This window comes from Phyllosticta citriasiana (genome assembly GCF_038021145.1).
Source record: "Phyllosticta citriasiana strain CBS 120426 chromosome Unknown IWZ02scaffold_1, whole genome shotgun sequence".
Taxonomy (NCBI): domain Eukaryota; kingdom Fungi; phylum Ascomycota; class Dothideomycetes; order Botryosphaeriales; family Phyllostictaceae; genus Phyllosticta; species Phyllosticta citriasiana.
Genome location: NW_027117278.1, coordinates 724867 through 1755213, shown reverse-complemented (window position 1 = coordinate 1755213; position 1030347 = coordinate 724867). Strand labels below are relative to the sequence as shown.

Sequence of the window (1030347 nt, the reverse complement as noted above, 5' to 3'; positions counted from 1 at the left end):
CCAGATCCGCGCGTCGCAGCTCGTCTCGGAATTGCATCGCAAGTGCCATTGGAAAGCGAATCGACGACTGCTGCGCGCGCATCGAGACAGGCTTCCGAGCGGCCTGCCACCGCTGCAGCTGCGTCCAACGACATCGTCGACCCCGGTGAGGACGAGGAAGAGGCTTTGCTCGAGGCTCAATATGGTGTGGCGCCCAAGCCAAGCGCTCCAACTACCAAGCCTAGCGCCCCAAGCAACATGGCTGTCCCTAGCAACGGCGGCAGACCCAACAACAAGAGAAAGGCGGACGAGCCGCTCAGCGAAGGCATTGAGGCCGCGCTGGCCAAGCTGAGAAATCAGTGATGAGATGCATTGAATTCGCAAAATGCCAATAACCTACAAAACCTTGCCCGCCCTGGGATATCAAATAATGACGCCGCCAACGCAAACGCTCAAGCCTGGAATTCCAATCAAAATTGAATGAAGGAGGTCTGGAAGCAAAAGTCGTGGCACGTCTAGTGCCAATTTGAAGGGCAGATGGGGAGCATGAGCACTCTTCAACAAACAGCTGACAGGAAGCAATTTGAGGTACCCTTGGGTAGAATACTCGGGAGCATTCATGAGCATCCAGGCATATATAGGAGCATTTGAGTCTCAATCCGCGGAAGCTCATGGACCTGTGTGCCCATCAAGGCTTACACGCTCAGACACTTAGCGCCAGGTTATCAATCGCCAGTCGGAGCTGCTCGACACTCTTGACACAGAGCCTGCTCTCCGGCTGCATCTGGTCTATGTGGGCCGCGTGTTCCCCAAACATCTTTTGCCGCATCCGATGCAACTCGGGATCTTCATGCCACCTGCGCTGCCTATTCTCGAGGCTCACCACGGCACCGTATAACGTCCGTTCTCCTGGGTATTGCGGCGATCCCACGATCTGGTCTCTGAGCGCCTTGCGCACGAAAGTCCGCCAGTCCGGCCCGCTCAGCTCCATGTTGAAGCGTGCAGGACAGTCGGGCGTGCCTGTGTGCATGTGCATTGGCATCTCGGCATCTGCCATTGCCAACGCTTTTGTTGCACCAATGGCTTCGACGCGGGCTGCCTCGGCGTCGATGGCAGCTAGTGCTGCGCGTAGGCTTTCGACGACGCTGAGGAGGAGGCTGATGAGCATGTGGAGGTTCTGAGTTGCGGTGACGGGCCGCTTTGGACATTGCGGGCACGGAATGACTGCAGCGATGGTGTTGATGGCAGAGCGAAGCGTGGGCAGGACGAATGGGAACTCGTGGCTAGAGAGCGAGTGCAGCGATGTCAGAGCGAGGTACATGCTGGACAGGCAAGCGCACTGCGGCTGCAGCGGCGGCGCAATGAGAGGCTGTTCGTGATGTAGCGCGGGCAAGGGCGGCGTGTGGTATGAAGAACCGTCTATCGACAAGTCTGTCGTCGCACGCCCTGTCAGCAAGACGTCTCCAATCCATCAAGAAAATGTACTCACTTCTCGAACATGTCCCAGATCCACCAGCGCTTGTGCCTTCGTGCGAAAACTGCCCGCTGTGACTATGGCTCAGACTCTGCTCGAACGGCGTCCCCCGGCGGCCCCCCTCGGCTGTCCCCCCTCCAGCGTCATCGTCGCCAAAGACCCCAAGAATCGGATCTAGCGAGAAGCTGGGCTCCAGCTCGAACACGTTGCCGAACCCAGTCATGCCTTCTCCTCCCCCGGCTGCTTCTGCTGCTACCGCCGCGTCCGTGTTGAAGCTGAAGCCCTCAAATCCAGAGTACATCATAGCGCCGGCGCTGCTGCTTGCCTGGACGCCGCTGTCAAAGCCTCCACCCGCTGACAGCACCTCAAGATCCTGCTGGCTGACTGCGGATGGTGTTGACGTATAGGAGGAGCCATGATAACCGTTGCCGAGGGTGGCCATGTGCCCCATGGCGTTGGGCGAGGCAGTGACGGCGGCAGCAGCGGCATCGTTGACCATGAGGTGATTGTTACTACTGCTGGCGCTGCCGCCGTAATGGTGATGCGCGGTTGATGGAAGCTGGATTGAGGAAGGCTCGTCTCTTCGCCGTTTGCGCGGCCGGCCCATCTGCTTCTGTGGCGAGTAGATGCAGGTGATGTTTTCGCGGACGCAGCGCCCGCAGCGCGGCTTGTCGCCCGAGCATTTGAGCTTGCGATTACCTGGGTATTGGGCGTCAGCGAGGAAAAACAAAGGTGTTGAGGGCAGATGTGACGAGGAAAAGAGTAGGTTTGATGGTGGAGGCGGGGGTTCTCAGAACTGCCGTCACAAGCATACCCAAAGCAGAAGGTATGACCGAAAAGGTAGCGATCAACTCCGAGGGTCAATGAAATGGAAATGGTGAAGGTGGGAAAAGCGAGACGTAGATGATATCCCATAGTCTCTCGGAGAATTAAGAGGGGATCAGCATCGGAATCCTTGGAGATGCTTTCCGTCGCGAAACACCTCGGACTACCATTCAACCCGACGCTCTAGATCGTTGCAGAATGCTCATGTTCCACTGGCAGACAGACACAGCCTCGAAATTGCGTGCAGAACTGGGATGGTGGTAGAAGAAAAGGGTCAACACTTACGGCACTCGTCGCAGGCAGCATGCCGCTTGACGTCTGGCTGCTGGAGGCTGTTGGGCTGGCTGATAGCGAGCTGCCGTGCTTCTTCGACCTGCATCCTGCCCGTTGTCTGTCCCTTGCTCTTGCTGGCTGCGCGCTAGCTGGGCTGATTCCTCGTGCTCGCGTCCTTCTCAGCTCGCCAAAAACTTCCGGAGATTTGAACGCTACGCACAGCCAAAGTGACTGAATGACAGTCTCAAAGAAGGATCCTGGTCGGTTGTTGTCCGCTTGTCCGTCTGGGTTGGTTGGTTTACCCAGCGGCCTCCTGCTACTGCTGGTCTCGGTTCGGTCCTTGCTCGCGGCTACTACCACCCCAGTCGATTCCCCAAAAGCAAAAACCACGTCACCTCGTCCTGATGGGGCGTCTCCTATCGCCTGACCTCCCACTCCCTCGAAACAAAAAAGAACTCTAAACGCCGAAGACGGGCTCTCGGAAGTCTTGCTTAGCGGACCTGGCACCTCGCAAGTGATAAAAGATATGGTCACTGCTCAGGAAAAAAAAGCAAAGATGGGTGATCCTTGGTCGAGATGATGGCGCAGATCTCTGTCGATCAACAAGGCCCAGGGGCGTCTGATCGCAGCTCCGATATTACCGAAAAAGGAAAGAGGCCCACAGGACAGAAGAACAAAACGGGCGGGGATTCAAGGTGTGACACGGTATTTGTCGAGTTCTGAAGCCAGGGAAGAGGGACAAAGACTATGCAAGCAAACCCAGGCCGAACAAGCGAGCACCTGACTTTGGCCTCGGCAATAGAAAGCAAAAAATTTGGAAAGAAATGAAATTAAGAGGGAAACAGCAGCGAGAAACCCAAAAAAAAAAAATAGAAGACGCCCGCAGATCAGTAGAGAATGCGGGATATGGCGGGAGAAGGAATCGGGCAGAGTAGGGTCAGATAGGATAAGGATGATGGATGGGATGTGGTGGTGCTAATGTGGTTCTAGAAGTACGACCCTCCCTGCTGACCTGGAGCTAACTAGGACCAAAGCGGCAACGGGCTTCTCAGGGACTGAGAACAATCAACAAGGTAAAACCAAACAACACAGGCGCCCGCGCGCCCGGCCGCCCGTTGACAGTCGCGCGCGCGCGCGCGCGTGTGTGTGTGCGCGTCGTGTGGCGCCGGCCAGCGGCTCAAGGCAAGGCAAAGCGAGGCAGGGTCTGGCTCAGAGATGAACCGAAGGGGGAGGCGGTCGTCGTGGCGGGCTTGTTGTTGGCTTGAAGTGCCACAGCTTGTGCGTGCATCGTCTACAGTCTTGTAACAACGATGGCGCAACACCAGAAGTCGCTCGTGCTTGTTGACGACGACGACGATGATGAGGATGAGGTGAGGGCAGTGATTCAGCCCCCGATCTAGCCAGCCTCTTCTACCTACCTGCTGAAAACCTCCCTGCTCACGTCGTTGGCCCCAAGCACGCAAAGCGTAAGCCCGTCTATCCGCCCTTGATTCCGCCGCGGAGCTTGGCCTGAAGGGTTTCTGACATGTTGGCGCCCTGCCACGATCCGTCGTCTTTCGCCTGCCTCTGTGACCCTTGACCTGGCTCCGCTGCGGTCCCTGTTGGCTGGTCGTCCGGTGAAAAAGAAGCCGCCCATCTCTCCCGCTGCTCGACGCCTAGAACCAGGTCACGGGCGGGACGAGACTAGTGTTTTCAGCGCGCAGCCGGATTAGCTTGCTGTTGGTTGTGGTTGACGTGCGGGATGGGCATAAGCTGCGGTCGACGCTAGACGCAATAGGGCTTGATATGCTGTTAATCTTAGCTGTACACCATGCGGGTGGGATGCGGACCCCGCCGCGCACCTGGCTGGGTAATCAAGAGCCATCGTGGTGTTTCAATCAGGGGCAAGTTTTTGGTTCGAAACATCTCCATGCTCTCTGTTGAGCATTAGTCTATCCACTTGTAACCGCCCAACCGTGCCTTTGTCTGTAGAGTCTCCCGACCATTGCCATCGATCACCAAGGCGATATATTTTTGGCCCCAGTCTGGGGGCATCGAAGCCACCAGGACCAAAAACTTTCGACGACAGCCTCACATGTGCTGCTGACCGTTGTCCTTCGCTACTTGAGCGAACCAAACCTGCATCTGGCCCTTGAGTTGCTCGCCTTTGGCCCTGCCCAATTCCAGCATCGCCTGATACGCCTCCCTGCGACGTTTCTCCTGGAACTCCTCCTCTCTCTTCTTCAATGCAGCATGGTACTTCTCAGGATCAAACACCGTGACCGGCTGGACCCATCGCCATTGCTGGAAAACGCGAACTTCTCCGTTGGGCAGCTGGTACGGCGTGGGGACCTCAGTAAAGATGGGCATGCCTTCTAGTCGCGCTCCATCGAGAGGAGGAAACGCCTCATTGCGAAATCGGGCTACGCCCCCCATGTTGCGAAGCATGAAGCTCTTTTCACGATGTTTGCGAGGGCTCCACTCGTACTCATCAACGATCTGATTCTTGAACTCATTGGCCTTTTCGATGTCGATGGGAGGTGGGCGTGAAAGAGCAGAAACAGTGGATGATCGTGGTAAAGTGGCGTTTGGGTGGCTTTCAGGAACTGCAGTGAGAGCGGAGGACTGTGGAATCGTGCCGCCGGTCTTGCGAGTGCGGAAGCTTTTATGATCATAATGATCCAAATTCGTAGCGCTGCATTCGCTGTCCAGATCAGACAGGAGAGGGTCGGGTTCGTCGAGCGGATCGTCGGCTTGCTCGGGACCGTGTGGGTGCGTAAACCTCAGGTTGCTTGTCAGGGACGCGTCGTTCTCGTTTCGGACCTGCTGCACCTGTGTATTCATCGGCATGCGTCTTTTGAGACAGCGTTGATGCTGGATAGTAGTGGGCTTACGAAGATGCTCATCAAGGTACGCAAAGCCGCGTAGACCCCCACCTGCTTTCTCGTACTCCTGCTCAACAAAACTTTCCTGGGTCGGGAGATGCTTCGGAAGCTCAATGGAAGGAGGTGAGACTTGAGCCGAGAGCTCCTCTTCAATCAATGGCTCTTGAGACACGACGAACTGCTTTTGCGTCGAAGGCACCTCTTGGGCTTTTCCTGGAACACCCTCTCGTATCGGCCGGGTAGCACCATCCCAGCTGCGACGCTTCATTATCTTGCCTAGGTGGTCGACCATCTTGGCCGCTTCTTCAAAGTCGTCATCATCCATTCCTTCCTTGGCATGGTAAACTGCACGAATAGTCTGACGAGCAAGGCGACGCGCGTATTGAAAGTCGTGGAGGCAGTCCCAGATAAAGGCGCAATGCTCGATCGCAACCGAAAGACGCAATGGGTGGGATCCAGGTAATAGAGTCGTTGCTGCTTTATCGGCACTGACAAAGTGGCTCTCTGTCATAGGTAGGAAATTCATTGGAGGAAACAAAAAGGCGGATGGCTGGGGCGGGATGGTAGGACCTCCTAGTCCGGGTGGTGGTGCTGGGCTACTGACGGCGCTGCCCGGCCTATTGTTAGCATATGGGTTGGTGATGAAGGATGCATCGGAAGTAGCAGAGGCTACTGGATCGCGAAGTGTGGGAGTCCGAGCTCGACTGCCGTTCTTGGATTTTCCCTGATTTGCTTTGGGCGAAAACTTCTCGCTCACGATGGAGCTTTTGCTGTTGTTGTGCCGGTGACTTGGACCCAATACACCAGCGGTGGTGTCTCCCCGGGACGCGGTAGATGACCTGGGTGGAGGAACTTGTGAGACGGGCGGCTGGTTGTGGAATAGAGACAGCAGATGGTAGAGGGAAGCGCGCAACTTGGCCGTCAGCACAGTCGCCTCTGCTCCGAGCTGTCCGTTCATGGTATGCGGCAAAATCTTGTTTTCGAGAATTTCGAGACCTTCGCGAACCAGCCAGATAATGTGCTGGTAGTAGGTCAATGACGGTGTGTCCCTGGTGAGGTCTAGGCGTCGCATCTTCCTAGCTTTGAGCACACGGGCAGAGAGCATCTGTGAAAGCCCGAGGACCTGAAAGAAAGGGCCAGACACGGTCGGATGCGTCGCAGAGGTCAAGTGCGCAATGTGCGCTAGATATTTCTGATCAATGTCGGAGGCTGCCATTATGAGGCTGTGAAGTTTAGCACGAATGCGCTCAATGCCATGGAGACTCAAGGAAAACGTACGGTTCGAGGCTTTTTCAAGTGAAAAGTACAGAGGACAGTTCCCGATCTCGTATTGCCAAGTAAATAGTCAAGGGAATCGCCCTTGCGTCCTTGAAGCAGCGAATCTCTTTGCAGTCTTCTACTCAAGGCAAATCAGTAGTTGATTAGCGAGAGGAGCGCGAGATACTGACCTTTGGCGATAGCAACAGCAGCCGGTCCAAAGTCTTCTGAGGTTGTGAGCAGGCGTGCTCGACTTGAATCTTTCAAGTCAGTGAAAGGCCTTGAGAGCCCCCTGGGGCCCTGTTGCTGATTTTGGTACACAATCCGCGCGCTCTCTTCGTGAACGAATGGGTCAATAAAGTCCCGTAGACGTGGAGGTCATGTGGTGGTTTGTTCAGACGCGTCTCTCTCGAAGACGTAGGAAAAACCCGAGATGGTCCGAGCGCCTTTCACAACAATGGGGTGTGAAGTGTGAAGCCGCCGCGTACGTAATCTCTTTTTCTTCCCACTGCTTCCAAGGAACAAGATTATTTGGCTTGCCACGTGCGAGCAGGGAAAATTTGAAAGGGGAAGAGGAAGCGCAACACAAAAGAGCTTCTCACAAGATGAAGGTTGCCCACTGCAACGAAGTACAAGCGGAAGAAGAGATGCTGACAATGACCAGTAAAGCGAAACTCGGACGAAGACGAGACGGCGAAGCTGTTGACAAAAATACTGTCCCTCTCACCACTGGCAAGGGGCCCTGAGCACAGGGAACGGTAATTTGACGGTGGCCTTTACTCGGGTGTAACCACGCCAGGATGATGCAACAGAGTGATTTCGGATGTCACCCAGTCGCGAATTTCTTATGATCCTGTGTACGAAGAAGATTACAAGATGCTGTACGCAAGACAAAGGACCAAGTGGTGGAGGCTCTTGACAGTCGACGGTGGGTATCTTGTAAAAAGCAAAAACAATCCAGGTCGCCCGGAAAATCTGGAAACGGTCAGCGTACAAAGGTATGACAGACAAGCGAGCAAGTCAATGGTCGAAGAGACTACGCAATGCATATAAGATAGTTTTTCTACCTCTAAGACATGAGAAAAATGCGCTGGTAGGTGCCTGATCCAATTCCCTGGGCCTTTGTCGAAGAGCAGGACCAATCAAAGGCAGAGTCTGGCCAAGGCGGACGGGCTCTACAGATCAACCAAGACGTCACTCATAGGGCTCGGTGGCTTGTTCTTCGGATATCGAGGCTCCAGACAACGCACATTGCGCCTTGTGGCAGGGTTTGAGCGCGCGCGCGGTAACGACGTGATCGATTATATATGGCAGATGACGGCAGGCGGTGTGGCTGCCTGTCAATGCGCCGCAAAAGAGGACTTTGCCTATGTCTCGGCGTACAAAAAGAACGGGGAAACGCAAAGAGGATTTCAGATGACAGGCACTGCCGCCTCGCGGCGAAAAGGAAACAACAATGCCGTGGGGGTCAAGTGGATTGACCCGGAAAAACAAAAGGAGAGCAAGCGACGACGCCACGGACGAGCACTGAAAATCTGAAATATCAAAGGTCAAAAAGGCTATTGCAAGCGGCGGACGGCACGAAGCCTTCTGGGCGATAACCATGACGGGCGGCGGTAGCTCCCGAAAGCGCAGTCGATGGCAACCGTTGGTGAGGGGAGCCTGCAGCTGACGGCTACGTGTTCAAAGCTTCGTTCCTCCTACCAGGCGAGGCGCGTGGACAGCGATCAATGCCAGCTGGCCGCGAAGGAGATGGGGCGTTGGGATCGGCAGATCTGACCGTGAGTCGGTTTGGTTTGGTGCTCCTTGCGTCACGGGCGTGTGTCTTTGGTTTGCAAATTGCAAGACATGGCCCAGCGCCCTGTACGCCGTTGGACGGACGTGGCTCTGAGTCTGGGCGAGTCGAGGTGGAGACTCGTGAGAGAGTGGAGTCCACAATGACAGGGCGACAAGTGCAGCTGCGCCGCTCGCGCTGCTGGTCGTTTTCTTCTTCACGCCCCGTCAGCGCAGATGCAGACAACAACAGAGGCATCATGATTCGCGATGGGCCGGGGTGCCAGCCATTTGCGCGTAGATCCTGGGGCTGGGGCTGGGGCTGGGGTGCAGTGGTGCAGTGGTGCAGTGGTGCAGTGGTGCAGTGGTGGCACATAAGAAGAGAAGAAGCGGTCAACCCCTCGCCTGCCCGGGCCACGGCCACCACCACCACCACCACCTCAGAGCCTCTCTAGGTCCAGTCTCTTCCTCTCTGCAACTGCCGTCCATTCCGTCCCGTCGGCCTCCTTCTTCCCCGCCCGCCGCCTTCACAAACTCTGATCTTTGTGAAATGTCGGATCCCTGCGACCTCGCCCGAGTCTCTCCACGCCCCGATGCTCATACATCTAGTGATTCCACGCCAAGGGCAAAAAGAAACCAAAACGAGACAAAAATCATGGCATGTACTCTCCCATCCTTGCATCCCTTTTGTCAAGTCACTGGCAAACATTCCATGGTTTGCTTGTTCTATTTTGTCACCTTGCTCCTCCGGCACAGCTCGAAACCCGGAACCAATGCCTGGAGGCACGCGCTCCTGTCGCCTCCGCCTTCCTCCATTCACCCTCTCATGCGCCTGCCACCGTGCAACGGTTGTAATACTGTCTCTTTTGTAAACACCGTCAGCCCCCTGCCTTCTATCAGCGCTATCAGGCTGCCTCTCTTTCCTGACAGCCTCGTTGGCTTGCTTTCATGCTGATTGCTGAACCTATTTGCATAAGACGCACCGACATCTGTTTTGGTCTTGACGACGGTCATGGCATGGCCGCAATCTGTCACACTCGGCACCCACAGCGCCCTACAACAAGGCTGGAGCGCCGAAATTAGGCCCCTTGTGTCCGAAATCTGTCATGCTCAACCACAGTAGGATGGGCCTTGATGCTACGCTCTCAGAGAATGTCTGCATACGACCGGTAGAGGCCGCCGGCACGGCGCGCCCACCAATCTGTTCTGCGGCTCTTGGAAGACTGTCAAATCATTCGGCAATCAAACACCATGATGCAGGTTGACTGATATACCACCAGAAATGGAAACAGAAATATCATTTTGCTTCAACTGCAAAGAGTATAAGAGCACACGACATGTGAGCCAAATCTTACTCGACATCAAGCATCTCCAAGTCAAGTCTCTTCTACAAGCTTTCTGCTAGCGGTTCCAATTCGGCCGCCTTTCCGCAAGTTAGGATCTTTATCTCTTGTGCCTCGAACAAGCTCCAGCTCCGGTATCACTGCATTTCAATCCTCCTCGAACCACTTGCCAAGTTTTAGGCAAGACCTCTTGCGCGATCAAGCCATCTTGCGACGGGTCCCACCACTTTTGAGTGCCAGAAAAGATCATCATTGGACTCTAAGCCATCGAGGCAACTACCACCAAGCAACCGGTCAATCAGCATCCCGTCAACGAATTAAAAGAAGTCAACATGTGCCGCTACTACGCCCACACGCACTCTTGCGGTCACACCACAACCGTCTTTGCCGCCTACTGCCCCTCCGCCGCCATGCGCCAACGCGCTTGCTCTGCCCAAGGCGCCAGCGAGATATGGCAAACGCTGAAGATGGAGACTTCTTGTGCATCATGCGGTGGCGACGAAGTTAGCGGCGGTGTGAGCGCTAAGCGGGTCAAAGGAAGGGGAAAGCGCTGAAGTTGGTGGAGGCAAAAAGGGTGGAGGGGCTGACAAGAATTTCTTTCCCTTACTCATGGGAGCGCTGGCGCAGGTCCTTTGGCTGACGGGTTCAGCGAGAGTGTACTCGGATTTTGGCAGTTGAGGAGTCGGGTGTTTGTACAGAGTTTTGGTTCCCTGTTTACAGAGAGACTAGAAACTCTACTTTGACAACTGCTTGAGTGTTGACGGATTTCGCCAGGGGAAGATACCAATTGACGACATTCACATGAGATTATGGCATTCATAGACAAATAATACTCTCTGGGTCTACATGTGGTAGTCAATGACAGTGCAGTTGTAGTTCAGGTCAACATCTTTTCTTTTGACAACTACTTTGGAATCAACACCGTGACACACAACGTGTTTTCTTTACCAATGTTTCTCAATAACCAGATTCAGCCCGTGACTCGAAGAAGCGGGGCTTCTTTGATTCTCGAAAAAAAATAAAATCAAAAAATTAAAATCCATTTCGAGCACCTGGTGACTCCAAGGCCGTTTTTCCGATGCATTCACCGAAAGAATCCTGGCTGATGGAGACACAGTTGCAACTCTGCACTGTTAAGTTGAGAGAACTAAGCGCAGGGACGACAAGGCATCCTCGCTTCAAGAGGAATGCAAACTAAACGGTTTTGCCAACTTGAAGCACAGATGACGTTGAAGTGGTCCGAACGCCTGCCACATGGCGATTCCTATGGGCCAAACATGTCTTAACGCCCTGTCCTCGTGGCCTCTCTCGTCAAACGCCTCGCCTGATTTGAAGCTCGAGCTCAAAAGAGGGCAGCTCGGCAGCTCAGTGTGAGCTCTCTCGTCATCCCTTTCTGTCAGCACTTCCAAAACGTTGAAAGACGGATCATATATGCCTGCGTACCTACACAGCAGCTGTAAGGGGAAATGATGCAGCCTCTCTTCAACCATTCCGGCCTTTTTGAAAGTCATGCAATGGCTGAAGTATTCCAATCTAATCAAACCAACGCAGGTATTGGAAACTTTCTTTTCTCAAATCGTTGCTGGCAAACTCAGACGGTAAGAATACAAACAAGACTGAAGAGGTTCAAATCCAGTGTGGTGTCACCGAAATAGATTCTTGGATGCGCCTCGAGCTAGATGCTTCCTGTGTGTTGGGACATAGGTCCGTACTGCTGTGGTGCCCATCCTGCAGCTACCAAATCATTGCTACACAACCCAACGTTGAGTTAGCCGATTTTATTCACGAGGGACCAAAGATCCGGCGGCAGGTCCTTCTTAACCGCCGACCATCAATCTCACGATCCAGGCGATTTCTCCCACAAGTCACTCCACTTCAATACATTAGCCGCCCTCATTTTTACGTACGTTTGTACCACCAGCCACGTCAAAGACGAACGTTCCATGACATACCTAAACAGTACACCCAACGCCACCGGCTCGGCGAAGAGGAGCACAAACAGACCGAGCTCGAGCATACCTAACCGGCGAAGACGACCACATGGCCGGCTGGCCGGCCGGGCGTTCGGGCACGGGGGGCGCCAGTCGCCGAAGCGGGTTCAACGCCGCTCCACACTTTTCCAACCCCAGGTTCCACGATGCACGATGCACGCTCTCTCTCGCTCGCTCAGCAGGGCGCGCCCGGGGCCCCACAACCAACCCCACAGTCATCGACCTGATACCCCATGCGCTCAAGTGTGGGAAATGGTTCGCTGGGGCCGTGCGGAACGGCCTGCCCCGAATGTGCGTTGCAGACGCCAGTGTAGGACCTAGCCAGGTCTTCGGGGGAGAAAGTGTGGGGACTGCAGCAGCTTTACTATTATTAGTCCGACTACCGTCGCGCGCCCTCTTGCCTGCATCGTGAGCTCTGCTTCCATTCTCCTGCTGCTGTCCTTTCTCGTCGCTCCTGTTTTTCTTTGCTTGGCAGATTGTGCTGCTTACGAGCTTACGAGCTCGTTTACCCTTTTTGTCGTCTATCCATCCCGCTCTTTCGCTGTAGCTTGCTTCTGCAGGCTGGAACGGTAGGTATTGCATGCAGGAGTCGAGCCAGCGCTGGTTGGGCGTCTGCATGGCTTAGCGGGTTCCCTCATGCCCTTGGCATTACTTGACCTCACGACGGCTTCTTGCCGGTCCGTGTTCTCTTGCTTATGCCTCCCCTTTTCTGGTTGGACTCTGTCCTCTTGACCAAGAATCGTTTCCTTGGCCTTTGACCCAACCCCTCACGTTGTCCTCCAAAGATTTCTCGCCTCTTCTCCTTTGTGCTCTGCATCACCATCTCTTCCAAATGTAAACTCTTGTTGCATCGTCTCGCTGACATAGCTTCCCCTCATTTCTACCGTCAGGCTTTTATCTTCTACCCCTTCTTCTTTCACCCAAACATTTATAGCCGCGTCTTGCATCATCTCCTCATTTCTTCCTCTTAAACTTCCAACATTTTCCCTCTACCTGGCAGATGCACCGGCGTTTTTGTAATCCCGTGGCGGCATACGCTCTTCCCCAAGCTCGCTCGTGAACACAAGCGATGCTGATTCACAACGAGCAGCTCTAGTCTGCCCGCCAGATCGCCTGCTTGGGTCGTTGATTGGGCGGCGAGAAAAGTCCAGAGACTTCTGACATGTCGTACAAGGAATGATCCCGTGAAATGGAAGAGAAGACCACTGCAGATGGTGCATCAAGTAAGAGATGGAAGTATGACGAGGAAGAAAGACAGGAATTTGCGAAACAGACGAGGCCAAAGGAAGTTGAGTTGAGCTGAGCTCCCGCGACGTCATGTCAGCCATCGACAACCGAACGGATGCCACACGCCGAGAGGGGAGACACAGTGGGCGTTGAGTGGAAGTTCATCTCCAGACAGACATGGTGGCTCCACCCAAGGAGCTATCGTTCACTGCCACGACTGCGCCCAGGGAGCTGCCAGAACACACGCTGTGCAGAGAAAGAAGAGGAGAGAGGGCATTGGCAAAATCAAAAGAAACAAAAGACGCAACGACTCAGGCAGATCGAAAAGACAAACAGGCGGAGGATGAAGAAGACGGAAAAACGACATGCTACGGCGCCAGCGTATCCAACCACACCACAGCGCGAGAATCTACCTCCTCATCGACACTCACCTCATCCGCCTGCCTTGTCACTTGCTCGACCCTACCCGTCCGCTCACTATCGAAGAAATCCGCGTAGAGGCGAGTCAAGCCAACACCCAACGAGGCCAAGCCAAGCAAGCCATCTTGTTTTCTCCCGTCGGCTCCTCCCCTGGCTCCAACTCTATCTCGAACCTTGACTCCGCCCAATGAAACGCGACGAAAACAAGCTCGACAGAAGGCCAAGCTCTTTTATTCGCTGCGGGGACTTTTCTTTTCCCCTTATTTCACGTCGTTCGTCGCGCGCATTTCATATGCACCTCTACCTTCACCTGTTTTTGTTTTTGTCACTTCGCTGCTTTCTTCCTCGCATATTATACTTTCTGGAGATTTCAGTCTTTTGTGCGCGCGCACTGGGAGAAGAGAGCGATGGAATGAGATGGAGAGGAAAAAGGCGACACGGATGGGAATGATCAGAGACCAGACGCGATGCAGAGCGACATGGCACCTCCATCCGCTCCACACAGAAGAACAGCACTCAACAGCCGACTCGCTGGAACGAAGACGGCTGCAACGGTGCAAGAGCAAGGGAATAAGAAAGCAGAAAGGAATTAAATACCAAAGGTGTGGAGCGCAGCGCGTCCGAAGAAAGGTCGAGCGATGATGTCGAGTCGAGTCGAGTCGAGTTGCGGGGTTAAGGTAGGTCGGCTCGATGTTCCATGCGGGGGTGGGTGCCTAAGTGGTGGGAGCGTGTGTGTTGGGTGCACTCCAACAACCGAGTCGCGATGAAGGGAGCGAGCGTGCCGAACACGAAAACGAGTACTATCTGTGTAACTGTACGTGAGTGGAGATGGAGACAGACGACGCGCCGCGGCCACCAACAAGATACATACATACGTCAGAGTCAGTCCGGGCGCTCCCGTCCTCTTGCACGGTTTCTTTCTCTCCACTGGATGGCCCACTTTTTGGAAGAAGGACGCTGACAGACACCCGACGGGCGGTGCACGACACGGCCTCACTCACAAACCCTGGGCCCATTGGATTGATTGGTGGTGATGAATGACGGCGGACAGCTCAGGTCTCGAGGTGTCGCCGCTTTGGAATAGAACGACAAAGGCCCGAACTTCATCCGCAGCCAGGGACGAATTTTCCATCCATTTCGATGCCATTACAGCTGGAGTGCCAGACGACATCACTTACAGGAAAGCCAGCAACTGTGCGACGGCAATCGTGTTCAAAGTTTTGATTCAACCGGCGTAGACTACTGACGCGACGCCAAAAGAAAAAAAAAAAAAAAAAAAAAAAACCCCCCCTACAGAAAACAGAAGACCATCAGAAGACCAAGGCAGAATGACCGCATCGCGGCGAGCCGCGTCTTTCCAACCCAACAACAAAAAGACAAGATTTGTCCAATCCATCGACTAACAAGCGACCTTCTATTCTTTCGAATCTTTGTGTCTCTGTGTCTCTGCGCATTTCTGATGCCTACCACCACCCAAAATTCCATCCAAAAAGAAAAGAGAGAAGAAGAAACAATGATCCAAACAAAACGCCTTGATCCAACAGGACAGGATCCCCGGGTATCAACATTCGCTCTCTCTCTCTCTCTCTCTCCTCTCCTCATCCTCCAAGTCGCACAATGGCTGGCGACTCTCCGACTGCACAACGCTCTCGTTTCGCCGTCGAATCTCATCTCCATCTAAAGAAAAACCACAGAAAAAGGAAAGGAACATTCGTCATTTCGATCGATCGAAACAAAGTCTTTTTTATTCTGAATTCGCCTCTCGTCGCCCACCTATGCCTCGGCGGTGGCGGAACCGGGTACGGATGTATTCCGCTGGACTTGGTGCTTGGCCTTCTCCTCGCCAATCTCTTGAGCGAAGGGAGACTTGGACCGGATAATGGGTCCGTACCAGTAAAAGATGTAGATGGGGATTGTGACGAGGATGGCCAGACAACCCAGGATGGTGGAGGCGTAAGCGAGCTTCTTGGAACCAGAGCCGATGTTGCTGTACACTTTGATGAGTTAGTGAGAGGCTTTCAAGATGATGGAGAGCGGAAATGTGCTTACGTGGCGTAGCGTACAAGGCTGCGATACCAGCGAGGAAGTCACGGGCAAAGCCGTTGCCACCCGTCGCGGACGCAGAGTACGGACCGTACGCGGCCACCATGTAGTCAATGGTGGCCATGTAAATGGCGTAGTTGGCAATACCGACGAGCGCAGAGAAGATCAGGGGCACAATCCAGGGGATGGGCGGGCCGGTGCTGGTCCAGGCAAAACCAAAGAGACCAATCGTCAAAAGAGGACCAGTGTAAAGAAGCCAGTAGAGACGGTACTCGGGCTTCAAGGTGCCCTCTCTCAGCTTTCTCCGCTGCTTGACGAAGAAAGGCATGAAGGAGAAGTAGGCGATGAAGTATCCGATGAGCAGTGGGATGAAAGCAAGGCCAATGGTGACGGTTGAGAAGCCCCACTGCTTGAACACAGGCGAGTACGACTCCAAAAAGGTGAAGATGAGGGCGTCGGAGAAACCGCTGAGAAGAGACAGGAACAGGACGATGGGCTCGGTAACGAACATCCTGAAGGGACGAATCCAGATGGTGATGATCTCCTTGATTGGCATGCCACCGATGTTGTAGGTGCCAGACTCCTTGATGGCGGCCTTTTCGATCTCATCCTTGGTCCAGGCGTTGGAGTCGCCGTTCTTGCGGCGCTTGGCGGCAACGCGCCTCAGGAGGACCGTGGCACACGTCTCCTTGACGGTGAAGAGGTGCAAGATCTGGGTGACGCCGCCGAAGATGAGGGATAGCCAAAAGACCCAGGTCCAGTGAAGGTTTTTCTGGACGAAGCCGCCGACGATGGGACCAATGACACTACCACCAACGGACGAGAAGACGACGTAGGCGACGGCGAATTGCTGGTCGTCAGCTTCCCACATGTCGGCAACCATTCCGAGGGTGACGGAGCCACCAGCAGAGGAAATTCCACCGAGGAAGCGACCGACCATGATGGTGCCAAAGTTCTTGGCCAGGGCGCATGGAATCTGCCAGATGTTGACGAGGAAGAGCGAGAGCTGCAGGATGGGGCGACGACCAAATTCCTCGGACCACGGAGCCCAGAGCTCGCAGCCAAAGGCGTAGGCGACGAGGAAAATCATCTGACCGCAGCGAGCACCCTGGGAACTGAGGCCAAACTCTTCGGCGAGACCATCAACGGCATTGGCGTAGATGCTGGCGTTGAAGTTCATCGAACACTGGATGATGAAGATGACGGTGAGGATGTACCACTTGTACCAGTTCTTGTAACAGAAACCCAGTTGAGAGTAGACGTCGGGGTCCTCCTCGGTGACGGTGGCCTCTCTCTTTTCGGGGTCGGTGCCGACGACTTCTTTGCGTTGGGCGCCGCTGGACGAGTCTGTGTCCCTGCTGGGAGCCTTTTCCATCTTGGGATTCATGTTTGTCGAGTCGTTTCGTGGGGTGACGTCCAAGGACGACATGGTGAGGACGGATTTGGCGTGAGCTGCGTGGAGAATTGTTGGCTTGTGGGGGGTGGGGGGTGGGGCAGCTTTGGTGAAGGAGGAAGGATCGTGAATGTGAAAGAGACGTGCAAGCGGAGACTTTAAACAATGGCCTCGAGCGTGGGCCGGTGGGGAAAACGTGGTGGTGGGACTGGGAGGAGCGACTGGGGGTCGAAGTTTGGAACAGGAGTGGAGCGGTGTTTCCTTGCGAGCCGTGGTTGACGACGGCACCGCAGTCCGAGGTACATTAGCGCGTCATCGGGGCGGCCGCCGCTCTACAGTGACGTATGCAGGTAGGTAGGTAGGTAGGTAGGTAGGATCGTTTCATTTGTTATTTCTGACCACCCACCAACATAGTCAGCTATCCGGGACTCCGATGCTACATGCAATCTGCCAGTGTCCACCTGGCCCTAATCCGACTACTGACCCTGCCATTACGCTTGGTCCGCACGACTGCGAGCCCCTCGTTCTCTGAGGCCAACACTCAGTATGTCTCAGCTGCTCAGTCGAATCTCGCACATTGGTCAATTCATGGCATTGGTCCAATCTGCCATCTCAGTGGATGCGCATTGGCGACGCAGCCTGGCCTGGGCACGCCTCGGCGGCGAGCTCGCTCATTGATGCAGAAGAACAGAGAAGACACGAGTACGACGGATCCTGGGCGAGCGCGGTGTCTTTGCATCGGTTTACCTGTTGGGTGTTGGTGTCCGGGGCACGTCGTTTGTCCATTGGGGCTCCGCGAGCAGAGACCAGTCCCCGCCGTGCTCCACAATCTCTCCGGATCCTGCTCCCCGGCCTGCACTCCACCCTCTGTCCTCCGCGCACGTCGACTTGCGACAAGGGAAAGCAAGCAGCGCGATGGCTTGTCTGCCGTGTGGTGGCGTCGATCGGAATCGGTGGCGCACTCAAGCCTTGTTGCCCAGGCCCCGCGAGTCGTGCGCCCAAGAGCCTCACGCACCTCAAACTGCTCACGCCATCGGTGCAACCCAACCTTCTGACTGCAATCATGATGATGACGGCAGATTCTTCCCTGTCCGCTGCCGTTGCACTCGTTCCCTGCCTGAAGTCGAGAGCTTTGACCGCCTGACCCACTGTTGGCCTTCGGATTGTCCTTCTTGGCCACCACCATTGACCCGGTTTGCCATCGACACATGACCGCACCACAATACCTATTGACTTGAGCCGTGGACCCGCCTTCGGCTGCCTCGACGCTTACGCCATGTCCTGCAAATTCCGCTGTCTTCGGCCATGGTTGTCATCGCCGCGACCGGTCTCGGTTGTTCCCCCCGGCCCGCTCTCGGCACTTCACCTCTGCAACACCTTCTAACCCCAGGTTGCTTGTTTGTCCTCTGCCCATGGTTGCGACCCCTGACATAAGCTGTGGGCGCCCATGCAGCGTTCCTCTCGGGGAATCACCCCCTTGGTTGCAGCATTCTGGACTCAGTATTTGACACTTGGCCAGGCTCTCTCCAACCCTCTTTGAATGTCGTAGAAACGAGGTGGTGTGAGGGACGGCCCGTATGCTGTTAGTGTTCCACTGACCGAGTCTCTCTACATTGACATACCCAATCCCCAGTCTCGCCTGCTGCCCCGGCACCGACTAAACTGTTGGGCTCCCACTATCGTAACACCATTGACTGACCCTCGACGTTTCACACCCCTCGCTGAGGCCTTCTCCAGCTTTTCTCCGCGACCCCCGCATGTCCAGATATCCCTGGCGTCTAGTGGAGCAACTGACAAGCGCTCAAGGTGCAGTCATGCGCTCAACTAGAAGCTCATCTTTGTCTTCAAAAAGTCGTTTTGACGGCCAATTCCGAGATTTGCATCACTTCTATTATGGATAGTGAGTAGATGAGGTGCAAAGGTTGTTGTATTTAGGTGGTGCAGCGGCGCGCGAGTAGAGAGGTCGCGCGCCGCGGCTCGCTAGCGAGCCGCACGTGACTAGTCTAGCTTACATAAGCCTATTCCTACTCCCAAATCCTCTCTCCCTGCCGAAACCGTAACAACTTCCCAGTACGAGCGCTGCGCTGCTTTCAATTTCGCTGAGCTTCTTGGCCAGAATAGCTTGATTCAAACCTCGCCAAGGCTTACTTGGATTCTAGCCCTCTCGCCCTCCGTACGAGGTAGCTACCAAGAGCACGCCAGCGTTTCCTGATTCTTGACATGGAAGCCGTCCAAACTCAATGCCACCGCCAAATCACCTGACCGCGGATTTCACGCCTTTGGTCGGCTCGGCTTTCTGAAGTAGCAACCATTGACCTGGCTTTTGCTCTGCCGAAACAATGCTTCACGCTGCGCTCGAAGCTTGGGGACAATCCTAACGACAACGATGGTTGTGACTCCTTCCTCGGAGCGGGAGGTTGGATGATCCTCAGAAGCTGAACCCTCCCTATGACTGTAGGCAAGTCCTGGGATTTTGAGGACTTTCGCCCCGCCTGTCAAAACGTTTGACTGCTCCCTGGTACTGTCCAACCATTCCCACTGTCAGATGCGAATTTTTTTAACAGTCTCTCGCTACTCAACCGGTACGCTAGTCGGTAATTTGGTAGGAATCATCCGAACACTCAACATAACCATTTACCGACACAAGTTGTTGCCGGTAAATGTCCCGGGGATAGCCGCCTTCTTCAACATTGGGTACTATTATGTAAATATCACAGGCTAACCCATCAAGCTAACCATCAGGAGCAGGTTCTACCACACCACTGCCGCCTCGACCCAATCAATCCTATTCTGTGCAGGGATTACTTAACTACCCAGCCACAAACTTCCCGTGATTGTGACCGTCTTTCTCCTAGCTTCATTTATTTACTCTTGGTACAGAACAACGTAAAGAAAGGGAGTCTCTTGTGCATCAAGGGCTCGCTTGCTCAGGTGGAGTGATGTCATGAGGGGGAACACTCGCGACCTCCCCATCCTCTACAAACACCTCTCTTCCTGCTGCTTGTCGAAAATGACATCCGCTTTGCGTTTCCCAATTTTCATGCATCATTTCATTCTTCGTCACTGACTGATCAAAGGCAGTTGGACTTTTGATTTGACTTAGCAATGCACCGTCACTCTTGCTTCGCTACGCCTGCGATCAATTGACTCTTCAACCAATCGCAAGGACGCAAACAAAAAACGTGGATCGCTCAGGGCCTCCACGTTTTTGGAAACTCCCTGCCCGTGACCCCGCGCGTTTGGCATGCAAATAGTGCGCGGAGATGACGAATGACTGTCGCTAACGCTCCGCTCCACAGATTCTTAGACGGCAGATAAGAGTTGGCAAAACGACTGCTTGTGCTAAGAGTTGGTGTCAGGGGCTTATCAGGGGACTCTCAATCCCTGAGCTTCTCCACAATCGAGGAATGCGCTACGCGATAGGCGGAGGAGGTTACGCCGCAGAAGATCGAAAGCGGTCAATTGAGCTTCCAGGTTCTCAGAGATGGAGTCGCGTCTCTGTTGAGCGGTGGCAAATGACGACTCGCTGGCTTCATCCGCAGTAGTGAAGGAACGCTCGTAGGATGCAGCCCCTGGTAGCAGATGCAACGACGCGGGATTGTTAATGAGGGCAGGGAGGTTGAGATGCAGCCACAAGGGACAACTACGTCTGTTGCAATGACCAAGCCGTGACAGCAAGCTAGAGAATCAAAGCATGCGAGCGTGTCAGTGTGCGGAATGCTTTCTGTATATAGCAGTTTGTCGTAGCATGCGGGTCAAAAGGGGTCTGTGACAGCCAGATAGGTTTTCAGGACTACCACCACCCAGCAATCCATGCCTAAAATTGCCTTCTATGGACGTGCCACCTCACTCCTCCACGACTTACACCTATCGGCTCTGACCACAGATGAAGACGTCGTGACGATAGATAGACGTATCCCTTTGAACAACACAAACAGAGCTTGCCCGAGACACAAGCCCTCGTGCCTATAGATATCTATGCCGGCCTCGGGTTTCAAATTTTCCCGGCAATCAGCTAATTCTAGAGAATGAGATTCCACGCTTGCAGGTTCCATATTTACATAGAACAACCCCTTGCCCCTACACAGCGACTGTCACAAGATTCGACACAACGACTCAGATCGCCTTCTCTGATTGTCCCAGAATACTAGTGCTACAATCGCGGCACACACAACGAGCCAGCGCTTTGATGGCCAGCGAAACCGTCGCCACGTTGAGTGTTGCGTAGCGATTGCTTTGCGATGTCTTTGCGAGGGATGAGCTTGCAAAACGGGACGGCCATAAGTTGAAAGGATTCGTATATCAAGGACATGTGTGCGCACTCCATGAACAAAGCTTCGAAAGCAATAACTTCTGCAATTACCAGAGGGTATCAAAAAGAAACGAGACCCCCCGATACTGCCACTGCGCCTGGGGTATATTTGGCTTCACTACTGTAGGCAAGCAAGAGACTGTCGTCTGCTACCACAGTACGCATAGGGAGCTGTCATTCACCACGCAGCTAGACCCAAGGCGTATGCAATTGTCGCCCGATCCATCTCAGAAGACTGCTCTTCTATGACTTGGATATAGCAATGCTGTGAGACATCAGGTGATTGCGCGCTGGAGGGTGGTTTGGATGCGTCGCGAGCAGAGGGATGACGTGTGGGAGTGGTGTCGAGGGGAAGCGGGAGAAGTGAACTCCCGACGCACGACCGCTCCGGCTGTTGGTTCAAAGCGCAGCCTCAGCGTCAGGCCTACGGTTTCTCACCTTCGACCCATCGGCGTAACTCCACTCCTTCTGCAGAGGCTCTTGTTCTTGTACAGATGATTGATGACCTTTGCGCGTGAATTCTGATCTCGAGTCTGATTGCGCGTCAGCTTCGGTCCTTTGCCCGCACCGGCGCACACCACCTATTGCCTCGCACGTAATCCAAGCTCCCTCCTCCGCCGGAGCAGCCACGCCACCTCACAATGCCGCAACCACTGAGCTCCAAGGAGAATTCCCTTTTCCGCCAGCTCGTCAAGAACTACGAGACCAAACAATACAAGAAAGGTGCTCCTGCTTGTCCGCGCCTCCCTCCGCGCCGCTGACACACGATAGGAATCAAGGCAGCAGACCAGATCCTGAAGAAAGTACCCAACCATGGCGATACGCAGGCTATGAAGGCCCTGATCCTCAATTCACAAGGACAGACGGATGAGGCCTTTGCTCTTGCCAAAACCGCGCTCAAGAACGATGTCAAGTCGCACATTTGCTGGCACGTCTACGGCATCCTCTATCGGTCCGCCAAAAATTACGACGAAGCCATCAAGGCATACAAGTTTGCGCTGCGTCTGGAGCCCGAGTCGATACAGATCCAGCGCGACCTGGCTACCCTGCAAATACAAGTGCGCGATTACAATGGCTACATCGAGAGCCGCAAGACAATGGTCAAGTCCAGACCTCAGATTCGCCAGAACTGGACCGCCCTCGCCGTTGCATATCACCTGGCCGGAGACTACACTGCCGCGATTGACACGCTCGAGAGGTTCGAGGGCACGCTCAAGCAGCCTCCGCCCCGCTCCGACCTCGAGCACTCGGAAGCCAGCATCTACAAAAACACCGTCATTGCCGAAAAGGGTGATATCGAAGCCGCATTGAAGCACCTGGACACGATCTACAAGACCAATGCAGATAGGACAGCTGTGATGGAGCTCCGCGCACAGTACTTGCTGCAGCTGGACAAGAGCAAAGAGGCGGAGGAGGCCTACAGGGACCTGTTGGAACGTAACAACGAATACCGGTTGTACTACAACGGCCTGGAGAAGTCTCTTGGCCTGGAGAGATCAAACCCGGAGCATGTGCCCAAGCTTCTAGAGCTGTACGAATCTTATGCGGAAAAGTTTCCCCGCTTGGACGCTGCCAGACGGATACCGCTGGACTTTTTGTCGGGTAAGCAAAGAGTGCAATTTGAGAGGAAGCTTGTGACTGATGGATAGTAGGTGACAAGTTCCGCACCGCTGCCGATAGCTACTTGCGGCGGCAGCTGAATCGGGGCGTGCCATCCACTTTTGCCAACGTCAAGGCGCTCTACCAAGATTCCGAAAAGAAACAGATCATTCAGGAGCTGGTCCTTGGTTATGAGAACGAGAAGCAGGCAAATGGCGACAAGCCTGCAAACGGCGACTCTTCAAACCAGTTCCACGAAGTCGTACTCTATTTCCTTGCCCAGAATTACAACTACCACCTCAGCCGCGACCTTCCCAAGGCTCTACAATACATTGAACGTACAATCGAGCTCAACCCCAAGTTCGTCGATTACACCATGACCAAGGCGCGGATATGGAAGCACCTCGGAAACACGCCTAAGGCCGCAGAGATTATGAACCAGGCCCGTGAACTGGACGGAAAGGATCGCTATATCAACACCAAGTGCGCCAAATACCAGCTCCGCAACAACCAAAACGAGGACGCCATTGCCACCATGAGCAAGTTCACCCGTAACGAGGCCGTTGGCGGCGCGCTTGGTGACTTGCACGACATGCAGTGCATGTGGTACATCACCGAGGACGGCGAGGCGTACCTGAGGCGCGGCGAGATTGGCCTCGCGCTGAAGCGCTTCCAGGCCATTTTCGACATCTTTGGCGTTTGGGAAGAGGATCAATTCGACTTCCATACCTTTTCGCTGCGCAAGGGCCAGGTTCGCGCATACGTCGACATGATTCGCTGGGAAGACCACCTCCGCGAGCACCCCTTTTACACCCGCGCCGCTCTTTCCGCCATCAAGACATACGTGCTGCTGCACGACAAGCCGGAGCTGAAGAAGCCGATCACAAACGGTGACGAGTCTCAGAGCGCCAAGGCAAAGAAGAAGGCGCAACAAGAGAAGGAAGCCCAAAAAGCTCTCAAGAAGCCTGCATTGGACGCGAACGGAGAGCCAAAGAAGGAGGACACTGACCCCGAAGGCGTGAAGTTGCGGGAGACAGAGACGCCGCTCGACGATGCAATGAAGTGGCTTGGCCCACTGCTTTCAAGCAGCCCGAAGAGCATTGAAGCGCAGAATGCTGGATTTGAGGTGTTTATCAGGAGAAGTGCGTTTCCAAAGATCTGGTCTGTCATTGTTTTACTTTTGCTAACGTTTCTGCAGAAAAGCACCTCCTGGCTCTCAAGTGCCTCCTTTCGGCTCACGCGATTGATCCCGAGAACCCCACCCTGCACCACCAGATCATCCGCTTCCAACAAGAGCGTAAGTCATGTCATCCATCTCTCTCCATATCCGCAAGACGACAAGCTGACACAGTCCCAGTCGAGGCTTTCGCCAAAGCCGCCTCGGACGCCGACAAGCCCGTCCTCGAGGTCCTCAAGTCCCAATTCACCCTCATCCCCGCCGGCACCTCTGCCGCAGCCTTCAACACGGCGTTCCTCGAGCGCCACGCCAAGAGCGCGCCGCACGTCGTCGAGGGCCTGCGCGCCCGCGTGCTGCTCGACCCGTCGACCAAGGCCAAGAGCGAGGACGAGGCCGTCAAGGCGGTAGCAGGATTGGAAACGGCGCAGCTGGCCGACGCTCTGGCCGTCAGGGACGCGCTGAGGGAGTGGGGCAGCGCGGCCGAGGCGCTGCAGAGGTGGGAGAAGGAGGTCAAGGCGAGGTGGAACGAGGCTGCGTTGTAAAGTGCTGTCGTTGCTAGGACAAAAAGCAATCGTTGGTTTGTGGTGGTAGTAGTGGCGGTCAAGTATGGGCGCGGAAGAGGTGGACAGATGGAGTGGAGTCAGGAGTTGAAAAGTGAACCAACCACCTACCTAACCTACTACCCATTTAACCAACCAACCAACCAACCAACCAACCAACCACATGAGCCGCGTCGCCGAGGGTTCGATTTGAACAAAAATGTGTAGAAAGAGACAGAGAGACGAAAAAGAGGACATCTTTGAGCGAGAAAGCTTTTCTACTTTGCATCACATCATACGACATCAAACACTGCATGCGGGACAGAAGGGGAGGTGAGTGGACGTGTGTGGGTAAACGAGTAGTTGGAGAGTGCTAGGAAGGTGTAATCAGAATCGACTACCTACATGTCCTGCTCGCTTCCTGCGAATGTTCTGTTGGGATTTGACGTTGACATTTTGACAAGTCTACCACGCATCTAGAGAGGTGTTTGAAAAGATGACGTTCGACTAGAAAGCTGTGCGAGACTATCCCAAGTGCTCAAAACGATCTAGGAACAATGTACCTGTGCTGAAGGAGCATTTGCTTTGCGCCGGCTACACCCAGAGAGGGGCTGCCATGGCTTCAGACACCGGAGACAAAAGGCATATCGAACATTATCTTGTATTTGGGTTGTGGATTTGAGAGGGCGGTTTTGTAAGGTACGTAGATGGGGTAGTAAGTACGGTAGGCCCATATAAACGTGTGCCCATGAGAACAGCACTTTGTCTGTCTGGCCCCCAATGGTATCGGCCAATCCGGCCCCAAGAACCCACCCCCCCCCCCCTCCTAGTTTTTAGTCCTTTTCAATACGTCCGTCCACCCGCTCTCAGGCAACCTCCTCGACCTTCTTCGCCGGAGTGTCCGCCTTGGCAGCAGCAGCAGCAGTAGCAGCAGCCGCGTCGCCCTCCTTCTCCTCGCCCTCGAGCTCGGGCATGTCGTCATCGTCGTCGTCGTCGCCGTCGTCGTCGGCACCGGCCGCTCCACCCATGGCGCCGCCCATGCCAGGCATTCCGCCCATGCCTCCCATGCCGCCCATCAGGCCAGACAGGTCGGCGCCGTCGCCGCCAGCGGCCGCGCCCAGCTTGCTGAAGTCGATGCCGCCAAAGTCGCCGCCGCCGGGCATGCCACCGCCGGGCATGCCGCCCATTTGGCTCAGGTAGTCGTCTTCGACGTTCTCGTCTTGCTCGTCCTCGTCGACCCACTGTCAGGCGGAGAAAGAAAGTGGTCAGCACATGATATTTTTCCAAGGAATTTTTTTTTTTTTTTTCCATAGGGTCCCATACCTTGTCAAAGTCGGTCTTGAGGAAGTGCTGCCTCTTGCTCTCCTTGAGCAGGCGCGGCCAGTACTCGGCTGCGAGCTCCGCCTTGCGCAGAACAAGCTCGACGTTCTTGCCCGTGTGGTTGACCCTGGACTCCTTGGGGTCCACCTCGGCGTACAGTTCCAGCTCGACGGCGTAGTCGACGTTCTTGGTGTCCGAGTGGCCGCTGAAGATAATCTTGGTCGGTTGGATGTCGAGCTTCATCTTGTCCTTAGGGACGTCGGGTGCGGAGATTGCCACGTAGACGATGTTGCGTGCCGCGTCAGTCGTCGACGAGCGCTGCGCCCAGAGCACTGTAAAGACGCAATGATTAGCACAAAAGCTCCGACAGCGATTGACGCGCATAGTGTTGAGCTCAGTCGACCACGAAGCTGGAGTAGTCCCTGGAAACGAGCACCGTAAAGTGGGAATGCGAGAATCGCAGAGTGGCAGCGGGAGCAGTCATTCGCAGCGACGGGATCCTGGCGGCGGGGTTGATGTGGAGTGGTTACCTTCGGGAGTCAGAGTTTGGGACATGGTGGCGAGAATGGGCGTCGGCGTGGAGGTCGCAAAAGTGTTGATCAAAGAGTCGCGACAATGGAATTGGAGATGTCGTGGGATGCAGCAGTGGCTGTTGGAAAAGGTGCGGTGGCAGTGGTTGGGCAGGGAAGCTTTCAGTTGTTGTACTAGCGCACGCGCAAGGCTGAGACTGCGGTAGAAGGCAGTAGAAACAGAGACGCTGTGCGCGCGACAAGAGCTGCTGCCCGCCGTGCTGCTCACCTCTGCCTCTACATGGGGTCACCCGCCGACGGCTGTTTGCCTCTGTCCATCGCATCCGAAGCTCTCCATCTTGCCTCAAGCTGTGCCGTCGTGGTGGTGAAGGCCCCGCCCTGCCAGAGCTGCTGGCGAAAAACGTCACAGCCTCTGGTCCGGGCTGTTGACCGATCCCAGCCCATCAACTAACTACCACCCTTCACCGTGACACTTCTCCCGACTGCACTTCTTCTCGTCTGTCTCAACTCTACCGCCTCGACGCGTCCCGCTGGCGCACACATATCTGCCATGGAGACGATCAAATCCTTTCTCTGGAAGCCCTCCCCAGAGGAGCAAGTTCGTCCCCCGCCTATCCGCAATCTCAGCAGCTGACTCGACCGCCCCAGAAACGCAAATGCAACGCTCTCGTGCGTTCCAACGTCCGCAAGCTCGACCGCGACATTGTCAACCTCAAAACCGCCGAGCAAAAGGCCAAGGGCTCTATCCTGCAGGCCTCGCGGCGTGCGCAACGCAACCCGTCCATGGCCAAACTCGCCGCCGACGAGACGCGAATCTTTGCCCGCGAACTCATCCGCATCCGAAAGCAAAACGCTCGCCTGCAAACCTCCAAGGCCCAGCTGCAGAGCGTCCAGATGCAGGTCAACGAGGCCTTCTCCGTCCGCAAGATCGAGGGCAGCATCCGCGCCAGCACAGGCATCATGAAGGACGTGAATACCTTGGTGCGCCTGCCTGAGCTGACTGGCACCATGCGCGAGTTGAGCCAGGAGCTGGTCAAGGCCGGAATCATCGAAGAAATGATTGGTGACACGCTGCCGGATAGTGAGCTGTTGGAAGGCGAGGACGACGAGGCCGAAACCGAGGTCGACAAGGTCCTGAATGAGGTGCTCAAGGACCGTCTGCCCCAGGCTGCGGAACCCAAGCCGGAAGTCGAGATGCCAACCCCGGCGGCCCAAGAGGAAGAGGAGGAGGATCAAGAGGAGATGCTGAGCCAGATGAGAGGCAGGCTGGAGGCTCTGAAGAGCTAAGTCGACTTTGGCGCGATGAGGTCGACATTGTCATTTTGGGTCTTGGTCGGCGCGCGGCGTTCTGGTGCATTCACTGGTCCTTCCCCTATTTTGCGTCATCTTTGGGCGATGTTTACTTCATCATAGACGTGCGACGCGACATTATGAACGACCTGCATTCTTCCAGGCACACGCTCAACTTGTGCAACTTTCGTCCGACCGGTCACTGCCATCAGCCGTGTCAGCAATCTCTCAGTGGCCTTTGGACTTGCTTTGTCCCATTCAATTGCATTGTTTGCCAACAAGGCGATGCATATTCATGCAGCTACCAGCGCATCACACGGACTGGTCGCGTCTGGTGGATGCGGATTTCCAGCAGCTCCAGGGACGTTGTGCCGTGCACAACCAGTGACAGTATTGGAAAATATAGCCGCGAGACGGCTTCCAGCATGTTGGCCTGTGTTTTTGCAGCGACCAGAATGTCGGGCTTGAAACCTGTCATGGAGTTGGAAATGAGATTTTGGGTAAAAATTAGACCGTCTCTTTCCCTAATTCTTTGCCACACCTGCGAGTCCGACGTGATAGTCCTTGGGCCGCCGATGCGTAGTGGGACCCAGACCGCCTGCGGTCGTCTTGCTTTTAAGCCGAATTGTGAAGCAAAGGGCCTGCCAGGCGTCAGTTTCCATTTCGACCACTGTCAACAACACAAGTAATTGAAGAATCCTGCTTGTTGCCTCAGAAGCGATTTCTGCGCTCCAAAATCAAAGTACCGACAAAGGGCCACGCACCCGTCCGCTTGTTTCCGGACTTCAAGAATCGACGAAAAATAGCAAAGGGTCTTCAAATATGGTCAAAAGAACATCCATCTAGAAGTCCTCTGTTCAACACTCGTCTTCCTCTAACATTCTCATATCTCTCTCGCTTCGTCTACGCAATTTGAAGAGTTCTTCTCTACTGAATAAAGGCCCCAATGTGTCAACCTGAAAATTCTGGCTTATGCCGCCGACGGCACTACCTAAAATCTTCGCTGGCACTCGTGACCATTTCCTCATCGCCCAAGCAAATCTTTTCGGAGGGCACTCCGTCATAGCGTCCAGCATCTTCTAGAGTGTACGGATAGTCCCGCTCTGCGCTCCATCTGCTGAACTCCTTTTTTGTCGAATATGCCACAACCTTCGTCACCAAGCCTCAGACCACCATCACACCGCGCCTGCTACCACATTGATCTTAGTGTGGTTGAGAAAGGCAAGAGCGTCTGTAGCAAAGTCCTGCCCGACGACATCCGCCCTCATCACGATAAAACAACCATCAAACCGCATTACTAGGTACCATATGAGAATAGCTCCCGCTTATCTGTTCGTTCTCGGTGCTTTTGCCTGCTTGACCTCGCGTCTATCGCTCAGCGACTCTACCAAATTTGTGGTCAGCTCGTCGGCTCGGCCTAAAATTTGAAGTTCAGTTTCAACGCTCTGGTTTCTCCCTCACGAACCAAAAATGCCTTCGAAAGGGCCAGCCAGACATCACGCAAAGTGAGTCTTGGAATCAGAAAGCGTGTCCTCCAAGCTGAAAAATGGTGTAGCGTGACCCCCGAGTTGATGGCCCGGGCCTACGAGTGTGTTGAGGGCATCTCGCCAAACTACGATGCCATGAAAGCGGCTCTCAAGAAGAAATGGCCCGAGTTTTTCCAGCTCCATAGACCTATTCGGAGACAAATCTTCCACAGAATCTGCACAGGCGACAAGGCGAAGGGCGAGAGCGAGACCATTCCACACGGCGATATCGAAAATGGCAGCAGCGTTGGCCCTCAAAATCATCAAAATCATCAACCAATGCACGGGATGAATACGCCGGCCCAATGGCTGCGCGATATAACGGGATCCGAGCAGGAGGTCTGGTTGGTCGAGACGAAATTCCACATCCCCTTTAGTCGCCCATCCATCGCTCCCCTGATTTAGCACATCTCTTTTCTCGAAATGGAGACTGGACAGCTCATACTTTCAACACCAATCGACTACAATCATGCCACCATCGCGGAGTTGTGGACCGAGCTGTACAACGAAGATCCCGCAGAAACAGAGCTTTTCCTGTCGTTCGCAGATCAGTTCCGCGCCCATCACGACGGCGAAAGAACGACCGGTATGCGGCCTAGTGATGTCGAAAGCGCTCTGCGTCGAGCAGGATTCAGCCTGCAAACTCATTGCCTTCTCTCGTACCGCAGCCGCGTGGACATGACGGCCGTCATCAAGATTCTGGAAAAGGATGACCGGGTTGTATCGCCGCGATATGAACTTGCCGATCTCAACAATGAGAACTTTCAGCCCGGCTCGGTCCACTGCCTCCTTCAAAGTGACCGTGGCGGCGCAGGTGCGAGGCTGAGCGCCGCGCCGCTCCAGCTGTTTCCGTGGTGGATGAACCATGCGTACTATGCCGAGATGTTCGATGCGCAGGCGATGTGGCGGTTTCTCATGTGTTGGTGTGAGGCTTCAAAGGAATAATGATGACACTGTCAGCATTCTTTTCCTGCGAAATTCAGAGACAGACAAACACATTCTTAGGAGGACTTCGAATGGAGTGCTACTGTTGGTGGTCTCATGTGTCAGTCTTGGTAGAAGCAGCCCGACGTCAAAATTCAAAGCACACGCAATTGCTGTATCAGTCAGCAGGGTGATGATTGTTGAATGCTCCTTGTCCGACTTTCTCTCTCTCTTGACTTGCAGCAACCCAATGCCTGCTTCCTTCGCGCACGCTAGACACGCATGATCGTTCCCAACCTCACCCCGCGCATTCATAAATACTTTTGGAAGCAAACTTAAGACGACTGGACAGAGCGTCTCTAGCCATCATGCATCCTGTGGGCGATGCACCGCGCACAAAGTTTACTCATTGGGCAGGAGGCTGGACGGGTGAAGGGGTGGCTGGGGAACGTGAGAACGAGCCACCTTTTGAGCTCAGAGCCACACCAAATACTAACTTTCGGACACTTTGAGAGCAGAAAAAAAAAAAAACCCCCCAGCTAACTGATCATTGGAGAAAGAGAGGGGAGAACTATCTGCTGCTGCTGCTGCTGCTGAGCCATCACAGCCATCACCACCACCACCACCACCACCACCACCATTGTGGCCCGACCACCTACATACCGAAGTAGAAGCAAGAAAAGCAACTGCAACAACCCTGCAAGCAACACCCCTGTTCAACCCCGCTATGCGACATCTCCCGAGCAATCCGCGAAAGGGTATCTCTGGTCTGAAGAAAGTCTCTGTTGGTACACACGCGCACACACGTTGGAAGCCTCCCGAGGTGCGGCAAAAAATTTCACCTTGCTGCCATCTGCTATCCTGACGTTGGGAGCCTCCTTGGTGCGGAGTTTGGTCACATCTGCTGGTCCAGCGTCAGGAGCCTCCTTGGTACGGTCAAAAAGTTTGCCATGGTCTCACCTGATAGTCCAGCGCCAGGAGCCTCCGAAAGCGCGGCGGTCACTCGAACTCGTCCAGGTTCCACTCCGCCAGGCCGATGACCGCGTCGGGAGCCTCCCAGTACGTGGCGCCGTACCGGTAGGTGCAGTCACCGCCACGCACCCAGTCAACCATCCTCGGGTCGACGATGGTGTAGTCGGTGAAGCCGCTCTGCATGTCGCGGTAGAAGTAGGCACGGCCGCCGGGGCAGTGCGCGCAGCTCCACGCGGAGTTACCAAGGAGCATTCGCGCGTGATACGCCAGCCAGCCGGGGTCGGAGTTGCCGGTCCAGCAGTCCTCACGCATCACGGCCGGTGGGGTGAAGGTGTGTGCGGGCCATCCCTCGCGGCGGTCTCTCGCGACGCTCGGTGGTAGGTACACGATGATGTAGGGGAGCTTGTCTTCAGGAGCATCGAAGTCCTGACACTCCATGCCTCCGCGGACTGGAACACGCGGGTTGCGGAGGTCGTGCTCGTGGAATCGGACGCAGACCAGATCGTGGTAGTAGGGGCTTCTGAGGTTGAGCTCGTTGACGCAGCTTTCGCCACGCCAGTCGTTCGCGTGGCTGAAGTACCAATTAGGGTACAGCGTCTTCTTCGACGCGTCAAGTTGCGCATCCAAGGTGCGCTCGTGGACCTCATTCGCAAGGTCGATTTCCAGCTGGACGCGGACGTGGTCGGGCAAGGTTGGAAAGTTGACCGGAGTGTTGGTGGGATGGGTGATGATCCATCCGGCCAGGAACTTGCGCAGAAGCGAGCCGGGCTGCGTCTTCTGGTAGGCGAGCACAATGTCGCCGTCGGACGGGACGAGTGCGTAGCGACTGCACCAAGATACGATGGCGGATATGACAGCGTTCTTGAAGTGGGAGGAGTGGTTGTGTCCAGGGAGGTCAAGGCAGTACGCGAGAATCAGGTCCGTCAGGTTGTCCGTCCTGTCGCAACGTCAGCGTCCTTACTCTTGCACCGAAAAGGCTGAATACAGAGGCAGGCAACTTACTTCCAGCAGGCTCTGCCATGGTACAGCCATTGTAGGTAGATGATGACTGCTCCACGCCATCCACGCTCATAGCGAACCTCGCGCGGACCACTGGCGCGCAGAGCCTCGGTGTCCCATTCACTGCTGAGGCTTTCGTGAATCAACAAGGGCGCCTTTCCATCGTCAATGCAAATGCGCTTGACGCGGAGAAGGGAGTTGGTGCCGATCATGGGGCCGGAGTGGGTTTTCTTGGCCGGGACCATCGATGGGTGGAGAGGCAAAGGGGAGCGCGGAAAGTATTGGACCAAAGTCCATTTTGACGGCATTGGTCGGCCGATCTGCCTGGAGATGGACCATCGCTCTCTCCTGAGCTGGCACTTGTGAGAGTACTCGTCCCAAAAGGAAGTTCTCTTGAGGGCGATGCTACCCGAAAGAGGGTCGAGGGCTCGGTGGGATCCGTACGCGTAGAAGTCGGCATAGAGGTGGCGTAAAAAGAACGTTTCGTCGGTGTACTCCTCACTGTAAGCCTTCAGAAGGGCACTGAGGTTAGGACAGACCCTGGTGGGTCCAGTGACCCGTGCCTCTTCGAAGATGATCCCAGCGATGTGGTGTTGCAGACTGAGCGTGCCCAGGTCATTCGCAAGAATCGCAAGCTCGGTCAATTCAAGTTGGTGCACCGGCTCCTTCCACTCGCGGTTCAGGTCTTCACCATGGAGGAAAGTAACGAGCAGGGCGAAAACCGTTGGACGTACGAGTGGCACCGTGATTGGCTCAGGGCTTTGCAGACTGCGGTCTCGCTGAAAGCGCGTGGAGGTGCGTACGAGGAGGTCGGTGTGGATGCGGAACTCGTGCGGCAGATCGCCGACGAGAAATGTCGTGATTCTCGTAAAGGGTGTAAGCGCCATGGTAATGGGGCTGGATGATCAGGGTGGAAGGAAAATATTAGAGGTGTGCCGAAGGGAAGCATTCGACACCGAGGCGCGTATCATGGACAGCTCGACGCGTCGGATTAACATGTTGACCCGGGGTTGTTTACACCTGGATTCTAGCTGTGTGGTGAACGAATGCTCCCTAGGCGTCACTGTGGTGGTAGATGACAGCTCCCTAGGCGCGACAGTGGTAATGAACGAATGCTCCCTAGGCATGACGACAATAGCGAACGAATGCTCCCTATGCAGCTACGGTAACGAAAGCTCCCTCTGTGTGGCTGTAACAGCAGATGACTGCTCCCTAGACGTCACTGTTGTGGTAGACGACAGCTCCACAAGCGCGAACACAACGGCGAACGAATGCTCCCTAGATGTTACTAAACCGGTAGATGACAGCTCCCTGGATGTGCCTACAGTGCAGAGCGGATGCTCCCTGGCTTCGCCTGTAGTAGTAAAGCGATGATGCACTCAACTTTCTTTCGGTCATGGTGTTGACCTACCTAATAGGGCCGATACCCATCACGTGCATCCGTTTTTGGCCTGTCACTTCCATGAACATGGAGCCAGACCTTCTGACAGACACAGGCTGAACAGAAACACCCGCTGACCTACTCTTGACAGCAGTGGCATGCGACGCGCCTTTGGAGCCACGGAAAGAAAGAGACTCGCCACCTTGGATACCACAAACTTGGACGAGATTCAGAAATCAAGAGGCTGAGACGCAAAAAAAAAAAAAAAAAAAAAAAAAAAAGACGCTGCAGACTCGAGACACGAGCATAATCGGAGCGCCTAATCGCCCAGGGTGAAGAACGAGCAGAGTCGACGGCATCTCCGGTAAAAGGACCGTATCACATCCCTTGCTCTTCCAGTAAAACTGGCCTAGATTTTGGTAACACACCACCGACTCGGACGATGATTCGGCACTGGAATACTGGAGGTTGGACATTTGACTTTCTTGTGCGGCAAGAAGGAATTCGTCGTGGAAACGCCAACAGCGGATCTGCAGGATACTTATCACTGCAGAGACAGCAGAGGGCCTTGAACCAGGACGGATATTGCTGCAGCGAGAAGTCTGAACTTGATAAGAGCCGACCGCCCGTGAGTATAGATCTCCACGACAACACTGCTCTGGGTTCTGGGCCAAACGCTTAGCGAGCGCAGCGAGCCAATGGACGAGAGCATTGTTAGCCGCAAAACTTTTGCTCGGGAAGCCAAAGTAAACAATGACAAGTGACGGAATCGCAAGCCAAGACTTTGGTCACGACTGTGTCATGATCCACGAGAGCCGTCCAAGATCGACCGATCAGTAAAGAAAAGCGACAAGCAAAGCGGAAAAAGTTTGCAAGCTACCCAACGAATGGGAGAGGCCTGGATGGACGTGCCCAACGTCTGTTTGGAGTTGTGGTAACGTCACGCGTGTCAGGACCGTGGCACGCAGGCGGGATTGCCGTGCGGTGGCTGGGAAGAGGATGGGAGATGGACAGGCCGTACCCGCTTTGAGAATACCGCCCATGGCCATTGCCCGGCTGCTCTCAACGTGGTGTACAGGACCGTCGTAACTGCCACCCCTGCTGTGCGGGACGGGTGGAGTTATGGGACGGCACAGTCCCGCAACTGGCAAGTCCTCGTTTCGCCGCAAGACAAGAAGAACCTCGTCAACTAGCGTTGACACTAGGGAGGGGCCGCTCTAGGAAAAGAAAAAATAACAGCACAGTGACGTGCAGTCTTGGCAAATACACATACAGTCCGTCTTGGTCAACAGTTGTTGTGCTGTGCGGGTTGCAGAGCGAGCTCGATTGCAGAGTCTGGGGGCTCCCCGGCGGCGATGATGCGATGATCGCAGGTGATGATTCTTAATGGCTCTAAGCTTGAAATCTTGCGAGCACGAAACAGTCATGACAGCCGTGTGGTTGGAGTCGCCTACAGCGGGTTCGTAAACGGGAAGGTCGTGATGGAAAGCTTAAAAGTCATTGTCGAGAACAACGCACACGGCCAGTTCGCTGTCAAGTCCATCGGATGGGCCGCCATGCGGCCGAGGTTTCAGTCGGCATCGACAACCACAGACGATGATGGAGGAGCCCCCGATGGCAGCAGGCAGAGGTTTTTGCTTGCTATGCCGCGTTTTATTTATGGCAACCAGGCGGTGCAGCAAGCCGAAGCCCCGTCTCGGTCCCGGTCCCGGTCCGGACCTGGAGGTCGGACGGGCCGGGATGCTCCCCGTGGCCGACATCTCTGCTGTCAGGTCGCTGGCCCTCACCTCATGCATGGCTGCTGATGGCATGCAGTCTCGGAGGTCGAACGAGCAACCAAGCTTCATCGACGGCCTTGGGGCACCCGCTGCGGGGAGGGAGGACGCACCCGTTCGAATTGTTTTTGACTTTGATGCCAAGTGTGAGTTCCCTGTTACGAGGCTCCCAACCTGCTCCCCGTACTCACATCCATGGTACCTGCGCTAGACGACAACCCAACCCAAACCAACGTGATGCCGCTAGGATACGACGTCGCTGTCACCACCTCTTCTGTTGTTCCCTAGTCCTGAAACCCTCTTCCCGCGCGACCTTTGAAACTCAATTCTCACTTGTTTTCGACTTTCTCCCTGTTTCTTCTGCCAAAATATTTATAGTACTTGCCGGTATATCAAGAGCTCATGATGCCCAGCTCGCAGCTCAATCGTCTGCCCCTTCGCTGTTCTCCCAGAGTTCCTGATCTTTCCCCACACCTGCCTGAACTCTTTCACTCCTCCCCACTCGAATTCTTTCTCCCCTTTACCTTTGCTTGCCTGCGATGGTAAAGCAAGGCCTTGTGTCACTGGGGCTTCTGGCCCCCGTGGTCCTCGCTGCGCCCAATTTTGGCTTGTTCGGCGGCGGTGGACATGACCAACAAGGAGGTTGCGAAGGTGGTGGCGATTGCGGTGGTGGAATGGGTCACGGTCTGCCTTCCTTGCCCAAGCCTGACTTTTTGGAAGGCGAGAAGAAGGGCGGTTTCGAACTGCCAAAGCCAGAAAAGTTTGTTGCAGGCGAAGAAGAGAAGAAGGCTGGTATTGGGTTTGGCGCTCCCGCACTCCCCCCGCTCCCGATGCCCGTGAAAGAGGAGGAAAACAAGGGCAGTTTTGGAATCAGCAGCGAGGCGAAGGGCGGCGCTGAAGTTGCCGGTGGTCTGCAGTCCCCGCCTCTTCCCGCCCCAGTGCCTGCACCTTTGCCCGAGAAGAGCGGTGCAGAAGTCGAGAGCAAGGGAGGTCTCGAAGTCGGTGGTTTCTTTGGAGGTCTCTCCAAGATTCTCTTCGGAGCGAGCGGCAGTGCCTCTCTCAACATCCCTGACTACTGGAACACTTGCTACGGTCAACAATCGCTTCCTTGCGATCTCAGCGACATTGAGTGTACGTCGACCCCCTAACGTCGTTTTGTGGCATCACTGACCCCCTCACAGGCTGCTGCGGGAACTCGCATGGTGACGTGCTCCCCAAGGTCGCCAACTGCGCCAAGGAGGCACACGGTGGTGCGGATTTTGACGTGTCGGTCTTCATCACGCCGTTCAGCAATGCTTGCCAGAAAGTGAGCAAGCCCCTCCCCGAGGAGTGTATCTCCAGCGCCAAGGAGGTCCAATCCAAGGAGTCCGTCAACGTTCAGCCCGCTCCCCCGCCCCCTCCGCCTGAAGTTCTTCCTCCTCCCCCTGTTGAGGAGAAACAGCCTCCTCCGGTTGTTAACGTTCCTCCGCCGCCGCCTCCTATTGTTGAGAAGCAGCCTCCTCCGGTTGTTAACGTTCCTCCGCCGCCTCCTCCCATTATTGAGAAGCAGCCTCCTCCGGTTGTTAACGTTCCTCCGCCGCCGCCTCCTATTGTTGAGAAGCAGCCTCCTCCGGTTGTTAACGTTCCTCCGCCGCCTCCTCCCATTATTGAGAAGCAGCCTCCTCCGGTTGTTAACGTTCCTCCGCCGCCGCCTCCAGTTGTTGAGAAGCAGCCTCCTCCGGTTGTTAACGTTACCCCGCCGCCTCCCCCTGAGCAGAAACCGCCGATTATCAATGTCACTCCGCCGCCGCCTCCCGTTCAGGAGAAACAACCGCCCCCGATTATCAACGTTCCGCCTCCTCCTCCTCAGGAGAAGCAACCGCCCCCGATTGTCAATGTCACTCCTCCCCCTCCCCCTGAGGAGAAACCTCCAGTCGTTATTGAAAAACCGGCGCCGCCGCCACCACCTCCAATTGTTGAAAAACCCGCGCCTCCCGTTGTCGTCCCGGCTCCTCCGATTAACAACAACAACCAGAACAATAACACTCAGAACCAGAACGTCAACGTCAATGTTCCCGCGCCTCCGCCGCCAGCTCCACCGGTCATTGTTGAGAAAGAAAAGGAAAGGCCCGCGCCGCCGCCGCCGCCGCCGCCAACCGTTATTGAAAAACCGGCTCCTCCTCCGCCACCTCCAGTTATCATCAACAACACAATTGAGACGCCTCCGCCCACGCCCCCTGTCGTTGTTCCTGCTCCCGCTCCTGAGGTCAAGCAGCCGCCGCCTGTGATCATCGAGAAGGAGACGCAAGCTCCTCCTCCGCCCGCTCCAGCGCCAGTCGTGATCGAGAAGGAGAAACAAGTTCCTCCTCCTCCTCCTCCAGTCGTCGTCCCAGCTCCCGCGCCAGAGATCAAACAACCTCCGCCCCCGCCTGCCGTTGTCCCTGCTGTTGCTGGTGGCCAGGCTGCCCCTCCGCCGGTCGAGGTTCAAAAGACTTGCCACGAGCTCAACACCTGTCCTCCTCCTCAGCCTCCGCCAGTTCCAGTAGTTGTCCCCAACGTTGCTGGTGGTCAGGCTGCTCCTCCGCCGGTCGAGGCTCAAAAGACTTGCCACGAGCTCAACACCTGTCCTCCCCCTCAGCCTCCGCCAGTTCCAGCAGTTGTTCCCAACGTTGCTGGTGGCCAGGCTGCTCCGTCCGTTCCTCCCGTCGTTCCAGCCGTAGCCCCTGTTCCCCCTGTCGCGCCTGTGGCTCCAGTCGCCCCAGTTGGCACTCCTGGCCCCGCTCCTCCACCAGCGCCTTTGACTCCCGTCATCCCCATCGTTCCGGGCGTGACGGGCACGGCTCCTCCTCCCATCAGCACTCCCATCAACATCACGACCCCTGTGCAGACGCCTACGGCCACGCCGCCCGTGCAGAACACGCCTGCGCCCACTCCCACCGAGTTCAAGGGCGCTGGCTCAGCCCCGAAGGCTCCTTGGACGCTTGTCCTGTTCGGCTTCGTCATCGCTCTCTTGTAATGAGCATAATTGTTTCTTTAGCTTCCGTCTGTCAACAAGAAGAATTTGTTTTCGTCGACACAGACATACCACCTACTCTTTACTTAACGCACACACAACACACTCCTCGACCACATTTTTCCTACCATCTCTCTCACGCACTTTTCTTCTTTTCTGATTTTGCTGTTATCATCGGCAGGGTGTTTCCAGGTTTTCCTACCATACCTGTCCTTAATGACTAATGGTTCCTGCCCATGATGGAATGTCGTCTCTCTACTACATTACACTACACTACACTACCACACTGACCCAACTGGTTACTGCTCTTTTGTCAAAGGTTGGCGGATGAACAGAAGGAATGGAACGGATTGGATTGGATATCATACCCCCTTACCCCTTTCCCTTATTGATGATGGAAGGACGGAGGAATTGACGCAAGAAGGGAAGGGAGAAGCGAGAGAGTCTGAAAAAGTTTGGAAAGCAAGACGCCGCCTCGGGTCAGGCACACAACACTACCACCACCACAATCACCACCAACGTCATGTCTATATAATCGGATGATTCAGATTTCCTACTCTTGTCATTTGTCGAAGCTACATTTTTGTTGTGGGAGCAGTCAGATAGCTCACAGTCAATAAATAATAATGTTCTTAATGTACCCATGGTTTACTTTCTCACGTATTTCCACCTCCTTGATTCGAAATCAAGGGCGTGAGTCGGTAGTGTGACATGAGGAAGGACTGACCGCGGCGCATACAACAGCGAAGTTGGAGCGAACAAGGAGAATCCGGTCTCCATCTCATAGTATGGCGGGGAATCAGACGACTGCGTGTGGAAGTGTTTGAGGAGCATTCGACTACTTAGCCGGACGCGCACGAGGAGCATCCCACAGATGGACCCTCGCACAAGTAGGGGCAGTGAAGTAGTCAGGCAGTGCAAAGCCCGCCACCGGCTAGCAAAGCCGCGTCGACGTACGAAGAACAACGGCGCGGTTTTGGATCAAAAAGGGCATTTCCGTGGTGGGATCGGTCTCCATCGATAAGGTAACGATCTCGATCCTGACAGCAAAGAGGAGCTGCGACTGCGGGTCATCCCGTCCGCTTCTGCATCACCAGGCAAGCAAGCGCCGATCAGATCTGCGACCAGGTCAGCGGCGTTACATACAACCGCGCAACCAAGCAAACGCAACGGCCCGCCAAAATTCAAAGGGTTTCGGATCGACTTTTGTGTCTGGTAATAAGCTTGCATTCCCGTTGGAGGGTCTATACAACAATTTCGCTTTTCTATGCAATCGTCAAATCTAAAAACATCAGGTCCCTTTCTTAGACGTTGATCAAGCGCTTCTCCTGCAGGTATTTGGTGATTTGAGCAACGGCCTGTTCGACTGGAGTCTCGACGCTCTTGATCAAAATCTCCGGGTTCTCGGGCTCCTCGTAAGGGGCCGAGATGCCGGTGAATTCGGGAATGACGCCGGCGCGGGCCTTCTTGTACAGGCCCTTGGGGTCGCGCTTCTCGGCGTCCTCGACCGCAATCTGGACGTAGACCTCGATGAAGGGGAGGGTCTCGTCGTCGGCGGACTGCGAGGCGGCGTGCAGGTCGCGCGCGGATTGGCGGTCGGCCTTGTAGGGGGAGATGAAAGAAGTGATGGCAATGGTGGACGAGTCGGCAAAGAGCTTGGCAACCTGCGAAGAATCAATCTTTGCCAGTCTTGATCTTGAAAAGGATGATCTGGCGGCGTTGCGGGTGCCATCCTTCCTCAAGCATTGGTGTCCGTACCTCTCCTATCCTGCGGATGTTCTCATTCCTGTCCTTCTCCGAAAAGCCGAGGTCCTTGTTCAGACCGAAGCGAACATTGTCGCCGTCGAGGCGGTAGGCGGCGAGGCCGAGGTGGAGCAGGTGCTGCTCGAGAGCGGTAGCAATGGTTGACTTGCCAGAGGCAGAGAGACCGGTGAACCAGATGGTGAAGCCCTTTTGCTTGCGGAACTCGTTGCGCTCCTTGCGCGTAAGGCCGGGGTGCCAAGTGATGTTGCTGCAGATGAAGTAGCTCAGTCTCAAATCCAGAATTGAAAGACGGTGGGGGGATGACTGGTGAAAAGCAGAGCGGAACTGAAAGGGAAGCGCGCCTACGTTGCCATGGTGTTTGATGTAGGTAGTGGGAAGGGAATGGAGGACAAAGGACAAGGTGGTGGGGAAGGACAATTGATGTAGTCTCAGGAGTCAATGCCTGAAAGAGGGTCGGTCCGGGGCGCTGGAGATTTTGTTAGCGTCGACGTGGTGCCCTCGCACGCCTTGTTCCAACGCGCGGCACGACACACGGCTGAAACACAACACTTTTCTTTTCCATGCACTGCATCATCGCGACTTTGAATATTTGCCTTCCCTGCCACCTATTCTCATGATAAAGAAGCTTCTACAACGGCTCACACATCTCAGAGCAGTTTCTTCTTTCTCCATCGCCAACGAGCAGAGGCGGGGAACGCTCTATCGATAACACAAGGCCTGTGTAGATCGCAACTTGGAGTTGGTCGACCTCCTGTCTATCCCAGGCTCTTCCCCACTGATTCTTAATTCCACTGCCCGAGAATTTCCAAAAGCAAAGTGCTATCTTTGCCTTGCACGAGGAAACAAGTCTTGGGCCAATTCAAAAGCATATCCAGTGACATCTGAGATCTCTAGAGCTCCGTTATGTCTGTCTGCCTCCATCATTCAATCCCTCGACAGTGATGCAGATCCAGTGTACAGTACATATCCATATTCAAATAAGACCTTGGCTGCGCCGACTAAAGCTCCCACGGTTCGTCAATGTAAAGCCGAAGCATGTTGATGCGGGCCCGGCTCGCAAAAATTAGGTCGAGACCATTCCACTGATGCTGCTGCCCCTGCCTGTGGCCTTTTTCAAAAACCAGATCTTCAAGTCCGACCGTGGTATACTACGGGAATTTGGATGCTCAAATGTAACGAAACATATTGTTGCGGACACTCCTCTTCATCGCAGTCGGCTGTCCATCCTCGTACTCAACTCCAGCCTCACCGCCGTCGCCTGCGATGCCAGCCATCTTCCTCTTCAACTCTTCATCCTTCTCCGTTTGAGTCTGGCCTGTATTTTGTTTGAGCTGTGGCTCATCCTGTCAACGGAACAAGGTTAGGCAGGCAGGCAGCGTCAAAAAAAGCCGTCATGAGATACCTTTACAGATTTGGCAGTTTCTGATTCTTGAGGCTTCGACTTTGTGTCCGAAGAGGCAAGTCGCAGCGTTTGATAGCGTACAATGGGCGTTTTACCAATTTTCTCCGCCGTCTTCGGCAATGACAGTCTGGGTAGCATGCTGGACACAAAGGGAAGTATCGGATGGATAGTACATCAACCCTCTGCGCAGATTGATGTTATGTATCCTACTGGCACTTGGACTGTGATGTCAGACCAGGTCCGTGCAAGGGTCTCGTCGCGCTAAATCGGATCAAGATTAGCGTGCCAAGCCACCCACCGACCACTTTGGAAGTTGAAGCTCCGTTTCGACACTCCGATCCTCACCACCGAAATCCTCATCCCACGCGAAATCACGCGTCAAAATGCCTGTTGTCAAAGGAGGAGTCTGGACCAATATCGAGGATGAGATTGTCAAAGTCGCCGTATCCAAATACGGCCTGAACCAATGGGCGCGCGTTTCCTCCCTGCTTGCGCGCAAGACACCCAAGCAGTGCAAGGCAAGATGGAGCGAGTGGCTGGACCCCAGTATTCGCAAAGTCGAGTGGTCGAAAGAGGAAGATGAGAAGCTTTTGCATCTGGCAAAGTTGATGCCCACCCAGTGGAGGTATGTTGATCCTCAAGAGCGGCGGAGGCGATTCTAACTCGTCGGCCTAGGACCATTGCGCCTATTGTCGGACGGACTGCAACCCAGTGCCTTGAGCGGTATCAAAAGCTACTCGACGAGGCAGAAGCCAAGGAAAACGACGAACTCGGCCTTGGTGGCCCAGACGGAGGAGAAACCGCTGCGCCGAGCGCAGACGATGTGAGAAGGCTCAGACCCGGCGAAGTCGACCCAGACCCAGAATCGAAACCCGCTCGACCCGATACCATCGACCTCGATGAAGATGAAAAGGAAATGCTGAGTGAGGCCAGAGCCCGCCTTGCCAACACACAGGGTAAAAAGGCCAAGAGAAAAGCCCGCGAACGGCAGCTGGAGGAATCACGCCGCCTCGCAGTTCTGCAGAAACGCAGGGAGCTCAAGAATGCCGGAATCAACATCAAGGTTACGACGGTCAAGAAGGGTCAGATGGACTACAATGCGGACATTCCCTTTGAAAAGGCACCGGCGCCAGGTTTCTACGACACTCAGGAAGAATCAGTCATCAACGAAAAGGAAAGAGAGGCCTTTGATCCTAGGAAACAGCAGCTGGCCAACAAGCGGAAGGCCGACGAGATGGAGCAAAACAGCGAAGAGCGCAAGAAGAGGAAGAATGACAAGGGTGGCTCGGCTGCAGTCTCCGCAGCTGCCCAAAGAGCGGCGCAGATGCAAAAAATTCGAGAGGCCGAAAGAAGCAGTAAAAGAAAATCTCTGGTGCTGCCTGCGCCTCAAGTGGGCGAAAGCGAACTCGACGACATTGTGAAGATGGGCATGGCAGGCGAGAGAGCGAGCCAAATCGCGGGGAGCAGTGAAAATGAGGCAACGAGGGGCTTGATTGGCAATTACTCCAATTTGGTGGGCAACACACCATTGCGGACTCCTCGGGCCGCTCCCGAAGAGGACCGCATTGCCAACGAGATTCGAAATGCACGCGCAAGAACCGATACACAGTCTGCGCTTCTCGGTGGGGAAAATACACCACTTCATGAGACGGGAACGACTGGCTACGGCGGAGCTGCTCCCAGTGAACAGACGGTGTCGACCCCAAATCCAATGGCAACTCCTTTCCGTCAAGGTGGCGTGGGTGCCACTCCTATGCGCGGTCCTGGCTCCACGCCTATGCAGACACCGCGCGACACTTTCAATCTCAACCGGGAAAACGGCATGCAGCTGGTCGGACAGACGCCAAGAGACATGAAGCTGCGGGAGAAGGCAATGCGCTCTGACATGAAGAGCAAATTTGCGGCGTTGCCTAAGCCAAAGGAGACGGATTGGGAACTCGAGCTGCCGGAGGAGCAACAAGAAGTCTTGCGGGCCGAGACGAGTGAGGAGGATGCAGCGATCAGGGACGCGAGGGACAGGGCAATCCGAGAAGCAGCAGATCGTGCCGAATTTGCGCGTCAAACGCAAGCCTACCAAAGAGGACTGCCTCGACCCTCGGTCGTCGACGTCAATGCCATGGTGGAAAGAGCCTCGGCAGTCCAGGACCCGGCTGAGAGAGCCGTCTTGGAAGAAGCTGCTCTTCTCATTGCTAATGATGCAAGAAGGTTCGGCCATGCCAAGGTCAATGGAAGTCCAAAACCAGTCAAATCTCTGGACGAACGTCATCTGCAGAAAGCGCGGATGGAGCTGGCTCTGGAGCTTTCTGCAGACGAGGCGAGGAAAAACACGGAGGGATTCAGCAGGGCCTGGGACGAGCTGCACCAGGATTCCATTCTGCCTGGTCTTGCTGGATATGGCGAGGATGAGATGGATGAGCAGCAGCTCATGGTCGAAGCATTTGACGTATGTTGATTTCAACTGGGGTGGTGTCTTGAATTGAGCTAACGATAAATCAGAACATCCAAGATACCATTATGGCTACCGCTGAAAAGGGCAACAAAATCGAAAAGAAGCTTGCACTTCACCTTGGTGGATATCAACAGCGTGCCAAGACGCTCAGGCAAAAAATTGTGGACGCGGCCGAAGCTTTCGACAAGACGCGGGTGGAGCTTGATTCCCTTCGCACCTTGCAAATCTCGGAGGAGGCAGCGATCCCGAGGCGGCTAGAATCGCTGAGAGACGAAGTGGCCTTTGTGAGCCGGCGGGAGCGGGAGGCTCAAGAATTGTATAGAAAAAGCAAGGAGGAACTGGATATCTTGCAAGAAGGCACCAACGGCTTCCTTTGAGCCTCCGCCCATTTACAAATCACGAGATGCCTTTTTGGCAGAGGATCAGCGTAATTAGCAATTGCAAAGGTGGTATCGGGCCAACATTTTCGCTTGGAATTAATTCAGCGAGTGCTTTTTCAGATCCTAGGTAACCGGCTGGCAGGCATGAGCAATGATGGCCACAACCTGTAGCTGACAGCGTCGCCCAATCGGAGCAGATTACAACAAGCTGGCGCGGAGCCGTCCAAAGTGCTTCCAGGGCTTGGCGATCTACAGGCCACCATTCACCGTCGTAGTCTCGGTCTTGGACAAAGTGTCGTTGACAGTTATTCCGGTCGACAGCCATCGACATGAACACGGCATCCCCGGTCATCAAGCGCGCCGGCGGCACGAACAGGCGGCCGCTAGCTGTTCACGGATCATGCAATGGTTTTGGTTGGCTGCAGGTGGCCTTTTGGGCATTTTTTCCATTCCTCTCTCTGTGTTCCTTGAGTGGTACGCAGTCAGCCAAGTCCTGGACGCATGCGGCAAGCTACCAGGCGCACGGATGGGGGAAAAGCGGTTGGACTCGAGGAATGCAACATCCTGACATGTACGAGATACGTCCGCGGCTTGGGAAACGTTTTCAGCCACTTTTTCGAGACGGGCAGTCAGCTGCGAGGCGGCGGCCGTTGACTGGCAGGACTCGTTTTCTGGCCTGTCTCGGCGGCGAACGCTGAGCACTTGGCGCGGGCTTGGAGTCGGATAAGACCGATAAGAAGCACTTGCCGTGCCGGTTGGCGCAAGCTGCTTCAATTCCACATGTGTGTGTGCTCGAAAAGATGATGCTGCGCAAGTAGACGTCAAGTGGACTGAGAAGTGGGGAATATTGGTTGTGGTTGCGGGGAGAGGAACAACCTTTGGTCGTGGGAAACCAACCAAGGTACATACTTCCTAATTGCGTCCCTGGTATTGTACCGGTAGCCAGCCTTGTCTCCAGACAATCAGCCACTCCGTCTTTTTTCTTTTCTCTCTCTCTCTCTCTCTCTCACCCTCTCTCTCTCTCTCTCTCCCTCTCTCTCCCTCTCTCTCCCTCTCTCACCTCACGCGTGCAGAGCCTCGGCCAAGATCGCGCCATTCCTTGTTTAGACATCGGCGCCTTCCGCTCTTCTCTTGGCATCGCTGTTGTCGTCCATCTGTCTATTCCTACCCACATATCCATTCACAAACAGCCTATAAGAGCCCAGTCGCGGCGGGACAGACGAATTTACTTGGGCCGGTGAAGTTTACGACGGCCTTACAGCCAGGCTATCAGCCCACCCGTTCAAAGCCTGCCAGCTCAACCCCTCTTGCACACTCATCTCACCCTCGACGCATATCTAGCAACCAACCCATTCACAGACAGTCTGTACGCCGTGGGCGCACGCCCAGAAAAGCACGCCATCCAACCAGCCTCAGCGTGGCGTCGCAGATAGAAAGAGCAGAAGAGCCGGGCCTTTTATTCTCGAGTAGTCGGTCGATCGTACATTATTCCCTGCTCCTTCCTGTCCTGCACTGCCCTGCGCACCCCCAGATGGAGTTCGTGCCTCAATTTTTTTGCCTGCTCCTCAAAGCCATCCGTTTAGGATAGATACGCGAACCGACAACCACCACTTCCGAAAACTACGCCGTTGACGCGCGGGGGGTGGGAATCTCCAGTTCCGAGTGTGAGATACCATCTCGCTTCTCCACATATCCACATACGCACACGCATCCGACCCATCACCTCTAGGCAGATCGGCAGCCTTACGCCTCTCCGAACTGACGACGGGACGGACCTCCTCCACAAAGCTTAAAGCAATCGACATTCTCCACGGTACCTCGCCTGCCATAGCGTTATCGCTCGCTTCATATTGCGGTATCACTATCGTCCGCTTACCACTTGTCGCGACACTCACCACGACTCGCACCAAACCCATCACCCATCATGGCATCGACGGGCGTCGATCTACCGCCCAAGCTGTCGCCGTCCTTAGGAGGCATCCCGGACGACGAGAAGAAAATTGGCGGCGGTCTCGATGTGTCGCCAGAAAGCGCGTCGCTGCAGATTGGCGGCTCTGGTGACCATACGCAGCGCAGGCTCAAGCCCAGACACATCCAATTAATTGGGTAAGTCGCATTGTGTCCCGGAGCTCCCCATCTCATATGAAAATGAGAGATAGAGAGGAAAATGTTGCCACAAAGGTGCCAAAAGAAATGCCTCATCCTGGTACTGCGCTTGGAGGATTCAGGTGGCAGGCATTCCACACTGAGGCTGCAACTCGGGAACAGTCATCGCCCATGCAGCTGAGATTTCTTTTGTGTTCATTATGACGTCTTTGAGGGGTCAGGAGTTACAGAGATAAGGAGAAGATACAGAAGGATTTATTTTGCTTACGCTTTTGCAGTATCGGTGGAACCATTGGCACAGCGCTGTACGTCCAAATCGGCAAAGGACTCCTGAACGGAGGTCCCGCGAGCCTGTTCCTCGCCTTCACCATATGGTACGTCCTTGACTCGAATGACCTATCACCAACGATAGAGTCCCAACAAAACTCACCACATTTCCACAGGTGTTCGTTCATATTCAGCGTAACCCTCTGCATGGCAGAACTGGTGACGTACCTGCCCATCTCGTCGCCCTTTATCCGCTTCGCCGGTCGCTACGTCGACGATGCATTCGGCTTCGCGGCTGGTTGGAATTTCTTCATTTTTGAGGCTTTCCTGGTTCCCTTTGAGATAGTGGCTTGCAACCTGATCATCCACTACTGGTCCGATGCCGTGCCGGCCGGAGGTGTCATTGCTATCGTCATTGTTCTGTATGGGTACGTACTTGATCCAGTTTTTCTCTCCTTTGTTTGTTGTTGTCTTGACAGTGGAAACTAACTCGAGGCAGACTCACCAATATTCTGGCTGTCCAGTGGTACGGAGAGACCGAGTTCTTCTCGGCACTTGGCAAGGTGCTTTTGGCCGTTGGATTGATCTTCTTCACCTTTATTGCGATGCTGGGCGGTAATCCTCAGGGAGACCGCTATGGCTTTAGGTAAGTGGCATACACCGAGGCTGGAATGAAAAAGTCGCGGCACATCGAAATTCTAGAGCTGATGGGAGCCTTTCGTTACCGTCCCTTACACTCTTGAAATCTCCTGGGCATCGTGGGCACAGAAAGAAATGAGACGTACCGAATACTCTTCAAAACAACAAATAGCTGACGTTTCTGTTCCAGGTACTGGCGCGACCCCGGCTCATTTGCAACCCTTTACTATGAGGGCAATTTGGGACGATTCCTCGGCTTCCTCCAATGTCTGATCCAAGCCTCCTTTGCCATTTCCGGACCAGACTACGTGAGTATGGCAGCGGGCGAGGCCATGAACCCACGCGCCGTCATGCCGCGCGCGTACAACGCCGTCTTCTACCGGCTGACGGCCTTCTTCGTGCTGGGCGCGCTCTGCGTCGGCATCAACGTGCCGTACGACGACCCGACCATGGCGGCGGCTTTTGCCAACAGCGAGCCCGGTGCCGCCGCATCGCCCTACGTCGTCGCCATGAACCGCCTCGGCATCAAGGTGTTTCCGGACATTGTCAACGCCATGGTGCTGACGGCGGCGTTTTCGGCCGGTCAGAGCTACGTCTACTGCGCGTCGCGCTCGCTGTACGGCATGGCGCTCGAGGGCAAGGCGCCCAAGTTCCTGCGCAAGTGCACGCGCAAGGGCGTTCCGATTTACTGCGTCTTGGTCGTGCTGGCCATTGCGCTACTCTCCTTCCTCCAGGTGTCGGAGAACACGGCGGAGGTCCTGCAGTAAGTACAGTGTGAACAGGATACCATTGGAGGTGGCGCTAACGATGATGATTCAGATGGTTCGTCAACCTCATCACTGCTAGCCAGCTCATCAACTTTTGCGTCATGTGCTTCACGTTTCTCCGCTTCAAGAAGGCATGCGAAGCCCAAGGCCTCAGCAGAGACAGTCTCCCGTACAAGGGATTCGGCCAGCCGTACGCCGCTTACTACGGCCTGGTCGGCACCTTCATCATGACTTTTGTGGGGGGCTACACGGTCTTCTTGCCCGGCCAGTGGGACACGACGTCCTTCTTCTTCTCGTAAGTGGTGGCGGCTTCGGATCTCCAAATCAGTGGTACAGTGCAGTGCCGCCTTTGAACCGACCGACGACTGACGACGACGACGATGTGGCCAGGTACACCATGGTTGGCGTTTTTCCCCTGCTCTACATTGGCTGGAAACTGTTCCACAGGACGAGCTTCAAGAAGGGCGAAGACGTCGATCTGTACGAGAATCTGGACGAGATTGAGGAGTACCAGCGGAACTACGTCGAGACGCCTCCAAAGTAAGTTTCTTGCCCCAGCAGTTCGATGCACCCAGTGCCTTGATGCGCGCATCGTCAAGGGTGCAACTGCCAAACAAAACATACCTGGTGCTGACCCGTTTTTGGTCTAGGAATGCGGTCGAAAAGTGGTTCAACTGGCTCTTCAGCTGAAACGACTCGCTAGAAAGCGGGGACGTTATAGACGCTTGGTTTAGAGGCATGCATGGGAGACGACGGGCCGCCCGCGAGCGCACGCAAGCCTCCACTTGCCTCTCTTTCATTTAGGTTGCCATGCGGCAGCGGCAGCGGCAGCGGCAGCAGGCATCCCTTGAGCTTTTCTGTTGGCAACGCTCGTAGGGATGCCCATAACGCCACCGCCGCCGCCGCCGCCGCAGTGACTTGGCGGAGACAGACTTTCGGCGGGGGGAGCTTTTTGGGTTAGGCGAGCACAAGCATTGGCGGTAGAGGATGCAAGTGTGCACCGGTTGGCGTCTCCTGGGATGAGCAACGAAAAAAAAGATGACTTTGCCCATGGTGCCTATGATGGCTTCACAGTGAGTGTTGCAACAAACGACATATCCCCGAGCGCACCCAGCTGGGCAGACAGGAACGACGTAGGTAGCCGTGGTGTGGTGCATGCGCATGAAGGCTCCTCAGGCGTGACTGTCTTGGTGAATGACAGCTTCCTGGGCGTGGCTGCTGCGGTGCTCAAAGATGGCTCGCTATCTCCAACTGCAGTGGTACCTGTAGCAGGTAGCAATTTCCATGGCATCCGCGTCATGGTTCAGCTCCCGCATTTAGAGAGGAGCAGTGAGAAGCAAGCAAGCAAGCAAGCAAGCAAGCATTGAGCAGGACCAGTTACCAAAGTGGATGGTGGAGTCTGGAGTCTGGCGTGCCATGGAGTCTCCCATAGACATGCATGCGATGACTGCGTTCGAAAACAGCACGTCAAAACCTTCCTGCATCCACTTCTGCAGATTCGCAACTCGTCTCCTCAGCACCCCTCTCACTGCCCGTGTATGCTCAACCTTCTCTCACACCGCGCACCTCGTTTGCACCAGTACCCTGTTTTATTATCTACGATCCCCAATCTTGTCGCATATTGTGCGCATCAATAGGCAAGGCACTCTGACGACGCGAGGCAGCGCAGCGAGAGAGGGCTATGCTTCTGCCACTCTTCTTGGGTATGTATGCAGGATAGGGCTTTCCAGCTCTCTGACACGTCCTCTCGCCGCCGCTATGCGGATCGCAACGTCCGTCATACTCCTGATCAGCCATGCAATGCAATTTGTGAGCTCCCGCCGCACTCGCTGCAGCGCGATGAAGAGCTTTGAAAGCGATTCGGCTCTTCAAGTAGGGGCAAGCGTGGCAATTGGACGAACGCTCCGCTCCCTAGACGCAAGCGTGGTGAGGTAGTGAAGGAATGGGCCCCCCGAGTTGACGGTACCTAGCGACGACGCGCTTCGTCCTTCGGGCAGACCCACGGCGAAGCCCTCACTGATGGCCCGTTCTGACTTTTGACGGACGCACGGCGTCAGTGCGAGCAAGCACGGTGGACGGCCAGGGTCGAGGAGACGGACGGCAAGCAGCAGCAGCAGCAGCAGCAGCAGAGTAGCTCGTGTGTGGCGCTCAAAGCGGACCGGCCGAGCGAGGGAGAGAGGCGGCGCACGGAGGAGGGGAACCGGCAGGCGGAAGAGAGAGAGCGAATGGCCGGGCGGAGGTGGGTTTGTGAGCAGCGAGAGTCATTAAAGAAGGAAAAAGAAAAAAAAAAAAAAAATCACTTTTTGAGTGAGCCAGCAGATGACGATTTTCAAATCTCGAGGGCAAGGCAGGGCAGGGCAAGGCGCAACGACGGCGAGAGGAAGGGCGAAGGGGAGAAAAAAAAAAAGGACCGCTGCGACGATCCGCAACTTCAAACGTCTGCCAAAAGTGTGGCTGCTGGGCGACAGCCATGGGGGGTGGGGGGGGGGGGGGGGGGGGGGGGACAAAGGCGCGGGTGCCAGGGCTGCAGCAGTGTGTTTGACATCCCAGCGGGCCGGCGTCGCTGACGACGGTGGTGGTGGTGGTGGTGGTGGTGGTGGTGGTGGTGTTTGGTCGAGGTACATGTACCTAGGAGCAAGTAAGTCTGAGTTGCATGAGCCAAGGCAGGTAATAATGTATGCATCTATGTATGTATCTATGTAGCTTGCGCGCCGCCGCCGCGTTGAGAGACGCGCTGTGCTGTGCCATGTACCCTTGGTCGTCTGCCACCATAAGCGTCACCTCACCTCATGGCTGCTGAGACGGAACTCCATCGGCGCCCGCTTCCTGTTCCTCTCTCTCTCTCTCTCTCTCTCTCTCTCTCGTTCCTCGTTGCGCACTCCCTCGCAACAATTCCATCTCGAACCCCTGGCGCACCCCCTCCCCCGGTTGCTCCGCTAAGCCTGTTCAAGCCCCGTGGCAGCGGCAGGTCGCCTTCTTCGTCTTTTCGCTCGCCCCCGCTGCTCAACTCAGTTTGGTGGCTCTGACGTACTGCTGAACTATCGCGGGCAACATGAACTCAGCAGCCAACGGCCGTGGGCGGGGGACGGGCCAAGGTAGCCAAAAAAGCTAACGCGAATGCCACAATGCGGTAGTCACAGGCGATACTTGTCAGACTTCATATGAGGCACTCGATGCCCTGGCCCTGCCGGCCAAGATGCCCAACTATGTATGTGATGCGCGCGCAGCACCCTCATTTTTTGTTCTCCACCAGACGGCCAGGGATGGGCGGTGCTGTTTTTTGGCATCAGCGGGCCCCGTGCAAGGGCTTGCTGTCGTCATGGGCGGCGAACGGGTCAGGCTTGGTGCCAATCAAATCAACAAGCCCAGCGCGGCTCGCCTGCAGTCTGTCTAGCGCACGCACGCACGCACGCACGTACATATATTTGCCGACGGCGGTCGTGGGAGATTGACGTGCCACGAGAGAGATTCAGAGGTCATGCCTTTTGACAGGACGGCTACCTTTGGGTGTGGTGAGATGCTACCGCGTTGTTGCCGTCACGCTGTGTGCCACACCTCACGCATCCCGCGTTTTGCACCACCTACGTCTCGCAACGTCAAGCAGTAGCCAGGCAGTCGGTCGGTAATTTAGGCCTGTCTGCTAATGTACCAACTCTCTCTCTCTCTCTCTCTCTCTCTCTCTCTCTCTCTCTCTCTCCCCCACGTCAAACAGCGGGACTGAAGCAGTCGAGTCTGCAAGGGGGCAGAGGGGGCCACGGCGACGGGAATGGTAATGTCATCAGACATGCAAATGAAGGAAGCCAAGCGAGAGCCAGTGTCGAGGACGGTCAAACCCCGCCGCCCCATCCTCTGCAGGCGACGGTCAGTCCAACAAGTTCAAACGTCGTCGGGTCGTGGGATGCACTTCCGGTTTGCTGCGCGGAAGGCGGGATGAATGAACGGGGTGGAGTTCGGGACGCCGTCCCGCCATCGCCGCCCTTCGACGACTGGACTACCGAACCCCCCAAACCTTGGAAGCACCTCTGCTCCTGCACTGCTGCTTGGACCTTTCTGGCGACGCGACGGGCCACGGCTGGCTGGCTGGCTGCTGCACGGCGGCCCGGCTCTGTCCTGCTGCTTTGCTGGCTGGCCGTCTTCCTGCCTCCCGCGCCTGGGCAAATTGGCCTCTGCTGCGCTTTGCATTGTGCGCCATGCTGCTTTGCGTCCGCGGAGCAAGAGGTTTTGGTCCATGATTTGCGAGCCGCACGCCTCCCTTTCCAGTCACGGCCTCTCCGTCGTGTTTGAACCGTGTGCGCTCGGCGGAACTTGCGCCGTCGGCTATGAGCTGTGATGGGCCGGCCTTGTTGGTGTTGTCGTCGTTGTGAGCTGCCATGGGAGAGAGGCAAAGGGAGGGGGCCATTATCTGTTCGCATGCACACACCCGTTCCGATCGTGATCCCCGCAGGTTGGTGCAGTCAGATACGCGAGCAGAAAAAAGCAAAGAAAGGTGGGTGCGGGTGGGTTGTTGCAAATTCCTTTGCTTTTTCCCGCCCTCTCACTACTCTATTTCGACCACATCACTTCTTCTCGCCTTATCTACAGCTTGAACGCGGAATGCTAGTAGCACCATGAAAATGACGAGAGAGAGAGCAGGTCTACGACAACATCACCATGTGCTTCCATGCCGTCAACTGCTGTCGGCATTTCATGTGCTTCCATTTCTTTCCTCGTTGTCTTGAAAATCTCATGGAGCTTTGTTTTAGAGCTTCCATGACCATAATTCAAATAATTCCATGTGCTCTGTCTCTCTGTCCATTTCTCTTCTTTGTCGTCGAATTCTCCACTTTCTCCAAAAGTCTCCCTCGGTCCAGAAAGAGAAGAGAAAATGTCTGTCTTGGGTTGTCAAAGGATAGTCGAGAGGACAAACATGATCTCGCCATAAATACATGGGCTTCTCTGGCCGACAGAGAGATCCTCCCAAGCATCGGCGTACCTACTTCAGCGACCCATCTGTGCGCATAATCTGAAAGCTGCCACTTTGGCAACTTGCCTCGCACATTGTCCTTCGACATTTCAGAACTATTTGCGCACACCTCCGCATCGCCATGTGGCCACACTATATTCAAACAACTACCGGCGCGACAATGGCCTTGTTCGCTCTACTTCTCATTATAAATTTTGGCAGCCTCACCTCCAATGGCCAATTGCCTCACCACAACACAAAAACCATGGCTCCCCACAACACCACCACCGAGAACGAAACCAACGACTTCGAAGTCATCACGGCCAACGAAGTCAGCGAGATCCAGCAGCAGCAGGCCTCCCGCGCGGTCCTGGGAATCCGTCCCGCCGCCGGCGCATCGAGCAAAGGGCGCCGCTTCTTCAAAGGCGCTCTCCGCACTGCCACCGCCGCCGTCGCCACCGGTGCCGCAAAGGTGGCCCAGAAGGTGGCTGAGAAGACCAAAGTCCCAAAGGAGCCGACCCCCGACCAGGCTCTCTGCCCGTGCTTGGCCGATCCGGTCAACGGGTGGATGTCGTGCAAGATCTACGGGCACGTCCGCGCCAAGCTCAAGGAAAAGGGCATCGTCGCGGCTTAAGTGTCTGGTACCGGCTACGGGTGGTGGTATATAGTCGCCAGTGGGGAGCTGTTGGGTCAGACTCTGAGTGAGTGGCTCGAAATGGTCTTCGACCCGATCGATTGGGTCAACAGAGATCACCAGGTAAGTTAAACAGTCTAGTTTTCTTCAAAGAATAACCAAGTGCCAACCTCTTTTGCGCAAGTGATGAGCTTGTACTGACAAAATATGTGATTTCAGGATGAGTGACCAAACTGCCCACCGCGACGACGGTTCAGCCAGCCGACTACTTGCTCACCCCAAAACATGGATGGGCCTGATTGGGTTTCTGGTCGGGTCCGAGGATACAACCAAGGAGCTGGTGACTTGGCAGTTCGTTCAAAGACACGGCGAGTACGCGACTAATTAGTCAACCAAGACGTCCCCTAGGTACCATGTGGTCACAGCATGAGCTCCTCGGGTTGCTCGGCCACCGCTCTGCGACCCCAGCACGCCACCATGCTCCCGTACACACAGCGACGTGGAGCTCGAGTGCTTCCTGTCCGCGCCAGCTGAACGACATATATGCTTCGATCCACAGAAGCAGGCCGTGCTCGCGGCTCCAAGCATCTTACGGAAATATAGCTTTTATCTGACGGCTAGTTTCACCACAGACGACCTGCATTATATACTCCCTTCGCCAAGAGATGGCCAGGTTGGCCCACACATCCACTTCCTGGTGTACATGATCGAGGCCTCCACCACATATACCATCGGTCAAACGTCGCGAAGTTGGCTCTACATATAGAAAAGATCCTCACAAACAATGAGCAACCTTTCAAAGCCGAACCGAATGCCATTGACATTTGCTCTGGACACTCGAGAACAGCAATCGAGTGTGGGTCCACGGGAGCAATCCCACCGCCAGACGTTCCGGTAGTCTCTTCATGTTCAACCTCGTTTTCGAAAGCTCAAGGGCCAGGACCCGACTTCACTCCTGCGGCAGCCAACAGCCTCAACTAAGATTTTTGCATTTGGTCGTGACGGCGCAGATGAGTGCGGCTCGGGGGAGAGAACAGTCGAGAATCTCAGCCTGGTCGCGTCGTGAGTGGCTTACTTTGGTCTCTCTCTCTAGAAGACAAGGTAAGTCAAATCAGCCCCGGATCACTCTGTCCCTTGATATCTATCATTAATTGAACTTTAGACTCAGCGCATTGGCTAGAATTCAAAGTTTAGGAATTTAATAAACCCATGCATATACGTATGTCCATGCGGACACAAGCAGGCAAGCAAACAAGGTGATTGTCTTCTCCGCTTTCCAGTTCAACTCAGAGGCTGAGAAGTCATATGCAGCCATTTTAGTATATCTGTAAAGAGATGACGGCGGAACAATCACCTTGTCCGCTCGTTTTCCTAGTAATCAACCTCGAGGGCTCCCCCTTTGGTTCTGTCTGTCAGACACCGCGAAAAATGACTCCACCAGTGATGAAGATCCCTCACGATAACAAGGAGCGTCTGCAGGTGGATCACGACACGTACGTTGTCGTTGTGAATGAGGACTCCCAGGAAACTCGGGACAGGAAGTCGAAAAAGGCCAACCACTGGAGTTGGTTCTTGGCGGCTGCTCGTATTTGACCTGAAAGTCAAAAGTAAGAAGATTCTGCGCGCGCTGGGAAAGCCGTAGAAAGCTCATTTGACAAGGAGCCAATCGTATGGCAGGATCTCATACATAAGCGACTTGATGGTCGCAATGTATTTGCCGCGTAGGGGAGGTCCAAGGTAAGTCTCTTTTCCCTAGAAATCTGAGCCTCTTCCAGTGCATTTGATCAGCAAGTTGAAGTAAACTAATGGCGTGGTCACAAATTTAGGGACCTGTCTATGTAAGCTGTATAAACACCACTAAATGGTGTCCGAGAACACGAAGACGCTTCTCAACAACAAGCAACTACTCAAAGTCGACCATAACACATATGTGGTTGTTATGAACGAGGACTTGGGCGACCAGAAACAGAAAGACTGAGGAGCCAACTGCAGGTGCCAGTTCATGGGAACTTCTCATGTTTGACCTGAAGGTCAAGAGCAAGAAACTTGAGAGACCGATGAGTTGGATTCGCCCGTATACAGCTTCATACCCCTGCGAAACTGTATCTGGATCAGAGTAATTGTCCCAACACGATTGAGCTACCCTTGAGAGCAAGAGCTTCAACCTCCTTCGCAATCCCACGGCCAAATCATACAGCGCAAAATCGGCACATTGGCACCTGTACGACCGCCGTTTCAGTCAGAAAGGGCACCAATGCTCCCTGTCGTTGTCATCCTCGTCATCGTCATCGTTCTGCTTCTCCTCGCATCAATTGGGTTACAAGTTGTCGTCCATTCCCGGGATATAATTCTGAAATGCCGACCTCGTGGATTCCAGAGACTTCTATCCCCTAAGACTTCGGCGTCAAGCGGCATCTGCATTGTTCGACCAGAAAAACATCGTTGAACGACATGTATACAGTCAAGCCGCGCACAATGGACTTGTTTGATGTGCAAGTTTGCCATATAGTCCGTCGCTATCGAGCCTCTTAGTGTCCCTTTTCCAGCAAGACCAACATGGCACCTAAAAGTTCCCGCAAGATCTCCCAGCAAGAGAAGGAGGCAGAGGATCTCGAAGAGTCGTTCGAGAAGATCGACGAGCTCGAAGTGCAGGAGATCCGGCGCCAGGAGGAATGCGAGCCATTCGAGACCATCTCCGACGCCGAGGCCCAACAAGTGCGAGCCGAAGAGCGCAGTGACAAGTACTACAAGAAGATCACAGACGAATCCATGGCCTCGTTTGGCATGGATGTCCTGCGCGCCTCTGCAACAACGGCCGGGTCCTTGGCCAAGTCCCTGGGGAAAGCGGCGAAGGATGCGCTGACCCCCAAGCAAGACCCCACTCCGGAGGAGTTGCACTGCCCCTGCTGGAGCGTGCCGGAGGATGGCTGGAGATTTTGCTTCGTCGAGTCCCACGTGCGGGCGGCGATCAAGCGGATCGACGAAGGCCAGAAGAAGAAGAAGAAGAAGAAGAAGTAGTAGTAGTAGTCCGTAGGTACGGTAGGAGAAGGGTCGGACCGAAAGAGTTAACAATGTAAAATCAAACAATTTTCCTGAGATCATGCATAGATTGGTGTTTTGAAGGTGAAGGTGACAGTGTATGGCTATAAGACGTGAATCGACCTGTGCTGTATGCTTTCTTGATTTTCTTCCGACGTCAGCAGGATTAAACTGCATTCAAAAGTTTCCTGGAAGGAAGTAATCATCGTTGTGTTTTACCCCTGAATTTGGGGACACCAACAAATGTCTAAGTCTTGATGCGAGTATTACCACAGATGCGGGGACCAAGTTCAAAAGCAATAGGGAGCACTTGCGCTGCTCTATCGACTGTAGACAACATCCAAGCTTCTTCGGGCCATGACAGGAGAGTGCCGAGAAGTCCAACATGCCAGAAACAAGGAGCATTCAGTCACCTGCGACATACCGATCTCAAGTTTATTCTCATTGGGGGCAAAGCTTACCTGTGAGCCCACCATTATCATTGAACAATGCTGCATAGCTTGGTATCCGCCACATTCTGTTAAGTCAATTGACATTGTACACACAAGTCAAATCCTTTGTGTTGACCCCTGACCACGCGATTGGAGCAGTCATCTTCCACAACACTACAGTTTCTCTCGGTAGACAGCGACTAATCTTCTCAATGCCTCGTACCTATACTGAAGTGTCTTATTTTTGTGGGTCGGCGTACCCAACAGCCCGCTTGCCTGTCGAGGAAAGAAGTCACCTGGGAAGGGGACGACGGCCGCCGAGACACCAAGTCGTGGACGTTGCGCGAGCACCTCCACCATGTCTACCTTACGCCTTTTGCAAGCACTGATTTTACTTCACGCATCCCATCCACATCGCTACCACGTCCACTCATTAAGTTAGCAAGCGCATGAGCATTTCGTATCGACCACTCATCCGCTAAAGGGGAAAGCCTTCAGCAAGCGTTTGAAAGCTTCCAAACCACTTCAAAGCGCCCAGACTCTCTTTCACGCAAAGGAAATGGCAAAAAACAGTGAGACAGGTGCGTACGAACGCTCTGTCGACATACAAAGCGCAGTCAGCTAAAAAGAAGACAGCAGCCGCGGAGCCACGCTCCTCGAGCTCGTTCGGCGAGTCCAGCTCGTCGCTGAGCTCGTCCAGCGTTCCCTCGGAAATGATGCATAGTATCATCCTCGACCCCGCCACGCATCCAGACCCCGAAAACGAGGAGTACGACTGGGTCGACGTGACGGACAGCGAGACGCTCGTTGACTCGACCTCCGTTGACAACGACGACGACGACGACGACGACGACGACGACGAAAAACCTGGCAAAGACGGCGATGACAAGAAGAAGCGGCAGCGGAAACGCACGCGCGGTTCCAAGACGCAGATGACCAGCTCCGGCGCTCAGGACGACGACCACGTCCGTCACGCAGCCACAGACACCAAACCCAGCAACCGCAAACACAAGTCCTTCTCCCCCTCGTCCTCGTCATGGACAACCACGACCACCCAGTCGGACCCCATCGCCGACACTAAGAGGACGGAATCTAAGTGGGCCAGCCTCTTCAATCTCGGCAAAGTCGTTTCGGAAGAAGAAGAACAAGGAAACGAAGAAGAACGCGAAGACTACGAGCACATCGAAGAATCCGAGGCCGACGCGGGCGCCAGGGGCAGCAGCGAACGCGAGGCGCGGATGGAGAAGGCCAGGGCGCTGCTGCGACGCAAAGAGGAGCTGCGCAGGAGTGCGCCGGCGCCGGGGATGGTCAACTGTCCTTGTGTCACGGGGGGTGAGGATGGCTGGGAGAAGTGCCGAGATCCAGCGCACAGGGAGTTGGGCAGGCTGACGAATATGTCCTGAGAAGGGGCAGATTCCGACGGTTGAAGGGCGTTGAGGAAGGATTTTGGACGTCTGTTTTTCGGTCTCGCCAGTCAGTCTGCGCGGGAGTTCGTCTTTCATTTGATGCTGGCTTAGCATGGCTTTTGATACCACGGGAGAGCGCATTTAGAAAGGGAATGAAAGATTCAACCACGCAATGTCGACCCACTTGCTCTTCAGTCAACACCTGTAATATGCTGCTGCTCTTGGTAACTAATGTCATTTGGCCGCTGAATATCTGACTCTCCCATGTAGGTTGTATTATAACCTTCGAAACAGTGTGGCCAAAATCATGGCTTATACATTACCACATAGGGAATAGACAGGGCGTGTTCATGCACTTCAACGGGCAGCAAACAGGGAGAAATCAAGCTCCTGTGTCGTAGGATTTTAAGAGCCCTTCGACAACTTTGAGCAGTAGAAACAGGGAGCATTCGTGCGGTCCAACTCGCGGAAGCTCGCTCCCTCAATCAATCAATCAATCCTCCTCATCCTCGTCGTCGCTTCCGAAAATGGCCTTGAACACCTCGTCTCCCGCCCTCCGCGCCTCCAGCGCCTCGTTCTTCTCGACATCAACCGGCGCCTGAGTCGGCAAGAAGCTTGCTCCGGCGGGCTCTTCCTCGTGGGCAGATACAGAAGAGGTGGTGGTGGTGGCCTGCGCCATCCGAAACGCATCGGGAGCATCCCGCAGCATGGCGTGGATGGCCGAGTCCGGGACGAGGGTGAGGTCGCGCGGGGGAGGGGCCGACGATGTGGCAGCGTCTGCATGCTGCTGCTGCTGCGTCGATTGGTCCGGCTGCACGTTTGACGGTGGCTTGACATTGAAGCGCTTGCAGACCAAGCGGGTCGGAAAGAAGGGCTTGACCTGCCGTGTCAGAGGGCCGTACATGCCGAGGCGGGCGGCCTGCTCGGCCGGGTCCGCAGGAGGCGTCGCCGGTTTGCGGATGAGGTTGTCCTTTTCCTTCTGCGACTCGCCCGAGCTCGAGGCTGGTTGTGACGATGACGACACGAAGCGCGCAGCCATGAGGCCGCTGATGGGCTTGAAGACGTTGGCGGCCTGGGCAAACTCGTTGAGCTCGCGAACCCAGTCGTCAACCGTCATGCCCGCGGGGCGTTCGGGCAGGGCGTCGGCCTGTCCTGCCTTGAGCTCAAGAAAGGCGCGGTAACGAGCGCGCTTCTGCACATCTTCGGCATAAGGCATCCACCCGCTCGTACCGCGATTCAAGGCCGCAGCTGCAATTGATGCATCCAATGCAGGTACAAGGTTCCACAGCGTTTTGCGCTTCTCGGCATCCGTTTGCTGGGGTCCCTCGAAGAACTCGCCGCGCGCGGCTGGTAGGTTTATTTTGCCGGTGGCGGCGGCTATGCGCTCTCGCGCGGCGGGACTGAGGTAATCAAATACGGATTTTCCGGGTAGTGCTTGCTCACCCAAGATGGCGGCTCGAGATTTGGCGTCCAGCGTGGAGGATTTGGCAGCATCGGCGGTTGATCGATATGGTGCGTCTTCGCTTGTTGAAGCCAATGTCTTTGAGCTACTCCAGCCTGGTGGTGGTTGTGGTGGAGCATATTTGCCATCGTCGGAAAGAGAGAGTGATTGAGTTGCCAAGACGAATCCATCGAGCGGGAGGCGGCCGTCGTGGCATTTCCGAAAGCCATCCGCTTTTTTACTCTGTGCCTTTTTTGAGATGAAAACAGGCTTCGTGCCAAGAAGGGGGTTGGCAGAGGCTCCTGATGACTTAACCTTCTTTTTGGGCTTCTTGTCCCCGCCTATGACCCGATTGTAGGAAATTTTGGGGCCCATTTCGTAGGGATCCTCCTCATCCGAACCAGTATCATTCAATATGCCAACACCAAAACCACCCCGCTTTGCAGCCTTTGGGGGCTTTGTTTTGGCCCTCAAAGAGACATTGAAGCCGCTGTCCTCTTCATGTTCGTCGTCTTTGTTGTTGTCGGCCGGGTTGTCGACATTGGACAAGCGCGCTTCGCCTTCGTAACCCAATCCTCTGTGATCATTTTTGCGGACAAAGGCAATCATGGGCGAGTTTTCAGGCGCAAAAAGATGGATTCCACGGTCCGCATCGGCACTGGCGTCATCACCAGGGTCCAGGCGAGCTTTCCGGCGCACTTTGGGGCCAACTCCTTGGCCCATTTTCCAGCCCATCTTTTGCAAAAGTTTGACACCCATAGTCTCGCCTGTTGTTTTAACCAACCCGAGGAGGGCATCGCGTTGCGACAGGTCGTCTCCAGTGGAACCCAGTCCTGAAAAGGCTCCAGCAGTCTGGATTTTGCGCGCTTCTTCGGCGTCGGCCAAATCCTCGTCGTCCATGTAATCCTCTGGTCTTTGTTGCTGAGCATTCTTTTGGTCTTTGTGCCTGTTTGTCCGCGAAGATACAAAGGTGGCAGGCTTCCATCCCTCTTTGGAGCCTACAGTATTAAAGTAGCTAGACTAGATGGTAGTTACTGCTCTGACCTTTCAAGACGGGATGGAGACGAGCTTACCCTGCGCTGAAGCCACCGGTAAAGGCACCATGAAGACGCTTGCGGCCGCGTTCATCAGTAACCTCTTGTTTCCAAAGCGGAACGTATGATCCATCATCACGGGTGTTTTCATCGAGAGGCGGTAATGGGGTGCCAAATAGGGCGTAGGGCGACTCCTGCTTCTGCAAATCGGCCTCGAAAGTGGCGCGCGAGCGTTTGTAGTAGGACATGGAGGGCGACGGCTAGGTATAGCTGGCGATGATGTGCAAGGGCGCATTGACCGTGGGGGGATGGCGGAGTGTGGGCGTGAGCGTGAGCAGAGAGGTGAGCAGTGACATGGCGTGGAGGTGTCGTCCAAGATGGCGGCTGCCGGCACTCGGCGCCCTGGCAGGCAGCGGCAGAAAGGCGCCGCGTCCGAAACAAGTGGAACACTTGAACGGATGGGCAACGGGAAACACAATGATGAGCGAGGAGCTACCAAGCAATTTGCCAAGTGGGTGGACGAGGTGACGGAGTTTCGAGACCCCTGCAAGACTCGCCGTCAGTTAATGGCGGACAGGGATGGCAAGGCGAACACGACGTTGACAGTAACTTTTATGGCTGCAATGTCACTGACAGTCAATGAGCTGGTGGCTGTTCTGGCTCTGGCTCTGGCTCTGGCTCTGGCTCTGGCTCTGCATTGGCACAGGAACAGGTGGGCGGTGGACATCAGCGCGCGCTCACATCTCATCTCATCCTGCTCCCGTTCATCGTTCATCCATCCATCCATCCATCCATCCATCCATCCATCCATTCATCCACCCACTCACGGCGGTACATGTCTGCATCTCCGCTGTCCTAATTTCCCATTTTCACTTCAGTGCTGTCGAAACATTGTTGCCTCTGTCTCGCTCGCGTCGCCCCGTCCCGTGTTTGGTCCTCCGGCTCCGTCTCTCCAGCCTCCGTCTTCTTCCACTCTCTCGCACTCTTCAGCTCCGCGCCCTTCCTTTGCACCCCGCAACATCATCAACACCGTCACCTCTCAACGCTTACGCTCCATCTCTTCCTCCTCGTATCGCGTTCGGCACCTTCTTGTCGCCGCCTTGCCGCCGCCGCCGCTACCGCCGCTGGTCCGCTGCACCGCTGCCACCTGGCGCCGGCCTTGTACGTAAGCACGGCATTGCGCATGACAGCTTCCGACGCCTAAACAGCTTCGGGCCTCCTCTCCACGTTCCAGGTCGCAAGCAAACAGACGCGCCCCTCCGTCTCCCCTACACGCTCCGTCTGCGTCCCGGTCCCCGTTTCGCCGTTGGCTCCAAACATCCCATGTAAGCCGTGCCTCTGAAATACTACATCATTCGCAAACGGCCTGCCATCCGCCGAGCGTCAATCGGCGCGTCACGGCCCACTTCCTGTGCCGCTGATCTACCTCCCCCCATAGTGGTTCATGCACAGTCCTCCAACCCTGCGTTAAGCCTTCATTCCGCCCTCATCGCCTGCTCCTCCTTGGCCCCAACATCATGTCCTCGCCGGCCGTCGTCCACAACTCTTCCGCCGCCCGCCCGACGCGTACCCAGTCCACCGCGGTCCGCTCCACCGCCGCTCCCCCGGCCGCTTCTCCCCATCGCTCCCTATCCCAATCACACGGCCATGCTCGCCTGAGTCACTCATCGCAGCAAGCCGCGTTGGCGAATCCGGTCAAGAGGGACTATGATCAGAAGCTTCCCCCGCGTCGGAGCGAGTCGAGAGATCGCGCCGTTACCCAGCCCGACCAGCGCAGCAATTCCCACAACAGACATGCTCGCTACGGGCCCGACTCTTTGGCGGCGGCAACTGCTGCAACCAACGGAACCACTGCTGAACCGCCTCGCCATGCACCGCCAACCAATTCCTCGGGCCGGCGGAGGACCACCATATCAGCTCAAACTGGACAATGGGCGCTGGGCAAAACAATAGGTGCTGGCAGCATGGGAAAAGTCAAGTTGGCGAGGAATCTTGAAACTGGGGAACAGGTACATACAGCCACCGCGCGCGTGTGTGTGTGAGAGAACAATAGTACAAAGCTGACACTCTGCAGGTGGCGGTCAAAATCGTCCCCCGACAGTCTACCGACGAGCATCGCAACCAAGCGGATCGAGAGAGGGCCGACCACTCGAAGGAAGTGCGCACTGCAAGGGAAGCGGCTATCATGACTCTGGTGAACCATCCTTACATCTGTGGCATGCGGGACGTGGTCCGGACCAACTATCATTGGTACATGCTCTGCGAGTATGTCAATGGCGGGCAGATGCTGGACTACATTATTTCCCACGGGCGCCTAAAGGAGAAGCAAGCGCGCAAGTTCGCCCGCCAGATTGCTAGCGCACTCGATTATTGTCACCGGAACAGCATCGTCCACCGGGACCTAAAGATCGAAAACATTCTAATCAGCAAGACGGGAGACATCAAGATAATTGACTTTGGGCTCAGCAACCTCTTCTCCCCCCGGAGTCAGCTCAAGACTTTTTGTGGCAGTCTGTACTTTGCTGCGCCGGAGCTGCTCCAGGCCAAGCAGTATACGGGGCCCGAGGTAGACATTTGGAGTTTTGGCATTGTGTTATATGTCCTTGTCTGCGGCAAAGTTCCATTCGACGATCAAAGTATGCCTCAGCTGCATGCCAAAATCAAAAAGGGACACGTAGAGTACCCACCTTGGCTTACAGCAGGTAAGATGCCTAATACGAAGATACGCGAGTATTGCTGACAATGATTGTAGAGTGCAAAAACCTCATCTCGAGAATGCTTGTGACCGATCCCAAGCAACGAGCTGCTCTGACTGAAATCATGTCTCACCCATGGATAACCAAGGGCTTCAACTCGTCGCCAGAGAATTTTCTTCCTCCAAGAGAACCACTACAGCTTCCTCTCGACTCTCAGGTCATTGACAAGATGACTGGATTCGATTTTGGAACTCCGGAGTATATCACGTCGCAGCTTACCAAAATCATCCAATCAGAAGAATACCAAGCCGCAGTCCGCATGGCCGCACAAAGGGCCCAGGACAAGAATCCCGAAACCGAGAAGAAGCGAGGTGTCTTTGACTTTTACAAGCGCCGAAATTCCATGAGTCGGGACACCCTCACAAACTCTTCGTCGGAGCAGCTCGCCGTTGGGGCAGACCCGGTCAATGCCTTTAGTCCGCTGATTTCCGTGTACTACCTCGTTCGAGAGAAGCAGGATCGCGAACGGAAGGAAGAAAACCCTGGTGGTATGAGCATGCCAAAGATGGCGGGAGAGAAGCCTTTCAAAGTCCCCGACCTGGCGCCCCCCGAGGCAGCACACACCAATGCTTCGTCGTACGAGATGGCTGGTGAAAAGCCAACTGGCGGGCGGTCACGGCCAAGGGCACGAACTCATGGTGAAGATGAGGTCGCAGACGATCTCAAAAAGATGAACTTGAATGTTCCCAACCCGGCGAACAACACTCCTCCCGCAGTCATAACTCCTCCCAACGATCCTGCGCCCCTCAAAAAGGAGAGCACAGCAGCTGGACTACTCCGGCGATTCAGCACACGGCGCCACCGCGACCACATCCCTCGCGACAGGTCCCAACCGCCACAAGCGCCCCCCGAGATCAACGAACAGCCAGCCAAGGAGGGCCTAGGTTTCCCATTGCGGAGCTTTTCAGTGCGCAAGGCACGCGACAGGGCCGCCCAGTCTCCATCTCTGCCACAGGGCGTCAATGACAACTCGGAGCACCCAGGCCTGCTTGCACCGCCCAGCCCTAGCATCCATGCCACTCAGAGACTCAAGGGACTTGGTAGATCGACCAGCGTCAACTCGGCTGACATGCGCCGCAAAACTATGCGACGAGGTGTGTCTGAAGGACATCAAGAGCCGCCGCCCACCAGCGGCTCGGACAAGTCGAGTGTAAGTGGAGCGCGGTCGAGGCCGGTGCCGGACACGGCGTCTGAGGAGGTTGCGCTCGGGGCGCCACCGAGAAGCGCTCCCGCTGTCAGGACTAAATCTCTCGGTCACGCACGCAGAGAGAGTATTCAAGCTCGTCGTGCGAGGCGAGAGCAGGCCATTGAGACGAACGTTCCCGAGGAGACGGATCAAGAAGTTGCCGAGGCAAACGATTCTGCTGGAGAAGGTCGCAACTCCGAGACGATAAAGCCCGTATACCTCAAAGGACTGTTCAGCGTGTCTACGACTAGCAGCAAGCCTCTTCCAGTCATTCGTGCGGATTTGATCCGCGTTCTCAAGCAGCTAGGCGTCGAGTATTGGGAAAGCAAGAGCGGATTCCAATGCCGCCACGTGCCGAGCATTGATGTGCCTGTTGGAAGCGACAACACGCCGAACCCTCCGACGAGTCCGAATCAAACTCCAAGTGGCAGCCTCAGTCACAGAAGGAAAATCAGCTTTGGGTTAAGAGGTCCCGAGCAACGCGAGCGCGACGAATTCCGCGACGCACACAAGACTCCACAGACTCCCAAGTCGGCACGGCAGCCGCGTCGAGCAGACCCCAGTTACACGAGCGCAGAGGAGGAGTCGGAGGAGAGCGAGCCAGGCGAGGCAAAGGGCGCGAACCGGTCGCGTCCCGTAGGCGAGACAACAACACACGTGCAGAGCGACATGGGTGGAAGCATGGTGCTCAAGTTTGAGATTTACATTGTCAAGGTGCCTCTGCTCTCGCTGCACGGGATCCAGTTCAAGAAAGTAGACGGAGGCACCTGGCAGTATAAGAGTTTGGCGCAAAAGATTTTGGATGAGCTGCGGCTGTAATTGTGGCCGCGAGACGTTCGCTGTACTGCTGAATTTTACATGGACACGAGTCCAAAGACAGCAGAAACCGGTCCCGTGTGTATTTGAAACTGGGCGCTCAGCTCAGCTCGGAGTTGCCACCTGTCACGAATTTCTTTCGTTGGAAATAGGGTAGTTTGTTGTTCGGTTCTGAGAGGGCATGGTTGGGGCAAAATGGGTCGGCCTCTAATATGGATAGGCAACAGCAGTATGTAGCAGCAATTGCGGCAGAGAGGGGAGGCAGTGCTGGCGGGGGACATGTAGACACAATTGAGGGCAGCAGATGGATAGACGAAGACGAATTACCAACCACTCGTGTGACGGGGTATGTGTTCTGGGTGCGCGTGGTCCGCCGTAGAATAGAGGTAGCCGACGCACGCTTGGACCCGGTCGGCAGTGAAGTGAATCTGCTGGCGGGCGGCCGGGCGTCCATCGGGTATTGCAACACCTACATGTACCTAATTACCTAGGCACCTCTAGGCTCGGCATCTACCAAGTCCTCGCCCGTGTCCCGCTAGTTACCCTACCTTGCCTACCTTGCCTTGCCCTTACCAACCGACTAACCCACACCAACCCACTCACTCACTCATCCACCTCTCGCCCGCACCTCGACCTCCCCAATTCCAGACCTCGTCACCGCTCCGCCACAACTCCTTTGAGCGCGACGCAGCAGTCATCAACCTCACCCCATCACCTATCCAGCAACCCTCCGCTAGCCTTGACCATGCTGGGCCAACACGTCTTCTCTCACCAATACCAGCATCCGCCGACAGACTGGCCCCAGACCCACCATTCCTCGCACACCCACCACGCTGCTCAGCAGCACGCTCAAGCTCAAGCCGCCGCTGCCGCCGCCGCCGCCGCCCAGCAGCAGCACTACAACCGCATCGCCGCCAGCAACAATGCCTCTGCTGCCGCTGGTATGGGTGGAATGGCCGCAGCAGCCCACGACCAGGGCATGACGGTCGACCAGGGTGTCAGTGAAGAGAACCGGCGCGTGCTTGAGTGGATCGCGCAGTTGCTGAACCCCGCGACTCGTGAAACCGCCTTGCTCGAACTTAGCAAGAAGCGCGAGCAGGTACCCGAGTTGGCCTTGATTCTGTGGCATTCGTTCGGTATGTGCATGTTGGACGCAAAGCGCGCCTCCATGACCCCGCTAACAGGCCTCCTCACAGGCGTCATGACCTCTCTACTCCAGGAAATCATCTCCGTCTACCCTCTGCTCAACCCTTCGCAGCTCACAGCGGCCGCTTCCAACCGCGTATGCAATGCCCTCGCTCTACTTCAGTGCGTTGCTTCGCACACTGACACTCGTGGTCTCTTCCTGAGCGGTAAGTCTCAGCCTGACAAGGTCCAAGAAAGTTGCTCACACTCGAACAGCGCATATTCCGCTATTCCTCTACCCATTCCTGAACACGACTTCCAAGTCCCGTCCCTTTGAGTACCTCCGCCTTACCTCGCTCGGCGTCATTGGCGCACTTGTCAAGAACGACTCGTCCGACGTCATCAACTTCCTCTTGACAACTGAGATCATCCCCCTCTGCCTTCGTATAATGGAGACGGGTTCTGAGCTGAGCAAGACAGTGGCCATCTTCATTGTTCAAAAGATTCTGCTGGATGATCTGGGACTTGCGTACATTTGCCAGACGTACGAGCGCTTCTATGCGGTTGGAACAGTTCTCTCGAACATGGTCAATCAGCTGGTTGAGCAGCAGACTGTCCGTCTGCTGAAGCACGTTGTTCGTTGCTTTCTCAGGTATTTTCTTCTGTCGTGACCGTGCGACTGCCAAAGCTGACAAGCCCAAGGTTGAGTGACAATGCCCGCGCACGCGAAGCGTTGCGCCAATGTCTACCAGAGCCTCTGCGAGACGCAACCTTTTCCTCCGTCCTGCGCGATGATGCCGCTACGAAGCGTTGCCTCGCGCAACTTCTCATCAATCTCTCCGACAACGTCGTCGAGGCTACCAACAACCAAGGGCTGCTTCATTGAGATTGTGGGGTGGAACCGATCGCTTCACTTTTGATGACATCCTCGGCGATTGATTCGCTGCTGTTGTGCTTCTACGCAGGAAACCATAGACTTGCTTCCATTCTGCTGCCCTGACGACATTTGCTCCGTTTTTCCCGCAGCGCCTGGGCGAACAGTCGTCACGCACACCCCTCGTTCAACATGACGTGAACGATGGCCGATTACGACCAAGGATCCCCAAGGCCGTTGAGCCATGGAGTCATCTCACAGCCAACGAGGCTTCGAATCTTGCAGCGGGGTATGTTGATGCCTGCTTTAATCTACGGACTACCATTTTTATCGAGAGCATTCGTCGGACCTTATTACCCTGACGATATTCGTCACCGGAGCCGCTCTTTTCAACCCATTCTCGAAGATTCGACATTTCTTCTTGTGGCATATCGCAAGCTTCTGTCCTTGGATCATCCAGGGAAAGAGGGCCGGCCCATTTTCATCTGATGCCAAACGAGCCCCGAGTTCTTTTTTTTTCTTTTCTACCTCACCAACACAAAAAGCATGGGATGGTGGACTCGGCGAATGTGCGTGTACTTGCAAGCATCGGGACAAGGAGTTTTTTTTTTTTTTTTTTTTTTTTTTAGGGCGCGGAACGGGCAACAGGAAAGTCTCTGGTAACTTTTCAAAGGCGTTTTGCACGGAACAAGGCACGAAACGGGCGGCGTGGCTACTGAGCGGTTGCTGTCAGTTGGATATTTTCGTGGTTCATGGAAGGACGAGTATACAATGACTCGTTTCATCCCTTTTTCATCTCTCCGACTTTCCCTACCATACCCGTTTGATGAGGAGGGAGCGATTAGCGAGACATCCTTTTGCCCATACATATACCATTTTCTTGAAGTGCGTTGATGGCATGCATAAGGGTACCTGGCTTCAAGTTGCTTTCTTCACCAAAAATGATCATCTCCCCCTTCTTCCTTCCCTTCACAGTGAGATCCAAAATGAACGGTAACTGCTAGCACCGCGGCTGACCCAGGAAGCTGTCACTCTCAACTCCATCGGGATTCAAATTAGGAGCAGCAATTTGACGACACGAGTATAGCCAGGGAGCAGTCCAATGGCATGGGAGCACCCAGAGAGATGTCATGTCTCCCGACACCAGTTGGTTGAGCTTCATGTCAAATAGTGAACCCTACATACATCCAGCAATCATCTGAATGCACCACGTCCAGCCATTGGGAAATCAGCGAAGCCAGGAGCTAGTTGTCATGTTTGATTAATCGTTCATTTACTGACTCCAGAACCCGCTTGAACGCTTACAATCTACAACACAGCAATGCACCCAGACGCCAAAGACAGCCCATCCTTGAGTAGAGATTCGTAGCCATTTTCCCAATGTAGTCTGAAGATGTGGTGTACATGAGGGATATTCGTCGATCCAAGCGTAGAGCGACAAGCGAGCATTCACAGTCAACATGCCTCATCGACGTTGCTGCGGTTGGGCTTTATCTTGCTGTCTCCTCCACTGATCAAAGGCCTCTTCGAAATTCCTGCTTTCGTCTCCACATCGTTCCGAGACTAGCTGCCACGTTCGTGTTCTGATGATATTCTCCACTCCTCTCTCATTCCGCAACACATTGGCCAGCATTTCCGTCCGAGCCTCGCGCGGGAAATATCTCGAGCTGTAGGGATCTAACCGCTCGTCGACTATCGTCTCCCTCGCCTTGGCACTCTCCACCTCGCGCAGGATGGCGTCCGGGTCGTCGGGGTCGGGCGATGTGGCGACGCTGACGCAGTAGTTGATGACGTCGGAGCGGACCTGCCACGACGGGAACAGCACCTTGTCCTTGAAGTAGCGGCAGCTTGACGGCGGTATCTGGCGCTTGGTGCCGGGTGGGAGAGTCGAGCGGACCTGTGTTGACGAGGGATCGAAGCCGGCGGAGGCGGGTGTCAGGAGCGAGTTTAAATTCTGGGTGATGGAGTCGTCGATGGTCGCGCGGGATAAACGAAGGAAGTCTGGTCAGAGCAACCGTGGTTAGAATTTGCTTTGCACTTGTGAGTGCAGTGACGAGAGTTTGTCTTTCCAGGTGACAGGAGGCCATCTCTCGAATCCACCATTCACGTACCGCGTAATGCCGTTTGGTTGAAGCAGAATTGCGGCGTCAACGTCGGACGATCCGAAGCCTTGGTCATTGGAGTGTCTTCAGCGACGGTTGTGGGGGACTGGTTTTGATCGGATCGCTTTTTCCATACCATCGAAGCCATTGCGATAATGACGAGAAAAAGTACACAGGCAACCAAGTGCAGTCAATGAAGCGGCGGTTGTAGGTGGTTATGTCAACTGTCAAGGAAGCTAGCTGGGGCGTCAGCGCTAGCGAGTCATGACATCTTGGCGCGAATCAGCACGACGCGTCTCGTCGCCTGCCGTCGCGTTGCCTGAACTGGCGCCTGCCATTCGTACTCACCCGACTTGTACAGCACCTTTCCTTCTTGCCATGCGACTGCGCCAACAACTATATGAACCACGACGCCTCTTCTCCCTGCGTTGCTTGCTGAGCTCCATATCCCGCGGTCCTTCGGTTTCACCTCGCGGCTCTCAATTGCGCACCTCCATCGCTCGAGTCCCGCTTCGGCACGACTTCACTTCCGTCGCTATGCCTCCGAAACAGCAGGCTACCTTGGGGTATGTCAAGCCAAATCAAAAGACGTTAGGGCACGCTTTCCCACGACTAGCAACATCAATACTTCCAGCAAGCTCCTCTGACGCTGTGCAGATCGTTCTTCAATAAGCCTGCCGGTGCCAAGGCTGAGCCCCGCCAATCCAGGCTCGCATTCTCGACCAAAACCAAAGGCAAATCCACCGAGACCAGCGATGCTCCTGTCGATGAATCCACAAAGGACAATGTCGATTTGAACGGACAAGAAGGAAAACATGAGGCTGTGGAAGAAGATGCTGAGATGAGTGGCGAGAACGGAGCACAACTGGACTCGAAGAAGAGGACACGAGAAGAGAGTGAAGAAGACGAAGAGCCTGTCACGACCAAGCGCAGAACAAGGAGGAAGAAAGATGACGACTCAGCTTCGGAGGCAACCGCCACGCCACAATCGCCCGGGAAGAAGCGCAAGTCGACAGCTAAGAAGAACAGAGACGAAAGCCTTGACGAGCCAAAGGCATCGCCTAGGAAGTCCAAAGCAAAGGCCAAACTGGAGAAAGTGGAGGATGGCCTCGAGGAAGAGCGAGAGGCTCCGAAGGCTGCGTCGACCAAAAAGTCCAAGGCAAAATCCAAAACGGAAAATCAAAACGACCATCCCGAAGACGAGCAGGAGGCTACAAAGCCTGCGTCACCCAAACAGCCAAAGACCAAAGCCAAGTCCACAGCGGCAAGGAAGAAGGCGGCTGTTGAAGAAGATGAGCTTTCCGAGCCTCCATCCTCAAAACACTCCAATGCGAGTTCTGCCGAAAAGGAATCTGATAGGCAATCGGCTTCGCCCCCTCCTAAGGCTGCGCCGACCAAGACCAAAAAGGCTTCCAGCAAGAAGGCAAATACATGGGAAAAAACATTCAACCATGGAATGTGCGAAGACTGGAAGGCCGGCGAACCCGTTCCCTTTGCCGCCCTCTGCCAGGTCATGTCCAAAATCGAAAACACGAGTGGGCGACTCGAGATGCAAAACTATGCTACAAGGTTCTTCTGCCAGGTTCTCCGCTTGACACCCGACGACTTGCTGCACATCGTTCTCCTTTTGGTGAACAAGCTGGCTGCTGACTACAAGGGCATTGAACTTGGCGTGGGTGAGGCTCTCATTCAGCAGACTATTGCAGAAGCGACTGGTCGTGAGAAAAAGAAGATTGTGGAGCAGCACAACAAAGTGGGAGATTGGGGTCTGGTCGCAGCTCAAAGCAGAGCGAACCAGCCCACAATGTTCAAACCAAAGCCCCTCAGCGTCCGGAGTGTCCGCGAGGACTTGATCAAGATTTCCAGGATTTCCGGTTCTGGAACGAACAAGAGCAAGCTTGGTATCATGACGAAGCTCCTTTGCGCCGCTGACGCCCATGGAAAAGTGGACACTTCCGACGAGAAGGGGGGCCCGAGCGAGGCCAAATTCATCACCAGATTTTTTGAAGGAAAGCTGCGTCTAGGATTGGCCGAGCAAAGTGTGCTCCTCTGCCTCGCGCACGCTTTGGCTGCATATAAGCTTGATGCCACCTTTGAAACGATGCCTACTCCCGAAGAACTTCAAAAGAGCGAGCAGCTTTTGAAGGATGTTTACAGGTATGAGTCTGGCATGGCTTCAGGTCTGAGGGGCCTACGAGCTGACCGATTCCCAGCGAACTTCCCAGCTACGAGGACATCATTCCTGTTGTGCTCAAGCATGGCCTTGACAAGGCACCCAAATACTGCACTCTCCACCCAGGCGTTCCAATCAAGCCCATGCTTGCGAATCCGACCAAATCCATCGCCGAAGTCTTGCAGAGATTCGAGAACAAGAGCTTTACGTGTGAATACAAATACGACGGCGAACGTGCCCAGATCCACTTTGTCGCCCACGGAGCGAAACAGACCTATGATGGCACTGAAGCACCAGCAGCAGGCAAGACGGAAAGAGGAGTTGCCAACATCTTCTCTCGCAACTCGGAGGATCTGTCTGGCAAATATCCAGACATTCTGTCCAAACTTCCGACGTGGGTCAAGGAGGATACACAGAGCTTCGTGCTTGACTGCGAGACAGTCGCTTGGGACATGGTGGAAAAGAAGGTCTTGCCCTTCCAGAAGTTGATGACACGCAAGAGGAAGGACGTCAAGGTTGAGGATGTCAAGGTCAAAGTCTGCGTGTTTGCTTTTGACTTGTTGTATCTCAACGGCGAGGTATGATCTGTTCGCCAATATCCCATCGAATCTCCACTGACAGTACCTCAGCGTCTCACCAGAAAATCCTTCCGCGAGCGACGAGAGCTTCTCCACAACTCGTTTGTTCCCGTCGAAGGAGAATTCAGCTTCGCGGAGCATGGAGACGCCTCTGATGTTGTTGAGATTCAGGAGCTCCTCGATCATTCTATCAAGGCCTCTTGCGAAGGTCTGATGGTCAAGATGCTCGATGGCTCCGAGTCAAACTACCTTCCCTCGAAGCGCTCCCAGAATTGGCTCAAAGTCAAGAAAGACTATCTCAATAATCTGGGAGACTCGCTTGACCTCGTTGTGCTGGGTGCCTACTATGGCAAAGGCAAGCGCACCAGTGTCTATGGCGCGTTCCTGCTCGCTTGCTACGACCCAAACTCGGAGACATACCAAACCGTATGCAACATTGGCACAGGCTTCAGCGATGAAGCTCTCGCCTCGCTCCACGCCGCCCTCTCCGAGCACGTCATCGAGAAGCCCAAGCCCTTCTACTCGCATTCGTCTGGCAACACTGACCAGCCCGACGTGTGGTTCGAACCGCGCTTTGTGTGGGAAGTCAAGAGCGCCGACCTCACCGTGTCTCCCCGGTACCGCGCAGCGATTGAGGAGCTGGGCGTGGGCAAGGGCATCAGTCTGCGCTTCCCCCGCTTCATCCGCGTTCGCGACGACAAGAAACCGGAGGAGGCAACGAGCAGTGACCGTGTTGCCGACATGTACCGCGCGCAGGAAGTCAACAAGAAGAGCAAGGGTCCGAGTGCGGATGATGGATGGGATTACTGAGATGTGTCCTTGCTCGTTGACTGATGTGCAGAGTGTGGTGCCGGTGTTGCAGGCTGGGCTGGCAATTTGTTGACGGTGTTTGGGCTCCGATCAGATGGCACCGGTCGTTATGCTATGCTATACCAAACATGTTCAAATTTGCTAGTTAGACAGACAATCCTCGAATGATTCGCGTTTGCTTCTATTCGGCCTTAGGTTTGTCGCCATCGGCTACACGACCTGAGCTACAGTACCTAGGTACCGTACATGTACCTACCTAGACCGGGAGAGACGACAGGGATGGCAGCAAACGCGAATCGTGGTAAGATGGATACATACAGCACCTCTCTTGCTGCGTCTCTCCGCATCAATGCCGTGCCCCTATCGCCATCGCACTACTCGCCCACTCTTGACTGGCTGCAGATGTGCGCATTCAAAATGCATCCACCGGCCACTGCCCACCATGTGCTACTCGTGCCCCCGCCACCCAAGAAGGCTCCCAAAAAGCGATCTATCGCTCTAGTCGCCGCTCTCACGACTGCTGCTTGCTTTTGGAGCTTCCCAGCCCTCGCCCGCGTCCCCCATGGCATCATAGGTGGGGGCGGCAGCCTTCGCATCCAGCACGACAAAGTCGACTCTTGGTGCCCTCTCGCCAAGGAGCCTCCTACAGCTCAAGATGGGCTCGAGAAATCGTCCAAGTTCCTGGACGACAGCCCCATTGCCAAACAAATCGAGCGACTTTCTGCTGCCATTAGAGTTCCCACTGAGAGCTACGACGACAATGGTGATGTCGACGAGGATCCTCGATACAAGACTTTTGATGATTTTCATGCTACCCTGGCTCAATTGTTCCCGTTGGTGTTAGTTTCGACCTTCATTGTACCTATCCTTCAAGAGTCAATGGGCACTATTCTGATATGAGCAGGCATGAGAAGCTCAAACTCGAGAAAATCAACAAATATGGCCTTCTCTACACTTTCCCTGGCTCTTTCGAGAAGCTGAAGCCGGCCCTTTTCATGGCACACCAAGACGTAGTGCCGGCGACCTCCCCTGACAAATGGACGTATCCTCCCTATGAGGCACACTATGACGGACAGTACCTCTGGGGACGTGGGTCGGTGGACTGCAAGAACCACTTGATTGGTATCTTGTCTGCAGTCGAAGATCTTCTCGAGCAAGACTTCCAGCCCAAGCGGACAATCATCCTGTCTTTTGGCTTTGACGAAGAAGTGGGCGGAGATCGGGGAGCAGCCTTCCTCGCGGCCGAATTGAACAAGAGATATGAGCCAGAAAGCATTTCTTCCATCATCGATGAGGGTGGCATGGGCCTCACTGCACTTGGTGACCACATCTACGCTCTCCCCGGAGTAGGCGAAAAAGGCTACGCCGACTTGCTTCTCGCTGTCGACGTCGAAGGCGGCCATAGCTCGCGCCCCACCACCACCACACACTGGCATCGGCATCATGGCTGAGCTAATCACAGAGCTCGAGGCGAACCCCTACACCCCGCGTCTGACGCAAGACAATCCGTTCCGTGGCCTCCTCGAATGCCAGGTCAAATACTCGCCCAAAGACGTCGAGCCCTGGCTGCGCCATGCCCTCTCGAACAGACACCCCAACGAGAAGGGTCTAGGCACGCGTCTCGCAAAGGGTCGAGAAGACGACAGGTTCATCCTGCAAACCTCGCAAGCCGTCGACACTATCCGCGGCGGCGAAAAGGTCAACGCGCTGCCCGAGAGCGTCACGGCCGCCGTCAACTACCGGATCGCGTCGCACGACTCGGTCGACAAGGTCGAGAACAACGCGGCCAAGCTGCTGCGGCCGATTGCACACAAGCACCACCTCAGCCTAGACGCCTTTGGCTTCAGCGATGCCCCGAGTGAGAAGCGCAGCGCCGGCAGCGTCACAATCAACACGACCCTGTACATGCCGCCTGCCCCCATCAGCCCGACCTCGCTCGACAACCCCGTGTGGAGCCTGTTCAGCGGCACCGTCCGCCAGGTTTTCGAAGACGTCCCCGCGTACAAGGGCAAGACTGTCATCCCAGTCGGTGACATTATGACTGTAAGCCAGAACCCCTCTTTCTCCCGCTCCCCCCGGGATATCGTCCACGCATCAGTAAGCTGACCTTCTCCGTCTAGGGAAACACCGACACGCGTCATTACTGGGACCTGACCAAGAACATTTACCGCTTTGGCCCTGCGCGCGACGGCACGCGCTTCAACGCGCACACGGTCGATGAGCGCGTCGACATCGTGTCCCACGCCGAGGGCGTGCGTTTCTACTACGACTTGATCCGCAACTTTGACGCTGCTGAAGGATTCTGATCCAGTGTAGCTGTATCCAAAATTTGACATAGGGAAGGCGGAGAGACGAAAAAAAGGAGAAATGGGGGTAAGGTGCAAATAGTGGAGCAGATGCGCAAGAGCAGTAGTAAGCTACAGAGCAAACACTGGACCACACCAGCTCGTATACGATGGAGAACTAGAAGCACTTATAAGGGCTGCAGAGCTAGCTGCCTAGAAATGGCCAGGATAACAGATCATAGTATACGCAGATAACTAAGCTGTACTATACCGCCTCTAGACCCCGTCTAACCTACTAGGTTAAGGACTATAACTTTAAGCCATAGATGTAGGCTACTTAATTATAGCTAGATAAGGTAGTCTTACCTTCTTATAGGCCCCTAGCTATATAGGGATTAGAGGAAACCTATAAGTAGATACCCTTATAAAGGAGGCTACTAGGTTAACCCTAGAGAATAATAACTTAAGTACTACCCTACTTAGGATGTGCGTATAATAAAGAACTATAGTAGAATAGATAGTATATACTATATAATACTAGGAAGTATAGATAATACTATCTTAGGGGTTATATATATATAACTTTCTATCTATACTAAGGATATCTATCTAACTCCCTAAGTATAGATAACTAGAAGTATTAGCCTACTTCTAACTAAAACTAAACTATAGCTACTTTAGAGCCTACCTATTACGGTTTAGTAAGATAGACTAGGATAATTATAGCTATAATAATACTACCTAATAAATACTATAACATCTTATTAGTAACTACCTACTCTATAGCTCTACTAGGAGAGAAGCTATATAGGAAGTACTTAAGGCGTACGATAATAATAGAGGGAAAATAGCCTCTATACCCTATAGAGAGCTATTCTAAGGAGAAGTTAGTTAATAGTTTATACTTAAATTCGTATGTTAGATGAAGGTATCTACTAGGGTATAGTATATATAAACATATTAGCTAACTATACTAGCTAGCTAGAAGATTACTATTAGGGATAGTACTAGAACGCTATAGTAGAGCGTATATATAATCTACCTTACCTACTACCCTATACTATATTTACTATTCTACGTACGCCTTCTTTCTATCCCCCTTCCTATCTACTTAGATAACGGTAGGAAGGCTAGTTCTTAGCCCCCCCTTACCTAAAAAGAGCCTAGATAAACTATCTATCTATAATAACTCTATACCGACATTATACTAAGAATTATACTTTATTATATAAGATTCTTTAGCCGGGCATCTCTACTTACCTTATAAACGTACGCGGTATCCCCTATAGATAGCTCCGTCTTAGATAGCCTATAGCTCTAGTAAGACGTAAAATAATTAATTAATTAATTAATTAATTAATTCCCGTCCCCCTTCCTTTTATTACTCTTACTTCATGCTACCTATCTACTTAGATAACGGTAGGAAGGCTAGTTCTTAGCCCCCCCTTACCTAAAAAGAGCCTAGATAAACTATCTATCTATAATAACCCTATACCGACATTATACTAAGAATTATACTTCGTTATACGAGATTCTTTAGCCGGGCATCCCTACTTACTTTATAAACGTACGCGGTATCCCCTATAGATAGCTCTATCTTAGATAGCCTATAGCTCTAGTAAGACGTAAAATAATTAATTAATCCTATAAGTTAACCTTAATAAAAGCCTCCTACCTATAGAGACGGCCCTTTAACTTATAGTAGAGATAGGGGTCTACCTAATCCTTATATAAGAACTATAGATAGTAACGTAAGATAGAAGTCTATAATTAGTTAACTACCTATCTTTCTACTAGATCCTCCCCTTATACGGGTAGAAACGCCCCTATACGCTAGTATACTAGTTAAGATTTATATAGGGAGTCTAGATTAACTTTTATCTAGATATCCTCCCTAGTAAGGACACCCTCGTACTAGAGATAGAAGGACTAACTATATAAACTCGCCTTATTAACGTGTATAATGAAGCTAGGTAAACCTAAGCTAATAAAAACCTTCCTCGTACGATAGAGAGGGTCCTAAAATATAATAAGGTAGAAACCCCCTCTCTCTTTATAGGGGATTTTAACGAACATTATCTATTCTAGGACCCCCTAGCCGTATAATTACTAGGAGCTAAGAAGCTAATAGACTAGATTAAAGATAATAACCTTAAGATTATAAATACCCTAGGGGAAGGCATATACTTCTACTACGGTATAGCTAATAAGACTATTATAGATCTTATAGTAGCCTTCTTATCTATAGCTAACCTTATACGAGACTAGTAAATAGTTAAGGTAGGCTTAGACTATAAGGGAATACTATTTACTCTTACTATTTAGTCCTAGCCTAGAGGCCCTAGATAAGCTTAGTATAACATAAAGGAAGCTAAATAGCTAGAATTTTAGAAACTATATTAGATAAGACTTACTATAGCTATATAGGCTATATAACCTAAGATTACTAATCTTCTAGCCTAAGCCCCTAATAAGGTCCTTACCTAGAAGATTAATATCCTAATACTTAACTAACTAGGGGAGGCACTTTAAATAGCTATTAGTAACTCTATAGCTATATATATCCCTACCTACGCTCCTAAATCTAGGGTAAAGCCCTAGTAGATAAGAGATCTATCTAACCTTTATACGAATATAGTAAGAGCTAGACGTACGAAGAACGGAGAAGAGTATAAGGTAGCTTAGAATAAATATACTATAGCTCTAAAATTAGTAAAGTCTAACTACTAGGAATCCTTCCTTATAGAAGAAACACCCTATACGATTTTCTAAGCTATAGCTTATACCTACCTATCTACTATTAGAGGCCTAAGAATAAGTCTAGACTATTCTAGACTCTTCTAGACCTCTTCTATTACTAAGAACTTATTCCTATAGGTTCTTTTAGATTCTAGCCCTTATTCTAGATTGTCTTATTACTAAGGCCTAGAATCTTCTAGTCTAGATTAATTAGAAATCGTCTTCTATTAATAGAAGAACCTATTACTAATTACCTAGAGATAGAACTCTCTAGAATCTATAGGTTCTTCTATATAAACACCCTTAGGTAGCCTACTAGTTAGTCCTTTAAGGAAGTTCTCTTATAGTAAAGAATCTACTATATTCTCTACTATAAACTATCTACCATACGGTATATAATAAAGATATTACTTATCTTTATAGAATACCGCTAACAGGTTATAAGCCTAGCTAATAGTAATCTATAGATTACTATATAGCTTGCCTTATAATTTATAAGTAGGATTTTACTTCCTTTCCTACTTATAAGAAAGAATATACTATTCTTTCTATACTAGACCGCTCTTATAAGTAAGGCTTAGTAAGACTATCTTAGTAGATAGCTATTAAGCTAAACTTATAAAGAAGTCTAGGGAAAGCCTACTTATTTATATAAGTAAGGCATTTTTTAGGGTAAGGACTAGTATCCTAAGCCCTATCCTTAGGCTCTTAGCCTATCGAATTTTTCCTAGGACTGTCGGGCCTATATCTACCTAGGATTTTATTCTAGAACCTTCTAGTAGTCTAGAATAGCCTTATTTACTACCTATTCTTTACCTTTCTCTACCTTTCTCTAGATTTCCTTACATTTCTATTAACTACATTGATATAAGGTGTAACTGCGCGGCCTCTATACCATATTAGGCCTAAGCGTTACCCGTTTACACTAGTTCCCGCTAGTGTCTTGGCACGAGGAACACTAAAACTTCACGATACTTCAAAACGTTTTCGACCCGCATCAACCCGAATACTTTGCTTAGTAAGCAAAGTAGTATACCATTTTAAAGAGAAGAACTCGGCGGATAAGGATCTAAAATTAGATTCTTTATATCTCTACTCCCGGCTAAGTTATTAGAGAAAACATCGAAACTCTAATAAACTCCCTACTTTCTATTAGGTGTATCAGGCCCATTAGCACCTAATAAACTTCGAGACTTCATACACTTATAGTTTCCGCTTAAAACTATAAGTACATAGAGTTTTATACTCTAAAGACCTCTATAAGGTATAAAATCTTTAATATACCTTAAGAAAGGAACATCTTCTACTAGGAAATATGGGAAAAGAATTCCCTAGCATTCCTAAACTTAAAGGCCCTAAGAACTAGGAGTCTTAGCGATCTACTATAAATGATATAGTGATTATAGAAGGGCTAAAAGCCTATCTAGACTCTAAATCTTAACCTAAAGTAGAAGATCCTACCTAGGAGGTTAATGATACTAGAATAAGGACTTTCATTAGGACCTCTATAGATCCTAAACTTTATTCTAGCATTGCCCATTATAGAACTATAAGTTCTATGGGAGAAGCCCTTAGAAAAAGATGTGAATCTAAGGGACTTTTATGGGAAGTCTCACACTTTATAAGGCTACTAAGCCTTAAAGATACGGGAGATATTAATACCTAGGTAGCTAATCTATTAGATGAGATAACCCTATTATCTTAGACTAAGATGGCCTTAACGGAGAGGCAGAAACTAGGTGTATTCTTTAGTAATATACCTAGTAGCTATTCTTCATGGAGCGCCGTAGCCCAGCTAGGGCTAAAAGAAGAGACTACTCTAGACTACCTAATAGAGCATCTAGTAGAAGAGTCTCAGCGCCGAGAACTAGAAGAAGAAAGTAATACTGCCCTTATTACTACAACTAGTAATAAAGGGAAATCTTCTTCTAAAAATAACGCCTCTACTTATAATAATAAGAGTACTAAGAAGTGCTCTTATTATAAAAAGAATGGCCATCTAGAAAAGGACTGCTATAAAAGAGCTAGGAATTTAAAGGGTAAAGAAAATAATAGTAGTCCTACGGATTTAGAGGATACCCTATACATTACGGGTTATACCTCTTATTTTACCGCGGGTCCCAGCCTAAATGACTAGATTCTAGACACCGGTGCTATAGCCTATATGTCTAGACATAAAGATCTCTTTACTTCTTTAAAAGAAGTAAATTTACCTATAAAACTAGGTAAAGGAGAGATCTATGCTAAAGGAATAGGTACTATACCTATTACCTTTAAGTACGCTAATAGAAGGATAAATCTAACCCTTCTAGACGCTCTCTATATCCCTAATTTATCTATAAATCTTATCTCTATATCTAGGCTATATATACATAGTATATATCTAGATATAAAGAACTTAAGACTTATAGATAAAAGAGAGCAGATATATGCCGAAGTTTTACTTTAGAATAACCTATTTATACTACCTAAGGTAGAATCTACTATAAATCACTCATATATAGTAGATTTAAACCTATAGCATAATAGGTTAGGGCATATAAACTTAGAAGCTCTTAGGGCACTACTACCTATTAAGGGTAGTAAAATAGACTGTTCTATATGCCCTTTAGCTAAATCTAAGCGTACTATATCTACTATACTAGTAGCGGTCTCTAAACCTTATAAGAAAATAGGTCTAGATGTTATAGGACCTATTACTCCTAAGGGAATAGGGGGATACACCTACTATATAGCCTTTATAGACTATTATAGTAGGTTTACATGGGTATTCCCCCTATTTACTAAAGGAGAAGCCTATAATAAGATAGTTTACTATCTTAAACTTATAGAGCCGCATGGTAAAGTCTAGTCTTTAAGGCTAGATAATGGCCTAGAATATAGGGGAACTCAGCTAGATTTACTAGCTGAAAATAAAGGAATAACTCTAGAAAAGAGTTCTCCTTATAGCCTAGAGCAAAACGGGCTTATAGAGAGGACACATGGGTTAATAGATACTATTACCCGTTACCTTCTCTTAAATTCTAAGGTCCCCCTTACCTTCTAGCTAGAGGCTATTAAAACTACCACTTATATTCTAAACCGGACCCCTAAGAAGTCCCTAGAGGGTATTTCGCCTCTAGCCCAGCTAAATTTAGCTAAGGGTAGGTCTCCTACTATAAATCTCTCTTATATAAAGACTTTCGGAAGTAAAGTCTTTATAAACATCCCTAGAGAAAAGCGTACTATATCCTCTAAGTATTCTCCACGCTCTATGCCTGGTATATTATTAGGCTTTAAGGGGGAGCATATTTAAAGATGCTAGGATATAGAAAAACAAGCTATTATACGCACTAGGGATGTTACCTTTAAAGAGGATGAATTTCCTTCTCCCTATACTAAAACTATAGAAGATAAGGAAGATATAGACTATACTAAGCCTATATTTCCTTCTTCTATAACTAGCCCTCCTAATAGACTAAGATCTAGGTCTATAACTACTATAGATACTAGTAGGGAGGAGCCTAGGAGAAGTAAGCGCCTTAGAGAAAAATCCTCTAAGGAATCTACTACTATAGAGGCTACTATTAATAGCCCTATAGAAGAAGTACCTCATCCTCTTAGAGAGACCTTTAAAGAGGTTAGAATCCCTAGTAGTAGCAGCTATGTTACTATAGAAGGCCTAAGTAATATAGAGGAAGATATCTCTTATTACTTACTCTATAGTAATAGGGAACCTACTACTTATAGTTAGGCTATTAATTCTCCTAATAGCCTAGACTAGCAGAGAGCTATGCGGGAAGAATATAATTCCCTTATTAAGAATTAAACCTGGATCTTAGTAGACCCGCCTAAGGATAATAAAATTCTTAGAGGTAAATAGGTCTATAAGATTAAAACTAATAATAAGGGAAATATTACCCGCTATAAGGCTAGATGGGTAGTATAAGGCTAAAATCAGGAGTATGGTATAAACTATAAAGAGACTTTTAGTCCTATAGTCTTACCTATAGTTTTACGCCTACTACTAAGCCTTTCTGCCTATTTAGACCTAGAAATCATACATATAGACGTCGAAACCGCCTTCCTAAATGGGAAAATAAATGAAGACGTCTATGTACATTAACCTATAGGCTTTAAGCTTAATAATAAAGTCTATAAATTAAAGAAAGCTCTCTATGGCCTAAAATAAGCCCCTAGGGCATGGGCAGCCTGTTTTAGCTACTTCTTAGAAGAGAACGGCTATAAACAGCTTCTATCTAAGGCCTGCTTATATACTAAGACCTTTAAAGAAGGCTTATTTATATAGGTCTTAGTATACGTAGATGATATCCTACTTTTCAGTAAGGATATGTCAATTATTAATTCTTTTAAAGAATTAATAAGGTCTAGGTTTACTATTAAGGACCTAGGACCTATTTCCTATTATTTAGGAATTTAAGTCACCCGGGATAGGTCTAAAACGACTATATCTTTATCATAGGAAGGCTATCTTTCTAAAGTCTTAGAGACTTTCTCTCTAAGCTCTATTACGCCTTCTAAGACTCCTTATTTATATAAGGAGCTTCCTAGACCACCCGCGGACTATTAGGCTAATGAAGACCTTATTAAAGAGTATAGATCTTTAATAGGCTCTCTTCTATATGCTATAGTCTATACTAGGCCTGATATAGCTTATATACTAGCTTCTTTAAGCTAGTATTTAAGCTGCCCTCTAGTAGAGCACCTTAGAGCTACTAAAAGAGTCTTATCCTATCTAAAAGGAACTAAAGATTATACTATTACCTATAAGGGTACTAGTTTTAATCTAGAATCCTACTCCGACTCTAACTTAGGGAATAAGCTTAATAGACATTCTCTAGCAGCTTATATTATTTACTCTACTAATAGGCCTATAGCCTAGAAGGCTAGTAGACTAACCTATGTCTCTATTTCTACTATAGAGGCAGAATACATAGGTTATAGTATACTAGCTAAGGTTATCCTTTATATTAAAGGATTTTTAGTAGAGTTAGGTTATAAAGACCTTATACCTACTCCTATAGTCCTTAAAGGGGATAACATACCGGCTATAGCTACTACGGAAGATGCTACTAAAAAGTCTAAGAATATAGACATAAGGTATCACTTCTTAAGGTAGCTAGTTAAGGAAAATCTTATAAGATTCTCCTATATCTCTACTAAAGAGATGCCTATAGACGCCTTAACTAAGGTACTTACTAAGGCTCTCTTTACTAAATTCCTCTCTATTACCCTGCGTAATAAGTTAGGGGGAGTGTTAGAGGCCTAAGAATAAGTCTAGACTATTCTAGACTCTTCTAGACCTCTTCTATTACTAAGAACTTATTCCTACGGGTTCTTTTAGATTCTAGCCCTTATCCTAGATTGTCTCATTACTAAGGCCTAGAATCTTCTAGTCTAGATTAATTAGAAATCGTCTTCTATTAATAGAAGAACCTATTACTAATTACCTAGAGATAGAACTCTCTAGAATCTATAGGTTCTTCTATATAAACACCCTTAGGTAGCCTGCTAGTTAGTCCTTTAAGGAAGTTCTCTTATAGTAAAGAATCTACTACATTCTCTACTATAAACCATCTACCATACGGTATATAATAAAGATATTACTTATCTTTATAGAATACCGCTAACATCTACCTCTAGTCTTATCCTATAAATTTAAGATATAAGAGGGACCTTATACTCTTCTTTCCCTAGTAAATACTAAGCCCTCTAGGAGAAATTATTCCCCTTACCCCCTTAGGCTTAGTCGTACGACTAGGCATCCTATTAGCCGGACCTAGACTAGGAATAGCTATTACTTACTAAAGAAGAGCTAGCTAACGCATACTCCTCCTAGATAAAGGGTAAGTCCCCTAGCCTAGATATAATTACGTAAGAAATTATTATTAAAGTATATAAGACTACCCTAGAGTAACTCCTTTACATCTATCGTATACTATTTAACTAGGGCTACTAACTACTTCTCTAGAGAGAGGCATGTAGAGTGATCCTATAAAAGCTAAGTAAACTAGACTACTCCTAACCTAAGGCGTATAGGGTTATCTCTCTTCTTAACTACCTAGGGAAGGTACTAGAGAGACTTTTCATAAAACGGCTTAGGGTACTTACTAAAATAACTAACCTACTCCACTCCTCCTAAATTAGGGGTAGGCTAAAGAAGTCCGTAATAGATATAGCTCTCCTCCTAACTTATTAGGTCTAGGGAGCTAGATAGTAGAATAAGAAAGCGTCTACCCTCTTTCTTAACATATAAGGGGCATTTAACTATGTAGCCTATAACTAACTCCTTACGGTTATAGCTAGACTTTAGCTTCTAGCACGCCTTCTATACTAGGTTAAATCCTTCCTATAGGATCGTACGACCTAGCTATTATTTAATAGCTAGATAGAAAACCTTACCCTAGTCTAAATAGGAATCCCCTAGGGAAGTCTAGTCTTACCTATCCTATTTCTCATCTATATACGAGAGATCTTTTAAATAGGGGCCGTTAGCCCTCTCTTATATATAGATAACATCTCCCTTACCGCTATCTCCTCCTTATAGAAACGTAACGTAACCCTCCTATAAAGAGCTACGTCGTACGTTTTTTAGAAAGGGAAAGAATATATAGTAGACTTTAACCTTAATAAGATAGAGCTTATCTACTTCTCTACTAGGAAAATAGACCTAGTCCTAGTCTACCTATATCACGTAGTAGTAAAATAACTTATAAGCGGGGGGTATAGCCGAAGTAGATCTACTAAGAAGCGCTTAATTATACGTAATTCTAAGAATGCTCCTTAATCTACCCTAGGCTATACTACCTTTTATATATCTTTATCGGACGATAATAAGATTACCTTTATCTATAAGCTAACTGCTATCTAGCCTTATATCGTAGTCTACTACTCTATATACATATCTAAAGTAGTATACGTAGTTAAAGGATTTATCTAGAGTAGCGACTATTTCGTACGAGCCTCGTACGACGAGTTTAGTCGTTATAGTATATGCCTAGGTAGTTAGATAGACCGTAGTCTACTTAGGCGGGCCGAGTTAGTTCATATATTAGTTCTACTAAGTTAGTTTATTAGGAAGCATATTAGGCTATATCTATTATCTAGGGTATAGGCCGTAACATCACCCCCCCCTAAAAGTAGGCATAATAATAATAGTTAGAGTGGCTTCGTATAAAAGAGTATAAGGGAAATACTAAACTTAAAAAAAAAAAAATCTATTAGATAATAAGGAGTAGAGAGGTAATTTTAAGGTTAAGGAGCGTTAGATTATCCGCTATAACGGTAGTAGGTAATAGAAGTAGAGGCGCGCGTTATCTAGCGTACTAGGTTACTAAGCCTAGTATAGGGGTTTATATACCGGAATAGGAGGATGATAAAAGCTATTTAGTATAACTACTTTATATAGCGGCGTATTTTTCTTTATGCGTTCTCCTAGATAGCTAGGATGTTATCTATATTAGTTCTAACATAGTCCTTTTTCTATATAAAAGCATCTATCTAGGTATAGAGTTATACTAGTAGTCCTAGGGCATTTAGGTTCCTTTAATAATAGTCCGTAATAAGGAAAGAAATTCCTATAAAGTTCTATACTGGGTACTATATATCATCCTAGTCGTACGCTTTCTATTATACTTAGTACTTAAGCTTACCTTAGACGATTTAACTACTACGTATAAAGTCTACTTCGTACTCTTCCTCATTTATGTAAATAGTAGGAGGTTCTAGCTCTAGTTACTAGCCTAGAATAGGGCTATAGGCCTTATAAAGGCGATCCGTATAGAATAGGTTATTAACTTTAATATAGTATAGAAGGTCTAAAACGTACGAGTAGCCTTTCATGCTAGTAATCCGATAGGGGCCGCTATTAGGTTAGTCTAACTTCGTACTAGGCTAATTAGTCGTCTAACCTATTTTATAGACGTATACCTTATTACTAATACTAAAATCTAGCTTACGCCTAGACTAATTTACCTAATAGACTATGCGCTCCGAAGTTTTACTTAGGTGTTCCTTAGCCTATTCTACGGTGTTATACGCCTAGTATGTAAAGGCCTAGGCTACCTTATAACTAATTTTCTTACTTAGTTTTACTAACTTTATACGGCGCTCCTAATTAAATTCTAGCCGGGGGAGATATCTAAGTACTATTTCATATAGGGATACTCCTATTAATTCGTATAGTAAGATAGCTTACATAAAGTCTAGTACTAGTAGGCGTACTACCTAATCATCTTAAAAATAACTAATAAACGGATATAGTCTTAGATTAATTAATTAGTTTATAATTTCCGTACTACTGTTTATCTACGAGTAATATACTAAGGTAAGTCTTACTTATATACTAGTTAGCCTACATAACTCGTCCTAGAAAGCTAAGATGAATTATAGCCCTTAGTTAGAAACTATTATCTTTAGAGCTCCGTACGTACGCTAAATTCGCTTATAGAATAGTTTAGCTACTCCCTAAGCTATAATACTCTTATAGTAGGGTAGGCTGAATACTTATTTACTTAGGCGGTTAATAATAATAAGTATAGCGTTATACCCCGTACGGTCCTTTAGTATTTCCTTAAAATCCATTCTAATATACTACTATACTCGGTCTAGTATTAGTAGTAGTTTTAGTAGTCCTAGGGTCTTATCCCTAAAGTTTTTCGAACGTTAGCATGTCGTATATCCTTAGATAAATTCTTTAATAGTCCGGCCTATACTAGGCTAGTAGTAAAGTCACGTTAATATCTTCTTTATCTTCGTTTATCTAGGATGTACGAGAATAGGGGAAGAGTAGATAGACTTAATTAGTTTCGTACGAAGGTCGCCTTATACGGGCACTAATAGTTAGCTAAAATAAGTAAGTAGACTATTCTTTAACTCCTAGTTATCGTAATTTATCTTTACCTTATTTCTCTAGTCCTATAGTAGCGGGTCCGTCTAGTTAGCCTAGAGTATTTAGTTAATTAGGTCTAGTTTATGCCCTTAGTTAAAGCTTATAATGTTAATATCTACGTCTAAAATAGTGTTAGGGGGAATTAGATACATCGTATAAGATGCCTTAGTCTTCACCTTCTAGGTTTATAACTCCTTATGCTTACGAGTTAGAATATCTACTATAATATTCTCCTTTTCCGGCTAGTAGGCGAATTATATAGCGAACTTAGTAATTTTTTCTAACTAATAAGCTTATCTAGTATAACGCGTTCGCCTTTTACGGCGTACCGCTATAAGTAGGGGCATAGGCCCCTTAAGTAGCTAGGGGATATAGTTATAGTAGGGGCCTTAGGCCTAGTAGATAGACCCCTACTAGTAAGGGGGAGGATTATTAATTAATAGACATTTAGCTTACATATAAGAGTTACGAACTCATAATAGTAGTAGCTAAAAGTAGTTACTAAACCCTATTTCTACGCTATAGTATATATAGACTAGTAAGGTTACCTATAAAACACTACTAGACCTAAGATACTATAAAGTCACTTCCGCTCCTTAATAACGATGGTCCCTAATCTAGCTAATAACGCGGTATTATGTAGTATAGTAGAATAGTACCCTTTTCCTTTAAAGAAAGACTAGTGGCCCGCTATAGGCTTAGGGAGTTTAAATCCTAAACTATAATCCTAACCGCTAATCTTTCCTAGGGACGTCCGAATAAACGCCCTAATAACTTTAAGAAAGCCTAATATAGCTAATCTACCTACTAATAATAAGATACTTATAGCCTAGTAACTAAAGGCCTTTTAGGTAGAGGGTAAACATAGGCCCTAGTTAGAGCGTATTACCCCTAAAGTCTAGGAATATATTAACTTAGTAACGGCCTTATATGACCCCCTAATAGTAAGGGGGCTATCTATAAGATAAGTAGCATCTTCCTAGCGTTACCTAGTATATCCTACCTACTAGGATATAAGTAGCGCTTAGAAGTAGGGGTCTTTTAAGACCGCTTTAGCCTAACTTAATATAGGCTATGTGAAAGTAATAGAACTACATGCCGTCTAACCTAAAGAACTAGCTACCTAGGCCCCTAAAGTTAAGGGGTATCTTAAGTAGTAAGCCCTTAAGCATGATAACCCTTTAGGACTACTATTAGAACTCCCTAACCTAGAGGCTACCCCCTATATAATAGTTATACCTAGGGCTTTAAGCGTAATAGCTCTAGGGGGTAGTCTAGGTAAAGAGGCAGGAACTAGCCCCTAAATGCTATAACCTAGAGTATCTATACTAATAATATTAGAGGAGCCTAGTAGCCCTATAGAACCTAAAATGCCCCATCCTAGAACATTCTAGAGGAGGACGCTATAGGCGCTACTAGGAGTAAGATTCCGCTCCCTAAATATAGGGGGTAGGGAGTATAGCTCTATAAGGGCCCTTTTTAAATTTAGGAGGCCTAGGGAGGACTCCCCTCTATAAGTAGAGACTACCTAATCCTTTAATAATATGCGTAATCTCCTTAGTTAGATATATACTCCCTAATCTATAGTAGATAGTAAGAGCTATAAGCGTGCTAAAAGTAGTAACCTAAATCCTAGTTAGAGGCGGGCTAAAATAACTACTTTTATAAAAAGAGGAAGCGCTAATATATACTTAGTAGCCCCTCCCTCCTCTTAGGCATATATACCTATTACTACTCTTCGCGGATAACCTACACCTTAGTATAAATAATAATCTACATTACCCCGCACTTTATGTAGATAGGGTTACGGCTTACCTAATTTCACTAAACCTAAATCTTAGTATCGCGTTAACTTAAGGGACCGGCTTTCCTATTAACCTAGTAGTTAATAATCTATTAGTAGCCGTTACTAAGTCACTATAAAAGGTAGTAGGAACATTAATAACGTGTCCCTAATATTTAGTGCGTTTAGTTCTTATAGCCCCTATAGTTAAGAGGTATAAGGCCCTCTAAGGCCTAGCCTCCTAATAGTAGGCCTCTTAATGCTAGGTCCCTTAATTCTAGGCCCCTTAGCGTAAGGCTTTAGTGTAGATAAAGGTAAGGGACGTTAGGTCTCCCCTATAGATAATAGTTTTAATAATCCTAAGAACCCTAATCCTTAATTTAATCCATAGAGGAGTAATTAGGAGTGTTATAATAATAATCTTTATAATCTAGAAGAGGACCCGTATATACGCGGTAACTAGCTACTCCGTAACTAACTATCCTATTAAAACCTATAGTAATACTCTAGTAAGTTAGGAGAGGATAGAGTCCTATATAACCTATAGTATCTAGAGTATATACGGACTAGCCCTAATAAGTACGTAAGGCGGGCTTCTACTAGGTAGAGAATAGGTACTACTAGTATATAGGAGTAAGGACGTAGAGACCCTACTAATTAAATAGTAGAAATTCTACATAACGGTAGGGATGACTAACTTATAGCCTTAACTAACTAACTTACTAAACTATAGGGATATATTTAAGACTAGTAAAAGGCCTAAGTTAAAAGCTTAGTTAATATAAATAAAGGGGTAAATAGGCTCTACGCTAGGCTTAGTAAAAGGTTAGACTAGTTAGAAACCTATAACTAATAGGTAGACACCCCTAACTATTATAGTACCTAAGCTACCGCGTAACGCTATTAAGATTATTATATATAGTATAGGTTTACGGTACTAGGGGATATAGCTAAGGATGGTAGGCGTTATAAGGTACCCCCTTATTTATAGGAGGTACCCCTATTAGTCTTATAAGTACTATATTTTTACTATACCTACCCGGAAGAGCTAGTAGAAGAAAACTAAGCTCCTAAGTAGGCTATAGGACATTAAGGCCTAGTACTAGAGGAGCATCTATTTATATATAAGTTCTATCCTAATAATATAGGATACTTTAACCCTAACTTAGATGAGGATAAAGTTAGCCGTAGTAGAAGTACTACTAAGTATAGGAAGGTCCTATATAGGGCCGTTAAGTAGTTTATTAATAGTACTTAGACCGCGTACGCTACCTATAGAGTAGACCTAGTTTATATTAACCTATAGAAGTGCCTAAAAGGCACTACTAATATGTAGTATACCTTATAGATTACTAAAAATAATCACGCCTACGTTTAAGGCGGGGCTAGGATTAACTATTAGGCCTTACTTTTATAAGAGGACTTTAGTATAACTTACTATAAGGCTATTAAAGCCCTTAATAACATTTACTTTAGGCTCCTAGAAGTTTACGGTAAGGGGACCTAGGATTTTATTATTACCTACGTTAGGCTAGGACGTACTACTAGCTTTATAACGGTTTATAACTAGCTAGCTAATATATATACTAAGATTAATCCCTTCTACTAATAATAGCTAGACGAGCTAACTAAAATGATAATAATCTAATCTTTTATTAAAATGTTAGAAAGTTACTACTAGATATAGGATCGGCTTACCTAGTAGTATAAGGTAGGTAAGGGAACCTTCCCCTAGTAGGCCCTAGGGCGGGCTACTATAGCTTATCCTATAGGCTAAAGCGGTAGAGCTAGGACTAATAACGGCTAGGCAGCCCTATAGTATAATATAAGCGCTAAGGGACTAAATAATAAGTAGATTACATATCTAAAGCGTCCTACTCTACCGGCCCCTATAAATACTAAAAAAGAGTTAGGTTTAACCTCCTAGTTATAGCCGTAAGCTAACCCTAAGATAGGAAGGAAATAGACTACTAAAGGTTAATATTATATATAGGGGGATTTAGGTAAAGGTAAGGTGTAGGATGCTATATTAAGCGAGTTAGAGGGAGAGATAGCCCTAGAGAATTAGGAAACGCTTAATTTAAAGAGTAATAGTAAGAAGGAGGTAATAGTACCTAATATAGCAGCGTATAACTATGCTTAATACTATTATTTAATAGTATTAGAGTAATCTCTAGACTAGCCTACTACTAATCTAGAACTATTAGTAGCTTATAAGTCTATCTATAACGGATACTAGGAACGGTTCTAGTCTAGGCATTAACTACATTAGCACCTAAGGAATACGGGATATAGGTATTACTTATTATAAGTAGATAGAGTTAGATAGACGGTAGATGAAATTAATGTATTCTTAGCCTAAGGTAAAGGCGGAGTTAGCCCCCTAAAAGTTATAGGAGTCGCGTAAAGGAATAGTATACTACTCCCTCTTTACTATAACTTATTCTAGTAATTTATGTAATGATTTAGGCGTTACTTTTCCTATTCGGCTTAGTAGTATAGGCCATAATGTAATAGGCTCTACGCTAATATTATACTAACTAGGGTAGAAATACTACCTATTTAATAGCGGTAGACGCTACTATAATTACTAAGATAATAGATAGGCCTAAGAATAAGGGGCATGAAAAGGAACCCCCTATCTTATTATCTAAAATGTTACTACCGGGCATATAAGGAGGTAAAGACTCCCCTAGTTTTCCTAGGTATCGCTCTTTAGAATATAGTTTTAGACTTACCCCTACCGGACTTACGGATATTACATGCCTTAATACTAGGGCATCCTTATCTATAATTAGTTAAAAGTTTCTTAAGGACTAGCTACCTAATATTAACATCCTTATACTACTAAAACTAGCGTGTATTAATAGTATAGGCAATACTATTTCTTATACGGACTACGTTTTACTACCCCTATATTTACTAGGACGCATAAAGAATAGCGTAGTAGTAGCTTATATACCCTATTACGTAAGAGTATTTAATTATAATATAGCGGTACCCTTACTAATTAGAAATAACCTTTTACATCCTAAAGGGGTCATTATAGATCTAGGAAAAGATAGAGCTATTTAGCCTTATATTAGTAACGGAGGCTTCGGAATCTCTATTACTATAAAAACATATATAACTCTAGTATACCGCTATGTTATAGTAAAGAAACACGTAGTAATTCCCCCCTATAGTATAATAAAGATACCTATTTATATCCTAGGGCCGTAGCTCCTAGTATAATGTTATAAGTTCTACCCTAACTAAAGCGCGAAACCTATACTATTCTTATAGAGAGGTAGTATATTATACTCTATAATTACGAATGCTAACATAATGTAGGTACTAGCCTAGAATAATTTAGAGTAGACCCTTACTATTTTAAAGAATGCTTAGTTAGGTAGTATAGTTACTATAGAGATTAACGGGAGCTATTAGCTTATAAGTAAGGATTATAGGATGGCTAGGATGAACCCTTACCTACTAATAATAGAGGAAGGGAAACTTAATAATAGCATCCTAGTATTTAGTCCCCTAGAATCCCGGAGCTACTATTAAGCCCTTATTAATCACTTTAAAGACCTATTTACGGATTATAAGGGGTTTATTAACGTCCCTAAAGAGGAATAGATACGCATACCTCTAGTCCCTAATTAGAGAGAAAAGTTCTATTAGATATACCCCTACGCTGCTTCCTAACACGATAAAGAATTCTAAGATGCTACTCTTAACCCTATATATAAGTAAGGTAAGGTTAAGTAGGCTAGGGGTAATATAAGCCTTAGATTCCCTATCTTTATAGTATAGTAGTAAGTTTTTAATAAAATAGGGGAGTAGGAATAGAAGGGCCGGGTTATTATAGATATCTAGGCCCTTAATGCGATAATAGAGAAAGATAGCTACCTACTTCCCTTAGCATCTAACATCATTACTAAAATATAGGGGTACATGTTTATCTTAGTTATTAACATAATCACGTTCTTCTACTAATAGTAAGTGCACCTAGAGGATCATTATAAACTAGTAATACTTACCTACCATAGTATAGAGTAGAGTAATATTACTCTTATAGGATACTATAATAGTATCTAGTACATATAGCGATAATATAACACCCTACTCCGTAAATGCTAGGGGTTTACCTACCCCTACATTAATAATATTATTATCTTCTTACGTACTCTTAATGAACACCTAGCCTACCTAGAAGCTGTATTTACTATTCTAGATAGTATTAACATGAGCCTATCCGCTAAGAAGACCTAACTAGGATACCCTTTAATTACGCTCCTTAGGTAGTAGGTATTAGGAGCGGGGATTACTACTATAGAAGCTAAAATCTAGGCCCTCTAAGATATAGAATTTCCCCGTACCCTATAGGAGCTAGAAACCTTTATTAGCCTTACCGGATAGCTCTAAGATAATTACCCCTACTACGCCTAGTTAGCGGAGCCCTTAGAAGCTATTAAAACCCTATAATTAAGAAAAGCCCCTATAGGAAAGTAAGTATAGTGCTAATATACTACGGGGTAGGTAATACCTCCTAACTTATTATTAGTAGTAGCATTTAAGGCTATCTATAACACCTTATATAAGATGTAGTAGAGATTCTACTATAACCTAAGGCGTCTATTATATATTAACGTAGATACATCTAAGGAGCTAGGTTTTAGCGTAATAGCCTACTATATTAGTAGGGACCTAGAGCTAGAAATAGAAACTAATAGCCCTAAGGACATAGAAAAGCTAACCCTATAGCTAAAAAGAGCTAAGGACTTCCTATAGTAGTCTATAGAGCTAATTACTTTCCTATCCCGGCACTTATCTAACGCGGAGATAAGGTATTAGATAACTAAACTTAAAATAATAGGGGTGTATTAGGCCGTTAAGAAGCTATATACCCTAGTATAAGTAGTAGTATAAACTATCCTCTTTATAGACTATACGGTAGTAATAGCCCTTACTTAGTAAAGGACCTTTACTACCTCCTAATCTAATAAGTAACTTAACTTATATTTAATATAAGCCTCCTAGTACTTATCCTAGTTTCCTCTAGAAGTAAAATACTAGCTAGGATAAAATTATATAGTCCTAGATACCTTAAGTAGGCTACTATTAAAAGTAACTAATAAAGGGGAGGATGTTATAGATAAAGTAGAATTCCCTAATAACATAGATCTAGTTTAGTTCGCGGCTACCTATAATCTAGACCCCTTAGGTAGCTAGACTTACTTCTACGCTATATTAGTAGAAATGTTAGAAGAGTTTAAGAATAATGTACGGAGTAGATATACCGCTAACCTATAATAGGCGCGCACCCTATAAGTATTAGAATAGGTAATAGCACTTATATAGGAGGATTAAGCGTAAGATAGGGGATATAAAAATATAGAAGCGGAGGCTCCTACTTATATTAGTACTAATAGAGCGAATAGTAAAAGACCCTACTAGCATGCCTCTATAAGACCTAGAGAGGATGACCCTCTACTAGGGTTACACTTTATACTATAGAAAGGCTTAATCTACTTCATTAACCGCGCTAAGCGGAACTAGGAGTAACTATGTATTCCTCTATCTTATAAAAAGGAGATCTTTTACTATATATATAACGCGCGGTGTTACTAAGGATATAAACGGGTAATAGATTATATCTATACCTCCTTTTACGTACGCTAGTTATGAAAGTAACTAGTAACCTATATTAAGCATTACCCTAATTATAGCCCTATTACTATTAGGAGGTACCGCCCCTACGGAAGCCTAATACCTATTACGGTAGTAAAGATTCTATTCTTTACTTTATGTATAGATTTCGTTACTAAACTCCCTACCGCTACTAATAGAGGTTTTAATATATTATTAACTATAACTTATAAGTTCTCTAAAGTGATCCTATTAACGCTAGGACTTAAAACCTAGTCTATAGGGGACTAGGCTTTAGTCTAGTTTAAAGACCTTTACGGGTATAGTTAGGGTTTACCCTTAGTTCTCATCTTAGATTAAGATGCGCGATGGCTTTTAAAATTTATTATATAAGTGTTCGTAATGCTTAAGGTACGTTTTTATGCTACTACTACATACTACCCGTAAGTAGACGGCTAGTTAGAGCGAACTAATTAAACTATAGAACATGCTATACGCTACTATATAATCGTAAACCCTAAATAAGCGTAGGTAGACGCGCTCCCTTATATCTAAGGGACTATGAACTATTCCCGGAATGCCTCTATAGGCTGTACCCCCTATAAAGTATTATATAGGTTTAATCCTTAAACCGCTATGTTTAAGGACCTAGAAAGTACCTAAGATGTAGATCTAAAGGTTTTACGTACCTAGTATCATGAAGAGGTATATAAGGCGCTAGCTTTTACTACTATTACCTAAAAGGAATAATATAACTTAAGGTATACGCTAATCCGGTTTAAGCTAGGGGATAAAGTCTACTTATAACTACATTTTAGGTATAAAGTCTATAGTAATCTGCCCTAGAAGTTATAGTATTAGTAATCTAGCCCTTATACTATTATGAAGGCGGTAAGCCCCTTAGCCTATAAATTAAGCCTCCTAGAGATAATATATATTTACCTAGTAGTCTTAGTAGCGTAGCTTAAACTAGTAGCCTAGGGTGCTTACCCCTATAATTAATAGGCCCTACTAGACCTAGAACTAGTTATTAATAATGATGATCTAGCCCTAGTATATGAAATTAAGTGTTTACTAGACCGCCGCCGTAACTAATTCACTAAAAGATTATAATACCTCATGTAGTAGAAGGGCTACAGCCCTTAATACTAAGTATAGTATAACGTAGATAATTTAAACGACGCTATAGATTTAGTTAAAGAGTGTAATAAACGATTAAAGGAGGGTATACACTCTTATATAATAAGGAGGTAACCCCTTTAGCGGCCGAAATTACCGCATTATACTATAGTTATACACTTAGCTAAAACTAATAAAATAGCCTTAGGCGGGGCGGATGACCTAGTTACCTAAGCTTAAAGGGATAGGGTAAATGTAAGTTAATAAGAGTTAGCCTATTTAAGAGCTTAGTACCCTAGTCCGATAGTAGAGATCCTAACCTTATAAAGAGGTAGGAGTGCTACTTATATTCTTATCTAGTAAGAAGCGTAGGCGGTAAAGGATTATATAAGTAATATAGAAGACTAGTAAGACGTAGGATAAGTTTTATTTAATGTCTTCCTATACCCTATATTATTAGAGTAAGACTAGCGTAGAGTTTATTTTTATTATACATTATTACCCCCGGTTACCTAGAAAGAGGCTAGTAGTATAGAGGAGTTTCTTTACTATTTATTTAGGGCCCCTTACTATATAGAAGCGGATTAGCGTAAGGATGGACCCTAGTTATTTTAAAATTCGGCCCTACTTTTTATTTTACACCTATACTATTACTACCTAATAAGGGAGTTAGTTCTACTCTTATATATCCTTATCTTCCCTATTATTATGCCTCCTAAATCTAAGCCTAAGGATATAGGTAGTAGTTCTAGCCGTATAACACGCTAGATAATAAAGGATGCTACCGCTAAATCCTAAGCTAAGACCCTAGTAAAGGGTAAAACTAATCCTATAAAGACTACTAAAGACCTAAAACTAAGCACGCTTAAAGTTAAGCCCTATTATATTAAGAAAGCCTAGCGTACTAGAAAAGAGGAGAATAAAGGAAGGACTTATACTATAGAGTTACTAGCTATAACTCTAATAAAGGCTACGCCCCCGCCTAAAGTTACTAGCTTACCTAAAGTTACTATACCTAGTAGAGCGGTAAGTAGCATTACCCTAGAAATACTAGGAGCTAAACTAACCTTTAAAACTATAGAATCCCTCCGTCTTAAAAAGACTGCGAATATACCTAGTACTAGCTCTCCGAAAAGGGTAAACACCCCTAAAATTACTAAAGAACCTACTATTAAGCGCACGTACATCTAAAGGGGTAATAAAAAGCCTACCCCTAAGTTAGTAGTTAAACCTAAGGTAAAGCGCGCTATTAGCCTAGAAGAAGAATTCCTATTACCTAAAAAGCCACGCTCCGTACTATTATAGTAAATCCTAGAGGATACTAATAATAAGGATGATAGCTATTAATATATTAACGACATAGCCCCTATAGAGGAAGATAATAGCGATAGTAAGGAAGATAACCCTAATAATAAGGAGGATGCTATTAAAGGCCCCGATAATAATAAGGATAAAGTCTAAGCTAGCTTAAACTCCTATGCTATTACTATAGTAGGGGACTAAACCTTCTTAAAAGAAAGCTAGACCCTAGCTCCCTACGACGTAGATAAGTTTCACGAAAGTGACTATAATAAGGAATATAAACTTTATAAAACCTATAACTTACTATTATTTAATTCCGCGGGGCCTACATTCTTTATTTTATATAATAACGCCCTACTACTATACTACTATATGAGCAGCCTTATAGTTATACTACTTTACATAGTGCTTTAGCTTGCTAAAAACTAAGACCTAGTAGATTAGAACGTTAAGAAGCTCTATCCGTGTTTCCGTCTTAAGGGAGGACTAAACCCCTTCTATCACCCTATAGGCTTCCTATTACTCATTATAGACTATAAAGGTAAGGTTTACTTCGCCGCTTTCCCTAAAGGAGGTTATCTATTCTATAGGGACTAGGGCTATAATAAGTTCCTTAAGTATAAGAAGCCTAGAGATCCTAACATTAATAAGACGCACCCCTAGTATAGGAAGGGTATTAATCTCTATTTATACTAGGGTCCTCTATTCATCCCTAACTATATATTTAAGGTGCCTAACTTCTTAGTTAATTATAGCCGTATCCTATTCCCGGATAAGTAAGGTTTCTACCCCCTAATACTAGGCCCTAACGTGTTCTACTCCTTTTCTACCTAGGCTATATAGAAGTTCACTAAGTATCTTAAGGAAGTAAACGGCTAATAGGTAGTTAGAAATAAATACTATACCCTAAAGGCAGGAAGGGGTAGGTACTACTTTAACCTAGTTATTAAGGACTACTAGTAGGACTTTATTATCCTACTCCGTAGGCTACCTAATATTAATAAGGATAATATCTAGACCATTATACTTAACCCTAGCTTTATTAATACGCGCGCTAAGGCGCTCCTAGGACCGCCCCTATGCCTACTATAGGTAGTTCTAAATATAAAAGGTAAGTTCATCATAAAATTAGGAGAAGATAAGAAAGAAAATACTACTAAGGAAGACATTAAGGTATTAGATAAGGAGGACGCGAATCCTAATAATTCTAGTAACCCCGTTTACTTTAATAATAGAGAGGGCCCTAGCTATAAAGTTTATAATAAGGGTAAGGGCTAAGTAGCCGTATATAATAATCTATAACCTTCCTATACTAATAATACCTTTATATCCTAGGCTAACTAAGCTATTAAAGATGAAAACCTTAAGCTTATAGTTTACTACGCCCGTAACTACCTTATCTAGTATTATTAAGACCTTATAGGCCCTAGTTCTTTAGAGGGCTAAATTAATTACGACATCCCTACTACGTTAAGTATCATAAACGGTTATATTATTAGCTATCTCATTATAGGAGATATCCTAGTATATAGCTACTATAATAGGGATATAGTCCTTATAATATAGTTTAAGACCTATACTTACTACTATATTACACCCCGCTATAACTATAACCCCGCTTCTAAAGCTAATAAGTAGCTTACGCGCCTTAAGTATATACCCCCTCTATAGTACTACGCTCTTACTAAAGCCGGAGCCCTTCACGATAAGTTCTTATTCTATAACTATAATAGTATAGCTTCTTAGGTTACCGCTATAGTGCCTACCTTACTATTACTAGAGGAGTTTAATATAACTCATAGCGTTAGATTAGCGTACTATAACATCGTAGGACTACTAGCCTATAACTATATAGAGTCTTAGAAGGAATTACTTAAGGAGCTTTTAAACTATAAGGAGGAATGAACATAACATTTAGTAGAATAACTACTAGGAGGATGGAGGATTTCGTAGTAAGGATACTACTACTAGGTAGCTACTATTTTATAATACATTTACCTTTTATAGTATACCGCTATAAGTAGGGGCATAGGCCCCTTAAGTAGCTAGGGGATATAGTTATAGTAGGGGCCTTAGGCCTAGTAGATAGACCCCTACTAGTAAGGGGGAGGATCATTAATTAATAGACATTTAGCTTATATATAAGAGTTATGAACTCGTAACATCTAGCCGTAAGGGCCTTTTTCGTTAAGAAATACTATAGCGCTAAATAGTCTATAAGAGCTAGGAAGGGATTTCGTAGGCTAAGTAGTATACTCTACTACTCTTATAGTCCTTAGATAATAGCTAAAAGCTCTTTATTATGAATCTTATACTATATCTTAGGGTCGGACATTACCTTAGAGTAGAAAGTAACTAGTTACTACTCTTTTATAGGTTATCTCTATAAGAGGACTCTAGCTACTACTCCGTTACTTACGTTAGTCTCGATCTAGGTTTTATATAAAGGGTCGTAGTATGTAAGTACTAGGTTACTAGCTATTATCTCGCGTAGCTAAAAGAAAGACTCTTTTTTAACTTCGCCTAGGAGGCGCTACTTCTACTTAGAACTAAGTTTCTTAAGCGAATAAGCGACTTATCTATATTCTAGTATAAAGTTACGGTAAAAGTTATAAAACCTAAGGAAAGATTAAAGTCCCTTTAAGGTAGTAGGTATCTCCTATATTCATACGGCCTAGGCCTTCTCTAGGTCTATAGTAATTCCCTTAGTTAAAATAATATATCCTAGAAACTTTATACGAGTAATAGAAAACTTAGACTTTCTAATATCCGCTTAAAGGTCTACGTTACGTAGAATTATAAGCACTATCCGGACGTGTTTTTCGTGTTCTTCTAGTTTCTCCGAAATAATTAATAAATCATTAATAAAGCTAATAATGAAGTCATCTAAATAGGGGAGTAGGATTAAGTTAATAAATTACTAGAAGGCGGCTAGTCTATTACTTAATCTAAAAGGTAAGACTTAATACTTATACATCCTATATCTCGTACGAAAAGTAGTAAACTCTTTAGACGCTTTATCTATTTAGATTTAATAAAATGCTTATTAGATGTTAAGCTTTATAAATACCTTACCCTTTCCTATACGCTATAGTAATTTAGAGATAAGGGGGAGAGGGTATACGTTCTTTTTCGTTAGCTTATTAAGCCTATAGTAGTCTACGTAAAATCTCTATCCTCCTCTAGGTTTCTTTACTATAAGTACCGGAGATCCGTACGGAGAATAGCTAGGCATAATGAATCCCTTCTATAAATTTTCGCGAATGTATTCCTTTACGGCCTAGAGTTACTTATATATTATACCGTATAACGGGCTTAGGGGTAAACGAAAATCCTAGCCTAGGTTAAATTTAATCCGGTAGTCTATACCTAGATAGTATAGTAGTAGGGTATCTAAATCTTATTTTAAAAATATATCGGCGAAGTCCTTATATACTAGGGGAAGCTTCTCTTAGATAAGTATTTTAGTATCCTTATCTTCGTCTAATACTTCTTTTTAGGCTCTTTTAATATCATTAATAGTAAGGACGTATATATCTACCTAATATTCTCTAGTAGTATCTATAAGTGATTTAAAATCGACTTCTTTTCTAAAAGCGTAAATTAAAGTATAGAGCTTATTATGAGATTTAGCATCGTAGGGAGTCGAATTAAGGGTGAATAATAATAATATATTTAGTATAGATATTAGATGAAACCTTAGTTTATTAGGTTTCGTCTCTTAGGGCGTTTATATATCCTTACTAATACGCACGGCCCTCTTTAGGTCCTAGTATAGCCCCCTTTAGGTCCTAGTTAGAGTTCTCTAGGCCCCGCCTTAGTTATAGCATCATACTATCCCCCCTCTAAAAGGGCTATTCTTAGACCGTTAGTAAGTAGCCGTCTTAGGGGCGCTAAGTTAGAGTTAAGTAGTAGTATTACCTATTAGGTCATTATATTATCCGGCCTAAGGGTGTAGTTATACTATTAGGCGTGTTCTAGCCTATAATTAGCGTTATTATGGCCCTAAGCATCATTATATAGTAATAGGGTTTTCTTTATTTAAGCCTATAGAGTTATCTACTTTATTATTAGCCTTATAGCTTATATATAAGCGCCTAGGTATTAGCTTATAGGTACGGAGTTAGTAGCTAGTAGTAGTAGCGTATAAATAGGGTTACTTATCTTACCTACTATCTATCTTTTTTAACTATTACCTTTATATGACTTTTACTATAGCCCCCCCCCGTCTTATGTATAACGAGGTTTATAGCTACCCGGTTTATTTCTAGCCTTAGCCGCTATTAGATCGCCCTACTTATGCGCGATATATTTACTACTAGTCTAGGGTGCTACTAGGCGACCCTTTAGCCCCTATTACGAAGCTATAGACCTCTCCTTATAAGCGTAAGGCGCCTAGCGGCTCTCCTAGGGGCGATACTAGTACATTATTATCCGGTAGTTATAAGCCGTAGGCTTACTTATAGTAAGTTATTAGGGCCGATTTTACGGCCGTAGCTAACTATTCTAGGGACCCTTTAATTATTTAGGCCTAGATCTACATGTTATTTATTAGTTATAAGGCGCTAATAGGTAGGAGTAGTAAGTATGCGTACTATACTACTATAGCTAATTAGTGCGAATAGGTATACTATTTAGGTACTACTTAGGCGCGTTACTAACCGGTTATTAGTAGATTAATAAGCATTTTCACCGCGCGGTTAACATTACGCTAGAGGAGCGTAAGTACTTAATTAACTACGCTTACTATACTATAGCATATAATAAGTTAGAGTCTTATTACTAGACCTAGTCTTAGACTTAGGCGTCTTATTTATCTCCTATTCCCGTATCCGCTAGCGGTATAGCTACTATTCCTCTACTAGCGGCCTATTCTAAGGCTAAGCTAGATCATGCTTATAGGCTTTTAGATAAGGATACGTACGACGCTACTACTCTAGCCTAGTAAGACATATTTATGCGTCCCTTAGCTTCGTGGTTCGGCTATTTAAACACGCTAGAGCGTATAGCTTAGAACTATACTAAGGCTATAGGTAATAGCACGAAGAGTAAAGGGGTTATGCTAGTAGAGTTAGGTTATTATTATTAGGTGAGTTACTGTTAGAGGCCTAAGAATAAGTCTAGACTATTCTAGACTCTTCTAGACCTCTTCTATTACTAAGAACTTATTCCTTCGGGTTCTTTTAGATTCTAGCCCTTATTCTAGATTGTCTTATTACTAAGGCCTAGAATCTTCTAGTCTAGATTAATTAGAAATCGTCTTCTATTAATAGAAGAACCTATTACTAATTACCTAGAGATAGAACTCTCTAGAATCTATAGGTTCTTCTATATAAACACCCTTAGGTAGCCTACTAGTTAGTCCTTTAAGGAAGTTCTCTTATAGTAAAGAATCTACTATATTCTCTACTATAAACCATCTACCATACGGTATATAATAAAGATATTACTTATCTTTATAGAATACCGCTAACAGGTTATGAGCCCGGCTAATAGTAATCTATAGATTACTATATAGCTTGCCTTATAATTTATAAGTAGGATTTTACTTCCTTCCCTACTTATAAGAAAGAATATACTATTCTTTCTATACTAGACCGCTCTTATAAGTAAGGCTTAGTAAGACTATCTTAGTAGATAGCTATTAAGCTAAACTTATAAAGAAGTCTAGGAAAAGCCTACTTATTTATATAAGTAAGGCATTTTTAGGGTAAGGACTAGTATCCTAAGCCCTATCCTTAGGCTCTTAGCCTATCGAATTTTTCCTAGGACCGTTAGGCCTATATCTACCTAGGATTTTATTCTAGAACCTTCTAGTAGTCTAGAATAACCTTATTTACTACCTATTCTTTACCTTTCTCCACCTTTCCCCGGATTTCCTTACATTTCTATCAACTATGTTGATATAAGGTGTGGCTACGCGGCCTCTATACCATATTAGGCCTAAGCGTTACCCGTTTACACTAGTTCCCGCTAGTGTCTTAGCACGAGGAACACTAAAACTTCACGATACTTCGAAACGTTTTCGACCCACATCGACCCGAATACTTTGCTTAGTAAGCAAAGTAGTATACCGTTTTAAAGAGAAGAACTCAGCGGACAAGGATCTGAAATTAGATTCTTTATATCTCTACTCCCGGCTAAGTTATTAGAGAAAACATCGATACTCTAATAATCTCCCTACTTTCTATTAGGTGCATCAGGCCCATTAGCACCTAATAAACTTCGAGACTTCATATACTTATAGTTTCCGCTTAAAACTATAAGTACATAGAGTTTTATACTCTAAAGACCTCTATAAGGTATAAAATCTTTAATATACCTTAAGAAAGAAACATCTTCTACTAGGAAATATGGGAAAAGAATTCCCTAGCATTCCTAAACTTAAAGGCCCTGAGAACTAGGAGTCTTAGCGATCTACTATAAATGATATAGTGATTATAGAAGGGCTAAAAGCCTATCTAGACTCTAAATCTTAACCTAAAGTAGAAGATCCTACCTAGGAGGTTAATGATGCTAGAATAAGGACTTTCATTAGGACCTCTATAGATCCTAAACTTTATTCTAGCATTACCCATTATAGAACTATAAGTTCTATGGGAGAAGCCCTTAGAAAAAGATGCGAATCTAAGGGACTTTTATAGGAAGTCTCATACTTTATAAGGCTACTAAGCCTTAAAGATACGGGAGATATTAATACCTAGGTGGCTAATCTATTAGATGAGATAACCCTATTATCTTAGACTAAGATGGCCTTAACGGAGAGGCAGAAACTAGGTGTATTCTTTAGTAATATACCTAGTAGCTATTCTTTATGGAGCGCCGTAGCCTAGCTAGGGCTAAAAGAAGAGACTACTCTAGACCACCTAATAGAGCATCTAGTAGAAGAGTCTCAGCGCCGAGAACTAGAAGAAGAAAGTAATACTACCCTTATTACTATAACTAGTAATAAAGGGAAATCTTCTTCTAAAAATAACGCCTCTACTTATAATAATAAGAGTACTAAGAAGTGCTCTTATTATAAAAAGAATGGCCATCTAGAAAAGGACTGCTATAAAAGAGCTAGGAATTTAAAGGGTAAAGAAAATAATAGTAGTCCTACGGATTTAGAGGATACCCTATACATTACGGGTTATACCTCTTATTTTACCGCGGGTCCCAGCCTAAATGACTAGATTCTAGACACCGGTGCTATAGCCTATATGTCTAGACATAAAGATCTCTTTACTTCTTTAAAAGAAGTAAATTTACCTATAAAACTAGGTAAAGGAGAGATCTATACTAAAGGAATAGGTACTATACCTATTACCTTTAAGTACACTAATAGAAGGATAAATCTAACCCTTCTAGACGCTCTCTATATCCCTAATTTATCTATAAATCTTATCTCTATATCTAGGCTATATATACATGGTATATATCTAGATATAAAGAACTTAAGACTTATAGATAAAAGAGAGCAGATATATGCCGAAGTTTTACTTCAGAATAACCTATTTATACTACCTAAGGTAGAATCTACTATAAATCACTCATATATAGTAGATTTAAACCTATAGCATAATAGGTTAGGGCATATAAACTTAGAAGCTCTTAGGGCACTACTACCTATTAAGGGTAGTAAAATAGACTATTCTATATGCCCTTTAGCTAAATCTAAGCGTACTATATCTACTATACTAGTAGCGGTCTCTAAACCTTATAAGAAAATAGGTCTAGATGTTATAGGACCTATTACTCCTAAGGGAATAGGGGGATACACCTACTATATAGCCTTTATAGACTATTATAGTAGGTTTACATGGGTATTCCCCCTATTTACTAAAGGAGAAGCCTATAATAAGATAGTTTACTATCTTAAACTTATAGAGCCGCATAGTAAAGTCTAGTCTTTAAGGCTAGATAATGGCCTAGAATATAGGGGAACTTAGCTAGATTTACTAGCTGAAAATAAAGGAATAACTCTAGAAAAGAGTTCTCCTTATAGCCTAGAGTAAAACGGGCTTATAGAGAGGACATATAGGTTAATAGATACTATTACCTGTTGCCTTCTCTTAAATTCTAAGGTCCCCCTTACCTTCTAGCTAGAGGCTATTAAAACCGCCACTTATATTCTAAACCGGACCCCTAAGAAGTCCCTAGAGGGTATTTCACCTCTAGCCCGGCTAAATATAGCTAAGGGCAGGTCTCCTACTATAAATCTCTCTTATATAAAGACTTTCGGAAGTAAAGTCTTTATAAACATCCCTAGAGAAAAGCGTACTATATCCTCTAAGTATTCTCCACGCTCTAGGCCTAGTATATTATTAGGCTTTAAGGGGGAGCATATTTATAGATGCTGGGATATAGAAAAATAAGCTATTATACGCACTAGGGATATTACCTTTAAAGAGGATGAATTTCCTTCTCCCTATACTAAAAGTATAGAAGATAATGAAGATATAGACTATACTAAGCCTATATTTCCTTCTTCTATAACTAGCCCTCCTAATAGACTAAGATCTAGGTCTATAACTACTATAGATACTAGTAGGGAGGAGCCTAGGAGAAGTGAGCGCCTTAGAGAAAAATCCTCTAAGGAATCGACTACTATAGAGGCTACTATTAATAGCCCTATAGAAGAAGTACCTCATCCTCTTAGAGAGACCTTTAAAGAGGTTAGAATCCCTAGTAGTAGCAGCTATGTTACTATAGAAGGCCTAAGTAATATAGAGGAAGATATCTCTTATTACTTACTCTATAGTAATGGGGAACCTACTACTTATAGTTAGGCTATTAATTCTCCTAATAGCCTAGACTGGCAGAGAGCTATGCGGGAAGAATATAATTCCCTTATTAAGAATTAAACCTGGATCTTAGTAGACCCCCCTAAGGATAATAAAATTCTTAGAGGCAAATAGGTCTATAAGATTAAAACTAATAATAAGGGAAATATTACCCGCTATAAGGCTAGATGGGTAGTATAAGGCTAAAATTAGGAGTATAGTATAAACTATAAAGAGACTTTTAGCCCTATAGTCTCACCTATAGTTTTACGCCTACTACTAAGCCTTTCTACCTATTTAGACCTAGAAATCGTACATATAGACGTCGAACCCGCCTTCCTAAATGGGAAAATAAATGAAGATGTCTATGTACATTAACCTATAGGCTTTAAGCTTAATAATAAAGTCTATAAATTAAAGAAAGCTCTCTACGGCCTAAAATAAGCCCCTAGGGCATGGGCAGCCTGTTTTAGCTACTTCTTAGAAGAGAACGGCTATAAACAGCTTCTATCTAAGGCCTGCTTATATACTAAGACCTTTAAAGAAGGCTTATTTATATAGGTCTTAGTATACGTAGACGATATCCTACTTTTTAGTAAGGATATGTCTATTATTAATTCTTTTAAAGAATTAATAAGGTCTAGGTTTACTATTAAGGACCTAGGACCTATTTCCTATTATTTAGGAATTTAAGTCACCCGGGATAGGTCTAAAACGACTATATCTTTATCATAGGAAGGCTATCTTTCTAAAGTCTTAGAGACTTTCTCTCTAAGCTCTATTACGCCTTCTAAGACTCCTTATTTATATAAGGAGCTTCCTAGACCACCCGCGGACTATTAGGCTAATGAAGACCTTATTAAAGAGTATAGATCTTTAATAGGCTCTCTTCTATATGCTATAGTCTATACTAGGCCTGATATAGCTTATATACTAGCTTCTTTAAGCTAGTATTTAAGCTGCCCTCTAGTAGAGCACCTTAGAGCTACTAAAAGAGTCTTATCCTATCTAAAAGGAACTAAAGATTATACTATTACCTATAAGGGTACTAGTTTTAATCTAGAATCCTACTCCGACTCTAACTTAGGGAATAAGCTTAATAGACATTCTCTAGCAGCTTATATTATTTACTCTACTAATAGGCCTATAGCCTAGAAGGCTAGTAGACTAACCTATATCTCTATTTCTACTATAGAGGCAGAATATATAGGTTATAGTATACTAGCTAAGGTTATCCTTTATATTAAAGGATTTTTAGAAGAGTTAGGTTATAAAGACCTTATACCTACTCCTATAGTCCTTAAAGGGGATAACATACCGGCTATAGCTACTACGGAAGATGCTACTAAAAAGTCTAAGAATATAGACATAAGGTATCACTTCTTAAGGTAGCTAGTTAAGGAAAATCTTATAAGATTCTCCTATATCTCTACTAAAGAGATGCCTATAGACGCCTTAACTAAGGTACTTACTAAGGCTCTCTTTACTAAATTCCTCTCTATTACCCTACGTAATAAGTTAGGGGGAGTATTAGAGGCCTAAGAATAAGTCTAGACTATTCTAGACTCTTCTAGACCTCTTCTATTACTAAGAACTTATTCCTTCGGGTTCTTTTAGATTCTAGCCCTTATTCTAGATTGTCTTATTACTAAGGCCTAGAATCTTCTAGTCTAGATTAATTAGAAATCGTCTTCTATTAATAGAAGAACCTATTACTAATTACCTAGAGATAGAACTCTCTAGAATCTATAGGTTCTTCTATATAAACACCCTTAGGTAGCCTGCTAGTTAGTCCTTTAAGGAAGTTCTCTTATAGTAAAGAATCTACTACATTCTCTACTATAAACTATCTACTATACGGTATATAATAAAGATATTACTTATCTTTATAGAATACCGCTAATAGTTACCGCGCTACGTAGGAGTATTAGAAGGTAAGTTATTACCATTTATAACCCTATTTAGGTTCCTATTAGCTAACCTATAGTAGAATACCGGCGGTCTCTTTAGCCCTAATAAGCCCGCTAATATTATCGTAAATGAGGAGTTAGAGTAGTTATAGCTATCGCGTATATATATTACGCCTACCCGCTATAATACCCTTTACTATAGTAGCTAAACTAGGTTTTCTTTTCTACGGGATCTATTTATACTAGTTAGGCATTCCCGTTATTCCTAGTTTCTATGCGGGGTCTAGTTAGTAGAGTTATTAGGTCTTTTTCGATACCCTTACGGTAATTAAGGTCTTTTATGGGTATAGTTAGTAGAATAGTCTACTTATATTAGGCTAAGTCTATAGGATAGTTTCTAAGACATGCTTATTCCTATCTAGCGCTTACTCTTACCTATTACTACCTATAATCCTTTCTATACTCCTCTTTAAGTTAATATATCTATGTTATTACTTAGGCTATTACCTAAGTTATCTCCTAGTTTCTATAGGGTGTTATTAGGGTCTATTAGGGTCCTAAGGGGGCTCCCTACTACCGCTATTACCTCTTTAGATTTATTTTAGGACCCTAGGGGTTATCCTTATCCTTACTTTATAGGGCCTACTAGGGCTAGCCTATTAGTTACCCCTTTAGGCGCTACCTACTTATGTTTAGCCGGGTTTTTTAAAACGTCGTAGGTAGACTTATACGCGTCTATCGTTTCTTAGTAGTTATCTAGGCCGTCCTTATATATCTATTTATTAAATTCATTCCCGTAGCCTACCTACTTAACGTAGTACTACACCCCTCTAGGGGTAAGTTTATGGTTAATAATAGTTTCTACTTCCTAGTACTCGTCGCCCTCGTTATTAATCTCGACGGGGTAGGGTTTAGCATCTACTAGGCCCCGATAGGGTTCTAGTAGAGAGATATAGAATGTTAGGTAGACCCTTACTATTAGCGGTATTCTATAAAGATAAGTAATATCTTTATTATATACCGTATGGTAGATAGTTTATAGTAGAGAATGTAGTAGATTCTTTACTATAAGAGAACTTCCTTAAAGGACTAACTAGTAGGCTACCTAAGGGTGTTTATATAGAAGAACCTATAGATTCTAGAGAGTTCTATCTCTAGGTAATTAGTAATAGGTTCTTCTATTAATAGAAGATGATTTCTAATTAATCTAGACTAGAAGATTCTAGGCCTTAGTAATAAGACAATCTAGAATAAGGGCTAGAATCTAAAAGAACCCGTAGGAATAAGTTCTTAGTAATAGAGGAGGTCTAGAAGAGTCTAGAATAGTCTAGACTTATTCTTAGGCCTCTAACACTTACTATGCTTAGTAGGAGGTCTAATTTATATGTTAGCCTACCGTATTATTAGATAATAGGGAAAGGGCCTAGATAGTAGGCGTCTAACTTCTTTATTAGTTATTTAGTACGGATGTTCTTTAATGAAAGAAGTACTCTTTCTCCTACATCGAATTATTTATCTAATCGGTAACGGTTAGCGTACTTAGCCTAGAGTACTTAGGCGCGCTCTATACGCTCCTCGGCCTCCTTACGTGTTTTAGTTAGCTAGTAGAGGTAGCTCTCCGCCTACTAAGCTTACTTAGAGTCTATTATCGCTATAATATTAGGGTCTATAGTAACCCCTTCGTTATTAATTAGGTGCCCTATAGTAGCCCTATTAGTTCCCCCCCCGTCTAGGGTATAGCGTCTAGCATGCCGTTAGGGAGATTAGGTACCTAGCTATAGGCTAGGTATATTAGAGCGAACTTAGTTATTAAGTAGACTTTACTATTATAGGTGAAGGCTACCTCCTATAGGTATAAGGCCTAGTCTAATTATTCGTAGTTAACGTATATACGTAAGTACGCCTCTAGCTCCTAGTTTTAGTACTTAGTTTACCTATTAGTCTATAGGTAGAACGCTATACTTACCTTTTAGATGATTCCTAAGTAGTAGTAGAATGCGCTCTAGTAGTTACTTATAAAGAGGCTACCCTAGTCTAAGATAATATTAATTAGGCACCTAGTTACTATAATAACCTTACGCTAGATAAGAGTACCTAAGCTATCTATATCGCGATAGCTATTAGACGCTAGTAACGCGAGCATATATTAGATACTAGTAATATGAGTACATTATAACTACGCCCTTACATGATTACTTAATAAGCCGAAGCTAATTATAACTAAGCCGCGTAAACTAGCTAAGCCGTATAAGCCGGTAGTACTAATAGATAATAAATACTACTAAGGATATATAGCCTACTTAACGGCTAACGAAACTTTACGCGGTAATAAGAAGATTAATTTCTTATCTATTTTAATAACGTAACTAAAGTAGTAATTCGCATAGTAAAGAGAGAGTTTAGTTCTCATTTCACTTCTTATATAAATATATATAGAAGATAGAAGAGTATATAGCATCTTCTATATTTATAATAATTAAGAAGACTTTACTTAACTTCATCTTTTAACTACTTAACTTTAATTAAGTTCTTTTTAATTTTATATACGTCTAACTAAGTAGATAGCCTCTAGGTAAAAGCCTACATATTAGCCGCTTAATAATTCATAATAGATATAGAAGATTATTCTAGGTATTATCCCCGTCCTACTTTTTTATTACCTAAGGGAGGTGTTAGAATACCTAAACTAGGTATACTATATATATAGCCTAAGCCTTACACATAACCGTCTATTATTTAAGAAGGAAATTTAAGTCATCTTAGTAAGGCGCATTAGTATTATCTAAGGACTAAAGAGTGTTAAGTATATATTAACTATAGAAGTCTTTATAAGGCTATAGTATAGTATATAAATATTAAGGAGGTATCCTCTCCGTACCTACTTATAAGAAAGTAGAAGACTATTCCATGCGTAGATAGTATAACTAATAATTAAGCCTACGTAACTAGTACTTAAGAGGAGTCTAGTAGTTAATAGTAAATACCCTCGCGCGGAGGTACTAAATTACCTTATAAATTAGAGGAAGGAAGAGGATAGGTACTCCCCTTCTTATTATAATCTTTTTACTCCCTATTACCGGTTAAGCTTAATATATAAGTATAAGAGAAAGGTCTTTTTTATACGATATAATTTTAGGTTAAAGAAGCTTTTAGGTATATTCTACTAGAAGAAGCTAATAACTATTAATCTAAGATTACTCCTCTTATAAAGGGATAAACCTAGGATATTACTATTCACGTAAAGATATAAATTAAGACTCTTAAATAAGTTATCCTTAACTTAGTAGAAAGGATTATAAGTTATTAAACTTCATCACGTAAAGATACTATTAAGTTAATAAGTTCATAGTATTTAGAAGAGAACGGATCCTAGAAGAAGAAGAAATATATACTAAGAGTACCTAACCTACCTAAATTAATGAACGGCTAAAACCCTATATATAAGTATTAGCGGCTCCTTATAAATAATAAAATCCGTAGTAATAAGGACTACTTTAAAAGAGGTACTACTATAGATACTAAGGAAGCTATTATAAGTTATATCCTCTCTAGGATATAGGGTAAGGTAGTATAGTATTTAGTACTATTTCTTTATGCCCGTATAAAGATAGATAATCTAGTCCTTAATACTAACTTATATTACTAGCTTAAGTAAGTATTTAAGAATCCATACTAGTGAAAGGATGTAAAGAAGAAGCTAAAGGACCTTTATTATAAAATTCCTATAGATCTTTAGAAGTTCTAGTTAGAGTTTATATACCTAGCTTTAGAAGCTAACCTTCTACACGAATAATAGAAAGAGGATTTTTACTCTTTATTAGATCCCCTACTATAAACTTATTTAGTAGGAATTAAATAAGACGACTCTATTTCATTTAAAGAATACCTTTAAAAGGTATACCCTATTATATAAAGTATAATTAAGTACTAAAATGGTTAAAACGTATCTTTATCATCCTAGGAAGACTATATAAAGAAATAATAATAGGAATAAGTAGGTAAATCTACTCTTTTAATAGGTAGAAGTTTAAGAGAATAGCCTTTTTTAAGGTTATTATAGAGATCTACTCCTTACGTAATAACGGAAAATCTAATACTTAAAGGAAAAGTAGAACTCTAAGGTGATATTAGACCCTACTATTAATGCGGAAAGTTTAGATACCTTATCTAATAGTACCTAGAAACTAAAGTAAAGATAGTTAATACTATAATAGAAGAAGAAGGAGAAGAGCGTATAATATTAGAACTATACTCTTCTTTATTAGAAAATAATGAGTCTTAGGGGAAGTCTCCTCCCTAAGATATAAGCTTAGAGCTCTATAAATTACTAATTTATAGGTGAATATTTATGACCTTATTAGAGGATACCCGTTTACTATATGAACTATAATTATAGCTAGCGGTTATACTATACCCGTTTATACCCTAGTTAATACTAGCGTAAATAGATCTAGCTTTATCTATCCTTAACTCCTTCTATAACTTAGGGAATTAGGGATTAAGAAAAGAAAGATTACTAGTAGGAACCTTAAAGTCTCTAGGTTTAACTAACGCATAAATAAGTAACTTAATTTCATTTATTAATTATAATTCCATTTCTAACATTAGCTAGTTATAATATACGCCTTTATACTAGATATTAGGCGCTATAATATTATTCTAGGCTACTAGTTCCTTACATATTATTATGTTCTTCCGGATTACCGTAACTAATAACTTATTTAGTTAGATCCTCTAGACCGAATTTCTTTTTTAAATCTTTTAAACATTCTAAAATTATCCGCATAAAGTAAAGTTTTATGGATAAACTAATTAATTTCTTTAATATACACCTCCGACGATATTAAAGTTAATAATTAAGAAACCTTTTTCACTTCTCTTATAGAAATTAACCTACCTGTAAAAATACTAACGGAAGTAGTAGATCTTTATTCTATTATACTAGATGATATTAATGAAGCCGATAAAGATGAAGCTTTTAATGAATACCTTAATGATTATTTACCCTCTAAGTATAAGAACTACCGCGACGTCTTTTTAAAATAAGAGTCTAACTAGCTACTACCTTCTTATGCGGGAGTTAATTATTAAATTTCTCTTACGCATAAGGATTCTCTACGCCTACTAATAAGTCCCCTCTATAGAATGTCTCTAGAATAGCTTACTATAGTAAAGGAATACGTCTAAGAGAATTTAAAGAAAGGATTTATTACTAAGAGCTACGTACCCTATACCTCTCTAGTATTAGTAGTAAAAAAACCCGGAGGTGGTTAGCGAATTTATATTAACTACTAATAGTTAAACGATTAGATAAAGAAGGACTTAAATCCTTTACCTCTTATCTTAGAACTCTTATAGAGAGTAGGTAAAGGAAAGGTCTATATAAAACTAGATATTTAATAAGCTTTCTATTAAATCTAACTTTAAGAATAGTCTAAAGAATATACTACCTTCCGTATGAGATATAGACTATTTAAATACTGCGTTTTACCTTTTAGGCTAAGTAACGGGCCCGCTACTTTTTAATGTTTTATTAACTAAGTTCTCTTTAACTATTTAGATGATTTCGTTATCACTTTTATAGATGATATTCTTATTATTTCTAAAAACCCGTACGATTATACTTAATACGTCATTAAAGTTCTTTAATGATTACGTAAAGCGGGATTATAAGCCGATATAAAAAAGAGTAAGTTTTTAACTACTCGTACGAAATTCTTAGGATATATTATCTCTACTAAGGGTATATTAATAGACCCGTAAAAAATTAAACCTATTCGTACCTAGTAATTACCTATAACCCTCTAATCTCTTTAGTCTTTCTTAGGATTCTATAACTTCTATTAGAGATTCCTTTCTAACTACGGACGAATTAGCCAGCTACTAGAAAAACTATATTTAAAAGTAAAGTAGTAATAACTTAGGCTAGTTAAGGAAGAATCTTTTAGGAATCTTAGGAAACTAATATATAGTGAATTACTACTTATAAACTATAATCTAACTTTAGATACTTATATAGAAATAGACGTAAGTAATAGAGTAGTTACGGGAGTTCTATCATAATATTAAGAAAATTATAAATGGAAACCGGTATTCTTTTATTCTAAGGTAATATTAGATACTGAACTCTACTACGGAATACCTAATAAAGAACTCCTAGCTATTATATAAGGACTAGAGGAATAGAGATCTATACTTATAGGCCTTTATAAACCTTTTCTTATAATTACGGACTATTAAGCATTAGAACACTTCACTTCTAAGTGCTAATTATCTACATGATAAGTAAGATAGGCTAAGTAACTTACTAAGTACTAAGTCCGGTTTACCTACTAACTAGGAAAGGAAAACATTATTATAGATGTTCTTATAAGAAAGTAAGAGTAACTTAAGACTTAAAAAGAGAAAGTAAAGGCCGTATAAGAGTAGTATCTTATTCCTACTTCCTAGGTAGTCCTACTTATAATAATAGAGCCGGAAGTTTCTCTACTAATAATTTCCCTTAACGAACTTCTCCGCGTAAATAGAGAAAACCTAGATCTTAAACTATAGAGAGAAATAGCTAGTCTTTAACCGGAAAATGAATCATATTAGAAGCTATAGGATAGATTACTTCTTTACTATAGCACATTAGTTATTCCTAACTAGGATAACCTTCGCGTAAGAATAATTAAAGTAATATATACTACTTACGTTACTACCTATCCTAGAATTAATAAAATATAAAAGCTATTATAGTAATACTATTACTAGCCTAGCTAGACTTATATAATTAAGAGATATAGCTGAAACTACTATATTTACCGCTAGAACTATAAATTTACTAATAAGATACCTAGCCTTCTATATCCTCTACTAATTCCTAACCGTCCCTAGTAATACCTAGCTATAGATTTTAAAGAGATACCGTAAGACTAAAAGGGATTTAATTATATCCTTATTATTATAGACTAGTTATCCTAAAGAACCTTTAGTTTACCTTATATAAAGAAAATTAATGCTAAAGGAGTATCTTAACTTTTTTATAATTACGTCTACTAAATTTTTAGAAATCCTAAAAGTATACTATTAGATTAAGGTCCTTAGTTCATTTTAGCCTTCGCGTAGGAGCTATATAAGTTAACTAGTATTAAATAACACTTTAATTTAGCCTATCACTCTTAGATAAATAGAATTACTAAGATAGTAAATTAGGTCCTTATATACTAACTATAACCCTTTATTAATTACTACTAAAATAACTAGTCTAATCTTCTACTATTAATAGACTTAGCTTAGGCTACCCTCCTATATAAGGCTATAGGTCTTATACTAGTAGAAGTAGACCTTAGCTTTATGCTACGTATATATTATAACTAGACTACTTATATAATAATAACTACTTTACCTAAAGGCAGAACATAGTCTATAGCTTAGTCTCTCTAAAAAAGAAGATAAGAGGCCTATAAGTACGCCTATAAATTAATTCACTAATCGTAAGAAAAGAACTACTAATAAGCTAATAAATACCGTTATATACCTAACTTCGACATTAGAGACTTTATTTACATTAAGAAGACTAGCTAGATAATAGACCGGCTAAATCTAAAATTAGACGCTCCTAACGTAGGACCATTTAAGATTACTAGAATAAAAGGATATTCGTACGAATTAGATCTTCTAAAAAGCATGAAGGTTATAAACCTTTTCTATACTAATCGCCTACGTAAAGTAGCTATAGACCTATTACTATAATAGAGATATACCGAGCTAGAACCCGAGGTTATTAATAACTAGTAAGAATAGGAAGTTAACTTTATCTACGTAAGTAAGGTTACTTATAGAATTTTAAGGTATTAGGTCTAATAGGTAGGATACGATTAAGATAATAAGTAGTATATAGTAAGTTCTTTTATTAGGGCCCTCTAAAAAGTAGAGGACTTCTATACTACTAATCCTTCTACCCCTAGACTACTAAAGAACCTAGAAAAGTAGAAAAGAGCCTTCCTCTAATAAGAATTATAGGAAGAAACGTAATCGGATAACTAACCCGCCTATACTCTAGTAAAGAGAATCCTCTAATACTATAGTAAATAACCCTTATCCGTATAAACTAATTTATCCTTATCTATCCTATTTTCCTATTTTAATTTTATTCCTTATCTTTTATACCCTTACTCCTCTTCCTCCTCTTTAGTAGGAACTAGAGCCGACTTCTTAAGTTTAGGCCTTATTACACCTTTAATAGAGTCCTAGAGAAAGTTATTAACCTAGTTATCTATTACGCGGCGAAGAGTAAAGTACTCTCTAGGCTATATCTTATCCTTACGCCTTTTATATTAATTAGGAGGATGAGTACTAGTAAGGTCGCTTATAGTATAGTTAAGGTTACTAGTACCCTAGATATAGTTCGCGTATTAACTCTATAAGAAACCTAGTAACTTATAGTAACCGTAGAAGATGTAAGTAGAGAGATTATCCTAGTACTTAGTATAACTAGTAGCCTAATTAATACCTACGTATTAGATTAAATAAGTATCGCGCGAAGAACTACGAGATTCTATAGATATAATATTAAAACGATCCTTAGAAACTAGGATAATAGCATAATAAGCTAAGTTACTAAGGCCTAAAATACATATTATATGTTAGCTAGTTTCGTTACCGCTAAGGGATTTCTATAATAAGTTAGCCATCACGCGAGGACTTATAAGTAGTAATATATACCTTAGTAAGTTTTTTAAAGGCCTTATATAGGACGAAGACTATAATCTTATTAGAAGCATCTACCTCTAAGTCCTAATCTAAAGGTTCTACTAGTAATTCCGTAGGTAAAGTAGCTAGATAAATAATGCTACTATTACTACTTTTATATAAAGGTATACTTAGTAGTACGCCGACGTAACGGCTACTAGAATACGTACGCGAAGGTAAGGTAGGCGAATTAGCTTACGTAACGTTCGCGCGAGGATTTATAGGTAGAATAGTAACATACGCTAGCTCTTAAGAGCTAGGTACTATACCTAGACTAGTTAGCTTTACTTTACCTTTTTAAAACTCTAAATATATAGATGATTAGCTAATTATGCGCGACGTCTTATATAACGGTTCTAAGTTGCCTTAGCATCCTCTTAAGGCATCGTATTACCTTTAGGGTGCTTAGAGTAATAAAGTTAATTAGATACTATCGCGTAATAACTAGTTAAGCGTTTTTAGACCTACCATAAATGGGAGGACTTACTATTATTACTAGAGCTAGTTACTTAAGTAAGAGATAGGCTAAGAGTAATAGGAAGATATAATAATAGAAGTAAGGTCTATTATTATTATTAAGATAGTAGTAAAGAAGGTTAGTTAAACTATAAACCTAATAATAAGATATACCTAGTAGTCCTATACTTTACACCCTTACCGAAATAGCGCTAGTTAGTTATCCGCGTAAGTACCTAATAAGCTAACTCGGGCTTCCTATTAGGGGGGGAATGTCATAATAGCTATTAGACGCTAGTAACGCGAGTATATACTAGATACTAGTAACGTAAGCACATTATAACTACGCCCTTACGCGATTACTTAATAAGCCGAAGCTAATTATAACTAAGCTACGTAAACCGGCTAAGCTATATAAGCTAGTAGTGCTAATAGATAATAAATACTACTAAGGATATATAGCCTACTTAACGGCTAACGAAACTTTACGCGGTAATAAGAAGATTAATTTCTTATCTATTTTAATAACGTAACTAAAGTAGTAATTCGCGTAGTAAAGAGAGAGTTTAGTTCTTATTTTACTTCTTATATAAATATATATAGAAGATAGAAGAGTATATAGCATCTTCTATATTTATAATAATTAAGAAGACTTTACTTAACTTCATCTTTTAACTACTTAACTTTAATTAAGTTCTTTTTAATTTTATATACGTCCGACTAAGTAGATAGCCTCTAGGCGAAAGCCTATATATTAGCCGCCTAACGATTCGTGATAACGGCCCGCGTCTTTAGGAGTACTTAAAATAGCATTTAGCCTTAGAAATCTATTCTAGGCTAAGGATGAGTTTAAACGCCGCATCTTAGCTCTCCTAGAATAGTTAGGGGCCTACGGCTTAGCTCCGACCTTAATTATCTTATATAGTCGTAGTAAGCTAATAGGCTAGTCCTAAAGTAAGAGGAGACCTATTAGCTAAGGTAGCGTTTAGGTAGCGACTAGGTAGCTCTTAGGTAGGAACTAGGCCCTTATCCTAAGCTACTAACCTCTAAACTAGGTTTAGGGTAGCGCTATTATTAATAAGAGCTATTAGGGAGTGCGTCCTAGTAGCCGTATTATATACGATATAAACTACTAATAAGTTATATATTACTTAATAGTCTCCTTATTAATTCTCCTACCCTAGTTACTAAGACGCTCTTAGGTATGTAACTAGGGCACGCCTTTTTCTAACTTTTTATTAGTTAGTAGCGGTTAGTCTCTCCTTAGCTAGGGAGTACTACCCTTTTAGTACTAATTACTAGTCTAATAGTTCTTTAGCCTACTCCCCTATTAGGTCGCTTTATTAGCTGCGTCCCTAGATAGGGAGCTCTAGTATTTCTTCTTAGGCCTTAGCCCCTAGGGGGGTACTAAGCCGGGTTTAAACCGGCCCCTTTTAGGCGCCCCTTTAGGGTTACCCTTTAGGGATGCCTACCCTAGGAGCTCCTCTACCTTCTTAACTTCGGTAAATACATTATGCTTAGTCTTTATATGACTCTTAGCACTCATCTTAGTTAGCTTAGTGCGTAAGATTAGGTGTACCCGCAAGAACTAGTATATAACGCGGTGCTCCTTATTAATAATCTTAAACTTAAGACGTTACTCCTTAGCTTCTAGTATAGACTATAGGCTTTTAAACTCTTACCCCTTTATTTAGGTCGTATTAAAGAACTTCATATATATCTTAAACCTCTATATGTTAGGGTCCCGGATCTAGTCCGTAATAAACGTGCGGAAGTCTTTAAAGTAGACTAGGGGGTTTATTTTTAAGTTAAGGGCGTTAAATACCTTATCGCGTAGGTTTACCTTACTAATAGCTAACCCCTAGGTAGCCTATTATAACTAACACCCTAAATCTTTAGAGGTACTATGTATCTTAAATGTATTATTTAGGGCCTAAAACTAGGAGTCTATATCCTTTACCTCTAAGCTTATAAGCTTAGGTATAGGGGCCTTAATAAGGGAGCTAAGGGGGTTATAATAGGGAGCTTATAAATTAGGTTACGAGTTAGGCCCGACTAGGGTCATAATAGGTAGCCCTAAGAGACTTCATTTAATCTCCTAAAGCCCCTAAACCTATTAGTATAAGTTAGTAAGCTCCTCCGCGTTCGCGGAATTAAGCGTTACTAAAAGCGCCGTGATTTTATTATTAACGGTCGTAACATGCGGATTTAGTATTAGAGTAGCTAAGAGCTAGCTCTTACCATCGTTTAGGGACTAGATTTTAATATAAGCATCTTTATTAACTAGGGGGAGGACTATCCTCTAGTTAGTAGCCTCTTAGCCTCTAACTAGCTAGTTTATAGCTAGAGAGCCGGCCTCTAGGTTAATACTTCCTAAACGAGTTATGGGAGCCATTTTAGATTTAACTAGCCGCGGTAGTTAAAGGTTTTAAATGTAAGATTTAGCACCGTAGGGAGTCGAATCGAGGGTGAATAATAATAATATATTTAGTATAGATATTAGACGAAACCTTAGTTTATTAGGTTTCGTCTCTTAGGGCGTTTATATGTCCTTACTAATACGTACGGCCCTCTTTAGGTCCTAGTATAGCCCCCTTTAGGTCCTAGTTAGAGTTCTCTAGGCCCTACCTTAGTTATAGCATTATACTTATCCCCTCCTCCTAGGTCTACTTAGTCTGTTAGACGAAGGTTTTTCTTTTTTATAAAGGTATATAGAACTATAAGTAATTTCTAAAAGGAAGGAGTAGTTTTCTCGTTATACTAAATAAGCGTGTTCGTCTAGTAGTCTAAAAGAACTTCGTTCTATTTAAAGAACTATCGTCTAAGGATAAGAGAATAGCTACCTATATTATAGATAAAAGCCTACGTACGGATAATTCTCTTATTAATTTCTAGGTTTAGGTAGTATACGAAATGAATATTCGCCCTAGTCTTATCATTAAATCCTAAGGCTCGTAGGATTCTACTAGTAATCCTCTATCTTTAGACACCCCTCTATTAGAGAAAGGTAACTACTTAAGGGTAGACGAGGCACGTTACGCTTACGCCTAAATTAGCTAGTATAGTTACGTTCATTACTACTCTATTTATATATACCTTAACGCGTATAGTAAACCTAGGTCCTCTAATAATTTCCTATAGGTCTAAGCTAGGTTAGCTAGTAATATATACTATACTAAGCTACGCGCTAGATATAAGATTATTATCCGACTTACTACTATCGTACGGCGGGTCTTTAAGCTTAATTAAGTTAACCTCTTTAACCTTAACTTTACTTAGATAGTCCTTTACTAAATGCCCGTACTAACTATACTTATAGTAGCGAATATAGGAGAGGTCTAAACTTCCCTCTAAGGTTTTATCGCGGCTTATTATCTAGTCCTTAAGTGTAGATGTCGTCTAATCTACTATTATTATAGCGGACGATTACTTTTACCGTTCTATATTACGTTTCTTCGCTTATAGTTCCTTTTATAGGTCTAGGTTTTATTAATGCGTTTTTATTATACGAGCGACTAATAGACCCTTATTAATATAGTCGCGGAAAGTAATTTTTAGGTCTTCTTTATATATAATCATCTACGTCTAGAAAGAGGGATTAAGGGATATATAGAAATCCTCTTTCTACTAGGCCTAGGAAATATCCGCGTCTAATATAAGGTAAGAAAAGCAGGCCTAGTATGCCTTAAAATCATTACTAATTTTAAAGAAGAGCTTCTAGAGCGCGTCCTAAGCTTCCTTTCTCTTATACGGATTCTTAAAAATAGAATCTAATAGTTTATAGATGTTATTATTATATATTACTTCCCTATTCTTCTCCTAAGAATTAAGAAAAGAATATAAATAGTCTATAGTATTACTACTCATACGACTAAAGATGTACTATATAATAGTAGTCTCTTTTTCTATCGCGGTTTAGCCTTTAAAGTAGTTATTATTATAGGAAATCTTAGCCTTCATCTATATTAACTAGAAACGGTACTTAGGGTCCTTTCTATCTATTAGGAGAGGTAGGTCTAGAAAGTAGGCTAATTACTTAGTTTTTCTAATACTACTTAAGGTAACTATATAAGTAGTATTAGTTATTAGTTCTTACCTCCTAGATTAATTATTAGGGGGTAGAGAGACCGTGTTAGGGGGAAGTAGAAAAGAAGCATTCTTATATAGGCTAAGGGTTTTTACTAATACCTCTATATATCGTCGTACGTACTAGTAGTTCTTAATTAAGGTGTCCTTAGTTATGTTCCTTACCTAAATAAGGCGCTCTTTCTCCACTTAAGTAAGCTAGGGGGTGTAATCCTATACCTATTATATACTAGCGTTAAGCGTAGTATTAGGATCCCCTAAGTACTCTATAAGTACTTAACTAAGGGTAACGGTAACGTTATCTAAGTAGAGCTATTCCTAGATAAGAGTATTAAAATGCTCTACGTCTATTTCGGGTAAGGTTAGCGTAGTTCCCTTAGCTTTAGACGGGTTCGTACTAGCGCGAAAGTCTAGTCTTAAAAATAGATTAGGTAATAGTAGAGCCTCTACTCTAGGTTTAGTAGCCTAAAAGGCCATATCATTATACGCTTAGGTACGACCTTCTACTTAAGAAAAAACGGTTCTTAGTAGGATACGGTTAGGAAGAACTCCTTACTTAACCTAAATTCTTCGTACGCCGTCTTATAACCTCGCGCGGTTAATAATCTACTACGTATATAGGGGTCCCTCCTAATTTAGGGATACTATAGTTGCCCTAAAAAATAAGGACTTAGGACTAGAAAAATTAGCTAGAGATAGTTATATATGCGGTAAGCGTTACTCTACCGTTACTTAATAGCAGGTTAGATATTAGGAGACCTTTCTAGGTCGTACGATTCCTCTAATAAAGAAAAGGATTCTTAGAATTATATTACGTAGTAGTAAAATAACTTATAAGTAGGGGGTATAGCTAAAGTAGATCCGCTAAGAAGCGCTTAATTATATATAATTCTAAGAATACTCCTTAATCTACCCTAGGCTATACTACCTTTTATATATCTTTATTAGACGATGATAAGATTGCCTTTATCTATAAGCTAACCGCTATCTAGCCTTATATCGTAGTCTACTACTCTATATACGTATCTAAAGTAGTATACGTAGTTAAAGGATTTATCTAGAGTAGCGACTATTTCGTACGAGCCTCGTACGACGAGTTTAGTCGTTATAGTGTATGCCTAGGCAGTTAGATAGACCGTAGTCTACTTAGGCGGGCCGAGTTAGTTCATATATTAGTTCTACTAAGTCGGTTTATTAGGAAGCATATTAGGCTATATCTATTATCTAGGGTATAGGCTATAATAACCTACTAAATAGGGAAAAGATATAGCTAAAACCCCTTATATAATAGCTAGGTGTTCTATTTAATGAAGGTCTTACCTTTAAATAATACCTAGCTACCCGTATTACGTAAGCTAAGGGGGCCTTCTCTAGGCTTACCTAGCTAGTAAATACGGAATGAGGCCTTTCTCCCTAAGCCGTACGATAAATCTACCTAGCATACGTGCTAAGTATAGTAGACTATAGTAGCTAAATCTACTAGAAGAACTAGGCTAGCTTTATAAGGAGCTACTAATCCCTATAGGGAGTAGTACTTTAAAGGATTCTTAGAGCCTTCTAGATAACCCCTACCTAGCTAATAGAGCTAGAAGCGGCTCTTCTCCCCCTAGCCCTACGCCTTAATAAGGAAATTAGGTCTTATACCCTCCGGGTAAGGAAACTTATACTAGTATACCCTATCCGTAAAGCCCTTAAGTAAATCCCCGCTCTAATAGAAGGGGACCCCGTACGAAAGCGGCTAACTTAGCTTAAGAGAGTAAAAGCTAGCATTATACATCTTAAGAGTAATAGCTAGGAGAGAATTACGTACTTCTACTTTCCCCTATAGAAGAGATCTCTTCCGTACGAGGTGTATATTAGTACTAATTCTAAAGAGGAGGAGGCTATAGCCTATTAGTAGATAGTAAATGAAGCCCCCTCCTTAGACGTTTATATCTATATAGATGCTTCATGTATTCCTAGTAGAAAAGGAATTAGTACGGCTTTTTACGCATAGAACCCATCTAGAGATATACTATATACTAGTAAGGAAGCTAACCTTAGCCTACTACTAATAGTATATAATAGGGAACTAGATGCTATTCCTACTATACTTAAGTAGGCTATCTTATACGGCCTAAAGAATAACTATATTAAGGTCTTTATAGATAACTAAGCCGCCCTCTAGAGGCTTAAGGTCCCCTCTAATAACTCCGGCTAGGAATGCTAAATATAAATAGTTTAAGCTATAAATACCCTTATATGAATAGGATATAGGGTTTCCCTATACTAGGTACTAGGGCATACTAGTATCTATAGGAATAAATAAGCTAATTATATTATAAAGGAGGCCGTATTAGATACCTTACTCTCTAGGAATAGGACTAGCTTTACTTACGTCTAGTAATAGCTATAAGCATAGATACGTATAGAATAGGTAATATATATTACTAAAATAGCTAAGAAAGCTATTATACGAAACCCTAATACCTACTATACTAACCTATAGTAGAAGCCTAGAGGATGCATTAAAATCCCCTATACGGAACGGTAATACGCCTTAGCCTTCTACTAACTAACTTTTAGGTATAGCTACTTTAAAGCCTACCTATACTACTTTAGAAAGATGGATATACTATACTACCCCTACTATAGCACCGTAACATAAAACCTAAAATACCTACTTCTTAGTTACCTAAGATATAGTAGTATATAAGAGAAGCTACTAGCTAGCCTCTTAATATAGCTAGCTAAGCTAGTATATAGGAGTAATCTCTTAATAGAGCTCCTCCTAAATACTTATCTAGGAATCTCCTACATAATAGAATTCCTCTAGTTAATAAAGGTATCTACCTATAAGTAGTACCTTAGTCTTATGCCTAAGGAGGCCTAAAACCCTTACTAACCCCCTACCTAAGGAGGCTATAAACCCTTACCTTAGTATACTTCCCTATATTTCCCTTCTATATGACCCCTTTCTCTATTCTTACGCGTAGCTACCTACGGTTATATGAGTAAAATCTATATATAATGGCTAACTATTCCCTAAAAACCTACCTATATACCCTATAGTAAATTATTATATAATAATAAACTAGATAGTCTAGGCACCCCTTACGCGGTCCCTTAGCTATTTATATATAGGGTAGCCCCGTCCTAAATAGCTAATCGGCTCTACTAGGACGTAAAATTAAATTAATTAATTAGTAGAGTAGAACCGCTCGCTTCTCTTCTATATACTCTTCTTTAGTTTAGCTACTACTTCTTAAAAAAAGCCTATACATTAATAAGTTATTACTATATATAAAATTTTTAAAAAATTAAAAATTACTATACCCGCTATAACTCTATAGCGTAGGCTTATACGTATATAACTAAAGTTAGAAAGTAAAAACCTACCCTCTAAAGTATCGTACTATGAGTATACCTATACCTACCTCCTAGAGGGAGGCCCTACCTAACCTAGTTCTACCGGATAGCTATAACTATAAACCTAAGAAAATAGACTAAGATACCCCTATACTACCTAGCCTACTACCTACTTAACTAGCTAATAAACCTAAGGAAATAGACTAGGACTTCCCTATAAGCCCTATCCCCCTATCATCCCTACTAATTATCGTACTAGGCCTAATTAAGAAATAGTATACTATACTAAAGAGAACTATCCTAGTAGACGCCTCTAAACCTAACCCTACCTACTAAGGAAAAAGGACTAGGTTCGGATTTCATCTAAACGTTAATACTACCTAGGAGGTAATTAATATAGCACTCTCTTACATCCTATACGTAATAAACCTTACGTATAATATAAGTAAAAAGTAAAGACTCTATAACCTTAGTAACGTCCTACGGGATTATACTAAGATAGGTCGCGTAGGTAATACGTTATTAGTTCTTACTATATAAGTTTACTCCCTTAAAAATACTACTCGTACGCTAGGAGTAAAGGTTTACTAGCTATAAAAGCCGGTTATCCTTCCTATAAACCTAGCTAAACTATCGTACGTAACCTAAGCCTAGAAAGTAACTACTACTAGAAAACTATACATAATAACTCCTTACCTAAAGATAACTATAAAGCTAGCTACTACTCCCCTAAAGACCCTACGGGATATGTAGGTTATTATCTAGTAGTAAAGTCCCTTCCTAGACTTTAACCCTCTCTCTATATGAAATAATATTAATAACGCCTTTAAGAACGTAGGTATATCTAGCCCTATTATGTTAATAGTAATATATACGGAGAAGGGTAACATCCTACTTACTAGCTCACCCTAGTATAACTCTAAATTCCTTACCTCCTATAAGGACCTCTTTACTTACCTATTCCTAGACGCTATAGTCTAGGAGAACTAAACCTAGTATAAGGTTATTACCTATAGCATCCCTCTTAAAGACCTATACTTACTTAATATTAGATAATTTATTATATAAGAGGTCTATACCTTTAATCCTAGCCTTTCTATTATTAGAACTCTATACTAGCTTACTTTAGCCGAAAGGAGGGCTACCTAAAAAGTAGGGTTAGTTATTATAGCCTTCTATATAGTAAAAGAGGTAGAGATAGCTATCTTAAAGCTATTCTATCTTATAGGAGTAAGTATAAGGGTTATAAAACTCCTTAGGATTACTCTAGATGTATAGTATACGAAGTATTAAGAATTTAGCTATAGCTCCTCTTATCGCGATAGCTATTAGACGCTAGTAACGTGAGTATATATTAGATACTAGTAATATAAGCACATTATAACTACGCCCTTACGCGATTACTTAATAAGCCGAAGCTAATTATAACTAAGCTATATAAACCGGCTAAGCCGTATAAGCTAGTAGTACTAATAGATAATAAATACTACTAAGGATATATAGCCTACTTAATAGCTAATGAAACTTTACGCGGTAATAAGAAGATTAATTTCTTATCTATTTTAATAACGTAACTAAAGTAGTAATTCGCGTAGTAAAGAGAGAGTTTAGTTCTCATTTTACTTCTTATATAAATATATATAGAAGATAGAAGAGTATATAGCATCTTCTATATTTATAATAATTAAGAAGACTTCACTTAACTTTATCTTTTAACTACTTAACTTTAATTAAGTTCTTTTTAATTTTATATACATCCGACTAAGTAGATAGCCTCTAGGTAAAAAGCCTACATATTAGCTACTTAATAATTCATAATAGATATAGAAGATTATTCTAGATATTATCCCCATTCTACTTTTTTATTACCTAAGGGAGGTATTAGAATACCTAAACTAGGCATACTATATATATAGCCTAAGCCTTATATACGACTATCTATTATTTAAGAAGGAAATTTAAGTCGTCTTAGTAAGGCGTATTAGTATTATCTAAGGACTAAAGAGTATTAAGTATGTATTAACTATATAAGTCTTTATAAGGCTATAGTATAGCATATAAATATTAAGGAGGTATCCTCTCCGTACCTACTTATAAGAAAGTAGAAGACTATTCCATGCATGGATAGTATAGCTAAGAATTAAGCCTACGCGACTAGTACTTAAGAGGAGTCTAGTAGTTAATAATAAATACCCTTATGCGGAGGTACTAAATTACCTTACGAATTAGAGGAAGGAAGAGGATAGGTACTCCCCTTCTTATTATAATCTTTTTACTCCCTAGTACTAGTTAAGCTTAATATGTAAGTATAAGAGAAAGGTCTTTTTTATGCGATATAATTTTAGGTTAAAGAAGCTTTTAGGCATATTCTACTAGAAGAAGCTAATAACTATTAATCTAAGATTACTCCTCTTATAAAGGGATAAACCTAGGATATTACTATTTACGCGAAGATATAAATTAAGACTCTTAAATAAGTAGTCCTTAACTTAGCGGAAAGGATTATAAGTTATTAAACTTTATCGCGTAAAGATACTATTAAGTTAATAAGTTCATAGTACTTAGAAGAGAATAGATCCTAGAAGAAGAAGAAATATATACTAAGAGTGCCTAACCTACCCGAATTAATAAATAGCTAAAACCCTACGTATAAGTATTAGCGGCTCCTTATAAATAATAAAATCCGTAGTAATAAGGACTACTTTAAAAGAGGTACTACTATAGATACTAAGAAAGCCATTATAAGTTACATCCTCTCTAGGATATAGGGTAAGGTAGCATAGTATTTAGTACTATTTCTTTATGCCTATATGAAGATAGACGATCTAGTCCTTAATACTAACTTATATTACTAGCTTAAGTAAGTATTTAAGAATCCGCACTAGTGAAAGGATATAAAGAAGAAGCTAAAGAATCTTTATTATAAAATTCCTACGGATCCTTAGAAGTTCTAGTTAGAGTTTATATACCTAGCTTTAGAAGCTAACCTTCCGCATAAATAATAGAAAGAGGATTTTCACTCTTTATTAGATCCCCTACTATAAACTTATTTAGTAGGAATTAAATAAGATGACTCTATTTCATTTAAAGAATACCTTTAAAAGGCGTACCCTATTATATAAAGTATAATTAAGTACTAAAATGGTTAAAACGTATCTTTATCGTCCTAGGAAGACTATATAAAGAAATAATAATAGGAATAAGTAGGTAAATCTACTCTTTTAATAGGTAGAAGTTTAAGAGAGTAGCCTTTTTTAAGGTTATTATAGAGATCTACTCCTCACGTAATAATGGAAAATCTAATATGTGAAGGAAAAGCGGAACTCTAAGGTAATATTAGACCCTACTATTAATGCGGAAAGTTTAGATACCTTATCTAATAGTGCCTAGAAACTAAAGTAAAGATAGTTAATACTATAATAGAAGAAGAAGGAGAAGAGCGTATAATATTAGAACCGTACTCTTCTTTATTAGAAAATAATGAGTCTTAGGAGAAGTCTCCTCCCTAAGATATAAGCTCGGAGCTCTATAAATTACTAATTTATAGGTGAATGTTTATAACCTTATTAGAGGATACCCGTTTACTATATAAACTATAATTATAGCTAGTAGTTACGCTATACCTATTCATGCCCTAGTTAATACTAGTATAAATAGATCTAGCTTTATCTATCCTTAACTTCTTCTATAACTTAGGGAATTAGGGATTTAGAAAAGAAAGATTACTAGTAGGAACCTTAAAGTCTCTAGGTTTAACTAACGCATAAATAAGTAACTTAATTTTATTTATTAATTATAATTCCGTTTCTAATATTAGCTAGTTATAATATACGCCTTCGTACTAGATATTAGGTGCTATGATATTATTCTAGGCCGCTAGTTCCTTATATATTATCATGTTCTTCCGGATTACCGTAACTAATAACTCGTTTAGTTAGATCCTCTAGACTGAATTTCTTTTTTAAATCTTTTAAACGTTCTAAAATTATCCGCATAAAGTAAAGTTTTACGGATAAACCGATTAATTTCTTTAATATACATCTCTAACGATATCGAAGTTAATAACTAAGAAACCTTTTTCACTTCTCTTATAGAAATTAACCTACCTATAAAAACACTAACGGAAGTAGTAGATCTTTATTCTATTATACTAGATGATATTAACGAAGCCGATAAAGATGAAGCTTTTAACGAATACCTCGATGATCGTTTACCCTCTAAGTTAACTACTAACGGTTAAACGATTAGATAAAGAAAGACTTATATCCTTTACCTCTTATCTTAGAACTCTTATAGAGATTAGGTAAAGGAAAGGTCTATATAAAACTAGATATTTAATAAGCTTTCTATTAAATCCGACTTTAAGAATAGTCTAAAGAATATACTACCTTCCGTACGAGATACGGACTATTTAAATAGCGCGTTTTACCTTTTAGGCTAAGTAATAGGCCCGCTACTTTTTAACGTTTTATTAACTAAGTTCTCTTTAACTATTTAGATGACTTCGTTATCGCTTTTATGGATAATATTCTTATTATTTCTAAAAACCTATATGATTATACTTAATACGTCCTTAAAGTTCTTTAATAATTACGAAAAGCGGGACTATAAGCTAACATAAAAAAGAGTAAGTTTTTAACTACTCGCACGAAACTCTTAGGATACATTATCTCTACTAAGGGTATATTAATAGACCCGTAAAAAATTAAACCTATTTATACCTAGTAATTACCTATAACCCTTTAATCCCTTTAATCTTTCTTAGGATTCTATAACTTCTATTAGAGATTCCTTCCTAACTATAGACGAATTAGCCGGCTACTAGAAAAACTATATTTAAAAGTAAAGTAGTAATAACTCGGGCTAGTTAAGAAAGAATCTTTTAGGAATCTTAGGAAACTAATATATAGTGAATTACTATTAGTAAACTATAATCTAACTTTAGATACTTATACGGAAATAGATGTAAGTAATAGAGTAGTTATGAGAGTTCTATCATAATATTAAGAAAATTATGAATAGAAACCGGTATCCTTTTATTCTAAGGTAATGTTAGACGCTAAACTCCGCTATAGAATACCTAATAAAGAACTCCTAGCTATTATATAAGGACTAGAGGAATAGAGATCTATGCTTATAGGCCTTTATAAACCTTTTCTTATAATTATAGACTATTAAGCATTAGAACACTTTACTTCTAAGCGCTAATTATCCGTACGATAAGTAAGATAGGCTAAGTAACTTACTAAGTACTAAGTCCGGTTTACCTACTAACTAGGAAAGGAAAACATTATTATAGATATTCTTATAAGAAATTAAGAGTAACTTAAGACTTAAAAAGAGAAAGTAAGGGCCGTATAAGAGTAGTATCTTATTCCTACTTCCTAGGTAGTCCTACTTACGATGATAGAGCTAGAAGTTTCTCTACTAATAATTTTCCTTAACGAACTTCTCCGCGTAAATAGAGAAAACCTAGATCTTAAACTATAGAGAGAAATAGCCCGTCTTTAACCGGAAAATGAATTATATTAGAAGCTATAGGATGGATTACTTCTTTACTATAGCACATTAGTTATTCCTAACTAGGATAACCTTTACGTAAGAATAATTAAAGTAATATATACTACTTATATTACTACCCATCCTAGAATTAATAAAATGTAAAAGCTATTATAGTAATACTATTACTAGCCTAGCTAGACTTACATAATTAAGAGATATAGCCGAAACTACTATATTTACCGCCGGAACTATGAATTTACTAATAAGATACCTAGCCTTCTATATCCTCTACTAATTCCTAACCGTCCCTAGTAATACCTAGCTATAGATTTTAAAGAGATGCCGTAAGACTAAAAGGAATTTAATTATATCCTTATTATTATAGACTAGTTATCCTAAAGAACCTTTAGTTTACCTTATATAAAGAAAATTAACGCTAAAGGAGTATCTTAACTTTTTTATAATTACGTCTACCGAATTTTCGGAAATCCTAAAAGTATACTATTAGATTAAGGTCCTTAGTTCATTTTAGCCTTCGCGTAGGAGCTATATAAGTTAACTAGTATTAAATAACACTTTAATTTAGCCTATTACTCTTAGATAAACGGAATTACTAAGATAGTAAATTAGGTCCTTATATACTAACTATAACCCTTTATTAATTACTACTAAAATAACTAGTCTAATCTTCTACTATTAATGGACTTAGCTTAGGCTACCCTCCTATATAAGGCTATAGGTCTTATACTAGTAGAAGTAGACCTTAGCTTCGTGCTATGTATATATTATAACTAGACTACTCATATAATAATAACTACTTCGCCTAAAGGCAGAATATAGTCTATAGCTTAGTCTCTCTAAAAAAGAAGATAAGAGGCCTATGAGTACGCCTATAAATTAATTTACTAATCGTAAGAAAAGAACTACTAATAAGCTAATAAATACTATTATATACCTAACTTTAATATTAGAGACTTTATTTACATTAAGAAGACTAGCTAGATAACGGACCGGCTAAATCTAAAATTAGACGCTCCTAACGCAGGACCATTTAAGATTACTAGAATAAAAGGATATTCGTACGAATTAGATCTTCTAAAAAGCATGAAGGTTATAAACCTTTTCTATACTAATCGCCTACGTAAAGTAGCTATAGACCTATTACTATAATAGGGATATACTAAGCTAGAACCTAAGGTTATTAATAACTAGTAAGAATAGGAAGTTAACTTTATCTATATAAGTAAGGTTACTTACGGAATTTTAAGGTATTAGGTCTAATAGGTAGGATATAATTAAGATAATAAGTAGTATGTAGTAAGTTCTTTTATTAGAGCCCCCTAAAAAGTAGAGGACTTCTATACTACTAATCCTTCTACTCCTAGACTACTAAAGAACCTAGAAAAATAGAAAAGAGGCTTCCTCTAATAAGAATTATAGGAAGAAACGTAATCTAATAACTAGCCCGCCTATACTCTAGTAAAGAGAATCCTTCGACGCCGTAGTAAATAACTCTTATCTATATGAACTAATTTATCCTTATCTATCCTATTTTCCTATTTTAATTTTATTCCTTATCTTTTATACCCTTACTCCTCTTCCTTCTCTTTAGTAGGAACTAGAGCTAACTTCTTAAGTTTAGGCCTTATTATACCTTTAATAGAGTCCTAGAGAAAGTTATTAACCTAGTTATCTATCGCGCGACGAAGAGTAAAGTACTCTCTAGGCTATATCTTATCCTTACGCCTTTCGCGTTAATTAGGAGGATGAGTACTAGTAAGGTTACTTACGGTATAGTTAAGGTTACTAGTGCCCTAGATATAGTTCGCGTATTAACCCTATAAGAAACCTAGTAACTTATAGTAACTATAGAAGACGTAAGTAGAGAGATTATCCTAGTACTTAGTATAACTAGTAGCCTAATTAATACCTACGTATTAGATTAAATAAGTATCGCGCGAAGAACTATAAGATTCCGTAGACATAATGTTAAAATGATCCTTAGAAACTAGGATGATAGCATAATAAGCTAAGTCGCTAAGGCCTAATATACGCATCGCGTATTAGCTAGTTTTATTACTGCTAAGGGATTTCTATAATAAGTTAGCTATTACGTAAGGATAAGTAAGTAGTAATATATACCTTAGTAAGTTTTTTAAAGGCCTTACGCGGGATAAAGACTATAATCTTATTAGAAGTATCTACCTCTAAGTCCTAATCTAAAGGTTCTACTAGTAATTCTATAGGTAAAGTAGCTAGATAAATAATGCTACTATTATTACTTTCGCGCGAAGGTATACTTAGTAGTACGCCGATATAATGGCTACTAGAATATATACGCGAAGGTAAGGTAGGTAAATTAGCTTACATAACATTCGTACGAGGATTTATAGGTAGAATAGCGACGTACGCTAGCTCTTAAGAGCTAGGTACTATACCTAGACTAGTTAGCTTTACTTTACCTTTTTAAAACTCTAAATATATAGATAATTAGCTAATTACGTATAACGTCTTACGCGACGGTCCTAAGTTACCTTAGTATCCTCTTAAGGCATTATATTACCTTTAGGGCGCTTAGAGTAATGAAGTTAATTAGATACTATTACGTAATAATTAGTTAAGCGTTTTTAGACCTACTATAAACGGGAGGACTTACTATTATTACTAGAGCTAGTTACTTAAGTAAGAGATAGGCTAAGAGTAATAGGAAGATATAATAATAGAAGTAAGGTCTATTATTATTATTAAGGTAGTAGTAAAGAAGGTTAGTTAAACTATAAACCTAATAATAAGATATACCTAGTAGTCCTATACTTTACGCCCTTACTAAAATAGTGCCGGTTAGTTATCTATATAAGTACCTAATAAGCTAACTTAGGCTTCCTATTAGGGGGGAATGTTATAATAGCTATTAGATGCTAGTAACGTGAGTATATATTAGATACTAGTAACGTAAGCACATTATAACTACGCCCTTACGTGATTACTTAATAAGCCGAAGCTAATTATAACTAAGCTACGTAAACCGGCTAAGCCGTATAAGCTAGTAGTACTAATAGATAATAAATACTACTAAGGATATATAGCCTACTTAATAGCTAACGAAACTTCGCGCGGTAATAAGAAGATTAATTTCTCATCTATTTTAATAACGTAACTAAAGTAGTAATTCGCGTAGTAAAGAGAGAGTTTAGTTCTCATTTTACTTCTTATATAAATATATATAGAAGATAGAAGAGTATATAGCATCTTCTATATTTATAATAATTAAGAAGACTTTACTTAACTTCATCTTTTAACTACTTAACTTTAATTAAGTTCTTTTTAATTTTATATACGTCCGACTAAGTAGATAGCCTCTAGGCGAAAAGCCTACATATTAGCCGCTTAACGATTCGTGATACCTCTAGGTATCGTAATAGGACTAAATACTTACTATATACTAGCCCCTATACTATAGAAAAGCATAACTATAACTACTATATAAAGAGAGGTATAAAATATGCCTATATAGCGTTAAAGTATAGTAACTATAACGGTACTTATTACTCCTAGGACCTAAACTATCTCTATTATCTAATAAAGCTATCCCCCTAGTATAAATGTTAGGTTACCCTAAAATTATACTATTAGGGATAGTACTAGAACGCTATAGTAGAGCATATATATAATCTACCTTACCTACTACCCTATACTATATTTACTTTTCTATATACGCCTTCTTCCCGCCCCCCTTCCTTTTATTACTCTTACTTCATGCTACCCGTCTACTTAGATAACGGTAGAAAGGCTAGTTCTTAGTCCCCCCTTACCTAAAAAGAGCCTAGATAAACTATCTATCTATAATAACCCTATACTAATACTATACTAAGAATTATACTTCGTCGTATAAGACTCTTTAGCTAGGCATCCCTACTTACCTTATAAACGTATATGGTATCCCCTATAGATAGCTCCGTCTTAGATAGCCTATAGCTCTAGTAAGACGTAAAATAATTAATTAATTAATTAGTAGAGTAGATAATTAATTAATCCGACTATATACTCTTCTTTAGTTTAGCTACTACTTCTTAAAAAAAAGCCTATGTATTAATAAGTTATTACTATATATAAAATTTTTAAAAAATCGAAAATTACTATACCCGCTATAACTCTATAGCGCGGGCTTATACATATATAACTAAAGTTAGAAAGTAAAAACCTACCCTCTAAAGTATCGTACTATAAGTATACCCGTACCTACCCCCTAGGGGAAGGCCCTACCTAAACTAGTTTCCCTTCTACTAGATGACCGTAACTATGAAATCTAGGATACCCCTATACTACCTAGCCTACCGCCTACTTAACTCGCTAATAAACCCGAGGAAATAGACTAGGATACCCCTATACTATCTAACCTACTACCTACTTAACTAGCTAATAAACCTAAGGAAATAGACTAGGATTTCCCTATAAGCCCTCTCCCCCTATTATCCCTACTACTTATCGTACTAGGCCTAATTAAGAAATAGTATACTATACTAAAGAGAACTATCCTAGTAGATGCCTCTAAACCTAACCCTACCTACTAAGGAAAAAGGACTAGGTTTAGATTTTATCTAAACTTTAATACTACCTAGAAGGTAATTAATATAGTACTCTCTTACATCCTATACATAATAAACCTTATATATAATATAAGTAAAAAGTAAAGACTCTATAACCTTAGTAACGTCCTATAGGATTATACTAAGATAGGTTACGTAGGTAATACATTATTAGTTCTTACTATATAAGTTTACTCCCTTAAAAATACTACTTATACGCTAGAAGTAAAGGTTTACTAGCTATAAAAGCCGGTTATCCTTCCTATAAACCTAGCTAAACCATCGTATATAACCTAAGCCTAGAAAGTAACTACTACTAGAAAACTATACATAATAACTCCTTACCTAAAGATAACTATAAAGCTAGCTACTACTCCCCTAAAGGCCCTATAGGACATATAGGTTATTATCTAGTAGTAAAGTCCCTTCCTAGACTTTAACCCTCTCTCCATATAAAATAATATTAATAACGCCTTTAAGAATATAGGCATATCTAGCCCTATTATGTTAATAGTAATATGTACGGAGAAGGGTAACATCCTACTTACTAGCTTACCCTAGTACGACTCTAAATTCCTTACCTCCTATAAGGACCTCTTTACTTACCTATTTCTAGATGCTATAGTCTAGGAGAACTAAACCTAGTATAAGGTTATTACCTATAGCATCCCTCTTAAAGACCTACGCTTACTTAATATTAGATAATTTATTATAGAAGAGGTCTATACCTTTAATCCTAGCCTTTCGGTTATTAGAACTCTATACTAGCTTACTTCGGCCGAAAGGAGGGCTATCTAAAAAGTAGGGTTAGTTATTATAGCCTTCCGTATAGTAAAAGAGGTAGAGATAGCTATCTTAAAGCCATTCTATCTTATAGGAGTAAGTATAAGGGTTATAAAACTCCTTAGGATTACTCTAGATATATAGTATATAAAGTATTAAGAATTTAGCTATAGCTCCTCTAGGTGTTATAATAGGACTAAATACTTACTATATACTAGCCCCTATACTATAGAAAAGCACGACTATAACTACTATATAAAGAGAGGTACGAAATGTACCTATATAGCGTTAAAGTATAGTAACTATAATGGTACTTATTACTCCTAGGACCTAAACTATCCCTATTATCTAATAAAGCTATCCCCCTAGCATAAATATTAGGTTATCCTAAAATTATACTATTAGGAATAGTACTAGAACGCTATAGTAGAGCATATATATAATCTACCTTACCTACTACCCTATACTATATTTACTTTTCTACGTACGCCTTCTTCCCGCCCCCCTTTCTTTTATTACTCTTACTTTATACTACCTATCTACTTAGATAACGGTAGGAAGGCTAGTTCTTAGCCCCCTCTTACCTAAAAAGAGCCTAGATAAACTATCTATCTATAATAACCCTATACTAATACTATACTAAGAATTATACTTTATTATATGAGACTCTTTAGCTAGGCATCCCTACTTACCTTATAAACGTATACGGTATCCCCTATAGATAGCTCCGTCTTAGATAGCCTATAGCTCTAGTAAGACGTAAAATAATTAATTAATTAATTAATTAATTAGTAGAGCTATAAAGCCCTTAAGTAAATCCCTACTCTAATAGAAGGGGACCCTATACGAAAGCGGCTAACTTAGCTTAAGAGAGTAAAAGCTAGTATTATACATCTTAAGAGTAATGGCTAGGAGAGAATTATATACTTCTTATATACTCTTTTTTAGTTTAGCTACTACTTCTTAGAAAAAGCCTATGCGTTAATAAGTTATTACTATATATAAAATTTTTAAAAAATTAAAAATCACTATACCCGCTATAACTCTATAGTATAGGATTATATATATATGACTAAAGTTAGAAAGTGAAAACCTACCCTCTAAAGTATCGTACTATAAGTATACCTATGCCTACCCCCTAGGGGGAGGCCCTACCTAAACTAGTTTCCCTTCTACTAGACGGCTATAACTATAAAATCTAGGATACCCCTATACTGCCTAGCCTACCGCCTACTTAACTTACTAATAAACCTAAGGAAATAGACTAGGATATCCCTATACTATCTAACTTACTACTAACTTAACTAGCTAATAAACCTAAGGAAATAGATTAGGACGCTCCTATAAGCCCTATCCCCCTATTATCCCTACTACTTATTATACTAGGCCTAGTCTAGAAATAGTATACTAGGCTAAAGAGAACTATCCTAGTAGATACTTCTAAACCTAACCCTACCTACTAAGAAAAAAGGACTAGGGTTAGATTTCGTCCGAACTTTAATACTACCTAGGAGGTAATTAATATAGCCCTCTCTTACATCCTATACGTAATAAACCTTACGTATAACATAAGTAAAAAGTAAAGACTCTATAACCTTAGTAATGTCCTACGGGATTATACTAAGATAGGTCGCGTAGGTAATATATTATTAGTTCTTACTACTTAAGTTTACTCCCTTAAAAATACTACCTATATACTAGGAGTAAAAGTTTACTAGCTATAAAAGCTAGTTATCCTTCCTATAACCCTAGCTAACCCTTCATATATAACCTAAGCCTAGAAAGTAACTACTACTAGGAAACTATACACGATAACTCCCTATCTAAAGATAACTATAAAGCTAGCTACTACTCCCTAAAAGACCCTACGGGATATATAGGTTATTATCTAGAAGTAGAGTTCCTTCCTAGACTTTAACCCTCTTTCTATATGAAATAACATTAATAATACTTTTAAGAACGTAGGTATATCTAGCCCTATTATGTTAATAGTAATATATATAGAGAAGGGTAATATCCTACTTACTAGCTCACCCTAGTATAACTCTAAATTCCTTATCTCCTATAAGGACCTCTTTACTTACCTATTCCTAGATGCTATAGTCTAGGAGAACTAAACCTAGTATAAGGTTATTACCTATAGTATCCCTCTAGAAGACCTACGCCTACTTAATATTAGATAATTCATTATAGAAGAGGTCCATACCTTTAACCCTAGCCTTTCTATTATTAGAACACTATACTAGCTCACTTCGGCCGAAAGGAGGGCTACCTAGAAAGTAGGGTTAGTTATTATAGCCTTTCGTATAGTAAAAGAAGTAGAGATAGCTATCTTAAAGCTATTCTACCTTATAGGAGTAAGTGTAAGGGTTATAAAACTCCTTAGGATTACTCCTAACGTGTAGTATATAAAGTATTAAGAATTTAGCTATAGCTCCTTAAGGTATTATAATAGGACTAAATACTTACTATATACTAGCCCCTACGTAATAGAGAAGCATAACTATAAACACTATATAAAGAGAGGTATAACATATACCTATATAGCGCTAAAGTATAGTAACTATAATAGTACTTATTACTCCTAGGACCTAAACTATCCCTACTATCTAATAAAGACATCCCCCTAGCGTATATATTAGGTAACCTTAAAGTTATGTAAGTTAACTTAAACCGGAATGCCTAGGCTATAGAAGCGGCACTCTAGGATGCTCTCTAATTAGGTATCTACCTAATATTTATCTAGGAACTATAGATAACACTATAAGATGATATAGCTAACATATAATTAATCTCCTACCCCTCTATAATATAAATTCTTCTAACCTTCCTATAGGGCTTACGTCCTTAGATAATACTCTACCTAAATAAATCCCTTACCTACATCTAGGTGAATCCTTACCTAGATATCTTCCCTAGCCCTAACTGCCTTACTATAGATTTAACCTATAGAGAAGATACTATCTACGTAGTTAACATCTATAATAAGGTAGAATAAGGCACCCTATCCTCCCTATATATAATAGAAAGAGTTATTAAGTATAGCCCCCCTACCATGCTAATAATCTATATAGGGGACTTTAATGAACACCATCTAATATAGGACCTACTCTCCCCCTAATCTCATAAAGTAGAAGCTCTATATAAATAGATTAAGGAAAACCGCCTTAAACTCTAAAACTAACCTAGAGCAGGTACCTTCTTTTATATAGGGATAGAAAGGGAAACGGTTATTAACCTCTTCCTATATACTCTAATAGTTACTACTTAAGTGATTAACTAGTAGGTATAAGAGAACCCTCTATCTAACTATAACACTATTCTCTTTACTATTACGTATAATAAGTTTTAAGACATACTAATGCTACTACTATAGTTTAATATTAAAAAGGCTAACTAGGCCTAGTATAGGTAAATCATCTAAGAAGAGTTAAATAAGATTATAAGTCTACTTATCTAAGCCCTTCCTAATAGGGTATAATATATACTCTCTAGTAGGACCTTATAAGAGGACCTAGACTAACTTAGATAACGCCTTATAAAGGTAATAGAGATAGTAGCTAAACGTAGCATCCTATAGGTAACCCCTAGATAGTAATAAAAACTATAGTAGTCCCTACTCCTTATAGCCTTAAGGATAACCGCTATATAAGTAAGGTGTAGGGTATATTATAACTAAGTCACATATATATAAGCATAGAATATATATAACATAGCTATTAAGTAGGTAAAATAAGAGTACTAGAATAACTTCCTCATAAAAGAAACACCCTAGTCTATCTATAAGGTAATAGCGTACATGAAAGTAACCTAATCTAAGTGAATCCCCTAGATACGTAACCTTTAAGATTAACTCTAATCATTATATAATAGTAAGTATGCTACCTTCCATTAGAAACTCTTCCCCCTACTACTACACGTTCCCCTATATAACTAGATAAACTATAAGGAAGGGCTATAGGACTAGCCCTCCCTTATAGATAAGGAAGTATAGTATGCCTACTCTTATAAGATTAAAGGCACTACCCCTAGGCTAGACTAGATCTACTAGAAGATGATTACTAAGGTATATAACGCTCATCCTAAAAAATTTACCTAGATATACTAAACCTTCTTTACGTACGGATATTACCTAGAATGCTAGAGAGAAGCGGTAGGTATAATACTTAAGAAGCTAGGGAAACCTAATTACGTAGACCTAAAAGTATATAGAGTTATCTCCCTACTTAACTACCTAGGAAAAGTCCTTAAACGCATTATAGTAAAACATCTTAGAGTGCTTATAGAAGCTACCTACCTCCTATACCTATCCTAAATAGGCGGACGACTATAGAAGTTAGTAATTAATGTAGTAATAATCCTTATATATATTATCTAAGATGAGAGGAGGGTACGGTATAAGATATTAACCCTATTCCTTAATGTATAAGGTGCCTTTAATTATGTAGCCTATAACTAGCTCTTATATATAATAGGGGAAATTAGGCTCCCTACCTCCCTCCTAGCATGGGTAAAGATATTTACTAGTAGGTAATAACTCTAGATCTCCTTTAATAGCTAATAAGAGGACCTTTATCTAATAGTTTTAGGAATCCCCTAGGGAAGCCTAGTCTTACTAATCCTATTTCTTATTTATATATGAAAACTCTTTTCCTCTTACTTAGTCCGATTCCTCTTATATATTAATAATGTTTTAATCATAATCTCCTTAATAAGCTAGAAGAAAAATGCGTAGATCCTCTAGCGGGAAGCTAACTAGCTTTTCTTACTTAGAACCTAATATGCTATTAATTTTAATAAAGATAAAATAGACCTTATCTATTTTATAAGCTTAGATAAGGCTAAGTAAGCTATAATTATACTCCTAGAAGACCGTATAGTATAGCTAAAGTAACTCATCTAATAGCTTAGGATATAGTTTAATATACGCCTATTATTCTAGTAGTATATAATAATTTAGAATGCCTAAGTAAAGTAATTACTTAGTAGGCTTATACGGCTAGCTAATATATAATATAGACTATCCCCTACTACTATCTAATAACTATACCTAGCTTATATATAAAGTGTAGTAGATTATAGGTTCCTAGTTTTCTAGTAAGTTAGTAGCTCTAAGATACTTAGACGAACACTTTAAAATAATAGACTATGCTAAATCCTAGGAGCCTTTTAGACCTCCCTAATTACCCCTATAGAAATTAAAGTAGGACTTCTCCCCCCCTACCTAAGGCGTAATATGTTACTTTAAGTATATACTATATAACTCTTTAAGCTTAGTTACTAATACCTAGTACGTATAATTATTAATAAGTTTAAATAAGAGAATATACTAGGATGATAGACATAACTTAAACATGTCTAGAGTATAATTTTAGACCTAGTAATAGGTACTAAAAGCCTAATTAAACATGGTTCCTTTTCCCTATAGAAAAAGACTACTCCGTATAAAGTTAAGATTAGCTACCTCCTAAAGGAATAAGAAGCCTAAGCATATATTAGATACATAGGATATATAACTTAGGTAGTTATTCTATACTCTAACGCTTTATCTATCCTAAAAGAAAATAGAGTAGGCATAGGAATTATAGTATATAACACCTAATAAGATAGTATAAGAGTAGTAGTAAGATATAGAGGAAACACTAGACTATACTAGCTTATATATAATAGAGAACTAGAGGTACTTATAAGGGCTATAGAGTTAGCTACCTAGAAATAGCTAGGATGATAGATTATAGTATATATAGATAACTAAGCTATACTATACTACCTCTAAACCCTATCTAACCTACTAGGTTAAGGACTATAACTTTAAGCTATAGATATAGGCTACTTAATTATGGCTAGATAAGGTAGTCTTACCTTCTTATAGGCCCTAGGCTATGCTATATAGGGATTAGAGGAAACCTATAAGTAGATACCCTTATAAAGGAGGCTACTAAGCTAACCCTAGAGAATAACTACTTAAGCACTACCCTCCTTAGGATACGCGTATAATAAAGAACTATAGTAGAATAGATAGTATATACTATATAATACTAGGAAGCATAGATAACACTACCCTAGGGGTTATATATATATAACTTCCTATCTATACTAAGGATGTCTATCTAACTCCCTAAGTATAGATAACTAGAAGCATTAGCCTACTTCTAATTAAAACTAAACTATAGCTACTTTAAAGCCTACCTATTACGGTTTAGTAAGATAGCCTAGGATAACTATAGCTATAATAATACTACCTAATAAATACTATAACATCTTATTAGTAACTACCTACTCTATAGCTCTACTAGGAAAGAAGTGATATAGGAAGCGCTTTAGATATATAATAATAATAGTAGGAATATAGCCTCTATACCCTATAGAGAGCTATTCTAAGGAGACATTAGTTAATAATTCATACTTAAATTCATATATTAGATGAAGGTTTCTACTAGGGCATAGCACATATAAAGAGTAGACTAAGGGAAAAGAAGAGTAAAAAGAAGAAGAGAGAATCTATTCTAAGCTCTATTAGTAGAGTAAATAATAAGCTCTATAATCCCTCTACTTATAGTTCCCGTAGGTACTACCCTAGAACCCCTCTAACTAAAGATAATCTAGGAAGGGACCCCTTTATCTATAATCTACCTAACACCCTCTAGGCTTATATCCCTCCTCTACCTTATATAGAGCCTCTACTAAGACCCTAGCCCTCTAGATTAGGAAGGCGTTAATATAACTTAGATGACTACTCTATAACTACTCCGGCTAAACCCTCCTACTCCTAATAATAATTAGATAACTGTTTAGCGGTAAGGTAAGGGCTTAATGCTATTCATCTATATAGTATACCTAGGCTAGGGCGGCGTATAGAGCCCTATTATTAGTAATAATATTAATATACGGTCGTCTAATAGCGGCGACTAGGCTAGATTAAATTATAAGTAACATTAATATAGATTAAACCTAGGTTCTTAAGCGTTCTTTATTTTCTATAATAAGTGTTAGCTAACTATGCTAGTTAGCTAGAAGATAGACACTACTAGTTAAAAACCTTACCTACTTTTTTTACCTTTATAGGTGCTAAGAAAGGTGTTATATAACACTAACTAAGAATAGTACTATTAGGGATAGTACTAGAATACTATAGTAGAGTATATATATAATCTGCCTTACCTACCACCCTATACTATAGTTACTTTTCTATATATACCTTCTCCCTATCCCCCTTCCTTTCCTTACTCTTACTCTATACCACCTATCTACTTAGATAATAGTAGGAAGGCTAGTCCTTAGCCCCCCCTTACCTAAAAAGAGCCTAGATAAACTATCCGTCTATACCTACCCTATACCGACATTATACCGAGAATTACGCCTTATTATATAAGATTCTTTAGCCGGGCATTCCTACTTACCTTATAAACGTATATAGGATCCCCTATAGATAGCTCCATCTTAGATAGCCTATAGCTCTAGTAAGACGTAAAATAATTAATTAATTAATTACATACTTCTACTTTCCCCTATAGAAGAGATCTCTCCCGTACGAGGTATATATTAGTACTAATTCTAAAGAGAAGGAGGCTATAGCCTATTAGTAGATAGTAAATAAAGCCCCCTCCTTAGACATTTATATCTATATAGATGCTTTATACATCCCTAGTAGAAAAGGAATTAGTATAGCTTTTTACGCATAGAACCTATCTAGAGATGTACTATATACTAGTAAGGGAGCTAACCTTAGCCTACTACTAATAGTATATAATAGGGAACTAGATGCTATTCCTACTATACTTAAGTAGGCTATCTCGTACAGCCTAAAGAATAACTATATTAAGGTCTTCGTAGATAACTAAGCCGCCCTCTAGAGGCTTAAGGTCCCCTCTAATAATGCTAGCTAGGAATGCTAAATATAAATAGTTTAAGCTATAAACACCCTTATATAAATAGGATGTAGGGTTTCCCTATACTAGGTACTAGGGTATACTAGTATCTATAGGAACGAATAAGCTAATTATATTATAAAGGAGGCCGTATTAGATACCTTACCCTCTAGGGATAGGACTAGCTTTACTTATATCTAGTAATAGCTATAAGTATAGATATATATAGAATAGGTAATATATATTACTAAAATAGCTAAGAAAGCTATTATATAAAACCCTAATACCTACTATACTAACCTATAGTAGAAGCCTAGAGAATACATTAAAATCCCCTATATAGAATAGTAATATGCCTTAGCCTTCTACTAACTAACTTTTAGGCATAGCTACTTTAAAGCCTACCTATACTACTTTAGAAAGATAGATATACTATACTACTTCTACTATAGTACCGTAACATAAAACCTAAAATACCTACTTCTTAGTTACCTAAGATATAGTAGTATATAAGAGAAGCTACTAGCTAGCCTCTTAATATAGCTAGCTAAGCTAGTATATAGGAGTAATCTCTTAATAGAGCTCCTCCTAAATACTTATCTAGGAATCTCCTATATAATAGAGTTCCTCTAGTTAATAAAGGTATCTACCTATAAGTAGTACCTTAGTCTTATACCTAAGGAGGCCTAAAACCCTTACTAACCCCCTATCTAAGAAGGCTATAAACCCTTACCTTAGTATACTTCCCTATATTTCCCTTCTATATAACCTATTTCTCTATTCTTATACATAGCTACCTATAGTTATATAAGTAAAATCCGTACATAATAGCTAACTATTCCCTAAAAACCTACCTATATACCCTATAGTAAATTATTATATAATAATAAACTAGATAGTCTAGATACCCCTTATATAGTCCCTTAGCTATTTACGTATAGGGTAGCCCCATCCTAAATAGCTAATCGGCTCTACTAGGACGTAAAATTAAATTAATTAATCAATCAATTAGTGGAGCAGATGCTGTGCTAGTAGAAGAGGTCATTAACTATGCTTTCCGCTTTATGTTACACGTACGACCATAGCAGGTAGAAAACTCGGAACCCCGTCCGCTCTTCCATAGATAAGCTACCTTGCGGCCGATTAGTAGTTGCGTGGGTGACCAGCAGCGAATCCCGGCTGTTGTACGTTTTGTCCTTTTTTTTGCGTGGTGGTGGAGACTGAAAATTTTCGAGAGGTGGTTTTGATCAGGGACTGGCCCCGCCGCCGAACTCGAGACACACGCAGGCGCTGCTGGCCCGGGCCGCGCCGCTGCGAGAGAGGTCTGGCTTTGATCGCTCCTTGACAACAACGACGCCACTGGTCATGCATTTCTCTTTTATCGGATGAAAGTGATGGGACTTGCGTGCTGTCGCCTCTCCAGTTCCGGATGCTCTCTGACTTCTTCCGTGTGAACGCTTGAACGATCTCAAATGTCCTTGCCCTAGGCGGTTTTGGATATCCTCGAGCAAACTTCTTAGCTGCTAACTAGTAATAGCAAGGGAGGTCACTGGCTGGATCTTGTTGACTGTCAGTTTCAAGCGTGCAATCATCTCTCCCCTTTTTGTCTTGTTGAGGCTTACCTTAGTGACGATAATTGTGGCACACGGTACTAAGTTGGTGCATATGGGGAGCATTCATAAGCCTCAACAAGTTCTTAATGGGTGGTACACATTTAAATCATTTTTGGCTTCGTACTTGGAAGCATTCATGGGCATCTTCAAATCTGTAAAAGAAGGCCATAACGAGCGTTCGTGAGCTTCCATTTGCGGAATCCATGTTTGCGCAAGCCACAACTTTTGCGACTAAACCTAGATTGGTAGTCAGCTTGTGTGGCCAGTGACGTCAACCCCACATAGTCCCTCCCGTCTGGTCCCTTTCATTGTTGATAGACCCCCGCGAACTACCTGTCTACCTTACCTCTTCCATCCACCATCCCTGGCTCTACTCTCCCTCTCCTCACTAGCAAGCGCCGTCTTGTCGAAAACCCTCAACGACCCAATTCTTCTAGACCACCGCAACCCGAGAGCCGCCATGGACGTAAGTCGCGTCGCCGCGACACCGCACCGCCGCAGCTAGCTCCAGCTAACCGCGAATGCTCGCTCCCTCCAGGTCTTCTACTCGTACACGTACGGCACAGCAGCATGGCTAGGCCTACAGGCAACGCCATTGATCCTCTCGCCGACCCTCATAGTCGCCATGCTCTCGCCCACCGTCCGCGAAGCCACCCGTACGTGCGATTGATTGACCCCACCGAGTCCTCCTCCTCCTCCAAGGCGCGTTGCTTACACAAAGGGAAACGATGCTAGCACTTGAAGTCTACTTTTCGCGCTCCGTCGGCCTCGCCCTCATCACGCTCGCCGTCCTCACGCTCCTGCTCAGCGGCTCCGTGCCGCTGTCCTCGCGCCTCTCGGACGAGGGTACGTACAACCCCCCCCCCCCCCCCCCCCCCCCTCTCTCTTACCGCACAATACAAAAACAACAAGCAACATGCAACTAACGCCACCACCACCGCGCACCTACATAGTCGCCCCCACAACGACAAACCCCCACGACCCAAAAGCACCCTACGCGCTACCGACGCTCACCATCACGGCCGCGCACCACGCCGCGACTGCGTTCTACGCCTACGCCATGTGGACGCAGACGGGCGCGGCGGCCTTCTCGCTCGGCATGCTGGGCAGCAGCGCCCTCGCCGCCGTCGGCCTCTGGTGCGTTCTGTTCGCCAGCAGCGACGGCCGCATCAGTCGCAAGACGGGCGCCGATAAGCGCACGAGCGGGTGGCCATTTGGGAATAGGGAGGCGGATAGGCGCAAGGGGAGGAAGAGGACTTGATTGGCGTTGGTGTGGTGATTTGTGTACGCTGGATGAGAGAGGGCGGGCATGGTGTTGAGAGCATCCAAAACGGTTTTCATGGGGCCTTTCAACGGATGGGATGCAACAGGTCTTCATCACAACGAGGCAAAGGAAGAGTAGATCCGGCGAAGAAGACAGCCCGTTTCCTACGAGCCATCCATGATATATCCATTTCCTGCGGTCAAGGAGTAGAGCCAAGCAAGTGTAGCGTCCTTGTTAAGCGCGTGCCTGCTCCAACCCTCCCCAACCCCCCCCCCAAAAAAAAAAAAAAAAAAACTATGACTATTCGGCCTTATCCTCAGCGTTAAGAAGTCTTTCCTTCCCTTGCGGTTCTTTACTCGAGAAAAGAGACGAGCGAGCAACGGGGAGAAGGTGCCCTGAAAGTTGAAGAAGACGAAGAAGAAGAAAAGTCCCGTTCCATCCATCCATCCATCCATTTATCCCATGAAAGCAGCGTCGCTGAAAGTGTACACGGCTGTGGTCGGTATCCTAGATAGGTACCCACGAGCCACATGCGCAGAGTGGTTGGTTGGTTGGTTGGTTGGTTTATGTTTTCCAAATCAAAAGCGCCCGGTAGTAGAAAGACGGCGGGGGGGGGAGAAAGAAGAAAAAACGCCCGCGTCGATGCCATCATGCCCATGAACGAACCTCAATTCCAACCTGATTCATCCCCTTCTCCCGATATGATGAGTGCCGGCCGTGACACCCTCCCTGATTGCCACCAACCAGGAATGCTGTGTGGGCCTCATCTCGTCGATGTGGCACATGTCGTCCATTTGGTGCGTCCTGGGAAAATTGTGTGATCCGACTGTGTTGCCGTGGCTCATCGCAACGCAATCATGTACGACTTCTTCATCTCCTCCACGTGCGGCGCCAGAGCCTTAGCCGCGACGTGGTCGTGGCCCTGAGGAAATTCGACCAAGCCCTTGCGCAGGGCGGCCCAGCCAGCGCGGCCAAACGCGTCGATGAACTTGCCGGCAAACTCGCCGTCCGTCATGGCGCGCAACACGTTGAAATGCGTGGGTTGCGCCTCGGTCGCCGGCGTGTCGACGATGCGCGCAAACGACGTCCAGTACTGTGCGGGTGTAAAGGGCGGGATGAGGGCCGTCGACGCCCGGTACTTGCGCAGGCTCAGCGACGCCCAACCGCCGCCAATGCCCGTCATGCGCTCACGGTGGCCCTGCTCCGTCTCCCAGTCGCCGTGCAGGCAGCGCCAGCCCAGGCGCTTGCGGCCACTCGGGGTGTTTTCGGGGCCATGGATGCCAAAAAGGACGCCGCACGAGTGGTGGAACTTGGCCAGCAGGATATCCGACAGTGGGACTTGGTTCAAGAGGCACAGGTCGCGATGCCCAAGGACGGAAACGCCTAGAATGCCGAGAGAATCCGCATGGCTTGCATTTATGCCGGCATCGCTGATGAACTGGTTGAAGAGGGATTTGCAAAAGTGGTGAAGCTCAAAGAGGAAAAGGACTGAGATTTCAAAGGGACCCTGAGGCAGGCGGGCCTGCGTACTGCGGGCGAGGTAGGGCTTGATGTCGGTTGTAGGCGATGGGATGGATTGCGCTTCTAGAAGCAGCTCGCGGACTTCGCGGAGTTTTTCCTTGTTTCCCTTGGCCTGCTCGGAATTTGCCGGCGTTGCTGCAACTCCTGCAAGTCCTTTGGGTTTGGCGACGTGCGTCACTTGGCCAATCTTCATGCGGATGCTGCGGCGAATCCTGCTGGCATTGTCCTTGATCTGAGGGTGTGCAGCAGACAGCTTCTTGAAGTCGTTGCGCAGTGTCTTGAGCCGTTGGTGTATCGCAAGGTATTCTGCGTGTATGGCGTCTCGCTCTTGCTGTGACGATATGATGCCTGGTCGGGGAGCTAGTTGCGATGCTGCGCTCGAGGGTTTTGCGGCTATCACATTTGTGATGGGAGGCTGTGCAGGGGCGGATGGTTGTGCGGGTTTTGCCTGCGCTGGTGCTTGCGCTCTTGCAGCAGCCTCAGCAGCTTCTCTTGCAGCAGTCTCTTTTGCAGCAGCCTCCTTGCGTTCTTGTTCCTCCCTTTCAGCCTTTCTCCTGGCGGCTTCTGCCTCCTCGGCAGCCCTTTGTTTGCGCAGCCTCTCTTCAGCTTCTTGGACCTGTCGAGCATGCTCGGCTGCTCTTCTCTGCTCCTCCTCTCTGCGCTTCACCTCGTCGAGCTCGCGTTGCCGCTTCTCGGCTTCGATGCGCGCATTCTCCTGGCGTATTCTTTCCAGCTCGCGCTTTTGTTCATCCTCCCTTTTCTTTCGTCTTTGTTCTTCCTCGAGTTGAACCCTCTCGGCGACGCGTTCGGCGCTGCGTCGAATCTGCTCATGGCGCTCTGCGGCCTCGGCTAGCAGCAGACGGTACTTTTCTAGTTCGGCAGCCTCGTGTTGCTCAAGACGGTCGTGAAAGCGACGGTCACCATCAATCAGCATGCAGCTGAACTCGCGCCAGAGCTGGCGAGACGGGCTGTCGAGGTCGGCGGGCTGCGACTCGGCATGGCGTTTAGCTTCAGTGAAGAGCTGGTGCGAAGGACTGTCGTTCTTTAAAGGCGAAGATGCGTGGGGCGGTTGTGGTGAATTTGCCATGGCGAGGGATGGGTGTAAACAACGGGACGACGACGTCGCAGCAGGACGCGTACAGGGGCGGGAGCAGACGCGGTGCAGTGGAAAGGTAACGCGTGCAGGGCGGTGGGCGGGGACGGAGAGGGCGGAAGAGGGCCCTGGTCAGCCAGAGGTGGTGCAGATCACTTTCCTTCCCTTTTTTTTTCTTTTCTTTTTTTTTTTTTTTTCGCGTCGGGTGGGTGGGTGGGTGAGGTGGATGGCTGGATGGGTGCGGTGAAGAAAGGGCAGCGGCATCTATCACGGCGAAACAATTGGTGGCCGCCGGGGGGGGGGGGGGGCGCCAAGGCGGGGCAGCATGGCCGCGAGTTAATCAACAAGAAGCAGCAGAGCACCACTGACCAGCCTGAAGCAAGTGCAAAAGCATGCTGGCCGTTTGCAGCAGGGGACGAAACACGACCGGAGCTGCTTGCGTCGTTGGGCGCACAAAGGAGTCACGACGCAGAAAAGCAAAGTGTTGCAATCAGCGAGCGTGGCCCGGGCCGGAGCTGTGCGTGCGGTGTGTGGAGGGACTGCCAGCGTCCTCGAGCTCGTGGGGTCGGGCAGGCAGGTCTACGGGAGGGCAAGGTGGTCGTGGTGGTCGTGGTGGTCGTGGTGGTCGTGGTGGTCGTGGTGGTCGTGGTGGTCGTGGTGGTGGGTGTTCGTCAGGTCCCGAGGCCACCTCACATTACTTGCATACATACGATGGTGATAATATCAAACACTTGGGCAGCCAAGGTAGGTCCTCGAGGACTACCTTATGTGTGTACATCATGTACTTCCAAGAACTTGAGCTGATGAGTGATGGCTGCTGCTCTGCCCTTCCGCCCGCCCGCCCGCCCGCTGCTCGCTCGCTCGCTCGCTCGCTTGACGTACTCACTGGCTCCCAGTCCCAGTCCCAGGCATTGACCCTTTCGCGCCTGCCCATCATCCACACCCACCCGGATCTCTCTCACTTTCTCTCTCTCTCTCTCTCTCTCTCTCTGCTCGTCACTTTCTTTCTACTCCGTCCGTCACCATCACCTTCCTTTCATCAACCCCCCTCCTCCTCCTCCCCCGCTCCCATCTATCGCCCTTTCTGCCACAACTCCCCTCCCTTCGACGCACTTTCTCGAAACGCATTCTCTCACCGGCGTTGCGTGCACTCCGCCCTGCTCGCTGTGGAAGCTGCCCTGCAACCCGCTCCTGACGTGCCAGTCTCTGCCATCCCGGCCCGGCCCAATCCTTTGCCCCTCGTCGACCTTCAGCTTCTCCGTCAATCACTTGCGAAGAGACGTTTTGCCCTCGACTTGGCTCCCTCAAGAAGGCATCTCTCCCTCAACAACTCAACTCTGTCCAAGCGCTTTTGCCGACCGGCATCTGCCAACTTCGACATCCGAGCTCCCTCCACGCGAGCCACTCCCCCAACACCGCCTGCCATTTCGCCATAGCTCGCTCGCCCTGCGCGACCCATCTCCAGCTTCAATCCACCTGCCAGCCGTAAGTCCCGCCCTTGTCGCATGCTGCCGCTAGTTCCGGTCCACCCCTCTGACACTTGGCCTAGGTTACCACTGTCCGTCCCTCCGTCCTGTCCTCGACACCTGGAACTAGAGCCTCGAGCTGCTCTGCCCCACCACCTGCACACCTTTGACAGTCTTTGGCCATGGATCCTCAGGGAAACAATGGCCCCATGGGTCCAGCAGGCCGCCGCTTGCACATTGCGCATCGGCGTAGCCCCTCCGAGTTGACGCCCCTCATGAGTACGACCCCTCACAAGCTTCCCTGACGTGTTTCATTCGCCTTTCTTGAAGTACACCATTGGCTGACTTTTATTTCCTCCTTCTTCTCCTCGCAGTGGAACAACTCGCCATCGCACAGCAGATTGAAGCTCTCCAGCAACAGCAACAGCAAATAGCCGCAACCCACCAGCAATATGTTAACATGGGCATGATTCCAGCCCAGCAACACCTCGCAAGCCAGCAGTTCCAGATGCAGGGCCAGATGCAAGGCCAGCTCGGCAACTTTCAGTTTCCTCAGCAGCAGCAGCAGCAGCAGCAGCAGGGGCAGCATCTGGGCGTCCCCATGAATGCGCCTGCGCAAAACAACACCCATCGCCGTAATCAGTCGGCCATGCCCAACATGACCATGGGCCCCCCTCCCGCACCCTCGGCTGGTAGCTCCGGCTTTGGTGAATTCCAGCAAAATCAGGGTCGTGAAAACGTCAACCCTCGTGGAGGTCGCCAGGGTTCTGTGGGAGGCGGTCACACTAGACGCCACTCGCTAGCACTCCCAGAAGCCAAAAAGGCTGCTGAGCTGGCCGAGCAAAAAAGAAAGACTTCGGGCTTCCAGTTCCCCATCCCTGGCGCTTCCGGTGCGTCCAGCACTGAACGCTCGTCAAGCCCCTCGAGCGTGCAAGGCTCTGAACAGTACAAGCCTGCCGGCCGGGGAGCTTCTCATGGCCGCAGTCAGAGCATGGCCGTTGGCAATGGGCGCGGCGGCTCTCGAGGCGGAAGCTTCCAGTTCCCGCCGCCGTCCAATGACACCGGCTCCATGGACTTTCAGCGCCGGGGATCTACTGGCCACAACCGCTCGTCCTCCCGCAATTTCGATGGCAACTGGAGGCAGCCCCAAAACCAACAGCAAAATGTGCAGGACCAGCAGTCGAACAACATGGGTAGCTTCAACATGAACCAGGCTACGGGAGCGGCTCCGTTCCAACCGGGTCACCGTTCTCGGGGTTCGCTCAGTAGCCAGTCGGTGAGCTCCATTGGCAACTTCCAGTACAATGCCCAGCCTCAACTTCTGCATCTGTCCCAGGGTCAGGTCTTTGTCCCTCCTCAAATGCTGGGCCAGGTACAAGGTCTCAACCCTCTCCAGCTTGCGCAATTCCAGGCGCTCCAGGCGGCTCAAATCAATGGACAAGGCCTTGGTGGGCTCCAGGGGAGCCAACACGCGCCTCAAATGTCCATGCAGCAGCAGAACTCGCAACAGCAGCGCAAGACGCTGTTCACTCCCTATCTGCCACAGGCCAGTCTGCCTGCTCTGCTTAGCGATGGCCAGCTCGTCGCCGGCATTCTTCGCGTCAACAAGAAGAACCGCAGCGACGCGTACGTCACTAGCTCCGATCTCGATGCTGACATCTTCATTTGCGGAAGTAAGGACAGAAACCGTGCTTTGGAAGGCGACTACGTTGCTGTCGAGCTGCTCGACGTGGACGAAGTCTGGAGCCAGAAGCGCGAAAAGGAAGAAAAGAAGAAGCGCAAGGACAACACCGACCGTGGCAGCAGCATTGCGGTCAATGACGCCACGACACAGCCCGAGACTGGCGGTTCGGAGGGCGGCATCCGCAGACGCGGCAGCCTGAGGCAGCGTCCGACCCAGAAGAAGAATGACGACGTCGAAGTCGAGGGACAGAGCCTTCTTCTGATGGAGGAGGAAGAAATCAACGACGATCAGAAGCCTCTTTACGCTGGTCACGTCGTCGCCGTCATTGAGCGTGTTGCCGGCCAGATGTTCTCTGGTACACTCGGACTTTTGCGCCCGAGCAGCCAGGCAACCAAGGAGAAACAGGAGGCCGAGCGCGCTGCTCGCGAGGGCAGCCACGGTCGTTCGCAGCCTGAGCGCCATCAGGAGAAACCCAAGATTGTCTGGTTCAAGCCTACCGACAAGCGCGTTCCCTTGATTGCCATCCCGACGGAGCAGGCCCCCCGCGACTTTGTGGAGCGTCACCAGGACTATGCCAACCGCATCTTTGTGGCCTGCATCAAGCGCTGGCCCATCACCTCCCTGCATCCTTTTGGAACCCTTGTTGAGCAGTTGGGTGAGATGGGTGACCTGAAGGTCGAGACCGACGCTCTGCTTCGCGACAACAACTTTGGACCGGATGACTTTTCCGAGGCCGTTATTCGGAATGTCGGATTTGACGACTGGTCCGTTGCCAATGACGGCGAGTCTGTTTTCGAGACCCGGCGCGACTTCCGCGAGGAACAGACATTTACCATCGACCCCAACGGCAGCAAGGAGCTTGATGATGCCATTCACTTCAAGTCGCTCCCTGATGGCAACGTGGAAATTGGCATTCACGTAGCCGACGTGGCCCACTTCGTCAAGTCCAACTCGCTTGTCGACCGTGAGGCCAAGAAGCGAGGAACTGCAGTCTACTTGACCAACCGCGCCGTCAACATGCTTCCTCAAAGGCTCTCGGCTGAGATTCTCTGCCTCAGTCCCGGTGAGGAACGTTACACTGTCAGTGTGGTCTTCAAGGCCGACCCAAAGACCGGCAAGGTCTTTGAAGAGGAGACCTGGATGGGCAAGGGTGTCATTCGCAGCTCTGGAAAGCTCTCGTATGAACAGGTCGACAGCATCATCAGCGGTCACGGAGCTGGCCTCGGAGACAGGGAACACGATGTCAAGATGCTGCATCAGCTCGCCACAAAGTTCCGCGACTCTCGTTTTGGCAACCGTTCATCGAACGTTCCTTCGCTCAGGCTGCTTTACCAGCTTGACGACGAGAACGTGCCTGTCGAAGAGAACATCTTCCACTCTTCGCCTGCTCATGAGCTGATTGAGGAGCTGAGCCACAAGGCCAATGCCTATGTCGCGCAGCAGCTCAACTCGAGACTCGGCGAAAAGGCCCTTCTCCGTCGCCATGCTGGACCCAACCCCCGACGTCTGCGCACGTTTGTGGACAGAATGGGTGCCATTGGTTTCGACATCGACTCTACCAGCAGCGGCACTTTGCAGAGCAGTTTGTTCAAGATCGAAGACAGCAACATTCGCCAGGGCATGGAGACTCTTATTGTCAAGACCATGTCCAGGGCCAAGTACTTTGTTGCTGGCAAGCAGACGGATGACCAGTGGTCCCACTACGCCCTCAACCTACCTTTGTACACTCATTTCACTAACCCCTCTCGTCGCTACGCCGACATCATCGTGCACCGCCAACTCGACTCCATCCTGTCCGACGGCAAGGTTGAGTTCACCGAGGACATTGAGTCGCTCAACAAGACGACGGAAATGTGCAACACCAAGAAGGACTCGGCTCACAACGCCCAGGAGCAGAGCGTCCACATTGAATCTTGCCGGAAGATGGACAAGATGCGCCAGGACATTGGTGGCGACCTCATCTCGGAAGGCATCGTCTTGTGTGTCTACGAGTCTGCCTTTGACGTCCTCATGCCCGAATTCGGATTTGAGAAGCGCGTGCACTGCGACCAGTTGCCTCTGAAAAAGGCAGAGTTTGACAAGAAGAAGCGTCTGCTGGAGCTTTACTGGGAGAAGGGCGTGCCCTCTTCGACTTACATTCCGGAGGATGAGCGCCCCAAGACTGGTTCTGTCCGTGGCGCCAACGCCCTGGCAGCAGCCCGCGAGGCTGAGGCCGCCAAGCAAGCGGCAAAGGAGAAGGAGGAGGCACAACGCCGCAACATGGACACGAACACCATGTCGGCTGATGACGTCGACGCTCTGTTCGATGATGACGACGATGCCGTGTCTGACCTGGTCGAAGGCACCTCTGGCGTCTCTCTCAACCAGCCTGGAGCAGACCGCCCGACACAAAGCATGCCACCCTCGCCCACGAGGACAGGCCTCATGGCGTCTGAGCACGCCCCTCACCGCACCCAGTCTGACCCCAAGATCTCCCAGAGTGCTGCGGACAACGTCATCGAGGCCAAGCTGAGCAACAAGGACAAGTACCTGAAGCTCTTTGCTCTAAGAGAGGAGAATGGCGACCACATTCAGGACGTCAGGGAGATGACTCGCGTTCCCGTCATTTTGAAGACGGATCTTACCAAGAGCCCTCCGTAAGTCATTCCGGCACGGGATCATGTCACAACAGCTAATTTGAATTGCAGATGCTTGACCATCCGCTCGCTGAACCCTTATGCTCTCTAAAAACGACGAGATAGATCAATCGACTATGAAGCGGCCTCGCTGACCATCACAACGAACGACATATTCGAATTCCATTTCTATTGGTCCATCTTAACTTAAGAATTGACGGGGCGTCCAGTACCATCAGATTGTCATCAACTGCTTTGTACACATTCTTTATGCTGTACATAGCAGCTGTGCAGGCACATCGTCCGTTCCTTGATTCGCAGTGGTCTTTGCACACTGCCCGGCTCGGATACTTCACGAATCCCATAGCCTCACGGCGAGGTCTGCCAGCCAGAGAAATCGGCATTTCTCTGGTCGGAATTGTCATGCAGAGCAGGAAGGCGGGATCGATAAAAAGAGAACAGGGCTTCGAAATTGGGAGTTGAAAGCTGGAATGGAGGCATCAAAGTTGCAGTAGAGATTACGGTTAGGGGCTCAGCGCTGGTGAATTTTGGGAAAGGAGTGGCGGACATTTTAACGAGTTTCCTTTTGCGGAGACGTCAAATAAGTAGTTGTGAGCAGTGATAATAGCTAGAGTTGATTTTGCGCATGCGTTTCCAAGCTGAGTCGATGAGACAACGTCGCATGACAAGTGAACCCTTCTGCGCCACAAGCAGGATCATCTGGAGGTCCGAGGGGCCGCGTGGTCGTCTCATGTTTTGGAATCGCTACTGGTTGACAGCACTGTTCACGGCGGGGAAAGTCTTTGGAGTCCGGGGAGTGAAGCTCCTGGTCAGGACACTTGCTGGCTGCTGCTGCTTTGGGGGATCACAACGTACGCAATGCTCCCCGAGAGCTTCTGCAGTCTCTTTCGGATCCAAGTCGCATTTCCCAACGCTACTGCGGAAATTCCTTCGGATTCCGATCTGCATCCAATTTCGACCATCCTCCACGTGGGACCTCAAGCGCTCAAAGTCGCACCGCCAGTCCCCGAGTCGCAGAACCGTCTCAACACTGCGCTGCCAATATCGGTAGCTTGTACTTATCTCCCATTGGCTTCCCTTTTCCCACATCCTGGCAAGACTAACTGTCACTGTCTCGACAGAAATGCGCTTCGTTCTTGATACTGGCTCAAATCAACCAAGTGCTAGGCAACCAGCCACACCATGGTTCGTTCGGCACCTCAAGCATGCCCAATCGTGGCAATTTGGGAGATGCCTGCGTGGGATCGGAATGCTCTATCGCCGTGAAACCAAGTTGAGGTTAGGTATAAGGTCGCACTGCCATGCCAATATCTTTGGTCCACGCCGAGACTTTCTCGCAGAGCGACCGGTCTGTCGCTTGATTTCTTCTCAATTGACAATCTCTTTCCTTTTTCTGCTTTTCTGTTTCCTTTGAGGCTCGAATTGCTGCTTGACTGCGCGGCAGAGCTCCGGTAGCTGTGACCTTCTTTCGTCGAGTCTTCGCTCCCTACTACAACTTGTCCCTGGTCGGACTCTTAATCACTCATTGACAGTTGAACTGGACCATCGCCGGACGAACCTTTAATCTCTCTCCGCTCCCACCATGGCACCTATTGGAGGTTTGATCAAGACACTTCTCATATTGGGTCCCATCTTTGCAAGTGCCTCACCAGTAAGCTCAGTTGTGCTTCCGCCTGTTTGGCAGCTTTCTCACAACATGTACAGGTCATTGTACCCAGGCAGGCGAATCCCGCTGCTCCAGCTCCTCAGACGGTCACCGTTCTTCCGATAGGAGCAACTCCTGCAGCGCCAGCTCCTCAAGCGCCACCGCCAGAAGGCTCGTCTCCTCAAGGGAATTCGCCTCAAGGGACTTCGCCCCAAGGCGCCGCTCCGCAAGGTTCGAGTCCCCAAGGCACCTCACCTCAGGGGGCTTCACCTCAGGCTCAAGGGACAGCTCCTCCAGCAACCGCTCCTCAAGGATCATCTCAAGGGGCCTCGCCTCAGGGAGTATCTCCTCAAGGAGTTTCCCCTCAAGCAACTAGCCCGCAGGGCGCTTCTCCTCAAGGGCCAGCTCCTCAAGGAGCCGCCCCTCAGGGGACTGCTCCACAACCCGCCGCACCGCCTACAAATGGACTTTCGGACATTGATATACTCCAGTTGTAAGTAGTCTGCTTGACAACATGTCATCAGCAGGTGCCAAATTAATCCTCAACAGCGCCCTGACCGCCGAACACCTCGAATCTGCCTTTTACGCCCAAGGCTTCGCCAAGTTTCCTGCTGCGCAATTCAAGGCCGCCGGGCTCACTGACGGCGACGTTCAAGCTCTGCAGTCAATCGGACAGTCGGAAAGCACTCACGTCTCGACCTTGCTCTCCGCCATTGCGAGCCAAGGCGCCGAACCAGTCCAGCCATGCACCTACCAGTTCAACTTTACCGACCCCAAGGCCATGATCACCACAGCCAGAACCCTCGAAGCCGTCGGACTATCAGCGTAAGTCACATCCTCCAATGATTCACCTCTCGTCCCTGGACTCCCGGAATTCCCCCGTTGCTGACCTCGCCACGCCGCGCTCCGCAGCTACCTGGGCGCCGCGCCCCTAATCCAGTCCCGCGACGTGCTGTCGACGGCCACGACCATCGCGACCATCGAGGCGCGTCACCAGACGCTGGTGCGCGTGGCATCGGGCGCCGTGCCCGTGCCCGCCTCGTTCGACACGCCGCTGGGCCCGCGCGCCGTCTTCTCGCTCGCCAGCAGCTTCATCCAGGCCTGCCCCCAGGGCTCCAACCTCAACATCCAGCCCTTCCCCGCCATCCAGTTCGCGGCGCCCGCGCCCGGCGCCGGCGCCGGCGCCGGCACGCAGCAGGGCAACTTTGTCAAGGCTGGCGACACGCTCTCGCTGGCTGCCGGCATGCCGAATGGTGGGCAGTTTTGCGCGTTTAGTAGCTCGTGAGTCCTTTCTCCTGTGATGACTGCCTACGGCCGAGCCGTGGCTTTGAGGCAGGAGGATCTATGTGGAAGAGATGCGTCTGCTAACACGTCATGGCCAGCGGTGGCAATCAATTCTCGACCCTCGCCAACGGCAACTGCCAGGTGCCGCAGAACCTCGTCGGCGAAGTCTTTGTGCTCGTGACGAACCAGCAGTCGGTGGCCGACGGCGCCGTCATCGCCGGGTAAGTTCATTCATTCATGCTTTCCCTTCCTTCCTCCTCCAAAAAAAAATATGTGGCTGACACTTTGCTTCATAACAAGTCCCTCCGTCCTCCAAGCTTCTTGATGGAGAGTGAGTGAACATGAACAGAGGGAAATGTAATTCGAGCGAAGAAAAAAATCTAGTTGATGATAACTGAGTGAGATGTCATACTTTTCGCTTGCAAATTAGCCGTTAACTACTAGTTTTCCGTTGCCTGCGTGCAGAGCAGCCAGGCACATGTTGATCCCCCTCCCGCTCACGCAATTTTCCTGCCCTTCCTCTCGAGGACGCGAAGATGGGAGTATAATGAGTACCCCAATCACAATTTTTTTCCGTTCCATTCATTTTCACCCCCCCCCCCTTTTTGGACCTTCCTCGTCAGCAGGCACCTTTTGTGATTTTACGTCTTTTTCGTTTTGCATAGTCTTCTTTTCTCAAACCAAGTCCGAACTCGTCCGATGCATGAAGTAGAAGGTAGACAGGGCGTGCCATGCGGCGGAGCTGGTCAACCGAATGACTGCACCTATTCTGCTCCAAAAGATTTTTGTAATCACTTTTCTTAAATCCAATTTGTCACACTCCCCTACGCCTTGCCACAATCCGCATCGTGTTCGGGAGCCAGCCACCGAGCAAGCGAGGAACCAACCAAAATGGTTTGCAGAGTGAGGCAAACCTTGGCCGATCTTAGCCCGGCTGACAGGACTGGACCCTTTCTTTATTCCCACGCGTGTCGAAGGAAGACTATCTGTCATCCCATCATCCACTCGCTCCTTGCGCCTTGCCTACTCGCGCGCACGCACGCACGCGTTCGGAACGGACCGGCATCCGACCAACCGGTCGTCCGCCTCCTTTCGGCATTTGTAAGTGCGCGCGTCGGAACTCATGCGACATGTGCTTTCCTTAGGAGAGCCAACTGTTGCGGACGGACCCGCGGGACGATGTCGTTTTGTCTGTCTTTCTGTCGGTTCAGGTCGGTCATCGGTCGGTAATGATTGCGCCTCTTGTCTGAGTGTCGAAGGTGACTGTTCTGTCATGTGTCACACTGTCCTGTCCTGTCCTTCCCAGCTTTTGCCTATTCGGAGGTTTTCGCCTCGTTGTTCGCTGAAGTCGGCTAACCTGACTCCCTCGATGTGTCTGTTTGCTCGCTTGCTTACAAGCGTCACTAGGAAGACTCAGGGGAGGAAGAAAAAGGGCGTGTTCGACTGAACAATCGGGGGTCTGAGGTGGAATTCTGGTCTTTGTGACCTTCTCCATTGATGAAATCCACTTGTTGAAGTGACAAGTGCGATGCCCATGACAAGCTGCCAATCGGTTTGGGATAAGTTGATCAATAGTGGACTGCTTCCCGCAGAGCCGCCATATGGCGGACTTCGTGTCTCGCTGCGGAGCACCTCGAGCCCGGTATGTGGGAAGATGGAGGTGGGACGCAGCCCTGCAGTTTTTGCATAACCGCAGGCTGCCTTTGCGACTTGTGGCGCAGACGTGTGCCAAGCGCAGGAAGGTCAATGTGATGCGACCCGACATTTCGAGGCGTCCCAATCCATCAGTGACACAGTGCCAAACTAATTGGCGTGACGAGAATAAAGTGGATGCAGAGAAGACTCAGTAGAAGTGCGCGATGTCGACTACTTTTCAAGGCCCCTAGCCTTGATGAATCGGTTAATTTGGTCTTTGCAGAGTTTCTCGTTGTACGTCTCCCACACTTCGTACAAGGATATAAATTCTTGCACACAATCCGCCACAGCGTCAATGTCGATGGTCGTCTCGGCAAGCCAGTTCATGAAGTGCTGGACACGGGCCGGCGAGCCACCGCCGCCACCGCCGCCACTTGCGGCCGCAGTTCCTCCGCCCGCTGCGCTGCCCGCATTGGCTAGGTTGGCCATGGCTGACTGCATGTTTGCAGCGGAGAGCATGTTTAGGCCGGCTTGAGCCTGGGGCGGGCCGAGCGTGACTGCAAGCACCATGGCAGTGACGGCAATGACGTGCGGCGGATGCAGCAGCGGCATGTCTGTTAGATAATGGTCGTTGATCAGGTACTCGGCGACGGAGTGCTCCTCATGCGTCAACTTCCAGCTGTTCTCCAAGTCGGCGAGGCTACGGTATGGGTGGTGGATGATGAGTTGAGAGTTGAGCTCCGAGATGATGTGGAATTCGCATTCGCCTAGTTTGGACGTATCTGGGAGGACAATGTCTACACAGTAACGGTTAGCCGAAGTGGAAATTGAGAGGGAAGAAAACGTTCCTTGCCAGGCCTGTTTGGCTTCACCCAGGATCATCCGGATGTGTTGCGGACTTTCTTCCATCTTGCAGGCCAGATATAGTGCCGTCACAAGAACGAGATTTGGATTGGTCCTTCTTATCTCGACCTTGGTGTACACACGACGAACGTACACTTGAGCAGTTGCCACTGCTTGCTGGCTCAGTTTCAATCGTCGCACGAGCTTGTTCAATTCTGGGCTGGTCAGCAAACACACGGGGAGACCACAGGGCCACGCACGGGAAGAAAAATAGACGCTCAAAAGACGCCGGTCTGGCAGAGCAAACTTTTGCACAAGGTCCTTGTTCTCATCTTCCAGGCTGCGCCGCATGAGAGCGAGCTTTGGCTTTGAAAATGTCCAAAACCGGGACTGAGTTGAGTTCCAGTAGTTGGCCGCCATGGTGTGTGGGGCGTCCGCTTTCGAGAAGTAAACAATTTCGCCTAGGGCCTCTCGGCATTTCGAAGTAAAAGAAGAGTCAAGACGAGCAGGTGTAAGGCATCGGGGAGCATGAAACCAAGACGGCGGAGAAGCGTCGAACCCAAAAAGCTCGCTAGGCACGAAAACGAAGGCGTGAAACAAAAGCGCGAAACGGCTGGTTTCCTCTCGCGCGACGCGACGGCTCAGCACAAAGGCCGCGCTATGTTGAGATGGTATGGTGTTGATGTTGTCGAGAGTTGTCCTCGGCTGACCGCCCTCGGCTGTGTGGGTGGGCGAGCATGGATGACAAAGGCCGGCGCATCAGTGGCCTCCGGTTCCCAGGTAACTTCACTTGTCCAGCACAGAGCCCCGCCAGCCCACTGCGTGTGTCCCTATGCCCTCCCTTTGCGCCGACCACCGCTCGCTCGACCTCGACCTCATCCTGTAGTCCGGCCTCTCTTCGCTCCGTCGAGTGACATGGACCTGGAACAGCTCAGATAGAGCGGCGCCCAGTTTTTCGCGGTCTCGGTGACACTATGGATTCCGGGTCCGCAGACGCTCAAGAAGCCCAAGATGCGCGAGTCCAGGCACTGTGGGAGCAGCTCGACACCAAGAAACAGGGCCAACTCGACCTGAATGCTCTGAAGAGGGGGCTGAGGAAGATTGATCACCGTACGTGGGGCTGCCCGCTCCCCTCCTCCGACAGCCCGTGTGCGAATCCGCGCTGACCCTCTCTGCAGCCCTGAAAAATGCCGACGACCTCCTGAAGGATGTCCTCAGGAGTGTGGACACCGATGGCAACGGCAAGATATCCTACGATGGTTAGCCAGCTTCTCGACTCGAACACGCCTCTCGTCGCGATACCCATGGCTGACTTCCAAGCGAAGAATTCCGCGTCTTTGTCAAGCAGACCGAGCATGAGCTGTGGCTATTGTTCAAGAGCATTGATCACAATCACGATGGGAAGCTGGACAAGGACGAATTGCATAGCGCTTTCTACCGCGCAGGCTTGATTGTGCCCAACTCTAAGCTGAATCGCTTCTTTACCGAAGTTGACGCGAACAATGACGGAGCAATTAGTTTTGAAGAATGGCGGTAGGTCAAGCGCCAAGTTCTAAAGTGAATTCGACTCTGAACTGTGCCCGTAGAAACTTTTTGCTTTTCATGCCCGCAGAGCATCCCAGCCTCAAGGCTGTCCTCTCGTACTACTCCTCAACAATTCTCATGACACCCGAAGGTGACGTTGCCGTCACCGAAGAGAAGATCTCCAATGGCCTAGGTACTCTTACACACCTCTTGTTTGGTTCGCTTATAAGAATCTTCGAATCTTCCAAACCTGCCCGTCGACTCCCCCACCCTTCAGCACAGCTCGAGAGCGAGACGTCACCAGCTCCGATGCTGCCTCTTCCTCAGGCAAACGCTCAGCAAGGCCTCCCGCCTGAATTAGAAGCCGTCGAATTGGCGACCGACGTCTGCGCCGACGCGACCTATTGGCGAAAGCATGTGGAGCCGGTGCTGATTGCTTGTGTCCCAAATCCAGGATACTTCGTGGCGGGAGGCCTTGCTGGCATCATCTCGCGCACAACGACCGCTCCTCTCGATCGACTCAAGGTCTACCTTATCGCCCAAACCCGAAACACGGATACGGCCGTCAAGGCTGCAAAATCTGGCGCTGCCCTGACTGCTCTGAGGCAAGGCGCTCATTCTTTGGTCAACGCGACAAAAGAACTCTGGGCCACAGGTGGAATCCGCAGTCTTTATGCAGGTGAGCTCAAAATCTGGTCAAGACGTGAGGTATAACCGTCTGACGCTCCCAGGAAATGGCTTGAATGTGGTCAAGGTCATGCCAGAATCAGCTGTCAAATTCGGCGCATTCGAGGTAAGCAGAATTTGTACGGAGCTTGCCTGGACACGACTAAGATTCCAAGGCCTCAAAACGACTGTTTGCCAAAATAGAGGGCCACAACAATCCGAGGGAGATTCACACCTGGTCAAAATTTATGGCCGGTGGGTTTGGAGGAATGGTTTCACAGTCAGCATGCCCCTGTCTAGAAACCAAACAGTTCTACTAACATCGTTTAGGTTTTGCGTATATCCACTTGATACACTCAAGTTGTGAGTAGATATGATCTCATGGCTACGTGTAGCGCTAATGAGCTCCTAGTCGCATGCAGTGCGAAACAGTATCAGGTGGTCTTCACGGGAACGCCCTTATCATCGCCACAGCCAAGAAGATGTGGGCCAAAGACGGCATGAGAGCATTCTACCGCGGGTTGCCAATGGGTCTCCTGGGCATCTTCCCATACGCGGCCATCGACCTTGGCACGTTTGAGTATCTCAAGCGCTTTGTGACGGCACGCAAGGCAAAGAGACTCCACTGCCACGAGGAACAGGCCGAACCGGGGAGCTTCATGACGGCTTTCATCGGCGGTTTCAGTGGCGCCTTTGGAGCAAGCTTGGTTTACCCGCTCAACCTCCTTCGCACCCGACTTCAGAGCCAGGGCACGGTTCTCCACCCCAGGACCTACACCGGCATCGCAGACGTCACGCGCCAGACCATCAAGGGCGAGGGAGTCCGCGGCCTCTTCAAGGGCTTGACACCCAACCTACTGAAAGTGGTACCTGCCGTGTCTATCACCTACGTGGTGTATGAGCAGTCCAAGAAGGCTCTCCACCTGCACTGAGGATGACTGCTCCCCAAGCCCACGCGAATATGCAGTCGAGTCCTCCCTGTACGCCTCAGTGTATTGCGCTGCATGCTCCCTGCGCGCTCGTCGGCATAGTAGGACGCTCCTCACGCCTGTTGCCAGATGCAGCAGGAGCCTTCCAGCCGCGTCACTTTACATAGGCGAATGTTCCCCACGCCTGCTACATACCACAGGGCCGAATGCTCCTCGCGCGCCCTCTTTCACGCGGTCGACAGCTCCCTGTGGGCCGCCTTTTATGAGATACCCTACGCTTTTACTGTACTATATACACACACGCAGCTGCTCCTGCCCTTGGACCCACAGCGTTGTGCGGAAGCATGATTCTCTTTTTGAAATCCAGTAGGCATGGCGTATAGGACCACCAATGATGAATGACACATTCTATGAGCGGAGAGGTACCGAGGGATGGATGGATGGATGGTTGGGAGGTGGTGGTAGTTGGGAAAGCCAGACAGGCTCGCCCAGACAGACAGGGGCCCAGCCAGTCAAAGTCTGGGAACGAGGAGTGGATTTCTTCGGGATTTTTGAGGTGTCATTTTTCTTTCTTCCTCTGCGTCGTCGTTGCCATCATCATTACATTAGAGATCTGCCACGGCCGACCCGACATATCCAAGGTACTCAATGCCCCTTTTCGGTCCTCTTTTCCGCCTGCCTTTTCACCTCTGTGTACGTACATACTTCTCCGCTGCTTCTGTACGATTTTGCCCCCTGGACTCAGCGATACGGGCGGGCGGGAGGGCGGACGGAAGGATCCATGGGTAGGTAGGCAGGGGCGCCAGACAGCAGCAGCGGCAGCGTACAGGCTGGGATGAATCGGGCGAGACATGCATACAGCGAGACGCGTGAGGAGGCGGATGAGGCGCCAGACAGGGCCCGCCAGCGTTGCACGGAACTAAGGGAAAGCGAGACTTGGATTCAATCAGGACCCAACCTTTGTGACTCAGTCCAGGACCAGCGTCAACGGTCGCCCGCAGCCCGTCCAATCGTTGGTTTTGTGTTGTGGGGGAAGTCAGAACAGCCAAAGCTGTTTGTCCAACTGCCTACATGGCCAAACCAACCATAAAGATTTCCGCTCACATGTCTTGATCAGCCAGGTCAGTCATCGCCGGTAAAACGCCCGTTCCAACGCCCTGCCCATGCCTAAACGCCTACGTGTCTATCGTCTGTACCACAAAGTATATGAAACAGCTTCTACAACGTACACTTAGAGTACCAACTTTTTTTTGTCTTCTGTGTCTTCGTCACTTGGTAATGACGATCAACAAGACCAGAATCACTATCAGCACAATGATGATGGTCATGCTCCAATTCTCGCGGGCTCGCCGGCCCACCCGCGCCAGCCGCCTGCCCGCGCGATCGAGCTGCGACTGGTTCCTGTCAACGCCCTCCTCGACGTCTTCGAGCATCATGACGTGACTGTCAAGCTCGTCGCCAATTTGCATGCTCAGCTCCCGTTGCCGACCAATGCTTTCGCCCAGTCGGTCCAGCTGATCATCTTGCTCGCGCAACACGTTCTTGTGGTAGGCGTGAATCTGTTGGTTTGAATATTGCGATTGATCCGCGGTCTCTTCTTCGGACGGATCGTCGCGGTAAGGGAAGAGAATGGCGCGGTTGGGGTCAATCTCTTGAGCATCGGGGTCCGTATCATCGTCGGTGAAGCGGACGGCCTTGTTCTTGCTAGTGCGCGAGGCGGACGTGGAGGAGCGACTTTGGGCAGCGGCAAAATCAGATGCCAGCGCAGGGTTGTTCGGGGATGAGACGGTGTTGGAGGGAGGTGCGGCATTGGAGGCGGGCGAGTCGAACTGGGCGGAAAGGTCCGAGCATTGCGAGCGCAGGCGAGAGACTTGGTCCTGGAGTGATCTGTAGTGGCAAGGAGGTTGGTGGTCAGCAGAGCAAGGCGGGTGATGGAGTGGGAGTGATTGGAACGTAAGGGCAGAGGTTGCGGGCTGCGATCCAAGGTAATGGGTTGTGGATGGGTGTGGAGGGTGGGGTGACGGACTCGTCCGGGTTCTGGGAAAGCTGGGCTTCGAGGGCTCGGATGCCCGAGTCGAGCGACTCGAGCGAGCGCAAAATCTGGCCGTCGTGCGAGTTGGGGGCAAGATTCAGAGACACGGCGCGTTGGCGCTCCAGCAGCGACAGCTTGACGTGGTCTGCAAGGAGAAACAGCTGGGCCGGGTTGGCGGCCATGATGGTGGCTGTGAGAGGGCGGGACAGCGACGGCGACGGCGACGGCGACGGCGACGGGCGAGGCGGTGGGCGGGCTCAGCGGTCGGACAGGGAGAGGAGGAGAAGAGGCGGTTGTCAAGATAGGGGCGGCAAGCAGCGGTCAGGAGCGGTCGAGGGAGGAGAATTTGCAATGATGGAGCGTTGGATGTTCAGGAATGCAAGGTAAGGTGCTGGGCCCGTGGTGTCGCACGTCAAGTCGGCACTTCGGCTGTTGCCCGTCCCCGGATCATCCCGGACGGGCGCTAGTCTGCATGCGGCATGGGCACGGTCCCTGGGTCTGCTGCAGCCGATTCTACCGCAACCTCAGTCCCAAACTTCACACCTTGAAGCATTCCCTTTTGCTCTCTGTGCAACGCTTCCGACACGCAGCTTTATAATGCCTGCCCGTTCAGCTCATGTCGACTTGCCAACTTGACCTCCGTTCCATCGCCTCCGCTCGCTCAGCCATCCATCATGGCCGACGACCATAGCTCTCGCAGCTCCAGCGCCTCGAGCCGTGCAGACACTCCACTGCTGCAGGCCAGCACCGCCGTTTCCATTGAAAACACCGACGACCTGCACGAGCTGATCGGCGACGAGCCCCCGCAGCTTATCGTCGGCGCTCCACCCAGTGCCCCGTCTCCTCTCGAACTCCGCGCCTTGACGTCACAGGCTGGTAGGGCCCAGTCCTTGACGCCTGCAGACTACCGCCAGCTCGACCTGGTCCACCCACCAAACGACAACCTCATTTGCCGCATTTGTCTGTCACCCTATGTCAAGCCAAGGGTCCTCACTTGCGAGCACACCTTCTGCGAGGACTGTCTCGATCAGCACATCCAAACCTCCATCCGCCAAAATGACAACGGCAACCGCGCAAAGTGCCCTACATGTCGCCGCAACCTCGATCTTACCACCGAGCCGTATGACGTCTCCAGAATCATTACAAACATGCTGGACGAGATGATGATCAAGTGCCCCAACGGCTCGCTGGGCTGCTCATGGTCTGGCGAGCGGGGCGACGTGCAAGATCACCTTCACTATTCTTGCCACTACCGAATGGTTGACTGCTCTGCTCGCCACTGCCAGCACCCAGTCATGGCCAAGGATGTTGAAAAGGGATGTATGCACACCGATGTCTCTTGTGAGCATTGCGGGGAGCGTATGATGGAGATTGAACTTGAGGTAAGTGCCAAGTCCTTTTTGGATGACTCCCGGCTAACTCGACTCCCTCAAGAATCACCAGCTGAGGCTCTGCACCAACCTCGTTGAAAAGTGCCACTTGTGCGACGCTGATGTCGTCCGCCGCCTTATCCAACCCCATGTTCAGAATGAGTGCCTCAAAGCCACGATTGCTTGTCCCGGCCAGGAGCTAGGCTGCGACGTCAAGGCAGCTAGGGAGCATATGGCTGGTCATGAAAAGACTTGCACCATGGTCAAGATGCTTCCTGTTTTCCAAAAAATGAAGAATAGGCAGGAAACTCTTGAATCAGAAAATTCAAAGCTTCATCGCACCGTGGAGCACCTTCGCAGTAGCCAAAACGCCTTCGAGAATACAATCAACGACATGCAGACCATGGTCGCTCTTCCTCTTGGGGGTGCAGGCCATGAAAACGCCGATGAGCTGGGCAATCCCGACTCCGAAACAGTCCATCAGATGATTGAACAGCATGAAGCGTTGCGCAACGAAGTTTCTCGTCTGCATGTCGCCATTGCCGAGGCTGAGGCGCGCACCAGCATGCAACTTCAAAATGAAATATTACGATTCAACACAGAAATGGCTCGCTCTGAAGCTGCTATTGTCGCCATGCGAACACAGCAGCAATGGCTCATCAACACGCGTCGCCAAGCAATTGCAAGTCAAATTCGCAGCAACTCGACTACATCCAGTCCGACTTCGGGCGCTTCTCGTAGCTCAGATGCTGCAAGTAGCTCGCGTACTGGCAACGTCAGTGCTGTCGGCAGCTCTTCCGCCTCGAGTTCTAGCGCTCCTTCTACAGCTCGTCGATTGAGCGACACGCTTCGCCAGGAGACCAAGCTTTGAAAGTCATCTCCGAGACGTCTCGTCGCACGGGAGAGCTCCCTGGAAATTCGCGAGCATAGCTTCTCTTTTACTCATCTTTCTATCGATCACGTTGGGCTTCCTTCAGACACCCCTACGGATTTCAAACACTCCGAGCACAGCTTCCCGGGGACTTTGTCATATTATTCCCAACATCTTCTTTTCAATTTCAGGCGCATAAAACGGAAACGAATGGTACATGAGGCCCAGAATTACCGCTGGACGGAAATTGGACATCGCAACTGAACAAGCAGCATGACCATGGGACAAACTGGACTATTTGGCGAATCAGCGGTAGTTTTTCTAGTTACGTTTCTTCTTTTCATATGGCTACCATACGCCGCTTAGACTTGATTGGCCCTCGCGGGCTACGTTTTCCTTTTGTATTCTCCCCTTGCTCTGTAGGGAACGAACGGGACAAGGACGACTTTACAATTTGCTTATGACTGAATGAATGAACATTTCAACAAGAATCATCTGCCTCTTCTGAAGCGTGAAACTCGGACTGCGCAGGCGACAGAACACCCATTTACTCACCCCCGCGGCTCCCTTCGAGTCGAGTCGAGTCGATGTGCAATCGCATTGAGGGGTGAAAGGATATGCGTCATTTGTCTCGGTGGGTCGGTCGGCTGCTCCTTCCGACCATCTATCTACCCAACTCCAGGTTCACTCACCATCCCTTGAGTCGAATAGACCGGTCGCGTCCATTCCACGCTCGCCCTACTCTCTAACTTTTTTTTTTTTTTTTTTTCTTCTTTTCCCTCACAAATTCGAAATTGCATGTTTCATTTCCCCAATGTCCCCCTCCCCCACCCGTGTCAGTAGGTACGTGTGTGGTGTGTAAGGTAGGTAGGTAGGTAGGTAGGTATGGAGATGCGAGATGCGAGATGATGCTGAAAACCCCCTTTCGCGCGCGCGTGGCGTGGCATGCGTCGTTTCTTTGTTATTCCAGTCGGTAACTCCCTGTGGTATGGACGCATGTATGGGATGTGGGATGCTCCGTCCATTTCCCCGCAATGATGCGAGGACTGGCTGGCTGACTGGGTTACCGGCGTTTTGGAAAAGGTGGAGGTGGAGATGAGGTACGTGTGCATATGATGGAGGGGAGTTGGGTGGTTCTGAATGCATATTATCGTTTGGGATCTTGTGATATGTTTGTCCATTGATGATGATCATGCTGCTGCTGCTGCCGCCCGCCTGTCTATCTGTGATGAGAAGATACCGTGGAATCAGAAGAAAGAAAATGAGAAAAATCGAGAAAATGTAGCATCCAAGAAACCCATCGTCTGACTTTTGGTGTTGCGCGTTCCCCCGAGTTGAACCGCCGCATCTTCAACGTACTCCAGGAGATGGTCATCAGGTCCAGCCAACCGCCCCCTTTTTGCCTTGACCCATCGTCATCACAATCATCACCGTCATCATCCCCGAAAACCGAATGAATAAAGAGAAGAAAAGCCATACGTGCTTCTACTGTGTCGGCTCCTTCCTCTTCCTCGACTCCTCCTTCTCCTTCTCGCCCTCGTGCATCTCCACGTCGTTCTCGTAGCCCTCGACCTTGATGTCCTTGAGACCGAGGTCCTCCTCTTCTTCGTCAGTGCGCTGGTAGTCCTCGACCGTCATCTGGGCATCGGGCTCGGGCGCGGCAAAGCTTTGCACGTAGCTGCTAGCGAGCGGGTCCTCGAGGACAATGGTAAATGTAGCGCTGCCGCCAATTGCGCTGTCAAGTTGCGCGAAGAAGGCGTCCCAGCGCGCCTTGGTTGTTGCGTCGATTGAGTCGTGGTTCGATTCGCTGTCGCCGTAGATGTTGCTGTGTAGGTCGTCGCGGATGTTGGTCAGCAGGCCCTCGACTGTGGTGAAGCGGCCTCCTAGCGTTCCCGGCTCGACTTGCAGGTTGAGTTCTGGGCAGCGCATGGCGCAAGACTCGGCCTTGAGAATGTCGCGCGAAAGGTCCTCCTTGCTCGAAACCTTGAGGGTGATACGCCGACCCTTGTCCGGCACTTCGCCGCCCGTCTTGACTTCGTTGCTTCGGTAGCCGCAGTGGTCACAAACAGTACTCATGAGCACGACTTGCTTGAAGTACGGAATGTTGACCATCTTCATGTTGGTTGTGCAGGACTTGGTGCAGCCGGGGCAGCTGGCCGGGAACGAGTAGACTTGGTTCTCGACAATATCGTCTTCATCGACGTTGTTGACCATGGGCCGCTCAGGTGCCTGGGGGTACATTTGTGTGGCTTGGTACTCGGGGCGGATCGTGGGCGCTGGAGCAGCAGTGGTGGACTCAGCACCACCTTCGGTATTGGCAGCCAGGCCAAGCGCTTCGTTTTGATCGGGTGTTCTGGCATAGTCGTTCTTGATGAGCTTTCCGGCCATGTCGTTGACCGACGGTTGGATCCATGAGTTGCCAGCGGGGTCGTCCACGAAGACAGTGAAGGGGAATCTTTGGCCCTCGAACATTTTTTGAAGCGTGTCCAGAATTTCTTGGATTTTGGCAGCCACCTCGGGCACCAGTTGTCTCCGCTCCTCCTGCTTCTGTTCCAAATCGCCGTGGATCATGCGCAAGATACCCTCGACATTGGTCAATTGGCCACGACCCGGTGGAATCTCGAGGTCAATATCCTCGACCCTGAACACGGAAGTATCGCTCTTGATGACCTGGCGGTTGAGGTCTTCTGCCGTCTCAAGCTTGAAGGTGTACTTTGCGCCGCGCGGCTGGATTTCGCCAGCAGGTTGGATCTCGGAGTTTTTGAAGCCACAGCTGGGGCATTCGAAGGACATGATGACAATCTCGCGGAAATAGGGAATCCTGGTGAGCAGGAGCTTCGTAGTGCCCTGTCGCAAAGTCAGTATACTCTTTTTGCAAATTCTCAGCGGAACGTACATCCTCGTGGCAGTTCATGCACAGACTCTCAATTTCCTCGACGAGTTTTGAGGGCTCGCCGTCAGCTGTCATGTTTGCGCTGGCCTCCTGGACCTTGCGGCCCATATCCTCGAAGAGGTCCTGCGCGAGGCTCTTTCCAGGGACCGACATGATGAGGTTGTGTTGCGCGGTCCGATTTCGAAGTGTTTGTTTTGCGCAGAATTGATCCAGAGGGTATGTGTTGAGTGTCGCTTCTATGCGCAAGGGTGTGTGGCGAGAGAACAGTGGTGGGATTGAAAGATGAGTCTTGGGCTTAGCAAGCTGCTTGGAGTCAACAGAAGATTCCAGTGCGAAAAGTTCCATTATGACGCTGCAGCCGAGCCCCGCGTTGGGCCGTGCGTCGAGGACCCTTTGATGTTGATACCTGAGATCATACCTGGTCGCTCAAATCAAGCGCTGCGCATAAGATCCATCAGGTCGAGGCCGAAGCCTTGCGATGTTGGCTTGCTTTCTTTCTTGCTGTTTGCCAGCATCGCTTGAAGCCCTCCCCTCCGCGCCTTCGCCCGCTTCTTGCTGCTGACATTGGCCGTACTCGACAGCTTTTCTTCTGCGACAGCTGCGCTTGGCCCTGCCGTGGTGCTCGTCTCAGAAGAGGATGCTTGGGCCTCCGGCAACGGTGCTTGAATCCCCTTTTTGACCTTGTTCATCCTTGCCCTTGCTGCTGGCAGTGGGACACGGGTTGCGCTGTGACAATTGGAGCAGAGGTAGACCTTTTCCTTGCAATCATCGCAGTTTGAGACTTCCCGGGCGTCTTTCTGCTTCGCAATCCGTCCCTCTAGCCCTTTCCTCTGGGCCGCAGCAGGTCGCTTCCGCTCATGCAAGACTTTGCAAGAGTAGCCTGGAATCAAGATGGTCCCACAAGCGCTGCACACCTCCCTTCTCCGCGTCTCAGGGACAGTCATGCCATGCTCCAATAGGAGTCGGTCATGCTGTGCTTCGAGAAATGAAGAAGTTTCTGGCGCTCCAAAAGACAGCAGGCGGGCAGATTCGTCAAGAAATCTGAGTCGCGCTGCAAAGTCCTTCGTCTCCATTGCTTGTATCTTCAGCGCCTTGGGCGATCATGCACTGTTGAGTGACGGTAGATGTTTGCGATTCAGCCTGGTGAGAGGTTTGTGGTGGTGAGGAAGGCGGACGCCTGCGAGGTGGAAGATTGTTTGGCCTGGTCCCTGCCCTGGCGGCGATCTCCCGAGATGAAAAACCTCCACCGACGCGACCCGCACGTCCCCACGTCGCGTCAACCAAGATTTCGCATCTCGCTCTGACATGGACCCCAACATCGAGTACCATGAAATGGAGGCCTTGCGCGTCGCTGTAGAAGGCTGTGTAAGTTTTGTCCAAAAGCTGGCAATGTAGACCAAGGCTCACAGTTTTCCAGGGTCACGGCACCCTCCATTCAATTTATGCTTCAATCGCGCAGACTTGCAAGCAGAAGGGATGGCATGACGGTGTAGACCTGCTCATCATAGGCGGTGATTTCCAAGTACGCGTCCCATCAAATCCATACCAAATGGCATCTCTGACCTCTTCAGGCAGTCCGCAATAGTCGAGACCTGAAATGCATGGCCGTCCCGCCCAAGTACCGACAACTCGGAGACTTTCACGAATACTACTCGGGCAAACGCACAGCACCCTACCTCACCATATTCGTCGGCGGCAACCATGAAGCAAGCAACCATCTCTCGGAGCTATTCTACGGCGGCTGGGCTGCGCCCAACATATACTACATGGGAACAGCCAACGTTGTTCGGCTAGGCCCTTTGAGGATAGCTGGGCTTTCTGGTATCTTCAAGGGGTACCAATACAGGAAGCCGCACTATGAGCGACTGCCCTATTCCGAAGACGACATCAGGAGCGTCTACCACGTCCGCGAATGGGACGCCCGAAAACTGTTGCAGATAAGAACGCAGGTTGACATTGGCATAAGTCACGATTGGCCAAGGGGGATTGAGTGGTTAGGAAACCATCGGTCGCTGTTCGGTCAGAAACCATTCTTCCGCGCCGACGCTGAATCGGGTCGGCTTGGAAGCGTGGCCGCAAAGCTTGTAATGGAGCGACTGCGGCCTTCGCATTGGTTCAGCGCTCATTTGCACTGTAAATATACAGCCATTGTCGACCATGACAAAACTGCGCAGGCTGGCGAACAGGGCACTCGGTCCACTGCGACCGAAGCACCACAGAAGAATGTCGACGAGATTGATCTAGACATGGAATTGGATGCAGAAGCTCCATCAGCACAGGAGAAACCGACTGAACAAGCGCAAGTGAATAACACGGACGAGATCGAAATAAATATGGAGAGAGGTGGCGGAATTGGACAAGATAAAGCCAAGACGGGGGCTCCGGTCAACAACACAGAGGAAATCGAGCTAGACATGGACGAAGACACAGCTGCACAGGAGCATACTCAAACCAACACCACCGAAAAGCAAAGCAATGGGACGGGCACGAGCGCAGACGAAGTAGCGGAGGAGCTCCGAGCGCAACTACCGGCATCATTTGCACGTCCCGAAGAACCAAGCAGACCAGAGCCTCTGCCCTTCCCCGACACCATCCACAACAAGCAGACCAAATTCCTCGCACTCGACAAGTGCCTCCCCCGCCGCGACTTCCTCCAATTCGTCGAAATCCCGACCATCTCCACGATGGAGCGCACTTTTACAAAGCCGCTGCGCCTCTGCTACGACAAGGAATGGCTGGCCATCACGCGTGCCTTTGCGCCCGACCTCGTTGTTGGCGACCCCAACTACCGCGTCCCCGCCGACAGGGGCGAGGCGTACTACCGCCCGCTTATTGAGCGACACGAGGCCTGGGTCGAGGAGAACGTAGTCCAAAAGGGCAAGATGGAGATTCCGACAAACTTTGAGTGGACGGCGGAGCCCGAGGCGCCCGGCCTCGACACGTCGGGGCTCCCGCTCGAGTACACGAATCCGCATACCAAGGCGTTCTGTGACATGCTCGAGATCCCGGTGCCATTTGATTCGACTCCTGAGGAGAGGTTGGCGCGAAAGGAGAGGGGTGATGCGGAGCTGGAGCAGCATGAACGTGATGGGGGCCGAGGACGTGATCATCACCGGGGTGGTCGTGGTAGGAGCAGGGGAAGAATCAGGGGCAGAGGTAGGGGCGGCAGATAGCCATTGTGAGAATCAAGATTCGTAGGCCATTGGCTTGACCACTAGGTGCTTGTGAGCCAGTGCGACTGAACTACCCTTTATCGCACTTTTGTCGTTACTGACTCTTTACTAGCACGTATTCTGGAGACACGAAGATGGCCTATGCTGACGACACTGGAATTTTCGCATGCTCAATCGAATAGTGCAAATTGTCTTCAGGCCAATAATCTAAGCACTCGCCTGCACTTCGCTGACCCTCTCCCTCTCCTCTCCACCACCCTTGCCCTCCCTCGTCGTCGTCTCCTCAACCTCCATCTCCCTCCTCGCCTTTGCGGCACCAACCAAACCGGCGCCCCGCTCAACGTGGTTGCTGCCGCCAAAGAGGACATCAATCTCCTCGAGGGCGACCTTCTTGGTCTCGGGGATGCACCACCAGGTAAAGACGGCCAGCAGCGCGTTGATGCCGGCAAACATGTAAAAGGCGTAGAAGCCGCAGTTGTTGAGGAACGTGGGGAAGAATTGCTGCACGATGGCGTTGGCCACGTTTTGCGTCTGCGATGCCATGCCCACGGCTTGCGCGCGCACGTTCATGCTGAAGACTTCGCTGGTCCAGATCCATACTGTGGCGCCCCATGACGGTTTGTCTGCGAGAGCGTGTTAGCTTGGTGGATTTTTGGGTGAGGAAGGATGCAGTGAGTGTCAAGCGAAGTGGCAGCTTCTGATGCCGCGTCTGGGCATAGAGAGTGGCTATGCACTACTCCCTTTTCTTATAGGGAGCTGCCATCTCTTCGGACACCTTGATTGAGGGAATGTGGTAGGACTTACAGAAAAATGCGAATAAGAACATGAGAAAGACGATGGCTATGCCGACAGGATGGCTCTTGGTGCCATCTGCACCCGTCGGAGTCTGCGTCTCAACGCTGGCGACTATAATCATGCACGCAGACATGCCCAGCGCGCCGACAATGAGCAAAAACTTGCGGCCGAAGCGGTCGACGGTCCACGCGGCGTTGAGGGTAAACAGAATGCCAAAGGTGGCGTTGAGCGCATTGATGAGGGCAATCTGCGAACTCTCCTTGCCAAATATCTTCTGGTAAACGAGCGTCGAGTATGAGTTGAGCGAGCCTTGACCCGTGATTTGCTGTCCGGCGTTGAGCACCAGCGCAAGCAGCAGCCGTTTGCGCACGCTGCGGTCGCGCCACAGCGCTGCGTAGCCGCTCGAAATGGCCTCGCGCTCAAACTCGATGGCCTCGCGGATGGCGAAGATTTCGTCCTCGACAGCCTGATCCGTGTCGCGGACTCTGCTCAGACTGGCGCGCGCCTGCTCTACCTTGTCGCCGTGTTGGATGTACCATCGAGGCGTCTCAGGGATGAAGTATAGCTGTACGATGATGAGCACCGGCACCAGCAGCTGGAAGAGGACGACCATGCGCCAGTCCCAATGGCCCAGCCGCTCGGCGTGCTCCTGGCATGCGTAGTTGACCCAGTAGGCGATGAAGGAACCAACGCTGTAGAACATTTGCCAAAAGGCCATGATGGTACCACGAATCTCGGACGGACAGAGCTCGCCAATGTAGATGGGACCAGCCGCTGAGTGGTAGCTGCGTCAGGGAAGGTCTTGTTTGGAAGCATTCGTGACTTGGACTTACTCAATGCGAGACCTTGGCCTAGACCAATGAGCACTCGACCTCCAATAAAGGCTCCAATGTCACCCTTGGGTGCAAACGCCTGGATAAAGGTCGCAACAACGACGAGAAAAGATCCAGCAGCCATGCCTACCCGCCGGCCGAAGTAATCCGCCAGGGGGCCGCCGAAGAAGAAGCCCCCCACGATGGCGCCGACTGTGTAGGCCGTGTTGACAGCTCCTTGGGTTTGCGAGTCCTTGAAGTCATGTTAGGAAGTGTTCGTGCGAGAGCCGAGACAGTCTGTACACACGGGGTGATTGAACCATTCCAACCAATTGTCAGAACCCAGGACGGCATTGAAGACGGAAGCATCGTAGCCATAGAGCACCATGCACGATGCTGCGACAAGAGATATGTACCTTTCCAATGGTTAGCCATTTTCTTGAAAGACGGTTATTGGAAGTATTACCAATTGTACGCTCTCTTTGCTGTCATGAGCCCCATCTTGAATGGCTGATCTTGTCTTCTCCCTTGCGAGACAGGATGTTGACAATCTTGAAAGGGGAATTGGACGCTTAGGAGGAGACAACAACGACGAGCGCCTTGGACGACTTTCCGTTGGAGAAGAGAAAGCCAAGCTTGTGCCGACCAAGGGCTTCTATATAGCCGCATGGTTGCACCCCAAACATGGGGCTATCAAGACAATGCGCCATTTTGGTCAGCGTCCCATTCCGCACACAGATGCAGACTGCAGGGCATCCATCCGGCCGCAATCTTTCCTTGAAATGGCAGGCTGGGAACGTGTCGGCTGCCAATGAGGGGCAGACGACTTGTTGGGTGGAGCGACAGACCACCTGTGTGGGTGGGTCTGCTACGCCGAGATGCGAAATCCGGGGCCCCAGGAGGCGTGGAACGGGTGTGGTGGAACCTGGTCTATCTTACTCCGCATTTTGGCTTTTCGTTCCTCCACACGAGGTGGTCATGGTCGACGGTCCACACGAAGGATGGCTGGAAGGCTTCGAGGCGAGAGAGGCGATCAGAGGATGAATACAGTTTTGTAGATACGAAACACGATTGGCGTGGCAAGTTGACAACTGCATTCAATAGAAGCGAAGCTGAGCGCGGGTGGTGTAAACCAATCTACTCGTGTGGATACCGGAGATGTTGCTGTCACCGGCTAGGGTCTGATGCACGTAGACTAGTTTGGAACATGCTTTTCGTTTCTTTTCTTACCCATCTTGTTTCCTGATTTTCCATCTGATACACCTAAGCAATCATCAGTCAATACTGTTCAGAAACCATGATTAACGTCGTGAAGGCGCGTGGCCAGCAGCAACCGAAGCGGACAAACATCCTGGCGCCGTAAGAATAAATCCACCAATTATCCGTATCGACATTTGCCAGATTGGAGAAGCTTGGGCGCGTCTCGACTTTGTTGCACGGCAGCGGGCTCGATTTTGGTGTGGACACGCATTGTGATTGCTGATTGAAAACAGCCAGTCGTTGGAATCTACAACGCCACCCGCGGCCAAGTATGACGGGCGAAGGGCTGAAAAGCTTGGTGTTTTGCAAGCGTACTCCTAAGGCTGGTAGAAGCGATGAAATCGCAGCCAATGACGCGGAGACTTCAGACCCAGGAAATGTCGCAACTGTGGAGAATCCATTCTCCAGAATCTGCCAATTCAGTACTTACTTCTCAATCGTCGGGCGTCAATGGCCAAAGAGATGGATCGATGTAAACGGGGAAGAAGCTGGAGTGTTGGTAGTTGTTGTTGGAGCGAAGAGAACCTCATCCCCGCGGAGCACTGAAGGGGTTCCCTTTTAGGCTTAGCGCTTCTCCCCGCCACGACGACAACAGCGCCGGCGCCGAAGTAAATCTTTGGTTACCGGCTGGTCAAGGCTTTGCAACGCCATGACCGTTGACGTTTCCACTCAAGGAGCAATCTTTCAACTGCACTCATGCTTGTGGCCCCCATGAATCAATCCCAATCCGAACTGGTTTGAGATTTGGCGCTCACCAGTGACTCAGACCTGTTGACCACAACACAAGACAAAAAAAGCCATCACCAAACTCGAACTACCCATTTCTCTTAGCTCCAGAACTCAACCAAGCATTCGTTGACACGCCATGGCGCATACGACAGAAGACGAAGAGATGGCCGACTTCATACCGTTCGAGCCCGAAACTTCCGTGCGTGCGCATTGGGATCAGCAGACCAATCGAGCCCAGAGCATTTCAGCCAAATCTCAGTTCCATGAGATGCACCCAGATATCACCCTTTACACTGACAAATGCGTCTGTGGCCGCTACTTCAACTCAAAAAAAGCTCAAAGAGCCCACCAAAATGCCACTGGCCATGGAGCTTGCGTTTGTGGAGAGGCTTTCACAACGTACCAGGACCTTAACAGACATCGATACGAAGCTGTCCATTTTCTCCGGTGCATTTGTAGTAGATTATGGGGCTCCACTCAGCATTTGCTGTCGCATCAAAGATTAGAACACCATTCGGGATACTGGGACACCAAAAAGGGCAGCCTCAAGACCACGGCACTCGAAAGCAACACTCTTGACGAAGTTCTGTGCGTCTGTGGCGGCCAGATGAAAGATGATGGCTCGAATGCTCCCCTTCAGTGCATTTGTGGCCGCGTCTTCGTCGATGGTTATACCCCAGCGAGGGCAGAATGGCCTCCAGATACCACCATCTTCCCGTGCTCAAACTGCAGCCGGCCTTTTGACACATGGGAAGAAATGTGGAGCCACCAACTGTTTATACACCACCCTTGTATCTCCTGCTACACCATATTCATCTGTGAAAGTCGACTGATCGAACACCAAAGAGCGACCGGCCACTGCCATTGCGGAGTCTGCAATGAGCAATTCATGACACCTGATCGCCTGCGCCAGCACCTACTCGACACACACGGCGTTAGCCGCAGCGAAATATTTCAAGATGCCGCCACTGAAGAGCGTCCACTGAGCTACCACGTTCGTACTCCTCCAGCATCCCACAGCAACGACGCCACAAGACCGGGAGCCTCCATACCCGTCTACAAAGGCGGTTTCAAGTCAGGCGCCAACTTCATGCACATCAACCTGCGCTGCCGTATCTGTGCCCAGGAATTCACATCACCAAAGACGCTGCACGACCACCGCACTCGCGGCTGGCACGACCCATTCACCAGCATCAGCTGCCCATTCAACACCAGCGCCGGCGGTGCCAGCCTTTGCTCTGACGACCGCAAGTACCCTTCCGTCTCTGGCCTATTACACCATCTCGAGACGGGCCAGTGCGGCTCGGGCATCGCGCTGGCGGACCTGAACACCGCGCTGCGCGGCGGCACGCTCGAGCAGTACATTTTGCCATCTTACCAGCAATCCACGCCCGTCAGCACCACGGCCGACCTCTCGCCGCGCCGAATCACAGAATTATGCAATCGAGCCGAAGCGAGCGCACTGCTCACAGCTAACGGCGGGATCAAACTAGCCTGTCCATTCTGCCAGGCCGCCGCGGCAGATGCGGCTGCTCCTATCAGTGATGGCGATCAACAACAATACATCAGAAAACCAAGACCCAAAACTTTCCCCACAAAAGCGCAGCTCAAGGCGCACCTGGAGCTCTTCAACCACACGCCGCGCTTCCTGACTTACCCGGCATTTGTGGCGCTGCCGCCGACCAAGTCGACGCGCAAGGCAGACTTCGGCTCGTGGAGTGGGCTGGCGCACTCGCTTGAGACGCTGTTGTGCGCCGGTGAGGTGGGCGGCGTGCAGGAAGCGCTGGATTGTGTTGAGCAGAGGTTGAAGATCCTGGCGGTAGATCAGGGGGAAGATGCAGATAGGATGGTTGATTGAGTGGGCAAGGTAAAATAAGGTAGGATCTTGCTCAAAAGGGAATATGTGGTTGAAGAGAAAATTCAGGCAACCAGTCTTGAGTTCTGAGACCGACAGCCCTTAAGGTGGGTGTTGTGGGCATCAAAACATATGGATAGAAGAAGGAGAAATTAGAACCGTCTTCCTGTTTTGAAATCTGTCTACCTGCGAGGACAATCCTCTCCTACACCCAAGCTCCGTGCATCCATCCGGGTATCAAATCATCGACGCGTCCCCGCTCCAATCTCCCCAGCTGCCAAACCGCGACCTCAGCCGCCAGCCCTGCTCTTCCCCTTACTCTTCGCCACATCTTCCTTCTCGATGGCCTCGACTTGCTTCATGATCTTAGCCCTCCACACCTTGTAGTCTCTCCTCTTCTCCTCGCTCAGATAGTCGACGCTCTCCTGCATCATAGTGCCCAAGCCACCGCGGAGAGACGACGAGTCGGCTCTGCTCTGCTTCAACGGCGTCGACGCGTTCTTGTCGCCACCACCTGCAGCTGCCGAGCTGCGTCGCCGCTGTCTTTTGCGTTCAGCCGACAGCACCGCGGCCGGCGCGTCCGTCATCTCGACGTCGCCGTCTTCGTCCCCGGCAGCATCCGCGTCGTCTCCCGAGTCGTCGCCATCATCGTCGCCAATTCCCACGCCCACGCCCTCTCCAACGTTCCTCCACCACTCCTGCGTCTCGTCGACCCACTTCTGCTCACCTGCCCGCGCCACCATGTCGTCGATTTGCTTAGCCAGTGCCTTGTCGTCGACGCCATTCGCATATCCACAGTCCATGAGCACTGCGGCTGCCTTGTTGCGGCGTGCGTCGTGCTCAGCCTTCCCCGTCGCGCGGCCTGCCATGCGCACCGAGACGAAAAACACCAGCGCAACAACGAGCGCAGCAATGTCGCCCTCAGCGACGCCGCCGCCGCCGCCGCTCTTCGCGCGCGCCGCTTCTCGCGTCGGCCGACCGCGCGTCCCCGACGACGGTAGCGAAGACGAAGAGCTCGTCAGACGGAGGACAGAGCGCAGCCCGGCGTAGACGTGCGGCACCGCGGCGGGCGCGTCGAGTGTCTTGCACAGCGTGCGTATCAGCGGCATGATCCATTCCGGAGGCTCGCCGCCGAAGTCCTTTGCGCCTGTTGCGCCTGTTGCGCCTGTCGCTGCGGCTCGGGAGCGCGGCGTCGCTCGCCCTCTCCCCGCTGCGTCTTCGTCTGCTTCCACGACGGCCCGGCGCCGTCTCCCCGCGCTCGCCGGCGTGTTCGCCGCGCTGCCTCCTCCTGCGCGGCTGTATCCTTGTTGTTGTTGTTGTTGTTGTTGCTGTTGTTGTTTGCGCGGCGTCCCAGTGCCACTGAGCGCATTCTCAAAGTAGTCGTAGACCTTCCTGTACGTGCGCGGCGCGACGGGCGGTCGTGGTTGTATCGCAGGCAGGTTGAGCCGTTGCTTGAGCCTGTCGTACCAATTTCCCCCGTGTTAGTCCAAGCATCCGTGTCTCGTTGTTCGCAGGGATTGATGGAGCCGATTGTTTGCATACCGTTCGCACGCCAGATGCGCACATGCATACGTCCGCGCAATCTCCTCCTCCGGCTTCAGACTCGACGCTTTGCTGCGCGACTGAGCGAGGAGCGATGAGGCCATTGTGGTGAGTTCGGGTGGAAGTGGGCCATTGTGTGAAGGAATGAGGCCAGCGAGGGCCTGCTCGAGGGGTCTGCTCATAGTTGCAGGTCGGGTTGTGGGGTGGAGGTGTGAAGGTGTCAATGTCCAGGATTATAATAGACGTGGGGAAAGCTTTGGCGCGGGAGCAACAACGCGCTCGCGCGAAGTCAGGTGTGTGCATATGTCTCACCTAGGTAGGTAAGTAGTCTATCTCGGCCAAAGCCAAAGTTCTGATATCTGGACAATTCATATGCCGTGTATAATTATGTGAGTTGTTCTTCTGGTACTATTAGTGAGTGAATTGAAGCAAGCAGACAGGGCCAGGCATCAACTGGGGGGGGGGTATCTCTTCGCCCGGAATGAGAGACGGAGCAAACGAGCCAAAAGCAGACAGACTAACAACACATGGACACACAAAGAGCGACAACCTAACATGACAGCCTTGTCCAGCGAGTGATTTCTAAATTTGGCAAGTGATGGGGGTGGGGCACGTCAAGCAAAGACTGACGCAAATCAACAAGGGGAGACTCGCGCCGACAAATGCTTTCCAACCAGCCTGTAAGCCAAATCCATTTGGGCCAAGCCCTTCGTGATCCCCGAAGCACCAAGAGCCCTCCCTTTGTGCGGGCATGCAAAAAACACAAGAAAAAATTTCATAAAGAATGTCGTCAGTCTCCTCCTATGCACGCCACAAGACTTCTTCATCTATGGGCATTGGAGTGAGACTCCTGGTCTCGTCATCGTCGTAATCTTCGTCTTCTGTATCTTTTGAAGAGGTAAAGGAAACGGATGATGCCATGGTTTCCGGCGTGGTCGGAGTTGGTGGCGTAATGTTGACACCTTGAGGCACAACCATATCAGTAAGCTGTGTTTCTTGTGGTAGCTGCTCGAGGCCTGTTTGCTCCTGCTCCTGTGATGTCGTGTCGGTAATCGCGTTGTCGTTTCTGGCTTCGTCGGCTTTCTTCAGTCTACCAGCTCTCAACTCCTCTCGCTGCTTCATGATTTCTCGTTCCCTCTCCATGGCTTTTGCCCTGCGCTCTTCGACATCCTTTCTTTTGACCACCTTCTTCAGCGCCTCGCTGGCTTGAATCAGACCGTCAATGCTGATAGCGTGGTTAGTCATCTGCTGATTGATGTAGTGATAGACAGCGCCCGGGTTGTCGCATTCGATTAGCGACTTTTCGTTGAGCTTGAGAAGAGCCAAAGCGACTTGGAACAAAAAGGTACTGCCATCGTGCATGCACAGGACAACATCCCAGACACGGAACAAAGCCTCTGCTGACAGGCAATCGGTAAAGACGGAAAGGAACCATTGGAACGTCAAAGCTTCAAGCTCAATGCCCAGCGCGTCAAAGTGCTGTGAAAGCTTGGGAAGCAATTCTGCGACATACTGCCTCAACACAACCTGGTCGGCGCGTGAGGCAAGTAACGAGTGGTCGTAGTAGGACTCGGGAAGAATGTTTTCAATAATCGTGGCAAGCACCCAGAAAGCTTCTTCGGCAGTCGGCATGATGAGCAGTAGACAGGCGGTGATCAAGTTCATGCCCTGGCAATAGCCAACAGAAGGGTTGCGACGCGAGTAGGCGACAAGGACCTCGTTGAGCTTGTGGACGCCAGGGCCTTTGCGGAAAAAGATGTTGTCGGTGAGGGTGCGGTTGATGTCCATTTGGATTTGAGAAACCACTGTTGGATCATCAACTTCGTTGGCGACCAGGTCCTCATAGTAACCAGGTACCCTCATGGCAGCAGCGCCGCTGCATTCCGCCCAGATCTTTGCGCGGTACGCAACAGGGATGCCACTCAGGACCAGATTCCTAAACTCCTTCCATTTGGCACGTCCTACTTTGCCTTTATTGCCAGCTCCTGCAATGCCAACAATCTCTCCATCAGTGAGTAATGTCTCCGGCATGGCAAGTTTGGAACGTCCCTCGTTGGCTGCCACCGCATCTCCATCACGCTTACGCTCTGCGCGGACTTTGCGGAGAAAGTCATTCCACTTCACCGTCTTCTCCCGCTGAAGTGAGTCGTGCAGCTCTGTAAGCTGTTCGAGTAAAACTTTGACAGGATCAGGCTGAGGGCTCCCGAGAATTCTCGATGGGCTTGTTGGTCCACTGATAGAGGGCCGCGCAAGCTCAGCGTGGGCAGATGTCTCGTGGGACGGCGATGGTTCAGGATTGCAGCTCAAAGCTGGATAGGATCCGGACTTGGAGACCACTACCTGTGATGACGCCTTTGGAATATCATTCGCATCTATCACGGTAATCGGTGCGGCCGATGGGGTGTGAGACAACAACTCGGTCGGAAAGGTTGCAGTCTTGAGATAGTCTTGCCAGCCCTTGGTTTTGAGTGTCTCTTCATCCAAAGAGCGAATGCTTGGCGGACGTGCCTCTGAAGCTCCTTGGACTGCCTGTTCACCTTCCAAGTGCATCTTTAGGCTCTCTCGTGCTTTACCAACCACTTCAGATTTGGCGTGAGGGCGAGTCCCTTGGATAGCAGCCCCCGCAGCTTCGGCTTGTCTCTTTTTTCGCTTTTGATCGTAGATGAATCCAAATCTGTCCGTCAAAAATTCTGCGCTTTCACTCATGTTGTGCAATGGCATCAAAGTCGGCGGCCTGGACTCCTCGGGCAGAATCATGTCCATCTCCACAGGCCCAATATTACTGGGCGTTCTCTGCATCGGAGCCGGACTGCCCAGACTCGAAGCCTTGCTACGTGCAGAATCTGAAGGTAGGTTTTTGATTGTACCGTTAGGTCCAAGCGAAGCTCTCGAAGGTCTGGCACGTGGACCGCCAGATATTGGCGTGGATCCGGTGGTCTTGGATGACTCCATCGAAGTGTTGCGCGTGAAACGGTTGGAATTCTGACCATTTGCAGTGGGCCTTCCTCTCAGGCTGGCCAATTTGTCTCCTTCACGAGTTTGATTGTTGCCAGCCACCAGCCGCAGAGCCCATGAGGCCACAGAACCCGAGGATCTGCGAGAGGATGCTGAAGGCTCTTCCTCGCTATCAATTCGCTTGATCCCGGTTTTCCCCTTGGTCTGCGGTGGCGGCATGAACGTCTCGCCACTGAGCGCCTTCCTGGACCCACTTGACGCCCTTGACCGCGGTTGAGACGTTGGCTCTTCATCATGGTTGCTAGCAATGCTCGGAGTCGTGCTCGGCAGCTTGCTTGTGGACCCGCTCCATACATAGCTCTTCCAGCTTTTGGAGTCCTTTTGCTTCGTCGTCCCAAAGTCTCCCGAGGTGACCGACAGATTGTCCCCCAGCGTTGGAAAAGCAGTCACGGAGGAATCATCCTCAACTTGCGGCATCGACTCCCTCTCCCCATCGTGTTGCTCGGCTAGTGCCTGGGCGACGTGAGCATCGATGGCGTCCTCTGGGTGCACCCCGTCTACTTCACTTATGCTTTGCCTTTTCCGGCCAGCATCGCCAGATTCGCCAGCCACGTTGTGCGGGCCACGGTCAAGATCGCGGAGCCGTTTTTCAATATCCAAGTTCGAAACCTCGCACTCTTGGAGCATCTTCCTCAGCAGCCTCTCCCGCTCTTCTGCCTTTCGCCGCAACGCCGTCATCTGAGCGTCGCGCTGTGCCAGGTCGGTGGCCAGTTGCTTGATCAGATCGACGGCGCCATGCCGAGCGACCATGCGCTCAATGGAGTCATGGCTCGCATGATGCAGATTCCCCGGCACGCTTGCAGCATCGCGCGGGGTATCATCGAAAAGGGCGGAGCGGCCATTTGAGGTCGGTGTCGCTGCCAACAAGCTCCCAACTATCGACTTTGGCGGCTTGGATATTTTCCGCAGTGTGGGAGGGTCTGGCAGACCGGGTGTGTGTAGCGAGGCAGGTGAGGGCGTCTGCGGATCTTCTTGGTCGTTTGCAAGCGTGGCGATGGGAGAGACTTCGGGCGAGGGAGAAAGCGAGGGAAACGAGGTCAAGCTCTTGTCGTCGGATGGCGTGCCTGCTGCCTTGGCCAACGAGGCATTGGAGGCAGCTTTTCGAGGTCGCGTGCGTCTAGCGGTGGAGGATTTGCGGCTGCTCGAAGAAGCGGAGTTGGTCGAGGAGGTGCGGCGGAGGCGTTCGTCGCTCAAAGTATCCATCGGCGACCATGGGCAGGTGAGTTTCGTGGAGATGGCGTCAAATAATCGTTGGCGTTGGGGTACAGGGCATGCAGGGTGAGTTCAGCGCCGCAGTCTCTGCGTCATTTGTGCTGGGATGAGTTGCGGAGGCGGAGGAGGAGGAGGAGAGGTGAGGATCTGGATGAGACGCAGGACAGACGGAGGGGGAGAAAAAAAAAGAAAAAGAAAATCGGCAAGGGAGCATTCGAGGGAGCGACAGACAAATAAGGGCGGGAATGTCGCGACGATAAACAAGCAACAGCCGACGGCTTGTTGGGTCGATGGTGGTTTTGGTTTAGGGTATGCTGGAGGAGTGTGGTGGCCACCTCATGGTCCCGTCCAGTGGCAGTGGCAGTGGCAGTGGCAGTGGCAGTGGCAGTGGCCGTGGCCGTGGCAGTGGCTCCTCCGCCAGTTGCCCCGTTCCCGACCGGCGTCTCGACACAACTCAATCTGAGCCCTACCTATGGACCTGCTGTGCCCTACCACACCCATCGACAATAGCGAACACGACACGACACGACACGACACGACACGACACGACAGCCTTGAAACTTTTTGTTTTCTTTTCTCTTCTTTTCTTTCCTTTTCTCTTCTTTCCGCCTCTCTCTTTCCCATGTCTCTCAGCGACGACGATGCCGCAGCCTTGGCCATCGCCCAGCTCGAACGCCTCACCAAGCCTCAGCTTTCGGCCGCAGACTCAATCGCGCGCCTCTTGGGCAACCAGGCCGATCCCTTTGCCGACATCCACCAGCTCTTCGCCCTTTTCGACTCGCTCTACTTTCGTGACCTGCTCCTTCCGCGCGTCGAGGTCTCATGGTCGCCGCGATTGACGCTGTAGGTTCACCCTCTGGTCCCGTCTGTCCTGTTGCTCTGCCCTTCACTACCCACCTATTCTTAGCCCCTGCCCACCTGTCTGCCCGGTGATCATTGCGCGCAATCCCCAGTCCATCGTGTGTTGGCTTTGACGTGCGCCTGACCTGCTCCCGTCTCATCACCACCGACGCGTCCCGCCGGCCCGGCAGTGTTTCGAATGTCAATTTTGCAAAACACGCGACGCTCCAAACCGCATGCTGCCAAGGCTTCACCCAAACTCTAGCAGACCGTCTGGCTGTAAGGCTTGCTGCAGAAAGTCATGGAACACGATTGCAGTCTACGCGAGCAGGACATGAATGCTCCTTGTTCCTATCCTTGCAGGAATTCGAATGCTCCTTGTTACACCAAGCCAAGGAAGCATGAATGCCTTTTCAGCGGGATGGAGGTTTTCCTTTCTTTTGTCGTGTGCCACAACTTTTGCTACCAAGCCTCCGGACGGCCACATGTCAACATCCACATGAGGAAACTCTTGGCTTCCTCGCTATTTTAGCGAGTCACGCCTTGACCAATAACAAACCATCTTGCGCGTTCTCCAGCTAACCAACATGCCTCTTCAATAGTTGCGCCGGAATTTGTGAACTCATCAAAGATTCAAACGGCCACTACACACGCATCCGGCTCAAGCTGTCCGAGCCTTTGTTGAAGTTTCGCCCTCGCTCCGACACGGTAAACACGCTGCTGCATGAATCGATACACGCCTACTTCTTCGTCACCTCTTCCTGGCGTCATTCTAGAAACGACGACCCTTCAGGCCATGGCACCGGCTTTCAGATGCTGGCCTCCGCCATCAATGTCCATGGCGGCTATGACATTTCAATTTACCACACTTTCCACGAGGAGGTCGACAGCTATCGAACCCACGTCTGGAAATGCAATGGTCCATGCCGTGACAAGCCGCCTTTTTTTGGCCTCGTCAAACGAAGCATGAACCGGCCTCCTGGCAAGAGTGACTACTGGTGGGCACGGCATCAATCTCAATGTGGCGGAACCTACACCAAGATTGCCGAACCAGAGTTGAATGCTAAGCAGCTCAAGGCACTCAGCGCCAAGGCTAGGGCTGGAAAGCAGAACAACAAGATCGACAACTGGGTCAAACAAGACTCGGAATCCGCCGACTCGAGATCAAACGGAGCCCCGTCTGAAGCTGGACCTGCAGGAATCTCCAAGCAAAAGAGACGGCTCAGTGACGCCGAAGAAGCTCCTCAGGAACACAAGAAGATGATCTTAGAATGCCCAATTTGCAATGCGCCCGTCACAGAGCAAGATGTCAATGACCATCTCGATTCTGTGCACGGTACATGATGATCTGCACGGTCCGCCGACAGGATCAACCTCTGAGGACCGAGGTTTGGCAGTCACGACATGGTGTTCCGCGATCGCCATCGGGGACCAAACTTTGACTGGCAGGTGGATGTGCGCAATCTGCGCTGATTCTGAGCAAGGCAGCTCGGCGCGTGAAGGGCAAGCACGCCATGTGAGTCCTCTCGTTGCCCAGACTGATCATTTTCAAAGCCCTCTGCAAGTTCTGGAAGAAAACAAGACAATTGCTAGAATAGATCAATTCTGGGAAAACTTCCTGCATGAGAGCGGTCCATGGGGCAGAGAGCCATGTGGTTATACGGCAACCACGAGATTTGCCAGAACGTCCTGGTCAATCGAATCTTTCTCAAACATTTAGACTTGAATACGCCCTTAGAAAAAGTACGACTTTCCAGATCTGAATTGGTGCAAAAGAAAGGCCGATGCGGCTCTCACGTTGTCCAACCCTTCGTATCTCTGAAGCTGCAAGCAGGAGCTTGTTGGCATGGAGAGATATCGTCCTATTGTTTTTCATTTTCTCTTTTGGAGAATATCTCTCATGTACAAGGGCCAGGGTTAACGGATGGTAAATTTGAACAGTTCGTCAGTGGTGCGGATTTGACGATATGAGTCATTGGATGGACAAATGGTGTTTCCCTCTGTTGTCGGGGCCTAAGCGAGGTCGTCTCATGCGTCTCGGTCGGCACCGTCAACGGCTCCACACTTGAACAACCGACCGACAGTCAAACTACGGCAGCCAGCATGAGAAGACACCATGAAAGTAGCATCGACGGCTATTGAGTCGACACTCGGCAGCTACTCAGTCATTGCAATACCATTTATCCAAGGATCCATTTTTGCGGACGCGTCCCGTCTTACGCGTTGGATATATAAGCTTATCTGGACGGTTCCTGGCGGCTGCTATCCGCCGTGCAAGATTTCGACATGGGTTTGTAGGAGAATGCGAGTACGGCCGCCGGTGTGCAGATCCCGCTGATAGCAACGCAGGACTACTATACAAGCCAGCATGTTAGGGACTCGCCGAACTACCTGCCAGATGAGGAAAGCGCGGCGCTCTCGTGTGGCTTCTGTCGAGGATGGCTAAGCTTCTCTAAGCTTTGCTGAGCATCGCCTTGTCCTTCGCGTGACTGAACCCTGTGATTGCGGCGTTCCCAATGACAGAGCTTCGAGCGACGGGCATGCGACCAAGATTGAGTCCATGACTGCCGCCCGCATCGGTCCGTTGCATTTACCGACCTGCTCGTCCTGGGATGACTCGCCGTTATCACCCTTTAAACCACCGAACTCTATCCGCATTCCATCTTGGCAGCGCTACGGCCCGCTCGTACCGTCTTTGATTATGGGCACTGACCTTGTAAAATGCTGCCTCGCAAAAGTCGACTTGAATGGTATGCTCGAGCTCGCATTCTGGTCGACATTGCACCTACGGCCGGGTTTTCTCCATTCAGAAGCTGCCAACAGGCCTTTGAAAGCCACTTTTATGCCGATCTATCACAAAGGCACCTGTCCACACGTCTCCCACAAAGCCACTGGCTGTGTATCAAGACCAGTACTTGCTGATAGTGCATGTACCGCGGAATTTCATCCCAAAACAGCAGCTTCTAAATCATGCGCCTGCTTTCGATGCCGGCACTGCTGTATTCTTCGTCTAATCGGAAAAAAGATGGCTCACAATGGAAGCTACTCTACCCCTCAAGCCTCCCACTTATCACGCAGTAGATGAATTTCACTTCGCTTGGCGCTATGGCGAAAGTGGCCGATGTGTGGATACCAAATGGGTTGCCGCCGCCGACACGGAGGGCTTGAGGGATTGCAAACCCTCGATCCCAAGACTATAAAATCGAGAGACTCGAACACATTGTCAATCCATCGCAGCATCCAGCTCTGTCCTCAGCAAGTCCTCGGTCAGCAATCCCACGAGCGCCTCAGCCAGTCCAATCTCAGGTCCAACGCCTCCAAATCAATCTTCAAGATGCAATTCACCGCCGCCTTTGCTCTCGCCGTTCTCTCGGCCACCACTGTCCTGGCTGCTCCCCAGCCGATGGGCCATGGTCTCGAGGCTCGCATGGCTGCTCGTCGTGGCCTGAGCCGCTCTTCGCAGCCCATCAAGAAGAACGGCAAGACCGTTGAGATTGCTGGCGTCAACGCCACGGTCAACGCGCCCACCAAGACCGAGGTTGAGTACAGCTCCAACTGGGCTGGTGCTGTGATCGAGGAGCCTCCCTCTGGCACCTTCACTGCCGTCTCGGGCAAGTTCACTGTCCCGACTCCCAGCGTCCCCAGCGGCAGCATCGGCGCTGGCGAGTATGCGTACGTCTATCACTCCTGTTCATCGGAATATGGCATTTACTAACATGAATAGTGCCTCGGCCTGGGTCGGCATTGACGGCGACACTTACGGCAACGCCATTCTCCAGACTGGTGTCGACTTTTATGCTACCAGCAGTGGCTCGTACAGCTTCGACGCCTGGTACGAGGTAAGCAATGAAACCGACCATTGTACAGTGAGCAAAGACACTGACAATTATACTACAGTGGTACCCCGACTACGCCTACAACTTCAACGGCATCGACATCAGCGCCGGCGACGTCATCACGGTAAGCGTCGAGTCGTCGAGCAGCAGCGCGGGCACGGCCATCGTCGAAAACGAAACCACGGGCCAGCGCGTCAGCAAGTCGCTGACGGCGCCCGAGAGCTCGGCCACGCTGGGCGGCCAGAACGCCGAGTGGATCGTCGAGGACTTCGAGTCCAACGGCTCGCTCGTCTCGTTTGCCGACTTTGGCTCCGTCACCTTCACCGACGCCACGGCCTCGACCAGCTCCGGCGGCTCCTACGGCCCCTCGGACGGCTCCATCATCGACATTGAGCAGGGCAGCACCGTCCTCACCTCCGTCTCTGTCGGCTCACACGAGGTCACCGTCACGTACACTGGTTAAGTGGCTGCTGCCCTCCCGTCAAAAAAAAAAGCAAAGCTCGCCCGAGTGGCTTCTTGGCTCATGCGTGGGCGGACAAGCTGAACTGAGCAGCTGTATTGCACCATGAGGCAATGCTGGACGCAGAAAGCAAACAAGAGCACAAGCGGCGAAAAGGAGACAAGGGAGGAGAGATTTGGTAAGACGGGAAAAAGCAGCGTAGAGCGAGCGCAACAAGGTTTTTGTGGACAGAAACTTGGTCCTCCAGCCTTGACTTCTTTCTCAATGTCTTTCCATCGCTCCCCTTTTTATTTATTTATTTAAATTTTAATTTTTTTGTCTTCGTTTTCTCGTTCATGTACATACATGATTTTTGCTTTCTTGAACATACATACGTACATTTACTTTTGAGGCCCCTCACACAACGCATCTACTCAAGAGGTCTGCTACCGCTACATGCACATGTTTTGCTTGCTTTTTTTTTTTTTTTTTTTTTTTTCAGGACATGATGACCGAACAGATTTCCCCTCTCCAGCAACGGCAACCATGAAAGCAGCAGATGACGAAGCGGCAGTGAGGAACACCCCCCTCTGGCCTCTGACGGTCCTACCCAATATAAACCCACACAAAATAATCCATCTCCACCGAGCAAAAAAAAAAAAAAAAAAAAAAAGGGGGGGGGGGGGGGGGGGGGACAAAACGTACAACAGTCGAGACTCGCTGCTGATCACCCACGCAACTACTAATCAGCCGCAAAGTAGCTAATCTATGAAAGAGCGGACGGGGTTCCGAGTTTTTCTACCTGCTGTGGTCGTACGTGATGTCAAATCGATTGCAAAAATATACACACATTGCAGAAAGAGGCAGGGGCAGGCAGGCAGGAAAACAGTGACGACGGCGACGAGGGCCACAGTACGTAGGTACGTGTAGAAAGAAGTGGTGCTGCGTGCATGCGTCTGGCTGCAGGAGTGAGTGACGAAAACACCTCAAGCATGGTCGTGATGGTGGACGCATGACTGGCTTCTTCTCCCTGGCGGTCTCCATGCTTTCAACAACACCCACCAACGTGAGGCGAAGAAGACGATGAGGATCAAGTCGCCGTTTTGGACGACGGACTAGCATGCAGACCATCACAACATCCGACGACGAGGGAACTACCAGATGCAGAGCAAGGAAGAGAAGTACGTCATTCGTGTCGAATTACCTATCCACGGCCGTTGTTCTGGCCCCTCACTCACCCACCCACCTCTCATTCATCCAGACCATCCATTCAGCAACTCATGCGTCCGTCTGATTGCAAAATGGTGCCGATTCGCCATCTCTTCAATGAAGCAGAAGTCCTCTCAGTCCTATGCCACTGTTTGCTTAGCCCATGTGGGCTTTTGATCATCCGCTGCAAATGCGCATTCCATCCCCCACGGGTCGCGATTCGAGTCGGGCGACACACGGTCGTGTTACTCGATCATGAATAGCTATGTTGACATCTGGAGCCCACAGCAAGTCATTCTTCGGCAAAGCCCTTCGACTCATTAGTTCGTACATCATTCCTCTTGCTCCATCAGATTGATTAGAAAAGAGGCCTAGAAAAGAGAGGCTTCAAGGCACCAACCCGCCTGTACCCTCGACGATGCCATGGTGCACCAGCACCTTGCTCACAAACAGGCCCTCCCATTCGCGAGGATCTTCGCCGCCCCAAACACCACTGGCATTCCGCCTCTCTGCCAACCACATGGGTGTAATGCGCACAGCCGCGAACCATTCCTTGGCGAGCTCTTCCGACCGTGGGTTGATGGTCGCGTTGGACGTGACATTGTTCGTCATGTTGTCTATGGGCACGACGACGTTTGTGATGGGCTCCGTTGTAGTCTTGGGCGGCACACCCCGCATTTTGAGCAGCATGTGAAGGATGTCGCTGAAGCGCTCGCCCTGCTGCGAGTAACTGGCCGGCGGCTTGTCAAGCGGCCACCGATTAGGCCGTGGCGAGGTAAGCACAGTGTCTTCGGAGCGGTCAACACTGGCGTCCGGAGCAGGTTGTTGGTGCTGCGACAATGATGGATCCTGGTTTGGCTGGAGATCTTGCCCTTGCGATGGGGCTTGAGACTCAGAGCCAGGTGCTTCTGAGTTGCCAGCAGCAGCAGCGTTGTGCATTGCAATGCTACGCTCGAGCTCTGTCTTGAGATCTGATCCAGGAGGAGGTGGCACGCTGTACTGGCGGATAGCTGGACTCGGGTTTTCCCATCTCTTGAAAAGCCAGCACATTCGCTCTACACACGCGAGGAGTATCATTGATACGAGGAAGGTTTCAAATGGATTTGCCTGTTGCCGCTGGAGCAGTCGCCGCTCAAGGTCGTTCATAACGTGTTTGCTGAGTTGTGCAGCACGCTTCTCCAGCGCCCCGAGAATCTGAGCATCCACCAGCTTGTAGGACTCGGGATGAGTACTGGGTTCGATCGGGAAGCGAGACGAAGGAGGAATTGACTCGAGTTCCGGAGGACTCATGATTACCGGATCCTTGAATGGAGGCTGCATATGGTTGAAAAACAGTTGAAATTTGAGGGACGGCTCCGAGAGAATGCGAGTTGCGACCCACAACTCGAGGACTTTGGTGAGCAGCCCCTCCTTATTTTCAAAGCCCTCCTTGTTTTCGACGCTTTGACGATGGGCCATAACCAGGGTGGGCTTCATAAAGGGTGACGCTTCTGATTCGTACACGGCCGGGCCTATCCTCTTCAAGAAAAGTTCAAGCTTTCCTCCCACGTCTTCCACATCGGGGTCGATGATTTCCATATATTGCATGCGCTCCGCCTGCAAGCCAGATCCGTATATTGCTGGGTCGATTGGGGCGCCGGCCGGCCTCATGCCCTTGAGGGTTGTAAATGTCGCGTACATCGACGGGTCGAGGTCGAGTCTGGCTTCGATCCTTCCGTGAACATGCTCGAAATGGAATTGAGCCTTGGCCGAGCTGATTGAGTGGAATGCTAGAACCGCATGCAAGCCTGCTGCATAAAGGCCGAACTCTTCAGCAATTCGAGTTCTGATGCAGGGGTGTTTCCACAAACGCGCGCTCTCCACATTTTGACACGTGCTGCATGGACTCTCTCCGGAACACTACGCCATTGTGAGCGAGGCCGCCACTTCCAAAAACGCGTCAACTTACAGGTTTCTTCAGCATGCGGCACCTGATGCAAGCGCCGCGCTTCCTGACCTCTTGAACCTCCTTCCGCCTGACGTCGGAGAACCGACCTCGGACTTTGGGCTTGTTCGGCTTTGGGCTCATGCTAAAGTCCGTGGTGAAATGTGCCTGTTGAGCGGGGTTGATGGCCAACGGCCTGTAGTTGGCAGAACCATTGTTTCCGGCCGCAGAATTATCGCTCTCAGTGTTTCCCGCGTCTTGCAAATGCTGCAGTATTGGATCGATTGCCTGAGGCCAATTCGTTCCGGACTGGCCTTGGTGGTATCCCGCCTCGTTTGGCTGGTTGGGCATGCTGGCGCGGAGCTCTTCCGCAGCTGAGGCCGTCATCACCAGGGGGGAAGGGTGCGGGTGTAATGATGGAGCTGAGGGTGTGGAAGTCGTGGGGGCCGATACGGTTGGCGGCGTCGTAGAGGGTGGAGGCGCAGCCATGGCAGGCGGATGTGGTGAGGCCGGTGCTGGACCATCAACCTGCATTGCTTGCTGCTGTTGACCCGCATTGTTTTCTGTCGACTGCACTACATTGTGAGGGCTGTTAGCAGCTGTCACAGGCGACTGAGGTGGTTTTGATTTTCCAAGCTCTTGCAGCAAGTGGTCGCGGAGAGTTCCGGTAGATGTTGGTTGTAAATGCTGAGGAGGAGACACACTTCCAGGCTCTGCTGCCCCACTGCCGTTGGCGTCGGTCGCGGGCTTGTGTTCGTGGTCTTGGACCAAGAAGTCCTCGTAGACGGGCTGGCCAACATTCTGCCCATCGTCACGTAGAGACCCTCGTCTCTCCGAGTGCTCTGCGTCTGGTGTGGGTATGCGCTGGCCGGAGAGGTCCAGACGTTGGCGCGACACTTCGGCGAGGGCTTCGAGACGCGACATGCCCGCCTTTGGGGCGGCGTAGGGGAGGGTCATGGGTTGTTTGCCGTTCTGCGCGCCATTATTTTGTCCGCCAGATGGAGCAGACGCGGAGGAAGAGGCGGACGCAGGAACAGAAGACCCCTGGGCGGAGGAGGACGAGGGCGGGAGATCGGGGACGGGGAGGTCGTGGAACTGCAGAATAGCGCGCTGGCGATCTTGGGCCGTGAGGGCTGGACACTTCTTGACAAGGTGCGCGGTGAGAGTGTCTATGCGGCCTTTGGGAAACTGCGGTGAAGGTCAGCGCCCCTGCTCTGGCTCTGTGGAGAGGTCAAGAGCGAAGAGCGGGTCGGAGCGGTGTAGGAGGCGCGGGCAGGGCAGGGCAGAGCAGAGCAGAGCAGAGCAGGGCAGGGCAGGGCAGAACTGGAACTCACCCTCTCTCCGCAAGAGCGGCAGGTGTGCTGATATCGGTTGCTTGCATCCTCGAGCTTGGGGCCACGTTCAAAGAACTCGAGGATAAGCGCATTGGGCTTTCTCCCCATTGTGTGAAATGGGAGAGGAATATAGAGGAACAGAGGTAGCAAAGCGGGCGGTGAGGCAGAGGATGGCGGCGACCGAGGCGGTGTTGTTTTCTGACGGTCAAGAAGACACGGCGGATGCTGGGGGAGCCTCGAAACGGCTCCGGTCGCTGACTAAGCCTCGGACTTGCGGAGTGGGACGGGACGGGACGGGACGGGACGGGACTCGACTCATGTGGTACTCGGCGCCGAATCAGGTCTGGACTGCTTGACTCAACACCAATGCCACGACTTCCGTCCGTCTACCCTTGTACTTACCTTTTCACCGGCTACCCGCACCCCACTGCATGTGTGTTGGCGCTGGCAGCCCCTCATGACGCACGGCGTCTGCTTGTCTCACTCCGAGGCTTGTTGCAGCTATCACAGACAGAGTACACATTGTTTGAATTTCGCATTCCGCCACTGAAACCTGGCACTTTTGGAACCCTTCGTCACAGTAGTCATTGTCGTTTGGCACGGCCGTCTGTCTCTTTGGCCGACATGGATGCGCACACCCCGTCCTTCATGGGTAGTCCATCCATCCGCCACTAAATTCCCCCCAAGTATCCAAAACAAAAAGACGCCGATTCGCCGCCGCCGCCGCCGCCGTTCTCATTGATGAGAGGAAATCATTCGCGCTGCGTATTGGTATTTGTGACCCAAGTGTCCCGATCCTGTGGTCCAGTCCGGTCCAGTCCAGTTCCAGTAGCTCCAACCTGCCCAATTCGGCCACCACCACCACCACCACCACCATCATCATCATCATCATCATCATCATCATCATCATCATCATCATCATCGACAAGGCGCCGAATCCCAATTCGGCCTGCTTGCAACTGTAATTCCACAGCCCAGCGAATCGGCAAACTGTCGACGCGATTCACCGAGGCTCAATCCATGACCAAGTGCTGGTTTTGCTGTTGCTGATGTTGATGTTGATGCTGCTGATGTTGCTGCTGCTGCTGCTGCTGCTGCAACTGCTTCTCAGCATTCAGCTTCTCCCCTCGTCGCTGAATGGCCTTTTTCCTCCAGCTCAGACTCGCCGTGGCCGGATCGTCGGGCGGGTCCTCGTCAAACTTCTCCTGGCCCAGCGTAATGATTTTGAGCGAATTGCCAAAGCCGACGGCCATTCTGCGCTTGCCCACGCGCACCATCGGGCCCGGATTCGCCACAAACAGCTGGTCTTCTTGCGATTCCTCGGAACCGTCCATCTCGTCGCCCACCGAGTCTCTCCTCGGCCGCGGAAACAGCGGCGTGGTGTGGAGCACCCCCATTGCCGAGAGGGTCCAGGCCTCCCAGTCTTCCGTCTCGGTGCTACTGCTGCTGCTGCTCTCGCGCCTGGGGCGCGGGGGCCGGCGGTGGCAGCCGTTGACCGCGAGCGACTGATTCAGTCGGCTGAAGCTATTTTGATGGCGTCGCTTTAACACTCCATTCTGATACGGACGTAAAGAGGAACCGACTGACATGTTGAAGTAGCTCGCGTCGCATGATGACGTCTTGACATCGGGTGCGTCTGTCGACTGGCGTTTGCGGATCCCAACGATGGCTGGCACGCAGGTGACCTCCCATGAGCCTGGATTGGAAATCTCATGCACAGTCTCGACTGCTCCTTCGAGGCCTGAGCATGGCACCCGTTCTTGCGGCGAGGACGGCGGTCTCAGGCAGATAAGGCCGTTCGTACCGTCTGGTGCCGCAAGGTATGTCTGCACCAGGCAACTTAGCGTGTCCGCATCTGTGTACGCCACGGAAAAGTGTTGCACAGAGGGAGAGTGGCATCCACATATCCTCCGGTGAGCGTGGAAAATTCTGAGAGACTGCCCTTTGATTTGCCCAGTTTGAAACGTGAAGACGACGGAGCGCGTGGGTATATCAATTAGGTCAACTTCGCACGACTTCACTGCGGCCACCATGCAAAGAGAAGGTATTGGTACAGCATACCTCACCTTGGAAGGTGAACCGAAAGCGTTTGGCACGTGTGCGTTTGCCTTGATATTTTTGGCGTCAAGGTTTTCTGTCACCCAATCGCCCGAAAGGCGAAAAGTAAGGGTAATGGTGCCTGTCTTGGCCACGCTGACGACAGTCGGCTGGCTTTTGATGCAAAAGGAGAGAGAAGCGTGTGCCAACGGCCCATCGGACACTTGATGGCCCCAGAGCTGACCAGTCCGGAAGTCGAGATTCGTAAGCCGGCCATCCGGTGTGACGACGACAAGACTCAGTCTTTCCACGTCTTCAATTTGGTGGAATGAAAAAGTGAAGATGCTGGGCGCTTGGCCCCGCAGGTCAAGCACTCGTGACTTGACAAAGCGCGTTTCTGATAAGCTCCACAAGGCTACCCTGCCCAAGTCGGTCAAGATGGCTACCCAGTGGCCGGAGTCGTCGATGGTCGCAGCTACGATGGGCCACAGTGGAGGCTGCAAATTGGCAGTATGGAGAACCACGTTCGAATACGTATGTGTCCGCTGGTCGAGGAACCAAATTGACGTAAGTCGATCCAAGCTGACTGAAATAAAGTGGCCTTCGCCGCAAGGTGTAATCTTGACAATGTCGAGCTTGTGGGATTTTGGCAAGCTTTGCACCGACAAAGGAAGCTCTTCTCCCGGGCCAGAATCCACGTCGTCGTCGGGCAATTCGTTCCACAACAAATAGTTCATGAGTAGGGTGACGGCGGCGATTGCAAAGACAATCGCCAAAGCGAAAGGGAAGAAATGTGTCTCGGCCATTTCCCGAAATGCGCGCAGGACCGAGGGAGCCTGATTCGATGCTCTCCTCCGATCCGCGCCCTTCATGACCACCGTGAGAGGCTCGTAGACGCGTGCTATGAAGCTTGGGTGACCGGGCTTGACAAACTTTATGAGCTCTCTGGACGCAGTATGATCCTGCATCTTTAACCATGCCTCTGGAGTCCGTGCTTGGTTGATCGGCGGAGGTGGCACTGGGTCGATGGAAGGGTGCCTGGGGCTACGCAGATTTTGGAGCCAGGTGACAAGTGAGACGTTCCGTCGGTCATGGTCGAAAAAATGCCAGTTGAGCGCGAGGATGAAAGATACCATGGCAACAGTCCCGGCAATGCGAGTGCTCGGCCGGAGAGTGCCATGCACAAATGCGCCGCCCCATGTTCGACGCTCCGGTCTAGTCGTCGAAACCGACTTGCGATGAGTTGCTAGATTGATCCTATCCAGCGAGTCTTGCAGCTCCATTCTCCGGACATCGACACTGAGGACCGCAACGAAAAAGGTAAGGTGGAAGACGAAGTCGAAAACGAGAGCGACTGCTGCAAATGTACAAGCCGAGGCAACGCTCGGCGAAACAACGTTTGAAAGGAGATACAGGATGAATAGGTTTTGAGCTGCTGCTGCGAGTGATAGATGGCCGACATCGCCCAGCGCATTAGCCACCCTCGAAACAGTCGGCACATGCGCTGGGCTTTCAAGCACGGCGTTGATCAGACGAAACCTGTTGAAAATGAGCTGTGACTTTTAAAACACAGGTGAAGATATCTCGCCACCTTGTCGCTTGGCAATGTAATACTCACATGTTTTCCAGTCCAATCACCAGAACCACAAACGGATACGCCTCTCCAGGAACTTGCGCCAGATTGATTTTCAGAATACCACAAATCGTAAAACTGGAACAAATGGATATGAACATCTGCGACGAGTCAGCTTCCAAGCTATCCAATTAGTCATGGTGTTGAAATCTCACCTGAGCCAAGACCGTGCAAAACAAGCCGAAGACACTTTTGACGGCTTTGAGCTTCCTGAGGCTATACAGTACATAGAACAACATTAGGGAGTAAGCCGAGATTAGAGTCCATGTGTCGTTGGTGCTCAGCGGCTGGTAGCGGAATTCGTAGAGCCGATTCCTGTACGTTGACCCGGCTTTGGGATAGAACAACCAGTCTTCGGACGGCTCGCGCGCCAAAGACCTAGAACGGCGGTCAAACTCCTCGGCAATCTTCCCGCCAGACCTGTCGAAGATGGTGATGACGAGCGCATCGGCGGCAAGCAAGCTGGTACCGTTGAAAGACTTTCCCGCGAAAACCGACACGGGTTGTAGGGTGAAGTTGTAGGAGGAGCGGCGGCCGCGCTGTGTGTTGATTGTGTGCAAAATATCCGAGTCGGCGTCCATGGCGTCCAGGGAGCAATTCCAGTACATCAGAGGAGAATGGCAACCCCAAGACGTGTCGTTCGATACGAATGATGAGCAGCATCCGGCCGAGGTTTGCGCCGCGCGCAAGCGGCCAAGGTCAGCGCCAAAGCCAGGGCCAATGAGCCTGTTCTGGATGTCCAAAGCCTTGCGCAAGATCACGAGGTCTAGCGCCTTCATGTAGCTCCCGTGAACCCATAGCTGTCTCATCTCCACGTCTGGCGGGGTGTTGGGGTTGCCGTCATAGGTCCTGACTGAGGTCCAGGCATGGTGGGGCAGAGTGCTCGCGGCGGGGCTTTCGTAGAGGAAGACGACGGGATAGCAGAGGAAGACGGCGACTGCGACGGAGAGTAGGAGCGAGAAGAGCCAATGGCGGGCGGTGGCGGTTCCATAGCTGGCAAAGGCTTTACGTATGGGATGGTCTGGCGATAACTTGGGAGGCTCGGTTGTACTGTAGGCCGTGGGTCAGCGGAATGAGGTGTGTGTAGAGAGAGAGTGAGAGTGAGAGATTTGCAGATGGGGCGTGGAGAGGGTGGACTAACCCGCGAAACGCGTACAACAAGTACCATATCATTGGCGCGCATTAGTAGAGAGGGAGAAGGGGGGCAGAAGTAAGGGAGGATGGGGTCGAGTCTGACGGCCATGCGAGGAGAGAGCACGCGGTGTGGGGATGTTGAGGAGGAGGAGGACTGGACTGTCGGATCAGCAACCAGGTTGGCCGTGATCAGAGATTCGTCGCTTACCTTAGCCAAAGAAGCAAATGCAATGCAGCCCGCGCGCCACCGACGTACCAAAAGTTGCTGTCAGTTGTTTCCCTGGCGCTTCTGACATGCTTCCATGCGTCAGACCTGGTGGCCATGCATGCCGCCCGTGCCGGGAGCCCATGTTTCTTTTCTCCCTCGCTCGCGCTGTGCCGAGGGACCAACTGAGGCTCCTTGGTACCTAGACATATAGATGCTCATTGCTGTCCGCCATAGACACATAGATGATGATCCGTTCGCATGTACGAATGCTCCCAGTCAGCGCTGTGAGTGCCATGACTTCTTTTGTCACCAAGCCTCGGACCTTGTGTGTGTGTCTGCGTGCCTGACTCGACCAACCTCGACTCCTCCATCACAACATGAACCTAACTCGTCGTCCTCCAGTCTCAATACTTCCGGCATCAACATTAAAGGCCGAATCACGATGCGAACCACCAGAGCTCCCGTCGATAAATCTAATGCAACGCCAGGACAAAAGCATAACCACCACCATGACCACCCATTACACTTTACTAGCCTTGGGTTGGTAGGCAGTTGCGCTCACCTACCGGACCTTGACAATCCTTCAACACCGCTAGACTGGTCGTTGCTAGGTGCCGCTGCTGGCCACGAGGGCCCCACGTGTGGCCAAGGTCCTAGAAAGCGGCACTGCTGACGTCCCTCGGTTTGGTTAGGGCCGAGTCGAGTCGCCCGGCACCAATGTTTGACCACCTCCGTTCCCAAAGGAGGTCATCGAGCGATGAAGAAGTCTATCTTGCGTCGAGTCCCGTCCGCATTGCCTGGAATGACCACATCGGATTGCTGCCCGCAAAACTTTTCCATGGCCGAATATGCCAGAAACTACGACACGCGCGTGAACTACCGCTGCTGCCCACCCTCCAAACATGCCCATTCTTCTTGGCGACACGCGCGCCGTGGGGGTTACACCCGCGCCTTAATGCTGTTCGTAATTCTACACAGCCTAGCTTAGTTTGACTCTGTCTAAGATAGCCATGGCATTCACTCGTGTTCGGCATGAGATGACCCATTCCCGTCTTGGCCGCCGTCCTTGGGAAATCTCTATCTTGGCCATGTTTTTCATCGCAGATTGTTCACTCCTTTGTTAATCACAGCAGCGAACAGCAGTGCCAATCCTCCACACGAGGCTGTGCCATGGCTCCACGGGGAACCTAGGAGGAGCGTTTAGTTCTATGCGCGCCCCAGAGCCTCGATGCCCTTAGTCTATAAACCCAATCGCCGTGACATCCTTCAAAACACTCAATGGGAGAAGTTAAGACTTTTGAATTCCAGGCCGTGGCGGTTAACATCAATTGGTATCTCAAAAAAGCCGCTTTCCCAGGCAGTCATGAATCCCTACCCCCAAGTCGTTTTCATTATGTCCCCTCGCGCGGCTGATTTATTTAAGCACAAAATCTCTCGCGTCAGATGCCATCAAAACACCCTGGTATCTTCACCACTCAAGATTGGTATCTTTCCGCCTACTCATGGATCAAAATGAATGTCAGAAGAAATGAAAACTTCCTGGGTGTAGCCACGGTGATGAGCCACTGCTCCCTAAGCGCAGCTGTTATGGCGGATGACTGGTCCCTCGGCGCAGCTGTGATGGCGGACTGCTACTCCACAGGCGCGACTATAATAATGAACGAATGTTCCCCGTGCAGCTACAGTGACAGCTGACGACCGCTACCTCTGCGCGACTGTAGCAGCGGATGACTGTTCCCTAGATGCAGCCATTCTGGTGAACGACGGCTTCCTAGGTCTTTGGCACTCCCAGCAACACACGCCTATGTCCTGGTTATTTTCGATTTCCGGAGAGCCGGAGAGGTCGATGAACCCGTTTAGAGACCCATCAAGCCCATCATTCCAATGGCACCAGCAACGCCAGCGCCAATGGCAGCCGTCGGCAGAGGCAGAGGAATCGCTCCGGCAGTCGTCGTCTGGTTGCTGGCCGGCGTCGTTTCCGGCCTGTTCTCCAGAGACGTAGTTCCGAGTTCGGACGTGGTCAAGGTGCTTGTCATGGGTATGGTGGTGTTCATTGTCGGGCGAATCGTCACTCTCGGAGTGGTTGCACCCGGAGTAGAGACGTTGGTAAAAGGAGCCCCGGGAGTGGTAGGCGACGGCCCGGTTCCTGTCGGAACGGCAGGGGCGCCCTGTTTGCCTTGGTCTGCCAGGTATGTTTGCACGGGCGGAGGGAGGGATTTGAACCAAGGCTCGGTGATGCCCGCGTTGAATTCGGATGCGATGATGGACGACACGGCTGGCTGGTTGGTCAAAGCGATATTGAGGATCGAAGGTGGGAGAGCAGTGAGCAAGATTTGCAGGATATCTCCCCTACGTCAAGTTAGCAACGAGACTTCAATCTGATGCTGGTAGAATCGGCAGACTGACTGATTGGCTTTAGGTGGAGGAGTCGCAGCGGGTGGACCTGGCGGCGGAGGAGGAGCCACCGGCGGACTGTTCATATCCTTCATGTCCATGCCTGGCATGTTTTCCATGGCTGCTGCCATTGCCTCAGCGGCAAAAGCAAGCAGAGCGATCAACTTGACTTGCATCGTTTTGTTGGCGATTCTGTATCAATGAGCGGAAAGTATCCTGCGGTCGAGACGGAAACCAAGAGAAAGGTGATCCGCCATGTGGGAGACGTGGAGTTTCGCAAGCTTGATATTTATGTCTTGCCGAGGGGCAAGTCGTGTCGGCTCCGCGATCAAGGCCAAGGGACGAAGCTTGACGGGAGAAGCTAAGGGCGGATGAACAAAGTCAATTTGAGCACACGACTGCCCGTCTGGGACTTTTTGGACGGGGTTTGCCTCGATACCCTCCACCTCTGGCGCGTCAATCAATGCATGTCGTCGACATGCTTTTGGAGCGTTCGTGAGTGGAGAGCTCCAGTGGCAAGACGCAGCAAGTCCTCATGATCTGGTATCGATACACGGCATGACGAGGTCTCTTCATCATCGGTGTACTGGATGGACAAGACCTTGCTTGAAGTGCGGCCAGCAGTGGCTCTGGCGAATGACGGGCGGCTACTTTTTTAAACTCTGGCCAGTCATTGCCAAGGCTCGCAATCATCCTGGCAGCACTTGTATCACTTGCTACCAAGAATGTCCTCATTCCTCGGTTTCGCCGGCCTCTTCTCCTTGAGATGGCCCCAATTGTCATACGTGGTGTTTGTGAGGCATTGCGGCTGGAGACGCATCAAAAGCAACGCGCTTGGTCCAGCCAAGGGTCTTCAAATCGTCCTGGCTAAAGCAGTTGGTGGTCTTCTGGTGACATCGGCCCTGTCGGCATTTTGCTTATCGGCACAAGTCTTCCGTGATTTTCCTGCTCGCTAATTACCTATGCTGCGTCGCAAACAGCCTATTGCGCGCCTGATGATTTCTCGAGGTACTGTCGGCTGCGAGAATGCTCCCCAAACTGTGTTGCCAGCCGTCTGTCTGGCCGCTCTGGCACCTCATTCGGCGCCACACCTCAGAACTAGCTCTTTTCCTGTTTAACAATGCGCATTGTTTAATTCGCAGCTGCCGCAGCGTGTCACCATGTACCCATGATGACGATGAGCAGTTACCACTCTTAGCGATACCGATTTTGCAAGCGTTGAAAGCTGGCTGGAGAGGAAAAAGTGCAACTGAGTTTTTGCTTGCGCAAGAGGCACAGTTTTGAAATTCATCACCGTTGGGCCGGAAGCGCGTCGGCGCGTTGCGCAGGGCGCCGTTGGAGAAAACGCGACGTTTGTCCTGGTGGTCAAAAGCTGAAAATGGGATCGTGAGTTAGTAGTCAAAAGTCGAAGATGGAGTTGTACTTAAGGAGGCATCTCTCGCGGTCTCGGCCGCTTACCTACAACTGCCCTGTACGGTACCAGGTATTTAGGGTCGGGCGAAATTCGGCACGGCGAGCAGCGTGTAGGAACCCCCAGCGGCCGTCTATCTTTAAACACTACCTTACTCCTACTTTACGCATACTTTCCTTGCACCTACTCCTCCTACTGCTGCGACTCTCAACCCTCACTCGCCTTCTCATCCTCTACACTTCACCTACTCATGGCGATCGGGGAGGTACTCTCTCAGCCTACCCAACTGCCCGCCGTCGACCGTCCCGCTCCAGACACCGCGCTATCCTCCGAGGTGCACGCCACGAACGCGTCCGACGACCAGTCTGCCGGCATGTCTGCCGAGAGCGAAGATAGCTACGAAGTCGAAGACAGACAGTCTCTCTTTGAAGAGTCTCTCTTGGATGAAATAGATCCAGACGATCTTGTTGCTGGTATGCTCTCCCCAAGTCTCCAAGCTGTTTGTTCCCAACGGACGTCGGCTGATCGTCGCAGGCCCCGACACATGTACCCCTCAAGAAGCCAAGGCCTATCGCAACCGCCTTCACGAAGTCGGCGCCCACGTCTTCATTCGTGAGACCATCACCGACGGCACTGTAAAGGCAAAGAAGCTATGCACTGCCTTCGGCGTGAAGCCGCCGTTCTGGCTAGAAGGCCATCCGGATGTCGCATACTATCAGTTGCTGGGCTTGGCCATAGCACGCGCGCTCTCCAACAGGCGTCGCCTGCCTAACTACAGCACCATAGGCGATGCTGCGCGTCTAATCAAAAATTCCAAGAATATCTTGGTCATTACAGGCGCAGGTGTAAGTTGGTGGATTCTTGCCAACGATTTCGTGGACAAAATGTCCGCAAACAGGTCATTTTTTTTAACTAATTTGAAATTGTAGATTTCCACCAGTCTGGGGATTCCCGACTTCCGTTCCAAAAACACTGGCTTCTATACACGTCTCCGGGAAATGGGATATGACGAACCTGAGCAAGTGTTTGACATCGCCAACTTTGACGAGGATCCAAAGTAGGTGCTAGCATTTGGTCTTTTGAGCCCAGGCTAATATTTCCGGCAGTATATTTTACAGTTTGGCCGGTGACATCCTCCCAGACTTGTTCAACTGGACGCCCACCCATCAGTTTATCCGCCTGCTGCAGGACAAGGGGAAACTGTTGACCAACTATACTCAAAACATCGACAATCTCGAGAGCCATGCTGGAATCGATCCCGAAAAGCTGGTGCAGTGTCATGGCTCATGGGCAACAGCGACTTGCCGCAAATGCGGTTTCAAGATTCCTGGGGAGCAGATTTTTGAAAAGATCAAGCAGCAGTCACCGGCTGAATGTCCTGAGTGCGTCCGACAGCTTGATGTACCTAGGCCTGGCATGAAAAGAAAAAGGAGCTCCAACGAATCGGGCGGAGGCAAAGGCAAGAAACGGCGCTCAAGTGACAGCGACGACGATGACGGACAGTACGACATTCCTCAACCAGGAATCATGAAGCCGGACATCACCTTCTTTGGCGAACCACTCCCACGGCTTTTCTTTGAACGCCTGAATGAGCACAAAGACCTCGTCGACTTGGTTATTGTAATCGGAACCTCGATGAAGGTGGCTCCAGTCTCAGAAGTGCCGCACGTCGTTGGCACCGAAGTCCCGCAAATTTACATATCACGCGATGTGAGTATCACACCCTTATTGCTGCCTACTGATGCTGACTTCCACAGCCCATTCGTCACATTGAATTCGACGTCAATCTCCTTGGTGATAGCGATGCTATTGTCACTGAACTTTCTCGACTTGCTGGCTGGGATCTGAAACACAAGATGGTCCCGGAGGGCCAGAAGATAATCGTGGAGCCCTTCGAGACAGGAGACGAGGAGCAACATAGCTGGAAGGTCTTCTACGACCCGACTACCAGCAAGCCTCCCGAATTCGTTGGCACAGCTGGCGTTGACAACCCGGCAATGAATGGCAAGCCCGGCCCCAGCTCTTCATTCTAAGCACTTGCGGCCGCTGGGAATTGCACAAGGTTTGGAAAAGACCTCATGCATACGTCCATTTCGTCATACCTATCACTCGGCTTGACACAGCCTTGAAGCGCATACTGGCTGTAGCGCTGGCCTCTCTGCACGTTTTCTCTTTTCCTCATTGCACAAGGATGGTTTGCTCGATATACATAAATGGCGCCTCGGGCGGTTTCGAAAAGGCGCGAGGGGATCTGCCTTTGCTTCGGCCTCTTGTTTCCTGTGGCTTTAACTGTGCGTGGGCATCTGATTGCGCTGTGGGATTTTGTTTTCTGTCGATACCTGAAGGCATTGCCTTTCTTCTTTTCACTGGTGGGTTAGCGACGATGGCGTACAACGGTTTGCGGTCTGATTTTCCTATGCAAAGACGAGAAATCGAAGAGCACCGATGAGTGCGATACAGCTGATGCAAGAGTTTGCATAATAGATTTTCATGATTGCTACTTGGCTCAAGATTTGGCGACAAGTTTGCTCGTGCTGACAACGCCGTCCAGATATGCCCCTCTGTCACTTCGCTTCCCCCAATGCTACAACTCGTCTCTTTCCGCCTCTGCTTCGGCCTCCGCCTTGCCATTATCGACCAAGCCCCTCTTGACCATACTAGTCACAATCTCATATGCCACCTGCGCCGCGGCCAGGGCCGTCGTCTCACCGGCACCGTCATAGCTGGGGCTCACCTCGACAATATCAGCACCCACAACGTTGAGCCCCTCGACGCCCCTCAGGATGCGTATCAGTTCGCGCGTGGTCCAACCGCCAGGCTCAGCCGTGCCAGTGCCGGGCGCCAGACCGGGGTCAATGACGTCGATGTCAACGGACAGGTAGACGGGAACCTCAGTACCAATCTTCGCCATGACGCGGTCAATGACGCCGGCAGTGCCGATATCGTCAATGTCGTCGGCCTGGATGCGGGACCAGCCCTGGGCCGAGTCGTCGTCCCAGTCGGCCTCGTCGTCGCCGGCGAGGCGCGTGCGCAGGCCGGCGTGCACGCTGCTGCCGTTGGCCACGAGCCCCTCGACGCACGCCAGCCAGAACATGGAGCCGTGCGTGAAGTACGACTGCGGGAAGCCCTCGGTCTGCTTGACCGCGGCGAAGTCTTCGGCCGGCGGCACCCACGCCGAGGGGTACTTGGCCGGGTGCCACGTGTCGAGGTGCGCGTCGAAGTGCAGCACGGCGATGGGCTGCCCGTAGGCGGCTTTGAGCGCGCGCAGCGCCGGCAGCGCGATGCTGTGGTCGCCGCCGAGCGTGAGGAGCTTGGGCTTTTGCCGGTACGGGTGCGAGGAGGCGCTGCCCCCCGCGACGCTGCTGTACGTCCCCAGCATCGTGAAGGCTTCGCTCATTTGCCGAAGCGCCAGCGCGTTGTCGAAGGGCGTCACTGGTATGTCGCCGCAGTCGAGAATCTTGGCCCATGACGAGTACGGGTTGATGCGTGCCCGTGGGTTATAGCCGCGGAATGACGTCTGCCGCGCGCTTCCTGCGCGTATGGCTCGTGGACCGAAGCGTGCACCTGGTGGGACCTAGTGGTCAGAAATCTCACTGTAATTTGTGATTTGAGATGGTGGGAAAGGGTGTTGGGTAGGTGTAGAAAGCTTTCCACGTCAGAGATATCGTATTGCAGTCAGTGACGCTGCAAAAAGTGACATATCTCTATTCGCAGCTGATCATGGAATCTTCAGGGCATGCCAGATGCCCCCAAAACAATTTGTGGACAAATGATAGGGAAGAATAGGAATTGAAGCTGAAGAGAAGTGGAACGAAAAAGAATCGAAAGCATCCAAGAATTGAAATGCTAAGCAAAAAATTGTTCCAACTTACCAGGGCGATAGCTAACAGACGTGTCAAACGGCGCACCCAGAATGGCAATGTCAAACTCGGTCTGCGGCTCCGTCAAACACCTGACATGAGGCAGATGTGCAAAAGTCGAAATGCCGGTGAAGCCGTACTGCATCGCATCAGTCCCACAAACACAACTGGAAGATTCGGGAAAGAAGCTCACATCTGTACCCCATTTCTCCTTCAGGACCTCCGGGTCAAATGAAATTTCGGGATGCGCATGGGAGCCATGAGCAAGAGCCGAAAGCGGCAATGGCGCTGCTACGCTCAGAGCAAGCAGTGCAGTGTGCATGGCTGCTGCAGGGCTCGAATCACGAATGGCGTGGCAAAGGTGGCGGCAACCAAGGAAGAATTCTTGAGAAAGAAAAGAGATTCTTTTTGAAAAGGTGCACTTGGGACTGTCAGTCCGAGGACGCCGCCAGACGACGCGATGATGCACGCGATCGATTAGTCAATGGCCTTCCTTATCAACTGCGGACAATCGGTCTACTGCAGAGCCCCGCCGAAGCAGCCGTCGGCGACTGAGAGGAGTCAAATAGGATTTGGTCTATCATGCTCAATTGACCGCCAAAATCGTGCCATTTTGTCAAATTTTGTGAGGATGCAGGATGAGGCTCTGAGATTGCGACGCCCTGCAATTGACAGCGCGGGGCAAACGGGCCACAACCCGATTCGGCAAGCAATGCGTACCACACCAGCTTCGCTGACCTTTTGCCCTGCTATCTCTCTCCTCGTTCCAGCATTTCAATGTCGCAAGATCTTGTGCTGCTGAAGCTGTGACCGCCTTTTACAGACAATTTGACGTAGTGTATGTACCCTTACTTCGTTGAGTAGGTTGAAGCCTGAGTTCCACGCTCTTGGATGTTATGTTGCTAGTCGTTTTGGCTACAACGAGGGAGTCGCTGCCAGTGTCCGAAATGTCGACTGCCCGTCCCGTGCGTTAGATTACCTTTTGCACTCTCACAGCATGGGCAGAAAAATTGCCAACTTTGGAGAGCTTCAAGCGGTCCCGAGCTTGTTCTAAGTTTGTCATTTGAGTAGCGGCCAAACGGCTGCCTCTAAGAGCATGTAGGCAGTGAACGTCAACCCGGCCAGTCAGATTCCATTGACGGTCGTTACGATGCCCTGTACCACGCCGAGACTTTTCAAGAAGGTGGCAGCACTGCTTTCGACTCGACAATCCCTTTGGACACTGAAGAATCTGCGCACTTAGCTACCACGTGAATATGAAAGATCCCAGGCAGCATGCCAGACCAGCCCAAAAAGAGCCTGGGATTTGGCGATTGCGTGAATAAAGTGCCAAGACAATTTTTGCGTTGGGGAAATATTTGTTGAAGTGGCCTCGAAATTCTCCTGTTGATCGTGTGGTAGGATGGGATTACAGTCGGAAGATTGACGATTGGTATTTTGGCCTATCCGCATTTTCATGGCTTGCCTAACACACGTCAGTCACGCCAAGCTTCCTCAGGATACCTGTCAGATCAATGTAGCTCGTGGTTGAACGTTTCCTGCTCTTTCTTTTTCCCGAGGATTGAGCGGCCGGTCACCGAAGTGCAAGGTATCTTTCCCAAGCCAGATTGATCCTCAAAACTCTGTATGAAAAGCGAGCAATACCTTGGTTTTTTCAGAGCGGTTCTTTGATGACCCAAATGATGGCCTATCTTGTATCGACAATCGAGGACACAGGAAGGAGGCAGGTTGGAGAATCAGCAGCAGCAAGAGTCAGAGACCTCGAAAACTTTCGGCGTATGCATACGGCAAAATTCATCAGGAGCATTGGAGGAGTGATGCTTGCATTTCGAAGCCTTACATAGGACGCTCAAAAATACATTGCGGCTGACTTTCATCAGAGGGTGGGGTCCATTTCTTCGACTTGTAAGCATTGAACACCGAATCGGAGCCAGTCCTTGTTGTGGAACGCAGAGGCAAAAGTCCGGCGGCCATCCCAAGCCAAACATCAGCTGTCCCTTCGCGCAACTCCCTCTTCGAAAAGACGTAAGCAGCCTTGCACTTTGAAGACACCCTGAGTAGGGTGATGCATCGAGTGGGTGAGCGAGTGCGAATTGCAAACGCGCGGTAGCGCTGAAGACGGGATGATTTAGGAAAAAGCACTGCACAGACTTGTCCATTGACTGGTGAGGTGATCGAGTTGTGTCGCTGTGTCGAAGCTGTGAAGGGTGAGTGTTCCAGTTTGAAATTGTACCAAGGAGAAGAAGTAAGTGAGGAGATGTGGTGGTCCGTGTGCGGCTCGGCTCGTGACTCCGTGCCGCCGCGATTTCCCTCACGCGTCATCGACTCCCCTCCACCAGCAAACCTACCTCTACATTCACCTAACCATACCAGAGTCCGCCGACTGCTTTGCTTGATCACTTTCAATTGCCAAACCTCGCTCCGTGATAGCGTCACCTCATTGCGACCTTATTAACGTCTGCTTAGCACTTTTCGGCGGTCGCGAGTGAGCCAGCGGTCCCTCTGTTTCAATTCTCCGATCGGGCTTACGATCCACCTATGATCCACCATTCTAATTGACGAGCGAGCCAACTTTGAACTTCAAAATCCTTGGATTCCGTCCGTCCTCTCGCTCCCATATCTTTCAAACCCAACCGTCGCCCACAATGCCCGAGATTGGCGAGGTTGCTCGCATTGTACATTTCCTCCGCCGCCATCTCGTCGGCCGCAGCATCCGCAACGTGTTAACGCAGGAAGATGACATAGTGTACGGGAAAGTTGGAACCAGTGCATCCGCCTTTAGATCCGCCTTGACCGGGAAAAAGGTCGTTGGTGCCGGCCAGCAAGGGAAATACTTTTGGCTAGTAATGTCGTCTCCGCCGCATCCGTTGATGCATTTCGGCATGAGCGGTTGGATGAAGTTTTCCAATGACGACACTGCATATTACAAGCCTGTTTCCAAAGAAGATGAGCCGGAATGGCCGCCGCGTTTCTGGAAGTTTGTCTTCGAGATGGACGGAGATCCGGAGTGCAAGGCGTCATTTGTGGATGCTAGGAGATTGGGCAGAATCCGCCTGCTCGATGGGCCTGGGGAGGAGCTGAGGAATATGAGTCCATTGAAAGAGAACGGGCCGGATCCCGTCATCGACAAGGACATAGTCACGGTGGAGTGGTTGGCACAGAAGTTGAGAAGCAAGAGAGTGCCTGTCAAGGCGCTGCTTCTCGACCAAGCCAATCTCTCTGGAGTCGGAAACTGGGTAGCGTAAGTCCCCTCTTTTCCTTACATTACAAGTGTCGAAAGAGACAATACTACCTGGGCCTGGCTGCAGTGATGGACGATAACTCCCTTGGCGTGACCGAATGCTCCCTGGATGCATCTGAGGCGCCAGAAGTTATCATTTCCCTTGACGAATACGGTGTGCTCATGCCAGGATGAAGCTGATTTTGGAAACAGCGACGAAGTCCTCTATCAAGCACGTCTCCACCCAGAGCAGTACTCCAATACCTTCTCCGATTCCCAGGTTGCCGATCTTCACACTGCTCTTATGCATGTCTGTGGCATTGCTTGCTCCACGCTTGCCGACTCGTCGAAATTCCCAGATAATTTCTTGATGAAACACCGTTGGGGTAAGGGCAAGAAGAATGACAGCAAGCTGCCAAATGGAGACAAAATTATTTTTCTCAAAGTCGGCGGCCGTACAAGTGCGGTTGTTCCAAGCGTCCAAAAGAAGACTGGCAAGGTTGCGGGTGATGTGGCCACCCCTGATCAAGAAGACGGGTCTGACGAAGCCCCCGAGGAAGACACAAAACCGGCCAAGGGCAGGCGTGGAGCCACGAGGAAGAACCAAGCTAAAATCAAGGATGAGACATCAGAAGACGACGGCATCAAGAGCACAAGACAGTCCCGCTCCTCAAGGACGAAAAATGAAGATGTGAACGGTGTCGACAATAAGGACGAAGAGGCCGAGGCCGACGCTCCCAAACCAACAAAAAGGGGCGCGAAGCGAAAAGCACCTGTGCCCAAGGAAGAATCTGCAGATGATGACACAGCAGTCACGAATCACGCTTCCAAAAAGTCCAAGAAAGCGACAGGCGACAAACCAGAAGGGAAGACAGGGAAGAAAGCGGCCACAACCAAGCAAGTCAAGGAGCCAGAAGGAGGCAGGCGACGGTCTATGAGAAACAAGTAAGTTGAGGAAGATGCTTGACCGCGAAGGAAACACAAGACCGGCCAGAATTCGCCTGTCTGTCTCTCGGTAGCGACCAACGTGGTCGTGCAGAATCTTAGTCTCGACGGAAAACTGGGCCTTTCACTCTTGATGATGAGCATCTCCTTTTCCACTATCAAGTGCTCGAAGACCCCACTTCCCCATATCAACTTATTTAGCCAGATTCACAACCTTCCAGGTTCCAATCAAGCATGGATGCGACTGTAGTCTTGATTGATCCATGCGGCGAAGATTGTGGAGTCGCGGATCATGATCATTCGCCGATGCTGCCTGACGCAAGTTTCGAACGGCAAAGAGTTTCAAACACAATTGATCTGCCAACATACAATTGTGCCCAGCAAACCGTCCCGTGCGTTCGATGGCCTTGGCCACCCTGATGGATGATGTCAACAGAACGTATACTGTGTGTAAAATTTTTCCGCAAAGTCCTCTTTTGCTCTGAATTTTTGCTCTTCGTTTTTATTTTTTCAAAATTCTCACCAGCTTCAGCGTGATTATTAAAGAGAACAGAGACGGAGACAGTGCATTCGTAAATTGGAGCAGTGATGTTTCGAGCCGACATCTTACCAATCGGTCAGCACAGACGACACATGCAGACGGAAGAGGAGAGCTCTGGCCGATGACCGAAACCCTAGGCGGCTGAGGTCATGATCAACACATGGAGGTTGGACTTTAGAGTTGTTGGCCGGACGCGTGCCTGTGGAGCGCGCCCACATTTCTCATCTGAAACAGCCGTCTTGTTCATCGATGAAAGAATGCCAACATCATCCAGACGAAAACATGCGGAGCGAGGTCAGATTTTCCCTCAGACGTCCCTGTGGCGACGCAAGCGGTCGCAAGCACCGCCGACGCACCGTGCAATTCAACACGCGCCCTCAGCGGATCACCTTGTCCGGCACTGACCTCTGGGAGCGGGAAGGGAGCTGTCTCGTGGGCCCTGCATCGTGACACCTGACGGCCTGACAGCTGTTGTCTGTCAAAAGGCCAAGCCGGGCACCGTGCCGAGCAGTTCGCCCGGGCGGGAGGGACCGTGGGACGAGACCGAGCTGACGACACTCTTGGCTGCTTACCAAGGCTTGGAGAGGCGCTCAACGACGAGCGTGACGGCGAAGACTGAAGGGAAGCTCCCTGCTCTACGGATGTAAGCACTCCTTCGCCTCGGGTGACGGCCTGTGTGCACCGAAAACCCGAAAACCCCGCGACACGGCGTTGGCCAATTGGTCATTCGAGGGACTAAGGAATGAGAAGACAGGTGCGCCTCTTTTGGAGGGCGGAACGGCGAGGGTATAAAGGACTTGAAGGTGTCGCTCGCGTTTGCGGCCAGCGAGTATCCCCTGTCGAGCGGCCAAAGAAAGCGACAGAAAACCGGCAGGTTTCGCCCAAATTTGGTTCCACACCAGCCACTAGCCACTAGCCACTAGCAGCCACATTTGCACGCCTCGGCTGTCAGCCATTGTCGTCGTCGGCTGTCCACTTCGGGAAAGTCGCATCGACTTGGCGAACTTTGAAGGAGAAGCTTGTTTTGCCCCCTCGGCCTTGTTGTGGCGCGAACTCGCGAGAGTAATCCATCACGCCTCGTGTTTGTGTGTTTTTTTTTTTTTTTTTCTTTTTTTTTTCCCTCCCTCCCTTCGCCATCGTCATTGCTGACTCTCGCTGTTGCAGTCGGTCAGACGGCGCGGTCGCAGTTAAATCACATTTTTGCCCAACGGAATTAGGGGTCTATGTCCGCTTCCTTCGCGCCTCTCCGCCCATTTCGCCCTCGGCCCGCCATTTCAAGACCCACAGGCGCGGACGACAATCCAGGAGCCAGCTCCATCAGCCGACGTAGCCGCTGCCAGCCGTTTTCTGTCCGGAGCACCGACCATCCAACAGACTAGAATAATAAGCAAAGCCCAGCTTTTTGAAATTTCCCACTTTTCCTCCCTTCCTCTGTTGGTTCGCCTGCTCCTAGCTTTGCGATACCCTCACGCTGGTCGACTTCTCGGTGTTGGACCAATTGACTGCGTCTCTATCCCACCAATCGATCGCGCCTCTATCTCGCTACCCCTGGAGAACAAACTCACGCCATGGACAACGTCGACAGCTACGTGCAAAGGGCAGAACAGGATGCTAGCCCTGATCGATTCCCATCCTCGCCCCAAGAGAAGTCGCACACAGAAAAGCAAGAACTTCCGGAGGCATTAGAGAGGACAGCAACAACTTCCACTACGTCGAGCAATTCCTCCACCGCCTCTTCCGCCCAACACCAAGGAATTGGCATGTCCCGCATAGCTACAGCCCGAGAGACTGGCAACGAGCTCGAACGCAACCAAACGACCCTTTCCCGTATTCAAACAGCCCGCTCCCAACATAGCGCCACCGTCGGTGCTTCCATTAGGTCCCGCAAGTCCAACAAACCGCTTCCAGCGTTTGGAGCCGGAAAGCCATATCCACCACCGCTTCCAGAACGGGAAGATTATGTTGTCGAATTTGAGGGCCCAGACGACCCCCTTCACGCTCAGAACTGGCCTCTCCGCAAGAAACTTTTGACTGGTACCATGTTGGGCTTCTTCACAATGATTGCCGCCTTTGGCAGCAGTATCTTCTCTGCTGCTACCTCATCTGTCGCACAAATATATGGAGTCAGCAGTGAGGTCGGAATCCTGGGTGTGTCTTTGTACGTGCTGGGATTCGCCACGGGGCCTTTGATCTGGGCGCCTCTGAGTGAACTTCGTGAGTTGAAGATTCTAATTGCTTCACTTCATTGCTGACATGATTTGCAGGTGGCAGACGTCTTCCTTTGGTGATTGCTAGCTTCGGTTTCTCCATCTTCTTCATTGCTTGTGCCACGGCAAAGGACCTGCAAACCATCATGATCACGAGATTCTTCTCCGGCTTCTTTGGAGCTTGTCCGCTGACCGTCGTCGCGGCCGTCTTTTCCGACATGTTCGACAACCGTACGCGTGGTATCGCCATCACCGTCTTCTCCATGACCGTCTTCTCGGGTCCGCTGCTCGCGCCCTTCATCGGTGGCTTCATCGTCATTTCATACCTCGGTTGGAGATGGACGCAGTATATTGTCGCATTCATGGGCTTCTTGTCTTTCGGTCTCAACCTGATCTTTCTTGAGGAAACGTACCCTCCCAGCATTCTGGTCTCTAAGGCCGCGGAGCTGCGCAGACGGACAAAGAACTGGGGCATCCACGCCAAGCAGGAGGAAATCGAGGTCGACGTGCGAGAGCTGGTCGAGAAGAACTTTACCAGGCCTCTGCGCATGCTGATCACGGAGCCTATCGTTCTTCTCATCACCATCTACATGGTATGTCCCATTGACTGTCCAACGCATGTTTCCTCAGAGCTAATTTTCCCAAGGCTTTCGTCTACGGAATCCTCTACCTTTTCCTTGCCGCATACCCCTTGGTCTTCCAGCAAGTCCACGGAATGAACCCTGGTGTTGGCGGTCTTCCATACTTTGGCATGATCATTGGCGAAATGCTTGCAGGTCTCTTCATCGTCATCAGACAACCAGGATACCAGAGGAAGCTGGCAGCAAATGGCGACTGGCCAATCCCCGAGTGGCGTCTCCCGGAAGTTATCATTGGAGGGGTCAGCTTTTCTGTGAGTAACACGGATAGATACTTTTCTCATTCAAATTGTGAACCTAACGAACCTCACAGATTGGACTTTTTTGGTTCGGATGGACGGGATACACTCGCGATATCCACTGGATTGTGCCGACGCTGAGTGGTCTCTGCTCCGGATTTGGCATTATGAGCATCTTCTTGCAAAGTCTCAACTACCTGGTGGACGCGTATCTCATGGTGAGGACACCTTCCAAGAGACTCAACCCTTCTCTACTCGAACCTTGTGGATTTGACTGATACTCGCCCAGTTCGCTGCCTCCGCCATCGCTGCCAACACGTTCCTCCGTTCCCTCGCCGGTGCCGGCTTTCCCCTGTTCGCGACATACATGTTCAATGGCATGGGCATTCAATATGCTGCCACGCTGCTCGGCTGCGTCGCTGCCGTCCTGGTCCCCGTTCCCGTCGTCTTCTACCTCAAGGGCGCAAAGATCCGCGAACGCAGCGCCTTTGCACCGATGGCGCCACCCGCTGCAAAGAGGGGCGGCAACAGTGACGAGGAGGCCCAATGAGGCAGAGGGCGCGCGAAGAGGGCTGAAAGATGAGGCACTCATATTTTTTCTGCTGAAAATGAGCAACAAGCATGCACCATCGTCTCACCTTCACAAAAAGTCCCGCAACTACACACATACACAGGCGTTTTTGCATCATTCATCACTTCTGCGGAGTCCAACCAAAAGGTCGATTCTAGCTGGTCACGAACCTTGATTACAACAAGAAACGGAGTACATACGATAGAGCCAAAGGTCGGGTCACAGCACTTGTAGCAAGGTGTTCTGGCGTTCGCGTCTTTTTTTTTTTTTTTTTTTCTTCGTTTTTCGACCTTCATCATCACCGAGATAGACGCGCTCCCCTTCTTCAGTCTTTTTTCTCCTTGTAATACCTTTTTTTCTTTGCCATAGATAGCCGCCTTGTGGCACGAGACACGGATGTGCGCCACGCATTGTTGCACGCAAGCACGACGAATGCTGTCATGAATACTACCATTAGAGTCTACTGACTGTGGAATTGATGATGAATTATCCAAGGTGGACGTGGTTGTGGAGGCACAGTCGGTGTAGAAAGAAATGAGAAATCCTCTACATACCCAGGGAGAAGACCAGTCGCCGCTTGAGGGCATGGGCTCCCAAGCCCGAACCACCAGGCAACGGCAACAACCACCAATGCTTCCAAGTCCAGTCCTCCAGCTCTGCTTCAGACATCCGCAGCAAAACCGCCTGCCCCAACTAACAGACGCAACCCGTGATCCGCAGCTTCACTCGCCGCCCTCCAAAAAAAATACATCGTCAACCTGGACCTCGACCGGCCGCCGAGACCATAACTTCGCCTACCGAGAGACCTCAAGCTCCTCCATGACTACCTACTATTGCATCAAGCACCACGAGCGCCCCGGGAAGTTGGGGTGGTATTTGAATCATCTACACCTCAAAGCACAGAATGCAGGCATGGGCTCCCAAGTGGAACGGCATTGGTAGGACAGGCCTGGATCTGTTACTACATCGCTATTTCTTGCTGATAAAAGTTGAGCATGTCTTCTTTACCAGCCAGCGGATGGGCATGGAGACTGGCTGTGTCATGTCATCTTCTCCTCTCTCTCTCTCTCTCTCTCTCTCTCTCTCTCTCTCTCTCTCTCTCTCTCTCTCTCTCTCTCTCTTAGTGGCATCTTAAGTTCGGTGGCATAATTGGGGTAGAAAGATGAGACTTCCTCTTGGACCAGTCATCCGCCGTCCCAGCCGCGCCTAGGGAGTAAGGTAGTCGTCCGCTGTGCCATCATAGCCGTGTCTAGGGAGCGGTCATCCGCCGTCGCAGCCACGCCTAGGGAGCAGTCTTCTGATAGAACTGTTGTCCATGCGGAGGGTCAATCCTTTTTTTTTTTTCACCCACTGTGGTAGTGCAATCCAGAGTGCGTTAAAGATGTTTTGTAGATGAAGATGGTGCTTAGTATCCACCCAATCAATAGGGGCAGAAAGCTGGTCAGTGTATCACGTATTACGTCCAGTAACCAAATATGCTATCTCGAAGCCGCTGTATGCTCATCGCGCCCATCAACGCCATCCTACCATGCATCGGACCAGCTGCGCTGCCCTTTCATCACCAAACGCCTTCTGTTCAGGCCCAGCGCCCCGCGACAAACGCCTCGCCCACCTTGCATGGGCACGCCAAACGAACCACAAATCCAAAAGCTTCGCCGTTCCGCTCAATTCTTCTTGGGTCCCTGGACGCGGCCCGCCCTGCCCGTCTGAATGATCTCGCCCGTGTGCGGGTCGTCGGCGCGCAGCACCGCCCAGCTCGTGCCGTCTGCCTTTTCAAGCGTGAGCTCCAGCTTGGTGCCCATGACCTTGTAGGTGCTCTTCTCCGTGTCAATGGGAGCGAAGAGGGGCATAATGGTCTTGTAGCGCTTGTTGTCCTGGGTGCGGAGGTCGAGCGAGACGGTCGTTGCGGAGCTGAAGGCGATGACTGAGGCGTCCTTGTCGATCTTCTTGAGGAAGAGGGCGGCGATGACTTGGGAGGGGGTTTGGTAGAAGTCGGTCCTGCGAGTTGTGATTATTAGCCTTTTGCACTCCTCAATTGGATTGGGATGCGGGGGAGGTCTACCTCACGCTCTCCACAGTATCCTCTTTGCTCTCGTCCTTCTTTTGCCCCACGAACAGATGCTGGTCCTTTGTCTTGCAGCCCTCAATCTTCATAAATTCGTCGAATTCCAACACACGCCGCTTGCAACAGCTCCAACCTTTGCTGCCCTCGTGGAAGATGGCCACGCCCGGATGGTGGACACATTGCTCGCCTTCGCGACCTTTGATTGGGTCATATGTCGCATTGCAGCCCCGCCTCTTGCACTCCTGGCCCGCTTGTATTGGCAGCTCCGGGTCGTCATTCTCGTCCTCTTCTGGCTTGGGCGATTGGGCTGGCGGAGACGCTTGTGCTTGTCTTGTGGGGAGACGGACGGGTTCTGCGGCGGCTGTGGGTACTGGAACTGGCTGGGGCGGTGCTTCGGCGGAGGGTTTGGGCTCAGGAGCTGGCGTGTCGTCGACGTCGGAGTGCTTGCCGGTGGTACAAGGCGGGATGTTGAGGAACTCGTCGAAGGTCAGGACGCGGGGCTTGCAACACTTCCAGCCTAAAGGGGTCGAGAAGTGTCAATGACGTTTGGACAGACATCAAGGTGCCGTGTAAGGCTGAGCTGATCAATTGAAGACTGGGGCCGTCGCGCACCTTTGTGTCCCTCGTGGAATTCTGGCGGGCCGGGATGGTAGACGCATGGCTCGTCTCCGTCTTCGTAGACCTTGCCGCAGCCTTTGTGAACGCACTTCTTAGCCATTTTTCTCGAGTCTCTCTGGAGGTGGAGGAGCAGAAGGGCAGTAGTTGGCGGGAAAAGACTCACACGAGGGAGGTCAGCAAACGACGTGCCGGCTGGTAACGAGGACCCTGCACCCAGCTGAAGCTTCGAGAAAAGTCGCCCCAAGATCGCAACTCATGGCGACAGACGCCCTCCTCACCGCCTTGGTCTCCGCCGAAGCCCAAGCTCCAGTCCAATCCTTTCTGTGTCGTCACCAACCATTTTGCAAATCACCAAGCCGCCATGAGACCATCCCCATTGCTGTTGCAGCGCATCTGTCGCCTCACCTTCTTCTCTCGCCACGGCTGCGCGCTGTGCGACAATGCGAGGCAGGTTCTCTCCAATGTCTGGGACAAGAGGCCTTTTCACTACACCGAAATCGACGTCATGAGCCCCGGCCAGCAGAAGTGGAAAGACGTGTACGAATTCGATACGCCAGTTGTATGACGCATGTAATCAAGAGCTTGGAGACACAAGCTCACTATGCATCCTCAGGTCCATGTTGAGAAGAACCCGGCAAACGAGGGCCAAGAGACGACCACGGCTGCCCGAAAATTAATGCATCGTTTCAAAGAAGAACAGGTCGAGGCTCTCATGGACGAGGCTGAAAAGGACCTCGGACAATGAATGCCGTGCCGACCAGTGGCGCCCTTTGACATATTTTAAGATAGCGGAACGGCTCGTTCGGCGGGAAGCTGGGGCGAGCAACGACAGGCGTGGGGTACTGCTGCCGATCTCTTGCGGGGGCAAGCTGAAGGATCCTAGGACTTGCCCACCAGTGTCTAGGATTGAAAACTTCCAAAGTCCCTTCTCATCTTCTTGTTCGACCTTTGACTAGGACAACTCATACTCAGGATCTCGCAAAACTCAGGATGCAAGCAGCAAACCGTTTTCAAAAGGTCCTGACCAAGGGCAGCCCCTCATTTGGAGGTTGGCAGGTAAATACCAGCCACGTGCTCCTTTGTGTGGTAAATCAAGTGACATGTTCTGGACAGATGCTGCCCGGCACCAATCACTCGCGCGCCATGGCACGTTCCAACCTGGATTGGATTTGTGTCGACACTGAGCATGGAAACATTGATGGTACGAACTTGCTTTTACCCTGGCGTCACTTTATTCACACTGTACCAGACAGCCAAATGCACGAGTGTGTAGCTGCCATAGCAAGCTGTGGTGTTAGTCCACTGGTGCGAATTGCCGCCAATGAGTCCTGGATGGTCAAAAGTCAGCTTGTACCTTGCCCTTTTCAAGACTGTCTATCAACCGAGATACAGGAGCCCTCGACGCTGGTGCCCACGGTGTAGTCGTCCCATTGCTATACACCGCCGATGATGCACGCAAGCTGGTCTCTTCTGCAAAGTTTCCACCGATGGGGACCCGCGGTTTTGGATCGCCTTTTCCTATGCAGAACTTTGGCAATCAAACGACGACCGAGTACCTTCAGCAGGCCAACGACGCCCTCGTGACCATTGCGCAGATTGAGACCAAGGAAGCTCTCGAGAATGTGAACGAGATTGCTTCAGTCCCTGGAATAGACGTGCTCCTGATTGGGCCTTTTGACTTGGGCAATAACATCGGCCACCCCATCATCGACGGCCATGTCGCCGAGGAATTGACTGCCGCCATTGACCGCATCCACAAGGCAGCCGTGGACAACGGAAAGAGGACTGGCATCTACTGTACAAGCGGAGAAGAAGCCAGAAAGTATGCTGACAAGGGCTTCCACATGGTGATAAGACAACCAATGCTTAACGATCCAGGGTTTGGAAGCTGATTCATAACAGATGTCGATTTCTGCGGATATGATGGCCATTCCTGCTTTCTTCTCTGATGCTCTGAGTGCGGCCAAAGGTGGTCTGGCCCACCAGGCTCTGAATGTTGCAAAGGGTGCTGCGTCAAAAATCACTGGACCATACGGACGATGAACAGGTGAGGGGGCTTCTCGTCGGTGAAGTCATTCAACGAGCAGGGGAATGTGTTTTCGGGATTATGCGGCTACGTGTGTTGGTGTAGAAGAGTTCCCTTTGGGCGCGTATTTTTAACGCTCACAAAGGCAATACTACAATCACCGTCTGACATTATGAGTTCTTGAGTTTTACTATCAGTGCGAAACAAGTTCTTCATCTTCTGTAGCCATTCTCCTCGAGCCAGAGCAGTCATGTCGTGGGAATGTCGAATCCCTTCACACCCTCCCCTAGTATCGAGTTGGGATCACCGCAACCGGATGGTATGCGGCACACACACCAAGCTGGGAAGGTGCTGAATCGCGGGTAATCTCGCCGCGATGTCGTCCTTTGGACCCAGAACCTAAACAGACAGGAGCGACATGAAGAGAACCTCGGTCCAGATTATCTCCTGTGAAGCCTCCCAAAACTTACCACGAGCTTTTTCTCCGCGCAGCTCTATCGTTCAGCGCTCGAAGTCTCTCAAAGCTCGCCAGGGCCATTAGTTATCGCTAGTACAATTTCTACTGCGCAGGTCTCGAAAGCTCCCGAAGCACGCGATCCGAAGAGTTGGCAGAAAATGGATCGACTTCTTTCTATCCTGGTGCAAATCTGTCTCGAGGCCATCGCATCTGCTCTGACTCATTTCCTTTACCGATTACCCTTTGGTCCCGACCTATTCTCCTTCAGCTCTATCCTCATCAGGATGTTCGCGATGGTCATAATAATCACGCCAATGACTTTCAAATGGATCTCTGTCCGTCAGTCGTACTTGAATCGGAAGCGGTCTGAGGCCTTGGAAAAAGCTTGGGCCCAATTCACCCGAGCCGCAAGAGGGCTATCTTTTGAAGCGAATCTGTCATTGTCACACTGTACAGAACCAACATGGGTCCAAGTTTTCGACGGCGTGGTGCAGACGGCGACCGTCTGTGAAGGGCTTGGACGCATGAGGGTGCTTGAGACGGATCAAGCGGTCACTTCCAGCATCATGTCGATGCGCCGAAGCATAATCAAGATGAGGAACTCCTACCGGACAAACACGGAGTTGCTCGTGGCGATTCATTCTCAGCAAGATCCGATAGGTTGGGGGATGGGGCTATGCCGGGGCACTGATCCCTTTGACCATGTCACGCGCTGCCATCTGGCACTCGAGGGGCTCGTTACTGCAGTCGAAGTCGTCGCCAGCAAGTTTCGCAGATGAGTATCTCTTTCCTACATGAATACAATTCACTCAATAGGCTAACAATTTGTACCCCAGTCGCGAGGACCCAGTTCTTCTGGAGGTATAGCAACAGCTGGAGACTGAATAATGAGCATCAACAACACACATGGCTCAGCGTACACTCAATGGGAGGCTCCTAGATTATCTTGAGTTTTCTTCGCCGAAACAGCCGTGCTGCCACAAAAGATTGATTTCTGCAGCGTTGCGCATTCGGTCTTTCGACAGATGTTGAAATGTGTGCGAGGTATATCAGTCAAACACAAGTTTCATGGCCATCACCAACGGGCAGCAGAGCGGATCTTGGGCCAAGCAAAACTTTGATTAGGAGGAGATTATGCTGGGTGTGCGGTTTCCGCGGTCTTGTTTTATGTCCACACAAGTTCTGGGGATCGCGGTTGTGCCTCTGATTCAAAAGGTTATGAAATGCATCTGACATTTCATCCTCAACCCTATCGCGCTTCCTAATACGTGACTTGCTCTATCTTGGTCCAAGGTTCGGCGCCGAAAGACGTGGCCCACACAAGTATGGGATCCCGCGAATGGGGCCTTGAATGCTCCTTGTTACTGTCCTTTGTAGACGCCACAACGCTCTCGAGTACTCTGATGTAGTGGGACTTGAATGCTCCCTAAAGATCATTTGTCCGCGTGTACTACGACTTTGGTCACCGAGCCATGGTCTTCAGCCTTCTTGACTTGGGCACACCAATCCTTCGTTCGACCAACGCGCTTCAAATTTCGACGTTCCGGACAGGAGGGGAAAAAAAAAAAAAAGAAAAAAAAAGCAAAATCTCAGTGTCGTTTTAACGTGCTACCGGACTGCACCAAGCCTCTTCCTATCTTCCCAAAACACCGACACCCTGAGCGCGCAAATAGCTCCACTTCGCGATTCTGGAGTCCATCGAATCGACCGGGAGGAGAATCGATGGGCGTGCTTACGCAGCGCCGTGTCAGTAGTTGCACCCTTGGTTCCAGCGCATCGTCGTCGTTTCGTGGTTCTGGACAGGACGCCAAAGACCCTTGGTTCCGCGGTTAGGTTCTGACATGCGCCAGTCTCGTGAGGCTTGCGAGTACTGGCCGGCTCACTGATTTCACCATATGATCAAAAGAAAAAGAAGTCTCCAATATTCCTTCAAGAAGATCATTAGTCCTAGAAGTACGTACATCATCAGTTGGCTTTCGTTGACAGCATCGTTCAAAGCGACCCGTACGCCATTTTCCACCCGCACACGAACAAGCCACGAGGCTACATACAGCATTCTAACAGCCTTTGTACCCCTTCTCCTGCCACACCTTGACGCTCTTGATCAACATCTCGCCGCTCTTCTCCCAGGTCGGATACCATTTGTTCCGAGAGTTCCAAAAGTCCCTGGGAGCCGTCAACGACGAGTCGACCCAAGGCTTGCTGTTGTGGCCGTCCTTGAACCAGCCGTTAGTCGCACCGACGGCGACGTTGATGATGAGGTAGAAGTCCTGGTCAAAGGGCGCCGCGTTGTTGCCAGTAGCCTGCCACGGATTGACGATGCGGGTACCGTTCGAGTCGGCGACGGGGAAGTGGCCGCGCGTGAAGAAGGGTATGTTGAATTTGACGTACATGACCTGGATGATGCGCGAGTCGACGTAAGTGAAGAGGTACTTTTCGCTCCACTCGAGGCCGAAGGTGTGGAAGTCGGCGGCGTAGGTCGTGAGCTTGGCTTTGCGCTTGACATTGGTCTTGTACCAGCCGTCTTCGCTGGTGGAGGGCCCGTAGTGCAGCGTCGACGAGACGATTTCGTTACCGCCTTGGCTGTAGGTGTAGTTGTTGCCGCGAGACTCCATGATGTCGATCTCGCCGCTGCGCGGCCAGTCTCCGTACGTGCTGTTGACGGGCATCATCCAGATGGCGGGCCAGAGCCAATCGCCAGAGGGAAGCTTGGCCGTCACTTCCACTCTGCCGTACTGGATGCTGAGGCCTTTCATGGTGTTGATGCGACCGGACTTGACAGGGTTCACAATCGTGCCGTTGGTCGTGTTTGTGGCCATATGGCAATTCTTGTACACATCCGAGACGCACCCGCCACTGCCGGTCAGATCAATCAACTGGTTCGTCTCGATCAGGTTCTGATCCTGCAGCGTGGGCTTAATGTGAAGAAGACCGTCTTTGACAAACACGTTTTCGTCTGTGTTTGTCGTCACATCGAACTGGCCGTTGCTATGGCACGTCAGTCTCCACTGCTGGTTTTGCAAGATTTGCAACTTACCCGTAGCCACCGGCATTGACCTCCTTTGTCCATATTTTCTCATCCAGACCATTCGCAAAGTTATCATCCAGCACCTGGCAATATTCATGTTCAATGACAGAGCTCAAGCCGTCCCAGACCAAGACTGCTGTTACTGCGATGCCGGCGAGAAGGCCCAGCAAAGGAAAAATTGTGATCCATTTTGCCTTAGGATCCTTCTTCTCTTTCCAAGGCTGTTCCACAGTCCCCTTTTTGATCCTTCTCGATCGGAAGAAGGGTTGACGTGCAACAGCGTGAAAGTCGTATAAGGAAGTGGTCGCAGAAGCCGGCATGGATCCATACGGCGTGGCAAAGGGATTCGAAGCCGCGCGCTGGATGGTAGGCACTGGAGAAATGACATCGCTTTCTGGCGTGCCTGGCCTATTCGAGGCAGTTGCCGTAGAAGTGCCCGAACTAGCTTTCTCAGCCATGTTGTTGTGATTTACGTGAAAGTGGAATAAGTGAGTTGAGGGTACACACAGAGGCTCAAAACACGGGAGAGGAGCGTAGAATCACAAAGACTTGGGTATCTCGACGGAATTCAAAGGGATGGCAGGGCAGGAACGCAAGGTCAGATAAAGTGATATTGACAAGCCTCTTGAGGGTCTCGACACTTGTGGCTTGGAACCATGGTCCATTGACGACTCGCCTCTCATCAGTAATTTTCAGGTCGATATGGAGCTGAGTTTCCAAAGGCAGTGACAAAAGAAGTGGGCTTGTCCTCGTTGGTCAAGATGCAACCGAGGCTAGCGGCTGAGGGTCGTGGATATGTTGATTGATGCCGCATACGGAAATGCTGATTGTGGCTTCGGCGATGGCGCAGCAGCCAGGCCCACTGACGCCAACGTACCAGACGCAGACTGACCGACCGCACTGCATTGTCGGAGGCTTCGTATTGAAGTCAACATTGTGGAGGTCGTCGATAAGGCCGCGTCGGCGGTCGCTGTGCAATGGTAAAAGCCGTGACACCCACATAGATGGCGTTAGGGGCTTGGAGAGGGTTTAGTGATGTACAATGGTGTGTTTATGAAGCATTGGGTGTGGCGCGAGGACGAGGTAGGGTTTTGGATGGTTGTCCGGGTGTGGCTAGCGCTGTCGGTTGCTGGTGAAGAACAGATATGGTATAGACTCGTAAATCGCGACAGGCCGCCCAGGTATGCCGACTGCACGTGCTTTCAAGTGATAGTATAATCCTAGAAGACTCTATGATTCTGTAGATCTTCATTAAGACTTATGATCAGGTGGCTGTTTAGTTTATATAAGTAGATTATATAGTGGTTAGTTAGTTGGAGATAAGAAAATTAATCAGTCCCTCTCCTAACTACTTACATGATATTCTGATTACGTCACCAAGCCAGCAATTGTGATTCAACACCGGGCGTAGCCTGCATGGACTTGCATGGCTTGTCCTCCATTTCTCCGGCTGCACCAGAGACATTCCATCACCATCCCATGTCCGTGTCCGTGTTTCACATGCAACTAACCGAAAATCTCGACCTCTCAGTCGCCCAGTCTGATTGCCACCACCAATTGTGTGGCCTCACCAAAAGGATTGATTTCAGCAGCTATCCGTCTCGTCGCGCGTAATTTCAGACACTACCCCAGCGCATTGCGGCTACTCTGCCAGTCCAAGGGACATCTTCATTGCTCGGCATTGTCATCGAGGCGCCACGCAGCCATTCCATCACTGTTGCCGGGTCGCTTCATGTTTTGATCCTCCTCACCAACCTCAGCTACGCCCATTAATTACTTTTGGTCCGATTCGTTCGCCTTTGCTGATTCTCTATGGTGTTCGCAATTCCGGTTTGCGCCACCGTCGGGAAACCGCTGCATACCTAATGGGACCCTCGTCGAGCGATTGGTGAGCATCTCAGTTGGTGAGCGCAAGCGCCCACCTTCTGACCGTCAAGAGCGACGGTGCTGCTTTGATAATTGACACTACATTCCAAGTTCTCCTTTGCTGGAGATCTGACGACTGAAGAGGACTTATCATGCAGGTCTTGCGTGTTTGGCCTCCGCGAAGGCTGTAGAAGAGCGTTCCGCCCTCTGTCCCCAAGAACACCTCTCATTCGAGGTCTTGGGAAATGGCTTTATCGTTACGACAAGTCTTCAAAATCCCGCGTAATATAGCAAAAGCGCCATCATTGGAGGTTCTAGAACGAAAGATATATCCATAACGCTGTCGGACGAGTCACGCACGGTCAAATCAGCGGGATGGGATTTGCGACCCGCTACAACTCAGAGCGGACCGTGAACAATTGTGTCGCGATGGAAGGACGATGCAGATAGCTTTTGAGCGCGGACGCGATAAGGCGCTCTCAAGAGCGCTGCCTCATTCTCCCGTCCCTCCGCTCGCAGGCCGCATGCAAAGATCTCTCCGCCTGCTAACCCAAAAACTGTGCTCGTCTGAATGACGAGACCTTTCCGAGTTTGGATCGAAAAGACGACTGGTTTTGAGCATCAAAAGCCGGATCTCAGATGAAACGCAGAGGCGCACTCTGCCATGCAAATATTCCCAAAATTCTTCAAAACAGCCCTGATATTTGTTATCGCCATTCAAAGGAAGTGCCAAAGTTCCCGATTCCAGCCCTTCTCCACCCTCTCTTTTCCTTGTTTTTACGCATCCCTTGACTCCCACAACACGAGTGCTAGTTGTATAATCAAGACCGGATGTGAAGTTGGCCATCAACTCCGATCTTCCGGTAACTATGGTGTTGATTGAAATTTGGGAGTGTTCGTTGTCAACTCTCGAGATGCTAGAGAGCTTGGTTGGATAAGAAGCTTGCAGAAACCGCCTTCGATTGGAGAGACACTCCGGAATTGGATGAAGCACTTGATTAATCTATGTCGCTTCTAAGTTTGGGAGACGGAGATATTAGACGGCACTAGACATTCACGGAGTTCTTCACCCTAATCGTGGTATTGTTACTTCGGATACGTGTCGCAAGCAAGATTCGACACTTTCCAGCAACAGACAGTGTCTCAAATTAGATTCGCCAATCAATAAACACGGCACCTCGTGTTTCCCCGATTGTTTGTCACTTCCTAGTGAGCGTCTCTGGTCAATTCAGACTTTGTGCTCGCTAAAATCTACCCGGCTGGAGAATGGATGTTGCAAAATATCCGATTTCGTCTATCTGCTCATCAGCCGTATTCCTTCGGTGCAGGATCAAACAAACTCAAACAAACTTGCTCCGCAGAGAAGACTAGGAGCGTTGACAGCAATGATAGTCCATATTCGAAGCCTGAGCCCCTTTCTTCGGAAATCGAGCTTGACAAGCCGATATTCGGGCCGACAGATCGCGGAGTTTTGTCCGAACATTCTACCACACACGGTTCACAATAGGATCTGAAGTGGTTACCGAGGCCCTCCTCCACACAATCATTGTGAATTAAGCTTCGTCGAGGAACGACGACAGAGCTAAATACAGGAGGATGGAATCCGCACAGGGCACTGAAGACCCCGATATGGTGGGCTTGAGTTCAGCCTCAACCTTGGGAGTTCCTTCCGCGTCAGAGGCTCTCCATGGCAAAAGTATCGATTACGTCGAAAGAGACACCCTGATTCAGTCTAGCTCCGAGTCAGATGACCGTGCGGTTGAATGGATATCAGCTTTGATGACACGCGGCTGGAAAGGTAAAAAATCGTATCTGTTGTTGGCAACCGTTGCTTGTATGGCTTGATGCATACAATCATAGTTTGCCTTAAAAATCTTAGGATGCAATGCTTCCGAGGCTTGGTGAAGAAAATGGCACAAACAGGCATGGCATCCATGTTTGACAGCTTACGAATGCTCCCTGTCTGCGGCTGAACTCTGTCAGTGAATGCCCAAAAGCAGCCTGTTGAGCTCACTTTTTCTTTCTTTTTCTCACAAAGGCCGCGATTTCTGAAGCGTCCTTAAAGCGTTCCAACAGCCATTAGAAGGCGTCTTTACGTACAGGTACGGTATAACGTGGCAGTGGAGCATAGATTCCTCGTCGTTGAACACGACGTCCAAATACCCACGTTGGCTGTGCACTTCCAATGCAATGCAGTCATTGCGTGTTTGCGTCCAACCAAGCGAATTTCCACGGATGCGGCGCGTATTGACGAGTACTTCCCGGCACTGTCCACGCCTTTCCGGTATCGATGCGAACAGTCTCGCGAATTTGTCAAGAGGCAGTGACCAAGCTGGCCGACCTTTCCGTCGTAACACATTGTATTAAACCCGGAGAGCTATTTCCTCTTCTGGTCATCTATCAGAGGACCAATCTCAAGCAAGTTGCATGTGGTACATGTTGGGAGCCTCCCCACCGTAACCCATCGCACCATGAGTCTTGTCGGAGTGTGGGGATCACGGTATTTTCAAGCCGCGGTAGCAAGCAGGTGCGGCATCTCGCAGGGACATTCGTGGCCGCAACTTTAAGGTTACTACTTCAGCCAATCGCTCGATTTGAATAGCCTGTGAGGCTGAAAACAAGACTTGATCTTCCGTCATTATACGAAGGGAAGTGTGTGCTGGGCGTTTCGCGTGGCTGATGAAAGTTAGTTTGGCTACCGGTCTGCCACCAGCAGCAGGGATATCTTCGGACGTCGAGTTGGAAGACCGTTGCCGGTCCAAACAGATTTTCGGCCTCGAAACAAGGACAATTTGCCGCATCCTACATGCGTTTGGACGGTGGACAGAATGAGAGCGCTGTCTACCGTAACACACTGTCTGCAGGTCTTCCGTTTCTAATCCCCTGTACAACTTTGCCCAGACTCAAGTGGTTTCTTCAGCCGTTCATTTCTTTTCCATCGATATCGTTATGTGATTTTCGACAGGAATACGTGGCGTCGATGTGTCGCATGGAAAAGCGACAGGGATCGCTCGTCCTCTGCACTGAAAGAGACAGCGATGATGCGCCCTACAACCAGGTCGCCGTTTTCCCACTCCAACAGGCTTTCGATTCAGCTGCAACTGGGTCTTGTTCACAGCCTAAAATAGAGAGTTGTATCTCCGGGCCTCGTGTTGGAAAGTTGTGGCTGCTCGATGGTGGTGGTTGTGCAGGTGACGACAGTCCATGGCAGAGACCTTGCCCGCTAACTACAACCAGAATATGGTCGTGTGCGGCCCATCCATGACTTTGATTTTAGGTGGCAAGAATAACAGGGCCTTGCTGCAGTCGAAAATCCGTAGAACATCTTAAAGCACGCCATTGCAGCCGTCTTTTGTTTCAGTACGAAGCAGACTAACCCTCTCAATTTTCTCCAATTATAATCTGCTCAAATCCCGCGTCTTGGAGTGTGGAGACGTTGAAACAACCTGCAGATCTCTTTGTCGCATTTCTCGTTTGTGGTTGCATGAAATATACCTTGAGCTTTTCTTAGCTCCGCTGCCATGTTGACAAGCCTCTATGTCGGTGTGAGTACTGTTACAAGATCCAAGCTCAAGGCGACCCAACTAATCTTTGGGGAATAGGCTCTTTTGGGTGTAGCAGTACAGAATGTAGCCGCGGAGGGATTCAGAACCGTTGGTTCGTCAGGATGCTCTGTGCAGATGTCATTCCTCCAACCATTCACCGACAATGCAATCTTCCTGGACAACTACCACCCGAATTATGGAGGACCCGGTGTCGACCTCCACACCGGGGCGCATGCCCCCGATGAATATGTGTATGATGGCACCAAAACTGCAGTGTTCAGCACCGAGTTCAATTGGCGGACCTCTGCTCTGCGGAAGCTCAGGCCCAGATCCAACACCTTTTGCTCTGCCGGTGCATTCTTTCCTGATGGCACATTGCTAAACCTTGCCGGAGCTGAGCCCAATGCAAATGATGGGGTCGGTGACGGCTTCGATGCCGTCCGCAGGTTTGCCCCTGGCCCTTGCGTCCAAGACAAGTGTACCACGGACTGGGTTGAGGGCGCATCGCGCCTTCAGGCCAGAAGATGGTATCCAACGGTGGAAGCTCTCGCCGACGGGGACGTTGTGGTTGTGGGAGGCTCCAACGTAGGGGGACTGGTCGTGAACGAGGTCAATATAAACGTTCCGACGTACGAGTTGGTGACGCAAACCGGCGTGCCACCGCCGGCGGTCAAACTGCCAATTCTGGAGTTCACTGATAACGCCGACACGAATAAGGCCTACAACATGTATCCAATTCGTAAGTCTGTGCTTTCAATTAGACAAGTCGTGCGACTAACCCTCTTACAGTCGCCCTCCTTCCTAATGAGGCAAACGCCAATGAAGTGTTTACTCTGGCTGGCCAAATGGCCGTCATCTGGGACTACAAGACGGACAAGTTGGTCAAGACGCTCCCGAATGTTCCCCATTGGTCGCGCAATTTCCCCTCTTCCTCAACCGCTGTTCTCCTTCCTCTTTCGCCTGCAAACAATTACGAGCCTACTATCCTGCTCTGCGGCGGTAGTTCCGGTGACAAACCCGCGCCAAAAACCCTGAACGACTGCTACCACATCAAGCCTTATGCTGCGGACCCGGCATGGGAACAAGTCGACAACCTGCCCAATGGCGGACAGGTCATGACCGATGCCATTCTCCTTCCCGACGGCAAGGTGCTCCTAATCAACGGCGCACACACTGGCTCTGCAGGCGGCTTCATGGCCGACGACCCTGTCACAGTGCCGTTGATCTACGACCCAGCCAAGCCAGTTGGCTCACGCTTCAGGCAACTGCCCAAGGCCACGATTCCGCGCATGTATCACTCCACCGCGCAGCCGCTGCCGAACGGCGAGGTCCTGATTGCCGGCTCCAACCCTTCTGTCTCGTACAACAAGGGAGGCAAGGTCTTCAGCAACTGGCCCAACTTCGACAACTACGGACACCGCTCGTACCTCCAGCAGCAGCAGCGCAAGGACTCTGCGTTCCCGACTGAGTATCGCGTTGAGATATTCTCGCCCGATTACATCGATAATCCGAATAGACCCAAGGTCACCCGCGCTCCGAATGCGATTGCGTACGGCAAGACGTTCGACGTGGCGACCAATGTGCAGGGCCGGGACGTTGTGGTAAGGCTGCTGTCGCCGGGCTTCCACACGCATGGTATTTCGATGCAACACAGGCTCGTGGACCTCAAGGTCACCAAGGCGGCCGGACAGGGCGCATACACAGTCACTGCGCCGCCGAGGTCGAGTGTCATGCAAGCCGGTGCTCTCCTCTTGTTTATCGTTGTTGATGGCATTCCATCCGAAGGTGTTTGGGTCAAGCTTGCATGATTCGCATCTTGTCTACTTTCCCTTTTTGTCTTGCCGCATAAGAGTCAGACATTGCACAGCATTTGCGATGGATAGAGTAACTCAGCGGTATAGAAGATTTAAGTACCTGAATTTCCATATTTAGAGCCGAGCTGTATTGTCGTGGCACAGGAATTGTGCAAGTGATGTTCAAATTCAACATCCGCTCCGACTTCTTCGGCCTTGTACTTCGGCAAAGCCTCCATTCTTTCGCACCCAGGCCCCAAAATCTGCCGCGCACCCACCTCGTGGAACTTTTCAAGTTTAATTGTCTCACTACGGACCCTCACTTGTCACCCCATCAATCCAAGCAACCCACCAGATCAGCCATCCACTCACACAGGCCGCGTGAACGACGACGACGACGACGACCGACGACATGACACGGATGAGCATGTTGATAAAGGGCCAAAATAGACTCGCGTCGCCCGAAACTCTAAAGCTTCTTTCATGCGTTGCGAAGAAGTTCAAGCCACACACAGACCCGGAGCCGATGCCGACGGATATCCCGAACCAAGACGGGGGGCCCAAGCTCGTATGTCCAAAGTTTACACGGCTGCGCTCTCCCGCTTTCCCACTTATTCGCTCTACCACGGTTTCGACTTTGCGGATGCATTGGCCCGGTCGCCTACGCTGAGGTGATACGTTTGTTCGACCGAAGCTGGTGCGGATTGCTCGGATGGAGATGATTTACTGGAATTTGGATCAGATAGCATCCAGCCGTTACTCTTTTTGGTCATGCAGACACTTCTGCGAAAGCGACAAAAGCGACAAAAGTCCCGTCCTCTGTGATCCAGGTCTTCGTCTTCACCTACCTCGCTGGCACATGGGGATGCAGCAAGCGAGGCGGGCCGTGATGAGACGCGGTGGCGTCGACAGTGCGTTTTATTGACGCGAATGAGGTGGACTGATTCGGTTTAGGATGATTTTGAGTAGGCTAGTCGTGCTCTCCTATTGGATTCCAGCATCAGTTAGTTTAGATAATAGTTCAGAACTTTTGGTTAGGCAGCCTGCTCAGAGGCCTAATTCTTACTTTTCCACCCTGGTGTCTGATGTTAAATCTATCTATGTATGAAATACTAAGCCTCAGTAGCGGGTATAGTAAGAGAATCCCACATACCTGTTTAGCTAGGATGTTATTAGAGGGGAAGAAGAAACAAAGTCTCCCATCATGTAAACATAATCTCCTGTTCTTGTGATATTTTGCTCAAAAATTGCTGACGCTGGAAACCGGCGGCAGAGTATCTGAGGATTAAACACGGGGGTGGCCGAGCAAGGCAAGGGCACTGATTCGATGCCGAAAGTGTGCTCTTTGGCTTGAGAAAAGCAGCCGTCGAGAGAGCTCGTGGGCTCCCTTGATTGGATGCTCGGGGACGACTTTTATTTATTCACTGTCACTTGCTTCCGATATTCGACTCCGAAAAATGAAGTCCACTGTTGTCGACGCTTTGGACTCTCACGTCTCCGAGTGAAGCCTCTCGCAAACTCAGCGACAACAGGAGTGGAATTAGAGAGCTGGAAATAGAGAGGCCAGGAAGAAGATGGAAAACGACATGTCTCGGGATGATGCGGCAAACAATGGTGTTGAAATCTCAAGAAGCGCGTGGAAAGGCCTGATTGATTGCTTTACCCCTGAACTATTGGATTTGGTCGTCGTCAGCTTGCACTCGTGTTTTCGACTGCATACGCAGTGGTATTGTATCGTCAGACTCGGACATCGACACCACGGACGTGATTCAGACCATACGAGTCTTGACCCATTCGACAAGGGCGTTGCTTAAGACGCGCAAGAGGCGGATCGATTGTTTAAGCTTTTTGACCATGGGAAGCTCTGATATTTAAAGATTCGGACTTGGCCTGTGAAGCATTTGAACCCGTGTAACCACAGATCGGAGGAACAAGGCAAAGAGAGAGAGAGAGAGAGATAGATTCAGGAGGGCTCACCCCTTCAGCGCCTGCACAATGTCCTTGACATCCTCATCCAAGTTCTTGTCCTGCACACCCAGAAGCTGGTTCGAGTTAGACTCCCAGAGGCCATACGCCGTCTTCTTGCCAAGCATCACGGCCAAAATCAGATCCATGACGGTGCTGAAGTCGCCCTTGGCCAAAGCCTCGTTGATCGTCTTGATACGCTGCTCGCCGTCGACTTCCTCGACGACAGAAAACGTCTTGCCCGTAGCTTTCTCCAACGCCGCCTTGACCTCGTTCTGCGTGACCCGGTGGCTCTCGATAAAGACGTAGCGGTTGGCGCTGGCATCGTAGGCCTCGGGCTTGGTAAGGAGGTTGACCAGCGCGCGGCCAACGGTCTTCAGGTTTGTCGTGCTCCAGCGCGTCTCGCCGCCGTCCCAGCGCCGCATTGTCGCGGCGCCAATGTCGAAGCCCAGGAACCCGACGTGCAGGCCCCAGTCGAAGAAGAGGCCCGTGATCAGGCTCGTCCAGCTGATGCTGTCTTGCTTCGTCCTCAAATACTCGGTCGTGTGGCGCTTGGGTGCGAGGATGGGGACCGTCGCGGTGACGTTCGGGTCGGATGTGTTGCAGCCGAATTCAGACGGGACGAAGCGCTTCACGCCAGCCGTGATGGCAGCGTCGATGAGGGGCGTTTGCACCACTGGGTCGCCCACCATCGAGACAATGGCGTCGGCGGACGCGGACTTGAAGACGGATGCGAGCGCATCATGCGTGTACTCGGATTGGACGGTCTTGACGTTGGGCCTTGGAGGGGTTGTCAGCTTTTGGAAAGAGATGGACGTGTTGTTGTCAAAAGGCGTGGTTGTCATGGAGAGTGATTGACACAGGGCGTTGTTAACAGGGGGCGGCGCAAACGCACGGGAAAGTCGCCTTGGAGCCGGTACGCGTCAAAACGGTGACGTTGAGAGGAGAGTCGAGAAACTCTTTGAGAACCACAGGTCCGAGGTTGCCGCTGGCCTGTTTGAAGGGTTTAGCATGGTGTTTGAAACAGCAGCTGGGTATAAGGCTACTTACGCCAACGAGTACGACGTTTTTGATCGGAGTGGACATGATGAAAGTGTTGTCTGGCAAGCGATTTCGAGGTCTGCTTTGAATACAAGGCTTCTTGAGGGGAGCTGATGGCTTAAAGCACTACTTCTGAGCGCCGACTCGCCAACCCGTCTATATACTCCCATGAAAGTCCCCACCTTCAGATCGCCCCGCCTCGCCATGACCCTCGACAATCGCGTCACCAGCCAACTGCCGCGGACGACGTACCAACAGAGCCAAGCGAGTGAGTGCGCATTTGCAATCAAACCCAGACTAATCAGCTGTTACCTGTCAAATGAGCGAACATATGTGTACAAGTGCCGATGGTAAGAGCAAGCTTGTTGCCTGTTTGGGACAGCGCGGACCTTTGGCGGGGATGTTGCTAAGCAGAACGGAATCACAGCGCAGAGTTGCTGAGGCGGAGCGGAGGTAGAAAGCCACACTCCCGATGCTTGTCAGCCAATTCCGCCGTATTGCGCCATAAGGTGAGCCGATGCGATGAGAGTCGTTCAAATTTTTCGAGAAGCACTTTCCGCGCGGGTTTCCGTTGTATCGCAATTGCAACCAATGTTTTCAACTAGCGGGCTTGGCTTGGCACAGCAATCCACCATCAACTCGCAGGTCAACAAGGAAAATCAATCATTTAGCGCTCACTGGCATGCCCGTAGTTACAAAAAAAAAAAAAAAAAAAAAAAAACCCGGCTTCCACTGTCTCGCTGTTTTGAAATTTCACCACCTTACAACTTCGACGCCGGCGTCGCAGAACCAGCCGAGGTGATTTCGTTGTAAAGCAAGCTGAACCAGAGTTAGTGACACCTTTACAGGAAAGCCTGGCGGAACATACCTCGTCAAAAACTCTGCGTAGTCCTCTCCAGTTACCTGACCCTCGAAATATTTGGCAGCCAATCCGAACTTGTTGCCCCTTGGAGCTTTGCTCTCGAGCTCTTTCGCCTGCTCCTTGAGCAACCGCAGGGCGTAGTCCTTGTCTACCCTCTTGCCTTCCTTGGTGGAAACGCCATGTCGCACCCATTGCCACAGCTGGCTGCGTGAGACTTCAGCCGTCGCCGCATCCTCCATGAGGTAGTTGATTGGTACGCAGCCGATGCCGCGCAACCAACCCTCCATGTAGCCGAGGCCAATGTTGAGGTTCTTGCGAATGCCCTCCTCAGTGATGGATCCAGGCACATTCATGTTCAGCAGGTCATTGCCTGTGATGTTGACATCCTCACGACGGATGTGCATCTGGTTGGGGGTGGGCATGTGCTTGTTGAAGATTTCAGAGGCAATTCCTGCGAGGGCGGGGTGAGCAACCCACGTGCCGTCGTGACCGGCACGAACCTCGCGGAGCTTGTCAGCGCGGACATTGTCCATGGCAATATCGTTGGCCTTGGGGTCGTTCTTGATCGGTATCTGAGCGGCCATGCCGCCCATGGCGTGGACCCCTCGCCTGTGGCAAGTCTTGATGAGAAGCTTGACATAGGCATCCATGAAGGGGACAGTCATGGTCACGGCAGACCGGTCAGGAAGGACAAAGTTTGAGTTTTGGCGGAAGCGCTTGATGACGCTAAAGATATAGTCCCAGCGGCCACAGTTGAGGCCGGCGCTGTGGTCACGGAGCTCGTAGATGATCTTTGTTTTGTGAGTATACTTCTCCGATACCAATTCGAGCACTTACCTCATCCATCTCAAACGCAGCCATGATGGTCTCAATCAGGACGGTCGCGCGGATGGTTCCGCGGGGCATGCCAATGTAGTCCTGCGCCAGGTTGAATGCGTCATTCCAGAGCCTGGCCTCAAGGTAACTCTCCATCTTCGGAAGGTAAAAGTAAGGTCCGGTCCCCCGTTTCACGAGCTCTTGGGCATTGTTGAAGAAGTAAAGACCAAAGTCAAACAAGCTTCCGGACATGGGCTCGCCGTCAACGGTGAAGTGCTTCTCTTCCAAATGCCAGCCGCGGGCACGGGCAATGAGCGTGGGGAGTGTCCGGTCAGTGCGGAGCTTGTACTCCTTCTCGCCCTGCTTGAAGTCGACCTGCCGTCGGATGGCATCGTACAAGTTGACTTGACCGTTAATCATATTCTCCCAAGTTGGCGCGCTCGAATCTGCAACTGTTAGTCACGGAAATGGCGCATGTTTGCGACAAAAAACGCACCTTCAAAGTCGGCCATGTAAGTCCAGACGTCCGAGTTCAAAGCATTCACGACCATCTTCCTGTCAGTGGGACCGGTGATTTCCACACGCCTGTCGACCAGGCCGGGGGCGGGTGGAGCACCCTTCCAAGCGTCATTCTCGCGAACATGTCTTGTTTCTGGGAGAAAGTCGGGAAGATTTCCCTTGTCAAGCTCGACCTGGCGGATGACGCGGCGCTCGAGCAGGGCCTTGCGACGAGCGTTGAAGGTCCGGTGCAAAAGGGCAAGGAAGACGATGGCATCTCTGTTCAAGATCTGGCGTGTCTTATCGTTCAGAGGGCCGAGGATGTTGACGCCCTCGAGAACGGCGGTGGGGTTAGGAGTATGATTGGCCTTGGCCTGGGTTCCAAACTGGATCTGGGCGGCCATGGTGGCTGTCTTGATGAGGTTCTGGAGGATGTTTGATAATGCGACGGGATCGAGGTGGTTGGCAGCCGATGTTGACGACGGTGATGAGGATGTTGATGGGGAGACAAAGGCACGCAACGACAGAGAAACGGTAGGAATGACGACTAGATAGGTAGTTTTATTCGTAGGTGACGTCTTTGCCTCGGATGAAGAGCCAGTGGCAGTGACTAACGGGTGGCCTACGGCGGATTGGGAAGCTCTTGGAGCTAGAGCTTCCTCGGGCGGAGGGGTCATGGCGTCGGCCCACCTCAGGCTTGTGATGATGGGGCAAAGACACCTTACCCGGCGAACTGGAGCTACCCCTCACTGCTGCAACTCTACATCCTGCATCCAATCCGCTGCTTCATCCATCGTCGAAACACCGAGTCTTTGACCAACGTCGTCAGGATTTTCGCTCAACCTTTCTTCAACCCGCAGCCGCTGCTAGCCAGACGCCCCAAGACCCAAGAACCGCTCTCCGGCGCCTCCCGATGATACCTCGGACGCTGTCGGGTAGGTCCTGAGCGCCCCGAGCGGACAGGCCCGTCTCCGCTGTACCGGCGAGTCATCCCCTTCTCCACCCCCACCTCTCTCGCAGCATGCCCTGCATGCAATACCTTTGCCGATTTCGGATCGTGTACACATCGTTACTGTGACTTTGAGCCGCGTCATGGTGCATTTGCATTGTTCCATCACGCCCTCGGCATTGCAGTCCAGAGCGGGCATCAGCACAGCAATCTCGCCATGTCCTGTGGCGTTTGAAGACCTTGATGGCAGCATTACTCGATGACATTCGCAAACCACTCCAGCATCAATTTCAAATGCTTGTAGACACTATTGGCATTTTGTCCAATTAGAGATAGGGAACCGCCGCGCTGGCGGCCCATTACCAAACAGTATCGAGCAAACAACCCAAAATCACCACCATGCCAACTATGTATCATATGTACACGTAAAGCTACTCCATAGACGTCTTTCCTCCACACCCAAAATCAAACCCTCGACCTTCTCTTACCAAATCCACGAACCTTAACTCTCTGCAAGGTCATGACTCCACACCTCGCTAGCGTCTTCCAACTGCCGCATCGCGTAAGTCGCTCTTCGCTCTCGCAGCCGATTCGCCGACGCTTGCTCCACCACACGTTCGATGCTTGGGTTGACTCAACCGCTGGATCTCATCAAGTAAAAATGCGACTGCTGCTGGAAATTCTACTAAAGTATGGTACCAAAGAGCTCACGGGCAGTTCTAGCCGAGAAGGCATCCTGCGGCACAGTGGGAGCAATCATTTACCACCGCAGTTGCGGCTAAGGAGCAGTCGTTCACAGTGTCGTTTCTTTCTACGCCAATCGCAGCGCACACAACCAGAAAAGCTCTCTCCATCCCCCAAACCAAACGGATGCGCTATCGAGGGCTGGCCATCATCAACTCACACCAAAACAACCCTCTCCACACCCCCAACCCACTCAAGCACCGGCACTCTCCTCTCCCCATCCTCAACCCCCTTACCATCGCCCTCACGCACACCACGCGCATCCCACCTACCCGCCTCCCTCTCTCTCCTCAAAAACGCCATCGCCCTCTCCCTCAACCCCTCCCACTCCTCCATCCCGCTCACCGCACCCCTCTCCCTCAACAGCCCCACCGCACGCCGAACCCACTCGACGCAATCAAAATCAAACCCCTGCGTCCCATCACCCTCACCATCCGAACCACCGTTCCGACAAAACGGCACGCTCGCCAAAATCGCCGCGACCGCGTCGACCGACTCGATCAGCTTGCCGACGATGACGGTGAGCAGCAGTCGCGGGTCCGTGTGCAGCGAGGCGAGGCGCGCGTGCTCGTAGACCCAGGGCTGCGTGACTGCTGCCGCATCCGCCGCCGCCACCGCCCCGTTGCAGTCGGTCGCGATTTGCAGTGTGTTTTTGACGTGGTGTTTGTGGATGAGCGGGGCTTGAGAAGAAGAAGAAGAAGAAGAAGAAGAAGAGGAGGAAGGAGGTTTTGTGGACGGAAGGGTGGGCATGGGGATGTTTTTGGGGCAGATGAGGAGCGCGTAGTGTGGCGCGTCCGGGTGTTTGGGCCGCGCGTAGAGTGTGAGGTGGAGGCGTGGTTTGTTGCGTGGCATTTGCTCTGCGTTGTCAATTTCGGGGTTGGGGTTAGAGTTTTGACCTGCAACAGTGTTGTTGGCGCGCGATAGACCGGGACTTTGTTTGAGTTTTGGTATTATGCTGTCAGCGTGAAGCGTAGTATTTTCGGTGCGCGGCTAACTTGCAGCTGCAAGGATGGAAAGTGGACCCGCAAGTGCAGCCAGCCATAGTGATTGTCAAAAGACAATGTCCTGTGGCATGGCGGGCGGCCAGGAAGCATTCGTTCGCTGATAGTACCTAGGTCATCATGGTTGAGCCCCGGGAGCTGTAATTCACCACTACAGCTAGAGCTACGCAGTATCATCTCCTAGGAAACTCACCATGCGTCTCTCTCAGCCATCGAGTGAGGCAAATGAGCTGTTCAGAGCTTAGCATCCTTGCCACTGCTCTCCCTCACCTCCCTCATCACCTCATCCCTTCTCCCCACGTCTACCCTCCTCGGGCCCTCCTTGCGAAAATCGACAAACACGACCCACTCGCTCGTCCCCTCCTTCGCTCCCTTGGTCATGGCCTCGATCTCATGGCCGGACTTGTCCAGCCCCAAGATGGCGCGGCCGTCGGGCATTTTTGTTAGGAACGAGGGCGAGATGCGCTTGTGGGACCACTCGTTCTTCTCGATAAACGACAGGAGAGCGGAGCGCTCTTCCTGGAGGGCGTCCCGGTCGGGCGACGGCGGTGAGCTTTCGACTTCGGGGTTTGCCGAGGGGAGGAGGAATTGCGAGACGAGGTGCAGCAGGAAGAATTGCGGTGGGAAGAGGATAATCTTGTCGGCGCGTGCGAGCGAGAGCCAGTGCGTGGCAGGGAGGAAGCGCGCCGCTGTGTGTTCGATGCCGCCGTCGGAAGTGGGCAGCGGGAGAACGGCCTCGTCGGATGATGGGAGAGATGGTGATGAGGGGAGCAGAGGCATGAGGTATAGGTACATTTGAGTTGTGAAGCGCTTGGGGACGTTCGTCGGCGTAATCCATCGCGTGAATGGGACGAGGTTTCCTGGACTCAATCAGCTGTACTTCTACATAAAGTGTCGCCTGCCATACCCAAGTCTGCCTCTGCATCCCACTCAGCCAGTACGTCTTTGAAGCGTCTCGTCCCAGAGTGAATGTCTTTCCTCGCCTTCTCCCTCTCTTCCTCGGAGACCCGGAGCAATCCCTCTTGTCCTCTCTTCCGCGCAAGCAACAGCCCACTCTCTTCAAAGGTCTCTCTTATTGCTGCCCATCTGTATACATCTCCATCTCTATGCCGCGCCTCATCATCCACGCCTGGAATCTCTCCATCATTTGTGGCAGAGCAATTGCCACCGGGAAATACGTGTGCGCTGGGGAAGGAGGACGAGGTTTGGACGCGGTGAAGCAAGAGGACTTCGTTGGTGGGCGAAACGAGTAATATTGAGGCCGAGGGACGCGGCGGAGAGGGAGGCTTCCTGGGAGGTTTGGTCGTGGTTGACTGTTTAGACTTGGAGGATCTAGGCATAATGACAGGTTGAGCGACTACACTCCGGGAAGAGCGACAATGCGTGACCGGCAAGAGTCCCGAGAAAGCTCGTTTGGTTCCAGGACTCGCTCTCAGTTGTCCGACCGCGAAACCATGGCGACAAACCCTCACAGACACTAGCATATTTATAGAGGCGTGTTGTTGTGTGGTAGTGTAGCACACGCGCGACGCGCGCGCGCGGAGAAGCCTGGGCCGAGGTTGTCAGCTCGCCTATTTGGCAGGGATTCTCATACGTCATGCACACCTGTTTGGAATCCAAGATACTCTACACCAAATTCATATATAAACATCTCATTGTCTGCCAAGGTATAGTGAAAGACTCCTCTCGTCTGTCATGCAAAAGATCTGACGGTCCTAACGCCGCGTATTCAAATTCCCACCGTAGCCCCAACTCCAAAAATGACCTTTTTGTTTTCGGACCTCTCGCTTACGAGTACAGCTTCTTGTCGAAGCTGTGCAGGCCGTGGACATTGCCCTCGGCTTGAGCACTGGCAGTGCGAAGCTCGAACCTGACCTTGCCATCCTCAACGGCGTCCTTGAGCTCGGCCAAGCTAGCAACACCAATGTCCTGGAGCGAGTGCTGGACACCGGCCTGGAGGTAAGGAAGAAACTTGGTCAAAGAACCGCGGTCGAGCACGGAACCAGAGACACCCTGGGCGACGAGGACCCTGTCGCCCTCGGAAAAGTAGCGGGCAGTACCAGCATTGCTGGCCTTGGCGTCCTTGCTACCAGCGCCAGCCTTCTTGTCCTCCATGGCATCAATGGAGCCCATGCCACGGTAGGCCTTGACGAGCTGACCCTCACGGCTGACAAAGTACTGACCAGGGGACTCGGTGGTACCGGCAAGGAGACCACCCATCATGATGGTGGTAGCGCCCATGGCCAGACCCTTGACAATGTGGCCGACGTTCTGGATACCGCCGTCCGCAATGCAAGGAACGCCAAAGCGGCGGGCGAACCTGGTGACGTTGTAGACCGAAGTGGCCTGAGGACGACCAACAGCCATGACCTCCTGCGTAATGCAGGCGGAACCACTGCCCATACCAATACGGAGGCCGTCAACACCAGCGGCGATCAGAGACGCGGCCTGCTCGCGGGTGACGACGTTGCCGCCAATGACATCGAGACCGGGGTACTTCTCCTTGATAAACTTGATCATGTCGATCTGGTACATCGAGTTACCCTGGCTGCTGTCGAGGATGACGATGTCAAGGCCAGCCTCGACAAGCTTCTCGAGCCTAATCTTGTCCTCGGGGCGGGTGCCGATGGCGGCGGCGGCGATGAGCTGCTTGGACTCGGGGAGCTTGGAGGCAAGGGGGAAGTTTTGGTTCTTCATCAAATCGGAGCGCGAAACGAGGGAGAGGAGGTTGCCGTTGTCGTCGACGATGGGGAGCTTGCCCTTCCTGGACTTGCGGAGGACCTCATTGGCCTCCTCGAGCGAAATACCAGTCTTGGCGGTGACGAGGTCGGTCGACATGACATCGGTGACGGGCTCGTCGAGCTTGTCGTGGAATTGAATGTCACGCGCGGTGATGATTCCAACGAGCTTGGACTGAAGGGTGCCAGACTCTGTTCAAGTCAGCAACTGCAGGAGTCCTAGCAGTGGGAGGACGAGAAAGGTATGAGTGGGATCAGATTATGCGTCTCCACATGCGACGGAATCGCGTTGCGGTTGAACGAAAGTTATGTTTTGTGGTTGGAACATCATGAGACGAGATGGGCAAGGGGAAAAAGAGGACTCACCAGTGACAGGGAAGCCACCAAAGCCACACTTCTCCTTCAGCGCCTTGGCCTCGCCAACGGTCGTGTTGGGAGAAATGACGACGGGGTCAAGGATGAAGCCGTTTTCGAAGCGCTTGACCTTGCGGACCATCTCGGCCTGGTCTTCGACGGAGCAGTTGTGGTGGATGACACCGAGACCACCGAGCAGGGCCATGTGGATGGCCATGTTGTGCTCAGTGACCGTATCCATGGGGGACGAGAGGAAGGGAGTCTTGAGGGTGATCCTCTTGGTGACGGGCGTGTCGAGGTTGACATTGGCAGCGGGAAAGCCTGAGACAATTAGTTTACGCGTCGCGAAAGTGGCGCGAAAAGGTTCGACGCGTACCAATGTAGCCAGGCAGGACGAGAAAGTCGTTGTAGGTCAGACCACCGTTGAGCTTCGAGTCGATGAGGGTGTGAATGTCCAGGCCATCGCGCTCACCGTAGTCGTTCTTGAGGACCTCGAGGGCGGTGGTGTGGTCGAGGGCCTTGGCGGCACCGTTGACGGCGGGCATATTGGTGGAAATTGACAAAGGGGGTATCGTAAAAGAAGAGAACGGACGGCAGTCAGGGTGAGGATGCAATGGAGCTGAGCTGCACCGGGGAGGTTTTCCCAAGAAGAAAAGAATTGGAGGAGGGCGGCGGGCAGAAATTTAAGAGCGGAGCTGCGCGGCCGGAGGCTCGGCGCCGGTTCAAGCTCTTATCGATAAGTCATTTCCTGGTTGGTCGAGGTGTGGTGATCCGGGGCGCCACCTGAGCCACACCGACCACCTCAGCCACATGCGCCACCTCTCCTCATCGTTAGCCGCTGCCGTTGCTGTGAGCGCACGGGCCCCGTAAACACCTGTTGCTGCAGGTAAACACTCCTTCGCGCCCGCGCCTCCTCTTTTCCCTTTCAAATCCGCCTTTTCGTCGTGACAACTCCCTTTCGCTCTCCCTGGACCCCTCTGCCATTTGCTGCAATCATTCTGCTTCGAGCGGCCCGTCATCCGCCAGCTACCAATCAATACATCAACCAACGCCGCCTCCGAGGCCTCAACTTGTGCGACACGCCTGTGATGACAACCTTCGGCGCAAATTTTCAGTGACCATGTCTCCCGCATACCTTTCGCGCTCGCCGGCCAAGTCGTCGCATCAAACCACTGCTCCCAGTCCGCTGCGGCATGGATCCACCGCCTCTTCGAGCTCCTCTGATCCGCCAAGCCGGACCAGCACCGTCTCTTCTCATGGCTCTACCGACTTCCGCTCTGTCCTAAAGTCTAACAGACGTGGACAGAATGGTAGCGTGGCCAGCGCGACCAAAGAAGACATATCGCCAAGTGATGCCTCCGGCACATTCAAAGACATGAGGTCCATGCTACGTCCGCTACCACAAGCTCCCGTGAGCCCTCCTTCTTCACCGGAAAAGGCCACGATACCGATGCGCACATCAAGTCGGAGGGGATACACATCAACAACAGACTCTTTACCTAGGGAACCGACGCCCCCACCCAGTCGATCAGGCACTTTGGCCCCCCACCCTTTGTTGGCCACCTCGGAAGCTGCGCTCCAGCGAACGCACAGCAGATCGAAAAGCCATGAGCACTTTGCATTGCCTCGAACTGATGGCTCGACATCGCCAACCAAGTCCATGGCACATTCTCTGGCCATATCGAGATCTGACTCAGTCCGCGCCCCCACCCATCGCAGGCCAAAGAGCGTTCATTTTGCCACGCAGCTGGACAAATCAGACCTTGAGGATTTGGGAAAGTCCAAAACGGAGCAACTCCGCGCCCTGTCAAAATTCGCAGCAGACAACAACGAAGAAGACTTCACCATCAGGTCTGCAGATCAAGAGGTGGTGGGGATGCATGGACGAAGAAGGTTGCAGCGAGGTACTTCTGTACGAGGAAAGCGACCCCAATCAGGATGGGCCATGAGGACGTGGATGGACCAGCAACGTCAATTCCTCCAAGCTTACGAATATTTGTGCCACATTGGCGAGGCCAAACAATGGATAGAAGACATAATCGACAAGCAACTGCCGCCTGTCGTGCAATTGGAAGAAGCCTTGCGCGACGGTGTGACTTTGGCTGAGATTGTGCAAGCTATGCATCCTGAGCGTCCAGTCCGAATTTTCCGAAACCCCAAGCTCCAATTTCGACATTCCGACAACATTGCCCTCTTCTTCCGATTCGTTACTGAGGTGGAGCTGCCCGAGCTTTTTCGATTCGAGCTGGTCGACTTGTACGAGAAGAAGAATATCCCAAAAGTCATTTACTGCATCCACGCACTGTCATGGCTCCTATTCCGCAAGGGCATGGTAGACTTTCGAATCGGGAACCTTGTTGGTCAGCTTCAGTTTGAACACCACGAACTCGAGGAGATGCAAAAGGGGCTCGACAAGTCTGGTGTCAGCATGCCCAACTTTTCTGGAATGGGCGCAAACTTTGGAGAGCCGGAACCCGAACCAGAGCCAGAACCCGTCGAGACCGAACAAGAACGAATAGAGAGAGAACTCGCTGAAAACGAAGCCGTCATCGCTGACCTGCAGGCCCAGATTAGGGGTGCCATGGAACGAGTCCGATTAGGCGACTTGATGCAAGTGCTGTGGGACAATGAAGACTTTTTCGTCGATCTTCAATCCAGAGTCAGGGGCGACTTTGCTCGTCAAATTGCCGATTACAAGATTGGCATGATGAAGTTCGCTGTCAATCTTCAAAGCGCTGCTCGTGGCTTTGCTGTTCGTACCCAGCAACGCCACAAGGAGCACTCCTGGAAGAGCACGCAAAAAGAAGTCGTTGTCCTCCAGAGCTTGGTGCGTGCTCGCAAGGCACGTACCGAAGTCAAGTTCATCAAGTCCAAAGTGCAGCGGCACGAGAATGGCATCAAACTGTTCCAAGCTGCCGTCAAAGGTGCGTTGATGAGAAGAGACATGGGAGATCAGCACGAAGAAAGTCGTCAAGCAGAAGGACAAGTCAAGGGTCTTCAAGCTGCCATTCGCGGAGCTCTGGCGCGGAAGCGGGCCGACGACTTGTACACCGACGTTGTGAATACAGAAGTTGGAATACAAGGCTTGCAGTCGGCTATCCGCGGCGCGTTGCTGCGTAAGCAAGTCGATGAACAGCTCGAGGCAACTTTAGAGGCAGGCCGGCAGGTCGAGATGCTCCAAGCCTCAGTCCGGGGCATGCTGTTGAGAAGGACGCAGCGGGCGGAGGTCAACAGCTTGCGTCAGGAGCAGTTCACGATCAAGACGCTTCAGGGTGCTATTCGTGGCATGGCAGCCAGAGACAAGACATCGCAAATCGTTGAGAACTTGTCAAACAATGAGGCTAACTGGACTGGGCTGCAAGCGAACATTCGCGGCAGGGCCCTTAGGTTGTCCATGGAGGATTTGCGCCAGAGGCTCCAAGCCTGCGAGGCTGGCATCGTTACGCTCCAGTCGGTACTCAGGGGTATTGGTGCTCGGACGGAACTGAATGACACTCTGGACGCTTTAAACTCTCAGTCGGACTGTGTCAGCAAGCTGCAGTCCGCGGTGCGCGGAAACCTCGCTCGGAAAAGGCATCATTCGACCCTTGACGCGCTCAGGGAAGCAAGCGAAAGCATTACTGATTTACAATCCCAAGCGCGCGGCTTCGCGGTACGGGACCACACTTTCGACGTCATTTGCAAACTCAGAGAGAGCGAGGATTCCATCACAGACGTGCAGAGTCTCGGTCGAGCCTTTATCGCTCGCGCTAGCATTGGGCGGCTGTTTATGCAACTGGAGCCTGTGGAGGATGGCATTACGGAGTTGCAGAATCTTGCGCGTGGAAAGCTAATTCGAACACGGTTTCAAGAAAAGAAAAAACATTACAGGGAGAATATGGAAAAGGTCATCAAGGTTCAGAGCTTCTTCCGGGCTCGCCAACAAGGCGAAGCGTACAAGAGCCTCACGACCGGCAAGAACCCACCTGTCAACACTGTAAAGAACTTCGTTCATCTTCTCAACGACAGCGATGTCGACTTTGACGAGGAAATCGGTAAGATCAACCACGGCTGTTGAGGGATCTGCTAACTTTCTCGCAGAATTTGAACGCCTGCGGAAGACGGTCGTCCAACAAATTCGCCAGAATGAAATGGCCGAACAATACATTGACCAGCTCGACATCAAAATTGCTCTTCTAGTCAAAAACAAGATTACCCTTGATGAGGTGGTCAAGCACCAAAGGCATTTTGGCGGCCACGTTGGAAACCTGCTCAGCAACAAGGAATTGGCCTCCAAGGATCCATTCGACCTCAGAGCTCTCAATAAGAACTCGAGAAGAAAGCTTGAACACTACCAGGAGCTCTTCTTCATCCTGCAGACTCAGCCCCAGTATCTTGCCCGTCTCTTCCGGAGGTTGCACGAGCAAGGCGTTGCGGAGACGGAGGGGAAGCGAATCGAGCAGCTCATAATGGGTCTGTTTGGTTTTGCGCAAAAGCGCCGCGAAGAATACTACCTCCTCAGGCTCATGTCCAAGTCCATTCGGGAGGAAGTCGACATGTGCGAATCGGTCCAGGATTATCTTCGTGGCAACTTCTTCTGGTCTAGGTTACTCAACGGCTACATTCGTTCCCCGCGAGACCGCAAATTTCTGCGCGATCTGCTGAACCCGCTCATCATGGAGATTATGGAGAATCAAAACTTGGATCTGGAAAGCGATCCACTTCAGATATATCGCTCGGCCATCAACAACGAGGAGCTCCGCACTGGAAGGCGCAGTCATCGACCCCAAAATATTAGCCGTGAAGAGGCCATCAACGACCAAGAGACTCGCGACACGTTCATTGCCAACCTGAAGGAGCTCCGAGATATTGCAGACCAGATGCTCAATTATCTTGAAGATCTGCTCCACAAGATGCCGTACGGCATGCGTTTCGTCACGCAGCAGCAGTTTGAGGCTCTTGCCGCAAGATTTCCATACGACGACCAAACATACCTTCTCCAAATTGTCGGGCATTGGCTCTGGAAGACTTACATTCAACCGGCTTTGGTGGCCCCTGAAACTTGGGGTGTAATTGACCGTGGCCTCGCCCCTTTGCAAAAGAGAAATTTGGGCGAAGTCTCCAAGGTCGTTACCCAAATCGTCTCGGGGAGACTGTTTGGCGGAGAGAATGCCGAAAATGTCTACTTACAGCCGCTCAATCCCTACATCACCGAGGCAGTGGAGAGGATGCAGGAAATTTGGGGAAATCGTTAGTTGTTAAATGCTTCATTGTTTCAGAAATTGCTAACCTCATCAGTAATAACTCTTCGACCGATTGAGCGTCAGTTCGACATTGACGAGTTCAATGACCTTTACAACACGGAAAAGCCAACTCTTTACATAAAGCTTCCCGACATCTTTGCAATCCATCAAGTGATTGCAAACGACCTTCAGTCGATATGCACCACACAGGATGACACCCCTTTGCGCGAGATTCTGAGGGAACTTGGCAGCGCCAGGACCAACGAGTACGAGCTGTCGGGAGTCAGCTCCACTGAGATCAGCCTGACCTTGAATCCCAAGTTCCACGAGATTGAAGGCAAGTTTTCCGGCTAATTCAGCGTGGCAAGACTGACTTTGGTAGATCCCGACGCACCGATCAAGGCATTGTACATGGAGACCAAGCGATGCGTCTTGTACATAATCCGCATACAAACGGGACCCGATCTAATGTCCATCATGATCAAGCCAGTGACGGACGACGATGAGGACCGCTGGGCGGCCTTGATCCACGAAGAAATGTCACTACACAACACCAACAAGCGAAATGCTTACACAGACACGGCTTCTTCCCTCCTCGACATAACAACCCTCACGTACACGGAGCTGAAGCGCACCGCTCTCTCCAATATTCTCAAGCTGGAAGCTGCGGGTCGCATAACGCGTGGCAACCAATTCCAGGACCTTCTCAACGAAATCGCCCTCGACATCCGCACCAAGCATCGCCGGCGAATCCAGCGTTCGCGCGAAATTGAAAACGTGCGCGCCACTCTCACAGCGCTCGATGCCAAATCAGGCTATCTGGATGGCAAACTCCAGTCATACAACGACTACATTGAGCAAGCGATGTTGACACTTCAAACTAAGAAGGGCAAGAAGCGCTTTCTGCTCCCCTTTACCAAACAATACAACCACGAGCGCGAGCTGCAGCGGCGCGGCCAGGTGCCGCGATTCGGCTCATTCAAATACAGCGCACGCACGCTGCTCGAAAAGGGCGTCCTCGTTTCGTGGCGCGGGCACACGGACCGCGAGCGCGGCCTCGACAAGACAAACATCACCATCTCGTGCGACCAGGTCGGCATCTTCACGATTGAGGGCTCCCAAGGCTCCACAATGGTGCCCGGAGCCAGCGCCGTCGTGCCCCTTGACGACTTGCTCGGCTTCCAGTTTGAGAACATGCAATTCGTCCACCTCTTTGGCGAACGCGGCGGCGCTGGCGGTGTCGAGAGCCATGGTGCGGGATCCAGTGCTGCTGGCGCCGGGCCTTGCCAGCTCAATGTCAATTTGCTCTTGCACTTGATTTTCAAGAAGTTTTATCGCGATGGCGGCGCTTGATTGTTTGGGAGTTGGAGAATGATGGGCTGAAGATGTCTCGGGGCGGGAGAAGCGACGCACAAGAGGTTTTTGGCATTTAAAGGTGCGCATGATAGACACAGGCAGATTACGGCGTGCCTCGGGCCAAGGAGACGAAGCCAGGGAAGCCGACACGCAGCCAGAGGTGTGGAGAAAGCACATGGACGAGTCCGCCGTCACCGCCGCTGCCGTGCCGCTAGAGCCAAGCCAATCCAACAATCTACCTGGCCTCTGGGCGAGAGACAGGAAGGAAGAGAACGGAAGCATGGGAGGAAAGGGGGACGGATGTTGATGACGGACGAAGAGACGTTAGAGGGACGGTTCGCACGCACACACTGAACGAACGAACGAACGAACAAGTACGGATACGAGTGCCACGCATGACAACGGACGGCCGAAGCAGCAGCATCAACAGCAGTCACGCAGCGTCTGTCTGTCTGTCTTGGCTTTTACAATCAACGAATGAAAGGAGCGTCAACATGGGTCACGGTCACGGTTCATGGGTCACGTAAGTAAATAAGGAAATGAATTGCGTGGATTGATTGATGGAATGAATGAGGGAAGGGGTTTGTTCATGGTAATTGCAACCTGTGTTTTTTCTTCTCTTTCTCTCCTTCCGCTTTCGCTTCTTGTCGTTGTAATTGCATTGGTGATTGGTCGGTTGGTTGCGGGTAGTCGATGGAGGGAGGGAGAAGAAGCGGTGCACATCAGGCGTGGATGAGGCATGCATGGGTGGCTGGATGGATGGATGCATTACGTTGGTGGAGGAGGACTGCTGGTCAGATCAAGTCAGATCAGGTCAGGCCAGAGGCTAGCAAATGTTCGATTGTATGAGGATGGATGGATGGATGGATGCATGGCTGGCTGCATCGCTGCAAAGGAAGTGGAAGGAAGTGGAAGCGCAGGTAGTAAAGAAGGCAGCAAGCAGTGCGCCGGATGTGATGTGATGGGATGGGATGGGATGGGATGGGATAGGATGCATTTTGTCTCTTGAGTCATATTAAACTACCTTGTTTTCCTCCTCTCTCTTCTTTCTGCTCTTCTACTGTCTACCTGGGTCGTCTTGCTTCTCTCCATCCTACTCTCAAGGTTCTCCTTTCTGCCGGCTTTGGGTTCCTCGTGCACGATTGGGTGGTGGAGTGAGGGCGAGAGAGTCGGAGGCTAGTTGGGTCCGACGTGATTTGTTTTTCTGGGCGGTGTTGCTGTCGTTTGGATTGATGGGTGTTTTCTCATTCATAATCCAAGCGTCATGCAGGTAATAGACTCGAAAAATGGATGGATAGATTTGTTTTGTTTCCTATGTATCGACGGGAGGTTTCAGAAAAAGCTGGGGAAACCCCTCATTAGCGGCATTGACGCTGGCTGGCTGGCCAACTCTGCCACCACGGCAGCAAAGGCGAGCAAGCGAGCGAACAAGCCGGCAATAAACAGTGTGTTTGGAAGAAGTGAGATGTGTGGAGACAAGGGCGTCGGTCCTACGACCACCACGCTCCCTCGTTCGTCCGTCCGTCCGTCCGTCCATCGACTATCCATCCGCGCGCATAGATACAGAGCGAATAAGCCGAGCGACCAAGCAATCGGTTGGCAACTCGTTTGTTCCGTTAAGAAATCGGGGAAGAAGGAGAAGAGAAGTGGAAAAAGGATCTGGTTGTGAAGCGAAGAAACGACGGAGAAAGCAAGCACCAACCAGTCACTTTTTTGGTATCAGGCAAGGAGATGCGAAATGCGGCAAAAGGTTGAAAAAAAAAAAAAAAAAAAAATTGGAAAGGAGCAAAAGGGCTCGAGTAGAAAAAGATAAAAGTGAGCCAAAGGGGTAATCGTCTCAAGAAGTAAATTGAGGCGACAACAGGTGCCAGTCAGTCAGGCAAACGGGTAAAAGACAGGTATTAACCACCTCGTCTCATTCCGGCCTGCTGCCGCTCCACAAATCTTGCGCATCCACAAGGACGAAGTCCAACGAAAAGGTATCCCAGAAGACGCATCCACTCGAAAAATACGGGCGTGATGCAATGACGAAGTAAAGGCGGAAAGAGTCCACAGCAGATTGCAAAGGCCGACCGTACAACTCCTACTTGCTAAACAAAAAGGGTATTTTCAAACTCACATCAGCATACCCAAACCAGGGAAAGAAAAAAAGGAAAGGGGAAAAAAAAAAAAAAAAAAAAGGGCAAATTAGCGCAATCATTGCAAGAGAAAAATCAAGGGTCAGACACGTGTGACTGCCCAATGTCAAACACCATCAGCGGCCACAGCTGATTTTGGGTGCTAGCGGCCTGAGCCACTGCAGCTGCGCTGACGGCTGGATGGGGCGCGTGCAGACCGCCCGCAGCAACTGCTTGCATGTCTGCCGCCGCTGCCATGGAGTCTCCCGGACGAGCCCCTGCTCCCGCTGCACCAGCGCCATTGGACCCTCGATGGTTGTCTGACGTGCCGAGGGACATGAGCGTAGACGCATGGTGATAGTCTTGAGGCAGGTTGGTGATCATCCACTGACGCCAGGCATCGTTCTGATTATGGGCATTGTGCGCGGCCGCGGCAGCAACTGGTTGCTGGTACATGAAAGTCGTGTTGGACTCTTGCGTGGCAGCTGCCGAGGCGGCGGCGGCGGCGTGGGCGGGGTTGAGGTTGGTAGGCTGGACGCCAAACGATGGTTGCTCGTACGTGCTTGGTCCGTCTTGGTAGGATGAGAGTGAGGCTTGGTGAGATTCGGGGTACCCAGCATATTGTTGTCCCGGGACTGAGGTGTAAGGGTTCGAGTGTTGAGACATGGCGGACTCGTCAGCTTGGTAAGTGCTTGGACTGGGCTTGTGCATATCTGGGTTGCCGCTGGAAGAGGGGTTGTATGAGACGGCATAGCCGTTGTTGGTATAGGGAGCCGCTGTAGCACGCTCAGGGTGTGGAGATGGATTCGGTTCGGTCTTGAGCACAGCATTCGCCACGGCAGTGGCAGCGGTAGCCGTCTTCTTGGCTACGTGATTGGTGATCCTTGAGATAGCATGGTCAATTATAGCGCGGCAAGACCGCGCAAGCTTGCTGCCGGAGCCTGTTTCCTGTCAGTGGAACCTTAGAGCTTGTTTTGCAGCATCTCAAACTCACCCAGAATTTTACCACACTCGTCGATGATCAGCAACCACATGTCCATCTCTTGCTTGAGTTTTGCCAGGTCAGACGACGTCAGATCGTCCTTTCGTTGCGAGTAGACAAAGAGGGTCGTGAAGATGGCAGCCAAGTAGACTGTGCAATTGATCCAGGGCACGTCCAGGCTCTTGTACTTTCGAATTTCGTCCAAATGCCGCACCATTTTCGAAGCCGCTTCCATGCATACGTCGATGTTCTGCTCCAAGAGATGGTTGTCTGTGGATCGGCACAGAGCAGGGTGATGCAGCATGAGGTTGAACTCTTGGTCCCAGAACTGGACGTAGAGAGAAAAGACGTAATCCTCAGCATCTGCTCGCGAACCTTCGCGCAACTCTGGTGGAAGCTGTTCACGCCAATGCCTGTGTTCCTCTTCCAGCCGCCGCAGGTTTGGCTCATAAGACTCAGATGCTTGTCGAACCGCGTAGATGGTGCTGTACATTTGCGATGATAGGGCCACAATCTTGATTCCTTGCAGGCCGACGTGGAAGGAGCATTTGCGAAACTCGGTAAGATTGCTCTCAGACGGTAAAAAGTCATGAATCGGTTCGGGAAATTCGACGTCAATATCCTCCATGCGCAGCGGCATGGGGCGACCGAGTTTGCCAGACAACGTGATGTGCAACGCGTGCAGCGTCCAAAACACTCGTTTTCTGTTTTCAATCTCAATGTGGTCCTTTTTTGGTGCGTCGTCGGCCCATGCCTTGGCAGATCGGTGCAAGCCTAGTTCCACGGCGATTGCCAAGGTGATGGACGCCATCATCCACGCCGCCCCAGGTTTCGGGAAATTCCGCAAATGCAGGCAGAGCATTGTCAGCGCCTGCACATCCTTGATGGTGTGGCTCTGACACAAGGTGTAAAAGAAGCTCAGCGCATACCGATAATGGGCATGGGCTTGTTTCAGCGACTCGGCGTTGTTGTTGCGCGCGGAAAATTGGTACTTGATGATGGCGAGGACCATCTGCACCATGACTTCTTCTGCGGGGGTGGGCCTAAAATTTGGGTCGCCATAGATTTTGGACAGCTGTCACGCCATTAGCGCTACCAAACGAAAAAGAAAAAGAAAAAGAAAAGAAAAAGGAAAGAAAAGGGAAAAAAAAAACCCCCTCCAGGGTCTCGTACCAAATCCATAAAATGTGGTTTATACATTATGGGCGCATAAGGGTGCAGTCCGCGAAAGTACCACGTCGCATAAGTCGCACATTCGCTGTAGCTGGCTGGGAGCTCTTCCTTCTTGGGCCGCTCGACTCCTGATCCGTTCAAGGCAATGGCCAAACAGTGCTGGTACGACACGGGATTGTTCATGTCCTCGACGTCCTCGGGCACAAAGTCTCCCAAATCCAGCTCCATACCGTAAAAGGATAATGAAGTTCCCTTGATCGGGCTGAGGACTGAGTTGGCAGACGACACGCCCAGGTAATTGTCACCATTGAGCCCCGTGCGAAAGGTGGGCAGGTTCGCGACGCGAAAGGTGTTGGTGTCGGCGTTGTTCCCGTTCATGTCACTGCTCGCTGGCGGGTATGACAGCGGATTGATGCTGGCGCCGGGCGACACAGAGCCCCACATTTGGCCGCTCGAGGACGAAGCATTGGGCCAGGAGCCGGATTGTTGGTGTTGAGGGGCGGGCGAGTAGGCATGCGACAAGTTTACGTCGGGCTCGACACCAAGGTCGCGCAGCTGCTGCTGCAAGTGTGCGAGGGACTGCTTGAGCTGGTTGTTTTCGTACTCGAGGGCCTCGGTGTGGCCGCGAATGGTGGCGCGTCCGGTGATGCGGTCGGTCGTCTTGCACTCGGTGTTGTTTTGCATACATGGCGAACAGCCGCCTGGTCTTGGGTCGCAGCGTATCTTGCGAACCTGTAGAGAAAAGAGAATTGGGTCAGCTGCAGTGCGACGCGTGTGGTGGTGGAGAAGGAGGCATGCCTTGCAGCGGTCGCATGCCTGGCCGGTGCGGGTGCTGGCCGACAACTTCTTCTTGACCGAGGAGCTGAAGTCATCTTGCGAAGAGTGATCAGACTTGTGCAGCTTGGTCGGCTGGTGGTGAGGATTTGCAACGCCGTCTGGCGCTGGACGCTTCGCAGGCATCATGCGGGCGCGGGCGTCAGTCGATGACACGGCGGTCGGCGGTGGGAGAAGGGTGGAAGATGCCGTGGCCGAGCGAGTGGAAGATGCCGTCCCGGGGGGGGGGGGAGGGAAAGGGTACGTCTTATGTCTTGACGCGATGGGGGAACGCGGGTGAGTAACGGTAATTGCGGGTAGCAGCTTGGCGCAGAGGAGAGATGAGATGGGATCTGGCTGCACTCGTGTCGACGCGACAGCTGCTCAGGCCTCTTTCTCTGCTTGCTTGCTTGCTTGCTTGCTTGCTTGCTTGACTGAATGACTGAATGACTGAATGACCGAATGACTGGCGGCGATGGAGAGGGACGACGACGACGACACAATCATTGCAGGACGCCACCAGAGCACGTGAGGCAGGCCATTTCTGTTTGGCTACGCGCACTGGCACCAGGCACAAGTCAAGTGGAAGTACGGTAGGTAGGATTAGAAAAAAGATGGAATAGTGGTGCTCGCTGGCCCAGTAGTCAGTGGTTGGATCGGATCGGACGACGTCCAGAGGTCCAAGCCCAAGTCCAGGTCCAGGTCCAGGTCCAGGTCCAGGTCCAGGTCGAGATCCAGGTCCGGGTCCGAGTCCGGGTCCGGGTCCGGGTCCGTCTGGCCCATGACAGCCAACCACCAACACCATCACCACCTACACCCGACGATAAGGCCCAAATATACTCGACGCGCCCATCGCTCAGCTGCAGAATCTCGAGCACTAGTTGCCTGCTACCGCTGCAGCAAATCGCTCCGAAACATTTGCACTGCGCTGGCCTCCAAAGGAACCGGGAATAAAAAAAAAAAAAAAAAAGAAAACAAAAGAAAGGAAAAGTATAGCATGGCCCTCGTCCACCCGCTCGAACTGGCCCACCTGCCAAACGTCGCAGTCCACGCCGCCCTCTTCGACAGTGTCGCAAACGCCGCCGACCTGCGCCGCCACCTGCTCGACGGCAATCCAGACTACGAGTACGCCTTTCTCGACGTCACCACGGTACGCCATCACTGAATCCGTACACACACATGGTCCACCACCACCACCACCACCACTGCTCGTCCGCCACCACCACCACACCTTATTTTTGCATCCACCATCCCACGGCCTCTCCGCACTTCATGCACGCCATGGCGTCCGACGAAGCTTTGGCCTCCCTCCTCCCCCTTGATACCCCAGATTCCCTCGATCCATCCACATCACGTGCATCCCTAACCGTAGATATTTGCCTCGACACCTCAGTGCTAATCCGGACTGTCCTCCGCGCCTTGCAGATACTGTCTACGACTCATGTGCTCGCCGCCGTATTTCGCGCCGTCAACGACGCGCTGCACAACCGGCTGAAGAGCCGCAACGTGCATTCCGAAGTCGTCTTTTGCCTAAGCCCCAACAACAATGTACGTCCGACGACGAGTCAAGCTGAGAGAAGGCATCCATCACGCGCCTTTTTTTTTTTTTTTTCTCCTCCTTTTTTCTCTCTTGCATCCTTCCTTCCGCCGTGTCTGTCGACTCATTCACCTCGTTGTCGTTGGACAGCCGTCGCACCAAACAAATTCCCCGTCCTTCATTCCGGTCAACAGTCGCTTTGATCGCCACCACACCCACAACCCACCTGCCGCCATCACAGTCGACTGACTGACTGACTGACTGACTGACTGACTGACGCGCCGCCCCCAGATCGCCGAATCATTCCGCCGTTTCGGCATTCAAGACAGCACGCGGACCCTTCTAGCCATCAAAATCACATCCACCGCATCATCGTCATCATCACCATCATCATCAACAACCCACCCCTCCTCCCCCTTCCCATCTCTGCCCGCCCACTCCATCTCCTCTCACCTCACAGCCAACGTCCACGGCACCCCGCTCCCCTTCACCGACGCCGCCATTGCCCCCTTCACCGACCTCGCCCGCGTGCGCAAAATCTACAAGCTCGACGCCGCCGCCCCCAGCGCCCGCGGTAAGAATCCGAAAAAGGGTCAGGCGGCGCCCCCGCCGTTGCCCGTCAACGGTGTGGGTGGGGAAAAAAAGGAAGGCGAGAGGGCTGAGATGGAGGCGTGCGTTTTGGGCATGATGGCGTTGAGAGGCTCGTAGCGATTTTGCTGAGAGACGAGGGGGGCGAGGAGGATTTGCATGGCCTTGTGTGCCATGCATGGGGGTGGGTGGGCCGAGAGTTGAGAAATGAGTCTAGACGGCCGTTTGTTTCGCCCTGGCGGCTCCGGTGTGCAACCTCGAGTGCCAAGAGCCGGGGACCTTCATTCAAGGATGAATTGACTAGTGGAATGACAGTATCAAGAAATTGGCCTCACACTGGCACTTCATGCTTAAGCGGAAGACTGTATCGCTTTGATACTACTACACCTCTACTACATCCCCTGTTCTACAACCACGCCCTTGTGAGGAAAATGGAAGCACCACACGCCGATCCCCTTAGGTACCCACGTTACGCTCCGTCCCGTCCCGTTTGGGGATATTTACAGTACAGGTAGCAGCAGCAGTCACGTTTGAATCAAGGCGAGGTTCGGCGCTATACGGCAGTGGTAGCTAAGGCTGTGTTGCTTGCTACCTAGCTCTGGCCCATCTACACCGGAATTTACCGGTACTCGGGGCGGACAAAGTCGGCAAAGGTCTTGGGCTCCTCGTACGCGTGGTGGTCCTCTACCAAGCTGTCAGCCGTGGTCTTCTCAGATGCCAAAGGGGACTTACGGCCGTGGTCGTCGTGGCCGTTGTCCTGGTCGTGGGACGCCTCGGGGCCGACGTATTCCATCTTGTAGACGCTGCCGCACTCGGGGCAGCGCTCAAGGGGGCGCTCGCGGGACATCTGATTGCTGCGCGTCAACATGGATTCCTTGGCGCAACACCAGAAGGACTACACTCACCGTGAGCCAGATGACAGTGTGCGAGTCGGCAGGGTGGCCGGTGCAGCCGACGTACTGCTCGTCACCGAAAGAGCGGACGACGATGGGGTCCTCAAGCGTGCCTGGGCCATTGCGTCAACAATTTGCGATTGGCTCTTGAAAAGTCACTGAGCACGCATCCAGCGCCGCTCTCAGCGCATTGGCCCGCTATTCGTCATGTCTCTTACCCTTGCGCGAAGCATCCAGAGGCTTCATGTCAAAGACATCGACGCCCTGGACCTTTCCGAGAATCTCGAGACGCTCGAGACCGGTGGCCTGCTCAAGGTCGGTGGGGATGGTTCCGGGGGCCGCGCCGGGGGGCAGGAGGTCTGCCTCGGTGTTGATTTCTGCATCGTCCGACAGCGGACACCGAATTAGCCAGGAGCTCTGTGTCTGCATTCTTTTCCCTTTTCTCCCTCAAACGGCCGCGCGGGACCTCGGTTTCCAATGCGGCGGATGGAGCGCTGCTAACCCTCAAGCTTCTTGATCCTCTTGTCCTGCTGGCCGGGGAGAGGGTCGGTCTTGGACGGAGTGGCGTCGCCTGGTGCGATAGGGCTGGTCAGCTTCGCGTGCCTTGGTTTTCTCGACGCTGCGGATTTGCCAGGAGCTTACGGCGGATGACCGAGGACGCAAAGCTGCGGGCGACGGCAGGGCGGATGACGGCCCGCCTGGCGACGGCGAAGGCGGAGCGCTGGAGGAACATGTTGACGGGCAATGGATGCGGGGAGGAGAGGTACGGCAGGGCGGATGGGCGTGTAGTAGCTTGACGTGAGTGCAAGAAGTCGAACGATATGCCGGATCAAGTTCGGCATTTTCGGCTGGCACTGACCACCGCCAAATAGCTTGCCCTCATTTCCAATCATCGACGCGCCCCCATCTAAACATCATCGTCATCTGCCAATAACCCTATACAATCTCCCGGTCTCTCAGTTGTTCCATATCTGCCTTGGTGTACCCAATCTCGGCCAAGATCTCATCACTATGCTCTCCAAGAAACGGCGCCCGTGATCGAATGCTCCCCGCGGTCTTGCCAAACTTGACTGGGACCCCAATTACCTTCAATTCGCCCGCCTCAACGTTTTCGCAGGGTATCGACTCCACCATATCTCGAGCCTGGATCTGTGGGTGTGCAAAGGCCTTTTCAATCGTGTTTACAGGGCCATGAGCCAGACCGCTACCGTCAAACACCACCATCCACTCATCAATCGGCTTGTCTTTCAAGATTTCATTCAAAATGCCATCCAGAATCTCTCGATGTTGCACGCGCATGGAATTGGTCTGGAACCTTGGGTCTTGGAGGAGATCCTTTCTCCGTATCCTTTCGACTAGGATTTTGAACTGGCGGTCATTGTTTGCACCTAGGGCCATATACCCATCCTTGGCCTTGAAAGTGTTGTAGGGAGCTATGCTGGGATGAGCATTCCCGTAACGTGTGCCTTCCAGGCCGAGGTTTAACCAGTTGGCACCAATGTTGACGAGCAGAGATATCTGCGTCTCAAACAGCGACGCGTCGAGTTTCTGACCTTTGCCCGTCTTTTCTCGAGCATTCAGAGCCGCAAGGATCGCTCCATGCATGTAGAGTCCAGTGCACATGTCGACCATGCCGACTCCTGGACGTACTGGAAGCTGACCTGGTTCTCCGGAAATGTGCATGAGGCCAGCCTCAGCCGCTGCAATGGCATCGTAACCCGCGCGCTTTGCGTAGGGACCGCTGGATCCGTAGCCTGGAGTACGGTCAGTTTGAAATTCGAGACCATGTTCTACACCTACCGGAGATTGAAGCGTAAATGATGTTTGGGTTGATCCTTGAGACAACATCGTATCCGATCCCTAGCTCTTCTACCTTACCAGGCACAAAGTTTTCAATCAGGACGTCGGAAGACTTCGCAAGCTTCAGCAAAATGTCTCGACCTTCGCGCTTCTTCAGGTCCAGCGTGATTGACCGCTTGTTTCTGTTGATGGCGTTGAAGTAAAACGACATGGGCCCTTCTGTCTTCCACTTCCCAGCTTCGCCGTTGACTGTCCAGTGCCTGCTATCATCCTGGAACGCGTGAGCATGGCCTCGAGAAACCTTCTTAGTCTTACCCCGGTTCCTCTCTGCTCGACCTTGATCACGTCGGCGCCATAGTCTGCCAGGATTTGGGTACAGAACGGTGCCTATTGATCCAATCACTTCATGGACAGATCTGACTCCCCGGCGCCATACGCACGGCTAAGATTCGAGAAAGGTCAAGAACCTTCAGACCTGCCAGTGATCCTTGGGAGCCAGCGTCTCGTGTCGACGTCGACAATGACTTTATGGCGGCAGGTTTCGAGAGGCCGAATGGTTGGAGGTGCTGTCGAAGGAGCTGCAGTCTTCTCACAGCCGCGGTTCTCAACATTTTGTAAGCACAGCAAGCTACCAACTTGGAAGTCCGAGGAGTCAGGTAACTTGACGTTCAAAAGTAGTGCCGGTTGTCCCAGGTATGCGTTTTACCTTTCGAGCTTACTGCGGGGTTGTTGCATGGAGTTGCTGCAGCCAGAGCTAACTATCCGAGGTCGATCATAAATCAACCAAACAGTGGGGCACACAGTGTGTGCAGGAAGAAATGAGTCGTATTCTACGGAAAAGCCGTCCGCCATTACAGCTGCGCCTAGAGATTACATGTAGTCGCCCGCCATCACAGCCGCGCCAAGGGAGCATTCGTTGGCCATTATAGCCGTGGTGTCTACGGAGCAGTCATCCGCCGTGACAGCTGCGTCCAAGGCAGTCATCTACTATTATCACAACTGCGCTTGGCGAGCTGTTTCCAGACTTCAGCTTGGAAAAGAAATAACTTTGGTCCGGAAACATGGACAGAATCAAATTGCAGGTCTGCCACGTCCACCAATCGTTTCGTTCTTATTACTGCTGACCATACTTACAAACCGCTACGATTCCCTTAAAAATTGGCATCAGACCTAGGCCGCGAGTAAGTTCTAGTTTCACGAGTCAGATTCAGAGATCAAGAGCGATACATGAAAGAGCTACGGAATAATTCCGTTGCCCGACCTGCCCGACCTCACAGAGAGTCACAGCGTGTATCTTCAGGGGCGCCATTTCCAAAACCTGCACCAATTTCCCCGACGAGTGCTGGCTCGACTGTGACAACGAGAAAACATGGCCCAGTGAATTCACAACGGCCATTGCCAAAGATGGGTGGCTTGGCATTGACATCAGGTAGGGGACCACAGTGAAGAACATTCATACGCTCAAACTGTCAATCAACAGGAAGATGGCATTCCTTGCTCCATTCATCGCTGAGCCTGCATGCGCTCGTCTGTGGATTGATATTGGAGAAAAGTTCGGCATCTCAAAGTGGCTAGCAATTGTAAAATGCACATCTGTCACGATAGACTCGAAAAGGAAGTGAAACAGAATAGAAAAAGAGCAGAAAAGAAACCCCTACTTTTTTTTTTTTTCTTCTTTTCTTGAACAAAAGCCTACAAGCCATGCCATGCCAGACCGACCGACGGTCAAAGTCGGTCGAAGTACAATACATACAATACTACACACTACGACTGCAACTACTAAAGAAACGACATAACTTTTTTTTTTTTTTTTCTTCTTCTTGCTGCTGCGACTTCTGCTGCTGTCCTGTCCGTCCGTCCGTCCATCCATCCATCCGCAGTCACACCACCCAAGCCCTCTCCCACTCCTTACCACTCCAAAGGAAAAGAAAAATGTTTGGAAAAAACTGCTCCCGCTCTCTTCCACCTAAGACCCCCAGAAAGATTCCCCTTGCAGCTCACTTCGCCATCCAATCACACGCTTGCTGTCCTCTCGACCATCCAGCAAACAGCCCAATTATCTGCCTGTTCCAACCCAAACCAACCACTGGAAAGCGAGAACTCCTCTCCTGCCAGTTTTCTTCACCCTCTCATTCCAGCTCCGTTCAAAACCCCTTCAGTATTAAAGCATTAGAATTACTTTCACCAGCACCCCTGATGTCCTCTCCTGCACACATTTCCCCAGTATCAAACTCTAATAACAACTCTAACACCCACAGCCCTCGCCTCCCTCACGCAGCACGCCAGGCAAGTCCGGCCCACACGAGCCACGAGCGCATTCTCGCCGCGATCAGCACACCACGCGCGCGCCAGGAGCGACGGATCAGAGGCGCCCGTGACGCTCGTCGCGCCCCTGGGCGGCCTCGCGTCGATGACGAGCACCTCGCCCGATGCGGCCGTCTCGTCGAGCAGCGAGATACTCGACGACGACGGCGAGCTGTGGTGCGACTGGGCCAGCAGCTCCAGCAGCGAGACGATGCGGAACTTTTGTGCCGCGTGCAGCGGGTGCACCGGGAAGCGGCGTGATGACAGCTTGCGCGGTGGCGGCAGAGCTGGCTCGGGAGGATGCGCCGTCGTTGAGTCGTGCCGGCCGTCTGGGTGTGGGCTGTTGTTGGCGTTGGTGCTGGCGCCGCTGTTGTCGTTGATGGGACCGCGGCAGAGGCGGAGGAACCGGTTGTTTGGGGTTGGTGTGCAGGGAAAAGCTGTTATAAAGTTGACGTCGTACGTGAGCGCCAGAGTCGTGCTCGTCTCGGGCGATGTAAAAGTGAGATGGGCCGAATATGTGGGCGTCGGCGTCTCGTCCGTGTCGCTATCGTGGGTCTCCAACGAGGGCGAAGGTGTCTCTGGACTGAGGGCGAGTTTGGTGAATCTGATGTTCGAGACGGGCACCTCGTACATGTCCCTCGGGACATTCAAGTCCTCCTCGGAGACAAGATCGGCCTGCTTTCCAGCAAGATAGTCCGAGTCTCTCGCAATCAGTTCTCCTTGCTCGATTCTTGCTTTGCTCTTTTTACCCAGTGAAGGTGGAATGATGGCATTGACAACATCAACCCACATGTCGTGGAAACCCTCGGGGACACACGGCACGCTTATCCACCCAACGCACTCTTTCGCGCCATCAATGGCACCAAGTACCCTACCGATGACACAGCTCTTGCTCCACCAACTACGTCCAGAGTAGAGAAAGCCGCCGTACAAATTTGCCGAGTCTCCCAGTGCAGCAACAGCGAGCTTGTCATTCTCAAGTAGGGTAGACATTAGGAGGTGAGATATTGGCTCGCCAGGAAGGACGAGGCCAGAGAGGTATGTCCGGCTGAGCCAGCCGCCAATGTCTGGCGGCTTGCTATCGTTGCTGCGTACAGACGTGTCTCTTCGAAGCAGTGAAGGTCTGAATGATGACGGTGGCGGAGGAGACGCAAGCGATGGTTGTAGCTGCACGGAGCGGCTAGTGACCAACCTGCTGAGGTCTGGGCGCCTGAGCGCATCATCGAAGTAACCCCCTGAATCCTTGACAGATCGTGGGGACGCGAGTGGAGTAGCAAGCGGGGTGCCGTAGATGCTCGTCATCGCGGGTGTTGGCGTGTCTTGCAGTTTGGCCGTCAGGCTAGATGTCAGTTCGGACAAGTTGGCCCAATCCAACGACTCTGCAAAGAACAAGAGACCAGAGAGCTGCCGATCTCGGTGTCTTGGCTTCAACCAGAACTCGGTCTCTCGAGGCTCCTCATGCTCTTCGATGCGAGTGTAATTCAAAGCTGCTAGGAATCCTCGACGTTTTGGCGTCAGTGGCGCCGGCTCTTCCTCGATTATCTCCACGTTTTCCATGAAGCACCTTGCCAGGACGAGGTCCCAGTCGGTTTTGCGGGTCTTCATATTAGCGAAATTGCGAACTTCTGCCGCTTTCAAATGCAGCTTGTCCGTGACCTCCTGAACACTCAACCCTGATATCGCATCGAGCCGCAGAAGCAACTCGGACGCCAGCAAAATCTGGAGCAGGAGCATATCTCGCTCGCATGGTCCGTCAAAATGCTCCTCTTCTGAATCTCCGGTTCCACCTTCCCACAGCAACTGTCCTAGCCGAATCCGCCATTCGACGGTGCCAAAATCACACCAAATCCCCTTGGTCCTCAGGATCCGGATCAAGGTCTCGATTTGCACCTTGAGGCCTGTAGGATCTCCAGTTGAGCCGTCAAACCTCGGTGGCATCAAGAACTTGCTGAAAAGGTGGGCGTAGAGTTCCCCTGTCGACTGCGTATCCAGAATGGTCGTCCGTCCGCCACTGTCCCGGTAAACTTTGTGGCAACGACTCAGCTCCATCAATCTTTCGTAAATGAAGCGCTGGTCCAGCCACTTGATTCCTAGCTTTTCCGGAGCCGACTGTAGCAACTCGCGGTTCAAAAACGCCTCCTCATCTTCATCCTGTGTCCGGAAGCGGTCCGCCTTGGCCTCCTCTAGAAAGTGTTCAACTCCTGTCGTGCCAACCTCCAGTCCTTGAGCGCTCAACATGCTTGGCACCTCCACGACATCGATCTCGTGTCCGACGGGCAGCTCGGGACCGGCACCCTGTTGTTTCACCTCGCGGAGATGAAGTCGCAGGGTCGCCGCGACAAAAGCTGCGTGGGGTAACTGGGGGCAATCCGACACGACCTGTATGTTTACGTCATGGCCAAATGGAAAATCGACTCTTGGAGCTCGCCGGCCTTTGGTCTTTTCGACTGCAAATCTTGGGGCACCAGAAAAGAGCTTGGGAATATCTTCGGCCGTCAAACCTACAGCGTCCATGTTGTCAGCATCTTGTGCAACCCGCCCGACCTCTGCTTGTTCTTTTCTTCCCCTGAGGACCGGACCACATGGAACGGGAGCAGACCGCGGCCAATACGCACCCCTATGGTCAAGACTCGTTCGTTCCTCGGCTATGACGTCGGACTGGGCATCATCGTCATGGTCGTCGTCAATGGCGGGCGTGACGAGCGTCTCACTTATCGAGCGGGCCGAGGGAGCGGCGGCGGTTCTGTCATGATGGTCGAGCTTGGTCAGGGTGGCTCTCGAGCGGCGACGCTTCTTGAGGGTGCCTCTGACGGGCTCGGGAACGAGAGATTTGCGGCGCGGTGGGGGCGGCGTTTCTTGTAGCTGGTCACAAGCAGACGGCATGTCAGCGCGTGGTGGCAGCGAGACACGAGGGAAGAGAACCAACATTGAGGGGATGTTCGGCCGGGCTGGTGGTCCTCCGCAGCTGCCATCTCTCCTGTATCTCTTTTGTGAAGGAGGAAAAGAGTTGGCGCAGGTAGTCGCGCTTTCTGAGGCGGTGGTCTGGTTTTCCGACCTGAGTCGCGGCATCCTGATCAGGCGCGTTCCTCCTGCGCCAGCCAAAGGGCATGTTGCACCTTGGGCGGTGGGCGGATAGGTGGGGTGCTGCCGGTGCGGCTTGAGAGGGGAATGGGTCGTGTGTTTTGCGAGGCAGCGACGTATTTCTTCTTGCCGACGCAGACGAGGCAGACGAGGCCTGAGCAGCGCTCGCAGCATACACCGCTCATTGCCCGATATCGCGCGCGTGCGTTCAGGGGCAAGCGTCTTTTGAGAGGAATCAAAGCTTCCAGGGCCAGGTCGGACCGGCGGGTCATGATGGGCAAGAGAAGAGAAGAGAAAAGAGAAAAAGAGAGGGTGTAGCAAGCACCGGGAGGTTGGTTGCTGCACTGTATCACGGCTGGTAGGCAAACAGGGCCGCACCCTGGTCGGACAGAATGGGACTGCTTGTTGATACGGACAAGTTAGCTGGGGCGCTGCTGCAGGTGCAGATGCAAGCTGCCAGTTGGCTGTCTGTGCGAGAAAAGGTACGCGCACGGCGGTCAAAGTGGGCGGCCATGTTTGTTGGTAGTGGTGGTGGTGGTGGTGAGGGGGAGGAAGAAGAGATGGATGACGAGGTTAGCAGCTGGTACAGCGATCTCTTTGACGGACAGGAACCGATGGACAAGAGAACGGGCAGGCGGCTGGATGGGTGGGTGGCTGACTGGGAGCCGGTAGAGCTCCGACGTTTGCTTCTCCCGCGCTTCGGCTCGACTTCTGGAAGGAATCCCAGCCGGCCCGCACCTCTCTTGGCGCCCTCCATCCGGCCCGCCTGACTCTCCACCTCCATCTTTAATCCCACCACATCACTCGTCCACTACCAACGCCTCCAATTCCATTTGTAAAAGTGGGATGAAGCCACCCTGCGATCTCTCCGCCACCCCGCCTCTGTGCGAGCTGTCACAACCCCCGCTCCACCCCTCGGCTCAAACACCTGCAGCTTCACTGCCCTCGTACAATTCAACATTTGTGTCTCAATTAGGTTTCAACGTCGTCAGGCATTTCAGACTTGCCATTCGTCTTGGTGCTTTCCCACTTCAAATTTGAGATCCCCCTTGTGAGATTGATGAAAATGGAGGGAAAGCCAGCAGAGAAAATTTGCATTTTTTCAACTCTACCAGCCTACTTGCAAGGATTGCTTGCAAGCAAGGTCAGCACATGATTCAAGAAATGGAAAACATTTGGTCCAGTGTGTTTTCCAAGATACTCAAGCCGCATTTAATGGGCCACACAATGTACAACGGGCCAGTCCCTTCTACGCACCTTTCATTCGTCTGCCGCTTCTCAAAGTAATGGCTGTTTGGTTTGTCAAAGACACCTCTCCACGAATCCATCATTCGAAGGCTCAGCTTGTCCAACCGGGGATCCAAGGGCTGAATGAGGGGCACCGATTGGCCGGCGAGCGAGCAAGTTGGAGTGGGTAGGTAGGTGGGTAGACAGTGGTAGAGAGACTGCCCTCCTGGCTGACAATAGCACACAGCAGTAAAGACATCAGGCGAACTCCCACGCCGCCCTCTTGTATCTCCGTGTTCTCTGCTAAGTGTGTGGAGTCTTTGAAATATGTAGTAAGTAAACAGGAGGTGGTGAAGAAACGGTTGAATGATTGGCAGGTCTTGTCCTATCATTTTGCCATGGAGTCAGACAGTCGGGAGTGCCGAACCCTAGCGACTTGCAACTTCGTTGAAGCGCCATTATCGAGACAGACGGCATGCCGACAGGCTTTCTTCCAAGAGTCCTTCACGATTACGGCTCTCACCATTGACGTGACCAAGTGGACATGCAGCAAGCATCTCTGTTCAGGAATTTACCGTGCTTGTAAGGGCAGTGGCAACAAATTGCCAATCGCGCCTGCGCCTCGATAGCCTCTTCGCTGGTCAGGATACATGCGTTCGTGCGGTCTCTGCTTCGTCTTCCCCTATCGGTGTGCCGGGGTGCTCGGGGAACAACTTCAAAAAGGGGAATTTTGCGGTGTCGTTCTTTTACAAGCTGCGACATTGCTTTATGGAGATGTTGTCTCAATGAAAGTGGCGGGGCAGCCGACGTAAGTGAGCATCGGAAGAGGGAGACGGGATGTGGCCAGTTTGTTTGCGCCAGTCGACACCTAAATGGACGGTACTGAGAATGCGTCGAGATCGAAGATGGCCCAAAAAGCACTTCTGGAGTAAATGTACGCGCATGCAATCCTGGCCCTAGCCCAATAGATGGTGGAGATATCAAGGGATGGTATGGATGAATAAGTTCGTTTTGCAAAGGCTTTGTCCATTTTCGATTCGACCTGACTCCCGATATTCGGTTCCAGTGGCTCTGTCGTGAAGATGTAGGCCGTCTTGCTTATCTCGAGCGAATAGGAGTGGTGGGTTCTCGGGGTTGAAGTATATTCCGCAGAGGGGCCGCGATGGCAGCACGAAGTCTTGACGAATGAGAACTTTCCAATCAAATCGCCACTTTGTCTGTGATTGAGAAAACACCATGCGACACTTCAACCTCTCCGTAGTGGTTTTGGACCCGGAATTCATCTTGGATTAACCAGCGAAGTTCCTCATGGCGTCCTTCTGAAAGCGGTGGATTCGGATACCTCATGAATCTAATCAGGGGTTGCAGCTGCGATTCGATGTACTAGTGTTTGCTAACATGCAGTGCTGCCAGGGAAGTTTACCACCCGGAAGGCGCACCGCATAGCAGTGATAGACCATGTCTCTCATGGACACTCATTCCAAATACTTGGAAACCCCTGTTCGAGCACAGCTCACACCCATCATCCCTTTCCTTCTTATGCTTTAGTGATGGTGGATGCGGCTCAGATACGGATGGGTATAGGTCATTTGGCCCGAGCCTGTGTCTGGATCTTGAATTCTTAGACAACCCCGCTTTGCTGAACCCCTGAAAGTACAGGGCGGGTAATCTTTCAATCGGGTTTGCTGCTGGTGCTTGAGTGCAACGCAAGAGGTGGCTAATTCTCCGCTGCTTGCATGATACCCTCAGCCGTTGAAGAAGATCACTCGGAGCATGAAGTCAACAATCATGACTCGATTGCGCGTGGAAACGTCCGATTATTGAAATTTTGAGGCTTGAATTGAGTCTTGAATAGTGCGGTTAAAGAGACCAGCTTCAAAGGTCCTGCGTCATGAGCTACGCAGTACTTTTCGTCCAAAAGTCCAATGGCGCTGAAATCTCCGGCTAGCATCAGAGCGTCGGTAGATGCTTAGAGTAAGAGGTATATGCAGCAAAAAAGTCCGCTTCTTTCGTCCTGGTACCTCGCTCTCTGTTGAGCCGAAGTTTTACATGGGAGAATGGCAATCGAAAGACTATTACGGAATCCATATTCCTTGAACACTGCCGCAAGTAGCACGCCTGCACTTTCGCCCGCGCTCAAAGCCGTGGGAGGGAGGTGACGATGATTTCTTTTTCGGCGACGGACCGAGAGCCCAAGCCAGAGTGACCAGAGTAATCAACCACAGCCGCATTGTACGCCCACGGGGACATTTGATGTGCGAAGGCGTCCAATCCGAGTGTTCACTCAACACGTCCAGCCGGTCAGTCACTCGGCCGCCTCTCGACCGACCGGGCAGCCACGCTCGCGGCACAAAGCGGATGCCCCGCCGGACATGCTTTTTCGATGGCTGCATCATCCTTCATTGCCCCAATTGCATGTAGGGAGCGTGGTGGCCGGCCATCTGACCGTGCCAGGGCCCAATTTCTCAAAGCCCTGACAAGACACGACGGCGGCGATTGGCTGCAGTGGTCATGAGCATCGGATGAATTACGGATGGCGTTCCGTATAGCTTGCCATTCGTCCGACGCGAAGTCGTGGGTGAAGCTTGGCGACTCGAAGGTGTGACGTGCATAGGACGTTGGTTCGGCCACGATGCGGACAAAGGCAATCGGCGTTGCACGTTGCGGTGTTGATCGTGTCGGCCGGCAGCCACGTCTCGCGGCTTAGGGGTTGGATGAACTGACTTGACGCGCCTTGATTTCCGCGAGCTTTTTGTCAAGGCCAGCTTTCTGTTCCAGCAAATGCGCTCGTTTCTGTTCGAGACCGGCGATGCGTGCTTCGATGGGTACCTCCTGGGCAACTTTGCGTGCCTTCAGACATGGTGTCAGCATTCAATTGAAGATCCTTTTGAGTGGAAAAGGGTGGGTTGAGGCCATGGGCTTTGCCATGGCTTTGGTCAAAGTGCCTACCTGACCCTGCTCAGATTGCGTTTTCAATCCAGCTCCGTAAATGGCACCCGTCGCCGTAACGGCCGCGAAGGCTCCAGTCATAACCCACAGTCGGATTGTCTTTTGTTGCACCATTGTGCCAGTTGAAGAGTTGATGGGAGTGTGGAAGAGGGAATGCTGGGGAGCGAGCGAGATCGCGGAGGTGGTGAGTTGGCAGAGCTCGCACCACCCCTGCTAAATCCGAAAACCCGGTTTGTAGGTAAACAATTCCCGCTCTTGCGCCTGTTCTAAGCTTCCAACAACACCACCCCTCACTACCGTCACCCGTCAGCCTCTCTTCTGTGTGCATCCGTCTCCAGCTAGCGTCCCAAATTCTCTTGCGTCTTCCTCGCCTCTTGTAACGTCGAGATGTCCGGAGTCCCTCGCCAACAGTCAGACAGCAATTCGCGCCTCAGCTCGATGCCTTCCTCGCAAAAGCCGCGACAGCTCTCCCACCTCCACTCGCAACTGGCACAATTGACTGCGAATATATCGGATCTCGAGAACCTGCTTCGGATGACGGCCGTCCAGGCCGAGAGCATGCGTGGTCTGGGAGGATACTGTGGCGGAATGTACGTTGGAGCCCTCAAAGTCCGCGTCGATTTCGGCGGTTATAGTACTGTTGGAGTCTTGAGCGGGAACCGGATACCCGTTGTACTTGGTCATAGCTAATGCATATCTCCGCACAGGTTCATGGCAGCCAGCAAGGTGCTCGGAGAAGAGACCGTCAACGGCGGCGGCAGTGGCATCAGCCAGTCCGAAGGCGCACGCGATCACCCATGATAAGAGATGCTTCTCGAGGAACCAGTTCCCTGGAACACGATAGGATGCACGCGCGGACATGTCACCATCTCAGTAGGTCGCTCGCTGCACATGCGCGACTCTGAACCTCGGCGAAGTCATGTCGTCATCCTCCCTGCCGTGAACGTATCGAACCAATCTGCCTTGGCTCTCGACCGGTCCCAAGGGCTAACCAAGCGGCCAAGTCTGAGGGGTTTATCAAAAAATACCGAATCCGTGCAGCGAGCGGCGCAGGGTAAAAGCGAGCTTCGGAAGGAGAACTGGCAGCTCTCCTCTCGACTTCAGCATGAAGCCGCAAGGCAAATAGGCCGCAAGACGCACAGATAAGAGGCGAATAGAGAGCGATTCACACCGTAATTGCCAACTGAAGAGATACGAAAAGTCCCATGCGCACGTCTTTTAGGTGAAGATCAACACCGCTTCTGAGCTAAAGCTCAAACTTAGCACCAACAACCCCTGCACCCCCAGATTGCTCAATGCTCTGGAGCAACGTCTCCTCTCCCCACCACTGCCACAGAACCCACGCCTTGTCAAACGTGGAGGAGGCTCCAACAAGGCTTGGATCTTGCTCATCCGTAGGGCTGTACTGATAACCGTTTGGAGATCAGTTAGGGTTACCACCCCTGCACGTCCCGAACGCTTGCTTGCGTGCAGGCACACGACAGTCAGGACCATCACGCGCACCCACGAGTCATCCTCAGGATGGCATCAGAGCGAATCTGTGGGGGTACATGATACTTGAGGGGGGCCCAATGCCCGTTCGAAGAGATAAGTCGCCGGCGGATGGTAGGTCAATCGGCCCAAATTCTTCCAAACAAGTGGATTGTGCGTTCAATTGGGAAAAGAGCTGCTGGCTCGAATATCACCGAGAGCCAGCCAACCGCCAGGATAAGTAAGGCTGTCTGCTCCAACCCCAACCACAGGCCCGCCCGCACTGCGCTGCGCTCTGCACCCCCCGTATCAGTGGCGCCTTAAGCGCCCTGAAACGCCATGCTGGGTCCGGGACAAGAGGCAGCGGCTGCATATGCGCGCGCATCTTGGGGGCGTCTTGAAATGTCTGCTTCTTCTGTATATACAGTACATAGCCGACAACCCGACGAGTGATAGGGACGGGGGAGGGATCATCGCTCTGGCGGGCGTTCATCATTGGCTCCAGCCAGGACCGAAAGATAATGTCGTTCGTCGCAGTTGCGTGGGATGTGGTGGTGGTGGTGGTGCGCGGACGGATTGACGGTCTGACTGACTGGAGTGACTGACTGACTGATGGGCGGGTTGCCAGAATGGCGGCGGTACCTGGGGCGGCGAGCTCGTCATCATTGGCATGACGCTGAGGGCAGCCAGCCGGGCCAGGCACCGGGACTATCAGGACATGTAGGTTCTTTAGCCAAGCGCCGTCTACCTGCCTGCCCGCCTTGGGTGTGCAACCTAGACGTAGATAAAGGTCATGTCTACCTGCAGCAGGAAGATACACACAGTGAAAACGGTTTTCGTGTGCGTGTGCATCAGTCCGGCGCTCGTGCTCGTGCTCGTGCTTGTGCTCGTTATCCTTTTTGTTCTTCTTCTCATTTTCGCTGGCTACGTGCCAGGCAGGCGTCTCGAATCGAGACATCCACAACCAGTCTCTCGGGGCCCCGATAGCGCTATCTATCTATCGGCGAGAGAGAGAGAGAGAGAGAGAGAGAGAGAGAGAGAGTGTGTGTGTGTGTGTGTGCGCGCGCGTGGGCGAAGCATGACTGAGCGAGTACCCGACCGTCTGTCCGTCAATCGGTCAGTCAATCATATCAGAGCAAAAAAAACAAAGAATCCGCGCTGTCTGCGCCCTAGCTTCCCGCCTGCCTGGCCAGGTGCTATTGCGCAAGATAGCGCTTGGTTCGGGGGGCTGAGTCGTTCGACTGGCTATAAGAATTTCGAGCCTCGCTGGTTCCTGCTGTTGCCGGCTCTCTGGGGCTTCGAGCTTCTCTTCACAAGGTGTGGGGGCAGCAAAGAGGAGGAAGCGGATGTCGTCGTCTTGGTCGAGCGCTTGTTCACCAACCCCCACTCTGGAATCTGGACTGGATTGGACTGGACTGGACTACTCCATGGATTTGGGCAAGAGACACGGGCACCCCTCCCGTTCTCCTCCTCCTCCTCCTCCTCCACCAACCCCCCTTTTCCTTCTCGAGATCGCGCCCTGGTCTGGAACTTGACCTGAATGGAGACGCGGCACAGGAGTTGCATCACCATCGCCACCAACAATGGACCAAAAGCCGGGCAATAAAGTCCTCATTCACCGCAAGACGGGACACCACTACCTCACCGATGAGGAAGAGACTGGAAACGCGGCTCGATAATCTGTCGATAATCTGGAACGACTGGAGACGTGGGGTGTAACTGTGTGCCGGCTTTCCCAATATGGACCTGCATCCACCTACCAACCAACCAGGTATCGAGATGAAGAAGTGATGGACCTCACCCTTCTCCTTCGCCTTCTCAGAATGTAACTCAGTCTCCATCAGCACTTTACTTAGGACGCTCCAGTTCGAACCGCTAAACCGACTCTGGGGTCCTGCTCCGAATCCTTCGCCTCCGCGCCCGACGCGCATCATCAAGGGAATGAGCTCTTTGCTTTATTGATTGGATAATCCCAGATCGCCTCTTATCATCAGAGGCCCGCGACTCACAGACTGTTCCTTCGTCGTTGCCGCAGTGGAGAGGGCCCACTCCATCTCCAGGAGCGCGCACGTACGCGCGCTCATGGATTCAACCAAATGTTGCGCGGTTCCTCCAGGTTTGCCGGCTGGTGCCGAAGACGAAACGAAGCGAGACGATCGTCGTTTGTTAGCTTTGTCTGCTTCTGGTCTCCTGCTTCTTGCATATGCGGCGCAGACGAACAATGATGACCAGGAGAGGAGATGAGCGGAAAGATGCTGGGATTAAGGATCCAAAGGAGACAGACGACATCGAAATAATATCCGCCAACCAGACGTCGCCTTCTATTCCTCGGTCTTTGCTCCACACCCTGCCTGGCTTTCTTGCCGCACCTCATCAGCGGGCTGGGCAGGCTGAACCGGGGTGGCCTGGTCAGCGCTGCACACTGCATTGCGCGGCCCCCAAGCGACTCCAAGGACCCCTATACGAGCGCAACGCTCTTCTGCATGCCCGGGCAAGTGGAAACTCTGGGGTACGTCAATGGCTTATTGGTCGAAGTTTGGCGCGAAAGAATCTGGGGAAAAATGCAAAAGCAAAAGTCAAAGGGCCCAGGACAAGAAAAAGACGGCACGCGAGGTGGACGGGGTCGAAGAAGTTTAACCTGATTAACGGCATGGAGAAAGCAGGGCAAAGCTGGATTGGGTGTTGACGAGTCAGCAGCATCAGCAAGACGACGAGGGGCGTTGCGAGAGACCCCCACGGCGGCTCTGGAATTTGACAGGCCAGAACAGCAACGCGCCCTGGTTCATTGTGCTCTCACCGTTCGCGTCCGCTCCGCAGGACGTGGAAAGAGAAAAAAAAAAAAAGGAAAAAAAGACAGGTCTCTGGCACGACGCCCACGCGAGGCCGAAGGTGAGAGAGCCTCCCCGCTGCGCCCGAGCTGCAAGGCTTTTTTGCTTCTCATTCCATTCGCTGCTTGTCCTCAACATTGACCAACCTAACCACCCACGCTGGATTTCCGATGCTGGCGTAGCGCCACGATGCCTGCAGGCGTTCTTGCATCCATCTATTGCAAAATAGGATCGGAGGGACAGGGCCCGCGCAAGCTTCGCCCAAAAGACAAAGAAAGTAAATGGCCTCGACCTTGGCACAACGCGGGACGGCAGTTGAGCAGCGGAAGAAGGCAAGATGTTTGGAAATATGGAGATGGGATGGTCGTGAAACTGGGGATGCTGATGTTGTCGTGTGCCCTACGGCCTCATGGCGCGCGTGCAGCCCAGCCCACACCGCCCACTGTGATTTCCATGGCAGCGGATACAATGCGAAGCCCTGAATCTGGCCTTGAGCAGCGCACAGTCGAAAATCCCCAGCTCAGGCAAGCAACCACGCGCGCTCGACCGACAAAGGAAGCCAGTGTTGGACCGAGTAATTTGCCCGCCCGGGGCGAGCATGTGCAAAGGGCAGCAAAAGTGTGGCGCTCATGGGGCGGCTTACCCATCTCAGCAACTGTAGCTGCAAGTCGTGCCGGGGTCCATGGCAAAGTCCGCTAACGCCGGTGCAGTGCATGCGCACCTGCAGATCGCCCAAGGCTCACGGAGGCTTGCATGCTCGGTGCAGACGACCCCCACTCGACCTGCCCGAGTGGGCGGCCAGATCAGGTCGTTGATGCTTGTGTAGCAGGCTGACTGACTTTGACTTGCATCGGACCTCTTGCTGCCTGCGGCGGGAACAAGCGGCGTCGAACCAGCCATCGACATCAACGTCATGCCAAAGCCTCTTGCGCGAAAGGGTGACATGTGAGAGGGAGCCAGAGAGGGGAGACAGACAGGACCATCCGCCGACCCACCTTTTCAACACTGCAGCGCAACCTGCCAGCCGTTAGCTCAGTCCATCATCGGCCGTCGTGTCTTGATCCTTCGCGCTCATCGCAATCCGCCCTCTACTCATGCTTTTGGTTGCTTGCCTGAGCCGTGCAAGCCAGCCAGGCTCGCGGCTGCCCGACTCCAAATGCTGTGCGACTCGCGGCACTGGCAGTCTGTCCTGCCGCTTGCTGAGAGGCGATCATGGAAGCCCTTGCTCAGCCATTGCTTGAGCGCTCGCGCCCACGCGACCGGCCGCCGCCCGCCCAAACCAACAAAATTGTGGAGCGGACCGATCGCTTGTGCGCAACGCCGTAGGAAGAGAGGAACCACGGCCTGTCTGTTCACGGCTTCGCCTGCGTCGCCAGTCGGTCGGCATGCCTCGTTGGACGTTCAAAATCCGAATGGACCCTGCATCCCCGCGGCGACGCGGACCTGGCAATATGGTCAGTCTTTCCCTTTGCAGTTGAAAATGCCATGCCAATCTGTGGTCTCCACTACGGTCTGCGGCGACGGCGACGGCGACGTCAAGGGCCAGCAGATCCAGTGAGCACGGAACATGCCGTGGTGCCTGTCCGTGGGTGCCCTCAAGCGAGCGCGACGAGAGCCGCGGTCCGGCGAGCCAGCGTATTTCGGATTGTGTGCACATCGTCATATCCATCAGGGACGAGGCCGCGAGTCTATCACGGGCAGGATTGCAGCGGAGGAGGCACAGTAGCTGTTGGAAACAATGAGCTTTGTACTGAAGGGTGGAATGCCTGGTGTTCCAAATCCGGCGCAGACCCTGAGCTAGCGCAGTCTTCGGAAAAGCCGTTCTGCGACAAGGGCGTGGCAGGGCGAGCCGACTGGCAGGCATGTCGAGGTGGGCGGCGGGCACCAGGAATCCAACGGGCGACTCGCTGGTTCCTCTCACCGGCTGGCCAGCCTCGGGTTCAACCGGGCCCATGGGCGCTCTCCGCTCGCTTCTCCGCTGAGAGCACGACTCGAAGTCAAGGTGTGTTTCTCGGCGGGCTTAGAAATGGCACTGAAGTCATTGGAAGTTGGTACAGAAAAGGGCTAGCTCATGACGACGGGCACTTTGAGCCACGTTCCCGCCAATCAGCAACGCCATCAGACCAGTTGAGGGCGCAACCAGGCGCCGTCGGCGGAGCGGGCGCGACTCGCCATGACTGTCGGGTTTTTTAGGAAGTCGGCGAGTGGGCCTGTGTGTCGTGGAGGGAGCGAAAGCGAAGCGAGAGACTGAGTGCTGCATGCGCCTGCGGGGCTGGCAGCCTCGTAGACAGAAAAGCTACGGTGCGGCGGAGGTCCAGACTGACCCATTTCTGACCCCAGAGGTCCTGCAAGCATGTGAGAGGCTATGATGTAGGCATGTCCAGGGAACAGCAGAAAATCAAACACCAGCGCGCTGGGTTTGGCGCACCTAGTTTCTGGAGTCTCCGCACAATTCGCGAATGAGCGGCGCTGGATCGCGAACCGCAGCCGGCCGACGCTGCCTGTTTTTCCACGAGGGCGGGCTGAGCTTGAGGCAGAGGGTGGACAAGAACAGCAGATCGATTTGGGGCGAATATTGGCCAGGGGCCACGATGGTGGCTTGCCCAGTGCCCTTTGCAAAGGGGTCGAGGTTCGGAGGTTGCCCGCGGCCAAAAGTCTTGATTCTCGATGCCTCAGGGAAGGGAGACCGAGGCTTGGGTGAACAAGTTGTGGCACACACGACAGGAAAATGAGGAGGTGCCGACAGTTAGGGCGGCTTTGTGGCTTCAGGTTGTCTTGACACTTAGTATTGGGAAGCTTTCGGATGCCTTGATGCAAAAAAAAAAAAAAAAAACAGGAAGAAAAAAAAAATTGCAAACCGTGTTCCGTGGACGGATAGTCTCAAGGGTTCGCAGGTGTCGCGTCTGGCGACTCAACACCACGTCAAGTGCTATGTTCAGGTTCGAGCGCCGCTGGCGGAGTGGGCGACAAATACAATAAACAAAGCATCTGTGGTCGATTAGTGCGGCACAGCGCCAGCTTGTTTCGGCTCAAGTGGGCTGCGGGATTACATCAATCGTCAAGCCCACCGCGCCGCCCGTAACGCTTCCCGAAGTGCATCCTTGCGGCGGGGGGGCGCTTCTTTTGGAAGAGCAGCCATCCGGAGTGCGTGGCAGCGCGCATGCCCTGGTTGCAGAGGGTGAGGTGGGTGGAGCGGCGCGGATTTGGCGACTTCTGGCAATGCGATGCGATGCGATGCGATGCGCGCGACTGTGTGCCTGTGTGGTGGCGGGAGTGTTGCAGACAAGGCAGGCAGGTTGCAAGGCAGATTGCTGGTGGGGTCTATGTGATGAGGCGGGCTTGGTGGTGAGTGTGAGCATGGGACACGAGAGTACATTTACTTGTCATGGGCGCGCGACAGCGGCCGCAGAGCTCGCCGTGACGGAGAAGAAAAGAAAAAGCGGCCGACGACTCGAGGGAGCGGTTGTTGCTGGAGAGGCACGCTTTGGTGGTGGTGGTGGTGGTGGTGGTGGTGGTGATGGTGTCGATGTCGATTGACGCGCCCCCTGCAGGACGGGCATTGTAGACGTGGAGAGAGGGAGCCACAATAGCCGGCCAAAAGGCTCGTGCTTGACGACGGCAGACAGTCTGTGGCCTACTTGCCTCGCACGCATCGCGCAGGCGTGAATTGCTGAGGGAGAAGGGATGGAGAGACGGAAGCAGCGGAGACATAGACAGCTATGTGAGGAAGCATTTCGTCTCCATCCTGTCTCCAACGACATGTCAAGTGCAGGGCCCCAAAAGGCCCGAGTCCAACCCTTCACGGCGTCGCAAGCATGGCCCGGCCAAGCGTCGCTAGACCAGCTTGAGCCACTATGCCCGTCCGGTGCTAAGCCGGCTTCTGAAAGCTCGCCGACCCTGCCCTCTCTCCGCTACGAGCATAGAAGAGAAGACACAAGCACTCCTACCACGCCTTGACACCGCTCCCGCGTGGCCACTCAATCCTCGTCGTCGCCGCTGTCGTCGTCGTCGTCGCCTTCGTCGTCGTCGTCCTCGTCGTCGTCGTCGTCGACTCTCAATCCTGCGCTGCCCGTCGTCTGCCGACCTAACAAGACAAGACCCATCCCAAGCCCGCTTGCGCCCACTACCACTACCTCCACCACCATCACCATTACTACCCGCTGACACACCCACACCCACACTCACACTCACACATCCCAACCCGCACCCCCGTGCCTTGCGCAACATCCTTCCGTCGGCCATGTCTGGCGTCCCATTTGGGGAGCGTGGGGGAGCAATGCCAGCCGCCTCTCCCTCGAGTGATTTCGACAACGACGCCATTGGGGCCATGGCCGACCTGCCCTCGGCTCACACCTCATCGTCACCGCGACACGTTCGTTTTCCAAGACAACACCACGACCACCCCTCGTCCGGCGCCTCGTCAACCATTCAGTCCCTCACCTCGGCCAGCACTGTCGAAAGCAAGCTGGATCTCTCACCCACCGAAAGCGCCGCCCGCAACGGCGTGCTCAAAGAGACCTTCTTCCCTCGCTGGAAAAACGATGCCGTTGCCGACCTTGACGACCCCGAGGAAATGCAAAAAAAGGATCCCATCGGCACTCAAATATGGCGCCTCTACAACAAGCAAAAGTCGCAGCTGCCCAACTCTGAGCGCATGGAGAACCTGACCTGGCGCATGATGTCCATGAACCTGAGAAGGATGCGAAGGCAAAGTGCCCAGTCAGTCTGCCCCAGTCTTGGACTTCTCTTCTAGCGTGCTAGGTGCATGTCTAGCATGGTGTTGACAAAGCATGCCGCTAGGTTATCATCGAAGCCATCCGCCGACGATAAGAACTCGCCCTCGAGACCCACGACCGCTCCTAGCGGAATCGCCCAGCTGCGCAGCCAGTCTCAGGACAAGCAGGCGCGCATTACCGACCCAGAGGCCATAAAGGCCGAACACATGAACCTTGACGACTTCATTGTCCCCTCCTCCATAGGCTCCCCAGCGGGCATGCCACATTCGCCCACCGCCGACGAGCAGCCTTCCTCGACCATCACTGGCCCTGCCATTCCCATAAGGAAACATACAAGCCACCTTCACGATGACTCCCTTCACATTTCGCGGGCGTCGGCGCCTTCTGTGCCTCCGACGGCTACGCGAGAAAGCGAGTTTGGCTATGTGCAGCGTCACGTTCGCAAGACGAGTATCGACGAGAGAAGGGTAAGTCACTCGAATTGCTGCTCTGGGATCACCCTCATGCTAAACAATCCTTATCAGCCTCCCAAACGGAAACCGGACGCATCCCCGCAAGTCAACAGCATCATAATGCCCCATGAGCACGAAGATCTTGGCTTCCAAGACTACTCTCTCGAGCCGCCTCCTCTTCCGCAACACAACTTCCAAATCAATCAATCAACAAACCAAGCACACGTCCCCTTTGACCTCAACACCTTCGACCTCGACAACGACCCCATAATTGGCTCTGCTGGGCCATTCCAAAGCCAATTCACCTTTTCACCTGCTGGCTCTCCCATGGTCAACAACCAGAATCAATACTCCCACATGTTCAACAACAACTCCATGGCCTCGTCTCTCAACTCGACCGACTACTACAACTCACCTCCCGGGTCTGCATACCCTTCTACCGCCTCAACGCCTCAACCCATTCCCGAGGGTGAGCAGGTGTTTTTCGGCGGTGACCGGCAAGGTCTCGACATTCGTGGGCGTTTGGGCGGCTACAACATGCACCAGCAATCTGGCATGTCGAGCTCGATGCAACCGTTCATGTTCAACCCCACGTCCACCGACTCGTTGTTCAACTCGGTATCGACGTCAGGTCCACCTCCACCATTCTCGTCACATGGATACCACCAATCCGGCCACGTGGATCCCAATCAAGTCATCCAGCCCAGCTTCCCCCACTCACACAGGTCTCCTAGCATGGACTTGTCGCGGCACGACAACATCTTTCAATTTGGAGCCGACTCAGATGGCGAGGACGACGAGAGCACTTTGGCCGACCGTACGATGCCGATGCTGTCGCAATATTCGCCCATGGAAGACGCCAACATGGATGCCAGTGGTGGCTTTCAGTGGGAGCACAACCTGTCGAATCAGTTCAACCCGACCCCCGCGCGTTTCCCGGCTGGACCCCCACGCAAAACGGTTACCATCGGGCCAACCGAGATGGTGCCCTCACCGCAAGATTGGAATGCTGGCGGCAGTCTCGGCCGCACTCATGGCTCTGCTGCCTCTGTCAGCGAAATCCGGAATCGCGGTAATGACCCGCGCCGCCAAAAGATACCCCGCACGAGCTCGACGCCGAACGCGGCAGGTCTTGCACACCAGTCGATGCAGCAACGCCCGCAGTCTTCACCAAACACGCCGCCGGAGTCAGAGTTCAACTCGGCTGGACCTTCTCGCCCAGCCAGCCCTGGAGGCGCCAAATCGAACGATCAGGCCGGCGTGCCAACCACTTGCACCAACTGCTTTACCCAGACGACACCCCTTTGGAGACGCAACCCTGAAGGGCAACCGCTGTGCAACGCCTGTGGGCTGTTTTTGAAGCTACATGGCGTCGTGCGCCCCTTGTCGCTCAAGACCGATGTCATCAAGAAGCGGAACCGCGGGAGCGGCAACAGCGTTCCCGTTGGATCGTCAAGTCGTTCGTCCAAGAAGAACTCTCGCAAGAACTCGATAGCCCACACACCTGCAACCACACCCAACTCTAGCAAGGCTAGTGCGCTTGGCTCCGAGTCGCCCAAATCTACTGCCGTTCCCATTAGCAACGCAACAGCTAGCAACCACATGGGCGCTACAGCTGCTGCCGCCAACAAGCCTGGCGTTGTACCTATTGCGCCGGGGCCTCCCAAGACGCAGTCTTCTTCTCTGGCGAACTCGGCTCCCTCGCGTAACTCGGCTGTCGCTCCCCGGCGTTCGCGAGTATCCAAGGCAGCGATGCAAGACACGGAGATGAGAGATGCTGATGATACCACTGGAAAAGCTGCGGCTCCGGCGGTCGCGACGAGGAAGAATGAACCAAAGCCACTTGTGCAGCCGCCGTCGACGATGAACTCGCAACATAACCCGATTCAGATGGGTTCCATGGGCCAAGGCATGGTGCCTGGGTCAGGAAGCGGGCCTCAGGAGTGGGAGTGGTTGACTATGAGCTTGTAGTCGGCATTTGACGCAGTTCGAGCCAACTTCACTCTCTCCAGAACACCCCGCGACCTCAACTCTCCCCCGGTCTGGCCACCCCAGGTCTTGCGTGCAGTCGATCCTAGATGCGTTGGCATTGGCTTCCTTCCATGGGCATGATACCATCCTTCCATGGACGGATTTATTGTTCCGGCCATGGCTCTCTTGCGTTTTGAATGTGCTGCTTCGATCCGAGCGTCGAAATTCGAACGCCTTCATGCCCCGCCGTCTCGTAGAGATTCAAGCACGTTTGTTGATCTTTTTTCGACTCGAGCAAAGGAAAACGCGCAAACTTACCGTGTCGTCGTCGAGTTGAAACCCGTCGTGCCGAGCAGCGGTGCAGTGGAGGCAGGCGCTCTGCACCAAACCCTCTCGTCTCGCCGGCACGAAGGTTGAAGACCTACCTTTTTGCGCCTTGGCTGGACCGAAAACCTACCTGTTACCAAATGTAATACCCCCCTTGCTAGAGACGACGGAGGAGGCAGGCGCTCCGTTGTGGTTCCTCCATGCCCTTGGATAAGGCGGGGAACCGCCCACCTGAGATTGCGCTATTCGATTTGGGCGCAATTTGAGTTACCGCGTGCGTGGGAGCGGAGGAGGCAGGCGCTCTGCGATGATTGTCCTACGTGCGCTTCGTCGACGTTGCCGGTGGTCGTGGGCGAAGACGTGATTTGTTTTATTTGATCATTTCTTTTCATCGCTTGGTGGGGAAGACACGTCTGCTCTTCCTTTTCCCCCCTCCCTGCGCGTTTGGTTTCCCTCGGCCGGCTTTCTGTCGCTTTGTTTTCTTTTGTCTCTTCCTTGCTTGCCATTACAACGAGTCTACGATGCGATAGTGATTCCCTCTCAAATCGAATGTTCCGTGCGTCGTTGGTGGCTTTGTTCTGATCGATTTTCCGCGTGCTCCTGCTCTTTTCCGTCCTTTTCTGCTTCGTCTCTCCTTGCCGTCTTGTTTGTTGTCCTTGCTCTTGCTTCCTGCCACGAAACATCTGGGCTGGCTCTCTGCCTCTTTTTTGCTTTCCACCTCTTCTTCCGCTTTTTTCTTGCCCAAGTTGCCCCTCTGTGTTTTGCTGTTGTCATCATTGATGGAGAGAAATCTTGCTTGTCGGCAAGGCTGGCTTTTGCGCGTGTCGTCGCTGTTGCTCCTTCGTCGTTGGTCGTTGTGTGTAATGCGTCCGTATGTGCGATGATGACGTGTGACGTCGTGCGTCTTGATCTGGAAGAGGGAACGAAAGCCCCTGGGATCGATCGAGTAGTTGCCGTGGTTGGATGTTGATGACGATGGAAGACAAGGGGAGCATGTACTCCCCGACACCTTGTGTATAGATGGTTGTCCGTCCTGTGTGCGCGTGCCTGGCTCTTCTTCGTCTTCTTCTTCTCCTCCTTCCTCTTGTGTCTGGAACCGGGATTCTGACTTGACTGCTGATTGGATATGGTATTGGATTGGACTGGAATTGGATTAACCGATTTGATTGACCGAAGCAAAGCAAACAGAGAAATTTCTAGGATGAGACCGTGCTTAAAGAATCGTGTGCTTCTGCTGTCCTGTGTTGTGTGTGCAGTCCTCGTAGCCGTGACTGTCGTTTGTCAATGTTGTCGCCTTGACGCTGCCGGTCTGCGTGTGTTTCGTTTTGTGTGCTCCTGCCGTGGGTTGCATGCGGCCCGGATGCTGCGTTATCGTTGGTTGTTCTCGGTGGACGGAGCTTCCGTTCATCTCAGGGAGTGCGCTTCGTTTTCTCTCCTCTCCTCTTGCATGTTTGTTCGCTCCACGAGATCCCCGGAGTTGGTGTGCAAAATGGCGCGGATCGATGGAGCGCAACGTCGTAGTACGATGGTTGCAAAGATCATGTAGGGGACCCACAGGGCTGTCGTCGTCGAGCCAAAGCGAAGACCGGCAATGGGATTCTTTTGGTCCCAAGTAGAAGGCGCAACCAGTCAGCCGAATGGTGTGCGCGCACCATGGGCCAACCCAGCCCAAACTAATGAGTCTCTTGACGCAGGAGAGGGGTGGTGGTGGGAAGGTAGGTGTGCACGGAGTCACAACCACATCCTTTCAACCTGCCCCAGCTCTTCTTCGACCTCCTCTTCTTATCTCCTCTGAGCCGCACACGGAGATCTTTAAATTCTGGAACTGCGCAGGTGGGCGCGACTGGTTGGACAGGGTGAGAGGAGTGAAAAATAACAGACGGTGAACGACAAGTGAATACAATACGCCTTGATACAGCATGAAGCGAGGACTCAAAGTGGGAGAGAAAGGTTGTGACAAGTTCGAGTCTCTAGTAGAAAGGAAACAGGCAAGATGGAGGTGGGTGGGTGGGGAGAAGGGGAATAGAAGGTTCTGAGAAAGGGGTGAGTATAAAGGCTATAGTGGGAGCAAATACCAAAAGGGTTATACCTTCGTTGACCAGGATGTAGATTTGAAGAGAAGAAGAAATAAACAAAGAAAACAGTAAGCTGATGTATGATGAAGGGTGTGATCAAGAAGAAAAAGAAGAACTAGAGCATGAGGACAAGGCTTGACCACATCAAGGTGCTACAGCGAGGCGAGATGAGACAAGAAGAATGGTTGCAAGCGCGATGGCTGTAGACAATGGTGCCGTGGGGAAGGCCGACGGGATAGATGGTCAACGGACCAATCACAGACGACGTACCTGCCTAACCACCACCGCCTGACACGCGCAGCCAACCTACCGTACCTATGAATGATGGTTATCAGCAGTCAGGCCATCACGGTACCTGCCTGTTGGCACGGCACCCTGAAGACATCGGAAAGTCGCAAGCCCTGCACCACCAACTCACCTGCCTGTTTCGGAGATACGCGCCCAGCCAAGTACAAATGCGCAGGTAGCAGCAACGGAGCGCGTCGAAACGAGGGAGACGGGCGCAGGTAGGTATGGCATGGCTCATTCAGAGTCAAATATGCCCTGGGCCCAAAAAGCACGCAAAAACGCGCCCCTGACGCCACCCAGACTGGCTCTCACCCAACCCCTCGCGATCCCCACCAGTTTCTCTGGCGTAACAGCATGCCCTTTTTGGGGGTGGAGCGGGACGGCTCAGGCGGGGCGGAGGCAGTCGGAGAAGCGCGTAGGTCGGTAGGGTGCCAGGCAGTGCCGTCGCAGGCCGGCCAGGGCAGGGGTGCCTGTTGCCGTCTGCGGAGGGCCAGGACAGGGGTTCGGCTTCTTGGCATCTTTTAGTCGTGGCCGTAGTTGTTCTTGCCCTCTTTTGATTGGCGAAGCTGGAAAAGAAGCAGCATGAGAAAGGCGAGCTGATGAAGAGTCGAATGTGCTGCTTATTCCCACTGATTTTGGTGTGAATGGTTGCTGGAGGCGTCATCACTGCTGTGCAATTACCTGCTGTCCGGGAAATTTTGCCTCGACTGGGATGCTTGGCCTTCAAGCATGCTCTGAGCCGCCGTAGCTGGTTAGGTCGGCTCGTCTGCGTATAGTCTGCTGGCTGGAGAGGCTGAGGGACAAGTTGCGCATTTAAAGGAAATATTGGTGGGTAGGAGTGTAGATCAGGCCGAGGAGGAAGAGAGCAGACCAACAATTTTTCTGATGCCATAGGTTTCTGCTTTTACGTGAGAGCATTCTCGACACGATGTGGCAAGCCGGGTGCCGGGGATTTTCTTTTCTTCCCCAGCTGCAGGCTCTGGCTGAGTCGGGGCTTGTGACAGCGAACAAGAGCGCCCACGTGCGGCTGGCAGCAAAGATTGTCTTCAGATTCCATCGAGTAAACGAAATGCGCCCTTGGATGGTTGATGCGGCTCGTGCTCGTCGTTATCGACTGACTTACCAAAGTATGCAATCACATCGAGTAAAAGCGTTGGCCAGGCCAAAGTATGCAGCGCGGGTCGATCAGGGCACAAGTTTGTAGCGGAGATGCGGAGAAAGGGCACGTCAAGGCGACGAAATTGAGGCAGCGTCAACCTGCCGTTAGGAGGTGGCCGATCGTGACCAACTGCCCTTTGGAGCTTGCGTTGGATAATGGATTGCGCTGTTTACGCGGACCTGTTGCTGTTTGACTGTTGGCGCTCCGAAGCTTGAGAAATAGTAATGCCGCACGTCCAGGGTGTCTCTCCACTGCCGTTTTCCGTCCAGCAGGGTGTCGAGATGGTTGTCTTGTTTTTGTCCCTCCAAAACAAGTCGTGGCCGGAGGTTGGGTCGGGTTGGATTGGGTTGGGTGAAGCGAGGACGAGCACGTTTGAGAGGAAAACATCGTCTTTCATCGCTCTCCTTTTATCTGTCAACCATTAGATACCGTTTCTGCTGAAACCTGCTCGCACTTTTGCAGCCAGAGATTGCGCTATAAAAACACGCAGTGCCACTCTTACCCATTCGTCCACTTGTCTGTCCACCACGTCGACGCGTCGTGTCCCTGACCGGCTCGTCGGCCGCCTATCTCGCTCACCGTTCCACTGATATCGACTATCTCTGGCTTGACGACAACGGACAGATCAGGAAGCTCAAAGCAATGACCACCGCGCCTTTTGAGAATGTCGGCATGAAAGAGCTCGGGAGATCCGGTTGCAGGTGATGCTTGCGTCGGCGGTCTGCGACTCTGTCTTGGAAATCAATTCGCGAAGAGCAGTCCGCGCGACGCGTTGTCCTGCCCCATTGGTCCAAATCAAATTGCAGGCATGGGCGACGATATGGCTGGCTAGGTATCCAAGGCGAAATCTTCATCTCGCAGGCGAACCTACTGCCAACCCTCGGCCGGTCGGACTTGTCCAGTGATTCCGCTAGACGAGTCGCAAGCTGAGCTAGGATCTGGAAAAAAGAGCAGGGCTTCTTTTTTTTTTTTTTTTTTTCTGCTTACACGCGTCTTGTCCTCGTTGATACACGTCTCAGGATCCTGAAGGAAGCTCCAGACGCCGGCGCGACACTCTCCAAACAATTCTCACCTCCTGTCCTGCCCCACGCCACGCGCCAAAAACCTGGGGATAAATCCAATCTTTCCTCCAACGCGGGTAAGCTGACTATCACCGGTCTACCGCGGGAGGCTTCAGCTCCTCTGAACACCCGGCAGCCGCTTGTCGTCACATTTGCCCCCCTTGTGCCGAATTGATCTGCCTACCTGCTTTGGCCAAACGGCTGACTCCATTGCCTGTATTTCCGCTTACCACATGTGCAAACATGTCCTCTCTCTCGCCTACTGCCTCTGCTCCTGTTTGACCAGTGCCAGGACCTGACCACGCAACGTCACCGGGCTCAGGCGTAAAGGCGAGAAGCTGGTTTGAACTGGTGTCTGGGCAAGACGCTCTTTGCGCGCAGCAGACGGCCGCAGGGCATGGCGGACAAACCAGCGTCGCGGCGCCAACAACCCCCCAAGCTGATCGCACGAGATGGCTGCTACATGTAGGCACCAGAAGATGGTGAGCCAAGGGGGTGGGTGGGCACGTCAGTTACAGCACAGTAGGAGAGAAGCGCGTCAGTAAGAACATCGGTTTCCTATTACCTTGGGGCCTATGCCGCTGTATCCGTGCCAGCAGTGGGGAGCGCGGGCAGCGCGGGCAGCCGAAGCAATCGCAGCGCTGTTGCAAAACATTTTGTCGTCGTCTCTTATAAATACCACATTCTTCTGGCGATGAATAGATCACGTACTTGCCCTTCTTTCATAGCCCTGCCAATCCTCCATCACCAAAAATATAAGACTTTGATTGCCCCTCCAACCCAATCAATTCCAATCCCTTCAGACCAATAGACACCGTGCCGCTGCATAAGGCCTCGAAAAAAAAAAGGAAGGGAATCATGCACTTCACGCACATCCTCCCAACAGCAGCGCTGCTCGCGCTGGCCTCGGCACGCAACCAGGAAATCGCCGTGGGCAAGAACGGGCTGACGTTCGAGCCCAACAACATCGTGGCGTCGCCGGGCGACACGCTGACGTTCAAGTTCTACCCGCGCTCGCACTCGGTGGTGCAGAGCAACTTCCAGAACCCGTGCCAGCCGATCGAGAACGGCTTCAACAGCAACTTCATCGCCGTGCCCGACGGCGTCAGCGACACGGTCTTCGTGCTGCAGGTCAACGACACGCGCCCCATTTGGATCTATTGTAGCCAGGCGAAGCATTGCCAGGCGGGCATGGTGGCTGTTGTCAATCAGGCGTGAGTGGCCTCGAACCCCTCTTCCCTTTCTTTATCATCCCAACACCTCACCTCACCCCCCTTTTTTTTTTTTTTTTTTTTTTTTTTTTGCCCAGCTCTCTCCTCTTCGCCTCGGGTCGAGTTGGTTGTGCTTGTCGTTGCTCACGCTCCTTCTGCTCCCTCCCAGACCCGGCCCAAACTCCCTCGAGGCATACGCCGCCGCTGCCAAAAACGTCCCCGCGGCCGGAGTGCCCACGGTCGTCCAGGGTGGTGTGCTCGAAGCTGCGGCCGCCGCTCCCACCCCCGGCGCCACGCCCGGCGTGTCCAACGCTGCTGCTGCTGTCGAGACGGCGGCGTACGGGTTTGCCGGTGTCGCTGCGCTCGCTGCCGGGTTGTGGGGGTTCTGAGCGATGGTGTGTGCTAGTTGTGAGGGAAGTGGAGAAGGGAGGCTCAGGAGAAATGGCAGAGGCTCGTCTCTGATGAAGAGGAAAGTGGGTATTTGTGGTGACGAGACATTTCGTACAATTACATCTGTTGACGAAAGCACGCTCTGGGGTTTCATAAAGAGATGTAATGACGCGATGAATTGACACGCACGGCATGGCAGCGCATGGTTTTGCGGAAGCGACAGGCAAGGCACGAAATTGGAGCTTTTTTTTTTTTCCCATAACTACGCGAGAATTGGTTTTTGGTTGCTCTCTTTCAACTGTCTCATTTTCCTCGCTGCATTTTGGCTCCACTACGCCCGCCTCAGTGGATCAGACAATCCACCGATCCGGCAGATCAGACATGCCCAGCCTTAAACATGCACATGGGGGGGAGCCCCGGAAACCACGAAGCTACCATCACCAGTCCGGAAACTTTACAGGTCACCCCCAGTGTCTTAGTCGCCCACCTAACCAAGACCTCAGCCATACGACTGGTGGCCAAAGAAATCCAGGCCTTTGGTGGCCGGTTATCGATCCATCCGACATAGATCTGCACGCGCCGCTCGTTGCACATGCGGGCGAATTGTTTTGCGTGATCTACCCGCCTTCTCCAAGTGCATCTCTGGCCGTTTGAGACAACAGGCGCAAGCGGGCGGGGAAGACATCTGGTTTTCCTGTGCGACGTAGGAGCGGCGACTTGCTAGTTGTAGTGGGTAATGGTTTAGTCGGAAGGAGTGCATACGGAGAAAGAAACGTTTTGAATCTGCACCAGTAGCGCGTCTGACATCGTGGAGAGAAGTGTGCAGCGAGCGGGAATGTATGCAATACCTGCATACTCGAATATGCGCAATAGTTGACTAGTGGTTGTCAACAAGATCCTGGTATGGACATCTCTTGACGTTTGAAAGTCATTCGGTCTCTAGCCTTCGTGGTAATGGACCGACAAATAGAATTTGGAAGACAACATAATTTGGTTCCTGGCCAGCAAGACTCAGATTCTCGAAAATCGGGAAGTGATATTCGGAAACGGACCAATGAGAGAACTGCGTGGCCTTTTTTTGAAACTCAAATTGGAGCAGTTGAGCATTAATTGCCCCTCGAATCTGAAACACAAAACCACTCGTTTTGACAAAGAGCCAAGACCAATGTCGTCGCGTCTTGATGTGGCGCAGACTTTGCATTGCAGACAAATCACTTTCAAGAACAGCTTGCTTTGGATAACGTCTGGATTTGATGGCGCTGGCCGGGTCGTCAGGAAGCATGTCAAGAGGTTGTAGACCGAGGAGCACTGGAGGTAGCACATAGGGACAGAGCGATATGGACGCGTTTGATGGAGGCTGGGTTATGCGCGTGCAGCATTTGCAGGCTAGCCGAGTGTTTGGTGTCGGGATCAGGGATTGGACGAGTAAACGATTCAGATCCAATGGGTCCGAGCGCAGGGTTCTGTCGTAATGGATGGACCCTATTGGCGTCTCGAAGTCGGCAAGCCATCTGGTCAGTAGGTACCTTGGCTGCGAGCACACAGTGTTTCGGATCGTGGCGAAGGCGCCTGTGTGCGTTGTAGTCTTGTCATATCGAAGCTTGGCTGATGGAAAAGTCGCAGGATGGTCGAGTCAATGCAAGGGCCTCAGGCGTGCATGTGGAGCCGCACCGCAGCTTGCAGTGATTGCGGCCAAGGGCATGGTGCGGCGAGCTTCGCACACGCACGAGAGGAGCCAAGTCGCGTGGGGTTTGTGCGGTGAGCTGCGTAGACGGGCTGGGGAGTGGCAGGCAGAGGAGGCAGAGGAGGAGGAGGAGGAGGAGGAGGAGGAGGAGGAGGAGAAGGAATTGGAACAGAGATGGAGGAAGCGTGAGTAAGCCGGGCGCAAGATGATCCGGTAATGACAGGCCGTGTTTCGAAGACGAAGACGGGAATGCATGTAACGCAGGGAACTGGAGGAAATTTACTTTACCTTGCATGCAGGACGTCGGCACCGTTGGGACGGAGGTGTGGCGCGGGCGGAAGAGGAAAAATAAATCTTGGGCGGGCGGGACGTGAAGGCCACATCCATCACACTGAATGGGACTCCCTTGCCATGGCGACGAGTCCAGGGCTGCGCTGTCCAACGACCGCTTCCGGAGCGGCTGTGGCGGCGGGAAACCACCATCTCTCAACCAGCAATGCCATGCCTGAAACCACGCTGCAACTCTGCTCTCTGCTTCTTACGCGTAAGTAGACATAGCCTCCAAGTCAGCGCTACAGCACCAAGACATGCTCTGCGTTTGACCACCAGTCTTTTTAACTTCTGCCCCTCTACATCCATACATTGCCCGGCCCGTGTCCTTAGCTTAGCGCGACTCGCCGTCGTCCTCTCGAATGTCATAAACCCGTCGGCCCCGACAGCTTCACCTCTAATCCATCTCCCTCCTTCCCCTGTCCGCCGCGCCAATGTCAGAGTCCTCAGAGCGTTTGCAGTGGATTGGCACGGCCGCCCATGGCCGCCGCAAGCCCCATGAGGCATCGCAGTCTCAAGACCTGGGCAACCTCCAGCGCTCCGCGTCTTCGATATCATGGCGCAACAAGAACTCGTCATGGCCTACAACGTGTATCTTCATGATGACGATTCCCCCGGCCTTGGTCATTTACACTTGGATTGCTCTCGAGTACTTTGATGGCTCGCTTCTTAACGCCTTGTACGCCATGCAAACCCAGGGCTTTTCCTCCTTCGTCAGACTGTACGCTCCCGCGCCAAGCCTGCAAGCTAACGCGCTGTACGCCACCTGGATCTTGTTCCAGGCTTTCCTCTACACCGTCTTGCCCGGCCGGAGTAAGGGCCAGATGACTCCAGCTGGCCACTTGCTCGAATACCGAACCAACGGCCTCCTCGCCTACGAAATCTCTGTTGGTCTGTTTTTGTTGTGTGTCTTTTCCGGCTTTTTGGATCCAACCATTATCGCCCGCCACTGGGAAGGTCTTGTCGTTGCCTACAACATTTGGGGCTATGCTTTGTCTTGTATCGCATACATCAAGGCGCACTACGCCCCTAGCCACGCTGATGACCGACACTTTAGCGGTAAGTTGAATCAGAAGGTCGACGAAGTTCATCATTCCGGATCCAGGTAGCTAAGCGAAGTCCAGGCTCTGCGCTGTATGACTTTCTCATGGGTATCGAGTTCAATCCTCGCTTTGGCACCGACTGGGACTGGAAGCTGTTCCACAACGAGCGCCCCGGCATAATCGCCTGGACTCTGATGTAAGTTGCGCAAAGTGTCTCTGCGCGCAAACACTCTCTAACGACTCCAGCAACTTTTCTTTCGCGGCAGTGCAGTACAAGACGTATGGTACTGTCACTAATTCCATGGTCATTGTAACCATCTTCCATCTGATATACGTTGTTGATCTGTTCATCAACGAGGCTTGGTAAGCTGTGTCCTCTCATTGACCAAAAGCCGCGAGAGCTAACCTGCCCAATCAGGTATGTCAAGACAATTGATATTGCTCATGACCATTTCGGCTTCTACCTCGCCTGGGGCTCGGCCGTTTGGTTGCCCACCATGTACACGCTTCAGACGCAATATCTTGCTCGGAATCCTGTACAGCTTCACCCTGCCGTGGCTGCAGCCATCTTGTGCACTGGCATCGGAGGCTACTGCCTGTTCCGTTCCGTCAACAACCAAAAGTATCTTGTCCGCCGCACCGACGGCGATTGTAAAATCTGGGGTCGACCGGCCAAGTACATGCGCGCTTCGTATGTGACCGGTGACGGCAAGACCCACGAGAGTATTCTTCTCATGTCTGGTGAGTTTTCCTTGATCTGATTCGTTGCCTTGTTCGCGGGCCGAGTCAGTCCGCCCGTACTTGCTTTTGCTTTGAACTCTCAATGTGCCCTCTTTAGAAAGCCTTTTCTCAAAAATTCATCGACTAACATTGGTTAGGCTGGTGGGGCGTGTCACGCCACTTCAACTATGTCGGCGACTTGATGCTATCTTACGCCATGTGTGCCGTGTGCGGGACGCGCGATTTGATCCCCTGGACCTATGCATTTTTCATGACGGCAATCCTGGTTCACCGCTGCCTGCGCGATGAGAAGCGGCTGGAAACCAAGTACGGTGAGCAGTGGACCAAGTATTGCGCGCAGGTCCGTTGGAGATTGATTCCTGGCATCTGGTAACAGCTCTGCACAAGTCCTTCCATCTATCCCCAAATTGGAATCATCAAGCGTTTAGTTTTCTACTTGGGTTGAATGATGATGTAGATGATATTTTCATTCAAGATATGTCCCGGTTCAAAGCGCAACTAGACGAGCTTATGTAGCGTGTGAGGCGCAATCCACGCGGCGGTACTTGAACCATGCCATGCGACGTTGACATGTGCTTTAGCTACAGGGCGGAAGAAGAAGGATGCGGATGTCGGTCGAGGTGTTCTATAAATTTCGCTTGTACATTGTTTACAGTATTGAATGCTTCCTTCGTGCTCGCCCATCTACCGTAAAATCTGGCACTAGCGGCCCCCCCCCCCCCTCCAGTGGCGCCCTACAAGATTTAACGGCCTCACCATACAGAAGGTCTCGTGTAGTCATCTTGTATTAGCGCCCCACCCCTCACACCAACAAGGGGTAGTTTAGGTATAAGAGTCAAATCATCTACCTGGAGTTAGCGCCTCACCTAGAAACCTTTAAGATGGTGGTAGCCCCCTTGACGCCCCGGGGCGCTAGCGCCATTCAATACGGTACTAAATAAGATTCAAAAGATTTGATGAAACCATAAAACATTTGCCTTTGGTTTGCTTCCGCTAAGAAGCCTGCCTGATGGCGGCCACCCTTCCACATTCGGCTAGCGCACCATCAGCCTTGGCTTCACCGTTGAGGCGCCCCGCTACCAAAAAACCACCAGGCCGTCATCTTCTAGACGTCACCTCTCACCTCTGCACACCAATGAGGACAATGACGCTCTTCTCGCGACTGCGCACGCCAACTTACAAAAACACGGGATCTGTCGCTCGCGACCATCTTGCGTCCGAACGCACCCTCCTCGCCTGGCTGCGGACAGGTCTTGGCTTCATCGCCCTAGGCATTGCTGTCGAGCGCTTCAGCCAGCTGGACCTGTCACTTTTGCTTGCTCCGAAGACAGCCGTTGCACGTCCCCCCAACGACTCGGATCTTCGGGCGCGGACGGACTTGCATGAACAACACGGCCTCACGACTGCGGATGATGGTGCAGCTCGGCAGGGTCGTGGAGCGTTCCGCGCTCAGCTCCAGTCGCAGCCCTCTCAACCTCAGCCTCAAATCCTACGTATGACTGCCACGCCTGCACTGCTGCCGTCGCAAGCGTCTCGTGCTTCGCCAGGAAACTCACAACTCCTTGTCGGAGCGCTCATGGGTGTGGGCGCCGGAGCCATTGCCTACGGCGCTCAGCGGTACTTTGTCAACATGCGCTTGCTGGAGCGCGGCCTCTTCCGGCCGGCATATTACGGCGTGGGAGCCATGGCGGTCGCGGTTGCGGGGTTGGCAGGGGGAGTATATGCTGGTGCCGTGAGGGGGGGGGAAACAAGAAAAGAGCGCGTAAAACATGCGATTGGATGTCCAACTGAGTAGGGACTCTAGCAAAAAGGTAAATTGCCGTACATTGCGCACCGTCATGGGCAAAAAGCTTTCTGCTCACCATGTCCATGACACCGCGTCGTGTCGCGCCTATGATGTCGGGCTTGGAGCGAACACTCGGGATCTGCCGGAAAGCCGTCGGCATGCAAAATCGTGAGATACGGCACTGGAAAAAGCCGTGAAGGCAGCTCCCCTCGCCCAAGGGTTCGATGGCGCCAACGAGGAGACTGTCGTTGGACAGAATTGATCCGGCCACTTCACGAACGTGTCATGAGAGGGGGCTATATGCAAGTATTGAGAGGTCGAGTGCTTGACCATGGAATCCGGTTTGGAAGCCTCAGCCACAAAACGAGTCAACAACTGGTCTGTGAGCACATGATGATCAAAGATGCAAGAGCAGCGGGTGCAAAACGCAAATGTGGAGACTGTCTCTATCGCTTGCTTGCAAGCTCCCAAAAGAGAAGCTTTTGGGGCGATTTGCCCTTTGATGGATACCTCTTCACCGGTCGACAATACCAACTTTAAGACGTTTGACCGAGCAAAGCGGTGTACGGATGACCATCACGAACATCGAGTTATGCAAAGCCTCGCCAGGCATCTCGCACGAATCACAGCGCGCGGTCTGCAAACAATAGACGACACACAAAAATGTTGACGCCAAGTAGCAACAGCCAAGGTCACTGGTGAACCGAAGAAAAAAAAAGTTGGCCGACCGCCCCCACAGCACGAGCCGTCCTCGGAGCCCACTTCTACAATTATCCTATCTGGGAAAAGAACGACACTCGGCCAAGCCCCAAAATAGCCTCTGCACGGCAGGCTGTGCCGTATGAAGTGTGCTTTTGCATGGCCGTAACTCTACAAACAGCAGCGCTCGACATAGATTTGGCCCCGTTTAGAAGACGGGCTGTGTCTTGTTGGGTGGACATGTCTCTTCATCGTATGTAAGTGTGGGGATGAGCAGGTAGGTGGGCACGAGCTTGACCGCTAAGTAGGCTCAAGCTTCTGCAGTGTCGTGGTCCGCGCGTAAGTAGTGCGTGGTGTTATATCGTTCTTTTGCCTACTCAACACCACGTTATCTTGCTCTCTCTTATCTTTGCCATCGTGAACCCTCCCGGCTTTTGTTTTGGACGACTGACAAACTAACAAGTCGACAAATGTCCCTGGCGTGATTGACTTGTCGGCTTCAAAGGCAACACATTCAACGTAACAACCACGTCACGCAATCATGGCACAAAGACCTCATCAGGGACCAAGGACACCCTCAAACCCAGGCCCTCTTCCATCGTTCCCAGCCGCCGTAGAGACAAGATACACACCCGCCCACCAACACCGCCGGAATGCATCAGCAACATCCTTTTCCTCCACCTCGACGGCCGTGACGATGACGGAAGAGAAGATGCACAAGCGAGACCTGGAACTTGGCAGCGTCATTGGCGGCAGCAGTCCAGTCCAAGCACACAACACTGTTGAACCCCATTATCTGTGGAAAGTAGCACTACGCAGCCTTTCCAGCATCGTGTCGGGCGTCGGCTTCGTTACGCTTGTTTGGGCCGCGAACAACGCACGCAGGCACAACGAGCACAACGGGCTCGACAACAGCAGCATCGGTGTGGCAGCTATTCCGGTAGGTCTACCAGAAAAATCTACATCCGCGTCAGTCTAACCACCTCAAAGTTCGCCTTTTCTCTCATTTCCAACTTCGTCTTCTTCACGACCGCCTCGCTGCACTTGCGTCGCCGTATCTCGTCGCCGCTTCATCCTGTTGTTAGCATCACCGCCGACCTGCTTCTGTTTATGTCGCTCGTCATTGTCGCAGTGATTGCGTATCTCGCCGCGCTCGACATTGCACACGTTACAGGCGAGACTACGACAACTCCGCCCGGTGACAGCAGCGCTGCCGACCGCCACGCCCAACAGCACGTCCGCCAGACGCTTTACTATATCAGCGGATCCCTTGCCGTCGCCGGCACGGTGCTGCATTTTGCCCTGTTCGTCTGGGCCTGCTTCGACGCATGGCGCCGTCGCTCGTCGTCGTCGTCTGCTCGCCCTGCCTCGTCGTCCGGTTCCACCTACTCGCACGCGTCGAACGACGAGGCGGCCTTCGCCGAGGAGCGCGCGCGCCAGCTGGTCGGCGAGATGGTGCGGACGGGCCGCGTGCGCGTCGTGCGGCGCGGGTCTGGGCCGGACGGCGTCGAGGTCGAGGGCAGCGAGGGCGAGGGCATGGAGCCGTTGCTTGCGGCCGTCGAGAGGGGCTTGCTGAGGGCCGGTGTCGTCAGGGCGCATCATCAGGGCGTCGAGTCGGGTGTCCAGACGGCGCTGGTGGCGCACGAGCAGGGGGCGGAGAACTCGAAGGGCGAGGTTGAGGTGAGGGATGAGGATGAGTCTATGGAGAAGGCGAAGGATGAGAAGGTGCGGTGGAGTTGATTCTCCACTGACCTAATGCATGCGTGCGCGGAGAAGACTGAAATGAGTAGTAGGCTTTATCTCGCCGGTACTCTGAGTAAGTGCACGATTGAAGAGAGCGGTAGACGTCAAGAAGAAGGCAAGGAGTCAGGGTAAGAGCTGGGCATTGTCGATGATTTCCTTAACACTCATCACGGTTCATGTAGCAAGCGCAAGGAGTTTGGCATACACGATTTCCTACCTATGTAGTCGATGACGGACCTACATCTCTACGTAACGAACCGTCAATGACGTACAATACAGCATTGCATCAACCGCTTACCTCACTGTCCCTTCTCATCTTCTCAACGTCAATACCTTCAGCCATGCAACGTGCGTGCACTGGCACCAGGCGAGAGTCTCCTCGACCCAATCCCCAAAGCCATGCATACAACAAACTCTCAAGGCACCTTGCCCGCCTGGCCCACACCAGCCACAGCGTACAGCAATCCTACTCGCGCTGAAGGTGAAAACGCACTCATCAACCAGCACACCACACGCAACACACCGCAGACCCCGAATCAGCGCAGCAAAGAATCATCGTATTCGCGTCCCGTTTTCGCACAGACGAGCCGGCATGACCAGCCCTCCCGTCCCCACCACCACTCACACAACAAACACACGGACGGCACTGACCCGACACAAACCTGAACAATCGCTCGACTGCTGAAAAAGGCAAGATGACGTGCGTGCGTGCGTGCGTTGCGCTGGGCCTTCTTCCGTCCTCCTATGGCGGGTGCTTGGGGGAAACGTGTGGGCTGGCTGGCTGGCCGGCTGGCTGGCTTTTATTCGTGTAGCTGGAATTATCGCACAGACAGGCGCCCTGACGTATGCGGGTGGGATTGGGGTTGGGATAGGACCGAGACGACGACGGCTGGGCTGGAAAGGGCAGGATGATTTGCACGCGTTGCGGTGAGTTGCGCTGGGGAGGAGGTAGGTCAGGTGGATGCGGCACGGTGTACGTTGATGGTCTTTGTCTTTGTACACAGTTATAATTAGTTTTGGGCCTGGACGTTAGAAACTCGGACTGGCCAGGTCAACTTTCCAAGGCCCGTTTAACTCAACCAGTTAGTCACATTGAGACGTGGATGAGTGATGAGGAAACACCCAGGGTGGACACGGAACAAGACCGTCTCCGTCCCGATCTTCTTCGGACGGAAACGAACGGGAAGATGGCGAGCGTCGGCTCATGGGAGGATGAGATTCCACCCCGCAACAGCATTCGGTCATGATTAGTTCAGCTTTGTTTTAGCGTGTGGATGTCCTCTCTTCTCGTGCCCGACGATTGGTCAGCCTCTGCATTTGTTTCGTCCCGCTCGTCGATCTCGAAAGTGTTCTTGAGTCTGGACCGGATGGGGACTGGATGGATCCCAGTCGAGCGGGATCGGCTGACCGGGATGCCTGGGAACCGTGAAGGCATCCCGGTTCGGCTGAACAGAGCTGCAGACGAGGCTTGGTAGCAGAGAGCACAACATTCAAAAGACGTAGAACGAGCAAACGTAGGAGATTTGTGCCGGAGTCGTATTTTGCATAGGAACCATTCAAGATCTTGTACGTGCCAGGGACAAGAAGCATTGGAGCTCGCCAGAATGATGTGCACGACCAGGAATCAAGAGGTTGAGTGTGCCACTCATGACTTTCATCATTAGGCCTCGGCACAGACTGCACATGGGCTCCGAGGACTGTTTTGTTTTATGCTTCTTTGCTTTGGTTTCTTCCGTACCCTGACTGAGACCACTGACTTACCGAGGCAATGCCGCTTTGATGGCGGACGGCTCGAAATGGAGATGAGCTGCATAAGACAATGTTCTCGAAGCCGGACGCAGCAACGCGCCTTATGATTGCGTTTGGCATGGGTGGGGGCCGCTCGCCTGAGAAGCTAGCCGTCATTCGGTTGCTGAGAATAGTGTGCAAAAGCAAAGTGATGAGGCCTTGCGGCGCTGTGGTCAGAGAGCTGGGAAAAGAAGCAAGGAGCGGCTGTGTGGTATTTCTCCGTGGGCAATGAAGAATTACGATGGTAGTAAACTGGGTTGGCTTCGCGGTTGCGGCGGCGCGCCCAAAGAGCTGGGTAACGAAATGCGTCTGAGCAGAGCTCGAATGGGAACGAAAATATGAATTGAAGAAAGGTGAGTCTTAGGACGCAACGGAAGGGATTGACGAAAGGAGATGTTGGATACACGCTCAGTTCCAACAGCCTGGTATGGGTGGAGCTGAGGTGCCGTGGCTTGTTTGGCGTTTGCTTCTGCCCAACCTCGCCCACGCTGCTGCTGCACACCATCCAAGATGAGGCCCGGGACCGATGAGCGGCAACATGCGAGGACCTGCAGCGTTGGGTCGGTGGTGGCGCGCGGTCAAAGGCGGATATTTGGTATGGAGTCCGCGGCGCAAAAGGGAAGAAGCACGTCGGCGCCGCGGGAGCTTTGAGAGTGGTGTAGGTTGAAAGATGCTGAGTGGCCGTGCGGCGACGAGGCCGTGACGTTGGGTTGTCTAGAGGTGAGAGGCACGGAGCTACTTGGTGGTTGGCGTTCCGGAGGGGAGAGATGGTCGAGTTGGCGGTGGTGGTTGGTGTTCGGAGGGCTTGCGAGGCGCGGACCCCCGGTTCCTTTTGGCCGCTGGTCGCGACAACGGAACTCCTTCATTCCTTATTGCTGGACAGACTGATACATAGGGCTGCAGTGCAGTGCCACCTGGAAGCATGACGGGCGACACGTTGGCCGCCTCTTGTTTCTCGTTGCTCGTTTGTCCCCTCTCACCAGTCACCGCTGCCAAACAACTTCACCCGCCTCTGCCCAACCCCGAGCCTTGCGCGCGCGCGCGCGTCGACGACAACGGCACACCCCTCTCCGCATCCACGCACCATGAGCAGTTGAGAGACAATGCCTCGCATGGCCTACGCTGCCTCCATCAATGGCTTCTCCGGCCGCTTCCATTCCAGACAGCCAGCTCGGCCTCTCCCCCGGCGAGATCCAAACCCTGCGCCATCATCAGCAACAACTCGCTCTTTCGCAGAATGGCGGCTCCTCGTCGCGCGCCGCCAGCCAGGCTTCAAGTCAAGGGCGCCTGCTGCTCGATCCCACGAGCTTGCAAGCACTGAGCCACCACTTTGATCGCTTGCTGCACTCCATTCAACAGCGATGGGCTGCCGTGAGTCCCCTCTTCCTGTGCTGCGACAACCAAGCTAACCTGACCTCCTCAGCTCGAAGCGCAAACGCAATCAGCCACGGCCATGCAGTACGATCGCGCCGGCCGACTGATCCAAGACGCTGATGCCCAAATCGCCCGTTTCCACGAAATCCTCCGCCAAATCGACGAGTTGCAAACCGAATTCGAAAAGATTCGTCACATTGGCCAAATCGTCAAGCAATACCGCGCCCGCGTCGAACAGCTCGATCGGCGCGTTGGACGCTGAGCATTTGCCATTGCAACACACGCATGCTCTGTTTTGCGAGAATCACTGGTGTTGGCACTATACCAGACAAAGTGCAGCAGCTTACAAGCGGGCGTATATGACTACACAACATTCATGTAAAGATTGGATGCCTCGCGGCTCAAAACTTCGTTCTCGAGTACATCCTTTGTCACGGCGAGAGGAACGGCCGTCTTTCCCCATGTCTTCTGGCGTTGCATCGAGCGATCATTTTGTTTGCGCGGTTATACCCCATCTCCTCACCGTTGTCTCTACTTTTTCGGTTGCATCTGAACCCATTTCTGGTTACAGTTCAAGTACTCCTGTCCTTCCTCTCTCCAATTTGTCTCTTTGACTCTCCGTTCTCGCCGCAAATACTTTTGCTGTCGATCTCGCACCAAACCTCCCTGCCGCATGTGCAGGCGCATTCCGATGCGGGACCAAGGTTCAAGACAGGGAACCGCAACAGCGGCGGTGGGGCAAGCCACCCAAATTATCCCACTGGCAAGCAGGTCATCCAACGATATTCGTCGCCAACACCACGACCGCTTCCATTTCTTCTGAGGAGCAGACACGATGCGACCCGGTACGTGGTCCCTGTCTCACATTTGGTCGTCAGATTAGGAGAGCTGCAGACTGGCTCTCCCCAGTTTGGAGCATAAAAAGAGTTTCGGATACCTGCATGATCGCCCATCGTGCTACATGTGCGTGCTCTGGCTAGACCGGAGTGTTCCTGCGCTGTCCCGAAACAGGGACAACGTTGCCTGCAATGGGCGTCTATGGATGCGTCTCGAGTCACGAATATCCTCTGCTCTTATGGTTTGTGAAGGGCCAAGCGGCGCGAAAGAGAACGCATGCAGCGCTCGTCCTCAGTGCCGTCCCTCGCGCTCTGGTCCTGGCACGTGCGCGACCTGGGGCGGGAAAGATGCGACGCCGAAACCGACGTCGACTGATGTTGACATGCTTTCGGCCAAATTCAATTGCCTTCAACTCGTCTCTCTCCGCGTTCTGTTTTTGGTCTGCATGTACGTCTACTTGCTCCTTTCGCTTCCTCATCGCCACGACATCCCCATCAAATAAGCACGAAGCAATTCATCACCTTGACCCGTCCATCAACAACATGACTCCGGTCTCTCACGCTTTCGCTCCTCATCATGCGAACTAACGACCTAGGTTCTCTCGACACATTATTGCTTCCAAATATATCCCCTAGTGCACAAGCCCTCTTGTGTGCCAGTATACCGCAACCTGACATGGAATCGAAAAGACAAGCCGGCCAGAGGAGTCCGTCTTGTCGAGTCGACAGTGCCCTCCAAATCTATCACCATAGCCTTTACTTTCACGTGCAGCTAAAACCAACCTCCCGTCCCTATGACCTCCCTCCCAACCCAGGTCCCCCACTAATCAACAAAGCTAGCAAGCTGCTGACACACGTATACCAACGTGCGTGCGTGCGTAAGACTGCTGGAAGAGGAGAAAGAGAGAGAGAAAAAAAAAAAAAAAGAAAAAAGGAGGGGTCAAATGAGGTGCGTCATCACATCGCACGGCACAGACGGGACCCAAACCCCGACGACGACAACGACGCGTGCGCACCACTGCGTTGTTGTGAAGGCTGATGTAAGCTACGCTGCCGCTGCAGATGGGTGGGTATGGGCAGGCAGGCAGGCAGGCAGGCAGGCAAAGGCGCAAGACGAGGCGAGGTGAGGTGGACGCGTGGTGCAACGCAGCGCAGCACAGCACGCATACAGCCCAGGCACCGCATACGTATGTTTTCATGCATCTGAGTATGTGCGTAGCAGCAGCGGCGGCGGCGCGGCGCGGCGCGGCGTCAGATGCGATGTATGTACGGACGCAATAAAGGCTTCGACGGGCACGTAGACTCGCGTGGATACGACGATGAAGAGATCGCTTATTGGTGGTGACTGCCTGGTCATGCTGCCGTCACCTAGTCAGTCGATCTGTCAGTCAGTCAGTCAGTCAGTCAGTCAGTCAGTCAGTCAGTCAGTCAGTCCAGTCCAGTCCGTCCCGTCTGCAAGACCGGAAGTGGCCTGTGTCCCACGTGTTGGATACGAGGGGAAGGGGTCGGATGCGGAGATTGCCCTGGACTGCATCCCGTCCGTCGCACTCCACTGTTGGCATGGCAGGGAGGGTAGATCTTCGGAAGAAAAAAGAGCAGAAGGGTGTGCTGGGGGACCCACGGCCCAGCTGGTGCAGGAGCTGTTGTGGTGGATTCCTGGTGAGGGGAGTGTGGGATGTTTTCGAGTCTTACCTCTCTGTTGTGCAAGGCAGGCACGGCGTGAGGGGGAGCGACTGGCTGCATTGGTTGGACATGGGCCGTCCGAGTCCTGTACAACCAAACACCATTCAGAAGAATTCGAGTTAAAAGTTTCTGGAGGAGAGGGGGAAAAAAATGCGCCTGTACTTTGACTATTAGGCCCAGACAGCGTCGTCTGTTTCCTTCCGACGCCTCAACACGACAATTGACAAACCCCCCTGAACTGCCAGAAAAGATGATGCCAAACATGCAAACCCGCTTGAACCCGCTACATGTACCCATACCTATCATGCATCCCAAATGCCATCTTTGATATTCATGGAGACATGCGTCGTTGCGTCGTATCCCGGAAATTTTCTTTCCATCCTTTTCGTACACTTACCTGACACCTCGGCGGCATCTCTCCACTTTTTTCTTCATCACCGATAGATATAACAGAATGGGCCGCCGGCGCCGCCGAGCGTGCTCATGGCCTTGCGCAACGGGATGGCAGGAGCGTTGTAGCCCAGGTCGATCAGGTCGTCGAGCGTCGTGTCGGGCGCCGAAGCGTTCACCATGGACGTCGAGCCGGCGACGACGAAGGTGCGGCTGGGCGTGTCGAGGTTCTGCCACGTCCACCAGACGCGGTCGATCATGCTGTGGTGGAGGTAGAATGTTGGCTGCCGTCCCCGTTCGCGGTCCTGGTCAGCTGGTTGATTCATCATGGGGATTGGGAGGTGTGGACTCACGTCACCGGGGGAGGCAAACAAGTCTCCGCCCGGGTCGCCGTTGATCGTCATGTGTCCCGCGTCGTGCACGCCGACAAAGCCGGCCGCAAAGTCGCCCTGCATGCGGTTCTGAAAGGTCAGAATGTCCGCGGCACCCGTGACCAGCGTGTCGACGTCGACGTCCTTGGTCCAGCCCGTCGATATCCACGCGTTGATGTCGCGGCGCAGGCAACGCGGGTTGTAGCCCAGGCCGTCGGGCCGCGGATTCGTCGACATGTTGCTCCATGCCGGACTGACCGGTCCCAGGCGTGCTGTGAAGTTGGCAAACGGACCGGAAGATACGCAGCCGCCGCCTGTGCCTTGTGGAACTTTGATGTAGGGTGTTGCTGTCGAGGGAATGCCTGGTGAGGTTAGGAAACTGTGTTCGTCCTCCCATGTATTGGAAGACGTACAAACAGGCTCGTGGTACTCGTAGACACCGTTGCCACCCATGCTAGTGTCGCTGCCGTCGAAGAGAGGCGAGTTCAGCGGATCCAAGGCATACTTGGGCCAGTTCCAGTACTGATTAATGGTAAGCCATTATGGTCGAGTTGCGTGGCGGACCTCTTACTGGTTGGTAGTCATCATAACCACACTCGTCGCGCAAAGCCTTTTCATATGCCCACGTGAAATAGCGGTGCCTGGACTCGTCAGCTTTGCTTATTTCTTTGACACTTTTGGCACAAACCACGCGAGAAAATTGCCCTTTTGTACTAGTCAGTGTTTGTAAAGCAGGGATCCTTGTCGCTCAACGTACCGTCCCGTGTATGGTCATGGTTTGATTTATGTGCGTAGCCAGAAAGTCGTCATATCTGGTCCGACAACCTGGACAGGAGCTTCGGGGGGTCTTGCTTGGTTTTGTCGAAATGCACTGGACCGCGGCGATGTACTTTTTCTTTTCGGCTGACGAGAGGGAGTCCCTTGAGCATGTTAGCCGTGGACATGTCGTATGGTTGGCTGTCTTACCAGTCCCTTCTCACAGCGGCATTCGCGATCGTACAAGTTCCATTGTAGTTGCCCTGAACCTTGACGTAGTCCTCAAAAGTCGACAATGCTCCGGCTGCTAGCGCGTCGGTGAGAGAGCTCGATGCCGGGGTGTACTTCGCGGCCGCAGCTGTGGCCGCGTGGGTAGTCACCGCCACGCTCAGAATCTGGGAAAAACGCATGACGAGCCCAGGAAGTTGATGAGAGTTCCGAGAGAGTTGACACGCCCGTTGTGCAACGAATTCAGAGGAGATTTCACTCTATTTGGGACTGTCAAGAGCCGTTACTAGTTATTCTAGACGTCTGGACGACACTTCTTATGCGGTGGTACAGCAGTCTGTCGGGAAATTTTCGCAACACATGGCAACGACGTGACCCACCAACGATGGAGCGTTCGGTACTGTAGGCGAGCAAATTCGGCAGTCTGGCGTAGCACCGACCCCGGTACTGATAGCGCAATCGGGTGATGCAAAGGAAGGAGGTTGCGGATTGGAGCTTAGCATGGTGAGCCAGGACGCTGTGCGGCCATGCTTCTGGCCCATGTTGACCGTTGAGCCATGTGGCAGGTGCAGGTGCGCACCATTGTCGACACAGGATTCCCGGGTGTGACTTTTTTTGCTCGTAAATCCAATCTCTGCGCGGCCGAGCCAGGGGCAAAGTGGGCTTCCAGTAGGACAACAAAAGGAGATCTAGACAAGTTCCGTCACAGGTTGCGACAAGTCTCTGCAAAGGGAGGGCCAATGAAACAAGTGTAAAATTAATTGCCATGACGCCCAGCGAGTAGGAACAAGCGAGCGGCCATTGAACTCCGGCCTCGTACGAAACAAGACCCGACTTGGAAGGAGAAGTGGAGTAGGAGAAAGCTGACGGAAATCATTTTGAAGAGAGACTGATCAACCACGTTTGCAGGGCCCAGGGGGCGGCGCCGCACCAGCACATGGATGCTTGTATCAACTTTATTGTGAATACGGCGGTGAGAACGACTGGGAGTGGTCGGATGTTGAAGGATGAGAGCAGTCTTACGCCATGTGGCGATGGGCGTTGAGTTGTTCCTGCAACCGAAGTTGGGATATTTGTTTTGCAAAGCAACTGGCACGTTTTACGGGTGCTGGCAACCTGGAAACGAAAGGTCCTGCGCGTGATGTCAGACATGGAGAGGAAAGTCGCATGCAGAAGCGGCATCATCATGGCGAATCCGTGGATGCGCGGCCATGTCGTGCATAATTTTGAATAGACGGATTGGCACAGAAGGGAGCCAGACGCGCAAGCATGGCAGTCTTTTTTTTTTTTTTTTTTTTTTGTGCAACGACGGCAGAGTCTGGGTCTCGGGAAGTCGGCCTGGGCGACGTCTTGGAGCTTCTTGGAGGGCAAACGGCAAGGAGAGGGAGGTTTAAAAAGGCTTGGTGGTGAGGTGGGCACGACGTCGGACGGGAAGCTCCTCAGTCGAGAGCCGGAGCGGAGCCGGAGCGGAGCCGGGGCCCGACGGCGCGCCGTGACCTCTCCGGGCAGGGCACTCCACCAGACCACAACCACGACCATCTCTCTCTCTCTCATGTCCTCTTGCAGTTCACATCGCACAAGGCGCCTGCACTGCCGCCACCCACCCTGACCGACTCGCCTTGAAACCCGCTAATCGTCTCCTCTGCGTCTCTCGTAATCGCAAGACCGACCATGTCCTGGCCTTCCCACGCCCTCACCATCACGCCAGCCGACCATGGCTTCCTCTGCTCCAGCGCCTCGTCCGCCCGCAAGCTGCCGTCTCTTCTCTTTTCACTCATTCTTGACGCTGTTACACCGTGGCGACAATCGACTGCACCTGGCGCTACTGCGGCACCCCGTTATGGCGGGCGCTAATCAAGCGCAATCCCTGCTCTCCCATGGGTCTCTTGCATGTCCTCCGAACTTGTGTTCAGTCTGATCCATCCAGCTGTTGAAAGAGTGCAACACAACATCCATTCTGCTTCTGCTCTTGCTTTCCCGCAGTCGCCCGTCGTCTGCTCCGGATCATGGCACCGGCACCGGCTCGTCGCCTTTCCCCATTCCTTTCCCTCGCATGTCGCCCATTTCCTCGCACGTTATCATCTCCCTACTTTCTCCCTCTGGCTTGGCTCTTTTTGATTCCTTCTGCCCCTTTCGTCACCTTGGCCTTGTCCTCGCGAGTGCCGGTCAAACAAGGTCTCGGTATATGCCGGCCCCTCGCAAGCCGTCGAGGCCATGGTTGGTTACATGGAGCTCCAGCTGCGGTCCGAGACTAAGACTGCAACCACCGATTTTTCGCCCGAATATGAAAACTTCAGCGCTTCCGGCGAGATTCTTTCGATAACCGGCGCCTTCACTGGCGTCGCGTTCCTCATCGTCTTGCTGCGCGTGTACGTCCGCGCATTCATGCTCCGCTATGTTGGGCCTGACGACTACATGATGACGGTCGCAATGGTTAGTCGTCCCTCGTTCGCTGTGCGCGCGCCAAGTCTCACTTCAGTCCCACAGAGTCTCAGCATCTTTACCTTTGCGTGCTTCATCGTAGAGGTCCAGTATGGACTTGGAAAGCACACGGCCGTCATGATGGCCGAAGCTGATGCTTACAAGTCATTCACCCTCTGGCTCTACATCCACTCTCTTGTAGTCATGTGTGCGGTGAGCAGCGTCAAGATCTCCATCGGCCTCTTTCTGCTCCGGGTCGTGGAGCGAACGCGCTACCAACGCTTCATGTGGGGCATGATTGGTGCGTGTCATCGGTCTGCTGACGGTTAGTCTTTAGCTGACAGTCGCAGTGTTTCTCATCTGCTTCACGCTGACTTGCGCCTGCACTTTGATCTTTCAATGTTCTCCAATCGCAGCGGCGTGGGATTTCGCGCTGAGGGCGAGGACTCATGCCAAATGTTTTTCGATGAATACTTTTCGGAACATTGGAATGTTTAACTCGGTCGTCAACATCCTGACCGACATTCTTTTCGCGACGTTGCCGATTCCGCTCATCATGAAGCTCAAAGTCAACCTGCGCACTAGACTTACCCTGTCTTTTATCCTAAGTCTTGGGTTCTTCGCGTCCGCTGCCGCAATAGTCAAAGCCGTGAGTCAGTGGAAGGTCTTGGAGGAGTCTGACTGGACCGTGTAAGCATCCGAAAGCTTAAATTCACTTTTTGCAGAGGTACTAATCACGACCGCAGTCATGACTCATTCAATGTGTGGAACGATATCGAACTCAACACTGGTATCATCGCAGCATCGTTGCCCTCCCTAAAGCCCTTATTCAACTGGGCTCTCCAGACCGCTCGTGCAATCACCTCGTCAGGTGGGCGAACAAACAACGGCCCGCACCGGCCAAGGGCTTCTCCGTACGGAACATACCACGGCCACGGATACGTCAAACAAATGGAATCATCCAGCGTTGCACTTTCGTCGATGCCGAACGCGACTTACGACGGGACTCGAGGGGACCCATATGTCGCAGAAATCACTTGCGGAGGAGGTCCAGACTTGGAAAGAGGAGTCGGGGAATCGGAGGGCAGAAGCGGGAGCCAGCAGTCCGAAAGTCTGTCTGCAGGCAAGGAATGGGAGACGGAAGCCCGAAAAAATAGCGGGGACGAAATTCTTGACCGGGAACCCAAACCTATGAATTTTGCAGGCGGGGGCATTCTGAGGACAACAGAAGTGAGCGTAAGCTGAAAGATGTGTGGCTGTCGGATACCCCAGAATGATCAATGTTTGATATGATAACCATCAAAGCATATAATAGGGTCAAATCGAGACCTGTAGCTGCACCTTTCAGCCACAAGCATCATGTTTGCCTACAACCGATTAACGTGAACCTGTTTAGCAAATACAGAGCGGACCTTAACCAAAACCAAAACCTTTTCCCCTCTCGTATTCGCGCTTAAGACAGAGAGCAGAGTGCGGCCCGACTGCCTTTTGCCGTCCCTACCGTTTGGACGGCCCCGGGAATACCACATTCAACCCCGGCCCGTCCTTGGCACGAAATCGTGCAAAAGCCACCAGACTGTGGCGGAGACCCCGCAGGTCCACCCTTGATCCATCAAACAAGACGCTCGAATATCTGGGCTCGAAATGACGACTGTGCTTGAGTCTTCGGGTGCATTTTTACCGAGAGCAGATCGATACTTGCAAACAGGATCGGCCAATCGAGACTTGGCCGTGCGGTCAACTATATCCAACGAGCTCTTGTCCTCTCGTCAGTCCTGAATTCTTCGCCTCTGTCATTCAAAACTCGAATATATCCGACGACATGTTGAAGAGAAAGTGGAAGAGTCGGCAATTCGGATCCCACAAAGGGAAGGTCTCGCCGACACCAATCCCTTATTGGCGCTCCTGCCGGCCTCGTTTGACAAATGCGTGGTCATGAGGACGAACAGCCTAAGCTGGGCTGGAGACACGAAAATTCTAGGCCCCACCTGCCATGGCGAGATGTCGGTCGAGAGGAGGAACGCAGTCCGAGCCTCACCACTCGGCACTCCACATCTTCTCCACGTTGTTGTTAACCTTCTCCACATTTCCAACAGAAACCCTGGCATGGCTGCTCGCTTATGCTAGTCTGATGGTTTACCCTCCGTGCCTGACGTCTTTCACAGACGCCCTTTGTTGGTCAAGCCCATCGAGAGCGGAAGTCACCGTCTCTCTCGGTCGTCACTATACCGTTGTTGACGCTATGGGCTTCACCACAAATAAAAATAAAGCGTCAAGATGTTGACTATTGAACCATTGACATTGTCGGCCTTCGCACTGTGCTTTTTCTGGCCAACATGGTTGCTCTGACTTGGCAAACCTCACTGCTCGCAGTTTTTGCGGCATTCTCACATGCAATTCCTTACGAGGAGTACATTCTTGCTCCGTCCAGCCGCGATCTCCACCCAGTCTCGGTCTACAAGATCAATGGCACCGTCAAGGGCGCGGAAACCCTCACGGGAGATGCACTTGGCAGTGCAACTTTCACAGACGATTCGGCCGTGACATACGACTATGGCAAGAATATTGGTGGAGTCGTTTCGCTCACCATTGGCGAAGTCTCGGACGCAAACCAGTACATTGGAGTCACCTTTTCCGAATCTTCGCTATGGATTTCGGGCAAGTCGAGCGATGCCACCCAAGACTCTGGCGTCGACGAGATTCTTTGGTTCCAGCCTCAAAAGGCTGGCACTTACACTGCGAGGAGAGAGCAAGACAGAGGCTCCTTCAAATATCTCAGCTTGGTCAAAAATACTACAGGAACTTTGGAGGTCACCCAAGTCACGACGCACTTTACTGCGATGCCGCACTACGCCGACGACCAGATGAGAAATTACACTGGTTACTTTCACTGCGATGGTGGGTAGTCTTTGGAAGCTTCATTGGCTTGGCTGAAATGCGACAGATGAGCTTGTCAACCGCGTCTGGTACGCTGGTAAGTTATACTGGCCACCGAAGTCTGCAGTCAATTTCATTGACTGTGTCACCCAGGCGCGTACACGAACCAACTCTGCACCATCGACCCGAAACACGGTGACGCCCTCGCCTACCTCGACGTCATCACCAGTGACATGCCCGGCGACGAAGTCGGCACTCTCCCTTGGTTCAACAACTTCACAATTACAAACGGAACATCGTGTCTTGTAGATGGTGCAAAGCGTGACAGGCTCATTTGGGCCGGCGATTACGCCATTGCCGTGCCTGGTCTTGTCGTGAGCACAAACGATCTGGTTTCCGTCCAAAATGCTCTGATCAGCTTGTTCGACTTTCAAGACAAGAAGACCGGCCAGCTGCCCTACGCCGGAACTCCTTTCCACCCGAAATTGAGCCTGACTTATCACATGTATACGCTCATTGGCATCTCTAATTACTACCTGTACTCGGTGGGATTCCATCCAGAACCTAGTTTCGAGATTTTCGCTGACCCGTTTGTTACAGGATGACCTCGATTTCCTCAAGAGCATCTGGGATGACGTCAAATTAGCTACGACCTTTGCACTCGGCTACGTTGACGAAACTGGCTTGATGAATGCTACAGCTGCCCCAGACGACTGGCTTCGCTTCGGCATGGGCGGGTACAAGTGAGTGCAAGCATGTCTGAATATTTTTATGGTTGATACTGAGTAATGTCACAGCATTGAAGTGGGTAATCCCTGAAGGTTGAAGCCACATGGAAGATCTCGCGCGATTTCTTCTCCTAGACAAGACGCTTAGCCCAAGCAACAAGAATTGCAAAGTCAATGATCATCAGCCGCTGACATGACACCAGGCCAATGCGATCCTCTACTATACGCTCTACCAAGTCAATATCCTCGCCGAGGCGCTTGGCGAAAATGACCTCGTCGACAACTACACCAAGACTGCCGAAACGCTCAAGACCAATATCAACGCTCGTCTTTGGGACTCGTCCGCCGGCCTGTATCGCGACAACGACACGACCCAGCTGCACCCTCAAGACGGAAATTCGTGGGCTGTCGTCGCCAACCTGACGCTCAACTCGACACAAAATGAGGACATTAGCAAGGCCCTGTCGGAGCGCTGGGGACCTTATGGAGCTCCAGCACCAGAGGCAGGCGACGCTGTACGTCTAGCCATACATTTCAATTTCTCCCTGCACCCCCGCGCCAGCTCTCCAGCCCCCTACAATCGCCCCACCTACCATCCTCTTTACATATCTTTCCTTCCTCTATGGTCAATACTAAGTCCGAATCATAGGTTTCGCCCTTCATCTCGGGCTTCGAGTTGGAGACGCACATCCAAGCAGGCAACGCCACACGCGCGCTGGAGCTGGTGCGATTGATGTGGGGCTTCATGCTCGACGACCCGCGCATGACCAACAGCACCTTCATCGAAGGCTACGCCTCCAGCGGCGAAATCAAATACGCACCGTACAAGAACGACCCCCGCATCAGCCACGCGCACGGCTGGGCCACGGGGCCAACAAGCACGCTCACGTTCCTGATCGCCGGCATCCAGCTCAAGGCGACGGGCGGCTCAAAGTGGCTCATCAAGCCCAGCCTCGGCGACCTGAAAACGGCCGAAGCCGGCTTCAAGACCAGCCTGGGCGACTTTAGCGTGTCGAACAAGAAGGAGGAGAGCGGCGCGTTTGAGGTCGCGTTTGAGACGCCCGAGGGTACCGAGGGCAGCCTCAGCGTTGAGTACCCCGACGGCGGCGGAACGCTGACGGTGCAGGGCGAGACGACGGGCGAGCTCATGACGGTTCAGGTCACGGCTGATGAGGAGAATGACCGCGTTCAGATCGATGGGCTGAGCGGTGGCAAGTGGACGGCGCTCTTTACCCCTGCTGATTGCGGTTCGTGAAGTAATGCGACTATCCAAGGAGGTCGAGTCGTTGCCAAGCTGCCGTAATTACCTAAAAAGAATGCTGGACAATGTTTAATGTTTTCCTCAGAAACGAACCCCGTGTTTGATCAAGTGTGCGCACATTTTTCATGAGCATCATCTGAACATCGAAAGTTTGAAAAGATCAAGGTATTTGCGAAAGACGAACGTGACCACCTCATCAGCCGATTTCTCTCTGCCACGCACACCTCGTGATTTTTTACGAGTAAGCCCCGATCCCGTATCTGTGCCGCTTTTCCAGCCACAGCTCACAAGTCCTGGCGTCCACAGCGCAAAATGCCAACGCTGCGGCGCGGGAGTCGAGTTCTACGGGCAGCAGCTGACTGCTGCATGCTTAATCAACTGAGGAAAAAGACGGCAGAAAAGCTAAATGCAAACACGGCTTGCGATGCCTGGTGAAGTGGAGCATTCATGCACTTACGCAGCACTTGCGCGGCACTTGCGCGCTTAAGCGAGATATTGAGTTGGGAGCATTCAATCGACATGAAGGATTGGTACGGTGATTGGGAAGAGCATTGAGCAATTTGCCGCGGGGGGGGGTTGGTTTGTGGGAATAATTCAAGCTCCGACCGTGAAAATTGTGAATGTTTGCGCCACGACTTTTTGCAAGCGGTCTTGAAAAGCTGCCCTTCATCTTGGCAAGGGCCTTCCAGCCCGCATTTGACAGTGAAATGCCTTCTTATGACCGACATCAAATCAAGGCTGCATGAATGTGCATCGGGTCGGAAGAGTCTCCCTGACACAGATACTCGAGGTCAAGAGAAGCGAGTTTCTGCGGGAAAGAATGGGCAGCTGCGTTTCCTCTTGGATCTATGTCTTTCTTCTTTGATGCGGTATCATGGACTCGGCATAGGAGAAGTGAATACGGAAGATGAACTTTTGAGGCCTTTTTCACCTCGGCGAGAAGAAGTGCGGACGCAAATGAAGTCAACGCAGGAGGAAAGAGCAAAAAGGATACGCAATGATGTCAAAGAACCAATCAATTTCAGAACAGCAAATCAAACATGCGCCAAAGAGAAATCTATCAAACATGCAATGCATCAAACCAACAACGCCCGAGATTCTTTTCTTACTCCAAACCAAAACATGCCAAAAACAAAACACCGTCAAACACATCCAACGTATCAAGCCTCGATCTCGTCAACAACCTGCGCAATCTGGTCCTCAAACACACTCAAAATGGCCTTGACACCATCCTCCCCCATCAACTTCGCATCAGCCCTGACACCGAACCTGACACCGTTGGTCGCCCAGTCCGGCCCAACATCAACAAACAACTGATCCCTCCGGATCCACTCACAGCTCAAAGCGTCCACGCTGGTCTCGCCGGGAATAACCCTCTCGGACGAAAAGTCGGTCGGCACGCCAATGCTGTAAATGTCGACCATGCCCTCGGCGTACTCGGACTTCATCACGTCGTCGTGCCACAGCAGGTTCAAGCTGGCGTTGAACGGCACCTTGCCGGCGTCGCCGACCCAGCCCGCCACGTCGCGTAGCCGGCTGTGCTCGTACGGGATGCGCGCGCCCAGCTTCTCCATCAGGTCCTGCGCCACGTCGTTGAGCGGGCGGCTGCGCACGTCGCGCAGGCCCAGCGGCAGCAGGTTGACGGTCGGCCCGCTGACGTTCTCCATGTCCTCAAATGATGCACTGCGGCCGGTTTGGAAGAATCCAAACGTGGGCGAGGCCGTCGACGTGATCTGCGACAGGGTGCGCGCAAAGGCGAGGAGGACCAGCGTGTGAAGTTGGCGGCCGTGGTTGCGGCACTTGGCCTCAGCAGCGGCGAGATCGAAGTGGCTGCTGCTGGTCATCACGAACGTCTGTTTACGCGAAGCGGGGTCCTCGAGATCGGCGCCTGCGCCAGAAGATGGCAGGATCGTTGGCGTACAGGCAGAGAGATGTTGCTGCCAGAAGGCGCGCTCATCGACGGCCGACATGGCCTTGCGGTTGAAGTTGACAAATGAAGAGAACGACGGAATGGCAGGCAGCGATCTCTTAGCGTAGAGAGCAAGGAGGTCGGAAACGAGGCGAGACATGGTCCAGGCATCGTACGTGGTGTGGTGCATGGTAATGAGGAGAGCGTCGTCTTCAGGGCAACGGACAAGCTGGAGTCTCACAGGAGGTCTGTAAAGGTTGGAAGGCGCGTTGAATGTCTTTCTGACACATGTCTTGACGACTTGCTCGAGTGTCTTGTTGGACCAGACGACAGTGAATGTAGTGTCGTCAATCTCAGAAGGCTTCAAAACCACCTGGACGCTCTGGTTGGCTCCAGTGGCGACAAAGGCGGTGCGCATAATCGAGTGCCTTTCTTGGAGCGCATTCCACGCCATGCTGAGTCTTGCAATGTCGAGGGGTGCCTTCGCCTTGAAAGCCCAGGTCGGCTCGTATAGCGTGCGGCCTGACTGCAGCCAGCTGGCCATGTGGTAGTCTTGTCCGGCAAGAAGAGGAAGAATGTCCTCGACATACTCCTTGTCAATGCTGAGCTTGGCCAGGGCAGCTGTCTCCTCAGCAGGACTGAGGACCGGAGGCAACTCCTTGACCTGCACTACAGGCTCCGAGTCTTGCTGACTGAGGCTTCTGCAAATACCACCCAGCGTCACACCCTGAATGATGGTCGCAACACCAACGCGGACGCCAGACTTGCGGCAGATGGATGCCACCTGAATGGCAGCGATGGAGTCCAGGCCGATGGAGAAGATGTTGGTTGACGGTTCAATCTTCTCGACTGGGAGGTTGACCACAGTAGCCATGGCGCTGCGGATGGTTTCTCCGTAGCACTGCACAGCAGGATCGTCCCAGGTGATGACTTCGGCTTCCGCGGCCTCGGACTTGAGAGGAAGACTGCGCAGCTCAGCGGGATGAGCTGTAACGTAGCGGTCGGGGTTTTCAATGATGTCTTGCACCGCTTCCCGGAAGCCAGCAAGGAAAGCTTCGAGCCTCTCCTTGCCGAGCTTGGAGTAGGCCCTCGCAATCAGCTCGTTGCCGTGCTGCTCGACCTCAAAGTTCATAGCGTACTCAGAGGTGATGAAGTCTTCTTCGGTCTCGTACGGCTTCCAGACGCTCTGCGAGTTCTCAAAGGCATCAATGCCAATCTTGTGGAAGACGAAAATGCTGTCGGTCAAAACTGCCGATCCTGAGGATTCACCAGCTTGCCCTTGACGCCAGCGATTCTGGATGTCGGCAAAGGATGCGTGCTGGAACTCGATACCATCAACCATCTGCTGTTGCAGCTGTTGAATAACAGCTTGGTTGGAAGAGAGAGGATTCGAAAGGCGGACGCGGTACGGGACGGTGTTGAATGTAGGACCAATGATGGTGTCGGGGTTGTCAAGCTCGAGATTGCGGCCAGCAAGGACCATACCAAAGGCGACATCACGGCGTTGGACGAGGCAGCTGAGTGACTTGGCAAACGCCAGCATCGCCACAGTCTGAGGGCTGAATCCCTTCTCCTGCACCGCAGCCAAGTTTGAAACGGCAGTGATGCTGGCAATGCTCATTTGCGTCGAGGCGGACTCCTCCTGTGTCAAGGGGACTTGGATGCTCTGGTAACCCTCGAGACGCTTGCTCCAAAAGTCAATAGCAGCCTGCTGATTGGTCATCATCTTCGCCGCCTTGTAGAATGGCGTGGCATCGGGGACAGGGCGACCGAGATAGTTGTCGGTGAGCTGCTGGAAGAGAATGGGAATCGAGAGACCGTCGTAAAGGGCGTGGTGCATCGAGATGGAGAAGACCTTGTCAGAACCCGAATAGATCATGGTTGCTTTGACAGGAGGCGTGTTGAAGTGACTGGCGTTGGTGAATTTCATGACTTCGCGGAGCTTCTCAAGGGCGGCCTCCACGGTAGAAGCATCGACGTCGCTCCAGACAGGCAGACGGTCCTCATGCACGACAGCGACCCATTCAGAGCCGTGGCGGTGGAAAGAGGTCCTCAAGACGTCAAGCTGGTGTACCGTCGTGTTCCAAGCCTCCTGGAACTTGGCCATGTCCACATCCGGAGAAAGGCGGAGCAAGTGATGGTGGACGTAGAGACGCGGGTCGAGTCCAAGGGTTTGCGTGATCATGCCGACCTGCAGAGGCGTGCACTTGTAGACAGCCTCGATATTCTCACCAGGAGACACCGAGGGAGGAACCTGCAACTCGGGCTCTGCGAATGCAATGGCAGAATCTTGCATCGTCATCTCGGACTGCTCATCCTTGGCCTTGGAAGTGGCAAAGTTGTGAGCAAGGGCACCAACACAGCTGTTGCGCATGACATCAGCCGAGGAGACGTTGTATCCATGCTCTCGGAGCGTCCTGGCAAACCGGATGGCGGTGATGGAGTCGATTCCAATGTGGAGGAATGAGGTGTTCTTGCCCACTTGCTCGGCTGGCACCTGTGCAAAGTCGAACACGAGTGACCTCAACTCCTGCTCTTCCGCGGACCAACTGCTCTCGTCCCAGATGGGCGCCTTGGCAACAACAGCGACATCAGACTCCTCAACAGAAATTCCAAGCTCTTCCAGAGCCAGTGGCTCTCCATTCAGCACAACACTAACCAACATTTCAACTTTTTCCAAAAGCTCGCCCGCACGTGCATCATCGCCAAATGCCGCGGTGCAATTCACAGTCAACTTCAGCTGGTCAGCATTGTCGAAGCTCTCCACCTCCAGAGCAAGAGTCCAGTCAGTTGGCATCTCGCTCTCGACCTCCTTCCAAAGTTGAGAATCTGGTGTCTCCTCGGGAACCTTGGTGAAAGAGAAGAGCGAATCGTAGAGAGGTCGGTCAGCTCCAGTCCACATCTGGATGTCTCGGGCAGAAGTGTGTTGGTAGTCGAGCGACTCGTAACTCAGCTTCTGGAAGGTGGCAAAGACGTCTTGGAGCGTGTGTCCAAACTTAGTCAGGTTGACGCGCTGGGGGATCGTGGTGATGCAGGGAGCCATGATTCGGGAGACCTCCTTCACAGGAACCGAACGACCAGAAAGAACGGCACCGAAAATGATGTCGTTGTAACCGAGCATCTGCGCCAGGGCAATTCCAAAAGCTGCCTCCATCACAGCCGCAACGGTAAGCTTTTGACGGGATGCTGCAGCCTCGATGGCAGACAGGCTGGAGTTGAGCGTCCTCTCCTTCAGAGCGACCTGGGACTGATCGACGTCGTCGGCTGAAGCAACCAGACGGGTCCTCTCCCAGCCATTGAGCAAGTTGGTCCAGTACTTCTTGGCGGCCTCCTTGTCGACGGATAGGATGTGCTCAACAAGCGCACCAGGGCTGGGCCGAGGCTCAGGGCCTTGGCCTTGGTACCGCTGGTGAATTTCCTCAAAGAGCAGACCCAGCGACTCTCCGTCGTAAAGCGAGTGGTGGATAGACAGCAGCAGGGCAGTTCGCTGGCCACCCTCGGAAACGGCAAAGGTAAACCTCACCGGAGGCTTCGTAGCGATGTTCTGGACAATATCATGGCTGATCTGAGGGTACTTCTGCTTGATTACGTCGGCATTGACCGAAGCCCACTGGACTTGAGCAGCCTCGGGGTGCAGAACGACTTGCTTGAAGTTGTCGCCAGCGAACCAGAATGTGGTGCGGAGAATTTCATTCTCGGCGACAGCCGCCTCCCAAGCTTGACAGAACCTGCTCATGTCGACACCGGCGGCAGTTTTGAGAAGAACGTGGTTGACATAGTAGGACTTCTCGTCGTCTCCAGTGTCGACGGATCTGGCGACCATGATCTCCTGAAGAGGCAAGCAAGGTCTCACTGCAGCGACTTGTTCCGAGGGAACAGGCAAGTCAGCAGAGCTGCGCAGCTCGGCGTCGATCTTTGCGAGGTCCTTTTGAACCTGTTCAGCGGCGGAAACTCCGCCGCAAGTCTTGTCGTTGCGCGGCAATTGAGCCAGCTGCTCAATCAAGGGATGAGTCAGGACGTTGGCAACACTGCACACATAACCGACATCCCTGAGCTTCATGAAGAGACTTATTGCGCTCAGACTGTCAATGCCGAGCTCAAAAATACTCGTGTCAGGACGGATCTCCTTGCCCTCATCCTGAATGACTTCCTTCAGAACATCCGAAACGATCTGTTCTTCTTCGTTCAAGGGCCTGTTGCTAGCTGCTGAAGCGTTCGCATTGGCCTTGTGGGCGCCTGACATCAGCCTGGAAATCGGAATCGCGGAAAAGAGGGCACTAAGCAGCTTGACGTCGGCCTTGGCGCTGGTGGCAGTCAGAGGAATCGTCGAGACCGGAACGATGATGTCGGGAACCATGAAGACAGGGAGGATCTTCTGGCACTGAGGTCTCAGAGTAGCGTTGATTTCGTCGTACTGGTCCTCGACGAAGACGCACTCAGTCTTCTTGTCCTTCTTGTCGCTCTTGCAGGCCACGAACGCAACGAGCTGCTGTCTGTTCAAGTCCTTGTGCTTGAGCACCAATGCTGCAGCGTTGATGGGCTCGGAGGATGAGACGCGGACTCCCTCGGCAATCTCACCGAGTTCAACGCGCTGTCCACGGATCTTGACTTGATCATCCTTGCGGCCAAGGAATTCGATGCTGTTGTCAGGCAAGATGCGTACGATGTCGCCGGTGCGGTACATTCTCTCGCCGTGGAAGTCGTCGACAAAGCCCTTGGCATCAGGGCGGTTGAGGTAGCCATTAGCGACGAAAGATCCAGTGAAGCACAATTCACCTCCCATTGCCTTCTTGACGTAACTGTCGCTGCCGATGTGCAAGACGTGGCCGACACAGTCACCAATGGGATAGCCAATGTTCCTCGAGTCGGATTGAGGAGTCACTCGCGCCATGGTACAGCCAATGGTGACCTCGGTAGGGCCATAGGCGTTGACCTATAGAGATGTTGAGTGTCAGAATGAAGGGGAAGACGAGCAGCACTTACCAATTTGACACGGTCGTGACCGCCCCAAAGCTTGCGACTCTTCTCAGTCATCTTCTCACCACCGACAGTCAAGAAGACGAGGTCGGGCACATCCTCGGGGGTGATTCCTGTTTGGTCGAGCAGACTCGGGACGAAACTGGCGTGCGTGACCTGCATGTTCTTGAGAGCGGCAAAGAGGTCGTCTAGGAGCATGGTCCTCTTGGCGGTAGCGATGGACATACCATGACGCCACGGCATGAACATTTCCAAAACGTGGACATCAAAGGCACGGCTAGCAAGGTTGAGGTACTTACCCTTGCCTCCAAGCTTTGGCGTGACGGGCTGGGCATCGCAAATAAGCTCAGACATGCCTTCCAGGAAGGAGGCAAGGTTTCGACGGCTGACGAGTACACCCTTGGGCTTTCCAGTGCTGCCAGAGGTGTACAGGATGTATCCGTTGGCATGAGGGTCGTAGGTGACGGTCGGGAACTCATTGAATCCTTGGAGTTCGCTCTGGTAGACTGGGTCATTGATGTTGACAATCTTGCAGGAATCGAATTCGGGCGACGACTCGATCAAGTCCTCCGTGGTGAAAAGGATGCTGGCACTGCTGTCTTGAACCAAGAAGGCCTTGCGGTCGTTGGGCAAAGCTTCCTCGATTGGCAGGTAGGTCTTGCCGCTCTTGAAAGTTCCAAGAATGGTACCGTAGGCCTCCAAGGTCCTTGGAAGGCAAATGGCAACCGAGCCATCCGTGGTCGCGTATTTGGCAATGAAGGCGGAGACGCGATTGGCGTAGTCGTTCAACGTCTTGTAGTCCCACGAGATGGTAATTGCATCTGGCCACGTCTGAGTAGCAATCTCGACGGCCCTCCAGTCGGGGTGGGTCTGGGCCCAGTGTTGAACCCAGAAGGTCGGGTCGTACTCGGCGGGACACTTGGTGTCAGGACGAGCAGGCGAAATGGACTTGAGCTCGTCGGGGAAGAAGTTGGCCAGATCGGCGACGGGCGCGTCTGGGTGCTCCGCCATGGCGAGGAGGAGGGAATCAATCTGTCCGGCAAAGAGAGCCTGGTGCTCCGGACCCATAACATAGTCAGCAACAGCAAACTCAACCTTCAATACCTCGCCTTCCTCCCAGATGTTGAAAGCCATTGCATGCTCAACTTGGAGAACGGCATCCTCCGCCTTGGTCCAGGGCAGAGTGTCCGAACCAGCCGTCGCTTCTCCCTCTGGATGGAAGACAAACATCGCAGGATACAACGACTGGTCCATCGGGCGGTTCAAGACTCTTCGCACTGTACCAGGTCTGACATGCCTGTGCTCCCAAGTGCCTTGAGAAACACGGCTTTGGTCCGCAACGAGCTCTCTGCTGGTGGTCTTGGTGCGGAAAGGAACGGGGACGACGGAGATTAATGGAGCAATGGCGTTTTCCAGCCTGGAATCGACAATCCTGTCTGAGAGGACTTCGCCAAATACAATGTCCTGGGCTTCGGAGAACTCGGCAAGGTTGGATCCGAAAGCGGCGCGGAGCACGGCAGCAATGGATGTAGCGCCAAGCTTGCGGGTAGCGTTCTGCAGTTGAGTTTTTGACATTGAAAGATGGGTCTCCTGAGTGCGCATGGTAGAGTTGGTCGCGTCGCTTGGGGACTTCGGCAAGAGGTTTTCGTGGATATCGCTGGTCAAGCCCTCGAGCTCCTTCTCCCAGTATAATTCGTTGTCTCGAGCATTTGTATCGACTCTCGAGATGAGAAGAGCTTCCAAAAGCTGGCATCTGGGCTTGCTAGATGCGCCGTGGTACTTATTCGCCAGCTCCAAAACGATTGCATCGAGAGAAGGACCGTCATGAAGCGAGTGGTGGATTGTCAAGACCATGGTCTTCTCTGCGCCGTGATCTAGGATGGTGACGGCCCAGGGAGGGTTCTGGAAGAGAGATGCCTGGTGCTGGTGAGCAATATCAAGCGAGATTTCCTTGGAAACCTGCGTGACTTCACTTTGCGAAGCTGCGCGGACGTTCCACTTGACCTTCTCTTGATCGTAAACAATCTGCAAGAATATCGAGTCAACGCTCACATTCTCAGGCTTTCTCACAGCTGCGACGGGCACAAATCCGGCTCGAAGAGTCTCAGTCTCCTGGGCCAGACTCAGCCACGCGTCGTACAAATCGTCCAAATCAACGCTGGAGTTCAACTTGAAAACATGGTTGCTCCAGTACGACACTGGATTCTGCATGCTCTCACCCAAGAGGGACTCTTGCAAAATGCTTGCCGGAATGACCTGGAAGCGATCATGACCAAGTCTGTCCCTGACAGGCTCAAACCAGAGCTCTTGGCAAGTGCTCATCTCCTGCTGCAATATCACCTTCTTTTGCTTGGATCCCGCAAATTTGGTGATGTCGGCGACAGTGCGGCATCTGAGGACGTCAAGGACAGATAGAGCAAACAGGCCAGAGTTCAGTTTCGCAGCCAACCTGATGGCACCGATGGAGTCGATACCGAGTTGAGAAAGAGTGCTGTTGGCTCGGATGGCGTTGATCTTGGCACCAGTTGCCGAAGCAATAATGTCGACGAGAGTTGCATTGGCCTGACGCCACTCGATATCAGCCTCATCGCTCTCCGCGACTTCTGCGACATGCTTTTCCTCATGCTCAAGGAAGATCGCCTTCAACGCATGACGGTCGACCTTGGCAGATGGTGTTCTCGGGATCAGCGGCAGAACGATAAACAGTTCGGGAATCATGTGCGGAGGCAACACCCGCTGGCCAGCTTGCAAAACGAAATCAACCAATTGAGCTGCCTCAGGAGTGATCACTGGCTCCGTCGCGTTTTCAGTCGCACTGGAGAAGCCTGGAACTGCGAGGAACGCAACGACCATCTTTCCTGAGCGCTTCTTCGACTCAAGAAAGAGGACTTCGACTTGCTGAACCCCAACGTGGGTGCCACGCAGCCAGTAAGCAATCTCGCTGAGCTCCACACGCTGGCCTGCAATCTTGACCAGGTCGTCATCTCTGCCAACGAATTCGATGCTGCCGTCACCCAATTGCCTGACGAGGTCACCAGTCAGGTACACCGTGCGGTCGAGAGCTTCGCAGAAGATGAATCGCTCGCGGCTTTTCTCTGCGTCCTTCCAGTAGCCTTGAGACAGCTGAATGCCCGACAAGGCCAGCTCACCGATGCCGTTGCGGATGATGGGACGACCATTTTGCAGAACGTAGGCACCCAGGGTTTCAAGAGGAACACCGACATTCGAGCTCTTGACCAACTTGTAGTCACCAGGGCCAAATTGCTCGATCGTGGACACAACGGCTGCTTCAGCTGGACCGTACGTGTTGTAGGCTCTCATTTCAGTGCCCCAGTCATCCGCAACTGGCTGGTTCAACTTTTCTCCAATCATGGTGACAACCTCCATCGTCTTCAAGTCCTTACGGCTGATGGCGCTGGCAAAAGCGGGAGTCAAGTGCGAATGGGTGGCCTCGCTCAGATTTGCAAGTTGGACGAAAGATCCAAGCAGCAACTGCTTGGGGGCCGAAACGATCGTGCCGCCCATGCCCCAAATTTCGAACAAATCCTCGACAAAGACATCAAAGGTGTACTGGGAGAATTGAAGGCCTCGGATAACACTTGATTTGGTACTAGAGGGAATGACTTTGCAAAGAGAGCGCATTGCCGATGCCGCAGCAGCGTGGCTGATGGGAACACCCTTGGGGGCGCCTGTCGTGCCACTCGTGAAGATGAGGTAGGCCAGGTTTGAAGGTTGAGGAATTGGCAAAGTGATCTCTGGGATGCCTTCAAGTGGAGCAGAAACGTCCAGGGTTGAAACGCCGTCCGGAATGGCTGCGGAATCAATGTCCTTGGTAGCGTGAGCCACTATCAAAAGGGATGCATCCGTCCTTGCAATCAGATCGTGCTGTCTGCGCGGTGGGAACTCGGGATGAATCGGACACCACGCTCCACCAGCCTTGAGGATTCCAACAAGAGCGATGTATAGCTCAGGGCACTTCTCCATGCAAATGGGCACGACTCGATCGGTTAGAGGGCCGAGACGACCGACGAGATGCCGAGCGAGAGCATCCGCCTTGGAGTTGAGCTCACTGAAGCTCAACTTGGTCTTCGATCCCTCGAGGTCATGATAAAATTCGAGAGCCGAATCGTCTGGTTTGCTCACGACCAGGTGCTCGAATGGAGCATGAAGAAGCAACGACGGCTCCGGCTCAGCAGAGACCTCTTCTGGGTAAAACGAGAGCAGTTCAGGCTTGCCAGCGAATCTAGCATCCAAGAAGGGCTGGTCAGGGTGCTCCATGACATACTGGATGGCGTCGTCCAACTGCCTTAGCATTGTGTTCGCCGCCAAGTCGTCCAGATGCTTGTTCTCGTAGGTCGCCTTCAGCAGCAAGCGGCCTGTCTCGGTGGGCCAGATCTCCAGCATGACGGCAAAGTCGTTGCCCATGGGAGGATACTCGATTGAGCTCCAAAGGCTAGAGTCTTGTTGTCCACCAGCGAAGCTCTGGAAAGCAATCAGGGTATCGTAGTGTAAGCGGCCCTCAGAGGTAACAATGGAACTCAAAGGAGTGTGCAAATGCTGGAGTGCTTGTGTGTTTTGCCCTGTCAGGCGCTGGGCAACGTCCCTCGCCGATGCAGAAAGCGGATTCTCGGTGCTAGCAGAAACTCGGATAGGAACCGTCACAAACGTAGGGCCCATGCAGTCCGCGGTGTCTTGCCCGTAACGATCGGAGATGACGCTACCAAAGACAACATCTGCTTTGGATCCAGTGTAGGCAAATAGAACCACAGACCAAGCGGCCTGCAGGATCGCAAGAGAGGAGACGTGTGTTGCTTTTGAGGCGGAAAGAAGGTCTGTCATGGACGTTTGCCCAAGCATAGTGGCCACTTGGGGTCCCTTGGGCAAAAAGTTTGGTTGGCGGCGAGACAGCTGAGGGAATGTCGTCGGAGCACAATCCTCAAGTTGATTGAGCCAAAACTCTTTCGCCTTTTCTCTGTCTGCCCGGAAGTGCGTCTCGACAGCGGAGTCAATTTGGGTCCGACGCGCAGGTTCCTTGCCGTGGTATTGATCCTCAACATCCTGCACGAGCAGCTGCAAAGATCCACCGTCGAAGATGGCGTGGAAAAGACTCAACACAACCGCTGCACGAGCGTTGGACTGCACGATGGCGAGATTCAACGGTGGCCTCTCGAGTTTAATCGAGCTCTCAGCATCTTCCAGAGCCTTGTTGACAAGGATAGGGAACTCCTCGTCCGAGGTTTCCTTGGAACCATAGCTTTGAAGCTGGAGTTGGCCCTTGGAACAAGTGTCTTTGAGAATCAACTGAGCAAAGGGGGCCAGATCGTCGTCCACAGACACAAAGACGGTCCGGAAAGCCTGGCCAGCATGCAAAGCTTTCAACCAGGCCTCAGTCACGGCGTTGATATCGACACCGGAAGCCACCTCGTACACAGAGTGGTTGATGTAGTGACGGCGCGCTTCTTTGGACGGATCGGAAAGACTGCGGAGGAAGCTAGCAATCATACCCGACTGCGTCGAAGTTGTCGGCAGGATCTTCTCAATTGCGTCGGTGGGAACTCCGATAACACTTGCAGCCGCCTCCTCATGCTTCTGGCGGAACTCCTCGACAGTGGAATTCCACGAATTTGCAGCAGATTGGTCTGAAGCGTCCGAGTGTTTGGCGGAAGCCATGTACTTGAGAATCAGTTCCCGGAACGTGCGGCACGTCACAACGTCTGAGACCGTGAGACCGGTGAGGCTGGCATCTCTAGCAAGCTGAAGGAAGCGCATCGCCCGCAGACTGTCGAACCCAAATGAGAGCAGCTCGGAGTTGAGAGGGATCGAAGAAGGAACTACATCGGCAACAGCTGCCGCGGCTTCCAGCACCGCTGCTTGGATCTCCTGGTCCACTTCAATATCGGTGTCGTAGGGCTCCCCAGAAGTTGGAGCAGCGTCTTCCGACCAGAGCTCTTGAACGACTTTGCCGACGACTTTGCGGTCGATTTTTCCAGATCTGCTCCTAGGCATGTTGTCGAGGAAGAAGTACTTGCGAGGGCGCATGTGCGGCTGTAGCCACTTGTCCGCAGCAGCCCGAGCCTCTGAGACCAACGCGTCTTGATCGACACCATCGAAAGGGAGGATGCAGGCTACAACCTGCTCACTGCCATGGCCTCCACCCACTGGCTTGTGGGCAACGACGACGGCCTCCTTCGCGCCCTCAACCTTTTCGACAACGGCTTCAATGTCGCCGAGCTCGACACGTCTACCACTGAGCTTTACCTGATCGGTCGTCAGACGTCCGAGGTACTCGATGGTGAAGCAGCCGTTTTGGTCCTGAACAATGCGTGCGCGATCGCCAGTGCGGTAGAGTCGTCCATACGGGCTGTCCTCGACAAACGCTTTGACGGTCTCTTCGGGTCTGTTAAGGTAGCCGCGACTGACTTGCGGTCCACCAATCACGAGCTCACCAGGGAAACCAACGGGAACCAAGACCGGCTCAGTCTTAGAGGGTTCGATGATCAACATGGAACAGGTCGGCAGTGGCTTGCCAATGATTGACCCACGGTCGTTAACGGAAAAGTTGGATACGACTGTGCAGTTGATTGCGCCTTCAGTGGGACCGTAGTAGTTTGAAAGTCCTTCTTTTTCTGGTCGCGCGCTTGTTCCTTGGCGTTCAATGTATGGAGCAGAATCCGACGAGAAGTTTTCAATAACACGACGGTTGACTGCTTCTCCCATGACCCACAGGTCCTTGAGGGTGGGTATCTTTGCCGGATTCAGGATTGCAGCCATACTGGGAGTGGCCATCATAATCGTGGCACCGAGCTCGGTAATGGTTGAATCGGGATCCGTAAGACTGATCTGTCTCTCGGCAGAGCACAAAGTGGTTCCGGTCGAGAAGGTTACAAAAATTTCCATGACGGAAGGGTCGAAGGTAGGGGCAGCGAATTGGAACCAGCGCGAGGGGTTCGAAGTTGCGCGCCAAGAGAAGTACAGCGAGTGGGACGCGATCGAGCACGCTGCAGCGATGTGAGGTACTTGCACGCCCTTGGGCCGGCCAGTCGAGCCACTCGTGTACATGACATACGCCAGATCATTCTCATCAATCGATGGAAGCAGATCTGACGAGGCGCTCGGTTTTCCAACAGCGTGCCAATCGGCTATCAGTGTAGTAACGTCGATCCAGGTGTACTGTCCATGCAATTCTCCCTGGAGCGTTCCCTCGCGGTGGCCACGCCCAAGGAGGGCAGAAGCTTGAACATCTTGAAAGACGTATTCCATCTGGTCGATTGGAGCTTCCGGAGAGACTGGGCAAAACGCGAACCCGGCCTTGATCGTGCCCAGCCAGGAAACATAGAGCTCAACAGAGGACGATATGATGGCAGGAACCACCGGTTGCCTGTCGCCGTGAGGGGTAACGACATCTCTCAGATGAAAAGCCAGCACATCTGTGAGATTGTCAAGTTCTTCGTAAGTGTAGACCTCGTGGATCCCCGGTGAAGACCCAGTTGGCAGCGCCTTGAGGAAATCCAGAGCAGGCCTGTTTGGGAAGTCCTTGGCTCGCCTAGTGAAAGGCTTGTGAAGCAGAGCTGGACCGTTTGCGTAATGATTAAAGGTCAGATCTTCGCGAATGTGAGGAGGCCGGCTCAAAGAAGGGTAGTTGAGTCTTGATAGAGCGAGTGCAAACTCTGCTGATGTTTCAACGTAGGATTTGGATCTGAGAAGCTCTGCAAATGTCGAGAGCACCGACTGGCCGATGGCGCTGCACATGAGCTCCCGGCGATAATGAATCGAGATGGCGATGTCGGAACCAAACTCCAAACGAAGGGAAAAAGGCTACAGCTGAGGGTCAACCCTGGTCCGTTGGTAAAATTCGGGGGACTTACGGTCGCTGATGATCGTGAAGTCGCTCCATTTTCAGAAATTTCAACGGAAAAGTCCGTCTGCGCATCGAGGTGCGAGTACTGCTCTCCGGGATGGCATTGGACTGTGGCATCGCCAGAGAGCTCCAACACAGCTGTTGCGAGGCCGTGACGCGTCTGCTCTGTGGGGCCGTCGACTGGCGGAAGTGAGTAGCGGAAGAGGATCTCCTCTTCTCCAGTGAAGTTTGCCACGAGACGAGCAAAATTCTCGAGCACCGCTTCTGGGTTCAAAGGGGCTGATCCACGAGGGAGGACAACCGCGTTGGACCCAAGGTCGACGGGAGACGTGTCTTGCCGTAAAGCCTCCACATCTTGGGTCAGAGATGCCTGGTTCTGACGATACCGGGTGTCAAGAGAAGGAAAGGTAGTAGAGAGCGACATGGACAAGACGAGTAAGCGTTATGACGCTGATGGCTTAGAGGTTGGAGATAGATAGAAATCTGATAAGATGGGGCTATTTCTATGTTAAAAGATAAGACGAATATCGATAGGAGAGAGAGAAAAAAAATCTGCTAAGGCTCATCTCCGCGTTAGCATGTCCGCCACTGGGCGCAGTGACGTTGCCGATGTCGCGCATCAGGAATGGCTTCTGCGAGATCGCTGGGCTTCACTGCAACCTGTTTGTGAGCACATGCCTGGAAATCGGCGAGTCACCCAGTGGAAGAGAGGAAAAAGTCCGGCGACAGGGCTCTCAGTCGCGATGGTTGTCCGCAAGCGCGTAGGAGTGGCCTGAGTTGGGGATGTGGAAGCGGGAATCGGTGGAGACGGGCATCGGGGCAAGCAGTGGACGCCGGAGCCACTTACGGACAAGGGGCAGCGGATCAGATAGCGGACCTTATTTCGAGCAAGCCCACTTCGAAACGCATCCCACACTCTGCTTTTGGCCATGTCCACTTGTGTTCTGGCCATGCCATGGTCGTACGCCAAGTGATTTTATCAGATGAAACGTTTCGGCACATGACACAGATCAGCGTCCATGTCGGGACAAAGTGCTGGTCGAATGTTCGACGGGTTCCTGCTTTAGACAGGGCATGCTCCGATGGCGGTCGTGGGCCTGGGAGCTGGCGTGATTGTGCAGTGCTGCTGAACGGACAGGAGCCCCTTATGTACGGTCCGCCGTTTTGAAGCTGCCTTTGTGATCTTGTTTATTACTGGCGACCAAGCTCTTCCCTTTTTTCAGCCTTGGGCATATCTGATGGCTTGTTTGGTGGAGCCATGGCCGACGCCGCCGTTCACCAATCACAGTGTGTCGAGCCCACCGCTCGCTCCCGGGGATTGCAGCAAATCTTTGGCCCTCGTCCTACCCTTTGTGTTTGGTGAGCATTTGGCTTCTGATTCCAGAAATGGCGATTGGCAGCAGAGAATGTTTGATCGACCCGTGGACTGCGAGAGTGATGTGCCGACGAGAATACCTAGAAGGGAGCAGCGCGTCGAGCAGGCCACGGACCAAACGGACTGACGGCACTTGATGAAGTCGTAGGTAGCGGGTGACTTTGAAGTACTTCCTTGGCATCGTGTTGGTTGTTTTGTTCATAATTATCAGCTGCCCGCCAACATGGCCGTCGTGTCGCAAAACGGCGCAGCATGGGCGGTCAGGTTTTTCTGCCGGGCTGGGCTGATCCCGTCCTGGCACCTGGCTGGGTGGGTGGCTTGGCTCGGTCCCTCGGCGGACATGGAACCCACTGTTTTTTCGTTTTCCTCTTGTAATCCTCTCGTCGCAGAGTGCCAGTGGTCTCACAAGTCACAGCCCCGCGCATCTTTTCCTAATCAGAGCTCTGCTACCGAACGATCATCGAAGCAGCCCCTCCAACGCCCTTCCTCCTCCTGTCATGAGCACCACATCTGCTGGCTGGCTGATACCCCAGGACCGCTTCAACCAGCCGGGTCAGTACCAGACAAAGGCCACCGGCAGCTTGCGGCATGGCGTGGAAGCCATGGAATACACGCCGCCATCGAGAACCGCGGACCACACGCAGCAAAAGAACCCCTACGGCTGGTCCAGCACCCTCAAGGCTCTCTGCGGCTGTGGTGGCCGTGCTTGACGAGTGGTTGGTTCTCCGGACCCCGCTCGGCCTAGCGACAGGATTCGGCTCGAGAGTGCCATCCCTTTCCTTCTCAATGACGAGCTACACCGGCCTCATGTCGGTGCTCTGTCCCTTTCCAAATGCGGCCCACAACACCTATTCCAGTTTGCCAGAGGGCATCGGAGTTGTATCGCCAAAACCGAGCTCCATGCCTTGGCCATAATTAGCTGCATCATATCCAGGGCAACTAGGGGCAGCCAACCGTTACCGATGGGCGACGCTCACTTCCTGATGAGAGCAACAAAAGACGATTGAAAAGTAATGGAAACAGGCAGCACTGGAGCTCAAGCGAGGACTACCCGGGTTTGTCAGTTTGACGTGCTGTTTCTAATCATGATGAACTATCTAATCATCTTTGCGAGTAGCTAGACATTGAGATACCGAGACAGTCGTACCAAGTCTTGTTCCAACCTCTTCTGGGTCTCTTCCAACCCTTGACCTTTCCTTCTCGCCTGTCAGCGCCTTTCATTCAAAAGCCCCAAGTATCGGAGAGAATTCGTCCAACCCAAATCGTTGCCAAAAACCTCAGCGCACTGGTCTGACCCCCAAACCACACCAACATGAGGCTGATATGTTATTGCCTGCTTTCCGACTGCCAATGCCATTGTGGGAGGGACGTGAGGGTATACGGCTGGAGAAAACCGCATCTTCAGCGAGGCAGGGTCAAAATGGTCGACCGAGTCAGGATCGGCGACAACTTCCCACGGCTCATTATGCTCGAGGTGCTCGGAATGCAAGAGCTGATGGAAGACATTGGTCGCAGCAACACGCCCCATGACCATCGCAGGACCAGCACGCTTGATGCCTGACCAGCGACAAATGTCACCACAGGCGTAGTGTCTACGAGCATTCGCAATGGGCGAGGTAAGGTTCATGCTGACGAAATGTGAGCGAAGCTTTGTGGCGAAGCAAGAACGGAGCTCACTTACTGCCGGTCAACGACGACGTATCCTTCCTCATCGACAGCCTCGCGCGGCAGTAATTGGGTACTCGGCTTGTATCCGCTTGTGGCATAGAAGACATATCCGGCTTCAATCTTCCGCCCGTCTGCCAGGGCAATGATGGATACGCCGTCTGTCGCAACCACATTTGCTCGTTGATTGAGAACAACTTCAACTCCTTCGCCGACCAGCAACTTCTCGGCCTGTGCTTGGAATAATTCCGGAAGGGGCTCGTTAGAAAGAAGTTTTTCTCGCGAGTGGATCAAGACGACGCGGTTGTGCGGGTGGAATTGCTTGATTTCCGAAGCAAACTCGATGCCGACCGCGCCTGGCAGGGACTTGTTACGTTTGCCAGGACAGGAGTGCGCAAGGAACTACTCACCACCTCCGATGATCGCGACCGTCTTGCACGCAGCGTTCCGAATACTCGAAATGTGGTTCAAAGCATCTTGGACATACTCATCATATGTATTGGCCTTGGGTATGGCTGGCCACTGTCTTGCCAATCCGGAGGCGAGGATGAGAAAGTCATATTCCAGTGTTGCATCCTTGCCATCATCCTCAAGGTCTGCAAAGGTTACGCAGAGATTCTCTGGATGCACAGACAACACTCTGCCATGACGGATCTTCACATCGTCCCGCTGAAGACGAGATATGCTTTGATAGCGCAGCCACAGAGCGGAGACTGATTCTTGAGCAACGTGCGCCAGGGGCGTGCCGACGGCATGGACTAGAACACGATTCAATCAATGTCTATGCGTCGCATAGTAGTCTTTCCATATGGATTGCGGTTAACACAAAAGAGATGGAAGGGAGATCTGCAAGAAGACGAACGTACAGAAACCGTCTCTCTCGTCGATCAATGTGACTTGAATCCTCTTCCTCAGCCTTGGCAAAGGCGGTTCGCCAGTCGCTAGTTTTCCATCAGCGCCATCGAGGAGGGTAAGCACGGCTGCTACACCAGCGTATGCTCCACCAACAACTAGGACTCGGTGCGGCTCCTGTCTTGATGTGTCTCCAGGTTCGCACGCCTTGGCGGCCTTCGCTCCAGCACCGGGGACCTTGGCGTGGCCGTTGGCCTTGTCGCCGTTGGCCGCAGTGCCCCTGACTGCGACGTGCGAGTCGACCGGATCTGAAGAGATGGCTGTCATGGTGTGGGATCTGATAAGATGCGATGATGGTGGATGTGACTAGACAAGGCTGGCGTGCCGCGTGAGCACAACTAGTTTCTTCACGGTCTCGAGACCTGCGGCGCAACAACACGTGCAACCTCATACCGCCTTCTACTTTGACGCTGACCTCCGAAAACGGCCGTATGATTGCGAGGGCGGCTGTATTGCCAGGATGAGATATGATCATGAATGACGGGATGGATGGAGTTACGCCGCGAGAGCCGCGTCAACGGGGGCAAAGCAATTATCTGATCCGCCCCCCGCGCGCTGGATCCTGGTCAATGCATCTGCCTGCATGATCATGCAAACGAAGCTGTACGCCAGGCGGTCGTAGTCGCTTTAAATTGCTCTCGAGCGTATGTACTCCGTGGCCTACCTAGTCTGCCCTTGCTTCGCTTGCTCACTTTTCTAGGGCGACTCGGCCGTCGCCACTCGGCCCAGATCTTCCCGCCGCTTTGCTCCGAAACACGAGGCGCTCTGCGCCGATTTATCTGATTTTGCCTCCCTGTCTTTGCTCGTCACACCACCCAAACTTTGTTTGCATCTAATCTGATAATGTTGCGCCGCCAGCCTTCGACTGAAGGTCTCCTTTCCGCCGAAAGCGGACCGGCCCAGCCCGCGCTTTATGGCTCAGCCTCGGCCATCTACACGGACCAAGACCGATGGAAAGACACTGAGTCATCATCAAGCTCAGCCGACGACGGTGTCCGCGAAGTCGAGGCCATCGTCTCGGTATGGAGCAAGTGGCTACTCATCTTTGCATACGCATCCGTCTACCTTGTCTCCTTCGGAAACTCGTTGGAGCAGGCTGCCACAAGCAACTTGACCAGTTATGTGACGTCAGATTTTTCAAGGCACCCTTTGGTGTCTACGGTCTCCATCATGAGCACCATCATCGGGGGTGTTGCAAGGGTCCCCATCGCAAGACTTATCGACATTTGGGGAAGAGGTGAAGGCTTTGTTGCCATGGTAACCTTTACCACTCTAGGTACATCACCGTTGAAAACGTGAGGTGGCCAAGAACTCTGCTAACCAGACAACCGGTAGGGCTGGTTCTCATGGCGGCGTGCACCAATGTCTCCACCTACGCTGCAGCCCAGGTAGGCACAGTCCACGTCCATGTTCCATCACACTACTTACCTGCGATAGGTCTTCTACTGGCTTGGCTATGAAGGAATACTCTACGTCGTGCAAGTATTTCTTGCCGACACGTCGACGCTGAAGAATCGCGCCATTGTCTTTGCGTTTTCATCTACGCCCTACATCTTCACCACCTTTGCTGGACCAGCCGCTGCGCAATTCTTTCAGACCCACCTGTCATGGCGATGGGCGTTTGGCACTTTTGCCATCATCACCCCAATCATGTCTCTCCCTGTGACTTTTCTTCTGTTCCATACGAAAAGAAAAGCAATCCGTCTCGGCCTGATCAGGAGAAGAGAACGCCAACAGCAAAAACCTTGGGCCAAAGTTGGAAAGAAGTTCCTCATGGATCTTGATGGTAATGCCTTCCAGACCCCTTGTTCAAACCTTGCTGACCTGTTCCAGCTGTCGGCGCAACACTCTTCATCGCAGGATACGCCTTCATCTTCCTTCCTCTGAGCACCCTCTCCTCCAAAGATGTGAGCTGGCACTCGGCTGGACTCATCTCCCGACTTGTTGCCGGATGCGCCTGTTTCGGTCTGTTTGCCCAGTGGGAGTGGCGATATGCCCCTTCCAAACTGATTCCCTACGACGTCGTCATGGACCGGACCATCCTCGCCAGCTGCTTGCTTTGCGCATGCGTCTTCTGGTGCTATAGCTGCTACCACACCTACATGTCCTCATTTCTCCAGGTCGTACACAATCTCAGCATCCGCGACGCTGGATACATTTCAAACATTTTCAGCATCACCTCTTGCATCTTTGGAATTTTCGTGGCATGGGCTATTAGCGCCACCGGTCGTTACAAGTGGCTTGGCTTCGTTGGCTTGCCCCTCCTGCTCCTCGGCACAACGCTCATGGTCACAGCCAGTCAGCCAAACCAGAAGCTGTCATTCCTCGTCACATGCCAGGTTCTGAATGCCCTCGCCGGCTCCGCCTTCAACATCACCAACCAAATGGCAGTGATGGCGGCAAGCTCGCACAGTCACTTGGCCGTGGTGCTCGCTCTGCTCCTCTTATTCGCCTCAATAGGCGACTCGATCGGAACGGCCACTGCCGGTGCGATCTGGACATCTTCAATGCCCGACTTGTTGCAGCGCTTTTTACCGGCCGGCTCCAAGAAGGACGCTGGCGCCATTTTCGGCAGCCTGAAGAAGCAGTTGTCTTATGCATGGGGAAGCCCCGAAAGGACCGCCATCATCAAGGCATACTGCGCCACGCAGTCCAGGCTTTGCTTCGTCGCCGCGTGCGTTTTGCCTTTGATGATTTTCCTCGTGTGCATGTGGAGAAACCTGCCTCTGAGAGAAGAGGAGATTGATGACAGGAGCTCCAAGGCGGGTTCTCAGGATTAAATTTGTGCAGCATTTTCGAGTTGGATCTTTTCTCTACTAGCTGTGGATTTTTGCTTTATACCCTTATTTTGGCATTGTCATCGACAGCATTTACATTTCGCAGCATTTTTAGACTTGGTTAGACGGTTTCCATCTGGTTTCAATACTGGACCCTTAGGACGACTCGGGTCGTCTTAGATCAAGGCAAAATTTCACAAAGAAGATTTTTGATTGTGCTTTTGGGTTGAATAGACTGGTGCGCTTCAAAAATGGATGGAGCGGTTGCAAGAAAAATGGCATGTCGGCACCCAATTGCTTTCGCGATGGGAAAGCACGACAGCCCCCCACTGCCGCGACAGGAAACACCGACGTCTTCCTCACCGTCTTTCCCACCATCTCCTCACGAATCCTGGCTCCCTATTCACCAGCAATCATGTTCTTGCAATCACAATCTACTTGAGCCGCCCATTGGCCTGTTCCGATCTCCTCTCTACGAGCAACAGAAATACAATGCCCGCTCGCTCGACACCGCAGACTCTGCTACAATCTGTACGACATGACTCTGTGTCTCCACCGTCTCGGCGCTTACTCTTTCGATGATGGCGACGGCGCTTCCACGGCCAAGGAATGTGTCGAATACCACGCTGATTTGGCAGCTCTGCGGCTTTCGGCCGGGTCTTGCGCTCTTTGCGGGATGATTCTGTCGCAGATCCAATCTTCTGCATCTGATGAGGGTCGCTTCCGGGAAGATGAAATTTGGTGTCTAAAAATGGAGCGGGAGACGACATTGGGCTATGCCCTTCTGCGGCCACTGGTTTGGGCTCGGAGCTCTGGTTCCGCTGCACCAGCATCTTCGCTCGTTGTCGCTCGAGATGGCTCTGAGTCAATGGCATACCGGAAAAGACCCATTTGAGTGAACGAGACCCTCGAATCCCGGCTCATCACGGCCAAAGAGTGGCTTCGAACGTGCACTGCAGAGCATGGCGATGGAGCATGCTGCGTTTCCTTGACCGGAGCACGTTCGACTCTCCCAGCACACGGCCTGGATCTTGGTCTCCCTGGTCACGACACATTGCCCAAGATCGTACCATCTTTCGGTGTCATGTCAAGTTATGCTACATTGAGCTACTGTTGGGGGCAGTCTTCGAAATTCTTGGCCTCTCGGTCAAACATGTCGTCACTTCGCCAAGGAGTAAATCCCCTACTTCTTCCAAAAACTTTCCAAGATGCCATCATGATCGTCAGGACTCTTGGGCGACGATATCTATGGATAGATGCTTTGTGTATTCTCCAGGACGACCCCCAAGATGTTGAAAGAGAAGTCGCAAATATGGCATCGATTTACCGTAAGGCGTTGGTAACCATTGCAGTCAATGCCGCGAGCGGCGTAGACCAAGGTTGTTTCCCCGCTTTGAGTCATACTTTGTCGGTTGATACTGAAACGGGATCCTCGTCCACAGCCGGCTTAGTTGGCTCTGTTAGGGGTCGCCCGAGACCACGGTATCAAGAAATGGTGCTTCAATCTCCTCGTCGGACACGAGGCTGGACACTACAGGAAGATCTACTCTCCATGCGCACACTTCATTGTGCCGGGGACCAAATGTACTGGCAGTGTGGGCAGTATATAACCTCAGAAAACGGGATCATAGACCTTAGTCCCTTCAACTCGTGGAAGCGTCCCGCCAATCTGCCTGCCGAACTCGCCCTCGGAGACCACTACGGCAACAGCATTTGCGTGACACCCAGGAATCCAAAGGTTTACAAGCGCGTTTGAAACCTTCCGACTTGGTACTTGATGATCGCCGACTACACATCCCGAAGCTTGACCTATCCTGGTGACAAGGTGGCCGCCATTGCCGGCCTTACCAAGGTCTTTGAGATACGGAACGGGACTGCTTCCGTCGCCGGCCTCTGGCTCGCAGACTTGCATTTCAGACTTGCATTTTGGCCTTGCCTGGCGTGGTGACGCATCCTCATTGACACGACGCCGACAAACTGCTGCGCCCATACCTTCGTGGTCATGGATCTCGTTTGACGGGCCCGTACGATACCAGGACGCGCGCGTCTTTCAAGAAAGCAAGGAGCAAAACAGCCGGCAATTTCAAATCCTAGATTCACTCATTGAATGGTCGGGGCAACCACTGAAGTCGACAATTACACGTGCAACGCTCACATTGGGCGCAAAATTGCGCTCGCTTTCTGTTCAGGTTAATGATGTAGAACACCGCACGTTCGTCGTCACTCGACGCAAGACACTGATGCGTCACAAGGCGAAGAGCAGCAACTTCAGAGAACCCTTCCAGATCATCCCTTCGCTTTGAACTCCATCTCACAAGGTTTGTGCAGTCGCTGAGCTTGACCGGCTCGTCCATCCAGGTGCTTACACCTTCCACGCCCTCCATTCACCTGTGTCGTGGAGACGGACGGACATGCCGGCTACATCTGCCTTTTTACTCGTCGAATCGACGGGTATAAAGCGCGGATATCGACGTGTCGGCATCGGCGAGGCAGCCGTCGAGCTGTTCCTCTTTGAAGATATGGGATGGCAGAATATTGTTCTGGTGTGAACACTATGGCTGTCAGTGAGACTAGTCTGGTGTTTCCTAGATCATTGCACTTTGCATTGGGGCTCAGTTCAAGGCGCAGGCGGCGCGTGTTACACGTGGCTATGTTCCGCGCACATGCAGCTTACTTCATCTGCTCGCCAGGCTGTGCTTATGATCCTACATGGCGGTGAATTTGCGACCCCACTCTCTCTTACGGGGGCTCTGTCTCCAGCCTTGCCCCTCAACGATGCCGTCCCAAATCTGAGCGTCCACGCTTGCAACATGGCCGATGCCATAGGAATCGCCACGGGAATCATCGAATTCATCAAAATCGGCAAAAAAGTTCTGGATCTCTGTGAGAAGATCAAGAACGTCCCTCAAAAGATTGTCGAGCAGCAACATCAACTAACCGAGACTGTTCAATTCTTTGAGGGCCACGCGGAAGCATTCGAGCTCAACACAACCCAGAATAACGCAAACACCTTCCTCTGCGACCGGAAGCTTGCCGACGGAGTCATCGAGCGATGTGCCGAACAACTGAAGGACCTGGAGCGCATCCTCAACGGCATAGCCGGGCAACTTGGCGGTGGACGCACACGCCGAGCATGGGCTGCAATCTGCGCTGTCAAGAGGGACGCCGAATTGCAGGACTCGTTTGATCACTTGCAGCTCGACTTGAACAAGCTCTCGTCGATACTTTCGCGGCAGAGGTTTCTGCTGCTCAAAAGCCAAAGGTCAGTGTACTGTAGCGCACGCAACAAAGTCCTTGGAAGCTCAGACACCCATCGCATACCACGGGAGGGCTGTCACCATGCAATTTCTGCCCGCCTGTGCTTGTTTGTGTGTGCGCCATCCGCCCGTATCAAGTCATAAGCTGATTCGTCGGCTAACTGGAGTAGCCTCACGAATTCATCGATTGAATCAAGGCAGATAAAGATTTACGACAAGGTCGAGTCAATTGAGTCAGTTGTGACAAATCTGGCGTCACAGTCCCAAATTGCGGCTCGTCGGCTCATCGACAATGCGCTCGCGCAGGACATGAGGATGATGCCGTTGGAAAAAATCTACGACATGACTGTAAGCCAAAAGACTTGCTTGGCATTTCCAAATGGAATATGGCTAAAGCAAAACAGACTGAAATGGCCTCGCCCAACTTTCTAACACGCTGCGACTCTTTGGAGGAATTTCCACCTTTGCCTGCCTTCTATATTCAGGACCTTATTCAGTCAGCTTCCAAATGCAAATGCGAGCGCCGACCCAAAACTCTTTTCTGGTCTCTCGGTTTGCTCAACTTCCGCGACAAAAGAGGTCATCAACAGGACTGCCCTTTGTATGGCACAAGCGAGCGAGAAGTCAACGTCGCGCTGCAACTGGCGGTACCACTTATATTTGCAAAATCTGTCCAGGTGGTTTTCAAAGCCAACTGGGGAGCAGGCGGTTTTGCAATAAGCCCAGGAGTGGAACTCAAAGCCATAATGGTCGATCGATCTCAGTCACCGGCGTTCCTATGCTTGGACAAATTGCAAAAGGATTACAGGAGGGTGTGGGTAGAAGATCCCGGGCGTTCTGAACGGGCGGCCCTAGCGTACTGCCAATCTGTGCTTTTGCAGCTGCGAACGGTGCTCCAGAAAAGTCCTCAATCTGTTCGTGAGCAAGATGAGAACGGTGCTACTATTCTTTGGGTACAAAACGATCATCTGAGACAGATCTGAGGATGAGTAAAGCTAACTTGAATCAAGGAATTCGTGACAGGCTTTGGGCGAGAGTGTTGGTGGTTCCCGCCCCAAAATGTTATATTCACCCCCACAGTCACAGAATACGTGTCTCGAGTCATCAAGATGATGGTCGTAGACTATGGAGCGGATCCCAATACTGTAATCCAGTAAGTTGATGCCCATGCATATCATCTTCAAGTCTCTTAATCTATTAGCAGCTGTTCATCGGCACCTTCAGCAATGACTACCTTCAACGGCCAAACTATCATGGACATCATTTTGATGCGCTGTGAATCTCGACTTAGTCCTCTGTGGTTCGGGACACAACCAACAAGCAATGTACGGTCAATTGAATCAGTTTTATACGAGCATGGATTCACGCCGTTAAATTCATCCCTGCCTAACATGGAATTCGATTTTCGAACGAATCTCGAATCAATCATGCGACTGTTCAATAATCCAGACTTGGCAGAAGGTGCGCGAAACCCATTTTTCTCCATCCAGAGCTTGGTCACTGATCTTTCAAAAACAGAATTGGGATTTCCTGACCAACATTTGGCCATCTTTCGTAAATCACCAAGTGAGCTTCTCGCTTGTATCCGCAGAGGTGTCAATTTGACTCAAAGTCACTATGGCATTCCAACACCGATGGTGTGCGCTCTCGGCTGGCCTCAAGGGTTGAAATTCCTACTTGGACTTGGCCTTGACGCGACAAGGGCCATGGTGTACGCCCGATATCATGCACTGTTTGACGCTATGAAGACTTTCAAAGAGCACTGCTTTCCGCTATTTCGGTTCATTTTGTTCTCTTCGAATCGCTCTGATCCGCTCATAACGCCCGGCGACAGCCCAGAGGTCAGAAATTTTCTTTTCGGCTATGCCTCTGAAATTCGCAACGAGCTTGCTCAAATTGGGATACAATTTCTTCCACAGGAAGCATGGGAGCGCAAGCACCTCGAAAATCTCCAACGGACGGGATCATTGGTGGATGAATACGCCCTTGACGTATGGAAGGCGCTGGAATCATCTCAATTAGTTCCCCATTCGAAACTCGAATATCTCTGGCCTGGAAACCGCAAGTCGGTGTACTCATATTCTGTACATGGGTTCAACGATGTGAGCGAGGACCATCTCCAATCACTCTATGATCTTGGATTCCATGAAGTCGACATTATGGAAGAGGACGGCTCAACACCATTTCTGAGTGCATGCTCGAGTTTCAACATCGGGTTGACGACATGGCTTATTTCCAAAGGTGCTCGTATGGATCCTGTGGGCCTATGGTATGCTGTGAGAGTTTTTGATGGCAGACATTGGTTTGGCAGGGATCACGGCCAGTTGTCGCGCCGCATTTGGATGACCAGCCTCGCGCCAAACGTCAGCTGTGACACATGTCTCTGCTTCTGCTCGACATCAGGATGTACGCCAACAGCCGTGCTGGTACGTAAAGGACTTATGGGATACGTGGTGCGCCGATGCTTCGCCACAGCCTTCACCCAGACATTCCCCTCCATCGTGCGACGAGCGTCTTTGAGAGAGGTTTGTCGTCTCGAAATCTTTGAGCGACTGGACATGACGCACACGTGTTGTCGACCCAACATTTCTGAAGATTACAAGTGGATGCCACTTGACAAAGACGAGGCAGCTGCCATCCAAGAAGAAGAGACAGGGTTGAATGCCACCCTCGACGCCTGCATGGCGTTGTTTGAAAGACTGCTCGTGCGCTTTCCAGGGAGGTTGATTACTTTCGTGCGCGCTTGGTGGGCCGCACTTGATTTATTCATCCCTCAGATCGACTACGAAGACGACTTCAGATCCGAAAAAACGCTGAAGTCACCTTGGCTAGACCTTGAATTCTTTGCCACATTTCGCATCACGGCTTGCGGAGACGAAAACCAAGGGCTCCTTACCAGCCGTTTCAGCAGCATTGCACTCGTCATCAAGCATTTTGGCGACGTGATCGCCACATTCGTCCGCCTCGCCAATGAACAGGGACCTCGTATCTTCGCAGAGGATTACCAAATTTCTCGGTTTCTGGGATCTCTAGGCGTCTCGTCTACCGCTCTTCGCTGGTTGCAAGGTTCTAGTCATGTCTATCAGCTTGACCATTCATGTAGTTCGGCACTTTCCTCCTACAGCGAATATTTGCTCATCCTTGTTGGAGGAGTTGATACAACCGAGAGCGTGACTGCCGCTGTTGTCAGACAACATTTTGTGGAAGACCACATCCTGCCGCTACTCACAGCAAGCATCATCAGAGACGTGGACAGAGGCTCATGGATTCCAGACATGCTGCGCCAACGACTGGAGAGCGATGGAGTCATTGTGGACGGCAAGTTGCGGCCAGCGCTTTGGAAAGAAGACGCAGAGGACATTTTCGAACGGCACCTGGACATTTTCGGTTCCCCCTAGACACAGATTGCCACGATGCGAGGACATTTCGCTCAGAAATCGGTTGAATGTTTATTTACTGAGTCCAGCTTGCAGAGGCGATTGAGTGCTCCTGGCAGAGAATTGAACGCACAACCGACCTGCTGATAAAACGCTTGACCGACTGCAGTCTTGATCTCGGCGACTGCGTCGAGAACGCTTGCGGGCGGCATCACTGAGAAGAGCTGCACGCTACCCATTCATTGCCTCGTCATCTCGTGGGCAGACCTTTTACACTCTCACATTTACAATCCAAAACAGCACAACCAAAGCCATCGCCAATGGCACATACACATTCTTCTATCAATCCTCTCACAACCACCACCACCGCAGCAGCAGCAGTAGCAGCAGCACGCCCCGCCCTAACCCAAACCCAAGCCCACCCCGTGCCGCGTCCGTCCACCCGTCCACCCACGTACCTGCCCAAAACGGCAAAAGCGGAGCGGCCGCAGCCGTTCGGAGCTAACCGAGTTCAACGGCTGAGATCCGGATCTGCGCACAAAGCCGGCGACGCGGCCGGGGGATCTCCGGGGAACAGGCGGGCGATATTTCGGGGTCCGCCCGCCAGTCAGACACGAGAAATATGAGCGTCCCGGGAATCTGAGGGCGTGTAAGAGTGGCGTAATGGACATAGGTGGCGCGCATAAAAAGTGCGGATGGGGGGGAATGGGGTGACGTGCGGGCTGGCAGGAGAGCGAGGGTGATAAGGAGAGAGGCAATTCACAGAGAGAGAGAGAGAGAGAGGAAGAGAGGTCTAGCTACCGGTAATGGATCGGAGGGAGAGGGAGATGCAGGAGAAGGAAGGAAGGAACGCAGCGGAGCGACCAGCGAGCGCTATTGGCGGCGCTTGGTAGTATTCATTCATTCATTCATTCATCCATCCATCCATTCAATAGTATAAAGGTCGCCCTGTTTCCGACTTTTTGGAAGCGCGGCACTGTGGTTTGATTACTTGCTCGTGTCCGGGTAGCTGGGTGCGGGCGGTGCGGTGCGAAAAGAAAGGGCGAGCGAGCATGGCAAAGCGGGCCTCCTACTGTGTGCGGATAGCCCGAGTGGTTGCGGCCGGCCGGCCGGCCCCGTCCTGTCCTGTCCTGTCCTTGCTTGTCCTTGCTTGTCCGCCGCGGCACGCGACGGGACCGGATCTGGCAATGCTTGCGCGACGGGATTTCTCGGTGAGCGAGCGGACAGCGAGCACCATTGTTTTCTGTGAACGTCGGACAAGAGAAATTTTCTTGATTGCTGCGCAACGGCGAAGGGAGGGGGGGAAAGGGGCCGGTTAGTGGTGCGAGCTCGCTGAGGTGGTCGTCCAACTGCTACCACCACCACCACCAAATACTAATACTACCACTACCTATTGGGTCGGCCGGTACGGTATGACAGCCTACTAGTGTCCCAGCGATTACATATGCGACAGCCGAGGGTTTGGAAAGATGATGGTACCACAGGGCACGGCACTGACAGGGGAGCTTACGTAGGCCATGTACCCTAGGTTCCAAACTCTTCGACGCCAGAGAGAGAGAGAGAGAGAGAGAGAGAGAGAGAGCAACCTGGAAAGTTGCGGATGGATGGATGGGGTGGTTTGCGTGGCAAGCAGCAGAATCCGTCGTGGCCCATCATTGCCGTTATCTCCCAACGGACGGATGAGACGGCGGGCGATCGGTAGAGTCGGCAGACAGGGCCGCACATGTTGTTTTGGTGTCGTCGTTCGTTTCGAGTCTCCTTCCATGTTCACGAGGGAAGTTTTGGCATGCATGACCACCCAGGTTAAGAGTCGGAACCGGCATCCGTCCCTCGTCGGGTATGTCTCGGGCGCGCATCTGGCATGAGCCCTGTTTTTCGGCCAAGCTAGCTAGAGAAGAGCAGAGAAGGGGAGAAGAAAAAAAAAATTAAAAAATTAAAAAATTGCGAAGAAAAAACGTGTGGGTAGTCTCGACTGCAGGGCGATTGATTGGACGAGCCAAGTGCGTGTTTTTCGCGTCTGCGGCGCCACGATGCAGGCCGTCGTTGGCTTGACTGCAGCGATGCGTCACAGTGTGTGCAACTATTGCTTTGCAGGATGTTTCGTTTGGTTTGGGCAGGGCCATGTGGAGGTTGGGATCGCCTCACGCCTCGCGCCTGATGACCTCCGTGGCTGTCGGGCGGGGAGGTTTAACAGCGACCTCTGAGGACAGGAGAGGCATGCATGTCGTCGGTGGAGGCCGGTCAGGGGAGGGTTGCGCGGGGTTTGAAGACCATGGCCAGACCAGCGTGGCCAGCGGTCATGCAGCGAAAACAACGCGCCGGCATGTGTCTGACATTACGGTGCTTCTCTCGTTGCGTGCCCTGCTGGTGCTGGTGCTGCTGCGCCTGGCTGCCGATGCCTCCTCTCCTTGGAGTCACGCACGTACGTACGGCCCGGGGTTGGCCATGACTATGGCTGTCCACAGCCATGCCGACGAAGCCGGCCGCCATGGAACGGGCAACGGCTCGTCGTTTCTCGTCTTGACACGCCTCAAACTGAGGTCAGCGCTTAGTGAGCGAGCGGGTGGGCGAGCGCAACGCATGCCATGGCGCCCTTTTGGCCGTTCGCGGCGCCAGCGCCAGCACCAGCACCAGCACTAGCACCAGCACCAGCACCAGCACCAGCCTCTCTCTGTGTCTCTGGTCTCTCCATCCCCGACCGTGGCCTCCACGTCTTGGCCGGGCGCAAACGGTTTTCTCTCCAGGGCGCAGCAAAATGGTCGTCATGATGAGTCGGGCCGTGTCCAAGGCGAGCACGGCCACATAGTCAAGCCTCTTGTTTTGCAGCGACAAGAATTTGTGGTGCAGGGCGCTGACGTGTGTGCGTCCATGGGGCCAGGGTAAGGGAAGGAAGGGTAGGGTTCCGGTCCCAGGGCAAGCAAGCAGGAAACAATTCACAGCTGACCATGTCTAGGTATGTAGGTATACATAAGTGAACCCACCACCACGCCGCTTTCCGAAACCAGCTTTGTCCAACCCTCACCATTGATATCTACTTAAAATGCCTCTGCTCTCACCTCTCACCCCTCCACAAGAGCATCGCCATATGCCCAATTCGCCAGACATGGCTCTTCGCCTGCCTCCCCACATCCAAAAGCAGCTCGCCGACATGGCTAGCTCTCCTCCTCCCCGGACGCGAACAGACGCCCCCGCGAATTCCCAGTACCACACTGCCTTGGCCATTCAGTATCGCCAGCGCATCCAGGGAATCATGAAGGCCGACCTGTCGGCTTTCATCACCGCCGACGACAACGACGACGACGACGATGTCACCGACGACCAAATCTCACCCCTGCCAAGCAAACGTCATGATACCCCCTCCTCAGAAGTTGAGGACCTTCCACCGTACTCGGAGGAGGATCCCGATGTCAACACCACGGCCTGCACCATCACCGTCAAGGAGCTCTCGTCCATGGACACGCCCACGCCCACGCCCACGTCTGCCGACTGCGACAACCGCTTCTTCGCCCTCGTCACAGCCACGACTCATGAGAGCACCTCCACCCGCCCCCACACGGACATGATCACCCGCATCACCTCGCATTTTTCAACAAGCTCGTCGTCCTCCGAAGAGTCCGAGGCGATCCAGCCCGCTGCCGCCGAGCACGACGAACCGGCACCGCTGCACCGCTACTCAAGTTTTACGCCGCCAAAATTACTGCGCGCCGCCGCGCTGGAGACCAAGCTGCGGAGCCCCTGCAAGACGAAGCACTCGCATCTGGCGCCGCCCTCGTGTCCGCGCACCAGCCCAAGCAAAGTGCGCCGCATCGTTGAGCGCTTCACTGCGAAAAAGGACGACAAGGCGGCCAAGGAAAAGCGCCGCCGTTCGCGCCAGGCCGTGGTGTGATGACCGCGCGTCCTGAAACAGGCCAATGATTTTCTTTTTTGCTTGCCTCACTTGCGCTCGTCCTCCGCAAAAGAGGGCGAGCGAGGGAAAAATTTCGCTTCGCACCAAAACAGCCCCGCCAAGCGTCTGGGGAAACGATTCCAGAATTTCCATCGTCACAGCCCCCCCAATCCGCCAATATCCGCTATCAATCCCCCGACCTCGTGGTGATGTTTTGAGCCAGTTGCGGTGCGGAGGCAGTGCTGCTGGGTGCTTTTCTGGCCCCGGCTGCGCTGCGCCTGCTCCCGCTGTCTTGACAGCTGCAACCTAGGCTTGACGGACCCTCGGCGCATTCGCGTGCCGCGGATGCAGACGGGCGGACGGGCGGGACGGAGGACGACCATCATCATCATAATCATCATGTGCATGATGCGAACTCCCCCAAAAGTCGAATCGGACCAACTTGTGACCGCCCAGTCGACAAAGCAAAAAAGAAGGAGAAGACGCCGGGCTCGCCGACAGGACACGGGGCATCCGGCGTTCGCAGTCGCCGACTCGACACGGAACTCGAAAGTTTGCGCATCCGATCAATGCATGAATTATTGCATTATTGGCAGGGCCGGACGGACGGACCGTTGGTTGATTTCCCCACAAACCGCGAACGCGAAAAGGATTCTCGGCGGCGTTCCTGGGCGCAGCATCTACAGCAGCGTGGCTGAGATGGGCGCGGGAATGCCGCCACCCCAAACATGAACCCTTCCAGCCGCCACCCCGAACCCCAAGTGCGTGCGTGCCCAGCCGTGGCGCCGTGGCTGGAGTCGTCACGTCATGGGGCTGAGCGTCTTGGAAGTTGCGCTCGCAAACCGTTGGTGTTTGAGGCCGTCCATGCCGCGATGCTCTTGTATCATTGGGTCGAGGGCAAGCGTAGTCGGTCGGGGTCGGCGATGCGATCGAATCGATCGTCGCCGTCATTCTCTTTTGGCTTTGGATGCCGCTGCGATTGGTGCTCTCTCTTTCTACGATGATGATATTCATGATTACAACGACATGGACGGACTGGATTGGATTGCGATTGGATTGGACTGATGCATGATGGTTGACGCATGCATGGCATGGTGTGTGTGTGTGTGTGTGTGTGTGGCTGGAGGGCTTGGACAATTTTCCCTTTCTTTCCCCTTTCCTTTTGCCAAAACGAGATGAGATACCCAAGGACTCGAGTTCTGAACGATTGGATTTCCTGCATGGGAAAAGTTACACACCTACTACACTACTACCTTTGAAAGCAAAAATAACCAAAAAAAAAAGGGAACAAAATCTCGTATTTCTAGACCCTAGCTGTTACTCGTGCCACGACATCACAGTGCACATTATTCCTGCCCACATAATCATGACGCTGCCTCGTCTCGCGTCTAGCTTCACACACACACACCCGCCGCCTAACGCGTCCTTCCCTTGTCCTTCCCTTGTCCTTCCCTTATCCTTCCCTTCCTCCCTCACTCTCATAGGTAGGTACCTCATGTACCTATGCTACCTCTTTTCTCTCTTACTATCACATAGTAAAAAAAAAAAAAAAAAAAAAATTACCCATTCCTCTTCTTACCTAACTAACTACTACTCTCTTCCCCTCCTCTCCTTCCTCCTTCTCTACGACCTAACCTAATGTTTCATCTTTATTATCAAGTACTACTAGTACTTCATACTATACTACCTAATATGTCTACCTACTAATGTACTAATCTAGGTAGGTAGGTATTTATCTATCTATCTATCTACCTACATATCTACCTACCTACCTATCTACCTACTTAACCTAATACTACCCTATTATATATATATATATATATATATAGAGTAGGTAGGTAGATAGATACCTAGATTAGTAGGTTAGTAGGTAGATATATTAGGTAGTATCATTTAATCATTTACTCATTCAATCATTTAATCATTTAATCATTTAATCGTAGCTCATCAATCCCCACCAACCCACATGATGCAAATGGAAGGGAAAAAAGTCGTCCATAACAACATGAAGAAGGACAAAGCAAGAAAGAAAGAAAGAAAGAGGGGAAAAAAAAAAAAAAAAAAAAGAGAGAAATCAGGTTTGAATTTTTTCATTTGTCGATGGTGAGAAATGCTAGACCAATCCTAAGCTAAACCAAACTGTTCGCACGTACGCTATGGCAAAAGGCAGCAGCAGCAGCAGCAGCAGCAGCAGCAGCAGCAGCAGTAGCGTTCAGCCGCAAGAAGTAAGAAGCAATCAAGGAACAACTGGGAAAAGGAGAATGGGGAAAAAAAACAAAAAAAAAGGAAAAGAGGTCATGATATGATGATGCCCTATCCATCCATCCATCCATACATCCGCTAATTGACTAAGTAAGGTAGGTGGGCAGAAAAATGTAAAAGTGGATGTGAAAAAAAAGAGAGAGAAAAGAAGAAAAGGAAGTGCAGCTCAGTCAGTCTCATGATGAGAAAAGAGGAGCAAGTCAGCTACCTGTAGAGTGGTAGGTAAATAAAGGGAGCAAAGCAAGCAAAGTGAATTTTGTGGTCCCAAGAGCCCAGACGTCTCGAAAGGAAGGCCGTGAAGGGACGGGTGAAAAAGAGTAGGAAACTGGGAAGGGGAAGGGACGACCGTGTCGAAGGAAGAAAGCACGCAGGCAGGCAAGAAGCAACTGGAAAAGTCCAAAGCCATGCAACAACCAACCAGCACGCCCCCACGACTCTCAGCAAAGAGCAAAAGAGTGATCAACCGCACCATGATACCCTGCAGGAACGGATACCTCGTCAAAGAAGAAAGCCAAAGCCGTCGACCATCATCAAACCAAACCAAAACACCCCGCAACACCGTCCACCCCTAAGCCATGAAGTGCTCGTCCGTCACGTCCTCAACGCTAGCGCTGTGGCTCCTGCCCTTCTCCCGCCTGCCCTTCCTCACAGCGCCATGGCCATGACCGTGACCGCCATACGTGCGTCCAAGCCTCCTTCTCGCCATCTCACTCGAGCCAAGTCCGCCAGCCGCAGCGCCCAAGACCGTACCCGCGCCAGGCACAACAGCATCGCCAATGAGTCCGCCGGCAAGGGCACCTAGCGTTCCTGCCGTCGCGACGCCGTGGGGCGAGCCGTAGTCGTGCGCGCCGTCCATGCCTGAACCTGAACCTTCGTTAATGCGCTCGCCGACACCGGTGCGGTTGCGAGAAGGTGCGCGCGAGGCCTGGCGCGAGCCGGTGGCTGACGAGGCGGCGGTGCGCGAGTAGACTGGGTGATATGGAGAGCGGAAACGTGGGTCCGAGTTGACGGCGATGGAGTGGCGGCGGCGAGACTCGTTTTTGGCGCGCGTGTTGTGGCCCTGGCCGCCGTGGGCGTTGCCATTGGTGGCGCTGTGGATGGAGGAGTGGCGGGAAACGGATGATGAGTGAGGTTGCTGATACTGGTTGTAGTTTGGAAGATAGGGAGAGCTGCTTTGCGGCATGTAGGCTGGCGTGTGATGGTAGAATTGTGGAGTACTGCCTGATGGATGGGCAGAGTTGTATGGCGAGCCATGCACATTTGCCGTTGCTGTTCTTCCTGGCATGGATTGAAGGTTGCTGTGAGGTATGTAGGGCTGGTTCATGCCGCGAGATTCGACAGAGGAAGCGCGAGATGAACGCGAACCAGGTGGAGGAGGCGGAAAACTCGTTCCATAGTAGCCAGCACCATTCTTGTTGCTGTCAGCTGGCGTGTCGTGTCTTGTTGGTGGACTGTTTCTGACCTGTTGCACCGATGCTGGAGTAGTCTGTGCCTGAGAAAACGGCGTCATATTTTGAGGAGACACTGTCTTTCCCTGAACCACGGGCACCGTCTGTCCTTGAATACTGATCGAATGGCCGCTCGGACTCGGGTCTTGAGTCATAGGGCTCACTGACTGACTTGGGAAATTCGACGCCGCATGGCTTAGAGGGAGGTTCAGTTGGCCCAGTCCATATTCTGCTGGGTTGTATGGCTTCGTCTGAGCATACGCAGCTGGGTTGTGAGGTTGCGGCTGCGCATAGACCTCTTCAGCAGCAGAGATGGGTGGCTGCGGCTGTCCATAGGGTGGAAGTGGAGGTGGCATATGGTGACTGCGGTAATGCTCGGCACCTTGAGAATGTGCCCTGGGATCAAAGTCTGGTGGAATGTCCTCGTCGGCGTACCTGTCGTAGGATCTCAGGCGTCCATTGTGGCTGCGTCTCCTCTCGCGCTCCCTACCACGGTGGTCCTTTTCGTCACTGCTGTCACTGCGACGGTCCTTTCGGCGTCGACGCTGCTCATTCTCAAGCTCTTCACCAGAGGTGTAGTAGTCGGAGGAAAAATAGTCTTCATCTTCGTCAGAGTACGAGGGTGAGCGGCGCCTGCGGGCACGACCTTCGCTCTGACTGCGGAGGTTTTGGTCCTTTTTGCGACGCTTCAGTTCCTTCTCTTCCTTGCGCCTGTAATAGCCGCCAGGTAAGGCTTCGAAGAACTTGTCGGGGATTTTGTCGGCGCCATAGGCGAGAGCTTTGAAGGCCAAGGTGGCCATTTTTCCATCGATGAACGACAGCTTGGCGACGGGATTGGGGGGCGGACCCCGAACTTTATACGATGATGTCAGAGGATGGTGGTGGCTGACAGCAGGGATGTGGGATTCCGAGCGGTGGAGGAGTGAGAGGAAGGATGGATGGATGGATGAGTGGAGGGAGGGTGGGTCCTTGCAGTGCAGGCAGTCGGTGTGCTGGCCGTGGACCAGTCAGTCAGCAGCAAAAGAGATGTCACGACGAGGATGAGGTGCAGAGCGGGCGGCTTGACGAGGACGAGGATAGGTTGGAAAAATGCATGGGGAGGTGGAGGGGAGTCCCCTTCTGGCGAATCCCACTTTGGCAGGTAGATAAGCGGCAGCAAACGCACCGCTGGCCTGGAAACCGGCCACCGCACGTCAATGGAAGAAGCAGCTGTGACGTCATGCCGCACCTTCTTCCAACCTCAGCTCATTTATTTTTATTCATGTTACCTATATGGGTACGTTGGAGCTATGAATGTAGGTATGTTGGAGCTATGAATGTAGGTATGTAGGTAGGTAGGTTGCCTCTCGGCCGCCCTCGCTGCTGCCCGGCGCCCTGTCCTCGCTCATCTCACCAGTCGCACCACCTCCAGCCTTCCTGTTCTCACTGCTCCTCAGCCTTTCCACTTTCCAACACCATCACGGCCGAGGACGCCATATGCCGCACCAACGCCCTCCGTGCCACCCGAATGGTCGCGTGCTAGCTCGTCCGCCCGCCCGCCGTTGGTCTAACCCTCCGCGCCGCACTCTCGACCGCAAGAGACCCCAATCCATACCAATACTTGACAAAGTCCCACGTCTGCGCCAACCGGTTTTTTTTTTTTTTTTTTTTTTTTTTTTTGTCCCTCAGCCCCGTCGACTCTCACTAGCTACTATACCTGGCCCCAATCCCGAGAGAACGCGTACCTGCCTTGGTCGACCCTACTTTTGCGAGCAATCTCATTGGCTCGATTCGCACTATTTTGCCCCGTTGTCCTGTGTTGCCTGACCATTCCTCTGATTCACTACCTCTGTTGAAATAGGACATCGACTGTCGAGGTATGCAGGATCCACGTCAACGTGGCGTGTAGCGGGTGCGCCCGGCAGTCTGGCACGTTGGATCCCTCGAAAGCTTCCTCGGCATGATGGATGTAGCACAGGAAGACGTGTCACTTGGATTGCGCTCGCAGCTCGAGCTGAATCCTGCCGTAGCGCACGACGTTTGAAGGTAATTGTAGTCCATGATTTCATTGTCTGGCTTCCCTACCTCAAGCAATCTTGATTCCGCATTCCTGTCCGTCGCCTTGTCTAGCTGTAAGGTGTGTGTCCCCGACGCTGCGCCTCCGTCATGCTCCATGACGAAACCTCCATATCTATCTCGACAACACAAACAAGCTGGAAAGAACTCTTTCAGAATGCTCCTCTCATGCGTGCGAATCCGATTCCCAAAGCTGGCACAACGTCGCAGTCGGCACGCTTCGCATCCCCACCGTGCCACAGAAACGTGCCCTGTAATTGCCCGTATCCCGAAAGGTTGAGTTGACAAAACAAAAGTCTCTGCCATGTCTTTCCGAAACCTGCACTTTACATGCCTTGCGTCTTTCAATCGTCATCAATGACGATGACGACCCTTTCTTCGTTCCTGACTTGCCTGGATTGTCCCGCCTCGCCTCCGTCATCAACGCCAAGGGGTTGCAGGCTCATTCTGCCCATCATGCCCCGCGCAGCGACCGTAGGGTCTGGGCTCGAGGATTCCGATCTGGCTTCTGGCAGTGGCTTCGTGTCAGTGTCTTCATCTTTGTTGATGACACCACAATCAAAGTCGCCGCCCTTGTTCTCCTTCTCATTTTCCTCGCGGGATGATGCAATGGAAGGGGCAGTGATGCTACCTTCGGAGTCGATGATGACGGATCCGAAAACACTTCCGTCGCTTGAGCCTGCATCCACAAAGAACGCCCTCGGAACTGGAGCGTCGTCACTGGAATCATCTTGATCGGCCAGTTCCGGCGTCGCATTGCTGTCATGGCCGCCATCCATCAGCGCGCTTCCGATTTCTTCGGGGCCGATTGTCACTGATTCATCGTCCCTTGGCTGCATTCCGAGAGAAGCATCTCGCAGCAGCCAAGGCAAGGGAGGGAGGGTCGCAGCCCGCACTTCCTGATCTTGGGCAGTCTCGACAGACTGAATAACGACGTCGCCGTCCTCCTCGTCGGCCAAGTTGACCGCAGGATTTTCAGGACGCGGCCGGGCAGCTTTGTAGTCGTCGATGCGCTTGAGAACCTCGACGCACTCCCTATGAAAGAGTTGCATGACGTTGGGCGGCACCGCGTTTCCAATCTGTCTCCTAATCTCGCCAAGTTGACCCGTGAACTGGTGAGTCGTCGGAAAACCTTGCAGACACGCCATCTCTCGCGGCGTCCACTTCCTCAATCCCGACCAATGGTAGAAATTGCCCTCGTTGTTGGTGAGCATGGTTCTTTTGCTGCACTCATCCGGGTCGAACGGCTCCTTTGGTGAGTCAAAGCGTCGCTTCTCGTTTTCGGGATCATGCAATGTGCTGTTGCTGGCGATGCTCGTCACAGCCAGACGCAGCGTGGTGAAAGGACGAAGGCCTGACTCCCTCAATTCAGGACCTGGAGGCCCGTGGGTGGGCTTTGGGAACGGTGGCAGCGGCACGCCAGGCGCAGAAGCGAGCAAGAAGAGACGCTTGCGCGGCTGTGCACAGCCGTAACCCTGGCAAGGCAGTACAGCCCAGCGGAGACCGTACCCCAGCGATACTATTTGCGAGAGAGCCTGGTAGAATGTCTTGACGTGCGTGCTTCGCAGTATTCCGTTTGTCTCTTCAAGGGTGACGATCCGGGGCTGAACCTTCTCAACTAGCTGTCCAATGGTGAAAATGGCCGCAAAGTTCTTCTCGTCATTTCGTCCTTCAGTGGTATGCGCCTGCGAGAAGAACTGGCAAGGTGGTGACATGTGCAGAATGTCGACGTGTGGAACCTCTTCATCTGGAAGGCGTGTGGCAAAGTCCTGCGCGTCCATTGCGAATCGTCGCGCGTTGGGGAAGTTTTGCGCATAGCTGTTGAGCGCATCTTTGTCGTTGTCAACCCCAAAATTGATTTCCAGCCCAGCCATTCTGGCGCCGCAGCTTGCACCGCCAGCTCCACAGAAGACGTCGCCAAAGGTATGGCGCTCCATGCCTTCATCGTAAGGATGGTCGACTTCCTGGCCTCGCTTTCGCTTGAGTGGGGAGACCGGAGTCTTCGGGGCGGTGCTAGGTTCAGCTGGAGGCTGCGGTCTTCTGAGTGTTCCACCACGGTCGTCGGCTTCATCGAGCGTCAAGGGCCGCAACTCGTTTTGACACCGGCTTGTCGATAGATCCTTGTCCATCTTATGGGCAAAGGTCTGGATGAAAGCATAGCGGCAGCATAAGAGTTCACCGTCCCTGATTTCTTGCTTGCACTTGGTGTAGTTTTGGGCTCTTATGTCGAGCTTCACGTCACTTCGCCAGCTGAGCTCCTTGATCGACTTGTTGGTGAAAGTCAGAGTGCGCTTTCGTATGAAATTCTCGACGCCGAATTCCTCAAGACCTTGCTCCGCATAAGGCCTACTGTCGATTGAGGAAGTGTAGGTCCGGACGTGGAGAAAGACCTCGTTGAGCTTCAGGTTCAACAAGGGCGCGATCGATTGATTGCGCTTGAGAAGCAAGCCCCGCAGTCGGACTTTACCCGACACTACGTTCTCGAGAATATGGAACACTCTCAGAAAGCTGTTGATGTGACCATCATGCTTCACCTCGACGGTGTCCCCAACTGCAATTCGGGAACCTCTTGGCCCAAGTTCTTCCCTCTTGTGATCGACGTTGTGGGTTTCAATGAGTCTCCAAGGATGTTGCGGAGGTTGGTTCCTCAGCTGAATAGGCCGCTTCTTAGGAACGATTGGCGAGATGATCTCAAGCTCGTCGTCATCGTAAGTTCCTGAATCATCGATGTCGATGACCAGTACTTCGCCAATTGGATCATCTCGCAATTCTATGGGGTTGTTGGCAGATGATCCTGCCACAGAGGACATGAGGTGCGAGGCGTGATAGTAGCTTTGCAATATCGAGGGGTCATTAGCGTTGATTACGGGAAGGTTGGAGGACGAAATGGCTTACGAGACGCGCACAAAGTGTGGAGGTGAGGTTGATGACTATGAAAGAGCTCCCGACAGTTCGACGTAGCTCAGGTGTGCATGCCAGTATCCGAGCCTGGGAGTCGTGTTTGTCAGCTTTACTCAAGCGAAGAGTTGGAGAGAGAGAGTGTGTGCTTTGGGTGATCACAAACCTTGCAGGTATCGGTGAAGTTGTTGGCCGACTTTCCAGCCAGACAAGGAGCTTGTGAGAGGCGTGGCTTGAACGATGGTACCTTGTCAGCCTTGATGTCCGATAAAGGTTGAGGTGTTGACCTACAAGGCAGTAAACGCAATAGGCAAGTTGTTGAGGTTGGTGTTTGGTCGATCCGTCAACCGTCAACCATCAAAACAAGCTTGATCAATGATCCAACTCGTGCATGCAAGAGAATTGTGGCTGTCAGAACGAAAGAGACGCAAGATTGTAAAAGGTAATGGCCCAAGCAGAAGAAGAGACCTGGCTTCGGCTTGAAAGAGGCCCGGGAAACGGCAAAAGAGACGACAACGGTCCTCTCAAACCAACAGGGTCTGTGCTTTTCGACCAGGTCACCAGAATGACGGTGAAAAGGTGAAGAGCCCTGGAAGATTCGAAGGGCTGATGTGTCGTTGTCTGTCAAGCAAGTGCAGTAGACAAACTTCGGGTTGAGTGGTGTGGAAACGGATGACAAACATTGATTTCTGAAGCTAACGATGTGGCCGGCACATGCAAGTCTATTGGCTGACGCACAGAATTTCCATGAGGATGTGTCCTCGTTGGGGGCAACAGTGTCCGACGTCGATGGCGAGAGGTGCGTGTCCCACCACTAACGATTTCGGATTAAGCTTTCCTCCACCCACTTCTCATTCTTTTCCTTCCAAGAGATCAAACGAGGGTCTATGTTTTGAAATTCGATTCTGAAATTGCTCGGACTCATCGTGAAGGCACGGTGACGTTCTGTGGCAGCATAAGTGTTGTGGTTTTGATGTTGGTGTATCTAGGTGATGAAAAAGGAAATTTTGGAAATATGTTGCCGCCCGGCTACTACCGCATAGCTCTAAGTCTATTCTTACCATTAGGACCTCATAATGGGTTTATAAAGAAGCTGAGAAAAGATAAATTTCCGGCTACATATTTCATATGTTAACTTAGTGTAGATACCCCTTAGTTTATGTGACGTCACTAGGATGACAATATCACGCGCGAGGTGTACCTGGGCTGGGAAGAGATTTCATGCATGCGCGACTCAAAGGAGGCATCTGGGGATGTTTGCACAGAAGAAGCTGGCACGTTGATGATGGAGCTATCTTGGAGGTCGTCTACAACGCAAGCCGCCGAGCATGGTATCCTTGGAGGCCATCGTCCCAGGTTACGAGCTCCGAGCTGGGCGCTAGGTGTCCACGGACGCTGTGTTATGACGGTTGGGTTACAAGTGGAGGCAACGGTAACCGCAGTGGGCGGCGCGGTGTGAGACGCCCCGCAAATTGGCGTGGAGAATGAAGAGAGCGAATGGCGCTGAGGCAGCGAGGCCGTCGGCGGTTCCTGGGCGAATGATGATGGGGATGATGGAGATGATGGAGATGATGTGGGTGTGTTGGGTTGGTTGGTCTGCAACCAACGGCGAGGCGCACGCGACGAACGAACGAACCAAGGACGGGACGGACACGGACGCCGCGGCGCGATACCGGCGCCCGAGATTTCACTCTGAACCGGACTTGGACCGACATCCTCATAACTTTTTCTCGCTCGCTGGGTGCTCCTCTGCTTCCCAACGTTTCAAGATGCTATCCCCCAACTCCATCGCCTCTTCGCCACAAATAACAAGGCCCGCGTCGTCGCGACTACGACTACGACTGCGACTCTGGCCCGCTACCATCGTTACTTCTTCGCCTGGTTGAAACTAGCCCATCGTGCATTAGACGACAACTCCAAATCCCGCCGTAAGCGCACCCGCTGCCTGTCTATCCCCAGTCACCAGTCCAGTCACCAGGATGAGCTAGTGTTTTTTCATAGATGTTAGACTTCCGAGCTCCAAGCTGCGGAGAAACCACTTTCTGACCTCATTTCATTATCCAATCCGCTTGGCACCCTATCTACAACAACTCTGCTGATTGCCCGCTTTTCCCAGTCCCCAACCAACATGTGTGGTATCATCGCCGTCATTCACGCGGATCCCGCGTCCACTTCCGCCGCCGTCGAGATTCATGACGCCCTGTATCTGCTCCAACATAGAGGCCAGGATGCTTGCGGAATAGCCACATGCGCCTCTGGCGGGCGTTTCTACCAGTGCAAGGGCAACGGCATGGCCTCAAAGGTCTTCCACGACGGTTCCAGAGTCGCTGATCTCCCGGGATTCATGGGACTTGGTCACCTCAGATACCCCACGGCCGGCAGCAGCGCAAACTCCGAAGCCCAACCATTTTACGTCAACAGCCCCTACGGCATCAGCTTGACCCACAATGGAAACCTCATAAATGCACCCGAGCTTAAGCGCTTCCTCGACCAAGAAGCCCACCGTCACATCAACACGGAGAGTGACAGCGAGCTGATGCTCAACATTTTCGCCAACGAGCTCAACGAGACAGGCAAGGCCCGTGTTAACGCCGAGGACTGCTTCAATGCTTTGGGTCGCATGTACAAAAAGTGCGTTGGCGGCTGGGCCTGTACTGCAATGCTTGCTGGCTTCGGCTTGATCGGCTTCCGTGATTCCCATGGAATCCGCCCAATGGTTATTGGCTCCAAGCCCTCTGACACCGGCCATGGCACTGATTACATGATGGCTTCCGAGTCTGTCGCCCTCACCCAGTGTGGCTACAAGAATTTCAGGGATATCTTGCCCGGCGAGGCGGTCATCATCGAAAAGGGCAAGGACCCCGTTTTCCGTCAAGTCCACCCACAGCTCGGCTACACCCCTGACATTTTCGAGTACGTCTACTTTGCGCGCCCGGACACCATTATGGACGGCATCGATGTGGACGAGAGCCGTCGCAACATGGGATACAAGCTGGCCGAGACGATCCGCAAGGAACTGGGTCCTGATGGCCTTGCCGACGTCGACTGCGTCATGCCCATCCCCGAAACCGCCGTGACCGCCGCTCTGTGCGTTGCTGAGGCTCTTGGAAAGCCGTACAAGCAGGGCTTCGTCAAGAATCGCTACATATTCCGCACTTTCATCATGCCTACTCAGAAACTGCGCCAAAAGGGTGTGCGCGCGAAGCTCAATGCCAAGCCTGCTGACTTCAAGGGCAAGAACGTCTTGCTTGTTGACGATAGCATCGTCAGGGGAACGACAAGTCGCGAGATTGTCCTCATGGCGAGAGAAGCTGGTGCTAAGAAGGTCATCTTCACCAGCTGCGCTCCTCCCATCACGTAAGTGGTGTTTTCAACCCGTGGCGAGGACTCTTCTAACTTGAGAACAGCAACGCTCACATTTACGGAATTGACCTGGCCTCGTCGTCAGAGCTCATTGCCCACAACCGCTCCAGTCAAGAAATCTCACAAAAGATTGGAGCCGACGCGGTCATCTACCAGACCCTCGGCGACTTGGAAGCCGCCTGTGCTGCTCTTTCCCCGCGTGACCAAGCAGCCCAAAAATTTGAAGTCGGCGTCTTTTGCGGCAAGTACGTCACTCCCGTTGACAAAGAATACTTTGAGCACCTTGAGCGAGTTCGTGGCGAGAGCAAGAAGCTCAAACTCGTGGAGAGCGCCCGGCAAGCCATTCTCCAGGGCGAGGCCACTGAGAGCCAGCTCCGGATGGCCGCCAAGGGTGCTCAAGTTGACAAGCATGGCGACGTGATCCCACTCGATGGTGATGTGAACAGCGACACCAATGGACATGTGGGTGTCAATGGCACCGCGGCTGAGCGTCCCGACAAGTTTGAAAGAAAGGGCACGGACGACTCGCAAGTGCGTGTCATGGAGACCCAGGACATGAGCCTGCACAACATCAACGACCATGCGTAGGAGGCGGTCAAATGCAAATGATTTCATGGGTGGATAATGTCGATTCACGGGCGCATCGGTTTTGGGTTGGAACACTTGCATGACGCTTTCGCTCGCAATATCCAAAAGGCATTTTGGTTGGATGCTTTGCTTTGCCAAATCGGTCGTCCATTTTATCTAGCATCAGCAAGAGCAGACGCTCTTTGGAAATGAAAAGACGTCAAAAGTCGAGACATAGCAATTGTGTTCGCCGTTGGGGGAGGACTACCTATTTCGTTCAAGACGTCAGCACTTACGACTACCTACTCTGATCCCGCAGCAAGTTCATCGCAATTCAGACACTAGGCGCACTCGACTCGACTCGACTGCTAGCCAACTGCGCCGTCAGAGCTCGAGTTCAGATCGTCTAGAACATTCCATCTACCCGGGTCTAGAGGGAACCTGCGCGTTCGCCAGACGAGACGCGACCAAACGCGTCTCCTCAACCGACAACCAAACTCCGTACCAGCCTACGACCGAGCACGCGACTCGCTGAATATCTACAGCCTCGCAACTATCGAGAAGAACGAGCCCGACAATCGCAAGGACCAAAGCCACCGAATGTCAGGCGTACCACCGGCACAGGATTGAGCAACTCCCATCAACGTACCCCACCATCGCGACCCCGCGCGCAACCATGACGACTACGGCCTCCGAACTCGCTTCGTCCATTGATGACGCCCCGGACACACCCACCGTACCCATCCCCTTCAACTTCCTCCTACCCGTCCCCGCGTCGGCTCCAGCGCGCGTGATAACGCACACGCACCCGGTGCCAACAGTCCTCCTCGTAGCATCGCCTCCACCTGCACTCACCGACCTCTTCGTCGACACAATCAGCGCCGCGCTCGAACAATGGCACGACGAGGCGCTCAGAGAAGCGCCGGGCGAGTGCGAGGTCTGCGGCAAGGCGAAGGAAGAGGTTTTGATGACGCCGGTGAGCTTTTTGGGGGAAGAAGGGGAGGGCGCAGAGAAGAAGGACGACAGGGCTCCTTCGACGTCGGTGACAGGTCAAGAGGACGGGGAGCAGATTGATGGCGTTGTGGGCGTGCCCGAGGCAGGCTCCGACTCGGCGGCACATCCTCAGCAGCAGCAGCAGCAGCAGCAGCAGCCTCCACAGAAGCGCGTAGATGTGCTCATCACGCCCGTCTGCGCGCAGCAGTCCTGCGCTGCGCTCGCGCGCGCCAAACTGCGCCGCGTCGTCGAGGGACACACGCAGTCGGCGCACGACACCCCGCAACCACAGAATCAGCAGAATTCGTTCGACGCGCAGGCACTTGATGACCTGGCCGAGGCCGCGCAGTCGTTTCGCCGTCTGCCTGGGCCCGAGGATGTGCGGTGTAGGGTTTGTGGGAGCACGAGGGACACAAAGAAGTGTGCGGGTTGTGGGACGGTGAGGTATTGTGGGAGGGAGTGTCAGAGGCTGGATTGGAGGGGGGGACATAAGAGGGTTTGTGGGGTTGGTGTTGTGTCTGGGGGAGGGGGAGAACAGGAGTGATGGAGTCACTGCCTGGCAGAGCAATACGTCAGTGGTAGGCAGGAGAGGAGAGGAGAGGAGAATCATTTCTGCTTGGTAACAAGACATCAGGTAACCAGCGAAGAAGCCTGGCTGGCTGCAAAACGTCAACGCGGAAGAGCGGTGTGAATGACAATGGTAGCACGTCTATCCTCACTGTCTTCCACAGGGCTTCGTCAGTCACAATCGCAACACAGACACACACACACACGCGAGGACGCCAATGACCTCGACACAATGCCAGCAGGGGCTCTATTTCAAGATGCATGCTTCCAATCTATCCATCCATCCTGCGCCCCACACGCAACTCTCCCACACGGACACCCGCTCACATACTCGCACGCTATCGAAAAGACACAATATTAGATATACCATATGGAAGCACGCACCAGCAATAACAGAAGCAGCAGCAGCAGCAGTACGGCTATCATCCGAAGCAAGCAAGCAAGCAAGCCATGCGTGACCAGTCAACCAACCAACCGTGACACCGGTCAGCCCCAGCCAGCGGCTGGCTGCAACTGATGCAACGCCATGCCACGCAACGCAAAGCCCCCCCAAGCCGTCCGTCCGTGTCGAGCAGAAACGCCAAAAACAAGGCCCACACAAGCGAGCTTGTAGCCAACAAGACGCCGGGGGGGGCGCAGCGCGACGCGGCCAGCCAGCCAGCCAGCCAAACAAGCGCATCTAAGCAAGTTTGTAGTGGTGGTGGTGGACAAAAAAGGTCGAATACGGACACGGACAGCGCCTCCGGAGACTGTTTGGGTGTTTGCCTTTATTCTAGAAGGGACAGAGAACGGCACGCGCGCGTGCGCACGAGGAAAGAAGCGTGCTGCGTGCATGTATGTCACCCACTCGCTCGCTTGGGTGGGATGGATGGTTACGGATGCGGACGGTGTCGCCGCCCGAAGGCTTCTAGAAGATCATGTCCTACTACTAGTTGTGGAAGATGAAGAAGTACAAGACGAACGTGTGCATATACGAGCCCACGGTGACATGGGCAGGGCTATGTACGGATTGGGATGGGATGGACTCTCGCTTGGGGAATTTTCTGGAAGGGTTGGTTTATTGGCTGGCTGGCTGGCTGGCTGGCTGGCTGTGGAGAGACGAGGAAGAGGGAGGGGGGAACGCGTGGGCCCTTGCTTGTGCTGCAAGATCGATGGAGATCGTATCGTGACGATGGGAGTGTTTGTGGCCGTAGGGGGTGGACGGACAGACGGGAATGGGATCTCGTTGTGGTACTTTCTGGTGAACACCACATGGATCCTTCAGACATGACGGTATACCGAAGCGAAACTGCGATGACAACGGGCAAACGTTGCACTTCCACTTGCACATGAGAGACTTTCGAGCGCAACCTAAGCGTGGGTGCCAGCTTCAAACCGTCGACGATCTGTAGTGTCTCAAAAACGCCGCGCCCGCCCAACGCGCCCAACACGTGGACAAGCCGCAAGCAAGCAAGCAAGGTTCCAATATTCTCGCATGCCCTAGAGCATTTGCCCATTGCACTTCTCGTTTGCCATTATTAAGACAAAGTGGCATCGCGAGAGCGGGCGAGCCAGCGAGCAAGTGAGCAAGTGAACAAGTGAGCAAATGAGCAAATGATTAAGCGAGCAAAAAAGCAAGCGGGCAAAGAAGCAAACGAGCAAGAAAGCGAGCGCACACGCGGCAAAAAGTAGAGACACGCCATCATCACACATGAGCGCATGCGTCACGAAGACCCTCTCCTCTCCAACTTCCCTGCCATGTCTTGCCCTGCCTGCCCTACCCGCAATCAGTCAGTCGGTCAGTCAGTCAGTCAGTCAATCAGTCAGACATTCACGAAGACGCAAAAGTCTCCAAGCAGCCGGCATGCAGTGTGATTGCGTGAAAGAAGAACCGAACCGCTGCAAAGCAAGCAAGCGCATAAGCGCACGCCTGCCTACACCCCAGACCGCAAGCGCCGCCAAAAACTAAAGGAAATGAGACGGTGAGCCCATCGTGGCAACGCGCTAGCCAATATGGGGCAGTTGTGACCTTAAAACATGTCGCGAGAAGTCTATGCGCGAGCTTAAGCGCTGGCTGGCTGGCGTTTGCGCTTGGTTCTGGGGCCCCCAACTGACTGACTGACTGCCCGAGAGGCGCGAAGAGGGAAGAATGAAAAAGAAGCTTTGCGCAACACGAGCGAAGGCTCGCGTCACGAGGAGAGGAGAGGGAAGGTGGAAATCTTCTTTGCCTTGCCTGGGTTTGCACAAGCAAGACCCCACGAGCAAGACCCGCGTGGCAGATCTGTGCAAGGCAAGCGAGAAACCACTGGGGAAGTAGGTGATTGGAGCGACTAAGGGCAACTGGATGGGTCTGAGATGCGAGCGGCTTTCTCCTGTTGGCTAGTCGCGAGCAGCTTCGCTCTTGACGCCATTGTAGTGGACGCGGAGGTAGGCTTCTCAGGGTCGCTGTGGGGTAAGCATAATGGCTGAAGTTATTTTGAGAACGGCTCTTTTGGTGGGTTGATCCATTCTCACGAAATTGTCTATCCATGGTTCCTGACTGTCGGCTCGTCACAGGTCCATTTCCTGGGTTAGGATGGATTTGTAGCGTTGTTGATGCTTCGCAACAGATGGATTGTGTTGATGCTTCGCAACAGATGGATTGTTGACTGCAATTCAGGCGTCGTGGAACGGAAACGATGGTGTCTAGGTAATCTATGGAAGCCAGCGTAGAATCATGGAAGCTGTATCGAGTCAATCCTGAAGACGCCATGATTGGTCCACAGCGAGAATTCCAACTCTACGGGGCTACCAAGGGATTAGACTATACTTAGGCGAGCGTGGCAGTCGTCTTGAATTTCACTTACAGGCAAGCTCCCAGACAGCTTTTTTCTTAAATGCGTGCGCTCCAATAGCAAGAGAGGTACAATCAGGACATTGAGGTAAACTTCCGCCAGCACCAGTAAGCTCATGGAAGATGCCTAACTTCAAACGGCTTTTCCTAGTCTATCCGGCTATTTGACGTGAGCGTCGGCATCTGCGGAAGGCCAAGTCCCTGGCAAACACGACAGAAAAGTCGTCAACGTTTCCGCCCGAGCCGAGTGGACGTTTGCTCAAGGGACTGGGCCGGGCAGGCCCAGCCAACGGCGGCACGGTGTGCGTTGTGGGTGGCGCGGAGTGGCGCCTATCCGTAGATCTGGGGTCATGCTCGTCCATCCACCATGGTTCCTTTTGCTCGCAGCGAGCGAGCTCCGACTGCTGGAGCAAGGCAATCGAAGGCGGGACTCACAGAATGTTGGCACTGAGCGCGCGGATGCTCACCGGCGACAGCGATGGCTTTTGCTGACGCTGCTGTGCGACAGCGCCTTGCAGCTGGCGTGACAGGCGTCGTCGTCCTCGGCCGCAATCCAAGTGCCGTTTTGAGTAGGTGCCGAAAAAGTTCCTGAAGGTAGAGTAGACTCGAGGCATTTACCCTACTCTCCCTCGGTGGCCTGCCGTCTATTCGAGTTGATTTGGAAGTTAGATAGCCCGAGTGCAGGCACTTACCCTGGGAAGCCACCGCGCAGGCTTAAGATGCTAAAGGCAGGTAAAGGTGCTCTTTGCCAGCCTTGTTGCACGCAGGAACTCGGTTTCAACCAGGCGCTCTCCAAGCTGACAGCTGCATGTGGCACATGCCACCGGAGGTTGTTGGAAGGATGGGGCCACGTCGGTGGCCGAAAGGCGATGAATGGACGGACTCTTTTGGCGTCCTACCGGAGTAGTAAACAGTCGATTTCTTTTACCGTGCATGCATTCAGCACAGTGCTCTATTACACTCGGCAGGATGCCTGTCAACAGCGAGGGTTGTGAGTCGGGACAGGACTGTTCCTCTCGACATGACTGGCAGGGCTGAAGGTGCCCCGGGATTGCCGGTTCACCGCAAGCAGATCAACATGCTCGGAGAGCCAGATCTCCAGCTGCAGAAGACGGCGTGTCGATCGAGGCACGGCGCATGACGAGCCTGAGTAGAGTTTGGACGCCATGAGTGGTGAGCAGTAAGCCGGCGTATATGTGAGCGGTTGAGGCAGAGAGCGGCGCTGTGTCAGAAGTGAGAGCGCTGACATTGGCCTCTGGTACGTGAAGCATGCTGGGAGGAGGCAGTGCCTGTAATATGGAACGTAGCAGGGTTACGAGAAGAGGTCATGGTGTTGCGGGCGTCAGCGTCGCTGTGGACGAGCTATTTTTGACAAGGGCGGGGCAAGGCGACGCGGTGGGTCGATTGAACAACCACCACCATCACCACCATCACCACAGGTCAGCCCTCATCCCGGTCACGACCGCACTCTCTCAGATGGACGCCAGAAGTCTGGTTCTCGTCCGCTCCGGGGAGGTCCTTGATGGCCTTGGCTCCCGCAGCCCGCGCCACTCCTCGGCCCTATGCCCATGGCGACCCATGGACTCTGTCCTCCTCTGTATGTGCGACGTCGCTCCCGTTGTGTCTGACTGGGGCCAAAGCCCAAGGGAGTTGCAGTAACCCCGTCTGTAAACCTAGATTTTCCGCCTGCTTCCTTCGATTTGGACCCCATAAGTGCCGACTCCCGCTCTCTTGCATCTCAGTCTTCGCCCATCAACCTCGTCTTTGGTATGGTCCGCACGGTCAGCTGCGTCATCTGTCTGCCAGCATACACATCCTACACCAGACCCTTGGTTATCAACCCTGAGTAGAGACTGCTGCACACTTGGCCTTGTTGGCAAAAATGTATCCTGTCACCGAACAGACTGTTGCTCAAATAGCTCCCTGGCCCGAACCGCCGCCATGCCTTCACAATTCGCCCAGTCGAACTCAATCAGTCACCAAACCGCCTTCTTCGACGTCCAGTTGGATTCTTGGAACGGGAATGCGTCGACGCCCCGATTCTGTTTTCAGCCGCCGAGGCGCGGCAACTCCAGTCGAGGAGGTCGCTCCGGTCTGCACACGCTTCGTTCCACCTGAAGCGCCGCGCAAGTCGTCGAAGAGAAAGCCTGGACGTCGCCGCTTTTCTATGGAAGACAAGAGCGGGACCATTCTCCACGCCGTCCCAAGAGCCATTGTGGAAGATCTTTCTCCACGAGCCATGACTGCGGCATTCATCAATCGCTGCATTGCGACGCCGTCATCATGCCATTCTAGATCAAACTCGGAAGGCTCAAGCATGGATCTTCCCGAGTTGAGGTCGGAGATCTATTCAATCAGCGAGGAAACGACCGCGCTAGGAGATGGCAACGAGAAAAAAGTATGCCACTCCAATTCACCCCCTACTGCGCATTGTCTTCCACTTTTGCCCTTTTCTCCTTCCGATGCTCCTAAGCACCCTTTCCTAGTGAAGAAGAAATGGAAAGAGTCCAGAAAAGGCGAAGGCCATCCGGAAGTTGGTGTTTGGCGAGATGGGAAAGCTTACTGGGCATCCTCTCAGAGCTCGATCCCTATTGTTCAAAGGCCCGAGGATGCTTTCATCGCCGAACTGGACTCTCGGCCGCTCTCTGCACACGACTCCCGAGCTGCCGATATGGACTCTGAGATTCGAAGCGGACGTCCTAGCATACAAGTTGTGATACCGGAACAGCAGAGGTTTCCTCACTTTCATCTGCCAAACCCATCAATGTCTCTGGCCCCTACGTCAAACCCAGCTCCTCCCTCTGCTCCACAGCCTTCAATAGCTGGAGATTTGATCTCATCCCGGCCTGTGTCTCCCCAGGTTGCGGCGAGACACCCCAATGTCCACACTTCCATGGTCTCTTCGCTTTCGGCTCAATCCTTGCTGATGAAAGCGTCGACCGAGGCGCACCCAGGACAGCCTTGGGACCCCGTCGGACTCATAACGTTGCACCAATTCAGCTCATCAGCATCATCGGCGTCAAACGGTTCGGCTCGCGACCGGGACGAGCTTTCGTCAAATTACAGCAACAGTAATCGAACATCCGTCACCAGTGTCGACGACAATGGGGAATCTGCACTGCGACCGAAATCTCAACTTTATGCCGACGGTCGTACAGCAAGCCAAGCTTTCTCTGTCGGCTCGCCGATCGCAGCCGGCGTTTTCGATGAGACAACTCCTGTTGTCGTCGAGCAAGAGGGTTCTACGCTCCTTCGATCAGCCAATAGCCGGGCTGCTGCACGACAAGAACAGGCTCGAATCCCGATGGCTCATCCTGGCCAACCTTTCATCCCTCCCTCTGCCAAAAAGACTCACGAGGGGGCGGCACGGCGACTGATGAGGAGGGCTTCAGCAAAACAAAAGTCCATTGTGCCTGTAACGCGACAGAGTCTTGGAGTTGAAGCTGGTCCTTCCCGCATGGGTCCCCGTACGAAGCCGAGATCTAGCCCTACGCTGAGCGAGGCGGAGACTGCACTAGAGGAGCATCTCTGTTGCCTGAGTCCCACGTCTATCGACGGTGGTGATCGGGAGCAGCCGGCTTTCCGCGAATCCCTGTTGCCTCCCCCACCACGGAAATCTTCGAAGCGAAGGTTAGCACCCATGCTAGGTTCCGCCCGCACAGGAACCCAATCTGCGCCACAAGTAAGCGATCACGCCTTTCATCGAGTTTGTCATATTCCGTCATTTCGCCTTTTTCCCCTCTTGATTAGCAAGAATCGACCTGTTTGTCGACAGTTCAGCCCTGCTGTCTCAGAAACTAACAGACAGAAGTATCAGAACGGGCTAGCCAGCAGCGGGCAACCTTCTGCAGTGCCTCGCGATATTCGTCCAGACGCCGCTGAGGCTGTCCTTTGCGGCATACTTGGCAGTTGTCATTCGCTCGATGACCTTTTCTCCCTCGCCTCAGTCAACCGCGGCTTCCATTACGTGTTCAAAAGGCATGAACTGGAGATCATGCAGGAAGTCCTTAGAAACGAGTCTCCTCCTGCTTGGGAATTTCGGCAGGTTGCTCCCCCTCACCCACTTGAACTCGGTACTCCGGAAAGTTCTCTTCTGGAGCCCGAATATACGCCCGCTTCATTTTATCGCAAGCACAAGCACGACAAAATTGTGATCTCTGCGCTCAAGTCGCTCGTCTTGACTCGATGCCAGTCCTTCCTTCGACCCGAGACTGTTATGGCTCTGGCAACCGATAGCAATGACCGAGCTCAGCGGATGGATGACGCCTTTTGGCGCATTTGGACGTTTTGCAAATTGTTTGGTTGCGGTAAAAACCGCGAATACGATATCGTTGCTCAGATTGATTGGCTTCGAGGAGGCCCTGCTGCCCATCAGACCGATACTCGAGCAACGGTATACAGCGGGAACTCGATCGACCTCAGCAGTGTGCTTGCCAACGCCTCCGACCATTTTGCCAAAGGTAATCCGGGTGGCCTGTCTGCTGAAGAGTTGTATGACATGACCGAGATCTGGACTTGCTTGGGAGTCTTACTGTCTGGTTTGGAAGGACGCACTGCTCAGGCTCGGGAGTATGGTGTTTTTGAGCTTACCGACATTCGAGGTGGAGACATTGATGGAGAGGAGCGGATGCTTGGTGAGTTACTTTCAGGTTTCCAAAGACTTGCACTGACCTCCGCTAGACGAGTGGATTTACTATCTGCTCACCCTTGGTCCCGATGTGGTCCTTTACCTGGCTTCGCCGTCCAACAACCCGGAACCCGACGCCTTCCAGGTCGCGAAAGAGAAGGGTTGGATCCAGTGGACACCTCCGTTCCACGATTCCAGTCGCTGTACGTTTCTAAAAGAGGCCGTGTCTCGTGTGTACGAGGAGAAGGTTGCTGCAATGGCGGCGGCTCACCCACGTCACAACTTGGAAGTCAGACGTAACATGCGTGAACGCATTGCTCAACACAAGGCCGAGATTCACATGCGCAAGCGCAGCGGTCATTGTCCTTTGGTTCGCATGAGCATGGAACGACCCATTAGTGACTGGGAAGGCGTATTCCGCAGTCTTGGGGAGCCTCAGCGAACTGCCTCTTTGTGCAGCGGTCGCAGTGCTGCCCGTCATGCTCCTCTACCTCCAATGCCTGAACTTCCCGCTATGGGGGAAAATGAGATTCGCGCAACGCTGCACACCCGTAGCATCAGCGCGCCACAGCCGCAGAGTCAAACGACGAGCGGAATGAGCGCTTACAAGGCGTCCTCAGCTGCCCGCCATACTGCACGTAGCAGTATTGGTGGCCCCTTGTCGTCTTCAGTTTCGACATTTTCTCCAGAGCAGTCGTGTTCTACGCTCAATACCGTTCACCCGCTGGCCAACCAATCCAACACCAGTCTCGCTACTGTTTCCTCTGTCTCAACCCCTGGGTCTTTCATGTCGGCTCCAACGCTCTTGACTGAACCACCATCGGGCATGTCGACATTGGCCGGAAATCGGCAAAGCGTTTCTTTCCAACATCCGAAACAATTCGAGCTTGCACCGCCGAACGCGACAAACAAAGTGCCTAGCGACCCAGCCCACAACACGAGTGAGAAGGCCATATTCCGTCTCGTCGAGATGGGTTTCACTGCCGAACAAGCTAAATACGCGCTCATGAAGACTGACCTTGGGGATGGGCTGCGATTGGATCGGGCAGTTGAGTTGCTGCTACGAAGCGGTTGAATGTGACATGGAGATGTTGGGTCTTAAGTGGTTTTTTCTTTATTGATACCCTTGACAACCGTCGGCGGAAATTTGGGACCATCAAACGTTGTCTTTCTTGATTTTCTTTTCACGCAAAACAAGCTGGTCTTCGAACTTGAGGTGTGATTGTTTGAGATTGAGAGAGCAGACCCTCATTTGGAAAGTATTTCCTTGGTGTGGAAACAACTGAGATTGGGTCGGTTGCTTCAAACTTGTGTAGTGAAATCTCTGAGCTGATTCGCTTTTCAATGTGATCGTCGTGATATGGATAAGATGAGATGTTGAGGGAATTTCAGTCGTGCTTTGACGAAAGTAGACACCGACCGGGAAGACTGGTGCTTATCACGTGCAGAATGCACGGTCGGCCAGATGACGTTTTGGAAAGTTTAGGGCTGCAGAAGCTCCAAGCCGCCGTCGCGATTTTCTCTTCTGCCCTCCCTCCATCACTTTGCGCTTCAATTGACCGCGCGCCCACCACCTTTGACTGCGTGGCCGATGGACGTGCAAAAATGCATCCATCATCTCTACGCCATGCAGCTCCTTCGCCGGCACTTCTCAAGTTTTTGAGGGCGCAATCTTCGCCTGCGTCCGCTCTTCTTTCGCCGCGCTGCGCCAAACTTTCCATCCGAAACAATGCCTACTCAACAACCGCGACCCGCGCTCCTTCGACGCCAAATTCTATGGACGTTTTACAGATATCTTCATCCAGCCTCCCTGCCGCGTTGTCGACGCCGTCAGTCTCTCTCCAAAAAGGCGGGTGTTACTCGCGCCAGTCCCATGTTCGTTTCGGGCCCGTTCAAGTTTCACGCCGCACGTTTAGCAGTACAATACCTGTTTGCTCTTGGTTGGACTTCGCATGGGCGAAAAAGCGCAAGGCAGCATACGGCCGATTGCAGCCAGACGACCTGCCGAAGCGCAAGGACGGCTTCGCTCCCGATGAGACAGGCAACATGGCGCGCGTGTTGCGGCCCATCAACGAGCCTCGACTACGATGCACCGAATTTGACGAAAACGGAAATGTGACCTTGGTAAATGGAGAATTTCGGAAAAGCGAGCTCATCGCAAAGGTAGGGACTCAGCTCCTCTTGAAGGCAAAATCGGAGGGCATTCCGCTGATTGACCGCTATAGTACGGCCTTCTTCCGCGAGACCTTCGCAAAATCGACTCTGCAATGCTCCCACATATTCTCGTCCGGCCTTCTGCCATTCTCCTAAACCTTCAGCATTTGCGCGTCCTGATCAAGCACAATCGCGTTCTCGTGTTTGACGCCTACGGTACCACCAATTCCTACGCCCAGTCTATTTTTATGTACGACCTAGAGGGCAGACTCAGGCAAAAGGACATGCGACAGAACGGTCACCTACCCTACGAATTTCGTGCCCTGGAAGCTGTTCTTCTCAGCGTGACATCAGGCCTAGAGAGCGAGTTTGAAGGCGTTCGCGAGCCCGTTGTCCGTGTGCTGCGGGAACTTGAGGAGGACATTGATCGGGACAAACTTCGGTACCTTTTGATTTACTCTAAGAAGCTGGGATCCTTTGAGCAACAAGCTCGTCTCGTCAGAGATGCTCTTGAGGAATTGCTGGAGGCGGACGATGACCTCTCAGCAATGTACTTGTCGGAGAAAGTCACAGGCGCTCTTAGGACTGAACATGAGCACACTGAGGTTGAAATGCTTCTGGAGTCTTATCACAAAGTCTCGGATGAAATTGTCCAAGCCGCCGAAAACTTGGTATCCAATATCCGCAACACAGAAGAAATGTAAGTCCTCTCAGTCTGGTGCAGTGTGCTTCAAGCCTGACAAAACGCAGCGTCAAAGCCATTCTCGATGCGAATCGAAACTCGCTCATGCTTTTGGACCTCAAATTCGCCGTGTGGACGCTCGGTCTCGCAGTGGGTACCTTCATTGCGGCTCTTTACGGCATGAACTTGAAAAACTTCATTGAGGAGTCCGACGCAGGCTTCTGGGGCGTCAGTGTCGTATGCGCCGTCTTCACCATCATCACCACCACCTTCGGTCTCGGCAAACTCCGCCGCGTTCAGCGCGTCTCCATGTGGGGCGAACACGGCATGCGCAATTCATCAAAGGGCTCCTGGCGCGACATTGGCGAAGTCGGACCTGCGCTCCTCAACCCGAAGAACCCACGCATCCCACCAGTGGGCGTTGGTGTAGCAGTACCGCCTTCTCCACCCTTGAACAACATGGCAGCAGATCAAAGAAGGGAGAAGCTGAGGCGTATTCGAGATGCTCACGCAGCTCAGGCACAAGGCGTGTATGCCGAAGTGCAGGCGGCGAGGAGAGCAGGTCTGCTGAAAGAGAGGGCACGCTCGCTTTCGGATGAGGATGTGCTTAAGCAGGTTGAGGCTGTAGAGAAGTCTCAATCCGATGAAAAAGCTCAAGAGTCATCATCGACTACAACACCGCCAGACGGGAAGAGCCCGGCATAGATTTTGATAAAACATAAGGAGCATTGTTTTGGGAAATGGGGCAAGGAAAAAACTCAGCTCGACTAAATGTACAGGCAGTTCCCCTTGTTGCGCGAGATCGCCCCTCTTTACGGAAGAAAATGATTTGTAGCGATGGAATGTTTTGACACGACGTAAATCGATCAGGCTGGTTGGATGGGACTTGCATAGCGCTGGCGTTCAGGGACGGCAGGACTTTGAGTGGGCTAGGCTGTTCGATTGTTCATGTAAATATCCAGTTCATGTATAATGCGTCACAGTTAGTGACTGCCTTGTGCACTTCGATAGAGATGTTGCAGTTTGCAGCACTGATTGGGCATTTGTTACTTAGTAAGCCTCGGTTACAGATGCCTACATGGAGATGCCCGCTTAATCTCCCGGCTGCACCTACCGACTCCACTCTACCTACACTACCAAACTCTCTTCCTGCAATGACCTTGCACCACAGCACTCCCAAACCCTTCTGCACGTTTGATTGAACTCCTCTGTCGTGCGCCCGCTTGAATTGTGGAAAAATCCAGTCACTCAACACAATGTCGCTCACGCCCATCAAAGTGAGAAACAAGAGGAAAAAAACCATGGCGCCTACTTCCAAAGGAAGCACACTTCTAGGCCGCGGCCGACCTTTCAAGAGCCAGAACAACTCATCAGCTTCCCACACCGACGCCGAGGGAGACAGCAGCTCTACCAACCCCAGGAAGCGCAGGAAGACCCGGCACACGCGGCAATTGGCTCCTCTTGAACGCCTGCCCGCTGAGATTCTACAAAACATTTTCTTCCGCAGCCGCAATGTCGACCTCATGTTTTCCAGCAAGTCAATCATGCAGAAGCTGGAGAAGAGTGAGCACGTCAAGCTCGAGTTTATCTTCAGCACCCTGTTCTGGCCAATCATCAACGGCGAGGTCAATCCAGACATCAACGGTCGGCCTGACTTGAGGCACGCGTCCAGAGACGGCGACAATGATGATACCGGCTTGGTGGACTCGCTCTTGGCACATGCGCAGTCACGACTGCTCTCTTGCCGTTTCTTTACCGCGGAGTGGTTTCACCAGTACATGTTGAAGGCCTACGACAAGTGGAACACCTTGCATGCCTCCTCTCAGCCGGAACGGGTTATGGAGATATTCAGCGCCGGCTGGGGAGACGTTTCTCTTCTATCAGGTAACCACCGACCTGAGTTTAGGTGGATCACTCACCGACGCGATTTGCAACCCGAAGATGTCCGAGTCACAGGTGAAAGAAAAGAAAATGAAGAGAATGAACGTCACAACTTGGCCCCTATCGCCTTCCATCCCTCCACGCGCATACCGATCAAATTCTTCCGCTCGTCCATGTATTTGCCAAGAGCATTGTCAATTCGATATCCCCGTGGACTCCATTCGTACGACCTCCTGGGCCTTTTATACAACGGTCTACGCCTCAAGATCCCAGTACGCGGCGACGACTTCGACGACTTGGTGCGTGGGGCATTGCGCGATGGAGACAGCTACCTATTCACACTCTTGCTTCTCCTGCGCGTAGACGAATTGCCGTACGCGCCGCTTCCAGCAGACCTTTTGCGCGTTGCCGTGCTCGAGTGTGGATGTATCGAGCTTGATGCTATCGAATTCATTCTACAGTCCAGGTTTTGCAGCAAGGCATATCTTCAGGATATCGACCTGTTGGATCCAGCATTGTGGGCCTGGGCTGACAAAAACGACGAAAAAGGAAGAGGTACATGGTTGAAGGCTAATCTGAGGGAGGCGTTGAATTACATCGGGTGAAATGAAAAAGAGCACGGCAATCTTGTGGAATATCGATGTTGAAAGGTGCTACGACTCGCCCCTCGGCTTAAGTAGTAGTCATACCAAGAGCTCGCAGAACATTTCTCAGATGTAGAGTCCCAGTCATTTGTGAGACTCTCCCCAACTTGTTGTAGATTATTCGCTAATCCTCCGTCTTTCCAGGTGCTATTAGCTTCTTCCATCGAACAGAGAAACATGGCAATTCTTTCGCGTAAAAGAAAAGGCTCGACCTTGGCGACGATTCGGCTCCTCGTCGTTCATCGACTCTTGAAGAATTGCTGTATCAGCAGCGTTCCAGGAGGATCTGGGGACGCACTTCTTGATGTCCATATGTTGAGGCTCAAGCACAATATGGCCCACAATGCCTTCCAATGGTCGGAGTGGCTCCGTAGACCCTGGATTTGAATGATGGAACGCCATGGAAAACTTGAGATTCAGTCCTCTAAAGCTCGGCTGTGGGATCCTTTGGATCTAGGACCCTTTGCACAGCTACAGCCACCAGCAGTAGTCCGACATTGCAGCTATCGGACTGGATCTCAAACGGGGAAATGAAATTTGCGCGTGGACATGAGGATAACGGTGGCAGGATGGTCAAGGACAGACCAACATACTGATCTGCTAGTATGCAAGACAAGATACCCCCCATCCAGACACCTCGACATGCACAAAATGTGAAGTTGACGCGAATACTTGACACGGACGGATTTGATGCTAAAAATCCATGTGATCTGGTGAGAAACCCGAAAATTCAATACGGTTGGTCCAGAAATCAAGACAAAGAGCACCCAGAAACGCCATCAATGGCCCCCACCCGCCCCCTTCATCAGCTTCTCCGCCCTCTCCACCCACTCCCTCGCCACGCCCTCCAACAACGCACAACCGCCACTACTGCTCACAGCCCTCTCCCCAAACATCTCAGCCGCCACAATATCCCTCACAACGCGCAACCGCTCCTCCAAACCCTCGACGTCCCCAAGCTCAGCATCTACTCCGTCTTCAGCTTTGTCGGCAGACTCGTTTCCCGCTTCTTCTTGCCGCTGCTGCTGCTGCTGCCGCCGCTGCCGCCGCCGCCGGCCCAGCACACCGGCATTCCGCGTCGACGGGATCCGCATCATCTCCGCTTCGACCTCGTATCCGACGGTGGCAGCCAGACGCGCGACCCACGCCGTCAGCGAGGCGTAGGCGGAGGGCTGCTTGCCGTCCCTGCGGGGGAGCGTGCCCGACTCGTTGCCATTGTTACTTCCACCATCATTGATGGCTGCCGGGTTAGAAGGAGCCTTGCCCGACGCCGGCGCGCGGAACCTGGCGCCGTTGAAGTTGTGGCTACAGCAGGGGATGGCGAGGAAGGGCGACGAGGAGAGAGACGCGAGGAGGGGCGTCCAGGGCGTCAGTTCGTCGGCATGGTTGCTGATTATGAAGGTGCCGGGGGCGAAGATGCCGTTGTGGAAGTGCCGCTGTTGCTGTCTGGCGGTGGTGGGTTCAGGGTTCAGAGATGGGGAGGAGGAGGGGGAGGATTGTTTCGTTGCTGCTGCTGCTGCTGCTGCTGCTGGTGCTGCTGTTGTTGTTGTTGCGTCCGCCGGCGGAGGGAGCATGCGCGTGAAGATCTCAGGCACCAGCACCATTTCCTTGAGATGTTCCTGCACGGATGCCGGAAAAGTGACCCACGTCTTGCGGCGCCGGGCGTCGAAGCCCCAGCCGCGGAACCCCTCGCTGAGCAAAATGTACACGAGCAACCCATTCCCACAGCCAATATCAACGAAGCCGGGAAACGGGGGCTTCTTTGTTCCCTTCTTCTCGTCCCCCGTTGCTGCTGCTACTGCTTCTGCTGTTTCTCCCCCACGTCCTGTGACATCGTACATAGCCTTCCACACTTCGATCAAGAAACTGGCAATGCCCAAGTCCTCAAAGACGTGCTTGCCCGCCGGCGTCTGTTCGACCCACCCGTCAATCAGCCGCTTGGCGTACCGCGCCTTCAGATCCGTGTACGTGTCTTGGAACGCGGCCTGCGGCACGACGACGTCGTGGTGGACGCGCTTTCGGTAGCCCGCCTTTTGGCCCAGGCTGTGCTTGTTGATGAGCGTGAGCAGGGTCAGTGCCGTACGCCGCAGCCGCGTCGTCAGCTCGCTTGAGGGAAATAGCCGGTAGTGCAGCGAGAAGGTGCCCGTTGGTTGTAGTGATGTCGGGGAAGACGACGTGGCGGCCGAGGTACTGGAGGGGAAGCGGTGTAGAAAGGCCAGACTGTGCACTGTTGGGTGGTAGAAGGGTACGTCTTCGGGATTGTCCGCGTGAGGGAGGTAGATGACGAGGTTTTCTTCCGTGCCCGTCGCTGCGTCGCGCCGCCGAAAGACGTGGCATGTCTGCACGAGCGGGTCGTCGCGCTGGGGGTTCCGCGGAATCATGCGCCGCACGATCGTTTGCTCGAGAGAGTAGCCGGGGACTTCGCATGGCAGCGGGCGGTACTCTGCTTTGATGTGCTGGACAAACTTGCCCTCGGGGTCATTGAAGCTGTCGTAGAAGATTTCGGCGCGGAAGAGATAGGTAGATGCGATGTCGGGGTGTTTGATCAGGTTGAGCATTACTTTTTGGAAGTACTCGGGCTCGAAAGAGACGGGCGTCTCTAGCATAGATGTCCATGTTTCGCCTGGAAGAGAGAATGTCGGTGGTCCATTGGATAGGTCGCGTGGGTTGAAGAGTCTGCGACTTTTTGCTTGTTCTTCATCATTGTTTCCTTGCTCTTTCGATTCGCTCATGATCTGATACCCCTGAGATCAAAATTTTATGCTCGATTCGGAGGAGTTTGCTCAAATCTACCGTTTCTTGTTGTTTGGTTGTGCTGTGGATGGCCCAAACCACAAAAAAGAGGCCGGACGAAGCTTTCGTAAAGTCGTGGCCGCTTTTTCACAACCTCAGAGCTCTTCGCTCGACCACCGCTGCCAACATGCCCCTTCACTTTGATATGACATAACAACTTGAAACTCCACTTTGCGCACGATATTTAGAATGGTTCTTCTTAACCAAGCGTCTAGATTGGCTGCAGATGTGATTGCTTTCATCTTATGTACCAATCTATGTCATTGCCTCGCATGAACTTCGTCTGGTTCGATTCCAAGCCAGCTTAAGCGTCAAGTTCCAGGCTCTCCAAAAGCCTATCAATCTTCCCAAGAAGGATCTGGTAGTTCATGGCGTCCTGAGCGAACTCATCGCCTGCAACATCCCCATCCAAGGTATGAATATTTCCTTCGCCTAAATGCAGCTTCTCCAAAGTCTCCACCGGAGGTTGACCATCCGCATCCGCAGACTCGCTTCCTTTTGATTTGTCCTCCAGTGCGGCTACTGCAGCAGACGAGATTTCATTTTCCTCGTCCAGCATTTCTTCGAGTCCAGATTCCTCGAAACGCAGCCGGAAGCGTTCTGAAAGATAGTAACGAATGTCGTCGATCAGCTCGACGGTGTCTGTCTCTTGACGCGCCTTGACTCTTGCTGCAGATTCCTTGACCAATTCTGCAAATTCGTCCTGGTCAATGTAACGCTCAAGGCGGTAGGCGATGTAGCGTGCGCCGAATTCTTCCAGTCGTTGCACGCGCGTGTCCCAGCCTGCCCTGACAACATCGTAGACATCGATCGCCTCGTCTTCTTGCGTCAGCTCGCCGCGAGGGTTCTCCGACTCAACCACTGACATAGCACCATTTCCAAGAGTGCTGATGATTTGAGCAGCTCTCACTTTGAGTTTTTCAAGCCAAAGTAAATCAGCGGCGAAGAGAACATCAATGGCTACATCCAGGGGAAAATCTGCTTGCTCCGTGTACATGAATGTGAGGATAATCTCGAGCACTTGAGGTGAGCAGTCAATCGGAATGATTTGCAGGTGCGAAGTCTGCTGTGCCTCGCGGAAAGAGGAAGAGAACATTGTTTGGAAGAACTCCGAGCGAATAAGCATGGCACGGTGCGCCGGGAACAGCACGGATTTGCGTGTCTGGCGGGGTCCGACGGGTGATTGCGATATCCGCGTGCTTGGGCCGATAGGAATTCCGTTGAGCGGTCCTTCGGTATTCCGCACTGGTAGTGCGTCCGAGTCTGGTGTTGACGGAGTTGGCGTATGTTCATCCTCGTCAAAGTCGTCCTCGTCGGCGCGGAGGAGAACGTCGGCAAAGATGCCATTGTCCCGATCCCACTTCACACTGTCCGCTTTCTCCGTATCTACGATGATTTTGTGTTTGAGTAAATTTCCCCTGAACCATGATTCTAACTGATCTCGCCCTTTGTTCAACTCATCGGTTCGTCGCTGGCGTGCCAGCCGCCTGTCTCCGCTCTCCAGGATGTGATCGAAAAGATAGTCCATTTCCAGGATCTTTCCTAGCCGATCCACACCTGCCAGGATGACCTTCTCTTCTTCACCACCACCAAGCTTGGTGTTGTACTCGGCGAAGTACAGGTGCCGAATCACAATTTCTAGCGATTCAGCAGGGATCTTATCCGATTCGAACTTGACCGTTTTCATCTCTGGCTTATCCCCAAATTTGTTGGCGAAGTGAAGCGATCGCGCTGACAGGATAAACTTGTGGAGGTCTAGAGCACTATCTCTAGTTATGACGGTGATGTCTGTGGTCTTGGGAGTATCCTTGGTCAAGAGAGATGCAATGTGAGCGGCGAGCGGCTGCAAAGGGTCGGTCGATTTCGAGTAGTCGTAGGACAAGAGGAGGTTGCGTATGCGATCATTGAGGGCGTTATACAAGCAACGCTCGCCTTGGAATGTGTCGCGCTCGCAAAGAGCTCCAGATTCGAGGAGATGCTGAACGACCTCATAGTGCCCGCAGAGACTGGCCTTGACATGTAATCATCAGTCACCTGGGGAAGCGAGTTTAGGATACGTGGAGCTTCTCACCAAAATCAGAGGCGTATAATCATATTGGTCGCGGGCATTGAGATTGACACCCTTTGAAATCTGCTCCTGACAAATCTTGAGATCACCCCTCCGGCAAGCTTCGCAGAGGATGCGGAAGTCGTCGCTCATGTCAAGCGGATTGTCTTCCTTGAGCTTCCCGGCCCGGATGGCCTTGTTCTCCTCGTACAGAGAAGCTTCGAGCTCATGCTTGGCGACGACCATCTTGACCTAAAGTATAGAAATGATGAAGAGCGAACAAGAAGATGGTTGAAGTGGCGTGTCGGTGATGCGGCAGTTAGGGCCGATGACATAATCCAGTTGGGAGTAGAAATCGCCATTGGCAGCAGTGGGAGGCGGAGTCCAGGGTGTAGTCCATTTCCAGGCCAGGGGCGGGTGCGTTCTGAATCAACGTGGTAATGCCTCAAGGGTTGACGGCGCCCGACATGCGCCAGTTCAATTCCTCGACTTGAACCGTCATCAACAGCGGCGTGAGTTCCATGTCGCTTCTTCAGCCCCGCGGGCCCGACGGAGATGGCACCCACCGGGCAGATCCTGGCAGCGGCACGTGCCGGTGGAGCCGTGACGCATCCGGCCTCCCGTCAGGCACGTGACCGCTCATTTCCCCAGCGACGGGCGTAAACATCAACAGCTGGCTGCCAACAACCTCTTTTTCGGTCTCCAACACGGCACAGAGCTACTAACCACGCAGCATGTTTTGATCCCCCACCACATCCCTCCACCTCCGCCTCTTACCTCGACAGCATCTTTCACAATGGCCGACGACGACAAGTACGATGTTCTTGAAAAAATTGGTGCGCTGCCTCTTTCCATCTTGCGCCGCATTGCAAGCTAAAACCCGCGCTATAGGCCAAGGCTCCTTTGGCATCATCCGCAAGGTGCGCCGAAAGACGGACGGCTATGTCAGTACCCCAATCAACTTCGCCATCTCACCTCGCTGATGCGTGCCCGCAGGTCCTCTGCAGAAAAGAGATTAGCTACTCGAAGATGTCGGCCAAGGAAAAAGAACAGCTGCAGGCCGAACTGTCAATCTTGAAGGAACTTCGTCATCCCAACATCGTCGCCTACATCGACAGAGTCCACCTCAAGTCCTCTCACGACCTGCATGTCTACATGGAATACTGCGGCAACGGCGACCTGGGCCAGGTCATCAAAAAGCTCAAGACGAAGCGTCAATACGCCGACGAAGAATTTGTGTGGAGCATCTTCTCCCAAATTGTGTGCGCTCTTTACAGATGCCACTATGGCGACGATCCGCCAGAAGCCGGCAGAAATGTCATGGGTCTGGGCAACGATGCCATTCCCAATAGAGACAAGCAAAAGAACCTCATGATTCTGCACAGAGATCTCAAGCCGGAGAATGGTAAGGTTGCCGACTACTGCTTTCGGTCGAGTACTCATCCCACATAGTCTTCCTCGGCGCGGACAACTCGGTAAAGCTTGGTGACTTTGGACTGTCCAAGATCATGCAGTCGCACGACTTTGCCTCGACCTACGTCGGTACCCCTTACTACATGTCTCCAGAAATTTGCATGTCAGAGAAGTATACTTTGTACTCGGATATCTGGGCATTAGGATGCATCATCTACGAACTATGCGCTCAGAGACCCCCTTTCGACGCAAAGACTCATTTTGAGCTCATTCAAAAGATCCGCCGCGGATACTTTGACCCCCTGCCGGAAATTTACTCCCCAGAACTGAAAAAGGTCGTTGCCAGCTGTCTCAACGTCCACTCTGGTAAGAGGCCAGAGACTGCTCAGTTGCTCAACTTGCCCATTGTCAAATTGATGCGGAAGGAGCAAGAAGTCGTCCAACTGGGCCAACTGTTGAAGAAGGAAAGAGAACTGGTCAAGTCAAGAGAAGCAGAATTCAACAAGAAGCTCGAGTCGTCTGAGCAAGATAAGGAAGTGATACGGTCGGACATCGAGGCTCAGGTCCGCCGCGAGTGGGAAGTCAGGGCCCGCTTGGAAATTGACCAGCACATCAACAAAGAGGTCGAGCGATTGCGCAAGCTATTTGAGACTGAAGTTGAAAAGCAAGTGTCGCAACAAGTAGACGCCCGCATACACGCATGGAAACTGCAGCAAAATAGCGGCGAAGCTGAGAGATCTTCGACTCCAACGTTCGACGCATCCGAACCTCACAAGTCTTGCAGCACCTTGGGTGAGCAATCCGACTTTCCGTCTCAGACCGACATCTCCTCCTACTCTCTGGAATCACCAGGTCCCTCGAAGCCCAAGGCAGAAACGCCAAACAAGCAACGCCCACCACGCCAGGCTTTCCAACGTGCTCACACGACGGCCTTCAACGAAGTGGCAGCATCGCCAATGGACATCCAAATGGCGGACCCATCTCCCATTTCCCTTGCTGGTCTTTCTCTGAGCCCTCGTCGCAATCAGCAAGCAAACGAGCCCAAGATTCGTCGTAACATTTTTGCCGCCGCCGATAGATGGCAACCGACAAACATGTCTGATCCGGTTTCTCCCACACAATGCCCAGAAAGTCCAACCACCTCGTCAGAAGATGAAATGGAGGACGACGGCATGCCAACACTCCCTTCGCCTACACGCGCTCGCAGCGTGACCAACTTGCGCAAAATCAACGCAGACAATGACCCATTCAAGGCAATGGCTGCAGGAAACGCCGCACAAAATGCGGCAACCCGCCTAATGCTCGACCGCCGCGCAAACGTCAAGTCTAACATCCTCCCCCAACGTACCCCGACCGCCCCCAATGTCGCCCTCGCAAACCTCCGTGCCGGCGGAACAGCCAACAGTGGACCGACGCAGCCTCCAATGCGCCCACGCCCAACGAGCACTGTGCCCATCGTCGCGACCTCACCACAGCGCAAGAAGGCCACGCCGCCGGCTACAGAGGCCGCGGTTGATCCTGGCTTCCGCAGCAAGAAGGGAGCCATGTCTGGTTTGCGTAGGGACGTGCTCAACAGCGCGATTAATGGTCGCACGCTGGTCGAGCTGAACAGCAACAAGGTGAACAAGTCCAACAGTGATGGAGCCAGGCGCTCGAGCGGCGAATCTGGGAGCGAGAATGAAGGCCCGACTGGTCCTGCAGGCAGGAAGGGAAGTGAGGGATACATGGAGGCACAGAAGCATGGGGTGGCGAAGTGGAGTATGGAAGACCCAGAGTGCCCAAGTCCCTTTCTGAGAAAGGGTACTGGCGGCGTCAGGGGCTTGTTCGCGGGCACGGCGGCCTTGAGATGAGCAATTGAAGCTCCAGGAGGCGGTAGCGGGTAAGGAGATTGGAGGTAACGGCGAGCCAAGTAGGGTTGGTGGTGACGGGACGGACATGCTGCACGAGATTTCCCTTGTCTCCTTCCCACGCTCCTTATTCTCCCATGCTCTCTCGCTTCTTTTTCCTTACGCCGAGCCAGCCCCTCGTGGCAAGCCGACTCTTTCCACTCCTTCGCCCCTGATTCCCCCCCCCCCCCCTTTTTTTCTTTGGTTTATTACCCTGCCTCTGCTGCATCATCAAAGCATGAACAAAAGTCATTCATCAGTAACGACACGACTGGCAGATGTGTAATCCTTTGCTCGGATGGCTCGTCTAGCCACCACCATCATACCACATGCCAACTCTTTTTCGTTCTTCACTTTTCTGGTCTCCCTGGCTTTCGCTGTCTCATACTGTTCTCTTCTACATAACTTGTTTCCTTTGCCCCTACTGGTCCATCCGCATATCCTTGACTCACTCACTGAGAAGGAGAGAGAGAGATCTAGGTGGCACTATTGGTCCCACGAGCAGCAGCAGCAGTAGTTGCACGCTTTATTCTGGCAGCAGTCCTACACTGCATTTGATTTTTGGCTCAGTTGAATTTCTCTCTCATTCGTAAGGCGCAGCGGCGTTTTCAGTTGGATCAGACTGGTGGTGGAGTGGACTTGGATTGATTGGTGCGGGTTTGGACTGGACTGGACGGGATGGTATGGGATGGGAAGGCAGTAGTGTAGATATGGACATGCCTTTTGCCTCTTTCGCCCACAAATCATCATATCACTTTTGCAATCTGCTTTGTGCGCGTCCTTGTCTGATCTTTTCTCGTCTTGTCCACTGACTTGGGGGTTTCCCTTGTTTGTCGCCCGATTTTCGGTTTCATGGAGGCATTTGTGGTGCGCCGCTTTGCTTTACACCCTCACTCTCTTCCCTCCCCCGCTTCTCTCTCCTTCTCCCTCCGTCTCGACTTGTTTCTTTTCCTTTTTCTTCCGGGACAATGGAGTGGGATAGAAAGGAGGGAGGTTTTCTGGGATTCGAGCTGGGAGACACCGGCACACAGGACATCAATCAGACGGACAGGCAGAAAGCCGAAGAAAGACTGAGAGAGAGATTGCCATTTGCCATTAGTCATTTAACAGCCATCGGCACCAATGTTCGGATGCTCTGTTGCCGTTGGCGGCCTTGGGAGGGTACTATTCGTCTTCTCTGTCACCACGTAATCTGGTTCAATCCAACTTTGCAGTCTTCTTCGTTTTCGTGCTTTCATTGTCCTTTTGGTGCCTGTCAGAAAAGCTTGATCACTGTTCTGGCGCATGCTGGTTGCCTGTTTGTACGGTACACTGGTATTTTGGCTCATCTCCCTCTCATTGGTTGCATTGACAGAGCAGCCAGCGTCAGTCACGCGTGCTCTGCTCTGCTCTTTCATCAAGACTACTACCATACAGATGGACATGGAATGAGTTCGTCTGTATCGCAGATCTATATTGCAGTGCTAAGGAGTTTATTCGAAGCTGCCTTACTTCTATACCTTGCATGCCGCTGAAGCACATTGCATTTGTTTTCGGTCTTTTGTGCTTGGCTGTCATCCTTTTCCCCAGTGGAACTCACTCTGGTTCAGCATGTTTCGATATGGCGGCTACGAACGACACGTATGGCTCGCCATCACCCCCATCTCCTGGGATTGACGTCACTTTAAAAACTGCTTGCTGAAATGCTGGACCCCTTTTTGCGGGCTTGAGCACCTCGAACACTGATTTCGTCATGTGGTTCATCTGGTGGTGCTCAGTTAAAGAGAGTGAGTGCACTGTACATGAGCGTACATAGTCCATATTATATGTAGGAGGATGGCTGGAGGACATTCAAAATTGTATAGCATTGAAAGGCAAGAGAGGAGATGGAGGTCTCGAGGCCGCTGTTCGGGTCAGTCTGGCATGTACGCTCGAAGGCTCACGAGCTTTTCAAGGGAACAAGGCTGTGTTATCACTGCCTGCGAATCGGATCCGGATCCGGCCGGCCGGCACAGGGAATAGAGTCGCTCATCTTCAGACCAAAATATGGAATGGCGGCCAACAGGCCATCAAGTGAACCGAACTTTGACAAATGTTGGTGATTCCCATATTGACATTTGTCTTTCTGTTGGTATTTGCTCCTTTCGTGAGTGTCCCAATAGGATTACATGGGATTCTCTGATGCATCACGGCCGATCCAAAAAAGCGGAAAGTGATGCTCCACGCCAGCCATGCCCGTCATAACCGAGAAAAGCCAACCCCCAATAACGCCATCGCTTTTTATGCTGCCTGTGCTCTCCGCATAATATCAAAACCCGTGCCTTCGAGTTCCCAATCGCTGCGGTTTTTCATGATCTCCTCTCTTGCCCGCTCACCGGGGTCCATCAAGCCACCAGCCACGTCCATTATTCGCCAAGACCAAGGAAATCGGTCCTCAAGATCAAGTCGACCCAAGCCCAAACTCGCCAGTACAAGCTAGCGTTGTCCCAGTCGAAGGTCCCATCCTCTTTGCGGGGCACCTCGTTGCCAATAACTTCTGTGCCTCCACTCAGGAACATGCCAATGATGGGCCAACTGCCGAATGTTTGCTGCCACCAATTGCCAACGGGAAGAAGCGCCTGTTCAGCAGGTAAAAGCACGGCGCGTTTCGCACCGCGAACTCTCAGAGGCGGCGGCTCAAAGGCCATCGATAGTTGAGGATATTCGACTTGGCCGTTGGGCTGAGTGTTAGGCTGGATCGATGGAGGCGCGGCGGCGACGGTAGTCGATGCAGGTGGGATGGGGTTCATGGAGGACCTGTGTGGAACGCGACGGCGGGCATTGGGAACGCCTGCTGTGGCAGTGGCTGAAGAAGCGGTATCAGAGCTTGCGGTGGGCGAGCCGCCAGACGGACCGCGAATAGTTGTACTCGAGTGGGAGGGCGATGCGGTGATGCCGTTGAGCGTGACACGCGAAGCAGGGATGGCTTCGTCGTTGGCGGGGCCAGTGCCACGGAAGAGCTCAGCGTACACAGCGTGGCCGTGAATGATATGTGGAGAGTAATGGCACGCGCGATCGGCGGCTTCCGGGGAGTCGAAAGTGACCTTGATCCAGTGGTCCCCGCCGCAATATGTGTTCTTCTTCTTAAGTGCCGCCGGTGTGAGCTTGCGCTGTATGCCTGCTGCGCGGCTTGTGCTGAGTGTGAGGTTGTACTTGGAAGTTGGAGGGTAACGTTCGTAGTCTTCGTAAATGAGGCCCTCGGAGATGCGCTCGTAAAACTCGATTGCTGCCCACTGCGTGTCGCCTCCAAATCCATACAATATGACTTCTGTAGGTTCTGCTGCTACGGTGGACTGACTCGTGGGAAGAGCGGGCGCCGCAGCGGTCTGCGTGGAGGGTTGTGTTGCTGGCGCGGTTTGCTGGACAGAATCCTGGGATTTCGCTGCGGGAGCTTTGATCTGGTTGAAGATTTCGTCTATGGCCTTGAAGTTGTCGACGCGTGCTTGATCTTCTTTGCGTGCCGGCGTGCCTGTAGTCTTGCTTCGCGAAAAGTTGCGACGCCGTGTTGACCGGCCGAACGGTCCCCGCTCTTCAACGTGACGGCGCGGACCTGATGGGTCGTTACTGGATTCAAGGAAGTCGTCAGCAAGATATTCTCGCGATGAGTGGCTTGAATTTTGGCCCATCCCGCGGGTAGACTGGATTCTGTAGAAAAAGACGTACTCAGCGTATTCGTAGCCCCAAGGCAATTGGCGGCCTGCAGCATCGAAGGCGCGTTCCGATTCTGGAACAGCATGAACCTGCATACCACCACGAAAGGAATTCATCGTGTCCGGCTCGTCTTGTTGGAAAAATGGTAGGTATGGACCAGAAAGAGCGGGAAGGTCGCGAGAAAGAAGTCTGCGCGGTGGATGGCTTGCGATGTTTACAGCGGCCCTGGTCGGCCTGGCACCGCCACTGGAAAAACGTACGCCCGAGCCGAACCTCTCGATGCCCAATGGCTGAGGCTCGAAGTGAATGCTCCCCATCCCAGACGGTGGATTCGCCATTTTTTGGTTGGCAGTTTCTTAGGCAACTGGCAGATAGTCGTTGAATTACGCTCTTGTATAGCGGCGGCTACCTGCAGCTTGACGCGATTGCATTACCACTTTGGTGGCTGCCCGTGTGGCCGCGGAAGGTTGCATCCACATTATGAGCGCATTGTCACCAGTCACGATTCAAATAAGAAGCCATTGAAAGAATTTTTGTAGAATGGTGCTATTCATTCGAAGACATGATACATAAGTCAGGCACTCATAGCATGAAGATCTTTGGCCATTGGACCAACAACCATAATCCGAAATTTGTCTGGTTGGCAGGCTCAGGAATCCGGATGTATCATTCCATCCAGAATCTCGGGTTTCGGAAGACAATGTTGGCTAGTCTTCAACCCAGCGCTGAGTTTGCGCCGCACTCTCACAGCCACCAGCAGGATGAATCGGGACTAGGACCACCAGTCTCTTCCACCTTGGTTCGAGACCCCAAGGAAAGGCCCAACCTGAAGGTACGGATGCGGAGGCTCCATGCAGACGTTCCTGTCTTTGCAATCTACAAAACTGTTGACACGGTCAGCGACAGTTCGACAGCTGAGCCATATAAAAATGTAGTGTGGTTCGCGTTCTCAGTGATCTTGGTGTAAAAGAATCATGCCCGAAGGTCAAATACTATCTAGGCGTGATAAAGTTTTTAATCATCGAACGGAGGGGATGGCAAAGAAAAAATCTCGCTTACTTTACAAAAGGTACTGAATCGGCGAGCTTTCAGCGAGCAGTGCAAAGAGGCAATCGCTTTACTAAAATTCAAGTCAGCGCATGTTCGCAAAAGTTCTTGATTTGCACCGAATCGGCAAGGGTAGGTGAGGGTTCAGAATATGTAAGAATTGAATATCATAGCTTCAACGCCGTTGAGAGGCGCCGGCGAGCGCCTCCGGTCGATGAAGTCAATCGCAAATTATAACATCATGTTGAAGAAGTGAAAGAGGAGGCGTAGGATCGTACCTTCATGTGGCTGGAACAGTGGGTGTCGAAAGACTGGCTGCTCCTAGGACAGTGACTGCACCCAGGAAGCTGCCGCTCACCACGTCACCGTGGGTGCGTCTGGGTAGCAGTCGTGAGCTGCACCGAGGGAGCTGTCATCGTTTTCGACACCCGCTGTGCTAGTGGGTTGTTGTCGTGATCATCGAGGTCGCTGTAGAGGAAAGGTTGGGGAAGAAGATATGCTGAGGTCGCCGAGAAAGAAAAGTCGGCGCAAGGCCGCTGTGGACGCTCCTTCCCGAACAGGTTTAGCCCCGACTCGCTTCGCCCACACTCAGATAATCGTGCGCCGAGAGATGTCAACCGCGACGGCGACTTCGAACTTCGACCTCAACTAACGACAGAAACCCCGACCCCGTAGCACAGTACGTCCGCTCCATCTACGACGCTGCACTGCATCAGCATACTCGCTACCCCTCGAAGAACCGCAAACTCACACCACCTCGCTAGGCATATCAATCGCAATGGGTGACGCAGAGGTCAAGGCATCGCAGTGGAGACTCGTCGAGGTCGGCCGTGTTGTGCTCTTCGCAACCGGCCAGTACGAGGGCAAGCTTGCCACGATCGTCGAGATTATCGACCACAAGCGCGTATGTTGAATTCCCGTCCAAACGCCGCGGCGTAGGAGCCTGCAGCAGCTACATCAGAAGGATATGTGGACTCACCATCGACAGGTCCTCGTCCACGGCCCCGCTTCCACCGAGGAGAAGTCCGTCCCTCGCCACGCCGCCGCTCTTTCCCACCTGTCCCTCACCCCGATCGTCATTCCCCAGCTTCCCCGTGCTGCCGGTAACGGCGTCGTCCGCAAGGCCTGGGAGGCCGCTGAGGTCGAGAAGAAGTTCTCCGAGAGCGCGTGGGCCAAGAACAAGGACAGGATTGCCAAGCGCCGGGCGCTCAACGACTTCGAGCGCTTCAAGGTCATGAGGTTGAGGAAGCAGGTGTGTGACCCTTCTACAATTCTTTGGCGGGAAACCACGCAACTTGCGGGAAGAGTTGGGAGCGTTTCAGAGTGCCGAATCAGGGGAACTCCGCCAAAGCGTGGTGGTTATCTTGGGAAATGCTAACGGCTGTTTTCTAGGCTCGCTACGAGGTCCAGAAGAACTTCGCCAAGGTTCGCGCTGCCGCCAAGGCTTAAAGAGGGTCATTCTGCTGTTGTGGGGTTTCTTACGGACGGGTCGTTTACGGCATACCATGGAGAAGGTCTTGCTTTGAACATGGCCGGATTGACGGCATTTTCTCCACCAGAGAATCCTATGGACACGGTTCACAAACTCATGTATCCATGATTCTCAAAATCAATCCAATCAGGAAAAAAGGGGCGTTTTGAGGGATTGCGAAATGGTGCCATGCTCAAAAGTGCAATTCGCGAGGCTGTAATGGTACCTGGAAAGGCTCACTGCGTACTATCCCGCCGTATTCCCCGACTTATCCGAGAACTCGCAAACCCTCCGGCCCTTTCGGCGCATTCTCCACAAGACCGCGAATGTGTTATAAGACTTAGGCCCGAAGTCTGCAAAATGGCAGCGTCACACGTCACTTTCGAATTGCAATAGAGATATAGAACCCCTGTCCATGTATATCTATCTCTCTCGTTCCGCTTTTTGTTCTTTGAGGGTTCCCCTCTACGCCATGACCCGAGTAAACTCAGTTTTGTCTTAATCCTTACCTTTTGACACCTGACTGACTCATGTTTGGTCACTCGCAATCGTGTCTTTGCGCAAGTTGAGTATTCTGGTTGGGCAACGGAGCATCAGGTCTTTCGGTTGCTATAAGATTCCACAACAACTATCGCCAAGATTTCGTATGTAGTTTTTCTACGTTTCCCTGACGCGAGATGACCAAGGAATATGTCTTGCGGTTTGAAATTTGTAATGAATGTCTGGCTCTCCTACGTCTTCACATGGGTAAATGCATTGTCGGTAAAGCGCATGCTCATATATTTCAGTAGGCGCTATTCGGACATCCTGAGAGACGACGCGCTGGATATGGAGCACTCAAACTTGTGGAGTTTTTCGGGTTACAATTCTCTACTTTAAAGTAGAAGGCCGGTTCCTTGGAATAGCAGAAACTCCTGCCGAAGTATGGTTCATCGTGCCATGCGCGCGGGGCCATGGTTTTGACCAAAACGGAATGAAATTGATCAGTCAATTAATCGTATGTCTAAAGATATGGGCTTGCAGTAATTCAATTACGCTGACAGGCAAAATTTTACAAAGATTCTCCGATTTATCGTTGATTGTCAACCAACGATATGCACCTGATGCAGATAGCTGGTGAGGAGGGGTCCTTGCTTGGTAGGTGTTTGGCCATGGTGCGCAGGGCAGGCCGAAATGACGGTAGCGAGGGTAAAAATTAATGATATACAGAAATACTGTATTGCAATATCAGATGAATTCTTTGCTGCAATGCAGTCGAGCGTGAGATGCGGCAGGCATTTGCATGTGCTGCTCAGAGTTGAGGCTCATACCATCAACCAACGCCGGCTCGCTTGCGCAGGACCGCGCACAGATTTCGAAAACCGCCCGCAGCTGTCAACCCACGTCTTGGTGACGCCGCGACATCTACAGCTCCACCGTCCACACCACACACGCCAAAATGTCCAACCCCCGCGTCGAAGAGCTCCCCGACGAGCCCGAGAAGAAGACCAGCCCCGAGGTCGCCGACGATGACTCCAGCTCCGAGTCTGGCGATGAGGTTGCTGGTGACGCCAGCATCCCCGCGGGCGCCCAGGTCACCGTCCACTCGCGCAACGAGAAGAAGGCTCGCAAGGCCATTGCGAAGCTTGGCCTGAAGCACATTGAGGGCATCACCCGCGTTACCTTGAGGAGGCCGAAGAACGTGAGTCTGGAACAGCGGAGCAAGGAAGCTATGGGCGCAGGCAGCATACAGCCTTTTATGGACGAGCCGGGGTGAAATGAATCATCTGCGAGCAAGTCTGGCGCTGCATTGCTTTCCATGTATCTGCGCAGTTCGGGTTCAAGTGCTTGAGCAATTTCTGACCGGGTTTCGTAGATCCTGTTCGTCATCAACAACCCTGACGTCTACAAGTCGCCCAACAGCAACACCTGGATGTATGCTTTGTCCCCGGCCCAATTGCTTCGACCCTCACTAACACAATTGCAGCATCTTCGGTGAGGCCAAGATCGAGGACCTGAACGCCGCTGCCCAGGCTTCCGCCGCTCAGCAGCTCGCTCAGGCCGAGGCCGCCGAGAGCCACGAGGGCCACGACCACGGCAAGGGCAAGGCTCCCGCCACCGACGACAAGAAGGAGGAGGAAGAGGACGACGGCGAGGAGGTTGACGAGACCGGTGTCGAGGCCAAGGACATTGAGCTGGTGATGGCGCAGGCCACCGTGTCGAGGAAGAAGGCCGTCAAGGCCCTCAAGGAGAACGACAACGACATTGTCAACTCCATCATGGCCCTCAGCATATAAGCGCGGTAGCACTTGGCTTGAGGTCGTGAGCCAGCACGTACTCCTTGTGCATGGATTCGGACGGAGGACGGGTCGGCATGCACATGTAAAAGATTCCAAGGAGGACATGAGGCAGAAGACTGGTGCCAGGACCATTGCTTTCACGGTGCCATGACACAATTCAAAAGAATCCTTCTCGTTAATCCGAATGAGACCCTGAACCGGATTTGATTTATGCTTCGTTAATGCAGTCATTAATGTGGTTGCTGATCTTTCACTGGCCTTTGATGTGATCAATTGATGGGATTGGGGCCATTATCACAATTGTAAATGCATAATATAATGTTGAACTCGGAGGATTCGACATGTTCAGTCATAAAGCTTCCTGCATCCTGCAAACATGCGTATCACGTGTTTATCTTGGATGTTGGTTGGCCCGAGCGTTTGCGAGAGCTTCAACGCAGGGCCGACTTCACCAAGCAAGTTCCGCCCATCTCCACTCCATATACAGCCCAAACCATCACAATGTCCGTCAGAGTACGTCAAATCCCCTGTCGATACCCGCCCGATCCCGTTCCGATAGTTGGAGGTGGAGGATCGTTCCAGTGGCCCCAGCATTGGTTCACGAGCAGCACCGGCTGACCCTCCTCTTCTTTCCACAGCGCAGCGCTTCCCTCAAGATTGACTGGACCCGCCTGGGCACCCAGCTCGGCCTGCGCGGCAACACGGCCAACTCGCTCGTGGCCTTCAAGAAGCGCAACGACGACGCCCGCCGCAAGCTGCAAGCCCTCGGCGAGCAGCCGCAAGAGGTCGACTTCGCCTACTACCGCTCCGTCCTCAAGAACACGGCCATTGTCGACCAGATCGAGAAGGACTTCAAGGCCTTCAAGCCCGTCACGTACGATGTGAACAGGCAGATCAAGGCCATTGAGGCCTTCGAGGCGCAGGCCGTCAAGAGCGCAGAGGAGACCAAGGGCAAGGTTGAGGAGGAGCTCAAGTCCCTGCAGAAGACTCTGAAGAACATCGAGGACGCCAGGCCTTTCGAGGACATCACCGTCGTACGTCCAGCCTGTGACGCGGGGCAAAACATGGGTCTAGTGGAGGGGTTGGCATCGAACGTGTCGGCTAATGAGGCTCTGCTATCCAGGACGAGGTTGCTGCCGCCCGCCCCGATGTCGACAAGCGCACCGAACAGCTCGTCGGCAAGGGCAAGTGGGACGTCCCCGGCTACAAGGTCTGGCTTCCCGTACTCTTTCCGAGCAACCGCAGAAGCGCTAACGTCATTTGCAGGAGAAATTCGGCGACCTTTCCCTCCTCTAAGCGCTTTCATCATGCTCTTCAAGCATTTTTGGCCTGGCGGGATAATACCATCGTGAATAGGCCTTTCGGTTGGTCGTGCGTCAAAATAGATAGCAATCTAGATATTTTGACAAGTTCAACCCCGCCCACGAGCAGCCTCGTCTTTCTCGCTTCCCCGCAGCCGAAAGCGGACAGATCAGGATTGCACGGCTCACACATCATGTACAGCAGTGATTTCACCAACCACCAGCCACTGGTACCTCGAAATGTCAGGTACGTGACATTTCTGACGAACGCAGTGGCTGGCAAACAAGAGACCTCCGAGCGTTCATTTTCTCGCTCCCACGCACGCCGATATCGCATCGCTGAAAGAGCATTCATGCCAAATTTGAACTCAAAACGTCAATAAACCAAGGAGCTCTCCACACGCTTCAAGTGATCTCAAATCGCGGACCGTTGTCGTCGTTAGTGCTGCTGCTGCTGCTACTGCTGTTGCTGCTTCTTCTTCTTCTGCTACTGTTGCGCTGCTGTGCATCATTAATCCTCGTACTGCCTCGTTTCCGACTCGGACTGCCGTTCTTTTTCCTGGATTCCAATTCTCTAGCTCCGCTCTCTCTCTCGTCTCGTATCAGCTCTTCCTCTTCTTCTTCTCGCCAGTGTCCCAACTCGTTGTACTCTGCGTCCATACGATGCATGAGCTCCTCGCCCGGCAGCAGAATACTGCGGTCAATCGCCAGCGGCAGACCTCGGTGCCGCCCGCGCAACATGACGGCCATGAGGACCAGCTTGCTGCCGGTCTGGAAAGCGCCGCTCAGACTGTAGTCGTCGTGCGGCACACCGGTGCTCAGTCCCACGGTGCCATAGGCACTCGTGACCTCGAACAGGATCGCGAACTGATTGAATCCGGGCTGCGAGTTCATGAGTTTCGACCTCTCGATGATGCTGATCAAGAACCACGCGAGGATCTGGAACCACATGTCGTACGCGAGCTGGCGGCGCAGGTGGCGAGCGAGTCCACCCCGCCCCGACGTTTCTCGCTTGTCGATGCCCAAGCTGCGCTCCTCGTATGTGTTCGTCTGCCGCAGCGCCATGACGATGGGGAAGTTGGACACGTACATGGCGATGAGGTATGCGATGAGAAGAGCGGGGGCAAGAGACGACATGAGGATGATGTACGAGCCAGATGTGCGCAGACCGAGCGCCTGGAAGAGACCGCAGATGGTGCGAGTGCCCGCCGGGATCGAATCCACGGCTGGAATACCGAGGTTGAGCAGCTCGAACAGGATCCACATGGTGATGTCGATGATGAATTGGATTGCGAGCAGATACCACGTCTCGCGTGCGGGAAACAGGTAGATGAAGCATCGGCGCGGATGGTGGAGCAGGAAGAGGAATGTCTGTCGAAGGCGCGAATTCAGGGGCACGATCTTGGACAGCAGCCAGATGGAGAAGCGCAGAAAGATGGGAAAGTGTGTGTTGCCAGCGACGGTGACCAGTCCAGTCACGATCAGGATATAGTAGTAAGTCTGAAAGGGGACGAAGTTGGAGTTGAGGACGTTGATGCCGCCGTTCGCGAAGCTCGTCACGACCGCGAAGAAGCCCCACCATCCGGGCTCAAGGTCTCCGGGCTGAGACGTCTTAAGGATCTCTTGGACAGATCGCCGGTATGCGTATGGAACGAGAAAAAGAATTCCGAGGGCGTACCAGAAGACTTGGTATATCACCAGGAGCCACAAGAGCGCTACCAAAGCGCGGTACTCGACGCCTCCTAGCTCTTCTCTCTCATGCTCCGTTAGGTTACGGAAGCGACCCCTCTCATCCACGTCCGGGTCGAACGAAATGTACGAGCGATCTTGGGTTTTCCATTCGCGCTTCAGCTCCCGGAAAGGATAGTGGAAAAGCCTCTCTGCGACTTGGGTTTCCCACGGCCACGGAAACGCGCCCCAGCCGGCTGAGTGGTGGAAATGTCGCTGGCTCTCATCCTTCTTTGGAATCGTCCGAGGCTTGCGACGGTCCTGGTCAGGCGGCGCCCGTTGGGCTTTCTGGGGTCGCCTGTTCTTGACTTGGTTCCTGGCGGTGTCTCGAGTCGCGGATTCCTCTTGCTCCAGGTCCTCCACAACCCTGCGGCACGACTTGGAGTTTTGCACAATGTTTGCGAGCTTTCGGCAAAAGTAATGCCGTCGTATTACGACCACGAAGAATGAGACAAAGGGGATGTTGCCGATAATCAGCAAAATGCAGAGCACGGCTTGCTGGAACCCCGTAAGGGACCCAAGATTGACAGTGTTGAGGCCTGCTAGAAGCGTCAATTTCAATGCGCCTTGGATATACTGGAGAACGTACCGGTTGTTGTCATGGCAGAACAGCACAAGTAGAGTGCGTCGATATACCTCAATCGCGACCCATTGATTTGACGTGGATCATTCGCGAGTCCCTCGCCGTACATGATTAGGGAACTAATGAGGATAACAAAGACAAAGTAGGACATGTGAAGGCGATAGAAGTTGACATGAAAGGCTTCATCTTTGAAATAATGCCAAAAATGCAGCTTTGGTCCATGACCATGGTGGTGGTGTTGGTTCTGTGGCGGCGGTTCCGGCATTCTGAGGTACCATGTCCGAGACGATGGCATTTGATGTTCTTTAGTCGACGACGCTACAGCAGCAGCGCGCAGCCCAGGTTGGTGGTAGCCAACATCAGAGGCGCTTCTTTTTGCAAGACCACCCCAGAGGCCTCACAAATCACGCTGATCAGGTAGGTGTCCGGGAGTGAAGACATGATGATCTTACACCGAAGGTGATTCCCCCGGTGGGAGCCCGAGAGGTGGCCGGGGGAAGCTGCCCGAGTGGCCGCGTACGAGGGTGACATCACTCAATGACCTTTCCTGAAACGTCCAAGCGCGCATTCCGTCCATTGTCGTCTATCAATCCGCTTTCCGGCCAACTACGAACCATCGCTCTTCATCACCTCACCTTCTCATCTTGGTCCCTGAGCGAGACGACAGTGAACAGCTTGCCGCTTATCCGTGCACGAATCACTGTGGCCAGGCCAGCCAGGTCCCACTGCAAACCCTCGAATGACCCTGCCGGCTCCAAGATTCCATGAGCAGCAACATTTGCAGACCGGTGTCACGTTCGCAACTGAGGGACACACCCGCGTCACAGTTGGGGGAACAAAGTCAACTTACTGATGATTGGACCTGTCTTCTTCGTTAGAGGAACTGCGCCTTCTAGAGCAATTCATGGACACAAAATGTCACTACCATGGCCAAAACCCGGTGTATCTAGAAATTCACGTCGTGAACAGGGAAGGAAAGGCACATGAGTTGTTTGGATTGTGATATCAATTTTCTATCGAGAGACTTTTCTAATCCATCTCCTTCCTGGCCGATACAAAGTTGCCGCCTCCATTCTTTGTTCCAACCTGTCGTCTGACAGGAACGGGCCAGTCCATCAAGTCCATCAGGAGGTCACTAGCGGCAGCAGCACCAGGCCTTGACGAGCCATTTGACCTCAGCCTTGACAGAGCCTTCGCGCTTGCGCCGAATGGTATGAGTCTCGGGATCCAGCCACTGCGGTGGCCTCGTCTTCCTCGCCTCCTTCTTCTCCTCTTCCTTGTCTTCCTTCGTCTTCGCAGTGCCGTAGAATTCGTAGTACTTGACGTTCCTCCCGCTGGTATCCAACCAGCCGCGAGAGGAATTCTCTTGGGACTTGCGCTGAGGAGCCGCACCTTGAGCGGAGTTCTCTCCAGCATCGCCGGAATCGCTCGAATTGTCGGAATCTTCCTCGAGGTCGCCGCGTTCGCGGACTGCTTCCCACGACCAGCGGCCGGGCTCGTAGTCGTCTTCGTGTGCGCGACTGAAGCTGCGACGGCTCCTGATAGTACCCACGCCGTCAACGGGCGGCGGAAGCGTGCCGAAGCTGACCCTACTTACCGAACTCATCACGCTGGCAGCATCATCGGACTGCACACCAGCAGCGGCGGCGGACGTGGGAGGCTGGGTGAAAGAGACTGTAGCAGCGGCGGCAGGTTTGCCACTTGGCCGCTTCTTCTTATTGATTTTGTCCAACTCAGCGAAGCGCCTTTCGCGGGCGAGTGTCTCGCGAGCGTATTTCTTGCACATGGAGTTGGTGAGGTGGTTCTTGACGATGCGCTCACCCTCCACAGCAACGCCCTTGTACTGGTCCAGCATCGACGCAGCCGAGCTGCACCAGTCGCACAGCGCGACGACTGGGCCGGCTGTCGGGTAGACCTCGAGATTGTGGATTGTGTTCCAGTCAAGGTCCTCTATGGTGTTAGATGGTCTCGAAAGCTTCCTGAGGTAGGACTTTTGGACCTCGCGCCCGCATCGTGCGCAGCGCTTGGTCTTCTGGCTTGACTTGCAGTCCTCAGACGAGACGATGTCAGTGTCAATTGTGCGTTCCTTACCATTGTCCTTTTTGAGGATTGACTTGGGGGGCTCGCCCGCTCGCTGCTTGCCCTTGTTGATTGTGGGGATCGCTGCTGGCGACTCGACTGAGGACGAGGCCTCAGAGTCATCTCCAGAGCTCGACATCTCCCCCTGAGACTCACCTCTGTCCGATTCTCCGTCCGCACCGTCAGAAGAGCTGGCGGAACCTGCAGGCCCACCGTTGTTCGATTGTCCGTCCTCATCAGAGGAAGAGCTCGTGGATCCTTCAGACTCACTCGCTTGGCTCGTTGTGTCGGACGCGTTGTCGGCCTCGACCTCCATGAGTTCAATGTCCTCCAGAGGGAACGCCATTGTTTTCTTCCGCGTACCTTGTTGTTTCCGAGCTTGACTAGTACTTACCATAGGTGCTCGAGTTATTTGAACCTGCGAAAGTGTTGAAATTGTGCAGGCAGACTGGGTGGTGGAACCTTTTGCTCTTCCTTTTTCCTTGAATTCAGATGTTGGAAAAGTCTTGAGAATGAAAAGAGGAGAGATACGGGGTCCTTTAAATAATTAAAAGGCAGGTTGGTAATCGAACAACAACATTGTACGTTGTCAGAGAATCCGAATGGATGCGCGGTGTTGAGTGTCCTTGGCATTACATTGTTCGTCTTGGAGGGACGACAGAAAGAGTCTGAAATCGGGCAATCCTTGAAGAACAATGAAAGGTTTTCAACCTGATTCATTCACGTCAGGCCAAAGGGCAAGTCCTTTGTGCTTGACCTCATGGGCGGCTGCCTCCATTCCTCGTGTCAATCTTTGTAAGTTGGGACTGGTAAGCGGGTAGACAGGTAATCGTTGATTAACCTGTCGCCTTACGTCGACGCTGGTTATGCTCTCTAGAGGTTTCAGGTCAGCGTTGTTCTAGATTCCGTCGAGGCTCCAATGAAGCTGGGCGTCACTCCGTGATGAATAGGTTGGCATGTGGTTGGACAAGATCGAAGGTTGATATTCATGCTTTTTTTCTTCGGCTTCGCTATTCTTTTCGCTTTCCAGATCTTCTACGTCGGGCCGTGGCAAGACTCTGGCACGCTAGCGTGCATGAGATATGCGGTACTGTTGGTGCCTCTTCATGGGTCCCACTCTATGGACATTGTTTCTGCGGAAGACGCGCTCTTGGCCGTCTGTCCTTCTGTCGATTTCCGTCTTTTCGTCTGGTTTTTCCTGCTGATGAACATCTGAAAGGGACCCTTTAACAGATTGTTCCCAATGGCCAGCGCACTTTCGTCGACTCGAGGTCAGTATTGAAAGCTGTTCAAAAGTCGGTGGCGGTATAATTACACGCCAACGCTTGGTCTTTAGTCCTCCTCTTCATTTTTCAACCTTTTCGAGCGCTTCCAAGACCTCCTCAGCAACTCCGCCCAATCGTGTAGCCTCCTTGATTGCTCTTGCAATAAGTCCTCTCTTGATACCTCCACGCGGCGGAGTCCACACTCCCGGGATTTGCATACTCTCTCTAAGGGCAATGGCCTCTGCGCTCGACGTAGGAGCAACGCCCCCAGTAGCGCTGTTCAAGGCATTCGGAACACCAGGAGGAGTCAGGCGCGATGGTGGATCTATGCTTCGTATGGCAAGCACACGAAGAGATGGCGACTTTGCAGAGCCTCTTACCTCGCCTATCGAAATGGCCATGACTGCCTCGGCGACTGCAAGTTCCTCTTTGCTGGGATCGAAGATCATGTTTGGGCCAACTGACACTACGAGCAGGGTTATGGGAGGTCGGTTGATGGCGCCGGGTCCAGATCGCGGGTATAGGGGTGTTGCAGCAGCCCAATCGTCATCGAACAGAGGGTCTTCGTCAAGTTCGGACTTGAGGCGTGGGAGGCGTGTCGAGAGGAGCGCGAGATGGGTGGTCAGAGAGAGCAAGGGAAGCGGGTAGGATAGTGGCGGAGAGAGTAGAAGAATCTGCGCCGCCTGTTAGCTTCCAAGCTTTTAGGGGCATTTGTCAGTTCCTACGTCTATGTAAAGCTTCCAGTGAAATCTCCGATTTATGAACAAACGGTCTCTCAATTGGCCGTCAGCCAGCAGTGCCTCTGTCAGCATGGCTGCAATGAAGACTGGCAGCGGGTCATCATCCCGATAGCCTGGAATTTCGACGCTCATCTCCACCCACTTGTTTTCTCCCATGCCTCTTGAACGGCGCGCAAGCGGGTCGTCGTCTTCGGCAGCATCGTCGTCGGCCATGTCGACATCCCCAAGGTTCCCATCTTGCTGCCCAGGCCTCCACACACTCTTTTCGACTTCAGCTTTTGCGCCGACTACAGCCTCGGTGCCATCAGCGAAGCAGATCCTTGCGCTGCCATTTGCGCCGGGAAGAATGTCGGTCTCGGCGATGAGCGGGCGGAATTGAGTTGGACTGCGACCGTCGGGGCGGACTGGCGGAGCGAGAGACAGTGACGAATGCAGGTAAGCAAGCTCGGCAGGCGACAGCAGCAGGTGCTGGCTGGGAGGAGCCATGGCGGATTGACGGGGTGGGCGTGGTGTTGTAGTAGCTCGAATTATTTTGATGGCTCCGGTCGAGTGAAGGCCAGCGCACAGGGCACTTTGAGTTGGCAGCGACAGGCGTCATCGGCCTCAAAGCATCAGATCCCCCGGCTCGGCGACAAACAAACGAGCGCCAGTCCAGTCCTCGCGGTGGATTGCGCTGGGCGTTCGATTTGCTGCTTTTGCTGGAAAACATGACCACTCCTGGCCGGGGCACTAACCACATCGACAAGCTCGATTATCCATCGACCGGGGGTCAGCGCCGCCTGTTACATCCGACTGACCTCCCAGCCCCCGGTCGTGTGCCCGCCCAAGACCGCAGCGATGATTCAACGACCCGTTCTGACCCCTCCAACGCCTACGCCGGCAGCTTCTTCGAGCGCGTCGCCGAAGAGATTCAGCAACGCGATCGCGAGATGATGCGACGTGCCGTACTTCGCTACGGCGGCTTTGCCTGCGCCGTTGTCTGCTGGTATAGTCTCCCCCACTACTGTCACCGTCCTACATGGACAGTTTAAGCTCGGGACTGACTTGGACCTCTCAGCTTGGCCGCTGGCTCCATTACGACCTACTCCCTCTATGCGCCGCTATTCCAGTCGAGGCTGCGGTACACGCAGTTCCAGGTCAATGTCGTCTCCATCACCGCCGAGCTGGCCATGTATCTGCCGGTTCCCATCTTTGGCTACATTTGTGACCGCTACGGACCCGGCCTGTCATCGTTCATTTCCGCCATCCTGTTCGGTATTGGCTACTTCATAGCTGCTTTTACCTATCATACCGGACCCAGAGGCTGGCCTTTTGGCGCAATGGTGTTTGCCTTTGTTCCCATCGGCATGGGGACCTCGGCCATGTATTTTGCCGCTCTCACGACGTGTGCCAAAAACTTTGGTCGGGGAAAAAACAAAGGTGTGGCGCTAGCTATCCCGGTGGCCTCTTTTGGGTTGAGCGGCATGTGGCAGAGCCAAGTGGGCAGCCGCTTGCTCTGCGAACGTCAGGAAGATGGGTCTTGCGGAGACGTCGATGTCTTTCGCTTCTTCTTGTTCCTTGCCATCTCCCTCGTTTGTGCCGGAATCCTAGGTGGATTTTGTCTTCGCATTATGGATGAGGAAGAAATGATTGACGACGCTGTGGACGAGCTGGAGCGCAGTGGTCTCTTGAGCTCTGATGAGTTCTTCCACAGGGCTGCTGACCAACACGGTTATGGAACAATAGCCCCGCAGGATCTCTCGGATTCCCAGTTTGACTTTATCCGTTCTGAAGCCAACCACATGAAGTTGAAGGCTGAGGAGGAACGAGCGAAGAAGAACTGGCTCCTCAACGAAGAGACACGCCGTTTCCTATCCGATGTGACCATGTGGTGGCTTGCTGCTGGCTTCTTCCTCGTCACTGGTCCAGGGGAAGCGTTCATCAACAACCTAGGCACCATTATTGGCACATTATACACGCCTTCCATATCTCAGCACTCGACAACGCCAGCAACACACGTGTCCATTGTTGCCATCACCTCCACCGCCGCGCGCCTCTTTGCCGGCACAGTCTCCGACTTCGTTGCACCGCTCCCCTCCAACTCTTCGCCTCGCCATCGGCAGGGGCCAGAATCCATCGAGAATTCCATGGCATCGCTGCCGCCGCGCCGACGCTTCAGCATCTCGAGAATTGTGGTTCTCATCTTCTTTGCTCTGGTTGCCTCGCTAGGCCAGGTTTTGCTTGCATCCGGCGCGATTCAAGGGCATGCGGAGCGCTTTTGGGTCGTGTCGGCCCTAATCGGCGCGGGCTACGGAGCTGTTTTCTCGCTCTGTCCCATCATCATCGCTGCCGTCTGGGGTGTCGAGAATTTTGGCACGAATTGGGGCATCGTGGCCATGATGCCTGCTGCTGGTGCGGCTGTCTGGGGCGTCGTCTACAGCGCCTTCTACGACTGGGGCAGCGCGGCGGCGAATGTGGTGCCTCCTCCTGGCGGCGCAGATCAAGATGGGGATGATATTTTGTGCTACGGCAAAGACTGTTATGCTCCGACCTTTTGGGCCATGGCAATCAGCGTGTGGCTGGCTTGCGGGCTGTGGCTGTGGGCTTGGAGAGGCCCTGGCGGTTGGCTGCGCAGAGGAGTTGCCGTCTGAGTGGCTCGAGGTTGAGGCTTTGCATATCAAACTGACAACTGTGTCACCTTGTTCGCTCTCTTCATTTCCGTTGTATACAGGCTTCGGCTCCGCGATCTTGGTTGGAGTTGGCTCACGGCGTTTTCTAGGTTTCATGCATGGCACTGGCGGCGTTCTTCGGCACCGACAAGTTGCAATTTTTGGCGGACAAACCATCAGCACCATTGGGCGGTCTTTCTCAGAATGGGAAATTGGCATCCATCGTTCGCGATTCCTAGATGGGCTTCACATTGGGTTGATTTCGGATTTTTCCAATACGAGGACTAGGTTGAAAGAAGAAACAGTGCATTTGACAGATATCAAATCCGTGCTGAGAACGCTGAGTAAGATAATTAGCCATGAAGACATGACTGTAAGTGGTGGTGACGTTGGGGTGTAAGGTCCGTCGCTTAGAGCTCTCACCCTGGCAACACGGGTAGGATGCTCGGCCTGCATGCATATGTCTGGGCGGACGGGACTCGAGATACCAGCCTCTTTTTTAGCATCCTTTCTTCTGTCCCTCTACAAACCCGTCCTCGCAGTCTGGCAAGTCCACCAAGAATACCTGTGACCATCGTCGGTTAAGTAACTGCTAATCGTTTGCCCCAGCCTAACCCGCAACCCGAGAGCAAACAACGTCGTTGTTTTAGACGGCGCCGCCATCATCCCAGCAACATTCCACAGCTCAACCCGGCCACGCGCTCTCTATCTCTCCACACGTTCCAACCTCCCCGCCTTGGTCTCTTGGTCGCTTGGTCGGCCGGTCGAGAATGCGACCTATGCTCGCCTCATCTCTGCGACTCTTAGTGCTGCTGCCAATCGCCGTCACAAAAGTCGCAGCAAGCGCAGAGCTGCTTGATATTGCAGATATCCAACAAGAGGCCAGGGCGCCAGAATTGCCCGCTGGCGAGCAAAGCAATGCGCCGCCAATCCTCTCACCTTTTCTCCCTGGCATCGACATAAACGTGCCGCAAGCCGTTCTGCCCGTTGACGGCCACCGAGACGAGGAAAGCTACCGCCGCAAAGACTACGCCCTCCCCAACGCAAACGCCGCAGCAGAAGCAGCAGCAAACAGCAGCGCCTCCTCGGTCGCGACTGCGACTCCAGCACGCACAGCGCCCGCAACGACTCCGGCCCCCACAACGCCGCCTTACATCTACAAACCGCTTCTCGAGAAGCGACAGGGCGGCACCAATTGTCCGAACTCATACAGCGCGTGCGCTGCGCTGGGCGCCCCGGGCCTCTGCTGCCGCCGCAACACCAATTGCGCCCTCGACCAGGCCGGCCACGTCGCCTGCTGCCCTGTCAACGCGGCGTGTACGGGGACGATTCGCGGATCTAGCGTCGCAGGCGGATACAGCGTCAGCACAACCACGTTGGGGACGGCGGCGAGCAGCATCGTGCGCGTGACGACGACGGACAGTACGGGCGGCTTCGTCGCCGTAGGGACGACGTTTGTGGCTACACCGAACGCGGCGGGCAGAGTCGCCGTGCCGTGGCTTTTGGGATGGCTCTGAGGTCTGGAGCTGTGCACAGAGACGAGTGATGAGCGATGAAAGTAATGGCTTGGGACGACGATTCTATGATGGCATGGAGACGATGAGAGACGGTCGAACGACTCAGAAAAATTGATGACGGAATGAAGAGATGTTGGATCGGCTTTTGAAGGAGGATTTTTAGGCCGGCCTGTAAATATTTCTCCTGGGACCCCCTACGCCGAAAGTTAGTGCTCACGGATGCACAGCTCCGGCGCTAATTCCTCCGCTGAGGCTACACTTTGCTCCCCTTGAGTCTCTATGGAAAGTGCTTGGTTCCAGATTCGGAAATACCATCTTGACAAAGTGGATATGTGCGATATCTCCTCTGACGTGCCCAACGCCTGAGTCGAGAGGGCTTCCTATGCATGACATGCTCCATGGCTTTCCTGAATCAGCTCGGACTCCAGCTGGGAAAGATTCCCTGCATCCCGCACCCACCTATATAAACAGCACCTTTCACCCTCTTTCTAGCCCTTTTCACCAGATCCCTAACCACATCTTTGGCTTCCTCCTCAGCTGCTGTGCTTGTTCCTCTTCACCTGCGGCGATACGCTCAGCCTGCTTTGCCGCCTCCCTCGACTCTCTTTTCAAAGCATCCCTCTTTTCATACTCCTCCAGCCTTTGTTTCCTGCCCTCAGCATCACGCTTAGCATACTCCTCCTCGCCCAATGTCCACTTGTCGAGGTGATTGCCGGGATGCTCAAGGCCAAAGTGGTCACGGAACTCGATGCGCTTGTCAATGTCCTCAGTCTTCTTGCGGCGCTTCTCAAGCGCGTCTTCAGTCCCGTCAGCCAAGTGCAGCTTGTATACGCGCCAGAATTGACGGATCGTTTGGATCGGGTGCGTCAGCAGCTCGCCCTTTTCCGGCAGCTCGTCGCGCCGCTTGGTCGTGACGAGGAATTCCTTGAGCCACATCCAGTACATGCAGGCAAACAAGACAAACTGCGGTGGGGTGTTAGCTTGAAAAGTGGGACAGAGCGTCATGCGGTGTTCTCACCATGGCGATGAAGCTGTGAAACCGCACGGATTTCACCAGGTAGTATGACCATGTGCCCTTGGGCGGCTCCATGTTGGGGTACTTCTTGGTCTTCTGCGCCTGGAGCTCCGCCTCAGTCAATTGCGGGCCATATTGATACGTTGGCCGCTTGCGCGTTGGAATCTTTGCACCATGCGACGGCGGTCTGAACTTGTCGGGCTTCTCGAGGACCCGGGGCCCGCCCTTTTCGTTTCCGGTGGGAGACTTGGACGAGGCGTAGCGGATTGCGGCGGTGTTGAGGGCAGACGATGTCCGGAAGAGCGGGCTGGAGGGGAATTGGCGTGTGGCATTCAGACGCAATAAGGCCCGCGAGATGACCGTGGGAGCTGCCATGGCGTTTCGGTCGTATGGACCAATGGGTGTTGAGGAATGATTGCTGGAAAGCTATGACAGCTTGACGTGGTGGTGGTTTGATAATTTCGTGCGGGGATGGTTGCTAGCGATGGACGTATCGTGTTGCATTACTGCTTGTCCCCGCCCGCCGTACTCCCTTTGGCGCCGACACCTTCGTATCGCGCCTCTCACTTCTCCGTCACATCACAAGAATCATGGAGTATTCTCAGCACCGATTGGAGCGTTTACTCTACCGTCTTCTGCATTCGGGCCCTTATGCTACTTTGCTCTGCTGGGTGTCGTTACTCACATGAATACTGAATCCATCAACGACACCAACCACGGCCGTTGCTTACCGACGCTTTAGGTCAAGTTGAATATTCAAGATGTCGATGGCAGAGTCAATGGCCCTTCTGGTGCAACGGCGCTTCCTGCTACGGAAACTCCGTGCCAGGGTGCTTTTCGGCCTTCCGTCTCATTTCTTATTCTTCAAACTCGCTTCTGCAGGAGCGCTGGACGAGTAAAGCCCATGCCAGGCCTTCCCGGAATCACAGTTTCGACCAGATATAGCAGAAATATTGGCCAGTCAGCATCAAGAGATCAGTGTGGCGCGAAATTCTGGCGCCAGCGGTTTAACGCTCCCGATGGATCTTCAGGAGAGCGACCCTGGTCTTTACGGCACAGCAGTTGAACTGCTCCGGGCTCTGTACGCGATTGACGCGAACCGCTTAGCTGCTAGGGACAACTTCCAATGGCATTTGCAGATTGATTTCTCTGGCACCAACCCCTGACCTCCTGGATGAAGGCTCCTGTCGCTTTCTAAAATCTTCGCGGCACAGTACGGACTTTCTACCCAGGCCGTCGACGCTGTCATTATGGGGCTGCCTGGAGCTGGCCTATTGTCAGTCGACTTTGATTGACCGCGCAGTTGGAGCCTACATGATCACTCGGAGGGAGTCTGTCCGGACCACAACGCAGGTCCACCATGGCGTTTAGACGAAGATCTTTACTCTGAATTCCTCCAAATCACGACGCGTAGGCGCCGGCGGGAGACGGGATACCTGCGGACAACCTTGGAGAGAGAGACTTGCGCTGTCAAAGATAGACATGCGTTCAAGGAATGAACGAATATAAAGATTTCATTGTCGCATTGGACTGTCTTAGACCAGTTCTCTTTGCATCTATCATTCTGAAAGTTGCTCATTTCTTGCGTACATCTTACCTGTTTCCATTTGAGCTTGCAGGACATCTCAAACATGCCTCTCAGTTTCCTCCGCAAAATCAAACACTCGCAGCCCTCCGACGTCCCTGGCCGGTCCGGAGACAAGCAAGCGCAACACCAAGACAATTCAGTTCCTAGTGCTCCCATAAGGCTGAAGTCGAACAGCAATCCACATCAAAATCCATCCGATCCTGGCCTTCCTTCGGCAGAGAAAACGCAACCAAATTCTCTTCAAAGCAATGACTATGCCAGACCGGTCACTTCTGGACCTCCTGTCGGCCTCGCCGACAGGAAGCATTCGAGCAATCTCCCGAACGGTTACCGCAATGACAAGCCGAGCGATTCTGATGGCTCTGTTGAGACGAAACAGACCAACCTTTCTCCGGGCCGTGAACTACAAGTGATCCCAACTCACTCTGTTTCGCCTCGAAGGTCTGCATACGAGGAAGTCCGCGACAAAGCCATCCAAGAAAGGCCTGCAGACATGATATTTCTCATTGAGCAAAACAAGGCCAATACACCTGCAGAGCTCATGGATTGGCTCACAGAGACCAATGGAAACCACTTCACTAAAGACAAGTTTCGTCGTGGTTTTGACAAAGTCAAACCGGCTTTGAGCGGAACGATGACGGTCGTGGAGGTTGGAAGTCTTTTCACAACCTTCGACTCAAGTGGTTGGGCCACAGCTTCTGTCTCAAGTCTACGCTGGGGGTACGTGTACACGCCGAGCATGACAAAGATCTTTGTGGCTAACCTTTAAAAGGTTGCCATAACCCTTGCCGAAGCTTCAGAAGGCATACAGACAAAAATCAATGATCTCATTATCAGCGTTCCAGCAGTCGACCAATGCGACCAAATAGCGTCAAAGAGAAACAATGAATCAATTCATAAGGTAGAGCATTAACTTGAAACCTGGATGACCTCGATCAATTGCTGACTTGGCATACTTTGAAGACACTCGTTCGAATCTACGAAATCTTGTTCGAATTTTTCTTCAAGGTTACCGACCTACTTAGTAGGGGTTTTTTCATCACTCGTGCGATGGTCGAGTCGGACGAAATTTCCTCCATGATTGAAGACTTTTCGCGCAACTCCAAGTCACTGTATGAGCAAATTCTTTACAATGGATTCGACATTCTGTATGATGTGAGAAAGAAAGTCGACGGATTAGAGTCATCTGAGGAAAGAAAGGGTAAGAATGTTCGCTTTTCTGGACGTGATTCAGCAGATTTGCTAATAGTGCCATTAGTTCGCGAGTTCTTGGGTCAGGGCTTGAAGCCCGAACAAGCATTCGAGAGCAGCTTGCAGCTGGATGAGACCCCGGAACGAAGTTTCGCGTGGATCCAGTCAGAACCCAAAGTCCAGTATTGGCTTCGGGATGAAAGTTCCAGATTTCTCGTCATGTCTGGTGCGCCTGGTTGCGGAAAGACTACCACCACTAAGTATTTCATCCAGCATCTGCGAAAAAATCAGAATCGGTGGAGCACTGGCCCGGCCATGGTGTGCTTCTACTATTGCAGAGATGAGGACCAAAAGAAGCAGGCCAGAAGCCTTTTCTCAAGATTGGCCGCTCAAATCGTTGAAATGAGGCCGGACCTTCAAGGACTTGTTGTCGAATCGTTGAAGGACCTGGACACCAAGTCTACCATTGAACCATCGCTGGGAAACTTTGTTGCAATATTCGAAAATCTTGTCCAGTGTTCCGGATGCCCAATCTACGTTGTCATCGACGCGTTGGACGAATGCACTACGGAGTCTCAAACAACAATTCTGGAGGTCTTCCAGAGGATTCGTACCATGTTCCCATTCAAAGCCTTCTTTGCTTGTCGACAGCAGGAAAAGTTCAAATCTATGATTCCTGGCCAAAAAATCCTTTCGATCACGCAAACCCGCTCTCTCGACAGGGATTCCACAATCGCTGAGTATTGGATCAAGAGGCGCCCCTCCCAAAGCGCCTTGAGCATTGACTATCGGAACGGCATCATCAAGAAGATTGCGCAAAAAGCAGACGGCAACGCTCTCTGGATCAAGCTTGTTGTAAACGAGCTGGATTTTGATCTCTCGCCCGAGTATAATCTCCAGATGATTGATTTGTTGCCGAAGTCTCTCCACGGTATCTATGGGAGGCTGTTCGAGAAAAACAAAAGCCCACTCCTGGAGCCCGCCCTACAGTTTTTGGCTGTGGCACAGCGACCATTGGCACTGATCGAGCTTCAGGCAGCTCTCCGAATGATTTCGGCAGGAAATCGCCTTGCTGGGATGTCTGTTGAGAAGCTAGGAGCTACGATCAAAGATTTTGTTCGCGTTGAGCCTTCTGGTGTCATGAGGATCTTCCACCAGTCTCTCAAAGAACTGATCTTGCAACGAAAGCCAAGTACTTGGCCAAATGATCGCAGCTACGAGCCCATGGAGGTCCTCGATCTCGAAACGACAGAAATGGAGGCTACCATACACAGCTTTGTTGCGCGAGTTTGCGTCGAACACCTAGGGAGTCCTGATTTCGACAAGAATTGCTTCGATCACCGAACTGGTAAAATACAGACCGAGGAAGATGTGGTCGTCGCCTTGGAGCGTACAAATCCTTTTCTCAACTACGCTGCAACGGCTTGGACATACCATTTTGCTGAATGCGAGGCTCGGAAGCCGATCTCCCAGGAGTTGCACAACGCAGCAAGCAAAATCTGTGATCCAGCAAAACAAAACCTCAGGAACTGGATCATATGTCGCTCAAATCAAGTTCACACAGAACTGAGAGAGGATCTACACCGGCTCGACCACCTCGTCATTGCCAGCTATTACCACCACAGCTCGAGTGTGACTAGGCTTCTGGAGTCTTCCACTCGGAATCACCAGTGTAGCGCAGCGCTGTATTGGGCATTTCGGGCAAACCACACTTCTGCTGTAACAAAACTTCTCACCCAGAACCACCTCTTGAGAGCGAAGGATTGCAAAGCTCTAGGCCAGACGATACTGGCTGCAGCTACCGAGCGTGGAGACTACGACTTCCTGGGAAAACTCCTGAGGAGTCGTTTGTTTGATAACAAAGACATCAATGAGCGAAACTTTGGGATCAAAGCAGTCGTTGATCAGAGAGATTGCAATGCTCTAGGAAGGACAAGGTTTGAGACTCTGTCTAAACTTGGCCTCTTCCGCGACGACAAGACATACCCCATTGGCAAGACAGCTCTGATGATCGCGGCCAGTGAAGGCCACGAGATGATCTTTGACATGTTGTCCCACTACGGAGCCGATGGCAGCATCCCTGAAACCTCTGGAAGGACACCTATCCGCGGAGCTCTTGAGAGACAGCGAACGACAATCGCCGCCAAGCTTCTCTCACAAAAGAATCTGGATCTCCAAAGCTCCGGTGAATATGGGAACGTTCTTACCCTGGCCACGAGGCAAAACAATCTCGAATTGATCCAGGTCCTCCTCGACTATCGAAGTTCATGTGATCTTTCTGACGCTCCTCAACACCTCGCCGTCGCGGACAAATGGGGCAACACACCTCTTCTCTACGCTACCATGAACAACAATCTGGGTGTCGCAAAGCTTATCCTCGAGAAAGCGTCTGCATTCAGACCAAAGCCAAATCTCTGTCACAGCGACCTCGCCGGCCTCACGCCTCTTGCATGGGCTGCCCGTCTCGGCAACGAAAAGCTCTTGGATGCCATCCTCGGGTATACTGGCGGACGCGGCCTCGAGGCTCTTGACCTCCAGGGCCACACGCCCTTGTTCTACGCGGCTGAAAGCGGACACGCAGCTTGCGTCAAGCTGCTGATTGAGCGAGCGCACGCGAACATACATCACCGTACCTCACTCGACGACACACTGTGGATTGTAGCTGCTTTCGGTGGGTCTAGCGACGTGCTGAGGTATTTGAAAGGAGTACCAGGCATGGACATGACATCGCGAAGTCGCTCTGGCAACTCAGCAGTGGCAATGGCCGCGCAGGGGGGCCGGACAGAGGCACTGCAGTTTCTGGTCGAAAGCTGCGGCTTGCATGCCGATGTCAACAGGGCGAACAATGATGGCGCAGCTCCATTGGGGCTCGCCATCGGACTTGGGCGCCGAGACGCAGCGCGGCAGTTGATCAAGTACGGCGCCGATGTCAACGCCAGCGATCGCGAAGGCCGCACTGCTCTGTCCTTGGCCGCGGAGAGCGGAGACATGGGCATGATGGAGATGATGCTGGCTTCAAGGGCGCTGCAGCTGGACTCAAGGGACAAGGCCCATCGCACAGCGCTCTCTCACGCCGCACAAGCCGGGCACGTCGACATTGTGCAGCTCCTCTGTTCCCGCTCAAAGAGGGCGGTCAACATTCCTGACGCATGGGGCCGCTCGCCGCTCTTCTACGCGGCCGCCATGGGGCACGTCAAGGTCGTCGCGCTACTGCTCGAGAAGCTTGGAGCTGCTTACGAGCGAGACAACGAGGGTCACACGCCGCTGGACTATGCCGTCCACAAAGATCGCCCTCATGTGGTGAGCTATCTGCGGTGCGCGTCGTTGCAGGCACCTGCGTCCCAGCCGCTCATTTCTCTGCATGATCTCCCTGCTCCTCTGGTCGATCCGATTTGGCCAAGGCATGGCAAGATGCGTCGTTGATGGTGATGCGTTTTTTGAAGGATCTTTCGGGGTGTGGGGTTTGTTGTAAGGCGTTGAAAGCAATGCTTTGTACCACTTGTGCCCGGTCAATATATATTGTTTGAAACGAAAAGTATCGCCTTGCTGCTTGTAGGAATCAGGATATTGACATTGAGGCATACTAAATATCAGCAATACAAACAAGCATCACTTTGACAGGTCCAATACCAGTTGGTGAAGATCTTCCAACATCAGACAAAGCTGATGTTGATTACACGGCAAAAAAAAAAAAAAAAAAAAAAAAAAAAACCCGCCAGCAAGTCGAAAGGGGGATTAGTGATTTCAGATGTTGATTATATTGTTGACAAACCTAACTATCGGATGCCCGGTCTCATCTTTTCCAACATTCGTGATACCGTGCAGACGAGGTCATGGACACTAGTCTTTTCCAATCCATCATGCCATCACCCAGTCCCATATGCACAAGCGAAATTTCGACGCCCTTGCCCGTTACCTTCCTCTATATTGGCCGGTGAAGATGATCGATCTTCATCCCTCGTCGACGCATTAAATCAATCACCAACCTCCGCCAATGCTGCTTGCTAGCCCAGCAACTCTTTCCACATCGCTGACCTTGCTCTGCTTGCCAACGTCACTCTCGACCTTCCGGTAGCTCGTCATAGTCAAGGTATCGACATCAATGCCGGTAATCTGTGCCCAGTGCTCTAAAACATCGTGGACATAAGGAGCAGAGACGTCGGTGGCTGCGGCAGGAGGTTGCTTTGCGGTCCCGTTTCGCCGCAAGGATTTGAAAGGTGTAGCATCCGTCATCCGCGAATCCACGTCCATGGCGTCATACAGCGCGGCGTGAAGATCTCTCATGTCCACATCTGTGGTGTTCGAGCCATCAGACGTGTGGACTCCCTCCATGTCGACATCCTCGTCATCTTCATCCTCTGAAGCTGATGACATGGAGAAATATGCCTCGTCAACCTTTGCCAACCACTCTCTCTGCTCTTGTGGGCCTGGCTTGGCCTTTACAGCCGGCGCCTCTTGTCCTTGTACTTCCATTCCCTGCTCAGCACCCCCTTCCGTTCGCACTTCCGCGAGATCTCCGACTTTGATCTGACCTCCACCGTTTGTGCAACCCCCAGGGCATGCCATAACTTCCACGTAGGCATAGTCCCCTTGTGAGTCTGCCCCTCCTCTTCCAGCAACGGCGCCACCACCGGGTCTCCTTGCGCCTCCTCTTTTAGCTGCGCCGGGAAGTCTGCTGGCACGAGCCGGCTTCAGTCGCCTCACTAGATTCTGGATATTGCGGAAGCCGTAGAAACGTGCGCTCTTGATGATGGTCGAGCCATCGGCGGCCCGCAAAACGAACTCTACTACGTCCGCATTCCGACCGCGCTCGGTGTGTAGAGATGAGCCAGGGTTTTGCGCGGCAAATGTCTGCATGATGTGGTACAGGTAGCCACCGGAAGGGCCAGCAGCCGCGGGGCCGTTCCGGCTTCGACGGCGTGGAAAAAGAAAAGTGTCGATGGTGGGGTCGGGAAACCTTGGGCGGTACGAGCGGGGTAAGGGGACGCGTGGGAGATGAGGGAAGAAGGTGTTGCGGGACTGAGCCAGCATGAGCAGTTCGCGCGCAGTGATGACGCAGTCAACGTCCCTGATGCCATCGTCTGGTTGCTCGGAAGATGGTAGCCATGAGTTTGAAGTGAGTTCAGAGCGAGAGGCTTCAAGCTTCTTGTCGAAGCATGGCATGACGGCCAAATGCCATACTTTCGAAGGATGGATGCCGTACTTGCGGTACAGTATAGACTTGATTAATGTCCCAGCAAGGGCCTGCGGTGACTTCATGCGGGAGAGGTGAGGAAGGACGTAGGGGTGTGTTTTTTCGGCATAGCAAATCCATCCAGGACACGCCGATGTAAGGATAGGTTTCTTTGGCGGAGTTGAAAGAGAGCCGTCTTCGGACACCGATGTCGAAGTCGGCGAGAGTGTTGATAGGACCTCATCAGCGGCGAGGACAAGGGCGGCCTCTCGCACCGTATTCGTGTCGATGACCCAGGTGAATCCACTCCCGTGTTTGCCCCCACTTCGCAAACCATGCGGCCCGCTCAAGAGCTGCTCGACCATGTGTCCCGCTTCCCGTTCACTAACGCCATATGTAGCCGCGAGACTAGCGCGCGCTTGTGGGCTAACGCTCGCGACAAATATTCTTCCTTCTCCTGTCGAGTCACCAAACCCGTTTGGTGCAGCGCCTACCCGATGATGCGTCCCGTTTGCGCCCCATCCATTCTGTTGTGCGTGCCACGGCAGCGGCAGTTCTGGGTGCGCGTCGAGAGTATTCAACACTTCAGTGTGCGACTGTAACGAGACGAGGACAGCTTCTGCGGAGGTGACACAGCCTGAACAGGCGAGGCAGTCTGTAAGGGAGATCTGAGCGGGTGGAGGGTTTGCGGCGGCGACCTTGTCTTCTGTCGTGACTTCGTAGGGGTTCTGTGGAACCGTAAGTCGTGTGCTAGAGGTGAGAGATTATCAGATGGTGAGAGCGTACCGACGTCTCCTCGTTTTGTGCCGGCAGCGTTTCAATCGGCTTGATGCACGCGACGCCGGGCGATATGAAATCGTTAAGATCGTCGGCAGATAGTATGGCGCTCATGGTGATGTAAAGGATTTTCTAGAACGACGACGCGAGCAAAACAAAGCGTGAAGAGGGCGTATCGTTATGAGGTGAGAGAGGAGGAGGGAAAAGCAGCGTGCAAATTGAATGCACAGCAAAGCGTTTCTGCCGTTAATAATTGAAGAGGTCCGCTGTCCGTCATCGCGCAGAGCAGTGGCGGCCGGCCTCGGCCTATCGATAAGCTTGTTTTGTCAGCGCCTTCTCCGCGGCGACGCCAGTGCCCTCCTTCACCGCCTGCTCCACGCGGCTCTTAGGGCTTTGGTCCGCGGCGCGCGTCCTCGCCTTTTCTTCTCCGTCGCCAACAACCCAAACTCACAGCTCAACCCTGCTGACCCACGCCTGTTCGACATCGCACCGAGCACAGTCCTCTTCACCATCGGAATCATGTCGCAAGCCTACCAGCCCCCTTCGCAAACCGTCGCCACCGGTGCCAGTTCGCGCCCGACCTTCGAAGAGACCATTAAGCCGGTGCACTACGTCTGCGGCGACTGCGATGCACGAGTGACAGTCAAGCGCGGCGAGCAGATCATGTGTCGCGAATGCGGCCACCGCGTCCTGTACAAGGAGCGGACAAACAGGTAAGCCTCAGACTTGGCAGGGAAAGAGAAAGGACCGGCACGACTGGACGCGAAGCAGTGCAAGATGACGGTGGACGAGAAACTTGCTGCGCAATACAACAACTTTGAAGAAGACAAATCTAACACTTTACCTCGTGTAGAATGGTTCAGTTCGAAGCCCGATAGGCTGTTCAATGTTTTCGGCCCACTCCGATTCCACATAAATCCATCAACTCCGCAAATCAACTTCAGATTTCCCATCCACCCTCGGGAATCGATCGCTACCATGCTCTCACAACACTCAAGAAAGAGAAGAGAGAGATGTTTTCGACTTGGATACCCACCCAACTACCGCCTCTCGCCACCTCTCGCTCACTGCCAAATGAAAGTAAAGTTGGGCAACTACTCCCATCGGTTGCAGAGCATTCTGTTCGGAAGTCAGTGCGGTGGGCTGGGGCGGCACTCATGGCTTTATCATTGATTAGGCAAAGACGGGTTCAATGCATTACTTTCACGGCATAGCTTTGCGAAGATACATACCACCGGCTTGCAGCTGTCGTGTTTCCAGGTGCCGTTTCCATGTATCGTCACAAGAGTTATCAAGTCCTAGTCACAACAAGCCAACGGGGAATATTGAGTATTTTTTTGCGTCATTAATTTTCAGAGCTGGAGACTTCTACCATCTGCCGATACCGAACCACGTCCACATCGTTCCACTTCGTCCATGCACGCATGCTTTGCATTTAATCTGCGATCCCGAATCTTCCCTCCTTTTCGACGCAACGCTTCGCTGTTTGTATTCCCGACTCAGTCAGGGCCGAAAGAAGGTTTGAGGTGGCATGGGGCTTCTTTGCCCGCAGAAACCAGTTGGACAAAAGTGCAGCAAGGGGAAGTGGATCAGACCAAAAACCTGCGCCGCAAGATTCCGTCACGTCCGTCCCACGCGTTTCTGTTTTGTCGCCGGTTGCTGAATTCTTCTTCCATGAACAACACATCCGCTTCCGAGTAAAATCTGTCTGATGCATCTGCAGAGTCTGACGCCGAGAAACTGCTTCTCTAAGATCCCTTGTACGCGTCGAAGCGCTTGTAAGTGTATCCGATGAATGGCAGGCTCATCTCCGCGGCAAGGTCCTCGCCGCCGGGGGTTGCGGCTTGGGCCGCCGTGGCAGCGCGCAGCGCCGCCGACGTGTCTTGTTGATCGATTTCGTCGATGGGGAAATATTGCGTGTCTACGTTGGACTGCAGCTTGGGCTCGAAGGGGGCACGCATGCGCCTCAGTCCATCCCAACCAACGCCCCTGGGCTTCTCGACGCCTTCGAAGAACCTGTGCTTCTTGATCTCGGCAGCCCCGCCAATACGACCAAGGCGGTGGTCAGCGTCGCAAATAAGGCTGTGGTGATCGAATGGTCAGCCAAAGAATTTGAGCATCGTGAGGAACTGAGTGGGACAAACCTTCTGATGAAGTCCTCAGACACCGGGTCGAGCTGTTGGTCTGGAGGGAAGTGGAGGTGGCGCGGCCAGTCAACAATCTTGCGGTATGTGTCGTGAGCGTCCTCAGCGCAGAAAGGAGGCCAGCCAATCAGACACTCAAACATGATGGTGCCGACAGACCACCAATCACAGCAGTAGTCGTAACCCCTGCCACTGAAGATCTCAGGGGCAATATAGTCGGGCGTGCCAACGGTCGAGTAGGCAAGCTGACGGCGAGACTTCCTCCACTCGTTGATCTGGGTGCGGTTGCTAACAGTAAGTTGAATTTGGTCAATGGCAACGGAATTGCGGTTCTCGCGGTTCGATTGCTTAGAGTTGCTGGCCAGGAGTTTCTGGTAGTATGCTGCTTCGTGCTCCTTGTGGAAGCCGGTGGAGAGACCAAAATCGGTAAGCTTGATGTGTCCACCTCGGTCAAGGAGAATGTTGTCGGGTTTGATGTCACTGACGTCACGTTAGCGCGCTTATGACACGCATTCCGAAAGTCAAAACTGACCGATGGATGAAGCCAAGTTTGTGTACAGCCTCAATGGCCAGCGTCAATTCGGCCATGTAAAAGCGAGTGATATCGACAGTGAAGATTTCGTATTTGATGAGCATGGTCATCAGATCACCACCAGGAAGGAACTCCATCAGCATGTACAAGAATGTGCCGTCCTGGAAGGTCGTGTGGAGCTTGACAACCCAAGGGCTGTCGGACTCGGCGAGGATGTCACGTTCGGAGCGGACGTGGGCCAGCTGGTCTTTTTTGAACTATGCATGGTCAGACTTTTGACCATCACCAACCGCCATCGGATGAAATTTCACTTACCATCTCAGCCTTGATCAGCGACTTCAATGCGTATACCTTTCCATCGTTCTTTCTCTGTACGAGCTTGACCTCGCCGAAAGCACCCTTGCCAATGATCTTGATTGTGAGGAAGTTTTCCGGTCTTTCTCGTGTCCGCAAGAACCGAAGGAATCTCAACTCTGCCTGCTGCACTTCCTCCAGCTTCTTTTGCTTCTTTGCGTCCGGGATCTGGGGATTTGAGATGATCTGCTCAAGCTCGAGCGCTCTGAAGGTATTTTTGTCAGTTTGACGAGCTGCAAGTTCCCATTAGAGCATCATGCTTACCTGGCGTTGCGATCGCGGGCGCGTTGCACGCTCTGCTTGAAAAAGTCTTGAACCAAGCCAGTAGAAAGCCTGGCTCTCTTGTTGATGTTGTCCGCGTACTTGTCAGGGTTCTTGGGAGGAGCCTCATCGTCGTGAAGGGCTTGTCTTTGACCAGGCATCTGAGGCGTCAAGAAGTTGCCATGTTGCTGTTGTCCCGCGGTCCTGGGGCGGTGGGAGTTCGGTGAGGGCTGTCTGCCATAGGGGCTTCCGGAGCGCGGTGTGCCCAGATTCTGGTTGGAGAACTGGTGAACGAGGCCGTTGGCACCATCGACATAGCCCGCGGGCTGACGGTATCCGCCGGGCGCCTGCATGCCCGACTGGTACTGGGGCGTGTATCCTCCTCCTCCTTGGGCGTTCATGAAGTAAGAGGCGGCGTTTGCTTGCTGAGTTCCCCAGACCTCCTGCTGGCCATTCTGGTTTGGATAGACGGGCTGGGGGAAGGTCGAGGGGGTAGTGGGATATGCACGGCCCTGTTCCGCGGCGAAGTTGGACCGGTCGTTGTTGAAGCCGAAGTTCAGATGTAGGCGATTCGGCTGATTGTTCTGCATGATGGGCAGGGTGGGCAGGAGTGGTAGCAGCTGGGGATCCTGGGGCACTCTCCAGGTAAGCTCAAATGCCTGTCGCGGGAGGAGGGGATGAGGGGTTAGCGGAACGGAGGACCCCTACCTGGAAGTGTGCTCTCACAGTCTAGCAGCGGTCCGCCAGCAGCGGACAGGAGGTTATTGGCGCGTTTTGGATCTTGGAGAGCCGCGGCAGCGGGAGGTCGGGGGTGTCGAGGAGTTGGAGCGCGGGACCTTGTAGGGCGCCGTGGCAATGGCGTTCACAGCGAGCGTAGAGGCGGCCTGAAGTGAAGGCGGCGGGAGCTGAAAGACGGGGCAGCCCAGGACGCAGAGTAGGCACTTGGTCGCAGAGAGGGAGAGGGAGAGGAGGACGGAAGAAAAAAAAAAAGAAGGCGAGAACTCAGGAACCAGGTCGCGCGCTCTGCTCGGGGTTGGTCTGGGGGAGAAGCGAATTGGGCCAGATGTCTCTGGATTTGGGGGAGGGGGGGGGGGGGGGGGGGGGGGGGGGGCAGAGGGGAGGAGGGGACACGGGCACTCTGACCCAATTGAGGCACGGAAGGGGGTCAAGGTCAGTCACGCTCGCACGCAAACGCCATGGCCGTATCGTATCGATAGCGCGGCTGCAAGGAAAGGGAAAAAAGCACAGTGTCCGGGTATCTTCTATCAGACGTTGATGACCGGCCACATTCGTTGGACATGGTCGATTGCTGGTGCGGGCAATGCAATGAATGATCCAATCCAGCTCGACGTGTCGCAGCCGGGGTTTGTGGTCAAACTGGACCGACCAAGTACCGAGACGGGCCCCTTTAGCTATGACGACGGCCGAGTCGAGTTGTGTTCACTATTTCCATTCCCGTCTTTGTCCACTTGACATGCGTAGAGATTCTGTTGATGTTGTAAGTTTTCTTTGCCGCGTCTCTCGCCTATTTTTTTTGCTGTGCCGCTCGAGTCGACCAACAATGGGCTGAGAAAGGGCAGTCAGACCAGACCCCAAGTCGCCATGCATCGGCACGTGCCATGGTCAGTTCTGCGGTCGCGGCTGTCTGCATGAGTTGCGCTCGTGGGTTGATTGGCGCCTGAGGTTGTCTTTCTGGCCTGCCTGATGCGTTTCACCACCACCTGCCCGACGTTTCACCCATCACCACCACCACCACCACCACCACTTGCTCAACTTGTCCACGCTCAAATATATTGTCTCCTTCTAGGACCTCTCCCGCTCCTTGCATGTCGTGTGTCGTCAACCCTGCGCTTGTTGCGCCCACGCTGCCCGTGCATCGCTCGTACCGCGGCAATCAGGCCAATGAGGCCAGCAGACGCCGTTAACCCGAGCCAAGACACAGGCGCACCAAGACCTCACCTTGCCATGGCAGCATGCAAGCCTCTGTCAACGGCAGGACTCCCGTCCACTGCATGCGAAGCCTGCTAGCTGCATTGCCAACGGCTGAGTCTCCGTTTCTGGGCTGCCACAACCTGTCCCGTTTCAATCTTCCCGGGTTCGCGCTCTGCTTCCCTTCTTCTCAGCGCCGCACCTGTAAGGCCCACGTCCCATGTCTCTACAGATATAGCATCGTCCGCTTCGGACATGGCACCGACCGCACGATAATGCCTGAAACAGCCATGACGACGTGGTAACAACTCACGGAGACAACATCTGGAGACAACAGCCAAGGGGTCCAAGAAGAAAAGTCTACTCGTCTTACCCCTTTCCCAATCGGGTCCATGATGCTTCAATCGGCTCTGCTGTTGGCCACTCGCGCGACCCATCACCTTAAAACAATTGGCAACATCCCAGCAAAACCTTGTCCAATCACCATCGACATCAACAACGTCGTTGGACATTCCGCTTTTTTGTGGTCATCAGTCTCTCTGCTCCTTGCAACCCAGAAAGCGAATGGGCGAGACTTGATACACTCATTTTCAAACCAGAAACAAAATGTTAGTGACAATTCACAGCAAGACAAGCGCAAGGAAAGGCATCTCTCATTGATACCCACCATCACCACAGTCTCCTTCACCAAGCCACGCTGTCCGGGCCCAGACAGCGTCTAAATCGGCCAACCAATCCCCCTGTCTATGTACAAACCTGCTGCCTTTCCCTCCTCAATTACGCTATTACAAGAATGACGATGACCATGTAGTTATACAGGAGAATACGATACGAAGAAAAAATTGTCTATGAAGTAGGAGAGAAAAAGCGACAGGGAAAAATGCTTGAGTGCCAAAACCGATCCCTACCAAAACGAAAAACGAAAACTGATTTTTCTTTTCTTGCTTCGCCTGTCAGGCTCCCACAAACGCCTTGCCCTCGCTCGCCCACTTGTGAATGTACACATAGCTAGTATAGGAAAAAGGGAACAAGAGAGAAAACGCCAGGTGATGCTAAACAGAGAAACAAAATTTTCCTCCTAGGTGATCAAGGAAAGAAACAAGACGACGAAAGTGGCACTTCGGCAAGAGACGACCCTTACCACGACAACCGAGCAAACACCACAACTCCAGTCCCAAGATGAATGAACCTTTTTTCTTTTTTTTTCGACGATGGGAGCAGTAAAAGGCGGCGGCGGCGGCAAGGCAAATAATGGACCAATGCCAAACAAGAGTCGCGAAGATGTATTATCGCGACATTACTTCCACCACGGCGTCAAAAATCGCTCAAACGACGCGTCCCAGCCAGAATTTCTGGCGTCAGCATTGGCTTCGGTGTCCAAATCATCATCTGCACTGGTCGCCCGAACCTCATCCACCTCTTTCAAGTGCTCCAGTACCTCCCCTCTCCCCACGTCTTCAGCGCAGCCAAAGATGCTGTGCGCATCAACACCCGAGGTTGCATTAGGGGCCGGGAAAGAGGTGATTGAGGAGCCGATTGGGGAAGTGGACGGAGCGATGGGACTGGGAAATTCGGACGAGGGGCCAAGTGAAGGAGAGGAGGTTGAAGTATGAGAGCAAGAAAGGAGCCTTATTGTGAGATGCGACAAAACATTTCGTCCAAAACAAGTGGTCCGCAATCTTCAATGACGCTGTCGTGACGGCTGCGTGGGCTCCGGGCCTTGCTAATGTCCGAGTCCGCGTCCAAAGTTGAGGCTAAGCCCACGACATCCGCTGGGATTTCGGAAGCTGGCGGAACGATCGGTCGGTTCATGTTCATGGCGACGCCTACGCAAGAAGTGCGCGCATCTCGTCTCTCCGCGAGACAATCTCTGCTTGAAGTAGTCTGGTCTTGCGCATAGCTTCGTCTCTGTTGGATGCAAGAAAAAAAGATGTATCTGTCAGCCATCGTGATTGTATTGGCGGCAATGCCTGTGTAAAAGGAAATGAGGGCAAGCATACCTTTCGCCCTGCAATTCTGCCACTTCGACTTGTGCACGGTTTGTTCTTCCCAGAACTTCTTCCATCTCGGCTTCCGCGCCCCGAAGCGCCTTCTCAAGCTCCGATACATTGTGCTCGAGCGAGCCCGTCTTGGTCACCTGGGCCATGCTGATCCCGAGGCCGGAAGTCGTCACGTCGAGGCGAGGGCTGCGGCCAGGTGTGCCGAAGACAGCCGGGCTTCGAAGGTGGTTACCTGCATCGCTGCTCGACTCACCTGCGGCTGCTGCCACGGCTGCTGCCACAGCGGCGGCATGACTCTTGTTCTTGCTGGGAGCAAGGCCCTGTGCGTTTTGCATACGCTTTAGACTGGCGCTCTGTGCATCGGTCATCTCGCGGAGCTCATCCTCAAACGGACCGAGTGCGTCTTCGGCATGGTTTTGGGCCGCAACAAGCGCATCTTCAGCAGCTCGGAGCCTTGCTTGCAGTGCCGTGATGCGGGCAGCCGAAGCGCGCTGCTCTTGCTCGCCTCGTCCAATTGCTGCTGCCAATCGCTCGCGCAGAGCCTTGTTCTGGGTTAGTTGCGTTGAGACTTGTTGGGCCAAGGAGTCGAGTGCTGTGGCGGTCGCCAGCAGGGCGCCGGTCTCTTCGTTCGCTGCCTCAACACCAACCGCGGACGAAGAAGTGGCCCGATAAGAGTCAGCGGCGGCGATGGCGGCGTCACGATCAGCCTCCGCAGCGGAAATTGACTGTTTGAGCAGGGTAAGGACCGTCTCTGCTTCTTCGTCGGCCGGCTGGTCGCTCTCGAGGTTCTGAATGCGCCGCAGCGAAAGCGCATGCATGGTCTGCAATTCCTTGTATGCCTTGTCGAGAGAAATGGCTGCTTGTGCAGTGTGTGACGAGTCTTCGCTGCCCACGCTGCTCGCAGATGGCCGCCTTTCCTGAACGAAGATGTCTTTTTCACCAAGCAGGTCGCGCAGCGAGCTGGTCTCGAGCTCCGCGCGCGCCAGATCCATTCGCAAACCACCCAAATTCTTCTCAACCTGCCACTTTTGCTCCATTGCATCGTCGGCCCGTCGCCGAAGCGTGTTGATCTCTTGTCGCAAGTTTGTTACCTCGTCGTGGAATGCCGTCCGCCTAGGACCAGATACCTTGAGTGCCCGGTCCCGTTCCATTTCCAGTAGTTTGATCCGCTTGTCGTGCGCCTTCTTCTCCATATCGTACCGTGCCAAAAGATTTTTAAGAGACCGGTGCAACGCGTCCCGCTGCTCCTCGACATCCTTGATACGATCTCTTACGTCTCGTGGTGCGTCGTTCTTGTCTTTGACCGAGTTCGAGCGAGACAGCGAAGCCATTGAGCCTCGCTTAAGCGTCGTGACGGAATTCCTGGCCAATGAGTTAGACCGAGAAAGCCCAATGATTGGTGACTGAACAGCATCCCCATCGCTTTCTTCTGCAATGGTGTTGAAGCGGTTGGATTGTTGCTTTAGCTCCATCTCCATGCGTCTGGCATTAACCAGAGTGGTGTTCTCGTTGCGAAGGGTCGAAAGCTCCTGTTGGAGTTTGGAGTTCTCCTCTCCGAGAGCCTGCAGTTGAGCCGCGTTTAGCTGCATCACTTCTTGGATGTTGGCGTCGTTTTGTAACGTGTTGATGTTGCGCCTAAGACGGCCATTCTCGTCTTGCAACTTTTCAATGCGCTCCGCAAGCCCCTCATCGCCTTGATTACGAGCATTTTCGACGTCCCCGCGAAGTTGTGCGTTTTCTTCCTCTGTCTCTCTCAGCTTGTCCAGGCGGCCGCGAAGGTCCGGCAGGATGTCAGTCTGGAATGACTCGAGCTCAGCCTGCAAGCGGCTGTTCTCGCGCGTGAGCTCTTGCAGGCGAGCTGCGCCGTTTTCGAGATTAGTGATTTTGACTTGGAGCTGAGGGATGATTTCGTCCTTGAGGTTGTCTTTCTCGTCGCGATCTTGCCTGAGCTCTGATTGGAGGGCCTCCAGTATCTCCTGGAAACTGTCTTTGGCTTGTCGCTCATCGGTAAGGCGACGTTTGTAGTCCTCAATGGTCATTTCAAGCTCCCGTACCCGACCATTGCTTGTCCCATGTTGAACCTGTTCCTCCAAAGATTGTACTTGGGCTTCGAGATCCGACCTCCTCCGCAATTCATCTTGCAGCCTTTGAGCCGCCTCAGCCCTGGCCTGTGCTTTTTCTTGCTCAGCCTTGCGACGGAGCTTTTGCAAGGCTTCAATCTTGGACTCGGTGTCACCAATGGGAAACTTGGCAGAGCTTGCACCAGAATCCGAGAAGTAGTCGCTGGTGCGACGATTCGCGTCCGATCCGACTGGGGGGGGATTGTCCGTTTTGGTTCGTTCGAGCTCATCTTCTAGGTCCAGTTCTCGGCGGATAGATTCGGCTAGCTCGACACTGACGTCGCGTAGCTCCTTCTCCAGCTCCTCAACGTGCGCATTGACGCTTGGCGACGAGGAGAACAAGGGGGTTCCAGGGACGGTGAAGAACGAGGATTGCGCGGCGGCGTTGGCGGCGGTCACGTCTAGCGACGAAGGGCCCTTCTTGTTCATGTTAGGCGATGCTCCAGGGCTATTCGATATCTCAGAAAAGGAAGTGGTTGGCGAGTCTCCTACGTTGTGCGATGCCGGTTTCCACCCAAAGAACTTTTTGAATTTCTTGCTTGTAACGCTACTCCGGTTTGGGGTTACTGGCGATTCTGCTTCCTTTTCGTCGTCGGTGAGCTGGTCGTAGTCGAGAAAGTCCTCAGTCACGCCGTCTTCTCCCTGAAGTGTCAAATCGGGTGTCCTGGCGGCATTGGTTCCATACGAGGTCATGGTATGCGTCCTACTGTGACTGCGTGGCCTTGGGGTCTGGTGCGCCTGGTCCCATGCAGCGGACGGGGGACGATGGTTGCGTGCGCCGTTGGTCACACCTGCATAACCCGACCGCTCTTCCCCAGCCCCCGAATATTCGTGGTCGTACTGTGACGATGCACTACGCGGCGAGCCGTTGTCTTTGCCGTCGGGATAGTAGTCGTGTATGGGATCTTGGTTGGAATGGCGGGGGCTCACAGGATGACCATGCGCAGGCCTATACAAACGTACCAGGTTAGCTGGCTAAATCCAGTGCGAAACAGTGTAATGAGGTCATGCGGAAGCGCCTTGGCTGGTGGGGAGTGCCTTACCCGTCGCCGTCTGCTGGGTTCCCTGGGTTGTCGGCAGGAGGTTGGTTCCTGGACAAAGGCTGGGTGGAAATGGAGTCGGGACGCGAGGCAAGCCTCAGAGGAGAAGCGTGAGCAGAGGACGCGTGCTGGAGATGAGCTTGGCCAGCGGACTTTGGCGTGGTGGTTGAAAAGGCGGCAGGGGAGAATCGCGTGGCTATGGGTGAAGCGTCCTTGGGTAGAGGCTTGCGGCGGGGAGTTTGAGACGTCTGAGCGTGAAACGGCTGGGACGAAGGCGAGCTGGTGTTTGGCAGCCAAGCTTGTTGACTATGTGCTATGTCGGGTGACAGGGGCGTGTCAGAAGCGTTGGAGCCCCGGCGGGATGGTGGAGAATGGTTGGCGGGCTGCATTTTCCAATTGGCTATGAAGGAGGGTGGCAGTCATTGCCTCTGTAAGAAGCGGTTTGGGAAGTGAGAATCTCTTCCTTGTCGACACTGGCGGCGGCGGAATGCATTCAATGTCGGCCACACGCGGTACGGAAAAGGGAGAGGACTGCGCTTGGGGACGCGGCCAAGGTGGTCGTCACGTCGCACCCCCAGGCCAGGAGAGGAAATTGATTGGCGGTGGTCCAGTGAGCAACAGCAGGGATTCGCGGGCGTCTGGCGCCAACAGCAGACAATGGCGCAGCGGGCGCTTCTGTTTCTTTCGACAGGCTGGTGAGAGGGGAAAGAGACTGACGAGTTGTTGGAGCGGGGCCAGAGCAGCAGCGGAAAGTGGCGCGATCACTCGCAACCCAATTCAGCCAGTCAATCCAATCCAGTCCAATCCAATCCACGGCAACTGGAGGAACCATCTCGACTGAGCAACCAGGAATACAGGGTCTCGTCGTCGACCCCCGGCCTCGGCGACAGCGCCTATATCGTCCAAGGACAACGACGCCGCGCAATTTCGCTGGCCGCTAAGACCACGGCGCATTATCATTCCGTACCTCTGCGCCGCGTCAGGGGCCCAAGAAGGTCGAGTGGCAGAAGGAATGCCATGACTGACAACACGGCTGTCCCGGAGACAGCCACGTAATTGGATAGATACCTCAGGTTATGCGATGAAGGAAGGGAAGGGTTTTCTATTTCCCCTGCCAAGCATCCAGGATTGCGCAGCAGCAGATTTGTTCCCTGTCAACGTCCGCCAGCCGCTTCGGTTCGCGCCAGTTCCCACTTGCTTCCTTGTTGCCTGCGACAGGATTCCGCCACCGCCGGAAAAACTGTTTCCCCATCGTGCCATCGTGCCTCAAGGTCCAGCGTCATGACCTACCTGTAGCTCGGAATCTCTTCTTCAGCCTCTCCCGCACCATCGCAATCTCATGTCTTATCACACCCCACTCCCATCTCAGTCCCACTTCCACTTTGACTCGTCCACCCCACCTCCACCTCCGCCCAAACCCTCTGCCCATTCCAGCGGCCGAGGCACTCCTCTGGGTGGTCCACCTCTGCCTCCCACGCCCACAGCTGCTCAGACGTCCCAACCGGCCTACGGCCAGCCAGCCCTTGACCAATTCGACTCCGCTGCTGCTTACCAACAGCCCGAAGATGCTCCTGCACGGGTTGATCTTCCAGAGGAGGGATGGTTGCCTGAGATTCTGAAAGACAAAAAGTTCACTCCACCAAGACCCTGACACTTCCGCATGCTGACCCTGCCCCAGCACTGCGGACCTACAGGCCGTCCTCGAGAACTCTGAGCTCCAGCGTGCCCTTGTCCATTCTCCCGCCACTGCGCATCCTTCCGTAGCGGTCTCTATCGCGCCTATCCAAGACCTTCTTTCGCAAAACATCGCCCTGGCCGAGTCTCTCAAGAACCTCGAGTCTGTTCTCCAACATGAACGCCAAGACGTCCAGTCTCGCCTGTTGAGCCTGCGTGCATTGGAACGGCAATGGCGCGCCAAACAAGCAGAGCAGGATGAGGCATTGAAGGACTTCAGCCCGCCTGCTCTGTATCAGAGGCTCAGTGCTGCAATCGGAGAGCAGGAGGCTCTTTGCCGTGGTCTGGAAGAGAGCTTCTTGGAAGGCGAGGGCGGTGATCAAGCTAGTGAACGCGAGGTGGCCGAGTTCGTCAGAAGGATTAGAGATGGTAGAACCGTGGCCTACCTCAGGCGCGAGAAGAAAGAGAGGTGGGATGAGGGCAGAGTCGGTGGCTGGCGTTGAAGCTGCAGAAATGCATGCAGAAAGCACTCCAATTGCCCGGCATCGCCCCGCAAACAAGATGTCGTAAGGTATCTTTCCGGACGGGGCTTGGGCATGCTGTCCAAGCGCCGGGAAGGCATGGCACATTGGCGATTCAACGCCGCCCCTGTACGATGCACATCGCTGAAGCTGTCCACCAGTGGCCATATCCATCTATGAAAAGGACTGTGCCGGCAGTCGTAAGCGCCATTGACTGATGCGGCAGGCCATTTTCTGACCAGGTCTTCTCAAGAAAATGGTGTTCCAACTACTCCTGGAGCTCTGTACGCAGTGTAGCATCCTTCAGCCAATTTCGGTCATGGCATGGTCTATGAGGTTGGAATAGGGTCGCGCAGAAGCACAGTGCAATCCTTGTCGGGTGTCGCTAGGCTAAGTCGGCACAGGGTTCCCAATTGCGGCTAAAAGCGGGGCAGATGCCATCGCGGACTCAAAAGTCGGGAAACAAGTGTCAAGGTCGTCTTTCGCCATGTAAATGCGCGGATCACTGGACAAGCGGCGGAAAGGTTGTATCACAAATGGCTAGAGACGTGTGTTGACTCAAGAAAGCGAAGCGGCGCCCTTGCTTCCTTGGTGAGCCACCAGTCGACTTATCAAACGGCCGCATCACGCGCCTACGACCCTGGCATCATTGGTCCGGTGGCACGGAAACGGCTACTTGCCCATAGCACATCCGAACCAACTCCATCCCCACCTGCTAGCTTTTCTTCATTTGTTTTCTTCAAATCCCAAACGAGTCCGCTGCGTCTCTTTATTCGCAATCAAGAAGCATCTTTCAACCCACCACTATCAATGCTATCCTGACATCTTCAATGCTCCTCCCGGCGCGGCATCTGCCGATACGACCGGCGCGCTTCATCACCACTTTTGCCATCATCTTCGTCTTCATCTGGTGGCACTCCCACGTCCTCATCCACACGCAACCCGTCCAGATTGCGGATGCGCTCGAAAGCGCGCAGCGACAACAGCAGTCCGGCCACGCCGACCTCGCCAACGCCACTCTCGGGGTATTACTTCCGATCCCACTTTTCCCAGTTTGCGCCCGCTTTGGCATTCTGCTAACCTTTTGCTCGTCACGTAGTTCCAAACCATAATCGCTATTTCCTCGGAAGACCAGTCGTCGCCGACTGCCTGGCGCCAACGAGGCCTCCTCGCCGCTGCTGAGCGCACCGGCCTCCACGTCGAGATTCGCCAGTCCCGACGCATACCGGATGACGAATTGGCTGCTTTCCGCGCGCGCAAGTCGCCTACCAACGGCGAGCGCCCCAGAACTGGCAGTGCGCGTGCTTGGATCGCACATCTCGACGCGTTGCGCCATATCGTTGCCCACAACATAAGCACGGCTCTGATCCTCGAAGACGATGCCGACTGGGATGTCCGAATCCGCTCGCAGTTGGCGCCAAACGCTGGGATCCTGCGCGTGATTCGGCAAAGTCTCCAAGGTCCAAGGCATTTTGACTCTAGCGCAGGAACATCTGGACCAGACAACTCCACCTTGCAAGATACATCTCTTCCGGCATTCGAGGCACCGTACACACATGACTTTGATTTTATTGCTCTCGGTCACTGTGCTGCCATTACCACGCCTTTTGCCACCACCTTGGATGTGGACGAGGAAGACAAGACACTTCTACCAGCCCAGAGCCTGCGCGCTGTACATGACCGCTACGCCTACACGCCGTTTCCTGACTTTACCAGGCGGATCATAAAGTCGCCACACCCAACGTGTACTTATGCATATGGAGTTACTTTCGAGGGAGCGCACAAGATTTTAGAGAAGCTGGGGGATGGCGGCGGTGCAGCATTCGACAACGAAGTGGGTGGCCTTTGTTGGGGAAATGGGCGGAGAAAAAAGCCCAAGAAGGATGCAAGCAAGACCGAGGAGCCTGGACAAGAAACGCAGCACGACGGGCTCAGATGCGTGGCAGTGTCGCCAGAAGTGATCCATGCGCAACGCCTGGTGCTGGACGGGACCGGAGCTGGCGACACCAGTCTCGTCGAGACGCAGAACCGGGCTAGCACGGCTGCAGACTCTCAAGCGCAACAGCACAGCCCTGCTGACGCGCAATCAGTCGACAAACCACAGGAGGAAGAGTTGAAGCGCAGCAATCCCATTGACAACGTGGACCACCACGGACACGGCCATCAGCAAACCCCGCAAAAGCAGCTCGACCTCGATCAAGACCGATACTCGGATCCGGACTCGCACGGCTGGCGTCTGTGGGGCGTGGACGTCAAACCTAGTGCTTTCCAAAAGGCTCGTCATTTCTTCACCATGAACATTATGTACAGCGCGCGGTGCAATGCGCAGCGGCGGGCAGTCAAATGGTGGAGGCGAAGAAACGAGCTGGTGCAGTGTTTGCCGACGGACGAAGAGTTGGATCGGTTTGACACGTAATCACCGAAGCGGGCGACCGTCGATGGAGTCGGAACAGTTAGAAATCCTTGTTCAAAACTAGCGTTGCTATTCATGATCAGCATCGGCTAGAATCAATAAGAAGACTATGATGCCCATGGCCAATATTTGTTTCGTTTGTCTTAGAAGTGACAACAGCGTCTGGAACCATGCCATCATGACTGGATACAGCTATTAGTTTCGATAGAAAGTCCAATGTAGCAAGCAACGAACACTTCCCAAGAGACAGTCTGTTTTGCCGGACAAACGGTAGACCGCTTGCTGCTAGGTTGCAGCGCCGTCTCGAAGCTCCCTTTGGCCTGATTTCCGACGCCCACTCGCAATCGCCTCCCCCCTTTCCGCCACTGCTTTGCTGCACCTACCTCCACTTTCCTCTCGCCTCTCATATGCCGAATCCGTTATGCGGTCTTCTATGGTGTGATTGTCTGCGGAACGTCGTATTGGCTGCTCAGAATTTGCGCGTAGTGCAAGCCTGACGGTGTTCAAAGCACGCAAAATGCGGACGTCTTAATGCATCCGGGGATCTTTGGCGACGGGGGAGAGAGTGGAGGAATCGCTGAGACCTGTCAGAGTGCCATGGGATACAAATGCCTCCTTCTGCTGGGGCCAAGTTCTTAGTCGCTGGAAGTGATGGTTTTGGCTGGACTGACCGACCTGCATGCAGCAAAGCCTTGGTGCTGAGCAAGCCGGTGGGCGACGGGATTCGGCGACTCAAAGAGGCGAAGATCTTGCAAGTCGTCGTGACTTGGAGGAAAAGAGCGGAGGATTGGTTGCACGTGATTGGGTGGAGTCGGTCGTGCGGCAGCTTGCTGCGCTATCACCGACTGCCTAATCGGATAGCTGCTTGCAACTCCGAACGTCGCGTAGGGCAAGGGGCTGCACAACCACCCAGACTGATGCCAGAGCTGGATGACGAGCACCAGAGTACGGTTACCATTCGTCGCCACACAAGAGAGGGCCCACGGAAAGGTGATGACTAAACTTCGTCCCAACCTAACCATTCAAGGGCCACGGCAAGCTCAACCAAAAGACAAACCACCACCAAAAAAAAAAAGAAAGAGAAGAGACAAATGTAGAAGAACGACTGTGTGAGTAAGAGCAAGAGGGCAAAAGAGCAAAACTTCACTCCTTGGGGGTGGGTATTCCCCCAAGGAGCTATCAAACCTTTCTCTTGCGAGGAGGTTTTAAATGCAAAGTAAATGGTAGGTAGTAAATGGCAGGTAATATATGACGGGAGCTCCGGCGGTCGTTACCGGAATCGAACTGACGAGCGCCTCTCGTCGACTCCAAGTCGATCTGCCCCCCTTCCAATGCACCAGCGTACCGGTGTGGGTAGGGGGGCGACACTCGAGTAGCGGTTTTCGCAGATTATATACTAATTGTCCGCCCGCCGCGATCACTCACTTCCCATTGCGCAAAGACAGGCTGCTCCTCTTTCCTTGCTGTCCAGATCATGTCTTCCCACGAAGGTCATTCCGCTCGTGGTGTTGACCATGATCGCCGACACCAACCTCAACGTCACGCTTCTCTGCTCAAGCATCAGGTAACTGACACCAGCCACCAAGGCAACGGCACCAGGAGGAAGTCGCTCTCCTTTGGCTTGACGCCTCCTCCGTCCATTCGCGACTGCGATAACCAAGCCCACAAAGCCGAGCGCCACGCTCAACCACAAGACCGACCTGCCATCGAAGACAGTGACGACATCTCAGGTTTTATCATGCTTTCAGAGCACACACTGAGCGCACATTGCTCGCCTAATGTGCTGTCGCTCTTGTCCTTCATCCGATTTAGAAATTGCCAACTTACCGTTGGACTCGCCAGCGATCGCAGTCCCCACGCTGTCACTCAAATCCTTGTCAAAGAGCTTTTGATGGACACACTTCAACAAGATACTGACATTATGATAATTCGACGCTTTTGTTCTGATAATTCACCATGGAATCGAAATCAACTTGCACTCCCACGAGTGGACGGATCATCGAGTCAACGTGGTTTTCTGTGCATTGGATGCAGGAAGCCGAAGCCTGCCTTGCACTACCACCTGCTGATCAGGACTCCGCGGAATCGACGACAATGTTGAATGATTGAGCGGAGTTGAAAACCAGCCTTGAATCTGACGACACTCCATCGTTGAAATCGCAGGCCCCGACATTGGACAAGCCATAGGGTGATCATGAAGATGGAGACACCTTGCCGATCGCGCGCCAATCAGTCCGATGTCATTGATGGCGCAAGCACATGAAGGCGTTCTGTGCCACGACAGTTGTGGAACCACTGCCCAACTGGCTGAGATCTAAAACAGCAGCTGCTGACACCAACGGGAAGAGCTGGAGAAACCTGGCAACTAAAGGCTGAAATGTTTCAGTCGTTTTCACAGCCTTCTGCCTAACATTCTGCCTCACCCTCTCTGTTATAAATCATATTTTCCAGACTTTGCTGGATGACATTCTTGGATTCTCTGTAATCCGTGTCTCTTCTTCAACTGCTACCTTGCTTCCCTACAATGGATGCCGCTCTGGCCATCCGCGAGTCTGACTCTGCCTTTCTGCTCTCCGAGAATCCGAGCACCGGGAGCAAAACCGAAGCAGTACTGAACAATTCAGAACCTTCAGAGAGACCTGAGATTCCTGGTTGGCCAGAAAAGCCAAGGAAGTTGAGAGACACGACCACAGCTTTACCGCTTCAAGTTCTTTCTCAGGCCACTGTAGCCTTGATTCCAACGAGCTTCATTGGTCAGATTCTCTCAGTCTTAGCGCTCCTGAGACTTCTTTTTGACACTTCAAACAGTTCTCGGTGTTTTCGTTTCTTTGATGAATGGAGAGAGTGTGTTGAATTCGAATGAATCAGTGATCCAAGCTACGCGCATAGCGTCTACCTTATGGCCCATCGCTTTTGCTGCCGTGATAGGACCAATGCTAAAGGCCGTTGCATTATATCGCGCCGAAAGGGGGGCCAAGCTTGGAGTGTGTGCTTTCCTGAAACCAGCCCCAATTTTTCACTGACTTTACGGACAGACTATCGAATTATTCAGCCAAAGCCAGACGCTCACGAGCACTCTCAAAGGTTGCTACAGCTTACGACTTCTTAGTCTTTGGACGTTTTTACTTGTCGGGATATGGAGTCTCAGCCCCGTTGGGGGTCAAGCGGTCCTCCGTCTTCTACGGCCTGAGGGTGTTCCCAAGATGTCGACGCCAACACTGTTCTATTATCCCCACCACGAGCTCTCGATGATATGGGGTAACAATGGTGGGAGTGGTGCTTCGTACAATATGGTTTTTTGGGTAATGGTCTATGGGGCCGCGTTGTCAGCAGCTAATTCCGCGGTTCTACTTGCGAATGGTTCGAGCCCAGGGTTCGAAGACGCTGTCCAGCGAATCACTCCGTCAGAGGCCATCAATGGAACACGGCAAGATATGTGGGGAAATGTCAGGATTCCTTTGCTCCATTTGCTTCCTGGATACAATAGGAGCTCTCCACACCAGTGGGTGGACGTTGTGTTAGATGAAGTCGTGGCATTTGAATCTTTGATAGGAGTGCCAGTCCGAGGAATCAGCACTTCCGATGCCGGGAACATGACATTCAACCTATCCGCCAGCTATAATGTTCTCGATGTAAGTAGACCTGACGTCAGCTATTCATCGGCTTCAAAATTGTGTCGCTAATCAAGGTTGCCAGTGCTCGGACTTCACGAATCTGACACGCTGGTTCCAGACCAATGATACGCAATTCGAGAGACACAAAACCAGAAACAAAACCATCTACTACGAGAACTCTTCCGGCAGAACAGCTCCCAATTTCTTCATGGATCTACTCTCTGTCGATGCACAAGAGCCGTATGGTCCTTCAAAAGACATCCTTGTATTCGGTGGTCGCTCTGGAGATTCCAACATCAGAAGCTATGACGAAATGACATTTTGCCATGTCACGCTTACTTACGTTGATGTCTACGTTGAATGCATCCGTCTATTCGTTCGAGGCCAGCTTAGTTGTGCTGCTAGAAAAGTCCGACAGAAATTGGACATCCCCAGTGGTCCCGAAACCCAAGAAATGAGCCCGTTTAGGACGTGGTCACACAACAATCTTTACGAACTTTCGTTTTTGCTCGTAGGTACTCACCCGTCCCAGTCGAGTCCCTTCGAAAGGTACCTCGGAGACCCGACAAATCTATTTCCCTCCAAGGGCGACTACGATTCTTATCCTATTTACTCCCACATTTCCTCGCCCATCTTCTCGGCCCGTTTGTCTATGCTCATCAATACATTCTGGTATATCACACTCAACACCACCACTTTTCTCGGCACCAATCTGGGCGTTCCGTCACCCACAGACTCTAAGTTTTCACATTGGGGTACCACGACTGGCAACTGGACCACGCCTACACCACAGACCTACAGCATCTCAAAAATCTGGATGTCACTCTATGTGATCGCCACGGCGATATTGTCTGCTTGCGCCCTCATCACCATCATACTCCAGTCTCGAACCCGTGCGCCTGATATTCTGAGCAGCGTGTCATCTTTGACACGCGACTCGCCGTATTTCGTGGCCGTTCCGCGTGGAGGCAGCGGTCTCGAAGGCTCAGAGCGCGCACGCCTGCTGAAGGACATATGGGTGAGAATTCAGGATGTGCAACCAGAGAACCAGGTTGGAAAGATTGCATTCAGCGACAATCAAGAGCTGGTGGCAAGCCTGAAATGGAATCGCTCGTACGAGTAGGAACAAGATTTGGTTACAGTCTATATTGAAACATACTGGACTGTGTCACCAGCGCTGTACCGGGAATCAGCCTGCTGGCTTTTACTTCGTGGCGACAATTTCGATTTCTTGTCTTCCACCCCGCCCAATTCTGTCCAGCCCGGCGGATAAAAAGCCGCGACTGCCTCCTCATCCACTTCTACACGATCGACTAGCTGTTCCCGGAAGTTACCAGGCCAGGCAGTGGGTGATGAGCAACCGCCTCGAACTATCTTCAAAATTCTACTCCATTCTCATTCATCCCATCGCTGCCACGCTGCATCCCTAGACCAAATATCGCGACGCAAATTGCAATTGGAGAGGAAATAAGCTGACTTTTTGATTCCCTGGACTTTATTCATCGAGCAAACTACGCATACAGGCTGAGCATCGCACCACCCGAACGCAGCCGGCAATCATTGAGCAGGTGTGGTGCTGCTACAGGGAGCCATTAATGAGGCCCAAAGCTGCAGCGCTTGCTTCTTCTTGCTCCATCTATATTTGGGTCGGCTTGTATGACGCCCTCAACTTTGACGAGCGTTTCTACGACCGGTGCACTGCAGTAATGGGGCCAAAATGGATCATGGCCTCCGCGATATCGCTTTTAGAGCCGTGAATCGTTGGCTTGCGGGGGCTGTTTTTGGCGCCACAGCATGCTTGAAATTCCCGCCCACGCCAGTAAGGAAGTTCAGATTCCACAGTCGCACTGCTGCCTTGAACATACAAGAAAACGTGCAGCAAGGCGGAGGTACAGCCGACAACCACAAGCAGAGGTTCTGGCTGTCTTAGGTGAGACATCTACCCAAGGTCCCCGGAAAGTCTGAGTCTCGCTCTCAAACGCCATTGTCGTTTCCCTGGGCAATGGAATCCTCACAAGACGGCCTGGCAAACAGTTCCGCAGGCTCTCGGCCCGTGTCTTTGCGTAGGTCGTCAACCTCTCGTTTTCCGACCCCTTCTCTGGTGGACACATCTGCGTGGAGCTCCTCCGAGACTCTGAATCCAAGTCGTTTTGGTCCTCTTCGCCAGCTGTTGGTTTCCTCTGCAAAGTCACCAGATTCTCACCACCACCCGCTCGATGTTTCCAGCGATGCTCCAATGAGAAAATCTGGTATGCAGACTTTGTTCCATGTGCCACCCGTTCATTGCCTACTCAAGGGGTTTTTCCAAAGCAATCGAGGCCTTGGAAAACCAAGTTTCACTGGGAAAGCAATAGTTGTCTGAGTGGAAATCTGGCGCGAGAACATTGAAAGAGACCACCGACATGACAAGCCGAGTTCTTGGTGTCATCTCTCTTGTTTTGGTCCCAACATGTTTCACTGGTGAGCATCCAATCCACCAGGTTGACACCAAGTCCATTTTCTAAATGATTGTGACAGGCCTTGGAATCGCCATATTCTGCTTGAAGGATAAGACCGAATCTTCCGCAAGCAGAATTGGGGTGCAGTCCGCAAAAGTCGCATCTACCTTGTGGCCAATTGCTTTCGCCGCTGTTGTAGGCACCATGTCAAAGACTACTGCCCTTTATCGCACCGAGCGCGGTGTCAAGCTGGGGGTAAACATCTGCTTCATCTTTGAAGTCGTAGAAAACTTGGACTGAAAGAATGCACAGATTCTTGAAACGATTGTGCGAAGTCAGACACTTTTCAACACGGTCAAGGAAGTGCAACTGCGCGCAGTCTTGGCATTCAGTCCCGCTGGCGGCATACCTGTTGATCAAATCTTGAGTTTGAGAAACAATTTCGACACGGGAGATGCTTCCCTGGTTTACTATCCCAACAATCATGTCACTAATCTTACAGTTGGATCAATGGTCTCATCAGGCTCTGGATCCACCACTGTCTATAGGGTGATGATGTATGGCTCTGTCTTGTCAGATCCAGGAGCCTCTCTCATGTCTGCAGACATGTCCTTGCCGGATTTCGAGAAGAAGTTGAACGCGGCAATAGATCGAATCACTCCCAAAGAAGCGATCAATGGCACTCATCACGATCTTTAGGGGAATTTTCAGATACTATTTGCAATCATAATCTCGAGGTGAGCTGTACATCCTCCCAATGTTCTGGCTTGAAATTTACTTTTCCTTGATAGTGCTCAGCCTGGGAACCCATAGACGAATGGGTCGAGAAAGTCCTTCTGAAAACAGCACAATGTCATTCTCCTCGATTCTTACCAACGCATCGTACCCAAACACATTTCTGCGACCGCTTCAACCCAATTGGGAAACGAGGAATATCTCGGCTGACGAAGTATTTCCCAAGTTTGGCTACAGCATGCGGAAGAAAAAAGTGGACAACATGGTCACCGTCTGCGGTGTCACAGTCGAATACGTCGATGTCCAAGTTGAATGCTCTCGCTTAACTACTGCCGGAGAACTGGACGGCGTTTCCAAAGCGCTTCGGCGAACACACGATCCTCCCGCAACACCCTTAATCACAGCCACAACGTTCTTCCCGTGGGAAGAGGCTGGACTTGATGAATTGACGAGCCTCTTAGCATCGGGTCATGTAGTGCAGGCAGGGCCATTCGAGTTATATCCGTATGATCTAACCCAGGGCTTTTGGTCTACGATAGGAGACACGCCTTCATACAAAGATGTCCCATTGTCGGTCTTTCAATCGCGCCTGGCTTTACTGCTTAACACGTACTGGCACATGAGTCTCAACACGTCGACCTACCTCGGCACCGATGGCGTTACGCCTTCGGCGGAGAACAACACTGAATCTTGGTACCTCGGTGAACTGAGGGACTGGGCGTCAACTACCGGCAGCTGGACAACGCCTGCAGCCCCTACGTACGAAATCTCCCCGGGATGGGTGGCCCTCTACGTCGTCACCACCGCTGTCCTGACGCTCTGCACGCTTACCACCATCGTCCTGCAGTCCCAGATCCGCGCCTCTGACACTCTAGGCAGCGTGTCGACCTTGACGCGCGACTTGCCGTACGTCGCCGTGCCTCCTGGAGGCAGTGGGATCGAGGGCACGGAGTGCGCCCGATTGCTGAGAAATATGTGGGTGAGGATTTGAGATGTCCGGCCTGGCGAGGAGGTGGGCAAGCTTGCTTCCAGTGATGATGAGGAGCTTGGGGCGAAGTTGGAGTGGAAGCGTCTGTATGAGTGATACGATAGATTTACAGCCGTGCCTAGGGATTTGTTGTCCGCTATCCTGTATATCTGCGTCTAGGGAGCAGTCACCCGCGGTCATGGCCACACCTAGGGAGCAATCGTCTGCTGCTATAACTGCGTTTGGCGAGTTGTTGTACCCAATTATAGATGGAACTAGGGACTGCCATGTCTTTCTTCACCCACTGTGATTGGGTTACCGAGGGAACCGGTGGTTGTGCAAAAAAAAAAAAAAAAAAAAAAAAGGGGGGGGGGGGGGGGCGGTTCAAGGGTTTAGGGTTACGTCTTTCGATTGTCCATGGCAGCAAATTGCGCGCTGGACCGCGCAAAAACGCTGATTCCAAGAATTCCCTACTATCAACTCTGCTTTGGATTACGAGGGAAGCATCGTGTCTTGCTGAAGTCCACCATGTTCCGGCTTCCGTTTACACCACATCGCCACCTAAAACCTCTAATTGATGACAAGACACTTGCTTCATTATGATCGTGTAAAGTAGAGCTCTGCATCATCATCCCCTCTTACTTTCTTTCATGACTATCGCCTCTTGAATGATTCGGCGGTCCTGCCACGAAGCTGGACACAAAATTCACTTTTTGGAGTCCTCCTTGAGTTGGTGATTTTTCGGAACTTGGAATAATGAGGTCATCATTCAGTGGAAGCATTTATGTAACGGTACTGTGCCATAATAATGGCGACCTATATCACGATGCATAGCATTTCTATACTTATCCGCAACTAATCTCAGCGTATAGTCTGGCCTTATGACACTGGTTAGTTGCACGCACGCAGAACTAGGTGCTAGAGGTTACATTTACATGCGTTTCTAACAGATCCTTGTGATTCCTACGCTCACTAACATGTGCGACGCTATAGCTGCCATGTGCCTGATGACTCGTCACTCCAGAGTATATAAACTGTCGTGGTGCGCCGCTCATCGGCTCCGTTAACAAGCTTAAAGAGCTGGGAAGCGTAACGATGAAATTAGAAGAGTTGCACTTTTTGGGAAAGCCACTAGATAAAGGATCACTTTGCGTTGCTTGTGTCTGCTGCGCTTAATTACAGTAAGAATGATTAACAGAGCTATGCTGCTTTCACTAGACTGCGTTGGAGGCAGGTAGCGTTCAGCATCATTGTCCACGGAAGATGTGTGTCGTCAATGCGAAGAAACACTGGTATAGGGGGTGGAGAAAGGGATGATTCCTCTAGGGAGCGTCACAGCCGCACTGAGGGAGCAGTCATCCGCCATTACAGCCTAGTCGCGCTGTGGGAGCAGTCGTCCACCGTCACAGCCGCGCCTATGGAGCAGTCCTCCACCATCATAACCGCGCCGAGTGAGTATTCCTTCACTACGACAGCCGCACTGAGGGAGCAGTCGTCCGCCACCACAGTGGCGCTGAGGGAGCAGTCGGCCACCATTACAGCCGCGCCCAAGGAGCGGTCCTCCGCCATCACAGCTATGCCTGGTGAGCTGTCGCCCAAAAGAAACAGCATGCATACATCAACCCTCACCGCTCCGGCCCTAGCACTCACAAGATTCCGAAGCAAAAGGGATGTCTTAAGCGCCGTGGTGGTCCCCAGCTCATCACTCCACCACAGCGCAGAGGGATGGGTGGCGTCGATTCATCCCTTCCAGGCCCGTTGCGGGGACTCCTCTGGATCGTTCGAAGTCGATGAGCCCACACGCAATTTATTGAATGCATGCATGTATGTATGTAGCACGACATGACCGTTAGACGTGCAGTCGCGGAGCGTGGGCCGAGCCGCGTTTGACAGGTCGTTTATCGAACTGCTTGTTCGATTTTAATGAACCCTGTGTCTGTTCAGGGCGTAGCAGCAGCAGCAGCAGCAGCAGCAGGAAGCGTGCAGCATCCATACATACATCCATGACATTTACGAGTGCATGTACGTAGGAGAGCATTCGTATATTGACGACTGCTCACTTCGTACATGCCCACTTGCCAACTGACTCGCCCACTCTCTGCTCTCTCCATCTGCACATGTAATCTCCTCGGCTGCATGCATGCATCTGGATGGAGATAGCGACACAAAGATCGAAGGCGGTGAGGTGAGGCGGCGGCGCTGAGGGATGCATCCAGCAGCGGTGCGGTGCGAAGCGGTCGGCGGAGCCCTCCGCCAGACGTTGGTGACCGGTCACTCAGTGACGGACCACCTTGCGGCCCGGCAGGGAGGGAGGGAGAGGAAGGATTCGCACAGGGACGGACGCATGTTAGGCAGGGCAGGCGCTGCGGTGTGTCTGGGATGCGTTGTTGGATGCCCATAGGTGTGAATCGAGGAAGGATTTTTGTGCAGACCAAGGCATGGCGGTCTCCGCGTTGACTAGCTGCAGAAGCAGCTCGTTTGGTCAGAGCGCCAGAGGCACTGTGCTCTGCAGCCGTTACCTGGAGGTCTCAGCGGAAGACAACCATGGCCAGGGGGCCATGGCTTTGTTTGAAGATGGGCGATGGGCTCGACTGATGTGGCAGTTTGCGAAGCGAAGGAGAGATGAGACGACTCGCGAGGGAGACCTGTCACTCCTGGGATTGTTGATCCATCATCTGGTGTTGTTTTCGGGATGTATCCATCCGCCTGTTGGAGAAGGAAGCGAGGGAAGAACAGACGAATCGGAAATTTGACCCCAGCACTGGCATCCCACGCGAGCGACGGACTCGACGTCGACGGTCTGGAGAAGACGAGCGTCGATCGGAGATGATGCAGTCGACAAAGGCGGACAGTAGTCGTACCCCCCTGACCGGCATAACCACCTCGTTGAGAAACGGGAAGCATAAAGAAAAAGGAAATCAAGAACAGCACAGCAAAGACGAAAGACACTGCCCTTTCTAACCAGGAAGATCTCACTGCCCCGATCTATTCAGGAACTCGCTATTTCCTGCAGCTACAATCCACTGGAATCCGTGAGAAGGGTTTGAGGTGGAGACTAACAGGCGGGAAGAAGCAACCCCTTTCACGTGACCTGCGGGAGACGATGAAATCTTCACACCGCCACATCAACCGGTAAAAAAAAAATTCCATCCAATTCTTTCTCTGCGCCCTGCTGCCGGTCCCCACTGAGGAGCTCCAAACGTCTACGGATCGCCCATCGGAAGGCACATCCCCGCCAGACCGCCTTTTGCAAGGGCTCCCGTTTGCAGCAAACGCGGCGGGGGACTAACAAGGTCAAAGGCAGATGGCGGGCCAACCAGAGGCCAGACTGGCGCAAAGATCGGAGGAGGATTGCAAAGCGGCCATTCTATTTTATCACTTGTTTGCCTGTTTGGGCGCGTGGCGGGTTAGCGCCGGTGGTGGATGTGCGGTCCTCGTGAGAATGATGTGTTGTTTTGACTCGCCATGGCCAATGACGACGACCATGGCAGGCGGAGGAGAGTGGATTCGTCCAGCGAGCAGTGGTGGACCTGACTGGTGTCGCCCGTAGGGCCAGCGCTCTCTTTTTCCAGAAGCGTTCCATGTCCCCGTTGGACGTGACAAATTCGTCTTGACCACGAGGAGGCTAGGACCAGCCGTCAGCCACGAGGGATTGCCGGCGAATCAAGAGATAGGTGATGGGCCGTTGAGATCAATTTTTGTCGTGCTTGGCCGCCCCGTTTGCCCACTGGACGTTGAATCTGAGTTGTGAAGGGCCCGGCCAGGGGGATTCTGCAAACGCGCTTGAGCGGCAACATAGCTGCAGTCGGCTCAGCGGACGTGAGTTGCCGCACGCAGGAGAAAAACGCAGCATAGCAACGGTACGGTAGCAGGGGCAGCAAAAGTGAGGTCGACAGGGCCAGACAGGGCGAGAGGAGAAGTGCAAGGGCAGGGCAGGGCAGGGCAGAGAGCGGCGGGCAAGAAAGGAAAGCACAAGGGCAGCCAAGATCCAACGACCAAAAAGTCAAAAGCCTAAAGCCTATCCGTCCCGCTGCCGCACTGCACCACTTTATCGCATGCAGGTACAGGCGGGTGGTGATGTCGATGCCGATGCGACGTGGAACGCGATGCGATGCGTCGACTTTTTTTTGCCGGCGGTAAAGTGCTGCGGGTGGTAAATGAGAACGCCAGCACTGGAAGAGTCTCCGCTCTCGCAACGAGCAGCTTCAACATGACCGCCGTCCACAATTCAGTACCAACAAACAAAGAGAGAACGGAAAAAAAAAAGAAAAAAAAAAAAAAACAACAGAGGCGCAGCAGTCGGTCCTTCACCGCGACCGGCCCGCAACCCAAAAAATTCCAACCATCTCCGTCGTCGCGTGGCATGCTCCTCTCCCAACCACCATATCAAACCTACCTGCTTGACGGAACATCAAAACCTCTCCAATAGTTCCACATCAGCTTTTTGATATGGCGTCTTCACATGCGCCCTCTCCCCACCTCCTCCAGACCGGATTGCCCGCCTAGTCTCACAAGACGGAAGCGCATCCGTTCGCCGACCGACCCGTCCGCCCGCCCGTCCGTCCGTCGGGCATGCGAGGTACAGAGCGGAGCGGGCAGCGGGCCGCACGTCAGGCTAAAGTAGAGACTGTGTGTGTAGAGTTCGAGCAAAGGACGAGCAAGTGAGCAAGCAGGCGACAAGACAGGCTTCGTTGGCGTCATTTCGCTTTGCCAACTAGCAATGTCAAAAAAGGAGGGCCGGGCCAGGATTCGGGAGGTTGCCGACGGAGGATGCACCTCCTTCTGTTCTTTTGCAGAGTTTGTTGTGATTGGGTTTGCGTTTGGTTCGAGACTGGAGTGAACGCACGGGGAGAAGGTGATGCAAGCGACGTCATGGTGGAGGGGCGGGGAGGCGCGAAGCTAAAAAGTTTCATCCAGGATGTACCGCCGTGCGAGAGGAGCACGAATTCACGAGTGAGTTGAAAGCTAATCCCTGATCATAATCGAGGAAAGCAAGTCTGCCGGTTTCCATCAACCTCTGGACTTGGAAGGTTGGCAAGGTGTTGGGTAGCAGTGACGCTGAGGGGAACAGGGAGATGAACGAGGCCCCTAGCACGCCATGCATGACGGCCAAACAAGTCTTCGATCTCCAGCACAATCGGAAATCCCAACCGGCATTTGTGTTCTATTCTCATGACGAAGAGCATCCAGTATCCCAGCCTGCTAGCAGTCATTTTGTTGTTTGTTTACCTCCTTCCTTCTTCCCCACCACTTACCCCTCACTCTGCTACATCACCCCGTTACCTACCACGCCACACAACGCATTGCATTGCAATGCAACCTCCAATAGTTTCTACTGCTGCTGCTGCTGCTGCTGCTGCTGCATCATGCAGCACACTTACACATACTTACCCAGTCCAGTCAATCCACCAGCCGCCTCTCCAACCTCCTGCAACCGCAACCGCAACCGCAACCTGCTGCCAACAACCACCGCGCCAAAGACACCCCACCCCATACCTACCACGCTTCCCCACCACCAGCCCCCGTTCGGTCCAACGGTCGCTCAAATGGTCAATTGGTCCACACAGTGCAACGCCTCGATCATGCGTGACGCATCCCCTGCCCGCCGCACGGATGCAGTGATGCAAGCCCGTTTGGCCGTTGAGTGGCCGTCGTCGTCGCCCCTGTATGCCCCCCCCCCCCCCCGCCCCGCCACACCTTGCACAGCCACGTTGCCAGCTGTTCTTCGCCTATTGCTGCGCCGCACACCGCGGCAGTTGTGTGTCTGTTTCGTGCGCTGCCGTTGTATTATTGCAGGTAACGTGCGGTAGTCCAGACTCTGGACAGCATTGAGGTGCGTTGGAAGCTGCCGAGGCTTGTCGCCATGGCCTGCCTGGCGAGGTGAGGCGAGGGGGCGAGCGAGGGTGGACGCGCTGTGCGCCGCGCGACGCGCCGCCGGAAGGAGGGGCGAGAACGCGAAGAAGCGCGAAAATTGAGCCCTTGCTTGCTACCTTTCGCCGACAAAAAATGCACGAACAGGAGTTAGAGGTGGCACGGAATGAGTGATTCAATGGCGGAAGGATGCACTTGAAAATGCATGGTCGAATGATTTTCAAGGGCGGCAAGGGAGGCAGATTGATTTCTATGTACTTTTCTGCTTGTCCAAAAGCCTACCCATCTCTCCACCATATTCAGGCATTTCATCTCTCTTTCTTGATTCTTTTTGTACACGTCTTTTCCCTTTCCCTTCAGGCCCTGGCTTCTCCCTGGTAATGAAGCGAGTGTCCTATCCCATGCTATGCTTGTCGACCCGTTTCCAATCCATAGTACTCCAAAGCGCTGGCTGTGTGCAAGATCAAATAGTAGCCTGAGCGCCGTTATGACAAGGGTGTAGAGAGGGATAAGAAATGAAAAACTAAAGGGGGTATAAAAAAAATCTCGACTCTTTTCCGAGCAAGCGTTCCCAAACGCAAAAAGGAAAAGCACGCATCACATACCGTAGCTCCTGACTTACAGCTCTCCTTTGGATAAAGCATTGCGCAAGCGACAGGCGGACGAAACATAGCAAGCATTTACTCGTTGCAGCAAGTTTCGAAGCGAAAAAACAAGAAAGCAAAAAAGCATCGGCCAAAAAACAAAAGGCTCGCTCATTTTGGTGAGAGCTTCTCTCAGCCTCTCTGTGCGCTGCCGTCTATGTAAGAAGAGACGCAAGGAAAACTTGAAAACTGTGGGGGATATCGGTGCTGTAATGGGGAATGTGTGTGTGATGTGGCGGTGGGGGGTCGAAATAGGTACAGTACAGAAATGTGTTTTGATACAGGTGCAATGGTGTTGGGTGGTGTGGTGGTGATAGAATTTCTCGCAACCAGCTGCTCGCTATGCCGCCAACATAATAAACAGACTCCGTCTTTTGAAAAGGAGACAAGGAGATAAGGAAAGAAAAGCAACAAACTTGGCTCACCTCGCTCTTTTTTGGTCGAGGGCCACGTGGTTGGGGTATGAAGCGAACTTTGAAGCAAAAACGACAGATGAAGAAAAAATCCCAAACCCCGAAGATTCCCACTTCCTGCTCTGATGTAAACCCTCCCGAATGTCTCAAAACACCATATTAAAAAAAAAAAAAAAAAAAAAAAAAAAAGAGGGGGCTATGCTGTCTCGCTTTCGAATAGACCCAAGCCATGGAAGTCAAGGAAAGCAAACAAAGGAAATGTTCCTCGCACCGACGAGGCAAAGGAAGGCTGTCCGCAAACAAGGCTCGAGATGATCAAGCCGACCAGTTCAGTCGCTGGTGAGAATATCGAACTTGAGCCGAAACACCGATTTGCCTGAGACGCCTGCCGCGGTTCCGTTCCTGCCGGACTTGGTCATCGCCGCCGCGAACCCCAAAAGACTCCGATCCGATAACATTGACATTCGCCCGTGGGCTATTTGATCAATCCAAATTACAATTAATCGTAGGAAGTGGAAAATAGAAAAGGAGAATGTTGGGAGCAGCCGTCAGGTTCACCGATAGGCGGATTGGGCGGCAAAGATACTTGCGGCCGCAGAGGAGGCCCACTCGCTTTGCTCCTCGGGCGGTGTCGGCCAGGAGTGCTCGTGAGTTTGCGACTGGCGTTTCGCAATATCAACCGGTTTCGAAGGGGTGGTGTAGACGGCGCTGCCGAAGCCGAGGTTGCGGTTGGCCGACGGAGTAGGGGTCAGGTAGGATCCGGCGGGGAAATCGGCGACGGAAGGCTGCAGAGGAGGACGGACGTTTTCTTGCGGGATGCTCGTGGGACCGTCGCGTCGCGCGAGCCGGCGGGAGGCGCGGTGGGCGTTTTTTAGAGCTTCATCCAGGAGCTCCTCTTCTTCGTTTGGTGTCTCGTACCGCTGGTTGGCGTTTGTCGACTGCTGAAGCGCGCGGCGAGTCCTGCTAGAGACCGGTCCTTTTCCATCGCCTCCATGGGGCAAGGAGTGGTGTCTCTTAAGCATTGGATTGTTGGCCACACGAGAAGAGGGTTTTGAGACGCTACCGGCTGGTGAAAGACCTTCCAAACTATAGCGTACATGCTGAATGGCCCTATCCATCTCGGCGGAGTCCGGCTGCGGCACACCTGTGGGGTTGCTGGTCGGAGCGGGCGGCGGGTCGACGTTCATCGAATGACGGTTGCTGTAGCCCCAAGCTAAACATCCAGCGCTTGCTTCGAAGTCGTGGTCGGCGGGGGAGGGAGGCGCTTGGTACCGACCTGAAAGTCGCCTCGCGCGCTTGCGTAAGTGCGAAAAGAAACCTTCCTTTTGGGGGTTGGATGGCGAGGCGAGTCCGTTTCCGTTGAGGGCCCGTTCGGCTTCTGCGCGGTGCATGTCTGCATAGTGGTTACCGTGAAGCGACAGCTGACGACCAATCTTGCGCGAGGCCCTTTCCTCGACGGGCTTCGGGGTTGCCTGGGCTGTGACTGCATCGGAAAAAGGTGAGATTGGCCGAATGGAAGGTAGTATTGGCATGGGCGCACCTGTGACACCGTTTGTCCAAGTTGCCCGCTTAGCTGCATCCGCCCTCTTCCTCGACATGAGCGTCGCGTCAGACGTGTTGGACGGCTGCGGCGAAGGCTGCGGCGAGATTGGCTTGGGGACGCTCGTGTGCTGAGGAACGGCGGGAGCGCTGTCACGGGCCACCAACGACTTGCGGAACCACGAAGAGGTCTTGGACGTCAAGCTGGGCGAGTCGCTGTCCTTGGCCGAGGCATTGGTGCTGAGGTCCGAGTGCTTGCGGCCAAGGAAGCGCGAAGCGGACGACTTGGGGCGGAGCGGGTCGACGGCATCCGTGAAGAACTCGTGGCACAGGGCCTGCGTCGACGTGGGGCGGTTCTTGGGATCCCACATCAAACACCATGTCACAAAGTGCGCCAAGCTCGCCGGCCACTCGGGCGCTTGCAAAATCGTGTCCATGGCGTGCGGGGCCATCTGCAACACTCGTTAGTCTGGCGCAGCAAGAAAATAATGATCCGGCGGGAGTACCTTGGGGAACGAAAAACCAAGCTTTTGCGCCAACCTGATGCCGTCCTTCCATTCACCACCTCCAACCCTGGCACCGTGCTTATTCACCCAGCTGCCGGGGCTGCCCATGATCTCGCACACGCGCCAGACCTGGTCAACCTCGTTGCCACCGGGAAACAGCGGCTTGAGCGTGGCGATTTCGACGGCCATGGCGCCAACGGCCCAAATGTCGACGGGTGCAGAGTATTCGCCGGCGCGGAGGAGGACCTCCGGTGCGCGGTACCAACGCGTCGACACGTAGGTCGTGTAAGGGAGCTTGGAATGCGTTTCCCTGGCCAGTCCAAAATCGGCAATTTTGATGGTGTAAAGGGGCGGCGTGGAAGGAGGAGTAACAAGAGACGAGTAGCGCTTGAATGCATTGCCAGTGTCGGGAGCCGAGGTCGAAACTAGGATGTTTTCGGGCTTGATGTCGCGGTGGAAAAAGTGGTTTTCGTGAATGTGCTCGAGACCAGAGATGATTTGAAACAGGATGCTCTTGACCGTGGAGCAGTCTAACCTCTTGTGGTCGCGGGCCTTCATGAGCTGGTAGAGGTTGCCGTCCATGTACTCCATGGCAATGTGCAGCTTCTTACTCATGGGGTCGAGGAAGATGTCGAGAGCGGGAACGAGGTGAGGGTGGTTGGGTAACGAGCGGAGGAAGATGACTTCTCTCAGCTCGAGGCACTGGTTGAAGTTGTCGAAGCTCTTCTTCATCGTCTTGATGGCGACCTGGGTAGGCGTCGTCAGTGGGAGTCTTGCGACCGAGCAGGCCAATGCCGTACCAAAGTTCCCCTCCGCGCGAGGTGAGCGCCTGCGCTCCGCACACGTGCTAGCGAGACGCTGCCAAAGCTGCCATCACCGACATCCTTGAGAATCTCGAACTTGTCTTCGAGGCAGACAGCTCCATGAGACCCCGAGGACCAACCCCGAAACGACGTGTCGTAAGCAACCGTCATGACGAGAGTGCTTGCGAACGATTGACTGGTGGTGGGGGGTGGAGAGAAGGGGTTGTGGTTGCTTGGTGTCGTCAGCAAAGAAGGACGGCGGAAAGTCGGTCGAGCTAGTACTCACCGAATGGGGAAAGGGGCGGGTAAGGGAAGGAGGAGAGGGAGGAATAGTAATGGGGAGGTTGACGAGGTATCCTATTGAATTGCTATGCTCATTGCAAGACTGGATGGACGACGAGGTGGTTGGGGTAGTTTGACCGGAAGTGAGAGTGGCGGCCGGGGGGGGAGGGGGGGGGAGAAGGAGGGAATCAGTCAGGGTCCAGTTGACTATGAACAGAAGAAGAGAGCGAGAGAGGGCGAGAAGGGAGAGGTGCTTTTGGAAAAGGGCTTGCGAGCTAACGTGGAGACTGTCCAGGACCACGGTAGGCGGGAGGCGTGCCGGATGGCCGGTTCGTTTTAATCGATCAAAAGGAGCAGCGGCTGCTTCTAGCGTTCGGGCGAGTTGGGCTGGTGGTAGGTGCGGCGCGAGAGTCGACGATCTTCGCAATAGGAGCTCTTCGGTGATTTTGGGCGAGTCAAGCCGACAGGCGGTGGTGTTCGACGAGCTTTCTGGAAGTCGGAGGCGCGGCGTGACAATCTCGGACGAGTTTTGAGGATGGGGTGGGTTTGTGAAAGTGCTGTGCGGCGGGCGGGCCCCACAGTCGGCACGCACACAACGGGTTTTGCGACTCAGGCCCCTTTGGAATAAGAATAATGCACAGAGGGGCGGTCTCGAGCGGTGGGTGAGCTGGCTGGCCAACGCGTGGAGCTGAGGAAGACGTCCAGTCTCTCTCTCTCTCTGACGGGCAGTGAGCTGTCAGCACGAGGCGAGGCGGTGAAGGCGGCAATAGTAGCGGCCGTAGTGACGATAGCACCGTGCGTGGCTGGCGGTAGGTAGACGCGTATGTATGTATTGGGCAAGCTACCACTGATGCAGGCGAGGAGTGTGTGAAGGGCGCAGACGCTGCTGGGCCATTGCCTAGGGGCTGGGAGGGGAAGCGCTCAGGGCGGCGGGTAACGGGGTGAGAGAGTGAGAGACGAGAGACGGGGGAAGGGGGGGGGGGGGGGGGGGGGGGGGGGGGAAAGAGATTGATGGATGCTGAGAACGCGCGCGCGAGAGAGAGAGGGAGAGAGAGAGATGTGTTGGCTAGCTGGCTGGCTGGCTGGCTGGCTGGCTGGCGGGCTTGAGTGAGGGCTGGATGCTGGTGGACTGGAGCTGGACAGTGACGGACTGACGGACTGACTGACTGCACGACTACGACAGACCTGCTCGAGTCAAGGGCTGCACTCTACCCACCCACATAGGTAGCGACCGGGTGGTCCCGTGAAGGTCTTTTCCGTCTTGGGCCCATTTATGCGTGAGTGCTTTGACTGCCCTTTTTCCTTGCCCACAGCACAGTCGCAGTCGCAGTCGCAGTCGCAGTCGCGGCTGTTGTTTGTTTTTGCTGGCCGCCTCCGCTTTGCTGCAGCAGCTTGCTTGCTTGCTGTGCTTGGTCGCGAGCTCACCGTCTTTTGTGCCCGCTGCCGCCCGTTTACCCAAGCACCTCAGCCTTCAAGTGCAAGCAAGTGACGGGGAGCCACGTTGTCGACAGGGAACCTCTCTTGTCGCCCCTTTTTCGCAGTCGCCGCGGCAGCGGGAAATGAGTGCCAGCGCGCCCCCCCCCCCCCCCCCCCCCCCCCCCCCCCCCCCCCCCCCCCCCCCCCCCCCCCCCCCCCCCCCCCCCCCCCCCCCCCCCCCCCCCCCCTCCCCGGCCCTCGCCCCCGTCCTCCGACCCACGACCAGCTTCTATTCCCATTGGACCTCGATCCGTTGTTTCGCGGACGGCCTCTGGCACAATTCGAGTTGAAGTCGTCTGGCTTTGGATTTGCGCAGCTTTGGAGCTGGAACATTTACCCAATCAAAGTGCTTGGACTGACCTAAGCAAATTAGTGGCTCCTATTTTGGGTGAAAATTTTTACAAGGCACCCTGAGCCGCCTCGCATTTGGTGAATTTTGTGGCCGTCACATCACGACAAAAGTCAAGCCCAGCTGGGGGTGGAAGCATTCAAACATTCAAGCATTCAAGCATTCAAGCTCAGGCTCAGGCTCAGGCTCAGGCTCAACCGCCGGGCAGGAGGGCGCCCGACGACTCCTCCACCCTCGCTTGCGTCTTCGCCGTCTTCACCTTGTATGAGATGATTGCCCCTGCGCGCGCCCGGCTGCGGACGGCTGCGGATCATGGCCTCGCCCTCCCGCCCCTCGTTCTCACCACTCAGATTCGTTCTCCTCTCCGATGCCTGGTCGGTCGAGAGTGCGCCCAAAACAAACACCAAGCTTGTGGTTCCCGTAGCGTTTCACCTGCCATCTTGCGCTCTTGCAGCGTTGCATCCCGTCTTCCTTTACTCTCTCAGGTCTCTGCCCCGCTGCCGAACAGGGCCCGGCTACACGTCTCCCTGGTCGTCTCTGCGATCCGTGATTGACTCAAATGTCCATCCACGCGTTATTGCCATGGCCACTCCTAATATCCTCGCCCTAATTTGCCGACGCCTTCGATAGTGTCGTCGCTCCCGGCGCAAAGCCCGCCTCTCTGCTCTTTGGAAGCTTCATTGTCGTCGACACTCTTGTTGCTCCTGGAACCATGCCTCTGACGTAGTCGACTCGCCTACAAACCATCCTGCTCGTGTTCCTTGCCCGCCGATTCATCAGATCAACCGCACTCTACCTGACATGGCGCCAACGCCAAACGGAAAATGGACTCGATGCTTTTGCTGTCAAGGCCCGCCAGGGAACACAGAGTCCCATGGCCGTCTGCTATTGCATGAGGAAAAAATGACGGCCGTAGCCATACGACAAATCTCCTGTAATCTCGGACGACGCGACAAGACGAGAGAACGCTGCGTGTGTCGGCTGCGCCCCTTTGTTTCTCCCTTTTCCTGAGCCTTCTTCTTCACTCACGTTTCTCCGTCTTAGACATGTTCCAGCCGCAATCCCAGCCCAATGCCTGGGGTGCAACTTGTGCGAGTCCAGCCGAGATGCTGCCCTGCTGCTGTCTTGGCCCCGCGGTACGCTGTTGCACCGTGAACTTGCATCCCCTCAGCTCCTGTCCGTCATCGTCGTCATCCTCATCATCTCCGTCGGTCGTGTTTGCTATTCCAGGGAAGCGGGCGATAATCAACGGACAAGAATTGACGTGCTCCTACCCGCCTCGTCCCCATTCCTTGCTCAGCACATATTTCTAGCAATTCAACATCACACCCCCTAAGTTCGGCCTTTTGTGGTGCCCTGCCGCTCCCACTTGCTCTCTCAGTGTGCCTTCTAGATCAATTGCCCGGCCTTGCACGCCTGGCAGCCTCTCTCTCCACTGCATTTCATCTGATGACGGAGGCGGGATCGTCACCAGTCGCGCCCGAGACCCATCCATTCTCGCGCCGGACCGACAGTCTGACAGCCGTTGCAAGAGAAGTGACAGCGTCCATCCCAGACAGCCTGTACTTTTCCCTGCCTCAACCTTGCACCGTTCTACCTCCACCTCACGCGGTTTGCAACTGGCGCCTTGTTTCCTTTTTCCCTCCCCATCACCAAAAAAGTTCCTACATTCCCGTGGCGCGTCTAGTCACTTTTTTCCACAGCCAAATTTCCAGACGACGGCTTCGTGTTGAAATGAAGAACGCAGGCAGAACCGCATGCGTGTGTGCGTTCGCGCCCACCCGTGCTGTCGGGCTCAGACAACCATGTCCGCAGCCCGCGCCCCTGTCGAAAAAGAAACCAGCTGCGCGGGAAAACGGTTGGGTTCACAGGCGCGCCCGCTGGTCGGTGAAGAGGGGGGACGCGAGGACGGCAAAAGCAAAATGAACAACAGAGGAACGGGTAAATGCGTGCGAGGCCGCCTGGGGAACGTGCCTGTCTCGCCCTGTGCTCCCAAGAGAGATGAGGGCGGCTGTCCGTGGGTTACCGACGGCAGGGTGCGCAGATTGTGCGACATGCGACCTCACATCAGGCAGCCGAGCGAGGTCAGCCTCACACCCGGACGACAGTTCCGAGCGAGTTGCTGTACCACTTCCGTGGGCTGGCGGTCGACGTTAGGCTCAGAAACGACAATGAGAGCAGTGGCTGGTCGTTGTCGTCGGCGGCGGCGGCGGCAGAGGTACGAGTGCGACGTTGGTGGTGAGAACCGGCAGACTGGGAAAAAGCAACACCAAGCTAAGACAGCCCCGGACATCGCTCGAGCTCGCACCGCACCCGCCGCCAAAGCCGCCGCCGCCAAAAGCCACCGCGGCTGCCACGCATGCATAACGTAGGAAGGGGGGCGGGCAACGAGTGGATGACGGCGGCTAGAGGCAGACTAGACAGACGGCGCGTCTGTGTTTCGGCGCTGCAATGCCATTCACCCTCCACCAGGTTGTTGCCGCCTCCGTCACGTCTTCTTCGTCTTGATGACTTGTTCTCCGTCTGCCGCTGGAGGAGAAATGTGCCGTGTGGCGCGTCGCGACGCGACGACGAGACGAGTTGCGTCCTCGTCTGCAGCACCCTTTCATTCCTTGCTTCCTGGAACTTGTCCTCCGGGTACCATCAGAGAAGAGCCCGTTGATCAACCATCAACTCTTGGTTTGCCCCTTCCATCACCAGCTTGTCCTTACCATGCTGCAAGAATCAAACCCAAACCGAAAGGAATCAACGGAGAAGGCACTCAATACGCTTCTCTCCCCCTCACCGATGCACTCAAGACACCTCTACCCGCCAAACATCATGTCCACGCGTGAAGCACGTCTGCCGATCTCATCGGATCAGATAAGCAGAACAGACTGACGGCCCCGTCCATCATCTTCTATGCAAGACACACCAGCGGCAAACGGACGGTCTGTCTAGCGCTACCTAGCGTCTAGCTAGCGCGTCGACAAGTCACCAACGCTGGCCAGGAGTACCTCTACTCCAACCTGCCTTCGCCAAGCACCTCTTGAGCTAGTGCCCAAAGAGGCAATCTATCATGCTGCATGTGCTGGGCTGGTCCTTGGTTGCGCTGTGTTGCCAAAGAAAGACGTCGTATCATGGGTCTGAAGGGAACGGGGCAGGTAGGTACGTACCATGGTGTTGTGGACGGGCACGAGTGCTTGTTTTGCGCTACGCCCGGGAGAGCCATTCTTGGCCGAGAATTTCAAAGTGGTAGCTACGAGTTTGCCGAGCCGGAGGGCTCATCGCCGCGCGAAGCTTCTTTGAGTTGATCGTAATGCAGCGCTGCAGCGAAGGAAAGAAACAGAAGAGTCCCACGGAGAATGGCATGGACAGTCAGCACTGGCAATCTGCCCCACGGTTTCCACCGTTTGGCCTCTCGCGCGTGGAAGCTACCCGAACACATGTTTGATGCCATTTCTCTCTTTCTGACGGCCCAACTCGCACAGAAACTTTCATCCGTACTTGTTTTTCTCGCACCAGGCAATTGGCTCCACCACTCACGTCCTCCATTGCATTTTTCCCATCCTCCACCTCTACACACCAACTCGCTCATCAACACTCTCACGTTCGCCTGTCGTTCGTTCTCCCAGGCCCTCGCTCAGCGTCGCCCAATCACATTCAGCTCAGCCCAGCCAAGCCAAGCCCAGCCCAGCCCAGTTCGGTCCAGTCCAGCATACCTCATCTCGAGTTCTGCGCGGCGGTCGTCGTCGGCGATGGCGACCCGCCGGTCTGGACCTGACAGGCAAAACAAACGAGACGACACCAGACCCGGGGTCGCGGGGTGCGCTAAAAGCCAACGTGGACTAGCCCGGTTTGCTACTTTAGACAGTTTAGGTGGCTCGACCTAGCGGAATCATGATGATGATGATGATGATGATGATGATTCGCTACTAGGCCCAGACGTGTCGACGGCGCTACGCCCCGAAGCGAGGTAAGTAGGTCGGTCGGTTAGTTGGTAGGTAGGTAGGTAGGTAGACTTGGGTCGGTGGTTGTGGCGCTTCGATAGAGCTGCTGCCGCCGCCGCCGCTGCTGCTGCCACAACCACAAACGACACGCAGACTGACTGACCCGCTTGTGCTCTCGCCTGAGCGGACCTGACTGCTCTATGCCGACGCACTAGGGGCACGATGCTAGAGCATTCCTAAATCTGGGGTAGCGGCTGACAGTCTGGGCACGTTGGACAGGATCCAAGACGACGAGTACATTGCGCGTCTTGCAAGGGTGGATGTCGACACGTGCACACACACGACGTGCCTTGATGGGAACCTATTGAGCTGGATCTGTTCGGCTCTGGTGTAGATGTTGCCTGGGTACGAGAGCATTACGGCGATTGAGAGGACACTGGTGGAAGTGGTCGAGTTCTCAAGATGGCCGTTGCAGCAATCGTACCCACAGCATCGTACCTATCTATGTAGCATCAGTCAATCCCTCCTGTGTTGATCCCCCCCCCCCCCCCCCCCCCCCCCCCCCCCCCCCCCCTCCTCCTTCTCCCTCCGTCCTGCCCCCCCCCCCCCCCCCCCCCCCCCCCCCCCCCCCCCCCCCCCCCCCCCCCCCCCCCCCCCCCCCCCCCCCCCCCCCCCCCCCCCCCCCCCCCCCCCCCCCCCCCCCCCCCCCCCCCCCCCCCCCCCCCCCCCCCCCCCCCCCCCCCCCCCCCCCCCCCCCCCCCCCCCCCCCCCCCCCCCCCCCCCCCCCCCCCCCCCCCCCCCCCCCCCCCCCCCCCCCCCCCCCCCCCCCCCCCAAACCAGCCATTTCGTCCATGTACTGCAAAATCCCTCTCCACCTCGACGACATCCAACAAAAACAAGCACCAGCCTTCTTCATGTACCGTCAGCTCTGTTTCTCTCTCATTTTTCTCTCTCTCTCTCTCTCTCTCTCTCTCTCTCTCCTTCGAGCCCCCGTCACGCTCCTCCGCACACCACCACCACCACCACCACCACCACCGCCACCCACCACGCCGGTCTTACCTACCCTAGCGTACCGCGTCCCGTCGGCTCGCCCGCTCGCCCTCCCTCGTCGCGTCGAGAGCTCGGATCGTTGTGCCGATCCGTGCAGCCACGCCTCATCTCGGCTACAGTGGTGGTGGTGGTGGTGCGTGGTGCGTGGTGCGTGGTGCTCTCGCTCGCTCGCTCTGTTCGGTGTGTGCCAGTGGGTGGTGTGTGCGGCCGCCCGGGCGGGCGCTATTGGCGGTATGGATTTCATCGATCCATTTGTGAGTGAATCATCAGTCGTGGTCTGGAGGTTTACCTGCGTAGTGTGTGCACGTTGTGGGAGGAGCTTGAGAGTTGGTGAGAGGGAGAGAGAGGCGAGATGCAGCAGTGGTGCTTGCATACGGAGTGCGTGGAAAAGAAAGCGAGCAAAAAGCGCGGATCGCATTTCGTGATGGTGGTGGTGGTGGTGGTGGTGGCAAGCTCCTTAGTTTTCCGTCATGATTCGGAGGGTGGCGTTGGAGTAGGTATGCGGATGGAAGTTTGATGCGTGAAGAGATCAGAATTGGTTTCGGTCATGGTGCCTGTTCCGAGCTCGAGCGATTTGTGTGTACTGCGTCTCAAAGGGGGATGTCGTCGGGCTCCGAATTTTGCCAATCAGGTGTGTTGGCAAGTGGTATTTGAGATTGTCGTAGCACATGTAGTCTTGTCGTTGTCGTTACCCCCAGCTTGCGTCATTTGAACAGCGTGTGTACGAAACGAGTTAATGGGTATAAAGGCAAAAGCTCTTGCAGAATCACACGTCCATTCACGCTCAACTTAATTGGGTAACTTGGGAATTTTTCCAACATCGACAAACCTCAGAGACTCACCATACACTTCCTCTTGTTCGTTCTTTTGGGCTGAAATCAGGGGTCTATCCCTTCCCGTCCATCTTTTACATTCATCAACGTTGACATTGATCGTTGCCCTTCGTCATTGTTGAATGAGTAGCGCAGCATCAGTGACTTCACATTTCGGCGTTCTACCTTTCCTTCTTCCGTGATTTATCTCGGAATGTTGACACTGCCGGTCTTCGTCCCAAAAACAAAAACAGGATGTTTTCTTTGCGTCTTGGTGAAAGATTCGTTTGTCGGAAAAAAAAAAAAAAAAAAAAAAAACGGATCAGAGGCTATTGAAGCCTGCTATTCCTTGACCGAACTCCGTGACCAAAGACCGCGGGGCTCCTGCGACACTGGACGCGACACTGGATCACAAGATTAGGATCAGGAAGTACAGGTATCATGGTCGGTGTTGCGCATATGAAAACACACTTACATATTCTGCGTTGTCGACTTTCCGGTGTGTACTACACAGCACCTTAACCAACCCCCAGCACTGGCATGTCTGCGGTCCTAACCTGATGCGATCATGTAAAAAGAGGAGGATTTAAAATCCCCGCAGGCACTACTTTGCTGGCATGGTACAAGTCTAGAAGATTGATCTGGAGTCGTCGTATGTAGCAATTGTTCCCGCTAAGACTTCAAACTTGCCCCTTCATAAAAACCGAAACTCGAAAACAATGATGAACTGAGTCAACCGCCGCTGGTTCTAAACTGAAAATGACATACCCAGAGGCGCAAACAAGTCAGGGAGGTGATCTATAGGATCTTCTTGCTCTTGTCTGTAAAGGTATGAAATCCAGCGGGTGGACAAGACAGGAGGACAGTGCATGCGAAAGCCTGAGAGTACCGAGAAAAGGCAATGGTCAGGCCTTTCTCTTGTCTTTAACCCACACATCCTGGTTCTTGGCGGGTGATGGGAAAGAACCTGTGGCTTTGCCTTTGACTGGCGATATCCCTTTACTTCGCAGTTTCATCACGATTAAGGATGAGGACCACTCTGGGATCGATGTTGTGAATCAGCAATGGGAAGAAATGATGGTACACAGCAGCTGGACCTGCTGGAGATGTGATGGTCACACTCATATAACTAAGAATACACTCACCAACTCCCGGAGAGAGAAGTTCGCAGAAGTGAAAGAAAACTATCTGTAGCTCGATGGCGGAAGTGCTGTTGACGAGGAAGCGTTTCAAGGGAAGATGTGAAGCTTTTATATCAATCAATGTCTGCAAGATTTGTGGCACGGAGAGCTTGGATTTGAGTCGCAAGCTGCAGCAAGACGTGTGACTTCGCCTGCGGCCAGTGTATGGCCAGAACTGCTTTTTGGGACGGCCAATCAGAGAATGCCGTGTGAAAGAGAGGGCTAGACGGCGATGACGCAAGAGTGGGATGTTTGAAAAAGATCGTTGTAAATATTAATTCAAACTCCAAAGCCAAGCTTGTATCCTAATGAATGGTGTAGGTAGGAATGTGACAATCACGACAGCCTCAAACTCAAGCGGAGACACCATTCGTCTGCGCTTCGACCGCCTCTCCATTCACCTTGTCCGCACTTTCAGCACCGTCCCCGTTTTCCATCACCACATCTTGTCCACTCACTGCATTCCCTTCTGTGCCCCTCTTATTCTTCTTCAAAACCGCCACACCCTCCACATGGCCCGTCTGCGGGAAAAAGTCAAATCCCCTTAGACTCTCAATCTCGTAAACACCAACTCCAGATCCGAATCCGCCGTCTACGCCCTCCATGCCGCCGACGAGCACACCCACATCTCTCGCCTGCGTGTGCACGTTGCAGCTGACGTACACCACGCGGGCAGGACCGTACGCCAACAGCTGCTTCAGGAAGCTATCATCGCAACCCTTGCGCGGCGGGTCAATGACGACGACCGTCTCGGCAGCTGGAAACTCAATTTTGGCAAACAACGCAGCAGCGTCAGCGGCGATGAAGGAGGCGTGGTCTTCGGCGAGGTTGTTGAGACGAGCGTTCTTGTTTGCCGAGTCAATGGACGAGGCGGCAATGTCGATGCCGAGCGACTTCTTGAACATTTGTGAGAGGGTGATGGTGAAGAGACCGGAGCCCGAGTATGCGTCAATGAGGTGCTTGATCGGGGGGTCTCCAGGGTCTGGAGAGGTGGGAAGGATGTGGTCGCGGATGTATTGCGTAAAGGGGGGAAGAATGCTGTTGTTGTTTTGGAAAAAGGCACCAGCGGGGTTCTCGAATTGGAAGTCGTCAATGAATTCGGTTGAACGGCCCTTGTTGTCTGTAACACAGGTCTTCTCATGAAAATGTGATCCCCGGTCTTCGAGAATGGCGTCCTCGCGCGGCTGTGGGGGAGGATCCTTGGGAAGGCGTGTGGTGCTCTCGCGCAGTAGCAGCGTGGCGCCCTTTGTGTATTTGTCAAGTTCGACAGCTACACGTTGCCGTTCACGCTTCATACCCATTCGTACGGCGTCAGTGCCAATAGGGCAGTCTTCAATGTCAATGGTGTGGCGGGTTCCCTTTTTCATGAAGCCGATGGGCGGGACTTCTTGAAACTTTTTGACAATGCCATTCCGACGATCACTGCGTTTCTGGCCAGGTGGACCATCAAAGTGAGGCGTGAGTTTTGTTCGGTAGCCATATTGAAGAGGAGAGCCAATGGTTTCGCCGATTTCTGGGACCAAGTGTGGCGCCAGGTTGGAGAAGTTGCGGTAGGCCTTGTCGACAATGGTCCTTTTGTGCGCTAGTTGATGTTCATACGGCAGCATCTGAAATTGACATCCAGAGCAACTTGAGAAGTAGCCACAAGTTATGAGAGAATCGTCTCTCAGGTGTCCCGGCGTAACAACTTTGACAAAGTCTGCCAGGGTGTAGCCATCGGCAAAGTGCTTGATGACCTTGGCTTTGATGACGTCTCCCGGAGTAGTAAAGGGAACCACGTAGATTTGCTTGGAGCCTGGTTGCGTCGCGAGACCATCACCAGTGGAGGAAATTTCTGAGACAGTAACCTCGATTTCAGTGAAGGGCTCAGGCAGCTGGTCGGTGGATTCAGCGCTATTCTCGACTGCGGTCTGCGGCTTGTCCAGGGTGATTCTTCTCAAAAGCGCGCGAACATCATGCATCAGAATCTCGTCGTGGCTTCCCTCGCTCTTGAACACGGTGTTTTGCTTCTGCTTTGGCTTCTTGTTTTTGAACTTGTAATTTTGGCCGCCTTTGAAAGGTCTCTTCTTGCTATGACTTTCGATAGGCGCGACATTTGCTGCGGTGGAAGCCATGCTGTATCTTGAGCGCGCAAAGAAGCCAAAACCAGAAGACTGCAGAATTCGCGGTATACCGAGTCTTGTAAAGGCGTTCATGGACTGTCAAAAAAGTTGAGGTGTGCAGCGTCAGCCCATTCGAGGGCAAAGTGATTGGCGCGCAGGAGTCGTGCAGCGAGCCGGGGCTGACTCGCGCACCCATTTTTTCGACCATCGGCGCGCCAAGACCAAGTGCTCCGACGAGGTCCAACATCCTGTGTCGTCTGCCCCCGGCGCATCTGCAACGGCGATTCGCTGCTCATTACACCATCAACAACGCCCCCGGGCACTGACAACCGCAGACGGTCGCCATGAGCGTCTGCCGCCCCGCACGATGCCTCTTCACCCGGGCATCCAACCTGGCTTCTAGGCCACGCACGGCCACCGCTGTCGTTGAGTGCAACTCCAAATCGCACTCGCGCAGCTTCCACGCCTCGCCCGTTTATGCCAAGAAGAACAAGTCTCCCTTCCCCTCGATCAAGGCCGAGGATATGAAGCGCATACAAGAGATGGCCGAGACGGAATCCCCCACATACAACGAGCGCGAGAAGGAGCTATTGAAGCGGAAATACACGCCGGAGCAGATGGCAGCCATTGAGGCCGGAGAGGAGGCTATCGACCCCGTAGATCTCCTGTGGTATGGTAGGGACCGCACAGGAGACGCAATGGCTCTCAGGTACCGGGATGAGCTCACCAAGGTGCAACCACTGCTCGACCACAAACCCCGGGCAGAGCTGGATCCGTTCGCAAATTACGACGTGCGACCAAAGACGGAGGACGAGATCGTGGATGACCTGGCGAAATTCTACGTGAGAGAGCACAAAAGGGTTGAGGCGCTGGGTTTGGAGGAAGAGAGTCCGGAAGCAGAAGAGGAGGGCAAGGGTTTCCAGATTCGGCATTTGGAGATGCTGACGAGCCCGCGCACTTTCATGCATGCCGAAAGTGAGGAAGGATACAAGGCGCTAGAAGATGAAAGTTACAGCATCGTGGCGCCCGAAATGCGCAAGTTGTCAGAGCTCGAGGGCAGAGACGACAATGACGGAATCAAGCTGAAGGAGGAAGAAGAAGAGGGCGCTGTCGATCCCGAAGAGCAAGGTCGGCAACGCATCAGGCTTGCGACTGGCTTGTCGGATGCAGAAGTAAGACGTCTGCGCGTCAAGGTACTCCTCAGCCGCCGCGTCGTCAACCAAACCCGTCTGGGCAAGATTGCAAGCATGTACTACTTGACCATTTGCGGTAATGGCGACGGCTTGCTGGGTATTGGAGAGGGTAAGAGTACCGAGCCCATGGACGGTCGTCGGCAAAGCATCCTCGCTGCCGTCAAGAGTATGAAGCCCATCCAACGGTACGAGAACCGCACGATTTACGGCAACATTGAGGGCAAGGTTGGCGCCGTGGAACTTCAACTGATGACAAGACCACCTGGTATGTCGAACCTGCATCGTATTCCTGCTAATCCCTCACGTTAAACTTCTGGTCAATGCTAACGTGACAGCAGGCTTCGGTCTCCGCTGCCAGCCCCTCATCTTCGAAATGGCGCGCGCAGCAGGTATCCATGACCTGGCAGCCCGCGTGGGACGGTCACGCAATAAGATGAACACAATCAAGGCGGCGTATGAGGCACTGCTTGGCCAGAAGCTGCCCGAGGACATTGCGCGGGCACGCGGTCGCAAGATGGTCGATGTGCGCAAGGTTTACTATGCTGGTACGGTTTATTAGTATCGGCTGTGTGCATGAGAGGAGCAAAGTCGGGGGATCGAGCGGTGACCAAAGGCAAGGAAGTCTACCTCGTCCAATAAGACGAAGCGCATCATCTAGCATAGCAAGATGTGTAAGAAATGAAAGAGCAAGCATGAAAAGATCCGTCCATAGATGTAAACTGTGCATTGTAAAGACCAATTTCCTTCCCAACATGAGAAAAGGGGGGCTGTGCGCATGGTGTTGAAGCTTGACTGTCTCGCCTTGCAGACCACTGCACTTCTATCAATGACGAAAAGGAAGCTCGGGAAAGTGCACAAAGTGGTAGCTGTGACGCAAGGGAACTACAACTATTTACTTTTTTGGACGGTTGACATGGACAACCTGCTCAAGATGTGTGTGGAGCGGTTGGTGTTGGCAGACGGTTAAACAACGGACCAAAAACGATTTACAAAAAGTTCGTTAACGGTTTGTGAATCGAAGTTGGACAACAGAATTTATCTACGTTTGAAGTTGCGAGCGCAGGCGCTGATTGGCTGTGCACACCGGATGAACGAGACATGATTGGCTGATCTGCCTAGCGCTTTCCACAAGAGGCAGCAATCTCTAACTGTGAACTCAGGGTCCTCCTCCTCTTTTGCTGGGGCAGACATTCCAGGTCTGCAAAGCATACAGCTTCTTCCTCCCCAGCTAACGCATATGAAGGCGCCAGGTATCTACCGCGCCCGCCAAAATAGCAAGCCACAAGACAAGACAGCTTGGCGGAGACGGTCTTTGGATTCCGCATTGTCCAACCCCACGTGCACGCGACACCCACGCTGCACCGCCTTCTCCTGTCCCTGGGTAGATCCCCCTCTCAGCTCTGCATTGTTTGGCGGTCGGTGGCGAGAGAGCAGCACCAAAGGAGACGAGTGCGCAGACGAAGCTAGCCGGCGCATTGCTTGCACGTATGCTATCACTTGTCCCTATGCGCCAAGCAGCAGCAGCAGCAGCTTACTTGTATTCGGGGATCAGGAAAGCTGCTTACCAATTGCGCATGTGCGGAGGAGAGGAAGCGTGGGTGGCTCCAGTGTGCATTGACGGAGACAAAGGAATTGACGCAATACCTTAACCGTCTACGTAGCCAGGCGTGGGCTGGTCGCACCGGCGGCGCTGCATGTCCCTTTTGCTACTGATGACGATGATGCAAGCCGTCGCAATCATCTCACCTCACCTCAGAGCCAGCCGTTCCAGCTGTCTGGAGGACAAACGACGGACTGACAGAGGGCCGGACGGACCGAGTACAGATGCCTAACTACAAGCAAACCAAATCAACGTCAGACAAAAGGTGAGGTGAGCACGGTGGCAGCAGTCGTCGCGTCGCGCATTCGCAAATGCCAACTTGAGGACCTGTCGCTCGCCTTGCTGTGCCGTCGCGATTAATCTACAATCAGCAGTTGAATTAATCAGCAAGCTGAGCGGCGAAAGACGAATTGACTTGTTCGCAACGACGCCGCCGCCACCGGCAAGTCCAGAGGACGACATCCGGCGGAACGGAGCAGCAAGGCACGCGAGCCAGAGAGCGGGTGATGAAACAGTCCCGTCGACCGCCGGAGCGCCTCTTTCTCACGAGAAGAAAGGAAGGCCTTTTTTTGTTGCGACGCTCACGCGCACGGCCTAAGGTACGGGCAAGGGTAAATGTACAGAGATGATGTCTCGCTGCCGCTTTGTCAAAAGTGTCGCTGCTTTGCACAGCCTCCGCTTGACAGCCTCACACTTTGCGCGGGCGCCTCCCAGCCTGTATGGCCTTTGCGCCGGGATGCCCGAGTCTGTCAGTCTGTCTGCCACGCCGCCAAATGGCCGTGGCATGTTGATGTCGGCGGCTGTGTTTGTGCGGGATGTGCTGGTACGAGTGTGGGCGGTGGATGATGGGTGCAGATATGAGGTGAGGTAGCGTCAGGTTGGTGGGGACTACATTAGCTTGAGCAGAGGTGCATTGGTACATGTATCTAGGCCAGCAATGTCCTGTAGCAGCATGGTAGAATCATTGGCCGGCGGTGGTTGTGAGTATAGATACGGTCGTCGAGTGGGCGGCCAGGGGGCGATATTCTGCCGGTGGCTCTGGCTGCACTGAGGCCGCAAACGGGGTCGCTTGCGTGCTTCTCCTGGGGCTGGGGCTGGGGCTGGGCTGGATGGCCTTGGTTGAAGGCGCCGGCTAGCAGAGGCGAAAACCCACCCAAGAAACTGTGGACAGAGAGGAGGTGAATATACATACATACAGACAGACAGACGAACGACGCACGAGTAGTTCGTTTCTGTTTTGTTTCTGCTGGCCTCAGGCGTCTGGGCCGGATATCGTCGCGGGCCTATTTCCGCTGGAGACGAGACGCGGCGACGCATCGGACGCCGGAAACTGGAGGTGGAAGAGGCCGTCTGTGCGTGGGCTGGTTTGGTTGTTGTATAAGCTGCGGCGCTCTGGAGTAGCTTTCCATCTTGATGCGTTGTACGGGACCTGCTTCTGCATCTTCTTCATCCAAACAACAGAATCCTTCCAGCCGCCTCGCTGCATAAACCTGGGCCGCTGCGCTGCAGCTCAAGTCATCGACCACCTGCACCGGGTGGCAGCCGCGCCAAGGCCTGGTCCTTATCCCCACCTTAGGCCGATCGCATACCCTACCGCATTCCAACCAACTCCATCCTCCGCCTGTCCCAAGACCAACCCTCCCGCCCTCCAGTCCTTCTCCCTCTCCGTCACCACTAATTCTCCACAATCACCATCTGCACACTTCTTCTCCCGTGTCTCTCCTTGTTTCTCCGTCGAGAACCCCTGCAGACCGCCCCCGATCCACTTCCGCTCTCTCTCCTCCACCTTGCCTGGGCCAGAGACATGGCTCTGTGAGCTCGCCTTCTTTTCGCCTCTGGCTCGCTGATCAGTACTCTCCCACGGCTCCTACAAGAAGCCCCTTCTCTGCCGCCTCCACTTCTCGGCCCGTCCCTCGCACACTCCCATGACGCAGCTCTTTAGCTCATCGTCGGGCCACTCGACCGCCAATATGGGCAGCAGCGAGAAGCGCGCCTTTACCGGTGTCCCCATCTCCACAAACAAGCAAGTCAATGGCTCCAACAGCCAGGTCTCGCAAAAGATCAAAAACTTCTTCCGCATCAACACGGGGAGCAAGGACAGCCTCGACAACGGCAAGCACTCTGGCGACGGCGGCTCGTCAAAAGACAACCGCTCCACCTTTCGCCAGTCGCGATTCTTGCCTCACATTGGCCGCAACCGCAGCACCACCGTCGCCAGCGAGGGCAACCCGCTCGATGAGGGCATGAGCCCCACGGCCCACGCCAATCCCTACTTCATCCACCAAGGCCCGCCCGCAATCAGACATCACAACGATGGCAGCGTGCCGCCTTCGCCACCAGACACTCCCCCAATGCCAACCACCAAAGTCGAAGATGTTGACGGCGCCGGCGAAAAGGCGACGACGGCGGGCAAGGAGGAGCTCGCGCGCAAGCTGCGCCGCGTCGCTTCGGCGCCGAACGCCCAGGGCATGTTCAAGAGCGGCGACGGCTCTCGTCCTCAAACAGCCGAGCTGGGCAAAGAACCACTCGTTCAGCACGCCAATAGCTCCACCCTGTCCATGATTGAGACATTAAGCGATAGCTCCCACCTTGGTGTCCCCTCGCACGACGGCGGCATCCCGTCTGCGGGCCAGATCCGCAACAGCGTGGCGTTCAGGAGGACCTACAGCTCGAATTCGATCAAAGTGCGAAACGTCGAGGTTGGTCCAGGAAGCTTTGACAAGATCAAGTTGATTGGAAAGGGCGACGTGGGCAAGGTCTACTTGGTGCGAGAGAAGAAGTCGAATCGGTTATATGCCATGAAAGGTGGGACGACACACCGTCTTTCGGACTTTACTGACAGCCGTAGTCTTGAGCAAAAAGGAAATGATCAAGAGGAACAAGATCAAGCGTGCGCTCGCCGAGCAAGAGATCTTGGCAACCAGCAACCACCCCTTCATTGTCACCTTGTACCACTCGTTCCAGTCAGAAGATCATCTTTACCTCTGCATGGAGTATTGCAGCGGCGGCGAATTCTTCCGCGCGCTGCAAACTCGCCCAAACAAATGCGTCGACGAGGACGCCGCACGATTTTACGCCGCAGAAGTCACGGCTGCGCTAGAATACCTACACCTCATGGGCTTCATCTATCGCGACTTAAAGCCAGAAAGTGAGTACATAGCCTAAATTGCAATGCTGTGGCTGACTGTTTAGATATTCTTCTCCACCAATCCGGCCACATTATGTTATCAGACTTTGATCTCTCCAAGCAGTCCGACCCAGGCGGCAGGCCGACCATGATCCTTGGTAACAAGGGTTCCTCGTCGAGCAACCTGCCTGCTATCGATACTAAGTCTTGCATTGCAAACTTCCGCACCAATTCGTTTGTTGGCACCGAGGAGTACATCGCGCCCGAAGTAATCAAGGGATGCGGGCACACCAGTGCCGTTGATTGGTGGACCCTCGGTATCCTTGTTTACGAGATGCTTTATGGCACAACACCTTTCAAGGGCAAGAACCGCAATGCAACATTTGCCAATATCCTAAGGGATGAGGTGCCTTTCCCGGAAGGCTCTGGCGCCCCTCAAGTTTCCAAGTAAGAGCTCCTTGGCACCACCCAACCCCCCAGCCCTGCTGACCCAACCTCCCACAGCCTCTGCAAATCGCTCATTCGCAAGCTTCTCATTAAAGATGAGATGCGGCGCTTGGGCTCGCGCGCCGGCGCATCGGACGTCAAGGGACACCCATTCTTCCGCACAACGCAGTGGGCGTTGCTGCGTCACATGAAGCCACCCATAATCCCGCACCAAGGGCGTGGAGTTGACACGATAAACTTTCGCAACGTCAAAGAGTCGCACTCGGTCGACATTAGCGCCGCCAAAGTCAAAGGTGTACCGCTGGACAGCGGGTTGGCCACCCCTGGCTCTGATCCGGTGCCGGATCCTTTTGAAGAATTCAACAGCGTCACTCTGCATCATGACGGGGATGAATTCCACCGGCAGCAGGCGAATGGCAGCCAGCAGAGGTAGTAAGCATCTTGGACGAGGAAGTAGACTTGTGACAGAATTTTGGGCCTGAAAGGTCGCGGGAAGAATGTCATTCGAGCGGAAAACCAGTCTGGATCCAATTCACGTGGACGAGCCGGGTCAACGGCGAACAGGCGCCGGGCACGCGGCGAGCACGAGCAGACAAGAAGCGAGGCAAAAAGACAAAAGCGGCACGAAGACGCAGGGCAGGACAGGGCGAGAATATGTCATGCGGAGTGATGGCGAGGCAACGGTGGGGCGGCTTGTCTCTTTTTTGATGTGAATTGAATCAAATGCGGGCTCTGCAGCACTTGTTCATTTTATGTCATGTTTTGCTTTACCGCCATTAGTCATTGGACTTGGGACGTTGGAGGGGTTCTTCCTTTTATTTTTCCTTTCCTTTTTCAAGGGATTGGGTTTCGTGTGTGCGTGCGTGGGCGATGGGAAGGAATGGACGGGGAAACGGATTGGGCTGGGCTGGGCTGGGCTGGGCTGGCTTGCTGATTGCCGTTTCTTTTTGTTTTTGAACACTCTTGTCTGTTTAGCCCTTTGTCCCTTGTTCCTTTACAGGCCTGTTTTAACAAACTACACAAGCTATCGAGCCAATCATGTCATAAGATGAAAAAGGACAATTTTCTAATCTGGTCAACCACATGTTGCGGGACTGAAGTGACTACAAGCAGGGTATGAACAAAAACAGCTCTGGTGGCAGTTCCATCAATACGTTGGAGGTGTAATTGGAGGAAGGTACACTTTGGGGAGCAGCATCTTGTGTTGTCCTGGGCTGACTGCAGCGACGACGGTCCAGCCTCAAGCGGGGGGCCCAAGGACGACTACTAGCACCTTTACTTCAGAACAATTGTTGTGTCACCGCTCAGCAAGAGCAGCAGCCATGGCATGCAGGGAACATGCAAAAGAAGAAGAGAGGAAAAGCCGATTGCCAGCTCCCTGCCTCAGCAAGCATGTGGCTTGATGCAGCCACACTGACGCCACAGCGCCACGGTAGCACCGCCGCACCCCGCGACAGCCTCACGTCAAACCGAACTGCAGGCCCTCGTTATTTTCTGGAGCAGTCGAGGTGCAAACAACGCGACTGCAACAATCTATACCACCCGACGTGTTCCGCTCAATCCATACTTTCTCACAGCTTACTGGCTTGCGCTCAGCCTTCTCCGCAACACTTGCAAGTTGCCAGCGCGCGACGCATTCGATTCAGCCTACCTTACCGCATCTCCGCACCCACTGCGTTTACGCGTCAAAAAGCACTTTCAGGACAGCAAGAATCTCCCGAGCGAAGACGCGTATACACTAGCAAGGGGAAATAAGTGAAACGGTCAAACAAACTGGGAAAGCGAGCAAAGACCTCACAGTCAATGCTGTAGAAAAGAAGAAAACAACATGTCCGATCTCTCCCCTCCCGTCGGCGCAGCAGGCAATGGTGGCAGTGGCAGTGGCAATGCCGAAAATGCAACCGTAGGCGCCGAAACGCTGTCGCCGCTCGAGCAAGAAGTGCTGGACGAGTACGCGCGGCTGCTGGGCAACTTGAACGACGTGCGTACAGCACACATTGTTCCCACTTTCCTTCCAATCTAGGCTCACAATGTAACCAGCTATCATCGCTCCTCTCGACGCTCGCCGAAAACCCGTCGGCCGAAATCCTCGACGCGCTGCGCGGCCTGGAGCGCAAGACGAGCCTGGTCTACACGCTTCTCAAGGCCAGCGTGTACAGCATTGTACTGCAACAGCAGATTTTTGGCGAGGGCGAAGAGGGAGGCGATGGACAGGGCGAAGGTGCTGCCGGCGCTTCTGGGCAGGGACATCATCATGATGAGGATTAAGAGGAGGCCTATATGCGACATGCTTGGGAGTAGTACCGCTGCTCTTCTTGCTCTCGCGCACTCTGCTTTACGAACAGAGATATTCCCGGCAACCGAGACGACCGCAGCCTCCCGCCCCCGTCTGCGCGATATCGATCTCAAATGCTGTCTGCCCGTCCATCGACATGTCTATCGACCTACCTACATCGCACCTGATCCGATGCTACACAGAGGAACCAACAGCGCGAGACCGGCAGAGAACAAAAAAGGCCAGCAGAACCCCGACAGTACGTCCCTCGCAGACCGACGTCCGTGGATTGTTGGATCCAAGCCGGTGCATCGACTGCGCTTGATCCCTTCTCGTTTCCTGCTCCTCCCGCCAGCATGCACGCCTGCTGCTTCGATGATGCGATTTTTCGAGCCATCCAGCTACATGGCTATCTATCCTGTCAACTCGGCCCGCTCCTGTCGTTTTCGACGTCTCCGACAACCAAGCGCACTTTTCGGACCCAGCATACACCACCAGTCGACGTCATCCTCGCGGTGACGACGACTCTCAGACCGGCGCGCTCTGGCTCTACTTGTTTAGCGAACGAGCATCGAGAATCCGGAATTGGGCATCGGGCAGCAGCGAGCATCCATCCGACGACGCTCTGGCACGAAGGACGCAAATAACGGTGAAAAGATGGATGGATACAGGAGAGACTAGGAAGGGGGATACAGCCGCATTGGCCGATGCGTAGACAGATTCCATGGGTAGGTAGGTAAGGTAGGTAGGTAGGTAGCAAGCAGACAAGACAGCAAATGGCAAACATACGTACATACATCAGACAGTAGCAAATAAAAAGAGAGGTACCGTAGTCAGCCGCGCTTCGCTCATGACAAAATGGAGGGGCACTATACATACATACTTGCACGTCTTGGTGTCAGATCAGTCAATGCAAACACATTCCGCCTCGCCGCACAAGAGCGGCGCATCAATATGACACAACCACCACGCCTACAAACGCAATTTCTGCCCTTTCGACCCGCCGCTCCAGGAGCGTCGATGCGCACATGTGGAGCCAGACATGGATTTATTCAGTCAACATGCACCCACCATCATCCAAGCAAATCCTCTCTTTGCACAGGCGAGAGAGAGAGAGAGAGAAAGCACACAAACAATCACAATGACTTGACCATTTTGTTAGCGGGGTAAATCCTTGTATCCCATTTTCTGTTGCCCTAGGTAAGATGCCTTTGCAAACTAAAGCCAGCTGCTAAGCTACCTAGGTTTATTTTCCGTTGATCCCATCATACAAGCTGCCGCCATCGGCGTCACCACCATTGTCGAACCTTATTCTTTTTTTTTTTTTTTTTGTGTTTTTGTGTTTTTGATATTTTTTTGTGTTATCGTTGTCGTTATTGTGTTCATGTGATCACTCCACCACCGCCAGCAAAATTCATTCGATAAACCTTTGCCAGAGGAGAACCAGTGGTGAATGGGGGGAAATTGGGAAGAACCGTGGAAAAAACCGCAAGAGGGCGGGTGGTAACCAGCATTCGGTGTCAAAGTCAAGAATCCCTGTCGAGACCCAAGTTCAAAAGCTTTGAACCAATGGCTGAATGCCGCCGCTGGGATTTGTTCTGTTGCTGTCGTGTAAAAGCCGATAAACAGAAGAAGAAGAGACCCATCATCAACCAGCCAGAAAGCAGGGAGACGATTGATCCGTCGAGAAGATGTTGGAAAGGCAGAAACGAACAAGAAAAGCTGTCATTGTGCGGGCAGATGGTCCAGAGGGCTGATAAGCAAACTGAACCATGTGCCCGAGACGTCGTCCACCACCTCAACCAGCCATTACGACGACGACGAATGACGCATCCTTTCCCACAGTGGCAGAGACCAGTGTGCCAGTGGGTGGAAAAGTCGAAAGCTGAAAATGCAGCGCAAAGTGCTAGGGGAAGTGGGAAAAACCAGAAACCGGTGAAATGAAGGGCAATGAAAAGCAAAGGGGATTCCAGTAATGGGATGCGCGGGAAGTCTGACAGACTGTACGACCGGTCCGATCCGAAGACGCCCAACCAAGAAAAGGCAACAGAGGCCGAGAAAGGCCCCAGTTGCAACTGTTAGGCGCTGTATGGTCATGCTCCGCCGTCGATACGACCATGCCTCAATCAGTACCGTAAAGCAATGTCGAGTCGTACCAATGCGAGACAATAGTCGATGGCCAGTCGTTGCGTGTGCCAATGGAAGCCCGCTCACCACAAAAGCCAATTCGTCGACAGCTGGGAGTCGAATGAGACCAATGAAAGTTTGCAATCAGCCGTCAACAGGGTTGTGAGCGCGGTAGGCGGCAACCTGCTCCTCCTCAGTCATCTTGACCTGGTGGAACTTCTTCTTCCAGCCCTCCTTCCACTTCTTCTTGGCCGCCGGGGACATGGTAGAAGGGTCTTCCATTTCGGGCTTGAGGTTCTTGGTCTTGTCCTTGGAAGGCGAGAGCTTCAACTTCTTGGGAGAAACACTTGAAAGGCCAACGGCGTCGTGCGGCGTCGTCATGCGCTCGGCATGCTTGGAGGGAGTAGCACGCGCGGACGACTCACCCTTGGGGCTCTGTGGAGTCGGAAAGGCACCCGCAAGCTCAGCCATGTCCTCGTCATGCTGACCGTCGTAGGAGAGGCGGAGGTTGCGGTTCTGACCGCGCTGGTCACCAAGGCAGTTAAGAGAAAAGCGCTGGCCCTTCTGCTGAGAGTGCTGAGAGTTGGAAAAGACACGAGCCAACTTGGAGGGAGATTGCTCCGACTTGTCATTCTTCTGCGGCTCAGCCTCGTTGCCGGCAATCTTCTTGATGGGAGTCTGGTTGCTGGTCAGGATGGAGTCAATCTTGTCGCGGATCGAGCTGTCAACCGTGGCGCCCTGGCCACTCATGGTCCTGAGATTCTTCGGAGTCGGAGCGCCGATTCCCATGTCGGAGATGATGCTTCTGTCACTGGTGAAAGAGCTGAAGACTCCAGGCGAAGGACGCTCAATCGGACCAGGGGTCGGCTTGATCGTAGCGGCAGAGACTTGACGGCTGGGCGTCTCGACTTGAGGCATAAGAGCAACGGGAGATTGAGCATGGGGCTCAAAATCATCTCCCGCGGAAGAGCCACTGGTCTCACTGGCCGAGGTCTCTTGAGACTTCTTGGCCTGAACAAGGCCCTGAGCCCAACCCTGCATGAAGTCGAGGTCCTCGGTGCCCATGACGCTCTGGCCAGCCAAGCCGGCAGAAAAGCCCATCAAAAAGCCAGTAGACTTGCTCCTGAAGTCGAGGGTACTGCTCGTCGAGGCCGCAGGCGTCTTGGACTGCTTGCGGTGCTTCCGAGACGAGCGCTTCGTGTAGATGGAGGCCTTGTCGGCACTGACCTCCCTGGACATGTTGAGTGGTACGTGGAGACGACCATTCTCGGCCGAAACCTCAGAACCGCGGTGGAAATCAAGATTGTTCACATCGGCCGTGGCACCGCTGACTGGCGAGACTTGAGGCGCCTTGAGGGCCTGGGCAGGGTCAGGACTGAGGAAGTTCGAGTTCCACGGACCATTCTCCCACTTGGACTTCTCGGGAGTGACAGGCTGGGTCTTGCGGCTGACGTAGTTGGAGGACGAGTGCTCATGCGGATTGTTGGGGAAGAAATCCGCAGTGTTGATGCTAGAAGCACTCGGCCTGTGGGCAGACGACGTCGTAGAACGCATGGGACTGGGATCACCAGTCTTCTTGTCGCAGAGCCAGGGAAAGTTGGAGGCAAACTGGGCAGATCGTGGGGGTGAGGCGATCGGGGAAGGCGACGGCGGAACGAAAACGCTGGGGGATTCGCCGTGAGGTCCATCAGACTTCTGTCTGTTTGGAGTGTACGCAGGACTGGTCGGGTCCAGAGCCGAGCGCTTGTGGTGGTTGAGCTCTTGGAGCTTGCGAGGGTCTTTGATCTCCAAAGCGTGCGACTTGCGAGCCGTGTGGCCAGAGTTCTTCTGCTGAGACTTGGTTTGACCGTTGTCCGACTTGTTGACGTCCTGGGTAGTCAACGAATCCGCCGAGGTAAAGCCCGCGTTGGCATCGAGGCTGCTGAAGCTCTGATTTCCAAAGGAAGCAAAGCCGGGGACCATGCCCATGTAAGGCTGGAGCGCCGTGGGTTGGGGTGGAGGGTAGGGCATGAAGCCCGGAGGCGGGGTCGCGTACAGGAACGGGTTTGGCGGCGTGCTTCCAAGACCGGAGGGCTGGCTCATGAACTCGGAGGAGTGGGTGCCAGTCGACTTGGAATCCTTCTTGGAGTCGGACGTGAAACCCTCAGAAGTCGAGGCAGAGCTGGGCGGGTTCTTGTCACCACCCTCAAGACGCTTGATCTCCCTGCGAATTTCATCCGCCTCGTTGATCATACGAATCTTGGTGTCGACCATGCGCTTGCGTTCTTCAGGCGTGATCGTGCCCTCCTGGATGACCATGCTGCGTTCCAAGTCACGCTGCTCCAACTGGATCTTCTTAAGTGTCTTCCTGAGCTCTGGGACGGAGAGAGCCTGAAAGGTCGATGGGGTCGGAGGAGCATACGCCTTGGGCTGCGTGGCTGCGTACGGGAACGGGATGGCAGCACCAGGATAGCCGTAGTATTGCATCAAAGCAGGCGGCGGGTTGAAAGGCGCGTACTGAGAGAAACCGCCAGCAGCGCCCGGGTGATTGACATGCATCGAGTTCATGGAGCTGCTGGAACGACTGAGGTCAAACGGAGCGCGATCGATCCTGGCGCTGCCGCGGTTGAGGCTGTTGACCGAGCCGTTGTCCAGAGGGTACGAAGGACTTCCGAGGCGCAAGTCTGAGGGGACAATGCGGCCACCTGCAGTGACGCGCATGCCGGGTGGTGAGCCATGTTCCTTGATGAGGCGCTCCACCTTGTTGCGCTTGACAGACGGGCTGGGCGAGGGCTTCTTCTGATTACCTGAGCGAGTCATGATGGCAGCGTCGGAGACGTTGCGAGTCTGGTTGAGCAGTGTGTTGCTTCCACCAGTGGAGCTCGCGCTTTTGAGAGGGTTGCTGAAGGTTGGGACAGAAGCGGAGGGTCGCAAGACCATGTGGGAAGATGAGAGAGCCGGCCGAAGGACGTGTTCTGATGTAGTTGTCAGAGTCTTCGATGAGCTCAAGTCAAGGTGTCGGGCAATGTGTGGAGGGATGCGGGTCGGAGTTGTAAGGGCGTCGTCAGGAAAAGCGCCTGGCTGGCCGCCGAGACGCGGTGGGCATGTGCCGATGGCCTTAACGGCGCTGCCGGGCGTCTTCGAATTTGGTGTAATATCGCGAACAGACATGGCGACGCGCGACAATGCAAGGTCAGGAGGATGTTGACAAAAGGTGTTGGAGGAGGGAAGACAAGATGAGGAAGGATGTTTTGTAAGTTCAGAAGCCCGCGTAACGCGAACAGAACATGGCGGCGTACGCCGAGGCGGCCGCTGCTCAACGAAAGACTACTACTAACCTCTCACGGCGTCCTCATCTGCAAACTTGTCCAACGACACCGCTGACTCGGAAATAGAATCGCGAAGCGCAAGGAGCTCAGCTACCTTGGACCGCACTGATGTCCTCGAGGTATCGCCATCCCTGGGAACGGGCTCGCCTTGAGTTCCCATGGTGTTGAAGACTCAGGAGAACGGAGGTGGCCGTGGTGGTTGGATACAAGAGGTGCGCTTCCGGCTACATGGTCAGCTCTGCTTAAGCTTTCCATGCCAGCGCAGACCATACTTCGTACCTTTCCCCCTTTGCAAATGGACAACCGTATTGATCAAGTATCGGCAAGAATCAGCAAGGGGCGCAAAGGACGCTGTACAATCAAGAAGAAGAAGAAGAAGAAGAAGAAGAAGAAGAAGAGCTGGCGGGTTGTATCCAATCGTGCAACAGGCGTGCCGGATAGTGATTGAATGAACGGACAGCAAGTCGTACAGAGCAGTTCAGACTGCGGGCCAAGAGAGAACGTGGGTGGGGAGTGATGGTCGAGCGATGATGGCAATGGAGATGGAAGAGGATCGAAGGCAGAGACACGATGGACATTAAAGATTAACCTGGAGCCCAGGTCGGCTCCTTCTGAAAGGAACAAGGGGGTTTGGCATGAATGATGGCAGAGATCGATCTTGCGGGAGGCGGAATGGGAAGCCATGACGCGGGCTGGTCCCAAAGTGTGCATGGATGCGGAGAGCCTCAATGAGGGTGGAAGCCACGAGCAATGGTATCTTCTTGCTCATTCCAAATGAGGGAGGGCACTGCGGGTTGTCCACGGAGCGAGGACCGTGACTTAAGCGAGACCCTTGCCCGAAGTATCAAGAAGCACCTCGTCAATCAAAGCCAAACGGAACCGAAGGCCTGTGACGAAGGGGGGCTGGGCAGCGAGAACATGGATAGGTAGAGAGAGGGAGGCAAGAACAAGGCACAGTACCGCGAGGCACAATCTCTTTCGGTTTGCAGCAGCAAACATCAACAACGGCCCTCAGAGCTGCCAGATGACAAGAACGAGATGATTTGCAAAGAAATCAAGCGACCCGAGATGGGCGAGACGGCGAGTCGAAAGGAACGAAAATAATTATTGAAAAATTGAAGAGACGCGGATGGGCAAATGCTGTCGTTAGTTTACTCCAGCAACCTACCTTGATGCAACCCATGGACCATGCAGCAAACCTTTTCGAGCAGAGAGGATATCTTTCCCACGCTTTTTCCCCTGGCAACGCCAAACCAATGCACGCGTACCTCCATGTCTAGCCACGTCATCTCCTCCTGCCACTCCTAGGCGCCGGCGGCTCAAAAGCGTCTTCCTCATCATCGTCCTCAATTTCATCCACAACCTCCCTGCTGCTAGTACCTCTGCCCCTTTGGCTCGCACCAACCACGCTCTCGGCTTGCGAGAAGTTCAACTGCGTCTGCCGCTTCGACGACGACGCTGGAGCCCGTGTAGACCTAGTAGAATTAGTGGTGGGAGGTTTTTTCGCCGGACTGGCCGCTTTGCGTGTCCGAGTGGTGGATTCAGGTGCCTTCCTGCTACTCGAGGCCGCAGCGGGAGGCTTCCTCGTAGGCCGAGTAAAAAGGTCTTCAGCATCAGACTCGTCGTCATCGTCATCATCGTCATCTTTGCCGTCTGATATCATGATAACGTCCTGATCGTCGTCTTCGTCATCGTCCTCAGGAGTGGGACTGCGAGCCTTTCGTCCTCGACCGCCTTTCGCTGGCGCCTTTTTGGCTGCGGCAGTGGTAGTACGAGAGGTCGAACTTGCGGCGCCGCGGCCACCACGGCCACGTCCACGGCCCCTGCCGCGCGTGGCAGCTGGTTTCGGAGGCACGGATCCCAGGCGAGAGTCGTCGTCATCGTCCATGGGCGTGTCATCATCATGAATCATGGCACCAGGTTGGTCTGCCCAGTGGCCGTCCATGTCACTGTCCCAGTTATCCGGCTTGGGCTTTACCTTGCGCCCAGACGTGGTCGGTCTAACGTGGCCTGCAGCAAACAATTCCTCCAGCTTCGCACGGTATGTGTCCATGGCTTCTTTGATGGCAACCTCGTCCATTTCTTCATCGTTCGTGAGGAGATGCTTCATTTGGGAAGCAAGCGACTCATTGACAAAGGTCTCCATGGCGTATTTGTCGTCCTTGTCGACGAATTGAGCAACAGCGTCGCCAAAGCTGTTTTGAGGCAAGATCGTTAAACTTTGCGCTGTCAAGTACTCACGCACTAGTTTCTCAACTTTGACATTGTCAAGCGCGAGCCGGGCAAGCACGTTCTCATCCGGCGCGACGAACTCGTTCTTTGACTTCTTTTGCGGTTTTGCCTTCCCACGGTGGAATTGTACAACGTCCTGGATATTGGCCACTTTGCCAACAAAGCGATTTGAGAAGCGTTGCGGGTTTTCACAGTCGAATTTGCCACCATCTGGCGCTGAGTAGTTGACTCGTAGGCGAACGAGGGGCAGCGGCATCTCCTCATCTTCGTCCAAAGCCGATCCTTGAGTCTCAAGCCACTCTGCTTTTGCCTGCTCAATGAGCTCTTCCACGATGCCTATCAGGTGTCGAGTTATGATGGGGCGATTGTTGTCTTTCTTCCACACACCCTTCATGGCCGACTCGTCCGCCAAAACAATTTCCTTCATTACGAATGGCCGCACCGTTTTTAGTCTGATAGGTTCGCACTCGAAATCTTTGCCCTTGATCCTGAGAATGGCAACGTGTTTTGGCTCTGCTTCCCCAGGCATCAAAGACGTGGCGACGGAAGAGCCAGGTTGCATGACATGAAAACCCATTTCTGGGTTGAGCTTGGGCTCAATCAAGCACTCGTGTTCGTGGCCCCAAATGACCATGTCAAGGAATTCCGGCAAAAAGTTCTCCGGAAGATAATCGGTGAACGTGTGCGCGTGGTGATTTTGATGGACGCTCATGAGGTTGAACCACTCGTCCTGCTGCGTCGAGGGCCGGAAAAATTTGACATTGCCATCGCGAAAGGTGCGGAAAAGACGTTCGTCCCGCACGTTGCTCATGCCGTACAGCGCCAGCTTCGTCCGTCCCTTTTGCAGCAGCAACGGCTTGATCTGAATCTTGTCCGACTCGGGCGTGCGGCCGTAGTAATTGACCAAGCCAGAGACTTGCAGGAGATCCAACGCCGCAAGATGGCCTTCACCAGAGGGGTCATCGTGGTTCCCATGAATCGAAAAGACGGGGATGGCGACGTTGATGTCCGGGTCTTCGTAGTTGACATGGTCAAAGGTGCCAGCAAAGTGTTCGGATGCGTCACTCAGCATCTCAAGTTCGCAAGGCTTGTCGCCGAGGCAGGCCATGCGCAGGGTTCGCATCACTTGGTACATGCTCTTGCGAGAGGGCTTGTTTTCGTGGAAGAGGTCGCCGGCGAGCAGTACCATGTCGACATCGCGTTCTTTGGCTATTGTCATGATTTCGTGAAAGGATTTCCAGCTGTCGTCGCCGCGAATGGCGTCGCGCTCGTGGTAGCCTACATGATTATCGGTCGCCACGAGCATCCGGATTGTATCTGGGTCTGTAGATTACCGTAGGTGGTTAGTCAAACTGCTCATGATGGAAAATATTTGAAAGCGCATGATACAGACCATGGTGATCGGTGCCTTTGCTCTGGCCGCGGCGGTTTTGACTTTGTCCTGGCATCGTGGTGGATGCGGTGGTGCAGAGAGAACGGAGCCCGGGCAGTCGTGGTGTTGAGCTTCAGCGCAATCAAGGTGAGAGTTGTTGCACGCAAGACAATCAAAGTCAGCCAACGATTACTGCCGCACAGCACCCGCTCTCAAGGGACGGAAAACAGGGCCGGTGCATTGCAGAAGTAGAAGTACAGAGTCGAGCCGTCATGAACGACAGACAGACGCGACGCGCGACGCGGGGACCTGAAGTGCTGCCTGGCTGGTCCAGTGATCCCTGCACTCAGCCGAGTGGTCTCTTGGCCCGTCCGCAAAACCTCCGTCGACGACAACCTCCGCCCGCAACACCAGGACAAGAAGCGCCGTCGCGACCATGCTGCCCACGCGCGCCCTTTTCTCGCGCTCCGTCTGGAAAGGTTTGCCATCCCATCTCAATGCCTTGAATTTCCCTCAAGCTACTCTTGCGGTCCCAACATGTACAATTTACTAACATGATCGCATCCAGGCCCTCACATCGTCCCGTAAGTCAATCCCGCACACGACCGCATGACCACCTACTTCCAACATCCGCGAATCCTTGACCAACGCAAAACGCTGCAGCCTCCCGATCACGCCCATCAAGGCTGGCGAGAAGAGGCCCATCATCAAGACGCAGGCGCGCTCGGCGACCATTCTGCCACACTTCCTCGGCCTGGATTTCATGGTGCACAACGGCAAGAAGTACGAGCACGTCGCCATCACCGAAGACATGGTCGGGCACAAGCTGGGCGAGTTTGCAGCGTAAGTCATGCCGTTTCCACCTTGTGGCTTTGGCTGGCGGAAAGCAGATGTCGGGGCCACAGAGGACTGTTACTGATTCGTCGTTTAACACGATAGGACGAGAAAGGCTTTCACCTACAAGATGTCCAAGAACAAATAGAGAACAATTGGGAATCGAACAAGCATTCTGTGCATCAATTCGTTCATATGTGATATCCAACCACAATGGTGGGGAAGGGAGGAGTTTTGGGGGGGGGGAAAAATGGCTGGCATGTCTGTCCAGCAATGCTTGAATGTAGCATTTCAGGTCGCATAGACTAGCGTCATCTAGCCAGTCTTATTGGATGTGAATGAGCACCGCCAACGCCCATGATCCGTGCCGTCCGTTGCCAACTCCCGTCCCGTAAGCCCATCATTGAATCCGTTAAACCTGTTCAAACAAAACTCATAACCGCGCATGCTCAGCGGTAGAACTCGCCCCTCTTGACGTTCACGCCGTACTCGCCCACCGCCATACCCAAATCCTCCATCGTCAGCACCGTGCGACCTTGACTGCCACCCTGCCCTCCGCCGCCATACCCGGGCCTCTGCACGCCGAGATTCAATCCTTTGCCTTGCGCGCCTCCGTCCTTGCTGCTAGCAGCTCCTCCCGTCGCGGCCGCACCTGGCGCTCCAGCCGTGCCGAAGCCGGCGGCGCCACCGAGGCCGCCCATGGGGTTGTTCGAGGTCGTGTTGGAGGATCGAATGCGCGAGTACTGATATGCGTCGGCAGCAATGTCTGCAATAAACTTCTGCGTCGCGAGAGCGAGGAGGCGAGCGAGTTGGGGAGGTGTTTCGGGTGGAGGAGGAAGGCCGGCAAGAGTGAGGTAGTAGTTGGTAACAGCATCAGGAATCTGTAGACAGTCGGAGGAATCAGTGACTTTATTCCACATGCGTGAGTACGGCGGGGAGCTCTGCAGTGAAGTGGGCGCCATATCTCCAGCGCGGCCAATGGGAAAGTGGGAGGCTCAGCTCACGATCGGCGCATAGTCGTCCATCTTGCCCAGGAACTCGCGCAGGCTCGCATCCTTTTTCGTCGGTATGCGCAACTCGGCAGCTGGCGGCGGACCGCTCATGCCATCAGGGGCGCCCGGAGCGGAGTTGGTGGCATTGGCGCCGCCGGACGTATCCATGTCGTTGGCACCGTCGAGGTTCATCGGGTCGGGTTGCGAAGGGCCGTCTAGCGGCGCGCTCGGGTCGGCTTCAATGGACGGCTGGTCGACCTCTTCTTGCTTGATCTGAGTAGGAGCTGCGGAGGCAGAGGCAGACGAGGCGGCGTCGTGGAGCGTGTTGGACGATGGCGGCTCGGCCTGGGACGAGACTTGGGTAGCGTTCGGGTCGGACGACATGATGACTCCAGCTGTAACAGTCGCGCGGCTGATTCGCCAAGTGTGGATTCAAGGACGGCACCTGACGCGTGGGGCTGCACGGCGCGATATGCACGAGTGAAGGTCGGGTGGTTCAGGTAGCCATGTGCATGGCCCAAAGCCCCCCAGCCAGAAGGTTGAGTCGTCCGCCCGCCAAGCGCAGCCAATCAGCGTCCACTTGCTCCGGACTCCGCTCTCCCTCACCACTCGCGCAAACAACGCACTGCACCCCACACACTATGTCAAGAGCGATAATCTAATGATATGTTTGGGTATCATGCTCCCCTGCAGCGCGCAGACAGGCTGGTGCTGAATCGAAAAGAAAGCAAAAGCACATGGCAAGTTGTATAGTGTGTCGGAAAAAGGAAAAAAAACACAAAGTCTCTCGCCCACCGGCCCTTGCTCACCCCATGCCATACACCACCCAAAATGCCCAGTCCATACCTTCCTGGATCTTGCCCTCTTGTGTCAGGTCGTCACTCATGAATCATGATTCCGTCTGATCTGGGATGATGCTCTATCACAACTGCCGCCATTACATCATCCCAAATAACTCACACTTCTTGATGCTCGCTGGACCTACTGCCCGCCAGAGTCCTCAGCGATCCTCAGCGCTGGGTCAATGGCTGTCGCGGTACGGCCCGCGTAAGGATTTTGCTGCACAAACGGATCCGGTGCGCCGTTGACGGTCCACCGCCCTGCAGCTAGCACCGCCGCAGCATCAATCTGCGCTCTTCTTTCTTGCAATTTGCCTTGCTCTTCTTGCAGTCTTTGCTTCGCCAACGCTTCCTGCTTCGCCGCCTGCGCGGGCGCTCTCGTCTTCAAGTCTCCTGTGACCCCTTGCAGGTACACTGGGACCTCGACGCCACTTTTGAGGAAGAACAATTTCAGATTGCGCGCCTTGTCCTTCAACTGCACCTGATTGCGTTCCTTGAGGATTTCCGAGACTGTGCCCCCAGCTCCATACAGCGCAAGAATTTGAGACCAGTGCGGTCCTTTGACTCGGTCGAGCCCATCCATTAGCGCACGTTCTTCGTCCAAGCTCCAGGGCCTTCTCTGATTTTGACCGCCGCCCTTTCGGGAATTCGGTGGAGCTCGAACACTTGACGCAGCGCGTGCTTGGTCGTACAGGACTTGGGTCGGGGCGCTTTGAACGGGAGCTGGACTTCCAGGTGACGCAGTCTTGCTGACAGGCTGAGTAGATGTGTGTTGTTGCGCTACGTGGGGATAGGCTTGGTAGAAGGGAATCGCATTTTGCTGACCTTCCGAAGACTTTGCCTGGGTCGGGGCCAAGGCAGCATGTGCAACTAGAGCTGCCCTCGTGATGGTTTCGTCGTAGTTGTTCCCTTCAGCCTCAGAGATTGGCGGGTAGCTGTGAAACCCTCCTGGCTGGGTAAAATGACCGTTGAATGGAGATAGCTGCACATCTTTGGCAACGCCTGCAGATCCGTTGAAAATCTTAAGAATTTGCGCAGTTGCTCCGCTAAGCTCCTTGAGAAAGCTGGTCCAGTCGTATCTCCTGGTAAGCTTTATGCGGGCTTCGGGGGTATCTTGCTGCGATAGAAGGGCCTGGCGACGCTGAACGGTCTTGTCAACAAAGTCCTGTTCTACAGGTGAAAGTTGTTTTGGCTCTGGTCTTCCGTGTTGAAGCTCGATATCTATGTTCAAGGGCAAGAGTCGATCTGCCACATCTTCTCGTCTCTCGCGTCCCTTCATCAATGCCGCAGCATAGGCTTGAGTCTTGAGCTCCAGCCACAAGCTACCCTGCCATTCGACCAGACTCCCGCCCGCAGGGACAAATATGTCGAGGAAGCACTCGTTCAGAGTTGGCAAAGGAATTTCTTGTCCGCCAAAAAGGCTGCTCACGAACGCGGACATGTTGACTTGGCGCACCATGTCGAAGTAAGGCGCGCTGTCCAGACGCAGCGCTTTCGCGTCGAGAAAAGGTCTTTGCTGACTCAATGCCTTGAATTGTTGGTCAAAGTGGGCTTTGAGTATAGCATACTCTTTCCCCTGAGGAGTGCCGACTTTGTTCACAGCATCCAAAACGTCCTGGAAAGATTGTTGGCCGAGGGTTCGGAGGATGCCGGTGGATAGCTTCTCGAGACTGGTCATTCCCTCGAGGGCGGCAGCGCTTGGCGAAGGAGAGAACGACTCGGTCAAGGCTGGGGGTTGCGGGACCGCGAATTGGTCATCATAAGGTGTCTGCGACTGCGGGAAAGGTGGTTGCGGGATGGAGCCTGTCAAATTGCCATCGTAAAAACCGCTGGATATTTGCGACCATCCCATTCCACCATAGGGGCCGCCGAACCCACCAAAATCCTGTGCAGCGGATGTCGGAGGGTTCATGGCAAAGACGTTGTTCGCGTCAGCGGCTACTGGATGATGGAGTGGTATGGAACTAGCGGGAGGATAAGCTGCGGGCTGAGAGGGTGCATTGTGGTGGCTCGACGAGTCCAGCAAGGCCGAAGCTACCGTCTGTCCAGCAGGCTGGGCGGCAAGAATGCTATCGGCGCCGGCGGGATCGCCGTCCGACCTGACGCGCTTTCTCGTGCCCAGCGGTACGGCAGAGCGCTTGAGGTTGCGGGCGGGCGCAGAATTGCTTGGTGTTGCTGCGTCGAGCAGCTGATGCGATGGTGGCGGGTCGTTCGCTGTGCGGACGATCAGTACGGCGACCAAACCCCCATGGCTTTTGAAGGCGCGCGCAATACGGGTAAATAAGAGAGAGAAGGAGGACGAGCAACGGCCGGTTGACATACCATGAACCTGCGGTCTGACCATCTTCAAGGGTACTGGCCCTAAGACTAGGTAGCTTGAGTTCAGTAGGTGACGAGGGAGAAGCTTTGGTCTCCGCCGCCGGCCCAAACTCCGCATGCCGCCGCACTGGGCTGACCAACGACACAGCCTCATCTGGACCCTCAACGTCGACCACCTCGACGGCTGCCAGGCATTCTCCAGCATGTCCCACGCGACAGCCAGGGTCTGGTCCTGCGGATCACACGCAAACATTCCGACCACCATTTGGGTCAGCCCGCAAGGCCTGCCAAGCGCCCATCATGTCCAGGATTAACGTCGTTGGCATTTCTCTTCCTATCTGTCGGCGCTCTACCGCCTTGGTCCCCACTTGCCCTCTCGATACACTAACACGCTTGCTTGCCCAACTGCTGCCCCAGTTCTGCCTTTCTACGTGCTGCCCGGTCCGCCGAGGAGTGCAAACCTGCGCACGATGCTGGGTCCAATCTCGTCGTACTCGGCCTTTGTGTGACAGTAGCTCCTGAATTCCGGCGTCTGACCTAGCAGGCTGCCACCAAACCAGGGACCATGCCTTTGCCTCTTGTGTGTGATGACTTGCACGTCCAGTCCACCGCTCTTTGCTCCGCCGCTCCTCGCCTCTGACGCCTTGATACGCGCGTCCACCAGGTGCCGAATGTCACGTTGCAAACGGCGTCCAAAGTCCTTGTACAGCGTCGAACCTCCAGAGAGCACAATGTTCTTGTAGAGGCCGCGCCTCACGTCGATGGGGCTGGTCTGGATCACCGTGTCGACAATGTTTGGAAGAGGGGTGAGGAAGTCGCTCGAATATATTTCGGGGTTGAAGAAGATCTCAGGGGCCAGGAAGCGCTCGTATCCAACGTCGACGTTGACGGTCCTGCCGTTAGGGTACTTGACTTCATGCTTGGCAAATCTTTCCGGTTCTCTGTCGAATCGCGAGAACTCCTTGACAATATCCGGGCACACGTAGCAGTACTCTTCCTTTATCCTCTCAGCCGTCTTCAAGCTGCTGTCTGGCTCGCCTCTGTCACGCAGGAGCTGCTGCACAAAGTAGGTAATGTCCCGGCCGGCAATGGGAATGCTCTTGATGCTGGACCCAATGACGTAGCCCTCGGCAACGGGAATGACATGCGTAACACCCTCACCGGAGTCAATGACGGTACCAGTAAGTGATCTATCCTGCACCTTGGAGGACGTCCAAGATGCGGCCAGGGCAAGGACAGCCTGTACCGCAATGTAGAGACCAGCGCAGTTGAATGACTCGAACATGATTTCTGCCGTGTTCTCGCGGTTTTCGGGAGGGTTCAATGGGGGCTCGGTGAGCAGGAAATAATGATCCTCGGGTTCGACGCGAAGGTACTTGAAGATGGAGTTGGACCAGAAACGCTCCATGTGATCCTGGACGCGAATTAGAGGTTGGTCGTGTGTAGAAGTTGAGGGCTCGATCATACCCAGTTCTCAATCTGTCCGTGTCGAATGGGGTAGTGGATTCCATAGCCTAGTGAAACTCAGTATAATGCCCCATAAATGTGTTCTTATACTTGACAGTCGTACCAGGACCCGAGGATGCCGCCAGAGCTTCGTCACCAATGAAGAAATCAAGGTCCTCAGTGCCGCGCTTCATCGACAAGTGCCCGCCAGGTCCAGCGCCACCGGTGAGAAAAGAGGGTTTGTTAGCGACGGCGGGTCGGCCAGAGCCTGAACCTCCTGCACCTCCGGCAGGGCCTTTGGTCGCGATGGCGGTGGGGAAGACGAAGGACGGGGAGTCATTTCCAGCGAAACCTGGGGAGAGTTAGCAGTGTGAGTCGGTAGATAACGCATTGGAGCGTCGGACCTAGCTTGGAATATCCCGTGCCGCTACAAAGACGATGGTTAGCTCAGGCGTGGGCGGGCCAGGGCGAGGGGCTCGGGGGAGCTCACTTGTCCATGACAACGGCCGGTGTTTGGGCCGCCATTTCGAAGGACTGCAGTGGACGACGACGCGGGAGAAGATGAGGATTGAAGGCGGCGGGGGTGTTGAGGCTTAACAGCTGCGACGGTGGCTACCTAGCCAGTATAGGTCGGGGGTGGTGTCGTAGCTGGACGCGCGTGGGCAGATGGAGCCTAATTCGTCGACGCCCACTCCGCGCCCCCGGCCGCTGAGCGTCATTCCGCCCACGCCAAGTCTGCCTCTCCGCCAGCCGGAGCGGAGGCCCGATCTTGTCACGTACAAATTCTCCATTTGGCTGTATCAACTCGACCATTGCAGTCCCATTGCAAGTGCATTGTGCTGGACGTTACGATCCAGCTGCCTGCTTAATTGGGTCAAGCTGCTCGAGGATGATCACATGCAAAGAAAAAAGCTCCCAAGCCCTGGCGACTGACAAGATCATCCACAATCAAGAACCTCATCATTTCAATCCTCCAGAGGCGTGGTGAATTGAATCAGGGACGGGAGGTTCAAGGTGCGGGTGGCAGCAATGTCGCGCTGAATGGTGGGTTTGGCCGATTGCAGTGCCTGTTGTTCTTGCCCGCCCATTCGTAGAAGGAGCTCGACCACGCCGACAATCCATCTCAGTCCTTGTCCTCCTCTTCCAGTTCGCAAAACCTACGACACCCCGTCAATACTCCCGCGCATGGTTCCGTGATCTTCTCCCCGGCGGAGGCAGCCATTCTTTCAGACGCTTTTTGTCTTGTTGCAACTCCATCTTCATCCTCTCCCACCTCTCTGCAGGCCTCACCTTGACAATCTTAGCCTTTGGGATCCAGCCTCACCAATCTGCTCTTTAGCGAGTCTCAATCACTCGTCCGATATCCTGGAGCCCCCGACTTTCCCTTCAGTTCACCAACAGCCTCCGACCTTGTTCCTGTTGCGTCAACCGCCATTTCCGCCAAACCACTCTACACCATCTTCCTCCACCTTGCAGATCACTGTCTCACCAAACTTTGATCAAACTGGGGTCGACAAACGAGTCCATACTTGACTTAGAGGACAAAAGAAGGCATAGGTTGGGTCGCCGCCTGTCCCTTTGGAAGGGCGCCAGAGCACAAACTTTGCGTCAGAAAAACATTGCGTCCTCTGAAACAGCAGACCAGAGCTTACCCAGCTCTGCAGACGGTTCAATGGCACATAGGAGCGGTAGAAGCCGCAGAGGCGGTGACATATGTGCCATATTCGTTCACGCCGGAGCTGGCTACCACAGCGTCAACAACGAAGGCTTACATCTACAAGCTTGCAATGAGTGCGTCAACATGGCATACTTGGAAATTTTGATAGCTAATGCCAGGGACAGTGCTGCAAAAGCTGGCATGGCGATTCTTCGAAACGGTGGTACTGCCGTCGATGCTGTCGAGATCGCCATCAAAGTCCTCGAGGACCGAGAGATTACCAACGCTGGCTATGGCAGCAATCTTGCCATAGATGGTGTCGTTGAATGCGATGCCATCATGGTAGACCACTATGGGCGGAGTGGAGGCGTAGGTGCCGTCGCTCGTAAGTCACAGTGTCTTCGATTTTTGTGACATGGTCACTGACCGAGATGCAGAGATCAAAAACCCCATCTCTCTAGCCCGCCTGGTCCTAGACCATACCACTCAACCATTGCTCCTCAAGCGCGTCCCTCCAAATCTGCTGGTCGCTCAGGGTGCCACCGATTTTGCCTTTGAGCAGGGACTGTCAGTCCTTCCGCACGACGCACTCGTGTCTCCTGCGGCCAGAGAGCGGTGGATTAAATGGAGGTCTGATCTCAAAAATGCTGAAAGGAAGGCCCGTCAATCTCTGGCAAGCCCAGTATCTTCCTCGCCAAGCTGGGCCGATGATCTCGATCCTCAGCAAGAAGAGCTAGTCCGCACAAAGATGCGCAAAGAACACACTACAAACATGCTTCGGGGACGTGTTGAAGTCAACAACATGCCAGCGACACCGACACCTGCTCCCAAGCAAATATTTTCTCCTGAACCAAGTGGTATGACTGGCCGGGACTTCGATACTCACCGAGAGGTCACTTACTAATACTTCATGGTTGTAGAATCTAGTCACGCAGTAGCTCCAAGACCCGCATCCCTCTCAGAAGCCGCACAAAATCCTCTCATCAATAGCACGCAGACTGTTCCAACCCTTTCGTCTTATGACAATCCAAAAGACGCTGTGGAGAGCGGCTCCAGTCCCGACATCGATATGAGCGACGTTGAGGACAGCTCCGACGTTCTTTTCGACGGCTACCAGAAGAGGAAAAATCAAAGGTCAGGAACTAGGCACGATGGATCGGAATTGTCGGATTCAGAGAGCTCGGGGACTTTGCAACTGCCGTCTTTGACACCGAGCCCTACTCCTGGAGAGTTGCCTCCTGCGGAGAAGCGACCGCTACCGGACACGCCTCTTGGCATTCCAACACTTGTGCGAACGAGTACAAACCTCAATCACGTTGTTAATAACGCGCCCCTGCCTCCGGAGCCCGATCAAGTAGGAACGGACCCCGACAAAATCGATGAAGACATGGATACAAGGGAAGACAACATTACCGACACCGTTGGTGCAGTCGCAGTTGACTGCTACGGCAACATAGCATGTGGAGCATCGTCTGGAGGCATTGGCATGAAGTACCGTGGTCGCATTGGTCCGGCGGCCCTCGTGGGCGTTGGAGCGCATGTAGTACCAAGTGCCACTGATGACAAGAACAGGGTCGCAGTCGCGACTGTGACCAGCGGCACGGGAGAGCATATGGCCACTACCATGGCTGCCACGGTCTGCTCGGAGCGGCTCTATTACAACAAGATGAGAGGCAAAGAGGGACAACTGGAGACTGTTGATGAAGAAGAGGTTATCAGTTCTATGATACAGAAGGATTTTATGGGTATGACAGCCCTCTTTCATTCATTTCTATCGAGTAGGAATTGACGGGACAACAGGCCATCCAAGCGTCCAAAACAGCAACTCCGCCGGCGCAATTGGCGTCCTGAGCGTCAAGAAGACTCGAGACGGCATTTACCTCTACTTTGGTCACAACACCGACTCCTTTGTAAGCTCCATTTGTAAGGCTTGAATATACTTTGGAATGATGCTGATCTACTTTCACCTAGGCGCTCGCGTCGATGCACTCTGACGAGGACCGCCCGCAATGCACCATGTCGCGCAGCACAGGCAGTGGTGCGATTGCTCAAGGCGGTCGCTGTTTGCGGTATCGTCGCAAGAAGAAGCACTGACAGTAGAAACAACTACTGGCTGTGTATTGTTCGAGAGCTGCGATGACCTTTGAGTCTCTTCTCCTACCTCCGAATCTCCCCACCTTTACCCCTCAGCCTTCGTTACCTTTTGAATCTCTCTCATCTGTGTGCTGCATTTTCCGTCATCCTGGTGGTATGGAGCGTTTCGGTAGAGCATGGCATTGCTTGGGATGGTTTTGCATAATCCGGACCGTTCGGGTCTCCTTTCCCTCTCCTTCTTTCATTGTTCCCCTAGCTTAACAGAAAAGCATGCGCTGTGGCGGGCAAGGTCAAATGAGAGGTTGGCGTACGGTGGTTTGGCTCAAGACAAGTGGCTATAGCTCAAGCAGTTATGGTGGAAACGAAACCTATTGCTCGGAAAGTTTGGACAAGCTCTGAGGCCTGAATGAGTGAGAAATCACTCCTGCTCTTGTTTTGCTCTGGCATTGAAACGCATGAATACTTGCCATGGTCTAACTAACCTCGCTCGTGAGTGTATACGGACTTTGAACCTCGAGACGAAGAACCCTTGTTATCACTTACGTCTCTATAACATGATTCCGAGGGCCTCCACTTCTGGCCTTCGGACCCAGTTTGCAGCCTCAAAACCTCCAAGGAGGTAAAATGCCCTCAATTGATGGCATCAACATACAGCAGGTCTTCCTCGTTGCTGTTCTTTAGATTCGGGCGGGCCCTTGCTCAAGACATTATGTGCCACAAAGCACAAAAAGACCTCATATCTCAAGATTAAAGGCGCCTTACATCGTGGTATATTGCTTTTTCTACCTGTTTCAGATCGAGGACTTGTGCTTCCCGCACACTGAGTTTGGTGCAAGGAAAAACAAGAAACAAAGAACACAGTCTGAAATGTCGCTCGGGACGATTTATTTTCTGCTGGCTACTTTCTCGGGTGCAGAGTAACTGACCTTGCATGACATGGGTTTAAGGGCGATGAAATAATGCAAGAGATGTGTTTAGCTCTCACATGCAGAAAGGGAAAAAGGTGTAAAAAAGAAAAGCAAAAGAATTGAATCCCGAGGATCAAACCGATGTTGGGGTAGGTCTGAGCGGTTGGATATTTGGATCACCAGTCACATTCAACTTCCAACTTTCCCGTTGCACCAATGGCCCGACCATCGTTTTATCCAATTCTCCCGACAATTGAGTCTGCGTGTGCATTTTGTGTAGTGATAATTTGGGTCTCTCAAAGTTCGCTCAACGTGCCTCGTGATCTGTCACCGCCGGCTCTGCATGTGCTTGCATGTGCGCCTCGCTCTTTGCGACTATTAAAGGCGTCGGCACAGTTGCTGCAGACTTCACAACAACGACCGACCGACGTCCTAGAGATGTACGACGAAGAAACTAACAAACTTCCGGGTGCGTCGGGACATCAAGAACAGCACCCTTCGACTTGTGTCTTTTGGGCGGCCGGTACACAAGAGTGCATGCGTAGCGCAGTCCTCGCGAGGTGCCTGTAATAGGACTTCTCATTGCAGAATGATGTTGAAGCGCCGCATGATTGGGAAATGTATTGCTTCGAAAAAGAGACTCGTTGCTTGAACCACAAAGCCTGAAGGCAATCTGCTGACGGCGCTGTCTCAAAATGGCCCATCACAATTCTTGCTACCCCTGAATGTACTGCCCAAGTGGGCTTGTCATGATATCGAAAAGTCCTTTATGTTTGAGACTGAATTTGGAAGATCTAACCACAATTCAAATCCGCGTCTTGCTTCCAGTTTTTTTTTTTTTTTTTTTTTTTTTTTTTTTTTTTTTTTTGGCCTTCTAGTCGTGTTGCATTTCTAGTTCAGAATCTATTGATGTCCGGCAACAAGGCGCGGTGATGACGCTGACAGCGGGATGAGCGGGATGAAGGTTCGTTCCATCGTGACAAGCAGACAGTCTGGCCTGCAAAGTATGCCTCCGTGTCGGAAGCCCAGGAAAGTACCACGGACCCCACACGGCTCCACTGTGTCAAATACACAGTCGGGAAACCGAATGAGGCATCATGTTTGCGAGAAAGAGGACGCTTTTGTACTGCAACCCGCGCAGGGACCAAAAGAACACGGACAAATGGCATACGGACGCCCCACTTGACCCGTGAACAGCACATGAGATTTGGCAGATGTCGAAGTCAACGCATGTGTGAGGCGAAGCGCGTGGATCAATTGGATTAGGAAGAGTCTGTGACTCCTGGCGTAAACTGACGTGGGACAGACCACTACATCCACGTATAAATGTTCGAAGAGGCCTCTCAAATTCAGAAAAGCGACCTCCTACCCTGCCAGTAGTCAGCAGCCCCAGATCAACGACGGAACGCATACTTTCGTGTCTGCTGTGGTCTCTCCGTTGAGCGTCGCGACGTCTAGCGCTCTCTCAGGACCGCTTCACGTTTTGTCGTGCCGTCGGCCAGGCACCTTGCGCTCTACTCGATGATCCGATGCATCTTTTGTCGATGCATCTGATCAGCATCATGTCATCCCAATGCGAAAGCGATACAAACGTGCCGCGTAGTCGAGCTTTTGCTCCTGGAATCGGCTCGTGCGGCTTCCTAGAGTCCCGATGAGGACACCTCGAGCAGACAATCAATGTCCTCGCGAGAGCTTTTAATGAAATTGATCTGGGACACGCTTGAGGGGGAACTAAGCGGTGTATTTCGTGCGAGTAAGGGATCAAATCCTCTCCTGAACTCGTAACGAGCAAGATGCGAGAGCCGGGACCGCTACCACATTGAGGAGTTTCTGCTTCGCATGATAGCGCAATTGACAAAGGGCAGGGGCGGATGTAAATTTTTTTTTTTTTTTTTTCACGTGGTAGACTTGATGACTGTGTGTATAAAACCCCGCCGGGCGTGGATGTTTGAGGCAGAACAAATCTGTGCCCATTTTTCTGTGAAGCAAAGTACTTCAGTGAAGCAGCTGCACACAACTCTTTCTTGCGTGCTCTTTCTAGCACCTTTTTCAGGTTCGAAAATTCAGTCGTCGTCTGCTTTTCCAGCATGACGGGAATCACCTCACCGCAAAACTTGCGTTCAGCATCAAAAGAAGACAGAGTTAGAAAAATATTGATGACCGTCTTGTAACAATGCTGCCATTCTGCATCGAAACAATTTATAAACACCATCAAAGCTTCTCTGGCCGCTGATTCCAACAGCTTCTGCGGACCAAATCAGCAGAACAAAGACAGTACAAGCGCATTGGACTGGCATGTCAAAGAGACAAGCAAACAGTCACGTCGTTCCAGGTTGGAATTTGCAGAATAGTCCCTCTCCGCGTCTTGCTCCATGCAATGAAGAACAAAAGTTGCTCTGCGGCGGTTAAGGGACGCTTATGTACCCAGAAACAACAAAGCCATGAGCGACTTCGGGGCACGCCCAGCAGCACGTGGAAACAAATGATTGTGGCTTCGTGCGCGTGATACCGAGACCGGAAGGGATTTAGGCACGAGGCTCCAGAATGCAGTCGTGACTCGGAGTCAGGAGAAACGGCTCTTTCTATCATGTGAGATCACGAACCGCCTGTGATAGAAAAGATCATTCATGCGGCGAGATCTACCGTCTAGGACGTGGTCTTTAGTGACTTTTGAATTAGCAGAAAGTTGAACAAGAGCACTTCTGTTCATGCCGCGCGGTTCTGCCAATAAGAAGTCTCCAGGTCCAGGAGCAGTCATTACTGCGGTTCTGGCGGCAAATAGTCTCCTGGTCCAGGAAGCATTCATCGCAGCGATTCTGGTGGTAAGGTGTCTCCCGGACCAGGGAGCGGCCGTTGCAGCGGTGCTGGTGGCAGCTAGTCGCCTGGTCCAGGGAGCAGCCATCGCAGCGGCTCTAGTGGGAGGTAGTCTCCTAGTCCAGGGAGCAGCCGTTGCAGCGGCGCAGGTGGCAAGTCGTCTCCTGGTCCAAGGAGCAGCCATTGTCGCGTCACATGCCTTCGAAGCACGTCTTTGTTCTCCATTGGTGGTGAGTCTCAACACCACTATCTAGCGGCCAGACACAGTCATGACCGAGCACGAGCATTAAGCGCAGAAGCTGTCATTCTGGGTAAGATGGACTCAAATAACGCCACTGTGGCTCCCTGGCCTGCGTTTCGAACCCATCGGGCGAGTCGCGCTGCTCAGCATCGCTTGTTCATGGACTCGTAGGTCTTTTGCACCACGTTGCTGCAAGACTGGCTTCCTGTGTTGCAAGTAGTCAAGATCTCAAGATGATGTCTAGCTGCGCTGTTGCTCCTCGCTGTCGATCAGAGTGACAAGTTCCCGCTGACTTGCGGTAGCGGAGTGACCAACGGCAGCAAAGTTTCTTGGAATGCTGAGCCTTCGAAAGTGGAGAGGTATTGCGAGTTCGGTAGAGCCCGCGGGTTGTAGGCGTGCGAACGAGAAAAGTTAATGTCTGCTGGGAGATTCCGTGAATGAGGAGCTCTGACGTGGACATGGACAGACCATCGCAGAGGTCAGTACTTACAGACTAGGGTTGAAAAGGACTGTAACATGTGTATCCCGCATTCCGGCGAGAAGGCTTTTCATTTCGGTATTGGGATGGGCTCCCAGGCCACAGTAGCGAGAAAATGAGGTAAAGCGAATGACAGGAAGATAGAAAATCTCCAGCCGCCGATTAACTTCAACCTTCCCCCACGACATCAAAACGTCCTGTTCAGGAATTCAGTCTAGTTCGAGGGTCAATCCCATCTACCGAGATAAGACGAGGTGTCCTTGGAGTTTCGAAACATGTCTCTGCAAGTAATCACTTTACTCCCTCTTCTTGCCCAATCTAGGCAGGGCCAACCACAGGAGCCAAGAAACAGCCAACATGGCCAACACGATGGGTTGAAGCACGGCGACGCCTTTCGCTTGGGCAATAGCACCAACAGCAAAAGGGAATAGAGCGGCACCTCCTCCACCGAACGCAGCTGCGAAGCCGATGGCGCTGACGTGCAAGTGGCGTGGCAGTAGCCTCGTCGCAACGACGACGACAGAGGGAAACATGGGGCCCAGGAAGAATCCCTGGAAAGCGACGGCAATGGCTGAGAGCAGGAAAGATGGGACCAGCCAGAAGAGGAGTTCGAGAGCCATGCAAATGGGAAGATAGATCTAGGCTTTAATGTTAGCAGGCACTCGGGACTTTGGAGCATTTACACGCACACTGATGGCCAGCTTCTCTCCAATCCTGGGAGTTATGAAACCCAGAACGACCCTGCCAACGGCCATACCGAGCCAAAACCCCGTGGCCGTCATACCACTGGCAAAAGCGTCCCCATCCCTAACCCTGATCATGAAGGTGGTGATCCAGCCACCCAACCCAACCTCTGTACCCACGTAGCCGAGAAGGAACAGAGAGCAAAGCCAGGTCACGCGGGCTGACGGCCTCCTAATCAGTGCCTCCCAGAGGCGGCTGTCACTTGAATCAGAAGTCTTTGGGTTCGCGGCGCGGAACTCTGCGGCGTCTGCGGACCAGAACGACCAAAGACATAGCGCCAGCTCAAGAGCAGAGGCACCAATCTGTCCTGTTTGTCAGACTCCCTTTCGAGGAGAGGGTTAGATTGGCGCCTTACCATGACATAGTAGAATTGGTACCATGGCAGCTTAGCCGAAACGATCATGCTAGTTGCGAGCAACGGACTGAGGGTGGCACCTAGGCTGTAAAAGCCATGTAGGACGCCGAGAACCTCATTTGCATTTGCCATGGCCCCCATCCAAGCATTCCAGCCTGCATCCTGAATACCGTTTCCAAACCCTGCAAGCATAAAGGTGACGACCAGGACTGGGTATGGAGGGTGGATGGCAATGATGACATAGGCAATGGCGTGGGCGACAGGTCCGAGGAAGGCAACGCCGCGCTGGCCAAGCTTGAGATGGACGACGTTATTGAGGAGAGCGCTGGCTGTGTATCCGACCAGAGGAGACAAGAAGACGAGAGAGATGACGATGTAGGTCAGGTGGTAGTACTCTTCCATGTAGACAAGCAAAGCTCCATAGGCGGCATCGTTGGCGCCCATGACAAACATGGAGAAGAAGCAAGCCAAGCTCCGAAAGATATTGATACGGGGGCTATTCCATTGCTGCAGCTTCTCATTTGCAGTTGTTGGAGGCGAAGAAGCCTCGACGGCGTTGTCGTTTTGGCTGCTTCGAAGAGACTGTTCGCGTCTGCTGAGTTCGCCTTCTTGACTGGGGCGGAAGGCAGAACTGCTTCTTCTTGAAGGAGCATTCTGGATGCTCAAGCTGTGGGCCTTCTCGGGTCTTTGAAGCTTGATGGAGGGAGGACTGGAAGTTGGCTCGAATGGCTGCTCCTGGAGCTCAATGACACAAGTAGACGAGCCACCATGATTGGCCGACGAGGACGCCATGGCGTGAAAATCGCAACAAAAATTCGAAAACCAAGACAAGATGATATTGTCTATCAAAGCGACGAGGCGAATTGCTCAAGGACAGGAAAGTGCAGAAGGACGAGATTTTAAGGGCCCCGAAAGTGAGATGTGCAACAACAACGGGACAGAGCGAAAGGACATGTGGCAAGAATTCAAAGTTGACTCATAAGGCATGCAGAGAGAGCAGCAAAGACGGCAGCATGGACGATACAGTGTCGTAATAGCATCTGGTCTGGGGTAAGAGAGAGGAACCTACATATAAGCTCTCAACCATGCGGGGGGGAGACTGACCTCCGTCCCCAATCAGCTCAACAACGATGGCATCCAATCGGGTTAGTCTCGCCAAAACACCGGCCCGGGGATGGACCGCAGATGAACCGCCCCGCCGTCATTCCTTACCTTACTTACCTTAAATGCAGGCCGTTCTCCACGGCGAATTTGGGCCGCAAACACCGACAACCCACCTGACGCCATTTCACTTTGACGCGCTCCCGTCTGCAGGTACCGCCCTGCTCACCGCCTCCCTCGCAATTGAAGCGAGTCTTGCTGCGTCCTTCCATCGTAAACCTTCCGACAGCCTCCAGCGTTTCTTCTTCGTCGCTTGCGCTCGCAGCCATGGAAGCTGTCGATGCCACCGAACGCGAGTACAAAGGCTCCGACGGTATGCTGCCTCAGTCATGCCACCCTCTCCAGGAAATCATCTAAACCTCTCCCAGGTCCTCCTCCGTCACTACTCACAATTGTTTTTGACACAAATCCTCACGCTTGGTCGTACCTCTCGTCCACGCTTCCTCTTTCAAAGGCCATCGCAAATCTACTGGTCTTCATCAACGCCCATCTTGCCATCAACTCGGCCAATCAAGTCGCTGTCATCGCAAGTCACTCCCAGAAAACGGCCTGGCTGTATCCTACTCCGAGCCCGCCAAAGCCAAGACGGAAACCACTCGAGAATGGACAGAATGGCAGACATGCTGACGGAGATGGAGATGTGGAAATGTCGGACGCTCCCAAGCAGTCTGTATCTGCCGAGGATGCCAACAAATATCGTCCCTTTCGCAAGGTCGAGACCGAGATTCTCACCAACCTCCGCAAGCTTACTTCACAGACCTCAGAGGGTGACCTCAAGGCCACGACCACAACCATGATTGCAGGCGCCCTCACTGCAGCCTTAGCCTACATTTCCAAAGCAACTCTCAAATCTGCGCCCACTTCGAATGATGCATCTGCCCCCGATATCCTCACATCCTCGAACCAAGGATCAACCCAACGCACAACTCTCACATCTCGTATCCTTGTGATAAGCGTGTCTGGAGATTTGGCATCTCAGTACATTGCCGTCATGAATAGCATATTCGCCGCCCAGCGCCAGCGCATTCCCATTGACATACTCAAGTTGGCGGGCGACACCATCTTGCTTCAGCAAGCCTGCGACGCTACTGGGGGCATCTACATGAAGCCATCGGCACCCCAGGGTTTGCTTCAATATCTCATGATGGCCTTTTTGCCCGACAAGACTGCCAGAAGGCACTTGGTACTTCCGAGCGCAGGAGAGGTCGACTTCAGAGCCGCGTGTTTCTGCCACAGACGAGTTGTGGATGTTGGATACGTGTGCTCTGTTTGTCTGAGCAGTAAAAATCTTCCCACCCGCAAACTTTGCAAGTGCTGACTCGACTCTCAGTCTTCTGCGAGCCTCTGGCCGACCAGACGTGTCTCACCTGCGGATCCAAACTCTCAATCTCGACCACGGCGAGCAAACCACCTGCTCTTATAGCTCGTAAGAAGAAGAAGAGGAAGAGGGCCCCGGGAGAATCAACTCCCTCGGCCACTCCAGCCGGTGGGGCTACGCCAATTCCCTCGTAAATGATGACATGCGATTTTTTCTTGACTCCGTTGGACGGCTTTCTCGCGCAAGATATCCCTTTGGCAGGTAAGGTTTCGGATCTTGGAGTACAGTGACTGGAGTTGGTCTTTGGCTATTTTGGACCTGGAAATGTTTGTTGCAACTGCGTAGAGTGCAGGAGTGGGAGATGAGATGCAGTGTCATAGACAGTCAATGCAGTCATGATGCAGGCAGACAAGTCAAGACTGGAACGTGAGAGCGCACAAGCATTGACTCGATCTAGGTCACATGGGGTTGTCCGCCGCCTAATATTGCCGCAAATTGAAGACGACAGGCTCGCTTAACACGCTGACAGGCGGGAACCGGTTCACGATGCACATCACCAGATGCTACCTACGGCGCTACCGACGACGGCGACTAGAGTGGGTACATGTAGGTAGCAATTGATCCAGTATGCAGCTTCCCCTCGCGGCTAGACAGCTCCCCGTGTTCACCCCACGGCGAAATGGGTGCCCCCGCATCTGCTGCCCCTCCACTCCACTACCTACCAATGTCGTCTTACCACACACACACACACACACACAGCCGGCTCGCTCACCGTCGGACGGACTTTTCTGCGCCACACTGTTCCTGACCAGTGGACGCAAGATCCTGGTTGCAATGACGTTGGCCCGCACAGCAGTCACTCTCGGCGGCGCAGAATGTCGTCTTCGGCGTGACATTCGGGCGAGAGAAAGATCTGTTGAACGAATCGAAATGCTAACGGCAACGCGGACCAAGACCCTGTTCAGGAAGTTCTACGGGCGGGGACCAACGGCGGGATGTTGGGTACTCTTTAAAAAGCGCGCCCATCCAATCTTGCGTTCGACTCTGTTTGCCCGTCCCTCACTGCTTGACCAATCCTAGAATCGCAGGGGTCTGCTTGTTGTGTCTCGTTGTCGGTCTCGACCCAGCTCCAGCGATTGGTCCCTAGGGTTCCCTGAACCGTCATCATGAAGCTCTCTGCGAGCTTGCTGGTGCTTACCACCTTGACCGCCTCAACACTTGCCCGCGTTATCGGTGGAAAGCCAAACCAATTCATCCAGCCTTACAAACGAGACGTCTTGCAAGATATTGTACGCCCATTCTTCAAAGACCTTTGCTGCTCAATCCCCGTCTGACTCAATCACATAGGTCACTTGGGACGAGCATACCATCTTTGTCAACGGAGAGCGTGTGCTCTTCCTCAGCGGCGAATTCCATCCCTTCCGGTATGCTTGCCCGACGGACAGCACACCGGCTTTGATACCACATAGTCACCCTTGCTAATAATTCTTGGACAGACTTCCAGTCCCATCTCTCTGGTTGGATGTCCTCCAGAAAATCAAAGCGTTGGGTTTCAATGGTGTCTCCATCTACATTGATTGGGCGTTGCTCGAGGGCAAGCCTGGAAGCTTCGAGGCCGAGGGTGTCTTTGCACTGGAACCTTTCTTCGAGGCCGCGAAAGCTGCTGGAATATACTTGATCGCGGTGAGTAGGGTCCTTGTGAAGACAGGGCGGTGGCTAATTGGATAGCGACCTGGTCCATACATCAATGCCGAAGTGTCTGGCGGTGGATTTCCTGGATGGCTGCAACGAGTCCCTGGCAGGCTTCGTACAAGAGACGAGTCGTTCCTCAACGCAACAGAGAAGTAAGTCTTGTCACATTGACCGGGAACCTTGAGGCCGACTGACACTCCAAAGCTACGTCAAATCTATCAGCGAGATTGTCGCCAAAGCCCAAATCACCAATGGTGGACCAGTCATTCTCCTGCAACCTGAAAACGAATACACCACCGCAGACGAGACGGTGGTCCCTGAATTCCCCGACGCTGTTTACTTTGAATATATCCAAGAACAGTACCGGAATGCTGGTATTGTCGTCCCATTCATAAGCAACGATGCTCGCCCAGCTGGATACTTTACGCCAGGCACGCCTGGCGGTGTTGACATGTACGTGGTCCATCCTATCCTGCGCCACAGACGCTCATTTTTCTAGCTATGGCTACGACGGATACCCATTGGGATTTGACTGTGCAAACCCATACACTTGGCCAGATGGAAACTTGCCAACAGACCGTAACACCTTGCACGAGCAGCAGAGTCCTACCACGCCCCACTCGGTTCTGGAGTTCCAAGGTGGCTCCTTTGACCCATGGGGAGGCCTCGGATTCGACCAGTGCTCTGAACTCCTAAACCATGAATTCGAACGTGTGTTTTACAAGAACAACTACGGCTTTGGCATTACTTTGTTGAACATCTACATGGTAAGTACAGAAACCAGAGAATGTATATTTCAATCCAATGCTGACACGACGAAAGATTTTCGGGGGCACAAACTGGGGAAACCTGGGTATGAAGGTCCTTTTCCAGCCCATGCGTTCAAAACTGACAAAATCAGGCCATCCTGGTGGTTACACCTCATATGACTACGGCTCAGTCATCAGGGAAACCCGCGTCATTGACCGTGAAAAATACAGCGAGCTGAAACTGGAAGCAAACTTCCTTCAAGTTTCCCCAGCTTACTGGACAGCTGAACCTCAGAATGGCACAAATGGCTCGTACACGAATACTGATGCGCTCCACGTCACGGCACTTTTGGGCAATGTTACAAACTTCTACGTCATCCGGTTGGTGTGCCTTGCGCCCTGGCAGAGACAGTAGCTGACGAGAATCACCAGGCACTCTGCATACAACTCGCTCGAGTCGACCACCTACAAGTTTACAGTTCCAACGAGCGCTGGCAATCTCACCATTCCTCAGCTTAATGGCACCTTGACCCTTAATGGCCGTGACTCAAAGTTCCACGTCACTGATTACGACGTTGGTGGCTACAACCTTTTGTACTCCACTGCTGAAATCTTTTCGTGGAAGAAGTATGACTCGAAGACGGTTCTCGTTGTCTACGGCGGCCCTGGAGAGCAACATGAAGCTGCCTTTACCGGCGTTGATGCTTCATTGGTCGAAGGTTCCGGAGTGACCATTGCCAAGAAGGGAGACGCCACCGTCCTCGGCTGGGCTGTCTCAACCTCCCGAAAGATCGTCAAAGTCGGAGACGACCTTTATGTCTACATTCTTGGTAAGCGTCTTCTGCTCTGTTTTGTAACTCGGCTTTTCGGCTGCTCACCCAGGGACAGACCGCAACTCGGCATACAACTACTGGGTTACCGGTGACATAATCCTCAAGGCTGGCTACTTGATCCGCAATGCGACTGTGGCTGCAGACAGTCTCAGCATCATTGGCGATGTGAATGCAACCTCTACCCTCGAAGTCATTGGTGGAGCACCAAGCTCATTGGCTACCCTGAACTTCAATGGCGAGTCCGTTGGGTTCAACCAGTCCTCCCTCGGCGTCGTCTCGAGCTCGCTCTCATACTTTGCTCCGGAGCTGAATCTTCCTGATCTGAGCAGTCTCACCTGGAAGTACTTTGACACGGTTCCCGAATTGTCCAAAACTTACTCGGACGAGGCCTGGACATCTGCATCGCTGGACGTTACCTACAACTCCCATCGCAACTTGACAACGCCCACCAGCCTTTACAGCAGCGACTATGGCTACCACTATGGCGTCCTCGTCTACCGTGGTCACTTCACGGCCACTGGTGACGAAAGCACTCTCTTCATCACCGCCCAAGGTGGTTCCGCCTCAGGCTTCACCGTCTGGGTCAACAGCACCTTCGTCGGCTCTTGGGTTGGCGCAGACTACGCCAATAACGGCAACGTGACCTTCAATCTGCCCTCGCTCACCTCGGGCGGCAACTACGTCATCACAGTCGTTCTGGATACAACCGGTCTCGACGAGAACTGGACCGTCGGCGAGGAAGAAATGAAGACGCCGCGCGGCGTTCTCTCTTACACGCTGTCCGGCCACTCTTCGCAGAGCGACGTGACGTGGAAGCTCACCGGCAACCTCGGCGGCGAAGACTACATCGACCACTCCCGCGGTCCGCTCAACGAGGGCGGCCTCGCCGCCGAGCGCGCCGGCTACCACCTCCCTGGCGCCCCGACTGACTCCTGGGACGACGTGGTCGGCGGCCCGCTGACTGGTCTCGACAAGCCGGGCGTCGCATTCTACGCGACCACGATCGACCTCGACATTCCGTCTGGCTGGGACGTGCCGCTGTCATTTGTGTTCGGCAACAGCAGCAGCAGCACCGGCGCCAACGGCACATCGGCGGCGTACAGAGCGCAGCTGTGGGTCAACGGCTGGCAGTACGGCAAGTACGTGCACAATGTCGGTCCGCAGGACTCGTTCCCCGTCCCCGAGGGCATCTGGGACTACCAGGGCAGCAACTACGTTGCCGTCTCGCTGTGGGCCCTTGAGGAGGCTGGCGCTAAGCTGGAGAGCTTCACGCTCGAGGCTGGCACCCCGGTCAAGACGGGCTATGGTCCGATCACGGTTGTCGAGGGCGAGACGTGGAGTAAGAGAGAGGGAGCGTATTAGGTGGCTATAATGACTAGGCCTACATGTGTGAGGCTTTTCGGGTGGATCTCTTGTAGATGCATCAAGTGATGTAGATCATGGCACTCTTTGACCCTTTACTGGCTGGCACTTTCCCCATGCCTTTTTGCAGTTGAAACCACATGACTCCTTATCATACCCAGCTATTTAGGAACAACCGCTCTATTTGCTGCGTGTGGCTATGACTGCGGACGGCTACTCCCCAAGCGTGGCTGTCATGTTTAACGACTGCTCCCTAAAGGATATCTTGTTTCTTTCTCTGTGCAAAGGAAGTATGTACAGAAAGACAAGTGTAGACATATGGGTATCAAGAAGAGAATTAGAATCAAATGACACGGAAAGAAGCACAATCTCCCTATGCATCTCCGTCATCTTTGTCGTCATGCAACAATTCGCGCGGTCTTTTGCGCCCCTTGTTCGACATGTCAGAAAATCGTGGTCCGCACACGAGAAATGGGCAACTCACTCTCATGGCCAAAGTCATCTCGCCATTTCCATGCTGCCCCAGCTGCTGCCCTGGAGACTGTTTGCGCTTCTGCTGGCCCGGGCGTTCTGGTGTCGTAGCTGCTGACGATGCGGTGGTAGACGGGCTGTCGTCGGACTCCCCGGCGAGCAGGTACTCTTCTAAGCCGTCTCGCATTTCGCGCCACTCGTCCTGCATGTCGCGCAGAGAGTCTTCCATGCTCTCCATGAGGCGCATGAGCGCGTCGAGTTCGGCCTCGGTTGTTGTCATGATGAGGGAAGGGAAGACAGGGCTGATATGAAGCCCAAATGCGTGGGATTGAAAGTGTTGATTGCGTGGATCAAGTCTGAATGAGTTTCATGACGCGTCGGGTGAGAATGGCTGTGCAAGGAGTTGGGGAAGAGATGAGGCTGAGAGTTTGTTTGGTACTTCATGTGTGGCGCAAGGCGCGAGATGGTGTTCGCGCCAATGACTAACGAGCGACCTTCTTTGCGTGCTTGGTCTGTGCTACAAACACCTCTTCCTGCCCGCATGGAGCGAAATCGACATGCTTCTCATCAATCTAGTGATCTTGACTTTGAATAGCGGCTCATTAGAGTTGATGACGACGGCGATGGAAAGGATTGGCTGCAGCACGTCGAGCGTGGGCAGGGCTGCTCCTAGGTAGTCCGTCCCTCGTCATGGACGAATGCGTAGCTGTGACGTCTTCGCGTTCCACTGGCTTCAGGAGCATGTCTTCAAGGCCCGTTGCCCAATTGGGTACGTCTGTCCTTAGTTTCTCGCCTCCCGTCCTCTCCGTCTTGAATCTTTCCATTCCCGGGCTTTTTCTCCTCTAAAACAATTTTACCGAACCAAGCAAACTCGACGCGGAAAGGCATGCAAGGCAAAGTCATCGCCATCACAGGTGGCGCCCAGGGCATTGGTCTCGAAACAGCAAAACTGCTTGTCTCTCGGGGAGCCAAGGTTTCCATTGGCGATCTAGACGAAGCGGCGCTGAAACAAGCCGAACAAGAGTTGCGATCGTCCTGCGAGTCTGGGCAGGTCCGCGTGCAAATACTGAACGTGGCAGATTCGCGTTCTGTCAAAGACTGGATCGATGCCACCGTCCAATGGGCAGGTAAACTTGATGGAGCTGCCAATGTTGCAGGCATCAATGGACCAGAAGCTGGTGAGCAGATTCGGGACACGAGCGACGAGCATTGGAGTGCTGTGGTGAATGTCAATCTTTCGGTAAGTCCTTCTTCGAAGAATAATTCTTTCAGCGTCTGAGAGTTTTCTCTTACTGAATATTCAGGGCATGTTCTACTGCGTACGCTCTGAGCTCAACAATATCAAAGACGGTGGCAGCATCGTCTGCACAACGAGCGTCCAAGGGATTGTCGGCTCGCCCATGACTGCGGCGTACTCGACCACAAAGCATGGCATTGTGGGCTTGGTGAAAAGCGCCGCCAGAGAAAATGGAGACCGAAACGTTCGCGTTAATGCAATTGCACCGTACGTCCAGACTGACTTGGCAAGTCAAGTCCTTTGGCTGATCGACTACAGAGGAGCAATCGACACTCAAATGGTGGCTGAAGAAGACCGCAAAAACATCTCAACGCCGATCAAGCGGCTGGGAAAGCCCGAGGAGTGCGCTCATCTCATCGCATTCCTCCTGAGTGACGAGGCAAGCTTTATCACTGGATCGACATATCCAATCGACGGTGGATGGGCTTGTTGAACATTGGGCCCTGAGTCCATTTCAATTTTGCACAATTTCCGAATTCTGCCCATAAGTAAATACCCTACGACCACAGCAGTAGCCAAAGAATGAATCAAAACAGTCCAAATCAATCTTGAAGCCACCGCTCCGCAAAGACTAGTGGAACGAGCAAGTCTCATTGCCCATGACCAGGAGACGTGCTCCAGCAGCAAAATTAGAATTTCAAGCTATCCAGACCACGGGCATGGCCAACTCAGGCCTTCTTTCTTGTTTCAATTCCATGCTGTCTTCAAAACATCACGCTTTGTGTCTCGATACTAACCCGATCCAAGGCTAGAGAATTCGATAACGCAGACCACGTGTGCTCCAAGTCCTTGTCGGTTTCTTTTGGTGATGTCTCAGTCACCCGCCGTCGAACGCTTCCGATTGCATCTCGACCTTTTTCTTTGATGGAGGTGATGTCCTTATAAACCTGCTCAGATCCTCGTTTTGCCATCATCAGCCACCACTTGGCAAGATCACTTTGTGCAAGCCACCAAGCTCCCATTCCCAAGTCACCGCGAGACAAGACCGACATACTCGCTTCGGGCGACCTATACTCTGAATTTTCAATTGCTCTCAAAAACAACCATTCAGTTTCTGTTCAACCAAGACATACGCCAGCAAGAAAGACGGAAAGACGGCTTCGGTCCAGCTTCCGAAATCTCACCCTCCGCGACTGCCATCCCATGCTCGATTCCTGTATGAATCTTTTCCGGAAACGCAAAGACCGAAAGCTTTCGCACGGCGACTTCGACGTCAGCGAAAAGCTAGCCAAACGGCCACTTGTCGAAGACCAGCGGCAAGCAGACCCGCCAGCAAGCCGAAAAGCGAGCCAGGTATCGAACAGCGATCGCATGCCGGCTAAGATGGTTCAGAAACCAGACGGGAACTGGGAGGTACACTCGGACTCGTGGCAGCCTCCAAAGAAGAAGGAGGAAGAGGAGTTTAAAGGGATTTGTGATTGCGAGGATTGCATGACGGTGTATAATGGGTTTAAGATTGGGAGGGGGTAGGTCTGGGGCTTGGAGCTAATATGTGTGGTGAATACGCTCCCCACCGAAACGGCCCCTAGATAATTACATCAGTTAGGTAAAAAGCGGATGTAAAGTCTAAGGAAAACTTACCAGACCCCGGTGGCGCCATTAGTGAATAAGAGAAGGTTGTTACTTAGTTCAAAGTAAGGCGCCCATCTTGTGTTGGGGTAGTAGGAGCCAATTCTGTTCGTGATGATTGAAACGATTGTGGATGAGAATGTGACCCATGGGCTCTAGTGAGGGGGCTCAGAGAAACCCGACAGGAGGACAAAAAGAATGCCGAGTAGAGGATCCCCATGGCCAGAACAATGATTGCTTGGTTTTCTTGTTCAGTGGGCGTGGCCGTTGAAATCTCCAATGGCTCAGAAGTCTCTGACATCGTGACTGTTAATTTAGATGAATGTTCCAGTATGTCCTGGTATGGAGGTGGGGTAGAGAGAGAATCATAGAAAGATATGATGATTGATTTTGGGTGGTGAAAGAGGAAGATGTGAGGGTGAGGGAGGGCGTTAGTAAGAGCTTATTAGGTGGCTCCCTCCCTATTGGGGGTTGTTGGCCATCTGGCGCAGCTACAGGCTCGGTACCGGTGGCCAAGCTGGGCAGCCTCTTTTGCCGGCGATGGCGCCGTGAATTTTGAAATCTGCAGACAGCCTGTATAGTAAAGTCCATGGGGCTTGGACACGCAGCAGCAGCATTGAATAGCACGCTTGTCGAATGGTCACCAGTTTGGGATAAGTCTTGGCGTCCCGTCGTCTGCGAGTGCATGCTGAACTCCGAACGGCTCATCCTTCTCTTCCAACTGCACCTCTTCACCAACATGAGCGCGAGCGATGATGATGACTACTATCTTCCCTTGACAAGTGCACGCTTCTTCGGCGACGGCCCCAAAGCAAAGCGCGTCAAATTCGTCCCGGCCTCGTCCGCCACTCCACAGACAACTTCGACGTCGAGCAAGTCAGACGGTCCCTCGGCTGCAGACGTCTACCTCTCAATCATCGGGTCCAACAAGCCACAAACAGCGCCAGCAACTCCGTCAGAGCTTCGCACCCCACGATCGGAAGAAGACGTGCAAGTTTCGCGACAAGACCGCTCCGCCTCTGTGCCCACGCAGCCCGCGGCGTCTACCACTGTCGCTGCCGCAGCCAGCACGTCGCCTCCCTCCTCGGCCGCTGCAGAGCCCGGGACTTGCCCGTCATGCAAGCTCCCCATCTTGCCCGGGCATGAAGCGACGATCACGCACCAAATCTCGCTGCAACATTCGCACCCGCCCTCGGCCATCGAACGCAGCCGCAAGGGCCTGGCATATTTGCGCAAGCACGGCTGGGATCCAGACAGCCGGCAAGGGCTAGGAGCAGGCGGAGAGGGTGTCCTCTATCCGGTCAAGGTGAAGGAGAAGAAGGACAAGCTGGGAGTGGGCGTGACGGCAGCGCAGGCGCAGGCCAAGACGCGGAAGGAGGAGACCAAGGTGAAGAAGCTGGATGCTGGGGGTGTGAGGAGGAAGGATGAGGAAGACAAGAAGAGAAGGGAGCGGTTGCAGAGGATGTTTTATGAGAGAGACGATGTTTTGAAATACCTGGGTGAGGGTTGACTTGAACAAGAAGATCTCGAGGGATCATCAGCTCGGGCATAGCAATGGCGTATCGGCGGGGGGTTTTTTTTTTTTTTTTTTTTTTTTCTTTTGGACAGAATATGGGATAGATACCCTGGGCCAGGCATAGGTTCATCTTTTGGGGCACTGGATGGAGCGGGTATGGCAAGCATTCGATTGCTAGACTTCAAATTGCAAGTTGATACACTGCTATTTCATAAGGATCTTTACAACTTTACTAGCCATTGAGAAGCAAACTATTATGATGAGGAGAAGTGAAAAAAAAAAAAAAAAAAAAGCCAAGGAGAAAATTTATAGATGATTTGGTATGCATACCACGGATTACCTTCACAGCTCCCAAGGCCCATTGCTTGTCCCCCACAGCCCCTCGGACCCCTGCAAAAAAGCGGCGGACCTCTGCACGCCTACACCATTGAGTGACGCAACGCATACCGAGCACTCGACCTGACGACACAACACCAACAACTCATCCAGTCTCCCACCTGCAAGGTGTCACATACACTTCCGACTTTGAGACTTCCATTTGTTCCTCCCAGAGCTCTTCTTTACTTAACCCTACTCCCTACGAACCCCATCAGTGCCAGCCAGCGTCGTCGACAACAATGAAACCCATCATCGCGGTGCCCGCTACTGCGGCGCTCGTGTACCGCGCGTGGAGCCGCAAGTCGCTGACACCGCTGGGCATCGTGGTCGCGGCGCTGACGGCCGTCGCACACGCGGTGCATCCCTGGAGCGTGTTCTTTGTGCAGCTCGTCGTCTTCTTTTTGGCGGGGACGGCCGCGACGAAGGTATGTAAGGCTACTTTTCTTTGTTTTGCTTTCCTTTTCCGCTTTTTTCTGCATTATTTTCTTTGTTTTTCCCGCCTTCACCAATGTTGTCGATTTCAAAATTTCCCTTAGTTAGTGTTGCTCTCGGCATGGTTTACGAGGCCACGCTCTCGGAGTGCGCGTTGTATGGCAGCCTTCCGGGGCTATCTGGCCAGTCTCCCCATGTCTGACCTTCCCACTCCCCGTCTGTCGCGCTTTGGTAGTGTCTGACACATCCTTCTCGGGCTCTCTTTGACCCGCATTCGATGAGACGAGACGACACAAGTTCACGCACCACTGTTTGTTTTCGTCAAAGGCCCAGCAGACAGCTTGCGCAATCACACATGCACATCAGCCCCAGCACCAGATGCACTGCCCCCTGTCTTCAGATCTCACACAACGGCCACACCCATTGCATCCATATCACGACACCCGTCTCAAACGCACACTCACACGATTGACAGGTCAAACACGACATCAAAGCGCGGCTGACGCACTCGTCGGCGGGCGGCGCCGGCGGCGAGGGACCCAGGACGCACGTGCAGGTGCTGGCCAACTCGGCCGTGGCGTCGGTTCTGATTCTGCTGCATGCGTTGTCTCTGTACAGCAGAGAAGGAGGCGACGTTCAGAGTGAGCAGTGCTTCCCTCGTGGTGGAAGCAGTGGGTTCCGCGTTGTAGATCTGGCTGTTGTTGGAGCTGTGGTGTAAGTTTTGCCTTTTTTTCTCTTTCAACTTGACCAGCTCTCTTCTTTCTGCATTAAATCCAACCGGCGATCGCCTCGTTGCCATCGTGGTTGATGCGTGCTTTGCTTCACTTTCTCGAGGGATTGCTACTCTCATCACGACGCGAGTCTTCGACGAATCTGCATCCAACTAACTGATGGCTATCCCCTACATCTCCCCTTCTTTTCCAGACCAGAATTCACTAGACTGACTCTGCTGCAGGAACTACGCCGCAACAGCCAGCGACACGCTCTCCTCCGAACTCGGCATCCTCTCCTCAAGTCCCCCACACCTGATCCTGCCCCCCTTCACCACCGTCCCCCGCGGCACGAACGGGGGCGTAACGCGCGCCGGTCTCCTCGCCGGCCTCGGCGGCTCCGCCCTCCTCGCTCTAACAGCAAGCCTCCTCCTCCCCTTTTGCCCGTCGTCGTCGTCCTCCTCCTCCTCCGCCTCGTCATGGGACATCAGCAGCAAACTCGCCTTCACGCTGGGCGTCGCGGCGGCGGGGCTCTTCGGCAGCGTGCTCGATTCCATCCTCGGCGCCACGCTGCAGGCCAGCGTCGTCGACGTGCGGTCGGGCAAGGTGGTCGAGGGCGACGGCGGGCGCCGCGTCCCGGTGCGCCGCGGCTCTTCCTCCTCCTCCTCCTCCTCCTCTTCTTCTTCTTCCTCTTCATCGACCACTACCACCACATCTCCCCTGCGACCATCGTCGTTGGCAAAAACGTCGGCCGTCGACCCTGATGCGGCGGATGCGGCCGCGGCCAGGGACGTCAAAGCGCGGGCTGGCAGCATCGTCCCTCGTGGCGGTGCGGGTGCGGGTGCGAGTGCGAGTCAGGGCCAGGGACAGGGGCAGGGCGAGAGCAGGAAAATCGTCACGGGTAGGGATCTGCTAAGTAATAACGGCGTCAACGTGCTCATGGCCGGGCTGACGAGCGCGGGGGCCATGGTCGTTGCGGGCGTGGCTTGGGGCGTGTTTTGGTAAGGAGACTGGAGCCGCATTTCTGGGTGCTCTCTGCTGAATCCATGCTCGACTTGGAGCGGCTCCTGCGGACCACCAGACGTGTCGAAGCAAATACCAAAAGAAAGGGCATGCATGCATGCATGGGCGAGTGTGACAAAGCGCCTTGCCATACCTAGACAGGGCAGCAATGCCACCATGATGTCACGCGACGAATCGAAATCAATCAGTCCACCTCATGTGAGTTCGCTTGTCGTCCAAATGCATGCATTCTCTATATCTGTTACTGCGCCGGAGGGTAAGTGAACTTATTACAATCATGACGTCTCAAAAAGCGGAAATAGCTACTTTCCCCCTCCATCTGTTCGCTCATCTAACCTGGATATACGCTATCCACTAAGTGCCCGTATCCCTAGTACATGGCGCCGCCCCCACCCCCCCCCCCCCCCCCCCCCCCCAATGCCAAACTCAATGAAAAAGGGGGCGGGCGCACTTGCGTGCTTTTTCTTCTCTGCATACCGGCCCATCTCGGTCCACCCGCCATGAGGCCTGTTGTCCATTCAATCGTAAGGTGCCAGTGGCCGCGTTACATGCAACCTGTCGTTGTGCGTCTACGCTTAACCGCTGAACTCGGGCACCTCGGTCTTCTTGCCAAGTAGCGCGAGGGGCACGATACCCGAGACGTGCATCTCGGGGCCGTACACGTGCATGTCGAGGTCGAGCTCGACGCTGACGGCCTTGATGTTCTTGAGACCCTCCTGGTAGTTGGGACCGGCACGGCGGACCCAGATCTGGACCTTGTGCTCGTTGAGCAGAGGGGCAACCTCGCGCAGAGCACGGATGACACCCTTGAAGGTAGAGGCGACCTAGAGAAATTAGACCGAGCATTACAGAGGATTCGAGTAACTCACGTTGGTGAAGTTGGCAATACCACCACCGATGAACAGGACCTTGCCGTCGGGGTGCATGGGTGCGCGCAGCATAAGGTCGAGGACAGTACGGGCGTACTGGAAGGTCTGAGTCTCGGTGGGAGCACCCGAGTACTCACCGTAGTTGGCGAGCTCGCTGGCGAAACCAGCAGAGGCGATAGCGTCAGCGTAGACGACGGAAGCACCACCACCAGCGACGAGGGTCCAGACGCGGCCCTGGGAGTTGAGGATGGTGAGCTTGAGCGAAGCACCGGTCTTGGCGTCCATCTCAGAGATGAAGGCTTCCTCCTTGCTCATCTCGCGACCGAAAGGAGCAGGGAACTCCATTGGCGGGCCAGCGTCGATGGTGACCTTGCCGTCCGCGCTGGGCAGCGTAGGAAGACCAAGGGCAGTGGGGCTGCGGGCAATGGCCCACTTGACACCGCACTCGAACTCGGCAGTCTGGTCGAGCTTGGCCGCCAGGTCGAGGAAGTGAACCTCGGCCGAAGTGGCATCGGCATTGGGGATGACGACGAGAGGGTTAATCTCGAGGTAGGTGAACTGGCAGTCGACGTAGACGGCGTACAGCCTGGAGATGAAGTCGACGAGGACGTTGTGGACACCCTTGGGAACCTTCTTCAGGAGAGTGGCAGCAATCTCGTCATTCGAGGGGTATTGGGAAAGGTCGACGGGAATCAGGAGCTTCTCAGCCTTGGCGTCGACATCGCCAACGTCGACACCTCCCTCGTGAGTGAAGAGAATCCAGTCACCCTATGGTCAGGAGTCGTCAGCAAGGGGTATAGTGCACAGTAGTAAGCGAGACTGGTGCAGCGGGAGATGTGCGACGGGGCAAGATCAAAATTGCAGAAAACAGCTAGCCATAGATAAGATGGCAAGGTAAGGATCAGAAGGAGGCCATCCAAGGCGGATGATTTGCTGATGGGTGTGGGCCCTGGTGTCTGTGTTTGGGGGAGCTCCCTTCGCCCGGATCGCCCGAGGCGAACAAAACGGGAGGCCCATCCCGCGTGGCTGCACGGCAACTTTTTTTTTTTTTCCTCTCCCGACATGAAAACAAAAAATCGAAACATGCAACGACGATTGAAACGAAACGAAACAAAATCCAACATACCTCACGGACCGAGTTGATGTTGATGTAGTACTCGGTGTCAGAGGGGTGGGGCACGAAGGGCTCGACCAGGAACTGCCTCAAAACACCGTCGACGTGCTCAACCTTTTGCGACTTGCCGGCCCTCTCCTCAATCCAGGCGCGGGCCTCGGGCCAGGTCTTGTTGAGAGCAAGAAGACCACTTTTTCCACGACGCTTGATGAGCTGGTCAGGCTTGGCGACGAACTTGGAGCCAGCCTGGAGCAACCAGGGGTAAGTGACCTCGGCCTGGTCCAGGACAGCCTTGACCTGCTTGTCGGCGGGGAAGTGCAGCGAGGCGAGCCTGGGAGGAGGGTTGTGGGTGGAAGAGGCAGGAAGTGGGGTGGGCTTGATGACGGGAGCTCTGGTGAGGTGGTAGTTGAGGATGGCCTTTCCGTCGGCCTCGAGGATGGACTTGGCGGACATTGTGGACGGAGAGTGGGAGTATTGAAGAGAGTCTGAAGCAAGAGGAAAAGGAAGAGATGGTCAGCGCAAGGAAATGGGTTGGAAAAGAGCTGGCAGCAAGCGGACAACAGAGCGACAAAAAATCGGCAGGTAATGGAAGGGCGGCGGGCAAGCTCCGGGGGCCGGTAGCAGCCCCTGCGGAAGTCCGAAGGGTGACATCGGAGAGCGTGGTGGAGAGGTCGGGAACAGAGGGAGGGTTAGGGTTCAGCTTACCGAAAGGTGGTTGTGGTGGTGGTGGTGGTGGTGGTTAGAGGAGGATGTCAGACGGGATGACGGGAGACGGGAGGGGAGGGGAGGGGAGGGAAGGGGACAATTGACAGCGGAAAGATGCAGAAGAAGGACGGGGGGGAGGAGGAGGAGGAGGAGGAGGAGGACGACGACGACGACGACGACTAATTGAGAGGAGAAGCTGGCAGGACAAGGGAAAATGATGTTGAAGCAGAGGGCGACTCGCTGGGGCAGATGTAGCGACGGTTGAGCAAGACGCGGATTCATTCTGTGGGGACCACCCAGGAAGTTGAGCCTGCGCTGGGGCCACTCGGCGACGGCGCCGCGCCCTGCCCTGGCCTGCCCTGCCCTGGCCTGCCCTGGCCTGCCCTGGCCTGCAGTCCGACGATGATGCTGATGGTCGCCAACGCCACGAAACACGTCTGGACGGGCTGCAATTCGCAGAGCGACTCAATTGCATCACCAACAACAGCGACCGTCAGCCGCCGACGAGCGCATTCGTCCGACAGCAGCAGCAACCTGTGCAGCAGCGCCGTCGAGGTGGCAGGCCGGCGCTTCTCTCACCCACGGCTCCCCAGTGCCAGGGTGGCAGCACCGAGCCGCGCTCCGGTCCCTGCGCTCAGTCGCATTTTCGGCGGCCCCAACGCGAATCCCTGCGCGGTGCACATCAGCCCTCCGATTCCTCAACACTCCGTCCGTCTGCGTCTGGAAGAAAGAAGGGGCCCTCCGCCAAACCTGAATTTCTGCTCCAACCCCAGACATCATCTCGTCTTCATTCAATCCTCCTCCTCCTCCTCCTCCTCCTCCTCCTCTCACTCCATCCTCCATTTGCCCTCCACCCTGCCTTTTACCTTGCTTCATCTCTCTACACGTACGTCCAGAGCTCCCCAGAGTTTCCCTGCCGTCGGTCAAAATTGCTACTTCCCCCCCCAGCTCACAAGACCACCGGACCTCCTCCTTCAGCTCCGTCACCGCACGGCACTGCCCCGTCACCGCCCTCCCGTCAATTCATCGTCCTTTTTTTCTGACAGACCCCTCCCCAGGTTTTTTTCCTACCTCTTGTCATCTAGATATCCTCCACCATGCCTTCCGTCAACGGCTCCGACGCCGCCAACCCCTCTGCCAATGACAACATCCGCCGCTTCCAAGCTCCTAGCCGTCCTTTGAGCCCTCCGGCCCAACACACCCTCTTCCACAACAAGACGCGATGCTTCGTCTACGGCATGCAGCCCAAGGCTGTCCAGGGCATGCTCGACTTCGACTACATCTGCAAGCGTAAGACGCCCTCGGTGGCTGGCATCATCTACACCTTTGGCGGCCAGTTCGTGAGCAAAATGTACTGGGGCACAAGCGAGACCCTGCTCCCCGTCTACCAGGACGTCTCCAAGGCCATGGCCAAGCACTCTGATGTCGACACCGTCGTCAACTTTGCCTCGTCGCGCTCCGTCTACAGCTCCACCATGGAGCTCATGGAGTGCCCCCAGATCCGCTCCATTGCCATCATCGCTGAGGGTGTGCCTGAGCGCGTACGTCCCCTACCATCTGTGCATTCTGTCTGCCTCTGACAAGCTCCAAGCGTGCCCGTGAGATTCTCCACGTCGCCAAGAAGAAGGGCATCACCATCATCGGCCCTGCCACCGTCGGTGGTATCAAGCCCGGTGCCTTCAAGATTGGCAACACTGGTGGTATGATGGACAACATCGTCGCCTCCAAGCTCTACCGCCCCGGCTCCGTTGCCTACGTCTCCAAGTCGGGCGGTATGTCCAACGAGCTCAACAACATCATTGCTCAGACCACCGACGGTGTCTACGAGGGTGTTGCCATTGGTGGTGACAGGTATCCCGGTACCACCTTCATTGATCACCTGCTCAGGTACCAGGCCGACCCCAACTGCAAGATTCTTGTCCTGCTCGGTGAGGTCGGTGGTGTTGAAGAGTACCGCGTCATCGAGGCCGTCAAGAACGGCACCATCACCAAGCCCATTGTTGCCTGGGCCATTGGTACCGTCGCCAGCATGCTCAAGACCGAGGTCCAGTTCGGTCACGCTGGTTCCTTTGCCAACTCGCAGCTCGAGACTGCTGCCACCAAGAACAAGACCATGAAGGAGGCCGGCATCCACGTCCCCGAGACCTTCGAGGACCTGCCCGCCACCCTCCGCCAGGTCTACCAGAAGCTCGTCCAGGACGGCACCATCACTCCCCGCCCCGAGCCTGCCGTTCCAAAGATTCCCATGGACTACTCGTGGGCCCAGGAGCTTGGTCTCATCCGTAAGCCCGCTGCCTTCATCTCCACCATTTCCGACGACCGTGGCCAGGAGCTGCTCTACGCCGGTATGCCCATCTCGGATGTCTTCAAGGAGAACATTGGCATTGGTGGTGTCATGTCGCTGCTGTGGTTCCGCCGCCGTCTGCCTGACTACGCCAGCAAGTTCCTCGAGATGGTCCTCATGCTTACTGCCGACCACGGTCCCGCCGTGTCTGGTGCTATGAACACCATTGTCACCACCCGTGCTGGCAAGGACCTGATCTCCTCGCTCGTCTCTGGTCTTCTGACCATCGGTTCCCGTTTCGGTGGTGCCCTCGACGGTGCCGCCGAGGAGTTCACCAAGGCCTTTGACAAGGGTCTCAGCCCCCGTGACTTTGTCGACACCATGAGGAAGGAGAACAAGCTCAGTAAGTGTCCGGTACATTTTGCGCGAGAGTGATACTTATTCTTGGCAGTCCCCGGTATCGGCCACAGGGTCAAGTCGAGGAACAACCCCGATCTCCGTGTCGAGCTCGTCAAGGAGTACGTGCAAAAGAACTTCCCCAACCACAAGCTGCTCGACTACGCCATTGCCGTCGAGACCGTCACCACCTCCAAGAAGGACAACCTGATTCTCAATGTTGACGGTTGCGTCGCTGTCTGCTTCGTCGACCTGCTCCGCAACTGCGGATCTTTCACCGCCGAAGAGGCCGAAGACTACCTCAGGATGGGTGTCCTCAATGGTCTGTTCGTGCTTGGCCGCAGCATTGGTCTGATTGCCCACTTCCTCGACCAGAAGAGGCTGAGGACGGGTCTCTACCGTAAGTTTGCCCTGCATAACTCACCCTGGATTTCGCTGACGACGTTACAAGGTCACCCATGGGATGACATCACCTACCTCCTTCCCTCGCTCAGCAAGGGCGCACCCGGCACCGAGGGCCGTGTCGAGGTTTCGGCTTGAAAGAAAATGGGGAGAGGGGTGCCCGCGAGGACTCATAGGGGTTTGTGACGAGGATTCTAGTATGGATTACATGGGTCAAGAAATATTGGTCGGAGTTGCACTTTGCACGGCGTCCTCTAGACTCGCCGTGCTACGGCTTGTAGCAATAAGGTTCAGGAATTTTAATGAAATGCTGATGTTATGTTTCAAAAGATTCTGCACGCAGAGCGCACCGTGAGGTGGTCAAGAGGGGAAAGATTCGGAGGTGCAGATGCCAAGGGCGGCATGTACCCATCATGTGTTCCGAAGCCGGCCGAGAGCTTTGGGAAGAGTTCTGGTGGTGAGCCGGGAAGAGCCCAGACATGTCATCTCGAGCTTCCAGGGTGACCGACCCGTCCCGCCGTGGACAAAACCTAAACCAGTAGCCAAGACTACGCTCACCATAAACATTGCGACAGCAGCCGTCATTCCTGCCCAATGTGCTTTGAGCATAGACACGGTTGCTGAGGTTTGGTGTTTGAGAAGCTCTCCAAAGCGGAACGCGGCGCCGTCTGCAGGGCGACAACAGGCGGTTCAGCAAAGGTTGTTTCTCCCAAGCGCGAGCGATGCCCGTCGTAACCCCGCTCCACTTGACGGGAACAAGGCTCGAGGCTGCAGCTTATCATGTGTCTCCATGCTAATGATTTTCAAGATCCCTTGCGTCTTTCCAAAAAGTCCCGCTTTGATGGCTTGCCGATTAACTACGGCCGATCCATGTCCTGCCTCGACCATTGGGTTGGAGCGGATGGAAAACAGTTCTCTTAAACCGCTCCCTCCCCCGCAGTCTGACTTGCCGTAACGACATTCATCTCGACGCCATGTCTATGCGGATTTTGGCCCTTGTGGCTCCGGCCTTGCTCGGTGGTGTGCCGACGGTGGATGCTGCCGTCCACAGCGCAGTCATCTTCACTCGAACCGGCGAGCGAACACCCCTACTGCAGACTTCGGGTCCAGCCAGCCTCACGCCGTGGGGAGCACAGCAGGCACACGACCAGGGCAACTTTTTCCGTCAGCTCTATGTCTCGGGAGAGACGAACGAGGGCGACGCCACTGGCCCCAGGGCAATTGTCGACCTTTCCAAAGACGCGCTCAAGAACGACCAAATCTTCGTGCTGTCTCCTGAGAATGACTATGCCACGGCAACAGCGATGGCGTTTATGCAAGGCCTGTACCCGCCTCTTGGTATGAACATGAGCAACGCGGCCCTCCTCGATGGCGCTGCTACTCTCTCCAATGGCAGCTTCGTTCAAGCGCCGCTGGGCGGATACCAGTACCCCCAGCTGCGTACGGCGTCCAACAACGATCCCAACCTCATCTATGTGGCCGGTGCATACGGGTGTGTCAATGCAGCCAAGGATCGCGACGAGTACTTCAACACGGCCGAGTCTTCCGAGACAAAGAACCGCACAGGGGAGCTGTACAACAATGTTGGCAACGCTGTCTTGCTTGGTGCCATAAGCGAGGAATCCTGGAACTACGACCGGGCATATCTCATTTACGACTACGTCAATTATGCCTACTGGCACGATTCATCGGTTCAACGGGCCTTTGCCAACAACGAGACGCTGAGGGGTACATTGGATCCGCTGAGATACCTCGCCGATCAGTAAGTTGAATCCATCATTTTTCCTTTTTCCATCAATGGTGTCGTTTGCAGTTGCTCGATTTTTGTTTTTCGGTTAGCGCAGAGCTAAACATGGGGGGCTTTCCCGTCTTGTCCAATGATCGAGGGACCTCCATGCTTACGCCAAACTGTATTTTGACTCGATCACGTACGACGCAGTTGACGACGACGTAGTCTTGTCTTTGCTTTGGGGCGCGGAAAAGGTTGCGGTTTTTCTTGGAAGCAGGAGATCACCTCAGCGTCTTGGAGCGAGGCCGAGCTGAGCTCGCAAGCTCTTGATCAACGTCCCTCTCCGCCTGGCCCCGTCATCAACTTGCCCGCCATGTCCCTGTCTGCACTTCGACATCTTCAACGTCTCAGTATCGCTATGGAGATAGATGGACTAATTCACGTGCAGACAACAATGGGCCATGGTCAACTCCACCGACCCTGCTCACTTTGTCCGATCCATAGCCGGTCAGGCGCTGGCATCCAAGATTCTCAATCAGCTGTACGTCAACATCAACACGGCTGGTTCCGCGGCGAAGCTGTCGCTCCTCTTTGGCGAGTTCGACCCCATGCTTGCCTTTGTTGGTTTGACCGGACTATCCGACGAGGATCCGGACCTTCGCGGAATCCCTGACTGGGCCAGCAGCTTGGTGGTCGAGCTCTACAGCGACGACCCGCCAGGACAGTCTTCCAATACGAGCGTAGTCACATCAAACTCGACGGATGGCTTCACGGCCACGTACCCAGACGTTGCAAACCTCTCTGTCCGCTTCTATCTGCGCAACGGCTCGGACCCATACATCCCGCTTAACCAGTATGGCATCTTCCAGAACCCGCCGCCGTCGTCGAACGCCGACAAGCACATCCCCTTCCAGGATTTTGAATTGTTGTTGACGGCTCTCTCGCTCGGAACAGAATCTTTCACCGGCTCATCTTCCTCGAGCCAGCAAAACCAGGACGGCGCCGACAACAATGCGCCGTCGCCCTTGATGCCTGACCCGGTCATCCCCGCCTGGTGCGCTGTGTGCGAGGCGCGCTCCCTCTTCTGCACTGCGCTCAACGCTGACCTGAGGGGTCCCAAGGATGGCGGCCGGAAGAACAGGGACAGGGACAACGGTGATGACAGCGCGCTGTCGCCTGCCGCCGCCGGCGTCCTCGGTGCTGGTCTGGTCTTCGTGTTTGCCATCATCGCCGCCCTTATCCTCGGAACCTGTGGCCGCGTGCGTCTTTCGCGCAACCCGCCTCCAGCAAACTACCCCAAGCTGCCCTACCTGCCAGGCTACGGCTCCAACAACGGTCCTAACCCTCCGGCCGGTGGTGGAAAAGGCTTCGCTGCCAAAGCCGCCTCCGCATCCGCCGCCACAGCAGCAACCCTCCTCCCGTGCCTGCCATCGTCAAAACGGCGCCGACGCAACCGTTGCAACGCCTCCTTCAGCAACGGCGGCGGCGGCGGCGGCGGCTTCAAGGGGTCCGACAAGCTGGAGTCCGACCTCGACGTCTCGTTTGCCTGCAACGGCGCGCCGCCGGGCTCGCACGCCAGCATCGCCGGCTTCGTGCCGCCGCCGCCGCCCAGCCCGCCGCCCAAGGCCGCCGCGCGCATGAGCAGCATCATGGGCCTGAACCGCGACTCCACCGCGACACCCACGGGCGGTGACGGTAAAGCACCCGTCATGGTCGGCGTCGGCGGCACCGGCACCGTCAGCGGCACCCCCATCAGCGACGCGTATGCCCGCTCCAACCGCAAGAACAAGGACAACACGTTTGCGGGTCTGGGCAGCGGCGGCGTCGGAATCCGCGAACCCATCGCCCACGCCCGCTCCGGCAGCTGGGAGCTCAAGGAGAAGGCCAAAAACGCCGACGCCGACGCCACCAACGCGACGCTGCATGGTAATAATGCTGCTGATGACACGCGCAGCAACCTCAGCGGCAGCACCGATGTCAGCGGCACGGGCACGGCGGTAGCACAAAGCATTGTGCCGGTGGCGCGGCCGCGTAGCACGATTGCCAAGGTGGGCGATGTTGGTGGTGTTGCGACTGTGCATCAGAGCCCGTTTGCGAGTGGGGATGGCGAGGACGACGACGACGTTTTTGATTCGAGGAGGTCGAGTGGCGAGGTGTTTGAGGATGCTGTCGCGGTTGAGGTCGTGCATAGGGTTTAGGAGGTGTGTCGTTGGGTGGGTGAGTGAGTTGAGTGAGCGAGTGGAGGCCGAATACTTCAGGGGTGGGTTGGTTGGCACGACCTACCTACCTACCTACCTACCCACCCCTGGTAGCATCCACCCCTCCCCCCTCCCCCCCTTTGTTCTCCACACTGCTGTGCTGATGCTGCTGCTGCTGCTGCAGCAGCAGCGATCTCTTTAGATTGGGTTGGCGGAGATGCAAGATCCTCTTCATTGTTTTTGCTTACTCCCCTTGTCGTTTTCTTTCCTTTCCCGATACGCTCACTCGTTTGTTGCCTGCTCGCCAAAAGCATCCATTTCGCCGCGCGCTGAGATACCCTCCCTCGCCCTCCCCTCTTTTCTCCATCATCGTTCAAGATACCCACTCTCCTTGTTGTCCAACAAAGTCTATCTCCCTCCCTTCCTTCCTTCCTTCCTTTCTGCTCAAATATGCCCATATCCCCTCCTTCGCTTCATGATCATCCCAGCAGCTCGCTACCTTGGTCAGTTCGTCACAAGACTTGTTCATAGATACCCAACTCTTCAATGATTGTAATAACTCCTTTCCATCTTTCGCTCTCTTTTGCCTTCCCTTCTCGCTCTCTTGTCCCGCGTATCCCTCACTACTCGGTCCCTCTCTTGTCATCAAGCATGGCGCTCATTTTGCTGTACTATCTTCTGCTCGCATGAGAGTTTGGGGCGGTTCGTTCGTAGTTGGTAAGGAGGAAGATGATGAACATGAAGTTGCGCAAAATATGCCTACTCCCGAGTGAATTGCCATGTACTGAAGTACGTAGTGCGCAAGACAACGCAATGCCAACTTGCTAAACGTCTGACCTGATCCCAGAGACCAAAGACTCCTACCGCTGCTTGCCAGAAAATGTCAAAATAACCGTGAACGCTATCGTCATTGCTCCAGATACTCCTTCTGCGCCTCTGACTATTTTTCGGCCTCGACGCAAGCAAGAGAAGAAATGTAGAGCGCGCTCGCTGCATTGCAAGGCTGAATACCCGTCCAATCATTGCTTTCACGACACCACCACCACCACCACCACGGTCTTAAATATTCATCTCCCACTTGTCATCAACCCGAATCTCCTGCGCCATGGCACAAGACAGCAACCAGTTAGGCTCGACAATGCACGGAGTCATGCCAGCCTTCTTGGCCATTTCGCGGAACTTGTGCCAAAGCTTGACGTCCTCCTTGTCGTCGCTGGAGATGAGGTACAGGGTCTCGCCGTCATCAGCCTCGCGGTTGTGCTCCAGATCCATCGCTTCCTGCGCCTCGTCCGACATGTCCGCATCGCCATCGGCGTCGAGCTGTCTGACGCGTGGCCGCTTTGACACTTGCGTGGCCCGTCCCTTCCAGAGATGGCAGGCGCCGCCGTTGGCTTCGATGATGTCTTTGAACGTTACCCAGCCGCCCTTGACGCCCTCGGTGACGAAGATTTGCCAATCGCGGAAGAGATGGTGACGGTTCTGCTCCGCTCGAGCTATCGTCTCGCGAAGCTTGATGCCTTGAGCCTTTTCGCCTGCCTTGTCTTGCAAAGCATAGTCTTCGACAGGCGCAACGGCCTTGTCCTTGAGACACTGGTCGAGGAATTTCGTGTTGACGACTGCAGGTGCGTTGGAGAGTGCTGCTACAAATTTCTTGGTGCGGACGATCTTGGGAGCGCAGAGAATGTTGACTTCTTTCGGATCCTCTGTGATGTGGATGCCGATTGCGCGGAGTTTGTTCTACATCTTGTCAGCACATTTCTTCATTTTTCCAGGTGAACGTACCTTGTCCTCGGTCTCCTTCTTGCTCTTTCCGATCCATCGGTCATCGCCCGACAGCATCAGCTTGAGCACGGCTGGAGATGTCTCCGTCTTTGCTTTCTTCGTCTTTCTCCCTTTTGCGGCAGGTGCATCTTCCATTTCCTGGTCTTCTGGCTCCAGCGATCTCTTCAGCGGCTCCTTCGGCTTTCCATCTGGCTCGCTTGCCCGTCTTCCTCCGTGAATCACTCCACCCTTTCGCTTCGACTCCTTCTCATATAGCGCAATATCTGGAGCAAGATCGTGGAGCTTCGTGAGAGCTTTGTTCTTGGCACCACGTCCACCTGTACTCGACGGCGTCATGTTTTCTTTGCCATCAAGACCACGTTCGACCTCGGGTGTTTGTACGTCAAGGGAATTGCGAGGCTTGCGGCCCTTCTTCGCCATTGGAGTGCTCCGAACAGGCAAGTCTGTTTCGACTGACGTTGCATTATCTACTTTCTGGGCTAGTTTTGCCGGACGACTGAAGAAATGCTGCTCGACAGCCTCTCGATCGATCTGAGTCTGACCAACGACTTCGCCAAGGTTTGTTCGAGGGGGAAAATGTGTATAGCGCGGGTTCGTGAGGGATAACTCTTTACATTTCGCGAAGCTCTCCTCTAGCCACAAGTGATTGACCAGGTGAATGTTCCATTCTCTTGCAGCATCGCACTTTTCACTATGCGTGTGTGCTGTGACGAGGTGCGTATTTTCCTGCCGCATAACTCTGGTGAAGCTTGCGCCGCAAGCCGTTGCCAAGTTTTCCAGGTAGACACGCGCATCACCCACGTAGTTGGAAATACTAAGTGTGTATTTTTCGAAACCAGGAATTCCGTTTCTCGGGACCGGATAGTGAAGGAGACGCCGCGTGGGCGACGTCCACTTGTCGTGGGTGATGAGGTAGTAGAGCCAGGAAAGGTTTCCCACATCTTTACCTTCCTGAGAAGCCTTGACGTAGTCTGTCCCTTCTCTGAAAGGGCACACGTATATGTCGGCATCTTCAACATCTGTGACCACCTCGGCGTTTCCAGCCCTCAGAAGCTCCTCGATGGTGGTCCGTATCCTGTCGCTAAGTCCCAGGTGCTCTGACAGCATGATTTTCTTTCCAGAAAAGACTTGGAGCACTCGTGGTTCTCTCGGGGATAGGATTAGCTCAGTGGGAAGTGGGTTGGTGGCATCTCGGATTGCCTCGCTGGGGTAATGCGCCATGGGTCCAGGAGAAGTTGCTCTGAGCACCTCTGGGTCCGGCAGCTCGTACGGCTTTTCCACAATCTTCTTTCCCAGTCTCAGGCAATCTTCAAACCTGCAGCATTTTAGCCACCGTCATTCAGACTGGGACATGCGTCATACCAATGAGGAAGGACTATCTTGGCTCTAAGGTTCTTCGCCTTTGCCAATTGGTACATGTCTGTCTCAGTGCCGAGCGCCACAACGTGGGTAGTGAACTTTGTGACAGCGCTCGAATATTGGCCCCCCATGGCTAAGACACCGCCCATGATTGCCTCCTTGTCGCCCTCTGGTATGTCTTGAGCGCATGATACAATGACGTCGGCCATGAACAAGACCGGGTCAGGACTGTATGCGCGTGGATTGACAGTCTTCTTTCTCTCGAAGCTCGCAGCTACCCAGTCCGGTTTCACAACGTGCACGAAGTTGTCAAGGGCATCGAAGTAGTCGGGAAAGTCGGACGTGTAGGATACAACGTGGGTGATTTGTCGCACATCGTCTATGCGGCCGGTCTTGGGGTTCAGAAGGACGAATCTCGCGCCGTTCGACGTTAGTGCTTCTTTGAGCTGTGATTGGCGTTAGCGAACCAGTCTGTGTTGATTTACGGCAGGCATAGGCACCTCGGCGACGCGCTCGCCTTGCAGAGAAGGACCTTCGATGACGGTGAAGGAGACAGGAGAGAAGATTTTGGCGGCCAGGCCGTCAATTAAAGAATTATCAGCCATGGTGCCCAAGACTTGTCAAATGGCAGGGAACAGAAGATGAGAGGTCGTGTCGAGTTGGTTTGGGTTACTGTCATGGACCCGGCGCGTACGACGCGACAGACCGCGCCAAGAAAGCTCGGACAAGGAACGCCCGAGTCCCTGAGCACGTGATGCGAACGGGCACCTTCTCACCGATCACGTGACGTGACAGAGGTTCCTGAGGTCTACTGTTCCGTCAGTCTCTCCAGGAACTAAGATGAAGTCGAAGCTGCCTCTTTTTCCATTGATTGCCAGTGGTTCTATTTCCGGCCCTGCGAAACCATGCCTGTTCAAACAATTTGGCCTCGAAGCCGTGGTCAGATTAGAGTGCCCATGCGTCGGAATTCTCTATTACAACTAGACATGGCAACGCACGCTTCCATCCCATTCTATCCAAGCATGGTGAACAAGTCCTCGGCTTTGCATAGACAGCGGAATCGAGAGTTTCCTGGCTGGGGTATGGTGCAACTTGCAGAGAACGACTCAGTTGAAGCGTAACCTCGGCCCAACATGAACAGCTTGGTAAAGAGTGCCGGGATCCAAACGTCGGCAGTTGGACGACCAATTATCCGCACCTTCGTCTCCTCCGTCATCGTCAAAGACATATCTGTGCCAGCTGCATATCTCTGAACTTCATCACAGCTTTCAAGGGACAGCTTCCGTCGTTGGATTTTCAAAGGCAATTCCTTCCGGCTATGTTCTCGTGATACCCAATCTCCCCGCATTCAAAAGAGGTCCAAGACCCTCAATCAGCCTCGTTCACCACTATTGTTGGTTACTGTTTTTCCATTTCTGTTCTCCCCTACCATGGCCTCCTTTCCATTCGAGATCAAAGAGCACGTTGTGCCATGCCAGCACATCCGAGCCTATGCCCGAGCCACTGCACACAAGCAGGAAGAAGAGCTCCACCTCGCCGTGAAGCAATACATTCCACTGGATAATCTTACCCCAGAGAAAGGGGATGTCACCATCATCGCTGCACACGCCAATGGTTTCGCAAAGGTAACCAAAACCCCCTTATCAAAGAAACAAGACTAACAAACTCTAGGAACTATACGAACCCATGTGGGAGGAGCTGTACAAGCGCTCAAAGGCAGAAGGATTCTCAATCCGCAGCATCTGGATAGCCGACGCAGCGCACCAAGGTGCAAGCGGTGTGCTGAACGAGAAGAAGCTGGGAAATGACCGTATGACTCCCCCACGCGCCAATCGAATGCAAGAATATATCAGCTCACCAGTCAAACAGCCAGCTGGTTCGACCACCCGCGCGACCTGCTCCACTTCATCAACGTCTTCCGCCACGAGATGGTGCGCCCAATTGTCGGCATTGGGCACAGCATGGGTGGCAACCACCTCGTCAACTTGTCGCTAATGCATCCGCGCCTGTTCGAAAGCCTCGCCTTGGTCGACCCCGTCATCCAGCGCGTCACGGCGCTCGATGGCAACTTCTTGCCCGCCGCGCAATCGACCCGCCGACGAGACATCTGGCCATCGCGCGCAGCGGCTGCGGCGTCGTTCAAGAAGCACCCATTCTACCAGCGATGGGACGCCCGCGTGCTGGACCGCTGGATCAAGTACGGGCTGCGCGACTTGCCAACAGCCATCTACCCATCTCTCGAGGCCGCGGCCGCAACCAACCCCAAGGTCTCTTCCTCACCCGCACCTCCCCAAGAAGGCCCTCCCGTCACTCTCACCACGACCAAGCACCAAGAAGTCCTCACGTTTCTGCGGCCCAACTTCGACCCGCACGCCGTCCCCGTCGACTCCTACGCCCAGCGCCTCGCCGACCCGGCGTCCGTCGTCATCGCGACCAAAGACGGCAACCGCAACCCGCACACGCACCCGGACGTTGACGTTGCCAAGTCGAGCCTGTCGCTCGACGCCACGCCGCCGCTCTTCTACCGCCCCGAGTCGCCCCTCACCTTTGCGCAGCTGCCGCACCTGCGGCCCACGCTGCTCTACGTCTTCGGCGGCCAGTCGTACCTGTCGACGCCTGAGCTGCGCGCCGAGAAGATGGCCGTGACGGGCACGGGCGTCGGTGGCAGCGGCGGCGCGGCAAAGGGTGCCGTCCAGGAGGTCGTCTTCGACGATGCTGGCCATCTGGTGCCGATGGAGGAGACGGACCGCACGGCGCGCGAGGTCGCGGGGTGGCTAGGCCGCGAGTTGGCGCGGTGGAGGGAGAAGGAAGAGGCGGAGCGCAGGGTGTGGTCGAGCGTCAAAGAGGGCGAACGCAGCATCATGAGTCCGTTTCTAGTCGAGATGCTGGGCAAGACGGTTGGGAAGGTGAAGCTGTAGAAAGGTCCTACTCAAATTCAAGGGGGCTGGCTCTGTCTGACTCTGTCTTGTTTGGCGAAAACTCGTCATCAGGGGGTGCATCATTGGTTGCATCTTCGGTCTTGCCAGGGGATTAACGCAGCATGATGGCCGTGTATGTACCGTCCAGTATGCATTGCAGGAATTGGCCTTCCTCTCTCCCACGCGGCTGAGGCGGCTCAGCGCTATCAACAAAAGCCTTTCGACCACTCGGAACAGACCGGGTCGGGCACACAAGAGTCAGTCGTCTTCCAGTCGTGTCAGTCAGCCATGCATGCATACAGTAGGTACTTACACACATACCTGCTCGCCGAAGCTATGCAAGTACTGACTTTGCAAACACGCAAGTGTCGTGCCGTAGGTGCGCGGCGCTAAATAATTAGCTACGCTACCTTACCGTACCTTACTAGTTACCTACATACCGAGTTAGCCGCCAGCTGGCATGCACACCGGTGAGCGGGTAAGGTAGTCCGCAATTGAAGCGACCTACCATCATCTCCTGGCAGAGCGAGTGTCCTTACTTCAACATGCTTCGTCCAGACGAATCCGAATCCGACCCGTGAGTGCGTTGTTGTCCTGCCAGGAAGTAGAAACCCGCGCCGCGCCGCCCATGGCAGACGGATTCAGGCGCGCTTCCCGTCGCACGCACGCCGTCGCTCCTCCGCATCGCGACGGACTGTGGGCCTACTTTACTCCTACTTCCGCCTACACAGACAGGTAGGCGACAATCAGGGGCTCGTTGCTTTACTATAGAGCATGGCTTAATGGATTTTCCATGTACCAACAACGTTTGCCCATCGTCCCACTTGTTGCGCGATCCCAAGTCGTGGTATTCTCACTTTGTTCAAAAATATATATATATATATATATCGTGACGACGGCAACCATGGCAGACGGGCGGACAGGCGGGCAAGCAGCAGCACCGCGATTTGGATCGTCCATTCGTTCCCTTGTATACTTGAGCCCCCTTTCGTTCTTCCCCTTCGAACCAACCATTCTGACACTCCCTCGTTGGCATCCTTCACGTGGAATAGTCGTTGGTGACAAATGTTGAATGTGCGCGTCCTCCGCCGTCTTCGCCCTCGAAACCTCTCGATCTACCGCTCCACGTTTTCTGTTTCTCTCTTCTGATGGACCCAGCGACTGCAACTAACAGGGAATATTAAAGGAGGGAGAGGGGGGGAAGAGCATAGACGGCGCGCGCGGCTAAAGGTACAGGTTCTGAAGTCGAGCGTAGGTGCGTGCACGTTTAAGAGTGCAGGTTTGCCAGGCCGCGTAGCCATCGAGTCCTTTATCGCTTCATGTCGTTGAAGACGTTGATTTTCTTATGTAAGGTTTGAAGCTGTGGGCGCGGGGGGGGGGGGGGGGGGGGGGGGGCAAGGGATGGATAGATGTGCTGGTCCAAGAAAGCGATCCCAGGTTGTATCCTTTTCCTTGCGTTTTCCTCCTCTCCTTTTCTCATCCTCCGTCTTCTCTTCTCCATTCTCTTTTCTCTGCTCTCGCATTCGATGCTGATTGCGCTGCTTGAAAAAGGATAATCGAAATGACAGTGAAGTGCTCGCCTTTGAAGCGCTCAAAAATGTAGATCGTGACGACAGGATAAGCAGACCGAAAAAGCCAAAGGGGAAGCGAGGGAAGCCAGAAACCACCCAAAGTGTGAGCGACTGAAATCATTTGCGAGTATTTAGGTGTCCTGATCCAACGAATCAATGGGTTCAACTGTACCCGTGTAGCAGAGTAGCCAACCAACGCCCGCCTGCCCACCCACGCGCGCGCGCCCCTCCAAAGATCCGCTGGTAGAAAGAAATCGTAACAACAGTGGTAGGAAAGACGGTAAGAGACGCCCGTAATTTACGGCTGTTGAATCCGCCGGGGCTCCCTGTTGAATGCCCCATCCGACCAAGAAAAGAAACAAGAAATAAAGACATTAAAGACGGACACGAAACTTTTTTGGGTGGCTGACAACTCGCTCACATTACGTCAGTCATCACTCTTGAGCCCACCGCTTCTCCCTCAACGTCATTTCGCCCGTGCGCCGGCCGAGCAGCTGGTCTTTCCAGGCCCAGTACTCGCCTAGGCGCACCTCGGCATAGTTGGCGTAGTCAAAATCAATCTGACTGATGCGGGCTTGGATCAGCGCCCACACACCCCAATAGAAACCGGGAATTCCGCGGAACGCGTCGACTTCTTGGAACAGCTGGTCCGTCTTGCGTTCCATTTCGGCGTCGGAAAAGGGATGCGGAAGGTGGGCGCTGTGCGACTCGACGTACTGGCGGATAAAGTCGCGACGTTCTGAACGCGTTGGCATGGCGTTGTAGTCGCACTCGAAGCCGCCCCATTCGGCAAAGTGGTTGGCAATGTCAAAGGCGGCGGGCGCTGGGGTGGCATATTCGTAGTCGATAAAGTCGACTTTGGCGGCTTCAATGGACGAGTCGGTCGAGTGAGATTCGGCGGTTGAGGCGGGCGAGGCACCCGTCGAGGGCTGCGGCTCGATAATGACGTTGCCGTACAACAGGTCACAGTGGCTAAAGACCAAGGGATTTTCGCTGATTCCAGGAGTCGATCCCAATAAGCTCACGATCCAGACCAGCTCGTTCTGCAACCTCTGCCTGCGCTTCTTCTCCTCCTCATTTTCCTGGGGCAAGGAGTGGATCCACTTTTGCATGACCGTCCAAAGGTTGGGCGAAGGCTTGTCTGGGGTGATGTTATCAACGGCAACAAGCCACGAAGACTTGCGCCTGTGGCCAGATTGGCTGTTCGGGGCTGAAGAGCTCTCCTCGTTGGGAATTTCCGAAATGATGCTGTCGATGGGTAGTGTCGCGTGCCACTGTGCAAGGCGACGGGCGACACCACGCCAGATTTCCTGCCTACGCAAATCGGCCGGAGAGCATACTGTTCCTTCGATAAACCTGTACAGCAGCCCGTTTTCGAAGCGAGCAAAGAGCGGGGGCGCGAGTTTGTGAGTTGCAAGCAAGGAGTGGGAGAGAGTCTCTCCTGGAATTCTGAATCAGCAGATGATCAAGGCCCACCAACTATGGATACACACGCTCTCTGTCAATCAAGACATCGGTGCCGCGGCCGTAGGCTCTCATGAGCACGGCATCGCGGTCAACTTGCTCCTCGGACCAGCCGGGCAATCTGTTGATGGCTTTGAATAGCTGTGGGTGGGCGCGTTCAGTGCGGTGGTCAGCGGGGGACGGGGCCTGGCGGCGTGCCTTTGACGTACAGTGTTGGTGATGCCATCGGTGAAGCGGACAAACTCAATTGTTTGCTGTGACTGGTTCCAGTCGGGTCTGAGGGCCAGGATCAGGTTCAGAGCCGACTCATGGGAATTGGCGCTGTCGTAGCGGAGCGGGATGTATCGAATCGAGTCGTGTTCCATGGTGGGTAGAAATGGGACGGCGAGAGGGAGAAATGGGGGGGGGGGGGAAGCGTGAAGGAGGTTGTTGGTGGGAGAGGGAAAAGCAGAGACGAGAGCAGATGGTCAGTGGTGGTGCGGGAGAGGTGGTAGCGGCGGCGCGGGGCCCTTCATGTGAAGTGACGGCGCCCCACAGCAAGGGGCTAGGGTCGACTAGTGACGACGGGTGTGATGTGGTCGAGGCGGTGGCGAGGCTGAGATCTGGTCGAATGGCAGACGGTGGAGCGAGGGACGCGGACGAGCAGAAACGAGGGAGACGGCAGTTGATGTCCCTTAGAGTTGGACCCCTCACTTTGATACTTCTGGGCCCGTTTTGTTCCTTTTGGCTTCTAGCCGCCAGGAACAATGACCTGAAGAGCGGCCGGGCGAAACCCTGGTCCAGGCACGTGCTCACTCAACAACCACGGAACTGAACTGCTGAACATCTGCCTCAGGCACCAAGGAAGTCTTCCCTCAGATTCATCGCGACCACATTCCTCCGCGCTCCACAGCACTCCACTTCTCCAAGCACGTCCAGCCGCCGTCCACCTCTACCATCACGTGTGGCGCCACGCCGTACAACACCTGGACTGCACCTGATCCTCCAACCACTTTCCGCAGAGTTGTAGATAAGCTCTCTACCTGATGCGAGCCGCCGCGCTAGATATCATGGCCTCGAAACCATCCTCTCTGGTCGCATGGACATGTTCCACCTCTGCGCAAAATGGCACAGCATGGGGGCCATGAGCCAGTCAACGAGCGTACCCACCTGCTTTCCCCCCACCGCCAACACCCGCTCTTTGGACGAAATCCGCTACCATGAACCATCTGAGTCCCTTGCCGGTTCTGCTGTGACCACAGAGGAGCAGCAGTTGATGTCGTCGAGTGCCGTCGGTGAGCGGCTGGCTTAAAACGACTACACCACTATCGACTGGCTCCACGACTTGGTACCCCTTGCGCTCGAGCTACTAAGTCCAGACATTGACGTGAAACCAGGTCAAAGAGCCTTATCGCTACCGCAGGCTCCATTCCCACAAAGGTTTGCGATATGCCGTTGCTGCAGCTTTTGACTCCTGCTCCGGCTGGATTGCTGCCGCCATCATCAGCACGCTAACTGCTTGTGCCGCCTTTATCGTTGATGTGGCAGAAGCAACCGTGTCCGACTGGAAACTCGGCTATTGCATCAGGAATCCGCTGCTGAGCAAGGAAAACTGCTGTAACAACGAGACACGTCTCTTGGGAGTCCGTCTTGCCACAGACGCATGCGCGGATTTCAGAACATGGTCCACCGGCTACTGGACGTCGTTTGCAATTCATGCCGGATGGGCACTAGCCTTTGGGATCATCAGCTGCGGCGCTACAATGCTCACCCGGCGCTCCCTTCCCGCAGTGACAGAAGACAGGACCGATAGCTACGACTCCAAGCCTACAGCTGCTTGAAAGGTGTTGTAATATACATGGCCGCTGGTAGCGGCATTCCAGAAATCAAGACCATTCTCTCTGATTTTGTGATTCCAAACATTCTCAACTTCAAAGTCCTTGTCGTAAAGGGCTTTGGTTCCATCTTCGCTGTTGCAACGGGAATGTGCCTGGGCAAGGAAGGCCCATCTGTGCACATGTCGACCTGTGTTGGGTACCTGGTTGCCATGTGGTTCCCCAAGTACAAGGACAATGGCCGCAGACTAAGCGAGATGCCATCTGCTGCGTGCGCGTCTGGCCTCAGCGTAGCCTTCGGAGCCCCTATAGGCGGTGTTCTCTTTAGCCACGACGAAATCAGTACCTACTTTCCTCGCCAGGTGCTGTGGCGCGCTTTTCCCTGCTCCCTCGTCGCCGCTGTCGTGCTCAAAAGGCCCTGAATCCCACCAGCACCGGAAAGCTCGTCCTCTTCGAGACCAACTACGGCACCTCGTATCGTGCCAGCCATCATGTAGTCTTTGTCGTTCTCGGAATCGCCGGCGGCGTCTTTGCCGGTATATTTCGCAAGGCGAACTTTGCTTGGTCCAGATGGTTTCGAAGTTTTAGTCATCATCGACATGTCGCCCCTCGTCGACCACACGCCGCTTACCCTCTCGCCCGTCGCGCCGCTCGAGTACGCCGTCGAGCTGTTTGGGAAGCTGCGTCTGCGTTATTTGTGTCTTGTCGATACGCAGGATGCGAGCGGACGCCTCGTCCGCGTCGTGATTAAGAAGCGCGTTTTGAGTGTTTTGGAGGGCGCAGGGGCGGATCAGACTATAGGGCGGAGAGGAGCCCTCAATCTTGGGAAGGGGGGCTTTCTTTGGTGTTTTGGATTGTTAGGAAGAGGAATGTCGCGTAGAAAGGGGCTCTTGAGTTGAGCTGAGTTGATTTTATACTGAGCAGCCGCGGTGGGTTTGCAGTTTTTATGATTGACGAAATTGCCATTTGCGCCGTTTGTCGGTCGCTGTCTATATGATTTTGTATGTATATAGCGTCTATGTTCTACTGTCTCAGTGTCATCATGTAGTCAGACGGCTCCGCGCGCCTTACGCAAAGCGCCTGGTTTCCAACGCCTTGGATGTAGACTGAATGAAGTCCGAGAAATGGCTGGCCAGGATGCTGTGGCTCCCTGCTCACCTGTTCAATAGATCTTTGAAAGGGGGAAAGGGAGTGTGTTGGAAAGATCAGTTGCGATCGAGGCAGAAACGGCGGTTGGTTGTAGGTATGAGACGAGCCGCGTGCACGCCCGGCATGGCACTTCTCGGGCTCTTCCGCCTCTTCCCTCTCTTCTAGCTCCGCCTCCCACCATCGATCTCTGATATCCAAGTCCGACTCTTTACCAAACAGCTTCGGCACCGCTTCACAAGACATCTTCGATGCCCACATCCTCGCCCCTGCGCCTTGCGAGGAACACGCGCCCCGTCTCGTACACGCCCAGATACAAGCCTAGGCCTACAAATGTCCACACGCCACGCAGCGCTCCGCCGCGCCAAAGCCCGCGCATGCCCTCTCGGGCGAGGATTTCGCGAACGATGGCCATGCTCTTGCTGCCGCCGGCGCGCTGCCGTGTCTGAGACTTTTTCTTGCCGAGCGCGTCGACCAGACCGTTGCCGTTGCCATTGCCTGGCTTGGGACTGGAATTGGCCGATGCCTCGCCGTCAGCCGCCGCAAGCATTATCCGCGTCTTGAGCACATCAATGGGCGTCGTAAGGACAGCCGCAACGCTGCCCGCGGACCCCGCGCTCACAGCCGTCACCAGGCCGCTCTCGAGCAGGGTGCCCGTCTTCGTTCCCTCGCGCTCGCGATGCGCCCATATGGCCTGCTTCATGCGCTCAAACAGCGGAAACTGGATGGCCGTGTGGGGCAGGTTGCGGCCGGCCAGGGCCGAGTAGCCGCGCCAGAGGGCGAGCGGGTTGTGGCGGAACTTGCGCAGCGTCTGGACGGTGGGCGAGACGGCCGACGAGGTTGCTGCCGAGGTGTTGACCATTTGCGCATTCTGCTTTATGACTTCGGCGGGTGTGAGGATGGCGCAGGAGACGAGCTCGCCAACGGACGACGCCGCGGCGTGGATGAGGGGGTCGGGCAGTGAGCCATGCGGCAGCGAATGGGCGTGCGTGTTCAGGAAGGCCTTGACGCCCTCGTATGTGGTGAAGAATGCTCCTGCTGGGATCAAATTAGGCCATTGAACGTGGCGAAGAAGGTGGAGAGCTTTTCCAGAGGCGGATGGGTGATGAGGTCATAGGTTTGTAGAGGGCGGCGGGGGGCAGTAGATACAGGAGGGTAGCGTGGCAATTATGACACTGCCGACGCCCTGATAGGCGCCGCGGAAGAGGGCGCGGCGGTTGATTGTGTTTGTCGAGGCATTGTAGAAGAGGCGCGAGAAGTCGGGCGACTGCAGGCGCGTCTTGAGGGTGTCGAGCGGATAGACGAGCAGGTCAACGGTAAAAGCTGCGAATGCGCCAGCCTGCAAGGGGGGCCAATGGTTAGGGTGGGAAAGCGAGCGGGCGGGGAACAGTCTCACCAGGAGGATGTCGGTGTGCGTGTTGCCGGACATGGAGGACCTTATTCGAGCTCGAGAAGCGCAAAAGTGATTAATATTTTGGAGAAGGCGAGGGGAGGGGTGATGGATTATCTGATGTTGGTGGATGAGGGAATGATTGATTATCTTCGATGGAGATAAGATTGATACGAGAAAGCGCCCAGCTACCTGGTCTGGTACCTTAGGTCCCGTCGGGCAGGCAGCTGCTGCTCACGTGGCCGGGAGCTGGATTGATGGGACGCGAGGGTTGACAGCGATCTCGGCTTTCTGGCAAGTTCGGCGTCGATCTGTCAGTTTGTGTGAGTAAGACGGACGTCGCAAAAGACAGTGGATGCTTGTCCATGAGCAAACCACACATCATAGGTGCGGTCGGGTGGGTGGTGGTTGCAACTCACGTGGACAACGTCATAGGCAGGTTGCGGACCTTCAGTTAGGGGACTGGACATCGACGGCTCAGGCTCCGGATGCCATGAAACGTCGATGAGAGTGAAAGTTGACAGCCTCAGGTTCTTGCGTTTGTTCTGTCTCAAAGCCACGAGCCAGTGCGTCCGGGGAACTTGTCAACAAGCCGTCCCGTGGCTCCAGCGCGCGAATCACTGATGACTTCCAGTCTGCCTCTTCCTTCGGCAATCCCCCGCCGGGGTCGCAGCTAGAGAGGCAAACAACATCACGAGAAGAATCAGCAACATCGAAGCTACCGGCAATGCGGCCACCAGCATTTCTCAAGCTATGGAATTGCCTATTGGCCTCTGGCATGTGGCAAGGCCGAGCCGGCCGACGTCACTGCACAGCAGACGGACCCCACCACCGCCAGTAACGTAGATGACTCTGTGACCTTGTGCTGCCACAGCCTTCGTGCCGCCTACCGACTCCTGTTGCTGCTTACCTGCTTCCTCCCTGACACTCTTGCGCCTAAGAACCACGTCCGCCGCTCTCCCTCGCTCATCATCCCATCCACCCCCCCCCCCCCCCCCTCCCCCCCCATCGCATCCCAACCCAGCCCAACCCAACCAGCAGGGCCAACTCGCAACATCCCAGACCCAGCATAGGCCATAGGGCCCCTACCAGCCAGCCCATCAGCGACCCCGTTAAAACACACTCCAGCCGCACACCCGTCGCTGCCTGCCTGCTGTCAACTCCAGCCCCTCTTTCGGCTTCCTCGTCACCTCGTTGCTGCAAACCCGTCCGCTTCACCTTTCCACCTGGTAAGATCACTCATCTCTCTCCTTCCATCAACCTACTCGACCTGACTCGCCCGCTTCCAGCCACGACCCTATTCTACCTGGATCCCGTCTCCTGTTTCACAGCAGACCCAACCTTGGCGCTTCTCTCGGTGCTTGACCTTGCCCACCGCTCACCTCGAGTGTTGATCAAGTCAACGCGATGTCCGAGTATCGCTTCGACGAGGGCTTGCGCCGTGCGCGCACGACTCGCACTAGAGAGCCCGAGTATGTTGAAGAAACCTATGTTCAGCGCGGAAACGCCCCTGCCCAGCGTGAGCTCGTCTACAGAGGCCCACGCGATGACAGCATCGAAGACATTCCGCGCGACTTCCCCCCGCCAGGCGCTGAGTACCGCAGGACCAAAGTGCGCGAGAACTATGGCCCGCCCATCAGGCGCGCCCGCTCCGCCGGTCGCCGCGACTATTACGACGACGAGTACGACGACTACTACCCTCAACAACGTGGCCGCCCTTACCGCGAAGACGCTTACTACTCTGACGAGTATGATCGCCCACCGCGCCGGGAGCGCCGCAAGTCTCGCGTCGAGGGCTTCCTTGAAGACGCCGGCCTGGGAGGCATCGTTGGCACCGTTCTTGGCAAATCCCGCAGCAAGAGCAGAGATCGCAGTCGCGGTCGCGAGGACAGATATGACCACTATGATCGCTACGGCAGCCGGAGCCGCAGCCGCGGTCGTCACGGCAAGTCGGAGCGCAAGTGGCAGCAAGCCGCTCAAGCAGCTCTGGTCGCCGGTGCAGTCGAGGCATTCCGCAGCCGCAAGGACCCAGGACCGTGGACCGGCGAAAAGGGTACCCGCATCGCAACCGCGGCCCTAGGTGCCGCTGGTATTGATGGTTTGGTTGACCGAGACCCCAACCGCAAAAGCAAACGCCACACGGCCGAGGCCGTCATTGGTGGTCTTGTCGCCAACCGCCTTGCCAATGGTCCTAGAGACCGCTCGGGCTCCCGTGGCCGCTCCCGTTCCAGGTCCATGTCGCGCGCTGCGTCCTTGTTTGGCCGTAGCCGATCTCGTGGTCGTTCCGTCGGAGGTCAAGAAGGTGGAGGTACTATTAAGAACCTCGCCGGTGCGGGCGCCATTGCTGCCGCTGGCAAAGCTATTTACGACCGCGTGCGCTCCAAGTCACGAGGACGTCGTCGATCAGGAAGCTCCTCGAGCGAAGACAGTTACGTGCCTTCGCGCGGTCGTCGCTACGGTCGGTCTCGAGACGGCGGCCCAGCCGACTATTCTGGCCCGGCTAACGGCCCGCATCTGCGCAGCAGCAGCATGAGTTCCGAGTCAACGACAGACATGGAATACCAGCGGAAGAAAATGCGAGGTAAGGAACTCCTCACGGCAGGCCTCGCCACGGTGGCTACCATCCACGCCGCACATGGGGTGTACTCATCGATGGTCGCATCGGAGAATCGACGCAAGCTCGTATCCGAGGGTGAAATGTCGCCCGAAGAAGCGCGCAAGCGCAAGAGCAAAAACATGTTGCAGGATGCGGCGGCGGTGGGTATTGCTGCGCTGGGAATCAAGTCGGCGTTCAGCGAGTGGAAGGAGATGAACGAGCAGCGACATATGGTGCACGAACTCGAGACTAAGCGGCGCAAGAAGCGCAAGGCTCGTGAGCGTGCGGCCCAACTACAACGCGAACAGCAAATACAGAATCAGCGTCTCCTTCTCAGTAATGGCTCTGCTAACCCGTCTGGCACGACAGCTCCGCCCGCTGGCTACGGCTATGGCGCGCCGACGTACGCAGACGCAAACCCCTATTCGGCCGGTAACCTGCCGCCCCCTCCCATGGGCGCCAGATACTAGCCTCAACGGTCCCCGTACACGGTTGGCAGCCTGCTAGCCGTCTGCACTTTGCTTTGCTTCATTTTTTTTTTTCCTCTGCGTTTTGACATGCAGGTTCGACTACGAGATTTCCTTTTTCCATTTCCTTGCTGTCTATTGGTCGACCGAAGACGTCAGACGAGCGAGCGAACGAACGACAATCGACCGACCTACTTTTTTGACGACGAAACGATCGACTTGGGGGGAACGATGAAAAACAACAACAAGAAAGGGGTTTGCCATCAGGTGCAAACGGGACGTGGGGGAAATGAGCGATGAATGGGGTGGATCAACAAGACCAACTTTTGCTTTTGGGGGTTTGGTCTCTTTTGCGACATCATTGACGGGTCTCCTTTTGGCTTCATCATCTCTTTTTTTCTTTCATTTTTTTGCTTGTTTGGGGCTACACTACAGTTTATACCACACCTATTGCACACACGATCATCATGACCACTGGCTTTGACCACCTCTACTACCCCGTCCCCCCCCTTTCTCCTTTTCACCCACACGACACCACACGACACCACGCTTTGAGTTTTCCAGAACCCCTTTTGGCACCTGCACAACGACGGATGATCAGTCAATCCGTAGCGGGCGTCGGGATTTTTTCATCTGGCTTTAGCAGTCGTTGGCTTTTCTTGCTCCTTCACATCATGCTACTCTGCACGGCACGACCCCTTTTTGGTTTGGATGGGATCTTTCTTCTCTTCCACACAACCACCTCTCTTTTCCCTCTCTTCATAGCTGCTACGAAAATCAGAACTTCACCAAACCCAAACAACCAAACCAACCAATCACTGAGTAGAATGAGGCACCTGGATGTTCTTCGGAGCGCTACTCGTCCTTTTTTGTCTAAAAGTTGTGTGTCTCTTTTTTCTCTCTTACAGCTGCTGGCTCGTTCTCGCTTCTCCAGACGTCCTGTCCTCCTTGTCCAAAGGGCGTGGTGACTATGATCGGACTGTGTGAGCCAAACGCTAGATTTCGGCTTGTGCACAGGAAACGATCCTCTCTACGGACTTTTCGCAGTGGGAATTGCTGACCTGCTGGCTGGATGCGTTTTTGACCCAGAGACACGCGCGCGCGCGCGCGCCGAGCGCCGAACAAGCTGAACCAGACGTCAGGTGGAACTGCGTTGTCCCCAGTGTGGTAGGGTGGGGGTTGGGGTGGGTGAGCAGGAGGGAGGGAGGGAGGCTGTGTCTACCTTAGCGCGTCAGACGGAGATGACGAAATGAGGGTTGGGTGAGTTGTTTGGGTGGGTGGCTGGACAGACGACGACGGAAAGGGTAGGTACCAGACGAGATGGACGCAGTTGTCGGAGGATGCATGGACGGATGGATTGTGTGTGGGTTGGTTTGGGTTGCGTTGGGTTGTCTTTGCCTGCGAGGTGCGCGGTGTTACGTAAGGTACCTAGATGGCGGAAAAGGAGGGTAGGAGAAGTCGAATCGAATCGAATGCAACCAAGCTCCCTTTCAGAAAACGAGGACAGAGAGTCTGATGGTGCCTTTTGACGCCAACGTGTTTTGTCAAGAATCTTGTTGCGTCGACGATTGTTGGCGTGGTAGAAATGGACAGGCTGAAAAGGGGTTTGCAGGAAAAATTCTAGATGTAGGATGTCTCCCAGGTGGAAGTTGTCAAAGCAAAATTGGGAGCGCTTTCATTGTCATAAGGCGGTGAATCAACCAGGCTGGCTTTGCAGACCTAAAAGACGCAGTGACTATATGAAGTATTGCTCGCCCTTCTTCCATGTACCAAAGCAAGCAAGACATATGCCAATGCAGAACGGCCGTTGCTCCCAAAAACCCCCAGTCATGCAGCGCAATACCAACCACGGCACCATCCAGTCCGTCTAACAAATCCGGTGCTCCGGCCTCCTCCACGGCACGCCCAAATGCTCAAAAATCTTCTTCTCACTCGCCCCCTCGACCAACTCGCCCTCGGTCAGCTTCTCGCGGCTGCGGCCTCTCATGACGTTCTTGTAGAGGCCGCGCTGGTTCAGACGCATTTTCCTGCGGCTTGCCAGGAGGCGGATCGAGCGGTTGAAGATGTCGTTGCCCGTGAAGTAAATCAGCGCGGCGCCCAGCTCTGTATGCGGGACGAGAAGCACGTCGATGCGGCGCCAGGGGCCGTCTCCCTCTTTTCCATTTGTCTCCGTGGCTGATGTTGCGGTTGCGGTTGCGGTTGAGCTGCACATGCTGGCGGGCAAGGCGCAAGCGCCGTGCCACTTGGATCCCGTCTCACTGCGCGAGGCTGCCGCCAGCGCCACCTTGAGGTATCCGACTTGCGTGAGCTGTGGGACGAGCTGGTCCAGGACGACGGCGTGCAAGTGTGCCAGCGGAGCGTTGGGATGTGAGATGAGCATGTCAATGTCGCCGCACGAAGCGGAGCCGCGGCGGTACGACCCACCAACAGTGACAGTACAGTCTGGATCGATCTTGTGGATGGCGGCAGTGACGACAGCGGTATGGCGAGTGACTTCATCTCGCGGGATGCGCGTGTTGAAATCTTGGTAGTGCGCAACGCCTACTTGCTGTGCTGCTGTCAAGGGCACGTTGTTCTTGTGCAGGTCTTCGAGAGTTTTGAGGCCTTGCATCACCCACTTGGATGCCTGCGAGAGGCCTACGCCGTAGATCTGCATGAATGTCTGCATTGCAGCGTCCATGGGGTCGACCAAGGTAGCATCGTAGCGGCGAAGCCGATTCGTCCAGACAATCTCTTCGATTTTGGTTGCGAGCCGCTCGCCAACGAATGGGAGTTCAAACGCTTGACCTTTGGTCATGATTTTCTTATCTTGTTTTTTAAGAGTACTAACGGCCCTGCGGTATCCGCGGCATCGCCACTCATCTCCAATGCGGTCGTAGTAATGGCCCATTTCAGTGAGGATCTCAATTGTTCTGACGTTGGGGTTGTTGCTGTCGCCTTTGCCATCGTTCTTCTTCATGCATTGCCAAGTCTCGTTCTGCTTTCCTGCAGATGAATACTTTTTGGCCTTCTTCTTGGGTGGGTTATCTTCTGTATCAGTGTCTTCTGCATCGCTCGGGACAGCTGATGTTTCCTCATCCTCAGAGTCCAGAGGCTGCGAATTAAGTCAGCATACTGCCTGCAACGATGAAGCATAAACTTCCAGGGGCATAAGTAATAAAGCCTTCAAATCGATGCAACGCGCAACCTCATCTCGCAAAGTGACCTACAAGATGCTCAGTATTTTTCGCCTCGGCGATCATTTCATCGAGTAAATCATCGCTCCCTGGACTGTTGTGGCTGGTATCCAGATCCTGAGTAGCTGAAATAGGCTCCTCACTGTTGTCAGCGTTTTTGAGTAGTGCTTGGACGTCGAAAGCCTGATTCATATTTTCTCCGCAGCTTTCTTCCTGCGACGGTGTTTTTGGTTCGCGGGCCATGACATCCTGCTTCGGCGGCTTCAACTGGAGTGATTGCGAGGACTGGAGACTTGATGGTTCGTCTGGGATACTTGTAGGGTTGGGTTTTGGATCATGGCCCAAGACATGGTACTGAGGCAAATCTGTGTCGGTCAAGGACTTGTACGTGATACAGTCAGAAGGCCAGCTTTCCGACACGACTTTTACGCCTTCCAAAAAGTCTTCGGGGAAGGATTGTCTCTTGAGCCAGTCCTTCATCTGATCAATGTGAAAGGTCCTGTCCACGATGACGTGGGAGATGTACGGGCAACACTCGACGACCCAGGTTGCGCCATATTCAAGGGCTTTGATGATTCTCATACGGCGAGCAGTATGCGCGTCGTTGTTGGGGAAGAAGAAAAAGACCAGGTCCTTGAAGATGCGCTGATCTTCGCGCACAAGGCGAATTTGGGCATCACGCTTCTTTGTTCCAGGCCCTTGTGGGAGTTTTGCAAACGAGGCCAGAGGCCGGCCACTAGAAGCTGCCGGGTCTTCATACAGCAGAAGGCCTGCCCCCGGTATTTCTTTTGGGAAGGAAGTCTTGCCAATAGAAGTGGTGGTGCGGTCAGCGTCAGTGGACAAGGTATGGCTTTGGCGAGATGTCGTGTTAAGAGAAGATGCAGGATGGGTCAAAGGTGAAGATTCAATGTCGTGTCCCAAGGATTGATGTGAATGATGAAGATGCCCGTTGGAAGTTGGCTTTGTGCGCCCTGAAGAAGCACTCCAGCCACCATGAATTTCGTCGTCTTCTTCATCCTGGTCCATGGCAAAGATGGCGTCAAATAGCCGTTCCTTCCTCCGTAGAGAATCGCGTTGGTCCATAGTCTTGGTTTGCGACCATGGCGAAGGTAGCAGCGGGATAATCGACAAGGCGAGATGGAGGTTGTTGTGTTGGTAAAGCGGCACAGTGGTAGAGGCAGCAGCCATGATCCAAGACAAGGCAGCTGCCGAACCACTTCACTAAGCGCTAGCTGCTGACCCGGCGCTCCAAGTAGCACGACAACGAATCAACCAAGCCCAGTCGCGACCACAATGGCCAAGTCCTCTCGTGTTTCTGAAATGTCTTACGAATACATTCAATGGTACAGTCATCTCTCTCTGTCTACTGACATCTTGTGCCAAACTTAAGTCCCGTCTACAATCATTAAACCGACAGCGCGAGGAAAACAGACAATGGACAATTAGGAATTTCGTACAATCATGAACGCTCACACTACCACTACAGCGCCTTGCGCAGGGGAAAAGACCGCCAAGCAACGGAAAAGGGGACATTAGGAATTCAAGACGACCGATCCTTTCTCTTGGCCGCTCTCATTGGTAGAATGGTGCCTTCCTTTCCAAACGGCCGACCCACTTCCATCACAAGCATTCTGACAAAGTCTCTCGAAATCCAGTAGCTACTGTGCGCTCCCAGCATCGTCAGATACTGAATCTCGAGCGGACCACCACCGTATTTGAGGAACCAGTCAATCTGTCCATTGTCGTTGAGAGCGTATGCGCGCTCTTCGGCAATCTCCTCGCGGCTGAAGTTGTGCGTTTCCAGCTCCACATTGGACGGCAGCCGTGGCATGCTAGCGCGAAATGGCACAACTGACGCGTCACCACTTCCGAGGGGATTTCGGAAAGGATTTGACAGGTTGAGCCAGGACGTGTTTGCGCTGGGCACAAAGGCCGGCTTGAGCGTCGCAGCGTAATCAGCGTCAACGGTTGCGTTGAGGCGATATGCCACTGGATCATAGGGATTGACCACGTTGTAAATGTTGTCGACTGCTATGCAGCCATACGTGTCTTTCTCGCCAGCAACACCAGGGCTGAATTGATGTGGAGCGCCCGGCTTTTTTCGGTCATGCCTTGGTCTCAAAGCCCCCTTCTTCAGCAGCAGAAAAAATCCGGCTGGGCTGCCACAAAGGAAGAGATCCGCAGTGTCGAAAAGGAAATGGTTTGTCGGAAGGTCTTGTTCAGGAGTCTTTGGGTCGCCAAAAGCTTTATCGACATAAGTGGGCTGGTGGCTAAGAATGTCCAGGGCCATGACACTTCCCAAAGAATGAGCCAAAATGTGCACGCGTCCCCATTCTGCGAATCCAGGATTGTTCTTACACCAGAGTCGGTAAATGCGGTTGGCCTCTCGGATGCAAGCAGCTATCATCTTTGAGTGATGCTCGACAGAAAGATAGTAGGGTATATCCAACATGACATCGCTAATAATGTTCCGCACGGATGGCAAGGTATCTGGCGTGATGTCTTTGAGTTTGAAGGGGTTGAGAGCTGGATCCTCAACTTCCTCGTCGCGATAGCCTCCGTCTTCGAATGAAAGACTTAGACGCCAATTGACCTAGATCGAGTCAGTCTGGTTGCGCGTCCGATGAGAGCCCACGTACCGGAAGCACCATGATTCCTCCAATATCCTTCCGCAGGTTTCCTCTCACACCGTCACTGCCAAGCTCCACGTTGACTTCTCGGCGGAAAGCATTGATAGCATGCGTAAAGTGAAAGCTTTCAACGCGCTCAGAGAGCTTCTGGCCGATGCCATGAATAACGAGAACGAGGTCGGTCACCACTGGACGATCAGAGTGGGAAAGGGCAGAGTCGAGCTTCATTCGTCGACCAGGATGAACACCGCCCATTGAGCTGGACACGCCTTCTCTGGCTTTTTCGAATTTGGCTCCTTTCTTTGGCGGATGAATCCTGTTCCAGGTTTCTTGATCAAAGCCTCGGACCACCTGAATGCCAATCTTGCGACCTTTGCGGATGTAGTTCGCCAGCGGACGTCGGCCGTAATATGCCGACGGTTGAAGGTTGGGCCGTAAAATATACGCCTCCTTGCTGTCGGCATACATCACTTTGGAGTTCAAGTAGAGTCGTTTTTGGCCATCTCTACCGAAAAGGCTGGAACCAGAGGCTTTGTTGTCCGCGCCTTCCGAGCTGTTGGAGATGTCGATCATATCTCGAGCGTGTTCTACCAGTTCGTCACGTTCTTTTTCCGGTGAATTTTCCGATTCTTCACTAATGCTACATCCGTATTAGACTCAAACACTTGCGATATATGTCCGAAAAGTCAAGTCTTCACTTCGAAACACATGGGGCATCACGGAAATCCAAAGCACATTGCACAAGTCACTAACCTTGATAGGAATTCGCCCCGAGAAGTTCCCGGTCTACTTTCAGCTGGCTTCTTTTTTGGTTTCTCAGGCCAGAGGGTATGAGCGACTTTCATTTCTCCGAGAGCCCCAACCTCAATGGCGCTATTGAGTTCGTCGCGCCAAGTCTCCGTCCACGGCTGGAGAGAGATGTAGCCTGCTTCCAGTAAATTCGCAATATCGGTCTCCACAGGCAGCATTGTGTCCTTGTAAAACCATGTGCCACGGATCACAGGCGCCACGTCGTTCAACGGGGACCAGTATATGGGTTCCATTCTGAATATTTAGCCAAAGTCGTTGAGAGTATTCTGGGCGCACTTACTGCAGATTCGGCATCACCACTTCATGGAGTCGAGAGATACCGACAGGCACCTTGGCAGAGGGCCCAACGGGCTTTTGCTTGACAGGTCTGCTTTTGCTTTCCCTTCTTGGATGACTCCTGGGTGAGCTGCTTGGCGCAGTCTCCCAGTCATAGCTATCCGTGTGCGCATGGCTTAGCGGACGAGGGACATTTCTCCTTGAAGGGGCCCTGACAAAAGGTGTACCGGTGGTGGACCCTTTGTCTATGAGCATCTCAAGGTCCGCAGGATCTAATGTGCGCAGAGAGGCCGACAAGGCTCCTTGACCACTAAAGTCCCTGGTGTTGCCACCGCTCCTGTCTTCGTAAGAGCCAAAACTTCGGGACGACTGACCGCCTCTACCTGCATCATCGCGTACCCCGGGAACAGTAAATCCCCTGCGCCTTGGCTCTGGCAGACCAGCGTCGGAGCCAGATTGTGACTCGGAACTTAGCCGCGACTGCTCCACAGCATTCTTTTCTCCGCCCTGCTCTTCGTTGTACTTCAACAGCTTTTTCCGCAGGCTCATCCACGCAGTCTCGAGCTGGTGGTTGTCGTATTCCGAGAAAGCGCGTGGGGGTGCTTTGGACAGGTTGCCAGAACCGGTGACTGGCGGGGGCAAGGGACTCAACGGGTCGTCGATGGCCAGCGGACTGGTGTAAAAGAAGCGAACGGTGATTGGGGGAGCGGGCTCTGGAGCGTGGAGGATTTCGCGGACATATTGGTTCTCTGGCCGGGCGAAAGTCGAAGCCCGCTGGGACTTGTTGTTTAGAGCAGACATGGCGGATAGGCTACCTTGGATGGTAAAAGGCGAATGTGGGGGTGCAACGGCGCGATCATGGGCCGCTGGTCATCCAGCATGGTTTTGGGAGAGTTTGGGATGCATAGCAGCGCAGAGTGGCCGTGGGGTGTAGAGAAACACGTAGAAAGCGGTTTGGCGGTATTGATGGTGCAGCACATCCATCAGACCAGACCGGGTCGTGCGGGTGAGGTGAGCCGGGCTATGACGACATGGTGCCCCAGGCACTGGTGGACCTCAGATAGGTAGCGCTCAATCGATAAATCTCCCATTGACAGCGCCAAGCAGAGCCCCTCCGCCCTCTCCATTCCCGCTCCGCTCAACTACCACGTATCAGATTCGATTCGACTCTCCCCTCACGTTCCCAACGACTCTCTTCTTCGATACATGCTCTCCCATTCTTTTCGCTACCGACGCGTCAACAGCATCCATCACATGCTACTTCCGGGTCCCCATGGCCACATGCCGTCGTAACCTAAAAATATCGCCTCGATCCCGTCCCAGCCACTGCTGCTCTAACGTTGCCATCTTCCTTTGATTTAGCCGCTTATGCACATTCATGCGCCGGTCACTCATGACCAAATCAGCGCTTTCATGATCAACACGCGACACTTCAAAAACACCTGTCTACGACCTCGTCGGCACTAGCCTCTGCGAATACCTCCTCTCCGGTTCCCATCACCACGACTGCTCGCCGCCTCAAGAAACGCCCATGTACTTTAACAGCTTCCTCTCCGTCTGCTCCCAGCCAGGCAGCTCTTCTTCCAGGTACCTTTTCGCAACAATTCCACCAAAGTTACCCTCGACGTCATCGCACAAATCTATGTTTCGACGGGGACCGATGACAATTGAACGACCTGGTTTGATACTTAATTCGACTTCTTGAATGCTCCAGATGCCTTCTTACCGTTGACACTGGAATCTTGCGCCAGTCGCATGACAGCTTGCCGTGCAAGGCTGACCTCGCCGATTGGCATGCCGCATTCTTTGAACATGTCCATCCACTCCGTCGTCATTGGTGTTGCGAGGAGCCACGGGGCGAGAAGGTTGATGCGATGGCCTCTTTGGGAGAAAATCGAACGAGCGCTACGGAAAAGACCGCGAGCCGCATATTTTGAAGCCGTATAAGCAGAAACCATTGGGATGTCTGTGTACGCAACCATGGATGAGATCAAAATGAGACACTTTGGTTCCGCTGCTGGCGACGAAGACTCCAGTTCGAAATACTCCAGCGCCAATCGCGCTGTGAAGTGTATTCCAACAGCATTCACTGCGTACTCTTTCATCACTGGCGGCTCGGGGCTTTCACTCAGAGAAGAGCTGAAAGGTTGGTCTGGGCGGAAGAAGGGCTCGCCGAAAACGCCTGCAGAAGCAATGACGAGGTCGAGGCGACGATCTGGGTGAAACTTGACCGCGGCTTTGAAGGCTTCAACCTGTTCCTCCCAGGAGTTGACATCTGCTTTGGCGAATTGGACCCTATCAAATCAACACGCTTTCTAGTGAGTGTCGTGATGTACGATTCGTACCTCAGTCCTCTCTGTTCAAGCTGCAAGGCAAAGGCTCGGCCACGTTCCTCCTGGATGTCCACCACGGTGACATGTGCGCTATTCCAGAGTCAGTACTTGAAAGCTCTTCAATTGGTCTCATTTCATACCCCCTTTCGGCAAAGGTAGTCGCGAGGTCAGCGCCAACTCCAGAGGCGCCACCTGTGATCAACACATTTTTCCCGTCCAGTGAGCTCTCGGTTACCGGTGCGTTGAGATCGTCGATAGATAGCGCTGGCGAAATCGATAATGGTGAGGAACCCATCTTTCCTTCTCTCAAAATATGCGGTGTGTTTGCTCGGGAGCCAGGGCATCGTCCGACTATTTATATTCCTGTCAAACGGACACTTTTCGCTGTCAGCGCGTGAGCGGCGCGATTCCTTTGGAGAACGATGAGTATAGTGTGGCTGACTTAGCCAAGCTCAGCTTCGCACAACGTCACCTCCAGACAAAACCAACGAGAGAAAATCCCATGAGGACGAGGACGGTGGATGTGAACATGCAAGCCATCGTGGTTGCATTGGCCGAGGATGCTGACCGCCCCGAAGTGGAAAAGCCATTGGTCGAAGGAGTCGACCACAACTGCGCCTAGTTGCAATCCAAGGTGGGGCTTTAGGCTACTGCAAGTGTCACCAGTTTCGGTAGAACACAGCTCAGCATGAACATTCAGCTCTGATTCTGGTGCCTGAGAAGCTACAATTGCTTTGCTTCATGGTTCCACAGAGTCTTGGCTATTGGATGTTCCTGATAACAGCCAGGTGACAGCAGCCACGACGCGCCACCATTCTGGAGGTACGACGGCAAGTTCTTTTCCCAGAACTCGACGGATTTTGGACTCTTGAAAACTTCGTCGAGCTTCTGGGAACCCCGAGACTGGATTGAAACAGCTTTGTTAGTTATCTAGCGATTTTGGAATGGAATCTACAAGCAATCTTGCTTGAAAACCCAAACTCCTTTGATTGTAACGAAGGAGGCTCCCTGTGTATCTCATGAGACAAGTTTTCCCCAATTTTCTACGTTGCTGTTTGCACAGTCACCCAGTCACCCAGTCACCCTTTGCAGAACTATAAGAGTACCTTCAAATTGCCTTTCCGCGAGACCTCATTTCCCGTTCTCGTACCAAATGCGTGGTCGCTGGCTACTCCGCTGGCTACTCCGCTGGCTGCCCCGCTGGCTGCCAGTACCGACGGCACTGCGCAAACTTTGGAAATTCCGCCGTGACGCTGCCAAGGTCAGTGAACTTCGACTTGCGATTCAGAAGGTCCCATGTTCTGATTTCTAACTTGTGTGCAGGGCAAAAAAGAGACGCAAGTGCCAAAGCAAGCAAATCTAGCCCGGCTTCCTGCAGAACTCATTTACGACATTGACGACCTCCTTGACGAATTCAGCGCTCTCGCTGCTCTCGTTACATGCTGGAGACTACGCGCCATACTTACGTCCCGCGAGGCTCGCACAAGGACGATCAGCGTCCCCAGTGCAAAGAAAGACTTGCAACACAAACTTGTTTCAGACGCGATCAAAGCAGAAGACGAAGGCAGAATCCACTCTGGTTTGATGTATGCCTGTTGCTACTGTCATGCTTTTCACGCCAAAGACTATTTGGACAAGGACCATCAACTCCCAAGAGTGGAGGCGCGCCCTTGTGTTGGTCGCACCCAATTCTACCGACCCTGGGAGTACAAATCGATGTACTGGTTCTCGACGAGGGACATGGATTCCTGGAGCAGCTGGCACACTAGAGTTTGTGGAATGAGCCAAGTTCTTACAAAGGCTCGAAGGGACGACGGTTCCATTGCGTGCTCCTTCTCATCTATTGGAAAGGTCGTTCTGAATCTGCGAGCGATTGGAGCATATCAGGTTCCGAAATTGAGAAAGCTCATCCATGATGAGCTTGCCCAGTGCGAGCTGAAGATCTGCTCACACCTGCGAGTAAAAGACTTGGACTTGGACGGCATCGCCTCGCAGGTGCTTGATGACGGCCAATACTGGATAGAAGGAACCTTTCCACAGAAGCATTGTGAGGCAGACTACTTCTTGCGAATGAACGAGCCCTTCTCCAAACTCAAACAGCCGGAAAACTTGGTCATCGCGCTCGGCGTCTACCACCGGTTTCTTGTTGGTCGAGTCATTGGTCCCGAATGGCTTGCGATCAGCGAACCTCGTGCCTCTTAGCTGTAGGTTCAAGCATCCTTTTTCCGCGATTCAATTCATCAAAGTTGGAATGGATGTCTAGTCTCTGAGGAATTCTTTTCTTTCTGTTCAGTCTGCCTCAAAAGCTTCAATTCATGATCGCAAAGCACGATGCCACACCGGTCGACCAGCAGGAAGCAATCTGTTAGTGTGCTAGAGCTTGTGAGATCATAGATCACGAGTAATCTAGCAAGAATCATCAAAGCTATTTCCCTTTTGTCTTTCCATGTTTGCCTCGCTCTTCTCGTCTTTGGCGGTTTTGGCCGCCAGCACAAATCCAATGTGTCCTGCCCGTACACCTACTCATCATAATTTCCCACGTCTTACTCTCTCACGCCAATCTCAGTGATTTTCGTCTCTATCTGAATGGTTTGGAGGCCTGTGCGCGGCTGGCCGGTTCAGGGCAGGCAGGCAGTCAAGTCCGCCAGCGAGAGTTAAAAAAAAGGAGTTCGGGCGCACCGTCGCAGCGCTCGACTCCAACACCAAACAACACCCGACCTCCGCTCTCACCAGTTGTTCCAAAGCTCTCAACCCTTCCAGCATCTTAAATTACCTCGGCTTGGCACCATTGGCTTATTGAATCGAGCCTGAGCTTCGCGCACACGCATCACTTGATCACACTGCTGCCGGCCCGCAACTCTCTCACTTTAACACTTTCAACCTATACACACAACGTCAGGATGGATACTCAACACGTTGCGCCCGATGAATTTGACGCGCAGATTGGTGCACTGTCCGTTGACACAAACGTCTGCGCAGAGTCTTGCGCGGCAAGCTCACCCTCCCTCAACCTTCCGTCTTCATCTTCTGACATAATCTACAGAGCGCTTCGACCTTGGACGCTACTCATACAACGACCGATCCTCAGGAGTCTCCCCAGCAGCACGTGGATCTCGACAAGAAGGGTACAACCTCACCTCCGGGCCTCAACAATATGCCCGCCGAGCTCCTCTTCCGAATTGATGGCTACCTTGACAATACCAGTGCCCTCTCGCTCCGGCTCGCGTCCCGTCGCATGAAAGAAGTCTTTACCTATACGGCAAAGCGCAACAGCGCCATCTGCACCAAGCGAGCAACGCGAGCTCTGCGGCGACTTATCATCAAAGACGCGGCTAGGGCTGAGAAGTCTGGACGAGTACTGGTCGAAGATGCAGTTCAAGCGGCAAAGGAAGACCGCGTCCATCCGGGACTGATGCAGGCTTGCGTCCGTTGCGACGCCTTTCACGAAATCAACTGCTTCTCCGCGGAACAGCTGCAGAAGCCACCCACGCAACGCATATGCTTGGGACATGAGCGCGTTCTCTACTTGTGTGACGACTAGCACCTTAACTACTTCCAGCTGGCAAAACTTTCCGACGGCAAGCATCTTCAAGGAACATGGTACGATTGGCCCGACCTTTTCCCCAACGATGACTTCAGATGTCACTGTCCATGCTTTGATCTACTCTCAAAGGTAGAGAAAGAGCTCCCTCGACCAACCTCTTCGCTTCAGGCACAGCCCGGTCGGAAAAATACATGCATCGAAGTCAAATCGAAGACCACCTGCGATGAATGGTCTATATCATGTGGCCTTGACGCCAAAGAAGCCGAAGAACGCTTTCTCATGTGCTTTGACGAGGATAAGTGGAGAATTTGCCCACACATGCGAGCGGAGACTCTTCACAAATTCGACTCTGAGGGTGCTTTCTCTCAGCTCAGGGGAGATGGAGATGTTGGCGTTAGAGAGGGCGTCATCATCAACGGAGCGTGCCAGTCGCCACATTGCGGCGCAAAGTTAACTCTCAACTGGCAGATTCGTGACGTCTCTCGAGAAAAGTACTACCACGATGTCCAACTCGAATTCTCCCGCCATATGGAAATCTTCCGAATGAACGGACCAGAATGGCTGGCGAATACCGAGGTATACACCGGTTGGGATCAAAATTTGTTGCTTTGAAGTACACCAGCAAGCTCAGAAAAGCCGGGGGAGGCGGTTCTATGAGGAAGGGAGATGTAGGGACAGAGCGAGATGGAGACCGGCTACATGTTTCAAAGGAAGTGAGATTAGGAAACACGGCAAGCATCTCGCAGCGACTTGAGAACGGAAAGAAGGATCACATGGGAGGGAGGGTTGGAAAATTGTGGAATCTGCTTTACTTTGGCGCATCACAAAGTGGCTCAGACAGTTGAACTGCAGAGTATTCATTACAGGATACAAAAGGGGATAGCTAGACCGGTAGACGGTGTGGTGTAAATTCGATTTCAAAACACTCTCGATTCAAAAGACGCTCGCGGGAATCTGGCAGGCACGATTCCCCTCGTTATATCTTACATCTTGTATATTTGTTCAATTGTCCGCTGGCGAGGATCTGTGGGTCAGCCTTGCTTGATCGTAGGTCTTGGAGCACATCTGCGCTGCGCATAGCACGAAACTAGACAACCACCTCAACCTTTCTCTCATCAGATTCAGATCACATGTCCGGAGGCTCTGGAGGCCTGTGCACCGGGCTCGCTTCGGGTGGCATCAACGTCGTTGGTGGTCGATTGGTTATTTTAATACGCCTCTGTTGGCGTCGACTCTAAGGACAAGACACCACACCACTGCTCTGCCCTTCTTCACACATACACACACTCAGGCACCCTTCTCCCCAGACCTCCATCAGATCATTGCTCACTGAGCCCTGCCCGTCGGCCGTATCGCATCACACCTTACGCGCATCGGCGCCGACGTGCGGTCTCATCCTCACTTCGACCTGTCGACCTTTCGACCTTAATCTAGACGCTTTCGAGCATCCTTCCAACTTAACAAGGCACCGAAGCGCACGTATACATATACTTCACCCACAATCGACAGTATACGATGGCACGCAAGAGGAAGACACAAAAGCCGTCTCGGTCCGTCCCTGGAGCGGTAAGTGTAGTGTTCCTCTTCACCTTCATCTCCAATCCTGACGTCCTCTGCAAGACTACTTCTCTGCCCAATAGCTTGCCACTAGTCAGAGCCGAGACTCGTCCCAACGATCTGCCAACCAGAATCAGCCCAGTAGACCTGCCGGATCCAGGCTCGACAAGCTTCCTGTAGAGCTGCTCTACGAAATAGATGATCACCTCGACGACGCCGGTGCCCTCGCTTTCCGCGTGACGTGTGGTCGAATCCGCGAAGCGCTCTTGAACCGTAAAAGGCGCACAAAGGAAGTCAGCAACAGCTATGACAGGGAACACCTGCGGTGGCGTCTCGTCTGGGAAGCTGAGTGGGCTGAAGAGGAGGGAAGAGAACATCCTGGAGAAATGCAGATCTGCGGGGGGTGCATGTCGTTCCACGACAAGAAATGTTTCTGTCCTCTGCAGCTGAGCAAGTCAGCAAGAAGTCGTCGCTGCTATGGATGCGAGCGGAAACTTCGCCTCTGCCCGCATCTTGACATGGACTATTCCCAATTCATTGGCTTGCCTGACCATTCTGAATTGGGAAAGTTCCATAATGACCGGAAATTCTTTCACTACGGTTACGACTTTCGCTGGCTCTTCGACAGTGCAGCTTGCCCGTGTGATGTCAGGATCACGGTGTCGGAAAACCTGCGAAATATGCAACAGACAGAAGCTTCAGAGGAACAAATTAGACAAGTTGCTCAATCAACGCCACCGCTCCAAACACAGACCATTTTGCAGAGGAAGAAAAACATCCAAGTCAAGACTGAGACCTGTTATAAAATTCTGCCAACAAATCGAGGAGGATGGGAGTTCATATGGGGATGGAAAGACCAGAGAGAAAAGGCACAGAAGGCCATTCATGAGGTCATCACCAAACGAGACTACATGGTGTGTCCGCACCTCCGAGGTGCTTACTTCAGCAAGGAAAAACTCAAGGCCTTCTATTCGGAAGTCACTGGCGGCCACAACGTCCAAGAATCCTCGGTCGAGTTCATCTGCGAAAACGAACTGTGCGGCGCCAAGTGCGAAGTCAGCCTGGTCTTGGATACCAATTCCGACTGGAGACACTCTAGAAGTGGCGGTGTCTGGAACCCTGAGCCCGATTACTGTCTTTACATTACGGTCTCTCGTCGGCTCGAGCTGGCTGACATGGGAGGACCTGAATGGCTGGCAAAGACTGAATTGATGGAGGGCGTAACCCTCGGAGGCGCATACGAGAAGTGGCGCATCCGGTGATGAATCATACAACAATGGTCATGGTCGAGGATGAAGAGCCACGGACAAGCAAGCGGCGCTCTCAAGACAGGAAAAGGGTCCACAGTAAATGGTAGGTGACAGTGCGAATAAAGACAGAGAAAGCAGGGATGCTGCGCTGGGCAAACGGAAAAGAACGAGAGGATATCGAGACTTGCGATCGGTTATGAGATGGCAGAGATGGAAGATGGTCGGGGTAGACTCTATTGGAATGGACTGCAGAAAAGGAAGACGGCTCAGGTAGAGTCTCTTGAAATGGACTTACGATATTCTACTCTTGACGTGAGTCCACGACATTGCAAAGTGACGGACACATCCTTCAACACAACGAGTGACCATGCCCTTAGTCTTCGTAAATCTCCACCTACAAAGCCAGGTAGTCACGCTACGATCCAAAGTTTGTGACTCTGCTTTCGCCGCAACCGCTATTTTCTCCACGCAGAAAACCACCGCAGATGAGAGGCAGACAGGCATCTGGCACCAGGACGACACGCAAGCCAGCAGGTCGCACAACTCGACTCAAATCAATTCATATCAAGTGATGTAGCGCAATGAAGCAATTGTAGTCCTCAGAATGGGCTGCCAAATTGCGGTAATGACGTAGATGAGCTGTTGGCCGCAGACTCACCGCCAACCAAGTCACTCATTTGCAGCTGCGCACGAACTCTTTGCATATGTCATGATTGAAAATCCTAATTTTGTACCAGAATTGGCACCTCAAACAGCAGGCTCGGCGCCCCATCTCTTTTCCTACCGGGCGGTACATCGATAGTCAACGAAGTCATCGCAACACAATTCAATCAGTGTGGTCTGTTCCTTGCGTAGAGTCGCTTGCCACCATGGCGAAAACTCACCAGTACCTTTATCGAGGGAGCCGCGGAACAGCAGAGCTAACAGCAAAGGGCAGGTAGGGTCATGCTAAAGCCTCAGATGCGTAGAGCTTGCCACAGCCCCAAAACCCATTACTGCCCTGCGCAAGAAGCATTCAGCCAGTACCCAATGTTCACCAAAAGTCTCACCGTTCGAGCTAGTTGAAGACCTGAGAAACACAAGTGTAGCAGATATCGACATCGATTCAACGTCCGCGCTCTACCCAATGCCTGAAGCAGTAATGAATCAAAAAGCCGACGACTAGCCAACAGCCTTCTCCCAGCTCCCCTCACTACCACTTCCTGCCCTTCTTCTTCCCCTTTTTGCTCTTCTTCTTCGACGTCTTTCTCTTGCTGCCACCAGCAGCAGCCTCCGCAGCGTCACCATCGTCCTTTGCCACCTGCACACCACCTGCCTCTTCCAATTCCTCCTCAACCCTTCCACTGTCTTCCGCATTACCTTCAGTCCTTGCCGGAAACGTGCCATCTCCTGCAGACCCGACAAACTCATGGATGCTGACTTCCACAGTATGCAGGGCGCGCAAGCCAGTGAGCGCCGCAACGACTTGCGAAATTTTCCGCGCCTGCTCTGCGTCATCTTCGCCAGGCGGTGACATCGGATCGGAAGGAATCGTGGCGTCGCGCTGAGATTCGCTCTGCTTGTCAGCGTCAATCTCGAAATCGTCGTAGAAGGAATGGGGGGCTGAGGGCTTGCCAGGCGCGTTGGTCGCCTCCTCTGGCTCGTCCATTTCATGCGCACAGCATTTGCCCTTGCGTTTTTCCTGTTTTTTGCTGGGCGGCGAAGATTGGGACGACGTCGTGACGCAATCGACTATTCTTTCGTTGTGTTGAGACTTGGAAGATGCTGAACAAGGACGGTCAGCAAAGAGACTCGTCATCATTGGAAGTGGCCGAGAGCTCACTGCATTGAGCACCGCGAAAGTCGAGCGAGGACTGAGCTTGATTGCCAACTTTGCCATTCAAGCGCGTGGGAGGAGGAAATGGATGGGGGAATTCCTTCCCGGCCTTCATGCTGTTCGTAGTAGCGGTGTCGCAAAACTCCAAACTGTCTGATGAATCAGACTCACTGAGGAGCGCGGGAACGGCATAGTTGGACGTGGTGGGACCTCCGACACCCAGCTCTTGCAAAGCCCCAATGGCACCGCTGCAAAGGTCTTTAAATTTCTGATCTCCAGACAAAGCGTGCGGCGTGTCTTTGGGGCTAGCAACACGCGAATGGGGCCTGAAAGCTTCGTACTGAGTGCCACACTGCACGACTTCGATTTGATCCTCTTCGTCATCGCTCGAAACATACGGTGTGCTGACCCGGATTCGCTTGTCGTACACTTCAGGGTCTTTTTGTGGACCATCTGCAGCACGAAGCTTACTCTCTTGTTCTTCTTGGGCTCGCTTTTCGGCTCGCTGCCTGTCCCTCTGTTGCAAAGAGTCAGCCTGACAATCGTATTAAACACGCAGCTTGCAAAACCCACCTTCGCCTTCGCCTTGAGTCTTGTCTTTTCATTCGCCCTCCTCTTTGCATTAAGTCGAATCAGAAACTCATCAGCAGCGTCACTGTTGTAAGTTTCGGAGCCCTCAACGGCGCTTGGCTGGGCAGAGTCCAAAGACCCACGGGAAGATTCTGCATTCGAGGTCTACCAAGTATGTCAGCAATCGGCAAAACTGAGTTTGTAGCAAGTTAGTACCTCTTCTCTGTTCTGAAATCCCCCCGCTGTGTGGTCTGCAATTCGGAGAGATCCCGCAGATTCGCTTGGTTCACCAGCCGGGGCACCTTCTGTCACGGACGACTGCTGCCATACATCCTCCCCATCCATAATATGTTGGTCCGTTCCCAGTCCATCTTTCCTCTGCGGGATTTCCACCTTTTTATCGCCAGATTGATGACCACCATCGCTCAGACTTGTAGCATACAAAGTTGAATCCAACCCATCTGTCACAATCGATCCCGACTCGACGACCGAATTTCTACCACTTTCGGGCGCTATCGAGAACTTCGGCGTTAGCTTGTTCTCATGCGTTTCCTGCTGCGAAGTCGGAATTGGGTTCCTCAGCCTGGAATCGAGGATAAATTGATGTGACTTGACTTGTTGGATCTTGTCATCCTTTTGACTCAATGAATTGTCAGAGCTTAGGTGCTCAGAGAGTACCTGTTGATGTGCTTCAGTCGTCGTGGTCATTGCATTAGTAGTTTTGGAGGCATGCAACGGACCTTTGTGCTGCTCCTTCTTGTTCTTTTTTGTCTTCTTTTTCTTCTGGTCTTTTTGGCGAGCATAGGGATGGATGGAACTCGTCTGCTTCGGCCCAGACTTGGAGGTGGAAACTTCGACGTTGGTCGGGCGCTCCTGCATGGGGTTTTCTGGCACATCGAACTCAGCCTTCTGAGGCGGAGGAGTGAAGAACTGCTCCTCTCCAGTCGTCGAGTCGCTTGCATTGGACTTGCGAGCGACGTTGTCTTTGATGATGTTGCCTGCTTCGGGCGTCTTTTCGACCTTGGGGAGCTCAGTCGACTCGGGAGCCTCGCTAACAGCAAATTTGGGAGAATCGACGGATTTGACAGTCTTATCAGACTTGGTGCTCTCGTCGGGGCAGATAGTCTCAGCCGACTTGATACCCTCGCCAGAGTTGGTAGATCCACCAGAGATTGGCATCTCGGCGGAAGTTTCGACATCTTCAGACCCGGCAATATCCTCAGACTTGGTCGTGTCCTTAGGCTTGGTAGTCTCAGAAGTCTTTTCTGGCTTGTACGAGTCGGCGGTGGAATGTACCCGAGGCGTCAGCTCCACCCACTTATTCGTGGAGGAAGGACCAACAACAGTAGCAGGAGAGGATGCCGAGAACGGCTGTTCACCTACATGGACATGTGGAGTCGTGTTTGGAAGAGACCTCTTGCCATCACGCTTCTTGGGAGCATTTTGTCTGCCGTGCTCGTCCTTCTTGGTGACCGAGACATCTTCCTGAGCGGTTACAAAGCTCTCATCACCTTCGGGCGACGCCGTGGGTCCTGGCGTGCCAATGACGGTTGATGGTGTGTCCGGAGTGGCCTCTACCTTCTCTGACCTCACACCAAACATTGAGTTCTTCCGAGTGCCCTTCTCAGGAGTCTGAACATTTGCGGCCGCCTTGGAGTAGCTGACTCGATTGGCTGACTTGGTCTTTTGGGATTCAGAGGCAGCAGTGACCTTCGGAGCCGATTCATGATGATCCTGCGCTTTTACAGAGGCGGATAGCGAAGCCTTGGATTGTCCAACATTCACAGAGCTGGACTGAGAGTTCAAGGTTGAGGTGGGTTCCGGCTCATGATTTTGTCCGCTCCAGCGTTGACGATCAGGGGCAGGGGATCCACCATGGACTCGCTTCGATGTCTTGCTGCTGCCAACAGAAGCAGATCTAGTCGTGGAGAGAGACTGTTGACGAGAACCAGAAGGTTTGGCGCTGTCCTTCTTGCTCTGCTCCTTTGAGCGTGCCGTATCAGAACTTTTGCCAGATACGATTGCCTTGCCCTCTCCCTTGTCACCAACCTTGACTTTGAATATGACCTTGCCGCTCTCATCAACCAGCTCGTTCCTGGTGTTGAGAGTAAGCTCCTCGACCCTGTCTTGACTGTTTGTCTCCTCCTCAATCGTTTTGATCTTTTCATTGCCGCCCTCAGACCTTGCACCAGCAGCTTCTTCGCGGCGGACCTTCTTCTTAGCCTTATGCGAGGATCCTTGATGGGTATTTGATGGAGTAGACCTGCCACTCTTTGATTCTGCAGTTCCTCCATCGATGGCTTTCTTTCCATCCCGTGAGTGAATCCCTGTCTCGGCAGTGGGATGGTGAGGCATTCCCGAGAGATGGCCTTCAGGGTCCTGAGTTGGGATAGTGCTTCTAGCATCTTGAGGGGAATACTTTGTGTTCAAAGTGCGATTTTTGCCGTTCGTGAAAGACCTGCGATCATTTGTATTCCAGTTGCGAGAGGGCTGGTTGTTACCCGCGGCCACCTTGCCGGAACTCGCGAAGAAATTCGAGTCATTCTGAAACGAGTTGCCCAAATTCCCTCGTGTGTTGCATTGTGTGTTGCGATGTCCCAAGGAACCATTGTGATGGTATGGAAAAACGTCCTTCGGGTTGACCTGCAAGCGCATGCCCATGTAGTCAGTCGAATGAAGCTTCAGCGCCTCCTGGACATCGTTGGCGTGGAAGAAACTGATGAGCGCATATCGTTTGCCAGTCTTACCGACCCTGACCATGACCTTCTCGACAGTCTTTCCGATTCTGTTGGAAAAGAGGGTTCGAAGACTGTGCGCGTGGTCATTCTCCGATCCGACATCGGGGAAATTAGACACGTAGACTGTGAACGGATTGTGAGGCGACATATACGGCGGGAACGGCTCGGTGTTGACAACTGCGTTCTGGAGATTGATCGTGCCCAGAACATTGTCACTGGGGTGACGATCGTGAAAGGCACCGGCGTGACCACCGCGGAATGAGCCTCGACGGCTCTTGCGGCCAGGGGGACCTGCAAAAGAGGAGCGCCTGTCCCTAGCGGGCTGGACGATAAAGTCGTTTGGGCTCTGATGCTGGAAAACACCGTCGTCGCGCTGAACCTGGGACGGCGGAAGGTAGTCGTTCCGAGAAGCCGACGCATGGCGCCTGTTTCCGACTTGTGGCCCATATTGGTTCTCCATGTTGGTCATATTTCCGAGAGTTGCATTTCCCGGGTATGGAGAGGCCTGAGTGAAATGTGGCCCAAAGGCACCAGTTTGCTGCACGAAAGGCGGTTGATGAGCTAGATAAGCGTTTTGCATCTGAGGAGTAGCCTGGCGGCTCAGGTCTGCCTTGAGGGTGTTCGAAATAAACATGGGCGGAGGATCAACAGAATTGCGATGACCTGAACGAGGAGGACCCTGATGATACTGCTGATTAGGCATGCCATGCTGCCACTGGTTGGCAAAGGGAGCGCCAGGCATCATCGGTTGGTTTTGCATCGACACGAAGCTTGGTCCTGCCATTACCATTTGGTCCAAGCTGTTGTGCTGAAATGGCGGAGGAGACATGAAGCCCGCAGGCGGGTGGCTGTTCCTTGGTTCCTGCATTCCCATCCATACTGGTCCCGAAGATTGGTACAGAGGACCCTGAGTACCTCTGCGTGGGTTGAAACCTGGGCCCCGATGCGTTGACGCTTGGCTCTTGACATGCTTGTGCGTAGAGCACTTTTGATCGTTGTTAGCCAGAACGGCTGGTGAAGACTCAGTTGTCTTCGGGGTTGGTGGAACGAGCATCGAGCTCTTAGCGGCGCCTGGAGAGGAGGCCGATGTTTGGGCGATTTCCTGCTTCTTTTCGGACTCATTCGAGCGAGGAACTTGAGTCTCGGACTTAGGGGACTCCTTGGACGAAACTTGACCAGAGTTCGCCGGTTGGCCCTGGTCTGTGGGGTGGTCTTCAGGAGGTGGAGAGTGCGCAAGAGACACCGAGCCTTTGTGGTCGTCTTCAGTCTGGGGTTGCGAGGTAGACAGCTCGACTTCGGCGGTTTCCTTGGGGAGAGTGTGAGGCGGAGATGTTCCACGTCCAACCTCAGCATCAGGCTGAGTTCCCTTGGCCTGTCCGGAATCAGCTTTGGCTTTGCTCTTGGCCAAGGCTTTAATGGCATCGCGGACCAACTTCAGTGCGTATAATAGGAACATTCGGCCCCGTTCATGGATCTCGGCCTCAGAGAAGACGAGGAGACATTCTCCATTTTTGACCCGGTTGACCTTGTCCTGGTTTTGTGAAGCCCATGCGTAAGCGAAGACAGAGCAGGCCTCGTGATTGATCGCCGCCATGTTGTTCAGAACCTCCTGAAGGAACTGCGTCCCAAGGACCTGGCGATCGAGGGGATCGAAGTAGTCGCCAATGTCGAAGAAGCCCTTGAAGACCTGGTTGCATTCGTGTGGGTAGACATTGCGCAGCTCCTGAGAATGCTGGAGAACTTGGCTTTGAAATGAAATCGGGTCACGCACGATGGGCGCGTTGGGAGGCTCCGGCACTGGACGCGGTGGAAATTGTCCACCTCTGGTCGAGAAGAAGGCCATTCCAGGGACGGGCACCATCGCGAATGCCGAAGATGATGAGCGAAGGTAAGATGTACTAGTACGTACGCTTGACTCGATAACGTCGCCCGATTGCGACCGCGTCACCGTATCCTTTGAGCGAGCCAGACACGCGACGGGTGTGGGATTTCCAAGCCCGGCGAGGAAACAGTGATAGGGAGGGTATGTGAATATGCACAGCAGAAGCGATGCAGAGAAAGTGAAGTAGCAAAAGGTTCGAGTGGGTCAGAGGAAGCGTGGACGCGTTGGGTGTCGATGATGGTGGAGGGTAGAGGGTAGAGAGGAGAGAAGTCAGAGCGAGCAGAGGCTACAAGACCCCAGGCAAACAAACCTCAACGAGTGACGCGTTTTCGGGGAAGGCACAACCAGTTGTGCCTTCCTTATAGGACTCTGCGGGCGCCCGCGGTCAAAACTACAATCACTCCACGCGTGATTGGACACCCTTCCTCAACAACCAACAATGAGGACTACCAGGCAGGTAGTTTCCTGCATCTTCTTTCATGGCCTATCCTCCAATTCCCAGCAATCTTCGTCAAGTCGATAGAAGGACAACAGTTTGGCCAACAAATGGTCTAGGGTTCTTACGAAGTCCTGGTGTGGACGACCATGGTAGCAAGTTGTTTGCGTTCCACGGTTCGCGAGCAGGATAGGATTCAGTTTTGGCAATGTCCATTCAGCAGAGAATCTCATCAACTTCAATTGGCTATACTTTCCTTGGTTGGTTCATGAATTCGCCTGATCAACCCACGGACAGACAAGTCTTCCCCAACAATGCTTACTCCTACAGTTCTACCTCAGATTCGATCATTGGGCCCTGCATTGTGGCTCCTAAGTGCGGAATAGACGGCGCTTTACCTCAGAACGCTCACGAAGAAGACTTCTTCTGGCTCTCCTTGAGCAGCTCCAATATCTTCGACTGGTTCTCGCCAATGACGACCTTGCCAGCCATCCAGTCGACGACCTGAAAGCACACAATCAGCCCTGTACATTTAATGCAACAATGTCGACGGCTCATCGACTCACCAACGGCCTCGAGATGCTGCTCGCGTTCAGCTTGAACTTGCGAACGGCCTCCTCCTCGCTCGATGCGCCCTGAACAACCTCGCCTGCCCTCTCCTGTCCAATGTACTCCAGAATCGTCCTGACTTGGTCCGTGGTCGGCGGTGCCTCTTGGACGTCCAATTCAAACTCCTGGTGGTTGAGGTCGTGTTGAGCGGACGAGTCGGTGGCTTGGTCAATTGTTGCCGTCGACTTGGCATTGGCTTGCGCTTGCTTGAGGAAGGTGAGGACGCGGGTCGAAGCCGACGAGGATGGCTCGTGGAACACGGTTATGACGTTTTTGGCGGCATTCTGGTGGAATTGTTGGCGGCGCTCATTCGAGGCGTGTTTGCGCGCAAGTCGGTCTCAGATGCGCAGAGGTGAAAGGCACACTTACCTCGCCAAAAAGCTTGCCCATGATACCTCTTCTGATGAGTGTGGGCAACATGATGCGCGTGTTGGTGGTTGTTTGTTGATGGGGAGGAAGATAGAAACAACTGAGCGAGGTTTGGCTGAAGTTCGATGGGATGACGTCTGAAGCTCGAGCAAGGGCCAGCAACAGACTACCTAGGTACCACTCTCCCGCCCGCTTTTCCGCTCAGGGTAGTCCGCTGTTCCGCACGTGGCACACCATTCGGAAAAAAGGCACTTCCTTATGCAGTCACCGCTGTAGACAACTCCATTGGCTTGAAAGTTGGCTTTTAATAGCAAAACCTTTATTACAGTTCTAGATATATCGACATCTCAACAAGGTATGTACTGCCGTCTTGTACCTAGACTCGAAAGCCAATGCCCATTTCTTATGCAACCGCTTCCACAATGCTGATATCCAAACAGAGAGCCTTCTTCGCTGGCCGTCTATTCATCGCTGTAGAAAAAGAAGCGCCTTGCTAGACAGAGTTTGCAATCAAAACAAGGAATCGCAATGGCAAGAGAGGAAGAAAATCAGAATCCGCGTTACCTGCGCCTGGACTGTAGCAATCCGCTCCGCTCGTTCGTCTTTGATGCATCATCTTCAGCCTCGTCGTCTGCCTCATCGTCGTAATCTTCTTCGCCTTCTTCCTCGTCCCAGTCGTCGGCTTCGAGGCTCGCGCCGCGAATGCCGAGACTGAGCAGGAATCCGATGAAGGCCACGCCCCCAAAAACACCAAAAGCCATGGCTTCGCCCTTGGGTTGGATGCGGGTGGCTGCAGAGAAGAGACTGCCAGAGATAAAGGGCCCGACCGCACGACCAGCTGCGGAGAGGGTTTGGGCAAGACCGTTGAGCGTTCCGAGGACAGAATGATTGGGTGCCGAGTTGGTAATCTACCGTTCAGTCAGCGATTGTTCGGTATTCAAGCGATGCGGAGCTCAGAGACATACCAAAAGGAGGGCAGAAGTCAGTCCACCGACGGCGGCGATGGTCTTGATTATGAGCACAAAGCCCAACTCAATCCACATGACAGCCTTGCCTCGTCCAAGGCCAAGACTCCCATCGCCATTCTTGTAGCCCACCCACGGCATGAGGACAAACGCCACCACGAATGCTGCCATGCTAACCCGGTATGTGACCTTGTTCCCGATCTTTTCTCGCAGCTTCCCATATATGCCAACCTGAAAGATGATGGTAAATACACCAGCGAACGACAGAGACACTCCGATTTCGGTCGGGCTCAGACTGCGACCAGTCGGCGGAGGCGCTTGAGCAAATATCGGGTACAGAGAGTTGTAGGCAATGTTTGCGAATTGGAAGATGAGGAACGTTAGGAGGAGCAGAATAGTGTCCCGATTAAGAACCTCGCGCTGAGTGAGCTTGGTGAGCTGCTCCCCCGAAGACACGTTGGGGAGGACCGCGGGTATAGAGCTGTCGGTATCGGACACCTCCTCTTCAGCATCCTCTTCTTCGGGTGACGCAGCACCATTGGCTTGGCGGTCTTTGCCAAAGATGCGACGCAGGTATGGCGGGCTTCGACTTGAGCTGGCAAACTGCCAAATCCAAACAAACAGGTTCTGTATCCTCTTTCCGAGCGGCGGCAGGCCTCTCGCTTCTTCCAGACTCTCGTCCAGAAAGAGCATTGTAAGGACCATGTCTATTAACAGAATCGCCGTAGAGAACAGATTGGGCGCCAGATACGGGTACGGATTCGTGTGCCCCTTCTTGAATGGGTTAGTCTTGAAGACCATGACGCCGCCCACAATGGGCCCAGTGATGGCGCCCAAGCCATATACAACGGGCAGATAGGTAAAGGCACGCGACTGATTACTCTTGTCGGTGATTTCGCCCAAGCACGTCGAGACGACACCCTGATTGCCATTGACAAGACCCAAGCATATCTGCACGATGATGGCCTGCCACAGCGTCTTGCAGAAACCAAAGGCCACGAAACACGCCGCCGAGAACAGCGTGCCCATCAATATCACAGGCTTGCGCCCTATGTGATCCGACAGCCAACCCCAGAAGAAGTTTGTGGCGAACTGGGCCAGCGCAAAGGACGACGCTATCAGCCCGACGTAGAGACCGACCTTCTCTTCCGTGACTTCTGGGAATGTGGTAGCCATCTCCGGGAGATATGGGCTTATGGAATTGAAGGCCGTCTGCTCGGCCAACGAGATGACGGCGAGCACGGCGAGCTGCTTGACAGGCAGCGGCGAGACGCGATGCGCGCCGGATTCGGTCGATTCATCGCTCCTGAAACCCGAGGGCGACGAGGGAGAAGGAGGGGCGCCGCGGGACGAAGGAGGTCTAATCGTCGGAAAAGTCTGATAGTGCAGGGTCGAGGATTTTCGAGCTGCTCCCAGGCTGGGCCTGGTCAATCGCTTCATGGTGGGGAAAAGTGGAAAGGATGTGAGCGGGACGGAGAGTGCAGGCGCAACGGCGGCCGGGATGCGCAAGGTTGCCGTCGCTCTTGGACAGCTGCTGGAGTCCTACGACAAGCAGGCATATGCACTGGGAGATATACGGAGAGAGAGAGAGGTTGGGAAGAAAAAAGAATCAGTCGTGCTCCGTAGTCGGTGGTCACGCCCGAGCGGTTGTTTTTCCTGTCCAGACTACGTCAGATGGGCGCGCCTGGGCCGGCGTCAGCACTAAAATTCCATCCGGGCTTACCCTGTTTCTACTCTCCCCCCAACCACGTCCCGGCTCCCAGGTCTTTGCTCCATCAGCATTTTGTGTAATTGCACTTGTGATTTGAAAGACGTGCCAATTTTTCTACCAGGACGAGGACAGCTTTCAATTATAAGCGGCATGATTCAAATCATCATCCAAACGCCCCTGACAACCCCGCCGGAAAGTCATTCTCGAAGATAAAAAGGACACATGCAAGGACTTTGGTGAAAGTCTTTCCATTTTGGAGCCAAGAAGCTGACAGTAAATTGCAGTGCTTATTATCTGATCGGCTGCCCTAGGCGCCGCCAATAGGAGTGGTGGTGAGCTCATCCCGTAGGTAGTCGATTTCCTTGTCTAGTCATGCACGACACAAGCATCTCCAAGGAATGTAAGCTATTCCTGTTCAGAGTCATGCCGTTTGGCGCAGGCATGACTGTTTGAATGTCATGAGCGCATGGTCATGATTCAAGCAACATGACGCCAAAGCAAGGAGTCGAGCATGGCTGGAGAGTACTCGTCAGAAGACGGACGAGAAGGAGACCCACGCAGCCAAAAAGTGTGGGGAAGCTGTAGTCTCGCAAGCTGTTCAATATTTTGAACGATCTGCTTTCACCGCAGAGCTGTCTAAATGGCATTCCGACTGCCGCCATCGCAACTGAATAGCGGCATAAAGCGCGCGCGAGAGTACAAAGGAATCTTGGTCGTGGCGGAGGTTGTGCAAGACTTGGCATCTGTGTCTGGAAATGCCGCATGTCTGTTTCTTGAAATTAGGACAAACCCACGGCTACTTCAAACCATAGCCGGTACAGTATGAGGACGACATGACGCCCTTGTTTCCGAGATCGGCTTGACGGTTGAACTGGCCGTTTTCCATTCGCGCTCACGCGTTTGCAGATCTTGTGTAGCGAGTAATCCGGGGAATATCTATCATCGCAGCACTGGGCCCATTTCAACCATCTGATACTGCTGGAAGCGCGTTGGGATTTGGGTCTGCTCGGGATAGTGCTCGCTCTTGCATCTTTCGACTTCACGGCAGGACAGCAGTATCAAAAATGAGGCACACAACGAGCGTTTCATTGCAGGCTGTGCTTTGTCTGAAAAGCCCACGCGCAAAACCATAAGTCCACACAGTGCGCCTTCCATATGCCCCCTTCATCCCAGAGAAAAAATCCGGGAAATCCTCGTCAAAAGGTCCTCAAACGGGAATCTTGGCGCCTCCCATTCTCCGAAGGACGAGCATGCCGGTGGTTCCTTCTGATCCAGAGTTATATTCGCATTCCGTTGCTGAGTCGTGCAGGAAGAGGGAAACCAGTTGAGAATTTGATCGAGTGACATTCGTAAACCCGCTTTGATCCGCCACCTTTTTCAGAACGTTCCTCCTTTTCCCAGAAGTCGCTCCGTCATCTTCGATCCAGGTGGGTTGGTTTGTTTACGAGGTCGGGTTGGGGTTCATCTGCAGCGTGTGAGCGGGGAGCATCAGGAGGCCTTCGATGATAAGGGTTGCTCACCCTCCTCTTGCCACCGGTCATGGTGACGTTGACGAAGCGGCGGGTGTACAATATTCTCTTCTTCGCGCGGCCCTTGGGGGTCTTCTTCTTCTCCTGGGGCTCAACCTGTACCGCGTCGCTGTCAGCATCGTGTTTTTCGGGCTTTCATCGCCCCGCCATCACGTCTGTCGACGCTCGGTCTCCTATCTGCCGTCTCTTTGTTCGATCTTCCGGATTTCGGGTTTCGAAGGGCTTTCGTACCTTGGGAGTCTGCGACTTGACCTTACCGGCACGCGCGAGGGAACCGTGAACCTTACCCATGTTGGCGGTTGGGTGTTAACGACAAAGGTGTTTTGACTGAGTGGGGAAAGAGTTAGCGGTCGGTTTCGGCACAGAGCGTCTAGATAGCTCGAAGTGGGCGTCGGCGAGGGTTTTTATACATGGCGACCGAGAGTCTGGTCCGAACCGCAATGATGGACTGATGGCGGGGTTCACTTACAGATTGGTGGTGTCGTCGGTGATGAGTCGTTGGCGGGCGGCGAGGGCAAATTGGAGATGTGGGAGTCACGCCGGGCGGCTCGCTTGTCCGGAAAAACAGCGGCGCCAGTCCTAATTGGGTTCCTCGCCCAACCGCCTCAACCATGGCACCATAGCTGTTGCACCTTTACAATCAAGTTCAAAGGAAAAAATTGCAACATTTTGAAAGATTCCCCAGCCATACCAATCGTTGCCACAGATTGCAATTCAATCCGCTCCATCGGTCCCAAGGATGGTTGTCCTCAGTCTCATGCAGAGGGACGCAACATGCCAAGCACGTGCACAGACTGATTGATTCGGCTCCGGTTATCAATCTAAGCTCCGTTATCGCCAGCCACCATCAGCTGCCATCTTTCGACCATCCTCTAGACCACGACATTTATTGATTCTCTTCGCCAGCCTCTCTATTATTTTCCCGAACGCGGTGGCTCAAGCCCTTCTCTATTCTCCTCTTCCGAGCAACTTGCACGACATCTCATCATGCATATTCTCGCGTCTCTGGCAGCGGTTTCGCTCGCAACTGTCCCCGCGGCATCATCTCTCCTCCCGCCGCCTCTGCCCATCTTCTCCAATACCAACGATGAAGCCAGCGCCAACTACCGCATCCCCACGGTCCACGAGTCGGCCGTCATGGCACGACGCATCCTGCACCTGACGCCCATTGGAACACTGGCAACAATTTTCCCCTCGAACAGCAGCAGCAGCAGCTCCTCCAACGACGAGGACGACAACTACCAAGCCGCCGAGAACCGGCCGCACGACGTGGGCAACACGCCCATCGGGCTACCCGACTACATCGCCGACTGCGAGCACAGCACGGGCAACCCAACACTGCTGGCCATCACGATAGCGACGACGTTCAAGAACGCGGCGGCGGGGTCCAACGTCAGTCTGTCGCTGGCGTGGACGCCGCCCGACGCGCACAAGCGCTCCTACTCGCCCGCCAGCCTGCCGCGCTTCTCGCTGCAGGGCTACTTCGAGGACTACACCCCCGCCGAGGTCGTGCAGCACGCCGTGCCCGCCTGCTTCGCGAAGGCGCATCCGGACTCGGTGAGCTGGTATCCCGGTAACCCCATCCACACGAGCAAGTGGTCGCGTCTGGTCGTCACTGAGGTGTACTGGATTGGCGGCTTCGGCGATCGCGCGTACATTGGCTGGATTCCAGTCGAGGAGTGGAGGAACGTGACTAGGGCCGAGGTCAGGGATTGCGTGCTGCCTGGCGAGGAAAACAGGAGGAGCTCGTGGAGAGACTGGCTCGGGTTGGGCCCGAATGAGGAGGACTTGGAGTTGTAGAGAAGTGCTTGTGGATTCTGCGGATGCGGAAATGTGGGGGGGGGAAGACCTCCACCGGAGCAAATGGATACGACATTACGAGTGATGGATCAGCGAGTGTAGTAGCATGGGGCATTTTGGAGCGGCATTCAATCCTTCGCCATGCCGTTTGGTCTTTTGTCTTACTGGAGTTGGCGGACAACCTGGTCAATCGCATCCATCTATTTTGTGAAGACTCAATCCTATGCGCTCCCTCCTGCTGTTGTGATTTGCGGCAAACAAAAATTGTTTACGCATCACTTGCCCACTGAGTACCGTAGTCTAGGCAGTCCCTATCTACGACTGAATCTTTGCTTCTCCCAAGTGACTATGCAACGCCGGCCTCCATCATGCTGCTGTAATTATCTATTTACGCGGAAAAGGTGACTTGCCAAGGGAGGACATGGACGCAGCAAAAAACTAGCACAACAGGTCCCACTGTGCACTCGACATCCAACTAGGCACCCACCCACAGCAACAAGTTCCCCTCAATACCGCTTCCCAACCCAATAGCTTCAATCGCGAAAAAAGAAGCACATAGCGAGGCATGTCCAATAGCAGATTGCATTTCCAATTGACCTCGGTCTACTAGCATTACCTCCACCCACCTGCCCATCCTCCTGTCCATCCATCCATCCATCCATCCACTCGTCAAGTTTCCCGCGCGTCCGTTCGGTTACCTTTTTGCTACTGGGACGTGAGTATCTCTTACAAGCCCACTCTCTGCCAACTCGCCTGTCTGATACACGAAGGGGAAACATGAGAAAGCGAGCGCAGCGCTGTGAGAAGAGAGGTGGAAAGGGGAGTATCAGGAGAGTGTCAGAAGGACAAACAGGCGCAGGCGGAAAGCCTCAAGGCTCGCAGAGAGAGGCAGCACAGCGCATGACTGCTCTCTAATCGCTTTCTCTTCCCAGCCTTAAAGACGCAAAGACGCTGCAGTCTGTTTTCCAAATGAGGTCCAAAAGAAGGAGGAGAAGGGAAAGGAGAGGGCATTCGACGAAACTTTGGACAAGAAGCAAAGGAAGAATGGAAGACGCAAGGACATAACGGGCAACTCTGCTGTAGGAGCACGCAAACGCTAAGCAAAACCCATCACTAACCACCAACACCGTCAGACTCTCGAGAAAACGACTCTTCGAATGCCGCCTGTAGTCAACCTTCCTCCGTACCACCCACTCCACTCTAGTTCAGCCAAGTGCTGCTAAACATGCCGATTTGCCTCGTAAAAAAGCAAATTTGTGTCTTGTTTTGGGGATCCACCGCATTACTAGCCAATTACTTTAAGGGGTAAAGAGCGAAAAGCAAGCAAGGGGGTAAACAAACAAAAGCCGCAATCGGAGTAAAGTGAAAGGAAGCACTGAAGCAAAAAACTAGACCTGCAGGAAAAGAGCCGCCGCCGCGATGCAACGAAAAGGGGAGAGCAAAGGGGAAAAGCGTGAGAACTCCGAGTCGGAGGTAGAACGCAGGTGGGTTCATAGACATGATGGGGATAAGCATGCTTTGCGATCCAAGTGAATGCAGAGCAGAGAAAACCCAATTTCATGCCACCCAACCCGGCTGGGTACCCTACGCTAAAGTTGTCAACTCTGTTTTTTCCAACACTGTATTTGCCAACACTGGGTTCAAGCGTCGATTCCAACGTCCGATGGGGCCTGGAACAGGTTCGCAATGGGGTGTATCGTGGATCGGCGTGGTGTCGCAATTGTCAAATTATAGTCCTTCGAATGCCTCGTCGAAAACTGCTCACACATTCAACGTCTCGGAAATCTCCTTCCTTCGCTCTTCGTCATCGATGAGGAAGCCCTTGGCGTCGAAAATGTCTTCGAGCGTGTCAACCACCTTTCGGAAGCTGGAAGCCGCGCCCTTGGTCTGCGTGAAGCGCACAAGCGAAAGCTGCGCGCGACGGCCGTGCTCCAGCACAGCAAAGAGCTCTGCAGCAAATGCCACGGGCTTGATTCTCAGGTCTGACGTTGAAGGAATGTCTAGTTAGTGTTATTCAAGGCCTTTCAGCTTGCAAGTAGGAGTGGGGAAGGCAAAGGGCAAACTCTCAAGGCAATCAACTTACGGTTGTCCTTGTCAACGCGCGCCTGAACGACATTGGTAGCGCGGTCGAACACAATGTCCCGAATACCATATTTGCGCCAGTCACGCAAAAGGCGGACAATCTCCTGCCTGACGCGGCCGCGACCGACTTGGAAGCAAAGAACTTTGCTTGCAGGCTTAATGTGGAGGAAGCGGGCCAGCCAGTTCTGGCCCTCGTAGCGAGGAGCACCCATATTGCTGGGATCGACTTCGGCAGGATAGCTGAGACCGCTGGGCACAAGGGAGGACGCGCTAAATTCGGCACCTTTACGAAACCCACGGCATTAGCAAAAAAGTACTTCACCATCTTTTGTGAGATTGAGAAACTTACTGAGCTCCAGCTTTTGATCCTTCTTCTCCTGCACCTTTTTGCCAAAAAATCCAGCCAGGAAAAAGGGCTTCTTTGGCTCCTTCCTGTCGTGACGCATCGGGAACTCGGTGTAGTTGCTCAGGACGCTCTCGCTTGGCTTGGTGCCGATCCTGGGACTGGCTCTCTTCCTCTGAACTCGATCCTCACGATCGTCCAAGTCGCGAAATTGCGGTGGAATGTGGCTTCCAGTGGTATCGTCTGCATAAATTGGCTGCTGCTCCTGCACATCTTTCTCCTTGTCACTTGTGCGGCGACGGAACCAACTGCGCTTCTTCGTCGCCTGTTGCGCTTTGGCTCCATTGGTAGACAACGGGGTGTAGCTTTGGACGGGGGTGGAACATTCGGGAACATCAATCGACTCTCGCGCGTGCAGAATGGCATCGTCGAATCTGCTTGCCTTGTTACGAAGCTGTGGAAGTGGCGTTGGGGTGGTAGGCAAAGCCAGATTAGGAATAACGTTGTAAGCCCGCGTGGGGGTTGGGGTTGCAGACTGAGCGATGCTGCCATTGCTCGCCTTCTTACGGATGTTGAGCGGAGCAGGCGCCGGGGAACTGGCATCAACGACCCGAATGGTTTGCTCATTCTCACCGTAGTACCTGCGAGGTGCAGAGACTGGTGCAGTGGCTGACCTATTTCCTCCGCGCTGCCAGTTTGGTGTAAGGTTTTCAGGACAAGGCGAACGATCTTCCTCGGAAATAATCGGCAGGTGCCGGTTGTCAGGAGAGTCTGGTTGAGGTGCTGAAACAGAGCGCTGATCGCCTTGAGCAGACGCGGCAGCGCGCTTCTGGGGTCCAAGGAGCAGATCGAGGGAGTGCAAGACATGATTCCAGCGGTCGGCATTCAGGTCGCCATTCTCGAGCGCATGAAGGTGACGCGCAACACGCTCGCGAGTCTCCACGAGTTGGCCATTCAGAACGCTGTTGGGCGACTCTTGCGTCGCGTCCGACGGAAGTGGAGGCAACGGGCGGTGCGCTTCAGTCTGCTTGAGACTTGGACCGTCCACAGCATAAGCAGAGGCTCCAGAGCCACGGCACGAGACGGTCGATGGGGGTGTCTCATATTCAGCAGGCGTACACCTATCATTGGTAGTCGAGCTGCGAACGCTAGAGCTGACGGAAGTACGGTTGAACGCCTCATCCAGCGCCTTCTCAAGTTCAACACTAGCCTTGCGGACCTCGCCCTCGATGTGGTGAGTCGGCGTTTCCGATCTCTTTATCTTCAGACGGGGCTTGGCTGATTTCAACACAGAACCAGTGAATGTGGCCGGGGGACTTCTGTGGTCAGGGGTAATGGGTGTCGCAGCTGCAGATGGAGCCAGATCTCGCTCGTGCTGCTCCTTGGAAGCACTCTGAGATTTTGGCTGATCAGGAGAGGACTGAGCGGCACCAACGCCAGACGTGAGACAGCTTACTGTGGAACTCTTGCGGAGATGGGCAAAGCTCACTCCGCGCTTGTGCGAGGAGGACGGTCTCACAACTATAGGCGGTGAACTCGCCCAAGCCGTGCTGCTGTTCCTAGAGGACCTCGACGAAGACTTTCTGTGCGCCGACGGCACGGCTGATACCCTTCTTGAGCTACGGGATCCGACGCTAGAAAGACCAGAGCTACGGACACCAGTCTTTTTCAATGTCTCAACACGAAGAGAGCTGGTCTGGCCGAGACCGCTGCGCGCCAAGCTCATAGACTTGCGGTTGGGATGACGGCTTCCGTTCGATCCACCGCGATGAATAGTAACATTCATGTATGTTGTCTTGTTGGCCAGTGAAGGTTCCCGGGAGGCCCTGAAGGGGTCATAGCTGCCCTCAGAGGGAGTCGGCTCTTGAAAGCTCTGGGTCGCCTGCAAGTGCTCATCATTAAGGATGGAGAATTGCGACTTGTTGCGCTGGTGCCGGGGAGCCTCCCGCTGTGGCCGTGAGAAGGATGGCTGGTTGTGATGGTAGTCGCTGGCGGAGTGACCAAGACTCTGCTCCCCAGGCCAACACTCCAGCTGCTGTTCTCTGTACTTGAGAAGGGCATTGTAGAAATACTTTTCGTGGTTGATTCTGAAACATTGTTAGCTCAAGTTGCAGCTCCAACACGACATGTAAACTTACTCTGAGTTCAGAATTCTCCGCAAAATGGTGTCCTCCGAGTGACTATGCCACAACGTCCGCATGTTCCGCAGGACCTCGCGGTCAACCTCTTGCAGACACAGCGGTTTCCAGTTGCTGAGCTGGGGGCGGAATTCGACCAATGCTTCTAGATTGTTCCTGAGCGGGTCGGGCTCCCAGTTCTTCGGGCGCTGCTGCAAGAAGGGATGCTTCCAGATGCCCTCGATATTGATGCGCTTGTTGGGATCAGGCACCAGTATCTTACTGATCAAGTCCATCGCATTGTGGCTCAAGCCTTCAGGCATGACATACTTGGCTTGGGCAATGAGCTTGAAGAGATGAGTCAGGTCTTGGTTCTCGTTGTAGTTGAATGGTGGAGTTCCCGTGAGCATCACGTAGAGAATAACGCCACAGCTCCAGACATCGGCCTGTCCTCCGTCGTACTGCTTGAAGCGGATAACCTCTGGAGCTGCGTAGTGGGGGCTGCCACACGGGGTACTCAGCCATGAGCCTGAAGGCTGAAGGGCAGCCATGCCAAAGTCCACCAGCTTGATGTCCATGGTGTGGGCATCAACGAGGATGTTCTCAGGCTTGAGGTCACGGTGGTGGATATGCAGACGGTGACAGTACAGCAAAGCGGCGATGATCTGACGGAAGATGTACACCACTTCCATCTCATCCAGTCCAGTGTGTTCGTCAATGTAAGCGAAAAGTTCGCCACCTTCGACATACTCCATGATGAGGTACCTAGACAGAGGGTTAGTGCACTGGCTCGGAAAAGTGATACAAGACACTCACAGCTCGCTCCGGTTCTCCCAGACATCGTACAGCTTGACAATGTTGGGATGGTCCAGAAGCTTCATGATGACAATCTCACGCTCGAGACCAAAGGGCATCAGCTTGCACTGGGCATTGAGTTTAGGGTCCGTCTCTGCACTCTTGTACAGGTTGAGCAGGCTCTGCGCCTTGACCTTTTCGGCCGTCTTTTTCGAGATGATTTTGGCAGCGCCCAACTGGCCTGTGATGCTGTGGCGGACAATCCTGACACGCGAGCATCCTCCCTCTCCAATTGTCTTGCCCAGTTGCCAAGGACCAATGTGCGTCTTGCGTTTCCTGCTGGAGGTGGTGGCGTTGGAACCTGTGGAGATGGTCGAGTCACGCTTGCTAGAGGTGCGCTCTTCCTCGGCGACTCTGACCAAATTTTTATTCTCGGCAACCGGACGGTTGCTACGGACGGTGAAGGTATTGCCATTTGCTACGATGCTCGCATTGTGAGGGACGGGTTGGTTCTTGGGAGAAGCAGAAGGCCGGTATGTTTTGTGATTGACTTGGTGGGGCGGCGTGGCAGTATTTACCCTCGAGCCGGCATCAGCAAGCGGGCGTCGGGTCCTTGAGTGTTGACCTGGAGCGACCCTGCCCGGGAGGTCCATTATTCGTGCAGCCGTTTGGTCCACACGCGACCAATGTTTTAAGAAAATGGGAGGAAAAGTTGTTGACCGCGCGGATGTACAAGAGGGGGTTGTACCAAGACCGACAGGGTCGGCTCAACTGAAACGAGATACACGAAGAGAAGTGCCGGAGAGGTGCGATGGCGATGGCGCAGGCGGTGGAAGGTGGGAAGGTGGGCGGTGGCCTCAGGACCTGTAGCGAAGCTGGACAGACATGAAATGGCTGGCCTGAGGAGCGGTTGGGCGAGGTAAAGGTCAAATTGGGAGATGGACTGTTGCGAACCAAGGACGGCTCGGCAAACAAACCAAGACCTGGCAAGGAGACGGCGGGATGGGTCCAAGGAGGGAGGTAGAGAGATTGAATGGTGTTGGGTCGATGACGATGGGGGAAACTGGACGGGAGACCACCCAGGGAAGTCTGTCTTGTCTGTCTGGTCCTGTTCAGATCGGGTTGTTGCAAAAAGGGCAGGTCCGCGTTGTGCCTTCCGCCGTCCTGAACCGCACAACCAGAACCAACCTCAGGTATTGAAGGTACCGTACTAACGCGACGACCAGGACCTTTTCGCAAGCAAACCAAGACTACGGAAGCCTGCCAAGTCAAGACGAAGAATGGGCTCGCTTGATGGGCATGTTTGTATACGGCCAAAGGCCCCGCGGGTTGCCAGGCGCCGAGGAATGCTGTCGGCATCGCGGCTCTTTAGCCTCTGGCCAGGTCCCAATGGCAATGCGTCCACTCCCGGCCGGCCATGAAGAAAATGCCATGAATTCCAGCCCACGTACCTGCGGCATCGACCGGGCTACGTCCACCACACTACGTCATGAGGCCATGGGCCGGTTATGTTGGTTGTTCGAGCGTCCATCGCGGACGGTGGGGCGAGCAGGCACGGTTGCTGCGACGACGCGTCGAAGGCAGAGACCTCATACAAATACAGGTGCAAACGACGACCATCACGACGTTGGGCGTGGTGTTGAGGTTTGAGTACAGCTAGGTGGCCTAAAGGCAGCAGTAGCGCCGGGCGCGGGCTTGCGCCATGCGCGCCGATCCGAGCATCCGGCGATCTTGTGGGTGCAGGATCTACAAAACACAAGGAACTAGACCTCATACACAAAACACCACTCCAGCTGCACCTCATCAACACCACGCGACCCGTCTCAAACCTATGTCGCTCGCAGATGCCCCTTCTGTTTCGTCTCCCTCTTCGTGTCTCGCCCCTCGCCCGGAAATAGCTCCCCTGGCCCATTCCTTGGCGTCTTACCCTCCTACATTGTCACCACTCGACTTACTTCGCTGCCCCTGGTCAAGACTCAATCTCATCGCCTCACACATGCCATTTCTGGTCATTTCCCTTGTCCTGGTCGGCTGACTCTGTGCCAATTGCTCACTCCCAGCCGACAACTGCCAAGGATGACCCTTCTGCTTCGCTCTCGTACTGCTCACTCACCCTCGCGGCCATCACCACATGCCTCGCTCGTCGCGTATCAATCGTCGCCATTGGCTACGCCTGCGCTCCAACAGGCAAACGCTCCGCGACACCGTGGCGCCCAACTCTAAACACCCCGCAAAATACCATGATCCTTCGGGAAATGTCTGTCTTGGGCTCTCGATCCGGGGGCCAGGACAGCTCCCATGCAGGCCGGCAATTGGGCCCTCGCTCGCCGCGGCTCTTTCCTTCTCATCACCGTACGTACCGTATCCGTCAGCAATTGGGCTCCGCATCACGCAATCAAATCAACACTGTCTTTGATGCGCCTGTGGCACAAAGGCGCGCCGCCACGAAACAAACCAGGGTCGGCGGTCCCGGCAATCAAGGCGTTCCGCCGCCATGGCCGTCCGCCCACTTGCCCATTTCTTCCCATTCTTCTGCCCGCCTTGACGCAGGTCACCCGCCACCCGGGTAGTGGCTGTGGGAGCTGGCAATATCCACCCATGCTGCCCGCCTGGCGCCTGCATGAATGGAAGGCGAGCAAGCAAGCAAGCATATCGCGGCGGCCTGGGCCTGGGCCTGGATCCGACAAAGGACACGGACAGTGATGACGGCAAATACCATCATCATCATCATCCCCATCCTCATGCCCGGACGTTTGCATGCCAGCAGAACATCACAAGACCATTGCCTGACCAGCAAAGGACGGTCCAAAAAATAAACGCGCGAAACAAGGGAAGAAGGAAAAGGAAACTCTGGGCATGGACCGAAAGGGGGAGAAACATACGAAGGACGAGCAAATACCAAGCTCAAACAATGCCTGTCCTCCACTCTCTCTCTCTTTCGCTCTCGCGCTCTCTCTTTCTCAGTCATCACGTTGGTCTCTGTCTGTCTCCCGATCTCCCCGAGGCTGGCAGGGAGGCAGGCAAGCAGGCTCCGGCTCTTTTCCGCAACGGGAACGCGGTGCGTCTGCGATCCGGTTGCTTCGCACAAGACCCAAACCAAACCAGGTCACAACCAGCCCAGCCCAGCCCAGCCCGAGGCTACATGCAATTCATTCACACTCGGGGCAAAGGGACGAGGACGAGGGCGAGGCCCCATCCGTCCACCCATCCATCTATTCCTTTGCTTCCTAGCGCGCCTTGCCCTGGTACGTACCTACCCGTGTCAGGCGGACCATCTGCTGTGGGTCTTTTGAACGCAGATCCAGTAGATCAATAATGGAGACGTTCGATGGCGATAACGCTGATGGTGATAAATCGACATCATCGTCATTGGAAGGGCGGTCGGACTGACGGTAAGTATCCATCTACGGTAGGTAGCTGGTATTGTTGCTGTGTCCCTGTTCTGTTCCTGCTGCTTTGCCCTGCACTGTGTGTGCTTTGCTGCCCTGCCCTGCCCCTTCTATCCAACCCCTATTCACCCAGTCAGCCAGCCAGCCAGTTAAGGTAGTTGTCCCCTTGCGTCACCTCATGACGCATGTCCTAGATAGACGTGAGACCCCTTAGGTTCTCCTGGTCCATGATGAGCATGCAACTGGTGGTCACCCATCATCACTCAGGCAGACGCAAACACACATACACGGGTAAGACTGGACAGCGCGCTTCAAGTCCATTCCAGCAACAGCCGCAACAATGACGGCATGCATGCACTACCCTACCCGTTTCACACCCGGTTCGGCTCCTCTCCTGCTTTTTTGCTTTTTCCTCTTTTTGTCTCGCTCGCTCGCACGGCATCCATCCGGGCGCTTGCTCAAACACTGACCTGATTGCCGGAACGCTCACTCACTCACTCACTCACTTACTGGCTGGGTCGGTCGGTCGATCGGGTATGTACCCTATGTATCTAGATGGGTACATGGGGGCGTGGCTGCGCGAGCGACCCGGTCGCTGGGTGGATGCGTGGGTAAGTGGCTAAGTGGCTGACTTGCTTGGTGCATGCTTGCTTGCTTGCTTGCTTGGTGCATGCTTGCTTGCTTGCTTGCTTGCCTCACTACATTCATTGTAAGCTTCCTATCTACGTACGTACAGTAAGAACATACACGTAGCGAGGGAGTTGGCAGGCTGGCCTGCGATGTGTAAATCAGGAGCATAAAAGGAGGCCCGGCCGGCCCGGGAAGAGGGAAAGAAGTGGAGAGGAAAGTGGATGGAATGGAGGTGGAATAATAAATTGGGAAATCGATGTTGATTTTTCTCCTCCTCCTCCTCCTCCTCCTCCTCCTCCTCCCCCCCTGATGATGATGATATCTTTTTGCCTGAGAATCTGAGCTGCCTAATGTGGGTGAGCAATTGGGTACATATACACTTAAGCAGGCAGACGGATAATAACAGAAAAACCCAACTAACCCTTCCTTGCACGGCGTACGCAATCACCGCTATACACCTCTTCTACAGCGAGCGAGTGTGTCGCATCCATCATAGCAACACAGCGACAACGCAGCGGCGACCATCATCTCACATCGAACAGACAGACAGACACAATAGATGGACGGAAGGGCGAGAAGTGTAATCATGTTTTTACAAGTTTGTCTGCCGTCCGTCCGTCCGTCCGTCCGTGACCATACTACACGTAGCTACAATCCAGCCAGTCATTTACCACCCTCCAAACCATCATCCATCACAGACGCAGAAATTTCTTTCCGTCTCTTCACCTCCATCCTCCCTATTCATCAAGCAATCCACCACCATTCTTTCCAAACAATCCACTCGATATTCCCTTCTTGATCGATCAATTGATTGCTTTGAAGCGCTCTCTGCTCACTCTGAGCAGCCCATGTCTCTTTTCTCTTGCTCTCCCTTCTCTCCCTCTTCCGCGGCGATGTAGCGCTCTGACGTGTCGGCATTGTTTGTCGAGCGTAAAGGAGGGAGGAGGAGAAAGTAGGACGGACGGACAGACGAACAGACGGATGATACCGTGTCATGGTCGCCGAGATTTCCGATTCGCAGTCGCATTGTACATGCCCGACCGAGGCCATCGCTGCTCCGAGGAGCCAAGATAGCTGTCGAGGAGACAAAGGGGGGAGGGGGCGCCGCTGATGTACTCGGGTCGGAGAGGCTCGTTCGTCTTTGTCGTCTTCAAGGGCAAGAGGGGAAGGAGAGAAGAGAGGAGCGGAGAGGAGAGGAGATGAGACGCAGAGGAAAGAGGACGCGATGTGCGCCGAAGCGAGCGCGCGAGCAGTGGTGGTGAGAGATGAAGACGATATTGGTAGTAGTAGTAGTATGATGATGATGGTGGAGAGAGAAAGAAGCCAAGCTAAGCTGACTGCCTGCCTGCCTGCACTGCTACGCTCGCTGACTGACTGGCTGACCGACCCGACTTCCGTCCCCGTACGCAAGAGGTATCCTTAATGTTCCAACAATCACAACCAGACGACGACGACAAAGATCCCACCTCCATCCACACTCGGAGCCGAGAAGAGAGAAAAGGGCAGAATAAAAGGGGGCGGAAAAAGCCGAACAAAACAAAGAAGAGCAAAAGGAGAAATGAACCCGGAACAAGAAATCCAACCAACAAACAACAACGAAAGAAACGCGCGCTCTTTCCCTCCAATCAATCAATCCCATCTTTTCTTTCCCAGCGCCCAACACTGTTCCCTTTGTCCCAAATGCCTTAGGCCCCTGCAGCAATGGCACTAGTCGCAGCCAATCAATCGAAATCCATTCCAAGTCCATTCCCAATCCATGAATCATGAGAAAAATAAGAAGCGGAGAAAACTATATCCAGAGTGGTAAAGTTATTTATGCAGAAGGATTAAAAAAAAAAAAAAAAAAAAAAAAAAAAAGGACCAGGGTGGCGGAGGCAGGCAGGGGGCGTTCGAGAGTCAATCGCTGCGACAGTTGCGAAAGGCTAGCTCTGATAAGCTGGAACAATGTCGACAGCGAAGAGGTTAGAGAGTAAGAAGAGAGGCCAGGTAGGTGAGTAAGGTAGCCAACAAGGTAAAATGGATATAGAAAGAAGAAAGGAAAATATGATCAAAGAAATACCCAAGCCGGGTCTACGGAACGCAGTCAGCCCCGGCCGGCAGTGAAGCAAGACTGACGACTGACTGGCTGTCCGTAACCCGGAAGGAGGAAATATACCAAAAGAACCAAAAAATTTGACGTGACAAGAACAAGCAATAGTCGCCGTAACCCCTTCCCGCTTTCGTTCCCGACGTGTGTATGTGTGTGTGTATATGTGTTGTCCCACCACCCCTTCCACCCAAGTTTGTTCCCTCTTGACGCCGGAATTCATAGCACAGGTTGTTTGTGGCATATATCGATACAAGAATGCGGAAACGACAGATCGTACACGGTTTGGTGTTTTAGGTTGGATAGGCTGGATGACGGTGAAAGATGATAAATGTCGGAATAGAAAAATGATGATGTGATGATGAGGATGATGAGACTTTCCGAATCGCCGTTTACATGCGTTTGACAGATCGTGATGATGAATAAAAGAGAAAAAAGAGTTGGGTGGATGGAAAGGAAAAAAATCGGCCGGGTATCATGCGAATGTCGAACAGCATAGGTCGAGATTCTCGAGTCCCGCGCGCTTTTTTTTTTTTTTTTTGTGCTCAGCTCTCACATCTCTCTTTAGTGTCCGAGCTTGTGTTCGCTGGCTTCGCTACCCACTTTGCTGGTGGGTGAGACGGAGTCGCCGGCCTTGTCAGCCTCGCCGGCGGCTGCCGCAGCCTTGCCGCATCCCTTGACGAGAATGTGCCGCTGGAGTAGTAAAGTCAGCACAAGAAAAGATCAGATCAAAGGGCGCGCGCATTGGTCTTACCTTGAGCGCATCCTTGCGCGAGAAACTCTTGTCGCAGTGTCCGCATGGGAAAGGCTTCACTGCCAAGTGAATGCGTTTGTGCCGCTTGAGATCGTGATTTCGGTTGAAGCTCTGTGGACATTGATCGCACTTGAAGGGGCGATCATTCGGCGGCGCTTGATGCGTGGGAGGCTGGCCATACATGTGTCCCATGCCTGCGGGGTGCCCGCTGCTCGGAAATCCAGGCATCATGCCGTGGGGCATGCCACCGCCGACCAGCGCAAGCTGTCCATTCGGGTTGTTCACGTTGGAGAGAACAGGTCCGTGGATGGGATAGTTGCTGTACGGTCTTTGGTACGGCAGCGGCGAGTGCGACGGTCCTGACTGCATCGAGGGGATCTGTGCCGACGTGTGAGCTGGCGACATCCTCTGCATCTGGCCGCCGGCACTCAGAGGGCTAGGCTGCGAAGGCGAAGGCCCGGTCGAGTAAGGGAAGCTGCTCTGCTGAGGCGTCGTAGAGTGCTGCGAGTGGTAGTTGTAAGTGGGGGTTGGAGGGAGCCTGTTGGGGAATGGCTCGTTGGAGTGAATTGGAGATTGATGCGAAGTGGACGAGGTGACTGGCGTTTGCGCGTTGAGCATGTGCGGCATGGTGTTCTGTTGCCCCGACATGGTGGGCAGAGTGGATGGAGCAGACATGGATCCTGACGAGGGAAAAGGTGGGAGGCTGAGCTCGTATGGGGGCGGAGGCAAGCCTGCTAAGCCTCGGGTCAGTTGATCATTTCCGAAAGCGAAGTTTCTTTCAGTCTTTGTTCTCGACGTACCTCGTGGGGTGGCGTATGACTGTGACGTGGAAGAAGCCTGAGGCTGGAAGCCATAAGGCGTTGTTCCTTGCGGCGGTGGCGACCATACGTATCCATTAGGATTGTAAGAAGACATGTTTTGCGATGAATGGGCGTTGGAGCTCATGCCGTCCTGCAAGTTGCTGGGAGGAGTCAGAAGGTTTCCAATGGCACCGATCGCGGGCGAGGACTGCGAGTTGGTGACGGAGGAAAAGGCAGGAAATTTCTGATGCTGATTTTGATGTTGACTTTGATGATGGTGGTGGTGGTGTTGCTGCTGCTGCTGCTGCTGCTGTTGTTGTTGTTGTTGTTGTTGTTGTTGCTGCTGAGCGTTGGAAAGAGGCGGAGGAGGCAGTTCGAAATTGGGAAGAGACGAAGCGTTAGGCCGGCGAGCAGTAAAGCTCGTTGGTGCACCCATAGAATCCGGCCCAGGATGCATATGGGTCGGAAGAGCGACTGCGGCAGCCACGTTGGAGGTTTTGGCAAATCCCTGGCCTGCCGGCCTGTCGTTCGAGGCGAGAGAGGAAGAGGGGAACGGGAAGAGAGCGGCAGCAGGCGAGTGTAAATGTGGTGGATGTGGTGGTGGATGTGGTTGTGATGATGGGCGCGCACCCGACCAAGACTGACCACTTTGTGTTCTTGAGTAATCCAGAAGGGGCTAGAGATGGAGAGTGGTGTAAAGAGAGTGAAGATGTCGAGGCACGACGAGGTTAAAGAGCGCGCTTCGCTCAAATTGGATGACGGTGACTGTAGCGGAGCGAGGACTGGAGCTGGTGAAGTTTACCAGATGTATCCCTGTGGGGAGTAGCACCGATCGTCTGCAGTCCAATCCCAAAGGGCTTCCAGAAAGTCTCGGAGGGTGCAAGAGGGCGCGGACGGGAGGCGAGGCGGGCTGGAGCACAATAGGCAATGGGCTTCAGGCGAGAGTGGCACCGGTGCTCCTTGGGGCAACAAGACGAACCCGGATTCTCGGTTGCGCAGACGCAGTGCGACGAGAGGGCGTGGTACCGAGGGCCGCAAGATCTGGTATGCTCGAGGCTTGGTGGTGGTGGAGGAGGAGGAGGAGGAGCCGAGGGCGTGGGCGGGCTTGCTTGGCTGGGGGAGGGGGGGAGGGGGTGGTGGATGCGACGGTGGAGCCCCCGTTTAGATTTGGAGAATGGTGGAGATGTTTTCTTGGGCGGTGGGGGGAGGAGCTCGGGGAGTGTATATGTAGAGTCCGGGGGAGCTTGGAATATGGGTTCGCGTGGCTTCTGGATAGGCTAGGGGGGGGGGCCCTGGGGCCAGTCAGGCGTCACGACGCTGGGGGGGGGGGGGGGGGGGGGGTGGTGGGAGCTGTCTGTCTGTAGGGTTGGTTCCGTCCGTGCTCGTAATCTGGATCGTCTGGTAGAGTAGAGGCCCAGAGCATCTACTCCAGGCTAAGAGAGTGTGGTCGCGACTTGGTTGGGGCTGGCGGCAGAAGCAAGCAAGCAAGCAGGCAGGCAAGCAAGCAAGCAAGCAAGCAAGCAAAAGGCAGCGCGGCGGGAGTGAGATTAAGGGCTAGCAGCGCCAGATCGCGCCTTTTCCTTCACGGTGCCGCCGACAAGGAAGCATGGGACAAGACAAGGCTGGGATGCCCAGCTGCACGTCCCCAAGAATCCAGCGATGCATGGTGCCCTCCTGGACCCTGCACTGCAAGTGAGCCACAACCCCAGACCATGCATGCTGCCCTCGTCCTTGTGCTTGTCCATGTCCTTGTTGTGCTGCTGGGCCCGGTGACCGGTGGCCCATGGCGTCAACTGGAGTCGCTGTCGTTGAGGAGAACATGCGGCTCTTCTCCTATCACTCTCGCATCTTTCTTTTCTCATCTTCGCTGCCCTCCCCTGAGTAATCCATTACCAATCCCTCGCGCGCCGCATTCCAGCCTCTGGACAGCGGCCTAGCCGAATACGATCAGCTCAATAAATTCGGTTCTCCGCTCGGTCCTTCAAGAGGCCTGGTGACTTAGACTGCCTGAGACCAGAGTGCGAGAAAAGAGAGAGAGATGTGTGCTGCTATTCTCGGGCCATGGAGCACTCTGGCCACATGTTTGACGCCGGGCCTGGCCTTGGCCCCGTCGCGGAGCTTGCCGCCGTGTCTGTCTACCTGCCTGTCTGTCCGTCAGTCTGTTTGCCTGTCTGTCTGTCTGTCTGTCTGTCTGTCTGTCTGTCTGTCTGTCTGTCTGTCTGTCTGTCTATCCGTCCGTCCGTCATCAGTGTCGCGCGGCAAGACCACAGCATACCTAAGATTAAGGACGGCAGGGCAGACGACGGGCTGCACACGTCGGGGCTGCGGCGCCGCGTGCGGATGTTTTCCAGAGGGCTGGTTCCATGGCGAACCACAGTTGCGACTTTTGGTGGACAGTGGACAGGTCGTCGCTCTTGATCGGCGCGCCGACGCGCATCCATCCCAGAGCCAGTGCGGCGGTTTGGTTTCGTGCGCGACGCCTCCAGCTCCACCATGATCAGTGAAGGCGTACCGGCATGGCGTTTCAACGTAGGACAATCGTTGTGAAGACCCAAGGGCGAGAGCCGCATCGAGTGCTGAGGGTTGCACACCTTTCGGCCGTCACACGCTCACACCCCCGGGTCCCAAAGACCAATGATGTGCCCCTGTAAGCGAGAGGGATGAGAAGAGGTTGTGATAAAACGGCACATTCCATCCATCCATGGGTGTGAGTAGCTGTCACGCTGCACCGGCGCCGGGGCTAGGTGGTGCTCGAGCCGTGGAATCGCCAAAGGGCCGAGCGTGTGGAGAGAGCGAGAGAGCGAGAGAGCGAGAGAGAGATGGGGAGAGAGATGGAGAGAGAGGTTGGTTGGTGGGATCCCTGGACGGGAGGCCGAGACCAGCTAAGGTACCATAGCCTAGCACACGCAGACCCGCGCTCCTGGGCTCTTGAGGGCCATTTGATGCTGCCACTTCCCCGCGCTCCAGCTTGACGAGAGCGCACACACACACGCCCGCACGCACGCACGCACACACACACACACACACACACACACACACACACACACACACACACATACATACATAGATGGCGGCCACGCGACACCGCTGCTGTGGGCACTTTAGACTTCACCACCTTATACTCTCTCTCCCCTCGCCCCCTCGGCCTCGCATCGCATCGCATCACATCGCCCACCCCCGCCGCGCAGTGCAGTGCATCACTACTGCCTTCATTTCGGCTTTGGGCCTAAACCAGGCACCTCTGGCCGCTTCCAGCCTGTCCACCTACCTTAGCAAGGGGCCGTATGTCATCTGCTTGGCCGTGGTTCGCTCGCCGGGATTCGCCAGCGTCAAAACATTCAGGATCGCAAGCCTGCCGCTAGCGTCGGTGCGTCACCACATGCATTGCACGGCAGCCCGTCTTCCTTCTGAATCCTCTCTGGAAGCTTTCTGATTTGAGCTTGTCTGCCCGCCGCAGGGTGCAGGGGCTCTCGACCAGTGGGATCGCTCGCCAGGATCGCCAAACCGGCTTTCCGACCGCGAATTGCTGATGCTGATGCTGCTGCTGCTGCTGCTGCTGCTGCTGCTGCTGCTGCTGTCACGGCCTGTCAACTTCAGCTCCGCGCCACTCCCTGCCCCTCTGCAATGGCTGCAACGGCGACGAAGGCGAGAGTGAAGCCTTTTGATGCGCTGCGCACTGCTCAATTGTGCAATCCTCCACCACGCGACATGATGGCCGTGACGGTCGATCTAGCACCGGGGGAGCCTGAACGAGAGCCAACCGTGGGCTCGCGCAACACCAACCCAACACCAACCCAACACCACCACCACCACCATCATCACATTGCTGCTGATCACCTTCCCCCCACGCATCCTCCTCCCATTGCTTGTTTACTGGGGCGCACGCGTCCATCATTGCCTTCGTCGTCACCCAGCTGGGAGGTCCTCGCTCACACTGCCCGCCCTTGAGCTGGGGCTGCCCTCGACCCGCTGCGGTTGGCTTACGCCTCCCTTTTGCCAATCTCTACCGCTACCATTTGCTCCTGCTGCTGGGTCCGGAAGGCTGCCATGCTGACGACTGTGACTGCTGGCGCCAGAATGCATGCGCTCCTGGGTCCCATCACTGCACCCGGGTGCCCGCGCGCCCGATCGATTTGGCTGCCCTGTCTCAACGTCTCAAACAGAGCCCTATGTATGTACCGCACCGGGTCAACGGCTGCTCGGGTGCTGCATGGTTGAAATGAAGCCCGTGGTGACGCAAGAAGAATAAAAGAATCGACCCCCATTCCGTCTATCTTTAGCCGCTGCTCTTGGGCTCGCTTGCGCCGTGCTGTCGACGAGAGATGATGGTGTTGGACGTTGCCGGCGAAGCATGACCGTCATTCTCGCCGTGCAGCAGTCTGGGAGAAAAGAAACGACCAAAGCAACATCCCCCCTCCCGCCGGGCACCTCGCTTCCTCGCCAATAATCCTCCTCGCCGAGCTCGCGAATTACGGCCGCGACTGGACAGCATCACCGGGCCAAGGCCATACCGCGCGTCAGCATCCCAGAGCGGTGTGAACAGCAGACGAGCAAGGCATGCCAGTTTCGCATTTAGCCGCACCCCAAATCAAGCTGAAACTCTTTTTACTCGCTCGTACTTTGTTGCGCTTTTTGCTTTTGCCCTTTTCCGTCGCGCGCCCGTTGGCCGTCCGCTCGCTCCGCGCCGCCTGCCTGCGGTCTGCCCCTCGCGACTAGACATGACGCTTGACTCTTTGGCCAACGGGCCCGCAGCCTCGGGCTTTAGCGGCCGTCGACGGCATGGCCGAGAGATGGATGACCTGGCGATGCTAGCCCTGTCCCTCTTCTCCTCACAGGGCTCCCCTTTAGCCAGAAAGTCACTGCCCGCGGCAAGCAGCCCGTCCAATCCTGGCCTCACGACCAAAAGAATCAGTAAAGAGCGGCGGCCCGATGCTACCCTCGTCGAAGCGGTCGGCCGCCATGCCACGCCATGGACCGGGACATGGCAACTCGAGTGGACGCCGTACACCTCAGCGACTTGTGACAACAAATCCCGACTCTGCAGACCGCACACACACACTCGGATGCGTCACCGAAAATGACCGAAAGGACCCGTCCCGATGAATGGGGTCCCGGACGTTGACGCTTCGGCAGAGCATGGCGGGACCTAGCAGTAGAGCAGGCCAACTGTCCGTAGACGGAGGTGCCCGCCTCCGCAACTTGACCTGCGTGTGACGTGCTGTGCCGCGTCTCCAGGCAGCTACGCATCCATTGAGCCGTTTGCGCGTTGACTTGACGAGGCAGAAAACGAGGTGCAATTATTGCAATCAATGCATGTCACGACAGGCGCGGACCGGGGCTGCCAAAAAGCACTAGCCGAAGCTTACTGACTTCGCCAAAGCTACCACTCCTACAGTCCTTTACCGATGCTCTAGCTTCAGCGAGACTTTCCAGCGCCGGATCGGTCTAGCCGCCATGTTGTCCTCCCTCCATTTGCTTCTCATCTCTCGCGAAAACTTCTCCGTCGTCCTCACACCTCCAGAAAGACCCCCTGGCGACCACCCTCCTCGATGCAATCTCGATTTGTCAGCTTTGACACCCTACTCTAGACCTCGACACAAACGGGCCTTTTTTTTTTTTTTTTTTTTTCTTCTTGTCCTTAGGCACCACACCCTTTCATCAGCGGCCAAACTTTCCCTGCCATCTCTCCATCTTCGACATGTTCTCCGATCCAGACCCGATCTGATCTCACCATCCCCAATCGAGCGCAATTACCAAGTATATCACCAAACATCTACCTCAGAAATGTTTCTGCTGACTGGGCATTTTCAACACGTCGCCCGTGTTCCGTCCCACATCACTGGCGTCAAGACTTGCCCCTATTCCATCTCTATTCCTTATAACCGGCGCGCGACAGCGGCAGCCGCAGAAGCGTGCTACCTTTGCCCTGGCTACAAGGAACACTCATGCTCGCTTCCCTGGCACGGGGCCGCCAACACTAAACGACTACACCCGTCCCCCCGATATCCTAGCTTGACGTAGCGCACGCCGCACCAACGGCGCGCAGGCACGTGTACTCATATCTAGTCTCGCCGCGTCTCTGACTATGCAACTGGGACCTTCCCGAGTAGCAATACCCCGCTGCTACCACACCCGCGTCATCATCTTTGCAATCCTGTCATCAATCCTATCCGCGACAAGCAAAATGCGCTGCGAGCTGAGAGGAATATGTGAGTACAAGTAGCCTGGGGCAGCCCTGATAAAGCTTGGGGAGGTGTGGGACTCATGGTTCTGCAGTGTTAGAATTGAGTTATCTATCCTTGCCTTCGCTGCTGACCCCGGCCAAACAAACGTCGTCCGTTGTCTAGATCGTACCCGGGGGGCGGACAGACACGGCACGGGGCCGGCCACGGTGACGGGTCCGGCATTGGTGTTGGCGGGCGGGCGCTGACGTTGGTGCGTTGAGGTGGCGGCTGGCGGCATTGGCGCCGGCAGTGGTAGTGGAATACCTACTTCTGCTGTGTGCAATAGGGCAAGAGTAGGGGGACAAGGTGGAAGAGGATGAGCAACGAAAATAAGAACAAGGGCAACAAACTGCATCATCTTGGAAGCGAAAAAAAAAAAAAAAAAAAAAAAGGTCCAGGCAAAGCCAATGCGAATGCGGTCGAGAGCAAAAGCGCAAGCGGTACTTGGCTTAGGAAACACACCATCGCTCCTATTACCGCTCGCACTGACGACGGAGTGGTACTTCCGACTTCTTTCTCCCCTCTTCAGCCTCACCCTTCAAATCTGCAAATCATCCCCACCCGCCTGCCTGTCTGCCCGGTTGGGCTCATCGGACGTTGTGCGTCTGGTCCGTCCGACTCGAAGCATCGCCCTACGCATGCATACTTTTTCTGAGTTGTTCAAGCGGGCAGCAGCACAAGATGACCACCATCGCAGGACCATGCGGCGGCGGTGAGATTGAATGGGTGGCGGGTGCACCACCAGCACAAGGCAGCCATGCACGAGGCGCTCGAGCTGGCTGCGCTCTGTTCCCGGTATCCGGTCGGTGAGGCTGGCCGCTACTGCAAAGCATACATGTGCGTCTGTGTGTACACCGAATGTATGTACATACATGCCACATACGAACAGTAAATGCGTGTGGGCCGAGAATGATCGGGGCGGCCGTGGCTCGGGCTCATAGGCTGCCTTGCCTTTCTTTTTCTATTTTTCTTTTGCTGCTATCCGGTAAGCTACAATTTGCTTTTTCTTTCGTTCCTTCTTTCCAACGCAGCTTGCGCGCACAACTTGAGCCCCCGCCCCGTCAGTGATTTGATTTGATTTGCGAATGCTTAGGCACGCCTCCACATGGCGATGTTTGGCCTTGGCGATGCTGATCTCTCAATGCTAGATGCTGGACACCGGATGTCCGGCTTGTGCTGTGTGAGATGATTTCGAAGGGTCTTCCCAAAAGAGGAGGTTGGGGGTGTAGTCAATCGAAAAGCACAACCAGCTCCCCCTCTCCCTCTCAATCACGAGTAACGGGTTCGGTCTCGGGTACGATCAAAAGATAGAGTGTCTGCAAGAGCGGAGGTGGATGATGGATGGTGCTGCTGACTTGTGTGCTGCTTGCAGTACCTCACAAGCAACCATCCAGGGTTCAAACCACCGTACCCAACCTACGGTCCGCCACTAAGGGACAGGCGGCGGCGCTACGGGCACAAGCTCAGCACCAAAACGACGCTACAACGTTTAGCGCCACCTACGCTACCACGTCTGACCCGTGTCGTCCATCTGTCCTCGACCCACCGCACACCCCTACTCCGCTACCTACATACATACGCCACGCGGCGGGCTGTATCGGGAGTCCCTTGCCTAGGCGCCCGCTCTGCTCACCTAGATTGTTTAATTAACAGCCCAACCACGCACACAATAGCGCCCAGAAACGTCTGGAAAGGAGGACTGACTGCCCTTTCTTGTTCTGATACAATCCCAAATTCAGTTGCTTAGTAGGTGGTCAGTTCCTTGTACCTGCTCAACCGTCCCCCTCTCCTCCCCACCGACCTACCACCCTCTCCGTCTCGTGCTTCCTACCTTAGCTAGTGCCCTATCCCGACCTCATGCTTTGTTTTTCTTCGACAAGCTTCGTCGAGTTTTCCGGGACAGCAAAACTGCACGCTTCGCTGCTGCGCTGCTCTGTGGCCGCCCCTTTCAGAGCCCCGCCGTCGAGCCAGAGAAAACGGGCAACTCGAACCCGACAGAGCCGCCGCCACTTGCCATGCTTCTCTCATCATTAAATTCCTTGGACTAGCTCGCGTACCAGCTGGACAGTGCGCATCATCCTCGCCGGTATCAGACTTCTACACTCTATCATTACATTTACTACAGCTATGACGACTGCTCCTCCAATTCTCTGAGACAGCATAGCATGTAGACGAGCACGTAGTCAACAGTCAGTCATACATCAGTCAGCCTCCACCGGACAAGGCGAGGGTACCGCCGCTACCGCTGCCGCCCAGGGGTCATGGCGGACTGCGCAGCGAGCAAGCAAGCAAGTAGGTGAAGATGGGATGGCGCTTCCTTGGTTGCTCACCTGCTTGCTTTGCCTGCAAGGTTGCACTCCGATCGACCGACGTACGCCATAATCATCGTCACTGGGATGGCCCTGTCTGCGCGGCTCTCCTGGGGTGGGTGATGAATGAGATGCGGGTGTGTGCATGTGAGCGTGCAGGATGTAGAGTATAGGACACAAGGGCGCGGGAGTGAAGGAGAGTAAGAGAGGGAGAGAGGAAGGTCGGAGCGGTGGTGGTGGTGGTGGTGGTGGTGGCTATTCGGGACTGTAATGCCCGTCCGGTGCAAGTGGTTGGGCACATACTCACGTACAGTTGCAGCAGAAGCAGCGGTGTGTGTGTGTGTGTATGTACAGTTTGTCTTTTTTTTTTTTTTTTTTTTTTTTTTTGCTTTCTCGTGCTGACGACTGACTGACTGACTGACTGGCTGGCTGGCTGGCTGGCTGGCAGATGGGCAGGCAGGTGGGCGGCGGTCTGACAAAACGGACAAGGAGTGCCATCGTGATGCTACACCAGGGTACCTATCTTCACGTTCGACCCGCTGACGACGGCCGGGGTCCACGAGTGACTGTCTGGCGCGGCGGTCAGAACATTCGAAGCAGGTCGTTAATCTGCTGGCATCACAGCATTCACTCACTCGGCAATCCCGCGTCGAGCAACCAAGATGCTGTTGCGTGGCATGTCTCAACGGCCTCTTGCTCGTTCTAACCACCCATTCTCCCACCAGCCCAACCATCAACTGACTGCCCGCGTTGATGGTGGGGTCGTCGTCGTCGTCGTCGTCGTCGTCGTCTTCTTCTTCTTCTTCGACTTCGACTTCGGCGCGTGACCGACCAGTCAGTTTCCTTGCTTGCCAGCCAATATTATCCGTCTTTTGCTTATTTCCTTCTCTGATGCGTCGCTCTGCGCAGCTTCTTCTCTCTTTTGATCAGTGACGAACAGTCCGTTCCAATTCCCTCCGAACAAAAAACGTGGGTTTCAATGTCGATTACTACTAGGAGCTCGGCTCGGCGTCTGGCATGCCTGGCTCTCGCTGCATGACTGACTGACTTCCTACCCACGCGCACGTACTACCACATCTTGAGTGGTAGCGTGACGGAGCATTGGCATTGGCATTGGATGACTACAGCTGATGCGTCCGCCCGACGGGCACCGTAGTCAGTGAGGGAACGAGCGAACAGATGCGCGAATGGATCCATGGTGGACGGTCGTGTGGCACACACAGACAGTCGACCGACTCCTCTGGCTTGCGTTGGTCCATCCAGTCCGGTGGGTGGCAATGGGCGCCGCACAACCGGTTGGCTGGCTGGCTGGCTGGCTGGCTGGCTGGCTGGCTGGCTTGTTCAATCATCCACCCGCGCACGCACTTCTCAACAATCATCATTGTGGCGTAGCTGTGGATATTCTTTGAACCGGCCGGCTGGCTGAGGTGGTCGGTCGGAGGGCGCCGCACGTGGTGAGCGAGCGATGTAGTTGAAGAAGAAGCGTGGGCCATCCAGCCAGCCAGCCAGCCAGCCCGTCAGATGGGTGCGTAAAAGGAGTGGAGGGGAACGGCATGGCGTTTGCACAGGCGTCTCCGTTGTCGTCGTCGTCGTCGTCTGCTGGCGGGTGCCGACGTCTTGGATCAGAAACAGACGACGGTAGAGTCAACGTCGTCTTGCATCTGCTGCCTCATCTTGGGTACATAGGTTGGTCTGGCAGCCAACGGGTCAGGATCAGGGTCCGGTTCACGTCATATCGGGACCAAGAAAGGACATGGAGGAGCACGGGGCGTTTGGTGCTGGTGTTGGTGGAGACTTTCGAGGCATGGTCCCGGCGAGTTTTCTGGCGCGCGCACCCGCCGGCTGGTTGAGGTGGTGGGCGACATGAGCTTTGGTGCCGGCAACGGCGTGTGCCGGTTCTTGCGCATGGTGGAAAAGGCTTCTCCTGCGCCGAATCGATGGGGGAAAGGCGTGTGTGTGCGGGATGAAAAGGTGACCAGTGCAGTGTCAAAAGAATTCAGTGCCATTGCCATCTTCTTTTACCTGCCGCCGTACATCTAGAATGCCAATGTTTCTTGGATTGTGGTCAATTGTTCGCGGGGTTCAGTTTGGTGGTGGAGTGCGCGAGAGACGGACGCGAGGCTGCATGTCAAGTGTTCTACAACCCACCACCATCCACCATCCATCATCCATCTCATCTCGTCCACCATCCACGCACTCACTCACGCACGCACGCACGCAACGAAAAGCACATCTGCATCCGCCCACCACCTCATCTATTCTGGCAGTCTCGCCTCCCATCGACCGGCGCACGCCACAGCTACCAGAGATCCGGCCCCGGCCCATCTCAGCCCAACGCCTGTCGCGCCGTGCTGGCGCAGCGCCACGATCCACCCCAGCCCAGCGCCTCCACGACGCCACGATTACCCCCTGGATGGACTGGCCGCACTGTCGCTCGCCTCCTGAAGCCTCCGGTCCCGAAGTTCTGTCTTTTGGTTCTGGATGGGGCTGGCGCTGGCGCGCGCGCGCACCCACGCACCCACGCACGGGGGGCGCCGCCGCCGCCGCCGCCGCCGCTGCTGCTGCTGTGAGGGCAGGGTACGTAGAGTAGGTAGGTACCTAGGCAAGCCCTCCCTCTCTTTCGCACTGTCGTTTGTCCCCTCGTCCCCTCGTCTCTTCGTGCGTCTCCTCCTTGTCGGCTTGGGATAACGCAGGCAAGCCACCACCACCACCACCACCACCATAACATCCATCGCTCGCGGCCAAACCCATCCGTCCACTCATTTCGTGCGTTGCTCCATCTTGTTCCGCCGCCGTGGTCCCGGGCAAGCCCCTCTCACCGTCTGCCCGGCAGAAGGCGTCGTTCATGTTGTCTCATTGCGTCGTCGTTTCCTCCAATCTTCCCTACTTTATCTACTGCGCGCCCCGTAACGCGGCCTATACCTCCCTACCTTACCTGCCTCTACCTGTTCCTGTCAGGGGGTAAGCGTTCTAGCAGTAGTGGTCAAAGAGGTGGCTGAGGGCAGACAGAATTAAGGGTCCAAAAGCCTCCCCGTCTCATCGTACTGTTTCTTGGCGTCGTTTGCTTGGTTACTGCCATCGGAGGATTTTTGATTTTGCTCTCCTGTCCACTTCCCCCCTCCCAAAGCTTAGCCAGATGGATGGCTTGTTGGCTGGGTGGCTGGCTGACTCGGGCTCATCACTGTGCTTCTACCGCTTCCATGTGCACGTGTGAGAAGAGGGCGCCGTCGGAGCTGGCGCCGCCCGTCGTGAGCCTTTCGGTCATTTGTAGGGGAAGTGGTTGACGAAATGTAGACGTAGGGCTGTTGAGACGATGATGATCGTGCATTGCATTGCAGTGCAGTGTAGTGTGCTGTGCAACAGCGAACTCGGGACATTTGTCCTCCTCTGCTTCACTTTTGCTACTCCTTCGGACCTGCACCTCATCCTCGTCGTCCGGCACTTGATTTGAGAGGAAGCATCTCTGATTCTTACTTGCGCTTCAATGCGCGCAGATAAGGTACCACTCAGTACCGGTTAGCTGCGTGACGCCCTCTCTACAAGAGACTTCAGGGGCGCTCTGCCGCTTTCCATCTCACGCACATCTCTTCTTTCGCAGCTTTCCCGAGGGCAGCAAAACTCGCCCATCAACAAAATGTTTCAATGACTGTCAAGATCCCAGCGCCAATTAGTGAGCCATGCCCATTTTTCAACTTCGACTAACAAAGCATGCCAAATTTCAACCATCGTACCCGCAATTCAAACACCAACGTGTCTTTCTCAAAAGGCTAAAAGGAACCATTTCGTTATCCATTCAAACTTTTTTGCAGAAAAAAAAAAAAAAAAAAGAGCAAACAAGAGCAGAGCTGTGCTAGCTAGCTAGGTAGCTGGGTCGTCGTTCGCATAGAGCCCCTTCTCTATGCGGCAAGTGCCAAACTCTAAACCGGGGGGGAGGGGGATGGGGGGCAGAGCGAAGTTACGCGGGGACTGGGGGTAGCAGAGGTTAAACGATGTACCGGGAGAAAGAAACATGGGGGAGGATAGGTAGGTAACTCAGTTAGCATTTATTGAAGTTTGCCTTTTAGGTACAATGCACACGACGTCTCTCTGTGTGTGTGTGTGTGTGTGTATGTTCGCATGTGCTTGTTGCGTCTGTTCTTTTTGGGTTCGCAACTAGTAGCTGCGAGTGCAGCGGGAGTCTCGCCGTGGCTACCGTGGCATTCCTGACCTCCCTGTCTGAAAACTGCTGCCTCCGCCGTAGCGACGCGTCACTGCTTGGTAGACGGCGAGTCCGCTAGCCAAAAAGTCTAAAGGCTGGATGTTTTTGAGTTTTGCTGCAGCGGGCATCTTCATCATCTTGCGCGTGGGGTGGGTCGCTGAGTTGGTTGGGATCGCGCTTCTCTTTCCTGAAAGGCTTTTGTTAACTTGCGCAATTGGTCGTGCCCGTACTTTTGCGTCTGTTGGACGCGTCGATATACTTCTTGATTGCAATCTGAGTGTGGGTCTTTCTATAGAGACGGTGAGCAAAAAAAAAAAAAAAAAAAAAAAAAAAAAAGACGCCTGATTGTGCCTGATACGCGCGAGATCAACTAAAAGCAATTACATCACGGTGAAGCCGATGGTGGAAGCTTCACTTTCCTTCGAGTCGCGCAGGCACTTGCTTTGGTTCATTTCGTTGCCGAGAAGTTCCCTTTGCAAGCCTATACCAATTGCCCAACCTCATAGCTACCACTACGCCATGCTTCTCTTTTCCCACTCCAGCCGCTTGACCAGCTCAAACACCGTGTCTCCTCTGGTCTCCTGTTTCAGTATTGCACAGCGCACCTGACCACTTCATCGAACCAGAAACCGCGCAACAAAGCCCTCTCAAGCCAAGATGCATTCAACCAACCGACGGATCCGCGTCGAGAAGGTGCTACAGAATGAACACTGGCTGCCAGGCTGACGAGGCAGCTGACTGGCCATGACGGTGTGTCGAGGACGAGCCTTTTGAATGCCCTGGGCATCGCACATCGGGCAAGAAAAGACCAACGAGACAAGATTGTCGGCATTGATGACGAAAAAAAGGCAGCGTACTGGCTTGTCTTCATTGCTTGGTTTCCCATCTCCCCACCCGTGATGAGTGAGACGGGGTTGCCCTCGCCCTGGCTGGTGTGTCTCGCCGTCGTGGTTGGCTCCACTCCGCTGCGGTAAGCTCGGTGGATGACGCCGCTCTGGCCGGTTCTGGCTGCGGTTGGCTGCTTGTGCTCATCTTCTTCGTCGTTGTAATGCCGCGTCACGCGCATGACGAACCAACGGTCGATTGTCTGTTGCTCGCTTTTGTTCCTCGGTCCTTCCCTGATGGGCATGGATTGCATCTTGTGTGTCCTGCGTGCATCGAGTGCTTCCCTGGTGGTCGCCTCGTGGGCTGGCTGATGTTGAAACATGGCCGGATGAGGCTGCGGAGACGTGCAGACGAGGCGACGTCACCTGCCTTTGTCCAGTATCTGCGGCTGAGTCGCTCCCTTTCGTGCTGTCTCGTGGTAGTGGACATGAAAATGCAATCTGAGGTTTGAGCGATTTGCGATGGTACCGCGTGACCTCTCAATGGGCTGCAAAGCAGAGTGCTGGCGAGCAGGATGTCGGAGTGCCCGACTTGCGGCAGGATCGCTCAGAACACCCTCTGCGCATCATGTAGGATTTGCTGGTGTGGAAGGTAACGGCAGCAGGAGTATCGTTGGAAAAACAAAACAAAAGGCTAAGACATGACCGGTGGAAATCTCGATGTGGTTCTGTTTCGGTCTCTAGGGAATGACCATATGCATTGTGTTTTTCGTCCTTGGAAGTCATCAATGGCTCTCCTCATGGAGATGATGGAAATCTCAAGTATTTCTCGATCCAAAAGGACATCGTGAATCGTCATTATCCAACAAAAATTTGACACCTATTGATCATAACCATAGAAGACAGGGTATACTCACAACACACTTTGGACCCAACTCTAGTCGCCCATGCAAAGACAAGCCTCCCCACACATTGTGTGAACAGCGTGTCCGCAATTTGCACACGTTCTGTACAAACCATCCAGCTGTAACCAGCAGACCATGCAGACTCTGCTTTTTATCTTTTCGTTTTTGTTCATACCGCCGACTTCGCCTTGCTGTACGGTGATTTTCGACGGAGCTGGTCTTTGTGGGGGCGTGACGGCAAGCCATGGTAGTAGGTCACTCGAGGACACTGTGGTCCCACATGGCAGCGTTTCCAAGGCCAGAGTGTCGGACTCGACAAGCGAGCGAACCTCCGTCTCTTTACTTGCAGCCATCCAATCCGATGTTTCCCTTGGCTCCTCCTCAACCCAGTAGCTCACCATGCCATTGAACTTCAAGACTTCGCAGCGCTCGCGAACGAGACCCCAAGCCATGAGTTCTTGGTCGGCGTAGCTTTGGCGGTAGCTAAGGTGCAGCCATTCCCTGCTTTGGTCGAGTAGTGGCACGGACAGATGGCCGTCGTCATCAAATTGATCTTGATTTTTGAGCTTGACTTGCACAATGACGTCTCGTCCGCCAAGCGCTGTACCATCTGAGTGAGTTAGCAGGCCCGAGGATGAGGATTCGAGAAAGGGGGATGGTGCGCCGTAGGATGACACCGAATCATCATCTGAGTGGTTGGATTCATCCTCCTCGCGTGGGCTAAAAAGACCCCTGGGAGGTGTTTGACTGAGTCCTGTGCGGGTCCGCTTAAGTTGTCCAGTGGACGAGCGCCCTTGAGAGGAAGAAGGGTCATAGACAGTATTTGGGCCCCAGGTTACGCCGCTTTTCTCTGGCGCAGAGCTTGAAAGGTCGCCTGTCCTGCTGTTGACTGGCGGAGATGGGGACGGGCCAGCATTTGTGAAAGGGCGAGAAAATGTTGAGAAGGCAGTGCTGAGATTGCTCCTCTTGTTTCGTTCAGGGGACGACGCAATACTAGCAAACCCACTTGCGCGGTATGGATTGACGCGAGAGAACAGAGGCGGAGTGTTACTCGTCGAGTGAGGTGTAGGAGTGCTTGACATTACATCACCACTCCAGGGGCCGTTGGATGACCCAGCAGACCCAAAGGTATTCAGACGGCGGTCTGATTTACCAAACGCCGGATCTGAACCCATTGAGTTACGCTCGTGCCCGTTGGACGGGTCAGTGACTGAAAGGGTTGGTTGAAAGAGACTTGAAGCAACTTCTCTCGTCGGATAGTAATCCAAGGAGAAGGCCGGCGTTCGCATTGAGAGATGCAAATCAGCGTGAGGAAGACGCATCATCATTCCGTTTGTAACCCCTTCGCTGGCAGCAGGCTCATGGAACATACAAGACAGCATAGCAAGCATTTGTGTATCGGCAAGCCTTTCAAAATGTTCAAAGAGCCGGGCCACGAGAGCTTGTGCAAAGGGGTGGTTCCCCCATTTGACACGACCTTTGAGTTTGGGCCTTGTAACAGCATCTGGCTCATCATATGAAAGATCGAGACCGCTGTCCCTCTTCTTGATGTGCACAGCGGAGCGGCGCGCTACAATTAGTATGGGCTCTCGTCGATAGCTCTGCTGCATGATCTCCAGAGGCACCTCGTTCGCAAGTATAAGGCCAACGAGATTCCAGATGTCTGCAAGGTCGGCGTACCCGTGCTCTCGCGCGACTTTGGCGTTATGGTTGCAAACCGATGGCCCTTCTCCGAAGATCTCATAGTCTTCTGCAAGCTCCCTTTTCGCCGGGAGCAAGTCTGCAAAGTCGTGTATAGTAATAATCGACTTTGGCTTCGGTGCGCTTGGTCTACTTTCATATCCAGCGCTCGAGTGTTGCGAGGACCTTTGGAATTTCAACGGGCCGCCACGCCAGGCCACAGGTGGAGCAATTCCTGAGATCCCACCCATGACGGGTGATCCTGACGAGGAGCTTGAGGACGTCTCCCAAGAACCTTGAGACTCTGCATCGTCGTGGCTCATGGTCGAGGAGTCTTTTCGGTCAGGCTCGGGAGAGGCAGTCTTGAGGCGGCCCAACATTTCAAAGATTCTCTTGCTCTTGTAGGTACGACTATCACTGCTCAACGTCGCCAAGTTGGAGAACATCGGCTTCGGCTCAGGCTTTGGAGGGAAAAAAGTGATAAGCCGGCCATCCGGTGCCCATATCGCGCCACATTGCTTCGGCAAAGGGACGTTGGCGTTTGCATTCACAGGGCCCAAAATGTCTGTGCCGCTCATCTCCATGGCAGGTGTTCCAGAAAAGTCGCCGCCGACCTCATCCTCCTCATCACTCGAGCTTTCCTCGTCAACGCTGCTGGCACCCTCGCCCGCCTCTGAAAGCCAGCTGATGCTTTCTTCTAGCCCACGTTCGCCAAGCAAATAGCTTATGATGGCATCGAGTGAGCCTCTTTTGCGATTTTTGTAGACCTCAGCAAGTGCCTTGATTTCGCTTTCCAGCCTGTCCTCAGTTTCGGGTGAAATGAATGAAGTAGTCTTCTCAATCTTGCAGTCTGGTGTTGCAGATACGGGATAGTTTGGCGGAAACCTGATGCTGATGCGCATGAAAACGGGATCTCCATTCTCACCCCAGGGTCCATTGAGCGTAACAGTAGCTGTCCGTTTCGGTATCTCGACCTCTTCGAATTTCACCTTTTTGTACTTGCTTCCCACATGTGTTATTTCATCTCCTAGAGAGTCAGGAGAGTCCCAAACGAGGTGTTGTTCAGGAGACAAGATGTCTGGTCTTGACCCATGTCGATTGAAATGTCCATTTGGGCCTCCGATTTTGACTCCCTGCATCCACGTGAGCTTGTCCACCGTCTTCTTCTCCCGAGTTCGTGCTTGCATGGTCCCAGAGGTCCCCATGAGGCCCCGCTCTCTTGCACTGGCACCTGGACCCTGGAGGGCTGTCTGAGCATAAGGCAGGCTTGATTTGCTCATCCCTGCAGATTGGAAAAGGGCACTCAGTTGGCTTGGTGCTGTAGAAAATGCGTGCGGAGGCTGCGTCGTCTTTCCTGGGATGGAAGAAATTGGCGCCTCGTCGTGGAAAGTCTTGTACACCGCCCCTTGGCGAGTATGCTTGTAATTTGGCCGTACTGGCGCTCCAATTTCATGACCAACATGTCCAAGGATAGATGCGTCAACGCGGTACAAATTAAGCTGGCGATCACTTCCCCAAGATACTAGCTGGAACTCGCGCTCATCGATACCATCTGACGATATGCCTCCCCGGGTGCGCCAGAGGAACTCTTTGACTTGGTCGTTGTGGCCTTTGAAGGTGTGCACTGGTCTTACAGCAGCATCTTTCTTCACTCCTTCACCCAAGCGCCGATCGTACAGATGAAGATCAAAGTCACCACGCTGAGGCATTGCCAGTGTTCCCCATCCAAAAGGAGTATGCCTGGCGCGCCAGACTCCAAAGGGAGTTCGTATGACACGCTCCAGCATGGAGTCTTCGTCTTTGGTGTAGTCCCAGAACTTTATTGATCCATCTAAGGAGCAGGTCAAAATTCCACCAGCCCGCATCCGATTCCAATCCACTCCATAGATTTTGCTCCTGTGTGCCTCAATGGTCCGCAAGGGGTAAACACCTTTGCGCTGGTCCCAAATGCAGAGAAACTTGTCGTGCGCAGAGGCTAGAATGTGCGGGTCCTGGCGATTCCATTTGACTTGGGCAGCCCCTCCATCCCACTGCGCGTAGGAAAAAACTGGTCTATCAGACGCCCGAAGATCCCACTTGTGCACGAATGTGTCTACAGCGCAGGTTGCCAGGAGATCGGGATGGTGTGCAGAGAGATTGATGTCCGTAATGGCCCTCGAATGCGCGTGAAGAGTGAGAGGGGGCTGCGTCGCATGATTGAGGTCCCAAATCAAAGCCTTTTGGTTCGAAGTACTCGCGACCAAGCCGTCTCTACAAGCAAAAGGCGACCACTGGACGTCGGCGACCTCCCACAACGTACGATGGGCCAAATGACGGGGTGGAGAATATGGATTGTCCAAGTCGATAATGTGCAATCCTTCTCGAGAAGCCAGGACAACGTCGCGACTGCTGGGCGACATGGAGGCCGAGCCCACAGGCTCGTCGACGCGAATGGAGGCATCGCGGCCAAACGTGGGGCTGTCGAACGGAGAGCTATCCCCGTGCGAATGCATCGTTGAATGCGCGGGGAGCTACCCCTCGTGCGCTGCTCATGGATGCGCGAGAAGAGTCATGGGAACGGCGGTGGGTTGAGCGCGGCGCGACTTTTTGGAGAGGGTCGAGGGCGTGGCAGCGGGAGGTTTGAGGCGGGAGAGGTCAAGGTGCATGTGGGAGGCCGAAGGGTGACGCAGCGCAGAAGCCGCGGCGTGTGCCGCTTGGCCGATGACGAACAAACATACATTCGCGCCCCACGATACCAAGGAAGTCTCTACAACACCACGCTCCCGCCTCGCACCGGTCAAACCACTCGACTCCAAGCGCGAATCGATCGTTCAGTCGTGCGCAACACCTTCACGCCTTCTGACGAGCACTCCTACAACCCCTCCACCTCTGACCTCCACCATGGCGCTCCCCAAGCGTATTGTGAAGGAGACCGAGCGTTTGATGGCAGAGCCGTGAGTCTCACACTAAGCCGTTTGCTTGCTTGATGCTTTTGGGTCTTTTATCTGAGCTGACTTGTGCAATTCCAGCGTTCCCGGCATCAGCGCTGTTCCCCACGAAGACAATCTGAGATATTTCGACGTGACGGTCCACGGGCCCTCGCAGTCCCCTTACGAAGGTCTGTACCGGGACCCTGTGAAGGAAGGGCGCACACTGAGCCTCATGACTCACTTACACAATACTTGAGCCGATGACAAGACCTCGGGCGACTTTGCGGCATTCCAGAGGACAGAGCAAATAGAGCTGACTTGTGTGCTGCCTAGGTGGTGTTTTCAAGCTCGAGCTCTTCCTTCCTGACGACTATCCCATGACCCCGCCCAAGGTCCGCTTCCTGACCAAAATCTACCACCCGAACATTGACAAGCTCGGTCGTATTTGCCTCGACGTCCTGAAGAGTAAGACATCGAACCGCAAGTTCTACCACAAGCGTCCTAACAAGTAACAGGCAACTGGTCCCCCGCTCTCCAGATTCGCACCATCCTTCTCTCCATTCAAGCGCTCCTCGGAGCCCCAAACCCAGACGACCCTCTCGCAAACGATGTCGCTCAGCGTTGGAAGGAGGACCAGAATGCCGCCATTGCAACGGCACGTGAATGGACGCAGACTTATGCGAAAGCCCAATGATCACACAAAGCATGGCCTCGCGACTGTGTCGCGGATGGGCAAGAGCGTCGACTGGAAATGCAAGCCATTAGAGCGGATACTGATGCGCCATTGGGCCAGTCGCCGCATGGATCGATGGAGAGCGTTGAGGCGAAACATGGTATAGATGCATCTTTGTTGGTAGGCCACAAGGGCGTTTGTGGATTTCGCTGCTTGGAACCTCACTTTCAATTCTTATCCCGGATGCGAGTCGCTTTTGCACACGGTTTTGTTAGACGAATCAGTTGAAAGCTGGAGGATGTCCCTCCACTGCCCTGGCAGAAACATACTTGGCAATTGCAGAGCTGTTCGAGTGTCTTGGAGCCAGTCTTAATCCTTTGACCTGTCCTTTCAAGCAAACTGCACAAGTTACTCTGGTAGTACGGCCTCTTGTCGTGAATATCAGCACTAGGTGGGCTGTGGGCTTGTTAATGCAGGATTGTGTATTCATGGCCCTTGGTGAAAACTTAGTAGTCACGTTTTTGAAGCTTTGCACAGCTTTGGACCTCATGGCAACGCTGGTACCAGTGCTTGGAGGTGACTGCCAAACAGGATCCATAACCCTGACCCAAAATAAACAAAGGAAGCAAGCACTGCTCAGACTTGGTGGCAAGTGTACCTGCACCACTGGCGAATAATCCTGCGGCTCGACACTTGCACTTTGCACCTTCCACCACCTACGATTTTACTACGAGAGATGCTGACACCAAATTCAAGAAAGACTGAGTCGCTTGTGCCGACTGGTCTCCCACCGCGACCTCGCAGAACTGCTAGACCTTCACGCGATGAGATCCACCAAGACGACGCCGAGGAGACTCCCACCGAAGCAGACTCGGACAGCGATACTGGCAGGCATCCAGACAGGCGCGACAGCAGGGAGATTCTAGGCTCATTCGACAAATGGAAGGAATCGCTCGAGAGCCATGACGAGAAGGAGCTCGATCACGACGATACTGCCAATGGGGAGTTGGCGGAGCTGAATGCAGCGCATTTGGCAAAATTGACGGAAGATTTGGACATCGATGACGCTACTGATGAGGAAGAGAACGATGGTTCGGAGGCGAGTCTTCTTGAAAACAGACGTCCTATCGCCCGGCTCACCAAGGTTGGAGAATACTCTGGGTCAAGACGTTGTTGCGACGTAAATGCTGACCTCTTCAGGGCTATGTACGATCCAATGTGTCCGACTCTGATCATGGCTCAAGGGCCGAGTCTGGCCGAAGTACGTCAACGGATGGAAAGTCGCTGAACGACAAAGGAAAAGTTGATACTGGCTCCTCAGCCACGAAGGATTCATCAGCCAGTGGGTTTGAGAAGCCTAAGCCATCTAAGTCATCAGAGTGCAAACCGTCAGAGTACGGTTGGATGACCAAAACGGAGTCCTCTATGGAAGCGTTTCCGCCCTTCGACTTTGAGTACGTTCCCTGCGGCCAATCCGCCGACGTGGTTGTCTCCGAGCACAGTGACAGAGCTCGAATTGAGGGCGGACCGTTGAGAACAGCATCCTTTGGCCTCAGCGTTCAGCAGAGACACCTCAAACGAGCTGGCTTCGCCCCGATTCCTTACGATATTGCCATGTCTCGCGCGGCCGAGCTCGCCTTGATTGACTGTCCAGAGTTGCGTCCCGACCATAGCAAGCACCCAATTTACGCCAAGCAGAAGCTTGAGATTCCACCACGGGTTCCACCTTTCCAGGATGTCGAATCCTGGTCACGCGCTCCCAAGGCTTATCGAGTATTGGAGCTTGAGAGCAGTGACCTCAGGGATTGCTGTCTGAATGCTCCGACTTGCAATGACTGCAACTACAAAATCTGCGACGCTTGCGGCAGTACATGCGCACCTAACCCTTGCTGGTGCGTGGTCACACACTGCTCTAAATGTCCAGTCATTGGTGGGAACGTCTGTCGCTACCACGTAGAAAAATGGGAGGCAAAGGGAAGGCCTGGTCAGTTGCAATTGTCTGCTGATTGTTAATGTTGGAGCTAATCTTCGTGGTAGTCTGTCTTTACAGTCATCCCATCAGTCAGGAGTCTTTCGAGCGCCGTTGAGGAAATTGTGAGCTTATGCATCTGGATTGCACCACGAAGTCATTGAGAAAGTCGTGGATATCGTTGGACATGGCACAAGCCATCCGAAAGCTGGAAAGATTCAAACTCTTGGGTTTGTTGAACTTGGGGGAGGGGGGGGCAGCACAGGGAGCATTTTGTGGTTTTGCTTGCGCAGTCATAAAGACAAGGCAGAGATAGACATTGAAGGATTGAATTGGACTATGACATTCTGAAGAGATGCGTTGATGGTGGAGGTGAGGTCACTGATCGCCTTGTCGTGCGCCCAAGAAGCGACCCCAGGGCGCCAAGACACCATGCCGGGTCCTCGGCCAATCAGCGGCCGGACCGATTCCCTCCGCGCACAACACCCAAATTTACTATCGACAACCTCACCGACGACCAACTAACGACAGACAGCGACTCTTTGGGTACCGCATCGCCAACAACTCCCTCAAAATGCGGACCTACGACGACACCTTCAGCGGTCAGAAGATCTACCCTGGCAAGGTGCGTAAACACCTCCCGACCATCGCTCGAAACGCCACCCGATTCCCCTGCGCGCCGACGCCGACGACGGTGCTTGCGACACACATTTGGGCCCATGGCTGACTCTTTGGGTGATTGTAGGGCAAGCTCTACGTCCGTGGTGACAGCAAGATCTTCCGCTTCCAGAACGGCAAGTCGGAGAGTCTGTTCCTCCAGCGCAAGAACCCCCGCCGCATTGCCTGGACCGTTCTCTACAGGAGACAGCACAAGAAGGGTATCTCTGAGGTTAGTCCAATCCGGGATTCACAGCGAGCGAGTACGGCAGATTGGAAGATACGAATGATGGAATGCGGATGCGAAATGGATGAGATGGGTCACGCATGGGCGGTACTGCGCAACAGCGACTCGACAGGGCTAATACGTCTCGCCACATACAGGAGGTTGCCAAGAAGCGCACCCGCCGCACCGTCAAGCACCAGCGCGCCATCGTCGGTGCCTCCCTCGATGTGATCAAGGAGCGCCGCAACCAGCGCCCCGAGGCCCGCGCCGCCGTCCGCCAGCAGGCCATCAAGGACGCCAAGGACAAGAAGACCGCCAGCGAGAGCAAGAAGAAGGCTGAGAAGGCCAAGTCCGCCGCCAGCTCCGCCCGCGGCCAGGCCCAGCGCATCCAGAGCAAGCAGGGTGCCAAGGGCTCTGCCCCCAAGGTCCAGGCCAAGACCCGCTAAGATGGTGGTTGTCGTTGGCTGCTGGTGACGAGGGGTGCTCGGTGTTGCTTTTCTGAATGTTGCCCAAAAGACACTGCCATGGACGGGAATGGGGCGCTTTTTCGAGGTTCTGAGCTTCGGACTGGCTTTGGGGGGGGTTTTCAGTGCCGGTATTTGTGACATAGGGTCAGGCATTTCACGGCAACAATAAAGTTCACGTCCTCACGCCCGCCCGCCCGTCTACTGAGTTGTCTGCGCGGTTTCGAATCTGGCAGCCACTCATCTGGTCATAGGCAGTCCTCCAGAATAAAAAAATACCCAAGGATTTCAACACTTCAACGCAACCTTTCAAGTCTGGACGATGTGAGGAGCGGAAACTTGCTGATTTGAGCATCCTTTGCTTTGCCCTTTATACACCACTATTTACTGACTTGACTCTCGTCTTCGAAATAGCGCACCAACTCGTGGCTAAAACTTCAGTCCGTTCTTGACTTCAACTGAAATTCAGAATCTCGCCCGGATGCCCGCAAGTATAGCTGTACGATCGAAATCCTGAGGAACAGGCCTGGCAGTCATGCCACGGAGCAGGCACTTCGTTGTCTTCTGAGCAGCCATAGTCGGTGTATACGGAGTCTTTTTGGCGGTCATGCGACGTCAGTGGATTGTCTCAAGATCCGCATTCCAGCCCGTTTTGGTCCAAGTGGTTACTCTGAATGACGACATCTCCCCCGTCCGCGCTATGGATCACAGGCTCAACTTACAACTGCAATAGTCCTTATCTTCTTGGAATTTTGAGTATACGCTGTACACCGGTTTCGCGAATTGGTAGCATTTCGAGTCCTCGGTTTGCGGCTCAATGATGCCTGGTTCTTGCAGCGGGTCGACACATCCTCCATTCGAGTAGCCGTAGAGCTGCGCCAGGACTCCGGCTCGAGTCGGTCGACAGAAGCTTGCGAGGAGGACGAGGAGGCCAAAAAATACGAGCAAGCCCGGCGGCGTGGCACTCGTCTTCGAGCTGCGCATCGTTTTGCTGCTCGCGAGTGAGTGCACCTGTGGAACAAAAAGTCGCGAAGAGGAAGAAAAAGCAACAGAGGTAAGCAAGCAATGAGATAAGGTAAAAGAAGGTTATTCTCATGCCAAATATATATACATATACATCATTGCATTGGCAAAAATCAACCGGATGCTTAACATTGCAGCGAAGGGGTGGCCAGAGCAAGCTCATCCCATGGACGGCAAGGATTCAAACACGAAGCCAGACACGATTTTGCGGGATTTTTTTTTTTTTTTTTTTTTTTTGACCCCCGTCCTGTCTCTCTCTGTCTTTTCCCTTTTGCCTCTCCTTCTCATCTTGTTTGTGGCAATAGCAACTTGCTCGAAGCAGCCGGCTCGTGGCGCATCCCCCGTCGCGTCGTCGTTCAGCTGAACACAGGAGGAGGTTGTCACAGTCGGGAAAGACATGAAGAGCGGTTATCCTGGCCAAGCATCGCGGGCCGCGTGGGCTAGCTCCTCTTCCGCCAGCTCCTTCGCTCACCCATCATCAGCCTAATAAGGCTAAGTGTCTTGTTTTGCGGTGGCTCTTGATCGCACCGGACGAAGGCTTGGCGCGGGACGTTTCAATCCTCGTGTATTGGTTTCTTTTGACTTTTCGGCAGGGTAGGCAGAGATAAAATTGGGACGGGTGCGGGCGGATTTCCCGTGTGGGGTGGGTGATGCGTTGCGGTTCCTGTTGATCAACAACGACGTCAACAATCCTTCCTATCACACCACGCGCCCAACTATCAGTCCCTTGTTCGCGACTGCGGATGACCACAGGCACTGGGTTGTGGCCTCAGGCGCCTTGAGATAATGTGCTGTTGACGCTGCTCCGCATTGGTCTGGTCCCGACGCGTTTGGAGAAAGCGTCACCCTGTTCCGCTTCCCCAGATGATGAAGGATGCGTGGCACCTGTCTCAACTGCCCTCTCGTCATCACTCAGTCTTCTGAGACGGTCACCACTAGCGCTGCACAGAATACTGCCCCGGGATATTTCCCAGCAGCACACTGTTTCAGCTGCTCTTCGGAGATGTTTCCCCATCTGCTGTGACTGGCACGATTGCCCAGACATAGGGAGGTCTCTGGAGAGCTGTGCCAGGCAGACTCAACGTGTAGATCGCATGCGACGGTAGCGTTGCATCTTGCATGTCGTAGAGGCTTGATTCCACTGTTATTCATCAGTCAAAAAGCGCCTGGCAACGTCGCGGGCTAGTCCATGGAAGGCGGCGTGAACGAGAGAAATCTCACCAAACTCAAAATCGTGCTTCGTGCAGATCACAAAGAGCCCCTTGATTAAGCCCTATGTCCTCCTGAGACCATGTTTCGGAGACGCTGCCGCAACGGGCACGTCCAACGTCCGCTCGATGTCGTCTGGATTGCTTTCCAGCTGCCTGTGTGCTCATTGTGTTTCTTTTACGCCTGATTCCGCTGCGCTTTTCGGTGTGTGCACCCCGCGCACAACCCCTTGATAAATCCTTCAGGCTTGTGCTTCATCTTTGCGCCGCGTTGGTGGAAGTACATGAGTCTGTGGGTGGCGGTGTTTGTATGTCGGATGGCGGACCGACGATCCAAAACGGACTGGGGTCTGGTCGTGGTGCAACGGTGAGAGGAACCAACGGCATAGCCGCTGTGTAGCGTTCAGGGTTGTCGTTTGCCCAACGTCCTTTCGTGTGACCAGGCTGTCTCTGGGTTGCAGCTAAAGTGCTTTGGCATCCGTGGTTGGTATCGAGCTCCCCCTTCAATGAATGCTGGCAACATCCTCCTTTCCGTTGGATTTCGACTGCACCACAGCTCTTTGGTTTCGTGCTATTGCGCAGAAACACCCTTTCCATAGGATTTGGAGCTCTTGTCTTGTGGACTGGCCATTCGTGTGGGCTCATCGCACGTCTGAATCCATGCTGTCAGCGCTCGCACAGTCCCAGAACTCTTGCATCTCGTCGGGGCCTCAATATTCCGCTTGTGTCTTCTAAGCGTACCAACATGGAACGTATCTTGTCAAATAATGCAACTTCTTCTCACTACTCTGGGCGTGATTTTCGAAGTCACATCAATCTTGGAGGGAAAAGTGAGCATAAGTTGGGCCATAACTCAATAAAAACAGGGAGTTTAATATTGTTGCAAACGCACAAACGCTGTATATGGATACCAGATGTTTAAATTGAATTTATTTTCGTACATGTCATTGTGAGCAAACTTCCAATGATAAAACAAACGCCCCCTGGTCCCGAAACCAGGGGGTTTTACACGTGAACACAATCTGTCTGTCATTTCTCCTAACTGCAAGGCCGTCACTGCATCCAATGACCTCGTGTCCTCCCCAAGAACATCTCTGAATTGCTGAAGGTGAAGTAATCGAGCCATTACAGTGAAGCTTTTTCCAAGCTCTCCATACGGGAAGCAAAGATCCACGACTCAGTGGCGTTTCCCGGTCGTCCCATAAATCCCGATGTACACGCGCAGTGCAGCGCTGACTCTGCAGCAGGAAGATGAGCAGATCACAACGCAGCCTGGCAAATAGTTGTAATGGATCCCCTCGACGTAGCCCGTGACTGTTCTGGAAGTGCTTGCACATATGCTTGGTTGGCTTTCACTTCCGACGCAGACGCCACAGGCATCCGACATCGAGTAATGAATTCTTGCTACATGCCTTCTATCTCTGTAAGCACTCGAGGAGTTTGACATGCCTGTCCACCGCCATCACGCGACCTGTGCCGCCCTTCCGCGGTATCCACATCAGGACACATCGGCATCGATAGGGGAACTGATGGATGCGCAAGCCAGGCAGTCCCTCCTCGCTCGCCCATCCATTCGTTGACCCACTAGTCCACCACTGTCCATCCACTCCCAGCCTCTCTCGCAAGCCTCGCCCACAGTGTAGCATCCGTCTTTCCGGCTCTTCATCGCAGCACTGCAGGACAAGCACCCCACCATACCCACCTTACTCGCTGTAGTACTGTTCCATCAACGCTGTCGCCGCCGTCACCGTTGACTTGCCCAGCCCCTTCAAGCCCCTCCAAGCACGCTGGCATCCAGGCCCAGCCAGCGGTAACGCGGCGGCGGCCATCATCTCGTGTCGGCGGCACCAAAGGGCGGCAGACGGGATGAGCAGAGAGACGCCTGCAACCGCCCTGAGCAGCTACCCAGTCAGCAGCAAGCAAGAAGGCGGCGAAACGGCGAAAGCCGCGGAAACATTTTCGCATCGCCGCCGTCGCCGCCCCATTTGCCATGATGACTCTTTTCAGCATAGTGCATGTTGGACCTGGAGCATGACTGCTGCTGCTGCTGCTGCTGCTGCTGCTGCTGTTGCTGGCGGGAGAACTTCGTGCCTTGGGTTTCGCCTTAGGCTCAAACTTTTGCAGTGTTTCTCTTTGCTTGAGTTGTGCCATCTTTTTTGCTTGCATGCATGCTGTAGGTATGCCGGCAAAGGTAGACAGGCAAGGCAAGGCAAGTAACTTTCACTGCGCTGCTGCTCGCAATAAGGTACTTCGGCAATCACCCGTGCTGCATGGCGCCTTCCGTCCTCGTGTGTATTAGAGGGGTAGGGACAAAGTTTCGATAGTGGTTAAAGGGGAAGATTTCGAAGGTGATGAAGATGCAGAGCCAGACTCAAGATCCACACGGCACGGGATGGCTGGACGGCCATTCGTGGGGTGATCGTGATGATAAAATTGTGGGCGTTCTCATGTCGCTTAGTACCGGAAGTGATGTGGGTGAGTGCGTAATGAGACCATGGGCGCTGAGTAGATGCCATCGCTCTCAGCCGGAAGTTACAAGAGATTTGCTACTTACAGGGTCTGTATAGAAATGAAAGACGGATCGGCTGGTTAGTGAAATGGGGCAGTGAAGGTATCGTCTTGTTGCAGTTTCTCCTTAGCCCAGGACAGCCAAGACGCGGGCAACTGTAGCTTCGCTCTCAAATGCCCGTACGTGTCTCTCTTGTCACCGGTGGAGAGACATTAATGTAATGGAGAGCAAGTCTGAGATCAGTTGACAACTCTGGTACTTGCTCCACAATTATGCTCTCAAGTCCACTAGTGGCCTCGTCTCTCCACAAGAGTTAAACGTTGCTGTCGGCGTTCGACTAACTTCGCTGAAGACCGCGCCCAAGACATCAGAAATCCCGCGATGCTTTGGAGGATCTCATCCCGAGCGATTGGATGTGTCTGGCTCCCCTGCTGTGCGGTTTCAAGCCACGTGGAGTCGTAATCGGGTGATGGGCGTGAGCGAAATGGGCAACAGGTTCGCTGGCATCTATCAGTGTATCGGCTTTGCTAGAGGTATCCTATCTGCATCGGCTGGCCACAAAAAATGGCAAAAGCAGATGATGTTGGCATAAACCGGCCGCATCTCTGCTTCTGCTGTCTTTGCCTGGGGCCGCACACTCACTCACGCGGCACGCACGTACGCACTCACGTACGTCAGGGAGCAGAGGCCAGTCAGTCATTCAGTCAGTCAGTCAGTCAGTCAGTCGGCGATGCCGTCGGCCACCGGTCAATCAGAGTCAGTCAATCAGTCTCCACCCTCTCACACACTCCAACAAGGCCCGCACGCAAGCCGTGTGGAGCGTGCCAGGCAGGGCAGGCTTGTTGGCTTGCCCCTGCCCGCTGTTGATGGTCCCTTCTGGCACCTGCTGGTCTGGGATAGTTCCGTCCACAACTTAGGAACCCCAGGCCCGCGCACCTGCGACAAAGCGAGACCGAGAGGGACGACCAAAACCACATCATGGGCCCCGGCCTCCCCACTTCCCCTCTCTACACCACCTTCAATCCAGGCAAGGCATGCCATGCCATGCCATGCCATGCTGCACCTTGTCGAGTGTGAGTGGAGCACCGGTGAAGACACTTCAGCATGCTTCTGGTGTTTCGGGCAGGGAATAGACGGCCACGAGGCAGGAAGAGTGTTTCCATGTCCTGGCCGCCATGCGACGAGCTGATCCACTGACCCCCTGCCCCTGTTTGTGAGAAGCCCTCAGATAGTGGCGGGTAATGCGCCAAGTGCAAATCGACAGTGGGAGAAGGGGAAGTCATTGGTCAGGATGTGATTTGGAAGAATTATTGGCGTCGAGATGGTTGACGGAAACAGTGCTCCGACGATGGAAAGACGTCTCAGGGTCCTCTGGCGTTTGTTGGCTGTTGATGCGCGGTAGGGGTAGTTTTGGGTTTAGGTTTTGGTTAGGGTTTGGTCGCTGAGGTTGAGTGGTCTGTGGAGAAGAGGGATGAAGAAGTTCTCTTGGACTGGTCAGGTTTGAGAGTTCAAACGTGACGCCAGGCGTCTTGTCATTGGAAAATGCATTTCGCTTGAGTTTGTCTCCGCGTGGTGTATGCTTGGACCTTGGAGAAACCGCCTCATGACTGCCGGGTGCCTGACGATGCGGCGTCCTCGCCGCGGCTTGAATTGCCCACAGCTTCAGGTACGATCGAGCGCGAGACGGTTGATGACTTAAGCCTTGTCTGAGCTCTTTCTGCGGCGCTTGAAGGTTTTGGTACTCTCCCACCGCATTTCAGCGTCAGTGAGTTTTCATGACGTTCTTCAACTTGTGGTTAGGCAGCCTGCTTAGATGTCTAATTCTACTTTTTTACCCTGGTATCTGACATAAATTCCCTTTACATGTGAAATGCTAAGCCTAAGTAACTGAAGCAGTAAGGCAATCTTAGAGACCTAATTAGCAAAGGCTGTATTGAAGGGGAAGGGTAAGGATATTCACCAATCCATCTTGTGTTCTTTCACTCAAAAATTACTGACGTTGAGAACCGGGGGGAAGAGTACCTTAGCACGTTTCTTTCCACTGACTGCCAATGAGACAGCACATGACCTCTGACGCCTGCTCAAACCCACGCGTCAATCAGCTGTTCAGCATGCGACCATGGTTGACGAATGAAACGCCTTGCTGCCTTGTAATGACGCACTGGACTGTCTCTGGGAGGGAGGTTCTTTCAGGTATGCGCCTTAGCCGCAGGCCTCCGCCTGGGCGATTGTTCCCGGTGCCCGCCAGGGCGGTTGGAAACGCACGCACACGCGCCAATCGCGGTTGAATGATGGGCTGATGCGGGTGTTTGCTGCCAAGTCAAATAGGCGAAGGTGGCTGGAGACAAAACGCCTGGTTGGGCCAGGCACACGCGCACGCCTGTCAGGGAGGTGGCCTGCCTCGCCGCGATGATGTGAGGTCCTCAGCAGGGGTTTCAGGCCTTCCAGAGGACTTCTCTCCTTCTTCTTCACGCGGCACGGGACGTGCTTGGGGCGTGCAAGGTGCGATTTAGACTCGGCTCGACAACCATCAAGGCAGCATGGCCCAAAGTATGCGAAATACGATGTCTTCTCCGTAGACATGAAATACGAGGCGAATGAAAGGGAATGGATTCGCTCGTGTGAAGGAAAAGGGATGCGTAGCCACTGCGTCACTCTCTGCAGATGAGAAGAGGGAACAAAGCGCCTCAGCAGCATCCACTGACGGCATCTGACAACAGGTCCCCCAACTCGGCGGAGCAAAGCCCTGAATCTAGCGGCCCAGATGATGGTTGACAGGCATGTTCTGCCCCTTGACCCAGCATCAGCGTGGGAAGTCATCCACAAAAACGGCCACCAACCTTGCAAGCACCAAAGCACCTCCAACTACCCGAAATTCAGACGGGGAACGAGATTGAAAAAGTGCGCAGATCACGAGGGAGATGTCCGTCCAGGATGACTGCCCTCGGCGCGTAGACTTGGCTGGCGGGTTTTGCCTAGCTTCCCGCGTGGCTGCAGGGGAGCTCCCTTCAACGAGTTGATGGACGTCTGGGGAGGGGGTGGCGGGGTTGGAGGGACAAGCTCGTCCCAGGTGCTTGGGATGTCAATTTGCATTGCAAGATCGAGAGGGCGCTTCAACGCCATTGTGCTGCGCGAAGGTCTGATGGTGGTGCTGGGCGACGGCGATCAACAAAAACCTCGTCCAGCACGGAGATTGCATGGCGCTGGCCAATTTGGCCATGTGACTCGTGACGGGAAATGATGACCTGCCTGGTCTTACCATCCCTTCTCCTCGCGGAACAAAGAACATCCTAATCTTGGCACTCGGCCATGACAGTGTGCACCGTGGGGGAGCCACGGTAGCTTTTGCGGACATTGAACTTAGGTGCGGCCAAATATTACGGAGATTTTGCCTCTTCAGAGGCGGGAGCTGTCATCTTCAATGCAGCAGCATGTAGAGCATGCATATTGAGCCGTCAAAACATGTGTCAAGCAGCAATCCCTGTAAGGGCAAGCTTCGCTCAAAGCCTTGAGAGAGAAGGAATGTTGATCACAACAGCGAGACGGCTCTGAGTGTAGAAGCCATCGATAGCGAGAGTGAAGCAATCTCGCAACTACGCAATCGCTCTCCGCTTGTAATAGTGGAAATACTTGTGCGAGATGCATGCATGCCTAATGCCTCTTATTGGGGGGGAAAAAGGCTACAGATTGGTTCGATGACTAATAGAGCGAAGCCAATAGTGATCCGGTTTTGCAGTAAGCGATCAAACCTTGAGCTCTCTAGTGCGAAAGTCTGAGCTAAGAAATAGAGGGAGAGAGAGAGACCGAGCATGGTTATACAGGGATTTGCGAGCATTCGTAGATCACCACAGAAGAGAATCGACCTCGCCAGCCAGAATCCGGTACAAGTGGCCCGAGTATCACTGCTTTACTGCACCGCATGAGCAAACTGATCTCCTTTCTCAAACGAATGGCAAGAGTCAACATGATGGCTCTGACCGACGATGAGATAGAGTTTCGGATGATGGACAGATCAGGGCGGCTTTCCTCATGCGTGGCGTGCCTATATCGGAAGGTGTTGAGTAATTTCAGGAGCGTGAAGCGTGCCGAGTGGACCGGCCGACAAAATATCAGTCATCCGGTCAGGCAAGGGCATCGGTTCAAAGCCCCTTTTGGAAAAGACCACTATGACGTTTCGTACAGGCCCATCACCGCGCTATCGTTTGTGCAGTGGGGTGGAGGACGAGGGGCATCAGACAACCTCAAAGGGGACGCGGCATGCGGCACAGGATGAGCATGATTTGCCGCGCGCGCTGGCCTTCTCTTCGCTTTGCTCTGACTGTTGAGGGAACTATGCGTCGTCGGACCCGGGAGAATCGCCGGAAAATCACGCCGATGGATGGGGCGCTCCGCGACGCAAATCCTCATCTTTTGTGGTTCCCCGGCGCCGACGTCCCGGTCGACAGCATGAGGTCGCTGAGGACAATGGCCGGCCTTCGCTTCTTCGAACATGACAGCAGAATCATGTTCAGGAGGCCGGGGGAACGGCCGTGAGGCAGAGTCATTGGGATCCCACGGACACCTTGGACGCTGCATACGATAAAAAGGCCGAAGACTGTGTCGAACGGGCACGTGGTTGACAACTCAGAGACTGGATGCACAAGGGTTGCGGCTGAAAAAACACGCCGTTGGAGCTTGGGCTGCGCTTAGCATTAGCAAAACGGGATAGGCTGAGGGGTAGGAAGTTCACCGCATGTCTTGCTTCAGAGACCTTTTGAGAGGGCAGATTCGCGGGCTGAGCACTTGCTGACTCGAGCCATCTCAGGCCAGATTGGGGGCCAGCCGGCTGTCAAATCGAAGATCGCCTCTGGCATTCAAGGGTCATCCACCACGTGCCATCTCTGTGCACTGAGCGCACGGCACACTGCGTAGCGATACGAAAGACGGTGAAGGGGTGACAAAGAGTCGCTTCTCTCTCGCTGCACGAGAAGGGCGCATCGCTTGCGGTGGACGAGGGAGGATGAAACGCTACAGCTATAGTGACGGCCTGACTGAAACCCAAGGCGGGCTTGCCGCGTGGGGGGCATGGGCGGGAGATGGTCACATTAGGGATGACATTATGTAGCGATGTTCGATGATCGATGGGACCGTCCGCTCGCTGCGCTTGTCGCGGACGACATTCCAGATGAGTGATGATGAACGCTGAGGAGGGATAAAGCCAGCAGGAAGGCTGTCCAAAAGGGGAGCCGCTCGAGTCCACCAGATGCATGGATCACATCGTTTTGTTGCTTGTACTTGACGTAGGGGCATTGCACAGCACATACCTGTCGTTCAACGCATGCATGGGTTGTCATCGGATGCAGTCGCAGCACAGCCCGGTTTCATGGACCGAGGCTCGTCAGTCGCGGGTGGTAAGGTGCGAGAGCAATTGGCCGTGGTTCTCGGGGAAGCACACCAACTCTCCTAGCGGACATGCTGGGAGCGTTCCCAAGTCACCATGATCAACAGCACCAGACTCTATTCGGAGATGACGACTCATTCTTTGTTGTGTCTGGTGCAGATCATTACGCAAGGTGTGGCAGGCGGCTGGGGATTTTCCGGAGGTGCAACTTCAGCCCTGGCGACGTCGCTTTTCAGGCGAGGGAGCGGCCCGATAACACGAGCCAGGAAATCTGAGCGTGGTCCCCCAACAGTTGACACCACCTTGAAAGTGACCAACGCATTTTTAATGTCTGCTTGACCTTGATGCAGAGTTCTGCGAACCAGCTGGCTTCGTTCGAAAAATGGATCGAGGGTAGTGATCAGCAGCGGCTTGACTCGCCAAATGCTGCGCGTTGCCAGCGCCAAAAGGGAAGAACCGAGAGTCCCATGGCGCTTGTTGCTTTGATTTGCTCGGCTCGCCTTGCGGACACAGACCCGGGAGGGCAAGGGGATTTTTCTCAGTGAGCCAATAAGACGCAGGACATGCTCAAGGGGGAGAAAATCATGAACAAGATGAAGTGTGATCTCAGCGAGGGATTTGCGCAACCCCAGGACACGCAGTGCGTCGCTAGATGGAATGGTGTAGTCTCCGTCATTGAAATGATGCGAGGTCGGGCGCAGGTCGTTCGGAAAGCAAGACGACTGGTCGTTGGGATGTGATCGGATTTTCCCACTGCCTTGCAGCGTCGACACGCGGCGGGCAAGCCCAAGACGTCGCTTTCAACAGCCAACTCCACATAGCGTCGGGAGAAGATCGACTGCGGCTGCCCTCGGATACTACCGTGCCACCGTCGTAGTAAAATTCAACGTCGAGTGATCTGACACGGGCACGCAGGGCGACACTGGACCGAGCCTCGACGAGCACTGGTCGTTTGGAAAAGGTCAGAGTGCGGAATGTCCTATGTTCAAAGAATGGAGACTCGCACTCAAAAACGACACAAGGCGAGGGAAGGCCTTCTCTTTCCACGGTGTCAGGGATGTCCGCTGTGCCGCTCGAGGCCGAAGGTCGCGTCTGTCGGGCTGACGAAAGGATCTACGACAGCCGCGACCTTGCAAATTTGCGAGCCCGCGGCTCATTGGCTCGAAAAGGAAGAAACCCCATGTGCGGATTACAGCACGTCCTCTTGGCCGCCCAGCGTTCAGGATACAGTTATCCGATAATCAACCCATTTTCGATGACCCACGTCAAGCGACTCGTTCGAAACAGCACTCCAGCTTTGAAGAGACGGCTGCAGGACAAGGACTTCTCGGTAGAGTATCACACGCATGACGGTGCGGAATAACTCGGCTTGGATCTGGGAACAATCGTGGAGGGTTCGCTCCACCAAAGGTGATCCATTGGGCCATGCGCATACCGGCATGGTGAGGCGCGCACTGAGCGTTCAGAAGCTTCAACGACGAGATGCGAGTTGGTCTTGGCTTATATTTAGATGTACGCGATTTCCGCAAGTCAAGCAGGCAGATTGGGACATGATCGCTCTCGAACAGGTGGCCCGGTCGATGATGAAACAAAAATCCCAAAACCACGGGGGAAAAAATGAAACGTTGGAGCAAAAGACGACGAATCCATGTTGTGAAGGGTCCTTTGGGGGCATCGCTAGTTGGCAGCTCGCCAAAGGCTCTTCTTCACCGCTTCTGCTCCAACCGGACACGACCGTAAGGCGCAGCATGGTCACGGGGTAGATGATCTGACGGATTGCTCGTGGATAGAGGAGCTGGCCGCTGGCGGACATGGCACCGACTCAGTTAGGGCCGACTGCAGAGTGAAATGTGTCAATGTCACGGCCGTGGGAAGACAGGCCTGGTCCCAGACGAATCTCCCAGGTTTTGTGCGCGACCATCCCGTGTTGTGCAGATCAGCCGACAAAGTGCCCCTGATCCCGGGCCGTTACTTTTGGGGTGTGAGCGGGACAATGGACAAGGCATCCCGTGCACCACACTGCAGTGTTTCGTTGAGCGAAGCTCCAAGATCAGAGCTAGCGACCGCTGCTTCCCGCAGGCGGCGGCGATCTTGATGGAACGTCATCTCAGCTGCGCATGGCATGTCGAGCCCTGCCGTGTCGGCACGGCGAAGAAGTGGATGGCAAAGACCTGACCCTTTTTTTTTTTTTTTTTTTCTTCTTCTTCTTCATCTTCTTCTTCCACGCCTGGCGAGCGCCAAGCAAGCGAGCAACAGCGAGCGACATGGGCCCTGGGGGCGATTCCTTGACGGCGATCGGCCACGCCGACCATGGAACCCTCTTCAAAGGATCTGGCGAAGCTTCCGGTGTTAGAGCACCCCCTAATCAGACGAGCAGATTGACGGAGAGGTGCAGAGCAGCAATGGATCGAGCCGCGGAGGGAGCCGATGCAGACGAGAAGCGTTGGTGCAACAAAAGGCTATGAGGACGGGCAAGCGCTCGGCGCAACAACGGCCGGAGGAGAGGAGAGGGTCGTCAGGTTGTCACCACCTACCTACCTACTCAGCAGGCGACGGCTTGGCCCAGAGACATCTGACGAGTCGACGGACACATGAAGCCGGGAGGCCTAATCGGGGAGCTTGGGGGCGGGGAGGGCCAGCAGCAGCGGTCGTTTGGAGGTCAAGGGGCGCAGGCGAGCAGGCACGTGGCAGGCGGCAATGCGGTGGTGAGGGAGGTGTGATGAGGATGGTGGACATGCATCAGGGCGAAATGGTGACGATTGAGAGGTGGGAGAGGGAGAGGGAGAGGGAGAGGGAGAGGGAGAGGGAGTGGGTGTGGGGTGGGCGAGTCAGGAAGCACAAAAGTTTCTCGAAGGCTTCGCCAAGTCTTCGCTGGAGCTTCGACGGATCTGTCGATCGTCGCACCCAACCGCCGCGGCGCCCACGACATGAGAAAACAAGCTGCCAATTTCAATTCCCGACCGACTGGCTCGCGATGTTCCTAGCTAGGTTGGCTGGCTGCACGACGACATCCCGGCTCCATGTGCCGCTCGCGCCCGCCACGCCGGACGTACGAGGGAGGGAGGGAGGGAGTGCTGTGTCTGTCAGACGGAACGGAACCGCCGCCGCTCGCTCAAGCTGCGACGAGCTGAAAGTGATGAGAGAGGGTCAGGGCCCATCGCAGTGTTTTCGTCGTCGTCGTCGTCGTCGTCGAATTCTTCTCGTGGGGAATTACCTAGATACCTACTTACAGTCAAGTCATGGCCAACGTGGCTCCAGGGTTCCAGTCGTCCGTCGTCAGCCATCAAGTCAGTCAGTCCCTTGCATGCATGGGAATAATGGCCATCATTCCTTTCCAGCTGACGAAGAATTTACCCGCCAGTCGAAGCGATCTGCAGTGCGTCAAGGGCCGGTCCTGGGACTGCACGCCTCATTCCCCGAACGGTTCGATAGCCGGCGCAATATACATAGATGGGCGGCCAGGGTTGGCGGTGGATCCCCGCCTGGTCTGCTCGAGTCGCAATCTGCATTACCGTTGTGAAGACGACTCCAGATAATAACGGCCCGCCTCGTCAACGGTGGATCCCAAGGGCACGCTTCCTTGTCCCTCGTCGACCGGCCTGGCACCTGGCCTGCTTGACCCACCCTGCCGGCGACGTCCTACTTGAATGCCCGCCCTGGCACCTGGCCCAAGCCGCTCTCCACTCAGCCCTCTGTCGCCCACCTTCATAAACCTCGATTCCTTTCCCATCCCTTCAACTCCCCCCGTTACCCATCGCCCGCTGCTGAGCGATGCAATTGTCGACTATGGTCCACAGCACAGGGAGGGACAGCCGTCTCGAGGCCCAAGACTTCTATCAGAGGCAACAACCTCAACACCACTCCTACTACCGTCAGCCCGACGACTACGTCCACCACGTCTACCCCCACCACCACCACCACTTCAAGCATCAAGTCTACCCCGGCGCTCCTCAGTCGCCTCCCTCTCCCCCCGTTGAGGACACCGCAAACAAGCCCTCCTTGCCCTCGATATCTAGCCTGCTGGGCATCGCCGACGGCGACCAGCATTCTGGTCAAGATTCTGGTGAGTGGTCAACGCCGACCGACGCGACCTGGTCGCCACTCCAACACGCCGCAACAAAATTAACAGAGACTTTCAGGTGCTCCTTCTCAACAAGCTTCGCCAAGCCAGCAGCAGGCGCAGCAAACGCAGCAGCAGCACCAGTCGCCGCCGCAGCAGCAGCAGCAGCAACAACAGCACCAACCGGTGCAGCAGCCTCAACAGGCGCCGCAACACCAGCTTCACCAGGCCCAGCGGCCGCCTCAACCTGAGAATCGCCCCGACCAGGCTCAGCCAGCATACGGCCCTACGATCGTGAGCCACCCCAGAATGACTTTGCCGCCAACGCCTCCCATGCGTCCGGACTCCGTCATTGACGGGAACCAGTCTCCTTCGACGTCCTCGCAATCCTCTCTCCCTCAGCAGACCCCATACTACTTGGGTCAGTCAATCAACAACATGGAGCCGCACCAGCAGCGCCAGCCGATGCCCACGACGGCCAGCATGCCTCAGCACCGTTCGTCGCTTCCCTCTCAGCATCCCGCCTCTCCCTACGCCACATCTCCTTACGCCACCTCGCCTTACGCATCGTCTCCAGGTGCAGCGTCTGTGGGCTCCTTTGCATATCCCCCCGAGCAGGCCATGTATGCTTCTCCGGCCGTCTACGGTCAAAGGCCTCTACCCTCCAACTTCCCTCCTCCCCCTGTGCCTGTCTCGGTGCCAGTCTCCACCCCCGGCAACCCAAACCCCTGGCAGCATCACCACTATATTGGTGCATCTAGCGCCGCGGCTTTTCCGCAGCCCCAAGACCGCTACATTTGCCAGACTTGCAACAAGGCCTTTTCCCGGCCAAGCAGTCTTCGCATCCACAGTCACAGCCACACTGGCGAGAAGCCCTTCAAATGCCCTCACCCCAACTGCGGCAAGGCCTTTAGCGTGCGCAGCAACATGAAGCGCCATGAGCGCGGCTGCCACGCCACGGCTAGTCCGTCGACGCACGGCTCATGATGCACGTCCATGGCTCGACGCGTTTGAAAGAAGCTTTGCAAGCGACGCAGCTTGACATGAAAAGCAAGCGGTGCAAAGGCGACATGATCAAAAGGGCATGACTTGGAGCCGAGTCCAAGGTCGCTGCGCCTCAGACTTGCTGACGTGGATATTCACGTCAAGGTCGCTTGGTGCGAGGTCGGCCCAAAAGGGAGGGAGAAAGCAAAAACCAAACAGGCTGTCAGCGCAAGCTGTAGCCGAACTGGGCACGAGGGGTGGCGAAGGCGGCCCCAGTTGCCCAGAATGTAACGGCCGCTCCACTGATCATCCTTCAACACCGTTCTATACCACTTGCATTTGGCAAACTGGCGTTTCAATCGTTTTCCTGAAATGGCGTTCAAGCAGCTGTCTATTTCTCCACTTGTTATTTATCCGTGTTTGCTCTACTGCATGGCAAGTGGCGTCTACAAAGGGGAAGGAAGGGCGGGGGTGGGTGTGCGCTCGCTTTTTGTTTCTTGTTTCCAAATATTTCATTACGAGACCCGAAAAAGGGGGTCGATCTCAGCAAAACGCGAAAGGAATTCCGGTCGGGAAAGCGTGGAGAAACATGGAGGAGCAGTGTGGAATTTGAGCAAGATGGTCACGTCCACCGAGCATGGCAAGTTTGTTGTGGTATAGGCCGTCGACCACGTTGGCAGCAGGCCAAGGCAGAGTAGCTGGTCGAATCAATGACAACAGATCAACGTCACGAGCGGCAAATAGGCAGCGAGAAAATAAACAGCGTGAAGTAGACAGCAGCATGGATGAGGATGATCTGGCAAGCGGAAGCGGAGTGGAAAAGTGGCGGCGGCGGAGAAGAGGACAAACGGACGGGTTGATGGGGAAAAGATCACGGTGGGAGAGGCCTTCACCGCCCCGTGGAGAGGGGCAAAGCCATGACGAATGATTTGCGCGCGATCACCGGCGCCTGCATTGAGCCTCCCCACTCTTTGCGAGGGACGTCACGTCAACAACGGCTGCAGGGCACCTCAGGCATCGGGAGGAGGCCGAGGGGGCCGACTTGGCAGGAACCTGAGGGGATTGAGTTTGTGGGCGGCACCTACGGACCACGGGACGGTGGGGAGAGAGAGAGCAGCAGAGTCTTGGATGGACACGACAGAGGCACAGAGCAGAGGAGCAAATCAGAAGAAGAAGAAAAAAAAAAAAAAAAACTTGCACGCGATCGACAGCATCCATTGAAGGAACGCACGATCCGCCGGCGGCAGGCGGCTTCGGGAACGACTCGGCTGACGGGAGCACCATCCGTCCTGCCCGCCAATCAGCGACTGGTGACGTCGGCAACCTCGCTTTAACTGACAATGGAACATCCATGGGGACATGAGGCGACAAGGTATTCGAGCAAGCGGTGAGGCAGAGAACGTCCAAACCCTCCATGTCTCGCCGCGCCGCCTCCGTCGGTCAGCCAACACCCATGTCCAAATCGAATCACGCCCGGTCGCCGAGCCACGCCTCTCCAGCACCATCTCTCCTTGTCGTCGTCGTCAGACTGACTTGCATGGCCGGCTGGGCAGCCGCACCCGCCCAATACACACATCCACACACACACACTCTCTCTCTCTCTCTCTCTCTCTCTCTCTCTCTCTCTCTCTCTCTCTCTCTCTCTCTCTGCAAAAAAAGCAATTTCCAAATGATCAAATCGCCTGTATCCTCGCCGTGTGTGTGTGCTGATCGACCGGGCGAGCCATCAGTCACATCAATCAGATCCACCATCTCCGTCACATCACTTTGTTGCCCACGACTCCATCAGCGGCCATCTCATCAGGTGCCCCCGGCCGGACCTCAGCGTAGGTGGGTGGCTCCGGTGGGATTTTGATTGACGCCGTTGCATCGTCCGCTCTCTTTCTCTCTCCTGCAGCCGCCGCCAACGGCTTCCTTCCTGTCTCTTGTTTTTTTTATTTTTTTTTTTGGTTTTTCCGCGTCTCCCCTCACTTCTCTCGCTCTGTTGTCTTCTTCCTTTTGCCGGACCTGATCAGACGAAGCTGCATATGCGTGCCAGGTCGTTACGGGTGGCTTGCGTTAGTACCACGGCGCCCAACACCTCCCTTCGCTCGCTCGCTCGCTCCCTTCCTAACACGCAGGTTGGCGAAAAAGCAAGCCTTCTCCGGACGCCATCGCCGCGTGGAGGAGAGGAGAAACGCCGGCGCACCATCCGAGCGCACGAAAATCGGGATGCAAGGCTTCCGGCCACTGGCGCCGGGCAGAACCGCCCGTTTGGCGCCCGCAGGAGCGGTGCGCTTGGCTGGCTGCTACATGATGTCCTTTGAGATTAATTAAGATGTGAAACGGCAGATGAAGAGAGAGAGTCGATGACGATGATGCTTTTTTCTTTCTCAACGCCTGCCTGCTCGGTTGAGAGATTGCTTGATTGATCGCTGCCGCTGAGCTAAGTGGTGGTGGTGGTGGTGGTGGTGGTGGTGCAAACAACAACAAAAACCTCAGGTACCTAGCACTCGAGCCTTAGCGAGCGGAACCTAAGCTATCCACGAAACCGCGCCTGTGTACGGTGCGGGAGGAACGCGCGCGCCGTTCCTCGCGCGGTTCCACGCCATTCACGCCATTCGCGGAGGCTAGAACACTGCTAGTCTGCCTTTTATGTTTATCCGCATGTCCATCTCCCGCCGCTCGCCGTCGCCGGTTACCCTAATTGCCTGACTAACCGCAGAGGGAAAGTGAGGGATGCGCTGACAAGCTGGGTGGACCATGTCAAGAGAGACGTCAAAAATGACTGACGATTGGCATACCGCAAAATCTTCCACACGCTGTTTGTTCATTCTTTTTTTTCCCTTCCTTTCTCTCCAACTCCATTTCCCGCTCCTTCTTGCCTTGGTCCTACACCATCGCTCTCGCAATGTTGTCGGAGCTCGGAACTTGAGCCTCTCATTCTCCCTTCCCACTCACATGGGCTAGTTACGGGTTCCTGTACCTACCTACCTACCTACCTACCTACCTACCTACCTACCTACCTACCCATCTACCACCATGCAAGCGCGCGCCTTACAGGCATTAAGTCCGTGCGTGCCTGCTTGCATGCGTGCAGCGGTCCTCCTAGGTACCTATCATTACCGGCCGGGTGGCGCGCGGGCCCTCTCATTGATCAGGATAGAGACGCAGTAGCAGCAGCAGCAGCAGCAGCTAATAAGCTTACGGGTAAGTATTCACGCAGTCCAACAGGGCTTAGGAGTAAGTCGGTTTGCGGCAGGGCCTGTCTACAGTAGTCCCAGGCGGTGTAGGTGTTTTCAGAGCGCCACGCGTGTCGATGTGTGTATGTGGATGTTGTGTGCTAGGTAGGGACTGGCTGGTGTGGGCTGGCTGGCTGGGCCGATTGCTTCCTGTGCGACGCGCTGCGACAACGGATGATGCGTGCGTGCGTGCGTGCGTGCGTGCGCCGCCGCGGATTCTGTGCGACGACTGGGCTGGTTGGTGGGTGGGTGGGTGGGTGGATGGATGGGATGGGACGTGGTGATTGACGGTACATTGTATGTATGTATGTATGTATGTACGGTAGGCTGGATGCATGATGGGGCTTGCCTGGGCTGGGCTGAGCTGAGCTGAAAATGTATGTATGACTGGACGGTGTGTGGGCTGGTTGATTGGCTGGCTGATGCTTGCTTGCTTGTTTACTTGAAGGAACTATGTGACTGCGTGAGATGCACGGCCAGGGCGCTTGTGGGGGAGGGAATGGTGAGTACATTTAGTGAGTGGTGGTGCTAGGAATCGAACTGGTTGGTCCAGAGATCTATCTAGCAGTAGGCATTGTACCTACCTGCGGTTAGTCTAAAGACAGAATTTCTAGGGAATTGACTTGTTACTCTCTTATTTACGAATTTCCTTGTCCAGCCCTTTTAGCGCATTTTAAAACGTCCTTTTTTCTTCTTTCCCCCCACCCCCCCCCCCCTGTCCAGCTTCAACCCATTGTCCTTCCCACTTCTCACCCCGACTATCTATCGATCCTTAAATCTGCCGTCCGTCCATCCATGACGCCATCTCACCACTCCCACCACACCTCATCCGCCTGCTTGGGAATAAGCAAGCAAAGCCGACAGACAGACACCCCAGATCGTTACATTCATATATTTGTACCCAAGAATCTGAGCAGTAGCTGAGGCTGAGCCGAGCTAGGCTGGTGGCCGCGTGCATCCAACCGAACAGCAGCCACGGACGAGACAAGACAAGATAGGAAAACGGGTACACACACACACACACATGTATATATATATAAATATATATACATATACATGTATGTATGTATAGGCACCTAGTAAGCAGGTAGGCGTTTGAAACGGAGTATCGAAACAGCGTGCACCAACCCCCATTCATTCGCTTAGTTGTCTCGCCGCTGTAACAGGCCAGCCCATGCCTACGTTATCCGTCCGTCCTATGCGTGCAGACAGACAAACAGACGTGCATGTGTTAGATGCATCCCACGCTCTCTCTCTCTCTCTCTCTCTCTCTCTCTCTCTCTCTCTCTCTTTCATTCGCTTTGCACTTTGCAGCTGCGTCGTCTTTACTTTTTCATTATTTTTATTTTTTTTTTCCATTTTTTTTTTTCGCTCTGCGGCAACGAAGGGAAGGCAAGGGGGTGCGGTGCGTGGTTGGATGACTGCCCTGCTTGGCTGGCTGAACGGAGGCGGGCGGCGGGTACCTACCAGCTGCGGGCTCGCACGCGGAGACTGCGGTGGACATGTAAGTGCAGAGGCATACGCATATGCAAGTAGGTAAGGTAGGTCGGTGTGTAAGGGGAATCGAACCGAACGCCCGGCCGGGGGGTGGAGGCGCGGAGGATGTATGTGAGAGAGTGGGAGACAGGCAGACAGACAGGCAGGCAGACAGTTTGTGTGTATATGTACCTATGTACCCATGTATGCAGCATGTAAGATGTGGTTTGATGCTGACGATGACGATGATGATGATGATGATGATGATGATGTGAGGCCTGGGCGTATCATGTATGTTGTATGTATCCAATGCTTGCACCCGAGCAATCTCAACTCATCTCAGCTCAGCTCAAGGCCGGCGCATGTCGTCTCTGTCTGTTGTTTGTTTTCCGGTTGCACACCCACACACCTCGCTCATCTCAAATCCAATCGGGGCAGCACCGTAGCACACCGCTGATTGTTCCTTTCCTGGACGAGAGAGGCGGTTCGAGCCAGCCTGGGGAGGAAGGAGCCCAGCAAGCGCCACGCGACGTGAAAGTCTCGCTTGTACTGCTGCATCGACTGTTCCTGGCTCGTCCTCCTTCTAGAACCGCGTAAACCAGTGCTGCTGCTGCTGAACAGCGAACGAGAGTCTTTTGGCTGCCAGCCACCCACCCCCTGCCTGCCGCTCATGTACACACATCTATTGTGCAGCTTTCCTACCATGGTACCGTGTAACTGACCCGCCACACGCACACGTACAAATGCATGCACACATCAAACGAGGCCATGCCAGGCCAGGCCAGGCCGCACCGGGCCCATTATCCATGTGCGCAGCAGCAGGCAGGTATCTGTGTGTGCACTGTTAATCTGAAGTACTGCTGCTGCTGCGACTGCATGCACAGATCCAGGTGGAAACGGGCGGGTGGTGGGCATGTTGTTGGTTTTTCCTTGCTCGCCTGATTGCTATTGCTGGAATCCCGTGTCAGGACGGATGATTTAGTTGGTTGGTTGTTTGGTTGGTTGGTAGAAAGGAGAGGTGAATTGGTGAATGCCTGGCCTTCTAGGCTGACTGACGCGTGATAGACTAGCAGAACGAGGGGGATGAAGGTGGTGGGAACAATGAAAGATTTTGGTGCGACGGACGGCTGGAGAAATAAGAGGAACGCGGAAGGGGATGGCACGAGGGATAGAGCGGCGGCTGGCGGTCAAGGCCAGACATGATGCTTGGATCCTTCGGGACGACGCTATCAGGCTTCGAGCTTCAGTTGAGAGATCCAAAATCCAGCTGCGCCAGGAAATCGAATGTGACTGCGAAACAACGATCAAGGCCAGAGATTGACGTGGCCGCAAAAGGCTTACTCATGACATTAATTTGTCTCCACTGACACGATTCTTCTTACTCGTCGTCGCCATCATCATCGCCCAATCCCTCACGCTCCTCAAACTTCATGAATCCGTCCCTTGCCGCTTCCGCACCATCGCCCAGAATCTTTTCCCAGACAGACCTCACGCGATCCACAACGCCATCGTCGACCTTCAAATCCACGGCGCCAGTTTGCGGGAAAGCCAAGACGTTTGCGTATCCAGTTGCTGCTGTGTCGGCATTCCCTTCGTCTACAACAGGATTGGATTGACCGCGCTGTTCAAACTTCATTGACCAGAGACAAGCCGGCGTCGTCTCTTCCCCAGTGGCGTGGAGAAGAGATTCTACGGCAGCATCGAGAAGTCGAGATCCGAGAGGACCGGAGGCGGATGTGAAGCTGTGGAGAACGGCTACAGGATGCGTTAGTTGACTTGCCAATCGCATAGAGGTAATGTAATGTGTGAGATCGGAAAGCCAATATCAGGTTGTCAGAGATTGTCTCTTCAAGGTTGTTGCAGACAATGTAGATAAGTATTCATAGGAGATCATCATGTTGGCTTGAGATGATTGTGCGTCCACTCGGTGGATGAGAGAATTGACTTACTTTGACCAATTGGACACTCGCCAGTATCGCTTGAGTGGACAAGGACATATACTGGCGAGTGCTCAGAGCTGCCCTCCATGTGCAGGCTCCCAGATGGGAAAAACACTACAGCGCCTGCAGGCGCCGGTGCCCCCTCTGCTAGAGCTGGGAAGAGTGACTGCAGGCTCGAAGAGACGACTGAAATGCTGCGTGAGCACGATGCGTCGCTCGTAACCTGTTTGCCCTCGCATGGCAAGTCTTCTTTGGATCCTACAACCCATGCCGAAGTGACTTCCTCGCCATCTTTCAGGCGTGCCGAAAGTCTAGGGTTCTGCGGCTCTGTGGTGCTGGGATCTTCGGAAGACTCGACAATTGCAGTGTCGAGAGAAGTAATGCCTTGTCCCAGGACATATATTCCTCCTCCAACTGCTTGTGCGCGGCATGCAACTTGCGAAATTTCTGCCAGGCCGCCCCACTTCGGAACAACGCAGGCAAACCCCGGGCCGAACACGCCGATCGACCGCAGATGATGCGCTATCCTTGGCACTGCGAGCTCCGTCGTGATGCTTTCAGGTTTGTCAAGCGAAAGCGTCAAGGCTAACAACGGCGCATGGAGATTCTGCGGTATCTTGAAGTGCTCAGTCAAGAACTCAGAGAAACACCTTGACTTGAAAATCTCCCAAACTTCTTGGTTCTCGTAGTCTGCAACGAAGCGGAGAAACTTCATCAGAGTTCTTTTGGCCTTCATGTCGATGCTCTCGTCTGCAAAAATATCTTCGCGACCATTGGGCACTTTGGTAAGACGTCCATGGGGCCGCGCCGCTTCTGTTCCCTCGTTTGATGGAGCTTCTGCATTCGAGTATACCCACCAGCTCCCCACTGCCAGGAACTCGAGCTGCTTGTAGACTTTGGACGAAACCAGAATTGGGAGTATTGCTGAACGAGTGTAAATGAGCTGCGGAGCGAGTGGCAGGCTGTAGGCGCGGGAGAATCCGAGCTTTGGCTGGTCGCTGGAATCTGAGGATTGTGCTCGGATAATGGTCGCATCGTGAAAGATGGAGGATTTCGCCTCGGCTGAAAGTGCATTAGCAGTGTGCAATCAGATATGCAGGGCGGGCAGGTCGCACCTTGGTTCACCTGCTGCACCCATGACTCGGCTTCTTGCAGGCTGAAAGCCGCTGCAGATCCGCCATAGTAGTCATTCTTGTCGACGTGTAGCACCTTCTTGTCCGAACGTGATAGAGCTCTTCAAGTACAGCTGCGTCAGTCAGAATTTGCGTAGCCAGAGGGAGGTGCAACGGCGCGGGTGGGCGCTTACAGAGCCAAAAGGGACTGTTCGATGCCTGTGCCGGCAATTAAGACATCCCACTTTGTTTCGCTGAGACTCTCCATCCTGTGTTGGTTTGCGGGAGTTGTTGCCGGTTGAGTGTTTGGAAGGAGATGGGAAAAGAGCGGTCACAAGGAACAAACGGTGGGACGCGGCGCGCCGGCGCCAAGCAGCTTAGTAAGCGTGTGACGTTCCGTCAGGCCAAAAAAAACCGACGCGGCAGATTTGATTTCTCCTCTCTAACCGCGCTTTTCGTTCGCAGCGCCCTCCCCATGGGCATCTACGACGCCATTGACGACATCTTCAGTGATGTCCTCTCCGCGCGGGAGAGTTACGAATCGTCCTGTATCTGCTGCTCTGGATTTCATCTGAAAGAAGCGGTTCGTTTGTGACGCGACATGTCCGCCTTCAGACTGGCCTGTCTCCCTTGGGCTCCCCGAGACACCACGTTGCTCCGCACACGTTCCGGTTGTTTCACTCAAACATGATCATGTTGCACGTCTTGAAGTGATTCATTCTCGCTACGTACGCGTGTACTTCGTTACGACGGGCTAGTTCCCGCAGATTCTATATGGTTTGCTATCATTCCCTAATTACAATTTGGCAAGGACGGCGTCGACACCAGAGACCTGGCATCAATCAGTTTCCAATGTCTTCGAGTGTTCGTGTCTTGACTCACCGTAACCTGGCTTGGGTTGGACTCGTTTTCAAAGTACGAGACGGTGCCGTCCTTCTCGACGACCATAGCCCAGCGGCCGTTGCGGTCGCCCATGCCAGCCTGGTAGGCATGGTTCTTGGAGAAGAAGGTCTTGGAGTCGGAGAGGAAGTACTATCAATTGTTAGTCTCGCCATTGCAGAAGAATCGGATCCGACGTACGATGGGCTTGCCCGAGGCCTTGTTGACCTTGCCCCATGCGTTCATGACCCAGGCGTCGTTGGAAGCAATGACAACAACAAAGTCGACGCCCTTGCTCTTGAGCTGGTCCAGCTTCTCAATGTAAGGAGGAAGGTGGTAAGCCTGGCAGCCAGGGGTGAAGGCACCTGGAATTGTTCGAATCAGCTCTGTTCAAGAGTCGTGGCTGGAGAGTGAGCGTACCGGGAACGGAGACAATGACGACCTTCTTGCCAGCAAACTCCTTGTCGGCATCGAACTCGGTGGGCCTGCCGCAGACGGTAGGGTCGTCCTCGGTGATGGGGGCGTGTCTGTATGTCAATGTCAGTCAATGGCGGCAAAGGAAGCTCAACCAGACAAGAAACGGAGCTGTGTCGAGCAAAAGGAAGCTTAGAAAGGTTGGTGGGAACTTACTCGAACTTGACGCCACTGGGGAACTTGTCGCCAACCTTGAGGGGAGCCATTGTGATAGTTGAAGGTGTGCAAGATGGGAATTGACGGTGGACTGAGTGGTGATGGGTTTCAGAAGAGAGGAAGATTGTGGAAGTAGTGAGATGGTTGACTGACACGGCGAGGTTTTTAGCACCATGATCAAGGAGGGGCAGCTCGAGGCCGACGTGATTCCAAATCAGCTGCCGCGCGAATGACGTTTACGAATAGCGGCCGAGGTCGCTGCGTGCGTGTCGTGCCGCTTCCGTTGGTTCGCTTTCGGCTCCCGTCCAGTCTGTCCCCATTGCCAACGAGCCGGAAGTTCGAGCATTGAAGCCCAGAAGCCTTGTTACTCGAGCGAATCTGCACGTAGAAGCTCATCCCGTTCGTCGAATGTTCCACTGCAGCTGAAGATGCAGCTGTCACGACTGCGGGGCCTCGCATGACCCGATCCGGCCTCTCTCCGACCCACCGCCCTCATACCCCTCCATCGCAACAACATTGAATCGACCCTCTGCTCTCACAGCCTACTGACCACTTACGCAACACAGGCACATTGCTCATTCACGGCTATGGGCTTCGCTACCATGCCAACGGCTCTCATCCCACTCCCAATCAGGCCGTTTTGTCGCCGCGACTGATTCGAGTTACTTTAAAACTCTGAAAGGATAACAGTTTTCCAAGCTGAGAAAAAGGAGTCGAAGACCTGGTCGCCCACAGGGTCCAGCAGCTGCATCCGCGAGGGTCCGGCCCTCTCCGCCTGCTTGGGTGACATTGACCTCAAGGCTTTGCAGACTCACTGACAGGAGACTCCTAATTCTCCAGGAGAGCGAGTGATGATTGATTTAACATTTGACCAATCTACGCTTGGCTTGCCCTTTAAAGCCACCAGTCAAGAGCTTGCCATTTCGATAGGCGAATCGTGCCTCTTTGATGGAAATCGTACGGACACTGCAGTGACCGAAAGCTTACACTTGAAGGTTCATTCCGCCTCGATTCTATTCGAACATGTCCCGTTAGTTTCACACGCGATACACCTTGTTTCCCGTCATGTTTCCCCTTGGTCACACCCTATTGCTCTAACACGATGCAGGTGCACGGGTGACGGGTCTCGGAAAACAATCGATGGGACCCACTTTTCGATTATTGCGGCTCTGGGCATTTGCTCTCCTTGAACTCAGCCTTGGACCCAAATCTTTCCATGGTTTAACACCATTGTTGAGCCTGCCACCGCGCTGTAGCGGCCACGGCGGGCCATGTCTCCTTTTGCGTTTCGCGCGAAGCCTACGTTCTTTGCGTTGATACTTTCATGCTTAACCTTCGTTTTCCTGCTTCCACCTTTTGAGGATACAGTCGTCGATCTCGAGTATGGCCTATTGGAAGAGATAGTGCCATCCTCTCGTTTCGCTATAGCGACTTTTCTCAGCGGCAACCCGCACGAAGATCAAGAAGATCCCGAGAATTCCAACTACTACTACGCAGCAACACGGGTTTTGACGTACCAATTGCTTCGTGCAGACTCCACTCGGATTCGCAATCCTCTCATCGACTTTCTGGTTCTTACGACAAAAGAGGTTCCTGAGTCTCAGCGTGCCCGCTTGCAAGCCGATGGCGCCACAGTTGTTCCTGTCGACGACATTCCACTTTCCTGGTGGATCAAGACCGGCGTGACGCGCTGGCGCGACCAATTCACCAAGCTGCGTCTTCTTGAAATGACACAATATGCTCGCGTCTGCTTTCTCGACGCCGACACTTTCTTAACCGGACCCCTGGATTCCGTCTTTCATGAGCCAGGCGTATTGAATGCCTCGACAACGGACTTCAACCTCACATCCGCCCTCAAGTCTGACGAGGCGCCTCCGCCTGCGTCCTACGTCTTTGCTGCCCGGTCGGACAATGACTTCGTCGGGCAGCGCGACCATCCCGTCCCACCACCCTCTACAGACACCTTCTCGGCCGGCTTCTGGGTGGCCGCGCCGTCTCGGCCGCTCTTCGAACTCCTGTTGTCCGTCATGCAGCACTACCATCGCTTCGACCCCCACACTATGGAGCAGAGCCTGCTCAACTACGTGTTCCGCCGCGACGGCGCCATGCCTTGGGCCGAGCTGGACTGGCATTGGAGCGCGACATGGCCGAGCGAGGCGGATTTGACGGCTGGAGTAAGGAGTCTACATGAAAAGTTGGGCATGAAAGGTCCACCGGAGACCTTGAGAGCGCTGTGGTTCAAGACTAGGTCGGAGATGCATGAACTCTACAGGGAGCGTGGCCTAGAGTAATAGATTCCCAGTAATCAATTGAAGCAATGGACGATGGAACTATTTATTGACTCAACTTTACCTTTTGAACATGGCAGGCGGTACACAACTGAGCCTGGAGCTGCAGCTTCGCAAGAGGCAATATAGGCAAGCAAAGACAACACATCAACGTGAATACTTCGTGAGATATACATAAAAATCGGCCTTAACCCCGCTCGAAGACCACATGTGGGGCATGCAAACCAAAAGTCCAGGCCCCTCACCCCACAGTCGGCCTGACCAACGCGCTCGCGGACGACGGGAGCCCGCCGCGTACTCACGGCATTATATCACTGGGCAGTAACACCAGACGCAACCTAACATCCAAAAGCGCTCTGGCGTCGCTGACTACTTCAAGACGGCCGTGCTACACTTTGTTGACAATCATCTTCACATCCAACGCTGCGTCATCTCGTCGGAGCAGACATTGACACAAACGCTTGCATCGCCACGACCCATCGCATCCATCTGCTTTGCGTCGTCGTCTCTCACCGCAAAAGAAAGACGAGGTCCTTGAATTGTTCGCGCCCTTGATCATCACCATGTCGCTGGCCCCGCCGTTCACGCAGGAGACGGCCCACGCCAAGGTGAAGAAGGCGCAGGACTTGTGGAACACGCGGTAAGGCTTTCTCTTTTCTACGCGTCCCTGTTCGTTTATGCCCATGGTCATTCTTCCCCTGCCCTTCACATCTCCTACGCCGCCATGCATACGGCATTTCTCAACCCCCGTCTCCTTGTAACCATTGACCCGCCCTCACATGTATTCCAGCGACCCCTCGGCCGTCGTGCAAGCTTATACGCCCGATTCCGTCTGGCGAAACCGATCGATCTTCTTGCGCGGCCACGACGCCATCCACGCGTTCCTATCCACCAAGTGGGCGCGCGAGCATAACTACCGCCTGCGCAAGGAGCTGTTCGCCTTCACCGACAACAAGATTGCTGTGCAATTCTGGTATGAGTATCAGGACAAGGATGACGGGCTGAAATGGAAGCGGTGCTATGGGCTGGAGGACTGGACGTTTGCGGCGGATGGGCGGATGGAGAAGCGCCAGATGAGTGGCAATGATGTTGAGATTGCGGAGGGCGAGAGGTGGTTCAGGGAGGGCATTGATGTGAACGGTGTCAGCATTGGCGAGGAGCATTGGTGAAGGAGGAGCAGGTTGTTGTTGTTGTTCAAAATTTGCAAATCGCTTGTATTGATTTGCTTCGTAGCATTAGGTGGTAGATGTAGTGACTCCGTAACGCCGTACATCCGTGTAAGGGGGTATCTTGTAACCGCTCATAATTCATCCGGCCCAGCTGAATAGAGGCTGCCTGGCTACGCCGTTGGCGGTGTGTCGTGGATGACAACGATCATGAAGCGGGTGTCTGCAATGTGTCTTGTCAGCCATCCATGCTCGTTCGGCTCCGAAGGCTTTGGAGCCAGATGTTCCCATTGATGTCGGCGACCTACCAGGCACAATCACTAGCTCATTTTTGCGCGTCCGTAACCGCAGCAGCTTGACCTCGTCCTCTTCCTCTAGTTCGCGCACCAATGTCCCTGCCGACTGAATGAATCCGTATACCATCCGTGCCACATCTTCGGCACTCTTGATTCCGCTTTCTTTGCGCCCTCCGCTGGTGTTGGCAATGCCTCCTGCTACGGCCGTGTTGTCTGTCGTCGCAGGCGGCAGCGTCGCATTGGGGTTTGCGGCAGCGTTGGAGGATGCGAAGCCGGATGTGTGTACGATTGCACCGGTCTCACGCTCGAGGACGAGGGTCGATTGCACGCCAGGTTTCTGGCTCAGCCGCGTAAGGAGGGACAGCGTCTCGGAGGGCTGGCGTTTGGGGCTTGGTCAGCTTTGAATTTGAGGATTGACGCAATCTTACTCACCACTATTTGTGTCATTGCAAATTTAGGACTTGGGAGTCAGATGCGGATTGAGAGAGGGGAGAGAAGATTGACAATTTGTTTGTTGATGATCTAGAGCTCCAAGCCCTGGGTGAGTACCGACAGAAGGCGGTGAGGCAACGGTCGCGGACGCCATTCCTCATCGGGCTGTAGGGCTGAAGCGCGGGACAAAAAGTCCAGCAGCACACGCGCCGAGCCACAACAACATCCTCCGCCAGGCAGTTGACATGCAGATGTTGAACGGTCTCGCTCAAGATTGAGACCTCTGATGCTGCCGGAGCAGACACGCGCTTACCGAACCAGACGAAGGAAGAGGCTTCTCGACAGCGGCTGAAAACATGGGTTCCAGCACCAAGAAAAAGAAGGAAAAGCAAAAGGACTTTCAGAAGCCAAAGCTGAAGGTCGGCAAGGCAAAGCCGAAAGCGGATAATTTCACTGACACAAGTTTCAAAGCCAAGTGTGAGTCTTGCTTTTTTTCCCACTTCGCCTCTTCCACAAGGTTTCATCTTGCCGTAGACTTTTCAGCTTGCTCCAAAAGTTGCGAGAAGACGGACAGGGGGAGCGCCTATTGCAGAGAAGGGATTAACAGGGTTCATTCAACCTCTCTACAGTAGAGATGTTCGTTGGGAATGTTCATGAAAATCGAACTGACCAGCTGCAGCAATCGTCGTAAAGAAGCAATCAATCAACACGACTCCACAAGGTGTCGTAGCAGAGTGCGCCCATCACTTGTCTCTGTTGTCGCACAAAACAGACACGCAAAGGCGCGAGTCTCTGGCTTACCTGACTGGCGCAACAAATACTGCTCGCGCTCAAAATGCTGCCCTCCCGCAGCCAGTCTCCGTGATCATTTCAAAGGTTGGAACGCTCATTTACGACAATGCCAAATCAGTGCGAGAACAGCTGCTCAAGCTGCTTCAAGTTCTCCCTCCAAACGATGTCAAGCCATATGTTGAGGACCTTGTGCGGCGCACGCGCGCGGGCATGACGTCTCTGTCAACGGACATTCGTCTTTCCAGTCTGGACGTCCTCGACTGGCTACTTCAAAGCCACCCAGAAGACACTGTGTCTTGTGCTGGCGGTTGGGTGCACACGCTCAAATGTTTCAACTCGACTCTTGGCTTCAGAGAGCCCGTCTCTGCCTCTGCGCCGCAGAAATGGTCAACTGCCGCCAGCACTGTCGGCGCCTCGCACTCAGACTCGGAAAAACTCAAAAAGTTGCGCGTTCATCAACTCACTTCCCTCGCAAAGTTTTTGAGGACTGGTATCATGCAGGCCCCGGAAGAAAAGGAGCGCGCGAAGGAAGAGGCAGACCGGCTTAGGCGAAAGTGTTTCCCACTCCACCAAGCGCACCATCACTTGCACACGCCTCCGAACGCTTTCGACCACCTCAATCTATTTGGCGCGCCGCCGGATGAGGACAATCGCATGCATACCGATCGCCACGGCCGGCAGCGCGCCTTTGCAAAGCTGGTACGGCCAGCCCTTGAGAATGGACTCAAGTCTGCGAAGAAGGAAGGAGGCATGGTAGGAAGAGCTGCTGGAGAAGTTGAAAAGGTTGTGCGGGAGGGAATGCACGACTTTGACGACGATGTCTCCGACTATGACGACTAAAAAACATCATTCACAAAAGAGACAGCGATTCAACACTTCCGCTTCAAATCAACACTTGCATGAACTTCTGTCTGCACAACAGCAAATGAAATTTTCGATTGCCTCAGCAGTCTTGACAACTCACTGCAAACAAACACTTCGATCATTTGTTCTACCAGGCCGTTGCCGCCTCACTTCAATCTTGACGTCCACCAGGCCTTCTTTCTTCGCCTCAAGACTCGCTCTGTCCTTTCTGCGCTCTAACCACACATGAGCAGATGGAGAAATCGGTTCGCAAAAAGTTAAAGGAGCCAAAAGGACAACACTAAATAGACAAGCAGCCTTCTGGCCTCTCACTGCTATTGACATTGATCAGATTCGAACTGATGCTCCCGAAGGAAACTGAAATCTAGTCTGTTGCGATAACCACTTCGCCACAATGCCTGATGTTGTGGTGTTTCAGGGGAATGCCCTCATCACCAAGGCCCAACTGGAAGTGCGATCAGGGGGTGCTGGGAAAACCAGGGGTTATTTCTTGGCACCCTAGTCCCTTTATGCGAGAGAGAACTGATAAAAGTCAGGTATGCGGTCATGGGCGATCAATCTCTGCCCACATACTCGAGCGCAAACACTCGACGCAAACAATATCCTGTTACGTATCAACAACGAGAGCCTCCCGAGTGCCGCACTGGAGGACTTTCAAACCGCCCTATAAAGGTGCATCCATCGCATCATCCACCTGAGTGATTCTGATTACGCTCTTGTCTGTTGTTCGGCCGGACCGCAACATTCCTCGCTCGGCAACTTGACCACCACCCACCTACTGCATCGCTCCAGAACACCATGCACAATCAACTTTCGTCTAAGACAAAACGAACAACACCTTGTGCTGCAAAATGGAGGTTCCGAAAACGCAAAAAGCAAAAGAACACGCCCAACGCGAGACTCGAACTCGCAACCCTCAGATTAAAAGTCTGATGCGCTAACCGATTGCGCCAGCCGGGCTAACTTTGCTACTATGAGGAGCGTGTTAAATATATCAATTGCAATTGTTTCTCTCATTCACATTTCAGCCGCTCACGCGCACCCCCCTTCTGCTTTTCAGAAAATTAGAAACCACCTATAACCAGGCTGCACCTCCATAGCCCATCACGCCGGCTCTAGATTCGCGTGTCAAGGCAAATCCGTCACTCAAGCATGGCCATCTAGAAGAAAAAAAGGAAGTCCGACCAATCACAAAACGCTCGGACCACGCCCCTTACAAAAGCCAACCTTCCCAACCGCAGCGGCCTAGGCACGTACTCGTGCAATCGCCATCAGGCGAATACGAGGGGCTCGGGAAAGGTATGATCGCCAGGGAGGTCGATGCGATGATGTGGAGGCGGAAATTGCGGCGACGACGGGAGAGCAACGGCGGAGCCCTGCCAGCTCTCCGCCGCTAGGCCGGAAAGGGGAGCGGGAAGGCAGACGATGAAGTTTGAGGGTTGACGGTTGGCGTGCGAGACGTGTGGGCTCCAATGAGCGGGCAGCGCGCATGATGCGAGGACTGAATTGCGGGAGGGAGGGGACAGGGCACTCGCTGGGTTAGGGGTGTCTGCGAGCGTTTGATTGCACGTTGCCTTCTTTTTGGGGGGGGGGGGGGGGGGGGTCGACGAGACGGATTGTCTGACTGACTGCACTGGTCGAGGGATGTCGTGTCGGACTGAGGACGGCGTGGGCACGGGGTGGTGGGTAGGTAGGTGTCGAGGGAAAGGAGCACGGCGCCAGTAGCGACGGCGGCGGGAGGATGCGGAGCGCCGGCCGTGACCGCGTTGCTGGAGCACAGCTATTTGCCTTGCTACAGTAGAGCACTGTCCAAGTGCAATAGTTACTGTACGGGAGGTGCCTGAATAGCGGGCGGTACGGTACCTACCTGGAGCCAGCCAGCTTGGCAGGGGCTGTTGGGCATGGGCAAGGGACGGGATGATCCAGGGGCGCCAGGCACGCTTGCGCGCGGCGCTCCCGCGCCTTGTGCCTGAAAGCGAACGAATCTGGGGCCAGCGATCTACGGGGCCGGTGCTAGCGTCTCGGGAAATAGGCGTCAGGGCGGGGATTACGCACGCGGACGCTGTCAGGCCATTGTGTAAATTGCTGACTTCAAGGCCACTGTCTGGTCAGGTTTGGGCTGGACGAGTAGCAGAGCTTGCACGTTGCCTGTATCTGGGTTTGTTCCAGCCGCTGCTATTGGGGAAAGCTGTAGGGAAGAAAGAATCGCAAACGTTGGACAGACGTGTTGACTTACTTGGCAGAGACACTGACGTCTTTGACGCTCGCGCTTGTTGCGTCTGCTGGAATTGCGAATTTGCTGACATTCTGACGTATGAGAGGAAGTTTCAAAATCCGCGAAATGTCGTTGTCAGTGCCAAGTGGTGGCGGCGGGAGTCCGAAGCAAATATTGGTCGTTGATGAGGCTTGGAGATCTTCGAGATGCGATGTGGGTACACTGCCAAGCACTAACGCCAAAGCAGCCCTACGACCGAGTTTTGTGAGTCTCATGTTGAAGGCGTCTCTTCGCTGTTGAGCCTAGGCCGATGAGTAACTCAAAAAAGCAGGACGTGCTTCTTATCTCAGCCTTTTGGCTTTCCATCCCCTGAACAGTCACTGAAGCCTAATTTGACACTGGCCGTCTGCGAGTCAGCCAGTCAGCTCCTCAAGTGAACCGTTTGGTATATGAAGAAACGTTGTCCGCTGAATGCTCGCTTGAGCCGGCGACTGCCTCGTCGATGCTTTTTGTTCGCGCTCGTAATGGGCCCGTCCAGCGGAGAAAACACGTCTTCTTCGAATTGATTGATATCGTGACGGAAGGGTCTAAAATCTCGTTTCGCTTTCTGAAGCATTGGGCTTGAAGTTTCGTGGTTTGTCCAACAGGGATAGAGTACTCCATGGCGACTGAATGATTCACGGGAGGGTTCCTCGCGCCCAACGTGACATCAGGAGCGACCTGTAGGCTTGTATCATGTATGCTTAATCACTTCTCGGGAAGAATCTGGCTGTGGACCAGGCCTAGCCAAGGTGATGTCGCGGCTCTAGCACGGCAGCATGAGCGAATGCTGTTCAGGAGTAAGCCGTCGAAATGAGTACCTCTGTTTTCCAAGTGTATGCAGTTGGTAAGATGTGGATTTGATATGGAGGGCAATGAGGTTGCCAGCGAGAGACTGAAAGGTGGATTGCAAAACAACGAGGGTATTGAACTATAGTCTACAAATATGCTGAACATCTGGGAAAAATTGCATCGTGGTATACAACTCGTAGCCAAAAACTGACGGCAACTGCAACTGTTTCACTCCAAGTAGTTGGACACCGGCTGACGCAGTGAGCTTGTGCAGTGACTCCAGCAGTCATCTCGAGTTACGGATGCATGGTATCATGTCGAGAGGCTGTGCCTCGTAGCGCTGCTCGACGACGGCCGGTGTCTCGAGCTGCTTCCACCTTCATCACTAGTAGGAGAAGCTGCGGCTTTCCTAATCCGTGACGCTTTTGGAAAGTCACCCTCTCGTCTGTCCCCCTCTCAGAAAACATAGGGTAGTGACACGACTTCCGGGGTAGATTAGAGTGGGTACTTGGTCATGGGTACTTGATGCGCCAGAGCATCGATTCGGAGTAATGGCAAGCACCCATGCCGTTTCGTTGCTTGTCGGTGGAGATGCTGTTGAAGCGACCCTGAGGTCTAGATGTAAAACTGCGAGCCCTCAGGGATGCGAGAAGTAAATGTTGAGCGCCTGGGTGTTGCCTCATCAGGCGCAAGCTGATCAACAATCTGTATCGCTCTAGTCGATCTCCAGTAACTCTTTCAGGCGATGCACTTCGACATGATCCCTTCATCGCGTCAGCGTAGTTCATAGAATACCATCTGTGCTCGAGAGTTACCGGAAGTGTTTCATTCGATTACACCAGATCACCTCCTCGTTTTCAAACAAGAACTCTCCCCCAATCTGGAGCCAGTGGCCGCTTTTCATGGCCGATTTAAAGCCTTGTTTTTGCACCTGCTCGTTGGCCTGGACCATCTGACCATAAATCCACTTGGGAATCGAGATGTCTTTCATGTAATCTGGTCTTTTGTTCCCAAAGTCCGTGGTCCAGGACATGCCCAGCGCATTATAAAGCGCCCGTGTTGGATCGGCATATACGGGAAAGGGACATCCAGTGTACTCTTTGTAGGGGGTAATCATGTTCGTCCCTCCGCAGCCAATGACGGTGATTGATGTTGGTATCGGCATAGTGAAGTATGACTGAGGAGTAATGGTCTTGGTCAAGGCTTTCAAGTAGGCTTGACATGCCTTGTTTGGGTTAGAGGACGCAAGAGCGTGTTTAAGGAGGGCAAACCTACACCACAGTAGAAATGTCGTATAAAAATAATCAACTGTCTTTCCCCTATTGCTGTAGGTCCGCTCCAGAGGCTTCCAAATGATCTTGGTTTGTTATCTTTGTCGTATACCGGAATCTGGCTAACGGCTTCGAGAAAACTTCGGCCGGGACAGTCGACAGACACATTTACAACTTCGCGAAATTTATTGATGTAGTCTTCGTACTCAAACTCTTGCGGGTGTTCATCGAACCGGACATGATGGTGGACGTCGCACTCATGCGATGGACAACTCGGATGGCTAGTCGGCGCGGTACTGTGGGTGTCGTTTGAATCCCGACCTGAGCTGGAAGGAGGTTCGAGCAGATCCGAGCTGTCGTCAGAGAGTGGCATCACATGGGCATAGCGCTGGTTGAAGAATTCCATGTCGGATGAAGATGATGAGGACCACCGCGACACGGGTGTCATCGCGGGCTCACCCGATGAGTGTAGGTGAGCAAGTCGATGGGACTTGGAGGGAGTGAAGTGGCGGATGCGGCTATGGAACATGATAAGACCTGGGGATATTATCGGTCAAGAGTCATCCTGGTACGGGCAGGAGGGGATATATGAGGGGAACGTGCACATGGGGAGCGTGGAGCGGTTGGAGATGGCGGCGGGTGGAATTTGCCCATAGTTGAACAAAGCCAGCAGGCTAGTACATAGATCCCAGCAACCGGGGCGTTTCTTGCTCGGGGATGTCATAAGCAATGCACCGCAGCAAAGGGCTGGCCGGGAGGCGCGGGCGGCGGCGCTGCCGTCGTCGTGGGCGTGTCACAAGAGCGCTGGCTGGCCACTCCCAAAAGTCGACTTCTGCAGCTCGCCACACAACTTCGGGCCCTCGGACACGGCGCGTTCTCTACATGCGGCTGAAAGACCAGTCAGATTGAGCGCCGGACTTCCAGTCTCAGAAGAAAGGTTGCACTGTAATCGGAAGGAAAGCAAGGGCACACATGGCGGCCTGGATGATGTCGACCAAGCCCGCGGCTCTCGATCCCAGTGAAGTCGTCGCGGTCTGGAGGGTTGGTTCAGTTGCTGTGTTTCAATGACCACAGCACTACTCGGCAGGGTGATTGTCGCAGAGCAGCCACATCGAGGAGCCTTAGCATCGAGCGGGCTCTAGGATGGTCCCTGGATGAGCAGAGTTGCTGCGCCTGGCCTGCAGCAGGGCCATCAATGACAGCTGCCGGAGCCAAGGGCGGTCCCGAGGAGCGCTGTGGCACCCCGCACTGAGTGGGGATCAAAGGCGGGCCGTTCGCGCAAACACATGGAAGCATCAGCCGATGGATGGTGGGTGGGCACATGCATGCAGGAGTGGAGGTTGGTTGGTTGTGTGTTGCGCGGGACGAGAGCAGCCGGCAGATCCGTAGGTACATGAGGTGGTAGAGGTGTCCAGACCTTACGTCATCAACCAGCCAGCCAGCCAGCCCGCTGCGCACGACCGGACACTGCCACGGACCCGACCCCCGACCCCCAACCCCCAACCCCCAACCCTCGATTTCCTGCGACCCCCGATCCCAATCGCGCTTTACATTGCTCCTGTCGTCCCTTGACTTTGACTTTGTGCCTCCGCAATCTGATCCATTGTCGCGGCGGCCGTCAACCCTGCTCACGTCAGGTACCATTCTTTTTCAACGCTCTCTTGCAAGGCCGACCTGGGACATCACTAGCCGCCATTCAGTGCACACGCGCCAATGACAACCACAGTCGACTGCAGACACGACATGCAGTTTCCGCCAATATTAGACCTGCCCACATCCGTCAACGTCCCATCGCTGTCGCTGTAGCGCATCGCGAGTCCCGCTGATTACTTTTCTCTTCCCATCCCGCGACATGGAGCAACGCAAAGGCCGACAAACGAAACCCTGCCACTCTCATAACAAACAAAACCTGGATGGCCTTGGTGTCGGCGGAAATACTTCAGTACTCGACCTTGGAGTTCCCGGACGCAAGAGCTGAGCCGCTTCGGCCATCTTTTTTTTTTTTTTTTTTTTTTCTCGAAGGCCGAACACTTCTTCCTTGGCTCAGCCCCAAAGATTCACTGCACCACGGCCGGGGTATCGAGCTTCGTATTCCAACCAACGTTCCGACAACAAGCCAAAGGAAGACTTCCAGGGACCAAACACACGCTCATAACACTGGCGGCCTCTGCTGCCCATGCAATTCAGACTCAATGAGCATGATTGGTAATCCCATCCATTATGCTGGGTTTCGGATTCCACATGGCGAATGCGAGACTTTGTTGCTGCTCAATTATCGCGGTACAAGCATTTCAAACAAAGCCAGCGGGGGCGTCTCGCGACTTGTGGTTAAGCTGTCCAGTTGCAACTATCGGCAACAGACGTCATCTTACGATCTGGCTGTCAAGCTGTGGTCCTCTGGGAATACGGGACGGCATGCAAGATAGACGTTACGACCAGCCAAGAGTGGATTGCACCTCCCTACCAGGATCTTGCCGTTGTGATCCGTGTCCGCAAGTCTCTCCTCTCTCGACCATCCCAGCTGCTACCACAGCTCAGAATGGGAAGATCCAGCTGGACCAACCAAGGACTGCGGTCCAGCTTCTGGCAGACCTTCTTTTTCGGTCTTGACTTTGCGCCTAGAGATTGAAAGCACTGACTCCTAGCTGGTCAACACCTCGACGCTCAGGATGAATGCCAAAGCAGCAGCTGACCAAGCGTGTCTTGTGAGTTTCCACAGCGCTCAGAGTACCAAACACTGGGTGAGTAGCTCGTGTATCCGTGTCAATTATTTTTGTCTTTTTTATCATCTACTTCAGCTTCCTTCCTCAGGCATGAGCGGGAAAGGACATTTTCAGTGTTTCGGACAACGCCTTCCAAAGTCGATCATGTTCGACATTCAAGGTCCGCCTCTCCCGTCGAAAGCGGCAAGTTTCCAGTATCCGAACTTGAACAGAACAGGCCAGTTCTGCGATGGATCCATCAGTCCCTCATTACCAACTGGCTGACTCTTTGGTGCAGGAGACGTCCGATGCAACAACCTGGAGGGCAGCGCCCAAATGCGATCAGCTCCTCAATTGTCATGGCTGACACAGTTGCGCAGCCATGATAGGTCCATTTCTTTCATCATTTTGTCTGTTTGCTCTATATTCGTGGACTAAGATGCGGCTAGGAGATCAGACGCGCAACATGAACCAGGCACGAAACCTCGCACCCTCACGCCACAAGTTTCGTGCTGTTCTCCTTTGTGGCAAAATCGAAGAGTCCTTTCAGTAGACTCTGTTCGCCATCTGCAAGCGGCCAGCGGACAAAAACGCCCGGCTTACCCCATGGCGCATCTAGCACGACCACCTGCCCCGGCTTGTAGAGTGCCCCTGTCCAAAGGTGCTTGAATCTTATGTCGCTCTCAACGGGCGCGCCCTCGCTGTTGAGCTCGACCTCTGGCAACTGCACGGCCAGTTTTTGAGATGTCACGTTGTAGACTGGTGCAATCAACAGCGCCTCGCCAAACCAAAACACCTCATCCACAACGCTCGAGGCGACCGTGCCGCTGGTACTATAAACAATGGGATGCCTCTGCAGCGGCCAACCCTTGTCCTGGTACTCTTCCATCAGAGTCTTGCGGTAGTCCTTCAGACTGCGGTACAGGCGAGCATTGTACGCATGATATGCTAATGTCGAAGAGTTGGTGTAGGTCTGCGCATTGACCGACGGAATGTTGCCCTCGTGGGTGCGGAACGCGGAACCGCTAAAGGCACCGAGCTCGCCCCAGCGTCCAAGAAGCGCTGCTGTCCTTGTGATGTTGTACACGGGCGACAGGGTGTTGGTGTATCCGCCAACGTCGCTGTGCGCGTGGCCCCAACCGCTGAGGCCAACGTGAAGAGTAGCGCTGACCGACGACCTCATCCCATCCGCAAGCGTTTCGTCGATGTTTTGATCTCCAACCCAAAACAGATTGGTGTAGGGAGCGCTCCAAGTGGATGCGCTCCTGTGGAAACCGACAGTGTCGTTTGCTCGGCCGGCTTCCTCGGTGGCTTCTCGCAAAAGACGAGCCCATACTCCGGGATAGGCGTTGTGGAAGACCCTGGGGTCAACTTTGCCAGATGAAATGGACACGGAGTCATCGACGGCCAAATACTCGCCAAAGTCTTGCATGGCACCCGAAATGGGCACGCTGTAGTACTGTTCTTTGAACAAGTCCTTGAACCACTGGACGGTGGTCTCGTTTGAAAGATCCAAAAGACCAGCATCGATACCCGGACCACTAGTGACGGTCCACGGAGTGTCATCACCGGTTGTAGCGTTGAGAACGAAACGTCCCTGCGCCTTGGCCTCATCGTAGAAGGACCTAGTATACCCCGAGGTCTTGCTGCTGACATTTGCCAAGAACGTGTTGACGTAGCTCATGGTCCTGACCCCATACGTGTCCCAGAGGTGCGGCACCCAGTCACTCCACGTGGGATACAGTTCTTGATCGGCTTCCCAGTTCCACCAAAGTCTGCTGAGGGAGATGTTGAAGGCTCCCGCTTGGAGGCGGGTCCCAGACCAGTCCTGCAGCCACACAGCAACGAGTGGCAAGCTCGCATTCTTAGCTGCTTTGACGATGCCCTCTACCTTCTCCTGTCCGCCTTGGATACCCAAAATCGCGCCATCGTGCACCCAGTCTGGCAAGCGGGGCTGGCGGCCGGTAATGCCAGTCAGAGCGCCCACAGCCTCAAGCAGCGGATTTCCCTTGTCGACCTTGCCAACGAAACCCTCGACCGTCGAACCTTCGTACACGATTTCAATCGATGCCCCAGCAGTAGCGGAAAAGTCACCGGCTTGGTTCTCACCCGCCAACGCCGCGGCGGCCGTGTCGTTCAACGTCCTCGCCGGCTTTTGGCTCGCCAGGTCCACAATCGCGAAAGCGCTGCCGCTCAGCACCCACAGGCGTCCGAGGCTGCTGACCCACGTGCCGACGGCTGTGTAGGCCGTCAGCGCGGAGCCTCCTGCAAAGGTGCCCGAGATGGAAGGGTTGCCGTTCAAATAGTTGGAGACAACGTCAGTGCCGCGCCCGACGCCGCCTTCACGGCTCCAGACGGGGATGAGGCGCCCGCGCAGATTGCCGAGCGATGGCTGCGAACCGAGGCCGTAAAAGGCTTCATCCGACGGCGAGGCGAGGGCGATGTGAGTATTGACATTGAGCGGCTGCTGCGCCGTGGAATTACCAGAGTCAGAAACGGAAGCGTTGAATGCAATGACGGACGAGGGCGAGGAATCCGACGGCGACAGAGAGAGCCTCCAGAGATAGGATTGGCAATGCGCCGCCGTGTCCTGGAAATGACCGGAAAGACTGATCTGGTCCCATGCGGCCTGGGTGGTGCTGGTCAAGACTGGCGACGCGCAAGATGCCGAAAGCAGTGTTGCGTCGATTTCAAAGTTTCCAGACGAGTCGGTGAGGTTGGCTTGGCCGGTGGACACGGTGATGAAGGGGCGGTCCGACGGTGCTGGCAGATCAATCATCAGCCATCTGCTTCTTCGCACGCAAACACCTTTCTCAAAAGCAGAGAAAACGCCGCAACACAACACCTGAGCTTTCCCATCTTCAACAGCATGTCATTACTCACTTTTCCACACCTCGGCTCCTCCGCTCGTGAGCACCTCAAAAGACGGTGCGCTCTTATTGATGCTGACGCGGAAGTCGCCTAAGCCGTAATAGTGAACGTCGCCGGCAGCAGTGAAATTGGTGGTGGTTTTGGTCGAAGTCGAGGCGGCGGCCACTGAGCGCACCCACGACTGCGCAGCAGCTGCCAGCACAGCTTGGTACGGGAGCACCATGGAAATTCCCAGCGCAGCGAAAAAACAAAACCAAAAAGGACCGACGATTATGCTGGGCGGCAAGAGCGACAACGACAGACGCATGCACGCTTACACGCACGGCCAAAAAAAAAAAAATAAGGCTCAAGGTTGCAAAACAAGGTGCGGCTCAATCTTTTCGCCAAAGAGCCGCATGCGATCGAGTTTAATATGTACCACCAAGTTATGTCTGCCCCACCGCCCGCCTTGGTAATCTACGCAAAAAGTAGGCAGGTACATGTCTATCCGTACGAGGGGTACACCGACCCGACGCTCTTCATTCCGGCCCTTGATTGCGTGCTCCGACGACAGACGAGCACGCCATACCCCCATTTGTACACTTACCTAGGTACTTCCATTACTCGGCAGCAGATACACCACTGGGAGTATCAATGTGTTGCCAACAAAGCCACTTTGCGCCTTGCACACACTGATGCAAACACAACGCAAAGGAATAAAAATTGCAAGAAAGCATTGCCTACAACCTACACACGCATCCAGCCAAGATCAACCAGGCCAGACAGACGGCCTTCCTGCTCGCTTGTCTTCCCCGCATCGCCAACAGCCAGCCACCTGCAGCCAGCCAAACAAAACCACAGAAACCGCCGACCGAACGGAGCGCTCTCCTACGGTCGGCAGGTTATGTTGGTAGCGTGGCCCGGGCCCGATGACGAATGACGTCATTGCTGCTGCTTCTGACGACTTCCTACCTATCCATGGTTCCTTCTTTTCTCCACATACGGCTTATGTAGATACCTCCCTCCCTCTGCTGCGCTGCGTCGTGATTTCTTAGGCTTTGGCGCGCGGGTTGTGCTGTGGAGATTGTGTAGGTAGATGGGTAGGTAGGTAGGTCGGTAGATATGCTGGCTGCATTCATTTGTTGTAAGTGCCACCACGGCGGGCAACGTGTGACTCGGGCTTGCGGCATTGGATGAGATGATGCGGCAGCGAGTCAGAGAGTTACATGGACGCTTTGCTTGCTTGCTTGCTTGCTTGCTTGCTTGCTGTGGATGGTGGCTGCTGGTGCTGGTGCTGTTGTTTGGTGGGGTGAGAGGCGAAGGTGTGAAAACGAAAACTTGATCCACACATGCAGAGACATATGGATGTTTACAAAATGGCAAGGTAATTAGTAGGATGATGCGTAGACGATAGATGGAAAGCTTCCCACAGACAAGCAATCGATCAAGTCTTGAATCTTCTGCCGTACACACAAAACAAAACCAATGAACCAACCAACCATGGCCGCTATTTCTTCATCTCCCATCTAGGCACGTACATGCATGCATCTGGCGACAATCTTTCAATCTATCAATCTATCTATCGGTCCCAGACACGCGCGCGAGCTCACATCGTGATAAACGACGAGCCGCCAAAACCAAAGAGTACCGTACCCAAAAGCCAGAGCGAGAAGGAAGAAAGAGAGAGGGTCGTCCGAGGTCTACCACTACGAATACCACCACCTTACATGATTTGCAGAAAAATGAATGCTCCCCCGCCCGCTCCCATCCGTCTAGTATCTAGCGCCGGCGAAGGAGAGGAAGATCTAATTAGCGGAAAGGGAAAAAGAATGAGGAAAAAGAACATGACACTATATATAGAACGCGTGCGTTAAAACCCAAAAAGTACTTTTCGTCATTCCAGCCAAACGTACCCGCTCCGCATGCCCCCCCATCTACGATCAACCAAGCACGAGAGACGCGATGAAGGATGATGACGACGACGACGACAAGCGCGCAGCAGCAGTAGTAGCAGGAGATGTTTAAGCCTCGTCGTCCGTGTCGGGCGGGTGCGGCGTGCCCTTGGGGCTGTTGAGCCACTCAATATGGCGCAGCCTGCGGCGGACCTCGCGCTCCTTCTGCTGGGCGCGGGTGAGCTTCTTCTTCTTCTTGGCCTTGAACTTGAGCTCGCCGCCGGCGTTCTCGGCCTCGGAGTTGACGGCGGATGCGGCGGCGCTGCTGGCGGCTGTGCTGGCTGCTGCGCTGGGCGCCAGGCTGCCTTCGGGCGTGCCCTCGAAGCGTGTCGCGTCGATGGCCGTGTTGAGCTTGGATACGACGCGCCCGTCGGCAACGTGCCATTGCTCCGGGCATAGCGCGCCGACGAACTCTTCGTTGTGAGAAATCATGACGACGCCGCCCTTGAAGTCGCGGATAGCGGCTGCAAGACCGCCCATCGAGTCGCGGTCCAAGAAGTTAGTCGGTTCGTCAAGAACAAGAATGTGCGGGTTGTTCCACATCTGAGAAGGTGTTAGTCTGATCATCATGGTATCCTTTTGGGCCGAATAAACTTACCGCACCAGCGATGACGACCTTGACCTTCTGACCACCAGAGAGACCGCCAATCTCATTGTGGTTCGCAATTTCAGGGTCAAGACCAAGATCATCAAAGTGCTGGGAGATGACCTTGGGTTCCAGCTGTCTGTAACCAAGACCCTCGCGCGAGGACTCGTGGTCATCGAACTCCTGGACCAGCTTCTGGAAGCCGAGCTCGAGTAGCGTCTCGCGAGAAATCATCGTGTTGTACTTGGGCAGCCAGCCGACCCACTTGACCTCGTACTGGAAACTCTTCTTCCACTTTTGACGACCAATGAGAGCTTCAATGTTCCTGACGCCCTTGCCGTCTCCAATGTCGATTGGCTTGGCCATCTGTGCCTTGTCCTCTTCGGTCATGATGCGAGTCTGCTTCATAAGCACTTCGCGGTCATCACCGTTGGCGTAACGCCACTGCAGATACTGGTTGGGTGTCTTCTCCATGTGCATCTCAACGTGCTCCAGAGCGTGCTGCTTGATGTATCCAATTCGCAAATTGGGGTGCTTCTCGACCCGGCCTTGCTGAGGAATGACCTCACCCGTAAGAATCTTGATGAGCGTGGATTTACCAGCACCGTTGGCACCAATGATGGCCACACGGGAGGAGAGCGTGAGGGTGCAGGTGACATCATGAAGAGACGGCTTGGACGAACCTGGGTATGTGTACGTGCAGTTGCTCATGCGAAGAATGGCACGCGTGTTGGACTTGACACCAGTCAAAATACCGGGAGGCGGGAACTTGAACTGGACCTGCGTGTTTGACAGCGTGTAGTAGCTCTTGGCTTCGGGCTTCTGCTTAACGAACTCGGCCAAGTTGCCCTTGTAGCAGACGAGCTTCTTGTTCTCGTAGTGGTAAATGTCGGTACAGACGGCGTCCAAGAAACCCGAGTCGTGGGACACGATCAAGCTGGTAATCTCGGTGTGGCTCTTGAGGTACTCCTCGAGCCAGGCAATGTTTGCAACGTCCAAGTGGTTAGTCGGTTCGTCAAGCAAGAAGACGTCGGCGCGCATCAACATGGCACGAGCAAGGGCGAGCTTCATCTTCCAACCACCAGAAAGAGAGCCGACCTTTTCAGATTGGCGACCTTCGGGACCAGCAGTGAAACCGACTTCTTCGAGAACTTGGGAGATGCGCTCCTTGCTCTCGTCCTTGAACCTGGGGTCGCTGGAAACATACTCCAGGATGCTCAAGTCGGCATCCTCGCCCTGATTATGCTCGACGAAGCAAGTCCTGACTTCGTCTTGGGGCGGGAAACCTTCGAGCTTGCCTTCGGCGATACTCCTCATCAAGGTAGACTTTCCGGCGCCGTTGCGACCACAAAGACCGTAGCGATGTCCCTTCAAAAGGCGGAGGTTGGTGTGGGAAAGAAGCAGCATACCACCGTATCCAAGAGAGAACGTGGCGTTGACAATCTCAGTCTCGCCGTCGTCCTCCTTAATAGGCTTGCCGAACTTGCGCTCATCTTCTTCGACAAAGTGCTGGTGGACGGCTTCGGCAATGGGCGAGGCAGCGCCCTCCTTGACGAGCTGCCGGATGTAGGGCTCAATGTTGCCGACGATGCGCTCTAGCGCACGCTGGTTGACGTCCTCGGAAACCATGGCGGTAACGTAGGCGCGGGCAAACTTCCAAGCGTCGCGGTCCCCGGGATAGTTGAGAAGACCACCGTTTGCGCCAATAGCCTTGTCCAGAACAGCACCAACATCCTCAGCCTCGATATGTCCCACAGTTCCATTTGCGGCGTTGTCGCTGTCCTCTCCCATTGCGTGGCTAATCGTGGCCAAGGCACGCGACGCGATTTCGCGGACTTCAGGAAGAGAGGCGCGGTTCTTGACGCCCTCAACACCAGGCCTCAGCTTGGGCAAGAAAGTCCTGGCCTCGACTGGGTCGTGGACAAGCTTGGTCAAGTTCTCGACGACGACGCACGTCTGACGCAAAACTTCCTGGCTGGTAGTGGGGTTGTTGAGGGCGCGCTCCAGCGGAGGAGTGAGGAGCGCAAGCACGGGCGAAGTAACAATGGCGACAAAGGTGGTCATAGACAAGGCGTGAATGGCCTTGTGAAGATTCTCCGTCGCGGGGTTTTCCATGTACTTGAGCAAAAGGGGTATCTTGGGGCCAACATCGTCGTTCTGGAGCAGAGTCGTGAGAGATGCCATGGCCTTGTTGGCTTGTTTCGAAACCTCGGACTTGAGGTCGTGCATGCCCTCCTCCACAATTGGGATGAGACCGGCCAACTTTTTGCCCATGGCTTCGCGCAGAATGTCCTTTTCCCTCTCGACTTCGAGGCTCTCCATGCCCATCTTGGCCTTGTCAGCCATCTTGGTCAGCAGCGCATAGGCGCCGACGGCACCCTGCCACTTTCCAGACCGCTTCGCGAGGTAGTTGGAGAGCACGGGGAGCAAGCCGAAAACGTAGCTCTCTGCCTTGAGGTTGGTGAACATGGTATCCAGGGCATACTGCGCACCATCCCTGATTGTGGCGTTCTTGTCTGCGAGCGCATCCAGGCACAGCGGGATTATGTTTTCCTCTTGCAGGAGAAGGACAACTTCGTTGACGGGCTCTTGCGGGGGCAGCCTCTCGACTATGGCGCCGATGGCGAACATGGCACCCTCCTTTCTCGCAGCATCCTTCTTGTGGACGGCCGCCTTCTTGACTTCGTCGAGTATTCCATAGCCCTTGAGTCCGCGGAAGCCGACCGAGTTCTGCAGGAGGTTGCAGAGCGCGTAGGCGGCGTCGAGCGAGGCCTGCGAGGTCTTGCTGGTGAAAATTGTGTTGAGGACTGCAGAAACTTCATCGGCGGTGGGCGGAACAGCGGAGGACGGGTCGGCGACCTTGGGGACGATGTTGGCAGAGGCCATGGGAGGAGACTCTTGGTGGGGCATTCCCGGGTATCGTTGTAAAACTTTTGATTTATTCTTGTAGGGCGAAAAGACAGGCTTCGGCTCCTGTTGTCGTTCTGCTCGGCAGCAAAGGCTGAAGTCGGGCGCGGGCGCAAAAGCGGGCGAGGGTGCGACGAAAGGCACTCGAGGCGCAGGAGCAGCGCCGAAGCAGAGAAGCAGAAAGCCCGCGAGGTGGAGTGGAGAGTCCCAAACAAAAAAGAAGCGTGAAGAGGAAGAAGGGTGGAAAGGTGGGCGGGAGGGCGACGGAATTTCTTTAGGCTGCGGCGGCGACCACCAAAGGCCCCAGAAAAAGCGCACCAAAGCCAAATGGCTCCCGTCTTCTTGCACGTGCAGGGATCTGGGCTGAGTCTGGCGTAGGGCTGAAGAGCTGAACACTCAACCAAGCCCGCGCCCGCGCCTACGCCGACACAACAGGAACAGTTCAACAAAGGATACATGATGCTATTACCGTCATCGATTGTGCCCTCCAAACTCCTATCCAGCATACTTCGCGAAACACCTCCACCACAATCTCATAATTGATACCTGATCACATAGTCTCGCTAACCACGCAACCCAAGATGGAACTCCACACCACCACCACCACCTTGTCCTATTCCCTCGTTTTCATTAATCATGACTGTTCCCATCTGCCCAACCCCGCCCCAGCCGCAAAGGCCAAAAAAAAAAAAAAAAAAAAAAAAACAAAAAAAAAAAAAACACAAATGACAAACGACAAGCAAGAACTGAGGCCGTGAGGAGCTGTTGTAAAAGGAATCTTGCAAGGGAATCTGAGGAGTGAGTGTGTGGTCCAGCCATTTCCAGTTTTGGCTCCTATGTGGCCAGGCGAATCTTGTTCGGGGCTTAGAAAATGGTGCCAAAGTCTTCGTTGACAGTCTGAAGCGTCTCCAACGGCTTCCTCGGACTGGCAGGCTTGCCATTCTCGTCCGTGGCCTTGCGGTGCCTGGTTCAAGTCAGAATCAACCCTTCCATCCACGATGTACTCGAGCCAACGAACCTGAAGGTGAATCCAACAAACAAGCTCTTTCCCATCTTCTCGTCCCTTTCGGCCAGGCTCTCCAGTGCCTGCTGCTTCTCGTACACCTCCTTGTACTTGGCCATGTCGGCCTCGCTGCCAAAGTCGTCAAAATACCCGGCATCCGTCTCGCTGTCCAGCTCGGGCACAAACGGTGCCTTTTGCTCGCGAAGCTTGCTCCAATCCACTTCTGCAAAGTACATGTGGCTATGAATCTCCGAGATGCCCTTGAATCGCTTCGACTTGGACGCCACGAGTCGGGAAATCAGGTCCCAAGTGCGTTTGCTCAAGAAGTAGTTCGGATCCTCATAGACCGGCTTCTTGAGCACCTTGGTCCAGTTTTTGAGATTCTGCCATGTCTCGTCTACCGTGGCCCCAGCAAAGGGTGGGTATCCAGCCAATGCTTCGAAGAGCATGCATCCAAGCGACCAGTAGTCCACGGTAAAGTCGTATTCCTCGCCCTTGAGGACTTCGGGTGCCATGTAGTCAGGACTACCTACAATTGACTTGGCGTAATTGACCTCGCGTTCGCGCAGGGAGCGGTAGCCGTCGCGACGCTCAGCTGCCGTGCGTTCTTCCATTGGACGACCAAAGGGCACAGCAACGTTGCCGACAGACTCGAGCTTGACGCGCATCGACTCGATTTTCGCTGGGGCCAGCATGCCGGCTGCGAGACCAAAGTCTGTCAGCTTGACGTGGCCGGTGCTGTCGATCAAGAAATTCTCTGGTTTGAGGTCGCGGTGGATGTAGCCGAGTTGGTGAAGCGCATCAACGCAGCAAAACATTTCGGCAATGTAAAAGCGTGCGTGTCGGTTGTGAAGGACTCCAGTGTTGTTGAGCAGGGTGCGGAAGTCTCCACCAGGCACGTATTCCTAAAAGTCATTAGCCAGCGCCGTCAAAGTCGGGAATGCTACTACTCACCATGGCCAGATAAATGCTCTTCTCGTCCTGGAAGGCATAAAGCAATCGAACAAGCCACTCGCTCTTGGCATTGGTCAAAATGTCGCGCTCCGTGAGCACGTGTCTGACCTCGTCAAGCTTGAACAAGAGCTTCTTGCTCATGACCTTGAGCGCGCAGACTTCTCGAGTATCCTTCTTCGTTGCAAGATAGACCTGTCCATAGCCGCCTTGACCGACCTGCGTGAGTATCTGAAAGTCGCCGTGGCGCAACCTTGTGCGGCGCTTGCGCAGATTGGCGCGTTCCCGGCCGAGGTACAGTTGATAGGCCTTCTCCCATTCCGGATCAGTGACGCCCTGGGGCTTTGGATTTTGAGCATGAAATTGTGCCAAGCGATTTTGGCGGTTGTGGACGTAGGAGAGCAAGTCGTAGTAGTAGTCGAGGAAGTCTGATTCTGTCAGCGTTGAAAATGTGTGGGATGGTGCGAGCTTACACAGCTGCGTAACGTTGGCCAATCGTCGGACGGCAGGTTTCTGAAGCTTCTCCCTGTCTTCAGGCGAGAGGCCCCATTGCACGTTCTTTCCAATCGAGTCGGCGCGGTTCACTGCGCGGTATGGTTCTTGACGCGAAGCAGCAGCATGGGTCAGGTAGCTTTCTTTCTGCTGCTGCAAAGCGGGACGGGTGGGAGGAGAGTTTTCCTTGTTTCCTTTGCGCGTGGGGCTTCCGCCGCCCTCTGAGGAGTGGTGTCCATAGTTGTGCTTGGTGGGCGACGTTGGCGAGCCTTGGACGGGGCGGGCGATCCTGCTAGGTGCACCTACGGTCGGCTGCAGCCTGAGAGCGCTGTCAAAGACATTTGGTAGATCTGTTGCTCCTGGGGGCGCATGGTGTTTGCTTGGGCTTCCCTGTGGCGTGAGGTTTGGAGAGCAAAAGGGATTAGAAGTCGGAGTCTGCGGACGGTCGTACATGTCGTTGGCCATGCGGTGCTGGAGGGATGGAGGGAGCGGAATGTTGGTGAAGGGTTGGTCCATGGTGGGAAGCAGCTGAGGGGTGAGTGGGCGTCGAGCGGGGCACGGCGACGCGGCGTAGGCGTAGGCGTAGGCGTAGGCGTAGGCGTAGGCGAAGGCGAAGGCGTAGTGGCGAGCGCGTCGCTGGCGATGGATGCGCAACGACTCGACTGCGACGAAGTGTGCAGAGATGGGGGAAAGAGGGAAAGGGACGAGGCGAGGCGAGGCGAGTCGAGTCGAGGCAAGGCACGTCAAGGCAACGCAAGGCAAGGCGGTCGCAGCAGGAGCGGGCTGATGGAGAGGAGGGCCGTCTGGATTGTTTTGAGATCAACACAAGCCCCCAGGCCCTAGCAACGGATGAGACTGCAAGCTTGGACCTCCCTGCCAGCACACCTCAGCCGTTGGTTCCTCTACATGTACGTACGACGCGCCCCATCATGTCTGCCGTCTGTTTGCATTCCACAGAGCGCCTTCATGGACATGTCCTGTCCTGTACCTGCAGCAAGCAACCGAACGCGCAACCGCGGGGAAGACGACGCCATGATCGGCCGGCGCGCTCCGGACTTGTCGTGTGGGGAAGTCTGCCCGATTATTGCGCAAAGGGCCATGTCGAATACGTCCAAGGCCTGCCAATCTGACACAGCTCTCAATGTGGCTTGTGGCCATTCTTCGAGCCTTTTCGTTCACCATGTGGCTAAGCGGTACATCTTCTGTTTCAAGCTCCAACGGCGTAGTGGAACGGTGTTCGAGAGTCATGTGGTGGTGGGTTTGCCAATACTATTCAAGTCGGACTGTTTTTTTAAAAAAAATCACTTCCCAATTTGTCGAGGGCTAATGTTTCGCAAAGCGAGCTTCCTGCAACGCGCCCCAAACCAGTTGAAGTACCCTCGACATTCCACTGTCATTCAAGTTCTGGTCGACATTCTCTGATTCTCGTCGACACTTGATGGATTCCACACGAAGCTCATCTAGTACTAGGCTGGTCCGAGGATGACATGGCGTGGCGACTGGCGAGACACATGGAAGACCCTGCCGCTTGTGGGCCCTGACTGGAGGTGACATCGGTACTTAACTACCAAGCACCGGGCATGATTCAATCAATGCCTACTTCTCGGTTGTCGAACGAGATCCATCATAGTGCAGTCGTCGGACTTGTCTCGGAGAGCGGTCGAAAAGGCTCCACGCGTACCTACATCAAATGGACTCGTTGCAACACGGGGCCTTTCGACCTACAACGACGTCTGTCAAACAAGCAGAGGCCCGGGGCATGATGTAAAGGGACGGAGTGGTGAGCCAAGCGGACATGGCCTGGCGGCGGTTGAGGCACTGGGCCGTTCCGGCAGCCGCGAACTGGCCTCCCTCCGGCTTTTCCCGGCCAAATTTTGTGGCTTCGCGACATTTCAGAGCTTCAGAGATTATTCTCTTTCCTCATCGCCCAGCCTCTCACTGCGGTCTAAATTCTTGACTAGGTGTCAATTCCACTGCGCCCACCATGCTCAAGCTTCGCTCAATCGCGCGCCCCACTGCCGAGGCCGTCATCCGCCCAGCACATGTCCGCTCGGCAGCCGTCCCCGCCTTCATAGCTTCCAGGTCATCCGCCAGCTCCCTCTCCGCTGCCCCGCGCCCCCTTCAGACCTCCGCCCTCAGGACTCCCTCCAGATACTCGCAAGCAACCGCCTTCCGATCCTTCGCTACCTCTTCCAACATGGCTGCCAACACCCGTACCGAGACCGACGCCTTTGGCGAGGTCCAGGTCCCCGCCGACAAGTACTGGGGTGCCCAAACCCAGCGCTCTTTGGGCAACTTCAACATCAACCAGCCCCAGGACCGCATGCCTCCCCCTATTGTGCGTGCCTTTGGTATTCTCAAGGGTGCTGCAGCTGAGGTGAACATGCGCTATGGCCTCGGTACGTTTTCAACATGCTGCTCCTCAACCCTCGGACTAACAGCTGTTAGATCCCAAGATTGGCAATGCCATTAAGCAGGCCGCACAGGAAGTCGCCGACCTCAAGCTCATCGACCACTTCCCACTTGTCGTTTGGCAGACTGGCTCCGGTACTCAGTCGAACATGAACTCCAACGAGGTCATCTCCAACCGCGCCATCGAGATCCTGGGCGGCACCATGGGCTCCAAGAAGCCTGTCCACCCGAACGACCACGTCAACATGTCCGCCTCTTCCAACGACACCTTCCCCACTGTCATGCACATTGCTGCCGTTCTCGAGCTCGAGGAGCAGCTCCTCCCCGCTCTCCAGAGCCTGCGCGACGCCATAAACAAGAAGGCTGAAACCTTCCAGAGCTTGATCAAGATTGGCCGTACCCACTTGCAGGATGCCACCCCCCTGACTCTTGGTCAGGAGTTCTCTGGCTATGTTACCCAGCTCGACTACGGCATTGAGCGCGTAAAGTCAGCCCTGCCCCGCCTCCGGATGCTCGCTCAGGGCGGCACCGCTGTTGGCACTGGCATCAACACTTTCAAGGGCTTTGCTGAGGGCATCGCCGAGGAAGTCTCCAAGGCCACTGGTCACCAGTTCGTCACTGCTCCTAACAAGTTTGAGGCCCTTGCGGCCCACGATGCCATCGTCGAGGCCTCGGGCCAGCTCAACACCGTTGCCACTTCTCTGTACAAGATTGCTCAGGACATTCGCTTCCTTGGATCTGGTCCTCGCTGTGGTCTCGGCGAACTTAAGCTGCCCGAGAACGAGCCTGGCTCGTCCATCATGCCCGGAAAGGTCAACCCCACCCAGTGCGAGTCTCTGACCATGATCTGCACTCAAGTCTTTGGCAACCACTCCACCATTACCTTTGCCGGCTCGCAGGGCAACTTTGAGCTCAACGTGTTCAAGCCTGTCATGATTGCGAACCTCCTTCACAGCACCAGGCTCCTGTACGACGGCATGAGGAGCTTTGAGAAGAACCTGATCCACGGTCTTGAGGCTGATGAGAAGAGGATTGCCTCCATCATGAAGGAGAGGTGAGTATCTGGACATCAAAATTTTGGACAAGTTGGCTAACCACAAAGTAGTCTGATGCTTGTCACTTGCCTCAACCCACTGATTGGCTACGACATGGCCTCCAAGGTGGCCAAGAACGCCCACAAGAAGGGCATCACCCTGAAGGAATCTGCTCTTGAGCTTCAGGCTCTGAGCGAAGCCGACTTTGACCGCGTCGTCCGTCCAGAGCTTATGATTGCTCCAAAGGAGAAGAAATAAGCAACAAGCAGGAGGCAAAGTAAAAAGCATTTCGTGATGTAATTGTGAGAGAATCTCTTCCTTAACATAGCGTCGATCGTATAAGAATTCGCATCCCAATCGAAGATTTTTCCAGGACCCAGGCTCAGCCCGTTGGACCGGAGATGTCCACGGCACACGACGTGGCGTCTTTTCTTTTGCTCACTTGCAACTCCAGATTACTCACCAAACTAACACGCGTACAGAAACTCAAGCAATTAGAAGTTGCAGGGAACGCAGCTAGCTTGCTGACGAGAACAGGGCATTCATTTAGCGAGCGAGGGCAGCTCACAATGGATAGCGGCTAGGATTCCCTTCGTAGGCGCTTAGCGGCTCAGAGCGACTGGACGCATTTCCGAACCAGGAAAACCTTCCGGAACAGTATTTGACCTCACATGGGAGACGCTAGAGCTAACGACCATTCTTTGAGCAAATTACTGGTTGAGCTGGATTCGCTTGGAGTCTAGTAGGAGATCTGACTCTGATAGCTGACAGCGGTGAGCTATGCGGAGTATTACCACTTTCGGCCATTCGAATTCGGTGACTGGTCCAGACGCCCCACCGCTTGAATCGTGATAGCGTTGTCTGCAAAGCCCGCAACCTTTCATCTTCACCGATTCTCAGACACCAATAGATTCACTACAATCCCTTGCTGACATATGCGCCGTCGTCTCCGCACCCTGTAGGGCAGTTGGCCCCGCGTCGCTCTTGGCAAAGATATTTCTTTGAACTCCTCGCTGCTTGCGAAAGTGCCAAATATCCACCCGCTCTCACTTGGGAAGTGAAAAAACTTCCTGGCGAACTCTATTACTCTTCTCCTGAGTTGCTACCTTTATCCTCAATGGGGTTCTAGAATCCCTTTTCTCAGTCTCTTCACCCAAGTCGTCAGAAATACACCAGGTGTCAAACATGGCGCAGTCATTTGGTCACTTCTTCGAAATCGAGGAAACCAAACCTGCAAAGGCCATTGCAGAGCCAGGACGGGCTCGCCGCAAGTCGTCCTCTATCCGCTCTCCCACGGACCATGAGCTAGACTGTCTAGCCTTTGGGGACCGCCTCGATGGACCGCACTCCACGACGACCCGTAGCGGCCACCAAACGCCTCAGAATGGGCCGTTGGGCTCGCAGTCCTTCACAGGCGTGCAAACTCCCAAAACTCCAAATGATCTCGAGGCGAGCCATCCACCCACGCCCACGCACACCAATGCGACGCCCCTTGCTGCAACCTTTTGGAACCCGCCCATGAACAGGTGGCGCGTCCTCTGCGCGTGCGTCGTCTATTTTGCCAATGGCCTCAACGACTCGGCGCCTGGAGCGCTGATTCCCTTTATGGAAGCGTCCTATCACATCTCGTATGCGGTAGTGTCGCTGATTTTCGTCACCAACGCCGCAGGCTTCATCGCCTCCGCTTTCTTCACCGACGTACTGCTTGACAAGCTCGGGCGTGCATCGACACTGGCGCTGGGCGAGGCTATTATGCTTCTCGGATACATCATTCTGGTCTGTACGCCGCCATGGCCGGCAGTCGTTGCGGCCTTCTTCCCACTGGGCTTCGGCAACGCCATCAACTTGGCGTTGAACAATGTCTTTTGCGCTAACCTTTACGGATCCACCATCATCTTGGGCTTCGCACACGGCAGCTATGGCATCGGCGGCACGGTGGGTCCGATCGCTGCTACGGCCATGGCATCGCACGGCATTGTTTGGTCGCGGTTCTACTTTCTCCTGCTTGGCACCCGTCTCATTTGCATGTTGTTCAACACGTGGGCGTTTTGGAGCTACGACAAGGAGGCCCAATCGCCACTGCTCGTCGAGCTCGAACGCCTGGGCAGTACACGGGGCGTAGCCCTAGACGCTGAAGAAGTCAAGCAACAACACTCCAAGCTGCGGTTGCCTAAGCAGGCCCTCCAGAACCGCACCACCATCATTGGCGCCTTATTCATCTTCGCGTACCAGGGCGCTGAAGTCGCTGTAGCTGGCTGGGTCACTTCCTTCTTGATAAAGTATCGTGGAGGTGAACCCGGGACGGTCGGTTACGCCACAGCCGGTTTCTTTGTACGTGCTCAAATCTTCACGTTTTGAACATATGCCCCAATCAAATCGCTAACTCAGAGTCTAGGGAGGCATAACGCTTGGCCGCTTCGCCCTCGCGCCTGTGGCGCACCGCTTCGGCGAGCACCCTTCAGTCTACGTCTTCATCGTCGGCGGCATCATCCTGCAAATCCTGGTGTGGCAAGTGCCCAACCTGGTGTCCAGCACGATTCTAGTCGCCTTCCTGGGTCTCATCCTCGGTCCCATCTACCCCTGCGTCCAGACCATCTTCTCGCGCCTCCTGCCCCGCAACATCCAAGTCCCTGCCGTCGGCTTCATCGCCTCGGCTGGCAGCAGTGGTGGCGCTGTTGCTCCGTTCTTTACGGGCTTGATTGCGCAGGTCAGAGGTACTTGGGTTCTGCATCCTATTTGTGTGAGCCTTTTTGCGAGTATGCTGGTTGGCTGGTGGGCGCTGCCGGCTGTGAGGAAGAGGACCGATTAAGGGGTGAAAAGGGGCTGATTTCAGTTGTGAATCGTTTCTGCAGAACTGGAGAGGAAAAATTGATGGTCAGTATGTGCCATCCATGCATTTCCTGCATCAAAAGTCCTTGTGTTGAACAATGTACGGTACTGAAGAGTGGCAGCCATTGTCTTTCATCCAGACAACCCGACGGCCACCACTGCCTGCTACACTGACCAGACTTTCGAACAATGTCAACGACAAAGCCATTGTCCCATGGTGTCTTTCCGCGTTAAATCCCCAAGGTCCCTCATGAGATTGAGAAGCCAAGACTCGCCGATAATCTCTGTAAGCACACGAAAGGCACCGCCAAGCAAGCAAACCAATGGCTTCATCATCCACCACGCTCCAAAACAGCAGGGTCAGATTCCTCCCCACGCGGCGGGAGTTCACGGCTGACGTCGCACTAGGCAAGCTCCCCCGCAGCAGCACCACCGACGTATGTGCCATCTGTCTCGAAGGCGGGAACGGCGCAAAACCCACCTTCAACGCTTGTGGCCACGGCCACGCCATGTGCGCCGCGTGCCTCATTGATTGGGCCAACACGGCCGACGACGACGGCATGACCAAGGACTCGTGTCCCGTCTGCCGCACCAGGCTCTGCCAGGCGGAGCGCTTGCGCGATGTCGAGCGCGAGGAGGCGGAGAATGGCGGAGCGAACGGCGGCGGCGATGGCAACGGTGGCGACGGCGGGATGGATTTTGGGGGCGTGTTGGCTAGGTTGGCTCGAAATGTAGTGGTCGGTATTGCCAACTATCTGCTTAGGGGAGTCCACCGCCGACACGAGTTCAATCTCCATAATGTTGGGGATGTCGCGTACGTCGCGCTCGTCGTCAGTATCGGCGTCTGCGCGATCAGGCTTTGCGCTTGGCTCTTTTGATGAGGGGATGGTGGGTCAAGAAGGTAGGTTCGACATTGTCTCATTTCTCCCCTTGTGCGAATAGATAGCAGAGTTGAATTCAGGAGTAGTCTTCCACAACCAGTGATCCCAATTTTGAAAGGCGAGCAAGAAATACCAATGGAGTGTGTTGCTGCAAATTTTGAATAAGTTTCCTTGGATGACGACATCCAGAAAAGTGAAATAACTCGTGTAGAAAAGGCCGGTTGAGGACCTTCTAAGGCGACAGACCTGGCTACCTCACCTTATCGTCCCGCGCAATATCCTCGTCTGTCAAGCCGTCATTGACCTGGCTCAAATAGCTGTCAAACTTTTGCGACACTCCAATAATGTACTCCAACGTCTTGAAATTGACTCGCGTCCTCTCAGTCTTGTTCTTAAACATTGCCAGCTGCCTCGCAGTCGTCACTGCGTTTCGGATCTGGCGGCCGTTCATATTGACTGCGGCCAGCTCATCAACGTGCTTGTGCAAGTCCGCCGCATCGACATTGGATTCGTCCAGGGTTTCCAAGCGTGTGATGAAGTTCGTCCATACTTGCTTGCGTTCCTTCTTGCCCAAGGGTTCGTAGTGCAGCGCCAGCTGGATGCGCGACTTGAATGCTTCGTCGAACGTCGCCACACGGTTGCTGGTCAAGATGAGAATGCCCTGAAAGTACTCGAGGACGCGGAGGAAGACGGAGACTAGAGCGTTGCGGGCGAGATCCGTTAGCGAGCGCGTTTGCAGGAACACTTCGGCTTCGTCGAGCAGCACAACGCAGTCCCATGATTTGCCCAGGTCGAGGACCACGTCCAGGTATCGCTCCACGGCCTCTGGATTCGTCCCGATGTCGCCAGAGGTGATGCGGTAGAGTGGTTTTCTTGTATACTCGGCAACACTTTCAGCCGTCAGAGTCTTGCCGGTTCTGGGTCCGCCGTGCAGCAGCATGATGAGGCCGTTGCCTTTGCCGCTCATGAGGTCTGTCGTTTTGGATTCTTCGATCTCGCTTGTAACCAGCGCCTTGATCAGGTCCTTCGTTGTCTGTTCCATGACAAGTGAGTCAAAAGCCTGTTCCTCCCACTGCACTTCCGCCATGTTTTCGACCATGATGTTATCTGCACGTTGCTAAGTCTCGATTCAGGATTCTCGGGGTAGTGAGAGACATACGCCATTTTCTCACTCTCATGACGAAACCGAAAGTGTTTGGTGGCATGAGGAGGTAAAAGATTTCTTCTCTTGGTGGGTGTTCTCTCTCCATGGCGTTGGAGTCAAGCTCCTCGATAAACTTCCCCTCTAACTTGCGGATCGACTCTGCCCTATGTATTTTGTTGTATGTTTTCATGTCAACCATGACCCGAGCGTCTCTCTATAATGTTGTCAGCTCTGAATTTCGGCAAACAAGAGTTTCGGGGGCCCTACGAAGTGGTCAATCTGCGTGAAGTCCCATCCACTGTACGATACCAGCTTCTGGTGCCGGCATTCCCATAGCTTTCGACCCCTGGCTTTCAGCCTTGGAGAATCTTTTTGGTCTGCGAAGCGAAGGGGCAAGATTGGAAGCTTTTGAATCGGGAATTCTTTGCCCTTCGCGGTGTCGTACTGGAAAAGGACGCGACGTTTATAGCAGCAGAATTTGCCGTCAAATTCCCAGAACAGTCCCGAAATCTCCGAAGAGATCCGTACCATCTCTTCTTTGCTTCCTCTGTCCTCGTTCTGCTTGGTGACACTGAATTTCGAGGGCCAAAACTCCTGCAGAAAGGCTCTGTCATACAAGCTCGACTTACGCTTCTCGTCCCGCTGCAATATTACATCTCCTGGAGTCTTCCATGTTGTCAGTCGCAACGTCAAATTTCGGAGGCTTAGTCCAATGAACCAAGAAGCATTCATTGGACAGGCCGTGAGTACACTCACAAATAAATAGGAGATGTATTTTTCCGTGATCATTCCCCGTGACAGCATTGAATCAACCTCGTCATATTCCTGGACCATGTGCTTGAAGATATAATCCTCGAAGAAGCAGCGAAGGTGTGGGTGGCACTTGGAACTAGCGCGTTTGGTGAAGTCTTGAAGAAATGAGAAACCATGGAAGAACCATAGATAAGGCGCTTCTATCTCTTGTCGATGATTGAACTCCGGATAGAGATGCAATCTTCCTGATGTTTTCGCTGCTTGTCTAAGTGCTGAAATGAGCTCCCGAGAAATCAACGAAATTGAATCCGTCGACTCATGTTGCGCGACTGCGCCACTCGGCTTTTTCTCAGTTCCCCTTTGACAGCAAGTGAATCTTTTGTAGACGATAAACGATAGTCCTTGATGACGCTCGACGTATAGGTCGTAATTGGACATCTTATTTCGACCGCGTAGGTGGTTGCCATGGCTGTCAGGATCGAGGACATAGGGCATGTCCTCGTAGACAAAGTGGCTACCATCTCTCTTGCAATCAACTCGGTAGAGTATCCTGAAATGCGGTTCCAATCGCGGTTTTTGCGGTCGCACGCAGCCATTTTTCTGAACAGCAACCAGAACATCGGCGTCCGAAGCCCTTTGGTCGATCCCTAGCGTTCCGCAAATCTGTGCTCTCCAGTCTATGCGTCCCGACGAGTCTGGTATGCCTTGATGGGATTTGGTGGCGGATTCGGCGTGCGCAGATGTATCACCGAAAGGCTCCTCGTAAATATCCTCGAGCGGTCTGGAACGGGAATTTTTGATCAGTCTACCGCCTGTGAGCTCGGATATGACAGAGATGGCAGCATTGTACTTTTCATCCGAAACTTTCACAAGACTTTTACTCCGACGATCAATAGATGTTGCTCCCAGTCCTGGTGGTTCAAGCGCACTCGACCTGCTCCGATCTAGGTGTGTCGCCTGTTGCCTAACCATCATATCTTCACGTCGCTGCAAGAAATTATCATTTCTTGTGATTCTAGTGCTCGATTGTGGACGTCGGACCCTCACTCGTGGCTGTTCCAAGTCTGCCAGTGTGAATTCTCTGTGGCCTTCGACGGGTTGCTGGAGGGGTAAGTCAGCCACCAGCTTTGTGCAATTAGGCGCTTCGGTTAAGATGAATTGACGAGCGATGGCTCGATACTGACAATAGAATCATTACGCGGCATGGTCTGTGACCTCGCCAGGCCCGGTGGTGGAGGAGGAGGAAAAGGCTTGTAACGTGAATTTTCAGGGATTTCGAATTGTTCTGCCGCCCCGTCTGGCTGAGAGATGTCTGACTGTGAGATGAAATATCAGAAGAGTTCCATATCATCGGACAAGAGAAGTTGAATCATACCACAGTTCGGCCAAACTTCGAACCAAGTGAAGCAAAATATTGGTCTCTCGTGTACTGTTGGCCCTCCGTCAAGTCCTGAGATATTGTCGGAAGGACTGATGGCTGGGCCGAGTGCTTAAACCATCCAGGAATATGCCGCTGTGACAACCTGACTTCGCCTTCCGAGTCTTCTTCGTCTGAGCGAGATTCAATAGATGTAGCTCTGCGCGGAGGGTCGTCATGAAGTTTTTTTCTCCTAATTCCTTTTTTCCCATTCGACCGCAAATACGATCTCGCCGGGGAAGGTGATCTCGACCGGGAAAATGATCTCGACCGAGCATTATCATCCCACTGTGTGTACTCGATCAGCCTTGAGCTGTATCACGAGGAGAGGCTGCACATACCGAAGGCGCGCCGAAGGAATCGGGGCTTCTCTGCCTCTGTTCTTCGACAGAAGCATCTGACGAAGAGTCAGAATCCTCGATGCCACTACCAGAGCTCATTTCGTCGTCATCGGTGTTGCTCATGAGTAAGGCTCGAGTAAATAGGACGAAGTTGCAGAGGGGGAGTTTGAGGGTTCCGGGGCCAGCATCGTCACTCGTGCAGATGGCCCCCACATCTGCAGGATAGCGCCCACGTCGTACATCGGTCTCACGGCCTCATCCGTCTTTGTGGCTGCGTGATATGGCCAAACCCGTATTTAGCTAGCCAGCTCCTGACCCTGTGCGTAGCGAACTCAGCTTTCCTCCACATCGGGTTTTTGTCACCGGTGGGTACCACTTCACGCAGCCTTGTCATGGCTATAATGTCTTCAGTACTCCGATCGCCTGGTGATTCAAAGTCTCCACTGCTGAAGTGGAGCAAGTCGAACAGGTTAGCATTCCAATTCCCTGCGCCGACTTGACGTTTGCTTACTGTAAAGTTCCAATGACGCGGCAAAGGAAGCATTCGACGCGGCCGTGCGACTTTTCAAGTCAGATTTTACAAATGATGAATGCAAACGCATTTGGCTTCAGGACAAGGTCTCAATCGATCATGTCCAGCAGGCTGTTGAAAACGCGAAACAGCTCTACGAAGCGAAGCCTCAGTCGAAGACACACAAATGGTTGACGAAACTGTCTTCGCGCGTAGAGTTTTACGGCACAGTTCTGGATGTGTTAGTCCAACATCATCCAGAATATGTCTCTCTTGTGTGGGGTACTTTCAAGTTTGTTTTCATGGTAAGAATTCGCTCTTGGCCGAGGGAGAAAGTCGAAGGATCCCCATGCAACGAGAGGCCTTCAATCTCCAAACTGATGCCATGATCGCAGGGAGTCTTGAATCAGGAAACGTTGATGAAAGAGTTGGCCAAGGCGATGTGCAAGATTGCTGGCGCGTTGCCTCAGACCGAGCTCTATCTTTTCTTGTATCAAACGGACAAGATGGTAGACCTGGCAACCACGTTATACGTACGCATCATAGGATTTGCAACAAGAGCCGCTTCCTGGTATCGTCAGAACAAGTTGAAACATGCCTTTTCAGCGATTGGCCGGCCATATAGTTTGCGATTCCAAGATTTGGTGGACGATATTACTGTCCAGATTTCGGAGATCCGTCAACTCGCCTTTACGATGAGCCTTGTAGAGCTGAGAGAGACGAGAATGGAGCTGCGAGAGCTGAAGAAAATAACAGAGGCAATGAGTCTGGCATTAGATGGTTAGCATTATTTCCTTTCTTCTACGACTGTGCTGACGATTGGAAGGATACCACAAATTGCAGTACTCAGGGATACTGGATACGAATGAGAGAGTATGCGACATTCAACTGTCGCAAATCATGGCGTTTACCGAAACTTCTTCTTCGTCATGCGGAAGCTCCGATCACACGTTTCTGTTTTACGCGTCAACAAGAAATCGGAGACGGCGGCGGGAGGGAACGCAAACTTCGTTTTTTCAAAATTCACAAAACCTGAAGGCGTGGGGGACGAATCCAGAGTCTTCCGTCGTCCTCGTCTCGAGCTCTTATCGAAACTGCCACATTGCGCGAGATTTTGCCGCCGACATGATCGAACTCGTTCGCGAAACCTCAATCCCTGTCGCCTGGGCTCTTCGGCTGAAGACGTCGCAGGAGTACACAGCTGTCGACATGTTGAAGGGGCTCGTCTCCCAGGTGCTCAAACAGAACGAGGCTTTGCTGAATGAAAAGCGAGCGTCAGTCTGCGCATCAAAGTATCACAGCGCACGTACAGAGAAAGACTGGTTCAACCTGCTAGGACACGCCTTGAACGGGTTAAAGGATGTCTGTTTTGTCATTGACCTTGAGGCGATGGGCCTCCGCGAGGCCGACCAGCCGTCCTGGCCCGACGCATTTACCGGTCTCTTCGAAGCGCTTCGCTCGCACAATGTTCCAACGAGGGTCAAAGTCGTGTTCGTGAGTTATCGGCCTGGATTGCAGTTGTCCAAGATACCGGTTGACGAGATTGTTATCCCGCGTCGTTTGCATTCGGAAAGTACGCGTGATCAAGAGAGACTGAGGGGGCGAAGAAGGCGCGGGAAGCCGGGTCTGGCAGGTCTATCTCTCAGAGGTAGGTAGACATGTGTTCGGTGGTGGAAGGGTCTCTGGTTGTAATGTCGAATCTCAAGTGCGTTCACATCTAGAAGGAGCAGTGACAGGGAACATCCGAGCTCCTCCTACCCGCGGAACGGCACTTGTGTGTGTGTGTGTGTGTGTGTGTGTGTGTGTGTGTGTGTGTGTGTGTGCCACGACTTTGGCGCCGACGACAAAAGGTTTGGGTGGGGAGATGGTCTCATTCCGACGGGATGAAGTGCCGGTAGGAGGAAGGCACATAGGAGCTCAACGTACAATGACCAAACGTTCGATGTCTTTCGATTCATGTTTGCACTTTGCAAAGGCCCAGAAAACAAACCATTGGAACCCCAATCAGCTTACAATTTTTCACCAGACACCATTGCACAGAAATAAGACACACTCAGGGGAAATTCGTCAAAAAGATGCCATCAACTCCTACACCATTCCCGCGACTCCAAGTCAATATCATGTTTTCGAGCCCGAGTGTTCACCAACTCAACTTCTCTCCAACTCCCCTGACCCCAAACATTCCCTTACCCTCCCCTTTCCCTACAAACTTCTGCGCCGCAACCACGCCTTGGCCGATCGCGGCATCGACGACTGCCGCACTGCCGCACGCGAGGACAAATGAGTTCTTCGCGTCGCCGTTCACGCCACGGACGAGTCTTGGGACCATGGAGCGCAGATCGGGTCGTCCTGCGAAATGGAGATGAATGTTGGCATTCGATGGTGGTGTGGCAGGGTAAGGAGCGCAAAGCGTGGAGGCGTTAGAGGTAAACGAGGAAAAGGAGGAGTGCTTGGAGTGGCAAGGCTGAGGTACGCTCAGCAGCGGACGCGATGGTGCGAGGGTGGCGGCGCTTTTTTCGTGTGTCATCTTCTCTTTTGACGGCCGCAGCACGGCTTTCTCATCATCTTGCGTCTTCGTCTTCGATGGAGCCTTCAGAGACACGGCGCCACTGGAGCACACCGACGGCACCGCAGTTTCTGGAAGCACAGCCGCAGACGCTGCCGTCGCCGCCTTCTCCCGCGTGACAAACACATCCACCACCAATCTTCCTCGCGACGCCGCCGCCGTCGACAGTGCAGCGTCCAGCTCCTCTCTCACCCAGGCGAGTTGGTCTGCCTGCCTAACGATCCATACGAGCCGCACGTCTCTGACGCGGCAGCGATGCGAGCCGTTTGCGCGTGCGAGCGCCATCTGGGTCGCCAGATGCGTTGCCCACGACAATGGGCATGCGATGCCCGTGCCACTGGCGATGAGGACTACGCAGTCATAGAGGCGGTGCACGGGGCCGAGGTGGTCGCCGTAGGGGCCGTCGATGAAGCTGTGCATCTGAGTGTCGGCTGGACGCTGGGATTCGACGTCTGTGGATTGGGCTGAGACGTGAATGGATTTTTTCTCTGTAGGAGATTGAGAGCTGGCGATAGCGCTAGAGGGCACTGCTGAAGTACTAGCCCTTCTCGCGCGCTCGGCCAGCTTATGCGTGAAGCCTTTCCTTTCGCCAACAAGGAAGACGAGCTCGTTTGCCTTCTTTGGACCGGGAAGGAGAGGGTCGTTTAGCGCGGGCATGGATGCAATGCTGAATGGGTGATTGTCCTTGATTGAGATACCAGGGATGCGGATGAAGGCGTGTTGGCCGGCCTTCCAACTGACGCTTTGCGAAACTCGAACAGTGACTCTTGTCACATTTCCAGGCATGGGCTTGATCGTTGTTGGGAAGCCTCTGAGCTGCCCTTTTCGCAGAGCTGGGTTTCGATGTGTCATTCGCAGAAGTGCCGACGCGGTCCAGAGGCCAACTGAGACATAGACGTATGTTGGGGACATGTATTCGCCGTGGATGTGCCACCAAAGTATACCGATGAAGCAGAAGGCGAGAAAAAAATGGGTGTAGGCAAAAAATTCGTAGAAACGAGAACGGAACCATGATATGGAAAAGACAATCATTAACAGGAAGATGAAGTAGAGTATAGTGCCAGAGAGCTGATTCCATTAGCCGGGTCTCGTTGAGGATGCTTTATGATCATACACACCTCGCGTTTCTTGTCGATGAATAGTTGGGCTAGATGGTCGTAGCCTCCGTCCTGGATAGGAGCCACAAAGTGTGGTACCTGGATATTCGTTACTCAAGACCTTGGATAGCGCCAATGCAACCCTACCATGTGCACCGTTGCCAGAGCGAAGATCAAGCCTCCAATAAATCGGTGATAGACATTCAGCCTCGCATAGCTGGATCCTGTCAACACTGTGACTACGTTGACTTTGCCTCCCAAGGCAATGAGGAGCGGCATCAACGCCGAAATGATCATGGCACACCTGATGGACAGGGGCGGGGATCCAAAGCGGAAACGGGAGCGAAGATAGGGAAGCTCCGGGAAAATCAGGCAAGTTGTAAAGACTGTGCTGAGAGATAGCAGTGCCAACACGCCGAATGCTGGTAGCCCCAACTTTCCCAGAAGACGACCGGAGAAGCGACGATAGACAAAGGCCCGGTATGAAGCCACAAGTCGGTGGGGCCATGAGGGAGGATCGGAAGGCTTTGTTTTCCTCCGGCGTCTACTGTAGTAGATGGCCATGCGTACGCCATGGGCCAGGGTGAATATCAAGACCCAGGATCCCCAATAGCAAAGCATCCACCAGCCGTAGTCGACCTGGCTCATCAAAGAAATCTCGTGCTCTGACTGGTTGAAGCCATCTGCAAAGGCTTTGCAGGATTTGTTGGTGCAGTGGGAATTAGTGATTGGTAGATTTTCAAGACCAACGCCCTCTGGCAAGGGCTCTTTGGGCCACCGAGGCATGGGGAGCAAGTGACTGTACGAAGGGAATCGAAGGGACAACAGGTTGCGAAGACAAAAAAGGACGAGGAAACGCTCTTTGGCTCTGCGACTGGCGTACGATCATCTCTGAGAATATAAAAAGGCATGACGACGGATTGGCGCAAGGATCTCCGGAGCATTCATAGCCATGTACTAGGACATGCGCCAGGGGGTTCAAAACCCAAGCCCCCTTCTCCCACCTTAGCATTCCTTGGCCTACTTGGAACGTTGCTAAAAGTCCTCGCCCGTGTCATTGCTTGGACGATCGATTGAGTCAGTTCTCAAACTATTACCGAATTTGTCAATTTTCGTCTCGCAGCTTATTTTGCAGCTCGTCCTGTGGCTTGCCTTGCGGCTTTTGCGGCTTATGTTGCGGCTTATCCTGCGGCTTATCTGTCAACTCATCTGACGACTCGCTTCTTGGGTGGTTAGGTGACTGCATGAAGAACCGAGTGAGCCACGGATTTCTTTTGGTTGCGGCTTGGGCAGGTGCTGCGCAAAACCTCGGCCGTAGTGTAGATGTCGGTCGGAACCAGGGGCCGTGCGCATTCGCTCAGTTCTATCCGCAGCATGGGACTGCGCAAAAATGTGTCAACGGAGCTCAAAGGCCAGCAAATGGTTGATGATAGACGTACTGGATATCCTGCGAATAGAAACATAGTTAACGAGGACTCAATGATTGCCTAATAGTTCCATTCCACTAGGGTCTGACGCGCGTTTGCTCCCCGGATCAAGGCGTCAGTGTTGTCGAGAGGGAATCGACAGTGCTATCGTGGCTCTGCACACATGTCTCGAGCTAGTTTGAATCTCTGTCCATGTCCGGCGGTTGTAATAGGCTCCGGAGACCATGCGAAAGGGGCGTGTATGGAGCTGAAAACCCCCTGGAAGCCGGCAATGTTCGACATGGTCTTCAATCAGGACGGCAGAACGAACAAACATGGTGATCTGGCCGCTGCCAATTCAATTCCAGTCGAATCGGACGCTTATACGGCGGGGGCGGAGCCGAATACGTCTCCTGCGTTCGCAAGAGCATGGGCATCTTGGCGTATCAAAAAAGTGGTTGTTCGCCTTGCGCTCACGGACGAATGCAGCTTGCGCAGGCCTGGTCAAGTGTAGCTGTGGCTAAGCAGTCGGTAAGCTTATAAATTGGCATGCTCTTCATGCCGACAATTCAGACCTGGCGCCTTGGAGTCAGCTTTGGAGTGCTCAGGCGACGTTTCTAATCAGTCATCCAAGTCGTGCTCTCAAAAAGAAAGGTCGCAAAAACTTCAATTTTCTTACGCGGTATTGTCATGATTCCACAGATTGGCACTCACAATGAGCAGGGCTGACATTCAACTACCTTGTGAACACATTGCGTGGCGAACTTGAGCCGCATAAAGTTTCCGCTGAGATAGGAAGCTAAGAATGGCTTCATGGTTACGGGTGGCGTTCGTAACCGCCCATCTGGTGACAGTCCTGGTCGAGCCCGGAGCCCGATTTCGAATCTTGGCTCCAATGCGGATAGCTTGTTGTGTCAAAGCATCATGGTGCAGCTGAACGTTCCGGCACTTGACCAGCACTTGGAATTTCCAGCCTCTGACGCTTGATTTTCCAAAGCAGCGCGGACAGTCCCGAAATATGATGACCTAAGGGTAAATTGGAGCGAAAGCCGACTTGTCAAATTCGATTTTGAATAGTGAGTGTTTGAATGCAACGTTCTTGGGCTGGGACTGATGAGTTCGGTCATTACAGCCCTCTCAAGATCCGGTCTGCGTACGTACTGTCAACGCGAATTGGCTACGGTTGCAGCCAGCACTGGATTCTATCGAGGACCAAAGCTCCTCCTCAATTCGCCTTCTTTTCCGTATCAGTATCGCAGGCCCGGCCGATCCCTGTCGCCAACTTTTGCTTGATCAACCTCCGAAGACACTTAGTTCTTCACGTACAAATCGACATATTTGTCAACATCGGTCTGCTCCAACTTGCTCTGATCCATTCCAAGATCGACAAGCTCAGAAACGCGGCCCTGCGGATAGTGAGGGCCAAGGTGTCTCTTGTATTTCTCGAGGATGTGGGGCTTAGCCTCATCTCTGCGCCACTTGTGGCCAAGGGGAGCCTCTACGACCTCTTCCTCAAGAACAGTGCCATCCTTGAGGCGGATCGTAAGGGCATTGGCGATCGTACGCTTCTCAGGATCGTGGTAGTCCTTGGTAAATTGGGGGTCTTCGACGCAGCTGATGCGCTTGCGCAACGATTCGAGTAATTGAGAGGTCGCCGCCTCACTGCCGTCCGTGTAGTCTGAGGCCTCGAGCCTGCCAAAAACAAGCATGGTTGCTACCATGTACTGTGACATATTAGCAAGTTGCGCGTTGAAATGACCGTACCTCAGCTTACCTGAACACAGTGATCACGGTCGGCAAAGTTGTCCATTGGCTTCAGCTGCTTGTCGATGATGCGGATGCAGGCCTCGTGGGTTCGGTTCTGGACAGAATCAATGTCCTCCGCACTCTTGCCTTGCGCTTTAAGCTTCTTGTGAATACGCTCGGCGGCTTCGACTGCAGTCTGGGAGTGGAATTCGGCTACTCTGGTCAGCTTGTGGTCTGCGGCATTTTGGTTGTGATGACATACCTGGGTACGACACCTTGAAGAGGACATTCTCCATGATGTAACTTCCATAAGGCCTCTGGAACTGGAACTTTCCGCCGTTGAAGTTGACATCGTAGAAGCCCCAGGTCGGAGCAGACAAGACGGTCGGCATGCCGCCTTCACCCTTGAGCACCTTCAAAACGAGATTCACCGCCTTCTCACAGGCATCACCTGCGGCCCAAGACTTCCTTGACATTGTGTTTGGCGAGTGACGGTAAGTACGCATGGACTGCCCGTCGACCCAGGCCTGGGAGACGGCATCCCGGGTTTGAGCCTCCGTCAGACCAAGCATCTTGGAAACAACAGCAGTCGAAGCAAGCTTGACCAAGACAACGTGATCCAGGCCAACCTTGTTGAACGAATTCTCAAGGGCCATGACACCCTGGATCTCATGGGCCTTGATCATTGCCTCGAGAACATCCTTGATCTTCAAGACCTTTCCGTTGCCGAGCTTACCGCCAGCACGGTTGGTCCTCGAGATCCAGTCGGCCACCGCGAGAATGGCTCCCAGGTTGTCCGAAGGGTGCCCCCACTCAGCGGCAAGCCAGCAGTCATTGAAATCCAACCAGCGAATCATTGCACCAATGTTGAAGGCACCGAGGACAGGGTCGAGCTGGTAGGGTGTACCGGGGACGCGAGTGCCGTGGGGGACGGTTGTGCCCTCAACAACAGGGCCGAGGAGCTTTGTGCATTGAGGAAATTCGAGAGCCTTCAAGCCACAGCCAAGGGTATCAAGAAACACCCATCGAGCAGTGTCGAACTAGATTGTGACTTTGTAAGGCGGAGCGCAGGCACGTTTCGAAGATGGCGCTTACAGCAAGGGCGGAGTCAACTTTGTAGTTGTGCACATAGTTTGCGACATCAACGATTTCGGGGTCGAATTTGTTGGCGCTGGCAGGTACTGCCGTGGCATTGTCGCGGAGAGTTGGCATTGTGGAGAATTTTGCGGATTGTGCAGGTCGAGAAGTTGGGACGATGTGGGGAGCTGAGACGCTCAACAAGCCCGCAGGTTTAGCTAAGCTCAGAGCTTGCAGGCGGCGGAAGCGAAGAGAGGATGAAGCTTGACGACAAACACTGCGACTGAGGGCAGACATGGTCAATTGGATGGATGAAAGAGATGGTCCTCGTCCCAGTGAAGAAGCGAGCAAGGAAGAAGCTCCAGATGCAAGCTGCGGGCGGGGTGCTTCGGTGGTTGTTTGGCGTCGGCTAAGGTACCTGGGAACCGCCCGACCTCGGGACGGGAATGAGGTCGGCCCCGCTACCCCGAGGCTTGGGTAGGTCATCACGTGATATTGTGGGGACCCCGGGCCGGTCTTAGGTTCAATGTCCTTTGCTCGACCGTGAGCTTGAGCTTGGACGTTGGTTCCTCAGGTCAAATTTTCCGTCTCCCCTGCCTTGTCAACCTTTCACTTTTCAGCCTCTTTTCAGCTCGTCGACCTTGATTGATTCTATCTCGTCTCTGCAAAGATGCTGATGCTACCTGCCAACATGGACTGCAACCGGGGTAAACAAACTCTTCCGCGGAGAAATTTCAACCTCTACCTTCCAACTCCAGGGACCAGATGAACATTTTGTTTTCCTCGCAGCTGACGCTTGACCGGTTGCTCTAATATTCGACCCGCGGCCTGTCCCGACAGCCACACCTCCCTCGTCTCGTCGGACCCATGCCTGGCAGCCTCAGAGCCTAGAATTCGAGGCTGACATGTCGTTGATCACCGTCTTCCTTCCGTACAAGCCAAAATGATGCGCACCCGCATAACCGATTGACAGCGATGCGTCTCAGGGACTTGATGACCCAGGGCGATAAGCTTGGACCTGCCCTATCGGCGCAGTGCAGTAGTCATCTTGAATTATCTCGCAGTATCTCGGGACAATCAAGGCGCGTCCGTATCTTTGGCAGGCCGTGGGCAGAATTGCTAGTCCCAGCCCAGCCAGCAGAGCCGCTATCAGTCGCGGGCTCCACACCGAGGCGACAGTGACGAGAACACAAAGGAGACGTGAGGGTACACGGGTCGAGCGAGGTCGGGACGGGTGGCAGCCAGAGCAGTAGGTAGGCGACGGCGACGCGATTGGAACCAGGTCGAGCGTGTAGGCTGAATGGTGATTTGGATTGGGCGAGTCAAGGGCGGGGCCAGTCATGGTTGGGGCCGGGATGCTTTATCGCCTCGCTCGCTCTTTTGCTGCGCGCCGCCCTCGACGAACGCCCTCGTCTTTCCTCTCCATACGCCCATGCCTTGGTCCATTCTGCCCACGCTCGCAGTCCTCAGGCCTGTTCACTGCCTCTTGCTGCATCCTCGCTCCATTCGCAGATAACCAGCCGAGACGCTGCGGCTATATGGCAGAAGCCATCACCATTCCTTCGCCGTCCGTCTTTCTCAGCTCGCCGGTGGAGTCCGCTTCGTCTCACCCGCCCGTCGTTGCAACCTCGACAACCCTCAACGCATCATCCACCACGCCGCCCCCGTCCGCCTCCCCCAAGGAGGCGCCTCGTCGCCGCTCTCACGCCCCCAAGCCCAAACCAGCTGATGCTGCTCCCAATCCTCCCTCCAACGGCGTCACCAAGCGCAAGCAGTCCAAGAGCAGAAACGGTAACAACTACTCCGTGCTTATCTCCGTCGATAAGCTCTGCCCCACCTCTTCCACTCACCTCGACCCGTCCATTTGATCCGCACCGCATCCACCCACTGACGTATTCGCCACAGGTTGCAGCACTTGCAAGGCCAAACGGCTGAAGTGCGATGAGACCAAGCCGACTTGCCAGCAGTGTGCGCGTCGCAGTGTCCCCTGCGGCGGCTACAAAAAAGACTTCAAATGGCGGCCATTTGAAGAGGCTAGCTTCACCGGCGCAAAACCGCTGCCGGCCAAGCAAGCAAAAGGTACAATGCCAGAGGTGTTGAAACCCGCTGTAGACTTGTTGCTCAAAATCATGCAGCGTCCTCGCCGCCGAACGAAGCCCCAATTGTTGCCACTGCGAACCCTCGGAGCCCACCTGTGGCCGCCGCCTCGCCGCCGGCATCACTGCCCAGCGATGTCCGCTTCGCTCCCCCTTTTGCCTCTGCCCACCAGTCGCCTGCTCCTGTGCAGCAGTCGATGCTGGAGTTTTCCTTTCCCGCCCCGGGCGCCTTTCCCCCGGGCTCTTCTCCTATTGCTGCTCGGCCAGAGCCAGCTGCCATTGATCCCCTCGAGCCGGGGTCAAGCACAAGTACCACGAGTATGTTTAATGATGCCGATACGGTCGATACTATCCATTCTGCAAACACGGCAATTTCCAGTCTGTCGTCCGGACAGTCTCCACGCCTAGTGGACCTGCTCTTACCAGGAACAGATCCAAACGCGCCGCCGCACGAGTACATGCCCTGGGAGGCCCAGTACCCCGGAGCCGACCCAATGTTTTCTCAGCCCCCCTTTTTTGGACCTGCTCCCAATGTTTTGGATGACGATGGGGACATTGAGGAGATCATGCGTCCACTTGAATCTCATGTGATCAATCCGGATCACGAAGCTTGGGTGATGCGTCTTCCAACCCCTTTACCTTCTGTAGACGCTGGCAGGACAACTCCCAGACCTCCCGAGCCTTTTCCGGCCTTTTTGCACGAACCGCGCGTGGCCATGGACTCTCCGGAGATGACGGCCATGCTTTTCGATAGGCAAACTTGCGGAATCCTTTCCCTCAAGAATGGTCCATCGGAAAACCCTTGGCGGTCACTCATTTGGCCTCTTGCCCAGGACTTTCCAGCTTTGTTTCATGCCATTTCGTCCATGACGAATTTCCACATCGCGAAGCAGAATCCACGCCTCCGGGTTCTCGGAATCGAACACATGCGCTCTAGCATTGAACATCTTGCCACTGGAATTGGCAGCATGCACTTGGATGCAGCGATTGCAACGACGCTTGCATTGGCATTTGCTGAGACTTGGGACCAGCAAACTTCGACTGGTCTTGATCACATCAAAGGTGCAAAGATTTTGGTTCAGCAGGCGCTGGCCCGCCATCAAAGAGCTCCCGCGCAAGGTGACAATCTTGCCAGATTCAAGTTCCTTTGCAACACGTGGGTGTACATGGATGTCACTGCTCGTTTGACGTCTATGGATGACGATGATTCGAACGACTTTGACGCCATCGCCTCGTTGTTTGCCGGTCCGTTTGAATTTGAATCACAGCTTGATCCGTTGATGGGCTGTGCCAGCACCTTGTTTCCAATCATTGGTCACGTTGCCAACTTGGTCCGTCGAGTCCGGCGGAGCGAGAGCAACTCGCCTGCCATGATTTCGCAAGCCATGGAACTCAAGACGCAGCTCGAAGACTGGGTTCCACAGGCGTATTTTGAAGTCCCAGAGGACCCAACATCGCACATTCAGCACAGTCTTCAGACGGCCGAGGCGTATCGCTGGGCAACGCTTCTATACCTCCATCAGGCTGTTCCCGAGATCCCCTCTCTTCCATCTGCCGAGCTTGCCAAGAAGGTGCTCATTTACCTTGCCACCGTGCCACTCACCTCGCGCGCAGTCATAGTCCACATCTACCCGCTCACTGCGGCGGGTAGCGAGGCCACAGGTGAGGACCGCCAGTGGGTCCAAGAGCGATGGGAGTGCATGTCGACACGCATGGTGATTGGAATCGTGGACCGCTGTCTCGACATCTGCAAGGAGGTGTGGGCGCGACGCGATGCATACGAAGCACGCATCCGGCCGAGGATGAAGGTGGCGACCAAGAGCAGCCACATCAAGGGCTCCATCAGCCCTCGGGATGACAGACTCGACGAGCCGGTCCGGTGGAATGAAAACTTTGTCGGTGATCGCCGCAGCCGCCGGCCGCCGGCCATGGGCCACTTTGACATGTCGATGCCGCCGAATGTCGAGAAGCCGCGGCCCAGCGCGACTGAAGCTGGCAGTGGTGTTGAGGATCGCGAGTACACGGTCAGAGGTCGACTGCATTGGCTGGGAGTCATGAAAGATTGGGGCTGGGAAGGTGAGTCGAAAACTTGCATGCTTTAGTTAACGATGCCCGCTAACGCAATTGTAGTGCTTCTCGGATGAGCTTACGAATTTTCTCATCCTTTCCCCTGATCTTTCGACCTTTGATGGTCGCTTTCTGGAACACGAGACAAGCGAAAGAGACGATTTCTCCTCTCTTCCTGTCGTCTTCGATTCTCTTTTTACATATTGTATCCACATTTCTCGGCTTGCGTTTACCCCCTTTTCCCACCTCTTCCTTTCCTAACCCGTGACCTTGCTTCTTCTTGCAGCAGACATGGCGTTGTCCTCTTTCTGTATCGTTCTAACCACGATTCTTCTCTTTCTCTTTGTATCTTGCACACATGGGACGGCTTGACGGTAGTACTTGGGATTGACGGGTTCAGACGAGGTTACGCATGGGAGAGCAACAGAGCCACCAGCCGAAAGAAGATGTGACGCGCAGATTTGGGTGTCGATGGCGGTGAGGTTCCTAGAACAGACGAAGGAAGGGTCTTGTGGTGAAGCGAGCAAGCGAGTGAGTGAGTTGATGATGGTCCGGATGGATAATCAAGATCTCGAGGTAGCATACATAGGAGTTTTTGCTGTCTATCGTCTTGCCCGTCGTGCTTGGTTGGTTGTATCGAGGCTCCGTTGGTAGACTGGACTGACTGACGAGTGGGCTCGACCGATCCACGCTTCTCAGTTCATGACACCACCGTGCGGTTGGATGGTTCGCAGCGTGTGATGGGAGAGAGACAACGGCGCCGCTGCACTGCTCGGTAGACATGCTTTGCCAGCATAGAGGCAGGATCTCATGTCCGCTTCCCGCCCATCTCGTCCAACGCTTGTGTCAGGGGGTGTCGAGTCGAGTCGAGTCGCGCACGGACGGGCTGCGTCGGCAGAAGGTAAGGTAGGTAGGCAAACCGAACCTCGCAGCGGCGCGGCCGCGTGACGGGAAGCCAGACATTTTTGGATCCTAGGGAGGGGAAAACAGAAAGAGAAAGAGAGAGAGAGGGGGGGGGCGGGAGAGGGAGGGAGCGCTGCGAGAAGAGGGGATGGACCCGGTGAGGTGACATTATGTCATGCAGTCGTATGAGCACGCGCGGACAGGCGGCGGGAAAATGCTGCTGCTCTGGGTCGTCGAAGTCTGTGTGGTAGTCGGGTGTCTTTTCGTGTCGCGCCGTTTGCTTGCCGGATGGCGTGAGCGAGCGAGCATGAGAGCAGCAGCTCGTACCCAGGGCATGAATTATGTATGCCGGAACTGCGAGCGAAGGTCGGATGCCCTGCAGCGCCGGGAAAGTCACGCCACGCCGGGCTGCGACTCGGATTTCCGGTCAGACGCTTCTGGGTCCTTGTTTTGCATCTCAAGCAGCTGCGGGAAAAGTGCCACGGGTGGATTTTTCGTTTAGAGGTTGGAAATGGGTGCGAGTTGGTAGTAGAAGTTTGGAGTCGTAGGCTGCTGCGTAGGCTTAGAAAGAAAGAAGTCGTGGGGATTGGCAGATGTAAGATACGAGCCGTGCCTCGGGTATGAATGAAGACGGCGAGCTGGAGGCAACTATTGATTGTGATTGTGACGACGACGGGTCGAGTCGATGGATTGAGCAAAGCAGATTGGGTGTGCGTGTGCGTGTGGGTAGGATAACAAAGGGGCGGGCAAGGAATCGAAATGGAAAGCAAGATAAGACTTTTTGGTCGACATCTGAAGCAGAAAAGAAGGATCGCGTTCTGGGAATCTTGGCACATACGGGGCAGCAGCCGTGTGGAGAGAGTGGAAAGTCATTGCGCTGTTTGTGGCATTCTGCGGTGTTGCTCACGCTGAACTCCGACAGCATCATTGACCTTTTTCCCCTCTATCACCGTGCCGCCCGCTGGCTTCATTACTCCTTCCCCTCTATAGCTCGACTCGAATACAGAGCCAAGATGCAATGTGTAATCGATTGCGTAGTTGGCTCTGGTGTTCCGGTCGTCCCCCAAGACAAGGAGAAATCGCTCCTTTGTGGGCCATGTTGCCCAAACCGATCCGCGGATTCCGTGTATCGAATCGACTTGAGATATTATCGAGGGTGGACGAGTCGCGAGCGGCGTTCCTGGCGGGTTGAAACTTTCGCATCGAACGAGGAGTCGGAGAGGAGGTTGCTTCGACACAGTGCGGTAGACATGCTCGTGGGCATAGGCGAATGCCAGGCGAACACGGCGGCGTCTTTCTCGTCCAGTTGGTGAGAAAAAGCTGCACCATGGAGAAGAAGATGGAAAGCGGTTCATGCAAGTGGTCGGTTGCAACGGCGAAGCTTACCAAACCGTTCAATTCCCTCCTTTCCACGTCTTTTCTCTCAAGTCCATCCTCGCCATGAAAAATCCGTCCAGATTAGGAGCTATGACGCTGTCGGTACAACACAACCGAGCTCAGCTTTCCTTCCAATTTGGGCAAGGAGCTTGGGCCCCCCAGACGAATGCCGTAAGGTAGATTATCAGACCCCTGGCCGGGAGGAGCCGAGAGCTTCTCTGTTTGCCCTTTTGGGCAAAAAAACCCCTCTGCCGTCGGCGTCGATCCATAAGCCTACCGGACAAGTCGTCATCGCTGCGGAATCTTTATGCTTTTCACGTGACGGATGAGAATCTAGCTTACCGGTGGTGACTGCTGCTCTTCGAAACACCATGATCTGTTGTGGTATCGACGACGAGCGATTCAACAGAGGCAATTTCGGCGAATCAGATCAGAACAGAGCCTTTGAGTTTGGAAAATAGGACGATTGATAAGGTAGCTTGATCGCTGACTGAATGACCTGTCGCGGGGGCTGTTGGTTTTGGTGGATAAATACATCGTGTCTTGGACTTTGCCAAGTGCCAGTGTAGAGACACGCGGGAGCGGGGGCATCTGAGATGGCGGCGTTTGTTATAGCTTTTTTAGGTTTGCTTTCGCATTCAGGGTCACGGAGTGGGGGTGGGCGTCTTTTGGGGTTTTGTGACCGCTTTTGAGCAAGTGGTAGTAGGTTGGAGATGTTATATAGCTTCTGCTATCTCCAAAGCACACGATCAGTTCTACTCCGTCCGACTTCGTCCTGGTCAAGACCTCCCGACCGAAACTCCTCGACACAGTGCGTACCAACGAATCTCCAGACAATGATTCCCGCCATTGACGCGTTTTCAGGCTCCCAATCAACTTGACAATCCCCAAACACCACCAAGCTTACACAATGGCACCAATCGCTCTTCAGCACTTCCCCAAGGCTCAGTCCGAGTTCAAGCCTCCTCTCATCGCCAACGAGAATGCCTACCTTGGCGACATCGTCTCCAGGTTTGTAGCGCTCCGTTCACCAACAACCCGCGCCGGAAGCAGCACCGCTGACGAAACGGCACCGCAGCGAGCAAAATGACAAAGTAGCACCCATCTCCGGTGGCATCTACCGCCTCGAGAAGGGCACCCCGCTTGTCTACGAATACACGTACCACGAAATCAAGCTCATCATCGACGGCCACTTTTATATCAGCGACGAGGCTGGCAACAAGGTCAAGGCGGAGAAGGGCGACGTTTTCTACTTCCCCAAGGGCTCCAAGATTACCTTCACGACCGACGATTTTGGCGTTGGCTTCTTCGTCGGCCAGAGGAAGGAGGGCGGCGTATGAAATGAAGATAATGTAGAATGTGAAATCAAACTTCAAATTGTTCAATCAATACCTGTGCGGGTGTTGTGAGTATTGATCAAAGAAGAGTGTCGCGTGGATGGCAACTGAAACAGTGAAACGCGAGCGCGACACTCGGGCATCAGGCAAGCTTCAGGTCCGCAATCCGGCCCGAGCGTGCCTCCACTCCACCGTCTGCTGCTGGACGTGGATGACGACACGTTCACCACTCAACAACACCCGCCTGGTCCACCCACATTCCTACAACACCGCCACCATGCCGAGTTCCATGCTTGAGCAAATCGTCGCCTCCTCTGCCCTGTCCGCCACCAGCAACGTGCTCGCCCAAATCATGACGGCGCAAAAGCAAGGCGTGAGATTCTCATTCCGACACCACTAGCTTGCCTGATCCACAACATGCTGCTGGATTCGGCCGCTGCACATCACACAGAGCTTCCATTGTGCCCACTGCTCGTACGCGCGCCCGCACTGACAGTGTCTCACGCTCCCAGCAACCGCTCTCCTTCGATTTCGCCGCCCTTGTCAAGTTCGTCCTCTGCACCGTCATTAGCACGCCGCCCAACGTCCTGTGGCAAGAGTATCTCGAAGAGCGATTTCCGGGCACAACAAAGGACGAGAAGAAAAAGCCCATCAAGGCAAAAAATGACAAGAATGAAAAACGATCTGCCGATGACGACGGCGACGGCGACGGCCAGCGCAACTGGTGGAACATGTTCATGAAGTTCTTCCTCGACCAGACCGTCGGCGCCTTCGTTAACATCGTCTCGTTTGTCGCGACGATACGCGCGCTAAACGGTAGCAGCAGCGATGAAATCTACGCCGCCATCAAGGATGTGAGCTTCTTTTACAAATACTCGACCGTCGTAACTCCATGCGCACTGGGCTGATTGTTTTGTTCTTAGGGAATGTGGCCAATCTACTCGGCTGGACTTAAGCTCTGGCCCCTTGTATCCGTCATCAGCTTCTCCGTCGTTCCCGTAGATAAGCGCGTCGTGTTCGGGAGCCTTGTCGGCGTTGCCTGGGGCGTCTATCTGAGCTTGGTTGCTGCCGAGTCGTGATGGCCGTCCATTCTGCTAGGTGTTGTGCGGGCGCAACCTTTACCTTGCGATTGAACACAATTTAGAAGATTCCCTGTGAGGGCTCACACATCATAGAAAGCATCTTTTCTGCGAAGATTACCTTTGGTGCTACTGTCAAGTAAGAGCAAGGACGGCGTGAAGAAGCGATGTGAGACCTCTCAACATACGAATGGACACACAGTTCAGCACAAAGGTTGGGGCAAATTTTCTCTGACTGCGAATATGAACTTTATGAAAAATTTACCAAAGACGTCGGTCCTTCCCTCCTGTTCCCACATTTTACCCCTGTTTCTGAATTTCCCTGCCTCTCGACGCCAACGCAGCCGAATGCTCCTCAACTTCTCAACGCTCATACATCAGATCGCTCCTAATCCCATTAGTGGCCTCGGCCCGCGTTTCTCTAAGAGCAACCCAGATCGGATTTTCCACCCTCCACGCCCCTTCCTGCTGTGCTGCTGACCGCGCTAGAGTTGAACCTCCAAAAGCCACCCGCGGACGGTGTCGAAAATGGTAATACCCTCGAAGACAGTAGTGACCCAGGTACCGCCGAGTACAGAATGGAAAGTTTCACGTGCGCCCTGGTCTGTATGGAGTTCGTAATCTACCACCGAGGTCGAATTTTTCCGCTCTAGCCGAACCACGTTGACGGCGTCCTTGTCTGCGCATCGCTAAGACAAGAGGGCTTCGATATCGCAAGCCAGGTCGAAGGATCCTTATTCACATTGAGTTCGCAGTGCATTTCGAGCACCATACGAACCGGATCCTTCTTCCACTTGAAGGCAAACGTGGCCGGGCAGCGTGTGCAACCTCCGCAGAGGCTATGGTCCGCGTCGGGCAGAACATACGCCTTTCGCGACTTGCACCTCTCGAAATCGAGATCTTTGATGGAGACGTGCGGACAAATCGATGTATCGTCGCTGGCCAGATCCTGAGACAGTCGAGCAATATCTGGCAACTCCAGCACCTTTTCCGGAGACATGATCCGCGTGCGATAGTAGAACTTGCTCCCGGGATCGAGGATTGGACGGTCGTACAAGATGGCGCGGTCCACGTCCAGGAAGCCGAAGCGCGCGGTCCCAGGTCGCTTCGGGCAGTCGTCACAGTAAAGCCGGCCGGGCAAGTTGTTCCACATGGCGCTAGGCGTCTTTTTCGACCACACGCGATTGATGGGGTACTTCATGGTGTTCAAGTCTACCGCCATGTGCTCGCAAATGTGGAAGACTCGTTCCTGGGCATGACAGCGGCGCTTTTCGGGTCCGGCCTTTACCTGCTGGTGACTGAACGCGGTGAAGGGATGCCGCGCGGCGCACGGTTGGCAGAGCAAGTAGAGGTATGGCATCGGCCGCTTCAATTTGGCTCCGACCCTGCGTTCTCGCTCGCAAAGTTTTGGGTAGAGCTGTTGGATCATCCACCGCCGCATTTGAGCTTTCACGGCCATAACTTCGTCCACGGTGGCCTTTCTGTCCGCTCTTGCTGCTCCGAGTCGATCGCGCAACATCAAGGAGGCTGCGCGAATGGCCATAACTCCCGCTGCGTCAAGGCAATCGCGATCATGCACAAGAGCTCCGTGGGCAGTTGGTATAGCCGCGACTTGGCCATGTTTCTCTTGTCGACGATTTCCCTTTCGCGTCTTTCTACGGTCTGCTTCTTCAACTGATTCTCTTGGTAGTCCGGGATCAACCATATCCGCAACTTCCGCACCAAGAGGTTGTCGTCCGGGGGCAAATCGAGCCTTTCCTCGAGTTCTTGCAGGCTGAGAATGCAGATCTGCCGGGCATATGCGGCCAGAATTGAAAATAGGCATAGGGGGACACAAACGGAGAAGGTGACGAAGACGAGGGAAAGGAGGAGGAGGACAAAGACCGATCGGAAAACCATGTTGTTGCAAGTTCTTTTTTTTTTTTTTTTTTTTTTTTTTGGTCGCAGGTCCTTGATCTGTTGGAGTATTGAAACAATGGGAATGAATGTGGAAGTGCGGGGAACAGATGTGGAAGAGAAGCCTTGAGCGGGCGAGGACTTGGGCTTCATGTACGGCTGTTGAAATTTGTTGAGGCATACAGACACACAGGTACGGTTCGCTTTTTGGTTTGGACCACGAAACATCTTGTTGACTACAAGATAGAAGCACTGTACCATCCAACGGACACATTCAAGCCGGCAAGACCAGGCATGGATGCTTTGCTGTGAAAAGTCTTTTCCAAAGTTGATGAATGCTTCTCGCCGACAGGCGACCGACCACTTGCGCCCCAGGCTTTGAATCCTCTGCCAAACCTTCAGAGATTGGCCTCAGGGGTGGGTTGTTGAGATTCGGATTTTTTTTGGGGATGGTTTTTACCGTGGTACTTTATCAGCTGGGAACCACTAAAGATTGGCATGCCCATGTATGTAGGATGTATGCCATTGTCTGCACACTTTGGCTTCTCATACCCCCTTCTGGGCATCTTCGAGTCTGCTTGCGGAATCACTTGCCAACAACGAGCACAACGGGCGAAGACGATCACGCCGGCAGGAAAGCGACGTTCCATTCTGTACTTATGCGACTGCCTATGCCAAAGGGGTATAGATGCTGGGAAGCACCACAAAGAAGGTTGAGTGACAGGAGTATTCTACCGCTGGCAACCACCCCTCAAGAAAACTGCTTCAGCTCAGTCATGTAGCTGTTGAAGCAAATGCCATCCTTTGGCTCCAAGTTGAAAATGTAGCTGTCGCCCCACCACGGGCCGGCAGCCCACCAAAGAGCGCCCATCCAGACATCCGAATTTTCCGACATGTAGCTGAGCATGCCCTTGACAGCCGTCTTACATACATCGTTGTTTCCACCAGCAAACTCGCCGATGATGCCCTTCTTGCTGTTGGTCTTCAGCCACTGGGTCGCGGCCTGCAAGCGCTCAGCGCCAATGGTACTACTGACGCACGTAGCACTAGTCCCGGAGCTGTCAGAGTCGAGGTACTGGTGCATTTGATAGATGAGTAGGCCCTTTGGGTCAGTGAGGTTGCCCATGGTGGCGCCGTTGCCCGAGCTGACCCAGGTCCAGGCGCCCGTGTACGCGTTACCCTCGACCGTAATGTACTGACTGGTAGCGCCGGCTGCGCGGATGCCGTTGATGCCCGCTTGGTTTAGCTGTACCACGAGCGATTGCTCCATATCATGGAATTCGTTGTTGACGTCGAAGATAACCTTGTCATTGGACTTGAATTGTGCGGCGAGCTGCTGCCACCACGTTTGAAAGCCGGATACGTCGGTAATGATGTTGGAGTAGAAGCCTATGCAGGGGAAACGTGAGGTTAGTGCTGGTGGGATCGAGTTGGAGCGGAATGCATACGGCCGTAGTTGTGAGGCACAATCATTGCGTAGGCGCCTTGCGCTGTGATATTGTTGACTGTCTGATGACCCTATTAGCGCTAGCGCTGCATATAGATGCTCCTGGAAATCCACGCACATTCTTCAGGTCGGACAAGTATGCCGTGTTCAAGGTAGCGTTCATGGAGTTTTCAGTCAATCGCTCCATGAGGAAGTTGACGCGGAATGTGTTCATGCCCTGCTGTACAAAGGTCTGTTCTTTATGTCAGTCGTGGTCTCCAACTGGGTCTCGGGAGAGATGGAACTTACTCCAATGGTGGTAAGATCTGGCCACACATAGTCGGTACCAAGCGTTCCCGGCAAGTTGGTCTCACCAAACTCGGGACCACTCTCGTTGATACCAAAGAACTTGAACTGCGAGGCAGCGCGTTCTTGCTTCGTAGCGGGGGCAGCAAAAGCGAGAGAAGCCGCACTGGCGGCAAGAAAGAAAGTCGGACGCATCTTGACCCAGCAAGAACTTGCGCGTAAGGAACGAAAGAAGATCAAAGACTTGGATGACCGTTGCGAAGTGACTATTGAATGCGATGCTAGTCCGATTTTTATAACTCCTTGGCATGGAGGCTACCTAAGCAAACCTGCTCAAACGACAAGGCTGTTGCTCGTCATCATGTCTAAAGCCGGTCTGGCCACCGGCACTTGGACCGAGATGCCATATAAAGGTATCACAGCCTATTAGGTCCAGACCATTATGCGGCAGATTGTTTCAGCCTCCCGTTGTGGGTATCGCTTGTGAGGTGCGCTAAGAGATTTGGAGCAGTGGCCATCTCAAATCGGTCCGTTCGTTTTCAAATGACAAGGTGCAAAGAAAGTGACCATGTAGCCAGGGTTCTTGCTCCCACGAAGTCGTGGGAGATTGAAATGACAGACCTTTCTTTTGAGTTGAACCCGTCCGTGTTGACTGGACTAAGGGTTGCAGGAGGAAGAAAGTACGCCTGTAAACGACAACTCCTGGTACATCTTCTCTCTTTCTCCGTGTCTAGCAATGCCTCAAGAGAACAAGGTTTGTGAAGTTGTGGCACTCAACATCAACCACACGGCCAGACTGACCTATCACAAGCTGACTGTACCCCCGCGACGGATATAACAGCGAAGAGGGTCACAGGCCCGAGAGGCCGCAACACAGTGAGGATCTTGGCCCTCATCCTGCGACTCTCAATCAAAACAGCTCTTCTTTGGTCGAAAGTGGTTCCAAGGCCCCTGATGAAGCGTTTCAGTCTGGAGTAGTGACCAAAGGAAGGCAAGATTCAGGGGGCGTGCATGACCATTTGATGTGATGTTTATGCCGGTTTGCCGTCTCGCTTGTTCGGGCCGCGACACTATGGGTTGGGCTTTCCGGGCAGACCGAGTCATCAGCTCTTTCTCGAAGCCATCGCTTCTATGGGTCCATATATTTTGTTGGAGCTCGAAACACAGCAGAGCAGCCTGCGTCATCGGTCTTTCGCGGACGTGGCGGGCATCCCAATGAAGCGTAGGGCCAGGAAACGACGGTCCATATCAGTAAAGCCTGAAAGAGCAGATGAGCGAATGGAACAAGGCCTTCTTTCTCAATGGCCTTGAAGGACGTGGCTTGGAAGACTTGCGCGTCCAAACAGAATCGTTGGTGGGTTAAATTGTTGACGGGGTGTAAGGGAGGCGTTGAGGTAGTACACGGCAGCACCTAGCAGGCGTCGGCTTACGGGCCGAACATGGCGTCCTACGCGCATCCGATGTCATCGCCGAACGCGCCCGTACCTATCACCTCCCTCCAGACCACACGCCAGATGCCGCCAGGAGATGAGAAAGCCCCCGTGAAGCTATCACTGCCTCTGGTATGCTTTCGCGACTCAGCTCCCCGCTCTTCCTGCCCGTCTGACGCCCACTACAGCAATACCAGCAGGAAATCTTCCAAGACCTGGTAGGTCCCATGTCGCCCAAGCTTTGACACTTGCTAAAAGCATGTAGCGCAATGAGGACCAGCTAGTTATCCTGGCAAGAGGCCTTGGGCTGCTGCGAATCGTGACGAACCTCCTCCACTCCTACGATGCCGCCGGGAACAATCTCATCCTCCTCATTGGCGCCGACGACCGCGAAAATGGCTGGATTGGCGAGGCTCTGGCTGAGCACGCTGTCGTCAGCAATGCTCCCAAAGCCCGAGGGCTGAGCCTTGTCAACACGGACTTGACTGGCGTCACGACGAGGGAGAAGATGTATGCGCAAGGAGGAATATTCAGCATTACCTCCCGGATATTGATCGTGGATTTTCTGTCTGGGCTGTTGGACCCTGCAACTGTGACGGGTTGCGTGGTGCTTCATGCGGACAAGGTCGTCGCCACCTCCATCGAAGCATTCATTCTGCGCATATACCGACAGAAGAATAAGTCGGGGTTCCTCAAGGCCTTCTCGGACAATCCAGAGCCTTTCAATACTGGCTTTTCTCCACTTGCCACAATGATGCGGAATCTTTTCCTACGAACGCCCACCCTTTATCCCAGGTTTCAAGTCAGTGTTGTCAAATCGTTGGAGGGCCGTCGTAAGGCAGAAGTCATAGAATTGGAGGTGCCCATGACTGACGCTATGACAACGATCCAACAAGCTATCATGGAGTGTGTCGAAGTGAGCATAGCTGAACTGAGGAAGAGCAATTCTGGAACTCTTGACATGGAGGAGTGGACGTTGGACAGCGCTTTACAGAAAAATTTCGACGTCATAATCAGACGTCAGCTTGATCCTGTATGGCATCGCACAAGCTTCAGGACGCGGCAAATCGTAAGAGACTTGTCGCTGCTTCGCCATATCCTCCAGTAAGTACCTTATGGACTGTGAAGACATGTCCGCTAATGGCCACAGTGCCATACTAGCATACGACGCAGTCGACTTTAACAAGTACCTTGACACGGTGTTGGCAGCGTCCTCACCACCCCCTGGATCGACCAAAATGAACCAGTCGCCATGGCTTTTTCTTGACGCCGCCCACACACTTTTTGAGACGGCGAAACGGCGAGTCTACACTGGTAAATTAAACGATCAGAATTCCAAGACAAATGCCAACGGCGTACCGGACTCTCTGGTACCTATTCTTGAAGAGCAACCAAAATGGGGCATGTTGGCCGAAGTCTTGGAAGAGATTGAACGTGACAACTACTTCAACCCGACTCCACAGGACGACTCGAGTGGTGCCATTCTCATAATGTGTGCTGACAACAGCACCTGTCGTCAGCTGAGAGAATACCTGCAGATCATGTATGAGAAGCCCGAGGAGCAGAATGGCGAGGAAGACGAAGGACCGAGCGGACCATCTGCGGCGTTCATGATGCGGAGAAAGCTTCGGAATTACATTTCTTGGAAGCGGGACTTTGGAAAAGTCAGCGCGTCTCTGTTCGCAGAAAATGCCAAAGTTATCAATAACGAATCTCGCGGAGGTCAAAGTGGACAGAGCAAAGCACCTGCGAACAAGAGGAGGCGAGTCCGCGGTGGATCAGCAGCGGCGTCAGGGCCGTCACGGAACGTCGTTGGAAATATGCAGCAGACTTTCGACCGCGAAGCTCATCTGCAAAGCCTGATATCGGAGCTCCAGCCCACCGAAGGAGAGGCCCAACAGAAGGGCGAGATCGCAGCTGATCCCCTCGAGGATATGGAGGACAACTACGAGCTGTACGAGATGAAAAACCTCCTCGTCATCCATCCGTACGACGGTGACATGGACGAGCACATTTTGGAGGAAGTCAGACCGCGCTACATCATCATGTACGAGCCCGACGCTGCGTTCATTCGAAGAATCGAAGTATACCGCAGCTCTCACACCGAACGAAACGTGCGCGTCTACTTCATGTACTACGGCAACTCGGTCGAAGAGCAACGCTACCTCAGTGCTGTGCGCCGGGAGAAGGATGCCTTTTCCAAGCTCATCCGCGAGCGCGGCAACATGGCCATCGTCATTGACAACACTGGCAACCTGGATCCGCAAGAAGCCTTTTTACGCACAGTCAACACGCGCATCGCGGGCGGAGGGCGATTGGCCGCAACAGCCTCGCCACCGCGCGTTGTCGTCGACGTGCGCGAGTTCCGCTCTTCGCTGCCATCGCTGCTGCACGGGCGCAGCATGGTCGTCGTGCCCTGCATGCTAACGGTCGGCGACTACGTGCTCACGCCCAACATCTGCATCGAGCGCAAATCCGTGCGCGACCTGATCCAATCGCTCAACAACGGGCGGCTGTACAACCAAGCCGAAACGATGCTCCTGCACTACCAAAACCCAATGCTGCTCATCGAATTCGACCAAAACAAATCTTTCACGCTGGAACCCTTTGCCGACCTCTCGGCCATGTCGTCGAGCAGCAGCGCCGCCGCCGCCGCCATGGCCGCGCCGGACCTGCAGTCCAAGCTGGTGATGCTGACGCTGGCCTTTCCGCGGCTGCGCATCATCTGGAGCAGCAGCCCGTACCAGACGGCTGAGATCTTCGAGGAGCTCAAGAAGCAGCAGGACGAGCCCGACCCCATCCGTGCCGTGCAGATTGGCCTCGACGCCGGCGAGGACCCCCACACCCGCACCTTCAACCAGACCCCTCAGGACATGCTGCGCGTCGTGCCTGGTGTCGATGGCAATGAGAAGACTATGCAGCGCATCATGTTTAATGTTGGCAGCGTGTGGGAGTTGGCTAATATGACTGAGGAAGAGCTGTCGGGGCTCAGTGGACGCGAGGTTGGGAGGCAGGTTTTTCGGTTTTTCAACAGGGACGTCATTGATGATTAGGCTAGTAGCCGCAATGGCTTGTGGATATCAACTCTGGAGAGTATCGGAGAGGATCATGGAGATAAAATTTTGATTAGTTTCTGATGCTGCTAGAACTGACATCCATATCAAATGGATTGGTGGCCACGTCAAGACTAAATACCTAGCCATAACTGGCCTCCTGATACACTCTGTAGCAAATACCCTGGGATTAAAAGAACAGCCAAACAACTCGAGCAACATTCCTTCCATTACGCCTGCCTCTGACAAAATCCATAGCAAAAGCCCAGATAAAATATGGCACATAGACCCATAAGTTCCACGCTCACAATGATACAGCAAGGTAGCAACAAGTATCCGACGGAAATTATCGGCAAATTTCAATATCGTCGTCGCAAAAGTCCCCGGAAGTAGTGGCTCTGGTGTCGCTTTTGTTCCTCGTCGACAAAATCAGTCGTCAGAATCTTGCTCATCGGCAGAGTCGTCGGGCTCGCCGGCGGATCCATCGCTCCCCAGGTCACTCAGCTCGCTCGGGCTCGCTTCATCGTCATAGCTCATACTCTCTTCGTCATCAAGCTCGACCTTCTTCTTCCTTGTCGCACGGGCCTTGCCTTTGCCCTTCTCGACTGGCGTTCCGTCATCCGATTCGACTTCGCCAGATTTCTTTGCTCCGTGCCTTTTGACCAGATGCTCTATCACGCAGCCCTTGTCCCAATTCTTGCTACCGACTCCAGTGGCGGCTCTGCAACGCGGGCACGTCTTTCCGTGTGCAATCAACAGCTGGTGCAGCGGATACTTGAGCTCATCCGGCACGCGAACTTCGCAGTGGCTGTAGGTCGTGTCTCGGGTGGCGTTCTCAGGGACCCAGTTGAGGTAGCGACAGAGGCGGTAGACGTGCGTGTCGACAGCGAAGCGCGGAACTTGGAGGCAGAATAGCATGACACAAGCAGCAGTCTTGACGCCGATACCCGGGTATTTGGTCAACTCCGACATGATAGTGTTGGGGTCATGCTTCATGGAGTGCAAGTGATCCAGCGACAGGACGCCGCTGTCTGCCTTTTGAATCTCCGCTTGCTTCTCAGGCGTGGATTCATGTGCAGCACCAACGACAGGTGGTACGTTGGCGTCGGTCGAGGTCAGTACATCGCGCCGCGCCTGGTTTTCCTCGTACACCATTTGCAAGATCTTTTTAATGTCCTTGCTCTTGACGTCAGCAAGACCACCGGCCTTGATGGCTTCAAAGACTTCTTTCAAGTCGGCCCTACGTACAGCGTCCCAATTAACGCTACCTTTTCCGATGCCTTCTTTGATGACGCCAAACCTCTTGACGAGGCCTTGGAATGCGCGTGAAGAATTTGTGCCAGTAGTCGCAGCACTCAACCTGGTGCGGATGAGAGCATCAAGAACAGAAGGAACTTCGCCACAGCCAGACCTCGTGAGTGAAGGTGCAGGAATACTAGGTGGTGGTCTCGTCTTCCCATGCTTCTTTTCGAGCAAGCGAGTCACCTCATGGCATTCTTCCGGTGTTGGATGTGGCCAGTCAGGGTACGGGGAGACTCCGGGCGTCAGGCCATAATTATTTTGCTTCTTGGACTTGGATTTGGTCTTTTTCGTAGACGGCTCTGGCTGCTCCTCAGTTGGTGTCGCAGGTGCATCTGAATGCTCCTTCACGGCCTGCAAGACAGTACCCGATTGCTCCTTTTTGGGTTCCGTAGAAGCAGCCGATTGCTTCTTGGATGTCTTGCGTTTCTTCGGCGGAGGCTTCTCATCTTCGACAGAGTCAGGCGTTGGAATGCTTCCAAGGTTGTGAGGCAGCTCATTGACGTCGACTTCGACTTTTGCGATCGTGGTAGAATCCTTCCTAGATCGCTTACGGCTGGTCTTGGGGGTGACTGGCTTGAAATCTCTGTCATTGGCCGACTTCTTAGTAGATGAATTCAGTGCTTTGGTAGCCTTGGGCTTCTGAGCGCGTGATTTCCTGGAGGTAGCTGGGGTAACTGGAGGAGTGGACAGTTGTGCCGGCTGGTCTGGTGGATTAAGCACTTCTGCGAGTGCTCGCGTCGTTGCCCTTGTAATACGAATCGACATGGCCGGCTTTGTCGCGACAGGTAGTATACAATTGAACAAGAGGACCGATCTTCGAACGATCAATTCGTGTCGCGCAACCGACAGGTTGAGCAGGCTTCGCCGGAGAAGCACCGGCAGGCAATTGTGGAGGACAAGTATGATGATGAGCAACAAAAACAGGCTTGAACAAGTGCAAAATTTGACAGGAATGATTCCGAGCTTCGAGGTGCGAATGAACAGAAGTCGAAGTTGGAGGAACAGAGGGCGAACATGTAGGAAACAGGTCGTGGTCGAAGCGCAGTGGTAGCAGCGTGATAGATGACGTCTTCAGCCTGGCCAATGATCGACGGCCATCAGATGCAGGGGCCACCCACCATCCACCACCACCACCGCCGCCTCTGCATGTGCCACACCTGAGCTGCAGCGGTCAACAACACCACGGGTCCCATCTTCACTTTCTTATCCTGCCCAAAACTTCCGCACCGTCCTTATTCCGAGACACGCCATGTCGGCCCCTGCCCTCGTCGTGCCCGCACTGAAGCGGCATACAGCCACCGTCATCGTTGCCCACGGCCTGGGCGACAGGTAAGCAGCCTTGCGCCCCTCCGTCATTTTGCGGACCCAGGCTAAGACAAGTACTCGACAGCGGCGCAGGATGGATGTTCCTGGCAGAGAACTGGCGACGCCGCAACAAGTTTGAAGAAGTATCCTTCGTCTTCCCCAACGCGCCCAGCATCCCGATAACCATCAACATGGGCATGCGCATGCCCGGCTGGTACGACCTGGTGTCGCTGTCCGACATCAACCAGCGCAGCGAAGACGAGACCGGCATCAAGCGCAGCCAAGAATACTTTCACAATCTGATTCGCGAAGAGCTGGACAAGGGCATTCCAAGCAACCGTATCGTCATTGGCGGCTTCTCCCAGGGAGGCGCCATGGGGCTGCTGTCTGGTTTGACCTTTCCGCAGAAGCTGGGTGGAATATTTGGTATGCGCTCCCCGCCAAAATCAATACATGTATATGATGATTGATGGGCAACAGGCTTGAGCAGCTACTTGCTCCTGCGAAACAAAATCAGGGACATGGTCCCCGCAGACAACCCGAACAAGGACACCCCCATCTTCATGGGTCACGGCGATATTGACCCAGTCGTCCGTCATGAATGGGGTCAGAGGACTGCCGACACGTTGAAGGAATGGGGATGGAATGTGGATTTCCGCACATACCAGTATGATTCCGTCTCGCCATGAGTGTTGAGAAGTGAAGCTGACCATGAACAGGGGCCTGCCTCATTCTGCAGACCCAGAGGAAATTGACGACCTTGAGAACTACCTCAAGGAACGTATTCCTCCGATTGGTGACAAGGACGAGTGACTTTCTGCGGCGAAGACATCGCCTTCATCAGCGAGCGTAGCAACCGCCGGCGTGCTCATCGCAACACTCGTCCTGTGTTTAGCGGCGTACAGAAAGGGGAGCTTGCGACTATTCACCCTAGTCTACGCCATGCTCTTTCTATGTTGATAGCCGGCTGGGATCATCGGATCTTTGCATCAGCATCTGGAGAGGATAGAGAGATTCACATGGGAGGAACACGTGTAGATTTTACAACAGCTCGACACTATACCCAATCAAAGTTGAGTTTGCATGCACAAATCCAGACTCACGCCAATGATTAGGACACAGACGCTCGCGCTGCGTCGTTTTTTCTCCAGAAATTTCTTACGGAGGCACCTCTTCCCCTTTCCAATCCCAACACTTGCCCCTCAGGTTCTCCCCCTTTCCATCCTTCAGCACGCCCAGCAAGCGCTCGGCAACCCAATCCGCTTCAAAGAGTTTCTCCTTGGCCACGCTATCCCAAAAATCGCGGCTCAACCCCGTCCGCACCGTCCCCGGGTGCATGGCAACCGCAACCGCCTTGTCGCCCGCCTGCGTGCGCAAGTGGTTATCAAACGTCTTGGTGATTTGATTGACAGCCGCCTTGGACGCGCGGTAGCTGTACCACCCACCAAGCCTGTTATCACCGATCGAGCCCACGCGCGCCGACATGGTCGCCCACGTCGCGGACTGCGGCAGACTGGCGTAGACATCGGCATCACTACCACCGTCAGAAGAAGAAGAAGTCGGCGGCATCGACGTGCTCTTGCGCGGCAAATGGCGCGCAAAATGCTTGATGGCGAGCAGCGGGCCCAGCGTGTTGGTCTGCAGCGTGAGAAGCGCGTTTTCCGCGTCGATTTGCGCGGGCGCCTTTTCAGGGAAGAGCAGGCCCGGCACGACGAGGGCGAGGTGCAGGTGGTGGGAGCGCTGGGGGAAGCGTTCAGCGCAGCTTTTGGAGGCGGCTTCGATGGTGCGCTCGTCTGGCAGCGACCAAAACGTCAACATCAGCCGTGACCAATTACATCTCGGAGGGAACGAATGAATGACTGGGCCGGTGAAGCGAGGAGGGACAAGCAAGCCTTTTTATTGGGGGGGGTTTTTTTTTGTTTTTTTTTTTTCCGTAAACAAAATCAATCGTACCCACCTAGGTAATCCAGCTCCACCACGCTCAACCGCTCCCGCGCATCGCTTCCCAGCCCCTTCAGTATCTCGTGCTGCGCCCTCTCCAGATCGCCCCGTGCGGTCGCGACGACGGGCGCTCGTGTTGTGCGCAGCACGTGTCTGGCCAGCGCGCGCCCGATGCCGCGAGATGCCGGCGATACCAGCGCCCAAGGTTGCGAGAGGGTAGGCATGGAGGGCGGGCGGGCGGGCAGGCAGGCAGGCTTGTGTGCTATGATGCTTGTTGGGAGGAGAATGCGCTCCGGTCTGTATGCGTGTGTGTGGGTGTCGTGGAAGACGCAGCGGAGCGGAGACCTCAGACTATTCGATTTGGTGGAGAGCTTGGAAGGACAGGGCGGGAGGTTGCAAGGTAGGTAGGTAGGTAGGTAGGTAGGTAGGTAGGTAGGTAGGTACAAGGTATGTGTGTAGGTACACTATGGGTGCGCATGCATGCACACATGCACGTCTCTATGCAGGATCCAGGCGAGGAAGAGAGAGCCGCAATGCACGCAGAGTCCGCTTTGTGAGGAAGATTGATTGAAGAAGATGAAGAGATGAGACCGAGATGAGAGAATTGGGCGAGTTGCAGTCAAGCTGGAGCAGGGACCCCCGCGGTTCCCGTCCGTTCCAAGTTGGTGATGATGTCAGAGATGCTCGACGCGAAGTGGATTGCCTGACCCGATAGATCGGGTCGTCCGTCGATTTACTGGGGCCTCGACTGGGGGCAGGTACGTACTTGGAGTCTTCATCTTTAGGTTTGAACAAGTCTTTCTCTTGGTGTTTGTGTGGAACGCAGCATGTCTTTCAACGGCCTTGTTCAATTCGAAGTCGTAAATAAAGTCGTAGATACGAGAAATGGCTCATGTCGACAACACATAATCCAACTATCCACTGCAGCTATTTTTCGATTTCGCAATGTCGGCTCTCAGACCTTCCCACTGTCTTGATCACTCCCCGTCCTATGTTTCCGGGTATACAGAAAACTTCAAATCCATCCTCAAACGCCTGCACTAGCCTGATTAAGTAGAACAACCACAAAGAACTTTTTCAGAATTGTTTTCTTCAGAAGAATTTGCCCTTAGGCACGGCAATGAAGACTGCCTCAAAGAGGCAAGTTATGACGAAAGCACCAAGCAAGCTTTGCAAGAATATGGTGTCCTGGATCTGGCGCATGGCCGGCTCCTCGATCCAAACTTCGCGGTCGAAGATCTTGCGCACGACATTGCGCTTCTCGTATTTGGCAACCCAAGGCTCGTCTTCGAAACTATTGCCCTGAAGAGACTCGGGCGACTCTTTGAAAATTTCTTGCAGCTGGGGCTCGTCGTCAGAGGCGAACAGCTCCCAGGGCCGCAAGTGGCGATGGTGCATGCCGTGGAGGACCTTGACGTCTAATTAGCTACTTTATTTGGAAGAGAATACAGGATCGGCAACTTACAACGCACATGCCCTTGTAGGCCGCAATCATGGTGGAAATGCCGATCAAAAACGCAAGAGCTGAAAACGCGCGCCAGCCGCGAGCAACAGAACTCAGATCGAGGAGGATACCGATCACGATACCTGCAACGATGAGGAAAACTCCAAGACCACGCGCAAACATAACGCGAGGCCTATTGCCGTTGCAAATGGTCCAGCGGATAAAGTTGGGGTGAGCCTGGCGGCGGAGCGACCATTCAATAGTCGCAATGACCTCGCGAAAGGCAGACGGATGTGTGGTGTAAGTCAAGGCACGCAGCAACACGTTCCTCTCACGACTGGACAAGTTGAGCTGGCGCGGACCGTTTTCGGCAATGTAGATGGCGACGATCCTGGTGATTTCTTCGCGGTATGGCTGAATAGCAAAGGGTTGCACCTTTTCTCCGGCAGACTCAAAGGCTGCTTCCGCCGCCCTAGCGGGGTCAAGCGTCGTTGCGGTCGTTGTGGATCTCTGCCACTCAGAGAGAGTTGCTTCCGACGAATTTTCTACATTCTCAAACTTGCTATGCACAGATGGCGTCTGTGGGTTGGGCGTGGAGTCCCCTCCGTACGGGGTCAAATCGCCATCTGGAGCCCTTCGTCCATCGGCGAAGTCAGTCCCCTTGAAAATGACGGCAGCCTCAGGGGCAGGCTTTGCTTTGCGAGCTTGGGCGTGAGCTTCAGCCTCAGCCTGCTCCAGAGTCCAGGCACGGGCAAGGGCCTTTTCTCTGTCGGGAAGCGCGTCGAAGCGCTTGCAATAGTCGCGGAACCAGAGGTAAAACTGCAGATTCTCGGCTGCAAGCTCAATGTACTTGAGATAGTTCAAAAACTCGCGGACAGTGCATGGCTAGTGCCCACGAAATTAGCAATTGTCTTAGAGAAATTCGGACGAGATATCAAGAAACGCCTCAGACCAAGTTTTGTGCGATCGAATGTGACAGGCCGCCATATGCAAGGAGACTCGGCAGGCAACGTCACACTTACCGGGCAGGTGCCGCCGGATATGATTCGCTCAAACGACAAGGCATCCGGGATGCCGTGCGACAAGTGAGAACCTCCTGACGTAGATTCGGCATCGTAAGATTTCTTGCCGTCGCTGTTACCACTGCCGGCGGAAAAGATCGAGACTTTGGAAGACGCCGGGCGTCTGTAAGTAAGAGAATAAACCATGGTAGAGGGTAGGAGACTTGACACGAGACCTCGAGCAGGACAGGTGCTTGGGCGACTGGGTGGAGAAAGAAGGAGTTGGACTCGTTCGTCGACAGTTGAAGATGGGGTACGACGTTCTCGAGGAAAAAGGGCGAATGCTACCTTGGACGTCGACCAATTTGGCAAGACGAAGGTTCTAATCTTAATATGGATCCTCCACAAGCCAAGGACGGCGGCGGGATATGAACCTGAGGCTTGCTTCTTTCAGCTAGGTTTGCGAGTCTACGAATGCGCACGCCGTGGTCAAGAAACCGATTTGGCTCGATAGGAAATGATCATCAGCGAAGGTAGGGTCCAGGACAACTAGAGAATACAGCCGACACCACGTTGCATCCATTGCCGATTAGTAAATTCTCCTAGAAGAGAATGGGTCCCAAGCCGTGATGATGCACGGAGCCCAGAGGAACCCGGCCACGCTCCAGGCGTTCTGACTACTGGTATCGAATCCCCCTACGCATCTACCGCGCGGTCCGGGGTCAGCGGGCCTGTCTTGAAATAGTCCTGGTGGAGATGGCACACAAATAGCCCTGACGACGGGCGTTGTGCCTGCAAGAGCAAGCCTCTTTGCTTGTCATGTCTCAGAGAGTCGTCAGGTGGCGTGAGATTGGAGGGCAACTGCAGGTGCGAAGAGTCGAGAAGCGGGACAAGCAGCAAACCAATGGCCAGTCGGGAACCAGAAAGTCAGCCCTGGAGTGGCTTGAGCTGAAGTGCGGCTCCGCCGGCGTGGTTGGTGAGAGCGAGTGGTTGACAGGAGGGTCGACCAAATTGGAAGAGACCGACTTGGTTTGGGGCTTGACATGAGGGTGCGGGTGCGGCAGTTGGTGAGCACAAGGGTGAGTCGAGTCAAGACGCGGTGATTGCCAAAGGTTGGAGGTTGAAGAGAAAGGCGAGGTGGATTGGATATTGGAGCTGAGTAACATGACCCCTTGCCGGCCGCGGAGACCCTGTCGCCTGCCCTGGAGTTGACTTGACTCCAGTCGGCACTTCAGGAACGCTAGACAATTTGACATGTCCAGAACAACGGTGGCGTGCTGCTGCGCACGACTACCTATCGGACCATTGAGCCACCTAGTAGCCAAAGGCTCACCATTGCACGTTGCCCGCTACTTAGTGTACGGTTGGCCAGAGCTGAACAGATGCACCCTAGGCAGGCCATCTGTGCCTCCTTGGCCGTCCCTTGCAGTTGACTGCGGCTGTTGAGAGCTTTGATGGGACAGCTGATGGTCGACGGGAAACCGCCTTCAACACCATCGCCGAGGTCTTGATGACTTGCAACACGCTGAAACATCGGCCATGGATTCCTTGCCCACGACAAGAACGTTGTCGAATGTCAGCTATCCAACCGGAACCTCAGGCCAGTACTCTTTCCCTAAAGTCAATTGCGCGTCTAATGCCGGAAGCAAGCTTTTGATGACGCCGCATAAAAGTCTGTATGGCAAACTGCCCTCTGTCACTGCAGATCTGGCCGCTGCACTCGATTTATCCTTCAACAGCGCAGGTCGCTCCACACGTCGTTGCCCATTCAAAACTGAGACATGCACTTTTGACTCTTCCTCTTTGGCTTTCATACTCTCCCGCCGGTTTTCAGCATCAGTCACTTTAGATAAAAGTTCTTAACTTTTAGTTAGACAGCCTGCTTAGAGGTCTGTTCCACCCTAGTATCCAACATTGATTCTAATTGTGTGTGAAATGCTAAGTCTTAGTAACCAGCATGGTAAGGGAATCTCATAGACTTTATTAGTCAAGGGGAATATTAGAGGGGAAGAGTAAACATAACCTCCCTCCCATCTTAAATTCTTTTACTTAAAAATTACTCTCCCACCGGTTTTTAGATTCAATTAGTTTAAAAAAAAGTTTCTAAACTTATAGTTGTGCAGCCCGCTTAGAGGTCTGATCCTCATTTTTCCACCCTAGTTTCTAATATCCATTTTATCTATGTATAAAATGCTAAGCCTTAGTAACAGGTATAGTAATAGAATCCTATATACCTGATTTGCTTGGATGATATGAGAAGAAGAGTAAATAAAATCTCCCAGTATGTAAACATGATCCCCCCTCCTTCTTGCGTTCTTTCACTCCAAAATTACTGACGCTGAAAACCGGGGGGAGAGTCAATGGTCGACTTCTTGCTGCAAGCAATGGAACTTTCCAATTTACGCTTCTGCAATGTCCAGGCATTTCTTTGCAGTTACCGCAACTTCATTCGTCAGCCAGGTTTGCGGACGCCTCGATGCCTCCTTTGACTGGCTTGCGCCAAGTTCCGTTCTCTTCTCCCTGCTTGGCCAACAGCGGTTCTTCCTCATCGCTTTGCTTTGTTTTCGACTGCGTTTCTGAAGATCCCTGGAAGGCCACGTAAATCGTGCTGGCGAGCACCAGAGCACCTCCGCAAAGACTGGCAGTTCCAGGAACATTGCCCCATATGGTCTTGTCCAGCACCAACGCAAAGAGTACCTGGCTGTACATCATGCTAGTCGCAACCGCGCTCTTGTCATGCTGTAGACCAGCAGTCAGGAGAAATTGAAGCATAAACCCTGACAACCCCAAGACGGACAAAAATGTCCATTGCCGGCCATCCGCTGGCAGTTGGAAACCGACTCCAGGAGCAAAAAGCAAGAAGAGACCGGATCCAACAGTTGACGTCAGAGAATAGTAGTTGACGGAAATCAACGCATGCGCTCTGTAGCCAATTCCGCGGATGATGGTGTATGAAGCAGTGGCAGTCACCGCCCCAATGAGCAGCCCAGTGACTGCTATTGTGCGCATAGCCGCCGAGGCATCCGGAACTTCTTCACGATTGTTGGGGAAGAGCCAGGGTGGCTGCGCAATGATGATGACGCCAGCAAAAGAGAAAAACCCGGCAAAGATGACCTTCTTGGACAGTGGTTGACCGAAGAACAATGCACACGCCCATGGCACCAGCATTGGAGTCAAAAAGGTGATTACCGTCGTCTCAGCGAGAGGAAGATATTGCAACCCCCCTTTACAGCATCAGTCTTGAGGCTCATTTATCGAATCGGCCAGGCTTACAGTAAAACACAGATAATCCAAAGAATCCTGTAAACCCACGCAGAGTCAATAGTAGTCGCAGGCCCTTTTCTCCCCATGGGAAATGCGGAACTTTGGTCGCCCACATGTACGTCATACTGAAAACGGCAGTCAAGCCCATGCGTACAAAAATAATCTGCTCAACAGCATCAGCAAGAGAAGCAATTCCTTAGGACCCCATTGTTGTCGACCCACCTGCATTGGATGCATCCTGCGACTCTCATCCTCTTCATTTTCCAACAGCCGCGCCATGGCCGCCATGCATGCGCCGAAGCTTTCGGACAACAGAACAAGCACCCAACCTCGATTGCGTATCCACCAACGCCTGCGTCCCGTCGGCTCGTCCTCCTCTTTTGCATCCTGCGGACTTGCGCCTCTTGCTTCACCATTGGCACTCTCGTCCAGTCCCACCTGGGCTTCATTCTCTGCAATGTCTTCGTCCTCCAGAACCTCGACAAAATCGGCTGGAAACAAGCCGACGACGCGCTTGTCACGCTTGAGTCGGCCCATCCACCATTTACCATCTCCAGCATTGAGGCATTCAATCAGGTCGCCCTCGATGAATCCCAGATCGCGCTTGCTCTACGGCACCAGAGTCAGCCACATCGGTGAGTTTTACAATTGAATCTTACCTCTCCTCCCCAGGAGTACACGGCCTTGCACCAGCACGGAAACTTGGTGGGCAGCTTAGGCACTGCTGGCGTCATGGCGGGCGAACAGCAGAATCGACGCGAAGAAAAAGAGAAACCCAAGTTCAAAGAATGGGGGCCCGTTCCATGCGGAGAGCGCACCCTAAGAATTCACCGAAAGATGCTGGGGAAATGCGGAGAGAGGGGAAAATTGAGCAAAACAATCAGCGGCGGCAGCAGCCAAACTCCTTTGCTACAAGTAAGCACACCACCAGACCACAGAGTGATGTGCGTCTTTTCTGTTTGCGCCGCACTCACCGCGACCCGTTATCCAGTCTTCCATCCGCCTCCCCACCGACCCACACTCCGCACCAGTCATTGCTTCGGCAGATCCTTGCGCGCGGGCGCCTCGCATGCAGTTCGCATCACGCACATGTCAAAATACATCTGGCTATGTCGTTGTCTTCCGGCACCTCAATTCGTCTCGCGTTCAACACGGTTGTGAGAAAAGGAAGGGAATCGCGGAGAGGGTCTCTCTGGCAGGTACCTTGCCTGCCTCTCGCAGCCTTCTCACGTAAACCCCCCCGCCTCGCAAAAGTCGCCTGCTATCTCCATCGACGACGCATCTGTCTCCAGCCAGCCGGCCTATCTCCCGCACGGAATGAACAGGCTTCACTAGCCTCCGACATCGGCTCTGCCGTGGCTTGCTTGCTTACCACCACCGCCCACCATCGTGACTGCAGTGGCACTTGTGGCGCACTGTAGGGCGCGCGTGCACACACATACCCGCACGACTAGGCCGATGATTCGCGCAGACAGAGTGCTGTTAGTTGTATTGTGCAGGACATGGCGGTCTGTCAGCGACAAGTCTTGACTTGACGCACAATGGCGAGTCAAAAAGTCGAGCTGAGAAGCTAGCAATGCCATTGCAGCTGGAGAAGGGTGGCAATGACTCGATAACAAGTTGGAGATGCTTTGGTAATACTGAAGAGTGCCGAATGGCCTCTCGCGATGCAGATGCATGCGACGTTTCCTCCACGCAATGCAATGCATACCAGCGCCACAATTGGACCAAGGTACTTCAGTCAGTCTTTTCTTTCCTCGCCTTCAAAGCACCCACCAGCCCATCCACCACCTCCTGAACCCGCATCTTGCCCTCTCGGCTGCCCAGCTCCGTCTCAACAGCGACGACACGATAGACGCTGGCGACCTGCTTGTAGACATTCTCGCCAGCCCACCCGCCATCCTCATCAAAGGTCTTCCCAATCTCGTCCATCTCAGCGACCCAGCGGTACGCCTTGTTGGGCATACCGACCAAGCCCGCCTCAGCCCTTTGGCGGCCGAGCGGGTTGGCGGCGTCCATTTCGCGCAGCAGGTGGTCGAGGACGCCGAGCTGGGCGGCCGTCGAGAAGGACTGGATGGCGAGCGCCGTGTAGCCCTTTGTGAGCGACGCGAAGCACGCCTTGAGGCCGCTGGCCGTGCCGACGTCGGGCGACAGGTGCTTGGTGCGCAGCGTCGCGGCGAGGTGCGCGCCGGACGCCGGGGCCAAGGCGAGCTCGTAGGGACCGGAGAGCGGTATCGAGGGCCGCTTCCAGGTGACGGGGTCGGGGGGTGAGGTGGACGGCGCGAGCGATGGCGGACCCCCTATGATGCCCCCGTCGATGAAGCGGATTAGTGGCGCGTGGGTTGCGAAGGCGGTGGAGATGTTGCGCGCGGTCGACGGTGCGATGGCATTGAGGTCGAGGTAGTAGAGTGGATTTGAGGTGGTGGGACGCGTGTGCTGTTGGTAGGCAGCAATGATGGCTTCGGCGGTTGCCAGGGCATCGCGGGGTGGGACTATGGAGAGGAGATAGTCGGATCGATTGACGAGCTGGAGATGGTCGGGAACGACCTCAACCGATGCTGATTCGGCACGCTTTTGTGTTGCTTGACTGCTATGATGATCAGAGAAGATGGAACAGCCAGAGTGAAAGAGAGCCTAGCCTTCTTCCGGCGCAAGTGGTGAGGACGTGGTAGTTGTGGGCCTGGAGCAGTTTGGCTATGCCCAGGCCCATGTCACCAATGGATATAACGCCAATAGATGCCCTGGATCCAGCCATGGCAGTCCAACAGAGTAAAAATGAATGAAGTTTGTACGAAGACAACGGAAGACATCGAGTGTCTTAGAGAAGACGCGGGGAAAAGATAAGATAGGAGGATCTACCCGCCGTGACATGATTGGCTGCAGACTTGACATGATCGTCGGACCTCGGACACTACATGTACTGCAGTCAGAGCATCAGGTCCTATTGCTACGCATTCGCTCGCCATCTTCGGCGACCGAACCCACTTACGGTGGGGAGTTGTTACAAACCCATCTTGAGAGAGAGAGAGAGAGTGTGTGTGTGTGTATGATGGGATGATAGGTGGGACTGTAGTGCATTTGTCACAATCCATCAAGCCTTCCGGAACGGATGGAGCCTGCAGCCGGATGCTTGGTAATAGATGACCATAGCTCCCAGGGTTTCCCATCACGGGCGTCGACAATTTGGCTTCACTTTCTCCTCAAACCTCGTAATGGCTGTGTCTTGATCAGCAGCAACATGAAAGCACCGACTTCTGACAGCGGCGCCCGCGCACCCATAAGCGGCGCCCCGCATCTGTCGCCCTGCAGATGGCAGCCCCTACCGGATCCCCACCATCCCAATCTCAGCGCCTAAGCGCGGAACTTTTTCCCACTCGGTCCCAAGATACACAGCGTCGAGTTACACGCCAGCCTCCTCGCCCTTTCCTCGCTGCTTCATCCTCTTTGACACGCCCGACTTCTTTTCCTCTTCATCTCTGCAATTGACCCACCGGCAGACTCCAACCGCCCATCCTCGCCATGTCGACCGAAGTCCGCAACATCGTCGTCCTCGGCGGCTCGTGGGCCGGCCTGAGCGCCGCCCACTACACGCTCAAGCACATCCTGCCCAAGCTGGCCGACAAGGACCAATACCACGTCTACCTGATCAACAACTCGCCCGACTTTTACTGGCGCGTCGCGGGGCCGCGCGCCGCCGTGTCGGCGCAGCTCATGCCGGACGACAAGGTGCTGTACCCCATCGCGCCGGGCTTCGCGCAGTACGACAGCAAGCACTTCACCTTCATCGTGGGCACGGCAACGGCATGGGACACGACGACGCGCACGCTGACGCTCGACACGGCCGGCGGCCAGCAGCAGGTCCTCCCTTACCACGCGCTGGTCGTGGCGACGGGGACGCGCACGCCGACGCCGCTGCTCTCGCTACACGCGTCGGCCGAGGAGACCAAGAGCGAGCTGTGCAAGATCCGCACGGAGCTGACTTCTGCACAAACGGTGCTGATTGCCGGCGGCGGGCCGGCGGGCGTCGAGACGGCGGGCGAGGTGGGCGAGCTGCTGAACGGGTCGCCGGGCTGGTTCAGCAGCGGGCCCAAGAACCGCAAAGCCACCATCACGGTCGTGACGGCCGACAGCAAGCTGCTGCCGGCGCTGCGGCCGGCGCTGGCCTCCAAGGCCGAGCTCTTCCTGGCAAAGGTGGGCGTCGACGTCAAGAAGAATGTCCGCGTCGAGTCGGCCACGCCCGCCGCCGACGGCCAGACCAGCGTCAGCCTGTCCAACGGCGAGACGCAGCTCGTCGACGTCTACATCGCGGCCACGGGCGTCAAGCCCAACACGGCGTTCGTGCCGGCGCGCCTGCTCACCGAGCGCGGCTACCTCACCACCAACACGCAGACGCTGCGCGTCGACGGCGCCGGCCCGCGCGTCTTCGCCCTCGGCGACGTCGGGTCCTACACGCGCGGCGGCATCATGGACATCTACGACGCCGTCCCCGTCGCCATGACCAACCTGGCGCGCGACCTGGCCGCCTTCTCGCCCGACAAGCCCGACGCCGCTCCTCCTGCCGGCCCCGACCGCACCTTCACCCCCAACCTCAAGGAGACGCAGCTCGTCCCCGTCGGCCAGTCCAAGGGCGTCGGCGCCGTCTTTGGCTGGAAGCTGCCCAGCTTCATGGTCTGGGCTATCAAGGGCCGTGACTACATGGTTAGCAGTGCGGGCAGCATTTTGGAGGGCTCCAAGTGGGCCAAGGAGAGCAGCTGGAAGCCGACGGATTCGTGAGTGAGAGACCCGATTGATTGATTGAGCGAGCGAGCGAGTAAGCAAGAAGAGCGGCTCAGAAGCGTTGCGGCGATTTATGAATCCCGAGGCGATGATGCAGAGAATGGACGAAGCGAAGGTATCAGAGTTTGTTGTGGGATGGATGTAAGAGACCGACGTGTATCTGGCTGGTTTGCTCATTGCATGCTTCTTGGTGGTCGCATTTCATGGCGGACAGAGGATTGACGGTTTATGTTGTCCTTTTTCCTATTCTATAATGACCTTGGTTATTTTTTTCTTCCTTCTGGCTTTCAACTACCGTGTCCAACTCAGGGATGGCAGACGACAGAACTCTTGCCTAATGCACATCTTCTTTACTACCCACCTGCATGCGAGTAAAGCCAAGGAAGTCACTGCGCTTGATGCGGGTGTCAACTCGCGGATGGATGCATGCGCTGTGAGAGGTAAAAAGCAGGAAGAATGGTGCAGTGTGACAGCACGGCAACGCAGGCAGACCAAGGGAAGGAAGCGTTGTGAGGACTAGCCCATGTGAAGAAGATGGGCGCGTTTACTTCGAGCTTGACGTACACCATGAGACAGCAGCCAGAGTGGACAAAACAAGCGTCGCCGCGGTAACGTGCGTAGGTTTTTATGTGCCAAGGGGCAACACGGGAAACACCTGCATGACATGGTCTTAGCACTCTGAAGTCAATCCCATTCATGACCTTGCCATCTGACAGATCAGACCCCTCACCGTACGCTACAGTACCTCTTGCGTCCCCATCACCATCACATCCCAGCTCTTACCACCATCACCACCACCACCACCACCAAGTATTTACAACCACAGCCACACTGGCAAGCGACGCGGTAAACCACTCAACGCACAGCAGCGCCTGCTCGATCGACTGAAACAAGGCGAATCGACCCACAAGCGCGCGCCACGAACGCAGATAAGACATGCCAGGATGCGGGACGACGCACCCGCCCGCCGAAGAAACATTGGCGTGTCAAAGACGTCTCCAATCAGAGTAACGGCCGGTCGACATGCCCCGCGTCGAGGCCAAGCTCAAACCAAACCAAGCCACTTCCGGCGCCAAAAAAAAAAAAAAAAAAAAGTAAAGGAAGACGATGAATCGGAAGAAGGAAAAGGGCCGGAGAAGATGATGATAGGACAAAGCAAAGTAACGCCTAAGCGCTGAAAGCGGTGGCTGAATAAAGTGAAGCGGAGAGCCAGATGGCGGGGTTCGGTGGGGCTATGCTATGCTGCTAAGCGGCGGAGCAACAGAGTGTGGCTGGGAGGATATCAACGGAGTAGGCGGGGGAAAAAGTGCGCAGCCATGCTTGCCGCCGGTGTGCTCAATGTCCTGTCCACGTTGCCGGGTGCCGTGCGAACCTTAATATTCCCTTGGCAGATGAGAGGATGCAGTTTTGCCAGTCCCGAACACGAGGGGTACGGGGAGCTGATGAGCGCTTCGTACTAGGAATCTGAGGAAATTTGAGAACAGAATGAAGTGCGGATCGTCCAGGGAAAGAAGCAACTCGCGGGTATCGCAGGACTGGAAGGACAGATGACATGCTCGTAAGCAATGCTGATCATCCCGATGAAATCGTGTGATACAAAACATGTACAGCGATGTAGAGGAGGGAATGGAGCAAGAAAGATGAGGGCATGTTGCCAATTGGTCGAAATTCCAAAACCCTCACGCCAAATGAACCGAGAAAAAACTAGATGAATTTCGCCATTCGATTACGGCTCTCAGACTTCTCTGAATCCTCCCAGACCACCGCCCTGTTGGCCGGCGCGGAGAGGCGCAGGCATCGGTGCGGGACTTTGGCTGGGGTTGAATGCCTGGTATGGGCTTGCCGACTGATTGCGTGGTATCGGGCTGTGATTCATTTGCCGCTGATATGGTGCTGACGGCGCTCTCTGATATGGGTCGGACTGTTGGTGGGCGTGGACTGGACTCGACCGAGCAGGGGGAGCGTAGGGGTTCTCGCTGTAGTTTGATGGAGAAGGCGCACTGTATGCGGGGGCTGGTGCTGCTGGGTACCCGCGGTTGACGTTGTGGTAGGGGGCGGCTTGTGCGGAATCGTAGTACTGCCCATAACCATCAGCGTAGTGGTATGGTTGTTGTTCTTGCGGGAATGAGTGGGGTGCGGCGCCGCCGTAAGCGCCTTGCGATTGGCCATAGTAAGAGTTGTTCTGGCCGCCATAGGGCGAGTTTTGGCCATCCTGGAAGACGCCAGCATCTTGATGGCGGTTGTTGTGCCAATTGTTCGCTCCTGGCGTGCCTTGTTGGTTGGGGAGCATGGGGCTGTTCGGATTGCTGCCGCCAACAGGAGACCGCCCATTGCAATCCAAACGATCCATTTCCAGGTCGCTCCGGTGTTCCGGAGAGGGTGTTTCCTCAACCTCGACTTTTGTTTCCTTGGCAGTATCCCAGCTGGGCATGGCCGGGAGGGCGTCGTCATTCACTTTCCCGTCCTTGGAGACGTCAAACGTCGCAAACTGTGGTACATTGCTCTGCTGCCATCCTGGGCCAGAGTACATAGGCGGATGGGCCTGGTACGGCTGGTTGACTGGGAACGCCTGAGGCGGGGGCGACTCGACGCGGCGATGGCCCTTTCGTGGACTGGGGCAGCATGCGTTGCAACACCTGAAGCAACCACAGCAACATTGCGCACCGCAACACAAACAGCGGAAACAGCACCAGAGGAGGGACAATGCGATGAGTGATGCCACGACGATTACGACAATGACAGGCCATCTAGGTTGACTGTCAAAAATCCGTCAGAGGGAGGGTCGCGAATGCTGCTTACTTGCAGTAGGTCTTTGCCATGCACTTGTCCCAGGAGCTGAAGGAACTCTTTGCGGCATCGACAGTGGAGGCAATATCGCGACGCCCTATGGGCATAAGCGGAGGTACCATTTTGGAACGTTGCGAGGGCCGCCGATGCGACACGCGCGAAGCTGGTTAATCAATGAATGAGGAGGTGGAGCGCGGGGCCGCAAGGACAATGGTTGGATTCAGGGACGATTGACTCGCTTGGTGGTTAAGGGTCGGAAGAGGCAAACGAGGGGGCTCTGGTAGCACAGACAACTATTCGACTGGAGGTGGATGGCGAAAGCGAGCGGCGCAGAGAACTTGGGGTGATAAGGATGGGCGACTGACTACATGGAGGGCGCCTGAAACTACTGGGGCTCGGGGCTCAGCGACACGGATTGCTAGATTGGGCCCATCTCAATGAAACCGGAATGCGGAACCGAACATGCAGATCTACCGCCACAGCGACAATTTCCGTCTCGTCTTGGTTGTGGCGCAGCTGCAGAATTCTTGTTTACCTTCCTGCTTATGTCACTCCCTGGCACAGCTGGCCTCCGACTACTTTGCTACATACACAGCCCCTTTATCACGTGCCTCTGCCAACTCTACCTACTCACCACTCGCTCCGACTCGAGGCTCCAACTGAGACGCGTCACGAATCCAAGTCGGTCTGAAAATAGCGTCGTGATAGCTTCTACCGCACTCCTTACACCTTGACGCTGCGCCCCCTCACGTATACTTTTTGGATGTTCCGGTCATCCCCAGTCATCAAGAACTTCTCGAAGATGACATCAAGACCATCGTCCTCCTCGACAGGGGCAATGACTCCGGCGTCAGCTCCCATCGTATGCACCTCGAGCGCATCAAACTCCTTGCCCTCTGCAAAGTTGCCCACCTTGTCGCTCAACCCGCAAACCTTGGCTCCGCCCAGCGTTGCCAGGTAAAAAGTCTCATTGAGCGAGAGAGCCTCGTCTGCACCATCCGTGGCCACCTCGCGCGCCTTGGAGACGATGAACGCCTGGCGCATGGCGTCGAGGATGGACGAACTGAAGCCGCCGCCGCTGTCGGTACCCAGGCCGACGTTGAGGCCGCGCCGCAGGTACTCGCGGATCGGCGCCGCCATGAAACCTCCAATGGTCGTGTTGGAGATGGGACAGTGTGCAACGCCACAGCCGCGCTGCTGGATCTGGTCTAGCTCGTACTCTTCCAGGTAGATGCAGTGCGCTAGGATGGTGCGCGACGTGAGGAGGTTGTAGTGCGCATACAGGTCCGCTTCGTTGCTGAACTCGTGGTACAGCGTCTTGGTCAGCGCGATTTCGTCCTCGGCCTCATCAAAGTGCGTCTGGATAGGCAGGTCCGGGTTTGCTTGCGCGATCTTGCCCAACCCCGTAAGCAGCTCGCGGTCGCAGGAGATGGCAAAGCGAGGGGTGATGACTGGCGTCACCATCTTCGCCTCTGGGTCCAGCTTGCGCACGTGGGCGATGAAGTCTTCAGTCGCTGTCAGCGAGTCCGCAGCGCTGCTGTCGATGCAGAAGTTGGGCGAGTTTTGGTTCATGTTGCACTTGCCCACGAGGGCGCGCTGCCCCTTTTCCAAGCAAAGCTCGGCCAGGATCTTGGTTGCCTCGCCATGCAAGCTGCCGTAGTACGTCGCCGTCGTGATGCCTTGCTTGAGGAACCCGTCGACGCAAAAAGAGTACGTCTTGTGGGCATAGGACGCATCTGCAAATTTGGCCTCATGCGGAAACGTGATTTCGTTGAGCCAGTCGAGCAGCAACTTTCCACGTCCTGTGCCACGTTGCGTCCACTGCGGCGCGTGGCTGTGCGTGTCGATAAAGCCCTGGCAAATTCGCGTCAATTGCCAGTAAACAACACAAAACTCGAATTCTCCCTTACCGGAATCAAGAATTGCCCTCTCTCCAAGTACCGCACCCTCAGGCTGCCAGCGCCGGAGCTGTAGTGAGCAAGCAACCCTGCAACCTGGCTTCTTTCGACATGCTCGCGAAACAGCGAAATCTTGCCATCCGGCCCGATCAGCAGCAATCCCTTCTCCAGGATTTGAACTTCTTGAGGCGACACGGAGTGGATGATGGTTCCGTAAAAGGCCTGCTCGAGTCGAAGGTCCCGCGCCGATATCTCCAGGCCGCCGGTGTCTGCCGCCATGCTCAACGTCGGCAGAGAATCTGGCGGTAGCTGTGGCGCAGGAACCATGAATTATGCCGGTCCAAGATCAACTATACCCGAGCGACTAATGGGATATCGCGTCGATGGTGGAAATGGAGCTGTTTGTCGGTTGATGTTTGCTTGACCCCTGTTGCTCTCAGTCAGGGTGAGAGCGGTGAGGTACGAGCGGCATCCACTTTTGCGGGGGGTCTGGGCATCCCGTCTGGGGTTCACCCTTCGCGCAGACAAATCACGTTTCACGACCAGAAGTCATTATCAGAGTCGTTGAGTTGTCGCTTTTTGACTGCTCATCTTTGCGTCGGACATCCCTTCACTCAGACCATCGCCATCTCCGATACGGCGCTTCTACGACTCGAATACACCTCGATGCGTGAGCCGTTGGCTCCGAGAAAACGACCGCCTTGGCACATGCTTTGCAGAAAGGTGGCTTGTCTGCACATCATCTTTGCATTAAGCTGCTACAATCTCATCGCCCAAGCTTCAGTTTCATCAATCTACCCATCGGAACAGAAATAGCCGTTGTTCAAGGAAAAGGAAGAAAGCCGTATCGTCGTTCACTCATGGCTATCCGTCGTCTAAGAACCATGGCCCTTGTTCAACTCTTCCGCCCTCGCCTTCAACTCCTCCTTAGTCGCCGGCTTGCCAATATCCTCTGAGATGACAGGACCCTGTTACGTCATCAGCATAGACCTGCATGTGCCAACCTGAACACCCCACTCCTGCGCTCGACACGTACCGGAGCAGCAGTCAGGTCTGCTACCGTCGCCTTGACTTGAGCACCGCCTTGGTTGTGGTGGTGGTGATGAGAGTGCTGGTGTTGCTCTTGGGCCTTGCTCTCGGCGTCTTTGGCAATCTGCTCGGTGATGTCTGCATGTCGAGGCGCATCAGCTACTTTTTTTTGCTACAAATCGCCTTGGATGAGGAACCCATCATAGCAGGACGTGTTTAGGCGACAGCGCCGGCAACGCACGGAACAGTACTTACGCTCACCGCTGTGCTCGTTGGGAATGATGGGCATGTTTGCAGTCTCAAGTGAGTCGCTGAAGGTAAAAGAACTTGGTTCGTGGATAGGTTGGTCTGGCCGTACGTCTGTAGAAGCTGGAAATGTTGTTTAGGTTCAGCTGTGGGACAGGCAGTCGCTTATACTTATGAACCTTGATGACGTATGCGGGGTGGCGCCCCGCTGACGACCTAACGCGATTGTCCGGTTAGCTTGACTGCTGACTTCCATCTCAGAACGGCTGTTCGAGGCTTGCCACGGTCGATTGCCTTTACATCTTGCATGGCAAAACGTAATAGCTACCTTTCCTCGTACAATCCTCTGCTGCTCTGCGAAGATAGGCTGCACCCGGACCGCGCCAACTTTTTCATCAACAACTCTCAACCAACCTTTGGCATGTGCTCGTTGACAGACTGCCCAAGAAAAGTGAAAGCAAAGGCAATGTGGTGCGGCAATAAAAGAGCAGGACATGTCTGTACCGTGGAAAAATAGACTGCGCCTGCATTTGCGAACGCTTCCCATTGCGACTACATCGAAGTTGAATGACCAAAATTACCATCCACCAGTACCGTTCTCTCAGACCTCCGCGGGAAAAAAGTCATTTGAAAGATTCTCTTCTTGTTGACGCTCTCATGAGATATCAGTGATCACTCTAGACGACCGTGTCCAGGGGCTCAACTGAACCATGGTTCAATATTGATCAGTAGGTCGATCTTTTGGATCCCCGTTCAAGGAACGACCAGAGATACGACCAGTCTGCTCGGATTTCTTGCGGTCTCTGAAAGCTAGTGCGTCTAGGAACCGGTCTACTTTGTCTTGTGACGAGATGAACTTGGACAACAAATCGCTGCACACCTTTCTCCCCTGGGTCCCTAAGTACTCTCAGTGCCTTCAAGCTTTGACTGCTGTAACTTTGAGGTACACACACCTTACGTCCTCAGCAGAAATCTTCAGTCACTATAAGCAAACACATCAACTCCGGAATCCCCGATTTTCTGGCATTCAAGAACCCCACTGCTGCACTTTCCACAAACATCCCACCAAGCATCGGAATCTGATGGAACCGCACGAACACGATTTCTTTTCCCCCTCACAATTTACCTCCTCCCCTTTCCCTTTACCCCCCCACGACTCAAAGCCACCACCACCACCACCACCACCATGCACCGCAAGCACCCGAGCAAGACAACTTCTCGAGCAATCAAACGACGCCGCCGCTTTGACACCTCACCTGCCGGCCCCGCACCGTTTAATGAAGAGTGCAGATAGGCGATGGCGGCCAGATGAAACGGCGTCCCGTCATTAGCGAGCGAGGGGCCCCAGTGCCGCCGTTGTCGTCCTGATAGGGGCGATGTCGTGCATGCATGAATGAATTCCTTCGACCCCGACGTCGATGATGATGATGATGATGATGCTGCTGCTAATCGATTTGTGTGTTGTTTGTTGCGACGACTGCCGCCGTCGTGCCGTGGGTTTGACTCGATGGAAAAACTTTTGAGGGCGATTGTTGCTGTTGTCTTCTTCTTCTTCTTCTTCTTCTTGGTCCCCGTGTGTGCGAGATCTGAAGATGCGAGGATTTCGTTTCATTCACTGGGTTCACAAGAGGGTCAAAGTATCGGACAATAATTCAAATTCTCTAACCGGACGAATACCGAGCGGGTTCAAAGAGTATTCTTGGAGGAGCCTTGCGAGCATAGGAAGTAGCCTGCCGATTAGAGGATTAAAAATTAAAAAAAAAAAAGACAGAGACCACCCGCAGCGCTTTCTCACAGCCCGCCAACCTTCCCAACTCCTGGCGCCGCCGCTCCCGGTTCATCGTTTCCCTTCACTCCTCCAAATGTGCCACCCAAGTGCTGCTGCTGCTCCTCCCCTGGCGTCCTGCTTTTCTTTGACCGAACCGACTACCGCTCACTCTATTTCCGTACCATCTCACTGCTCTCTAGAAAAACAAGAATCGAAGTGGGTATTTTGCGTTGCTTGTTGTTGTTGCTGGGTTTAAATACACTTTACCATCGGTAAAGTGCATTTAGAGGAGTTCGTCGAGGAGGCCCTCGCCCTGGAGGAGCTCACCAAGGCCGACGAGGACGTCACCAACAGCGGGGATGAGGCCAGAGACGATGGAGAAGACGGTCTTGACAACGTCGCCAACAATGGGGACAAGTGCAGACAGGAGCTGGGTGACGGCGTGGACGAGGAGGGTCAGGACGTTGCCGAGGAGGTCGTTGATGGCTGTTTCGTGGGTTAGCATCGTTCTGTATTTTGAGTGATCCGAGGGAAAGCTTACTCGTGCCAAGGACGGAGACAACGTTCAGGAGGGTGGAGATGATCTCGACGAGGAGCTTGACGACGAGGGAGACGACACCGGAGACGTCAACGTTGGCGGAGATGCCAATCTTGCCGATCTCGACGGAGGCCTGGACGAGGATGGAGACGATGGACTTGACTTCGGTCTTGACAACGGTGATGACGTTCTTCTTCTCAGAGTCGGAAGCGGTGTCGGCGTTGTAGCCAGAGATGGTCTTGTTGATGGCGCCAGTGTGCTCCTGGACGTTGGAGTAGACAGTCTCAATGTAAGAGAAGACGGTCTTGTCGGAGCCCTGGGAGACCGTGGTGTTCTTGGTCGTGGTGGTCTGGCCCTGGGTGAGGGAGCCAGCGGCAGACTGGACCAGGCTGGTGGGGTTGGTCAGGTCACCAGCGGGGGCGGCGAGGGCGCCGAGGAAAAGGCTCGAAAGAGCAAAGGCGGAGGCGAAAGAGAAACGCATTTTGATAGATTTAGTTGGGTTGAGACGGTTGTGATGTCGTCGGAACGAATGACTTCAAGAGCGACTGTAAAGAGTGACTGAAGCTGAAAGGCTGTAGTTGGAGAAGTGGCTCGGTGGTTGAGTGAAGAAGGAAACTCCCAAACTGAACCAGACGCAGATTCTTATACTCAATTGACTCGCCGTCAACCCGTACTCCTATTTCCCCCCACGGTGCTCGTGATGATCATGTTCCGGCGACAGAGACAGCAACAAAAATGAGGCTCTTCAGGAACCCTTCCAATCACAGTTAGCGCTGAATCACCGGCTTCACTGGAAGAAGACATGGAGAAGCGTGCACAGTCCGTAAAGGGGGACTGACCGGATGGCGGCAACGTGCGTGCCGGTTAGGCCATTTCCTGATTGAGTCCAGATCTACCAGCCGCACGGGGGTTAGCTGTACGAACAGGCCGGGGAGGCACCCCTCCGGACGCCCAGAAGTTGGTTAGCGGTGACGCAGTCGGCAGGACATAACGGGTCATGTCCGCGTTCTGGCTTCATTTCTTTGCATGGTGATGGCTCTTTGCTCCACTGCTGCACTGGAAGTTTAGTTTGATTGAATGAAGCGCAACAATTTCCAAGACTTGTCATTCTCTCTTTCACCTTCATGCCGCATCAACGCAGCTGTCAGCAAGCGGCTCTCTCATCTCGAAGGTAGCCGTCAAAGCCCGGTAAGCGCAAAGCAGAGAGCAGCCCTCGGTCCATTTTGGCGGCGAGGAGCTGTGCCACTACTGTCGTGAGTCGAGGGATCGAGCAGGTATCAAAGCTCAGGGCAAGGCTGTGCTCGTACCAACATGCATCCGGGCGCGTCAACTTCCATGAGCGGTGTTGACAACGCCAGCCTGCTATTGACAGGAAACAAGGAACGGGACAGCCTGAATGGGCACGGGATCATCAGCGAGCACCCTAACAGAAACGTGGAGGACGTCCAAGACATAGAAAGCTTAGATGGTGGATGTGGTGCTGCACGACCGCAATGTCGACTTGGAGAGAGGCGCCGAGCAACCTCCGCTGTGAAATGAAAGCCTCACAAACCCATGTCGTCAATCCCCTTGGGCTCCATTCAGTTGGTCTGCCCACCACTTTTGGCGCTGCCCTACGGATATTTCGATAGGAGATGCCGATGCGCCCGGCGGCTATTGGTCAGTATGGCGTCATGTCGTCGCTGGGCTGTTCACAGGGCGGAGAGCAGCATCGCGAATTTCCTCTTCTAGTCGATTATATTTCAAGATTGGCTGATCTCCCTACGCCGACAGAAAGGGGCTGTTGCGGTCCGCCGTATCCATCATTCGCGTGGCCTTCCAAAGATGGACCGCATCAGCTGACTGATGAAAGGCAGTGTGGGACGGCAACTTGTAAAAGCTGACAATGCCCTGAATCCCTGTGGTTGCAAACCCCTACAACTCCGAAAAACACTCGTCTTGATTCGTCAAACAGCTCCGAGTCGAATCCGCTACGCATCGTCGAGACCTTCAAACAGCTTTACGCCCCAGTTCTTGCTCGGGTTGTTGAACCGCGTCATATACATGCTGGAGATGTCATCATCAATCTTGCGCATGTCCTTGTCGAGCAGACGGCACCGTCCAGCGTCGAGATTGTCCCGAATCCACTGCTCGTGACGGCTCTTCGAAATGACGCTGGTACCTCGCGTATTTGCCCAGGCGATTGCCACTTGCGCCGGCGTACAATGACGCAACTCGCCTATGCGAACAATGTCCGGATTCTCCATCAGCGGCGGTGTAGGCCTCCGGGAGCGTCCGTGATACACCGGATTTGTGTTCGCAAACGGCGAGTATGCCGTTACATGCATGTTGTGCGTCTTGTGGTAGATGATCCATTCGGGCTGCTGCAAGTAGGGGTGTATCTCCATCTGATGGACAGCGGGCTTGATGGTGGCCGCCTTGAAGAGTTTGCGAAGCTGCTTGGGGGAAAAGTTGGAAACGCCAATGTGTTTGACTTTGCCCTGTTCAACGAGCTTCTCCATCGACTTCCACGTCTGATCGACCTGTTAGCGCAATGACGATCACAGCAGGTTCAGCTCGCGTACTTCAACGAAATCGAATGCTCCGCGGTCATTCACCGGCCAATGCAGCAAGTACAGGTCCACATAGTCCAAATCGAGATCATCCAGCGTACTCTCCAACGCCTTCGCTACGGTATCGTCGTCGCCATGGCGGTCGTTCCACAACTTGCTCGTCACCCAAAGGTGTTCTCGGTTAATGCGAGCCCTCTTGAGGCCTTCGGCGATGCCTCGACCGACCGCTCTTTCGTTGCCATAGATCGGCGCACAGTCGATGTGGCGGTATCCAGCGTGGATAGCAAAAGCAACGGCTTCGCTTGCATTCAGGAGGCTCGGGTCGTCGGACTCCTCATCCAGATTCCACGTCCCAAAGCCGATGTAAGGAGGCTCAGGGGCAGGCCTTGATTTGAGTGGTTTTTGCTTCGCGCCGACGGGTTGTTCGCTTGCAACGACGATTCCGGAAGACGCCAAAAGAAGCGTGCTCAAGCCCTTGAACAGCAGAATCGTAGCCGCCACGGCGAGGATGACAGTACGGTAAGAGGAAAAGCGAGGCATTGCGGTGAAGATTCCATGCTGAGCTGAGTGGGAGCTTGCAACTCGACCAGAGAGCTAAATGCCGATGGGCTGCAACAGATGTCATGGAAAGAGCAGGGATTCCCATCGTTCAACGAGTGTCTGAGGTGGGGGAGGAGGCTAGCCACTTCATGTTGGAAGCCAAGCTCAAACACCTAGCGGACAATCGTTCCCCCGCCGCTGTAGCCCAAACGCTTCAATCCCACCTACCTTTAACCGCTGATGGCATTCGTGCTTATTCTACGCTAGACATCATCTGTCGACATGCGTTTTGGTCATGGGCATGGATGCGATAGTTCATGACAAACGACACCACAGCAAAACGACACCCAGGCCATCCCTCGCAAACTTGAGACGGACTGAAAAACAGACTTTCGCATAGATTCACCGTACCCGAAATCGAAACCGCCATTCCACGCGAGACCGAATTTCGCATAGCCTGTAGCCACTTCAGACCTCACATGTGCCCTCGCCCATGCTCTTTAGCGCGCCCCAAACGAAGAAGCCGCCCAAAACGGCGGCATACAAGCCCGTTGCCACCAATACCTCGCCACGCCTCGCATTGGTCAAAGCACCCACGCTTATGGCGAACAGAGCTGTCAAAGACAAAACTCCCTCCGCTCCGCGCGCTTGCGAAGTAGAAAGAGAATGAGCATGCGACATGTAAAATCCAGTTGCGGAGCCGATGACGAGGAACACGAGTGTCGATGCCAGAGCGGTCGGCCAAGAAGACGTACGGTCAGCGCCGAACGCTCCATGACCATTTGATCTTGAGCCGGGAGCGGAGGCGGAACCATTCGTGTACAATGCAGCTGTCCGCAAGGTGAGAGGGGCAAGTGACCATGAGTTGCGCGTCCCGGTTTTGTCCGCAGGGTTGACGGGTGAGTCGACTGGAGTTGATGGAGGCAGCCCGGTCAGGGCAAAAGGAAGAGATTTACGTCGATTGGGCCAGTTGTCTTTTAAGAAGCGCGGTACAGGCACGATGGCTTTGTCAGATACGTCCGAGGCGGTTCTGGTGGAATTGCCTGACGGTCGCAGCGCAATGAGATCGGCTTCGTTGTCGTACTTATAGCGTGCAGAGCCATCGAGCAGCGGTCGAGCGAGTACGTGAGTGCCATTCGTCGTCCCATTTGTGGGCCCATCCGTTGCACTTATGACCGTCTCACCCGAGAACCAGCGGCGGAGAGATGAGAGTGCCGAAGGGGTGGGTGTCGGGAGTGCTGCGACAAGAGACTGGTTGTAAAGAGCTTGCTCTGATCTGTATTAGCACCAAAGTTCTAGCCTCGTGGTGGACGTCAAGAGCCATAGCAGTTCCATGGATGCCATTGTTGTGCCAAAGTCGCGTTCCCCAGTTTTCGCTGCGGCGTTGAATGACGGGCCATAGATACAGCCGTAGCGACAACCGGTCTCCGGGGCCACAGAACAAACAATTTGAAATCCACTCACGGTATTTTCCAATCCACAGCTCCAGCTCACCAAGTATCTCCTTTTTTCGCATCTCCACACCACCACCCTCCCCCTTGCCACTTCCACTCACCCGTCCGTCCCAAGCCCACCCTTCGCGCGTCATGCGATCCAGCTTGTCCAATTCTTCCTCGAGTTCAAAACCCCATTTCTCCAGTATGAGAAGGTTTCGCGCGCTTAAGCGGTCAAATTTGCGAAAAATGAATGCATCGGATGCTCCGGAGACATCATTTGCTCTGTTGGGGGAGCTTCGGTGACTCGAAGCTGCAATGTGCGCGGCGAGAGATGGATAGCCGTCGCGAAGGCGTGCGAGCGACGAAGCCTCCTCGACCGAAGACATTGACCGTGTGGTGTTTTACTCCTGAAAATTACAAGGCGGCGAAAGTCCGCGGCTTCGCGAAACGCAATGCGCTGTTCCGATGTTTTTAGGAGAGCTGAGGTCATGGTGAGGGGTCGGCAGCTCGTATATAAGGACGGATCATGGGCGTCAGCGTCGAGGCTGGTGGCAATTGGTCACGAGCTCCAGCAGTCGCGGGCTTGGCCTGCAAAATAGGTGCAGAGCTGGCTGGTTGATAAGCTGGATTGTGGTGGTGGTACCAAAAGATGACCTGCGGGTGCCGGCATGGCGTTGTGTGACCCGCGAGCAGGAAACCGGATCTGGCTGGAAGGGGAAATTGGAACTTGATCGCAACGTGCTGGGCGCTGCCTTCTGATCAGTCAGGCAGTTAGGAGTGCTTGAAGCATTCGTCAACCCCTTAATCAGACTTCCTACGCTGATCGTGTGTTCAGGCTCCTTCAGCACGCGACGTATTACCCGTTGACTCCAGTGCGAACCTCTGGAGGGGTTTCCACGAGACAAGACGGCTCCGAAGGTGGGACGCGTTTGATGCAGGTACGCCGTCTGAATCTGATGGTACTTGAGAAGAAAGACCGGGGTTACGCGGTTGACATTTGAATGATTCGAAGATGTACACCAATACTGTTCGCGCCATACTCCAAGAAGAAATGAACAAAGCGAGCGCGATTGTATTGATGAAGTCACGGCGTAATGCAAGAAGGAAGACTTTCGCAGAGCGTTGGTGCAAATTCAATTTCATGATTTGGGGCCCTCGCCGGTAGACTCCTGCATTTCGCGCCGACGCTGCTCGACCTCAGCAGCCAAGCTCTTCTTGTCGTCGAGAATCTTCTGGCGTTGCTCCTGAACGCGTTGGGCGTTGATTTCGGAGGCTGCTTCCCAGACTGCAGAGCCTACGTTAGTGAATTTCGGAACCGCAAATGTGATTGGACCTACTGGGCTTGTCGGATTTGGACCAGTCCTTCAACTTGTTGACAAAGTTGTCGAACTCTTGCTCTCTCATTTCGCGCTTTTCGAGAGACCGCTTCTGCAGCTCGGGGTTATATCTCTGTGGCGAAAGTCAGACTGGTCCTCTCAAGGCGAGCTTTGGCAATGAAAACAAGTTCTTAAGATGATAGAGCCAAGGACTCAGAGGGCGAAAAGATCAAGGTCGACAGAAGACATGATCAACGGAAGTGGACAAGAAGGGGGAAAAAAAAAAAGAAAGAAAAGAAAAGAAAAAACCAAACATACGTACCTTGAAAAGCTCATCCTCGGAAGGCATCACCCAGTACGTCAAGGCCGGACCGCCGACACACAGGCCGACGCCTCTGGTGAATCGAAGTTAATATGGTTGAGAAGTCACGGGATCGCTGGACATACGCAGCAAGCATCTTAATCCAAGTGGCGGCGCGGGTCATGGCGGGCAAGGCAGCGGGGTGGTTGAGGAGAATCGCAGGTGATCAAGGAGGCTGGGCGGATACGAGCACAATGAAGAGCCCGAAGAGCGGAAGTTGGCAAGGCCGATTGGAGCGGATGGAGCGGTTGCAGACGTGGTTGTATTGACGATGGCGGGCTGGGTTGGGTTGGACGAAATTGTCTATGATGCGCTGCGCGCGCTGCTCGGTGTCAGTGTGGCGGCGAAGGTGTGGCTGGAGCGCTATGGCTGGAGCGGGGAGGAACTCGAGCTTGACCCAAGCATAGGTATTTGGGTGGCGCAGCGCGAGACGACGATGAGACAGGCACCGGAGCGTGGCAGGACCGGACGAGGCCGAGTCAGTCTAAAAAAAATCAAAAACAACCTGAACTCTACCTTTCGTGTCCAGTTCCTGGGACCCGTCACTCTTTTGGCGCCCGTGCAACGCCATCCATCTCTCTCCTAGCGCCCTTTGGTGCTCCTGATTGGATCAGCCCTCTCGCTCCTACCAACCACTAAACTGCTGCACCGTTGGCCGCCCGCACGACTGACCACACCTTCCGAGCGCCCTCTCTTGCTCTTTGCGACTCTGTTCCCCTTCGACAACAAGACTCTCTCTCCATCGCACCCTCGCACCGGCGGACCCGCCCGTCGTCTTGCGATATCGACTTTACCCAGCTCACCCCCGCCCCAGCTTCGCACCCTGACTAGCCACCACGAGCTTTCCAAGCCTCCGACCGCCCAACCCTGGCAATCTCCCTTTCGCGATCAAGACGCAACTGCGACAATCGACAGGTCGCTTCACCCAGCTTATCCTGCACCCCGTCATGAGCTTCCTATAGCCGCACGTTATTGCAACAACGCACCTTCGCTCCTTACTACGCCTGTTGTTTACCTTGTCGCTTCGACGGGTCCATTGGGCGCACCAAGCCCACACGCTCCCTACTCCAAAACACACCCTGTGCCTTGGTCGCGGCGCTGCGCCAGGCCCCCCCTCTCGTTGACGGATGGCATACGACGCCCACGCCAACTACGAACTGCCGCCCAGGCACTACTATGCTCAAGGCCCACCCCAGAACCAAGCCTACTACGGCAGCTCTTACCATGACGACTACGCCCAGGACCAGGGCGGATACGCTTACGACGATGGAAACGCTTACCAGGACGGCTACGGCTACCCTGACGACCAGCACAATGGCTATAGCGGAGGAGGATATGGTCACCAACAAGGACCACGGCCACCTGGAGGTTATGGCATGATGAATGGGGGACCACCTCCACCGCACAACGCACCAATGCCTCGAGGCCCTCCTCCTCAAGGGGGAAGAATGCCCCCTCGCGGTCCTCCGCCAGGCCCAGGGCTAGGACCTAGCCCTCGCGGTTATGGATCACCTCAAGGTGCTGGTGCAAGACCACCCATGAGAGGCGATGGACGTGGAAGACCTCCACCGCAGAACTTTGGGCCAGCTGGCGATCCCATGGGACGTGGAAGACCACCTCCTCAAGGAATGCCGCCAAATGCGCCGATTCCAAACGGTGCACCACGACCGAAACTAGGTGAGTCTGCTCGATAAATGCCATGGGACGAAACTCTGACTTTCAGCAAAGGCCGGCCCGCATCACCGCAAGCGATGCCTTTCGACAGCCCTTTTCCTGTTTTCCCGACCAAGACTCCACCCAGGACCAGGAACAAACCAATTGAGGAGGGTATGGCGAACATGAGCATGAACGGGAGGCCCGGAGATGACCCTTCGAGGCAGGGTCCTCGCAAGATGAGCAAGTCGAGTGAGAGTGGCCGACCACCGCTCAACGACCAACATCGAACTCCGCCATACCAGCAGACCCCACGTAGCAGAGCTGGAGGACCAGGAAGCGGCGCTCCTCAGCAAAATGGATTTGACCGACCTTCTCCACCAATCAGAGCTCACACAGCAGGCCCGGTGGACAATCATATTGGCGGATTCCGAATGCCTGCTTTTGGCTCTCCGGAAACACCTCCTCAAGTTCAACGGTCGGCGACAATGCCGCAGAATTACCAACAGGTACTGGACTTCGACCACGAGGATACATGGAACGAGCCCGTCCCTCCAGTTCCATCCGTGCCACAGTTGAATGCTGCAGCTGATGCATCGATTCCTCGCCCAAGGACGGCGGGAGACCGCCGACAGCAGCCTCAGATTGGGCATGTTGGTGCAATGGCATACAAGACGCCATATCAACCTCCAAAATACCAACATGGTCAACAACCCTCAGAGGGCGGGTACGGAGCTCACAGTTATGCGGACAGAGAGGCTGCAATCGAGGCAGAAATGCCGGATTTTGATAGCTTGCCTCAAGAACCGTTGCATCGGCGTGGCCAATCCTTCGAAAGGCATCTTGGAGACTCGGGTTCCAACACTCCAGTCAACCAATCGCAACCTCCTCCAGAATTTCCGATGGCTAATGGAAACATGGGACAACAAATATATCGGAGCAAATCCCAACCTGACTTCAACCGTGGCCGATACCCAAATGGGTACTTTGCGGAGCCGTCTGACGAGGTTCCGGCAATGCCTCAGCTACCTCGCAGTAACACTGTCCAGGAGTATGGCCAAGGTGCTTTTTTTCAGAGTCCTCCGCCACCTCGGCCTAACACTGCCAATGGAAGAGGTCCGTTTCCACCGGGTCCTCAGCCTGGTCCTCAAGGCTCAGGATATCGAGGACCGCCTCCTGCAGGACCGCTTCCTCGCCTGCCACCAAATGCCCGCCCCGCGAACCGCTTCTACGGCCAGCCTGCCCCTGGGCCAATGGGACGACCTTCTCTTGAACAGCAACAGTACAACTCTGACCCAGGTCCACATGGGATGCGCCAGGGCCCGCCACAAGGACCGCTACCTGATCATCGGGCCCGAGGTCCGCTGAGGGCGCAAAACAATGTTATGAGCCCTGGTGGTGCTGGCAATCCCATGAGCCCAGGAAGTGGTAGCAACATCATGAGTCCCTCTGAAGAAAGGAAGTCGCAGAATGAAGATGCTCTTCCTCATCATCCTACTCCAGCTGCCCATGCTGATTCCCTCCCGCATCATCCAGCACCTGTAAGACCCGGCCACATGGGTCAGAAGCCCGCACCGGTTCGTAACTACAGTGGCAACGGACCGCAAGCGGTGCCCACCATTGCTCAGCCTCAACCTTCCAAGAAACCTGGCCGACGCTACTCTGATCCTCTTACCCTTGAAAGTCTTGCCCGACTCCGCCAGGACGTGCAGAACCATCCTCGCAACGATGCTCTTCACCTCAAGTACGCCAAGAAACTGGTTGATGCCGCGTCGATTCTGGCAAACGAGGGTGGCCGCGCTGATCCGAAGACTACGGCGAAGAACCGCGAGCGCTACATTCAAGAAGCCTACAAATCCGTCAAAAAGCTTGTGCAACGTGAATATCCCGAAGCCATGTTCTACCTTGCCGACTGCTATGGACAAGGATCGCTCGGGCTCAATGTGGATGAGAAGGAAGCCTTTAGCCTTTACATGCAAGCCGCGAAGCATGGTCACGCGCCTTCCGCATATCGAACAGCCGTGTGCTGTGAAATCGGTGCCGAAGAAGGCGGCGGAACCCGCAAAGATCCCATGAAAGCCATGCAGTGGTACAAGCGTGCAGCAGCTCTCGGCGACGTTGCTGCCATGTACAAGCTCGGCATGGTGCTCCTCAAGGGTCTCATGGGCCAGCAAAAGAACATCTCGGAAGCGATAACGTGGCTGAAGCGTGCTGCCGACCGGGCAGACGAGGAAAACCCCCACGCCCTACACGAATTGGCCTTGCTGTACTGCAACAAAGCGGCAGCTAACGCCCAACACGTTCCGGATCATCTCATTGGCAATGATGACGCGCAGGCTTATTCGCTGTTTAAGCGCGCTGCAGACATGGGCTACAAATTCAGTCAATTCCGCCTCGGCGAGGCATATGAATATGGATTGCTGGGTTGTCCCATTGACCAACGTAACAGCATTGCATGGTACACTCGCGCAGCAGCGCAAGGGGAACACCAAGCAGAGTTGGCGCTGTCCGGGTGGTACTTGACGGGTAGCCAAGGTATCTTGGAGCAGAGCGACACCGAGGCATATTTGTGGGCACGCAAAGCGGCGTGTGCGGACCCACCACTGCCTAAGGCTATGTTTGCTATGGGCTATTTTACTGAAGTCGGCATCGGATGTCCGAGAAGTTTGGATGAGGCGAAGAGGTGGTACGGCAGAGCGGCTTGTGAGTGACCAAATTCCACCTTCGAGTGTTTGGATGTTGCGCTGACGTTTTTTAAACAGCCCACAAATTTCCCAAGGCCCAAGAGCGCCTTGAGGAGCTTAAGCGTGGAGGTGTGCGCGCACAGAGGAGCCGTGAACGTCTATCTCGCAGCAACCACAAGCAGCACGAGGAAAACTGCATCGTCATGTAGTTGACAAGATGGAGAAAAAGCTCTTCACTTGTGAGGCAGTTGTAAATAAGTGCATGGAGGCATCAGCATGTTTAATAGTATGTTTGTTTGAATGTGCATCCCAACACGGCTTTCTCCTTCTCTCACGAAAGCTGCTGTAGCTCAGCAAGGCGAATGGGTAACTGGTAGGATCCTTGGAGTTCTTTGTCGAAAAGTTGGACTGATTTTGGACGGTTGATTTGGACTGATTGACATTGAGCGTTATGATCCTGTCTGAGCGAATCACGGCGTGCCGGAAAGTCACGACACAGTCGTAATGTTCTGGAACGACCAGAGGAAGGTCATGAATCTTGCCTCATTGGCTGTGGCTATGTAATAGTCTTTTCAATCAAATTTACATTTCACGACACCTTGAACGTTCCAGGTGAGTTTAATGCGTGTAGCCACATCTAATTACTGTAGAACAATGAGGAAGATCGAAGGTCAATCTTCAAAGGCCTTCGCGTCGTCATCTTTCCCCCAACTGTTCCCATGTCATCCGAGCCTCACGCGCTCTTCTCGCTTCCTTCTCGTTGCCGTCTTCACCCCTGTCCGTCGGACCCTGAGAGCGGCGCCACACACACCTCCGCTCCGACCTCGCGCTTCCGCCCGAATGTTGCGCACCACAACACCGATCCTCCCTCGCCAGTGACGAAGAACACTCACGTCAGAGGAGCAGCGCGCCAATTCCTCGCTCCATCTGGTAGCAACCCGACGTCTGGTGTCTCCCGCCATCGACGCCATTGCTACCGCCATGCTTGCTCGTCTCGGCGTTGAAGACGTCGCGGAGCTCCGCCAGGCGCTGCTGCATACCCCAGCAGGCCACGCGCTGATCGCAGGCGCGATCGTGATGGCGCTGTTCCTCGCTGCATGGTACCTGGACGACCCAGAGGAAGCTGTGAGGTACAAAGTACGGGTGCCGGAGCAATGCGCACCGGGGTGGAAGAGTGAGGTGGTGCGGGAGCCAGGGCTCAGGGTATGCTTATGTCCACTGCGCTTATTTCGAAGACTTGGCTGGTGTTGCTTGTTTGGACGCGGGGTTTCGGCATTCGCTGACAGTTCTGGTGCGCAGGTCAAGGACTCGAATAAGATTCAATGCTACTGTCCCGCGACGGGCGAGCTGCTCGACACGATCGAACCGGCGACGGAACGCGACATTGACAATGCGGTTGAGCGGGCCAAAGCGGCACAGGAGAAGTGGCGGCAGACGAGCTTCACAGAGCGGAGGAAGGTGCTGAAATCGTTGTTGAGGTGCGTGTACCTTGTGAGGAAAATGCTGTTGCGTCAGTGGGATATTTTGTGCGGTTAGCAGCAAGGCGGGGACAAAATGTTGACCAGAAGCCTTGTCTTATTGCAGATTCATCCTGGAAAACCAAAAGACTATTTCGACGGCAGCCTGCCTAGACAGTGGAAAGACACGGCTGGATTCGAGCTTTGGCGAGATTCTGGTGACGGCGGAGAAGACAAAGTGGACGATAGACCACGGGGAAAAGGCATTGAAGCCCGAGAGCAGGCCGACCAATTTCCTGATGATGTACAAGAAGAACGAGGTCCGATGGGAGCCTTTGGGTGTGGTGGCTGCTGCTGTTAGCTGGAAGTAAGCTTGCATCTATCTATCCCCCTGAGCACGGCGATATACTGACATTCTTCCTATAGCTATCCTGTGAGTGTTGAGCAATATTCTCAGCATCCATTCTAACCTCATGTCTAGTTCCATAACCTTCTAGGCCCCATTATATCTGCGCTCTTCTCTGGTAATGCTGTCATTGTCAAGGTCTCCGAACAGACAGCCTGGTCCTCCAGGTACTTCACCTCAATTGTTCATGGCGCCCTCTACGCCTGCGGTCATGGCTATTGTGAAGATCTCGTCCAGTCCCTTGCTTGCTGGCCTGAGGTGGCACCACACCTCACGTCGCATCCAGGCATCTCGCATCTCACTTTCATTGGCTCGCGGCCTGTTGCTCACAGAGTATGTGAGTCGGCCGCCAAAGCGCTGATACCTGTTTGCGTTGAGTTGGGAGGAAAGGATGCAGCCATCGTGCTCGACGACGTGCGCAACCTTGAGAAAGTGGGGCACATCCTGCTGCGCGGTGTCTTCCAAGCCGCTGGCCAGAACTGCATTGGCATTGAGCGTGTCATTGCAACGCCCAAAGCCTACGACTGGCTGGTCAAGTTCCTCACTCCGATAGTCAACTCGTTGCGCAGCGGCTCAGCTCTCTCGCTCGAGGCCAAGGGCGCTACCAAAGAAGCCATCGACGTCGGCGCATCCATCTCCCCTGCCGGCTTTGACCACCTTGAATCCCTAGTCCGCGATGCCGTGGCCCAGGGCGCACAGCTTCTCGCCGGCGGCACGCGCTACGCCCACCCCGAACACCCGTCGGGACACTATTTCGCGCCGACGCTGCTCGCCAACGTGACGGCTTCCATGGCCATCGCACAAACCGAGTGCTTCGCGCCCATCTTCCTCCTCATGCGCGCCGAGTCGGTCGCGCACGCCGTGACGCTCGCCAACAGCACCGAGTACGGACTGGGCGCGTCCGTCTTCGGCTCGTCGCGCCGCGACCTCGACTACGTCGTCGACCGCGTGCAGAGCGGCATGGTCTCGGTCAACGACTTCGCCGTCTACTACGCCGTGCAGCTGCCGTTTGGCGGCGTCAAGGGCAGCGGCTATGGCCGTTTTGCCGGCGAGGAGGGCCTGCGCGGTCTCTGCAATACCAAGGCTGTTTGCCGCGATCGCTTCCCCGGCGTCATGGAGACGGGGATTCCGCCTGATCTGAGGGTTCCGGTGCCTAATGCTCAGAGGGCGTGGGACGTGGCTAGTGGAGTTGTTGAGTTGGGTTATGGTGAGTCGATTGCTAGGAAGGCTGCTGGGTTGAGGAAGATTGTGGGGCTTTGAGGATTGTCCCGGGAGGGGAATGGCGTTGTGGTTGCCCAATTTTAGTATTTCGTAGGGTCCTGAGTGAGGGGAGGGGCATGCGTCATGATAAACATATATGAAAAGATCCAAGCGGGCATGGCGACTGCTCGCTAGGCCAATCTCAACCATCAACAGGCGGCAGTATCAGAGCTCAAAGCATCTGAAGAAAACACGATTGTCAAAAAGTTTTTCCACATCACTGACATTTCAAGTCATTGCTAGTGCATCTATCGTGAAACCCAGCCAGCAAACCTCACACTCGTTCCCATTTCTCCATACCTTACCTGCCAGAGGCAAGGTTCTGGGGAGCCTCGGTGGGCGGGCCCTCGGGGGTAACATAGGCCTGCAGAAAAGAAAACACGCAGATCAGCAGTTGTTCATCGAGGAGAACTCCTGGGTCTTTTGGGGGAAGATTTCAAGAATTGGGCTCACCTTGGTCATGCCGCCGTCAACGACAAAGTCGGTGCCGTTGACGAAGCTGGACTCGTCGGACGCCAGGAACACGACGGCCCGGGCCTGCTCGATGGCCTCGCCGAAGCGGCCGCTCGGGAAGTGGACGGTGCGGCGCAGGCGCTTGGGTTGGTCGTCGCCGAGCCAGTCTTGGAGGAGAGGGGTGCTACGAGGATGGCGGTCAGCCCAGAGGGCTCTTTCAAATGGAAAAGGGGGGAGGGGAGGGCTTAGAAAGCATACTTCAGGGGCGCAGGGCAGAGGGCGTTGAAGCGGAAGCCCTCGCGGGCGTGGACGACGGCGAGCTCGCGCGTCATGGCGAGGACGGCGCCCTTGGAAGCCGTGTAGGCGAGCTGGGGGGTAGCAGAGCCGACGAGGGCAACGACTGACGCCGTGTTGATGATGGAGCCGCGCTTCTTGCCGTGCTTGCGCAGCGACAGGACGGCGTGCTTGGAGCCGAACCACACGCCCTTGACGTTGATGTTCTGCGTCAGGTCCCAGATCTTCTCGGGCGTGTCGACGGCGTCGGCGTCGTCGGCGTGCATGATGCCCGCGTTGTTGAAGATGACGTCCACGCCGCCCCAGGCGTCGGCTGCGTCGACCAAGGCCTTGACGCTGTCTTCCTTGGACACGTCCGTCACCTTGGTCTCGATGACGGCAGACGACGGCACCAGCTCGCGTGCCTTGGCCAGCGCCTTCTCGAGCGCTGGCCCGCTGATGTCGGCCATGATGACTTTGGCGCCTTCGCGCGCAAAGAGGATGGTCGTCTCGAGACCGATGCCACTGGGAATTGTTAGTCATTGGCTCCTGTCTGGAGGAGTGGCTGGGCCGCGTCTCCGTCTGATAATCTCTAATTTGAAAAGATGGGAAAATTTACAATTCCCCATGGGAACATAAACCCGCTCATTCTTTCCCCCCTTCTCACTCAAGTGGCATGCCAGGTGATGACGTGATCAAAATGTGACATGTTCGATTTTGACCTCTAGCTTAATCTCCCCAGCTATTTGCATCCCGTAAAAAGCGAGAAGAAATAAAGAAAGTGGGAATGAACGGGAATTGTGCAAAATAGTGTTCTCTCAAGAGGTCAACTTACCCAGCGGCACCGGTGACAATGGCGTTCTTGCCAGCAAGACGGCCACGGGGAGCTTCGGCAGACATGATGAAAGCTTTGTTGAAAGGCGGACGGAGAAGCTAAACAATGAGATGGATGAGCGTTTTGAGATGGAGAGGAGAAACAGAAGAAGCCGGAGAAGGAAGAGTCAATTGAAAGCTGGCGATCTTGATATGTGTCTGGTCGGGCCGGAGTTTTGGAGCCGCTTTGGTCTAAGCGTCAGAGCGGCAGGCGGTGCAATGACACATTGAAACGTGGTTATGGAAACTGCACGCTTGGAACAGGAAATACGTAGGAGTGGTCACACACGTATGGGAGCAATTGGCCAATCCAGAAGGTCCAGGTGATGGTTCGAGGTGGACAGATGGATGTCGTGGAGACGTCAAGGAAGCGGAAGCTCAAAGCTTGGGCTCCCTGGCTTCCGGATCCCGAGTCGGTAGGTGTCGGTGAGCTCTCCGATTGCGGCTCTTTGGCGTCTCAAGCGCCGAACTGATAAGCTCTTTAATGCTTCATCGTAGATGGTGGTCAGCGATTACTACAACTTCTGACGTACGACGCAGCACGCCTTTGCGGGGGTCATGTAAACGAGGCCTCTTGCAGCTCGGGTCCGGCGAGATGGGATGGATTGCGAAGTCTGGCCTGAGAATGAGTGTCGGGAGGGTGGGAGCTTGACAACGTTCCATGCAGCGTGTGTATGCAGTGTTTGCTCGAGCTGTGGTTGATATACGCACACGGAGACTTGCATGAAGCGAAATCTCTAAGCAATTAACGGCAAAGCGCCCGCGACTTCTTCCCTTGCAGAAGAGATCTCCCGTCAGGTCACCCGCTTATCGGGATCTCCATTCTCCCTCGTCGAGGAGAGCCTGACGCGTGCCCGGTGCCCCTACCAGCCAGCCCACCCCACATTCTATCCGCCATGTGCTCTCCTTCGTGCTCAGCGCCATTACCACATTCCCGACGACGTCTCTCTGTTCCGCGTCGTCCGTCATCTCCCTACACCTCGATACCACCACTCCTTTGTCCTTTACTCCGCACCTGCGGCCCTCCAAGTATCCTACCATGTCGACGCCAAACCCCTCCGAGATAACCGTGGCGCAACTGCCAGAAATCCTCAAGGACGATGCCGCCGTCAAGGTCGGCGGCATAGACATTGACGGCATGCTGCGCGGCAAGCTCATGGCCAAGTCCAAGTTTCTGTCCATCGCGGAAAAGGGCTTCGGCTTCTGTTCCGTCATCTTTGGCTGGGACATGCACGACCAGACCTACTTCAAGGAGCTCAAGGTCAGCAACGCCGAGAACGGCTACCGCGACATCATCGCCATCCCGGACCTCAGTTCTTTTAGAAGAATACCCTGGGAAAATGACGTCCCATTCTTCCTCGTCTCCTTTGTCGACCCGGACACCAACGAGACCCTGAGCGCCTGCCCGCGGTCGCTGTTGTCGAGAACTGTGGACAAGCTCAAGGCGCAAGGCATGGGAGCTATGGCAGGAGGTACGAAAAACCATCTGGGATGCATACGAGCATCTAGCGAGCTGCGGAGCTGACCTTTTTGCTCTGACAGCCGAGTTTGAGTTTTACCAGTTCAGAGCTCCCACATCACACGACGGCCCCGAGCCCAACTCGTCCTCGACCGCGCAGTTCCTCAAGGACAAGCCCGTGCACCAACTGCCGTCCCTGACCGAGGGCATGTTTGGTTACAGCTTGACCCGGCCCGTACACAACCAGGAATGGTACTACAGCGTTTTCGACACATGCTCCAAATTTAGATGCGGGATCGAGGGCTGGCACACTGAGAGTGGACCTGGCGTTTTCGAGGCTGTAAGTTGACGTTGCGCGGGGCCAGGTCGGAGGCTGACAGTGAACACAGGCGCTCGAATTTGGCGAAATCAAAGAAATGGCAGACAAGGCTGCGCTCTTCAAACTTACGGTCAAATCGATCGGATCAAAGTTTGGAATCACGCCTTGCTTCATGGCGAAACCACGCGCAGGGCTCCCGGGAAACAGCGGCCACATGCACGTCTCGCTCGTGGACAACACTGGAAAGAACCTGTTATGGCGCGGCGAGGAGGACCTGGATGCACCCTATCCAGACGTGCGCTATCTTTCCGACATTGGCAGGCAGTTCCTTGCAGGTCTGATTGATGGTCTGCCGGACGTCATGCCGATATTTGCGCCCACTGTCAACAGCTACAAGCGGCTGGTAGAAAACTACTGGGCGCCCGTCACTGTATCGTGGGGTCTGGAGCACCGCGCAGCATCGATCCGTGTCATCACTCCGCCAACTGCGTCGCCCAAGGCGACGCGGTTCGAAGTCAGGGTTCCCGGCGCCGACACAAATTCGCACCTCGTGCTGGCAACGATCCTGGCGCTGGGATGGCGGGGCGTGGAGAAGAAGATGGAGATCAAGCTGCCGCCGCTGGGCAAGGGGCAGGATGTGGGTGGTGCGGAGGACAAGGGGCAACGGCTGGCAAAGAGCTTGAAGGACGCAACAGCGACCATGATGCGGCCGGGCAGCGTGGCCAGGGAAGCTCTGGGCGACGAGTTTGTGGAGCACTTTGGCGGCACGAGAGAACACGAGATCAAGCTGTGGGACGAGGCGGTTACGGATTGGGAAGTCAAGAGATATATCGAGACGGTGTGAGGATGGATGGATGTATGTAGACCTGGGGAAGTTTTGTGATGTCCACATCTCATTGTACAGATATCCTTGTCCATGGATGTTCCATGCTATTGGACACCTACCCCTTGATGGTTGCGATGGAGGGCTGGTACTTGATTGGCTGACACATGGGTCGCCAGCAGCTCCACTCCAATGGCAAGCAACGTCGAGCTCCGGGCTCGTCAGGGACCAGACGCCACGATCCCTGGGCTTCGGCTCAGCAGCTCCAACGTCAACAGAGGTTGCTCAGGCGCGGCCAAAAGCAACGGAAAGGTTTTACTGGGCACTCGCCAGGTTGCAGTCTTGACTCTGCCTCCGATCCCCTTTCTCGTGTTCCAGCGGCGTCGGCGACTTAGTTCAGCCTGAGAACGAAGGAAGGAAGCTGAATGTAATCTGAAAGCTCACTGGAGCTACTCTAGCGTGCAGACCACCAGAGCTGCGAACGTAAAGGCCCTGGGCTGCTAGATTCAAACCACGACGACACTGATCTTTCCACCGCATCGGAGCCAGACTCCAAAAACCCATTCTACCGTGCCAAGAGAGAGCGGACGATGCATTAGGCATGTACCCACTCGCCAAGCCCTTTGAAACGGCCCCGCATCACAGTCGCTGGCGAGCAGCAGGAGGCAAATATACCAGCTAATCATTGCTTAACAGGGCGACGCCTGGGAATACGCGTTCGGATCCGACTTCTCTCTTACTACCTCCGAATCTCTCTCACTGACTCTTGACACAAGATTACACGCCGGGATTTTTGCCCAGGCTACCTACGGTAGTAAACAATCAACAACAACCCCCTTCCCAGCCCACGACGCACCCCCTCGAACGCCTCGGCCAATTTTGTGTAACCTCCAACCAAGGGCACCACCGCCCTCTGCCCTGCCTGCCCTACGCACCGGCATGCCGGACAACTTCGAAATGCGCGGCAAATACCACGCCGTCGACAAGCAAAATCCCCACGACCTCTACTCGGACAATCCGAAGCGCCACGTCCGCAACACCTCCTACCACTCCGACACGCCCTACCCGCCCTCCGATCACTCCTCCGACGTCGAATCTCTCGACGAACTCGACCCGCTACATGATGGCCGCAGCAGCAGCAAACGCCGCAAAGCGCGGACAGAATCGCAGATCGGAGCTGGCGCAAGCGAAGACTCGGCCTTTATAAGCAAACTTCGAGGTGGCGCCGACGGTGAGAGTGGCATCATTCCTTTACGACATCAAATACTGCGGCGGCCATGGATGAATCGCATCTTCAACAAGAACCGCATGTTTTGCTGGCTGGTGCTGCTTTTCGTCGTCGTGTTGCTGCTGCTGCTGAGCGTCGGTGGCATCTGGGCGTGGACCAGCTCGCCCGTCAGTGGCAAGAGTCCTCCCTGGTATCCGTCGCCGCACGGCGGGAACGATCCGGCGTGGGCAGATGCCTATTCCAAGGCGGCGGAGCTGGTGCGCCAGATGGCACTGGTCGAAAAGGTCAACATAACGACGGGAATAGGTTGGGCCATGGGACTTTGCGTTGGGAACACGGGCCCCGTAATGCGCTTGGGCTTCCCGAGTCTATGCTTGCAGGACGGTCCTTTGGGTATGCGGTTCGTGGACAACGCGACGGCGTGGCCCGCTGGCATCACGGTCGGCGCAACCTGGAGTAAAGAATTGATGTACAAGCGCGGCAGAGCGCACGGCGAGGAGGCGCATCTGAAAGGCGTCAATGTCCTGCTCGCTCCGGCCATGGGTCCGTTTGGCCGATTGCCTGCTGGCGGTAGGAACTGGGAGGGATTTGGCTCTGACCCTGTTCTGCAGGGAACCGGTGCCATGTGGACGATCAAAGGAATTCAAGACGCGGGCGTCATAGCAACAGCAAAACATTACGTGGGGAACGAGCAAGAGCACTTTCGACAAAGCTTCGAGTGGGGAACCCCAAACGCCATTTCCTCCAACATTGACGACAGGACGCTGCATGAGATTTACGCCTGGCCGTTTGCTGACAGTGTGAGGGCTGGGGTCGGAAGCGTCATGTGCTCGTACAACCAGGTCAACAATTCGTATGCCTGTCAAAACAGTCGATTGTTGAACGGGATTTTGAAAGATGAGCTGGGATTCCAGGGATTCATCCAGTCGGACTGGCTGGCGCAGAGAAGCGGAGTTGCGAGCGCCCTGGCAGGCCTGGACATGAGCATGCCTGGCGATGGACTCCACTGGCAGGATGGGAAGCCGCTCTGGGGGCCGGAGCTCACCAAAGCAGTGCTCAACAGCTCGGTGCCCGTGGATCGCTTGAACGACATGGTCACCCGAATCGTGGCGACGTGGTATCAACTCGGACAAGACGACAAGCAAAAATGGCCCCTGGCTGCTCCTGAAGGGGATGGAACGCCCAACTTTTCGTCTTGGTCTGATGAGGCCGAGGGCCGACTGCACCAGGGAAGCGATGACAAGACAAGGGCCGTGGTCAACAAGTTCGTCAATGCTATGGGAGATCCGGCTGCGGAAAACTCCCACGCGAGGCTTGCTCGCAGGATTGCTGCTGAAGGCACAGTCATGGTCAAGAATGAAAACAACACGCTGCCGATTACAAGAGAGGGAATTAGCCAAGCGAGTGGCTTCACGCACCACAAGGACGACTTCAAGGTGCGCATCGGCATTTACGGCGAAGATGCGCGTGCTAATCCCAAGGGCCCCAATGCCTGCCAGGACCGTGGATGCAATGAGGGAACCCTGGGGTCTGGATGGGGAAGCGGAGCTGTCGATTTCCCTTGGCTCATCACGCCCTACGAGGCTCTACGTCGTGAATTCAACAATGATAGCGTCATTATCCACGACTTCATGACCAACGAAATCCCGACCACCAAGCTCCACTTTCTCGAGCAGCAAGACATGTGTCTTGTGTTCATCAACAGTGACGCTGGTGAAGGCTTTCTCTCCTGGGAAGATGTCAAGGGAGACCGCAACGACTTGTACTCCCAGAAGGGCGGCGACGAGCTGATCAAGTCGGTGTCGGCGCACTGCGGGCCAGACGGCAAGTCTCCTGTCATTGTCGTTGTGCACGCCGTAGGCCCGGTGATTGTCGAAAACTGGATCGACCTTCCCAACGTCAAGTCGGTCCTCCTGGCGCATTTACCTGGTCAAGAATCGGGAAATGCCATTGCCGACATTCTCTTTGGCGACGAGAACCCCTCTGGACGCCTTCCCTACACGATTGCTCGCGCAGAGGAAGACTATGGCCCAGATAGCCGCGTCATGTACTATCCAAATGGCGTCGTCCCCCAGCAAAACTTCACCGAAGGCCTCTATGTCGACTACCGCCACTTCGACGCCGCTCAAGTGACGCCCCGCTACGAGTTCGGCTACGGTCTTTCGTACAGCGAGTTTTCCATCAACGACCTGGTCATCACGGTCGATGTGTCCAAGAAATCCATGCTTCCAGCGCCCCGCCCCAACATCACATCCCCCTTGCCGCCGCACTACAAGGAAGACATCCCCTCACCCTCGGAAGCCGTCTGGCCCCCCGACTTCCGCCGCCCTCTCAGAAAGTACATATATCCCTACATTTCGTCGGCAACGGCGCCTGGCGTCAGCAAAGGACGCTACCCCTATCCCGACGGGTACTCCAAGAAACCGCACGAGGGCAGCCCAGCCGGCGGCGGGCCAGGCGGCAACCCAGACCTCTACTCGATCGTCGCCAACGTCAGCTTCGTGGTGCGCAACGAGAGCCCCGACCGCGCCGGCTGGGCCGTCCCGCAGGTCTACGTGTCGTATCCCACGGGCTGGGTCGATCCCGACCGCACCGCGCCGCTCTCCAAGTCCAAGTCCAAATCCAAATCCAAGCCAACGCCCGCGCAGACGGGCAAAGGACACCTCGGCGATGCGCGCCCGCTCGTCTCCGCCTCCGTCTCGACGCTGCCGCCCGCCGTCTCCACACCCGCACTCTCTCCGCCGACGACCCCCTCGTCGTCCTCGGCGCACCCCAAACCAACCTTCCCGCCGCACACGCCGGCGCGGCCGCCCGACTTCCCCGTACGCGCGCTGCGCGGCTTCGACAAAGTGTTCCTGCAGCCGCGCGGGCAGAAGGGCGACGCGGCGACGGTTGTAATCGGGCTCACGCGGCGCGACCTCAGCTTTTGGGACACGCGGCGGCAGAATTGGGTCATGCCGACGCTGCAGGGGCGCGATGGGCTGGATGACACGCATCAGGGAGAGTTTGGCGTGTGGGTTGGTTGGAGTAGTCGGGATTTGAGGATTAGTGGGGTTGTTTGATGGGATGGGGTTGTGTATTCTTAATATTGGACTGGTATGGATAGATGGATGGATGGATGGACAAATGGTATGCTCGCTGATTCTTTGGACGAATTGACGGAATGATACTACCGGAGAAAGGTGTATGGCGCATTTCTATTTCCACTTCTATTTCCACCATTTCTATCCCTATGCCTTTTTCATCTTCCTTTTTTTTTTTTTGTTTTTCCTTTCCCCTTTTTCTATCTAATTCTCATCAAAAATCTCCCTCTACACCCACCAACCGCTCCTTTTGGCAGACGGGCGGCCAGATTGGCCCTCCCTCCAAGTACTTGTAATAATGGCATCATAGGATTGCAGGTGCAGATGCAGATGCAGATGCCGAGCAAAAGCAGGAAAAGATGACGAGGGGCAGACAGACAGACAGACAGACAGACAGACAGACAGGGTGAGTGAGTGAGTCAGAGGCAGGGTAGGATGGGGCAGCCAACCGTTTCATTGCCGTAAAAGTCGGGTAGTTTCTGCAGGTAGGTAGGTACCCACCTGGGAGTCGAAAGAGCTGAAGAGCTGAAGAGCTGAAGAGCTGAAGAGCTGAAGAGCTGAATTGAACCGCGCCGAGCTGAGCGGGCGAATGAATGTCGTTACGTGCGTGCCACGTGCATTGTTGGTGTACTGGCTTCCTTGCTTGAAGTGGTGTGAGATTGGTGAGTTCAATGAGACGCACTTCCTCTCCGATTACGTTTTGCCGATCACTCACGGCTGGACATTGTTCTATGTTTCTAGCATCTTTGGCATTTCTCGTACAGACCTCCGCAAAACCCGCCGCCCTACATAGGTAGCCCATCCAATCCCATCCATCTACGTGGGGTATCCGTCCATTTCGTCATCAGCCCCGATTCGGCTGCACTAGTGATTTCCATTTAACTTTTTTCTGGTTTTTTCCCTTTTTTTTTTTTTTTTCTTTCTTTCTTTTTTCCTTCTTCCGTTACCACCCTAGCTATTTCGCCTCACGTTTCGCCGCGCATGTGCGAGGTGAGGTGTAAGCGTGCGCCTAGCTGCCAGGTGTGTAGTAGTTCAGGCAGATTGTTGCCTCACCACACACGCACGCGTCGCCTCCGTGCCGCGTTGCGCCACAGCGTAACATTCCATGTCGAAAAGAGCTGGCCATCCACGCAACCGTCGCCACCCCTGCCAATGATCGCCAGGGAAGAAGAGACTGATGGGCCGAAAGCAAACGCCGTGCCTCCTGAATACGAAAACGAACTTCGGCACGCGACCACCATCACCACCACCACGACGTCGTCGACACTCGCTCCGTGGCAACGCGCCAACCCCCGCCTGGCACAACGCGTGCGTGAAGCGCACTACAAGCCTGCCACAACAGCGGCACCCAGGCCAACGAGCAGACCCCAAGCGCTGAGGGGTTCGAAAGCAGCGACGGCGGCCGACTTGGTCGTTGCGGTAGCGTTGGGGGCAGTGCCGGTGGTGGTCGCGGTGCCGGATTCGGACTGGTTGGCGTTGGCATTGGTGTTTGTGAATTCAGCCGTGACGCCGGTGCTGTTGGAGCAGTGGGCGTTGTAGTCGGACTCGGAGAGGGGCGCGGCCATGAAGGTGACGTCGGCGCACTGTTTGTTTGCGTTGCGGTTAGTTGGTGATGCTAATGTGTGGTTTGCGCGTGCAGCGCGAGGTGTTTGTAACGTGGGGGGGGGGGGGGGGAAGGTGGACAAGGCGTACCTGATACAAACCGCCTTCAGGATCGCCGTTGGTGACGACCTGGATGGTCGCGTTGGTGCCCTCGCTGATGTTCATGCTGCCCAGCATGCTAGGCACGACGACGCCTCCCAGACAGAATTCATTGGGTCCGCGCTCGTGCACCAGTGGCCGTAGGACGTAGTTGAAGGCGGGACCGACGTCGTTGCCCAGACCAATCAGCACCTGGACGTTGGCCTCGGTGTGATGCATGTCGAGCTGGATGGGGAACGGCGCATTGACGGGAATCATGGTGCGGTTGGTGCCGGGCGTGTCGAAGCCGCCGCATGGGTACTCGGCCGCCTTGTCGTCGTTGAAGCCGCGCGCAGGAGGCCAGTCCATGAGGAAGTGGGCAGAGGCCAGCGAAGAGCCCAGCAGGATGAGTGGCGTCGAGGTGAGGCGCATGATGTCGATGATGGTTCAACTGGTTTCCTTGTTGCTTGAAATGTTGATGAGGTGAGAGAAGGAAGTGAGTGGAATGGGAATCGGTATTTGGATATAATAAAAGCTGAAGCGGGGAGACGGAATGGAAGGGGATTAAGGTTTGCGTCTAAAGTGAAGGGTTCAGCTGGCGGCTGGGTGTCGAGAGGGTTATTGTCGTGTTTGAGAGGCGGTAGGGGAGGTTGATAGAGGTCAATGGGTTGGCTGTTCAGTAGTGAATGGTGGAGGTGGGCAATTGAGCGAGTTTTAAATGGGCAGCTTGTCCAGTGTCGACAGGGCTTCTCCAGATGTTTGGACGGGCCGGGGCGACGGGCGACTTTGGTTGGTGTTGACAGAAGCCAGGGACATGTCGAGTAGTCAAGAAGGATGGGATGCGCGCAATTGAGCACATTAGGAAGCGAAGCCATCGCGCTCGCGCCGGGCACGCTGATGTCGGTTTTTTTTTTTTTTTTTTTTTTTCTGTATTTTTTGTCTTCTTCTTTTACCAATTGGTCCATCCATCTCTCTCACTCCATCTATGCATCGGAAGCAGTCTGCGATTACAACATGGCCCAGACTCCTCGCCTTCAGTGGATAGTTGTACAGCAAAGCAAAAGTAAATGATGCCGAATGTAACCCAAGCCCAACTCCATTTCCCGTAAGCCGTCCCGCCGTCAGTGCTCCGCCATGCCCTGCACGTAGCGCCCTACTAGCACCTCGCCTAGGAATGTGCCCCCGAGAATGGACATGAAATATCCCACATTGAGCGTCATAATGGCGAGCATCCTGTGCCAGTGTGAGCGGCAAACATCTCAAAAAAGACACAGGCCCCACTTACAGCAACCACCCAACTCCTGCCATCACCGTGGCAAGCAAGGCGCGGGGCAGATCGACGCTGAATCTCCACGGCTGAGGACCCTTGACTTGCTGCTGTGTGACCATGACCTTTTGTTCCACGCCGTTGACCATCAGTGTACCCGGACTGCTGCTCGCGTCTTGCTTGATGCGCTCCGACTCGGGTGTCTGGCCCGCCACCACCACGTAGCGCCGCTGGAGGGCTTGGGCCAGCCAGCGCTCCTCGACGATGGCTTTGGCTGCAAAGAGCGCCCGCCAGGCCAAGGCCAGCGCTATCAGAAAGATGCAAGTGGCCGCGTACTGTCCGACAGTATGCGGCGTCCATTGATCCGAGTAGAGAGGCGTATTGGAGCTGGCGAAGAAGGTCATGCGCATTGCCGACACATCCATTGTGCTCATGTCGCTGCTGGACATGTTGCTGCTCGACATGTCCATGCCGGGCATTTCCTCGTGTCGTCGGAACATGTCGGGAGAGGGCCAGGGAGCAATTGATTCGGGGGAGAGGTTGACCAGTGCGCGAGCGACGACGCAGTTTCCAGACTGCTTTTCCGCGGCAAGAGATGGGATCTAGAAGCAGTGGCGTTGATTTAAGTATTGTGGAGAGGTGTCGAAGAGCGGATGCGGAACGAAGCAAGGGGGAACTTGCGCACATGTGCTCAATTAAGTGAGATTGTCAGAGGTCAGAGGCCAGAAAAAGAGGCGCAGCCCAAGGTTGATTGATTGTCTGGAGTTGTGGCTTCTGAAGCAGCCCAGGGCGTGAGTTTGAGGCAGTTCTTAGTAACGAGGGCACTCCTGGTTCGCCATTGGCCCGCTGCATCCACCACCACCTCCTCTACCCTCCCGCTTTGGACACGCACTGTATCCCACCCACATCCTCAGCCCTCTTCGGCTGGCCTACATAGCGTTGCATTCGCCCTCCCGCTCAGCCCTGCACTCGTCCGTCTGTATCTCCGCTCGCTGCGACTACGCGACTACGCGACTACGCGACTACTACCCCTCGAGCAGCCTCAACTCCAACCCATTCCGCCCAAACGCCGCGCCGAAACTTGATGGCATGATCGTGTCGCAAAAAGCGACTTTGCAATTCCCAAAACGCCAGCCGCCTGGTCTAGCCACTCGCGATGAAGATCAGAAGGCATGACATGTCCAGCATGGACATGGGCGGAATGGGCGGCATGTCCTCGTCCAGCCCTAGCGGTTTGCCGTCGCTTCAGTTTTTTCAAAAAATGTATTGGGCCGTCGTGGGCGCGTTTATCGCAGCAGCGACGCTCGTAAACATTACCAACTACGTGATCTACCGGCAGAGGTGGGTACATGCGCGCATCTCCCGCTGGATCCGCATGAACTGACATCATGTAGGTTGTGGGCCGCCCAGCGCGGTGACCCGACTCCTGCAAAACCAAAGTCTTTGCCCTCACGAATCAACGCAACTGCAACAGCAATCCTTCGAGAAGCGACCAATTCAACATTTGCACCATTGCTTGTCCGCGGCTTCCGCTTGCGCCTGCCGACCGTCGGCAACACTTTTCTGGTCTTGGCCAACGCAGCGACGCTTCTAGTACTGTGCTTCTATGGTTTCAACCTAAGTGACCAATGGTCCTTCGAAGATGTCGGCTACCGCACCGGCTGCATGTCTGTGGCGCAGCTGCCTCTGATCTTTTTGCTGGCTGGCAAAAACAACATTATCGGCTGGCTGACTGGCTCGAGCTACGAGCGCCTAAACTGGCTCCACCGATGGGTGTCCCGGACCCTACTTCTCACCGTCACGATCCACATGGGATACTGGTTCGGTGACTGGGCTCCATACAACTATATTGGCGAGAAGGTCCGCACAGACTCCATCACACAACACGGCTTGATTTCCTGGTGCCTGCTCCTATGGATCACCTTCAGCTCCGCCGCGCCAATCCGTGGCTGGCGCTACGAAGTTTTTGTGATTCAGCATCTAGTTTCGTTCGCCATCTTCCTTGCTTTTGTCTACAAACACGTTAGCTCTTGGCCCATGTACGTCCGCGTATATGTCTGGATTCCGGTCGCGCTTGTTTGCTTTGACCGCTTCGTACGGGCCGCTTGGATGCTCTACACCAACGTTTCCTTCTTCCATCCCAAGCCGCGACGCAATGGCGACATGTCTGGTATCTGGGCATGTAAAGCCGAGTTCACGTCCCTACCTCACAACACCACCCGCATGACCATCAAGAACCCCCCAATTTCTTGGAACCCCGGACAACACGTATTTCTCTCATGCCACTCGGTCGTTCCTCTTCAGAGCCACCCATTTTCCATTGCATCAATTCCAGGCGACAAGCAAATGGAGTTCTACATCAAATCCGAAAATGGTGCCACGAAGCGCTTCTTGGCACATGCCGAAAAAGTGGACATGCTGCCAGCTAATGCAGCATCCGCCGCCAAGACGACCAAAGCAGTCACCATCGACGGACCATACGGCCAGATCAGGCCCCTGCGTCAGTTTGATAGCGTTGCTTTATTTGCAGGCAGCACCGGTGCGACGTTCATTATGCCTTTGCTGCGGGATCTAGTTGCGCATTGGCAGACCCGAGCCGATTCCATTCCGCACAAACGTTCCGGGCTCTTCTCACAGCCCGTCGGCGCCATTGCGACACGCCGAGTCCGTCTGGTTTGGGTAGTCAAGTCGCGCGGGCAGCTAAGTTGGTTTGCGTCGCAACTCTCGCACGTCCAGGAGCAGGTTGCGCATCTGCGCTCGTTGGGCGTTGACGTCGACGTGGAATCTAGCGTCTACGTCACATGCGACCCAAGCTTTACGGAAGAGCACAAATCGCAGTCGACAACTGCCAGGCCCAGTAGCGTTGTTCAGGAGCAGTTCCAATCGCCCAACACAGTCACCGGCCCCTTTTTGGATGAGAAGAAGCGCGCTTCTGGCGACAGGTACAGCGAGAACGAAGTGGACGACAGCAACGCGTCCACACTTGGCGAAAGCGATGAAAAGAATGCTCAGGCGTATCCTGGCTACACTTGCTGCTGTACCGCAACAGTCGAAGATGAGGATGCCATTTCAGCCGCTAATCTCAACTGCACTTGCGGCGCCAACCCTGACAGCAATAAATCCCGTAATCTTAATGCTCCTGTCAACAGCGGCATTGAAAATCCTACAAATGCCCCGTCCCCTCCCTCATCACCACCCCCTTGCACCCCTCTAATGACCTCTCCCTCACCTTCGTCGCCGGCCAACAATGCCAACGCTACTTCGCTGCACCCTTCAATCCACGTTTTAGCTGGCCGACCGCATCTGCGCAGTATCACTCGCAAGTGTCTCGAGCAGGCGCTCGGCGAGACGGCCGTCGTGGCGTGTGGACCGATCGGACTGGTCCATGACTGCCGAGACAGCGTGGTCCGGCTCAGTGATGAGCGCGCTGTGCACAAGGGGACTGGAGCGCAGGGTATCTGGTTTCATGGGGAGAGATTTGGGTGGTAGTCCGCATCACAGGAAATCGTCACATCGTAATTATCTGGTTTGGCGTTGCTGGATTTTCGAATCTTCGTCGTTCGGAACGCGTGTCTGCCAGATTGATACCATGGATCAGCGGAAAGGCGAGCTGTTTGTTTTTGGAGGTCATTTTGTAGACTAAACTGTGGCCGCCGTGCAATGGCTGTCAAAAGAGATTACGGAGATATGGAACAAGCATTGGAAGCTTTTAAGAGGCCTAAGTCACTTTTCAGTGTCTTGCCGCGTCTCTCAGCGACGATGAAGTGATGGTAAAAACAAAAAGGTAGACCAGTTGCAAACATAACCAAGCAAATGCCCGCAAGGGATGAGCGTCTTCCTCATGCGGTTAGCGCATCGCGTGCATAATCTAGTGACGCGTCTCCCCAAACTTTCCCTCTCCAACATCAAAACTACTCCTGAACACCACAATGCCACCAAGCGCATCTGCAAATCCTAGCAACTCGATGACAGACAGCTGCAACGACAGCCCGTCTCGTCCTCGGCGGGTGGGCCTCTCTTACCCAATAAAAGACGCCGCACGCTACGCCTACTGGGCCTCCGTCTAGCAGCATTAGCGATGCTGGCGATCGAGATGATACATACGACGATGATGGTCTAGTTGTCTACGACGCGCGGATTGTCCCGTCTTTTTGGCACGCCTCGTCTGGCGCCGGCGCCGGCAGACGCTGCGGCCGCGCAAGCTCTGGTCGTTGAGAACGAAGGCCTGCTCGCGACGATTTTTCGATATCGTTCTGAGATGCAGAATTTGCGTCAGCAGCTGCAAGCTGCGGAGCAGCGTCCTTGCGCTGAGACCGAACGCTTGCAGGCCGAGAATGTGGAGTTGCGACGGCGTTTTAGTGCTGTTGAAGAGGAGGGTGCGGCTGAAAGAGAACGCGTGCAAACTGAGAGAGCGTAAGTTTGAGACGGAGAATTTGAAGCTGGAGGCGAGACTGAGCGAATTTGAGGAGGAGGCGCTTGTTGCAAGGGTCAGCAGAAGTGCGAGAAGCTAAGCAGTCGAGGATGAAGCACGGCCAGATCGAGTTTCTGGTCGAGAGTATCTGACGTGGGCCTGTCTGGCGGAAAGGCTTTTGGTGAAAGAGCATGTCACCCGTTCTTGTGGTCCCCAAAAGTAGGCAAATGGTTGGATTTGTGATCTCTTTTCGCTCCAGAATTCGAGCTTTCAAACTAAACGCGTACAGGAACAGTCTGGAATCAGATACAGAGGGGACAATATACGCCCAAGCAGAAAGAGAAAAGGGGAATCCCGAGCAAAGAAGCTTTTCGAGCGCAATTTTCCAACCAACGCAAACCACCATCTATAATCCATCTCATCAACTGGCCAAACAAGTCGTCTTGTATCCGAGCTCCTTTTGCAACTCCTCCTTGCGTCTGGGTCCCCATCTCTGATGTGGCATTGTCCCCGTCAGCCTTGTCATCTTTTCAGACAGTCGCATTATCCCCCATCAACACTCTTCTCGTCCCCAACAACCTTCGCATCGTTCGTAGGAACCGGTTCCTTTCTTTCCTCAACAACATCACCCTCACTCCCAGCAAACGGAAAGTAATACTCACTATCCGGCACCTGACTAATCTCAAATATGGCCAAATACCGTCTCTTATACACCAGCGTCATACACGAAAAAAGCGCATCACGATACGCCGTCCTCAGCACGCTATCAACAACGCGCAACTGCTCACCCGTCAAGCCGCCCAACACAGGTCTCACATGCTCCATGCGCTTCTCGTAACTGCTGATGGTACGATTGACGTACTCGGCGCGCAACGGACTCCATATCCCCGCCAACCGCGCGTACTCGGCGCGCAACCTCTCGCGACACGCAAACGACTCGCGCTCCGTCGGCTGCGTCTTGCGCGGATCCGTCCAATTGGCATTCGCATCGACGGCGCCAAAAACGCGCCACGCGGCGCGCGCAAAGCCGAAATGGCGCGGGCTGGCCAGCGCAAACGCGACGTCCTCGTCACCACCTTTCTGCGCGGTGGCCGCGCTGCTAAAGCGCGCGACGCTGACGCGGGCGTGCGGGATGTATTCGATCCAGCCGAAGTCGGCGGGCGCGGGCGTGATGGAGTCCGATGGCGTGCCGAAGTAATCGAGCAAAAGTTTGCCCATTAGCGCGCTGAAGACGAGGCCGAGGGCGATGAGTTGCGGGATGAGGGCGAAGGTGCCGAGGGGTGCGCTTATGAGGGAGGGACGACGGGGGCGACGCGGTTTCTTGTGTCGTTTGGGCTGGCCGTTGGGGGTCTCTGGGATGGGACTCGGCATGTATTGCGGTGGTAGTGCTGCTTCACTGATGCTACTGCTGCTGCTGCTGCTGCTTCCGTGGCTGATTCGGCCCTCCCAGACGCCGCTTTGGTAGCTGCTGGGCTCTGAGTTGAGCTTTGAGGTGAAGGACCGTGTTGACGTTCGACGGGACGCCATGGTGTATGATGGATTGCCTGGAAAGATTTACCCGAGACGGTTTTGTTGAAGTGGCGAGCAAAGGCAAAGGCAAGAAGACGAGTTCCTTGCAGTTGAATGCATCTTTGACATGGTGTTGCTTCAACAAAGAGCGACGATGTGCGTCCGCAACGGGAGAATCTGACAAAGGTGGGTGTGCCTGGCAGAACAAAGCTCGTCACCCTCGAGAGAGATGTGGCGTTGGGAAATGCTGGGTTCGACTTCAGCATTTTCCTTTGTTAGGTCCCGGCAGCTCACTCTCAGATCGCTGCTCAGTTGATGCTGCTGAATATGCATACTCATAACTACAACTGCTTTGCCCTCTCTTTAGCAGGAATGCAGGCATTTTCTCTTCATCACAAAAGTTAAAGCGACTCACAGAGTCAATGTGAATTGGAGGTATATGAGAGCTATGTTATTGCCAGTAGAGCGAGTAACCCTGGCATGAAAATTGTGGCTTAATGCCATTTCGTGACCATGAGGGACAGAATTTGAGGACGACGAGGCGCGAAATAAGTATCAACTGAGCGCATTTGATGAACTTGATGGGTGGTTGATGAGGTTCGGTTGCGTTTGGACGCGAGACAGTGACTTGGTTGTACGTACATACATACGCGCAGCGTCCAGTCATTCGCCACCACAGGTGTGGAACGAAGGAGAGAAAGAACAGAATTAAACCTTCGAAAAGAGGACAGTGCCCATGTATGTACAAATCCCATTGGCCCAACAACCTCCACCTCAGACTGCCCCCTCCTCCCTCCCTCACTCACTCACTCTCTCTCTCTCAGGAGCACCAGGCAAATCCCACGACTCCGTCGCCCCACGACCAAACCTCCCCGCCGAATCCTCCCCACGCAACCACCGAAGCGTCGCTCCCGGAATCCACTCCACCACATCACCACTCCGCGTCTTCTCATTCAGCGAGCCGATGCGCCACGCGATATCCAATTCCTCGATCGCACCGGCACCCAGACAGCGCCAGAAATGGACCTCGAGCCTCTGCCGCAGCACGCCGGCGCCGCTCGTGTCGACGAAGCGCATCTTGAGGTCGGTAGCGCAGTGCCGGCACGGCGTGGGCGGTGCGACGTAGTAGCTGCTGCAGGCGTTTTTGTTGCTCTTGTTGCCACGGGGCGCGCGCACCAGCAGCCGCCAGCGCGGGTCGAACGACCCGTTGACGGTGCAGTAGCAGACGTCGTCGAAGACGCGACAGAGCGAGTTTGGGAGACGGACGGCCCTGCGCTGCCCGCCGATGTACGGGCGGCGGTTGTGGTCGAGGTAGAGGTGCGGGCAGATGTCGAAGTGGTGGCGCGAGAAGGCTAGCAGGCGCATGAGGTGGACGCCGCTGAAGTCGTACGACCCGTGCATGTAGAGCTGGTTTTCCAGGATGCAGAAGCGGATGCTGATGGCGCAGGTGGTTCCTTGGAATGCGCCGTCGAAGGAGATCTGGCTGTCGTGTGATAGACTGTACAGGGACTTGCCATAACCTGGACCGTAATGATGCCGCAGCATCACTCTCTGAATGTGTTCGTAACTCAGGAGGAACTTGGGCGCATTGATCGAGGGCACGGGAACACAGGCCGTGATGTTGCAGCGCTCCAGGGTGAAGAGAAACGCAGTGCTCAATTGCATTATAGAGCGCGGGTGGCTGGGATCCACTCGTGGATCGCGGCAGAAGTTGACCAGGCGCAAGTGGTGCTGGCAGATGATTTTGGCCGGGAGTTCCTTTTGGAGGACGAGGAGAAATTGTTGTCTCTGGCGCCTGCTGAGCTCGCCGATTCTCTTTTTGAAAATGTCTCTTGCGCGCCCGCAGGTCAGTGCGAGACAGGCCTTGCGATACGGGGGCAGGTAGTCGGCAATGTCCAGTATCAACTCCACGGGAAGGTCGAAGAGTTGCATCTTGACGGGAAAATTGTTGCCACGAGCGTTGATAGACTCGTGGGAATCGGATTGCCCATTCGGCACGGAGGGGGCAGGGATATACTGGGGCTTGATAGTTGACATCGTGAAGGAGTAGATTTTTGATGGATCGTGTTGTGTCAACAGAAAAGTATGACCAAGGTGAAGAGAGCATGGGCGGACCTGAGAACATGGTTGCAGGACATCGCTAATAAATACAGCGATAAGGTTGTTGAGGTGTTGAGCTGGACCATACTTGAAGTTCAGTTGGGGACTTGAATTTACGGAGGTTCTCAATGGCCTTCCAACGACCAAGCAAGAAACGGAGCGAAAGTTTTGTATTCACGCTAGCAGTCTAAAATGTAAGTGAAGTTGGTCTGAGCGATTGTAGACCTTAGACCCACACGGGTTGCTCTTGTCAGAGGTCTTAACTCCGTTAGCTGCAACGCTGATCAAAGCTCCTACTGACCATAACGGACGTGGCTCGCGACCTGTCCCCGTGTTATGAACAAATCATCGCTTTTCCAATCCCATCGGAATATATCGCACAGAAGTTTGATTCGCACCACGGCATGCGGGCCAGAGCAGGCAAAAGTCTTTCCTGCTGGCATTGCTGCGATAGATATCTGGACCACGCGCGATTCTTTCACCAGTCGTCTTCGTCCTCGTCATCTATCAAAAATTAGCCAAATGAAAAAATCTGACCCTAACAAAAGAGTGCTTACCACTGTGGCTGACTTTGCTCTTCCTCGCAGCCAAGGCGCTCGCCAAAGCTCCAGCCAATCCACCATCTGCACCCCCTGCTGGAGCACCACCACCTGGAGCACCACCAGCAGGCTTTTCTCCGCCAGGCACCAATGCTCCACTTCGATCCCTCTTTTCTGAATCGGAAACTTTTCTGAGTTTCGCACCGCCACGAATATCTGCCAACAGGTTGTCTCTGCCACCACCGCCAGAAGGCAACTTGAGCGGCGCGGACGCTGGCGGGCCTCCTGGCGGCGGCGGAGGAGCTGGAGGAGCGCCAGAATTCGATGGCATTGGCGGGGGTGGCGGAGGGGGCGGAGCGTTTGCAGATGGCGTTGATGGTGGGAGCGGCGGGGGCGGAGGAGCAGCTCCAGATGGGGCGGGCGGCGGCATTGGAGGCGCTGGCGGCGGGGGTGAAGCCACATTGCTCGGCGGCACAGGTGGTGGCGGCGGCGCTGGAGGAGGTGGCAGATTCGATGTAGATGGTGGAACCGGCACTGGACGAGACGCGGATGGCGGCAATGAGGGAGGAGCTGGCGGAGTTGCGCTCGTCTGAGGGGGCGGAGGCGGCGGCGGCGGCGGCGGCGGCGGCGGCGGCGGAATAGCAGCTGGTGATGGCGGCACTTCTGGCGTTTTTGGAGGAAGTGGTGGCGGAAGAGATGGAGTTGGAGTTTCGCGCGGCGGGGGCGGAGGAACGGGCCCACGAGCTGGTGGAGGCGGTGGGACAGGGTTTGATACTGATCTCTGGCCGGTAAACGGAGGCGGCACGCCAAACTTGTGCTCTGGTTCGTCCTGGCTTGGTGACTTTGGAGGACGTGGCGGCGGGGGAGGACCAGGAGCCGCCGCACTGTTGGAAGAAGCGCGAGCCCTTGCGGGAGGGGGAGGAGCACTGTTCGCGAATTTGCCAGCGTCTGCGATAGGTGGAGGAGCTTTGAATCTGGGCTGGGGAGGCGATGGCGCGGGCGGAGGGGATGGTGAAGCGTGCCGCATTGTAGGAGCTGCACCGCGTCTTCGAGCTGGCGGCGGAGCAGGAGGAGGACCTCTGCGTGAAGCTGAAGTGCTTCCCGTGTTCTGAGGGCTCAATTTGCCGGCTGGAGGCGCTCCAGGTGGTGGTGGCGGGGGAACCCTAGACTTGCGCTCTTGCTCCGCAGCCGCGCCAGCCTTTTTTTGCTCAATATACATTTTGATAAAGTCGGCATTCTCTTCAATTTGTTCCTCGGTAATGCCCATTTCAAGGAGCTCTTGCAGCAACGGCTGCCAAGATGGGTCGGCGGTGTCGATTGCAGAGTTGCGGCCACTCTGGTTTGGACTCGATTGACTCGTAGCCGCGGGAGAGTGAATGTTCAAGTCCTTGGGTGGAATGATCGAGTGGCTGGCAGGTTGCTGATGGGAGTGTTTGTGGCCAAACAGGCTGCCAGTAATGCTGCCGAGTAAGCCATGTCCGTGGTCTTTGCCATTGGTGGCCTGTGCCATGGAGCTGCCAGCAGCAAGCGCAAAAGGTTTATTCTTGGTATTCTTGTGGGCATTTTTCTCGCGCTCGTCCATCTTCTTTTTGAACTGTTTCGCCTCCTTCTCGTCGGCAAAGGATAGGCCCGCCATACACTCCTCGAGCTCAAAAGTGTGGAAGAACGTCCGGTCTTGATTGTACTGAAAAGTATCGAAGATTTCTTGGTCCCATATCACGCCTCTATTCAGTGGCTAGGGGCGAGTTAGCAGTCTGTCCCTGAAGAGCCAAGGGTCCAGCTGATGTCTATCTACTCACCGATATGTCTACCAGCTTGATCCAAAAGGTGTTTCCGACCAAGTCGTTGGCCAGCACAGCGGCACCTTGCAACCCCGTGTAGGTCCATCGCTGCCTGTTTGGATAGGCAATGTAGAGCTTTGCGACAGCAACGGCGTGGATCTTGTTGGCGGCCTTTGGCACCGTCCGCTTGACCGTTTGCTTGTCCTCATCAGACAGGATAGAGGGCATGGTGAAGACGGCCGAACGAGGGCGTTCAGGAGAGCCGATGTGAAGAGCTGGTGGTTGGGCAGCGGTGCGGTGTAGGTGGTAATTTGAGGTCCTGCGTCATCAGCAGGAGAGAGGGGCGTAGGCGACTCGGGGCTGGTCGGGGTTCCGCAGGCGTCAGTATTCGACGCAGCGCACAGCCCGCCAAGTGCAGTCGAAGCCGTCGTCTCCGGGTATGAATATGACGGATAGGTAAGCGTTGCGCGTCCTCTGACACCGCCTCTCCAGTTGCGTTGGATGGTGGTTGTGAGTTGGAAGTCAAGTGGCCAGTTACCCGCCGCACTTCCCTGCCATCCCGAGCGACCGTTACTAAGCATCGCATCCTGATCTACAATACGACACATGTTTGCTTCTGAGAGCACATTATGGATTTCGTCTATGGCTTTGACGAGGCCGGGACTGACGCTGAGTCTGCGGCCTGTCACTTCGATTTTCAAACATTTGGAGCAACGCATCCACTGCCCACAAGGCTTCCTTTTTCAGATCCTCGGGCTTTGCTCTGAACATTTCTGGCTTTCCAACCATTCTAAATGTGCCTTGAATGGCTCCCAGCGATTCGGCCTTGCCATTCACGACCTTTCGACCGTGTTCATCCAAGCCTCGTTCCGCCAATGCTGCTCTGAAGGCCGCCCTCAGATGACGGTTCATCTCGTCCCTGATAAAGCGCTTGGGCGAGGACTTCACGAACATGGTCGCAGCCCACCAGAGACAGCCCTTCTCTCTAGCATCGTACTTTCTTCTCAACCGAATGTGTAGCGGATGTTCGGTATTGGCCAAGATCTCGTTCCCGACGTATCCAAGCTTGTATGCGGCTTCGTAGTGGTTGTGAAAGAGGGTTGGCGCCTTGTTGCGCGCGTACGAGAGAGAAAGTTTTGGTTTTGGTCCATCTGGAAGCTTGATTCTGGAAAACTGGAATGGAGGAATATGCCAAATCGGAGATGTTACTTCTGGCGTTGAGCGGATTTTGAGCGCATCCGAATCTGCTTTCCGTGGCGGTCGAACATGTTGCTCAGCCTTGACGTTGAACGGACCATGATGACGGCAGATAATGGAGAAGGACCTCTTCGAAGACGTAGCGAAGATGGTAGTCCGTCTTGCTGCTTCGCACGGTCGTGATGGCATTATATTTGTCGAAAACACATGCAGTGCGAATGAGACGGTTGATTCAAGGGCCGGGGGTCGATGGAAGCGACTGACTCGAGGTTCTGTGTTGATGTCGTGGCCGGTCAACACCACCTTTTTGGGGTCGAGGACGCCACAGCAGGTATTGCAGTTAAATAGCTATGTATACTGCAGGTGGCGCTGCTTGTCAGCCTTTCTTTGAGGAAATGAGCCGGCTATCTTGTCGAAGAAATCCTGGCGCTTAGAATAACAACATTGCGAGGACAGATCTGGATTCGTCAGTTCGCATCAACGGCCAGCATGACGTGTACAGCCAATTGAGCCACACCCATCCGATGTACCTAAGGTACCCAGATGCCTCACAATTTTATTCTCAAATGCTGGCTGTGCCATCATATATCAACTTCCGGCGTTGAATGGTCCGACTGATGACGTCACGGGATTGTGGGGCCTGCCTCAAATGGCAGCTCCCGGAACCTCCATCTACCTTAGCTGCATATGACCTGGAGTCCTTCAAAATGCGCTCCCTCCTCAACTCCTCTTCCCGCCGTCTTTGCCAGTCGCTCCAATTCCGTCCGCCCCTTTGCTACACCAAACCTTCACTCGATCCTCTCCCAATCCAATTCAGATTTTCCTGCGCAATGGCTTCGCAACACTCTGCCGCTTGTGAGCTCTACCCCGCACTCCACCATTGTCGACAAATACTGACATCTTCCAGGCTGCTCTATTCCGCCCATCGTCAGCCACGACTACAAGTCCAAGGGCCAATACATCACCATTGATGGCTTGAAAACATGTACGACCTCCAGCCAACGTCAATTGCTGTTGCAAATCGCAGCATCCAAGCAGTGACTACCCCGCACTGTACAAAATGACCTTCCAAACTAATCGCTCCCCAGACCACACCGGTCCTTCCGATGCTAAGCATGCCATCTTGGTCATCATGGACATTTTCGGCTTCTTCCCTCAGACCCTCCAAGGCGCCGACATTCTCGCCCAGTCTGACGAGAAGCGCAAATATCAAGTCTTCATGCCCGACTGGTTCGAGGGCCACCCCGCCGACGTCTCTTGGTACCCGCCTGACAACGACGAGAAGAAGAAGAAGCTTGGCGATTTCTTTGCGGGCCCCGCTGCGCCGGCCAAGACGGTAGCACGTGTGCCCAAGGTCGTCGAAGAAATCAACAGCAAGGTGCAGGGTTTCGAGTCTTGGGCCATTCTTGGATTCTGCTGGGGCGGCAAGGTACACATGATCTCTTCTTCATTGGCTGTAATTGAAATGCTGACTGCACCAGATTGTCAACCTGGTCTCGACCTCTGGCTCCAAGTTCAAGGTCGCTGCTGCCGCTCACCCGGCCATGGTTGACCCCAAGGACGCCCCCAATATCACGATCCCCATCGCCATGCTACCTTCCAAGGACGAGGACAAGGACGCCGTCAAGCAGTGGCAGGATGGCCTCAAGGTCAAGAACAAGGTCGAATTCTTCAACGACCAAATTCACGGCTTCATGGCTGCTCGGTGAGGACATATCTAACCATTCACTGACAGGCGCTGACCGCTCCTGCAGCTCCGACCTCAGTGACGAGCGTGTGAGGCACGAGTACACCCGTGGCTACAAGACTGTCCTGGAATTCTTCCACGAGAACCTGTAAGCGGTTGTTTTGTTACTGACAGACTGAGTGGCCGAAAATGGTACGAGAATCAGTCTTCTTGCTTGGCTTGCGGTTTAGTCGACGTATTTTCAGCGCGAAGGAACGCTAACTTTACCAGCATTAGGAACAGCTCCAAAATCTAGAAAGTCCAAAAAATTATCAAATTGGGAGGAATCATGCCGAACATGAAATGAATAATGCAACAATGAAATCAAATTCTACTGGACCTGAAATCTTTGACCGGGGCCATTCGGTTCTCTAATATCCTGACAGACTGCTCTGCGGATAACCGTCGAGTCTACTTTGCTTCGTGATTCAGCAGAACCTGCTCCACGGATACACCCGCTTATGAACGGTGCTGAGAATAGAAAAGGAATGCTCTTATTGCAATGACAACCTGAGAAAGCTGAAGCGATCACCTACTAGCTTTCCACATCTATCCTGCTCCTTGACATCCTTTTGTCCAAGCGGCTTCTCTGACGAGATCAAAGAGGACAAGACAGTCCATGCAGACCTCCATCCCCTTTTCCCCTTTCCATCACCATCCCAGTCGTCTCCACCGTCAGATCTGCTGATGAAACTATCCCGCTGTTCGACTGCCGCGCGTCATTCTGTATGCAATTTTTGAGGTATCGAGAAAGACACGGGAGACTGGCGTGAGATGGTGAGATACAGGTTGATATCCCAGCTGCGGGTCGTTGGCTCCTGTAGCATATCGGTTTGAATCGGGGACCGCATGGAATTCACCTGGTGATCTGGGTTGTTGAGTGTGCGGAGGGCAAGAGCCAACGAGAATGCATTGTGCGATTTGCTTTTGGGGTGAGTTGAATTGGTTTTCTTAAGCTACCTACAGAAAGGTGAGATTGGTCTGTCAGTCCCCATCTTACAGCGCGGCAGATCTAATTTCGACATCTATATATGCGCCATGGACTGTGAGGTGGAAGTATCTCGGCATGATTGAGATGGGAATACGCCAATGTCTTGCGTGAATTCCGTACATAAAATACCAATAGCGTGCGTGACGGCTTAAAAGTCTACGAGTGCTGTTATTAGTATCAGTCTTACACAAGCGGATCGAAATACTCACTGGTCTCGGTGTTTCCCTCGCCCATGCTCTTGCTGCCCGAACTGCCGCTCTGAACAGCACCAAGCATGCCGTCGACGTAGCTCGCACCGCTCCACTTCTGATGCGTCAAGACGTCACAGCCCGTCTCCTTCTCCCTCTTTTGCACCAAGTTGACATATGCCAGCATCCCATCCTCTTTGAAAGCCTTGCTCAACTCATTCGTTATGGTGGCTGTACTGTGCAGGCCTGCCAGCGAAATCAGCTGCAGCACGAAGCCGTGGCGAGCCAGATCCCAGATGAAGCTCTTAAGCGACTCTTCTGAGAAGCCATGCGCCATCCAGTTGAAGCTAGGACTCAGGTTGTAGACGAGCTTCTTGTTTGGAGTTGTGTTGGCATGAATTTCGCCGGCGAAGTGCGCCGCCAGCTTGACGCTAGGCTCCTTGGTCTCGAGCCAGAGCAGATCGGCATACGGTGAAAATTCGATGGCGCGCTTGGTTGCGGCAGGCAGGCCGGCGCGGTAGTGGTAGTATCCCTCGCGTGTGCGGGGAATGTTTTCTGACCAAAAGACTGGAGTTTTGCTGTGACCGGAGGCAAGTGCGCGCCGCTTGCTGAGCGAGAGGTTGGGGTCCTTTTTGACTTCGGCAATGTATGAGAGAATGGTTTGTTTGGAAGCGCCTTCGGACTCGAGGTGTGCCTTGACGGCTTCGTCAAATGTGCACAGCTTGTGCTTCTTGACCCAATCAGCTTCAAACGCATCAATCTCGGCGCCACTGGCGCCTTTGAGCTCCATTTCTTGCAGCGTTTCGGCCAGAGGCTCGACATTGTCGGTCACGCCCAAGATGAATTCGTGATCCCGCACGTCAATGGCACTGCTAAGCAGCTTGCCGCTTTCCGAGTCTGTCCGTGCAATGACCAAGTTTTCGCTGCCTAGAATGTCCCATTGGAAACGAGTGGCAACGAGACGGTTGATATGCTCGCCGATTGGAACGAGGACCTTGCCTGCCAGATGTCCGCATTTCTTACCGCCGTGAAGTTGGTCCTCAAAGTGTACAGCAGCAGCACCGTTCTCGGCAAACAGCTTCGCAAGCTTCATGACAGCACTGAGGCCACCGTGACCTGTGTCGCCGTCTGCGACGATTGGGCGCATGTAATCGATGTATGGAGTTTTGGCGCGCTCTTCAGGGCTCAGCTTTCGCCGAGCATCCCAGTGCTTGCGGTCATGCAGCTGTTGCGCTTTGAAAAGGCGCTGGACTTGGTTCGGCACAGTGTTGTATGGATAGTCGCCGAAATCGGCAGACACCTCGTTTGTGGTGGTCAGAACGGAAGAGCAGGCCCAGCCAGACACGTAGAGAATTTCTTGGTTCGGTGCTTGTTGAGTCATTTGCACTGGATCAATTGCGCCCACTGTTCAAGATTTCAATCACATTAGCTTGCCTGCGAAATGCAAAATTTCATCTCTGGGAAGTGCTAGATGGCACACGCACTTGTGTGGACTGGCTCTTCATCTGCTATGCGCTGCTCGAGCAAGTTGAACAGTTTCCTTGCCATCAACGAGCTTGGATATGTTTGTTGAAGAGCTCCCCTCTTGCTGACGACATCTTCGGCCGAGTATGGCCTCTTGATGTCCTTGTACCGCGGGGATGTCCACCATTCCTTGACCTGCTGCACTTGCGCATCGAAAAGAGCATCTTCAATGGGACCTTGCTTGTCTGTTTCGGGAAGAAGCTGGAACGCGTCGGAGGGCAGTGCGGTCGAGACTGGTGGCGAAACGGATGGAAGTTGGGCAGAAGTCATGCGGTATACAGACGTTGAAAATGGACGAAGGACTGCAGCAGTTCGAGCGCGAGGAATATGGCGAGTCTGCCTCGACAGCGTGCGGGAAGCGCCGCGAAGCATGTTGGAGACCGGGATGCTGGATCAGGTCACCCTGCGAATAGAGGATCCACTGCCGGACTCTCGAGGGACTGCTGTCAGTCGGCAATTGGGGTTCGGATGGTTTAAGCTCGGTCGCGCCGCAAGCAGTGGGACCAGACTGTGGTTCAAAGGGCGAAGGGAACCAAAGAGTGCCGAGGATGTTTGGTGACGGTGGGTGGTACGACGTCGGTGGGCGGGCGATAGTTCTGGGGAGGCCGGGGTAGCGGGCCGAGGGGCAACTCACGGTTGGGGCTCTGAAGTTGGCTGGACCGAGGGTCCTGGACGTGCGTGTGGGGGGGCCCAGTCACAGCTCCTCTCCCTCGCTCCCAACGACACCATCAATTGCCCTACCATCTCAAGATTCTGTGACGGACCACATCACAGCTTCGGTCTTCTCTTCAGCGCCTTGATCTTTCCGCATATAAGCTCTGCACCCCTATTTAGAGCTCCTCTACCTTGTTCTTGGCACGAAGAGCTACGGTCCATTGTCTCCACCATGGCATTGAAAGCGCGTCTAGCTTCCAGGACCCTTAGGAGCCTTCGAGTAAGTCTCGCAAGCCATGTTACAACCAATCAGTCAGCCTGACATACTAGCAGCCGTCAGTGGTTCAACCCATCCACACTGGTACTATCCACCATTCCCACGCCGCATCACGCCTCGCTCACTCCACCCTGCAGTCCAAACCATCGATCAAACGCGCACCTATGCCTCTTCTTCCGAACAAGACCTCAAGGCAACATTGAAAAGGGTTATTCCCGAGAAGCGGGAGCTGTTGAAGCAAGTCAAGGCTCATGCAGACAAGAAACTCGGCGATGTCAAGGTGGAAAACACTCTGGGTGGTATGAGGTACGCTTTCCGGCACCTATATTCAACAAAGGAAGCTAAGAGGATTTAGGGGTCTGAAGGCTATGGTCTGGGAAGGCTCTGTCCTTGATCCTAACGAAGGCATCCGTTTTCACGGACGCACCATCAAAGACTGCCAGAAAGAGCTGCCCAAGGGGACCAGCGGCACAGAAATGTTGCCCGAGGCCATGTTTTGGCTTCTCCTGACTGGAGAGGTTCCGTCCACGGCTCAGGTGCGGCAGCTTTCCCGCGAACTTGCCGAGAAGGCGTCAATTCCCAAGTTTGTGGAAAAGATGTTGGATGACTTTCCCAAAGACTTGCATCCCATGACGCAATTTGCTTGTGCGGTCTCTGCGCTGAATTACGAGTCCAAATTTGCCAAAATGTACGAGAAAGGTATGAACAAGGCCGACTACTGGGAGCCCGTGTTCGACGACTCAATCTCTTTGCTCGCCAAACTGCCCACCATTGCCGCCAAAATCTACCAAAATGCATACCGCGGTGGAGGTGCTCTTCCTGCCAAAGTCGACTTGGATCAGGACTGGTCATACAATTTTGCGGCCATGTTGGGCAAAGGTGGAAAGGAGAATGAGGGCTTCCAGGACTTGCTCAGGCTTTACCTCGCCCTCCACGGTGATCACGAAGGCGGAAATGTTTCTGCACACGCAACTCACTTGGTTGGAAGCGCACTCAGCGATCCTTTCCTAAGCTACAGCGCTGGACTCCAAGGTCTGGCGGGACCTCTCCACGGACTCGCTGCGCAAGAAGTTCTTCGTTGGATCCTTCAGATGAAGGAATCGATTCCCGCAAACTTCAAGCCTGAAGACGTCAAGAACTATCTGTGGACCACGCTCAAGTCTGGACGTGTCATTCCCGGTTATGGACATGCTGTGCTGCGAAAGCCTGACCCGCGTTTCCAAGCTTTGATGGACTTTGCATCTGCTCGTCCAGAAATCGCCAATGACCCCGTCTTCAAGCTCGTGAAAATCAACTCTGAAGTTGCTCCTGATGTTCTCACCGAGCACGGAAAGGCAAGTAGATTCAAACTGCATCAAACCTCTCGTGACTCAATTGTATGGAGTATGACCTGAGACTGACCAGCCTTCCTTACAGACCAAAAATCCCTTCCCCAACGTCGACTCCTCCTCCGGTGTTCTCTTCCACTACTATGGTTTCAAGGAAACCCTGTACTACACAGCAACCTTTGGCGTCAGTCGCGGACTCGGTCCCCTTGCGCAACTCGTTTGGGACCGCGCTCTGGGTCTTCCCATTGAGCGTCCCAAGAGTATCAACCTTGCGGGCATTCTGAAACAGGTTGGTGGACAGTAGATGTTTGGCGGCAAAAGTTATATTTGATGAGGAAGATGCAACTCTTTGATGCAAGTAACGACGTCATGTAGTTTACCTTGTGATAGAACTGGCCTGAGCAATAGATCATCGTCTGTTCGAGGCCTCATTCCTCATTCGCGATAGAAAAGCCGAGTCGCTTTGTATGCCTATCTTTCGAACGCTTTGATTATTCCTTGACCTTGTTCGTTTGAAGAAGAGAATTTCTACTCCTCCCTTGCTCTGCTTTCTTTCCAGTTTATCCCAAAATCTCTAAGAATACGCCTTGCCTTGCTGTGTCACGAAATCCGGACTATTTGAAGTCACCTCGTCCGTCGACTGAGAGCGTGTTGCTAATTAGCAACCATTGAGCAAGCAGAACTGCATTTCCACTGTGCTCTATAACTTGTTGACCAGTCAATCAGGTAGTCAGTCACTCAACGGCTCCTGAGAGCAGAACGGCGAATGAAGCTCCCGCTCTCCTGTTGTCTCTTCCGAAAGTCGAAGGGGAACGCTTGCAAGAAACACACAATTTGGTATCACCATTCAAGCCCCAAAACTACACATGATGAAATTCTGACAAATTCTTGAACGGAAGAAAATCGCTCAAAAGAGCCATGAAAATTGGTTGCAAGCTCACTGCAGCGGCTTCGTACCCTTTGCCATGAAGACCGTCTTACAACGCTTCACACCGCCATAATACATCTCAGCCTGCTCATCAAAGATGCTGAAGCCAAACTCGACAAGCCCAGCCTCCTCAAACAGCGTACGCATACCCGACTCATTGAAGCCGTTGATGGTGATGATGCCCTTGAAAGCGTGCGGGATCTCCTTCTCATGGTCACTGACGAAATCGACAACGAAGAAGACGCCGCCGGGTTTGAGACGCGCCGAGAGCCGCTTCGTGGCCTCGAGCACGTCGTCAAAGTGGTGGAAGCCGAGGCCTACGGCTGCGAAGTCGAAGTTGAACAGCGACGGGTCCGAGAGATGCGATTCAGGGTCGTTGGCCAGGAGGTCCCCTTGCACGGCGGTCATTTGCTCAGGGGTGAGGCCGGTGGATTCGGCGTGCGAGTTGAAAACTTGGACCATGTTGGGCGCGAGGTCGATGCCGCGGCTCGCTGTGATGCGTGGCCAGAGCGCCTGTTTCCGGATTAGAAACATGGAAAGAATCGTGTCTATCTGCAAATGAGACGGAATGCATACGCGTGATACTTGACCAGACCCGCAGGCGTAGTCGAGAAATCGCACTTCCTTCTTTTCGGCATTTTCTTTCAATCCGAGCCAGTCACGGCGGTCCTGGATGTTTCGGCTGATCATGGAGTTCATGGTTTTCTGCCATGGCTGCGCGTCATACTCGGATGCTTGCTTGCTGTAGTAAACATTAAAAACTAAGAAACCAGACTCGGGCAATAAACCAACTCAAAGTAAGCGCGGTTGGCTTCAGTGATTGTCGCCATTTTCAATTAAGCTCGGATGTGTCTGGGGACTCCTTGTTGTTTGCTCAACTGGTGTGGGTCTCGCGATTTTATGTCTCTTTGCAATTTGTTCAGCCCCCGGATGTCGTGAAAGGTGCGGGAAGTTGTAGCCTGGTGTGTTGCCGGACGGAAGTCTCCTATTGGCTGCAATCTTGCCGCAACGGAGACTAATGTGCTCTTGGCTGACTACAACTCTCCTTTCAGTCGAACACTTTGATGTCCAGACCAACATCATCGCTAGATTCAGAAGTGTGTTTCTTTGACACTTTTGTCTGCTCGGCCTTGGATTGCTGCAACTTCAACCCCTCTGCTCGCTTGCGTTCTCTTCTTGCCGCTGCGTCTTCCCACTCACCGCCGTCCTTTTTGTTTTTACGAGTTTGACCACTCTCCATATGTTGTTTGTGCAAGTGAGATTTGAATCTCGCAATTCGATCGGTGTTTACGGCAAATCTCTCGTTTGCCAGCTCGACCAATGAGCGCAGGTAAGATTCGCTGACAACGGCAACCATTTTTCCATCGTCGTCCTCGTACCCTACAACCGCGTCAAAGGCAAGGCCTATTGAACGGACGGCAACCATGGGTGTCACGGAGCCATCGGGATTGGTGGTCAGTCCGACGGCACCGCTTTCTCGAAAGCCGGCTTGCAAGGCAGCCGAGAGCACCTTTTGGGCGTCATCGAGCGAGGCAGTCAAGAGATGCAGTATCTGGCCGGTCAGGGATTTACGAGGCACCTTGCAAGTAGTTGCGGTGTGGACATACCATGGCCTCAAATTTGAGATGTACATATCTCCGTCCTGCCTGATGCTTAGCACACTGGACGGCCTTAGCTTCCTCTTGCAGCCCGAACAAGGTCGAGCAGTAGTTGTCGGTGACGTCTGAAGGAAGCTCAACTGCATCATGAGACACGAAAAGCCATTGCCCACCGCCTTTTCCTCCTGGTCCGGCGATGCTTTGCTCATGCGGCGCCTCGCGCGTCGCGGAATCTTGTGCAGGGGAGCTCTTCTTCCTGCCCTCGAGAAACGCACTGATTCTGCCTGCGCAGCTACTCGTCGTGACAAGGCCTCCAAGCTGATTGATGTTGTCAATCAGCGTTCTGATGCCCTGGTCGATTGAGCCCTTTGGGGACAGGTCGCTGTACTCGTCCAGAGGCTGGTTGAGATGGTCGACAATTTTTTGCTTTTTTGCCAGGAAGCCGGAAGCCATGACGTGTGCAGGGCAAGACCGGGAGTTTTTGTTTCTTTCAATGTTCCTGGCGGCAGCGCGATGGAAAGATGATGGACAAGGAACCGTGTGACCGGGCGGACTGGAGTTTCGGACGCGACGACGCGTCGAGTCTAGTGCGTCATCCGTCGCTTAGGTTCGCTCCGCCAGCACTGACTGTCGACCAAGCCCAGCTCAAGCATCGCATCATCGCAACCGTTATCGACTTGTCAATTGGTCCATCTACAGCACGATCACAATGCCCCGTCGATCGGCCCGTCAAGCAGCAGCACCTTCCGCCTCGAGCCGCGCCACGAAGAGGGCCGCTTCGCCCAAACAAACGCCGGCTCGGCAATCAAAGCGGTCAAGGGTCCAAGGTAGCTCCAAGGTCACGCCCAAGGAGAGCAAGTACTTTGAGCGCGCCTCGCAAAGCGCACAGGAAGAGGAGCAGTCGCGTGAGCCATCTGACGCCGAAGCTTCTGCTGGGAATGAGGATTCTGGCTACGAGCAAAAAAGCGAAGCCGAAGACGAAACATCCCCAGAATCCGAGGGCGACACGATTTCTTCCGAAGAGGAGGTCAAGCCAAAGACAAAGGGCCGGACGGTCAAGGCCGCCGCTGTCGCCGTTGCAGCAAAGGCAACCAGCAAGAAGGGCAATGAGCTTTGGAGGAGTGGTGTGGCTACGGGGCTCTCTCCAGACAAGCAGCTGATCATCAAGAAGCCCAAGGCCAGGGAAGCTGGCAACACCCCGTATAGAGATGATACGATACACCCGAATACACTGCTGTTCCTGCGAGACCTGGCCAATAACAACGATCGAGAGTGGATGAAGAGTGAGCATCCCCACATTCTGCAATGGCGGACGGGCCTGTGGCAATCAATGTTGACCGCTCGGCCTGTACGTTCCCGCACCCACAACCACCGTTCTCAGTCAGTCACATTGCCTCCGCAAAGGACCGTTGAACACGTGTCCCGCCGTCTGAGTGCTGAGACATGTAACTGCAAGGTAGTCGAGAGGCACTTTTGGAGGCTAATACATGGTGGGCGTATGCAGTGCACGATCCCGACTACCGCCAATCCCTGAAGGATTTCAACTCGTTTGTCGAGCACCTCACGGAAAAGGTCATCCAGGCAGATGACACGGTTCCAGAGCTGCCGATCAAGGACGTCGTAGGTGCTCGAGCACTTTGCGTAGGAAGTGTGGTTAAGCTAATGCACAGTGTACAGGTCTTCCGACTCCACAGAGACATAAGATTTACGTCTGACCCAACACCATACAAGGTTCCATCCACACACCCCCGCCCGGCAGGATTCGGGCTAACCCACTCCAGACGTTATTCTCCGCGGCCTGGTTTGCTCCCCGTGCGCCACACTTGAGAAGTCTGCAACTGAAGCCATTCTACATAGGTCCCGGACCGGACGAAAAGGTCCGTACGCCGCGTACTACCTGCAGGTCAAGCCAGATGCCAGTCTAGTCGGTGAGTGATTTCTTTTTCGTCCACGGCCGCATCCCCAATCAAAAGAAGGAGCGGATTGCGTCAGGCAAGGGCCGTGGTTTGCATAGGCCTTGCAAGGTGGATTCCAAATGAGCCGCAAAAACGCAGCGTGGGCCGGCCTTTTTGGCGTGTCCTGTCGTGCAACACGCGCGATAGGCAAAGGGTTACGCTGAGGGCGATTGCTGGACCAGTACACGTTGCATGCCATATAAATGATGCGGCCCTGTGACACATGAGCCACGCTACGTCCACGGTTGTCAGATAACCATGCGGTGGGCGCTGAGAGCTGGATCCGTCTCGTCACGCTGCTGTGGCACTTATTCAAGGTAGAGTTACACCAAAACTGGGCGGTTGTCCTTTTACGCTTTTGCAAGTAGTAACGTAAAGGGAGGTCAGCAGACAACGGCTCTCGGGGCTTGTACGCAGTGCGACGGCGACTGCGTTTGCGCGCCGCGCCGAGTTTTTGTTCGACGAGACAATCAATATCGTCCCCAAGCCTGACCGCCATCGGGTGGGCGTACTCTATTCGTGGCCGCATACTAGAACAGTTGTTCCTGATCCAGCTGGGGATGGATGTTGAGACAAAGTCGCTGCTCAGTTGTGACTTTGTCAGACTGAGAAGCTGAAAATGCGAGACGACTGGTGCAAGAGCCGTGGTGGACAACAGGGCCGCATGCTGTGTAGCTTCCCAGAGCCGAACCCCAGGCGACGAATGCTGTCCAGCAAGCCCGGTGGGACGCAGGGTGCGTTCGAGAAGGATGCAGTGGATCACAAGGACCGAGAATTGGATGCAATCGTCGAATGAGCCGCCAGCTTGGTCGAGATGCTCAACTTGATGTCTAGTGTCGGCTCGCTGTGGGCACCAGCTTCTGCGTTCTAGAGAGCCCAACTCTATCGCTGCCTCGTTGCTTCTTGAGGCCTAGGTGACAATGAGAGGTCCCAGCAGCCTCGACCTGCCAACACTCAAACGTCAACGGCCTTGTCCTCTGCAACATTACATACAGGCTGAGAGTCGAAGTGAGCAGCGACTTGTCAATTACACGGAGTTCACCGGGCACTTGGATCAACCCCAGCGACACCAGCGAAGTGGACACGGGGCAGAAAGGCTCAACACCAGCCATTGCCTTGTTGGGTTGTCATCGTGGACACGCCAGTATTGGCTACTCCTCAACAGAATGGACAAAAAGTCAGCGATGGTAGCGAGCTGATCGGCGACTGTCGAAGCCGTGATTGCGGTCGCGGTCGCAAAAACTACAAGTCGGCTCATCTTCAGTGCCTGTCCTCGAAAATTTGCCAGTCGCACAACATTCACGGTTGCTCGTCCATTTATTGTCCCACCACGTTCAGCGGCAGAACGCACCCATGGCTCAGAGGATCACTTCGCAGTTGTGCCAGCAACCACTGAGCATCAGGCAGCCTGGATGGCTCATTACGGCTGGAACCTCAGGCAAACGTTGACCATGGCCCCAATGGCTCGATGCCCCCAATATGTGCCCGTTTGCTTCATCCATCATCTTTCCAGTATTGTGTATTGCTAACGAGGATACGGATCAGGCGGCGGCATCTGGAATCCTGATAAAACGGCTCTCGAGAGGCTGCGACGCGACATTGACAGGCATCCTGAGAGGCTTAAGGGCGTGCTCATGGATAGAAGGGTCCGCAAGGGCGTACTCGACGTGGACAGCGAAGACGAGGACAAGGTGGTTCGAGCCTTTGTCAAGGCCAACAAGGAAAACGCGCTTGTGAGATGGTCAGTACAACGATTTCCTTCAAGTATGATGTTCCCAGCGTCCTGCCGCGGGGTTGAGTGAGGGGCTTGCGAGGATGATGGTCCATGGCGACGTCGCAAGGCACTCGTCTTGGAGACTAGCCTCGAGGCCACTTCCGTTGACGACACGTTGCGTTCGACAGTCAACAGACAAGAATCAACAGGCAGATGGGACCACACTTGAGCAAGGCGTGCAGAATCGAAGAGGATTTCGATGCTATCTCTAGCCGGGATCTACCTCCGCTGGGCCGGTCCGCTCTTGGGCAACGACCGAAGCCACAACGATTCTCGGAGAAACCCAACGAGACACCGCACTCCTTGTCTCCAAGAGCAGAAAACACGGTCTCCCAGCACATGGAGACGGGTAAAATAGCAGGCGACAGGAATATTGAACACTTGCCCAGAACAAGTCACTGCGGGCCTCGGAGGCTGCGGCATAGTTGTGGGCGCCGAGCTCTGGGACGTTCACCAACTTCTCACGGGGGGCGCACTTGGACGAGGGGCCTGGACGTGGGGTTGGTTGATGAAAGCTAACCTCGCCACAGTCCAGCAGGATATGATATCAATCACAAAGACATTGCGCTCCTACGGCTCAGACGCTTCACAATTGGCAAAAGCTTGAGGGATCAAGAAATCGGTGGGACGGGCCAGGCTGCAGAGCGAGTCGGCGGCATAGTCGCGGACATGGTGCCATTCGTAAGTTGCATCCCATTGCCCTTGCCGCGGGTAGGAGTGTAGGGCGGCCGAGAGAACAGGTCAGCAGCACAGCAGCCGCGGGAGCCGGCGTGGCATCACTCAGACAGACAGAGACACATGATGATGGCGATGATGTGGAAGCAGCGGCGGGCCTGACAGGAGGTGTTGCGCCGAATGACTTGTTGGTTGGTTGTATGTGCCGCCAAAAGCCTAAAAGCGTTGGCTGGAGCAGCGCGAGTGAGCGCAGCGGGCTGCATCATCATCATGTTACCTGTCTTTTGTGGGTGGTGCCGCGTCGAGCGGGGATGATGGCGGATAAGCCACCAGCGGTGAGAAGAGACCTTGGGCAACAGCAGACGGCTGACAAGACTTGAATGGGGCATGCAGATCACGTATCTCAACAGCATCGTCATGCCGGACGGGCCAGCGAGCGAGTCGGATTCGGCAGATGGAGAGGAAAACGACGAGATCGAAGACGAGGGCAGCGAGGAAGAGGATGCGGACGAGGCTGAGCAGTGAGTGTTGGGATGGTTTTTGGACGTGGTGAGTTGGCTCGATTGAGGCGGCGGTGAAACGGGGGGTAGGCCGAATCAGGCAAGCTGGATCGTTGCTACCCGCACTTACCTGCATGGCCAGTCGGTCACGTGAGCGCTAAGCAAGGGTCGGACGAGGGCGTGCAAAGCTGCAGGTGCCCAGGAGGCGGCGGAACTGTAGCTGGATGCCCCCTGGCCGGTTGACAGGGAGTGTGCATATCTTGGTACCCCCTGCTGTCCCGCCCCTTGGTCCCGTTTGGCTGCATTCGGGAGGTTGCGCCCGTCCGCAGCAGAAAGTTTATTTGATTGCCGGACCTCATCACGTGTGAGCCTTCGTCATGCTCTCGGCTGTCCTGGGCTCCAGTCGGACAATCAATCGACGTCGAAAAAGTCGAGGCGAGACGACAACGGATCCCTCTGTCGGCCCCCAAACTGCACTCGGGCGCTGCGCCTCTCAATTCGCTGTTTCGCGCGCCCCGTTTCGCCGTCTTTGCCGCATGTCAAGATGCGGACGGCGCCGCCAGCCCGCCCCATCCCGGTCCCGTCGTGTCGTGTCGAGCCGAGCGAACTGCGGCGCGCTGCCGTGCACCCCGTAAGCTCAACTCCACCGCCATCTCCGCCCTCCCCCTTTGCCTGACCTGTCCTGCCTGATTGCCTAACACGGCCGGCCCGCCAGCCGCCGCCCACCCACCACCCTCCATCAACGCTTGTCAACCACCACCACCACCACCACCACCACCATCATCAACAAACAACTGGCCTAACGACAGAGAAAAAAAAAAAAAAAAAAAACATCAACATCCATCCCGACTGGCCCGGCCCGCAATTTCTGCCACCCTGCATGGGTATCCGATCGTTCGAGATTGATGGACCGCGCCTCGTCCGCTGCTCATCTGCTCAAGGCGCGACACCCGTCACGTTTCGCACCACGACAGCTTCGTCTTGCCTTGGCCGCTTCCTGCTTCTCCGGCCTGTTTGGTCAATGTGAATTTTTCCTCTTGCAACCCCATCCTGGCTCCATCGACTCGTCAGCCCAGACGGGCCTTTAGGCTCCCGCCTCGTTGGCAGCCTTAATTCTCTCCTCTTCTTCATGCCTTCGTACATGGAACCTCCATGTCTGTTTTCCACGGCCCGCCGGAGCTTGAGCTGCACAACAAAATACAGCCTCTCTCCCATTCGATGATGCCCTCCGGACAAGCACGGAGACAACGGAACTGGTCCGCAACCGGCTGCTATCGCATGACTCTACCGACATGGTCCATCACCTCGACCAGCAATCATCTTCGACTTGTTTGCCCTCCCGCCGCTGGCCGTTTGTGGTCTCATCTTGGCGGCCGCCTTTGCCTTGCAGGGCGACGGTCGGGACGAGGCGCGTATATGACGCGACAACAAAACACCACCGGCTGCCCTCGGATCGTCCGGCGTGTACATGTCCTCGCGACTGCTTGGCATCAAACGTTGTCTCGACCTCGTGCGCTGTTTGCAAATTGTCCAAGAGCCGCGACACTCTCGCGGTAGTCCTTCCTTTTGCATCCATCTGCGCGTGTCAGCTGCGCGGCTAGTGGTCCACAACTCTCTGCATCAGCCATGTTGATGACTGAACCGCAGTCCACGGCCAGGGCCACTGCACGCGCGGGATGCAGACATCACCATGGCTCCCGCTTTTGTTGCTGACCGCAGCCATCAGGCGACGCAAGACTTGACAGTTGCCGTCCGCCTGTTGCAGCAAATGAGCTGAAGCTGGAGGGACTATACCGCACCCAGCCCCGGCTCCGGCGCTCAGAATAACCCCCATCTCCGATCCTGTTTTCCGCGGCTAGGTATGTGCCGCAGCAATCGGTGTGAATGCCTGCGCCTTCCCCAGGATCGCTTGCTGCGCGCCGAGAAAAAGGGACTTGGACAGACCGACAGTTGTTGTGGTTGGCATACATGGATCGTCTAGGCACGCAAATCCCTCGGCTAATTCGCTACAATCTATGCCTAGGTGAGCCGGCTGCCCTTGATGCACCAGGTGCATGCCGTGACAGAGCAGCCCCGTTTGATGTCCAGGGACGCTGAGCGAGGCTGTCGACAAATTTCGCCGCGCCGCTCAAGGCGAGGCATGTAAGACGGAGCAGGTCCATGTTTCGGGTCTGCTTCATCTGAGCGTGGATAATGCCATTCCATTATTGCCGGGCAGTCAAATGTCACGGCTGTAGAGCACTACAACAACCACGCGCCGATGACGATGGTGGTTGCGATGCTGTGGTCATTGATCGAGATTGGGCACTGGTCGATGGGGTCGAGTTGGCCGGCTCGCTCAAGTGCCGAGTCAACCACAACTGAGGAATCACCATCATTGCAAGTCGAAACGTTGTGTATTCGCAATCAACGCGTACGAGCACCGCCACTGGTGGCCATCGCAATGGTCAATTGTGAAACCAGCAATGCAAAACAACCACGCACCTCGAGCCAGATTGCATTCCCACATCTCCGCACATTTGCGCCAGCTGCGTTGTCGTTCCTCTCACCCACATACCTTTCATCTCCCTTGCATTTCCAGTTCCAGCCACGGTGGCCAGCCAGCCAGTCAACAACATCATGCCCTTCCCACATCACCCATCCACGCGCTGCCCTGTCGCCCTGTCGTGCGTCCCGCGCGTCTCCGGGCCTCGTTTCACGGCGCGTGTGGGTGGAGAGAGACACCTTGCTCACGACCCCATGCCACGACACCCTGCCCTTGCCCTGCCATGCCATGCCACGCCATTCCAGGGAGCGAACGCGCGTGCATCTTTCCCATGTTCACTCGTTTTCTACTCTGCCCTCCTTACCTAGCTGCTCCTTCTACCCCTAGTCTCTTGTCGCTCCCCCTTGCGTTCGCGCCGCCCCCTCCCTCCCTTTCCCACGTGGATCTCCAACCATGACAGTCACTGGCTGGCTGGCGCCGCCTAATTCGTACGGAATGTACTAGCCTCCTCCGGCCCGGAGCGCCGCGCGAGCGAAGGGGAGGTCCAGGCGCTGCGCGGCTACATGGCGCGTGCGTGCATGCTTTTTCGCGTTCTACGTTCCTGAGCCAGCCCACGTGTGGCAGCGGAGGTTTGTATGGACGACGAGTCATCACTCGCGACCAAAGATTAGAGGCAGAGAAAGCACCCTTCTCCGGCTGCGGGTGTCGGTGACTGATTGGCCCTATTTTGTCATTGGGACACGCACAGCACCCCATCGCTGGACGGGAACGCCCGTTGCTGTGTACGCCGACCTGTCCCTCACGAAGCCATTTTCTACACTCCACGGAGCGCCAGTAGCGCATTACTATCCCGCAGTCAAATTACCCTCCCTGCACACCGCAGTCCCTCGAGTCTTCCTCCCCCCCACCATCAACATAGCTAGCCCCTCTTTCATCATCAATGTCTGACACGTCGCCAACTTACCAGCGCAGCACGCGATAAGGTCGGCAAACCAATCCAGTCGCTCAGCATGACATGGAGTTGGCAAAAACTCTGAAAAAAGCTTCATCCCTTATCTCGCCAAAGCCTCGACTCGCGAAAGGGAAAGTCTTACAGTTTGTCGTCATGTACACGCGCACCTGCGTGTCTAACCCAAACGCCGCGCCAAAGCCTACACACGGACGCCAGATTCACCGCCGCAACCGCTGTCGCCATTTTTAAACGAGCGGGCATTGAAAGAAGCGTGTTCAAGCGACCGAGAACGAGCAAAAAGTATGAGGCGCTATGCTTTTTATTGAGACTTCTTGAGGCAAGAGTTGAGGCGAGGTGCCGAGTCGGGCGTGTGAATCGTGAAGCGCCGCATCGCAACCTAGATACATGCCTAACCTACCGACAGATGCTCATGTAGATGAGTCGGCAGGTCGGGGCGACTGCCTCTCTTTACGCCGTCGGTACTTTTCACGTCCCATCCGTCGAGGCTTTCATCTTCTTCCATCACTAAAGTCGGGCAACGCAGTGTAGAGCGAAGAAAGCTACTCACAACATTCGACAAGAGACAATGTGCCATTGTCGAAGTAGAAACCACAATTCCCAAAAGACTACAGAGAGACTTCTCGTTCCAAGACCACCTTCCCGCCACCTACTTCATCTCTCTCTCTCTCTCTCTCTCTCTCTCTCTCTCTCTCTCTCGAGCGAGCGACAAGCAAAGCATCAGCCCCCACCTCCCAACCTGCCCATTAGCCCGCCTCGTGGCATGTCCCAAAAAAGAAGACAATGCAACTCAAACATGGCAGTAACAAGAAAGAAGCTTCCGCGCGCGCCGCCGCCCGTCGGCCGCCGGTCCGGCCCCAGGGCGGCGCGCGGGCATGGCAGGGGGAGCTCATCCCATCCGATCAGGCACATACACGCGCATTACTCGCCTTGGTAGCTTGCTTGCTCGTCGTTGGGCATGTGTTTGGAAGGTCGCGGTGCCGACTCCGGCCTCTCAAGGTTTTTTTGGTTTTTTTTTTTTTTTTGCGACAGTTTCTCGATGCGGCGCCAATGCCCCAGAGTGGGCATCTGTCGCTATCAGGTGCGGCGGGTACGCGCTGGTATAATTACGAGTTCGCTGTGCCTGTACAAGTGTGTGTATAGGTCGATACACATGCAAGCAGCGTTCTTGTGCGACGGTGGGCACAGCAGCGTATCTGCGTAGGGCACATGCAGGGCGCCAGAAAGAGATGATTTGCGCTCCTTCAGGTACCTGCTGCTCGCACGGACGGACAGGCACTTAAGGTCTGTCCGTCTGTCTGTCTCTTTTTTTTTTTTTTTTTTTTTTTTTCCCAGCATGTCCCTTTTCCACAAGGGAAATCGATTGCATTTGTGCTGCTGCTGCTGACCTTGGGTTGGCTGCAGGCCGAGTAATTTATATTGTGCAACTTGACCTGGATGACGACGACGACGCTCCTCCTGTCGCCGTGCGAAAAGAGCAATCATCCGGAACATGGGGTGAAATTGCGGAATGCTGCTTGCTTGCTTGCTTGCTTGCTTGTATGTATGTAGCTAGCTGCTCCCCTTTCTTGATCAGGGAGAGACGCAGGACGAGAGTCTGGACTGGAGTTGTCGCGGCGTGGCATAAGGCAAGCAGGCAGCCATGCATGCAAATGTAGAAGAATCCGTTTTCGTGCCTGGCCGGCTCTGCAAGTGCCCGAGAGGCGCATCTGGGTGCGGCACGGCACATGCGATGTGTACATGTGGCATGGATAGGGCAGACGGAGGTTTTGCAGTCAGTTGCTGTCTATTTGTGTCACCAGCTGCCCACGCGGCCAGTTCGTATCTACTGTATCGTATGTATGTGCAGCATGTGTTACATTTCTACATGTTCGCCAACACCTGCTCGGCCTGTTAATCTGTGCGCGAGACAGAGAGAAAAAGAGGAGGACGACCGCTCGGTGGACATTGGCGTCGCGACAAAAGGGCCCTTCCCTGTTGGTACCTGACGATAGACCTTCCCGGCCGGCCGCGGCGGGCCTCCCTCCCTCCCTCCCTCGCATTCCCTTCCTCCAGTCAGTCATCCCCTGCGTCAGTCCTTTCGGCATCAACCGCACACCTGAAACGGGCGCAAGGAAAACCGGAACAGGATCCTAACCACCACAACGGCCGTCCAGCCCCAGCCGGAAACCTAATCGCCCCGGCTGTACCTGTTCGCATCCGGCCAGATCTGGTATCTGTGCTGCCATCGCCCTTCTCTCTTGCGCTGTCAAAAGTCAAGTATATCTGTCGTGACATTTCATATTGAGTGCTTTTCGCCTGTCCTTGCACTGCCCTTCCTCATGTCTCCTTCTCGTCCTGCGGCTGCTTCTGCTTCATCTGGCATCAAGTTTCCACGCAGGAGCACCAAGCGTGCAAAGCATGCAAAGCAGAGAGATTAACAATGTGTCAGAAAAACATGGCTCATTGAGCATCTGGACTGCCCTTTTCGGCTGGAGTAGCTCAAAGGGGCGTAGCACACGAGAATGGGAGAGACGACGCTTACGCAGGAATGCCTTTGGCTGCCCCCCTGCATGGGAGGGGGGGAAAAGAAAAAAACAGGCCACCTCCGCTCAGGTACCAACAACGGCTTGCAGAGGAATTGTGGCTTCGGACGGTGGTGAGCTGTCGAGGTGAAGTGTCACGGACTCGACTGCCCCGGCGGCGGGGTTCCTGATCTAACGCAACGCAACCTTGATCGAGAGCCCGGCACTACTGCTTCCCTGCCCTCAGCACTACACCACCAAGCATGGATGACGACGATGCCCTGTCACATTGCTCATGGTTTTCACTCGACCACATCACCATTTACGACTGCGCGCGACTTGGCCTCTCGGCGTTGGAGGGATTCGCTCCTAACCCCTCCCGCTAATCTCAGCTCGCTGTCAACTTACTGAGTCGGCAGTCAAGCACTTCACGTCATCAAGTATTGTCTGGGCGGCCGTGAGACTTCCATCTCACGTTTATCCAGGCGCGACGCTGGTGTGCGGGCCCGGCCGTTCCCTCGTTCGAGAAGCGCGCGCGCAGCCTCTCTTTTCCGCTTACGCACCACTCACTACCCGCTTCCTTCGCCCTCCCGTCTGACTGCATCGAGAAAAGCTTTGCCTCACCTCACCTCACCTCACCATGCCACCGCAACTTGCGACCTCGGCATCCTTCGGCATGTCCTGCGTGTCCGCCGCAAATACGTCAACAATGAATGACTGATCTTTTGCTGCTACAGCGTCGTCAGTCACGCATGTCTATCCGTCCTTCTCGCTCGCCCAACCACGCGCACCCTCAAACGCGGAAGATAGTCACCTGCCTTTTGAAGAACGGGAGCATCAGTCAACTTGGCTGACGCTACAGACTCCGTTCGACCCCTCTGCTTCTGCTCACGTCACCTTGCCCATCCATCCGTCCATTCATCCCACCTCATCGTCGTCATCATCATCATCCTTCTGCCGCACCGCACAGGCGAGGCGAGGGATGAGGAGACAGACGGATCCCACGATGCAAGCGCGCGCCGGCAAGGCCCGTCCATCCGTCCGGCCCACTGCATGCATGCACACGGCGTGCATTGCATATGGACACGGACGGCACTGCACACGCGCCCCACTCGCAGCCGCCGCCGCCGCTCTTCTCTGCTCTTCTTTCTCAAGTCATTTTTCCATACAGTCATGATGCAACGACTCCCTTGCGTCTTGACTTCACTCTTCAGTCCCGTGCTCGCCGTGGCGACAAATGAATGACCCAAGTCAATGATCGTCAGCCCAGCCTCTCTCCCCTTCCCTTCTCTTCCGTCACCCATTCCTTTCTTCCTCCCGGCGCGTCTCGTCTGAGGGGGGGATCTGCTCCTCGTCCCCCCCTCTCCCCCTGTAAGCAGGCCGTCGGATTGCAGACTGCGAGACAGACAGACAGGGGGCGCTCGTCGGCGCCGCGGATGGATGGATGGACATGCGGCGCCCGGTTACGTACTCCGTCCGCTAAGGCAGGTAGGCGAGCCGGACCGCCCGCTGCGCAGCCAGGCCTGGGAAGCGCAAGACAGGCAGGCAGGGTAGTGCACCACCCTATGCGGCTGCTGCCTGGCCTAGCCTGGCCTGCCCTCATTCTAGTCCGTCCTGCACCGACCACGGCGAATTAGTGTGAGATGTGAACTGATGGATGGATGCGAGGCGAGAGTGACTGCGCGGTGGTCCATCTCGCTTCTCTGGCCTGGCAGCAGTAGGCATACGTCTTTGATGAAAGAAAGGCGTTGCACTCGACTTGTGGCCGAATAGAACAACAAAACCAACGTGAAAATCATCAGGTTCAGACAGCAATCCAATAATGGCATCAAAGGATCATTTTGCTCAAGACTTTTGTTGCGGCGTTGACGTCGTCGTCGGAGATGACATTGCAGACTTTCGGTGGATCGCAGCGGGCAGTGAGATGGATGGAAGGATGGGCCCGGCGCGCGTTCCTTCGTCTTTTGATGGTGCTTGATGCAGTTTTATTTTTAGATGGGATGTGATTGCTTTCGAAGGGGAAAAATGGAAGTGTGAGAGGATAGACTGAGAGACTGGGAGACTGGGAAGGAGGTGGCAAGGCGTAGATAATTGAGACTAATCCAAAATTTACGAGTCTGGCAAGCAGATTCCGATGGCGAGCGAGTAGGGCAAGCAGATGGATGGTATTCACGGATAGCATCAAGACTTCGCTGCTCTCTCCTGTCCGTCTGATGGCATTCCTGAGACTGATTGATGAGACTTTATCAACCCTGCAAGCAAAAACGGCAGAGATACCGCCAGCGCTGTCGTCTTTCTGCAGCAGCGGCGGCAGCAGCACATTCAAAACCCACAGGTACGTACCTATCCTGGTAGTAGTCTCCATCTCAGCCCAGCCCAGCCCAGCCAGTCAGCCAAAACAATAATAACTACAACATACCTACCTACCCACCTAATTAACCCAGCCGGCCGCCAGTCCCGTCCAGCCTCCTCCCACTGCGCGACATAGATAGAATCCAAATTCAAAAAGACGCGTAATGTGTGTGTGTGTCCGGGCCACCGCGCGCAGACGGACGGGACGAGCGGGAACGACGGATGGATGAGACGGGGTAGATGGGACTGGTGGATGGATACATAGATAGTTGGCAGTTGTCAGCTCCAGCAGGCCGCCAGCCCCAGCACCCCAGCACCCCAGCCCCAGCACACCAGCCCCATCGGATTGCGGGTTGCGGGCGCGGCACGGCTCGGTGCTGTGCTACGGTACACCAACCAGCCCACTTGGTGTACGGTACTGTACGTGTGTGCGTTTGTGCGCGGCAGGGTAATTGGGCCGGGGTAGGAGGGTGGTAGTTATGGTGGATGGACAGCGGGCAAGCACCTTGCTTTTTTTTTTTTTTTTTGGGCTTAATTTCATGTGCCCTGCTTGGGTGAGTGGGCGTGTGGGCGGCGTTCGCCCCCTGCCTTTGTCTGTCCATGTAGTAGAGGTTTGATGGTGGGAGGAGGAGGGCAGATGAAGTGTTTGGATGCGGTGAAGATTTCGTTATTCACACGCCATCCGTCTGTCAAGAGAACAAACATCGCGACTCTGCTGGGGCCACCGCCGCCATGTGATGCCAACCAACACCGACAACCAAGAGAGAGGAATGCAACCAAAGCGAGAGACACGGCAAAGCACGCGCGTAGATTGGCACGACAGAAGCCCCCGTCCGCAATCTAGGTAACCTCGTCGTCGTCGCTGTCAAGTCTCGTGGTCAACGACTTTCTGCCGTGTCGCTCTGTATTCTGCACACCGATATGCAACGCCCATGCGTGCGTGCATGCGTGCGGCCATACCTACATATGCCATGCAAATGCGCTGGCGTTGGCGTGTCCCGTCCTTCCGCCCGCCGCCGCCGCCACCGCCGCCGCTGCTGGCCCCGCTGCCCTGCCCTGCCCTGCCCTGCCCTACCCTGCCATGCGCTGCTCTGCCCTGCGCTGCCCTGCTCTGCCCCGCTCTCCCCCCGTTTGTTCCCGCTCGCTCGCCGTCTTTTCCCCCAGCTTTTCCCTACCTACAGACGGCCCTCGTCCGGGCGGCCTTACACATGTAATATGGGGAAGAGATCGCGGATCGGACGAGACGGGTGAAAGAGGGAGAGAAGACCCCAAAAAAGAAGGCGTGCGCCAGATGCCAGCAAGCGTGTGGATGGGTGCGTGTGTGAGTGGACGCCTGCCTACTTTACTATACGAACAGCACCCGGCCTTTGCTGGTGTGTTGTTGTTGTTGTCGTTGGCCGGCTGCAATCTGATGCGGGTTAAGGTTTTTCTTTGATTGAGCTGCTTCCGGTCGCTGCTCGTTGCTGCTGCTGGTGATGTGGACGGAGTGTGCATGTTTGATACACATGATGTAGCCTTGCTCTTCTAATTTTCTCGCCCTCCTCATCGTTGGCAATTTTTGGTGGCCCATTGTCGGCTCTTAATGAGAACGGGCTGAACGGCGACAGGCATCAAGGGTGTTCGGGGCTTTTTCTCTCTGTTTTTTTTTTTTTTTTAATTGGATTTTGTTTTTTTGGACGAAGAAGAGGATGAGGGTTTGGAAGGAAAAGGGCGACTGGTTGGATAGGATGCAACTGGTGGCGGTGTTTGGTGGTTGGTGGTGGTGGAGTAACTAGGTAGGGAGGTAAATGCGATAGATCTCATCGAGTCTGGTGGTGGTAGTCGACAGGCCCCGACGGACGCGACGGCGCCGCCCGCCAGCCGCCTGCCCGCCAAGCAAATTATCTGTAGAGTTTCTCGGTTTTGTCATGATGGTGTGACTGGCGGGCTTGAAACTGACTAGAAATAGGAGTTGAGCCGGAAGGATTTGTTGTCAGACTGACTTGACTGTTTGGCGGAAAGGGCCGACACGGACGATGGACGACGAAGGACGAGGGACGATGGTGATCGCAACCAAGGCCACATCAGACCAGGGGGGCTCGCTGCTGACGTTTAGTCTTTTTGGGCGAACTAGGTTTACGACAGCTCAGCCACGCTGGGACGGGGAGCGGAGCGATTCGATGCGACATGCGATGCGATGCACTGGACCGCTGACGGGAACCTTGACTCGGAATGCCCGCGCCCGCGGCCGGGGGCGGCGTTGATGCGGAAAATATTGTTTCTTTTCCACACAAGCAAGCAAGCAAGCAAGCAAGCAAGCAAGCAAGCAACAATCCTCAAAGGTCCTTGGCGCCCGCCTGTCATACAAACATGAATGACCCTTGGGCTTGACTGCCCGCTCCTAGCACACATCACCGTGGCCGGCCGACGACCGTAGTCGCCTCACCAACTGCTGACGGCACCGCAGTAGCGTTCCTTTTGGCTTGCTGCTGCCGGTGCAATCGAAGTTGCCCTGGGTGCAGACCTCACGCGCGCCGCACCGAGCCGACCGCGCCGCGCCGCTCTTCCCTCGTTGGTGTACCACCTCACCCACCACACGCACAAGGTGAAATGGAACCGACTGTGCAGCTGCAGCACACCGCAGCGCGTGGCTCGCCTTTTGCAATCCCTATCTGTTGCGTGTCGTCGCCGTTCGTCGACGCCGAGGTCTCCCGTCTTCCCGCCGCTCGCCTCGGCTTCGCTCATGGCCGACTCGGAGCCATGGATCATGTCTCTAGGACCTACTTGGACTGTGGTTTAGGCGTCGTCCAGAGGCCCTCAGCCTACGTCATGTTGCCCCTGTCCGTCTTCGACACCCCCTTTTGCGGTACCGCGACGGTCCATTCGTTCCCGCTCTGCTCCCGGCGGCAGTCGCTGTTTGTGTAGCCAGTGGCGGCACGACTCCGTCCATGGCAGACCCGTCCATTTTTCTCGCCTCCGCTCGACGCCACGCTCGTTCAAAAACACGCCACCGGCCAGTTGTCTGCAACGCCCGAGGGCGCTTTGTTCAGGAGAATTATCGAGTGCGGCACCCAATGATATGGCCAATGTGGCCTTTCGCCGCCGCCGAACCAGAGGAACCCATGCTCCGGAGGGGACGTGTTAGCGGCGCGCCAGCCCGCTCGTGCCCGTCGCGAATTGCATCTGACGGTCCAAGGCCGCCATCGCTGCATCATGGTTGCAAGGCTGACCCGTTGCAAGCGACATGGGGGGTCGGGGAGAATATGGGAGCCAGCCACACCAGCCCTACTGTTGCTAGAGACATCTGTCATCTCGGCCGCCATGTTTGCCTCGCCCGTCGTTCATGCACTCGCGCTCCGCAAATGGTCGACCCTCGGTCACTCCGCTGACTTTGCCGGGATCTTGTTGGTTTGCTACAACTGAGACAGACACGCAGAACGAGCGCGTCACCATACGGCCTCGTTCCTGCTGCTGCCACGTACCCTGGCTTGCTCCCGAGTCTCACACTGGCCCGCTTGTCGCCTATTGATCCAATTTTTTTTTTTTTCTCTCCCTCTAGTCTCTTGCCTACTGCCTGCCAGCGCCCGCCTTGGCTGTTGGGCCCAGAGGCAATCGAAAACGTAACCTTGATCAATTCGGGCTACCTTGCACAATGCAGGTCCGCATCTCTTCCGCTCGCGGGAGGGCCAGGATCTGGCCGTCGTCTGGCTGCCGAGCCATCCGTGGTAGGGATGTCGATGCCAGTGGGAATGGCGCGGCGGAGTAGCCGCTCCTGCACCAGCGGTCCTGGAGGTTTAGCGCGCCACATTTTTTCTTCTTTGACAAGATCATGGGAGCAAAAGCACGCGGGGGTTTCGCTGGCGGGAGGCCGGGGCGGTGCTCGGGAGAAAAAGCTCTCGGCCCATGACCTCGTCATGATCCAATCCGTACTGGTGGTGGTGAGGAAATGATGCGACGTCTTGTTGATCCAGAAGGAGAAATTGGCAAGAAGGCGCACGTTCACTTTCTCGTCGTTTTCCAGAAAATTCTCCCGCTGCAGCCTTTTGACTAGCTTCTCGCGTGCGGTGCAAGGGGGGCGGGGGGTTCGTTTGGAGGTGGTGCAAGTGCCGACGGTGGCTCAGCGCTCGGGCACGTTGGACCAACGGAGTCATTTGGGACTTGACGAATCGCAAGGGCAGGCGGGGTTTGCTTCATAGATGGAGAGGCCGGAAGTGGAGCTCGAAGGAGAGTGAGGCAACTCAGAAAATCATAAACGAGGTGGACTCGCCTCCTTTTTTTTTTTTTTTTTTTTTCCTTTCTCTGCAGCGAAGGCAAAGGGCGGACGGCAAGGTTCCGGATGACGATAAGCACTAGAGGCAGACAGCGGGCTGATTCGAGGCTGTCCAGTACCATTGCCGTCACGCGGCCAAGGGCTGCTGCGCCCTGGTGCGGTCAAAAAAATGAGCGAGGGCGTCGTACGAGTGGGCATAGGGATGGAGTGTTAAGCTTGCACAGGAGGCCCGGGACTAACCGTCCGTCTTGTACGTGCTGGCGGGCGAGTCGTGTGGTGGTGTTCTCGGGGGCAGTTGAGCCGCGCGAAGAGCGAACAGAGAACAATCTCCGAGGGCTGGGGTTCACGTCGACAGTGGGACGGTGAGGGTAGATGGCGAGCTACGTCAGGGTGGATTTTGAATGTTCTTTCTCATTCTTTTTTCTTTTCTTTTCTTTTCTTTTTTTCTTTTTTTTCTTTCTTCTTCCGTGACGGAGCAAGAGAGACCAAGGGCGAGAGACGCAGAAGAGGTGGCAGAGGCAGGCAGGCAGGCAGGCAGGCAGGCAGGCAGACGGAGGATGCGCAAGGTAAGCTGAAAACCTAGTCGTGGCAGGGAACAGGGCTGCAGGGCCTGTCAGTCAAAATTTGCAGGACGCTGGATCTGCGGAGCGGTGGTTTTTGTCGTCGCGTGGCAAGCGGGCAGTGTGGGCGTGGGCGTGTCGCTCCCGGACGATGATCATATCATGTCTTGGGACGGCCCAGGCACGAACGGCACTGCCCGTCACAGACTTGCTTGGCTGCGTGGAGCACCCAGTGCAAGCAAGGCCCAACTACCTACCCTACCCTAACCTAACCTACCCTAACCTAACCTAACCTAACCTAACCTAACCTAACCTAACCTTAGCCTTGGCTGCCCTGGGACGCACCCGTCTCCCGCTTCCTCTAAAAAACCAGGACCCCGCCCTCGGGTCCTACCCTCTGCTCTGCTCTGCCATAGTTGGACTGCATCAAAACTCCATCAACTCCCTCCTCCGGCTCCGACTCCCTCCTCTTCCTCCTCCTCTCCGCCTTGCCTCGCCTCGCCCTGCCCGCTGCTCCGCTGCCCTTGTCCGACGCTTGCCCTGTCCTGTCCTGTCCTGTCCTGCCCTGCGGCCCGCCACGCCCTTGTGCCTTGTGTCACCATCGCCCTTCGTTCATTACCCAGGCCATGACACGCGCTTGAAAGAAAGGCGGACAGTTCCATCCCCGGGGTTTTCTTCTTCTCCTCCACCCCACCCCGCCCGAGCAAATGTACCCTCAACACCAACAGCCCCAAGGTCTTCCGCAGCAGCAACCCCATCAGCCGCCGCCGCCTCCTCCTCCTCATCACCATCAACAACCCCCGCCGCCTCCCCATCTCCACCAGCCCGTCCCGCCAAACGGTCCTCAGCAACCTCACTGGCCTCAACCCTCTCAACCCTCTCCCCATCAGCCCAACGGCGCCTATCCGCCTCCACCGCCGCCCCAGGTACGTCGCATTCGCCGCCTTTGTCAGACACACGTCACACAAGAGCTGACCTTTTATTCCTTCTCTCTTCAGTCGCACCCTCTCCCTCCTCCCACCGACCCGCGTCCCGACATGACTTCTCTCCAACAGCAACAGCCGTACCGCCTGCCGGCTCCTCACTCCATGTACCCTGGCCATCCTGCCCCGCCGGATCCGTACAGACCGCCGCCTCACATGTACCAGCAGCATCAGCCGGCTCCGCGACAGAGGACTGCCATTGCTTGCCGCTACTGTCGGAGGCGCAAGGTACTTTCTCGTCTTCCTCATTGGCCCCTCGTCTTGCTAACATGATCAGATCCGCTGCTCCGGTTTCGAGGCTTCAGAGGATGGCCGTTGCACCAATTGCGTGCGCTTCTCCCAGGAATGCATCTTCACGCCTGTCTCTGCCCAGACGCAGGCCTTTGTTCCCGCTCACACCGTCTGGCGTGGTGCGGGACAGCCGCCGCCCCTCTACGGCGCATACGGACAGCCTCTTCCGTCTACGCAACCTCCGCCCGACAGCTATCGCTCGCCTCACCCGCAGCCCGGCTATCCGCTCCCAAACCCCGGTGCTGGATCGAGCCCGTACTCCGCGTCTGGCCCGCCTCCCGGATACCCGCCTCCTCCTGCTGCGCCGGGCTACGATGACCGCGGCCGTGATTCGGCAGGGAGGAAGCGCCCAACAACCGAGCCACACACGCCGACTCTGCCTCCCCCGAATCCTGCCGCCGCGTCCCAGTTGACGGCCCACCGCCCCCCTGAGTACACCTATCCTGACCCGACCAACTTGACTCCGGCTGCTGCGTCTCCGGCTTCGTCGACAGCCTCGTACCCTCCTGGTGCTCCGCCCCAGCAGCCATACTATGCGCCGCAACCACCGCGACGCTCCAGTCCTCAATCCACGTACTCGTACGACCCGAGTCGCGCGAGCAGCAGTCCCCACACCCAGGGCGCCCCAAGCACCCCTGGCGGCAGTGCCTACACGTACACGAGCGACTCGACACTGAGGCCGCCGACCACCATGCCGCTCAGAAACGATGGCAGGACTCCTCCGCCAATGTCGGCCACGAGCGCCACGTCGACTGGCAGTTCCAGGGCCGGAATGCGCATCTCGGACATGGTCAGCGGCAATGACAACACTCGGAGCGCAACCGATGCCGACATGCTCAATGCGCTCAACCGCAGAGGAATGTAAGCTTAACGAGAGCACGGCGAGACGAGCGATGAGACTATGGATCTTCCGAAGCTGAGCCGAGGAGCTGGTTCTCCGCGCCGCGCTCTACATGAGAGAGGTCTGCCATGAAACACGACTTTTGGGTTTTGAAGGTCGGGCAAAACTTTCCGGGTTCCATTGAGCCGTAATATTCCAAGTTTCCGGGCTCTCCCGAGCTTACGTCTGAACGGATCTCATACTCAACACATTCCGGTGTGGGCGGTTATTTGAAGCGGTTTCATTGCCTTTTCCTACTTTTTTTTTTTTTTTTTTTTTTCTCCTGTCCTCATTGTGCTTTTTCACAATCCTCGTCTGTCTTCAGCCGGCTTTCAACTTGCAGGCGGCGACTTGTGCTGTTTTTTTTTTTTTTTTTTTTTTGGTCTTTTTTTGGTTATTGCTGATTTGCGTTTTTGCGAGGTCTCGGAAGTGTTTTATGATTTTCATACGGAGATTCCCCCTTGGGACGGTTGCGGTTAAAATCGAGCCTCGATACCTGTCGTTTCCGGACACGCGTCATGTTTTATTATGTTCAGTCTTTTCCGTCGTCTCGAATCACCCTTGTAATTAGACATCGAGGTATTCCTTCTCAGCTGGGAAGCAAAAAACGAGTTGCTGGGATGCATTTCCTTGTTCCGCCCCTGCAAAATTCTGGTGATGTTCGTCGATGGAATGTATTTTTCTGGCTTGTTTTGTCGATTTGCCCCGGCGCACTCTTTTGGAGGTCATTTGACGCATTGCGAGGGTCGGAATGCTGTCAATGCAGTAAAGGGCAGCGAAGATGCGGACCCAAGAAGAGCACTGGCTTGCAAGGCTGTCTAAAGTAACGTCTCACCCACAATCCAGGAATCGTGGGAGTTACACCAATGTTCCCCAGACTGGGCTGCATTTGAAGCTTGCCGCCGCATCGATTGTTTTGACATTCGTGGCCATGTTTCCGCTCTCAGCATGAGCTCCACCGGCATACGAACAACCCTGACGACCACAGTCAGGCATTGAAACCCTGAGAACCAGCCCATAGACATTTCGAGGAGCCATCTCCCACATCTCGCGGCGCGGAAAGGATCAATATCCCAGCGTGTGGGGGGATGCAAACGCGGAAAAGATGGTCTGATTCCCAAGTCAGCCCCCCCTCAACTCTTGCCCGTCGACGACATGCAGCACACCGAGCAGCAACCCGTCTCCCATGACATGGCCTCGAATCCTCGCGGCACAGCCGGGCCAGGACAGGCAGCAAGCAGAGACGAGCGGTGGCGCAGCTCCAGGCCAGCGTCAGCACGGCAGCAACAGCGCCGCATGCAAGCAGCCACAATAGCCGCCGCCGTCTGTGGTCGCGACTCTTTGGAGAAGTTGGATGGACTTTGCCTTCTTCTAGGAGTAGGGCGAGCCGCGCCGCGCAGCGGCCCGCGCCTGGCTCCAGAATCACGCGGACGGGACGTGTCTCATCAAGGGACTACTGGCGCCTGGCCGAGAGTGGCGTGAACGGACTACCGACCAGCCTTCCCGCCTCCCGCTCAGGCCCTGCTTGGCGCACGTAACGACAACGGTCCTCCCTCACCGCCGAGCATCACCAGTGTTGTAGGGCTTTTTTTTTTTTTTTTTTTTTCCCCTCTCTGTCCTTTGCGCGCTTCGTACCCAATGCGACAATCGCCAGAGGATCAACGCAGAGGGCACCGAATCGACGCACGACCACACCCACATTCAGCACACCGGCGAAGGCACGGTACGGCACGGCACGGTGCGGTTGTTGCCTGAAGCCATGGCTGATGAAATCCACCTCACCCCCTCATCCAGCATGGCGCCGCGGCCGACGTACACTCCAAGCACCGCTGCTCCAAGCGAGAGAAGCAGAAGCAGGTGAGTAGTCACTTGTTGCAACGGCCCCAACGGCGCCACCGCGTGGCCCGTTTGTCAACACTGCCTCAACCCTTGCGGCCTGTCAACTTGCCCCGCTGGGGGCCATGGACAGACAGGGCACGTCACCGGCCAGAGACACCACGACCGGCCGCCGCAGAAGCAGCACATGTCAAAAAGAGCATCATCAAGCGTGCCCTCCAACCCTTGGGTCTGTCACGGCTCCGGGAGCATGGCCTTGGTAAATGACAGGACTTGATAATCCGTCTGATGTCTCATCGCCTCGCGCCCTCCCGCCCCATGTCCGAGGCTCGCTCCGCACCGCACTGCACCATCGCTCAACCCACACCGCAGCCGCGCTTGGGAGGGATTTTCCGCGCTTGGGGAACCGCCGTCTTCGACCAGCACCAACACCCGACCTCGCCTGACGCTCCGTGCCACGTCAGATCCGTGGATGAAGCGCAGCAGTCGTGCTCGAGCTCATGCTGCTCCCACGCCTTTTTTTTTTTTTTTTTTTTTTACTCCTGCACAAGAGGGCCAAAGTAGCAGCCGGGCGAGGGCAGCACCCGCGATCGGAGATGGGGCGCACGGTGTCCGTCGGATGTAGGCGAAGGCCCTCGAAGGAGGGAGGGAGGGGCAACCGAACAAGGCAAGAGCGCGGCTCTCTCCTCGCCAGAGATTTCCCGGTGGGCAGAGCGCCGGCGGAAAAAGAGACTTTAAACGCGCGGATTTACAGTGATGAGCAGCTTGGCCTGGCACCATGTTGTTGCGGCTTTTTGCCGCGACTCACGACAACGACGGTCCATCGTCTATAGTTGCGAAACCACCAGCATTTCTACACCGCCGTCGTGGTTGGGCCCGACTCAGCCAGATACATAATCAGGCCTGCGGGGTCGACGTCAGGTTGGTGGATTCTCTTCTTTTTTTTTTTTTTTTTTTCTCTCTCTCGCCTTTTCTTCTTCTCACCACCTTCTCCGTCATCGCATTCACGATGGGGTCTTTGGAGAAGGGGGAGCCTTGTCAAAAGATGGAGAACGGGCGGGGCAGGGGCGGGAGGCGGTGTGGAGACTGGCGTTCGCCTTTGGCGCTGACAAAACACCTGTTCTTCTGCGAGCGACGTGAGGACTGATGACGACGATGGCGAGGGAAAAGGGGAAGAAGGACAATCCAATCACAAGGAGGCGGGACAAGAACTCATCCATGTGTTCGTCCCTCGGAGTTTCTTCCTTTTCCCCGCTTCTCCGAGATGCTCGACGCCGCCACACGTGCTGGATCATGGAGGCGGCTATTGGACTGCATCTGGAAATAGCAGACTGGGGGACCGCGAACACAGGGACGGCTCGCGGCGCGGGCGTGGCCATCGCCATGTCAGGTCCAAGACGGACGGACGGACGGACGGACGGGAAGAGAAGGGAGCTAGGCGCGGCACGCAGCAGCAGAATCCTTCGGGTGGGGAGGTTTGGTTCGAAGAGGGGGGAATGGGCGAACTCGTTGTGGGTAAAGTGGTGAACCGGTACAGTTTTCGGACATACTAGTTGCTCACTTGGAGCAGCACCACGACCAGTCACCACTGCAAAACCTGGATTTTTGTCTGATGGTGAAGAGGGTGGACGGGCAATGAGAGCACCTTCCAAAAGCGTCCAAACAACGATCGAAACCATGGCCCGCTCGCCTCCCTTGGACAAGGGGGGAGGAAGCTGGCGGCGTCAGCGCTCGGGGTGGTCGGCCAGGGCGACGAGGGGGAACAGGGCAAAGCAGATACAGAGCGGTCCGGGCCGGCAGGGAATAGCCTGGAGAGGCTTCAGCGGGCCACCACGCTGCGGCGGGTGCGGTGCGGACTGCGGGAGACTTCTGTGGGCCGCGTCCTCCGCAGCCAGCGTGGTGATAGGTGGTTGTGATAAAGAGCGGTGAGTGCCTTTGCCCAGACCTCGCCATGGCCCTCTCTTGTCTGGTGCTGCTCACGACGGGCATTCCGGTCTGTCTTCTGACCGCGCGCGCCGAACCAGTTCGACGACCTGACGATGACGGCAACCGCAAGAGAGAGCTTTGAGCGAGCCATGCCCGGCCGAATCGACTCGCACGACTCGATAGAGTGCGTGCGTTCGGTGGATTTTGTTGCAATGGGCAACAACCCATGACTGTGCTTTTTTGTCTGCCCGCGCACGCCTAGATGACGTAGGCCCGCCCGCCAGCGCGTCGTGCAATGAACCACCAGCCTCGTTGGTGCGAATGTCGTGCGTTTTTGCTTGATTGGGAAGGTTGAGCTGATCGTGATGAAGATCCGCGGACGCATGGTCGACGTGCGGGATGGAGCCAGCCCTCTCTCCATGCGAAGGACGCTTGGACGACGACGACCCTGTCTCTCTGCTGGCGCCTTGGGACGCGTTAAAATGACGTTCGCTCGTTCATGCCACTTCGATCTGCGTCCGCGCCGCAAAAGGGGTATCTTACAGTGATTTGTTATGAGCAGGATTGTTCCCTTTTGGCCCTCTCTCCGGTCACGCCTGATACTAGGCAGTGGTCTGGCTCTATTATGAGCCTTGTTGAGGGGGCCGCTCGCTCTCCTGTCTCATGGATGCTTCTTCTGATATCTAGTCGGCGACTTGGCGCTCTGTTCTCGAAGACTGGTGCTGGAGCTCCGCCAGAAGTAATCTTACACTGTTTCTCAACAGCATCGCGGTCATCATACAAATTCTTGAAAGATATTCCACATAAGGGGAGGAGGCGTCAATCATTCCAACGCCCATGCGCTCTGCACATCTCGGATTCAAAACATTCCGACAGCAAGCATCAAGGCGTTCAACCCGGACAGTATCCAGTCGAGCGTGGACGTTGACAACAAAAGGGCGCCAAATGGAAAGCCTAAACAAACCCCTGACCTAGAAACCAACAAGAGTCGGAAGGAGCATCAACCCTTTGTGCAACTCACGACGCCCAAATCACATCATCATCAACGCATAAGCAACACACCGACCCAAAAAAAAAAAAACACGTCGTCGAGCAACCGCAGCCTTCATTGCCCACCACCAGTACCCCTCTCCCTCCCCCTAAACAGCCCTGTAGCCCCCCTGCCAAGCCTCCTGACCCTCGCCTTGGCCCCCTCCCTAGCCTTCCTCACCTCGTCAATATCCAAACCCAGCACGCTGAACGCGCGCCGTTTGCGCCGCTCCTTCTTCTCCCTCTTTTCCCGCTTCAGCACCGCGTCCACACGCGTCTCGACGTCCTCGCAGTCTTCGCACAGCCCGATCCGTCGTACCACGGCCGCCGTTGACGGCGCTCTCGCTCTCGCACTCGCTGCTGCTGCGCTCGCCCCATTGCTACCGCCATTGATCCTGCTACGCCTTTTTGCAGATGAGCCGATGCGGTCGTCGCCTGACGGCCGCCGGTGCGGGCGCTGTTGCTGCAGCAGCGATGACGACGACACGGACGCTGACGCCGACTCCATCGACTGCGATGGCAACGACGGCGACATGGACAGCGACGCGGCGGCTGCGTCGCGCAGAATGTACATCTGACCGGCCTCTATCTGCTGCTGTGCGCCGCCACTGCCACTGCCGCCATTTGAGAAAGCCAGCAGCAGCGCCTCTTCCACGTCCGGCCGGCGCGCTATCCAGCATTTGGACGCGCAGGGACGCACTTGGAGTTCGTGGTGCGCGCAGGAGTAGAGGTAGGATTTTCTGTGGCACATTGATTTAGTACCTAGGGAGAGCCCTGCCTGCCAGCCTGCCAGCCAGCCGCGAGATAGACAGAGTCTTGGAAGAAGCTGAGTGAGTGAGTACGGTGAAGATAGCGGCAGCAAGAGGCGAGCTGAGGTAGGTGATCTGCGAAGAAAGCGGTAGGTCAGTGCACCGAGTGAGTGAGTGAGTGAGTGAGTGAGTGGTGTTGGCAGCGAGGGGAATAGGAATAAAGAAAACGTCGTCGTCTGTCAACCGGATTTGTTTGCTGGATTCCTTGTCCTTTTCCCCCCTGTTCTTCTCCTTTCTCCTGACGCTGTGTCGTTGCTTCTCTGTCCTCTTTGTCCTTGTTATCTCTCGTCGAACGTTCTCCGCTAATGATCGAAATAGCCAGCTCGCTCGCCCAGCTTGCTGGCCGGCCATGTGGCTTGCGGGGCTCCACCCACCAGCACGACCTTTCTCCCACCGCCATCCATCCATGCCATGACCTACCCTTGGCGGCATCTGCCCGTTTTATTTTCTTCCTGATCGTCTGCTCTGCTCGCCATGCGCGCGCGCGCGCCCGTCTGTACGTGGCCCAGGTAGCCAGCAAGCGGCCCCGTCTGTCGCGTTTTGTCCCGCCGGTTGCCATGTGGTGGTCGTGATCGAGCAGAGCAGTACCCAAGTACACAAAACATACATCTGCCCGGACCGTCATGTCATCATCACGCTACATGTCTCTGCCCAATCACATAGACGTGCCGCCCTGCCCTGCCCGTCTTGTCAATAAATGAACAAAAACCACCATTTTCTTTCTCCGTCTCTTCCTCTGCTCAAACCAAGAAAGGTCCTCCTTCATTTCCGGGATCACACGTCACCTACTATTCTCTTGTAGCAAACGTCTCAGAGCGAGCCCGCCCGCTCGCAACCGATGATGCCAACTCACTGGCCCGTCGCGTACATACGTTCCTCGCGCCGGACATATCGGTTCCGTTAGTTCGACTACGTATCCGGCACGGCCCGAATGTCCTTTTGATCGACATCGTCCCCGAAGGCCCGCCCGCGGTGTGACTAATTGCTCTTGTTGGGCGTGCTATTCGCTGGACTGCTGCTGCTGCTGCTGCTGCTGCTCTGCACCACCACTCTATATTTCTGCGGTTGGTGCAGGAATCTACTCGCAGGCAATTGCGTGCTTAGAAGAGGTTCAGAATCTGTGAAAGGCTTCTCGCTGTCCTCCGACACGCCGGGGAAAGGATGGATTAAAGTTTAAGAACATTACCCACACTAATGCAGAAAGGAATGAAACGTCATCTGCGTAGCGGTCATCTGCCAGTACAGCTACGTCTAAGGCGCAGTCGTCCGCGGTCCCAGCTGCGCCTGGGGAGCAGCAGTCGTCTATCATCACAACTGCGCTCCGCGATCTATTGTCATACCGAGAGTCGTTCCTTTCTTCATCCGCCGTCTTGCCCACCCACTTCTTCAAATTTCTCACATGTCGATACGTGCTCCCCCTCCATGACAACCCCAAAGAACCACCACTCACTTCTCCTGATACATATCAATCATGTTCCTAAACTCAAAAAAGCTAGCCTTGTACCGTCTCTCCTGCGTCGTCAAATTGACATACTGCAGTCCAAACTTGACATGATACCCAGCCGTCCACTCGAGGTTATCGAAAATGGACCAAGCGCAGAGCCCGACGACGTTGATGCCCTCGCTGATGGCCATGAGCACCGCCTCGAGGTAGTCGCGGTAGTAAGCAACGCGGCCCAAGTCGGCGCGGATGTCGCCCAGCAGCGTCTTTTGCGCCTCAAATGGCTCCGTGAAGCCGAACTCGGTCACGGCGATGCCGCCCGCTGGCGTCCACGTCGCGTTGATGTAGCGCAGGAACGGCGGGATCCAGTCGCTGGCCTTGTGAAGCCATGACGTGTAGGGGTCGGCGGCGGGCCCGATGTTCCAGCCGCCGTCTTCGTCGGTGAAGGTGAAGGTCGAGTTGGCGCACGCTGGATAGAGCGAGTGTGAGGAGTTGGAGAGACAGCTGTCGATGCCGCCGTCGGGCGCCATGTAGAATTTGGCGGCGTAAGCGTCGTGAGCAAAGAAGTCTGCTGACCCGGCGATGTCTTGCTTTTCAGCTGCCGTCAGGGGTCGCAGAAAGGTTGAGACGTGGTCCTGTACGGAAGCTGGATAGTTGCCGTCTTTGAAGACTGGATCGGCCCACCACCCTTCGTTAAAGTCCCAAGCTCTTTTCACTGCCTCGGCATCTTCAGTCGAGTTTGTTCGAGGCACCTTGTAGTACCCGTTGTTTTTGAATGTGATGGGGCCCGTCAGTCCCATTTCTTTGGCCATGTGGTACGCCTTGGAATGAGCGAGGAGGACGTGCTGGCCACAGAAAAATTGCTGTTGTACCTGCGGAATGTCTACTTTTCTGAAATAGTTCTCAGGCATTTTCAGAGTGCTGGATAATCATCAGCCAAGTTACAGTAGACTCCATCGTTTCACGTACCAGAAACTGCTTGGTTCGTTGAAAGTGAACCACATTGGGACTTTGTTTCCAAATCTGCTGAACACAATCTTTGCATACTCAAGGAAGTCGTGGACGATTTGCTCGTCGGTCCAACCGCCTGAAATTGTCAGCATGTCGTCCAACGAGGCGCGGTGGGTCTCAAACCGTAAAGGTTGTAAAGATACAATGGAAGGTCCCAGTGAAATCTTGTATCGTCAGCGAGTGCTTGCCATGTCCGAAAGAAACATACAGAGTGACGGCAGGCTTCACGCCATATTCGATACATGTGTTTATCACGTCCTCATAGTGAGCCAGGCCAGCCTCATTGACATAGCCACGACCAAAAGGCAATATTCTTGACCAACTAAGCGAGAAGGAATAGTATGGTGTTCCCATGGCGGCCAATCGAGCGATATCTGGACGAGTCAAAAAATGTTTTAGTGGACACAAGAAACTTACCTTGTTTGTACAAGTAGTAATGATTCGTCGTCACATCTGCAGTCTCATTGGCCAAGCTGTAGTCGACCACATTATGCAATAGAGCATCCCAGACAGAGGGACCTCTCCCCTCGTCCTTGACTGCTCCCTCCACCTGATATGACGCGCTGGAAACACCCCACCAAAAGTCTTTGGGGAATTTCCAGCTTTCATTCTTCAGAACAGTCGGACTTTGCGGACCAGAAACCCATGATGGATAATGGAGTGGCGGTGGAGGTATCAACTCGGAACTAGGCACTGGCGTGGGGGCTACCGTTGTGTTCACGGAAGCAACGGCAACGGAACCAATCCAAATGTCCCATATGTCTGATATGTTGCGCTCCAGTCAATACGAATCAACTTCCTCACAGCATTGGGAGAATTCTGACCGTCAATCGACATGTTAATGCTCGTGACAGTCGGAGAGCTTGACACCGTTGAAGTGTTTGTCGCCCATGTCTGCTGGGCGCTCACTGCCAATATTTCGCCCAGGAAAAAAAGCTTCCAGAATATCATCTTGGAGCGCGCAAGACACTGCCACTGTCTTGGAAGGATGCGGACCGCAGTTACATATAAGCCACATCTCCTGGCCTATTTCTTTTTTTCCTTTTTTTTTTTTTTTTTTTTTTTTGCGAAACAGTCGTCGAATAGAGGGTCTTCATGTACCATCATTTTTGCAAAGTGACCGGATAAATCAAGACTGGAATCGGTGACGTTGTACGGTGCGGGGTATGCCTTGTATCTCGCACCTGTGGAGAAGTACCAGAAAAGTAGCATGATCGATCAAGAACGCGGGGTGGAAGGGGCAAACTGCTTGAGGGGAAGTTGTGCGTAACGTTATGTCATGCAACTCCCCCGCAGGTACTCGCCGCCCACTTTTTGCGGCCACAATGTTTCAAAGATGGCCTTTTCATTTTCAGCCTCGCAGAACACCTTATCTGGAAAATGTCAGCATTGCCAGAATCACATTGGCCACGTCCCACGCTGAGCTAGATAATGCTCGAAAAGTCCAAAGCGCAACAATGTATATGCTGCTCGACCCACAGCTCCAAACATCTGCATAGCCGAGGATCAAACATCGTGTACAAAGGCCAAGCGCCTGCAACGATAGACACGGATATTGGAGTCTCCACATCCGGCTTCCAAACCATTTGTATCTCAATCGCTCTTCCGGTGAGGATGCTCGAACTGGATCCAACCCACATCGATCAGCCGAAAAGGAGCGGCTGTTACTTGGGGGCAAGATCCGGAGCATGGTTCTGTAGCCCCTCATTGAATCATATTGTTTCCCAAACTGGACCTCATCCACCTCTTCTGCACGTCGACATGGACTTGGCCATCGTATCTTTTGTGGAAAGTGCCCAGACTTTCTTTAAATCCGGACCGTGGTGGGAGAGGTCCTGGTGCGCGCAAACAAAATGAAGACGGGAGGTGACTAAAGACTCTCCAAGAACTCGAGCGGTGGTGATTGAGAGATGGTGACGAAGTGGTTTCCACATCCTGAGAAAGCTCCCAAAAGCCTGCCTAGCTGGAGAAACCGCGCTTGAGGGCGCGACGGCCGTCCGGACCAGAAGTCAACCCGTGGTCCGGAATGCACAATGCTTCTCCACCCCTCAACAACCCCTCAATACCAGCCGTTGATTGATAGTTGAACTCATGAATTTGTGCAGTGCTACTTAAACAGCAGCGTCAGCAACCTCAGTGTTCCCCCTCAACTCGCTCACAGAAAATGGCTTACCACAGCGCAAAAGAGGACACGCGATGGGACAACCCAATCTACCATGAGCGTCCCATCCGGGTCATTTGCATAGGAGCCGGTCCTTCTGGGCTCCTTTTCGCCTACAAGCTCCAACGGTCCTTCCGCAATTTCTCACTGACGGTCTACGACAAGAACGCCGATGTCTCTGGAACTTGGACCGAGAACCGCTATCCGGGCTGCGCGTGCGATGTCCCCTCGCACAGTTACGCGTACACTTTCTTCCCCAATCCCAATTACACGCACTCGTATTCAGGATCGGAGGAGATTCGCAAGTACTTCCAGAGGTTTGCGTCGACTTTCGGGTTACATCGCTACATCAAGACGGAGCATGAGGTTCAGGGGGCGACCTGGGATGATGCTCAGGACAAGTGGGTCGTCAAGGTGAAAGATTTCGAGAGTGGGGAGACGATTACTGACACTGGGGATTTTCTGATCAACGCTACGGGCTTTCTCAATAACTGGAAGTGGCCCAACGTACCGGGTCTTGACAAGTTTAAAGGGGACTTGGTCCATACGGCAGCTTGGCCCGAGGACCTCGATTTGCGCGGCAAAAGGGTAGGTCTCATTGGCAATGGGCAAGCCCTCTCCATCAAGTCAGCAGCAGCATTTTCGGTATACTGACAGGCAGGATAGCTCCTCTGGCATTCAGGTCCTCCCAGCGATTCAGCCTGAAGTTCGCAGTCTGACCACGTTCATCCGCCACAACACGTGGATTACAAAGCCTTTTGGTAAAGACGGGCCGCGTGCATATTCCGAAGAAGAAATGCGGGAGTTCCAGAACCCGGACGTACTTCTTGGATATCGAAAGGAGGCCGAAGCAGGCATGCACGACATGTTTGGTGAGTTATCTTTTAATTCCAATCACTGGTCAAGATGGGCTCCCGACCTAGCTCTTCTTAGGACCGAACTCTTACTGACTGGTTTTCAGCGGTCTTTCTTAGGGACCACCCTATCCAGCAAGAAGCCCGCAAAATTATGGCCGAGGAAATGGACAGGCGACTTAACGGTGACAAAGAACTCTCCGCGCGCCTTGTTCCCACCTGGAGCGTCGGCTGCCGGCGCTATACTCCAGGTCCAGGCTATCTCGAAGCACTCCGTGCTCCAAACGTGCACGTTGTCTACGGCGGTGTCACCGAAGTGCTACCCAACGGGTGCAAGACATCGACAGGCGAGACGTTCGAGCTCGACACGCTCATCTGCGCCACGGGCTTCGATGTATCGCACCGCCCGCGCTTTCCCCTCGTCGGTCGACACGGCGTCAACCTGCAAGACGCGTGGGCCGAGTCTCCGCGCAGCTACATGTCGCTCGGCGCTCCTCACATGCCAAACTACATCATGTTGATGGGGCCCAACTCGCCGGCCGGCAACGGGCCCGTCCTGCAGGCCATCGAGGCACAGGTGGCATACGCCACGCGCATGATCGATCGTCTGCAGACAGAGAACATCCGCAGCTTTGTTCCCAAAGACACGGCGATCGCGGACTTCAATGAGTACGTCGATGCGTTCATGGAGAAGACCGTATGGAGGGACGCGTGTAAGAGCTGGTACAAAAATGGCACGACGGACGGCCGCGTGACGGGGCTGTGGCCGGGTAGCGCGCTGCACTTCACCGAGGCGATAAGCGAGCCGCGCTGGGACGATTGGGACGTGACGTACAAGGGCAATCGCTTTGCGTGGTTAGGCAACGGATATGGTCAGACTGAGACGACGCCCGGTGCGGATCTGGCGTGGTATTTGAGCAACGAGGACAAAACGGAGTGGGACAGTAGATGGAAGAGGAGGGAGGAAGATATTTTACCAAACGGAAGGGCACAGGAAGGAGAATTAAATACGGTGGAAGAGAAGATGGAAGAAGGCGTCAGAAGAGATTCAGCTGCTGCTGTTGCTTGAAAGAAGAGTATGAGAGGACATCTGTTGTCTGAGAGTAAAAGACAGAAATTGCGATGAGAGTTCCTTCCTGCCTCATTAGCTTCATGGTAACGGGTAAGACGACTGGAACTTACAAGCTCCTTCAAGAGTCTTCTTCTCGCGCCGTGCAATACTCGGAGAAGAGCACGAGCTGGAGCCCACGACAGTCCTCAGAGACCAGACTGGCTCTTGGTTTTCCAGGTGGGAAATCAGCTGCCTGTGTCGTGGCTGCATGTCCCACAGATCGCATCCAAGGCGTCGTCATAAACACTCATGCTTGTCTATCTTTTGGCTCTCCGCTTGCTAAGACGCTATCAACCCGCCAACAAAACTATTCATTCAATCAGAAGAAGTCAAAACACTCAGCCTCGCTTAATCCACATCATCGTCCACAGCGTTGCGACTCTTTTCGATCCGATGATTAAAGTCGGATCCGCCAACACTGTCGCTAACAATAGGGAAGCTCCTCGCCGAAAGGCGAGGCGACACGCTGTCGCTTGGCCTCAGCCTCCATTCCATCTCGTCTTCTGCTCGCGCTACTCCGTCATTCGAATCCTGGATGCAATTAAGCCGTTCAAAGTGATTGTTGTAATAGAGCAAAGAAAGCAAAATGGGCTGACCAAGAACAGCAGTAGAACTAACAACAGAGCCATAATCATCCGTGTCTTTCCCCTCGTAGTCATCGCCCTCATCACTTTTCCCAATCCCGGATGAAATACCGTTCTCATTTGCCTTGGTCGCCGCCGTCGATGGTAGGTATGTTGATGAAGAGTCATTTCGATGCATTGAAGCGTCAAACCAGGGTATAGGTGACCGTGTTCCAGGAACAACCGCAAAAGAAGTTTTGGTGTTGGTGGTGGTGGCAGTCGAAGTGATCTATTTTCACAAAAGAAATTGCAAAGACAACGGTCTCAAAGCTCTACGTCTTGGAAGGAACCCTGGCTGGGGCTAACATCACCAACATTGTCCGGTTCACCGGCCTCAAGGCGCTTGTCGGCTGTCGATTCGGCCTCTTCTTCAGACTTCTTTGACTTGGAATCCGAGTTCTCCGATGCCTTGGCAGTTTCCTCCGCGCGCGGAGTGTCATCTGGATCGACATTATCGGTTTCCTTGGTGTCGTCTTTTGCCTCGTCTGCGGGCGCTGAGGGTTCGGCGGAATTTTCGTCTTTCGGTGGTGGAACGGGAGGCTGACTTTCAGATGCCTCGGCAGGATCCTTCTCTGCCACTGTGACCATGTCCGTAGCAGACGTGTTTCCATTTGGTGGTTCTTTTCGCACCTGTTCCGGAGTTGGAGGTGTAATGCCCAGCTGTGGGCTTGGCAGCGGTGGACTCTTCTGATTTTGTTGCATGCTTTGACTTCTTCCATGCGTTGCCTGGTTTTGCTGTTGCTGCTGCTGCTGCTGCTGCTGCTGCTGCTGCTGGCCCGCCGGCGGGCCAATCTGCCTCAGGCGCGGATCTGCATTGATATAGTATTGCCTGACGCCAACAATTCTACCCTCTCGCTCACAGGCCTTGACCCAGTCAGGCACGACGACGGGAATATTCATCTCCACGGCCTTTTCCCACGCGGGGCCGCGACCTTCTGTGCACACAAAGTGCGTCGTATCAATACGGACCTGATCAATCATTTTGGCACCAATGGCTGTGACGGTGTTGACAAGGCTCTCTTTGAGCTGCGCTGGCATGAGGCCGGGTGTCACAGTGATGCCGCCTAGCTCGGTCATCTTGTGCGTCCGCACGACCAGCCTCTCGCTGCTGTACGTCCCGGCGCTGGTTCTCAATACTAGGTGGAATTGGTATTCTGTGTCAAGCGCCAGACCGGAAATTTTGGTGCAATGTTGCTCGAGGGGTCTAGGAATGCTGCCGGCCTTGCTGCCATTGCGGTACAGAGAGAGGCTGCGCAGCTCAGCCGTCGCCAGTTCGATGGGGTCCCATTCGAGGACAACGGAGGTTTGGGTAGTGTTGCGACAGCGAAGGACGGGGGCCGACGGGGAGCGCGTGCCAAAGGTCTGGTAGATTTTGGTCTGCAATTGTTGAAATGCCTGCTGGGCCGCACTTTCGGTCTGATGATTGCGCGAAACTGTTATATCGACAATGCTGCCAGAGGAGATGTCGGGGGGCAGCAGAATGGACGGAAACTCGATCTGTCTTGGTGGTCAAAGGTGTGGATCTTCGCAGTTGCGGCAACGTAGCAAGGATGGAGCTCGGCGAGGGATTTGGGGGACGCGGGGGCATACCAAACGCTTGTCTTCGGTAAGAAGGACGGCAACGCCGGCGTCGACTTTGCCGACGGTCAGGGAGACCAGCATATCGGCGGCGAGGAGGTCAGGGCGGTCTTTGGGGTGGTGTTGTGGAGATGTTGCGGAGTGGTCGCGGAAGACGGAGATGGTGACGAAGCAGGGTCGGGCTGGCAGGCCGATTCGCCGGCCAGGGCCCACGACCTCACGTGCAAGCCGTATCCATCCCAAACACGCATCGTTTCCACCCTTCTCGACGTGAAGTAAAAAAGACTACAGCTTGCTTCCCGCCTCATTGGGCGCACAATTGTATCATACACATGGCAATTCCAAGGTCCAGTTGACGCCGTGACTACAAGTCCTCTCCCGCTACCATACGTCATCCACGTAGTTCGATGCAATGCTCTCATTTCTGAGATGTATGCACGCGCAGATTAATTTTGTACATTCACGTCCCAAAGCTACCGCTCAGTCGTTGAATTTGCGGTTTGCGTTTTCACCAAAGAGCGTCACCCTAATCGAAGGAAGGGCCTCCTGCTCCAGCAACCTTAGCCGTTCGTCGAAAGTGTTGTTGATTTCGATCTTGCCATTGCTGCCCACGATAGAGACGCCTCCGGAGCTTGGATAAAGTCAGCGCAGCTCTAACCCTTCGAAGACGATATACGTACGATCCGTCAGGCAGCGGGTTCTTCTCGTCGAGATCCACCTTGGTGTCCTTGCCGACCTTGTCCTTGTACTCCTTCTCGGCCTCAGGAATGGCCTTTCTGACCGTGTCATAATCGGCCTTGCGTGCACGGACCTGGACCTTGGGCTCATTCATTGAATACAGTCCCTCAAGAAGCAGACCCTTCAGGGTGGTCTGGTACTTGCCCTTGTCCTTGGAGACGTCGGTGAGCTTCTTGCGAGTCTGCTCGAACAAATCGTCGAGCAGCTCCTGACGAGCACCCAGGACGCGCAGTCTAGTCTTGTTGGCGAGGGTAGAGCGGGTAATCTGCTGGGACATGGCGGCCTGCTTGAACTTCTTCTCGTATGCGGCGTCGATTGCGGCAGTCTCTTGACGGACGAGCTTCGACTTCTCAATGGCAAACTCCTCGTCGGCCTTGATCTGGATCTCCTTGGCCTTCTCCAGAGCCTCCTGACGGATAAAGGCCGTCATCTTCTTGAGCTCGCCGGCGACCTGCATTGAGAGGGAGTCAGCGGGAGCTGTCGGCGGTGTGCGGGGAGCAGCGGGCGTACCTGGTCGTCGGACATGGCGTGGATCTGCGACATGATGGCAGGCGAAGAGTTCAAGACGGGTGGACTGGTCAGGGCGAAGGGTACGGCAGGAAGAGGGCGCGGTGGACAAGGTCGTCGTCGGTGGTGATGGTGGTAGAGGTCGAGGTGATGTCGCAGCAGCTAGAAGGGAGCTCGGGCGCCCAAAGGCCAGACCTGAGCTGGCTGAGCCCCAGCCGGTGCCAGGTGCCCGAGCCCAGAGATGCGGCTGCCCATGCAACTAACAACAACCACCACCACCCTTGCTACCTCTCTTTCTTTTCTCCAACCCTTTTCCTCTAGAGCCTCATCTCCTCTCCCCACGCTATTCTTCGCGCGCGCTCTCCTTCGCCTCCACTTCCGCCCGCCATACCCCGTCCTCCGCAGGCGATCCGGCCTGCGTCTCGTGAGCGTCGTCGCGCATCATCATCATCCGCACCGTTTCACCTTGTCCCATCCTCGAGGCTTGCGCCCCTCGCTCCTTTTTGCGCCTCCTGCAGGTGCACCCGCTCTGGTCTCTTCTTGTATGCGGCAGCATGTCTGTACTCATCAGGTAGCATCTTGCCTTACCTGAGTAGCACCACAAGTCATGGTTGAGCTTTCCCCCGGCGGGAGCGTCGCTGTAAGTGTCCTGTCACCAGTGTGCCACCAGGACTTGCTGACTCTGTATTTACAGCTTGGAGTCTTTGTCGGACTGCTCTCGACCAGCGTACAGAGCCTAGGTTTGACGCTGCAACGTAAATCGCATCTCCTCGAGGAAGAGAAACATGAGACCGACGACCGGCGCCCGCCATACCGACGACGGAGGTGGCAGGTACATACACCAACCACGAGAAAGCCTGGGCAGCACTAATACTCGCAGGTGGGCATGCTCATGTTCATCGTCGCCAACCTCGTCGGGAGCACCATACAAATCACAACACTGCCTCTCCCTGTGCTCTCAACGCTCCAAGCGGTACGGACCCCTCCCAACAGACTTGCGGCCATGTCACACTGACGTTACCAGTCTGGCCTGGTCTTCAACTCGATATGCGCAACGCTTATACTCAGCGAACCCTTCACCCGCTTCTCCCTTGTTGGCACGATTCTCGTCGCTGCCGGAGCCGTCTTGATCGGTATATTCGGCGCTCTGACAGAGCCTTCGCATACGCTGACCCAGCTTCTGGCCCTCCTTGGTCGCACGCAATTCCTGATATGGCTCGTGGCGACATTTTTGATTTGTGCAGGGCTATTTGCAGCACAGTGGTTCCTCAAGAGACTAGTTCCAAGGCCTACACCACTAGTTCGACTCCTTCGCGGCATGGCCTTTGGGGCTATTAGCGGGATTCTATCTGCTCATTCTCTGCTCGTGGCCAAATCCGCCGTCGAATTGCTGGTGCGGACAATTGTTGACAGGGAAAACCAATTCAACCGGTGGCAGTCTTATATCATCCTGCTGGGGCTGGTTTTTCTTGCTCTCACTCAGCTCTACTACCTCCACCGCGGCCTCAAGCTCTGCTCGACCAGCGTGCTTTATCCCTTTGTATTCTGCATCTACAACATTATTGCCATCCTCGACGGGCTTATTTACTTCCGCCAGGTTTCTCGCCTCCCGGTCAAGGATTCCATTCTCATTGCCATTGGGACCGTCATTCTCCTAGCTGGTGTTGCCGCGCTTAGCTGGCGCCTCGAAGACAAGGATCCGATTGCGAGCTCCCACCAGAGGAAGCTTTCCCGTCACTCATTTACTGGCGTCCCACCTCCCCGCAATGCCCTAAGCCCTGGTCTTGGCTTCATCAATGCTGGAGGATCTGATTGCGACGAGGGACCCTTTTATGGCGCCACGCCTTGCGATGAAGAAGCGCCTCTTGGAATTGCAAGCAGCAGCAAGAAACGCAAGGGCAGCCATGCCGCTGGAGCAGTCTTGGATGAGAGGACACCTCTCCTGATCCGCACCAACACAGCCTCTTCAACGGCGGCGAGAAACGCCGCATCCAGCCAAAGCCCCACTCAAAAGGAGAGTCCGCACAGGCCAGCCCCCTTGGGCCGCATGCGCCGAATGACCATTGCAGAAGAGGCGGGCGAGGTATGGGACGAGTTGAATGATCGGGAAAGGAGGGGTAGCGACGTGCATTCGCCCATCGATGCGCGTGGTCGAGGAAGAGGCAGGGGTCACGCAAGGATACGGTCAGGGACGCTCCCTCTATCAAGTCAAAAGGGGAATCAGAGGAAGCGAAGATGGTGGGAGAGTATTGTATATGGTGGGACCAGCAACAGACCAGCTGCAACATCTACACCACGTCCACCACTGGAGCGAGCGATCACGGATAGAGACAATGACGAGCCGGACGCCACTCTCCTTAGTCCAAGCCCGGAGAGATCCAGCTTCTGGCAAATTCGTAATCCGCGTACGCGAATTTCACGACAAGCAAGCGGAGGTCCTTTTAGACTGAATTGGTGGAGAAGTAGAAGCAATGCCGACGGAGAACGAGAAAGAAACGAGCAAAGAGGATCGGGCAGAGGTGATCGAGACAACCTTTGATACGCAACCAAATTCGCGTTGAATTTTCTTTGCATCAGCTTGGGAGCCTTGGTGAAGACTGGATGGAACCCATGTGGGTTTTGGGTGTTACCATCCAGCGGTTCACAGATCGGAAACATTATACCCCATTCTCTGGTTACACTTCTAGCGCTTTGCAGAGCGTTTCACGTATGCTTTTGGATTCTCAAACCTGGAGTCAATCTTTCGTCCCATTTTATTTGCCCTATCCCTTGATCAGTCACATGCTGTTTGGAGGGTGTATTAGCCTCAGTCCGCACTCCAACTTTGTGGGGTCTTGCATCTCGAATCGGAAATGGCATAAAGAGCGGGAATCTGGGAGTTTCTGCCGTCTGTTCCTTTGCACTGATTCATTCACCTGCACTACCCAGTCCGCACCTTTGCCTTTGTGACTCGAACAAAAATGGGCATTCGCTTTTGGTGACCTTCAAATTTCTGAACTTCTATCTAGTTTCTGACTCTCGGAATATTCTTTCCTGTCATCTGAAGGCCATTATTTTCCATTCTCCGTCGTTGAATTGACGTTGGAATATAGTGTTCCCATGTCATGACTCAACATTCATTGACGCGGTGAAGCCCCTACAACGTAAGGATGATGCTTGCTCGAATGGAACCAATGCGAACAACACACGTCTTGGCATAACTCCGCCCGGCTACTCGACCGTTTCAAACAGCTCACCGCGTCGAGGGGTGCAGCGGAAATGACTTCTTAGTGGGTAGAGAATCCCGCAAACGGCACAAGTCGGTGTGCGTCGGACGGCAAACGCGAGCATGCGCCATGCTTGGTGATCAACCCTATTTCATTCTGTATGGGCCAAAGCTAGAGCAACATACTGACATGGATAGAGATGCCAGTGCTTTTGTTGACGAACTTTCAACGAGCCGTTTGCTCTGACGTTACCGCGGCAGATGGTTTCATCTCCCCACATCATCGGCTACAAACCGTCTTGTCCAGCAGCCGCATGGTCTCATCTCAGACGTGAACACTTCCTAAGAGAGGTCAAGATCCCTCACAAGATGGGGTTGGGAGTTTTCAAAAGTCGGGCCCGGCACACAATGTGGTTGTACCAGTTTGCTGCCACTCCAAGCGCTTCCAGCAATTTCCTCAAATTCAGATGACGTGAGTCTGCGTCCATGTTCCTTGTAGAGGAACAGACTGGCCTTCTCGTTGTTGAAAAAACCATAGTGAAAGCAAAAATGCGCAAAATGGCGTGCGATCGTTGAACGCGGGGTTGATTGAACAAGGATGGACACCGCATGCTCGAGCGTTGCCTTTTGGGCATCTGGACGGGTGGGACAAAAGCAATGCTGCTCGGATGTTAAGACCCGGTGGCTCTTGTAAACAGAGCCAAGTCGTTGAAAAGGGTCCATGACGGCTCAGCAACGCACAAAATATTTCGATGACGTATTACACCCCATCCCCGCCTGGCATTTGGCAAACCAGACGCTCGATTGGTGGGAAAGCGCGTAAACGTCCCGGCTTCATCTACCCATATTGTTCGCGTCGAGCAAGCCGCCGACATCCGTTCGACACAGCATCGGTCGAACAGGCACACGGCAACAGTCGCGGTGAGATTGCGACATGTAGTCTTCACCGGCGGCAGCAGTGACCAAGAACCAAGTCAGCCGCATGGCTAATACCGAGGTTGGAGAAAACGAAATAAAGTATGAAGAGTACGACGATTAGGCACTGATCTACCGAGTTTGGCCTACTTACAGTTCTTGACGCAGATTTACTCCATGGCCTTACCCTAATGCCTTTGCGTCGGTCAGACTGATACTTCTGCAAAGGGAGGGTGTGGCCCTGAACAGAGTTTGCCAAGCGCGGTTGGCTGCGTGGTGGACAACCCAATTGCATCGCCAACCTTGCGTTAAGGTTAAAAAATTCCAGTGAAGCATAGAGCAAAATGTGGAAGTGGCTGAGTTTGTGTGTTCTGGGCTCGGCGGTGACAGTAGTATTTGGAAGGCTTGTCGGTCGCCGTCGCCAGAATGGTTTCCGTGCGCAGGACATCGGATTCTCCCGAGGTGCGCGAAACTGTCGTCTTACCCTACGGTCCATTGTCACAAGAAGGAAACCACCATGGCCTTCGCCTTGGCTCTCGCGGAGAGCGGAGCTTGGTCTAGAGGCACTGCGCGGAGGGATACTGTGTCTCTGCGGTTTGTGATTGGATTAGGCACCTTGCTGATGTTCATTGTTTTCTATTTTGGAACACCGCGCACGGGTATGATTCTTCTGATGCGCACTCAGAAGATGTCAGCTAATTGGAGGCTCGTCAGGGGTGTCGAGAAAGCATCAACTTTCGAATACTCCTTCTTGCAATATCGAACATTATGCCGAACAAGACGGCGTACTCGTGGTAGATGGCAAAAGCGATTACCTGGGCGAGGACCGTAGTCAAAAATTCGTTCACCAACGACCAGGTGATCATAGTAACCAACGCCTTGTTGCACGCCAGAATCCTCTTCCGTCTGAAGGCGAAATTTGCCAGACACAGGAGTGCAAAGAGTACTCGTCGTACATCAAACGGTCGCTTGGCGTCAACTACACCCAACTCGATCCTTGCACAGACTTTTGGAATTTTGCCGTGGGCAACTGGAAAAGCTTCAACGACTATCGGCCAGACCAGTCTTGTGAGTATCGTCTGAGGTGACTCTCTCTCTGGAGAAGAAACTGACTGAGTTACGATAGCTGTCAACTCTTTCAGCGTGTTGGATGACAAGAATCGCGATTTGCTACGAAAGGTGCTGGAGAGCCCTTACAACGAAGCCACAATGATGAGCGACCAGGATCGACCCATCGACCGCGACAATTTCAACAAAATGAAGACGGCATACGACGCCTGCCTGAATGAGGATCTGCTTAAAGAAATCGGAGTCAAGCCTGTGAAAGAAATACTTGATGCCTTGCCAAAACCAGATTCTGGGAAATACGAGACTACTGGAGGGCTGACCGAAATTCTTATCACGCTCCATCGACTCGGCGTCTACCCGCTCGTAAAGGCTCGTACGAGCTCAGACCGCAAAACACCTGACATTGTGGCAATATACCTAAACAACGGTGGCATGGGATTGCCTTCCAAAGAGTATTATAACAAGACAGACGTGCAGGCAAATTACACACGGACGATCGCTGAAATGTTTGACATCTTCCTCGGCAACAGCGGCACGCATGGCGAAATTTCCAAACAGGTGTTCGATTTGGAGCGCAGGATTGCACTCGCGCAGCTGGACCCGGAGCAGGAACGAAACGTTGACCTGACTTACAATCCCTACAAGCTGGAAGACGCGGACAAACTGGTGCCAGATATTTCGCTGACGCAGTTGATCAATGCATTCACTCCACCCGGATACGATGCTGAAAACGTCATAGTCCAGCCGGTCGAATACTTTCGCCAGCTACCAGAACTCATCAGAAGCGGACCGACTGAAGTTCTCTACGCGTATTTCCAATGGAGTATCATTTCTGGCTGGGCCAACTCAGTTTACCGCGACCTCAGAGCACCCTTGCGGCGATTCAACAACCAGCTTGTGGGCAGACCTGATGATGCCATTCAAGATCGTTGGAGGACCTGTCAAGAAGAGATAGACAATAGTATGCCGTGGATCCTGAGCGGTGCTTATGTCCAAGCTCGCGCCTTTGGTCAAGATTCCAAGAGCTTGGGCGAGCAGATTATCGACGACCTTCGGATCATATACGAAGAGAGGTTTCCAAACTACGACTGGATGGCGAAGGAGGTGCAAGAGAGGTCCAGGAAAAAGGGTCAGCAGCTTTGATAGCCTCGGCTGGTTGATCAACAGGCGCTGACGATGATCTAGTTTCCTTGATTGGAAAGAAGATCGGCTATCCGGATAAATCGCCCAACGTTCTCGACCCTCGCTCCGTGCAAGAGTTTTACGCCAATCTCACAGTCAGCAGCACCAAATACTTTGAAAACACGCTGAACATCAATTACTTCAGCTCCGACAGGAGTTGGGATGATTTGCTACGGCCAACGGACAAAGACCGATGGAGCGCAAGTGCAAATACCATCAACGCCTTTTACTTCCCCAACTACAACCAAATCGTCTTTCCAGCAGGCATCATGCAGACACCCTTCTTCAACCGTCAGCTCCCCGAGTACGTTTCGTACGGTGGCTTCGGCATGATCGCCGGCCACGAGATAACCCACGGCTTCGACGACCAAGGCTCCAAGTTCGATGAGCGCGGCAACTTCGCCACATGGTGGGACAAACAGACGAGGGACAACTTCATGGAGCGCACCAAATGCTTCGTTCAGCAGTACGCCAAGTACAGCATTCCGGGTCTCGACAACAAGCCGCTACCCATTAATGGTGAGCTGACGCTGGGCGAGAACATTGCTGACACGGGCGGCCTCTCGTCGAGCTATGAGGCATGGCAACGCAGGAATCAGCAGAAGCGCAACCAGATGCTGCCGGACCTGCCGGCCGACGCGAACTTGACGCCAGAAAAATTATTCTTCATCAGCTTTGCCAATGTTTGGGCACAAAAGGCAAGGCAGCGGGCTCTGGTTCAACAGGTCTTGAGCGACGTCCATACGCCGAACGAGCAGCGCGTCTTGGGGGTGGTGGAGAATTCGAGGGGGTTCAAGGAGGCGTTTGGCTGCAAGGACACGAGGCCGGCTTGTGAGTTGTGGTAGGCTGGTGGTTGTTGCCCTTGAATGGTTCTGTTCTCCGCATGTTTAACCTAGTGTGTTACTATACGTATTACGATTAGTATTCCTTGGTCGATGACCTGAAGAACGAGACGGCTCTTCAAGCACTTCAAGCTGTGCCGCTTGGCCTGCCTGTAAGCTGAAGTTTCCCAAGTCCGAAAGGGACGGGAAACTTTTTTCCAAAGACCGCGCCAAAGAAGTAAGTACCCTCGTCTAAGGCCATTGTAGAGAATTAGTCAAGATCCAACCTTGTTTGCCGTCAAGCGTCGAATCCTGATCCAGATGACTTGGCCTCGGACTGCAGAACGTCGGTCTTAGTGGCTGGGAGATGGGCTGGGAACCAAACCACCAGCCTCAAAAACGGCAATGTTTTCCGATGAGGCGGACGGTCCAAGGCGAAGCATAGTACGTAAGTGATGCCTTGGAGCGGCTCGGCTTGCTCTTGTGGTGTTTTGATTGGGTGGTTGGGAAGACAGCAAAGCTTTGCTTCACAGCGCAGCTATTGTTTTTTCAAGGCGCAGTCAAGCGCAGCAGTTCCATCCTCACGTGGACTGATGGTGCAACATTGAGATGGTGACGTCGTTCTACGAGATCGTTCTTACCAAGGTAGGGAAGTCTGCTCGGTCGCTGTACGGAGAAACTCGTACCATAGCCGCGCAAATTTTTGGGTCGTGGATTTTGATGCTCCTTCTCCACAACTACGATCAATTCGACCCAAACCTGGCGCGCAACAAAAGCAAAACAACTCGACCCCGGGCAGGCTTGAACTGCCAACCTCCTGATCGCTTCTCAGACCTGATAACAGTCAGACGCGCTAACCGATTGCGCCACGGAGTCTGTCACATGATTTGTTGAAAGTCACGCTGGCTGCACCAAACATTTATTGCACTTGAAAACCTAATTACGTCATGCCATGCCATTAAAGCTCTTGGATCTGATCTCCAGTTACGGTAGGTCCAGAAAATCTCCCGAGTTGGCTCTCAAACCTTACAACGACCCTCAAATGATTACACTCACCAAAACCCTGAGAACAGACCGCCTCTCCCGCGCCGCAATCACCTCTCAAATCACAGCTCATTCCTCTTCCCCGGCCCCCTTTGCCCCGTAAAGTTCGCATTTGGCTGCGTCGAGAAGTTGACCTGCTCGTCCAGAGCCCTGACCCGGCCCAGCATATACTCAATGACGCGGTAAGCAGCACCGCCCGCATAGCCAGGAAGCTCATGTCCAGCCAATTGGACCTGGTAGAAAGTCAAGCCCCTCTCTTGGCCCCAGAACCCCACCTCGCCGCTGCCCGCGAGCCAGCCCTTGTTGTACTCTGCATGGTACGGCGAGTAGAAGACGCGTCCGGGATATTCTTGGAGGCCGCGCCTGCCGTTCCACGTCGTGTTTTGGATGGCGAGGAGGGTGCCGTTGGTCGGGAGGATAAAGTCGAGGTTGCCGCTGCCGATGATGGTGTTGTTGGTAGCTTCGATGACGCGTCGGAGCGTGCCGTCTTGCGCGGGGCTTTGCGACAAGTCGCTGCCGTTGCCGGCGAAGACGGGCCTTTGCGAGCATTGCGTCCAGTTGGTGCCTACTGGCGCGTTGATTGCACGCTGCACGTCGGTGCGGTTGAAGTAGATCTGGAGCCCTGGTGGCTGGTAGTCATCTCTGTTGACTTTGCCTAGAATCGAGTAGGGGGCTGTGTTGCAAGCGGTCAATGATACCCACTCCCGGAAAGTCGTTACCCTGGTACAACTTACTAGGACAAGTTGTAGTGATGTGGTATATGTCAAAGCAAGGGTTTACTTCATTGGCGGCTTCGATGATGGCACTGAATATGTCACAGGAATTGTTCATCTGCTCAGCAGGGTCGAAAATATCGGGAAAGTCTTCATCCGGTGGAGGAAATGTTAGGAACTTGTTGAACAAATCGGTGAAGCCACATCGGTCTGCGTCCGCGTTGATCTTTTCCATGGTCGAGCCGTTAAGATAGAAAAGCTCTTTCCAGTAATTTACAAATGGAACTGCAGGGACTGGTAGCAGTCAGCTTCAAAAACGGACGATTTTTTGCGAAAAGAAAGCAGCCATGAGCAATTGAAAGGCGGTTCCAATACTTACCAGCCTGTTGAACAAAGCTGCTTCCAATAATGGGGTCGTTGATGGCTACTCCGGCCAAGTTGTAGTAGTCCTTGTCATTTCGACTGATGAAGTCGTCCGCTAGTCCGTGTTAGCGATACTAGATGAGTTTCTTCTGGGAAACGCGTACCAATATAGGGTACATAAAAACCGGCGTATGACTCTCCAGTCAGGTAGATCTTGAAGCCCCTCAAGTCGAAGGTGTCGACAAAGTTTCTCCAGAACCCCGCCAACTGATCGCCAACTCCGAGCTCGTCTGTAATGTTCGGTTTGCCTTGCGTGTAGCCAACGCCAATTGGCTGCCTGGACTCGCTGTCAGCATGTGCCAAGAAGCAAAATGAACGGGAATTTTCCAACTCACTCAATCCAAACCATATTCGTTAAATTCACCCAACTGTAAGGATTCTGCGTTGGCACAAATGTTCCATCTTGCCATGTGAACGGACCATTCTCTCTTAACAGACCAAGGAGTGAACTGCATCCGGGGCCTCCGTTGAACCAGGCAGTAACGTCTGTTCCAGCGTCAGGATTTGTCGAGGGGAAGAACCTGCGGGTCTCGTCAGAGGACTTCAAGTTCGTCGAAATCGGTAAATTACCAGAAGAAAAGCTTCCGGGTTTCATTTGGATCATCGGATATGGGAAGCAGTCCCGCATATGACTCTCCAATGTCAAAGGGTACTTCCGGGATCGCAGTTCCATCTACCACAAACTCTGTGGAAGGGGTCGTCAGTGTCGTCGAAATCCGAAGCGAACAGCAGACATACTCTCTGAAGCAGTTGTTCGAAATCGAGACTGCCGCTTTTGAAGACGATTCACCTGTGCAGGTGACTGCACATCTTCGAGGGGTATCGGCTTGTTGTATCTTTCGGCGCGCTGAAAGAGCTTGAATGCGCCGCTGTTCGCACCCAAGCCAGGGGATGAAGCAGCGACGTAGGACAAAAGTAGGCCAAGAGCATAAAAATGCTTCATCCTGACTAGACGCACTCAGGGCGCTGGAGGCATGAAACCATAAACAAGAAGTTGGGCGTTTGGTTCGGCATCGGTTTTAAGAGCGACTTTGCATCTTGTTTTGGGCAGCAGGAGCTACCACGTAGTGCAGTACTGTCACCAATCAATATCTCGGGACGGGTGGTCGTGATGCAGTCGTATGCATGAGCTAGCTGGAACTAGCAGGAGAAATGCCATTTCCGCTTGCCAAACAGGCAGATCGATGTCAAGATGATCAACAAGGGTCCCAGTTAGCTGCCGTCATAGCGGTCTGTCTTGCACCAGGAAGCGGACACCAGCCTGAGGGCGGACGGCTGACTCGAGGGATGTCGAGATTAATTCGAATGGCAGGAGAGCGAGCTCCACAGAAAAAAGAAACCAGGTTTCCAAGTTGTCAGGTGGTGCGCGCCATGTTGTTGTAGCTTTCAGCCGTGCGTCCTATCACAGGACAAACTTGATGTGGGGGTGCCTGTGTTGAGCGAGCGCCACCACGCACGAGGCTGCCGCATCCAGCATTCTTGTCAACTGGATTGAGTGACGTCGAATCAGAGAGGACTCGTGTTCGTTCCTTCAAGTTTGGTGTTGCTGCGGTCAAGCCTACCGGTATGCTTAATTTTGTTTCTCTTGTCCGCTTATGCGACATGTGGCTGGCGGGTTCTGATCACTCAGGGCCCCCTGCATTGCTTAATGAACTTTGGCTCGACGGGTAGTTAAGCATTTTGGGCGGTAAGCGGGCGACCGGGTTGCAGTCTGCGGGTCGCGGCTCACTAATCTCTCCGCGAACGAAGATGATGAGTGAACGACATGGGCCGCGCGCCTCTCCACGGCGAAACTCAAGTCAGCTGGTTGCACGACGCGCCGATCAACTGACTGGGACGCTAATAGGCGCAAAAGAGTCGACTTCGCTTGGCCCACGGATGCCTTGAGGCGGTGAGCTAGCCTGCCCGCTTCATTGTCGCGTATTCTCTTCCGCTTTGATGAGGAAGCCCTGAAATCAGTGAATGTGGAGGGCAAAGGCTCAGCCTTAGAAGCCATCGTATCAACGAGTATCTGCAAATGTTTCAGAATCAGTTCGGGGTTCACAACGTCAGGACCGACTGCAAGTCGAGACGGCTGCGTGCTCGGCAATTTGATACAGCCGCCACAACCTAGTTCTGATTGCGAATCATCCGTGATCAACATCATTGATGATTGGACATGACGGCAATGCTATTTTGTTCTGCGGTCGTCGAGATTTGGTCGCTCGTTGCAAATCGTTCGAATTCGGATTGCAACTCTTTTTCCATTGTCATGCTTTTTGACATGCCGCGGAATGGACTATCCATCGCTCAAGGTGGAAGCTGTATGGGAATTTGCGCAGCCGTTTTCATTTTTGAGAATAATAATCAGAGGAGCATTAAACCAGTCGGCCCAGAGAAACGAAGCCGCCAGGAGAAGGCTCCGATTTGTTCGAAAGTGGTCAGGGCGTTGGTGTAGGGCGGGCGGCAATGTACCTAGCCCTTTGCGCCTTGCGCTAGTGGAAACTCAGCCTCGTTACATCAACTCTTGTCGCTTCTTGTAGCTTGGAAAAAAAAATTCAATATATTAGAAATGCAAGGCGCCAGCGCAGTTTGCGAGCTCTAGGGTATCGAGAAGCACCAGGCTGGCTGTCGTACAATCAAAACTCCAGTCCTCATTCTATGCGCCGGAATTTGAAAGGAACTGTGTCCACATTAGCAGGTAAGCAACAAGCGGAGGTTTGTTGCTTTACATCTATGCAGCCCTTTTGCACCGTTATGAAGAGATTCGACTACGACTCGCTGGGTGCTCAGACAAATTGAGAAATGTGAAGTTGAGTCGTCTGATCAACTTTACGACTGCGTTGTGGACTTGTGGTGCCATGGCCACCACGAAAGCTGCTCAAGTCAGCCGGGGAGAATCTTTGAAATTGACCGAAGAAGGAGGCTCATGCCTTATGGGTCTTCTCGTTCGCGAAGCGGCTCTCCAGTTCTTCCAGTCTTCTCAGCTTAGCTTCGTGGAAAACCTGGAGCTGTTCTTTGTTTTCGTCTCGAAGCTTTTTGAACTCTCGGTCAAGCTCCTCGTGCCATGGGTAGAGTACGCCGGTCTGAAAGCCGAGCGCAGAAATCGCGACAGTGAAGTTAAGATAAGGGAGCCATCGGCGAAAGGTTGGACCGAGAACCATGTTTGCTGAGAGAGGCAGCTCGACAGGCGCTGAAATGCAGGAGAGGGTTGGAGAGAAAAGATTTGAAGGAATGACTGGAACGCCGGCCGGAGGATGCGACAGGGCTGGGTATTTCTAAGGAGCGTCGGGAGAAGGAGGAAGTGGGGGAAAGGCTGAATCACGATCCAGGGTACAGCGAAGATTGCCTATAAGCGTAAGTTGGACCCACAATTTTGACCAAAGTGGTCTGATTTTGGATCCCTTTTCATCCAGCAAAGACCGCCGGCGTCTGTGGCGTTGATGACTGGAGTTGAGGATATGCCGCAAGACCAACACCGTGATTGAGTGCCGAATTCAGCCGAAACCTACTGGTCTGTCACGAGCCGAAGGTAGTTGTCGAGTTGACCAACGTGTTGTGCTACATCGCACATGCAGCGGCTCCTGTCGGCTTGGGCAAGAGTCCCGATTTTTTCCTAGCAGAGTCGCTCCGAGAACCGGCCCCGACAGGCGTGCTGCTCCGCGAGTACTGCTTCTTATAATGCATCGCTACGCCATCAATGTGAACGATACGCACTCAAATATTCGGATTGACGGGCTCTGGAAGAACTGCGTCTTACGACGGTTCTACACCGAAAATAGCAGCAACGGCGGAGTCCGGGGCGTCTGCGGCACGGTCGGTACAAGTCGGACGGCTGGCTCATGGTTTGATCAACATTGCTACAGCGACCTCCAGAGCCTACTCTGTCAGCTCTGTCATAGCGATTCGGATCAGTGCGGCAGTGCGAAAGATTGACGAGAAGTGGTCGACAGGTCTGTCAAGTCTCGCGTATCGAGGTAATCCACTGGCAGTATTGCGCCAACGGCGATGGTTGCGTGATCATCAAAGGATAAGCCTGCTCTCGGCTGAAGGAATCGTCTTCGAGTGCGTGGGGGGCAGCTGAAATAGGTCAGTGGACGTTGGAGACACTGGAGACGGGAGAGAGTGGAAAGGAAGGGTTCGGGATTACGTCATCTGCACGTGGCAGCGCGTCGTTCCGCTTCCCGCTCTCCCGGCGGTTTGATTCTATCCTTGACATCCATCGCGTTACCTTGCCCCTCCATCAGCTCCGCCTCGAATTCTTCTCATCCGCTTCCATTCCATATGTCTACATGCCAGGAGTCGAGATTCCCTCCGATGGGCATTAAAATCACTCCCAGGCCATTAGATATTCTTCATCCTTCGGCTCTAATTGAATGCCGAGCAAGGCGACTTGCCACGCCTGAAGCTCCTGTGCCTTGAACATCTCGGAAGCACGGTGCAAACTCGAAGCCACACAGGGTGGGCCTACTCCCCGCCTCGTGGTGTTGGCGGAGGCTGAGACCGCTGTTCTGGCCACGTTTCGGCCAAACTGGAGACGATGAGACCGGCTCCTCCAATGAGATTTTGGTGGACAACTGGTACTGTGAACATCCGTGTTTGCCAAACATTTGCAAAATTGACAGCCATTCAGCTCTATAGGACCGTATCAGAGTATGGTCGACGACAACAAGAGCAGCGACCTTTCGCAGTCACTGGCTCGATTGTCGTTACGGTCCGAATGATGGCGCGTCGTCGCACGGTTGCACGGTTTCCCAGCTCGTACAGGCCCGCTATTCGACAGACTCCAACGTCACAGATTGGACGAGTGGGGGAGCTTCGACCTCAGGAGGCACCAGCCGTTCCAGCTTCAAAAGCATGCGTGGAGCCCTTGCAATCGGTCAACTCCTCACACACTTCCTGACCTTTTACGACACTCTTCTTGAATCTGCTTTAATGCCGAACTCGGATCTCCTTACCGGAAGGATGGCACCCCTCCTCAACGACAAGGTTGTTCTCGTTACCGGTGGCGCCAGCGGCCTGGGAAGGGCGATTGCCAAAGCTGCTCTGGAGGCAAAGGCAAAGGTCTGCATTTGCGACGTGAACGACGTTGCTCTCGCGGAGGCCGAGAAGGAGCTGGAGAACTGGTACAACATTGGTCCCCTCGTAAGTTGAAATGCGGATCCAAGGAACTGTGGCAGGGTGCCTGACGTCAGTAGAATATCCTTTCCAAGACGAATGCCGACGTGACGATTGAAGCCTCGGCAGAGCACGCCATCGAATATACCCTTCACAAATTCGGCCGCCTCGACGTTCTGGTCAACTGCGCTGGAGTGATTGACGGGTTTGACCCGGTCGATACTTTGGAGAAGACTGTTTGGGACAAGGTCATTGCGACCAACTTAACCGGCCCAGCGCTCATGAGCAAGCATGCTGTGAAGCAATTCCTGAGCCAGAAGCACCCTGGTGGTGTCATTATCAACGTTGGCTCAACCTCCTCCCTCAAAGGCGGATTTGCAGGTCAGCATCCTTCTTACACTCCTCCGAGAAGTCAACTCACATTTCCATAGGAGCGGCCTACACTGCATCAAAGCATGGACTTATTGGCCTCACCCGGAACAGTGCTGCCCGCTACGCTAACAAGAAAATCCGCTGCAACGCCATTCTGCCTGGCCCCCTGCACACGAATATTTACAAGTCTTTCGATGGCGTCCCCAATGAGGAAGGCCTCGCACTGTGCCAGCAACTCCTGAGCATTCCTTGCCCTTCGAAAGCGGAGGTTGAGAAGGTCGCCAAGACGATTGTCTTCTTGTCTTCGGACAACGCCGAGCCCATCAATGGGGCTGTCATCACCGCTGACGGAGGAGCTACTTCTTTCTAAACGAATGTCTACGACTGAATGAGCACGATCGAGCAATTATAAGATAAGAATGAATGAAATTGTTGGCCTCTGACCTGCACCACATTCCATTGACTGGTTCCCGGGAACCTCACTGTCGGCAATTATCCAGGTTAGCCCGTGTCTGGTGAAAGGATGCGCGACTTGCATTTCGACTCCCTCTTGACTTGACGACAAGACGGCAGACTCTTCACTCGAAGGTCAGACAGCCAGCCTTAAATACGGGAAAGGAGGTTCCGATGCGGTACCGCACCAAGATTTCCTCATCCGGTAGAGTTCCAGCGAACATTTCGTTCCGCTCGCCCCGAGCCTTTTCGACAGTCTTTCATGATGTCCATCCTGACTGGGGTCTTCCGCTTTTTTATTTTGACGCGGGTGTCTTGTTCAAATAGAATCCCACGGGTCAAGATCTCGTGGCTTCCGGTTCCCCTCAGTACTGGATCTTCGTTGCTGTGACTAGTGATCTTGCCTCTATTCTTCCTGTTCTCTTTTCAAGTTCTAATTAATCCCCAATGGGTTTAACGGTTGGTTTTTGGGTGAACTCAAGTGCATTTAATGCAGATCATTCCACGACGGACAGGGGAGCACTATAGCGTAACGAGATCAGATGTGGCCCACGCGAAGTCAATGTTGCCGCAATTTTTCAGCAACACTGGTGCTCTTGCCGCTATAGGTATGTACGGATTTTGATTCCAAACACGGCAACACTCGCTTACGCACAAAGTCAAATAGAGGAGCTTGTCGAATGCCTGCGTCTTACGCCTGAAATTCTTGGTTGAAGCCGCACTCCACCGGGCCGCGGCTGCCTGTACATGAGTGATCCATTCACTTCAAGGATGATTCAATCTGAGATGGATTTTCCGCACAGTGGTCACGACTTTCTTATGCCTTGACCTGGTTTCGCCCAAGTTTTCGTCTGCTTCTAGATTTCGATTCAACTCCTGATCTGCCAGACGCTACTCGCCTCGTCCTCAAATGCTAAAATGATCACTCACGTACCCAGGAAAACGTCCATCATGGGATCGTTCGGCTTCCGGCATCGTGGAAAACGAAGAAATCACCGTTGACTGGAGGCCCCTTCTGACGCCCAACAAAGCTGCCAAGTCCAAACTTGTTACCCTGTTACGCCGAACTCTCTCTTGAATCCATCATCTTTCACAATCCCTCATGATTGCGCCGAAGCCGGATCGACTTAACTGAGAGGTACCAACACCTCCATTTGCCAACCAGCCATGGCATGCGCCCTGCGACGATTTGTCGGCCTCTGACCGGCTACGCTTTCATCAATAACGGCACTCCCAGTTGGCGGGCCATCTCTTGCGCCAAGCCGGGCCCCAAATGTACACGACGGGAAGGAGCAGCGCAAAGACGCCTATGATGGCGGCGTACATGCCAAAGCTTTTCAGGTATCCTATATCAGCAACCCACTCGGACACCTTGAAGCTGAGGACAAAGGCAATCAGACACCTGAAACTGGCAATGTTGACCAGCGCCGGACCAGCCAGCTGTGGGTAGCTTTCGAGGACGTAGACCGCGCCAACAGTGTTCGCGGCGAGGAAACCAAAGGCCATGAACCCCAGTCCCGTGACAAAGACGGGCCAGGGATATTTGCTCTGGTTATGGCCTGCGAGTCCGAAGAGGACGGCTCCGATGATGCCAACGAGGGTGGGCAGGATGAGGTTGAAGATCTGGTTCTCGGCCACACGAACACCGCGCTTCTTGGCGACAGTGTTGGCGATCCAGTCGGCCACCGGTCCGGTAATGACGTACGCGAAGACGCTGGCGATGAGGACCGAGAAGAGCGAAAATCCCAGATGCAGGAAGGGCCACGAGTACGGCGCGGTGAGCAACGCGGGTGCGGCGACATAACCAGCCGCAAAGGCAGTGGCGATCATCGCCGAGTTGAGCATCGTCACGAAGAAGATGTGTGGGTAAAAGAAGGTGCGCAGTGTGTCGTACAGCGCGTCCCAACCAGCACGGAAGTCAATGTTGCCGTGGAAAAGAGCCATGTCGTAGCGGAAGGTTCGCGGTGCGTAGCGCATGTTGTCGATAGGCACGCGCTGCATATCAGGGTCTCGCTCTTTGGCTTCAGGGGGAAGCTCGCCTCCTGCAATTGATTGTTAGACAGCCATTTCAAAAGAGACGCACGAATCTTACGCATGGCGGCCTTAGTGCGAGACCAGCGCGTCTCGGGCACGAAGAAGAACACTCCAACCAGGAAGCAACTCGCAGCGATAGCGGTGATGTGGTACACCCAGCGCCAGTCAAGATCGATAATGATATACGGAGCGCCAATTCCAAGCGTCATAATGATCACACCCTATTCAATGTCAGCGAGCTGCTGGCAACTAACAGTTATCACGTACCTGAGCAGCAAAGACTCCTGAGATGGCGGTATTCCTCTGGTGAACAAACACCATGTCCTGGACGATGAACGGCAACAAACTCTCCACGGTGCCAGCGCCAAGAGCTTGCAGGCACCGCCCGCAAATGTGGCTCGCCAAACTCTTACTGAAACCGGCCCAAATGATCCCGCAGATGGCCAGAATTCCAGTAGCAAGAGTGACGCTCCTCCGACCAACAGCAATGGCCAAAGGCACAAGGAACAGATTCGCAACGCCCATCATTAGCACTGGCAGCGACGCCAAAAGGTAGATATGCCAAATAGGAGGCGCGTCGGGCAGCATCGACAGCGTCTTGAGCGGATCAGTCCCCTTGGGCAGTCCACCCGAATCGCTCAATACTTTGAGATATTTGGGGTCGTATCCTGTTGGAGTGAGCATTTTTCTTTTGCCGAGTCAACATTCCAAAGCTTACCAGCGTAGTAGAGAACGAAAATCGGCAACATGGCGCCGAGGATCAACTCAGCAGCAGCGGCCATTGCTCCAAAGAAACACAGGGTAAATATGGCGACCAACTTGCGCCAGAAAGGTAAGTTAAGCGGGTCCTTGGGGTCCGCCGACGGCGCGGGCTGCAAAACGGTGCGCCCATTTTTGTACAAGAGTCCGACGTGGTTCGGAGGTTCACCCTCGGTGTCGACGTGCTCCAGACGGGCCATGCGCATCGACGGCGCCGAGTTGGAACTGGGAGTCCGCGTAAAGGGTTGTGGGACTTTGAAGTCCTCTGTGTAATGGTTCGGCATGACGAAAGGTTAGTCCGCTGTTGCCTAATCGGGCGAGAGATCCACTCTCTAATAGTTTCAGGTTCGTGATGAGAGAATGTGGTGTTGAGTTGTTTGATTGAATTGATGCCGCAAACACCAGCTGTACCAATGCGAGCGAGGATCGACTGGACCATTCAGCAGAGGGACACAATGTGACACTGCTCAGGCTCGAAAAAGATGCTCGCACGCAGAGTTGTAAGAGCGGCCCGTTCAGATATCAATACTGACACGGCAGGGCAGAGCAGGGGTGGAGAGTGCCCAGCCGACGACCTCCGCACGATCAGATGAAGACACAGCAGTGGTTTCCCTCGCAGCAACAAGGCCCAAACGCGCACAACCGACACACACACACACCAAGCTCACAGGACAAGCTTGCTTTGCTCACGTGCGGCCGCGCGGAGCAGCTGCAACAAACCTCGGGCTGGTTCAATTTATTTCCAGAGGCTTTGGCTGCGTTTGGAAACCAGCTCTACCCAAGATTGCGAGTCGAGACAGCACCTGCGTCGGGGGACCTCCCTGCGTCCGCCTCGGTACTTTCCCGTGCGGTTTCTCCTCTTTGTCTCTTCACAATACCACCTGCCTTACCTTAGCTTCTGCTGCTCTCCTTGCGACCGGCGCTGAGTCCGACTGTTGCTGAGTTCGATGGTTGGAGGACGTGTAGGGGCGGGAGATATCAACTGTCGTCATGGTCCGCGACCTGCGTGGGATAAGGGGGTAAGTTGTCGAGTGATGTTCGCCCCGGTCCAAAAGTAACGCATGGCGACGAAGAAACAAGAGCGACCAAACCGATGGGTCACTTGCGCTATGCGCGCTCTTTCTTTTGCCTTCTGCGTTGGTTGTTTAGTATTGGAATAACCCAAGTACCCCAGCCAACCGCCGACTAAGAGAGTTTGCACGCGCAGTCAGTGTCGTGAGTAGGTTGGCCAAATTTCAGCCGCGGGTCCAAAAGCTTAGCGCGGGACTCCGTGGCTCAAGCCTCGCCCAGTCGCTGTGTGGGCGCGCAGTGCTTTTTTGCGCCTTCCAATTAAGGACAGGACAGGCGTGGCGTCACTGTTTAAATACACCGGATGCGCCTTGTGTCTGCGTGGCTTTTGAGTTTGCATCGTAAGATTAGGTGAGGCGGTACGGATACGCCTGTCTGCTTCGCTTTCGCTCCCGTTGACTCGCTTTAACGCCAGGGCCGTTCCTTTTGCTCCTGGTTATTCATCGCTGTTGGTTGGGTTTGCAAGTCTCAGTCCGCGCACAACTAAACAACATCACAACCTTCCGCTGGCCCACTTCTTCTCAAAATTAGCAAAATCAAGCTCTGCCAGGCAAATCGCCGAGCTGCATCGTCGTTTGAGAAAGAGGAGATGCCTGTTTCCATCCTGCACGCTCCAATCCAATCCAATGCAAGCCGCCCGCTGGCCAGCCGGCCGATCTGCGCTAGCCACCCACACCCACACCTCCATGGGGTCCCCAGATCCCTTTCCCCATCCCCGCCGTTTCCGTCCCCTGCTGCCACATGCACTTGCCGTGCCTGTTTGGGAAAGAACCGAGGCTGGCTCCTGTTGCTCGCCATCGCCTGTCTTTTTCGATCTCTTCACAGCGCGTAAGTATGTTGGCTGTTTTCGGGCAAGGTGTGAGTGATGATGTCACGGTGGGCGGTTTTTGGCGTCATGGCTGTTGTTTGGTTGCAGAGCTGTCATCCGGCTGTTTGGATCTGTTTGCATGAGATGGCAGCGCTCGCCGGTGGGTGTTTTGGTTTGGCGCGCTCGATAAAATGTGCAGTAGACTGCACGGTTTGATTTTAGTTTAGGCGACGTTGAGATGTCAGGGCGATCGTTAAACCAGCAGTTCATGCGGACTGCGGCGTTGTCATCGCGTTCCATGTGTGATACTTGCGGAGTGCAGCTACGTTGAAGACATTGATACATGCGCACGAGACACCTTCTCCAGATGGCAGGTGTGTACTCCAAGATCCGGGACGGTCAATGCTCCGTCATGTCTGGAGGCACATGCGATGGGCATTAAACCGGCACTCGACACTGACGATCCAAATGAACCGAGCGGATACCGCGCGTCAACTCAAACGTTTCGACTGCTGCAGGAAGACTTGGACAATACCGAGGTTTTTGGGTTCTGTGGTCACCAATGAACGAGGCTCGAGTGACAAAGAATAGAGACCTTTGGGCCCTCCTTTGACCGATCTTTGTCTATCATCTATCGAGATGTGTAATGATGAATCTCCAAGTCCTGTATCCTGTAGGCTGTTGAAAGCCCACGACAACCAACCTTGGAGCAGATGTCAATGCTGCTCGACGCCGCTTCCACTTCCCCAAAAGATCAGCGCAGCTCAGCTGAAGCAATGTCGCAGCATGGGGTATCGAATGCGTCGCCTGACCAAGTTGCAAAAAAATCCAAACCGTCGACATTGGTCGACATGTGCAAGCGTAACGCGCCACGTTCAATGTGGCGGTGGTGGCTTGGCCGTGCCCCTCCCCCGCTTCGGCTATGCTCGCGAGTCGTTCATGTGACGTGCAAATGGGCGTTTGTTGCTCCTCCGCTTTCAAACCGCTTTCACTCCTCGACCGCTTCACCATCAGCGCTGGCTCACCCACTCGGGAACTGCTCTCTTCAAAAATCTCATGAACTTCCAGAATCCGACTGCATACTCGACGTTACCGTATGGATCAGTAACTCTCTCGGGGTACGCAATGCCCGCTCCGAAAAGTCCTGGCACAAACTCCATGTAGTCGTCTGCACTCTGGGCCGTCGTTGCCGAGGCGGTGCTCGAAGTGCTAACTGCCGCACTCCCAATCGGAACGCTCTTGACGAATCTCCCACTCGAGGGCTCGTACACGACGGTCAATGGCTCCGTTGGCGCGCCGGGGCCCTCGGTGATGCTAAGGTCCGGAATGGGGTCTTGCTTATAGCCAATTGCTTGCACCATGTGCGTGCAACCAGGCAGCTCCACTTGGTAGGTCGCGTCCTCTTTGCCCTTTTCTGTCCAGATTTTCTTGACAAACCTCGAGACCGGGCTCTTCTCAAACACGCCGCCATCCTCAAGATTCTGACGCGCCCATTCGGCTGCCTCGCCCTTCAATCCCGTGTTATCGCGAAGGATCCACCCATCCATCTTAACGGCATAGCGCAGCTTGTTGCGCGTGAACCACTTGATGCGCAGATTCGGATGCGACGTGTTTGCTATATTGTACAAGTTGCGGAGAACGAGAATGGCAGAATGCGAGGCGCCAATGACGGCAACAGTGGCAGGAAAAGAGGGGTCGAGTATGGTCTGAAGTTTCGAGGGAGCGAGGGCGGTGTCGAGGTGAATGGCGTTCATCTTTAGGTCCCGCATGCGATCCATGATTGGTAGCGGCGACGAAATGGGCGACGAGCCGGTACAAAGCACAACGTTTGGAGCGACAACGGGCGAGAGCGCATTTTCCAGCGAGACAGTCCATTGGTTCGCAGTCTGTCTCGTCGGTCCCTGGTCAGCCACTGTGGCGCTTCACGGGCCGTGACGTGGTGGACTGATAGCTACCTTGTCAAATGTGGCGGCAGTGACCTTGCCCAGTTGCTGGTGGACCTGCTCGTGCTTGGCCAAGCCTTCGCTCAGCATCAAGCACATATCTGCGGCCCTGGACAGCTCACAGCCCTTGTCCTGGGGCAGACTGCGGAGGACCGAAACGGCATTTGGCTCGGGGGTGGCGTCGACGATCTTCTGGAAGGGCTCGACAGCCTGGGCAAATTGGAGAAAGAGAGCGACAGCAGTGTTGCTTGAGGCGGTCAGCAGAGGAGGCTGAAAAAAATCGAGAGGGTCAAGACGTGCCTGGGGACCTCTCTGTAGGCGGCGTTGACCCGGCCAGCGCGGAATGCCGGATCAACCCAGAGGAGCCTCTGCTGGCGCTGCTCAAGCAGATTGCCAATAACGGTAATGCCAGCAGGTCCTCCACCAACTACTACAGCTCCATACGGGCCTTGGCTTGAAGAAGTGGCGGCTGTGGTGGCATCCGATTCGCGACGGGACATGATGGTGCTATACTGTCTGAAGATTGCGAAATCCAGCGTCCGCCGGGCCTGGCGGGCAGGCGCTCTTATTCGGATCATGGTTGCGACAGTCATGGCCTCAGGTCGAGGCACAGGCACTGCACGCAGGATGCAAGTCGTGCAGGAGTAGGTTGGTGGGATGCAGATAGGAAGTGCGCCCGGGCGCCGCATATGGTCGAGGGAATGTCATCCAACGCTGCTCTTGCGTGCTCGCCGACTTGGTTGCTCCCCGCCCTGCGCTTTGCCCCAATCCGGAACCCGACCTGCCTCACCTCACCACCGCCATTCGACGACGTCCAAACTCTCACGACACCTGCTGCGCACCTTTCCCTGTCCCGCGCCCCGTCCACCACTTTTATCAAGCATCGCTTGCCCGTGCTGTTGCGTCGTTTCTCTTGACTGCTCCACTGCGCCCATCTCTTTGGGAGTGATGCGCATCCCGCCTGGCATCTTGACTAACAACGCCCCGCGCATTGGCTGCTGAATGCCGCAACTCCTCATCATAACCGGTTGCGCGTCGTTTCACCCATGACTTCCCTGTTTCCGTTTACTTGCTCACGAGCGAGCCACCGAGAGGCTATTGGGAATTGGGATGCTCACCTGGACAGGCCGCGTGTGCCTCAAATCCGGCTACCATCGGCCGTGGCATCACCAGGTCCGCTTCACCGGGAGCCTTCCGTCGTCTCACTTGGGAACATCCTCATTGTTGCTCGAAGCCCGTCCTGGGCCCGCTTCACGCACTGCCTCGACCGTCGTCACTCCTCCCACGTCTCCCCGGAATGGACTCGCTGCAAGGAGCTCGACTTGCGCCCGACATGCGATGCTGTCCCTCCTGAACTCCACTTTCTCCCTATCTCGATCACTGAGGGGCTGATACGAGCTCCAAGGCAATCATTGCGGTTCCAGTTAAACCGTGACCCTGGCGCCATGTACTGCCGCCAAATCAACGTCACACGGCAGCATCAACAGCAGCCACGAGGCCTCATTGGACCTGTCCACTGCATTGATGCAAATACCCCGCAGATTCGACGTCGCTCTGACCATGTGCACGATGTCCATAACTGCGGCGTCATCTCGTCCTCTAGGGCCACTGGCTGAGGCCCAAATTAGTATCTCCGAGCAACACACACGCAAGTCGTGCACAATCCCCCACTTGCGACGCCCCGAACATGATGATGTGACAATACTGTCACGTTATGCTGCGTGGCCTCGCTGTTTTTAGGGTGGATGCGTTGCTCTCGGGACTCACCGGCGGATGGGGCATCCCTCTGAAATCACTTTCACTTCAAAAATCCAAGTCGAACTCCTGCGGCGTGGCATTCCGCTTGGCAGTCGCCAAACTGTGTTTTCCTTACAATACTCAATTCCCTGTCAAGAATTACATGCCGGCAAAAGACTAATTACCCCCTCGACTCTGAAAATCCGTAGCGCGGAGTCGTGATGCTCCAATGCAAGTGGCCGCTCATGAGATCCTCGAGCGCCGAAATGTATCTTCCAAGTTCTTCGCGGTATCCCTCTGGCGAACGAATGAGTTGCTGATGTAGCTCCTCGTGTTGGAGTTCCCATTCTCCCACCATGGTCCACAAGAGCCGCTTGGCCGCCGTGGGACTCAGTGCGGATACATCTGCTAGCGTCTTCACCGCAGAGCATAGCACTGCCCCTTCTTCTGTAGATTGTTCTGCTTTGCTGACTTCTTTGTCCCAGCTGCAGATGTCATTGACGACGCCCAGGTGCCTTGCGCTGTTTGTGTCGATCCGCGACACGCGCCGAAACTCGTCCGGGGTCAATCGGATTCCTATCGTATAACGTCCGACTGCTGCCATGACTCTGCTCAAGTCAGAAAGGTTGGGGAATCCAACAGAAAGAGAGTTCTTACGCTTGTCCAACATCCCTGTCCCTGTACTTGAGATATTGCCCAAAGTCTTGCATCTCTATCCTAACTTGCTCAGTCTGCGCCTCCATGAATCCTATGGTTGCTTCGAGCACTTCGGCTGCCAATCTGTTGTCGCAGGCTCGCATTTCTTTCCACAGATCGTACGTGATGTACTCGACCGGAATCGTCCCTTCGGAGCCGTCAGCGTGTGCAACAATTCAGAACCGAAGTACTTACTGTCTGGTTGTCTGTCTCCGCGCATCAGACAGACGAGGTTGCGGTTGAAGGCCTTTCCTTCTACCAAAGACATGTCTTCGAGCAAGTCTTTTGCTTGGTCAGCGTGCTTTGAGCAGAATTGGCTTGAATGCCAGGCGCCTTACCATCAATGAGGAAGAGGAGCGTGTACAGGCTGCACGCAAAGTATATCCTGTCTTCTGCTGCCCTTGGATGACTGAGGCAGGCGAATCTGGGAATCCCCGTCTTGAGAAACTTTTTCTTTGCATCGGCGCTCTTGAATGGCCAGGAGTTGTAGTAAAAGCGATCGACACGCTCGCAAACCTCACGCGCCCGAGGATGGCAGTCGGCTTTCCATCGTGTCGTCCTCAAAGGCCCCGTTGGACCATGGCCGGCGCTGGTAATCGGCGAAGTCGCATTGTTCTCGGGCGAGTCGACTACAAACACGTAGTTAGATGGTTTGACGTCAAAGGTAGCCATTGTTGCTTGCCGAAAGAGCTTTTTGGATCTCGGGGCAGGGATGTACATATACCCTGCGAGACCAGCTGGCGAAGCTCGTGAACCCAAAGCCAGGGATAGAGGAACCCTTCACCACGCCCACGCTTCCAGGCTGTCACGGTCCACGAGTCGCCGTCCAATCGAAATCGAGCTGACCTGGTACTTTGCCGACGAAATCAACGCGAAACCCTTGACGGGTTAGCTCGATGGCCGTCGCCATTCCCCATCCGGTGATTAACCTCGTTGACAGAGAGAGTTCCTGGCTCCGCAATTCGATAGTCTGTCGAGAGCCAGAGAACGGCAGGAGATCACAATCACAATCAGGAACTGCCATCCGCCCAACTTATCCTATTCAAGACGAGGTGGTGGCTTAGATGTTCAGCAATGTGAGCTTGCTCCTTTGGCTTGCTCGACTATCCAGCGACAATGAATAGTTTTCCTCCACATCTCGTACCTGAGGAAATTCCCAAAGGTGCCGCACAAACGAAGCACGCTCAAATCAGCTTAGCCTTTGCTAAACCCGCGGTGCTGGCTCCGGCCGTCGTCATTCAACCTCATCGCATCATCAACCCAATGTCACACAGTCTGCAACGCCACCGTCTAGTCCTTCCCTCTGGCCTTCGTGACATGTCCAAGCAGGGCAACTGTCAGCATCTGTCAAGTGATGCGCACCGGCCCAGGCCGGCCCGGCTCGGCTCGACAACCCAAGTGCAGCGAGCAGGCTGCCCTGCACCTCTGACCTGGCCCCTGGGTCCAGCCCGCTGCAGCCCCGGTACCAGCATGCCACCAAAACCCGCCTGGAAGTGTCTCCATGCTGCTTTCTCTCTCCTTTCTCTGTCCTGCTCCGCCTCCGACACCCCTTTCGGCCGCTGCTGGCTGACTGGGCTAGCTGAAGGGCTGACAGTTTTGTTCAACAACGTCTGTCGTCCTTCGAGAACACCCGTTGGGTGGCGACGACGGACGATGACCCCGGCAACGCGAATAGCTCGCCTTTTCGCTAACTCGAGCATTGCCGAGGCCGGCTAGCTCCATCAGCATGCTGTCGTTCCTGGTCGTCTGTTTATGGAAGGCTGCTGCGGAATCTTCATTCTCCGAGGAGTTGTAGATGCTCAGAGCCAGTCAGCCAGACTTGACAGAAGTCTTGCCCGCTCGCTTTCGCGATCGTGAGGTGATAGTGCTTGTTTTCCGGACATGGTAGGTGTACGCGTAACTCCTGGGACTTTTTCTTGAACTGCCGGCTGCCGAATGCCGTCTGCTGGGGCTCTTTATTGTTTGAACAGCTTTCTCCGGCACCTTTTCACTTGGAAGGCCCTGTGATGTGATCTGGGACCGCCGTCTCATGTTGTGCTCGGGACTTGCTTGTGCTTGTGCTCGTGTCTGTGGCTAGGCTGTGTCTAGTCTGCATGTCATGACGAGTTTCCAAGGACGCCGGCAATGTCGTCATTGCGGAAGTCGCTGGACGTGCAACAAAGTTTTGGCTTCCCTTCTATCGCTGCCAATGCAACGCTCTCTGAGATTTTCGGTGTAGTCTATGATGATAAAGTGGGTAGCAAGCTGAGACCAGTGGACACACTGACAACCAATTAGACGCAACTGCGGCTTTCGATCACTGTTCACTGACATTCAGCCGCATCCTCAGAAGTTGTAAGATGCAATACTCCATGCAGCTCCCCGCAAGAGAAATGGCATTGTACTCTGACCCTCGTGTCTTTGTTTTCGCGTGGTGTGGGCAAGTTTGGATGACGTCTAAGGAGTAACGTATGGATCCAGGCAAGATATGGCTTAACACACAATGGTGTGCGTAAATGGACGACGTCATTTTGGCCAGAACTGATGAGATAGAAATTCGCTGCTTGGTTGCATCCGACGGGACTGCGGCGGCCACAACTGAAGCGATCGAGCGCAAAGGTTGCCGTTTGCTTTTGTGTTGGAATTGGTCGAGGTGGTGGCAGTCGGACTGTTGGCGTTGATGATTTGCGATGGGACTACGCTGAGCGGGGAAGAATATTCTTGTGCTGTTGTGGCCTTTGGGTCGCGATGGTGATTACTTCTTTCGGCACTTGCCCGCCTGCCAAGCTGATGGAGCTCCCAACCTTTCTCGAGCTTCCACCTCTCCCCGGCCCTCCATCGTCTCTCAGCGCGTCTTCGAAAATCTACTGCACAGCTCATACTCTTGCTCGTTCGTCCACTCGAAGTGGCCAGACTCCTCCCTCCCACGGGAGAGCTGCCTTGGACATCTGGTTAGTGCCTCATGTCAATTGCCACTCTCAAGTTTGCTGACCTCAACAGAGTTGCGCGCGCATGTTGCTCAGGCTCAGGCCTTTGTCGACGCCAAAATTGCGCCAGCATCTAAGCCTAGGCCATTCCAAAACAGGGCGCAAGTGGAAACATTCTTCCGCGCAGTCGTTGTTGGGTCGTCGTCTAATTACCCTGTCTTCGACTGCTCCGATAAGCCCAAGAACCAAACATTGGCCGAAATCAAGGACAGGAAATGCGAACAATCTGGTTGGCAAGTTGCGCAGTTCGCTAGAAGGTCATTTCATTCACGTTTCTGGCATTGTGGTCGAGGTCTCCACCTTCCTCAGGGCCATTTTCTGCATATGCGCTCTTTGTTTTCCCGTTTTCCTCCCCCTTTCTGTCCTCCTCCCTTGGTAACAAAACGCTTTACTTACAATCATGTCCCTTCTGAAACTTTTGGAACAAAAGCAGGGCAGACGAGGTGATGGACGACAGCTCCTTGGGCTACGACGCTACAGCATCCACTACACGCAAGCAGGCAGACAAATCGTCGACAAGTACACCTGTCAAAAGCGTATGGCGACAAAGCCGCAATCACACCACATTTTATATTCTCATCGACTTTATTCTCCAACACGTCTGATTTGATTCCTCTACCCATCTCCGTCTTCATTCAATCACACACAGAGACAAGGATCCGACAAGAACGCGTGTCAACGCTTGACACGATGACTCTGTCCGGACCCCGAAAAGGAAAAAGAGAAGGGCGAATAGCACGCTCAAACGCTCGAGATGACAATAAGGAAGCCGCGACAGACAGACGGGACGAGAGAGCACCGCTGCAACCGTCAAGCGGCATCAGGCCAGCTAAACGACACGAAAGAAACAGAGGAAAAAATTGCGTCTTGTCGGCATCTATCCACATCCACATCCCCTCACAACCTCGCAGCCACAGGACCCGCCCCGCCCGTCTGCGCGCGAGCAACACTCCTCAATGCCTCCAAATCACTCGGCTCAAACGCGACATAACCCTCGCCACGCCCCTTGACGCCGAGGGCTTCGGGAAGCCAGAGCAGGCGATCGTCGCGGCCGCCTTCGCCGCAGGCGATTTTGGCGAGGTCGATGCCCTCCTTTTTCAGGGGAGCCTTATTTTGCTTATTGTTGTGCATGGGTTTGAGGTCGGCGATGACGCGGATGAAGATGGGGACGGCGTATTTGGGGAGGGCCTTGCGCGCGTGCGCGAGGAGGGTGGTGTAGAAGGCTGCGCTGCCGCGTTGGCTGGGCTCGATGTTGAGGGCGGCGCAGCCGGCGCGGCCGTCGTGACCTTTTGTTTCCAGTCAGTATTTGAAGAGTTTTTTAGAAGGGGAAATGGGGCAGGGGATGGACGGACCTGGCACCTCGACGCCGTACACGACTGCCTCGACGACGCCGGACAGGCGGCCGAGCACTTGCGACACTTCTGCCGTGGACACGTTCTCCGACTTCCACCGGTACGTGTCGCCCAGGCGGTCCATGAAGTACCACAGTCCGTCCGGCGTGCGGCGGAGCGCATCGCCCGAGCGGTAGAAAAGATCACCCTTTTTGAACACGTTGCGCTCAAACATTTGGGCCGTAGCCTCGGGGTTGTTCCAATACCCGGCAAACACCTTTTCACTTGCCACGCGAATCAGCATCTCGCCACCCTCTTCGTACGGCTTCCGCCGCGCGAAGCCCGTCTTGGGATCCCTATACATTTTCCCCGTCTCGTAGTCGGTTTCGACGGGGATGAGGATGTCGTGGGTTTTGCTCCTATTGATGGCGCCCTGGTGGCCAACGGCGCCGCGCTGAAACTCGCCACGGCACTCATTTTGCAGCGCCAGCACGCCCTCAGTGCTGTTGAAGATTTCGACAACCGTCTCGACGCCGAAGCGCTCAGTGAAGCGCGCCCACACATCTGGCCGCAGCCCGTTGCCGAACGCCACCTTGACGCGGTGCTGCCTGTCCAGCGGGCTCGGCGGCGGCGTGAGGAGATAGCGCACCGTCTCGCCGACGTAGACCATGCCCGTCGCGTCGCTGTCGCGAATGTCCTGCCAGAAGCCCGACGTTGAAAACTTGCGCCCGATGCATAGCGTGACGCCGGTCGTCAGGCAACACACGGAGGTTGTAAACCCGGTGCCGTGGTAGAGTGGCATGCAATCGTACCATCGGTCGCCGTCGGGCCCTGGCTTCATCCCGCACGCCTTGATTCGCGGACCCTGGAGGACAAAGGCTCGTCCGGTCTGGAACGGACAGCATTTTGGGAGACCGGTGGAGCCGCTGGTGATTCTTAGCGCTAGTTCGACTCTCGAAAGGGAGTTTTACCTCGTGTACATTAAGCCCGCGGGAAATTCTGGCTTGACGTTTTCCCTGTACTTGCGTTCGGGGCGCTTTGGCTCAAACGCGTTGATGGCATTCTTGGTCGCTTCGTCCAAGACGACGATCTTGATGCCCAACTCTTGTTCCAAAGCATCCCTAACCTCTTGAATCCGCTGCAGGCAGTCCGAGTCCGAATCGACGACGAGCAATTTTGCGCCGCTTATCCTGAGGCAGTGCACCAAGCTTTGGCCTGCCAGATTACAATTGATCAGAGCGGGCGCGCTGCCGATGCTCCAGCTGCCGAGCAAGGAGAAGATGAATTCGGGGGAATTGTTCAGGTAGGTCGCGATGAGGGTGCCCGGCGTGACGCCGAGCTCGAGCAAAGCTTGGGCGTAGCGACAGGCGTTTGCGTGTGTCTCGCGCCAAGTGTAGTTGCCATTGCGGCTCCAGAGACACTGCTCGTGTGCGGGGAGGCGGTGGACCTGAGCTTCAAAGTCGTACCAGAGCGAGTTGCGATTTGCCTTGGCTAAGGGGGGAGGGGTTGGATGATTAGCGGGCGGAAGCGCAGTGACAATGAGGGGGGGGAACAATGGGCGGGCGAAGCGCCGGAAGAGGCAAGGCGGGTTTTGGCGAGACAAAGCAGACACACACACCTTTGGCAGCGGACAGAGCTGCAGCGGCAGCAATCTGGCGGTTGCTCTTTATGTCTTTGGAGAGATGGTACTTGGCGTCGACGTAGGCTAAAGCTGTGGCAGCACCAGCGACAGCAGCAGCCACGGCTTGGGGGGCGACTACTATGCGTCGCGGCGACGGTCAGCCAGCGTTGTTGCACCATGGCGCGCGCGTGTGTCGTGCGTGGAGAAGCAGTACCTGAAGCCATTGTTTCTCGGTTCCTTTGTGGTTTGGGTGGAGCACCTCCGAGCGAGCGACGACGTCAGGTTTTTCCGAAGAAGCAGCAGAATCATCTTCTTGTAGGCGGCAGAGACAGCATGACCTCGGCCATGTCTGGCTTGGACCTTTCCCCAGACGATTTGATTGACGTTTGATTGGTCTTGGGTGCGTGACCAAGTGCCGAGAAGTGCCGACGAACGTCGAGCCGACAAACGGGACGCGCCACCCAGGTACCGGCCCCGCATTCTCCACTCCATCTTTTCTTTTTTTTCTTTTTCTTTTTTTTCTATCCCATCTTCTCTGAACCTCTTTCTGGCAGTTACTTAGTCGACGCTTGCGCACTCTCTTCGTCAAAGGCCACCCTCGGTCGCCAAGAACCCCCCCCCACCCAAGACCCCAAATCTCAAGGCCAGCAGGGCACCGTCCGCCGCCCAAATCTTAAATCCAACCGCAGCCACAAACCTTGGTGCAGCGCGCTGCGTCCGTCATTGGCCCTGGCCCACAAGTCTAACCAGAGCTGCCGATGAGCTAATTCCCAACTGCCGAATGCTGGCCTGCGTCTCTCGCGAGCTCGGCTGGCAAAAGATCCGAACGTGACCAGACAGAACAACGCTGCTGCCCTCGTCGTCGCTTGATGCCATCTTTTGAACTTCTGATGATCCAGCGAGAGCGTGTCGGGAACGAGCGACCTCGAGCGCCTTCTTCCCGTGTGGCCGATTTTCCTTGCCGTCGTATCTCTCGTTTGTCTGACCCCTCGCCTTGTCGTGGGGTCTGCCCGGTCTGGGAGTGCCGGGGCGACTCCGCGATCTCCCTTGCACGCCTCCCGCTCGGCAGGGGTCCGGATGAGGAAGCTGGCTCCGCGCGGAGCGGAGCGGGGGTGGAGTGAAAAGCGAAGCCTTGGGCAAGTCAATGTACATGTCTGCGGATCACCGGCCCCGTATCGATGATTGAATGCTCTCAACACAAGGACCTTTGCCCGTGCCCATTGCTTTCTTCATAGTGTATACAAGCCTTAAGGACTTGATACTCCCATCTTTGCCATCCAACGCTAGTACATGCGCAATTGCTCGCTGCGTCTAGGGTATTGTTACTTGATCCGCTCCCTTGGAGCCATGAAAAGAATAAAGCAATGATGAAACAGAAAAGGCAGTGTCCCCATGCCAAACACCGTATGACGCTGCTCCCGCATTGTGCATTCTTGGCCAAAGATCAAAACGCCTCGAATGCGAGCGATCCTCAGTTATCCTACTTTTTGACAGGACCAGAGAGACGAAAAAGGATGAAGAGGAAAGATTGCGAGTCAACAAATGCCGGCAGAAACGATGCCACAGCATGTTGCTCAAGGCTGAGCCCCTGTAACGTAAAGCTCCCGATTGTCGATCTGAGGATGCAGAATTAGGTCAAATAATGCGTAGACGAGCTCGACATAAACGCGCCCATTTAGTCCTAAGGCAGAGCTATCTGCTCAAAGTACTGGCCAATGCCGCCGTCCAGCGTCTTGATCGACATTGGTTTGACGAAAAAGTCGTTCGCTCCCGCGTCTTTGGAATTGAACTTGTCTTCTGGGCTGTCCTGGCCAGTTACTATACCCTGTCAGCATGTGCATGTGTACCACTGAGCGGGGACACTCACTAATGAAAATCACGGCGGGCGCAAGCATCCAATCTCGTTCGAGTGCCCGAATCTTCCTCGTCGCCTCAATCCCGTCGCATTTTGGCATTTGCAGATCCATCAAGACCAGATTAAAAGGGGTCGCAGGAGCATTGCTGGCGTATCGGGAGACGGCTTCGTTGCCGTCCACTGCGAGCGCGTACGGCACTTTTCTCTTCTCACAATACATTCTCAATACCCTCAGGTTGATGGCATTGTCGTCGACCAATAGCGCATGGACCGGATCAGTGATGCGTAGCTTGGATAGGAGCAATTCATCAAGCATGCGAGGAGAGCCATTTTGATGACTGCTTCTTGGAGGGGTCCTCTGGCGGACATTGTACATCAAGTTTTCCACTTTGCCAAGTGTCTCTCTCAGTTTTGTCGTCAGAAAGGGGCCCTCGACGAAAAGCGTCTGCTCGTTGTGATGTGGTAGGCGAACTCGATTGCTTCTGGCGCGAGATGGTAGTAGGCAAATGGACACGGCTTCATTGGCCACCAGGTCAATAAAGCTGCGGAGCTTACCCTCGTCTTCCGCAAAGCTCACAATGTTGAGAGCACCCTGCGATTGATTCGACTTTTTGTACCCACGGTGCTCGAGGTAGGCAACAAGGTGTTCGATCAATGGGGTGCGATCTTCTCCGGTTGGCACTTCATAATATAGTCGTTCAAGAGCTAGCGAACGCGGCCCTTCGAGAGCTTCGCGTGAGGTTGAACACGCAAATCCCGGATTGTGAAACTCGGCTCGAAAATGGGAGCCTTTGCCAGGCTCAGAAGAAACCAAAGAGACGTGTCCATTCATCGCATTTGCAATTTTTGATGCAATGGTTAGGCCAAGTCCAACGCCTCGAGAATGACTGTCGCCCTTTTCATACGCCTCGAAAACCCGGTCGAAAGAATCACGGCTGATCCCGCAGCCGGAGTCGTAAATGTCAAACTGGAGGACCGAGTAATCCTGGGTGGCTGAAATGACGATGCGTACACTTCCATCTGGCGTCGCTTGAATCGCGTTTAGTATAAGTGCTTTGAGCGCCTCTTTAAGAAGCGCAATATCGATAATCACTCCACAGCCAACCGGGAGAATATTGTCGAATAGGATCGAGGTAGAAGCTACCTCATCCTCTGAAATAATCTGGAATATGGCGTGAAGTATGGCCGCTTCCAGTTCGTTCAACTCATGAAGAGACGCAGGCTTCATTGATCGGCTCGATTCAGCCCAGCGGTTCAGCATGAGCATGTTGTTGACAGTCGACATGAGCTCTTTCCCAGCGGATTTGATCGAAGTGAGGTAAAGGCTTGCTCTGGCCGCAAACTCGGTGTCGACGCGATTGTCCACCCCCGGGGCACCCTTGACAAAGCTGACGACAGATTTTGATGAGAGCTCCTCCGCAAGCATCTCGACAGACGCAATGACCCCATGTAGCGGCGTTCGAAGCTGGTGCGTCATGCCGCGAATAAACAGTTCCTTGGCTTTCAACGCGTCATGCAACAAGTTCGCCTGATAAAAGTCAAAGAGGATAGCGCCGGCGGACTCAACAAACCAAGAATCAACGTCATCAAATACCAATTGCACCTCTTTCGAGGCCAGTATCAGGAATCGAGGATGCGGTTGTTTGCGACAGTGCGTCGCTATGGCCCTGATGGTAGAATTCGACGAAAGCTCCTCGTGGTTGCGTGTGAGGATGAGCGTGTCCAACAACTCTGAATCCTCCCACAGCCCATCTTCAAAATCGGCAAAAGCGACTGATTCCCGGCTGTCAAGTTCAATTGTATCGTCGTCCGAATCGTACAAGATAACACGGGCCATTGGATACTCGTCCTTTAGAGCCTGGAGCACCAATTCCTCTGCATTTTCAGGTGAGGCCTCTCCTTTAATCTGTGCAATGACATCACTCATGTGTTGCCGCTGGCGTTGGCGCGCGTGACGTGATCTATTCACAATCTCGGCGCTGAGGATATCGGCAAATTGAACCAGGGCAGCTTGTTTCTCGGGTGGAAGTTGAGTCTCGACATCCGCCGCCACGCACAAAGAGCCAAGCGCAAGAGATTCGCCGCTCTCGGTTGTGCAGCGAAGCGTTGCTCCTCCATATGCTCTCAATCCGTCAAACTCGACTGGGGGTGATCGCTTAAATCTCCAATCCTCAAGCATGTTTGGCAGGACCAGCAGTCCAGACTCCGAATTGATGGTATGAGCGCACACTGTTTCCTTGCGCGGCAGACTTGTCTTTGGAATGCCATCGGTACAGATTCTGGTGTACGTGTGATTGTCCATCAAACCGCACACGACAACAGGCCAACCAACGAACGACCTGACCAAGGTCAAGGTCGTCTGCAGCTTCTGCAGTAGCTCCTGATCGTCGGCAAGGGTTCGCGTGTGATACCACATCATTGTCAGGCGAAGACGCTCGTTGCGCGTCAAGGTTGGCATGAGATATTTTTCGCGAAAGTTGGAAGGCCTGGGGGGATAATGGGACGCTCCCGACGGACCTGCTCCTGTTCTCTCTGCATAGTTGGTCTTGTGCGCGGCCTCGTCGAATTCCGGGAGAGGTTTCGTCGCATTTTCGACGTCCCAAGCCGTGTATGGAGTCGGTTCAGAAACTGTTGGCGAGTCCGACCGAAATTGAATGCGCTGAGCCTTGGGAAAGTAGGATATGGGCCGTTGGTGTCGGCTTGGCCTCATTGCTGGAATGCCGCCAAGGCGTCCTCTCGAACCATGTATGTCTTTGGCTTCTGGCCGTCGAGGTTTGTTGATGCCGGGTGAAAGATGTTTGGTACCACGTTTTGAAGCCGATCCTGTCGAAGGCTAGAGTTGCCAATAGTTTTCTCCAAGGAGCTGGTGGCGGATTGAAGGGTCCTTGGATACCCGGAAACCGTTGTGAAGTGGCGTGCTTGTGAGAAGAAAGCCGGATCAGACAGTGAAAAGTCGTAGTCGCAAGAGAAGCCAACGAGATGCACGTCGTCAATCGGGCAGCGGGCTCAAGAGGGATAGAAGGCGCGTCTGTCTTTGGCACTGGTGCATGCGTCTGCACGTGTGACCGATTGGTCTAGACTGGACGGACGGTAAGTGCATGAGGGGCAACGGCAGAGGCCAGTTAAGGGCCAGTCGATGGAGTCAGCTGGTGGATGAAAGCGAGGAAATAATGAAAGAGGTCCAAGTGTTTGCGGGCAGACGCGTCGGGCAGTACGTGGGACGAGGGAGCGGAGCTCCACTGGGTTCCCGTCATCCATTCTCACTCCACCTAACCTTGACGTCACCCCAGACGCAGGTCTGCCAATGTCGACTCCAAGCCCGCTCCCTCTTCAATGCCATCAACAGCATGGCTTGCTCCTCGTCCATCTATCCGAACGCGTTGCCAATTCCCGGGCCTTGTCGGTCCAATCTCTGCGACACATGACTCGCTTTTCGAATGCGGTACAACCGAGCTGGTCTAGTCTTTGGAAGGCGCAAAATGTCTGAGCCGCGACCGGAGCCCACTCCGGGACATGGTAGAAACAATTATAATCTTTCAGATCGACTGTCTGACCAAGAAGGGCAGCACGAGCATGCAAATTGCAAAAGACAGCACCCTGTCGGAGGCCCTTCATCCACCCCGTCTCTCTCTTACGATTGGCAAAAAAAGAATACAACTCGTCCACGGCACCAGCAAGACTAATTCCAGCTTTTTTCGGGAGAGGTCTCGATCATCTGTGGCTCGGACCACGCCGAATGGATCCAAAATTAAATGGACGGCCCCAGGCCACGAGGCTTATCGGATACGATTGTCGCGAGAGCAAGACCCAAAAAGAGCTGGCATCGAAGAGTTACCAATCACCCTTCTCGGCCGACTGGCAAAAGATCACGTCTGACGTCCGTCGCGATGAAGAGGAATATTCAAGATCTAAACGTGTTGGCCGAGAGCATTGCCCATGAGCGATGCTACAAAATCAACCAAATCGCTGCGCATCGCCTATGATGCTCCCAATCCAGTTCCGTCTACGACGCAAAGCTATGCCCCTAATCCGGTATAATTCGCACTCGGGTTGCCGGTAAACGTCACCAAACTCTGGTCCTGCTCCGTGCCGGGCACTGCATACCCTCCGACGTTGGTCACAGCGGCGCAGAGCTGCCTAATAAAGTCGCACTCGCTATACGGAAGCTGGTCATCCTCGCCGATGCTGAAACCGAGATCCTTCACCCTCAAAACGTTGGCCAGGTTTTCGGCTGTAACGTCTGTTGTCTTGGGCCACTCGACCGTGGCGAACAGGCCCAGCAGACTGTCGTCCGACCTGTACGTGTTGGGGTCGCCGCTGCGCGCATACGACGTCAGGTAGCTCTGGTAGCCCTGCGCGAGATTGCCGAAGCCGGGAATCAGGTTGACGGGCTCGTTGCCACCGAACGAAATGTAGCTGCTGTAAAAGGTTGGTAGCAGGTCCGTCGCGTGCCATCCGGGCGTTACAGCGTATTCAATGTTCCAGGTAGAGCCAGCAAAGGCTTCGGTCACGAAGCGGGCTGGACAGGTGAAGCTGGTGTCTCGAACAAACGCTTTCATCCGGTCTGTCACGCTGTCGTACGCGTCGGCAGGGAAAAAGCTTTCAATGGCTGCGTTGATACCAGCAGCCTGGGCATAACTTGGGAAGATGGAGTTGACGAATTCGGTGAATTGGGCGTCAGTCTGTACGTGGCCATCCACGAAAAGCTCCGATTCGTCGGAAGTGTGTGATACGATCAGAGACTCGAGGCCTTTCCAGTAATTGCCAGACGCGAACTCCAAGGGAGCAAGCTGCCGGATGAAGTCTCCATCAGCCGCGGGACCAATGTTGAATGCTCCTTCTGGGGCATCTCTGATGAGCGCTTCATTCGCGGTATCGAGCGTTGCAGCGTCGACAGAGCGGAGGCAATCAAAGTCGCCACCGGCGCAGCCAGCAAGCGAAGAAAAGTTTTGAAAGACTTCTTCGAGTGTGCCGTTCCGGTCCCACATGATCTGGTATGCTGGACTCTGGAGCACAGCTCTCTTGAAGAGCGGATCAAGGGTTCCCCCCTGAGCCACAATGTGGTGGAGAAGCGACGAAGCGCCGGCGCTCTCTCCCCTGTCACCATTAGCAAGCATCTCGAAGTGGGGTTGAGTCGTCTTACCAAGCGTTTACATTTGTCGGGTCGCCTCCAACGAGACTAATGTAGGATTGCACCCACTCGAGCATGGCTAAGACGAGTGTAAGCAAAGGTCGACTATCTCTGTTTCATCGCTTACCTCGCTGATCCCACAAACCAGCATTCGGCACTGCCTGGTCCTCCATGGTCTTTCCAGCAAGGAAGCCGTAAGTGCCGAGGCGGTAGTTGCCGGAAACGAAGATGACATTGCCACCACTCTGCTCGACGACTCCGTCTCCCTTGTAGAATCCGATTGCGCTCAGTGCGTCCTTGCTTCCAAAGACTGCTCGACAATTAGCACCCATGTACCCCACATGTAGGGACGACAAACCATAGGCACCACCGTGGATCCAAAGGATGACAGGCAGACTCGAAGCATCCGGGTCCCTGATCGCATTCCCGGGGACGTACAAGTCCAAGAACAAACAGTCCTCGGAGCCGCCGTCGAAAATGGGCAACGGGATGCCACCGAGGAACTGATTCAATGCGCCTCCAATGGGCGAGTCGTTACCGGGACCGAGCAGATTGATGCCTTCAACAGGAGCCTGCACGCAAATGGGCCCGTAGCTGCCGTCTTGCAAGGTGTCGTTGTTCTGCGGCGCCTGCGGCTTTTTCCAGCGATTCTCTCCCGCCGTGGACGCGCCGTAGCGAACGTTTTTGAACGTATAAAACTGTACTTGGTCAGTCGAGAGGCGGAGACATAGTCATTGGGGACACACGTCGGCATCTTTGTTGTATTCCGCTGCTTGCCACGTGCCGTAAGGCAGGGTCAGGGTTGGCAGCTCATCGGCGCGCTTCTCAAACTTGAGACCAAGCTTTTTGCTGGTTGGCGGCGTCGCTGGTGCCGCCAATGCTGTCGTGAAAAGGGCAGCGGCCAAAAGAGTGGAAGAGAGTAGCATCTTGTAATACTGATGCTCGAAGAGACCAACCACGAACGAAGGACTGCGCGCTGCTCGCAACAACAAAGCCTCGCACCCAACATGCGGTGTCCCTCAACTCTCTAGTTATACAACTGCGATTGCTTGCACGTGCTCCGGGCTTTTTCAATGTGCTGTGCGCTAGCAACATTAATCGCAACCCCCTAATCCACCCAAGACGGGACCACATGGCCGTTTCAGGGCCACAGGGCCGTCTGACTCGGACCGTTCGCTCCTACCTATTCTTGAGCCCCTGCGCCGACGGGCTCAATATCGACTCGGATATGAACCTGAAGCTAGGCTTGGGCCAAGAAGACTTTGTTCCTGGCGCTAGATCTTCCGGCTCCCAAGAAGAGGGGCAACCATCGCCGTTGGACGGCTACGTCCAATGGGATTTCGCCTGCAGCTTACAAGTCCGAAGAACGGTGCGAGGGCGCAGCGGGTGGCTTGCTCAAACTACGCTGTACGTAGGGAGAACGAGATTTCTGGAGCAATAAATCAAGTGCGCCGGGCACCGCGACGACGGGAATGCGGGGGATAAATTAGAGTCAGCCAAAAGGTGATAAAGTCGTCAGCTGGTCCACAAAGCCATGGAAAAATGGGAGAAATGGTGGTGTGCGGGCATCGCTATTCGTCCGACTTTGTTCCCGTTTCGGAAGGTCTCCTCGTGCCGAGCCGGCATGTCGTGCAGATGTGCCCGAAGCGTATCCTTGTCCGTCGGCCTCCTCGTGCACCGAGAACGAGTAAGCAGCCGGCAGTCCAGAGCGAGCGCCACGCGCGACTTGAGGATTTTCCATCCAGCCAGCGACCTTGCGGGCGCAGGATAAAAGAGATGCTGCACATGTCGTGAGCGCGTTTTTTTGTTGGCGCCAAGCAGGGCCGAGGTTGCTATCGGGCCAGCGTTCGTATCTCCTAAATGCCAGGCACTTTAGGAGCCCAGGAAGGCGGACCTGAGGAATGTTGGTATGCCGGTGATGTAAAATGGGTCCACCGTGACTGGAGAAAGGCTGATCGGCCTGGAATGAACACCAGGTTGCGCGTCAGCTGGACTTTTGCGTCGCAGGAAATACGGCGTTCAGTGAACTCATCTCCTCCAATCAGCGAAAGAATGCCTTGATGGTTTTCGAGGTGGTTCGTCGTGCTGGATCGTCAAGGTGCTACTGCAGAGCAGCGGGTTTAGCGTAATGCATGTGGGTCGACGCGCAGCGCAAGAAACCTGTGGGTTGATGATCTGATTGGCAGCAGTGTTGGCCTAGGTCGATCTCGAAAGATGCAACTGTGCGCTGTATAGAAAATAAGTGCAGGACGAATGAGCTCCATTGCCACGAGTCAAATCTGGTTGGTCGCACTCGGGTTGAACGGTCAGAAATTGGTGATTTGATTAGTGGCACTATGATGGAGACGGGATGTCCCGGAGCGTCCGCCGCTGAGGATAGTGTCGTAAAAAGAGACTCTGTTTTTGAGAGACGGTTCCAGTTGCGGAGAGACTCCTGTCCAATCGCGTGGTCGCCGCCTGTGCTGCCAAAATTCAAACTCCACTGCAACCAACCTAGAGTGGCGCTCAGGCGCAAATGGATGCGATCAAGTGAACGTCCGACTTTGGAAGCTTCATGGACCAGAAGCGTGTTCTTCTGCGCCCAAGACTCTTCCATCAGTCTTCCCGCCATAGGCCCCACCATCCAGGATCCATTGCTCATTGTCGTCCGAATCGTCCTGCACTCTCCTCCACGTGCTTTTCTTTTCCCTTTCCTTTTGCTTGCCTTTTTCCTCGGAACCTCCTACCTTTGCCACTGGTCTGATCAGACCTCCCAGCAAAGGGTTCCTACTAAACGCCCCACCAGCTTTTCCGCCTGACGGACCGGCAGAGTCTTGCGGGATATCAAGCTGGTCCAGATCATCTTCGGTATCCGGAGATTCTGGCCTCTGGACGGCCTCCATCTTTCTTACCACTCTGCCTCCAGCCAGGTCGATGCTGGCTACCACCCGCCTCTTTTCATACTCGGGCCGCGCCGCCCATTCTTGTTCGCGCAAGACCTTTTGTTGTCTCTTCAGCTGCAATGCGCGCTCCTGGGGACTCGCCCACACATTGGTGCCCATGACGGGCGTGTCAAAGTCGGCGGCCTCATCGTGAATGCGTGTCCTCCGCGCGTTGTTGGCTTGGAAACCTAGCAACCTGTCTCTATGCTCCTGCGCCTTGCGCAAGCCCTCGGCCTCGGAGTCTGAGGACGGTGCACTCGCGCCCGGGCTTGCGAGAGAAGTCTTGCCTGAAAAGGGTCGTGGGGCTTTGGAAACCTGCGCACGACGATTTGAGGCGTTGTTTGCCTCCATCTTCTCGCGGCCCCGTTCTTCGCGAAGGATGCGCACCATGGACTGAATGTCGGCTTGCGAAAGCAACGGCTTCTCGCAAAAAGTGCAGGGGCCAAGACCCTCTTTGACGCAGATAATTTTTCCACAGTTGACGCAGTTGGGTGCAGCTTCGAGGAGCGGATGTCGGGTGGCCATGCAATTGCAGCGACGCTTGGCGTTTTCTTCTGCTGAATTGGACGACAAAGACGGATTGGTTTGAATTTCGAGAGCGCGGATCGCCGAGTCGAGGTCGTTGACGACTGAGGATTGGCCCTTCATGGATGTGCCGCCGGCGATATTGATTTTGGTTTTGGCCTTTGGGGCGGGAGAAGCTGTGCGCGAGTTGTTCTTGGAGGAAGGGAGCGAGTCGGAGATGAGGAGACCTGATGCTGAGGGAGGAGGCTTGTAGACGCGCGGGTTCGCCGAAGAAGGAGTGTTGGTAGCCTTGGGCTGCTTGACTGCGTCCGGCTTTTCCTGGAGCTGGAGAGCATTGGCGACGGCATCTTGATCTTTGCGCGACTTGGAACTTCCAGACATGTAGTTCTCTTCATCCCTCTTCATGTAGGCCCCCGAGACATTACCCGCATGTTGGACTTGTCTAGGAGGCAACTGGTGGATGTTTGCCTTTTTCTTCTGCCGCGGCTTTGGCTTTGGCACTCCTGTTTCTTCCCCAGCTGGAGCTGCCTCCGACGGCGGCGGTCCTCTGCGTGAGTTGAAACCAGAAATAAATTCGAGAGCCTTTGGGGAGTCGCCCAGCAGATTTTTCAAGTGATCTGCCGCTTGTTCGCGCGGCAGCGTGTCGGTATAAGTGATGATTTGCTTCAGCGATTCTTGATCCAAAGGCAGGAGGCGTTCAAGCTGGGGCAAAGCCCATGTGGTGAGATCCATCTTCGCGACTTTTCAGCTCTTAACGGATGAAGTTGTAGTAGTATCCCGTATGGAATTTCTAGAAATCCAGCTCTGCTCAAGACTGCAAAGAATGTTGTTCAAGTCAAGTCTTTTAAGACTCGACGGATTAAGACACCGCCGGTGACGAAATGCCGATGTGGTCCGTGCAATTGAAGTAAATACGCGGCCACGTCTTTCATCATCAACTCCAACACCTTCAGTACACCCCAGCGACTCTACATTCTGTCCCACCATCCATCTTTGCTGATACCCGTTGGACCTGCCCATCATGGCCACCGAAGTCGCCCTTGAGACCTCAATGGTACGAACTCTTCTTGACTCTCCAAATATTGCATCTAACCAGCTCCAGGGCACGGTAACAGTCGAGCTCTACACAGCCCACGCGCCGCGCACCGTCCAAAACTTCCGCACGCTGGCCCAACGCGGCTACTACAACAACGTCGTCTTCCACCGCGTCATCCCGGACTTCATGATCCAAACGGGCGACCCAACGGGCACAGGCCGCGGCGGCTCGTCCATTTACGGCGAGAAGTTTGAAGACGAGATTTCTTCGCAGCTCAAGCACACGGGCGCCGGCGTGCTCAGCATGGCCAACAGTGGTCCGAATTCGAATGGGTCGCAGTTTTTCATCACGCTTGCGCCTACGCCCTGGTTGGATGGGAAGCATACCATTTTCGGACGCGTCAAGAGCGGCATGGCTGTGGTTAGGCGCATGGGATTGGTGAGGACAGATCGCGAAGACAGACCACTGGAGGAGGTCAAGATTGTCAAAGCGTGGGAGGTGGAGAAGGAGGACGGTGCGTAAAATTGAGGAGATTTGGATTGAAGATACCCGATTTGCGGCAACACCGAGAGCACCAGCGGCATACGGTCTGCTCTGATGCGGATCTCTGATCGAGGAGCCCCTTCTGCAATCATGGTCGGACTCGTCACGGACACGCCGCATCTTGATCATGCAATGGCAGCCTCAAGTGGCCCTTTCACATGTCTGGAAATGACACGCGGAAAGGACAGGCCTAGCTCCAGAACCGGAGCGAGATATTCCAGACTTGAATGGACGAGATGGATTGAGAGACAGATCTAAGAGCAGCTGCTACCGAATCAACTTATTTGTCCGGACGTGCTACACGAGCATCTCCATCCCAGCTCGGTCGTTGCACCTCGATACACTAGAAACAAAACACGCCATTGCGGAAAAGTCCCTTCAGCAAACAGACCTATGGACACCATGGTGCATTGGCCGGCGCGCCTTGTGTCTTTCACCAGCCTCCAGGCCATGGTTCCCATGCTTCTTCTCAATGCTCGAGCTAGTCGGCTGCCAAGCCGACAAGTCCATCGTGTCGCTCTGCATGACGGTCTCAGTCACGGAGCAAATGTCGGTGATGAGCCTGTCCAGCAGGTCCAGCGACATGGATTCACGAACGACAACGCGAAGGATTTCAGTCTTTTCCTCGTTTGGCGGCAGCGGGTAGTTTGGGATAATGTACTGCTTCGCCCGTAGCAGGTTGCTAATTGCCACTTGCTTGACGTGCGGGTACTTTTCCTTGAACTTCTGGCTCAGCGTAAACGACACGACGGGCAGGCCGGCGTTGTAGGCGCCGCTGTCTTCGCCGTCGCAAAAGGGTTTCTGGCCTTCGCGATACTCGTAATCTCCTTTTTGGCGGTGTATGTCGCTGATGCATTCATACCACCCCGTCTCCTCTAGTGCCCGACTCAGGAGACGGGCATTTGCCAGCGCATTCTCCATGATTGCTTGATATCCGGTGAAGCCGAGATGAATGAGGTTGTAGTACTGGGCAATGATTTGAGCTCCTGGGCGGGAAAAGTTGAGGGTGTACGACTCTTCAGTACCGCCAAGGTAGTGCAGCTCGAAGATGAGGTGCTTCGGGAGGTATTTTTCGTCACGCCATATGATCCTGATGGAGTCAGCAGACAGAAACAGGTGAGCTTCAGGCGACTTACCAGCCAACGCCTGCGTAGACGAGACCAAACTTGTGGCCAGACACATTGATTGATTTGACGCGGGGCAGCTCGAAATTCCTGGCGACTACGATCAGCGTTCATTCCCACAATCGGCACAAGCTGAACCCACCACTTCTGATCTCCAGCCTTGGCCTTTGTAAACGGTGCAATGAAAGCTCCTGAAGCGCCATCGACGTGGATGGGAATGTCGACCCCAGTCTTTTGTTGGTACTCGTCCAAAATTTTGGAAATGGCCTCGACAGGCTCATAGTGCCCCGTATACGTCGAGCCGAGAATAATAAAGACACCAATTGTATTTTCATCAATATTCTTCCGCACGAGGTCCGGATCGAGACAGTATCGGCTCTTGGCGCTGACGGGGAGGATACGCGCCTCGACCTCAAAGTAGCGGGCAAATTTTTCGAGGGCGACCTGGGCGTTTGCGGCCATGATGATGTTGGGCTTGGACGTGTCCTTGCCGGCTGCGGTGCGGGCTTCCTGCCAGCGCCGCTTCATGGCGAGGCCTCCTAGGTGGATCGCCTCTGAGGATCCCGTCGTCGCTGTTCCGATGGCCTTTTCGCCTTTTTGAACGCCCCACAGGTGAGCGAGGATGGATACGCAGCGAGTGTGCCTGGGTTTGGTTAGCTTGTTGCGAGTGGGTGAGTCGGAGAAGGCGTACATGTTCATCATTGCGGGGTACTCGTCGGCGTCGGACATGTTTTTGGACAGATTCTCGATCATCAGCTCCTCTGCCTGACGCTCCATGTACGTCCCGACGAACGAGGCAAGGTTGAGGTTTGGCCGGCCATCGAGGTCGAGTCTGAATGATGGTCAGGCCGAGCTTCAAAAGGCGGAAAGATGGAACTCACTCGTCTTTGAGAAGCTGATGTACCGTGTCTGCTGGAGCACCATCGTGGGGAATCCTGAACTTGGACAGCTCGGTGTTGGCAGCATAGCGGCTGGAGTAGGGCGTGTTGTGGGAGACGGCATTGCTTGTGTGGAATCCACGGTGATGGGCAGGGTGGTCATGGAGCCTGGAGACGAGGTCGTCGGGGTCAATGTGTCTTGCGAGACCGGCCATGATGAGCTAAGGATCAATTGAAGGAGTGGGTGAGCAACTGGGAGCTGTGAGAAGCGGTAAAGTGAATTGAAGAGCAGCGAACAGAGCGATAGAAGGATTCAGGAACCCGTGGCTCAGGTCAGGGTCAAAAACAGGGCACTCTGACGTGGGTGGACGTGATCTCGATCTGCGTTTCACTGGAGCACACAAAGCTTGGTGAAGCTTGTTTGTGACGGATGGGGGCTTCCGGGTGTTGTGAGGGCTGAGTGACGCCATAGTCTCTTCACCACAAGCACACTCCCTCCCCGCTGCCCAGGGAGAACCCGCCCTGCGAGTCTGCTCTCGATATGTGGAAAACGACCAGAAAAGGACTTTGGGAAGCCTTGGCAGAGTTCCGCACAAGGACAAGGTAATGGTAATTAAAGCCCCCGCCATGTTGTACGTACCCGTCCATCACTCATGTCGGCGAGCGGTGATTCCTGTCGCCATCAGCCAATCAAGTGCGAAACTCTCCCGCTCTTCCTGTTCTCCCACTTTGTGTCGTTTGCCTGCTGGTACGCCTACAGTTTACAAACCAATCCATTAGCTTATACTCCAGCTCTGCTTCTCCTCGCCAAACTTGACTCCATCGTGGCGACGCCCGCAACTCGTACCTCGAGACATTCTGCGGGACGTCGATGGGTGCTCATTTCTGCTTGACAGCGAGAGTACCCAAGTCGTCAGCTCCATCGTCAGCGCAAACTCGCTTGAAATTTCACAACAATTCCTGGCTGCAGCAACTCGACTCCACAATGCAAGCATTCCATCCTCCAATCAATCTTCCCCGCTTCGTTGTTCGGCGCCTGTAGCGCCAGCTCGTGTTCTCTGTCAGACGCTCCTTACCTATGGAGTAACTCCGAGACGCCGGGGTCCGTCGTTCCGTCATTGACTTTGGCCATCGGACCCTAGCCTCTCCGCCATCCGTTGCGGTACTTGTCTCCTCATCTGTCTGTTCGACAGATCCTCTCCGCATCAACACTCGAGAATCTTGTTACCATCATGAAGGTTGCTGGTCTTTTATCGCTCGCCGCGTTGGGCTCCGCGCTGGTCATTCCCGACGAGTCAGTGTGGAATGACGTCGTCGTGGAGGCCGAACCCCCCGTTCCGGAACCTCCGCACCCCGACTCTGGCCACTTCAAGGACCAAGTCAAGAATGTTTGGGACGATACATATGACGAGTTCGAGGCTGTCGAATTCGGTCTCAGGGATGCTGTGCAGCAGTCGAAGAATGCCATTGACAATGCTGTGGCCAAATGGGTCGACACCGACGACCATATGAGCGACAGGATTCGCGACATTGGCAGCTGGTTGTCACACCACCTTCAGGGCCAACCACCGCGTCCTCTTTTTGAGGATGGTCGTCCGCCCCGCAAGCACCATCCCAAGCAGCCGCCTCCGCCTCCGGAGGGCTTTATAGAGGCCCATGACTGCCCATTCCCTTCGCCGCCCCACAAAGGTGACCACCACCAATTCAGTATTCTCGAGGACGACGACGACGTCCCTCTTCCTCCTCACCACCATGATGGTCCGCCGAACCCTGACAAGCATCACAAGAAGGACAAGAAGAAAGGTGAAAAGCATGGAGGCCACAAGAAGCCGCACGAGCCATCAAACAAGACGGTCTACGAGTTGATTGCGGAAAGTAAATACACTACCAAGCTGGCCAAGCTCATCAACGACGAGCCTGACCTGGTGCAGCTGCTCAACGGAACCACGGCAAACTTTACTGTCTTTGCTCCGACTGACAAGGCTTTTGACAAGATTCCCAAGGGACACGAGCCCAGCAAAGAGTTCATCAAGAAGCTGCTGACCTATCACGTTTCGGGAGAACTCTACCCTGCTGGCCGTGTCTTGAAGACGTACACTATCCCCACTCTGTACAATGAGCCAGAACTCGGCGAAGAGCCCCAGCCCCAGAGGCTGAGTCTCCACGTTGGACTCAAGGGGCTGACGGTCAACTTTTACAGCCGCATCATTGCTGTCGACATTGTGGGTTCTTTCTCTTTACAAATTTGAACGCCGCTGACAAGTTTAGTTTGGCTCCAACGGTGTCATTCACGCCATTGACTCGATTCTTTTGCCGCCGCCAGAGGTCACCAAGATTATTAGCCTCCTGCCCTCTGAGTTCTCCACGCTCTCACTTGGCCTGACCAAGACGGGCCTACTCGAGGCCCTCAACGAGACTGCCCATCTCGGTGGAACCTTCTTTGCGCCCTCCAACTGGGCGTTCAAGAAGCTTGGCCCTCGCATCAACGCTTTCCTCTTCTCCGACTACGGCGAGAAGTACCTCAGGGCCATTCTCAAGTACCACGTCGTGCTGAACCAGACCTTGTACTCGGACGCCTTTTACAACACGAAGCCAGTCGGCGACATTGAGACCCGCCGCATCTACCACTTTGACCTGCCCACGCTCCTTGATGACCGTGCTCTGTCCGTCGACGTTGGCAGGCACGGTCCATTCATCGAGATCAGGGTCAACGGCTTCTCGCGCGTCGCGATCAAGGATGGCATCGCCAAAGACGGCGTCATTCAAGTCGTGAGCAGTGTGCTGATCCCGCCCAAGCAAGGTGCCGAGGGCGAGCCTGAGTCGGAGCACTGGATGGGTGAGGAGATGAGCGTCGACGAGTTCAAGGCCAGGTTGGAGCCATACGTCGAGCACGAGGAGTCGGTCGAAGACGAGGAATGGCAAGAGCTCTAATGAAAAAAGCCAAAGTCTCGTTTAAAAGTTCATGTGCTGACACTCATTTGCTACTTTTCTCCACCCTCTCCTTTATTCCCCTGTACTCCCCATCTTTGACCAGCTGTTCGCATTTCCTTCGTAATCACATTGGAGTAGCACCAAATTGAAGTGGGTTCATGTTTCGTCCGATGGTCGTCCGATCTAATCTCTTTTCCAATTACTCATCTCCGACTTAACCTTCACATGCCGGTTAGGAAGGTCGCCATGGTTCCGTACGAGAGCTCCTCTTGTGCGGCATTTACGGAGCCCAAGACCCTGCCCCAGTCTGCAACCAGCTTCAGAGGTGCAATCACGTGCCCGCGATGCAGGAAGCGTGCAAAAGTATCGCGACATTCTCACTGCATGCCTCAGCACTTTTCTCATGCAGCTGGTGATGACGCCATTGACTCGCTGTTCGCAGCAATAGTGGCACCGAGGATGGGAGATGAATTCAATTGGAAGCCCATTCCTGTGGACCCAAGTCAAGCCAGCCAGCCAGCCAGCCAGGAAGCTACTGCTGTCGCCCCGCGGGCGGCACTGGCTGCTGCTGCTGATGGCGAGACGAGCTACTCCCATCACTAATCCGCGTCGGGAGTAGATCGAGATCAAATCCCTTGGTTCGATGCCGTGGGCGGGGGGCAGCAGCTTTCTGCCCCGCGTTCCAGGGCGTCCCAGGGTGCACACTGCACCGCCGCCCCATTCGACGCCGAGCCAAGTCGAGGCAAAGCAAGGTAGGCCGAGCAAGGACGGGCAACAATGGCATTTTAATAGCCGGTTGTTGTTGATGGGCAAAGAAAGGGGTAAGTGTCGAGAGGGGCTCACACAATCAGACAGCCAGCCAGACATGGCATTCCGCACACGATGATGGCGAATGCAAATGGGAAAGTGGACAAGCCGAGGAGGACGTGCAGCCAGCTAGCCAGCCAGCTAGCCAGCCAGCTAGCCAGCCAGCTCGATTGACGGCGCCCAGGAGCCCAGCCAGGCTTGTGATGTCATGGCGATGACGCCGCAGGCATTCCAGAGGGTCCAGGATTGGGTTGCGATGCTCCTGCTCATCCCGCGATGGAGGACGGTCGGTCGGGAGAGAAGCGCCACAGCATGTGATGCGAAGGAACGTGGCTCATTGCGGGTAAAGATGGACCCGACGCCTTGAAGTGCACTGCGTGCGTGCGTATGTACTGTAGGGTGTCTGCATGTTTTGCCGTGGTGGAGCGGGACGACGGGAGCAACCGCCGCCGTCCAACAAAGTCCGTGGTGGTTGGCAGGGGTGCTGCTGCATGAATGCTGCGAAACAACATGTGGATAATCTGCGTCACAGCAGCAGGGCGGGCGTGATGCAAAAGTGAAAATGCATCATCATCGTCAAAGAACTTGTCGATGATGGGAGCTTCCATGCAGGGCTTGCTTGAGCCAGTGAGGTCAGCCACGATGACGTAGAAAGGCTCCGGGCGCCGCAGCCACAGCGTAACACAGGTAGACCGGCTCCCCCGCGTACCAGCTACTTGGAATCCCACATACCATCATCGGCGGGGCGAATCGTGAGGAATCAAGGAGATGTTAGAATGGGAGGGCCAGCATTCCGATCCTGGTGGACCATCATGCCGCGCGCAGCCCACTCAGCACCACGGCAGTCCGTCCATGGCGGGGCCGTGTTGGTGGCCAACCAAAGAAGGGCAGGAGGAGCTCTTCCCATTGATGACGTAGGACCTGCCCTCCACCATCACAAGCACTGGGCTACCTACCTACCGGGCTGGTTTAGACAGGAATCATTGAACGGAACAGGCAAGCGGCGGCGGCCAGTCGAGGGATACATAAAGAGCTGAGGGCGTCTCGTCTCCCCCCCCTCCTCATCACCACTATCAACCAACCTCAACCAACCTCACAACACCAACAAACCAAAACACCAAACAACTCTTCTTCTACCTACCTACCTACCTACCAAAATCAGCAATCATGTCTGACGCAGGCCGCAAGTCCGTCACCGACCAGGTCACCGAGAAGATCACTCCCGACTCGTCCAAGTCGACGCTCGACAAGGCCAAGGAGACGATCACGGGCACCGCTGACCGGTACGTCCAGCCTGCTCTCTCACTCCTCCCCTCATCATCATCATCATCTTCTTCTTCTTCTTCTTCTCCATCTTCACCACGATCATGAGGTGAATAGACGACGACTAACGCCCCAGCAGTGCCGCCGACGCCGTCCAGCCCAACGACCAAAAGTCAACCACGCAGCAGGCGGCCGACAAGGTGCGCGGCGGCTCCGACGACGCCTCGGACGCCAGCAAGGGCTACATCCAGAGCGCGCAGGAGACGGTTGGCGGCTTGGCTCAGTCCGTCGCCGACACCATCAACGGCAAGAAGTAAAGCTGGTGACACGAGAAGCATGATGGATGAATTGGGAAAGTGGGAATGGGAGCGGAAATGGGAACGGGATTCTACTACTACCTCTCTGATATGATACCCGTCTAGAAATAGAGGGTTTGGTGGGTGGGAATGGGAATGAACTTTTTCTCTCACTTGGATTTGATGGTTGATTTGATGTGATGTGATATTTTTGCTTTGTTTGACCGTGTCGTTGTATGAGACATTACCGTTCATCCTCCTTCTCTCACCTCAACCCTCTCCCTTTCTAACCAGTATTCTTCCAACCACAGAACAAATCAATCCGATCTCCAACACCCTGTGAACAAATCTACGCGCCTCCAAATCATAAATCATAACAATAGCAAGCAAATCATACAAGTAGCCGCACTGCTCCCAGACTCTGAACAGGAAGGACAAAACAAATCATACAGGACATGAAAAACATGACATCATCCTCTCCCCTCCCCCTCCTTTCCGTTCTCTTCCTTACTCTGGTCATACTCTTATCTTACTCTTTCGTCGTAGACGTGATAGCAGCCGTCGTCGTCGTCGTTCCATTATTCGTCGCGTTCGTCGCCGCCGCCGCCGTCGTCGTCGTCGTCTTCTTCTTCAACCACTCGCCAAAATCCTCCTTGCGCTTGCGCGCCCACGGCTTCAGCGCGCTGCTCCGCTTGCGCTGCAGCAGCGCGTGCCGCGTCATGCTGCGGGTCGACATGGACAGGCTGCTGCGACCAGTCGAGGGACTACTGTTGTTGTTGTTGTTGTTGTTGTTGTTTTGATTCCTGGAAGAATACATGTCAGATCAACGCTGCGGTTTTTTGGAGGGTCGAAAGAAAAAAAGGGCGTTTACACTGCAGCTACATAGTAGGTATATGTAAGGTAGGCTAGGCAACTTACTCCAGAACGCTGTCCTTGCGCGAGTGGTGCGAGCGCGTCTTCCTGATGCCGCCCATGCCGCTGGCGATACCGCCGATACCGATGATGCCGCTGCCGAGTGCCGACGACGTTGCTTTGGTGCTGCTGCTGCTGTTGTTGTGGTGGTGGCCGCCGCCGCCGCCCTCGCTGCGCGTCTTCCTCCACGCTTCGTACCGCGCCTCGATGTCCGACGTGTGGCTGTGGCGCCGCGGGTGCAGCGCGCCGTTGTTCATCTTGTCCTCTTGTTCCTGCTCGCGCGCCTCGGAGACGTCGGAGTCGTTGTCGGAATCGTCCAGCTCGCCGGCCGCCGCGCCCTTGTAGCCGGCAGCTTGCAGCTCGTCTTCGAGGCTGCGGCGCGAGTGGGGGGAGTCGCTGTCCTTGGCGTGGTCTTTTGCGTCTTCGTCGTCGTCGTCGTCGTCGGAGTATGAGTTGGAGTTGTCCGAGTGCTCGCCCGTCTCGTCGCTGCTGCCGCCGGCGCGGTCGTCCCACTCCAGGTCCTCGCTCATGACCCACGCGTACGACGCGGCGACGACCTTGGCCGACGCGGGGGAGGTTGGCGACGTGGCCGTGCGCGCGATCGGCGTACTAGCATGGCGGGTGTGGTTGACGGCGGTGTTGATGGCGGTTGGGTACGAGCTGGCGCGCGCCGGCGTCGTTGGGACGCGGACGGGGATCGAGGACGTGGAGCTGCGCGTGCGAATGGGCGAGGTGCGGTGAGTGGTGGACGGCGCGGGACGAGGGCTGCGCGGGTCGACGTCGCTGTTGGAGGCCTGTTGCGAGACGGGGACGGGACTGGCTGGTGTGGTGGTCGCAGGCGCGGAAGGGGGCGAGGCAGGGGTTGCTTCGGCTGGGACGGGAGTGCTGGGGTTCTCGATGACGGCGGCGATGGAGGTGGATGTGATTGAGGCGGTTCTGGGGCTGGCTGGGACGGGTTGGGTCTTGAGCTTGACCTCTTCTTCTTCCCGCTCGAGCTTGAACTCTTCAACCTTTTCCCCACCCCTGATTTCTTGCTTTTCGACGCCGATCTCGCCAACCACCTCTTCCACTGCCTTCGTCTTCATTCCCGCCTCTTGTCTAGTGTTGCCTTCTTGCTTCTGAGTCTCGCCCTTCTTCCCACGCGGCAACGCCGCCGAGATCAAAAAGATGGTCAAGGAAATGATGAGACCGGTAATGGCCAGACGCGCCTGAAGCGTGGAAAGATATGCTGGAAGAGCGACAGAAGCCCATCCTCGCTCCTCAAGGCTCAATTGCAGGTTCTCAATGTGCGGAATCACGGCGTCGTGGACATCGAGCAGGAAGTGCGGGACGGGCTTGTTGAGATGTTGCAAGGGGAGCGCAGAAGCAAAGGCATAAAGACGGTCGACGAGCCGGGTGTCGTGAGATGAGGCCATGGTGGGTACTGCCACGACCATTGTCGCGAGAGAGCGTGCCGGTACGTATGGTTGGTCCGATGCGTGCGTCGTAGTCGACAAAGTCTATCGTCGCCTGGCCGAGAAACGAAGGTAGACAACGCAATTGATCTGATGGCAAGGCGATTGACGAGCCGAAAATATAACAGATGAACGGAACTTCTGGAACGAAAGACGGCGTTCAGGAAGTATGGAGCAAGAAGAGGGGAGAAGAACCTGATGACGAACGAAATTAAGAAAAAAAAAAAAAAAAAGGTACAACAGCGGTGAAGCAAGCAGCCAAGTAAATCATCAGCTCCCGCCGCCCCCCAGTCTCCAGCGGATCATGGTCATGGCCGCGCCGCCATGTTCCGCTGGCCTCGCTGGCTGGCACTGGCTGGAAAGTGGCGGGGGTGTTGTTGATGAAACAACACACAGCCGTCTGGTCCTGTGTCCACCGCCAGTCTGCCCCACGCTCGCCCTACACCAAGACGAAGCACGAGAACGCCGTGAACATCCCGAACACCATTGACGCCATTGGGGAACCTGATCTGCTTGATCCCCTCTTGCTTGCGCGTGCGACTTGCGTCTTCCTTTTCTTGTCGATGGCAGGATAAGTCGTTCAGAGAGAAGCCCCCCCAGCCGCCAGCATGGGGTCGCACTGACTCTGCCCCCTTGATGAGCTGGGGAGCCCGTGCCGCGACGCAGTCTTGTCTTTTTTTTTGGGTTGACCGCCAACACCAGACACTCACACCGGCCACCCTGGGTGCTGGATGTCGCCTGCAGATGACAAGACCGAGAAGGCCAGCAAGCCAGCGAGGTGCCAGTATGAGGCCAGCGAACCCAGCCCGCCAGCCCTACCAACGAGGGATCCCCCCATTGCGTCGACGTGACGATCGCCAGCTAGCCAGCCAACCAGCCAGCTACCTTGGCCAGCTAGCCAGCTCAGCGCCTGGCAGCGTCTCCCTCGTCGACGACGCGTTTCCATTTCGGTCTTCTCGTCGCCTCCTCGCCACTGATTGTCTTGTTGGTGCAGGCAAGCTGCGTGGATGGATGCGAGCAAGCAGATGGCCTGGTTAGATACCAAGGCAATGCTGCGCCCCGAGTTATGGCCTCTGTTACGCGTCGCCGGTCTCCATCTTGCCATTGAGCGACTCGGTCAAGTCACCTCATGTCGCTATCCTTGCTCGGTCGATGGGCTACTCCACCGTCAGGTCAGGCTGCAGGTACAGGTTGAGGTACCTGATGCACGTCAGTCAGTCAGCAAGGCAAGGCGGGAGCTCAGCCCAGCTCAGGCACGCATGACGCGACGCCATGCAACAACGGAACGCCGTCTGTTGTTCTGCACTTCTTCATGTGTGTGCGGCATTGATGCAGACCTGACTGTCTGAATGCAGCGCATCGGCCTGCACTGCAGCGCAGTTGCAGCTGAATGTTTTGCTTTCATGGTCGGGGACTAGAGTGGGGAGGTGTTGGTGAGTAGAGAGTACTTGGTGGTCAGACAACGATAGAGCACATGAATGGGCTGCTCAAGGCTCAAGGACACCACGACGCTCAAACCGGTTCCTCTCCAGCCCTGAGCTGAGATTTGCTCGATCTTCACAGTCATAGCCGTCAAAACCGCAGGCTTTGAATGCTTCCTCCCGACGCCCGAAGGCTTCTATAACCTCTACATCCCAAGTGGGCTGAAATACTCCCTGTCCTCACCACCCCAATCCTCGAGGCACTTTCCCCTCTCCCACTTTGCTGCACGCGTGTACCACGACTAGCAGCAAGAGCTTCGGCGCACCTACTCCTCCTCGGCACATGCCCCGTCCAACCGCCATGATGCAATGATCGGTACGGCCGCTGCTATTTGTTCGAATCACGTGTGCGATAACAACCTAACTTCGGTTGGCCTCGTTCGAGCTCGGAAACATGTTGCCAGAGAGGCCTCCACTACACGGATCAATTGCGACATGCAACCGACATCATTTGTCTGTCTAGGTGGGCAGCTATCCATTCGGCAACACGACGACCGGTCCGACCTAGAGTGGACCAGCACTAGGAACGCCAACCAACAACGCCAATGCTGATGAGACGAGAGGTATAAAGTACGGCTTTCGTTCTCCTCCGCTCCATCTCTTCTTTCTTGCACTTTTGAACTTTTGATGCTCCGATTTTTGCTGGAGGAAAAGATCATAAATGCAGTCGAGCGTCTACAGCCTTCCGAAGCCTCCCTTCAGCTCCCCCGCCTCCCACGCAAAGCCCCACGGCACCGAGCTCTCGCCCGCCATGCCCAGAGTCCCTGGACTCCACTCTGTGTCTGGATGCGTCAAGAAGTCCTGAATGTACGGGTCGTCCAGCGGCGCTCCTGCTGCCTCGCCGAGGAGGCTGTACGCAGCCGGAGACGCTGCCGCTGCGGCGCCATCAGCTGTGGCGTCTGCGTTGCCAGCGGCATTGGTCGTCGACAGGCTTTTGAGCAAGTTTGATACAGCTGGAGCAGCGGCGAAGCTGGATGCCCCCGGTTCTTGCTGACCGAGAGCATTGGGTTGCGGGCCTGTTGATGCGTACGTTGGTGAGACCTGCGATTCCAGCTTCAAGCCCTGCTGTGCGGCCAAGGCCTTGCGCTGCGGCGGGGTTTGCATGGCCGTTGCAAAGTTGCTGCTAGGCGGGCCGATCGGGTTGTCCGATGGGCTGTTGACGCCGCACATGTCGTCGAGGTCTTTCTGTAGCAGGGCCAGCCGCTCCCAGTATTCGCTGGCTGGGAGGTTGCCGTCGTCGGCCATGGACTGCAGGAGTGACCAGGCCAGGTCAATCGCGTCCTTGTCACTCTCCGAGGGGTTGAGGATGTTGGCCATCAGAAGCACGATGGTGGAGCTGAAGATGTAGTGCGCGTCAAAGTAGCCGAATGTGGCTATTGCTCCGTCTATCCAGAGCTGGGCGAGGAGTTTGTTCGAGTTGCGGGCTGCATGAATGCATGCTTCGGACAGAGCGGTGGTCATGGGAGAGAGAGGGCGGTTGGTATTAGGAGAAGATGCGGTTCCTGCTGGGCGGACATGGTATTTGAAAACGTAAAGGAGAATTGGACGGGTCGTAAGCATTATACACTGTCAGATTAGCGGCGAACATGTACGACTGCTGCACGGCTTACCTGATTAAAGTGCAGCCTCAGAGAGGCCACAGAACGCGATTTGTATGGAGGTGTTGCGGTGTGGTCCAGCCTCAGGCTAGCAGGCAATGTCGAGTCCCACTCCTTCAGACTGGTCAAGATCCTGTGAACGTTCCGGACAAAGTTGACCTCGTGTTGCGCCCCAGGGATGGAGTAGATGAGGTTCAAAATGATTCCGGTGATTTGTGCAAGTTTGATGTTGGCACACAGCTGGTCAACATCCAGGAACTCCTCTCGTTCTTCAGATGACAAGCCCTCCACAGAAGGATACGGCGCATCAATGTCCTCGTCTCTGATCATGACCGGATGGCCAAGTTTGGAGCTGCAGAGGCGGTCAAAAGTGTACACAGTCCACCAAACACGCCGCCGGTTCTCGATTTCAATGGCACTGATGTTCTTGTCGTAGGTAATGTTTCGATGGAGACCGAGGGTCAGGCTGAGCCGAAGCGCCAGACCTGCATAGGTGTAGGCACTATTCTTCCTGTTGAGAGCGTGCGAATAGAAGGACTACCCAACGTCAGCTTTATCCATTTGATCATGGTCAATACATACCATGACTAGCAACGTCTCGATGTAGTCGACATCGGCCTCTTCGTGCAAGTCTTGAAAAAGGTTCATGGCCTGCAAAAAGAATGACGTCCCAGGAACAGATCTCCTGTTTCCCGTCACTGCCGTCTTCTTCGAGTACAGCTCGCCGAGAGCAAAGACGACAAAAAGCCTGCAGAGGAATACAGGATCATTGTGAGTCTGGGCCGAATACGTCTCGTCCAGGCGCCGCATGAAGCTCTTCCTCTGAATCAGGTGGTAGTCGGAGCCAATGAAGCGCAGAACAACCTGCACCAGCATGCGGGCATAAGTCTTGTTGGGCAGTTGGAATTCGGTGTTTGCTATGCGCAGCAGTCCGCGGTGCTTGTAAAACACGACCCGGCGTGGGGGCGGAGCCATGTCTTCGCCCTTGACATGGTAGCGCAGTCGAGTGCCAAATGCAGTACATGCAGCGCCACCGAGATAGAGGGGTTTTGGTATTCGGTCAAACGAAGTTGGACGCTGGTTGGCATGATCTTCCAGCAGGGGATTGGCGACGTCTACGCTGGCGACGTCGACGTCTGTGTCTTCGCCGGGATCCTGGTGGGAGAGGGGTTTGGAATTCTCAGAGCTTGGGGGCGTGTCGGCCGCGGACGAAGGTGATTTGTGCTTGAGGGCGGCATTTTCTTGCTCTAGCTTTTTCAGGTAGCTTGGTAGCACGGTCAGTAGGTGGTGCCGATTGGCGGTTTGCGGGCGGCCAACCTCTCAGAAATGACAACCTTCCGATCTCGGACTGGGTAAACGCAGTGGGCCGAGTTGTTAGACTTGCTACAGCTGCGGCAGGGCTTCTCGCCAGAGCATTTGATCTTGTGCGAGTGGCAGCGATGGCAGCTGGAATGAGGCGTGCAGTCAGCAAAAGGGTCCAGTGCTAAGTTTCCAGTTGTTGGTTGCCCGGTGTTGAGCGACGGGTCCGACTTCGGAGTCTGGGGAAACACACGCGACGTAGCTCCTCCTCAGCTTCTTGGTGGGCGGTTCCTGGACTTCTTCCGGGCTGCACATTTTGGCGGGCTGCCTGGCCTTATTGCGCGAGGGTTGAGCGTCCATGGCGGCGTTTGCAGGACAATGGCCGCTTATACACGTCTTGGACCGCGTGCAGAGAAAGACGCAGCTTCCAACTCCCCGCCGCAATCAACATGATAGGGCGATAGCGCATGCCGAAGTTGATACGTCCGAGTCATCACGAAGCTGCCCGAATGGCTTGCGATGCTCTTCTCTCCATCGTTCCAACCACAACCACCGGCCATCCCCGCACCTCGTCCTCCGGTCAATTGGCCCGCCGGATTTCCTCTTTCGCCGCCTCCGTATCTTCAACGAACTCATCCTTGCCTCGACCTTTTTTACAATCCGTACACAAAGTGCAAATCCATGTCGCCCTTCTCCGGACATGGCCTGATCGGACGCCCTGCCTCTGAAGCTTTGCGCAGCTGAGCTGCCCGCCGCCGATTCGCAGCCGCCATTCCAACCATCAGACTCGCAACCATGGCCAGCGCCACCACTGCCAACCCCAGCGATATCGACAGACCCTTGATGAAGCGTGGGCCCGACTCTGTCGTGAAGATCTGCCCTGCAATGCGGTTAGCAATCGCGGACAAACTCCCCAATCCGGCACAGGCCACTTGCCTACGGCCACTCCAGCCGTATTTCCCAGCGTCAACGCACCGCCAACCATGGTGGCGCGCTTAAAGTGCTGAGCCGCGTTGTCCTGCAGCCACATCATGCTCATGCCAGTCGTCGGATAGATGCCCATTACCGTCACTGCGAGCCCATGTCAGCTTCTTCTTTCCGGCGTGGGATGACGCGGTCTTACTGAAACAGGCAAAATATCGCACTCCTACCGAATCCACTGAGATGAGGATTGCGTAACCGATAATCAGGCACACGATTGGCCAAGCAATCCAATACCCTCGATTATGCGTCCGATCAGACATGTACGCCGTGAACAGGAACGTACACGCCCCCCAAAAGTAAACGGGAACCGTCATCAGCTGGGCATTGACAGAGCTGAAGCCCAGCCCTTGGATGATGGAGGGCAGAAATGTCGTGAAGCCGTAGAGAGAGACGTCGACGCAGAATTGGAAAACCCAAAACGCATACCATTTGGGATCGGTCAGCGCTTGGACAACTGCCGTCCACGTAAACTTTTCGTCGATTCCAGAGTATGGGTTGAGCTCGTAGCGGAGCTTCATCATCTCCTTTTCCTCGTCATTCAGGAACCAGGCCGTCCTCGGAGCGCTTGGGAAAATCCAAAAGAAGAGAGGTGCGCATGCGAGCGTCAATGCCCCCTCAAAGATGAAGAGCGCTCTCCACGAGGTGAAGTAGGTCGAGCTACGTATTTGCGTCAATCCGTACGCCAGAATTCCACCAAAGGCCGACGCGACAGCGCTGAATGCAAAAATGACCGATGACCTGGACGTGTGAGCCTTGCCTCTGCGCAGTCGAAATGCTCCCCATACCTCTTGCCTCTTTCATTCTTGTTGTACACCAGTCCAAGGTAGACGTTGATGCATGGGATCAGGCCGGCTTCAAAAAGACCCAGGAGCAACCTGCAAGCGTACAACGCTTGCCAGTTGTGAATGAACCCCGTGCAGAGGCAAATCAGCCCCCAGGCGACGGCCGCAAAAGGAAAGCAAGTGTTTGGGACCAATAATCTTGAGCAAGACGGCAACAGGTGCCTCGAACGGGACATAGGTGGCATACAGCCAGAGTCACCGCATCACCGTATTGGTTGCCAGTCAGACCAAGATCCTGCGGCCTGCCTGCGATCCGAGCATTGCCAATGTTGCTCCTGGTGAGTGTAAACACTGCGTTCCTGTCCTAGAATCAGTACGAAAAATTCACTTTACCTGTCTAGGTTGGCCAGCATGTACAGTATGCCAAGGCACCCGACGGCAAACACTGTACTTGGTTAGCAGGCAAAACTTGGGGGAGAGCAAACTGACGTCGAACTTTCTCATCATCCTCCTCTCCCTTGACAGGGTCAATGTGGCTCGCCGCCTCGACGACCTTGGACCCTGTCTCACTCCCCTGGGGGCTCTTCGAAATGTACTCATGTGAAGGCATTGATGCTGCACTACAAGACAAAACACAGAATTGCAACCGTCAGATAAAAACCCCTTGGTGCCACAAAAAAAAAAAAAATAAAGAAAAAAAAATCAAGACTCGGGAGCCAAGATGCTTATAGCCTCCTCATGTTATCAGCAGGCCCTGGAAGCTGCATAGATGGCACAGATGATAGTAATGTTGGGATGTGCAGAGATTGCAGACTGTCCACTTGAGAAGGTCCACGCCGCAGAGTCCATCCCAAGCGTCGGGGCCAGCACGGTCTCGGAGCACCACCGAGTCAGTTGGTCAGTTCCTCGGACGACCAGGTACCTAAGGCTGCGGGGGAGATACGATCAACCACCGCCGCCACCGAGGCACCTGGAGGGCATCTCAACATTTTGGATTGACTTTAAAGTCAGAGAAGTAGGAATGAAATACCAGAGTGGTACAATATTTCCTCCGCTAAGCCAATGCCATAGTCTCCATAAACATGAGCGTCCCAGGCAATCAACACAGCACACCGTAGCCGCGCGGCTCAGCAACTCATCACAGCATGATATTGTTGCGACTGGAACGAGAAGCAACAGCCATCACATATGCGCCCCATCGCCGTTACCAACTGGTGGTCGGGTTTTTTTCCAGACTGTGCCGCGCGAGATATGAAGAACAATTGGAATTCTTCTAGCATGCAGTCTTTTCAACTCACTCGACCGAAGACGCCATGCCTAAAGTACCAAAAATTTTCGGATACAGCCTAGACCAAACTGCCCGCGGAGTTAGAGCTGCTGTTGAAACTTATACGAAGGTTGGAGCCGTAAAGGTCAGCCATCTTATACCGTAGGTTGCGTCGAGGAGAAAGGCAAACTGACAAGCGGTATCAGAGACCTCGGCGAGATCGAGTCGGTTGAAATCAAGTAGCGCGCTCCTAGGCGATGCCGAATATCCTTTCATTGACGCAGAGCGTCAATCGCACAGGACGAAAGGTGCTGAGAGCCCCGTGACAAGTCGCACTACAATCCCAACGATAGAGAGGATATTCTCAGCGTCAGGATCAAGCCGTTGGACAAACCCAAAGGAATATTTACACATCAAGTTTACTCGGATGGCACGGCACCTTTAAGAAGGGAGACAAGCGGGAGTTTTCGTCCGGGGCAGAGAGACGAGAATAGGCCTGAAGAGGGTTGCAGTTTACCGAGAAGTTTGATTTGAGAGTACATAATTGATTGATCATCTGCTTTGGTCATGTCGCAAACTCGACATTGATCATGAGAAGACGAACTGAGAAAAAGAAGAAGCACCGATGACCGCACGGTTGCACACACATAGGAGGGTGAGCCGGCAGCCTATCAGCTCTGTCACCCCATAGTCTCGGTACCCGGGTATCGGCTAGGCACGGGGCGGATCCGCTTGCACCTAACAACATGAACCATCCGCCTCCGCGTTCTGCCCTGGCTTATGACAAACCACCATACAAATCTTCTGTGACCAGTACGCCTCACACAATCGTTATGGCCATGTCGCGTCTCAGCCGAGCCTTGAGGCCATTCTTCAATCGCTCATGGAAGCCGCTCACTTTTCCAACCAAGGGCTTCCGTCCCGATTTCCGCGGACTCCCCAGTTGAAGAAGAGACTATTCCAGACTACGTCGCATCCCGATACTATCCTGTACGCATCGGTGAAATTTTTCGGGACCGCTATCAAATTGTGGGGAAGCTGGGGTTCGGGACTACCTCTACCGTGTGGCTAGCACGGGATCTAAGGCAAGTCACCTTTCCCTTCTTCCAATCGCGCAACCTGCTCATTCAAACGTCGTTTTCAGTGGACGTCGACATGTCGCTCTGAAGCTTTTTATCAATTCCGAATCCATGGGAAGTGAGCTGGACAATGAGCTTAATGTTTATGAACGCATCGAGAGCGCCGCCAAGGATCATCCGGGCCGCAGTGCCGTCCGCTCGCTTCTCGACTCTTTCGACGTCGACGGGCCCCAAGGGCGGCATCGGTGTCTTGTGCACCCACCGCTCTGGGAAAGCGTGCTTGATATTAGACATCGCAATCCCGTGAGAAGATTGCCGGAGCCGGTCGTGGCCTTTTTGCTCAAGCGGCTCTTCCAGGCCCTGGATTTTCTGCACACAGAGTGCCACGTGGCGCACACTGATATCAAGGAGGCCAACATGTTGCTCGGAGCAGATAGTTCCGTACTCAGAGACTTCGAACAGGAGGAGCTCGAGGAGCCATGCCCAAGGAAGGAAGTCGACGGGCGAACCATCTATTTATCCCGCGAGCTGAATACGCCCAAAGACTTCGGTGCGCCTGTGCTGTGTGACCTTGGCTCAGCCGTGCCGCTGGATGACGGAGCCGAGCACCGGGAAGATATCCAGCCCAATGTCTATCGAGCGCCGGAAGTCATCTTAGACATTCCATGGACTTACAGCGTCGATATATGGAACGCAGGGTGCATGGTGAGTGTCGATAGCTGGAATGAGCGCTCATTGGCTTACGCCTCCCTTTCCAATCGCAGGTTTGGGACGCCTTCAAAGGCGAGCACTTGTTTACCGGCCACGATCCGGAACTCCAGACATACCGAGGACGCGCCCATCTTGCAGAGATGATAGCCCTCCTTGGGCCCCCGCCACCGAATCTTCTTGCCCGGGCGAATCTGAGGAGCAAGTTCTATTCCGATGCAGGTGGGTTGTGTGCTCAAGCTTCTCCAGGCGCGGTAGTCCAGGGGCCTCCTGTTCATTAACCACGCATTTTGCAGGCGACTTTTGTGCAGGAATCCCCATACCAGAATCGGCTCCCCTCGAGCACAGAGTATCGTCTCTCGAGGGCGAAGACAAGGAATGCTTTCTACGCTTGATGCGAAAGATGCTGCAGTGGGAACCAGAAAAGCGTAGCTCCGCCAGAGAGCTGGCTGAAGATGAGTGGATACTTAAGCACACTGAGTAAGCACCGCAGTGCGTGCCAAAAGAATTGATGACCCCATGTGCGTTGATAGGGCATTTAGTTGTCATCAAAGCTGTGACTGGGAAGCATTCATTGAACGCGGCAGATGAGCATACAGAGCTGTCATCTCTTGACACTCATTAAGGGAAGGCGAATGGCTATTGGGTCGCAAGCGAAACAGTTGCAGGCAACCAAATGCCCAACGATCAACACCAACAAATCTAAAGGGCATCTCCACATTATGAGCAGCTAAAAAGTTGGGGAAGTGGAGTCAGAAGTCCCGGTCGCTTCGAAACTGATCAGGACCAAAGGCTTTGTCGGCAACTACGGCTATCGGCCGATCCAGCCGATGCTTTTCACGTGTATCGGGAACTCAAAGCGATCAACCGGACCGCTCTCCTGCCAAACACTTAGCTTTCTATGGCGATATGCAGACCAAGGCGCTCTATTGGGCAATGGATGTTGTATCAAAGCCCGTTCCGTGTCTTCAAGGAGGGGTCCAGGGGGACGTGACCTCTTGCCGAAGATGGCTCCATAGATACAAGTCGTCATCGGAATACCATCCATTTTTCCAGACCTGCAAGACGACTCTATAAAGATGCCAATGATCCAACTTTAATGACCACTCGAAAACCAATTTCATATGACCAACATGCCCTCCATTTCTCAGGAAGGGCTGCGGATAGCAATTGACCGAGGAGGAACCTTTTGCGACTTGTAAGTGTTTTCGACACCATATCGATCGAGACTAACCATCAAAAGCTGGGCACGCATTCCGGCACGCGATGAGGATGTTGTTCTTAAGCTTCTTTCAGTCTCTTCAGAATATCCTGATGCGCCGACCGAAGGAATTCGTCAGATTCTGGAAATCGCCACTGGCAAAAGCATCCCTCGAGGAGAACCCATAGACCTGGACCCAGTCGAGTCCATTCGCATGGGCACCACTGTGGCGACAAAGTGGGCGAAATTCGATTGACTTTGAAAAGCCCTACTGACTTCAGCAGCGCACTGTTGGAACGCAAAGGAGAGCGCGTAGCCCTCTTAATCACCCAAGGCTTCAAGGACCTGCTCGTCATTGGCAATCAAGCACGCCCACACCTCTTTGATCTCTCTGTCCGCAAGCTCGACCGACTCTACGAGACTGTCGTCGAAGTCGATGAGCGGGTGACTGTCGAGGGCTTCTCTGAAGACCCAGAGCCCGCACCCGTCGACATTGATTCCGACCCCCAACTTGTTCGCGGGCTGACGGGCGAGCCACTTCGAATAATCAAGAGGCCTGACTACGGAGCTGTCGAGAAAGATCTGCAGGATCTCTGGGACCAAGGCTACAGGAGTATTGCCGTCGCTCTTATGCACTCGTTCACGTTTCCCGAGCACGAGTTGGAAGTTGGCAAGATTGCGCAGCAAATGGGCTTCAAGGTCGCCCTCTCCTCGCAACTCCAGCCTATGATCAAGATTGTGCCAAGAGCGCAATCGGCGACCGCAGATGCCTACCTCTCGCCCATCACAGCAGAGTACCTTGACAGCTTCCGCAAAGGCTTCAAGGGTGAGCTGACGGGCGCGAATGCAAACAAACTGTTGCTGTCGCAATCTGACGGCGGCCTTACCCCTTTTACTGAGTTTACAGGACTGAGGGCGATCCTTTCGGGGCCTGCAGGAGGTGTTGTCGGCTACGCAAAGACTTGCTACGATGCGCAAGAAGGCACGCCGGTGCTGGGCTTCGACATGGGGGGTACAAGTACCGACGTTTCGAGATACGGCGGCTCTCTCGAGCATGTGTTTGAGAGTACGACTGCAGAAGTCACAATCCAGAGTCCGCAGTTGGACATAAACACTGTGGCAGCAGGTGAGGATTTTGCTCTCTTGTCCATTTGGTCACAAAATAACAAATCGTAGGCGGCGGTTCCATTCTCTTTTGGGAGAATGGATTGTTTAAAGTTGGCCCCCAATCAGCTGGAGCAAATCCTGGCCCTGCCTGCTATGGCTTGGGAGGTCCATTGACGATTACCGACGCCAATTATTTCCTCGGCCGCATCCTTCCAGACTACTTCCCCCGACCTCTTGATTCGGAGGTTGTCAAGAAGAAATTCAATCAACTCACCGAGCTTGTCAATGCCGAAAAGCATGGCGACGACAAGCTTACTCCTGAGCAAGTGGCCATGGGCTTCATTCAAGTCGCCAATGCGGCCATGACCCGCCCAATTCGCACACTGAGCGAGGGCAGAGGATTCGAGACGTCAAGTCATAACTTGGCCTGTTTTGGTGGAGCTGGTGGCCAACACGCAACAGCCATCGCGCGGGACCTAGGGATCAAGCGCGTCCTGATCCACCAACTTTCCAGTATTCTCTCAGCCTACGGAATAGCTTTGGCTGATGTCGTGGTCGAGAAGCAAGAGCCGGAAGCAGTCGCCTACGGACCAGAGGCTGTTGGTCGTATCGAAAGCCGTTTTGAATCGCTTTGTTCGCAAGCAACAGAAGCTCTCACCAAACAGGGCTTCCGTGAGAACCGGGTGAAGCACGAGCGCTTCCTGAATATGCGCTACAAGGGCTCTGATACTGCACTCATGATCTCCCAACCCGCCGATGGAGGCTTTGCCCATGCCTTTGTCCAAAGACACCACCGTGAGTTTGGCTTCACCCAACCGCGCGATATACTCGTCGACGACGTGCGTGTGCGCAGTGTCGGCAAGGCCATGGATTTGCACGTCTCGGCGCCCCTCTCCCAACTAGAAAAGATTCAAAAGGAGAACTACGTCGACCCTCCCAGCGCGAAATCGACTCGGAAGATCTATTTCGAGAAGGAAGGGTGGGTTGACTCGCGGGTCTACAGCATTGCCGACTTGCCCAAGAGCTGCAAGCTCAGGGGCCCAGCCGTTGCCATTGATGCCACGCAGACCATCATCTTGGATCCCGCTAGCGAGGCGACAATCACGGACGAGCATCTGGTTATTGAATTGCTTGATGCGGAAAAGGTGGCCATGAGCACCGAGGCCATTGATCCAATTCAGTTGAGTGTCTTTGGTCATCGATTCATGAGTGTTGCGGAGCAGGTACGTTTGTCTCTTCTCGTAATTACATGTCTAACCATGCACAGATGGGCCAAACACTTCAAAAAACTTCGATATCGACGAACATCAAGGAGCGGCTGGATTACAGCTGTGCAGTGTTTTCGGCGACAGGTGGTCTCGTTGCAAATGCTCCCCACATTCCAGGCCACTTGGGGTCGATGAGCACCGCAATTTCCTACCAAGCCAATCGCTACAAAAAAGGAGAGCTCAAGCCCGGAGACGTTGTTCTGAGCAATCATCCTTGCGCTGGCGGCACTCACCTGCCGGATCTCACCGTCATCACGCCCGTGTTTGATGACGAGAAGAACCCCCAGGAAATTCTCTTTTTCGTCGCCAACAGAGGCCATCACGCTGACATTGGCGGTATCTCAGCTGGCTCAATGCCGCCCAACAGCACCGAGCTTTGGCAAGAAGGAGCCGCCATTGAGTCTTTCAAAATGGTCAAAGAGGGTGTCTTTGACGAACAGGGTTTGGTGTACCATCTTTATGACCTCCCCTCGCAATATCCTGGCTGCTCTGGCACCCGAACGCTCCGCGACAACATTGCTGACCTCAAGGCAGCCATTGCAGCTAACAACCGTGGAATCCACCTCATCACTTCGCTCGTCCGCGAGTACACCTGGCCCGTGGTCCGCTTCTACATGGAGGCTATTCAAAAGAATGCAGAAGAATCTGTGCGCGAGCTCCTCAAGACCTTTTCGGTGCGGTTTCGCGGACAACCCCTGGAAGCAATCGACTACATGGACGACGGCACACCGCTCGCGCTCAAGATTAACATCGACCCCGAAGATGGCTCGGCCAAGTTTGACTTTTCTGGCACCGGTCCCGAAGCCTTCAACAACCTCAACACTCCCCCAGCAATCATGTACTCGGGCATCATTTACTGCCTGCGCTGCATGATCAGCTCCGACATTCCCCTGAATCAAGGCTGCCTGACGCCAATTGAGGTATATTGTCCCGACGGCACGCTGCTCTCACCAAGCCTCAAGGCAGCCACGGTGGGCAGTAACGTGGAGACGAGCCAGCGCGTCGTCGATTTGATTTTCAAGGCTTTCAGAGCTGCGGCTGCAAGCCAGGGTACGTGCAACAACCTGACGTTTGGGTACGGTGGGCGCGACGAGCGTGGCAGCATTACCAAAGGCTTTGGATACTACGAGACGATTGCAGGAGGCAGCGGCGCGGGCGCCGACTGGGAGGGCCAGAGCGGCGTCCACACGCACATCACCAACACGCGGTAAGATTCGTCATCATGCTACCTGTTTTGCTCAAGCTGACACTTTGCAGTATGACGGACCCCGAGGTCTTTGAAAAGCGCTACCCCGTCCTCCTGCACCGCTTCAGCATCCGGCCCAACAGCGGCGGCCGCGGTCTGCGTCGCGGCGGCGATGGCTGCATCCGTGACATTGAGCTGCGCCGGCCAATGCAAGTCTCCATCCTCAGCGAGCGCCGCGTCAACGCACCGTACGGCATGGCAGGCGGTGGTGAAGGCTCGCGAGGTGTCAATCTGTGGATCAAGAAGGAAAACGACGGCAGCGTGCGGACTATCAATCTTGGGGGCAGGGCAACGACGCTCATGCAAAAGGGGGACCGCATTGTCGTCCACACGCCGGGGGGCGGAGGATGGGGAAATGAGAGGGGTTTTGAGGAGACGGAGCCCCTGGATTCGGAGGAGGGCATGTTTAGGCGGCATGAGAAGTACATTCGCAGTCCGTATCTTTTCAGGGCACAAGGGAGCGTGAGTGCCAGGGAAGCGATGGCGACGGGGAACTGACTGATGGGGGCGCATTCGACATGACTACGACGTATGATGACAGATTCTTCAACCTTCAGATTGCGAAGCGTTCGGCTCCGTCCAAATCTTCTCGACACGTCTCAACAGCCACCTTGGACTCGGGATTTCAATTTGGTGATGCTCAACTGACTTTTTTTTTTTTTTTTTTTTTTTTTTCTCGACTCGACCAAAGTAAACGTCTCTGTTGCTTTGCAGTGTCCCGACCTATCAGACCAACCGCCGACCACGGGCTCCAATCACGAAGCCGCGACGGCGCCTCGACAGCGATTGGGCGCCACCACGACGGTGTTGCTTTCCGGACCGTGGGGGTGGGAGGGCAAGGTACCTGGTAGCCCTGGGTTCCCAGACGCATTAGCACCTGCAGCCCTGTATTCAGCCAAAATGCAACGTCCGAGTCGGAGGTGATTACAGTGTGTGTGTGTGTGTGTGTGTGTGTGTGTGCGCGAGCAAAGCAAGGCAAGGCAAGGCAAGGCAAGGCAAGGCAAAGCAAAGCAAAGCAAAGCAAAGCAAGTAACAACAAATTCTCCGACACGGCTAAAAGACGACGTCGATCACGAAGAAAAGCCAAGATAAGCCACGGCGTCTCTTGAAGAGAACAAGGAGAGAAGAAAACAAAAAGCAAAAAGGATGGCTACACGAAGAGATGTATCCCGAGACAGTGGTAAGCTCCAGTGGAAAGCGCCGGCGCCGACGCCGCCGCCTGCGCCTGGACCTGTCTGTCTGTCTGTCTGTCTTGCTTCTTGCAACTACTTATGCAGCTATGTGAATGATGGATGCTTGCATTTGGCTGACCTTGTGCTGACTTGTCCAGGTACCGGCACAACGTCTAAATGTTACTACGACCGATGCTTGCTTTCTTCTCTCGAACGCCGGAGACGACCCCTGCGTCCCCCAGCTCGTGCAAGCAAGCCTTTGCCATATCTGTTTTCCTGCCGTAGCGCAGGGGCGCCGTATCCGCGTCTGCGGAATCGCAGGGCGAGACCATCAGCCACGTAGCAGCGCCACGGCTCAGCAAGCGCACGCCACCGCAACGACGACGACGAGCGAAAAAATAACGTCGAGTCCCGTGAACAACCTCATTCCGATGCCATGATTTACATCGATAGACCTTGTGATGTTCTCTGTCCAGCCGGGGGTATCTTCTTGACTTCCTCTTTCTGACCTGAACAAACGCCTTCCAATGCAATGATGATGCCGATGACGACGATGACGACGGAAACGAAAAATGAAGTAGGACGGACTTCGGCGGATGCCGGGACTGTCTCAAGGGGGGAAAAAAAGGAAAGGCGGCGTCGCTGGCTGCATCGACAGACCTTGTGATGGCTTGCTCAAAAAGAGACGTTGTCCAACCCCTACCTCCCTCCCTCCCCCACCATATGCCATGCCTTTTTGTTTTTGTTTTCCCATGCTGCTGTTGAGTCCCAGCAGCGTGAACAGACCCCTTCCGATGCAGACGTGAGACACAATGTTGATGTTGATGAAGATGACCATGAAGAGAAAACCAATTGCACTGACAGACCTTGTGATGACGTTGTTCACTCGCGGGGGTATCCTCTCTTTCCTTCCTTCTCTCTCTTGAACAAACTCCTTTCAATGCAGAATGCGACGCAGAACGCTTTTTTCCATCGGAAAGAGAAACGCAGCCAACGAATGGCCTCTTGCCCGTCACGCGCCGCGAGCTCGACGCAGCGGGAGGCTTGGACGGCGATTGAGTCTACTGCTCAGCGCGGACGACGGCATCAATGGCCGCCGCGGCAGCCGCCACGTTGGACGTGTTGAGACCAGCAATGCTGGCGCGGCCAGAGCTCATCATGTACATGTGCTGGTCGTCGCGGAGGCGGCGGACCTGCTTCTCGTTGAGACCGGTGTAGCTAAACATGCCGATCTGGTTGACGATGTGCTTCCAGGAGCCGGGCGTGCCCAGACGGTGCAGCTCGTCGTACAGCGCGCGGCGCATGTCCTTGAGGCGGCTGCTCATGACCTGCAGGTCGGCGTACCACTGCTTGCGCAGCGCCGCGTCGCTCAGAATCCTCGACACGATGCGCGCCCCGTGTACCGGCGCCGTGCTGTACTCGCCGCGCACGAGCTTGGTCAGATGCGACTGCGTGGGCGCCGCCGCATCGCTGCGCGACACGATGATGTGCAGGGCGCCGACCCGCTGCCCGTATAGCCCAAAGTTCTTGCTGAACGACTGCGCCACCGCCAGCTCGAAGCCGCGCTCGGCGAAGAGCCGGATGGCGTAGGCGTCTTGGTCCAGGTCGCCCGACGCGAAGCCCTGGTACGCAGAGTCGAAAAGGGGGGAACAGCTGCTTGCGCTCGCACACGTCGGCAATGACCGCCCATTGCTCGGGCGTCGGGTCGATTCCGGTGGGGTTGTGCGCGCAGGCGTGGAGTAGGATGATGTCGCCCGGCTGAGCCTCGGCGTCGAGCGTCTGAATCATGGCTTCGAAGTCGAGCGAGCACGTCTTGGCGTTGTAGTAGGGGTAGAGCTGCTGCTTGACTTGGGGCGCCGAAATGTCCCAGAGAAGGTGGTGGTTGCCCCAGGTCGGGTTGCTGATCCAGACGCGCTTGGCCGAGATGCTTTCAGGGATGAAGCGGAATGCAAAATGGCAAGCTCCTGTGCCCGAAATGGTTTGGCAAGACACGATGCGGTTTTTCAAAGAGGCCATGAGGGGGCCAAAGGTGAGTTCTTGCGCCAACGGGATGAAAGGAGGGTGGCCGGCCATGGGTTGGTACTCATGGTCAGTGTTGGGGTCTTGGACAACGAGTTGCTCAGCCTGAAATGGTCAGTCGTCGTTATGTTTGATAGCGAGAGGTGGATACAAAACAAAGAAATTGTGGTGAATGAGAAAAGTTCCTACCTCGCGGACGCTGGGCAGAACCCACGGCTTTGCCTCATTGTCACGGTACACACCAGCCCCCAAACTGATCTTATTCGGATCAGTGTCCAACGCAAAGTCTCGCATAATCATAAACGCCTCATCCATAGGAAACTCGTCCAGATGGGCAAATCGCGATTCCGGGATCGAAAGAGAACCCATGTTCGGCAAATGGCGGTTGAAGGCGGCTCAAGGAAAATTTTTGGAAAAGAATGCGACACGATGCGGCTCAAGATCCGACAACACAGGGGGACAAGGCAGGGACTTTGATAGACAGCAACGCGATGGCGTGAGGAGGGTATCGCCCTGGCTTTATGTAGTGTCTGGAAACCTCTTACCCGCTTTTTTTACGGCGCTCGCCTGCGCGCTTTGTTCTCCGAATGAGAGCCAGGGGCTCGCGGCGTGCCGTGCTCTCTTTCTTCCCCAGTTCAACGACTCCACTTCAAACAGTCACTCCAATTGACTCACCTGCATCGCTGACTGCATGCTCTCGGGCTGTCGAAATGGCGCAGCCGGCGATTGCGGCGGAGCAAGCTCGCTTCTTGGCGTGATGTTTGTTGGGAAGCTGCAAGACGAGGGAATTGAAGGTACGTTTTGAAGACGTTTTTGGTGAATGGGAATAGAAAGATATCAATTGGTTCAGCAGACGGTTTTGCTTCCCACCACTGCTCAAAGAAGGATGTCATTGAGAAAGCGTGAGTTGATGGCGTGCTGTCAAGGGGCCGGAAATCGGCCTAGATGCAGCCATTTGGGATACGGAAAATCACCCCTTGACTCTTCCTCAATCATCCAGACTCCACCACCCGGGACTCGACCTGTTGGATTTCCGCCATTGTTTCCCGTATCGTCTTCTTGACGGCTTCTGACGGCTCAGGATAGGGCTCCCTTGGCTTTGCCAGCTTTTCGACGCTTTCAATTCCTGCTCTCTTCCCAGTGTAAATGGCAGCAGCATACTTGGTCGCCGCAATCCCCAGCTTGCAAGGCTGCTCAGCCAGAGCTGCTCTCTGGTGCAGTTTCAAAGCTTCCTCTTTTTCGCCGCTTTGGTAAAGATCATATATCTTCACGACGACCCTGGGCGCAACGTTTGCAAAGGCGGCAATGCATCCAGCAGCACCGCTGGCGAGGGCACCAAGCAAGAAATCACTCTGGCCTCCAAAAGTCGCAAATCGCTCTTTTGGCAACACGGCGGAGAGGCGCGTAATCTTGGCCACAGATCCACAGGTCAATTTCACGCCCACAATGTTTTCGTGTTTTAATGCCAAGCGCGTGATGAGGTCAGAGTCAAGGTCAACCCCGTTGCAAACACCAGGAAAATTGTACATGACAATTGGCAGCGGGCTTCTTGCGGCAACCGAGTCGAAGAAACGCTCCACCACAGCCGGAGTCGATGCATTGCCAAAGTACGCAGGCGGAAGGACCAGGGCGTAGTTGGCGCCAGCACCGGCGGCATCCTTGATATGGCCAAGAACTTGCTTGGTGCTGTGAGCACCGCATCCAGCCATGATGGGAAAGTCGGGCCCAACAGCCTTCCTGGCCGTCGCAATCAAGGTCCGTCTCTCATCGGCTGTAAGCAGAAAGGCCTCCGCATTGGTTCCCAGGATGACCAGTCCGGCAAGGCCCGTGGTGGAAAGGTAGCGATAGTACTGGGCCTGCGCGTCGAGGCAAAGGTCGTCGCCATCGCCGTAGAAGGTGATGGCGGGCACCCTGGGTCGGAAAAGGTCAGCAGGCAAGTCAAGCTCGACTCCAGGCCTGGATCATGTCTGTATGGACAAGCTGGAGGCGAAGGCAAAATGACTAGCAAAAGTAAAGAGCAGGGCAGCACTCACCAGACGCCGCTTGGAGGCACAGCGACTTGCCTCGGTTCGGCCACTGCGCTGGAACGTCAAAGAGGCAAAGGCGAAGTCGAAAGATCCCTCCCGCACAGCCAGTCAGTCAGTCAGTCAGTCAGTCAGTCAGTCGACGACCAATTGCACACCAATCCGACCGAACGCGCAACTCGCAGCCATTTGTACTTGTCGCCACATCCTTACTCGCTAGCTAACCTCGCCGTCTGCAGCACGACGATCGCTCGGCGGGCGCCCGCTGCTTTCCGAACTCGAAGTCGACAGCAGCTTCAAAGACCAGGTGTGCCACGACACGATATGTGCACCATGATCGGCCACAGTCCCCGCCTGCATCATGAGAATTCATTCGTCTGCGCGGCTGCACCACCTGCTCGTCGCGTAGGTTCGGCGCGTCTCCCCAAAGACCGACTCTGCGTCGGGACCTGGAAAGACTCCCGACGCGCCGGATGGCCCCGGCCTGTCGCTGCATTGCCGAGCCCAAGGCTGATTCAAATGGCCAGCCAGTAAGCTCTCTGGCGTTTTGTCGAGCAGAATGGACCATGATGCGACGGATTGCTGGCTGGGCTGGGCTGGGCTGGGCTGGGCTGAAAGATGGGCTAACGAACTCGAGCTGGGTCGTCGAATGACAATTACTCGAGTACGGGGCACCAACTTTTTTCAGTGCGCCCAAAGATTCCCCTGGATGGGCTCAGTTGCGTAATGTCCAAGGAATGATGATTTTATGGCCCAGCAGGGGGGAAAAATCACAGGCCCAGCGAGCTCCAAGCCCCGAGGCGTCTCCTGATTGGCCAACGAGTCCCGACCGGGCTGGGTCTCTGCAATTGCGAGTCCGAGCCAACTCAGTCATGGACACTTGGTACAACTTATTCATGCCAGCACTCTTCGACCCCTACTCCCAGCGGAGATGGGGGAAAAGTTCAACCTTCACTGCCTCCGACCTCCGACATACTGCACAAGTATTCAGGTCCACGTCCATGTGCTGTTCCTTTTCCCTGGGCCTTGAACATCATGTGCCGAATTCGTCACCAATCAATTCAAAGCTGAGCAGTGGAAAGCTGAGAGTGAAAGCCACAGTGACTGGGAAAAACAAAAGGGACGAGGACATCAAGACAGCTTTGGCTTGCTGGATGCCTTGTCGGAGATAGTGAAAAGAGGCTATGGCCGGGCGTGGGTCAGAAAGGTGAAATACAGTACACATGCAGGCAAGGAAAGGCAAGGGAAACGGGGTGGCAGGGGTGAAAACACTGCGCTTGTGTCGTGGGAGAGGCTTCTCGTGTTCAGCGCCGACGTGAGGGGTGCGAAAGCTTAGTTCAATGTCGGTCGGGAACGCTGGATGTCTGTCGGTCTTGGAGCTGGACTCTTGGGGCCAGGCTGCATTCGAGGCTGTAGGGAAGAAAAAAAAAAAAAAAAAAAAAAAAAGAGTAACAGCGTGGGAGCAACATGTGAGACCTGCACTTCAGCCCGGCATCCTCGTCACCAACGACGACCGTCGAGACCGATGGATGCCAAGACTGCCTTGGATAACGTGCACGTCGTTCGATGTGGGATACACACAATCAACTCCATCGCTCCTGCAAGTCTGTATGATTCAGATTTTGGCTGCATGGTGGACGTCATTGCACCGAAGAGGTACTACCGGGTCCGACGAAAGGGCTTTGAACAATTCCCTCACAAGACGACTGCAAGGCGGATGCTTGAGACCGAACTTCTCCAAGCGCTGTCAACGGACATGCCACGACAGTATTCCTTCTTCCTACCCGACGACCTGGTAAATTGAGCATTCCAGAACGTCTACATTGATAGCACCGAGTTACTGCTTGACCGTCCAAACTCTATTGCCACAGTTCGTGTTCGCCTTGTTTTCCTTGTTTGTGCATCTCTACCGGGTTTCGCTTATTTCGACTCCTTCGTTTGGTGGATTGAGGTGCATTGGTTCAAAGTCTATCAGAAAACAAGGATGGCTTCTTGTGGGGGATGAACGTTGTCGATTGACGTTAATCTAGTCCAGCCTGATACCTATCGCTAGCTGGAAAGGATGGACGAACACAGGCTTGTATTGAAGATCTGTGGAACTAAGGCAACAGGAATAATTAGCATCCAGAAACTTTTGAACATGCTACGCGGGAGGGCGGTGATGGACGTCGACCCCGTTGTGACGGCTTGTTTCCAACAATCAAAGCTGCCAGATTGTCATTCAGAAAGTCACCCTGCCAACAAAGTGGAGCAGAAACTTACCCAGGTCTGTGAGACTGATTGTAAACACATCAAGGGGGATCTTCTTCTGCCGGCGACTCTTTTGAGCCGAATCCTTTCCACCATGCACGCATTGCTGACTTTTGCATGCAGCATCTCTTATTCAGCTCCGTCCCCCCATCAAGCTCGTAGCATCTGCGTCACCCCAGACGTAATGCGACCGACGCGCGGCTGCTTAGCGCCATGAATAAGGCTATTCCCACTGCAACCAACGACTCTTGGCGGAGTTGCAGACGACGACTGTATCTCAACGGCCGTGGCTAGCTCTTTCGAGCCTGGGAGAGCAGCTTGCGTGCCACCTAGTACGCAACTAGTTAGTTGTCCACGACTGTGCTGTACAGCACGATACCACGTTGGCTTCAGGTAGCCGCAGCTAGGCTGAGCGAGGCGCCTCACGATGCGCTGGAAGGCGCCGGTTCCGCTATAGTAGCGCGCATCCACCAAAGCGGATAGACTAGGCATAGTCAGCAGCCAGCGTCAGACAACCAACGTTCTCCGGGGGCACGTGTTTAGTAGTGTTGGCTTGGCTTTGCTGGCGTTGGAAGTTACAGCAAAAACGTAGTTGCTCAATGGAGAATGATTCGCACAAAACCTCAGGTCGAGAAAAATAACATCCGCACGACCACTTTGCGAAATTCTTGTAGTAGGCCTACGATCCAAGACAGATCAAGCGAGACAAGTCGACGGCGAACTCCATGATTTTGTACTCCACAATTTTTGTGTCGTCGAAGGCGGCACTGTAACGGGTGGCGTCATTGCTCCTGCGGGTAGACGGGCCGGTCTGTAAACTCGCATCTGGTCCTGTGCGGCGCAGCGCCTTGCCTGGATATGCGGCGGCGGCGCGGAAATTAGTCGCAGGTCTAGTTTCAAACCCCGGAACCTGTGCCACCGGCCAACGACGGCGACGTTGTTCGGATCGTGTTGTGATAGCCTGTTGTGTTGTTGTTCATGACTGCAAGTGTTGTCTGCTTTGTTGGTGGGATGCAACCATGAACACGGTCAACGGCGCGGCGGATAGATGCGTCCTCCACAGCCACGTCCGGATAGGAAGCGAGCTAAGGAGCAAGGTACCTGACGATCTGCCCAACGGCGTCTAAGCTCGTCTCACGTTGTACAGGGAAGACTCGTACATAGCGAGAAGGCAGTCCTCACCGCAAGACGTCAGCATTTTGATGACCGAGACTTGCCTGACCAAAAGGATTGTGTCAATTGCAACTGTCGAGTTGCATATCGCAATCCCGCGTGATGTGCCGCGCAGTCTGACTGCCGCAACGTCAGATGATTGGGATTCCGGTTGTGTCTCCGTTGTTGTCGCCACGCGTCGCGCTTGACATGGGTCCAGATGCCAATTTCGATTTTGATCTGGCCAGCTGAATCCTTCGACTCTATTCCAGCGCACAAGCCACATTCGTTTGCGACATGTTGATACAATGAGATCGTCGGGAAAGTCCAAAGAGACTCTGTTCATTGCGAAAACCAAGCAACGGAATTATGTACGAGAAGACGGCAAAAGACTGAAGAGTGTGCTAGCTCGGAAGTGCAAGACCTGTCATCTATATTAAACGCGTTAGATCATAAGTATAGGGAAATTCCTTGGACTCGGTGACACGATGAATGCTCGCCAGAATTTGAAGATAATATTCCAGCTTCACACATGGGACCACGCCTTCTTTAGCAATTACACGATATTGCAGACCGGAAAACGAATCAAGGCAACGCGACGAGCATATAGCAATGAAGCAGTCGTGAATGAGGCCAGCGAACAGTCGTCTCGATCGTATTTATTGTGAGCCAGCCGCCAAGCGCGATGGCCACTGTCGTGGCTGTGTCGGTCCGAAGTAGCCAAGGCGGGCAATCCATACTCCAATCGTCTTCTCATAATATTCAAGACCATGTGCTAGCCACGATCCAAACTCCGGTGGGTATCATTAGAAAACAACGGCGCCGGAGTATTTTTCAAAATGGACGATAAGGAGTTGCCAGGTTGTGTTCCTCTTCGACCGAGCCAAGACCTTGCGGCTCAGGGTACCAATGACCGTTGTAGGGCTGCACGGGGCCAGGCTGCGTTCCCTCGGGTACGCTGACGAAGGGTTGCCAGTTCGGAGGCATTGGGCTATGGTTCATCGGTTCGGAGTCCTGAGCAGGTTCCATAGTCGGAATATCATGCGCCGAATGTCGTTGAACGTGGCCTGGAAGACCGTTGTGGAATCGGGGGTCTTGCGTGAGAGTTTCGGGCCCCCCGTAGGACATTGATCTTTGCAACCCAGGCCAGACGGGCTGATCATGGCCGGGGAAATGCTGCTGAGGGATTTGGGCATCCATTTGGGATGGCATGCTCATTGGGTCATGGACAAAGGGCGAGGCTGATGTTACTGGTGGGCCGGAAGAGGGCCAGTACGCAATCGATGAAGCATCAGAGTGGCCATCTGATGGGGTGTGGCCGGCGTAGTTTTGGTTCCAACCGTGAAAGTCAAAGGAAGGAGAATACGGAAATTCAGATTGAGGAATGACTGCTGTGTATTAGCGAGAACGACACGACGATTGATGTACTTACCACCATGGTGCGCTTTGATATCAACAGATCCATCCATATGGTGAGGAACTGGATAGCCCGGCGCGTCAGGAGGAATCGATTGGAAAGAACCATACTCCTCAAAATGCTCGTGTCCAACAGCGGGGTTGGAGCCACGCGGTGATGAAGATGTCGACGACGAAGGAATGTGAGAGATGCTACTCCGTTTCGCCGATTGCGCTCGAGACTCGTTTGAATTTTGTTGTTCCACCGGGTAAAAATTACACTCTTTTTTCAACCGGATGCAGTTTGAGCATCGTCCTTGTGGGTCGTCGGGAGCTAACAAACACCTGATTTTCCTCCGTCGGCAGTGACCTAGAACCGCGTCAGTGTGATGCAAGGAGGGGAGATCAGGAACATACCACACGCGACAGAGGTGCGATGATAGCCGAGCTTGTTGCGACGCTTGTCGGAATTGGGAGAAATCGAACTCGACTCTCCCAGCGAAAGGGACCTCATGTGCGGCGTGGACGACGTCCGTTCAAAGGACGACAGGGACGAGATGCTTCCCTTGGATGATTTGCGCTTCTTGACAGCGTCGTCGAGGGCGGGGTTGGAGAAGGCGTGAGGTCCAGGGGAGTGGTCAGAACCAAGTCCATTCAAGCCAAAAGAATGGTCCAGCGGCTGCGCAACCCTCGTGACCGAAACCGGGCCAGATGGATTATATGACATTCCTTGGTGCAGAGACCCTGGGGACACGACGCTGATGCTTCGGTTAGGGAAGAGGTGGTGACGGCGGTGCTTGTGTGCTAGGAGAGACCCCACAGCCATAGACTCTAATGGGCAATCCAGATGAGCGTGATAATCGCATTAACTATTGAGCCGGTCATCCGGGAAGGTGGGACCGTCGGAAATCCGAGTTTGAGGTAGAGGCAGTAACGCAGATTGTGCTAGCAGCCTCGAGGGATGTTTTTTCAGGAACGATCGTGCTGGCGGCTTGGAGCTATTTCTTCTAAAATGGCCTGGCCAAGGAGCAGGCGGGGGGGGGGGGGGGGGGGGGCGGAAATCTAACCAGGACGTAGATTTAGGCGCAAGGACGAGTGGACTACACGTTGCCTGGACCAATCAATACGAAGTGGAGGTACCCAGCACTAGGTCCGGTCAAAAAGACGGTAATTGGTAATGCGAGCGTCAGCGCGGCCGCCAGCTCCGAGTGGCCTAGAGGTAGTAACCTTATTCTCACAGCAAGTGAGCATCCTTCGCGCGCTGCTGATAATAAGGCAATCTGATGATAGTGTGGCGACGACGACCAAGCCTCTCCCTCGGGCCCAGCGCAGTCGAGCAGGGCAGCCCGCGGCCGCGGTGGTGGTGATTGGAGCAGGGGCCCTGATCCATGACCATCGGGGCTGATCTTGGCTGCTTGTGGCAGGAGGTGTCACATATCCCTGGCCTAGGTGGCGGCGCTGCAGAGCGATGTGCGGGATGGATGAGGGTTGTTGTGTTGTACTGTAGATGCTGACGAGCGACGTGGGATTTGGCTTTGGAGCTGGAGCTGTGAGGTCGACGCGAGACGCGAGCTCGGCGGAACATCCCTTTCGCCGACAACCTCTGGGACCCCCTCGCCCTCTTGCAACCAACACACGGCGATGGCCGCCATCGCTGTGCTTGCTTCGCGACGACATGTCCTGCGCCGCATGCATTCATTTTGCTGCTCTCCAAGCACCAGACCTCTCTATCCTCGCCACCGCTACTCCAGGATCGGATCCTTCGTCGTCCCCCCCGTCGTATCAGGCCCACGAGCTTCGCGTCTCCAGCGACACGCAGGGAAGAGCCTAAGTAGGTCGCCCATCACATGCTCCTTGCATTCGTAGACCTCACCGTCGTGCAAACGCCCTTCACCACGATGTTCGGAGTGCCTGTTTGGCCTGCTGTGCTGCCGCTTGGCCTGCTCTGCTCGTAGCCGGGTTTTGAATGCTCGAGAGTGGGGTCGCGTCAAACTATCTCGAGCCAATTGACCAGTGGGACGTTTTTGCTGGGAAAATGCAACCTAGGCTCAGCTACCGCTTTTGGCTGTCGTGCCCGTCCTGCCCACGAAGATCCTGCCAGATCGTCGAGTTTCATCTTGTCAGGCTGGTCCGCATGCACCCAGGGCATGCACACACTTCCCAAACTGGATGTCGGAAGAATTCGACCCAACCGCTGCTCCTCGCCTGCGCCTACATCCTAGGAGAACGCCTCGGTGCACCCGAGCGTTCCTGCAGTACCATCCTCAGTCCCCATGCCGTGAGACCCTCACCATCTGGTCTGTGGGATTCGGATGCGTTTGCGAGATTGCTGTGCTCTTCCAAAACCCCGGTCGTCTTGCTGCTGAAGCTGACGTTGCTGAAATCTACCTCATCTGTACATGTCCACGTCTGACCCCTGTCTCGCCGTGGTGTGATGATCCTAGATGTGTTTCAAGTGTAGATGCGGACCTCTTGACGCTACAGATGCATGGCATGTCGACCTCTCGTCAAAGGTCGACAGGTCGAAATGCTGACTCGCAATGCATTCGGCTCTCTACGGAACGCGAGAGCGACACTGAATCTAGATGCCTTGTAGAAACTGATCGGCAGTTCGGCACCCAATGTTGGAGCAAGGTAGATGCCTGACGCTCGAGAACCACACCATCCTGGTGCTGCCCAGGCTATTATAGCTCGGATTGATGCCAACTCGCTGTGTTTGAAAATGACGAGAATGGCAAGTCGTCTCTTTTAATAAGTGGTAGGCGTCCCATTCGTTGTCACCACGGTTGCAAGTCGAGCTGAAGTTTTGAACTGTACGAGCTATCCGCCGCTGACATTAGTTAGTCTCGTAAGCTCTTGCGAAAACGTTCGCAACTCGTTCGTGACTTGTCGCTCGCGGGGACAGCCCAAACAGAAGCATCCAGGATGGTAAAGAACCTTGTCCTTGCTTGGTCTGCTGAGTTCATCTGCCAGACGCCTTCTTGGAAAAACTTGCATCCCATCCATCTTTGCCCTCTGCAGTGTCGCCAGGTTTCTCGCTAACGCTGCCTGATGAGCATTCCAGCTTTCGTCGGCCTCCACATCGTCAACAGCGTGTTCAGGAAAAAAATGTGCACGGCCAGGGTCCCTGGACAAGCTCATTCGGAGCTGACGATCTCCCGGGCGGAAGCTGGGGTAGTGGGTCTCCAGCTTCGGGCATGCGGGGCATGCTGTGAAAGAATTTTTTTTTCCTCATCCATTCTTCACTTAAACCCGTCCATGACTCAACAGCGAAGATCACTTGTTGTTCAGCTGCGATGGTACGCTTTCTCTTGGGCGTCATCGACGCAAGTATATAGCGACTTGGGCTCAAGCTGGACAGTGATGAGCGTGTGTAAGTCACGATTCATTGACGCCTCGCGCTGCCAAATCAGATGGCTTGCTGTCCGACGTGATTGTCAACTAATGTGATGTTCGTGTTTCCCAAGCAATGACCAAGGAACTGTTGACTGCGCAAACCAAGATGCTGAGTAGATCAGCCCCATGATCTGAAACTTGCGAGGTACCATTTTGCCGGATTGTGGAGGACAAGATCAGACTTGCAAAGAAGAAGAGTTTTTCCCTTGCCGAGGCTCATGTGCTGTGTTGCAAGGATTCAAGTGCTATTCTTGGTCCGTTTCCGTGCATGAGCTTTTGGTATTTTCTTGCGACCCAATTGGTCTTGTCCGTAAAAAAGGGTCCTCGGCATGACACTGATCCCGCGGGCCGCAGGAAGGTAGGTTGCACTGCCAAACATGTTTGAAAATGAGTGCTCCAGGTTTGAACAACATGCCTTGGCGACCAATGAAAGGCGCAGCAGTCCTCCAAAGAGTCTGCTCAACATCTTTTGGCTGCAAAACATGAAGCGCACGGCGCCAGCTCCGCCTCGAGACACGAAAGGATTAGGTTGGTTCCAGGAAGCCTTATCTGAGGCGGTTCGCACCGACACGGCTGAAGCGGTGCTTGCGATTTCCGACTCGACGGTGTTCGATTGTAAACATTTCGTGCATACTAAACATCGAGCCAGATAGGCCAAGCAGGCGTGGACTTGTCATGATCGTTCCAGGATAGCTTTTTCGAGCATTTTTCCAGACATTTGGCGCCCAGTTTTGTTCGTCAAAACTTATCGCCTGCATCGCAGTTTCGAAGTATCACTTTGTTCTACAATTTTTGCTCATGGAAAGCGTATTGCCCAACATGATCAAGAGTCTAATGGGTTGGTTGGCCCCTAATATCTCGAGTCTTTGCCATTGGTCGCGGATGTTCAAAGCAAAGGCTGCGGCTCAGTCGATACTCGTGCCGCGGAGACCGGCGAATGCAAGGCATTGGGCATGCTAGTCGAGCTGAAGAATCAAGTCAGGCCTCAGTTTTCAAGGCGCCCGTACGGATATCCAGTGAACCAGAGAACTTTTAGCCTGGTCAGGCTCTCGAGAGGGTGGCCGTCGGACACAAAATGCCGTCCTGCTACTCGTCATTATCCCAACCCAACAAACTATACCAGAGTCAAGAAAGGTTTCATGTTCGGTTGGAAAAGAACCGATCCATGTTCTGCATAAATGCATGCTGCATTCCGAGGCAGGGTCGTCGCTTCGTGATTCACTGCAGCTGACTCTAGAGCTTTTCTGGACCCTTGGACTTGCAGCGACTGAATGAATCGTCACTGCAACTTGCAAAAGAAGTCTCAAAAAATGTCGTCCCAGTTTCTGGATCTGCGCGAGTAATGGTCACTTCAGGGAACCGAGTCGTCTGCATGCTATGTCTACCGGATGTAGCGTATTCTGTGTAAGATGTCATTGGTGCCGAGGTTCTCCGACACTGCTCGAGGTCGGCCTTTTCGGGCAGGACACTATAATCGTCGAAAAGAAGTGCTGCGGGGTCGCTGATCCAACATGTCAACACTGACGAAAATATGCCCTCGGGGCCACCCGCGCTTCCATGTCGATCCTGTGCAATGGTGACAGACTCCTCCGGGGAAGCACGGGGGAAGCCGCCAGTGATGGGATGCAGACGGCTTTTGCAAGGAGACAGAGCAAGGTCTTGATCCAGGGAAAAGCTCCAGCAAGGATAGCCGGCCGGACGGGTCGACCAAGGAGTCTTTCGAATCGCAGGTGTGCTCGCAAGCCTCGAGTGGCAGGTATCGTTACCTGGTCGGCTCCTCCAAACCTTGTTTGTGCAAAGTGACCCCATGCCTTGAAAAGTACCGAGTGCTTGGTGTACAATCCTTGGGGTTTCGAAACTGTCTTCGCGCACGCGATGTCATGAGCCTGCATCGTTGCTGCAGCAAGCGCCGGCGAGCTCGTTCTGCAAATCAGAAGGTAGTGTTGCGAGTGCTGGGTAAAAGGCTGGTTATGAAAATAAGCTCTTGCTCCGCATTGACCCCAACTCTATCTTGCCTCTACGACCGGGGTAGAATCTTTCTGTGCAGCGGTAAACATAGATTTGCAAGGGCATCTATTTTTCCCTTCCACCAACCACCTGATTTTCCTATCTGACCAATCGTCGGCCAGCCATTGACAGTGGAAAAACGCTGGTGGAGGCAGGCCATGCGGAACGGGATGATGTTGTTTTGTTTGAAGCAAAGGCTGAGTAGGCTGTTGGATTCAACAGCAAGTCCCAGCGAGTTGTTGAGGTGATTTTGATTGGAGCCACGGCCGTAAGGAGCAGCCACTTTCCAAGCCGGAGGATCATCGAATGCTTCGCGAGTCTTGCTTGACGTGGATGGGGCGAACTGGGGACCACTATCCTTACCAGGGACTATTGGACGCTGCGCCAGTCTTCTCGTACAGGCGAGGTAGCTTCACTTGCGAATCTCAATCATTGGCGAGGAATGAAAGGGATCCTTTGGCTGATCTTGTGGAAATCAAAGAGGAAGCAATGTCCGGCGAGCGCTGAACAAATCGGCCGTCCTGAGCTTTTCGCGACTTTCAGACAATCTTCACTCTGCGAATTCCCATTTCGCCAGCCTTCCAATGGACTCCCCAGCGTTCCGGACAATGCACAACATTCTCTCAGAGGCACTTGAGCTCTTCCAGCCCCCCATAATTCCCTCCAGAGCCAAATTTCCAACCCCGGTTGCTCGACCCTCGCTGAGATTATAGTTCCCTGCCGTGATGAAGCCGATCAAGTCTTCCTGATCCGGAGTTGGTGGATAGTTGCTGTTGCCCGCCTGAAAAGGATCGTGTGATGGATTAACGAGGGTGGATGCAAGATATGCCTCAACCTCTTGTGACGATGTGCCGGGGCGACGTTGACGTCGTTGGGCGGCATTTTTGCGTCGATTATTTTTGGACTTGGGATCTGGAAGCAAAGACAGCCACTTACTACGCAACTCTTGATCCTTGGGAAGACGATAGATGCGAGCACAGGTGGTTGGCGTGCCACGGGTGACAACGGTCAGTTTGACATTGAAAAGCGCGATCTGGTGGTTGGGAAGAGCAGGAGACTGTGCGGCAAGAGCTTCGGATGCAGCTCGTGACGATAGATGGCACAGCCTGAGCTTCGATGCATCCGCTGGATCTGTTAACATTGTGATGTCGCAGGTAGGTTCATACAAGACTTACCAGGCTCTCCACCAGCCAACAATTCCCAATCGCACGCCCAGCCTCTTCCAACCTCGCCCTTTTTGCCCTCGCCGAGTCTCACACTCTCCCATGCGACTCGTTTTCCCTTTGGTCTTTTCTCCCAATCGGCATGCCGTTTCTGTGTTTCTAATTCGTCCCACTTGATACCGGCCTTGGTTCCAGGGAAATCGCCAGGGAACCACGGAACACCCCCCTCAAATGCAAGTTGTCTCTTTTGATCCAAGCCACCGAATCTGACGTTGCCTCCCGTAGACAGCGGGTAGTACATGAGAGTGTTCCATACGGCATTGACGCATTTCCAGGGCAATAGCACGGTCCATGTGCCAGCGTTTGCTCCAGCTTCACGAGAAGCAAAGAGCAGCAGAGGAATCTTGGGGTCAGAAGGTTTGGGTTCAGGGTACGAGCCAGGCTTGGCGGCAGTCTTGCGGCGGTTTATGGACTTTTGGCTAGGGAGCGAATGTTGAGCTGCGAGGCGGACAGACCTGTTGAAGATTGTGGGTGGAGTCTGCGTGCGATCTAGGGGCCATTCTGCAAGAGTAGTAAGGAGACGAGAGTGCGAGTTTTTGGTGTAAGAAGGCGCCACCGTCCGCGGTGGATGACGTAGTCGCGGATCCGAGATTTCGAATCCAAGCAGCGCACCAGCAGGTAGGTGACCCAAGTTATTCAAGGCTCCTAGTTGCTTCCAGACCGCCTCAGGGGTGCCATCAACATCTTCTTGTGCAACCGGGAAAAGAGTACCGTTGAGAGCTTCGGTTGCGCCAGGGCCGGTGATTTCGATGCTTCCAATCTCAAAGCGCAAGTCTTCGACGGTGACTGGAGGATGCAGCTTGCGAATGTGTTCCCATAATTGCATGAACGCCGAAGGATGGACCCGAATCAACAGGCTTCTCTTTCGGGATCTGTTGGAACCTTCGGAGCCATTTGGCGACTTGATGTGTTTTGTGAATGTCGACTGCCAGACAATCGCGACTGGGGCAATTGGCTTTTGCAAGGACGGGCTTTTTTCAAGAACCCATCCCGACCACGCTCTTGACCCGTTTCTCCATTTCTCGCCCGTCTTGAGCCAGATCCCTTCTGGATCCTCCCCATCTCCAATACCCAAGTCTTTGAGCAGCTTTTGAATATTTTCCTCTTTTCCCCGCAAGCCAATGGTAGACATGTAGCTCATGTCCCATGCTACTGCGCCTCTCGTTACGCTTGCTCTATGCGTGGGTCTATAGCACTTGAGTGTCGGCGAAAGCGGGATGGAAAACCGCCAGAGTGGTTCCTTGGAGGGTGTCATGTGGGCTCGTTTGGTATGGAACATGTGTGTCGGTAACCATTGTTTGTTTAGCTGACGCTTTCGATACCTTGCCGGTGGAGTCGGGGGTTTTTTCAGATGTTGTGACTTTACACGGGCCTTTCTGGTCTGTATTTTGACGACAGCATCTTCTGTGACGTCCATGTCATCGGGGTCTTTTCTCGTTTTTGCCTTGGCCCTGGCGCTGAGCGTCTGCAGCCTCTTGACATTGTCCAGCCTCAATCGCACATGACCGCTGGGTTTCCTTCGCCTCGACTGGACCGTGGGTGTGTTGTCTTCGGCCATCTGTGATTAAGTTAGAAATTGCATGGAGTAATCATGGGCAAACGCACCTCTCGCACAGCTCTCGGCCTCAGCCTCTTGGGCACTCTCTTGACATTGTGGCTCGCTGTCCTCCTCCTGAGCTCCATTGGAACACCCTGGAAAGCCCTAGTACTCAAGCCTTTGCGTGAATTCTTCATACCATCCTCCAGAGCCTTGATCTCGAATTCTCGCGTTTTTACGAATTTGTCGACGTCGATTTCGCCGTTTTTGAACGCTGTGCCGGTGGCTTGCGCAGCGATTTGACGGGCGTCGCGAGTTCGAGCGCGCTTCTTCTGCCGACCGTTGTTTGCATTTTGCTGGGCTGTGGTAGTTCGCTTGCGCTTGTCGGCCATGTTGGATAGTTAAAGGTGTGGTGTGTCGAGCGCGGAAGCTCTGACGAAATCTTTGGCGCGCGACAGGGGTGCGCGTCGTCAGGTGGGATGAAGTCATCCTGCTCCTTATAACATCCATCTCACAAGCCCACTGCCTCCCTACACATACGATAATCCACCTTGCATTCGTCATGGCGAAAGAAAAGAACTACAATCCCGTCCAAGCACAACACAAAGCCGACAAAGCTCGCGCCCTCAAAAAGTCCAAGGCCAACGTCCAGGCACAGCGCAACGAGCGCCTTGCGAAACGCAACCCCGACCGACTTCAACGACAAATCGACGACCTCAAAGCCGCAGAGGAGCGCAACCAACTGCGGCCCAAAGACCGAGAAACTCTGCACAACCTCGAGAAGGAACTGCGCGCAATCAAGAAAGCCCGAGAGGCGCTCGGAGACAAGGCTCCCCAATTTCACAACGAGAGACGGAGAGACAGCGGGGAGGGAGGTCGCGGTCGAGGCATACTAGGCAAAAGGCGAAGAGGTGGTAATTTTGACAAGGACGACGGCAGCGAAAGCAGCGAGACGGACGAGGATGCCAGAGACATTCCCATGCCGCGCGATACGCCGCCACCTATTCTCCGCAAGCCGAGAAATACGGACAATCAGACAACTCATTCTGGCCCACATGCGCTGCCCGCAAAGCCCGGTGCCCCTGATGGACAGCCCGCCGAAGTTAAGACGGTCTACGAGTCTGCGCCTGTGCATAGGGATTTGAGGAAAGAGGCCACGGCACGATTCATGCCAGCAGCGGTGGCCCGCAAAGTTGCAGCGGCAAAGGGCGAGACACCAGGGAAGCTTTTGGAGCCAGAGGAACTGGAAAGATTGGAAAAGTCTGGATACCGTGCTGTAGGTCAGCAGCCAGATCAAGAGGAAAAGAAGAAGATTGTCCAGAGTAGCAAGGAGGACGGGGAGCAGGCTGCTGAGGCTGCGATTGAAGAAGCCGAGTTCAAAATGATGTCTGCCGAAGCAGAGATTGAAACTCAGGATGATCTCGGGGCGGAGGAGGAACGGTTTGAGAGGGAGTTGAAACAGGTCGAGTTGGAAGAGGTTGAGGATGAAGCCTTTGCAAAGTAGATTTGACAAAGGGAAGAGAGTTACACAGGGCAGAGGCATGGTCAGAAAATTGAATCATCTCATCATTTTCGAAGTAGCTACAGCAAAGCTAACTCGCTAGTAAACCGTGCCCTCGAATTGGCGGCGGCATGACCCGTAATCCTTGCGAACTCGAAAGCCACTCCTATAGTATTCTCTTGGTCTGGCCATCATGACTTGAATAGCAAAGACCTTGCAACGACAAAACCTGTCATCCTCGCGAGTTTGAGAGCAACTCCTACAGTTCTCCTTTGGTCCGTCGGACGCGTCATCCCGAATAAAACCGCCATTAAAAATCCATCATGTCGAAGCAGCTGAAGCAAAGCTGTATCCCAGTATTACACTCTGAGGAGCTTCGCGAGTCGAAAGCAAGCTGAAAAACAAATTCCGTAATCTCGAAAACAGTTGCAGAAGCAAGGACGGTTGAGTAAATGAAAGCAGGGCAGTCTGAGCTGTCTCGGATGAGAATCGACAATCAGAGCGAACCGGCAAAGGGGAGGCTGATAGAAATGTCTGAGTACGGCTCGTTCTGTTGAACAGTAATGCGGCCCTGGGTTGCGAGGCCCAGTAGATGCATGAAGCCTTGAGCAGCCACGGCCTTGGTATTGGACTCGGGGCGTATGAGCTCTCCAAACAAAAGCTCGTCGTCCTTGCCGACCTGGCCAGCCTCCTCGTCTTCGTCGGTCTTCTTCTTCTGCATGGTTTCGAAGATGAATTCGCCGAACTGAACTATTTGACGGTCAAACTGTGCATGGGCGAATTGTGAATGGTTTGCTGTCTGAGTGTCGACGCCAGCCGCGGCTCCATAGAGCTCGAATTCGTCACCGTCGATTGCCATGTCGGAATCGAAAGCTCCCAGGGTCTCTTCCAAATCTTCTTCCTGCTCATGCTCATGCTCGGCGGCTTCTAAGCCGCGTTGAGCTCCGCGACCGTGAAGTGGACTGGCGCTTATCATGCGGCTGGTCCTACGACCAAGGGATCCAGCGACGCCAATGGAGCTGGGGCCTGCAACAGATGAAGGAAAGCCTTGTCCGCCAAGACCAAGGGCGTTGCGTGCGCTGGCAGCAACTGAGGATGCGCGAGCTGAAGCAGTCGCACTCCACGGGAAGTGCTGAGAAAGCTGAGATTGGATCTCTTCCGCCGCCTCTCTAGCCACTTCAATGTCCTCGTCTCCATGAAAGACTGCATCGTCTTCATTTCCACGACCAAACTCGCCCTCTTCCGAGCGTTGACGAACTCGACGGTCTTGAGGCTCGTCCTCTGCCGCGGATAGTTGGTGACCGCGTTTTTTCGTGGCAGCAGGCTCGCTTCGCACGCCCAGTGTACGGAGGAGAGCTTCACCTTTGAACATGTCCAACGGACCTGGGATGCCAGTGGATCCAGCGATGGCGCCGATTCCACCAATTCCAAGTCCTAAGACCCAATACTCGGCGTTCTTCTTTGCTTGGGCAGCGGCTCGAAGGCTGTGCTTGTGCTGTACTGCCTGGGCCATGTTCTGAAGGTAGTTCTTCTGCCAGCCAAGCAATTCAGTGTTCCGAAGCTCCATGGTCGTGTCGAGAGGGATTACACGCGGCTTTCGCTGGCGCTGAGCTACAACACGGACTGGCGAGGATGACTGAAAAGGCGCATCTTGAACGGAACTTTCAGCTGCAGGGGAGCTTTGATGCTCGCGGACGGAGGAGAGCGGTTCGCCATCAGGAATAATCATCTCGTCGCCATACTCGGGCAGGTCGATGTCCATGCGATCATCAACCTACACTCTTTAGTAAAAATACCTTCCTCCCGTGGAAAGAGACTTACATGAGTATCCTCCTGCTGCTGAATTCCTTCTCGTTCTAGTGGTCTTGCTGATCCACCAGCGACTGACTGCGAAGCTGACCCAACGCGTGGAGTTTGATGAGTCTGTTGTGGAAGATCATGTTCAATGAGATTTCCATCAGCATCGAACGCGAAGTCTGTATTGGGATCGAAGCCATCGTCCTGAATGTGGCTACTTCCACCATGAGCTCCAATACCAGCTCCATCGTCGCTGGGGACAACAAAGCCACCGAAATCTCCCGCACCGGTGTCAGATGTGGGGATGTTGAGGCCGCCAAAAGGTCCGCCAAGGTGTTCATCAAACGTTATGCTCCTGCTTCGACGCGACGCGTGGGGAGAGAGGGTATTAGACCCGGAAGTGAAGGAAGCATTGGCGGCCGAGATGTCCATGGCAAGATCAAGCGGCTCAAGAGCGAATTCTGGAAGAAAGCTGGGATCATCTTGCAGGAGAAGTTGTTCTGGCCTTGGGAAGACGCATCAGCAAGATTCGGTTGCTATTTTGCGCAATACTAACCTCGAGCGTCCAGCTTCAGGGTCAAGCGCCGCAGCTCTTACAACATGGAGGCTTGCGCGGATGCTGTTTTGCGCATTTTGGCAATCCGCAAGGACATACGTGCACTGCTGGAGATAAACACGCGACACACCGTACCTGAGAGTCGAGAGTAAGCCAGAGGTTTTGAACAAAGGACTGAAAATTTGCCCACAGCAGGTTGCTTTGAAGGCGTAAGGCCATTGGAGCTTCTGGTGCGAGAATGGTCTCGCATGCCTTGGGCACATTGACTTCGAGAATTGCCTTGCGGTTGACCTTCTTCAGCGAAGATCTGGAGCCAAGCGTCGCCACAAGCCTGGGACGCCGCGCGTGAGCAATGATGCGAAGCAATTGAATGCGTCCGAGCTTACCAGACTGTAGCAACACCATGCTTTCGAGACGTGAGGACTTGGGGTTGCAATTAGCAGATATTTTGACCGACAGCTCAACCTTGAACTCGCCTTCGTGGCTGTAAAACATTTTGGCATCAGGACACAAAGAGGGGAGCGCAGCTGAGAAATTCAAGAGTGGAGGTGTGAAGGGAAGGTGAGGTGGGAAACTGTTGCCGTCCATATGGCACCTACCCAAAATGGAAATCTGGGTTGTGTCCGCACTTGCCCTGCTCGGCGTCGTGCGAGTTGCCTTGAGATCTCCCACGGACATCATCCTCCACCAAACCAATGTCCTCGACGATCTCCACAATGTTGTCCTATCCATTGAATACTCCCGAAGATTACCAATCTCCGCAAGATCCTATCATGGGTCAAGCAACAGCAAGGTAATCGATCGCTGTCCGCGCTCTGGACTGTCTTACTTGACAGCACATGCTGAACCAGTCTTAGATACCTCCTTGAAAGGATCGACACTTGCACGGAGTCAATGCAAAAGATCATCAAGGAGATGCAAAATATTGTTGAGGAGATGCAAAAAATCAAGCAGGCAATTCAAGCTAGCCTCCATGACGCAAATCGCAACAATGACGCGCAACGTGAGTGTTATTGGTCGACGTATGAATGCTTCCAGTACTGGTTCTGAAAGATACACCTCAAGACGAGACGAAACTCCGAGAGCAACAGCAGGCGGGCTCGAGATCAAACCGCGCAATGTCAACAATCTCGCTAGATAGCGACACCTCAGAAGGAAGCAATGACGAAGAACCCGCAAGAAAGAGGCCGAAACTAATGGCCCTGGCTTGTTGCAGGAGGACGAAAGCTCAGATGCCACGCAATACGGCGCAGGCCCAAGCCAGGCGCCGAATCAAACAGCAAACCAAACTTCGAAAGCAAAAACCGAGTATGGAACAGAGCTGCGCGTTTCAATGTAAAATCCAGACGGAAGCAAACTCGAGGACAATGAATTCCGCAAGCAACATGCCGAAATATGGGCAAAGATAATAACGAAGGTCAAAGGTCCGCAAAGAAACCAACGACTTCGGTTCAGAAGTTGGATCAGCACCAAGAGCAAGATGTGCCTGCACGCGTACGTAACGACCAGGACTGCCGCAAAAGACGTTGAGTGGCAAGACGAACACCCGCACAAGGCTGAATGTAAAGCCTGCAAAAGACACAGCATACCTTGTATCGTTCTTAACGAAGATTGCAACGAGATGGTATTTCTCCCGCCCAAGCAATAATCCTCAACACCACTTCAACACCTCGGCAATCCCTCCCACGCAGCAATCCCTGTGAAATTAGCGGTGCAAGATGCAACAAACGCAACTTTGCAACAACAAAATCAACACCCTTACTCTTCAAGCAAAATCGCAACGTCTGAAAAAATGCTTTTGCAACTGCAGGACTGCAATCACACCCACCACATGGTGTGAAATCAACAACAGCCGCAATCAAATTTCAAAATCTGAGGAGGAAAACTAAGCAATTAAGGCCTCGAGGGGTGGTGCATGGGGACAATGAGGTGGCATGGCTGTATGTGTGTAATTTGTAAGCAACCAAGAGCGAAATCCGTAACAAAAATATCTCCTTGGCTGCACCTTGTTTCCACACATCTAGAGTGCCAGGATGCTCCCTATCATTGTCGTGACAAAAGGCCTGAATGCTTCCTCCCGCACTGATGAAGAATGTCGGACCTTGCGCCACTAGGAGCAGTCATCGATGAAAGCACATCCGCAGAACAGGTTCTCCCAATTAGTCACGAAGAGCTTAACGCACATAATCCAAATACCCACATCGTTTGGGTGGACGGAGATGGGTTGACGTTGTTGTGGTCGACCTTCCAGCAAGACCGGTAGCTGCCCAGGGGTATTCCTAGACTGAAATCCGGTGCGTGCCAAAGGTGCGTGCCAAAGGTGTGACGCGCAACGATGGCCCTCTCCAACAGGATCCAGGTATTGATGCTTTCTTTCCATTGGCTCCACCTGTGTGCTTCGGATACTGCGCGTATTCGGACTTTCGGATGCTAGCGGACGCAGCTTTGTGTGTGCATCACTGCAGGTAGCTTTTGAGCATGTGGGTGGGGTGTTGTGGTCAGTATTCAGCTGCCGCGCGCTTGTCAGGGTCTCTTGAGCAACAAGTACGTCTTGGCATGGGCAAACCGCGCAGGTGTAGAGTTCTCGAGAGCGACATCAACGCGCTGAGCATTGTAGCGCGCTTCACTTTTGGATCACTTGCCGGCAAATTCGAGAAAATTAGCGGTATGGATTTGTCCAAGCATCTCAGCGCTTGCAACCTTACTCAGTGCTGTTTGCATGCCGGAAAAAGTAAAAGTCTACCTTTGACCAATCCTCGCTATGCTCGTAGCTCATTCAAGCTCGCGTCTATGATTCCCATGGCTGCATCTCAAGAATGGGGGCGATCAAGAAAGGCTCTTTGCCTTTTCCTCCGCCTCTGCAATCTCCTCCTTTGTGGGGATGGGGACTGCCTGGTAGAGCAGAATTAGCGCAGAATGGCTTTGGCCTGGGAGCTTGGTTAGCACTACATCAGCTGGGGCCGCTTGGGATTCCGGCTTACCTCCTCCCGACAATGTCTCGATCCGGTCGTCGTCGACCTCCGAGACCTTGTCGTCGTTGAACCACCACCACTTGCCATCCTCAGCCTTTCTCTTGCCGGTGCTCGGATCCTTGTCTCCCTCCTTCTTAACGAAAGAGGTGTAGTGGCCGCTGTCCGCTGTGGCGCCCTGGTGGGTGATGACACCACGGAGTTCGTAGAGTCCGGTCCTGTTGCAAGCCTCGTCTCCCATGAGCTTGGCATCAACCAGAGCAAGGAGCTCCTTCTTTGCCTGCACTATCGCGTTGGCCCGCTCTGCCTCGAACTCAGCGTCCGTTTTGAAGGCATCTTGCATTTCGACATCGCCACTGCTTCCCGACACCTTTTTCTTCTCATCTTCTTTCTCCTTGGCGAGTTGCTTTTCGCCCGCCGGGCCCTTGCCCTTGTAGAGTTCCTCCTTCTCCTTCTGTTCGACCTGGTTGCGCTTTTGCCTCTTCCTTGCGCGCTCGATATCCTCTTCATCTTTTCTGATCTCCCGAATCTTGTCCCTGACCGGAATGAGGAGCTTCTTCAGGTCTTCGCTGCAAAATTCAACGATGTCGAGCTCCTGGGGAAAGGAGACCTTTCTCATGATCTTGGCCTTTTTACCAGTGTCGCGGCGCCAGTCGAAGCGCATAAAGTGGACTGGCAGATACTTCGGTAGCCTTGCAATGCGGGACGTCTTGGTGTAGACGGCGTTGCGCCCCAGTACCTCGGAATTTTTTTCGATTTTCTCGACCATGCCGGCAGCTAAGCCCTCGCGCAGGTGGTTGACCTCGCCCGTGATGTGACAGTTGAGCTTGAAAAAGGTGTCCTCGCTGTCAATCGCCTGCTCTCCGGCATCCTTTGCGGCATGCTCATCGCACTCCATATGTGACTCGAATTTGCCCGACATGTACTTGTCAACGAACGAGACATCAGACTCGCCCTCCTTGATCTTGAGCTTTTGGCGAAGCTGGGTAACAATCTGCGACCATGCTTCCTCGGCATCCTGTTGTGCGTATCCGCGACCGTCTCGGGCAGTCTGTGCAAACTGGGGAAATGCCGTCCGGAGGGCGTTGAGGAACATCATGGGAGGGAATCCTTGCTGAGTCTCGGACATTTGCTTGAACAGATCGCGGAGGGCTTCCGTGAGGTCTGCAGACGCCCCGAGGCCTCCCAGACCGAATGCTCTCAGGTCGCTGGGCCCAGCAGAGCCAGAACCACTAAAAAACAGTCAGCGCGTAATCATTTGCTGTCGTTTGTCTCGAGTACCTAGCCTTATAGCGTGCAAGCTCAGTCTGGAGCTCCGGAATCGCCTTTAACGTCTGTAGCGTCGAGTTCATGTAACAGGTGTTTCCCAGGTTCTGCAGGCCAGCGGGAATAGCACCGACAGCTTGCGCGGCCTCCGCCTCCGTCATGTCCTCCAGGAACTTGATCTGCTCCTTCGGACGCTCAATCCTGCCCTTGTTGTCATTTGACGGGGTGCCCATCATCATGAAGGTATGGCCGGGCTTGACGTTGAGCTTCGAGAGGTCGGTGTCATCCTTGAGTTGCCCTCCCTTGACAAGAATCTTTTGCCGTTCGGGCTCTACGCCGGTGAGGGAGTAGAGCTGAAACTTGAACGTCTCGCCGGTCGAAGAAGGGTCAAGCTCGACATCGTACTTCTTGCCCTGATGCTTGACGGTGACTGTGGCGGAAGTCAGCTTGAATGTAGCTCGCGGAGCTTGGACCGGGGTAGGCGCGTACCTGGAATCGGCTCCATCTGTGGAAAATGAGAGAATGGAGATGGAGTCGACTGCGATGCAAAGTTTCGCCTTCGGCAGACCGGATATGATGCAAGTTGAAGCAAGGAATGACTGGTGGTGGACATAGTGTCGACGAGTTGCCGCCATCGACGCCAAGGCAGGCGGGCTGCCACCTCCGATTCGCCGAGTTTCCAGCCCTATGTTAGTCATTGCCGCTTTATCGTGGGAGTCGCGGGGCAACGCGGCCATGACTTCACCAGCGGGAGCTTCCCCAGCTGCCCTACCCGCTGCGCATCATCCCCCACCACCTCGCATCACACCGCTTCCGCAATCCAGCATCCGGACATCTTCAGGGACTCTGTGCCGCTGGTGCCTTTATCACTGCTCTCCTGCCGTGTCCCCCGGATTCTCCGCCCACAATGGTCGAGTCTCACCCTTCGAACCGCCCGGCTTAAGAGGACCACGCTGACGCCTAGCACAGTCGCAATCACTGCGTCCCTACCTCCAAGCTGTCCGCTCCTCCCTCACCGCCGCCCTTTCGCTGTCCAATTTTGCTTCCCAAGCATCCGAAAGGCACAATGTCCCTGAAGTCGAAGCGCGTACCTCTCCAGAAGTCCTCCTGAACCCCTTGACGGTATCCCGCAATGAGAACGAGCGCGTCTTCATCGAGCCAAGTATCAACAGTGTTCGCATAAGCATCAAGATCAAGCAGGCGGATGAGATCGAGCATATCCTTGTTCACAAGTTTACTCGTTTCCTCACACAGAGGGCGGAGTCTTTCTTCATTCTGCGGAGGAAGCCCATCAACGTCGGTATACTACCCCTTTGGGAAAAGCAATGTCGCTGACGTCCGCGTAGGGCTATGATATTTCGTTCCTCATCACCAATTTCCACACTGAAGAGATGCTGAAACATAAGCTGGTGGACTTCATCATCCAGTTTATGGAGGAGGTGGACAAGGAGATATCTGAGATGAAGCTGTTCTTGAATGCAAGAGCCCGTTTTGTGGCCGAGTCATTCTTGACGCCTGTACGTGAATTGGCGCTCGTTCATCCAAGACTGCTGACAATTTTATAGTTCGATTAAAGGAGCGGCTGCAGAAAAGGCTGGAAACGCCTCAAAAGCACGATCGTCTTGGCCGCGGTTGCGTCAAATGGGACAGGAGCTCTACGCTGTCACGGGTCGGTTGATAGCTCTGTACCGATTAGCCGAGGACGACAAGACACAGAAGCTCAAGTACCAAAATTCAGTTTCAAGATGTGCTACTGTCGTATAGACTTTGTCGCCTCTGATCCCCCAAGCCAACCCAGAAAACAGACTACCTCCCGCACATCAAACTCTATCTCGCTCAAATGATGCCTTAACCTTCATAGCGCCAGTGACCACAAGGCATTTGAACAATGCGTCAACAATGGTCATTCAGCAGTTGCTCGGCCTATTTTCGCCACCGCTAATTTGTGCAAGGCAACTGTACACTCTGGGGGTAAAAATACAGCTAATGTGAAGAGATACACCAAATGCATACCGCCAGAAACCCGAGCATTATTTTGAGACGCAGCCACCAGCGCTACTCTCAACAAAAAGACCGCCATAAGCCACAGCTTCCTTCATACCCGTTGGCTGGAAGCCGTTCTTCGTAATGTCTTCCGAACCAGTGACTCCAGTAGGTTTCTTGAGGATGCCAATCTGGAACTGACCTCCACCAGAGTTGTTGTTTGAAAAAGGACCGCCGGCCTTCTTCAATTGGGACGCTCCCTTGGAGTAGTAGATGGTCAAAGTGCTGTTCCACTCGTTAGCACGTGATAACCAATTTCGGGGCTAAATGTCAACATACTTGCGGACGTAATCCAGGGTCAATGCAAAGTTTTGCCAGCCGCAGTTCTTGTCGTGGGGAACGCTCCACAGCAGCTTCGAGTTGCGGTCGAGCAGCTGCCAGGTGTTCTTGTCGGTACCGTTGGTGCCGATCCTTGTGCCCGTGTTGAAGTTGAACTGGTTGGAGCTGAAGTCGGCGGCCTCGTGCCACACCATCAGGTGCTCGTGGCTCAAGTTCAGCTTCTTTTGCTCGTCCAGTTTGATGCTCCAGTGAAACGTCACGACTCCAGTGTCGGTCGTGTCGTTGGCCTTGTCGTTGGCGAATTGCAAGCCGTAGCGGCGGAAGCCGACTTGGTCTTGGAAGATGGAGCGGTCGTCAATCGTACCCTCGACGGGCTTGTAGAGAGGAACATCAAACTTGGAAGCCGGACCCTCGGGGAATTTGAGAATCTGAGACCAAGGAACATCTTGAGCGCGGACGAAATCGGGGTTGAAGATTCCGTTGGGGCGGTCGAAACCTTCAAGAGAAAAGTTCTTGGGAACGCGTCCGTCGAGGATAATGGGGCAGGTGACCCGTGCTTGGGTCTGGTATTGCTTGACGCGCTGCGTCTTGCGGTCTCCTAGGCGGATGGTACCGCCTGGCCGAGGATTGCTGCCTTGCCCAACTTGCCGCGGAAAATGAGGGTAGACATAACGATTGGATGGTGGTGCAGCGACTGATGAGCTCGTCAAGGCTAGCACAAGGAAAACAACAAAAAATAACATTTTGAAAGAGTGTCTGCTTTGTGGACCAGCCCAGCACTGTTGATTTGGAGGGAATGTTGGAGGACAAGGTTTTTAAAAAAAAAGGTCCTAGACATCCGCATTTGCACTGCCGGGTGGTATTGAACCGACAATGGACAGACCTGGATGAGTCCAGGGAAATGGCGCTTGCTCGATAGGGAAGTATTCCATAGCCGGTGCAACGCCATTCATCTCTGCCACCAACCGCATTTACCAGCACCCTAGCTGCCGAGTGGTGTTCTGGCCAGTGAGCAGCTGTCGTTTCGTTAGCGAGGAATAAGGTTATGGATGGAGCCCCGGGTTTTGGACCGGTTCCTGGAGCGGAGAGGGATCATAGCGCCTCCCTTAATTTATGCGTAACAAAAGTCAAGGAAGCACTGTAGTAAAGTCTCCACTCACCAGCTGCTGTTGACAAAAATACTGAGCGCCGACTTCGTAAGCAGAGACCTCATCCATGACTCCGTCGTAAACGCCATGAGGCCACAACGGTCAGCAAGTCAAGATTGTTCGTGTTGTGAGACTTGCCGAGGGGGGCCTGTAACGGTGGCGGTCTAGATTCCCCACAGGGACGATGAGCGGGTATTTGCGACTTCACGTCCACAGCCTCGTGCTTAAACACGCTCCAATTCCCTCTGGTTGTTTAAGCACTGGATTAGCCTTGAAAGATACGATAGCTTGTTGCTGAGAAGAAGACTTCGGATGCGCAGACCATGGCGATCGATCTTGAAGCCAAACTAAGCGCGCGGAAGCTTTCGGAAGGCTTACTTGCGCCCCACTCAAGAACAGAGGGTCCAAGTGGCTGAGTGACGATACGTACTACTAACAAACTTCACTGGCGTAGAAACGTGATTTGGCTGGGCATCGCCGGAGCCAGACCGCACAAGTCGTTGAAATTGCCCAGAGCTGCACCCCTATCCTTGACTCTATTCGCAAAATCCGAGAGTGGACAGCTCCCGCCTGGACCGTTGGCACAACCAGGGATTGCGACGACGCCGTCATTGATGTTAACGCGAACGAAGGCGTCAACGGCAGCGTTGCCTCCGGTTTCCGAAGAGCGAGACTGGCAAGATAGTCTTTCGAAGATTGTCCGGCCTCCCATAGGAGTCAACTGCGACGTCCTCCACGCGCGGTCGTCGGCCCGGTGAGTGACGGGCAGCTCTTCGTCATCGTGAAAGAGATCCAAGGCAGCCAGCATTGGGATTATGTCGCCGTCGTGGACGCTGTTCGGTGACCTGGTAAGCATTTAGACTTTTGTGACGTCAAAGTACCTACAAGCTAATGAAAATCGGTCCAATCGCTGGCCCTTGAACCAGGAGATTTGTCGTGGCGTTCAGCCACAGCCAACCCATTAGCGGCCCGAAACGGTTTCCTGGGCCCGCCCGGTAGTAGTGGATAACATCCCGCGCGTACTCGAAACTGCGCCATTCATCCTTGGTGAACACATCACACCAAGGACTGCGCCCGCGAACAGTCGTCTCGAAGCCACACAATTCTTGCATGGAATACAGCTCGGCATCGCTGAACTGAATGTTGGGATTCTTGGCCAAAAGGCGCTGGCGGATGTGCTTGAGATAAGTGGCGCGATATTCTGCCAGCATGCGCGCGCCTTTGTCGTGGCCATTGACCGTGTCATTGATGTAGGCAATGCACGTGTCTCCAGGTGTGAGCGTGTCAGCGCCGAGTTCTTCAGTTTCTGGAATAATATGTAGTTGTGCGTGGTCTTGCCAGTCCAAGCCAAAGAATCCTGCCGCAAAGTACCGCGCGGTATCAATCACCCTGTCGGAGTCGCCGGCCCAGAAGTTTGTCTTTTTGTCTGAAGATGCGGGCGGCAAGAGATGGCTGTATCTAGTGCGGAGCCTGACACCAGTCGTGAACGCGCCCAGTGTGCCTGCGAAAGGACCAGTTGTGGTAAGTTGCTCGAAGTGGGCTGAAGGTTCTGTCGAGCATTAGCTTTCGTTATCAAGGCTTTCTACGAGGATAGTGACCTGGTGAAATGAATTGCCAGTCATTGACAAATTCAAGGTCGCCACGGAGAGTAACGTTGGCCTCTGCGATGCGGTTCAACATTTGTAGCATCCCTGTCGTTTGTGTGAGAGCTCTGTCCTTGGCTTTCTGTTTGGGAATTTGGAGCGGCTGGTAAAGCGCCGTCGGCTACTCACTATCACCAGCTTTGAAGGTTGGATATCTCTCTGCGTGGCGCGACATCTTTAATTTCCAAGGTCAGCATAGTCCACGCGTGCGACTCAAAAGGCTGCTCCAGACCATATGCACCTGCTCGACCGCGCAGCCGTCGGGGACGGCAATGCCGCCGTGTGCAACACCATCCACTTTCTCGACCCAAGGTCCGTTCCCACCAAGATGATAGAGGACATTCCAATCCTGGGTGATATCACTGCCACCTTGCATGGGGCGTTGAGTCGTCGAATGCGCGGAGTCGGAGGCTAACTCATTGTGACCCCACCAAGTTTTCCAACTTGAAGAGTATGGGCTTGACGAGTAGTAGCCAGAGATTGAACAGGATCCGATATCCTCGTTTGGTACCGTGGATTGGAGGGCCTCGGGTTTCCGTGAGGCTAGAACAGAAATCAATGCCACAAGCACGCATGCTGCTGTGGAGAGCACCGTGAAGGTACTCGTAGTACTCATGTCGCAAGTTGACGTCAAAGATGGAGGAGATGGAGATCAGTAAGGTATAAGGCGCAGGTGACGGAAGTTGATAGAAGCAAAGCTGGTTGACAGAAGAAGTTTGAAGCTGCTGGAGCTAAGATTGAGGCACAGGAGAACGCCTGATTCTGTGGAACTTCTGGCACGAGCCGTAATTAAAGCCATCCCCACTCGATCAAACAGACGTCGATATATTCAGGTGGGTGCTCAGCATCCGCGGATGGTCAAGTATGCCACTGGCAATTTTGGTGTTGCGAGCAGTCGTGCCGTGTCCAACACGTTCGTTGTTGACTGCTGAGCCACTCGGGGTCTGCGTGGCTGGTGCGAAATCCGACGAAAATCCGGGGTAGGTGGCTGGTGATCAGGTCGCACGGGCCGCGAAGAACTTCAGCCTTTCCGTCAAAGAAACCCCTACGCGTCTCCAGGACACTGCTTAGCCTCTCTTCCATCTTAATATCTTTGGTAGTTGAAAACTATTCTAATCAGCTACCTGCAGAGGACTGCTACGATCTACGCTCCTCCAAATGCCGCGCATCTGGCTCGCAACGAGGAGCATTCGACCAACTACATAAGAGTCAGGCCACGTTAAACGCCGAATTTCGCGGCTGAGCTAAGTCATATGAGATGAAGAATGAGTCTTACTCATCCAGTCCGCAACTTGCTCTTCGATGCTGCCCAATGACTATGTGTGTCCACTTTTCTTACTGCATATCCCCTGGCCTGGCGCTGCTCAGCCATGTGGCACCAAATTTGAGCTGTCAGCTCAGCCTGGTCGTCTTTCGAGGATTAAACCCTTGAACATCTTTCTCTAATTCCTCTCATCTCTCGCACGCCTTCTGCTCCATCGCGCCACTCCTGCGGCCCTGTCTCACCATGTCAGGCGCGGAGTTTGTTGCAGTCATCGGTGTTGGCGCATCGATCATTCAGCTTTCAGATGCATGCCACGGAGTCCTTGTTCGCATCAGACAACATCGTGGGCATGGAGCCTTCTTGGAGCTCGCATCACAAATTCGCCTCTTCTCCAAGGACGTCGAAGCTCTACAAGATCCCAGAGCATATGCCGCGCTGGACCCAGGGGGTTGAGCGCGAAGATTTCTTCGGGATCACGCCTCTTATGTACGCAGCTGCGTACGGGGAAGCTTCATCTGTTGGGTTGCTTCTGCGCCATGGAGCAGATCCTTTCCGATCTCACAAATCTACATATTATGATCACGATCTCCAAGACCAGCTTTTTGTTTGCTGGACTAAGATAGCCATGAGTAGAAGCACTGAGTTTTTTGCTCAACTGTTTAGTTGGTACACTCCACGAGCCTCATATGGGAAAATCAAATATGTAATCGATCGCTCCATCAAAGTTTATCCGAGAAAATATATCAGATACCGAGATTGTACTCCTCGGAAAAACGACCTTGAGATGCTTCGCTATGTCGTGGACCATGGGGCCGATATGGGACAAATTGACGAACACCACAACACGCTTCTCCACCAAAATGTTTTACCCGAAGAGGCTATGATTCTTTTGAACGCGACCAGATACTCCATCAATCATAAGAATGACTTCGGATGGACCCCGATGATGGTTCTGATCACTGTGGCGGCTTCAGATGCTCCTACGATGCTCAAGACAGTACGAGAGGCAAATTCAAAAGGCGCCACCATTGGATCGTTTGAAAACCGCGGAAAGACAGCTCTGCATCATCTTTTGGACTTGCTTAATGGGACCATCAACATAAAGACAGACTCGGAATACCAAAAGCTGGGTCGGACTTTTACAAACCCTATCGTCGCTAGAACCGCTATCTTGAAAGCCGCTCTATTGGTACAACTGGGCGCAGAAATTTCTCAAGGCGATGCTTGCTCCTGTCACTGCTGTCACAATGGTTGCTCCATCTTTCGGCGTTTCCTCTATCGATCTAAACCTTGGGATTGTCGCCTCAAAATGTGTCGCTCTTTCACGGAAGAGATGCACTCACTCATTGCCATGGTTGGTTGAGCTCTTTACGCTCTTGAAAAATCTAGGATGTGTCAATGATGGGCATGAGATAGCGAAGGAGGTCTTTCGGATGTCCCTTTTCGAGATGCTTAACATGACCCACACATGTTGTGGTGACAACTTTGCGCGCGTCCGTCGCGTTCAACGTGGAAATTGCTGCACAGAAGGAAATTGAGAAAGTGTCATGCGAACGTTCGACAGGCCGTCAGACTTCGCTGCTGTTGAGGGAGAGATGAGAGAGATTGAGGATGAAGAGCGCGAGCTCGCCATCGAGTTGGACCGAAATTGTGATGACTTTTCCCGGTGCGTCGAAGCGCACGAAGCAGACACTTGGATTGGACTTCTTGCTCAGAGAATCATCACGAGGGAGGACATTGCGAGATGTGAAATCCAACCATGGCTGTCACCGCAGTATGCTTGGTCAGAACTGGAGAAACTCAAGGTCCTGTTTTCCACTGTTCTTGTCAAAGGTGACGCTAACGTCGCTTAGAAAGATTCGAACATTTTGATCTTATCGGTATGCTTCAACGTCTTAGGCATCTCTCTTGAATTGTTGTCCGTAAAAGCTGAATTGAATCTAGGAATCGGCACGGCTGTACATGAAAAACCCCCACACATCTCGTGCAGGCTTCAATATATTTCAAGGTCAGAGACATGATTTGGATTCAGAGGATCCGATGCGCGTCTACCGAATAGAAACGTATCTCGAAATCTTCATGGACAACTGTGGCCACGACTACGAGGGCCTGGCAGAGCTACTCCCCGGTCCTAACGATCGCAAAGAGCTCGCCCGCGAAAGAAAAAAGGTCGTCGAAAAGCTCACAAAAGAAGTGCAAAGGCTGAGAAAAACGGGGATAGTAGCCGACCGGTCATTGAATGCTTCTTGAGTGGTTTTATTCCGTGTGCTTGTAGCCAGGCCTCGGCGAGGAAGCATTCGTGGGCTTGCCCTCATTGAATGACATCGCCCTTTGTTGTATATTTATTGACCTTGTTGACAGACTCGCGGCTCGTCTGACAATGCGGACGCAGCCGGCGTTGCGTTCGTAATTCGTTGACCGTATCGCGTTCTTTTTCATACAGGTCTCGCATTCTTCGGTAACGCCTGCCATCTCTTTCATAGCCTTTTTGAAGTTCTTCAAGTCCCTTTTCGACTTTGTGAAGACGTTGTTTAGGTTGTGCCATTTGACTTTTGTACTGGTCGCGTTCCTGTTCAACTTGGTTTAAACATTGTTGAAATTGCGTGTTTTGAATTCTTAACTGGTCGCGTTCTTCGAGCCCCGTGCGTAAAGCGCGTACTAATTGAGCGACTGGTTGGCAAAGTTAGCTGAGACATTTTGTTGTGATTTGATGAAGATCATCGGTGATGTACATACGTCTTTCAGCGGCTGGCGGAGACACAGTCTGAGCTAAAGCTGGGGCTAGTTATGAGGGTTGAAGTTGCTTCTCGAAGTCGACATCTTACTTGTTGTAGCTCCTGCGTGGCCTATGTCAATACACAAGCTCCACAGATCTGAGACAAGAGCATTCACTTTGATTGGTATCACCCGGCGGAGGCACTGGTGGATATTCTGTGAGCAATCCATCAGCGCATGGAGCCGCAGGCATGCGAAATCGGAGACGCATGCTATCCTGTGGGTGCCATTGCGGCGGAGTTGGCGGTGGCGGTAGCGGAGCCGCTGGCCATCGGCTTTGAGGCCCATATGAGGTATCGAGATCTTGATCATTGTCAATCAGCTATAAGGGCTGGGACGCAGCATTGAGAATTCAACCTACTTTGTCTTGGGGCTTGAGGAGCCAGCTCCATACAGTGAGGCTCTGGTGCATAGTCGTACCCTTCTCAATTGTTTAACAACGATCGAGAACATACTGGAGAGTTCCAGACAAAACCTACCTTGTGGGAAGTCATTCATGGGAGGCGGCGCTTCTAGTCGAGAGGTTCAATGTCAGCCAATCAACATCCCAGAAAAGCGGCTTGGTGAAGCACGTACGGGCAGGCGCTTGATAGTATCGCTGAGTTCCTGGTTTGTCCCATGTCAGCCTAGAAGACTCCCACTTCCTAGAAATAACTAACGAGGCCGGTATTGCGCATTTTGGAGAAAGTTTTGAGGCGGGCCTCGTGGCCCTGCAGCAAACTCCTTATGTCTGTCGACGTCATTTGAATTGGAGCATGCTTGGAAGTCTACTTACGAGGTGGCGGCGCCCAGAATTGTTCAGTATGATCTGAATTCCACACTGTGAGTCGATGAATCTTCCAAAGAGGCATCTAGAGCGTGACAAACATTGAGTTTCGTAATGTTGAGGCGGCGGCGCTGAAAATGGCTTTGTCAGTCGACGAGATTCTTGGCAGAGATTCTTTAAAACAGTCAGCCTCAGCAGCCAACCCACCGGCTTGTCAGCGCCGCGGCGCCTGCCAGTTGTCAAGACTTTTCTCTCTCCAATAGCAACACCTGTCTCCACTCTACCCACCATCTCTTGACAGTCAACAACAGCAAAGCTTAAGCGAAACCTTGCCGCAGACCCTACACTGACCCTATCGCGTGGAAGAATGTCACGAAGCAACCTATTATCCCCACCGCACCGCCAACGTAACTGTGAATGCCCCTGTTGGATGTCAATCTTAAGGTACTGACGAATTGGAATGAAAACCCTACAAAATTGGCCTCAAGGCTGCCGGTCCTCTGGACAAAGGATAAATTGAAGAGATTGAGCCGTGTTCATTTGGTCATAATAGCGGACACCTAACCTCAACATCGTAATGGCAGACCCAACCCGTCCCCAAACGTCCAAGTCAGAAGAACCGAGTACCCAAACTTTGCAAGCCGCTGCCCTGACCAGTAAGCGTGAATCGTGGACACCTTCTAAAGCCGTATTGGTGCAATCTGAACAAGAAAACGACAAAGCCGCCGCCTCCTCGCACCAACCATCCCTGTCAGCTCTTCAAAGCATTCTTATCGTAAACCCAATTGAAGGGAATGACGGCCGCAAGCTTCCACTCAAAACTGCACTGACAAGTCCCCTGACGCAGTCGCCACGAAGGAGCGACATTGGTGGCGACGCCGCTGCCCCAAGCCTCGAACCCCGCCACCTCGCCGCCTTCGACAAACGGCTGCTGAATCAAGCGGACAAGCTCGGCAAATGGCGCGTCGACGTCGGCGGCCACTCTGGTCTCGCTTGACGACGAGGAGGACGATCTGCTCGAGTACATTGCTCGCGGCGATGACGTTCCCCTGTTTGATGACGACGTTCTCGCTGTTGTTGCCGTCCCGGAGCCGATGACTGCGTTCTTCCAAAAGTCATACAAAGGCGCCACTCTTGCTTGCAGCAAGCGCGCTACTTGGTCGCCTTTTGCAGACCTTGTCAGTGTGTCGAAACAAACTTCAGCAGCGTCGAGGTAATCGTTTGCTGCTTGATCTTGGACAAGACATTCTGCTACGGCAAACAGGAGTACCGTGCAGGAACTGTAGGCTTGCGAGCTGTCGTTGACGTAAGTGCGTAGTATTTGTAATTGTGGTCAGGGCCGCTCACATAACAAGCCAGCACCGGTCATGCGTCCCCAACACTTCTCCAAAGCTTCTCATGATCCGCGACGCCTCGAGCGCAGCCGACACAGCCTGCTTGCTGTAACGGCTCCTGAGCTCGCGGAATTGCTCGGCATGGACAGAACCTGCAGAAGGTTCGTGGGTCAGAAATCTTCTGCAAAGAAGAATGATATTGCCGTAGTATATGAGATGAAGGAAGCTTGTGATGATGCGCATGCCGAGGCCGTTTGCGGGGTGGTGGTGGTGATGATTTGCGTTGTGTGAGGAGACCTTTATTGTTTCTGGTAGTCCAGCATACCACCGCTCTAGATCTTGTATCATTGATTCAACGACTGAAAAACTGTTATATCTGAACGACCATAGCATGCGGAGCACTTGGGCCCCGAGAATGGCACACCGGGCAATTTCGGTCTGCACAAGCTGGTATTGATCGCCTGATCTGGCAATGTTTGTTTGCTAGAAAAATGTCAGCTGTGTTTTGAATGTCAAGGAGCTGTACTGACTCTGAAAAGGACATCCGACCTACGACTCTGCTCGAGAGACTCCATGGTAGTGGAAATCCAGCTTCAAAAAGTCAGTTTCCATGAGAGGGCCTTTTGCAAGGGGCTTTCAAATTTGCAACGCGGTCCCAGCAGGGAACAGTCAAGGTCCACCAGCAGGGAGCAGTCAAGGGCCACTGAACCCTGAAGAATCTCACTGGATTTGACCATTGCAAGAACACAGCAAGGCAACGTGGAGGATGGTTTCTGGTTTTCACACCTCTCGAGAAACAGCAGAGTGTTGAAGACTCTCTTGTAGTCCATCCAAGAAGCTTCGTCAAGCTCAATCGGGCGTATCTCGCCGGCAATGTAGTCCTTTTCGGCGAGGCGAATGCCCGTTTCTTTGCTGGCATTAGCGGATTGGTTCTATTTAAGGAGTAGAACGAAGCATTTTCTGGAGTGAGCAGATATGCTGTCAAGACTGTTCAGACGGACCGACGTAGTTGAGGGCGACTGGATCCTTGCTCATGATGTTCCACATTCCGAGGAGGGCCGAGACCCTCATTCCGTTCAGGGGGCTTTCGTAAATGATGTCTTCAAAGTACAGCCTTGCGAGGTTAAAAAACATGTCGCAGGTGTCAGACTCGATGTTGGGGGCGAGATGTTGGCTGCCAATTGCTGCAATGGAGAACAATTCACAGAGGGCAACTCGTGACGGCTCCCGGCCTTCACCATAGACTTGATTGAAATCATCAATGCCTTGTTGGAGAGTGAACACGTGGAAGAGGCTGCCACTATATTTGAAGAAGGCAATGACTGCGCGTTTGCATTCTTGCGCATCAGGAAGATGCAATGGAGGGATGGGGCGTACAGTGGGGAGCTGCTTGGTATCGTCCGTTGCCAGTGTGAACTCAGCTCCCGCCAGTTCAGCATCCATTCCACCTGGGGAGAAGTCATGATCCAGGTCCATGGGGCCTGGGGTATCAACTTGATCGGCTGAGTGGTTGGAAACCGATCCACTTGATTGTTCTGTCGCTGCTGGTCCCGAGAGTGATTGGAAATTGTCCCCAGCTCGGAGGCGTTTGAGCAGGTCTTCGGCCTCCATCGTTGGTCTTGATCGCAGCATGTCCAGCACTTTTTTCATGCTGGCAACTTCTTGCTGCAACTCCTCGTTTCTGGCTTTGAGAGCACCTGTCCTTGTTTCATTCGGGGGAGTGTCATATATACACTCGGTGTCCTTGCTTTTACATTGCTGGCACTGTGGACGGCCCCCATCGCACTTGGATTTGCGATGACGACATGCTCCACAAGCAGCAACCACGAGGGTTCCTTGTCTTGATTTTCGGGGTCGCGGGTAGAAGCCCCGCCCCAATTTGCCGCCATCAGGTCCCTTCGAAGGACCGTCTTGGTTGGGTAGTAGAGGACGATAATGCAGCTTTGACATGTTGGAATCGAGAGAGATGAGGGAATCGGGTGTCCGCCAAGGAATCGGATCGGTCGTCCGTTGGACGTCGCGGAAGAGGGCAAGCAGGTGAGCCGCAACTGTACGCAAGGTTTTATAGGAGATCTCAAAGTTGGGTGTGAATCTGGAAAACTCGCGTTGACTGGACCCTGGAATACTTGGTATTAACGATGCTCAAATCCTTGTGACGGGACCGCTCATCGCGTTGGCACGCGAGTAAACGGCAATCAGACCGCCGGAAATTCCTCCCGGCAAAGCTCCCATTGGACAGCTGTACTCGCATCCTCCCTTCTTTCGCATACCATATTATAACATCCTTTGAAGGCCTGGACTCTGACAGACCTCACCGTAAGGTGTTGTCTAGACTCGAGGACATTGCTTAAATCAACGTTTGAAAACTTGGGGCTCCCTGGGTTGATCTCTAAAACGGTTCAAGCGATGCTTGGGTTGATAGGTCTGGAACCAACGGCCTCGTTGCGCTTTTGGCCATGGGCCGCTTTGGACTGTGATGGTTAATTCGTTGCCCGACTGTGCAACTTCAAGAAATAAACGTGGGCGTCTCCCTCGACTTCCTCGACATGTGCAGAATCTTATAAGATTGTCATGTCTTCAGGGTAAATTACTCACTGTATCAACGCGTAAGGTATGGCTTGTGACCCACGGCAAACGCCTTCCGGGAACGAGGCAAGCCCGGCATGATCTGCTTGTTAATAGTTCAGCGCGAAGACAGAGAAGACTTGGGAAAGGTTGTTGTGCCGCATGGCCGAGTCTGAAGGTGTCGGATCCAGCTCCTCTGGTATTGTACGCGGAGCGCGGTGCGCCACTTGAGTGCTAAATTTGTCACTAGAAGGTGCAGTCTGCAGAAGTCCATTTTATGGTGATACCCAAGAGGAAAGTGCGCGCTTGAAGCATTCAATCAATTTCTGTGCGGCATCAATATAATCCAATTGATCAAAATGTCAAAACCACGTGCCATTATTGCTGTGTACATAGACCTATGAACTGTCAACCGATCCGCTATGCAAGGAAAATGGGAACATGCATCATGTCAACTTCGGTATCGTCCCAATGGTCCGTCAGCCTTCCTCATTTCGCCTCCTTCGATATCCTTATGAACCCAACATCAAGCGTTGGCCATCGTCATGACTTTTGTAAATAGAAGTGTAGAGAATAAAAGTCGTCGACAGAATTTTTGGGGAAAAAAACGGCCAGTGCCAATCAACCGGTTTACCTGCCGAGACGGATGACGCCGGCGGCAATTAGCTTCTGGACGTTGATCTTGACCTGCGGATTCTTCATGTGCTCCTGCAGCGCTGCAGGGTCGTTCTTTGCCTGTTGCAGAATACTCTGCATGACCGGATCCTGGAGGATGGCGACAATCTACTCTTGTTAGTTATCGACTGGCAGAGGACATAATCTTGACTTACATCGGGATCCCTCTGGATACGCTCCATGGTCTGTTCCTCAGTCTCGCCCTCACGAGCCGAGAATTGCGCTTGCAACGCCTTTTGTTGTTGCTGTTCGATTTCACGCGCATTCTTGCCACCCTCGTCATGCTCTGAGGCCTCAGCGCACACGTCGAGACACTTGTTGTACTCGCGCATGGCAAAGAGGGCCTGAGCCTTGCGCAGGTAGGCACGGATAAACTTGGGGTCGCGCTTGATGGCCTCGTCGCAGTCTTGAACAGCCGTAGGGAAAGCAAGCAGCTTGATGTAGCAGGCGGCGCGGTTGCTGTAACCACGCGGGTCTTCCGGAGCGCGCTTGATCATCTCACTGTAAGCGGCGACAGCGGCAGGCCAGTCGGCCTCCTTGAATTTTTGGTTGCCAAGCTCACGAGCCTCCTCAGCCTTTTGAGGGTCCACGTAGGCCTCCTTCTCAGCCTTGATCTTGGCCTTTTCCGCCGCGCGAAGCTTGGAGAGAATGTCGGGGGTGCGGTGCTCGGTGAGGGAGCGGTTGTAGTACTCGATGGCGTTGGCGAGGTCGCCCTTCTTCTCGTACGCAGTACCGATGCGGCCAAAAGCCCTGCTGGAGTCAGTACCATGTCTGAGCCAGGCCCTGGAATACTTACTTGGCAATTAGCTTAAAGTCGGCGAGCACCTCACGGCCGTGCTCAATAGCCTTGTTGCAGGCCTCGATACAGCCATCATAGTCGCCCTTCTCGAACTTGGCGGCACCGAGGTTGGTGAGGTAGGTGATGTCCTGGTAGGTCTCCCAGGCCTCATCGTACTTGGCAATAGCCTCGTCAAACTGTCTCTTCTTGTAGAGTTGTGTTCCCTCTGCCTTGATCGCATCAGCCTTGGCCTTGGCCTCCTTCTTTGCCTTTGCCTCCTCATCTTCGGGCTCAGGCTCCGATTCAGGCTCAGGCTGCTTCTTTGGCTCCGAAGGCTTAGCGTCGGGCATGGGAACGTCTTCCTCCTGCTCTTGCCTGTGCATCTCTTGCGCACCCTCAGGCGGCTGTCCAAACGACATGTCGATACCAAGAAGCACGCTCATGACCTGCAGGAAGCGGGGGTCGCTCATTGCCGCGCCGGCACTCTGGGGGTTTTGCTTGATGGTTTGGAGCTTTTGCATGAAATCTTGATCGGCGAGGAGCGAGGATGTCTTGGGGTTCGCAGCGAGCTTCTGGAAGAGTTGCGGATCGTTGAACATGTTTCCGAGTCCTCCAGAGGGGTCGTTGCGTTCTTCGTTCTCAATCGCACGCTTAACGGCGTCGAGGCCAGACTTGGCCTGGGCGTTGGTGGGTTCCAACTTGAGCGCGTGCTCAAAGGCATCGACAGCATTCACTGCTCCCGTCAATACCACGTTATCCGTATATCAAGTTTGCAGACTTACCCAAGTCGCCTTTGCCGTGGAGCGCAGAGCCTTTGCGACTCCAGCCTTTTGCCCAGTCAGGCTTGAGCTCCGTCGTCTTTTCAGCATCCTGGTATGCGTGTTCAAAGTCCTTCATGGAGGCGAAGCAGCCGGAACGGTTCGAGTAGAGGACATGGTTCTGAGGGTCGAGCTCGATTGCTTGGGTGAACTTGTCACTGTACCAGCGTCAGCAAGGTTTGGCGGGGCATGACGAAGTTGCACGTACATCGCCTCGGGGAACTTCTTTTCGGCGAAGAGCTTGTTGCCCTCTGCCTTGAGCGCGTCGGCCATTTTCGAGTTGTGTAACGAAGAGATTTAAAGCAGTCTCAGTTGAAGGTAGTCTTGCGCAAAGTGAACACCGTGATGCAGAGCTAGTGAGAGCTTGGTGGAGTTTATGACCAAACCCTGGTACCGGGCGAATCGCCAACCAGAAAGCTCTAGAAGGCCCGGATCATCAATACCCCGCATCCGTGCTCGCGAGTCAGGTCAGGCGTGCGAAGATCCTTGAAACTCAACACCATCGTCTCTTTCACCTCTTTCTATTTTTGACCTGCCGCTTGGCATCATGTCTTGACGTTTTGAATCCCGGCTTTACAAGAACTACATCTTCCTCCCTGGATGCAACTGTCGAGTGAAGGCAGCGGCGACTCGTCAACAGTCAGAGGTACAGAAAACGGAGAACCCATCGAGCCAGAGAAGCCCGCGCCGCCCATCAAACCCGACTGCAGGCTCTTTGTTCAATGTCTCTTTGCCCACTGCCTTGCCTCATTGATGCAACGCCGACGACTCTTTTCACAGCCACTCTTGTTTTCAACTTGTGTTCCAGTCTCAAAGTCATACCTCATGTGGTGTCTTGGGGGATATCAGTCACGGAGACATGAATCAAAATGTCTCTCTTTGTTGCCCGATTGAGAGTCTAGAACGAGACGACACAATGAACGCGTCATCGACTGCCGGATATCATGCAGAGCATCGAGTTTGCCACAGCCATGCGCATCCTAGGATTCAACAGAATACGTGCCGACTCTGCAGTGGGCTCGTTCTCCAAAGTTATACATTGTTTGCGGTGTACTAGAGCGTGAGACACGTTTATGTCCCAGTCTTCAACAGCCCAAGAAGGTGTAGTCAGTGCCCACTAGCACAGTCCCCCTCCATGTCGTCGACAAATGGTCTATTTCTGTCTTTGCGAGGACGAGAATAGGACAGGTAATGCGGACGCCTGCATTTGCAGAAAAGACTGGCGCGGCTGAAAGGAGAGCCGTAGCACTACACGTGATGGAGGGCGATTGGTCCAAGGTCGGAGTGAATTGTTGCACGAGCTGACAAGTGGATAGATGCTGACGTTGGTGCCTGCGGCGCCCTGCCAAGGACGGCTGGGAGAGATGCGCTGTTGGACATGGCCAGAATTGCATCTGGAGTTCGCCGACCATGGCATTTTTGGTCGTTTTTGGCCAATGGCGCAGTCATGCATGGGCGGACCGGCGAGCCGCAGGGGGACGGAGAGCGAGATGACCAAGTGCCGACGAATGCTCCTGGTGAGCACTCGGGAGTGCAAAAAGTCGGAGGCTGGGGCTGGTGAGGCGTGCAGTGACGGATGCAAGCTGCGGGAGAGATGGACTTCGAGTGGTCAGTCGTCGTCCATCAGTCCTTCCGGTGCATTTCCAGACGACGACGTTGAAATAATTCACACAATGAGGGCAGGGCAGCATTGAAGGGTCAAGGTCGGGTTTTTGGACGAGACCTACCTATCAGCCGGGCAGCATGACGGCGAAACGAAGGCCGCAGGACAAGGGTAGCGCTGTTGCAAGACCCCGCACGACAATTGGCCCACGCACTTCGTCCTCTTCCATCGCATCCACGCCTTCGTCTTCATCTTTGCGTCTCATCGCCTACAGTACAACCCGAGCCTGTCGCTGCGTCGCCTCGTCACCGACTGCTCTGGCAGCCTGAACCTTGGACCATTTGGCGACTCGGCCCGCCCCCAACCAAGCTCCCTCCCGCGGCCATCCGACCCGCACGCCAATCAACGCCGCCTCCCGCAACCCCAATACCACCTCTCCCGCCCGTCAGACTTGCCCGAGCACGCGTTTCAGATAACTTTTAGCCCCGTACACTCGACTTCTTGCCCGACCTGCCCCTGCCGCTGGCGTCGTTGCGCTCGCTGCTTTCTTTTTTCTCTCCAGCCTCTTTCATCATTCTTTTGAGGAAATTGCCAAACCTTGGAGTCGATCGACGCCGGCTATTCGACTCGATGCGAACGACTGCAGCAAAGAGTCCTCCGAGGCTACATCTCGCTCATCCGGGCTATCGAGCTTCAGGCCGCCTACCCTGTAAAGCGCCGTCGCACTGAGGACAAGAGACGCTCGACTTTGCGCCTCAACTGCCATGCCTTCCGCTCAGCTCGCCGCAAGCGCCAACGGCGTCCTGGGGCGCTCGTCTCGAGATTCGTCACTTTTTCGAACTCACAAACAGCTTCCTCGAAGGGGTGAATTTATGCGCGTGCCCGGTGCATTTCCTCAGAAGACTAACTGGAATGACGATTCCAGTACCGAGTTCAGCGACGACTCGACCCCAGTTGGCTCCCCTCTGCAAAATGGCCCCGAATCCGGTCTGCCACCGACCCCGCCGTCCCACGAAACGCAACGGCGAGCTCCTAGTGTAGCAGATGTGACCGACGGCGTCGTGGCAAAAAGAACCTCCTTGCGCACTCCCATAAATCAAAGAAGTCCCCCAACTCCCGAACCAAGTCCACCACGACGTCCCGAGCACCAACAGGCAAAACTTCAGCCTCCTCCCACTTTGCGCTACCCTTCCTCTCGAGCAGAGTCCTTTACCACGGCCAAGAGTCACTTTGGATCCGATGACGACGTTTCCCTAGGATCATACTACGACCCATTGACTCCGGTCCAGCAGATGATCATCAAAGCAAAGCAGACTCAGGACATGAGCTTTGGGCTGGGGTTACATTTTGACGCGGGCGACGATGTGACTCCGACGGAACGTAACCCTTTTGGGCTGTCGTCCAACAACACGTGGGAAACGAGCAATGGCGGAACTTTGAAGAATGGAACAAGGCGGCCCCTTGCATCCACCGCGCCTCATTCCATTGCTGTGACAAAGAGAGGCCACGGTCCGCGCGAACACGAGGATGGGAGGCGGCTGTCAAAGAGTCCTGGGCTGGAAAAGTTTGCACAAGACATTGGCTGGCCCAGTGATTCCTTTGGCGACACCACCGATTCCAAGCGACTTTCGAGCACTTCTACCACGTCCACAGTAGTCGAGGCTGTCGTGGTTCCTACTCCGCCCGACCAAAAGCGGCAACTTCGTCATGCTGGGAAGAATTTGGCTTTTCGGCATACCAGTGACACGACGGCTGATCGTCCATCCCCGCGTCGGTCACACCGCATGTCTGTTAATGGAGCGGATCATATCCATCGTCTATTGCACCACTATGAACGGATTCCAGATAGGAGGAAGCGGGATAGCCTAGTGTCAGCCTTTCCCACTGAAGCAGTCCCTGGAATAGACACGAGTCCGATTGACCCGAGTTTTGTTGATGGAAAGCGATCCAAAATAGGAGCAGACGAAAAAGGCTCTCCGGGCTACTTTGACATACCCAAAAGACCGTTGAAGAGAGCTGCGGATGGAATTTTGCCCGTTTCGAAACAGACGGAAGCGTCAAAAGACCGCCGGACTTTCACTGCACCAGCCATTGTGAACCGACACAATGAACGGGTCACTCTGCAATATTCTCCAAAAGAACACTCTCGCGAGAGTTTTCGACGATCCTATGAGGGATTTCGACGCATTTCGGACGACGCGTCTGACAGATCTTTACAATCTACACCGTCTCCGGACAATTCAAGATTTGTGCCCTCTCCTCCCGCCAGCAAAGAAGCCAGAAGGCTGTTACAAGAGCCGGCTAAAGATGCAGCCAAGCCTCTCCCGCAGCCCGGTCTAACAGACTTCTTGACTCCTGGTCGTGTGAAAAAGGCGGAGAGCATCAAATCACGTGCGAGTGACCGCACTGAGGAAATTCATCGTCCAAGTATTGACCATGATCGAAATTCTCCTGTAATGCTGCACACTGGCCGCACCAGCTTTGACCGAGCGACCCTTTACACCTCGCGGTATCGGGATGCGTCTCAAACCCCGTATTCGCAGCATTCGCAAGTTTCGGGGGTTTCCGACGGGCTCGAAGTGCACGAGGCGACAGCCATGCCAATCTATCCACACAATAACAACAGTCTGGTTGTCGTTCAACAGATTCCCCGCGACGGGTCGCTTTCGAGCAGTGGTAATCAAACTTTTACAACCGCTGGTCCCTCCATGTCGCAAGCAAACCTTTTTGGCAACTCTCTCGGTCCCCCTGCGTTAATGTTCAACGACAAACCGCTGCCAATTCCAAAAGAAGAGGCTCCGACTCCACCAATCTTAATGTTCAACGATAAGCCATTGCCGACTCCAGGCAAATTCGACAAGGATGATGATTCCCTCGACTTTGCTTTGGAAAACCCCCGCACGCCTCCTCTGCCCCCGGCTTTTAACATAATTCCGCCAACACCCCACAACGATAATGAGAGCGATTCCAAGGACACGGACCGGCCAACTCGGCGTCAGTCCTTGTCGAAAAAGGCAAGGCGCTATTCTGACAGTTTGATACAACCAGTTTTGGAGCGGACTGCCACAATTACGAAAAGAATGAACATTGCATTTCCCCAAAGACGACAGTCACTCTCGGGCAAGGATGTTCTTGAGAAACAAAACACTCTCCATCCCTTTTGGCGCCCACGCGGCTTTTGGGATGACTTTGCCAGTGATTCCGATGAAGACTATGAGAATATGGATGCAATGCCCGTTGGTCGTTTGCCAAAAGGAGGCGATATGAGCAATGTCGGAGCCGAAGAGACCCAGCGCCAACGCATTGCTGCTCTCGGCCGTCGTCTGACCAACGGCTTTAAAGGCAATGGGGGTTTCCTGATCGGCAACAGCCTTGGTGTCGAGCGCGCTGGGAGCAACGCTCGCCGGCACCACATCCAACTTCCCTCGGTCCCCATGGCCGACGTACGCGCTGGACTTCGCAGCGGGTTGGTAAAGACCAGCACCGGCCTTGGTCGCGCCAAAGCAACCACTCTCGAGCACGCCGGCGTCCTGGCTCGTCGAATTGGTCGCTTTGAGGGCCGAATCATGAAGCAGCGTTCGCAAGCCACGTTACGCCACAACGTCCACCAACCCGACAATACGGCCGTCACCGACATAATCTCGACCACGAGCCCACCCCCGCAGCCGCCCAACAACGGCCACGACGCTGCACTCGTCGATGCCGCAGACCATCGCCCTACTGTTATTACGACCATCTCAACGGGCTCTCCTCACGCCAAAGCAACGCCGACCTTGCGCACCGAGTCGTCGATTGATCTTGCCTTGTCGGGCGGCGCGGGCGGTATATCGCGCTTTAGCACCGCGTCCAACTCGACCGCTACCGCTGGACCTGTTCCACAAGACGAGCTCGACATTGAACAACACTATGAAGACTTTCGCCGGGCACGCGAGCAGGCGCGGCAAAAGTGGCACGCGTACCACGATCGCAAAAACAGATTCAAAGATCCGGAGAGGGGTTGCTCCGCTGCAGTTGCAGAGCCCTCGAACTCGAACTCTGACATTGCGGGACCTGCTGCAGCCAATGACAATCCCCCGGCGAGTTCACGCCGCAGACGCAGCCTCTCCCTCCCTGGCACACGATGGGGCGTCGAGTACACCGGGCTGACAGGGCTGCGGGAGAAGCTGGCGGAAGCGCGAGCGGAGAGGCGGAGAGACCGGCTTCGGGGCAGTCTCCGCGTGAGGCCCGTGGAGCGCGAGGAAAGCAAGAGCAGCAGTCATGGCGGGCGAGAGGGACTGGGATGGGGTTCCGTGTGGTGAGCGGGAGGGGCGGCGGCCGGTGGCACAGGTGCGATGCGTTGAGGTAGGTTTCCTTGACGTGACGATCTCTTTTCCCCATCTTGTTTCGAAGCAGCGCTGGATGCTGCAACGAGGATACGACGATACGATTTATGACGGCTGGCTTTTTTCTCCCTTCTCATGGCTCTTTACGCATCTCATTGTCTGATTTCGCCCGTCTGTTTTCTAATGTACGTACTGCTTTTGTTGCATCTCTCTCAAGCGTTTCTGTTTCCGCGCACATGCCTCGACGAATGCAATGACGAGTTTCCATTCCATCCTGGTGGACGAAGGTGGGATGACGGTTGAAAAGCAAACGGGGATGATTCATGCATTTGGTCTTGGCAGGGGGAGACACTCGACATGCTACGGCCGCGGTGTCTTTCATTGCTGACGGCTGCAAGCCATTTGTACGCAGTTCGTAATCAAAATTCGCAGCAGACATTGACAAGGCGTCAAGGAATCAGTGCAGCTCTCCTACCATGGATATGCGGCTTCTTCCGCAAACTCTAATGTCGACCAAAAATCCCGCACAACCCCTCTCCCATTGGCCTCTTGCAAAGCTTTCAACGCGCGCTGTTGGCAAGGGAACACGCGTCCGACGCGCTCACCTCCTTACCTCAAAACTCTGTAGCACCGCGTCGCTGGCCTCGCGTCGACGGAGCCGAGGTCACACAAACTTTGCAATTGTTGAGGACGCGATATCGACCTTGCCTTTTGATTTTTCCCTACGCTATTTCTGCTCTCTCTCTATCGTCTTGACATCCGTGACGTTCGTAATGAGAAACATCGACTCGTACAGGCCGCTGACGCCCTCGCGTTCCGGGTCAGGCAGGGCGACGCCATCGACCTACGACAGCACCAACGACGACGCCTGGAGGCGAGGTGACTACGTTCGGGAGGCTTCCAGGGCTCGTACGTCGTCCGTTAATGACAGAGACGCCGAAGTCTGCAAGAAGAACGAAAGGAAAAGCAGCGCGGCTCCCTTCGACAACCACGACGTCCAGAAGAAGTGGAAGGTCCGTCAAAATGCCGACTTCAAGAGCCTGATCGGAGTGCCGCTCAAGGCTCCGAAGCAGTGGCCCCCCAAGGAGTGGCCGAATGTGGAAATGTAAGTTGGTCGATGCCGTTTGAGCAGCTAGAGACGTTAATGTTTGCGCTGTCTAGCTGGCGGAAGGACTGCCCTCGCTGCGGCGGCATGCGTCATACGGCGATTGCACAGCAATGCACTCGTCTTTGTCGGCTCTGTGGTACTTTTCAGCACATTGGGGAACGGTGCCCGCGAAACAAAGATGTTCCATACAGAAAGAGTAAGAGCACAGGGAATGGGAATCTCGACGGAGGACTTGAAAAGAAGAGAGACCAGCTTCCTGCACAATCGACAGGTACTAAAGATAAGGCGGTGGTCAAGCCTGCGCCTGTTGAGAAGAGACATGAAGCTAAGGTGGTCAAACCTGCGCTCGCGGAGGATAAACATAATGAGAATAAGGTGGTCAAACCTACGCTCGTCGAGAAGAGGCACGACGATAACAAGGTCATCAAACCCACTCTCGTCGAGAAGAGACACGATGACGGGAACAATGGTAAGAACATGGGGTTTGAAGAGCCTTGGAGAGGCTTCTCGCTCAAGCTGGCAGCCGCCGATCAAACCATGCCGGCAAAGCCCACGCTCGGCGACGCGACACAGAATAATGGAATGTATCGAGACAGCGTCGACCATGGGGCAAGGTCTTCCGCTGGCAGAGCGGAATCGGTCTCTGAGCGGAGGAGCTCTGGAAGATGGGATGCTCGCCCACAAGTGGACTGGGATCAATCCAATCGAACAAGCCCTGTCGAATTCGGCCGTGACCGACACCAAGCTGGTCGACTGACTCCTGTAGACTTTGGCAATAATGTTCGACGCCAGACCGATCGACTAACGACGCCTGTTGACTTTGGAAACGATGACCGGGGTCGATTCAATCGAACGCCTCCAATGAACCATCAGGACAGGAGCTGGGAGCCTTCTCAGAGGTGGAATATGGATCGGGACATGACAGACCGACAGGGCGACGAGAACCTGCGCACCGAGAACGAGCAGCTGCGCTCCAACTGCGATAGCTTCCGCACGCGCAGCGAGAAGCTGTTCTCGCAGAACCTGACGCTCCTCCGTGATCGCGAGCTGCTCCGACGCCAACTGGAAATGGTGGGCGCCGAGAAGAGGCAACAGCCCACTAGCACCCCGACTGCTACCAACTCCTTTGATCCTTCGTTTTGGCTGCGCCAGATGCAGATGATGGAGCTCGAAAAGATGCGGTCGGCGGGCTTGGACGCGACCGCGCTGCAGCAGCAGCTCGAGATGGCCGAGTTGGAGAAGAGACGAGCTGCCAATGTGGACTTGTCGCCCCAGTTGCGACAGGTGGATGTAGTGAACGTGGAGAAAATATTGTCGGGGAGCTTTGAGAGACCGCTTGCGCTGCGCCAACAGCAGGACATGGCTGAGCAGTCGGAGAATCGTCCGCAAAACGGCTTTGAGATGCCCTTCCCCATGATGCCCATGGCCTATCCTAGTATGCCGTTTGGCGCCTTTCCTCCTCAGTATTATCCGCTCCAGATGGATCGCTCGTGGCTGTCTGGCTATCGCTACCCAGTGTAAATGTTCTCTTGGCTGGATCCTCAAGTTGTGCAGTTTCCATATGTCTCTTGACTGCAGTTGCTCGTGGTAGGTGAAAAGTCGTAGAGTAGTGCTGCCCTAGCTGTTCCAGCACATTTCTATTGTCCAAACCGACATTCTTTGTCCAGCATTTCCATTGTCCTGTATGCCATGGCCGTTGTAGATTGGCAAGCCCTCAATGGAAGTCCGTTGCTGTGTAGGAGAAAAGTGAGTAAATTCTGGAGAGAAAGAGGACAGTATGAAGCCTCAGGTCTTGGCTGCGAAACATCTCCGTAACCAAAGCGATTTTGAAGATGGTAAAGGATTCTTCCAGGTACCGGGAGCATTCGTTCGTGCCTCCGAGAGACAGCGTACTAGGAGACTCGAGCTGTTCAAAAGGAGGCGGATAAGGAGCATTCAAGCCGCTGTCAAGGGGACTTGGGCAACAGTGACGGGAATAATGCAAAGGCGCAGGACTGATGTTCAGAGCCGATACAAAACTGTCGAGGCAGCTGCCGTCCCCTACTCATCTTGGAGTGCCTGCCGTGGGCATGGAAGGCGCCGGCAGCCAATTATCCCGCTCCGCGTTGGCCACCGGCGATGGAGGATATTCGCGTCTCGCATACACACCCTCTCCTCTCCTCTACACCAACATTTTGTGACTCCCCACCAAGATAAAGCTCCCACAGAAACCCTGTCGTCGACCCTATACTGACTCCATTGCTAACAGATGCCACAAAATCACCTCCCCTGGCCGAACGGCCACCATTGACGTGAGTCCGCACTGAGGTGCCTACCTTGAGCTTCGCTGACCCAAAGACAAGATCGCCAGCAAAGTCACCGGCCTTCGGACCAAAGACGACAAAGTAGGTTAGGTTCTTGAGCGTTTGGCCTCGCCGTATCGTTCGTTGACTAACATCGGTGCCTCCAGGGTCTCGCTCGCCTGAATCCCGCGAGCCGCAATTCACTCAGCAGACGCAAAGGCGAGGTCAGAGCATGCTTGACGCATTTCCTACTCAAACATACACTGACGTCAAGCTCCAGAATGCTCGCCATCATCTTTTCGGCATTTCGGTATGTTGTCGCTCAATCCTTGGTCTCTGAACTCGTTAACTGACATTATAGCTCAAGCGCCTTCGCAACCCGTGCCACGGCAGTGCTTGTCTGGTTCGCGCCACGAAACATCGCCATTTGTAACGTTGGAAACCCCTAATATCGTACTTGAACTCCATGACCCTTTCCTCAAGTTTATCGATCGGCTAATTTTCGATGCTCCAGCATCCGCAGTGCAATACTCGCCAATGTCGCAACGTAAGTGATCCCAAAGTATGTCGCTGTTTCCAATTCGTCTCTAACAGTTTGGCAGACCCACATCCATCCAGTGACTGGGAAGAGGAGCAGGATGGGGCTGTGGATCGGTCTCCTCCGCTAACGAAGCATCAACGGCCGCAAGCTCCCCCAGCCATTGTGCCCCAATTGCCACACCCAGTCGACGATTTTGGTGCCATGCAACGCAACATTCATCGTAGGTCTCCCGCTTGAGTCATTACATCTAGGAAAGGCCAATAAGATGTGTTGTAGCGTCCATTGAAGCACAATTGGCTAAAATGAAGCAGCGTTTGCAAGCCCAAGACTCCAAAATCGACCTCTTGAGCCGAAACGTACAGGTGAAGGGACCAGACATGAGATCGAACGAACTGCGCCACAAAGATTGCAAAACCTGCAGCAAAATGGTCTTGCAGGTGATCAAACGTATGGCCGTGGAATCGTGGAAGAATGACGCCGCCAACTCCTGAAGGAATGCACCGAGCCGCAGTGCAAGCCCCCGAACAGCCATGGGTAGCAAGGACGCAAGAGGAAAAGAAAGATCCGCGCATTCTCAACCCATATATTCATGATAAGCAGGGCAAACTCATAATAAAATGCTGCTTCCGCTACAATGTGAACAGCAATTGCAGGGTGTCAAGGCCTTGCCCTTTCCTTCACGAATTTCCGGAGCGAGATTTGAGGGAACATCGAAATCAGCAATGGGTGGCGGAATATCGTGCCCTCCTCAGCAAAAGGCAACGTCGCCAGCAGAGTTTGCAAGACCCGCCACCCACGCTGCAACCTCAGCCTAGGCCACAACCTCAAACTTGGCTGCAATCGCAAACCTCGCCGCAACCTCGACCCCGGCCAAAAAAACTGGATCTTGAGGGGAAACCCCGGGAAGAGTTGCAAGACATGCTCCAGCAGAGCATGGCGCAACTAGCTACGCCAGACGACCAGCTATCAGCCGATCTGGCCCCTGGCATCAAAATTGAAGAGGAAGACCCATACTGGCGGTCCGCCGATGTAGATGAGGAAATGCCGCTGGGACCGCAACCATACTGTGGAGCGAATGGTGGAATCGGAGGAGGAGCGCAAGGATGGGAAGGGCGCAAGGAGTGAGCAAGTATGGGAGTTGATAATACGAGGGAGGGACAATTGCAATTGCAATAGCAATAGCAAGGAATCAATGCGAAACAAATTGATCCGCATCTACAAAAGCATGCTTCTAGTGGGTGACTCTGCTTGTACCCGAGGCGGGCTGCTCCCCACACCTACCTACTCTTCTCGGACGGCACCATTTTTATTCCCTTGCCATATGGCTACCAATGTCTCGAATGTTCCCGCGCCATGGACGACAGCGAGCCAAAACCCAAATCCGCTTCTCTCAAAAGCCGCCGCCGCCGCCGCCGCAAGCAGCCTCGTGTTGAAAACAAGACTAAAACCAAAACCACAACCCCCACTCAAACACCCAACAACAAGCAAAATTAAGATATACTGCCCCAAAAGGGCCGGTACAGCGATCTAATAAGCCCAGCATACGCCAGACAAGCAACAGTACCGGGAAACAGGTGACAGACGACACACCAGCACCGAAAGGGGTTGGGGTGTGTCTTTTGTTCTGCGACTGACAGTTGGCAAACGCGGCACAGAGCGGTAGCCACGCTTGCCTTGAGGTAGTCGCGATGATGCTATCGAGTGTCTACTGCGCATGCGTTGCTGAGTCACTACCACAGGGTCGTCTCAGCGAGCGAAAATTTCTCCATCGTTTTCGTTTAGTATGGAGGAGAGGAGAGGACGTGCGTGTCACGACACGACACGACAAGACACGACAGAACAGCAGCAGTAGCAGTAGCAGTAGCAGCAGAGGAAGGGCAAGCTGCCGTCAATGCGGACTGCTGGTCAGCAAAGTGCATTCGTTCACGAAAAGAATCTCCACAAAGGACAAGACGAAGACCTCAAGGCCAAAAAAAAAAAAAAAAAAAGAAAAAATCTTAGAATCTCTCCGACGGGGACTGCAACAGCCGTTAGTAATCCATCGACCAGACAACAATAACCCGGGAATATAGGTACTTACATCGAACCCCGGTCTCCCGCGCTTGCGTCGCTTGTACAGCAATGACAAGCGGAAATCATCACCACTAGACCATCGAAGACGCGCGTGTTATTGAAGAGCGAGCGCGGCCGGTGTGTTTTATGAAGCAAGAGAGACAGAGAGAGAGAGAGAGAGAGACGCGGACGGGAGTGGAGACGGGAGAGAGGGTCGTGTTGGGCCGAGAACTGCCGCCGAAATGGGCCGCTAGACCTGTTGTGGGGATGTGTGGACATGGGTTGCTGGGCTATTTGACCGACGGTGGCCGATGGATATCGGATGGATGGATGGATGGGGCGAAGGGTGCACGCACTGCCACGAGCTGTTTGTCTGTCGCCTTTGGGGGAGAAGGTGGGGAGGAGAGGTTCTTGTCGTGGGCAACATCTCTTGCTGCACAGTGGGCGAAAAATAAATGGCACTCGTGAGGTATGGAAAACCGCACGTCAAGCGTAGCTGTGTCCGCGGATGACCGCTCCCTAGACACGGCTATGCTGGCGCACGACTACTCCCAAGAGAATGTCTTGTTTCTTCTTACACTCATTGTGGCTGCTCTGGTCAACGTCGGAAGAGTTTCTTTTCGTCAGAATTCGTTTTTCTGATTCGCCCGAAGCTTGAGGACGGGTTTTACATTAACTCTTTGGGTCTTTCTATTACTCTCTACGCATGCGATGCTTCTGAACGACAAAACTCTACGTCTGCAAGGATACTCGTGTTGAACGAGTGCAGCCACCTCACTCACTACGCTCCCCAGGCGGCGTCGGAGCCTCGAGCACCTCCTGGATTCTCTGGCTCGGCAGCCACTGTTCAGCGGGAATTACCCACCAGGAGACAAGGGCAAAAATTGTCACAATGGCCATGATGACGGGAGCATAGTTGAGCGTCTCGGCCGTGACGGGGAACTCGTACGGCGAAAAGAGGACGGCGACGACCCAGCCGTTCCAAAAGACGGCGACGAACTGAAACGGCTTGCTCAGCCAGCCCAGACTCCAGGCCGGCTTGGGGAAGGTTTTGGGGGTGCAGAAGAGACGGCCGAGGCAGATGAGGCCGTATGCTGCAACCGTGGGCACGCCTGCTGCGGAGACGAGCGACGTGAAGGCGACGGCGGATGGCAGGATGCTGCAGCTGATGAGGGATGCGACACCCCAGACTACCAGGACTGCGTTTCTTGGTTGGCCGTCGACGACACGGGAGACCCAACTCGACCATGGGAGAACACCGTCACGGGCTACGGCAAAGACCAGGCGAGAAGACGCCAGAATGGCAATGGCAGTGTTCTTCAAGAGTCAGCGTGTGCTATTCAAGAAAGATCGCCGACTTACCAGCCAAAGCGCCACGACGCAAACCACGTTCATGAAAATGTGGCCACCTCTTCCGAGGATAGCCGCATACAAGGGGACAAACGGCTGCTCTCCTCCGAAAGAGAACAGCGTATTAGCGTCCGGCTGAGCGCCTCTTGGTCAGTTCCGGCAAATCAAAGCACCAGAGGACAAACTCACCACGCAGAACAGAAAGAGAATCATGACGACAAAGCCACCAAGACCGCTGACGATGGTGCTCCAAAAAATTCCACGAGCCGCCGCGACGGACGCATTCTTCGTCTCTTCAGCCACATGGCCAGACGCGTCGAAACCAATCAGGATACCAGCAGTGGCAAGGTAGGAAAGACACCAGTTCCATCCGGCGGGAGCGCCCGTGCCGTTGTAGGTCGTCATGAAGGCTTCGTGCGCGGTGCGGAAGCCGTAAGTATTCTTCGTTCCGATAGGCAGCCAAATCATGTTCAATGCAAAGTCGAGAAGCACGACAAGCGAAGACAGCCAAAAGATGGACCGGAAGTATTTTGCTGGAAAGATCAGAATGGTACAACAAGAGGCGAAGTGAGAAAACTAACGTGGCATCAGGTTTGCCAATGCAGCGACGGCCAGCATGACTTCAGTGCATATCCATTGAACGGCTCTGAATTTCACAGAGCTAGTGTCACTTGGAAAGTCGAGCTTGAAGACGACGATTTCCTGGGCGGCAGTCAGAAGAGCCGGGCACTCGAGCAGCAGAAGATCTCACCGAAAGGAAGTAGTTGACGGTTGCTTGCGTGTTACCTGCAGCATGGTAAGCTCGGTACATTTGATCAAATCAAACGACACTGACTGGCACAAAAGGTCGTCCACGCCGTGGTACTCCACCACGCAACGATGAAGCCAAAAAGCCTGCCAAAGCGAGGACCGCCGGCCTCGGCAGCCCACAGGTAAATCGAGCCGGCCAACGGCAGAGACGAGCATATCTCGGCAATGGCAGCGGCGGTCATGAACGAAAAGACGCAGGAAACGATGAAGCTCGTCCTGCATTGCCATTGTCAGAAACGGGATGGACCAATGCCGGTGAAGAAAGCATACCAGTATGCCAGATTACCGCCAGCTGCGATTCCGGTGCTGAAGGTCGTCCTCACACCACCGACAAAATACAATGCCGCTGCAGCGACTCTGTCAGCTCGGCTCGAGACAGGAAAAGAAGGCGAGACCAACCGAACGAAGTCGCAAAGTTGTGAAAGACGCTGTACGTCCGATGAAGCACCTACTCGCGAACCATCAAAATCTCAAACACCATCAAAAAAATCACGAGATGCAAACGCAGTAGTATAGTAGTCCCGTCGGCGGCGAAGAAAAAGGGAAAGAATTACAGGCTTGTACCCCAAATTTCTCTACATTCTCACATGTCAGTCACACCTCGTTTGTTTTCAGATTGGGAGAACGGAACACGACCAACCAGAATGGCAGCGTCCTTGGTGTTGTCGACCGACTCTCCCTCGGACGAGTTGTAGTCGGGCTCCTCTTCTGCTCGGCTGCGGCTGGCGTGCGCCAAGAAGTCGGATCGAGCCATGTCGGGAGCGTCGAGGCGAAGGGAGGAGCAGACCGAGAGGTGGGGGTCGCGGGCGGTCGTGATGCCCAAGCGCGCCGTGTGCTGGAGTTTCTGCCAATTGCCGAACGCCTCTCGTTCGTGTTCATGTGCATGGATCTGCTGCTAGGCTGATTCCTGGCACTGGCAATGATGTTGGGATGGAGTCGTTCCTGGAAAAAAAGAAGAAAAAAAAAAGTAGTAGCTCGTACCACCCATGCGCGGATAAGATCTAAATTTTTTTTTTTCCCTTCCTTTCCGCGTCTGCTTTTCACGCCTTTTGGCGGCTACCACGGCAGGCAAAGGCGCGCCATCTCTCACCCGTTGGATACGTCATGAAGATACTTTTTTTTCCCTGCGGTGTCGGACCGGCCAGAACTTACGCGGCCCATCGATTCAGCAATACAGAGAGCGGCCAGACAGCCGTGCGTATTTCCTCTCCAGATTACATCCGCAAAAAAACACAGTAATGACGATGAAGAGACATCTCCAGTGGGAATCACCAGTGTCGTGCTTCCCGCCACGCAGCAGTGCGGTCCTGCCGCGCCGTCGGGGAGGAACTGCATGCCGACCCTTGATTCCGCAATCGAGAGACATGGCCGCCGCAACCTAAGCGTTGCCTACTCCTCGCCAATGGGACACAAAGAAATTCAATGACGGTAACAATTGGCTGACGCTGCCCCGGAAAATGCCAATTTGGGCCCGATGGGTATGCACGTCGCTGTCTTTGTCGTGGTTGTTTTGGGTTGCGTTGCTGCGCTGCCACTTGTCGGCGCGCGACTGGATTGGATAGGTTCGGAGTTGCTTCCTCACGGCTGGCTGGCTGGCTGACGGGTTTTGTGCGCTGTGCTGCATCTGCCGATGGCGCGATGGATGAGTTGAAGATATTTGATGGAGGCGAAAGGGGGCACAAGATGATGGACTGTCACCGTCAATGGCTGCAGCTGTCTAGAGTGAGATCGGTTGAATTGCACGGCGGAGCAGCAGAGAGATTGAAGTCCGTTGGGCATGAATTCAGGATGCAAAGGAAGATGGAAACTGCTTTTCTAGAAATGAGCCAAGGTAGCTATTCAGACGCTCCAAACAAGACTTCAACACATCTGCCCGCCAGCTCGTAAGACCCCTTCCAGACGACAACCCTCAACCAACAAATCCCGCCCCGCTCCTCTCCTCTCCTCTTCTCTCCGCTCCGCCCTCCCCAAACCAACTTGACTCAATCCACACCTAACGACTCACCAGCCACAGCGCCCCCATGCAAAAAAAAAAAAAAAAAAAAAAAAGACAAGCGCCATGCCAGTACCCCTCAAACTCTAAATCGGCACGCCAGCAAAGCTTAGCCGGCGAGGCAAAACCGTCCGCTGCCACCGCTCTGACAACTTTCAACATGTCCATCTCGAGCAACCCTATCAAAGGCGCCCTTTTTTATCAACGGCTATCTGCAGCAGGGCTTCCGTGAGCCGTACATGTCGCTGCTCCCCGGATCGACGGCACATGCATGCTGTACGTGCGTGGGTAGATTAAGTCTGGGGGATGGCGGCAGCGGCAGCGGCAGCGGCACGATAGATATGAAGAAAGCACAATCGCACGCGTGCACGCACGTCCATGCGTCGCGGGTTGAGCAGGTGGGAAAGAGAGAGGAAAAGAAACGCGAGTTGCTACCATTTTGTCCCATACGCTGACAAAAAGACAGGCATGCACACAGCGAAGAAGCAAGCCTAGGTAATCAGTTGTTTTCAATGGTCGAATGCCATGAATATCATTCCAATCCAATCCAATCCAATCGCAGTCGTCGACTCGTCAAACCGCAAGCGCTGCCACACGCGCTGCGGCGTCATCAACCTCGATCCTTCGACTGTGCCGCTTCGACAATCACACCCAAGCCGCCTGAAATGCAGCTTTTCAAGAGACACCAAGAGTCTCGTCGACAATGGCCGCCCGGCAAGCGCCCGGTGAACCATCTCGCCTCGGACCCATCGTCAGCAGCCAAGAGCATAGCCTTTCGACAGATAAGATGTTGAGTGGTCCACAGCGGTGCGCCAAGTCGTGTCCCCCAAGTCGGACCCAAAATAAAGCGAAAAAAAAAAAACGCCAGACCTCATGATGCGCCCAATGCAGGTGTTCAGATGCGATGCCAATCCCGTCTATGTATCGTCGTCGTCAGAAGTCCAAGAGACTTGGCCGTCACCCTGCGCATGGGTTGAAACAGCCAACCAGACAAGTGTTGCAGCTGCCAGGCCACCACTTCGGGGGCGACGGCTCATGGAGGAAGAGGAAAATTGTCAGAAAAACAAAATATTGGCCAAGAACAGAATGGGAAAAAGACCCCCAAAGCCCCCAATGCACGGAGAAAGGAAAGAAAAAAAAAAAAAAAAAAAAGCGTCGTTACTGGACCCGTTCCAATTATCGAAGTTGCGTCATCACCATCCAGCTAGGCAAGCCACAACGGCGCACAGCGCCATTGCTGACGCCCCCAAGGCCCGGCGCGAGACCCAACCCTTGGCCACCATGGCAACGGCAGCTGACGTGACCTTGGCGGTCGGCTCCGCAGCGCCACCCGTCATGGTCAGCGCCAGGCCTGTCGCAGTAGCCGCAATCATGGCCGTCGTGGTGCTGGGCTCGCCCGATCTTCCACCCGAACTCGTGTTTGGCGTCTCGCTGCCGCCGGCCGCGCTGACGGACCTGGAGCCTAGCTGGAAGCCAACATTGGCAATGACGGCCTCGCTGTCACGGACTGTAAAGGTTGCCTTGCCGTCGCCGTCAATGGTTACAGTCTGCGCATCGCTGACCTTGGTCGGCTGGCCGTTCCCGCTAGTCTCGTAGCTGATGCCATTGAACGTCGTGTTCGACGTCGACTCGGCGCCGGGGCCGGTGAGGTAACTGAGGTACAGGGTCTTGCCCTTGGCGTTCGGAAAGTTCGCGGTAAAGGTAAGGCTGCCCTTGTTGGCGACGCTCGAATTTGCCATTTTGTTGTTGATGACCGTCAGCGAAGACAGCTGGCCGTTGGCATACCCAGCGTATGCGCGCACGTACGGGCTGTACGCGGAATCGAGGTTCGACGCGCTCACTGGAGCAATGCGCGTGGTGCCGTTTCCAGATCCAATCAACTGCGCGACTGCGGCGTAGGCGTAGTACACTGGACGCACGTTGGGGCCTTGGCCTTTGCGGGTGATGGGCTGCCATGGAGCAGCATACGAGTTGTCCGTCATGTGCATCTGCACCGATGACACGTTGAGAGAGGCGGCGTATAGGAAAAAGTTCAAGCCCCAGATGCCGGCGCCAAGCGTGTCGCTTACGCCGTGTGCGCCGGTGGGACCAACGCTCTGCATCTCGCGCAGGTTGTAAGGGATGCCCTTTTCGAGGGCAATTTTGATCTGTTGCTTCCAGTAGGTGAATTGGGAAACGGTATTGTCCAGATTCATGACCCAATCCAGCGTCAGGGGAGTGGTGGAAACGTCGATGAAGTAGAGATAGTCGTGCTGATTCCAAGTCGCCAGAAAGTCGTCCGAAGCGCCCGCCACCTTTTGCTGAACACCATTCGAGACGAGCTGGTTGATTTCAAAGGTGGTTCCAATGGTACTGGCGGTGCATGGACCTTCAAACGACTTGGGACTCCATCCTCCTGCGGGTGACAGCACGCGCTCCCAAACGGCCTGGGCTCTAGTCTTCCACTCGTTGACGTAGGTGGTTCCGCTCCAGGAGCCCGTGCGGAACCCGTTCTGAGCGTACAGATCCGGCTCGTTGCCGATTTCAAACGACACCAAATCCACGTTGGAAAGGTTGTTGAGTGCGGCCGAGGCCATGAGCGAAATTTGGTCGAGGTAGTCATCGAGATTGTAGGCCAGGTTCAGGCCAAAAGTGATGGGGGTGCCCTTGGGAAACCGGCTGATGGCCTGAAAGAAGCGCGGGCCAACAATGTCGGCATCACTAGCGATTGCGCCTTGACCTTTGGAGTTGGGGTTGGTGGCCACCTTCCAGTCGTTCATGTCGGCCTTGTAGAGGAAGTAATCCTGCGTGTTTCCTCCAAGGCGGATGTGGCCTGGCTTGCCAGAGTAGCTTGCGAGGTTTTGCATGAGGTTCACGGAGAAGTCGTTTGTAGAGGCGGCGCCGGTGTAAGAGAACAAGTTTGAGGGCTCGATGCCTGAGCAAGATTAGCAGAGGATCAAGACGACAGAGAGAGGCGACGCACCAAAGCCAGCAAACTCAGGGGCCATGACCTGGGCTATGCCGCTGGCCTGGGCTGCCGAAGCGACGAGCGAAAAGGACGGGTTTGCCGCATGAGCGGCGCCGGCGAAGACGGCCGGCAAGAGTATTACTGCTCTGAAATTACTGCGCATTTTGGGATGCTCAAGGTAGGAAAATGGGAAAAAGAGGCAGGCTCCGGGGGGATGGAGTTGTTAGGGTGGTTTGGTGGCCAAAAGTGATGCGGCGCCGGAAGTGGAAGAGCGAAAGACTTCAAAGGCCAAAAGCACCGGACGCAGGCAGCCAAGGAAGGCTACGGACAAGCGAAGGGTCGTGGGATGCAGGAACGAAGAGAGCAGAGGAGGGGGGGAGGGGGGGAAAGGATAGAAAAAAGAAGAAGCAGCGGAAGGGCCACTGGGTCTAGGTAGGATTGCCTGGAGATTCCTTGGTCTCGGAGCAGTGACGTCTAGGGGACGGGGAGTGCAAGCGACCTGGAGATCCATGTGGCTGAACGCGAGGAGAGAGAGACAGAGAGAGAGGGAGGAGGGAAAAAAAAAAAAAAAAAAAAAAAAAAGAGAGAGAGAGGCGAGAGAGTGCGACGCTCCCCGTTTGGTGTCAGACCGTCGCCAAAGTGCGCCGGGAGAGCCGGGGAGCAGGCAAGGTGCGAGGGTGCGAGGGCGCGAGGGCGTGGAGGAGTGAGTGTGTTGTGTCCTTGTCCTGCTGCAGCGTCCAATGGCGCCGGTGTGAGATGGCGCCCAAGACCCGGCCATGTGGATCTGGCATCGCACAGCTGTCTGCCTGTCATGTCGTCCATCTATCCGTATCCGTTCTCATCTTTCAATCCCCCCGCCCCCGGCCCCCCGCGACCGACACCACACGGCGAGCTGCAGAATCCTCACTGCTCGTGCTTCCATCCATGCCGTCATTGTTGTAATCATCATGTATGTTCTTCTTCACATCCATCTCCCACAAACCGTTGCTGACGTCGTCGCCTGGCTGAAACCCGACTCATGTCAGGCCGACGTTTCTTCCTTGCTCTTTGTTGTCCTGCCTTGATCTCCATAGTCCTTTTGCTCAGCTCCGTCCCGTCAGGCCTGCGAGCGGTCTAGCACGCTTGGTTGTCCTGTTGCTCTGCACGCTTCTTGAGGGCCCGACTTTATGACATGCGGAATCCACCGCCAATCCTTTTTGATAGCCCTTCGTGGATTCTTCTAGGTCCTCCTTGACAACACAAACCCACCACGGCATCCCATTCGCTGCGCTCCTAACCCGCTGTCGAGAAGATCCTCCGATTATGCGCCGCCTTGAACACAGCCACATGCACACCGACAGCCGACAGTACGCGTCCTGCCCAGTCCTTCAGCCCCCAACTACAAAATCTACAACTCCCCACGTCTCCAGAGGTCTTCACCCTGTTGATCATTGAATATCCATCGGCTCGAAAGTGACGCATTCGCTGTCCACCATGATCCATGTCCGACAGCCTCACGCCATCCATGACTCGTCCTTGGCTGCCACGACGCCACAGCAGCCACAACGTCAACCAGCTCGACCCGACCCGCTCGCGCCCGTCCCGATCTGGATTCCTGACATTAATTAGACTTTTGGCCTGCTCAGGAACAGTGTAACATGGGGGGGTGGGAGGGGGGGGGGGGGGGGGGGGGGGGGGGGGACCAGACGTCGCCTGTACCTGAACAACGCCCTTCATTTCCAGTCGTCCTTGCACAATGCTCGGTATAGCCGCTCGCCGTTTGCTGCGCTACGCAGACCGGAAAAGGACAGCCGCGTCGCTCGCCGTCCGTCACACCAGCAACGCAACGGATCCGCCGCAGCCTCGCCCTCAGGGTCCTGCCTGTGGATAAAATCCATGCATGTTCCCCAGAAACCTTTACATGGCAGTCCCTTGACGCCATCAAAAGGGCGCCGCACGCCATGCCTCATCATTTTCCCACCCCCGCATTCTTCAATCTCCATCATGCGTCGCGTCGCACTGCGCGACGCTCCTGCCCAACAGGCTTATCCCCAGGTTTTCAATGCGGCTTCTTGAGACTTTCGCGCGGTACTTGCCAAGCTCATCGCCGCTCCGGCGAAAGCCTCCGGTATGGCCATCGACCGGGTAAATGGTCTCTGTCGCACGCGAACATACGAAAATGAGGCGCGCATTCTTGCGCTGCCTTGATGTAGCACCTTGCGTTTGAAAAAATCGTTGGAGTACTTGCAGCCAAAAATGTTGGATGTGCCGGTGTCGCCTGCAGCGACGATTTTTCACCCCTGCCATCTCGCGTGGTAGTGTCTCAAACTTCAACAAGACGCGTGTGGAAAATTGCAATCATGTTGCATAATTTGCTACTCCTTAGCATCTCATGAAATCGAATCATTTTTGAGAGTCGAAATCAAAAGAAGGCTTGAGAAGCGGTCGGACTTGAAGTGTCAAGAAATGCAGTCCCCTAGGTGGAGGACTTATCCCCAGGCGTCGCCGTGGTCGTACAAGACAGCTCCCTTGACCGAGCCACTGTGCCATCCACCGTTTCCTTTGATCTACTGTGGATTTGCGGCAGTTGAAGTCTCTGCACGCACAGTGACTGCTTCGGAAGATTGATGACTGCATACCACCAAGACAAGTGTTGTTTTCTAACGTGGCAGTCAGCCTCCTTTGCCTTCATGGGCAGCGCCATACAGCATGATCCGGCTTTTGATATGCTCGGAAATTGAGACTACGCATCTGCCATGAATGCTTGCTTTGGATATGCATGTTCCAAGTTCAAGCCTGCAGCCACTGCAAGCCAAACCTAATGACGGAAACCCCAAACTACTCATACGACCATTAACACTTCCCAGTTGAAAGTCAAACTGTTCATGAATTCGACCTGCTGACTAGATCAGTCGAAAGTTGGTTGGCTTTTGCAATGCATGTCAAAAAGGTCGAATATTCCATCATGTCCAGTGCTACGGTGCAATGACGTCATTGGCAAGGATCAAGGAAACTGGAGCTACACATGGGTAGAGTTACCTGCATGTAGTTACCTTCGCGTTCCTGACAACTCCAACGACCACCACCCCATCACAACTTTACCTCTTCATCCGCGAACTGTGAAAACGGTTGCCATTGGCTAATCTTGGCGCTGTTAGTTCCTGTCGTCACGATGGGCTTCCGCGACGCTCGCATCAGCCGCTCTATCCTCCGCGCCATTTTCCACCAAACCAATCCCAAGGACGCGACTTTGGTCGGCCGTATCCTCGCCTTTTTCTCCTTTCTCCAGCTCGTCCTCATCAAATTTCGACCCCGAGTCTTCGATCACCTCCGGAAAGATGTGTGGAAGTTGGACGAGGATGAATACCGTGAGAGCTTCCGCAGCGCTGATAAGAGCGGCTCCCTGAAGCCGGTGGGGGACTTGTGATACTCTGGATCCACCTTCTTCACCACTCCAAACTCCAAATTCCTCATCAAAAGTCTTCCCAGGGCTTTTGAATACGAGTTCTTTATGAAAGACCTTTGCGACAAGTACGTCGAGCATATAACAAACAATCCCAACAGCCTCTTGGTCCGCATCACCGATTTCCTAGAAACAATCGGCCCCGCAATTGGCAGCTTGATTGGGACCGCGCCCGCACACCACGTCGTGATGGAAAATGTACTGCATGGCAAAGAGACGGACGACCGACAAGACAAGTGGGAGACGTATGATCTCAAGCCTCCGAGCTACTTTTATCCCGAGCGCGACATTGCCGGCGGAAGGCTGGCGCCAGACAGTGTCAAAGAACGCCTGGTCGATCATTTCCCGGACAAGATGAGATTGTCGCCGCATGACCGCGACGAGCTGATTAAGCTGCTGGAAGCAGACACGGCCTTGCTGAGATCAGCAAACGCAGTCGACTACTCTCTTTTTCTTGTGCGATATCCGGCGAAACCTGCGCGGGAAATTTGTGTTCCAGCAGCGGATGCGTGCTCCTGGCGTAACGGAATCCCATCTCAAGACGGCAAATGGGTCTATCGTGCTGTTGTTCTCGACTTTTTCTGGGCCAAGCACAAGACGCAGCCAAAGCTCATGACCAAGCTGATCAAGACATTCAACTTTTTTGCTCACAAGGGGCCCATGAGCATCACCACGACGCCTGATGAGTACCGCAGCCGCTTTCTGGAGATGGTCAAGGGCTATGTTGAGGCTTCGAAATAGTCGTGTCTTCCAGGACAGTCCTGGGGAATCCGCGACGGGATTATGTTCTCGTACGACCGGTTTTTCATCCTTTCAATATAGAGAGTCCGCTTATCAGGCAAGTAGATACCCCTAATCATGTCTTTTCTCACCTCTCCGACAAGCTTCTGCTCCCAATGTTTTCTGCGCGATTTTCACGTCTAATCTTGGCCTACGAAGGATCAAGCGGCCAATTGCCTAGATTGAAGAGCTATCATGTCTTTCGTGTAATATTGTCACAAGCCGGTTGTTCATTTGAATCTTCTCCCTTTGCAGATAAGCACCGGACTCTTGAGTTGTCAGCTTGTGTTACAGTCGAGCTGCTGTCAGCCCACCGGTCTGCCAGCCATTGAAGCCGCCCGAGAAAGTTTCGACTTGAAACCCAATTGGACTCTTCATAGGGCTGTGCAAGAAGGCAGCCCTACCTGACCCAGGATGATTTCCGATTCGGGGGTTTATCTCGCGAGGTGCTTCCTCCACAAATGCACGTTTCCACCACCACATCAATCTTCATCTCACTTGTTCTGGCGACAGACAGAATGCTGCCCCTCACATCAGCGCTTCCCCGCCTACCGTGGGCTTGGCAAGCTACTGCTAGTGAGCCAGCGAGCAGCCATCTGAAGTGAGGCGTTTAAAGACAGCCGCCAACAGCGTCATCCGTGCAACTAGAAATTCTGCGGCGCTTAAAACCAAAAAAGGGGCACCGCGCAAAGATAAATAGCGACACCGAGTGCCCCACATACAGATCCTCTGCAGCATACTTCTCCCCTCTATTCTCTATGAGACTGTCTTCAAGCCCCCAGCTCAGAACCAATCCAACCCTCATCCTCCATAACTCTCTCGTCGAAATGTCCGACAACAACACCTCAAACACCTCAGGCGAGCCCGAAAAGCCCAAATTCTCCTTCCCCAAGCGCACGAGCGAATCCACAAACCACTGCGGCAACTGCCACTGCGGCGCGATCCGCTTCAGGTTCACAATCTCGCCACCTCTGCACGAGTACCCGGTCATCTGCTGCAACTGCAGCTACTGCACGCGCGCCGGCAACCTCCTCGCCTACCCGAACCGCGAGGACTTTGTACTCGAGAGACCGACAGCCAACGAGGGCGGCATCGACGCCGCCGTGATTGGCCAGTACGGCTTTGGCGATGGCACGGCGAGCCACCGGTTCTGCAAGAATTGCGGCAGCAGCGTTTTCACCGTCTGCCAGCCGGGCATGTGGGAGAAGTTTGTGGAGCCCGGGACGAAGGAGATGTTGCCTGTCAATGTGAGTGTGTTTCTTTTTGTTCTATTTTGCCTCCAGTCGATCCTGTCACGTTTTCTTGTTCGTTGGCTGTGCTTTTGGTTGTCGGGGGGCCCAGTGGATGCGCGTTGATGGGCTGAGCTTTGCTGACTTTTTGGCTGTAGCTTCGCATGGTCACGGGCCTGGATCTGGACGCGTTGAATCTGCGCAAAGTCGATGGGTGGGGTTTGAGGGGCCCCAGATACGAGCTGAAGGATTAGTGGGTTGGGTTTCTGAGCGAGGTTGTTGATGGAGTTGCAGAGGTGCTGTGGTTGAAGAGTCTGGGGATACCCTCATTTCCTTTTCTTTTTGTGTCAATCGACCGGAGGCTCATCTAAGGACCTCAGTGGGTAGATCGTACTCTTCGAACGGCCATGGATCTTCTCTGGTCTTACCGTCACTGTTGCTGGAGATCAATAGAACCTCCTTGAGTCCCTTTGTTCCGGTTCCAAATCTGGAAAAGTCTCAAGATTCGAACCACTGCATGCTGTGACGGACAGGAGGGACTGTCAAAGCAAAACCTATATTCATGGTGCTGGTTGGTCCATGACAGCTGCAGAGCGAAGGGACGGCCCTAGCCGCGGGCGTCGGCCCACCTGTCCAATGGAAGCGACGAAAATCAGCTTGGCCCAAGCTCCCATCATCTACACCCCACCAAATCTGCCATTGGCCTTCACCTTTCTCTCATCACCTTCTTCGTCCATACCTCAACTACCACATACCTACCTACCTACCTACTCTCCTTACGACGCCCTACCCGACGATCATCCTCTCTCCCACCCGACCAATCTGTCGCGAAGACCCCCACCCACTCATCCTCCACCATGCCACCGCGGCTCCTCTCCCTCTCCCTCCGCCCACCACATAGCCTCGCACCCACCGCCACGACACGCACACACCTCCGATTCCTCCTCCACCGGCCGCCGCCGCCCGCCGCCGCCGTTGTCAACGACCACCAGCGCTCCTTTTCACAGACAGCACCGCGCGCGATTGGCAAAAAAGCGGCGAGAAAGGCCGCCGCCGCAGCCAAAAAAGAAGCGCGCGCGGCCAAGAAGCTGGAGCGCGAACAGAAGGCCGCCGAGGCCCAGTTCGAAGCCGTGACAAATGGGAACTTGGGCGAGGGCGAGGGCGAAAAAGCTACTACGGACGAGGGCGGAGTAGCTGCAACGGACACGACGGACACCATAGAGACGCCGATGAGTTGGACAATACGAAAGATTCCAAGCGCGTCGAAATCTAAAATGGATGCGCTAAAGTCGCTGCAAAGGCCCAACGCGCCGGGCATATATCGCGGCGACCGCCAGATCCTGTCCTTCCCGTCGTGGCGCAAAGTCGCCGCGTACAGCTCGCTCGTCGTGCTTGGATTGCTGGCGGCGAATCAATTGATCGAGTTCTTGTTCCCGAAGACGGCGAAGGCGGAGAGCGAGGAGGAGCAGAGGGCGAGGTTGGAAGAGACGGCGCAGCGCCTGAATGAGCTGCCGGTTGTGAAGGCGCTGCGCGTGGAGGAGGGGTGGGTAGAGATTGGCCGGGTGGAAGAGCAGCAGTTGCAGGAGGTGGGGGATAAGAAGGGCAAGAAGAAGGAGGAGACGACGGCGGCAGGTCTCGTCGCTCAGCAGTTGGCTGCGTCGACGCATCTGCTTGGCCCGCGGCGCGTGTGGTGGAATGAGCTGAGAGGCGAGGGCATCAGCGTCGGGTGGGCGGGCCCGGGCGTGACGGGGTGGCCGACAGTTGTGCACGGCGGCGCGATCGCGGCCGTCATGGTCGAGGCGGTGGAATTGGGGTGGGAGAGGCAGTGGGAGAAGGCGAGGCTCGATGACAGCAAGGGTAAGTCTTCCAACTCTACATAGTCTACCCCAGAACCCCCCCTCCCCGGCGGCTGGACCACAGAAAACGCACATGTTAGCAGCGGACGGACATGATGACCAAGCTGACGACAAACAAGCAGCAGCATCGTCCTCCTCTCCTTCAAACATTCCCCCTTCCCCCCGCATCCAACCGCTCCAGCTCGACCTCACCTACCTCGCGCCAACCCGCAGCAACGAATTCTACGCCCTCCGCTTCCGCGCCTCGCCGCCCCCCGTGCCGGCCGAGCGCGGCGCCGAAACCGATCTCCCGCCGCAAAAGGACATGACCAAGCGCGAGGCGGACGTGGAAAGCCAGCAGCCGCCACTGGCGCCACCAGAGAACGAGGAGTGGACGGCGACGCTGGAAAAGGTCCACGACGGCACCGTGTGCGTCAAGGCGAGGGTTGTCATGCCTAACCATGTGACGACGACGGTGGGGCTGGACGGGGTGGGGCCGGTGAGTGCGGAGAAGTCTAAGTGGAGATTTTGGGCGTGATGAGGATGGGATGGGATAGAGGTAGGTTGGTGGGCGCCAGTGAAGCTTTTGCATCAAACTCAACTCAGAATTGCGTATTCATATAAGCGACCATTTTCATCGCGGGGCTTAGACATCAGGAGCAGAAAGCAAGAGACGTGGCAACTAGAAGAGAGCACAGGGATCACAGAAGAGCTGATGTAAACCATGAATTACCACTACTATTCGCCATCCATCACGGCCTACAGCCAACTCTTACAACAACAAAAAACCCAAGCCGCCGCCGATGAAGAATTGCCGCCGACTGACAAGAGAGAGCAAAAGGGGGGTATTGCATTGATTGATTGAGAGAAGAGCGAGCGGGGGGAAGGAGGGGAGGGGTATCATCTACGGCTTGGTAATTCGTCCTGTTCCATTCCTTCCCCGAAAAAGCGGTGTTCCGTCGTAATGCAATGATGCCGATGCCAGTTGCAAGAAGAAGAGAAGTGGTGGGGTAATCAAGAGGTGCTGCTGCTGCTCCAGGTGCCGGTGCAGGTGGAAGCAGACAGCGCAAGAAGAAGATTCGTGTCGAGTCGTCGAAGGAGGAGGAGGAGGTGTCGTGGTATCAAAGCGGAATTGGAAGGTGTGATGGGCATGCGCGAAGCAAAACGGAGACAGAGGTGTGAGGCGGACGCTCGAAGCGGCAGCAGCAGGCGATTTGACGGGGGGGGGGCGAGAAGAGCGGCGGTCCGTCGTCAAACATTCGGTAGAGGTTGTTGTCGATGGCGATGGATGCTCTTCCCGGCGCTCACGCTGGCTCAAGCAGTCCTCATGAGGAGGGTTTCTCCCCACACCTCTCTATACTGTGCTGCGCATTCGTCTGCGGCGGCCGCCGGCGCGGTTGCAGGTCAGGCAGCCGACGATGATGTCGAAGACGGCGACGATGCCGTTCAGGATGGCCTTGAGGATGCCGGCGATGCCGTTGACGACGGCCATGAGGGCCGAGCCGATGGCTTGGAAGACGGATTTGATCTGGAGAGGAGGACGTTGGTTAGCTTGGGGGTTTGTGAGTTGAGGCAGTGAAGCAACTTACGCAGGACACGACTGCGCCCATGGTGACGGTGTTGTGGTAGGTTTGTTGTGGGTATTCAAGCGTGTGTGGATTTGGTTTTAGTCGATGCGGGAGCCGATTCGGGGGATCTTGAGGTTGAGTGTTGTGGTTGGTGTTGTGATGCAGAGCGGCAGAAGAAAGGAAAGGCGCATTCCTTATATGTGTGTAGAGTGCGCCGTCGTCATTGACTGCAAAGGAACCTTAGGCGTGCCTGCCCTGCCCTGCCATGCACATCACAACGCACGCACCTATGACGTCACAGGGCCAGACAGGGCAGCCGTCACAAGAAAAACGCTCGGACGCCGTTCATCAGATCAACAACAACCCAACATCAAACGCAGAACTGGGAAAACGCCCCAAATCCCTCTCCGGCCTGACCTGCCCTCCAAAGGGCTTGGAGGGCAATTTCGTCCGCTTACCAGCCACAGTCTCTTCCCCATCTGGCGTCACGCTGGCCCTGTTGCCCCGTCGGCCGGCATGCCCTATCCATCGCGACAGGCCGCCACCATGATGCAGCCGCGCAGGGAACCGGCCAGAAACCGGATACTTACTTCTCAGGTCCCCAATCGCCACCTGCTGCTGCTGCTGCTGCTGCTCGTCCGTTCCTTTGGCTGCTACCTACATGCACACCTCACACGTCCTGCTTGCCGATGGATTGCGTGCGGCGCCACCTGCGCCCAGAAAGTACCTCCCCCTTGCTGTTGATTTCTGCACGTGCTGGCTGGAAACGGCGAGCCCGCGTCCGCATCGGGATGCTGAGGGTGGGCGTCGTTCGATTTGTGATGCGACAGATCGCGCCCCATGGATGCCATTTGCGAAATGCCCATTGCCGCAAGTCGACTGGATGGCTTCTTTGTCGCACGCGATGTTGACGGTCCAAGCAAGCAGGCAGACTGTCTCAACGATTGATTCGTCGAAGAATTCCCTGTTGACGAGAGGCTTTTCTGGAGAAAGCAAGCGAGCAAGCGAGCGAGCAAAGTGTGGCGCAAACAATTAATGAATGCATCGCTTGCTTCCCGCACCGATCTCCAGCACATTCCGCCATATTCGCTTCCCACCTAGCTCGTGGGATAATCCAGTCGTCACCTGCTGCACCAAGCAAGCAAGCATCCTTCTTTTTTCTTTGTTTCCCGCCACTGGCTCACCTCAGCGGCGCGCATCCCGACGGCTGGGCTGGGCTTCTTCAACCATGACGTCATACGCCCTTCGTCTTGTCCTTCCTTGCTCCATTTCCCTCTTTTTCTCTCTTTTTTTCTCGCGCCGCTCAGCTGCCAGAATCATGTCGGGCATCATCCCAGCCTCTCTCTTTCCCTTTGCTTCCCTGCCGTCGGCCCGTTCCTTTTGACATCAGTCTGCGCTGGGGTGCATCCCTGCCCGTGCAATTTGCGTAGGGCAAAGATGCGGACGCGAGGATCCTGGCTACCTACCGCACTTGTCTGCCTAGGTATGAGGTGTGTACATCGTGCGCATAATTGATGGGGGCCTGAGGAGATCCGGCGGGTAGGTGGTTGGCGAGTGGGAAGATGCTTCCCGTCGTTGAGCGCGACTGAGCGCGCCAACCTGTAAGGTGGGTTGGACATCTCCCATGGCATCCCGGGATGAGAGCGCGTCGTGACGATGATGCCGCCCGTTCCTGCTGGTCCACACCAGAAAGAGACAAGGTGGGACCTTGCTCTAAGCACATGTAGGTACACACACACCCACCACCACCACCATCACTCACAATTGATCCGCATGCCCTCCCGCTGCTGGCCCGTCCGTCAGCCCCTCTACCCGTCTGTCACACGTCTGCATCCCTACTGCTGCTGTCTCGCCGACTGTCTCACGCAAACAATCTCCACTGCTCCAGTAGGCTTGGTTCCTCATTGACTATGCAAATGCCTAGCTCTCCCGCTCTTTCTTCTCATATGCTACCATACCATGCATGCAAACGGAGCCATGTCCACCATGGATGCTCTGCTGCTCCATCTAAGCAACCGACCAACCGAACCGACTCAAACTGCCAGGTCAAAAACGGAAAAAGAGAAATTACCGACTGAATCAAAAAGGAAAAAGGAGACTCAGAGAGTATGCTACGCCATGCCCTATGCCATTCCCATGTCCATGCATGCTATGCTTGCTGTGCTGTGATATACCCACGCACTCCCAAAAATGCCTCTCGCTACTTACTTGCTGCTCGCTGCTGCTTGCTTGATTGATCGACCCCAATCCAAATCATGGAGTCTATTCAAGTCGACTACGAAGGGGGAAAGATGATTCCCCATCCCAAACATTTAGACCTCACCGTCCAAAAGAGAAAGAGAGGGAAAAAAAAAAAAAAAAAAAAAAAACTCCAGTCCCATATGTCTTTGCGTCAATCGTGTACCATCGTGAAAAAAGGGAAAATGCAAATGCCCGAATAGTCGACTAGGTGCTCGACCGCTTGCTGCTATCTGCCGGGCGAATCTCATCGTCTTGTGCAGCAGACTGCTGGGCAGCTTTGGTGGAATGAAGTGTCTCCGCTGTGTGCATGCTCTGAGGCGACTGGGGGAGCTCCGTGTCCTCGGCCATTTCCTGGATCCGCGTGTCAATCGCCAGGCGGCTGTCGTTGAAGTTGGGTGTTGGTGTGCCGGTTCTGCTTCTGTTGCGCGACAAGCTGTTGGTGCGCGAGCGACCGCCACCGGTCTGCCTGTTGCCTTCTTCGGAGAGGAGGGTGGCTGAGGAGCCCCCTATTCGGTTGCGCTCCGTGTCTGCCCATTCGAGAAAGTCACGGGAGCTCCAGCTGGCGCGGTGCACGCGAGCGGTCCGTGGCAGGCTGGTGTATGACATGTTGCTTCGAATACTGGCGCGACTTGCCGCTCTTGCGCGCCCTGTCTGGGTGGGTGCATCCGCTGCTTGCTCTCCGTCTTGAGCTTGGCCTTCCGGAAAGGCGGGCATGCTGGTCACAGACTCCTTTGGATCACCAATCTCGGCCATGAATTCTTCGTCTTCATCCTCAATCTTTGCCACGCGGCGCACCGAGGACACGTTGAATCCAATCTTGGGCTCCTGAGGCTCTTGGGGAATGACGGGCGCAGGAGGCTCGGGAGGCAGGTCCTTCTCGGCCTTGTCAAGGTGCGCAAAATACTTTTCACGGTGGCCTCTCCAGCCACGAGGGCGAAACTCGTCCGTCGGAGTATGTCTCTTGATGGAAAAGTACGTGGTGATGGCGCCAAAGAAAATGGTGAGCAAGAGGAAGATCGTCAGAATTCCTTGAATGACAATTATGACGATACCAATGACCGTCGTCGTGATTCGCGCGAGATTGAAGCGAACGTCAAAGGCTGCGGACAATGCAACAGTCGAGACCTTGCTGAAACCAAGCAGGTAAACCATCAAGGCATTGAGCCTTTGGGACTCGAATGGTCGCAGGATTATTGTGGCCACGAAGGCAATGAATTCAACCACCAGCAAGCCAAAGACTTGGGTCATGGGATGTCCAGAGGCGCCCGCAAGGAAGCAGGCTCTAACGAATTCGTAAACCAGCCAACACGAAAAGAACCACCATCTGGTCCGCCTGAATCGCGAAGCGAGCCAGCCAAACTTTCTGGTGTATTCTTCATCTTCGTGGATCGACTTTTGATTTTCTGGGTCAACGGAGCTGACTCTCCAAAAAGGAAGCGAGCCGGTGTAGACTGTTCCAGTCTCGTCCTTGTGTGCGCTGGCTCGAGTGAATCTGTACCAAGGAACAATCCCAAGGATTTTGCGACGTTCCAAATTCACACGATCCGGTTCCGACACGTAGTTGCCCACCCTAATGCGGTAGCGGCATGCATATGCAGCCACGCCAAATGTGCCGCAAAAGAAGATTATGAAGACTAGGGCGGCGACGGCAGTGACTCCAGCGGATCCCTTGTATGTGAACTGGAATAGCGTCAGGAACATGAGCATGAAAAATCCAATAAACAGCACCCTGAGAACAGCCAAGGTCGTGTAGCCGATCCAGTGGGTGCGGAACGAGGATAGACGATCCTTTCTTACGACCTGAGCCATGGAAAGCAGTTCCAGGGTCCACTTCAACAAGACGATGCATGCTGCTACAATTACGACCAGGATTAGGAACCAGAGAAAGCCAGTCGTAAAGGCATTCGAGGCAGGAATGCCCTCGGTTCCAAGAGTGCCGGCAAATCCAGAATAGTTTCCGGGCAACGGAAGACCAGGCTTCACCGGCTGTCCATACCACGAGTAGCCGTCGGTGCTGTTGGCGAGGGCACGCTTGTGCAGGGCGTGCTCAAATTTTGGGGAATGCAAAAAGTGAACGTCTCTCCTCCAAAGCCGGCGAGCACCTCTTTTGTAAATCTTGGTAATGTCGTAGCCACCGCCCACGCTCGCATCATTTGTTCCGGTGCTGGCTGCCCCGACGGCCGTCGTGTTGCCCTTGTTGGATCCTATGAACTTGTTGATCGAGTTTTGCATCTCCTGGGTGTAAATCATGCCACCGGCCCAGGCGTAGTTGCTCCAAAAGGCGACCAGGACGCTCGGCCAATTCATCGAAAGCGCACCCGTGTAGTAGATGTGCTGCAGAACCGAAAAGACGACAAACACAGACATGGAGTGAGCGTAGTGCTTGCGAATGACGGGAATGTCGGAGCCATAGATTGCCGCAGCCACAGACGCAACACATGCCACTGCCGTGAATATTCCCAGGATCGAGCTCACTGCGGCCTTTTGCGAAAAGGTGTTGCCATTGGTGATGGAGGCCGAGTAGCAGCCTATCATTTGCTGAGTCGAATTGGCAAAGATACGGAGAATGGCCTGGCCCTCAAAGTCGGGAATGCTGTACGCGATGGCTGCCATGTGTCAGTTCCGAAGATCCCTGCAGGATGCACAAAGTTTTTGTACTTACTCGGAATGTTGGCAACGTCGCTCGGGGCAATTGGTATGATGCCGTTTGCCTCGATGGACACATTGTTTCTCATTGGACAGAGACTGTTGATGTTGGCGTTGCAGGGGTTGAACACGAGCTCGAATTGGGACTCGCCGTATGCATAAACGGCAATATACACTTTGCACATTAGACGCGAGGAACCAAAAATAAAAACTGAAATGGTCACGACTTACTCATGAGACCCTCATCGACGATGCTCGTGTCGCCCGCCAGGTGGAAGAGAACCGTCATGTTGTCCTTGTAGTAGGCGGCGTCAAAGCGGGTGACGTTGATGCTGCTGTCGCCGAGGCAGTCGCCATAGTTGCCCGTGTAGAGCGAAGGCTGGCGATTGTCGCGGACGTAGATCGAGTTGCCGTCGTCGTCAATGGCCGACACGTAGCGAACACCATTGATGGTTGTGACGTCAGCAGTCTGGGCAAACGAGCGCGGCAAGAGGAGCAGCAGGGACAGAATCAAGAGCAAAGGCGAGAGAAGCGACCTCGACTCCATGGTTGCGCGAGGGGTCCAACGGTCAGGCTGGTGTCATGGAGGAGGGGCGTGCGAACGAGGTATTATAGTAGGAACGCAGGTAGAAGCGAGGGAGAGCGGAGACGCGTTGGAGGGCGACGGGAGGTACAGGCCCCCAGACAGGATTCCGAGGCGGCGGGAGTGGGTGTAGTTTTACCAGGCCAGGTAGGAGTAGGGTGGCCGAGGAATTTGAAGCAGCGGCTCCCGGGAGAGGTTTGATATGATATGGGAAGGTGAGGCTTGGTTGGTGGGGAGTTTGGGCGGGCGGCGACAAGACCGTGCACAGCACAGACAGGACTGGGGCTGCGCGCGGGAGGAGGGCGAGAAGAGGTCAGGTCCCGGAAAGGTGGTAGGGTAGGTGGGTAGGTGGGTAGGTAGGTAGGTAGGTAGGTAGGTCGTGAGAGACGAGGCACAGGGACCAATAGAGGGACCGAGAGTGGCCAAGGGTGGGTGAGGGAGAGACGAGTCCGCGAGGGACAGGTGGATGAGGGAGGATGAGAGGCGATATGGTGAGGGGAAGAGGGACAAGGCAGAAAAGAAGACGAAGAGAAAGAAAAAAGCTGAAGATGTGTGCTCGTACTCTACAGTGCACAAATCCAATGATTGACTCCGCGTTCCCTGATTCCCTGCCAGCCACCGGTACCCGCGCGCTGCGCTGCGCGACCTCACCCTTCCTGACCCTCGCGACGCACGCCGCGACCTTATTTTTAGCCTTAACCATGACCATGACCATCACCATCGGCATTGTCCCTCTACAACATGTCTGCCTCGACGACTCGAGCAAGCCTTGCACCGACAACAGCAGTCTCAGCTCGACCCAGGGAGCCTGCTCGTCAGCCACTGAGGACGGCGTGTACCGTCTTGTACCACTAATGGATTTCAGCCACGGTCGTCAGTGTTGTGTGGATGTTGAGGCGGAGATGCACAAGGATAATCCCCAGCGCCATGGACGGCATTAGTGCATCAGCCGTCTCTGGATCCATCCATCTCTGTGGCTGCTTGAAACCCACCACTAAACTCACAACTACGCTGGATGCACCACCAAAGATGCTCTCGCCTGCTTTTCTGTTCTGCCACCTTGCTCGGCTCTTCCGCCTTCTCCTAGCCGACATCTGCCAGTGATCCTTGGCATCGGCATTGGCATTGCTCACTATCGCCGTCACTTGAAGAAATCGCCGTCTGTGCTCCGCTACACCGTTTCCATACGACTACGCTATTGCGTCAGCTGATGGCAGCTGGAGCGTCGAATGCTGTCGATACAAATCCCCAGACCCGATCAACGAGCCGCTGCGATTCCGTCTTACATGCATGCAATGTTTCTACCAAGTCGAAAGAATAATGGAGAAAGCACAGTTACCAGGCGGCTCAAAACCCGCTCTTATGCAAACTCAAAAATCCAAAATTAGATTTCGCTCGTTAGATATACCTGGCCCCATCTCGGCCTCCTTCGAAGCATCCGTCAATCCTCACACCCTCTGCTCTTGTTTCTCTCAGGCCACCGCCGATCCGCCCCACGCGGAAACTCGAGACCTGGGGAAGCGGGCTCGAATTAGCCCCCGCACAACAGCAAGACCGCCACCTCGTGCTTCTGCATCTGCTGAGTTGATCATGTTCGTTCAAAACCTCTGCTCCACCCAACTTGTCCATGTCAACCAGGTCCTGTCATCCCATCCATTTTGCGACCCGTGCATCTCGTACGTGAATGTGCCGAAGAAGTCAGAGAGCGAAACTGCTTCAGCATGCTTGGCATGATCTATTCTAGTGACAGAAGCGACGAAAGAAAGAGCTAGGAATCAATCCAAACAGAATCGCCTTTATGTTGGATCCTCTCCACAAAAAGGTGTATCAGAAATAGACTGGAAAGACAGAGTCAAACTCTCGAAAGCTTCTGCCCATGCATGTCTTCGCATCTTTCGAATGTCACCCTACTCATGACTAACTAACGGATCCTGGGTTCAAGACCGGACCGTCGCTACCGCTGCCGTGGGACCACCACAGATGCTAATGGGCCGCAATCCAAGACCTTGGCTCCCCAATCTGTCAACCTCAGAGGCACATCAACCGGCGATACCCCTGAGTCTTGGACAAGGACGGCAGGAGAGGTTTGCTACACGAGGCGAACAACCAAGCGCCATTGGCCAATGGCTCTCAACCCAATGGGCACGAATCAGGAACCTGTCCATACTGTGATTGCTTGCAGCGACACAATGTTGCGTCTGGTCCAGACACAGACCGACTTGCTTGGGCGCTTGTGCATGGCCGCACGCAGCCGGCCAGAGGAGCGGATCTCGGGCCTTGAGCCCAGAGCGACCTGCTGGCAACCATGCCCAGTCCACGAAACCAGGGACGGAGGCAAGTTCACTAGCGCGTCTCTTTAGAGTTTGACGGTCCGCGGGACCATTGCAAGGGCTCTTGCACAAAGGTAGAGTCCGGGGAAAGGGACAACAACAAGCGCCGGATCAGGTACGCGCCCAAGCTAATGTTGACGTCGCTGTCATGAAGGAGGCTAGGTCTCGACGATGCGCTCTGATGATCCACTAACCCCATACGGCGACATGATCGGATCAACGGGAGAGGCAGACGTGTTGAGGTGATGCAGCTTGAAAAAGGTTGCCGCTCCGGATCGACGGCGGAGGCTAAATGTCGGGAGGCTTCTGGGCGCTTACCAGTTCCATCTGATTTGACGCCGCATCCTTGACATCCAGCCAACCACAAACCTCAACTCCACAATCCACATCACACACGCAGTCGTCGATGCAGGTCCTGATGGCTGTTCCAGTCCCAATTTGCCGTTCGTATGTGCTTGCCGTCGCCTTGTTCTCTCTGGGTCGTTGACCTCCGCAGAGGATCGCTTCTCTGGCTCCGATTGCTTGACCGACTTTTACGGCGTCGGGAACCCGCTCGACCTCTCTTGTTCAGTCGTCAATTTCCGCCACGGGCAAATCTCGTCATTGCCACTCCAGTCTCGGCATGTGACCTACATCGACTCACATGCGCGTGCCGTCTTACGGGTTGAGGCGGTGCGATACTGAAGAAGGTGGGGTTGGTCGACGAGACAGGACCAGTGGTTTATCAAGTTGCACACTCGGCCGCTTTGAATGGCCTTGCTGCGGATAGGCCTTGTATCTCGGAGACGGTTGCACGTGGTCAAGCAATCATCTTTTGCTTGGGGAAAGCTAGTGAACTGCCACCGGTGCACAGCCAACGAAGACAAGCATTCTGCCCTCAAAATCGAGGCAATTTCAGCGGCATGACGGATTCTCGGACTCGACAGCTCTGACCGAGAAGTGGAGCTTTTGAATTTCATCACAGCATGGAGCGGCTCAGTCGGTGCTTCGGTTGGCTTGATGCCGTGTGCCCGTGAGCATGGAGCAAACTGGCACCTTGTGAGCGTGCCGCGCGTAGACAACCCACGCTTCGAGCCCAGAAGACTGGACCCTTGCATGCATGGCTTCTCCACTTCAGCTGGGGCCACTATATGTGACGACGCCACCCATCGCGACCGCTGTATCACTTTTCCTTGTGCCCTTGTGCCGCCGCTCTCCATCTCACCGTCGCTCGTTCTATATCCGTCATTGCCCTCGCCTCTTACCGGCGTCATCGCCATGGTTCCTCTCCACGCGCTTTGGTACTGTCGGGAGCATTAAGTGAACACCAGCTGACAAAAATTCGGACTTGTACGACTACCACACGAATCATTGCGACTGCAGCCGAGGCACCGGGACATTTCACCGCTCCACCTTCAAATCCTACGACACCTTCCATGCCATCCCAAACAAATGTTTCTTGCAATCTTGACATATGCCGCCTTTTGACTTGCTACAAGTCACTTCAAATTCAAAACTCAAACTGGATTCCGCAACGCGATTGATCTGGGGAGTTGGAGATTATCACAAAAATGCCAGCGCTGCACGCCAACCAGGAAAATGACGCAGACAGTACGCTGGAACAGCTTGAGGCCACGGCCGCGTTGATCCAGAGGGGAACATCAGACACAATGTCGCATCTCGCCAAACGCATCAACATACCTTACAACAGCACAAGCCCCGCGGGACTCATTGAAGCAAACACGGTCGACCCATGGAGTAAAAGTGGGAAATATGCGCTTGCGGTGGTGTACTTTTGTATAACACTTGTGGTGTTCGCATCACTCATGCGATCATATCACTACTTTACCGACAAGACGCGGACCGCTCTCCATCAAGAAGAGGTATTAAGCAGCTCCATCACCTCATCACCCGATACGGACTACGAGCTGTCGGTGTTGAAGACTGACAAGTCGGCCGCCAAGTTTTTCCCACGACACGGACAACTGCCCCAGCCGGCCCCGATAGAATCGTCAGTCTCGTCCTTCAAACCTTTGAACGCAATCATCGCATTCGTCAGGTGGATCTTTTATCGCCCGACCCCGCAAATCAACCTCCGCAAAGGTTGGAGGCCTCTGATGTTTCCGTCGCTGGCTGTATCTTGCGTCATCGCCGCCGCTCTACTTCTGGTTATCCTCTACACATTTGTTCCTCAGCCTTTGTACTGGGGAAGCATCAGTTATGGTTCGCCGCCCGTCGCAATCCGATCTGGTATGATGGCGATAGCACTTTTGCCCTGGATTATTGCCCTGAGCATGAAGGCCAACGTCGTGTCCCTTCTCACTGGAATCGGACACGAGAGACTCAACGTCTTGCATCGCTGGGGCGCGTATATCATGCTGATTCTCAGCTTGATCCACACGGTGCCGTTTTACGTCACTCCAGTATGGGATGACGGAGGAATGCAGTTTTACAAGGCTCTGCTCCGAGGCCAGAGTTTCTATCCTTACGGCACCGGTGAGACTGCTTTCAAGGCCTTTTTCCACGACTTTTGCTGATTTGTTGAGCAGGAATCGCCTCACTCGTCCCTCTCATATTTCTCTGTGTACATTCTATCCCACACCTCCGCGCCTGGATGTACGAGCTTTTTGTCACTGTACATGTCCCCGTTTCGATACTGTTTTTTGCCATGCTTTTTTGGCACTGTAACAATTACCTGACGTCATGGCACTACCTCTACTCGACCCTGGCCATTTGGCTCACGTCATATGCCGTGCGCGTCGTTTTCTACCTCAACTGGACCAACCCGTTCAAGGTTTCCTGGTTGATCGGTGATGAAGCAGCCGTGACCATTCTGCCGGAAAATGCCATCAAAGTCACCATCCCCACGCAGAGAAAGTGGCGCCCCGGACAATATGTGTACCTACGAATGCCCGGAATCTCGATTTTCGAAAATCATCCATTCACGATTGCTTCGCTCTGCAGCAAGGACTTCCCCTCGAGCTATGGACCCGACTACAAGGACATGGTGCTCGTCTTTCGGCCCTTTGGTGGATTCACGCAAAAGGTGCTTCGTAGCGCCATCCAAGAGGGCCCATGGCAGACGTACAGAGCTTTTGTCGACGGGCCATACGGCGGGCTGCAGAGGCGTATCGAGGCCTTTGACGACGTCGTCCTCATCGCCGGCGGCAGCGGCGTCACCGCCGTCGTGTCTCACCTGCTCGACCTCATCAAGCGCATGCGCGACGGCAAAGCTGTTACCAAGTCAGTCAAAGTCATCTGGGCGCTGAAGCGACCAGAGACCATGGAATGGTTTAAAGAGGAGTTGAGAATATGCCGGGAATTTGCCCCACCCGAAACGGTGCAGTGTCGATTCTTCATCACGGCAGCAAAGCGACAGGCGAAAACGGGGCAGGTCGTCAGCGCGACGAGTCCCACGCGGCCCGTCAGCACCTTTTTCCACGACAAGGTCGACACGGCCTTCAACGACATTGCCGACAAGCGCATCTCGGGCATCAGCTCGTTCAAACGGCAGTCGGCGTTGATCCAAGATGAGGCGCAGGGCGATGCGGAGCGCGAAAAGGAGTTGCGGCGTGAAAATGAAGACGCCATCTCTGCGCTACCCCAAGCACACCTGCGACCCCTGAATGGCGATTCCTCCAACAGCAGCGCCAACACGACTCCTCCTCCACCTCCACCTCCACCAGCAGCACCAACACAACCCCCCTCCCCCTCCGAAACGGACCTCCCCGCCCCCCAATCGACGCGCTCGCTCTTCGAAAAACGCCGCTCGCGCAACCTCTCCATCGACATCTCGCACGCCATGACGACCAACCCGTCCGCCTTCTCCCCAACCGCCTTCCACCCGTCCAACCAGCAAGCCTTCGACTTTGGCTTCCCGTCCACGCCCACCGAGTTCCAAAAGAACCTGATGCGCTTTGCGTTTCTGCCGGCGGCCGTCAAGGCCGCGCACGCGGGCGGCAGCTGGAGCACCGAGTACGGCCGTCCAGACCTGCCGTACATGCTGCGGCAGTGGGCGCGCGATTGGGGCCGACGCACCTGCGTCTTTGTGTGCGGGCCGCCTGGGCTCAGGGTCGATGTTGCGGAGACGGTGGCAAGGTTGCAGGGCAGGGTGTGGAGGGATGGCGAGGTCGCGGAGGTGTTTATGCACACGGAGAATTATGCTATTTGATGCTGTTGACGACGTGAGGATGTGAGGGGTTGGTTGGAGCTTGCTGATCTGTTGGATACCCTTGTTCTAGTGCTTTGCCGACTTTTCTGTCGATTTCTTCTTGCTTGTATAATCACTCTCTTTACTTGCCGCTTGCTCTCGAGCGTTTCGTTTCTGACAACCATAGTCGCCATGTATCCTCGACGCTCCTCTATGGCTATCTACAGCGTAGACAGCGCCTTTTCTTATCATGTTGTATCGGTAGAAACGCAGTCATTCAGGCGGGTTGGTGTAGAGAAGTAGTTAATTGACGGCTTGCTGATCCTATCGAAGCGGGCTGGGCTGTCTGGTTCAGCGCCCAGTCTCATGGGCTGCGCCAGATTGTGACTCTCAACTCGTCTGGCTGACTACCTAGCTGAGGACGCGGCAAGGACAACAGCTATGCTGAGCTGATTTCGGTCGTTGGTGCGAGGATTGAGACTTCTCAGCACGAGGCCCGTAGCGGGAGGATTCCAATGTGTCGTAGGACTCCCGTATCAATGGATCTTTGACGTATCCTGCCAGCCGTGACGACCTCATCTGCCCTCACTGCCCAGCGCCTCGGTCCACTCAACCCATCTTTCCTCTGATCTCTTCACAATGCTCCTGAGAACGTCTCTCCCAACGACCACGCCGCCATTCTTTTCCACCCGGCGGACAACAAACCTGCCGTCGACCTTGTCGACCACAACCGTTACCACCTCGCCGCAATTCGCCTCTTCAAACGCGTCCGGGTCCGCCAACACCCAGGCCCTGTTGTCGTCCTCACCCTCCTCTGCCGCCGGTGCGTTACCCTGTCCCGTCAAGCCGTCCAATCCAAAAACCTCGACATCCTGGCCTCTCAGGCCCTGCTTGGTCGTCGCAGCAAAGACGGCAAAACTGCTTGCCACCGGGTTGCCCCTCAACCGCAGTTTCCGCGCCTTCTGGCGCCGGTCGTCGCACAGCACCATTTGCGAGTCGTAGTCCCACCAGGCGCGCGGCAGCACCGTGTCCCGCAGCGCAGCCAGCATGGCTCCCCACGCCGCGTCCAGCGCGTTGCCGTCGAGCGACATGAAGAGGATGTCGATGTACAGCGTCCAGTACGCGACGACTTCGCGCTTGGGCTGGCCCTCGTCGTCGGCGGCGGCGGCGGCATCGTCGGTCGCAGGCGGCGTGTATGTGATGCGCAGGTCGCGCGCACGCACCAGGCGTGTCGAGTGCAGCAGACCGAGCAGTCGCGATGTCAGAACCTGCGCGGCGGCGCTGGGCGGCTGGCCAGGGACGATAGTCGGCGTGGCGCCCGTTGCCAGCTCCACGTTTGGCACCAGCAGACCCAGCCGCTCCAGCTCTTCTCTGTCGTCTTCATCTTCGGCCGTCATGCTCTCGTCGTCGTCGGCGCTGAGTGTGCGAGCTGGATCCGCGTCTGTGTCGGGTGGGTTGGGCACGTCGCGTTGCAGGAGCAGCTCGCCACGAACACCGCACACGACGGCCGTGTCGCCGAGGCGTACTACGGCGCTGCCGGAGCAGTGGGTCAGGGAGCTCGAATTGAGGGCCGGGGCGCGAAAGGTCGAGGTTGTGCGGCCATTTGGTCGGAGGAGCGGTTGTTTGGACGAGGAAAGGTGTGCGAGGAGGAATGGTGCAGGCGAGAGAGCGGCGAAGATGTCGCGAGGGAACGACAGCGCTGGAGCTGCAGAGGCTGCGTCGACCGTCATGTTGTTGGAGCTTTTGGGTGGATTGGATGGATGTAGAGATCAAGGTGACGGTTTTTGGCCCATTTGGCGCGTGGCGCATTTTGGAAAATGATGGTATCGATAAGAGCTACCATGTCATCGGTGCTCTTTTTGGACCTTCCAAACCACTTGCAAACATTCGTCCAGCGACCGACTCATTTGCCACAGTGCTGCTGCTGTGTTCCAATTTCAGATGTCTCTGTCTGAGTCCTCTCGTGTGTCTCACTCATGACTACAACTGGATTTCCGAACCTCGATACTTGTCAAGGGGCACAGGCAGCCATGTGCCATGGGCAAATGCTGCGGGCATCAGCCTAGGGTCCAGGATTCAGCAAGGCTTTCTGGTGCAAAGGTTACGCGACGCGTCACCCGCGCATATTCCAATCCTGGCCTCGATTCAACCAATGATATTGATTGGCGATCAAGGAAGGCAAAAGCTCCCTGGACGTCATCACAAGCTCTGATCAATGGACGGACTGTTTGACTTGGCCGTGGTACAATCAGAGCGCCTATTATACCTGAGAACCCCCGCTAAGCTTCCCGGAGCTCTGATTGATGAGACGTGCAAGAGCAGCTGAATCATCGACCTTGGCCCCCATATCGCCGCCGCCCTGTCGACGAGGCTGACGTTGGATAGCCGGATGCGAAGTTGCCCCTGCTGAAGACTGTGCCTCTGCGTTGCAGGTTTGTTCCAACAGCAATTTAAAGGGAATATTTGGGGGTCTAATCATTTCACGACCAAGTCCCGAATCATAGTCGTCGCCATGGTGGGAGTCCCAGGCCGGAGCAAAGGCTGCCACACATGCCGAAGAAGACACGTCAAATGCGGTAGGTCCCGTCGTTTGCCTTGGAGAATGGCTAGAGGGCCAAAGCAATGACAACCTGCAGATGAGCGCAAACCCACGTGTTTTCAGTGTGAGAGGGCCGGATACGTGTGTCAGGGCTACAAGAAGACAATCCGCTTCATGTTCCAGAACCCTGGAGCTTCACGCTCATCAAGACCCAACCGAAAGTCTTCTTCCGAGTCTTCCACTGACTTGAAAATCATTCCTGCTGGCACCTTTCGACAAAAGCCCAAGTTACAGCCAAATGCTGCAAATTCCACTGGGCAAAAGCATGCTTCTTTGGCCAAGCAGCAGAAAAGTTACAAGATGAATCTCCCCTCGTCGGTACCGCAAGAGTTGAATCTTTCCGCCTTCCAGAACAACATTGCCTTTTCATTTACCTTTTCAAATCTAGTATACAGCAGCTTTGGTCGACCATGGCTGCAAATGGCTGCCCAAGGGCGCGTTGACGAAGTCTCCGAAGCCGCCAGTAAAGCCTTAGCATTGGGTTTCCTGGGCAATTCACAACGCCAAAAACAACTCCAAGATCGAAGCTTCAAGGAATACGGCCATTCGTTGCAGATTCTGATCAGGGACCTCTCAAACTTGGATCAGGAACGGGCGCTGAGGTGCATCATCCCGGTCATGATCATCTTGATGTACACTGTATGTTGACGGGATTAATTTCGATTCGATATGCAGACTAATCAGGGTCGACAGTTCTCCGTACATCAAAGCTCAGACTTTGGCCATCACGAGGGTCTGAAGAAACTTGTCTTGCTGTGCGGACCAGAGAAATTCCAGAAGCAGCCTTTCCTCGGAGCCTTTGAAGCGGCGCGCGACATTCTGATATCCAAGGCCATGCTTGAACACAAACGAACTTTCCTTGAAGAAGAACAGTGGCAGACTGTCCCTTGGAAGCTCAATCCTGAAGCGCGATCTCCGTCTAGTCGTCCGCTCGATGTGCTTTCCTATGTCCCAGGATTGCTCGAAAATGAGGATTCGCTCAAGGAGCGGTCGGATTCGGATGCCATTACTCTACGTGCGTCGCTCCTTGCTCAAACTCAGCAGCATCTGCAGGACCTCTTCAAGTGGCGGTGGGAGTGGGAGAGACAGAATCCAGATGCCGCCCACGCCGTGCCAGCAAGCGTTGAGCCAGGAGGTCCGACAGAGATTCCACAAGGCCTAGAAACGGTGCTGCGCTACAAAAGGTTTATCCAGGCCAACGAAATCTGTCTGTACAATGCCGTCCTCCTATGGCTACTGCGATTCTTGGGGGACCTTTGTCCATCGGAACCTATTACCAGCCCCAGATATTACTCACCTTCAGCAGCATCGGACTCTTCTTCCGACGAGTATGCCGAACTGACGCGAAAGATTCTCCACGAAACCACTCCCACGCCACTCCTGCTGCCCGGACAGGCGCGGACACTGAAGCAGCCAGCGCTCGAAATATGCCGGTCATTCGAGTTCTTGCTGGAGAACTTTGCGCACACCCAGGACACGGCGCTGGCATGGCTGATGCCACTGAGCCTGGCATACTACGTGCTCAAAGACGACAAGCCGTACGTCGAGTGGGTGCGGACGAAGCTGGATGGTTTCCAAGGTAAGCCGCCATTTCGCGACGTCACGCTGCCGGTTTGGAGCATTGGGAATGGGACCTCCATCCTAGCCACGGTGAGAGCATGGTGGTGGACTGGAATGCGGACTTGAGGTTTTCCTTTCCTTGTTCAGTGCCCCAGTGTTGCCTGGGCAGCAAGCAGCGTAGCCACCGCTGCTCAAGTCGCTGCATAGGCGAGTAGTAGCAGCAGTAGCAGTCGCAAATGGCAAGCTGTCGGTAGTCCCCCTTCCCATGTCAACGCGGACGGATGCCTCTCGTTTCTCTGTCTGCGAAAGCTCTCTCGCTAACTTAGTCGGGCATTGACAGACTTCTGGGCCATCCTACGCAACAGACCGTCCGGCGGAGGTGCTCATCGGTTGGCTCACGTCTTTTCTTGCGCATCCAGACTCAAACTGCTGACATTCTTGCCCAGTCATGAAAAGCCTCCCGGCCGGAGCGACGCCCTTCCGCCTAAGCAGCAAAACGTAATGCAACCAATCGAGCTCTCGGAATTAGTACTCAGTGAGGATGCTCTTTCGCCTCGTCCGACTGCAGTCGTGCCGCCGAGTAATCGCGACATTCCCTTCCATGGCCCCTTCACTCAACCTCGCGCTCTGAAAGAAGGAGAAGGAGACTCTGCTGAGGATGGGGATTTCATGTTTGGCGTGTGGTGATTGCCATGTTTCCAGACTAGCCGTCTCGTTCGTGCAATGCGCAATTCGTGATTCAGCTAGCGTCATTTTTGTAGGCAGAGTTAAATGTTGATAGGCTTAGCGGACCTGGTTTTTCATGTATATCGTATCAGATTGCAAATTAGAGCTCTTTTCCGATTTATTCTTGCGATATGCGCTCAAAATCCGATGCATCGCTGCCGCTTTCAGGGCCTAAATCCTGAGTACCCTGGAGCATTCAAGTGTCATTTGGGAAAAAAATTGGGGCGCATTCTGGCCAAAAGCTTTCAAGAGTGGAAGCAATCACCTGGGGTTTCCAACCTTGGTATCTCATCGTGATCCACTCGTCTAATGATCCCTCTTCACAAGAAGAAAGCCTTCCCTGCCTTTTCGCCACTCTTCTTTCCCATCCAGTTAAGCATTCTATACTGTGCGTTCGCCAACAGCCCAAAGAACAACGCCAAAGAGTTCAACACGACAACAACCGTCCAGCCAGTGATGTACTTTGGCGCATCGCTCGACTGGAAGAGCTGGGACCCGACAATGCCAGCAAGATTGGCCGCCATGACGATGCACGCCATCTTGATGCTGCGGTCGGCCGGACTGCGCGCATTGATCGCCAACCACGACGAGTTGAGCGGATGCCAGATGATGCCGAAGCTCAGCGACATGACAATCATGGCCAGGCGCGTGGTATGGTTGCTGCTCGTTGCCGCCAGTCGACAGCCGAGCGTAAAGGCCAACCAGAGAAGCAGCGCGGCGACGGTGGGGATGCCGCGAATCTTGCCCTTGTCGGCCCAGAAGCCCCAGACCATGGCCGTGAAGACTTGGATCCAGAGGCCGATGGAGAAGAGAGCGTTCGAGGAGAGTCGCTCGTATCCCCAGCTCATGATCAGCTTGGGTCCATACGATGTGAAGACGGAGGTTGGTGCTAGCGCGCAAATGGTGAGCAGGACGTGTGGATACAGTGTCCAGTCACTCAGCTGCGTAAAAGGTTAATGTTGACTCCAAGAAAGGGGTACCATTGATACTCACGCTTTCCTTGAGCTCTTGCATGGAAATAGTCTTTCTCTTGCAGTTGGGAGCCTTGGTCGGATCATCAATGACGACGCGCGTCGAGAGAATGTGTTGCTCGCGGGCAGTGAAGTATTTGATTCCTGTAAAAGGACGCGGGTCGTCTCGGTCTTTCGGGTAAAAGGCCAGATACAAGAAGCCAGTGCAGATGGTGAAAAGGCCCTCGATCTAGAGAGAGTCAGCAAGCAACCCGACCGGATGGGCGGAGGACCATACTATGAAAAGCCACTGCCACCCGGCCAAACCAGCAACGCCCCTCATATGCAAGACGCCGTACGCAATGAGACCGGAGCACGCTTGAGCAATGTAGTTGCCAAAGAAGAAGAGTGCAAAACGAACACTCATTTCACTGCTCTTGTACCATGTAGTAATGGCGTATAAGGAGGCGGGAATGAAACCAGCCTCCATCAGCCTGCCCGTCGTCAGCTCCCTCACTCGAACACGTCTTGGTAGTCACACTTACCCAAGGAGCAGTCGTGTAGCCATGTATGCGCCAAGGCCCTTCTGGAAAGCTTGAAACGTCGCCACGAGCCCCCATGCGAAGATCTGGAGGCTTATCCATGCCCTCGGGCCAACCCGATAAAGTACCAAGTCTACCAGGGTCAGCATGGAGATCGAGAGTGGCGTGATTGGTCACAAAGATGGACGTACTGCTGGGGATCTGCACGTGAGTTAGCCCGACGAAGGTGGTTGCCGACTTGGGAAAGTGGATGTACCTCAAGGATAACAATGCCAGCGGACAGAAGCTGTTGTCCGATATTGTACTGGTACTGTGTGATGCCTACATCCTCCTGCTGGACATTAGTGATTGCAAAGGATGGTCAAATGATTTACTGACGAGAAAGTTGTCTGTCTGGGCGTTTCCACTGAAGGTTGTGAGCGCAGAACAACCAAGTCTTACCGAAAAACCTACATGTTACCCCTATCTAGCTGAAGCGCCATGAACGGAAGAATAAGAATCGGCATGAGGACCAGATCGACCTTGCGAACAAGCGTCTTCTCCTCTGCCACTGTCCAGTCAACGCATAACTCAGAGGCGTCATTGCTGGTACTGTCCGTGAAGTTGCCCTCTTGATCAAAAGATTGCGACTCTTTGACGCTGGGTTATTTGGACTTCTCGTCGGTAAAGCCCATGGCAAAGGGCAGTTGCGATAGATGGGGAAGAGATAACGCAATAGCACTAGGCAAGACGAAGAATGGACGAGGAGTCTGCAGGATAAATGCGGGCAAGCACGTCGGAACAAAATGCCAGCCTGATCAATTTCCAAAGTCGACGGCGCTCATCTTGCGTGGCAATTGGCAGCAACGAACGACTTTCCTCGTCCAACCTCCGGCCTGTGCCTCGAGTGGTGGTCAATCAGCGGTTGGGAGTGATCAGATTGAGTGAAAGTGGGTCCTAAGGCCCTGGGCGTTCTAGGTGCCAATTCAGAGCTGGAGGAGAGGAATGCTCCTGGAACGATGGCGCAATGCTACAATGTGGGATGCATTGCCTTTCTCGTGTCTCTTTGCCTCGTTGCTCCATTCTGCTGGCCGTCAAAGTCGAGAATGGGTTGGAATGGTGATTTTTCTTCTGCGCCATGACCATTTGGAATCGATGATGAGACGTGCAAAGGCATGTGTGGCGTTGTTTTGTTGTAGCAGGAGCAGCAGCTCACCATTGCCAGGCCCGATTATGTGATTGACATGACTCGTGGCCCCCGTCTTTACAACCACATGCCTGCATTTCGCATCGCCTTTTGCTTGCCCTCACGTCTTCTTTGATCAGCCGAATACCTGCAGGTAGAAATGTGACTGAAGTCTTTCACTTGACATCAAACGCGGGGTTACTATCAACGCCGATCATTCCACGCCCAAAACCCGCGTCTGTGGCGCCCCATTTCGATCATCGTTAAGAGTGGAGCTTTTTCTCAGCAGCGACAGACCGAGGAGTCTTGTGAGTGGCTTGAATGTCGCGGTCCGTCCCAGATATTGCAGCCTAAACGCGGTATGCTTGCCAGGATTCGAGGCTTGATAGGGAATACAGTGACACGAACAGCTGTTGTTTTCGCTGGATGGAGGTCGAGTGCTCTCTGTCAGCGCCCGTCATGATGTTTGGATCTTTCCGAGAGCTCTGGCTGAATATCGCTTGAATGCTTCCAAATTTGACCTTCTCTTTGTGGGTTTCCCACGGATTTCGCCCAGCGTGATGGTCTCCGACCAGACAGTGTTGGGACTAACGACCTGGGTAGAGTTTGAGATGTCAAAGACCCCAAGCCAAAAAGTCTTCAAAGCTTGCGCAATATCGTAGGGCATCATCCCCTCTCGACGGCAGAAGATCGTGATCAGGACGATATTTGTGCGGGCCGGTGTGAGTTGTTTGCCAAGGCAGATCACGGCGGGTCGGAAGACGCAGACCGCGAGACCGACGCAGGACTCAGAACCACCATGTTGTGCGAGAGGGAAACAAATGGACCAATGAGCAATCGATTTGTACGACGAGGACGCGTCATGAACATAGCGTGTGTATCCTAGCAGCGGGGCGCGAGTGCTCTACATACTCTCCCGCCGGTTTTCAGCATTAGCCAGTTTAGACAAAAGTTTTTGACTTTTAGTTAGGCATCCTACTCAGAGGTCTGTTCCACCCTAGTATTTAACAGCAATCCTATCTAAACATGAAATGCTAAGCCTTAGTAACCAGTGTAGCAATGGAATCTCAAACCTTATTGGCTAGGGAATATCAGAGGGGAAGAGCAATCGTAATCTCCCAGTGTGTAAACGTAATCTCCAATCCTTCTTGTGTTCTTTCGCTCAAAAATTACTGACGCTGAAAACCAGCGAGAGAGTACCAAGCTTCCCAAACAAGAGTTCGCGGGGCTTAGGACCCTCTGCTTTTGGATAGAGAACCAACGTAGAAGACAGAAACAGCTGCCTAATTTCAAATGGGAGCGGGGATGCGATATTGCTTGGTCCGCCACTCAGAACTCCTCTTTCATTTTTAGTCAGGGACATCCTGCACATGGCGGCTCGCTAGCCGTTCACGGGTTGGGCGGCTTCGTCGTCATAACCGCTCATGCGTGAACTGTTTTTCCCATCCCAATCTCAATGGGGAATCTGGAAAATTCTCCGAGCGAGAATTCGTCCGAAATGTTCGCCTCAGTATATGTCACTGCGAATTGCCGTTTCATTATGCGACAGTCCAGGCAGACAACGAGGGTCGGGCGAAGATAGATGGCGGCATGTCCATGCTCAGGCCTTGTCAATACCCAGATGCCTGCTCTCGGCCGGCAGGCCGTTTAACAGACCCCTCTCTTGCATGGAAACACCCCTCTCGTGCCTTTTTGCTTTTTCCTGGTGCAAAGTGGGACGTGTCGTCAAGGCCGGAGTCTATTCCCATTAAGAGTTCCGAACCGCCATGGCAAAGGAAGGACGGAGATTCCCAGGCTAGATAAGCTTAACCAAGCTTACTTTTGTAGGCAGGTTGCTAGTCGCATTTGCTTAGCATGCATTTTTGACAACCGGCGCTGCCGAGGCACGCCAAACACCACGCACCGCTTGTGTGTGTTGATAACGGGAACTAGCAGGGGAACCTCCGCCGTAGTTCAAAATCTTCACGCCGCCCCGTGATTTCACTCCCTCAGTCGCCCGCAAATTGAAGCCTGAGCCAGGCATCTTAGCGGAAGGGTTTGCCAAATCATCCTGGAAGTTCTCTTGTCCGGGGTCTGTCAAAACATCAGGAACGATCTAACAGGCAGCAACATCAAGTTCATATAAAATGGCGGGGTACATTGTTTCCAGTTTCGCATGCCGCAACTCGTTGTTTGCACCTGGCCAAGCCGTCTCATCATGTTCTTGCAAAGATTCCTGCTTGCATTTGCTGCAGGCGCCTCTTTTGCTCTGGCGCAATTCGGTGATGGTCCATCGGTCCACATCGAATCCGGAACCGTCATTGGAGATGTCAAGAAGGGTGTCGAGTCATTCAAAGGTATTCCCTTTGCAAGACCTCCAGTAGGTCGGCTTCGCTTGAAGCCTCCTCGGCCTTACGATGGGAATTTCGGGACACTCAAGCCATCCCTGATTCCTCCTCCGGGGTGCCCACAATTTCTTCTTCGTCTCGATCCAAACATGTTTGTCGGAGAGACTCTGGCCAATATTACCAACGGACCACTGTTCCAGGCCATCGAGGGAGCAAATGAGGACTGTTTGACGCTAAATGTCCAGAGACCCGTTGGTACCAAGGCGGGAGACAAGCTACCAGTTCTGTTTTACATCTTTGGCGGAGGTTTCCTGCTCGGCTCCAACCAACTTTACGCTGGCGACGGCATTCTTGAAGAAGCCGTAAAGATTGGCAAACCAGTCGTGTACGTGGCAGCCAATTACCGCGTCGGTGGCTTCGGGTTCCTCGGGGGCAAAGAAATCAAAAGAGACGGTAGCAGTAATCTTGGTCTCCGCGATCAACGCCTTGCCCTCGAGTGGGTCGCCGACAACATCGAGGCTTTTGGAGGAGACAAAGATCGCGTGACTATTTGGGGAGAGTCAGCGGGGGCGATTTCCGTCTACGACCAAACGATTGTCAACGGGGGCGACAACACTTACAAGAGATCACCCCTATTCCGCGCTGCCATTATGAATTCGGGCTCTGTGATCCCAGCAGAGGAGATCGATTCGGTCAAGCCTCAAAGAATCTACGACACGGTAGTCCGTAACTCGGGTTGCAGAGGCCGTAGGAACACCCTCGAGTGCTTGAGGAGGCTTCCGTACAAGGAGCTTCTGACAGCCTTCAACTCGGTCCCAGGCATCTTCGACTACTCGTCCCTGGATCTCTCCTATCTTCCACGTCCAGATCCTGGCGATAACTTCTTCCCCGAATCACCGGAAGTTCCTGGATTTGCTGGAAGAGTGGCGAGGGTACCCATCATTATCGGAGACCAGGAGGACGAGGGCACCCTTTTCAGCCTCGTACAGTTCAATGTGACAACCACCATGGACCTGGAAGACTACCTGTCAACGTTCTTCTTGAACGCCGATAGCCAGCTTATCAGCGAGTTGCTCGATTTGTATCCCGACACCCCCATTGCCGGCTCTCCCTTTGGTTCTGGGTTCTTCAACGAGATCCGACCCGAGTTTAAGCGGCTGGCCGCAATACTCGGCGACCTCACCTTCACCATTACTCGACGCGCTTATCTCGAATTAGCGGCACCGCTGCTGCCGGCGTCGTGGTCGTACCTCAACACGTACTTCAAGGGCACGCCGATCCTTGGGACCTTCCACGGAAGTGATCTTTTGGTCAACTTTTTTGGCCTCAAGCCCGACATTGCGGCTGCGGCTCGCGCGTACTACGTCTCTTTTGCGACCGATTTGGATCCAAACACTGCCCGTAACAGCTTTGAGTGGCCAAAATGGACTCTTGATAACAGGCAGCTCTTGGAGTTTTCGGCTTTCGGGCAACAAGTGATAGATGATGATTTCAGGGACAAGGTGACCCGGTTAATTCTCGACAACACCGCGAGGTTCAGAATTTAAAACAGGCGAACGGGAGGCGCTGGTTAGATCTGTCCTTTGAGTTGAACTTCATTTCAGTCGGACTGTGTAGCAGGACGGCGTGTCTTTCCTTGATACCACTGTGAGTACGCTGTAGAGGGGCCAAAGTTCTGAAGACTGTTTATATTGGATCAAAACGTACTGTTGTCGAAGAGTAGTAATAGTTAGGTCTTATTTTGTTGTGAAAAATCTCCGCCGCTTCACGTGGACTCATGCCAACAATTGAGCGCGTGCGGAAGTGTTCAATCCACAGACCGTGACGGTGATGGGGAGCATTCAGGTTCTCCAGAAGGAAGAGAAAGATGCACGCAGGGAGCGGAGTCTTGTGGTGCGTCTCTTTATAATTATCAGTATATAAAGTGTCAAAACCCCTGTACCACTACACAGCAAAAACCGAAAATGTTTCTGGATTGGTGGCGTAGTGGTAACGCATGTCATGGATTGAACATCGCTTCCATGGCAAGTCCCAGGTTCAAGTCCTGGCCAGTCTAATTGATGCTTTTTTGACCTTTTGTTTTGTCTGCTGGTGGTAAAGAGTGGTAGCGGGGGCCTGAGATGCGCCCTCGATTCCAGGGTCCGTCATATTGCGTGCCACACATTCTAGTGTCGAGCGTGGCACTTGAGCTATGGTTCTTAATCTGCAGCCATCTGCCGCTGCAGTAGTGGCCGCAAAGAATCATTGTATCCGCTCAGACAGCAGATGACCGTTTCTCCAGCGCCGGACTCGTCGAAACTCCCGGATTCCTGTCTTGATCAGCTCTTTTCTCATCTTCCCTATTCCTCTTGGTCTGCGCCTGTTGCTCCAATCGTAGAAATCTTTCTTCCCTCCATTGCGGACCCCACTTCGTGACGCACCACAACATGGGAGCGGTGCATGCCATCAACAGGCCCAAGAAAGTATATGTCCAGCCGAGGCCCCAGGCCGCAATGATGTAGTCGATTACAGCTGTACCCACGGCTCCCATGCTGCAACGACAAAGATTGAGCGCCGCAGTTGCTGTCGCAGGAGAAGCTGGGTACAAGTCGACCAGAAGACTGTTGAGCATGCTCATAGCACCACTGAGCATGAATCCCCCGATGAAGAGAACAATCAGCGGTGCTGCAAGGGTAGTCTTTTGTGAGAGGACCCATCCCCAAACAAGCACAGACGCAGCGCCAATGAGAAGCGGACCCATGACAACTTGCAGTCGTGCCATTTCGATGGGAAAGTTGCGCAAGTCAGCTGCACGCTTCCGGTCGATGGGAAATTCTTGAGCGCGCGCTACGCGGCGAAAATTGTAGTCGAGGAAGCGTCCACAGAGGATGCTGCCGATCATAGCGCCAGCACTAAAGGGAATGTAGCAAAGGCCTATTTGGAGGTCGTTGAAGGAGTACTTTCGCGCAAAGAGGTCGGGCATTGGAACGATGAGGCAGAAAAATCCAGTCATCGTCAGAGAAAGGGAGAAGAGAACCAGGCTGACGTCCCTTTCGACAATGACGCGTAGCGCTCTGAGTGGGTTTGGAAGGCGGCACTTGCGAGACTTTGTGAGATAAGAGCTCCTTGCGAGCGCAGCTTCTCGCGAATGGGTTCTCTCCAGGCTGTTGGATCTTTGCTTTCGATCTTCTAAAACGTTCAGCAAAGACCTGTTCCAACGCTGAGGCGGCAATGAGCCGTCTGCTACAATATTTCTGCTTGTCTCTGGGATCAGAATGGCATACAGCACAAGGTAAATGCCACCGCCGATGAGGAGAAACCAGAAAATGGACGGCCAGCCCAGAAATTGTGCAAGGATGCCACCAAGGGTGGGTCCAAGAGCGGGTCCTAATTGAGTTCCTAGTTGAACCCACGCAATGTAGGAACCGCGCTCAGCACTGGTCGTGATATCGGCCACGACGCCATTACCCAGAGCGATCGTACCACTGCTACCGCTACTCTGGAGCGCCCGTATCACAATCAGGGCAGCATAATTGCGTTGCAAGGCCAGTCCCAGGTTGGCGAAAAAGTAAATGATGAAGCAGGCTATGTATGTCGGGCGACGTCCCATTTGATCGGCAAGGTCACCAAAGAACATGGGTGCTATGCCCTGCAGAATCATGTAGCTCGTAATGGTCAGATTGATGTCCGCGACTGAGACATGATATTGATCTGCCAGAGTGCTGAGTGTGGGGAGGTAAATTTGGCTGCTCAGAGGAGAAAAAACACTCCCAAAAGCAGCAAAGACAATGATGAGGGCCTTGGTCCTGGCACGAAAAACCGAATAGATTGGGGGAGGTGACTCTGGTGGAACGTCCTCGATGTCTTGTGTTTCCTCCTGGCTTGGCATCTTGGACACCTGCACTTTCTCCTGGGGAACGATTGCATCGCCTGTTGTAACCGGTCGTCTTGCAGAGTCCAAACTGATCTTGTCTAGATCCTGCTTTTCGTTTATTGCCTCTCCGACATTTGACACGCTTGATTGGTCCGGTGTCGGCGAGGCCATGTTTATGAATTTCTTGGATTCCGGATTGGCCATTTGGTCGTGATGTGATGAGTAAAACCCATTCTTTTGAAGGCTCACGAGTCAACATCTCGAGACGCGTTGGAAAAATGGCGGAAGCGGGGATTTAGCATGGTCTGCTCCTTTGGCGCCACGGGGAGAGCGGAGCTTCCGATCCACCGTCCAGTTAGCCAATGGGAGGGGCCGTAGCGCCGAAATACACGCCACGACGTCGGAATTTCGATCATATCTCCGCATAGAACGGATCAAAGTGCCGAGAATTCATTCTGGGGCTGACAAGGTCCAAGTCTTGATTTAAGCCAATTGGTCGCCTCCGTAGTCGTAATCCATCACCCACGCGGACTCTGATGAGAGGCCGTTTCCGATGATTCAAACGCCTCGTGCGCAGCTGCGGTCTGGCGGTGACGACACAACCCAGAATGTAAATGAAGCTGACTATTGATGCATTGCCGTGTTGGGAGCATAAAGCTGCGCGGGAGGAAGGTTGAGCAATGAGAAGCATTCAACCCCACACCAAAAGCAGTCCAACATGGCAGCTTGGAACTACATCGAGCACGGCCTTTCATGCCTTCTTATTCGCTTCAGAGGTCATGATCTCCAGCTCTTTACCAAAGCGCCCGTTTTTCAAGTCTTTCCAAATCCCACATTTGTTCTCCATTGCCGGAATGTGGACCATCAGGCTCGACCATGGATATCAATCATACGCAGCTCGGTGATGGATCTCATTCACACCTCACCTGGACGAAGCCTTCGTCCTTCGGCGTCAAGGAATATTTGCTTGTCGTCGAAGACGCAGATGCGCCGCTTCCAAAACCCATCTGCCACGCTCTCTTTTATTCAATTTCAGGGCAAAGGACTGAGATCAAGGCCGTAGACATGGAGTTGAGAATACCAAGGCCGAGGAAAAGAAGCTGAAAGGCGGCTCTCGCTGGGTGCCGAACTTGAGAGGCAAGCACTATGACATGGCCCTCACAGGTGCTTTTACCAGCTGGTAGCATTGAGAGATGCTCTGGTGGTCGATAGGCTTGGGCCGAATCCTACAAAAGAGACAGTTGCCGAGGCCGTTGCAGGCAAAGTCGCCAGTTGGGGGGTGTGGACGGGCGTCTTTGAGAGAAAAAGGGAGTAGGATGGACGATCCATGGACAGCGTGACGGATAGACTCTCGACATCGAGCTGGCCCAACGTCGTACTGCAAGTAGGCTTGTCCTTCAAGTCGGAGCATCCATGTTAATGTCTGCAATCATCGGTGTTACCCCTGTCGAGTCGCCTTGTTCGTTTGCAACCTCTTCTTTTGCACCGGCGACGGGAGCTTTGGACATGTTGGCTTGAGTACGGTCCTTTTTCCTTGGCTGGCGTTTGGCTCCAACAGGAAATCGTTTCTGAGTTTCGCACACTTCGCATTTGATCACAAGGACATCGGCCCAAGGTTTTCTGCCTCCACGACTGAGGTTTTCAATTCTGCTTGTCGAGGTTTTACCAGGAATCAACACGGTGCTACAGCGTTTGCAGATGAAATGCTTGACATTTTGAGACAACCGGATCTGGGCCTTTCTGGAGACAGATTGGAGATGGGAGACCAGATAGTGAGAAAGCCCGGGTGGAAAAGCAGCCGATCTGCTCAACCATGACATGTCTTGGCTCTTATCGTCCGTGGATGTGCTGAATTGATTGTCCGCAGAGGATAACTTCGCATCAATTTCTTGGGCTTTTCCGCTTCCGGCGTCCGGTGAATCTTGAGCTGAGAGATGGCAAGCCGCCTGGTAGAGGTAGGAGATGCGAGAATGCAGATGCTTGTTAGGAACAGGCTTTGGGCCCTTGGAGCCATCTTTTTTGGCCATTTTGAGGTTGATGGTATTTGCGATTTGGTGTTGAATCCAACTGGCAAACGGGTCACCTCAGAATTCGAGATTGTCACGTGCCGCGCACGGGCCTCAACGCGCTTTCAGCTTCCGCCCGGACTTCGACAAACAGCAACTTCGTCTGCTCTACCTCACCTTCCATCATCCCACGTCTTCGACACCAACTCTTCTTCCATCAAGCACACGTTGGTCGCTGTCAATCGCACATTGACTGAGGCTCATCGCAATCTCACCCTCCCCTTTGCCGACATTCTTGCCGGCAACTCGCCTTGCGAAAAGGCTCGACACGCCTCCACCCAACTATCACGCCTTGCGTCGCGTCCCAGACGACCCGAAAAACCTCCCCACCACCAACGCCACACCCCAACCCGTCAACATGTCTCACGAGGAGGACCTCATCGACTACTCCGACGAGGAGCTTAACCAAACCGAAGCCGTTGCGACCGGCGCGACCGGCGCGGCCGCCAACGGTGAACAGAAGAAGGGCGATCTCTCAGTCACTGGTGCCGACAAGAAAGGCAGCTATGTCGGCATTCACTCCACTGGTTTCCGGGATTTCCTTCTGAAGCAGGAGCTCTTGCGCGCCATTACGGACTGCGGTTTCGAACATCCATCGGAGGGTCAGTTTTAACCTTTTCCCCTCAAGCTCCTCCGTCCCTCAAGAAGCGTCCGTCCATCTCCGCAACCAAAAGCCATCGATCGGAAAGCTGCGCCTTATGGGATGCTCCTTCGGCGGAGGTGCGCGCTGCAAGAATGTCGTCTTTCTGGATAGTGTTGGTGATGGATCCATGGCTGCCTCGACAATAAATCTCTGGAGGCTTCGTGGCAGTGTGCGGCTGGCCATGTGGATGAGCCTGAGATTTTTGAATCTCTACAAGATTTGTTGGAGTGTGTCGAGGCTTGGGTCTTCACTGGGCTGGGATTAAGAGTCTTGCAGCACCACCTGCGAGGCTGCCACAAAACGCCGATTGCGAGATGGACGGACGCGACGCTCGATTGCTTTCCACGTTACCGCTTTCCATTGGGCGAACTTTTCTAACTGCCTCGATTCTCCGCTACAGTCCAGCAAGTGGCCATTCCCCAAGCTATCATCGGCACCGACATCCTCTGCCAGGCAAAGTCTGGTCTCGGTAAGACGGCCGTGTTCGTCCTTGCCACCCTTCAGCAGCTCGAGCCCGTTGCAGGCGAGACGGCCGTCCTCGTCCTCTGTCACACTCGTGAGCTTGCCTACCAGATCAAGAACGAATATGCGCGGTTCAGCAAGTACCTGCCCGACGTCAAGACTGCTGTCTTCTACGGCGGTACACCAATGCAGAAGGACATTGAGATTCTTTCCAACAAGGAAACTCACCCCAACATCATCGTCGGCACTCCGGGTCGTCTCAACGCCCTGGTCCGCGACAAGAAGCTTCGTCTTGGTAACATCAAGATGTTTGTCCTCGACGAGTGTGACAAGATGCTTGACCAGATTGGTAAGACTCTAGCCGATGTTGCCGGGGCTTCATTCTAACCTTTGATGTAGACATGCGCCGCGACGTGCAAGAAATCTTCCGCGCTACTCCTACCACCAAGCAGGTCATGATGTTCAGCGCCACGCTTGCGAAGGAGACCCGTCCTATCTGCAGAAAGTTTATGAGGAACGCGCTCGAAATCTTCGTCGACGACGAGTCGAAGCTCACGCTGCACGGTCTCCAGCAATACTACATCAAGCTCAGCGAGGCGGAGAAGAACCGCAAGCTGAACGACTTGCTCGACACTCTGGAATTTAACCAGGTCATCATCTTCGTCAAGAGCACCCTTCGTGCTACCGAACTCGACAGGCTTCTGCGGGAGTGCAACTTCCCTTCGATTGCTGTGCACTCTGGTGTCAGCCAGGAGGAGCGGTATGTACTGGCCCTCGTTTGCAAAACTACGTCGCTGATTCCCGGATAGTATCAAGCGCTACAAGGAGTTCAAGGAGTTCAACAAGCGCATCTGCGTTGCCACCGACGTCTTTGGTCGCGGTATCGATATTGAGCGCATCAACCTGGCCATCAACTACGACCTGCCTGCGGACGCCGACTCTTACCTGCACCGTGTCGGCCGTGCTGGTCGTTTCGGTACCAAGGGTCTCTCTATATCGTTCGTTAGCAGTGAGCAGGATGAGCAGGTCCTGAAGGAGGTTGAGAAGCGTTTCGAGGTGCCGCTTCCGTGAGTTTCCCCTGCGCTCGTTGATATCAAACATTGTGCTAACACCTCATGTAGCGAATTCCCCGAGGATGGCATCGACTCCAGCAGCTACATGGCCAACTAAGCTAGTCGCATGCTTGTGTGGGAGGAAATCTGAGAGGAGCCGCGGCGGCTTGGAGACGACAAGGAAAGCGAAGAAAATGCAACATCGGCAAATCACGGACGGAAAAACATGTTACGATTATAATCGGGCAGGGCCAATGCACGGAGTCAAGTCAGTCAAAGTCAGTCTTAAAATTCGATCAAACAGTCTTCGATTGGCGGTGTCCAGCCTATCCTCTATCTACCTAATGCCGAATCCCAGCACAAGAGCCTTCCTCCGGGTGTTGCGAGTGTCGGGGTCATCCAAGAAAAGCAAGCACATCTTCCACAACACTGGTGGTCATTGTCTTTGTCGCCTTTTCCGCGTTTTCATGCTATTCATATCCGAGACAAGGAGGAGCTATTCGAAAAGTTCTGTTTGGCGTTTTGCCCATGTGCGATCCTACCCGTCTAAATGGTCTAGGCCAGGCGTCTCATTGAGGCGCTCGAACGGAAGCAGAAAATTCAGATGATTACTTGTCCTACTTGTTGGCCGCATCACGGCACTCCAAATCCAAATGTTCGACATGATTAATTACCGAACCCATACATCGACGCCGTTGCAGTTGTTGCATCTCCACGCCTTGACCGGTCGCCGCGTTGCCTCGTTTATCAACTCCATATCTGCATTAGACGAGCGATTTTGCACCGTCGACCGGGCAAAGGCATGTCAATTTGCGCTGCCACTCTTGTACGGCTCTTCTGCGCTTGGGCGCTACAATGCAGTGTAGTCAAGACATGACTGTCCGTCACTGCGGCCCTATGTTAAACCTCAGCTCAATGTCGACCGCCCAACCACTCTAGTCCACACATCAGTCGCGTTGCCATGGGCAAAACTCGAATCCCTCGGAAATATGCACATAAAAGTTGCTGCCCGTCTGCCTGCCTTACATCCTTTCTAAGAACCGTTCTGCCTACCTGCGTACCTCGATCGACGCTTTCTTGGCTCAAACTCGAACCAGTCCACGCACCAACCAATCAGCACCAGGCAAAACCAACGCCTAAACAACAGTGCAAGCCAGAACAAGACGAGATGGTGAGCAGGGAGCGAGCCAGCCAGCGAGACGGAAAGCTAGCCAGTAGACGGGCTTAGGTATGTATGTGTGTCTGTGTGTCTGTGTGTGGTTTTTTGTGTGAGATGCAGGCAGGGCAACGAGGCATCGTCGTCATCCACCAAGCGGCCAGACTCCAGGCAGACCGGCCTACCGGTGCAGCGCGGAGGTGGGGTCAAGGCACCGATTTTTCGCATTGCATTGCACGAGAGGAGGAGGAGGAGGAGGAGGAGGAGGAGGGAAAGCTGGGGATGGGATTGTATGTGCGTGTGGGGAGGAGACGGTCGTTGCCACTTGTGGCAGGTGCTTGGCTTTGGGGATTTCTTTTTTGTCTTTGCGCGGCCTGGAGGGTTTCCTTTCGCGGCGTGAGTGATGGGGTTGGTGGTCGTTGGACATGTCGTGCGATAAGTCTGACTGGCTGACTGGCTGGCTGGCTGGCTGCTGTGCCGCAATGGTGCTTCAGCTGGAAGTGTTGGGTTGGGATGTGGGGAGACTTTCTCTCGGAGCCATGACTTGCCGCATAGGTAAGACTCCGTGCATTTTCCATGATCTCAAGTCGGAGGGTAATCGACTTGGTGGAAGGGCATCATTTAATGCACCTATGTTATTGTTGATTCAGTTCTTTGCCCGGGCACTCATTCATCTCACACTTTGGAATATTGCAAGCGCGAGAATGAACCCTCTTTGGAGCAAACGGGCCACCATGTCGAGGGCATGTGGAGGGCATGTCAGGGGCTTTTCAAGGACATTTAATCTTGAAATAGCAGCCCGATGGAGGAGACGGTTTAGAGGTAGCTGTCATTTCAAAGTCCAACGGCCAACGGCCAACGTGACGAATTAGCGAGTGGTGGGCTCCTGAGTAGTAGCAGTATACTGACGGGCAGCGAGAAGAAAGTGACAGGTTTAGACGAGGGCAGAAAAAGCGAAGGCCCTTTTTCTTTCTCTTCGCTGACCTCGATCTACTCTGCCCAGAAGGACTACCCATCGAAAAGTACAGCCAAGGCTCCAAATGCTGCTCCACTAGGAACCTACAACCAACAAGTGCGAGCTCCCCACATTCAGCTGAGCTTCCAGGCGCGCACCAGCACCTCGGCCCAGAGCTCCCAAGGACGCCACAGCCGCGCCGCGCTACGCTACAACCGGACGGCCCTTGCCCGGAAGAAGCAGACGAAACCACTCAGTTGAGTAGTCCGCAAAACTTAGCTGGCCGTCTCGCTCGCTCCACGACCAAGCAAGCATCATCTCCGCTGCGCTGCGCGCAAACGTCGGGCCCGGACCACCGAGACGGCGGAGGTCGGGTTCTAGATGAGGCCGTCCGTCTGGTCTGCGTTGCTGCTGCACTCTGAATTTTCGCGATACGAGCGAGCGCGCAAAGGACGCTGTAAGGTGCGGAGTGGCGCTCCTGGTTGGGGCGGGACGCGGGCCGTCGATATCCGGGAGATCCGTGGGGATTGGATGGAAGTGATGGATAGGTGGACGACGAGAAATTGAGGAGGTTGGTGAGGGAAGATCTTGGTGATTAAGACGATGGCTGATGATGAAACGGATGCAAGAGTTGGGGGTTAGCTGTTGGCGAGAGACCAAGGGAAGAACGGTGATGAGAAAGGACGAAGCGTAACCATGTATTTAGGTGCGAGAACAGCGGTCGTATCAATGGTAGCAGCGTAGTAAGAAAAGGCACTGTGCGCTAAAAGCAAGGAAAGTTTAGATCAAGACGAAAAGTAGGGCGGCGTATTGGTCAGAGGAGAGGAGTAGCGAGCTGAGAAGTGCTGGGTGGGCGACGGCGGCGAAAGGGCAGTCAAAACATGACCGGCGACGCGTGGAGCGCTTCACTTGGGCCTTGTATGCCTCTCGTTGGTCTGCACATCATCTCCTCTACCCTCTCTCGCTCTCTGCTGGCACAAACACCGCAGCATATGTGCGTACTGGTACCTCGACATACCGCCAAGCGAATATTGGCGCACGACTCGGATGGATGCGCAGCCAGCTTCTTCGTCATCCGCAGCGGTGCCTCCCGCAATTGCGAAACTGGGTCATCAAAGTCTATTTAATTCAGTAACGCGTGGAGCTATGCGAGCAGCAAGGCGAGCGGCGAGCCATGTGGGTATGAGGTCGCGGGGTGGAGAAGTGGAGGCGGCAGTGGATGCACTATCGAGCGTGCGAGCAACCCGAGGCTCGCTTCGGATGTAAAAGGCGAATACGGGCGGGAAGAGAGAAAAGAAGGGGTCCAGCAAAGAGAGAGGACCGGGGAAAAGAGGGGGATTCAGGATATGGTGGTGATTGGGACTGGGGAGTTCCTGGAGCGATACGACGGACAGCAGTTGGGAGCTGGATGGGGGAGGACGACGTCGGAGCGTGTAGCGACGCAGTGTTACGGGGACGCAAAAGGCTGCTGCGGTGGGGTGGATACCGTGGTGTGAGTGGCATAGCATGAAGACCTAGGCGACACAGCGGGCGTTGGCGAGCGCACGAGATAGGGGACAAAAATTAGGAGAGAACGAGCCATGTTTCCCAGCATCGTGGAATGCATCAGCTACTGGCGAAAGCAGATGTGATAGAGGCACCCGAGGCTGGAACTGGGGCAGATTCTTGTGCGATCAGCTGGCGCGTGATATTAAAAACAGAGCAGAAGAGCAAAGATGTGGTGAATCACGCGTCGCATTGTTTTGGCCATCCTTTTGGTGACGGACCCATGGACTTTCTGGTGTGACGTCATGTATGTCAAGCAGTGAGCGGCACACGACTGCGGCAGACGGTGGTGGGAGTCGATAGAGGCGTGACGAGTGACCGGAGACAGGGCCGGCTTTGGACGTCGACTTTATTGCCGCGTGGATGCGATTCTGGCCCATTGCCTGGTTGGGACGTGGATAGAGGGCAGTACCGTAGGCGGCGGTCAGCGGTCAGGGCAGATGGCTTGCCCTCGGGTCGTCGACGGCGTGTTCGGTCCAGCAAAGGCCAACTAACATGCTCAGCCTGACGCAAGAGTGACATACGCCACAACTGGCTATGTTAGGTTCTTAGCTTGCTTGCTTGCTTGCTTGCTTGCTTGCTTGCTTGACTGACTCTGCACTTTTGAAGCTCTGCGAGTGCAATTTCGCTTGCCGCATCGGGCCAATGCTATTTTAGGGCGCGAGGCGCGGCATGATTGGCTGCATCTGAGGCACGCCAAGGATGCGTCGACCCCTTCTTGGAGGCACGGGTAGCTATCTATCATGGATGCCAACCGCCGCCGTGCTCCGTGGCGCCCTGACACTTGTCATGTCGAGGCCATGTTTCTCTTTTGGTTCTCTCCGCCTTCTCTGGCTCGAGCTCCGGACGGCGTGGGAGTTGAACTGCCCTCGAAAATCCGGGCAGGTTGCGGGAGCCGCCCAAGGCACGGCACGTCTTGAATCGTCCGTTGCCCGGTGCTTCTCTGGCCGTGCTCGAAACATGTGTGGTCTTGGGAATCGAGATCTACAACCAACTGGCGGCTGTCAGATGAGTGGCCCGCCTGCTGCAGAATCTTGGGCCGTCGCAGTTGCTGGCCCCGTCGCCGCGCCCTTTGTTCATTTCGATTTTTGCCAATTGCCATGTGTGCTTTTGCAGTCTCGCTGCTAAAAGGAAAAAAATTGCTAATCTGCCCGTGATCCACCCTTGGCCCCGGGATCTGCCTGCCGGCAGCTGAGGTGGGCTGAGACGCGCCGATGAACCAGCGGCAACGATGCCTGCCAGTGCCGTGGTGGCCCCCATTCCGGTTGCGTGTGCTGCCGGTGCTTAGGGTCCATGGCTGCGTGCCTGGACCGTCAGAAAAATAAAAAACAAAACAAAAAATTTCTTCGACATGTTCAAGGCTCAAACCACATGGCTGCGCCGCGACTGGCACAAATCGACCGTGCGCTACGAAGCAACAAGGTGTGGCGGCCTGCGGATACCCAGCACACTTTACTCTGGGTACTCTAGCACTGGTGACCGGGCCCTCGACTTGACAGGGCCTCCGACAGCCTGTCCCAATCTCAACGGCTTTGCTTGGCGCCGGACGAGAGAGTGTTTATTTTTTGTGGTCCAAATAGTAATTAGGGAGCGCGTCTATACAGCATTATGACGAGAGAATTTCGTATTCGCCGAAGTTGGGGGGTCTAGCGTTTTCGCGTGGGTGATGAGTTACTCTGGTAGGACGGCATGACAGGCGGGCAGTGGAGGCGACGTCAGGCAACACGTTCCTGTGATCAAGGCTCCAGGCAGGATTCCAGAGAAAAGAGAGCAGGCCAACAAGCCCCTTTTTCGTGCGCGAAAAGAGGCAAAAAAAAAAAAAAAAAATTGCGCCAGTGCAACAGCGAATGCAGGCGCGAGAACCATGGAACAGGCCAGCCAGGCATGACGAATTGGCCGTTGGACGGGCGGGCACCCATGCCGAAGCCCAGCTAGCGTGCAAAGTGCGCTGCTGTTTGGACGGCACCCAAGCTCGCAATGTGCGTGCCATTGATAGGTTCGGACGACGGCACTTCGGCCTCGTGGAAAGGGCATGGGAGAAATCGGCTCGGTACGTCAAGACAATTTCAGGACCGTGTAGCGCAGAAGATTGCTATTCTCGTACGGCAAGAATCGAGCTCTTGCGCAACGCTCAAGCTGAAACAGGAGATGACTTGGGCACGCAGCGGGAGGGGCACACAAGATGGGTGGCTGCTGCTGCTGCTGCGGTTGCTCTGAGTGCGGGCGACACAATGATTGAGACGAAACGACAAGACGCAAGCAGAGTTAGGTACCTGAAGCTTGCTCAAGTTTTGTTTCACTGCTGGCAATAAGCTCCTGTCTGCGGCTCCCGTCATCCATCACCATCCTACTTACGACGTTGGATTCCGCTCGACTCGATTCGGCCCGGGTCGCGTGCTGGTCAGCCGTGGGTCAAGGTCATTAGTTATCTGTACTGTACAATACAGCACTTACTTGTAGCGCCTGGAGGCCGCGCAAGGCAAAGCGAGCAGCACACCACGGGCAAGTCGGTGAGGGTGGCTAACCCAACGCTGCTGCAGCCCGTCGACGAGCCGTCACGTAGGTAGGGTAGGCATGTAAGCACGGTAGAAGCGATGGAGAACAGAAGCAAGAGGTTCTCTCGAGTACATGTACCGTACTGTGCCGTATCTTGTCCTCGCGGGCCACGCCCCCTGTCGGCCACGGTCGCCGCGCTCTTCCGCACGCCCGCGCCCTGCCCGCATCTTAGTGCCCGCCACCTTCATCAGCACCACCACCTCAGCGAACAGCGATCCAGGACAGGACAAGGAAGCAACCTACCTAACTTAACCAGCACCAAGACCAAGCACAACCACGACCACGACCACGACCACGACCACGACCGTCGCCGAACATCACGTTCGCCGATCCACCTCTTTATCCATCTCTGCTCCGCCGCCCGTCTCTCGTCACGTCGCTGCCCCCGATACCCCGTGGCACAGGCGCAACGCACTAATCTCTCCCTGCCCCTTGGCTGTGGCTGCCATTCCTGCGCGGCCTGGTGGTGGGAGCTTCCGCTTCCTCTTGTCGCCCGCGACCGTTGAGAGACATCTTTCCTCGCCCGACGCCCGATAGTCTAATCCGCTGGCGCACCTCCACTCCGTCCGTCTTCTTACAACTTCACTACCACCACCACCGCCCACTCCTCCTCCGACGCCCTCCATCTCGCTCTCTTTCCCTTCTCCCCTCTTCTCCCCCCTCCATCTCTCTCTCCGGCCCACCGGCACATGTCGGCCGTTTTCTCGCCTGTGGTCGACTTTCGCTCGTTCTGATTCCGTACCCGTCGCCTTAATTTCCTAATTCCCCTGGTACCTGGACGTCGCGCCCGGCCTGGATACCTTCGCAACCACCCTACCTTCGTCCTGCCACCACTCTGGCCGTGAACCCCTAACCCTCCACTCCGACCACCGCCCGGGTCAAAAAAGTTCCTCGTCCTCTTTCTTCACACGGCCATCATGGCTCCTGCCACGCCGAGGCTCCGAATCCTGTCAGGTATGTCGCGTACCTCAGACTCCCGCCGTCCCGCCCTGACACCGCTGGCCTCCGCTTTTGGGGCTCACGTCAACCCGGCTCCTTCGATCATTTGCAACCACGAGGTCCAAGGCTGACGATTGTTCTAGTCGGCGGCAATGCCGTTTCCGCCTTCCTGTCCTGGCGCCTCCAGGCCACAAACTCCTGCGACGTGACGCTGGTATGGAAATCAGGCTTTGACCATGTGTCACAATACGGCATAACGATGAAGTACGTGTGCCCGCAATCTTTTGGGTCGCTCCGTCGCACGGTAGAAGCTTACGGTAAACGCCTTCAGGTCCAAATTATACGGCACAGAACGTTTCAAGCCGCGCGCAGGTACAGATTTATCCTAAACAATGTTTCACTTGCACACGTTCGCTCGCTAACCCTCACGACAGTTGTGCGCTCCCCCGAAGATGCCGCCAACATCTCCAAAGCCCCGTTTGATTACGTCTTTCTCTGCGTCAAGGCGCTTCCCGACGTCTACGACATTGCCTCTGTCATCGAGCCCGTCGTTTCCCCACAGCACACATGTATTCTCGTAAACACCACACACACCCTCGGCGTCGAGTCGTACCTCGAGCAGCGATTTCCCACCAATGTCGTCCTGTCGCTCGTTTCTGGCGCCGAGTTGACTCAGGTCGGCTCAAGCGAATTTGAGCACCAGGGCTCGACCGAAATCTGGGTTGGGCCGGCCAACAGAAATCCCTCGATCCCGCATTCGATTCAATCCGACATGGCAGATGCGTTGGCCATGACCTTGAGCTCGGGCCAGGTTGAATGCAAGGTTTCCCAAAATATCCGTCAGCAACAGTATGAGAGGATGATAGGGTAAGAGATCCGGTGCCCCGTGCGCAATCGCCCACTGACATCGAGGTCTAGAAACATTGCTTTCCACCCTGTCAGCGTTCTTTTCGAGACACCAAGCCATGCTGAACTCGTGGAAAAGGTGGGGGTCCGCCAACTGATTTCAGGGGTCATAGACGAGCTTTTGCAGATCGCTGTGGCTCAAGGCTGCACGTTCTCTCCCGAGTTCAAGGATGAGACTATTGAAGCCATGACGCGTCCTCAGGAGACCAACAGTATCATGTATCAAGACTTTGCAGCGAAGCGACCCATGGAGGTGGAGACGTATCTTGGATCCCCCATGAAGCTTGCGCAGGAGGTCAACCTTGCCGTTCCTCGGATCGAGACCTTGTATGCGCTGCTTCACCACACCAACATTATCAACCAACAACGCCCAGTCGCGCCTCCAACTTCGCCCGGCGCTCAACATCCTCCTCGCATGTCCTCTGCACCAATGCCTCGTGGTCCGGCAATGAACGGGATGAATGGAGGGCCAATGCCCATGAAAAATGGAATACGTGGCCCCGGTAGCAGAGCGGCGTCGATGAGCAACGGTGTCCCTCCCCCGATGATGAGGAGAGGACCTCCTCCCAACGGCATGCCCCCGAACGGCATGCCATTGCGACCCCCCACCGGCAACGGCTACGGACCACCGCAGCGACGAGGATCTCTGGACGGCGAAGGCCTGGAAGAGTTTAGCCATATCATGCTCTACGACACTGTTCCGGAAGACGGATCCAACGACATGCCCAACGGAATCCCCCCGCCTCCTGGAATGAATGGAATGAATGGAATGGCCAATGGCATGGCCAATGGTGGATATGATGGAGCAGCTCACAATGACCTGGTCCTGAGGGAGAGGGAACTCGCGCTCAAGCAAAAGGAACTTGCCCTGATGCAGCGCGAGATGCAAATGCGCAGCGGCGGCCCGCGACGGATGCCTCCTCCTTCGCAAGTCGACTTTGACGAGCAAGATGAGGATTATTTTGACCCCATGGCCGCCCGAGGTCCTCCCATGATTGATCCCGACAACGTCGACATGATGAGCATCACGTCGCGTCGCACTCGCAAGGCACCCAGCGCCCAGCAACTACGCAAGAACCCCGAAATTCCCCCTATGAATGGACGCGGTGGTCCACGTGGTTTTGGACGTCCTGGCTTCCCGAAGCGAACCAGCGCTAGGCTCATGGCCGATGTTCCGGGCGTGCACGACTCAATTATGAACAACGCGTTGCTGGGGTACTCTTCGGATCGTTACGGCAACGTTGACCGCGCCAACATGGGACAACAATCAAGGACCAACTCGCTCACAGCGGCCCGCCTGGATGAGATGCACGGCCCCGGGTCCTACGGTCCATATCCACCTGGACGTAGGGCGAGCCAGTCACCTGGTAATCCCCTGAGCCCCAGCCGCGGACGGCCTTCTCCTCCCGGCGGTTACCCCCCATACGCTAACGGACTTCCCAACGGCAGGCCATCCCCGCCAGGCATGAGGCAGCCAGTACCTAGGCATCCGCCGGGCCATGGGAACGCAGTTGCGCCACAGCAAGTTGAGCAATATGCAGGGGTGAGCAACCCATACCCGCCCAAGAATGCTCCTCAAGTTCGCAGTCTGACTGGAAGTGCGAGCGCTAGCGCGGAGAGTGGAGATAGCGGCGCCAGCGCTCACGTAGATTCTGAACCGTCTGCGGCCAGCAGTCAAAGCAGCATTGGCCGGCACGCTCCGATTGGAGTGCGTTAATCGGGAGAAGAAGAAAAAATCAAGCATGTTTAGTCGCTTCGTTTATTGGACGACTTGTGGCATTCGACTTGGAGTAGTTGGCGCAATTCCTAACTGAGTGCGATTCAATTACTTCCGAGCTCCGAGCAGCGGCAGTAGTTTTTGCTGCAGCGGCGGCGGCTCCGGGTCGCGTGTGGCACACGGGGCGCTGTTCGGAGAAGGGTCGCACGCGAGAGGGTGTGCGTCGGCGCAATGTCTCTGTCGGCGAGCACTTTGGCATGATGTCTTAGCGCATGCAACACCACGGAACCTTTGCCCCGGCGACGGAACTGGGTTTTTCTTTTCTCTCTAATGATCTGGATAGAAGGGTGGGATGGGCCAGGGCTTTGAGCCTGCACAGGGACACACGTTGCATTTCGCCTACGACGAGACAATTGTTTTCGTAAGCCGTCGTCGTCGAAACAGGTACATAATGACGAACTTCGGCACCGTCAAGTTTCTTTTCTTCTTCTTCTTCTTCTTCTTCTTCTTCTTCTTCTTCTTCATCATCATCATCCATGCCAGAGGGGAACAGTGTTTGAATGGGTTCCAGGGGGCACCCGGCTAATCATTTTCCTACTGTCTACGGGTGTGCGGGAACCAAGACGGACGGTTGCCTCGCTTCTCTTTTTTTTTTTTTTTTTTTTTTCTTTTTCCAAATTTCCTTGTCCGACTCTCCTTTTGGTCTTTTCCTTTGCAGCGGTATCTTTTTTCCTTGCGCACAAATTTCGTAGGGTCACAGAGAGGACGAGGCGAGCAGCGACAGAGTATTGCTTCCAATCAGCAGCAATCGCATGCACTCAAGCTCAGCAGATGTGGACTTTGAGTGTTGGTGCCTGTACGCACGGGATCCAACTGCCGAGGATCATTGCCTGGGTGAGGTGGGATGTGGAGGAGGAGCGAGCGTGGAGAGGGTGGAGAGTGGGGAAGGAAGGCCGTGGCTGTATAGGATGGTAGGAAGACATATATACAAATCAGGCGATGGTGGACGCACTGGCTCGTATGTTTCGATGGTGACGGTGAACAAAGCCCCCAGGGCTGGAGTGCCGTGATCAAGGCAAAAGTTCGGCAAGGAGTTCGCCGGAAGGGCCGCCACCTCACCCAGGGGACGAGTCAGGGAGCCCCCAGGCAGCCGAATTCGCTGATGCAGAGGGCAGCACGACGAGGCTGACGAGGTGCCAGGGAGTCGGCAGTGACAGACGACAGAACCTGAGGGATGAGGCCAACATCTGTCTGGCGGTGAAGCGGCAGCATTTATTGCCAGCCAGCCAGCCAGTGCGGGGTCCATGACTTTGTTGTTGCCTCAACACCATCGTCACTTCACCACACCCGACTCCAGTCGCTTCGCTCTCCAGGCCGGCGCCCTCATTACGTAGTGCTGCCCCGCTGCGCGCCCCGCCCAATGACAGTAATGCCACCCAGGCCCGCACAACAGCTTTTCCTCCAGCCTTGACGTCCCACACGCCCAGCAGACTTCGGTCTGCTAAATCGCCGGGCCATCCAGAAGGTCCCCAGGCCGAGTCTGCTCCCCAACCTTCCACGTCATTCCTCTTCCAGCCTCTCGTCCGACCCTCGACCCTCCTCTCCGTCGCTTTGGTCGCTCTCGCCGTCCTGCTCCAGTTTGTGATCCCGCGCCTCTTCCTCGACCAAGTCTCCCCACCTGAAAACCTTCTTCTGACGACGTCGGCTGCCCTGCTCCATAAAACCCCGCCATCCTGCTCCGCATCCTCACCCACCTCCCACCAACACACCTTCAACACTCCCTTCACTCGCAGCATGGTTCTAGCGGACGAAGCGAGGCGCGTCGCCGCCGAATTCGACTTTACCCCCGACCATGTCCGCACCTCCGTCAAGGAATTTGTCCGTCAAATGGGTGCGACAACCACCCATTCCTCTTGCCATGTGGTGTGATGTCATGCTAATCCGGCAATGCAGACGAGGGTCTCAGTAAGGACGGCACAGAGCTCAGCCAGATCCCCACATACGTGACGGCTGTTCCCAATGGCACGGAAAAGGTGAGAATGATTGACACGCCCTGCATACCCCGCCGCTAACACATCCACGCAGGGTCTCTACATGGCCGTCGACCTTGGCGGCACCAACTTTCGCGTCTGCTCCATCCAACTGCATGGCAACAGCACCTTTTCCCTGACCCAGTCCAAAGTCGCCATCCCGCGCGAGCTGATGGTCGCAAAGACGTCCAAGGAGCTCTTTTCCTTCCTGGCAAAGCAGATTGAGACATTCCTCAAGGAACACCACAGCGAGCACTACCATGGCCACATTCGCAGGCGCAAGACGAGCTCGTCAGAGCAGGGCTTCAAGGACGAGGAGATTTTCTCTCTCGGCTTCACCTTTTCCTTCCCTGTCCGCCAGATTGGCATCAACAAGGGTATCCTGATGCGCTGGACAAAGGGATTCGACATTGCCGACGCTGTTGGCAAGGATGTTTGTGCACTTCTCCAGACCGAGATTGACGCCCTCCACCTGCCGGTGCGTGTGGCCGCGCTGGTCAACGACACTGTGGGAACTCTGATGGCGCGCTCGTACACTTCTCCTGGCAAGACGGGCACGCTTCTCGGTGCCATCTTTGGCACTGGCACCAACGGTGCCTACGTCGAGAAGCTGGACAAGGTGACCAAGCTCAAAGCCGACACTGAGGCTATCTACGACCAATCCACGGGCGAGATGATTGTCAACACGGAATGGGGCTCGTTTGACAATGGCCTCAAGGTGCTGCCAAACACGCCCTACGACGCTGAGCTGGACAAGAACACGCCCAACCCAGGCATCCAAATGTTTGAGAAGCGCGTGTCGGGCATGTTCTTGGGTGAAATTCTGCGCCGGGCAATCATCTCCCTCGTCAAGAACCCAGAGGTCCCTCTCTTCAAGGACGAGAACAGCGCCACCAACGATGTACACAGCACAACCACCATTGATGCCACCTCGCCGCTGTGGAAGGAATGGGGTCTTGACACATCTTTCCTGTCCATCACTGAAGCCGACGCCTCGCAAGGTCTGCGTGTCACGCGCCAGACGTTGGACCGCGACTACGGCATCAGCGCCGCCTCCGTCGAGGACGCCGAAGCCGTCAAGGTCATTGCTCGCGCCATTGGCAAGCGTGCTGCTCGTCTGTCAGCCGTCCCCATCGCTGCCATCGTCCTAGCCACGGGCAAGCTCAACAACAACTCGTCGGCGCCCACCACCAGCGACCACCCCGCAACAGCAGGCTCGGTGCCTCGCGGCAGTGGCCCCTCCGACGCAGGCAAGGACGACGTCCCCGAGGAGGACGTCATTGACATTGGTGTCGACGGCTCGCTTGTCGAATTCTACCCTGGCTTCGAAGAGTACATTCGCGAGGCGCTTCGCGAGGTCCCCGAGATTGGCGCCGCGGGCGAGAAGCGCATCCGCATCGGTATTGCCAAGGACGGCAGTGGTGTCGGCGCTGCGCTGATTGCACTCGTGGCCGGCAAGGTCGCTGCCGAAGCCGAAGAGTAGATTGCGTCTTGACGCGATGGATGAGCTTGCTTCGCTTCGTTTTTTTGATACGCTACTTGTTGGTGACATGCGGCTTGGTGTTGGGCTTGAGATTGAGAACGTTTGGGCGGAGTGGAAGATAGATCTTTTTCTCCTATACACAATTATGACGCAGCCAGGACGGCGAGAATGGAATAAGAGGACGGGCAAGGCATGGTAGATATGGGCGGTCATTTTTCTACTTCTTCGTAGCACAGCATATATCACATCATTATGTTCTACTAGCTTCGTTGCCTCTGAGAGCGGTTTTCACAGTGTGTCGAATGATGGTGGCTTAAACTCCAACCATCTCCATTTATCCTTGCCAAAGTATTCTCATACGCTCTTTTTCACTGGCAGTCTGAAACGTAGTGGACATGTTCAAAAGTAATAATAGATGACAGACAGAAAAGGAGTCAATGCACGGGGAAGAAGCAGCCATTGGTATAGACGAGACGCTGTTTTTCCGGCTTTGGCAGTGATACTGACCAGTCCAGATGGATCGGTATAAATACATTTGCGTCCACAATCCCACTTCTCCCGCCCGGCACAGCAGCACGTCGGACCAACGTTCACCAGCCAGCCACGACAGACAGCATGCATCCGCAAACTTGGCCAGTACCTCAAATTCACCTCACAGTCTTCTCAACAAACTCCTTCTCAAGCCGACCCACCTCCCTCTTAAACGCATCGACCTCCCTCCAGCAATCCAACGGACGGCGGTCATGAATGCGCAAGCACTGAACCACCTCAGCCTTGGCCTTCTCGACGCCCGGATCGGCGGCCTCGACGCGCCTGCGCGACTCGAGCTTGGCGCGCAGCTCGTCGATCTGCTTCTGCACCAGCCCGCGGCTCATGTCGCGCTGGCGCTGCTTCTCGGCCAGCGTCTCGGCGCTCGACAGGCTGTCGGCGATCTTGTCGGCCAGCGATTCTTGATGCTGCTGCTGCTGGTCGTTTTGAGAGGTGGGAGATGATGCGGCGGCAGCTTCGGTGGCGAGCGTTTGTTGGAGCTGCGAGAGGCGCTGCGATTCGAGGGCGCGCAGTTTTTCGAGTTCGGCGGAGAGTCGCTCTTGCACTTGGCGCTCGAGGGCGAGGGCGCGCGTTGTGTCGGTCTGTTGGGGTTGCGCTGGTTAGAGCGGGGTTTTGGTGGTTCAATTGTTTTGTCTGTCCATCTTATTGTCTCTTTCCTCTCGTCTCTTTTCTTCGGTCTCGAGCTGGTGCTGCTAGCTATGGTGGTGGTGGTGGTGGTGGTGGTGACCGAAGGAAGTGCAGGATGGGATGTGCGAATTACGCGGGCGTTGGCGAGCCATTGGCACATGAGCGACGTACCTGGGGACTATTCTGGAGCGCGTCGGTCAGGTTCGAGGAGAGGTGGACGGGCGCACTGCCGTGGAGGTTAGCCTGCGGTTCAACTTTTTGCTGGTCTGCCGTCATCCATGTCTGGGGGGGGGGGGGGGGGGGGGTCACTACGCACGCGTTGAAGACGTGGGCCTTGTCCGCCTCGGGTTTCGAGTTGCCCGCGCCCATTGTTATAGATGCGCGGAGGAGGGGAGAGGGGGAGGGGAAGGAGGGGTGAAGGTGTGGTTTGCCGATTGTCTTGAGCAAGAAGAGCGTTGACGTCGAATCCAAGGTGTTTGGCCGGACCGGAGCCCTGTCACGTGCGCTCCTGCAGCTTGCTTGAAGCTCCAACGGCTCGCCATTTTCTACTTCTATCACTACGCACACGACGACTCTGGCCGCCGCGGCGCAGCGTCATGTTGCAGACGTCGATTTCTGCGTGGCTTCAGAAGCCCAAAGCCGTCTGCGAGCCCGCGCGGGAAGCCGTTCAACCCGAACCGCAGCAGAAGAAGTGCAAGTTAGACAACGACACTGCCGCCAATAACAACGAATCGCCGCCGGAAGGCAAAAAGGCCCATTGCAGCCGGATTCCACGGCCATGCGACTCGAAGTCGAAAGATCCCAAAGCCGACGCGAAAGCTCGTCCGCAACACCTTCCAACAAACCCTCTTCTGCGCCCTCTGCCGCCCAACGTCGAAATAGCCCATATAAACGCGTCGACCCTACACTCGTTCCGCCGCCTCAACTCACTCCTGCTCGAGATATCCTACCCGGCCAAATTCTACGATGAGACGCTGTCCGACCCCGTCGTCCACGGCCTCTCGCTCGCCGCCTTCTGGCGCGACGACGTTGGCAACAAACGTACCACCACCTCGACCAGCACCAAAAGCGCAACTGCCGCTCCGCCGCGCAAACCCATCCTCGTCGCCGGCATCCGCTGCCGCGTTCTCGAGCCCTCGACCCTGCCGTTGCCTTCTTCCGGTGGAGGCGGCGGTGGCAACACGACGCTGTCATCCTCGAGAGGCCCGGTTTTGTACATCGCGACGTTGGCGACGCTCTCGCCGTACCGCGGGCTCGGTTTGGCGGGGCATTTGCTCGCGCGCGTGACGGGCGCGGCGGTGCGCGAGCATGGCGTCCAGACCGTCGTGGCGCACGTGTGGGAACGCAACGAGGAGGGGCTGGCGTGGTATCGGGCGCGCGGCTTCGAGGTGCTGGGGAAAGAGGACGAATACTATCGCCGTCTGAGGCCCACGGGTGCGTGGGTTGTTAGGAGGAGGATCGGCGTGGCGGATTTGTTGGGCGAGGATGGGCGGTGTGGTGATGATGTGACTGAGAGGGAAGGGGAGGATGATGGGGGTGGTGCTGTTGAGTGAGGATCACGAAGAGAAAATCGGCGTGGGCACGGCGTGCCGCGTCTGATTTGATTTGACACCAATCTCGCCGCGCGGGCCAGCAGTCTCTGGACAGGACTTTGAGTCTCGAAAACACGCGTTCGATCCGACTACGCCATACATCGAGGTCACCAACCAACCCCTTCGATGAGAGACTGGGGAGCACATTTGCGAGACCCAGAGCCTGCTACGATTCAGATCCAGCAACTCTCAAACTGCCAGGTTCCGGACGAGTACTCTAGATATCTGATCCAAACCACGGACCCCGAACCCAGCTGGAATCCACATGCTCAAATGAGACGCAAATATGCGTTCTCTCTCGCCGCATCGTCCCAGCCGTCCAGAGTCCACCACGGACCTGCAGTCGGCAGCCGTGCCATCAGACGCCTTCTTCTAGACATCTCGTCTCGTCATTGACCCGACGTGCACGCACGGCGTGGTCAGTTGGTAGTCCAAGGATTCGTCCTGCTGCCTGCTGCCTGCTGCGTGCCTCTGCATGTCCCTCACTCGCGAGACAGAGAGGGAGGGAGGGAGCCCAGACAGATAGTTAGACAGCAACGTCTACATCTATCTGTACCTCCCCAGCCACGAGACAGTCAGACAAACAGCGCACCGTGGGCGACAAAGTCTCGCAGAGACAAACGCTGAGGATCTATCTCTCGTCAATCAATGCCTCCAGGAAACGCCCGCCGCGGTAAGGTCACTGAATGAGCCAGCCTGCCAGCCGGCCGGGATAGATGGGCTACTACTAGACGTCAACACGGCCCCTAGATCATGTAGTCGACTGGAAACAACGGAACCAATCGTTGAAACAAGCAGTTCAGTACCCAGCAGTACAAACCAGAAGCGCATCAACAAAGAGAAGGACAATCGATCAAAGGAGGCGGTGGCGGTGGTGTGTAGCAGTAAATACCGTTTGTGAGCTACCAGTCGACAAAGATGGATAGATGACGATGATGGAAACGGGAAGGAGTTGAAGGTCGTCGTTGACTGCTACCTCGTTTGAAGATTTTTGATTTTCGTACTTCATCAAAGTAGTCGATTGTTTCTGTTCACTGTTTTTAAGAGACCGACTTGAGTTTTCCTTATGCCGGAAGGTGGGATGGTGGAGTGATGGAGTGGTGGAATATGGAGGGATGGAGGGAAAAGAGGCGACGCGGCTATCAGACAGACAGACAGACAGACAGACAGACACACGGCAACGGCAACGGCAGCGAGTGTGAAAAGACCGAGCTGTCGAAATTTTTTGTTCATCAACTCGATACTGCCACATAAAGACACGACTCGACGACGGCATTGATTCGTTTTTCTTTTCATGAGGAACGCATGGATGGATGGATGGGTGGGTGGGTGGGTGGGTGGGTACCTATCCCTTTTCTGCACGTCGTGTTTTCTTGTCTGGGACTTTTTGAACTACTGATTCGTTCCGCTTGAATTGGATCGAATTGAATGGACCCACGAGACGAGGCGGAAGGGGGAAAACAGAGAGTTGCTGAAATTGAAGTGAAGTACTACTGGCTACCTCAACGAGGGAGCCGCACACGCACCCACTGCTCACTGCTCACTGCTACATGCCATGCCATACGCACCTCACACACGGCGAACAAGTCTCATTTCCCAGCCAGCTAGCTCCGGACTTCTCTGCTCATCTACTCGTTTCCTCGTTTGCTCCATCCAATGTGTTTTACCCCCCTCAGCAGCCAAGACTCCCACCGACGCACGCACTCGTCACACTCCCCAACTACAGACAAGACCGACCCCTGGATCCCGCACACACTCCGGTCCCTTTCCTCCCAGCGGCGACGTGCAGACGACCGTCATCAAAGCAAGCTCGCCGTGACTACCTAGGTAAACCCATTCTTCTCGTCAATATGGCGATACCGGGCCTGCTCAGCGCGGTTCTTGAGCTCCATGGCAACGCACATGACGACGAGGGCATCAACGCCTATTTTCCGCACGTCAGCAAAAAATCCAAAAATCCAACAATCCCCCACATTACATCCTCGTCATCATGTCAATTTGGGGAACGGGACAAAACGTACCAACAATACCAAAAGCGGCGGTAAAGACAACGTCGAGGTACTGATTGGCAAAGCTGCTAAACTTGCCGATGCAGCCGCCGCGCTCGGCGGCTTTTTGGGCGTCCGGGCAGATGTCGTCTTGGACGAAGGGTGGCGATGAGGGGCTGAAGTAGCCGCAGCACTTGAACTGTGGGTTGGACAAGGGTTGTTAGTAGGGGAGCGTCATTTTGATATTGTGATTGTGGTTGTGGTGGCGGATCTTGCGGTGAAAACATGTGGCGTTAAAGGCTGGCAGATTTGGAGACGGTGGATGTAGGGGAATTTGGCGGGTCTGGAGCAAATGACTGTATTTTTGCTTGCCGCACAGGGGATTTGGACGAGGCCATGGGTGTTGGAAAAGCAATTGATGGGGCAGTCGGTGTGATTGATGGATGGCGTAGAGCACGTAGGATTTGTCCGTCCGCAAAAAGCAAAAGAGGACCTCTCTTGTAACGGCGGTTGAAAATCAAGGGAAGAAGTGGCGGACCGTCGGTGTGGGCATGTTGAACGCCAGGAGGCGTCTGTGTTGCAGGAAAGAAAGATGGACGTGACTTGAGGCCTACCTTTTCCTGCAGCAGATTCTGCGTCGACGGTTGCTCACTGGCCCAAATCTTTCCCAGCAGGCTGCGGGTGCGCAGCGTCTCTATCCAGATGATCAGGCCCACAATCAGGGTAAAGGTTCCAGAGACGACGACGGCCCAGCCGTGGATGCGCAGCCAGCCCTTGTTGGTGCGCAGGAAAAAGGCGGGCAGGACGAAGAGAAAAGAGACGAAGATGAAGACGGCGTTGACGATGCCGGCGGTCAGCGGCGTGGGCGTCTCCTTGAGCAGAATGTGCTGGGCAACGTTGCTGATGGTCAGGTCCTTGGACAGGCTCTCCTTTGACACGACCGAGAAGCCCATGATGAGGCCGCCGGAGACCAGAAATAGCAGTTCGAAAAGGGCAAGTGTGAGGAGGATCTTGTCGGCCATGATGTCGAGTCGATCGTCCAGCGACCTCGTCAATTGAGAATTGGAAAAGTAATATTAGAAGAGAAAAAAAAGACTACAGCGAGGAAAAATAGACAGGGAGCGCCAGCGCTGAGCTGCCGCGATTACAATGGAGAAGTTCAGACGGACGAAGGGAGAGGATGAGAAAGGAAAGAGGCAGAGCAGAGGAGCCTGGGAGTCGAGGCAGCAGGCAGAATGGGGCGGCAGACGCGGGTGCTGGGGCGCGTCGGATATGACATGATGGTGAAGTGGTCGTACGCGAGCAGTTTCACGCGCGCGACAAGAGGCAGCGGGTGATTGGGCGGGTGGTGATACAAGTCTTGGGTGGTGGGGGCACGATTGGACTGTCGCAGTGGAGATCTGTGTGCAACGAGCAAGCGGCAGAGGGCGTGATCGAATTGCCCAAAGAGGAGCTGAGGCGGTTACGCAACCGGATGCGGAGACTTTTTTTTTTTTTTTTTTTTTTTTTTGAGGGTTGTGTGTGTACAAGTTTCGTGGCGCAGGATTGACGGGAAGAGAAGGGCGGATCCGAGAGCGGAAATGGGCAGGATGTTTGGTGATGAGGATGGGCGAGGACGATGGGGTTGAAGTCAAAAGGCGGAGATTATCAGATGGACTGATGACTCTCACATCAGCAGGGCAGGCAGGCAGGCAGGCAGGCAGGCAGGCAGGCAGTTGGGGCCTTCCTGATTGGGCAAGGTGCGGGCTGGGGTCGAGGTCGAGGTCGAGGTCGAGGATGGAGGATGGAGGATGAGGGCGAGGGCGAGGGGAAGGATAAGGGTCGAGGTGGTACTGCAGGCTAGGTACCTAGACGGACGGGTCCAACGAAAGCTGGAACGCAGGCGACGTCACGACAGAGTGACAGTGAGTGGTAGACACCCGTACACAGTGATTTCAAGTGAGGCCATGTGAAACCTCCCGTCCTCAGGGCCCGGTCCCCCTCGGCTTTTCGTCGGCTTGAGATTCCTTAGGTTAGGTTAGGTTAGGTTAGGCTAGGTTAGGTTAGGTTAGGTTGGTCAGGTCAGGTCAGGTCCACGTCGGCGCCGGGACCCGGACGGGCGCCCGTGATGGATGTGAGTCAGCTGACCGCAAGCCCGCCCGCCACCCGACCTGGCTGCCAGTGCCTAAAGAGGCCCCCTCGCCGCCTTCCGTCTCGGGCAGAAACTAAACCTCTTTTTCCTCCGCCGGCTAGTCCCCAACCGGCCACTTTGCTGCAAACCCAACCCACACTGCGCCCACCTTGGTAAGTAACTAAGTAAGTAAGTAACCAAGTAACAGGCTAGCCGTCTGTCTTGTATGGCACGGCGAGCACAACTCAATTTTCACTTCACCACCACCTTCACTCGACTGAATTCCAGTTCCCTCTCGACTGCGACCCACTCGATTGCTTTGTCGCCCATGTCTCCCCTCGCCCTCGCTCTCGCTCTCGCCCTCGCCCTCGCCCTCGCTCTCGCCCTCGCCCTCGCCGTGCGCCATCCCCCAAGTCCAGTCCGCGCGTCACTCTGATCGGCGGGTTACTCGCAACCCTCCAATTACAGCGCCGCGCACCTGGCCTGGCTGGCTGGCTGGCTGGGGCTTGCTGGGCCTTTCTTTGGCTGACCGTGGCTCGCCCGTCCAGGATCGTCTTCTGCGCCGCCGACTGGCTCAATCCAACGCCCTCCTTCTCCACACTCGTCCACAAGAAACGAATACAGCCCACCGTCCGGCTTTTCCCAATTCCACCTCCAACCTTTTCCTCTTCAGACAGTCCAAACTATCAAGGTAGGTACAGTACCATCAAATCCCCTTCGCGTCGCACGCACACACACACATACACACACACACACACACACACACACACGCACCCCCCCGCCCGCCCGCCCGCCAACCGCCAACCCCAGCCGAAACCAGCCAGCGACGCCCCGTCGTGCATTCCCTTGCTTGCCTGCCTCACCCGCCACCGCACCGCACCGCACCGCTCTCCGCCCCGTCCCGTCCGCCCATCGTCCTTGCCCTTTGACTGTCCAGCAGCCTTTCCTGTTCCATCCGTAACTGAACATTGCTTTAGGCTTGGTCCACGCCTTTTGCTCGCCCTAAGCCCAATCAAACCCTTTTTCTTTCCCTAGTCCTCCCTCGGTCGCCGACGCCCTGTCCACCCTTTGCGCCGCCGCCTGTTTCCCTTCCAAACAGGAAACCCCAATACAGTATACCCAAACCGTCACCACCCGACCGCTAGCCCACAACCACCACCACCCCCTCCTCCTCCTCCTCCTCTTCCTCCTACTCCTCCATGGCCTCCGAAATCACCGACCAGGAGCAGCAGCAGTCGCCCTCTGCCCAGGACGATGTCAACAACGGCAACGGCCAGCTCGCCCAGCAGGACGCCAACCGCGGCACCAAGCGCGCCCGCCCCGCTGCCGACGATGACGACGACGACGACGACAAGCCCGGTCGCGAGCGCAGAAAGATTGAAATCAAGTTCATCCAGGATAAGTCGCGCCGCCACATTACCTTTTCCAAGCGCAAGGCAGGCATCATGAAAAAGGTACGTCGTCAACGAAGAAACAAGCTCTCGAGCTTTGACCGTCGCGCATCGCCCGCCAACACGCGCCACACCGCGTCGCATCACTCAACTGACTTTTACTCTTGCAGGCCTACGAGCTCTCCGTCCTCACCGGCACCCAAGTCCTGCTCCTCGTCGTCTCCGAGACCGGCCTCGTCTACACCTTTACCACTCCCAAGCTGCAACCTCTCGTCACCAAGCCCGAGGGCAAGAATCTCATCCAGGTACGGCGCGCGCATTTTTCTTCGGTCGCGCACACATTTGCTGACACTCACCAGGCCTGCTTGAACGCGCCCGAGCCTGCCACCAACGAGAACGGCGTCGACGGCGACAATGCCGTCGAGTCGACCGAGGACCAGCACAGCCAAGTCCCGAGAGGTGCACCGGGAATGCCCCCCGCGCCTGGAATGCCTGGCGGTTACATGACCCCCGAGCAGGCCCAAGCAATGCAGTACCAGAATTATCTCCAGCAGCAGTCGCACGCAAATGCTCCATACCCCATGCCGCCCCAAGCAGGCATGCCGAGGCACCCGCAGCAATACCCGGCCGACCAGAAGCTGGCGTAGTGCGCTCGCCATCTCTGGAATTTGCTGGTTTACAAAAGGAAAATCGATACCCCAATCCCAGTATGATGGACTAATCGAGGCACCTCACGTTGCCCACTCGTATATACAGGGAATGTGTCTGCTCTCGATCAACGGGAAACTGAGCTGGGTGGTGGCTTGATTTGGTGTCGAAAGGAGTTTTGTCCAGGTTTCTGGGAGCGCTGAGTGGGTTGCAAACTTGCTGCTGGCTTGAGGTTCCCCGACTCCTTCTTCGCCGCTGCTGGTCTTTTTCTCCCCCTTCTTTGTTGTTCGCTCTCCTTGCTCACCAACTGATCAACCCCAACCTTCAACCCCCACTCTTCTCTTTCTCTCTCTTCAATTCGACGACTTTCGTTGCCATGAGCCCTTCCCACGGGTTCGGGAGGGCGGCGCTAAAAGCTCCTCTTTTTTTTTTTTTTTTTTTTTCCCCCTTCTTTTCTTGATTGCATTGGCCGTCATGGTTGTTCCCTTGCCGTGTCATCGTTGCGTCTGCTCCCGGCATGCCGTCTCTGCATGGCCCCTCGAATTTCCCCTGGCCACGGCCCATTCGTCTCGGCGCCTTTGCGGGGGCATCGCGAGAGATGTGTGGGGATGCGGGGGCGCAAGTGGAGATTCTCGCCATGAGCGGTCCACGACACGACAATCGGCATCGGGAACAAGGCGCATGGCGGGTAGACAAAGGGAGCGTCAGACGCCAGCGTGTGTGTGTGTGTGTGTGGAACAAGCGGGCAGTAGTTATCTAATTCTGGAGGGTAGGGAAGCATGAGAAGCCTTGAATAGGGCTGAGGGAACCGGACAAGTGAACCGGCACATGGCCCATGAATTTATGGGATGGGTGGGATTGATGGGTGCGGATGGATGAAGGGGGAGGGCTGGCTGCATGGGCTTTTTCTCCTTTTTTTGATTGATTGATTGATGGATGAGACGATGGACTGATTGAAATTTTCAACCCCCTTGAGCGATTGATGGAATGAGAATGATGTGGATTTTTCTCTCTCTCTGAATGACATTGGTCATTGTGAAGATAAAGACAGAATTTTTGATCGAATGACGTGAGACTCTTTTCAATGGCAGCGGATATGATGGATTGAAGGAGAGCGGGAGAAGAACAGACGCCTAGGAAGCGCAAGTGAGGCTCGATACATGTTGTGGAATGCTACTGTACAAAACCTTGGGTTCTTGTAAACACTCCGCCCTACCAATTGACTGGCTCACAATTGGCAAACCATCATCCTGACTTGCAGTAGTCTTGTTTGAGCCTAAATCCACCTCTACTTGTTGTCTATCCATCTACTTAGCCATCTATTTGCCCATCAAATACCCATCAAGCACTTACCCACCTACCTACTTGCTCTCTATCTCCCTGCCTCACCACACATACACATACACACGCACGCACGCACAGCAGGACGAAGGAAAGGAGGGGAGAGAAAAAAAAAAAAAAAGAAAAAGAAAAAAAAGGAGGAGAATGGCAGCGCGGAAGCACTTGGCAGGGTTCATCCTGTCTCGCCAAACTGCCGTCCATCATGCGTCGCCGACGAGCAAGCGAGCAAGCAAGACAGCCGAAGGGGAGAAGAGCCAGAACGACCTGCGATTCTATCGTCAGCAACTCACCAGCCAAGCAGCAGACAGCCAAGCACCCGAGCGACTGGAGCTTGATCATGTTGGAGAGGGAGGGAGGGCCTGATTGTTGCACTGGAAACAAAAACAGGTAGAAAGGTAGACCGGGAGACGGACCGGATGGCTGGTGGTGGTGGTGGTGGTGGTGGTGGTGGTGGTGGGCGGACAGACATCGACCGAACAATAATAACAACAACAACAACAACAACAAGAACAACAACAAGAACAACGTCGTGATGTTGCTCAGAGGCGAGGAATGTGAACGGGCTGGCTGAGCGCTGGTGTTGCGTTTCTCAATCCCTCCTCCCAGGCGTTCCAGCAAGCTTTCTTGGCGACATGTAGCGCGCCAACGCGTCAATGCCCCTCACCAGTCAGTACCATTCCCTCTGCCGCGTAGGTACCATAGCATTAGATAGATAGGTAGGAGGCCAATGGCGCAGAAAAGGAAAGTCAGCCAGCCAGGCGAGCAAGAGCTCCGTCGGCTCATCTCGTCTCCTTTCCACATTGCCTTGCCTGCCTTTGCATCTCGCTTCGTGGTCACTACTGGTCGACAGACGACCGACCGGTCTGCGCCGCACCGCCGACGCACGCACGCGCGATGCGATGAGGCAGGCCGGCCGGCTGGCTGCCGTGCGTGGGTGGGTGGCTTTTTTTTTTTTTTTTTTTTTTTTTTTTCTTCATGCGGCCCTGAGTCGACCTGACCCGACCTGACCCGACCGGACAGAACAACTACTGCTACGCGTGACGAGAGCAGTAGGTATGCCTTCTCCTTTGTTCAATGGTTCTGCCGCGCGTAGGTGTGCATAGTAAGGTATGCCTCGTCGCCAGACAGACACGGCTCTCGTATAGCAATATAGCGATGTGGTGGGGACTATTGAGCACCCCCGCCCGCCTCAGGCTCTCGGCTGTCTGTCTGGCTGGTTGGAGGCCATGCTCATTTCCATGGCCCCGGCTGGAAACGGCAGCTCCCCACCTGTTAGTTACTCACGTGCGCAACTGCTGCTAGGTAGGTAGGTGCTGTGCCCACTTTTTCCATAGTCACGGCCACCGACGACGGAGGGATGGACATGGACACGGACACGGACGACAGCGGCGCGACGGGGCGCGCGGACGGAGGGTGCGATGCCAGTGCAGCATACACAATACAATGAATGAATGCTGCTTGTGCGATCAGGATGGCCAAACAGCAACGAAACACGCGAACGGACGACAGAACGCCGTGAAGAAAGACAGCGAGACAGACAGAATGAAAAGGTGGGTGGGGGCTGGGGTGGATGGAGGGAGGGAGGGCAGCGAGCGAGCCCGGCCGCGGCGGGCCAGCCAGGCCGCACAGCGCTCAATGGAGGGATTCGTTTACCGCAACAGGAAGCGTTGCCTATCAGTACGGTGCGCACACGACTAAGGGCGAGCCAGCCGCCCAAAATAATCGACAGGGAACGTATGATTCGCTTTCTTGCTTGCTTGCTTGCGGCGCGGGGTCGACGCTGATGCTCATGATGGACGACAGACAGACAGACAGACAGACAGACAGAGTTGTTTGGTTCGTTTGCTGGTTGTGAGAGAGGATGGACCACCGTCAGCCTGACGACAGAAGGACGGCACCCACAGATGCAGTTCAGCGACGAGTGGAGGGCGACGCGCGCAGGTTCCCTCTCTTCCTGTGTCATTTTGCTGGCCTCGAGCCATGCTGACTGCGCCGTCAGCGGTCGAGAGCTCGTGTCGAGGACGTGGGAGCGTCGTGGGAGGTTTGACTCTGGCTGTGCGCTGGCTGATAAGCCTGACTTTACCCTCTGCAGTTGTCAAACCTTGTGACACCTTGCTGTCTTTTCCATGTCGACCGACGACGCGGCCTTTTGCGCTGTGCTGTGTCACGCCTTTTGGTCGCGGGTTGCTGCTGACTGGTTCCCGTCGAGGGTCATCAAGCCCTGGCGCTGGTGTAGAAGAGAGGTCGTGCCAAATCTTGTCGACATGCCTCGAGCGAGTATAAATCCTCTGCGGCTAACGGACCGCAACCACGTGCAAGAGACCCGGCCAACCTACACGCGTTTCCCAATCGGGAAAACAAGTCCTCACCCACACGGTTCCCAGCGTCAAGCTTCAGGAGGGCATCATCGACCTTGATCCCAGAAGCCATCAACGGGCCTCTCCAAGATCCCATGAGTACTGCGTGATGACATTGACTGCTCAGAACGCAGCATTTGTTGAGGAAAGAGGCTGGAGATAGAAGCTGATGATGTAGGACGCAGCTGCAGCTTATCCTCTGTACTGCTAGACTCCCGAGTCGGCGTCACATGGCCGACTACCAAACCGCCGGGGGAACATCTGATCTCAACGATGGCTGCTCTGTGGTCGCAATCCAGCCCATCCCTGCCTATCGCCCAGCACCGTCTTGCCGTCTGCGCAACGTGGGAAAGCAACAGCATCACCACTGCTTGCCTGACCGGGCCCGCAAACACTATTATATCGACGACGTCGACCACTGCGCCGTGCTCTGGAACGTGATTGCTCAGAGATAGATGGGCCGGTCCTCCTTTTTTTCGTTCGGCCCTTCGCCCTGGCTGAGCCATTATCTCTATTTCTTGCTTCCTCTTGACGTCTTTTTCTCTTTTTTGGCTCAAGTAGGATGGCGGGGTTGTCGAAAAGGCACCGCGATTTCTGGCCGTTTAAATCCAAAGCCTCTCCACCCGCGGGGGTGTAGCTACAAGCTTTATATCAACGTTGGTTGTGCTAAGCCCCCAGCCAGAGCAAAGTCGCCTTTTTCTTTCGCTGGATAGACGGCTAGGAGCTGCCATTCTCGTTGTGTTTTACTCGCCATACTGATCAACCTCTCGCGGTCAAACATTTCCTCGCGACCCACTTTGACTGCCTGATTCGACTTGATTGACCACACTACATGTATCGTTGAGGACAAACACGGTCAAGCATCTGATTCAACACCAGAAAAGACTTGGGCAAAGACGCATTGGAAAGAGCTCGGAGAACAAACGTCGGTCATGGGCGAAATCAAAGAATCACCAACGGCGCGGCCGCCGTCGTTTGAAAAGGGATCGATCCTCGACGTCGACGCGGCCAAGCTGGCGGAGATGGGCTACACGCAGGACATGCAGCGGCACTTTTCCGTGTGGAGCGTGCTGGGGGTTGGCTTCTCGGTGACCAACTCGTGGTTCGGCATCTCGGCGGGCCTGGTGACGGGCATCAACTCGGGCGGGCCCGTCCTCATCATCTACGGCGTCATCATCATCTGCCTCATCTCCGTATGCGTCGGCATCTCGCTGTCGGAGCTGGCCAGCGCCATGCCAAACTCTGGCGGGCAGTACTTTTGGGCGAATGAGCTGGCGCCCAAGAAGTATGCCAACTTTGCCTCGTACCTGACGGGCTGGTTTGCGTGGACTGGCGCCATGTTTACCAGCGCGAGTATTGCCCTGGCCGACGCGACTGCGCTCGTCGGCTGTTGGCAGCTGGCCCATCCAGACTTGTAAGGACTTGTGTCGCCCTGATTGCCCGCGACCATCACTGACGAATATCCGCGCAGCGAGATCAAGAGTTGGCACGTCTTCGTCGCCTACCAAGTCGTCAACATTTTCTGCTTCTTCTTCAACTGCATCGGCAAGACCGTGCCGACCGTGGCCGGCGTCTCGCTCTACACGTCGCTCGCGTCCTTCTTCGTCATCATGGTGGCCGTGCCGGCCAAAGCGCCGACGCACCAGGACGCCAAGTTCGTCTTTGCCACCTTCATCAACAACACGGGGTGGTCGCAGAACGGCATCGCCTTCATCATCGGCCTGGTCAACACCAACTGGGCATTCGCGTGTCTGGACTGCGCGACGCACCTGTCGGAGGAAGTGGCACGGCCCGAACGCATGATCCCCATCGCCATCATGGGCACGGTAGCCATCGGCTTCGTGACGAGCTGGTTCTACGCCATCTCCATGTTCTTCAGCATCGTGGGGCCGTTCCAGAACCTGGTCGACACGGCGACGGGGGTGCCGATCCTGGAGCTCTTCTACGCGGCGCTGAGCAGCAAGGCGGGCGCCATCGTGCTCGAGGCCCTCATCATCGCGACGGGCATCGGCTGCCTCATCGCCAGCCACACGTGGCAGAGCCGGCTCTGCTGGAGCTTCGCGCGCGACCGCGGCGTCCCCGCGCACGCCCACCTCAGCAAAGTCCACCCGGCCCTCGACGTGCCGCTCAACGCGCACCTGCTCAGCTGCGCCGTCGTCGCCGCCGTCGGCTGCCTCTACCTCGGCTCCTACACGGCCTTCAACAGCATGGTCGCCGCCTGCATCGTCCTGCTCTACATCTCGTACGCCATCCCCATCGTGTGCCTGCTCGTCCGCGGCCGCGACAACGTCCCCCACGGCCCCTTTTGGCTCGGCCCCCTTGGCCTCTTTTCCAACCTTGTCCTCCTGGCTTACACGGCCTTTACCCTCGTCATGTTTTCGTTCCCGTACAGCATGCCCGTTTCCGCTAGCAATATGAATTACGTGTGTGTCGTGTATGGCGTCATTGTCGTCATCATCGCCGTCGACTGGCTTGCGCGCGGCAAGCGCGAGTATCGCGGCCAGGAGATGCGCAAGGGCGAGGTCGACATGGTCGTCGAGCGCGTTGTGGGTCACGCTGCTCCTCCTCGTCGTCATCATCATCATGGGCACGAGGACACGACGACGACGACGACGACGACGACGACGGTGCCGTCAGAGGTTGATAATGGCACTGTGGCTTGAGAATGATTGTACGTTGTGGGTTGCGTTGCGTTGTATCTACATTGCAGTCAGTTGCCGTATTGTTGTTATTGTTGCTGTTGAGATATCCCCAGGCGGCTGTCGGTCTGTCAGTCTGTCATTCAATTGTTGACATGTCGAATACCAAGTTTTTTTCTTTTTCTTTTTTTTTTTTTTCCCCCATGTGGCCCAGTAGTCCTCGATACATCCACATGCATAGACATGGGCTCCTCACACCCTCCCGAACCATAAATAGGCTTGCAGAAAAGTCTCGTGGAGCATATTGGCACCATGTAAAAGCCAGAGAGGTCGACATTGACGTCATTGAATATCTGAACGCATTTCCCATCAAGTGAACTCAACTCGACGATTGATCCCCTATCCCCACAAAGCACCGCCCCTTTCTCCCATCCCTTCGCCGGAAAGCTCCTCGTTTCATTTCACAGGTTTCCGACACGTGTTCATACATACATGCTTCTATATCTATCTATCTGTATACAAAAGCGCAGAAAAAAGTACATTGATCTACAGATGCGGGGGGGTATTCGATATCTATAGCAGCCAGGAGGGTATCAGATATCAAGAAGAGATGGCCAAAAAAAAGTTGAACTCGGCCTGAGTGATGCAGACAGCAGAGCAAGAGCGTGGGACAAGAGAAGCGGTGGCTGGAGTAGTTCATGACGACGTTGACGATTTGGCTTGGGAGGAAGCAGGGCGGATAAGTTGGTGAGGAAATTCGTTTGCTCAGGGTCATGCGTGTATGGTATATGGTATGTTTCGTCATGTCATTCTGTAGCCGTCTTTAACCGAGATGCGGCTTCTCGACAGCTGTTTGGCTCCTCCTGCTACATCGCAGGCGAGGTGCTGTCGCATTCTGGACAGACTCTTCTTGCTCCTCGTCCTTCACCTCCTGCTTCAGCTCAGACGAAGTGCAATTCTGTGCTGTCTCGCCGTTCGGACTGGCCTCTGCGGATTCGTTCTCCAGCTTGCCATCAGCGTTTTCATCTGCAAAAGACACTTTCTTGCTGCCCTGTTCCTTGCGTTGATCCTTTTCACTATCCATCCTTTCCGTCTTGATCCATCTCTCCATTGAGCTTTGCACTCCGTAACCCATTTCCTCATAGACGTCCCTTTTGCTCACATCTTGGGTCCGCACGCCAGACTCGATCCGATGCTCCACGCGATCCAGAGTGACCTTGGCCTCGGATTGGATCATGTTTTTGATGCCGCTCTTCATCTGGTCATTGACCATGTGCAAGAGCCGCACCAACTTGTCAATTCCCGCGTTGAATTCCTCTTCGAGACGAAGCGCCTCTTGACGGCGAGCCTTGGCGTCGGCGTCGCGGAAAGTGAGTTTGCGGGGGATAGAAGCAAGTACCGTGGCAAAATTGAAATTGGAAAATCCAGTGTCAACTGCTACGTCGAGGATGTTGGCTAGAGCAGCGACATTGGCGAAGTCGGTCGACGCATGCATCCTGAAGTGGGGATTCGTGTTCAGAATGGCGGCAAATATCGATTCGAGAAAGGCTCGGGAAGTCAAGGGTGTGGTCAGCGCAGCGGTGCTGTTCTGTAGCAAAAAGCAGAGCGCCAGACGGCGGCGGAAATTACATTCAAGTGGAGTATGGGCGGGGAGAGAAGCGATGAGATGGGATTGGAGGGCCGGATTATCACGGAGACTGGTATAGATTCGGCGGGCGACATCGTTGAACGAGGTTCCAAGAACGGCGAGAAAAGTGCCAACAGCATCGCGGCCGAGGTTTTGGAGTTCTACATCGGCCAAGATGCAGTCGTCGAAGTTGGCTCTCACCAGAAGCTCGAGACCGTACTCCAAAGCTTCCAGAGTCAGCCTGTTGCCGAGTCAGTCTGCTGAACATGCTCAATCAACAAACACTCACTGTGACGCTGATTGGCGAAGCAGTCGTAACAACCATGTCAGCCCAGCATGAGGCGCTGGTCTTGGTTCTTTGGCAAGGGTTAGCGACCGCTGATCTCAACTACAGTCTTATAACTGACCATTTTCCTGTACTTCAGTGGGGACAATATTGGGCAACGAGACCTCAGGGCCACAGGTTCCCACACTAGCTCCCATGCGGCTGAAGAGCTGCTGTATTCGGTCCTTATCGAGCAAATTCCCGATTTGTGTGTTTGAAGACTTATTCGTATTAGCATGGCTTCGCAATTTTGTGGCGTACTCACCTCTAATACGCGCAGGTAGGCGCAGTTAAGCTCAGTCTTTGTGCCAAAACAGACTATATTTGTCAGTTCGTGTGCGGCAAAAGGGAATTCCCGCTAATACCTTCGTCGACCACCCATGAGATGATCTCGTCTGGCAGAGCACTACGAACGACTCCTGTCTGCACGAGCCCCGACTGTAGAGCGTTCTCTCGAGTGGCAGTATCTGAGAAATGTCAGATCCTGAGGCACCAGCCAGGCGCCATTTCATGCTCACCCTTTAAGAGCGTTTGCCAACCCTGGGATGGCAGACTTGATATAGGGAAAGGCCTTGATCTCGTGGTGGAACGACAACTGCCAAAAAAACGCCAGACTTGAAAAGTCTCGAGTGCACCAGTTCGTTCCAAGGCCTCTCGTGCCTCTCTGGCTCGATCCTCATCCCCTACAACATCCAGAAGATCATGTTCCGTGATTCCGTCATTTCTATCGTCTTTTAGAAGCTCCTCAAGCTTCTCTGCAGCCTCCTCAGCTTCGCGACTTTTTGCTTCTGCAGCCCGTTCTTTGCTCGCTTGCTTGGCCATGGCTGCTAGTGAAATCTTGTACTTGGTGGGCTTGGAGAGAATCTTTTCCAACTTTTTGGGACGCTTCGCCTGTGACCTGAAATTGTAATCCTTTCTACTTCTAACACGAGGAGACAGTGACGGTCTGGCAGGAGATGACGACTCCACCGGCGCAGATCGTTTCCTTGCGGCAAGAAGTACGCTCAAGTCTTCCAACGAAGAGTCGGAATCCTCCTCGCTGTCAGAGGTCCTAACAATTTCCACGCCATCCCTGACCACGCGTCTCGAAGATGTGTTGGAGGTTTGGGATAATGGGGGCAGCGACGAGAAAGATGAGCGCAGCATTTCAGGTGATGGCGAGCTTGCTTCTGGGCGTGGTTGAGCAGGCGAGTGGGGATCTAGTGGCGGGTTTCGCGATGTGGGAAGGGATGCGACTCGAGTTGTCGGGACCGAGGATTGTTGTGGAGAGGGAGGGGACGAGGCAGGCGCGGAATCGGAGCCGGGCAGGTAAGGGTTAGGTGGTGTGTCGACTGCCGGGGTTGGATTCGGGGTGGGCAAGTGCGAGACGCGTGAAGACGGAGCAGACGAGGAGATGGTTGAGTCTGAGGGGTGCGACGTTAGTTTGGCGCAGGACCAGAGGACGCGTCGGCAAGGACCATACCAGAGAGGCGCCCAGTGGCATTCAAACGCGAGACTTTTGGTCGCTGCACGGGCTTGAAAAAGTCGGCAATGTTGGCATTGCGCTTCATAGTGACGTTGGAAGTGATGGGTGGAGGGGGAGCACAGCACAGAGCTTGAGGCTGATGGGGTGCAGGTGCAGGTGCAGGTGCGGGTGGGCGGGAAGCGGCAGTACAAACGCGAAAACACCAGAGCACGTGATGAAGAAGAAGGCTGGCTTGGCGGGGACGGGACGGGATTTCCTTGGGGGTCACGGGGTCGGAGCAGATCAATGCAGTCGAGTGGGTTGGACCGGGAGGCGAAAGAATGGAATCCGGGGCTTGCGACTACGTCATGCATGACAAGGCATCGGCGACCAACTAAAAGGAAGCACCCGACACCACCTCACCTGGCTCCCGTCATGCATGAAGTGCTTGAGCTGGTGCTTGTGCTGGTGCTGGAGTGGTGATGCTGACGGTAGGTGCAGCCGAGGTGCAGCGGCGCCCCGGGAGCCGAAAGATCCGGTCAGTGCCGCGCGCAGCCGGGCCGGCCAGCGTGTCAGTCCGTCCGGCGCAGAGCAGCGAGCGAGCGAGCGAGCGCGACGCAACACTTCCTTTGCAGAAACATGAACACACATAGAGAGGCGGCTGTGATGACGAGCCTGTTTCGGCGAGTCGTACCTAAGCAAAGCGATCGTCAGGGCAGCACGACCGAAGGGTGAGCCGAGGGTCGAGCGAAATTAACAGGCCAAGAGGCTGCGCTGCAGCTGGCACGTCGTCGCCGTGGTGTTTGACGGACGGCGAAGGCGAGACGCCAGTTGGACTTGGCCGCGGCCGAGGGCGGATGCGGCCGTGGGACCGGCGCCCGGCAGAGGTTTGGTGCAGAGGAGGGTTGGTAAGCTGAGGTGCTATTTTGACGCTGTGAGGCTTGAACGGAGCAGCCCCCAGGCTTTGGCTGTGCCCCTTTCGCACTCTGAATGATCGCCCGGTGAATCTGGAGGAAACACCCAGCGTGATTGACGGCTAGCACCAGTACCTGACACGGCGGGACCCACTGCAGCTACACAACTGACGAGTGCGAAGCATCCCTGAGGCTCAAAAGTCGCCAAAACTCCACGTAGCTCGCTCGACGGCGCAGCAAGGAGCTGCCTGGTTTCAAGGCCGTCGGGAAGCAAAAAAGTAATAAAGCGCGTACAAAACACAAAGGGCCCAGCCTGCAAGCCCGCTGCTTGTGCGTGCCGCGAGGGCCGGAGTTCGGCATCATCGTTTTGCGGGCGCTGACCTACTGCGTCAAGTCCCGGCCTGTCCGCCCCCGGCTTGCGCCTCTCGACTCAACTGCACTGCACCCACTGCTTGACTAGTAGAGACGACCCTCCTCTTCTCTTCTCCTCTCATCCGTCCATCCATCCATCCATCCATCCTTCCATCCCTCTTTTCCTCCGTTTTTGTTGACGTCGCCGCCGCCAATCCCCATCCCATCCCGCCGAAAACGCGTCCCGCCGACCTTGCACCGGCCGCCCTCGAGAGATATTCCTCGCTCTGCGTGCTGACACCAACCGCCGGCCTTAATTCCCGCCTAATCTACTTCCGCCGCCGCCGCCGCCGTCGCTGCGCGCGCCTCCATAACTCCTCGACACGCAACCTCTGCATCAACGCCGTTCGCTACATCTCCCCTCCCCCTCTTCTGACCCCCTCCCGGTTCGCTCCCTGATTCTGAGCGCTACGCTGCATCCGCGCCGCTCGCCAGTTTGCGCACCGAACCATCTCCTCCGGCTGAGGCCGGCTGATCGCCCAGCTCCTCGTCATCCGGACCCGCTCGCTCGGCCTCGCTGCAACAACAATGGCCGTCCAACACGTCCAAAAGGACAGCGAGGTCTCTAATCCCGTCAAGCGAATACGTTGGGCGACGAACCGCGTGCCCGGCGCCCAGGGCGACAAGAAGCGCCAATCAGTCCTCGGTCGTCTGCAAAAGCGCCTCAGTCTGTCCCATCACAACGAGAAGAGAGAGGACCCGGAAGATAGCGATGACGCCTCAAAAGAGCACGGCCGCCCGCCCAGCGAAGAAAACACCACCTCCGACTCGTCAGGCAGCGAAGATGCCGAGCCAGGGAGGACCGTCTACTTCAACGTCCCGCTGCCCCCGGAAGCCAGGGACGACGAAGGCCACCCCAAGGTCACCTACGTGCGCAACAAGATCCGCACCGCCAAATACACTCCACTCTCCTTCATACCCAAAAACCTCTATTTCCAATTTCACAACATTGCCAACGTCTACTTTGCCTTCATTATTATTCTCGGCGTAAGTCCAATCCCCCTCACCACCGCTGGCGTGCTTACGCAGCTGCTGACTCCTTGACACGTTAGGCCTTTTCCATCTTCGGCGCCTCAAATCCGGCCTTGAACGCTGTTCCTCTAATCGTAATCCTTGTCGTTACCGCCGTGAAAGATGGAATTGAGGACTGGAGAAGAACTGTCCTCGACAACGAACTTAACAACGCTCCGGTGCACAGGCTTGTCGATTTTGATAATGTCAACACGGCCGAGGACCACATTTCAGCATGGCGCAGATTCAAAAAGGCCAACACCCGCGCCGTTACCTTTCTGTGGAAAATGTGGATGCAGCGAAAAGAGAAGAACGAAGACAAGGGTAAAAACTACGCCGAAAGGGCCATGGACGAACGACCTTCTCTGGACACTAAGCGTGCGTCCTTCATGTCTCACCGCAACTCTTACATGGCTCGCAACGAAGGCGACGTCATCCCCATGGAGCCCGTCCACGGGGTGCACGACTCGACCGGAATAGACACCGTCACTCACGAAGCAATCAAGCCCGGTCCTTCTGGAGAAAAGGTCGCATTCGAGCCGCCACAAAGATTCTACGGTAGCGTGTTGAATCCCTTCAAAAGGGGACCCGGAAAAGCAAGGTTCAAAAAAGACAGTTGGAAAAACGTTCAAGTTGGAGATTTTGTGCGCCTGTACAACGAGGAACCGATCCCTGCCGACATTGTCGTCCTTGCGACATCCGACCCGGATGGAGCATGCTACGTCGAGACCAAGAACTTGGACGGTGAGACTAATCTGAAGGTACGGCAGGCGCTGCACGCTGGCCGCAAGGTGGTTCACGCGCGGCACTGCGAACAAGTCGAGTTTGCCATTGAGAGCGAACCTCCTCACGCCAATCTGTATGCCTATTCTGGAGTCCTACGCTGGAGACAGCGCGACCCGCAAGATCCAAATGACCCCGGAGCCCTAATGGCTGAGCCTGTGAGCATCAACAACATGCTCCTTAGGGGCTGCAGCTTGCGAAACACGGAGTGGGTCCTCGGAGTGGTCATGTTCACCGGAGAAGAATCCAAAATCATGCTCAACTCCGGTATCACGCCCAGCAAGCGCGCCAAGATTTCCAAGGACCTCAATTGGAACGTCATTTACAACTTTATAATCCTCTTCTTCATGTGTCTTGTTGCCGGAATCGTCCAGGGAGTTACTTGGGCCGAAGGTGGAAATTCGCTGGACTTTTTCGAATTCGGTTCTTACGGCGGCTCCCCGGCGCTCGACGGCTTCATCACGTTTTGGGCAGCCGTCATTTTGTTCCAGAACTTGGTACCCATTTCACTCTACATTACATTGGAAATCATTCGGACTGCCCAGGCCATTTTCATCTACAACGACGTCGGCATGTACTACGAAAAGCTCGACTACCCGTGTACGCCAAAATCCTGGAACATTTCTGACGACGTTGGCCAAATCGAATACATCTTCTCGGACAAAACCGGCACACTTACCCAAAACGTCATGGAGTTCAAAAAATGCACCATCAACGGCGTTCCATATGGCGAAGCGTATACCGAGGCTCAGGCTGGTTTGCAACGGAGACAAGGAGTCAACGTAGAGCAAGAGGCGGCTCGGGCACGTGCGCAGATTGAACAGGACCGGTCAAGAATGTTGGATATGATCCGCGCGCAACACAACAACCCCTATCTGCGCGACGACGAGGTGACATTTGTGGCACCCGATTTCGTCGCCGACGTGGGCGGGGAGGCCGGCGAGGAGCAGAAACAAGCTAACGAGCAATTCATGCTGGCCTTGGCCCTCTGTCACACTGTCATCACCGAGAGAACTCCGGGAAACCCCCCCAAGATTGAATTCAAGGCGCAGTCCCCCGACGAAGCTGCTCTCGTCGCGACCGCTCGCGATGTTGGCTTTACGGTATTGGGCCGTGAGGATGACAGCTTGGTTGTCAACGTCATGGGCGATGAACGCCGATATCAAATCCTCAACACGCTCGAGTTCAACTCGTCACGCAAGCGCATGAGCGCCATTATGCGCATGCCTGATGGTAAAATCATGTTGTTTTGCAAGGGAGCCGACAGCATCATCTACTCCCGACTCAGGAAGGGTGAGCAACAACAGTTGCGCAAATCCACGGCCGAACACCTCGAGATGTTTGCTCGTGAGGGTCTGCGCACTCTGTGCATCGCGCAAAAGGAAATTTCGGAAGAGGAGTACCAGGAATGGAACAAGCGCCACGATCTCGCCGCTGCCGCTGTCGCAGACCGTGAAGACAAGCTTGAAGAGGTTTCGGATTCCATTGAACGCGACCTCTGGCTCTTGGGAGGCACTGCTATCGAAGACCGTCTGCAAGAAGGTGTTCCGGACGCTATTGCTCTGCTCGGAAGGGCCGGCATCAAGCTCTGGGTCTTGACTGGTGACAAGGTCGAAACGGCCATCAACATTGGTTTCTCTTGCAACCTTTTGGACAACGACATGGACCTCATCGTGCTCAAGGTCGACGACGAGAGCGTTGAAACCGCAGAGAGAGAACTCGACAAGCACCTCGCTACCTTTGGCATGACCGGCTCAGATGAAGAACTCAAGGCTGCGCAAACCAACCATGAGCCTCCGGACCCGACTCACGCCATCGTCATCGATGGAGATTCCTTGAAGCTGGTTCTTGACGATTCGTTGAAGCAAAAGTTTCTGCTTCTCTGCAAACAATGTCGATCCGTCCTCTGCTGCCGTGTAAGCCCGAGCCAGAAGGCGGCAGTGGTTGAAATGGTTAAGAATGGCTTGGATTGTCTTACCCTTTCCATTGGTGACGGTGCCAACGACGTGGCCATGATTCAAGAGGCTCATGTTGGTGTCGGTATCGCCGGTGAGGAAGGTCGACAGGCCGTCATGTCTTCGGATTTTGCCATTGGTCAATTTCGTTTCCTCACGAGACTGGTACTTGTCCACGGTCGTTGGTCGTATCGCCGCCTGGCGGAGACAATTGCCAACTTCTTCTACAAGAATCTGGTGTGGACCTTTGCTCTTTTCTGGTATCAGATTTACGACAACTTCGACTGCGCCTACATCTTTGACTACACGTACATCATCATGTACAACTTGGCCTTCACCTCGTTGCCCGTCATTTTGATGGGTGTGCTTGATCAGGATGTTGATGACAAGGTCTCCCTGGCAGTTCCGCAGCTGTACCGGAGAGGTATCGAGCGTCTAGAATGGACACCAACCAAGTTTTGGTAAGTTTTTTTTTTTTTTTTTAATTTCCTATGTTTTCCTCTCCGAGCCCAATGCTTTTGACTAACAACGAGCAGGGGCTACATGATCGACGGTCTCTACCAGTCTCTCATAGTTTTCTTCATGGTTTACATGATGTTTTCGCCCGCCACCTTCAACAGCTCCAACGGGTTGGATGTCGCAGACACCAAGCGTATGGGTATTTATATTGCCACCACTGCAGTCATCGTCGTCAACATTTACATGCTGATGAACACGTACCGTTGGGACTGGCTTATGCTACTGATTGTGGCCATCAGTATTCTTCTGATCTGGACCTGGACGGGCATCTACACCTCGTTCACGGCCGGATTCACCTTCTACAAGGCGGCAGCGCAAACGTACGGCCAGCTGAGTTTTTGGGCGGCAATCTTTGTGATCACTGTCATGTGTCTCCTGCCCAGATTCGTGGTCAAGTCGATCCAAAAGATCTACTACCCTCTGGACGTTGACATCATCCGGGAGCAGGTTGTTCAGGGAAAATTCGACTACTTGAAAAACACGGACACCTTCATCCCACCGCCCCCTCCAGCTGAGCCAGAGAAGGTAAATTCTCTGTCCTCGTCTGACGTTTCAAAAATCGGGAAACCAGAGCGTAACGCGACGTCTAGCTTTCGTGGTGCCGACGACGAGCGGCCAATCTATCCGCCCTCCGTCGCCCCCACCGCGACAACGCACAACCCGCGGAGTCAGAACGGGAGCGACAGCACCAACTACACGGGCCCGAGATACTCGTGGCCGGATAACACGCTCCCTGTCTATAACCACCGAGACAGCAGCAGGGCGTCCATGGAACGGACGCGGCCGTCATTTGATCGTGCACGGCAATCTATGGATCGACTGCGCACGAGCTTCGAGGCGAGCCAGGACTTTACCTCGGCGGCACGTCTCTCGAGGCTGGAAAGCAGTCAATCCTTCTACGACTGCCCAGAGGCCGACGAAAGCGAGATCGGCGTGGCCCGATAACGCGCCTGCCCGCTGTTCAAAAGCGCCGTACATAATGCCAGCATGACTTCTTCTCCAGCATGTCGAACGTCGAAGAATTTTGTTCCTTGTTTGCCAAAGACACATCCATGGGACGGAGTTTTCTTTTTTCTCTACGGATTTTTTGATTAGGGTCTGCTTCTTTTTTTTTTTTTTTTCGCTTTGTCATTGGGATCCGCTCAAGAGACAAATACCATGTAGAGCACGGCGTTGAAGCGTATACCAGGGTTTGACGGGCCTCCAATTCGGCTTTTCAATACTTTGCTTTTCCTCTTCCTATTGAGGTCCTCTCTTGTTGGCGGTATGCTGCGCCATCAAAGTCGGTTTTCCAGGTTCCTTTGCTCTCGTATCTCTATGGTGCAGCACCACTCCCTTTGTTCATCTACCTTGTCTTGATCAGTCTCTTTGCAGTCTCCTGGGCTTCACATGGCTCCGACATTTTTCCTGTCTCTGCAGTCTCTATGGTCAAGTCGGTAGTTTGGCGCCTGCTCGTGTGACGGTCGGTTGCATAGACGGCACAAAAGCGCTACTTCATCTGGGTTTGACCGCCACGAGTTTCGGCTGCCATGGGTTTAGCAGAAGAATATGTTAGCGAGTAGAGTTGACTCTGGAAGAAGGGATCAATTGATGACTTGGCTTGGACACTGTTTGAAATGCGCGGACGTGAAGATCCTGGAAAAGTCCTGTGAATTTCCCGCTGTTCCAGAGTACTGTCGGAAAATGACATTATCTGGTTGGTAGACCACACTGACAAGTCATGGCAGCCGTAACATCATCATTTCCTGTTGACACATTGTTCCGAGTGGACGTCTGGGTAGAGGTGTTGGTGGACCCTGGCAAAAGGGCCGTGCGGACTATTCCAAGCGAGGTCCGAGCGTCGTGATCGGAGTTTCCTTGGCGCGCCTGCGACGCGAAACTCCGCGATTCCGGGCGCGCATTTCGGCAGGGTTGCCTCGGCCGCAGTGCACACACTTCACTTCCTTCGTACCTCTGCAGCAAACGCCCGTCACCCTGTGCTGTTGCACACCTCTCAGCACAATCCTGACTCCTGCAGGCATCTTCTTCTCATCTACTTGATCAATCCTCTCTCCAGCAAATCCTGTGCCCGCCGACGACGCCTGCATCGATCGCTTGCACTCGCGCAACATCTGCTCTCAACCCGCAACTTTCCACGGTCCCGACCTTGCTCACCCGCCATACCCAAGACACCATTGTCTCTGTCACTTACAAACGAATCAGAGTGCTTCAACTCCTTCTGGTCGTGGAAAACCCGATCCTTTGCAACCATCACTTGCAGCACTGGGTCCGTCAGCCTCAAGCCTGGTGCTGCTCCCCGGACACTCGTTTAGAAGTAGCTCAAGCCAAGGCGATGATGATATAACCGGCCTCTGCTCTCTCTTGACGAAAATAAGTGCCAGTGCCCACGCTCTTTCTACTGCTCCAAAAATAAGCGTCACCGGCTGCACTGGCGCGATAGAGAATCACAATGGGTGAGGTGCTCGTGAGTAAGCTCAGGTATGTTGATGCTGTGGGATGATACAAACCTGATGCCACTCCTCTCAGGACTTCATTGACACAAAGACTGTGCCAGGGAGCTGCAAGATCTTGCTGAAGACGAACACCTCTTTTGCCCGCGCAGTCCCGATGACCCGGACGGATATTACTACGACGAAGATGTCTATTTCTTCCTCGACTCCGAGACCGAAGACGCAAGGAAGGATCGCCTGTCTAAAATTGAGCAGGCAAATGCCAAGAAGAACCTTGTCCTTGACTGCTTACCAATTTTCGCATTCAATGGCCCGGACGCCGCACCGTATCAAACTTGGCTGAAGGACCGCCTCAAGCTCAACATGTCAGCCTGCGACGTTTGCATCAGAGTCTACCACAATTCAAGAGGTGAATTGAAACACAAGCTGGAGGAGGAATATGATACCGAAGAGGTCGAGAGTTTCATGGAAACGTTTGACTTGATCAACGTGGAGCGCATCACTGCTGAGCTGGACGTAGCTGCTCAGAGACTGAGATGTACTCCACCAGAGAAACGTGGTATCGGCGTGCTGGATCAAGAAGGGCAGCTGGCCCTTTTTGAATCCCTCAGCTGCGATGCAATGCTGAAGAATGAGACGATTATGCGGGAACACTTTGATGAGCCTTTTGCCCTGGTCCAAACCAAGAAGCGACTAAGGCTAGGCGTCTACACCACCGCCATGACGCGATTTCTCTTCAGCACATCCAACGAGCGCTTCATGTGGGCGAGCGTCTCTTGGAAGAATTTCAAGCGGCCGCCAACGAAGCAAGAGTTTGCGGCCGTCGTGCACACGCCCCTCTTCGACGCTCTGAAGCGTGTCCAACTCACATGCTTGGACGCAGACTTTCTTCCATCCTTCTGGCAAGGTGCTAGGATCATCGTGAACAAGTTGAACAAGGACTTGATCACGCACTCGCTGCGTGCCATTGACATTGATATTTGCAAGCTCACGCTGGAACATTTTCGGTTCAACTTTTCCGGCTTCAACGATTTGATTTCGACTGTGCAGCTGATTCTAGAAAAGTCCCCTGTTGACTTTTGGGATGCCATGGGGGCCATCTCGCCAGTCACAGTCATTGAACAAATCCTGAACAATCACACCTTGGAGCAGATTCTGCTTCGCGCTGGAAAGCAAGATGCGTCGGGATCACATCCGTTGGATGAGATATTTGGCTGGGTCAAGCCATTCTTCGCCTCTATCAAGCCTTCCAATCAGACGCCTGCTTGTCGCTCCCTGGTGGACCAGCTTCTGACTAGATTCCAGCGGGACAAGTATTCCAAGGCATCCAGAACTTACTGCTATGAGCTTGGACTGCGAGTCCTCTTGCAAGCTTTGCAAAGGCTGAACGAGGGCAATACTCGTTCTACTTTTGTTGGACATGCAACAGTCCTTGACATGATGGACTTTATCAAAGTCCACATTGAAGACATACTTGCGACTATCCGGGTATCTGCGAGCCTTCAACAACCGCAGCTTGTGACGCTCGGTACAGGTGTCATCCAATACACCCTATCACTCGACTGTCTATCGCTGGACGTGGATCGAGAGATTCTGGTTCGGGACGAACAGCTTCATCATGTCCTGGAGCCCGACATTTCTTCCATCTGGGACCAGGTCGTCGAAGCTATCAATCCTGGTGACATTGATCTGTCAACAGCAGCTTTGATGGGTGCCAGTCAACTTGTCGGCATGGAGATCTTCTTCACCAAGGCCGGTGTACCCATGTCCAAGGGCAAGATCTGGTGGAACAATGCCTTTTGCACCATATCAAAGGCCGTCACAAACGTCCTCGAGCGTGTGTCAGAATTCAATCCTGAAGACCTGGACAAGCTCTTTGATGATTCCGAATCTGCTCGTTCGGTCATTGTGCACTTGTTTTCCTCTGAAGCGGAGCCTCGTCAAGCATCCGTTGAGATTCTCAAAGTGGTCAGCTGCAAAAGCGACCGCCGAGATGCCCTGTCTCACTTGATCACCGCCTTCTTCCACAATTCCATAAAGGCCATCGAATCGTCTCTCAGGAGAATCTCTATGAGAAACGTTTTTGCTCCAATGCCCAGCTCTCTTAAGCTGTGCACCGACCTAATTGACACACTCTGCAGCCCCGAAGACGGATTTCTCCGCACCAAGGACTTGGACGCTCAGCAAAAGGAAGCTGCTGAGCGTGTCTGGTTCGCCATGTGGAACGTCCTCATCACAATCTTCAAGAATACTGAGAACTGGAGCTACAAGGGCTACGACAAGGAAAGAATGATGAACTTTTGCCGAGACACCATGGATTTCGTCGACGTATTGTACGATAAATACGCTCATTTCGCTGCTGCACTCAACCAAGGCCAGGATCGAGATGGGCAGTCGGCGCAGAATAACCTCAGAAAGTTGTTGAAGCTTCCGCAAATCACCATGGACCACATGATCCAATTCTTGCGTCTTCGCGATGAGTACCTCATTACCAAGGCGGTTGCTTTGACCTGTAAAATGCTCGGCCAATTGCGAGATGTCGAAATCGACATTACGAAAAACGCCAAACTCTTCATCAAGGAGATCATTGAAGGTGTCATACGGACAAAGCTCAGCCCTCAGCAGCAAGCGCAGCTTGAGAGAGCTCTCGAGGCTCACACGGGTGAGCAATTGAAAAAGGAGGACAAGATCTCAGCCAAAGCAAAGCAGGGGACTTTGGCGACGTGGGCCAAAAGTGGCCCACCCAAGTCTGCTACGCCGGGTAGCTCGGAGGCTGAAGACTCAGAAAGCACTCTGCAGAGACAAATCTCTCAGAATACTCAGGCGGCGCAAGCATGGAAGGCTGCGCAGGAGGCCAGAAACCGCCAAGCGTCGATTCTGCCCAAGAAGAAGGTCCAGCCTGCTCCCCAGCCGGTGAAGCCGGACAGGAGTGAATTTATGAGACAACGCGAGCTTGAAAAGGAGGCCATGAGAAAGGCGAACGCCGAGGCAGTTCGTCGTGTCAAGAAGAACATTCCGCTTCTGGGTGCTGAGGCCGGCACTGGCACCAAGGGCATTGGTGTTGTTGGCAAAGACCATAGTATCAAGGGCGACGGCGTCATGGTCTCGTCCAGTGAGAGTGAGGACTCTGACGAGGATGAGATTGACGCTGAGCTGTTTGGTCCCTCTGTCAAGGTCCCGAAGCCAAAAGCAAAGCTTCCGCTGATGGCACAAGGTCCTGTCAAGAAGAAGAGGGTTGTGCGTTCCTTCAAGGACATGCGTGCGCGACTGGCCCCTGACTTGTCTTCTCTACATAAGACCATCCTTTCGTGGGATTATTTCCACGACGGCGACTTTCCGCCAAAATCGCGAACGGACATTTACAGCAAGGTGCCAAACAAGTTCATGTCGCCAATGGACTACCAAAATACCTTCATGCCTTTGTTGACCCTGGAGGCGTGGCAGGGGTTTGTGAAGGCGCGCGAGGAGGGCACTTTCAAGCCCTACAATGTCAAGGTGGTCAATCGCGGGAATGTTGACGCCTTTATTGAACTGAGCACAAATTTGGACCATGCCACAAACCGCGACCTCAACATTTCGGAAGGCGACATTTGCCTCCTGTCCAAGGCGCCACAGCCAGTCACGACCCGTGACGCTCCGCACTGTCTTGCCCGCGTGTTCCGCATCACGCGGAAAAAGGCGCATCTGGAGGTCTTGTACCGGATAACGCACGGGCCATTGATCCAGCACCTGGTGCCGAATGCAACTGTGTATGGCGTCAAGATCCAGAGCATCACGCCTCTCGAAAGAGAGTATGGAGCTCTGAATGGCCTCCAGTACTATGATCTGTGCGACGAGATAATTAAGGCGAAGCCTAGCCCGCTGCTCAAGTACAATGAGAAGCAACTGGATCCGCTGGTCACGAATTACAATCTCAATCCGGCGCAGGCCAAGGCGGTCAAGAGCGCCGTCGACAATGATGCCTTTACGCTGATTCAGGGGTGAGTTTTGACTGTTCGATGCTTGGTGATGTGTGCTGACTGCTAGATAGTCCTCCTGGTTCTGGAAAGACCAAGACCATTGTTGCTATTGTTGGCGCACTGCTTACGGACAGCTTGAAGTCTGCAAATGCAACCGTAATCAACAAGCCCATGCCGTCTGGCATGAACCCGATGCAGGCTCGCAACAATCAACCGGCACCGAAGAAGCTGCTTGTCTGCGCTCCCAGTAACGCAGCTGTCGACGAACTGGTCATGCGTTTCAAGGAAGGCGTCAAGACAACAGGCGGTAATCACAAGAAAATCTCAGTGGTCCGTCTGGGTCGTAGCGATGCTATGAATGCCAACGTAAAGGACGTCACATTGGACGAGCTCGTTAACAAGAGCCTCAATGTTAACCCGACGCAGAAGAATGATGCTCGAGAAGAGACGAGTAAGCTCATGGCCGAGCATCAGAAGATTTCGGAAAAGCTCAGAGAGGCGCGCGAGAAGCTTGATTCTGGCGAAACCAAGGGCCAGGCCGGTGTAGAACTCAAGGATGAGTTTGATGCTCTTCGCCGCGCCAAAACCCAGCTCGGCGCACAGATTGATGGTGCCAAGGACAACGAAAACAACATGTCCCGCCAGAACGAGCTCGACAGGAAACGGACGCAACAAAAGATCTTGGACGAGGCTCACGTCATTTGCGCCACGCTCAGCGGTTCTGGCCACGAAATGTTCCAGAACTTGAACATTGAGTTCGAGACGGTCGTTGTTGACGAGGCAGCACAGTGTGTTGAGATGAGCGCCCTGATTCCGCTCAAGTACGGATGCCAAAAGGCCATTCTCGTCGGCGACCCCAAGCAGTTGCCGCCGACAGTCTTCTCGAAGGAGGCTGCGCGGTTTCAGTACGAACAGTCTCTATTTGTGCGCATGCAAATGAACCATCCCGACGACGTGCATCTTCTGGACACGCAATACCGTATGCATCCCGAGATCAGCTGGTTCCCCAGCCAGACCTTCTATGACGGCCGCCTGTTGGATGGACCCGACATGGCAGGCTTGAGAGTGCGGCCTTGGCACAAGAGCGCTCTGCTTGCTCCGTATCGCTTCTTCGACGTGCAGGGCCAACATCAAGCAGCTCCCAAGGGCCACTCGCTCATCAACGTTGCTGAGATTGAAGTCGCCATGCACTTGTACAACCGGCTCATGGATGATTATCAAAATGGATACGACTTCAAGGGCAAGATTGGCATCATCACGCCATACAAGAGCCAGCTCCGCGAGCTCAAAGACCGCTTCTCACGCAAGTACGGCCAGGGCGTCTTTGAGAATGTCGAGTTCAACACGACCGACGCGTACCAGGGCAGAGAAAGCGAGGTCATCATCTTTAGCTGTGTCCGAGCCAGCCCAGCCGGTGGTATTGGTTTCTTGCAGGACATTCGCCGCATGAACGTCGGTCTCACGCGTGCAAAGAGCTCACTCTGGGTGCTGGGCAACTCACAGAGTCTGATCAGAGGCGAATTCTGGCGGAAACTCGTTGAGGATGCGCAAAAGAGGGACCGGTACACGCAGGGTGATTTGATGGGCATGTTGAGGCAGCACTCGACGGCTTTCCCAGCCCCCAAAGAAGGCTACATGGGCCCTGCGGCTGGTGCCAGTAACGGCACTACTATCAAAAACGAGGAGCCGGTCGTCAAGCAAGAGATTAAGATGGAGCCCGCGGAAAGTAAGGTCGCAATCAAGACTGAGCCCAGCAAACCTGCTCCAAAACCAGCAGCCAAAGACGACGACCCCTGGGCCGACTACTTTGGCGACGGAGCAGAGCAAGAGTCCGACAGCGATGAAGACGAAGACGCCGACGGTGACGTCAAGATGGAAGATCGCAGCAGCAACAACAGGAACAACAACAGCGCACCGGGGTCGTCGCGCCCTGCTTCCGCCTCAGCCTCGGCCTCTCGTCCCGGCACTCCGGCTGGCGCGAGGCCTGCCGCCGCCGCTCCCGCAAGCAACGGAGCAACTGCTGCTGCCGCCGGACAAGGCGGTGCTAGCATCGCTGCGCGCGAAGGAGCGCCACCTTCGGCCGCGGCCCCGTCGGGTCCGCCCAAGCCCCGTCTGGTGCCGGCCAAGCGGAAGAAGGCGGATCCGTTGATGCCGACCGCCAGGAAGAAGAGGTAGATGAGTTTGATGATGGTCATGAAGTGAAGGGGAAATTACTTGACGGTTGGAGTGGTACTCCTGCCACCGACTTGACCTCCATTGCATCTCCATGGCGTTTTCTCTTGTCTCTTTCAAAAGACAGAAAAGACGTCCCTTTTCCCTTTCCCTAGTCTATTGTTTGCATTGGGCAAAGGGGGGGACACAGGCGAATGAATGGCTGAAGGGTCAGCTGGCTCCTAGTCAGGACTGGCTAGCTTTTAATCTCTCTTGCCCGCACGGGAATGTCTGGCGGGAGAGGATGGATGGGAGCGATGAGCATCAAAATTTGGGAATAGAAATAACCCTATCTATGGGTACGGTATTTGGAAGGAGGCTGGTCAGGGTGAGTCAAGTATGGCAGTAGGTAGAGCCTTTTTGGTGAGCTGGGAAGACAGCCGTGCGTGCATGCCTGTGTGACGGAGTAAGTGTGGGATGGATGCAAGTGAGAGCAAAGCAGAGCCATCCAGTAAGTGCGCAACGATGCTTGAAGGAAATGAGGACCGGATCAAAGGGACATCGAGTCATCCATCAGAAGACTTCCGAGTCGGCTCACAGCCAACCCCATTGAGGCTCGAGGGCCCATCTCTTCCACGCAGTCGAGGCTCTCGTTGGGACGAGGAGACAAACAACGGCAGGTATGTAGCTGCCGTGTCCATTACCAAGGCCGAAGTCTCTCTGCCACGCGCCCCCATCTCTGCCGTGGGTACCTCTCCTGGACACAACAGCTGCAAGCTAGAACGGCGGTCTGTCTCTTCTCCGCAACCAACCATTTTCCTCCACTTCAGCGGTGCCTTGGCGCTGCCCAAACGGCGACAGAAGAAGACTTGCACATTCCCAATCCAATCTTCCGAGTTCCCTCGACGAACGCAGTGGGGAGCCTCGCAAGCCGTCTCTCGGAGTTTTTCCTGTTTGGCCACCACCGTCGACGACGCCTTTCTACCGCGGCTCGCCTCCTCTCAGCAGCCACAGCACCACACACAAACATCTCAGCTTGGCGTGCGTGCGAGCGTGCGGGAGGGAGAAAGTCGCGGGGTTGAGCGCGTGGGGGCCGGAGACAGTTTGTGTATCCATCCAGACCAACAGACGGCACGTCGTCGTCGCTCTCTCGACAAAACCGGAAGCGAGCCGTTTCCTGTCACACGTCAACGAATGGCTTTCCGTACCTTGAACTCTCTGCGTCTGTGCCTGCGCTTGTTCGGTTTTCCGAGCGATCATGGCCCATTTGACCTCCCATGTGGCTGGCATGCGGATGGACGGATCGCCAACAGCCGACGACGACGACGAGGACAGGAAGGACGTCGTCTGCTGCTGCGGCTGCATGTCAGCTTGCGGCCAACATGAGCAAGGATACTGGCGATGCGATGCGAGATCGGGTCTGCCCCCATGTGACGTCGCAAGCACGCACGCACCTCATCCATGGAGACATCCGACAACGAGGTCCTCACGCGAATGCGGGCTGGCTACCTGCGTGCGCACATACAGACTGTACGTACAGAGGGAACGAAGCATGATTGCCTCGTCCGGATCTGCTGCATGGTCGCATGAGATGACGGTCGGAAATATAATCGGAGGCAGCTTGGGTGCTGCGCGCTGACTGCTTTGGTTGACGCTGGTGCTGACATTTGTGCGCTTGGGCGGGCCATTTTTGGCAAGAGTTTGAGGTGGTGTTGTTGAAAATGGTGGCACAGGATGATGATGATGATGAGATGGACATCTATGTAACTTGTACCTGCCTGTCACACGTTGACCAGTACCTACCACCCAGCTGCTGCTCTGCTCACTCAGCGCCGGGCTTCCTTGGTTGTGCCTGACCTGACCCTGACGACTCGAAATCCACCCCCTGGTAATTCGGTTCTCCATGTGGCAAACCCCCAAGACAGGCACAGCCCAGTTAATATGGCGGTGTTTGCCCGCCGGTGACTCGCAGGCGCCTCGTTAAGCAGAGCGCCAAACGGAGGCGCTCGCAGCTCATGTCACACTCCTTGCTTCTGCCCATCTCCCGCGCTGTGTGGGTGTGTGTTTCGGCCAGGCCATGGCACCGGCGGCCGACGTCGCACAGCAGTGCCAGCGTGCCGCCTGCGTCGACGGTCGACGGTCGACGGTCGACGGTCCACACCGCACTCTCCCAAGACATCCATCAATGAGGACCACCACCGCCCGCCACGCTAGTTACAGTACGAGTCCATACGACATTTGGTGCCGTGCAACGAGAAACCCCCCAAGAGGCATCCAATCCAAAGCGCTAGACGCCCTCGCACAACAAGGGCGCCTTTGACCTCTTGCGCTCAGAAGAGATGGATCGAGGGGGCGAGACGTAGCACGGCGTGGGCAGCCCCCCCCGGCGCCAGACGGGCGAGAATAGCAGTGCTTATATTGATGCAAGCCGGCTGCTGAGAACATCACTCTCGTGCGTGCGCTGCTCGCTGCTGCTGCGCGTTTGCTGCGCTTCCCGCTCCCGTTTGGAACTGACCCTTTCCAGGTTGTCGCCTGCTCTGCTGCGACTTGCGCTTCCGCTAGTCTGTCTGACTGGTTCCCCGAGGCCACGTTTGATTCAAGGGGGCAGAAACATTTGTACGCTGTCCCCAGTTTCTACCTACCATTTTTTTTTCTCTCGAGTCCGTACCCTGGTGTTGCTGTTGGAGCACGCGTTGCCGTCGTGCTGCTGCTGCTGCTGCTGCTGTTGCTGCTGCTCGTGCATTGCAGTGAACGCAGCAGCTTTTCGGCATCACCCAAAAAAAGAAAAGAACAGAGACCGAAAAGCAACTGCTCCGACCCAAATACCAGAACTGTCACGTCTCAGGCTGCCAGTTTCTTCCACTCCCGCTTCTCGAGCCCCCCCGTTCTCACGTTACCTCGCCTCCTGTCCGCCGGCGCATCCACCCCCTGCCACGTTCTCCGAAGGTTTCTATTCCCAAATCCCAACTCACCTTGTTACCTCTTCTTGACCGCCTGAGGCTCATGCAGCCTTCCGTCGTCTGCCGCTGAGATGGTCTTCGGTCTTGCTCGTGGAGGCTCTGCCAATGCCCCCTCTGACGGTCCCGGCCCTGCTTCCAATCCAGTCTCCAGCGCCCCACCTTTTCCGGTTTTGGGTCCTCACAGACGCACCCCGTCGTACACCTTCATGAATCACACTCCGCGGTCCCACGAGGTGAATCCTCCGGCCGCGTCTCCTCCTCCACCCGCTCTCCGTCGCCATCAGCGGCCTGGCGGTGCCCGTGCCCCCAAGCGCCGTCTAGATAAACACGCGGAGCCCCGGTCTCAGTCCGAGACCTACAGCTCCCCGTCAGAGGCCGCTGCTCCCGGTACCGTTGACGTCGACGAGGACCGCAGCGCCACTGAACCCTGGTGGAACTTGCCTGATCAACCCTTCTGGCCCGACGGCCACTTCAACTCCTCTGCTTCGTTGGACTTGCGGTGTTCGCCTCGAGTCATCATCCTCGACGAGGAAGAAGAGGAGGAACAGCAGCAGCGGCAGTCTACCAACACCAAGAGTAGCTTGGGGGACCCTGCCAAGTCGCCCACCACGGCGGAATTTCTTCAGCGCGCTGCCGCCGGGGCAGAACCTACCAGCGGTGGTGGCAGCGTTGGTCGGCACGATACACCTACCTCGCAGACCGCAACCTCTCCACGCGTCAAGCCGGTCCTTCGCATCCAGACGACCAACATCTCTCCTGCCACAACCACTGCCAACAGACCCATCACTCGCGGCCGCCGCTTTTCCGCTTCTCAACCCCAAACTGCACCCACTTTCATCCCCTCCAACGACAAAGGTCCTTCCATCACCACTTCCATCAGCACGAGCACGAGCATCAACTCGGGCAAGCCGAAGAAAATGACCACTGTGGGCATCCCACGGGGTCCCTATGCCCGCATCCCCGGCATCGGTCCCGAGCACCGCGAACTTGCGTCCTTTCTCCGGGACACGGGACCGGCGAGCGGTAGCGAGTCTGGCAGCGGCCGCCGCAGCAAGGGGTCGACGTCGTCCAAGTCAGCGCTGAGGTTCTTGCCGGGGTACCATCGGTCGTCTGGACGAAAAGGCGGCTTCGTGGACAAGGTAGGCTCGCTGGAGGGCTGGCCTGGTAAGGGGGTTGGGATTCCGGGCATGCGGACTGGAAAGATGAGGGGTGGTGGGGCTGGTGGCAGTGGGATCAACGAGACTTTTGTACCGGCCGAGGGCGTGGTGCAAAAGGTGAGCACGACAGGTGAGTCATGTCTTGTCTCTGGTCGTCGTCGGCGAGATGGTGAGGGCATTTTCGCTGATGTCTTGAAGGACGAAAATATTTGCAGATTGTGACGGACCATCTTCCATCGGATGGGAATTCGTCGATGCAGAGTAGAAGGTGAGACTTGATTCGTGCAAAAAGGAAAGAACTTACGGAAACTGATTGTTTCACAGCAGCGACTTTGGTCTCAAGCGCCGGTCCGCTTCGCTCATGGACAAGCCCAGCAGTGGCCTGGGAACTGACACTTTCGACACCTGGCTGTCAACGCTGGCTCTCCAGCAACATCCAGATCTTTCCGACTCTCTTGTCATCCCTGAGCCGGCACAGAGTCGACTCCGCATAACCAACCCCTCGGCACCGTCAGTGTCCGATGCGCAGTCCACGACGAACAAGTCTGCGACGCTTGTCGACAATGATCAAGTCGTCAAGCAGACTGACAAGCCCAATTCCAGGCGCACCGGCTCGGCAGCTACTGACATCAAGGCGGCGCTGTTTAGCAATCCACCGAGTGGTCGCCCGTCGCCCTCTCTTGCTGCCATGAATGATGCTGAATCCGAGGCTTTCGAGACCGATGTCGAAATCATACTGCCAGTGCCAGTGGGCATGGATCTTTTGCGCTCGAAATCGGCGGACAGCTTGAGAAGCGATGAGAAAAAGACTCGGAAGCCTGGAAGCCGAGCGGAAGAGAGATCGACCGAAGAGACGAGCAGCGAGCGCCTTGCGGGACAGGGCATGTACCGGTCCAAGGAGCAAGATAGGCTCTCTGTCAGCATCAAGTCTGACCTTGAAGACGAGGAAAAGAGCCGCCAGGACTCGTTTGTGAGCGAAGGGTCGTCGTCGCCTGAGCTGGACAAAGGAGGCGTCGAGGCGACGCATCATCACAGCCGCGAAGATAAGACGCGCGCGCGCAAGCTGCGCGATCACCAGCGTCGCCGACACAACATTGACGAGATTGTGGCGCAGCCGTTGGAGGAAGAGAGCAGTGCCGGTGGACATGTTGACCGCACGACCGACATTACCACCAAAATCACCCAAGCAAATCGAGACCAGCTCGAGCGCGCGAGGCACCTGATCAGACGCTCGAATACGACGCCGTCGTCTAGCACTGCCAGGCTCTCCGTTGGAGATGGAAACCAGGGCAATGATAAGGCCAAGGATAGGGACTCGACGCGTCTCCGCCCTGCCTCGATTTGCTCCGTCTCCAACGACCCCCATCCTTCTCCTTCTCATCGGACAGGGTACACGCCTCTGACTGGCGAAATGACGCTGTCTCCCATCGTCACCGTCGCAGAGCAGATGCCTCTGCCTCGTCCCAAGCACTCGAAGAAGCCAGCGCGCCTGGTCCTGAAAGAGCGACGACAATCGCGTCCCATGGCTATCGCAGTGCGGACGAGCGCTGGGAGCTCCAACGGTATTCACGGCGGCGGCGCATCATCGTTGGCCCTTGTCGAATCCGGGCGCGCGAGGAAGAGCTTGGACGACACGGCGTTGGAGACTCGACCAGAGCGATATCCAAGTGGGAGAACTCGCAGAGCCAGCAGCCTGAAATTCGTGCCCGGCCAGCGCGATCACGCTCACCCTCATCATCACCATCACCACCACGGACACTACCAGTCGCGCCCCAACAGCCGTAAAAGCACGCACCAACACCACCACCACCACCACCATCGCCAGTCCAACAGCTTCGCCGTCGGCGGCGACAACGGCGGGGCTCGCAACAACAACAACAACCGCGCCTCGCAATTCACACTGCAGACGCCTAGCGCCATGTCCGTCGTCTCGCGGTCGTCATACCCGCGCCTCTCGCACGACTCGCGCAGCAGTCGCGGCAGCGGCAGCCTACTACAGGGAAGCACAGCGGGCGGCGGCACTGCATCCTCCTCGTCGACGACAGCGGCGGGCAGTGTCTCGCATCAGTCTTCTTCGCACCCGTCGTATCTGCCGCACTACTACCAGCACCACCATCATCACCAGCAGCAGCACCACCTAAGCTCAGCCGGCCGTGCCAAAAAGGCTGCTGGTGGCGGTAATAGTAGTGGTAGTAGCGGTGGTGGTGGTAGCGGCGGCAAAAGCAAATCGACGACCACGGCTACGTCCAACGCTGCTACTGCCACAGCCACAGCCGCGGCAGGCGGCAAGAGCAGAAAACGCAGTCGCGCGGCGGCGCTCGAGGCGCGGCTCGAAGCCGTCGAGCGCCAGAACCGCCTGCTAGAAGCAGCGCTGCAAGCCGTGTTAGCAGCGGGCGGCGCACTGGGCGGCGTTGGCGGAAGCAGCAGCGTCGGCATGATTGGCAACGGCGAAGACGACGACAGCGAGTGCGGTTGTGGGTGGGAGAGTAGTACGAGTATTAGTAGTAGTGCGAGTGATGTCGAGGAGGTGGAGGTAAATGTGGACGAAGAGGAGCAGCCGCAGTTGAAGGAGAGGAGGAGTAAGGAGAAGGCGCCCAAGGGGAAGCTTGTTGAGGAGGTGGATGTGGCGTAAGAGAAGACGTAGGAGATGAGATGGTATGGGTCGAGCGTATTAATGAGTGATGAGAGGCGCGGCTTTTTGCTTCTTTTCTGTCTTCTGTTTGTCTGAGACGCGCGTATGTATGTATGTGCGTGTGTGGGGTTGTGGGTGCCTGCCTCTGCTTGCTCCCTGGTTGGTGTTGTACAGGAATCGTACACCTTCTCCGCCCTCTCTTTTTCGCCTTTTCCAACGACGCTGTTCGATTGAGTGCGTGGATAATTATGATGCAAACCCAAAAAAAAAAAAAAAAAAGGAAAGAAAAGAAAAGAAAAGAAAAGAAAAGAAAAGAAAAGAAAAGAAAAGAAAAGAAAAGAAAGGAAAAGAAAAAATGAAAAAGGTGCGAAGGGAAAAGGAGAAAGTTGGGGAGCAGCAATGGACAAGAATCCCACCCACTATGCTTAATACCTTGAGTGAACGAGAGCGCAAGCAGGATGCGCCTACGACTTTGCGTTGACAACGTCTCCACTTCCAATGGTGACCATGCTCTCTCTTGTTGGTCGTCAGTCGGTAGTTTTCTTCAGGAACGGGGGTTTCTCGTGAGTGCAAATGTACGGGGTATCAGATGGATGTCAATTCTGGAATTTGGAGGAAAGGGGGGCTGGAAGTAGCGGCCTGAATTTCTTCCCGAAGATGGTCGCATCAGCGCCTCGGCTCTTCCTCATTTAGAACGTGGATATCGTCAAGGTGGCATTTTCATGATGGAGACGTTGTGGTGTCGTCGGTCTTGACCGCAGCTCATGGGTCCAGGCAGGGGCTAAATTAAGTGTGTCGGCGACGATCAGTCAGGGCAGGGCAGGGCAGGGCAGACCCCCGCGCAGGGGTGTCCTCCCCGCCAAAAACATCATCAATCACAACGGCCTCTTCTTCTCTTCTCCCACCTCCTCCAACTTTGTTCCTGTACAGAATCCCCTCATCTGACCCTTTTTCGCTCTACCTCCTCCTCTACAACTCCCATTCTCCCAGCTTTTGGCTTTGGATTTGGCACACATCCGTCCCGCACCTGCCTCCTTGCTCTCGACCAAAGTCCCCAGCCTCTCCAACACTTCGACTTTTCCTCCTTTTCTGGAACGCCTGATCAGCATCGACTCCTTCGACCGTGTCCACAATCCGATCCGTCGCCCTCAGCTTCATATCCACCCCATATATCCCATTGACCTCCCACCATGTCGATCCTCTCCGACCCCAACGCCCCCCTCTTTAGCACCGAGTTCATTTCGCCGACGGTCCTCTCCGCCCTGCCGCAAGGCTACACATGCCGACCGATTCGGCGCAGCGACTACCACGCAGGCTTCCTCGACGTGCTGCGCGTGCTGACGACGGTCGGCGACGTGAGCGAGAAGCAGTGGAACGAGCGCTACGACTGGATGAGCCGCCGCAATGACGAGTACTTCCTCATCTGCATCATCGACGACAGCGGACGCATCGTAGGCACGGGAGCTCTAGTCGTCGAGCGCAAGTTCATCCACGGCCTCGGCCTCGTCGGACACATTGAGGACATTGCCGTTGCAAAGGACCAACAAGGCAAGAAGCTGGGGCTGCGCATCATCCAGGCGTTGGACTTTGTCGCCGAAAAGGTGGGCTGCTACAAGGTGAGTTGGCGCTGTCCCCCTCCGTGCGCATTTGTCCGTTTGATCGCGGCGCTCACTGGCGGATTCGATCGGTGCTCATATCGTCGACCCTCAGACCATTCTCGACTGCTCCGAGGCAAACGAGGGCTTCTACGTCAAGTGCGGATTCAAGCGTGCCGGCCTCGAGATGGCGCACTACTACGACACGCCCAAGGCCTAAAAAGAACATCTTTCTGGATATACTACTGTCGGATAATTGGTCAAGACTTGACTGCAGTGCATGGGAATGGGAATGATGAGCGATCAGCACAGCTGCCTTCAGCCGCGGATTTCAAAGAGATGAGCGATTCAAGACGGGCGTTGGAAGAATGTTAAGACCTATCTAAACGAGATTTTAATCTTGTGCGTGTCAGCCAAATGCCTCTTTTCTGCTTGCGCTTGACGTGCTGCAAGGCGCAGATTTCGTGCGCGTTGACAAGGACTGGTCACATGCGCGGCATCCATGCGGTCTATCTAATCTCTGAACCTCTGTCTATAAAACGACGACGAATCCGTGGGGCCGCTGAACTGCGACGATTTTTTCCTCGAACGTCTATGCTAATCGTCCCGGTGTTTGCACTTCCAACCAACGGAAAACAGAAACCTGCCATCGACCAACACATATTCAACTTCACACCAATACTGCCGTGGGCATCTTGCCATTTTGCTATGGCTCTCGTCGGAGCTACCAGGCCTCTGATCGAGCCATGAGATTGCTTGCAATTCGTTCGCGCCGTATGCAATGCGTATCGACGAGACGGCAGCACCGATTCAGCAGGGAAACTTGTACGCAAGAGCGTGGATCGGGTTGAATATGGATTATGGGCCCAGGACATGGTGGCACTACTTTCGAGGGGACATAATCGAAGTCTCATCCTGAAGAGCAACTGAAATTCTTGCTAATGGGTGGACATAGGCCCCTCTAGGACTGACTGGTAACGGCTAGAATTCCGGAGAAAATGGCGGACAGAATGGATGAAGACTCTCACGCTCACGGCTGCGTCCAAGGAGCGGTCGACCAGCACTATGGACAACTTCAGGGTGCTCCCATTCCGGTTGATACCCAATGTGCACCGTCACGGAACGTTCTGGAGCCCTTCAACTCTACCAGCCGCTACCACATGTCTACGACTGGACATCGGCCGACGTTTCAGATCACAGAGAAACATCTCCAAGGCCAGCCGTGGTCTTCCTCGACACAATTGGTCCATGAAGCCCACGGGATGGTCGACATTGGCAGCTCTCAAAAGATTTCAAACCTACAGACAGTTATATAGGTGCATCGATCGTCGGCGAACTCGCTTTGCATCATCATCAAAAACTACGCGGAAAGATCCGTCAGATCCAGCACGGAGCGCACGCTCCTCTTGGCTCTCAGTGCTTCTGATCGAACGGACGCGGTGAACAGAGTTACTGCAAGGCTGCAGCCCAGCAAAGGAAAAGACGAAAGCGGGTAAGGAGCGGAACAGTTCGGCAGCGACCAGGAACAAAGCTGAAGCGAACCTGATTGCTGACCGCAGGAACGATCGATGCATCGTCTTGCTGCGGCACTGTGCCGACGCGTTGGTAAAAGCTTGCTTTCAAAGTTCTTCATTGCACGCTCGTAGCTCATAGCTTTGACAAAAGGCCGAGGCTGGTGAACGCGCCATCGCTTTCCCGTCACCCGTGTGCAGCAAGCATTCCAAGAGCGCAAGAGACGGAAAAAATCTTCGTCTTCTCCCGGCTCTCCTGCTACTGTTGGGCAACGTCGACCAGGACACCTTGAAGTCCATACCAACATGGTGCAGCGGTACGGAAAAAGAAGACAATGCATTCCACCCGGGCGTAGCGAGCATGCAGGACAAGAAGTCGTCGTCGTGGAAGACGGTTCACACAAATTGTTCAGCTTCTACTTGAATCATTCTTCTATTTGGGTAACGGTATCCCTCTAACCTTGAAGATGTGAGACTAAATCTTTCCACATGGCAGCGCACGAGAGCATGTCATCTGCGTGCCTTGCGCAGAGCATTTTATTCGCCGAGGAATAAGAAAGAAAGACCTCGTCCATTTACTCTTCTTCAAATAAGTCAACTGACTGAGCGATGCCGATACTCCGTAACCCTGTGGCAAGCATGCTATCTTGTCTTGCTGGGTGAATCAGAACCACTCATTCCCAACCGCACGTGACGCGAGAGAAAAGGCTGTAGCCCTTAAATTCAGTCTCTCTCATTTCGAGTTGGCTTTCGGAAATGTTCGGCATGGGCGGCACCCTCCACTTTCGTCTCCGCAGCAGCCTCTGGCAAGCCAATAGCAGCCGCCTTGTGCTTTTCTTGGTAGGTTTTTTTTTTTTTTTTTTTTTTTTCAGCGTTTCGTATCAGGTCGGCTCCAGCCGCTGCTGCCCCATGACTCTCTTCCTGGACCCAGGGGTGCGGAAAGCCAACCGAGCCACGCAGAGCTCCGCCGTCATTGCGGGCGGCACGTTCTTTCTCTACCACATACCTACTCAAGACTCCATTTACGTAAGCGGTGGTGGTTGTTGTTGATTGCAATCTGATGAGAATGGTGATGGTGGCGCAGAAGCAGGAGACGCGCGGCTTGGTGGACCACCGCAGTGCTGTGGGTTTGCCGCTCGCTCTTTGCTCAGCTCTTCAAGTCACAGCACAGCGCCACGTTCTCTCTCTCTCGCGCGCTCTCGCTCTCCGGTCACCCATCCAAATCAGCGCCAAATAAGGCTGATGCCGAGCATGCATATCGCCACGCGCCCAGTTCGTCTGCCGGCATTCAAAAAGCAGCAGTAGCAATAGCGTCGGCAGCGGCAGTGGGCAGCGGCGACTGCGTCAAACAGGGTGGAGCGTGGTCAAAAGAATAGAAGCCAAACCAAAGGAAAAATGTAGCGTGTTGACGAGGAGTGGAAGAGAGAGCGAGAGCCAAGAACAGCTCCGCTTTCCGGGGGGGGGGGGGGGGGGGGGGGGGGCCGCAATGCCTTCTCTAAGACAGAACGGGCTGTGCAGGGGCGCGTGTTGTGGCAGGCAGGCAGGCATGGCTGTCGTTCCCGCGACCCCGTTTGGGACAACAGAACGACTGCTTGCTTGCGCTGCTTTGCGTTCTCACTCTGCAAACCACTGCGCGGGAGGGAAGGATGCGGTCCGAGCTGAACATCATTTTTTCCCTAAACTTAGTTTGACATATCAGTTTCAAATCAAACGTTCATCATCGCTTCAGCAGTGCGGACTTTGCGAAGGAAAAACGAATTTCATTTTGCTCACATACCGTAAGGAGAGTCTCCCACCACTACCAATCCTCACAAAGCCGTCATTCCCTCACAAAGTGTGAAAAAATACCCTCGGTGAAAACTGTTGTTGATTTTCCAGATTGACATACCGCCGGTCCGTGCGCATTTCAGACAGTGACCAATTCCTCCATCAATAAAAGCCCGAAATTAGAAGAAGACGAATACGAAATCTCCATTCCCTAAGCACCCAAGAGCTCCGCATAGACTGCAGGTAGCAGGTTGATCTTATCGTCGAGGCGGGTGGCGAGCGCGTCCATCTTTATATGCCTCATGGAGGACAATCCCGCAGTTTGTGGTCCAAATCGTAGATAGCATCAGATATGCTTTCACACAGCCGGAGATCTGGCGGATAGTTGCTCGAACAACCGGCGTTTTCATAGTCTTTTTCTTTCCGCCAGTATATTTGCTTCCATTCCGCACATTGCCAGGAGGGAGCGTCACGCGCGTGGATCTTCTGTGTGACGGCGTTTTTGGGCGTTTTGCGTCACGCGCGTGAATCTTCTGTTTAACAGCGTTTTGGCGGCAGCGACATGGTTGGCTTTTTCCTGACAATTGGTCCCCAGAAATGTCTGGCAAGAGTCCAAAGATTCTTCCAGATCGCTACACGTAGAGGGATTTGGTGGCTTCGGATCCATGCAACCGCTTTGCATATAGTTTTCTTCAGCCATGTCGCATTCGATCTCATATTGCTCGCATAGCGGCGTGTCGGAGTTTGCATCACGCGCATGGATCTTCTGTCCAACGGCGTTTTCGGCGGCAGCATCACGTACGTGGATCTTCTGTCCAACGACGTTTTCGGCGCCAGCGACGGAGATGGCACCGACCGACATGAGGAAGAGGGTCAGAACTGAAGTGGCTGCGATCAGGAACCGCATGGTGATCGAGCTTGATTATTTTGAGGAAGAAGATGGGATCAATATTTGAAAGGCAGATACAGTAAAGTGATGGGTTGGAATAGCGCGCTTCAACCGAAACTGCAATTTATGGCTTTCTCGAAATATTTATATCTTTCGAGATGACCTTGCCAAGTCACTCCGCTCCATCCGTCTCTATAGATCTTTGCCTCAGCAATGATCCTGTCTAACAACATTCTCATCTAGTCACTCCTCCCGATTCCGTGCGCCTCTGGCTGGGAACTTACGCTGCCCAGGCATGCACACGGCGCGCTCAGGCCTCGACCGTATAATTATGGACGTGCACGCAACTAGCTCCCGCACCATTACACTAAAAACCCGATAAAACTACAGGCCACTAAGAACACTAGGACTCAAACACCACACCACTAGACTAAAGAAAGACTAATATAAAAGCCCCGTACTAATTATGGCTGCATATAAAAAATGTGAAACAATGAAAAAAAAGAGGTGTTTAGTTAAGGTAATAATCAGGGCTAGGGGATTAGGGTGTGAAGTTAGGGTGAGAGAAGACTATATCCTAATTAGGGTTAGGGTTAGGTTAAGCCAGGATGTGTAATCTGTAAAGACATGCAGCCAAGCGTGCCACGTCCACAATTATACGGACCATTGCTCAGGGCGAAGAGAATAACCTCACCTGAAAAGACTCTGACTTCGCTCTCCCGTCCCTACATCCACAAGCCCCCGCCTCCACCCATATTCGACCGAAACACGAGGCTGCTTACAAGCTATTTGGAGGTGCACATGGACTGTGAATCAATCTAGGAGGGGAAATTGAACTATAAGTCTGACATTGGAGACGAAGCAGCAGCAGGTCAGTCAGTCACTTGCTAGCAGCTGTTCAATGCGCGTCAGTTTGACAATCTGTTCAGCTATTGACGGCCAGAGGTATGGTCTATGAAATTTCCATGATGGTGTTTCATTGGGTGATGTTGATCGCGCCAAAAAACACTGCGCGCTCAGAAGACACCGCGGCCATAGCAAACACGTTACTTTCGGCCTCTCTCCATGACAAAATGGATTCCAGGCAGAATCGGCTTTGATGGAAACGCACGCGCGTGACTCTGCAGAAAGATCGCAAATCTCAGGCAGACAGCATGGGCATTCCAAGAAGTAGTACATTACCCATGTTCCATGTACACATTTGAGTTTCTGGGGGTCTTGCGAGCGGACGTCTTGCCCAAAAGCATTACCCGCCTGCGGGCTTGGCAACCAAAAAGCAAAGAGGGTTTTTTGTTAGATCTGCAGACCAAACAGTGTGGTGGCCATCGTCGGCTGCAGCAGTGCCGCAGGTGCCTAGCTTAGCAGGTTCTGCCAGTAACGCTTTTCCCTTGAAGATATGCAAAGCTGAAACGTGTTTCTAGAACAAGCGTAAACAGAGACATCATCCAAAAGGCTTGCCGCAGTAGGGTTTGCCACCTGAACCGAACCTTATACAGAAGGGCAGGCATTTGGCTGAGAATCGGTTGGACGCGAGCTTCTGATTCTGCGGTCTAGCTTTTCGAGCAATTCAGCAGGAAACAAGTGCCCCTTTCAGCGACGCATTGGCGCCCTACTTACGGCTGCCGTGAAGCCGCTCGAAAGAAGCCTTTCATGAGCAAAATGCGAGGCACGTTTTTGGCACACAGTTCTAAGGCCGACGATGGGTGCCAGGGAAGACGAGGGCGACAGGTCCGGATGCTGAGACCTGAAGGTGAATCACTCGCGAGAGATGGTTGACAAAAACAGCTGCGCTCGCCAACCCAATGCAGCCTTCTGCTTGAACAGCCGGAAGGGTGCGGAATCGGATTGGTTGTGGAAATTGGCAATGCCAGCAAACTCGCCTTGAGGAAGACATGATGACAAGAGAATGCGATTGAAAGTTGCCGACGCTGAGAAGGAACTTCACGACGCATAGTTTGACCAGAAAAGTCAAAGCGGTGGACCAGCGCTTTCCGATTGGTTTACTCACGAGCCTCTCCAACTTGTTCAAGTCTTGCATGTCTTTCCATAATTGGAGCTCGGAGCCTTGCGGAAAGAGTCTTGTTGTTTGAAGATTGGAAGAGACGGAGTAGGGATAAAGCTGTAAGATAAGAGAATGCAGGAACGCATCTACCTTCCCGACAGCCTACGTGGACATGCGCCTTCTCGACTCTTCACGTGACTTGCCAAGAGATTGGGAGCCGTGTACTATCTATGTTGTCTAATGTGGAATTATTGCTGTTGCTATCTCTTTTCCTCGGTTCTCAATCTAGTCCCCTAAAACTGCTGAGCAAAGGATTTGAGAACCAAAGCCCTGCTTTCCCGAACGCTTCAAATATTCAAATTCACCATTTCCGGTGCTCCCTTTCCGTGGAGCATGCTGGGTATTTCGTTGGACTTCGACACACGCTTGTAACTTTGTGAGGTTTCTTCTACCGCGGCAAAAAATGAGGCGCTTATGGCAATTGCCGGAAGCGTGAAACTATTTCTAGCATTTGAGATTCGCCACTCTTTCAGTTGGTCTTGTAGGACTCTGAGGGTAAAGAGCCTCACATTGCAGTCTGCAAGTATTCTTACGTTCCAGCCTCAATTCTGAATCACATACGCATTTGAGTCTGGGGTGTGATAGGCTTTGTGGAATGACTAAGGTCCGCCGGCTCTAAGGACGCTTTTAAAGTTATAGTCTGTTAGGCTCACGAACTGTGAAAGCCATTGCGGCATGACTCATGGCTTTTGAATTTCTTCGAGGGACCGTCTCATCCAGAGCAGCTGGGCATTTGTAGAACGATGAGGCTCACCGTCTGAAAAGTTGGATTCGTTGGCCTCACTACAATGTAGAAAGGACTCCGGGAGGACTGACAAGATCACACATACGATTAATGCAACAGACCCTCGAATTGAACATTTTTGCCATTAACCACATCCAGTCTACCACCGCTGCCGAAGCTTCTTGCGCGCTACTTGCGCTTCTGCCGCCTGCTGACCGGCCTGCTGCTGTCCAGCCTGTTGTCCGTTCTGTCCCTCTAGCGCCTGAGCCTGAGGCTGGCCCGCTGCTGGTGGTTGCTGCTCGGCCTGAGCAGGCTGGACGGCTGGCTGTTGTCCGGCCTGCGGTTGCTGAGCCTGGGCATTACCTTGTCCAGCGGCATTTTGGCACGCAGACAGGGCCTGACTCGTCAGTATAGATCACGTTAAGCGGAAAGCCTAGGGAACTTACTGCCTGTTGATTCTGCTGGTTCTGCGAAATTCCACCCGAAAACGCCGTGAGCAGTTGGTCAATGACGGCAGGTCTTTCTGCGGGTCACCCGTCAGGCTTTGAGCAAGAGTCATCTCTTGCATTTGCGCATTCGCCACAGTCTGTAACCCGGGGGTGGCGGGGTTACTCTGGCCGGCGATGCCCTGGTTCGTCTGGCGGATTGTGATGCCAGAACCGACGACGGTAATAAGATTGCTTTTGAGGCTGCTAAAGAGGTTTTGGTCGCCCACGTCGTTGCTCTTCAAGAATGACTGGATTGCTGTCGTGCTGAGTTGCTCGTTTTGCTGTACCAAAATGTTGGAGCCGATTCCATTGAAAAGAGCAGACGCGATTTTGCAGGCGTCGCCAGGCGCCTGTCCTGCCGCTTGTGGAGCGGCTCCTGCTCCTCCGCCAGCCCCAGCAGCTTGGGGATTTGCACCAGCTCCAGTGGTGTTGTCGGCACGGATGGATGGGAAGTAGGGCCCATAGGCCACGGAGAAAGGGACGAGAGCGAGAACGAATACCGAACCGATTTTCGAAGGCATTGTGACGACTAGAAATTATTCGCGATTATTGTTGCTGGGTCTCCAGGACATGTACAATAGGGACCGACACGCTCGCGAGAATTAAGATCAACTTAACCAGGCGTGGAAAGGAATGACGAGGCAGCGTGGCTTCACGCTTTTGCGGGAAAGCGTTCAACCGAGTTGGACCAAAATTTGAGCTTCAACGCTGTTTGTGAGGAATATCTTGAATATAAAGCCGGAAAGACGATGGAGCGTTCAGGCACAGCCTGTCCAGAGCGGGCCATTCCTGTCGGAGTCTCGGTGGTTTTCGATTTTTTCGCCCTACCTGGGTTTCATGTGCGGCAGCAGACAGTGGTTTACAAATTCGAGTGGTGCGAAAATTTGGTGTCTCAGGTATGAGACGCTTCTTCGCCGGCCGACTCAATCAGACCACTTGAGACGGGTGTCAAGGGGCTTACCATCAGACGCGCGCAGAATGCCTTTGAGTTGGCTTGTGCGATGCTGGGGCATTGTCATCAAGATCAGGTCGCGAGGTCCACAAGCCAATCGCTCTACGTATGGCCCTACAAGGACGAAATGTCAACGCTCTCGAAATGTCCAGAATTGAAGTAGGCGAGCATCGACCCTTGTTTGAAGTGCTTTTAGTTGTGTGTGATCCGGCGTCGCAATAGGCGCATCCATCTCTCCAGTGGTCTGGCTTCGCGTTCGCACTAATTGAAAACCCTACCAGTAGGCGCTGTTATTTGCCAGCCATTCGAGACTCTCGCGTAGCTGAAGTGAACCAATTTGCCAAGTCCACTTCGTCGCTGCTCGCCGCTCCCGTAGTGCAACTTTGATCGATTGATCCACGCGAAGCTGCCAACAGCAGCAGTAACGAATAAGGCATTCGTCGTTGAAGATGCAAATGACTGTGTTACACATTGGCAGCGCCAAAAGCCTTGATTGAATGTCGGAAGATGCGCTGCCAAGTTGGAATCCAGGTAATAGTTCTCGGGATATAGTGCAACGTGGTCCATGGCAAGCATTGTTCACTCGGTCATGAGCCAAGCTGTCGAATCAGACAAGCGCTGCGTCGGTTGCCCAAGTCTTTCAACTTGCGGTTGGTAATGGCTCTTAGTGCCGCTTGGTGGGTTGGCATTGTGCAATCCCAGTACAGCCCCGGTCAATGCGAAGCTCATGATGCGTGATGCAGGGAAAGAACCAGAACTTAGCCACAGGTTTGGAGTCAAAGGCTTATTTGATACGTGCGACCAGGCCCAGTGCAAAGCATTTTGACATGCTCCACTACTGTTCCGACTTTCGGCTGCGGGTTTAACAGAAAGCCGTTTCTGGAGCGTCGCGGACTTGATCGGATCCATTGCCTCCATAAATGCACAAAGCACCTACCCCAGGTTTCCAGCACGGTGAATTTGCGCCATCTAGCACTCGTTTTGAGCAACAGTCAGAGCTGCATTGCTTCCTAATCAGACTTCGCAGGAAAAGTAGCAGGTCGCGTCAAATCCGGCATCGCGATCAAGTTCCTTCCGCTCGAGAACGCACGGGAAACCCAAATTCAACATGGCGCTTGAACTGGGAACTGGATAAGCCACTGAGCGGCTGGCCACTTGGCCTGCAGCATACTTTGAGCAGGAGCGTTGGAGCGAAACCCCTGAAGCAACAGGTCAGTTCTACAGCAGACGGTTGCCTTGGGCTCAAATGGTGGGCTAACCTGCATCCGAGGTCCAACAATCACACCTGGACTGTTTGACGGCGTGTTGGTAGAAATGGTGGCATCTGCCTCAAAATACCGAGGCTTGACAACGACGTGTTGGCTTCGATTCGCACAGAAGGTACAGACGACGGACCCGTCGGCGTTCGCGCAGGGCCTGATGGGGTCTCGACCTAACGGTTTCTCAACAAACGCTCGGTGGGAACTACCACGGCATTCAAGTGTAGACAGTAACACAACCGCTTGGACAAATCTCCGTTTTCAGATTGGCATATCCGACATGTCTTGAGTGGAGCTTTGGCTTCGGAGTCCGGCCATTTTGAATGCGAGTTGATGCCGTCCGATGGAGGCTTCTGGGTCAACGGTCCGCTCGGTTCTCAACATCTGGCCTATACCACTTGCCATGCGTCGAGCTCGTACTCACCGTACGGTCGAAGCATCAGGCTTCACCACCCTCCAGGTCAATTCTCGCCTTCAGAGTTGTAGATCAGCATGATCGAATTCTCTGCTTCTCCTTGAAAGGACTCTTGCCAATGACGTTTGATTTTGGACAATTCTTTTCCTCAGGGACATGACCTCCTTTGGGCAAGTCAGTCGTGATGTCAAAGGAGCTCTTGCTTCTTGGTGACCAAGACTCGTTCCTGGCTTTCTAGTCAAACAGATGCCTCAGACAAGCTCTGCTGTGTTCGCAAGGACAACCATGAGATTTTAGGGCTACATGCACAGCCAAGATATCCAGGTTGTCATTGAACTTTGCCATTTCTTCAGTCATCATCGGTTCTGTTTGGCCTTCACCAAGCCCGGTCAAGTCAACACGTCTTCGCGAACCTTGGCCGTCGTTTCGACGCTGCTCCAAGTCACTGCCTCGTAGCATCAGCTCAGGTTGAGTAAGGGGAGTATGAGGAACTTATCAAAAAATCTTGGGCCACCTCCCCGAGTAGCCCCGGAGAGGCGGCTAGGGCTCCTCGCCCTCCCCCCAGTCTTACCCAACCGCTCACCCCTTTGGTGGCCTCCACCATCAAATGCCCCTCGCTCGCCCACGCATGCCCCTCCACAAGCTCAACAACCACAGCGTCACATTCGGGCCCCTGGCCGCCAGCCAGCAAGCTCGAATATAGTCCCGACCTCTCCGCCAACCCATCCAAGGGTCCAGACTAACGCAGGTGGAAGACATGAAGGAGAGGATGTGAATAAGCTGGCAGACGCCGTTGGCAGACAAGCCGCAACTTTGAGCCTCACTCTAGAGAGGTCCCGCCTCTGGCGACTGGAACCCAGCCGCAAGTCATCGTACTCTTCCACGAAAACCGGCCTCTGCTGAAACGGACGTGGTTTGTCGGCAAGTCGGGATTGTCGATTTTGCTATCCTGTTGCTGTGTACCAGAAGAACGCTGTGAAGCTAGGTGGACGAACAGTGTCGGAACGACAAGGGTTGCAAAGAACAGTTGCACGAATTTACGGACTCGAGTTCTGTAAGAATCGCAGCAATTGTCAGCCCTGGCCACAGTTACTACGCCGCTGTCAGCTTCTCTACTGCTCTTGCAGAACCACAAACGGCACTGCCTCGCTTCATCCAAACCCCGATGCCTTGCACCAAGAATTCATCTCTCTGTTGTTGTAGCAGCCATCCCAGAGACACGTTTTTGTTTCCCTGTCGCCACCTGAAAGCAGCGCCGAGGGCGATATTCAGCGGACAAACAACATCCTCAAAAACCGCTTCCATCTCCACGCGTGTGCGGAGGTAGTGTCGTACCCAGTTGGAAAACAAAGTCGACAGGCTCGGCGCTCACCAGTAATCCCATCGCTGGCCGTTGGGGCTGATGATTATCACGGCTGGTCGGACGACACCATACGGTGACATTGCATGTGGCGGGTGCCGTCGCAAAGGCTGGAGACTGTGCTGGATGATATGTACTCCAGCAAGATTGAACGGGGTCGAGCATCGGGTTCGCTGGGCATTTCTGCTTGCGGAGTTGGAGAACTGCTCGGGATCTTCACCACTGCCGGAATGGCAAGACCAGTCAAGATTGCTAGCCCCTTGTGCGTATCAGATCCGCCTGCATTTTTCGAGAATGTCGACCCACACCCACATTCGCCAAGAAGAATTGAACCCCCAATATGCCCTTCGGATACCTGACGACAGACCTGCAGACTTTCATGTGGAACAGCATGCCGAACTCCCTCTGTATGGTGCTCGCAGATGCCGCTACACGCAAAGCGTGATTCTGACGATGCTATCTGCCAAGTGGTCATGGAGGTGAGGGGCATGCGTTCTGTTGTCAGACAGGCGCAAATAGCCATGAAGACAGCGGCCAATCAGGTATTACCGGCTGGGTATATTGACGATGCAAGTCACATGGTTGGAAGCGGACAGCACCGAAGCTGCTTGTGAGGGTCGAGGCACCTTTCAGTAGCCCAAGACGAATCTGATGTTGCAGGATCAGCAGCCCGACAGGCCTCATATGAGTTTGACAGGGTAAGAAAATCCCATCGACGACCCTCGGAAGGCGCCCGGCAGCTCCCACCTGTGCTATCCCGTCAATCTTGCCAGGCACTTTGCCTCAAAGCCGCCCACATAGACCAGAGTCTGCTGTCCGGATTGATGAATCGACGCGCGTCCTTTTCGAGGATCTTACCAAAACGACGCATGAAACCTCCCCAAGACCACGATTCTCGCTTTGACAACCCTTCCGACAACCTTCGTCCCGGCCGAGGCACACAGGCACATCGGGAGGCTTCCAGGTGCTAGTCACGAGGTCGGCAACTGCGCTGAAGCCCGTGAGACTGAACCCGAAATAGGTTAGGGTTAAGTTCCGAATCCAATCCTCCCCATCGCGTCTCCCAAAAGGGCAGCACCGCGACGACCAAACCACAAACACCATGAGACCGTGCTGAGAGGCTCGAGTGAAGGGCCGGCGCCGCAAGTGCCAACGCATATGGAGTGTGGTTAAACATCCCTACTCTACCGTGAGGTGTTTCGGGGGACCAGAGACGGCGCTGTCATGGGAGGGAGCTGCTTCGGCTGTGTTGACGCGAACGCGCGAGAGATGGGCGGATGAAGAAAGGCGCGTGCCGTGAGGCTCCACAAGTGTCAATGTCGTTGAAGGCTGAAGCGACGGTGTTGGGATTGGCGGCAAAGTCGAATTGATACGAATTCGGAGAGCGAACGTGAGTGATTCCGCAAAGTCGTTGGTTGTGGAGGTGTAAAAGAGAGACGAAACGGTGGAGGTTAGGGAGACGCGTTTTCGGTTAGCGCATATTGCGAAAGCACGTGGATGACGTAAGACCAGCTGGAGACGGGAAGCTCCAATCGTCGTGGCATCGAAAATATTCCTCCACTCTATCAACACCACACCTGTGCTCCAATTCGTCGATATACCTAATTCGTCGATATGTCGGCGCTCAGGGAGGCGCTCGATGCGGCCAACGCCTTCCTCGCGCCTGCATGGGAGCCTGGTAATTCCGTCAGGCTTGCCAGCCGTTTTTGCGTCTTGCTAACACGAAGCAGGCACTGAGGACATTTTTGATCGCATCAAGCAACACGTCGGACGCGATGAAGACCCAAGCATCTCTTCTAATGTAGTCGAAATGGTCTTGCAACACGTTGTGCGAATTCACCAGGCAGATATCGCCAATGAAAGCCAAGGTAGAATAAGCAATGAAGAAGGCGAATACGACGGAGACTCGAGGACGACGCTGTATGGTCTCTTGGATTTACTAGCCATTCGCGGAATTCTTCCAGCCCTCTCTCCTGGCGTTTCAATCAAGAAACGACCCAAGTCTGTCATTAGCGGCCTGCAAGAGCCCAACGAGTTTGAGCGAAGCTTTTCTCAGAATGCCCCGCCATTAACCCAAACTATTGACAGCTTGAGTGAGATTCTTTCTGATCCTGCACAGGGTCTCGCTCCGCTGGTACGAGAGAGAATTTTGACAGACGTTGTGGCCGGTACTGCGCAACTCGCATTCTCCCCAGAATCCGACTCCAAGACCAGGACAAAGTACGGGGGGGTATTTGAGAGAATCATTGAAAAGTAGGTGTCTATTTTCTACATGCTTTTCTTTTCTCTTTTTTGTGTTTCAGTCACCCTAAGAATGAGCATGAGCTCATCATTGCCAGAATTCAAACATCATCTGCTCTACCTCTCCTTACCTACTTGATCCAGACTGAGACACCTCAGTGGCTCAAACCTCAACTTTCAAACGCCCTCTCAGCTGTACCTCTGCGTCCGCATGGTGTCCGATCCACCATCGAGTTCATTGCATCCTCGTACCCCGCGCCTCCAATGGCCTCCAATGAGCGTGATCGAAGTGTTCAAAAGGGGCCACCATTGCCGCTCGAAGCGATCAACCAGGCCTCAAAACTTCTTTCGTCAGTTCCAAGCTCCATGGATCCGGAGCCCTATTTCAGTGCGCTATCACCGCAGCTCCTTGGCATGCTGGATGGAACCGAAGGGCCAGATTTCTCCAAAGCTGCTGCTCTCATCATTGGTAGTGGTATCCTAGGCAAACGCGCGACGGGTGCACCAGGGAGCGTAGGATGGAGATTATTTGCTGAGCCACTGCTTTTCGACATTGCCCCGCCGGCCCATGGAAAGACGATTTCAAAAGATGGCCAAAGTGCACTCGTACCAGAAGATCGTCTCAAGCGCGCTTTGTCCCGTCTTGTGGCACTGCTATCTTCGCATCCTAGCCCAGGGCTCACGAGCCGTCTATTGGGGAATCTGTTGATGCCCTTGTGGGCACTCCTTGATCACGCAAAATCAAGACCCGTTGCGCGATTCTGGTCTGATAATGCTCACAGGCTACTGTTGACTTACTTTCGCCTCGGGGCTGGAGCAGCCCAACTTGAGAGACTTGCCACAAATTTACTCTGGAATGGACCAGATGCTTGGGAGTATGGACCGGGCAGCGAAGGTGGAGTTGAAGTCAGACATCGACAAGCAGCCTCGGAGGAAGAGAGCATTATCGAACAGATGGCGATGATGGAGCAGAGACTGGAAAGCTTTGAAGCGATCCTGACAAGCGACTCGATTGAGGACCATGATATTGGGGAGCTGTTTGTGAAACTGACAAGACGATGGCTGCTTCCCAGAACCATTCCTACGGAGCCAGGAAAGAGGATGAAGCTCGAGGTTGGCGACGAACAAGACCCGCTCCAATCTCTCATCATCGCCAAGATTGTCATGGTCATGTTGGAGAAGTTCAAGGATAAATTGACGTGCAACCCTGACAATCTCATTGAGTTAGTCGCGCAGCTTCTAGGCCAATGGGTCGAGGACGACAGGGCGAAGAGAAAGAGGAACAACGATCTGAAAAAGGCCAACTACGCCGGACTATCAAGAATTGTTCAAGATGAAGCGAAGCACCCAGAATCTGGGCCAAAGGACGCTGATGAGCCAGCACAGGTCGAAGCAGGAGAAATCGTCCCTGTCGCCCTCAGTCTGCTCAACACGCTCATTTCTGCTGAAAACTTCAAACCTTCCGTTCAAACATCTGCAACCCTCTCAGCAATCCTACCCACGCTCGAACTGCTCCGCAACCCGCCGCCCGACACCAACCTTCCTACTTCCGTCTCCATGACGGCCTCCAACCTAACCTCTCAACTGTCGTCCCTTCTCAACATACCCGCAGGCCCAAGCAAGGCTACAGCTGCTTCCTCGAGGCCAAGCACCATGTCAGATCAAGACCGACAAACTCTGAACACAGCTCTGAACGACATGACCCAGTCAGAGCATCCTCCTGTCCGCGCTGCTGCCCTCTCCTCCATTGCGTCTCTCGCTGCCGCCCAATCACCATTCCCTGACCTTCCTGGTCTGACCTTGTTCCTCCTGCGCACCGCTCTGCCTGACCCCGACGAGTTCGTCCATCTCCACGCCATCAAGACGCTGGTTGCTCTATCCGCGCGCGATCCACCACTCCTTACGCGTCTTCTCACGGATGCGTTCCTCGATCCGAGGGAAGAGGCTGTGGAGGAGGCAGGACTTGAGGGCCGCCTCCGGATCGGCGAGGCATTGGGAAAGATCGTTGGCGAAGTGCGCGACGCATCTAGTTCTATCAGCAGCACAAGCGCCATCAGTAACGATGCTCGCGTCGTCCTGAGCAACATTTCGCGCGCAGCAGTGACAGTGGCCGGACGGCGCGGCAAGCGGCCGCGTGACTTGAAACAGAGACAGCGGGCGGCGATGGTGCAGCGAAGGAAACAAAGAGAGGTGGAGAAGGCGTGGGGAGGAGCCGTGCCCGACATTCCAGGCATTAACGCCGCGGACGAAGACAAGGATGAAGACAAAGAGGGCGCGAGTGCTGCCGATATCGAGGCTCTCTCGCGCATCGTGACGGGTTGGTCTGAGACGGGCATCTCGGAGGATTTGAGGCTGCGTGCGCTGGCACTCTCCGTCCTCTCGACGGCTCTTGAGGCCCCTGTTACGCTAAGCATGCTCCTGCGCGGAAGTGATACGCAGAGAGTGGTGCCAGAGGCGGTGGATGTGGCGCTCAAGGTGCTTGTGCTGGAGCAGGAGGAGAGACACGCGATTTTGAGGCGCGCGGCGCTCGTTGTGCTCTGGAGTTTGGTCAAAGGAATTGAAGCCGATGAGAATGGAAGCGTGCTGGCTGGCCTCTTGTCGCCAGAGATGTGGGAGGAAATTGAGGGCGTGACGAGGTGGGTCCAGGACACCGAGGTTGATGTGCTCGCCAAAGGACATGCAGGTGAGGTTCTGGCGGCACTTGAGGCGCGAAAGATGGGAAGACTTTTGGGTTCGAGCGGCATGGGTGCTGGTATCATGCCGAGTGGCATGACGAGCAACCTTGGCTTGGGAGAGTTGAAGGGGCTGAGCCTAAATACCGAAAGAAAAGAGGGTAAGAAGATGGTCATCGAGGAGGTCGATTAGAGGGAATCTGCTTGATCAACTTTAAGTACATGGCCATTTTCCAATGAGTGCATCGACGGGTTTGTTCATCGAGTGAAGAGGGCTTGCGGTTGGTATCTCGGTCTTTCGTGCTAATTCAGTAGATAAACTCCATGTCCATGCCAAAGGTCGCTTTGTCGAGCGTATTTCGCCCAAGAAAGTCTCGCATCCCCATCACATGCTGACAGCGCTTCGCCATCATAAACGCCTTTATCGATCCTCAGCTTTTCCCAGGCGACTCAGGTGAAGATGAACACCGGTCTCACCATGTTTCTCTCCCACTTTTTGTCGAATCGCCCTATTGACGTGAGCCCAGAAGCTCCGGCAGCGCATCCGATCCTGTCCATTGCTCCACTGGCTGACGGCGAAATACGCAGGGTCATGTGTCTCGAATGTCTCTTCTTCTACCCACAATTGGGCTCGCGACGTCGTGGATCCGACTTGATCAACCGCTCATCTCCACGTCAGGCTTGCCGGTCATTAATGGCGGGTCGGACGAGTCTTTTTCGGCGATCCAAAGGACGTTGTTGCAGCTGTTTGGCATGTCAGTGCCAGTACACCCTACAGCGAGCGCAGCGTTGCGGCAAGCAACGAAGCGCAGAAGGATCCCAACATACCGAATCAGAACCTGACCGAGAGTACCGGTACTCTTGCCATCAATGTATTCCTCGGTGTTGGCGAGCTGAAGGTTCATGTAGCTGTCTGCGCTGACGAGACCTCCAGTATACTCCGTGTTGCCCCACTTCAACTTGATGCGGACCTCTTTGCCGACGCTGTCAACAACCAGTCAGACCAGTAACTTCAAGGTGGCCGAATATAAGGGAAACGCGACGGGAGTGGCATGCAGGCGGTTTGCGATGCGGAATAAACGTACAGCGACACGAGCAGCGGGCGCGGGTTGAGAGGCACGAAAGACTGTACGAGGGATTAGCAAGGTGAAATGGGAACGAGGGCATGCTGGGGTAAGCTTACCGCCATGGTGCTTAAAGTCCAGTTCTTTCGTGAAGGTGTTTCGGCGATACGGCGTTGGTAACGTATCGAGTTCGTGATGTCGTTACGCGCGCCTTGAGCTCCCGAAAATTAAGCTATGGCGCCGGCTTTTCCTTTTTGAGCTTAGTGGATCTACGCACCTCGACTGGAGCTCCGTCTCTTTTTGCAACATGCTCACGAGACCAACCACCACCGACCTCTCATCTCATGATGCTAGATTACCTCCCGCCCTCAAACTGTCTGACATCGTACCGTCTTTCTCCATTGTTTCCCTGGAGCCTTCATGTTTTGCAGCTTCAACATACAGCCGCTTTGTTCTCACCGTCTTCTGAATCCGATTGTCTCTGGTCGGGCCTGCTTCACGAGATGTCTCATTCTTGTTTCCTTTGTCGAGATTGGAGCATGACGTGATTCCATGGCCCTTGATGCCTTTGTCTAAGATCTTGGCCACACTCCCAATATGGCAGACCTAATCGTGGCGCTTAGACTTGGGCTGATTCTTTTCAAAGATTCATTCTTTCAGTAAACAATGTTTCTCTTTCACATATCATGCTGTCTAGAGCAAGCTCAGAACATAAGATCCGGACGAGGTGCGCCGATTTTCTGGTAGACTCTTTTCCTACTCGACAGAACACCACGCACGCTCTTTTCGCAATTTTTCTTGTCATTTTCCTTTCCAACATATTACTAGCTCTGTTTGATACAGACTCTGTTTGACACAGATTAAAGCTTAGCAATGGCAAGGTACAGGAGGAGTCGTAACAATTCCGACAATAACGGCAATAACAGTACCAACAGCAACTACGGGAACAACGGCAACAACGGCAGCAACCGGCAGCAAAACAGCCAACAACAACAGAACAACCAGCAACAAAACAACCAGCAGCAAAGGAACAGCCAGCAGCAATGGAACAATCAGCGACAAAACAACCACGCCCAGAATGACCAGTATGGCGACCAAGGACAAAACATCGGCAGCCGGAGAAACAACAGAAACAATCCTGATAATCAACAGAACTACGGTCAGCCATCCCAGTTCGACCCGAATTGGACCAGCCCGCACTACAAGGGCAATAATCCGCACCACAGGAATGGCAACAACAACAACAACAACAACGCTAATGCCAACGATAACAATAATACTAGTAATAACAACGGGCCTCAAAACAACCAAGAGGGCCGACAAAGACAGAGGCAGAACGGCAATGCCCCCAACTCTGCCCAGTTTGCTGACCCTCAGCAGCAGGCGCTCCATGCGTCCTGGCAAAGGCAACAAGATGATCAGAGGCGGAGAATGGTAGCTGAGGCATCCGAGCTCCTACAAAAAGAGCAGAGGGACTTCCTAGCGAGCCAAGTTACCCCATCGGCAGAGACAATCTTGGCTTTCGAAGCTGTGAAAAACCTGTTCAGGACGCAAATCACCAGAAATCTATCAGCCAGCGAAGCGGCGGACAAAATGCAAGCCCTTCAATTGGTGCAGTCTCACTTCATCCAGCGACCCCACCCGGACGACACGACTCAGCCGCTCTTGAGCACCCTCGTCGGCTACGTGGTTTCGTGGCCAACTACCGTGATAACCGACCCGCAACTTATTGACCGTCTCGGCACGACTCTTGATGAACTGGAAACGAAGTTGGTTCTTTCGGTATCTCAACTTAGCGATGGTGGCCTTGAGTTGCTTTCGGGGATTCAAAACAACTCCGAGGCTCTCAGAACGCCGATCCTAACAAAACAGCCCGGCCCCCCGAAGCAACAATATCAGACAAACAACCACGTCGAAGACCTCCTCAGGAGATTTGATGCCTGGTTGAAGGAGAATGGCCTTACTGCTGTCAGAGTCACCAGCGACTCGGTCTACTACCGATACACTGAACCCGTCGAGGGGTATACCGTTAATGGGTGTTACTGGGCGACAGTGAGAAGGTTCGTTGACATTCATGACAGGCCAGGTTACGTGAGGCTCGAGGGTCACACCAACATGGCAGTCGACGCGGCAACGCTGCGGGCTGCCGAGCACGCCTACATCCTCTGGAGTGCAGAGCGCCAGGCCAACGAAGCCGTGACGAGCATCAAGGCGGCGACCAAGAGCGTACTTCACAACGTGGCGCGTGTTCATCCCGAGGCTCGCAAGCAGCTTGAGACATTTGAGAAGGGGCTGGAAGCGGAGAGGGCTCAGGTACACCACCGAGAGATGCAGGCGCAGCTGAACTTTGAAAGACAGCAAAGGGAGCACTTGCAGAGGCTCGAGGAACATCTCGAGGAGCAGCGACGCGTGTTTTTCGGCATTGACGCCGGCGGAAACAAGCAAACAAAGAGAGCCTACATCGCTCCCCCTACAACCACCTCGATCCCGGCTGAGGCCAACATTGGCTCGCGGCCGGATTACGCCTCGCGTCTCTTCTCTGGCCTCAAGACTCCTGTCAAGCCCGTTGATCCGACCGTTCCCCTTGCCGTTAAGAAACCAAGGGATGAGAAGAAGCAGCAGTTCTATCCCAGATTTTTGCACGGCTCGAGCCTCTTCCGGGTTGAGAAGTATGCAGGCGACACCTCAGTACCCGGACATCTACAGACAGATCAGGAGGGTGAGGTCGTCCAATTCCGGCCATGGCAAGCGCCTTGTGTTCCTGGCTGCCGCGATTGCTTGAAGTATGGGGGGAGTCGGACGTGGTTTAGGTAGCGGCTTTGAGTCCTGGTGAATGGGTAGAGGAGGTTTGCTGGTCAAACTGAGGGACATGATGTTCAGTAATTGTAAACATATCATTCGAGACATTTCTGGTGCAAACTGAGTGCAAATGCTGGGCCATGAAAACTATATCACAACCTCTCATGATTCGAGCGCTTCTCACACCATATTCTTTAGCTTCTCCTTCACTGGTCTCGATTCTTGTTCATATATCTCTCTCTCATAAATGCCTGCCCTCGCAACTTGACAGCACTGTGCGCTTAAAGGGCTACCGTTCACTGGCACAACTGCGCTCAAAGAGCATTCATTCGGCACCTCTGATGCCATCGCGCATCTGCAATTCAACATTGGAAGTATTTGCAAAAGCACATCCAATGTAGATGGGAATCAGATGGACGGGATTTGACATTGCCTCATCATCAAGGGTTTTACTTTAAGTGTGGCTTGTCATCAACGCATGCTCTAAACTGATGCCCTGAATTGTTCCTGTGACGCTTCCATATTTTTCGCTATTCGAGTCGTGTTTACTTCTCTGTCCTATGCACAACAGAGGGTGTGCTTTGGCACCTTCTTTGACGGGGCATTGTATTGCCTTGTTTCTCGAAACAAAGTCCACGGGACAAAGAAACTGCTCGAATGACATCTGCTTTATCCCACCACTGCAGACAAAGCCGCACCGTTCCTTCTGCCACGGTTGCCCGGTTTCTATCACGAAAGGCTCATTCACTCAAAGCCTCTCTCCACAAGCTATTCAAGCAGTCCTTTATCTGCAGCAGAGCCATCACGTCATCCACGCCATGATTGAAAATCACGGAGAAGATAAAGCCAGACAGTCGGGTCCTCTCCCCTGACTCTTTCATCTCCAACCGTGCCCTGCAATACCACGCCGACCACAGCGCTGCCGGCAGCACTGATGCAAAATCCTTCCCAAACGCCCTTCCGATTCCAAAAGCGCATCCAAAAAACACCAAGAATGCTGGCCGGGCCCTCTCACTTCCTCCCCATCATGACTTCTTCACGCAGTGCTGCCCAAACCTCTCCCAAAGTTCCAGCCATCAAGGCCGGCGTCATCATCACACTCACAACGCCCAGTCCCACCAAGACAAGGTGCGTTCTGCTGCGCACCTGCGCCGGCGTCTCTGCGCCAAAGGCGGTCAAAAAGGTCAGCTTTCAAGCACAGCCCAAGGCGCGCGTCGACGCTGTCGAGCGCTGGATCGAAGACGCGAGGACAGCGGGACAGGGGCAGGGCCCGTGGACGGAGGCAGACAGTAGCGACGAAGAGCCGACGCAGAAGGAAAGGGGGTTGGCTTGGGGAGACGTGCATCCGAAGAAGCTGTTTGGGGAGGAGGGCGAGGATTGGAGTGTGTTGGGAGAAACGTGGTAGACCGTTGCTGTCCGCCTTGATTGGTAGACGTGTTGAATGATCTTCCGATCGGTCTTCCTGGAGTAGAAAATCCTGCGTGCTTATTTTCAGGTGCCCTTTCCATGCCATTGAGCTTTCCGCTTTGGTTGTGATGATTTTGCAGGCTGATATCCTCATGTTCCAGACAGACAGACTCACTGAAACCCGTCGTCATCTCCGCATGAACACGACGAGCATCCGAGTAGCAACCAATCGGAGGCTCTTTGACAATGGTTCACGCAACTGGCAATGCAAGCAAGCGGGAACAAGAATGCGGGGGAAAGCGGACGGATAGACGGATAGACGGATAGATCGGGGCTGGACATAAGACAGGATCGAGGGTCCACTAAATCCGTGATGCAGCTGTGACGCTAGAAATAATGACGGACGGAGCGTGAAGGGTTTGGCGTGCCGAACAGGGCCAGTGGTAAAACTGGAACTGGATGGAACTGGACCTCGACCTCGACGCTGTCAGCGGAGGACGGGAGAGGAAGGTGACTGATCCGGTGTTGGCCCGAAGTTTTGCCTGGCGTCCACGCTGCCGGGGCAGTGGATGCGGGCGGCTAGGTACAGTTGCTTCGCGGTCTCCCCACTTCCATAGCTTAGCATCAGACTCTGAGGTACTCAATACGATTACGTCTACATCGATTCCCCTGCTTCCTCACCGGCACAGTAGCTGACGTGTTGCGGAACAGATCCTGGAGATGGGGCGCGTCTCACCAGCCTGCAATGAAATGGATTGTGGTGGCGGTGGCCATCTTGAACTAAAGTAGAAGGACGCGGTGCGGCTCAGAAGGAGAGGCAAAAGATGGAGCGAGGTAAGTGAGCAGAATGATTAGAAATTGATGGAAGTCGGCACACTGTTGTTGCAGAGATGATCCTTGGTGGACCAGCATGCGGCTGATGGTGGATTCCAGGGACTGAGAATAGCGTGGCAAGCTCCTAGGTCGAATTCATGGCGAAACAGGCGTCTTTGAGAGGCGATGTCGGAGTGAAGAGGGAAAAAAAGTTCAGAGGATGAGAAGGAACATTGTCACCGACTCAAACCGTTTTCAACATCTCCAGCTCATGACTCCGGCAGCCTCGGCTGGGTTGTCCCACTACTCCGCCTGGGGTTCGGCTAACTGACCGCCCCGCCTCCGGCAAAGCAATGCTAGACCTCAGCTCGACACCGGGCGCTTCTTTCATGTCCATGATGAGCGAGCCTTTCCTCCTCGACCTCCCATCTTGACCTCATCCACCGTTTGCCCGTTCAAGACTTCCTCTGGCCTCTTCGAAATGGCGCCAACGATTCCCACGTACCCGGTTCCCTTTGCCGAACCGGCCTACCTCGCTGGGCTTCCTTCGCCCTACTACTCGGAGTCGCATCTGCGCTGGCAAAAAGCCGTACGAGCCTTTGTCGACGAGCATCTTCTTCCGAATGCCTTTGAGTGGGAAGAGGCGGGTGACGTGCCGTCACATCTCTATGAGACGTTTTCAAAGGCCGGGATGCTCGTGCCGAGTCTGCCAGCGCCGTTGCCCATCGAGTGGTTGAAGAAAAGCGGGATGACTCAATTGCCGGGCGGATTGAAAATAGAAGAATTTGACTACTTGCATGCGGGGATTTGGTGGGATGAGGTGAGTTGAGTAAGACTCGGCAGACCTTCTACTGTGTCGTTTTGATCATTCAGTAGATGGGACATGGCATACCGAAACCTAAAAGAGACGGAATCAACGCGCATCAGCATCGCTCAAGGCTAGACCAGATTGTCTGACAACATGTAGCTCTCCCGCGTTGGCATCGCCGGGCCTGGTGGTTCCCTTACCGTCGGAATGGCCTATGGCGTCCCGCCCATTGTCAAGTTTGGCTCCCAATCGCTCCAAGCCCGTTTCCTTCCCGACCTCCTGAGCGGTCGCAAACGCATTTGCATCGCCATCACCGAGCCCGGCGCCGGTTCCGATGTGGCCAACATTTCCACCACGGCCGTTCGCTCGCCCGACGGCAAGAACTTTATCATCAACGGCACCAAGAAGTGGATCACGAACGGGATATGGAGTGACTATGCGAGCATGGCGGTGCGAACGGGGCCAGAAGGGAGCGGCGCGGCAGGACTGAGCATGGTGGTCGTACCGCTCAAAGGCTACAAGGGCGTCACCATGCGGCGGTTGAAGTTGGGCGGACAATATACGGCGGGAACGACATTTATCGAGCTGGACGATGTTGTGGTACCAGTGGACAACTTGATTGGAAAAGAAGGCATGGGGATGAAGTACATCAGTATGTGACTCCGCGCCAGACGCACTTCAAGGAAAAGAAGTAGATCACTGACCAACCTCCAACAGTGATGAATTTCAACCACGAGCGCCTCTCCATTGCCATCAGCGCAACACGCTACGCTCGCGTCGCCCTCTCCTCGGCCGTATCGTACGTCATGGCGCGCGAGGCCTTTGGGGCCCCGCTCATCAACCAGCCCGTGGTGCGGCACCGCATTGCCAAAGCCGGGGCGGAGCTCGAGTCGCTGCAGGCGTGGATCAATGAATTCGTGTACCAAATGACGCATCTGAGCCGGGCCGAGGCGGACGTCAAGCTGGGCGGCCTCACAGCGCTGGCCAAGGCCCGCGCGGGCATCGTGTTTGACGAGTGTGCGCGCTGCGCGGTGCTGCTATTTGGCGGAAACGGGTACACGCGGACGGGCATGGGCGAGATTGCTGAACGTGAGTTATCCTGGCTGGACCAGACCAAAACCGAGGTATTTGTCGCTGACAGCCTATCCACAGGTCTTTACAGAGAAGTGCCCGGCCAGCGCATCCCCGGCGGCTCCGAAGACGTCATGCTCGACTTGGCCGTGAGGCAGCTGGTCAAGAACTACCAAACGGAGATGAAGAAGCTGGGCAAAAAGGGAGGTGCAAAGCTGTAAATGAGTTTTCGAGTCGTCCGAGTTCCTAGGGTATGTATGAATGAGGGGCCTCTTGAGGATCTGTATGGAGATGACGCAGGCAGTGGAAAGACGCTGGAAAAGAGAATATAGTTGAGATCAGCAGCCCCAGCGGATTGATGACGTGGGGTTTGCCGATCTGTCATGTCAATTCCAGTCGGCTGTTGGGAGCTTGATCTGCGTGAAGATGATGAGATGGGATTGTATGGGAAGAGGAAATTTCCCATCTGATATGGTGTTTTGATAAAGCTACGTGTACGTAAGTGAGGAATATGAGCAGTCCCTCCATACATGTAGCTGGAGATGACCAGCCAACATGTTGCGCGACAATAGTGGAAACAGCACCTCTGACAGCTGAAATCAATCAACCAACCACAGAATCAGAAAAAGAACCCACACCACGACCCCACCCCCTCGTTCCCCCAAATCCAATCACCACCCCCTCAATCTAGCCCTTCCCCACAAAACGCCTTCCTCATCCCCGTGCAAGCATGGCCATCCTGCTGTCCCAACGAGTTGGCAGAGAGCGGCATCGGATCAAACCGATCAGGATCAGGATCAGGATCGTTCAGCACACAGACAGACCGAGAGAGGCCACGAGACGGATGTCGCGCCTGCACTTCCCCCCCCCCAAACAGCAGTGCCTCCGCTTCCGTCCTTCTGCCCGCCTACTGCAAACACGAAGACTCCCACCTGCCCGTTCCTCTCGCGCACACCGGGACCCGTCTCGAACAGGCAAGCAAAGCGCGTGGACCTTGTCCTTTCCTGTATGCTTGCCTGCTCTCAGGTCGCACGCGGGGCCCGAGCGAAGCAAGGAAGAACGCGTGCGTCCCGCGCCGAGAGCCGCCGCGCTGGGCTAGGGTAAGCGGGCTGGGCTGGGCGGAGGACAGGGGGGACGAGGCGGAACGGAAACACGGCAGAGGAGTGCGTGCGTGCGTGGGTGCGTAGGCGACGATGCGGAGTCGGCGCGTCGGTCGTTCGGGGACGCCGATGGAGGCAGATAGGCACGCGACGCGAGAAACTAGGTACTGACCAACCGTATAGTGAGTGCTCTTGCGTACGGACGAGAGCAGCGGGAGAGAGGGACGTGGGGAGCGGGAGATGAGAGACGGGGATGCCTGGGTTGGAGAGAGCACGGATTGGAGGGACGGGATTTGGCGTCGGAAAAAAGTCAGGGTGTGTAGGGTGGAAGGAAAGCGGGCGGGTGCGGGTAGGGCGATGCGAGCTGGGCTAGACGGGATGGGAGAGATCGGATGGTGTTGATGTTGATGGTGCTGAGAGCCTGGGATGCGGGTAGAGACGAGGCGGAGAGGCGAAGAGACTGAGTTTGTGGGGGAAACGGTGATGAAGGGACGCACGCTGTGTTTTAATGGCGTTGGATCTGAGTCTTCAGGTGAGATATCTTTTGAGCACCAAGGCCGCGTGTTTAAGGCGTCGGTCGAGAAACATGGCGGAGGCCCTGGCGCGTATGGAGAGGCGGCACGTGGGAGTCCAAATCTGACACCGAAATGACAGCGGAAAACAAATCAAGACAAACAGGCGATGGCGATGGGCGTCGTTGGTCGAACCTCTTCGCCTTGACTTCTCTGCTGCGGATAGCCCGCACATGGAGGGACGCCACGCCACACCTTCAGGGACGCCTGTTCTGCCGCGACAAGCAAATGGTCTAGGCTCTAGGCTGACCGCCTTGCGCGATGCTGAGAAACACTGATGCTGAGGGGCATTGGATGCAGGTACGGCCGGATTGGTGAGTAATCCGATGATGGCGCAATGTGATTCAGGTAATGCAGGCGGCGGCGGCGGCTCGCTTGGACAGAAAGTGACAGAAAATGGAAGAGTGGGATTCCGGCGGCCGTCGTCCGCTGATCGTCGGGGCTGTGTATTAATTCCTCGACGCTGTTTCGCTGGGCTGCGTGCTGCACCACGGCTGAAAGGCTGCCGATGCCACTCCTCTCAGTTGCCGTTCGTCCGCCAGTGGATGATGCTGCACTGCATCGAGGTCAAGCGGCAGTAGTCTTTTCCGGCCTTGGCAGGTCGCTCAGCCACGAGGGTCAGAATGTACATGGATGCTGAGGGTAAATATTGCGTCCGCCTCTTTATTTCCTGGTGTCGATTATGCCGGGAGTAGCCGCGCCGCCATGTGTGGCACAAGGGGGTTTTTTCGAAGAATCGAAAACAAAAGGGACACAGACACAGGCGGTCGCGTCTGGTTGAGCTGTCGAGCTGCCCTTTCGGTCGAGTGCTCGAGGCTCGAGGTCCGTCCCCAAACGGGCCCCACAGCTCTGCGGGTCCAGAATGACATGAACAGGGCGCCGCCGACGCAGCGTCCCCCTGTCTTGCACACCTGGGTGGGTGGAGGTAGTGAGGGATATACGTATAGACTACCATGATGGTGTTGACCCGAGTCTTCTCCGTTTGCAATGAAGAAACAGCAAACGGCCCACGGCCGACTGCCGACTGGGCGTGGTGGTCTCGACGATCGACAGCAAAGAGTGGTGGATATCTGGTTCGGAGCACTTGACCGCGCGCAGTGCTGGCCGTCCGTCCGCGTGCGTCTGGCGGTGGATTCCTAGAAATTCTAAATAGCTGTTCTCGACCAGCAACGAGCCATGGTTTGCAAAGCATGTGAAAGGCGACGGCTTTGCGGCCGTAGCGCCACAGCTTCAAAAGGGTCACGAGCTGTGGCAGCAATTCTCATCTCACATGCTGCGGCGCCAGTCAGAGGCATGCCCTGGTTGCCGTCCGCCCGTTTGGCCGCCTGGAAACAGTGAGATCCATCACCACAAGCATCGATGCATGACGTTGGCGGGGCGTGTGACTGATGGCCTCCAGTACATTTCCTTTGACGTCTCTGGTCCGCTTTTTATCGCTCCCACTCAAGCCTCCACCCGGGCACGCCCGAGCTTAGCGGCGGCCAACGACCCCATATCTGCGCGAATCCGGGGTGCCGCCGCTTCTCCACAGAACAACCAAGACGCCGCCGAATCCATCGCGCCCTACAAAACCTCCACCATCCCCCCCCCCCCCCTCCCCCCTACCCGCTTCCGGCCCTGACCCGGCCCTAGGAAACAAAATCCTCAGCTGCTGCTCCAGGAGCTTCAAAACCCACCTCCTATCTCTTTTCCCCCTTTCGCTATTACTCATCCTACCTCTTGACCACCACCACTACCACCACCATGTCAGCCTCTCCGCCTTCTACAGCGGACCACGTCGAGCGGACACAGCCCGCACCGTCAAAGCCCCAGCAGTTCCAGCAACAGCAGCAAAAGCGCAAAGCATCGCAAGCCGGCCTCGACAACCATGGCACCGGCCGTTCTGTCAAGAGGAGGGCGTCCAAGGCGTGTCAATGCTGCCGAGCGCGCAAAGTGCGGTGTAACGTCACCGAGCACGGGGCGCCGTGCACCAACTGCAGGTTAGACGAGGTCGAGTGCATTGTGTCAGAGTCGCGCAGAAAAAAGTATGTCTCCTTTCAGTTTGTTGCCGTGGAAGTCGGCACTTGGAACCTTTTGAGACCGGCAAAAGTCATTGGCAGCCATGGGAAGGAACCAAGGGTCCGCGGGGTGCTGCAGCTGACAGGCTTGCGTCCCACGCTGCATGCAGAACCAACCAAGGAACCTCTCCTTCGGACTTTGTTCCTCCATTGATCCGTCACGCTGACGTCGCAACAGAAAGTGGACCAAGGACGACGATGCCAACCCCGCAGCCGCTTCTGTAGACATCACAGCCGCCAATGTGGGGAAGCGCAAACTGGCCTCGCGCGACGCCCTCGACGGCTTGTCGGCCTTGAATTGCCATCGCCAGTCACATGATGACGCTCTCAACCTCGACGAACACGTGCCACACTCCATTTGTCAGTTTCGACATCGAGACACGATAATCGCGCAGCTGTGGATACTGACGCAATGCAGATGCGACCCACGGACAGCGCCTCAACTACAGCTTCTCCGAGCTCGACCGCCGCATGTCGACGGCCTCGAGCTCGACCGCGTACGGCCCCTTTGGCTACAGCACTTCGGGCATCGGGTCCAATGGCTCTCAGCAGCCCTTTTTTGCAAACATTACACCCAAGCAACAAGGCCCCGACGGCCTGCCCCTGAACATCAAGCCGCTGCCGCCCCGGATCGGGCCCGACGAAATTGCGTACCTGGAAAAGAAGGGCGCTCTGACTATTCCACATCCCGAGCTAAAGACGGAGCTGCTGCGTGCATACGTCGAGTTTGTGCACCCGTTTATGCCACTGCTCGACTTGCACGACTTTCTCATTGCGGCCGACGCGTTAGACGGCAGCAACGGCAAAATCAGCTTGATCCTGTTCCAGGCCGTCATGTTTGCGGGCAGCGCCTTTGCAGACATGTCGTTCCTGCGCAAGGCCGGCTACTCGAACAGGAAAGAAGCCAGAAAAGACTTTTTCCAAAAGACTAGGGTGAGTTGCGAGGGATGATTGTCACGCGGTTGCGGGATGACTGCCACCTGCACAGTTATTGACTGTACTCCACAGCTTCTGTATGACTTTGACTACGAACAAGATCGTGTCTCTCTTGTACAGGCCTTGCTCCTCCTGACGTACTATTACGAGACGCCTGATGACCAAAAGGACACTTGGCATTGGATGGGCGTGGCGACCTCGGTGGCCCACACTATTGGACTCCACCGGAATCCGAACAAGGCCAACATGGACCCGAAGCGCGTCAGACTGTGGAAGCGCATCTGGTGGTCGACGTACATGCGTGACCGCCTCATTGCGCTGGGCATGCGACGCCCCACGCGAATAAAGGACGAGGATTACGACGTTCCAATGATGACGCTTGACGACTTTCACTTTGAACCCCTTCCGGAGCACGTTACCTGCATACCCAATACGTGCGTCGTTGCCCGTGACGTCTTCAAGCAACGCCAGCTTGCCCAGCTGTGCATTCAAAAGGCCAAGTTGTGCCTCTGCATCAGCCATGTCTTGTCCAAGCAGTACTGCGTGCTCAACAACAATCTTGGTCTGATGAATGATCGCACGACAATGATGCTACTTCCTAAGAAGCTCGACTCGCAAAAGTCTGACGTGCAGGCCTGCGACCAAGAGCTGCAGCGGTGGCAGGATGAACTTCCGGACGAGGCCAAGTACGAAGAGGAGCCTTCGGGAAATCGGTCCATTGATCTCCACATGGCATTGTTGCACATGGTGTTTTACACGACTCTGTCTGCCCTCCATCGGCCCCAAGTCCTCCCTTCTGCTCCCACGCCCATTAGCGGGGCTGATGATCCTGAGACCGTCGAAATGCTAGACAGCTCGCGTCGACACGTTCGTCGCGCCGCTGTTGCCATTACCTGCATTGCCCAAAAATTGGATTCGCTGGACCTTGTTAGATACTTGCCCACTACTGGTGTTACGGTTCTCTTGCCGGCCATCATCATTCACCTTCTCGATATTAAGGCCCAGGATGAGGAGACGCGTCGCTGCAGCCTTCGTGGATTCTGCCAATGCATGCTGGTCATGGGCAAGCTTCGAGATCTTTACGCCGCTGCCGACTATAGTACGGCCTTTTTAGAGGCAGCGATTCGGAAGGCCGGCATCACCATTGCCCCGGTTCCGCCTCCGCCGCAACCGCCGTCCCAGAATGCTCGATCAAAGGCGGAAGTGGCGGCTTCTGCTTCTGTTGACGACCTCGTTGCTGTCAGCCGTCAGCTCGATGGCACTGCCAACCCCAACTCGCTGAGCACGCCCTACAACACCATCACACCGCCTCCTGACAATTTTGCCGAACACATCCACCCCAGTTCGAGCATTGGCAACGCAAGCGCCGACGGCACATCTGACGAAGAGGTCGCCCGCCGCCTCGAGACATTCTTGGCCTCGACGCCGCCTGCTTCGGACCACCACGCAAGCGACGCCTCGCAACCCGACCTCGACGCCGTCACGCTGGCCAATGGCACGGGCGAGTCTCCAGCCATGACCGTGTCAGGTATAGACATGAACCCGCTGACCAGCACGGCGAGCGACAGCCACTCAGCACCAACAACGTCCAACGACCCCTCCTCGTCTCTCTTCCCCTGGTCCAATATTTCGCTCGAATCCGCCGCCGCCGACGAAGGCTACTGTTTCTCCAACCTCTTCGACACGACGTCTTCGTCGACGAATCCCGTCACGACAGCGACGGCGGGTCCCGCGCATGGCGCCGCCATGGCCGAGGAGGGCGTCACGGCTGACTTCGATGCGCTCATGAACATGGACGCGATGGGCGATGTGTGCAATTCGTTTTCCTTCAATGATTTTGGCACCGGCGACGACGCGACCAAGGGTGAAGAGTCGATTGGCGGATTGGGGCTCAACTTTGGCGGGCTGGCCGAGGTTGATTGGCTTAAGGGGTAGATGGGACGTTCATGGGTGGGCCAAGGTTTTTCTTGATCATGTTTTTGAAAATTGGAGTTGTATGAGAGAGTTAGAGCGGTGGGTTGGTGGCGTTGTCATTTGTGGGCGGTTGATTGATGGCGCTTTGGAATAGAAGGGTAGATGCGAATCTCTCGGCCGAGCAACTGTGGGGTGTACAGAAGTTGTATGTGCATGCGCGATGCGTACACATTTGAGAACAAGTTGCAACTATGTGTAAAGAAAAATACAAGACACAAGTACACGCCAGAAGAGAAAGACACAATGTTTGAATCGACAGACTGCAATCAATCAAATTCACACTCTTCTTTAGTTTGGCCACCACTTCTTGAAAAAAAGCCTGTGCGTCAACAAGTTGTTGCCACACACAAAATTTTTCAAAAATCAAAAATCACCACACCCGCTATAACTCCACAGCGTGGGCTTATATGTGTATAACTAAAGTTAGAAAGTGAAAACCTACCCTCTAAAGTATTATACTATAAGTATATCTATACCTACCCCCTAGGGGGAGGCCCTACCTAAACTAGTATCCCTTCTACTAGATAACCGTAACTATAAAATCTAGGATACC

The 1030347-nt window shown here is 53.6% G+C and overlaps 325 protein-coding genes and 4 non-coding genes across 329 annotated transcripts in view; 163 read left to right on the top strand and 166 right to left on the bottom strand.

Moving 5' to 3' along the window:
- IWZ02DRAFT_19541 (restriction endonuclease type II-like protein) overlaps positions 1–496 on the top strand; it is a 1506-nt gene extending 1010 nt beyond the window's left edge. The window contains exon 3 of the mRNA XM_066762490.1: positions 1–496. This exon is cut by the window's left edge and continues 529 nt beyond it. Coding sequence (XP_066627218.1) covers positions 1–342 — 342 coding nt within the window. The 3' untranslated portion in view covers positions 343–496.
- Positions 497–682: 186 nt separating this feature from the next.
- IWZ02DRAFT_368822 (uncharacterized protein) lies at positions 683–2657 on the bottom strand (the record flags this gene model as incomplete). The annotated part of the gene is made up of 3 exons (XM_066764400.1): positions 683–1425; positions 1805–2152; positions 2564–2657. 3 exons carry the CDS (start codon positions 2655–2657, stop codon positions 683–685), a joined length of 1185 nt encoding a protein of 394 aa, XP_066627217.1.
- Positions 2658–4404: 1747 nt separating this feature from the next.
- On the bottom strand, positions 4405–6895 carry IWZ02DRAFT_19479 (uncharacterized protein). Its single transcript, XM_066762477.1, has 3 exons — positions 6864–6895; positions 6694–6811; positions 4405–6638 (listed from the first exon to the last, which is right to left on the bottom strand). Exon 3 carries the CDS (start codon positions 6629–6631, stop codon positions 4622–4624), a length of 2010 nt encoding a protein of 669 aa, XP_066627216.1. The 5' UTR covers positions 6632–6638; positions 6694–6811; positions 6864–6895; the 3' UTR covers positions 4405–4621.
- Positions 6896–10120: 3225 nt separating this feature from the next.
- On the top strand, positions 10121–10342 carry IWZ02DRAFT_368676 (uncharacterized protein; the record flags this gene model as incomplete). The annotated part of the gene is made up of 1 exon (XM_066764392.1): positions 10121–10342. One exon carries the CDS (start codon positions 10121–10123, stop codon positions 10340–10342), a length of 222 nt encoding a protein of 73 aa, XP_066627215.1.
- Positions 10343–11480: 1138 nt separating this feature from the next.
- IWZ02DRAFT_19237 (uncharacterized protein) lies at positions 11481–12571 on the bottom strand. Its single transcript, XM_066762456.1, has 2 exons — positions 11741–12571; positions 11481–11661 (listed from the first exon to the last, which is right to left on the bottom strand). The coding sequence occupies exon 1, from the start codon at positions 12395–12397 to the stop codon at positions 11741–11743; it is 657 nt and encodes a 218-aa protein (XP_066627214.1). The 5' UTR covers positions 12398–12571; the 3' UTR covers positions 11481–11661.
- Positions 12572–14898: 2327 nt separating this feature from the next.
- On the bottom strand, positions 14899–17173 carry IWZ02DRAFT_19245 (major facilitator superfamily domain-containing protein). The gene is made up of 2 exons (XM_066762457.1): positions 15476–17173; positions 14899–15420 (listed from the first exon to the last, which is right to left on the bottom strand). Exons 1-2 carry the CDS (start codon positions 16896–16898, stop codon positions 15200–15202), a joined length of 1644 nt encoding a protein of 547 aa, XP_066627213.1. The 5' UTR covers positions 16899–17173; the 3' UTR covers positions 14899–15199.
- On the bottom strand, positions 17174–18379 carry IWZ02DRAFT_19208 (uncharacterized protein). The gene has a single exon (XM_066762450.1). It carries the CDS (start codon positions 18070–18072, stop codon positions 17449–17451), a length of 624 nt encoding a protein of 207 aa, XP_066627212.1. The 5' UTR covers positions 18073–18379; the 3' UTR covers positions 17174–17448.
- A 3436-nt stretch (positions 18380–21815) lies between these two features.
- Positions 21816–24492, top strand: IWZ02DRAFT_369959 (N-alpha-acetyltransferase-like protein 15; the record flags this gene model as incomplete). Its single annotated transcript, XM_066764474.1, has 4 exons — positions 21816–21897; positions 21946–22776; positions 22824–23915; positions 23972–24492. 4 exons carry the CDS (start codon positions 21816–21818, stop codon positions 24490–24492), a joined length of 2526 nt encoding a protein of 841 aa, XP_066627211.1.
- Positions 24493–25306: 814 nt separating this feature from the next.
- On the bottom strand, positions 25307–26580 carry IWZ02DRAFT_439675 (HSP20-like chaperone). The gene is made up of 2 exons (XM_066766792.1): positions 25813–26580; positions 25307–25730 (listed from the first exon to the last, which is right to left on the bottom strand). The coding sequence occupies exons 1-2, from the start codon at positions 26191–26193 to the stop codon at positions 25356–25358; spliced, it is 756 nt and encodes a 251-aa protein (XP_066627210.1). The 5' UTR covers positions 26194–26580; the 3' UTR covers positions 25307–25355.
- On the top strand, positions 26542–27770 carry IWZ02DRAFT_18967 (SNF7 family protein-like protein). Its single transcript, XM_066762408.1, has 2 exons — positions 26542–26937; positions 26988–27770. The coding sequence occupies exons 1-2, from the start codon at positions 26890–26892 to the stop codon at positions 27624–27626; spliced, it is 687 nt and encodes a 228-aa protein (XP_066627209.1). The 5' UTR covers positions 26542–26889; the 3' UTR covers positions 27627–27770.
- A 1329-nt stretch (positions 27771–29099) lies between these two features.
- On the top strand, positions 29100–30100 carry IWZ02DRAFT_429269 (uncharacterized protein; the record flags this gene model as incomplete). The annotated part of the gene is made up of 3 exons (XM_066765977.1): positions 29100–29134; positions 29185–29494; positions 29561–30100. The coding sequence occupies 3 exons, from the start codon at positions 29100–29102 to the stop codon at positions 30098–30100; spliced, it is 885 nt and encodes a 294-aa protein (XP_066627208.1).
- A 722-nt stretch (positions 30101–30822) lies between these two features.
- On the bottom strand, positions 30823–33405 carry IWZ02DRAFT_18925 (uncharacterized protein). The gene is made up of 3 exons (XM_066762399.1): positions 32054–33405; positions 31040–31988; positions 30823–30983 (listed from the first exon to the last, which is right to left on the bottom strand). Exons 1-2 carry the CDS (start codon positions 32935–32937, stop codon positions 31079–31081), a joined length of 1794 nt encoding a protein of 597 aa, XP_066627207.1. The 5' UTR covers positions 32938–33405; the 3' UTR covers positions 30823–30983; positions 31040–31078.
- Positions 33406–35045: 1640 nt separating this feature from the next.
- Positions 35046–35417, top strand: IWZ02DRAFT_429267 (uncharacterized protein; the record flags this gene model as incomplete). The annotated part of the gene is made up of 1 exon (XM_066765976.1): positions 35046–35417. One exon carries the CDS (start codon positions 35046–35048, stop codon positions 35415–35417), a length of 372 nt encoding a protein of 123 aa, XP_066627206.1.
- Positions 35418–35620: 203 nt separating this feature from the next.
- On the top strand, positions 35621–38363 carry IWZ02DRAFT_18900 (uncharacterized protein). The gene is made up of 2 exons (XM_066762393.1): positions 35621–36337; positions 36388–38363. The coding sequence occupies exons 1-2, from the start codon at positions 35746–35748 to the stop codon at positions 38199–38201; spliced, it is 2406 nt and encodes an 801-aa protein (XP_066627205.1). The 5' UTR covers positions 35621–35745; the 3' UTR covers positions 38202–38363.
- Positions 38364–39283: 920 nt separating this feature from the next.
- On the bottom strand, positions 39284–40681 carry IWZ02DRAFT_18885 (adenylyl-sulfate kinase). Its single transcript, XM_066762389.1, has 3 exons — positions 40308–40681; positions 39957–40209; positions 39284–39862 (listed from the first exon to the last, which is right to left on the bottom strand). The coding sequence occupies exons 1-3, from the start codon at positions 40313–40315 to the stop codon at positions 39503–39505; spliced, it is 621 nt and encodes a 206-aa protein (XP_066627204.1). The 5' UTR covers positions 40316–40681; the 3' UTR covers positions 39284–39502.
- Positions 40682–40899: 218 nt separating this feature from the next.
- Positions 40900–41578, bottom strand: IWZ02DRAFT_18907 (uncharacterized protein). Its single transcript, XM_066762394.1, has 2 exons — positions 41365–41578; positions 40900–41305 (listed from the first exon to the last, which is right to left on the bottom strand). The coding sequence occupies exons 1-2, from the start codon at positions 41500–41502 to the stop codon at positions 41129–41131; spliced, it is 315 nt and encodes a 104-aa protein (XP_066627203.1). The 5' UTR covers positions 41503–41578; the 3' UTR covers positions 40900–41128.
- Positions 41579–41631: 53 nt separating this feature from the next.
- On the top strand, positions 41632–44367 carry IWZ02DRAFT_18867 (pre-mRNA splicing factor component-domain-containing protein). The gene is made up of 3 exons (XM_066762386.1): positions 41632–41989; positions 42040–43807; positions 43861–44367. Exons 1-3 carry the CDS (start codon positions 41748–41750, stop codon positions 44188–44190), a joined length of 2340 nt encoding a protein of 779 aa, XP_066627202.1. The 5' UTR covers positions 41632–41747; the 3' UTR covers positions 44191–44367.
- Positions 44368–45745: 1378 nt separating this feature from the next.
- IWZ02DRAFT_18739 (putative carnitine transport protein) lies at positions 45746–48717 on the top strand. Its single transcript, XM_066762361.1, has 8 exons — positions 45746–46299; positions 46578–46673; positions 46743–46994; positions 47066–47212; positions 47396–47968; positions 48025–48267; positions 48363–48512; positions 48623–48717. The coding sequence occupies exons 1-8, from the start codon at positions 46118–46120 to the stop codon at positions 48660–48662; spliced, it is 1683 nt and encodes a 560-aa protein (XP_066627201.1). The 5' UTR covers positions 45746–46117; the 3' UTR covers positions 48663–48717.
- Positions 48718–52720: 4003 nt separating this feature from the next.
- IWZ02DRAFT_18688 (uncharacterized protein) lies at positions 52721–53788 on the top strand. Its single transcript, XM_066762354.1, has 2 exons — positions 52721–53671; positions 53768–53788. The coding sequence occupies exon 1, from the start codon at positions 53057–53059 to the stop codon at positions 53546–53548; it is 492 nt and encodes a 163-aa protein (XP_066627200.1). The 5' UTR covers positions 52721–53056; the 3' UTR covers positions 53549–53671; positions 53768–53788.
- A 2316-nt stretch (positions 53789–56104) lies between these two features.
- IWZ02DRAFT_486704 (uncharacterized protein) lies at positions 56105–58421 on the top strand (the record flags this gene model as incomplete). Its single annotated transcript, XM_066769289.1, has 2 exons — positions 56105–56562; positions 57719–58421. 2 exons carry the CDS (start codon positions 56105–56107, stop codon positions 58419–58421), a joined length of 1161 nt encoding a protein of 386 aa, XP_066627199.1.
- Positions 58422–58917: 496 nt separating this feature from the next.
- Positions 58918–61594, bottom strand: IWZ02DRAFT_412200 (uncharacterized protein; the record flags this gene model as incomplete). Its single annotated transcript, XM_066765729.1, has 2 exons — positions 60939–61594; positions 58918–60880 (listed from the first exon to the last, which is right to left on the bottom strand). Exons 1-2 carry the CDS (start codon positions 61145–61147, stop codon positions 58918–58920), a joined length of 2172 nt encoding a protein of 723 aa, XP_066627198.1. The 5' UTR covers positions 61148–61594.
- Positions 61595–62416: 822 nt separating this feature from the next.
- IWZ02DRAFT_486702 (uncharacterized protein) lies at positions 62417–65660 on the top strand (the record flags this gene model as incomplete). The annotated part of the gene is made up of 3 exons (XM_066769288.1): positions 62417–62908; positions 62974–63601; positions 63652–65660. The coding sequence occupies 3 exons, from the start codon at positions 62417–62419 to the stop codon at positions 65658–65660; spliced, it is 3129 nt and encodes a 1042-aa protein (XP_066627197.1).
- A 742-nt stretch (positions 65661–66402) lies between these two features.
- Positions 66403–67668, top strand: IWZ02DRAFT_370122 (cell differentiation family, Rcd1-like-domain-containing protein; the record flags this gene model as incomplete). Its single annotated transcript, XM_066764486.1, has 4 exons — positions 66403–66793; positions 66854–67009; positions 67059–67434; positions 67485–67668. 4 exons carry the CDS (start codon positions 66403–66405, stop codon positions 67666–67668), a joined length of 1107 nt encoding a protein of 368 aa, XP_066627196.1.
- Positions 67669–68779: 1111 nt separating this feature from the next.
- On the bottom strand, positions 68780–69967 carry IWZ02DRAFT_439632 (caffeine-induced death protein Cid2). Its single transcript, XM_066766791.1, has 3 exons — positions 69895–69967; positions 69768–69825; positions 68780–69657 (listed from the first exon to the last, which is right to left on the bottom strand). Exons 1-3 carry the CDS (start codon positions 69904–69906, stop codon positions 69122–69124), a joined length of 606 nt encoding a protein of 201 aa, XP_066627195.1. The 5' UTR covers positions 69907–69967; the 3' UTR covers positions 68780–69121.
- A 129-nt stretch (positions 69968–70096) lies between these two features.
- Positions 70097–73656, top strand: IWZ02DRAFT_472949 (DNA ligase). The gene is made up of 4 exons (XM_066768979.1): positions 70097–70354; positions 70416–71915; positions 71972–72509; positions 72561–73656. The coding sequence occupies exons 1-4, from the start codon at positions 70137–70139 to the stop codon at positions 73317–73319; spliced, it is 3015 nt and encodes a 1004-aa protein (XP_066627194.1). The 5' UTR covers positions 70097–70136; the 3' UTR covers positions 73320–73656.
- Positions 73657–76057, top strand: IWZ02DRAFT_495926 (putative vacuolar carboxypeptidase Cps1). Its single transcript, XM_066770157.1, has 4 exons — positions 73657–74158; positions 74224–74665; positions 74715–75362; positions 75440–76057. Exons 1-4 carry the CDS (start codon positions 73722–73724, stop codon positions 75623–75625), a joined length of 1713 nt encoding a protein of 570 aa, XP_066627193.1. The 5' UTR covers positions 73657–73721; the 3' UTR covers positions 75626–76057.
- A 68952-nt stretch (positions 76058–145009) lies between these two features.
- IWZ02DRAFT_439622 (uncharacterized protein) lies at positions 145010–146275 on the top strand. Its single transcript, XM_066766790.1, has 4 exons — positions 145010–145187; positions 145260–145377; positions 145457–145567; positions 145675–146275. Exons 1-4 carry the CDS (start codon positions 145182–145184, stop codon positions 145980–145982), a joined length of 543 nt encoding a protein of 180 aa, XP_066627192.1. The 5' UTR covers positions 145010–145181; the 3' UTR covers positions 145983–146275.
- Positions 146160–146734, bottom strand: IWZ02DRAFT_18534 (uncharacterized protein). The gene has a single exon (XM_066762341.1). It carries the CDS (start codon positions 146641–146643, stop codon positions 146338–146340), a length of 306 nt encoding a protein of 101 aa, XP_066627191.1. The 5' UTR covers positions 146644–146734; the 3' UTR covers positions 146160–146337.
- A 92-nt stretch (positions 146735–146826) lies between these two features.
- IWZ02DRAFT_369612 (uncharacterized protein) lies at positions 146827–148593 on the bottom strand (the record flags this gene model as incomplete). The annotated part of the gene is made up of 3 exons (XM_066764444.1): positions 146827–147621; positions 147676–147831; positions 147907–148593. The coding sequence occupies 3 exons, from the start codon at positions 148591–148593 to the stop codon at positions 146827–146829; spliced, it is 1638 nt and encodes a 545-aa protein (XP_066627190.1).
- Positions 148594–148991: 398 nt separating this feature from the next.
- IWZ02DRAFT_429251 (uncharacterized protein) lies at positions 148992–150035 on the top strand (the record flags this gene model as incomplete). The annotated part of the gene is made up of 1 exon (XM_066765975.1): positions 148992–150035. The coding sequence occupies one exon, from the start codon at positions 148992–148994 to the stop codon at positions 150033–150035; it is 1044 nt and encodes a 347-aa protein (XP_066627189.1).
- Positions 150036–150247: 212 nt separating this feature from the next.
- On the top strand, positions 150248–154476 carry IWZ02DRAFT_486691 (cell wall biogenesis protein phosphatase Ssd1; the record flags this gene model as incomplete). The annotated part of the gene is made up of 3 exons (XM_066769287.1): positions 150248–150344; positions 150440–154385; positions 154437–154476. 3 exons carry the CDS (start codon positions 150248–150250, stop codon positions 154474–154476), a joined length of 4083 nt encoding a protein of 1360 aa, XP_066627188.1.
- Positions 154477–155051: 575 nt separating this feature from the next.
- Positions 155052–155735, top strand: IWZ02DRAFT_18477 (uncharacterized protein). Its single transcript, XM_066762338.1, has 2 exons — positions 155052–155439; positions 155507–155735. The coding sequence occupies exon 1, from the start codon at positions 155116–155118 to the stop codon at positions 155434–155436; it is 321 nt and encodes a 106-aa protein (XP_066627187.1). The 5' UTR covers positions 155052–155115; the 3' UTR covers positions 155437–155439; positions 155507–155735.
- IWZ02DRAFT_18478 (ferritin-like domain-containing protein) lies at positions 155736–157666 on the top strand. Its single transcript, XM_066762339.1, has 5 exons — positions 155736–156036; positions 156090–156523; positions 156580–156855; positions 156943–157311; positions 157413–157666. The coding sequence occupies exons 1-5, from the start codon at positions 155968–155970 to the stop codon at positions 157537–157539; spliced, it is 1275 nt and encodes a 424-aa protein (XP_066627186.1). The 5' UTR covers positions 155736–155967; the 3' UTR covers positions 157540–157666.
- A 752-nt stretch (positions 157667–158418) lies between these two features.
- IWZ02DRAFT_18485 (uncharacterized protein) lies at positions 158419–159364 on the bottom strand. Its single transcript, XM_066762340.1, has one exon. The coding sequence runs from the start codon at positions 159077–159079 to the stop codon at positions 158531–158533; it is 549 nt and encodes a 182-aa protein (XP_066627185.1). The 5' UTR covers positions 159080–159364; the 3' UTR covers positions 158419–158530.
- Positions 159181–160212, bottom strand: IWZ02DRAFT_368654 (cyclin-like protein; the record flags this gene model as incomplete). The annotated part of the gene is made up of 2 exons (XM_066764388.1): positions 159181–160007; positions 160053–160212. 2 exons carry the CDS (start codon positions 160210–160212, stop codon positions 159181–159183), a joined length of 987 nt encoding a protein of 328 aa, XP_066627184.1.
- Positions 160213–160766: 554 nt separating this feature from the next.
- Positions 160767–162914, top strand: IWZ02DRAFT_486688 (calcium dependent mitochondrial carrier protein-like protein; the record flags this gene model as incomplete). The annotated part of the gene is made up of 8 exons (XM_066769286.1): positions 160767–160902; positions 160971–161051; positions 161118–161325; positions 161379–161995; positions 162048–162109; positions 162159–162262; positions 162313–162345; positions 162395–162914. The coding sequence occupies 8 exons, from the start codon at positions 160767–160769 to the stop codon at positions 162912–162914; spliced, it is 1761 nt and encodes a 586-aa protein (XP_066627183.1).
- A 1265-nt stretch (positions 162915–164179) lies between these two features.
- Positions 164180–165125, bottom strand: IWZ02DRAFT_467070 (uncharacterized protein; the record flags this gene model as incomplete). Its single annotated transcript, XM_066768537.1, has 2 exons — positions 164180–164798; positions 164938–165125. The coding sequence occupies 2 exons, from the start codon at positions 165123–165125 to the stop codon at positions 164180–164182; spliced, it is 807 nt and encodes a 268-aa protein (XP_066627182.1).
- Positions 165126–165478: 353 nt separating this feature from the next.
- On the top strand, positions 165479–167675 carry IWZ02DRAFT_394446 (uncharacterized protein). Its single transcript, XM_066765567.1, has 2 exons — positions 165479–166325; positions 166378–167675. Exons 1-2 carry the CDS (start codon positions 165618–165620, stop codon positions 167182–167184), a joined length of 1515 nt encoding a protein of 504 aa, XP_066627181.1. The 5' UTR covers positions 165479–165617; the 3' UTR covers positions 167185–167675.
- A 994-nt stretch (positions 167676–168669) lies between these two features.
- IWZ02DRAFT_467069 (ZPR1 zinc-finger domain-containing protein) lies at positions 168670–170230 on the bottom strand (the record flags this gene model as incomplete). Its single annotated transcript, XM_066768536.1, has 2 exons — positions 168670–170031; positions 170081–170230. The coding sequence occupies 2 exons, from the start codon at positions 170228–170230 to the stop codon at positions 168670–168672; spliced, it is 1512 nt and encodes a 503-aa protein (XP_066627180.1).
- An 87-nt stretch (positions 170231–170317) lies between these two features.
- Positions 170318–171248, bottom strand: IWZ02DRAFT_18398 (uncharacterized protein). Its single transcript, XM_066762331.1, has 2 exons — positions 170484–171248; positions 170318–170380 (listed from the first exon to the last, which is right to left on the bottom strand). The coding sequence occupies exon 1, from the start codon at positions 171148–171150 to the stop codon at positions 170509–170511; it is 642 nt and encodes a 213-aa protein (XP_066627179.1). The 5' UTR covers positions 171151–171248; the 3' UTR covers positions 170318–170380; positions 170484–170508.
- A 134-nt stretch (positions 171249–171382) lies between these two features.
- Positions 171383–173250, top strand: IWZ02DRAFT_467068 (lariat debranching enzyme, C-terminal domain-containing protein; the record flags this gene model as incomplete). The annotated part of the gene is made up of 3 exons (XM_066768535.1): positions 171383–171442; positions 171495–171599; positions 171649–173250. The coding sequence occupies 3 exons, from the start codon at positions 171383–171385 to the stop codon at positions 173248–173250; spliced, it is 1767 nt and encodes a 588-aa protein (XP_066627178.1).
- A 207-nt stretch (positions 173251–173457) lies between these two features.
- Positions 173458–175358, bottom strand: IWZ02DRAFT_486683 (MFS sugar transporter-like protein; the record flags this gene model as incomplete). Its single annotated transcript, XM_066769285.1, has 5 exons — positions 173458–173873; positions 174055–174819; positions 174879–175110; positions 175165–175273; positions 175324–175358. 5 exons carry the CDS (start codon positions 175356–175358, stop codon positions 173458–173460), a joined length of 1557 nt encoding a protein of 518 aa, XP_066627177.1.
- Positions 175359–176725: 1367 nt separating this feature from the next.
- IWZ02DRAFT_439592 (uncharacterized protein) lies at positions 176726–178865 on the top strand (the record flags this gene model as incomplete). Its single annotated transcript, XM_066766789.1, has 1 exon — positions 176726–178865. A coding segment is annotated over exon 1 (1718 nt), but the record flags the coding sequence as incomplete, so codon positions are not given.
- Positions 178849–180734, bottom strand: IWZ02DRAFT_504621 (origin recognition complex subunit 6-domain-containing protein). The gene is made up of 2 exons (XM_066770365.1): positions 180244–180734; positions 178849–180159 (listed from the first exon to the last, which is right to left on the bottom strand). Exons 1-2 carry the CDS (start codon positions 180423–180425, stop codon positions 178992–178994), a joined length of 1350 nt encoding a protein of 449 aa, XP_066627175.1. The 5' UTR covers positions 180426–180734; the 3' UTR covers positions 178849–178991.
- Positions 180604–184802, bottom strand: IWZ02DRAFT_439588 (rab-GTPase-TBC domain-containing protein). Its single transcript, XM_066766788.1, has one exon. It carries the CDS (start codon positions 184459–184461, stop codon positions 181045–181047), a length of 3417 nt encoding a protein of 1138 aa, XP_066627174.1. The 5' UTR covers positions 184462–184802; the 3' UTR covers positions 180604–181044.
- A 290-nt stretch (positions 184803–185092) lies between these two features.
- IWZ02DRAFT_369957 (SprT-like family-domain-containing protein) lies at positions 185093–186654 on the top strand (the record flags this gene model as incomplete). The annotated part of the gene is made up of 2 exons (XM_066764473.1): positions 185093–185313; positions 185913–186654. 2 exons carry the CDS (start codon positions 185093–185095, stop codon positions 186652–186654), a joined length of 963 nt encoding a protein of 320 aa, XP_066627173.1.
- Positions 186655–188644: 1990 nt separating this feature from the next.
- On the top strand, positions 188645–189609 carry IWZ02DRAFT_486678 (peptidase A4 family-domain-containing protein; the record flags this gene model as incomplete). Its single annotated transcript, XM_066769284.1, has 3 exons — positions 188645–188982; positions 189035–189149; positions 189208–189609. 3 exons carry the CDS (start codon positions 188645–188647, stop codon positions 189607–189609), a joined length of 855 nt encoding a protein of 284 aa, XP_066627172.1.
- Positions 189610–190749: 1140 nt separating this feature from the next.
- On the bottom strand, positions 190750–194250 carry IWZ02DRAFT_478486 (uncharacterized protein). Its single transcript, XM_066769072.1, has 3 exons — positions 194053–194250; positions 192743–193906; positions 190750–192693 (listed from the first exon to the last, which is right to left on the bottom strand). The coding sequence occupies exons 1-3, from the start codon at positions 194158–194160 to the stop codon at positions 191182–191184; spliced, it is 2784 nt and encodes a 927-aa protein (XP_066627171.1). The 5' UTR covers positions 194161–194250; the 3' UTR covers positions 190750–191181.
- Positions 194251–194833: 583 nt separating this feature from the next.
- IWZ02DRAFT_18220 (sterol-sensing domain of SREBP cleavage-activation-domain-containing protein) lies at positions 194834–199012 on the bottom strand. Its single transcript, XM_066762311.1, has 4 exons — positions 198864–199012; positions 197878–198772; positions 197708–197823; positions 194834–197628 (listed from the first exon to the last, which is right to left on the bottom strand). Exons 1-4 carry the CDS (start codon positions 198893–198895, stop codon positions 195066–195068), a joined length of 3606 nt encoding a protein of 1201 aa, XP_066627170.1. The 5' UTR covers positions 198896–199012; the 3' UTR covers positions 194834–195065.
- Positions 199013–200920: 1908 nt separating this feature from the next.
- On the bottom strand, positions 200921–201577 carry IWZ02DRAFT_486676 (uncharacterized protein; the record flags this gene model as incomplete). Its single annotated transcript, XM_066769283.1, has 2 exons — positions 200921–201413; positions 201471–201577. The coding sequence occupies 2 exons, from the start codon at positions 201575–201577 to the stop codon at positions 200921–200923; spliced, it is 600 nt and encodes a 199-aa protein (XP_066627169.1).
- A 1420-nt stretch (positions 201578–202997) lies between these two features.
- IWZ02DRAFT_439568 (putative histone deacetylase SIR2) lies at positions 202998–205339 on the top strand. Its single transcript, XM_066766787.1, has 5 exons — positions 202998–203342; positions 203404–203714; positions 203799–203926; positions 203976–204579; positions 204627–205339. Exons 1-5 carry the CDS (start codon positions 203120–203122, stop codon positions 204900–204902), a joined length of 1542 nt encoding a protein of 513 aa, XP_066627168.1. The 5' UTR covers positions 202998–203119; the 3' UTR covers positions 204903–205339.
- A 46-nt stretch (positions 205340–205385) lies between these two features.
- IWZ02DRAFT_17830 (arginase family-domain-containing protein) lies at positions 205386–207509 on the bottom strand. The gene is made up of 3 exons (XM_066762255.1): positions 206923–207509; positions 206742–206868; positions 205386–206433 (listed from the first exon to the last, which is right to left on the bottom strand). The coding sequence occupies exons 1-3, from the start codon at positions 207049–207051 to the stop codon at positions 205454–205456; spliced, it is 1236 nt and encodes a 411-aa protein (XP_066627167.1). The 5' UTR covers positions 207052–207509; the 3' UTR covers positions 205386–205453.
- A 1865-nt stretch (positions 207510–209374) lies between these two features.
- On the top strand, positions 209375–210898 carry IWZ02DRAFT_369205 (Formamidopyrimidine-DNA glycosylase N-terminal domain-containing protein; the record flags this gene model as incomplete). The annotated part of the gene is made up of 3 exons (XM_066764414.1): positions 209375–209970; positions 210163–210533; positions 210720–210898. 3 exons carry the CDS (start codon positions 209375–209377, stop codon positions 210896–210898), a joined length of 1146 nt encoding a protein of 381 aa, XP_066627166.1.
- Positions 210899–212791: 1893 nt separating this feature from the next.
- IWZ02DRAFT_17958 (major facilitator superfamily) lies at positions 212792–215088 on the top strand. The gene is made up of 5 exons (XM_066762276.1): positions 212792–213649; positions 213700–214235; positions 214289–214534; positions 214594–214737; positions 214809–215088. The coding sequence occupies exons 1-5, from the start codon at positions 213004–213006 to the stop codon at positions 215067–215069; spliced, it is 1833 nt and encodes a 610-aa protein (XP_066627165.1). The 5' UTR covers positions 212792–213003; the 3' UTR covers positions 215070–215088.
- Positions 215089–216489: 1401 nt separating this feature from the next.
- Positions 216490–218003, bottom strand: IWZ02DRAFT_17898 (diploid state maintenance protein chpA). The gene is made up of 3 exons (XM_066762269.1): positions 217768–218003; positions 217153–217672; positions 216490–217088 (listed from the first exon to the last, which is right to left on the bottom strand). The coding sequence occupies exons 1-3, from the start codon at positions 217871–217873 to the stop codon at positions 216755–216757; spliced, it is 960 nt and encodes a 319-aa protein (XP_066627164.1). The 5' UTR covers positions 217874–218003; the 3' UTR covers positions 216490–216754.
- Positions 218004–218053: 50 nt separating this feature from the next.
- On the top strand, positions 218054–218894 carry IWZ02DRAFT_17842 (glutaredoxin domain-containing protein). The gene is made up of 3 exons (XM_066762257.1): positions 218054–218332; positions 218387–218829; positions 218887–218894. Exons 1-2 carry the CDS (start codon positions 218135–218137, stop codon positions 218516–218518), a joined length of 330 nt encoding a protein of 109 aa, XP_066627163.1. The 5' UTR covers positions 218054–218134; the 3' UTR covers positions 218519–218829; positions 218887–218894.
- IWZ02DRAFT_17808 (Pyruvate/Phosphoenolpyruvate kinase-like domain-containing protein) lies at positions 218642–219851 on the top strand. The gene is made up of 5 exons (XM_066762253.1): positions 218642–218829; positions 218887–218974; positions 219023–219115; positions 219166–219620; positions 219676–219851. The coding sequence occupies exons 1-5, from the start codon at positions 218764–218766 to the stop codon at positions 219814–219816; spliced, it is 843 nt and encodes a 280-aa protein (XP_066627162.1). The 5' UTR covers positions 218642–218763; the 3' UTR covers positions 219817–219851.
- A 2311-nt stretch (positions 219852–222162) lies between these two features.
- Positions 222163–223891, bottom strand: IWZ02DRAFT_17799 (concanavalin A-like lectin/glucanase domain-containing protein). Its single transcript, XM_066762249.1, has 2 exons — positions 223294–223891; positions 222163–223244 (listed from the first exon to the last, which is right to left on the bottom strand). Exons 1-2 carry the CDS (start codon positions 223740–223742, stop codon positions 222314–222316), a joined length of 1380 nt encoding a protein of 459 aa, XP_066627161.1. The 5' UTR covers positions 223743–223891; the 3' UTR covers positions 222163–222313.
- A 4939-nt stretch (positions 223892–228830) lies between these two features.
- On the top strand, positions 228831–230503 carry IWZ02DRAFT_486667 (glyoxal oxidase N-terminus-domain-containing protein; the record flags this gene model as incomplete). Its single annotated transcript, XM_066769282.1, has 2 exons — positions 228831–229434; positions 229485–230503. 2 exons carry the CDS (start codon positions 228831–228833, stop codon positions 230501–230503), a joined length of 1623 nt encoding a protein of 540 aa, XP_066627160.1.
- A 1958-nt stretch (positions 230504–232461) lies between these two features.
- On the bottom strand, positions 232462–233539 carry IWZ02DRAFT_369429 (uncharacterized protein; the record flags this gene model as incomplete). Its single annotated transcript, XM_066764433.1, has 3 exons — positions 232462–233233; positions 233349–233446; positions 233504–233539. 3 exons carry the CDS (start codon positions 233537–233539, stop codon positions 232462–232464), a joined length of 906 nt encoding a protein of 301 aa, XP_066627159.1.
- Positions 233540–234217: 678 nt separating this feature from the next.
- IWZ02DRAFT_439529 (malate synthase) lies at positions 234218–236456 on the bottom strand. Its single transcript, XM_066766785.1, has 4 exons — positions 235669–236456; positions 235194–235618; positions 234363–235147; positions 234218–234313 (listed from the first exon to the last, which is right to left on the bottom strand). The coding sequence occupies exons 1-4, from the start codon at positions 236345–236347 to the stop codon at positions 234256–234258; spliced, it is 1947 nt and encodes a 648-aa protein (XP_066627158.1). The 5' UTR covers positions 236348–236456; the 3' UTR covers positions 234218–234255.
- Positions 236457–237074: 618 nt separating this feature from the next.
- Positions 237075–238442, top strand: IWZ02DRAFT_17639 (uncharacterized protein). The gene has a single exon (XM_066762231.1). It carries the CDS (start codon positions 237490–237492, stop codon positions 238285–238287), a length of 798 nt encoding a protein of 265 aa, XP_066627157.1. The 5' UTR covers positions 237075–237489; the 3' UTR covers positions 238288–238442.
- IWZ02DRAFT_17691 (uncharacterized protein) lies at positions 238407–240028 on the bottom strand. Its single transcript, XM_066762236.1, has 3 exons — positions 239970–240028; positions 239272–239912; positions 238407–239224 (listed from the first exon to the last, which is right to left on the bottom strand). Exons 2-3 carry the CDS (start codon positions 239846–239848, stop codon positions 238599–238601), a joined length of 1203 nt encoding a protein of 400 aa, XP_066627156.1. The 5' UTR covers positions 239849–239912; positions 239970–240028; the 3' UTR covers positions 238407–238598.
- On the bottom strand, positions 240001–242139 carry IWZ02DRAFT_17630 (inosine-5'-monophosphate dehydrogenase IMD2). Its single transcript, XM_066762230.1, has 3 exons — positions 241833–242139; positions 241469–241777; positions 240001–241294 (listed from the first exon to the last, which is right to left on the bottom strand). The coding sequence occupies exons 1-3, from the start codon at positions 241999–242001 to the stop codon at positions 240153–240155; spliced, it is 1620 nt and encodes a 539-aa protein (XP_066627155.1). The 5' UTR covers positions 242002–242139; the 3' UTR covers positions 240001–240152.
- A 271-nt stretch (positions 242140–242410) lies between these two features.
- IWZ02DRAFT_17583 (uncharacterized protein) lies at positions 242411–248402 on the top strand. Its single transcript, XM_066762229.1, has 4 exons — positions 242411–245490; positions 245537–246685; positions 246734–247015; positions 247061–248402. The coding sequence occupies exons 1-4, from the start codon at positions 242577–242579 to the stop codon at positions 248029–248031; spliced, it is 5316 nt and encodes a 1771-aa protein (XP_066627154.1). The 5' UTR covers positions 242411–242576; the 3' UTR covers positions 248032–248402.
- Positions 248403–250247: 1845 nt separating this feature from the next.
- Positions 250248–253266, bottom strand: IWZ02DRAFT_370064 (fungal-specific transcription factor domain-containing protein; the record flags this gene model as incomplete). Its single annotated transcript, XM_066764481.1, has 3 exons — positions 250248–251092; positions 251146–252208; positions 252307–253266. 3 exons carry the CDS (start codon positions 253264–253266, stop codon positions 250248–250250), a joined length of 2868 nt encoding a protein of 955 aa, XP_066627153.1.
- Positions 253267–253912: 646 nt separating this feature from the next.
- IWZ02DRAFT_439517 (kinase binding protein CGI-121-domain-containing protein) lies at positions 253913–255592 on the top strand. Its single transcript, XM_066766784.1, has 3 exons — positions 253913–254269; positions 254545–254667; positions 254948–255592. Exons 1-3 carry the CDS (start codon positions 254117–254119, stop codon positions 255362–255364), a joined length of 693 nt encoding a protein of 230 aa, XP_066627152.1. The 5' UTR covers positions 253913–254116; the 3' UTR covers positions 255365–255592.
- Positions 255593–256934, bottom strand: IWZ02DRAFT_439514 (cytochrome c oxidase subunit VB-domain-containing protein). The gene is made up of 6 exons (XM_066766783.1): positions 256780–256934; positions 256640–256708; positions 256356–256514; positions 256150–256250; positions 255977–256091; positions 255593–255928 (listed from the first exon to the last, which is right to left on the bottom strand). The coding sequence occupies exons 1-6, from the start codon at positions 256868–256870 to the stop codon at positions 255864–255866; spliced, it is 600 nt and encodes a 199-aa protein (XP_066627151.1). The 5' UTR covers positions 256871–256934; the 3' UTR covers positions 255593–255863.
- On the bottom strand, positions 256935–258323 carry IWZ02DRAFT_439511 (CAIB/BAIF family protein). Its single transcript, XM_066766782.1, has 2 exons — positions 258253–258323; positions 256935–258208 (listed from the first exon to the last, which is right to left on the bottom strand). The coding sequence occupies exon 2, from the start codon at positions 257983–257985 to the stop codon at positions 257074–257076; it is 912 nt and encodes a 303-aa protein (XP_066627150.1). The 5' UTR covers positions 257986–258208; positions 258253–258323; the 3' UTR covers positions 256935–257073.
- Positions 258324–260163: 1840 nt separating this feature from the next.
- On the bottom strand, positions 260164–262755 carry IWZ02DRAFT_369640 (uncharacterized protein; the record flags this gene model as incomplete). The annotated part of the gene is made up of 2 exons (XM_066764449.1): positions 260164–261328; positions 261377–262755. The coding sequence occupies 2 exons, from the start codon at positions 262753–262755 to the stop codon at positions 260164–260166; spliced, it is 2544 nt and encodes an 847-aa protein (XP_066627149.1).
- Positions 262756–266876: 4121 nt separating this feature from the next.
- Positions 266877–267760, bottom strand: IWZ02DRAFT_16388 (uncharacterized protein). Its single transcript, XM_066762104.1, has 2 exons — positions 267499–267760; positions 266877–267399 (listed from the first exon to the last, which is right to left on the bottom strand). Exons 1-2 carry the CDS (start codon positions 267610–267612, stop codon positions 267253–267255), a joined length of 261 nt encoding a protein of 86 aa, XP_066627148.1. The 5' UTR covers positions 267613–267760; the 3' UTR covers positions 266877–267252.
- A 125-nt stretch (positions 267761–267885) lies between these two features.
- On the top strand, positions 267886–268299 carry IWZ02DRAFT_486655 (DASH complex subunit Hsk3 like-domain-containing protein; the record flags this gene model as incomplete). Its single annotated transcript, XM_066769281.1, has 2 exons — positions 267886–268088; positions 268206–268299. The coding sequence occupies 2 exons, from the start codon at positions 267886–267888 to the stop codon at positions 268297–268299; spliced, it is 297 nt and encodes a 98-aa protein (XP_066627147.1).
- Positions 268300–269436: 1137 nt separating this feature from the next.
- On the top strand, positions 269437–270840 carry IWZ02DRAFT_17356 (uncharacterized protein). The gene is made up of 2 exons (XM_066762226.1): positions 269437–269851; positions 269904–270840. The coding sequence occupies exons 1-2, from the start codon at positions 269581–269583 to the stop codon at positions 270506–270508; spliced, it is 876 nt and encodes a 291-aa protein (XP_066627146.1). The 5' UTR covers positions 269437–269580; the 3' UTR covers positions 270509–270840.
- Positions 270841–272171, top strand: IWZ02DRAFT_16581 (uncharacterized protein). The gene is made up of 2 exons (XM_066762132.1): positions 270841–271477; positions 271666–272171. The coding sequence occupies exons 1-2, from the start codon at positions 271172–271174 to the stop codon at positions 272023–272025; spliced, it is 666 nt and encodes a 221-aa protein (XP_066627145.1). The 5' UTR covers positions 270841–271171; the 3' UTR covers positions 272026–272171.
- A 3952-nt stretch (positions 272172–276123) lies between these two features.
- IWZ02DRAFT_369732 (uncharacterized protein) lies at positions 276124–278955 on the top strand (the record flags this gene model as incomplete). Its single annotated transcript, XM_066764456.1, has 3 exons — positions 276124–276519; positions 276586–276999; positions 277057–278955. The coding sequence occupies 3 exons, from the start codon at positions 276124–276126 to the stop codon at positions 278953–278955; spliced, it is 2709 nt and encodes a 902-aa protein (XP_066627144.1).
- A 5768-nt stretch (positions 278956–284723) lies between these two features.
- IWZ02DRAFT_429214 (Cupredoxin) lies at positions 284724–285465 on the top strand (the record flags this gene model as incomplete). The annotated part of the gene is made up of 2 exons (XM_066765974.1): positions 284724–285079; positions 285246–285465. The coding sequence occupies 2 exons, from the start codon at positions 284724–284726 to the stop codon at positions 285463–285465; spliced, it is 576 nt and encodes a 191-aa protein (XP_066627143.1).
- Positions 285466–288082: 2617 nt separating this feature from the next.
- IWZ02DRAFT_467047 (ergosterol biosynthesis ERG4/ERG24) lies at positions 288083–289637 on the top strand (the record flags this gene model as incomplete). Its single annotated transcript, XM_066768534.1, has 5 exons — positions 288083–288539; positions 288605–288719; positions 288770–288886; positions 288942–289264; positions 289402–289637. The coding sequence occupies 5 exons, from the start codon at positions 288083–288085 to the stop codon at positions 289635–289637; spliced, it is 1248 nt and encodes a 415-aa protein (XP_066627142.1).
- Positions 289638–290111: 474 nt separating this feature from the next.
- IWZ02DRAFT_16098 (uncharacterized protein) lies at positions 290112–291256 on the top strand. The gene has a single exon (XM_066762066.1). It carries the CDS (start codon positions 290274–290276, stop codon positions 291057–291059), a length of 786 nt encoding a protein of 261 aa, XP_066627141.1. The 5' UTR covers positions 290112–290273; the 3' UTR covers positions 291060–291256.
- An 885-nt stretch (positions 291257–292141) lies between these two features.
- Positions 292142–293690, top strand: IWZ02DRAFT_16067 (uncharacterized protein). Its single transcript, XM_066762060.1, has 2 exons — positions 292142–292689; positions 292740–293690. The coding sequence occupies exons 1-2, from the start codon at positions 292291–292293 to the stop codon at positions 293487–293489; spliced, it is 1149 nt and encodes a 382-aa protein (XP_066627140.1). The 5' UTR covers positions 292142–292290; the 3' UTR covers positions 293490–293690.
- Positions 293691–296414: 2724 nt separating this feature from the next.
- IWZ02DRAFT_429210 (uncharacterized protein) lies at positions 296415–296916 on the top strand (the record flags this gene model as incomplete). Its single annotated transcript, XM_066765973.1, has 2 exons — positions 296415–296651; positions 296704–296916. 2 exons carry the CDS (start codon positions 296415–296417, stop codon positions 296914–296916), a joined length of 450 nt encoding a protein of 149 aa, XP_066627139.1.
- Positions 296917–297475: 559 nt separating this feature from the next.
- IWZ02DRAFT_16177 (uncharacterized protein) lies at positions 297476–298669 on the top strand. The gene is made up of 2 exons (XM_066762069.1): positions 297476–297938; positions 298087–298669. The coding sequence occupies exons 1-2, from the start codon at positions 297683–297685 to the stop codon at positions 298527–298529; spliced, it is 699 nt and encodes a 232-aa protein (XP_066627138.1). The 5' UTR covers positions 297476–297682; the 3' UTR covers positions 298530–298669.
- IWZ02DRAFT_16074 (uncharacterized protein) lies at positions 298670–299474 on the top strand. Its single transcript, XM_066762062.1, has one exon. The coding sequence runs from the start codon at positions 298810–298812 to the stop codon at positions 299338–299340; it is 531 nt and encodes a 176-aa protein (XP_066627137.1). The 5' UTR covers positions 298670–298809; the 3' UTR covers positions 299341–299474.
- IWZ02DRAFT_504571 (uncharacterized protein) lies at positions 299475–301100 on the bottom strand (the record flags this gene model as incomplete). The annotated part of the gene is made up of 6 exons (XM_066770364.1): positions 299475–300296; positions 300348–300456; positions 300506–300575; positions 300623–300639; positions 300692–300854; positions 300901–301100. 6 exons carry the CDS (start codon positions 301098–301100, stop codon positions 299608–299610), a joined length of 1248 nt encoding a protein of 415 aa, XP_066627136.1. The 3' UTR covers positions 299475–299607.
- A 400-nt stretch (positions 301101–301500) lies between these two features.
- IWZ02DRAFT_15991 (uncharacterized protein) lies at positions 301501–302802 on the bottom strand. The gene has a single exon (XM_066762053.1). It carries the CDS (start codon positions 302470–302472, stop codon positions 301792–301794), a length of 681 nt encoding a protein of 226 aa, XP_066627135.1. The 5' UTR covers positions 302473–302802; the 3' UTR covers positions 301501–301791.
- A 342-nt stretch (positions 302803–303144) lies between these two features.
- Positions 303145–304584, top strand: IWZ02DRAFT_368666 (phosphatidylserine decarboxylase; the record flags this gene model as incomplete). The annotated part of the gene is made up of 4 exons (XM_066764389.1): positions 303145–303351; positions 303406–303640; positions 303690–304029; positions 304086–304584. The coding sequence occupies 4 exons, from the start codon at positions 303145–303147 to the stop codon at positions 304582–304584; spliced, it is 1281 nt and encodes a 426-aa protein (XP_066627134.1).
- Positions 304585–305406: 822 nt separating this feature from the next.
- IWZ02DRAFT_439470 (bacterial alpha-L-rhamnosidase domain-containing protein) lies at positions 305407–308365 on the top strand. Its single transcript, XM_066766781.1, has 7 exons — positions 305407–306237; positions 306284–306313; positions 306370–306761; positions 306817–306959; positions 307014–307020; positions 307148–307459; positions 307594–308365. The coding sequence occupies exons 1-7, from the start codon at positions 305676–305678 to the stop codon at positions 308197–308199; spliced, it is 2052 nt and encodes a 683-aa protein (XP_066627133.1). The 5' UTR covers positions 305407–305675; the 3' UTR covers positions 308200–308365.
- A 784-nt stretch (positions 308366–309149) lies between these two features.
- Positions 309150–323473, bottom strand: IWZ02DRAFT_15934 (BcNRPS3, nonribosomal peptide synthetase). Its single transcript, XM_066762049.1, has 4 exons — positions 322957–323473; positions 316238–322906; positions 315098–316141; positions 309150–315047 (listed from the first exon to the last, which is right to left on the bottom strand). Exons 1-4 carry the CDS (start codon positions 323371–323373, stop codon positions 309366–309368), a joined length of 13812 nt encoding a protein of 4603 aa, XP_066627132.1. The 5' UTR covers positions 323374–323473; the 3' UTR covers positions 309150–309365.
- A 1827-nt stretch (positions 323474–325300) lies between these two features.
- Positions 325301–327603, bottom strand: IWZ02DRAFT_15536 (uncharacterized protein). Its single transcript, XM_066761985.1, has 6 exons — positions 327566–327603; positions 327295–327348; positions 326856–327217; positions 326400–326747; positions 326006–326345; positions 325301–325952 (listed from the first exon to the last, which is right to left on the bottom strand). Exons 3-6 carry the CDS (start codon positions 327166–327168, stop codon positions 325532–325534), a joined length of 1422 nt encoding a protein of 473 aa, XP_066627131.1. The 5' UTR covers positions 327169–327217; positions 327295–327348; positions 327566–327603; the 3' UTR covers positions 325301–325531.
- A 141-nt stretch (positions 327604–327744) lies between these two features.
- Positions 327745–329681, top strand: IWZ02DRAFT_429203 (siderophore iron transporter; the record flags this gene model as incomplete). The annotated part of the gene is made up of 4 exons (XM_066765972.1): positions 327745–328196; positions 328226–328289; positions 328339–328687; positions 328735–329681. The coding sequence occupies 4 exons, from the start codon at positions 327745–327747 to the stop codon at positions 329679–329681; spliced, it is 1812 nt and encodes a 603-aa protein (XP_066627130.1).
- Positions 329682–330585: 904 nt separating this feature from the next.
- On the top strand, positions 330586–331434 carry IWZ02DRAFT_369409 (heterokaryon incompatibility protein-domain-containing protein; the record flags this gene model as incomplete). The annotated part of the gene is made up of 1 exon (XM_066764430.1): positions 330586–331434. A coding segment is annotated over one exon (849 nt), but the record flags the coding sequence as incomplete, so codon positions are not given.
- A 768-nt stretch (positions 331435–332202) lies between these two features.
- Positions 332203–334173, top strand: IWZ02DRAFT_15520 (uncharacterized protein). Its single transcript, XM_066761982.1, has 4 exons — positions 332203–332940; positions 333106–333283; positions 333340–334088; positions 334140–334173. Exons 1-3 carry the CDS (start codon positions 332342–332344, stop codon positions 333916–333918), a joined length of 1356 nt encoding a protein of 451 aa, XP_066627128.1. The 5' UTR covers positions 332203–332341; the 3' UTR covers positions 333919–334088; positions 334140–334173.
- On the top strand, positions 334041–336483 carry IWZ02DRAFT_15661 (uncharacterized protein). The gene is made up of 2 exons (XM_066762004.1): positions 334041–334396; positions 334454–336483. Exons 1-2 carry the CDS (start codon positions 334162–334164, stop codon positions 336331–336333), a joined length of 2115 nt encoding a protein of 704 aa, XP_066627127.1. The 5' UTR covers positions 334041–334161; the 3' UTR covers positions 336334–336483.
- A 2565-nt stretch (positions 336484–339048) lies between these two features.
- Positions 339049–340989, top strand: IWZ02DRAFT_15382 (uncharacterized protein). The gene is made up of 3 exons (XM_066761967.1): positions 339049–339206; positions 339266–339883; positions 340579–340989. Exons 2-3 carry the CDS (start codon positions 339353–339355, stop codon positions 340894–340896), a joined length of 849 nt encoding a protein of 282 aa, XP_066627126.1. The 5' UTR covers positions 339049–339206; positions 339266–339352; the 3' UTR covers positions 340897–340989.
- Positions 340990–343028: 2039 nt separating this feature from the next.
- IWZ02DRAFT_429198 (uncharacterized protein) lies at positions 343029–344708 on the bottom strand (the record flags this gene model as incomplete). Its single annotated transcript, XM_066765971.1, has 1 exon — positions 343029–344708. The coding sequence occupies one exon, from the start codon at positions 344706–344708 to the stop codon at positions 343029–343031; it is 1680 nt and encodes a 559-aa protein (XP_066627125.1).
- A 1122-nt stretch (positions 344709–345830) lies between these two features.
- Positions 345831–348773, bottom strand: IWZ02DRAFT_504551 (S-adenosyl-L-methionine-dependent methyltransferase; the record flags this gene model as incomplete). The annotated part of the gene is made up of 1 exon (XM_066770363.1): positions 345831–348773. The coding sequence occupies one exon, from the start codon at positions 348771–348773 to the stop codon at positions 346308–346310; it is 2466 nt and encodes an 821-aa protein (XP_066627124.1). The 3' UTR covers positions 345831–346307.
- A 1769-nt stretch (positions 348774–350542) lies between these two features.
- Positions 350543–353182, top strand: IWZ02DRAFT_15241 (amidophosphoribosyltransferase). Its single transcript, XM_066761941.1, has 3 exons — positions 350543–350789; positions 350978–352218; positions 352269–353182. The coding sequence occupies exons 2-3, from the start codon at positions 350990–350992 to the stop codon at positions 352810–352812; spliced, it is 1773 nt and encodes a 590-aa protein (XP_066627123.1). The 5' UTR covers positions 350543–350789; positions 350978–350989; the 3' UTR covers positions 352813–353182.
- IWZ02DRAFT_15254 (uncharacterized protein) lies at positions 353183–354641 on the bottom strand. The gene has a single exon (XM_066761945.1). The coding sequence runs from the start codon at positions 354413–354415 to the stop codon at positions 353552–353554; it is 864 nt and encodes a 287-aa protein (XP_066627122.1). The 5' UTR covers positions 354416–354641; the 3' UTR covers positions 353183–353551.
- IWZ02DRAFT_15235 (uncharacterized protein) lies at positions 354507–355189 on the bottom strand. The gene has a single exon (XM_066761940.1). It carries the CDS (start codon positions 355028–355030, stop codon positions 354599–354601), a length of 432 nt encoding a protein of 143 aa, XP_066627121.1. The 5' UTR covers positions 355031–355189; the 3' UTR covers positions 354507–354598.
- IWZ02DRAFT_15234 (uncharacterized protein) lies at positions 355190–356004 on the bottom strand. Its single transcript, XM_066761939.1, has one exon. It carries the CDS (start codon positions 355845–355847, stop codon positions 355350–355352), a length of 498 nt encoding a protein of 165 aa, XP_066627120.1. The 5' UTR covers positions 355848–356004; the 3' UTR covers positions 355190–355349.
- On the bottom strand, positions 356005–357320 carry IWZ02DRAFT_15307 (uncharacterized protein). The gene has a single exon (XM_066761957.1). The coding sequence runs from the start codon at positions 357080–357082 to the stop codon at positions 356162–356164; it is 921 nt and encodes a 306-aa protein (XP_066627119.1). The 5' UTR covers positions 357083–357320; the 3' UTR covers positions 356005–356161.
- A 1725-nt stretch (positions 357321–359045) lies between these two features.
- Positions 359046–362906, top strand: IWZ02DRAFT_504544 (uncharacterized protein; the record flags this gene model as incomplete). Its single annotated transcript, XM_066770362.1, has 4 exons — positions 359046–359561; positions 359742–360845; positions 360975–361797; positions 361844–362906. 4 exons carry the CDS (start codon positions 359046–359048, stop codon positions 362863–362865), a joined length of 3465 nt encoding a protein of 1154 aa, XP_066627118.1. The 3' UTR covers positions 362866–362906.
- Positions 362907–363303: 397 nt separating this feature from the next.
- IWZ02DRAFT_412074 (putative magnesium ion transporter) lies at positions 363304–365685 on the top strand. Its single transcript, XM_066765728.1, has 3 exons — positions 363304–363953; positions 364016–364644; positions 364695–365685. Exons 1-3 carry the CDS (start codon positions 363396–363398, stop codon positions 365329–365331), a joined length of 1824 nt encoding a protein of 607 aa, XP_066627117.1. The 5' UTR covers positions 363304–363395; the 3' UTR covers positions 365332–365685.
- A 70-nt stretch (positions 365686–365755) lies between these two features.
- IWZ02DRAFT_15190 (uncharacterized protein) lies at positions 365756–367262 on the top strand. Its single transcript, XM_066761933.1, has one exon. It carries the CDS (start codon positions 365883–365885, stop codon positions 367110–367112), a length of 1230 nt encoding a protein of 409 aa, XP_066627116.1. The 5' UTR covers positions 365756–365882; the 3' UTR covers positions 367113–367262.
- A 668-nt stretch (positions 367263–367930) lies between these two features.
- Positions 367931–369883, bottom strand: IWZ02DRAFT_369371 (uncharacterized protein; the record flags this gene model as incomplete). The annotated part of the gene is made up of 1 exon (XM_066764426.1): positions 367931–369883. One exon carries the CDS (start codon positions 369881–369883, stop codon positions 367931–367933), a length of 1953 nt encoding a protein of 650 aa, XP_066627115.1.
- Positions 369884–370065: 182 nt separating this feature from the next.
- On the bottom strand, positions 370066–372515 carry IWZ02DRAFT_15187 (uncharacterized protein). Its single transcript, XM_066761932.1, has 2 exons — positions 372016–372515; positions 370066–371955 (listed from the first exon to the last, which is right to left on the bottom strand). Exons 1-2 carry the CDS (start codon positions 372235–372237, stop codon positions 370249–370251), a joined length of 1929 nt encoding a protein of 642 aa, XP_066627114.1. The 5' UTR covers positions 372238–372515; the 3' UTR covers positions 370066–370248.
- Positions 372516–372689: 174 nt separating this feature from the next.
- IWZ02DRAFT_15182 (calcium/calmodulin-dependent protein kinase type 2 beta chain) lies at positions 372690–375437 on the top strand. The gene is made up of 3 exons (XM_066761931.1): positions 372690–372935; positions 372988–373396; positions 373444–375437. Exons 1-3 carry the CDS (start codon positions 372810–372812, stop codon positions 375252–375254), a joined length of 2346 nt encoding a protein of 781 aa, XP_066627113.1. The 5' UTR covers positions 372690–372809; the 3' UTR covers positions 375255–375437.
- A 1835-nt stretch (positions 375438–377272) lies between these two features.
- On the bottom strand, positions 377273–379166 carry IWZ02DRAFT_439414 (uncharacterized protein). Its single transcript, XM_066766780.1, has 2 exons — positions 378972–379166; positions 377273–378872 (listed from the first exon to the last, which is right to left on the bottom strand). Exons 1-2 carry the CDS (start codon positions 379073–379075, stop codon positions 377675–377677), a joined length of 1302 nt encoding a protein of 433 aa, XP_066627112.1. The 5' UTR covers positions 379076–379166; the 3' UTR covers positions 377273–377674.
- A 1469-nt stretch (positions 379167–380635) lies between these two features.
- On the top strand, positions 380636–381561 carry IWZ02DRAFT_15063 (60S ribosomal protein eL14). The gene is made up of 3 exons (XM_066761922.1): positions 380636–380910; positions 380995–381258; positions 381399–381561. Exons 1-3 carry the CDS (start codon positions 380785–380787, stop codon positions 381453–381455), a joined length of 447 nt encoding a protein of 148 aa, XP_066627111.1. The 5' UTR covers positions 380636–380784; the 3' UTR covers positions 381456–381561.
- A 1354-nt stretch (positions 381562–382915) lies between these two features.
- Positions 382916–383753, top strand: IWZ02DRAFT_429186 (putative nascent polypeptide-associated complex subunit; the record flags this gene model as incomplete). The annotated part of the gene is made up of 3 exons (XM_066765970.1): positions 382916–383158; positions 383333–383391; positions 383444–383753. 3 exons carry the CDS (start codon positions 382916–382918, stop codon positions 383751–383753), a joined length of 612 nt encoding a protein of 203 aa, XP_066627110.1.
- Positions 383754–384257: 504 nt separating this feature from the next.
- Positions 384258–385052, top strand: IWZ02DRAFT_467034 (uncharacterized protein; the record flags this gene model as incomplete). Its single annotated transcript, XM_066768533.1, has 4 exons — positions 384258–384269; positions 384395–384790; positions 384880–384966; positions 385023–385052. 4 exons carry the CDS (start codon positions 384258–384260, stop codon positions 385050–385052), a joined length of 525 nt encoding a protein of 174 aa, XP_066627109.1.
- Positions 385053–385179: 127 nt separating this feature from the next.
- IWZ02DRAFT_439397 (potassium transport protein-like protein 1) lies at positions 385180–387842 on the bottom strand. The gene is made up of 2 exons (XM_066766779.1): positions 387375–387842; positions 385180–387324 (listed from the first exon to the last, which is right to left on the bottom strand). Exons 1-2 carry the CDS (start codon positions 387661–387663, stop codon positions 385463–385465), a joined length of 2151 nt encoding a protein of 716 aa, XP_066627108.1. The 5' UTR covers positions 387664–387842; the 3' UTR covers positions 385180–385462.
- Positions 387843–388320: 478 nt separating this feature from the next.
- Positions 388321–390117, bottom strand: IWZ02DRAFT_14952 (uncharacterized protein). The gene has a single exon (XM_066761904.1). The coding sequence runs from the start codon at positions 389842–389844 to the stop codon at positions 388504–388506; it is 1341 nt and encodes a 446-aa protein (XP_066627107.1). The 5' UTR covers positions 389845–390117; the 3' UTR covers positions 388321–388503.
- A 675-nt stretch (positions 390118–390792) lies between these two features.
- On the bottom strand, positions 390793–391938 carry IWZ02DRAFT_486624 (ribosomal protein S5 domain 2-type protein; the record flags this gene model as incomplete). The annotated part of the gene is made up of 2 exons (XM_066769280.1): positions 390793–391386; positions 391438–391938. 2 exons carry the CDS (start codon positions 391936–391938, stop codon positions 390793–390795), a joined length of 1095 nt encoding a protein of 364 aa, XP_066627106.1.
- A 111-nt stretch (positions 391939–392049) lies between these two features.
- Positions 392050–394214, top strand: IWZ02DRAFT_14976 (MFS monocarboxylic acid transporter). The gene is made up of 2 exons (XM_066761910.1): positions 392050–392437; positions 392510–394214. The coding sequence occupies exons 1-2, from the start codon at positions 392160–392162 to the stop codon at positions 394080–394082; spliced, it is 1851 nt and encodes a 616-aa protein (XP_066627105.1). The 5' UTR covers positions 392050–392159; the 3' UTR covers positions 394083–394214.
- A 501-nt stretch (positions 394215–394715) lies between these two features.
- IWZ02DRAFT_14931 (uncharacterized protein) lies at positions 394716–395866 on the top strand. Its single transcript, XM_066761896.1, has one exon. The coding sequence runs from the start codon at positions 394871–394873 to the stop codon at positions 395615–395617; it is 747 nt and encodes a 248-aa protein (XP_066627104.1). The 5' UTR covers positions 394716–394870; the 3' UTR covers positions 395618–395866.
- Positions 395867–397209, bottom strand: IWZ02DRAFT_15008 (uncharacterized protein). The gene is made up of 2 exons (XM_066761916.1): positions 396636–397209; positions 395867–396580 (listed from the first exon to the last, which is right to left on the bottom strand). The coding sequence occupies exons 1-2, from the start codon at positions 397005–397007 to the stop codon at positions 396116–396118; spliced, it is 837 nt and encodes a 278-aa protein (XP_066627103.1). The 5' UTR covers positions 397008–397209; the 3' UTR covers positions 395867–396115.
- Positions 397210–398263: 1054 nt separating this feature from the next.
- On the top strand, positions 398264–403093 carry IWZ02DRAFT_495858 (ankyrin repeat-containing domain protein; the record flags this gene model as incomplete). The annotated part of the gene is made up of 5 exons (XM_066770156.1): positions 398264–398869; positions 398929–398940; positions 398993–399121; positions 399184–399421; positions 399479–403093. The coding sequence occupies 5 exons, from the start codon at positions 398264–398266 to the stop codon at positions 402832–402834; spliced, it is 4341 nt and encodes a 1446-aa protein (XP_066627102.1). The 3' UTR covers positions 402835–403093.
- Positions 403094–403149: 56 nt separating this feature from the next.
- Positions 403150–405620, bottom strand: IWZ02DRAFT_439385 (cytosolic Fe-S cluster assembly factor NAR1). The gene is made up of 2 exons (XM_066766778.1): positions 405371–405620; positions 403150–405312 (listed from the first exon to the last, which is right to left on the bottom strand). The coding sequence occupies exons 1-2, from the start codon at positions 405473–405475 to the stop codon at positions 403390–403392; spliced, it is 2028 nt and encodes a 675-aa protein (XP_066627101.1). The 5' UTR covers positions 405476–405620; the 3' UTR covers positions 403150–403389.
- A 176-nt stretch (positions 405621–405796) lies between these two features.
- Positions 405797–406684, top strand: IWZ02DRAFT_439383 (uncharacterized protein). The gene is made up of 2 exons (XM_066766777.1): positions 405797–406074; positions 406215–406684. The coding sequence occupies exons 1-2, from the start codon at positions 405881–405883 to the stop codon at positions 406237–406239; spliced, it is 219 nt and encodes a 72-aa protein (XP_066627100.1). The 5' UTR covers positions 405797–405880; the 3' UTR covers positions 406240–406684.
- IWZ02DRAFT_394314 (serine/threonine-protein kinase cot-1) lies at positions 406685–409732 on the bottom strand. Its single transcript, XM_066765566.1, has 6 exons — positions 409361–409732; positions 408656–409281; positions 408353–408596; positions 408038–408294; positions 407506–407985; positions 406685–407443 (listed from the first exon to the last, which is right to left on the bottom strand). The coding sequence occupies exons 2-6, from the start codon at positions 409240–409242 to the stop codon at positions 407110–407112; spliced, it is 1902 nt and encodes a 633-aa protein (XP_066627099.1). The 5' UTR covers positions 409243–409281; positions 409361–409732; the 3' UTR covers positions 406685–407109.
- A 2517-nt stretch (positions 409733–412249) lies between these two features.
- On the bottom strand, positions 412250–416130 carry IWZ02DRAFT_504517 (uncharacterized protein; the record flags this gene model as incomplete). Its single annotated transcript, XM_066770361.1, has 3 exons — positions 412250–412489; positions 412582–415650; positions 415745–416130. 3 exons carry the CDS (start codon positions 416128–416130, stop codon positions 412408–412410), a joined length of 3537 nt encoding a protein of 1178 aa, XP_066627098.1. The 3' UTR covers positions 412250–412407.
- Positions 416131–416892: 762 nt separating this feature from the next.
- On the top strand, positions 416893–418369 carry IWZ02DRAFT_14811 (uncharacterized protein). The gene is made up of 3 exons (XM_066761874.1): positions 416893–417370; positions 417420–418136; positions 418190–418369. Exons 1-2 carry the CDS (start codon positions 417081–417083, stop codon positions 417916–417918), a joined length of 789 nt encoding a protein of 262 aa, XP_066627097.1. The 5' UTR covers positions 416893–417080; the 3' UTR covers positions 417919–418136; positions 418190–418369.
- Positions 418370–420390, top strand: IWZ02DRAFT_14812 (uncharacterized protein). The gene is made up of 2 exons (XM_066761875.1): positions 418370–418961; positions 419036–420390. The coding sequence occupies exons 1-2, from the start codon at positions 418767–418769 to the stop codon at positions 420350–420352; spliced, it is 1512 nt and encodes a 503-aa protein (XP_066627096.1). The 5' UTR covers positions 418370–418766; the 3' UTR covers positions 420353–420390.
- A 1433-nt stretch (positions 420391–421823) lies between these two features.
- IWZ02DRAFT_429171 (uncharacterized protein) lies at positions 421824–422450 on the top strand (the record flags this gene model as incomplete). The annotated part of the gene is made up of 1 exon (XM_066765969.1): positions 421824–422450. One exon carries the CDS (start codon positions 421824–421826, stop codon positions 422448–422450), a length of 627 nt encoding a protein of 208 aa, XP_066627095.1.
- Positions 422451–422828: 378 nt separating this feature from the next.
- Positions 422829–425086, top strand: IWZ02DRAFT_495851 (uncharacterized protein; the record flags this gene model as incomplete). The annotated part of the gene is made up of 4 exons (XM_066770155.1): positions 422829–423102; positions 423158–423333; positions 423385–423981; positions 424046–425086. The coding sequence occupies exons 1-4, from the start codon at positions 422874–422876 to the stop codon at positions 425084–425086; spliced, it is 2043 nt and encodes a 680-aa protein (XP_066627094.1). The 5' UTR covers positions 422829–422873.
- Positions 425087–426605: 1519 nt separating this feature from the next.
- IWZ02DRAFT_429169 (uncharacterized protein) lies at positions 426606–428127 on the top strand (the record flags this gene model as incomplete). The annotated part of the gene is made up of 4 exons (XM_066765968.1): positions 426606–426656; positions 426714–426958; positions 427006–427145; positions 427193–428127. 4 exons carry the CDS (start codon positions 426606–426608, stop codon positions 428125–428127), a joined length of 1371 nt encoding a protein of 456 aa, XP_066627093.1.
- A 7327-nt stretch (positions 428128–435454) lies between these two features.
- Positions 435455–438050, bottom strand: IWZ02DRAFT_504505 (serine/threonine-protein kinase MAK; the record flags this gene model as incomplete). Its single annotated transcript, XM_066770360.1, has 3 exons — positions 435455–437022; positions 437077–437823; positions 437877–438050. 3 exons carry the CDS (start codon positions 438048–438050, stop codon positions 435586–435588), a joined length of 2358 nt encoding a protein of 785 aa, XP_066627092.1. The 3' UTR covers positions 435455–435585.
- Positions 438051–447175: 9125 nt separating this feature from the next.
- IWZ02DRAFT_439361 (S-adenosyl-L-methionine-dependent methyltransferase) lies at positions 447176–449154 on the bottom strand (the record flags this gene model as incomplete). The annotated part of the gene is made up of 1 exon (XM_066766776.1): positions 447176–449154. A coding segment is annotated over one exon (1843 nt), but the record flags the coding sequence as incomplete, so codon positions are not given.
- A 131-nt stretch (positions 449155–449285) lies between these two features.
- IWZ02DRAFT_394301 (mitochondrial 37S ribosomal protein uS5m) lies at positions 449286–451001 on the top strand. The gene is made up of 2 exons (XM_066765565.1): positions 449286–450518; positions 450592–451001. Exons 1-2 carry the CDS (start codon positions 449405–449407, stop codon positions 450810–450812), a joined length of 1335 nt encoding a protein of 444 aa, XP_066627090.1. The 5' UTR covers positions 449286–449404; the 3' UTR covers positions 450813–451001.
- A 2822-nt stretch (positions 451002–453823) lies between these two features.
- On the top strand, positions 453824–455860 carry IWZ02DRAFT_368668 (serine/threonine-protein kinase-like protein nrc-2; the record flags this gene model as incomplete). Its single annotated transcript, XM_066764390.1, has 4 exons — positions 453824–454658; positions 454702–455001; positions 455046–455427; positions 455485–455860. 4 exons carry the CDS (start codon positions 453824–453826, stop codon positions 455858–455860), a joined length of 1893 nt encoding a protein of 630 aa, XP_066627089.1.
- Positions 455861–457255: 1395 nt separating this feature from the next.
- On the top strand, positions 457256–457695 carry IWZ02DRAFT_486607 (DASH complex subunit Dad3-domain-containing protein; the record flags this gene model as incomplete). The annotated part of the gene is made up of 2 exons (XM_066769279.1): positions 457256–457408; positions 457468–457695. 2 exons carry the CDS (start codon positions 457256–457258, stop codon positions 457693–457695), a joined length of 381 nt encoding a protein of 126 aa, XP_066627088.1.
- Positions 457696–459809: 2114 nt separating this feature from the next.
- Positions 459810–463396, bottom strand: IWZ02DRAFT_14647 (uncharacterized protein). The gene is made up of 2 exons (XM_066761844.1): positions 463147–463396; positions 459810–462783 (listed from the first exon to the last, which is right to left on the bottom strand). The coding sequence occupies exons 1-2, from the start codon at positions 463295–463297 to the stop codon at positions 459974–459976; spliced, it is 2961 nt and encodes a 986-aa protein (XP_066627087.1). The 5' UTR covers positions 463298–463396; the 3' UTR covers positions 459810–459973.
- Positions 463397–464068: 672 nt separating this feature from the next.
- On the bottom strand, positions 464069–467056 carry IWZ02DRAFT_14650 (double-strand break repair protein mus-23). The gene is made up of 2 exons (XM_066761845.1): positions 466763–467056; positions 464069–466692 (listed from the first exon to the last, which is right to left on the bottom strand). Exons 1-2 carry the CDS (start codon positions 466815–466817, stop codon positions 464423–464425), a joined length of 2325 nt encoding a protein of 774 aa, XP_066627086.1. The 5' UTR covers positions 466818–467056; the 3' UTR covers positions 464069–464422.
- A 121-nt stretch (positions 467057–467177) lies between these two features.
- Positions 467178–467723, top strand: IWZ02DRAFT_486604 (mitochondrial 37S ribosomal protein uS19m; the record flags this gene model as incomplete). The annotated part of the gene is made up of 4 exons (XM_066769278.1): positions 467178–467220; positions 467310–467325; positions 467405–467584; positions 467681–467723. The coding sequence occupies 4 exons, from the start codon at positions 467178–467180 to the stop codon at positions 467721–467723; spliced, it is 282 nt and encodes a 93-aa protein (XP_066627085.1).
- Positions 467724–468024: 301 nt separating this feature from the next.
- IWZ02DRAFT_429161 (transcription initiation factor-like protein TFIID subunit 10) lies at positions 468025–468951 on the bottom strand (the record flags this gene model as incomplete). Its single annotated transcript, XM_066765967.1, has 2 exons — positions 468025–468516; positions 468580–468951. The coding sequence occupies 2 exons, from the start codon at positions 468949–468951 to the stop codon at positions 468025–468027; spliced, it is 864 nt and encodes a 287-aa protein (XP_066627084.1).
- Positions 468952–469548: 597 nt separating this feature from the next.
- On the bottom strand, positions 469549–471084 carry IWZ02DRAFT_369156 (telomere repeat binding factor-domain-containing protein; the record flags this gene model as incomplete). The annotated part of the gene is made up of 2 exons (XM_066764413.1): positions 469549–470247; positions 470407–471084. 2 exons carry the CDS (start codon positions 471082–471084, stop codon positions 469549–469551), a joined length of 1377 nt encoding a protein of 458 aa, XP_066627083.1.
- Positions 471085–472028: 944 nt separating this feature from the next.
- Positions 472029–473816, bottom strand: IWZ02DRAFT_439335 (actin family). Its single transcript, XM_066766775.1, has 5 exons — positions 473662–473816; positions 473576–473598; positions 473296–473523; positions 473193–473239; positions 472029–473139 (listed from the first exon to the last, which is right to left on the bottom strand). The coding sequence occupies exons 1-5, from the start codon at positions 473694–473696 to the stop codon at positions 472153–472155; spliced, it is 1320 nt and encodes a 439-aa protein (XP_066627082.1). The 5' UTR covers positions 473697–473816; the 3' UTR covers positions 472029–472152.
- A 685-nt stretch (positions 473817–474501) lies between these two features.
- IWZ02DRAFT_14575 (nucleophile aminohydrolase) lies at positions 474502–477010 on the top strand. Its single transcript, XM_066761834.1, has 6 exons — positions 474502–474962; positions 475014–475213; positions 475266–475685; positions 475749–476573; positions 476629–476738; positions 476800–477010. Exons 1-6 carry the CDS (start codon positions 474844–474846, stop codon positions 476920–476922), a joined length of 1797 nt encoding a protein of 598 aa, XP_066627081.1. The 5' UTR covers positions 474502–474843; the 3' UTR covers positions 476923–477010.
- A 2185-nt stretch (positions 477011–479195) lies between these two features.
- Positions 479196–480217, bottom strand: IWZ02DRAFT_14540 (uncharacterized protein). Its single transcript, XM_066761830.1, has one exon. The coding sequence runs from the start codon at positions 480040–480042 to the stop codon at positions 479296–479298; it is 747 nt and encodes a 248-aa protein (XP_066627080.1). The 5' UTR covers positions 480043–480217; the 3' UTR covers positions 479196–479295.
- A 176-nt stretch (positions 480218–480393) lies between these two features.
- Positions 480394–480828, bottom strand: IWZ02DRAFT_429158 (uncharacterized protein; the record flags this gene model as incomplete). The annotated part of the gene is made up of 1 exon (XM_066765966.1): positions 480394–480828. The coding sequence occupies one exon, from the start codon at positions 480826–480828 to the stop codon at positions 480394–480396; it is 435 nt and encodes a 144-aa protein (XP_066627079.1).
- Positions 480829–481502: 674 nt separating this feature from the next.
- IWZ02DRAFT_14551 (major facilitator superfamily domain-containing protein) lies at positions 481503–483346 on the bottom strand. The gene is made up of 3 exons (XM_066761831.1): positions 482463–483346; positions 482053–482409; positions 481503–482001 (listed from the first exon to the last, which is right to left on the bottom strand). The coding sequence occupies exons 1-3, from the start codon at positions 483252–483254 to the stop codon at positions 481660–481662; spliced, it is 1491 nt and encodes a 496-aa protein (XP_066627078.1). The 5' UTR covers positions 483255–483346; the 3' UTR covers positions 481503–481659.
- Positions 483347–483553: 207 nt separating this feature from the next.
- IWZ02DRAFT_439327 (RNA polymerase II transcription factor B subunit 4) lies at positions 483554–485395 on the top strand. Its single transcript, XM_066766774.1, has 3 exons — positions 483554–483935; positions 483991–484937; positions 484991–485395. The coding sequence occupies exons 1-3, from the start codon at positions 483891–483893 to the stop codon at positions 485133–485135; spliced, it is 1137 nt and encodes a 378-aa protein (XP_066627077.1). The 5' UTR covers positions 483554–483890; the 3' UTR covers positions 485136–485395.
- A 583-nt stretch (positions 485396–485978) lies between these two features.
- Positions 485979–489751, top strand: IWZ02DRAFT_14456 (beta-galactosidase precursor). The gene is made up of 10 exons (XM_066761813.1): positions 485979–486230; positions 486289–486365; positions 486438–486624; positions 486670–486785; positions 486838–487086; positions 487133–487400; positions 487456–487486; positions 487535–487763; positions 487815–488212; positions 488271–489751. The coding sequence occupies exons 1-10, from the start codon at positions 486108–486110 to the stop codon at positions 489575–489577; spliced, it is 2985 nt and encodes a 994-aa protein (XP_066627076.1). The 5' UTR covers positions 485979–486107; the 3' UTR covers positions 489578–489751.
- Positions 489752–490517: 766 nt separating this feature from the next.
- Positions 490518–491917, top strand: IWZ02DRAFT_14471 (uncharacterized protein). The gene is made up of 3 exons (XM_066761816.1): positions 490518–491288; positions 491353–491552; positions 491604–491917. The coding sequence occupies exons 1-3, from the start codon at positions 490935–490937 to the stop codon at positions 491776–491778; spliced, it is 729 nt and encodes a 242-aa protein (XP_066627075.1). The 5' UTR covers positions 490518–490934; the 3' UTR covers positions 491779–491917.
- Positions 491918–493616: 1699 nt separating this feature from the next.
- On the top strand, positions 493617–494516 carry IWZ02DRAFT_439320 (uncharacterized protein). Its single transcript, XM_066766773.1, has one exon. The coding sequence runs from the start codon at positions 493654–493656 to the stop codon at positions 494422–494424; it is 771 nt and encodes a 256-aa protein (XP_066627074.1). The 5' UTR covers positions 493617–493653; the 3' UTR covers positions 494425–494516.
- Positions 494517–494848: 332 nt separating this feature from the next.
- IWZ02DRAFT_439315 (integral membrane protein DUF92-domain-containing protein) lies at positions 494849–497203 on the top strand. Its single transcript, XM_066766772.1, has 3 exons — positions 494849–495233; positions 495716–495954; positions 496196–497203. The coding sequence occupies exons 1-3, from the start codon at positions 495048–495050 to the stop codon at positions 496953–496955; spliced, it is 1185 nt and encodes a 394-aa protein (XP_066627073.1). The 5' UTR covers positions 494849–495047; the 3' UTR covers positions 496956–497203.
- A 189-nt stretch (positions 497204–497392) lies between these two features.
- On the bottom strand, positions 497393–499876 carry IWZ02DRAFT_439308 (uncharacterized protein). Its single transcript, XM_066766771.1, has 3 exons — positions 498969–499876; positions 497843–498610; positions 497393–497797 (listed from the first exon to the last, which is right to left on the bottom strand). Exons 1-3 carry the CDS (start codon positions 499407–499409, stop codon positions 497549–497551), a joined length of 1458 nt encoding a protein of 485 aa, XP_066627072.1. The 5' UTR covers positions 499410–499876; the 3' UTR covers positions 497393–497548.
- Positions 499877–500432: 556 nt separating this feature from the next.
- On the top strand, positions 500433–503024 carry IWZ02DRAFT_14349 (citrate synthase-like protein). The gene is made up of 4 exons (XM_066761795.1): positions 500433–501202; positions 501253–502348; positions 502397–502741; positions 502793–503024. The coding sequence occupies exons 1-4, from the start codon at positions 500759–500761 to the stop codon at positions 502879–502881; spliced, it is 1974 nt and encodes a 657-aa protein (XP_066627071.1). The 5' UTR covers positions 500433–500758; the 3' UTR covers positions 502882–503024.
- Positions 503025–503723: 699 nt separating this feature from the next.
- IWZ02DRAFT_369052 (histidine phosphatase superfamily) lies at positions 503724–506670 on the top strand (the record flags this gene model as incomplete). Its single annotated transcript, XM_066764407.1, has 5 exons — positions 503724–504505; positions 504921–505352; positions 505455–505723; positions 505880–506007; positions 506263–506670. 5 exons carry the CDS (start codon positions 503724–503726, stop codon positions 506668–506670), a joined length of 2019 nt encoding a protein of 672 aa, XP_066627070.1.
- Positions 506671–507409: 739 nt separating this feature from the next.
- On the bottom strand, positions 507410–510495 carry IWZ02DRAFT_495829 (BRCT domain-containing protein). Its single transcript, XM_066770154.1, has 4 exons — positions 510312–510495; positions 509815–510257; positions 508453–509767; positions 507410–508407 (listed from the first exon to the last, which is right to left on the bottom strand). The coding sequence occupies exons 1-4, from the start codon at positions 510414–510416 to the stop codon at positions 507730–507732; spliced, it is 2541 nt and encodes an 846-aa protein (XP_066627069.1). The 5' UTR covers positions 510417–510495; the 3' UTR covers positions 507410–507729.
- Positions 510496–511087: 592 nt separating this feature from the next.
- IWZ02DRAFT_14282 (Alpha/beta hydrolase family-domain-containing protein) lies at positions 511088–513180 on the top strand. The gene is made up of 4 exons (XM_066761784.1): positions 511088–511436; positions 511483–511621; positions 511681–512986; positions 513096–513180. Exons 1-3 carry the CDS (start codon positions 511242–511244, stop codon positions 512727–512729), a joined length of 1383 nt encoding a protein of 460 aa, XP_066627068.1. The 5' UTR covers positions 511088–511241; the 3' UTR covers positions 512730–512986; positions 513096–513180.
- Positions 513181–514734: 1554 nt separating this feature from the next.
- Positions 514735–516129, bottom strand: IWZ02DRAFT_369695 (ethanolamine kinase-like protein; the record flags this gene model as incomplete). Its single annotated transcript, XM_066764452.1, has 3 exons — positions 514735–515741; positions 515794–515905; positions 515974–516129. 3 exons carry the CDS (start codon positions 516127–516129, stop codon positions 514735–514737), a joined length of 1275 nt encoding a protein of 424 aa, XP_066627067.1.
- Positions 516130–516878: 749 nt separating this feature from the next.
- IWZ02DRAFT_478400 (uncharacterized protein) lies at positions 516879–518037 on the top strand (the record flags this gene model as incomplete). Its single annotated transcript, XM_066769071.1, has 2 exons — positions 516879–517038; positions 517208–518037. The coding sequence occupies 2 exons, from the start codon at positions 516879–516881 to the stop codon at positions 517582–517584; spliced, it is 537 nt and encodes a 178-aa protein (XP_066627066.1). The 3' UTR covers positions 517585–518037.
- IWZ02DRAFT_14211 (chloride channel) lies at positions 517287–518037 on the top strand. Its single transcript, XM_066761774.1, has one exon. The coding sequence runs from the start codon at positions 517602–517604 to the stop codon at positions 517998–518000; it is 399 nt and encodes a 132-aa protein (XP_066627065.1). The 5' UTR covers positions 517287–517601; the 3' UTR covers positions 518001–518037.
- Positions 518038–518044: 7 nt separating this feature from the next.
- On the top strand, positions 518045–518514 carry IWZ02DRAFT_439283 (uncharacterized protein; the record flags this gene model as incomplete). The annotated part of the gene is made up of 1 exon (XM_066766769.1): positions 518045–518514. A coding segment is annotated over exon 1 (295 nt), but the record flags the coding sequence as incomplete, so codon positions are not given.
- Positions 518515–518925: 411 nt separating this feature from the next.
- IWZ02DRAFT_14179 (mitochondrial carrier protein) lies at positions 518926–520318 on the bottom strand. Its single transcript, XM_066761768.1, has 3 exons — positions 520121–520318; positions 519874–520063; positions 518926–519762 (listed from the first exon to the last, which is right to left on the bottom strand). Exons 1-3 carry the CDS (start codon positions 520151–520153, stop codon positions 518960–518962), a joined length of 1026 nt encoding a protein of 341 aa, XP_066627063.1. The 5' UTR covers positions 520154–520318; the 3' UTR covers positions 518926–518959.
- Positions 520319–520841: 523 nt separating this feature from the next.
- IWZ02DRAFT_486584 (uncharacterized protein) lies at positions 520842–523180 on the top strand (the record flags this gene model as incomplete). The annotated part of the gene is made up of 2 exons (XM_066769277.1): positions 520842–520894; positions 521578–523180. The coding sequence occupies 2 exons, from the start codon at positions 520842–520844 to the stop codon at positions 523178–523180; spliced, it is 1656 nt and encodes a 551-aa protein (XP_066627062.1).
- A 232-nt stretch (positions 523181–523412) lies between these two features.
- On the top strand, positions 523413–524350 carry IWZ02DRAFT_14141 (uncharacterized protein). The gene has a single exon (XM_066761764.1). The coding sequence runs from the start codon at positions 523645–523647 to the stop codon at positions 524143–524145; it is 501 nt and encodes a 166-aa protein (XP_066627061.1). The 5' UTR covers positions 523413–523644; the 3' UTR covers positions 524146–524350.
- Positions 524351–524836: 486 nt separating this feature from the next.
- Positions 524837–527507, bottom strand: IWZ02DRAFT_439274 (polymerase). The gene is made up of 2 exons (XM_066766768.1): positions 526387–527507; positions 524837–526271 (listed from the first exon to the last, which is right to left on the bottom strand). Exons 1-2 carry the CDS (start codon positions 527434–527436, stop codon positions 525045–525047), a joined length of 2277 nt encoding a protein of 758 aa, XP_066627060.1. The 5' UTR covers positions 527437–527507; the 3' UTR covers positions 524837–525044.
- A 46-nt stretch (positions 527508–527553) lies between these two features.
- On the bottom strand, positions 527554–531083 carry IWZ02DRAFT_439272 (DDHD domain-containing protein). Its single transcript, XM_066766767.1, has 4 exons — positions 530074–531083; positions 529737–530027; positions 528993–529623; positions 527554–528946 (listed from the first exon to the last, which is right to left on the bottom strand). Exons 1-4 carry the CDS (start codon positions 530868–530870, stop codon positions 527894–527896), a joined length of 2772 nt encoding a protein of 923 aa, XP_066627059.1. The 5' UTR covers positions 530871–531083; the 3' UTR covers positions 527554–527893.
- A 22-nt stretch (positions 531084–531105) lies between these two features.
- On the bottom strand, positions 531106–532697 carry IWZ02DRAFT_504459 (uncharacterized protein; the record flags this gene model as incomplete). Its single annotated transcript, XM_066770359.1, has 4 exons — positions 531106–531745; positions 531796–532364; positions 532415–532492; positions 532543–532697. 4 exons carry the CDS (start codon positions 532695–532697, stop codon positions 531588–531590), a joined length of 960 nt encoding a protein of 319 aa, XP_066627058.1. The 3' UTR covers positions 531106–531587.
- A 794-nt stretch (positions 532698–533491) lies between these two features.
- IWZ02DRAFT_439267 (uncharacterized protein) lies at positions 533492–534758 on the top strand. The gene is made up of 2 exons (XM_066766766.1): positions 533492–533663; positions 533726–534758. Exons 1-2 carry the CDS (start codon positions 533556–533558, stop codon positions 534602–534604), a joined length of 987 nt encoding a protein of 328 aa, XP_066627057.1. The 5' UTR covers positions 533492–533555; the 3' UTR covers positions 534605–534758.
- A 544-nt stretch (positions 534759–535302) lies between these two features.
- Positions 535303–536107, top strand: IWZ02DRAFT_504455 (uncharacterized protein; the record flags this gene model as incomplete). Its single annotated transcript, XM_066770358.1, has 2 exons — positions 535303–535371; positions 535446–536107. The coding sequence occupies 2 exons, from the start codon at positions 535303–535305 to the stop codon at positions 535941–535943; spliced, it is 567 nt and encodes a 188-aa protein (XP_066627056.1). The 3' UTR covers positions 535944–536107.
- A 10408-nt stretch (positions 536108–546515) lies between these two features.
- Positions 546516–547358, bottom strand: IWZ02DRAFT_14018 (thioredoxin-like protein). The gene is made up of 3 exons (XM_066761745.1): positions 547174–547358; positions 546762–547088; positions 546516–546699 (listed from the first exon to the last, which is right to left on the bottom strand). Exons 1-3 carry the CDS (start codon positions 547222–547224, stop codon positions 546604–546606), a joined length of 474 nt encoding a protein of 157 aa, XP_066627055.1. The 5' UTR covers positions 547225–547358; the 3' UTR covers positions 546516–546603.
- A 105-nt stretch (positions 547359–547463) lies between these two features.
- Positions 547464–549795, bottom strand: IWZ02DRAFT_439258 (MFS transporter-like protein). The gene is made up of 2 exons (XM_066766765.1): positions 548139–549795; positions 547464–548081 (listed from the first exon to the last, which is right to left on the bottom strand). Exons 1-2 carry the CDS (start codon positions 549576–549578, stop codon positions 547734–547736), a joined length of 1788 nt encoding a protein of 595 aa, XP_066627054.1. The 5' UTR covers positions 549579–549795; the 3' UTR covers positions 547464–547733.
- Positions 549796–551132: 1337 nt separating this feature from the next.
- Positions 551133–551860, bottom strand: IWZ02DRAFT_13963 (40S ribosomal eS30 domain-containing protein). Its single transcript, XM_066761734.1, has 3 exons — positions 551789–551860; positions 551610–551705; positions 551133–551474 (listed from the first exon to the last, which is right to left on the bottom strand). Exons 2-3 carry the CDS (start codon positions 551667–551669, stop codon positions 551262–551264), a joined length of 273 nt encoding a protein of 90 aa, XP_066627053.1. The 5' UTR covers positions 551670–551705; positions 551789–551860; the 3' UTR covers positions 551133–551261.
- A 169-nt stretch (positions 551861–552029) lies between these two features.
- On the top strand, positions 552030–553510 carry IWZ02DRAFT_439253 (pyridoxamine 5'-phosphate oxidase-domain-containing protein). Its single transcript, XM_066766764.1, has one exon. The coding sequence runs from the start codon at positions 552366–552368 to the stop codon at positions 553176–553178; it is 813 nt and encodes a 270-aa protein (XP_066627052.1). The 5' UTR covers positions 552030–552365; the 3' UTR covers positions 553179–553510.
- Positions 553511–554939: 1429 nt separating this feature from the next.
- IWZ02DRAFT_486572 (uncharacterized protein) lies at positions 554940–559168 on the bottom strand (the record flags this gene model as incomplete). The annotated part of the gene is made up of 5 exons (XM_066769276.1): positions 554940–555178; positions 555262–555543; positions 555610–557690; positions 557742–558485; positions 558537–559168. 5 exons carry the CDS (start codon positions 559166–559168, stop codon positions 554940–554942), a joined length of 3978 nt encoding a protein of 1325 aa, XP_066627051.1.
- Positions 559169–560903: 1735 nt separating this feature from the next.
- Positions 560904–562139, top strand: IWZ02DRAFT_13831 (uncharacterized protein). The gene has a single exon (XM_066761718.1). The coding sequence runs from the start codon at positions 561136–561138 to the stop codon at positions 561829–561831; it is 696 nt and encodes a 231-aa protein (XP_066627050.1). The 5' UTR covers positions 560904–561135; the 3' UTR covers positions 561832–562139.
- Positions 562140–565184: 3045 nt separating this feature from the next.
- Positions 565185–566631, bottom strand: IWZ02DRAFT_429128 (uncharacterized protein; the record flags this gene model as incomplete). Its single annotated transcript, XM_066765965.1, has 2 exons — positions 565185–565313; positions 565375–566631. 2 exons carry the CDS (start codon positions 566629–566631, stop codon positions 565185–565187), a joined length of 1386 nt encoding a protein of 461 aa, XP_066627049.1.
- A 1103-nt stretch (positions 566632–567734) lies between these two features.
- Positions 567735–569124, top strand: IWZ02DRAFT_439240 (uncharacterized protein). Its single transcript, XM_066766763.1, has one exon. The coding sequence runs from the start codon at positions 568213–568215 to the stop codon at positions 568669–568671; it is 459 nt and encodes a 152-aa protein (XP_066627048.1). The 5' UTR covers positions 567735–568212; the 3' UTR covers positions 568672–569124.
- A 2380-nt stretch (positions 569125–571504) lies between these two features.
- On the top strand, positions 571505–572255 carry IWZ02DRAFT_13776 (uncharacterized protein). The gene has a single exon (XM_066761717.1). It carries the CDS (start codon positions 571629–571631, stop codon positions 572193–572195), a length of 567 nt encoding a protein of 188 aa, XP_066627047.1. The 5' UTR covers positions 571505–571628; the 3' UTR covers positions 572196–572255.
- IWZ02DRAFT_13769 (uncharacterized protein) lies at positions 572247–572846 on the bottom strand. The gene has a single exon (XM_066761716.1). It carries the CDS (start codon positions 572754–572756, stop codon positions 572298–572300), a length of 459 nt encoding a protein of 152 aa, XP_066627046.1. The 5' UTR covers positions 572757–572846; the 3' UTR covers positions 572247–572297.
- Positions 572847–579205: 6359 nt separating this feature from the next.
- On the bottom strand, positions 579206–580389 carry IWZ02DRAFT_13743 (uncharacterized protein). Its single transcript, XM_066761711.1, has one exon. The coding sequence runs from the start codon at positions 580110–580112 to the stop codon at positions 579492–579494; it is 621 nt and encodes a 206-aa protein (XP_066627045.1). The 5' UTR covers positions 580113–580389; the 3' UTR covers positions 579206–579491.
- IWZ02DRAFT_13719 (WD repeat protein) lies at positions 580390–584982 on the bottom strand. The gene has a single exon (XM_066761707.1). It carries the CDS (start codon positions 584804–584806, stop codon positions 580667–580669), a length of 4140 nt encoding a protein of 1379 aa, XP_066627044.1. The 5' UTR covers positions 584807–584982; the 3' UTR covers positions 580390–580666.
- Positions 584983–585194: 212 nt separating this feature from the next.
- Positions 585195–585917, top strand: IWZ02DRAFT_369939 (ubiquitin-conjugating enzyme E2 35; the record flags this gene model as incomplete). The annotated part of the gene is made up of 4 exons (XM_066764472.1): positions 585195–585247; positions 585323–585411; positions 585557–585688; positions 585739–585917. 4 exons carry the CDS (start codon positions 585195–585197, stop codon positions 585915–585917), a joined length of 453 nt encoding a protein of 150 aa, XP_066627043.1.
- Positions 585918–587043: 1126 nt separating this feature from the next.
- IWZ02DRAFT_439219 (uncharacterized protein) lies at positions 587044–588247 on the top strand. Its single transcript, XM_066766762.1, has one exon. It carries the CDS (start codon positions 587301–587303, stop codon positions 587907–587909), a length of 609 nt encoding a protein of 202 aa, XP_066627042.1. The 5' UTR covers positions 587044–587300; the 3' UTR covers positions 587910–588247.
- Positions 588248–588375: 128 nt separating this feature from the next.
- Positions 588376–589400, top strand: IWZ02DRAFT_439216 (60S ribosomal protein eL24). The gene is made up of 3 exons (XM_066766761.1): positions 588376–588490; positions 588611–588754; positions 588907–589400. Exons 1-3 carry the CDS (start codon positions 588440–588442, stop codon positions 589192–589194), a joined length of 483 nt encoding a protein of 160 aa, XP_066627041.1. The 5' UTR covers positions 588376–588439; the 3' UTR covers positions 589195–589400.
- Positions 589401–589439: 39 nt separating this feature from the next.
- Positions 589440–590295, bottom strand: IWZ02DRAFT_13693 (uncharacterized protein). Its single transcript, XM_066761703.1, has 2 exons — positions 589935–590295; positions 589440–589806 (listed from the first exon to the last, which is right to left on the bottom strand). The coding sequence occupies exons 1-2, from the start codon at positions 590194–590196 to the stop codon at positions 589667–589669; spliced, it is 402 nt and encodes a 133-aa protein (XP_066627040.1). The 5' UTR covers positions 590197–590295; the 3' UTR covers positions 589440–589666.
- A 12823-nt stretch (positions 590296–603118) lies between these two features.
- IWZ02DRAFT_429121 (C2H2 conidiation transcription factor FlbC) lies at positions 603119–604379 on the top strand (the record flags this gene model as incomplete). The annotated part of the gene is made up of 2 exons (XM_066765964.1): positions 603119–603395; positions 603472–604379. 2 exons carry the CDS (start codon positions 603119–603121, stop codon positions 604377–604379), a joined length of 1185 nt encoding a protein of 394 aa, XP_066627039.1.
- A 6002-nt stretch (positions 604380–610381) lies between these two features.
- Positions 610382–612429, bottom strand: IWZ02DRAFT_439190 (rab proteins geranylgeranyltransferase component A). The gene is made up of 4 exons (XM_066766760.1): positions 612320–612429; positions 612129–612247; positions 611023–612075; positions 610382–610828 (listed from the first exon to the last, which is right to left on the bottom strand). The coding sequence occupies exons 1-4, from the start codon at positions 612391–612393 to the stop codon at positions 610452–610454; spliced, it is 1623 nt and encodes a 540-aa protein (XP_066627038.1). The 5' UTR covers positions 612394–612429; the 3' UTR covers positions 610382–610451.
- A 353-nt stretch (positions 612430–612782) lies between these two features.
- Positions 612783–614031, bottom strand: IWZ02DRAFT_439187 (AhpC/TSA family protein-like protein). The gene is made up of 5 exons (XM_066766759.1): positions 613635–614031; positions 613425–613531; positions 613206–613369; positions 613008–613157; positions 612783–612957 (listed from the first exon to the last, which is right to left on the bottom strand). The coding sequence occupies exons 1-5, from the start codon at positions 613682–613684 to the stop codon at positions 612922–612924; spliced, it is 507 nt and encodes a 168-aa protein (XP_066627037.1). The 5' UTR covers positions 613685–614031; the 3' UTR covers positions 612783–612921.
- Positions 614032–614443: 412 nt separating this feature from the next.
- IWZ02DRAFT_13531 (glycosyltransferase family 8 protein) lies at positions 614444–615932 on the top strand. Its single transcript, XM_066761673.1, has 2 exons — positions 614444–614629; positions 614743–615932. The coding sequence occupies exon 2, from the start codon at positions 614906–614908 to the stop codon at positions 615923–615925; it is 1020 nt and encodes a 339-aa protein (XP_066627036.1). The 5' UTR covers positions 614444–614629; positions 614743–614905; the 3' UTR covers positions 615926–615932.
- A 434-nt stretch (positions 615933–616366) lies between these two features.
- On the top strand, positions 616367–617390 carry IWZ02DRAFT_13467 (uncharacterized protein). Its single transcript, XM_066761664.1, has 2 exons — positions 616367–616562; positions 616713–617390. The coding sequence occupies exons 1-2, from the start codon at positions 616486–616488 to the stop codon at positions 617089–617091; spliced, it is 456 nt and encodes a 151-aa protein (XP_066627035.1). The 5' UTR covers positions 616367–616485; the 3' UTR covers positions 617092–617390.
- Positions 617262–617831, bottom strand: IWZ02DRAFT_486561 (uncharacterized protein; the record flags this gene model as incomplete). The annotated part of the gene is made up of 3 exons (XM_066769275.1): positions 617262–617311; positions 617397–617760; positions 617817–617831. 3 exons carry the CDS (start codon positions 617829–617831, stop codon positions 617262–617264), a joined length of 429 nt encoding a protein of 142 aa, XP_066627034.1.
- Positions 617832–618045: 214 nt separating this feature from the next.
- IWZ02DRAFT_13452 (Rix1 complex component) lies at positions 618046–619508 on the top strand. Its single transcript, XM_066761661.1, has 2 exons — positions 618046–618293; positions 618496–619508. Exons 1-2 carry the CDS (start codon positions 618173–618175, stop codon positions 619446–619448), a joined length of 1074 nt encoding a protein of 357 aa, XP_066627033.1. The 5' UTR covers positions 618046–618172; the 3' UTR covers positions 619449–619508.
- A 282-nt stretch (positions 619509–619790) lies between these two features.
- Positions 619791–619871, bottom strand: IWZ02DRAFT_t5. Its single transcript has one exon. It is a non-coding gene; the product is annotated as a tRNA-Ser (tRNA).
- Positions 619872–620358: 487 nt separating this feature from the next.
- IWZ02DRAFT_t4 lies at positions 620359–620432 on the bottom strand. The gene has a single exon. It is a non-coding gene; the product is annotated as a tRNA-Lys (tRNA).
- A 684-nt stretch (positions 620433–621116) lies between these two features.
- On the top strand, positions 621117–622113 carry IWZ02DRAFT_439170 (uncharacterized protein). The gene has a single exon (XM_066766758.1). It carries the CDS (start codon positions 621390–621392, stop codon positions 621870–621872), a length of 483 nt encoding a protein of 160 aa, XP_066627032.1. The 5' UTR covers positions 621117–621389; the 3' UTR covers positions 621873–622113.
- Positions 622114–623233: 1120 nt separating this feature from the next.
- Positions 623234–624162, bottom strand: IWZ02DRAFT_370017 (AhpC/TSA antioxidant enzyme-domain-containing protein; the record flags this gene model as incomplete). Its single annotated transcript, XM_066764477.1, has 3 exons — positions 623234–623282; positions 623334–623743; positions 623794–624162. 3 exons carry the CDS (start codon positions 624160–624162, stop codon positions 623234–623236), a joined length of 828 nt encoding a protein of 275 aa, XP_066627031.1.
- Positions 624163–626984: 2822 nt separating this feature from the next.
- On the bottom strand, positions 626985–629585 carry IWZ02DRAFT_486558 (glycosyl hydrolases family 31-domain-containing protein; the record flags this gene model as incomplete). Its single annotated transcript, XM_066769274.1, has 2 exons — positions 626985–629254; positions 629375–629585. 2 exons carry the CDS (start codon positions 629583–629585, stop codon positions 626985–626987), a joined length of 2481 nt encoding a protein of 826 aa, XP_066627030.1.
- Positions 629586–631362: 1777 nt separating this feature from the next.
- Positions 631363–634765, bottom strand: IWZ02DRAFT_368428 (elongation factor 3; the record flags this gene model as incomplete). Its single annotated transcript, XM_066764375.1, has 2 exons — positions 631363–631836; positions 631892–634765. The coding sequence occupies 2 exons, from the start codon at positions 634763–634765 to the stop codon at positions 631363–631365; spliced, it is 3348 nt and encodes a 1115-aa protein (XP_066627029.1).
- A 749-nt stretch (positions 634766–635514) lies between these two features.
- On the bottom strand, positions 635515–637839 carry IWZ02DRAFT_411916 (serine/threonine-protein kinase cot-1). Its single transcript, XM_066765727.1, has 4 exons — positions 637214–637839; positions 636744–637168; positions 635805–636694; positions 635515–635750 (listed from the first exon to the last, which is right to left on the bottom strand). Exons 1-4 carry the CDS (start codon positions 637746–637748, stop codon positions 635651–635653), a joined length of 1950 nt encoding a protein of 649 aa, XP_066627028.1. The 5' UTR covers positions 637749–637839; the 3' UTR covers positions 635515–635650.
- A 1377-nt stretch (positions 637840–639216) lies between these two features.
- Positions 639217–640936, top strand: IWZ02DRAFT_429111 (fumarate hydratase class II; the record flags this gene model as incomplete). Its single annotated transcript, XM_066765963.1, has 3 exons — positions 639217–639631; positions 639681–640698; positions 640750–640936. 3 exons carry the CDS (start codon positions 639217–639219, stop codon positions 640934–640936), a joined length of 1620 nt encoding a protein of 539 aa, XP_066627027.1.
- Positions 640937–641863: 927 nt separating this feature from the next.
- IWZ02DRAFT_368493 (major facilitator superfamily domain-containing protein) lies at positions 641864–643487 on the top strand (the record flags this gene model as incomplete). The annotated part of the gene is made up of 2 exons (XM_066764382.1): positions 641864–643009; positions 643074–643487. The coding sequence occupies 2 exons, from the start codon at positions 641864–641866 to the stop codon at positions 643485–643487; spliced, it is 1560 nt and encodes a 519-aa protein (XP_066627026.1).
- Positions 643488–643497: 10 nt separating this feature from the next.
- Positions 643498–644504, top strand: IWZ02DRAFT_13148 (uncharacterized protein). The gene is made up of 4 exons (XM_066761621.1): positions 643498–643556; positions 643630–643866; positions 643916–644408; positions 644475–644504. The coding sequence occupies exons 1-3, from the start codon at positions 643550–643552 to the stop codon at positions 644383–644385; spliced, it is 714 nt and encodes a 237-aa protein (XP_066627025.1). The 5' UTR covers positions 643498–643549; the 3' UTR covers positions 644386–644408; positions 644475–644504.
- Positions 644505–644511: 7 nt separating this feature from the next.
- On the bottom strand, positions 644512–648198 carry IWZ02DRAFT_13225 (uncharacterized protein). The gene is made up of 8 exons (XM_066761633.1): positions 648044–648198; positions 647661–647990; positions 647470–647601; positions 647327–647386; positions 646289–647272; positions 645800–646198; positions 645548–645746; positions 644512–645495 (listed from the first exon to the last, which is right to left on the bottom strand). The coding sequence occupies exons 1-8, from the start codon at positions 648164–648166 to the stop codon at positions 644639–644641; spliced, it is 3084 nt and encodes a 1027-aa protein (XP_066627024.1). The 5' UTR covers positions 648167–648198; the 3' UTR covers positions 644512–644638.
- A 124-nt stretch (positions 648199–648322) lies between these two features.
- On the top strand, positions 648323–650350 carry IWZ02DRAFT_478364 (uncharacterized protein). Its single transcript, XM_066769070.1, has 4 exons — positions 648323–648512; positions 648562–648859; positions 648950–649334; positions 649381–650350. Exons 1-4 carry the CDS (start codon positions 648436–648438, stop codon positions 650208–650210), a joined length of 1590 nt encoding a protein of 529 aa, XP_066627023.1. The 5' UTR covers positions 648323–648435; the 3' UTR covers positions 650211–650350.
- Positions 650351–651115: 765 nt separating this feature from the next.
- Positions 651116–653003, bottom strand: IWZ02DRAFT_486551 (uncharacterized protein; the record flags this gene model as incomplete). The annotated part of the gene is made up of 4 exons (XM_066769273.1): positions 651116–651191; positions 651245–652188; positions 652239–652316; positions 652365–653003. 4 exons carry the CDS (start codon positions 653001–653003, stop codon positions 651116–651118), a joined length of 1737 nt encoding a protein of 578 aa, XP_066627022.1.
- Positions 653004–654933: 1930 nt separating this feature from the next.
- On the bottom strand, positions 654934–656743 carry IWZ02DRAFT_466986 (2-methylcitrate dehydratase; the record flags this gene model as incomplete). Its single annotated transcript, XM_066768532.1, has 4 exons — positions 654934–655347; positions 655398–655582; positions 655632–656409; positions 656465–656743. The coding sequence occupies 4 exons, from the start codon at positions 656741–656743 to the stop codon at positions 654934–654936; spliced, it is 1656 nt and encodes a 551-aa protein (XP_066627021.1).
- Positions 656744–657984: 1241 nt separating this feature from the next.
- IWZ02DRAFT_486549 (fungal-specific transcription factor domain-containing protein) lies at positions 657985–660686 on the top strand (the record flags this gene model as incomplete). Its single annotated transcript, XM_066769272.1, has 4 exons — positions 657985–658237; positions 658352–658525; positions 658582–660618; positions 660673–660686. 4 exons carry the CDS (start codon positions 657985–657987, stop codon positions 660684–660686), a joined length of 2478 nt encoding a protein of 825 aa, XP_066627020.1.
- A 1139-nt stretch (positions 660687–661825) lies between these two features.
- On the top strand, positions 661826–663058 carry IWZ02DRAFT_12968 (uncharacterized protein). Its single transcript, XM_066761610.1, has one exon. It carries the CDS (start codon positions 662133–662135, stop codon positions 662823–662825), a length of 693 nt encoding a protein of 230 aa, XP_066627019.1. The 5' UTR covers positions 661826–662132; the 3' UTR covers positions 662826–663058.
- Positions 663059–663799: 741 nt separating this feature from the next.
- IWZ02DRAFT_466984 (uncharacterized protein) lies at positions 663800–664229 on the top strand (the record flags this gene model as incomplete). Its single annotated transcript, XM_066768531.1, has 2 exons — positions 663800–663900; positions 663968–664229. The coding sequence occupies 2 exons, from the start codon at positions 663800–663802 to the stop codon at positions 664227–664229; spliced, it is 363 nt and encodes a 120-aa protein (XP_066627018.1).
- A 126-nt stretch (positions 664230–664355) lies between these two features.
- On the top strand, positions 664356–665589 carry IWZ02DRAFT_439118 (uncharacterized protein). The gene is made up of 3 exons (XM_066766757.1): positions 664356–664599; positions 664739–665080; positions 665150–665589. The coding sequence occupies exons 1-3, from the start codon at positions 664438–664440 to the stop codon at positions 665303–665305; spliced, it is 660 nt and encodes a 219-aa protein (XP_066627017.1). The 5' UTR covers positions 664356–664437; the 3' UTR covers positions 665306–665589.
- A 351-nt stretch (positions 665590–665940) lies between these two features.
- Positions 665941–667747, bottom strand: IWZ02DRAFT_12865 (uncharacterized protein). Its single transcript, XM_066761597.1, has one exon. The coding sequence runs from the start codon at positions 667473–667475 to the stop codon at positions 665955–665957; it is 1521 nt and encodes a 506-aa protein (XP_066627016.1). The 5' UTR covers positions 667476–667747; the 3' UTR covers positions 665941–665954.
- Positions 667748–667935: 188 nt separating this feature from the next.
- Positions 667936–669483, bottom strand: IWZ02DRAFT_12857 (endo-beta-1,4-glucanase). Its single transcript, XM_066761596.1, has 4 exons — positions 668937–669483; positions 668767–668880; positions 668650–668710; positions 667936–668590 (listed from the first exon to the last, which is right to left on the bottom strand). The coding sequence occupies exons 1-4, from the start codon at positions 669126–669128 to the stop codon at positions 667953–667955; spliced, it is 1005 nt and encodes a 334-aa protein (XP_066627015.1). The 5' UTR covers positions 669129–669483; the 3' UTR covers positions 667936–667952.
- A 964-nt stretch (positions 669484–670447) lies between these two features.
- Positions 670448–673416, top strand: IWZ02DRAFT_369899 (uncharacterized protein; the record flags this gene model as incomplete). The annotated part of the gene is made up of 4 exons (XM_066764467.1): positions 670448–670495; positions 670552–670581; positions 670629–671467; positions 671514–673416. 4 exons carry the CDS (start codon positions 670448–670450, stop codon positions 673414–673416), a joined length of 2820 nt encoding a protein of 939 aa, XP_066627014.1.
- A 429-nt stretch (positions 673417–673845) lies between these two features.
- Positions 673846–675483, bottom strand: IWZ02DRAFT_429100 (DNA glycosylase; the record flags this gene model as incomplete). Its single annotated transcript, XM_066765962.1, has 1 exon — positions 673846–675483. The coding sequence occupies one exon, from the start codon at positions 675481–675483 to the stop codon at positions 673846–673848; it is 1638 nt and encodes a 545-aa protein (XP_066627013.1).
- Positions 675484–675860: 377 nt separating this feature from the next.
- On the top strand, positions 675861–677123 carry IWZ02DRAFT_439113 (Phospholipase/carboxylesterase/thioesterase). The gene is made up of 4 exons (XM_066766756.1): positions 675861–676047; positions 676109–676449; positions 676504–676690; positions 676743–677123. The coding sequence occupies exons 1-4, from the start codon at positions 675968–675970 to the stop codon at positions 676834–676836; spliced, it is 702 nt and encodes a 233-aa protein (XP_066627012.1). The 5' UTR covers positions 675861–675967; the 3' UTR covers positions 676837–677123.
- IWZ02DRAFT_411885 (short-chain dehydrogenase/reductase-like protein) lies at positions 677124–678188 on the bottom strand (the record flags this gene model as incomplete). Its single annotated transcript, XM_066765726.1, has 2 exons — positions 677124–677816; positions 677981–678188. The coding sequence occupies 2 exons, from the start codon at positions 678186–678188 to the stop codon at positions 677182–677184; spliced, it is 843 nt and encodes a 280-aa protein (XP_066627011.1). The 3' UTR covers positions 677124–677181.
- Positions 678189–678794: 606 nt separating this feature from the next.
- On the bottom strand, positions 678795–680616 carry IWZ02DRAFT_411884 (uncharacterized protein; the record flags this gene model as incomplete). Its single annotated transcript, XM_066765725.1, has 3 exons — positions 678795–679374; positions 679430–680293; positions 680431–680616. 3 exons carry the CDS (start codon positions 680614–680616, stop codon positions 679057–679059), a joined length of 1368 nt encoding a protein of 455 aa, XP_066627010.1. The 3' UTR covers positions 678795–679056.
- Positions 680617–682563: 1947 nt separating this feature from the next.
- IWZ02DRAFT_12756 (uncharacterized protein) lies at positions 682564–684559 on the bottom strand. The gene is made up of 4 exons (XM_066761581.1): positions 684333–684559; positions 683896–684282; positions 683683–683836; positions 682564–683633 (listed from the first exon to the last, which is right to left on the bottom strand). Exons 1-4 carry the CDS (start codon positions 684405–684407, stop codon positions 682855–682857), a joined length of 1395 nt encoding a protein of 464 aa, XP_066627009.1. The 5' UTR covers positions 684408–684559; the 3' UTR covers positions 682564–682854.
- A 693-nt stretch (positions 684560–685252) lies between these two features.
- IWZ02DRAFT_12765 (6-phosphogluconate dehydrogenase) lies at positions 685253–686746 on the bottom strand. The gene is made up of 2 exons (XM_066761582.1): positions 686313–686746; positions 685253–686260 (listed from the first exon to the last, which is right to left on the bottom strand). The coding sequence occupies exons 1-2, from the start codon at positions 686426–686428 to the stop codon at positions 685411–685413; spliced, it is 966 nt and encodes a 321-aa protein (XP_066627008.1). The 5' UTR covers positions 686429–686746; the 3' UTR covers positions 685253–685410.
- A 364-nt stretch (positions 686747–687110) lies between these two features.
- Positions 687111–688651, top strand: IWZ02DRAFT_12706 (uncharacterized protein). The gene has a single exon (XM_066761572.1). It carries the CDS (start codon positions 687193–687195, stop codon positions 688444–688446), a length of 1254 nt encoding a protein of 417 aa, XP_066627007.1. The 5' UTR covers positions 687111–687192; the 3' UTR covers positions 688447–688651.
- On the top strand, positions 688575–689057 carry IWZ02DRAFT_12743 (uncharacterized protein). The gene has a single exon (XM_066761578.1). The coding sequence runs from the start codon at positions 688703–688705 to the stop codon at positions 688967–688969; it is 267 nt and encodes an 88-aa protein (XP_066627006.1). The 5' UTR covers positions 688575–688702; the 3' UTR covers positions 688970–689057.
- A 1036-nt stretch (positions 689058–690093) lies between these two features.
- IWZ02DRAFT_12725 (uncharacterized protein) lies at positions 690094–691588 on the bottom strand. Its single transcript, XM_066761573.1, has 2 exons — positions 691249–691588; positions 690094–691196 (listed from the first exon to the last, which is right to left on the bottom strand). Exons 1-2 carry the CDS (start codon positions 691356–691358, stop codon positions 690185–690187), a joined length of 1122 nt encoding a protein of 373 aa, XP_066627005.1. The 5' UTR covers positions 691359–691588; the 3' UTR covers positions 690094–690184.
- Positions 691589–691959: 371 nt separating this feature from the next.
- Positions 691960–693413, bottom strand: IWZ02DRAFT_368674 (uncharacterized protein; the record flags this gene model as incomplete). The annotated part of the gene is made up of 2 exons (XM_066764391.1): positions 691960–693090; positions 693147–693413. 2 exons carry the CDS (start codon positions 693411–693413, stop codon positions 691960–691962), a joined length of 1398 nt encoding a protein of 465 aa, XP_066627004.1.
- Positions 693414–693735: 322 nt separating this feature from the next.
- IWZ02DRAFT_12625 (uncharacterized protein) lies at positions 693736–695108 on the bottom strand. The gene is made up of 5 exons (XM_066761554.1): positions 694738–695108; positions 694589–694625; positions 694419–694532; positions 694171–694301; positions 693736–694102 (listed from the first exon to the last, which is right to left on the bottom strand). Exons 1-5 carry the CDS (start codon positions 694954–694956, stop codon positions 694010–694012), a joined length of 594 nt encoding a protein of 197 aa, XP_066627003.1. The 5' UTR covers positions 694957–695108; the 3' UTR covers positions 693736–694009.
- Positions 695109–696446: 1338 nt separating this feature from the next.
- On the bottom strand, positions 696447–697580 carry IWZ02DRAFT_12357 (uncharacterized protein). Its single transcript, XM_066761500.1, has 2 exons — positions 696719–697580; positions 696447–696663 (listed from the first exon to the last, which is right to left on the bottom strand). Exons 1-2 carry the CDS (start codon positions 697194–697196, stop codon positions 696461–696463), a joined length of 681 nt encoding a protein of 226 aa, XP_066627002.1. The 5' UTR covers positions 697197–697580; the 3' UTR covers positions 696447–696460.
- Positions 697581–698565: 985 nt separating this feature from the next.
- IWZ02DRAFT_12388 (NADP-dependent oxidoreductase domain-containing protein) lies at positions 698566–699944 on the bottom strand. Its single transcript, XM_066761509.1, has 2 exons — positions 699280–699944; positions 698566–699228 (listed from the first exon to the last, which is right to left on the bottom strand). The coding sequence occupies exons 1-2, from the start codon at positions 699805–699807 to the stop codon at positions 698686–698688; spliced, it is 1071 nt and encodes a 356-aa protein (XP_066627001.1). The 5' UTR covers positions 699808–699944; the 3' UTR covers positions 698566–698685.
- Position 699945: 1 nt separating this feature from the next.
- On the bottom strand, positions 699946–702005 carry IWZ02DRAFT_12354 (uncharacterized protein). The gene is made up of 2 exons (XM_066761499.1): positions 701272–702005; positions 699946–701078 (listed from the first exon to the last, which is right to left on the bottom strand). The coding sequence occupies exons 1-2, from the start codon at positions 701627–701629 to the stop codon at positions 700276–700278; spliced, it is 1161 nt and encodes a 386-aa protein (XP_066627000.1). The 5' UTR covers positions 701630–702005; the 3' UTR covers positions 699946–700275.
- On the bottom strand, positions 702006–703450 carry IWZ02DRAFT_12353 (uncharacterized protein). Its single transcript, XM_066761498.1, has 4 exons — positions 703007–703450; positions 702882–702954; positions 702581–702692; positions 702006–702528 (listed from the first exon to the last, which is right to left on the bottom strand). Exons 1-4 carry the CDS (start codon positions 703042–703044, stop codon positions 702383–702385), a joined length of 369 nt encoding a protein of 122 aa, XP_066626999.1. The 5' UTR covers positions 703045–703450; the 3' UTR covers positions 702006–702382.
- Positions 703451–703777: 327 nt separating this feature from the next.
- IWZ02DRAFT_12381 (uncharacterized protein) lies at positions 703778–707862 on the top strand. Its single transcript, XM_066761508.1, has 3 exons — positions 703778–704597; positions 704649–707276; positions 707336–707862. Exons 1-3 carry the CDS (start codon positions 704048–704050, stop codon positions 707464–707466), a joined length of 3309 nt encoding a protein of 1102 aa, XP_066626998.1. The 5' UTR covers positions 703778–704047; the 3' UTR covers positions 707467–707862.
- Positions 707863–707938: 76 nt separating this feature from the next.
- IWZ02DRAFT_439066 (Aldehyde/histidinol dehydrogenase) lies at positions 707939–710600 on the top strand. The gene is made up of 5 exons (XM_066766755.1): positions 707939–708460; positions 708557–708735; positions 708842–709081; positions 709141–709147; positions 709196–710600. The coding sequence occupies exons 1-5, from the start codon at positions 708239–708241 to the stop codon at positions 710378–710380; spliced, it is 1833 nt and encodes a 610-aa protein (XP_066626997.1). The 5' UTR covers positions 707939–708238; the 3' UTR covers positions 710381–710600.
- Positions 710531–712250, bottom strand: IWZ02DRAFT_12252 (short chain dehydrogenase). The gene is made up of 4 exons (XM_066761482.1): positions 711942–712250; positions 711092–711631; positions 710834–711017; positions 710531–710744 (listed from the first exon to the last, which is right to left on the bottom strand). The coding sequence occupies exons 1-4, from the start codon at positions 712004–712006 to the stop codon at positions 710682–710684; spliced, it is 852 nt and encodes a 283-aa protein (XP_066626996.1). The 5' UTR covers positions 712007–712250; the 3' UTR covers positions 710531–710681.
- Positions 712251–712762: 512 nt separating this feature from the next.
- On the top strand, positions 712763–714687 carry IWZ02DRAFT_12268 (uncharacterized protein). Its single transcript, XM_066761487.1, has 3 exons — positions 712763–713451; positions 713522–713778; positions 713828–714687. The coding sequence occupies exons 1-3, from the start codon at positions 713019–713021 to the stop codon at positions 714599–714601; spliced, it is 1464 nt and encodes a 487-aa protein (XP_066626995.1). The 5' UTR covers positions 712763–713018; the 3' UTR covers positions 714602–714687.
- A 487-nt stretch (positions 714688–715174) lies between these two features.
- On the top strand, positions 715175–719212 carry IWZ02DRAFT_12236 (beta-glucosidase 1 precursor). The gene is made up of 4 exons (XM_066761478.1): positions 715175–715179; positions 715277–715296; positions 715357–718992; positions 719202–719212. Exon 3 carries the CDS (start codon positions 715520–715522, stop codon positions 718868–718870), a length of 3351 nt encoding a protein of 1116 aa, XP_066626994.1. The 5' UTR covers positions 715175–715179; positions 715277–715296; positions 715357–715519; the 3' UTR covers positions 718871–718992; positions 719202–719212.
- A 1001-nt stretch (positions 719213–720213) lies between these two features.
- IWZ02DRAFT_486523 (putative GPI anchored protein) lies at positions 720214–721003 on the bottom strand (the record flags this gene model as incomplete). The annotated part of the gene is made up of 2 exons (XM_066769271.1): positions 720214–720474; positions 720584–721003. 2 exons carry the CDS (start codon positions 721001–721003, stop codon positions 720214–720216), a joined length of 681 nt encoding a protein of 226 aa, XP_066626993.1.
- Positions 721004–721475: 472 nt separating this feature from the next.
- IWZ02DRAFT_439054 (low affinity copper transporter) lies at positions 721476–722629 on the bottom strand. The gene is made up of 2 exons (XM_066766754.1): positions 721859–722629; positions 721476–721806 (listed from the first exon to the last, which is right to left on the bottom strand). The coding sequence occupies exons 1-2, from the start codon at positions 722336–722338 to the stop codon at positions 721693–721695; spliced, it is 594 nt and encodes a 197-aa protein (XP_066626992.1). The 5' UTR covers positions 722339–722629; the 3' UTR covers positions 721476–721692.
- IWZ02DRAFT_478338 (ferric-chelate reductase) lies at positions 722617–725746 on the top strand. Its single transcript, XM_066769069.1, has 2 exons — positions 722617–723179; positions 723233–725746. The coding sequence occupies exons 1-2, from the start codon at positions 722995–722997 to the stop codon at positions 725325–725327; spliced, it is 2280 nt and encodes a 759-aa protein (XP_066626991.1). The 5' UTR covers positions 722617–722994; the 3' UTR covers positions 725328–725746.
- Positions 725747–725988: 242 nt separating this feature from the next.
- On the bottom strand, positions 725989–726844 carry IWZ02DRAFT_12047 (uncharacterized protein). The gene has a single exon (XM_066761459.1). It carries the CDS (start codon positions 726653–726655, stop codon positions 726194–726196), a length of 462 nt encoding a protein of 153 aa, XP_066626990.1. The 5' UTR covers positions 726656–726844; the 3' UTR covers positions 725989–726193.
- Positions 726845–728249: 1405 nt separating this feature from the next.
- IWZ02DRAFT_11898 (uncharacterized protein) lies at positions 728250–730080 on the bottom strand. Its single transcript, XM_066761447.1, has one exon. The coding sequence runs from the start codon at positions 729793–729795 to the stop codon at positions 728557–728559; it is 1239 nt and encodes a 412-aa protein (XP_066626989.1). The 5' UTR covers positions 729796–730080; the 3' UTR covers positions 728250–728556.
- IWZ02DRAFT_11916 (uncharacterized protein) lies at positions 730066–732702 on the bottom strand. The gene is made up of 3 exons (XM_066761449.1): positions 732197–732702; positions 730416–732132; positions 730066–730362 (listed from the first exon to the last, which is right to left on the bottom strand). Exons 1-3 carry the CDS (start codon positions 732404–732406, stop codon positions 730337–730339), a joined length of 1953 nt encoding a protein of 650 aa, XP_066626988.1. The 5' UTR covers positions 732407–732702; the 3' UTR covers positions 730066–730336.
- On the bottom strand, positions 732700–733923 carry IWZ02DRAFT_439044 (uncharacterized protein). The gene has a single exon (XM_066766753.1). The coding sequence runs from the start codon at positions 733562–733564 to the stop codon at positions 732806–732808; it is 759 nt and encodes a 252-aa protein (XP_066626987.1). The 5' UTR covers positions 733565–733923; the 3' UTR covers positions 732700–732805.
- On the top strand, positions 733924–735454 carry IWZ02DRAFT_439041 (uncharacterized protein). The gene is made up of 6 exons (XM_066766752.1): positions 733924–734230; positions 734283–734360; positions 734464–734804; positions 734857–735080; positions 735130–735210; positions 735333–735454. Exons 1-6 carry the CDS (start codon positions 733981–733983, stop codon positions 735355–735357), a joined length of 999 nt encoding a protein of 332 aa, XP_066626986.1. The 5' UTR covers positions 733924–733980; the 3' UTR covers positions 735358–735454.
- Positions 735455–736240: 786 nt separating this feature from the next.
- Positions 736241–738428, bottom strand: IWZ02DRAFT_472838 (isocitrate lyase; the record flags this gene model as incomplete). The annotated part of the gene is made up of 3 exons (XM_066768978.1): positions 737765–738428; positions 736302–737684; positions 736241–736257 (listed from the first exon to the last, which is right to left on the bottom strand). Exons 1-3 carry the CDS (start codon positions 738174–738176, stop codon positions 736241–736243), a joined length of 1812 nt encoding a protein of 603 aa, XP_066626985.1. The 5' UTR covers positions 738177–738428.
- Positions 738429–738690: 262 nt separating this feature from the next.
- IWZ02DRAFT_466961 (citrate synthase mitochondrial precursor) lies at positions 738691–740367 on the top strand (the record flags this gene model as incomplete). The annotated part of the gene is made up of 4 exons (XM_066768530.1): positions 738691–738742; positions 738873–739041; positions 739091–740069; positions 740152–740367. 4 exons carry the CDS (start codon positions 738691–738693, stop codon positions 740365–740367), a joined length of 1416 nt encoding a protein of 471 aa, XP_066626984.1.
- A 633-nt stretch (positions 740368–741000) lies between these two features.
- Positions 741001–741821, bottom strand: IWZ02DRAFT_486514 (S-adenosyl-L-methionine-dependent methyltransferase; the record flags this gene model as incomplete). Its single annotated transcript, XM_066769270.1, has 3 exons — positions 741001–741504; positions 741568–741733; positions 741784–741821. 3 exons carry the CDS (start codon positions 741819–741821, stop codon positions 741001–741003), a joined length of 708 nt encoding a protein of 235 aa, XP_066626983.1.
- A 43-nt stretch (positions 741822–741864) lies between these two features.
- Positions 741865–743170, bottom strand: IWZ02DRAFT_11799 (methyltransferase TYW3-domain-containing protein). Its single transcript, XM_066761436.1, has 2 exons — positions 742599–743170; positions 741865–742543 (listed from the first exon to the last, which is right to left on the bottom strand). Exons 1-2 carry the CDS (start codon positions 743040–743042, stop codon positions 742040–742042), a joined length of 948 nt encoding a protein of 315 aa, XP_066626982.1. The 5' UTR covers positions 743043–743170; the 3' UTR covers positions 741865–742039.
- Positions 743171–743298: 128 nt separating this feature from the next.
- On the top strand, positions 743299–747881 carry IWZ02DRAFT_478331 (uncharacterized protein; the record flags this gene model as incomplete). Its single annotated transcript, XM_066769068.1, has 9 exons — positions 743299–743937; positions 743971–744034; positions 744094–744209; positions 744267–744320; positions 744371–744390; positions 744447–744517; positions 746090–746285; positions 746849–746999; positions 747387–747881. 9 exons carry the CDS (start codon positions 743299–743301, stop codon positions 747516–747518), a joined length of 1443 nt encoding a protein of 480 aa, XP_066626981.1. The 3' UTR covers positions 747519–747881.
- A 13009-nt stretch (positions 747882–760890) lies between these two features.
- IWZ02DRAFT_439000 (uncharacterized protein) lies at positions 760891–763047 on the top strand. Its single transcript, XM_066766751.1, has 3 exons — positions 760891–761539; positions 761612–761824; positions 761874–763047. The coding sequence occupies exons 1-3, from the start codon at positions 761321–761323 to the stop codon at positions 762750–762752; spliced, it is 1311 nt and encodes a 436-aa protein (XP_066626980.1). The 5' UTR covers positions 760891–761320; the 3' UTR covers positions 762753–763047.
- Positions 763048–765607: 2560 nt separating this feature from the next.
- On the bottom strand, positions 765608–766282 carry IWZ02DRAFT_429069 (uncharacterized protein; the record flags this gene model as incomplete). The annotated part of the gene is made up of 1 exon (XM_066765961.1): positions 765608–766282. The coding sequence occupies one exon, from the start codon at positions 766280–766282 to the stop codon at positions 765608–765610; it is 675 nt and encodes a 224-aa protein (XP_066626979.1).
- A 3206-nt stretch (positions 766283–769488) lies between these two features.
- Positions 769489–771885, bottom strand: IWZ02DRAFT_438990 (glycoside hydrolase superfamily). The gene is made up of 6 exons (XM_066766750.1): positions 771644–771885; positions 771237–771581; positions 771028–771193; positions 770943–770983; positions 770778–770895; positions 769489–770729 (listed from the first exon to the last, which is right to left on the bottom strand). Exons 1-6 carry the CDS (start codon positions 771768–771770, stop codon positions 769814–769816), a joined length of 1713 nt encoding a protein of 570 aa, XP_066626978.1. The 5' UTR covers positions 771771–771885; the 3' UTR covers positions 769489–769813.
- A 1029-nt stretch (positions 771886–772914) lies between these two features.
- On the top strand, positions 772915–774762 carry IWZ02DRAFT_504336 (FAD/NAD(P)-binding domain-containing protein; the record flags this gene model as incomplete). The annotated part of the gene is made up of 3 exons (XM_066770357.1): positions 772915–773606; positions 773647–773852; positions 773942–774762. Coding segments are annotated over exons 1-3 (1650 nt in total), but the record flags the coding sequence as incomplete, so codon positions are not given.
- A 971-nt stretch (positions 774763–775733) lies between these two features.
- Positions 775734–777296, bottom strand: IWZ02DRAFT_11342 (uncharacterized protein). The gene is made up of 2 exons (XM_066761395.1): positions 777159–777296; positions 775734–777065 (listed from the first exon to the last, which is right to left on the bottom strand). The coding sequence occupies exons 1-2, from the start codon at positions 777228–777230 to the stop codon at positions 775833–775835; spliced, it is 1305 nt and encodes a 434-aa protein (XP_066626976.1). The 5' UTR covers positions 777231–777296; the 3' UTR covers positions 775734–775832.
- A 1-nt stretch (position 777297) lies between these two features.
- IWZ02DRAFT_11341 (vacuolar ATP synthase subunit E) lies at positions 777298–778601 on the bottom strand. Its single transcript, XM_066761392.1, has 3 exons — positions 778395–778601; positions 777827–778335; positions 777298–777777 (listed from the first exon to the last, which is right to left on the bottom strand). The coding sequence occupies exons 1-3, from the start codon at positions 778425–778427 to the stop codon at positions 777627–777629; spliced, it is 693 nt and encodes a 230-aa protein (XP_066626975.1). The 5' UTR covers positions 778428–778601; the 3' UTR covers positions 777298–777626.
- A 397-nt stretch (positions 778602–778998) lies between these two features.
- On the top strand, positions 778999–780930 carry IWZ02DRAFT_369305 (magnesium transporter NIPA-domain-containing protein; the record flags this gene model as incomplete). Its single annotated transcript, XM_066764422.1, has 4 exons — positions 778999–779031; positions 779086–779223; positions 779272–779364; positions 779416–780930. The coding sequence occupies 4 exons, from the start codon at positions 778999–779001 to the stop codon at positions 780928–780930; spliced, it is 1779 nt and encodes a 592-aa protein (XP_066626974.1).
- A 1499-nt stretch (positions 780931–782429) lies between these two features.
- Positions 782430–783364, bottom strand: IWZ02DRAFT_11278 (uncharacterized protein). Its single transcript, XM_066761384.1, has one exon. It carries the CDS (start codon positions 783005–783007, stop codon positions 782540–782542), a length of 468 nt encoding a protein of 155 aa, XP_066626973.1. The 5' UTR covers positions 783008–783364; the 3' UTR covers positions 782430–782539.
- Positions 783365–783790: 426 nt separating this feature from the next.
- IWZ02DRAFT_438967 (uncharacterized protein) lies at positions 783791–785869 on the top strand. Its single transcript, XM_066766749.1, has 2 exons — positions 783791–784708; positions 784765–785869. The coding sequence occupies exons 1-2, from the start codon at positions 784012–784014 to the stop codon at positions 785604–785606; spliced, it is 1539 nt and encodes a 512-aa protein (XP_066626972.1). The 5' UTR covers positions 783791–784011; the 3' UTR covers positions 785607–785869.
- Positions 785870–786368: 499 nt separating this feature from the next.
- IWZ02DRAFT_t3 lies at positions 786369–786458 on the bottom strand. The gene has a single exon. It is a non-coding gene; the product is annotated as a tRNA-Asn (tRNA).
- A 28-nt stretch (positions 786459–786486) lies between these two features.
- Positions 786487–788809, bottom strand: IWZ02DRAFT_11138 (serine carboxypeptidase). Its single transcript, XM_066761366.1, has 8 exons — positions 788501–788809; positions 788333–788447; positions 788098–788283; positions 787867–788039; positions 787719–787817; positions 787361–787633; positions 786608–787299; positions 786487–786555 (listed from the first exon to the last, which is right to left on the bottom strand). The coding sequence occupies exons 1-7, from the start codon at positions 788703–788705 to the stop codon at positions 786689–786691; spliced, it is 1662 nt and encodes a 553-aa protein (XP_066626971.1). The 5' UTR covers positions 788706–788809; the 3' UTR covers positions 786487–786555; positions 786608–786688.
- A 1859-nt stretch (positions 788810–790668) lies between these two features.
- Positions 790669–790905, bottom strand: IWZ02DRAFT_368454 (uncharacterized protein; the record flags this gene model as incomplete). The annotated part of the gene is made up of 1 exon (XM_066764380.1): positions 790669–790905. One exon carries the CDS (start codon positions 790903–790905, stop codon positions 790669–790671), a length of 237 nt encoding a protein of 78 aa, XP_066626970.1.
- A 1801-nt stretch (positions 790906–792706) lies between these two features.
- IWZ02DRAFT_369938 (short chain dehydrogenase/ reductase) lies at positions 792707–793601 on the top strand (the record flags this gene model as incomplete). Its single annotated transcript, XM_066764471.1, has 3 exons — positions 792707–792886; positions 792955–793240; positions 793291–793601. 3 exons carry the CDS (start codon positions 792707–792709, stop codon positions 793599–793601), a joined length of 777 nt encoding a protein of 258 aa, XP_066626969.1.
- A 1301-nt stretch (positions 793602–794902) lies between these two features.
- Positions 794903–796761, bottom strand: IWZ02DRAFT_429058 (major facilitator superfamily transporter; the record flags this gene model as incomplete). The annotated part of the gene is made up of 4 exons (XM_066765960.1): positions 794903–795726; positions 795768–795939; positions 795986–796386; positions 796437–796761. The coding sequence occupies 4 exons, from the start codon at positions 796759–796761 to the stop codon at positions 794903–794905; spliced, it is 1722 nt and encodes a 573-aa protein (XP_066626968.1).
- Positions 796762–799363: 2602 nt separating this feature from the next.
- Positions 799364–800796, bottom strand: IWZ02DRAFT_369114 (pyridine nucleotide-disulfide oxidoreductase-domain-containing protein; the record flags this gene model as incomplete). Its single annotated transcript, XM_066764410.1, has 4 exons — positions 799364–799528; positions 799598–800239; positions 800309–800566; positions 800593–800796. The coding sequence occupies 4 exons, from the start codon at positions 800794–800796 to the stop codon at positions 799364–799366; spliced, it is 1269 nt and encodes a 422-aa protein (XP_066626967.1).
- A 1418-nt stretch (positions 800797–802214) lies between these two features.
- On the bottom strand, positions 802215–803401 carry IWZ02DRAFT_486500 (aristolochene synthase; the record flags this gene model as incomplete). The annotated part of the gene is made up of 4 exons (XM_066769269.1): positions 802215–802641; positions 802691–802877; positions 802925–803011; positions 803068–803401. 4 exons carry the CDS (start codon positions 803399–803401, stop codon positions 802215–802217), a joined length of 1035 nt encoding a protein of 344 aa, XP_066626966.1.
- Positions 803402–803647: 246 nt separating this feature from the next.
- IWZ02DRAFT_10962 (uncharacterized protein) lies at positions 803648–804652 on the top strand. The gene has a single exon (XM_066761343.1). It carries the CDS (start codon positions 803846–803848, stop codon positions 804443–804445), a length of 600 nt encoding a protein of 199 aa, XP_066626965.1. The 5' UTR covers positions 803648–803845; the 3' UTR covers positions 804446–804652.
- Positions 804653–806461: 1809 nt separating this feature from the next.
- IWZ02DRAFT_504306 (uncharacterized protein) lies at positions 806462–808871 on the bottom strand (the record flags this gene model as incomplete). Its single annotated transcript, XM_066770356.1, has 5 exons — positions 806462–806981; positions 807048–807952; positions 807998–808517; positions 808645–808785; positions 808862–808871. 5 exons carry the CDS (start codon positions 808869–808871, stop codon positions 806593–806595), a joined length of 1965 nt encoding a protein of 654 aa, XP_066626964.1. The 3' UTR covers positions 806462–806592.
- A 1433-nt stretch (positions 808872–810304) lies between these two features.
- Positions 810305–813360, bottom strand: IWZ02DRAFT_10801 (uncharacterized protein). The gene is made up of 2 exons (XM_066761342.1): positions 810515–813360; positions 810305–810465 (listed from the first exon to the last, which is right to left on the bottom strand). The coding sequence occupies exons 1-2, from the start codon at positions 813210–813212 to the stop codon at positions 810329–810331; spliced, it is 2835 nt and encodes a 944-aa protein (XP_066626963.1). The 5' UTR covers positions 813213–813360; the 3' UTR covers positions 810305–810328.
- A 1088-nt stretch (positions 813361–814448) lies between these two features.
- IWZ02DRAFT_10798 (Alpha/Beta hydrolase protein) lies at positions 814449–816842 on the bottom strand. Its single transcript, XM_066761341.1, has 5 exons — positions 816380–816842; positions 815992–816331; positions 815761–815943; positions 815646–815712; positions 814449–815599 (listed from the first exon to the last, which is right to left on the bottom strand). The coding sequence occupies exons 1-5, from the start codon at positions 816557–816559 to the stop codon at positions 814519–814521; spliced, it is 1851 nt and encodes a 616-aa protein (XP_066626962.1). The 5' UTR covers positions 816560–816842; the 3' UTR covers positions 814449–814518.
- Positions 816843–817779: 937 nt separating this feature from the next.
- On the bottom strand, positions 817780–819928 carry IWZ02DRAFT_10796 (C2HC5 finger protein). Its single transcript, XM_066761340.1, has one exon. It carries the CDS (start codon positions 819809–819811, stop codon positions 818186–818188), a length of 1626 nt encoding a protein of 541 aa, XP_066626961.1. The 5' UTR covers positions 819812–819928; the 3' UTR covers positions 817780–818185.
- A 172-nt stretch (positions 819929–820100) lies between these two features.
- Positions 820101–820637, top strand: IWZ02DRAFT_486495 (peptidyl-prolyl cis-trans isomerase-like 1; the record flags this gene model as incomplete). Its single annotated transcript, XM_066769268.1, has 2 exons — positions 820101–820133; positions 820182–820637. The coding sequence occupies 2 exons, from the start codon at positions 820101–820103 to the stop codon at positions 820635–820637; spliced, it is 489 nt and encodes a 162-aa protein (XP_066626960.1).
- A 274-nt stretch (positions 820638–820911) lies between these two features.
- Positions 820912–823113, bottom strand: IWZ02DRAFT_10458 (pyridoxal phosphate-dependent transferase). Its single transcript, XM_066761305.1, has 4 exons — positions 822664–823113; positions 821925–822614; positions 821795–821872; positions 820912–821748 (listed from the first exon to the last, which is right to left on the bottom strand). Exons 1-4 carry the CDS (start codon positions 822873–822875, stop codon positions 821037–821039), a joined length of 1692 nt encoding a protein of 563 aa, XP_066626959.1. The 5' UTR covers positions 822876–823113; the 3' UTR covers positions 820912–821036.
- IWZ02DRAFT_10710 (uncharacterized protein) lies at positions 822475–823633 on the bottom strand. Its single transcript, XM_066761337.1, has 3 exons — positions 823419–823633; positions 822664–823333; positions 822475–822614 (listed from the first exon to the last, which is right to left on the bottom strand). The coding sequence occupies exon 2, from the start codon at positions 823287–823289 to the stop codon at positions 822882–822884; it is 408 nt and encodes a 135-aa protein (XP_066626958.1). The 5' UTR covers positions 823290–823333; positions 823419–823633; the 3' UTR covers positions 822475–822614; positions 822664–822881.
- Positions 823634–823892: 259 nt separating this feature from the next.
- IWZ02DRAFT_504290 (Fasciclin domain-containing protein) lies at positions 823893–825757 on the top strand (the record flags this gene model as incomplete). The annotated part of the gene is made up of 3 exons (XM_066770355.1): positions 823893–824200; positions 824369–824882; positions 824929–825757. The coding sequence occupies 3 exons, from the start codon at positions 823893–823895 to the stop codon at positions 825589–825591; spliced, it is 1485 nt and encodes a 494-aa protein (XP_066626957.1). The 3' UTR covers positions 825592–825757.
- A 1316-nt stretch (positions 825758–827073) lies between these two features.
- IWZ02DRAFT_438920 (heat shock protein 9/12-domain-containing protein) lies at positions 827074–828130 on the top strand. The gene is made up of 2 exons (XM_066766748.1): positions 827074–827681; positions 827801–828130. The coding sequence occupies exons 1-2, from the start codon at positions 827566–827568 to the stop codon at positions 827976–827978; spliced, it is 294 nt and encodes a 97-aa protein (XP_066626956.1). The 5' UTR covers positions 827074–827565; the 3' UTR covers positions 827979–828130.
- Positions 828131–828349: 219 nt separating this feature from the next.
- Positions 828350–830632, bottom strand: IWZ02DRAFT_10449 (uncharacterized protein). The gene is made up of 2 exons (XM_066761303.1): positions 828876–830632; positions 828350–828760 (listed from the first exon to the last, which is right to left on the bottom strand). Exons 1-2 carry the CDS (start codon positions 830303–830305, stop codon positions 828487–828489), a joined length of 1704 nt encoding a protein of 567 aa, XP_066626955.1. The 5' UTR covers positions 830306–830632; the 3' UTR covers positions 828350–828486.
- Positions 830633–832479: 1847 nt separating this feature from the next.
- Positions 832480–835016, bottom strand: IWZ02DRAFT_429044 (fungal-specific transcription factor domain-containing protein; the record flags this gene model as incomplete). Its single annotated transcript, XM_066765959.1, has 5 exons — positions 832480–833370; positions 833415–833939; positions 833985–834666; positions 834720–834848; positions 834955–835016. The coding sequence occupies 5 exons, from the start codon at positions 835014–835016 to the stop codon at positions 832480–832482; spliced, it is 2289 nt and encodes a 762-aa protein (XP_066626954.1).
- Positions 834866–837077, bottom strand: IWZ02DRAFT_504264 (high-affinity nicotinic acid transporter; the record flags this gene model as incomplete). Its single annotated transcript, XM_066770354.1, has 7 exons — positions 834866–835581; positions 835638–835772; positions 835825–836423; positions 836471–836576; positions 836678–836802; positions 836861–836912; positions 836957–837077. 7 exons carry the CDS (start codon positions 837075–837077, stop codon positions 835355–835357), a joined length of 1365 nt encoding a protein of 454 aa, XP_066626953.1. The 3' UTR covers positions 834866–835354.
- A 1496-nt stretch (positions 837078–838573) lies between these two features.
- Positions 838574–840005, top strand: IWZ02DRAFT_466939 (kinase-like domain-containing protein; the record flags this gene model as incomplete). The annotated part of the gene is made up of 5 exons (XM_066768529.1): positions 838574–838652; positions 838678–838798; positions 838879–839518; positions 839578–839743; positions 839818–840005. 5 exons carry the CDS (start codon positions 838574–838576, stop codon positions 840003–840005), a joined length of 1194 nt encoding a protein of 397 aa, XP_066626952.1.
- Positions 840006–840654: 649 nt separating this feature from the next.
- IWZ02DRAFT_504257 (hydantoinase) lies at positions 840655–844841 on the top strand (the record flags this gene model as incomplete). The annotated part of the gene is made up of 6 exons (XM_066770353.1): positions 840655–840719; positions 840765–840959; positions 841007–841848; positions 841899–843052; positions 843097–844304; positions 844355–844841. 6 exons carry the CDS (start codon positions 840655–840657, stop codon positions 844839–844841), a joined length of 3951 nt encoding a protein of 1316 aa, XP_066626951.1.
- A 1735-nt stretch (positions 844842–846576) lies between these two features.
- On the bottom strand, positions 846577–848083 carry IWZ02DRAFT_495732 (aspartate aminotransferase; the record flags this gene model as incomplete). Its single annotated transcript, XM_066770153.1, has 3 exons — positions 847724–848083; positions 847187–847639; positions 846577–847137 (listed from the first exon to the last, which is right to left on the bottom strand). Exons 1-3 carry the CDS (start codon positions 847901–847903, stop codon positions 846577–846579), a joined length of 1194 nt encoding a protein of 397 aa, XP_066626950.1. The 5' UTR covers positions 847904–848083.
- A 443-nt stretch (positions 848084–848526) lies between these two features.
- Positions 848527–850126, bottom strand: IWZ02DRAFT_429039 (dihydrodipicolinate synthetase; the record flags this gene model as incomplete). Its single annotated transcript, XM_066765958.1, has 3 exons — positions 848527–849490; positions 849568–849610; positions 849784–850126. The coding sequence occupies 3 exons, from the start codon at positions 850124–850126 to the stop codon at positions 848527–848529; spliced, it is 1350 nt and encodes a 449-aa protein (XP_066626949.1).
- Positions 850127–853550: 3424 nt separating this feature from the next.
- IWZ02DRAFT_10250 (uncharacterized protein) lies at positions 853551–855377 on the bottom strand. Its single transcript, XM_066761264.1, has 3 exons — positions 854773–855377; positions 854393–854725; positions 853551–854348 (listed from the first exon to the last, which is right to left on the bottom strand). Exons 1-3 carry the CDS (start codon positions 855179–855181, stop codon positions 853795–853797), a joined length of 1296 nt encoding a protein of 431 aa, XP_066626948.1. The 5' UTR covers positions 855182–855377; the 3' UTR covers positions 853551–853794.
- Positions 855378–856287: 910 nt separating this feature from the next.
- IWZ02DRAFT_10229 (uncharacterized protein) lies at positions 856288–857203 on the top strand. The gene has a single exon (XM_066761262.1). It carries the CDS (start codon positions 856525–856527, stop codon positions 856999–857001), a length of 477 nt encoding a protein of 158 aa, XP_066626947.1. The 5' UTR covers positions 856288–856524; the 3' UTR covers positions 857002–857203.
- A 3105-nt stretch (positions 857204–860308) lies between these two features.
- IWZ02DRAFT_486483 (ribonucleases P/MRP protein subunit POP1-domain-containing protein) lies at positions 860309–862910 on the bottom strand (the record flags this gene model as incomplete). Its single annotated transcript, XM_066769267.1, has 3 exons — positions 860309–860883; positions 860934–862539; positions 862587–862910. The coding sequence occupies 3 exons, from the start codon at positions 862908–862910 to the stop codon at positions 860309–860311; spliced, it is 2505 nt and encodes an 834-aa protein (XP_066626946.1).
- A 118-nt stretch (positions 862911–863028) lies between these two features.
- IWZ02DRAFT_10203 (WW domain binding protein 11-domain-containing protein) lies at positions 863029–864269 on the top strand. The gene has a single exon (XM_066761253.1). The coding sequence runs from the start codon at positions 863081–863083 to the stop codon at positions 864020–864022; it is 942 nt and encodes a 313-aa protein (XP_066626945.1). The 5' UTR covers positions 863029–863080; the 3' UTR covers positions 864023–864269.
- A 246-nt stretch (positions 864270–864515) lies between these two features.
- Positions 864516–867213, bottom strand: IWZ02DRAFT_429035 (uncharacterized protein; the record flags this gene model as incomplete). The annotated part of the gene is made up of 6 exons (XM_066765957.1): positions 864516–865793; positions 865841–866321; positions 866373–866479; positions 866508–866946; positions 866972–867096; positions 867202–867213. 6 exons carry the CDS (start codon positions 867211–867213, stop codon positions 864516–864518), a joined length of 2442 nt encoding a protein of 813 aa, XP_066626944.1.
- Positions 867214–869198: 1985 nt separating this feature from the next.
- On the bottom strand, positions 869199–871112 carry IWZ02DRAFT_486480 (ubiquitin C-terminal hydrolase-like protein; the record flags this gene model as incomplete). The annotated part of the gene is made up of 4 exons (XM_066769266.1): positions 869199–869299; positions 869354–870573; positions 870623–871037; positions 871097–871112. 4 exons carry the CDS (start codon positions 871110–871112, stop codon positions 869199–869201), a joined length of 1752 nt encoding a protein of 583 aa, XP_066626943.1.
- A 244-nt stretch (positions 871113–871356) lies between these two features.
- Positions 871357–872353, top strand: IWZ02DRAFT_438885 (actin-related protein-like protein 2/3 complex subunit 4). Its single transcript, XM_066766747.1, has 4 exons — positions 871357–871517; positions 871577–871903; positions 871954–872124; positions 872173–872353. The coding sequence occupies exons 1-4, from the start codon at positions 871515–871517 to the stop codon at positions 872179–872181; spliced, it is 510 nt and encodes a 169-aa protein (XP_066626942.1). The 5' UTR covers positions 871357–871514; the 3' UTR covers positions 872182–872353.
- IWZ02DRAFT_438884 (uncharacterized protein) lies at positions 872354–873743 on the bottom strand. The gene is made up of 2 exons (XM_066766746.1): positions 872930–873743; positions 872354–872875 (listed from the first exon to the last, which is right to left on the bottom strand). The coding sequence occupies exons 1-2, from the start codon at positions 873670–873672 to the stop codon at positions 872638–872640; spliced, it is 981 nt and encodes a 326-aa protein (XP_066626941.1). The 5' UTR covers positions 873673–873743; the 3' UTR covers positions 872354–872637.
- Positions 873744–874220: 477 nt separating this feature from the next.
- On the bottom strand, positions 874221–876457 carry IWZ02DRAFT_10086 (histidine phosphatase superfamily). The gene is made up of 5 exons (XM_066761240.1): positions 875953–876457; positions 875850–875895; positions 875676–875768; positions 874963–875626; positions 874221–874910 (listed from the first exon to the last, which is right to left on the bottom strand). Exons 1-5 carry the CDS (start codon positions 876334–876336, stop codon positions 874520–874522), a joined length of 1578 nt encoding a protein of 525 aa, XP_066626940.1. The 5' UTR covers positions 876337–876457; the 3' UTR covers positions 874221–874519.
- Positions 876458–877046: 589 nt separating this feature from the next.
- Positions 877047–878545, top strand: IWZ02DRAFT_10126 (uncharacterized protein). The gene has a single exon (XM_066761245.1). It carries the CDS (start codon positions 877289–877291, stop codon positions 878345–878347), a length of 1059 nt encoding a protein of 352 aa, XP_066626939.1. The 5' UTR covers positions 877047–877288; the 3' UTR covers positions 878348–878545.
- A 493-nt stretch (positions 878546–879038) lies between these two features.
- On the bottom strand, positions 879039–880610 carry IWZ02DRAFT_504223 (uncharacterized protein; the record flags this gene model as incomplete). The annotated part of the gene is made up of 8 exons (XM_066770352.1): positions 879039–879654; positions 879721–879765; positions 879810–879830; positions 879892–880062; positions 880121–880180; positions 880239–880271; positions 880336–880413; positions 880535–880610. 8 exons carry the CDS (start codon positions 880608–880610, stop codon positions 879296–879298), a joined length of 843 nt encoding a protein of 280 aa, XP_066626938.1. The 3' UTR covers positions 879039–879295.
- Positions 880611–881711: 1101 nt separating this feature from the next.
- Positions 881712–883809, bottom strand: IWZ02DRAFT_478295 (uncharacterized protein; the record flags this gene model as incomplete). Its single annotated transcript, XM_066769067.1, has 5 exons — positions 881712–881820; positions 881873–882342; positions 882390–882450; positions 882646–882766; positions 882861–883809. Coding segments are annotated over 5 exons (1710 nt in total), but the record flags the coding sequence as incomplete, so codon positions are not given.
- Positions 883810–885020: 1211 nt separating this feature from the next.
- IWZ02DRAFT_9942 (uncharacterized protein) lies at positions 885021–887103 on the bottom strand. Its single transcript, XM_066771507.1, has 5 exons — positions 886904–887103; positions 886660–886853; positions 885896–886610; positions 885255–885849; positions 885021–885207 (listed from the first exon to the last, which is right to left on the bottom strand). The coding sequence occupies exons 1-5, from the start codon at positions 886966–886968 to the stop codon at positions 885055–885057; spliced, it is 1722 nt and encodes a 573-aa protein (XP_066626936.1). The 5' UTR covers positions 886969–887103; the 3' UTR covers positions 885021–885054.
- Positions 887104–888845: 1742 nt separating this feature from the next.
- IWZ02DRAFT_9837 (uncharacterized protein) lies at positions 888846–892846 on the top strand. The gene has a single exon (XM_066771495.1). It carries the CDS (start codon positions 889063–889065, stop codon positions 892594–892596), a length of 3534 nt encoding a protein of 1177 aa, XP_066626935.1. The 5' UTR covers positions 888846–889062; the 3' UTR covers positions 892597–892846.
- IWZ02DRAFT_9462 (uncharacterized protein) lies at positions 892847–895377 on the top strand. The gene is made up of 2 exons (XM_066771457.1): positions 892847–893725; positions 893782–895377. The coding sequence occupies exons 1-2, from the start codon at positions 893097–893099 to the stop codon at positions 895247–895249; spliced, it is 2097 nt and encodes a 698-aa protein (XP_066626934.1). The 5' UTR covers positions 892847–893096; the 3' UTR covers positions 895250–895377.
- Positions 895378–896616: 1239 nt separating this feature from the next.
- IWZ02DRAFT_9587 (uncharacterized protein) lies at positions 896617–897723 on the top strand. Its single transcript, XM_066771476.1, has 2 exons — positions 896617–896771; positions 896863–897723. Exon 2 carries the CDS (start codon positions 897023–897025, stop codon positions 897674–897676), a length of 654 nt encoding a protein of 217 aa, XP_066626933.1. The 5' UTR covers positions 896617–896771; positions 896863–897022; the 3' UTR covers positions 897677–897723.
- A 1480-nt stretch (positions 897724–899203) lies between these two features.
- Positions 899204–901829, bottom strand: IWZ02DRAFT_9571 (amino acid/polyamine transporter I). The gene is made up of 10 exons (XM_066771473.1): positions 901404–901829; positions 901318–901338; positions 901163–901211; positions 901034–901109; positions 900789–900979; positions 900705–900739; positions 900535–900655; positions 900143–900486; positions 899966–900088; positions 899204–899920 (listed from the first exon to the last, which is right to left on the bottom strand). Exons 1-10 carry the CDS (start codon positions 901515–901517, stop codon positions 899378–899380), a joined length of 1617 nt encoding a protein of 538 aa, XP_066626932.1. The 5' UTR covers positions 901518–901829; the 3' UTR covers positions 899204–899377.
- Positions 901830–903949: 2120 nt separating this feature from the next.
- Positions 903950–906285, bottom strand: IWZ02DRAFT_478288 (uncharacterized protein; the record flags this gene model as incomplete). The annotated part of the gene is made up of 2 exons (XM_066769066.1): positions 905719–906285; positions 903950–905670 (listed from the first exon to the last, which is right to left on the bottom strand). The coding sequence occupies exons 1-2, from the start codon at positions 905864–905866 to the stop codon at positions 903950–903952; spliced, it is 1869 nt and encodes a 622-aa protein (XP_066626931.1). The 5' UTR covers positions 905867–906285.
- A 2308-nt stretch (positions 906286–908593) lies between these two features.
- On the top strand, positions 908594–909886 carry IWZ02DRAFT_504197 (uncharacterized protein; the record flags this gene model as incomplete). The annotated part of the gene is made up of 2 exons (XM_066770351.1): positions 908594–909105; positions 909163–909886. The coding sequence occupies exons 1-2, from the start codon at positions 908855–908857 to the stop codon at positions 909884–909886; spliced, it is 975 nt and encodes a 324-aa protein (XP_066626930.1). The 5' UTR covers positions 908594–908854.
- Positions 909887–910752: 866 nt separating this feature from the next.
- Positions 910753–911408, top strand: IWZ02DRAFT_486468 (Mss4-like protein; the record flags this gene model as incomplete). Its single annotated transcript, XM_066769265.1, has 2 exons — positions 910753–911172; positions 911313–911408. The coding sequence occupies 2 exons, from the start codon at positions 910753–910755 to the stop codon at positions 911406–911408; spliced, it is 516 nt and encodes a 171-aa protein (XP_066626929.1).
- A 310-nt stretch (positions 911409–911718) lies between these two features.
- On the top strand, positions 911719–913527 carry IWZ02DRAFT_495714 (uncharacterized protein; the record flags this gene model as incomplete). The annotated part of the gene is made up of 2 exons (XM_066770152.1): positions 911719–913011; positions 913130–913527. Exons 1-2 carry the CDS (start codon positions 912012–912014, stop codon positions 913525–913527), a joined length of 1398 nt encoding a protein of 465 aa, XP_066626928.1. The 5' UTR covers positions 911719–912011.
- Positions 913528–914343: 816 nt separating this feature from the next.
- On the bottom strand, positions 914344–914599 carry IWZ02DRAFT_486466 (uncharacterized protein; the record flags this gene model as incomplete). The annotated part of the gene is made up of 2 exons (XM_066769264.1): positions 914344–914517; positions 914579–914599. The coding sequence occupies 2 exons, from the start codon at positions 914597–914599 to the stop codon at positions 914344–914346; spliced, it is 195 nt and encodes a 64-aa protein (XP_066626927.1).
- Positions 914600–916986: 2387 nt separating this feature from the next.
- On the bottom strand, positions 916987–920402 carry IWZ02DRAFT_411748 (uncharacterized protein). The gene is made up of 3 exons (XM_066765723.1): positions 919676–920402; positions 919461–919619; positions 916987–919404 (listed from the first exon to the last, which is right to left on the bottom strand). The coding sequence occupies exons 1-3, from the start codon at positions 919989–919991 to the stop codon at positions 917003–917005; spliced, it is 2877 nt and encodes a 958-aa protein (XP_066626926.1). The 5' UTR covers positions 919992–920402; the 3' UTR covers positions 916987–917002.
- Positions 920403–923531: 3129 nt separating this feature from the next.
- On the top strand, positions 923532–926812 carry IWZ02DRAFT_438836 (ferric reductase NAD binding domain-containing protein). The gene is made up of 2 exons (XM_066766745.1): positions 923532–924832; positions 924886–926812. Exons 1-2 carry the CDS (start codon positions 923908–923910, stop codon positions 926505–926507), a joined length of 2547 nt encoding a protein of 848 aa, XP_066626925.1. The 5' UTR covers positions 923532–923907; the 3' UTR covers positions 926508–926812.
- Positions 926813–927061: 249 nt separating this feature from the next.
- IWZ02DRAFT_411741 (exoribonuclease family protein) lies at positions 927062–928252 on the bottom strand (the record flags this gene model as incomplete). Its single annotated transcript, XM_066765722.1, has 2 exons — positions 927356–928252; positions 927062–927289 (listed from the first exon to the last, which is right to left on the bottom strand). Exons 1-2 carry the CDS (start codon positions 928214–928216, stop codon positions 927062–927064), a joined length of 1089 nt encoding a protein of 362 aa, XP_066626924.1. The 5' UTR covers positions 928217–928252.
- Positions 928253–928858: 606 nt separating this feature from the next.
- Positions 928859–930885, top strand: IWZ02DRAFT_9235 (uncharacterized protein). Its single transcript, XM_066771420.1, has 3 exons — positions 928859–929062; positions 929123–929724; positions 929779–930885. Exons 1-3 carry the CDS (start codon positions 928999–929001, stop codon positions 930769–930771), a joined length of 1659 nt encoding a protein of 552 aa, XP_066626923.1. The 5' UTR covers positions 928859–928998; the 3' UTR covers positions 930772–930885.
- An 806-nt stretch (positions 930886–931691) lies between these two features.
- On the bottom strand, positions 931692–933423 carry IWZ02DRAFT_370191 (alternative sulfate transporter; the record flags this gene model as incomplete). Its single annotated transcript, XM_066764487.1, has 8 exons — positions 931692–932312; positions 932365–932571; positions 932620–932815; positions 932867–932996; positions 933055–933064; positions 933120–933194; positions 933242–933269; positions 933317–933423. Coding segments are annotated over 8 exons (1374 nt in total), but the record flags the coding sequence as incomplete, so codon positions are not given.
- A 2802-nt stretch (positions 933424–936225) lies between these two features.
- On the top strand, positions 936226–937902 carry IWZ02DRAFT_429011 (Alpha/Beta hydrolase protein; the record flags this gene model as incomplete). Its single annotated transcript, XM_066765956.1, has 1 exon — positions 936226–937902. One exon carries the CDS (start codon positions 936226–936228, stop codon positions 937900–937902), a length of 1677 nt encoding a protein of 558 aa, XP_066626921.1.
- Positions 937903–938327: 425 nt separating this feature from the next.
- On the top strand, positions 938328–938411 carry IWZ02DRAFT_t12. The gene has a single exon. It is a non-coding gene; the product is annotated as a tRNA-OTHER (tRNA).
- A 99-nt stretch (positions 938412–938510) lies between these two features.
- Positions 938511–940669, bottom strand: IWZ02DRAFT_9136 (major facilitator superfamily domain-containing protein). The gene has a single exon (XM_066771407.1). The coding sequence runs from the start codon at positions 940410–940412 to the stop codon at positions 938610–938612; it is 1803 nt and encodes a 600-aa protein (XP_066626920.1). The 5' UTR covers positions 940413–940669; the 3' UTR covers positions 938511–938609.
- Positions 940670–941438: 769 nt separating this feature from the next.
- On the bottom strand, positions 941439–942256 carry IWZ02DRAFT_9134 (RNAse P Rpr2/Rpp21/SNM1 subunit domain-containing protein). The gene has a single exon (XM_066771406.1). It carries the CDS (start codon positions 942233–942235, stop codon positions 941606–941608), a length of 630 nt encoding a protein of 209 aa, XP_066626919.1. The 5' UTR covers positions 942236–942256; the 3' UTR covers positions 941439–941605.
- Positions 942257–942632: 376 nt separating this feature from the next.
- Positions 942633–944549, top strand: IWZ02DRAFT_429008 (ATP-dependent RNA helicase SUB2; the record flags this gene model as incomplete). Its single annotated transcript, XM_066765955.1, has 6 exons — positions 942633–942876; positions 942920–943144; positions 943318–943728; positions 943779–944139; positions 944189–944446; positions 944501–944549. 6 exons carry the CDS (start codon positions 942633–942635, stop codon positions 944547–944549), a joined length of 1548 nt encoding a protein of 515 aa, XP_066626918.1.
- Positions 944550–948699: 4150 nt separating this feature from the next.
- IWZ02DRAFT_9072 (uncharacterized protein) lies at positions 948700–949327 on the top strand. Its single transcript, XM_066771399.1, has one exon. The coding sequence runs from the start codon at positions 948790–948792 to the stop codon at positions 949213–949215; it is 426 nt and encodes a 141-aa protein (XP_066626917.1). The 5' UTR covers positions 948700–948789; the 3' UTR covers positions 949216–949327.
- A 2233-nt stretch (positions 949328–951560) lies between these two features.
- Positions 951561–954337, top strand: IWZ02DRAFT_504165 (putative dehydropantoate reductase; the record flags this gene model as incomplete). Its single annotated transcript, XM_066770350.1, has 5 exons — positions 951561–951597; positions 951726–951846; positions 951914–951954; positions 952017–952449; positions 952501–954337. 5 exons carry the CDS (start codon positions 951561–951563, stop codon positions 954203–954205), a joined length of 2337 nt encoding a protein of 778 aa, XP_066626916.1. The 3' UTR covers positions 954206–954337.
- Positions 954338–956124: 1787 nt separating this feature from the next.
- IWZ02DRAFT_8972 (uncharacterized protein) lies at positions 956125–957949 on the top strand. Its single transcript, XM_066771392.1, has 2 exons — positions 956125–956238; positions 956291–957949. Exon 2 carries the CDS (start codon positions 956300–956302, stop codon positions 957716–957718), a length of 1419 nt encoding a protein of 472 aa, XP_066626915.1. The 5' UTR covers positions 956125–956238; positions 956291–956299; the 3' UTR covers positions 957719–957949.
- Positions 957950–958041: 92 nt separating this feature from the next.
- IWZ02DRAFT_8967 (uncharacterized protein) lies at positions 958042–959331 on the bottom strand. The gene is made up of 3 exons (XM_066771391.1): positions 959211–959331; positions 959066–959120; positions 958042–958848 (listed from the first exon to the last, which is right to left on the bottom strand). The coding sequence occupies exons 1-3, from the start codon at positions 959261–959263 to the stop codon at positions 958366–958368; spliced, it is 591 nt and encodes a 196-aa protein (XP_066626914.1). The 5' UTR covers positions 959264–959331; the 3' UTR covers positions 958042–958365.
- A 159-nt stretch (positions 959332–959490) lies between these two features.
- Positions 959491–960447, top strand: IWZ02DRAFT_369790 (uncharacterized protein; the record flags this gene model as incomplete). The annotated part of the gene is made up of 2 exons (XM_066764459.1): positions 959491–960041; positions 960096–960447. 2 exons carry the CDS (start codon positions 959491–959493, stop codon positions 960445–960447), a joined length of 903 nt encoding a protein of 300 aa, XP_066626913.1.
- A 1385-nt stretch (positions 960448–961832) lies between these two features.
- IWZ02DRAFT_438799 (uncharacterized protein) lies at positions 961833–963981 on the bottom strand. The gene is made up of 3 exons (XM_066766744.1): positions 963089–963981; positions 962508–962673; positions 961833–962410 (listed from the first exon to the last, which is right to left on the bottom strand). The coding sequence occupies exons 1-3, from the start codon at positions 963494–963496 to the stop codon at positions 962310–962312; spliced, it is 675 nt and encodes a 224-aa protein (XP_066626912.1). The 5' UTR covers positions 963497–963981; the 3' UTR covers positions 961833–962309.
- A 1651-nt stretch (positions 963982–965632) lies between these two features.
- Positions 965633–966791, top strand: IWZ02DRAFT_8907 (uncharacterized protein). Its single transcript, XM_066771378.1, has 3 exons — positions 965633–966038; positions 966146–966280; positions 966335–966791. Exons 1-3 carry the CDS (start codon positions 965784–965786, stop codon positions 966620–966622), a joined length of 678 nt encoding a protein of 225 aa, XP_066626911.1. The 5' UTR covers positions 965633–965783; the 3' UTR covers positions 966623–966791.
- Positions 966792–968898: 2107 nt separating this feature from the next.
- IWZ02DRAFT_8876 (uncharacterized protein) lies at positions 968899–970211 on the bottom strand. The gene has a single exon (XM_066771375.1). It carries the CDS (start codon positions 969925–969927, stop codon positions 969241–969243), a length of 687 nt encoding a protein of 228 aa, XP_066626910.1. The 5' UTR covers positions 969928–970211; the 3' UTR covers positions 968899–969240.
- Positions 970212–971040: 829 nt separating this feature from the next.
- Positions 971041–973004, top strand: IWZ02DRAFT_504145 (choline transport protein-like protein). Its single transcript, XM_066770349.1, has 2 exons — positions 971041–971735; positions 971793–973004. Exons 1-2 carry the CDS (start codon positions 971254–971256, stop codon positions 972982–972984), a joined length of 1674 nt encoding a protein of 557 aa, XP_066626909.1. The 5' UTR covers positions 971041–971253; the 3' UTR covers positions 972985–973004.
- Positions 973005–973783: 779 nt separating this feature from the next.
- On the bottom strand, positions 973784–977007 carry IWZ02DRAFT_428999 (uncharacterized protein; the record flags this gene model as incomplete). Its single annotated transcript, XM_066765954.1, has 8 exons — positions 973784–974828; positions 974877–974943; positions 974995–975133; positions 975178–975230; positions 975278–975379; positions 975431–976315; positions 976375–976717; positions 976780–977007. 8 exons carry the CDS (start codon positions 977005–977007, stop codon positions 973784–973786), a joined length of 2862 nt encoding a protein of 953 aa, XP_066626908.1.
- A 1202-nt stretch (positions 977008–978209) lies between these two features.
- IWZ02DRAFT_369153 (phospholipid-translocating P-type ATPase) lies at positions 978210–982894 on the top strand (the record flags this gene model as incomplete). The annotated part of the gene is made up of 3 exons (XM_066764412.1): positions 978210–978668; positions 978734–981891; positions 981967–982894. 3 exons carry the CDS (start codon positions 978210–978212, stop codon positions 982892–982894), a joined length of 4545 nt encoding a protein of 1514 aa, XP_066626907.1.
- Positions 982895–984229: 1335 nt separating this feature from the next.
- IWZ02DRAFT_8783 (tRNA-splicing endonuclease-like protein) lies at positions 984230–990760 on the top strand. The gene is made up of 3 exons (XM_066771358.1): positions 984230–984427; positions 984504–988379; positions 988430–990760. The coding sequence occupies exons 1-3, from the start codon at positions 984399–984401 to the stop codon at positions 990531–990533; spliced, it is 6009 nt and encodes a 2002-aa protein (XP_066626906.1). The 5' UTR covers positions 984230–984398; the 3' UTR covers positions 990534–990760.
- IWZ02DRAFT_8775 (uncharacterized protein) lies at positions 990761–991930 on the top strand. Its single transcript, XM_066771354.1, has one exon. It carries the CDS (start codon positions 990987–990989, stop codon positions 991893–991895), a length of 909 nt encoding a protein of 302 aa, XP_066626905.1. The 5' UTR covers positions 990761–990986; the 3' UTR covers positions 991896–991930.
- A 1610-nt stretch (positions 991931–993540) lies between these two features.
- IWZ02DRAFT_486446 (uncharacterized protein) lies at positions 993541–997258 on the top strand (the record flags this gene model as incomplete). The annotated part of the gene is made up of 3 exons (XM_066769263.1): positions 993541–994756; positions 994825–994894; positions 994951–997258. 3 exons carry the CDS (start codon positions 993541–993543, stop codon positions 997256–997258), a joined length of 3594 nt encoding a protein of 1197 aa, XP_066626904.1.
- A 1190-nt stretch (positions 997259–998448) lies between these two features.
- On the top strand, positions 998449–999073 carry IWZ02DRAFT_369817 (glucosamine 6-phosphate N-acetyltransferase; the record flags this gene model as incomplete). The annotated part of the gene is made up of 2 exons (XM_066764461.1): positions 998449–998874; positions 998969–999073. The coding sequence occupies 2 exons, from the start codon at positions 998449–998451 to the stop codon at positions 999071–999073; spliced, it is 531 nt and encodes a 176-aa protein (XP_066626903.1).
- Positions 999074–1002402: 3329 nt separating this feature from the next.
- IWZ02DRAFT_8719 (uncharacterized protein) lies at positions 1002403–1003211 on the bottom strand. The gene has a single exon (XM_066771349.1). It carries the CDS (start codon positions 1003036–1003038, stop codon positions 1002601–1002603), a length of 438 nt encoding a protein of 145 aa, XP_066626902.1. The 5' UTR covers positions 1003039–1003211; the 3' UTR covers positions 1002403–1002600.
- Positions 1003212–1005966: 2755 nt separating this feature from the next.
- On the bottom strand, positions 1005967–1006815 carry IWZ02DRAFT_428992 (uncharacterized protein; the record flags this gene model as incomplete). Its single annotated transcript, XM_066765953.1, has 2 exons — positions 1005967–1006207; positions 1006253–1006815. The coding sequence occupies 2 exons, from the start codon at positions 1006813–1006815 to the stop codon at positions 1005967–1005969; spliced, it is 804 nt and encodes a 267-aa protein (XP_066626901.1).
- Positions 1006816–1011843: 5028 nt separating this feature from the next.
- Positions 1011844–1015550, top strand: IWZ02DRAFT_8618 (uncharacterized protein). Its single transcript, XM_066771328.1, has 3 exons — positions 1011844–1011958; positions 1012011–1012533; positions 1012620–1015550. Exons 1-3 carry the CDS (start codon positions 1011895–1011897, stop codon positions 1015384–1015386), a joined length of 3354 nt encoding a protein of 1117 aa, XP_066626900.1. The 5' UTR covers positions 1011844–1011894; the 3' UTR covers positions 1015387–1015550.
- IWZ02DRAFT_8597 (small nuclear ribonucleoprotein SmF) lies at positions 1015520–1016460 on the bottom strand. The gene is made up of 4 exons (XM_066771323.1): positions 1016377–1016460; positions 1016279–1016319; positions 1016022–1016177; positions 1015520–1015937 (listed from the first exon to the last, which is right to left on the bottom strand). Exons 1-4 carry the CDS (start codon positions 1016380–1016382, stop codon positions 1015850–1015852), a joined length of 291 nt encoding a protein of 96 aa, XP_066626899.1. The 5' UTR covers positions 1016383–1016460; the 3' UTR covers positions 1015520–1015849.
- A 112-nt stretch (positions 1016461–1016572) lies between these two features.
- Positions 1016573–1017555, bottom strand: IWZ02DRAFT_438758 (uncharacterized protein). The gene has a single exon (XM_066766743.1). The coding sequence runs from the start codon at positions 1017423–1017425 to the stop codon at positions 1016898–1016900; it is 528 nt and encodes a 175-aa protein (XP_066626898.1). The 5' UTR covers positions 1017426–1017555; the 3' UTR covers positions 1016573–1016897.
- Positions 1017556–1019349, top strand: IWZ02DRAFT_438757 (uncharacterized protein; the record flags this gene model as incomplete). Its single annotated transcript, XM_066766742.1, has 1 exon — positions 1017556–1019349. A coding segment is annotated over exon 1 (1379 nt), but the record flags the coding sequence as incomplete, so codon positions are not given.
- Positions 1019350–1021565: 2216 nt separating this feature from the next.
- IWZ02DRAFT_8457 (acyl-CoA dehydrogenase) lies at positions 1021566–1023823 on the top strand. Its single transcript, XM_066771304.1, has 5 exons — positions 1021566–1022096; positions 1022244–1022736; positions 1022802–1023173; positions 1023237–1023406; positions 1023467–1023823. Exons 1-4 carry the CDS (start codon positions 1021758–1021760, stop codon positions 1023374–1023376), a joined length of 1344 nt encoding a protein of 447 aa, XP_066626896.1. The 5' UTR covers positions 1021566–1021757; the 3' UTR covers positions 1023377–1023406; positions 1023467–1023823.
- A 1304-nt stretch (positions 1023824–1025127) lies between these two features.
- Positions 1025128–1026126, bottom strand: IWZ02DRAFT_8352 (uncharacterized protein). Its single transcript, XM_066771282.1, has one exon. It carries the CDS (start codon positions 1026017–1026019, stop codon positions 1025348–1025350), a length of 672 nt encoding a protein of 223 aa, XP_066626895.1. The 5' UTR covers positions 1026020–1026126; the 3' UTR covers positions 1025128–1025347.
- Positions 1026127–1027057: 931 nt separating this feature from the next.
- On the top strand, positions 1027058–1029755 carry IWZ02DRAFT_369934 (cutinase transcription factor 1 alpha; the record flags this gene model as incomplete). The annotated part of the gene is made up of 3 exons (XM_066764470.1): positions 1027058–1027244; positions 1027303–1027817; positions 1027893–1029755. Coding segments are annotated over 3 exons (2565 nt in total), but the record flags the coding sequence as incomplete, so codon positions are not given.
- Positions 1029756–1030347: the final 592 nt, after the last annotated feature.

What these genes read in the sequence shown, in the direction of transcription:
- IWZ02DRAFT_19479 (XM_066762477.1), bottom strand. Translation starts at nt 6,631, where the DNA reads ATGGCAGCCTCCGACATTGATCAGAAATATCTAGCGCACATTGCGCAC.
- IWZ02DRAFT_19237 (XM_066762456.1), bottom strand. Translation starts at nt 12,397, where the DNA reads ATGCAGACGCCCAACCAGCGCTGGCTCGACTCCTGCATGCAATACCTA.
- IWZ02DRAFT_19245 (XM_066762457.1), bottom strand. Translation starts at nt 16,898, where the DNA reads ATGTCGTCCTTGGACGTCACCCCACGAAACGACTCGACAAACATGAAT. An exon ending in AGCCTTGTACGCTACGCCAC is followed by an intron (nt 15,421 to 15,475) that starts GTAAGCACATTT and finishes AACTCATCAAAG; the next exon opens with TGTACAGCAACATCGGCTCT.
- IWZ02DRAFT_19208 (XM_066762450.1), bottom strand. Translation starts at nt 18,072, where the DNA reads ATGTGTCGATGGCAAACCGGGTCAATGGTGGTGGCCAAGAAGGACAAT.
- IWZ02DRAFT_439675 (XM_066766792.1), bottom strand. Translation starts at nt 26,193, where the DNA reads ATGCGCGTCAATCGCTGTCGGAGCTTTTGTGCTAATCATTGCGTCTTT. An exon ending in TCAAGACCGACTTTGACAAG is followed by an intron (nt 25,731 to 25,812) that starts GTATGGGACCCT and finishes TCCGCCTGACAG; the next exon opens with TGGGTCGACGAGGACGAGCA.
- IWZ02DRAFT_18967 (XM_066762408.1), top strand. Translation starts at nt 26,890, where the DNA reads ATGGAGACGATCAAATCCTTTCTCTGGAAGCCCTCCCCAGAGGAGCAA. An exon ending in AGCCCTCCCCAGAGGAGCAA is followed by an intron (nt 26,938 to 26,987) that starts GTTCGTCCCCCG and finishes CGACCGCCCCAG; the next exon opens with AAACGCAAATGCAACGCTCT.
- IWZ02DRAFT_18925 (XM_066762399.1), bottom strand. Translation starts at nt 32,937, where the DNA reads ATGGCGCTTACACCCTTTACGAGAATCACGACATTTCTCGTCGGCGAT. An exon ending in CATGGCAGAGCCTGCTGGAA is followed by an intron (nt 31,989 to 32,053) that starts GTAAGTTGCCTG and finishes ACGTTGCGACAG; the next exon opens with GACGGACAACCTGACGGACC.
- IWZ02DRAFT_18900 (XM_066762393.1), top strand. Translation starts at nt 35,746, where the DNA reads ATGGTAAAGCAAGGCCTTGTGTCACTGGGGCTTCTGGCCCCCGTGGTC. An exon ending in CGATCTCAGCGACATTGAGT is followed by an intron (nt 36,338 to 36,387) that starts GTACGTCGACCC and finishes ACCCCCTCACAG; the next exon opens with GCTGCTGCGGGAACTCGCAT.
- IWZ02DRAFT_18885 (XM_066762389.1), bottom strand. An exon ending in ACATCCGCAGGATAGGAGAG is followed by an intron (nt 39,863 to 39,956) that starts GTACGGACACCA and finishes GATTCTTCGCAG; the next exon opens with GTTGCCAAGCTCTTTGCCGA.
- IWZ02DRAFT_18907 (XM_066762394.1), bottom strand. Translation starts at nt 41,502, where the DNA reads ATGCTACCCAGACTGTCATTGCCGAAGACGGCGGAGAAAATTGGTAAA. An exon ending in AAACTGCCAAATCTGTAAAG is followed by an intron (nt 41,306 to 41,364) that starts GTATCTCATGAC and finishes TTCCGTTGACAG; the next exon opens with GATGAGCCACAGCTCAAACA.
- IWZ02DRAFT_18867 (XM_066762386.1), top strand. Translation starts at nt 41,748, where the DNA reads ATGCCTGTTGTCAAAGGAGGAGTCTGGACCAATATCGAGGATGAGATT. An exon ending in TTGATGCCCACCCAGTGGAG is followed by an intron (nt 41,990 to 42,039) that starts GTATGTTGATCC and finishes TCGTCGGCCTAG; the next exon opens with GACCATTGCGCCTATTGTCG. An exon ending in TCATGGTCGAAGCATTTGAC is followed by an intron (nt 43,808 to 43,860) that starts GTATGTTGATTT and finishes ACGATAAATCAG; the next exon opens with AACATCCAAGATACCATTAT.
- IWZ02DRAFT_18739 (XM_066762361.1), top strand. Translation starts at nt 46,118, where the DNA reads ATGGCATCGACGGGCGTCGATCTACCGCCCAAGCTGTCGCCGTCCTTA. An exon ending in ATCGTCATTGTTCTGTATGG is followed by an intron (nt 46,995 to 47,065) that starts GTACGTACTTGA and finishes AACTCGAGGCAG; the next exon opens with ACTCACCAATATTCTGGCTG. An exon ending in AACACGGCGGAGGTCCTGCA is followed by an intron (nt 47,969 to 48,024) that starts GTAAGTACAGTG and finishes ATGATGATTCAG; the next exon opens with ATGGTTCGTCAACCTCATCA.
- IWZ02DRAFT_18688 (XM_066762354.1), top strand. Translation starts at nt 53,057, where the DNA reads ATGTGGCCACACTATATTCAAACAACTACCGGCGCGACAATGGCCTTG.
- IWZ02DRAFT_439632 (XM_066766791.1), bottom strand. An exon ending in CAACCAAACGGCATTACGCG is followed by an intron (nt 69,658 to 69,767) that starts GTACGTGAATGG and finishes TGCTCTGACCAG; the next exon opens with ACTTCCTTCGTTTATCCCGC.
- IWZ02DRAFT_472949 (XM_066768979.1), top strand. Translation starts at nt 70,137, where the DNA reads ATGCGACTGCGCCAACAACTATATGAACCACGACGCCTCTTCTCCCTG. An exon ending in CCAAATCAAAAGACGTTAGG is followed by an intron (nt 70,355 to 70,415) that starts GCACGCTTTCCC and finishes GACGCTGTGCAG; the next exon opens with ATCGTTCTTCAATAAGCCTG. An exon ending in TGTTGTATCTCAACGGCGAG is followed by an intron (nt 72,510 to 72,560) that starts GTATGATCTGTT and finishes ACAGTACCTCAG; the next exon opens with CGTCTCACCAGAAAATCCTT.
- IWZ02DRAFT_495926 (XM_066770157.1), top strand. Translation starts at nt 73,722, where the DNA reads ATGTGCGCATTCAAAATGCATCCACCGGCCACTGCCCACCATGTGCTA. An exon ending in GCTCAATTGTTCCCGTTGGT is followed by an intron (nt 74,159 to 74,223) that starts GTTAGTTTCGAC and finishes TGATATGAGCAG; the next exon opens with GCATGAGAAGCTCAAACTCG. An exon ending in ACATCTACGCTCTCCCCGGA is followed by an intron (nt 74,666 to 74,714) that starts GTAGGCGAAAAA and finishes TCGACGTCGAAG; the next exon opens with GCGGCCATAGCTCGCGCCCC.
- IWZ02DRAFT_439622 (XM_066766790.1), top strand. An exon ending in CACCGTCCGCGAAGCCACCC is followed by an intron (nt 145,378 to 145,456) that starts GTACGTGCGATT and finishes AAACGATGCTAG; the next exon opens with CACTTGAAGTCTACTTTTCG. An exon ending in CTCGCGCCTCTCGGACGAGG is followed by an intron (nt 145,568 to 145,674) that starts GTACGTACAACC and finishes GCACCTACATAG; the next exon opens with TCGCCCCCACAACGACAAAC.
- IWZ02DRAFT_18534 (XM_066762341.1), bottom strand. Translation starts at nt 146,643, where the DNA reads ATGGGCATGATGGCATCGACGCGGGCGTTTTTTCTTCTTTCTCCCCCC.
- IWZ02DRAFT_18477 (XM_066762338.1), top strand. Translation starts at nt 155,116, where the DNA reads ATGTTTTGGAATCGCTACTGGTTGACAGCACTGTTCACGGCGGGGAAA.
- IWZ02DRAFT_18478 (XM_066762339.1), top strand. Translation starts at nt 155,968, where the DNA reads ATGGCACCTATTGGAGGTTTGATCAAGACACTTCTCATATTGGGTCCC. An exon ending in GAAGCCGTCGGACTATCAGC is followed by an intron (nt 156,856 to 156,942) that starts GTAAGTCACATC and finishes CGCGCTCCGCAG; the next exon opens with CTACCTGGGCGCCGCGCCCC. An exon ending in TTTTGCGCGTTTAGTAGCTC is followed by an intron (nt 157,312 to 157,412) that starts GTGAGTCCTTTC and finishes CGTCATGGCCAG; the next exon opens with CGGTGGCAATCAATTCTCGA.
- IWZ02DRAFT_18485 (XM_066762340.1), bottom strand. Translation starts at nt 159,079, where the DNA reads ATGTCGGGTCGCATCACATTGACCTTCCTGCGCTTGGCACACGTCTGC.
- IWZ02DRAFT_394446 (XM_066765567.1), top strand. Translation starts at nt 165,618, where the DNA reads ATGGCCGACGACCATAGCTCTCGCAGCTCCAGCGCCTCGAGCCGTGCA. An exon ending in TGATGGAGATTGAACTTGAG is followed by an intron (nt 166,326 to 166,377) that starts GTAAGTGCCAAG and finishes GACTCCCTCAAG; the next exon opens with AATCACCAGCTGAGGCTCTG.
- IWZ02DRAFT_18398 (XM_066762331.1), bottom strand. Translation starts at nt 171,150, where the DNA reads ATGGAGACGAAGGACTTTGCAGCGCGACTCAGATTTCTTGACGAATCT.
- IWZ02DRAFT_504621 (XM_066770365.1), bottom strand. Translation starts at nt 180,425, where the DNA reads ATGAGCAGACCCCTCGAGCAGGCCCTCGCTGGCCTCATTCCTTCACAC. An exon ending in GCGCATCTGGCGTGCGAACG is followed by an intron (nt 180,160 to 180,243) that starts GTATGCAAACAA and finishes TTGGTACGACAG; the next exon opens with GCTCAAGCAACGGCTCAACC.
- IWZ02DRAFT_439588 (XM_066766788.1), bottom strand. Translation starts at nt 184,461, where the DNA reads ATGGATACTTTGAGCGACGAACGCCTCCGCCGCACCTCCTCGACCAAC.
- IWZ02DRAFT_478486 (XM_066769072.1), bottom strand. Translation starts at nt 194,160, where the DNA reads ATGGGGAGAAAGCCCAATGCGCTTATCCTCGAGTTCTTTGAACGTGGC. An exon ending in GCCGCTCTTGCGGAGAGAGG is followed by an intron (nt 193,907 to 194,052) that starts GTGAGTTCCAGT and finishes CCTTCACCGCAG; the next exon opens with TTTCCCAAAGGCCGCATAGA. An exon ending in GCCGCATGCTGAAGAAACCT is followed by an intron (nt 192,694 to 192,742) that starts GTAAGTTGACGC and finishes ACAATGGCGTAG; the next exon opens with TGTTCCGGAGAGAGTCCATG.
- IWZ02DRAFT_18220 (XM_066762311.1), bottom strand. Translation starts at nt 198,895, where the DNA reads ATGATATGGTACTTGTTGTACGCGTTTCGCGG. An exon ending in TTGTTGTACGCGTTTCGCGG is followed by an intron (nt 198,773 to 198,863) that starts GTTAGTCCACCC and finishes CACGGCCTACAG; the next exon opens with TACAACCGAGCCTCCCAAGT. An exon ending in GTGATTGGACTGGAAAACAT is followed by an intron (nt 197,629 to 197,707) that starts GTGAGTATTACA and finishes CATTTTCAACAG; the next exon opens with GTTTCGTCTGATCAACGCCG.
- IWZ02DRAFT_439568 (XM_066766787.1), top strand. Translation starts at nt 203,120, where the DNA reads ATGGCGATCGGGGAGGTACTCTCTCAGCCTACCCAACTGCCCGCCGTC. An exon ending in TGGTCATTACAGGCGCAGGT is followed by an intron (nt 203,715 to 203,798) that starts GTAAGTTGGTGG and finishes TTGAAATTGTAG; the next exon opens with ATTTCCACCAGTCTGGGGAT. An exon ending in AAATTTACATATCACGCGAT is followed by an intron (nt 204,580 to 204,626) that starts GTGAGTATCACA and finishes TGACTTCCACAG; the next exon opens with CCCATTCGTCACATTGAATT.
- IWZ02DRAFT_17830 (XM_066762255.1), bottom strand. Translation starts at nt 207,051, where the DNA reads ATGCACACTGCACTGCTTGCTCTGAGCGTAGCAGCGCCATTGCCGCTT. An exon ending in AGGAGAAATGGGGTACAGAT is followed by an intron (nt 206,869 to 206,922) that starts GTGAGCTTCTTT and finishes GATGCGATGCAG; the next exon opens with TACGGCTTCACCGGCATTTC. An exon ending in GTCTGTTAGCTATCGCCCTG is followed by an intron (nt 206,434 to 206,741) that starts GTAAGTTGGAAC and finishes AGGTCCCACCAG; the next exon opens with GTGCACGCTTCGGTCCACGA.
- IWZ02DRAFT_17958 (XM_066762276.1), top strand. Translation starts at nt 213,004, where the DNA reads ATGGACAACGTCGACAGCTACGTGCAAAGGGCAGAACAGGATGCTAGC. An exon ending in TTCTCATCACCATCTACATG is followed by an intron (nt 214,236 to 214,288) that starts GTATGTCCCATT and finishes AATTTTCCCAAG; the next exon opens with GCTTTCGTCTACGGAATCCT. An exon ending in TGGTGGACGCGTATCTCATG is followed by an intron (nt 214,738 to 214,808) that starts GTGAGGACACCT and finishes ATACTCGCCCAG; the next exon opens with TTCGCTGCCTCCGCCATCGC.
- IWZ02DRAFT_17898 (XM_066762269.1), bottom strand. Translation starts at nt 217,873, where the DNA reads ATGGCTAAGAAGTGCGTTCACAAAGGCTGCGGCAAGGTCTACGAAGAC. An exon ending in ATTCCACGAGGGACACAAAG is followed by an intron (nt 217,673 to 217,767) that starts GTGCGCGACGGC and finishes CGACCCCTTTAG; the next exon opens with GCTGGAAGTGTTGCAAGCCC. An exon ending in GATACTGTGGAGAGCGTGAG is followed by an intron (nt 217,089 to 217,152) that starts GTAGACCTCCCC and finishes CACAACTCGCAG; the next exon opens with GACCGACTTCTACCAAACCC.
- IWZ02DRAFT_17842 (XM_066762257.1), top strand. Translation starts at nt 218,135, where the DNA reads ATGAGACCATCCCCATTGCTGTTGCAGCGCATCTGTCGCCTCACCTTC. An exon ending in ACGAATTCGATACGCCAGTT is followed by an intron (nt 218,333 to 218,386) that starts GTATGACGCATG and finishes ATGCATCCTCAG; the next exon opens with GTCCATGTTGAGAAGAACCC.
- IWZ02DRAFT_17808 (XM_066762253.1), top strand. Translation starts at nt 218,764, where the DNA reads ATGCAAGCAGCAAACCGTTTTCAAAAGGTCCTGACCAAGGGCAGCCCC. An exon ending in TGAGTCCTGGATGGTCAAAA is followed by an intron (nt 219,116 to 219,165) that starts GTCAGCTTGTAC and finishes ACCGAGATACAG; the next exon opens with GAGCCCTCGACGCTGGTGCC. An exon ending in CTGACAAGGGCTTCCACATG is followed by an intron (nt 219,621 to 219,675) that starts GTGATAAGACAA and finishes GATTCATAACAG; the next exon opens with ATGTCGATTTCTGCGGATAT.
- IWZ02DRAFT_17799 (XM_066762249.1), bottom strand. Translation starts at nt 223,742, where the DNA reads ATGGCTGAGAAAGCTAGTTCGGGCACTTCTACGGCAACTGCCTCGAAT. An exon ending in GTCAATGCCGGTGGCTACGG is followed by an intron (nt 223,245 to 223,293) that starts GTAAGTTGCAAA and finishes GACGTGCCATAG; the next exon opens with CAACGGCCAGTTCGATGTGA.
- IWZ02DRAFT_439529 (XM_066766785.1), bottom strand. Translation starts at nt 236,347, where the DNA reads ATGACCCCTCCGCCCGAGGAAGCTCTAGCTCCAAGAGCTTCCCAATCC. An exon ending in TTACATGGCCGACTTTGAAG is followed by an intron (nt 235,619 to 235,668) that starts GTGCGTTTTTTG and finishes TAACAGTTGCAG; the next exon opens with ATTCGAGCGCGCCAACTTGG. An exon ending in TACGCAGAGTTTTTGACGAG is followed by an intron (nt 234,314 to 234,362) that starts GTATGTTCCGCC and finishes ACTCTGGTTCAG; the next exon opens with CTTGCTTTACAACGAAATCA.
- IWZ02DRAFT_17639 (XM_066762231.1), top strand. Translation starts at nt 237,490, where the DNA reads ATGCGCTATCGAGGGCTGGCCATCATCAACTCACACCAAAACAACCCT.
- IWZ02DRAFT_17691 (XM_066762236.1), bottom strand. Translation starts at nt 239,848, where the DNA reads ATGCTAGTGTCTGTGAGGGTTTGTCGCCATGGTTTCGCGGTCGGACAA. An exon ending in GGATGCAGAGGCAGACTTGG is followed by an intron (nt 239,225 to 239,271) that starts GTATGGCAGGCG and finishes GATTGAGTCCAG; the next exon opens with GAAACCTCGTCCCATTCACG.
- IWZ02DRAFT_17630 (XM_066762230.1), bottom strand. Translation starts at nt 242,001, where the DNA reads ATGCCCGCCGTCAACGGTGCCGCCAAGGCCCTCGACCACACCACCGCC. An exon ending in CGTCCTGCCTGGCTACATTG is followed by an intron (nt 241,778 to 241,832) that starts GTACGCGTCGAA and finishes TAATTGTCTCAG; the next exon opens with GCTTTCCCGCTGCCAATGTC. An exon ending in TGGTGGCTTCCCTGTCACTG is followed by an intron (nt 241,295 to 241,468) that starts GTGAGTCCTCTT and finishes TGACTTGAACAG; the next exon opens with AGTCTGGCACCCTTCAGTCC.
- IWZ02DRAFT_17583 (XM_066762229.1), top strand. Translation starts at nt 242,577, where the DNA reads ATGTCTCCCGCATACCTTTCGCGCTCGCCGGCCAAGTCGTCGCATCAA. An exon ending in GCAGGAAATTTGGGGAAATC is followed by an intron (nt 246,686 to 246,733) that starts GTTAGTTGTTAA and finishes TAACCTCATCAG; the next exon opens with TAATAACTCTTCGACCGATT. An exon ending in CAAGTTCCACGAGATTGAAG is followed by an intron (nt 247,016 to 247,060) that starts GCAAGTTTTCCG and finishes TGACTTTGGTAG; the next exon opens with ATCCCGACGCACCGATCAAG.
- IWZ02DRAFT_439517 (XM_066766784.1), top strand. Translation starts at nt 254,117, where the DNA reads ATGGCCCTCGTCCACCCGCTCGAACTGGCCCACCTGCCAAACGTCGCA. An exon ending in CCTTTCTCGACGTCACCACG is followed by an intron (nt 254,270 to 254,544) that starts GTACGCCATCAC and finishes CGCGCCTTGCAG; the next exon opens with ATACTGTCTACGACTCATGT. An exon ending in GCCTAAGCCCCAACAACAAT is followed by an intron (nt 254,668 to 254,947) that starts GTACGTCCGACG and finishes CGCCGCCCCCAG; the next exon opens with ATCGCCGAATCATTCCGCCG.
- IWZ02DRAFT_439514 (XM_066766783.1), bottom strand. Translation starts at nt 256,870, where the DNA reads ATGTTCCTCCAGCGCTCCGCCTTCGCCGTCGCCAGGCGGGCCGTCATC. An exon ending in TCTGGATGCTTCGCGCAAGG is followed by an intron (nt 256,251 to 256,355) that starts GTAAGAGACATG and finishes GCAATGGCCCAG; the next exon opens with GCACGCTTGAGGACCCCATC. An exon ending in ACACTGTCATCTGGCTCACG is followed by an intron (nt 256,092 to 256,149) that starts GTGAGTGTAGTC and finishes CGCAGCAATCAG; the next exon opens with ATGTCCCGCGAGCGCCCCCT.
- IWZ02DRAFT_439511 (XM_066766782.1), bottom strand. Translation starts at nt 257,985, where the DNA reads ATGTTGTCTCAAGGATCAACCCAAACATCATTTACGCTTCAATCTCCG.
- IWZ02DRAFT_16388 (XM_066762104.1), bottom strand. Translation starts at nt 267,612, where the DNA reads ATGGTGCAACAAAAGACAATCCGACTGTGGGTTATGACTGGAGCCTTC. An exon ending in CGCAATCTGAGCAGGGTCAG is followed by an intron (nt 267,400 to 267,498) that starts GTAGGCACTTTG and finishes CCATGTCTGAAG; the next exon opens with GCACGCAAAGTTGCCCAGGA.
- IWZ02DRAFT_17356 (XM_066762226.1), top strand. Translation starts at nt 269,581, where the DNA reads ATGGGCGGGTTGCCAGAATGGCGGCGGTACCTGGGGCGGCGAGCTCGT. An exon ending in TCGTGCTCGTGCTCGTGCTT is followed by an intron (nt 269,852 to 269,903) that starts GTGCTCGTTATC and finishes GCTACGTGCCAG; the next exon opens with GCAGGCGTCTCGAATCGAGA.
- IWZ02DRAFT_16581 (XM_066762132.1), top strand. Translation starts at nt 271,172, where the DNA reads ATGCGGCGCAGACGAACAATGATGACCAGGAGAGGAGATGAGCGGAAA. An exon ending in GGGCAAGTGGAAACTCTGGG is followed by an intron (nt 271,478 to 271,665) that starts GTACGTCAATGG and finishes ACGAGTCAGCAG; the next exon opens with CATCAGCAAGACGACGAGGG.
- IWZ02DRAFT_16098 (XM_066762066.1), top strand. Translation starts at nt 290,274, where the DNA reads ATGGCGGCCACCCTTCCACATTCGGCTAGCGCACCATCAGCCTTGGCT.
- IWZ02DRAFT_16067 (XM_066762060.1), top strand. Translation starts at nt 292,291, where the DNA reads ATGGCACAAAGACCTCATCAGGGACCAAGGACACCCTCAAACCCAGGC. An exon ending in TCGGTGTGGCAGCTATTCCG is followed by an intron (nt 292,690 to 292,739) that starts GTAGGTCTACCA and finishes ACCACCTCAAAG; the next exon opens with TTCGCCTTTTCTCTCATTTC.
- IWZ02DRAFT_16177 (XM_066762069.1), top strand. Translation starts at nt 297,683, where the DNA reads ATGGGCGTCTATGGATGCGTCTCGAGTCACGAATATCCTCTGCTCTTA. An exon ending in GTTCTGTTTTTGGTCTGCAT is followed by an intron (nt 297,939 to 298,086) that starts GTACGTCTACTT and finishes CTAACGACCTAG; the next exon opens with GTTCTCTCGACACATTATTG.
- IWZ02DRAFT_16074 (XM_066762062.1), top strand. Translation starts at nt 298,810, where the DNA reads ATGAAGAGATCGCTTATTGGTGGTGACTGCCTGGTCATGCTGCCGTCA.
- IWZ02DRAFT_15991 (XM_066762053.1), bottom strand. Translation starts at nt 302,472, where the DNA reads ATGAGAGAGAGAGAGATGGTCGTGGTTGTGGTCTGGTGGAGTGCCCTG.
- IWZ02DRAFT_439470 (XM_066766781.1), top strand. Translation starts at nt 305,676, where the DNA reads ATGGTTGCTCTGACTTGGCAAACCTCACTGCTCGCAGTTTTTGCGGCA. An exon ending in CAACCGCGTCTGGTACGCTG is followed by an intron (nt 306,314 to 306,369) that starts GTAAGTTATACT and finishes TGTGTCACCCAG; the next exon opens with GCGCGTACACGAACCAACTC. An exon ending in CACCAGAGGCAGGCGACGCT is followed by an intron (nt 307,460 to 307,593) that starts GTACGTCTAGCC and finishes TCCGAATCATAG; the next exon opens with GTTTCGCCCTTCATCTCGGG.
- IWZ02DRAFT_15934 (XM_066762049.1), bottom strand. Translation starts at nt 323,373, where the DNA reads ATGTCGCTCTCTACTACCTTTCCTTCTCTTGACACCCGGTATCGTCAG. An exon ending in CTTCACGATCATCAGCGACC is followed by an intron (nt 322,907 to 322,956) that starts GTAAGTCCCCCG and finishes CCTCAGCTGTAG; the next exon opens with CCTTTTTCCCTTCGTTTGGA. An exon ending in GTCACGACCGTGTCAAATTG is followed by an intron (nt 315,048 to 315,097) that starts GTAAGTGCTGCT and finishes ACATCTCTATAG; the next exon opens with GTCAACGCCTATGGCCCTAC.
- IWZ02DRAFT_15536 (XM_066761985.1), bottom strand. Translation starts at nt 327,168, where the DNA reads ATGACAGCCATCTCTTCAGATCCGGTCGACTCGCACGTCGCAGTCAGG. An exon ending in GGTCGCGATCATCGGAGGTG is followed by an intron (nt 326,346 to 326,399) that starts GTGAGTAGTTCC and finishes AGTCCCTGCCAG; the next exon opens with GCGCGGTCGGCATCGAGTTT. An exon ending in TACGTCGTCGTTGACCGGCA is followed by an intron (nt 325,953 to 326,005) that starts GTAAGTGAGCTC and finishes ACATTTCGTCAG; the next exon opens with CATGAACCTTACCTCGCCCA.
- IWZ02DRAFT_15520 (XM_066761982.1), top strand. Translation starts at nt 332,342, where the DNA reads ATGCAGCTTACTTCATCTGCTCGCCAGGCTGTGCTTATGATCCTACAT. An exon ending in CTGCTGCTCAAAAGCCAAAG is followed by an intron (nt 332,941 to 333,105) that starts GTCAGTGTACTG and finishes TAACTGGAGTAG; the next exon opens with CCTCACGAATTCATCGATTG. An exon ending in AAAAAATCTACGACATGACT is followed by an intron (nt 333,284 to 333,339) that starts GTAAGCCAAAAG and finishes AAAGCAAAACAG; the next exon opens with ACTGAAATGGCCTCGCCCAA.
- IWZ02DRAFT_15661 (XM_066762004.1), top strand. Translation starts at nt 334,162, where the DNA reads ATGACTACCTTCAACGGCCAAACTATCATGGACATCATTTTGATGCGC. An exon ending in TAATCCAGACTTGGCAGAAG is followed by an intron (nt 334,397 to 334,453) that starts GTGCGCGAAACC and finishes TTTCAAAAACAG; the next exon opens with AATTGGGATTTCCTGACCAA.
- IWZ02DRAFT_15382 (XM_066761967.1), top strand. Translation starts at nt 339,353, where the DNA reads ATGCCTCTGCTCTCACCTCTCACCCCTCCACAAGAGCATCGCCATATG. An exon ending in ACACGGACATGATCACCCGC is followed by an intron (nt 339,884 to 340,578) that starts ATCACCTCGCAT and finishes ACGGAGGACGAC; the next exon opens with CATCATCATCATAATCATCA.
- IWZ02DRAFT_15241 (XM_066761941.1), top strand. Translation starts at nt 350,990, where the DNA reads ATGTGTGGTATCATCGCCGTCATTCACGCGGATCCCGCGTCCACTTCC. An exon ending in AGCTGCGCTCCTCCCATCAC is followed by an intron (nt 352,219 to 352,268) that starts GTAAGTGGTGTT and finishes ACTTGAGAACAG; the next exon opens with CAACGCTCACATTTACGGAA.
- IWZ02DRAFT_15254 (XM_066761945.1), bottom strand. Translation starts at nt 354,415, where the DNA reads ATGTCTTGTTACCAAGCAGAAATGATTCTCCTCTCCTCTCCTCTCCTG.
- IWZ02DRAFT_15235 (XM_066761940.1), bottom strand. Translation starts at nt 355,030, where the DNA reads ATGCGCTTGTTTGGCTGGCTGGCTGGCTGGCCGCGTCGCGCTGCGCCC.
- IWZ02DRAFT_15234 (XM_066761939.1), bottom strand. Translation starts at nt 355,847, where the DNA reads ATGGGCAAATGCTCTAGGGCATGCGAGAATATTGGAACCTTGCTTGCT.
- IWZ02DRAFT_15307 (XM_066761957.1), bottom strand. Translation starts at nt 357,082, where the DNA reads ATGGCGTCTTCAGGATTGACTCGATACAGCTTCCATGATTCTACGCTG.
- IWZ02DRAFT_412074 (XM_066765728.1), top strand. Translation starts at nt 363,396, where the DNA reads ATGCATCCATCATCTCTACGCCATGCAGCTCCTTCGCCGGCACTTCTC. An exon ending in AAAGCGAGCTCATCGCAAAG is followed by an intron (nt 363,954 to 364,015) that starts GTAGGGACTCAG and finishes TGACCGCTATAG; the next exon opens with TACGGCCTTCTTCCGCGAGA. An exon ending in ATCCGCAACACAGAAGAAAT is followed by an intron (nt 364,645 to 364,694) that starts GTAAGTCCTCTC and finishes GACAAAACGCAG; the next exon opens with CGTCAAAGCCATTCTCGATG.
- IWZ02DRAFT_15190 (XM_066761933.1), top strand. Translation starts at nt 365,883, where the DNA reads ATGTCGCTCACGCCCATCAAAGTGAGAAACAAGAGGAAAAAAACCATG.
- IWZ02DRAFT_15187 (XM_066761932.1), bottom strand. Translation starts at nt 372,237, where the DNA reads ATGGTCGTCGCCAAGCATGAGCTCGAAGCTTCTCTGTACGAGGAGAAC. An exon ending in ATTATACGCCTCTGATTTTG is followed by an intron (nt 371,956 to 372,015) that starts GTGAGAAGCTCC and finishes TTACATGTCAAG; the next exon opens with GCCAGTCTCTGCGGGCACTA.
- IWZ02DRAFT_15182 (XM_066761931.1), top strand. Translation starts at nt 372,810, where the DNA reads ATGTTCTTGAAAAAATTGGTGCGCTGCCTCTTTCCATCTTGCGCCGCA. An exon ending in GCCGAAAGACGGACGGCTAT is followed by an intron (nt 372,936 to 372,987) that starts GTCAGTACCCCA and finishes GCGTGCCCGCAG; the next exon opens with GTCCTCTGCAGAAAAGAGAT. An exon ending in AGATCTCAAGCCGGAGAATG is followed by an intron (nt 373,397 to 373,443) that starts GTAAGGTTGCCG and finishes CATCCCACATAG; the next exon opens with TCTTCCTCGGCGCGGACAAC.
- IWZ02DRAFT_439414 (XM_066766780.1), bottom strand. Translation starts at nt 379,075, where the DNA reads ATGAATTCCTTTCGTGGTGGTATGCAGGTTCATGCTGTTCCAGAATCG. An exon ending in TGGGGCTACGAATACGCTGA is followed by an intron (nt 378,873 to 378,971) that starts GTACGTCTTTTT and finishes CCTTGAATCCAG; the next exon opens with TAACGACCCATCAGGTCCGC.
- IWZ02DRAFT_15063 (XM_066761922.1), top strand. Translation starts at nt 380,785, where the DNA reads ATGGGTGACGCAGAGGTCAAGGCATCGCAGTGGAGACTCGTCGAGGTC. An exon ending in AGATTATCGACCACAAGCGC is followed by an intron (nt 380,911 to 380,994) that starts GTATGTTGAATT and finishes CACCATCGACAG; the next exon opens with GTCCTCGTCCACGGCCCCGC. An exon ending in TCATGAGGTTGAGGAAGCAG is followed by an intron (nt 381,259 to 381,398) that starts GTGTGTGACCCT and finishes GCTGTTTTCTAG; the next exon opens with GCTCGCTACGAGGTCCAGAA.
- IWZ02DRAFT_439397 (XM_066766779.1), bottom strand. Translation starts at nt 387,663, where the DNA reads ATGCCATCGTCTCGGACATGGTACCTCAGAATGCCGGAACCGCCGCCA. An exon ending in TTCTGCCATGACAACAACCG is followed by an intron (nt 387,325 to 387,374) that starts GTACGTTCTCCA and finishes CGCTTCTAGCAG; the next exon opens with GCCTCAACACTGTCAATCTT.
- IWZ02DRAFT_14952 (XM_066761904.1), bottom strand. Translation starts at nt 389,844, where the DNA reads ATGGTAAGTACTAGTCAAGCTCGGAAACAACAAGGTACGCGGAAGAAA.
- IWZ02DRAFT_14976 (XM_066761910.1), top strand. Translation starts at nt 392,160, where the DNA reads ATGACCACTCCTGGCCGGGGCACTAACCACATCGACAAGCTCGATTAT. An exon ending in GCCTGCGCCGTTGTCTGCTG is followed by an intron (nt 392,438 to 392,509) that starts GTATAGTCTCCC and finishes TGGACCTCTCAG; the next exon opens with CTTGGCCGCTGGCTCCATTA.
- IWZ02DRAFT_14931 (XM_066761896.1), top strand. Translation starts at nt 394,871, where the DNA reads ATGCGACCTATGCTCGCCTCATCTCTGCGACTCTTAGTGCTGCTGCCA.
- IWZ02DRAFT_15008 (XM_066761916.1), bottom strand. Translation starts at nt 397,007, where the DNA reads ATGGCAGCTCCCACGGTCATCTCGCGGGCCTTATTGCGTCTGAATGCC. An exon ending in TTCACAGCTTCATCGCCATG is followed by an intron (nt 396,581 to 396,635) that starts GTGAGAACACCG and finishes ACCCCACCGCAG; the next exon opens with TTTGTCTTGTTTGCCTGCAT.
- IWZ02DRAFT_439385 (XM_066766778.1), bottom strand. Translation starts at nt 405,475, where the DNA reads ATGAGCGCCATACTATCTGCCGACGATCTTAACGATTTCATATCGCCC. An exon ending in CACAAAACGAGGAGACGTCG is followed by an intron (nt 405,313 to 405,370) that starts GTACGCTCTCAC and finishes ACGGTTCCACAG; the next exon opens with AACCCCTACGAAGTCACGAC.
- IWZ02DRAFT_439383 (XM_066766777.1), top strand. Translation starts at nt 405,881, where the DNA reads ATGTCGCAAGCCTACCAGCCCCCTTCGCAAACCGTCGCCACCGGTGCC. An exon ending in TACAAGGAGCGGACAAACAG is followed by an intron (nt 406,075 to 406,214) that starts GTAAGCCTCAGA and finishes TACCTCGTGTAG; the next exon opens with AATGGTTCAGTTCGAAGCCC.
- IWZ02DRAFT_394314 (XM_066765566.1), bottom strand. Translation starts at nt 409,242, where the DNA reads ATGCAGAACAATCAGCCGAATCGCCTACATCTGAACTTCGGCTTCAAC. An exon ending in GCCCGCGATCGCAACGCCAG is followed by an intron (nt 408,597 to 408,655) that starts GTAAGCATGATG and finishes AAATACCTTCAG; the next exon opens with AGCGCTCGAGCTTGAGCAGA. An exon ending in CGCTGATCAAGGCTGAGATG is followed by an intron (nt 408,295 to 408,352) that starts GTAAGTGAAATT and finishes GACCATGCATAG; the next exon opens with TTCAAAAAAGACCAGCTGGC.
- IWZ02DRAFT_14811 (XM_066761874.1), top strand. Translation starts at nt 417,081, where the DNA reads ATGTCTTATCACACCCCACTCCCATCTCAGTCCCACTTCCACTTTGAC. An exon ending in GAGATTCTGAAAGACAAAAA is followed by an intron (nt 417,371 to 417,419) that starts GTTCACTCCACC and finishes ACCCTGCCCCAG; the next exon opens with CACTGCGGACCTACAGGCCG.
- IWZ02DRAFT_14812 (XM_066761875.1), top strand. Translation starts at nt 418,767, where the DNA reads ATGCTCCTCCCGGCGCGGCATCTGCCGATACGACCGGCGCGCTTCATC. An exon ending in TCGCCAACGCCACTCTCGGG is followed by an intron (nt 418,962 to 419,035) that starts GTATTACTTCCG and finishes CTCGTCACGTAG; the next exon opens with TTCCAAACCATAATCGCTAT.
- IWZ02DRAFT_394301 (XM_066765565.1), top strand. Translation starts at nt 449,405, where the DNA reads ATGAGCGTCTGCCGCCCCGCACGATGCCTCTTCACCCGGGCATCCAAC. An exon ending in ACTGATGACAAGACCACCTG is followed by an intron (nt 450,519 to 450,591) that starts GTATGTCGAACC and finishes ACGTGACAGCAG; the next exon opens with GCTTCGGTCTCCGCTGCCAG.
- IWZ02DRAFT_14647 (XM_066761844.1), bottom strand. Translation starts at nt 463,297, where the DNA reads ATGGGAACTCAAGGCGAGCCCGTTCCCAGGGATGGCGATACCTCGAGG. An exon ending in AGATGAGGACGCCGTGAGAG is followed by an intron (nt 462,784 to 463,146) that starts GTTAGTAGTAGT and finishes CAACTACATCAG; the next exon opens with AACACGTCCTTCGGCCGGCT.
- IWZ02DRAFT_14650 (XM_066761845.1), bottom strand. Translation starts at nt 466,817, where the DNA reads ATGCCAGGACAAAGTCAAAACCGCCGCGGCCAGAGCAAAGGCACCGAT. An exon ending in CAAAGGCACCGATCACCATG is followed by an intron (nt 466,693 to 466,762) that starts GTCTGTATCATG and finishes GGTAATCTACAG; the next exon opens with ACCCAGATACAATCCGGATG.
- IWZ02DRAFT_439335 (XM_066766775.1), bottom strand. Translation starts at nt 473,696, where the DNA reads ATGGCGGCCCAAACACCGGCCGTTGTCATGGACAA. An exon ending in CCGGCCGTTGTCATGGACAA is followed by an intron (nt 473,599 to 473,661) that starts GTGAGCTCCCCC and finishes TCGTCTTTGTAG; the next exon opens with CGGCACGGGATATTCCAAGC. An exon ending in ACGGACAGATTGAGAACTGG is followed by an intron (nt 473,140 to 473,192) that starts GTATGATCGAGC and finishes ATTCGCGTCCAG; the next exon opens with GATCACATGGAGCGTTTCTG.
- IWZ02DRAFT_14575 (XM_066761834.1), top strand. Translation starts at nt 474,844, where the DNA reads ATGGCACATAGGAGCGGTAGAAGCCGCAGAGGCGGTGACATATGTGCC. An exon ending in CATCTACAAGCTTGCAATGA is followed by an intron (nt 474,963 to 475,013) that starts GTGCGTCAACAT and finishes TGCCAGGGACAG; the next exon opens with TGCTGCAAAAGCTGGCATGG. An exon ending in GTCACAACACCGACTCCTTT is followed by an intron (nt 476,739 to 476,799) that starts GTAAGCTCCATT and finishes ACTTTCACCTAG; the next exon opens with GCGCTCGCGTCGATGCACTC.
- IWZ02DRAFT_14540 (XM_066761830.1), bottom strand. Translation starts at nt 480,042, where the DNA reads ATGGTGTTTATAAATTGTTTCGATGCAGAATGGCAGCATTGTTACAAG.
- IWZ02DRAFT_14551 (XM_066761831.1), bottom strand. Translation starts at nt 483,254, where the DNA reads ATGGCGTCCTCGTCGGCCAATCATGGTGGCTCGTCTACTTGTGTCATT. An exon ending in ACCAATTCTACTATGTCATG is followed by an intron (nt 482,410 to 482,462) that starts GTAAGGCGCCAA and finishes CAAACAGGACAG; the next exon opens with ATTGGTGCCTCTGCTCTTGA. An exon ending in GAGAGAAGCTGGCCATCAGT is followed by an intron (nt 482,002 to 482,052) that starts GTGCGTGTAAAT and finishes ATTAAAGCCTAG; the next exon opens with ATCTATCTTCCCATTTGCAT.
- IWZ02DRAFT_439327 (XM_066766774.1), top strand. Translation starts at nt 483,891, where the DNA reads ATGGAAGCTGTCGATGCCACCGAACGCGAGTACAAAGGCTCCGAC. An exon ending in GCGAGTACAAAGGCTCCGAC is followed by an intron (nt 483,936 to 483,990) that starts GGTATGCTGCCT and finishes AAACCTCTCCCA; the next exon opens with GGTCCTCCTCCGTCACTACT. An exon ending in ACCCGCAAACTTTGCAAGTG is followed by an intron (nt 484,938 to 484,990) that starts CTGACTCGACTC and finishes GACGTGTCTCAC; the next exon opens with CTGCGGATCCAAACTCTCAA.
- IWZ02DRAFT_14456 (XM_066761813.1), top strand. Translation starts at nt 486,108, where the DNA reads ATGAAGCTCTCTGCGAGCTTGCTGGTGCTTACCACCTTGACCGCCTCA. An exon ending in ACGCCTGGCGGTGTTGACAT is followed by an intron (nt 487,087 to 487,132) that starts GTACGTGGTCCA and finishes TCATTTTTCTAG; the next exon opens with CTATGGCTACGACGGATACC. An exon ending in CCTTTATGTCTACATTCTTG is followed by an intron (nt 488,213 to 488,270) that starts GTAAGCGTCTTC and finishes ACCCAGGGACAG; the next exon opens with ACCGCAACTCGGCATACAAC.
- IWZ02DRAFT_14471 (XM_066761816.1), top strand. Translation starts at nt 490,935, where the DNA reads ATGCAAGGCAAAGTCATCGCCATCACAGGTGGCGCCCAGGGCATTGGT. An exon ending in TGGTGAATGTCAATCTTTCG is followed by an intron (nt 491,289 to 491,352) that starts GTAAGTCCTTCT and finishes CTGAATATTCAG; the next exon opens with GGCATGTTCTACTGCGTACG. An exon ending in CGCGTTAATGCAATTGCACC is followed by an intron (nt 491,553 to 491,603) that starts GTACGTCCAGAC and finishes GATCGACTACAG; the next exon opens with AGGAGCAATCGACACTCAAA.
- IWZ02DRAFT_439320 (XM_066766773.1), top strand. Translation starts at nt 493,654, where the DNA reads ATGAGCGCGAGCGATGATGATGACTACTATCTTCCCTTGACAAGTGCA.
- IWZ02DRAFT_439315 (XM_066766772.1), top strand. Translation starts at nt 495,048, where the DNA reads ATGAAACCCATCATCGCGGTGCCCGCTACTGCGGCGCTCGTGTACCGC. An exon ending in CGGGGACGGCCGCGACGAAG is followed by an intron (nt 495,234 to 495,715) that starts GTATGTAAGGCT and finishes CACGATTGACAG; the next exon opens with GTCAAACACGACATCAAAGC. An exon ending in GCTGTTGTTGGAGCTGTGGT is followed by an intron (nt 495,955 to 496,195) that starts GTAAGTTTTGCC and finishes ACTCTGCTGCAG; the next exon opens with GAACTACGCCGCAACAGCCA.
- IWZ02DRAFT_439308 (XM_066766771.1), bottom strand. Translation starts at nt 499,409, where the DNA reads ATGTCCGCCAAGTCCATCCTCGAGGCCGACGGAAAGGCCATCCTCAAC. An exon ending in ACATCAACTCGGTCCGTGAG is followed by an intron (nt 498,611 to 498,968) that starts GTATGTTGGATT and finishes TCCTGACCATAG; the next exon opens with GGTGACTGGATTCTCTTCAC. An exon ending in GTATTGCCAACTTCACCAAC is followed by an intron (nt 497,798 to 497,842) that starts GTGAGTTACTCG and finishes TAATTTCTCTAG; the next exon opens with GTCGCCTCTACCTTCAAGGG.
- IWZ02DRAFT_14349 (XM_066761795.1), top strand. Translation starts at nt 500,759, where the DNA reads ATGCCTTCCGTCAACGGCTCCGACGCCGCCAACCCCTCTGCCAATGAC. An exon ending in GAGGAAGGAGAACAAGCTCA is followed by an intron (nt 502,349 to 502,396) that starts GTAAGTGTCCGG and finishes TATTCTTGGCAG; the next exon opens with TCCCCGGTATCGGCCACAGG. An exon ending in GCTGAGGACGGGTCTCTACC is followed by an intron (nt 502,742 to 502,792) that starts GTAAGTTTGCCC and finishes CGACGTTACAAG; the next exon opens with GTCACCCATGGGATGACATC.
- IWZ02DRAFT_495829 (XM_066770154.1), bottom strand. Translation starts at nt 510,416, where the DNA reads ATGGCTGATAATTCTTTAATTGACGGCCTGGCCGCCAAAATCTTCTCT. An exon ending in AAGATAGTCCTTCCTCATTG is followed by an intron (nt 509,768 to 509,814) that starts GTATGACGCATG and finishes AAAATGCTGCAG; the next exon opens with GTTTGAAGATTGCCTGAGAC. An exon ending in AGAAGGAGACCGAGGACAAG is followed by an intron (nt 508,408 to 508,452) that starts GTACGTTCACCT and finishes GACAAGATGTAG; the next exon opens with AACAAACTCCGCGCAATCGG.
- IWZ02DRAFT_14282 (XM_066761784.1), top strand. Translation starts at nt 511,242, where the DNA reads ATGGCCTCCTTTCCATTCGAGATCAAAGAGCACGTTGTGCCATGCCAG. An exon ending in ACGCCAATGGTTTCGCAAAG is followed by an intron (nt 511,437 to 511,482) that starts GTAACCAAAACC and finishes AACAAACTCTAG; the next exon opens with GAACTATACGAACCCATGTG. An exon ending in GAAGAAGCTGGGAAATGACC is followed by an intron (nt 511,622 to 511,680) that starts GTATGACTCCCC and finishes CCAGTCAAACAG; the next exon opens with CCAGCTGGTTCGACCACCCG.
- IWZ02DRAFT_14211 (XM_066761774.1), top strand. Translation starts at nt 517,602, where the DNA reads ATGGCCGCTGGTAGCGGCATTCCAGAAATCAAGACCATTCTCTCTGAT.
- IWZ02DRAFT_14179 (XM_066761768.1), bottom strand. Translation starts at nt 520,153, where the DNA reads ATGTCCGGCAACACGCACACCGACATCCTCCTG. An exon ending in CGCACACCGACATCCTCCTG is followed by an intron (nt 520,064 to 520,120) that starts GTGAGACTGTTC and finishes CCCCCCTTGCAG; the next exon opens with GCTGGCGCATTCGCAGCTTT. An exon ending in AATTGCCACGCTACCCTCCT is followed by an intron (nt 519,763 to 519,873) that starts GTATCTACTGCC and finishes ATTTGATCCCAG; the next exon opens with CAGGAGCATTCTTCACCACA.
- IWZ02DRAFT_14141 (XM_066761764.1), top strand. Translation starts at nt 523,645, where the DNA reads ATGACCACTGGCTTTGACCACCTCTACTACCCCGTCCCCCCCCTTTCT.
- IWZ02DRAFT_439274 (XM_066766768.1), bottom strand. Translation starts at nt 527,436, where the DNA reads ATGGACCAACGCGATTCTCTACGGAGGAAGGAACGGCTATTTGACGCC. An exon ending in CGAAAAATACTGAGCATCTT is followed by an intron (nt 526,272 to 526,386) that starts GTAGGTCACTTT and finishes CTTAATTCGCAG; the next exon opens with CCTCTGGACTCTGAGGATGA.
- IWZ02DRAFT_439272 (XM_066766767.1), bottom strand. Translation starts at nt 530,870, where the DNA reads ATGTCTGCTCTAAACAACAAGTCCCAGCGGGCTTCGACTTTCGCCCGG. An exon ending in CGGGGCGAATTCCTATCAAG is followed by an intron (nt 529,624 to 529,736) that starts GTTAGTGACTTG and finishes ATACGGATGTAG; the next exon opens with CATTAGTGAAGAATCGGAAA. An exon ending in GAGGAATCATGGTGCTTCCG is followed by an intron (nt 528,947 to 528,992) that starts GTACGTGGGCTC and finishes GACTCGATCTAG; the next exon opens with GTCAATTGGCGTCTAAGTCT.
- IWZ02DRAFT_439267 (XM_066766766.1), top strand. Translation starts at nt 533,556, where the DNA reads ATGCGTGGTCGCTGGCTACTCCGCTGGCTACTCCGCTGGCTGCCCCGC. An exon ending in TCCGCCGTGACGCTGCCAAG is followed by an intron (nt 533,664 to 533,725) that starts GTCAGTGAACTT and finishes ACTTGTGTGCAG; the next exon opens with GGCAAAAAAGAGACGCAAGT.
- IWZ02DRAFT_14018 (XM_066761745.1), bottom strand. Translation starts at nt 547,224, where the DNA reads ATGTTGCCCACACTCATCAGAAGAGGTATCATGGGCAAGCTTTTTGGC. An exon ending in TGGGCAAGCTTTTTGGCGAG is followed by an intron (nt 547,089 to 547,173) that starts GTAAGTGTGCCT and finishes CAATTCCACCAG; the next exon opens with AATGCCGCCAAAAACGTCAT. An exon ending in GCAGCATCTCGAGGCCGTTG is followed by an intron (nt 546,700 to 546,761) that starts GTGAGTCGATGA and finishes GTGTGCTTTCAG; the next exon opens with GTCGTCGACTGGATGGCTGG.
- IWZ02DRAFT_439258 (XM_066766765.1), bottom strand. Translation starts at nt 549,578, where the DNA reads ATGAAGCGATTGACCAGGCCCAGCCTGGGAGCAGCTCGAAAATCCTCG. An exon ending in TGACTTCTGCCCTCCTTTTG is followed by an intron (nt 548,082 to 548,138) that starts GTATGTCTCTGA and finishes ACTGAACGGTAG; the next exon opens with ATTACCAACTCGGCACCCAA.
- IWZ02DRAFT_13963 (XM_066761734.1), bottom strand. Translation starts at nt 551,669, where the DNA reads ATGGGTAAGGTTCACGGTTCCCTCGCGCGTGCCGGTAAGGTCAAGTCG. An exon ending in TCAAGTCGCAGACTCCCAAG is followed by an intron (nt 551,475 to 551,609) that starts GTACGAAAGCCC and finishes GACGCGGTACAG; the next exon opens with GTTGAGCCCCAGGAGAAGAA.
- IWZ02DRAFT_439253 (XM_066766764.1), top strand. Translation starts at nt 552,366, where the DNA reads ATGCATATTCTCGCGTCTCTGGCAGCGGTTTCGCTCGCAACTGTCCCC.
- IWZ02DRAFT_13831 (XM_066761718.1), top strand. Translation starts at nt 561,136, where the DNA reads ATGAATGGAAGGCGAGCAAGCAAGCAAGCATATCGCGGCGGCCTGGGC.
- IWZ02DRAFT_439240 (XM_066766763.1), top strand. Translation starts at nt 568,213, where the DNA reads ATGTGTGCTGCTATTCTCGGGCCATGGAGCACTCTGGCCACATGTTTG.
- IWZ02DRAFT_13776 (XM_066761717.1), top strand. Translation starts at nt 571,629, where the DNA reads ATGTTGTCCTCCCTCCATTTGCTTCTCATCTCTCGCGAAAACTTCTCC.
- IWZ02DRAFT_13769 (XM_066761716.1), bottom strand. Translation starts at nt 572,756, where the DNA reads ATGATGCAGTTTGTTGCCCTTGTTCTTATTTTCGTTGCTCATCCTCTT.
- IWZ02DRAFT_13743 (XM_066761711.1), bottom strand. Translation starts at nt 580,112, where the DNA reads ATGTTTCAACATCAGCCAGCCCACGAGGCGACCACCAGGGAAGCACTC.
- IWZ02DRAFT_13719 (XM_066761707.1), bottom strand. Translation starts at nt 584,806, where the DNA reads ATGCATTCGCACGGGGATAGCTCTCCGTTCGACAGCCCCACGTTTGGC.
- IWZ02DRAFT_439219 (XM_066766762.1), top strand. Translation starts at nt 587,301, where the DNA reads ATGACCAAAACGGAGTCCTCTATGGAAGCGTTTCCGCCCTTCGACTTT.
- IWZ02DRAFT_439216 (XM_066766761.1), top strand. Translation starts at nt 588,440, where the DNA reads ATGCGGACCTACGACGACACCTTCAGCGGTCAGAAGATCTACCCTGGC. An exon ending in AGAAGATCTACCCTGGCAAG is followed by an intron (nt 588,491 to 588,610) that starts GTGCGTAAACAC and finishes GGGTGATTGTAG; the next exon opens with GGCAAGCTCTACGTCCGTGG. An exon ending in ACAAGAAGGGTATCTCTGAG is followed by an intron (nt 588,755 to 588,906) that starts GTTAGTCCAATC and finishes CGCCACATACAG; the next exon opens with GAGGTTGCCAAGAAGCGCAC.
- IWZ02DRAFT_13693 (XM_066761703.1), bottom strand. Translation starts at nt 590,196, where the DNA reads ATGCGCAGCTCGAAGACGAGTGCCACGCCGCCGGGCTTGCTCGTATTT. An exon ending in AGATAAGGACTATTGCAGTT is followed by an intron (nt 589,807 to 589,934) that starts GTAAGTTGAGCC and finishes ACCGCCAAAAAG; the next exon opens with ACTCCGTATACACCGACTAT.
- IWZ02DRAFT_439190 (XM_066766760.1), bottom strand. Translation starts at nt 612,393, where the DNA reads ATGGAGAGTCTCAGCGAAACAAAGTGGGATGTCTTAATTGCCGGCACA. An exon ending in GAACAGTCCCTTTTGGCTCT is followed by an intron (nt 612,248 to 612,319) that starts GTAAGCGCCCAC and finishes CTGTACTTGAAG; the next exon opens with AGCTCTATCACGTTCGGACA. An exon ending in CGAGTGTCCAATTGGTCAAA is followed by an intron (nt 610,829 to 611,022) that starts GTAAGTCAATTC and finishes CGCATCCTGTAG; the next exon opens with CCGTTCTCCACAGCTTCACA.
- IWZ02DRAFT_439187 (XM_066766759.1), bottom strand. Translation starts at nt 613,684, where the DNA reads ATGGCTCCCCTCAAGGTTGGCGACAAGTTCCCCAGTGGCGTCAAGTTC. An exon ending in CGTCATTGTCTCCGTTCCCG is followed by an intron (nt 613,370 to 613,424) that starts GTACGCTCACTC and finishes GAACAATTCCAG; the next exon opens with GTGCCTTCACCCCTGGCTGC. An exon ending in CCAACCCAAGCCAGGTTACG is followed by an intron (nt 612,958 to 613,007) that starts GTGAGTCAAGAC and finishes GATTGATGCCAG; the next exon opens with GTCTCTGGTGTCGACGCCGT.
- IWZ02DRAFT_13531 (XM_066761673.1), top strand. Translation starts at nt 614,906, where the DNA reads ATGTCTCCTTTTGCGTTTCGCGCGAAGCCTACGTTCTTTGCGTTGATA.
- IWZ02DRAFT_13467 (XM_066761664.1), top strand. Translation starts at nt 616,486, where the DNA reads ATGTCGCTGGCCCCGCCGTTCACGCAGGAGACGGCCCACGCCAAGGTG. An exon ending in CAGGACTTGTGGAACACGCG is followed by an intron (nt 616,563 to 616,712) that starts GTAAGGCTTTCT and finishes CATGTATTCCAG; the next exon opens with CGACCCCTCGGCCGTCGTGC.
- IWZ02DRAFT_13452 (XM_066761661.1), top strand. Translation starts at nt 618,173, where the DNA reads ATGGGTTCCAGCACCAAGAAAAAGAAGGAAAAGCAAAAGGACTTTCAG. An exon ending in CACAAGTTTCAAAGCCAAGT is followed by an intron (nt 618,294 to 618,495) that starts GTGAGTCTTGCT and finishes GACCAGCTGCAG; the next exon opens with CAATCGTCGTAAAGAAGCAA.
- IWZ02DRAFT_439170 (XM_066766758.1), top strand. Translation starts at nt 621,390, where the DNA reads ATGATCCAGGGGCGCCAGGCACGCTTGCGCGCGGCGCTCCCGCGCCTT.
- IWZ02DRAFT_411916 (XM_066765727.1), bottom strand. Translation starts at nt 637,748, where the DNA reads ATGGACCAACCCTTCACCAACATTCCGCTCCCTCCATCCCTCCAGCAC. An exon ending in GGCCAACGTTACGCAGCTGT is followed by an intron (nt 637,169 to 637,213) that starts GTAAGCTCGCAC and finishes TGACAGAATCAG; the next exon opens with ACTTCCTCGACTACTACTAC. An exon ending in AGAGCATTTATCTGGCCATG is followed by an intron (nt 636,695 to 636,743) that starts GTGAGTAGTAGC and finishes AATGACTTTTAG; the next exon opens with GAATACGTGCCTGGTGGAGA.
- IWZ02DRAFT_13148 (XM_066761621.1), top strand. An exon ending in CCACGCTCCAAAACAGCAGG is followed by an intron (nt 643,867 to 643,915) that starts GTCAGATTCCTC and finishes ACGTCGCACTAG; the next exon opens with GCAAGCTCCCCCGCAGCAGC.
- IWZ02DRAFT_13225 (XM_066761633.1), bottom strand. Translation starts at nt 648,166, where the DNA reads ATGAGCAACACCGATGACGACGAAATGAGCTCTGGTAGTGGCATCGAG. An exon ending in CGAAGTTTGGCCGAACTGTG is followed by an intron (nt 647,602 to 647,660) that starts GTATGATTCAAC and finishes TTCATCTCACAG; the next exon opens with TCAGACATCTCTCAGCCAGA. An exon ending in AATACATCTCCTATTTATTT is followed by an intron (nt 646,199 to 646,288) that starts GTGAGTGTACTC and finishes ACAACATGGAAG; the next exon opens with ACTCCAGGAGATGTAATATT.
- IWZ02DRAFT_478364 (XM_066769070.1), top strand. Translation starts at nt 648,436, where the DNA reads ATGGCTATAATGTCTTCAGTACTCCGATCGCCTGGTGATTCAAAGTCT. An exon ending in CTTTCAAGTTTGTTTTCATG is followed by an intron (nt 648,860 to 648,949) that starts GTAAGAATTCGC and finishes CCATGATCGCAG; the next exon opens with GGAGTCTTGAATCAGGAAAC. An exon ending in AATGAGTCTGGCATTAGATG is followed by an intron (nt 649,335 to 649,380) that starts GTTAGCATTATT and finishes GACGATTGGAAG; the next exon opens with GATACCACAAATTGCAGTAC.
- IWZ02DRAFT_12968 (XM_066761610.1), top strand. Translation starts at nt 662,133, where the DNA reads ATGAATGAAGACGGCGAGCTGGAGGCAACTATTGATTGTGATTGTGAC.
- IWZ02DRAFT_439118 (XM_066766757.1), top strand. Translation starts at nt 664,438, where the DNA reads ATGACGACACGTTCACCACTCAACAACACCCGCCTGGTCCACCCACAT. An exon ending in TGACGGCGCAAAAGCAAGGC is followed by an intron (nt 664,600 to 664,738) that starts GTGAGATTCTCA and finishes TCACGCTCCCAG; the next exon opens with CAACCGCTCTCCTTCGATTT. An exon ending in TCTACGCCGCCATCAAGGAT is followed by an intron (nt 665,081 to 665,149) that starts GTGAGCTTCTTT and finishes TTTTGTTCTTAG; the next exon opens with GGAATGTGGCCAATCTACTC.
- IWZ02DRAFT_12865 (XM_066761597.1), bottom strand. Translation starts at nt 667,475, where the DNA reads ATGTGTCCGTTGGATGGTACAGTGCTTCTATCTTGTAGTCAACAAGAT.
- IWZ02DRAFT_12857 (XM_066761596.1), bottom strand. Translation starts at nt 669,128, where the DNA reads ATGCGTCCGACTTTCTTTCTTGCCGCCAGTGCGGCTTCTCTCGCTTTT. An exon ending in ACTTGTCCGACCTGAAGAAT is followed by an intron (nt 668,711 to 668,766) that starts GTGCGTGGATTT and finishes TAGGGTCATCAG; the next exon opens with ACAGTCAACAATATCACAGC. An exon ending in TGTGCCTCACAACTACGGCC is followed by an intron (nt 668,591 to 668,649) that starts GTATGCATTCCG and finishes TCCCCTGCATAG; the next exon opens with GCTTCTACTCCAACATCATT.
- IWZ02DRAFT_439113 (XM_066766756.1), top strand. Translation starts at nt 675,968, where the DNA reads ATGTCGGCCCCTGCCCTCGTCGTGCCCGCACTGAAGCGGCATACAGCC. An exon ending in GCCCACGGCCTGGGCGACAG is followed by an intron (nt 676,048 to 676,108) that starts GTAAGCAGCCTT and finishes AGTACTCGACAG; the next exon opens with CGGCGCAGGATGGATGTTCC. An exon ending in GTGGATTTCCGCACATACCA is followed by an intron (nt 676,691 to 676,742) that starts GTATGATTCCGT and finishes GACCATGAACAG; the next exon opens with GGGCCTGCCTCATTCTGCAG.
- IWZ02DRAFT_12756 (XM_066761581.1), bottom strand. Translation starts at nt 684,407, where the DNA reads ATGACGCCAGCAGTGCCTAAGCTGCCCACCAAGTTTCCGTGCTGGTGC. An exon ending in TGTACTCCTGGGGAGGAGAG is followed by an intron (nt 684,283 to 684,332) that starts GTAAGATTCAAT and finishes CTGGTGCCGTAG; the next exon opens with AGCAAGCGCGATCTGGGATT. An exon ending in TGGATTATCTGTGTTTTACT is followed by an intron (nt 683,634 to 683,682) that starts GTAAGCCTGGCC and finishes GATGCTGTAAAG; the next exon opens with GGGGGTTGCAATATCTTCCT.
- IWZ02DRAFT_12765 (XM_066761582.1), bottom strand. Translation starts at nt 686,428, where the DNA reads ATGGCTGGATCCAGGGCATCTATTGGCGTTATATCCATTGGTGACATG. An exon ending in ACCACTTGCGCCGGAAGAAG is followed by an intron (nt 686,261 to 686,312) that starts GCTAGGCTCTCT and finishes TCATCATAGCAG; the next exon opens with TCAAGCAACACAAAAGCGTG.
- IWZ02DRAFT_12706 (XM_066761572.1), top strand. Translation starts at nt 687,193, where the DNA reads ATGTCGACCGAAGTCCGCAACATCGTCGTCCTCGGCGGCTCGTGGGCC.
- IWZ02DRAFT_12743 (XM_066761578.1), top strand. Translation starts at nt 688,703, where the DNA reads ATGACCTTGGTTATTTTTTTCTTCCTTCTGGCTTTCAACTACCGTGTC.
- IWZ02DRAFT_12725 (XM_066761573.1), bottom strand. Translation starts at nt 691,358, where the DNA reads ATGGTACCTCCGCTTATGCCCATAGGGCGTCGCGATATTGCCTCCACT. An exon ending in ATGGCAAAGACCTACTGCAA is followed by an intron (nt 691,197 to 691,248) that starts GTAAGCAGCATT and finishes CAGTCAACCTAG; the next exon opens with ATGGCCTGTCATTGTCGTAA.
- IWZ02DRAFT_12625 (XM_066761554.1), bottom strand. Translation starts at nt 694,956, where the DNA reads ATGGGAAGCGTTCGCAAATGCAGGCGCAGTCTATTTTTCCACGGTACA. An exon ending in AGAGGATTGTACGAGGAAAG is followed by an intron (nt 694,626 to 694,737) that starts GTAGCTATTACG and finishes CAATCGCGTTAG; the next exon opens with GTCGTCAGCGGGGCGCCACC. An exon ending in CAGACCTGACTGCTGCTCCG is followed by an intron (nt 694,103 to 694,170) that starts GTACGTGTCGAG and finishes ATGACGTAACAG; the next exon opens with GGTCCTGTCATCTCAGAGGA.
- IWZ02DRAFT_12357 (XM_066761500.1), bottom strand. Translation starts at nt 697,196, where the DNA reads ATGCGTTTCTCTTTCGCCTCCGCCTTTGCTCTTTCGAGCCTTTTCCTC. An exon ending in TGTCTCCGTCCTTGGCACGA is followed by an intron (nt 696,664 to 696,718) that starts GTAAGCTTTCCC and finishes CCCACGAAACAG; the next exon opens with CCATCAACGACCTCCTCGGC.
- IWZ02DRAFT_12388 (XM_066761509.1), bottom strand. Translation starts at nt 699,807, where the DNA reads ATGCCTCGCTTTTCCTCTTACCGTACTGTCATCCTCGCCGTGGCGGCT. An exon ending in GAGCATTCGATTTCGTTGAA is followed by an intron (nt 699,229 to 699,279) that starts GTACGCGAGCTG and finishes CAGGTCGATCAG; the next exon opens with ACGTGGAAGTCGATGGAGAA.
- IWZ02DRAFT_12354 (XM_066761499.1), bottom strand. Translation starts at nt 701,629, where the DNA reads ATGTCTTCGGTCGAGGAGGCTTCGTCGCTCGCACGCCTTCGCGACGGC. An exon ending in GCTGTGGATTGGAAAATACC is followed by an intron (nt 701,079 to 701,271) that starts GTGAGTGGATTT and finishes AATACAGATCAG; the next exon opens with AGCAAGCTCTTTACAACCAG.
- IWZ02DRAFT_12353 (XM_066761498.1), bottom strand. Translation starts at nt 703,044, where the DNA reads ATGACCCGCGCCGCCACTTGGATTAAGATGCTTGCTGC. An exon ending in TGGATTAAGATGCTTGCTGC is followed by an intron (nt 702,955 to 703,006) that starts GTATGTCCAGCG and finishes TCGATTCACCAG; the next exon opens with AGGCGTCGGCCTGTGTGTCG. An exon ending in CCGAGGATGAGCTTTTCAAG is followed by an intron (nt 702,693 to 702,881) that starts GTACGTATGTTT and finishes CTTTCGCCACAG; the next exon opens with AGATATAACCCCGAGCTGCA.
- IWZ02DRAFT_12381 (XM_066761508.1), top strand. Translation starts at nt 704,048, where the DNA reads ATGGCATACGACGCCCACGCCAACTACGAACTGCCGCCCAGGCACTAC. An exon ending in TGCACCACGACCGAAACTAG is followed by an intron (nt 704,598 to 704,648) that starts GTGAGTCTGCTC and finishes CTTTCAGCAAAG; the next exon opens with GCCGGCCCGCATCACCGCAA. An exon ending in GTGGTACGGCAGAGCGGCTT is followed by an intron (nt 707,277 to 707,335) that starts GTGAGTGACCAA and finishes TTTTTTAAACAG; the next exon opens with CCCACAAATTTCCCAAGGCC.
- IWZ02DRAFT_439066 (XM_066766755.1), top strand. Translation starts at nt 708,239, where the DNA reads ATGCTTGCTCGTCTCGGCGTTGAAGACGTCGCGGAGCTCCGCCAGGCG. An exon ending in TGCGGGAGCCAGGGCTCAGG is followed by an intron (nt 708,461 to 708,556) that starts GTATGCTTATGT and finishes TCTGGTGCGCAG; the next exon opens with GTCAAGGACTCGAATAAGAT. An exon ending in GTGCTGAAATCGTTGTTGAG is followed by an intron (nt 708,736 to 708,841) that starts GTGCGTGTACCT and finishes GTCTTATTGCAG; the next exon opens with ATTCATCCTGGAAAACCAAA.
- IWZ02DRAFT_12252 (XM_066761482.1), bottom strand. Translation starts at nt 712,006, where the DNA reads ATGTCTGCCGAAGCTCCCCGTGGCCGTCTTGCTGGCAAGAACGCCATT. An exon ending in ATTGTCACCGGTGCCGCTGG is followed by an intron (nt 711,632 to 711,941) that starts GTAAGTTGACCT and finishes AACAATTCCCAG; the next exon opens with TGGCATCGGTCTCGAGACGA. An exon ending in CTCTGCCCTGCGCCCCTGAA is followed by an intron (nt 711,018 to 711,091) that starts GTATGCTTTCTA and finishes CCATCCTCGTAG; the next exon opens with CACCCCTCTCCTCCAAGACT.
- IWZ02DRAFT_12268 (XM_066761487.1), top strand. Translation starts at nt 713,019, where the DNA reads ATGTCGACGCCAAACCCCTCCGAGATAACCGTGGCGCAACTGCCAGAA. An exon ending in CATGGGAGCTATGGCAGGAG is followed by an intron (nt 713,452 to 713,521) that starts GTACGAAAAACC and finishes TTGCTCTGACAG; the next exon opens with CCGAGTTTGAGTTTTACCAG. An exon ending in GACCTGGCGTTTTCGAGGCT is followed by an intron (nt 713,779 to 713,827) that starts GTAAGTTGACGT and finishes CAGTGAACACAG; the next exon opens with GCGCTCGAATTTGGCGAAAT.
- IWZ02DRAFT_12236 (XM_066761478.1), top strand. Translation starts at nt 715,520, where the DNA reads ATGCCGGACAACTTCGAAATGCGCGGCAAATACCACGCCGTCGACAAG.
- IWZ02DRAFT_439054 (XM_066766754.1), bottom strand. Translation starts at nt 722,338, where the DNA reads ATGTTCCGACGACACGAGGAAATGCCCGGCATGGACATGTCGAGCAGC. An exon ending in TGGCAGGAGTTGGGTGGTTG is followed by an intron (nt 721,807 to 721,858) that starts CTGTAAGTGGGG and finishes TCACACTGGCAC; the next exon opens with AGGATGCTCGCCATTATGAC.
- IWZ02DRAFT_478338 (XM_066769069.1), top strand. Translation starts at nt 722,995, where the DNA reads ATGAAGATCAGAAGGCATGACATGTCCAGCATGGACATGGGCGGAATG. An exon ending in TACGTGATCTACCGGCAGAG is followed by an intron (nt 723,180 to 723,232) that starts GTGGGTACATGC and finishes GACATCATGTAG; the next exon opens with GTTGTGGGCCGCCCAGCGCG.
- IWZ02DRAFT_12047 (XM_066761459.1), bottom strand. Translation starts at nt 726,655, where the DNA reads ATGGTGGTTTGCGTTGGTTGGAAAATTGCGCTCGAAAAGCTTCTTTGC.
- IWZ02DRAFT_11898 (XM_066761447.1), bottom strand. Translation starts at nt 729,795, where the DNA reads ATGTCAACTATCAAGCCCCAGTATATCCCTGCCCCCTCCGTGCCGAAT.
- IWZ02DRAFT_11916 (XM_066761449.1), bottom strand. Translation starts at nt 732,406, where the DNA reads ATGCCCTCTATCCTGTCTGATGAGGACAAGCAAACGGTCAAGCGGACG. An exon ending in TCAAGCTGGTAGACATATCG is followed by an intron (nt 732,133 to 732,196) that starts GTGAGTAGATAG and finishes ACTCGCCCCTAG; the next exon opens with CCACTGAATAGAGGCGTGAT. An exon ending in GAGCAAAGTCAGCCACAGTG is followed by an intron (nt 730,363 to 730,415) that starts GTAAGCACTCTT and finishes AATTTTTGATAG; the next exon opens with ATGACGAGGACGAAGACGAC.
- IWZ02DRAFT_439044 (XM_066766753.1), bottom strand. Translation starts at nt 733,564, where the DNA reads ATGCCATCACGACCGTGCGAAGCAGCAAGACGGACTACCATCTTCGCT.
- IWZ02DRAFT_439041 (XM_066766752.1), top strand. Translation starts at nt 733,981, where the DNA reads ATGGTCCGACTGATGACGTCACGGGATTGTGGGGCCTGCCTCAAATGG. An exon ending in TTCGCAACACTCTGCCGCTT is followed by an intron (nt 734,231 to 734,282) that starts GTGAGCTCTACC and finishes GACATCTTCCAG; the next exon opens with GCTGCTCTATTCCGCCCATC. An exon ending in GATTCTGCTGGGGCGGCAAG is followed by an intron (nt 734,805 to 734,856) that starts GTACACATGATC and finishes TGACTGCACCAG; the next exon opens with ATTGTCAACCTGGTCTCGAC.
- IWZ02DRAFT_11799 (XM_066761436.1), bottom strand. Translation starts at nt 743,042, where the DNA reads ATGGCTTCCGGCTTCCTGGCAAAAAAGCAAAAAATTGTCGACCATCTC. An exon ending in ATCTCAAATTTGAGGCCATG is followed by an intron (nt 742,544 to 742,598) that starts GTATGTCCACAC and finishes CTGACCGGCCAG; the next exon opens with ATACTGCATCTCTTGACTGC.
- IWZ02DRAFT_439000 (XM_066766751.1), top strand. Translation starts at nt 761,321, where the DNA reads ATGTACCCTCAACACCAACAGCCCCAAGGTCTTCCGCAGCAGCAACCC. An exon ending in CGCCTCCACCGCCGCCCCAG is followed by an intron (nt 761,540 to 761,611) that starts GTACGTCGCATT and finishes TTCTCTCTTCAG; the next exon opens with TCGCACCCTCTCCCTCCTCC. An exon ending in GCTACTGTCGGAGGCGCAAG is followed by an intron (nt 761,825 to 761,873) that starts GTACTTTCTCGT and finishes TAACATGATCAG; the next exon opens with ATCCGCTGCTCCGGTTTCGA.
- IWZ02DRAFT_438990 (XM_066766750.1), bottom strand. Translation starts at nt 771,770, where the DNA reads ATGATATTCTGGAAGCTTTTTTTCCTGGGCGAAATATTGGCAGTGAGC. An exon ending in CATTAACATGTCGATTGACG is followed by an intron (nt 771,582 to 771,643) that starts GTCAGAATTCTC and finishes GCAACATATCAG; the next exon opens with ACATATGGGACATTTGGATT. An exon ending in TTACTACTTGTACAAACAAG is followed by an intron (nt 771,194 to 771,236) that starts GTAAGTTTCTTG and finishes TGACTCGTCCAG; the next exon opens with ATATCGCTCGATTGGCCGCC.
- IWZ02DRAFT_11342 (XM_066761395.1), bottom strand. Translation starts at nt 777,230, where the DNA reads ATGCTGGTCTCCCTGACCGTCGGCAAAGTCGACGCCGGCGTTGCCGTC. An exon ending in TTACCGAAGACAAGCGTTTG is followed by an intron (nt 777,066 to 777,158) that starts GTATGCCCCCGC and finishes CCACCAAGACAG; the next exon opens with ATCGAGTTTCCGTCCATTCT.
- IWZ02DRAFT_11341 (XM_066761392.1), bottom strand. Translation starts at nt 778,427, where the DNA reads ATGTCGCAGATCCACGCCATGTCCGACGACCAG. An exon ending in ACGCCATGTCCGACGACCAG is followed by an intron (nt 778,336 to 778,394) that starts GTACGCCCGCTG and finishes CTCTCAATGCAG; the next exon opens with GTCGCCGGCGAGCTCAAGAA. An exon ending in AACCCGCTGCCTGACGGATC is followed by an intron (nt 777,778 to 777,826) that starts GTACGTATATCG and finishes ACTTTATCCAAG; the next exon opens with CTCCGGAGGCGTCTCTATCG.
- IWZ02DRAFT_11278 (XM_066761384.1), bottom strand. Translation starts at nt 783,007, where the DNA reads ATGGACCGTAGGGTAAGACGACAGTTTCGCGCACCTCGGGAGAATCCG.
- IWZ02DRAFT_438967 (XM_066766749.1), top strand. Translation starts at nt 784,012, where the DNA reads ATGGGATTGCCTTCCAAAGAGTATTATAACAAGACAGACGTGCAGGCA. An exon ending in AGAGAGGTCCAGGAAAAAGG is followed by an intron (nt 784,709 to 784,764) that starts GTCAGCAGCTTT and finishes ACGATGATCTAG; the next exon opens with TTTCCTTGATTGGAAAGAAG.
- IWZ02DRAFT_11138 (XM_066761366.1), bottom strand. Translation starts at nt 788,705, where the DNA reads ATGAAGCATTTTTATGCTCTTGGCCTACTTTTGTCCTACGTCGCTGCT. An exon ending in CAGCTTTGTTCAACAGGCTG is followed by an intron (nt 787,634 to 787,718) that starts GTAAGTATTGGA and finishes GACTGCTACCAG; the next exon opens with TCCCTGCAGTTCCATTTGTA. An exon ending in CATCACTACAACTTGTCCTA is followed by an intron (nt 787,300 to 787,360) that starts GTAAGTTGTACC and finishes CTTGCAACACAG; the next exon opens with CCCCCTACTCGATTCTAGGC.
- IWZ02DRAFT_10962 (XM_066761343.1), top strand. Translation starts at nt 803,846, where the DNA reads ATGAATAGTTTTCCTCCACATCTCGTACCTGAGGAAATTCCCAAAGGT.
- IWZ02DRAFT_10801 (XM_066761342.1), bottom strand. Translation starts at nt 813,212, where the DNA reads ATGAGGCCAAGCCGACACCAACGGCCCATATCCTACTTTCCCAAGGCT. An exon ending in GCCCGCCGTGATTTTCATTA is followed by an intron (nt 810,466 to 810,514) that starts GTGAGTGTCCCC and finishes GACAGGGTATAG; the next exon opens with TAACTGGCCAGGACAGCCCA.
- IWZ02DRAFT_10798 (XM_066761341.1), bottom strand. Translation starts at nt 816,559, where the DNA reads ATGCTACTCTCTTCCACTCTTTTGGCCGCTGCCCTTTTCACGACAGCA. An exon ending in AATACAACAAAGATGCCGAC is followed by an intron (nt 816,332 to 816,379) that starts GTGTGTCCCCAA and finishes GACCAAGTACAG; the next exon opens with TTTTATACGTTCAAAAACGT. An exon ending in GATCCACGGTGGTGCCTATG is followed by an intron (nt 815,944 to 815,991) that starts GTTTGTCGTCCC and finishes ATTGTCGAGCAG; the next exon opens with TCTTTGGAAGCAAGGACGCA.
- IWZ02DRAFT_10796 (XM_066761340.1), bottom strand. Translation starts at nt 819,811, where the DNA reads ATGGATCTCACCACATGGGCTTTGCCCCAGCTTGAACGCCTCCTGCCT.
- IWZ02DRAFT_10458 (XM_066761305.1), bottom strand. Translation starts at nt 822,875, where the DNA reads ATGGCCGGTCTCGCAAGACACATTGACCCCGACGACCTCGTCTCCAGG. An exon ending in AAGGCTGGAGATCAGAAGTG is followed by an intron (nt 821,873 to 821,924) that starts GTGGGTTCAGCT and finishes CGTAGTCGCCAG; the next exon opens with GAATTTCGAGCTGCCCCGCG. An exon ending in GTCTACGCAGGCGTTGGCTG is followed by an intron (nt 821,749 to 821,794) that starts GTAAGTCGCCTG and finishes TGACTCCATCAG; the next exon opens with GATCATATGGCGTGACGAAA.
- IWZ02DRAFT_10710 (XM_066761337.1), bottom strand. Translation starts at nt 823,289, where the DNA reads ATGGCGGGGGCTTTAATTACCATTACCTTGTCCTTGTGCGGAACTCTG.
- IWZ02DRAFT_438920 (XM_066766748.1), top strand. Translation starts at nt 827,566, where the DNA reads ATGTCTGACGCAGGCCGCAAGTCCGTCACCGACCAGGTCACCGAGAAG. An exon ending in ATCACGGGCACCGCTGACCG is followed by an intron (nt 827,682 to 827,800) that starts GTACGTCCAGCC and finishes ACGCCCCAGCAG; the next exon opens with TGCCGCCGACGCCGTCCAGC.
- IWZ02DRAFT_10449 (XM_066761303.1), bottom strand. Translation starts at nt 830,305, where the DNA reads ATGGTCGTGGCAGTACCCACCATGGCCTCATCTCACGACACCCGGCTC. An exon ending in CGCAAGGACAGCGTTCTGGA is followed by an intron (nt 828,761 to 828,875) that starts GTAAGTTGCCTA and finishes GTATTCTTCCAG; the next exon opens with GAATCAAAACAACAACAACA.
- IWZ02DRAFT_10250 (XM_066761264.1), bottom strand. Translation starts at nt 855,181, where the DNA reads ATGGCTGTGGGGTCTCTCCTAGCACACAAGCACCGCCGTCACCACCTC. An exon ending in TCGCACCTCTGTCGCGTGTG is followed by an intron (nt 854,726 to 854,772) that starts GTATGTTCCTGA and finishes ACGCGGTTCTAG; the next exon opens with GTCACTGCCGACGGAGGAAA. An exon ending in TATCAAAGCGCACCATGGTG is followed by an intron (nt 854,349 to 854,392) that starts GTAAGTACATCA and finishes AATACACAGCAG; the next exon opens with TCATTCCTCAATCTGAATTT.
- IWZ02DRAFT_10229 (XM_066761262.1), top strand. Translation starts at nt 856,525, where the DNA reads ATGTCGGAAGAATTCGACCCAACCGCTGCTCCTCGCCTGCGCCTACAT.
- IWZ02DRAFT_10203 (XM_066761253.1), top strand. Translation starts at nt 863,081, where the DNA reads ATGGCGAAAGAAAAGAACTACAATCCCGTCCAAGCACAACACAAAGCC.
- IWZ02DRAFT_438885 (XM_066766747.1), top strand. An exon ending in TGCGGAGGAAGCCCATCAAC is followed by an intron (nt 871,904 to 871,953) that starts GTCGGTATACTA and finishes ACGTCCGCGTAG; the next exon opens with GGCTATGATATTTCGTTCCT.
- IWZ02DRAFT_438884 (XM_066766746.1), bottom strand. Translation starts at nt 873,672, where the DNA reads ATGTTATTTTTTGTTGTTTTCCTTGTGCTAGCCTTGACGAGCTCATCA. An exon ending in ACCCTGGATTACGTCCGCAA is followed by an intron (nt 872,876 to 872,929) that starts GTATGTTGACAT and finishes CGAGTGGAACAG; the next exon opens with CACTTTGACCATCTACTACT.
- IWZ02DRAFT_10086 (XM_066761240.1), bottom strand. Translation starts at nt 876,336, where the DNA reads ATGAGTACTACGAGTACCTTCACGGTGCTCTCCACAGCAGCATGCGTG. An exon ending in CTGGCAATTCATTTCACCAG is followed by an intron (nt 875,627 to 875,675) that starts GTCACTATCCTC and finishes AATGCTCGACAG; the next exon opens with AACCTTCAGCCCACTTCGAG. An exon ending in GGACCGATTTTCATTAGCTT is followed by an intron (nt 874,911 to 874,962) that starts GTAGGTACTTTG and finishes GTCACCGAACAG; the next exon opens with CGTCCACGACGGCGACATAA.
- IWZ02DRAFT_10126 (XM_066761245.1), top strand. Translation starts at nt 877,289, where the DNA reads ATGCATGCCACGGAGTCCTTGTTCGCATCAGACAACATCGTGGGCATG.
- IWZ02DRAFT_9942 (XM_066771507.1), bottom strand. Translation starts at nt 886,968, where the DNA reads ATGGCCGACGCGCTCAAGGCAGAGGGCAACAAGCTCTTCGCCGAAAAG. An exon ending in AAGAAGTTCCCCGAGGCGAT is followed by an intron (nt 886,854 to 886,903) that starts GTACGTGCAACT and finishes ACGCTGGTACAG; the next exon opens with TGACAAGTTCACCCAAGCAA. An exon ending in GACTTTAAGCTAATTGCCAA is followed by an intron (nt 885,850 to 885,895) that starts GTAAGTATTCCA and finishes TGACTCCAGCAG; the next exon opens with GGCTTTTGGCCGCATCGGTA.
- IWZ02DRAFT_9837 (XM_066771495.1), top strand. Translation starts at nt 889,063, where the DNA reads ATGCCTTCCGCTCAGCTCGCCGCAAGCGCCAACGGCGTCCTGGGGCGC.
- IWZ02DRAFT_9462 (XM_066771457.1), top strand. Translation starts at nt 893,097, where the DNA reads ATGGATATGCGGCTTCTTCCGCAAACTCTAATGTCGACCAAAAATCCC. An exon ending in GAGTGGCCGAATGTGGAAAT is followed by an intron (nt 893,726 to 893,781) that starts GTAAGTTGGTCG and finishes TGCGCTGTCTAG; the next exon opens with CTGGCGGAAGGACTGCCCTC.
- IWZ02DRAFT_9587 (XM_066771476.1), top strand. Translation starts at nt 897,023, where the DNA reads ATGACGCCGCCAACTCCTGAAGGAATGCACCGAGCCGCAGTGCAAGCC.
- IWZ02DRAFT_9571 (XM_066771473.1), bottom strand. Translation starts at nt 901,517, where the DNA reads ATGGCTCGATCCGACTTCTTGGCGCACGCCAGCCGCAGCCGAGCAGAA. An exon ending in CAACTTTGCGACTTCGTTCG is followed by an intron (nt 901,110 to 901,162) that starts GTTGGTCTCGCC and finishes GAGTCGCTGCAG; the next exon opens with CGGCATTGTATTTTGTCGGT. An exon ending in GTGGACGACCTTTTGTGCCA is followed by an intron (nt 900,740 to 900,788) that starts GTCAGTGTCGTT and finishes ACCATGCTGCAG; the next exon opens with GTAACACGCAAGCAACCGTC.
- IWZ02DRAFT_411748 (XM_066765723.1), bottom strand. Translation starts at nt 919,991, where the DNA reads ATGGAGTCGAGGTCGCTTCTCTCGCCTTTGCTCTTGATTCTGTCCCTG. An exon ending in CGTCGATGAGGGTCTCATGA is followed by an intron (nt 919,620 to 919,675) that starts GTAAGTCGTGAC and finishes TAATGTGCAAAG; the next exon opens with TGTATATTGCCGTTTATGCA. An exon ending in CGACGTTGCCAACATTCCGA is followed by an intron (nt 919,405 to 919,460) that starts GTAAGTACAAAA and finishes GACACATGGCAG; the next exon opens with CCATCGCGTACAGCATTCCC.
- IWZ02DRAFT_438836 (XM_066766745.1), top strand. Translation starts at nt 923,908, where the DNA reads ATGCCAGCGCTGCACGCCAACCAGGAAAATGACGCAGACAGTACGCTG. An exon ending in TTTCTATCCTTACGGCACCG is followed by an intron (nt 924,833 to 924,885) that starts GTGAGACTGCTT and finishes TTTGTTGAGCAG; the next exon opens with GAATCGCCTCACTCGTCCCT.
- IWZ02DRAFT_9235 (XM_066771420.1), top strand. Translation starts at nt 928,999, where the DNA reads ATGGTGGGAGTCCCAGGCCGGAGCAAAGGCTGCCACACATGCCGAAGA. An exon ending in AAGAAGACACGTCAAATGCG is followed by an intron (nt 929,063 to 929,122) that starts GTAGGTCCCGTC and finishes GACAACCTGCAG; the next exon opens with ATGAGCGCAAACCCACGTGT. An exon ending in TGATCATCTTGATGTACACT is followed by an intron (nt 929,725 to 929,778) that starts GTATGTTGACGG and finishes CAGGGTCGACAG; the next exon opens with TTCTCCGTACATCAAAGCTC.
- IWZ02DRAFT_9136 (XM_066771407.1), bottom strand. Translation starts at nt 940,412, where the DNA reads ATGGCCAATCCGGAATCCAAGAAATTCATAAACATGGCCTCGCCGACA.
- IWZ02DRAFT_9134 (XM_066771406.1), bottom strand. Translation starts at nt 942,235, where the DNA reads ATGGCCAAAAAAGATGGCTCCAAGGGCCCAAAGCCTGTTCCTAACAAG.
- IWZ02DRAFT_9072 (XM_066771399.1), top strand. Translation starts at nt 948,790, where the DNA reads ATGCGTCGACCCCTTCTTGGAGGCACGGGTAGCTATCTATCATGGATG.
- IWZ02DRAFT_8972 (XM_066771392.1), top strand. Translation starts at nt 956,300, where the DNA reads ATGGCCGTCGACCTTGGCGGCACCAACTTTCGCGTCTGCTCCATCCAA.
- IWZ02DRAFT_8967 (XM_066771391.1), bottom strand. Translation starts at nt 959,263, where the DNA reads ATGGGCGCGGGCAACTCGAAACCCGAGGCGGACAAGGCCCACGTCTTC. An exon ending in AAGGCCCACGTCTTCAACGC is followed by an intron (nt 959,121 to 959,210) that starts GTGCGTAGTGAC and finishes CCTCCACGGCAG; the next exon opens with TGCGCCCGTCCACCTCTCCT. An exon ending in CGCTCCAGAATAGTCCCCAG is followed by an intron (nt 958,849 to 959,065) that starts GTACGTCGCTCA and finishes CAACCCCAACAG; the next exon opens with ACCGACACAACGCGCGCCCT.
- IWZ02DRAFT_438799 (XM_066766744.1), bottom strand. Translation starts at nt 963,496, where the DNA reads ATGGCCGACAAGATCCTCCTCACACTTGCCCTTTTCGAACTGCTATTT. An exon ending in AGAATCTGCTGCAGGAAAAG is followed by an intron (nt 962,674 to 963,088) that starts GTAGGCCTCAAG and finishes TCCAACCCACAG; the next exon opens with TTCAAGTGCTGCGGCTACTT. An exon ending in CGCCGCTTTTGGTATTGTTG is followed by an intron (nt 962,411 to 962,507) that starts GTACGTTTTGTC and finishes TGCGGAAAATAG; the next exon opens with GCGTTGATGCCCTCGTCGTC.
- IWZ02DRAFT_8907 (XM_066771378.1), top strand. Translation starts at nt 965,784, where the DNA reads ATGGCCTCCGAAATCACCGACCAGGAGCAGCAGCAGTCGCCCTCTGCC. An exon ending in AGGCAGGCATCATGAAAAAG is followed by an intron (nt 966,039 to 966,145) that starts GTACGTCGTCAA and finishes TTACTCTTGCAG; the next exon opens with GCCTACGAGCTCTCCGTCCT. An exon ending in AGGGCAAGAATCTCATCCAG is followed by an intron (nt 966,281 to 966,334) that starts GTACGGCGCGCG and finishes GACACTCACCAG; the next exon opens with GCCTGCTTGAACGCGCCCGA.
- IWZ02DRAFT_8876 (XM_066771375.1), bottom strand. Translation starts at nt 969,927, where the DNA reads ATGACACAGGAAGAGAGGGAACCTGCGCGCGTCGCCCTCCACTCGTCG.
- IWZ02DRAFT_504145 (XM_066770349.1), top strand. Translation starts at nt 971,254, where the DNA reads ATGGGCGAAATCAAAGAATCACCAACGGCGCGGCCGCCGTCGTTTGAA. An exon ending in CAGCTGGCCCATCCAGACTT is followed by an intron (nt 971,736 to 971,792) that starts GTAAGGACTTGT and finishes ATATCCGCGCAG; the next exon opens with CGAGATCAAGAGTTGGCACG.
- IWZ02DRAFT_8783 (XM_066771358.1), top strand. Translation starts at nt 984,399, where the DNA reads ATGGGTGAGGTGCTCGTGAGTAAGCTCAG. An exon ending in GTGCTCGTGAGTAAGCTCAG is followed by an intron (nt 984,428 to 984,503) that starts GTATGTTGATGC and finishes AGACTGTGCCAG; the next exon opens with GGAGCTGCAAGATCTTGCTG. An exon ending in GCCTTTACGCTGATTCAGGG is followed by an intron (nt 988,380 to 988,429) that starts GTGAGTTTTGAC and finishes ACTGCTAGATAG; the next exon opens with TCCTCCTGGTTCTGGAAAGA.
- IWZ02DRAFT_8775 (XM_066771354.1), top strand. Translation starts at nt 990,987, where the DNA reads ATGGATGCAAGTGAGAGCAAAGCAGAGCCATCCAGTAAGTGCGCAACG.
- IWZ02DRAFT_8719 (XM_066771349.1), bottom strand. Translation starts at nt 1,003,038, where the DNA reads ATGCGGTTCCTGATCGCAGCCACTTCAGTTCTGACCCTCTTCCTCATG.
- IWZ02DRAFT_8618 (XM_066771328.1), top strand. Translation starts at nt 1,011,895, where the DNA reads ATGTCGGCGCTCAGGGAGGCGCTCGATGCGGCCAACGCCTTCCTCGCG. An exon ending in CGCGCCTGCATGGGAGCCTG is followed by an intron (nt 1,011,959 to 1,012,010) that starts GTAATTCCGTCA and finishes AACACGAAGCAG; the next exon opens with GCACTGAGGACATTTTTGAT. An exon ending in TTTGAGAGAATCATTGAAAA is followed by an intron (nt 1,012,534 to 1,012,619) that starts GTAGGTGTCTAT and finishes CATCATTGCCAG; the next exon opens with AATTCAAACATCATCTGCTC.
- IWZ02DRAFT_8597 (XM_066771323.1), bottom strand. An exon ending in CGCCCGCTGCTCGTGTCGCT is followed by an intron (nt 1,016,178 to 1,016,278) that starts GTACGTTTATTC and finishes GGTTGTTGACAG; the next exon opens with CGTCGGCAAAGAGGTCCGCA. An exon ending in CTCGGTCAGGTTCTGATTCG is followed by an intron (nt 1,015,938 to 1,016,021) that starts GTATGTTGGGAT and finishes CATGCCAAACAG; the next exon opens with CTGCAACAACGTCCTTTGGA.
- IWZ02DRAFT_438758 (XM_066766743.1), bottom strand. Translation starts at nt 1,017,425, where the DNA reads ATGGCTGACCGTAGTTCTGTTGATTATCAGGATTGTTTCTGTTGTTTC.
- IWZ02DRAFT_8457 (XM_066771304.1), top strand. Translation starts at nt 1,021,758, where the DNA reads ATGGCGCCAACGATTCCCACGTACCCGGTTCCCTTTGCCGAACCGGCC. An exon ending in CGGGGATTTGGTGGGATGAG is followed by an intron (nt 1,022,097 to 1,022,243) that starts GTGAGTTGAGTA and finishes GACAACATGTAG; the next exon opens with CTCTCCCGCGTTGGCATCGC. An exon ending in CATGGGCGAGATTGCTGAAC is followed by an intron (nt 1,023,174 to 1,023,236) that starts GTGAGTTATCCT and finishes GCCTATCCACAG; the next exon opens with GTCTTTACAGAGAAGTGCCC.
- IWZ02DRAFT_8352 (XM_066771282.1), bottom strand. Translation starts at nt 1,026,019, where the DNA reads ATGCTTTGCAAACCATGGCTCGTTGCTGGTCGAGAACAGCTATTTAGA.